Source organism: Bubalus kerabau, chromosome 2 (genome assembly GCF_029407905.1).
Source record: "Bubalus kerabau isolate K-KA32 ecotype Philippines breed swamp buffalo chromosome 2, PCC_UOA_SB_1v2, whole genome shotgun sequence".
Classification (NCBI taxonomy): Eukaryota; Metazoa; Chordata; class Mammalia; order Artiodactyla; family Bovidae; genus Bubalus; species Bubalus kerabau.
In genome coordinates this window covers 61508970-62662402 of record NC_073625.1, presented here as the reverse complement: position 1 = coordinate 62662402, position 1153433 = coordinate 61508970, and the positions used below count along the sequence as shown (strand labels likewise).

At 36.9% G+C, this 1153433-nt stretch overlaps 1 protein-coding gene, 1 long non-coding RNA gene and 1 pseudogene across 2 annotated transcripts; 2 read left to right on the top strand and 1 right to left on the bottom strand.

Moving 5' to 3' along the window:
- Positions 1 to 58049: 58049 nt before the first annotated feature.
- Positions 58050 to 69962, bottom strand: LOC129644750 (uncharacterized). The gene is made up of 3 exons (XR_008710957.1): positions 69736 to 69962; positions 59207 to 59354; positions 58050 to 59014 (listed from the first exon to the last, which is right to left on the bottom strand). It is a non-coding gene; the product is annotated as an uncharacterized LOC129644750 (long non-coding RNA).
- Positions 69963 to 206361: 136399 nt separating this feature from the next.
- On the top strand, positions 206362 to 210516 carry LOC129644427 (ribosomal protein S6 kinase beta-1-like; annotated as a pseudogene).
- Positions 210517 to 453753: 243237 nt separating this feature from the next.
- On the top strand, positions 453754 to 992998 carry NCAM2 (neural cell adhesion molecule 2). Its single transcript, XM_055567775.1, has 16 exons — positions 453754 to 454063; positions 790401 to 790475; positions 794406 to 794612; positions 796811 to 796954; positions 805208 to 805345; positions 841932 to 842049; positions 848040 to 848200; positions 850964 to 851109; positions 876759 to 876909; positions 924653 to 924840; positions 929471 to 929567; positions 941392 to 941565; positions 964091 to 964210; positions 968888 to 969009; positions 985627 to 985807; positions 991931 to 992998. The coding sequence occupies exons 1-16, from the start codon at positions 454009 to 454011 to the stop codon at positions 992035 to 992037; spliced, it is 2184 nt and encodes a 727-aa protein (XP_055423750.1). The 5' UTR covers positions 453754 to 454008; the 3' UTR covers positions 992038 to 992998.
- Positions 992999 to 1153433: the final 160435 nt, after the last annotated feature.

The following is a 1153433-nucleotide window of genomic DNA, read 5'->3' as shown; positions in this document are numbered from 1 at the left end:
GAAATAGATGAAGATGTCCCTCTCACCATTCCTTTTCAGCATGATATTAGAAGCTCGACCTAATGAAATAAACTAGATAAGGAAATAAAAGGTATACATATTGGGAAAGAAGACATAAGACTGTTATTGTTTGCAGATGACATGATCATCAATATGGAATTTCCAAAAGAATTAAGGGGAAAAAACTTCTGAAACAAGCAAGGGGTTATAGCAAGTTTGCAGAATACAAGGTCATAGTAAAATTTTAGTTATTTTCTTGCACACCAGCAGTAAATAGGTATTTCTTGGTATTACTGAAAAGAGCTGAAAATATATATCCACACAAAAATCTATCTGAAACAGATACTTATAGCAGCTTCATTCACAACTGTCAAAACTTGAAAGAACCCAAGATTCCTCATGGGTGATTGAAGAAATAAACTGTGGGACATGCAGACAGTGGAATATTATTCAGTGCTGAAAATGAGGTGGTAAACCAGGAAAAAACATAGAGTATAAATGCATATTATTAAGTGAAAGAAGCCACTCTGAAAGGACTACCCACTGTATGATTCTAACTATATGGATTCCAAAAAAGAGGTAACCATTATGTAGAATAAAACTCCTACACTAAAGCATACAGTTTCTGAAACATAACTTCTATAATTTAAGAGATATTCTACACTGGGAGATTCAGCATTATTAAAATGTCACTTACCTGCATTATCACATAGATTCCATTTAATCAACAGAAAATTTCAACAGCTTTTATAGTTTTATTTTAGAAATGAAACTGTTTCAAATTTTATATTAGAAAGGTGAAGGAACAAATGTAGCTAACTTAATTATTAACAATAAAAGGAGGAAAAAAGTTGGAAGATATTACAATACCTGAGTTCAAGACATACTATAAAGGTACATGAATTAAGAAAGTATGGTATTCATGTTAGTAATAGAACATGGCATGAATAGTATGAGTATATATACCATTCATATAAAAATATGAATACCATACTTTTATATATATGACATTTATATAAGTTTATATAAAGAGTACATTATATAAAGAAAGTATGGTATTCATGTTAGGAAATAGAGACCTAAGAAATATACCTAAAGATATGGACAGTTTATTTTTTATAGAGCTATCAAAACAATTCAAGATGGAAAAGAGTTTATTTTTAATAAATTGTGCAAGAACAACTGAAAATCCTTATTGAAAAAGTTGAAACTTGACTTTTGCCTCATATCATACAGACGATTAACATGAGGGAAAGATGTTTAAATATGAAATCTAGAAGACTGAAATTTCTTGAAAAATACATAAGAGAATATCTCTTTGACCTATATAAAAATAGTTTTAAAGGAAGACGAAAGCAGTGTTTTGAAATGACCAAGAAGACTTCATCTAAATCAAAAATTTCTTTTTTAAAACAATGCTAAATAAATATAAAAAGGAAAAAAAAGTAAACCATTAAAGGTAGAGAAACATTCACAAAACACATATATTATACATGCATGTAACAATGGAGTTGAATTCAGAATATCAGTAACTATCAGACCAAAAAAAAGACAAAATTGAACTAAACTTAGTCCATTCTGACTGCTATAACAAATCAACAGAAATACCATGGATGTACTAGATAGTTTATAAACAGCAGAAATTTATTTGTCACTATTCTGGAGGCTGGAAAGTTCAAGACATGGCATCAACAACGTTTTTTTACTTTTTTTCTACAAGGTTGATTAAGGCGTTAATTTCATGCACACACACACACACAAAAAACCTCTATGCATAATTTAAAAAGGAAACAAAAACAAGGAAAAACAGTAAAGGGTACAGAGGAACATAAGACACAGATAAATTGTTGCTTCATAAAAAGCACCATCAGTTCAGTTCAGTTCACTTCAGTCGCTCGGTCGTGTCTGACTCTTAGCGACCCCATGAATCGCAGCACACCAGGCCTCTCTGTCCATCACCAACTCCCAGAGTTGACCCAGACTCACCTCCATCGAGTCAGTGATGCCATCCAGCCATCTCATCCTCTGTCATCCCCTTCTCCTTCTGCCCCCAATCCCTCCCAACATCAGAGTCTTTTCCAATGAGTCAACTCTTCGCATGAGGTGGCCAAAGTACTGAAGTTTCAGCTTTAGCATCATTCCTTCCAAAGAAATCCCAGGGCTGATCTCCTTCAGAATGGACTGGCTGGATCTCCTTGCAGTCCAAGGGACTCTCAAGAGCCTTCTCCAACACCACAGTTCAAAAACATCAATTCTTCAGCGCTCAGCCTTCTTCACAGTCCAACTGTCACATCCATACACGACCACAGGAAAAACCATAGCCTTGACTAGACGAACCTTTGTTGGTAAAGTAATGTCTCTGCTTTTCAATATGCTATCTAGGTTGGTTATAACTTTCCTTCTAAGGAGTAAGCGTCTTTTAATTTCATGGCTGCAATCACCATCTGCAGTGATTTTGGAGCCCAAACAAATAAAGTCAGCCACTGTTTCCATTGTTTTCCCATCTATTTCCCATGAAGTGATGGGACCAGATGCCATGAATGTTGAGCTTTAAGCCAACTTTTTCACTCTCCACTTTCACTTTCATCAAGAGGCTTTTTAGTTCCTCTTCACTTTCTGCCATAAGGATGGTGTCATCTGCATATCTGAAGTTATTGATATTTCTCCCCGCAATCTTGATTCCAGCTTGTGCTTCTTACAGTCCAGCGTTTCTCATGATGTACTCTGCATATAAGTTAAATAAGCAAGGTGACAGTATACAGCCTTGATGTACTCCTTTTCCTATTTGGAACCAGTCTGTTGTTCCATGTCCAGTTCTAACTGTTGCTTCCTGACCTGCATACAGATTTCTCAAGAGGCAGGTCAGGTGGTCTGGTATTCCCATCTCTTTCAGAATTTTCTACAGTTTATTGTGATCCACACAGAATCAGAATCAAAAATCACTTTGAACACAAAGAAGAATACCTCACGCTGTGGCCAAAGCTGTGGCTGGTGAGAGCCTGTTCCCAGATGGCTGTCTTGTCACTGTCACCTTACATGGCAGTGGGAAAGGGATATCTCTGGGTGTCTTTTAAAGTTTACTCATCTTCCAAAGACCTCCATGTCCAAATATCATAATGTTGCCTATTAAATTTCAAAATTTGGATTTTGGGGAGGGGGACATCATCATTCAATCCATTGCATTAACTCTCAGGGAAATGTAAATCAAAACCACACAAAATTATTAGCTGCCTATTTAGGCAGTCAAGATTCAGAAAATTTATATCATGGAAGGCAGTATAAATGAGGTAGGGAAAAGTGAGAAAGTTCATGAGGGTGTTTGGAATTATAGTCAAAAGCACAACCCTTGGACAACATGGATTTGAACTGTGCCAGTGCATGTATGCTTGCATTTTTCAAGTAAATATAGAATTAACCTTCTATAGTCTCAGGTTTCCCATCAGCAGTTTCAACAAACAGCAGATCAGAATGTTCATCTGCTGTTGGCAAAATCCATGGAAGTGGGACCTGGGATACAGAGGACCTACTATGGGACTTAAGCATCACTGAATTTTGGTATATTCAGGGGCTCCTGTACAAGGGATTCTCAAGATCCTTCTACCACAGCACAGTTCAAAAGCGTCAATTCTTCAGCACTCAGCCTTCTTTATGATTCAACTCTCACATCCATGCATGACTACTGGAAAAACCATAGCTTTGACCTGATGGACCTTTGTCAGCAATGTAATGTCTCTGCTTTTTAATATGCTGTCTAGGATTGACATAGCTTTTCTTCTGAGGAGTAAGTGTCTTTTAATTTCATGACTGCAGTCACAGTGCACAGTGATTTTGAAGTGATTTATACTTATTTAGTTCCAGTGAAATCAAAATCAAACAAAACATGACCCTGCCCACTCAGCAGGCAGCAGTCAATCTACTGACACCAGGTTGTGGTGAGGACAGTATAGTTTTGTTTATATATATATATATATATATATATATATATATATATAATTAAAGGATAAGGGGTTTCCCCAATGGCTTGTTTGATAAACAATCCACCTGCAATGAAGGACACAGGAGATATGGGTTCGAGCCCTGGGTTGGGAGGGTCCCCAGAGAAAGAAATGGCAACCCACTCCAGATTTCTTGCCTGAAAAATCCCATGGACAGAGAAGCCTGGTGGGCTACAGCCCAAAGGGTTCCAAAGAATTGGACATGACTGAGAGACTAAACACAGGAACATACACAGTTGCTTTCCAACGTTCTGCTGGTTTCTGCCATACAACAGTGTGAATCAGCTGTAAGTATACATATATTATCTCCTTCTTGAATTTCCCTCCCATCCCATGCCTTCCCACCCCTCTAGGTTGTCACAGAGCACAGGACTGAGCTCCCTGTGTTATACAGCAACTTCCCACTGCTGCTGCTGCTGCTAAGTCGCTTCAGTTGTGTCCGACTCTGTGCAACCCCATAGATGGCAGCCCACCAGGCTTCCCCGTCCCTGGGATTCTCCGGGCAAGAACACTGGAGTGGGTTGCCATTTTCTTCTCCAATGCATGAAAGTGAAAAGTGAAAGTGAAGTCGCTCAGTCGTGTCCGACTCTAGCGACCCCATGGACTGCAGCCTATGAGGCTCCTCCGTCCATGGGATTTTCTAGGCAAAAGTACTGGAGTGTGGTGCCATTGCCTTCTCCGAACTTCCCACTAAGTATCTATTTTACATATTTCAATGTTACTCTCTCAATTTGTCCCATCCTCTCCTTTTCTCTCTGTGTCCACAAGTATGTTCTCTATGCATCACTATTCTTGCCTTGCAAACAGGTTCATCAGTACCATTTTCTAGACTCCATATATATATATACATTAATATACAATATTTTTTTTTCTCTTTCTGGCTTACTTCACTCTATATAACAGGCTCTAAGTTCATCCACCTTAATACATCTTTAATTGCTAGGTGCCCAACGTGGGCCAAGAAAGGAGAACAGACAGTTAATGCTCAAAAGACTCAGAACTCCTCAATGGCTTTCAGGGAAGAACTTTTAAAGTCAAGGTGAGGAAAAGGTTTGTGGAGTGTAAGATCAGCTCATGTACTCTTTTGTTGGTTGACAGTGAGATAACCAGGTGGTATTTTTAGACTCAATGTTATCAACCTTCTGATTCCAACCAATTTGAAATTTACATACTAATGATCAGCAGTTAACCTCTTCCACCACGTGGGGGTTTTAGTATTAGCAAAACAACCTAAGGAAATGGCTCAGGATATTATCTATAGCCTTTGAGAAGGAACTAAAGGTCTTCAACTTTTTCTTATAACTAAATTATTATAATTTTGGCTTGCTTAATTCTTTGTTTCTGCATTTTCTAACTCTTCTGATTAAATTTGCTCTTTGGAACTCAGGGAAGGCCTAGGAGACTAAAGCATTTTCTGTAAGCAAGTTTCAAAGGACTTGGGCCTGGGGAATCTGCCCCTGGGAAGATCCCACAGAGTCCTGTTCTGTTTCAAAATGTGAAAATTTGACTCCTATATTGTTCATTTTCTCCTCCACTTTTTATGCTAATTACTTGTACACAAATTATGTTTATATTTGATATGTCATTGTTATAATTATTAGGATTCCCAGGAGGCTCAGTGGTAAAGAATCTGCCTGCCAATGCAGGAGATGGAGGTTCGATCCCTGGGTTGGGAAGATCCTCTGGAGAAGGAAATAGCCACCCACTCCAGTCTTGCCTGGAGAATTCCATGGACAGAAAAGCCTGGCGGGCTCCAGTCCATGAGATCACAAAAAGTTGGACACAACTGAGCACACATAATTATTGCATTATATTTTCTTACATATTTTAAAGAAGCTGAGAGTAGAGAGGAAACCATATCTAATGCTTAAAATTACATTCTTATCTACCATTTCTTACTCTCTTCATTTCTTGCAGATTTGTTGCTAATTAGTGTCATTTGTTTATACCAACACAGCTTTTTCCCCACCTACCTATTCTGTGTTGTTTTGTTATTGTCAAATATATTGCATTTCTCTGTGTTATGGGTCCAGCAGTACAATTACATAATAACTGTTTTGGACTACTGCTTTTGAAATTAGTCACTAGAAGAAACAAGAAGAAATGGGCAATTATAGTCTTTTGTAATTACCTCTATAATTATCTTTAATGGAACTCATTCCTTTGAATTTCATTCTGATGTCACATGCTTTCACCTTGAAGAATTCATTTAGAATTTCTTGTAAGGTGTGTCTCCAAGCAATGAATTCTCTCTCTTTTCATTTACCAGGAAATGTCTTTATTATAATTTTGGTAAAGACATTAAAATTAGTATCAGATGCATACTAATTTTAATGTCTTTACCAAAATTATAATAAAGACAGCTTTTTGTTTTATTTTTTACTTTCATCACTTTGAATATGATGTCCCACTACTTCTTGTTTCTGATCACAGTGTTAGGTAGGTAGAATAGGGAAAAGGAGTCCAAAATGGCGGTGGCTAAAAGACAAGGAAGGTCAAAGGAAGGTCCGAGGACCAGAGTGAAAACTTCAGGCAGAACAAACAGCACTCCTGGCTAAGCCCAATTTGCACAGGGCAGGCCCAGGTGGAGGAAAAAAACATATAAAAGGAGGAGCCAAAGTGCTTTCTCTCGGACTCTCTCTCCCGCGTGCATGCACACTCTCTCTCTCTCTTTCTCCCTCCCCACGCACTCCTCCACTCTCTTCTCTTCCAGTCTTGGATTCTCCTGCTATCTTATAAATAAAAATGGAGCTGTAACACTGATTTGCCTAAGAGCTGTAGCACGGTTTGTCCAAGACCCAAGAGCTGTGACGCGCCGAGGGCTTTAATGTCCGTCGCTCCAAATCTTTGTTGTGATGAGACAAAGAACCGAGGAACATACGCTCGCGTGACAATAGGACTTTCTTATTGGGATACCCATATAAATAATGACTTGTCTTTTGCTGCTTTCAAGATTTTCTCTTTGCCTTTGACTTTTTAATATATTGACTATAATGTGTCTGAGGGTATATCTTTTATCTTATTTGGAATTTGTTGAGCTACTTAAGTAAGCAGATTGCTCTTTTCATTAATCTGGGCAGGTTTCAGTCATTATTTTCTCAATTGTTTTTCATCTTTCTTACTCTCCTCTCTTCTGCCGAGTTACACATAGATTATCTGGTTAACGGTGTCCCAAATTTCCTTTAGGCAGTATTCATTTTTCTTTAGTTTTTTTCTCTTTTTCTATTTTGGTTCTTCAAATTGCCTGGCCTGTATTGATCATTCTTCAAATATGCTTGTTCTTTTTCTTTTTTCTTTCAGATTAAAACTCTCATTGAGCTCTTCTTGTGAAAATCTTATTTTGGTTATGGATTTTTCAACTGTGGAATTTCCATTATGTTATTAATAATAATATCTATGGCTTTATTAATATTCTATGTTTCCATACATTCTATTAGTAATTTATTTATTTGTAAAGTATATCTTTCTTCAATTTTCAAGAATATTTGGGAGATCTACTTTAAAAACTTTGTTTTCTGATTCTAGGCCCTTCACAGGCAGTTTCTATTGCTATTTTTCCCCCTTGTGTATGTGTCATGCTTTTACTTTACTATTTGTATGACTTATAGTTTGGGGTGGAAAAAAGTGGAAATTTTAGAATGTAGTGGAGCAACTCTAATTATTGATTCTCCTTTTCCAGAGGTTGTTTTGTTGTTGCTTGCTTAGTCATTTTTTTGTTCAGTAATTATGCTAAACTTATTTTGTGAAGTTACTTGTCTCTGCATTTTGAAGCTACTGATGTCCCTGTTCAGATGATTTTCCCCCTGCTTTTATATTTCAGTCAGGCTTCTTGTGGGTCACCGCTGAATTGGTATTATCTGCATTTTACAAAGGTTTTATTTAAGCCCTCTTAGTCATTTAGATTTCACCATTTACTGTTATATGTGTGTGGCTTATTTTGTCTCCAGTTTCAGAGACCATTATCTTAGAGATAGTCTCTCAGATCTTTCCTAAGAGGGTTAAGCATGGGTATGCACTCAGTTTTCCAAACTCCCAAGAATGAGAGCAATTTTGTTTTTAATTCTTAATTTTTGAATTCACCTATAAGAGCAGTTTATAATTCAGTTTTTAGCCAGAAATATTGTTTAAACTATGTCAGTGGCTCTTCCACCATGTGTTATTAGTCTATTTGTGGCTTCAAGATGCTTCCAAGTCTACCCAGCATCTTGCTCTGATCACTCCTGAGATAATTCAACCAAATTCTTCCCAATTTCCCCAGTGTTTACAGTGATCCCTGAAGACCTATTCTTAGCTTTCTCTTCTTTTCATTCTGTATTAAACTTCTGGCTGTTCTATTAATACTACTTTGTTATATCATAGACCAATCAAATTCCTCTTATTTTGTCTTCAAGATCTACTTTTTGACAACACCCTTAGGCATGGGAGTCTCCATTGTCCGATCAAAAAACAAAAAGAAAAAAGAAAGAAATCAGCCTCCTCAGATAGAGTGTTTTCTAAGGTGACTCGCTCTAAGAGTTGATATTGAATAGTTGTGGCAAACATTGTTTTTTTTCAGCTTTCTTCCTTTCTTCCTAGTGTGAAACTCCTGCCCTAAGAATGAATGAGGGGAGGGGGGCACCCAGTATTTCCACCATAGAAGTGGGGATTTGATAGGGGAATGGAGACCTGGTTGTAACAGATATGCACCTAGATGGAATAGAGCCTCTAAAACAGGGTGCTTGAACCACCAACCTGGGTCTTGGCAGTAAGGGAGAAACTCAAGCAACCTGTTTATTCCAGAGTGAAACCATAGGCCCAGAATAACTGGAAGGAACTCATCTTGGTATTACTTGCCTGCAGTAGGGTGTTATGTGTATAACTTCTGTAACATGTTGCTAGAGTCATGGTAAAGGGTAATCAGTTCAGTTCAGTTGCTCAGTCATGTCTGATTCTTTGTGGCCCCATGGCCTGCAGCACCCCAGGTTTCCCAGTCCATTACCAACTCCGGGAGCTTACTCAAACTCATGTCCATCGAGTTAGGGATGCCATCTAACCATCTCATCCTCTGTTGTCCCTTTCTCCTTCTGCCTTCAATCTTTCCCAGCATCAAAGTCTTTTCCAATAAGTAAGTTCTTCGCATCAGGTGGCCAAAGTATTAGAGCTTCAGGTTCAGCATCAGTCTTTACAGTGAATATTCAGGGTTGATTTCCTTTAGGATTGACTGGTTTGATCTCATTGCAGTCCAAGGGACATTCAAGAGTCTTCTCTAACACCATAGTTCAAAAGCATCAATTCTTCTGGGCTCAGCTTTCTACTCTCACATCTATACATGATTACTGGAAAAACCATGGCTTTAACTATATTGACCTTTGTTGGCAAAGTAATGCCTCCACTTTTTAATACGTTGTCTAGGTTGGTCATAGCTGTTCTTTCAAGGAGCAAGTGTCTTTTAATTTCATGGCTACAGTCACCATCTGCAGTGATTTTAGAGCCCAAGGAAATAAAGTCTGTCACTTCATCCATTGTTTCCTCAATTTTCCATAAAGTGATAGGACTGGATTGCATAATTTTACTTTTTTTTTTTTTTTATGTTGAGTTTTAAGCAGCTTTTTTACTCTTCTCTTTCACTTTCATCAAGAGGCTCTTTAGTTCCTCTTCCCTTTCTGCCATAAAGGTGGTGTCATCTGCATATGTGAGGTAAAGCATGAGGTCACAGCTAAATGCATGGTCTCCTGCTATTCTGTAAAGGGATTTATTATATTTTCCTGAATGAATGTTCCATTGTTTATAATGATTCATTAGGGCCATTTCAGACTAATTTCTAATTATCATAGTTAGATCAAATAAAATACATTTTTAAAATATATAGGTTTTTTTTTACCTTAAATTTTACTTCTCACCAAACTGATTACTTTTAATTTTTTTGCAACCAACTAAGATTTTGTTACTGTGTTTTATGAGTGAGAAATGAGGATCAAAGAGGCTCAACATTTTGAAATGTTTGGACAAATTAAGAGTCAGAGGTAAATGCAACATTATATATAACAGCCAAGATATGGAAACAACCTAAGTGACAACCTAAGTGCCCCTCAATGGATAAAAAGGATTATATATATATATATATATATATATTTATACACACACACACACACACAAACATGCACACGTATTCCACTGTGTGTGTGCAATGTGTATACATATACAAACATATATGTATGTGTGTGTGTGTGTATATATATATATATATGCCATGTGTATATATAATATATATATATGGCTTCCCTGTGGCTTCCCTGGTGGCTTAGTTGGTAAAGATCCTGCCTGCCAATGCAGGTGATGAAGGTTCAACCCCTGAGTTTGGAAGATTCCCTGGAGTAGGAAATAGCAACCCACTCCAGAATTCTTGCCTGGGGAATTCCATGGACAGAGGTTCCTGGTGGGCTACAGGCCATGGGGTTGCAAACATTCGGACACAACTGAGCAAACACACACATAGGGCTTCCCTGGTGGCTTCAGCGGTAAAAAACCCACCTGACAATGCGGGGGACATAAGAGCTGAGGGTTCGATTCCTGGGTTAGGAAGATCCCCTGGAGGAGGGCATGACAACGCACTCCAGTATTCTTGCCTGGGAAATCCCATGGAGTATGGTGGGCTACAGGCTATAGTGTCACAAAGAGTGGGACACTATTGAAACAGCTTAGTGCCCACATGCATGCACACACACACACACACATACACACACAATGGAATATTATTCAGCCATTAGAAAGAAGGTAATCTTGTCATTTGCAATAATATGGATGGACCCTGAGGACAATATGCTAAGTAAAATAAGCCAGGCAGAGAAAGACAAAAACTGCACAGTTTCGCTTACATGTGGAATCTAAAAATAGGAAGAAAAAAAAAAAGTTAGAAAAGTATTTGCTATAACAAACAAACAAAAAAAAAGTACTTGTTGGGGGCCAAGGGTACAGGAGAAATAGGGGAAGACTATAAAAGGGTGCTAACTTTCAGTTATAAGATAAGTAATGCCTGTATGACATGCTAACTATAGTTGATAAACTGTATTTTATAACTGAAGTCTGCTAAGAGAATAGAACTAAAATGTTCACAACAAGGGAATAAAAAAGATAAATATGTGAGGTAATGGATATGTGATTAACTAAATAAGGGAAATCCTTTCACTATGTGAAAACATAAAATTATCAGGATGTTAAATTTAAATATTTTATAATTTTATTTATCATGTATTCCTCAATAAAGCTGAAATTAAAAAAAAAAAAAGGTCAGAGATAAATTTGAAAGCAAGTTTTATGCCATTTCCTTACACACTCCAGCTAGGCCACTCTTTCATATTTTGTCCTGAATTATCTGTTTCACACCTCTATCAAAAATCTTGAATACTAGTCTTTTGCAATATTTCTGCCTTCATCCAAGTCTCTCGAGTAGGAACTAGTGTACAAATTGAAATGTCTCTTCCAAAGAAAGCCTGTAAGCAACTAAATTGTTTAGAAATTGGGGAAATGTCTGTTCCCTTGCCTACAAGATCTTATTCCATTTATCAATTGCAATTGTTTAGATCAAAGTTGAGAGACACATGAAATTCACTGTGAAGTCTGCAAACTGCAGAACATGTGGTATTTATTTATTTAGTTTGCTTCAGCACAAAACCTTGAAATTTGCCCTTGTATTATGAACAGATTTCTAACAGGCACTATAGTTTTCAGTGTGTGTTTAATGTTAAAAAATAAACAGAGACAGTTTCTTTGAATAATATTCTAATTGTTTGGAAAACATTGAAAATGTTAACAGTTCTTGTAATGAGCAGAAAATTGTGCATTGTTCTTTTGAAACACAAGCATTTTCTGACATAGAACTATGCCAGATCTCGATTAGGTATATTGTGCCTCTATTTTCATATTTTTTCTAAGTCAGTATTGTGATGTAAAGTCTTTATTACTGTACATGGATTATTTTATATCCAACTAAAAGTCCAAAAATACCCAATTATATTAAAGAATCAGAAGAGAAAAATATTTTTCCATTTCCTGGAAATTTAATTTTCCCCAAACCTCATCTTCACAGAGTCTACAAATTCCTCTTCCTGAGACTAAATTTCTTTTCAGACATAAACTCCAAAATCAAAATTGGAGATACTTTTTCCTAACTGGAACCCTAAAGTGGATACAATTTATTTTTCTGTTTTGGTAAAATAAGTCCTTATCCAAAGCATATGAAAGTGTGAGTCTCTCAGTGGTTTCTAACTCTTCATAGCCACATGAACTATAGCCCAACCAGGTTCCTCGTCCTTGGAGTTCTCCAAGCAAGAACACTGAAGTGCATTACCATGCCCTCCTCCAGGGGATCGTCCCAATCCAGGGATTGAACCCAGGTCTCCTGTATTGCAGGCAGATTCTTTACCATCTGAGCATGCATCCATAAAAAACAAAAAAACAAAAACAAAAACAAAACAAAACAAAAAATAAAACAGAAGGAGAACAAGAGGTATGATCTGAATTTCTCAATTTTTTTTTTTCCATTTAATGATCAGGAGTTCATTCTAGTTGCATGCTTTGTATAGCTCTAGAATAAAGCTCATTCATCTGCCTAATTCTTTGTACTTCCAAATTCCATTTTATCCTCAGATGTCTTCATCATATCCACAAAGGAAAACAAATTTCACAGTATTATTGGAAGATGAACTATCTAAAGAGCCCATAAACAGGTTGGCATTATATCAGAAAGAATTCTGTTATTTATGGAGCAGTTTTGGGGGACTGACAACTAACTTAATAAAATATTTTACTACTTTAGCAAAATGTCAAATTGTAGAAACAAAAATGGTCAAAAACATGCCAAGAAGATGTTGTCATAAATGTATTGTGATATTTAGGAAATTATAATCTTTGAACTGTTAAATTTTGGAGAAAACTCCTTTGTACACATAATACATAAATCTGAGTATCTCACTAGTAGTATACAAAGTTCTATAAAAAAAGGCAGTAAATCTAATATATTAATAATTGCAATTAATAATAAATATTTATAAATCAAACATTATTTAAAGGTAAAAACAAATTAGCAATCATTCACAGACTTATTAATGCAAGTGAGGTGGTGTGTTTGTGCATTTGAACTACTAAATAGTATATGATAATCAATTTATATCATAATGCATTATATAAGTTCTAATAATAACCTCCATAATCTTCTTATAAATTTATATTCTAAATGAAAACTTTTCAGATGATCTAAATGTCATTATATAACTTAGGGTAAATGTCATTAGTCTTTATTAACTTATATTTTAAGCTAATTTATAATCCATGCTATTACATACTCTACAAATTTTATAAACTGTTTCATGGTTAAATAATACTTTTTTTTTTTTTTTACTTTGCAGATAGCATAAACAGAATTCTATTTTAAAAAGTAGAAATGAACCAAACTACTTTTGTACAAACATCCGTTCTTTAAACATTTGTGGAAATTAAAAATAAGAGATTTTCCCAAAAGTACATCTTAATTTATATAATACTACTTATATGTTTGGCTTCCCTACTGGCTCAGATGGTAAAGAGTATGCCTGCAATGCGGAGACCCAGGTTTGATCCCTGGGTCAGGATGATTCCCTAGAGAAGGGCACGGTAACCCATTCCAGTATTCTGGCCTGGAGAATTCCATGGACAGAGGAGCTTAGTGGCCTACCATCCATGGTTCATAGTCGTGTCCTGGTGGACACGACTGAGTGAATAACACTTTTACTTTTCATTTATATGTTACACTGATTGCATATGGAAGTAAAAAGTAATCATAAATATTTTAAGTATAATTATTACATATAAATCGAGCATGACTATTTTAAATAATATGTCTAAAATATTGCATGTTTGGAAATTAAACTGAGTTTGAAGCAAAACCTCCTTTTGAAACATTACCATTTGTGTTCAAACCAAAAAAGATAAATAAATATTAATTAAGAATGTAAAATGTCTACAAAACATAAAGTGAAAAATAACAGATTCCCTAATTTTAGGGTTTCATATACTGTCTTGGTTTATGACATTTACTGCCTTAAGTTAAACATAGATATTTGTAAGAACAGTTATGTCCTGTATACCTAAGTGTCTCTGTTTTGTTTGTATATATCTGTGTGAGTGTGTATACATGAATGTGTATACAGGTATGTTAGAGACAGAGTTAACTAACATGATTATAAAAGATGTAGCTCACTCTGTTTTCACTAACTACATAATATTTTATTGTTTGAAACCCCATAAAGTAAAATAACTTATCTTCAGAAACTATGTTCAGTTCAGTCACTCAGTCGTGTTCGACTCTTTGTGACCCTATGAATCACAGCATGCCAGGCCTCCCTGTCCATCACCAACTCTCGGAGTTTACCCAAACTCATGTCCATCGAGTCGGTGATGTCATCCAGCCATCTCATCCTCTTTCATCCCCTTCTCCTCCTGCCCCCAATCCCTCCCAGCATCGGGGTCTTTTCCAATGAGTCAACTCTTCGGATGAGGTGGCCAAAGTATTGAAGTTTCAGCTTCAGCATCAGTCCTTCCAATGAACATCCAGGACTGATGTCCTTTAGGATGGACTGGTTGGATCTCCTTGCAGTCCAAGGGACTCTCAAGAGTCTTCTCCAACACCACAGTTCAAAAGCATCAGTTCTTCGGCATTCAGCGTTCTTCACAGTCCAACTCTCACATCCATACGTGACCACAGGAAAAACCATAGTCTTGACTAGATGGACCTATGTTGGCAGAGTAATGTCTCTGCTTTTGAATATGCTATCTAGGTTGGTCATAACTTTCCTTCCAAGGAGTAAGCGTCTTTTAATTTCATAATGCAATCAAAAACTATTATTAGTGTTCACTAATAATATATGATTAAAAAATAAAAAGGAAAAAGAATGTAAGAGACAATACAACAGAGCAAATGTGCTGAAGGGTTTCTACTATATTTCCAATGATATTAAATGAATTACAGTAAATGATTTTTTGGATTTACTCTTATGCTCAAAATAAAGAATATCATTTAGAAATTTAAAAAAAGCAACAATAAACAGTTGAAACTGAGGAGAGAACTCTCAGGTTGTAAAATCTAATCAGTGATAGAGTTTGGGCACCAAATGCCAGTACTGTTGTGAAATGCAGGTTTTTGAGCCTATGTGATGTTCCAAAGTGATTCAGATGGTAAAAAATTTGCCTGCAATATGGGAGACCTGGGTTTGATCCCTGGATGGGGAAGATCCCCTGGAAGAGGAAATGTTAACCCACTCCAGTATTCTTGCCTAGAGAATCCCCATGGACAGAGGAGCTTGGCAGGCTACAGTCCATGGGGTGACAAAGCATTGAAATGACTGGGCGACTAAGCACAGCACGATATTCCAAAGCATTGCAAGTAAACCTGAGAGGCCATCATAAATTCAGATTCAATAGGAAACTTTGTTCAACTGTTTAATTGTTGTAACTTTATTTCTCTCTCATTTAATGATCCAGGGGTGAATGTTTTAATGTTGACCAAGTTTCTTTTCATAAAATTATCCAGGAACCTTAGATATTAGATTAGCATTAAGCTCAGCCATAAGTCTGTGATATCTATCACTAGGGTCTGTAACATTGTTAAGAGTTGCTCTTTTTCTCTGTGATTGATAAAGACGATAAATAGGTTTTCAGTGGAAGTATGCAATGAGTGCATTTAAATTGAAAACATAGAAGAATGTGATATGTGCATAGAGTGCCTTGATAAAGTATTTCCACTTATAAAATTTTCCCTAGAGGAAAATCAGATAGATGTGTACACATGTAAATAATAATGTGGTATATGTTAGTTATAAGAACAAATATATAGTTTAAAGCTTAGGTGTTGGTAGTGATTTAAAAGGACTTCTCAGGTGGCACTAGTGGTAAAGAACTTGCCTGCCAATGCAGGAGACATAAGAGATGCAAATTTGATCCCTGGGTTGGGAAGATTCCCTGGTGAGGGCATGGCAACCCACTCCAGTATTATTGCCTGGAGACTCCCATGGACAGTGGAGCCAGGCGGGCTATGGTCTGATCCATAGGCTCGCAAAGAGTCAGACACAACTGAAGCAACTTAGTAAGCAAACAAGCAGGTGATTTAAACAACTCTATTTTTTGCATCATCCCCAATAATCTTGACAGAATGCAAAAGGAGAGATTTCCAAAAAGTAATCATAAGAAACATACAATTCAGAGTGTTTCAAAAATGAAAATAGATGCTATTTTTATATAATTTTTTTCAGATGTTAAAATTTAAAAAGATTTTAAAATGCAAATTTCTTAATATGCTTGTATGCATATTATTTAAGTGTCTACATATATGTATATCTATAACAATCATATTTACAAGAAATATGAACAAATAAGAAGAATAATGAGTTGTGTTAGAGAAGGGGCATGAGCTTATAGAAACACTTATCTCAGTTTGAATCCCACATCTGACCTGTATTATCTATGTGATTATCAGTAATTGATTTCCCCCATTTTCAGTTCAATCACACGAAAATCAGCTTAGTGAAGATTACGTTTGTGTACCCATGGGTATAAAATAAGCAACTAGTTGTGAAGTACTCCATACAATGTTAAGAATAGTGTGCAATGATAGTAGCTTTATACTTTGTCTTCTACGGTTATTATTATAATTACTATTGTCATATATTTTTAAAGGAATTTTTGAAGTCTTCAATATAATGATTGTGCACATGTCCCTTTTACCAAGATTAACCAGGTTCTGCTAGAACATTTTTAGAGACAGAGAAACACTATAAATTCCCTTTATCTATAAATGTTATAATTTTATGTAATTATGGCTATGCTAAATCTATACATCAGGATATATTACAAAACTATCCTTTTGACATTTATTCAAAATTCTTATGACTTTGCCTAACAATGTATCAGCAAATTATTCATACATTTTAAACTATTTTTTCATTTAGAAAGGTTCAATAATAATTATAATACAATGTATCAGTTTGATGGGAAAGTGTACAATTATGGGTTTCCTTTGGAAACCAATTAAATAAGATACACTTATTGAAAATATTACACATATGTGGCAGAACAAGGCTGATATTTTGTGCATTCCTGAGAAATAATGTTTAATAACTGAGAAAATGGCAGAACTGTGCCACACTGTATTTCCATTAAATAATCTATTCTTAAGATGTTTGCTTATTAACATTTTAAATCTCATTTTTGGAACAAAAGATTAATAATCTTTAGCAGGATCTATCCAACCACCTTTAAGAAAAGCGTCCATATAGAGGAAGCCTTCATTTTAGTTTTCTTAAATGCAGGTCTGTTAGATTGCTTCCTTTTTGCATATAGCTAGAATATAATTACAATAGATAATTAGAGAAAGTAATTACTGAGTTCTTCTTTCAGTCCTTGCACATTCATTAAGGATTATATATAAATCTAAATTAGCCTAAAAAATACAGTAGTTGACAGCTCAAAATCTATCTTTAATTATAATATTAAGAACAGTCATCTTTTATCATAAATATCTGTGTTTAGTTTGGGACCATGCAAAGTTATATTAATTTGTATATTCAAGGTTTTTACATACTATAGGGTATTACTGAGGAACTGTAGGAACAATCTGAATTTGTATCTTATATTTACTTTAAATCAGAAACAGAGAAAGGTTTTGTTTCCTGTTTTCATTTTATTTGTATTTTCAAATCTCAAAAGTTGTGTTAAGCCATTATTTCTATACTATAAGAGATACTATATACAGAATGATACCTTTTCTACCTTGTTCTGTTCAAAATATATAAGCTGTGGGCACTTTCTCTTTATTAAAAGGAGGATAAACAATGAAACAATGTGAAGTGTTACTGCATCATAGCCATTGACTTTCTGTGAGTAAACTCAAAATAGGTTAATTTCATAGGATTTCAACCTAGATTACAAATCATAAAAGTCTCTAGCATGTTGATGTATTTGCAGCCCTGAACTTGATTACAATGTAAATTTCATGAGTTTACTTTAATGATCATAGTCTTTCTAGTCTTTAACCTTTATTCCCATCATTGATGCCTGCCTAAGTATCCAATGCCAACCAAAAAATTAATAGTATTTAATTGAAAGAATTATTTGGTAGAAAAATAAAAAGGATTTTGAAATTGAATGAGAAATTATGTTAAAATTAAGATTCATTTTTTCAGGAATAGTTAATATTCTTAGAATATTTTGCTATTGTTTTCATATAAGGAAAGCAGATATACATCAATATCTACAAATTAAGTTATATAAAAATATGTTTTAAAGATTTCGCTTATTGACTTAAATTTCAGGCTTCCATCTGTTTTACCAAATATTAATTCATAGTAACCTTTGGATTAATCATGCAAGGAGATGAAACAAATAAAAGTTTTGAAAGATGTTTCTGAAGAGGAATGAGTAGGAGAGTTGCTGTACAAGATATCAATGCATGTACGGTCATGGTAACCAAGACACGCTGTGCACAGAGATGAGCAAAAAGAGACTGAGAGAACAGAGAAGGAAGTGGCCAAAAAGCCTTCTTTGAATGAATTTCTGATGTATACTGAAAATAACTTTAATATTCCTGAGGAAATAAAATATAATGCATAAATAGGGCTCAGAGAATAATTTTAACTACCAGATTGGAAAAAAAAAATAGTATCACAATCTCAATTGTTAATAAGGTAGGGATGTATGATCACACCACTGAAGACAAATTGGTACTCCCATTTAGAAAATCAGTTTGGCATTTCTTTATAAACTTAAGCTTGTGCATATGTTCCTTATTATTCAGCGTTAGTGCTTCCAGAACATAGACTTGTATACCAGAAGCCATGTATCTTATGTACTGTTCCTAATAGAACAACAACAACAGAGACATACACACAGAAACTAAAAATAATACATACAGCTATCATCTTTAAAATGGATATTGATTTAGATATGGTCATAGAATACAAAATTAAGCAATGTATTACTGAGAGTGTTTACCTATGACACAAGTTAGTAATATTAAGCAGATATTAAATAATACAAAATTCAGAAGAGTCATTTCATCAAGGGGAAAGAAGAGCACAAATGTGAATCAAGGTTCACTTAATGCTTCGTTCCTTAAGGAATGTGATCAGGATACAGGTGTTTCTTTCTTCAGATTGTGAGTTACCTATTACATTCGGTTTTTGGTACTCCAGAATGCAAACAGAAATGAAAATACCATGAAAACTGGAGCAAAAGCTGTTTTTAAAGCTAAAAAAAAAGATTGAATGGGATTTTTTAGTTTCAAATAATGGATAAAAGAAAGAAAAATAAATTATTTTATGTGCAAAATATTATCCTGATACAGGTTTGATTCTAATGAACCAAATGTAATTTCTGAAATGATAAACACAAACTTATATACTCACAGTTTCAGATGATTTTTCCTGACCTAATTATGTCCAAGAGCTAAAAGAAAAACAACATTCAGTAGAAAAGAGACAGAACAGAACATTCTGATTACTGTGGAACATTCTTTTTCCAAAATCGTCAATAAAGAAGCACCCTGTAAATTAGGAGGCCAGTCTCTCAGTTAACTATCCTTATGGTGGGCCCCTCCTCTTGACTTCCTTCTTAGATGGAGGAGAATACAGAGACTCATTTGAGACAGACTGCCCTTTATTAATCTACAGAAGTTATTGGTTAATTTATTTATTAGAAATAATTACATGCTTATATAGTTTTCCTACCATATTCCAGTGAAAATATTTTAGCGTATTATTTACCGAACGTGATGATATGCATTAGACATAGTGACAAATTATCTAATAAAGTAAAATTAAAGACAAATCTAGTGTGACTACATATCAATAGACCACAGTGACAAGAAGGATTTTAACATTAAGGACAAAATATTTCTCTCTTTGTTATTTTTTAAATTATGAAAATATGAGACCACATTCAAGAAGACTAGGAAAATATAGAATAAAGTTACATATAGTTCCACTACATATTACAGTTATTTAAGTAGATAAATTAAGATTTTTAGTTGGAGTTTCAATATCAAACTCTCAAAAATTAATAGAATGAATATACAAAAAAGTAGGATATAGTACATCTGAAAAGCACCAGTTCAACACAAGATTTATATAGTTTTCACATAATAGTAGGATACATGTTCTATTCAAGTTCCCATAGTCTTTTTTTATTTTTTTATTTTTCCCATAGTCTTTAAATTAGGAGACACTAAAACATATCCAAGGATATAAAACAAGATGAAAAAATTTCATGATCTGAAGATATTGAAATAACAGAGTCTAAGAGCAGAATTTCTATTGAGGCATAATGCACTGATGCCTGTCCATCAGTCCCTACTGCTGCTGCTGCTGCTGCTGCCAAGTCGTGTCAGTCGTGTACGACTCTGTGAGACCCCATAGACGGCAGCCCAGCAGGCTCCTCAGTCCCTGGGATTCTCCAGGAAAGAATACTGGACTGGGTTGCCATTTCCTTCTCCAATGCATGAAAGTGAAAAGTGAAAGTGAAGACGCTCAGTCGTGTCTGACTCTTAGTGACCGCATGGATTGCAGCCCACCAGGCTCCTTCATCCATGGGATTTTCCAGGCAAGAGAACTGGAGTGGGTTGCCATTGCCTTCTCCATATACATATACATATACAAATTATATATATATATATATATATATATATATATATATATATATTTGTAGAGGTGGAATGGGTTGAACTGTGTATTGCATGAATGTATTAGTCACCATTATTCAGAGGAGAAAGAAAATAGGCTATGTCTGGTTAGACTTGAACTTAGTCTTAAATAATGAAGAGAATATTCAGTATTAGAGAAAGAAGAGACTGATGAAAATGAAATAAAAAATACAGGAAGCAGTGATAATTTAATACAGGAAAACAAGGAAAAGGTAACCACTTAAGCAAAATCAGAGTTTCTGTTATTCAGTCTAAAAAATATTTTTAGAGTGCCACCTTTTGGGAGACAATTTTCTATGGGTTCTTTCTGTTTTTGAACTTCTTGCATGCAAAGGCACAGATAGCTTTTGTCCCAGATATATTTTTAAAGGCAGTCTGTAGAGTGAACCACCCTGAAAGATAGAGATAGTGTCTTTCTCTAGAGCAGAGATCTTTGTCTGCTGGCCACAGTAGTGAAGTTAATGTCTCTCTCTGGGGCAAAGGTTGGACAGGTTTGACTGCATCACTGGTAAACATAAGCATTTTCTGAAATTGGAGTTCTTTAGATGTGAGCAGAAACAGTGCTCATGTTACATACAACTAGTCACCTCTGAATTACTTCAGTGAGAGCTGGGAGACATAAGGAACCAGAGCAAACACAGAGTTCATGATATCTGTTTTGTTAAGAGTTAAAAATAAACAAACATACACACCTCATCTTTGATTCAGAGGTCTTTCAAGCTTCAAGATAGCTTGAAAGGAGAATAAAATCTCAGTCCCTTCACATTTCTTGACACCTACTATATTCTAGGCATATTTGGGGCTTCCCAAGTGGCTCAGTGGTAAAGAATCTCCCTGACAAGGCAAGAAACACAGGAAACACACAATTAATCCCTGGGTCAGGAAGATCCCCTGGTGGAGGAAATGGCAACCCATTGCAGTATTCTTGCCTGGGAAATCCTATGGACAGAGGAACCTGGCAGGCCACAGTCCACGGGATCACAAATAGTTGGAAATGACATAGCGACTAAGCACACACACAGGTGTATTTTAGGCTTTAGGGAACATAAATGAATAAAACAGACCATGATTTCTACACTATTAGAGCTTGTATTTTAAGGATATAAAAATTTTTAACTCTAGGTATTCAAAAATTTTAAAATAATAATTAAAATAAGTAAAATATAGCATGTAAATAGAATTTTTATAAAATTTTATTTAAAATTGTAAAGAAGTGAAGGTAAACTTTACATAAAATGGTGCCATGTGAAAATGCTATGATGATCATATACTTTTAAGATATTATTTAACAGAGGATGTTGATAAGCATGGTGGGACCAGAGCATAAAATTAATGGACTACCATATATTTTAAAGCCAACTAGGAACTCCTTAATGGTTATATCTTAAAATGAGTAACCAAAGTGAGGACAGAGACAATGTTATGTAATCTCTTGTGTTTCATGAAATGTGGTCTAACTACAAATTTTAAAAGAGGCTAATATAAAATTAGAAAAATAATTCTGATGCTGAATTTGACAAGACTCAAAATAAAATGATGGAGTAGCCATGAAGTTAGAAATGCAGTCTTAAAAATGTTAAACTGGAAATTGATAACATAGATGATAGAGGAAGAGGTATCAAGACAGGACTGTACTTTAGTTTTAGGAACCTTGATTACAGGATGATAGTAAGACTTGCAAATGAAAGGGATCATGAAACAGTGAAAAGTTGGTCCTAGAATTCAGTAAGAAATTTGAATGTGAGACAAAGTTTAGTGTCATCCCTAGAGAATTGATTTCTTATGCTGCGAGAAAGATAAGCTCTCAAGGATGGTACAAAAATGAAAGAACAGATGGTCAAAAACCTAATGTTGAATCACCCACATTTTCAGAGAGTTCCCAAAAATAATCCACTAAAGTGAAATAGAGTTGGAGAAAGAGAAACAGGAGAAGGATGAGGGGATTCAAGGTAGCACAGGGCCCTAAATACCAATGCAGACAAGGGTATCAACAAGGAGGGAATGACTGTTTTACACAGTGACCAAAGAATGTCAAAATTGGGGAAAAATTATAGGTGACCCTCAATTTTGTAAAGGTAGAGGCCATAGAATTCATAGAAATAAAAGCAAGATAGTTTTAAAGCAAAATTTTCTTAATATTATGTATGATTGTTATTTATATTCAAACATAGTTGATTTACAGTATTGTGTAGGTTGCTTTATTGTGTACCATATGCTGCTGCTACTGCTAAGTTGCTTCAGTCGTGTCCAACTCTGTGCAACCCCATAGACGGCAGCCCACCGGGTTCCCCTGTCCCTGGGCTTCTCCAGGCAAGAACACTGGAGTGGGTCGCCTTTTCTTTCTCCAATGCATGCAAGTGAAAAGTGAAAGTGAAGTTGCTCAGTCGTGTCCAACTCTTCGCGACCCCATGGACTGCAGCCCACCAGGCTCCTCCATCCATGGAATTTTCCAGGCAAGAGTACTGGAGTGGGGTGCCATTGCCTTCTCAGTGTGTACAATATAGTGACTCACAATTTTTAAAATTTATACTCCATTTATAGTTATTATAAAATATTAGCTCTACTCCCTGTATTAGACACTACATCCTTGTAGCTTGTTTTATACATAACAGTTTGAATCTCTTAAATCCCTACCCCTATATTATTTCTCTCTCCCCACTGGTTAACTACTAGTTTGTATATATATATATATATACCATTTCTTCTTTATTCATTCATCTGTGTGGACATTAGTTTAATGTGTGAACACTTAGCTTGCTTCCATACCTTGGCAACTGTAATTAATACTACTGTGAACATTGGGATACATGTATCCTAATCCTATTCTATCCAGAAACCATAAAACCAGAGGAATAGGCAAAAAAGGCAAAACCCTCTTTGACATAAGTTATTACAGTAATTTTTTCAGATATGTCTCTTAAAGCAAAGGAAATAAAAGCCAAAGTAAATAAATGAGACATAATTAAACTTAAAATCTTTTGCACAGCAAAGGAAACCATTTATAACTTGAAAAAATATCCCTACTGAATAGGAGAAAATATTTGCAAATGATGTGACCAATAAGGGATTTCTATCCAAAATATATAAACAGCTCATAGAGTTCAACATAAAAAATAAACTGATTTAAAAATAGGCAGAGGACCTGGATAGCTGTCTTTCCAAAGGGGAAATTCAGGTGGCCAACAGATGTGAAAAGGTGCTCAATATCACTAATCATCAGGGGAATGCAAATCAAACCACAGTGAGAGATCATCTAGAACCTGTCGGAATGGCTATTGTCAAAAAGACCACAAATAACAAATGTTGATGAAGATGTAGGGAAAAAAAGAGAACCCTTATACACTGATTGTGGGAAAATAAGTTGGTGCAGTCACTATGGAAAACACTATGGAGGTTGCTCAAAAAACTAAAGAGAGAACTACCACATGACCTAGCAATTCTAATCCTGGGTATATATTGGAAAAGCAAAAACACTAATTTAAAAAGATACAAGTAAAGCATAATTATTAAATTAATTTGTCAAATATTCTGTTAAATTACCTTTAATTTTTTACTTAATTTAATTACATATGATATGTTCTATATACAAAATGTCATTTAAGTAAATCTTACTCTTTTGTGTATATAATGTAATTTCAACATTAAAATTAATAATATAATGCCTAACTATAATTTTATTTGTTTTCAATAAGGCTTTTCTGTGCTAAGTCCTGAGCAAAAAAAAAAAAAAAAAAATTACATTTTTTCAATTAACTCGTTATATTAACAAGTGATTAATACTGTGAAATGATTCAGTATGAGCAAAGGGATACATCTAGAGCAATAAAAATTATCCAATATTTCTTCATTTACTCTTAATTTCATTGACTTTCTGTGTGTCTTTGGGAAAGGAAATGTATTCCACATCAATTTTTCAATGCGTGTGTAGGAATAAGAATGATACCTGCTTCAAACTTATCTAAATACTGGTACAATTGATTTTGAAGCAAATGCAGAAAAATATAATGAGTGAGACAGCAAATAATTGAAAGTTTCATTTCAATAGTGTTAAATAATTCCTAATTTTTTTATTATATTACTTTGTTTTAGCTACACAATTTCATTACATTAACTAATAATATGAAAAATACATATTTCTCTAAAATACATATGGGATCATAAGCTTTCCTCTCTCTAACCTAATTCTGTCTACTTTTATGAATAACCACTGAGTTCATTAGAGACTACTGATGTGTGCAAAGTAATTTGATAGTTTACAACATCATATATTTAACTTTGTGAAAAAAAATGTTAAATGCTGTTAGATTTATTGCTACGTTCATGTGCCTACTGTCTTTGCCATCAACTCAAATAAAAATTAAAATGCAATACTTTGTGTGAATGCTGACTTCATGGTAAGGTTTCTGTAGGCTATTATACACTTCTTCTTCAATAGAAGAAAGAAAACAGAATAATACTGTATTGTTTACTGTGATTTATGTTACTAATTTGGTGTCATAAACATGTTAAAAACTTAGCCATATCACTTTCAGTACATTTTCATTTCCAGAGTTTCATGAAAAATGATTGTGTACAGAGAAGAGAACGAGTGCCAGGAAAACTTAATAGAAACATATTCCACAGCTGTATTTAAAGCAAAGGTGACAAAGATTGATATGCAAAGTACCACATACAATCTACAAGGGAGAATAAAATCTCAAGGGCTCTCAATTCTTGTGATTAAGGACATTTGCCATATGGAGTTAGTAAGAAGAATCCTACTGGAATTGTCTCTATAGATAAACATCTTACATGTATTTTTATAACTGAAATGATATATCCAAGCATGTGATACTGCTTAAGATAACTGTAATATGCTACCACTTATTGTGAGTTAGCTATCTGCAAAACACTATATTGTTATAGTTTCTAATTTGTTTTCAAAATGTATCTATAACTTAGGAATTATCACCCCCATGTTTAAATGAAGACATGGAGGAAGGGACAGAGGAACAGGCTTAAGCAACATGCAAAAGGATAATGACACACCTGCAATATAATCTATTTTATAAATTCAAAATACCATATTAGGGACCTCTCTGCTGGTCCAGTGGCTAGGACTCCCTGCACCCAAGACAGAGGGCCTGGTTGGGGCCATGCCAGGTTGGGGAACTAGATCCCACATGCCAGAGCTAAGAATGCATATGCCACAACTGAATGATCCTGCATGCCTCAGTGAAAATCAAGGATCCAAGTGAGACCCATCACAGCCAAATAAATATATTTTGCAAATACTGTATTAGTATTTTCTGATGTTACATTACTTAAAATATTATCTATTATAATATACAATATGAGCAAACAATCACTTTTAGATTTATTTAAGGAAAATATTTGTCCTTTTCACCCAGATCCCAACATATATTGGAAAATCTTTTTTTTTTTTTAATGAAAAGTAGATAGTTTTCTCTTGTCGATGGAAAAGATAAGTGAATTTTATCTCCCACTCACTTTCCCAACATTAGTCTCATTTCGGTTGATCCTTGAAATACATTTCTCAATTCATCTCTTCTGTCTCCGTTTCTCTACTTTTTTAACTAATTTTACATGCATACATTTATTTCTTCTGATGATATTTAGTCTCAGGTAAACCTTATTAGTTGAATGAATAAAGTTGTTTTTTATAATAAATGTGTTAGCCTTTCAAGTGGGAACTGAACTGACTTCTGATAAAAATCAGAAAATAACCATATACTTTATGATATTAAGCACTTACATTTGAATTTTGTGTATGTATATTTGATTTCTAAATAAAAATAATTAAAACAGATAGCTCTAAAGTTTTTTTGGAAATGCAGTGAAAGTTGTGAGAAATTAAATCTATGAATTAAAATTTTATTATAATTTTGAATCATAATATGAATGTGGATAATTAATCTTTCCCACCAAGTTCAGGGTCAACTGAGAAGCAAAAAAGAATTAGCAGGTGTAGAAATATCATATACTTTTGTTTTGTTTAACTGATAAAGATCTAGCTTATTTGAGAGAAAAAAATGGTTTGCATGCTTCTTATTATTCTTGAAATAGCCCATGAAATTAATGCTTGAAAGTGTAGAAGAGACATTCTTTACCCATATTGCTACTGTCTACTACTTTGGAGTATGTGTATGTGTGTGCAGGGGTGGCAGAGTGGGAGCACCCCTCACTTCAGCTGGTTGAGAAATTTGGATGAAGACTCTGTTCCCTTCTAGTAACATACCCTACCCCAAAAGAAATACTAAGGAGTGGTGAGTGGTGGAAGAAGACAGGAGAGTTTAGGAAAATTTTTTCTCATGAATGAGAACAGAATACTTGAGAAATGGATCATGCAATTCACCCTTAGGTTTGTTTGTTTTGTTTTTCAAACTTCATTCAAAAACCTAACTTTTCTTTTGGAATGCCAGAGTGAAAAGTGAAGGCAGTAGAAAGGTTTTCTTCTCCTTTTCTTAATAATATACTCCATATGTAGAAGATAGATTACATGACTGGTAAATATAAAGTTTACTTGAACTGAGACACCCTGAACTACAGGAGCAATCTTATTTTCATTTTTTTAAGATAATATTAATAGTCAAGAAGATAAACTTGGTTGGTTCTGAACTATCCCATCAACCGGTTCACAGTAATTTTTCTAGCCTTTAAATCAAAACTCATCTCTTTGCCTCACAATTGTTACAAATACTCATAACCTTAATAATGACAATTCTACATCAAATTATTATTATCTATTTATGATAGTCTCAACTTTTAAAATGTTTTATGACCCATATTATAGTGCCTTGAGAATAACAGATAATTGATAAATATTTGTTGATTTGATTTCTAATTCTTTTTGTTTTATAACTAACTGTATAGTCTCTGCTTAAACTGAAAATAACAAGAATTGAAAGATAGAGAATTTAAAATATATCTAAGTTTCTTCACTTTCTATGTATAAATTGCTAACCTCTTGGATTTCAACCTATTATAATTATTTATATTATTATATATAATATTATATATATTATATATATAATTATATTTATATTATTATATATAATATTAATATAATATATATATATAATTATATATATATATATTATTATAATTTCTTTATGGTACTACCCATCACCTTCCAAAGGGCTGCTGGTACCATTTGGGAATTGTTAATATAATATAAGTACTTACCTCTAAATAAAGTTAAATGAAACATATTGTGTAAAAAGGCATTGAGGTAAACATTTTTATTGACACTCAGAATGGATGCGTTTTTTTTAGGCTTTGAGTCAAATTTTGATTCTGTTTTTGAACACAATCTATTTTCTATTATGTAAATAGTCTTAACACTGTAAATTTAATAGTGAAGCATTTAACACATCTCTTCCTCATTTTATTTCTCATGCTAATTTCCAATCTATATCAGGTCTTCTATTCATAGGATATAGGTATATTATAGTTACATCATATAATCAGTTGTTTTTTCTATTTGCATGTTCACTACTGTACAATTTCAGTGACCAAATAATTCCTTATTTATATCAGAAGAATGCACAGGTTCATTTACTGACATATATCTCTTCTGCATTCCAGCTCTGTTTGAGTATAACTCACTAAAGAGCAGGAGGAACCCATAAAAGGAAAACAAAATAAAGGAGAGTAAAGGCATATTTTAAGGAAAAGTATATGAAACACAAAGGTTTGCCTGAGAAATCAGAAGAAAGAGGGGAAAGAATAGAAAGATACGTATGTAAGAAAAAAGGCAAAGAGGAAACCTTCACCAAGGGGAAGGAAGAAAGGTGAAATCAGAGAAATTATATATTTTTGTAAAATCTTAAGGGTCCTTGATATTGCTGTGAATAAGTACTAATAATCTCTCCTGCCGATTCCTCCAAGCACAACTCCAGATTCACATCACTCCACTTAAACCAATCTTTGATAATGAATGTTCCTTTTAACCACATTTTCTCAGAGTTCTTAGTTCAAATGCTTGTATGTATCCTCTGCTAACTGATAATGACTCTGTACTAGGAATGACTCAAGAGTCTGTTGACAATGACTAACAATCCAAGGTGGCATCAAAATAAAGTTTTGTGCAGTGAAGAAGAAAAAAAAAAAAAGGAGTCTAACTCCAGAGAGTCTTCTCTTTCTTTCCTAGTAACAAGCACTTGAGGGGCAGAATGCCAGTCTAATGTAAGCCAACTGTGAACTACAGAGAATATGTCAGAATCTATCCTTAGCAATCACCATTTCATATTTGAATAAAGGAGCCTGAATTTATATTTTAAGTACAGGAATTCTCACATGGGAAAGGTGAGTGGAAGCAGGATATTCTTTTTCTGCAATATTAAAGACAATATGAGGATTTATATTACTTTTTTTAATGTAAAAGCTGAGTCTTTTGGCCTTTGAATTCCAAAAGTTTGGCAGTTTACATTTTTTATGATGCTATCAAAAATGTAATAGCATATGAGTTACAATACCTAATGCATTTAATTTTAGTCAAACTTATTATACATGGATCTAGAGATAGGAGGTAAATCTGTTCTTGTTTGAATTGACCTTAAAGAAACTACAGGAGAACATACACTGCAAGTATAAACCTGACCATGCAAATGTGTGCAAAATAAAATGAAATTTCTTTCCCTGAACTTAATGCTAACATGAGCATCAACTCTAAACAGTATGCTAATTCAATGTAAGAATAGTCTAATAAGAATTTTTTCAAATAACTTAGCTTTTCCCCCTGCCCTTTCATCCAAGGGTAGATAAAAATTATGAAAAAGTGGACACACAGCCAGTGGATTGACAGAGGAGCTGCTGATAATTGATCAATATATTTCTTTTCATCCAAAGAGACGTATATGGTTGTATGGTTGGGACATCATATCATCTAGTTCTAAGATTGTTTTCTTAATGCATTATATTCATTAAGATGTCCTTGTGTATTTCCCTGGTGTTTCAGATGGTAAAGAAATCTGGCTGCAATGAGGGAGACCTGGGTTCAATCATTGGATTAGGAAGATCCCCTGGGGAAGGAAATGGCAACCCACTCCAGTAGTCTTGCCTGAAGAATTCCAAAGACAGAGAAGCCCAGTGTATTGTAGACCATGGAGTCACAAAGAATTGGACATGACTGAGTCACTAACACACAAACAAATATATATACACACACACACACACACACACACAAACATGGTTAAAATTTGTATTGGATTATAGTTGATTAACAATGCTGCTTTAGTTTCAGGTATACAGCAAAGTAAGTCAGTCATGCATATATATGCATTGACTCTTTTTTAGATTCTTTTCAGAGTATTGAGTAGAGTTCCCTGTGCTATACACTAGGTCTTTATTAATTAGCTGTTTTATGTATAATAGTGTGTATATGTCAATCCCAACCTCTCAATTTATCCCTCCCCCCTTCACTGCCCCCACCCCCAGGTAACTATAAGTTTGCTTTCTACATTTGTAGCTCTATTTATCTTTTTCTTCTATTTGTTTCAACTTTCCTCCCTCAAACTATAAGCCTCTCCAAGCCATACTCTTTCTCTTTCTCATCTTTATCTCCATTGAGAGAATATCTATTGAAAAGTAGGTTAAATAAAATTTGACTTTAAAATACAATAAAATTTGCATTTATCTACACTGAGCAGTGTTGAAGATCTCTTCATGTGCCTCTCCACCATCTTTAAGAACAGGTGGCAAGAATACACAGGAGAACTATATAAAAAAGATCTTAATGCCCCCAGATAACCACAATGGTGTGATCACTCACCTAGAGTCAGACATCATGGAGTGCAAAGTCAAATGAGCCTTAGAAAACATCACTACGCACAAAGCAACTAGACGTGATGGAATTCCAGTTGAGCTATTTCAAATCCTAACGATGATGCTGTGAAAGTGCTGCATTCAATATGCCAGCAAATTTGGAAAACTCAGCAGTGGCCACAAGACTGGAAAAGTTCAGTTTTCATTCCAATCCCAAAGAAAGGCAATGACAAAAAATGTTCAAGCTACCACACAATTGCATTCACCTCACACTCTAGCATGGAGAAGGAAATGGCAATCCACTCCAGTGTTCTTGCCTAGAGAATCCCAGGGACAGAGGAGCCTGGTGGGCTGCAGTCTATGGGATTGCACAGAGTTTGGCACGACTGAAGTGACTTAGCAGCAGCAGCAGCAGCACACTCTAGCAAAGCAATGCTCAAAATTCTCTAAATCAGGCTTCAAAAGCACGTGAACCAAGAAGTTCCAGATATTCAAGCTGGATTTATAAAAGGCAGAGGAAACAGAGATCAAATTGCCAAAATCCACTGGATCATAGAAAAAGGAATAGAATTCCAGAAAAAATATCTACTTCTGCTTCATTGACTACACTAAAGCCTTTGACTATATGAATTGCAACAAACTGGAAAATTCTTAGAGATCTGAATACCAGAGAAGCTTACCTGCCTCCTGAGAAATCTGTATGCAGGTCAGGAAGAAACAGTTAGAACTGGACATGGAACAACAGACTGGTTCCAAATTGCGAAAGGAGTATGCCAAGGCTGTATATTGTCACCTCGCTTATTTAACTTATATACAGAGTACATCATATGAAATGACTGTCTGGATGAAGCACAAACTGGACTCAGGATTGCAGGGAGGAATTTCAGTAACCTCAGATATGCAGAGAACACCACCCTAATGGCAGAAAGTGAAGAAGCACTAAGAGCCTCTTGATGAAAGTGAAAGTCACTCAGTCCTCTGACTCTTTGCAACCCCATGGACCTCACTAAACAGTCCATGGAATTCTCCAGGCCAGAATACTGCAGTAGGTAGCCTTTCCCTTCTCCAGGGGATTTACCCAACCCAGGGATCGAACCCATGTCCCCTTCATTGCATGCATATTCTTTTACCAGCTGAGCCACAAGGGAACAAAAGAATACTGGAGTGGGTACCCTATCCCTTTGCCAGGGGATCTTCCCCACCCAAGAATCAAACCAGAGTCTCCTGCATTGCAGGCAGATTCTTTACTAAATGAGCTATGAGGGAAGCCTCATGAAAGTGAAAAGGAGCATGAAAAAGCTGGCTTAAAACTCAACTTTCAGAAAACTAAAATCATGATATCTGGTCCCATCACTTCATGGCAAATAGATGGGGAAAAAATGGAAACATGAGAGACTTTGTTTTTTGGGGCTACAAAATCACTGCAGATGGTGACTGCAGTGGTGAAATTAAAAGCTGAGCACCAAAGAATTGATGCTATTGAACTGTGGTATTGGAGAAGAGTCTTGAGAGTCCCTTGGACTGCAAGGAGATCCAACCAGTCAATGTGAAAGGAAATCAGTCCTGAATATTCATTAGAAGAACTGATGCTGAAGCTCCAATACTTTGGCTAGCTGATGCGAAAGAACTGACTCATTGGAAAAGACCCTGATGCTGGGAAAGGTTGAAGGCAGGAGGAGAAGGGGAGGACAGAGGTTGAGATGGTTGATGGCATCACCGACTTGATGGACATGAGTTTGAGCAATTTCTTGGAGTCAGTGATGGGCAAGGAAGCCCAGCATGCTACAGTCCACGGGGTCACAAAGAGTCGGACATGACTGAGTGACTGAACTGAACTGATCTGGAAAAATAGAAAGGAATGGAATAGAATAGTATAGAAAATGTAAGTGTAGGAGTAATTGGTCCTATAATGAATTCATCAGAATAAAAATATCGGTACTTCGGTGACTTTAATTTACTCTTATGGTGGTCTCATTTTATGCACATGTTGGTTGTTACAGTTAGAGCTATCAGAGGTATCTACATACATTTTTATATGTATGGTATTTATATATCTCTAAGCAAAAAGGCATTCATGTTTGATTGAAAGAATATTTTGAAAAAAATTTTTTAAAAAGTGGAAAAAGAATCCATTTATTATTATTGTTATTGTTAAAATTGAATTCTTAAATTTTTCTATATGTAATGTGTATATTCTTTATCATATGACTTGACATTTAACTTGAAGTTAAGTGTGTATGTATACACTTATTGAAAATTACACATTCCATATAAGTCACACTTTTTAAAGTCTACATTTCCTCCACTGTCTTCAAATTACCTTCATCCCCTCACCTCAGTATTTCTACATTTTTCTTTATTTCTCTTTCAAATTGAAATAGTCTGTTGCTAAGGCGCTTCAGTCGTGTCTGACTCTGTGAGACCCCATAGACAGCAACCCAACAGGCTCTGCCCTCCCTGGGATTGTCCAGGCAAGAACACTGGAGTGGGTTGCCATTTCCTTCTCCAAAGCATGAAAAATGAAAAGTGAAAGTGAAGTCGCTCAGTCGTGTCCGACTGTATGCAACCCCATAGACAGCAGCCTTCCAGGCTCCTCTGTCCATGGGATTTTCCAGGCAAGAGTACTACAGTGGGTTGAAGAAACACGATGTAGAATTATAGAAGGAAACTTAAATATATTTAACAATGGCAAGTTCACAGTGTTTAACAATATACTTTGTTAAATATGTAATATTTCAATTTTACCTTCTCATTTTAAGAATACAAATTATGTTCCCTGATAATCAAAACTATGTAATCCAGAAAATTTGTTCTTGCTTTCTTAATCATTATCTTTTGAAGAAGTATAACCTTATTTTATGCATATGTAGGGGACAGGGAGGCCTGACGTGCTGCGATTCATGGGGTCGCAAAAAGTCGGACACGACTGAGCGACTGAACTGAACTGAACTGAGGAGTAAACTTACTCATTGTCTAACTGGTGAGATAAACTAAGAGTTCATCTTTGAAATGTAGCCATGGAGAGGTGCTTCTATGTAAAATACGTTTTGAACAAGTCTTCAATACAGAATTCATTACAATATATTAAACTCAACTGTTTACTTGCATAATTTTCTTACTAAATCAAAATATCCTAAATCCAGAGACCTAAATTCAGGGACCATTCCTAAATTACAGACTTTCATTGTTCATTTATGTATCATTATTACCTATTTTAGTACTTGGGATATAGTTAATAGTCAATAAATATTTTTAAATTACGGGGAAGGCAATGGCACCCCACTCCAGTACTTTGCCTGGAAAATTCCATGGATGGAGGAGCTTGGTGGGCTGCAGTTCATGGGGTCACTAGGAGTCGGACATGACTGAGCGACTTCCCTTTCACTTTTCACTTTCATGCATTGGAGAAGGAGATGGAAACCCACTCCAGTGTTCTTGCCTGGAGAATCCCAGGGACTGGGGAGCCTGGTGGCTGCCATCTGTGGGATCACACAGAGTCGGACATGACTGAAGTGACTTAGCAGCAGCAGCAGCATTTTTAAATTAAGAAATATTTCTTACCCAAAATGTTTTCTAACTCTATATTTTTTACTTTGTTTGATTCAGTCAGTTCAGTTCAGTTCAGTCGCTCAGTCGTGTCCGACCCTTTGTGACCCCATGAATTGCAGCACTGTCCATCACCAACTCCCAGAGTTCACTCAAACTCATGTCCAACGAGTCGGTGATGCCATCAAGCAATCTCATCCTCTGTCCGCCCCTTCTTCTCCTGTCCCCAATCTCTCCCAGCATCAGAGTCTTTTCCAATGAGTCAACTGTTCACATGAGGTGGCCAAAGTACTGGAGTTTCAGCTTTAGCATCATTCCTTCCAAAGAACACCCAGGGCTGATCTCCTGTAGAATGGACTGGTTGGCTCTCCTTGCAGTCCAAGGGACTCTCAAGAGTCTTCTCCAACACCACAGTTCAAAAGCATCAATTCTTCGGCGCTCAGCTTTCTTCACAGTCCAACTCTCACATCCATACACGACTACTGGAAAAACCATAGCCTTGACTAGACGGACCTTTGTTGGCAAAGAAATGTCTCTGCTTTTGAATATGCTATCTAGGTTGTTCATAACTTTCCTTCCAAGGAGTAAGCATCTTTTAATATCATGGCTGTTGATTACATTAACTCAAATATTATCAATTATGTTTTGATTTGAATTAATATTTCTATTTTTTATTTTTTAACTAAATGAAAGATTCTTTAAATTCTATTTTACAAAGAATTTACAGCTTTAAAATTTTCAAAAGAGTCACACAAATGTTCACATAATTCCCTATTAATCCCTTTTCCTCTCAACCCCTATATATTACCCCTCCCTTTCTCACCCTCCCTACAGGTAACTTCTGCTTTGTTATCTTTATGTAAGTGTCTCCTTCATTTTTGTTTTATTCACTACTTTGTTGTTCTTTTTTTAGACTCCAATATATGTAATAAAATAAAGCATTTACCTTTCTCTGTCTGACTTATTTCACTTAACCATAATGCCCTTCAGTTTCATCCTTGCTACTGAAAATGACAAGACTTAATTGTTTTTAGGGCTGAGTAATATTCCATTGCATGTATATGTACACCACATCTTCATCCACTTGTCTTTTGGTGCACACTTAGGTGGCTTCCATTCCTTGACAAATATAAATAATGCTGCAATGAACATTGGGGTGCATGTGTCTTTTCAAATTAGTGGGATTTTTTGTCGTTTCTTTTTTTCCATTGATTTGGTGATGCCATCCAACCATCTCATACTCTGTCAGCCCCTTCTCCTCCTGCTCTCAATCTTGCCCAGCATCAATGTCTTTTCAAATGAGTAAGCTCTTTGAATAAGGTGGCTAAGCAGAGCAACCAGAGATCAAATTGCCAACATCTGCTGGATCATGGAAAAAGCAAGAGAGTTCCAGAAAAACATGTATTTCTGCTTTATTGACTATGCCAAAGCCTTTGACTGTGTGGATCACAATATATATATATATATATATATATATATATATATATATATACACACACATATACATACACCCTTGAGTGGAACTGCTGGGTCATATGGTAGTTCCATATGGGAAAATAGATGGGGAAACAGTGGAAACAGTGACAGACTTTATTTTCTTGGCCTCCAAAATCACTGCAGATGGTGACTGCAGCCATGAAATTAAAAGACACTTGCTCCTTGGAAGAAAAGCTATGACCAATCCAGACAGCATATTAAAAAGCAGAGACATTATTTTGCCAATAAATGTCCATCTAGTCAAAGCTATCATTTTTCCAGTAGTCATGTATGGATGAGAGAGTTGGACTATAAAGCAAGCTGAGTGCTGAAAAATTGATGCTTCTGAAACGTGGTGTTGGAGAAGACTCTTGAGATTCCGTAGAACTGCAAGGAGAGCCAACCAGTCAATACTAAAGGAAATGAATCTTGAATAATTATTAAAAGGATTTATGCTGAAGCTGAAACTCCAATACTTGCGCCACGTGATGCAAAGAGCTGACTCATTAGAAAAGACCCTGATGCTGGGAAAGAGAGAAGGCAGGAGAAGGGGATGACAGGGGACAAGATGTTTAGATGGCATCACCAACTCGATGGACATTGGTTTGAGCAAGTTCCTGGACAAGGTGAAGGATAGGAAAGGTTCACGTACTGTACAGTCCATGGAGCTGCAAAGAGTTGGGGATTACTGAGCAACTAGACTGAACTGAATCACTAGTGATGTTGAATATCTTCTCGTGCCTTTAGCCATCTGCATTACTTCTTTGGAAACATCTATTCATTTCTTCTGCCCATTTTTAAAATGGATTTTTTTTAAATATATTGAGCTGTGTGCCCAACTACATGCCCAATTGTTAACATAAATAATATCAGGATTTAAAGATCTGTCAACTTTGTACAGCTTACATTAATTACTTGTTTTCTTGGTAACATCTTGAGTCAAATGGAAGAATTAGTTAGTTCAGTCACTCAGTCGTGTCTGACTCTTTGTGACCCCATGAACGGCAGCAGGCCAGGCCTCCCTGTCCATCACTAACTCCCAGGGTCCACCCAAACCCAAATCCATTGATTTGGTGATGCCATCCAACCATCTCATACTCTGTCAGCCCCTTCTCCTCCTGCTCTCAATCTTGCCCAGCATCAATGTCTTTTCAAATGAGTAAGCTCTTTGAATAAGGTGGCTAAGCAGAGCAACCAGAGATCAAATTGCCAACATCCGCTGGATCATGGAAAAAGCAAGAGAGTTCCAGAAAAACATGTATTTCTGCTTTATTGACTATGCCAAAGCCTTTGACTGTGTGGATCGCAATCAACTGTAGAAAATTCTGAAAGAGATGGGAATACCAGACCACCTGATCTGCCTCTTGAAAATTTGTATGCAGGTCAAGAAGCAACAGTTAGAACTGGGCATGGAACAACAGACTGGTTCCAAATAAGAAAGGAGTTTGTCAAGGCTGTATATTATCACCCTGCTTATTTAACTTCTATGCAGAGTACATCATGAGAAATGCTGGACTGGAAGAAACACAAACTGGAATCAAGATTGCTGGGAGAAATATCAATAACCTCAGATATGCAGATGACACGACCCTTATGGCAGAAAGTGAAGAGGAACTCAAAAGCCTCTTGATGAAAGTGAAAGTGGAGAGTGAAAAAGTTGGCTTAAAGTTCAGCATTCAGAAAATGAAGATCATGGAATCCGGTCGCATCACTTCATGGGAAATAGATGGGGAAACAGTGGAAACAGGGGCTGACTTTATTTGTTTGGGCCCCAAAATCACTGCAGATAGTGACTGCAGCCATGAAATTAAAAGACGCTTACTTCTTGGAAGGAAAGTTATGACCAACCTAGATAGCATATTCAAAAGCAGAGACACTACTTTGCCAACAAAGGTCCGTCTAGTCAAGGCTATGGTTTTTCCAGTAGTCATGTATGGATGTGAGAGTTGGACTGTGAAGAAAGCGGAGCACCGAAGAATTGATGCTTTTGAACTGTGTTGTTGGAGAAGACTCCTGAGAGTCCCTTGGACTGCAGGGAGATCCAACCAGTCCATTTAAAGGAGATCGGCCCTGGGATTTCTTTGGAAGGAATGATGCTAAAGCTGAAGCTCCAGTAATTTGGCCACCTCATGCGAAGAGTTGACTCATTGGAAAAGACTCTGATGCTGGGAGGGATTGGGGGCAGGAGGAGAGGGGGACGACAGAGGATGAGATGGCTGGATGGCATCACTGACTTGATGGACGTGAGTCTGAGTGAACTCTGGGAGTTGGTGATGGACAGGGAGGCCTGGTGTGCTGCGATTCATGGGATCACAAAGAGTCAGACACGACTGAGCGACTGAACTGAACTGAACTGAAAGTATTGAACTTTCACCTTCAGCATCAGTCCTTCCAAAGAATATTCAGGCCTGATTTCCTTTAGCATGGACTGTTTGGATCTCCGAGAAGTCCAAGGGACTGTCAAGAGTCTTCTCCAAATTCCATATATATGCGTTAGTATACTGTATTGGTGTTTTCCTTTCTGGCTTACTTCACTCTGTATAATAGGCTCCAGTTTCATCCACCTCATTAGAACTGATTCAAATGTATTCTTTTTAATGGCTAAGTAATACTCCATTGTGTATATGTACCACAGCTTTCTTATCCATTCATCTGCTGATGGACATCTAGGTTGCTTCCAGAACAGTTTTATGGACTCTGTGAGAGAGGGAGAGGGTGGGAAGATTTGGGAGAATGGCATTGAAACATGTAAAATATGTATGAAACGAGTTGCCAGTCCAGGTTCGATGCACGATACTGGATGCTTGGGGCTGGTGCACTGGGACGACCCAGAGGGATGGAATGGGGAGGAAGGAGGGAGGAGGGTTCAGGATGGGGAACACATGTATACCTGTGGTGGGTTCATTTTGATATTTGGCAAAACTAATACAATTATGTAAAGTTTAAAAATAAAATAAAATTTAAAAAAAAAAGAGTCTTCTCCAACACCACAGTTCAAAAGCATCAATTATTCTGCACTCATCTTACCTTGTAATCCAACTCTTACATCCATACATTACAATTGGAAAAACCAAAGCCTTGAGTAGACTGACTTTTGTTGACAAAGTAATGTCTCTGCTTTTCAATATGCTGGCTAGGTAGGTCATAACTTTCCTTTGAAGGAGTAAGCGTCTGTTAATTTCATGGCTGCATTCACCATCTGAAGTGATTTTGGAGCCCAGAAAAATAAAATCAGCCACTTTTTCCAATGTTTCCCCATATACTTGCCATGAAGTGATGGGACCAGATGCCATGATCTTCGTTTTCTGAATGTTCAGCTTTAAGCCAACTTTTTCACTCTCCTCTTTCACTTTCATCAAGAGGCTCTTTAGTTTTTATTCACTTTCTGCCATAAGGGTGGTGTCACCTGCATATCTGAGGTTATTGATATTTCTCCCAGCAATCTTGATTCCAGCTTGTACTTCCTTCACCCAGCTTTTCTCATGATGTGCTCTGCATATAAGTTAAATAAGCAGGGTGACAATATACAGCCTTGGTGTACTCCTTTTCCTATTTGGAGCCAGTCTGTGGTTCCATGTCCAGTTCTAACTGTTGCTTCCTGACCTGCATACAGGTTTCTCAAGAGGCAGTTCAGGTGGTCTGGTATTCCCATCTCTTTTAGAATTTTCCTCAGTTGATTGTGATCCACACAGTCAAAGGCTTTGGCATAATCATAAGCAGAAATAGATGTTTTTCTGGAACTCTCTTGCTTTTTTGATGATCCATTGGATGTTGGCAGTTTGATCTCTGGTTCTTCTACTTTTTCTAAAACCAGCTTGAACATCTGGAATTCACTGTTCAAATACTGCTGAAGCCTGCCTTGGAGAAATTTAAGCATTATTTTACCAGCATGTGAGATGAGTGCAATTGAGCAGATTTTTTACATTCTTTGGCATTGCCTTTCTTTGGGATTGGAATAAAAACTGATCTTTTCCAGTCCTGTGGCCACTGCTGAGTTTTCCAAATTTGCTGACTTATTGAGTGGAGCACTTTCACAGCATCATCTTTCAGGATTTGAAATAGCTCAACTGGAATTCCATCACCTCCACTAGCTTTGTTCATAGTGATGCTTCCTAAGGTCCATTTGACTTCACATTCCAGGATGTCTGGCTCTACGTGAGTGAACACACCGTTGTGATTATCTGGGTTGTGAAGATCATTTTTGTACAGTTCTGTGTATTCTTGCCACCTCTTCTTAATATTTTCTGCTACTGTTAGGTCCCTACAATATTTGTTCTCTATTGAGCCCATCTTTGCATGAAATGTTCCCTTGGTACATAATTTTCTTGAAGAGAGCTCCAGTCTTTTCTATTCTTTTGTTTTCTTCTATTTTTTTGCATTGATTGCTGAGGAAGTCTTACTCATCTCTCCTTGCTAGTTCTGGAACTCCACTTTCAAGTGGGTATATCTTAGCTTTTCTCCTTTGCTTTGCACTTCCCTTCTCTTCAAAGCTATTTCTAAGACCTCCTAAGACAGCCATTTTGCTGTTTTGCATTTCTTTTTCTTGGGGATGGTCTTCATCCCTGTCTCCTGTACAATGTAATGAACTTCCATCCATAGTTCATCAGGAACTCTGTCTATCAGATCTAGTCCCTTAAATCTATTTCTCACTTCCACTGTGTAATCATAAGGGATTTGATTTAGGTCATACCTGAATGGTCTAGTGGTTTTCTCTACTTTCTTCAATTTCAGTCTGAATTTGGCAATAAGGAGTTCATGATCTGAGCCACAGTCAGCTCCTGGTCTTGTTTTTGCTGACTGTATAGAGCTTTTCCATCTTTGGCTGCAAAGAATATAATCAATCTGATTTCAGTGTTGACCATCTGTTGATGTCCATGTGTAGAGTCTTCTCTTGTTTTGTTGGAAGAAAGTGTTTGCTATGACCAGTGCGTTCTCTTGGCAGAAATCTATTAGCCTTTGCCCTGCTTCATTTTGTACTCCAAGGACAATTTGCCTGTTACTCCAGGTGTTTCTTGACTTCCTACTTTTGCATTCCAGTCCCCTATAGTGAAAAGGACATCTTTATTTGGGTGTTAGTTCTAGAATGTCTTGTAGGTCTTCATAGAACTGTTCAACTTCAGCTTTTTCAGCGTTACTGGTCAGGGCATAGATTTGGATTACCGTGATATTGAGTGGTTTGCCTTGGAAACACACAGAGATCATTCTGTTGTTTTTGAGACTGCATCCAAGTACTGCATTTTGGACTCTTTTTTTGTTGTTGTTGTTCTAGCAATATATTTTTTTAATTTTTAAAAATTTAAATTTATTTTAATTGGAGGCTAATTACTTTACAATATTGTATTGGTTTTGCCATACATCAACATGATTCTGCCATGGGTGTACACGTGTTTCCCATCCTGAACCCACTTCTCACCTCTCTCCCCATATCATCCCTCTGGGTCATCCCAGTGCACCAGCCCCAAGCATCCTGTATCCTGTATCAAAGACTATGATGGCTACTCCATTTCTTCTAAGGGATTCCTGGCCACAGTAGTAGATATAATGGTCATCTGAGTTAAATTCACCCATTCCAGTCCATCTTAGTTCACTGATTCCTGGAATGTCGATGTTCACTCTTGTCATCTCCTGTTTGACCACTTCCAATTTGCCATGATTCATGGATCTAACATTCCAGGTTCCTATGCAATATTGCTGTTTACAGCATTGATCCTTTCTTCTACCCCCAGTCCCACCCACAATTGAGTGTTGTTTTTGCTTTAGCTCCATCCCTTCATTCTTTCTGGAGTTATTTCTCCACTGATCTCCAGTAGCATACACCTTCTGACCTGGGAAGTTCATTTTTCAGTGTCCTATCTTTTTGCCTTTTCATACTGTTCATGGGGTTCTCAAGGCAAGAATGCTGAAGTGGTTTGCCATTCCCTTCTCAGTGGACCACATTCTGTCAGACCTCTCCACCATGACCCGTCCGTCTTGGGTGGCCCCATATGGCACAGCTTAGTTTCATTGAGTTAGACAAGGCTGTGGTCCATGTAATCAGATTGGTTAGTTGTCTGTGATTGTTATTTCAGTCTGTCTACCCTCTGATGCCCTCTATAAGTGCCTACCGTCTTACTTGAGTTTCTCTTACCTTGGACCTGGGGTATCTCTTCATGGCTGCTCCAGGTCAGGTACGGTGGCCGAGAGGAGCTACCCCTCAACCAAGGTAATGGAAGAATATGGGCATCTTAATAAAGTGTATGGTAATGGGGGGAAAAAAGAGTAGGAAATGGCAACCCTCTCCAGTATTCTTGCATGCAAAGTCCCATGTACAGAGGAGTCTGGTGGTCTACAGTCCTTGGGGTCACAAAGAGTCAGACACAACTGAGCAACTGAGTACAATAGAAAAAAATAAAATGAATTTTTCAAGCATGTGTGAATTTGGACAAGGAGTGGACTTTATAAGGTAATTGTACTGAGTCAAAAAGAAATTAGAAGACAGGAAGTAACTGGGTGAAACATAAATCTGTGAAGGAAACAAGAGACAAGAAAAACAGGCATCCACTATTTGATATTTTTGCTTGGAATTTTGTAGTTATTTTCATTCTCTGCCTCTTCCATGTCCTGACTCACTATTTACTACCACATGTAGATTTGTCTTCCTAAGTCTATTTTTCTTCTTTTTTCAAGTGAAGCCTAGTCCAACTTCCAGCTATGATATGTACTTCAGTGTTCTAAAGAAAATAAATTAAAAAAAACTCACAAGGGTTGTTAAAAGTATGTTTGTTTCTAAACCACATTTTCTAATTTAGTGTTGTATTTCTTCTAGGGCTTCCTTGAAGTAGTGTTTTTCAAACCTGGCTGCTAATTTTTATAACCAAGGGAGATTTTTAAATGTGCTGATATCCACATATCAGTATATTTTTAAAAGCACTCCTGTTGATTCAAATGCACAGCCATGGCTGAAAGCTACTGCCAGAAATTGACTAAAACAGTTGATTCACTTAGTGGGCATTTCATATAAAACTGATGTCATCTTCAAAATCAGGCAAAGAAATGATTTATTAGAATGGTCTCCATACACAAACTGAGATAAAGGCATTTGCCATGCTTTCTTGCAAAGAAGAATAAAATATCAATATCCAAAAGAAAAAAAAAATCTCAGGAAAGAATCTTTGAAAATGCAGGGAATTTGCTGCTTTTTATTTTTTAATATAGTTTTTAAAATGAAGGATATTCCATTTGTCCTCTTCTCTTTCTGTTTCTTCTTCCCCCAAAATAGAAGAGAAGGTACAAGGCAGCAACCTACTTTTACACTATTTGTCGAATTCTTAAAAAGAAAACATGACCGATAAGTGGTACTTAATGTTACAAGCATTTTTGTAGAAATGTGATACTTTTATTCGAATAACTTTTACATTGGAAAATAACTTTTATTTTTAAATGCCTTAAAATAAAATTTATTTGATAAATTCAAGTTCTGAAAAACAGAAAGTGATAAGAAAAATGATTATACAAAGTGAATGCCACACAGAAATATTTTTAAGAGATTTATTTCCTTTTTTCTTAACACAGATCTTCCAAAGTATAATGTTCTGTGTTCCCCAGAGCTAAGATGGCTCAATATCTCAATTTTGCCTAGGAAGCTAAAGTTTTTATACTCCATATTTTAGGAAATGTCCAGGTCAGAGCATATTACTCCAGAAACAAGTACTGTATATGTCTTCTAGTGAGATATCTGAGATGGCCTAATTTTGTGCTGGTTCATAACACAATTCATGATTCCTTGTACTTTGCCACAAATGGTTTAGTTTGTCTTCTAAGACTCATTCAGTCCCAAGGGTTTGATTGCATTTTGTATGGGGGGACCCTGGATTCCACATAAGTTCAGGATTTGAAGATACTTCTTTTTTCCTATTCTTTTTTTTTGTGTGTGTGAAATAGCTAAAAACCTTTAATACACTTTTAGTATAAGTGTAAATTGGTACATTCACTTTTAAAAATAGATAGTGTTTACTAAAGCTGAACATAGACATCTCTATGATCTAATAATTTCTACTCCTTGGTATGTTCTCAGCAGAAATGCATACAGTTGTGTGCCAAAGACATTATAAGAACATTAAAAACAACATTACCAATAATACTCCCCAAACTAGAACAACTGAATGTCCAATAACATTAGAATGGAAAAATACATTGTGCTATACTCATATAAATGAACACAATACAGACTACATGCTTAACTCAGAACATATTGATATTTAAGACAAATAGATTCAGTTAATCCTCTATCTACTGTTTCAGGAAGCCTGTTTCCCTGACTTTGCATTTCTCTGAGGAGTCTATTTTCAATTCCTCCTGATGTGTTGACGTGAAGGAACAGGCCTTATTTGATTGATTTACTGAAGTTTCCTCATTTTGGTGAATTAATCAGGCATTGTGAGAAACAGATAAGGAATGGCTTTTGGGGAACAGTGTCACATATAAAGATTAAGGATCTTTGTCTATCACAAGAGCTGCTTTTAAATGTGTGACAAATGAGTTTGAGCTTGGTGGTTTATGATTAGTTTCTACTGACTACTTGTTTTCGATGATTTTTTGACCAGTTTTAATTGCTGAGCAAACAACATGTAGGTGAGCAAGGACGGACTGCTTTGGCAAGAATTTATAAATATGCTTTAGACCACCCCTAACCTGTACTCCGATGGTACAAGCATCTGTCTGCAATACAGGAGACCTGGGTTCGATCCCTGGGTCAGGAAGATCTCCTGAAGAAGGAAATGGCAACCAACCTCAGTACTTTTGCCTGGAAAATTCCATGGATGGAGGAGCCTGGTGGGCCAGTCCATGGGGTCGCAAAAAGTCGGACACAACTGAGCAACTTTTCACTTTCACAACCAGTACTACTGAAAGAGGGATTCAATGATCAGACAGAGGAAATCTTTATGTGTTCTGGCCCCTTAGGTATCTGTCGATGTGGTTTTCCTATCAGGAGTGGGAAAAGCCATGTTCAACTTTGAGTTTCTTATAGTATTGGCAAGTGCTATCAGAGAAGCAGCCTCAAACTTAAATCACTATTTTGTTTTTGACTGTTTCCAGGACCAAAGGAAGGAACTGTAGTATAAGCTAACCTCTTGGATCCATGTAGCTTTTTTGTAGGCAAATAAATTTCGAGCACTCACACGCAAATGCAAAGTCAAATGCAAACTCAGGGAAACAGGCTTCCTGAAACAGTAACTAGCAGATTAACTGAATTTATTTATCTTAAATATTGATGCCTTCTGAGTTAAGCATGTGGTCTTGATATAAAAATAGAAAAACAGAAGTATCTTTATATCCAGATTTTTTCTAGAATCTGGGATTCCTCTGTAAAAAATGAAATGACCTTAAGTTAAATAGCTGCATAAACTCTGAATATGGCCTTAGGTGTGCTCAATCACTTAATCTTGCCCAATTCTCTGTGAACCCATGGACTACTATAGCCCAACAGGCTTCTCTGTCCATGGACTTTTCCAGGCAAGAATACTGGAGCAGGTTGTGATTTCCTACTCCAGATGGCTTTAAATAGCAGACATCAAAATTTTCATTATTTACAGAATAGAAAAATCAGTTCAGTTCAGTTCAGTCATTGAACTAAAAGAGTCGTATCCGACTCTTTGCGACCCCATGAATAGCAGCACGCTAGGCCTCCCTGTCCATCACCAACTCCCGGAGTTCACTCAAACTCACGTCCTTCAAGTCAGTGATGCCATCCAGCCATCTCATCCTCTGTCGTCCCCTTCTCCTCCTGCCCCCAATCCCTTCCAGCATCAGAGTCTTTTCCAATGAGTCAATTCTTCAGATGAGGTGGCCAAAATACTGGAGTTTCAGCTTTAGCATCATTCCTTCCAAAGAACACCCAGCTAAATTTTATTTTATTTTTAAACTTTACATAATTGTATTAGTTTTGCCAAATATCAAAATGAATCCACCACAAGTATACATGTGTTCCTAATGAAAAAAAAAAAGTTCAAAAATCTAAGAATAGTTTTAACTACAAATAAAGTTTCCCTTTTACTAAAAAAAACAAAAAACAAAAAACAAAGAACACCCAGGCCTGATCTTCTGTAGAATGGACTGGTTGGATCTCCTTGCAGACCAAGGGACTCTCAAGAGTCTTCTCCAACACCATAGTTCCAAAGCATCAGTTCTTCCATGCTCAGCTTTCTTCACAGTCCAACTCTCACATCCATACGTGACCACTGGTAAAACCATAGCCTTGACTAGACGGACCTTTGTAGGCAATGTAATGTCTCCAGTGGTGTAGAAAAAAGAAATGTTAGGCAATGGGGCATATTAGAACATATGATAATTTTTGGTAGAAATCAATAAGCAATTTATTGAAATTATTGCAAATCAAAGACTTAAAGAAAATTTTAAGATGTGTCTATAATAATCTTGAAATCTATTTTGCCTAGAAATCAAGAAATAATTGTGGTGATCTGAATTTAAAAACATTGTTATTTGTGTCAGACTAGAATTGAAAAGAGCATAAAATAAAAGTGAAATACTGGTTATCCTTATTTACCTTTTTCAAATTAGAAGATTTGAGAACACAAAGATTTGGAATAACTGAGATAAAAGAGTTTTCTTGATGTTGAAAGTATAAACTACTTTGAAAAAATAACTTGACTTTATATTCTTAAATTGAACTTACAGTATTGTAATTTCATCCTTGTAAATACCCAAGAAAAGCCTTAATATCTGTGTGCCTGGAGGCATCTAAATTACAGGATCATTAAATAGTATCCTGAAACCAACTCAGACTGATCCACTGCATAATCATAGAATAGAAAACTCACACAGTTAAAAATAATAAGCAGAGCGGATTCTTTACCACTGAACCACCTGGAAAGCTCCTAAATAATTGTACAGCAGTGAAAATGAAGGGGCAACCTAAATGAATATAGTAACAGATATTGTGTTGAGAAAGAAGTCTCAGAAGACCAATAGGAGACAATTTTATGTAAAGTTCAAATATAAGTAAAATATTATATATATATATATATATATATAAAACACAAGGTAGGCCATGGCAAACCTCAAATTCAAAAGTAATTTAGGGATTACTTTTGGGAGTGATAGAATAGGAATATGAGTGTGTGTGTATGTGTGAAGTGCATGCACGCTCAGTCGTGTCTGACATTTCAATCCAATGGATTATAGCCTGCCAAGCTCCTCTGTCCATGGAATTTTACAGGCAAGAATACTGGAGTGGGTTGTCATTTCAAAAGTAGGAGTTAAGTTCAGTTCAATTGCTCAGTCATGTGTGACTCTCTGTGACCCCATGAAGCACAGCATGCCAGGCCTCCCTGTCCATCACCAACTCCTGGAGCCTACCCAAACCCATGTCCATTGAGTCAGTGATGCCATCCAACCATCTCATCCTTTGTCATCCCCTTCTCCTCCTGCCCTCAATCTTTCCCAGCATCAAGGTCTTTTAAATGAGTCATCACTTCACATCAGATGGCCAAGTAATTGGAGTTTCAGTGTCAACATAAGTTCTTCCACTGAACACCCAGGAATGATCTCCTTTAGGATGGACTGGTTGGATCTCCTTGCAGTCAAGGGATTCTCAAGAGTCTTCTCCAACACCACAGTTCAAAAGCATTAATTCTTCAGCGCTCAGCTTTCTTTATAGTCCAACTCTCACATCCAAACATGACTACTGGAAAAACAATAGCCTTGACTAGATGGACCTTTGTGGACAAAGGAATGTTTCTGCTTTTTATATGCTGTCTAGGTTGGTCATAACTTTCCTTCCAAGGAGTAAGCGTCTTTTAATTTCATGGCTGCAGTCACCATCTGCAGTGATTTTAGAGGCTAGGAAAATAAAATCAGCCACTGTTTCCACTGTTTCCCCATCTATTTGCCATGAAGTGATGCCATGATCTCAGTTTTCTGAATGTTGAGACTTAAATCAACTTTTTCACTCTCCTCTTTCACCTTCATCGAGAGGCTTTTTAGTTCCTCTTCACTTTCTGCCATAAGGGTGATATCATCTGCATATCTGAGTTTATTGATATTTCTTCCAGTGATCTTGATTCCAGCTTGTGCTTCTTTCAGTCCAGCATTTTCCATGATGTACTCCACATATAAGTTAAACAAGCAGGGTGACAATATACAGCATTGACTTACTCCTTTTCCTATTTGGAACCAGTCTGTTGTTCCATGTCCAGTTCTAACTGTTGCTTCCTGATCTGCATACAGGTTTCTCAAGAGGCAAGTCAGGTGGTCTGATATTTCCATCTCTTTCAGAATTTTCCACAGTTTATTGTCATCCACACAGGCAAAGGCTTTGGCATAGTCAATAAAGCAGAAATAGATATCCTTCTGGAACTCTCTTGCTTTTTCAATGATCCAGCGGTTGTTGGTAAATTAATCTCTGGTTAATCTGCCTTTTCTAAAACCAGATTGAACATCTGGAAGTTCATGGTTCGCATATTATTGAAGCCTGGTTTGGAGAATTTTGAGCATTACTTTACTAGCCTGTGAGATGAGTGTAATTGTGTGGTAGTTTGGCATTCTTTGGCATTGCCTTTCTTTGGGATTGGAATGAAAACTGACCTTTTCCAGTCCTGTGGCCACTGCTGGGTTTTCAGAACTTAAAATAGCTCAATTGGAATTCCATCACCTTCACTAGCTTTGTGCATAGTGATACTTCCTAAGGCCTGCTTGACTTCACATTACAGGATGTCTAGCTCTAGGTAAGTGATCACATCATCATGATTATCTGTGTTGTGAAGATCTTTTTTTGTATAGTTCTTCTGTGTATTCTTACCACATCTTCTTAGTATCTTCTGCCTCTGTTAGGTCCATACCATTTTTGTCCTTACTGAGCTCATTTTTGTCCTTATTGAGCCCATCTTTGCATGAAATGTTCCCTTGGTATCTCTAATTTGCTTGAGGACATCTCTAGTCTTTCCCATTCTATTGTTTGTCTCTATTTCTTTGCACTGATCACTGAGGAAGGCTTCCTTATCTCTCTTTGCTATTATCTGGAACTCTGCATGCAAATGGGTATATCTTTCCTTTTCTCCTTTGCTTTTTGCTCTTGTTCTTTTTACAGCTATTTGTAAGGCCTCCTCAGACAGCCATTCTGCTTTTTTGCATTTTTTTCCCATTGGGATGGTCTTGAGTACAATGTCATGAAACTCCGTCCATAGTTCATCAGGCACTCTGTCTATCAGATCTAGTCCCTTAAATCTATTTCTCATTTCCACTGTATAATCATAAGGGATTTGATTTAGGTCATACCTGAATGGCCTAGTGGTTTTCCCCACTTTCTTCAATTTAAGTCTAAATTTGGCAATAAGGAGTTCCTGATCTGAGTCACATTCAGCTACCAGTCTTGTTTTTGCTGACTGTATAGAGCATCTCCATCTTTGTCTGCAAAGAATATAATCAATCTGATTTCAGTGTTGGCCATCTGGTAAGGTCCATGTATAGAGTCTTCTCTGGTGTTGTTGGAAGAGGGTGTTTTTGCTATGACCAGTGCATTCTCTTGGCAAAACTCTATTAGCCTTTGCCCTGCTTCATTCTGTGCTCCAAGGCCAAATTTGCCTGTTATTCCAGGTGTTTCTTGACTTCCTACTTTTGCATTCCAGTCCCATATAGTGAAAAGGACATCTTTTTGGGTATTAGTTCTAAAAGGTCTTGTAGGTCTTCATAGCATCATTAAGCTTCAGCTTCTTCAGCGTTACTGGTCGGGGCATAGACTTGGATTATCATGATATAGACTGGTTTGCCTTGGAAATGAACAGAGATCATTCTGTTGTTTTTGAGATTGCTTCCAATTACTGCATTTTGGACTCTTTTGTTGATTATCATGGCTACTCCATTTCTTCTAATGGATTCCTGCCCATAGTAATAGATATAATGGTCATCTGAGTTAAATTCACCCATTCCAGTCCATTTTAGCTCGCTGATTCCTAGAATGTTGATGTTCACTCTTGCCATCTCCTGTTTGACCACTTTCAGTTTGCCCTGACTCATGGACCTGACATTCCAGGTTCTTATGCAATATTGCTATTTATAGCATCAGACCTTGCTTCTATCACCAGTCACATCCACAACCAGGTGTTGTTTTTCTTTGGCTCTATCCCTTCATTCTTTATTATTTCTCCACTGATCTCCAATATCATATTGGGCACCTACCAACCTGGGGAGTTCATCTTTCAGTGTCCTATCTTTTTGCCTTTCATACTGTTCATGGGGTGCTCAAGACCAGAATACTGAAGTGGTTTGCCTTCCCTTCTCCAGTGGACCACATTCTGTCAGACCTCTCCACCATGACCGGTCCATCTTGGGTGGCCCCACATGGCATGGCATAGACAAGTACTGTTGACGTTAATGGGCTCCTCTGGTGGCTCAGACAATAAAAATTTATCTGGAATGCTGAAGACCTGGGTTCGATCCTTGGCTTGCAAAGATACCCTGGAGAAGAGAATGGCTACCAGTTCAATATTCTTGACTGATGAATCTCAGGGACAGAGGAGCCTGGCAATCTAAAGTCCATGGGGTTGCAAAGAGGCAGAAACAATTGAACGAGTAAGCACCCACATGGGTTGACATTAATTAATATTCATCTTGGACAGCGTATTTGTGACTATTCATCCTATCATAAAAAAGTCACTTTTAGTAAATATTTAGAAAAAAAAAAATATATATATATATGCCACTGCTAAGTCACTTCAATCGTGTCCGACTCTGTGCGACCCCATAGATGGCAGCCCACCAGGCTCCCCCGTCCCTGGGATTCTCCAGGCAAGAACACTGGAGTGGGTTGCCATTTCCTTCTCCAATGCATGAAAGTGAAAAGTGAAAGTGAAGTCGCTCAGCCGTGTCCGACTCTTAGCAACCCCACTCCAGTACCCTTGCCTGGAAAATCCCATGGACAGAGAAGCCTGGTGGGCTGCAGTCCATGGGGTCGCTAAGAGTCGGACACGACTGAGCGACTTTGCTTTGACTTTTCAGTTTCATGCATTGGAGAAGGAAATGGCAACCCACTCCAATGTTCTTGCCTGGAGAATCCCAGGGACGGGGGAGCCTGGTGGGCTGCCATCTATGGGGTCGCACAGAGTCGGACACGATTGAAGTGACTTAGCATAGCATAGCATAGCATGTATGTATATTAATAACTAGGATTTTGATTAGTCCAGTCTTATGCATTTGAGTTCCAAGGGGAGTGCTGGGTCGGGCAAATATATTAAAAAATGAAACCAAAAAGGAAAAACAAAAAAAGAGGACAATTTTCAAATTAACCAGACAGAAGTTTGGAGATTAAATAATGAGTGAGCAGTGTCCCAGATGGAGAAAACGATATTTGATTAAGAAATAAAGGAAAACACATAACACAGTTTCAGATATACTATGTGGGTATATACCTGGTAACTTCCATGCATTATAGCAATTCCACCCCTCCCCCATGTTACTGGATGAAACATTGGCATTGAAAGTTCACACAACTAGGAAGTGGGAGAGTTTGTGCATTTCACCAGTATATAATCATAAGATAAGAGCTGCCAGAGTGTATTATTGAAAAAAAAAATCTTAGAAAACAAAAATAAAGTCGAAGGAAAGAATACTAATATCCTGTAAATTGTGCCAATCTTTCATAAAGAGAAAACTGAGAAGCGTTAAGAATCCAAAATCTTAAACAAACCCTCCTAAAACTATTAGGGGAGTAAATAAAAGAGAGAAGAACACATCTCTTAACTTCATATCGACATTGTTATCATAGGAGATGAATATACACTCAGTGCCTCAGAATTCCAAAAAACAGGAGTGACCAGACTTTAGGAAATGAAACGCTCTCCAGGGAGCATGGGAAACTGAGAGCTCTGTGCGTGTGCAAGCCTGCTCAGTCGCGTCCGACTCTTTGCAACTCCATGGACTGTAGCCCACCAGCCTCCTTGGTCAATGAGATTTTCCAGGCAAGAATACTGGAGTGGGGTGCTATTTCCTCCTTCAGTGTGTCTTCCCAACCCAGGGTTGAACCCCAGTCTCTTGAGTCTCCTGCGTCTCCTGCATTGGCAGGTGAATTCTTCACCACTGCACCAGCTGGGAAACCCCGAAAGCACTGGAGTCAGTTTAACTAATGTGATCTTCTAGCTTTTGTAAGGGCCTTTTTAGGGAAAACACTAAACTGCCCCTCAGTGGGAGATTATCACATCCTGATGGATCATGGGCTTATTGGTTAGACCCAGTGCATTAAAAGAAAACCTTGGGGGATACAAAGAAGCATCTTTATTTCTGTTGTCTCCAGGTTTTCATGTGGAGGGATTCCTGTGATGGATATTCATGACCTCTCTCCTTGCTCCTTATTTACTACTCTCCCTAAAGGATAATCTCCTTGGCTCTAGTTCCACTAAGTTCAGGAAACTGGAAGTATGGTTACTGTAAGTAAAGCAGTTCCTAACTTGATTGTACCTAAAGCAGTAAAGTTGAATTGTACACTTAATAATGGCTAAAATGGCATGTTTTATGCTATGTATATTCTACCACAAAAATTAATTAGTTAGCTAATTTAAAAAATCTTACTGGATGGAGCAATAAATGGACTTTCAGCACATTAATATTATGTGAAGGCTATGAACTCATCAGTGTGTAGCTTTTGTTGCAAACATTGCAAGACCATCCTGTGTAGTAGTTTCCTCCTCAGAGCTTTCACCAAAAAAAAAAAAAAAAAAAAAAGCCTTTCAAAAAATCTTCTGTGAGGCTATGATTGCATTGTCTCTTTTATAACCAGTTAGTTGAAAAGGAAAAGAGAAAGCAGCACTATCATCTACCTTGTTCTAAAAATTAGTAACCGACACATTGAAATATTCTTCAAAGTTATTTTTTATAGCATTTTTCCAATAAAAGTTTAGATTATTCACACCTAAGTATGAAAGTAATAAATACGCTCTTTGGAAATTTTCTCATGTTTTACCCCTCATGCAACTGTTACTTAAATACACTCTTACAGTTCTCTGACCAGAACTGGGTTTCAGCCATACAATATAGCCAGACATAACTTTGGGTAGAACTTTTCAAAACAAATGCACAGGTTAGGTACCAACTCTGTGATCTAATGCCTGATGCTCTGATGTGGAGCTGATGTTATAATAATAGAAATAAAGTGCACAATAAATGTAATGCATTTGAATCATTCTGAAACCATCACCTGCCTATGGAAAAACTGTCTTCCATGAAACCAATCCCTGATGCCAAAAAGGTTGGGTACTGCTATTCTAAAGAGTTAGTTTGATGTGAACAAGAAGTAATAACTTAGCAAATCAATTATAAATAAAAGTGGAAAATGATTTTTAGTTTTGTTTTTTCTATCTTATGCAAGCTTTCCATTAAACAGGGGAGATGTTTGACAATATATGAAATGAGACATACTCCAAAAATTCATTATAACTTTATAATCACTATTTTTATGTTTATATGTATTAATATTCATCTGTGAGGTTATGCATGTGTGTGTTTTTCCAAAGTCTAATCCAAAGTTATCTTTAACTCTATCAAATAGCAAAAAAGAGACATGCTGTTTTTACATGATGCTATTTATCTATCTGAATAAAATGCTGAATTCAGATAAAAGCTGAAAAGATCAGTCTTTTTAAAAATGGGAAGTAATCCTTTCTTCCTCCAAATAAAATTGAACTCTTAACATTCTTCTTATCTTTCTAGGTGTCCGTGTTGCTTAAAGATTGGAAGTTAAATTTAAAAAATAGGCAGAAGTTTGTATCTAGAAAGTGACATTTTCACTGTAATAGTTATCATTATTGTAATGCTGGTAAAGTCCAATCAATGATAAATGTCAAAATCATAAGTGGATATATTGTGAGCTGTCTGAGGGCTAAGATACGTGCAGAGAAATCTACTTTGAAGAGGTTAAAAAAAAGGAAAATCATGATGGCTCTTTTCTAGGGAATATACTCTAAAGACAAATGACAAAGGTGTGCATTAAAGAGCCAAATTTAAAAAGAGTAGAATAGAGTATTTTAATTTGTTTTCTACTTTTTCAACCAGTGTTTCACTAAGATTAATAATACCACTTAAAATTACAATAGACTGTATATAAGTTGTGACAGTGGGTATACTTGAATTAGAGGAAAGTGAAATAAAATGAAATTGAATGTTAAGCAAAGGTAATCAAAGTGAGAGTTTACACATGTCAAGAACTTTAAATATAATATATTTAATATTCACCTTGAATTCCATTACAGGTATTATTAACCCCAAATTCAAATGAACAGCAACAGCAAAAAATTTAAAGAAGTTAAGTAATTTGCAAAAGGTTTATGACTTACAGGGATAATAGAACACCAAGTGCTTGCTTATTCATTGACTTTCTGCAGCGCCCCCTCCTGGATAAATGAGGTAAAGACTGTTGTAGGCATTTTTATTTCCTCTGTGACACTGAGTTCACTTGGAAAAAGTCTCAGAGAAAAAAAGTGTATAATATAAACTCAGAGGTTTTAGAATACCGACCAAAGGTCTATGGGTTTGTTGAATTTTTAGTCTTGGCTGAATTGTGGCTGAGTAAGCAGGAAGGCATAAGAGTTCAGTTAAGGTTAAAAAGGACCATATGGCGTATCACCAGAGGAGCTTACAGGCTCAAGTCCTCTGAGAACCTGTGCAACTAAGAACTTAGGTTCATAGAGTTAATGGACAGACTTTAAGTAATGTGTTGGGAGAAGTACAGATAGGTCCCTTTGGGATTGTGAAGTTACAGAAAGCGAAGGCAGTGTTCCAGAACCTGCCATCTGTAGGTCACGTTGACTTTCCTGCTCAGAGGCCCTTGTGAGGGGCATACATTGTGCACACATATTGAGCATTCTTCTGGAGCAGGGTTTAAAGAAAAGGAGCTCCTTTCCTTCTTTCCTGAGTCATTGGAGAGACTGAGCCATTGCAAAATAATATGCGAGAAATAACTTTTAATAGAAGGTCATGCATTTTAACTTTAAAAAATCCCAAAGAAATAGAGGAGAATCAAGCTCATTGCCCAGGATGCAAGTTAAAGTAGACACAGAGAGGCAGGTCCCAGATGTCCCTCTAAGGAAAGATTAGCTTACAGGTCTAGGAAGTCAGGCAGTAGACAGACTCCAGCTGTCAGCTCCTTTAGCACCTTGTCTCCACTTCAGAGAGCTACCTTTCTGAGGGTTATATCCATCTGAGGAGCCTGAATCCAGTGGGTTTTCAGGTAGGAGGTCTAAAGAATTGGCAATTTCAGCTCAATGTGGACTTTCCTACCAGCAGTCTTCACCTCAGAGCTCTCCCTGTGATTGGATCAGGTTTTTCAGGCCTCTGAACGCAATTTAATTCCTTCCCCTGCCAAATCCTGTGTCTCCCTTTCCACAAGGGTGGATTCTTGTTAAATATTTGGCACCCCAGGCTCCATCTCAAATCTGTCTCTGGGAGACCCAGCACATGCTGGCAGCTGTCACTTCCACAGGCTTCCCAAGTGGCGCTAGTGATAAAGAATTGCCTTGCAATGCAGAAGACTTAAGAGACATGGGTTCGATCCCTGGGCCAGGTTGATCCTCTGGAGGAGGAAATGGGAACCCACCCCAGTATTCTTGACTGGAGAATTCCATGGACAGAGGAGCCTGACAGGCTACAGTCCATGAGGTCGCAAAGGGTTGGACATGACTGAAATGACTTAGCACGCCCTCACCTTCACAGGAGGTGGAGCTGGAGATGGTGAGGCCAGGAAAGAAGCCAGGTGTGAGGCAGAGCTTAGTTATCATCACTGCCTACTGAGTGCTGGTGCAGATCCCACATTGATGCAGCAGAAGCCTTGAGGGTTGGGTGTGGACTGTATTTGTTCCCTGTAAGTGTGTGCGCTATCAGCACCCAGCACCAGGACTCCCACACCAGAGGGGAGGAGCATCGGAGCTAGTGAGTCCCGTGTAGGAACTCAACTCATGACTTAGCACAGGTTGTAGGGAGCTGGCCACAGACAGTGGTCCAGACCAGACTCCAATATGCCACCTGTGGGGGCACCAGTCATGTGCCTCCACGTCCCCTTGTACCTCATGGACAACTGGTGACCTCTCCCACCCTTTGCTGGCCTTGTCTTGTTGTAGAGCCACACCGCAGGGCAGACAGAGCACATGTGGGCTCTTGGGGGTCATCAGGACCTGGGCCATGGGGGTCCAGAAGTAACCACTTTTTAAAAATTTATTTTTAATTGGAGGATAATTGCTTTACAATGTTGTATTAGTTTTTGCTGTAGAACAATGTGAATAAGCTGTAAGTATACACACATCCCCTCCCTCTCGAGCCTCCCTCGAACCCCCATATCTCACCCCTCTAGATGATCACAGAGTATCTGCTGAGCTCCCTGCTGTACAGCGGCTTCCCAGTAGCTATTTTACACGCAGTAGTCTATGTATGTCAATGCTGCTCTCTCAGTCCATCCCACCATCTCCCCTCGCTGTGTCCACAGTCTGTTCTCTAAGTCTGCGTCTCTATTCCTGCCCTGCAAACAAGTTCATCAGTACCATTTTTCTTGATTCAATATATACACAATTGAATAGGATACATGGTTCTTCAGAAGCACTTTTATTATTTTATTGAACGATTCATTTAAAATAAATTTTCAATCACAACAATATGGCAATGAAAAGTGTTGATTAATCCTGCACTTTTATTATTTTATTGAATGATTCATTTAAAATAAATTTTCAATCACAACAATATGGCAATGGAAAGTGTTGATTAATCCTGCACTTTTATTATTTTATTGAATGATTCATTTAAAATAAATTTTCAATCACAACAATATGGCAATGGAAAGTGTTGATTAATCCTAATAGTTACTTTAATGTAGTATGGTTGAGAAGCTTGACAGTAATAGATATCACCATATGCAACAGCTACACTGGAAATATACTAATATAATACTTCTCTCTACACAAGATATATTCTCCTTTGCATTAATATTTTTCCATTTATATTTTAATAGATGTGAGTCCCATAGCTTTATTTTGTCATAATGAACTCTGAGTTCATGGCTGTAATAGTTCTTCCATTATAAAGTAAGACTTCCAAGCAGAGGGGGATTCCCTGGTGGCTCAGATGGTGAAAGAATCTGTCTGCAATGCAGGTGACCCGGGTTCGATCCCTGAGTCAAGAAGATCCGTGGGAGAAGGAAATGGCAACCCAATTCAATATTCTTGACTGGAGAATCCCATGGACAGAGGAGCCTGGGAGTCTACAGTCCCTGGGATTTCAAAAGTGTTGGACATGACTAAGCAACTAACACTTTCGATTTCAGAGAGGAGACATTTTTCCGCAGTAGTAAATAAAATATTTTTTAAATAATGAAAAACTTGCCTGAATTTTTTTCTTCAAGAAGATATAGAACATTTATTTATACTTTAGTTTAGTAGGCCACCTAGTAGCTATTATCTCCATAAACAGATGAGAAACTTGAAGGCTTAACTCAAAGAATGCCTGAAATAACTTACAGAAAGATTATTCTTATAAAGTGAGTGGAATATTTAGAGTAACTTTGTTGAAAATAATGACATTAAATTTACACTTTAGATTCATGACCTCTATTCTTCAGATGTTCTTTCTCATTTTCAACCCTCTCTGCCCTTTATCTCTGAATGGCAAAAGTCCTTATAATGTCCCATTTGCCAGCATCAACTCTCCTGAACTTCCTTTGATCTCTGTAGCATTGACATTAGCTCAATTATATTAGGTAGGGTTAGATTAAAATCTTCTTCATCCAACCCACACGGATTGGTTTCCAGAAATGATTAAGTCATTTTCAAGTATTGTGCACATCTTTAATTTCCTCTAAATTGCATATTTAAGACAATGTGTGTGTGTGTGTGTGTGTATCTGTGTGTGTGTATCTGTGTGTGTGTTCTGTGTGCTCAGTCATGTCCAACTCTTTGCAACCCCATGGACTGGAGCCCCTGATTGGAGCCCGCCAGGCTTTTCTGTACATAGAATTTTCCAGGCAAGCATACTGCAGTGGGTTGCCATTTCCTACTGCAAAGAATCTTCCTGACCCAGGGATTGAACCCGGGTCTCTTGTGTCTCCTGCATTGGCATGTGAAATCTTCACCACTGTGCCACCTGGGAAGCCCAAGACATTTTATAAAGAAATTCAAACACATAACTTCAAAAAACGTTGTAAATGAAATCTACTCTTTACACAGTTTAATTTGGGAAAAAAGATTTAAAAATACATTTTCAAAGTAAGAGATTTGATCACTTGCGTGTACAACTGAACATCCTTAAAAGATGGAGTAGTTTACCAAGAAGAACATAAGATTGATTATGAAACTTTTTGGATTCTGTTCATAGCTCTGCTGTTGCTTGACTTTGGCAAGATCTAAAATATAGTCAACTTTTCATTTGCTTCATGCATATGAGCTAAATTAAATGGTTCCCCTCCCACCCATATGGTGGACTTTCTGCACAGATGCAGTTAGTATTACATGCTGTGCAGAATCCCAGCTGTAAACTGAAAATGGTGCTTTCATTTATTTTCTATTGTTTTTAGTTTTTTTTTTTTTTCTTTTAAAGTAAGCTTAAGAAGCTTTCTGTTTGAAAAACAGAAAACAGAACCAGTGTATTGGCTAGTTCCACCATGAAGTGATGAAAGATAGAAAGGACTGAAAACCAAAAGGAAAAATAGTGATATATTTAAATGAAAAGAATTATTAAAATGGCGAAACTCATAATAAGCTTCTTAAAATGCATATTCTTCAAAAGAAATGTCCTCCAAAAGAAGTATTCAGAAGTCCCAAATGTTCTCCAAAGTTCTATTGAAGATGATGTGTTCTAAGGGAAAATCCTGTGCTCTGGTTCCTTTCAGAGGGTATAAAAATCTGAGAGCAAGGTAGGGAATATGTGTAGTACCTCAAATACATATCATTTAGTATTTGATTAAAGCAATGAGTAATTTTCAGCTTTACTATTAATATCTGAAAAAGGTAGATTTAATATAAAAATAACTCTTTATTGTAATTTAAGTCTTTGGGTGTTTTTATGAGGTATTTCTGTTCAGAATTTTCTTTGACTTCACATTTCTATATGTTCCTCAGTAGAAAATTTTACAGAATCCTTAGGCTAAAAGCCAATCTAAAAATCTAGAAGGATCCAGCATGAGTGTGTACAAAACAAGCCGAGACAGTGAGATGTGCCTGAAAAGAGATGTGAATTTTGGAAAATGATGCACAAAAAAACTGCATTATTCAGGATCATTTTTTAGATAGTCTTTTCTCTAGCTAGAATATCAGTTCTATCACTACCATAGTCTATATCTAGCTTTTCCTTTATGTTTATAACTCTATCATTTCTATCTCTTCTTTTAGTTGAAGTCAAGTGGTCCTCCTTATGTAGTGGCAAAGTGTCTGGTCTGGAGTCCTTCATCTTCCTCAAGATATCTCAACAACATATAATACTGAAACTTCGATGAAATTCATATATTTCATTTGAAAACAATTTTTTCAAAGTTCATATTTCTCCCAAGTCCAGCCTTCTATACCAAAATAGCCTATAATAAGGAGTAGGCAAAATTAACAAAAAAAAGTATTAATTTTTTGTGTGTTCTCTTGACTTGCCTATGTAATTCACTGTACCTAAAATGAGTATTGGGTATCATGTGACATATATTGCCAATTCTTTCCTAGAGAAATCTTAGCTATATTGAAATTGTCTACATTTCAGAGTGCAGAATTTTACATACCTTTGCAAATATTCAGTATCTGTATATCAAATAACAGACAAGCACTAAAAATGCATAATGGCTTCCCAGGTGGTTCAGTGGTAAAGAATCCACTTGCCAGTGCTGGAGACTGCCAGTGCAGATTTGATCCCTGGGTCAGGAAGATCCCCTGAAAGAGAAAATGACAACCCACTCCAGCATCCTTGCCTGGGAAGTCCCATGGACAGAGAGCCTGGTTGGCTACAGTCCATAGGGTTGCAAAAAGAGTCAGGCATGTCTTAGCAACTAAACAAACAGAATGTATGCAAATTACCTATTTAAAAAATTGTTCAAAAAATTCTAAGCTAGACCACAGTCACAAGTAGAGACATAAAAAAAGAAAAGAAAACTAAGTTAATAAAGGAATGCTGTACATCACTGAATTGTCCTAATCATATATAAAGTAATGTCAGATGGTGTTAACATTAGTGTCCTGGTTACCTACTGCTGCACACGCAACTACCTCAAAAGTTAGTGGCTTACAACAACCATTATTTACTTTGATCACAGATCTACAATTTCGACAGGGCTGGGGTGGGAGGACTCCTCTTTGTTCCACAAAATGTCACTGATATGGCTAAACTATGGCTGGAGAATCTATTTCCAGGATGATTTGGTCAGATGGATGAGAGCTGAGCTAGGGTTGCCAGTCACGAATCTTGTCTTCTTTCCTTATGAGCATCTCCTTGAAACTATATGGGGCTCTTTCTAGAATATGGCTGGGTTTTGACAAAGATTATTCCAAAAGATAGGAAGTGAGAACTGCCACTTTTCTAAGACTTGAGCCTAGAACCTGTCACAGCTTTATTTCTGACGTTTACTATCTGTCGAAGAAATCTCCCACAGTATCAAAACCACATCTGGGTGGGGAAATATCAAAGAATTTGTAGTCCGCTTTAATTTTTCACAAATATTAACAAAGCTGTATGAGGCAGGTTATAAGGAAAACCAATGAACCAGATTTGAAAGGTCCACTGATTTTAGTTCTTTATGCCTCAAACTATGTTTCAAGTTAGTGCACTCCTGTTTAATGTGAGCTTATTTTTCAAGTGTCTGCAAGTTACAGAAGTATCTTTGTGGATAATTGGCTTTGGATAAATAACTTTGAACACCTTAAAGACACAATTTATATACAAGATAGATGCAGTTAATTCTTTCTGAATTTATCTTACTATTTTATTAATAAAAATCAAGTAAAATAGTTAACATTTCTATGATTTATCTATTAAATTATAGCTAAATTGCTTAGCATTTTAATAAATATCAGTTTATAACATAACATTCACATAGTTATAAATAATATAGTTATTACTTACTAACACTAGAACTTATAACTGTTATAATTATCATTAATTTTAATTACCTTAAGTGATTCTAGACTGTCACATACTTAATATGTACCATTTTCTTTAATAAAATCAAAAGAAAATCCAATTTAAAATAAATTACTCTTTAGCTTTCACTCAAGACTCAGAGCTAATCATACCTTTGTTTATAAAATTTAAGGTGTATGTTTCATTAATGTGTTTATAAAGTTAAATGTAATAACTTTTCAAACTGATTTCTAACTTTTAAAAATATTGTGGTGGGTAGTAGCTTGATTATACATTATATAGTGGTTTGATACATTATATCAAATGTGCCAGAAGGAAACTTTCTACTTAAATATAAAAGAAAAGATTTGGAAGCAACCTAGATGTCCATCATCAGATGAATGGATAAGAGAGCTGTGGTACATATACACAATGGAGTATTACTCAGCCATTAAAAATAATGCATTTGAGTCAGTTCTAATGAGGTGGATGAAACTGGAGCCTATTACACAGAGTGAAGTAAGCCAGAAAGAAAAACACCAATATAGTATACTAACACACATATATAGAATTTAGAAAGATGGTAACAATAGCCTTGTATACGAGACAGAAAAAGAGACACTGATGTATAGAACAGTGTTTTGGACTCTGTGGGAGCGGGAGAGGATGGGATGATTTGGGAGAATGGCATTGAAACATGTATAATATCATATATGAAATGAGTCGCCAGTCCAGGTTCGATGCACGATACTGGATGCTTGGGGCTGGTGCACTGCGACGACCCAGAGGGATGGTATGGGGAGGGAGGAGGGAGGAGGGTTCAGGATGGGGAACACATGTATGCCTGTGGCAGATTCATTTTGATATATGGCGAAACCAATACAATATTGTAAAGTTAAAAAATTAAATTAAATTAAAAAAAGAAAAGATTTGCTTTTTGCAAGCTAAATGTTCATCAACAAATGCATAAGGAAGATGCAAGTACATACATCCAGTGGAATATTACTCAGCAAAAAAAAAAAAAGAATGAAATTGGTCCATTTGCAGAGATGTGGACGGACCTAGAGACTGTCACACAGAGTGAAGTAAGTCAGAAAGAGAAAAACAAATATTGTATATTAATACATATAAGTGGAATATAGAAATGGATTAGATGATCTTATTTGCAAAACAGAAGCAGAGATACAGAGTGCATGAAGGCAGGGTGTGAGATGATTGGGAGATTGAGATTTGCATATATTCACTATTGATAACATGTATAAAATAGATAACTAATGATAACCTACTGTATAGCTCAGGGAACTTTCCTGAGTGCTCTGTGGTGACCTAAAAGGGAAAGACATCCAAAAGACAGGGGACATATGTGTACATATAGATAATTCACTTTTCTGTACAGCAGAAACTAACAACATATTATAAAGCAAATATACTCCAATAAAAATTAATTAAACAACAACAACAACAAAGACTTGCTTTTTAATACAGAATTCCCATGTTAGCTGAAAGTTACAAAAGACTGCAAGTCCATTGTTCATTTTTTTCTGACCTGCTCAATGCTTCATTCTACATGGGATTTATACAACAATGAATTTTACCTCAGTCTCCCTTAGAGGGGCCTTCAGGAGGCACCAGGAGCTATTTTCCCCCTGCAACACATCATCATCTTGTGTATCCTTTATATTATATTTCTTATTTACCAGGACAGTGATAAACTGAAGTGAACAGTGACTTTAGCTAAGTGGGGGTTATCATTCTTGCCATTTTTTGAACCCTAATTAGGCTGAGTAGTCTAGCTCACTGGAGAAGGCGATGGCACCCCACTCCAGTACTCTTGCCTGGAAAATCCCATGGGCAGAGGAACCTGATGGGCTGCAGTCCATGGGGTCGCAAAGAGTTGGACATGACTAAGTGACTTCACTTTCACTTTCACTTTTCACTTTCATGCATTGGAGAAGAAAATGGCAACCAACTCCAGTGTTCTTGCCTGGAGAATCTCAGGGATGGGGGAGCCTGGTGGGCTGCCATCTATGGGGTCGCACAGAGTCGGACACGACTGAAGCAACTTAGCAGCAGCAGCAGTCTAGCTCACAAACTGATAGAGCTGTTAAAGGCAGATATTTCAGACACATGAAAGAATGTGATGCTGCAAAAAGCCAGAGCACTTTGGAGGTCATATTTTAATCATCAAAGAGCACATGTTATTTCCTCTACTCTGAAGACCATCTCTGAAATATGTTTTCTCTAGTACATAGAAAAATATTATACTTATTTGAATCATAGACTCAGATCTTTGAAGTGGGAGATGTTCAATACTAACGATACTTTGCAAATGAGGAACATACTGAGGATTGTAGAAGCTTGTTTCAGCTACACTGCTCATGAGAAACACAGTGGGAATTTTGACTTAGACTTCTGGGTCTGCAGGTTAGAGCTTTCTTCATGATTAGCACACATCAGGATTTTCTATTAAAATATGGTATCGGTATAAATCATGTGACAGACCATTTATAATGTTTGTTGCATTACCAGAATTACCCTGAAAAAGCAGTACACATTAGTAAAGAGATCATGGAGCAGTGAGATATACAAACAGTGAATATAATATGTAAAAGCATATATAATATGTAATACATAATGAATATATATCTATACATATATAACTTACTTTATATATAATAAAGAGGAGAGAATCAAGCTTGAAGTTAACAAAGGGTGATGTTAAGATGCCCTAACAGCAAGGGGTTATGGAATCCAAATATTCTGGGTATTCAGCTCCCATGAAGTGATGATGGTACAAGGTCACACACCATGACAAAACCAAAATAAATTTCCCTAACCATGAGTAGCAAAGACACTTCTCACTAGGACTGGGAAGCCAACTGAAGTGAAAGATGATGGGTGATATCTGACTAAACATATGCCTAAGCCTGAAACCCAAAGATTCTGGTGACAGATCCTCTATTTAAAGAACTAACATAAAAATCTGTTCATACATATAGGGTTTTTAATAGGGACATATCAATCTTGATTCCATCAGGAAAACAAAGTCACTTTAATGATATAATGTGTCCAATAAATGTATTGAGATTAAATTGTGGAGAGTGCTAAGGCAGTTACAGTTGAAGAAATCTTCACCAAATGTAAAACCATTGCAGGTGGGAGTGAGAGAAGCAAACTTAACATTTTCATCTTAAGAATTAGGTTGGGTGCTTCTCAGGGGCTTGGCCGAATGACTAGAAGCTCCTATCAGCTGCCTCAGTCAGTGGCAGGAAAATAATGCTTTTCCTCGCTTGTTTGCTAAGAAGCCACAGTTATTCTTCAGTATGCCCACGAGTATGGAAGACAATACCCTTTAAACATTGGATGGGTTCTCTTACTGGCACACTCTAGCCTAGAGTTTTGAAGAAAATAGGGCCCTGAAAAGGAATTCCCTTGTTTCTTCCATGCGATGCAGAGAGAAACCACAGATGGGGCTGACAGTGATGCAAAATTGACAACCCAACATAGGCCCTAGGAGATGAACGTGCTCCTGACCCCCATAAAGCTTTCTACAACCCAGGGCCACCTGAGAATCCTATTCCTTTAGAGAAGGGCTCACACAGAAAACTGAAAAGCATGAGTGTGAATCCTTTCCTTTGAAATTGAATTTGCAGGATAAAAGAGAAAATTCACATCCAGAATCTAGAGATTTAAAACAGTCAGTACCCCAATGTTCATCGCAGCACTGTTTATAATAGCCAGGACATGGAAGCAACCTAGATGTCCATCAGCAGATGAATGGATAAGAAAGCTGTGGTACATATACACAATGGAGTATTATTCAGCCATTAAAAAGAATACATTTGAATCAGTTCTAATGAGGTGGATGAAACTGGAGCCTATTATACAGAGTGAAGTAAGCCAGAAAGAAAAACACCAATACAGTATACTAACACATATATATGGAATTTAGAAAGATGGTAACAATAACCCTGTGTACGAGACAGCAAAAGAGACACTGATGTATAGAACAGTCTTATGGACTCTGTGGGAGAGGGAGAGGGTGGGAAGATTTGGGAGAATGGCATTGAAACATGTAAAATATCATGTATGAAATGAGTTGCCAGTCCAGGTTCGATGCACGATACTGGAAGCTTGGGGCTGGTGCACTCGACGACCCAGAGGGATGGAATGGGGAGGGAGGAGGGAAGAGGGTTCAGGATGGGGAACACATGTATACCTGTGGCGGATTCATTTTGATATTTGGCAAATCTAATACAGTTATGTAAAGTTTAAAAATAAAATAAAATTTAAAATTAAAAAAAAAATAAAAAAAAATAAAAAAAAAAATAAAACAGTCGGAAACTTATCTTGCAATAAATTTAGTTCAATTATTCAAAGAGATGAATAATGACAGAATGTGGTCCACGGGAGAAGGGAATGGCAAACCACTTCAGTATTCTTGCCTTGAGAACCCCATGAACAGTATGAACAGGGGAAATGATAGGGTACTGAAAGAGGAACTACCTAGGTCAGTAACTGCCCAATATGCTACTGGAGATCAGTGGAGAAATAACTTCAGAAAGAATGAAGGGTTGGGGCCAAAGCAAAAACAATACCCAGTTGTGGGTACGACTGGTGATAGAAGCAAGGTCCAATGCTGTAAAGAGCACTATTGCATAGGAACTTGGAATGTTAGGTCCATGAATCAAGGCAAATTGGAAGTAGTCAAACAGGAGATGGCAAGAGTGAACGTGAACATTCTAGGAATCAGTGAACTCAAATGGACTGGAATGGGTGAATTTAACTCAGATGACCATTATATCTACTACTGTGGGCAGGAATCCCTTAGAAGAAATGGAGTAGCCATCACGGTCAACAAAGGAGTCGAAAATGCAGTACTTGGATGCAATCTCAAAAATGACAGAATGATCTCTGTTCGTTTCCAAAGCAAATCATTCAATATCACGGTATTCTAAGCCTATGCCCCAGCCAGTAATGCTGAAGAAGCTGAAGTTGAACGGTTCTATGAAGACCTACAAGACCTTTTAGAACTAACACCCACAATAGATGTCCTTTTCATTATAGGGGACTGGAATGCAAAAGTAAGAAGTCAAGAAACACCTGGAGTAACAGGCAAATTTGGCCTTGGAGTATGGAATCAAGCAGTGCAAAGGCTAATAGAGTTTTGCCAAGAGAACGCACTTTATAGAAAACACCCTCTTCCAAGAACACAAGAGAAGACTCTACACATGGACATCACCAGATGGTCAACACCAAAATCAGATTGATTATATTCTTTGCACTCAAAGATGGAGAAGCTCTACACAGTCAGCAAAAACAAGATCGGGAGCTGACTGTGACTCAGATCATGAACTCCCTATTGCCAAATTCAGACTTAAATTGAAGAAAGTAGGGGAAACCACTAGACCATTCACATATGACCTAAATCAAATCCCTTATTTCTATGCAGTGGAAGCGAGAAATAGATTTAAAGGACTAGATCTGATAGACAGAGTGCCTGATGAACTATGGACGGAGGTTCATGACATTGTACAGGAGACAGGGATCAAGACAATCCCCAAGAAAAAGAAATGCAAAAAAAGCAAAATAGCTCTCTGAGGAGGTCTTACAAATAGCTATGAAAAGAAGAGAAGCAAAAAGCCAAGGAGAAAAGGAAAGATATAAGCATCTGAATGCAGAGTTCCAAAGAATAGCAAGGAGAGATAAAAAAGCCTTCCTCAGCGATCAATGCAAAGAAATAGAGGAAAACAACAAAATGGGAAAGACTAGAGATCTCTTCAAGAAAATCAGAGATACCAAAGGAATATTTCATGCAAAGATGAGCTCGATAAAGGACAGAAATGGTATGAAATTAACAGAAGCAGAAGATATTACAAAGAGTTGGAAAGAATGCACAGAAGAACTGTACAAAAAAGAGCTTCACGAACAAGATAATCACGATGGTGTGATCACTCACCTAGAGCCAGACATCGTGGAATGTGAAGTCAAGTGGGCCTTAGAAAAGATCACTATGGACAAAGCTAGTGGAGGTAATGGAATTCCAGTTGAGCTCTTTCAAATCCTGAAAGATGATGCTGTGAAAGTGCTGCACTCAATATGCCAGCAAATTTGGAAAACTCAGCAGTGGCCACAGGACTGGAAAAGGTCAGTTTTCATTCCAATCCCAAAGAAAGGCAATGACAAAGAATGCACAAACTACCACACAATTGCACTCATCTCACAGGCTAGTAAAGTAATGCTCAAAATTCTCCAAGCCAGACTTCAGCATATGTGAACCATGAATTTCCAGATGTTCAAGTTGGTTTTAGAAAAGGCAGAGGAACCAGAGATCAAATTGCCAACATCTGTTGGATCATCGAAAAAGAAAGAGAGTTCCAGAAAAACATCTATTTCTGCTTTATTGACTATGCCAAAGCCTTTGACTGTGTGGATCACAATAAACTAGAAAATTCTTCAAGAGATGGGAATGCCAGAGCACCTGACCTTCCTCTTGAGAAACCTATATGCAGGGCAGGAAACATCAATTAGAACTGGACATGGAACAACAGACTGGTTCCAAATAGGAAAAGGAGTACATCAAGGCTGTATATTGTCACCCTGCTTATGTAACTTATACACAGAGTACATCATGAGAAACACTGGGCTGGAAGAAGCACAAGCTGGAAATCAAGATTGCAGGGAGAAATATCAATAAACTCAGATATGCAAATGACACCACCATTATGGCAGAAAGTGAAGAGGAACTAAAAAGCCTATTGATGAAAGTGAAAGAGGAGAGTGAAAAAGTTGGCTTAAAGCTCAACATTCAGAAAATGAAGATCATGGCATCTGGTCCCATTACTTCATGGGAAATAGAAAGGGAAACAGTGGAAACAGTGTCAGACTTTATTTTTCTGGGCTCCAAAATCACTGCAGATGGTGGTTGCAGCAATGGAATTAAAAGACGCTTACTCCTTGGAAGGAAAGTTATGACCAACCTAGATAGTGTATTCAAAAGCAGAGACATTACTTTGCCAACAAAGGTCCATCTAGTCAAGACTATGGTTTTTCCTGTGGTCATGTATGAATATGAGAGTTGGACTGTGAAGAAAGCTGAGCACAGAAGAGTTGATGCTTTTGAACTGTGGTGTTGGAGAAGACTCTTGAGAGTCCCTTGGACTTGTAAGGAGATCCAACCAGTCCATTCTAAAGGAGATCAGTCCTGGGTGTTCATTGGAAGGACTGATGCTGAGGCTGAAACTCCAATACTTTGGCCACCTCATGCAAAGAGTTAACTCATTTGAAAAGACCCTGATGTTGGGAGGGATTGGGGATGGGAGGAGTAGGGGACGACAAAGGATGAGATGTCTGGATGGCATCACCGACTTGATGTACATGAGTTTGAGTAAACTCTGGGAGTTGGTGATGGACAGGGAGGCCTGGCATGCTGCGATTCATGGGGTTGCAGAGTCACACACGACTGAGCAACTGAACTGAACTGATTCAAAGAGATAAAAGAAGAAGTAGAGTTCATAATGGGCCTAGAACATTTTTACTATACAGAAATCACAGAAACAAATATCTGCATTTAAATTAGCGATAGAATGTTAATTAGTTTCTTATTAATAAGCTAATTACTTATTAGTTAATCAGTTGGCCAATATTTCTTAGGAAAACACCCAAACACATCACAGTGAGTTTAAAGATGATGACAGAGAGAAAATGAGGAAGAAAAAGATGATGATTGAGCCAAGCACTTGGAATGATAACATGGATATGTATCTAAAGGAACACAAGAGGGTGAAGAAAAGTGATAGGGAAGGAAATCTGTATTCAAATAGAAAGTTATTTCATTTTTATCTATACATATAGAAACTTTTATCAAGGAATACAGAAAACATGTTCTCATAGTGAAATATTACAGTGAGCTCTGAGTTAAAAAGTAAAACAATCTTCACTTGAAAGTGAAGTGTTCTGAAGAACACTAATAGTAAAGGCATACTTTTTACACACACACGTATGTATGTATGTATATATTTGTGTGTGTATCATGGTAATAATTGAATGATTTTAAGATAAATGATGACATCTAAGAATCATTTATAACTTTACAACTTCAACAATTAACAATTTGACCTTACAAAATCACATAATCTTTTCAGCCTTAATTTACTCATTTGAAAAGTGGGAATAACACTATTGATTCTAACTTTAATAGTGGGTTATACACAATAAAAAAGAAGCTAAACTATTTTGAAGTTACTAAAGAAACTGCAGAGGAAATTGTAAATATGAGCTACTTCTTAGTAACATTAATGATTTGAAAACTTAAAATGTCATTCTTTATCTCTCATACATTTAATCATTGTTTCAAATATTAGAGTGTTCATCAATATGAAAAAAATAAAATAAGAAAAGTATTGGAAACTATTAGAAAGAAACTTATAAAAGTGAATGAATGACAGGGTTTTTTTTTTTAAATTTTCATTTCCACTAAAGCATTCTAACTCTATTTAAATGACGCTATTATGTCGATTAAAATGCTGTAATAGAATAAAAGTTCAAGATCAAAAACTGCTTTCAAGTATAAGAATTACCAATGATGAAGATGGGTGGTTTCAGGTTGTTCTGACCTTCTTAGAATTAGATCTAAACAAAGAAGTCTTTCAGCTTTGGAGACATCATATAAAATTGTCACTGTTCAGGACTGACCTGAGTTATATGGAGGTGAATATGGGGGATATTACCTGTATTAATATACTGAGCTTATGCTAATAGTTTTAAGAAAGAATAATGATTTTGAAAATTCAGACTAAGCATAAATCTTCCCGCTTGTTAAGCTTTATATAAGTCATCTCAAATCTTCAGGACCTAGAAGTTGTCAGTAAATCAATAAAGGAAATTATTGCAAACTCAAAATTTTGGAATGGAAATGGGAAAGAAAAAAACTGTTTTTGCTTTTTCTATAATGCATATTACAGAATGAACCTGCAAATAGTTTACATAATATAGCATATAATATTTAAAGAAAGTGTTTCCAGGCAGAAAAAAAATCAGTATATAAAATTCAATGATTCTTCAAAGGACAGATCCTTTTAAACCCAAATTATTCTATTCAAGCACAGAATGAGTCTTACTAATGAAAGCAGCTATATGAGTAGTTTTTTTTTTTTTTTTTTTTTATTCCCCAAAGAGGTTAAAATAAATTTGGCCCACCTTAGTCAAGGTTACAACTTCCTTGAGGCTTTATCTTCTAACAGAATCATTTACCTCTCTGTTAGCAACTTTTGTCTGGGGCTTTTCTGCTTCCTCAAAGTCCTCTGTCCTGTCTGTAAGTTAAAAAATGATCTTATACCCAATTATTTGCACTTTTGAAAACAGTATAAACTCAACCATAACTGGGTCACAATTAGATACAAAACTAATAAAGCTTTTAAGATTTTTGGTTTATAGGTGGCTTTCTAAATAGTGAGCCTTTACAACGCTGACTTACATTGGAAAGCACTGCGAATGGGTTATTGGAGAAGAGAGAGGCAATTCCCCGGGCCGGTATCTCAAAGAAAGAACAGATTTTTCTCATTAACCAGACATCTTATCCAGCAGCAGGGCTTACTTGACTATACTTTCAATGTAAACAGCACAAAACATTCAATATTTCTGTGTTCTCCAAGATTGTATTCAATCATGGTCAGTACTGAATAGCTAATTCCATACTGTATTGCTAATTTGCTATGTATTGTTATACCCAAATGAGTTGATGAGATAAACCTGAATTTATTTCCTGCCATGGTAACAGAGAATACTACTTCAGCAGAAGGGGAAGAGATGTTGATTGAGATTTTAAAGTTTAGCTTTAGGTGGATCATTGAATGTGAAGGCTTGGTTAGGTACAGGTAAGAATTATAACAAAATTGTTTATGATTGTGGACATAGAAAAGAGAGAATTTTGAGACAAGTAATACAAAAGGTCTTGACATGTATATTTCAGTAAGTTCTTGGAGTGAAAAATAAAACACTTGGTAATTGCTATCTTCTAGGCAAGAGTTGTATGTAATATTAACATGAAGTTGATGAAGTCAGCAGAGGAGGAAAGGCGTGCTAATGTAGACAGTAAGCTGTGCGATGGAGTCCCAGTTCTCAGCAGGAAATCCCCACAAAACAATATCAAAACTGATGAAGCAAGACAAGAAAGCAGACACCAGAACAGAGAAATAGCAGGCTCGATGAAGAGCAACATTTGAACACAAAGAAAAACAAAATGATAAGATTGGATCTTAAAGGAGCTATGGCTTTAAACACACACAGACAATTTTTTTTTTTTTAATTCATAGACTAAATAGCAAGATGGATATTGCTGAAAAGTAAACTAACAGGCACATGAAGATTGCTCCCAACGGAATAAGGAATTGTGAAGTATGAAAAAAGATCTAAGAAATTTGGGAAAATCATGTTAATTTCTAACATCCAAACTGTCTGAATGCCAGAAAGAGAATACTATGGAATCAGTGATTCAAAAATCAGTTTATAATACTCAGTATGGTGAATATAGACATCAATATTGTATTTTAATCATCAAATTGGATAAGACTGAATCTTAATTATCCTCAAAAAAGAAATGATGATTATGTGATGCTATAGAAATGCTAAGTATTGGTACAATGGCCATCATATTATGACATATAAATGTGTCAAATCAACCCATTGTACACCTTAAATGTATACAATGTTATATGTAAAAAATATTTCAGTTAAAGGTACAAATATTAATAGAATAAAAAATCAGTTTCACCTGAGAAAGTTTTAAAACCAAATTAATTATGCCTTTCTATCCTAACCAAATATTTTGTTTTTAATCTCAAGCGAAAAACATTTAAAGGCTTACCTGGTGGCTTAGTGGTAAAGAATCCACCTGCCAATGCAGGAGACACAGATTCAATCCCTGGGTCAGGAAGATCCCTGGAGGAGAAACTGGCAACCCACTCCAGTATTCTTGCCTAGGAAATCCCATGGACAGAGGAGCCTGGTGGGCTACAGTCCATGGGGCTGCAAAACAGCCAGACATGACTGAGCGACTACTAAACAACAACAACAACAACAAATATTTATGCTTCACAGAACGATGTTCTGCTATTCATAAAAGCAGAAAAGTATTTCAACTGCTGAGAAGCCCCTGAAATCATAGTCTCTGAGAGTTCTAGAAAATGTCTCTCATGCAGTGAGCAATATCTTATATCAGAGATGATCCAATCTAGGATGCAAGTCTCTTCTTCAACATTTCCTTAAGTCCAAAAGTGCTGAGAAGCTCTTCATGTCTGAGCGCCCAGAAAATCCGAGAAGGGGAAAGTCTATATATCCCATAAAGTGAAAGAGTGCTCCCATTGTCTGGAATTCCCTCTCCTATGAGTGTACAAAGTTAGACTGATGGCATGTCACTTGTCCCCAAACTTTACTTAACTTTTAAATAGAATCCTTATCCAGTTAGATTATTTTCTGAGTAGTTGGGTTATCTCAGTTAATTTTGATAATATTTTCCTAACAACATCCATGTTGCCTGTTATCACAAGATACATTGTTCCGCACCTTTTATTTTTTTTTTATATATTGTTTAGTTGCTAAGTTATGTCCAACACTTTTGTGACCACACGAACTGTAGCCTTCCAGTCTCCTCTGTCCATGAGATTCCCCAAACAATAGGGTTGCCATTTCCATATCCAGTGTATCTTCCTGACCCAGTAATCAAACCCACATCTCCTGCATTGCTGGTGGATTCTTTCTGTTGCAGGGAAATTTACTTCTACATCAGGATGTAAAATTCCTTGAGAAAGGTGCTATTGAAGCAGTTTCATTTTACTAAGGAAGGTATGCATGTTTCTCCAAAGTGGTTATTCAGAAACATAAGTACCACCTGTCAATTGCTCATCACAGATGACACAAAATAGTTAGAATGCTTAGACTGCTATTTGGGGGCAGGAACCACTATTCTATATTTGAGCAGGTAAAGAAAATCTTGCTAAAATGACCTTTTATTACCAGCTTTACCGTCTCTTTAGGTTCATAAAGACTGTTAGCTATATTCAGAGGAAAAACAAGAGTCCTGCCTGACTCTGGTACCCACCATTTCAGTCAGGCTTAGATAACATCTACTAATTTTGATCTGAATAAAATTATCTCATTTTATTCATTTCCATTTTTAGCACTGACATAATATCTACCTTGCCTGGCAAATCCCATGGATGGAGGAGCCTGGTAGGCTGCAGTCCATGCGGTTGCCAAGAGTCTGACATGACTGAGCGACTTCACTTTCACTTTTCACTTTCACGCATTGGAGAAGGAAATGGCAACCCACTCCAATGTTCTTGCCTGGAGAATCCCAGGGACGGGGGGAGCCTGGTGGGCTGCCGTCTATGGGGTCGCACAGAGTCGGACACGACTGAAGTGACTTAGCAGCAGCAGCAATACCTACCTTCATACACTTTATCATAGAGGTTACATGCTAATGGGACAGAAGATGATATATTCCTTTTTTTTTCTTTCATCATCGTTAAATAAAAACAAATCTGGATTTACTAAGGAGAAATTGCATTTGAAAGGAACATTGTAAGGGTGAAAAGGACTATTGTGATAGGGAGAACAATCTGATCATAAGGCTTTTGAGTATCTCAAGGGTTAGGACAAGTTTTCTTTTATAGAGAGAAATGGACAAGGTTAAAAGGAACTGCATGAGGGGGAATGAGATGAAAGGGTGGCATGATCAGAAAGGAGATCAGAGAATGTTTCACTGTGAGGCCAACCTATTCTCAGGAAGGGCTGTTAAAGAAAAGTTGTATGCTGCCCAAAATTAGGGACCTGGAGAAGGAGAGAAGCTTAGCCAAAGTTTGTTTTGTTTTGTTTTTAACAAAAATTTGTTCTGACTGGTCAGTGGGGATGAGCAGTTCGGCTTCTAATTAATGAAGCAAAGAATGAGAATCGGGAAGATGTGGGTCTGGGTTTGTTACAGGAGGACAACAGGAACATCCATGATTCTTATCTAAATCATGTGGGGAAGAGAGGTTCATCACAGTAGACCTTTTCCGTGGAACACAAAAGGTTAGAGGATTTCTTAACTTTTGCTATTTTTCAGAATTACAGGGCTCAGGTAAAATTCAGTACTGCTTTCATAGAGAACATTTTAGATAGGCATCAGAGATGCTCAAAATATGTCTTGAAATTTCAAAGCACAGTTCTATAAAAACACTTACAGTCATCCTGTGAGGTTAGAAGTGAAATATTTAGAGGTTCTTCTTTGAATAAAAACCTGAATCGAGCTGCTGCATTTATTGTTTGTTCTGAGGGGCACATGTATACACACAACAAAATAAAAATGGTGTCTGTTAGTATTTAAACACCTGAAAGCTATAATACTTCTATCTCAAAAATGGTAATATTTTTATGTTTTTATGGATTACATATGATATGAGTTTTGCCAACACAGGAAAATCTAGAACAGGTAGCCTGGGCTTCTACTTTCTCACTCAAAATCTAGACTAGGTAGCCTGGGCTTCTATTTTCTCACTCAAAATGTAGCACATGAGTAGATTACTCCAAAGTTACATATAGCATATAACTCTTAATTATAAAATATGGAATAATATGTGGAATATAGAGTGCCATTCTACAGTAGGTTTTCCAAAATTTGAAACTCTAGATTTTGAGTGTGGCCAGTCTTTCGATGCTGATTCTGCTGTTTGCTGCAGAATCAATAGTTTTGCTGTTAGTTTTGTCACCTTAGTAAGTTGTTAAGTCCTTTGTGCTTTATTTTCTACGTCTTTAATTTGATTACTCCAATGCCCACTAACTTAAGTGAGCTTGGGAACGTAAAATTGATTTATTGCATGTGGATTAAAGTGCCAGTAAAACAAAACAGCAAAAATACAAGGGATGAATTTCAGAATTGATAAGTTCCCTTATGAATGAATTCTGATAATAAGGATAGTCAATACTTGATGCCTAAATAAGAACTGACAGAGCAAAGATGCTACAATTCTGAATCTACTCACCCAATAAACTCTCCCCTTGGTCTGCCCATGGGCCACATAAACTGTTCCTCACTGCTCGATTCTTTTTTTTTCCTAGAATAAAATCCAAAGACATTCCATCCTTATATTTTTTAAACTTTATGAAATATTTGTTCTATTAGCACTAAAAATATGACAGATACATGCAGTTTTAAAAGCTAATCATTTTCTTGTCACACCCCTAGAGTTTCTTCAACTAGCATAATAATAACTGGGCCATTATTCCTCTGAGAACTGAAAATGAATGTTCATAAATAATCGAGTTTCTAAAAGCCATAATAACAAGGACTTTAAATGCCACATTTACTTACCAAATTCACTCTTTTTTTCTGCCACATAATTTTAATATACCTTTATAGGTACTGTGCGTGATTTCTTTCTATAGCATTATCTCTGGAGAACAGTGATTTTATTTTTTTCCTGTAACTGAGTCTGAAAGAAAAAATCTAGTGGAATCTTTGAGATTAATACTTGTGTAAGAGGTGCTATGATTCAATGCTGAGGAAGTTTTAGACTTTATGAGTATCTTTGATAATATTATTACACTGTTTAACAAGAATATCAGGGGGCAATGGGATGGACCTGTAGTCATTTAAGAGTAATTGACAAGAAGGTTTGGGTGGCTCTCTTCTTCCTTGCATGTATGTTTCTGTCAGGGAGATTTCACTACTAGCCTATTGTTGTTTGGTTGCTAAGTCGTGTCCTCCTCTCCCACGACCCCATGGACTGTAGTGCACCAGACTCCTCTGTCCATGGGATTTCCCACACAAGAATACTGGAGTGGGGTGTCATTTCCTTGCCCAGTTGATCTTCCCGACCCAGTGATCAAACTCGCATCTCTTGCACTGGCAGGTGGTTTCTTTACCAGCTGAGCAACCTGGGGAGCCCAACTAGAATATGTTGCTAGTTGTTCAGTTGCTGTTTCTTGTTAATTGTTCAGTCATTCTTTGTGACCCCATGGACTGTAATCTGCCAGGTTCATCTGTTCTCCACTGTCTCCTGGAGGTTGCTCAAATCCATGTCCAATGACTTGGTGATGCTATCTAACCATCTCATCCTCTGCTACCCCCTTCCTCTTTTGCCTTAATCTTTCCTAGCATCAGCGTCTTTTTCTCATCAGATGGCCAAAGTAATGGAACTACAGCAACAGTCCTTTCAATGAATATTCAAGGTTGATTTCCTTTAGGATTTGATCTCCTTGCAGTCCAAGGGACTCTCAAGAGTCTTCTCCAGCATCACAACTCAAAAGCATCAATTCTTCGGCACTCAACCTTCTTTCAACTAGAGTATAGTACATCTTTTTGGCAGCAAAGATATGAGTCTGTTAAAAAGTAAATTGGGCAATAACAGCGGGAGAAAATGGGACTATTCAAGAGCTGTCTGCAATTATCTTAGGGCTCTAAGGAGAGCAAAGTGAAGCAGCTGCTGCTAAGGAAAGGATCAGCAGTTGTTGCCTACATGCAGTGAAAAATCAACATAACCATGTTGGCAAATATTTTAATACAGTACCCACTCTGTAACCTCAGCTCACCGTGTATTTAACGCCTGAAAGAAACCATAGAGTCCAACAGATGGAAATCTCTGTCAACACTGTATGTGACAAAGCAACAAGCTTGTGATCTAGAGCCCTTGATATTTGTTATTTTGGCTATTGTGTTATTTTCTACCTGCTCTCCCAATGAGGAGGTGAGGGCATTTTAAAAAATAGAAAAAAGGTAAACGAGAATTAGTTTCTCCACATCATTTTTCTCTACCATGTGCCCGTGTAAAATGAATTAAAGAGCAGTCTCAGAGAGGCGCAGAGTTGAGCACAGAACTGCTACCGAGCACTGAAGCCTGAGCAGAGTGGGAGCTGGCCTGTAGGGGGAGCTCTCACGCTCTACCAAGCTTTGCTCCAAATGGGAAGCGATTTAGGCCTCAATCTCTGACATGAAGGTGTCTCTACAATTAAGCCGAGAGAAAGAAACTTCTTCCCACCCCATGACAGCCCAGACAGAGACTAGCAGCCAGTCAGTGAACGGTCTCCATATTTTGAATTCCCAGCTTCCTCCACCAAACTCTGTTTATCACAGACCCTCTCAACTCCCGGTGCTGTGCTTAGTCTCTCAGTTGTGTCCGACTCGGCGAGCCTATGGACTGTTCCCCGCCAGGACTCTCTGTCCATTGGGATTTTCCAGGCAAGAATACTGGAGTGGGTTGCCATGCCCTCCTTCAAGGGGTTCTTCCCAACCCAGGGATGGAACCCAGGTCTCCTGCATTGCAGGCACATTCTTTACCATCTGAGCTCCCAGGGAAGCCCAAGAATACCAGAGTTGGTATCCTATCCCTTCCCCAGGGGATCTTCCTGACCTAGGAATCCAACCAGAATCTCCTGCATTGCAAGCAGATTCTGTTACCAGCTGAGCTACCAGGGAAGCTCCTCAACTCCCTGCTTTACCCTTTAAAAACAAGCATCTCCCCAACCTCTTGTTCTAAGGATTTGCCTTTGATGTGCCATATCTGCATCTCCCTCTGGCTATTTCTGAGTAAACTTGTTTTTGCTGGCAAAACAACTAGCTATTATATTATTAAAGTTAACACCTCTATAGACAACAGAGAGCTACCCATCAGTCTCCACTTATAAAGTCTCCTCCATCAGTGCCCATAGGAGGTTTGTTTATAATATGCTTTGTGGGTTGGAATAATCAAAGGATGAAAGCCAAACCCCTAGAGGTTAAGCCTAAGTATGTTTATTGGATTCATAGCATTATTGTTTTCACTCATAAAGTCAATGTCAAGTGCTTAAAACTTGCACATACACAAATATAAAATGGATATTTTTCCTCTTGAATGATGATATTTTTATGTCCTCAACGATGATGTTTTAGCTTATCATCATTTTCAGATTAGTATACCAAGATTCAAAGAGGGTAAGTGAATTTCTAGAATTGTAACAGTTAAAAATGCCTACCTCAAAGTGTTGCAGTGTGAATTAATTAAACATGGATGACTTAGGAAGACTTTATAATGGTGCTTGTCACATGGAAACTACTTAAGAGTGTTTGCTCTTATTATGACCCCTGTTTTCAGGAGATAGAATTGTTCATCTTGAATTACAAAGTTTGAAATGCCATCTATGACTAAACTTTAACTGCCCTTTTAGAAAAAAATGGAAATACTCCAGGATTCATTTGCATCTAGGTACTATGCGCTTCCTGGAGTGATGCTGGCCATGGAAGCAGTGCTGCTAGAAGATAAGGCAGGACCACATAAGTAAAGGATGCCTAACCCCCAGAAACTTCAAAGGAACTTGATTTAGATTTGACCTGTGCTTGACAGCATAATTGGCATGAAACAGGCAAAGTCAAACCAATGGGCAGCCCAGGTGATGGAATGGGGATCCTGGGCGTGTGAGAATGGCCCCACAGAACACCCTGACTCAGCTCTGTCATTCCTGACATCTGGACATAAGCTGGCTTCAGGACTTGGGTCCAAGTTTACAAATGTCTTAAGTGAAAAGTGATGGAGGAGATGCAACTGAAACCATGCTACATGTTCATTCTTATAATAACTTGGCATTGTCTTTTGATGTTTACAAAACATTTTTTGGAAAACATTATCTCAGTAATTTCCTATAACAAAGGGAAAATATATTTATTAAACAATCTTAATGTAAAAAAATAGTATTAAGAGGCAGGTACAAATTCATGTACCTCCCCTTGCATAGTCATTTCCAATCCCACTCCTCTTGAAAAAATAGAGTTGCAATGCTAAACCACAAAATTTTCAGGCTGGAGATTAGGCATACTGTCTTAGACAGTATGATTATAAAGATATGTGTTAATATTGTGGGATTCAGGGATTGAAAATACCACTTCCATCAGATGGGTTGAGTGAGTGAGGAGTTGAAGGGTGTTTGCCCTGCTAAGAGCGGTCAACTGCTTCCAAGTTCTAATGTTGGCTGATGTCTTAATGGTTAGTTCAAGATCTCCTGAAATTCTTCAAAAGCTAGAAATTCCAATTTCAATGTGAATTCTCCATTTTTAATGGTAGACAGCTAGTTAAATTTTATAAAAAAAAAACATTACTCCAAGCATAATAATCCACCAGTGGGATTCTGCTATGTCCAAACCCTTTACCCCCAAGCAGTGGGAACTTTAAATCAGAAAATAGTCAGAAAGAGAAGTGAGTGAGTTTTATAGCAGCATTGGGGGTGGGGTTAGTGGTGTGTGCATCTGTGAGTGATTGCTCAGTCACTCAGTTGTGTCCATCTCTCTGCAACCCCCTGGACTGTAGCCTGCCAGGCTCCTCTGTCCATGGAATGTTATAGTTAACAATACTGGAGTGGGTTGTCATTTCCTACTCCAGGGGATCTTCAGGACCCAAGGACTGAATTTGTATCTCTTGCATCTCCTTTACTGACAGGCAGATTCTTTACCACTGAGCCACCTGGGAAGTCCTAGGGGTAGGGGTGAGACAATATAAGTTATTTAAGCATTGAGATGATGGTGTAGCTACCAAGGGGTGGCTTAGTCATGTGTAGTAGACACTAGTCTTCCTCATTCTTTATCTCTACCAGTGAAACCACATTGAATTGAAAGTGTTAATCACTCTGTCCTTTCTGACTCTTTGTGACTCCATGGTCTGCCACCTGCCAAGCTCCTCTGTCCATGGAATTCTCCAGGCAAGAATACTTGAGTGAGTTGCCATTTCCTTCTCCAGGGATCTTCCCAACCCTGGGATTGAACCCAGGTCTCCTGCACTGCAGTCAAATTCTTTACCGACTGAGCTACCAGGGAAGTATACACACACACACACACACACACACACACACACACACATATATATGCCAAATGTGTTTAAGAACATTTTCAAAGATATTACATTTTCAAGACTATTAATACTTTAAACTGTGGAAGAATTTTAAAAGCTATTAGAAACTATTGGGTTGGCCAAAAATTTCATTTGAGTTTTCTGTACCATCTTATGGAAAAACCTGAACAAATGTTTTGGTCAACTCAATAATTTAATACAATTAGCTTTAGGGGAAAAATATTGTAAGACTTTCCATTTTTAGGCTGCATTTCACATAATTGAAAAAAGAACTTCCTTGTTCAAGAAGGAGGCAATGAGAGAATTCTTAGAGGTAGTGACGATCATATATTGTGATGTCAGTTTTCTTGGGAGGGATGATTCAGGTTTAATTTATACCCTGCTTCTTTAATAACATTTTTTAATACTAAAAGCTAAGGTAGATAAAATATGGACAAGTGACTTAGGATGCTATGAAACCACATTATGATCAATTCATTTCTGTGCAATTGAGGAAAAAATAAAAACATCTACAGAAGCATAAATGCAGTAGGCTTGTTATGCAAACACAAGCCTATATATATAGGCATATACCCTGGCCCCTACTTCCACTAGTCCCTAGTCCTTTCCTCTGTGAGACTCTGGTGCCAATGAAGATACTAGGAAAGTGAAAATACGTCCATAGGTCACACACCATCTGCATTTTGTAGTTCACAAGAACATATTTCTTAGAATACAAGGATGGAATATATTTCCCTCTTGGGACAGCCAGATGAAAAGTACTCTTATTTCCCCATCACTGAATCACATTAATGTATCCCTAACCCAAAGAACATACCCCTTCTCCAAAATGGACTAGGTGGCAGAGTGGTAAAGAATTCACCTGTCAATGCAAGAGACATCTTGGGGTCAGGAAGATTCCCTGGAGGAGGAAATGACAACCAACTCCACTATTCTTGCCTGGAATATCCCATGGACAGAGGAGCCTATTCAGCTACAGTCCAAGAGGTCACAAAAGAGTCAGACATGGCTTAGCAACTAAACAACAACAAAGAAGACCCCACTTATCTACAAAATTGCTGATAAGATATTTGCCTGGGAATATGTAGAGCTCAGCCTTTGGATCAGATATCATTATTTGAAATCCAGCTACAATATATACTAAGCCCCTGGCTTTGAACAAATCATTAGATTTGTCTGTGCTTCATTTACATTATGGCAATAACAACAGTCAGCTGCAGAGTTGCTGTAGGTATAGCAAGATTCTGAGGCTGGATTGTGTCCCGGGTAGGGTTTTATTGTACCTAGGAACATTTGAAATCCTGGTAGGGTAGCATAAAGAGAAGTGAATTTGCTAGAGACAGTTTAATTTTAGTTTTTGCAAATGATAGGGCAGTATTCAGTTCAGTTCAGTCGCTCAGTTGTGTCCGACTCTTTGCGACCCCATAAATCACAGCATGCCAAGCCTCCCCGTCCATCACCAACTCCCCGAGTTCACCCAGACTCACATCCATCAAGTCAGTGATGCCATCCAGCCATCTCATCCTCTGTTGTCCCCTTCTCCTCCTGCCCCCAGTCCCTCCCAGCATCACAGTCTTTTCCAATGAGTCAACTCTTCACATGAAGTGGCCAAAGTACTGGAGTTTCAGCTTTAGCATCATTCCTTCCAAAGAAATCCCAGGGATGATCTCCTTCAGAATGGACTGGTTGGATCTCCTTGCAGTCCAAGGGACTCTCAAGAGTCTTCTCCAACACCACAGTTCAAAAGCATCAATTCTTCGGCACTCAGCCTTCTTCACAGTCCAACTCTCACATCCATACATGACCACAGGAAAAACCATAGCCTTGACTAGATGAACTTTTGTTGGCAAAGTAATGTCTCTGCTTTTGAATATGCTATCTAGGTTGGTCATAACTTACCTTCCAAGGAGTAAGCATCTTTTAATTTCATGGCTGCAGTCACCATCTGCAGTGATTTTGGAGCCCAAAAAAATAAAGTCTGACACTGTTTCCACTGTTTCTCCATCTATTTCCCATGAAGTGATGGGACCAGATGCCGTGATCTTCGTTTTCTGAATGTAGAGCTTTAAGCCAACTTTTTCACTCTCCATTTTCACTTTCATGAAGAGGCTTCTGAGTTCCTCTTCACTTTCTGCCATAAGGGTGGTGTCATCTGCATATCTGAGGTTATTGATATTTCTCCTGGCAATTTTGATTCCAGCTTGTGCTTCTTCCAGTCCAGCGTTTCTCATGATGTACTCTGCATATAAGTTAAATAAGCAGGATGACAATATACAGCCTTGATGTACTACTCCTTTTCCTATTTGGAACCAGTCTGTTGTTCCATGTCCAGTTCTAACTGTTGCTTCCTGACCTGCATACAGATTTCCTAAGAGGTGGGTCAGGTGGTCTGGAATTCCCATCTCTTGAAGAATTTTTCACAGTTTATTGTGATCCACACAGTCGAAGGCTTTGACATAGTCAATAAAGCAGAAATAGATGTTTTTCTGGAACTCTCTTGCTTTTTCCATGATCCAGCGGATGTTGGCAATTTGATCTCTGGTTCCTCTGCCTTTTCTAAAACCAGCTTGAACATCAGGAAGTTCACGGTTCACATATTGCTGAAGCCTGGCTTGGAGAATTTTAAGCATTACTTTACTAGCCTGTGAGATGAGTGCAATTGTGTGGTAGTTTGAGCATTCTTTGGCATTGCGTTTCTTTGGGATTGGAATGAAAACTCACCTCTTCCAGTCCTGTGGCCACTGCTGAGTTTTCCAAATTAGCTGGCATATTGAGTGCAGCACTTTCACAGCATCATCTTTCAAGATTTGAAATAGCTCAATTGGAATTCCATCACCTCCACTAGCTTTGTTCGTAGTGATACTTTCTAAGGCCCACTTGACTTCACATTCCAGGATGTCTGGCTCTAGGTCAGTGATCACATGATCGTGATTATCTGGGTCGTGAAGATCTTTTGTGTACAGTTCTTCTGTGCATTCTTGCCACCTCTTCTTAATAACTTCTGCTTCTGTTAGGTCCATACCATTTCTGTCCTTTATAGATTTAAGGGCCTAGATCTGATAGATAGAGTGCCTGATGAACTATGGAATGAGGTTCATGACAGGAGACAGGGATCAAGACCATCCCCATGGAAAAGAAATGCAAAAAAGCAAAATGGCTGTCTGGGGAGGCCTTACAAATATCTGTGAAAAGAAGAGAAGTGAAAAGCAAAGGAGAAAAGGAAAGATATAAGCATCTGAATGCAGAGTTCCAAAGAATAGCAAGAAAAGGTGAGAAAGCCTTCCTCAGCGATCAATGCAAAGAAATAGAGGAAAACAATAGAATGGGAAAGACTAGAGATCTCTTCAAGAAAATTAGAGATACCAAGGGAATATTTCATGCAAAGATGGGCTCGATAAAGGACAGAAATGGTATGGACAACTAAACGTGATCACAAATCAAACATTTTCTGTTAAAAACCAACTATGTTAAGGCCTTACAAGATAATTCTTTATCTCCTGATAAAACACTTTCTTTTGATTCAATCTATTCCTGCAGTGTGATCACTCACCTAGAGCCAGACATCCTGGAATGCGAAGTTAAGTGGGCCTTACGAAGCATCACTACAAAGGTAGTGGAGGTGATGGAATTCCAGTTGAGCTATTTCAAATCCTAAAAGATGATGCTGTGAAAATGCTGCAACAATATGCTGGCAAATGTTGAAAACTCAGCAGTGGCCACAGGACTAGAAAATTCAGTTTTCATTCCAATCCCAAAGAAAGGCAATGCCAAAGAATGCTCAAACTACTGCACAATTGCACTCATCTCACACGCTAGTAAAGTAATGCTCAAAATTCTCCAAGTCAGGCTTCAGCAATATGTGAACCATGAACTTTCTGATGTTCAAGCTGGTTTTAGAAAAGGCAGAGGAACCAGAGATCAAATTGACAACATCCACTGTATCATGGAAAAAGCAAGAGAGTTCCAAAAAACATCTACTTCTGCTTTATTGACTATGCCAAAGCCTTTGACTGTGTGCATCATGACAAAGTGTGGAAAATTCTGAAAGAGATGGGAATACCAAACTACCTGACCTGCATCCTGAGAAGTCTGTATACAGGTCCAAAAGCAACGTGAGAACTGGACATGAAACAACATGGTTCCAAATCAGAAAGAGAGTATGTCAACGTTGTATATTGTCACCCTGCTTATTTAACTTATATTCAGAGTATATCATGGGAAAGCTGGGCTGGATGAAGCAGAAGATAGAATCATGATTGCCAGGAGATATATCAATAACCTCGGGTATGTAGATGACATCACCCTTATGGCAGAAAGCAAAGAAGAACTAAAGACCCTGTAGATAAAAGTGAAAGAGGAGAGTGAAAAAGTTGGCTTTGAACTCAACATTCAGAAAACTAAGATCATGGCATCTGGTTCCATCACTTCATGGCAAAAAAATAATAATAATAATGGGAAGACAATGGAAACAGTGACAGACTTTATTTTCTGAGGCTCCAAATCACTGCAGATGGTGACTGTAGCCATGAAATTAAAAGACACTTGCTCCTTGGAAGAAAAGTTATGACCAACCTAGACAGCATATTAAAAACCAGAGACATTACTTTGCCAACAAAGGTCCATCTAATCAAAGCTATCATTTATCCAGTAGTCATATATGGATGTGAGAGTTGGACTATAAAGAAAGCTAAGCGCCGAAGAATTGATGCTTTTGAACTGTGGTGTTGGAGAAAACTGTTGAGATTCCCTTGGACTGCAAAGAGATCCAACCAGTCCATCCCAGAGGAAATCAGTCCTGAATACTCATTGGAAGGAATGATGCTGAGGCTAAAATGCCAATACTTTGGCTACGTGATGTGAAGAGCTGACTCATTTGAAAAGACCCTAATTCTGGGCAAGATTGAAGGCAGCAGGAGAAGGGGACCACAGAGGATGAGATGGTTGGATGGCATCACTGAATCAATGGACATGAGTTTGAGTAAACTCTGGGATTTGGTGATGAACAGGGAGGCCTGGAGTGCTGCCATCCATGGGGTTGCAAAGCATTGGACACAACTGAGTGACTGAACTGAAGTGAACTGATTCCTGCAGCCTAAAACTTCCAAGTGATTGTTAACTTGAAAAGATATTTTTAAGGAGTCATAATGCAGGTGACATGTAGCAATGAAGCCATTTGGTCCTTTTATTATCACCATGAAATCTTGATTATATACTTTGTCCTCTAATTGACTTTCATTGAAACCATTGAAAGCTTTCAGTCCAAGCACATTTTCCCTCAAAAATACCAACCATGATAGGAGCAAACCTCTTTCATTAAAACATGTTTTAATGACTTGTTTTCTTTAAATATGCCAGAAATGAAAGTCAAATGGTCAGATAGTGAATGAAAAGTTGGCTTAAAGTCCTAGTTATTTTGTAAAATTAACAATAAGAAAATCAGGTCATGTCACAATAATGTGAAGCATCTGGAAATCTACAATGAAATTTTCTATATCACTCCCAGAAATAGTTCTTCTAACTGGTGGAAACATATTCACAAACTGAAAGCTTACCCAAGCAAATGGAGCAAAATCAAATTCATTAGTGTTTTATATAATTACAAAGAATAGTTTTGACATACCTGGCACAGTGTGTGACACCCAGCTGGACTCTGGATGGTTTAGTTGCTAAGTCGTGTCCAACTCTTGACACCCCATGGACTATAGCCTGCCAGGCTCCTCTGTCCCTGGGATTTCCCAGGCAAGAATACTGGAGTGGGTTGCCATTTCTTTCTCCAGGGGATTTTCCTGACCCAGAGATATAACACAGGTCTCCTGCATTGAAGGTGGATTCTTTACAAACTGAGCCACCAGGGAACATGACTAATGCTCTTTAAAAAATGATGACCCAATCAAAAAATGGGCCAAAGAACTCAATAGACATTTCTCCAAAGAAGACATACAGATGGCTAACAAACACATGAAAAGATGCTCAACATCACTCATTATCAGAGAAATGCAAATCAAAACCACTATGAGGTACCATTTCACACCAGTCAGAATGGCTGTGATCCAAAAGTCTACAAGTAATAAATGCTGGAGAGGGTGTGGAGAAAAGGGAACCCTCTTACACTCTTGGTGGGAATGCAAACTAGTACAGCCACTATGGAGAACAGTGTGGAAATTCCTTAAAAAACTGGAAATAGAACTGCCTTATGACCCAGCAATCCCACTGCTGGGCATACACACTGAGGAAACCAGAAGGGAAAGAGACACGTGTACCCCAATGTTCATCGCAGCACTGTTTATAATAGCCAGGACATGGAAGCAACCTAGATGTCCATCAGCAGATGAATGGATAAGAAAGCAGTGGTACATATACACAATGGAGTATTACTCAGCCATTAAAAAGAATACATTTGAATCAGTTCTAATGAGGTGGATGAAACTGGAGCCTATTATACAGAGTGAAGTAAGCCAGAAAGAAAAACACCAATACAGTATACTAATGCATATATATGGAATTTAGAAAGATGGTAACAATAACCCTGTGTACGAGACAGCAAAAGAGACACTGATGTATAGAACAGTCTTATGGACTCTGTGGGAGAGGGAGAGGGTGGTAAGATTTGGGAGAATGGCATTGAAACATGTAAAATATCATGTATGAAACAAAAAAAAAAAAAAGAAAAAAAGAACCATATGGAAGGCTATCGAAGGATTTATTTTTAGAATAAATTTTAGAAAGGGAAAAAATGATGGATATTTGAATGGATACATAAATAAATGAATGAATGAATGCTATAATCAAAATATCTTACTGCAAATAAGATTATGGGCTCCAGCTAACTTCAGTAGAAAACAAGAATCATTGGGAAGATGATAGAAAGTTCACAGAAGGATAGAAATCTTGCTGAAATTAAGAAATTAAACAAACAAACAAACAAAAAAGCTAAAGAGGAGAGTGCCACAGCAGGAAGAAGCAAATCTAAGGATATATCCCAAACAATTGGCTAGGATGTCCTGTGACATGCTGTATATAAAAACAAGTATATCAACTTGTTTTTACCACCACTGACCTCATGGTGCTTCCATCTCTGATATGAGTATCCACTATATAGAGTCTTGATCACATGAGCTTTGTCTGGTCCTTTGGGATTTCACAGTAGGAAAGCAAGACCTAAACTCTCATGAAGACTCACACAATAGAAATATTGCTACTGACTTTAAAGACAGTAAGAAAACAGCAAAAATCTATACAATATTGTAGAGTATGATACCATCTTTGGTTTTGATACATCTATATCTATGCCCAGCAGGGGCTTCCCTGGTGGCTCAATTGATAAAGAATCCACCTGACAATGCACGGGATCTTGGTTCGATCCCTGGCTTGGGAAGATCCCCTGGATAAGGAAATGGCAGCCAGCTCCAGTATTTTTGCCTGAGAATTCCTGTGGGCAGAGGAGCCCTGCAGGCTAAACTGTGTGGGGTCATAAGAGTTGGACACTACTTGGGAACTAAACCACAACCACCATATCTATGCATATGCTAACTGTAATTAATTTTGATCTTAGGGCCATGAATGAGTTTATTTGCTTTTTTTTTTCAGTTTGTATCTACTTGTATTTTAATAAAAACAAATAATTGGATGAAACTAATTATCAAAGAAAAGATAGAGAACTTACTGCTTTAGTCTATTCATTTACCCATTCTTTTATCTATTGATTAATTCAATAAATGTTTATTGAATAACTATTATATTTTAAGGGCTATGTCAGAAACAGAATATTGTACAATGAATACCATTAACCCTTATAAACTATAGGAGAGAATGCGTCACACAAATATGTAAAGAGCTACACATTTTGATATGGAAAGTGATTATAATTGCTTAGCAATGTAAAGGGAGAAGGCAATGGCAACCCACTCTAGTACTATTGCCTGAAAAATCCCATGGATGGAGGAGCCTGGTAGGCTGCAGTCCATGAGGTCGCTAAGAGTCCGACACGACTGAGCGACTTCACTTTCACTTTTCAGTTTCATGCATTGGAGAAGGAAATGGCAACCCACTCCAGTGTTCTTGCCTAGAGAATCCCAGGGACAGTGGAGCCTGGTAGGCTGCCGTCTATGGGGTCGCACAGAGTCGGACACAACTGAAGCGACTTAGCAGCAGCAGCAGCAGCAATGTAAAGTCTAACTGAGGAAGTGAAATAAAAGGTGATGCCTAAAGAATATAAAACTTTGCTAAGAAAACTGGAGGTAGACCAGTCTAGGTCAAAGGCACACTTTTCTATAAAGTGTATGTGTGAGTGTTTAGTTGCGCAGTTGCATCGGACTTTTTGCAACCCCATGATTCCTCTGTCTATGGGATTCTCCAGGCAAGAAGGCTAGAGTGGGTTGCCATGCCCTCCTCCAGGGGATCTTCACAGCCCAGGGATCGAACCCAGGTCTCCCACATTGCAGGTGGATTCTTTACCATCTGAGCCACCAGGCACACCCTTCTATAAAGAGCCATATGGTAAATAGTTTCAGTTTTGCAGGCCATATGATTTCCCTTGCAACTGCCCAAGTCTGCCTGTGCAGGAGGAATGCAGCCTTAGACAGTCCACAATAACCAAATGAGCACACCTGTATTCTAGTAAAACAGTGGACTCTTCGCCCTTGGGCAGGTGTTAGCTGACCCTCTTCTGGCAAAGAACACATCAAACATATATGAACCCCCGAGGCACAAAATCTGAGTAAGTTTATCAAAACACAGGATGTTTACTGAGCACTGTGTCTGAAATAGGAAACCCATGTTAAATACTTGCAACTGTAGTCATATATCACATTGACTTAGAATTATAGCTTCAAACTAAGGTTTTTCAGACTTTGGTTTTAAAGTTTAGGGTTTTACAAAATAAATGGGAATACTTGCTATTTTTTCCATGATATCAAGTACTATAAATTAACTTGAAATAATGGGTTATATGAACAGTAGAAAAAATATGGCAATCCATCTTACTCTGTTGTTTTATTTTTTCTAATTATCAATATGTAAATTTTATAATTTTCTAGAATGCTTTCATTTTTCTATTGATTTTCAAATTCATCAGCCAGATACGTGTTCTATTTGCATATATTTTTCTATCAAGTTTGCCTCTATTTATAATAGTAACTCCTTTTTCGTTTATTATCTTGTATATTCCTTATCCCCCACCATACATGCACATATATTTTCATTAGGTTTATGATCAATTTTTGAATAACTTTCCCCAGAACTAGTGTTTATTTTTTATCTTTATTCAAAACTTTTTGTATTTCATTAAATCAACTTTTATCTTTAATTCACTATTAATTCAATTTAATTTCAAAATGGTTGAGTTTATGATTTAATTTTTTTTAATTTATTGGATTATTTTCAGAGATTACTACTTATAAATCTTTTATCTTTCCAAATTTACAAAACTTGTTTGTGTGATAAACACAAAACTTTCAAGGACATAGATTTTTGAAAGATGTACATTTTATAGATATTCATTAAATCATGATTATGATTACTTAACTTCTTTTTTAATGTTAGCATTTCCTAAATTTGACAGCATTTTAGAAAAAATCTCATAATCAAATTTAAGTCAAGTTCTTTTAGATTGTAATAATTGCATTAAGTATTTAGCTGATTTATTTTCATGCATATGTGATTATCATATTTTTTCACAAATTGTGACTTTTTCATATAAAATGTTTCATTTTATTTTGCTTAGTAGGTTTTATTTTAGATTTCATTTTGACATATTAATACTGGTATTGTTTTTTCTCTTTAATTTGTCTTTACCTAATATCTCTTTTTCTATCTCTGTCATTTTTCAGATACCTTAAGTGTATTTATTGAGAAATATAAACTTTTTATTCTTAAACTTGTTTTTTTATCTTTTTTGAATAGATAATTAATTTTTGTTCAATTATTCATAAATAATTAATATTCTGATTTCTTATCACTTTCTGTAGGCTATATTTAACAGTTATTTCCCATTGCTTATCTGTTTCTATTTTCTTTTAGCTCATGTGCTTTCTGATTTGATAAAAATATACTTTGTCATTTCCCTATGATCATTAATAAAATGTACTGGTATTTAATTTTATTAATTCTTTCTATTTTCCCTTACCCTGCTCTCTTCATCAAAGACTTCTTTGATATGAAAAGAAAATAAAAAATAAAGTGAATAAAATACCTTGATAAATATTTTCTAGTATAATTCCCTTAATTTCTCCTTACATAAACCTCAATCTAAAATTTAAAATACATGTTTTGTCTTATGCTTCTTTTTATTTATTTTTTTGTTCCTTTGTTCTACTCTCATACCATAATAAAAACTTGGTAACAGCTTTATTTACTTTCACTTGTCATCTGCAACCCAACCTCTGTTTTCTGAGTTTTGTTGAAGTCATTTTTTTTTTTTTTTGGTAATTACTATTATTATTACACAACTTATGTCATTTTGGTTTCAGGAGTCTAGATATTTATCTCTTAACTTAATATCCATTTTGTATATACCTCACCCCTGATTCTTCATTCTTCCTAATTTTGAGTGTGTGTTCTTGTTCTTTGGTGAATTGTGTCTTGTATGTTTTGACATAGATTACAGAAGCTCTGCTGTTTAAATCTTTGCTTAACTTCAAATATTATGACTTAACTCATGAATTAGCTCTGATAGGTAACTGTTATTTCAGTGGGCATACAGACTTTGGATTATAGTCCTTTACACTCAGTACTCTTTAAAAGCTATTCCCACTGATTTCTAACTTCCACTGACATTAAATGTGAATTCTGTACCCTGAACTTTTTCTCCCTTTGTTGATAAGTTTTTCTTTATAGTTAAGTTATTATTTCACTCTAGAAAGTTATTCAATGTTGCAATTGAGTAACTGCATTACTATTTTGTTCCTGCCATGGTCCACCTTTTCCAGCAGTTCCATTTTGCTGTGTATATTATTTGTTTCTGCAAATTGAACAGTCTCTCATACAAGGTCCTATGAGATTGGAAGTCAATTATTTATTTTATATTAGTTTATTATAGGATTCCCTGGTGGCTCAGCCAGTAAAGAAGCTGCCTACAATACAGGAGACCCAGGTTCAATCCCTGAGTCAGAAAGATCCCCTGGAGAAGGGAATGGCTAGTATTCTAGCCTGAAGAATTCCATGGACAGAGGAGCCCAGTGGGCTACAGTCCATGGGGTCGCAAAGAGTCAGACATGACTTAGCAACTAACACTAGGTTCATGTCTTGTCAGTGGATTGCCTTCAACTCCAAACACAGCTGAGTGGTGGTCATGATTTTAGCTCCATAACTATGGTAGAACAAGAAACCAAGTCAATACTGGATGCTTGGGGCTGGTGCACTGGGACGACCCAGAGGGATGTACGGGGAGGGAGGAGGGAGGAGGGTTCAGGATGGGGAACATGTGTATACCTGTGGCGGATTCATGTTGATATATGGCAAAACCAATACAATATTGTGAAGTTAAAAAAGAAAAAAAAAAAGAAACCCAGTCATTCTGCTCCTTGAATATGACCAAATCTTCAGCAACTTCTTACAATAAAGAAAATAACACTGTGATAGTTACTTTTTTATCAGTTTGACTGGGCAATGAGTTGCCAAGACATCTGTTTAAACATTATGCTGGCTGTGTCCATTAGGGTGTTTCTGAATGAGATTAACATTCAAATCAGCAGTCTGAGTAAAGCAAATCACCCTTTCTTATCACAGTGGACCTCGTCCAGTCACTTGACAGCTGAGTAGAACAAAAGGTAGAATAGGAGAGAATTTGTTTTCTCTGCCTAATTGTCTGTTAGCTGGGACATTTGTCTCCTCCTGTGTTCAGGCTCAAACTGATTTTATGCATTGGCTCTCCTGGGTTTCCAGCTTGCAAAAGCAAATCTAGAGATTTCTTAACATCCATAATCAATTATATGAGCTAATTCCTTATAAGTATATCAAGTATAAGCATGATATGTATACTGTGTACCCATGTTTTGTTTGTTGATATATCTTTATATCCTATTGGTTCTGTTTCAATGGATGACTCTAATACAACTTCCCTACCTTCAAACATCTCTTATGATCAACTTATCTGCTGGCTGGACCTAGCAATATCTAGACCTTGTCACAGCGACTTCAGTGTGACTATCTAGGCCTTTGTTTGTGCCTCAGACACTAAACTTGCACATGTTTTCCCTCCATCCTCTTGGAATGATGAAATGGATACATGTCATCTAGATGAATGCATGGCCTAGCATATTTATTCTGGAAAAAAACATAACTTGAAGATGAAAAGGAAGGACAATGGAAGTGAATTTTTGCTGTTGTGGTTTGGTGGCTATGTTATATCGGCATCTTTTGTGACCCCATGGACTCTAGCTCACCAGGATCCTCTGTCCAAGGGACTTCCTAGGCAAGAATACTGGAGTGGATTGCCATTTCCTTCTCCAAAAGATCTTCCCGACCCAGTGATCAAACCCATATCTCCTGCATTGGGAGGTGGATTATTTATCACTGAGCCACCTGGGAAGCTTGAAAGTGAATTTAGGTATTTCTATTTCTAGATACCTCCTCTAGAAAGACTGAAGTGAACATCTAAAATAAGTTTGTATTGTTTTAAATATTAATAATACTTTGATTAAGGTATACCTCTAACTCTTTGAGATTTTCAATCCTGAAAATAACCAGGATGAAGATTCCATAGTATATGTAATGATAAACATTTAATAATAAGTATTATGACTAACATTTATGATGCATGTATTACTGATAGCTTATTTATATATTTTTTAATATTCACAACACTGCCATGAGGTTGGTTCTACATTTTCCTCATTTTATAGATGGTAAAAAAAGCTGAACTTTTGAGAATTTAATTATACGTCAGACAATAGATAAGTAAATGAGCAAGGGCTTGAACTGATGGCTTATTCCAGTCTTTCTGCTTATAATCACAGTTTGTGACCTTATAGACCGTAGCCCACCAGGCTCCTCTGTCCATGGAATTCTCCAGGCAAGAACTGGAGTGGGTTGCCATGCCCTCCTCCAGGGGACCTTCCTGACCCAGGGATTGAACCCGAGTCTCTTAAATTTCCTGCATTGGCAGGCAGTTTCTTTACCACTAGTGCCACCTGGGAAGTCCTTATAATCACTACCCAATATATATTTTAAGTAATGTAATTCAAAGTGAATGAGAAAAATATCCTCCTGTCTAAAATACTTCAGTTTTTGTATTCATTGCTCCTGCTTTCTGATTTTTCTGACTTTGAAATTTCCTTGTCAAGAATATTTCAACAAAGTAACTCTGCACTAAATTTCAAAAGGCAGCATTATTATTTAATTAGCAAAAACATCTGTGACTTTACTAGCACAAAATACAAGTAATTACAGGTAGCTAAAAAAATAAATTTAATTTCAAAAGCCTTATATATTTTGCGTATCTCTTTAGAAAATCTATCTGCTTACAGTTGCAATAACTGGTAATAAAGCACATTTGTACTTTTTGAACAAAATTTTCTAATCATTCATTATAAAAAGCAATGCAATAATTTCTATGACAATTCGATCAGACAGATTAGTACAGTGTATTAACATCAAGAGTTTTTCTTCTACATAATTTTTATAAGAGTAGACTATTTTTTCTTTTATAATTTTATTTATTTATTTTTGGCTGTGTTGGGTCTTCATTGCTGCACGTGGGCTTTCTCTAGGTGTGGTGAGTGGGGGCTGCTCGTCATTGCAAAGTGTAGGCTGCTCATTTTGGTGGCTCCTCTTGTTGTGGGGCACAGGCTCTAGGGTGTGCGGGCTTCAGCAGTTGTGGCGCATGGGCTCTAGAGCACAGGCTCTGTAGTTGTGGCACATGGACTTAGTTGCTCTGTGGCATGTCAGATCTTCCTGGACCAGGGATGGAACCGATGTCTCCTACATTGGTAAGTAGATTCTTTACCACTGAGCCACCAGGGAAGCCCCCAGAAAGAACTTTGGTCAAACGTTGGATTTTATAAGAGGAACTTTTTACATGTTTGCTTTCTTCGGTGTGTAGAAAGTACCATCAGTTACTGAAATTTGACTATAAAATATAAACTATGATATTTAAATTTAGTGCACTTAGAAACAATGAAGCAATAGTTCTTTAGAGGCTTTCTTTTTTAAGAGAAATGCACAGTTAAATATGTTACCAATTTTTTGCATTTTAATATCTTTATATGGCAGAGTGATTTTTATATTCACATAGGCCTTCTAGCTCTTTCATTTCTTTTAGAGAAGAGTAAATGTGCAGCATTCATGGTGACATATAATTCTTGGGTTGTATTCTATTATTTTTCTTGTGATTAAGGACTAGGATTCAAGGAATATTCCATCTTTATTGGTCAATTATAAAATTGTATTAGATAATTACAAAACAGTATATGACTGCTTCTTTCATGTGAATTCATAGAGACATTATTATGATTCTCTTCCTGGTTTTCCTAGAGGAAAGGAAGTAGTGAAGGAGAATGTGTGAAGTGACTGTTGATCAACTAAAAATCAGCAGATATTTTATGGCCAAATAATTGAAATGAAGTACACAACAGATTTATACTTTGAAGCATATACAAATGAAATTTGAAATGCAATATTAAAAATTATTACCTCAAAAACTGAGACATATGTATACTCTGAAGAGATTAGTTGCTTTGGGAATAGAAAATAGTTGCTGTCAGAAGTAGTTCAGGTGAAGAATCACAGAAAGTTACGGAGAATGACAGATGAGAAGCAATGTCAAGCTGGAACATTTTAGTTGAGATATTTGAGTGACTGTTAACACTACTTGGAAATACAGGGATAGTAAAATGATGAATAATTTATTGATGACAGAATATAAGTTCTGTTTTATATTTTACTACTTTAGTGTGACTTTTGATCATTCATAGAAATATATCATGTAAACATTTTAAAATGTGAATGTGGAACTCAAAATAATTTTCATTTTTTAACATCAAATGCTCCTCAGTTCAGATGGAATACAAGTCATATGTAGATTTTAGCAAAAACAGCTAAAATAAGAAGTTGGTGCTAAGTTTCTTCAGTCATGTCTGACTCTTTGCAGCCCTATGGACTGTAACATGCCAGACTCCTTTGTCCATGGGGATTCTCCAAGCAAGAATACTGGAGTGGGTTACCATTTTCCTCTCCAGGGGATCTTTCCAACTCAGGGATAAAATCTTAGTTTCTTATGTCTCCTGCACTGGCTGGTAGGTCCTTTATCACTATGCCACCTGGAAAAGTGAAAGTGAAGTCACTCAGTCTGTCTGACTCTTTGTGACCCCATGGACTGTAGCCTACCAGGCTCCTCTTAAATGTTTTTGGCTGAAGTTTGATAGTAAAGGAACGAAAAAGGCAATACCTAATTTTCAAGAAGTTAGGTATAATGATAGTAAAGACAGAACTATATCACCTAGAGGAGAAGAGAAGAGTTGGCTCATAAGATCAAGAGGAAAAGCTAAGAAGTTAATCCAAAGAAATAATCAAATGAACAAGAAAGTCTTAGTGATAAGCTTCTGTTTAAGAAGAAGAGACTATTATCTGTTGATTGATCAGACAACAGGCTGGTTCCAAATTGGGTAAGGAGTACATCAAGGCTGTATATTGTCACCCTGTGTATTTAATTTATATGCAGAGTACATCATGTGAAATGCCAGGCTGGACGAAGCACAAGCTGGAATCAAGATTCCTGGCAGAAATATCAATAACCTCAGATATGCAGATGACACCACACTTATGGCAGAAAGTAAAGAACTAATGAGCCTCTTGATGACAGTGAAAGAGGAGAGTGAAAAATTTGGTTTAGAACTCAATTCAGGAAACTAAGATTATGGCATCCTGTCCCATCACCTCATGGCAAATAGATGGGGAAACAATGTAAAAACATGACAGACTTTATTTTGGGGGGCTCCAAAATCACTGAAGATGGTGACTACAGCCATGAAATTAAAAGACACTTGCTCCTTAAAAGAAACGTTATGAACAACCTTGACAGCATATTGAAAAGCAGAGACATTACTTTGTCAACAAAGGTCCATCCAGTAAAAGCTATGGTTTTTCCAGTACTCATGTATGGATGTGAGAGTTGGACTATAAAGAAAGCTGAGAGCTGAAGAATTGATGGTTTTGAATTGTGGTGTTGGAGAAGACTCTTAAGAGTCCTTTGGACTGCAAGGAGATCCAAGTCCATCCTAAAGGAAATCAGTCCTGAATATTCATCGGAAGGACTGGTGCTGAAGTTGAAACTTCAATACTTTGGCCACCTGATAAAAATAACTGACTCTTTGGAAAATGTTGGTGATGGACAGGGACACCTGTGCTGCTGCAGTCCACGGGATCCAAAGAGTCAGACACGACTGAGCAACTAAACAGAACTGACCTACCTGTTGATTTCCAGTTACTAGATTGGGAGATACTAAGTTATTTATAAACTACAAAAGGCATGTTAATAGTATTCTTTAAGAAGGTGAGGGTTGCCATTTCCTTCTCCAAGATGTCTTCCTGACCCAGGGATCGAACCCACATATCTTGCATCTCCTGCAGTGGCCGGCAGGTTCTTAACCAGCTGGGTCACTAGGGAAGCTCTACGAAGGTAAAAATAGTTTAGAAACTATCTTGAAAAGAAGGAAAACAAACTTTAAAAGAAACCGATTAACTGACAGTATTAATGATTCATCTGATATATTCCCAGGGAATATAATCCTGTTGTGTGGACTGTATCATCATCTCATTTCCAACTGAGGTGAGCTGCACTCTTATATTAAAATCAGTCTATGTGGAGGGACAAAGTGGAGGATTTAACTCCAAATAGAAAATCTTAATAAAGCTTCTAGCAGATAACTGAATGGAAATGTTTTCATGAACTTGGAATAGAGTATGATTTCTTGAATAGGGTGAAAAGTTCTAACAGTTAAGAAATTATGCAGTATTTATTTTAGGAAATTGTTTTTATTAATAGCTTCTGTTAACATGTGAAGTGCAAGACAGATAGTTAAATCTATTGTTTGCGTATTTAATCATCGACAATCTAATCTCAGAATATGTAGGATTATTCCATAAATAATAAAAAAAAAATACAAGTCAAACTTAAAAAAGGACAAATGCCCTTGGGCAGTCATTTCACCAAAGAGGATATTCACATATCCCTTAGGAAGTCAATCCTGAATATTCATTGAGGGGACTGATGCTGAAGCTGAAGCTCCAATATTTGGGCACAACATGCAAAGAGTCAACTCACTGGAAAAGACTCTGATGCTGGTAAAGATTGAAGGCAACAGGAGAAGGGGGTGGTAGAGGATGAGATGGTTAGATAGCATTACCAACTCAACAGACATGAATTTGAGCAATCTCTGGGAGATAGCAAAGGACAGAGGAGCCTACCATGCTGCAGTCCATGGGGTCTCAAAGAGTTGGACATGACTTAGCAACTGAACAGCACCAGCAACATTAATGGATGAACAAGTGTAAAATCTTACTTATTTCCAGAGAAAGTCAAATTAAGACTATGAGTCAACACTACATACCTACCTGCACATTCAAAAATTTAAACACCTGATTAATACTGATTGTTGTTAATGGTGTACAGCAACAGATACTCTCATACCTGCCAGCTGGGTCATAATAGGAGTACAAGGTCTTTGGAAATCTCATTGGCATTAATTGTAAAACCTGAACACAGATACACCAGATAATACAGCATTATTATTCCTAGGAGTATGCCCAACAAAAATGTATACAAAATCATGAACTTAAATACTAATAGCAGCGTAATTCATAACAGCCAAACTGAAAATTCACTTCCATTGATGGAAGCAGTAGCATAAATATTATCATACAGTGAATTGCTTTACAGGATTGAAAATGAACAAATGGTAGACAATGCAGAAGTCCATAAACATAATGGGTGAAAAATCCAGTAAGACAAGGGACCTTAATGTGAGATTTCACTTATATAAACTAATCAGTGGTCATTAACTGGAAATCTGGCAAAACTATGGAGACAGAGAAAGGTCAGTGGTTACCAGGATTGAGAGGTATGGGAGAGTTGAAAAATTGGACCCGAGGGAATTTTTAGAGTGGGGAAATTATCATGTATGATAGTATTATGGTGCATACGTGACTAGTATTTGTTAAAAACCATGGAACTATGTAACACAAAGAGTGAACCCCAATGTACACTGTGGAATTTGGTTAATAATAATGTATTAATATGGGTTCTTCAATTGTGACAAATGCATCACCCCGATGAAAGATGTTAATTGGAGAAACTGTGGGCTTGGAACAGGGAATGTACGGGAGTCCTCTCATCTTTCTGTTCCATTTTTCTGTAAACTTAAACTGCTCTAAGAAACAAAGTCCATTAATTGAAGGAAAAAAAAAAAAAAAGGACAAATATTTTTCCATGGCCCCATCAATCACTTCTTCAGCTTCCAGATTCCTTGACAGACACGAAAGACTCTCTCAAACATTGAACTAAGAAGGAGCCATAAATTTGAGCCTTTATTCCATTAATGAGCCTTTATTTCATAGATGAGTATGACTTTAGGACTTCATCAAAAGTTCTTCAGCTTTCAGAAAATTAAAAATTAAAAAACGGTGCTTCAACCTTTGATTTTTTCCAACTGTAAGACGTGATTAATTATATAAGCAATTAGTCTGTTTCTGATCTAGCTATGCTATTGTTTATTGAGATTTTATTTAACTAATGGAATTGTTTTAGCTTGAGAGCAGCAAGATGAGTTTACTGAAACATAAACCGTAAATCCATCTTTCCAAAGAAGTACAGAATCAGTGCTTTTGCCACTTGGGCTGGTTGTTTTGAAATATACATGTGTGTTTGTGTGTGTGTGTTTGAATGAAAGAAAGAGATAATTTTCTAATTTGAGCAGTGGATGAAAAAGTAATAGTTTTAACAATATGGGGCCTTGAAAAAAATTAAATGTGATGAAATGTGAGTTATCAAAACTGTAATTACAATATAAAGAAACAAAAGCCAATTGTTTGCTATTAGAAATCTTACTTTTGTAGTGTGGACAGTTATATTTTTATTCATTATTAATGGGATGGTATTATTTGATTTTAAAATACTTTATTTGTTATAAAAATATAGTTGAAATTCAGTGTATAAAGAAACAAAACTCAATTATAAGGCTGACTTGTACATGATTAAAATTTGCAAAAAAGATCAGTAGATATCCAGATCACAAGTTAAATGTACATGTCCCTTTTTGTCCATTTCAGTGCATGGCTAACATTACTTTTTAAATAGATGTAGCTGAAATACTCAAAAAAACCTAGAGTACTTGTACACGTATTTTCAAATGCAGATTATATGTTACTGCCACTAGGAATAGCTTTTGCTAACCTTTGAGACTCACTGCAGATCATTGTGTAGACCTCCTCATAAGTACATTTAAGGCTGCTTCTTTAACTGAAAAATGTTAAGCACGTATTTCAATTACCATTGTGTCATTAGGTACATATGGTTTTCTTCTAGATTCAGTCATTTCATGGCTTGCTACTCATGCTGTTGTTAAGCTTATGAAAAGAGATTAATGTAATAACTTGTCTGTGCGTTCTCTTAATTAAGTTAGAATGTGTTTCATTCCCCTCCTTGTGTTTGATTGAAAATTAGCAAGATAACAATTTTCTGCAGTATTTATAGAAGAGCTGGTTTGAAGCCACTTGTTCTATGGATCGGGATGCTTTCAAAAGGTTCAGGCTCAGCTGGTTTCAGGTAGAGCCAAGGAATCTCCTTTATAAAAACTCCTCAGTGACTATGTGTGAGCGCTCAGTTGCTTACTCATGTCTGACACTCTGGGACCCCATGGACTGTAGCCTGCCAGGCTCCTCGGTCCATGAGACTCTCCAGACAAGAACATTGGAGTGGGTTGCCATGCCGTCCTCCAGGGGATCTTCCCAATGCAGGGATCGAACCCACATCTCTTAGGTGTCCTACATTGGCAGATAGGGAACATCCTGGAAAGCCACTCAGTGACCATTATGCATACTAAAATTTGAAAGCTCTGATTCATAGGAGGGAAAAAAAGGGTCAATTTTTCTCTTTCCAAAGCAAATCTTTTTTAAAAAATCCAATTTATAGTTATTAAAGACATATTTAATGATAGCTTCCTATATCTATATCCGTATCTATCTATTTGTAATATATAAACTGCTCTATAAGCATACAGAATTGAATCCAAAGTATACTTAAAGAAAACCTACAGACCAATAAATTCTATAGGAAAAGACCAATTAACAGAATCAATTCATGGCCAAATTTCTTTCCCAAATAAAATAAATGATACTTTTTGATGCAAATTTGAAGAGGTCCTAAATGTAACCTTTCAGGATAGTTTTTAGCAAGTAAGCCAAAATTGTAATAAGGACAATACTTTTTAGCAAACAGTAAAAATTGCAACTCTTTTAAGAATGTTTCATGTACAGTGTTTAACATAGGTCATCTCTTATTGAATTCAGTGAGGTACATATTATTAGTTTTTCTTTCATTTTATAAGTGATATATTAGTGAGGCTAAATAATCTGCTTAAGGTCATGAAATTTGTAAATGATGAAGCCATGCATTGAGCAGAGATCAGATGCGCTTCTCAAACCTTCTAAATTGTATTTTGTTACATAAAGGCAGGAATCTTTAGGATCTTCATGAAATTATGACAAAATGTCAGAGGAGGCTGAAATACCAAACCATGATCAGCTTGAATAGAAATCTTGAGATAAATATAGATATCTCAGTCTTCATACCACCCTCTTCAACCCAACATACCATTTCAAGAGAATGAGTTGTGTTTTGTGGAGCCCTGGAAAATCCCATGAGCACAGGAGCCTGGTAGGCTGCAGTCCATGGGGTCGCTAAGAGTCGGACACGACTGAGCAACTTCACTTTCACTTTTCACTTTTATGCATTGGAGAAGGAAATGGCGACCCACTCCAGTGTTCTTGCCTGGAGAATCCCAGGGACGGGGGAGCCTGGTGGGCTGCTGTCTATGGGGTCACACAGAGTCGGACACGACTGAAGCGACTTAGCAACAGCAGTAACAGCATTAACATGGAACTTCCTTATACTATGGAGTCTCACAGAGATCTGGCCAGAGAAAACTGTCACAACTTTGAAATAAACTGAACACTATTTGAAGAAGTATAGAAATGTCTGTGTTAAAGGATTTTTTTTCACATGGAATTATCCAGGCAAGAATACTAGAGTGGATAGCCATCCCCTTCACCAGGGGATCTTCCCAACCCAGGGATCAAACCTGGGTGTCCCACACTGTAGGAAGATTCTTTACCATCTGAGCCAATAGGGAAGTCCTTAAACATTATGTATTTAAATAATTTAAATGTATATGCATTTTTTTATTAGTCATATTTTGTGTCAGCAAGGTAAGTGAAAGTTGCTCAGTCTTGTCCAGCTCTTTGCAACCCCATGGATTATACAGTCCTTGGAATTCTCCAAGCCAGTATACTGAAGTGGGTAGCCTTCCCCTTCTCCAGGGCATCTTCCCAACCCACGGATTGAACCCAGGTCTCCTGCATTGCAGGTGGATTCTTTACCAGCAGAGCCACAAAGGAAGCAAGTAAAAACAGTGTTTTGAATAGAATAGGCAGAGGCAGTAACTTGGAGGAAATTAAGCCTCATTAGTATAATAAATCGGAGAAGGCAGTGGCAACCCACTCCAGTACTCTTGCCTGGAAAATCCCATGGATGGAGGGGCCTGGTGGGCTGCAGTCCACGGGGTCACTAGGAGTCAGACACGACTGAGCGACTTCACTTTCACTTTTCACTTTCATGCATTGGAGAAGGAAATGGCAACCCACTCCAGTGTTCTTGCCTGGAGAATCCCAGGGACGGGGGAGCCTGGTGGTCTGCCGTCTATGGGGTCACACAGAGACGGACATGACTGAAGCGACTTAGCAGCAGCAGCAGTATAATAAATAAAGTTAAATAAAATAAAGACTGTGAAATGATCAAGTAGATGATTCAGTACATTCCATAATTGAGGAAAACCTGTCTGGGTGATAAATTTATCATAATTATGTTCAAAGACTTACTAGAAAATGTAGATAATGCATATAAGAGATGGGTACTTAAGCAAAAAGAGAAATTTATAAGAAAGGATCAAGTTGAAATTAGAGAAGTAAACTCTTGATATCAGAAGTAAAGAATTTCTTCAGCCATCTCAAAAGTAGCCTGGTAAATATGTCAGTGGAAATTATCTAAACTGAAACACAAAGAAAATAAAGGAAAATTTATTTAAAAAATCTATGGGACAATATCAAGCAATCTAACAATGTAATTGGAGTCCAAAAAGGAAAAGAGTGTCATCAATAGAACAGTTATATGGAAAATTAATGAAGAGACAGAAATTCTCACAGCACTACTAAAAAGGAAGGGAAAAAATCAAGACTATAAGTAAACAATGACAATAGATTTAAGTACTATAATATTAACAACCACATTAGATGTAAATGGTTTAACATTCCACTTAAAAAGAAGTATTAGCCACATTAGATCAAAAAATATACCTCAAATATATGTCACATGTAAAAAATGCAGCAGGTGATGTTTTTCTATTTCAAAAATAGAACAACAAAAAAAATCAAAATTTCACCCCTCCAAAAATGCAATGCAAATCTGGACAAAAGAGATCAGGATTAATTTTTTTGAACTATAGACATTAACAACTTTCAGCAAAGTGAGTGATTATTCAAGAAAAGCAGCTGGACTGCCAGTAAGCTCAGTGAGCTGTGTGGTATTTTAACTCATGCCAGTTTGATCCTCTTTCTCTAGTACAGTATAGCCCTGAAAATAACAGCCAACATTTTCTGTACTGAAGTGAGCAACGACATCCTTTGCAAATTACTTTAATAATTACTTTTTAAAATATGTTTAGTCATTCTTTGGAAGACCACCTCAAAAATTCTGCCTTTATTTCACCTGACTTAGAACTGATCATTGCTAAATCTGCATACATGGGTTATTTTGTTAAAAACATTTACAGGACAAAGTTTTAGATACAGCTGCCAGTGGTGATATAACAACTGGGGCAAAAAGGAGTATGTCAAGAGCTTGGGAGAACTAAATATCAATGAGATCTTCATAAGGACTTTGAAAAACTCCAATGTATTCTTGGGGAGTCAGAGGTCCATGCTTATGCCCAGAGCTGTGCACTGGCTCGGGAAAGACCTGAACAGGTTCTCATTGTTCAGCTGAGCAAACTTGAGCCATGAGGAGGCAGAGGCCAAGGCAAAGCTGTCAAATGACTGAATGCTGAAGAGGCACCCAAACACATGGAGCCACTCAGCAAACACTGGAAGAGTTTTTTGGTTCTAGATATTTAAGGGAATTCTGTCCAATCATTCACTGACTACTAAGCTAATGGAAATGGCAACCCACTACAGTATTCTTGCCTGAGAAATCCCATGGACAGAGGAGCCTGGTGGGCTACAGTCCATGGGGTCGCAAAGAGTCAGACATGATTTAGCGACTAAATCAACCAAGCTAATGGAACAGAGACCTCAAGCGCCAAATGCAACAAAAAACATTGACCTTTCAGAATTAATTTACAACATTTATTCAGTTCAGTTCAGTTGCTCAGTCGTGTCCTACTCTTTGCAACCCCATGGACTGTAGCATGTCAGGCCTCCCTGTCCATCACCAGTTGCCAGAGTTTACTCAAATTCATGTCCATTGAGTCAGTGATGCCACCCAACCATCTCATCATCTGTCATTCCTTTCTCCTCTCTCCTTCAATATTTCCCAACATCAGGGTCTTTTTGAATGAGTCAGTTCTTCATATCAAGTGTAAAAATATTGGAGTTACAGCTTCAGCATCAGTCCTTCCAATGAATATTCAGGACTGATTTCCTTTTGGATGGACTGGTTGGAACTCCTTTCAGTCCAAGGGCCTCTCAAGAGTCCTCCAACATCACAGTTCAAAACCATCAATTCTCTGGCACTCAGCTTTCTTCACAGTCCAACTCTCACATCCATACATGATACTGGAAAAACCATAGCTTTGATTAGATGGACCTTTGTTGGCAAAGTAATGCTTCTGCTTTTAAATATGCTAAGTTGGTCATAAATTTTCTTCCAAGGAGCAAGCGTCTTTTAATTTCATGGCTACAGTCACCATCTGCAGTGATTTTGAAGCCCCCAAAAATAGTCTGTCACTGTTTCCACTGTTTCCCCATCTATTCGCCATGAAGTGATGGGACCAGATGCCACGATCTTAGTTTTCAGAATGTTGACTTTTAAGGAAAATTTTCCCTCTCCGCTTTCACTTTCATCAAGAGTTATTAAACAGACACAGGTTGCATTAAGGAGCAGCAACAAAACATGACAAAGAAGTGTATCGGATTTCCAAAGTTGTCACAATACTATATTGAAAATGTCCAGTTTCCAATAGAAAACAAATTAATAGGTGTGGAAAGTAACACAAAATTATGATCCATATGTGGGGGGAAAAGCCACCAATAAAAATATTTGAAGAAGCACAGGTATATCTCTAGAGAGATATTGAGTTGGCCAAAAAGTTAGTTTGAGCCTTTCCATAAGATGGTGTGGAATCAATGTAATACACCACATTAACAAATTGAAAAATAAAAACCATATGATTATCTCAATAGATGCAGAGAAAGCCTTTGACAAAATTCAACATCCATTTATGATCAAAACTCTCCAGAAAGCAGGAATAGAAGGAACATACCTCAACATAATCAAAGCTATATATGACAAACCCACAGCAAACATTATCCTCAATGGTGAAAAATTGAAAGCATTTCCTCTAAAGTCAGGAACAAGACAAGGGTGCCCACTTTCACCATTACTATTCAACATAGTTTTGGAAGTTTTGGCCACAGCAATCAGAGCAGAAAAAGAAATAAAAGGAATCCAAATTGGAAAAGAAGAAGTAAAGCTCTCACTGTTTGCAGATGACATGATCCTCTACATAGAAAACCCTAAAGACTCCACCAGAAAATTACTAGAACTAATCAATGACTATAGTAAAGTTGCAGGATATAAAATCAACACACAGAAATCCCTTGCATTCCTATACACTAATAATGAGAAAACAGAAAGAGAAATTAAGGAAACAATTCCATTCACCATTGCAACGGAAAGAATAAAATACTTAGGAATATATCTACCTAAAGAAACTAAAGACCTATATATAGAAAACTATAAAACACTGGTGAAAGAAGTCAAAGAGGACACTAACAGATGGAGAAATATACCATGTTCATGGATTGGAAGAATCAATATAGTGAAAATGAGTATACTACCCAAAGCAATTTATAGATTCAATGCACTCCCTATCAAGCTACCAACAGCATTCTTCACAGAGCTAGAACAAATAATTTCACAATTTGTATGGAAAAACAAAAAACCTTAAATAGCCAAAGCGATCTTGAGAAAGAAGAATGGAACTGGAGGAATCAACCTACCTGACTTCAGGCTCTACTACAAAGCCACAGTTATCAAGACAGTATGGTACTGGCACAAAGACAGAAATATAGATCAATGGAACAAAATAGAAAGCCCAGAGATAAATCCACGCACATATGGACACCTTATCTTTGACAAAGGAGGCAAGAATATACAATGGATTAAAGACAATCTCTTTAACAAGTGGTGCTGGGAACTCTGGTCAACCACTTGTAAAAGAATGAAACTATAACACTTTCTAACACCATACACGAAAATAAACTCAAAATGGATTAAAGATCTCAACGTAAGACCAGAAACTATAAAACTCCTAGAGGAGAACATAGGCAAAACACTCTCCGACATACATCACAGCAGGATCCTCTATGACCCACCTCCCAGAATATTGGAAATAAAAGCAAAAATAAACAAATGGGACCTAATTAACCTTAAAAGCTTCTGCACATCAAAGGAAACTATTAGCAAGGTGAAAAGACAGCCTTCAGAATGGGAGAAGATAATAGCAAATGAAGCAACTGGCAAACAACGAATCTCGAGAATATACAAGCAACTCCTACAGCTCAACTCCAGAAAAATAAATGACCCAATCAAAAAATGGGCCAAAGAACTAAATAGACATTTCTCCAAAGAAGACATACAGATGGCTAACAAACACATGAAAAGATGCTCAACATCACTCATTATCAGAGAAATGCAAATCAAAACCACTATGAGGTACCATTTCACACCAGTCAGAATGGCTGTGATCCAAAAGTCTACAAGTAATAAATGCTGGAGAGGGTGTGGAGAAAAGGGAACCCTCTTACACTCTTGGTGGGAATGCAAACTAGTACAGCCACTATGGAGAACAGTGTGGAAATTCCTTAAAAAACTGGAAATAGAACTGCCTTATGACCCAGCAATCCCACTGCTGGGCATACACACTGAGGAAACCAGAAAGGAAAGAGACACATGTACCCCAATGTTCATCGCAGCACTGTTTATAATAGCCAGGACATGGAAGCAACCTAGATGTCCATCAGCAGATGAATGGATAAGAAAGCAGTGGTACATATACACAATGGAGTATTACTCAGCCATTAAAAAGAATATATTTGAATCAGTTCTAATGAGGTGGATGAAACTGGAGCCTATTATACAGAGTGAAGTAAGCCAGAAAGAAAAACACCAGTACAGTATATTAATGCATATATATGGAATTTAGAAAGATGGTAACAATAACCCTGTGTACGAGACAGCAAAAGAGACACTGATGTATAGAACAGTCTTATGGACTCTGAGAGAGAGGGAGAGGGTGGGAAGATTTGGGAGAATGGCATTGAAACATGTAAAATATCATGCATGAAACGAGTTGCCAGTCCAGGTTCGATGCACGATACTGGATGCTTGGGGCTGGTGCACTGGGACGACCCAGAGGGATGGAATGGGGAGGGAGGAGGGAGGAGGGTTCAGGATGGGGAACACATGTATACCTGTGGTGGATTCATTTTGATATTTGGCAAAACTAATACAATTATGTAAAGTTTAAAAATAAAATAAAATTAAAAAAATAAATAAAAAATAAAAAACAATGAAAAAAATTATAAAAAATAAAAATAAAAAAAATGATGGTGTGGAAAACCCCAAATGAAACTTTTGGCCAATCCAATACTATAAAGCAGCTATTCTAAACATTTCAACCAGGTAATGAATGCCATTTCTAAAAAATTCAAGGAAAGATTGAGAATGATATCTCACCAAATAGAGAATATCAATAAAGATACAGAAATTATACATGGAGCGAAATTGAAATTTTGAAGTTGACCAGTACAACTGAAATGATAAAAACAACAATAACAACAGGGGGAGAGTTCAGTGGCAGAAAGAATCAGCCACTGAAGATATGATATTATCCAATCTTAGAAAAATGAACAGCGTCTGAAAGCTTTGAGACACTATGGAGCATGTCAACATAGGCATAATGAGAGATCCAGAAGGAAAGGAGAGAGAGAGAAAATGGAATTCTGAAGGAATATTGAAGAAAAGGCACAAGTCTTCCTAAGTTCAATTAATCATTTAATATTGCTTATTCATCTGGCAAACCTAAAGTGGGAGCATACAGAAGGGATTACATATTATAACCATATTGGATTTCTGGCAGAAATGCAAGGTTGTTTCAATATATGAAAATCAATCCATGTGATATACCATATTAACAGAAAAAGAGAAAATAATCATTTTGATAGAAATAGAAACAGGATTTGATAGAATTCAACAGGTATTCATAATAACAACATTCAACAAGCAAGGATTAGAAGAAAGCTTCTTTAGTCCAAAGAAAGGCATCTACAAAAATCCAGGGCTGATATTCTAGATAAGGGGGAAACATTGAAGGCTTTACAACTAAGATCAGGAGCAAGATAAGGCTGTCTGCATTTGCCACTTCTGTTCAGTATTGACTTAGAGGTTCTAGCGAGGACAATTAGAACATGAAATTAAAAAACATAGAGATTAGATAGGAAGGAGCAAAACTATTTCTCTTCACAGTTGACATGACATCAAAAAATACATACACACACACACAAACACACAACTATTAGAGCTAATAAATAATTTCAGCAAAGTTGCAGAATGCCCAAGCAATGAACAATGTGAAAATGAAATTCATAGATTCAGTTCAGTTCAGTAGCTCAGTCGTGTCTGACTCTTTGCTACCCCATGAATCGCAGCATGCCAGGCTGTCCATCACCAACTCCCGGAGTTCACTAAAACTCATGTCCATCGAGTTGGTGATGCCATCCAGCCATCTCATCCTCTGTCGTCCCCTTCTCCTCCTGTCCCCAGTCCCTCCCTGCATTGGGGTCTTTTCCAGTGAGTCAACTCTTTGCATCAGGTAGCCAAAGTATTGTAGTTTCAGCTTCAACATCAGTCCTTCCAATGAATATTCAGGACTGATCTCCTTTAGGATGGACTGGTTGGATCTCCTTTCAGTCCAAGGGACTTTCAAGAGTCTTCTCCAATACCACAGTTCAAAAGCATCTATTCTTCAGCACTCAGCTTTCTTCACAGTCCAACTCTCACATCCATACATGACCACTGGAAAAACCATAGCCTTGACTAGATGGACCTTTGTTGGCAAAGTAACGTCTCTGCTTTTGAATATGCTACCTAGATTGGTCATAACTTTCTTCCCAAGGAGTAACTGTCTTTTACTTTCATGGCTACTGTCACCATCTTCAGTGATTTTGGAGCCCCCCAAAATAAAGTCTGACACTGTTTCCACTGTTTCCTCATCTATTCCCCATGAAGTGATGGGACCGGATGTCATAGATTAATTCCATTATAATATGATCAAATAACCTAAAATATAGAATAAATTTAATCAATAATATCAAGATTTATACATGGAGAGCTATAAAATATATTTTAGTATCCTAATAGCAAATAAATACGTGACAAAATTCACAATGTAATTACTTAGATGTTAATTAAAATCCCAATAGGATACAACTACAGAACTCTTAGTTAATTTTAATAATTCTGAAAACATCAAGTGCTGACACGGATTCAGAACAACTGGAATACTCATGCATGTGATGTTGGATAAGACTCTTGAGAGTCCCTCGGACTGCAAGGACATGCAACCAGTCCATCCTAAAGGAGATGAGTCCTGGGTGTTCATTGGAAGGACTGATGTTGAATCTGAAACTCCAATACTTTGGCCACCTGATGCGAAGAGCTGACTCATTTGAAAAGACCTTGATGCTGGGAAACATTGAGGGCAGGAAGAGAAGGGGACGACAGAGGATGAGATGGTTGGATGGCATCACCAACTCAATGGACACGGGTTTGGGTAGGATCCGGGAGTTGGTGATGGACAGGGAGGCCTGGTGTGCTGAGGTTCATGGGGTCACAAAGAGTCAGACACGACTGAGCAACTGAACTGAACTGATAAGAAGGCAAAATGTCACAGTCAGTTTGGAAAACTTTGGCAGTTTCTTAAAAGGTTAAAACATGTACTATCCATGTGATCCAACAATCTTGTTCTTAGGTGTTCATCCAAGAGAACCAATAACATATCCACACAAAGATCTATATTTGAATGTTCACAGCAGTTGTAGGCACCATCCCTCAACATAGAAACCAGCACCAATGTCCACCAAATTTTTAGCGAGCAAATAAAATATTGTTCCTCTACACAAACATACTCAGAACTGAGAAAGAGTGAATGATACACACATTAATAAATAAATGCATTACACTGAGTGAAAGAAGGCATCCCATATGTTATATAGTATATGATTCTATTTGTAACATCTGTAAAAGTTAAAAATTCAAGAGACAGGAAAATGTTTAGAGTTATCAGAGAATGGTGTTAGGGGAGATAACTAACTACAAAGAAACACAAAGAATATTTTTGAAGAGATGGAAAATCTGCTATACATTGATTACCATGATATTTATACAACTATAAACATTTTTCAAATTAACAGATTTATATATTTCCTTTAGGTATGTAATTCTTTAATTGTTTAGCATCTCTAAGTCATCTCTGACTCTGCAGCCCTGTGGAGTGCAGCACACCATGGTCTTCTGTCCATGGGGTTCTCCAGGCAAGAATAATAGAGTGGATTGCCATTTCCTTCTCCAGGATAATTCCTCAGTAAAACTGGTTAAAAAATAAGTGACAATGAATAGTTAATATTACCTGCAGAAAACAATGTCTTTGTTTTATGCTCATAAGCTGTCCAGGTAAGTTATGTTTTTTCAAAGCTATATGCTTTCAAAATTTATCTGCAGGTGAAATGGTTTCTCTGAGACTCTCGCCCATGTATCCAATTACATAATTGTTATTTTCACTAATATGTTCAACAGGAATTCAAATTCATCATATTCAAAACAGAAATCATAATCACTGTCAACTCTGCCTCAAATTTGCTTTACATCTTTTGTTTATTATTTCAGATAGTAGGGTCAGTTGTTCAAGCCAGGATTTCTCAGATTAAGCTTTTTCCCTTTTATTCTCTTTCCCTACATTTGGTCAGATTCAATCTGTATCTAGCAAATAGTACAAAAGCAAAATATATTTTTGAATGAGTGAATAGACTAAAGAATTCTGGTCCTGGGAATAGAATCAATGTTTGAATGATACTGAACAAAGAAGCCCATGCCTTCAGATAAACATCATGAAATATTATCTCTGCTTTTAGAAGCAAAACAAAGCAATTATGGACAGCATATGGGATGGGGGTCAAAATTAATCTGCTACTGAGATGCACAAATTAAATATCTTTAGAGAAACGAGGATAGATTGATTGAGCAAAACTATCACAAACCCTTCCATGTTTATCTCCTTAAGTTTTATGTTTTACATCCTGGGCCTTATTTGTAATTCTTATATCTGTCTCTATATATGAATTCATAACTGCCTTGTTCTCTCATAGGCATTCCATTTCTCTATATTTTATGCCTGGCTTTGCTAAATCAATTAGGTTCAATTGAATTTAGCTAAATAAGTCACAAAAACTAAACCCAGAAGACCACATTAACAGAGACCTACTGCTGCATTCACTCCCAATGAATATTTAGTAGTATCCATATTTCCTCAATCTGAAAGCTTATTTGATTTATTATATAAGCCTGTAAATAGAAGAAAATTGATTGGTCTTAAAAATAATAGGCACTCTCATCTAAAGGGAAGAAAAATGTAGTGAACTGAAAATAGTGGTGTTGGTGACAGCTATCTTGGTCATTCAAAAATAAAATTTAAATAGTACTCCTAGAGAGATGTGACAAGCCTTCCCGCCTCTCCTTCTTCATTTCAGTTTCTATAGAGACCCGTTGGCACTTATAAACTGAACTGGAGCTGCGTCTGACTTGTTTTCACAAATCCATGATGGATAATGGCTAATGGGTGGGACTATGGCAACAAAGCACTGTCTTTGAACAAAATAGTTGTGGGACTTGAGGATATCATCTGCTTCACAAATGCACCAAGTTTCCCAGAAGAGCTGGCCAATAAAACTGCCAGATCAGGGAAGGTCAAACACAAAAGAACTAATAGGATCTCAGGGGAAGAGCATTGCAGCTGGTGGTTATTACCACTCACGGCTAGACCAGGAGATACGTTAAAAAAAAAAAAAAAATCAGAACTCTTTCAGCAGGTAGAATAAATAAACTTACTCTGCTCCATGGTTTTTTCTTTTCTTTCCTTCTGCTCCATGTTGATCTTTCTTTTCCTGCACATAATCAAGGCTGTATCATTTTCTGCCTTCACATTGATTTAAATAGTCATATCTTTAACTTTTCCAAATGCTCACTCAGAGTAGAGCACTTTTAATTTGGGTTATTAATAGTTTCTTATTATTATTATTATTATTATTTTGTAAACCCTAAGTTGGGCCTTCCCTGGAGGTCTGTGGTTTAGACTCTGCAATTCCACTGCAGGGGGTGCTATTTCAATCCTTGGTTGGAGAAGTAGGATCCTGTAAGCTGCAGTATGCTTGGAGGGAGGTGGGAGAACAAAAGTAATGAGCACTGGATGAGGGCATGGCAACGCACTCTAGTATGCTTGCCTGGAGAATCCCACAGACAGAGGAGCCTGGCAGGCTACAGTCCATAGTGTCATCGAGACTTGAACACAACTGAACGACTTAGTAAGGATGCACAAAGCAAGGAATATTTTAAAATAATGTATATCATCAGATTATTTCTGGTTATGTCCATAGTTTTCTGTTGACACTAAACAATAACATATTTTAGGAAACAGGTTGTTTTTCATGCATTGATTTAATCATTTTTCTTATAAATGGATTATTACTATTTTTCGTGAAAAAATAAGATACTAAGATTAAAGAAAAAAGAGAAAATGCTGATTAATCTGACAAGTCCTTCTTATCATTTAGAGCCATTTAGATGGATTAGACACAGATTGTATTAATCAACTGTTATCACTGTACATGCATACTAAGTCACTTCAGTTGTGTCTGACTCTTGGTAACCCTGCCTGTAGACTGTAGCCTGGCAGACTGTAGCCTGCCAGGCTCTTCTGTCCATGGGATTCTCCAAGCAAGAATACAGGAGTGGGTTGCCATGTCTTCCTCCAGAGGATCTTCTCCACCCAGGGATCGAACCAGCATCTCTTATGTCTCCTGCTTTGGCAAGCGGGTTCTTTAACACTACAGCCACCTGGGAAGCCCCACCACTGTTCATAGGTAAGTAAAAATATAAGTAACCAATTCAGGTATTCCTAAAATGCATTGAGAATCTAATCATTAATCACTTTTTCCATGGAGATTCATTGATAATATCAATAATAATATCCTTTACATCATTAAGAGTTTGCAACATTTCTTTAAAACATTTATGAACTATTCATAAGCCACTCTTGGTATGCTGTTAAGCTAACTTTAGAAAAACACCACCCTGAGATGATAATTCTACATATTTCATTCGCCAACTCCCTGAAACCTGCCCCTAGACCAAGTCAATCCTGAGGATAAAAAGAATATGCCAGGGGTGTCATTAGATTATATTCCATGCCTCTGTCATCCATTCTACAAATTTTCAAGCTGGATATTTATTACAGGCAGTGATAGTTATAACATGACTATTCTCCAACTGACATCAGTTTTAAGACAATGTCAATTATACGATGCATAGTAATAGCAGTGTTAAACTCAGTGCAAGTACATATCATGCCCAAAGATACACAATTAGTAAATGGTCAAGCCAGGATTCAAACTAAGGCCATTAAAGACAAGAACCCATATCCTTAATGGCTTTTAATTAAGTCTATTTCATATATGCATTAGCATATTCAATATTATAGAGAGAAATGGACATTTTAAATAAAATTGCCATAATCTACTTTCTTTATTTCTGATATACTTCTTTAAAACTGCTATCCTAAAAAAAAAAAAAAACCTGCTATCCTGATGCCGGGAGCCTAGCCTGGCCTTCTGTGATGACCTTGAGGGGCAGGATGCAGGAGATGGGTTGGAGGCAGGCTCAGGAGGGAGGAGGTATATATATATAGTTGTGACTGATTTACATGATTGTAGAGCAGAAACCAACAATATTTAAAGTAATTATCCTCCAATTAAACAAAACTGCTATCCTGTTACCTTTAGCTACACTGCGCTGAACTATTCCAGCTGCGTGAAGTTACTCATCCATCCTTCAGTGCACAAATTCTTTCTTGCTTGGTACACAAATGCATTAGGATAGTGATGGCTAATGTGACAAATAAGTCCCCCAAATAAAATCATCTCAAAAAGGGTTATATATACACATTTTAGCTGAGAGTTAGGTAAGTCTTCAGAGGTCACAAGTTGTTGAAAGAAATCTTCAAGCCACTGTTTCCAAGATTATTTCATTCTGTAAGCAAGAACAAAGAACTATACATGGCAGGTGCACAATACTTAGGGAATGCATGGATAAGTGAATGGATTTGATGTTCAATTATCTTGAATAAAATATGAAATTTTTATCCTTGATGGAACAACCCCTCCTGAGAAGTCATACTGATAAAGCATATTGAAAGCATCTGCCTTTCAATGAATAATTCCTGCTGATCCAGTTAAACCAGAGTAAAATTGGAAATCAATTTTCACTTTTATTTTTACTAAATAATATTTTCTCATAGGACAGAAAGAGCTATCTCATTTTTAGTAGATTTTTGAGGATGAAAATGATGTGCGGTGTGAATGACTGCCTAGTAGAAATGAGAAACACAATAAAAAAGATTTCTAAAGACATAAAATAGTATGTCATTCAAGGATATCATGATCATATAAGAGATCATGTAAGTGAACTAGTGAAAAACGATGATTCTCAATATATTAGTCTTACTCAAATCAACTAATACTTCTAAAAGTTTTTCTAGAGGTATTGTAAGACTGTATATAATTATTTTTAAGGTCTGACAATAGACAAAATTCTATCTAGCAATAATTAAAACAAAAGAAATGTATGCTTTTCAGTGTATATTCACATATGTTGTTCTACCCTAGATTTTCACTTGAATCTTTAAGTTAGGATGAAAATTATCATGGATTTACAAATAAAGAAACCAGGACTCAAGTTAAATCATAACTGACAAGTTCAAGAATTCAACTTCATTGTCTTCCTTTACATCACTTCCATCATCACCTTTAAGAAGAGCAAATCAAGAGTGAGGTCATTTACCTCCTTCTGATAGCCAATTGTGATGTAAGAAAGCTGCAGGTATTGATACCTTAAACCAATAAAGGCTGAAGCTGTTTCATATATTTTATTCCCCTAACTGTTATAGGTACCCTCTCTCATTATAGTTCATTTGAAGCAACCTGTGGTGTGCAGCCATGCCTCGCCACACTCAACCAAAACTTATTTCAGTTCAGTTCAGTCACACAGTTGTGTCCAGTTCTTTGTGACCCCATGGACTGCAGCTCACCAGGCCTCCCTATCCATCACCTACTCCCGGAGGTTCCTTAAACTCATGTCCATCAAGTCCGTGATGGCATCTAACTGACTCATCTTCCATTGTCCCATTCTCCTCCAGCCTTCAATCTTGCCCAGCATCAGGGTCTTTTCAAATGAGTCAGTTCGCATCAGGTGGCCAAAGTATTGGAGTTTCAGCTTCAACATCAGTCCTTCCAATGAATATTCAGGACTGATTTCCTTTAGGATGGACTGGTTGGATCTCCTTGCAGCCCAAGGGACTCTCAAGAGTCTTCTCCAACCCCACAGTTCAAAAGCTAAGCCCTGGCATTGAAACATGTAAAATATCATGTATGAAACGAGTTGCCAGTCCAGGTTCGATGCACGATACTGGATGCTTGGGGCTGGTGCACTGGGACGACCCAGAGGGATGGAATGGGGAGGGAGGAGGGAGGAGGGTTCAGGATGGGGAACACATGTATACCTGTGGCGGATTCATTTGGATATTTGGCAAAACTAATACAATTATGTAAAGTTTAAAAATAAAATAAAATTAAAAAAAAATAATAAAGCCACCACCTCCATCTACAAAAAAAAAAAAAAAAAAAAGCTAAGCCCTGGCTACTTTGTCTACTTCAGTAGCCTTTTGACTATTTCTGACATTGTTTCACATTTACTTCTATTAAAATATTCTGAATATTCAAAATACCCTCCAAGCCTTCTGTTTATTTATTGGATATTTATTGCTTCTGAGTTTTCAAAACATAGATGAAACAAAAGCTTAAAATTTCATCTTGGTTTATAACTTCCCACAGAAACAATCATGTTTTCAAAGGACTGTCTTAGTCTAATTGTTCTGAATAAACTTCAAAGGAAGAAGGCTGTCCTATTATGAATTTTTTCCACTGAAGAATTGGCTTGATTTAAATGCCTGCTTGTATTCATTTTGTGATGATATGAATAGATTTGCCCAGAAATGTCCTTGGAAGTTCATTCTGAATGTCCTAGTTAGTGAACCAGTTGAGAGAGTTGAGAGTTTGTTATCCCAGTCCCACCTTCTCTCATCAGATGGGGCTGTGCCCAATTTCAGCTTCCCATGGGACAAGTTGTTGCTATTCCTTGACAGGAGAGGGTGTGACATCCCATAAGCACCAAGCTCTCCAGGTGCTGTGCAGTTGGTACTCCTAGACCACTCTGTTAATAGCTGGCATAAAATTTCTAGACTGCCTGAGACCAAGCTCCCTTTATTTTCCCTGTTCACAAGCTACTTTCTCACCCTTGCTCCAAATAATGAAGAATAAGGGGAGTCAATGTCCCTCCACTAGAATATAAACCACCCTGTATGCCCAAGCACTCAGGCCATAGTAATTTTCTCTACTGGGAGAACTAGGGAAACCTCAACTTTCTCTTTGCTAGCTGATCTAGCCTTGCAAATAATACTTTATTGAATTCAGCTAGAATCTCCATAGAGAAAAGGTTAGAGACCCAGAAGAAGCCCACTTTGCACAGCATAATGCTTTGCAACCTCTTACTCCTGAGCCCTACCTAACCAATCAGATAAGCATACAGGCACGGAGTGACTTAGAAGCAATTTGCACAAAAAATTATGGCTCTCACCTTCTAACCAGTATATTGTTACTAGTATAAGTATAGGGCTTCCCTGGTAGCTCAGTTGATAAAGAATCTGCCTGCAATGAAGGAGGCCCTGGTTCGATTCCTGGGTTGGGAAGATTCCCTGGAGAAGGGGTAGGCTACCCACTCCAGTATTCTTGGGCTTCCCTTGTGGCTCAGCTGGTAAAGAATCTGCCTGCAATGTGGGAGACCTGGGTTCGATCCCTGGGTTGGGAAGATCCACTAGAGCAGGGAAAGGCTACCCACTCCAGTATTCTGGCCTGGAGAATACCATGGACTGTGTAGTCCATGGGGTTGCAAAGAGTTGGACACAACTGAGGGACTTTCACTCACTGGAAGCTCAGATGGTAAAGAATCTGCCTGCCATGTGGGAGACTCAGGTTCCATCCCCAGGTCAGGAAGATCCCCTGGAGAAGAGAATGGCTACCCACTCCAGTATGCTTGCCTGGAGAATTCCATGAACATAGGCGCCTAAAGGGCCACAGTCCATTGGTTTACAAAGAGTCAGACACGACTGATTAACACACACTCAGTACAAGTATAAAAACTAGTGTAACTCCTAATTCTCTTTAAGCTAGAAATTCTTTTTTTTTTTTTTTCCTAGCTCCTTAATGCAGGCTTAATTAACTTGAAATAATTACTTTAACTTAAGCAGAACTTCCAGCTGTTTTTGAAAACTTTCTACTTCAAAACTTATAGCTTTTGTTATTTTCCATTGGGCTATTTAAACACTTATTGATAAATGTCTTTTACACTAATTCCCTTCATAAAAACTTTGGCTAGCATTTCTACCCAAAAGATGCTTTTTTAAAAAAAATACATATTTCAAAGTAGTATCATTATTACCATTACTACTATAACTTGATTATGTAAACTTATACATTTTACTGCTGTGTTTTTTTTAATAATAGACATCATGTTTCTATATTATATCCTCATTTCTGAAACAAAGAATATAACTCAAAGTAACAAGAACAAACAACTAGAATTGAACTCAAAGATAAAACTTTTTATTTATATAAATATATATATAAGTATATTAATGATATTGTATTTTTGTATTCTTAAGTTCACCATAAAATTTTCATTGCTATTATAATTTTAATATGTAATTGACATATATTCATTTTGTAATGTCTAATTGCAAAAAAAAGGAAAATACAGCTGGTAATCTGAGTAGAGGGATTACAGGTAACTTTCCAGGTGAATTTTTTTCAATGGCCTACAGTTTCTAATTAATTTATACAACTATTTTTTATTTAAGAATATTTAAAATGCCTTAGAGATTCAAAGGTGGCATCTAAATGATTTTTTAAAAATCTTTGTGAATAGGCACTATTAACTATTTACAGGAAAATTATTGTCCAACTCAGCATTTCTGGGAGAAGTATATAGAAGGTTTAAGGAGAAAGACATATCAGATTACATATACTTTTTTAAAAAATCTCAATGGAGAGGAATTAGTCATCTTCTAGGGTTCTCAATTTTCTAATTTAGGTATTCACACAAGGGCATTCACTACTTGATCACTTTTTGATATGATAATTCTATTACTACTTTGGCTTTTTCAATTGGTAAGACTACCCTTTTGATATCCACCATAGTAATTAGGTTTTTGTAAACGAGCATATCAGAGAAGGCAATGGCACCCCACTCCAGCACTCTTGCCTGGAAAATCCCATGGATGGAGGAGCCTCGTGGGCTGCAGTCCATGGGGTCGCGAAGAGTCGGACACGACTGCGTGACTTCCCTTTCACTTTTCACTTTCCTGCACTGGAGAAGGAAATGGCAACCCACTCCAGTGTTCTTGCCTGGAGAATCCCAGGGACGGTGGAGCCTGGTGTGCTGCCGTCTATGGGGTTGCATAGAGTTGGACATGACTGAAGTGACTTAGCAGCAGTAGCAGCAGCAAATAAGCATATATATGACTGCAACTCATTGTTTTCTATGTGACAGGAATGATACTTGTATTTGTCACAAGTACAATGAAAGCTAAGTTTAATTACCCAGTTTTGTTTTTTTTTACTTTATTTTTAATTGAAGGATAATCACTTTACAATACTGTTAGTTTCTGCCCTACATCAACTTGAATCAGCCATAGGAACACTTGTCTCTTCCCTTTTGAACCTCCCTCCTCAGAATTTTCTTTGAGATTATTTTTCAACAGATATTCAAAACAATGCCCAGTTTTAGGGTAAGACAAATAAAGACAAGTGCCATTTCAAGAACCTGCCCAAGGTCAGCTACAAATAAGCAACAGAGTCAAAATTTAGATCCCACTCTTTGTCCAAGGAGCACATTGGCAGTCTTCCATCATATACCCTCACCCTCTGCTCTGGCTGTGGAGCTGCTGTTTATTCCATTTATACCAGGAATGGCACCCCACTCCAGTACTCTTGCCTGGAAAATCCCATGGATGGAGGAGCCTGGTAGGCTGTAGTCCATGGGGTTGCTAACAGTTGGACACACCTGAGCAACTTCACTTTCACTTTTCACTTTCACGCATTGGAGAAGGAAATGGCAACCCACTCCAGTGTTCTTGCCTGGAGAATCCCAGGGATGGGGAGCCTGGGGGCTTCCGTCTATGGGGTCGCACAGAGTTGGACACGACTGAAGCAACTTAGCAGCAGCAGCAGCAGCCTCCCAATCACCAACAGCCAAATGTGGCAAATGGTTTTGCCTTGGAGCATACAGCTAAGTATATAAGTGATCACACTTATGTACTCCCCCTGAGAATTCATGAATGAACACACAACTGCTTTATCATTGGTATGAGAGAGGAATCTATTGATGTAAGACTGCACTGTCATTATGCTTTCTAAGTCAGAAAAATAACATAAAAATGAGAAAGTTGACCTCTCTGTGGATTCATTGCTATACAATTTTCTTTGAGAAGAGCCTCAATCAATGGAAGTTCTAGCATTCATATTTTGCCAGTCACTGGTGGATATTAAACTTGCCTCACCTTTGCTGACTGTGTTATATGAGAGGCTAAACTGCTTGACTTCAGACCATCGCTGGTAATTCGCCATGATGGTGGGGCTGTACACCCTGACCCAAGGGAAATTTGCTTTCCCTTTGATAAACTGGGATTTCTCAACACTCTGTAACAGCTGAGTGACCTCGCTTGTTCTGGAGACAAGCTGTCCTTGTTTAATCTCCTCAGGTGATTCTTTTATTGGCCTAAATGAGAGACTAGTTGCTCCTTCAGAGGATGAGAAGAGATATGGTGTTGGTGAGAGTGAGGGTAGAAAAGTAAATGGCCTCATTTGCATTCAAATAAAGCCTCAGGTAAAAACAATAAGTGCCTTATGCTTAAGTAATTTACAGAAAAAAAAAAACAATTGTTTCAGGAAATTACATGCTATGAAAACAGGGAGAAAAAGCATATACAGCAGCTTAATACTACACTTACTCTTTCCTGAACTAATGTGTTTCAGTCTGAGAACTTTACCTCTAAAGAAGATATTCTAAATATTGCTGTCTTTTTTTCCCCTGGTGTGTTAAACATACTGTAAAGATATTGGACTAAGAATTTAATAACATTTATTAATTCTGAGGGATTTTAATCCATGATTAAAGGAAACTGATTCCTTTCAAAAAATTTTATTTTCATGTAGGGCATTGTAGAAATAATGTGTGTGTATTAGAAATAATGTGTGTGTTGTGGAAATAATGTGTGTGTAAATTCAATACTTAGAAAACTAAGATCATGGCATCTGGTCCCATCAGTCAGTTTGGTTCAGTCGCTCAGTCATTTCCAACTCTTTGCGACCCCATGAATTGCAGCACACCAGGCCTCCCTGTCCATCACCAACTCCCGGAGTTCACCCAAACTCATGACCATCGAGTTGGTGATGCCATCCAGCCATCTCATCCTCTGTCGTCCCCTTCTCATCCTGCTCCAAATCCCTCCCAGCATCAGAGTCTTTTCCAATGAGTCAACTCTTCGCATGAGGTGGCCAAAGTATTGGAGTTTCAGCTTTAGCATCATTCCTTCCAAAGAACACCCAGGACTGATCTCCTTTAGGATGGACTGGATGGATCTCCTTGCAGTCCAAGGAACTCTCAAGAGTCTTCTCCAACACCACAGTTCAAAAGCATCAATTCTTCGGCGTTCAGCTTTCTTCACAGTCCAACTCTCACATCCATACATGACCACTGGAAAAACCATAGCCTTGACTAGACGGACCTTTGTTGGCAAAGTAATGTCTCTGCTTTTGAATGTGCTATCTAGGTTGGTCATAACTTTTCTTCCAAGGAGTAAGCGTCTTTTAATTTCATGGCTGCAATCATCATCTATGGTGATTTTGGAGACCCCAAAAATAAAGTGACACTGTTTCCACTGTTTCTCCATCTTTTTCCCATGAAGTGATGGGACCAGATGCCATGATCTTCACTTTCTGAATGTTGAGCTTTAAGCCAACTTTTTCACTCTCCACTTTCACTTTCATCAAGAGGCTTTTTAGTTCCTCTTCACTTTCTGCCATAAGGGTGGTGTCATCTGCATATCTGAGGTTATTGATATTTCTCCCAGCAATCTTGATTCCAGCTTGTGCTTCTTCCAGCCCAGCGTTTCTCATGATGTACTCTGCATATAGCAGGGTGACAATATACAGCCTTGACATACTCCTTTTTCTATTTGGAACCAGTCTGCTATTCCATGTCCAGTTCTAACTGTTGCTTCCTGACCTGCATATAGGTTTCTCAAGAGGCAGGTCAGGTGGCCTAGTATTCCTGTCTCTTTCAGAATTTTCCACAGTTGACTGTGATCAACACAGTCAAAGGCTTTGGCATAGTCAATAAAGCAGAAATAGATGTTTTTCTGGAACTCTTTTCCTTTTTCCATGATCCAGCAGATGTTGGCACTTTGATCTCTGGTTCCTCTGTCTTTCCTAAAACCAGCTTGAACATCTGGAAGTTCACGGTTCACATATTACTGAAACCTGGCTTGGAAAATTTTGAGCATTACTTTACTAGTGTGTGAGATGAGTGCAATTGTGCAGTAGTTTGATATTCTTTGCCATTGCCTTTCTTTGGGATTGGAATGAAAACTGACCTTTTTGAGTCCTGTGGACACTGCTGAGTTTTCAAAATTTTCTGGCATATTAAGTGCAACACTTTCACTGCATCATCTTCCAGGATTTGAAATAACTGGAATTCCATCACCTCCACTAGCTTTGTTCGTAGTGATGCTTTCTAAGGCCCATTTCACTTCACATTCCAGGATATCTGGCTCTAGGTGAGTGATCACACCATCGTGATTATCTGGGTCATGAAGATCTTTTTTGTACATATCTTCTGTGCATTCTTGCCACCTCTTCTTAATATATTCTGCTTCTGTTAGGTCCATACCATTTCTGTCCTTTATTGAGCACATCTTTGCATGAAATGTTCCCTTCGTATCTCTAATTTTTCTTGAAGAGATCTCTAGTCTTTCCCATTCTGTTTTTCTCTATTTCTTTGCATTGATTGCTGTGGAAAGCTTTCTTATCTCTCTTTGCTATTCTTTGGAACTCTGCATTCAGATGTTTATATCTTTCCTTTTCTCCTTTTCTTTTTGCTTCTCTTCTTTTCACAGCTATTTGTAAGGCCTCCCCAGACAGCCATTTTGCTTTTTTGCATTTCTTTTCCATGGGGATGGTCTTGATCCCTGTCTCCTGTACAATGTCATAAACCTCAGTCCATAGTTCATCAGGCACTCTATCTATCAGATCTAGCCCCTTAAATCTATTTCTCACTTCCACTGAATAATCTTAAGGGATTTGATTTAGGTCATACCTGAATAGTCTAGTGGTTTTCCCCACTTTATTTAATTTAAGTCTGAATTTGACAATAAGGAGTTCATGATCTGAGGCACAGTCAGTTCCTGGTCTTGTTTTTGCTGACTGTATAGATCTTCACCATTTTGGCTGCAAAGAATATAACCAATCTGATTTCGGTATTGACCATCTGGTATTGTCCATGTATAGAGCCTTCTCGGGTGTTCTTGGAAGAGGGTGTCTGCTCTGACCAGTGTGTTCTCCTGGCAAAACTGTATTAGCCTTTGTCCTGCTTCATTCCATATTCCAAGGCCAAATTTACCTGTTACCCCAGGTATTTCTTGACTTCCTACTTTTGCATTCCAGTCCCCTATAATGAAAAGGACATCTTTTTTGGGTGTTAATTCTAAAATGTTTTGTAGGTCTTCATAGAACCATTCAACTTCAGCTTCTTCAGCATTACTGGTTGGGGCATAGACTTGGATTACTGTGATACTGAATGGTTTGCTTGGAAACAAACAGAGATCATTCTGACTTTTTTGAGATTGCATCCAAGTACTGCATTTCAGACTCTTTTGTTGACCATGACGGCTACTCCATTTCTTCTAAGGGATTCCTGCCCACAGTAGTAGATATAATGGTCATCTGAGTTAAATTCACCCATTCCAGTCCATTTTAGTTCGCTGATTCCTAGAATGTTGACGTTCACTCTTGCCATCTCCTGTTTGACTACTTCCAATTTGCCTTGATTCATGGACCTAACATTCCAGGTTCCTATGCAATAGTGCTCTTTACAGCATCGGGCCTTGCTTCTGTCACCAGTCACATCCACAACTGGGTATTGTTTTTGCTTTGGCCCCATCCCTTCATTCTTCCTGGAGTTATTTATCCACTATTCTCCAGTAGCATATTGGGCACCTACCGACCTGTGGAGTTCCTCTTTCAGTATCCTATCATTTTGCCTTTTCATACTATTCATCACTTCATGGTAAATAGATGGGGAAACAGTGGAAACAGTGTCAGACTTTATTTTTTGGGGCCCCAAAATCACTGCAGTTGATGATTGCAGCCATGAAATTAAGACACTTACTCATCAGAAGGAAAGTTATGACCAACCAAGATAGCGTATTGAAAAGCAGAGATATTACTTTGCTAACAAAGGTCCGTCTAGTCACGGCTATGGTTTTTCCAGTGTTCATGTATAGATGTGAGAGTTGGACTTTTAAGAAAGCTGAGTGCTGAAGAATTGATGCCTTTGAACTTGGTGCTGGAGAAGACTCTTGAGAGTCCCTTGGATTGCATGGAGATCCAACCAGTCCATCCTAAAGGAGACCAGTCCTGGGTGTTCATGAAAGGACAGATGCTGAAGCTGGAACTCCAGTACTTTGGCCACCTCATGCGAAGAGTTGACTCATTGGAAAAGACCCTGATGTTGGGAGGGATTGGGGGCAGAAGGAGCAGGGAACAACAGAGGATGAGATGGCTAGATGGCATCACCGACTCGATGCACATGTTTGGGTGAACTCTGGGAGTTGGTGAGGGACAGGGAAGCCTGGCGTGCTGTTATTCATGGGGTCTCAAAGAGTTGGACATGACTGAGTGACTGAACTGAATGTATGTGTTCAGTCTTGTCCAGCCATTTCTAGCTCTTTGTGACCTCAAGGACTATAGCCCCCCTAGCTCCTCTGTCTATGGAATTTTCTAGACAAGAATTCTGGGAAAGATTGCCATTTCTTACTCCAGGGTGTCTTCATGACCCCAGGATAAGGCCTGTATCTCTTGTGTCTCCTGCATCGGCAGGCAGATGCTTTACTGCTGAGCCACCAGGGAAGCCCCGTAGAAATAATACAAACAGCCATATCAGTTAAAGGAGATTCAAGCATTGTATGAAAAAAGAAAATTTTTTTTTTCTCACAACTAATGAATTCAAGAACAGAATTTATCCATATTTACTGTTCCATTTTGGCTTGTCTATAATCAGGAATGACTATATTATCTGGTACAAAAATATATGTGATTATAAGGAAGATAGATTCCATGGGAAAAGCAAAAGGTATTAGATTCAATTTCAAAACACTTAACATCTAGCAATTTCAAATATACTAGACAGATTTGGATGGGGAAAGGTATTGGTATCAAACAAAAACTCTTGCTTGATGGAAACCATTGACAACTAAATTGGTGTCCCTCTGAGTCAGAAGTCTGTTTCTCTCACGTGTGGCCTTCTGATGCTTTCCCTCCTGCCCAAAGATGATCCTAGACTTCAGCATAATACATACACCAGCTCATCTTGGGATTTCTCTTAACAGAAGTTAACTATATACAAATATTTATTTATTTATTTATTTATTTATGTTGAGTTTCCCTCACTTTGACAGCTAGTCTACTTGGAAAAGGTCAAAATATATCTAGTTTAGTTTCCTTGTATGAGTTGGCCATTTCATTCAGAAAAGGGCTCATTTTGGCCAAATCAAACTTTGGAAACAAAGGGGGCTCTCCTTGGAGCCTAGAAATGAGGTTTTACTATCATCAAGAGATAGCTCCAAGCTGCCTCTCACCTTTAGATTTACCTGGGAGTCAGGCACAGACCCAAGAGTTCAAATTGTCCCATGCTTCCAAACTCTCATTTTGCTCTGAGCTTGTTCCATAGAAACTCTAGACCTACATTTATCAATGAGTATCTGACTTCCACAAATACATCAAAATTCTCATAATTCAGTCCCACTATAAACAAGTATCTTGAAGTTACAGAAAGGTTAAATGCATAACAATGACTAGTACTGACTTTAAAGACAAAGTCCCCCTCTCACAAATCTCTTTTTTCACTTGTGTATTGGACAAAAGTGGTTGCTGGATAAGAAGCAGAGAACATGTGGTCAGTTGTTGCTGAGCAAGTCCTGATAACATGATGTTTTCAGAACCTTCCTTTAGAATTTCACAGACTATCCCTCACTTTGGGGATTCAGTCAATATTTTGCACTGTTATTAAAAAGTTTGACATTTTGTTTTGCTTTCGAGAAGGACTAAACTCAGAAGGCTAGAAAGTTCATGCTGGTCATTGGCAGGGAGACCACAGTTTCTTTATACATGGACCTCTCCTCAGGACTGCTTGAGTGTCCTTACAACATGACAGCTGAGTTCCCCAAGAGCAATCAATACAAGAGAAAAGGAGGCAAAAAGCTCAATGTATGTATAATTAAGATTCAGAGGTCATACGCTGTCAGCCTGTCAAGTATTTTATTGGGTGTAGAGGCCAGGCATGATTTAATATGGGAGGAGACTGAAGGCTACGAGTACTAGGATCCAGGAATCCTTGGGTGCCGTCTTGGAGGCTGGCTACCATATGTACCATCTTTAAAACATGGAAAAATTAAGTGAATGAAGGACAGGCATAGTAGATAAAGTATAAATATGGGATTGACATGAAGCAAGCAAGCTCATAATCTTTGTGTATAATGTTGTAATCTGTGGCAAAAAAGATGTAGCATCTTAGTTTTATGAAAAATAAGCCTATAAATAGACCTTAGTAATATTCTAGGATATTGTTTTTAGGGGTTTTTGAATTTTACACATTGACTTTATTATTATCCGTGACTTAATTAGGGGATCAGTAAACAAAGGTATGCATGAATGGAAAGGTGCAAAGTTTGAACCAATGCATATCTGAGGTGTGTGTGAATAAATAATTTGGGTAAACCCTGTAACTCTGAGGTCAGAGACCTAGTTAATGCCTGTACAACAGGAGTTAATGCTCAGGATTTTGTTCTCAGGCTATTAATATTCATAGGTCTTGAGGGTATTACTATAAGTGAATTAATGAATGAGTAAGTATATCTATATAGAAGACAAGGAAAGCCATATGTGGCCCAATTATGAGTGATTAATATATTTTTGTTATTAATACATTTCTAAAGTGCTCAATTCCAATGAAAATCTATTTGGATAAATAGCATACAAAGATAAATACCTGGAAATCAATGTTCTGCATTTTTTGAGAAGTGCTGACTGCTTATCGAAAATAAGAAGCTATGATCTAATTGGTTATGTCTAGGAGTAATGATGGAGAAGGCAATGGCAACCCACTCCAGTACTCTTGCCTTGAAAATCCCATGGACAGAGGAGCCTGGTAGGCTGCAGTCCAGGGGTCACGAAGAGTAGAACACGACTGAGTGACTTCACTTTCACTAAACCCATTTAGAAAGGAATTTGTTCCAGAAAATCTACTAGGAGATTTGCAAATGAATCAACCCAGAAAGCTCTATACCTCACAACTCAGGAGAAATGGAGAGGTTAGGCACATTCTCTTCCATCAGAAACACTAGAATTGAAAGCAAAAGAGGAAGGCAGGCACTGTAAGTCAAAAGAAACTAACCAATCTTTTCATTGACTTGTGTATAAAATTCTGATTGAATCTCTAAGGTAAGGATCATGACTGAAGTGAGCAGAGAGTCTATTGATAGAACTTAGCTCATTTGCCTTATATCTTTCACACATATGTGATATTTTATATTATAAATATACATATATATTATACACATACATATGTATATACATATGATATATACACACATATATATATGATAGGCACATTATATATGTGTGTGTGTGTGTGTGCATGCCTGCATGCTCAGTTGTGTGTGACTCTCTGCGACCCCATGAACTGTAGTACCTAGTTTCCTAGTTTGCTATATACAATATATAGTGTGTATATATATTGTGTGTGTATATATATATATAGTATGAAATTGAAAGTGAAGACGCTCAGTTGTGTCCGACTCTTCGAGAACCCGTGGACTGAAGCCCACCAGGCTCCTCTGTCCATTAGACTCTCCAGGCAAGAATACTGGAGTGAGTTGCCATTTCCTTCTCCAGGGGATCTTCCTGACCCAGGAATCGAACCCAGGTCTCCCACATTGCAGGCAGACGCAGGCAGACGCTTTAACCTCGGAGCCACCAGGAATCCCATTATATATATCAGATCAGATCAGTCGCTCAATCGTGTCCGACTCTTTGCGACCCCATGAATCACAGCACGCCAGGCCTCCCTGTCCATCACAAACTCCCAGAGTTCACTGAGACTCACGTCCATCAAGTCAGTGATGCCATCCAGCCATCTCATCCTCTGTCGTCCCCTTCTCCTCCTGCCCCCAATCCCTCCCAGCATCAAAGTCTTTTCCAATGAGTCAACTCTTCGCATGAGGTGGCCAAAGTACTGGAGTTTCAACTTCAACATCATTCCTTCCAAAGAAATCCCAGGGCTGATCTCCTTCAGAATGGACTGGTTGGATCTCCTTGCAGTCCAAGGGACTCTCAAGAGTCTTCTCCAACACCACAGTTAAAAAGCATCAATTCTTCAGTGCTCAGCCTTCTTCACAGTCCAACTCTCCCATCCATACATGATCACAGGAAAAACCATAGCCTTGACTAGACAAACCTTTGTTGGCAAAGTAATGTCTCTGCTTTTGAATATGCTATCTAGGTTGGTCATAACTTTCCTTCCAAGGAGTAAGTGTCTTTTAATTTCATGGCTGCAGTCACCATCTGCAGTGATTTTGGAGCCCAGAAAAATAAAGTCTGACACTGTTTCCACTGTTTCTCCATCTATTTCCCATGAAGTGATGGGACCGGCAGCCATGATCTTCGTTTTCTGAATATTGAGCTTTAAGCCAACTTTTTCACTCTCCACTTTCACTTTCATCAAGAGGCTTTTTAGTTCCTCTTCACTTTCTGCCATAAGGGTGGTGTCATCTGCATATCTGAGGTTATTGATATTTCTCCCAGCAATCTTGTATTTATATATATTACATAATATAAAATATGTGCATAATTTTATAGTATAATTAAATTTTATTATATAATCTATAATTATATATTTGGAGAAGGCAATGGCACCCCACTCCAGTACTCTTGCCTGGAAAATCCATGGACAGAGGAGCCTGGTGGGCTGCAGTCCATGGGGTCGCTAAGAGTTGGACACAACTTCACTTTCACTTTCACTTTTCTCTTTTCTCTTTCATGCATTGGAGAAGGAAATGGCAACCCACTCCAGTGTTCTTGCCTGGAGAATCCCAGGGACGGTGGAGCCTGGTGGGCTGACGTCTAAGGGGTCACACAGAGTCGGACACAACTGAAGCGACATAACATAACATAGTTGTATATTATATGATGTATAATTATATATTTTGATAATATGTTATATATGTGTGTATATACACACACAGTCATTAGTCCATTCATATCTGGGAAGGATTGGTTTTCCAGGACCAATACCAAAATCAGGTATTCAGGTCCCATCATCAGCCTTTCATATGCAGATTCAGCATCCATAGATTCAACCAACCACAGATCCTAAAAATAGTACATGATTTACAGTTGGTTGAATCTGTGGATGTGAAACTCAACTGATATGGAAAGTCAACTGTGGATTTACTGGAAAAAAAAAAATGTGTAACTTGACCTGTGTGGTTAAACCCATGTTGTTCAAGGGGCAAGTATATAGTTATATAATGTTTTGGCATCACTGATATATAGTCTTTGGTTGTTATTTACTAGAAGGACTCAATATATAGTCATACTCAAAGTTATAATTCATTAAAGTGAAAGGATAAAGCAAAATTAGCAAAGGAAAATAGTGTATGGGAACTGCTATGGACTGAATATTTGTATTCTCCCCAAATTCATATGTTGATGCCCTAACTCCCAATACTATGGTGTCTGGAATTAGGGGTTTGGGAGGGGATTAAGACTAAATGAGTTCATGAGAGTGGAATCCTGGTCTGATGGAATTTGTGCCCTTTTAAGAAGAAATACCAGATAGCTCTTTATGTCTAAATGTATATATCTCAATCTGTATATTTTGAATTTCTCCCCCGTGTGAAGCTATAATGAGATGGTGTCCAACTACAAGCTGTAAAGAGAGTTCTCACCAAGACCCAACATTGCTGCCCCCCTCCTCTGTGATTTCCAACCTTCAGAACTGTAATAATTTTCCATTATTTAAGTTACTCAGTCTGTGGTCCTTTGTCATGGCAGTGCAAGCTAACCAATGCAATGTCTTTTCAGAGGAAACTAGGTACAAGCTTCAGAGAGTCCTCTTCCAGTTGAGTCTCACAGTATATGCTTAATTCCTCCTGCAATGTGCTGTGGCCACATGTGTAAAAGGCTGCCTCCCAGAGAAATTCATTAGGGTCTCAGTGCCCAGGATTCAACTGGAAGTTGGTCTGTAAGCACCCTCTGCTAACATATTCCAAAATTCCAGAGTCCCAGAAGAAAAGCAAATGTTCAGCATAAACCTTATCATTTGTACAGACAGTCTAGGCATATTAAGCCATTCTAAATAGTTTGCGGAATGAAAGAATCCATTCTAAATCTCAGATGCCGGCCAAAGGCCAATCTTGCAAATGGGCTTTTTGAAGAATAGCAATCACAGGCCTGCTGTGTTAACTCTTTTCTGCCTGTAGCCCAATCTGAGTTGTATCAGATAGAGAAAACTAGAATTCTGCAGAAGAAGAAATGCAACTGTTGAAAGATGAAACTTTGAATGCACTGAATGTAAGAAAGGAGCATTCCAACATCAAATTTCTGAGAGTTTGAAAAGCACTGAAAGTTAATGTCGGCTTTGGGGAGGTACCCTTAAGGAGGTGCCTGGGGTGAAAGTAAAGACTGCAATATTACTAGAACTCGATTGGTTACTGGCATTTGATGAAGAGTCTGACAGGAGAGAAATTGCCAGTGAGACATATGTGGAGTGTGAGACCATCTGGCATAAGAAGTTGAAAAGAATTTTAGCTTTGTAATAACACAAAAATATTATTTTCAAAAGTCAGTGCAGAGGTAGACCAAAGGATGAGACTGAGAAAGCTAGACAATAACCAAGGACATGTAATTGGGACTCACTTTACTTGGTAAATAAATCTGGGTTATTTTAGCCTCAACCCAGGACTTTCAAGGAGCCTGAGAGCTTCCTTCCCATGAAGGTTCTCCATCATTGTTAGAATAATCCAGGTGAAAAAGGTAAAAGTCATAAAATACAAAGACCCACCCTACCTACCTAAACTACATACACACACACACACACACACACACCTGTTTGCAGCATGATTTAAAATTTATGTGTATCTGTGTGTGCTCCGTCATGTCCAACTCTTTGCAACCCCATAAACTGTAGCCTGGGGGGCTCCTCTGTCCATGGAATTTTCCATGCAAGAACACTGGAGTGGGTTGCCATTTCCTTCTACAGGGGATCTTCCTGACCCAGGGATTGAAACTGCCTCTCCTGCACAAGGATATCACATTAAATGGTTAAAGCAGACAGCCACAGAGCAAAACAGACTGTTGGCGTTGGTGGCCACAGTAAAACAAGCAGAAATTGAAACACTGCTACCTTCACCTTCTACAACCATCACAGATGCATGTAGAAAACTGGTCCAGAACACAGTGATGAGATTGAAAGTTGTGACACAGAATTTAAAAGTTTACAAATTGTCATCAGAAAAATGCCTTTCTGATGACAATTTATAAACTTTTATATTCCTATTACCTTGTTCTTGGAATGGCATAATTTTCACTAGTAAATAGATACATTAAGGTAGTACAATGCCCAAAGACAGGGAACCATAGCCTCAAGGATGTTTCATGAGGAAGACTGTGAATGAAGACTGGGCAGTGGAGAAAAAAGATGTTCTCTTACATTGGATTCTCTATTATAATGTGTTCTAACAAATGATTTAATACTGAAATATGAATCAGGGATAATCTGAGGACACTGAGAAAAGTGTAAATCTCAGGAAAGTTTTGCAGCCTTTCATACCTACAGAATGTTCTTTCTAGGGCTCCATGGTATTAAAAATTATGTATTTTCTCCTTGATCCCTAACACAGCTTCTACAGAAGAAGAGAAGTGAAGTCACTCAGTTGTATTGGACTCTTTGAGACCCCATGAACTGTAACTTGCCAGGCTCCTCTGTCCATGGGATTTTCCACACACACAGCCTCTAAAACTCTCAGAATTCTCTGAGAGGTAGAAACATCTAATATTATTAATAAAAAGCCCTTTACAACACTTGAGTTTATGCCGTAGGTATTAACTCATGGCTGAACCCCTCAATCACTTCTGGATTTGGGCTGGTCACCAGGCAATCAGATGATTGGAGACTTGGAAATTTCCAGCTGTCCCTCTGACCTCTGGAAAGAGTAGGGGGACTAGACATTGAGTTATAAATGAGATTTGGAGAGATTCTGGGTTGGTGAATATTAATATGCTGAGGTGTAGTGCTAGATGAAAGCTCTGTACCCTCGAACTCCAAACTTTGTCCTATAGAACGCTTGCATTTGGCTGTTCCTGACTTGTATTTTTTATAATAAACCAGTAATTGTAAGATTCTAGTTTGGGGGGGCTCCAAAATCACTGCAGATGGTGACTGCAGCCATGAAATTAAAAGATTTTTGCTCCTCAGAAGAAAAGTTATGACCCACCTAGACAGCCTAACAAAAAGCAGAGACATTACCTTGCCAACAAAGGTCTATCTCATCAAAGCTTTGGTTTTTCCAATAGTCATGTATGAATGTGAGAGTTGGACTATAAAGGAAGCTGAGTGCCGGAGAATTGATGCTTTTAAACTGTGATGTTGGAGAAGACTCTTGAGAGTACCTTGGACTGCAAGAAGATACAACCAATTCATCCTAGAGGAAATCAGTCCTGAATATTCATTGGAAAGACTGATGCTGAAGCTGAAACACCAATTCTTTGGCCACCTGATGTGAAGAACTGACTCATTTGAAAAGACCCTGATGCTGGGAATGATTGAAGGCAGGAGGAAAAGGGAACGGCAGAGGATGAAATGGTTGGATGGCATCACTGACTCAATGGACATAAGTTTGAGTAAGCTCTGGGAGTTGGTGATGGGTAGGGAAGCCTGGAGTGCTGCCGTCCCTGGGGTTACAAAGAGTCAGACATGACTGAGCGACTGAACTGAACTGAATAATTTTAAGTAGAGCACTTTCCTGAGTCCTGTAAGTTGCTGTAGAGAATTGTCAAACCTGAGGAATAGGTCATGGAAATCCTCAAAACTTTGATTGGCCAGATAGTAGTGTGAGTCACCTGGGAAACCCATTTATATCTAGTGTCTGAAGTAGGCACAGTCTTGAAAGACTGAGCCCTTTTCTAGGTGCCTGATGTCCTCTGCCGGCATTCAGAAGTTGTTTTGTGGAATTTACTCAGTGTTTAAATGTTCTTTTGATGAATTTGTGGTGGATAAAGTGGTCTCCCCGTCCTATTCCTCTGCCATCTTAGGACGGCCCCCTCCTAAAGTTCGATGCAGGATACAGGATGCTTGGGGCTGGTGCACTGGGATGACCCAGAGGGATGGTACGGGGAGGGAAGTGGGAGGGGGGTTCAGGATGGGGAACACGTGTACACCCGTGGGGGATTCATGTTGATGTGTGGTAAAACCAATACTATATTGTAAAGTAATTGGCCTCCAATTAAAATAAATAAATTTAAATTAAAAAAAAGAAAAAAAAAAGAAAGACTGAGCCCTTCATTTGTGGTATCTGGGCTCCATACATATAACATAACCATGTGGAACATGTAAAACATATATAAGATAGAGATAATAGTCACACTGCCATAAAGTTCTCTTAAATGGATCAAATATACACCCTTATTAGTATTGTATCTCAGTTCTTGTTACTCCAAGTCCTCACTGATACTTGATTCTGTCTGTATTTTTCGATTTAGCCATTTAGTTGAAAAGTAGTTTCAACTTGTGGCTTTAATGTGTATTTCTCTGATGACTAATATGAACCATATTTCTAATATTTAATGGCCTTTTGAACCTTTTCTTTTACAAAATGTTAAGTCTTTTACCCATTAAAATAATCTGATTATCTGGTTTTCTGTGATTTGCAGAAAATAGTTAATTATTTTGGCTAGGAGATCTTTATGCATATATGAATGATGAGTACATTTTCCACTTTATATTTTAAATTTTCACCCTCTTACTGGTGTCTTTTGATGCACCAAGGTTTTTAATTTTAATATAGCTTACTTTGTCTTTTTTGCAAGTTTTGCATCCTGTCTTAAAAAATTATTATCTGCTCTAGTATTGAAAAATTATTTCTTGATATTGCCTTCTCATACCTTTATAATATTTATCTTTCACATTTACATCTGTAACCCATTTGGATTTTATTTTTATATATAATTGTAAGATACCAATGAGGAAATTTGCTTTTCATAAATACTGGATTGGCCAAAATATTCGTTGAGGATTTTTCCATAGGATGGAATGGAAAATCCAAATGAACCCTTTTGGCCAACTCAGTAGATGTTGAGTTAACATGTATTGAGATCACAATCATTTCCACGTTTCACTGACATTATCAGCACTGTTAATTAAAGATCGTACATCTTGATGTAGCTTCCCAGGTGGCCCAGTGGTAAAGAATCCATCTGCCAATGTGGGAAATGCAGGTTTGATCCCTGAGTGGGGAAGATCCTCTGGAGAAGGAAATGGCAACACACTCTAGCATTTTTGCCGGAAAAATTCCATAGACAGATGTACAGAGGTACAGAGGAGCTTGGTGGGCTACAGTCCATGGTGTGGCAGAGTCGGATATGACTGACCAAACATGTACACCATACAGAATCTATATCTTGTTCATATTATTTTCTTCTTTTATTCTTTTATCTGAGCACAATGTGTAAGTATAGCTTTGTAGTTTATTGTAGTATTATATTTAGTACTATGTAAGGAGAAATATCAATAACCTCAGATATGCAGATGACACCACCCTTATGGCAGAAAGTGAAGAGGAACTCAAAAGCCTCTTGATGAAAGTGAAAGAGGAGAGTGAAAATGTTGGCTAAAAGCTCAACATTTAGAAAATGATGATCATGGCATCTGGTCCCATCACTTCATGGGAAATAGATGGGGAAACAGTGTCAGACTTTATCTTTTGGGGCTCCAAAATCACTGCAGATGGTGACTGCAGCCATGAAATTAAAAGACACTTACTCCTTGGAAGAAAAGTTATGACCAACCTAGATAGCGTATTCAAAAGCAGAGACATTACTTTGCCAACAAAGGTCCGTTTAGTCAAGGCTATGTTTTTTCCGGTGGTCATGTATGGATGTGAGATTTGGACCATCAAGAAAGCTGAGCACCAAAGAATTGATGCTTCTGAACTGTGTGTTGGAGAAAACTCTTGAGAGTCCCTTGGACTGCAAGGAGATCCAACCAGTCCATTCTAAAGGAGATCAGTCCTGAGTATTCTTTGGAAGGAATGATGCTAAAGCTGAAACTCCAGTACTTTGGCAACCTCATGTGAAGAGTTGACTCATTGGAAAAGACTCTGATGCTGGGAGGGATTGGGGGCAGGAGGAGAAGGGGATGACAGAGGATGAGATGGCTGGATGGCATCACTGACTTAATGGACTTGAGTTTGAGTGAACTCCAGGAGTTGGTGATGGACAGGGAGGCCTGGCATGCTGCAATTCATGGGGTCACAAAGTGTCGGACACGCTGAGCAACTGAACTGAATATTGCTAAGATTGTTTTTCTACTAGAAGGTTATTTTGCCTTTCTTTTGGGCTTTTTTTTTTTTTTTTAACTCATCTGTTTGTATGTCCACATGACTTTGTAATCTATTTATTATCTTCTGAGGGCAAAAAAGCTATGAATATATTGATTGATATTGCCAACATATAAATAAATTTGACCTATTTACAATATGGAGTCTCTATAAACAAACATGCTATTTAGTTTGGTCATCAATAATATTTTGAATAATATTTTTTAGATTTTAGTGTTAATTTCTTACCAACTTTTGTCATATGTGATATTTTCATTGCTGTGTAAGTGATACCACTTCTTAAATTTCCAATTGTGTTGTTCTATCTCTATAGAACTTTTTTTCATATTGACCTTGGATTTGATGATAGCACATTCATTAATTTAATAAGATGGTTCATAGAATATTTGAATTTTTAGTTGCCATGTTATCTTTAAGAAAATGACAATTTTACTGATAGTTCTTTACCTTCATTTCTTATCATCATAAGAAATTTTTTTACCCATTTTTTACCTCTCTTTTACCCTTGCCTTACTGCAATGTTCAGACTCTTTATTAAAATATAAAAGTGGAAATAATGAGTATCTTTTTCCTCTTCACCCTCTACAAGTTTTCAACTTCTGTTTTTAAATCACCAAATATGTTTACCTTCTATGTTTTCTGTAGATATTTCTTGTCATTTAAAAAAAATCACTTTTTGTCCTAGCTTACTGAAAGATTTTTCATTAAAGCCTGTTGAATTTTAGTTAAGTGCTTCTGTATGGCTTGTGTTGATATGTTTGTTTGTTTGTTTGTTTTTCTATCTTGATTCTTCTTGACAAGATTTAGGATTCATTGTTCTGTCAGCCTCATAAAAGTAAAGGTCACCTTCAATTCTTTTTTCAGAAATTTTGTGCAAGATTAGAGTTATTTCTTTTTTTAAATAGTTATAAAAATTTACTATTAAAAGCATCTGGTACTGGAGTTTCCTGTGGGAACATTTTTAAAATAACAAATTTAATTTCTTTAACAGATGCTTCACTAGTAAGATTTTATATATCACCCCTTAACTTCAGTAAATTGTAATCTGTGGACATTTGTTCATTCTGACTAAATTATGTTTCCCTTCTTCAAAGTTATTCATAATGATCTTTAGTTATTTGTATTATAGATCTATATTTATGCCATCTTTTTCATTTTTATTTTTGTTATTTTGTGTTTTATCTTTTTTGCCTTGATCAATCTTGTTAAGGACTGGCAAATTAACAAATTTCAGTCTTCAAAATTCTAGTTTTTGACTTTTTCTTTTTCTCTATTCTACAGTATTTTTCAAATGTCCTTCATTTGTTTTCATTTTTGTATTCTTTATTTTTTCATACTCATCCTTGAAATAGAAAGTTGATTTTTTTTTAATTCACCCATTCTTCTTTTTCATATACACCTATGTCATATTTTTTTTCTTTAAACATTGCTTAAACTATATCCCACAAGTTTTGATCTGTTATATTTTATTATAATTCAGTTCAGTAATTTTCTGTTATCTATGCTGATTCATTTCTTGATCTATGAGTTGTTTAGGAATGTATTATTTAGTTTTCAGGTAGTACACCTTTTCCTAGTATAATTTTATTACTGATTTCCATTTTAATCCCATAATTAGAGAAAATAATTTGAATTACTTCAAATATTTTAATATTTCAACTTATTTAAATATTTTAAATTTTGTTGAAGCTTTGTTATAATTCACCACATGGTTGTTTTTGATGACCTTTATATATGTACTTACAAACAAAATGCACTCTGTTGTTGTTGAGTGAGTATTCTACATATGTCAGTTTGTGTTATGATCTTCAGAACTTTTTTCCCCCTATTTTTGAGTGATTTTCTATCATCTGTGAAGAGATATGCTAATAAGTGAAGTCAAAATAATTCCAAATGGATTTCATTTCAATGAATTTTTAATATTGCCTCACATTATTCTAAATTGTATCCATTCTGCGGAAGATTCAGGTGAGAGATCTATGTCTCGGTCATTGAAATAATCTTTAAATGGATGACAGCAATCCATTTATGGCATAAGTTTATACTAAACACACATCTTGGGCAGCTTTCCAGAGTAGTCCATTAACAATTTTTTTTTTTAAATAAGTGTTTCTAGTTAATGCAATCAAGAGGAAAAACATTTATTTCATATCTAAATATTATTTTTAAATCTAACACTATAACATTTTTGTGAATGTATATAGTTAAGTATTAAAGGAGCATGATATTTTGATAAAATCTGTGCTTAGCTTTTAATATTAAAAAAAAAAAGACAACTTCAAATATGCTATCTGGCTAGTTATCCTATAAATCACAGAAGATGATTCTTATTGTGAACTTTTTCCCTTACCAAATATTCTTAGATTATATTTGGGGTTAACAAATATCAAGTCAGCTTTTTTAAACTGAGAGATGTTATATAAAATGGTAATGTTAATGCTTTTGAACTATTAGAAATTTGACAAAACCAATGCTGTAACCTGCAATGGCACTTTCTCTGCAACCTAGAGCCTCCAGTTTTGGGACAGGTATCTTCATCTTAATAGCTTCACCCACTTAAGTTCCCTGTCTAGCAAATGTAGAGAGATATTTGTGAGTCCTGCCTTAAATAAAGTTGTGTGATCTTTAAGCATCCTAATAATCATCATTCAGTCCACATCTTGTCAAATGGAGTGTGTTTGGGCTGCTGATTGAGTGGAGAATATTGCAGATCAAACTATAACAGAGGTTGTGAGGAGCAACTGGCAAATAATATGTGAAGGAGTGTGCATTTCATTTGTAAAACCATAAGTTTGAACGTTATTCTAACAATCACATGCTTGGAGTTTATTAGTGAAATTTTAATTAGGCGGAAGTTATATCTGCGAGTTTTTTAATTAAGAAAAAAGATTAAATACAGAAAAAGAACACAACCCTAATGGTGTAACAGGACATGGGAAATAGTAGGAACGATGGAAAACAAACTGGACAGAAAGACTGAGACCTAATTATTACCTTTAAGGAGCCTTCTTCTGTTTCCCAAGTTCCAGATCTTTGAAGCAGAAAAACAAGGAAAAATTCCCCACAATGAGCAACATATGTATATATTATGCGAGTTACCTGCAATGGTCAGGAAGTTCAGTGCTCAAACTCCAGGGTCTATGCCACATAACATCATTTAATGTTAACATAGCTTAATGGTAGTTTCTGGAAAAATGACAATCATTAAAAAAAAGTGTCATTTTCTGGAATCAGGATATTCATTTAGAGGGAACCTGAAGGAAAATTCACCTGATCCTAAGTTTCTAAACCATATGAAGTCAGAGGTTATTACATCATTTTGCCTAGAAATGTTGTTAATCCAATTGTTTAAGATAAGGATGCAATTTTCAGAGAGGAAGAAGTTAAATTTTCCAGCATTTGTGGCAGATTAAATAGTTACTGACATTCATTTCTAAAGCGGGAAATAATTCACTGTGGAAGCTATTTGCTTCTTCAGATCCATAGACACAGCCAGGGCAACTGGATTTGGATGTACTTCCAAACTGAAAGAAAATTAATTGCCTAATTTCTCAGAGTCCATGTACATTCTGGGATGTGCTCTGACTGATCAAAACAAAATAGCAAGATTTTAAATACCAAGAGCATTATCTTACACTAAGAAAAATAGATGAAACTAAGTCTTTTTTAAATTATAAGACAGAGAAAGAAACAATTGAAAAGAGTGTAACATTTGGATAACTAGACAGAAAGCTGAAACACAGAAGAAGGTCTCTTTTTTTGAAAAATATGGGTAATTTTTTTTTCTCTTAAACCAGTATGACAACATATATCTGCCAGGAAAGTTACTTTTAATTTTCTACTTGGGTTAATCGTTAGACTAGATATTATCTATTTTAGCTTATTAATCATTTCTTTCTTTTCTTCCATGTCTAAAATGCAAAGTGGGATATCTATACTCACAGCATGTCTCCGAGTGTCAAGTAGTGTGAAGAGTCTTAGATTTTATCCTTCTTGCAAGCTAACAGGTGAGCCTGCCACTGTTTTATGGATGCTAGCAGAAGGCATGACACTCCGGAGTCAAATAATTTTATTAATCACAGCGATTCCAGGAGCCAGAATATCAGCATTTTCTTGAGCAAAATTCCTCAATCTGCAATTCCCCTGGGGCATGGCAAAGATGGCCAGATGAAGCCTGCACGTGAGTGAAATTTCTAACAGGAGAGAAATTCTGAGTTTAGGAAACCTAATCTTTGATCACAGATAGTAAGCTTGATTTCCCTTTCGTTCCAGACAGAGACACTATTTTACTGTATTGGGCTATGAACAGATCTGCCCTTTGTGTTGAAAGGGGATATTTCTAGCTTTCAAGGCTCTTTGCTGAGTAAACATCAGTGAAAGTAATCTTGATCAAGATATGCAGGAAAATAAGAGATTTATAGAAGACTGTCTCCCAGTAATACCTGTCCCTCATTTTTCACAATTCTGATTTCTGGGAAATGTCCTCATAAGAGCACATCTCCACTGACTATTTTGGTTAACTTGACAGACAGTGTCCAGGACCAAATCTGTCCCATTATTCTCCTTCTGCATTTAACCTAGGCTGTTACATGAGTCCAAGCAGCAGGACGAGCCCTTCCTGCAGATTTCAAACATGTCCTGGCATGCTGGTCTCTACTGGCTGAACAAATCCCATAAACTATCAGGGTCTACCTTAGAAAGCCATGTTCTGTTTTTCAGTTTCTATATTTTCCATTCCATGAGACATGGATCCAGTGCCCCAGGACTTAGTACTAATTACCAGACTCCACTTCTGTGCAAAAAGTGAATTTTAGGAGGAATTCCCTGACTTAGAGCAAGAATTTATGGTAAACAGTGGAGAATGTGTGAGGAGAAGGATAGTTTGAGAGTTTAGGACTGAAAATGCTATCATATTTAGAATAGATAACCAACAAGGACCTACTGTGCAGCATAGGGGACTCTGTTCAATATTCTGTAGTAACCTAAATGGGAAAAGAACTTTAAAAAGAATAGATACATGAATATATATAACCAAAGCACTTTGCTATACTCCTGGAATTAACACAAAATTGTTAATCAACTGTGCTCCAGTATAAAATAAAAAAGATTTTAAATAAATAAAATTGAGAAAATAATTCTATGGAACATCAAAATTCAAAGGATACCACTGAACTGAGGATAATCTGAAAGTACTCTAAGGCCAGAGGAGTATTTTTTTAAACACTTGAAGATCACTTATAACCATATCTAATGAGCAAGGCACCATGTTTCTGAAAAGGAGACAGGTTAATACCTGGTTTTCACCCAAAAACTGTAGTCAGAAGTCCCCAGTGTAGTTTGAATAATTGGCTTAGTACACAAGCACATTTTTATTGAACTTATAAAGATCTACTATGTTCCTCACTTTCATCTGCATGGAATGGTAATGAATTCAGCCAAATGGTCATTATCTTTATGGTCTAAGACTGCTTATTTAACAAGGTAATCTAGCTAACTTAACTTAAAATGAGCATAGCCTTATTCCCTCCTAAAGGAATCAACCCTAAATATTCTAAAGGACTGATTCTGAAGCTGAACCGCCAAAACTCTGGCCTCCTGATGCTAAGAACTGACTCACTGGAAAAGAGCCTTATGCTGGGAAAGATTGAAGGACAAAGGAGAAGTGGGTGGCAAAAGATGAGATGGTTAGATAGCATCACCAACTCAATGGACGTGAATTTGAGCAGAATCTGAGAGACAATGAAGGACAGAGGAGCTTGGCATACTGAAATCCATGGGGTTACAAAGAGTCAGACATGACTTAGACACTGAACAACAACAAGGCTTATTTCCGAGACTCCTTTCAGGATGCCACTCAGGGTGTATACTAGTCAGACTGACCTGAAGTTGCCTTTACAGGAAAGAATGAAGCATAATACCTAAGAATGGTGGAGGTAGGAGCCTGAAATGGGTGTATATAATCTCTAAGTTGTTCATCCTGATCATTATCCAGGAAGTAATTGAGAGTGTATTATCCCATTATGGTTACAGTCATATTCAGAGACAAACATCCTTCCTAAGATATGTGAACAAAAAAGAACTAAGGTGGCAGTCAGAAAATGTTTTATTGAGTTGGCCAAAAAGTTCATTTCGGCTTTTCTGTAATATCTTATGGAAAATCCCAAACAAGCTTTTTGGCCAATCCATCAATTTTGGAAGAGACGTTTCTAATATGCAAACATACCAGATATCTTTAAATGGTAAAAAGCATGGAAGATCCACTGAATATCTTGAAAATCATTTATTGTTAAGTGGTTTTTGTGACAAAAGCCTACCAGTATCAGATTTCAGATGATCCAGAAATTGAAAATGACATGTATTATTTTCAAGGGCTGAAGTAGTATAGCAGAGTCAGCAATTGAGCTAGAGCAGCAAATCTCTAAACTAAAAAAGCATCAACAACAGTTATCCATAATCTTTCTAGCTCCTGGGGTCTCCTACACCATGTAAGCTGGGTCATCTAAGTATAAAAATTAATGGAGGTTGGCAATTATCACATAAATAACTCCCATAAAAATGATGCCTCTCATTCCATACATGAATAATTTCAGCCTCCACCATGCTCTTTCCTATTTAGCATGAGTATTATTTTGATGGGCTTCCCAGATGGCTTGGTTGGTCAAGAATCTGCCTGCAGTGCCAGAGACCTGGGTTCGACCCCTGGGCCAGGAAGATCCCCTGAAGAAGGGAATGACAAGCCATTCCAGTATTCTTGCCTGGAGAATCCCATGGACAGAGGAGACTGGTGGGCTAAAGTGCATAGTATCACTAAGAGTTGGGCACAACTGAGCAACTCACACTTTTATTTTTCTAGGGCCACTATAACACAGTACCACAGATTGGGTGGCTTAAACAACAGAAATTCATTTTCTCACCACTCTAAAGGCCAGAAAATTAAGGTCAAGGTATTTCTTCTGAGGTCTCTCTCTTTGATTTGCAGACGACTTCCTTCTTGTCTTGTCACATGATGATCCTCTGTGTACATGCACCTTTGGTATGTCCTTGTGTGTCCAAATTTCCTCTTCTGAGATGAACGCCAGTCAGGTTGGATTAGGGCCCACTTCCATGGCTTCACTTCACCTTAATTACCTCTCTGAAGTCCCTATCTACAAATACTGTCATATCCTGAGCTACTTAGTTATAGAGCTGTTGATTAAAACATATAGTCACAACCTGAAAGTGGAGAGTCATTTTTTCAGTGGCAATGTATAAGACTCTGAGCCTGGAAGACAGCATCACAGTAGCTCTGAGAAAACTGCTCCAAGGAGGCAGGAGCAGAAGTCAGGCTATGTACAAATTTGCAACAAAGCAAGTAGACAGTCTGAACATCAAAAATCAAGTATCAAGTTAAGGAATTTTGCATTCTATGTATGGGAAGATACAAGTCTCTGGATTCACTGAATTTATTCCTTTCATATGCACCTCAGCTATCTGGGGCTTGCCTGGTGGCTCAGATGGTAAAGAATCTGCCTGCAATGCAGGAGACCTGGGTTTGATCCCTGGGTTGGGAAGATCCTCTGGATAAGGAAATGGCAACCCACTCCAGTATTCTTGCCTGGAGAATTCCATAAACAGAGGAGCCTAGCAGTTGAAAATCCATGGGGTCACAAGAGTCAGGCACGACTAAGTGACTATCTCAATTATCTGGGGGCAAATCCTGTTTCCTTGTTCATTCTAAGGAGTGGTACATACTGCTTCTTGCATTCTCCCAGGTCTTCAGCCATCACCATAGGAGGTGGCAGCATCTGCTGGATCAAAGTTCTGGGAGCCCTCACTCACTTTTCAGTTCAGTTCTGTCACTCAGTTGTGTCTGACTTTTTGCAACCACATGAGCTGCAGCATGCCAGGCCTCCCTGTCCACCACCAACTCCCGGAGCCTACCCAAACTCATAACCACTGAGTCAGTGATTCCATTCAACCATCTCATCCTCTGTTGTCCCCTTCTCCTCCTGCCCTCAATCTTTCCCAGCATCAGGGTCTTTTCAAAGAGTCAGCTGTTTGGATCAAGTACCCAAAGTATTGGAGTTTCAGCTTTAACATCTGTCCTTACATTGAACACCTAGGACTGTTCTCCTTTAGGATGGACTGGTTGGATCTCCTTGCAGTCCAAGGGACTCTCAAGAGTCTTCTCCAACACCACAGTTCAAAAGCATCAATTCTTCGGTGCTCAGCTTTCTTCACAGTCCAACTCTCACATCCATACATGACCACTGGAAAAACCATAGCCTTGACTAGACGAACCTTTATGGAAAAAGTAATGTCTCTGCTTTTTAATATGCTGTCTAGGTTGGTCATAACTTTCCTTCCAAGGAAAATGGGTCTTTTAATTCCATTGTTGCAATCACCATCTGCAGTGATTTTGGAGCCCCCAAAACAATAAAGTTTCTCATTGTTTCCACTGTTTCCCCATCTATTTGCCATGAAGTGATGGGACCAGATGCCATGATCTTCGTTTTCTGAATGTTGAGCTTTAAGCCAACTTTTACACTCTCCTCTTTCACTTTCATCAAGAGGCTCTTTAGTTCTTCTTCACTTTCTACCATAAGGGTGGTGTCATCTGCATATCTGAGTTTACTGATATTTCTCCCAGTGATCTTGATTCTAACCTGTGCTTCTTCCAGCCCAGCGTTTCTCATGATATACTCTGCATATAAGTTAAATAAGCAGGGTGACAATATACAGCCTTGACATACTCCTTTTCCTATTTGGAACCAGTCTGTTGTTCCATATCTAGTTCTGACTGTTGCTTCCTGACCTGCATATAGGTTTCTCAAGAGGCTGGTCAGGTGGTCTGGTATTCCCATCTCTTTCAGAATTTTCCACAGTTTATTGTGATCCACACAGTCAAAGGCTTTGGCATAGTCAATAAAGCACAAATAGATGTTTTTCTGGAACTCTCTTGCTTTTTCCTTCATGTAGCAAATGTTGGCAATTTAATCTCTGGTTCCTCTGCCTTTTCTAAAACTGGCTTGAACATTTGGAAGTTCACAGTTCAGGTATTGCTGAAGCCTGGCTTGGAGAATTTTGAGCATTACTTTACTAGTCTGTAGAAACCAGATATCTCTGATGGCTGTGATATTTATTGTTTATTGACATGGCAGGAGATATTTTCATTGCACAGAGCTTTAACATATGAATTTTGGAAAGATACAATTCAATCCATAACAGCATGTTTCTTTATATATTCGTGTTCCAAATTGTCCGTCTCATCAGGGTTACTACCTTTCATACATTAGATGTCAGAAAAATTTCACTAACTTTCATGGAATAGACTCGGAAAAAGGAGAATTTTAGCAGGCAAGATTCAGCAAAGGAAGAAAAGATGTGTTTTGCCCATTCTATCATCCTGCAGAAGGCATGTGAGGGATGGTTTGGGACCCACAAGATGAATATACTATGTAGTGAAGGGACCTTTTTAGAATAAGCATCTGATCCACAGAGAAACACATGCAATCTCCAGATTTGAGTGTCAGGCTGTTTGGTTTGGCTTCTAAGACTTTCAAGAGTTGTCTGGAAGAAGGGGCATCTTGGGCATTGAATGAGTCTCTCATTTTCACAGGAGAGTGTGAGATGACCTGAGGTAGTGCCTCATAAGCGTCCCACCATCTCTTGTTCAGAGGGGATCACAGAATAATCCTCTAAGACTCAGACAGCAGTTCTTCAAGTCTTCCCCTGGGATCTATGGAGAATACACATGCGGTTGTCAGGACAATGTGGTGATTCCAATCTCCATCCAATTCCCTTGTATCATTTTTCTCACAACCCATGGTCAAGATTCATGATCATATTCAGAAAAACCCTACTTTTTGTAACAGCTAGATGTAGTTTTATTGTTTAATCGCTGCTGCTGCTGCTGAGTCGCTTCAGTCGTGTCTGACTCTGTGTGACCCCATAGACGGCAGCCCACCAGGCTCCCCCGTCCCTGGGATTCTCCAGGCAAGAACACCAGAGTGGGTTGCCATTTCCTTCTCCAATGCAGGAAAGTGAAAATTGAAAGTGAAGTCGCTCAGTCGTGCCCGACTCTTAGCGACCCCATGGATTGCAGCCCACCAGGCTCCTCCGTCCATGGGATTTTCCAGGCAGCAATACTGGAGTGGGGTGCCATCGCCTTCTGATCCCGTGGACTGTAGCCTACCAGGCTCCTCTGTCCATGGGATTTCCCAGGCAAGAATACTGGAGTAGGTTGCTATTTCCTTCTCCAGGGGATCTTCCCAACCCAGGGATCAAACTCATGTCTCCTGCATTGGCAGGTGATTTCTTTACCATTCAGATATGAGGGAAGCCACTACATACATAGTACTTTGTGATAATCAACATCTGTCTGATGCTGATGCAAGAGGAATGATTTCTGGGTATTGGTTTGATTACAAGATGGAACTTGTGTATTCTGTAGATATAATGTGATTCTGGAGCAGAAAAATAACTCATTTTAAGAAAAAAACAAAAAGTTAAGGTTGAAGACAAAGATGCATTAATGGAGATTGCCTGTTATTTCTCTCTTTGATCTCACTGACCTTAAATGTTACTGACAGGAATTTGGTCATTCTGTGAGAGGTTACTAGGGTCATTTGTGCAAAACAAATTTTAGCAGATGTTTTAAATTTCAAAACACCACAGTTCTTTTCAAGTAATTTCACACTTAAATTATTCAATGTGGGCAGATAGTTGGAGCCATCTCATTAATGATGGTATCTATGGGTTGTTTTTTCTCTTTTATGTAAATCATGGCAATTGTAATGATAGTTTAGGTCACTTTAGACGCCTGGAGGCCAGAAACTTTGAAAGAAGCCCAGGACATTTTAGAATTAGAAAAGCCCTGTTCTCCATTTCACTCTAATATGAAAAAAAAAATAGGAGATTGGCACCATCATACTGAGATTAAAATAGACTCATTCAACAAAATGTCTTTTTAGTTGTGACATGTATATTATCTGATTTTGCAAAATCTGAGAAACTGAATCTTACTTTCTGCCATAAAAGCATGTGATTTTAATGTGTGTGTATATATGTATATATATATTCACACAGATAAATTAATGTCATTAGCCAAATGATCATCATTAGTCAAATGATCATATAATTTTAGTTCCTCACCTCTGCAAGTTGAGAAAGAAAATACATTGCATCATAATACCTTTCACTGAAACATTGCAGAAATATACAGTTTTAATAAGCAATAGTGTTCAAGAGACATTAAAATAGAGTACTAAGCTTCAGCTTGGGAATACACAATGAGGATTAGTCACATTGCTTATTCAATATCATACCCCATAGCATCTAACTAAATCTGTACTATATTTGGCATTAACAGTTCACAGTAGAAAAAGAAGAAAATCATTTAATAGTGGGAAGTGATCTGTATCGGTTATCTAATATAGCAGTTTTTAATGTGGGGAGCAAGATTGCTGGGGGGTCTTCAATGCTGTCTGGTGAGATGCTCAAGGATGTTATTTGATATACACCTTTGTTCTGTCTCTTATATTTTATTTTCATCTTCAATCTTTTAAATATGTTTGTTTATTAGCATTATGCAAATATAAGTTGTATAGTCACACATGCATATAATTTAAAGAAATATAAACATGCTAATTATGTGTAATTATTTTTGCTTATAAAGATGAGAAAACAATGAATTTAAGAACAAAAGGAATAATATATTCTTTTAGACAAATCATTATGTTATTTTTTGTTCCATGCTTAGAGTATAAAGGGCAAAAAGTATCATATAACTTATATTCTGACAATTGGATGTTCAAAAATATTTCAATGACTCAAAATATTGATAACAGCCAACAAGCTCAAAAGTCAATTATTTAAACATGACTTTGCAAAATTATGTTTCATAATATGTCTTTGTTTCTTATTGCTACTGCAACAAATTACAACAAATTCAGTGGCTTAAACCAACACATATTTGTTCTGGAAGTCTATAATAGCAGGACTATGTGATCTGAGGCTCTAGGAGAGATTTCATTTTCTCACCCTTTCCAGCTTCAAGAGGCCACCAACAGTCTTTGGCTCATGGCCCTCTTCCTCTGATTTCAAAGCTGAAGAAACTGTAGCATCTGCAAATCTCATTTTCTGCCCCTCTGCTTCAGTAGTTACATCACCTTCTATTTGACTTGAACTCCTCCTGTGTCCCTTAAATATAGACCATTGTGATTACAGTGGGCCCACTTATGTAATCCAGGATAATTTTCCCATCTCAGAATTTTCAACCTGTTAGCATCTGTGAAGTTTCTTTTGTAATTTAAGGTAACAGTCACAGATTCTGGGTGGGCGTCTCTGGTGGCTGAGTGGTAAACAATCCACCTGCCACTGCAGGAGACATGGGTTTGATTCCAGTTGGGAAGATCCCCTGGAGAAGGAAATGGCAACTCACTGCAGTTGGTTATTCTTGCCTAAGAATTTCTAGGGATAGAGGAGCCTGGCAGGCTACAGTTCATCATCTATTCTGAGGATAAGGAGAGGAACATCTCAGGAAGCCATTATTCAACTTACCATACATATAAAACATTTTTAGCTCCCTGAGCTCCTCCTAGTCAAAAATAGTTTCACATAGTACTGATAGCCACTCAGAAATATGTCTTTAGTCTCTTCATACTATTAATTCCTTAAAGAAGGATGAGGGAGAGTAAGAGAAGAAGAACAAGGAATTGTGTGCAAGGCCAGGAAGGGCTTAGGTTTACCCGGCAGACATGGAGTCAGGCATAGTTATAAGATTCCAGCTAACTAGATTTATAGGCAGCAGATTCAAACCAGGTAAGAGAAGTCTAGGCAATAGATTTTTATCATAGTTCTCTCAATCTTTAATTATTAATTTTGGTCATCATTTTGCTTTTGTCTAACATGCATCTTCATGTAATTTTTCAAAGTGTCTATAATGTCTATAGGAGAAGGCAATGGCACCCCACTCCAGTACTCTTGCCTGGAAAATCCCATGGATGGAGGAACCTGGTGGGCTGCAGTCCATGGGGTCGCTACAAGTCAGACACGACTGACAAACTTCCCTTTCACTTTTCACTTTCATGCATTGGAGGAGGAAATGGCAACCCACTCCAGAATTCTTGCCTGGAGAATCCCAGGGACGGGGGAGCCTGCAGGGCTGCCGTCTGTGGGGTCGCACAGTCGGACATGACTGAAGTGACTTAGCAGCAGCAGCATAATGTCTATAATCTAGTATATAAGAAGATTTTATTGCCTTTGTATGAAAATGTTACTAGTTATAAAATCCCAAGGGAGAAAAATCATTTCCTTTTTAAATGTGAATACATTACTTCAGTCAGTCAGTTAAGTCACTCAGTCATGTCTGACTCTTTGCGACCAATGGACTGCAGCACACCAGGCCTCCCTGTCCATCACCAACTCCCGGAGTTTACTCAAACTCATGTCCATTGAGTTGGTGATGTCATCCAACCGTCTCATTCTCTGTTGTCCCCTTCTCCTCCTGCCCTCAATCTTTCCCAGCATCAGGGGCTTTTCAAATGAGTCAGCTCTTCACATCATGTGGCAGAACTATTGGAGTTTCAGCTTCAACATCAGTCCTTCTAGTGAATATTAAGGACTGATCTCCTTTAGAATGGACTGGTTGGATCTCCTTGCAGTCCAACGAACTCTCAAGAGTCTTCTACAACACCACAGTTCAAAAGCATCAATTCTTCGACACTCAGCTTTCCTTATAGTCCAATTCTCACATCATACATGACTACTGGAAAAACCATAACCTTGCCTAAAGGAGCTTTTTAATATTCAGTCTAGGTTGGTCATAACTTTTCTTCCAAGGAGTAAGCATCTTTTAATTTCATGGCTGCAGTCACCATCTGCAGTGATTTTGAAGCCCCCAAAAGTAAAGTCTGCCACTATTTCCACTGTTTCTCCATCTATTTTCCATGAAATGATGGGACCAGATGCCATAATCTTAGTTTTCTGAAGGTTGAGCTTTAAGCCAACTTTTTCACTCTCCTCTTTCACTTTCATCAAGAGGCTCTTTATTTCTTCTTTACTTTCTGCCATAAGGGTGGTGTCGTCTGCATATCTGAGGTTATTGATATTTCTCCCGGCAATCATGATTCCAGTTTGTGCTTCTTGCAGCCCAGCATTTCTCATGATGTACTCTTGATGTAAGTTAAATAAGCAGGGTAACAACATACAGCCTTGACGTACTCCTTTTCCTATTTGGAACCAGTCTGTAGTTCCATGTCTAGTTCTCATATCCTAAAACTATGGTCAACACAAGTTTTCTCCCATGTGGAAACTTTCCTTTCCTTTTTTATTTTCTTTTATGTTAATGAATTCTGACTATCAGCTAGCAACTTTCAGAACTACTTTACATGATCCTATTTAACCCTTGCAAAAAACCAGAAATAGGTGAAATCATTAGCTATTTTAAAGACTAACAAAACTGACTCATAGCAGAATTATTTTCTTACATAATGTTGCTCTGCATTTAAACACCCTGTTATTCAGGATGGCTACATTATGTTGCAGTCAACAACTCCTGGAATCCACAAAAGGTTGTTTTTAATAAAACTCAGATATATAGTTAGACACTGTCTCAAGGCAACTATACTCCTTGCCTTGGCTCAGCTGCTTGATCTGATGACCTACTCTGTGCTTTTATACCCAAAACTGTCAGAGAAGAAAGCACAGAAATTACACTGGCTATTAAAAGACTCAGAGTGACATACACTAGCCAGACATATGCACCAGAACTAGTCATAAGGCCCTGTTTAACTGCAAATATGGCAATAGGAGGTCATCCTGCCATGTGTACTGGAGGGAACGATGATTTATTATACTTATTTGTAAGTAGTCTTCACAAGCGTCTTCCACAATGGCAGAACAGCATTGCAAGCCTGGACAGTCTAGCTCTAAACCATGAGTTAAACTACTTGGCATCATGTATAATTTTTCTTTATTTTTATAATATGACCTGTATCAGGATTTATTCAATTAATTGAAAATTTCCACTTGTTTCTACTATGTGCCTGGCAATGTGCTTGAAGCTGTGAATATTGCAGTAAACAAAGTTCCTGACTTCGTGCAGCTTCAATTCTAGACACTGGTCTTTTCTCACTGTGAAGATCCCTTTTAATCTGTCTCCAATCAAAAATTCAGTCTTTTTCATTTTAGCTCTTTAGTTCTTTTTTAAAATACTGTTTTTTCTTTATTTACTCAGCTTTATCAGTACAATATCCCCATCAAGGGTGCAATATACCATTATTTTATATTTTACTATGAAAGTAAAAGTCCTGCCAATTAAAATATGTGACATATATTGTAAGCTTCTTTCTTATTTCAAAAATATTAGCATATGGAAAAGTAGGATAATAGAACTGGTTAAATACAATATTTCTTGAATTATTACTTTGTTCTAATCTTTCTTTTTTTCTAACTAAAATAACTCTCTTATGTTGGCTCTCTTTTTTGACAATATTTATGAACATCTATTTTTCATTCATCTCTTTTGACTTTAAATTCGGGTAGTGTGCATGAGTGTGCCCTATAATTTGATGCTCTCAGCCAATTCTCTTTTTGAATTCATTTACTTATGAAGTTTTGCCATCCTGTCTTACTTTACCATCTTTCTTTTTATCTCGTCTTATCTGATTTTTGTTTTACTCCTATTTCAAAGACATTTTTGGGTACCTGCCCAATTTTCAAATACCTTCTTTCCTAAAATTATAGGCTTCTGTGGTGGATAACAATTAGATCATACTGTAAGTAGAACATACTGTTCACCTTCAGAGAAGAAAATTGCCATTCAGCCTCCAGCTGTCAACTCATTCATAGTCAGCCTCAACTGTCTTGTTCCAGGTCATCATTTTTCTGGAACAAGCCACCTCTGCTGATGGAGTAGAGCTGAGTGTAAATGCCTGGCCATATCAGCCTAAAGGCAGGCAAACTTCATAAGCAGATTTGCTTGAACATTTGCCAAAGCTTAGCCTGAATTTCTGTTCAATTTGTCCCTCTTTACAAATCTACTTCCTCTCCTTTCCTTTCAAAAACACTGATACTTAATGAGTATCTTGGGCTTCCTGGTGGCTCAGTGGTAAAGAATTTGCTTGCTAATGCAGGTGATGCAGGTTTGATCCCTGGGTTGGGATGATCCCCTAGAGAAGGAACTGGCAACCCACCCCAGTATTCTTGCCTAAGAAATCCCATGGACAGAGGAGCCTGGCGGGCTATAATCCATAGGGTCACAGAGTCAGATACAACTTTGTGACTAAACAACAGTGAACATCCTGCACTTTATTTTTTTTTTAATTTAATTTTATTTTTAAACTTTACATAATTGTATTAGTTTTGCCAAATATCAAAATGAACCCGCCACAGGTATACATGTGTTCCCCATCCTGAATCCTCCTCCCTCCTCCCTCCCCATACCATCCCTCTGGGTCGTCCCAGTGCACCAGCCCCAAGCATCCAGTATCGTGCATCAAACCTGGACTGGCGACTCGTTTCATACATGATATTTTACATGTTTCAATGCCATTCTCCCAAATCTTCCCACCCTCTCCCTCTCCCACAGAGTCCATAAGACTGTTCTATACTTTAAACTGCATCTCAGTGTGCATAATCCAGAAGAAACCTCCTGCTACACAAACTGCATCTATTTGGAGTTTGGCCACAGAGTTATATTAACTTTCACGCCTCTGTCATAACACTGCCTGAAGAAAAAGCTAGACCATTTCCAGTTCTTACAGAGGATCACATTTATCCATTGTATTGGTAAGATCATGCTTATTGGGCTGAGTGAGCTAATATACTGATCCTACCAGTAGGATGATATCTACCACTGGCCACCCCAGTGTCAATATAGTAAACGCCTGACATATAGTGTTCACTATAGCAATGGCAAGAGAATAGGCATGGGCCTGACAGAATGGACCTTTGTTTACCACAGCTGGCCCAGCTACTGTTATTGTCAAATGTCCGGTCTGCTAGAAATAAAGAGCAATGCTGAGGCCCCAGTGTAGCACTATTCTTCAAGGAGACAATCCAGCCACTCACTGGCAAGTTTTTGACTTAGTCTCTTTCCGTATCAAAATGGCCAGCAGCTTGATCTCACAGAAACAGACACATATTCTGACTATGAGTTTGTCTTTCATGCCCTCAGACCCTCAACAAGCACCACTACTTGGACATTTGCAGGTTTTTTAATCCCATGACCTGGATCTCGGCTAATGTCCCTGTCTAGCATATACATGGTCACACAATCATGGGATCAACTGGTCAGAGCTCGTACTGCATCACTCAGGATCTGGTGACCTGATTGAAGCAATGGATAATGTATACTTGAGTCATTAATCTGGACGTAACTAACATTCTTTGAAAATGGGATGTGATTCCCCAGAAGGCAGTATACCTATCAAATCAAAGACCTTTATGTGATTCCATACCAAATATAAAGAATACATGACTCTAACATACACTATGGCTCTATTATACAACAAGGAGATCAAACTGTCAATCCAAAAAAATGAACTCTGAATATTCATTGGAAAGACTGATGCTGAAGCTGAAGCTCCAATACTTTGACTACCTGATGCAAAAAGCCAACTTACTGGAAAAGACCCTGATGCTGGGAAAGATTGAAGGCAGGAGGAGAAGAGGGTGACAGAGGATGAGATGGTTAGATAGTATCACTGACTCAAGAAACATGAGTTTGAGCAAACTCAGGGAGAGAGTAAAGGACAGGGAAACCTGGTGTGCTACAGTCCATAGAGTCACAAAAAGTTAAATAATTAGTGACTGAAAAATAATCAAACAGTAAGCTCTATCTGCTTACTAAGTTATGTCCTTTTTTCATAAAGGCTACTTTTGTCTATGGGTTTTGTAGTAGATAATTTTCAGACATTTGCTTTCCTCTTGCATCTTTATGGTAATATTTCCTTAATTTTCTATAGAATTTCAAGAAAAGCTTTCTTTTTTTTTCCCTTTAATTTCTTTATTACAGATTGAGCAAGAAAAAATATTTATACTTATTATTTTCATTAATCAAGGTGTGGAAATATCCTTTACCTGGGCACACATTTTGCATCATAACTGGCTATATCTCCTCTTCATATGTGGACTTGAAAGTTGGTTTATGGAATACAGTGTTCTGTCCTATTCCCATAAGCTGACTGCATTCATAGAACACAGGTTTCCTATACCGAACTCCAACTAAGATCATTGTTCGGTTTTCTGATAATCTAAAATAAAGAACAACAAGATGATGAGAATGTGCTATTTCCAGGAATATTCTCATAATCACCCTGCTGAAAATGCTTTATTTAGGATGAAAATGCTTCTAGGTTGCAATGCTCTATACTTCTATACCACTTTCCGTCTTTCTGACTCCCTGCTGCATTGATTTCTTAGAACTGCAATCCCCAAATGGCTATAAAACTATGGGCAACAGTACAAAAGCCTCTTCAAAATGTATCAGCTGTCCAGCATAATACTAGCTATCCAGTTTTCCAGTTAGTAGAGCCATGGGTCTCTGGGTCAGACTATAATGAAGTTTCTATGTTTCTGTTGATAAGTAAGCTCAGTTTCTTCAGTAAAGTATAAGTCAGTCTATAATTACCTTTCTCGATCAGCTTCAATTATCCCTGTAGTTGGTGAAAATACTTCCAGACCTTCATATCAATTATCTCAGTGTTTCACTCTGGTGATTTTATTTCATCTCATTTCATCCATTCATTCATTCACCAATTTCCTTGTTTATTTTCAGATAGCTTCTGGTCTAAGTTTAACTATTTTGAAGTCATAAATTACTTTGCATTTGTTTACTCTGTACTTGATTTTCTCTTCCATTGTCTCCATTCTTGATCGTACACTATCAATTATTACAACAGCCTTCATAGTCAGCTCTTTTTTGTGCTATTTTATTAAGCGACTCTGTCTCTGCTTCACACTTTGTTTTCTATATTCAGGCTTATTTTGCTAAGGCTATTGCTCCACGAACCACCTTACTCCATCGGCTAAATGGCACCTGTGACTTAGGAAGCAGTGTGTATGAATTTTAATATGATATGTTGATTGAAAAAGAAGCCAAACAAAAAATTGCATGCATACTGCATCATCCTGTTTATATGAAAGGCTAAAGCCAGGCCAAATAAATTTAAAGTTACAGAACTCAGAATAGCCTTTGTGGTAAATGCAGACTAGAAGAGGGCACAAAAATTACCTTAGAAGATTCTATCTCTATTGGTCACACTTATCCAATTCTACACTTAATATTTGCATATTTGTATATTCAACTGTGTGTAGGTTTTAACTCAATCTAATGATATATTATACAGAGCTAAGAAAAAAGCTAAATCACAGATAACAATGAAACCCACAAACCAAAACTAAAAATGCAGCAAAATGCTAGCCTGAAAATGAACCTATAGCTTTAAAACACGTAGTAGTTATATTTCAAACAGGCAGATAGTGACTTAAATGGAATGTGATGGAAGCTTCTGGAATGCTGGGAATATTCATATTCTTGTTATGGATTATGGTTCTGAGGATATGTTCAATTTATGAAAAAAAATTGGCTGTACATATCATATTGATATATAAATACATCAGAGATATTTAAAATAATATTATTTTAATAATAAAATTTTATTTAAAAAATTTATAAAAAACCCTGCAAGGAGTTTTTTATAAGTCAATGATTCATTATTAAAATGTTTCTTGAGATAATTATGAGAGAGAACATAGTCATTCACAGTTTTGATTATTATCAGCAAAGAGATAAAATAAATGAAAAAAGAAAAAGCGCAGCAGAGGAGAAAGGAAAAGGGCGATGATCCACCAGATGAAACAAAGGCCACTTTTTAAGAGACAAAGTTCTGAGTCTTAAGGAGTAGTGGAGTTTGTTTTATGCATCATGTGATGTGAGCAATACATTTCAGCTCTGCCCTCCTGGCTGACAGCTGTTCTTTGGATGAGAAAGTGAGAAATTAGAATGATTTCTACTTGAAGAAAACAGATGGTTACTTAAGTGTGCTAATTTCTGCCATTTAAGATTAAAAGCAGAAAGAAACATACTTTGTACATGGTGTTTATTTTTAGACTTTTATTGAAACTGCTTGCCTGTTAGCTGCATTATTCATTGCCATTTTCAGTTGCCACTAATGTCAATTTTAAAATAAATAAATACTATGGTCACTAAAACTGTACCATGTTTAATGTGCATGTATGTACTGTCTTGTTCGATGTGCATATATATACACCGTTTTTTCAATATAAATATATTTTGTTATATATTTATTTTCCAGTTTTACACATCTGTCTATATGCATTTTCTTTCCATATATATTAATAGATACACTGTTGATCTATTATTGGCATAGATATTAATAATTACAAATCTCCAATAAAACCACAGTCATCCAATTTTCTACATGAGAGAAATGCTTTTACATCAGAATAGTAACTGAGCTACACTAGTATAAAGCTGTAAGTACTAAAATTATTGCAAAGGTGTTTTAATGATCTAGCAATATTTTTCATGACCTTTACTGAAGAGAAGCCAAAAATATGGTTTGTTATTCTATTATAAATCTGTCAGACTAACTTTCTGGATGCCTAGTCTAAACCCATCCTCAGGAGCATTCCTAAATTGTACACTGGAACAAAAGACTTCACTTGGTGTAGGTTCTTGTTGGACCAGGTTCCTTTCATTGCTAAAAAAAAAAAAAAAAAAAAAAAAAAAAAATTAAAAATCCATGGAAACCTTTCTCTTCACGTACTTTTAATAATATGAGAAATACTTTAGAGAAGGGCCTGTTTAAATGAACTACAAGAAAGGTCACACTGTACATTTCAGTCTCTGGATCCCTTCCCTGTCTTGTTACCTGAGTAGAAATATCAATGCAAAGTCAGTGAGAGAAGAGTTATATGTCCATCTTCGGGATGAGCCAGAAAGAGGAGGGCTTCTTCTGGGAAGGCTGGTAAGTCAGAAAGAGATCTTAAAATAATCTAATATCAAAGTAACACCCTTCATTCACATCCACAGATAAAGACGATTCCCCAGTCTCTACAGAATGATGGCTACAACTCTGTCATTATCAAGCAAAACCTGCTGAGAGTTCTGTTTATTTAGTCTGACATATTCCAGGAGATATGTCCAGTCACACTGCAAAGAATCAAGGAAATAAAGCCAACACTGAGAATAAAGAAGGCAGTAAACTGCATGTCACCTTATCTGTAGAATTTTAAGCATAGCAAGAATAACACAGCTGCTGTGGGGACCTCAGTCCCCACAGGAACAGGGAATAAGCAGGAAATTAACAGGATATAAACAGGAAAACAACAGATGCTTTCATTTTAATTTGGGAAATTATAGATTATTTCATGGTCTTAAAAAAGATGTGTTCAGTAATTTTCTATTGTATTATCCTTGAATATTGAGGCATAGTTAGGATAGTGATCTATCAAATATATATAAAGCATATATATATATATGTGTGTGTGTGTGTGTATATATATATTGACATATATATTATATACAGAGATATACACTTAGTTTGACACATCTATGTACATACTATAAGCACACAAATACAGATATATAAGTACTTAGCTTCATATATATGTATGTATGTATGCATATGTATAACACACATTTTTTTTTTTTCATAAGATGTTACAAAAAAATCCAGATGAACTTTTTGGCCAACCCTATCATACATATATGCTACCCTGGTGGCTCAGTGGTAAAGAATCTACCTATCAATGCAGAAGATGTGCGTTTGATCTCTGATCGGGGAAGATACCCTGGAAAAGGAAATGGTAACCCACTTCAGTATTCTTGCCTGAAAAATCCCATGGAAAGAGGAGCCTGGCAGGCTACAGTCCACGGGGGTCACAAAAAGTTGGACATAGTAACTGAACAACAACTTTATATATATAGATGATAGATAGATATGACAGAGATAGAGACAGAGAGAGAAAGAGTTAGAGAATGTATATGTTCTTTAGGTTGAACTGAAGGCAGAAGCTTCCAAACATGTATTTAATTATAAGTATCCATGTGCCTAAATACTTATCTAGCTGGATATGTAATAGATACTCCTAGCTTTTAAAATACCGTGATTACTATAAATCTATAATGAGACAATATAAATATCTCATTTCCAATGTAAAGACTTAAGACTGCATTAGCCAAGCACATATGTCAATTATTTATTTTGAATAGCAACACCAATCATTATATGAAAGTTTGCATGAACACAGCCTCAGTTAATTTCTTTCTGAAACAGAATGTTTTCAATATTAGAGCACTAAATTTGAAATTTAATATCTGTTCATACCCTAGTAACTTTTATAAGCTATGTTACATTTGTATACCATGGAAAACAATGGAAGAAATATAAAAAAAAAATGTTGTTTTTTTTTTTTTCAAAATTACTTCTAATGAGCAAAGGATATTAATGGGTGAAAATAGCTAGCATTTATTCATTACTTAATATGTACTGTATAGCTTTCTAAGTGATTTATATATAATAACTCATTAAATCTACATTAGCAGAAAGTAGCCAATTATATAAATGAGTAACCTAGGGCAGAGAGAGGTAAAATAACTTACTGAGCTTATTACTTACTCATATTCTGTGCTTGAGATGTCAGGAATTTGAGCCCTGACATCCCAGCTAAATTCATCATATCCTTTACCTTGTGCTGTATACTTTCTTTACTTTCCTTATAACTTATCATGTATCCCTAGATTTATAGATTTGAGCCTATATTAAACTAACTCCCTGAATTTTCAGTTAACATAATATGAAATTACAAAAAGAGTTTTCAAAATTGTAATTTTCTGTTACTTGTAAATTAATGTTAATGAATACGTAAAAGGAGCCCATCAGGCTCCTTTGTCCATGGAATTTCCCAGGCAAGAATACTGGAGTGGGTTGTCATTTCCTTTTCCCGAGATCTTCCCAAATCAGGGATCAAACCCTTGTCTCCTATGTCTCCTGCATTGCAAGCAGATTCTTTACCTGCTAAGCTACCAAGGAAGCCCCATAAAATGGATAGAAATAAACACAATTCAAGTGACTTCACTATTGTGTATATGGATAATTTTTTTAAAAATATTCAAAATAAATACAATAAAGGAAAAAAGGATGTGATAAATGCCCAATTATATAAATCCCATGAAAAGCAACGGTAATATATAGTATGTGAAAGTATCCAACTTTTCTTCTGCTTTCAGTGACTGGTGATGTAGAGACTGAAAAAAGTTTACCCGTACTGGTTGATCTCTGACATTATCCTGTGACTTCTGAGTCATTCCCAGTACATACCATGCTTTCAAGCAATATTGTAAAAGGTAAGTATTAGGCCTGCAACTGATAAGTACAACATAAGCTCTTGAATGATTTGCGTGCCCCCAAAATAGTAACTATAAAGAAAAATCAAGATGAATTGTGACCTTAGTTATCCTCACTGGAAACTCATTCTAGAACGGATACATAAGGTGGTCAGACTTTTCATCTCACCCTATCCCACTTTGTGCTTGAAGTCTCAATAAATTTCAAGTGATATATGAGACTAGATAGGAAACACCGATAAGTGATGTTCAACTCTCAATTCTTGATGGGGATAATGTTCTTCTTTGGATGTTACAAATGGCACTTCCTTCTCACTTTTCCCTCTGTGATGGCTCTAATTCCTTTGAAAGACCCTCTACCAATCACTCTTGTCATACATAGCACTGAATAGCTGTGAGCTGCCACAGGAAGGAAGAAACCAAGTGTTTTAGTGGCATCAACCTAGAGGCATATGTCAAAATAGTTTTGTACAAAATCACAAGATTTATTAAAGTTATTGTCAAATTTCTGGCCTTGAAAATTTACAATTAGCCACATGGGAATATGGTTAAAGTCATTCTTCAAACCCCTTTGACTCATTACCGTATAGTGCTCCCTCTTCTCTCTCTCTACCACCTTCCCTCCCTCCCTCTTTACCACCTTCCCTCCCTCCCTCTTTCTGTCTCTTTCTCTCCTAAGAGAGAAAACCATGCCATAATTTAGAGGTGATGCAACATTTATCTTTGCATGGAAAATGACTGACTCATTCATTCAACACAGACATTGCCCCAAGTGAAGTCTATAATTTCTTTAAAAAATGACAAATGTCAAGCTTCTCTAGTGGCTGAGTGGTAAAGTACCTACCTGCCAATGCACAAGACCTGGGTTTGATCCCTGATATGGGAAGATCCCTCCTGCCTCAAAGTAACCAAGTCTGTACCTTGCAACTATTGAGCTTGTGGTCTAGAACCCAGGAGCTGCAACTACTGGGTCCAAGTGTCTCAACTACAGAAGTCCTAGAGCCTGTGATCTGCAACAAGAAAAGCCACCACAATGAGAATGAGAATTGAGAATGGACACAACTACAGAGTAGCACCCACTCTGCAACCAGAGAAAAGCCCACACAGTAACAGAGACCCAGCACAGCCAAAATAAGCCAACAAACCAAAAACAAAAAAGATTACAAGTGTCATCAACCTTACTTTTACTTGAAGGACCAAGAGTTCACAGAAAAATCAAGCATGCAATTCTGTCAGAAAATGATGAAGAAAACCATGTGTTTTGGGGTTTAGGGGCATTTTTGCTCTTGTTATTCATTTATTTTTACCTTGTCTAATTGATATGAAAATAATCAGCATTTTCAATGATGAAGTAATCGAGTTTCCTGTACACATATATACCCAATTTGCTCTATTCCTGAATTTTTACCTCTTGAATATCTAATAATTAGGTCCAATTAAAATACAGATGCTATGCAGTATTGTTTTGGTCTTCCCTGATTATTATTAATTACCCACTCAGCAAAATTTGTTTTCAAAGCAATAATTTTTGCTTGTTCTCAAAATCATCGCTATCAGGACTCTATAAAAATTGTATCTTTCGTTTGAACCATCTCATAATTTTTCTTTCTCCATTCGACCCCCTTAAACAAATTTTCCTAAGTTCTGAATAATGATACACCTGAAAGAAAATATGACTGTTCCATAATCCTAACTAAAACTCCTCACTGTCAGCCTGGGACACATTATGGTGGTCTTCAAACGGAAGAGCTTAACTAGACAAAAATTGTAAAACTTGCCCTCCCAAATCTATCTATCCCATTCCTTTTCCCATTATTATATGAAAAGTAAATGTGAAATCATTCAGTCATGTCTGACTCTTTGCGACCCCATGGACTGTAGCCTATCAGGCTCCTCAGTCCATGGAATCTTCCGGGCAGAGTACTGGAATGGGTTGCCATTTCCTTCTCCAGGGGATCTTCCCGACCCAGGGATAGAACCCAGGTCTCCAGCATTGTGGGCAGACGCTTTACTGTCTGAGCCTGGTGGACTATCCATAGTATTAAGTTACTTATCTTAAAATTCTCTTAGGTGATTCTGCTTCAGACATCATAATTACTTACCTTTTTACCTGCCCTTCCTTACTTTGAGTGGCAAAAGTCCAAACTGCTTGAAGTAACAATAATAATAACAATAAAGCTTGTCCTATTCTTCCATTTCCGTGAAACTTGTCTCATTACTTCTTTTTTTGTTGCTGTTCCATAGCTCAGTCATGTTCGACTCTGCGACCCAATGTACTGCAGCACACTAGGCTTCCCTGTCCTTTACCATCTCTTGGAGTTTGTTCAAACTCATGGCCATTGAGTTGGTGATGCCATCCAACCATCTCATCATTTCCTTAAACTTCCACAGATCAGATCAGATCAGTCGCTTAGTCGTCTCCGACTCTTTGCGACCCCATGAATCGCAGCACACCAGGTCTCCCTGTCCATCACCATCTCCCAGAGTTCACTCAGACTCACTTCCATCGAGTCAGTGATGTCATCCAGCCATCTCATCCTCTGTCATCCCCTTCTCCTCCTGCCCCTAATCCCTGTTCATCAGAGTCTTTTCCAATGAGTCAACTCTTCGCATGAGGTGGCCAAAGTACTGGAGTTTCAGCTTTAGCATCATTCCTTCCAAAGAAATCCCAGGGCTGATCTCCTTCAGAATGGACTGGCTGGATCTCCTTGCAGTCCAAGGGACTCTCAAGAGTCTTCTCCAACACCACAGTTCAAAAGCATTAATTCTTCGGAACTCAGCCTACTACACAGTCCAACTCTCCCATCCATACATGACCACAGGAAAAGCCATAGCCTTGACTAGGCGAACCTTTGTTGGCAAAGTAACGTCTCTGCTTTTGAATATGCTATCTAGGTTGGTCATAACTTTCCTTCCAAGGAGTAAGCGTCTTTTAATTTCATGGCTGCAGTCACCATCTGCAGTGATTTTGGAGCCCAGAAAAATAAAGTCTGACACAGTTTCCACTGTTTCCCCATCTATTTCCCATGAAGTGGTGGGACCAGATGCCATGATCTTCGTTTTCTGAATGTTGAGTTTTAAGCCAACTTTTTCACTCTCCACTTTCACTTTCATCAAGAGGCTTTTGAGTTCCTCTTCACTTTCTGCCATAAGGGTGGTGTCATCTGCATATCTGAGTTTATTGATATTTCTCCCGGCAATCTTGATTCCAGTTTGTGTTTCTTCCAATCCAGCGTTTCTCATGATGTACTCTGCATATAAGTTAAATAAACAGGGTGACAATATACAGCCTTGACGAAATCTTTTTCCTATTTGGAACTAGTCTGTTGTTCCATGTCCAGTTCTAACTGTTGCTTCCTGACCTGCATACAGATTTCTCAAGAGGCAGGTCAGGTGGTCTGGTATTCCCATCTCTTTCAGAATTTTCCACAGTTTATTGTGATCCACACAGTCAAAGGCTTTGGCATAGTCAATAAAGCAGAAATAGATGTTTTTCTGGAACTCTCTTGCTTTTTATATGATCCAGCGGATGTTGGCAATTTGATCTCTGGTTCCTCTGCCTTTTCTAAAACCAGCTTGAACATCAGGAAGTTCACGGTTCACATGTTGCTGAAGCCTGGCTTGGAGAATTTTGAGCATTACTTTACTAGCATGTGAGATGAGTGCTTTTGTGCAGTAGTTTGAGCATTCTTTGGAATTGCCTTTCTTTGGGATAGCCAGCTGTTTTTAGATCATTCTGCAAATCATATTTATCCACTCATACATACAAAACAGTCCATCTTAAAGGAAATCAACCCTGAATACTCATTGAAAGGAAAGATGCTGAAGCTCCAATACTTTGGCCACCTGATGTGAAGAGCCAACTGGTTGGAAAAGACCCTGATTGTGGGAAAGATAGAGGGCAGGAGGAGAAGGGGGTGACAGAGAATGAGACCGTTAGATAGCATCACAGACTGAATGGACATGAATTTGAGCAAATTCCAGGAGATAGTGGAGGACAGAGGAGCCTGACATGCTGCAGTCCATGGGATTCCAGAGTTGGACATGACTTAGCAACTGAACAGCAACATACTAACATCTTTGCCTCAAACAGGGATGAGTGTTTTACCTGTTTTTATAGTTTTATTGGAACATAGCCTAATCCATTTCCTATGTATGATCTGTATCTTCTTTTACACTACAGTGGCAGAGTTGAGAAGCTTTAATAGAGGCTGTGTGCTTAGTCACTCAGTCATGTCTGACTGCGACCCCATAGAGTCAATAGAGTCGTAGAGTCAACAGAGGCTGAGTGACCTCCAAATCCTAAGATACTTACTATCCATTCCTTCTTTTACAGAAAATGTCATCCAATCCCTAACCTGAAAAGTGAATATATCCTTTTACTTTTTGATTTCTAACCATTATGTATAGTCAAAATTCAAGTGTGTTTTAGTTTTACAAGACATATGAGAAATGTGCATGCCGAAATTGGGTTATTGACACTTGTCTGAGCAAACCTTTCTTCTAGGCAACCATATACATTAAGCATATGTGTATTAAAGTTTTCCATAGATTTGCCTGTCTTCTTCATTCTACTTTGTAAGAGACACTTTCCCTTTTGACTTCTGTATTACCAAGTGCCTAGAACACAGCAAGCAGACAACACTGGCGATTTGAAGTGAGTTAATAAACGCCAGCGACTGTGCTGGGGAATGAGGAGGCTAGGATAACAAAGGCGCTGTAACTGCAGTCTAATAGATGACATTGTAAGAGCAAAAACTTTCCATTATTAATTATTAGAACGCAATATGATAATGATGCTAGTTGTGACAGTAAACAAAGAGAATTGGAGGTTCATAAAGAAAAAACTAATTGCCAGAAAGGAAGTTTGTCTAGAAAAAAAATGTACCAATAAAAGAGATTTTTAAAAAGGAATCTGAGCACCAAACATGTGTCAAATGTGTCTAGCTAGGATGGAATTAATGGTCCAATTATCTTATATAACTAAAACTGCGAGAAAGAAAGCAATATGACTAAATCACAAAACAAGGAAATAGATAAGCACTGAGTTTTTTCACTTTCTGAAACTCTTCGTCACTAAATGAGATGAAGTTGCCCCCTTGTCCTTCTTCTTAACGTAGTGATTAAAGCCTGAAAAGAAAATACCAGTCTCAGCCTTGACTCAAATTCTCTCTCTTGCCCTCCCTCAAAACTATGCAGGCTTGTACTTGGGGTGTGGAGTAGATAAGAAAATGGAGCTTTTAACCAGGCTTATAACTCCAAACTCTTTGAATGTGAGATGGGGGCAAGATTTGATTCTAGGAAAACTTCTACTCTTAATTTCTAATATCCAGTTTTTTCTCTCTTTTTTTAAAACATAGCATTTTAAGTATTGTTAATTAGTCTCTATTCTAGCACTCTGTTTCTACATCCAGAGACAAAGAATACATAAAAAAAAAATTGTAAAGTTGAAATATGTATTAATCTATATAAATTCAATAAATGTATTTAAAATACATCATTGGTGTGTGCTAATTGCTTCAGTTATGTCCAATTCTTCCCAACCCTACACAGCATAGCCCATAAGGTTCTACTGTCCGTGATATTCTCCAGGCAAGAATACCGGAGTGTGTTTCCATTTCCCTCTCCAGGGGATCTTCCCAACCCAGGGATTGAACTGATGTTTCTTATGCTTCCTGAATTGGCAGATGGTTTCTTAAACATTAGCCCCACCTGGGAAGCCATCATTGGAATATATGATTATAGCTGTTGATGATACAATTCTAATATATTAACAGAATGCATTTTTAATAAGTTCAGGAAAATTTATGGGAATACATTCATCAAAATATTTTAAAATATTCATATTTCTATAAGAATATATTTATTAACATCTATACATCCACCAGGAAATATGCTTGAGTATTATCTTAAATAAGAAAATTCACAGAGACTTCCTAAGATCCTCTGCTTCCTCCTTTTACAGATTGTTAACAACTCTAAGTTTAATGATGATCCCGTCTCATTCCGATGGCTTAGGCTGCTTCAAACAACATTTCGTGCTTAAATACCTCCAGCAAAGAAGCAGGCACTGGACTCCAGTCATAAGAATGGCCACAAAACAGGTGATGCACATGACATTCTCCTACAGACACACTTTCCATGCTCTCTCCACCTTGGTTAAAGGAATTTAACCAAGTCCTTGATAAACCCCAGTTTATCAAGCATGTTGCCAGGGACCAGGATTTTATTTCCCTATTTGTAGACACCTCAATACCAAAGGGTGATTATCTCAGGCTTCTTTAGTGGTAAAGAACCCACATGCCAATGCAGAAGACCTAAGAGTGGCAGGTTCGATACTTGGCTCAGGAAGATCCCTTGGATGAAGAAATGGCAACTCACTCCATATTCTGCCCAGGCTCCATGGACAGAGGAGCCTGGAGGGCTACAGTCCATGGTGTTTGTTATAAAGGGTTGGACAGGACTGGAGCAATTTAGCATGCACCTCAAGTTTCCACTTGAGAGTAAGAAAGGAATTAGGCAGAAATCCTTAAGTAACCTGATTTCCCATTTACTCTTTTCTGCAGTCTAAGAAAAATAAGTGGGAATAGGGGTGATGGTTTTGGAGTAACAAATCTAGAGTGATCATTTTTAGAAATATTTTTCACTAATTGTTGTATGATTTGATGGCCCTTTCCTTGGAAAATTGAGTGTTTAATGTTTCCTCTCTATCCTTGAATCCTAATTGTTGTATCCAAGGCAACTGGAAAAGGTACCACTAAGATTATATCTCATAGGTATTAAAAGTTGCAATATCAGAGAGGAAAGGTCAACTGAAAACAGAGCATTCAAGTCACAGGAATCAGTATATTATAGTACACAGAGACATAAAGGAACATTGCATGTTGAACAGCACTAAATACTCAGAATTTTGGAATGAGGATTAAAAAAAAAAAGAAGGAAGAAGGTTAAGAGTGAAAGGTTACTGGGGAACAGATAAGGAAGTGTCTTATAAGGATAAAGTTTTAAAGAATATCTATATTTTAAATTTGCTTTATTAAACATATTCTGATAACAGAAACATTTTCACTATAAATATATTAAAATATAAATTCTACCAAAATTGAGTCCTTTGTTTTTATCCAGAGGATCTGATGAGCTTTATATGCATAAAGGGTAAAATTTATGTAAAAAATGTTTTTCTTACTTTTTATAAAATGTTACTTTACACATAAAAAATTCTCAACATGATTTTTATATATTTTAAATATTAACACAATTTAAATATTTGAATAAAGGTACTGAGTACAGTTTAGCTTACAGCTCTGTGGGAAATTCTTGATAACTAGACCTCTGCAATAAATATCTATTCAGGAAGATATTTGAGACAGCTTAACAATAGCAGACTCTTAGACTGAAAATCAGTTATACACACATACACATATACACAGGCCAATGTAAGTGCACTGGGCATTCTTGAAGCTATAAATTACCCTCAGTTACTCACCTATCTAAAAAATCTGTGGGCTTTTAAATGGATATTAAAGGAAGTCTCATTATGCAAAGAGCAGATTTTTATAGCTCCAGAATGAATATGCCAAATAGTATAAAAATCCGTATGCATGGTTGAATAATATTATCAATTTCAAAGGTAAAATGGGAAAATTTAAGAATAAAAGTGTTGTCCATTTCTATGCTGCAAACTCCAGTAAAAATAACCAGTTTCAAGTGATGACAATAAGTAGAGGCTGTAAAGTTTGGCTTTATTTTGTAAATAAATATATTACATTTTCAAGACTAAGAATATATATTCCATAGAATTGGATGAGTATGTCTAAACATGAAACTGAATATCCTTAATGACTCAAATTTGACTAAGCATAAAGGTGATTCTTTTTTAATGATACATATTCTCAAATGGAAAAAAATGTCATTTGTAGACTTTTTAAAAAGCTGCTTTTATTCTTAAATAAATATTATATAACTATAAATATTTTGAATATTAAGTTAAAAAAAATTTGTGGGCTGCAATGCTGCTTCCAGAAAGGATGCTAAAAACAATTCATAGCAATCAGAGCTCTTTTGTTTGTTTGTTTGTTTGTTTTGCTTTACAGAATTTTATTGTTTTCTGTCAAACATCAACATGAATAGCCATAGGTGTACAATCATTTCTTATTGTGTAATGTAAAATAAGGGGTTAAGTAAAAGATAACAAATTTTAATTTGCAGATAAGGCCTTCCCAGGTGGCTCAGTTAGTAAAGACTAATCCTGCCCAGCAGAAGACCCAGGAGACACAGATTTGATTCCTTGGTTGGGAAGATCCCCTGAAGGAGGGCATAGCAACCCACTCCAATAATCTTGCCTGGAGAATCCCATGGACAGAAGAGTCTGGCAAGCTACAGTTCATGGGTTTGCAAAGAGTCGGACATGACTGAAGCAACTCTGCATGCACACGCCTTTCCAGAAAGATGAGTTAATCTAAATATGCATATTGATTAAAATCTCCTACTCTGAGCACGTTTGATTTTCAGATTTTAGTATAAAAGTCTTTTTTTTTTTTTTTAAACTTGGGATGAAGACATGTCTAGGCAAAGAATACATAACAAAAGTCAATTCTCAAAAAATTGACAGAAAGCTAGCCCTTATAGAAGTACTGCCAATAGAGTATGATTTCTGAGTACTTTGTACTTCAGTTGAGACTAAGAATATTGTACCTTGGTGGAAAATAGCAAGAGTGGATAGTCAGGGAAACGTAGATGTCTTAAATTTAAAAAAAGGCAAAGCCAGGTACCATAGTCATCGTGTCACTCAGAAGTCATATTCTACATATCTCACAATCCCTACTGATGATAATTTTAATATCACAAATTCCTCTGTCTCTGCTTTGTATCTGTGTAGTGTTGATATGAATCATTCCTAAAAGGTGAATTCTGAAAATAACTTTATACATTGAATGTCAGCAATTTCTAATCATCAAAAATTGCAGTTACTTCATTTTGCTCTGTGAACCTCTGCTAATATTATGTCTTCACTAGCATGAAACACTTATGATAATTCATGAAAAACTATTTCATTAATAAGTTGTATAAATTGCATCTGTTGTAGTGGAAAAAGTGTATAGTTATGGAAAAAATGCCTGCAATTGCTCTAATTCTTCATTTCTATTTTTTAGTGGATTTCTGAATTCATAAATTGTTAATTCAATATGTTCTCTAAACTTAACATGGGGTAGGGACATTTTCAAGTATGTATTCTCCAGGGATGCTTACTTTATTTTATTTTAGTTATGATTCAGTATAACTATCTATATTGAATCTAGAGTTGATGTAGACTTTGTTTACAATTTATCATCTTTTGAGACTCTTATATAAGAGAAACATATAGAAAACAAGAAGATTCCAAAATGCAAATAAAAACTAGACGTTACTCTCCTGTCTTCTGGGGAAGACAGACACTTAGATCACTTTAATAAGATGTGGAAAGTACAATCACAGAGATATTCACATAGAATTGTTGGTTCACAATGAAGGTTTTATTCAAACTTGGAAAAAAAAAGAAGCAGTTTTCTAAGTAAATTGGAATTGGTTTTAATTCAAATCTCAAAGAAAGGCAATGACAAAAAATATTCAAACTACCACACAACTGCGCACATTTCACACGCTAGCAAAGTAATGCTCATTATTCTCCAAGTCAGGCTTCAACAGTACATGAACCATGAACTTCCAAATGTTCAAGCTGGATTTAGAAAACACAGAGGAACCAGAGATCAAATTGCCAACATCCACTGGATCATTGAAAAAGCAAGAGAGTTCCATAAAAACATCTACTTCTGCTTTATTGACTACGTCAAAGCCTTTGACTGTGTGCATCCCAACAAACTGTGGAAAATTCTTAAAGAGATGGGAATATCAAACCACCTTACCTGCCTCCTGAAAAATCTGTATGCAGGTCAAGAAGCAACAGTTAGAACTGGACATGGAAAGATGGACTGGTTCCAAATTGGGAAAGGAGTATGTCAAGGTTGTATGTTGTCACCCTTCTTATTTACTTATATGTAGAGTACATCATGCAAAATGCCAGGCTGTATGAAACACAAGCTGGAATCAAGATTGCTGGGAGAAATATCAATAATCTCAGATATGCAAAAAACACCACTCTTACAGCAGAAAGCAAAGAAAAACCTCTTAATGAAAGTGAAAAAGGAGAGTGAAAAAGTTCTCTTAAAACTCAACGCTCAGAAAACTAAGATCATGGCATCCAGTCCAATCACTTCATGGCAAGTAGATGGGAAAACAATGGAAACAGTGAGAGACTTTATTTTGGGGAGCTCCAAAATCACTGCAGATGGTGACTGCAGCCATGAAATTAAGACCCTCGGTCCTTGGAAGAAAAGCTATGACCTACCTAAATAGCATATTAAAAAGCAGAGACATTACTTTGCCAACAAAGGTCCGTCTAGTCAAAGCTGTGTTTTTTCCTGTGAGACTTGGACCATCAAGAAAGCTGAGTGCTGAAGAATTGATGTTTTTGAACTGTGGTGGTGGAGAAGACTCTTGAGAGTCCCTTGGACTGCAAGGAGATCCAACCAGTCTATCCAAAAGGAATTCAGTTCTGAAAATTCACTGGAAGGACTGATGTTGAAGTTGAAACTCCAATACTTTGGCCACCTAATGTGAAGAACTGACTCATTGGAAAAGACCCTGATTTTGGGAAAGATTGAAGATGGGAAGAGAAGGGGACAACAGAGGATGAGATAGTTGGATGGCATCACCGACTTGAAGGCATGAGTTTGAGTAAGATCCAGCTGTTGGTGATAGACAGGGAAGCTTTGCATGCTGCAGTCCATGGGGTTGCAAAGAGTCAGACAGGACTGAGTGACGGAACTGTTCCTTAACTGTTGTGTTTCTAGGTAAGGGCTTCCCTTGTATCTCAGTAGGTAAAGAATCTACCTGCACTGCAAGAGACCTGGGTTCGATTCCTTGGTCAGGAAGATTCCCTGCCAAAGGAAATGGCAACCCGCTCCAATGGCAGGCTGGTTGCAAGAGTTGGACACAACTTAGCTATTAAACCACCCCCAGGTGTTGGAGGTTTTTCTAGGTAAGGTGTCACTAAACTGTAGCAAAAATATGAACTGGGAGAATAATCTAGTGTGGAACTAGAAAGATGGAGATAGAAAAAATATTTGTGTCTAAGAAAGCCATCCACATGAGCAAAAAAAGAAATTTATCACAGAGAGTTCAACACCTTTGGGCTTTCCAGATGGCACTAGTGGTAAAGAACTCAACAGTCAATGCAGGAGACATAAGAGACGGGGATCTGTTCCCTGTGTGGGGTTGATCCCCTAGAGGAGGGTATGGCAATCCACTCCAATATTCTTGCCTGGAGAATCCCAGGGACAGAGGATCCTGGCAGACTACAGTCCATAGGGTCCCACAGAGTCAGACATGACTGAAGCGACTTAGCAGGCATACACCTATATTCACCACCTTTAAACTATAAGGCTAACACTAAGAATCTTTCTCTTTCATCTTTCTCCTGAATATCAGATTTAGTCAATAAAACAGAATTCCCCATAACTTCACTTATTACCCACTTTCTTCTACTAACTAACAAAGAGAACAGTCTAGAACTTGATACTGAGTTATGGTTTTATCTTATTTATTTATTTTTGGACAATGTGTCCCTTTCATTCTAGAAAATAAACAAAAATAAAAACAACTAATTGCCCCTGTATGGCTTATTCCATGAACTATTTTTATTAAATTATAATAAGTACCTTCTTCAAAAAGACAACTATACTATCATAAACATAAGAATTTTTGTATAGGTCCTGTTAATTAATGTGTTTGAAAATAAGCTTCAATGTTCAAATAAAGAAAAAGAAAAGAAAAAGCCTACAATAAAAGTTTGTTATCTATGCCATTCCACTTTTTTTTAAATTTTATTTTATTTTTAAACTTTACCTAATTGTTAATTTAGGAACATTTTCATGTCTGAAAATTTATGTGTATCTGTTTAAAGGGAAGCAAAGTATAGGATAAGTTTCTGGAAAACACACTGGTTTCCTGCTTTTCTCTGCTGTTTGAGTTACCTTCCTGGAAATCATACAAACTTTAGGAAAATATCTCATAAACCTGGCTTGAAAAGTAAAACTTTTTTCTTGTTTTTGTTTTATTTAGTTTAGATATACATTTAGAATATATTTTCCCAGGATCATAGTAGTCCTGATTTGTTTCAACGTCTCCCAGTGTTAATATTTTATAAGGTTTACATGGGACTTGTGACATGACTTATTTAAAGTTAGCAGGAGAGCAGCCATCCTCCTTTGGCAATTCCAGTTCGCATATGAAATGCAGGTTTTCTCATGCAGTACAACACCTGCATAAATTTGAAAAATTGAGAATCGTGAAAATGGTATTTCAATAGCAGTTTATTTCAGCAAAAGCACAAAATTTTCCATGCAGTATGACACCATGAACAAGGTTAATGCCCTGTGGAAACTACATTTCCCTGAAGATTTGTTGTCGTTGATGATGATTTTAAATAAATACATACATAATCCTCCTATTACACATACTTTTCTGTCACATGGATATCAAAGTACTGCTAAAAGATGTCTATGTCATGTAAAGAAAAACCTATACCTACAGAAAACATAATGCACAAGATTCCCATGAACAAAAACACACTAACACAGCTGAGGGAGTGGATCAATAAGTTTTTTTCAATAATGAGCATCTGATGTAATTTTATCTCATTGACAATAAATGCTTGTTAATTTTTAAATTTCCCTTATCCATCCGCATATTCAAAGTTAATGACAACTCTCACAAAACAGAATATAGTAATATACTTACCTGAATTGACAGCAAATTATCATTTTGTTTCCTTTCATTTTAAACAATGAACACGCTCATGTTAGCCCTGACCCACACACAAAAAGGAAGAAAAAATACAATTAACAATCCCCTGCTATCAAGTGATGAATCATTATGGTTATGAGGAATTTGTCAGAGTCAGAGGCTTCTAAAATTCCAGTGCCTATTGAACTTGAAAATGTATAATATATCAAAAAAGTATGTCTATTATAAATGAATCCTTGAACTCAGCCCAGGCTAGCATACATATTCTCTTAGTCTCTGTCTCTTTGTCTCCTATCTCTGTCTCTCTCTCCCTATACATACACCCAGACACACTCACATACACACACAAGCACACAGAACTTTTCCCACAAGTAATCAAAACTAATTACTGAAAATCCTTTAAAACCTCATTGTTTCATAGCCAAGAAAATAACAAATATTGACTGAAAATCATTTAGAGAAACCCTAGGACAACAAATAAATACAGAATAACTTGTTCAATAAAGATCTGTAGATTTAATTTACATTTCTCTAATAATTAGTGATGTTGAACATATTTTCATGTGCCTCTTGGCTACCTGTATGTCTTCTTTGAAGAAATGTCTATTTAGCTCTTCTGCCCATTTTTTGATTGGGTTGTTTGTTTAATACATTGAGCTGGATGAGCCGTTTGTATATTTGGAGATTAATCCCATGTTGGTTGCTTTGTTGGCAAATATTTTCTCCCATTCTGTGGGTTTTCTTTTCATTTTGATGATGATGATCGTTTTCTTTGCTATGCAAAGACTGTTAAATTGAATTAGGGCCCATTCATTTATTTTGGTTTTTATTTTCATTACTATCAAAACTACAATGGTGCATCACCTAACGCTGTTTAGAATGGCTATCATCAAAAAATCTACAAGCAATAAATGCTGGAGAGAGTGGGGAGAGAAAGGAGTCCTTCTACACTGTTGGTAGGAATGTACATTGGTACAGTCACTATGGACAGTATGTATATTCCTTAAAAAACTAAAAGTAGAGCTACCATATGATCCAGCAATCCCACTCTGGGCATGCTGCTGCTGCTGCTAACTTGGTTCAGTCGTGTCCGAGTCTGTGCAACCCTATAGACGGCAGCCCACCAAGCTCCCCCGTCCCTGGGATTCTCCAGGCAAGAACACTGGAGTGGGTTGCCATTTCCTTCTCCAATGCATGAGAGCGAAAAGTGAAAGTGAAGTCGCTCAGTTGTGTCCTACTCTTAGCGACCCCGAGGAGTGTAGCCTACCAGGCTCCTCCATCCATGGGATTTTCCAGGCAAGAGTACTGGAGTGGGGTGACATTGCCTTCTCTGCACATATACATAATTACAATAAAAAAAGTCATTAATTTAATATTCTTCAATTTGTATTTCTAAAATTAATTTTGAAGATGCAAGTTTTAAATCAGCTCAAATCATCAAATCATCAAGTTTTCAAAAGAAAACTCAATATTCATTAAGAAGATATAACATTACAGTTTTCTAGTAATTGATAGAAACATTTTTCTCTTGAACTTGGGAACTACCAGAATGATGACTAAAGAAAAGTCTGGGCAGGCTTTCTGCAACTGTCAGATTCAATTTGATTAAATAATTATTTAAGTTTCAAAAAGTGTCTTTGGAAATATTTTAGGAAATTGTAGTTGAAAATTGTTCAAACATGTATCTTTGACTAAATATATATATGTACAAATATATATGTATGTGTGTTTATCTGTTTATATATACATATCTTTATTCAAGAGTTTAAATTTCCTGAAGAATCTTGCTTATGGAATTTGTAGTATAATTTTCACATATTAAAATAGCATTAGACTTTTCTTTTAAAAATTTTCTATTTTAATACTGTTGTCTAGGTGGTATGGGAAGATGGTAACATATTTCCCACATTAAATCCAATAATAAACTCATGGAAAAATCTTATTGACTGTGCAGAATTGAATATTGATGACATACCAATAGGAAAATGCATTATTGCTGTAAAAGTACCTTGCACTTTTCTACATAGACCCTTAATCTGCTGCTGTTGCTACTGCTAAGTCACTTCAGACATGTTCGACTCTGTGTGACCCCATAGACGGCAGCCTACCAGGCTCCCCCGTCCCTGGGATTCTCCAGGCAAGAACACTGGAGTGGGTTGCCATTTCCTTCTCCAATGCATGAAAGTGAAAAGTGAAAATGAAGTCGCTCAGTCATGTCCAACCCTCAGCGACCCCATGGACTGCAGCCTACCAGGCTCCTCCGTCCATGGGATTTTCCAGGCAAGCTTACTGGAGTGGGGTGCCATCGCCTTCTCTGGACCCTTATTCTAGTGATATATAAATATTATAAAATAAAAACTGATAATTATAAATTGATAAATGGTGGAGAGATAATATTTTGTCTTGGCAGTACTAAGAGCTGTGAAAGTCAACAATAGCCTTCTTAGACAATCATGCCCTGTGTCCAACTCTAGAAATAGAAAAATCAACACATTTTTTTTTACCTCAAGAAATTAAGGCTTATCTGCATGTTCCTTGTTTTCTTTTCCTTTCCTTACAAACATATCTCCCCTACTTGCCAACACTTTCATTCCCTTTCATGAAGGCACACATATATTCATACAGATGACACTATAGGAAGCCTATAGAGTAATTAATGTTGATTGTACCAAGTGCATCAAACTCAATATTTTCTTTAAATTCCAAGTAATCTAGGGAATTCATTTAACATAATAAGGAAATGCTAATATACAAAGAAAAGGGGTTATGAAATCAGTATAAGAAACTAAAAGAAGACAGAGAGGAAAGTATGCCAATCCTTGCTGCAGTGTTGTAAGAAAGCCTCTTGAGGAGATCAAAACTGAGTTGATTATTTTGAGTCATATTTTACCAGATGGTCACTGAAATTTGAGATGTAGGAAGAGGAGCCACTTCAACTAGACATTATATCATATGACAAAGTGTAGAAAAGGGAGAGGAATAAAATCTTGTAGTGTTGAAGTATATAAGCAAAAAGAGGTCAGATAAGGAAAAAACATGTGTTAGCAGTAAGATATTTAAATCTTTGACAATCAGGCGGTATGGAAAACATGAAGCAGAGAAATATCAACCTTTTTAATTTTGTAGTTAAATTTTTTAGTACTTGAATGAGCATTTTTGATTTTGTAGTTTGATTCCTTATATGTTGTAGGAACAATATTCAGATTCTACTTAAGATCAGCGTTCCCCCTGCATGTTGTGATATACTGACTCAGATCTGCCTTTGTCACACTGAATTGAGGTTTAATGCTTATAGTCCTATAACATCCATGCTTTCAAGATAAGGACCATATTTCTCATTCACCTAGGTGACCCCTAACCCGTTAAATAAAATAAAGTTGTAACAATTATTTGATGAATTAATGAATGGATGACTCACTTTTCCTCTCTCCCTGCCTTTGGGAAGTATTTGCTCTTTATCCATTATCTTCTCTCTTGGTCAATGTTACCACAATCCATCTAATTAGCTAAGATATTTGCCTGGAAATTTTCTTTACTCCACTTTCATGCAAGCAACATTAATCTATGAGAAAATCCTCTCAGTTCCTTAAATAACACCCTGAATTTGATGACTTTTCACATACTGAACCATTGTCTGAACTATTGCACTATCCTGCTGACTTATTTCTTCAGTTTTTACTTGACAGTCTCCATCCATAAAGCAGCAAGAGTTATCTTTTAACAGTTATAAATCAGAACCTGTCACTAGTACCATCAAAATGATTTTCTGGTTCAACATCTGCTTTGGATATGGAAAGTTGGAAAGAGCATCACCCCCACTTAGACAACAATAAAAATCCAGATAAATTACAAATGTAAAGGTTTCCTTGAACCTGTAATTCAATTTCCACTGTCCAACATGAAACATTTAGAGATTCAATCACAAAATGTAAAACTCATGAAAGAAATAAGGGGGAAAAAAAAAAACAAAACATAATACCTAAGACAAGGCAATCAACAGGACCAGACTCAGAGATGAACCCTATGTAGAAATACACAGAAAGATAATTTACAACAACTGTGATTAATATGGTAAACTGCCTACTGGAATGTGAAAAACAGATGAAGAATTTCAATAGAGACAGAAAAGGTGAAATGGAATTGCTAGTGTGAAATGGAAACTCTTCTACATACAGTGCTGTGGGACAAGAATACACATTTTAACATACATGTAATTCAAATTCCAGACAGATGAGAGAGAAGACATGAACAAGAATATATGGCTGGATTAAAAAGTACATCTACACACAAAATATGAAGGGCTCTGAAAACTGTTATAATTAAAGTATATATACAAATAATTTTTCTCCTTATGTTAAAGCAGAGGTCCTCAACCAAGGGCAATTTTACTCCCCAGGGCACATTTGGCAATTTCTGGAGACTTTTTATAATGTTTATAACTAAGACAGTGATACTGCAATATATTCGGTAGAGACCAGAGATCCTGCTAAACATGCTATAAAACAGGACTGTTCAGTTCAGTTCAGTCGCTCAGTCATGTCTGACTCTTTGTGACCCCATGGACCACAGCACACCAGGCTTCCCTGTCCATCAACTCCCAGAGCTTCCTCAAACTCATGTCCGTCAAGTCCACGATGCCATGAAGCCATCTCACCGTCTCATCCTCTGTCATCCCCTTCTCAGGCCTTCATTCCTTCCCAGCATCAGAATCTTTTCAAATGAGTCACATCTGAGTCATAAATGAGTCTTCACATCAGGTGGCCAGAGTATTGGAGTTTCAGCTTAAACATCAGTCCTTTCAATGAATATTTAGGACTGATTTCCTATAGGATGGACTGATTGGATCTCCTTGCAGTCCAAGGGACTCTCAAGAGTCTTATCCAACATCACAGTTCAAAACCATCAATTCTTTGGTGCTCAGCTTTCTTGATGGTCCAAATCTCATATCCAAACATGACTACTGGAAAAACCACAGCTTTGATTAGACGGACCTTTGTTGGCAAAGTAATGTCTCTGCTTTTTAATATGCTGTCTAGGTTGGTCATAGCTTTTCTTTCAAGGAGCAAGTGCCTTTTAACTTCATGGCTGCGATTTTTGGAGCCCAAGAAAATAGAGTCTCTCACTGTTTCCATTGTTTCCCCATCTATTTGCCAAGAAGTGATGGGACCGGATGCCATGATCTTAGCTTTTTGAATGTTGAGTTTTAAGCTAACTTTTTAACTCTCCTCTTTCACTTTCATTAAGAGGCTCTTTACTTCCTCTTCTTTCTGCCATAAGGGTGGTATCATCTGCATATCTGTGATTATTGATATTTCTCTCAGCAGTACTGGTTCCAGCTTGTGCTTCATCCACCCAGGCACTTCACACGATGTACTCTGAATATAAGTTAAGTGAGCAGGGTAACAACACACCGCCTTGACTTCCTCCTTTCCTGATTTGGAACCAGTCTGTTGTTTCATGTCCAGTTCTGACTGTTGCTTCTTGATCTGCATACAGATTTCTCAGGAGAAAGGTTAGGTGGTCCAGTATTCCCATCTCTTGAAGAACTTTCCACAGTTTGTTGTGATCTACACAGTCAAAGGCTTTGGCATAATCAATATAGCAGAAGTAAATATTTTTGTGGAATCCCTTGCTTTTTCTATGATCCAGTGGATGTTGACAATTTGATCTCTGGTTCCTCTGCGTTTTCTAAATCCAGCTTGAACATCTGGAAGTTCATGTTTCACAGGCTGTTGAAGCCTGACTTGGAGAAATTTGAGCATTACTTTGCTAGCATGTGAGATGAGTGCAATTGTGCGGTAGTTTGAACATTCTTTGAACATTCTTTGCCCTTCTTTAAGATTGGAATGAAAACTGACCTTTTCCCATGCCTTGGCCACTGCTGAGTTTTCCAAATTTGCTGACATATTGACTGCAGCACTCTAACAGCATCTTCTTTGGTTTTTGTTTGTTTGTTTGTTTATTGCAGTATGAAATGGCAATAAACAGGACAGCCTGGACATCAAAAAATTACCTGATCCAACATGTTACAAAGATATTTTACGTTTCAAAAGTGAATGGTAGTAATGTGCTGTGCGTTGTAGCACAGATCAAAGTAAAATGCTTTACTATAATAGCACAAAAGTTTTGGTGATTGAAATTAGAAGTGTAGAACTATATGTTTACTAAAGGTAAATGGATATAGTGTTATTTGTAGAAAAACTCTGTTATTTTAAAAATGCTATTTAAATCCTAAGAAAATCACTAATTTTCTTCTTACAAGTAATAAAAGTAATGAAGAAGAAATGAAGTGAAATTTTCTTAGTCATATCCAACTCTTTGCAACCCTGTGGAATGTAACCCACCAGGGTCCTCTGTCCATGGGATGTTCCAGGCAAGAATATTGGAGTGGGTTGCTGTTTCCTTTTCCAGGGTTATCTTCCCAACTCGGGGATCAAATCCTGGTCTCCTGCATTGCAGGCAGATTCTTAACCATTTGAGTCACTTTGCTAAGTCACTTCAGTCGTGTCCGACTCTGTGCGACCCCAGAGACGGCAGCCCACCAGGCTCCCCCATCCCTGGGATTCTCCAGGCAAAAACACTGGAGTGGGTTGCCATTTCCTTCTTCAGGGCATGAAAGTGAAAAGTGAAAGTGAAGTCGCTCAGTCATGTCCGACTCTTAGCGACCCCATGGACTGCAGCCCACCAGGCTCCTCCATCCATGGGATTTTCCAGGCAAGAGTACTAGAGTGGGGTGCCATTGTCTTCTCCCTGAGTCACTTTACCTAGTGTGAAAAAATCAGGTACAAATAATGAGTCAATAGTGAAGATAAAATGTACTTTAAAAATGAATGCACAATTCATCCAGAGTCAAGCTAAATAAATAAATAAAAAGAGGTCAAGGAAAGTAAAGAATAAAACAAATAGAAAAAAGTTATTAAGGTAAATTTATCTAACTATGTAAAAATAAATTAGTAAGGGTAGATTTAATAAGAAATTAGTAAGGATAGATTTTATCTAAATGTAACAAAAATTGTACTAAATATATATTATCTAAAACTAGCAATTAAAGACATTTATGGTCAGATCAGGGTAAGAAAGCCACATTAGATACAAAGACACATATAGAGAAAAAACCTACAAAGCCAAAAATCAAGTGTATACCATGCAAACATCAAACAGAAGAAAACTGGAGAGGTAAAAGTGATAGCTGACAACTTAAGTATCTGAATAAGGAATGTTACTAGCAGGGAATAGAGATGTTATGTAAAGAGGTCAACAGACCAATAAGATATAACAGACTTCAGTGTGTGCTGTACCTGACAAGAGAGCTTTAAAATATAGGAACTGATGGAACTTAAATTAGAAATGAAAAAAATTTACAGTTATAGTTGAAGACTTAAAGACTCTTTTTCAGAACATCAGTAAAAATGTAGAAGGTCTGAACAAAACTCTCAACCAATTTGGCCTAATTAACATTCATAAAATACTCACCAACAATGTTAGAATATATATGATTTCTAGGTTCACAGATCACATTCAACAAGACAGATGTATACTTGACCAAACATTTTTTAAAAGTCTCAATATTTTGAAAATAATTAATATCACATCAAAGAGTACTCTTTAATAGAATTAAAATTGGCATCAAAAACAAAGATCTGGAAAATCTTGAAAATTTTAGAAATTGAGCCATTCATTATCAAATGACATGATTCTAAAAGGAAGTCACAAAAGGAATAAAACATTATATTGTTTCAATGAAAATAACAACATACCTGTATCAAATTTGTGGGAAACTAATAAATTAGTGCTTACAGAGAAATTAATAGTCTAAAAGGCTATACAGTAAGGCTTCAAATAAAGTATTTTATGCCCACCTTACAAAACTTGAGGGCTTCCCTGGTGGCTCAGCTGGTAAAGAATCTGCCTAATATGCAGGAGACACTGGTTCTATCCCCGAGTTGGGGAGATCGCCTGGAGGAGGGTATGGCAACCCAATCCCGTATTCTTGCCTGTAGAATCCTCATGGACATAGGAGCCTGGCAGGCTACAGTCCATGGGGTTACAAAAAGTCAGACATGACTGAGTGGCTTCAACTTTCACTAAGAAGCTTCAAAAACAGGAGGTTTTGAATACAGATGTAGTTGAAATACTAAAATAATAAAGAAAAAAGAAGAAATCAATTATTGGAAACAAAAATAATAGAGAAAATGAAACAAAAAGCTGGTTATTTCAAAGAAAATCAAAAAATTGATTAATCCTCTAGCCCAAATGATGAAGAAAAAGGAGAATACACAATTCATAAATCACCAATATCAGGTATGAAAGAGTAGCCCTTACTATTGTTCATCAAGATATCCAAAAGATAAAAGTAGGCTATTAGAATATTTGTATGGTCCTAAATTTGAGAACTCAGGTGGAATGGCAAATTAATTGAAAGACAAAGTATTCAAGAAGCTCATTCAGGAAGAAATAGCTGTGGCTGAATAGGACTAAATCTATTAAAAAAATTGAGGTAATTATTAAAAGTATTTCTAGCAAAGATAACTCCAGACTCATTGGCGCATTCCACCAAGTTTTAAGAAGAAATAATATAAATTCCACAAAAAAGCTCTTCTAGAAAGCAGTACATCATAATTAAATACACTAATAATATATTTTAACAGGGAGGATCTAATAATTATGACTACAAAGTAGTGATCAATGTAAAACACATCTACAGCACAATATCTCTAATGGAATAGCATAAGGAAAACATGTATGATTTCTATGGGTAACAAAGTGCTGATGTGATTTATTATCCACATATCTCATTAAAAGAAAACAAAAGGTTAAATGTCAGTATGAGACTGATTAAAACAAATATGTACTTTTTTTAATCTCAGTTCATGGATTTCTTATATCCATGAAGCTCTGGATTGACTGAAGACATTGATTTAAAACCTCTGCTTAACAAAACTATACACCATTTTAATGCTATTCATTTTTAATAATAGACAAAATGGTATTTAAAAATTAACGCATATATATGGAATTTATAAAGATGATAACGATAACCCTGTATGCGAGACAGCAAAAGAGACACAGATGTATAGAACCATCTTTTGGACTCTGGGAGAGGAAGACGGTGGGATGATTTGGGAGAATGTCATTGAAACATGTATAATATCATATATGAAACGTATCGCCAGTCCAGTTTTGATGCATAATACTGGATGCTTGGGGCTGGTACACTGAGATGACCCAGAGGGATGGTACGGGGAGGGAGGTTGGAGGGGGGTTCGGGATGGGGAACACGTGTATACCTGTGACAGATTCATGTTGATGTATGGCAAAACCAATACAATACTGTAAAGTAATTAACCTCCAATTAAAATAAATAAATTTATATTAAAAAATAAAAATTTAGTTTTCAACAATGAATAGATAACCTGTCTCTGTGTCTCCATGTCTCTGTCTTGTCTCTGTCTATATATACAGATATATATGTAGATGTAGATAGATAACCCCTTAAGAATTTTGCAAAAAAAAATACAAATTAATAAAAATACAATTTTATAGAAAGACTTCTTATCATGAGTGAATTGAGAGTTTCCTGCCTTTACAAAATGGTGCTTGCTTTTCAAATAGGTATCTTGGGATCCTTAGCTATTTCACAGGAAAAAGATCTGAAACAGTCTAGTGCTCGGCTTTGGAGAGTTGGTTGCAGAATAGTTCTCTTGAAAATGTCTGATAGAATCCAGAGATAAAGAGCCAAAGGTAATAGGGAGGTCTGCCAGAGGACTCTATAGAATTGAAAGTATTTGCAGAGAAGTGCCCCTCAGGTAATTGATAAAAAGTAGAGGTATAGTCCACTGAGATAAGAAACTACCAAACATAAGAGAATAAAAAAATTTCTTCTGGGAAATGCTGACCTAATCCATCAACTTTATTTTTTTTTTTAGTCTCTTTCTATTTCACTTGCCTTCAATAACGTATTTATTTTGACAATGTGGAAAGGTTTACACAAACAGCTTGTAATGGAAAAAGTATAATAATCCCTAAATTCACTTTCTAGGGCAAGTTTACTTGCAACAAAAGAAGGTAGAACATTGGTGGGTTTTTAGCACATTTGGGCTAACTGTAAGCAAACAGGGCTTTACAAAAACATTGTGGAAATTTAATTAGTTTGCTTAGTTGAACAGAACTCTGGCTTTTAGTGGGAGAAAAAAAAAGTAGAGGTTACATTAAACAGCCAAAATATATTTCTGCTTCCCATGTAAAAATATAGCTCTATACAGTATAAAATATTCTATCTTATTAAAAATTAGTACTCTGAAACCATTTTCACACTTTTATTGAATGAGTTATACAATTGTCAGGGAAGAGACCAATGTTTGATACTAACAATATTGATCAGATATTTTACTTGGTATAAGCAAAAGTATCCTAAAATGTATTAGTTGAAGAATCATAGAAAATGAATTTTAGCAGTTTGTCTCCAATTTTTTGGATCATGAGACATCGCCCATCAAAAATAAAAGCCTTTAGCTCTTATTCTGCTGTGACCCTAGGAATCCCCAAAGTAAAGTGTCGCACAGAAGTCTAAATTACTGTCTAGTGGCCTATACATCACTGACCTAGTTTTCCCTTAACACGTCTGTGCCTTTTGTCTGCGTTCCTCCTATTCTGCACCAATCCACCTGCTGTGGTCTGCTGTGTGAACTGCTGTTTTCCTTGACCAGTCTTATTGACCTCTGACCACCTTAGGGAAGTCATTCCCTTTGCAGTCACTCCTCTGAGTTCATCATCATCTCTGACTGCTTCTGTGGTCTTTACTTCTCTCTTAGGAAAATAGGAAAACTTATTCCCTTGGGCATGTCAGAACTGTGTAAAAAGAGGTTACAAAGCAGAACTATTTGTGCCCCCAGTGATTCAGTTCTGTTATTGTAGTCATCTTTCCAGGATCACCAAATGATAATATTGAGAGGTTAATAAACAACTTTACATTCTACCCCAAATGGCTGGTCTACTCGACCATGAAGATCCTGTTCAGTCTGAACCCCATACAGGGTCTTTTCTCCTTAGTAGACATATTTTTTTTTCCTCTAAATTATCTCATTATCTTTTTTTTTGTAATGTGCATTTTTTGGCATTCTATACTCACCCCCATTCTGTCAGATGGATTTGCATCTCTTTCTTCTATATTCCATTGGGATTTGTGACTGTAAATATAGAGAAGTAGTTGGATACAAGCTTAGAAAAATATTAAGCATTTAATAATGATTAATGAGTTATGTTTGCCCAGAAATCCATTTGGTAGTCCTCAGGAGGCAATCTAATCACATTGGCTGGCCTAGCCAGCAAGTCCCAAACTCAACTAAGGCTCCAAAAAGGCAACATGTGGAGCAGCCCCTTACGCAGATATCATCTCCCTAATTCTCACTATAACTCAGCAATGCTGTTTAGAATTACTATTTTGTATTTTGTAATAAAAGAAATCAAGATAAATTGAAGTCAAATAGAAAGTGGCAATGTTGGAGAAAAACAAGACATACTTAAACCCCCAAATAGATATATCATTATTCAAAATATCATTAGTTATAATAGAAATTGGTTGACTACTAGAAACAAATCCAGTGCAGCAGACCCTTTTCCTTTGTAGCCCCAGTAGCTGAACAAACACTATCAAATGAACTTATGTCTGCAAGTGCTCTTTCCTGGATAAAAATCAACATAGAAGCTATTAATTTTAGAACCTCAGGAAACAAAATAACTACTTATTCCTCCTGCTTCTGAATCAAACTGTTTAGACTCTCTCCAATATTTTGTGGGAGGCAAGGTATGTAGTGGTTAGACCCATGGTCCCTGGAATCCACAATCAACTCCTCTACATATTCCACATCAACTACTGACTCACTTGTAATTTGAGAGGAAGTATTTCATATTTTTGCTTTCATTTTCTTATCTCAAAAGGAGAATGATAGTAGTATGTAATAGAATCATGTTGAAAATTAAATGATATATAACCTGTAAAGAATGTAACACATTGCCTGATATTCAGCAAGCATTTAATGAATAATAGTCATTTTAAATTTGAAAAAAAAATACAATGCAGAAATCAAGTCAGAAAATAAAAGAAGAATCTGAGGAGTATGTGTTTTAAATTTCACATTTCTGTATCTCAAACATATTTATTAAGTCTTTGTGGAAACTGTTTACAGAGTATGGTTAATATCCACTTTCAAGGAATTAACATTATTTTGTTTTGTACTGTTATAATTTATAAAATATAGTTGATGTTTGAGGACAGAGGGAAAGCTTCATAATAGTTGCTTTATTGTGGGAGGTTAAATGGACTAAGAAAATGTGGCAGGAATTCAGGGCAGCCTTATTGGGTCACATGTGATTAGTAGTCCTGAGTTTATTTTTTTTATTTATTAATTTTTTTTAGTCCTGAGTTTAAAGTTAGGCCAGCTAGAAAGGCTGATTATTCTTTTTAAGTCACATGGTTTTAGTTATAATGGCTATTAATAATACAATTTAACCAAGATAGGCCTTTTGCTATTAGGGTGTACAGAATGGAGAGGCCAGGTGTATCAGTTAGGAAAACCTAGGTTATGCTTCAGAAAATAAATAATACACAGTAACTCAAGTTATGTCTTGTTCATGTTGCAGTTTCATCACCATCAGGGGCAGTGGAGGGTTGCTGGGTAGATTCAGCCTCTGGCCTGTCTCCATTTGATTAAATGTTTCAACTTCAAAGGATGCTTAAATCACTTCTACTCAGAGCTCATTGAGGAGAATTGGGCAAATGGCCCCACCCAACAATAAGAGAACTAGGAAGTGTGGTACTACCTGACCAGGAGACAGTCAGAATATTTAGTAACAACACTAGTGTTTGCCACACACGAGTGGAAGAAGCATCTTTGTGCATACTGATATCAAGGGCAATGTGTGATAGATAGCATCAGTGTAGGAGTGAGTTTAAGTGAGGAAAGAGGTAAAAAATAAAGGGTAGATGATCACAGAATCAGTAAATAGCTAGGAAAAGAATGAAGAACAGGTAGTGAAATCAGATAAAATGTGTTTCAAAGAAGAAATGAGGTAGAGGGGGTAGGTTCAGCCTGAGGAAATGAGTAGTAAGACAGGTGTTATCCAACTTCAGGTTTGATACCTATTCCAGTATTCTTGCCTGGAGAATTCCATGGACAGAGGATCCTGGCTGGCTACAGTCCATGGGGTCGCAAAGAGTAGATCACTACTGAGCAACTAACACTTTCACTTCTCAGGTTTGGCTTACTGAGAGCGGCACATAAAAAGTCATTTCAGGTGAAAGCCAGGTATCATTTGCAGGAAAGAAGTAAGGAAATGAGAGGTTTTTTTAATTGTTTAATTTAAACTGTAGTCTATGGGGTCACAAAGATTGAAGGCAGAAGGAGAAGGAAACAGCAGAGGATGAGATGGTTGGATGGCATCACTGACTCGATGGACATGAGTTTGAACAAGCTCCAGTAGTTGGTGATGGACAGGGAAGCCTAGTGAGCTGCAGTTCATGGGGTCTCAGAGTTGGAAACGACTGAGGGACTGAACTGAACTAAAAGAGTTGGACACAGCTGAGAGACTAACACTTCACTTCAAGCAATGTACAGATCCATATGTGATGTGTTTCCACAGAATGAAGTATAACCTAGGCTTTCTGGGATCTGATGATTCCTGATGGTCAAAGTGCAAAATGAAATTTGTGTCCATGCTCTCCAAAGCTTATTGCAGTGGTGACTGTGGAGAGAGAGAAGGGACTTGCCCAGAGCACAAAGAACATATTGGCTCCATCTAATCTATATAATTTTCAACATCGTGAAAGTGGAGGAAGCCACAAGTGTGTTCAGTTCAGTTCAGTCGCTCAGTCGTGTCCAACTCTTTGCGACCCCATGAATCGCAGCACACCAGGCCTCCCTGTCCATCACCAACTCCCAGAGTTCACTGAGACTCACGTCCATCGAGTCAGTGATGACATCCAGCCATCTCATCCTCTGTTGTCCTCTTCTCCTCCTGCCCCCAATCCCTCCCAGCATCAGGGTCTTTTCCAATGAGTCAACTCTTCACATGAGGTGGCCAAAGTAGTGGAGTTTCAGCTTCAGCATCATTCCTTCCGAAGAAATCTCAGGGCTGATCTCCTTCAGAATGGACTGGTTGGATCTCCTTGCAGTCCAAGGGACTTTCAAGAGTCTTCTCCAACACCACAGTTCAAAAGCATCAATTCTTCGACGCTCAGCTTTCTTCACAGTCCAACTCTCACATCCGTACATGACCACTAGAAAAACCATAGCCTTGACTATACAGACATTTATTGGCAAAGTAATATCTCTGCTTTTCAATACGCTATCTAGGTTGGTCATAACTTTCCTTCCAAGGAGTAAGTGTCTTTTAATTTCATGGCTGCAATCATCATCTGCAGTGATTTTGGAGCCCCAAAAAATAAAGTCTGAAAAAAAATAAATAAAAAAAATAAAGTCTGACACTGTTTCCACTGTTTCCCCATTTATTTCCCATGAAGTGATGGGACCGGATGCCATGATCTTCGTTTTCTGAATGTTGAGCTTTAAGCCTACTTTCTCACTCTCCTCTTTCACTCTCATCAAGAGGTGTTTTAGTTCCTCTTCACTTTCTGCCATAAAGGGTGCTGTCATCTGCATATCTGAGATTATTGATATTTCTCCAGGCAATCTTGAGAGTAGTAGGATAATACTGACCATTGTTTAAATTATTTGCAATACAGCAGAAACACATTTGCATAATAAAATCTTGGAATACAATTAGTGCCCCGTGTAGAGTAACCTTTAAATTTACTCAGAAATCTGTTGTTATTTAGTCGATAATTTGTGTCTGACTCTTTTGAGACCCCATGCACTGTAGCCCCCGGGCTCCTCTGCCCACAGAATTTCCCAGGCAATAATACTGGAGTGGATTGCCATTTCTTTATCCAGGGTATCCTCCTCACCCAAGGATTGAGCCCACACCTCCTGTACTGGCAGGCAGGTTCTTTACTACATAGCCACCAGGGAAGCCCCATCAGAAATCCCAGTTTATTTTCTTTCCTACTAATATATGGATGAAGAACATAGTAAAAGTCTCAATTAGTTTGACATTCTCTTCTGGGAAATAAATGATAGGTATGTACATAATTAGATGTTGGACTAGAGAAATTTCTGGAATTTTGCATATGATTCCATTCCTAAAGGTTTGTTATAGTGATGAGGTTTCTATATTTTACGTAGCTGAATTGTTAGGTAGGTAATTATTTTAAAAATAGATCTATTCAACTAAGGTATTAGGATGAAAATCTATTAAAGAAGATAGTGATACAATTGGTTTCTGACCCAGTACATGGTAACTTGAGGAAATAAAGTTTTTAAATCACTTAATTTATCACAAAAGTGTTTTTAGATTTCTGTAATTTAAAAGCATCATTGTTCCCATCTTTATTCCTAATGAACTTCCTATCAATTAGATCACCAGAATGCTTTCTCTAAATTCCAATTCGTAGATGTTTATAAAATAAACATATCTATTGTAAGTTTCATATGACCAATTATAAATGTCTTTAAAGATAAAATGTTTTGAATTAAGGAACTTATAAAAAAACTCAACATTTTGTGATAGACTTGAAAAAGAAGTAGTATGTTATCTTAAAATTAAAGGTTTAAAGCTTCCCCTATAAATAATATAAAAGGGATATGTTTTATTCATGTACAGAAATGAACCTCAAAGAAGTATTTCTAAAACTAATAGTAAAAGAACAAAACACTGAATAACAATCATCTTGGCTTTATAAGAACTTACTTTCAAGTCACTTTCTGCTTATTTTCTATTTTGATTTTCTAAAAATCAAGCCGCAGTGAGGTTTTGGTTAGCAATAAGAGATCACTGGGCAACCTTTCTGTGCTTCCAAGGCCAAGGTGAGATTACCTAACAGCATTCCTTAGAGAAATTTAATCTGTATTATCCCTATGGTCTTATTTCCTATTTTTAAGAGATGTGTTTTGCCTGATGGACTAGTTTTTCTAGTGAGGTAGGTCTTGACCACCTTTAGATAAATAATATACAGTGTGGGGGCTCCATTCATAAACAGCTCAGATAGCAAAAAAAAAGGGGGGGGGTTGGTCTGTGTACCAACTTCTACTGTATTCTGCATTATGTAAGTCTGGGTTCTGTTTGTTAATGATATTCTCTGCTAGATGTGAAGAAATTTTAAAAGGGAGAGATACTGTGACATCGATGCTCTTAAAAATCATCTTAGGGAAGATTTAAAGATGATTATGAAAATTTATTTTAATATAGGTGTGGAAGATTTTATTAAGGTGGCATGTCAGATGAATTTGTTAGTTAATAAATTACACTCAAACTACGGTTGACATGATTACAATTTGTTTCTTCTGAGACAAGAGCTCTGAACCCAATGAACTTGGAACTGCAGAGGAAAACTACTGTGCTGAGCTTATTTGAGAGATTGGCTAGCCTCCACATTAGACTTGATTGTACTATAGGCAGGTTCAGATTAGGTACTAATTCTCCGTGGCTAAAATGCCTTCAACTCAGTGAAATAATGGTTTCAAGCATTGCTGAGCAATTTGCTGATAATAATGTCACAATTTCAAAGTGATTGGCTGATTTAGATGAGAAAAACTCCTTGGGGCATATGTGATTTATAAAGTTTCTCTCCTTTATGTCTGCTTCAGATTCAAATACAGCTGATAAAACTAAGAGAAAGGTTTTACTTCAAAACTGATGATATCCTTAATCATATGACTGATTACTGACTTAAAATTCCGTAAGTTCTTGCATACTCAGATTCTTTAATGACGATTACACTAATATTTTTATTCACATTGGCTTAACAACAAAAAATCTATCAATAATTAGATTATGCCTAAAACTATATCGTCATACATCATTGCTCTAAACATTTACATTTTGAAAAATAGAAAGTGTATGTATTTAACACTGCTTTTCATATGGTTGATCTTAAGTTCCAAACCATGGTATGCCAAGCCCATCATGATCTTTGTTTTCCCTTGCTTTCCAAACTTATTTGTTTTATATCTCAATTTATTCTTTGTTTTCTAGTAATTCAAATTGGCTATAGTTCACAGAATCCATTATGACATTTTAGACTTTTTCTTTATATTATGAAATTTCCTAATCCTTAGAATACCTACTCTGTTCTTGCTACTGAACTTTTACTCATCTTTCAAAATACACCTGAGAAATAAATTCCTCAAGTAAATTTTATCTTGTTGTGTATAGAGGTAACTTTAGGCCAGATATCCTGGGTCCTACATTTTGTAATACTTCAGTTCTATATTAAACAAATTTTCATCATTTATATTTTGTGTTATAAAACTCTTTTTCTAGATAATTAATGTATGAAGGGTATTCACTTTATCTATATATGATCAAAATATTTACTGCACAAAATTATGTAAATAATAATAATTTATTTGAATCAATATGGAAATGTTTACTAATAATATTATATTGCATGTGGCAAATTCACATACGTATGAATTGGAATGCAATCTATCTTTGAAAAAATCTGCAAAATACCCAAACCCTGAAAACTTCAGGAGTTCTAGAAGATTACCAAGAGCAGTAGATCTGTTCAGAGAACGTTGACTCATAATCTCTCTAATTGACTTTCCTGCAGCTCAAAACATTTCTTTAATCCCAAACTAATACTCTCTTGTAATAGAAATGCACACAGTTGACATTGAGGGTAAAATTGGGGGAGTGTGGATACAAGAAATATTTTATGTTTTCTTCCCATGAATTCTCACAGATACTTTCCTTGCTATTTACATTTTCAAGTAGTTTATTTAATATAGTTTATATTCCATAAAATAAAAATAGACAATTTTTAGTTGTAATTTATTGAGAGAGTAACATTGACATATACATTACCATGTATAAAATAGATAGCTAGTAGGAAGCTGCTGTATTGCACAAGGAGCTGATTGGTGCTCTGTGATGACCTAGATGGATGGGGTAGGGGAGGTGAGAGGGAGGCTTAGGAAGGAGAGGATACACACACACACACACACATATAGCCGATTCACTTTGTTGTATAGCAGAAACTAACACAGCTTTGTAAAGCAATTATCCTCCAATTTAAAAAGTAAAATATACATATAGGGCTTATAAAAAGGATGTTAGCTTTTATTTCACCTCTATCTCTATGAGAATCAGTTGCCTACCCCACATATAAGTAGAAATCTTACAGGGCATTAAACTTATCTACAACCATGAGAGTTCTAGAAAAACATATATTTCTGCTTTATTGACTATGCCAAAGACTTTGACTGCATGGATCACAATAAACCGTGGAAAATTCTGAAAGAGATGGGAATACCAGACCACCTGACCTGCCTCTTAAGAAATCTATATGCATGTCAGGAAGCAACAGTTAGAACTGGACATGGAAAAACAGACTGGATCCAAATAAGAAAAGGAGTACGTCAAGGCTGTATATTGTCACCCTGCTTATTTAACTTAAATGCAGACTACATCATGAGAAACGCTGGGCTGGATGAAACACAAGCTGGAATCAAGATTGCTGGGAGATATATCAATAACCTCAGATATGCAGATGACACCATCCTTATGGCAGAAAGTGAACAGAAACTAAAAAGCCTGTTGATGAAAGTGAAAGTGGAGAGTGAAAAAGTTGGCTTAAAGCTCAACATTCAGAAAACGAAGATCATGGCCTCTGGTCCCATCACTTCATGGGAAATAGATGGGGAAACTGTGGAAACAGTGTCAGGCTTTATTTTTTTGTGCCCCAAAATTACTGCAGATGGTGATTGCAGCCATAAAACTAAAAGACACTTACTCCTTGGAAGGAAAGATATGACCAACCTAGATAGCATATTAAAAAGCAGAGATATTACTTTGCCAACAAAGGACCGTCTAGTCAAGGCTATGGCTTTTCCAGTGGTCATGTATGAATGTGAGAGTCGAACTGTGAAGAAAGCTGAGCACTGAAGAATTGATGCTTTTGAACTGTGGTGTTGGAGAAGACTCTTGAGAGTCCCTTGAACTGCAAGGAGATCCAACCAGTCCATCCTAAAGGAGGTCAGTCCTGGGTGTTCATTAAAGACTGATGCTGAAGCTGAAACTCCAATACTTTGGCCACCTCATGCAAAGAGTTGACTCACTGAAAAGACCCTGATGCTGGGAGGGATTGGGGGCAGGAGGAGAAGGGGACAACAGAGGATGAGATTGTTGGATGGAATCCCCTACTCGATGGTCATGAGTTTAAGTGAACTCCGGGAGTTGTTGATGGACAGGGAGGCCTGGCGTGCTGTGATTCATGGGGTCATAAAGAGTCGAACACGACTGAGCGACTGAACTGAACTGAACTGACAAGCATGAGTGGGCTGATATGGCTTCCTGGTCAATCAATAAATATTGTATCCTCAAAAATGTACTAAAAGTTAAGGAAGATAAAGAATTTGCATCAAATTGTGTATAATGTATTAGGAAACTAACATTTGCTAGCCTGAAACAAGATTTATATTAAATAAAATCTAAAATTCCAAGGAGTAAAAGAAATATTATTAAAGGGATCAGTAATGAAATAGATTGTTGTCCAACTATTCATTGCTCTTCATAACTGCTTCATAGATCCCTATTCATTATCAGGAGTTAGTATTTCTATTGAGAGAAATTATGCCTCACATTTTTTTTAACTTAACCATGAAATATGCTTTGACCAGTGGAATGTGAGTAAATGTGATATTTATTATGTCAAAAACCAAAGCTTAAGTATTACTCCATGGTCTGGCTCAGTCTCTCTCTTATTGGGTACTACTATCTATTCCAGGAACTTCCCTGATGGCTCAGATGGTAAAACATCTGCCTACAATGCAGGAGACCCAGGTTCAATCCCTGGGTCGGGAAGATCTCCTGGAGAAGGAAATTGCAACCCACTCCAGTATTCTTGCTTGGAAAATCCCATGGATGGAGGAGCCTGGTGAGCTGCAGTCCATGGGGTTGCAAAGAGTTGGACATGATTGAGCAACTTCACTTTCACCTTCTATTCCAGGAAATGAAGAAGTGAAGTCTCTCAGTCGTGTCTGACTCTTTGCGACCCCATGGCCTGTAACCTACCAGACTCCTCTATCCATGGGGTTTCCTAGGCAAGAGTACTGTAGTGGGTTGATATTTCCTCCTCCAAGAATACCAAGTCCCAGATAGAGACTGCTTCATTCAGTCCCAGGCTAGAAAACATGGGGAGCAGAGCAGAACATCTGCCAACTTCCTGCCCTTACTGTAATATGAGCAAGATATGAATATTGTAAAGTTCTGATATTTTGACCCTGTTGTTTTTCCAGGACTTATAGAGTAATTATTACTAGAGTTGGAGTGCTACTATAGCATATATAAAACTAAAATAGGGTGCTACTGACTCTGGGCCCAGTGTCAGGCAGTGTGGGCATCATTAACAAAGCTTAGATAAATAACAATCCAAAGTTATTTCTGCTGAAATTTTGCTAAATCTATAAACTATTTTAAAGTTAGGTAGTATATAAAATGAATTTGTGCCCCCTACACTGGTTATTTGGAGAAGGAAATGGCAACCCACTCCAGTATTCTTGCCTGGGGAATTCCATGGACAGAGGAGTCTGGCAGGCTATAGTCCATGGGGTCGCAAAGAGTTGGACATAACTGAGTGACTGTCACTCACTCACTCACTCACACTGGTTATTGGGCTTCTCAGGTGGCTCAGTGGTAAAGAATCAGCCTGCCAGTTCAGGAGATTCAGGAGATGTGGGTTCGAATCCTGGGTCAGGAAGATCCCTTGGAGGATGAAATGGCAACCTATCTCAGTATTCTTGCCTGGAAAATCCCATGGAGAGAGGAACCTGGTGGGCTACAGTCCATAGGGTTGCAAACAGCTGGACACAAGTGAGCAACCAAGCACACAAGCAAACTGGTTATTAGCTGTGTTTTGCATGGTACCACAGAAAAGAGATGAGTCTAAGAAAAAATTAGGCTATTGGCAGTAAGAGATGAAACAGACAAAGAATTCTCAGAATTCAGGACTTACAGGTTTGAAAGATGGATTCAATTGCAGTTGTCAAACATAAACTTGAGAAAGGTCTGTGTCACAAAGGGCAATGAAGACAAAGTCTTAAGAGAAACATCAAATCAAGGGACGAGTTTGGGGGCAGGTGATCATCAAGCTGTTTGCTAAGAGGAGTTGCTAAGACTTCTCACTGACTTATGAGCAGAGAAAAGAGACAAAAATTGTGGTTCCCCTAAAGGACTGTTGAGGTCAAAATAGCTACCAAGAAGTCTAGACAAGAGACATGTCTCAAAAAGAATTGTGGGTGTGACTACTGGAACAAGAGCTGACTGAAAGCACATAGCAAAAAGTCAAGTGTCTGAAAATTGTGCCTCCAAAAGTGCCACCAGCTTGGTTTATAACAAGACTAAAATGCAAAACAATCCTTAGCTTCTTAATTGTTCAATGACAGATACAGAAAGTTACTCAGCTTCCACCATGCTGATTCTCCCAGGTGCCTTTCTGAGATGACCAAGAAGGGTAACAGAACAAAGGAGACACTCCAGGAAGGCAAAGTCTAAATTATGAGAAACAAGGATTGGTGATCAGTGACTAACAGAGGAGTGAATTAAACTGGGGGTTAATCAGGGAGTATTCCCTAAATTCCATGATGGTGGACCTTTACTGAGATATAGAGATTAACTGCCATTCAGTAAGGAACTCCAAGAGTCTCTTCTTTTTCTCTGTACGACTGGGTATGTTTACTTGCTTAGAGTACTCCTGTTTCACCACAAAATATTTGGTGTGTATGAAGAGTATTCTTGTATTATTTGCTCATATGTTTCTAAATCAAAAGGAACTACATCTGGATCTGATTGAGATCATGAGCTGTGGGACTTTGCATTTTATGCCTTAATTAAAGGCACTTGCTTTATTCCTAGGAGAAGTATTGAGTGCCTTTTTCATGCAGGAGGAAAGCCAGTTTTATCCCATCAAGAGTGCAGAGTGGAGCAACTGGTGTTGTTGTTTAAATTATCTGCTCTCTCCCCTCTAAGAGTATTATACAGTCCTATCTTCCAGAAAGTGGAGAATACATTCCTACTTCAATGTAAGACATGTGGAAGTGGTTTGTTTTAGCCAATAAGATAAAAGTAGACATGTCATACAAGACAACAGTTCAAACCAAATCTTTGGGTACATTTATGTAATTTATTTCAAACTCTTCCTTAAGAACAACATAGCCCAGATGTTGGTTAATCCTTCACAGTGTTTTCTGGAACTGATGCACAGGGCTAATCTGAGTTCAGTCAAATCCAGCCAAACTCAGCAGATCTCAATTAACCCAAAGCTGACCTGTAGCCTACCTTCTGCCAACCCTAGAGTTGATTTTACTATAGTAAAAAATTAATGTTTCCTATGGCAATAAAGAAATAAGGAAAAACTTCATATTTACAGGTAGGATTTAGCCATATTTTGGAGACTTGGCATCTGGATAACAAGAGGATGAAACAAAATATTTCTGAAGCAAAGGTCAGAGCAATTGCAAAGGTATAGAAGCAGGAATAAAATGGACTTGTTGGAGAAAGAATAAGGAAATTATTCTCATTATAGAAAAAAAGTTAAATGATGAGAAATAATAAGAAATGGACTAAAATTCTGAGCACATTTTTCAGATGTACCATCTCTGAGACTTTATGAATGGCATAGTGGATTAATACAGACAGCCTGTGCTATGGTCATATGTTTCTACCTTCTGTTGTCTCTGTGGTTTGTGTATATGTTGAAAATGCTTTCCTCTCAGAATGCTCCTAATTGTCACAAGATAAGACCTAGAAAAGCAAGTCTATTTTCAGGGTTCTCACTTTCCTATTATGGTTTGTTGAAACATATTTAAATCTTAATTTGTTAATGTAAAATTATTTAAGCTTTTATTGGCTCTGAATTTGCACCCTTAGAAATTAGTCACAATAATAATCTAAATGTAGAAAAAAAGTAATAAAATGGCAAAAAGCATCCTTTCATTTCTCTCTCTTGTTTAACTGGATTTTAATTGTATAACAATTGAAGTAATAGTATCTTTTTCTGTAAGAGAATACCACTGTCAGCTACTGAGAAAGTTGTCTTTGAACTATGTGACCTAATGCCCTGTGGTTGCCCGGCTACAGCCTTCAGTGACATTTCTTTTAATCCCAATGTCATCAGAGTCAACGTTTGGGGAACATGAGTTTATTTCAGAATAACAGATGAATATTCAAGCAATTTTTCTTGATTCCTTTATGAAAAAAATGATGATTTTCGGTTTAATTCATTAAAAAAATATTTCATGGATGACAAGTGGTCTACAATAGTGAAATGTGTTTGTTTTTATTTAACCTATGAAGTCCATATGTCATTAAGTGATGGACTCATCTTCCAAATAATGGAATTTTATTTATTGGCATAAAGTAGAGTGTCAACCTTAGCAGATATTAAAGTATTTGACAATGTGGTTCAATTCAATAATCCAGTGATTTATTGAATCAATTGAGTTTTATTTTGTATTTAATCCTAACTGAGTGCCATAAGTTTCTTGGATTAAGATGTTACTTTACAGAAAAACAAGCCTTTTATATTTTCTTTCTTGTACACTGTAAACTTGAGATTGGCTTAGCAAGCCACATTTGAAAGCCAATCATACTATCTGGATATTAAATCTCATATTTATGTAGTTATGAATTTAAAATAATTTTTGGAACATTTATCTAAACTTTGAAAGTTGAAAATATAACCTAATTGGTTTAATTGACTTTGTACTATAAGATTTACATTTCATAGTAGCCTAACAAAGTGACATTAAAGTTTTTGGGAGACCTCCTACAAATGCCTGCCCTTGGCTCAAAACAGATATGTTTCCAGGAAACTAGATGTATGACTAACAGAATTCTGCTCTGTGTCTCCCTAATATCTGTTCACTCCTGTCCTTTTTTTTTTTTCCTAGAAGGAAATATATGGAACTCCAAGTGTTATTATTTCTATTTAGTGTCTGGATGCTTATAAATTTTAAAATTATAGCCTTATTAAAACATATGTCAAATAGTTCAGGACTTTTCAAGTACTATTTTGAGACCCTTTAAAGTTTGTCCTTGGTTGTAGGATATATTATAGGCTCCATATTACCTCAGAGTGCCTTTAAATTTGTTCTTGGATCACTCTCCAGAAGAAATCCACACCAGGTACCCAGTCCCTTTGATGTTATTTTGGTTCCTTAAACTTTTCAGGCATCATAGACCTCCTAAGTGCTGGAACACCATTCTTTCACCTCTTTTTGTCTATCCAATGTCAATCGAATCTTCATGTCTCAAGACTTAAGCCATTTTTCTTATGAAACTTCTTCTGAAGTCTCAGACTAGCTTAGCTGCCCCATTACAAACTCACTCAAAAAAAGAGTATATGTTCCTTTCTAATATTTATATTGTAATCTTAATTTCTGCATTTATCCTTTTTTAAGGAAGGCATTTTTTTAGATTAATTAATTTATTTTAATTGGAAGATAATTACTTTACAATATTGTGACTTTTTTGCCATACATCAACATGAATCAGCCATGGATACACATGATCCCCCTCATTCTGAACCCTCCTCCTACCTCCCTACCCACCCCATCCCTCTAGGTTGTTCCAGAGAACCGGCTTTGAGTGCCCTGTTTCATGCATAGAACTTTCACTAGTCATCTATTTTACATAAGGTAATATATATGTTTCAATGCTATTCCCTCAAGTCATCTGACCCTCGCCTTATCTCACATAGTCCAAAAATCTGTTCTTTACATCTGTGTCTCATTTGCTGCCTTGCATGTAGGATCATCATTACTGTCGTTCCAAATTCCATATATATGCATTAATACACTGTATTGATGTTTCTCTTTCAGACTCACTTCACTGTGTATAATAGGCTCCAGTTTCATCCATCTCATTAGAACTGACTCAAATGTGTTCCTCTTTATAGCTGAGTAATGTTCCTTTGTGTATATATTTCACAGCTTCCTTATCCATTCGTCTGCCAATGAACATCTAGGTTACTTTCATGTCCTAGCTATTGTAAACAGAGCTGCAATGAACATTAGGTACACGTGTCTCTTTCAATTCTGGTTTCCTCCGTGTGTATGCCCAGCAGTGGGATTGCTGGGTTGTATGGCAGTTCTAGATGGGGATGGGGATGGGGATAGATCGGGAAACAACGATAGGCGATATATCTAACATTACGTAAAATAGATGACTAGGTGAAACAATGATAGACTTTTGGACCATGTGAGAAAAGGCAAGGGACAGGTGATTTGAGAGAATAGCATTGAAACATCTATATTACCATATGTAAAATAGATAACTAGTGGAAAATGGATGCATGAAGCAGGGCACTCAAAGTCAGATCTCTGGGACAACCCAGAGGGATGGGGTTGGGAGGGAAGTGGGAGGATGGGGGAGATAGATAGGTAAATGGGGAAACAATGGAAACAGTGACAGATTTTATTTTGGGGGACTCCAAAATCACTGCAGATGGTGACTGTAGCCATGAAATTAAAAGATGCTTGCTCCTTGGAAGAAAAGTTATGACCAACCTAGACAGCATATTAAAAAGCAGAGACATTACTTTGCTGGCAAATGTCCATCTAGTTAAAGCTATAGTTTTTCCAGTAGTCATGTTTGGATATGAGATTCAGACCATCAAGAAAACTGAGCACCAAAGAATAGATACTTTTGATCTGTGATGTTGGAGAAGACTCTTGAGAGTCCCTTGGACTGCAAGGAGATCCAACCAGTCCATCCTAAAGGAAAACAGTCCTGAATATTCATTGGAAGTACTGATGCTAAAGCTGAAACTCCAATACTTTGGCCACCTGATGTGAAGAACTGACTCATTTGAAAAGACCCTGATGCTGGGAATGACTGTGGAGGGAGGAGAAGGGAATAACAGAGGATGAGATGGTTGGATGGCATCACCAACTGGATGGCATGAGTTTGAGTAAGCTCCGGGAGTTGGTGATGGACAGGGAGCCCTGGTGTGCTGCAGCCCATGGGGTCGCAAAGAGATGGACACGACTGAACAACTGAACTGAACTGATGGTAGTTCTATTTCCAGTTTTTAAAGGAATCTCTACACTGTTTTGGAGAAGGCAATGGCAACCCGCTCCAGTACTCTTGCCTGGAAAATCCCATGGACGGAGGAGCCTGGTGGGCTGCAGTCCATGGGGTCACGAAGAGTCGGACACGACTGAGCAACTTCACTTTTCCTTTTCACTTTCCTGCACTGAAGAAGGAAATGGCAACCCACTCCAGTGTTCTTGCCTGGAGAATCCCAGGGATGGGGGAGCCTGGTGGGCTGCCATCTCTGAGGTTGCACAGAGTTGGACACGACTGAGCAACTTAGCAGCAGCAGCAGCAGCAGCTACACTGTTTCCATAGTGGCTCTACTAGTTTGCATTCCCACCACCAATGTAACAGGGCTCTCTTTTCTCCACACTCTTTCAAGCGTCTATTGTTTGCAGATTTTTTGATGGCAGTTATTCTGACTGGTAGCATATTACAACCTTGGGTGATCATTTTTCAGTGTCCTATCTTTTTGCCTTTTCATACTGTTTATGGGGTTTTCAAGGTAAGAATACTGAAGTGGTTTGCCTTTCCCTTCTCCAGTGGACCACATTTTGTCAGAACTCTCCACCATGACCCGTCCATCTTGGGTGCCCTACATGGCATGGCTCATAGTTTCACTGAGTTAGACAAGGCTGTGGTCCATGTGATCAGACTGGTTAGTTTTCTGTGATTGTGGTTTTCATTCTGTCTGCCTTCTGATGGAGAAGGAGAAGAGAGTTATGGAAACTTCCTGATGGGAGAGCCTGATTGAGGAGGGAAACGGTCTTGTTCTGATGTGCAGGGTCATGCTCAGTAAAACTTTAATCCAGTTTTCTGTTGATGGGCAGGGCTGTGTTCCATCCCAGTTATTTGACTTTGAGGCCAAACTCTTGTGGAGGTAATTTTAGATAACGTTGACCTCTTTCAAAAGGTCCCATACATGCACTGCTACACTCAGTGCCCCCAACCTTCAGCAGGCCACTGCTGATCCATGCCTCCACCGGAGACTCCTGGACATTCACAGGTAAGTCTGGGTCAGTGTCTTGTGGGGTCACTGTTCCTGTCTCCTGCATCCTAGTGCACACAAGGTTCTGTTTGTGTCCTCCCAGAGTCTATTTCCCAGTCCTGTGTAAGTTCTGGTGGCTCTATGGTGGGGTTAATGGTGACCTCCTCTCAAAGGTCTTATGCCATACCCAGGTCTACTGCACCCAGAGGCCCTGGCCCTGCAGCAGTCCACTGCTGACATGTACCTCTGCAGGAGACACTCAAACACAGTTCTGTCTCAGTCTTGGTGGGGTCTCTGGGTCCTGGAGTGCACCATGTATGTTTGAGCCCTCTGAGCATCTCTGGTGGGTTTGGAGTTTGATTCTAAATGCAATTTCGCCCTTCCATCTTGCTGGGGCTTCTCTGCCCTTGGACATGGGGTATCTACTCACAGTTGCTCCAGTCAACTGAACTGAACTGATTCTGACCGACATGAGATGACACCTCATTGTGCTTTTTGATTTGCATTTATCTAATAATAAGTAATTTTGAGTATTTTTTCATGTTTTTATTAGACATCCATATGTCTTCTTTGGAGAAATGTCCCTTTGGTCCTTTAGCCCACTTTTTGCTTGGGTTGTTCGTTTTTCTGCTATTGAGTTGCATGAGCTGCTTGTATACTTTGTGCATTTATCTTTAAAACAAATAAATGGGGAAACAATGAAAATAGTGACAAACTTTCTTTTCATGGGCTCCAAAATCACTGTGGACAGTGACTGCAGTCTTGAAATTAAAAGACACTTGCTCCTTTGAAGAAAAGCTATGACCAATTTAGACAGCATATTAAAAAGCAGAGACATTACTTTGCCAACAAAGATCTGTATAGTCAAAGCTATTGTTTTTCCAGTAGTCATGTATGAATGTGAGCATTGGACCATAAAGAAGGCTGAACACCAAAGAATTGATGCTTTTGAACTGTGGTGTTGGAGAAGACTCTTGAGGGTCCCTTGGAGCGCGAGATCAAACCAGTCAATCCTAAAGGAATTCAATCCTGAATATTCACTGGAAGGACTGTTGCTGAAGCTCCAATATTTTGGCCACCTGATGCAAAGAGCTGACTCATTAGAAAAGACCCTGAAGCTGGGAAGGATGGAAGGCAGAAGGAGAAGAGGATGACAGAGGAAGAGATGGCTGGATGACATTTCCAATTCAATGGACATGAGTTTGAGCAAGCTCCAGGAGTTGGTGAAGGACAGGGAAGCCTGGCGTGCTGCAGTCCATGGAGCTGCAAAGAGCTGGACATGACTGAGCAACAATCTTAAAAACTATATTATGAGATAGAATGCTATGTTTGTCAATTCCTTCTTATTTATTTAAACCTGGGCCGATGAGCATGTGTAATTAATTCATCTGACAGTAGTTATCTGAATTGGAGAAAAGGTGTCCATGGCTGAAAGGAAAAGAATGCTAAACTCTAGAAATACAAAAACATGCATGACTCAGAAGAAGGTCTAGCACATAGAAAAGAAATGTGATTAACTCTCCCAAGTATTTTTAGAATTATGTAAATGTCTTACTCCACTTGAGAATGATATTTTCATTGAATGCAAGCTCTTTATTTGCCCACTTTAATTGTACATCTAGACAGATATTTGGTAGCTGCAACATAAAGGTCAAATAAACTCCCTAACTTGTTTTTCAGCACTTTCAGCAGGTTTCCTGCAAGTTAAATGAAAGTATCAAATAAGAAATTGCAGTATCAGTTTTTTCTCCCTAATTATAACAGAACTTTTTTATTACCATTTCTAGTGTTGCTATTTAGTCGGTAATCTTGAAGTAGCTACTGCCTGATGCCTCTGGTAGAGGGAAAAAAGGTCATGGCTAACACTGTATTGGCATCTTGCCTTTGTCTAATCACAGCAGGAGCCATTGGTCTATGGAATGTTTAAAGAAAAGAAATTTGTGGCTTATATGATGATTGAGCAACTGTACAATACCCCAGTAGGGGGTTAATTAGAAATGAAAGGGCTTAAAATTTCTCTCAAAGCAGATCTCTTTGGGGAGGTCATTTTCAGAAAGCATCTCATTTATGCATCTCTGAAGTGCTTTTTAAAAAGCATATTCTTTTAACAAATGGAGAGTCAGCCAAAAATCAGGAGGATCAGAATAAGAAGAGATACATTAATGAATAAGAAGTAACTGTAACAATCCATTAGGAAACCTAGTAGTTTCTGTCTGTTTAAATAGTGCCATTTGCCTATATTCTACCACTGGTATTATAAAATAATACTAATTTTTATGGCAGACATTTTGTAATTGGTTGTTTCAGTCATTTTTTCTGTTTATATTAAAGGACAAATATTATTCTTACATTAAATTATGTTCAGAGTAAGAGAGAATTATATAAATTATCTGCAGAGGAAAACCAGTTAATTTTGTCCTACTTACATCATAAAATGGATTGAGATACTGTTGAAACCATGAAAGAAAATGTGATGTTTCAGTGAAGACTCAAATGAATATAGGATCTTCTACTAGCCATAGAGAAAAGAAAAAGAAAACATAAATTTACATAGTTTTTTTACACTCTGGTAGCTTATAGTGTAGTAGAAGATATGTAGTAGTTTCAAAAATCATTATAAGATAATAGGTGTCTTTTTTCTAGGTCTCTGAAAATGTCACCTCCATGATAACCTAGGGATATACCAAAGCCAAGTGTATTACTTCAGTAATGGGGAGCCCTTGTTTTGACAGAGTCTTCCGAGGGTCTCAGAAAGGAGACATCAATGGCAATATATTCAGAAGGTTTTGGAGATTTCATTTTTCTCCTTTTTCTTTGAGGATTCACTTTAGAAATTTATAATTTTAAGTACCTTCTTCTCTCTTTGAAATGTATATAAATCCTTTTGAAGACTAGATTGGCATTTTGTTGGTTTATAGCCTAGGAATGTCTTTCTCAAAGACTTGAAGATTGTTTCTTTGAAATGTAATCGTCAAGAGAGATAGCACCCCTAACTCCCAGTCTCTTTGGGAAGGTAGGATGCCCTATTTCTGTGGGCATTTCACTCTGAGATGCTAAACTACTTCCTATCATAAATATATGATAAGTTTGTTTGTCTTTTGAATAAATCTAATTAATTCACGCAGATGGAGATCAGCGTAATAAGTCAAAGCTAAAATGAACTATGTGTGATAAATGGTGCTGTCAATTCTCTGACTTGAGGACTACTTATCACTTATCTTGAAAACCTGTAAGTAATAGGTCGTATCTGCATGCTTGTGTAAAAGTGTGAGACTTATTTTTGTCTTTGAAATCTCTTAGCAGATTGCTTGTAATGAACATCACACTCTGGTTTAATTAATGTTTACTCAATAACAAACCTGTTCTTTTTCTCTACTACCTCTGTGGAAAGAATTTCTGGGTTGGGAGACTTTGTTTTTAAATCTGTTTCCCAACACTGTTTGGGACTGGGCAAAATTTGTTCTGCAATAATTTAGGATTGGTGGGCACAGGGAGAGAAAGGTTTTAAGTGAATCCTGAAAAGTAAAGATTTATTTGTTCAGCTAAATAGAGAAATATTTTTCTGAGAAGGAGCTATGAGTAAGTAGAATAGTCCATTGTTCAGATAAACAGATTTTTAGTAAGTTCCTAAAGCAATGAAAAAAATTACTATAACTTCATTTCCATGGATAAATTTTTTCTGGAGTATTCAATTCATGTTAATTGCAGGCAATAGAATATTAAATTCATGTTAGTGTAAAAAACAAGCTGTGGGGCTGTAAATGGTTTTAATTCTCATGTGGAAACTTGCCATTTCAATGATATAAGCCAACTGTTGTTGGTGTCCAGAATAAAGAGGCATCATATTTTAGTTGTGACAAGAGAAGGCATGTTCATGATTCTTGTAATTCATGACTGCTTGAAGACAAGAAGGAATTTCAATAAAAGGGCATGAATAGCAAAGATGTTCTAGCTAGGACTGATTGAATAGGATACAGAACTATCATCTTGGGGAAAGCAAGGGAACCTGAATATGTAGCTCCACTGATAAGTAGCCAGAGATGAGGCTGAGAGAAAAATAGGGGAGAGATTCGGAGGAACTGATTGTTGACGTTAGGTTTCTACTTGGTAGGAATCAGGGAAAGAAAATAAAATTCATCGCTGATTTAATAAAGACATATCAATTCAGTGATATCTCTAGAGAAAATATAACAGCTAGAATGTTTTAGAAACAAGATATATTATTATTATTGACTTTAATTATCCAGTATCAAAAGATGTCTGGGACTTCCCTGGCAGTCCAGCAGTTAAGACTTTGCTTTCCATTTCAGGGCATGCAGGTTTCATCCCTGGTTCATGCCTCCTGACCAAAAAATAAACATAAAACAGAAGCAATCTTTTAACAAATTCAATAAAATGATCTGAATTTAAAAAAAATATTTTAAAAAGAGCATTCATTAAAAAATAAAAACATTAAAAAAATGTCTGGAGCAGTTGGTTCAAGGGTTATATTGAATGTAACTCAGCTTCTCAACCATTCTAGGTCATCTTCATAGTATTCTCTTATTCACAACAATCCTATAGATCAGGCATCACATACTCACACGACCAGGTCCAATCCGGAAAATAAAAAGGTGACTTTCTCTTAGTCATTTTTTTTTCTTTCTTTTTAATCAAGAAGATATACCTTTCAGGAAATCCTCCAGAAGACTTCAGATAAGATCAGAATGGACAAGATTAAGAAACATACTCAGAATCCTGTTGCAAGGAAGGAATATGAAAGTAGGTGGAAAGAAAGAAGAGGGGAAAATTACTCCTGTACAGTTTTCAATTTACATTGTATAAAGCTTCAAAAATGAAAAAAGATCAATTTTGCCTCTAGAACTGACACAAGTGATAGGCAATTTAATGGTACAGTTAAGATACAACAGAAACAAATGATAATGAATACATAAAATGTCAGGAGACTCGTGGTACGAGGTTAACTATTTAGAAAACAATCAAGGTATAACCCAGTCTCATGTTGTATTGTGGCATACATTCCAGAACATCAAAGTAATTAATTGTGAAAAAATGAAACTATAAACTAGACATGAGAATGTTTTTTTTCCCTTTGAGATAAGATTATATCAAAGCATAAAAGCAATAATGCAAAGGAAAAGAGATCATAAATAAAAAGTATATAGTACAAACTTCATGACAAAAATAAAGCATCAGAAAAAATTGTAGAAGAAAATGTTTTCAAAATATTTGTTTTTTATGAATGCTTATGTATGATTACTAATTTAGAAAGTTTTTACCTGATTATTTTTAAAACACATATAAATGACCCCTAAATGGGTAAAGAGCAGAAAGAGAAAAAAAATATAAAGAAAAAGTTGTGAGAAGAAAGTTACTAATAATCAAGAATTGCAAATTTGAGCACAGTAGTACTTCCTACCATATGTCAGAAAACAATAAAAATGAGTATATAAGAGATATTAAGAATGTTGGAAAATTAGTCTTTCATATTTCATCAGATGAAGCAAGTGATGAAAACATGCCTCATTTGTAAAAGATGATTTGGTAATATATATATCAAGATATAAAAATCTGTTTTTGACTTAGTATTATAGACTATAGATACTGAGTAATCCTGTTATGAAAGTACTGTTTTGTATACATGATATATAATAGCCTGTGTCATTTGGACAAGCCTATGGAGTAGGAAAGAAAGACAATGCCAAGGAATGCTCAAACTACTGCACAATTGCACTCATCTCACACTCTAGTAAAGTAAGGCTCAAAATTCTCCAAGCCAGGCTTCAGCAATACATGAACCGTGAACTTCCTGATGTTCAAGCTGGTTGTAAAAAAGGCAGAGGAACCAGAGATCAAATCACCAACATCTGCTGGATCATCAAAAAAGCAAGAGAGTTCCAGAAAAACATCTATTTCTGCTTTATTGATTATGCCAAAGCCTTTGACTGTGTGGATCACAATAAACTGAAACATTCTGAAAGAGATGGGAATACCAGACCACCTGACCTGCCTCTTGAGAAATTTGTATGCAGGTCAGGAAGCAACAGTTCAAACTAGACATGGAACAACAGACTGGTTCCAAATAGGAAAAGGAGTACCTCAAGGCTGTATACTGTTACCCCGCTTATTTAACTTATATGCAGAGTATGGCATGAGAAACGCTGGGCTGGAAGAAGCACAAGCTGGAATCAAGATTGCCTGGAGAAATATCAATAATCTCAGATATACAGATAATACCACTCTTTGGGCAGAAAGTGAAGAGGAACTAAAAGCCTCTTGATGAAAGTGAAAGTGGAGAGTGAAAAAGTTGGCTTAAAGCTCAACACTCAGAAGACGAAGATCATGGCATCTGGTCCCATCACTTCATGGGAAATAGATGTGGAAACTGTCAGACTTTATTTAGGGGGGCTCCAAAATCACTGCAGATGGTGACTGCAGCCATGAAATTAAAAGACACTTACTCCTTGGGAGGAAAGTTATGACCAACCTAGATCCGTCTAGTCAAGGCTATGGTTTTTCCAGTGGTCATGTATGGATGTGAGAGTTGGATTGTGAAGAAAGCTGAGCGCCGAAGAATTGATGCTTTTGAACTGTGGTGTTGGAGAAGACTCTTGAGAGTCCCTTGGACTTCAAGGAGATCCAACCAGTCCATTCTGAAGGAGATCAGTCCTGAGTGTTCTTTGGAAGGAATGATGCTAAAGCTGAAACTCCAGTACTTTGGCCACCTCATGTGAAGAGTTGACTCATTGGAAAAGACTCTGATGCTGGGAGGGATTGGGGGCAAGAGGAGAAGGGGACAACAGAGGACGAGCTGGCTGGATTGCATCACTGACTTGATAGATGTGAGTCTGAGTGAACTCTGGGAGTTGGTGATGGACAGGGAGGCCTGGCGTGCTGCAATTCATGGGGTTGCAAAGATTCAGACATGGCTGAATGAATGAATTTGAACTGAACTGATGGAGTAGGAATCATTATTAATCTTTTCTACAGATGAGAAAACTACAGCCCTGTGGGAAGAAATAAGCTCAGGGACACAGCTGATAAGGCTTTGGGCCAGATTTCAAAACTGTGGTGTCTGTCTCAACAGGTCACATACATAAATATCACATACATTGTTTCTCTCCTTTAAATAATCTTATGTAAAGAAACAGAAGAGGAACTAAAGAGCCTCTTGATGAAAGTGAAATAGGAGAGTGACAAAGTTGGCTTAAAGCTCAACATTCAGAAAACAAAGATCATGGCATCTGGTCCAATCACTTCATGGCAAATATATGGGGAAATAATGGAAGCAGTGAGATACTTTATTTTTGTGGGCTCCAAAATCACTGCAAATGATGACTTCAGCCATGAAATCAAAAGATGCTTGCTCCTTGGAAGAAAAGCTATGACCAAACCAGACAGCATATTAAAAAGCAGAAACATTACTTTGCCAACAAAAGTCTGTCTAGTCAAAGCTATGGTTTTCCCAGTAGTCACATATGGATGTGAGAGTTGGACCATAAAGAAAGCTGAGGGTCAAAGAATTGATGCTTTAAACTGTGAGTGTCCCTTAGAACTGCAAGGGGATTCAACCAGTCCATCCTAAAGGAGATTAGTCCTGAATATTCATTTGAAGGACTGATGCCAAAGCTAAAATTCCAATACTTTGGCCACCTGATGCAAAGAACTGACCTAGTGGAAAAGACCCTGATTCTGGGAAAGGTTGAAGGCGGGAGAAGGGGACGACAGACGATGAGATGGTTGGATGCTATCACCGACTTGATGGACAAGAGTTTGAGTAAGCTCTGGGAGTTGGTGATGGACAAAGAAGCCTGGAATGCTGCAGTCCATGGGATCACAAAGAGTCGGACAAAACTGAGTGACTGAACTGAACTGAACATAAAGAAATAGAGAAATTATAAAGGTGTATGTCAATACATTTGCATAAATACTTTTTAACTAGTTACAACTTTCAGATGAAATAAACATCCAAACACGAATTTTGCTAAAAATGTTTGCATTTCTCAAAATTGGCAGTGATGATTTTTTGCTTCTGGTGGGCAATTAGACACACTCATATTCTTTACTTTAGAGATTCTTAAGTAAATGACAAAATTCGTGTTCTGAAAATGTCTCATCTGTAGCTATTTTATTTTAATTTAAGTAACAGTTTAGCGAATTCTTGACAGTATCTGGAGAAGCATGGATTTCTGGGACAGAGGATGTAGGTAGGATGGAGTGTTCAGATTGTAGGACTGCTTGGGGACTTTCTTACTTTCCACCTTCTTCCTATCTCCCATAAAGAAAGTGAAAGTGTTGGTTGCTCAGTCGTGTCCAACTCTTTGCAACCTCATGGACTGAATCCCACAAGGCTCCTCTATCCATGGAATTCTCCAGGCAAGAATACTGGAGTGGGTTGTCATTCTCTTCTCCAGGGGATCTTCCCAATTCAGGGGTCAAACCCAGGTCTCCTGCATTGCAGCTGTATTCTTTACCATCTGAGCAACCTGTTTCCCATTGACAGCCAAAATAGTCCCTTGCAAAGTGCTATATTTGTGCTTTTTTCTATTCAGAAAGTATGTTGTTGTGTAGTCATTTCAAGTAGAGATCATGGACTGAACCTGTTTTTTTGCCTAGTCTGTTCATTAGTCTCTGTGTTAACTTTACCTTCTCTTAGGCAAGGGATAGATGGTATAAGTATAGATAGATAGATAGATGATAGGCCATATAGCTCGTAATGGCTACAGAGTTGGAGGGTTCAGCCCTTGAGGTCATAAAGGACCTGAGATGGCTTCCTACCCAGCACCAGACTTCTGAAACAGGGAAACTGAGGACATGTCAGGAGTGTCTGAAATAGCCTGGACCAGCCAGAGGATATAGGCTCTGAGGATGAGCTAAAGGAGAGAGATCAGTTAAATGAAAACATGAACTATGGGGTGGTTGGACCATATGCCCTTGGATGGAGTGTTGTGAGAAACTTGAAATCTCAGAAACTACTGTGGACAGAGGGACAGAAAAATTCTAGCCGGGATGTTTTGAGTTACATTAGTCCTTGGTATAGGGACCTATGAAAGGTTTTCAGGTATGAAAAATAACAGAAACAAAAACCCAGAAAATATTTGCCGTGACGGTGCTTAAGAAAACAATGAGAGTAACAACAACAAAAAAAAGTACTAAAGATATAGCTCATACAAAAATCAGGATGGAATATTCTGGAGAAAGTAAAGCATCTCTTCATTGTGGATTTAATTTATGCTTTTCTGACTGGTGGAGAATTCTACTTCATCCTTGAGTATCTCAGCAGAGGAGAATTATTTATGCAGTTAGAAGAAAGAGGAAATATTTATGTAACACACAACCTGCTTTATTGGCAGAAATCCCCATGGCTTTTGGACATTTACATCAAAAAGTGACTATCTACAGACACCTGAAGCCAGAGAAAGTCATACTTATTCACAAGGTCATGGAAACTAAGAATTTGGACTATTCAAAAAATGTATTCATGGTGGAACAGTCACACACACATTTTGTGGAACAGTAGTGTAGATAACCCCTGAAATATTGACGAGAAGTGGCCATAGTAGAGCTGGGGATTGGTGGAGTTGGGGAGCATTAATATAGGACATGTTGACTGGAGCACCTCCTTAACTTGGGAGAAGAGAAAGAAATGTCCTCAAGTGTAAACTCAATTTGCCTTCTTACCTCACACAAGAAGCCAGAGATCTGATTAAAAAGCCACTGAAAAGAAATGCTGCTTCTTGTCTTGAAGATGGTCTTGGAGATGATAGAGAAGTTCAAGCTCATCCATTCTTCATATGCATTAGCTGGGCAAGAATTGCTGACTGTAAGGAGGAGCTTCATCCCCCACCCCACCCCACCCCATCCCCACCCCCTGCCTTTAAATTCCTGTTGCAATCTGAAGAGGATGTGAATCAAAGTTTCCATACCGAATACCTCCCTGTTGACAGCCCTGATGACTCCGAGTTCAGTGAGATTGCCAACCACCTAGAAATGAGGCATGTTTTGCATATGTGGCTCCATCTGTCCTTGAAAACATGGAAGAAAAGTTTTCCTCTGAATTAAAAATCCAGACACCTTGAAGTATTGGCAACCCACCGACACCCATTGGCCCCATCAAATTTCTGGGGATTTGGGGGGAAAAGGTGCTACGTCTAGCATGGCAAATCCTCAGCCACCTATGGAATAGTCAATGGAAATAAGTAGAATAGAGCAGATGAATGTGACCATGAGTGAGGAACCACAACTTCCAAAATGACCTCCAAACTGCCACACATTACAAAACCAAGTTTTTCCCATGATCTTCAAACAACCAGAGCACCTGCATATGAATCTATTACAGAGCAATGCTTTTAATGAATTTAGGACAAAAAAGTCGGAAGGGGAGATGTGAGTATCCTTCAAGGTAAAACAGGAAGACAGCCTTGAAGAATTAATATCATTACATAAAATATTTCAGACAGGAAAAATAAACATGGATTTTTAAAAATCAATCAGCGATGCAAAGGAACTGAAGTGAAATAGTATTTCAAAACTCTTCTGCCTGAAATGCAGTAGACCCAAATTCAAGCCCGGGTTGGGAAATATCCCCTGGAGGATGGAATGGCAACCTACTCCAGTATTCTTGCCTTGATAATCACTTGGACAGAGAAGCCTGGTGGGCTACAGTCCATGGTGTCATAAAGAGTCGGACACGATAGAGCATCTAACAAGGAGGGAGGCACATCAATCAATTGATTCCTAACAACGTCTTCCAACATTATCAAGGATTTTCATGTTGATGACTTGAAACTGGCAGTGTTAAGGGTATAGGCTAACTTCTGAATCACTGTCATGCTCTGACTGTATGGAAAAGAGTTAACTTTTCATTACCTAAAGTATGAAATCACCTGTAATACTTGCAGCTAAGAAAAATTAGCAAGAAAACTTGGTTAAGCTTTTTCCAGCAATATGGAATTAAAGATGAAAGAAACTTATAAATTGATGTTATACATGCAAACAGCCTAAAAGGTGAAAGTCATGCTCTGAGACCTTACTGAGACCTTACTGAGAACTGTAGTTCAGAAGACAGCCTCTCAGTATCTAGATGGTGATGAAGACCCCTATTTTTTTTTTCTGTGTGAATATTTTAAATATGAAAGAAATATAATATTTACTAATATAAAAAGAGAAAGTGAAAGACTTTATGGGCTTGTTTTTTTTTAATGTTTTCAAGAGTATTTAGTCTTATGAGAAATATTTATGGCATTTAAGCTTTAAAATGATACAAAATCTACCTATATATAATATTTCTATTCAATACAATTCAATATATATATGCATATATACACAATGTGTATTTGGAAATTTTCTTACACTAAAAACTAATCTATAGAAACAAATCTGTTAACTCATTTCATTTTGCTAAAGAGCTGGCCTACCAGGTAACAGAAATACACAAATATGCTGCTGCTGCTGCTAAGTCACTTCAGTCGTGTCTGACCCTGTGTGACCCCATAGAAGGCTCCCCCGTCCCTGGGATTCTCCAGACAAGAACACTGGAGTGGGTCGCCATTTCCTTCTCCAATGCATGAAAGTGAAAAGAGAAAGTGAAGTTGCTCAGTCGTGTCCAACTCCTAATGACGCTATGGACTGCAGCCTACCAGGCTCCTCCACCCATGGGATTTTCCAGGCAAGAGTACTGGAGTGGGTTTCCATTGCCTTCTCCGATACACAAATATAGGAATGAATAAATGAATGAATAGGTGAATGAATAATCAAATAGGTCAAGAGATTTTAAGCTAATCTGCTTTTAAAACTAGGCCAGTTTAATAATTAAAACCATAGGTAATCCTTATTATAAGCATAAAAACAATTAGCCACTTGAATATTTGTCATTCTTTTTAGCACAGCTCTAAGATGGATTTTGGGGTAGGTGGGAGAGCCTATATAACCTCAAAATACTGTCAGTGAATTCTGACTCTTCAATATTTTGAGCAGTGCTGTACTGGTAAATGGTTTAAAATAAGCTACCTGGTATTTAAATGAATGAATGAATGCACATGTTCCTGCTCTGATTGGTGGCACTTGTCAATTTCCACCATGTAAACACTCCAATGACTGCATCTTGAATTACCAATGTATAGGAAGAGCTGTGAATAATTGGCCCTAGGAAGCCAGTAGGAGCCTGTTTCATATTCCTGTTTCTGAGACAATGGAGGTCCCATGGACATGGCTCCTCCAGCTTGTATTCCTTGGAGGCTGTTTGTAACATACTCTGTTCTCTGTATGCTTGATCAGGACCCATATATTAGGCCTCACCTGTGCCCTGTTGAAACTCTAGACCTGAGGTTGGCAAACTTTTCCTTAAAAGGACAAAGTGTAAATATTTTAGCCTTGCAAGTGTTTGATTTCAGTTGCAGTTGAGTTTGTGACCTTCTACGAGAGCAGTACGAGGAAGAGCAAGCGGCCAAGGCTGAGCTGCTGCAGGCCCTGCTCAAAGGCAATGCTGAAATGGTAAAGTGGAGGACCAAGTACGAGGATGACACCATCCAGCGTGCTGAGGACTTGGAGGATGCCAAGAAGAAGCTGGCACTTCGGTTGCAGGAGGCTGCCGAAGCCATGGGGGTGGCCAATGCCAGAAATGCCTCCCTGGAGAGAGCCAAGCTCCGACTACAGCTTGAGCTCGGAGACACCCTGTCTGATCTCGGGCAGGCGCAGTCTGTGGCTGCCACACTCAACCAGAAGCAGCAGCATTTTGACAAGAGCCTGGACGACTGGAGGCGGAAACACGAGGAGTCCCAGGCGATGTTAGATGCCTCAAAAAAGGAGGCCTGCGCCCTCAGCATCCAGCTCCTGGAGCTCAGACACAGCTACGAGGAGGGCAACATGAGCCAGGAGGCCCTGCGGAGGGAGAATAAGCACCTGAAAGGTACATTGTGCTGAGAAGCCAGCCGGGCACCGAAAGTGCGCTCGCGGAGGACTCGGCCGCCGCCTTCCAGCATAGACGGCTCAGCATCTTCACATTCCTGCTCGGGTCCTAACTTTGCCATTTGTAATACTTCCTTTGGATTTTTTTTTTTTTTTTTTTAACGACAGATACTATTTTCATTAAATGAGTTCTAAAAAAAAAAACTCAACTCAGTTGCAACTGAGTTGCAACAAACTCAACTCAGCCACTGAAGCTCAAAAACAGACATAGACAATAGGTAACACGACAAACGTATCTGTGTTCCAATAAACTTCTCTCTTATGAAAACAGGCAGCAGTGCTGCAGAACTTATGTTTTTGTCCCTGCCCATGAAGTCCTGACAGTCTGCAGCACCCTGCACCCAGGTCTGTGCCTGAAGCTATGATGCTGAGCCTGCCTGCCAGAATGCAGTGAACAGTTATCACATCCGTGTACATAGTTGTGCCATATAGTCACAGTCCCCACGCCTTCATCCTCAGCTCAGCTTACTAACAGCAGACCAGGATGTGGAAGAAGAAACAGGAATTTTGGTCACTTACCTTCCGTCTATTTCCTTCACTTTTTTTTTTTTTTCTTCTCTCCTTTTAATCCTCTCTAGAAGGCAAAGGCATTATTTTGGTCATGTCACGTAATCCTTTACTGAAGAATAAATATCACCTAGCCCGCCTGACTGGCATAGGCTTCACTCCACATTGAAATTCATTTTCTTTCAGACTCTTTAGGAATTTGACATTATTAGTATGTGTTTATTTTGTATTGATGTGTACTTGATTTGTGTGCTGTGTGCTCACTCAGTCATGTATGACTTTTTGTGATCCCATGGGCTGTAGCCCACCAGGAACCTCTGTCCATGGGATTCTCCAAGTAAGAACACTGGAGTGGGTTGCCATTTCCCTCTCCAGGGGATCTTCCTGACCAAGGGATTCAACCCATATCTCTGGTATCTCCTGCACTGGCAGGCAGATTCTTTACCACTGGGTGACCTGAGAAGCTGGACTTACAGTGTTGTTTATTCATGTTATACAACATGGTGATTCAGTTATATATACATTTACATTCTTTTTTAGTACTATTTTATATTATAGTTTATCCTAGAATCTTCTATTTTTTTTTAATTGGAGAATATTGCTTTGAAATCTCTCTCTCTTTTATTTATTTTTTTTTTGTCTAAACATGCATTTCAAACCCACTGCCTTACTAAAGGGGTCAACTACCCCACAAACTCTGAATGATACTGTCATGATTCAGGATATAATTTAAAAGAGAGATTAAAGTACATTTGAGTCATTTCTATTAAGTGAATGTATTAGTATTAAGCAAAAATCAAGATAACCATAATATGGATATTAAGAAACTTTTTTTAAATTACACAAAAATATTTTAAATCAGAATCATTAAAATATTCAAATACTTCAATCTGAAGACCCTATGGGGAGCCTATAAAAATATTCTACAATTTGCAGAATGTTGGGGCTTTCCTGATGGCTTAGTGAGTAGAGAATCCACCTGCAATGCAGGAGATGCTGGTTCAATCCCTGGGTTGGGAAGATCCCCTGGAGAAGGAAATGACAACCCTCTATAGTATTTTTGCCTGGAAAATTCTGTGGACAGAGGGGACTGGTGGGCTACAGTCCATGGGGTCGCAAAGAGTTGGGCATGACTGTGACTGAGCACATGGCAAAATGTTATTTTCATGAGGATTAAGTGGAAATTGAAATGACAGACTAATTGGCAAATCAGGAAGGAAAGGGATGGTACAGCAAATGATAGACTCTCATGCCAAAGTTTGCCTAAGCGTTTCAGCCACAGACAAGGGGGAATAGCTGGGTAAGAGGAATGTTGTGCCAGATGTTCCAATTTCCAAGAACCTAAACTAATCACCCACTCTGGTTTCGGTCTATGGGAAAAAAAAGTTCCTTCAAAAGCAATAGGATTTGTGTTACATAAAATACCAGTTCTTTCTAATTCCTATTCTTAGTCCTCTCACTAAAAGTCAGAAGAGATTAGAAATATGCTGTTTGAATTTTTCCATTTAAATGTTACTTTACACAATTGGACCAATGCATTTCCCTATTTTATGGAACTTGATATCCACATATGAAATGTGTTCCAAGGGACAGTGAAGAGGAATAAAGATGTGGAAGAAAATCTCCAGATAGACTTTTGCAGTTTAATTTTGTACGGGACAATTTCCAGAATCTAGTTTTATTTGTCTGTATTTTAGTTGCAAAATGATATTACATTTTATCCATGTGGAACACATTTAAAAACAATATTCTCCTTTAAAACAGTAAGAGATACATAGTATTGCATGCCTCATTGATAGATGAACATGATTAAGGAAATGAAATTGCCCATGCCTAAATAATTCTTTAAAAGTGTGCCATTAGAAATACCAGATGATGACAAGTTGTAATTATTACCTTTTATAAAATATCACTATATTTAGAAAAATAAATATACTGGGGTGTAATAGCCATTAGTTTTAGAGACAAGAAAGTAAAGCTAATGCTAATACAATATATGCTTATAAATTTTTTAACTAGATATTTTCTTAATTAACTTTATTAATGACAAGTTTGGATTAGAACAACTAATCTTTTTATTTCAAATGATTTTTTTATTTATGCTATTGTTTTAAGACTAGAGATAAAAGTAAGTTCCTTTGAAATATCAATATCAATAATTAATGTCACCACTTATTAGCATCAAATTAAATGAAGGAAGAAACAGATAATGCAGCATTAACAATTCAAAGATGCTACACAGCTCATCTATGCACGTTTTCTTGACTTATAGTTGAGAAAATTCAGACATTTATCTGCTCTCAACTCACAAATACTAACAAAAATAGATACAGTTCATGATTTTAGAATATACAGATGAAAGAGCTGAGGTATAAAGGAAGATAATGAATGTCAGGGGTAATATAAAGCCAGGAGTACTTATCAACTGACAATGGTCAAAAGGAAGTTAGAATGAGAGTTTCCAGGGCTGAGAGGTGGAGGAAACAGGGAGATGATGGTCAAAGAATGCAAACATTTATTAAACTATATGGATGTCTTTCTTATTTCACCCGTTGTGTGTAGTAAGTTTAATATATGATGTAAAAATGGCTATATTCAAATAGACAAGAATATCTTCATAAATCCTGCTTGAGACAAATGAATGTTACTCATTGCTAACCATGTTAGCTGTGCCAAGACCAGAAAAGAATTGGATTTGGGGTCTGAACATGTAAATTCAAGGGTAAGTCTATTAACAACTTTAAGCAGATGCATGGATGGGAGGCTCCCTAAGGAATGGAAGGGCGGCTCCCTAAGGAATGGAAGGGCTCCTGCAAGTGATCTAGAAAGTACCTACAGTACAGAGGAGATAATATGTCTTTTTTTTTTTTCCTATTCCAGTGTCTCTATGTGGAGTCAACCACAGACTCTTTTAACCAATGGTAAACTAAATAGCATATTCAAAAGCAGAGACATTACTTTGCCAACAAAGGTCCGTCTAGTCAAGGCTATGGTTTTTCCTGTGGTCATGTATGGATATAAGAGTTGGACTGTGAAGAAAGCTGAGCGCTGAAGAATTGATGTGGTGTTGGAGAAGACTCTTGAGAGTCTCTTGGACTGTAAGGAGATCCAACCAGTCCATTGTGAAGGAGATCAGCCCTGAGATTTCTTCAGAAGGAATGATGCTGAAGCTGAAACTCCAGTACTTTGGCCACCTCATGCGAAGAGTTGACTCATTGGAAAAGACTCTGATGCTGGGAGGGATTGGGGGCAGGAGGAGAAGGGGATGACAGAGGATGAGATGGCTGGATGGCATCGCTGACTCGATGGACGTGAGTCTGAGTGAACTCCGGGAGCTGGTGATGGACAGGGAGGCCTGGAGTGCTGCGATTCATGGGGTCGCAAAGAGTCGGACACGACTGAGCAACTGAACTGAACTGAAACTATTAAGAGTGGCGGGGACTGTGACAAACTGACCCAAACACCAGATTAAAGAGCGTAGTTTTTCACTCGGCTCAAAGGGATTACTGACATATAGGGATGCAGACCTAGTTTTGCCAGAACTCTCAGTTTTTCTTTTTTTTTTTTCTTGTTTTGATTTTTAGAAGTCTGAAATTTTCATGTTTTTTTCAGTGAAATGTCATACAGACACACACAGACATATGTGCAGTTAATTATAAAAACTGTTTGTCACACTGGTGTGGGTCAAACAAAACAAGTCTTTTTTTTTTATTTTTTTTATTTTTAAACTTTACATAATTGTATTAGTTTTGCCAAATATCAAAATGAATCCGCCACTGGTATACATGTGTTCCCCATCCTGAACCCTCCTCCCTCCTCCCTCCCCATTCCATCCCTCTGGGTCGTCCCAGTGCACCCGCCCCAAGCATCCAGTATCGTGCATCGCCAGATCTGCTCTATGGCTACAGTTCAAATCTTCTGCTTTCATTGGTTTTTCTTAGATGTTTATTGAGATCCTGATAAGTTGCATAACTTTGCACTAGATTCTTTAAATGTTGAACAATGGTTCAAGAAATTCCTAGTAGCCTATATTTTATTTAGGTGATGTTTAAATTTTTACATAAATTTGAAAAAAAATTTATTGGATGGAAAATAAGGTTCCTAACTGTACATACATTATTGAAGCCTGGGAAAGACTATAAAGGAAAGGGTGATCAATTTATTTCTTTAATTTTATTGAGTTATTACCATAAACTTCATCATCACTATTTCTTACAAAATTGTCTAAATAAGCAATAAAAGATATCTTTAGAAGGCACTTTGAACACTCAAAGTTGAAAGATGGTGAATATTTATAAGAAAAAATTATCTTCAAAATAAAACCATTATCTCACTATTAAAATAATGTTAACTTTTAGGTGAATAAGCTGTAGCATGGTGACTATAATTAATGATACGGTGCTCTGTACTTAAATATTGCCCTGACAGTAGACCTTTAATGTTTCACTGGAACAACAACAACAAGGAAATGATAGCTATGTGCAGTGAAGGAACTGTTAATTAACAACTTTATTCTGGTAAACATTTTGCAATATGTAAGTGTATCAAATCATCAGCTTTACAGCTTACGCAATGTTATATGTCCATTATATCTTAATTAAGCTGACAGGGTGGTGGGGGCAAGCTAAGGAGACAGAGATTTCAGATTTATCTCATTAAGTTCCTGGTGGCTAAATCAAAAGAGTACATATGTTTGATATTAAGATTCTTAATTCTTCAAGCTAAAAAGAAACCATTTGTCTAGGGGGAGTCAAATTTGTTTACTTGCTTGCTTTCTTGCTTTCCTGGTACTAATATCTGAGTGAAATGCCTCTAAGAAGTTTCTTATGATGCACAGACACATGTCCTCAAAATACCCTGGTGACTTCAAATTATCTCTTTTTATAACTTTCCTCAATGAAAGACAGATTTCTAAGGCACCAAATCACTTATTATGACTCTAATTGTCTGATTCGATTTGAGTAAAATTAAGACTACCTGGAGAAGTGATTATTCAATAAAAACTACACAGCTATTTCAAAACTAACTCAGATCTCTGGAGTCATAAGTAATAATATCTCCAGTATTAAATTTTATAGACAATTGGTATATTCCTGGATAACTGAGTGGATTCAATCTGGTTTATCGCTTATTTTTCTTTAAATATATATCCTTCAGCATAGACTTTGATAGATTTTTCACTTCGGAATGTTCATTCTTTGTTATTCTTCAAAAAATGCTTGTAGATTCCCCAGGCTACAGGTGAGGAAATAAGATGTGATCTGAAAAATAAATTGACTGAATATTCAATTTCATCAAATAACTGGATGTAGACAAAGCTTGCAAAGAATTCATTTGCAGAGAATAAATGTACAAGTTCTTTGCAAGTTTACCCATAGCTCAAACACAGGTTAGATATAATTTTACAAACTCACTTAATCATGATTTTGGGTGAAGATCATTTTCTTCATAACCCTTTGTGATTTACAGTATTTCAAATAATGTATAACACATAATACATGTTTAATGGATTTTATATGAATATATAGATGACAAATCAGTCTGAAATCAGTTTGTTTTACTCCATAATTGGACTCATCCATCAGTTATTAGTAAACCATTCATATTCCATTCAGCAATAGGAATAATACGTTTTCTTAGTAGGTATGCTTTTCATCAATGAAGATAGTTCTAGATATAAGTTATAAAAATTAAAAAAAAAACACTGGATAAAACAATACAATTTATTGTTTCAAGTAACTAATATGATCCAGGAAAGGGTGGTTTTTTTATTAGTCAATTTACTAGAACAGTGATATCATCAAACACCTGAGTCCATTTCCTCTTTCTGCTCCGTTATTCCTCATGTAGTTCTGGAATACCTCATGGATACAGGAGGGCTGCACACCTGCCGGTAACATATTCTAATAGATAGAATGCCATGGCATGCCCAAACACTGGCAAAGAGAAAGGGGACATCTACCACTCCTGGGCCTGAGACTTGCTATTGTCAAAACCAAAGAATAGTAAGATGAAAACCTTTTTGCTGAGAAGATTAATAAAAGAGTCTGCAGCATACCTACATTGTATTGAGTTAGGAAGTTATTTTAATTTTCACAGAATGATAGGCATAAGAACTACTGATTATGCTTATTGTAAGCAGAACAATATGCCTTTTGAAATGTATCTGCAGCTCTAGTGCTCCTTCTCTATGAGATTTGCCTTGGGGTAGGCAACACAAGAGAGGTTATTTTGACGCTTGGGTTGGGACGATCCCCTGGAGTAGGGAATGGTAACCCACTCCAGTATTCTTGCCTGGAGGAGCCTATGGACAGAGGAACCTGGCAAGCTACAGTCCATGGGGCTGCAAAGAGTTAGACACAACTGAATGACAGAGCACTCACATATATCTAAAATTTATATTTGAGAGTTTCCAAAATATTAGAAAAAAAACACTGATTTTTTTACAGAGCTTCAGGTTTATAGATTATGGAAACCAACTCCTAGTTTTCCTTAATTAAACACATTAATGATATTTTATTCTCAACTTTTCATAATGATATATGGGCTTAAAGGAAATCAGCACAAAAGCTTTAATAAAAGAAAGAGAGAAAAAAAGGAAGGAAGGGAGGGAGGGAGAAAGGAGAAAAATAAAGAGGAAGAAAAAGAAGAAGAGAATAAAATAAAAACATAATTGCAGGGATTTTATTGTTTGCTTAGAAAAGTGATATTTAAAACAAAAAGATGCAAAGTATTACAGAAGCCATGCGAACCTTTTTTTTACCTGGTCATTCAGCAGCCATGATCAAGTACTCATTATGTGCTTACCACATGCCAAGATAGTGTATTAGCTAAACGATGATTAAGACATGCTGCTGCCGCTAAGTCGCTTCAGTCACGTCTGACTCTGTGTGACCCCATAGAGGGCAACCCATCAGGCTTCTCTGTCCCTGGGATTCTCCAGGCAAGAATACTGGAGTGGGTTGCCATTTCCTTCTCCAATACATGAAAGTGAAAGTGAAGTCGCTCAGTCCTGTCTGACTCCTAGCAACCACATGGACTGCAGCCTACCAGGCTCCTCCATCCATGGGATTTTCCAGACAAACCTGGTCCTTCAGCAGCCATGATCCAGTGCTCATTATGTGCTTATCAAGGTGCCAAGATAGTGTATTAGCTAAAAGATGATTAAGACATACTGTCTCCCAAAATCCTTTATATATTTTAATATTATTTCAGTAGATGATATACTTTATTTATTGAAGATGACTCTTATTTATTAATGAGTGGGATCTTCTTGAAGTATTTTCTCTTTTGTCCATCGCACTCAATATTTAGGGGGGAAATGATTGATAAAAAGAAGATACAAATCTTGTTTTGAGCAGAAAACTGATCTAATATCCACCAGCTATACACTATCTTGAAATAAATGATATGAATTTAGAAGACCTGTATTCTGTTTAAATAGAATTCAAGATATTGTCTCATTGCCAGCAGAAGTAACTCTTAAGTGGAACAGTTAAAAATAAACCCCTGATACTAGCCAAGTGTTTATCTTTGTTAACATCAAAAACAGCCTGAGGGATCCTTGTTTCCTCCTCCATTACCCCACCCATGTTCTGCCTGCTAAGTCATGGCCCACTCTGTGCCACCCTATGGACTGTAGCCCACCAGGCTCCTCTGATTATGGGATTTTTCCAGGCAAGAACACTGGAGTGGATTGCCATGCCCTCCTCCAGGGGATCTTCCCCATCCGGGGATCAAAGCTATGTCTCTTAAATCTCCTGCTACTAGTAAAGAATCTACTAGAGCCTCCTGGGAAGCCCCACTTCATGACAATGGAGTATAATGATGGTAGGTGTAAGGACAAAAGCATTCATTAATTGCAAATCTACATCTGAAGAAAGAAGTGACATTTTATTGCGGTAAATAAAAATAGCAAAGATATTGACATAGCATAGAATAATTGCTTACGGTATAACTGAAATATGGGGAAATGTGGTAAACAGTTGAGGGAAGACAGGGTCCGTTAGAATTAGTAGAAAGAATAAATTATATATTGCTCTTTGTCAATGAGCATTAGAAGAATTATTGATGTGTGCAACATGGATTACTTCAAATAGATTTGCAGTAGAAATTAGAAAACTGTTTTGCATCCTGGTGCCTGCATTCATTCATTCATTTCTTACTCAACTGTTATCAATGTATCTATTTATTATTGTAATTAGGCAATGATTTTAACACATTTTTACGATGGAATATGTTCAATGTAATTTTGAGGTATTATTTTTTCAGGTTGGATTTTTCTTTATTAGTTATTTTATTTGTCGTTAACAATCATACACCAGATGATAGTGAAAGTCTGAGGCTATAAAAAATAGTCTTTAAGTCTCCTTAGGGAACCTTGTTGGGAGCTTTGTTCCCTAACCTCAGTGCCTCTTCCTTGATGCTGGATATTGCTGGTTTTGTGTGACTGTCACTATCAGAGAGAATGCAAGGCTCTGGGTTACTGGTTATTCCCCACTGACCCTGGGGCTTGCATTGCATGTGCAGGTTTAGGTGGCCATTTTTACTCATTCATAAAAACTGAAATGCTGAAAGTGTTTTTACTCATCCCGACTGAAATGTTGCCTTTGACTAGAGCACCCAGGGAACTTTCCTATAGCTCAGATGGTAAAGATTCTGCCTGAAATGCAGGAAACCTGGGTTCGATCCCTGGGTCAGGAAGATCCCCTGAGAAGGAAATGGCAACTCACTCCAGTATTCCTGCCTGGAGAATTCCATGGACAGAGGAGCCTGGAGGGCTACAGTCCATGGGGTCACAAAGGGTCAGACATGACTAAGTGACTAACACACACACGGGACAGCCAAGTGTGGCTGAAGAAGCAGCAGACACCCTTTAGCCTATGCACACCCAACACTGTCACTGAGGACCATTCAGTCATTCCCACCACAGGCCCTTTGACCCCTGTCAGGCAGTTCTTGTCACTCTGCAACATCAACAAGCTCTTCCAAACAATGTCATCTATCTTGCCTCTGATTAATATGATGTCATGCTTTTCCAGGTATGTTACAAGCTGAGCTAGAGAAGGAATGGACATTACTTGGATAAATGGGACTATTTTTCTAGTGTTCTAGTCCCCTCATCTAGTCTTCATCCATTTCCTCCATGATTAGCAGAAAAGTATAGCAATCCACTTCAGTGTTCTTGCCTGGAGAATCCCAGGGTCGGCGGAGCCTGGTAGGCTGCCGTCTATGGGGTCACACAGAGTCAGACACAACTGAAGTGACTTAGCAGCAGCAGCAGTGTGTGTCCATGTCAAAAGAGGTTATAGTTTACAAATGCTGCTATTGTCTAATTTGTCCAAGAGAATAGCTTGTACATTTACACTATGTACTCCCAATGGTAAATACAACAGCACCAGAGAACTATTTATCATTCAAATTTTCCTGCATACTCTGAATAAGACTGCATTTGTGGTCATTATGAATGAAGCACATCACAACATTTGAGGGAGTCATTTGAAGTCAGTATCCATTATGGCACAGTGCATGACACAGCATTAAGTGATATTAAGTTACTATAAAGCCAAAAAGTTCACGTTGTTTCAATTCAGACAACCTGAGAAAATTCATGTCATTATGTGTAATGGCAATATAGCTACCTTTTTCAAATGGTGGGGTAATAGAATTAGCAAAAAATGTCACATTTGATAGTAAAAAAAAAAAGAATAGAAGGTCCCTGGGCCTGAATAGGAAAAGATAGTTTAGTACAATACAAAGAATCTTTCTACCCGTTATTTTAAATCCTCATTAATAAATCACTCTACCCCATACGGGTCCATGCATTTTTGTGCCATGCTGTGAAGAAAGCTGAGCGTTGATGAATTGATGCTTTTGAACTGTGGTGTTGGAGAAGACTCTTGAGAGTTCCTTGGACTGCAAGGAGATCCAACTAGTCCATTCTGAAGGAGATCAGTCCTGGGTGTTCTTTGGAAGGACTGATGCTAAAGCTGAAACTCCAGTACTTTGGCCACCTCATGTGAAAAGTTGACTCATTGGAAAAGACTCTGATGCTGGGAGGGATTGGGGGCAGGAGGAGAAGGGGATGACAGAGGATGAGATGGCTGGATGGACGTGGGTATGGGTGAACTCCGGGAGTTGGTGATGGACAGGGAGGCCTGGCATGCTGAAATTCATGAGGTCACAAAGAGTTGGACACGACTGAGCGACTGAACTGAACTGAACTGATGCTAAGTCGCTTTAGTTGTGTCTGACTCTTTGTGACCCTGTCGACTGTAGCCCACTATGCTCCTCTGTCTATGAGATCCTGCAGGCAAGAATACTGGAGTGGGTTGCCATGTCCTCTTTCAGGGGATCTTCCCAAACCAGGAATTAAACCTGCATCTCTTATATCTCCTGCATTGGCAGGAGGGTTCTTTACAACTAGCACCACCTGGGAACCCCCCCATGCATTTTTAAAACATTAAAAATATCTAATTGCTTATATGTACATACACCAAAGATATTTGCTTACAGCCATATACTCTTGAGTAAGCCCTGCCCAGAAATATGGTATAAATGTGCAGTGTGGTCAATACAATGGCATGATCTGAAATCTGCTTTTTAAATTTCCACTTGTGGTCCATTGTAATGAGATTTTGGAAAAAGTCATCTCTTTGTACTTCTTTTTCCTCTCTTCAAACAGAGATATCCAAGCACTTACATCACTAGTATGATGTGGATACTAATTACTCAAATAGAATGCCTAGTAATTGCTTTTTATTGTAATGTTATTGCTACTAGTCTAGTGCTCCATATATATTGACTATGAGTAGCATGATGCTGGGAAAAATTGAAGGCAGAAGGAGAAGTGAATGACAGAGGACAAGATGGTTGGCTGGCATCACTAACTCAAGAGACATGAGTTTGAGCAAACTCCAGGAGATGGTGAAGGACAGAGAAGCCTGGCATGCTGCAGTCCACCGGGTCGCAAAGAGTTGGACACAACTGAGCAACTGAACAACAACAGGTAGTTAGTGGTAGTGGTGGAAAGTTGTGACTTAAGTTAAAGTGATGATCAGGGAGAACTTTTTGGAGGTAGAAATGTTTGAGGTACTTTTAAGAACACATTCTTAAATATTTAGCATTAGATTGTTGCTTTGCCAAACTTCTGTGAAATTCTTTGACTGCCCTGAATGTTCACTGAAGTCTGGCATATTACACAGCCTTGAGTCCATGGTCCGTGAAAGCAAATGGCTTACGGAAAATGACACAATAAAGAAAAAGTGACTTCTGGAGAGTGGCGTTATATAGGAAACAGACTATAGGTACAAGAAGAAAAAAATCCAGGAGGGAGAGAGAGAAACAAAAGTATAAATGTAGAGATTGAAGCACTTAGGAAAAATGTATAGGCATTTTCTTTCAAATCTTTGGGAATCTCTAGGGACACTGGAAATACAGTATTTTTCCCCATATCCACCGTATACTGATAATTGATTTAAGCCAATTTTCGGAGAAGGCAATGGCATCCCACTCCAGTACTCTTGCCTGGAAAATCCCATGGACGGAGGAGCCTGGTGGGCTGCAATCCATGGGGTCACTAAGAGTCAGACACGACTTCACTTTCACTTTTCACTTTCATGCATTGGAGAAGGAAATGGCAACCCACTCCCGTGTTCTTGCTTAGAGAATCCCAGGGATGGGGGAGCCTGGTGGGCTGCCGTCTATGGGGTCGCACAGAGTCGGACACGACTGAAGTGACTTAGCAGCAGCAGCAGCAGTAAAGGAAAAGGTCACAGAAGCAATTTGAACTTGGGAACATACAGCAAGTTGCTTGCACATCAAGTTATTCCTGATATTGGAAGAGTGAACAAATCTGTTTAACTCAAGCCTCCTCTTAAAAACAAATGAAGCACATATGTGCTACTCAATGGAAAAGCATTCTGATAATATTGAAAGCTGAGTCATGAGTATGGTTGAGCTTTTGAATAAATAAGTCTGATATTGACCACATCTTCATTTCATTATTTTGGTTCCCCTATAAAGTCTCCCTGGATATATTTGGTTGTTGCTGTATTTCAGGAGGCACCTCTGTGGCCAGAAAACTTGAGCATTTCAAGCTTTTGAAAGAATTCATGTCTAAAGAAGATAGCCATGCTAGATCCTACAAGTCAAAACCCCGGGCCTGGCTTCAGCCTGCTCTCTGACACTAGCCTCCCATCCGTTTCAGTGGTCTGTTGACTGTCTCACAATCTCTCATCTGCATTTCCATGACTGGTCCTTTAGCATGACAATCTGTCCATTGAGAATGTCTTCTCTTCTGCATGTCTCCATATTCCTTCCATGATTAAAGGCAACTTCCAGTCTTTATCAGAGAACATTTGTGATGATTTCCATGTGTTCATTCACAGCACTTATTTTCTAAAATGTGACTAGAGCTCCTAATCATACATTTCCTAAGGAAATCCTATCCTGTTGACTTGCATCAGTTGTTTTTCTCTGTACCTAAATTTCTTGTGCTTCTTCCTAGATTCTGAACTCAGCCTTCTGAGATCCTTGTGTTGTATACTCCTTTGCTTAGGATGGTACTCAGCATATCATAGCAATCATGGAGGCCTGATCTGAAGTTTTCAAAATACATTAGTTATATCATGCGTATTTGGGATGGGATAAGCTCTAGCAGGATCACTGAAGAAATTTTAGTGATATATAATTTATATCTAATTTTTAAAAACTGAAAAATGAATTAAATACATGACATAGCACAAAGTATGTTTTAGGCTCACTGGAAGCTCCTTCATATTTAAAAACTGTATAAACATTCTCCAGATATTTCACAGATGTCTCACTTAGCCAGGTAAATGCCTGGTCAAGTCAGTTGATAAATAAACAAGCTAATAAATGCTAATAAACAAATATCAATCAATGGAATAAAGATAGGAAAAATACTGGTAGTCACTGGACTGTGAAAGGATGCAGTTTCGAGCCTGGTATCTGGGGCTGTTGATAAGAAAGAACTTACATGTCAGATATAAAGGTAAGTAACACTTAAGAAAAAAAAAGACATTTTCCATACTTTGCAACTCTTACTATGAAGACAAAGGACTCTCACAAATATAAGTAGCGATTTTATTTTAGAATGTTTTCTTCAATATGTAAATATTTTAACAATAAATATGAGGAAATATCTCAGAGACTTGTGCTATAGAGAGTATATATATATATATATATACATATATATATATATATATATATGTATATATATATACATGGAGAAGGCAATGGCAACCCACTCCAGTACTCTTGCCTGGAAAATCCCATGGGCAGAGGGGCCTGGAGGGCTGCAATCTATGAGGCTTCGAAGAGTCGGACACGACTGAGCGACTTCACTTTCACTTTTCACTTTCATGCATTGGAGAAGGAAGGGGCAACCCACTCCAATGTTCTTGCCTGGAGAATCCCAGAGACAGGGGAGCCTGGTGGGCTGCCGTCTATGGGGTTGCACAGAGTCGGACACGACTTAGCAGCAGCATGTTATTTTGAAAGTAGAATTTGAAAATTTTTTATTATTGCAAATGTGTGTGGAAAAAATATCACTGATTAAAATTTTCATTTATGAAAAGTAAGCATTTAGGAATATTTTATAGTCTGAGTGTCAGTGTTTTACATGTATTTATAAATATACAGAACTATAGATGTGATGAATGTGAAATTTTAAAATAATTCATACAATTAGCTATTAAGAATAACTGGACTATTAATATTTATATAAGTATATGAGTACACATGTATAAACACACAATGAACTACAAAGTTTTTTATTAATCCTCCATATTCTTAAAATATGTTTAACATATTTATTTTGATGTATATAGAAGATAATTCAATATCTACACTCTACTGTTCTATATAACTTGATTAAAAAAATCTGAAGAAAACTTCTTGCACATCATTTTACATGGATTTTGGCTCAGTATGCTTGCTTATCTCCGGATATTGAAGATATCCATAAAAAGTTCAGGGACCCCGTTAATACTGTTTTTCCAATTATATATATATTTTAAAAAACCTTATTATTCCTGACAACAATAAAAAGAGCTAAACCATGATAAGTGTGATCTTGAAAGAAACATTTTCATTATTTCTAACTTGTATGCCTTAAGGAAAAATCTAACATTTAGAGATACAACTGAATGGCAAGAATTTTTAAGAGTTTGATCTTTCTTTCACTCATTCATCTTTGATAATGATGGCCTAACTCTATCGGATCTCATTGTCTTTAGGATTTAGGGCAAGGCAACCCTCTCTTGCCTGGAGAATCCCATGGACAGAGGAGCCTGGCGGGCTACAGTCCATAGGGTCACAAACAATCAGACATGACCAAAGTGACTTAGCACAGCACACCCATACTCTCTGAATTGTGTGGTATTGATTCCAAGATACTAGGGAGTGATTTTAAGAAATAAAATGCAGTGCCTTGGCAAAACAAGGGGATTTTTTTTTTAATGTTTCACATGATATATAAATAGAACCACAATCCCTACAAGTGCCTAGTTGGCATCACAAATAATTCAGTCACCATGGTAAAATCATTATATCCTCAACTATGGTGAAAAAAGAAATCAAAACAAAAATATAGTTGATCACTGATTGAATATTCATCGCAGGAAAATTGAGAGTTAAATCATCTGTAATACCTTAATTTAAATAATATTGGTTTATCTTTTAATATACCTTTACCTGCAAGTAACATAAAACTTAACTTAAATTGTGTCTTAATGCAAAGATGTATCATCAGAGCAAGAAACATGTTCAGGTGCAGTGACACTCATAGGGTATGCATTGTGTGCCCAATCGTTCAGTCCTGTTCGACTCTTCATGATCCCATGGACTATAGCTAACTAGGCTCCTCTGTCCATGGGATTCTCCAGCTAAGAATACTGGATCCTCCAGGGGAATCTTCCCAACCCAGAGATCAAACTCAGGTCTCCTGCATTACAGGCAGATTTTTTGCTGTCTAAGCCACCTGGGTATGCATGGACGTGGGCAAATATTTTTGACAGAGACCTTGTCGATATGAGCAATGTGATTTTTTTAAACATATGTTAAAGTGAAGTAAAAGTCACTCAGTCATGTCTGCCTCTTTTGCAACCCCATGGACTAGTCCATGGAATTCTCCAGTCCAGAATATGGGAGTGGGTAACTGTTTCCTTCTCCAGGGTATCTTCCCAACCCAGGGATTGAACCCAGGTTTCCCGCATTCTGGGCAGATGCTTTACCAGCTGAGCCACTGGTTAAGGTGAAGTATAGTGATTTATTGATGAATGTTTATAATAACCATAGAAATGAGGGACATGGATATTTGTTCAATGACTAAAGAGAACACTTGAAGGTTTGTTTTAGTGTCCAGGCACCATCTCTTCCTATTCAAGGCCAGGAATCATTGCTTCATGGACTTTACTGTCATTGTGCTATTTCTGAGTGTGTTAGTTTTCTATTGCTACAGAATTGCCACACAAACTTAGCAACTTCAAACAACTCAAATTTTTTATCTATTTCCAAAGGTCAGAGGTCAAGGCACAGTATGACTGGATTTGTTCTGAAGATCTGTATGTGTGTGCTCAGTTGCTCAGTTGTGTCCAAGTCTCTGCGACCCCGTGGACAGTAGCCTGTCAGGCTCCTTTGTCCACGAGATTCTCCAGATAAGAATACTAGAATGGGTTGCCATTTCCTTCTCCAGGGGATCTTCCTGACTCCAGTATGGAACCTACATCTCCTTCATTAGCAGGCGTGTTTTTTACTACTGGGACGCCAAGGAATCCCTGCTGAAGGTCTAGATGGGCTGAAATAAAGGTTTGGGTGGGAACTGTGGTTTTCATCTGGGCCCAGGGTTCTTTTCCAGGTTCACTGATAAATGATGGTGGTGGAATCATTTCTTTGTGGTTGTAGGACTGAGATCTCTTTTTCCCTGCCACAACTGTTGGCTACAAACTGCTCTTAGCTCTCAGAGACTACCTAGATGGATTCATTGCCACTTGGCTCCCATAAACAATTTACAAAATAGATGTTTTCTTTCTTTCTGGATAGCCAAAGCACTGCTCTCTGAGGTCTTCTTCATCCAGCCTGACGAAACATAGTTTTTAAAGGACTCACCTGTTGTGTCAAGCCTACCCAGGACAATTTCCCTTCCACCAAATAATTTAACCCCATCGCAGAATTGATATCTCCTTAGTTTTGAAGATTCCACCTATACTCAAAAGGGAGGGGATGACACAAGAGCAAGATAACCCTATCTACCACACTGCCTGACTTTATATCCACAATTAGAAAATGGTACTAAGAAAATGCAACAGCATTTCCCACATTCCTGTGAGTCTTTAGGTGTAATCTGTATTGGAACAATACAGCTCCTCTTACAACTGCAGTTCCCTGAATCCATTTACTTAATATTGGCTTCATCATCACACATGCCACTGTGTCAGTCCTTGTGCCATCTATGAACACTGGCCTGAATGATTCCTTCAAAAGCTGTTATAGGCTCTGGGGATGACCACCAAGAGAAGTCTCAAAGAAATTATGCAGGAAAATGTAAAGGATAGTTTAGTTGGGGTCATGTTAAATATACTGTGGGCTTCACAGGTGGCATAGTGGTAAGGAATCTGCCTGCCAATGCAGGCTATGCAGGAGATGCTGGTTCAATCCCTGGGTCAGGAAGATCCCTTGGAGGAGGTAATGGCAACCCACTCTAGTATTGCTGCCTGGGAAATCCCATGGACAGAGAAGTCTGGTGCACTACAGTCCATGGGTGGCAAAAGAGCCAGACGTGACTGAGCACACACACAGGCACCCACTTTTAGATGTACTATACTGGATTCTATAGCAGTAAATCTAAATAGCACAACAGCACATTTTTCATATGTATCTCCTCTTGAACCCTTGAAAACTGATCTCTAACCTTTTTGGCACCAGGAACCAATTTCATGGAAGACAGTTTTTCCATGGACCAGGGTTTGGGGAGATGGTTTCATGATGGTTCAAGTCCATTACTTTTTTGTGCACTTTATTTCTAATCTAATGCCACTGCTGATCTGACAGGAAGTATGGCTCCGTGGCTCAGAGGTTGACGACTGCTGCTATAGCCTGTAGTCAATATATTTCTTGAATTTGATCTCTTTCAACATTCACCGCATATCTGTTTTTTTACCTGTCACCACCAATAGGGAGGATAGGATAGGAGAGCTTGTCTATCATATGTAAGGTCCTCTTTGCATTGTATCAGTGGTCTCAAAAATTCAGAGGACATGGATGTATCCACCTTTGGAAGACTGGAGAATCTGTGGCCAAGAGCTTGCAACTGCAGTGAGGTGACTGCCTGGGTGCCCACAGAGGGTGGCACGCAGGGTAAGGAATGTCTCCTACCATCCCTGAAGTTCTCCAGTGCTGTAGACAGGAGGCAGGACTGAGGTGAACACCAGCCCTCAATCTCATGTGCATGCATGCATGCTAAGTCGCTTCAGTCATGTCCAACTCTTTGCTACCCTATGGACTATACCCCCACCAGGCTCCACTGTCCATGGGATTCTCCAGTCAAGAATACTGGAGTGGGGTGCCATGCCCTCCCCGAGGGATCTACCCCACCCAGGGTTCAAACCCAAGTCTCTTATGTCCCCTTCATTGGCAGGTGAGTTATTTACTATTAGTGCCACCTGAGAAGCCCCCCTCTCACTCACAGCTCAAGCCAAATTTCAGGACTTGAAAGTCATTGGTCCAGAACCCTGCATTAGGAGAGTCACCTGCATGATCAGTGTCACCTAGAATGGGTGACTTCATCTCTAGTGATCCTGGGGGAAAATAATTGTGATCAGTGAGTCATTGCTAAACTGTGCCCCCCTCCTGAAACCCAACCATGCACAAGAATCCACATGACCCCGTAGATCTTAGCCCTGGAGCTCCTCTGGACATCTGGTTGACATCAGTTAGGGGGTTGTAAAAGGGTCAGAGAGTCTATTAGGGGAACGAAAAGACTTTAGACCCATAGAGAACCTTCTCAGGATTCACAGTGTTGCACAGAGACAACTGCAGACCTGGCATGTCTTGACCACTGGCAGGGGCCTTACAACATTTCAAGGAAGGCCCAGGAGGCTGAGGCCAGGGCTGGGACAGGGCACCTGTGTGTCCTGGTGCTGGGGATATAAATTGTTCTCAGTTACTTTTCCCCTCCACCCCTCCCTTTATTTATTTCTTATTTATTTTTGTTTGTTTACAGTCCACTTCACAAATTTCTTCCTCACAATCTATATACTTTCCTGCCCCCTGGCCCACCAGGGGGACATTCTGTGTGTTAACGTTCTACAACCAAAATGGACCAACAAAACATTTTACTAAACAAAGACTGTCTTTATGAGAGAAATGCTCTCACCGATTCCTACTTTTATCTCCCAGCGACATAGACTTTAACTTTTCCCCACAGTATTTTAAAGGGATTATAGGAATGTAAACCTCCTTTGTTTTGTGTACAGTACAGACTGACTGTATTAATGTGAAGTAGACAATAATTTCCTTTCATTTTCTTTGTTCAAAAATATCTCAAAATCAGATTTTTCTCTGCTTGGCTTTTACAATGAGGTGTGACTTTTAAATCTGATTTTTATCATAGCCTTCAAAATAAATCTCAAACCCACAGGGCTAGCAAATTCCATTTGTATTCATCAGATTTATTATTTTTTTCTTTAGTCATAATCTCACCCAAACCATCACCTATAGTGTAGATAGAAAGATGTCTCCTGTTTCTAAAGTCCTCCTGTTCTACAAACTGTTAGGAGCTTTGTAAGATATTTAACAACCTCTCCTGTCAAGAAATTCATTTTCCTATCTCTCATTTTGTCAAGCCTCTTATTTGCTCTTTAAAAAATAGCTATTGACATTTGTCTCAGCCTTCTTTTTAACTCTTTTGTTGAACTACACTCATATTGAACATAGTTGAATAGAAGAAATTATCAACTTTAATTTCCTTGAAATTTTATCTAATGATTCTAACTGGATAAAACTGAACAGAAATGTTCACCATATATAATAGGATAGTAGGAAAGATTCTGTCTTCCATTAATCATCCTTCATGTTGAAAATCAATATCAAATTAAATAGCTGCAGTAATTTTTAAATTAAGGTTGTATTGCAATTTTAGATCAGATAATTATTAGGCAATAACAAATTATAAGGCTGTATATTCTTAAGGTAAGTTTAAATATGTAATTAAGTTATTGTGCAGGCAAAAATTTTGTCTCCAACATTATGTTCATGCTCTCAAATAATATTTCCTAATTTTTTCCTTGATTAAAATTGACACAATCTGTTGCAAACAAAAAAGTTAAGTGAATACATGTGACTGCTTAGGTTTACCTTCTAGTAAAGCCAAGTCAAAGGAAGTTTCTAAGTCCAATGATCTCATTATACAGGAAAAAAACAAATTAAAATCCTGATATGTTATGTGATTTGCCCACTTAAATTTGGATGCAATTCAAATAAGGCAATAAACTAACTGTCTAATGTTTCTGTGCTGACACGATAAATCCAATTATTTGGCTGTATTTGTTCATTAATGGTGAATAAATATATATGTTGACTAAAATATGGATCAATTTGTTATTTTCTGATGTATTGACAAAAATCAGCATTCTTATAATTAATGGGAAAAGAATGACTTTCCTGGTTCCCCAATACTATTTACCTATCTAACTATAATATTGTTGTTCAGTTGCTAAGTCATGTCCAACGCTTTGTGACATAATGGACTATGGCAGGCCAGGCAGCTCTGTCCTTCACTATATCCTGAAGTGTGCTCAAGTTCATGTCCATTGAATATGTGATGTCACCAAATCATCTCATCCTCTGTCATCCCCTTCTCTTTTTGCTTTCAATCTTTCCCAGCATCAGAGTTTTTTTCCAATGAGATGATTCTTCACATCAGGCCAAAGTATTAGAGCTTCAACTTCAGCATCAGTTCTTCCAAAGAATATTCAGGGTTGATTTCCTTTAGGATTGACTGGTTTGGTCTCCACGCAGTCTAAGGGACTCTCAAGAGTCTTCTCCAACTATAATAACTATATCACTATTGTCTCATTCCTAAAATAATAGGTAATAGATAGGTATATTTGGGTCAGGGATAGGAAATTTAGGTCTCTTCAGTGACAAAGAAAGGATAGACCACAGGGAGGGCTACAAGTGAGGCGAATGGATCATGACAGTAGGAGTCATGGCTGCAATCCTGCCATAAATGCTCCCCAATGCATTGCCCAGCCAGACAACATCAAGTGTACACTGGGGAAGACCAGAAACAAGTACAGCTCCTAAACTTGGACTTGTCGGTTATCCTAACTTGTACCTTATCCTAAGAATAATTATTAAGAATGTCACATATTAATTATAGCTTTTCTTGACATGAAGGAAAAAAGATCTTTCCTTATAGCAAGTACGGAGAAGGCAATGGCAACCCACTCCAGTACTCTTGCCTGGAAAATCCCATGGATGGAGGAGCCTGGTAGGCTGCAGTCCATGGGGTCGCTAAGAGTCAGACATGACTGAGCGACTTCCCTTTCACTTTTCACTTTCATGCATTGGAGAAGGAAATGGCAACTCACTCCAGTGGTCTTGCCTGGAGAATCCCAGGGACGGGGGAGCCTGGTGGGCTGCCGTCTCTGGGGTCACACAGAGTCGGACACGACTGAAGTGACTTAGCAGCAGTAGCAGTATAGCAAGTAAGATCTAAGAATAAGCATTTATGTTACTATTGTGACTTCTCATTTTGCCCCTACTCCTAATTTTAGCACCACCATCTAAGCACATAAGGAAAAGACAGAGAAATGAAAACACAACAGTAATCCTTAAAGTTTATGGGAAACTGGAGCATCATATGGGTGCTCTCAGTTTCCTGGAACAAGATAATTACACAAACAGGAGTTGCTATTTTTGCTCTAGAAAGCTTTTGAGAGTTAGCTATGAGAGACAGGGAAGATATGTAGTTTAAAACAAGATTTGACTGGAAGCTCTGAATCAAGCCACCAGAGGCTATGCTAGTCACATGGACATGGGGATGTTTTAAGCCTGAGTTGGACCAAGTTCAGGGTGCTTCCTTAGTCACTGTGGTGGTGGACAGGTCTGCTTTATATTGTTGCTGTTTTTAGAATTTTATTCTTTTGTCTACATAATGTTCTTTCTTCACTTGACTGAGAATGCCTGGAGAAGGGGGAAGCAGAAGGAAAATGTAAATGTTTGCGGAGGAGTGAGAATAGTTACTGGAGAGCTGGTTAGGAACATGTCCACAGGAATTTATAAGAACCTTGTTAAATAAAAAAAAAGTGTTTGAAATGATTATATTAAGTGATCTGTGATACAACAATAAAGATGGCAAATAATAATGAAATGAATAAACAAATCAGTAAAGATTAAAAAAGGAAGATAAACCTGGACTGTCTTGCCAAAGAATCATCTTACTGGGGAGGAAAAAAAAAGAAAGAAAGTTTGTGTGGGTGGGGAAGTGTGGGGACGTTGTCAAGCCTGCTCCATCAGTCATGTGACATGTTGGGAGTCAGAGTGAGAGAGAAAGGCGTTGGGCAAATTAAGCAGGAGTTCCTTTTTAGCAGGGAGAAAATAAGGCTTTTATTGAGGGAACTGTCTCCCCACAGGCTGTAGGGAGCATAATATAAATCATTGTTCAAATTGGGACACTTTTGAAAGTAAAGCTATGTGATATGCTGAGATAAGAAGAATAAAACAACTACCTGTGTAAACTAGTACCTTATCAGAGGAGGAAAACATCAGGGCCTCAGCAGCCATGCCCAGAATGACAGTTATACTAACCATAATATCATCCTCGGGCTTCCCCGATGGCTCAGCAGTAAAAACTTTGCCTGCAAATCAGGAGATGGGGGTTTGATCCCTGAGTCAGGAAGATCCCCTGGAGGAGGAAATGGCAACTAGTAATCTTGTATTCCAATATTCTTGCCTGGAAAATCCCATGGATAGAGGAGCCTGGCTGGCTATAGTCCATAGGGTTGCAAACAGTTGAACACGACTGAAACATGCATGTATGCAATATTATCATCACATCTTCATCTTTCTCATTAGTGTTATATCTTGTGTTACTTAAATTCAATGTTGGAGTAATTTGTTTCATTTCTTATATAGTTTAATCTTCATAACTAGCCTATGGATTAGGCATTGTTTTTATCACTACGACGATTATCCTCATTTTATAGTGAAGAAAGTAGTGAATCAGAGAGATTAAATGAATTGACATACAGCCAGAAAGTGGTATAATTCAGAATCCAGGTTTCTACTACCCCAAAGCTCTACTTAACACTTTGTCATATAACATGATCTATCAAAGGATTCAGCTGAAACTTATTTACAAATTCCGTCACAATGGATAGAGGTGGGTGGGAGACATGAAAGGGGCAACAGACACATCCAGTGCATGAAACTGGCTTGAATTCCACTTAGGAGAAGAGGGTAGGAAAAACATAAGGAGCATTTTGAAGAAAACTGAGTAAAAATTACTCATGGACTCTGTTAATTTTTAAGTGTGATACTGCTATTCTATCATGAAAATAAGCTATTTTTATATTTGGGAAAATCATACCGAATATTTAGGGAGGTAGTAACCTGATGATCACTCATATCCTCTCTATCAGTGTGAGTGAATAACAAAATGTTAATAGTTGATGAGTCAAGGTAAGATGTAAGCTGGTATTTCTCAACCTGTTGCATTAACATGCTTAATTTTCAAAAACGTAATTTAAATTTGAAATCTTACTACAAGGCCACAGCAACAGTTAAAAATAGCTAACCAAATAAATACATAAATAGAATATATATATAGATGTCAGAGAGTTTAATTTTCTAGGGATTCCCTTGTGGCTCAGATGGTAAAGAATCCACCTGCAGAGCCGGAGACCTGGGTTTGATCCCTGGGTCAGAAAGATCTCCTGGAGAAGGGAATGGCAACCCACTCCAGTATTCTTGACTGGGAAATGCCAGGGACAGAGGAGTCTGGCGGGCTGCAGTCCATGGGGTCACAACGAGTTGGACCTGACTGAGTGACTAACACTTTTACTTTCATAAGACAGAAAGTCTAATGTTGAAGGGACAAGTAGGAACTCAGTTACATGAATCGTTTCCAAAGTAAAGATGCTATAACAGGTAGACAGGTGCTTTGGGAATGAGACAAGTGGGATGAGGAGAGTAGGATTCCACCGCTTGGTGATCCAGGGTAGGTGAGGATACTGCCCTCTGGCACCCGTTTTTGACCTCAGTTATCATTCCTCGTCAACAGGGAGATGAAACAAGAGTTTGTTCCACGTAGTCACTGAGGGACTCAGGATTCTTTCATCTCATGTTTGTTTGTTTGTTTTTCCCCCTCCTTAGAGTCCTAGAATTTCTTAAACTGTTTAATTAGAAGTGAGATTAAGAATTGAGTAAGAGAGGTTTTGTGATATAGACTGAAAGTATCCCATCTCATATTCTTTTCCCCACACCTAATGCATGTGAGGATAAAACAAGTAAATTAATTCAGCACCTCTTTCAACCACTGCTTTTATAGAGTCAGATTTTTTTTTTAATCATCTGAACCATTTCAGTGGCTTCCTCTCCATCCTCCTCTACTTTTACTCTCTGCAGCAATCAGACAGGGAGTCCTTAGTGCTGGCCTATGACACCTGTCATTCTCTCCCTTTTCATCTCTCTTCCTGCAACACTTCCCTTGCTCTCCATTCCCTAGGAGATTGTTTCTTCTTTCCCACCTCGTCTTCTTTTTACTACTTAACCCATAATAATCTACAAATCACAGCATCTAATAATTATAGCACTGAGATTATTAATAATAGTAGTGTTTATAGTGTCTACTATGTGCCAGTCCTAAGAAATTTACAAATATTGACTCCTAAGATCCTCATTATATCCCCATTGGCCATCACCATCATTCTCTGCATTGATGAATGAGGAACCTGAGGGTCAATGAGACTAAGCAACTACCCAAGCCACTCTGCTAATATGTAGCAAAATGATGATTTCAATCCAGGCAGTCTGGCCCCAGATTATACACTTGCAATGTGTATGCTATACTGCCCAAAGGATATTTCCTTATGGAAGTCTCCTGATGACTTAGTTCGACTCAGATTCCCAAGTTACATGCCTACACAGTGCTAGGCACTTTTCATTATTGCATTAGGGTCAGTAAAAATTTTACTTATATGTGGTTGGCCGTTGGTTCATTGTCTGTCTCTCCTCCTGGGCACTTAGGCTCATTGGTAATTCCTGACATCTTAGCCTAGTAGTTAACACATACTGCATGCTCAGTTAATCTCTCCAAGAAAACAGTATCTTCCCAGACCAGGGATCAAACTTGCATTTTCTGTATTGGCAGGTGGATTGTTTGCCGCCAAGCCACCAAGGAAGTCTCTGGTTAGGAAACAAGCCTAAGCATTTTCTGGTTAAGAACTCCAGAGCTAATTTTATTGACAGCTCTAATTGTGTGACAGGCACTTTGTTACATGGATCTTTCTTATTTAATTTGTATGAGAAACTGTGATATAGATTCATTCTCTTATTAATTCCTTTTTACTCAAGAGGAAATGCAGTTAGTTTGGATAATTAAATTACCCGAATTCACATAGACACTAAGGTATGACAGGCAGCTCAAGCCATACAACCAATTAGCACAATCAATTAGCTCTCTGCATCACATCAGCCCTTATTATGCAAAGATTCTGGGAGAAAAGACAGGGATTTAGGGGGCAGTAAAATATAAAGGACTGTGAGTGAAGGGCTGGTTGGGGCGGGGATAAGACAGAGAGAATCCATGCATCTAGGCTGTGTTTCTCATTAGCCTCCCCATTCCTTGCATGTTGGGGAGAAGATAGTTATTGGTCTTTGGCAGAGCTGGAATAAAGAGCAGATTCCCCCCCTCTTTGAGACTAGGGCTTTTTAAGTTTCCTATCAAGTACTCTTTTCACATACTTTCAACTCATAGTCTAATTCAAGCCAAAACAAACAGTTTGTTTCCAGGTCTAGTATAAGGGGCGGGAAAAACATAAGGGTTATTCTATTTCTCACCTTCTGAACAATGCCTGTTTTTTGAGAACTCTATTCTCACTACTCAAAATCTGGAAAGAGAAGCCTCTCTGGAGAGACTAACAGCTTAGAGATATTACCCATTCTGGATACACTGATAGCCTAGGCAGGCTTACAATATAGACCGACCACCCAGGACAGACAGACCTGTCTCAGGAGGAAGGTTCTCTCCTACAGCCTGCCTCTCTCCTGATACTCTGAGTGTCTCAATTCTCTGATATACACATGGACAACCTCATACCTAACATCATAGCCATCTTCAGGTGTACCAACATCTCTGGCGCACCGAGTTCTTCCCCAGTCTATGTGGGGAATGGAGGAAATGTCACGTGGGTAATGTCGCATGTTGGTTTACATCTGTCCTCATTATGAGATGAATTACATATAAAGTCCAGTCCATTTACAATGTCTAATAGTGCTTTAGCAGCAGTTTTAGACCGTTTACATTTCTTGCTGCCCAAAGAGCTATGGACACTGGCCCTGGAAAACTTAGACCATATCTGCACATTTTGTGTGGATTCAGTTTGCACATCAGAAAAACCAAAACAACAATGGCAAAAAACACTGAAACCTAAGATCTCTAACTCAGATTTTTTCCCCTTAATTTTGTATTTAATACCTCTTAACATAGAGTGTATCCTTTTGTCAGAATATTTAAGGTTTTTGTTTTATTTTTATTTTCAATCCAAAGAGACAGATATTGTGGCTATTGAAAAAAATGTATAGTCAGTATACCCCATCAGAAAGATCTCAAAACCATTCTGTAAGTATATTAGTTCAATGAAAACTCACAAGTCTCATATTTTTCAGATTTTTAACTGACACATGGAACGTAGAAAAAAATTTATTTTCTTTAAATACAGCTTTAACAATTCTCATTCCTTTTATAATAGGATCATTTCTTAAAATATCTAGAAGTTTTAGTCATTGAATAAACAGCTAATAGCTAACATGAATTATAGGACAAAATGAAATTGTATGGATTTGCTTAATCTTTAAAAATACTCCTAGTGTAGCTGTGAGAAATTTGTAATATCTCAGTTCAAACTTATACCAGTTCTAGGCTGTAATAGGAATTCTAAATCTAACGACTTAAATATGCAAATTTATTGAAAATTAACTTATCAAACATAAGAACAGCACCTAATTTAATGTTAAAATATTTAAAATGTTAAAATTATGCCTCATTTGAGAACTAATTTTAAAAGGTTACAGAAAAAGACAGAAGCCAGGTTCTCTCTCCTCTATCTCTCCCAGAGTGGTGGAAATCTAAGAGGATGAGGATTTGATTGGATAATATTCAGTGTGAGTGAACACACTGACCCTGGCAAAAGTCTGCTTCTTTTCCTCATGTTCAAAATTAACAATTGAAGAAGCACAAATAGAGATATAGTTTTCAGTTCATCACAAGTAGTAATTTTTACTGAACTGTACAATGAATGTTTTGCCAAAATAAAGAAGACTTACAAAAAGTTTTCTTAAAATAATCCTAGTAATCACAGGGCATTATTTTGGACAAAGGCCCTGCATATTTCAAAAAGTATGGCCCTGAAATTTGATCCTCTCTCTCAGTCAAAGAGATCTCTTATTATCACAGTAATATTGCCTAGCTATTGATTTTCCCAAATGTTTTTTAAACATTTCTTTGAAGCCAAGGTAGTATATTGAAGGCTTCCTAAGCATTTCTATTCATCTTATTTCTCTTTTTAGAGTAAATCTTGTTTTATTATTATTTCTTAATGATACATTTCTTTTCTATTGTATTTTTTCAGCTTTATTGGAGGTAGGAGTTGTAAGAGACATGGGTTTGATCTCTGGGTCAAGAAGAACCCCTGTAGTAAGGCATGGTAACACACTCCAATATTGTTTCTGGGAAATCCCATGGACAGAGGAACCTGGCAGGCTGCAATCCATAGGGTGGTACAGACTTAGACATTACTGAAACAACTTAGCATGCACATATATATCCCTTTTCTGAACATTTCCTATAAATGGTATCATACATGATGTAGTCTTTTGTTGGAGGTATACTTAATATACAAATTTTGTTAGTGTTTAATATGTCTATTATCTCCAAATCGGTTATTTTTTTTCTTGGAGTATAATTGCTTTACACTGCTGTTTTAGTTTCTGCTGAACCACAAAGTGAATCAGATATGCTGCTGCTGTTGTTCAGTCTCTAAGTCATGTCCAGCTCTTTCCAACCCCATGGAATGCAGCACTCCTCTGTCCTCTACTATCTCCCAGAGTTTGCTCAAATTCATGTCTACTGAGCCAGTGATGCTATCTGACCATCTTATCCTCTGCCACTTCCTTCTTCTGTCTACTGCCTTCAGTCTTTCCCAGCACCAGGGTCTTTTCCAATAAGTCAGCTCTTCCCATCTGGTAGCCAAAGTATTGGAGCTTCAGCTTTAGCGATAGTTCTTCCAATGAATATTGAAGGTTGATTTCCTTTAGGATTGACTCGTTTGATCTCCTTGCAGTCCAAGGCACTCTCAAGAATCTTTTCCAGCACAATTTGAAAGCACCAAGTCTTTGGTACTCAGCCTTCTTTATGGTCCTTATCAGCTGATTCATAGCAAATAGAAGGGGAAAACACACATATATCTCCTCCCTCTTGAACCTCCCTCCCACCTCCCCATCCTGCTCATCTTGTCACTGCAGAGCCTTGATCTGGACTCTCTGCCCTGTATTCTTGTATATAATGTTTCATCTGTCTGAAATGCTCTGTCTCACCAAACACCTGCCTCCCTCTCATCTCAACCCTATCATTTTTCTTCTAGTGTCCATATCTTCTCTTGTAGGCCTTTTATGGACACTTTTATGCTCATGTGTCTAACTCTCTTAACTATCAGGATAATTGTAACCTTACATCCTTGTTGCATTCTTTATGCTTTTTTCTTCCCCAAATTTAAATCTCCATTTGAATTTTTAATATTTGCTCAAATTCATTGTTTAAATTTTGACAACAGTGGAAATATGTTACCATATTTGTTCTCCCCATCCTCATTCCCACACATATAGTACACACAGTGCTTGCGTGTCTGCTCGGTCTCTCAATCATGTCCAACTCTTTGCAACCCCATGGACTGTAGTTCTCCAGCTTCCTCTGTCCCTGAGATTTTCCAAGCAACAATCTTGGAATAGGTTGCCATTTCCTCCTCCAGGGGATATTCCCGACCCAGGAATCAAACCTGCATTTCCTGCAACTCCTGCATTGGCAGGCAAATCCTTTAAAACTGAGCCTCCTGGGAAGCCCAGTGCACATAGTATTCACTCAGGAAATACTAACTTTTTCTCATTTATGAATTGTAATGGCACTTCCTTTATATTATTTATTTTCTGAAGTTTTCTTTTACTTCCTCTTGTTACCTTACTATAGTTATTCATTTTTTCTAATAAAGGCTATTTTTGAGCAATGCAAAGGAACTAGGGACTCTTTATAGCAAGAGTAGTATCCATGAGCATATAAGTTTCAAACCAGTGGAATGAAAGGAGTACATTACTCACATGTAACAAGGCTGGATTTACAAGTAGCAATTCCCAACTCATCTTGGTTGGATTCACATTTGTATTACATGACCCTGGAAACCTGGTAGGAATAATTTCCTATTCACTGCCTTCCCTTCATTCATATGTCCATCCAATAAAACTATCCATAAATCTCTATTAAGCTTTGCTTTTGGAACCAACAATGCCTCACGCAAAAGCTCGAGTGGACAGATATTCTGAACAACTGCTTTTTCGTGAAAAGATCAATGGCATATTATGAGGTACAGACACGAAGGATCTGAGTGCATTCTGGTTTTTAACAAGCAACAGGAAAATTACAAGCTAAATCAATATGTCCAACAGAATGTCTGTTCATTTGCTACCGACTCAGGCTATTCCTGGAGATTCTAGTGCAGCTGTCGTTTTTATCTACATTTAGTTTTCAGAACTGACACATGGAAACTTGAGGACTGAAATCCTACGACTTCAAAGCTCCCACTCCATGTGGGAAACATCGTTCCCTAGCATTAAGGATGACACAATCGCTTTCATCACTGGATTAAATAATCAGACATCCTCCAGGGGCCAGCTCTTGCGAGGAAGCTCCTTGCACCCGTTATATCAGACTGTAGTTTAGCAACGTGAGAGATCGTGGCCCACTTGCACATAAGGCATTCATGTTTTTCTCCGGCTTTCATCCAAATGATACTATTAGAGTACATTTTGAGTTTTTTTTTTTTAATATCATTTAAATTTATTTTCTCGACACATTAAAAATGCTCTGAGTCCTACAAAATCATATAATTGTTTTAGTGTTAACTTATTACTTTTATTATAAATTTTCCTACAGAGAATATAACAGGCATAGAAAAAAAAAAACAGAACTATTTCCCAGGCTTTTGAGATAAAAGTTTATTTTTTTTTTAGTATAATAAAATAGAAAAAGATGAAAGAATAGTGCTCTTAAACACATTTACTTCACAACTAGCAATTAGAGTAATAAGAGGATTTTCTAGATATTGCATTGTAGTCATAATTTTGGATTACATAAATACAGGTATTGCTTTTAAACAGCTACTTCCAAATATATTATTAGCAAAACTTCTCGATAATGTAGCCTTTAATGGAAGTTATGGGAAGTGCTTGCACTTAAACATTTTTTAGTTTCTCTATAGCATTTAAATATTTTGCATGAGCCTAAATCATAAAGAGAATTGTTTCTATTACTTTCTTGTCACAAGCCTGCTGTCTACAAATTCACTGAATCTTTAATACAGGACTGAATATGTAACCTAGAATTATGACATACAGTCAGTCTCCTCATGGTGACATGGTAGAAGCATAATTTTCTTTACACAGATCTTTCTAAAGGGCTCTCTTATGGATTCATTGGTTGGATTTTCCAGCATGATAGAAGGTCCCTAGTGGTTATGGAAGCATTTGGCATTTTCTCTGCAACAAATGCAAGAATTCTCTATCAAGAGATGAGCAGCCAGCCTATTACTCACATATCATAGAAACATTTGGTATATTAAGAAATTTCCATTTGAAAAACCAGAGCACCATTTCAAACCCCTGTTAAATTGGAGAACCTTAAAGAAATAGCAATTATAGGAAATTTATACATGGAAGTGAAGAAACCACTTACTATCTAGGATGAATGGATGGACATTTTGATGGGAACATAAAGTTTATAAAAAGGGTTAAAATAATAATAATTTATGAATTAGGGAGTATTGAAACTGATTTAAATGTGGCATAATTGGCGCTGAGTTAATGTGTAGATCAAATTTGTCAGTGCCATACATTGAAGTGATAATAATAATGATAATAGTAACAATACATCATAGCAATAATAAAAATAACAATTTTTAGAAGTTCCTTTTTCCATCAGTGTTATCATTACCAAAATCATCAGTATCATTACCACAACCAATTTTATGAAGCTATTTACTCAATAAATATAAGAAAATCTTAATATTCAGATATAGTTAATGTCTTATATGAAGTTCACTCTGATGCTGGGAGGGATTGGGGGCAGGAGGAGAAGGGGACGACAAAGGATGAGATGGCTGGATGGCATCACTGACTCGATGGACATGAGTCTGAGTGAACTCCGGGAGTTGGTGATGGACAGGGAGGCCTGGCATGCTGCGTGCGATTCATGGGGTCGCAAAGAGTCAGACATGACTGAGCAACTGAACTGAACTGAACTGATGAAGTTCACTTAGAATGAACATCAGACTCAATTTTTAAGTGCTCAGTGACTGGTAGTGATTGGAGTCACCTACCTAACAGCATGAAATTACAGTAAAGAGAGGAACCATGAAGACTTTAAAATGTTGCCTGGAATTTTAACTTAAAACTTAGGTCTGATATATAGGTCTTCCTGCTTGTGCTTACTTTGTTTAAATTTTCTGGCTTCTAGCACACCTGATCTGGAGGCTCTTAGATCTGGCAAACATTTGTGAGACTTGTAATGAAAAGTTTTATTTTATTTAATAAACTTTAAAAGTTTTAAAGCATAGGCATAACTTTGAAGGTTCTTTTCCATTTCTCTAAATCTCACTGAAATCAAACTGTATGAAGATACAAATTGCCAAATGTGATGCAATTAAAGGTTTGCTAAGATAGTTCCTTCATGTTACATCTAATCTGTTGTTCAAACACTCAGTCGTGTCTGACTCTTTGAGACCCTTTGGATTGAAGCACGTCAGGCTTCCCTGTCCTTCACCATCTCCCAGAGCCTTGCTCAAATTCATGACCATTGAATTGGTGATGCCATCCAGCCATCTTATCCTCTATCATGCCCTTCTCTTCATGCCTTCAATCTTTCCCAGCATCAGGGTCTTTTCTAATGAGTGGGCTCTTCACATCAGGTGGTCAAAGTAGTGGAGCTTCAGCATCAGTCCTTCCAACGAATATTCAAGCTTGATTTTCTTTAGTATTGACTGGTTGGATTCCCTTGAAGGCCAAGGGACTCTCAAGAGTCTTCTCCAACACCATAGTTCAAAAGCATCAATTCTTCAGTGCTCAGATTTCTTTATAGTCCAACTTTCACATCCATACATGACTACTAGAAAAACTATACCTTTGACTACACAGACCTTTTTTGGCAGAGTAATGTCTCTGTTTTTTTAATATGCTATCTAGGTTGGTCATAGCTTCTCTTCCAAGGAGCAAGCATCTTTTAATTTCATGGTTATAGTCACCATCCACAGTGATTTTGGACCCCAAGAAAATAAAGTCTGTCTCTATTTCCATTGCTTCCCTATCTATTTGTCATGAAGTGATGGGACTGGATGACACGATTTTAGCTTTTTGAATGTTTAGTTTTAAGCCAACTTTATCACTCTCCTCTTTCACCATCATCAAGAGCTTCGCTCTCAGCCATAAGGGTTGTGTCATCTGGGTATCTGAGGTTGTTGGTATTATTCCTGGCAATCTTGATTTCAGCCTGGAATTTTACATGATGTACTCTGCATCTAAGTTAAATAAGAAGGGTGACAATATACAGCCTGGATGTACGCCTTTCCCAATATTTACCCAGTCCATTTTTCCATATCTAGTTCTAACTGATGCTTCTTGATCTGCATCCAGGTTTCTCAGGAGGTAGGTAAGGTGGTCTGGTATTCCAGTCTCTTAAATTTTGCAGTTTGTCATGATCCACACAGTCAAAGGTTTTAGCATAGCCAATGACGCAGAAGTAGATGTTTTTATGCAATTCTCTTGCTTTTTCTGTGATCCAACGAATATTGGCAATTTGATCTCTGGTTCCTCTGCCGTTTCCAAATCCAGCTTGAACATCTAGAAGTACTTGGTTAGTGTCCTGTGGCAGCCTAGTTAAACTGCCCTTATAATCAATAGATACAAAGCTCGTTTTACAGTCTGTATTCTTTTATCAACTGCTGTATGCCCACCACCTAGAACATCAACTGACGTGTAATAGTCATTTAGTCTATAGCTGTTTAATGAATTATAAAATGCTTTCCTATTATTTTTATTTTAACAAAAACGTGTGTTGTATTTCCAGGCATTGTTCTACACACTTATTGCTCTATTCCTTTTTTTTTTTAAGAGATAGTCTTTATAGATTTAGTAATTAGTAATTATAGATTTTTTTAAGTAATTTCAGAGTATTCCATTATATAATTATGCCATATCCAGGCTTCTCTGGCCATGGGATTTTCCAGGCAAGTGTACTGGAGTGGGTTGCCATTTCCTTCTCCATCTATTCCTATTTAATTCTTATAACAATCTTATGGGGTGAAGGTTGTGAAATGGTATGAGGTATGGTTCTGACATGAACCAACCTTGCCAACACCTTGCTTTCAGACCTCTGGTCTCATAAATTGTGAGAGAAGAGATTTCTTTTGTTTTAGGTCACCCCGTTTGTGGTAATTTGTTACAGGTAGACCTAGGACACTAATACAATATGTAACTGTATTTTTAAGTATTAAAAATAGTTAATTAATTTCAAATATGCAACCACTCATAGTGCACACCAAAATCCATGACTCAAAGGTCATAAAGTTTTGTTTGTTTTCTCTTTTTGACACTATTTGGAGTATATTCCTTAATTAAGATTTATAAGTGCAAGAGTAACAAACTATTCTAAACATGGTTTAGTTGCTGTCATATCCAATTCTTTTGTAACCCCTTGGACTGAAATTCGAATACTTTGGCCACCAGATGCGAAGAGCTGGCTCATTTGAAAAGACCCTGAAGCTGGGAAAGATTGAAGGCAGGAGGAGAAGGGGATGACAGAGGATGAGATGGTTGGATGGCATCACCGACTCAATGGAGATGAGTTTGAGTGAACTCCGGGAGTCAGTGATGGACAGGGAGGCCTGGCATACTGCCATCCATGGGGTGGCGAAGAGTCGGACTTGACTGAGCGACTGGACTGAACTGAATTGGGCTGTAGTCCACTAGGCTCCTCTGTCCGTGGGATTTTCCAGACAAGAATGCAGAGTAGGGTGCCATTTCTTTCTGCAGGGGATCTTCCTGACCCACGGATGGAACAGGCATCTTCTGTTTGGCAGGCAAATTCTTTACCACTGTGTCACCAGGGAAGCCTATTCTAAACATAAGCCATGGTATTAGTGAGTGATAGCTGCATAGGCATTTTCATAAGCACTGACTTTTGGAGTTAGTGAGGAGCTTTAAGCTTATCTACTGAAACTCCTAATTTTGGAGAAAGTTCAATGGCCTATTTATAGTAGTTGTTTATAATATCTAAATAATATGGTTAAGAATCCATATTCCCCAATTTCCAGGCCCACAATCTGACTGTAAATTAAAATTAATTTGGGAAATTAGTAAAGGCTAGTTAGTAACTTATGACTCTTGGTCCTATTTGTACACTATAAAGCAACTCTTTTTTTTAACTTTTATAAAGATTAGTTCCCTGAGAATTTTATTTTCTGTGTTCTATTGCTTCTCCTTCTTACTCACTTTCTCTCTTATCCTCTTTCTCATTTTAGCTTTTCTCCCTCCTCTGGGCACAGTAGTCCCTGTATTTTCAAGACTATGAAGACTGATCAGTGACCCTTCAATCTCAGAGATTTAGCCAGGAGAAGGAGACAGCAGGAGGCATTCAAGGGCAAGGATATCTTCTACATGTTTGGGTGACCAATGAGCTGATAGCTTTAACTAACATTCATGATTTTAAAGCCCTATAGACAGTATTCTGAAAACATACATCACCTGAATTCTGTAGACATTGTCATTTCAAATTGAAATGACGTTTCAATATTTCCAGATTCATTCAAATGGAAAATATTTGCATATTTCTTTTCAGTTAATTCTCTATTAAAATGACTATTCAAAAATACACTCTGCTAATTAAGTTTAAATGGTGCCAACTAAGGATGACCCTTTCCTCCTTCTCCAGCCTCATATATAAGAAGGAAGGTATTTACAGACTTGACTGATAAGGGATTTTTAATCTATGAAAATATTCATTTTTACTATTGTAATTCTTTTAATTTATAAACTGAGCATATGAAGTTTTAACATAACTTCTATAAGGGTTTTAAAATAAACACAGGAAAATTTCCCTGCTAAGTCTCTTCGGTCATGTCCGACTCTTTGCAACTCCATGGACTGTAGCTCACCAGGCTACTTTGTGCATGGGATTCTCCAGGCAAGAATAATGGTATAGGTTGTGGTGCTCTTCTCAGGAGATCTTCCTGACCCAGGGATCGAACCCACATCTCTTCTGTCTCCTGCATTGGCAGGCCAGTTCTTTACCAGCAAAGCCATCTGGGAAACTCATAGGCAAAGTTAGTGAAATCATTTACAGATTTTTCTAGTCATCACATTTATGGACATTTTTCTCTTCTTAGCTTCATCTAAAATATTCTTTAAAGTTGTTTTTTTTTTTTTCATCACATTGTGCAAAAATTACATTGACTGCTATTTTGAATGAATCACTACCATTTTACATGCTAGGTGTAAAGTAATGCTCAAAATTCTCCAAGCTAGGCGTTAACAGTATGTGAACTAAGAACTTCCAGATGTTCAAGCTGGATTTAGAAAGGGCAGAGGAACCAGAGATTAAATTGCCAACATCCGTTGAATCATAGTAAAAGCAAGAGAATTCCAGAAAACATCTACTTCTGCTTCACTGACTATGCTAAAGCCTTTGACTGTGCATCACAAACTGTGGAGATCTCTTCAAGAGATGGGAATACCAGACCATCTCACCAGCCTCCTGTGAAGCCTGCATGCAGGTCAAGAAGCAACAGTTAGAACTGGACATGGAAAAACGGACTGGTTCAAAATTGGGAAAGGAATATGTCAAGGACGTTATTGTCACCCCGCTGATTTAACTTATATTTAGAGTACATCATGAGAAATGTTGGGCTGGATGAACCAAAGGCTGAAATCAAGATTGCTGGGAATAATACCAACAACCTCAGATATGTACATGACAGCACCCTTAGGGTAGAAAGCAAAAATGAACTAAAGAGCCTCTTAAAGGTGAAAGAGGAGAAAATGAAAAGAGCTGGCTTCAAACTCAGCATTCAAAAAACTAAGACCATGGCATCCAGTCTCATCACTTCATGGCAAATAGATGGGGAAACATTGGAAACAGTGACAGACTTTATTTTCTTGGGCTCCAAAATCACTGTTGACAATGACTGAAGCCATGAAATTAAAAGACACTTGCTCCTTGGAAGAGAAGCTATGACCAACCTAGACAGCATGTTCAGAAGCAGGGACATTACTTTGCCAACAAATGTCCTTCTAGTCAAAGCAATGGTTTTTCCAGTAGTCATGTATGGCTGTGAGAGTTGGACCATAAAGGAAGCTGAGCACTGAAGAACTGATGTTTTTGAACTGTCGTGCTGGAGAAGACTCTTGTGAGTCCCTTGGACTACAAGGAGATTTCACCAGTCATTTCTAAAAGAAATCAACCCTGAATATTCGTTAGAAGGACTGACACTGAAGCTGAAATTTCAGTACTTTGGCCACCTAATGCAAAGAACTGACTCATTAGAAAAGACCCTGATGCTGGGAAAGATTGAAGCCAGGAGAAGAAGGGGATTACAGAGAATGAGATGGTTGCATGGCACCACTGACTCGATGCACATGAGTTTGAGCAAACCCTGGGAGTTGAAATGGACAGGGAAGCCTGGCATGCTGTAGTCCATGGGGTTGCAAAGAGTCAGACATGACCGACCTACTTAACAACATAAAAACCATTTTAGAAAACAGATTCTTACGTATGAACAATATTCAAATTTCATATTTTAGATAAGCCTCATTTCATCTAAAAGTTGATAAATAGGAAAGTTATAATTAGAATATTAGAAAAAAAAGACTGTCTTATAATTAGATTTGAGCTATCCTTTAAATTCATCTCCACAATTTTCATATATATTCATTAACTTCAGATATAATTGGAAGGCACATAATTAATGCAATAGTTCTGAATGTTTATCAAATTACCACCAATCATCATAGGTTCTTGATGATGCTGAGCAACATGATGCATGGATATCAATAAAATACTAATTATGAGTTACTCATTGTAATGACTCCACAGGCCTAAAAAACAGCATCACTGTTTAAATTAAGTTGGTTTTATTGACTTAATTATTAAAAGATGAACTGTTTCAAGCCATAAAATTCTGAACGGACATTTCAAATACCTCTTGTTGTTCTGTCGCTAAGTCATGCCCGACTGTTTGAGACCCTGTGGACTGCAACATGCCAGGATTCCCTGTCCTTTATCATCTCCCAGAGTTTGCTCAAACTCTTGTCCATTGAGTCAGTGATGCCATCCAATTACCTACAGGTATAATCAACACCAATTCTTCTGAAAGTTGGGACCACAGAGAAAGGATGCTAAGGATAATAGGTTACATGAATTAGCACATGCTTACTAACTAGATGCCATACAGGGAGAGAACTGTTAAGCTTATTCATGCATTTTTATTTTAACTGTTAATTAAAAAAAAAAAAAAGCACATGGATATGTAGAAGCTGTGATCTTTCAAGAATTTCTAAGCAAAACTTTCTTGTTTTCCATAAATATAAATGTATCTAAAATGTATAAATGGGGCTTCCCTGGTGGCTCAGTAGTAAAGCATCTGACTGCAGTGTAGGAGCCACAGGAGACCCGGGTTTGATACCTGTGTCTGGAAGTACCCCTGGAGGAGAAAATGGCAACCCACTCAAGTTTACTTGACAAAATAATCCCGTGAACAGAGGAGCCTTGCGGGCTACATTCCATTATATTGCAGAGTCAGACATGGCTGAAGTGACTGAGCACACATGCAAAATGTATAAACCCAACGGCAGAGCCCACCACTGATTTTCTATTTGTACTAGTATTACGTACGACACTCTTACAGTCCATCTGCTTCTCTCCAAGCTCGAAGTCCCCTTGCCATGCATCAGCAAGGTGATCATTTTCTGATAAGTCTTTTTATATTACAAGCTCTAGAAGAGCAATCTTTTAAGTAATTGAATTGTGTATTTAAGGAAGTATTCAAAGTTAATTTCAGAACTTTTCAGATTGAAACTTGTTTCAGAAACACAGGTGAATCCAAATTGTTTCCACCTTCAAAACATTACTTTTAGTAAAAAACACATGTAATGATTTACATGAAATTAATGTCTTAATTCTCTTTTGCACAATCACACTGACATAGTGGAGTCCTTATGTAAATGAATACTGTGTTAAAGTACATTTCTGTCAGTGTCCACATATTTAGCTTTCTTTAGGAGTGATTAGCACAGGGGAACCCTAGCCATGAGACCATGCAATACTGTGGCAGCAAAGTAAATGCAAAACAAAACAAGTGTGGTACTGATAACACTTCTGATTTTATTGTTGATAGTTTTACCACTACCAAATGTAAAAAAAAGGGGGGGGGGGCTTCCCTGGTGGCTCAGATAGCAAAGAATCTGCCTGCAATGCAAGAGACCTGGGTTCAACACTTGGGTTAGGAAGATCCCCTGGACAGGGCATGGCAACCCATTCCAGTATTCTTGCCCTGGGAATCCCCATGGACAGTGGAGCCTGGAAGGCCACAGTCCATGGGTGGCAAAGAGTTGGACATGACTGAGAGACTAAGCACAGCACATATGCATGTCATAAATATTTGGAATTTCCAAAATATCTACTTTGTGTTTCATTAAGACAAATGTAAGAAAATATTTTCTAGAACTTGTGAAACTAAAAGATGGTTGCCAGTTTATTTGAAAAGTGCCAGTGGCCTTCTTCATCATCTACATGGTTCTCAAATTATAAGAAAAACTGCATTCTCTACTGCCTGTTTGTATTCACAGTGATTAAGTCAGTTTGAAAATATTAGTGTCTTACAATTCAGATTGAATGGATTAGAATTCTAAGCCATAATATTGGTGAGTTCTTAAAGCTTCATTGCAAAATTTTAAGGTGCCTACTTCATCCATAATTGATGCCAGTAGGTATCATATTTCAAAGCATGAAACCCTCTGACTTCACAAATAATATAGATTCCTTTTTATTCCTTACTTCTCTATTTTCTAATTTGTTACCTCTCTTTTTTTTTTTTTTTTTTTTAATTTCATCAGTAGCTTAGAGAGGGAAGTTTTAGCCCAGTAAATACCCCATTGGCAAGTGATACCGTCATTTCTCTTCTTTACTTCCATCCTTTTTCAGTGAAGCCAAATAGGTATAACTATGCCTTAAACAGCACAGCTCCAAAGTACCCAACCAAACACTGACCGTTGTGGTTCTCTCAACTGTATTGTTCTGTACAAGCCTTTGAGTTAATAAGCTTCTAGCTGTTGTTTCTTCAGTTTCAGCTGTTGTTTGTTCATTTGTTTTGTTTTGTTCTGTTGTTTTTCACCTGAAAGTGGTTTTGGTTTTAACTAGATATAATGGCATTCTCTTGAGTGCCAGTTTGTGAAAACATTATCTTGGTGTAAGTGATAACATCTTTCAAACCCATCACTTCACCAGGTATACCATCTGCCTTAGGGAACCCAATAATACCTCTGATGACTAATCCAAGAAAGACATGGAGCTGGCACTGTTTCAAAGACTCTAATTACTATATGCTTTCAAAATATCTTGCTCCGTATGGAAAAAAACAGTGTTTTTGGAGTCAGTGCCATAGAGCTTCTGGAAGAGTACTTTACAAGTATACCATAGATATACCTTTAATTTTCTTCAAGAAAAGCTTTGCTACTGTCTCTAAGGGTACCTTAGGATGAATGGCATTGACAAAGATGGCCTTAACGTTCCCCTCAGCTTGACTAAAGTTTAAACCAATTCCTTTTTACTGTGAGATTCCCTTCCTCTTACCCTGAACTTCACACAAACTAGATAGCCTAATCACAAAGAAAAATGTTTCATGCCAGTTGACCCTAATCATTATCTCCATAAACAACTCAATGCACTTGACACAGCCAACTGATCAACCCTCCGAAACCCTTCAGGACTTTTCTGCCCAGCCCGTGGCAGAAAGGTGCACATGCGCTCAAGACTGACTGGAGAGAGGTGCGCATGCACTCAGGGTTGACGGGAGAGAGGTGCACATGCGCTCTGGATTGATAAGTGAGCGGTGCACAAACTCTCAGGATTGACTGGAGAGAAGTGCATATGCTCTCAGGAATGATGCAATGTCAGACATGTGTTATGGGGGAGTTAGACTTGGCCCAGATGATGCTGACTGAGCCTTGTAGGCCACAGGAGGGAGTTTAGATTTAACTTAACTGCAAGTGGAAACATACTCAACTCTGTTTTTGATGTGTAAAGAAAATGTTTCTATATTTTCTCACATGGATCCAATCTTAACTTTTTCCTAACTTCAGCAGAAACTTGACATTTCAATATTTATTGTATCTTGGTCTCAGAAAATGACAGGAGGATTTGCCTGCCCTCCCCACCAATGGCCCCTGAGGTATGGGAGAGGACAGACAAATCCTTTTGGGGGGCAGGGGAGGGCCTTGGACCAAACGTGGGTCTTAGTTAGGGTCTCAGAATCTTTTCTGGAGAAGGCAACGGCACCCCACTCCAAAAAAAAAAATAAATAAAATAACAACTCTGTCTTTCTTTGTGTTAGCAGAATTGAATTCAGACTCAGTAATGGCCTGTCTCCCTTATTGCAATAGTCTTGAATAAACTCATCCTTGTCCATTCAGCGTAATTTTCTTTGACAAATCTGAACAAAGGCATTGATGTTACTGTACTCGCTGTTTTCAGTGCTTAGCCAGGGTGTACAATTTACGGAGTGACAGACTTTGAGTGACATCTTGTCTGTGGTCACTGTGACAATTTGAATAATGTAGATTTTTTTGAGAGAATGCTAATTCAATCTAACAGGTAGTCGCAAGTTTTATTCATTGTTGATATTAAAAGACTAAGGCTGATAAATACAATAAAATATATTAGGAAATGGCCAGAAAGTAATATGTATGTCAATTAATATAAATTATCTGCATTAAATTCTCATAGGACATTTGAAAACTGATGAAATGTGAGCTGTAGCAATGGGCATGTATATAAAATAGAATGGCCTGGCTGTAACTGATTAACTAATCTCTTCAGGTAGTGTAAATTACTACAGCGCATCAGCACAGTCCTCAGCAATACTGGTAACATGGGGCACTCATACTCTTCGTTTTTAAAATTAGAGACTTGTTCATCACTTCCTGACAACATAGTAGCCTGTCCTGTAAGTGTCTGCTGTCCCTGCCCTACCCTACAATATTTGTATTATAGGGTTATATCTCAGCTCTTTTTCCCTTTCTAACTATAGGATAGACTGTATTCTGATGTTAATACTAATAAGAATCTGGTTCCATTTATTCTGTAAATGTCATAGAGATGCTGGGGAGAAGAATCTTCAATGCATATGTGTAAGGTTGATGACATTTATTTGTTTGTTTTACTTTCAGTGGAATCTCTGTCTCTTAGCATGATTAGAATATCAAAGGACAATTTATTCCAAGTAAGTGAAAAGAAAGTGCTACAAAAATATGTTTCTTCTAACTATATTATGTCCTTGGATATATACATCTACATTTCCAGAATAACATTATTCCTTTTACTATTATACTGAACTGCCACATGATTTTAAGCTGATGGCAATTCAATGCATATTTCCTTTAGAAATGCTCATGTGATTTTTTAAAGGTAAAATGGGCTTATCAAGTGATTCAGTGGTAAAGAATCTGCCTGCAATGCAGGAGACACAGATGATGTGGGTTCAGTCCCTGAATTAAGAAGATCCCCTGGAGGAGGAAATGTCCACCCATTCCAGTTTTCTTGCCTGGGAAATCCCATAGACAAAGAAACTGGTGGGCTACAGTCCAAGGGGTTCAAAGAGTCGGACATGACTCAGCATGCATACATGCATAAATTGATATAAAATATCTCCTACAAAGCCCAGCAAATAATTTGCAAAAATATTAATGACAAAATCTTAAGGAAAGAACATAATACAACATTTCAATTAAAAAAATATATTATAATGAAAATATCAAACTGGGCAATCTGACTCCAGAGCCCTTGCTGTTAACCATTTTGTTCAGGTTTATTTACATTTTAATAAGTAGCAACAATAGTAACATCCAGGCTAATAGTTGTGGGAATAGTGATTGCTAACATTTGTTGAATGCTTATCATCTCTTGGGACTTTTTCTAAACACTTTACCTACAACTTTTGCCTTATTTTTTTGTTGGATTTATAATAGAACTATGTGAAGTATACAGATGATAAAATGGATAAAAGATATGCCATTTGCCCAAAGTCACATTCATAGAAAATGGCAATGGCATTTGTTAGATTTTGCTGTCTTTTTTTGTTTGTTTGTTTTGACAGAATATTGATCTTAGTTGGAGTGGGTAGATATCTACTGTTATTACATTTTTACCCAAGAATTCATCTTTTGATATACAGTTCAGTTCAGTTGCTCAGTCGTGTCCAACTCTTTGCGACCCCATGAACTGCAGCATGCCAGGCCTCCCTGTCTATCACCAACTCCTGGACTTCACTCAAACTTATGTCCATCGAGTCGGTGATGCCATCCAGCCATCTCATCCTCTGTTGTCCCCTTCTCCTCCTGCCTCCAATCCCACCCAGCATCAGAGTCTTTTCCAATTAGTCAACTCTTTGCATGAGGTGGCCAAAGTACTGGAGTTTCAGCTTCAGCATCAGTCCTTCCAAAAAACACCCAGGACTGATCTCCTTTAGAATGGACTGGTTGGATCTCCTTGCAGCCCAAGGGACTCTCAAGAGTCTTCTCCAATACCACAGTTCAAAAGCACCAATTCTTCGGCGCTCAGCTTTCTTCACAGTCCAACTCTCACATTCATACATGACCACTGGAAAAACCATAGCCTTGACTAGATGGACCTTTGTTGGCCAAGTAATGTCTCTGCTTTTTAATATGCTATCTAGGTTAGTCATAAGAAACTTTATATATATATATGAAATATTAGCATATTTCCTCTAGTGAGGAAAAGCAAGAATTCACTGAATTTTATGGAAATAGGCTTTTGCCAAAAGTTTGAGATTAAGCTATTTTTTAAAAAAAGAAGTCTGAGTCATTTTTACTTGCTTTTCTATGAACTATCTGGTTACATACTTGCCAAATGTAAAAAGCCACATTGCTGTTCTGTTCTTTACTAATTTTTATAAGCTATCACATATTTTGAAAAGTAAGTATTTGCTATATAAGAGGAATTATGCTTAATGAGATTCACGTACATGTTCTGAACAGTATGTAGAAAAATAAGATGATTTTTCAGGAATTGATGGTTTCATGGTTATTATTCAGCTCAAGATAGAAATTGTCAAATTTGCCCTGCAGAAAGTCTTATCAATTTAAATGATCTCCAACAACTTGCATGCATTCTTAAATATATCATGTTATTTTCCATGCCCTAATTTTTAATATTCAGCAACATAATAGTGTTCTGTTATAATAAGATACCTAAGAATGGGAATAAAGCATAAAAATCATTGGAGAACAATTGAGTGCAGCAGAGGCAAAAATGATGAATAGAAGGTTGTGACTTGTAGAAGCCTTGGAATGGTTTTAAAACCTGTAAAAATGTAACCGTGACTTGGAAGGAATACATTTAAACCCTCAGGAAAAAGTAATTAGGGCATTTCTGGTTCTGCAAATGGATAAGCAAAACCATGACTACAGGGTTAAATGCATTGTGCTTGTGGATCAATAAAGAGACCAGTCTGACATCTGTTAAATATATTGATGAATGACACTTAATTATGAAGACCTCTAATATATTAATGTTTTAGGCAAGAGGAGATCATTGGGGATTCTTAGATCAGCAATTTTTGAATCAGGGGATTGAAGAGATATTTCCAAAATTATGTATGCAATTTTCATTAAAAGAGAGTGAGAAGAAACAGAGACCCCAGACAACGATCAATACAGTATGACAATTTAATGATTCCTCTACTTAAAAGAATCATTAAAGTTCAAGTGGTTTCATAATACATATCCAAAATAATAAAATCGATTCCTATTAAGGCCAAGTCTAGAGCAATCAGAAGAGATCACATCTTTAGATTATCACCGTATATGTTCCAATAAAATTCAAGGATTACTCTAATAGTGTACTCATAGAAGAGAAAATATAAAATATATTTTTTCAGCTTTTGATTACTCCAGTATTTAATTTTGGGTGAAAAAAAACTTGTTAAAAATTTGATACTTCAACTTAGATTGAGTACCTTTATGCTGGTTTATTTTTGCAAATGAAGAATCCTTTTTTTTTTTTTGCAAAACTTTAGAATTCAGATTTTGAAAAGTATGGTTTTCCAATGTAATTTTGCCTCTACGATGTCCAATCTTCAATGAGATTTTTGCACAATGTTAGTAACCTTTTTTTCTTTAAAAGATGAACTATTCAGTCACCTAGAACATTAAGGGAAAACCTCAGTGCTCTTTCCTAATAAGAAGCAGAAATTCAACCACACTGGTCAGAAATAGCTAAAGGAGCAGGTTCCCTTTTCTTTGCTGAAGAAGCTGTGACTGACACTAACTTCACTTGCCTTAATACAAAATCATGGAGATGTGGTTTCTAGGAATTCTCAATTTGCTGTCTCATTAATTCTCATTTTTATTTGATAGGTTCCTAGGCACTAGTGCTTCCGTTCCTTCCAACAATACCATTTTCTCTTTGATTTGCCAATGATGTTAGCCATTTGAAGCTTTATACCACATCAGCATTGATGGATGTTCATGGAAATAAATCAATTCATCAGATCTATAGCAACTAGATACTCAAGATCAATTTTCTCTTTGTGAGAAAATGAATGGGTTTGGTAAAGAAGTGGATGAGAAGCAGTGGAATATTTGCAGTTTATTTTTCTCATTCAATCCAGTGATTTCCAATAAAGTACGTGTCACAGTATTGAAAGAAAGTGTTTAATATAAAATTAACTTTATCATAACATTGTGTGCATACTTAAAGTTCCATTGATAAGGTAATAATTTATTTTGATGTGAACTATGTATCTAAGAAAAATAGTAATAAGATTGCCTTAAACTTGAATCAATAAATACTACAAATTCACCAGTAATTATTTAAAATTGAGCAGTTGTAGGCAATTAGTTTCTTATCAAATAAGATCAAAGAACTTTTTCTAAAATTCTGATGTAGTAGATTGCTAGTTGTTGTTATTCAGTTGCCCAGTTGTGTCCAACTCTTTGTACCACACCAGGCCTCCCTGTCCCTCACTGTCTCCTGAAGTTTGCCCAAGTTCATGCCCATTGCATCAGTTATGCCATCCAGACATCTCATCCTCTGCTTCCCTCTTCTCCTTCTGCCCTAAATCTTTCCCAGCATCAGGGACTTTTCCAATGAGTCAGCAGTTTGCATCAGATGAAGAAAATACTGGAGCTTCAGCTTCAGCATCAGTCCTTTCAACAATATTCCAGGTTGATTTCCCTTAAGATTGACTGGTTTGATCTCCTTGCTATTCAAGGGATTCTCAGAAGTCTTCTCCTGCATTTCAGGTCAAAGGCATCCATTCTTCAGTGCTCTGCCTTCCTAAACAGTCCAGTTCTTACAACTGTATGTGATCACTGAGAAGACCATAGCCTTGACTGTATGGACCTTTATCAGCAGAGTAGTCTCTGCTTTTCAACACACTGTCTAGGTTTATCATAGCTTTCCTGCCAAGAAGCAATCATCTTCTGATTTCATGGCTGCAGTCACCATCCACAGTGATTTCAGAGTCCAAGAAGAGGAAATCTGTCACTACTTCTGCCTTTCTCCCCTCTATTTGCCATGAAGTAATGGGGCCAGCCATTCTAAAGGAGATCAGCCCTGAGTGTTCTTTGGAAGAAATGATGCTAAAGCTGAAACTCAAGTCTTTGGCCACCTCATGCGAAGAGTTGACTCATTGGAAAAGACTCAGATGCTGGGAGGTATTGGGGGCAGGAGGAAAAGGGGACGACAGAGGATGAGATGGCTGGATGGCATCACCGACTCAATGGACATGAGTTTGAGTGAACTCCGGAGTTGGTGATGGACAGGGAGGCCTGGCATGCTGCGATTCATGGGGTTGCAAAGATTTGGACACGACTGAGCAACTGAACTGAACTGAACTGAATGGGGCCAGATGCCATAATCTTAGTTTATATTTATATATATATATATATATATATATATATATATATATATATATATTTAGTTTTAAGTCAGCTCTTTCGCTCTCCTCCCTCACTCTTATGAAGAGACTCTTTAGTTCCTCTTCACTTTCTGCCTTTAGAGTGGTATCATCCACGTATCTGAGGTTGTTGATGTTTCTCTTTCCTATCTTGATTCGAGTTTAGATTCTTATACAGCGCAGCATTTCTCATGATGTGCTTAAGATATAGATTATATAAACAGGGTGACAGCAGACAGCCCTGTCATACTCCTTTCTCAATCTAGAAACAATCAGTTGTTCCATACAGTGTTCTAACTGTTGCTTCTTGACCTATATACGGGTTTCTCAGGAGACATGTAAGATGGTCTGGTATTCTCATTTCTTTAAGAGCTTTACACAGTTTGTTATGATCCACACAGTAAAAGGCTTGGTGTTGTAGATGAAACAGAGGTAGATGTTTTTCTGGAATGCCCTCCCTTGATTATTCTATGATCCAGTAAATGTTGACAATTTGATCTCTGATTCCTTTTCCCTTTCTAAGCCCAGCTTGGACATCTGGAAGTTCTTGGTTTGCATAGAGCCTGATTTTAAGCATGACCTTTCTAGCATGGGAGATGAGTGCAGTTGTCCAATGGTTAGGACATTCTTTGGCATTACTCTTCTTGGGAATTGGGATGAGGATTGAGCTTTTCCAGTCTTGTGGCCACTGCTGGATCTTCCAGATTTGCTGACATATTGAATGCAACATCTTGATGGCATTATCCTTTAGGATTTTGAATAGTTCTATTGGAATTTCATCACAGACCCCTAGCTTTACTAACAGCAGTGCTTCCTAAGGCTCACTTGACTTTGTTATCCAGAATGTCTGGCTCTGATGACTGACCATTGTAGTAATCTGGTTCATTTGGATCTTTTTTGTACAGATCTTCCATGTATTACTCCCATCTCTTCTTGATCTCTTCTGTGTCCCTAGGTGTCTGCCATTTATGTTCTTTATTGTACCCATCTTTGGGCAAAATATTCCTTTGATATCTTCAATTGTCCTAAAGAGATCTCTAGTCTTTCCCCTTCTGTTGTTTTCTTCTAGTTTTATACACTGTTCATGGAAGAAAGCCTTCTCTCTCCATGTTGTTCTTCAGAAATCTGCATTTAGCTGGATGCATTTTTCCCTTTCTCCCTTTTTGCTTTTCTTCTTTCTTTAGCTGTTTGTAAGGCCTCCTCAGATAACCATTTTGCCTTCTTGTTTTTCTTTTTCTTTGGGCTAGTTCTGTTCACTTCCTCCTATACAATAGTTACAGACCTCCATCCATAGTTCTTCAGACACACTTTTTACAAGATCTAATCCCTTGAATCTATTTGTTACCTCTACTGCATATTCATAAGAGATTTAATTTAAGGCATACCTGGCTGGCCTAGTGGTTTTCCCCACTTTCTTTAGTTTCAGACTGAATTTTGCTATGAGAAGCTGATGATCTGAGCCACAGTCAACTCCAGGTGTGTGTGTGTTTTTTTGTTTTTGTTTTTTTTTCCTGACTGTATACAGCTCCTCTATCTTTGGCTACAAAGAATATTATCAATTTGATTTCAGTTTTGGCCATTTGGTGATGTCCATGTATAAAGGTAAATTGCTTACTAACCGTCAAATATATTTTTTCTTCATTCTGGGCACAAAGCTTGTTTCCCACCTGCTCTTACAGTGAGGAGGTTAAATTCTAGCTAGTAGAATGAGATGTAATATAATGCACAACTATAAACTTCCTACGGACTCTCATCCATGTCCCCCATCCCTTCCATCATGGCCTTGGAAGATAGGCTTTATCCAAAAATACTGAAGGAACTCAAGCCTTTAATCATCACTCAGAGTTGAACTGTCTACCAATGAAGAACATTCAATTGAACTTTCCATGAACAAGTGTTTACATTGTAAACTACTGAGGTTTTGCAATTTATATGTTAAGACAGTGAGTTTAATCTAAGGTAAAATACTTAGAAAGCAAAGTTGGAAAAGATTTAAGAATGGAGAAAAACTTCAGAATTACTGAGATTACATATTTCCAATAGCTTGGAAAAATAGGTAACTCTCAAACTGGAAATTGAATGTAGAAATAAAATGGAGTGTTACGTATTGCACATATGAGTTTAAGTACACAGATTTCTCAAATTCCATTTTCTAGAGTATGCACTTCCTTACTATTAAGTGTTTTCCACCGTGGTCAATATCTAAGAATGAAACAAAGAGAAGAAATAAAAAAGAAAGTAGGAAGGGACGCAGGAGGAAAGGAAGGAAAGAAAGAAGGAAGGAAGTAAAAGAGGTGATGAAGGAAGAAGGCAGAGAGAGGGGAAAGGAGAGAGAAAATTAATAGTGAAATTGAAGCAAAATAGTACTTCATACTTCTCTTTCATTCTTTTTATCAGGATTTATCAGACACTTATATAGGAAGATAAATTAAGAGAAGTATCTGTTGTCAAATTCATGGTATGAATGGTTGATATTTTCCTTAAATTTTTAATATAAATTTAAAATTTATATTTTCATGCCTCTATATATGAAATCAGAACTCGAAAGTTTCCGTTGAAGTGAGAAACAGCTAACCCTTCATTACATTAGGCATGTAAAAACCAAAGTTTCAGGTAAAGACAGCAGAATAGACAAATATACTTATTCTCACCTCATTTGGGATCTCAAGAAAAAAAGAATATTTAGTAATTTACTTATTTAAAGTCATAATGTTATAATGACATGAAACATTTGAAAGAGGAAAAAAAAAACAAGAAAACCTTGAATTTTGAAAACAGAGGGAGGGTTAGTCAATGCAGGGTGAGCTCAGTGAACGGCCCGTGAGTGCAGTCACGCAGGTCCCCACACATAGTCATGTCCTGCAGTTGGTTTAACGGGCTGCTGTCACTATATTGACATTTTTAATGATTTAGGGGCAAGGATTCTCACTTCATTTTGTGTTTTGACCTGAACATTGTGAAACTGGACTTGAGCATATGATTTGACAAACCTAGGAAAACTGAATTGTAAGACCAAAGTATGGGAAAATAGGAACCAAATAAATGCATGTTGCAAATCCTCAAGTGGCTGAGGTACTAGATCAACAGAGCTAAAATGTTGGTGGCTTGGGGAGTTCTAAAATAATGAAATATGTAGAAAGTTTGTTAAAGAAGCAGCCAGAACTATCTCTACTCAGTGCAGTAGAGTGCCCCACTCCAGGGGACACTGCTTCCTCACCTAGCAGATGCTTGTAGTTTTCTTTAGAATAAGGAAACAGAAGGTCTCTGGACTCAGAAAATTAGCAACATAGTAGATAGCAGTATGGGGAGGGAAGTGGGAGGGGGTTCAGGATGGGGAACACATGTACACCCATGGTGGATTCATGCTGATGTATGGCAAAACCAATACAATATTGTAAAGTAATTAGCCTCCAATTAAAATAAATAATTTTATTTTTTTAAATAAAGAGCATCAGGACTGAGCGTGCCAGTTTTTAATTCATTGCTTTCAGTGCTGAATCTATACTTCAAGGCTTATTACAATGTAGCTGAACTCTGTTAATATTCATCCTTTGCAGCGGGCACAATTTCAGACTTATTAGTAGAGTGCATCGTGGGGACACTGGAAGAGAAAGAACTTCTTTCTGATCCTGAGGTTCTTCCTTTTTTTTTTTTTTCTATTACACTTATCAGTGTCTCTCATAAGGCAGACACCCAGTGATGATCATGGCCAATCAAGTTTTGGCAGCACCACAGTGAATAGCTTTCCAGTAAGTTTCAGCAACAGCCCCTCAGGTAGATGGCAACTGAATACATTGTAGCAGTGCCAAGGGGTCATTTTCATTGCATTACCCTTCTGTACCTTAGAGGAATATTTCCTCTTTGACTCTCTGGGCTTCAGTTTCTTGCTCACCTGTACCCAGAAGTAATGTAAACTAACCTGCCAGTACTGCCTGTGCTTCCTCTGTCCACCAGCCTCAGCACCTATATCCCAGAGGTATGTTTTCTGTTGGCCCAGCAACTGTGAACTAGCTTTGATGAAGACCACACCAATTTCACCATTACCCAGTAGGGATGCAAGCACACCCTGTCCAGTGAGGTCTGAACTTCAGACTTGACAATGGGACCTCCTTTCCAATCATGTCCCTTTCTTTGGGATTCTCCCTCTGCCAAAGGATATTCTTTCAAATTTTCTTTACCCTTTATAGTTAATAATTCTTTGTATATCACATTCTCTGTTCAAATTACTATGTGATCTCTGTCTTCTAATTAGCTCTATTGACACAGCAGGATGAAGTATCTAATTTAAAGTATTTTATTTTCTGAGCTATCCAGACAGAGTTCTACATGATTCTCCAACTGCTAGGAAATATATTTTTTCTCTGCAGATAGGAAATTGCCAGATTCTCTGTGGGGATAGCTAATGAGGCCGAAAGACACAAAAAGCCGAATAGCTAAGCTCCCTTAGATAAATAGGCCAACCACATCACAGGAGACAAGTTGCAGCCAAGAGCCCAAAGTTTAAAGTCAGCTTTCCAGTCTCCACTTTAAATAGGAGCAGATAATAAAGGATTAGCAGATATCTGAGGGAAGTCTTTAATAGGAAGAGAATAAATCAGGAAGAAACTATTTGAATGAAGTAGAAATTATATAAAGAGTAGAAAAGTTAAAAAAAAAAACTGCCATTAATAATAACAGGGAGTTAAAAGATTATACTACAACCACACACACAAAAAAAAATAACAAACTTACTATATAAAAGATAAAACAACATTCTTGCAATAAGTTAATGGACTATTTAATAGACCTCCATGTTTTTAGAAGAGTTTTATACATGAATTAGTATGGTAGAAAGTGTCCATTGATAACTCAGCAGATAAACCAAACCAAAAACAAAAAAATAAGCAACTTAGAATTATAAGACTAATAAGAAAAAAAATTAGTGAAAAATAAAAATAATCACAGTGTACCTCATTGCTAGGCATGTATTGCATTTGCATTATTTTTATGGAATAAGCATTCATCTAACCAAAACTTCCCTGGGTCTTAGATGGTAAAGCATCTTCCTGCCATGCAGGAGACTTGGGTTTGATCCCTGGGTCAAGAAGATCCCATGGAGAAGGAAATGGCAACCCATTCCTGTATTTTTGCCTGGAGAATTCCATAGACAGAGATGCCTGGTGGGCTACAGCCCATGCGGTCGTAAAGAGTCGGACACAACTGAGCTTCTAACACTTAAACATTAAACCAAAACTGCTATGTAACTGAATTGGGAGGATGAGGGCTTTTAAGTAGGTGAGGAAGGAAGCAAAGAGAGTTAAATCTTCATCTCCTGTGTTGGGAAATTACAATAATGTTTAAACCTAAAAAGTCAAAATATAATCACATAATTCAGCCTTGAAGGAGTACATTAAAAAATTACTGGTTAATTGAAGGAAAAATTTAGAAGAGAGGAAAACAGAGGGTGGGTGGCAAAATAACACCGTTTTCCATTAGAAATCCTGTGCAATTGTTTTTCTCTTTAGATTGTATGTGTACCTTACTGCCATTAAATACAGTTTAAAAAAATTAATGTCACTATTTCAATGGGTTAAGCTTGATAAAGGTTATCTAAACCACCTTCCAGTTTGTTTCACTTTTTTTCATAAATTATGTAACAGCAATTTAGAGAAATGAAACATTGACTATGATGCTGAACTAATGTGAATTATCATAAAAAATAATGAGAGAAAAATTACAATGTGTGGCTAGGAACACTTTTGCGATTTCCTCTAAACATACTTTCTCTATAATTTAAATATAGCCTGTCCATCATTCTGCCAGAATATTAGATTCCTTAAATATTACCTAAAATGACAGAAAAAGACTTCTTTACTTGTTGCTCCCTAGGACATACTCACTTTTAAAAGATTTTCACTTTTTGTAACAAACATCTCCTTCAATTTATTATTAGTGAAATCTAACATCTCAATAAAGCACATGTTGCCTTCAAGAGGTATTCCTTTCGAGAAGGACTGCATTTCTTAAGTGCTTTAGTTTGAATCAAATGTGGATGGTATTTCATAAACTGGAACCATAAAAATTCCTTAACAGTTAAGTTTAGTGTGCTTTCATGCTCATTAGACCAGTCAGTAAATAATAATTCAGTGGGAGATGAAAGGGAATAGTTGATATTGTTGTTGTTTAGCTGCTCAGTCCTTTCCAACTCTTTTGCCACCCATGGACTATAACCTGCCAGACTCCTCTGTCCATGGGATTTCCCAGGAAAGAATACTCGAGTGGGTTGCCATTTGCTTCTCCAGGGGATCTTCCCAACCCAGTAATCAAACCTGTGTCTCCTGCATTGGCAGACAGATTCTTAACCACTGTGCTACCTGGGAAGCCCCACAGTGGGTATATCAGCACATAATTTGTGAATCTCTGAAATCACTGATCTAGGGTTCTATATCCCCACTCCAGTACTCTTGCCTGGAAAATCCCATGGATGGAGGAGCCTGGTGGGCTGCAGTCCACGGGGTCGCTAAGAGTCGGACATGACTGAGCGACTTCACTTTCATTTTTCACTTGCATGCATTGGAGAAGGAAATGGCAACCCACTCCAGTGTTCTTGCCTGGAGAATCCCAGGGATGGGGGAGCCTGGTGGGCTGCCGTCTATGGGGTCGTGCAGAGTCGGACACGACTGAAGTGACTTAGCAGCAGCAGCAGGGTTCTATATAGACATTGTCTATAAACCTATTGCTTTTCATATTTTAGAGTGTTTATGTAATCTATTATGAACTACTAGACTCTAGCTAAAATTATGCATTTTTATTTTTTAATTTTTCGAGGGAGACATTGATCAGAGGTGTTAATTTAAACATTCAGACATAAGTGTGGAGTTTGATGTTTTGCTTCATCTATTTTATTTTTCTTAAAAAAAAATAACAGCAAAACCTTGCCAAATGTGTCCCACCAAGTTGAAATTTTATTGTAAACTAAAAGTCTGGCAGTTTTTAGCTAATGTAAATAGCATCCCAACCGTCATTTCCCAGAAAAAGGAAAAAGAGAGGTAGTTTTACTGCTTTCACTTTAACATGTTACACTTGATCCATGAAATAAACCCAATTAAAATGTCTGTAGAAAAACAAGAAAACAAGAGATGCAACTGTTGCCAGGTTGTTCTCTTTACAGAACTTCCTGAAATTAAACTTCTTTTTGTCTCCTCCCGGGACAGTCTCGCTCTCTCTCTCTTTTTCAAATTGGGTATAATTGCTTTGTGTTAGGTGCTTAGTCATGTCCTACTCTTTGCGACCCCATGGACAGGCTCCTCGGTCCATGGAATTCTCCAGGCAAGAATACTAGAGTGGATATCCATTCCCTTCTCCAGGAGACCTTCCTGACCCAGGGATCAAACCTATCCTGCATTGCAGGCATATTTTTTACCATCTCTAGTTGCTTTGCAATGTTGTTTTAGTTTTTGCTGTACAAGGGATTGAATTAACCAAATGTATACATATATCCCCTCCCTTCTGAATCCACCCCTACCCATCTCATCCAGCAAGCTGAGCTCCCTGTGTCCATTCCTGACTGCCAATGCCAACTTTGAAAGTCTGGCGGATTCATTTTGATATTTGGCAAATCTAATACAGTTATGTAAAGTTTAAAAATAAAAATAAAATAAAATAAAAAAAAAAAAAAGAAAGTCAAGCTTATGTTCATCTCTAAACTCTACACATAGTTCTACATTTTGGCTCTGTCCCTAAACTCTGGGAATGTCTATTGTGTTTTGAAGTCTAATTATGATATTTTTTAATAGTCTCATGTTAATTTTCTCTATCAATCTGTGCATATATGGCAGCATTATGCAGATCCAATGGCTCAGATGGTAAAGAATCTGCCAGGAGTGTGGGAGACCTGGGTTCAGTCCCTGAGTATGGAAGATCTCCTGGAGGAGGGCATGGCAACCCACTCCAGTATTCTTGCCTGGGGTATACCCATGGACAGAGGAGCCAGGCAGGCTATTGTCCATGGGGTTGCAAAGATTCGTACATGACTGAGTGGATAAACACACATACAGATTCAAAGCATGAGCTTACCTAGCTAGCTACACATAAATTTTATGTAAATGTTTTAATATATTGCAAAAATCCTTCAGAAAAGTGTGCTGACTCATCCATGAGCTGTTTATGAGTATACATTTCCTTCACTCACAATACACCAACAGTTACCATATTTACAGATATTTCCAACATGATTGAGTAGGCGATTGAATCTCAGCATGGTTCCAACTTTTATAAAATTATATAATGAACCATTATATTATTATCTTTGATTCAAATAAAGGCTAATATATTGTAAAGGAGGGGTACTGTTACCAAAGCTTGGCCTCTTTTCACCATTGCCAAATAGAAACTCAGACCGAATTTTGGGTGAAGTGAAAAAGAGTAGCTTTTGTTACTTTACCAGGCAGAGGGGGCCATAGTGAGCTAGTGCTCTGAAGACCCTATGACCCATGGAGGTAGTGGGGAGTTTTATAGTGTTTAGGGAGTGGGGTGTGATCACCTGGTAGAGGATTCTTGGATTGGGTGGCACCAAGATGAAATTTCAAGCATCAACAATCTTCTGGTTTCAACCACTCTTAGGGTCGATGTTCTTGTGGTCAGCAGTTTTCACCTGGTGGTGGTCTACTTCCTGTAAAAACAACTTAGCAATGTGTGTCAGGCTTTATATATATATATATCTTTCAAGGAACTGGGAGTTTGGGAATTTTACTATGTGGCAAAATTATAGTCAAAATCGTTACCCATTCCTTGCCCCAACAGCTATTCTTTGTCGCTACATCTTCACATTACCCAATCATTAATTCTTGAGTCAGCCTTTTACTTCAAAAACAAAGACACAGGGGCTTGTACATGGTGTCCATGCAGAAGCTAAATTCTGGAAGCAGAACATTAAGTACCAAAACATTGCTGGTCTGGAAAGATTTCTGAGGAAGATGCTATTAGTAGAAGCCACACATTATGAAAGGTGGAGATATGCCCACCTTTGAGATTTTCTTAAAAAAAAAAAAAAATAGCTACCTTTGAAATGGTCTTTCTGAGAAAGTTGTTGGGAGTGTGGCTTGAAAAGACACAATGCTGAAGCATAGGGAACTACCTACTGCTCTCTGGATACAGTTGTTTATTTCTTTACTGGTTCTGCTATCAGGACTGTAAATATACTTACATTATATTGAAAGATGTGTTCACTTCCTAACCTGCCTGAAAATGTCATGGCTTTTGTTTTTTTTGTTTTTTTGTTTTTTGTTTTTAATTGTATTTTATTTTTAAACTTTGCAATATTGTATTAGTTTTGCCAAACATCAAAATGAATCTGCCCCAGGTATACCTGTGCTCCCCATCCTGAACCCTCCTCCCTCCTCCCTCCCCATACCCTCCCTCTGGGTCGTCCCAGTGCACCAGCCCCAAGCATCCAGTATCGTGCATCAAACCTGGACTGGCGACTTGTTTCATACATGATATTATACATGTTTCAATGCCATTCTCCCAAATCTCCCCACCCTCTCCCTCTCCCACAGAGTCCATAAGACTGATCTATACATCAGTGTCTCTTTTGCTGTCTCTTACACAGGGTTATTGTTACCATCTTTCTAAATTCCATATATATGCGTTAGTATACTGTGTTGGTGTTTTTCTTAATGGTGAAGAAAATATGTGAGCTGTTCACTTGAGTCATGTTTGCCTTTCTTTATTTTTTTTTTAATTCAAAAGGGAAGATCTCTCACTTTTGGTATTTAAATCCTCTCTCTTTATTCAGTTCATGATTTATTTTTCTCATGACACATATCTTTTCATTTTTCTATAATGTTTCATTCAGGTTTTTTTTTTAATATTTGGATGGTCTCTTTCTTTTTTTTTTTTACTTTTATTTTATTTTTAAACCTCAAACACTGTATTAGTTTTGCCAAACATTCAGGATGGGGAGCACATGTATACCGGTGGTGGATTCATTCAAGTTTTTTTCTCCATATTTTACTCATTCTCTTCTCCTTCAGCCCACTTATTGATCCTCAGTTGTTCTCAAAGGTAAATCATCTGAAATCTAAAACTTCTTGGCAGCACAGACAGCAATTTTAAAATCTACACGAGCAGCACTTTAAATTTTAGAGCTCCCCCCCTTCTTTCTGAGTAACCTTAAATCTGATTACTGTCAGTTTTAGACTGCTAGCATTAAGCAGCTTTGAAGATTGCATTCATTAAATAGTTTTGATGAGAATGGAGTTTTCTTATATCCGTTTTCACAATGGATCACTTGAAATGTACTCAAACAGCAGAAAGTAAGTATTGTTCTCTAGAGGAAATAAATTATTTACAGTGGAAGAAAATGTAAAAATATTGGAGCAAACCTGGTTAAAAAAAAAAATGGTGGGGGAAAGCATGAGATGAGGGAAAGAGAGAAAGAGACAGAAAATGGTCATATGTTCAGAACTCAAACTGCAACTAGAATAGTGTTTGATTCTGGGAAATTCTAATTTTTTAGGTTATAATCTTTCAGTCTATAGAACTAAGGAGTTACCTTTGTTAATTAGCAAATTTTCCTTCAATTCAAGAAGTCTATAATTTAGAAACTACTTCTAGGAAAACTTGTGTAGATTCATTATTTGGAATGATGAAAATGGTTAACTCTATTTTCTTACAGAAATGAATTATGTTAGTGTTAAAAATGAAATAAAATGTTAAATTCATGTTTAATACAACAGGTTCTCAGTTAACACATACACATATTCAGGCATCCTTAGAAGTCCTTCTGTTCAGTTCAGTTCAGTCGCTCAGTCATGTCCGACTCTTTGAGACCCTATGAATTGCAGCACGCCAGGCCTCCCTGTCCATCACCAACTCCTGGAGTTCACTCAAATTCACGTCCATCGAGTCCATGATGCCATCCAGCCATCTCATCCTCTGTCGTCCCCTTCTCCTCCTGCCCCCAATCCCTCCCAGCATCAGAGTCTTTTCCAATGAGTCAACTCTTCATGGGAGGTGGCCAAAGTACTGGAGTTTCAGCTTTAACATCTCTCCTTCCAAAGAACACCAAGGACTGATCTCCTTTAGAATGGACTGGTTGGATCTCCTTGCAGTCCCAGGGACTCTCAAGAGTCTTCTCCAACACCACAGTTCAAAAGCATCAATTCTTCAGTGCTCGGCTTTCTTCACAGTCCAACTCTCACATCCATACATGACCACTGGAAAAACTATAGCCTTGACTAGATGGACCCTCATTGGCAAAGTAATGTCTCTGCTTTTGAATATGCTATCTAGGTTGATCATAACTTTCCTTCCAAGGAGTAAGTGTCTTTTAATATCATGGCTGCAGTCACCATCTGCATTGATTTTGGAGCCCAAAAAAATAAAGTCCGACACTGTTTCCACTGTTTTCCCATTCATTTCTGATGAATTGATGGGATCAGATGCCATGATCTTAGTTTTCTGAATATTGAGCTTTAAGCCAACTTTTTCACTCTCCTCTTTCACTTTCTTTTTTTTTTTTTTTTTGTAAATAAATCTATATATTTATTTTTTTTTAATTTTATTTTATTTTTAAACTTTACATAACTGTATTAGATTTGCCAAATATCAAAATGAATCCGCCACAGGTATGCATGTGTTCCCCATCCTGAACCCTCCTCCCTCCTCCCTCCCCATTCCATCCCTCTGGGTCATCCCAGTGCACCAGCCCCAAGCATCCAGTTCCTCTTCACTTTCTGCCATAAGGGTGGTGTCATCTGCATATCTGAGGTTATTGATATTTCTCCTGAAAATCTTGATTCCAGCTTGTGCTTCTTCCAGCCCAGCGTTTCTCATGATGTACTCTGCATAGAAGTTAAATAAGCATGGTGACAATATACAGCCTTGATGTACTCCTTATAAGTTCCTCAAGAATTCATTAAAAGAGAAAAGACAAAATAAAGAGAAAAGACAAATTATACTTCAATATACTATTATCTTTTGCAACAATACTGAATACAAAAGAGTCTAAAGAATGTTTGTTTTGTTTATATTTAGGTGTTTATTGTCAAAAAATCATTAAATGTTTGGAAACTGCTTTTAGTTGAAAAAAAGATGATGGTGGGATAATTCAAGCAGGTAAATACTTCTAAGTCCTTGGAACTAGGAAATGCCCAAATGCAAAAACATATTTAATATGAAACTGATGCCAAATGTTAATTTTCTAGATTGGTATTGAAATGTTGAACAACTTCTAGTTTCTTTATATCACTTATGCCATTTATAATTCAAAATATTTCATGTGAATTTGAACTCTAAAACAGTGAGAAGTCTCACAGGAAATTCAGAAGTTTTATTTTATACCCAAACTCCTTAGACCTACAGTTCTCATTTAAGCACACTGTCCTTAAGCCAATCTTACTTAAACTGATACTCACTCAATTAGGATTATATTGTGCCTCTGTTTTAAAGTGTCATGTTTCCTGAGTTAAACTGTAGACATTATCTTTGAGATACAAATGTGACCTCTGAAATCTTAAGGAACTTGCTTGATGCCATGCAACTAGAAGATCATCAAAGGAAGAATATGAACAGAAGCATCTTTCTTCCCCAAAGTGTCCAAACTCTTTACCTTTGGGCTGCCCTGCCTCATATGCATACATGGAAGAAATGAAGCTTCATTTTTTTTTGCATATATAACTCAATATCAAAGTATAGTCTGATCATGGATAATTTTATTAAGCAGGGAACCCCATATGGTACAGTTGGCAAAGAATCCACTTGCAAAGCAAGAGCTGTAGGAGGCATGGGTTTGATCCCTGAGTTGGAAAGATGCCCTGGAGGAAATGGGAACCCACTCCAGTATTCTTTCCTGGGAAATCCCACGGACAGAGGAGCCTGGTAGACTACTGCTCAAAGGGTCAGAAAGAGTTTTATACAAACTAAATATGCATCAGGTGATACTTCATTTCATGATGGGAACTCAAAAGCTCAGATAATATGGCAGGCATGCTAAGGATCATCTGCTGCTGCTGCTGCTAAGTCGCTTCAGTCATGTCCGACTCTGTGCGACCCCATGGACTGCAGCCTACCAGGCTTCTCTGTCCATGGGATTCTCCAGGCAAGAACATTGGAGTGGGTTGCCATTTCCTTCTCCAATGCACGAAAGTGAGAAGTGAAAGTGAAGTCGCTCAGTTGTGTCTGACTCTTAGCGACCCCATGGACTGCAGCCTACCAGGCTCCTCCATCCATGGGATTTTCTGGGCAACAGTACTGGAGTGGGGTGCCATTGCCCTCTCCCAAGGATCATCTAAACCAGAAAAAAAAATCAAGAAGATTTGCCCTTTTTTTTTTTTTTCAGGTAAAGTTTAAAATGAACCAAATTTCAAGTAAAATGGAAGAATAAAGCAGGATAAAAGGTACTCATATGGTCAAGTGTTTACCCCATGGCTGAGACTTAACACTCACTCCTACAAATGACATAGGAGGTGTGTCCCTTGAGAAACAGAGAAAGCCAACGGGTAATTTTGTTCTTCAATTTAGAACAGGAAGGCAATGGAGTGAGGGATTCATCATAAAAGGGAGGGGAGAAGAAAGGAGAGGAAAACAGTAATTGATGGTAGAATTTCCCAGAGCACGCATTAACAACCAGAATCCAGGCTTCTGGATTATATTTTTAGAGGACTACCACCAGGAAAAGAGAGAATAATGTGTGAGAACTGATGAGATAAATGGGGGCAAATCGGAATTGTGGGCACTTGATGTGGGTGATCATGTTTGATTAGTTAAAGAAATATCTTTCATTCTGTGAAACTGTCATGACAGCATATTGACTCATCCTTTATAAATGAAAAAAACTCTATGAATATTTAATATTTCTCTTAAAAAGTGCAAAATCCTTCTGATGTACATTGTTATGATTAAATCAAAAAGTGAAAACCAACAAAAAAAGGAACATCAAATTTCCCCTTGAGGATTGCTCTAAGAAATGTGAGGGTGTGAACTATCAAATAATAGATCTGCTGACTTAGGCATCACTTTGTTTCCGTGATTATACTAAGAAGGTTAAGTAAGGTCTTCATTTTATTTGATAATTACCGGCAGTAGACATGACATAGTTATTAAAAAGTCAGAAAGGTTATGCATTACATTTTATGACATCCTTATGGAATATTAAGAGTATTTTCACCTTATTTTTAAAGTTCACTTTTCTGGTATAAAGGGGTTTAAAAATACACAGCTTAATCATATTTTAAATGACAAATAATTCATGTCCTATAACAGAATGCAATCTTGTTCATTTTTCCTTGATCTAAGTGTGAGAGTATTTATGTACCATAAATCAGCAGCATGCTGTAAAGCAGTTAAGGTCTGAGCAGACTGAAGTAAGTACACTTTCATCCTTGGTGCCTGCACTGCATGGCACAGTGGACCGATACAATGTCACCTTTGGATACTGGCCTTTCTTAGAGGTCTAACAGAACTAGAACTCTGGAAACAATGCTGTCTTCTGCCAAAGCCACAATCAATTGTCCGGGGGACAGACACAAGCCAGAGGTGATCAGCTATGGCCTGAGCATCATCATATCAGAGTTCTCTAGGGTTGTTGCTAGGAGAATATAGAGATTATAATAAGTACCACAAGAAAAAATTGTTGGGGATTCTTTGTGTAAAGCACATATGTAAGGCAAATGGTGTGATTGGTGGGTAAACAAAATGTTACAAAGCTTCCCTGGGGGTTTGTAAAATCCTTTCTTACCCTGTATATTGAGGTTGCGAACTGTTGAAGGTACTTCTAAAACCATGCATCTTCTTCTACATTCCATCTGTGTTTCCTTGCACTAAATCCATGTTATCCCAATGTGCCTCTTCCTCGAGGCCTTAAAAAATCTAATAAATTATACTGAAGAAATCTTTAAAATGCTAAATTAGCAGCCAGAAGATTGAATATATAACCTTTTTCTCTACAATTGAATAAGAAGGTAACATGAGGCAAATTATTAAAGCAAACATCTTTGCCTCAATTTTCTTATGTATAAAATAGGAGCAATAGTAACTGCATCCCTTCAGTTCAGTTCAGTTGCTCAGATGTGTCTGTCTCTTTGCAACCCCATGGACTGTAGCATGCTAGGCTTCAGCACCAAACCCCTGAGCTTACTCAAACTCATGTCCATCGAGTCGGTGATGCCATCCAAACATCTCATCCTCTATCACCCCCTTCTCCTCCAACCTTCAATCTTTCCCAGCATCAGGGTCTTTTCCAATGAGTCAGTTCTTCACAGCAGGTTGCCAAAGTATTGGAGTTTCAGCTTCAGCATCCAATGAATATTCAGGACTGATTTCCTTTACGATTGACTGGCTGGATCTCCTTGCAGTCCAAGGGACTCTCAAGAGTCTTCTCCAACAACATAGCTCAAAGGCATCAGTTCTTCAGCACTGAACTTTCTTTATAAGTCCAACTCTCACATCCATACATAACTACTGGAAAAACCATAGCTTTGACTAGATGGACCTTTGTTAGCAAAATAATGTCTCTACTTTTCACTATTCTGTCTAGGTTGGTCATATCTTTTCTTCCAAGGAGCAAGCATCTTTTAATTTCACAGCTGCAGTCACCATCTACAGTGATTTTGGAGCCCTCCCAAAAAAATAATGTCTCTCACTGTTTCCCCATCTATTTGCCATGAAGTGAAAGGACCAGATGCCATGATCTTAGTTTTCTGAATGTTGAGCTTTAAGCCAACTTTTTCACTTTCCTCTTTCACGTTCATCAAGAGGCTCTTTATTTCTTCTCTTTCTGCCATAGGGGTGGTGTCATCTGCATATCTGAGGTTATTGATATTTCTCCAGGCAATCTTGATTCCAGCTTGTGCTTCATCCAGCCTGGCATTTCACATGATGTAGTGCATCCTTTACCTACCTCATAAATATGATGCAAAAATAATACTGTATGCAAAAGATTTTTATTGAATATATGACAAAGTTGTTAGCTAAACTCTTTTATGTACCTAAAAGGCTTAGTATTTCAAAGATCTCAAATCAAGAGATCTTCTTTGTGTAAAGAGAGGAGGGCAGGGAGTTATTTTGTTTTTTATTTATAATCTCTGCAATTTGTTTACATGGGTATCTTTGTTTTTGAAAGATAAGACTTACTATAAATTTTAAGACAGAAAACATTAATATAACTTTCTAAACAGCTACAATTTAAAGCAAAAGATAAGAATCTACACATAGAAATTAATCTTATGGTTTGGAATTAGGAACCCAAGAGCATAAACTATAAGTTTCATCAATAAATTTAGATTTTTGGTCATGTGTGCCCTGCAGCTTTTAAATAATAGCATCCTATTACCTCACAGGGAAATAATTTCCATTCAGGTGAAAGGTGGGCATAATATCAGGTTGGCTAAAAAGTTTGTTCAGATTTTTCTGTAAGATTAAAAACCCAACCAAAAATTTTTTTGGCCAACCTAATATACAATTTGGGTCAAGGTCTTCCCAATCTTAGAAGCTCTAGAGCTACTGGAACATGTAGGACAGTTACTGTCCTACAAATCATTCATATGTTAATTGAGAAACTGTTATTAAATATGTTAATAAAAATAACTTATTTAGAACAAAGTTGTGATCTAGAGGCATGCAGTGTAGGGTAGATAATAAGACTAAACACACTTTTTGTGTGATAGAATCTTCTGAATGCTTTGCATGTATTAACTCAATCTTTGTTGCTACTCTGGAAATAATGTATTAGTTTTCTTGTTTCAGCTTTAACAAATGACCATGTTCTTAATTGCCTAAAACCACACAAATTTATTCTCTGTGGTTCTAGAGAGAGAAATTTTGTGAGTTATATGAGGTTAAAATCAAGATGTTAGCAAGGCCAGCTCCTTCTGGAGGCTTTAAAAGAGAATTCCTTCCTTGTTTCTCCCAACTTCTATAGGGCACTGGCATTCCTTGGCTTCTGGCTGCATCACTGTGATATCCGTCTCTAGTGTCACATCACCCTTTCCTCTTTTCTAGTCAAATCTCCCTCTTCTAAGAATGCTTACAATTCTATTGTGCATGCGAGCTCTGCCACTTCAGTCATGTCTGACTCTGGAACCCACTGGACTATATAGCCCTCCAGGATCCTCTGTCCATGGGATTTCCCAGGCAAGAACATTGGAGTGGGCTTCCATCTCTTTCTGTGGAGGATTGTCCCAACCCAGGAATTGAACCAAGTCTCTTATGTCTCCTGCATTAGCAGTCATGTTCTTTATCACTGAGCCACCATGGAAGCTCAAAGGTAATTGCATTGAACCCACCCAAACAATCCAGTACAGTATAATCTCTCATCTCGAGATTCTTAATCACATCCCCAAAGTTTATGTTACCATTAAAGTTACATGCTCTCAAGTACTAGGGATTCAGATGTCAATCTATTTGGGGGAACATTTTTCTGTTAACTATAGATAACTATATGAATAAATGAGAAAACTTATGTTTAGAAAGAAATTAAGCAATTTATAGAAGACTATTCAGCTAGGGAGATGGTACAGCCTGAAATCAAATACAGTGAAGTCTCAAGCTCTTAATCACTTTGCCATTCTGCCTATGTGCTAACTGAAAGGGAATAAAGCCCTAAATGTGACCCTTGGCTGACCTATTATGACCTCATACCTAGACAGGGACTCCATGTCACAGTATTGGGTCCAGCTTGAAATGGGCTCTCTGAGACTGGACACATTAGATTATATTTTCTCTTTGTCCTCATTAATGTGTACATCAATAGTCCCCAGACTCCTTTGGTGACTCAAATTTCTCCCAAACTTACGAGTCCTTAATAATATGGAGCAACCATGCCAGACTTCTTGTGATGCATTTACTACAGAGAGTCTATTTTTGTGTCCCTGTAATAGCAAATATACACCTTCTCTGTTCTCCATAGTGGTATTTATCCATCTTTGTGTGTGCCCAATCACCTGGGGATTTAGTACAAACGTGACTACTGGACCCACAGCAGAGCTGTGCAATCAGCATCTCCCAAAGTGGAGCCCAGCTAGGGAGGTTTGAACAAGCTTTTCTGATTATTCTGACGTACAACTAACTATGAACGTCACCCTAGAATTATGTCTTGATTCATCATCAAAAAGCATTTATTCACCATTTTGTTTTCCAAAGGACATTGGCCAACATTTTTGGAGACATTTTCTGTTGTCACAGTTGAGGTGGTGCTACTGTTATCTACTGGATGGAGGCCAGGGGTGTCACAAAACAACCTACAATGCACTGAACAGACCCCACAACAAATAATTACCCAGTCCCAAAGAAATCCGTCCTAAAAGGATGTGAGATGAAGGAATCGTTTTTTTTTAACCTCAGTCCAATCTTTCTATATTCCAATATGTTTCCTTCATATCAAAAATTACATTCAGCTTTGACTTTGAAGTTAAAAAAAGGGAGAAAACAGAATAAAGGTTGAGAAACTCTCCATACTTATTGTACAGGGTTGGGAGATAGTCTAATTTCTACGTTAATACTTTAAATATATGTTATAAAGAGTAACCCAATATACTTCTGCCTCCTCAAAAGCAAAAAAAGTTCTAGAAAATAGTTGAACAAACCATGCTTCTCTAGTTCCAGTTCACTGGCATCCTGTCCATGGTTTTCCATCTTTGTTATGATCAGCACCAGATTGAGTGAGCATTTACCAACTTTTATAGCCATTAGTCATTTAAAGAATTGTTCAGCTTGATTTTCAGCCTTGATTCCATCTCTGACAAACTGTATGTTTATTGGCAAGTTAATAAATCTCCTCAATTATTAGTTCCCTCATTTATAAAATGTCGGCCAATCTCCTAAACTCAGTCAGTTCAGTTCAGTTCAGTCACTCAGTTCAGTTCAGTTCAGTCGCTCAGTCCTGTCCGGCTACACTACCCATGAATCACAGCACTCCAGGCCTCCCTGTCCATTACCAACTCCCGGAGTCTACTCAAACTCATGTCCATAGAGTCAGTGATGCTATCCAGCCATCTCATCCTCTGTTGTCCCCTTCTCCTCCTGCCCCCAATCCCTCCCAGCATCAGGGTCTTTTCCAGTGAGTCAACTCTTCACATGAGGTGGCCAAAGTATTGGAGTTTCAGCTTCAGTATCAGTCCTTCCAATGAACACCCAGGACTGATCTCCTTTAGGATGGACTGGTTGGATCTCCTTGCAGTCCAAGGGACTTTCAAGTGTCTTCTCCAACACCACAGTTCAAAAGCATTAATTCTTCGGTACTCAGCTTTATTTACAGTGCAACTCTCACATCCATACATGGTCACTGGAAAAACCATAGCCTTGACTAGACAGACCTTCATTGACAAAGTAATGTCTCTGCTTTTCAATATGCTACCTAGGTTGGTCATAACTTTCTTTCCAAGGAGTAAGCGTCTTTAATTTCATGGCTGCAATCACCATCTGCAGTGATTTTGGAGCCCCCCAAAATAAGTTCTGACACTGTTTCTGCTGTTCCCCCATCTATTTCACAAGAAGTGAGGGGACTGGATGCCATAATCTTCATTTTCTGAATGTTGAACTTTAAGCCAACTTTTTCACTCTCCACTTTCACTTTCATCAAGAGGCTTTGGAGTTCCTCTTCACTTTCTGCCATAAGGGTGGTGTCATCTGCATATCTGAGGTGATTGATATTTCTCCCGGCAATCTTGATTCCAGCTTGTGCTTATTCCAGCCCAGCGTTTCTCAGGATGTACTCTGCATATAAGTTAAATAAGCAGGGTGACAATATATAGCCTTGACTTACTCCTTTCTATTTGGAACCAGTCTATTGTTCCATGTCCAGTTCTAACTGTTGCTTCCTGACCTGCATAGAGATTTCTCAAGAGGCAGATCAGGTGGTCTGGTATTCCCATCTCTTTCAGAATTTTCCACCGTTTATTGTGATCCACACAGTCAAAGGCTTTTGCATAGTCAATAAAGCAGAAATAGAGATTTTTCTGGAACTCTCTTGCTTTTTTGATGATCCAGAGGATGTTGGCAATTTGATCTCTGTTTCCTCTGCCTTTTCTAAAACCAGCTTGAACATCTGGAAGTTCATGGTTCACGTACTATTGAAGCCTGGATTAGAGAATTTTGAGCATTACTTTACTAGCGGGTGAGATGAGTGCAATTGTGACGTAGTTTGAGCATTCTTTGGCATTGCCTTTCTTTGGGATTGGGATGAAAACTGACCTTTTCCAGTCCTGTGGCCACTGCTGAGTTTTCCAAATTTTCTGACATATTGACTGCAGCACTTTCATAGCATCATCTTTTAGGATTTGAAATAGCTCAACTCAATTCCATCACCTCCACTAGCTTTGTTTGTATTGATGCTTTCTAAGGCCCACTTGACTTCACATCCAAGATATCTGGCTCTAGGTGAGTTATCAAACCATCATGATTATCTGGGTCATGAAGATCTTTTTTGTATAGTTCTGTGTCTTCTTGCCACCTCTTCTTAATATCTTCTGCTTCTGTTAGGTCCATACCATTTTTGTCCTTTATCAAGTCCATCTTTGCCTGAAATGTTCCCTTGGTATCTTTAATTTTCTTGAAGAGATCTCTAGTCTTTCCCATTCTTTTGTTTTCCTCTATTTCCTTGCAGTGATCCCTGAAGAAAGCTTTCTTTTCTCTCCTTGCTATTCTTTGGAACTCTGCATTCAATGGGAATATCTTTTGTTTTCTCCTTTGCTTTTCACTTCTCTTCTTTTCACAGCTATTTGTAAGGCCACCTCAGACAACCATTTTGTTTTTTTGCATTTCTTTTCCATGGGGATGGTCTTGATCCCTGTCTCCTGTATAATATCAGGAACCTCCGTCCATAGTTCATCAGGCACTCTGTCTATCAGATCTAGTCCCTTAAATCTATTTCTCACTTCCACTGTATAATCATAAGGGAGTTGATTTATGTCATACCTGAATGGTCTAGTGGCTTTCCCCACTTTCTTCACTTTAAGTCTGAATTTAGCAATAAGGATTTCATGTCTGAGCCACAGTCAGCTCCCTGTCTTGTTTTTGCTGACTGTATAGAGCTTCTCCATCTTTGGCTGCGACGGACCACGCAGAAGCTCACTGGCTGTGACAGACCGTGCAGAAACGTGGCAGAGAGGCACTACACCTCACCCAAGGTCGGGGATGGCAACTGAGAGTGTCAGGCTGCGTTGGCACAGGAGCAGCTGAGAGGAGCTACCCCATGCCTGAGGTCAGGTGTGGCGGCCGAGCAGAGCAACCCACATCCAAGGAGAGGTGGCTGCGTGGGCTCAGGAGGGCCAAGAGGAGCTACTCCACGTTCAAGGTCAGGAGGGGCAGCAGTGAGGGGATACCCCTTGTCCAAGGTAAGGAGCAGAGGCTGTGCTTTGCTGGAGCAGCCATGAAGAGATACCCCATGTCCAAGGTAAGAGAAATCCAAGTAAGACAATAGGTTTTGCGAGAGGGCATCAAATGGCAGACACACTGAAACCATAATCACAGAAAACTAGCCAATCTGATCACAGGGACCACAGCCTTGTCTAACTCAATCAAACTAAGCCATGCCCGTGGGGCAACCCAAGATGGGCGGGTCATGGTGGAGAGGTCTGACAGAATGTGGTCCACTGGAGAAGGGAATGGCAAACCACTTCAGTATTCTTGCCTTGAGAACCCCATGAAAAGAATGAAAAGGCAAAATTATAGGATACTGAAAGGGGGACTCCCCGGGTCGGTAGGTGCTCAATATGCTACTGGAGATCAGTGGAGAAATAACTCCAGAAAGAATGAGATGAAGCCAAAGCAAAAACAATAGCCAGTTGTGGGTGTGACTAGTGACAGAAGCAAGGACCAACGCTTTAAAGAGCAATAATGCATAGGAACCTGGAATGTCAGGTCCATGAATCAAGGCAAATTGGAAGTGGTCAAACAGGAGATGGCAAGGGTGAACGTCAACGTTCTAGGAATCAGCAAACTAAAATGGACTGGAATGGGTGAATTTAACTCAGATGACCATTATATCCACTACTGTGGGCAGGAATCCCTTAGAAGAAATGGAGTAGCCATCATGGTCAACAATAGAGTCTTAAATGCAGTACTTGGATGCAATCTTAAAAATGACAGAATGATCTCTGTTCGTTTTCCAAGGCAAACCATTCAGTATCACAGTAATCCAAGCCTATGCCCCAACCAGTAATGCTGCAGAAGCTGAAGTTGAACGGTTCTATAAAGACTTACAAGACCTTTTAGAACTAACACCCCAAAAAGATGTCCTTTACATTATAAGGGACTGGAATGCAAAAGTAGGAAGTCAAGAAACACCTGGAGTAACAGGGAAATTTGGCCTTGGACTACAGAATGAAGCAGGGCAAATGCTAATAGAGTTTTGCCAAGAGAATGCACTGCTGCTGTTGCTGCTGCTGCTGCTAAGTTGCTTCAGTCATGTCCGACTCTGTGCAACCCTGTAGACGGCAGCCCACCAGGCTCCCCCGTCCCTGGGATTCTCTAGGCAAGAACACTGGAATGGGTTGCCATTTCCTTCTCCAATGCATGCAAGTGAAAAATGAAAGTGAAGTCGCTCAGTCATGTCTGACTCTTAGTGACCCCATGGACTGCAGCCCACCAGGCTCCTTGGTCCATGGGATTTTCCAGGCAAGAGTACTGGAGTGGGGTGCCATTGCCTTCTCCTCATAGCAAACACCCTCTTCCAACAACACAAAAGAAGATTCTACACATGGACATCACCAGATGGTCAGCACCAAAATCAGTCCCTCAGTCATGTCCAACTCTTTGCTACTTCATGGACTGCAACACACCAAGCTTCCTGTCCAGCACGAACTCCCAGAGTTTACTCAAAATCATGTCCATTGAGCCAGTGATGCCATTCAACCATCTCATCCTCTGTCATCCCCTTCTCCTCCCACCTTCATTCTTTCTAGCATCAGGGTCTTTTCAAATGAATCAGCTCTTTGCATCAGCTGGCCAAATTACTGGAGTTTCAGTGCCGGGGTCCAGCCACAGCTGATCCAGGGTATTCGAAGGAGAGACAGCTTAGGCGAGGGTCAGGAAACAACTGCTTAATTACACTTTAATTAAGGATACAAAGAGTAATAGAATGAGGATAGCTCAGTAGGAAAATTCAGTGGAGAAAAGAGGATGAGTCGTTTGGTTTACGCGGGAGACCAATAAAACTTCAAGACAAGAAGTTTGCACCACTTACGTAGGCCGTAGGCGTCCTTCCGTTCTCCCGAAGGAGAGGAGACACTGAGGCCTCCCCGGTCGGATCTTAGAAGCCCAGGCATAATTAGCAAGCATGGCGGGTTCCGCACTCCAGATTTCAGCTTTAGCATCAGTTCTTGCTGTGAATATTTAGGACTGATTTCCTTTAGGATAGACTTCTTCTAGAATCTTCTCTAACATCACAGTTCAAAAGCATCAATTCTTCGGCACTAAGCTTTATTTATAGTCCAATTCTCACATCCATATGTGACTACTGGAAAAACCACAGCCTTGACTAGCTGGACCTTTGTTGGCAAAGTAATGTCTCTGCTTTTTAATATGCTGTCTAGTTTGGTCATAACTTTCCTTCCAAGGAGCAAGCATCTTTTAATTTCTTGGCTGCAGTCACAATCTGCAGTGATTTGGGAGCCTCAAAAATTAAATTCTGTCACTGTTTCCACTGTTTTCCCATCTATTTACCATGAAGTGATAGGACCAGATGCCATGATCTTAGTTTTCTGAGTGTTAAGATTTAAGCCAACTTTTTCACTTCCCTCTTTCACTTTCATCAGGAGACTCTTTAGTTCTTCTTCACTTGCTACCATAAGGGTGGTGTCATCTGTATATCTGAGGTTGCAAGAGAGTTCCAGAAAAACATCTATTTCTGCTTTATTGACAATGCCAAAGCCTTTGACTGTGTGGATCACAATAAACTGTGGAAAATTCTGAAAGAGATGGGAATACCAGACCACCTGACCTGCCCCTTAAGAAACCTGTATTCAGGTCAGGAAGCGACAGTTAGAACTAGACATGGAACAACAGACTGGTTCCAAATAGGAAAAGGAGTACATCAAGGCTGTATATTATCACCCTACTTATTTAACTTATATGCAGATTACATCATGAGAAATGCTGGACTGGATAAAGCACAAGCTGGAATCAAGATTTCCTGGAGAAATATCAATAACCTCAGATATGGAGATGACACCACCCTTATGGCAGAAAGTGAACAGGAACTAAAAAGCCTGTTGATGAAAGTGAAAGAGGAGAGTGAAAAAGTTGGCTTTAATCTCAACATTCAGAAATGAAGATTATGGCATCTGGTCCCATCACTTCATGGCAAATAGATGGGGAAACAGTGGAAACAGTGGCTGACTTTACTTTTTGGGCTCCAAAATCACTGCAGATAGTGACTGCAGCCATAAAATTAAAAGATGCTTACTCTTGGAAGGAAAGTTATGACCAACCTAAACAGTATATTAAAAAGCAGAGATATTACTTTGCCAACAAAGATCTGTCTAGTCAAGGTTATGGCTTTTCCAGTAGTCATGTATGGATGTGAGAGTTGGGCTATAAAGAAAGCTGAGTGCAGAATAATTGACGCTTTTGAACTGTGGTGTTGGAGAAGACTCTTGAGAGTCCCTTAGACTGCAAGGAGATCCATCCAGTCCAGCCTAAAAGAAATCAATTCTGGGTGTTCATTGGAAGGACTGATGTTGAAGCTGAAACTCCATTATTTTGGCCACGTGATGCGAAGAGCTGACTCATTGGAAAAGACCCTCATGTTGGGAAAGTTTGAAGGCAGGAGGAAAAGGGGACATCAGCGGATGAGATGGTTAGATGGCATCACCGACTCGATTGACATGAGTTTGGGTAAACTCCGGGAGTTGGTGATGGACAGGGAGTCCTGGCATGCTGCGGTTCATGGGGTGGCAAAGAGTCAGACATGACTGAGCCACTGAACTGAACTGAACTGATTGATATTTCTCCCTGCAATCTTAATTCCAGCTTGTGTTTCATCCGGTCCACCATTCCTCATGATGTAATCTGCATATACGTTAAATAAGCAGTGTGACAATATACAGTCTTGACATACTCCTTTTCCTATTTGGAACCAGTCTGTTGTTTCATATCCAGTTCTAACTGTTGCTATTTGACCTGCATTCAGATTTCTCAGGAGTCAGGGAAGGTGGTGTGATATATCCAACTCTTGAAGAATTTTCCATAGTTGTTGTGATCCACACAGTCAAAGGCTTTGGCATAGTCAATAAAGCAGAAATAGATGTTTTTCTGACGCTCTCTTGCCTTTTTGATGATCCAACAGATGTTGGCAATTTAATCTCTGGTTCCTCTGTCTTTTCTAAATCCAGCTTGAACATCTGGAAGTTCACATTTCTCATACTGTTGAAGCCTGACTTAAATTCTTATATCTCTACACAATAAAGTTTCTTATTTACATAATTCCATCTGTTTTATGGGAAATAATTTTTACTGAGAACTTTCTATATATCCAAGCAATGTGTTTACCATTTTATATGAAATATTCCCCCAACTCACACACATTTTTCATACAACAATCTAAAGGAAGCAAAAAGGGGTTTTTTTTGTTGTTGTTATAAAAAAAACTGCACATGTTCTTGCATTCTAAGAGCATATGTGTGTTTCTGTGTGTGTGTGTGTGTGTGTGTGTGTGCGCACTCCATCATGTCTGACTCTCTGCAACTGCATGGACTTTGTAGCCCATCAGGCTCCTATGTCCATGGAATTTTCCAGGCAAGAATACTGGAGTGGGTAGTTATTTCCTTCTCCAGCCTTCTAAGAGGTGGGAGGACAAACCATAACAGGGAGAAAATAAATCTCTGAGCTACTGACTGTCTGGTGATAGGAAGAAGATGATGTGATTTTATATCCTTTGCCAGTTATACGGTTAAAAGTTGAGAACCTCTGTAATGATTATTTTTATTTTGAACAGCAGGCAGTTTAAATAAAAAGAATTAGTCTGTTAATTAAATCATGCAACAAAAATTTTATCATTGATTTACAGAGTTTGGGACACTGGAATACAACAGCCAATAGAACAGAAAAAATCCATGCTTTCTTAGTGTTAATGTTCTGGTGGCAAAAAAAAAAAAAAAAAAAAAGAAGAAGAAGAAGATTCTTTTTGGAACAGAAAGATACAAGTCAAATCAGATTCTGGGAATATTTGGAAACCCTGGGAAGACTGTGGACTTCACACTGAATGCGGCTTAGACTGACTGAGAGGATTTCTTCCAAATTACAAAGGTCTGGATCGCATGCAGGTTTGAGGTTAGGTTTAAAGTGCCCATATACTACAAATGAGGAAACTGAGATTTGGTGATTGTGGACTAAGAATTTGTCCATAAACACATAATTTTTCAGTGTTACATGAAAAAATGCAATTCAATTTGCCTGCTCTCACAAACCAGGATTCTAATCACCTTTCTGTACTATATTTAGTTGCAATGAGGAGAACATTGGAAATTAAACTGATTCCCTCAGCAGTATTTTGCTTACCAAAAGGTGGGCTATTCTTCAGAAAATTTAGTGTGGTCTATAATTAGAAATGTCATATTAATTGAATGATACTTTTCATTGTGGGTTTCACTTACATGTTAGTATGTCTTTACATGGTCTTATTCATCTATTGTGTTTCAGTAAAAGAAAACCAAGTGAATAATTTGCAAAAGTAATTATAATGCCTAGAATTAAGTAGCATCCACCAAGTTTCAGATCTCATTGTAAAAACTGCATATATATTTTTACAAATTTTCATAGAAACCCTGCAAGGCAGTATTATTAGCTTTTTTTTTCATCAGAGATAACTGTTATTTTCTCCAAATTTCCACATGTAGTTGCAAAATTAAGGTCCAAGTCTACTAATAATTGGGCTTCTCTTGTGGCTCAGCTGGTAAAGAATCCACCTGCAATGCAGAAGACCTGGGTTCGATCCCTGGGTTGGGAAGATGCCCTGGAGAAGAGAAAGGCTACTCACTCCAGTATTCTGTCCTGGAAAATTTCATGGACTGTATAGTCCATGGAGCCGCAAAGAGTAGGACATGACTGAATGACTTTCACTAGGTTTATAGATTGTGAAAGACAAAAACAGAAAGTTTTGGATTTTGAAATAGAAGTGCTTTATAAAATTTTGTATATTTTGGTCAGTGTCACTATCCTCGAATCTGAGGGCCCCAAACAAAACAATAATAATATAGAATATTGTTATTTAAATTAACAAAAGAAAATGAATATTCAAGAACATTTAAATACCAATCTTGACATTTTTAGGATTATATTGTTTATTCCTTGAAGGCATCAAAGCTTAAATCTGCACCGAGACTTTTGGGATGACTATATTACTATGTTAGTGCCTCTCCTTATGGTTCAGAATAATCAACTGATAGTCAAGCATTGCTGTTTACAGAAATAAAATTCAAAAACTGTAAAAGTGGTAGAATGTGCCTGGGGCTTCCCTGGTGGCTCAGTGGTAAAGAATCTGCCCGCCAATGCGAGAGACATAGGTTTGATCCCTGGGTTCAGAATATCCCCTAGAGAAGGAAACGGCAAGCCGCTTCATTATGCTTGACTGGGAAATCCCATGGACAGAGGAGCCTGGTGGACTATAGTCCATAGGGTTGCATAGAGTTGGACATGACTTAGGGATTAAATAACAACAAAGAATATGCCTAGAGTGGCCAAACAGCCTGGACAGTTAACTTCTCCAAAGAATATGCCTTGCATATGATCTTATTTTGACATTAAACTCAAAATCATTTTATTTTTAAGCATAGCATCGGTTGCTGTTTTAATGGCGGTAATAATGTTATGCATATGACACATTTTCAAATGTTTAGGTTCATAGAAAATCTAGATACCTGCGGTATGTAACTTAAAAACATTTGACAGCAGTGCAATTCATTCTTTGCAAAAAGATGCCACAGGCGAAGCTATTAAAATCTCTGTAACTCTGCACACTACACCTGTTTGTAGTAAGGTAGACCATTAAAAGGCAATTTGCTACATGTAGGTTAAATCGAAAGACAAATACTATTTACAAATATAAGCAATTAAATTGAAAACTGCTCATTTTAGTTATAGTACTTTACCATATGACATTCTATCCATAAATATAAAACTTAAATTCTGTTTAAGAGCAATCAAATTTTTAGGGTGAAGGGGCAATTCCCTGGAATGCAATTGAAAGAAAAAATTATGAATGGGAAAACAGACTTGTGGAAAATCATACTTAAGAAAAATACTTTACAATTTAAAGTGGAAATTGTATTCATAGTTTGTAGTGAACTTCAGTGAATGTTAAATACTCTCAGCATAAATATTTACAAAGTCATGTCTCTACATTTTATATACTAGGAAATGAAGAAGAACAGATGACAAAATTCATAGGAAAATGTTAAAAATGTTAATTTTACTAACATATATAAATTATACAAAAATACATATCCATCTATAGTTATGTTCATATACATATATTAATGTATACATGCATATGTATTTGTGTATAAAACCACATATGCATATATTTATTCTAAACTGAATATTCACTTGTTCTTATTAAATCAGGTTACCTAGTATGTTCTTAGTTTTTGTACTGCCTCCAAGAGACAGAAGATATCAGTGATATGGTTGAAACTCATTTTTAAAATGTTAAATAAATTTTTAAAATGCACTATGACTGCACATAAAAATTAACTACTTACCTGGATAAGCATTATAAGAATTATTATTTGGGGACTAATGAACAAATTTATTCAGTTGGATGAAATATGTGAGGAATTTCCATTCACTGTAAAATTAATGAAACAGAAAAATTTCCCTTTGCAATCCAATGCTTTTTTTAACTCATCGTAGATATTGAGATTCTAGTTTTTAAGTGTGGCTCAGTGCGTGCATGCATATATCACTGTTGTGCATCAGTAATTGAAGATTTTGTTCCCTTCAAACTTCATGTGAACAGGAAAATGATGAGAATGAATATGAATAGGATGGTTGCTACAGTACCTCTGCAGGGGCCAAGCTTTTGGTTCTCATAAGCACTTATTTTCTGATGCCTCAAGAAGGTGAAAATGCTTTTCAAAACCTATATTACAATTTGAATTTCAGAAATCCTATCCTGTAAATTAATGTACAAATCAGATCTTCAAAAAACCCATTGTAAAGGAGATCTCTCCTAGTGCCCTGTGCCTCATGACTATGGAGAGTAAAGTTGTCTTACAGGTAGACTGAGAAGAGAAAATTATTATTTGATGTATCCAGTGAAGTAAGATTCCTCTATGCAAATAAAAATAGTTCACTTGTATTCTTTCCATATATTTGTGTGTGTCTCCTTGGGCCTCATTTTGGGAATTAAGACCATGTTTCATCTTATGTTGGACTTACAAAATTAAAGCACAGGCATGATTTGTTTATGTATGCAAACATTTGGATATTTGTGCTAAAATGCCAATGAATATTACTGAGTATATAAGATAGACTGAAGGTTAATCTGGTCAAAAAAAAGAAAATTCTAGTTGTTGACTAAAAAAAATGGTTCTTATGATTCATTTTGATATTTGGCAAAACTAATACAATTATGTAAAGTTTAAAAATAAAATAAAATTAAAAAAAAATGGTTCATATTTCAGCACTGCTCCACAAAGAGGAGTTCAGCTTGTTGTTGAACTACCAGAGGTTCGGCTTGTTGTTCCTTTATCACATAGACCATGATCCTCTTCTGTATCACTTAGAATGAATCCAGTTAGGTTCTCATGCTAGCCCACAGCAAGGAAAAGAGATAATGGTTTACCTCTTTAATATTCTGTGCCCATTTTCAATGCCTGGGTTTATTTGTGTTTTTTTTTTTTTTTTTCTTTTTTCCCCCTATCCAACCAAGCAATTCTCAGACACCAGCTGAGCATTTCATGATTCAACTTAATCCTCCTTCTGTCTACCTGATAAGAGCATCAGATCCCACAAATTAAAGACTCAGTCCCATGGGACTGCCCATACCCATCTCAGAAACAATCATAAATCCAGGATGTCACCTGTGCTTTTGATCTACTGGATATTGACTGCAGATTTCTATAGCCTCTTTCATGGGTCTGATTAACTTGCTAGAGCAGCTCATAGAACTGAGAGACACATTTCACTTACTGTGTTACTGGTTTATTATAAAAGGATATAACTCATAACAGCCACACAAAGAGATGCACAAGTGAAAGAAAGGATGAGGAGTCTCCATACTGTCTCCAAACAGGCCACTCTCCCAGAACATCCATGTGTTCATCAACCCAGAAGCTCTCTAAACCCCATCCTTTTGGGGTTTTATGCAGGCTTCATTACACAGTCATGTTTGATTGAATCATCAGTCACTGGAATTGATTCAGCCTCCAGCCTCTCTTTTTTCACTAGAGATCAGGAGGATAGGACTGAAAGTCCAACCCTCTGATCACCATGGCTTACCAGGTGGCAGAGTACTAAAGAATCTGCCTGCCAATGCAGGAGACTCAGGAAATGCAGGTTTGATCCCTGGGTTGGGAAGATCCCATTGAGTAGGAAATGGTGATCTAGCACAGTATTCTTGCCTGAAAAATGCCATGGACAGAGGAGGCTGGTGGATTATAGTCCATGGGGTCACAAAGAGTCAGACACGATTAAGCAACTGAGCACACAGCCAAACACTTGGTCAGTTTTCCTGGCAACCAGCCCCCTTCCTTGAGTGTGGGGTCCAAAGTCATCTCATTAATATAACAAAAGACACTTTGATTGCTCTCCTCACTTAGGAAATTCTAAGTGTTTTAGGAGCTCTGTGCCAGGAATGAAGACAAAGATCACACACATATTTTTTATTATAAATCACAGTATTTTACTTATACATGATATTTTAAAGTCAAGGCCTGAAAGTGAACATGTCATTTCTGTCCAGCAGCAGCTGGCCTGAATTCATTTATGAGACTGCTCATAACTGTAAGGAAAGTTGTGAAATGGAGGCACTGGATCTGTGCTGAGTTTAAACTCTAGATGGGAGACTCATCAATTAAAAATAAAGACATAGAGAATATATGCTGTGAGATAAGTAGGTGTATCTGTCTCTATGGTGTCTGGCAAAGGTTTTAAAATTATCTGATTTTTTTTTTAAACTTGTAGTCTGTTCCCACTAAGAATTACTTAGAGAGAATAGGGAATATCACTATAAGTTGAATTCAGAATGTTATCATTCAAATGTTCTATAGTCAGTAATCTAAAACACTATGCTTCTAACTATGTCTATGTGATATTTAATGAATTAAATCTTAGAAAGCAGTGACAGTCAACTATCTTTATAAGAGTTACCAATTTCAGTGCTAGGCATATTTTCTAAAATGATCTTTCACACTTCCTATCATCAACCTGAAATAAATGGGCTGCCAGATATTTCCTCAGTGAAGATGGGTTTACTTAGGATCAACAGAAAACTGAAGTTCAGGGTTAACAGCTATGTTATGCCTTGTGCAAGTTCCTATAGAGCAAAGAACTGAAAACACTTTTACAGAATGCAAACAAAAAAATTGGGGTGTACATGACTTTTCATCGACTGAGTCCATGACAGGGAAGAAGAAGAGTCTTTCTTCTTCCTGTTGGTTTCTGCTATTGTGACAGGACCTAGGAGCTGCCCTTTCTGGTCTCCCACCTCAATTTGGTTGAGGTTTTTGTTTATTAATTTTATGTTTCCCCCTTTTGATTAAGATCTTTCTCTGAAAGCATCTCTGATCAAGAGTCATGTTTTCTAGTTTGAATCCTTTTGTCCCTTGATACAAGGAAGGAAATTTCTTAGGTACAATGTGCCATGCTAAAGGGAAAGCACCAATTGGAAACCTTTGAAGGTCAAATTCTGGTAAGAAGAAAGGTTGGAAGGAAGAACTCTTAGGTACATTTTTGTCTAAAGTCCATATATTATCAAGATCATAGACACTGGAGATCATCTGAGGAATTATGTCATCATCAAAGGTTTTGTGACAGACTTTCAATAGGCCTAGTCTGGATATCTTGAGAAAGCTGTCTCATCAGATATCATCTGCCTCATTTCTTGAAAATATTTGTTTTCAGATCATCATATGTTATATCGGTCCAGTCATGGCTCCACACTTTCCTCAGGTGTGTCACATGAATCCAAGAGTTTATTCTTTGGAAGTTGGCAGAACAAGGGTTGGTTAAAAGTACCTGAATGGGGCCTTTTTACTGAGGTTGATGAAAGTCGTCAGGGAATGTCTTTTCCAATAGATGAAATGTTGAGATTATAGGGTGTGACGCTTAAAATCTTTGTCTCCCAAGAATCATGATGAAAAGATTGATCTACAAAAGCACAGATGTTTTTAATGCACACAACTAGGCCTTTGCAATATTGGAACACTTCTCCTTTTGTCTATTGTGTGTCAAAAGAAGGCGGAGCCAAGTGCACTGGACATCCCACAACTATGAAGGGTGAGAATTATGAGTTCCAAAAGGGATGGTTCTAAGATTTAGAAGGATCAATGGCAATGCTGTTGTCCATGATGTTTGGAGGCTTCTTCAATTTTTGCCAATTGAGTCTTAATAATTCTTCTAGGGCATTTGACTAAATCAGAGAATTGAGGGTGGTATGTACAGTGAAAGTGTTATAAAACCAGCCAAACATCACAGACTTGTCAAAGCACTTATAAAGTGGGTTCCTAGATCACTTTGATGTTCATTGAGAACTTCCCCAGGTAAGGGATAGCCTTTTCCACAAAGGCTTTAGTCACAGAAGAAGCCATTGCTTGTCTTCCAGGGAAGGCTTTAGTCCAGTGTGAAAACATACAGACCGTAAGTAAAACATGTTTGTATCTACTAGACAGAAGAAGCTATGTGAAATCCATTTGCCAGAACTCGAATGGTCCATTAGGCAGTTTAAAATGTCTGGGAGCACTACAGAAGGCTACATGGGTTGTATTTGGACAAGTGGGACAAGTAAGGTTGGTGCATTTTGTGGCTTTGTTAATGTTTCCCCACCAATACTGATTAATGAAGGTGATCATTTTGTCAGTAGACCAATTGTTTAATGCATGCACAACAATAACCAGTGGGAATTTTAGAGTCTCCAGTAAGATTCTAAATGCTATTTTGTCCAAACCAGTGCTCTTCTTCTTCTTCTTTTTTTTTTTTTTCATCAAATGAATAACTGATGAATTCCCAATCTCATTTTTCCTTTTCTGAGGCCTATTGTTGGAGCTTGCTAGCCAATTTTTCTAAGTGAATATTTGGGGAAATATCCCTTTGGACTATGACAAGGGTCTGGCTCCTATTCCTTTAATGGCAGCACTCTTTGTGAAAATATCATCCAGATGATTTTACATAGTTTCCAGAGAATCAAGTTTAGAATGACTCAGAATCTTAATGTAGTTAAAGCAACAGGTTAAAGTATGGCCTCAAACAATTCCTGAATAGAGGGGTCATTTTAAATTTCATTTTATCTGAAATTAATGAAGCCACATTTTTTCCCCAACGTTCCAAAATCATGAACTGCTCTGAAAGTCTACCTAATATCAGTAGCTATATTGGCAGCTTGGTACTGGACTAAAGCACAAACCCCCATAAAGTGTATAATTCAGCCCTTGGGCTGAGGTCGCCAAAGATAAAGGTATGGCCTCAACAACATCAGAAGGAATCGTAATAGCATACCTTGCACAATATTTGCCATTGTCACCCTCTAAACTTGAACCATCAGTGAACCATAAGATGTCACCTTACTCAATGGAATTTTTGGTATATAATCACAAGGACTAAGTGTTTCAGGGTTAAGCAGTCACAAGGGATTTGTAGGTGATGGAAGATGTTGGAGGGGAGAAAGTTCAGTTCAGTTCAGTCACTCAGTCATGTCCGACTCTTTGCGACCCCATAAGTTGCAGCACACCAGGTCTCCCTGTCCAACACCAACTCCTGGAGCCCACTCAAACTCGTGTCCATTGAGTCGGTGATGCCACCTAACCATCTCATCCTCCGGCATCCCTTTCTCCTACTGCCTTCAATCCTTCCTAGCATCAGGGTCTTTTCCAAAAAGTCAGCTCTTTGGCCATTACGTGGCCAAAGTATTGGAGTTTCAGCTTTAACATCAGTCTTTCCAATGAACTCCCAGGACTGATTTCCTTTAGGATGGACTGGTTGGATCTCCTTGCAGGCCAAAGGACTCTCAAGAGTCTTCTCCAACACTGCAGTACAAAAGCATCAATTATTCTGTGCTCAGCTTTCTTTATAGTCCAACTCTCACATCTATACATGACTACTCGAAAAATCATAGCCTTGACTAGATGGACCTATGTTGGCAAAGTAATGTCTCTGCTTTTTAATATGCTGTCTAGGTTGATCAAAACTTTAATTCCAAGGAGTCAGCGTCTTTTAATTTCATGGCTGCAATCACCATCTGCAGTGATTTTTGGAGCCCCAAAAAATAAAGTCTCTCACTGATTCCACTGTTTCCCCATCTATTTCTCATTAAGTGATGGGACCAGATGCCATGATCTTCATTTTCTGAATGTTGAGCTTTAAGCCAACTTTTTCACTCTCCACTTTCACTTTCATCAAGAGGCTCTTTAGTTCTTCTTCACTTTCTGCCATAAGGGTGGTGTCATCTGCATATCTGAGGTTATTGATATTTCTCCAGGCAATCTTGATTCCAGCTAGTGTTTCTTAGAGTCCAGCATTTCTCATGATGTACTCTGCATATAAGTTAAATAAGCAGGGTGACAATATACAGCATTGACATACTCCTTTTCCTATTTGGAACCAGTCTGTTGTTCCATGTCCAGTTCTAACTGTTGCTTCCTGACCTGCATACAGGTTTCTAAGAGGCAGGTCAGATGGTCTGGGATTTCCATCTCTTTCAGAATTTTCCACAGTATTTTGTGATCCACACAGTCAAAGGCTTTGACATAGTCAATAAAGCTGAAATAGATGTTTTTCTGGAACTTTTTTTGCTTTTTCCATGATCCAGCGGATGTTGGCAATTTGATCTCTGGTTCCTCTCACTTTTCTAAAACTAGCTTGAACAACTGGAAGTTTACGGTTCACATATTGCTGAAGCCTGGCTTGGAGAATGTAAAAGAATTATGTGAGGATTAGTTAACAGAAGGAATTCATAGGCAATTAGGCTACTGCCTGAGAAATGTTTAGTGTTAGGAAAGTTTAGGAGAGCTTCCACTGAATGAGGTGCAAAAATGGTTATAGGGGACCCTATGATGATTTTCTAAGTGGTGTTAACCAAAACATCAGTGACTGTAATGACTCTAAATTAAGGGGAGATATCCCCATGCCAGAGTGTCCAGTTACTGGCTATATATTCCTTATGGGTTGATAATGGTCCTCTAATTTTTGGTGTTGACTGTGTGGATCAAAATAAACTGTGGAAAATTCTGAAAGAGGTGGGAATACCAGACCATCTGATATGCCTCTTGAGAAACGTATATGCACATCAGGAAGCAACAGTTAGAACTGGGCATGGAACAACACACTGGTTCCAAATAGGAAAAGGAGTACGTCAAGGCTGTATACTGTCACCCTGCTTATTTAACTTCTATGCAGAGTACATCATGAGAAATGCTGGGCTGCAAGAAGCACAAGCTGGAATCAAGATTGCCAGGAGAAATATCAATAACCTCAGATATGCAGATGACACCACCCTTATGGCAGAAAGTGAACAGTAACTCAAAAGCCTCTTGATGAAAGTGAAAGTGGAGAGTGAAAAAGTTGGCTTAAAGCTCAACATTCAGAAAATGAAGATCATGGCATCTGGTCCCATCACTTAATGAGAAATAGATGGGGAAACAGTGGAAACAGTGTCAGACTTTATTTTTCTGGGTTCCAAAATCACTGCAGATGGTGACTGCAGCCATGAAATTAAAAGATGCTTACTTCTTGAAAGGAAAGTTATGACCAACCTAGATAGCATATTCAAAAGCAGAGACATTACTTTGCCAACAAAGGTCCATCCGGTCAAGGCTATGGTTTTTCCAGTGGTCATGTATGGATGTGAGAGCTGGACTGTGAAGAAGGCTGAGTGCCGATGAACTGATGCTTTTGAACTGTGGTGTTGGAGAAGACTCTTGAGAGTCCCTTGGACTGCAAGGAGATCCAACCAGTCCATTCTGAAGGAGATCAGCCCTGGGATTTCTTTGGAAGGAATGATGCTAAAGCTGAAACTGCAGTTCTTGGCTATCTCATGCGAAGAGTTGGCTCACTGGAAAAGACTGTGATGCTGGGAGGGATTGGGGGCAGGAGGAGAAGGGGACGACAGAGGATGAGATGGCTGGATGGCATCACTGACTCAATGGATGTGAGTCTCAGTGAACTCCGGGAGTTGGTGATGGACAGGGAGGCCTGGTGTGCTGTGATTCATGGGGTCGCAAAGAGTTGGACACGACTGAGCGACTGAACTGAACTGAACTATTTTTGGTGAGTGAACCAAGGACATTCCGTTTCTTAGTAACAAAATAATAGCAGCTGCTAAAAGTTTTACATCACATAAGACAGTGCCCAAAGTTGGATAAAGAGAAAGGATTTTCTTAAAACCCAGCAAGTACCTCTACAAACACCCCATCACAAATTAGAGCATAGTCAACTTCCTGAGAAGGAAATGGCAACCCACTCCAATATTCTTGCCTGGAGAACTCCATGGACAGGGGAGCCTGGTGGGCTGCTGTCCTTGGGGTCACACACGGTCGGACACAACTGAAGCGACTTAAGGGCAGCAGCAGCAACTTCCTGAACCAGACATGACAAAAGGTGACCTTATGGCCCAGTTTTCCCTAAAGTGTTATCTGTCATACTTACACTATCTTTCAACCTTAATACTGTCACAGTTTGGATAATATTTGCATTGCTAGTCTATCTAAAGTTAATCTGGTCAAACCCTGAAATTTAAAATGGGATCCTTTTTTGTCAGGCCATATGTACATCATGAATGAGGGGGAAATTTTCTGAATAAAATAAGATTATTTATGGGAGGAAAAAAAAGTCTTTAAGAAATCAAAAATGTCCTTCAAGGGATCTTTTCCTAATGCTGCAGGCTGAATTTGTTCCCCTCCAAATTGCTATGTTGAAGTTCTAACCCTCAGTGTGAATGTATTTGGAGGTAGTAAGAGTTCGACACAGTCATGAGTATGGAAATTTAATCCAGTAGGATTTGGTCCTTAAAAGATGATGAAGAGACAACAGAAATCCTTCTCTTTCTGTGTACTCAGAGAAGCCAAGTGAGGGCGCAATGAGAAGGTGGCCATCTACAAACCAGGAACAGAGCCCCCTCCACACCAAAGTAACCCTGAAGGCATCTTGATCTTGAACTTCCACCCTCTAGAACTGCCAGAAAGTAAATTTTTGTTCTTAAGGCCACAAAGTCTGTAGTATTTTTTAATGGAAGTTTAAGTAGATGAAATTAAAAGATCAAGACACTTGTTCTTGGAAGGAAAACTTTGACAAACCTAGACAGTGTGTAAAAAGCAGAGACACCACTTTGCCAACAAAGGTCCTGATAGTCAAAGCTATGTTTTTTCAATAGTTATGTACAAATATGAGAGTTGGACCTTAAAGAAGGCTGAGATGAATGGATAAGAAAGCTGTGGTACATATACACAATGAAGTATTACTCAGCCATTAAAAAGAATGCATTTGAATCAGTTCTAATGAGGTGGATGAAGCTGGAGCCGATTATACAGAGTGAAGTAAGCCGGAAAGAAAAACACCCATACAGTATACTAACACATATATATGGAATTTAGAAAGATGGTAATGATAACCTGTATGCGAGACAGCAAAAGAGACACAGATGTATAGAACAGTCTTTTGGATTCTGTGGGAGAGGGAGGGGGGATGATTTGGAAGAATGGCATTGAAACATGTATAATATCATATAAGAAATGAATCGCCAGTCCAGGTTCGATGCAGGATACAGGATGCTTGGGGCTGGTGCACTGGGATGACCCAGAGGGATGGTATGTGGGGGGAGGTGGGAGGTGGGTTCAGGATTGGGAACATGTGTACACCCATGGTGAATTCATGTTGATGTATGGCAAAACAAATGCAATATTGTAAAGTAAAAAATAAATACAGTTATTACAAATTAATGTTAAAAAAAAAAAAAAAACAAGAAGGCTGAGCACGAAACAATTGATGCTTTCTAATTGTGGTGCTGGAGAAGACTCTTGAGACTCCCTTAGACCTCAAGGAGATCAAACCAGTCAATCTTACAGGAAATCAACCCTGAATATTCATTGGAAAGACTGATGCTGAAGCTTCAATACTTTGCCCACCTAAAATGAAGAGCCAGCATATTGGAAAAGACCCTGATGCTGGGAAAGATTGAAGGGAAAAGGAAGAGAGAGCAGCAGAGAATGAGATAGTTAGATAGCATCACCTACTCAATGTACATGAATTTTAGCAAACTCTGGGAAACAGGGAAGGACACGGAAGCCTGGCATGCTAGAGTCCACAGGGAAGCAAATAGTCAGACATGACTTAGGGACCAAACAACAACAACAAGCTGATGAATGGGCTTTCCAGGTGGCTCAGTGCAAAGATTCCACTTGCTAATGAAGGCAGAGTGGGTTCAATCCCTGGGTGGGGCAGATCCCCTGGAGAAGGAAATAGCAACTCACAGTATTCTTGCCTAGGAAATCCCACAGACAGAGGATCCTGGTGAACTATAGTCTATGGGATCCCAAAGGAGTCAGACATAACCCAGTGACTAAACAACAAGAAGATGAATCTACCTGCTATATATTTTTCTCTTATAAGTATATTGGAGCTTACCCATGATGCTGGGTGCCTTCAATTGTGGATGCTTAAGAAGTGCATGGGTTCTTAGGTTCAATTTTTTCCATCCCATCTGCTTCTGCATTTAGGACTTCTCTAGTTACGGAACTAAGCCCTCAAATCTTTGGATAAAGAGTTTGAATGTACAACTGCCCCACAGTCCCCAAGCTTTTAAAATGCCATATGCTAAGAGCAACTAGAGGAGGGCATGGCAACCCACTCTAGTATTCTTGACTGGAGAATCCCATGGACAGAGAAGCATGGTGAGCTATGGTTCATAGGCTTGCAAAGAGTTGGACAAAACAGAAGCAACTTAGCAGACATGCATGTTATATGTTTATTCTTGTAAAATTGTAACCCACTTTTTTTTCTTTTTTTTATTTAATTTTATTTTTTAACTTTACAATATTGTATTGGTTTTGCCATATATCAACATGAATCTGCCACAGGTATACACGTGTTCCCACTTTTTTAAAAATTAATTTATTTTAATTGGATCCTAATTACTTTACAATACTGTCGTGTTTTGCCATACATAGATATGAATCAGCCATGGGTATACATGTGTTTCCCATCCTGAACCCCCTTCCCACCTCCCTCCCTATCCCAACCCTCTGGGTCATCCCAGTGCACCAGCGCAGAGCACCTGGTCTCAGTCTATGAACCATGACTATCGAACCTGGACTGGTGATCTATTTCACATATGATAATATACATGTTTCAGTGCTATTCTCTCAAATCATCCCACCCTCGCCTTCTCCCACAGAGTCCAAAACACTATTCTTTTCATCTCTGTCTCTCTTGCTGTCTCCCATATAAGGTCATTGTTAACATCTTTCTAAATTCCATATATATGCATTAGTACACTGTATTGTTTTTCTTTCTGGCTTACTTCACTCTGTATAATAGGCTCCAGTTTCATCCACCTCATTAGAACTGACTCAAATACATTCTTTCTAATAGCTGAGTAATATTCCATTGTGTATATGTACCACAGCTTTCTTATCCATTCGTCTGCCGATGGACATCTAGGTTGTTTCCACGTCCTGGCTATTGTAAACAGTGCTGCGATGAACATTGAGGTACACGGGTCTCTTTCAATTCTGGTGTAATCCACTTTAGACTTCTCCTACACCCCACTTAGGGGTTTACTGATGTGTGGTAACATGGATGGGCTCAATATAAATGCCAGCTGGCATTTTCTTTTTTTTCTTTTTTTTCTTACAGGAAAAAACAGAAGGTTTTAACATGAGACAAACAACTATTAAGGACTTAAAATAGAAGGCTTTAATCAGAATTGTGGTGAAATTCACATTCCACATTTGAGAAAAGGATGAATTTCAAAGACTAACCTCAACTTGGAACTTCCTAATATTTGTTCTAATTTACTTATTTCTACTCAGTTTTTTTCCCCTCCTACTCAAAAAGCCTTTTGATGGAGACTATCACTTCCTGTGTGTGATATTCTTCCTTAAATAGAGAGCCTCTGGTTAAATTCTCTTAGATCTTTCTGTCCTTTGTTATTAAGGCCTATTTACCAAGATGACTACCTAATTTGGGCATTCATTTTAAATGTAGTGTATACATTCTGGAAAATGCAGGGCAGGAGTAGATGGAAGGCATCTGTTGTGTATACACAATTAGGCTGGGCTGGTACTGTCCCCACCTAATTGTTAAGGGCTGCCATTTATTGATTTCTAAAGCTTTTATTTACACAGCACTACTGATGATGCAAAAATAATTTTTTAACATGTCCAGGATATCTGGAAGAGCTACCTTCACTAAAATACTTCTGCAGTAAAACCATAATCTAAAAATGATAAAGTTTATAAGGTTAATTTAGGTCAGCTTTTGCTTCGAAAGAGCTTAGGTCACCTTGAATTTGCACCCATCTGGGTTAACCTTTTTGTTAATTTCTTTTTTCCTTTAAGGTATCATTTTTCAAAGAGCTTTGCATTCCAGGGGCTTCCCAGGTGGCACTGAAGAATCTGCCTGCCAGTGCAGACATAGGTTCAATCTCTGGGTTGGAAAGATTCCCTGGAGATGGGAATGGCAACCCACTCCAGTATTCTTGACTGGAGAATCCTATGCACAGAGTAGCCTAGCAGGCTACAGTCCATGGGGTCTCAAAGAGTCGGACACTGCTGAGCAACTAACACTTTCACTTTGGATTTCAGAATTAGATAAGGGGTTATAAACCTGCAATATGGTCAAAATCCAAATGTATGAGGAAGAAACTGAGACAAGATGAGTAAAGCAATCCGTTCAGGGTTCCACAGCTGCTCCCTGATGAAGCCATGATAAAAATTCCAGAAGCACAGATTTAGCGGGTCGTCTCAGTAGAATGAATAACAAAGCAGGAAAATTCCACTTTCTTTATTTTTTTTTAATTTTATTTTATTTAACTTTACAATATTGTTTTGGTTTTGCCATATATCAAAATGAATCCGCCACAGGTATACATGTGTTCCCCATCCTGAACCGTCCTTCCTCCTCCCTCCCCGTACCATCCCTCTGGGTTGTCCCAGTGCACCAACCCCAAGTATCCAGTATCATGCATCCAACCTGGACTGGAGACTCGTTTCATATGTGATATTATACATATTTCAATGCCATTCTCCTAAATCATCCCACCCTCTCCCTCTCCCACAGAGTCCAAAAGACTGTTCTATACATCAATGTCTCTTTTGCTGTCTCGTATACAGGGTTATTGTTACCATTTTTCTAAATTCCATATATATGCGTTAGTATACTGTATTGGTGTTTTTCTTTCTGGTTTACTTCACACTGTATAATAGGCTCCAGTTTCCTCCACCTCATTAGAACTGATTCAAATGTATTCTTTTTAATGGCTGAGTAATACTCCATTGTGTATATGTACCACAGCTTTCTTATCCATTCATATGCTGATGGACATCTAGGTTGCTTCCATGTCCTGGCTATTATAAACAGTGAATAACTTTTTTTATTGAGGTAAGAAATGCGTCTTAGAATAGGAGGCCTGTGAGTTTTTCACAGTTGATTTTAACAAATCTGTTACTTATTCTATGCCTTTCCTCACCAAGTAAATTAAACACAGCAAGGGAAAGAGATTCAAATACGACCTTTGGATGAGTTTGGCTAGGCAGACATTCAGAAATGTACCAGAAAGAGAGGAAGGACCAGATTGTGGGCTCTAAGCATTACATTAAGGCTTGGAAATGAGGCACTCTCCTGGAAATAACAAGAAACTAGATTGAATGATGAATGGTATGTCAGAGTTGTGAAGGTTAATGAGTTAGTATTTAAATTGCTAATATGATAGGGATCTTTAAATATGTATATATGAGAACATCTTTATATGTGTAACTTTCAAGAATGTGTGTGCTCACTCAGTCCTGTCCAACTCTTTGTGACACCATGATGGTAGCCCAGCAGACTCCTCTGTCCATGCGATTTCCCAGGCAAGAATATTGAATTGGCTTGCTGTTTCCTCTTCCAGTGGATCTTCCAGATCCAGGGATTGAATCTGCGTCTCCTGTGGCTCCTGCATTAGTAGGTGGATTCTTTACCAGTTAGCCACCTGTGAAGCCCCCATAACTTCCATAGCTAAACCAAAATAGTTATTTGTGGCCCACATCGAATGCTACCTTCTAAATCATTGCATAAATTTACATGAACTCTTGCTTCTATTTTTAACAAATCAAATTTGCACTAGGTCCATGTTTATTAAAATGCTACATGACTGCTTTATCAGTGGGTCAGACTGTGATATAGACATAACATGCACTTGAAATTTATAAGTTTGAAACTACTTTGAAATAGATTTTTAAGAGTTCTAGTCAATATGTTGTATTTATTAGTGTTTTGATTAGTTCAAGTATTCACTATTAAAAATGTTAGAAATGATACTATTATTGGAAAGTGTCAGAGATAGTTGGTTATCTCAAAAGTTTCCAAATTGCAATCATGTGACATAAACACAACAAATTGGATTGACAGGAGGATCCCACCTGAAGATGTCACTTGCTGAGCAAAAAGACAATGCATTGAGCCAGCTAAAAACATGGTGTTCCCATGGGGGAAGAAAGAGACAGGGAGTAATATAAATCAAATAGAAAATATTCCTTCCAGAGTATTGAAATAAAACAAGACTGAGTACAGAAAAAGAGTCAGGCAAAATAAGGTGTCAAAATTTATAATGAAATATCAAAATTGTAGAAGGAGTTACTAAAAACGTGTTAGCTGCAGGTTACAAGTCGTTGTTGCTTTTGTTATTGGTATATGAGAGAATTAACTACAGTAGCACTCAAATAATACCAGGATAATTAAAGTTCTGTCAGGTTCCCTATTATAAACCCCGTCTTTCATGCTCAGTCATATAACTTAGCTCAAGGATGAAATTTAGGGTGCGATTGAAGACTAAGAAATCTTAGTATCTAAGCGGGATATCTTGGATAAAAAGGTATACATTCACTATGTATAAATGTGTCTACATACCTAAATATATGTGTATTTCCCTCTCCATGTAAGTGTGTATAAATATTCTAAAAGATAAAGAAAAATAGTTAGTTTTACCCTACAGTTTTCAAAAGTTAACTTGGTGTGAGAACTTCAGGAAGTGTGCTCAGTTAGTAGTCATGCATTTGTCTATGAGCTATTGATTCCAGGTTTTTGCCTTTTACCAGAAGCCTTTGATGTGAGTTTGTGTGTGTGCATGTATGTATGACATCATTTGTCTTAAAAATTAAGTTCATTTATATTTATATAAGTCCATCTTGCAGTTTATAGTCATGCTTTATCTAGTCTTCCATTTATCTTTTTTTTAAATTTTATTTTATTTTTTAACTTTACAATATTGTATTGGTTTTGCCATATATCAAAATGAATCCGCCACAGGTATACATGTGTTCCCCATCCTGAACTCTCCTCCCTCCTCCCTCCCCATTCCATCCCTCTGGGTTGTCCCAGTGCACCAGCCCCAAGCATCCAGTATCATGCATCCAACCTGGACTGGTGACTCGTTTCATATATGATATTTTACATGTTTCAATGCCATTCTCCCAAATCATCCCACCCTCTCCCTCTCCCACAGAGTCCAAAAGACTGTTCTATACATCAGTGTCTCTTTTGCTGTCTCGTATACAAGGTTATTGTTACCATCTTTCTAAATTCCATAAATATGCGTTAGTATACTGTATTGGTGTTTTTCTTTCTGGTTTACTTCACTCTGTATAATAGGCTCCAGTTTCCTCCACCTCATTAGAACTGATTCAAATACATTCTTTTTAATGGCTGAGTAGTACTCCATTGTGTATATGCACCACAGCTTTCTTATCCATTCATCTGCTGATGGACATCTAGGTTGCTTCCATGCCCTGGCTATTATAAACAGTGCTGTGATGAACATTGGGGTACATGTGTTTCTTTCAATTCTGGTTTCCTCAGTGTGAAAGCCCAGCGGTAGGATTGCTGGATCATAAGGCAATTCTATTGTCTCTCACTTTCTCACCAACTCTGAAGGGTGTTTTTGAGCTTAAACATCAAATTGTCAGTGTTGTTTCATATTGTAAATGTGTAGACAATGTGCTAATCCTTCCCAAAAGCTGACAGACCTTTGACAGATCTTGAATGGGCACATTCTATGAGTCCTGTTTATATGTAACCCATTAAAGGCTCTTATCTTAATCCCAAATTCATTTTCCTGTTTCTACTTTTCATTATTTTTCATTTTGCAGATTGAAAACACAAGAAATATCTGGGACATAAAAAATATAAACTTTGTGGTAAAAATTGATATGGGCAAATAAGAAAAAGGACGATCACCATGCTAAGTATTTTTTTCCTGAGTACTTTCATGCTTGTCTTATGTCCCAGTCCCTCCAAGATGGTGTTTGAGACGAGTGAGACATTTTTCTATGCAACATTCTTAGAGAAATCATGTGTTTTGCAAAGCTAAGCTTCTTGATTATGTTGAAATTCAAGTACAAGCTAAATATAATTCCCAGATGAGCATATTTATGCATATCATCCATTATTAACTTCTGTATAATATTAAGTAAAAGACATTTCCAGTCATCCTGGCAAGAATTAAAAATATGGATGCCACCATGCTATTGATTATTGTTCTACATGGTTACACTTTAATATGCATAGTAATGAAAAATAAATATTCTAAGAATCCTTCAATGATACACACCATTCTTCTGAAAATGCTAAGATATATTTTGCACAAACTTCATACCCTAATATCCACTATTAAATATAATTCTCTATTGTACTATATATTTAGGACTTCTCTGTGGAGTAGTCGCAGGCTTTTTACGTGTATTGGAGTAGTAACAACAATTCTATAATACAGAATGCATCTCACTAGTATTAATAATAATAGCCTCTACTACAAATCACATCACAGTGTGAACATTTAGGATGTGCTGTCTCTAATTCACAGAAGAGTCCTGCTTGCTAAACTACCTCAATAATTTCAATCATGATACTATTGTTGAAAATCTGTCATATGCAAGCCTGGGTGCCTGGTGCAGGAGAATCTAAGTGATAGTAAAACCATTTAAGATCTCTCTGACCTCAAAGAGCCTGTCCTGTAACTAAGGATATTAATTGCAAACAAAAAGAATGTCTATCAATTCAAGACTTGTCTTATTATGATGTCTTAAACATTTTAGTAGCCTCCTAGCTAATCATTTCTCCCTGGGTCAGGAAGATGCCCTGGAGAAGGGAATGGCAACTCACTCCAGTATTCATACCTGGTAAATCTCAAGGAAAGAGGAGCCTGGTCGGCTACAGTCCTGGGGTCACAAGGGTTGGACACAATTGAGCAAATGAGTATGCATGTATAGCTAATCATTTCACTTTTATTAGTCAGAAAAATGCAGCTTACATAATGCTTGTGTATATGTGTAGAAATTTTTACATAAACTTAAAAATAATTACTTTTATTAATTTTAATAGAATCAATATGTGGAACTATGTTAACCTAAATGAAGATGCAATTAAACAACATCAAAGTTTAAAATTTCCATGTAAACTTCTTAGAGAAAACAAGGTGCCAGCATTCTGAGTCTGAAATTAGGGTCCCTAAGATAAAGAATCACTATTGGGAAGGAATCATTTCTAAATACAATCACCCTTATTTCCAGTCAGAAAATAATAACTATTTCCAAGCTACATTGGGCTGAATTTCCTGCTAACAAATGTGATAATATAGAACTCTATGAAAATTAATGTTCCGCTGAGAGCTCCAAAATGATCTTCTCAAAAAATAATATTGGTGCATTAAAATAAAGAATTACACATTAAGTTTCAAGCTAAAACTCATAGCATTAATGCAAAAATAGGCTGTGATGTATCTTCCTTATTTTTTAAAACAATTTTTAAACTGTTGGAAGATGTTTGGAGAAATTAATCTATACCAAGGTTAAGATCATAGTGAATCTCATTTCTCAGAAATTCTCAGAGGTATTTCAAGCAGCTGAAACATAGTTTTATTTTGTTATCATTTTAAAGAATTTCAGAAATAGTGCTTAACTCCCATTGTTGATATAAGGCAACCATTTTCACTGCTATTCATTATTTCATGCATACTCTTGATTTGAGCATGCATGTCATTATATACTCGGTTTGATTGTGCATTTTTTCTACATCTTCTTTCCTTTTATTGAAAAAAAGCTCTTAGAAAATGGCAGTCTCTATCAGTGGGCACAACAAATCAATAGGACTATATCAGTGGAAAACAGGCAAGATAAAAATACGGATGCACTGGCTTCTTAATTTTGTTAAGAACACACAATGTTAGAAGCTTACTTTTATTTCTCTAGACACTTGTTTCATTCTTTTTTTTTTTCCTTTTGCTTTTTTTCTACTTTAAAGACCTATTAGATTTTGTTTGGAATGTTCTTTGCAGTTTGGAAATGAGCCAGAGAGATACAAGTTCTGAGAAAATATCTTTTCACACTACTCACTACTCCACTTTCAACTTATATATGTAAACTTCTATACTGGTGATTCTTACCCTTTAGGTTGTTCTTTAAGAAGAAAAGTAAAATGTACCCCTACATTTATAGAAGCACTATTCACAATAGCCAACACAAGACATGGAAACAACACAAATGTCCGTAAACAGGTGGATGGATAAAAAAGAGGTAGTACATTACACAGTGGAATACTGCTGCTGCTGCTGCTAAGTCGCTTCAGTCGTGTCCGACCCTGTGCAACCCCATAGACGGCAGCCCACGAGGCTCCCCCGTCCTTGGGATTCTCCAGGCAAGAACACTGGAGTGGGTTGCCATTGCCTTCTCCACAGTGGAATACTACTTGGCCATAAAACGAATGGAATAATATTATCTACAGCAACATGGATAGACCTGGAGATCATCATACTAAGTCAAAGAAGTTAGAAAGAAAAAGACAAATGCAGTATAATGATCACTATCACTTATACGTGGAATCTAAAATATGGTGCAAATGACCTTATCTATGAAAAAGAGATGGACTCATAGAGAACAGGTTTCTCATTGCCAAAGGGGAGGTATGTTGGGGAAGAATGAATTGAGAGTTTGGGACTAGCAGATGCAAACTACTATATATAATTATTTTATCATATATAAAACAGATAAGGTCCTACTGTAGGTAAGGTACTTCTGTACAGCACAGGAAACTATTCAAATATCCTCTGATAATAATGAAAAAGAATGTGTAACATTGCAAATCAACTATACCCCATAACATACATTTTGAAAAAAGAAGAAAATTATAAAATAATGAATGCCTCGTGTTAAAGATACGTGTTAAAGATAGCTATTATACAAGTATCCACAAGAGAAGTAGGCAGAGGACCAGCTGTGCTGGTACATAACTTGCAGCATAGCAAGTTACTGAGATGTGGCACAGTTTCTGCAGAAGGAAGGGTGTTTATTTTCCATGTATTAGCCTGGCTGTGCCTGGTGACCAATGACTATTCTAATTAATTGATGTCCCACAATGACGGGTTGATGCCCACCCATACAAATAGCTAAATATTTTTAATATCATCCCTCCTCTGCTGAGTGACTTGTGGGCAAACTAATCGTTTCTCAGTTTCATAGAGAAACAAAAAATTTAAGCAGTATAGTCTCCCAAGTTCCTTTCGGCCTTTACAGTCGATCATTTGGGGTGAGCAATACACATGATAGGGCTTCCCTGATAGCTCAGTTAGTAAAGAATCTGCCTGCAATGCAGGAGACCTGGGTTTGATCCCTGGGTTGGGAAGATCCCCTGGAGGAGGGCATGGCAACCTACTCCAGTATTCTTGCCTGGAGAATTCCCATGGACAGAGGAATCTGGCAGGCTATAGTCCATGGGGTTGCAAAGAGTCAGACACGACTGAGCAAGTAAGCACAGCACAGTGCAGCACATATACATGCTAAGTAGAAGTCAAGATGAAGAGTGAAAATGCCAGAGAATGAGATTCCCAGAAAATCACAACTCAACCACTGGGTTAGAAGATACAGTATCTTCTGCAATTTAAATGGAAATTGAGAGCAGACGCTACAGTCTTAAAGAGATGAGTTTCTGTACTAGACAACTTGGGACTACGTAGAGATAGGAGCCAGCTGGTTTTGTAAAATCAATTCAGTAGAGTATGAAAACTAATGTTAAATACTTTCCTCTTTTACAAGTTTGCTCCAGGTTTCTTGAACAGAACTGCAGAGCTAGGAATTTAAAAATGTCAAGTCTACATTTTTGTTTGTCATTTATTAGTCTTTTTTAGTAAAAAGGTGGAAATTGAGTCCAGCTGTTGAATATAAAAACACTTCAGTGGTATAAGCAGACTATGCAAATATTATGAATTTATTATTTTATCATAGGCTATCATTCTTTGATTCTTAAACACATGGAATACAGCATCTACTACACCTCAGGCATTTTATTACCTCTTGGGAACACAAACAAACTACTCATACTAAAATCTTTTTTTCAGGGACTGCTTCTAGGAAAATCTAGTTTAAATTATTGTGTGTGTGTGCATGTGTGCATACACATATTCATATACATGTGCACATGTTAACATGTTGGGGAAGGGGATTAGATGACATATAGGGCATTCCAGACAGTTGGAACATTATATATGGAAGCATGAAACTGGGAAATAAAGAGAATTCTAGCAAGACCTAATAATTTATGGAATGATTAGATGATGAAACATACATAGAGAGTGGTAAGAGGATATCTTCTGGTTGATGTGTGAAACAAGAAAATAAACAGCTTTTTGCTGTTCAGTTGTTCAGTCATGTCTGACTCTTTGTGACCCTATGTACTGCAGCACATCAAGTTTCCCTGTCCTTCACAATCTCTTGGAGTTTTCTCAAATTCATCTGTTGAATCAGTGATGCCAGCCAACCATCTCATCCTCTGTCATCCCCTTCTCCTCCTGCCTTTAGTCTTTGCCAGCATCAGAGTCTTTTCCAGTGAGTCAACTCTTCACATGAGGTGGCCAAAGTACTGGAGTTTTGGCTTTAGCATCATTCCTTCCAAAGAAATCCCAGGGCTGATCTCCTTCAGAATGGGCTAGTTGGATCTCCTTGCAATCCAAGGGACTCTCAAGAGTTTTCTCCAACACCACAGTTCAAAAGCATCAATTCTTCGGCACTCAGGTTTCTTCATAGTCCAACTCTAACATCCATACATGACCACAGGAAAAACCATAGCCTTGACTAGACGAACTTTTGTTGGCAAAGTAATGTCTCTGCTTTTGAATATGCTATCTAGGTTGGTCATAACTTTCCTTCCAAGGAGTAAGGGTCTTTTAATTTCATGGCTGCAGTCACCATCTTTAGTGATTTTGGAGCCCAAAAAATAAAGTCTGACACTGTTTCCACTGTTTCCAAGGAGTAAGCGTCTTTTAATTTCATGGCTGCAGTCACCATCTTTAGTGATTTTGGAGCCCAAAAAATAAAGTCTGACACTGTTTCCACTGTTTCCCCATCTATTTCCCATGAAGTGGTGGGACCGGATGCCATGATCTCCCTTTTCTGAATGTTGAGCTTTAAGCCAACTTTTTCACTCTCCTCTTTCACTTTCATCAAGAGGCTTTTGAGTTCCTCTTCACTTTCTGCCATAAGGGTGGTGTCATCTGCATATCTGAGGTTATTGATATTTCTCCAGGCAATCTTGATTCCAGTTTGTGTTTCTTCCAGTCCAGCGTTTCTCATGATGTACTCTGCATATAAGTTAAATAAACAGGGTGACAATATACAGCCTTGACACACTCCTTTTCGTATTTGGAACCAGTCTGTTGTTCCATGTCCAGTTCTAACTGTTGCTTCCTGACCTGCATACAAATTTCTCAAGAGGCAGATCAGGTGGTCTGGTATTCCCATCACTTTCAGAATTTTCCACAGTTGATTGTGATCCACACAGTCAAAGGCTTTGGCATAGTCAATAAAGCTGAAATAGATGTTTTTCTGGAACTCTCTTGCTTTTTCTATGATCCAGCGGATGTTGGTAATTTGATCTCTGGTTCCTCTGCTTTTTCTAAAACCAGCTTGAATATCAGGAAGTTCACAGTTCACATATTGCTGAAGCCTGGCTTGGAGAATTTTGAGCATTACTTTACTAGAGTGTGAGATGAGTGCAATTGTGCAGTAGTTAATAGAGAAGTCTAAATATACTAATGAGTAGATGATAAAGGGGCAAGATATAGGTAACAGTTATGAAGCTACTTAAAACTGATTTATTTTATTTGATCAACATATTTTGATTTTCGATAGCAGAACAAAACAAAAAATGGAACATCTTAACATGTTAACAATAGGATAAAAAGGTTTCCACAGCCTTGTGTCTGAGTATACTGAGCCTTTATTCTGCTTAATCTGGTCTCCTCACTGATGTTTTTCAGTTAAGTAAGTTCTTGTATTCTCAACTTTATGATTTTTGTTTGAGGCTTCCTTGTTTGTATTTTCTGTCTCTTTATTGAAATTCCCAGTTTTTCATGCATTGTTCTCTTGACCTCTGTGGACATCCTCATAAATTTTATTTTTCATTCTTTAGTGAGTGAATCATTTATCTCCATTTCATTAGGGTAGGTTTCTAAATAGTTATATTGTTCTTTTTTTGATGCATGTCCCCTTGTTTATTCTCCTTGACATTCTGTGATGGTTTCTGTGCATTACAGTCACCTCTTGTAGTATTGACAGAGTAGACTTGTGTAGGAGACAAATCTCATCAATCCATCTGGCTGGAGCTCCTGGTTGCCTCTCAAACCTTTACCTTTGTGATTGTCCACATCACCATCTGTGCTCTTAGCTCAGTGTATGCCAAGATGCATCAGTGTCCCAAAAGTTCAGACAACGCTTATACACCTGATGCTCAGGATCTCAGCGGATTACTAACTGCTTTCTTCTTCAGCTTCCTAATGTGGGTTAATTGGAAGCCCAACCTTCAGGCAGCACCGGGGAAAACCAGAACGTGAGATAGCCAATGTAGGCCCTATCAGGAAGAAACTGGAATTGAGTGTTTGCTTACTCATCGTGTGCTATGCCAGGGGAATAGTTTCTGGAAATGCATGTGATCTAATATAATAGCCTCTTTATTTTGTGTGATCTTTAGAAACTAGTGGTTACTGAGCCCCTTCAGCACCCAGAGCTAGGTGATTTGAGAGCCAGTCCCTCTGGTGGCAGCCACAAAGGGATACTATATATGTGGACAAGCTCCTTCCCGAAAGAGGCTGGAGACTTGGTTTTGCTGTTGGAGAAGCCTGGAGGGAGACAGCAAAGTAGAGACCCATCAGCTTCTTCAGGCTCTTAGGAAGGTCCCTTTCAAATTCCCCATACAGCTGATTAGAAACTTGAACATTTGGCAGCAGCTAGGAAACACCCACTCCAGTACTCTTGCCTGGAAAATCCCATAGATGGAGAAGCCTGGTAGGTTGCAGTCCATGGGGTTGCAATGGGTCGGACATGCCTGAGTGACTTCACTTTCACTTTTCACTTTCATGCATTGGAGAAGGAAATGGCAACCCACTCCAGTGTTCTTGCCTGGAGAATCCCAGGGATGGGGGAGCCTGGTGGGCTGCTGTCTATGGGGTCACACAGAGTTGGACATGACTGACTTGACTTAGCAGCAGCAGCAGCAGCAAGAAAGAAAGCAGTCATCTCCATTCTAGAGAGAAACTGGGCAATGGGCATTTTCGCCTGTGCCCTCTACACTGAACTTGGGTGTGTAGCTGCAGGAATTGTTCGTGCACCCATTTAAAACTATTTCTTTGCTTACTCTTGCTGTGCATGATTGGTGAATGCAAGCCCCATTGCCTATCAGAGACGGGTAGTCTGGGTGCCCATCCTGTAGAGGGATGGGCTGCAAATGTTGTGGGATTAGATGGACAAGTCCTTCTAGGGTGACACTGGAGGTTTGGTTTTACTATGAAAGCAAGCAAGAGGGAGGATGTGAGAAAGTGCCTGTTGGCTCTTTGGGGCTTCGTGTGTGTGTGTGTGTGTGTGTGTGTGTGTGTGTGTGTGTGTTGCTCAGTCATGTCCGACTCTTTGCAACCCCCACAGACTGTAGCCTGCCAGGCTTCTCTGTCCATGGAATTCTCCAGGCAAGAATACTGGGGTGACTTGCCATTCTTTTCTCCAAAGGAACTTCCCAATCCAGGGATCGAACCCTGGTCTCCTGCATCACAGGCAGATTCTTGACCTTTTGAGTGACAGGGAAAATTCCAAACCACCCATCTCTGATAGGTTTCCTTCCCCATTGTAAGACACTGCCTGGAATGGGCATTATGGAGAGAGTGTGTCTCAGCCATTCCTACGTGTTTCCATGTGAGTGTTTTCTCAGTTGTTCAGTGTGTGGGAGTCAGTCAGATATAGTTGCTGAATTTCTCTCAGAGGGAATTGCTCTAGATTTAGCTCTATATTCTGTGTGTTCACTGGAGGAGAGAAGCTCAGGAGACTCCCATGTCACCATCTTGTCACATGATCACCCTTCTTTCCTCTTTCTTTAAATGCAGTTTGAAAAATGTGGAATATCCCTTCTTTGTTTAAGCAGATTTTCCAATGAAATATGCAAAAGAAGGGAAGAGAATTTTATGACTATTTCGAAGCCCAGTGCTATTATGAATTCTTGTAACTATAGTCTTACAGTCTGTAACCTAATTACTGCCCATAACTCTCCATTGCATCACTGAAATAGGTTCATTTCTATTATATATCCACCTCATTTGCTGCAGCCATGGGTCAGCCCCTGTCTTGCCCATTTCACTACTTTCCCACCAAACTATGAAGTATACTAACCACTTTTTAAAAATATTGTGCATATTCTGACTTTTCTAAAGAAACCAAGGAAGAACATTCTGCAGTTCAAATCAGCTACACTACATTATAAACAATTGCTCATCTTCTTTGAATTACAACTCACCAAAGAATATTGGACATTCTTGGTGTAAAATGTCTGGCCAAAACTCAGATATCTATTTAGTTCTGAAAAATTACTGGGACAGAGCTGGCACTTAAATTTTCTTGGGTAATTCTATTATATCATTAAGATATTCCTGGGCTGAGATTCTTTTTTTCTTAAATGAGGCAGTAAGCAAAAATCTTAGTGTACCATGTAAAAATGAATTAAATTTAACATGGCCCTTTGAATCCACCTTGAATATTGTATCCATTTATAAATGGATTACTGAGCTTATGAGATTGTAAGAAATGGCCTCCCAAGGCATTCAGACATAGAACCAAGAATAAAGCTCAGAAATACTGGGCTTTATACTTAGAAATATCATAAAAATACAATATTTTGACTGCAAAAAATGTCAAGATTTACTGGAAGCAATTATTTTGAAGATTTTGAATCAGATATTCAGAATTGGTCTTGGAAGTTAAGTTGAATCCATATTTTGGGTAAGTTTAAAATTAAGATGTTATAGATAAGTTATTACCTGCATTTTTTTTTTCTCCACAGTCTCTATCTTACCCTTAAACTTCTGAATCTGACATTCCTGGAGGGAAAACACATTAAAATCCCAAAGCAGCAAGGAGACAGAAAAAAAGCCTATTTTCACCACAGTACTAATAGATCAGCCTCTCTGCTTGTCTGCCCTTCTGGTACATTCCATGCCCAAATAAACTCTTGATACACTACTTTTACAATTCACTTCCCACTCTTTTCTTAATTACTTGCCCACAAAAATGTGGTCGAACACTGAATATAGCTTTAAAAGAAGCATGCACTGCACATACATACAGCCCAACACCTTTAGGCAAAATAAACAGCATTTAGAGTAATTATGCTACTCTGTCAGGTTGTAAAAATTAAATGAAAACCTCTATTGGTTTTGTATCCTTTCTCACAGCTTTTCCAGAGTGATTAACAATTCATTCAGATTTAAGGACCAATATTATTTATATCACTGGAAAAATACTAAATGTTAGAGATAGAAGGCACCAGCTTTAATGTTGGAATTTTGATAATATCCTACCATCAGGGAACTCATGCAATGGCAACCCAATCCAGTACTCATGCCTGGAAAATCCCATGGATGGAGAAGCCTGGCAGGCTGCAGTCCATGGGGTCGCTAAGAGTCAGCCACAACTGAGCAACTTCACTTTTCCTTTTTACTTTCATGCATTGGAGAAGGAAATGGCAACCCACTCCAGTGTTCTTGCCTGGAGAATCCCAGGGATGGGGGAGCCTGGTGGGCTTCCATCTATGGGGTTGCACAGAGTAGGACACAACTGAAGTGATGCAGCAGCAGCAGCATTCAATTTTTATTTTTCACTTTCAGAAAGATCTTATATTGATCTTGACCCACAATAGGTATGGGGCTTGCCAGGTAGTCCTAGTAAAGAATCCACCTGCCTCCTCCACCCCTGGAGGAGGACATGGCAATCCCCTCCAGTATTCTTGTCTGGAGAAGCCCACGGACAGAGGAGCCTGGTGGGCTATAGTCCACAGGGTGGCAAAGAGTCAGACACCACTGAAGCAACTTAGCATGCTGCATGCATAGTAAGTAGGTTTCCAGTCAACATCTGTTATATGAATGAATAAATGGATGCATCTTATAGCTCCAATGACTCTAGGGAACAAGCACATCATATAAACCTCTTATTTGATATATTATATTATACTGAGTTCAAGAGGACACATGAATTATTTTAAATTACATATGCTGCTGCTGTTAAGTCGCTTCAGTCCTGTCCAACTCTGTGCAACCCCATAGATTGCCTCTTACCAGGCTTCTCTGTCCCTGGGATTCTCCAGGCAAGAACATTGAAGTGGGTTGCCATTTGTTTCTCCAATGCATGTAAGTGAAAAGTGAAAGTGAAGTCACTCAGGCGTGGCCGACTCTTAGCAACCCCATGGACTTCAGCCTACCAGGCTCCTCCATCCATGGGATTTTCCAGGCAAGAGTACTGGATTGGGGTGCCATTGCCTTCTCTGTTAAATTACATATACATATATTACATATATATATATACATATATGTATACATATATGTATGTGTATACATATATGTATGTGTGTATATATATATATAGGAAGCAGCCAGGTTTATACTAAAATGTAAGTTAGTAACTCATTTCAGTGCTTGTTGCTATTATACCAATAGCTTTTCCCCTGATAAATAGTCTGTATAATCCCCGTTAAAATGTGACATTTTTAATTAGATGTGATTTCCATATATTCTTCCATGTAGCCTGGAATAATAATAGTTCTTATGATTGAAATTCTTTAATGTGGTCTTCTAAAGTTGTGTTAATTTTTTTTTTTTTTTTTTTTTTTTTTTAGCTATGTATGCCCTTGTTGCCTCATGCTCGTGACTAGGAAACACTCCACAGTTTTTAACATCAGTTGGAGTTTGTGCATTTTTATACGTCATTTATCCTCATTAAGATGATAGCTGTTTGTTTCAACCCATGTTTCCAGGGTATTGAGATAATTCTAATCTTAAAGCTCACATCTATAATATTAAGTACCAATTTCATTTGTGTTTACCACAAATTTGATTAAAATGCATCTTGCTTAAGGAGGCAAAACAAAGTCTCAAGGGTGCAAATGAAAAGCATTTTCATTAGTAGAGTTCTTTTTTTTTAATGCCCAGAAAGGTATATTAATTTTCTAGGACTACATTATCAAAGCCTAAAACAACAGACATTGCCTTACAGTTCTAGAGGTAACTCTTGTTCTTTTTTTCTTCTAGATACATACAGTCACACGGTCAACTCCTCCTTGTGTTGCTTCATTTTGTCTCCCATCTGTGTGTAGCTGTCCCCGTGAACAAATTTCTCTTTTTCATAAGTATAGCAGACATATTGGAATAGGGCCTACACTAAAGACATCATTTTAACTTAATTACCTCTGTAAGATCTGTTTTCAAATAAAGTCACATTCTAAGGTGCTAGGGGTGAGAGCTTTAACATACTTTTAAGAATGAGACACCATTCGGCTCATAACACAGAGCATTTGATGTTTGTTTCCTGCTCATGGTTTTTCAGCTCAGTTCAGTCGCTCAGTTGTGTCTAACTCTTTGTGACCCCATGAACTGTAGCACACCAGGCCTCCCTGTCCATCATCAACTCCCGGAGTCCAGCAAAACCCATGTCCATCGAGTCAGTGATGTCATCCAGCCATCCCATCCTCTGTCATCCCCTTCTCCTCCTGCCCTTAATCTTTCCCAGCATCAGGGTCTTTTCAAATGAGTCAACTCTTTGCATCTGGTGGCCAGAGTATTGGAATTTCAGCTTCAACATCAGTCCTTCCAATGAACACCCAGGACTGATCTTTAGGATGGACTGGTTGGATCTCTTTGCAGTCCAAGGGACTCTCAAGAGTCTTCTCCAACACCACAGTTCAAAAGCATCAATTCTTCGGCACTCAGCTTTCTTTATAGTCCAACTTTCACATCCATACATGACCACTGGAAAAAACATAGCCTTGAGTAGACAGATCTTTGTTGGCAAAGTAATGTCTCTGCTTTTTAATATGCTGTCTAGGTTGGTCATAACTTTCCTTCCAAGGAGTAAGCATCTTTTAATTTCATATCTGCAATTACCATCTGCAGCAATTTTGGATCCCCCCAAAATAAAGTCACCCACTGTTTCCCCATCTATTTGCCATGAAGTGATGGGACCGGATGCCATGATCTTAGTTTTCTGAATGTTGAGCTTTAAGCCAACTTTTTCACTCTCCTCTTTACTTTCATCAAGAGGCTTTTTAATTCTTCTTCACTTTCTGCCATAAGGGTAGTGTAGATACATACAGTACTATTTATAACATTATACAGTATGTCATACATTTGATATGTATATATCAATTCTAAATGCATATACTTCCATATATAGGACATATGACATATGTGTTTTTTATATGAACATGTTTATGTGTGTGCATGTGTTGGTGTGTCTGATAGTAATCTTTCTAGTCTCTATTCACGTTTTTTCTGCTTTGCCAAAAGCCATTGGTTACTGATTTAAATCAGTTATTCAGCAGATAGTATTTTACCTGAACAACTCATTTTCAAAATTAGTTTATGTGCCTTCATTTCATACCCAATAATATCACAACACCTCATGCATCTTTTCAAGCTTGTAAGAGATTTTAAAATGGAGCAAAAAAAGGAATCCGATATCATCACAATGCTGGAGTACTGAATTGACATAATGTCTAGTGATAAGTTTATAGATATAATAATATCCAAGAAAAACAAAAATATTTTTCCATGACTCTGAGGTTGAGAAAGAATAGCCAGATATGAATGTGACTGGGTCCAGATATTTTCTAGGCAAAGTAATTGTCTTGTTTTCTTTATTTAGAGATTAATATTAAGCAAAAAAAAAAAAAAAAAAAAAAAAAAACAGAAATCATTACCTTTTATATTTGTCATAGTTAAAAATATAGAAGAATAATCAGCATTTGATTAAGAGCTTTCTATTCTTACCATGGTACATAAGAGAAGATAGAGAGAAATGGAGCATGAAAATCTAAATATTTTTTTAATTGAAGTATAGTTACTGTACAACATTATAGGAGTTACACGTATACATTATAGTAATTCAAAATATTTAAAAGTTATTCTTCTTTTATACTAATTATAAAATATTGGGTATATTCCCCATGTTGTAAAATATATCCTCATAGCTTCAGTTCAGTTCAGTTCAGGCTCTCAGTCATGTCCAACGCTTTGTGACCCCATGAATTGCAGCATGCCAGGCCTCCCTGTCCATCATTAACTTCTGGAGTTCACTCAGACTCACATCCATCGAGTCAGTGATGCCATCCAGCCATCTCATCCTCTGTCTTCCCCTTCTCCTCCTGCCCCCAATCCCTCCAAGCATCACAGTCTTTTCCAATGAGTGAACTCTTCATGGGAGGTGGCCAAAGTACTGGATTTCAGCTTTAGCATCATTCCTTCCAAAGAAATCCCAGGGCTGATCTCCTTCAGAATGGACTGGTTGGATCTCCTTGCAGTCCAAGGGACTCTCAAGAGTCTTCTCCAACACCACAGTTCAAAAGCATCAATACTTTGGTGCTCAGCCTTCTTCACAGTCCAACTCTCACATCCATATGACCACTGGAAAAACCATAGCCTTGAATATATGGACCTTTGTTGGCAAAGTAATGTCTCTGCTTTTCAATATGCTATATAGGTTGGTCATAACTTTCCTTCCAAGGAGTAAGCATCTTTTAATTTCATGGCTGCAGTCACCATCTGCAGTGATTTTGGAGCAAAAAAAAAAAAAAAAAGTCTGACACTGTTTCTGCTGTTTCCCCATCTATTTCTCATGAAGTGATGGGACCAGATGCCATGATCTTCGTTTTCTGAATGTTCGGCTTTAAGCCAACTTTTTAAGTCTCCTCGTTCACTCTCATAAAGAAGCTTTTTAGTTCCTTTTCACTTTCTGCCATAAGAGTGGTGTCATCTGCATATCTGAGGTTATTGATATTTCTCCCGGCAATCTTGATTCCAGCTTGTGCTTCTTCCAACTCAGCTTTTCTCATCATGTGCTCTGCATATAAGTTAAATAAGCAGGGTGACAATATACAGCTTTGACGTACTCCTTTTCCTATTTGGAACCAATCTGTTGTTCCATGTCCAGTTCTAACTGTTGCTTCCTGACCTGCATACAGGTTTCTCAAGAGGCAGGTCAGGTGATCTGGAATTCCCATCTCTTTCAGAATTTTCCACAGTTTATTGTGATCCACACAGTCAAAGGCTTTGGCATAGTCAATAAAGCAGAAATAGATGTTTTTCTGGAACTCTCTTGCTTTTTCCATGATCCAGCAGATGTTGACAATTTGATCTCTGTTTCTTCTGCCTTTTCTAAAACCAGCTTGAACATCAGGAAGTTCACGGTTCACATATTGCTGAAGCCTGGCTTGAAGAATTTTGAGTATTACTTTACCAGTGTGTGAGATGAGTACAATTATGCAGTAGTTTGAACATTTTTTGGCATTGCCTTTCTTTGGGATTGGAATGAAAACTGACCTTTTCCAGTCCTGTGGCCACTGCTGAGTTTTCCAAATTTGCTGGCATATTGAGTGCAGCACTTTCACAACATCATCTTTCAGGATTTGAAATAGATCAACTGGAATTCCATCACCTCCACTAGCTTTGTTCATAGTGATGCTTTCTAAGGCCCACTTGACTTCACATTCCAGGATATCTGGCTCTAGGTGAGTGATCACACCATCGTGATTATCTGGGTGGTGAAGATCTTTTTTGTACAGTTCTTCTGTGTATTCTTGCCACCTCTTCTTAATATCTTCTGCATCTGTTAGGATCATACCATTTCTGTCCTTTATCGAGCTCATCTTTGCATGAAACGTTCCCTTGGTATGTGTAATTTTCTTGAAGAGATCTTTAGTCTTCCCCATTCTGTTGTTTTCCTCTATTTCTTTGCATTGATCGATGAAGAAGGATTTTTTTATCTCTTCTTGCTATTCTTTGGAACTCTGCATTCAGATGCTTATATCTTTCCTTTTCTCCTTTGCTTTTCACTTCTCTTCTTTTCACAGCTATTTTTAAGGGCTCCTCAGACAGCCATTTTGCTTTTTTGCATTTCTTTTCCATGGGGATGGTCTTGATCCCTGTCTCCTGTACAATGTCATGAACCTCCATCCATAGTTCATTAGGTACTCTATCAGATCTAGTCCCTTAAATCTATTTCTCATGTCCACTGTATAATCATAAGGGATTAGATTTAGGTCATACCTGAATGGTCTAGTGGTTTCCCCTACTTTCTTCAATTTAAGTCTGAATTTGGCAATAAGGAGTTCATGGTCTGAGCCTCAGTCAGCTCCCGGTCTTGTTTTTTTTGACTGTATAGCACTTCTCCATCTTTGGCTGCAAAGAATATAATCAATCTGATTTCGGTGTTGACCATCTGGTGATGTCCATGTGTAGAGTCTTCTCTTGTGTTGTTGGAAGAGGGTGTTTGCTATGACCAGTGCATTTTCTTGGCAAAACTCTATTCGTCTTTGCCCTGCTTCATTCCATATTCCAAGGCCAAATTTTCCTGTTATTCTAGGTGTTTCTTGATTTCATACTTTTGATTCCAGTCCCCTATAATGAAAAGGATATCTTTTTTGGGTGTTAGTTCTAAAAGACCGTGGGCGGCTGCAACAGCATACAGAGCGCAACTGGGAGAAGCTACCCCACGTCGAAGGTCAGGGGCAGTGGCCAAGAGTGCCAGGCTGCGACAGCGCAGGAGCACCCAAGAGGAGCTACCTCACGTCGAAGGTCAGGGGCAGTGGCCAAGAGTGCCAGGCTGCGACAGCGCAGGAGCACCCGAGAGGAGCTACCTCACGTCGAAGGTCGGGGCAGTGGCCAAGAGTGCCAGGCTGCGACAGTGCAGGAGCACCCGAGAGGAGCTACCTCACGTCGAAGGTCAGGGGCAGTGGCCAAGAGTGCCAGGCTGCGACAGCGCAGGAGCACCCGAGAGGAGCTACCTCACGTCCCAGGTCAGGGGTGGCAGCTAGGAGGAGCTACCCGACGCCCGAGGCCAGGGGTGGTGACCAAGATGAGCAACCCCAAGTCCAAGGAACAGTGGCTGCATGGGCACAGGAGGGCCTAAAGGAGCTCTTCTATGTTCAAGGTCAGGAGGGGCAGCGGTGAGGAGATACCCCTCATCCAAGGTAAGAGAAACCCAAGTAAGACAGTAGGTGTTGCAAGAAGACATCAGAGGGTAGACATACTGAAACCATACTCACAGGAAACTAGTCAATCTAATCACACTAGGACCACAGCCTTGTCTAACTCAGTGAAACTAAGCCATGCCCGTGGGGCCACCCAAGACGGGCGGGTCATGGTGGAGAGGTCTGACAGAATGTGGTCCACTGGAGAAGGGAATGGCAAACCACTTCAGTATTCTTGCCTTGAAAACCCCATAAACAGTATGAAAAGGCAAAATGATAGGATACTGAAAGAGGAACTCTCCAGGTCAGTAGGGGCCCAATATGCTACTGGAGATCAGTGGAGAAATAAATCCAGAAAGAATGAAGGGATGGAGCCAAAGCAAAAACAATACCCAGTTGTGGATGGGACTAGTGATAGAAGCAAGGTCTAATGCTGTAAAGAGCAATGTTGCATAGGAACCTGGAATGTCAGGTCCATGAATCAAGGCAGATTGGAAGTGGTCAAACAGGAGACGGCAAGAGTGAACATCAACATTCTAGGAATCAGCAAACTAAAATGGACTGGAATGGGTGAATTTAACTCAGATGACCATTATATCTACTACTGTGGGCAGGAATCCCTTAGAAGAAATGGAGTAGTGATCATGGTCAACAAAAGAGTCCGAAATGCAGTACTTGGATGCAATCTCAAAAACGACAGAATGATCTCTATTTGTTTCCAAGGCAAACCAATCAATATCACAGTAATCCAAGTCTGTGCCCCAACCAGTAATGCTGTAGAAGCTGAAGTTGAACGGTTCTATGAAGACCTCGTATCTTATTTTATACGTAATAGTTTTTACCTCTTTTTACTCACCTAATTCTACATTGTCCCTTCCACCTCCCCTCTCCCAGCTGGTAATCACTGGGGAGTTCTCTACACCTGTGTCTTCATTTTTAAAAAATGAATAATGCATCTGTCTAATAAATTTGTGCAAAGTATTTTAAATAGCATATGGGCTATCATGAGATTTGTTGTGCTTAGATGCTCAGTCATATCCAACTCTTTGAAACCCCATGGACTGTAGCCCACCATGTTCCTTTGTCCTTCCCATGGTCCAGGCAAAAATACTGGAGTGGCTTGACATTTCCTTCTCCAGGGGCTCTTCCCCACCCAGGGACTGAACCTGGGTCTCCTACATTGCAGCTGAATTCTTTACCAAATGAACCACAAGGGGAGTCCATGAGATTTGTCAAAATAGAATATAATGTCATAATATATCATGGAAGTCTCAGTTGCTAAAATCTTAGGCTAAATTCTAAACCTATTTTCTGATCTTGTCATCTCTGGAGAGCAGTGCCAGTTTGTTACTTTGCTTTTGGAAGATGCTTCCTCTTTGCATTGTTTAAGAGCAGCACTTAACTGGGTACAGAGCTCACCACTGACTCCCTGCCGGTTGTATTTCTGCTGCTTTTTTGTGTTCTAAAAGTCATTTGAGAGTGTGACTTTCAGTTAGAGAGTTGGATTATGTGGTGAGAAATAATAGACAGTCAAAAGGCTTAGGTGCAGATTGCTTTAATAGTTCTAGTTTAATTTCAAACCTACAGAAAAATGAAAATTTTCTGGGTTTCTGAAGTCTCATTGTTTTTGTCACACATAGTAATTATAAGTGATTGCACATTAGAAAGTCACTTGTGACCCTTGTCTCAGACAGCTAGAGATTTTGGTTATAAGTATGAAACAGCTGTACATGGATGGAGTAAAAGGCTCTATAAAACTGATTAAAAAGAATAAAACTCTATCATATACACTAGTATTTAAAGGATCCACTTTACAATTATATGCTGTCATCACAGGAAGAGTTCAAGATTTGAAAATTACCTAAATTCCATTTCTTATTATTTCAACATATTAACTTTGAATTCCAAAGATAAACACTAAATATTACCTTAAGACATAAATGATGCTTTTAATACACTACTCTCAGCGTTAGTAACAGCAGTACAGACCTGTATTTTGGATTCTGTGCAAATACTCTCTCATACAGACAATTGCTTTTTTAATTGGGATATTCACCTTACTGCATTAGAACATTTTGGCTCAATATTTTTCTATAATGAACTTACTTCTTATAGGGAAGCTGAGCAGAATTTGAAGAATATTGCAGTCTTAAGCATTTTGATTTAAGAAAAATGAATGTAAGCATTCAGTATTCTTGAAAGAGTTCCTTTCTACCATGATAGAATAATCATTTCACATTCAGATATGGTTTTCCTTTTCTATCAAGTTATATGAGTTATCATTTGGTTAGTTATTTCTGATGGCTTGAAGAGTTACAGCAGTATATTCACTCTTTATTTTAATACTAGGATTATATATTACTAGATAAATTATTTGATTTCTCAAGTGATTACTAGGTTATTTATGAATTTTTATTTAGCAAATTTTTACATGGTGTGTATTTGGGCCAGAAGCTGCTCTAAGTGATTAAAACATTAACTAATTTAATCATCTAACAATCCTAGGAGTCTGAAATAATTTGGATACATTTTGCTCAGCAAGTATTAATTTCCTTGTACACCCATTGTGGATGAGTTTAGCACTCTGCCCAATTGGGATGGGACTTGAGACTGACTTTGGCCAATAGATAAGCATTTTGGCTTGCAAAAATATAAGAATATTTGATGATGGTGGAGCTCTTTAATGTGCTTGCATGTTTTGTCTCACCTGTCATGCTCTTATTATATATTAGGCATTGTTTCTTTATCTTGGGTTGCAGAATTAACACATTGAGAGAACACTTGAACCTAAGCTCCAAATTCAGGGCCTGGCCAAGCAGAATCTCCTAGACAAGCCCTTCTTACGTTAACTGAAACATTTTTAGGGTTACATGAAATCCAGCTTTAATGTTGCTATTTGGACTTTTGGCCTTCAGCAGACAATAAACCAACAAGCACCATCCTTACAGGAGTAATTGACTCTAATTTCCATGTAGTGTGGGTAATTGCTATACAATAGCAACTGGAAGGAGTATGGCTGGACCCTACTTGATAGTTTGGGTCACTTCTTGACACATCTATGCTGGGTAAAATTTATAAGTAAGCATAGTTTGAAAAGAGTGTGGTAAACAGGGTCTCACCCCTTTATAATGAAGGTCTAGGTTATTTCATGAGAGGAGCAACATAGACCTGACTAAAATGTAGAGGAAGAATATGATGAATATTATTTTTAGCCTCAGTACCAATTGCAGCTGTGGCTAATATAGATTATTCTATTATCATTCCTTTTTTTATTTCTTCAGAAATTATGCCTTGCCATCATCATGAGGAAGCATTGTTAGCGCTCAGAAAATTTATTGTGAGACAAAGCGGATGTGAGTCATGTAACAGATGCCCTGGCACACTATTCCATGAGTATAGAATATTCATTACAATTGAGGAACCAATATTGACACATTTTTAAATAAAGTCCACAGTTCACATTATATATTGTAAGGTTTCAAAATTCCCCTGGAGAAGGAAATGGCAACCCACTCTGGTCTTCTTGCCTGGAGAATCCCATGGGCAGAGGAGCCTGGTGGGCTATAGTCCATGGGGTCATAAAAGAGTCAGACACAACTTAATGACTAAATAACAACAACAACCGTAGTTAACATTGTATTTTGTATTATACATTCGATGAATTTTGACAAATGTATCATGACATGTATCCACCATTACTGTATCAAACCAGAGTTTCACTGCCCTAAAAGTCCTCTCTGCTCTACTTATTTATCCCTTTCTTCTCTCCCTGACCCCATCCGCAGAATACTTGTCCACATCCGGTGGCACTAGTGGTAAAGAACCCACCTGCCAATGCAGGAGATGAAAGTGATACTGGCTGGTTTGATGCTTGGGGTCGGAAGATCTCCTGGAGGAGGGCATGGCAAAGCACTCCAATATTCTTGCCTGGAGAATCCCATAGACAGAGGAGCCTGGAGGGCTACAGTCCATGGGGTCTCACAGAGTCAGGCACAACTGTAGCAACTGAGCACTCATGCACAGTCTTCATACTGCCTCTATTATAGTTTTGCCTTTTCCAGAATGTTACAGTGCTGAATCTCCTCTCCCCCAACCCCACTTTTTTGTTTTTTTGTTTTTTTGTTTTTTTTTTAGCTGCCAAAGTTGTTATCACAGAAGGTTAGAGACTTCAGGAAGGCTGCAGTTTATCCTGGGCTTTAAAGTTAACCCGTCAGGCAAAGTTTTCGGAGTTTTGGGATGAGCCATTGTTGAAAACTACAATTGGTAAGAGAACCCTTTCTTTTACCTCTAGCAGATAAGTTATTCACAGCTATTCAATTGTTCCTATTTACCTTCAAGAGACACTTCAACTGCAGTTGAAAACGTGAGCATCCTGCCCCAAGGAGAACAAAAATTGAAACAAAAAAAAATATATATATATAGCGATAAATCTACTCAGAACTATAGGGGGAAAATCACTACTGGGAGTCAGGGTGAGCGAGTAAGGAGAAGAGCCACTGCATATAAAAAAATCAGACTTTTAGATTTCCTTTCAAGTCCATTTTGTCCATAAATATACAAGTTAAGTATTATGACCAGCCATAATATTTTTCTTAAAATGGATGCACCATTCGTCTTTTCAAGAGATGTTCTGCAATCACCCTGGAACGACTCACTTGAATTGGCTTCAGTCATTCTGCTGTGTGTGAGGCACTTTAATTTGTTAAAGTGTTGTATTTATTCTACGTCAAAATGATTGCTATTTTTGTCATTATACTATCTTTGCATTTGGAAAAATATAGCTGACAAATTGCATACCTCTGTCCAGTTTCTTTTTGTTGGTACTACAACTACAAGCAAAGCAAACAGATTTTATGGCATAAAAATATTTTGAAAATATGATAGACCAGGAAAAGCAATAATAAACACAACATGCAGTTGGCATCATTTTCTCTAATCCACTAAGGGTAATTATCCCAAAAAGTGAAGTGAAGTCGCTCAGCCGTGTCCGACTCTTTGCAACCCCATGGACTGTAGCCTACCGGGCTCCTCTGCCCATGGGATTTTCCAGGCAAGAATACCGGAGTAGGTTGCCATTTCCTTCTCCAGGGGAACTTCCCGACCCAGGGATCGAACCTGTGTGTCCCGCACTGTAGGCAGACACTTTACCGTCTGAGCCACAAGGGAAGCAGAAGAGACCTATTTATACTACTCCTATGTTCCTAGAGCAGTTGCTGACTGATTACGTACCATCTATAAAAGTTGTTTCTGTCTGTCGTGCTGAAGACTGCTAAAGCACCAGTTTTATATCAATGTTTAATTTACTGCAATATTATTACTAGCTAATTTGGAATAATATGTAATTTAGTTACCCTAAGAATTATCATCAGTTATTAGTTATTGTCTCAAATACATACACACACACACACACACACACACATATATATATATATATATATATATATATACTGCATTTGATATCACCTAATTTCTGAAATTGGTTGAGATTAAAACAATTTCAAACAGTTTTCTTTAAAAAAAAAGTAGAAATAGCCAGAAATATGAGCAATATTACACAAGCTAATCTTTATTTTCTAAGCTTTTTATTTTGTACTGGGTTATAGCTGATTAACAAACAATGTTGTGATAGTTTCAGGTGAACAGGGAAGGGACTCAGTCATACATATATATATATATACGTATGTCCATTCTCCCCAAAGGGCTTCCCTGATGGTTCAGTGGTAAAGAATAAGCCTGCAGTGTAGGATACACCAGAGACACTGTTCGATCAGTGGGTCAGGAAGATCTCATGGAGGAGGAAATGGCAAACCACACCAGTATTCTTGTCTGAAAAATTTCATGGACAGAGGGCTACAGTCCAAAGGGTCTCAAGTTGGACACCACTGAGCACAAACATTCTCCCCAAACCCCGCTCCCATCCAGGCGGCCACATAACATTGAGCAGAGTTCCGTATCACATACAGTAGGTCCTTGCTGGTTATCCATTTTAAATATAGCAGCGGTAGTGGTTTAGTCGCTAAATCGTGCCTGACTCTTGCGACCCAGTGGGTTGTAGTCCACCAGGCTCCTCTGTCCTTGTGATATTCCAGGCAAGAATACTCGAGTGGGTTGCCATTTCCTTCTTCAGGGGATCTTCCCGACCCACGAATCAAACCTGGGTCTCCTTCATTGAAGGCAGATTCCTGCATTGCAAGCGGATTCTTTACCAAGTGAGCCACAAGGGCAGTCATAGCAGTGTACACACTCTAATCTTCTTAGAGGATTAATTATTTTCTAATTGATCTGGATTGCCTTTGAATAATAATTTTTGTTAGCATACAAGGTCTGAGGTCTAAAGTTAGCAAGGTCTAAATTACAGGTAAAAGAAATATTGTGAAGTAGTTATTTGAATAAACATTTCAAGTATGAAAATTAGTTATTTTGATAGAATATATATTTCACATTTTAAATGAAATGCAAGGCTATCACATGCAATGTTTACACAATGTGCCAGTCAGCAATCTGTTGATAAATCCTATCTCTTTTTAGGCTTATCACTCATTTTCTGAAAACTCTACCCTTTTACCCTAGAGAAGGAAATGGCAATCCACTCCAGTATTCTTGCCTGGAGAATTCCATGGGCAGAGAAGCCTGGAGGGCTACAGTCCCTGGGGTCACAGAGTTGGGCACGACTAAGTGACTAGCACATACACACTACCCTTTTAAGATAATAAATATAATTATCTTCAAGTTTATATTATTACATAGACTAAGTGCTTCCTTATGATAAAGTCTTTGTTGAATTTATGTGGAATTATATGGAATTATGGGCCAATGTTTGAATATATATCTAAATATAAAATTCAGATGGTGAAAACTCCCTCCAGAAGTGTATAGAATTGGCATCCTTCCTATAGATCTAAAAGAGGTCTTGATTCCACCACAAAAATACTGAATGTTATTATCCCTAGTCTCTAGGCCAGTTTAAAAAGTAAACACAAGTTTTACATTAGTTTAAATCATATTCTCTGAGGCTAGTAATTGTGTCCATGTATTTATCATATTCTACATATCTGTCCGTGTACACATGTATGTATTTATCTATCTATATATCCATGAGTCATCTCCACTGCAAGTCTTATGATCACCACCCCTTTCCACTTAAAAGAGACACAGATTCAATCCCTAGGTCAGAAAGATCCCCTGAAGGAGGAAATGACAACCCACTGCAGTATCTGCCTGGAGAATCCCATGGGCAGAGGAGCCTAGTGGGCTACAGTCCATGGGGTCGCAAAGAGTTGGATATCACTGAATTTGAGGTAGCAATTGCCTTTTCACTGTTAATTGAATTTAACTACTTTTTTTTTTTTTAAGATTAAAGCTTTATATGTTATAAATACTGCCTATGTTTTCCTAGTTTTTGCTTACTTTTCAATTCTGCCTATTCATCAGTATTTAATGCCCAGAATTTAAAATTTTTGTGAGGTCCAATCAGTCAATCTTTTCTTTTATGGTTTCTGTGTTTGGTGGTAAAGAGTGATTTGAAACAAGAGTTTTCTTTTTCAATAAACTTTTATTGAGCACTTGTCCTAGCTTAGGGGCAGAGAGAGTCAATTAAGTGCTTGTCCTGCATGAAATTTCAATCCAGTTGTGGAGACAGAAAAATAAATGTACATTCACACAACATTAAGAAATGTTTTACCAACAGCAATCTACAAATAAATGCAAATTGATACAGTGTAAATGGAGAACATATGTGCTAAGAATAAAGGAATGGGTAATTGAATGGAACTTTTCAAGGGAGGGAAATTAGAGATAAAACACACAAGACTTTTAAAATTCTCATGACATCATTTTTCATTGGTTCTATGCATCTATGGATTATTCCACTTTCCATATATTGGAACAAGCTGAACATTGCTGAACAACCTCTATGTACTTTCCTCAGGGACACAAGTAGTAGATGTGCTTTAAACACTTAAGTATAAATGCTATTTTCAGCATCTTTCTGTGAGAAATTGAGAATGAGAGTTAGATATGGATAGGAAAGAAAAATGAATTATTTTCCTTATCAGCCATGAGTATTTTCTTTACCTCCTAATCCAGTTTTGCCTTACCACCTATCTGCCATACTCTACTTCAAAAGATTAGTTTCATTTTTTTCTTTAATTTTTTGTTTTTATTGTACCATGTTTGCTTAATATACAGCAAGTAGAAAATAAGCTAGGTCTTGTTTTGAACCAAACATTTATGTTTTAAATGTTGTACAAAATATTTGTTACAAAAGAGTATATAAAAATACCTTTATAGAAGTTTCTATAAGAAAGAAAATGCAAAGTTTAACCCTACAACTTTAGTTTCAGAAGTAAAGGTGCAATAGCAGAAAAAATTATGAAAGTGGTGATTGTATTATGAAGTCATCAAATAAATAAAAGCCACAAAATAAAATAACAGAACTGCTTAGTTTCATTTCCAGAAATATGCATAATTATCTAGTTGTCATTTTTCATGTCTGATGTTCATTTTGAAAGGGAAGAAAAGCCCCTTCAATTTTGATGAAATATGTTAGTAAAATGTTCTCAGTACTTTCTAGTTTAACTTCATTTCATTTTAATGCCTTAGAACAATTTCCTGGGCCCTGCCTCTGCTCTCTTTCTCCCTCCAATAGACTCTAACATTCACTACTGATGCCAAATGAAACAGGAGGAGGGGATAACACTGTAATAACAGCATATTTTCAGCTCCTGTGACTCCTCTGGAGGTATACTTTACCTTCTAATTTTCCTACACTTGGTTCTGAATAGTGCAGTTCAGAATGATATTTTCTTGTTCTTATTTGGAGTATCTGTTGTGAATATTTAATTTCCTTAATATTAAAGTGAGCAGGACAGGCCAACCAACGGTAAAAAATCAGGATTTAGTGTGTTCATGTTAATTCCTTAAACCCAAGAAATTAAAGGATCTTTCTGCTCCTTAGGGAATAATCAAATCAATTAGTACTAAAGTGCTCACTAAGCAGATCTTTTTAAGATAAAAAATTCTCCAAAATCCACAGAACTGACTTTCAATTAGGAAACAAAACAAAAGCTTATTGTCTTTTTAGCCCATAATCTGAAGTTCTATGACAACTTTCTCAAACACAGAAGGATGAGGAACTTCCCAAAGGAAATCTGCTTTTCTTTCTAACCCACAGTAAGATGTTTTGGTTCCCAAAAGTAACTACCTTTTTATAAGATGTATTCCTATTATGTCAGGCCTATTATGTATACCTATTATGTTAGACTTTTTGACTATTCTATAACCAGTTGCTTATGTTTCTTCATATATTCCTCCTTCATATCTTTATGCCGTTTTTGTTGTTGTTCAATCGCTAATTCATGTCAGACTGTTTGAAACCTCATGAACTGTAGTCCACCAGACTCTTTATTCTATGTGGTTTTCTAGGCAAGGATATTAAAGTGGGTTGCCATTTCCTTCTCCAGGGGATCTTTGCAGACAAGGAAACAAGCCTGGATCTCCTGCACTGTCAGGCGGATTCTTTTCCACTGAACCATTAGATAAGTCGTATTTACACACTACTAAAGTAATGCTTAGAATTCTCCAAGCCAGGCTGCAGCAATACATGAACCGTGAGCTTCCAGATGTTCAAGCTGGTTTGAGAAAAGGCAGAGGAACCAGAAATCAAACTGCCAACATCTGATGGATCATTGAAAAAGCAAGAGAGTTCCAGAAAAAAACATCTATGTCTGTATTGACTGTGCCAAAGCCTTTGACTGTGTGGATCACAATAAACTGGAAAATTCTGAAAGACATAGGAATATCAGACCACCTGACCTGCCTCTTGAGAAATTTGTATGCAGGTCAGGAAGCAACAGTTAGAACTGGACATGGAACAACAGACTGGTTCCAAATAGGAAAAGGAGTACGTCAAGGCTGTATATTGTCACCTTGCTTATTTAACTTATATGCATGAGAAACGCTGAGCTGGAAGAACCACAAGCTGGAATCAAGATTGCCGGGAGAAATATCAATAACCTCAGATATGCAGATGACACCACCCTTATGGCAGAAAGTGAAGAAGAACTAAAGAACTTCTGATGAAAGTGAAAGAGGAGAGTGAAAAAGTTGGCTTAAAGCTCAACATTCAGAAAACTAAGATCATGGCATGTGGTCCCATCACTTCATGGCAAATAGATAGGAAAACAGTGGAACCAGTGTCAGACTTTATTTTGGGGGGCTCCAAAATCACTGCAGATGGTGACTGCATCCATGAAATTAAAAGAGACTTTCTCCTTGGAAGGAAAGTTATGACCAACCTAGACAGCATATTGAAAAGCAGACATTACTTTGCCAACAAAGGTCTGTCTAGTCAAGGCTATGGTTTTTCCTGTGGTCATGTATGGATGTTAGAGTTCGACTGTAAAGAATGCTGAGCACTGAAGGATTAATGCTTTTGAACTGTGGTGTTGGAGAAGACTCTTGAGAGTCCCTTGTACTACAAGGAAATCCAACCAGTCCATCCTAAAGGAGATCAGTCCTGGGTGTTCATTGGTAGGCCTTATGTTGAAGCTGAAACTCCGATACTTTGTCCACCTGATGCGAAGAACTGGCTCATTTGAAAAGACCCTGATGCTTGAAAAGATTGAGGTCAGGAGAAGAAGGGAACGACAGAGGATGAGACGGTTAGATGACATCACTGACTCAATGGACATGGGTTTTGGTGGACTCTGGGAGTTGGTGATGGACAGGGAGGGCTGGCGTGCTGCGGTTCATGGGGTTGCAAAGAGTAGGACACAAGTGAGCAACTGAACTGAACTGAAGTGACCACCATTTGGCAGGACCACAGTGGATGAGAAACATGCAATAGCCAAACCTCCTATAATCAGATAAAGTATTAATAACAACTTCCTTTCAAGAAGCACTAAGTCATAATACATTCTCATTGTCTAGTGTGTTCAATTACAAGTGTGTCTTACATTAGAAGGTAAAGAATGCGTATGCATGTATTTCTGTGGTGCTGTAAAATTTATTTTTCCTCTTCCTGTTTTGTTTCAAATTCTAATTAAAATAACTTTTAATTTAACTCTGTGTGTTTTAAGATTATTCACTTACTCATTTTGATTCAGGGGTTGTTCTGAAAAACATTTCCCATTTTGAAATTTTCAGTGACATCAGATCTATCACAGAGCATACTGTCATATAGCATTGCAATGGGATTAAACTGTAGGAAGAACAAACTTTCTCATAATCTGGACCAAGCACGTCATATGTTTATTACTTATGAAAATAAACATCAAAGTAGCTCATTATCAGAGTAGTCTACAAGAAAAATCTTGAAAATATCACCAAGATTACAACGTTTTATCCTTAAGGGTGCAGATGTACTGAAGAACTATTGAGTTTTTATCCCTTCCAACATTTTTGTTTTACTCTGATTAATGAATTATATTCCCCAATGACCTGTAAACATTGGTCTACCTTGAATTTTAGTCTCGTGTAAGATAGTATGCAATAATGAAAACTTATTCTCAGTTTGGGAGACAGAAGACAGAAATTTCAAATAATAAGTATAGATCAATTTTATGAAAGTAGTTCCAAATCTTCAAATTAATGTTAATGTAGGATATGTGTTGTATGGAATTATAGAATCAATTCTGCTGGAGATGTTGTATAAAATTTATATAAACATATCCCTAAGGAAAATTTAAACATTCTTGATACATGACTGTTCATGATTAAACCTTATTTACTTCTTTGGTCTTATTTCTGGAAACTACATTCTTGAAATCAAAGTTCCAGTTAAGCTGAACTACTTTCTGTTCTTGGAAAAACTCTACCTGCCTCATTTTTTCACTATGTTGGATTTTCTCCTGGAAAACTTTTTTTACTCCCACCAACTATTAGCATCTAATTCTTATGCGACCTGGTATTTCAGGATCATTGTCTAATCCAGGTCAGTTGCCATTCCCGCTGCACCCTCTGGTGGTCATTTCCATATCTACTTGAATTGATTAAGCCACTTCTGGTCAGTTCATACTCTTTACACTAGCGAGAGAGTCAGAGACAGGCATGTGATCCGATTCTAGACAGCAGAACTCAAAGTAAATTCTGACGGAAAACTTCTAATTCAGGTTTCCTCAATCACAAAATAGAGACACAGGAAAACATACTGTCTCTCCTGTTTTAAAATGCATTTGTATTATTGTGGTTGCTGCTGTGATCTTTGTTGACAATGATTTTTTATATGACTCCAGGGACTACTGTTAACTATATTTTCAACAGCTGAAAGTTGAAGTTAACCAAGATGGAAGAATGAAGACATGAGAAGAAATCAAGTTTCTGTCCACATTATGGGCCCAATGAATTTGCCACCTTTGAGGTCAATTTTAGCAGACATTTAGCATTTCTCTTGTCCATCCAACTAGCTTATGTATTATGACTTAGTGCTTCTTGAAAGGAAGTTGTTATTAATACTTTATCTGATCATAGGAGGTTTGGCTATTGCATGTTTCTTATTTACTGTGGTCCTGCCAAATGGTGGTCAGTTCAGTTCAGTTCAGTCGCTCACTTGTGTCCTACTCTTTGCGACCCCATGAACCGCAGCACTTCCCCAGTGGCTCAGTGATAAAGAATCCATCTGTAATGCCAGACACATGAGTTTGATCTCTGGATTGTAAAGATCCCCTGGATGAAGGAATGGCTATCCACTCCAGTGTTCTTGCTTGAAAAATCCTGTGGACAGAAGAACCTGGCCACCTGCAGTATACAGGGTCGCAAAGAATCTGACACAACTGAAGTGACTTAGCATACAGGAATGCACACACATTCATCCAACTATCCCTTTTCTTATATATTTGCAAAATATTTTGCCTTTTGAAGAAGAGACTGAAACCCACTATCAAATCTGAAAAAACATATTATTTTTACTAGGCTTCCTTCTGTTGAGAGACATTTTTCTATGGATTTTTTTTTTTTTTTTTTTTTGCATTCCCACAAAGCTGAAGTCTCTTAAAAAAAAAAAGCATTTACAGCCAATTTTTGTGTATGGAGAATTTAAGAATATTTAAGTGGCTTTTTTCCCTATGTTTGGGTGGGGATGTCTTTATATCCCAGGATAATAAATGTAGAGATGGCTTCCCCTTCACCCTCAGAGATATTTGCTTACATTCCACATTTAAGGTATCATTCTTGTTGCTTTCTCTCTCTCTGGAGGAGAGGATAGACAGTTATGAGCAACCCTACATAAGATTCAGGTTTTCCTAATTTTGAGCTTTATCTCCTGTAAAGTACCCCACTGCATGTACAGATAATCTCTAGTTCTCATTGTATTGCCTTGTGGGGATTGATGTGTGGTTTTGGTGGTTTAGTCACAAAGTAGTGTCTGACTCTTTGAGACCCCATGGACTGAAGCCCTCCAGGTTCCTCTGTACATGGGATTTCCCAGGCAAGAATATTGGAGTGGTTTGCCATTTCTTTATTCAGAGGATCTTCCCGACCCAGGAATCAAACCCATGTCTCCTGCTTGGCAGGCAAATTCTTTACCACTGAGCCACCTGGTCTTTGTCTCTGACCAAGGAGGCATATGTCTTTTATTAGCCTTGAAATGTGAGCATTCAACATAGGAGCTACTATCTCAACATTCAACAGAATGGCCTTATCATGGCAACTTGGTCTTGACTTTCTATGGCAGACTAACTTGCTAGTTTTCAGGTAGGGTAAAAGAACAGAATATTCACAATTTTTGATCTAACATCTTATGGCTAGAGTATAGACACATGACTGAATCCAACAATTGGTGATACTTGCTTCACATTTTCAACTAGAAATGTTAAAATGAAAAAATCAGGTGCTGTGCTGAATTTCTAGACAACAGGGTTGTATCTTCAGCCTCCATTGCAGCTGTATTAGCGGTGCAAGTTGCCTGTAATGTGCCTACTGGCTCTGTCAGCCTTGATTTTGTTTTGTTATTGTTCAGTTGCTAAATCATGTCTGACTCTTTGCAATCCCGTGGACTATAGCCTGCCAGATTCCTCTGTCCATTGGATTCTCCAAGCAAAAATACTGGAGTGGGTTGTCACACACTCCTCCAGGAGATCTTCCTGACCCAGGGACCAAACTTGCATCTCTAAAGTCTTCTGCACTGGCAGGTAGGTTTTTTTCCCCCACTTAGAGCCATGTGGGAAGTCCTGGAGTTTGCTCAAATTTATGTCGATTGAGTCGGTGATAATATCTAAACATCTTATCCTCTGCTGCCCTCTTCTCCTTTTGCCTTCTAATGTTCCCAGCATCAGGATCTTTTCCAATGAGCTAGATCTTCACATCAGGCTTTAGGATTCTACTAAAACAAATCAGTCATGTCACTCCCAAGCTTTTTAGTCTGTCAGAAGCTTTATTATTCTCCAACACTTACCATAGTCTGACTTACTTCATTGTTTATTTTCTATTTTTCTTTGCTCTGGAATGTAATCTACACAAGGGAAGGGATGCATATATTACTTCCTCTGTCTGTACATGATAGACTTCCAAAACTATTTTTGAGAGAATAAATATCATGGATTTAGAAAAAACATTATTGACTTTCACTATTTTTTCTCTTGAAGAATTTATGTGTTGTTTGAGGTGAGTAGTGTTTTTTTGGTTTGTTTTTTTGTTTGTTTGTTTTAGTAAACATCTATAAATTAAGTTGCCTTTTTCCCTTAAATATATGGAGTGGAAATGTGACCCACGAAGTAAAAAATATATATCAGTTCAGTTCAGTCTCTCATTCGTGTCCGACTCTTTGTGACCCCATGAATTTCAGCACGCCAGGCCTCCCTGTCCATCACCAATTCCCGGAGTTCACTCAAACTCACGTCCATCCAGTCGGTGATGCCAGCCAGCCATCTCATCCTCTGTCGTCCCCTTCTCCTGCCCCCAATCCCTCCCAGCGTCAGAGTCTATTCCAATGAGTCAACTCTTTGCATGAGGTGGCCAAAGTACTGGAGTTTCAGCTTTAGCATCATTCCTTCCAAAGAACACTCAGGACAGATCTCCTTTAGAACGGACAGGTTGGATCTCCTTGCAGTCCAAGGGACTTTCAAGAGTCTTCTCCAACATCACAGTTCAAAAGCATCAATTCTTCAGCAAACGGCTTTCTTCACAGTCCAACTCTCACATCCATACATGACTACTGGAAAAACAATACCCTTGACTAGACGGACCTTTGTTGGCAAAGTAATGTCTCTGCCTTTGAATATGCTATCTAGGTTGGTCATAACTTTCCTTCCAAGGAGAAAGACTCTTTTAATTTCATGGGTGCAATCACCATCTGCAGTGATTTTGGAGCCCAAAAAACTAAAGTCTGACACTGCTTCCCCATCTATTTCCCATAAAGTGATGAGACCAGACGCCATGATCTTAGTTTTCTGAATGTTGAGCTTTAAGCCAACTCCCCTCTTTCACTTTCATCAAGAGGCTTTTTAGTTCCTCTTCACTTTCTGCCATAAGGGTTATGTCATCTGCATATCTGAGGTTATTGATATTTCTCCCAGCAATCTTGATTCCAGCTTGTGCTTCTTCCAGCCCAGCGTTTCTCATGATGTACTCTGCATATAAGTTAAATAAGCAGGGTGACAATATACAGCCTTGACATACTCCTTTTCCTATTTGGAACCAGTCTATTGTTCCATGTCCAGTTCTAACTGTTGCTTCCTAACCTGCATATAGGTTTCTCAAGAGGCCAGTCAGGTGGTCTGGTATTCCTATCTCTTTCAGAATTTTCCACAGTTTATTGTGATCCACACAGTCAAAGGCTTTAGCATACTCAATAAAGCAGGAATGGATGTTTCTCTGGAACTCTCTTGCTTTTTCAATGACCCAGTAGATGTTGGCAATTTGATCTCTGGTTCCTCTGCCTTTTCTAAAACAAGCTTGAACATCAGGAATTTCATGGTTCACATTTTGCTGCAGCATGGCTTAGAGAATTCTAAGCATTACTTTACTAGCATGTGAGATGAGTGCAATTGTGTGGTAGTTTGAGCATTCTTTGGCATTGCATTTCTTTGGGATTGGAATGATAACTGACCTTTTCCAGTCCTGTGGCCACTGTTGAGTTTTCCAAATTTGCTGACATATTAAGTGTAGCACTTTCACACCATCATCTTTCAAGATTTGAAATAGCTCAACTGGAATTTCATCACCTCCACTAGCTTGTTCGTAGTGATGCTTTCTAAGGCCCACTTGACTTCACATTCCAGCATGTCTGGCTCTAGGTGAGTGGTCACAACATCATGATTATCTTGGTCGTGAAGATCTTTTTTGTACAATTCTTCTGTGTATTATTGGCAACTCTTCTTAATATCTTCTGCTTCTGTTTCATCCATACCATTTCTGATGTTTAATGAGCCCATCTTTGCATGAAATGTTCCCTTGGTATCTCTAGTTTTCTTGAAGAGATCTCTAGTCTTTCCTATTCTGTTGTTTTCCTCTACTTCTTTGCATTGATCACTGAGGAAGGCTTTCTTATCTCTTCTTTGGGATTCTGCATTCAGATGCTTATATCTTTCCTTTTCTCCTTTGTTTTTCACTTCTCTTCTTTTCACAGCTATTTGTAAGGCCTCCCCAGACAGCCATTTTGCTTTTTTGCATTTCTTTTCTATGGGGATGGTCTTGATCCCTATCTCCTGTACAATGTCACGAACCTCCGTCCATAGTTCATCAGGCACTCTATCTATCAGATCTAGGCCCTTAAATCTATTTCTCATGTCCACTGTATAATCATAAGGGATTTGATTTAGGTCATACCTAAATGGTCTAGTGGTTTTCCCTACTTTTTTCAATTTAAGTCTAAATTTGGCAATAAGGAGCTCATGATATGAGCCACAGTCAGCTCCTGGTCTTGTTTTTGTTGACTCTATAGAGCTTGTCTATCTTTGGCTGCAAAGAATATTATCAATCTGGTTTCAGTGTTGACCATCTGGTGATGTCCATGTGTAGAGTCTTCTCTTGTATTGTTGGAAGAGGGTGTTTGCTATGACCAGTGCGTTCTCTTGGCAAAACTCTATTAGCCATTGCCCTGCTTCATTCTGTATTCCAAGGCCAAATTTTCCTGTTACTCCAGGTGTTTCTTGACTTCCTACTTTTGCATTCCAGTCGCCTGTAATGAAAAGGACATCTTTTTTGGGTGTTAGTTCTAAAAGGACTTGTACTTCTTCATAGAACCGTTCAACTTCAGCTTCTTCAGCATTACTGGTTGGGACATAGACTTGGATTACTGTAATAGTGAATGGTGTGCCTTGGAAACGAACAGAGATCATTCTGTCGTTTTTGAGATTGCATCCAAGTACTGCATTTCGGACTCTGCTGTTGACCATAATGGCTACTCCATTTCTTCTAAGGGATTCCTGCCTTCAGTAGTAGATAATAATGGTCAACTGAGTTAAATTCACCCATTCCAGTCCATTTTAGTTCGCTGATTCCTAGAATGTCGACATTGACTCTTGCCATCACTTGTTTGACCACTTCCAATTTGCCTTGATTCATGGACCTGACATTCCAGATTCCAGTGCAATATTGCTCTTTACAGCATCGGACCTTGCTTCTATCACCAGTCACACCCACAACTGGGTATTGTTTTTGCTTTGGCTCCATCTCACTCTTTCTGGAGTTATTTCTCCACTGATCTCCAGTAGCATATTGGGCACCTACAGACCTGGAGAGTTCTTCTTTCAGTACCCTACCATTTTGCCTTTTCATACTGTTCATGGCGTTCTTCTGGCAAAAATACTGAAGTGGCTCTCTGTCTGAATCTCTCATACAGTTGTTTTTAGGTTTATACCTGTGCCTGTGGTCATCTGAAGGCTTTACTATGGTTGGAGAATCAGTTTTCCCACTGAACTTACTCCCAGAACTGGGAGTAAGTAATTGATCTGGCTATTGACAGGAGTCCTCAGATTTTCACCATATGGGCCTGTCCTTGGGCTTCCCAGGTGACGCTAATAGTAAAATACCCACTTATCAATTCAGGAGACATAAGAGAGGTGGGTTCTTCCACGTCAGGAAGATCCCCTGGAGGAGGGCATGGCAACCCACTCCAGTGTTCTTGCCTGGAGAATCCCATGGACAGAGGAGCCTGGCTGGCTACAGTCAATGGGATCGCAGAGTCCAACATGACTGAAGTGACTTAGCACATACATGGACTCATGCTTAGGAGTATTGGAAGTGATTTATAACACAGCAGTTACATTCTTTCAAGAGACTGGTTCGATAGATGTCACATATCTTTGATGATATTGCTTTGAAGTTGCATCCTTAATTTCAACCATATCCTATTTGTTACATCAGTAGGCTTGATGCCATTTTGAGAAGGCCCTTATCAGTGTCTGAATACCATGATGTGAGAATCCCAGGGTGCAGTAATGCAGATGAGCTACCAAAGCAATAATGGGTGCTGTGTTTAGTTGCTCAGTCATGTCCTACTCTTTGCAACCCTATGGACTGTAGCCGGCCAGACTCCTCTGTCCATGGGGATTCTCCAGGCAAGAATACTGGAGTGGATTGCCATTTCTTCTTCCAGGGGATCTTCCCAACCAAGGGATTGAACCCAGGTCTCCTTCATTTCAGGTGGATTCCTTACTATCTGAGCCACAAGGGAAGCCCTAAAGCAATAATAAAGCCTCACAAATCTTATCTCCTTGCAAGGAAAGTATAGCACTTTAAGCATGTTTAATATCTGCAAACAGTTTTATGTGTTGGCCAGGGAAATGAAAGGGTAAGCTAAGTAAAAGAAAGTGTAAAGCTTTGTGATATTATATGAGACCTTGGGCTTCCCAAGTGGCTCAGTGGCAAAGAATCTGCCTGCCAATCAGAAAACCTGGGTTTGATCCTGGGGTTGGGAAGATCCCCTGGAGAAGGGACCGGCTACCCACTCCCATATTCTGGCCTGGAGAATTCCATGGACTGTATAATCCATGGGGTCACAAAGAGTGGGACACAACTGGCGACTTTCACTTCACTTAATTTCTCTGAGCATCATTTTTCTTCCATATCTACTTGAAAGGGCAGTTGTAGTGGTCAAATTAGACATGTTGAAAGATTCGACAATTCCAGTCTTAATATTAGTGTGTATTAGTGTTGTCGTATTAGTAAGTTTTCCCATCAGGAATGTCTCACCCAGAGAATGTCCAATAAAGGTGATTGAACTAATACAGAAATTGAATTGGTAATATATTCTTGCTGCACTTTATGGATGCTGGCAGGTTAGACAGCAAACTGACAGAAACCTGAGGCTTTCCCACATCCAATGAGAGCTCGTGTTATTATATACTAATTTAAAACCCTACCAGATGTTTTCATTAAAGGAATTGTAAGCTCTAGTGGAGCCTACATATATGACCATTTATTAGATGGCATCCATCTTGTATTTACACTTTGATCAATGTTCAGGGAGTTACACAGACCCTCATAAAACATGTTGAAGAGCGATCTTAAAGTACACTGTGCCATGTATGGTATATTATAATAAAAAAAAATTTAATATATATATGGACTCTGTGAAGAAAGAATATGTTGGGTAGAGAAGCATTCATTTGGACCAAACCTTTATCTTACCAGTATTATCTGCCATATTAATCTCTTTTATATACTGTTTTACTTAGGCTTAATTTTTCCTAGACTACCCAGTACCAATTGAGTCTATTACAAAACCAAAATCTTATGTATTTCCTTTTGATTCTTCAGTTGCCAAACTTCTTAAAAATTTTACTTATTACTCTCATTCTAAAATTTCAATGAGAATAGTGCTCTATATAGTTAATGAAAATTTAAATTTGTATCCAAAAGTATGTTGAATATGATATATATCATTCACAATGCTGCTCATGTATCTAAAGTGCTTAAGGGTAAATATTCTAAAATATTGTAAATATTTCTGATGTTAATTGACTATCCTTAATTTTACCACTTTTTTTAACTACTATCCTTAATCTTACTGTTGTTAAAAATGAAGTTCTGTTTCAAACAAAAAATGTTTTAAGCCCTGTTAAAGTAAAACTGACAGTATGAACTTTGCATGTTCCTTTTTTCTCAGTTTGAATGGTTAACTTCTTTTGAGTCAAAGAAAGACCTATGTGAATTCAGCTCAGTTCAGTCGCTCAGTCACATCCGACTCTTTGCGACCCCATGGATAGCAACACTCCAGGCTTCTCTGTCCATCACCACCTCCCGAAGCTTGCTCAAACTCATGTCCATTGAGTGTGAATTACTAGGTTTTTAATAAGAGATTTGTGACTTACATTTCTTAGCTCTAAAAAGATTCATGGAGTTGAACTCAAAAGTTTAAATATTTCAAAATAAATGTGAATAGAAAATTCAAAACATGAATGCCTAGGCTTTATAATTTTAACATTCACAATTTGTCTAATTCACTGTCTGTGACTATTAGGTATTTTCTAGCACTGTAATATTCCAGGTTGTTTCCTCCCACTGAAAATCTGTTCTCATATTATTTTCCTAAGATAGCAACTATATTACATTGTTCAAAGTTTAACCTTGTTGGATTATTTTGTCACAAATAGTTTTAATAAAATTCACTCATGATACAAACTACTTAACAGTTTATCTCTATTCTCATAGCTGACATTTTGTAATGTCAATCTTATACATTTAAATAAGATTAATTAAAATGTGATAAGAAAGCCCCCAAATAAAACTATTCAAATTATGTGATTTGAAGCAACAAGAAAGATTCCAAATGATTCTACTTTCTCAGAAGTAAATGCAAGATACAAAGTGTGTTTTATTCCCTATGTACTGGAAAAATACTGCCCTGTACAACTCATTAGGCGTTTCCCACCATGCCCTTCCTTTGTGGATTGAATCCACATTCTCGAAGATTAAATTGGTCAAGCATTCAATGATAGTAGGAAAAACTTTATTAAGCTATTAATACAATTGCCCACACAAACAAAGCATTTCATGAAACCAAAGAAAAAAGTCTTTTATAAGACTGGTTGCTGAAACAGGACCTTCTTAATTTTAAATAGATTAAGTAATTTATTTGTTGCAAATATAGGGTGACTTTGAAGTTTTTGATATCCTGAGTTTAATTCTGGTTTTAAGGTTGTGCATTGGAGAAGGAAATGGCAACCTACTCCAGTGTTCTTGCCTGGAGAATCCCAGGGACGAGGGAGCCTAGTGGACTGCCATCTATGGAGTTGCACAGAGTCGGACATGACTGAAGTGACTTAGCAGCAAGCTTGTGCATACACAGAATCAGCTTCCCCAGTGGCTCAGCCGTAAAGAATCCACCTGCAATGCAGGAGTCACAGGAGATGTGAGTTTGATCCTTGAGTCAGGAAGAGTCCCTAGAGGAGGGCATGGCAACCCACTCCAGTTTTCTTGCCTGAAGTATTTTATGGACAAAGAGGCCTGGCAGGCTACAGTCTATAGGGTGGCAAAGAGTTGGACACGACTTAGCTACTGAGCACTCAGCACATAGACAGAGCCATCACCTATATTTTAATGAAACTAAATATGTTTCATATGATATTCTTAGATTCCATGCTCTATCATTACATTTATAAAATATATTGGAATTGTCTATATTTTGTTTTTTCAGCTAAATGTTCAACACCATGATTGCCAGTTATATATACATATATAGTCATTTAGAATCTCTTTATTAAAAATGCAAAATAACTATTATTTGGGAACATTTAAGTATTTTGAACTTTCTAAAAAGTGACTTCTTAAGCAATTATGATGACTGAAGGATAGTAGATACGTGGGCTTCTCTGGTGGCTCAGACAGTAAAGAATCTGCCTGAAATGCAAGAGACTGGGTTTTATCCCCATTAGACACTCAGGACTGGATATGGAGTATGAGCTTCAGCAGAATTTCTTATCTTTACACTTGAGGCCCATTTTATCAGACATTTCATGGGGTCATACAGCTTATTAGTAAAAAGGTAAGATGAAAATGCAACTTACTTATTCCATGAATGTTCAGTAAGTGTTACACAACAGGTATATCACGTTGGTAGTACTCATTAGGTATAATCATAAAATTAACTACATTTTTATCCTGTTTTTTAAAACTATCTCAATGTGGATTGTTGTTCAGTTGCCAAGTCATGTCCACTCTTTGTGATCTGGTGGATTACAGCACACCAAGCCTCCCTGTCTCTCATTATCCCCTGGAGTTTGCCCAAGCTCATGTCCATTGAATTGGTGATGCCATCCAACCATCTCATCCTCTGTTACCTTCTTCTCCTTCTGCCTTCAATCTTTCCCAGCATCAGAGTCTTTTCCAATGAATTAGCTCTTCACATCAGGTGGCCAAAAATATTGGAGATAGTCCTCCCCCTTAATCCCACTTGAAAAGCTACAATGATTCCATGACATTTTGTATCAGTATTAAATAACAGAAAATCCAATACTCACTTTATAATGAAATTATAGTGTCAATTCAGTGATGAAAAATATCCAATATAGTAACTCTCAAGCGTCTTTCAATTATATTTCTTTTCTTTTCCCCCACTTACAGCCAAGCTGTAAGGGCTTGTTATTACAGGGTAGAACTATGGTCTTTGACTTCCAATTCAGTTCACTTAAGTTCAGTCGCTGAGTATTGTTGGACTTTTTTCCACCCCATGAACAACATCACACCAGGCCTCCCTGTCCATGACCAACTCCCGGAGCTTACTCAAACTCATATCCATTGAGTCAGTAACGTCATCCAACCAACTCATCCTCTGTTGTCCCCTTTTCCTCCTGCTCTCAATCGTTCCCAGCATCAGGGTCTTTTCAAATGAGTCAGCTCTTCGCATCAGGTAGCCAAAGTATTGGAGTTTCAGCTTCAACATCAGTCCTTCCAATGAACACCCAGGACTAATCTCCTATAGGATGGACTGGTTGGATTTCCTTGCACTCTGAAAGATTATCAAAAGTCTTCTCCCACACCACAGTTCAAAAGCATCAATTCTTCAGTGCTAGCCTTCTTCACAGTCCAACTCTCACATCCATACATGACCACTGGAAAAACCATAGCCTTGACTAGACAGAACTTTGTTGGCAAAGTAATGTCTCTGCTTCTGAATATGTTATCTAGGTTGGTCATAACTTTCCTTCCAAGGAGTAAGCTTCTTTTCATTTCATGGCTGCAATCACCATCTGCAGTGATTTTGGAGCAAAAAAAAAAATACAGTCTGACACTGTTTCCACTGTTTCCCCATCTGTTTCCCATGAAGTGATGGGACCAGATGCTATGATCTTAGTTTTCTGAATGTTGAGCTTTAAGCCAACTTCTTCACTCTTCTCTTTCACTTTCATCAGAAGTTCTTTAGTTCTTCACTTTCTGCCATAAGGGTGGTGTCATCTGCATATCTGAGGTTATTGATATTTCTCCCAGCAATCTTGATTCCAGCTTGTGGTTCTTCCAGTCCAGCATTTCTCATGATGTACTCTGCATATAAGTTAAATAAGCATGGTGACAATATACAGCCTTGATGTACTCCTTTTCCTATTTGGAACCAGTCTGCTGTTCCATGTCCAGATCCAACTGTTGCTTCCTGACCTGCGTACAGATTTCTCAAGAAGCAGGTAGGTGGTCTGGTATTCTCATCTCTTTCAGAATTTTCCACAGTTGATTGTGATCCACACAGTCAAAGGCTTTGGCATAGTCAATAAAGCTGAAATAGATGTTTTTTCTGGAACTCTCTTGCTTTTTAGATGATCCAGAGGATGTTGGCAATTTGATCTCTGATTCCTCTGCCTTTTCTAAAACTAGCTTGAACATCTGGAAGTTCATGGTTCAGATATTGCTGAAACCTGGCTTCGAGAATTTTGGGCATTACTTTACTAGCGTGTGAGATGAGTGCAATTGTGCAGTAGTTTGAGCATTCTTTGGCATTGCCTTTCTTTGGGATTGGAATGAAAACTGACCTTTTCCAGTCCTATGGCCTCTGCTGATTTTTCCAAATTTGCTGACATATTGAGTGTAGCACTTTCACAGCATCATCTTTCAGGATTTGAAATAGCTCATCTGAAATTCCATCACCTCCAGTAGCTTTGTTAGTGGTGATACTTCCTAAAGCCCACTTGATTTCACATTCCAGGATGTCTGCCTCTAGGTGAGTGATCACACCATTGTGATTATCTGGGTCATGATATCTTTTTTGTATAGTTCTTCTGTGTATTCTTGCCACCTTTTTAATATCTTCTATTTCTGATAGGCCCATACCATTTTATGAAAATGTAAAAAGATAGGACACTGAAAGATGAACTCGCCAGGTTGGTAGGTGCCCAATATGCTACTGGAGAAATAACTCCAGAAAGAATGAAGGGATGGAGCTAAAGCAAAAACAACACCCAGTTGTGGATGTGACTGGTGATAGAAGCAAGGTCCGATGCTGTAAAGAGCAATATTGCATTGGAACCTGGAATGTCAGGCCCATGAATCAAGGCAAATTGGAAGTGGTCAAACAGGAGATGGCAAGAGTGAACACTGACATTCCAGGAATCAGCAAACTAAAATGAATTGGAATGGGTGAATTTAACTCAGATGACCATTATATCTACTACTGTTGCCAGGAATCCCTTAAAAGTAATGGAATAGCCATCATAGTCAACAAAAGAGTCCAAAATGCAGTACTTGGATGCAATCTCAAAAATGAAAGAATGATCTCTGTTCATTTCCAAGGCAAACCATTCAATATCACAGTAATCCAAGCCTATGCCCCAACCAGTAACACTGAAGAAGCTGAAGTTGACCAGTTCTATAAAGATCTACAAGACCTTTTAAAAATACACCCCAAAGAGATGTCCTTTCCATATAGGGGACTGGAATGCAAAAGTAGGAAGTCCAGAAATACCCAGAGTAAAGGGAAAATTTGGCCTTGGAATATGGAATGAAGCAGGGCAATGGCTAATAGAGTTTTGCCAAGAGAATGCACTGGTCATAGCAAACACCCTCTTCCAACAACACAAGAGAAGACTCTACACATGGACATCACCAGAGGGTCAACACTGAAAACAGATTGATTATATTCTTTGCAGCCAAAGATGGAGAAGCTCTGTACAGTCAGCAAAAACAAGACCAGGAGCTGACTGTGGCTCAGACCATGAACCCTTTATTGCCAAATTCAGACTTAAATTGACGAAAGTAGGGAAAACCACTAGACCTTTCAGGTATGATCTAAATCAAATCCCTTATGATTATACAGTGGAAGTGAGAAATAGATTTATGGGACTAGATCTGACAGACAGATTGCCTGATGAACTATGGATGGAGGGTCATAACATTGTACAGGAGACAGCAATCAAGACCATTCCCAAGAAAAAGAAATGCAAAAAAGCAAAATGGCTGTCTGGGGAGGCCTTACAAATAGCTGTGAAAAGAAGAGAAGTGAAAAGCAAAGGAGAAAAAGAAAGATATACCCATTTGAATGCAGAGTTCCAAATAATAGCAAGGAGAGATAAGATAGCCTTCCTCAGTGATCAATGCAAAGAAATAGAGGAAAACAATAGAATAGGAAAGACTAGAGATCTCTTCAAGAAAATTAGAGATACCAAGGGAACATTTCATGCAAAGATGGGCTCAATAAAGGACAGAAATGGTATGGACTTTCAATTGTCAGTCACCAATTTCTGTTTCTTTTTCTGCTGTTTTATTCAATGCCTCCCTTAGGAACAAAGAAGCTGAGGGATAAGAGGTGAAGAAATCAGAAAGAGTTAACTGAATTGTTCTATGTAAGATAGTTTTGCAGTCTCCTGAGTAGTATATGTTTAAAGCTTATTCTTTCATGGATAGTTTTGTGAGTTCTTTACTGAGTTCTTGAGTGTCCTGATTCGGACTTGGATTTTCTTTTTTTCACACACTCCAGATTTTTAACACATCCTCCTTGTAGAGAGGCCACAGCCTCCAACTGGATGGTCTTGTGACACTGGCTGACTGTCTCTTGGGCTAACTTCCCTCTAGGGAGTGCTTCATCTGATTTCAGGGAGCATGCATCTTTGGTCCTCTGTTAGTCAATAGTTTCTTCCAAGTTTTAACCCTTTTTTCTGATGCCATCCACCATGACATTTCTCAAACGTGAGTTAGAATCTCATTTTCTTTGCTCTTCCAACTATATAAAGTACAGAAAAAGTTCTAGGAATGGCCTAGAAAGCTAATTAAACATGAGGTTAGAGAAAGAACACCATCTTCGTATCACCATTTATTTTGGTGGTGAAAGGTTAAGACACAAAATTTCCTAAAAATAAGGCTCAAATTTATTCTTTCAATATCTACCATTCTACAAGCATTTTACATCACAGACATGAATAAGGGAACCACTTACCAGTCATCAGTTTAAAATCCTAATACTTTCATCACTTAGATTAAATCTTGAGTTTAACTATTGATTATAGCTATTACATATTAGGCTTTGCCATGGAGATGCAATTGTGAAAAATATTTCTGGTCCCTTTCCTCAAAGAACATAATATCTAGAAGTATAATTTTTCAAATGATAATATAGACATTATTAAAATGTCTGTATTAGATATTATTATTCTATGATAATGAATAGAATTATGGACATGTTTCAAATGATAATAATAGCAATAATAATAATAAACTATAACACCGAAACTGTGGTAAATGCTTGGAAAGGCAGTTAAATGTTGCTTTGAGGCATATTCTAAACATGGTCAGACCAGTAAAGAGGTTGGTGGAGGTTTCTCTGGGTAAGTAACCAGTTAATTGAAATCTGAAAGTCGATTACAAGTGAATTTCGTAAAAGAGGAATGGAGCTTGGGGAGAGTTGTAACAAAATATTGAGTAGAAATAACTTTTCATACAGTGGTTTAGTGATGCAACAAGTGGAAACAGGACAATGGGACTGACTTTTAAGGAGCAAAGCGTTCCTGGGAGCAAAATGTGAGGCTACAGATTCTTAAAGGAAATGGAATATGTAGGGCCTGATAAGCCATCTTTAAGATATAATTTTTCACCTTAAATGCAGTCTTGGGATGCCCCAGGAGGTCAGGGGTTAAGACTCAGAGATTCCAATGCAGGGCACATGGGTTTGATCCCTGGTTGGGAAACTAAGATCCAACACATCCTGTGACCATAAAACAAAATGCAGTCCCAATTCATTGAAAGTTTCCAAAATGAGAATATAAGTAGAGGATTCATGTGTGTGCTAAATGGCTAAGTCGTGTCCAACTCTGTGGGACCCCATGGACTGTGTAGACCATCAGGCTCCTCTGTCCGTGGAATTTTCAAGGCAAGAATACTAGAGTAGGTTGCTATTTCCTTTTCCAGGGGATCTTCCAGACCCAGGGATTGAAACTGCATCTTCTTCATTGGTAGATGGATTCTTTACCACTAAGCTACCAGGGAAGCTCCAAGTAAACAATAAAACTACTATTTTGAAGAGAGTATGTCGCTGACGTCTGAAAAAAAACTCTGGGGAGAAGTGTACAAAAGAGTTGGTAATTTCTGGGGGCAACTGCAATATTTCATGTGAGTTTTGTTTCAACCAGAGTGAACTAGATAGACCTTTCCACTTTACCATAAAACCTGTAATTGTTTTTGCCTGATAGCCTGGATGCTAGACCAATTAAAGTTTTGACCAGGTTCCAAAGGACACATTTTATAAAATAATAGGATGCAAATGTAGCCCACCAGTGAAAGCCTGCCTAATGACGGATGCAGAAATTTCAGCTAAATCTGCACTATTCAGTTTCAAGTATTGTCTCTCATACCTTATGAAATTCAATATAATTTAAATAGTGAAGTGAATTCACATTAGATAGCTAATTAAAAGTAAGTTCTACGTGTACTCTTCTGTCTGTATAACTAAATGCTTCCATGACATAATAAGGCAATCAAATGCATAGAATAACTTCCCCCGTGGCACAGTGGTAAAGAATTCACCCACCAATGCAGGCAACACAAAAGACACAGTTTCCATCTCTGGGTCAAGAAGATACCCTAGAGTAGGAAATGACAACTTGCTCTGGTCTTCTTGCTTGGAAAATTCCATGGATAGAGGAACCTGGTCGGCTATGGTCCGTAGGGTCACAAAGAGTCGGATAGGCACAGCACATACATAGAATAGTTCTTATGTATGGAACCCTGTATCTGTAGTGATAATTTTGGAAGCTTTCATCAACCACTCTTAATCCTTGCAGACAAGGAATTTCATGACAGGGATGCTTTCTGCCACCAAAAAAGGATATAATTTTCCACGAGTCGCTGTTTCACAGTTTATTTTCCAAATTGGATGATCAGCTTTTAATTCCCAGATCCACCAAGTTGTTTCATGTGTCTGCAGCTTCTCAAGCCTCTTGATCTGAAAAAAGCCTTTTCCCCTTCCCATTCTCTTGAATACATTCTTTAGCATTTAGCTCTAATATCATCATAACAAGGGAGTCTTTATACTTCTTGTCACTATCCCAACTCCAGTCCTCAAAGTAGGGTTAACTATCATTCTCTTCCATAAAATCTTTGAAACGTTTATCATTGCATTTGTCTTATGTACTTAGTATTTGCTATTTGAATATGTAATTTTTCTACTCTAAACTTTTTGATGCACTTGCTTTTAATTCACTTGTACTTGACTAGAACTTAGTGCATTGAATACATGATAAATTCTCAGGGAATATTGGTTGGATTAAACTAAGATGGAGTCCCATAAAATTTTTTTCAGAAGTTCTTACAATGAAAGCATTTCTTTGAAAAATGTATCTCATTACATTTATCTTGGCCCTAATAGTTATTGTTGAATGCAATCTTTCATTCAGGACAAGCACCTTGCCTTTGACACTAATTAGATTGAATCAGTTAATAAGATTGCCATGGCATATTTATGATACAATAGTGAAAATAAGTTATTACCCCAGTAGAGATAGTTTAAATCAATCTTATATTTTCCTCAGTTTGTTCATCCTTAGATATGCCAAATAAGGCAATTGAGTATTCATATTTTCAGAATGCATTTTAAGAGCAATTTTGAAGTGTGAAGTGCTGGAATAATATGCATTTATCTTTTTCCTCTTATCTCAGAGCTCAAAATGATAATTCACCATATTGAGTTCTTAGGAGTTAGTGCTATGAAAATGGATACAAAATAAAGAACATAAAAGTTTTTCTAATGATTCACTCTTTGGCATACAAAGTTTTAATTATCTTTAAATTCTAAAGGTATATTTTGAACAGCAAATCTCATAATATCTTAAGCCAGTAGGCATTTTGCAATTAGCAGAGTCCCTTCAAATAAATTATCATTTCACTCAGAATAATATGTTGGATGTTTTTCAATCTTACCCTGTGCTGTGCTTCAAACTAAGTTTACTAAGATGAATATGGCACAATCTCTACTCCCCTGGGGCTTTCACTGTAATTGGAAAGATGTGTAAGGGATGATTAGAATTAAGGGCAGGATAATGTTTGTACTGGGATAAGAGAGGTGACACTGAGGTTTTCCTAAGAAATTTAAAGTAAGGTAAACAACGTTACCTTTTGAGTGATAGATGAGTTCACAAAGCAACAATGGTTCCAGAGCCTGAAGACATATGTGACAATTTACTGAATTTAAGTATCAGGTCTAAAGAAGAAATGGGCTACTCAGAAGAGAGATTAGACAATGGAAAAAGCAATAAAATACAAGGGAATTGTAAAATCAAATATATACAGTTTTAATCAAAAAGCAGTCCATGGGAATGGGGATCTTAGCCAAACTTTTGGAATTATTCTAGTTCTGCAGCTAAATTTAATTATATCATTAAGAATTATGCAAGCAGGTAAAGGTAGTTAACTGCCAAGAATGCACTCCTGTATTCAAGACCACACCCTTTATGAATAAGGAAGCTACCAACATTTTCATTTCTTTAATTTTTTAATTATTATTTCAGGCTGACCAAACACATTTTAGCTATGATTGACTTGCCTTATAGGGTTCTTAAAGGATTTTTTTTTTTTTTAATGGTGCTAGTTATCTAGATAAACATCTCCATCTCTGTGAAAAATGTACCTCTTTTTTGTTAAGAAATGGCCTTCTGATGTGAACTCATTTAATAAAAATTTACCAATAAAGATGAATGGGTCCAAAATGCTCTAAGAAATAATGTCCCAGTGTTTGCCAGACTAAAGACTATGACAAATTTGCCAACATAGAAGAGATTCTTGGTGATAGAGATTTAGGCAGAATTCGGGAGGGAATGCTTATGTTCACTTCTTGGATTAGCTACTTATTCTCTGTGGAACCACAGAAAATTTACTTTCTGTTCCTCAGTTTCTTCATCTACATAATGGAAATAAATTACCTGATAGAATTGTTGGGAAGGTGTCCAGGTATTTTAAGCAGAATGGGCTTTAAGATATGGAATGGAGCTGACACAGCACTGGTAACTCCAGGGCAGAATGTTCTGAGGTCTAGTTAAGACTTCTGGAAATTTGTGTTTCTGTACCAGAATCAGAAAGTTGAGGAATCAATAAGCCATTGTTGCAGCTGTTGTTTCCAGAAATACCTTAACTACTTCCACCTAAGGATTAGGAAACCAATGCTTCCATAACTCTTTCTAAGAACCACACCTCCTCTGCTGGATCATTCATTGCAAATAGATGGCTCATGTAGTATAATGTGGTAGCATTCTCTCTTTTCATAAATGGGCTACAAATTCAGAATTTTTGAGATTGTGTCTGATTGACAACATCTCAAAATGGCCATAGCCCCAGTCACAAGGGAAACTGGGAAGAAATTTAGCTTTCCAGACTCTAAGACAGGAGGCAAGACACAGCTCACTCTAAAACCTGAGTACAGCAGTCAACTGTAGTAGATGATGCCCTACTCTCTGCTTTCCATCTTTGAAATTTATCCTGACTGGGTAATCAATCTGTTTAACCGTGGATGCATTCAAACCGAATTTATAAACTACATGAACAAATAAACAAAAACACTGACTGGAGTGAGCAGGGCAAAGAAGAGATCTTAGGGGACACCAGACAGACAGAAAAGCAGGAGTTAAGGTTTTGAATGGAGAGCTTGTGATTACACTTATTTATTTCCAGGCTAGTGCTGTTTGTATGGCTAGAGAGCAAAATATGAATCATGAAATGATGAACTAAGCTTGGAATTGTAAGAAACCAAGTCATAATGAGGTTTATAGCCATGGTAAGAACATGCATTTCATCCTGGAGTCATTTGGGAGCTACGGGAATTATTTTAAGTAGAGAAGAACTAATAATATTTACATTTGTGAAAGAACATTCCACAGCTGCATGAAATATGGTTTGGGGTGGCAGTAGCTGCTCCAGGCAGAAAGTGGACAATTCATGGGGCACAGAGATGAGAGGGGAATTTATAAATTGCAAAATAAAAAGGGATGAGAATACGAGGAAAGTTTTGAGCAATGTTAATGGGGGAGGGAAGAGTTTATCTATCTAAGGGCTATAATTATGTGTCTATACTTAGAGAGAGTTTTGATGATTTTAGGTTTAGGGAAAAAATTGGATTGTAGAACTATTCATAGCTCTGGGGACATACTTGGGAAGAAAGTGATGAGTTCACCTAGATATCTAAATATATGACCTGCCTGAAGGTATTTCATGGGGAAATATTTCACATACAGTTAATTATATGGACAACAAGCAATGCCTGAGGGAAAGGCCAGCTTTAGACATACGTATTTGTGAGTTTTTACATAGAGAAATTAAATAATGCCATGGCTGTAAGTAAAGTCTTACACATCGAGCTGTAACGAGTAAACCAGGGGATAACATTTTCCAGAAGACCAGCTTTTAGGGGCAGTCAAAAAGAAGCCTCCAAATGGACTGAGAAGATGAATACAAATATATGGGAGAAAAATATAAGAAAAAGTACTAATTCAGTGGTTGGGAACATGAGAGGTTATTGAGAAATCAATGCATGTGATGTTGGCAAAATATTCATGGGGATAATTCCCAAATAATTGAAAGAACAGTTAGAATAAGATGACAAGGGAAGAAACCCAAATTCATGGAGTTGAGTTTGGAATAATTAATAAGAGAAGAGGAAGAGTAAAAATAGATCACTTTTTCCAAAAGCTTGACAATAAAGCAAAAGAGTTATTTGTTGAAGGTAGGCTATATTTCCAGATAGCTCAGTTGGTAGAGAATCCTTCTGCAATGAGAGAGACCCCAGTTCGATTCCTGGGTCAGGAAGATCCACTGGAGAAGAGAGGCTACCCACTCCAGTATTCTTGGGCTTCCCTTGTGGCTCAGCTGGTAAAGAATCTGCCTGCATGTGGGAGATCTGGGTTTAATCTCTGGGTTGGGAAGATACCCTGGAGAAGGGAAAGGCTACCCACTCCAGTATTCTGACTTGGAGAATTCCATGGACTGTATAGTCCATGAGGTTGCATAGAGTCCAAAATGACTGAGTGAAATTTCCCTTTCAAGCGAAAGTTCAGAATCATACAAGCAATAATATAAGGGCTTTGTTTGCTTTGTTGATTTGTTTTTCATGCTGGAAGAGAATGAGTCTACCTATTCAATGTTGCTGCTAAGTTGCTTCAGTCATGTCTGACTCTGTGCGACCCCATAGAAGGCAGCCCACGAGGCTCCCCCGTCCCTGGGATTCTCCAGGCAAGAACACTGGAGTGGGTTGCCACCTATTCAATAGGGACATAATTAATAAGGTATAAGGAAATGGCAATCAACTCCAGTATTCTTGCCTTGGAATTCCCATGGTCAGAGGAGCCTGCAGGCTACAGTCCCAGGGAGGTCACAAAGAGTTGGATATGACTTAGCAACTAAAGAACAACAACATAATATTCGTCACATTATGTTTACCTGGTTTGATGCTGTTTTGTTTCTGAAGTCATGTTTGGGAAGATCATGGTTTGAGGACTAAGACTATAACTTAGTCCAGAAAACCTGTTCTGTTCATTCTTTGCCTTTTTTAAAAAATGAAACTTTACATATCTACCCAAACTCCCAAGTTCTACTCCAAATCTTCACTTTTCAGGGACAACAATGAAAGAGAAGAAAAAAAGCAAAGAGCCTGAGTAGAGCAACTTTGAAACTTTATAAAGTAATTTCCTGTGAGGCAAAGAAGTTGTTCAGAGAATAACATTCCCAGAATTAAGATGCATTGTTCACTTATTGAAACACAAGCAAGGTACTTACTACACAATGATCTCTGTTACCCTGACTTTTCAAGCGTTGATTCATTTACTCTTTCTGTATCAGTTTAATTTACTCTTTATTTTACAAGAAAAGAGAGTCCATCTTAGATTTAAAACCAAGAGAATTCAATCTGGGAAACTGGTTACAGATGTAGAGCTCAGTAACTAAACAAAAGAAGGTGAGGCATCCTAGTTTGCAACAGGAGAAACCTGTTCCTATTTCCAGTGGAGACAAAAAATGAGAGCAAAGGGACTTGCCCAAGTGGCCTTGAACACTCCAGAAAAGCTGGAGCAACCTAGAATCTATCCAGTAGTAGCTAGAGACACAGGCTGGGGAGCTCCAGACACATCTGTGGAAAGACAAAATCATGGAGGATACCCAGGTGTTGTTAGGGAAACCACCAGAGACAGAGTGTTGCCAGCTGAATTGTGTCCCCAGCTAGAATTCATATGTCAGAGTCCTGATTCCCAGTATGCCCCAGCATGACTGCGCTTGGATATAAGGCCTTGAAAGAAATGATTATGAGGTCATGTACATGGGCCCTAATCCAATATGACCAGTGTCCTTGTTACCTACCAGAGTTCTTAGCCTCCCTAATCAATAGAAACAGGTCAGAGGAAATACAAAAAAATCCAGCAAGGCTTAATTAGGGCCCCTGCAGCAGCAAGTGGGAATGAGAACAAATAACAGGGTCCCTTGTTTCTCACTAGGCTTTCTCACAGCCTGGTTGGTAAAGAATCCACCTGCAAAGCAGGAGACCCTGGGTCAGGAAGATCTACTGGGGAAGGGATGGACTGACTACCCACTCCAGTATTCTTGGGCTTCCCTTGTGGCTCAGCTGGTAAAGAATCCACCCGCAGTGCTGGAGACCTGGGTTTGATCCCTGGGTTGGGAAGATGCCCTGGAGAAGGGAAAGGCTACCCACTCCAGTATTCTGGCCTGGAGAATTCCATGGACTATACAGTCCATGGGGTCACAAAGAGTCAGACATGACTGAGTGACTTTTATTTATTATTATTGTTTCTCGCTGAGGTGGGACTAGCTTGTTCTTTATATGGGGTCAGGGTAGGGGTGCATTCAGAGGTCGGGCTGAAGGTGTGGCTTAGGTGTTTTGCTAACCCCTTACATGGTATTGTGTGCAAGAGGTATGTGCAGAACCTAGTTTTGCTCCTGAAACCCCTGATTTTCCTCCAGGCTCTGCAAAAGTGGCAGCCAGGTTTCCAAGTCTCTTTGTGTCTTTGTCCAGAATTTACCCCAACTGCTCACACCCACAATTTTGGTTTTGTTTTTGTTTTTTTTTTTAATCACATATAGTTTCTTTGTGGTTTTTTTGCTCAAGGAGAGGTATATCTAGGTGCAAACACTGCAGCGCGGCAGCAAAGGGCCCCAGGTCACAACCTGTCTCATCCTTATAAGCAGAATAAATTTGGAGACACAAAAGAGACAGTACAGATGCATGCACACAGAGGAAAGGTCATATGAGAAAACACTAGGAAGACAGCCAAGTGCAAGCCAGGGAGAAAGACTTCAGAGAAAATAAACATGCTGATATCTTGATCTTGAACTTGTATCCTTCAGACCTGTGAGTAAACAAAGGTCTTCTGTGGGCTTTCTGGAAGCTCAGATGGTAAAGAAACTGCCTGCAATGCAGGAGACTCAAGTTTGATCCCGGGGTCAGCAAGATCCCTTGGAGAAGGGCATAGCAACCCACTCCAGTATTCTTGCCTGGAGAATTCCATGCACAGGAGAGCCTGGCAGGCTATAGTCCAAAGGGGTCTCAAGGAGTCAGACATGCCTGAGTAACTGAAACTTTCTGCTATTTAAGTTGACCCGTCAGTGGTATTTTGTTATAGGAGCTCAAGCAAACTAATACAGAAAGGCTAGAGATACTCTGGCTTCTCCTTTCCTCCAGCTGCAAAGTCCCCCTATCTCTGCCTCCCCTTGGTGAATCCTATCATTAACTTGGAGATTGTAAGTGCAGCCTGCAGGAGTAGATGCCATGTGATAGAAAGCAGAACAGCTGAAAGCATGGGGACAGCAGACATAACAAACCCTACCTATCATGCTATTAAACCCAACCTATGCTCTGTTGTAAAGTGTGCATACTAAATTGCTTCAGTCATGTCTGACTCTTTGTGACCCTATGAACTCTAACCTACCAGGCTCCTCTGTCCATGGGATTTTCCAGGCAAGAATACTAGAGTGGGTAGCCATTTCCTTCTCCAGGGGATCTTCCTGACCCAGGGATTGGACCTGTGTCTCTTACTTCTGCTGCATTGACAGGCAGATTTTCTACCACTAGCACCACAAAGAGAAGACAACTAGGCTTAGATAAGTTGAGCTGCTCAAGTGGAGTGAAGTTATAGCTAGATAACTTCCAAAATTATTGGATCCAACATACTTGCCTTAAACAACAGCTTTGCTGACTCCAGGATGACTGAACATTGGTGACGTAACAGCCTTCCTTTGCTACCCCTTTCACTATTTTCAGTGAAAACTTGGGCTATGATGAGGGATAAGGCAGTTGAAGATCATTCATGGGAAACACACAGCATGGAGGTTTCTGGAGACTGTAAGGGGAGGTGATGTGGATCCTCTAGACTGTATGTGCAGTTGGTCCTCTGTATCACGGGTTACATATTCATAGATTCAACCAACCACAGACACAAAATATCTCAGAAAAGAAATTCCATAAAATTCCAAAAATTAGAACTGAACTTGCTGCACACCTGCAATTATTTATGTTCCTTTTACATCAAGTTTGGTATTATAAGTAATCTAGAGATGATTTAAAGTATGTGGGAGAATGTTCATAGGTTATATGCAACTACTATAGAATTTTATGTAAGAGACTTGAGCATAAGCTTTTGTACTCTCTGGGGTCCTGGTACCAATACTTTGTGGATACCAAGGGACTTTATTTCCAAGCTGATTCAATTAAGTAAAGTGTTTCCAAGGGTTTGAAACAACATTTTCACATATAACACTATGTTTTATTTCCTTCTAATCCTGTATTTCATTGTAAGTGCTATAGTTACTACTCTGCATTTATACAAATGGAAATTGTTTTGTGCTTGTATAAATACAAGATATAATGTGCATGGTCAGTCATCTCTGACTTCTTGCAATCCCAAACTATAGCCTCCAAGGCTCCACAAGAAATAGTGGAATGGGCTGCTATTTCCTTCTGCAGGGGATCTTCCTGACCCAGGGATCGAACCTTTATCTCTTGCATCTCCTGCATTGGCAGGTGGATTTTTTTCCACTGTGCCACCTGGAAAGCCCATACAACACATAATAGATTATTGAAATTAGACATCTTTGGGGGTAAAAATTTTATTGCTTAAATGTGCTAAATGTGTTTGGTCATTTCTTTCACTGACTAACCAGATTATCTCCTCTCTTGCTTCCAGAGACACTTCTGACTGAAATTCATCACCTTAGTGTTGCCAATATAATTGATTATTAAGGGTGAAACTAATAAACTGATGAGGATGATGTGAAGAAAGAAATTAGCTGACTACACAGATTTTCCACATCTGATCCAATAGTTTGGGTCACTTACCAACAAGGCACCAGTTTTAAGTGTTAAAACCACAATCTTGCCCATAACAGACAATCTGAACTTACATTTTCAAGATTTCTTATAATTAATCAGGGTCTCCTAGTCATGCTTCAGTGACAGTTTTATAATTTATAATTTTGATAATTTGACAATCATACTTTAAAGCATTAAGTGACACATCTAAGAAATACGATGAATTCTGTCATAAGAGTAAATACAAATTGTTATGCATATTACTGGGAATGCCTTCAAAGGACATGCTCTAACCAGTAATATCACTGTTCTACTCAGGCTACTTCATAAATTGTGATTTTGAGTAAATTAATAGTCTACTAAATAAATTTCAGAGGTACAAGCTGAATTTAGAAAAGACAGAGGAATCAGAAAACAAATTGTCAATATCCAATGGATCATAGAAAAGACAAGATAATTCTAGGAAAAACATCTACTTCTGTTTCACTGAAGACGCTAAAGCCTTTGTGTGGCTCACAATAAACTGGAAAAATCTTGAAAAGAATACCAGACCACCTTACCTGCCTCCTGAGAAACCTATATGCAGGACAAGAAGCAAGAATTAGAACCAGACATGGAACAATGGACTGGATCAAAATTGGGAAGGGAGTACAATCAAGGCTGCATTTTGGCACCCTGCTTATGTAGTTTATGTGCAGAGTACATCATGTGGAATGCCAGGCTGGATGAATCAAAGTGGAATTAAGACTGCTGAGAGAAATGTCAACAACCTCCGATATGCAGATAATACCATGCTAAGGACAAAAAAGCCAAAAGGAACTAAAGAGCCTCTTGATGAAGGTAAAAGAGGAGACTGAAAAACTGGCTTAAAATTCAACATTCAAAAAATGAAGATCATGGCACCTGGTCCCATCACTTCATGGCAAATAGATGGGGAAACAATGGAAATAGTGACAGACTTGATTTTCTTGGACTCCAAAATCACTGCAGATAGTGACTGCAGCCATGAAATTAAAAGACAGTTGCTCCTCAGAAGGAAAGCTATGAAAAACCTAGGCAGTGTATAAAAAGCAGAGACATCTATAAATCTGTATCTCTTTTGCTGTCTCGCATAAGGGGTTGTCATTACCATCTTTCTAAATTCCATATATATGCATTAGTATACTGTATTGGTGTTTTTCTTTCTGGCTTACTTCACTCTGTATGATAGGCTCCAGTTTCATCCACCTCATTAGAACTGATTCAAATGTATTCTTTTTAATGGCTGAGTAGTACTCCATTGTGTATATGTACCACAGCTTTCTTATCCATTCATCTGCTGATGGGCATCTAGGTTGCTTCCATGTCCTGGCTATTATAAACAATGCTGCGATGAACATTGGGGTACACGTGTCTCTTTCAATTCTGGTTTCCTCGGTGTGTATGCCCAGCAGTGGGATTGCTGGATCATAAGGCAGTTCTATTTCCAGCTTTTTAAGGAATCTCCACACTGTTCTCCATAGTGGCTGTACTAGTTTGCATTCCCACCAACAGTGTAAGAGGGTTCCCTTTTCTCCACACCCTCTCCAGCATTTATTGCTTGTAGACTTTTGGATCGCCGCCATTCTGACTGGCGTGAAATGGTACCTCATAGTGGTTTTGATTTGCATTTCTCTGATAATGTGTGATGTTGAGCATCTTTTCATGTGTTTGTTAGCCATCTGTATGTCTTCTTTGGAGAAATGTCTATTTAGTTCTTTGGAGGGGGGGGTGATTTGGGAGAATGGCATTAAAACATGTATAATATCATATAAGAAATGAATCGCCAGTCCAGGTTTGATGCAGGATACAGGAAGCTTGGGACTGGTGCACTGGGATGACCCAGAGGGATGGTATTGGGAGGGAGGTGGGAGGGGGGTTCAGGATGGGGAACACATGTACACCCGTGGTGGATGCATGTTGATGTATGGCAAAACCAATACAATATTGTAAAGTAAAAAAAAAAAAATTTTTTAAGGTAAAAAAAAAAAAAAAAAAGACAGAGACATCACCTTGCCGACAAATGTCCGTCTTGTCAAAGCTATGGCTTTCCCAGTATTCATGTATGGATGTGAGAGTTGGACCATAAGGCTGAGTGCTGAAGAATTGATGCTTTTGAACTGCAGTGCTGGAGAAGACTCTTGAGAGTCCCATGGAGAGCAAGGATATGAAATCAGTCAACCCTAAAGGAAATCAGTCCTGAATATTCATTGGAAGGAATGATGATGAAGCTGAAGCTCCAATACTTTGGCCACCTGATGCAAAGTCAATTCATTGGAAAATACTCTGATGCTCAAGAGGATGAGATGGTTGAATAGTATCACTGACTCAGTGGACATGAGTTTGAGCAAACTCCAGGAGATATTGAAGGACAGAGAAGCCCGGTGTGCTGCAGTCCATGGGGTTGCAAAGATTCGGACATGACTGAGCAACTGAACAACAACTAAATAAATGATTTTGATTGCTTCATCAAAAATTGTTATTTTCTGTAGCATTTTTTTTTTTTTTTAACCAATCTGTAACTTGTGATGTATGCTCACTATCCTACTTCCATTTAAAACTTTCAGACTCTGAGGATTTCTGATAACTCTGTAATAACCTTGAGAGGAAAGCTCAAATGGTCTTTCATGTCTTAGGATCCTGAAGATATATCACCTTTTTAATAGGATCTCTTGGTTATTTTGCATAATTCATGGCTCACATAAGACTTTAACAAGGAAAAATGCATAGTTTATATGATGTTTTGCTGGCATTCTGCATATTGATTGTCTATTATATTTTATGTCTTGATTGCAATATTTTTCTGAAATAATTCACTTTTAAGTGGTAGGACTATAATACTAAGAGTGACTCAGAATTCTTTATGCTCGGGGTTTTTCATATTTGCATACTCTAATCGTTTTTCATTTCAGATTAGAAAGTGGAGGCATTTCTAGTTGCTATTTGACTATGAGACTTTAAAGAAGTCCCTTTTTCAGCAGAACTTCATGATCTTCTTTCAATAATTCTGGAAAATCAACGTTTTACTAAATCTTAATCTTACTCCAGACCCTCCCTGTAATATAGACCTCTTTTAAAAGAAAAGTTTGTGCTTAGAAAAATATTAATAATGTTTAGTAAATTAATGCTACCTGCCCTCAAATTTTAATTAAAGTATGATGAAAATAAATAATCATGCAATAAAGCAAGATAGAGCACTGTTTCATTGATAGCTTAAGCATGTCACTTCTCATTTAGCCTAGGTGGTGGTGGGGGCAACAAAGCAATCAACCAAAAATAATAATAAAATATTTTTTAATGCAATTGAGTCTCTAAACAGAAAGCTTTTAATCTTCTATAATCTAATTTTACTAGTTCAGTAAGCTTATTAGTCTCCTGTTGAAGCAGCTATTCTTTCTTAATCACTTTTATAGTTTCCACTAGTGGACAACATATAGAAATAGTGTTAAAACCATAATCATCTGTCTTGCTCCAGTTCACATTTTCCAGTGTGGACATACGTACTTTTGAATTTTCTGGAATTCAGGCTTAGGTTAATTTAATTTATCTGAAATGACCAAAAACAGGGAGATGTTAGATAAAGTCTAATTTTAAGGACTTTAAAATATAGGAAACATAGCTCTCTTTATAGATGTATGTAATTCAACCATCACCAAAGTATGTCTAAGCCCATTTTTGAGTTAATTGATTACATGAAATCCATTCAAATAAGCAGTTACTTCATCTTTTATCTACTATTCATTTAGATGTGATTGCTTCACCCTCTGAAAGTAAGGACAATCATAATCATAAAAGACCCAGGGAATCTTCGTGAGTAGACAGTAAAAAAAGAGTGAAACTAGTTGTGTTCATTTTTTACACAGCTCTTTTTTTTCTTTGTTCAGATGGTCATATTAAGTAGCGACAGCCTAAAATGACATGATTATGTGAATATGTGTGAGAAACCAACAAATGTTCAGCTCCAACGACAATGCTTTGTTCCCCTGTTTTGGTGAATAAGAGCACATTTTGACCTTAGTACAATTTGTGAGATTAGTACAATGACAATAGAAGTAATATTCGAGTTTAACATGCCAAGGCACAAGTCCAGGCCCCATCATTTTCTATTTAAATTTAATATAAAAAACCATTGAATCCATTGTATTGGGGAAGATTTGTTATTCTAGCAATAAAATAGAATCTTGATTTCCTTTGTCTAATATTCTTTGTGTAGCTTTCTAGATCATTGCATGAAAATTCATAGAGCTCTTTTGGGAACTATTGAGGAAAATTCAACCTGAAAATCTGATATATTTGTTTTAAAGCAGTGGTTCTCCACCAGGGCCGATTTTTTTTTTCCTCCAGGGGACATTTTCCCCTGATATTTTCAGTTTTAACAGCTGGAAAAGTGTTACTGTCATTTAATAGATAGTAGCTAAAGATGCTGATCAACATCCTTCAGCGTATGGAAGAAGCTTCTCCTAATTATTCAACCCAAGAGGTGGAGAAACCCCATTTAAAAGAATAAAAAATGAAGATGCTTCTTACCTTTTCAGAGAGAAAAGTTGTTGTATAGAATGTGAAAACTTGCCTCCCCTCAGAAACCTAGTCACTGTGCTCAGATGCTTATATAATTTTTAAATCAAAACTATATCTCAAATCTATGGATTTCTGCTATGGAAATAGCTGATTACATGTCTTTTGCTCTGTGACCAAATTATGATTTAGTGGTAAGGTTGAAAAATCTCTGAAATACTGCTATAAGCCAAACGTAAAGAAAGTTGTTATAAAGAGGTCACTGCTTATGATTAGATGAGGTTGTGTGGGTATAATGTAAGTGGGAGAAGGAATAAATGTAGATAAAACAATACATTTGAGAAATACATCCTTAACATTTTGAAATAGATAGTGATGGAAAGCATCACTATCACCTGGTTGGAAATACCTTGAAGATTAAAAAAAAAAAAATGTAATGGTACCATCACCCAACTTCTTAAGCCTTAATATTATAGATAGTAAAACACAGTTGAATCTACTATCTAATATAGATATGCTTTAGGATGTGAAGGAGCTTGAATGCATCAGTTATTCCCAAGTCTCAGTATTCTAACAACACCTCAGTGGAGCTACTTAATGGATCTGTTTGAGATGCTCTAATATTGATGGACCAGATAAGATAATGAAGCAAGCATCTGTTGGTTTATTAGGTATTTGGGGGGCTAAATATTTGTGAGTTTTCCTCTCACAAAAGGAACACTCACATGAATGGTTTTAGTTTTCAAAATGTTTCAGCCCTTTTTTAAATCAAAAAATAATATAAAACTGGTCAAGTTGACCCAATCAGCAGCATGTATTAAATATACAAGTTTGTCTCTCTAAAAAACACTGCAATGACATCAAAGAAAACTAGGCATTAACGATGTGAGTGGATCTTTATAAAATTAAATTGTTATAAATTAATCTGCTGATGGGGCATCAGGGCCCGATGTATGGGTGTACAACCTAAGAAGTTATATAGGATTCTGAGCTTGGTTTCATACTTTGCTATTACTTTATTTTTTTTTTTTTTGCATTTAAAAATTTTTTTTTAATTTTATTTTATTTTTAAACTTTACAATATTGTATTGGTTTTACCAAATATCGAAATGAATCCACCACAGGTATACCTGTGTTCCCCATCCTGAACCCTCCTTCCTCCTCCCTCTTCATACCATCCCTCTGGGTCATCCCAGTGCACCAGTCCCAAGTATCCAGTATCGTGCATCCAACCTGGACTGGCGACTCGTTTCATATATGATATTTTACATGTTTCAATGCCATTCTCCCAAATCTTCCCACCCTCTCCCTCTCCCACAGAGTCCAAAAGACTGTTCTATACATCAGTGTCTCTTTTGCTTTCTCGTACACAGGGTTATTGTTACCATCTTTCTAAATTCCATATATATGTGTTAGTATACTGTATTGGTGTTTTTCTTTCTGGCTTACTTCACTCTGTATATTAGGCTCCAGTTTCTTGATGATGGGTTTTGATGTGATGATTTTTGAACAATTGGTCCTGCATTTTCACTTTCCCTTAGGCCCTGCCCATTTTTGTAATCAGTCCTGGTGGGCAGGGTTGGGAGAAAGGAACCAGCAAAAACTGACTTTGCGCTAAGGGACGGACACTAGCAGACAAGCAGGCACAAGGAAGTGTCTTCATCCTGACGGCAGAGATGGGCTGCTGTAGTTAGTGTAACATCCAGTCCTTTAAAGCAGCCTTCTTAACCTCAGCACATGAAGGAGTTGACCTGAGCACCATAGAACCTTTAGCCACATTCCTGCTGTTTTCTCACTTGGTGAAAATAACAACAGCCTCACTCCCAACTTTTGACAATGAAAAAAAAAAAAAAAAAAAAAAACCTCCAGAAATTGCCAAATGTCCTTTGGGTAGCAAATTTACTGTCATTTGTGAAGTATTGTCTTTGTTGCTGTTGTTCAGTCACTAAGCCATGTCTGACTCTTTGTAGCCCTATGGACTCTAGCCCACCAGGCTCCTACTGTCCAAGGGATTTCCCAGGCAAGAATTTTGAAGTTGGTTACCATTTCCTCTTCCAGGGGAACTTTTCAACCCAGGGATTGAACCCACATCTTCTGCATTGGTAGGCGAATTCTTTATCCCTGAGCAACCAGGGAAGCCTGAAGTATTGTCATAATATGATAAGAAGTATTGTCTTAGAAAAAGAAGGCTGAGCTCCAAAGAATTGTTGTTTTTGAACTGTGGTATTGAAGCAGACTTTTGAGAGTCCCCTGGAGAGCAAGGTCAAACCAGTCAATCCTAAAGGAAATCAATCCTGAATATTCATTGAAAGGACTGATGCTGAAGCTGTAGCTTCAATACTTTGGCCACCTGATGCAAAGAACAGACTCATTAGAAAAGATCCTGATGCTGGTGCTGGGAAAGATTGAAGGTGGGAGGAGAAGGGGATAGAGGATCATAGATGATGAGATGGTTGGATGGACACGAGTTTGTGCAAGCTCCGAGAGTTGCTGATAGACAGGGAAGCCTGGTGTGCTGCAGTCCATGAGGTTACAAAGAGTCAGGCAGGACTAACCTGCTGAACAACACAATTGTCTCAAAATGATACAATGAGACCTCTGTTCTTCTCATCTCTAGACAGGAAAAAACCAAAGTAAACAGCAGACCCCTACACCCTCTGCTTGGAGGTTAGTTCTGCAATTTATTATCGAAACCAAAATACTCTTAAAGTTAAAATGGATGCTGTTAATAATTATACTGGGACACAGATTGAAACAATACTGTACTGACAAAAAAGTAATACTGGTCACATTATCTATAAGCCGTACACAGCTAAATAGCCTCTTAACCTGGGACTGAGTGGCAAAGTGGAGACTGAGTGAAGGAGAAATTTATAACATGTTCTATATGCCTAAACATTCACTATGTAGGTCTGGTTTCAATTTCAAAGTGTTAGAAAGGTTACCTTATCATAAAGCCTTGGAGAGTTAGAGAATGACAGGAAGTAATCTTCAAATTCTTGGCATTAGCTTGTAGAATTCATTCTCCTAGAGGGGATCTGAGATTCTCACAAAACATGCTTAGAATTCACTCAATTCCCTGGTTCACAACCAAGGGCATCATTTTTTCTCCAGAAATACATGTGCCTTGAATTATCTTGGATCATCTGAAAAGCTGGTTGCAACTCTGGACATAGTGTTTTCTTGTCATTCTCTTTACCCTATCCATTGACAGATATATCTGTTATTGCTTTTCCCAAAGGCCCTAATTTCTAGGGCTTAATCATCACTTTTCCTTCATCCTATATCTTCAAGGGCTCGATAGCACTGTCAGTAGAAGGTGAGATATATTTTGAAAGAAAATGTGATTTATTTGAAAAATAGCCAAAGTGCAAAAAATGTATTTAGTATTTGATAAAGAAGAAATTTTCATAGACAGTAATGATAAGACAATGAAAATGTTATCAAAATTATACTAGACATGAATTTACCTTTATTACATATCCTTCTTTCCTCAGTAATTTAAAGCATAAAATAAAATTATTTTCCAGTAAAAAACAACTTCAGATTTTTCACTAGTTAGAAAAAACCATTAGACAATGTTCTTTTTTGCTAATATTCTTAATATGTTATATTTATAGCAATGAAAATATTTCTTAAAGGAGTGTTATTATTTTATTAACAAAAGAATTCTCTTTGTGTTTTTATCACAGTAATAAAATTACTTTTAGTCTAATAAAATTTTAATTATTTTTTCTGTTTTATGCTGCCTTTTACTGTAGTTTATACCAAAAATATAGCTTTTTCTAATTACAATTTGTTTTCAAGATGATGAGGTTTTCATGTTTTGAAGGCTTAATAATACAATTAAGTCTTGAAAAGAATAGTTTTTATTGTATTGTCCTTTAACTATAAATGATAACGATCAAATGCTCTAAGAATTTAGACTTTGTTTCATTTCATAGTCCAAACACGACTTCTTTTACAGGAAATATTATGCAATTTTTTGACTTAATCCTTGGATTTGAGAAAAATGTACTTTTATCACAAATAAGACTAACTTATCTCATTTCCAGTTAATAATCATAAAACTCAAGTGGGCCTTTCCTGTCACCCAGTAATCCTATTTTAGTTGCTCTTGTTCATTCATATTCTTCAAGGGAAAGGTCCATATCTCTCTCAATTTCTACTTCAGTATTCTCTAATTCATCTCTATGAACCATAGCCTGCCAGACTCCTCTGGTCCATGGAATTCTCCAGGCAGGAATACTGGTTTGGGTTGCCATGTCTTCCTCTAGGGTATCTGCCCGACCCAGTGATCAAACATTCGAGTTGTTGACCACTAGCACCATCTGGAAGCCCAGTTCATCTTTACCTAGGCCAAATCCTCTAACTTCCCTCCAGTTTGTGATTTTGTTGTTATTGTCATTTCACTTGTGGGAATATTTGGCTGTTTCCCACCCTCAAACTTCTTGTAATTCTTTTATGTGGATGCTGTAACAATTCTCTTTCAAAAATTCATGTTTCAATTGGCTGGATTTTAGTTGTGCTTTTATTTGTTGGATGTTTGGAAAAGCTTGGATGTTTGGAGTTAGAAGAGACCAGGTAGACTTCAGAATGTGCAAATTAATGGCTCCCTCACTGTTGCTCCTCTGTTTGACTGTGTCAATAAATTATTATAGTTCTATAGTCTTACTTATTCTATCTTTCCACACCTCAATTGGTTAAGGATGGCCTCTAAGTCTAACCCTGAGTTGCCCATGACTTCACTGGCTACTGACTCCAAAGCACAGACCATGCTTATCTTTCAGGATGGATAAATCACATGGTATAATCTGGAATTTTCCTTATTCAGGTTATCTAGGCACTTTACTCGGAGAAGGCAATGGCACCCCACTCCAGTACTCTTCTTGCTTGGAAAATCCCATGGACGGAGGAGCCTGGAAGGCTGCAGTCCATGGGATCGCTGAGGGTCTGACATGCCTGAGTGACTTCACATTCACTTTTCACTTTCATGCACTGGAGAAAGAAATGGCAACCCACTCCAGTGTTCTTGCCTGGAGAATCCCAGGGATGGGGGATCCTGGTGGGCTGCCATCTATGGGGTCAAACAGAGTTGGACACGACTGAAGAGACTTAGCAGTAGGCACTTTACTATACAAAAAAGATCTTCATGACCCAGATAATCACGATGGTGTGATCGCTCATCTAGAGCCAGACATCCTGGAATGTGAAGTCAAGTGGGCCTTAGAAAGCATCACTACAAACAAAGCTAGTGGAGGTGATGGAATTCCAGTGGAGCTATTTCAAATCCTGAAAGATGATGCTGTGAAAGTGCTGCACTCAATATGCCAGCAAATTTGGAAAACTTGGCAGTGGCCACAGGACTGGAAAAGGTCAGTTTTCATTCCAATCACAAATAAAGGCAATGCCAAAGAATGCTCAAACTACCACACAATTGCACTCATCTTACATGCTAGTAATGCTCAAAATTCTCCAAGCCAGGCTTCAGCAATACGTGAACCATGAACTTCCTGATGTTCAAGCTGGTTTTAGAAAAGGCAGAGGAACCAGAGATCAAATTGCCAACATCCACTGGATCATGGAAAAAGCAAGAGAGTTCCATAAAAACATCTATTTCTGCTTTATTGACTATGCCAAAGCCTTTGACTGTGTGGATCACAATAAAATGTGGAAAATTCTGAAAGAGATGGGAATACCACACCACCTGACCTGCCTCTTGAGAAATCTGTATGCAGGTCAGGAAGCAACAGTTAGAAATGGACATGGAACAACAGACTGGTTCCAAATAGGAAAAGGGGTACATCAAGGCTGTATATTGTCACCCTGCTTATTTAACTTATATGCAGAGTACATCATGAGAAATGCTGGACTGGAAGAAACACAAGCTGGAATCAAGATTGCTGGGAGAAATGTCAATAACCTCAGATATGCAGATGACACCACCCTTATGGCAGAAAGTGAAGATGAATTCAAAAGCCTCTTGATGAAAGTGAAAGAGGAGAGTGAAAAAGTTGGCTTAAAGCTCAACATTCAGAAAATGAAGATCATAGCATCTGGTCCCATCACTTCATGGGAAATAGATGGGGAAACAGCAGAAACAGTGTCAGACTTTATTTTTTTGGGCTCTAAAATCACTGCAGATGGTGACTGCAGCCATGAAATTAAAAGACGCTTACTCCTTGGAAGGAAAGTTATGACCAACCTAGATAGCATATTCAAAAGCAGAGACATTACTTTGCCAACAAAGGTCCGTCTAGTCAAGGTTATGGTTTTTCCTGTGGTCATGTATGGATGTGAGAGTTGGACTGTGAAGAAGGCTGAGTCCTGAAGAATTGATGCTTTTGAACTGTGGTGGTGGAGAAGACTCTTGAGAGTCCCTTGGACTGCAAGGAGATCCAACCAGTCCTTTCTGATGGAGATCAGCCCTGGGATTTCTTTGGAAGGAATGATGCTGAAGCTGCAACTCCAGTACTTTGGCGACCTCATGCGAAGTGTTGACTCATTGGAAAAGACTCTGATGCTGGGAGGGATTTGGGGCAGGAGGAGAAGGGGACAACAGAGGATGAGATGGCTGGATGGCATCACTGACTCGATGGACGTGAGGCTGAGTGAACTCCAGGAGTTGGTGATGGACAGGGAGGCCTGGCATGCTGCGATTCATGGGGTCTCAAAGAGTCGGACATGACTGAGCGACTAAACTGAACTGAACTGAGGCACTTTATGAGCCTTTTCTCTCTACCTTGCCCAGTGTTCCTACTCTAGTTTAACTTGGCCCTATTCTCAGCAATTCCGCCTTTGGGTAAAGCACTTGGCTTCAGGGAATATGTTTTTGCTGATTTCTATTTTCTGAGATATGCCACTCCAAAGGGCCCAGACCCTTCCCCTTCTTTCTTTATGCTTTGGTCACAGCTTCTTCCTTCCCACACGCTCTGCTACTTTGAGCTGGTGTGTCATGACTTACATTCAGTGTTTACCCTGAGGATATTCTCTGCCTTCTAGTTTTGCTGAAATTGCACCTCAGTTTATAAGGTTTTGGTTTTCTGTTTCTTCAAGTTACTCTATATGGTTTAAAAGAGGGAAAAAAACAGGAAAAATCAAAAAAGAAATTATCTTTGTATTAACACCATCTCTTCACTGACTTTTTAAAGTCCATCATATACATTCAATTTTATACCAAATAAAAAGACAATATTTATTAAACAATGAATATAATCTCTCTCTTTACCTCCACCTTACCTACCCTCTTCTCAAGGATGTCGTGTGCCTTGCAAAGAATAATGAAAAGGGTATAAATGATGCAATAGATATTGAAGATTTGGATATACTGACAAAAAAACTTGAAAGCTAGAACTGCAATAGATTCAAATGTTGGATCAAGTTATATGAATCAAAACATTTACATGTTAGCTATGGAAAGAATATTTTTCAGTAGTCTCTACTTAATAGGCATTATAAAATTATCTTTACTGTATCTTTTTAAAAATTTTATTTTGGTTTTAATTTAAACTGTCATTTAAATTTACTTCTGAAATATGTAGTTTCAAGTCAATGTGCAAACACTGAATTAGGTGCACTAAATATTAATAAACTGTGCCAATCCTCAAAATGAATTACCAATATTAAAATAGATACAAGATGCAGGAAACAGTATATGGATTATTTTTTCACACTGCATATTCTCTCTGCTCCACAGAAACATACTCTAGATAATTTGAGTTATTTAGAAGAATGCTTTTATTACTAGAATTCTCATTAAACTATAGAATCTGAAAAACTACTTTCTGTTTTCTACAGGGGAGGTGCAAACTTGCCATGCAGGAATTATTGCAGCACCATTTATTATGCATTTTGTTTGTTTTATCTTTTTTAAGAACTCTGTATTCTTTCTAAAAAAGATTTTTAGCCATTCTGGGTTTTCATTGCTTCTTTCTCTACTTGCAGTGAGCGAGGGCTACTCTGTAATTGTGTGCACAGGCTTCAGTAGTTGTGACCCCATAAGCATGTTGCCCCACAGTGTGTGAAATCTCCCGGGACCAAGGACTGAACCTGTATCCCTTGCACTCGCAGGCAGATTCTTAACAACTCAACCACCAGTTAAGTCCCTGCATTAATTTTATATCAATTTCTTGCCCATGTACTGTTTTAAGAAAGCATGACATGAGGTATGCACTCAATAAATACTACAGATTTTCAATCCTTTACTCAAAATATTTAGGGCCAGATATGTTTCATAATTCACATTTTTAATATTTTAGAAAGATAGATGGACACAGAGATGGGGTATCACTTAATGCTTCAGTATGGTCTTAATAGTACACAGTTATTGCTGAAATTTAACAGATGAAATACCTACATATTCATTACAATTGAAAACAGTAACATCAGCACAAGGAAACCTAAATATTCATGATCATTGCAACAGTATTTTGTTGTTGAGAGGGGTTACTTAAAAAATCCAATTGCAAAGATCTTGGATTTTAGAATGGAAGATAAAAGTTTAGACTGGAGCCCGAAGATGTCTCTGCAGTGTGCTAAGTAGTTCAAGACACCTTTACACAAAAAGCTAGAGAGTTTTGGAAGAATTTTAAGTACCATCCACATGTCAGGGAAAGAAACCTAGCTGTAAGAGGCATGATGAGAATTTCATAATTCTGTACATGAGCGATGGGCTGGTTTGCTCCTGACTTTGGCTTAGGAAGTAGCTTTTCTTGCATTTCCAAGACTTAAAACAAGCAAATTATGTAACCATTAAGTGAAAGATGGTGTTACATCCCACTCAATAGGTTTATTTTCCCTTTTAGAAAAGGATATATGTCTAATATAAATAAAATAATTCATACCAGCATGAAGCTGTATATATTTGAAGAACCAAACATGTGATGAGGGCAATGAATTCTAGGAGAGTTTAGAGATTTAGAAGTTAAAGTGACAGTAGTTCTTCCAGTCTTCTCAATCCTAGCTCCCCCAGGATCCTTAAGAAATTCTGCATTTGGAGGAAGGAATATATTTGGATGTGTCAATTGTTCTCAAAATTTACAGTCAAGGTATTATTTGTTTTATTGAGGACTGTATAAGATTGTGTATGCAGGTGAATAGGTTTTCATGAATATACATGGATGTGAGGAAAAGAAGGAGAGAGAGGATATATTAATAAATTTTTGTATACCTTCCATGGGATTTGAGAAAAATGCTATATCAAATGATCATAATATATATTATGGCTATATTAAATGGTTTTATTTTATTTATTCATTTATTAACACATGTATTCACTTATCATGTAGTTGCTTAATTTTATGTCAGGTATGGTCCTAAGCACACAATAAATGATTGGAAAAATTAACTGTCATTTTTTAGAATATACAACATGCCTTTTTTTAAATCAATTTTCTCTGTAGCAGCAAATAACATTTGATTAGTATACTCAGAAAGAGTCAAATTAAGTTCAACTTTTGGCAGAAGGGATATTCAATACAAAACAGTTATTTGTCATTTTTATACTTTCCAATTTTCTCATTAATACATAAGTTCAAGCAGTCTATGTCCATTAATATTGCAATTCCTAATAATCTATTCTCTTTTCAGAAAAAGGACCAAAGTTTTTCTTATGGAATTCATTTGACAATTAACAAGTTAGGTGTCTACATTTTAAAAAAGCATCAGTTTATTTTTCTGAAAGTAAGCTCTAAATAAATGTCCCTTAGTTGCAGATATTCATGTCAATTTTACTCATACAATAATTCCATTATGATATTATACATTATGCTTATATGTTATGTATGTTATTTATTGCATATGTTATGATTTAAAGAGTAAGGTTAACTAAAAGGGGAGAAGGCAATGGCACCCCACTCCAGTACTCTTGCCTGGAAAATCCCATGTATGGAGGAGCCTGGTAGGCTGCAGTCCATGGAGTCGCTAAGAGTCGGACACGACTGAGCGACTTCACTTTCACTTTTCACTTTCATGCATTGGAGAAGGAAATGGCAACCCACTCCAGTGTTCTTGCCTGGAGAATCCCAGGGACGGCAGGGCCTGTTGGGCTGCCGTCTACGGGGTGGCACAGAGTTGGACACGACTGAAGCGACTTAGCAGCAGTTAACTAAAAGTGCTCTTCTTAATGTAGGAATACTTCCCACACTATATTAGCTTCAAAAAGATATATATTATATTGTAGGATTATCTGTATCTTGAGCCAAATTTTAACAACATACCTTCAGTGTGTATATGAAGGGGCATTGCCAGGGCTTTATTAGAGCCTATGGTTGTTCACAAAAGGTCTACAGAATTCTGAATTCAGGGCACTTATCTGGCAGTCCAGTGGTTATGGCTGCCTTCCAATGCAGGGAGTGTAGGTTCGATCCTGTCCAGGGGGCTAAGACCCCACATTTTCTGGTGGCCTTGCCACTAGAAAATCAAAACATAAAACAGAACTCGGAGTACAAATCAATGTTCCCTCTGTTTGGATTGAAGGGAGGACTATATCAGTTGGACATATTCACTTACAAATATTTCTAAAAACTTTAATATAATAATGTAAAATCTCCTAAAATAATTATTGCTGTATCTTTTATATATATAAATATATATATTTCCTTTATTTATACATAATGTTTTAAAATGGGACAATCTATCATGAATATTTATCATTTTTTGCCAGTAGTAAAATAGTTATTTTTCTACTTCCACATAGTCCAATAATCCTTCAGAGGTGCCCATGGTCAACTTTAGAATGCTTGTGAGAAATAAAATGGCTAGATCTGCATTCTCTATCCCAGGTTTCAATTGACTCCTTTGTAATATTATAAGCTCATACATACACACTCATGCATATAATGCACTATAATATACAAATATTTTATTTTATGTAAGAATATGAAAACTATTACAACACTGATAAAGGCTTGAATATGTATTACAATATAATTTCAAATTAATGAATAATTATTTATTATTTTAATATTTTTCCAGTTCAAATTAATGAACAATAGTTATAATTTTAATTGATAAGTTAAATGATCTTTTCAAACAAATCCAAAATGATTGGAGATTTAATTGATGTTCCAACCTATATTATGATAAATAAAGCTGCTATGAATCTGAGAACTGAATTCTAAACTATATTTGTGATTTCAACTTTAAAGTAGAATTGGTAAAATTAATTAATTATAATGCTTTATCACCTTTCTGTTCATCTCAGTCACTCAGTCATGTCTGACTCTTTGTGATCCCATGGACTACAGCATGCCAGTCTTCCCTGTCTATCTTTAACTCCCAGAGCTAGCTCAAACTCATGTCCATTAAATCGGTGATGCCATCCAACCGTCTCATCATCTGTTGTCCCTTCTCCTCCTGCCTTCAATTTTTCCCAGCATCAGGTTTTTTTCCAATGAGTCAGTTCTTTGCATCAGGAGGCCAAAGTAGTGGAGTTTCAGCCTCAGTATCAGACCTACCAATAAATATTTAGGACTGATTTCTTTCAGGATTGACTGGTTTGATCTCGTTGCAGTCCAAGGGACTCTCAAAAAAAAAAAAAAAAAAAAAAAGTCTTCTCCAACACCACAGTTCAAAATCATCAATTCTTCAGCACTCAGCTTTCTTTATGGCCCAACTCTCACGTGCATACATGACTACTGGAAAAACCATAGCTTTGACTAGATGGACCTTTGTTGACAAAGTAGTCTCTACTTTTTAATATGCTGTGTAGGTTTGTCATAGCTTTTCTTTCAAGGAGCAAGCATGTTTTGATTTCATGGCTGCAGTCACCGATCTTCATTTTTTGAATGTTGAGTTTTAAGCCAGCTTTTTCACTCTCCTCTTTCAATTTCATCAAGAGGCTCTTTAGTTCTTCTTCTCTTTCTGACATAAGAGTGAATGTCATCTGTATATCTGAGATTATTGATATTTCTCCCAGCCATCTTAATTCCAGCTTGTGCTTCATCTAGCCTGGCTTTTCACATGATGTACTCTGCATATAAATTAAATAATCAGGATGACAATATACAGCCTTGACGTAACTCCTTTCCTGATTTGGAACCAGCCTGTTTTATATGTCTGGAAATGACTGTTGCTTCTTGACCTGCAGACACATTTCTCAGGAGGCAGACCAGGTGGTCTAGTATTCCCATCTCTTGAAGAATTATCCAGTTTGTGGTGATCCACACAGTCAAAGGCTTTGGCATAGTCAATAAAGCAGTAATAGATATTTTTCTGGAACTCTATGATTTTTCTATGATCCAATGGATGTTGGCAATTTGATCTCTGGTTCCTCTGCCTTTTCTAAATTCAGCTTGAAAATCTGCAAGTTCACGGTTCATGTACTGTTGAATCTTGGTTGGAGAATTTTGAGCATTACTTTGCTAGCGTGTGAGATGAGTGCAATTGGGCAGTAGTTTGAGCATTCTTTGGCATTGCCTTTCTTTGGGTTTGGAATGAAAACTGACTTTTCCCAGTCCTGTGTCCACTGCTGAGTTTTCCAAATTTGCTGTAATATCACCTTCCTGTAACATGGTACAAAAATCACAATTATGGATAACTAAAAAAAAAAAAAAGCAAAGAGTGTAATCATACATGTCACGTAAGGTTTCTCTTTTCTAATCAATACAGAAAACCACTAAGCTATAAAAGAAAAAGAAATCAGAGTTGCTGTATAACATTTAAGACTTTTGTAAAACAAAAGAAAAAAAAGTTAAGAGAAAAGTTATGATACAGAAATAAATAGAAAGAATGTTTGAAACTTTGTTATCAAATAAAAGATTACTATTTCTACTATTTAAAAAAAGTGCAACTTGATTACAAAATTAAATCCAGGTCAGCATATAAAAAGAATAGATGTATGGAAAAAAATCACAAATGGTGAAACCAATAACCATGATGTCAAATGGTATGTTAAACTTCTTACTGGTCAAGGAAATGAAAATTGAATTCACAATGATATATCACTATACATCCAGCTTATTACCAAAAATTAAAGAGAACAATACCTTCCATATTTGGTGGAGATGATGGGGGTGGATCTGGGAACTATTCTGAATAACTGAAGTGGGGGAAAAGCACAGTTTTGAAAAATAAAGTTTTACTCAAACACTTAAAATTTATGTCAAAGTATATTATACAAAAGCCTACATTAAGCATCAAAATATCATAGCATCTTTATCCATGACAACCACCACATGGGAAAAAAAAGCTGGAGATAGAGCATAGGAAGAAACACTTTAATATAGTCCCATCTTCTCTGGTGGCTCAGAGGGTAAAGCATCTGCCTGCAATGCAGGAGACCTGAATTCTATCCCTGGGTGGAGAAGATCCCCTGGAAAAGGAAATGACATCCCACTCCAGTATTCTTGCCTGGAAAACCCCATGGGTGGAGAAGCCTGGTGGGTTATAGTCCATGGGGTCTCAAAGAGTCAGACACGACAGAGCGAATTCACTTTCATCATTTAAAGTCAAACCAAGAGAGATAGGGAAGAATATACAGGCACTTAACAGCACATAAATCTAATTCCAATATCAGTTCAGTCACTCAGTCTTGTGGGACTCTTTGCAACACCATGGACTCCAGCATGCCAGGCCTCCTTGTCCATCACCAATGCCTGGAGCTTGCTCAAACTCATGACCATTGAGTCAGTGATGCCATCCAACCATCTAATCCTCTGCCATCCCCTTCTCCTCCTTCCCTCAATCTTTCCCAGCATCAGGGTCTTTTCTAATGACTCAGTTCTTCACATCAGGTGTCCAAAGTATTAGAGCTTCAGCATCAGTCCTCCCAATGAATATTCAAGACTGATTTCCTTCAGGATTGGCTGGTTTGGTCTTGCAGTCCAGGAGACTCTCAACAGTCTTCTTCAATAATACAGTTCAAAAACATCCATTCTTCAGTGCTCAGCCTTCCTTATGAGCCAACTCTCACACCCATACATGACCACTGGAGAAACCATAGCTTTGACTAGACAGACCTATGTTGGCAAAGTAATGTCTCTGCTTTTGAATATCCCATCTAGGTCTGTCATAGCTTTTCTTCCAAGGAGCAAGCATATTTTAGTTTTGTGGCTGCAGTCACTATCTGCAGAGATTTTGGAGCCCAAGAAAATAAAGTCTCTCACTGTTTCCTTTGTTTTCCCATCTATTTGCCATGAAGTGATATTGTAATCTTTTTTGGATTCAATAATTTTTGTGCATGGAGCATTTAATCAGTGATTAACTTATAGATGCAACATTCAAGCAATGATTATCTCCTTCCCCACAAAGAAAATCTAATGAATTCCAAAGAGAAGAAATAGTACAAAAATATTTTTCAATCTCTATAGAATGAAACTAGACATAGATAGCAAACCAGAAATGAAAAGGATGCTACAAATGAAAATTAAAGCAAAAACAAAACCAAATCATAACAACAAGATCAACGAAACTCCTCTTCAAACAACTCTTGGGTTGAAAGGAAATCCAAAATGAAATTTAACCTGGACTACAATTAAGCAATTATCATGACCCCAATGATAATTCTGAATTTTTATAGCTCAAAAGCTTAGGGAAAGAGCACAAAATAATGAAAGAATATGGAACAAAAATTAGATAACAATAATTACTAGATTAACAGCAAAATACTTCTTGGTATTTCCTGCTTATTAGCAGCAAAATAAGACTTGGTGATAGAATCTTCAAGCCAATTCTCTGAATAAATATTAAAATAAATCCCAAACATTCTCATTCCAAGGACAAAACATTCTTTATTAATATTCAATTTTTTTTTACTTATATGAGATAATAGATATTCACTAAACTTACTGTGGTAATAATTCATGATGTAAATCATATAATTATGCTGTATGTCAACTCTACCTCAATAAAATGGGAAAAGTAAAATAAGCAGCTTTCAGTTCAGTTCAGTTCAGTTGGTCAGACATGTTCAACTCTTTGAGACCTCATGGACTGCAGCATGTCAGGCTTCCCTGTCCATCACCAACTCCTGGAGTTTCCTCAAACTCATGACCATCGTGTCGGTGATGCTATCCAACCATCTTATCCTCTTTTGTCCCCTTCTCCTCCTGCCTTCAATCTTTCCCAGCAGCAGTGTCTTTTCCAATGAGTCAGTTCTTCGTATCAGGTGGCCAAAGTATCAAGGCTTCAGCTCATCATCAGTCCTTCCAGTTAATATTCAGGAGTGATTTCCTTTAGAAATCAGTTGGATCTCCTTGCTTTCCAAGGGACTTTCAAGAGTCTTCTCTAGTATCACACTTCAAAAACATCAATTCTTTGGCACTCAATTTTATTTATGATCCAACACACATACATGACTACTGGAAAAAACATCGCTTTGACTGGACTGACCATTGTTGGCAAAATAATGTCTCTGCTTTTTAATATGCTGTTTAGTTTGGTCATAGCGTTTCCTCCAAGGAGTAAGCATCTTTTAATTTCATGGCTGCAGTCACCTCCTCAGTGATTTTTGAGCCCAAGAAAATAAAGTCTGTCACTGTATGCATTGTTTCCCCTATTTTCCATGAAGAGATGGGACCAGATGCCATGATCTTTGTCTTTTGAATGTCAAGTTTTAAGCCAGCTTTTTCACTCCCCTCTTTTCAAGAGAGTCTTTAGTTCTTCTTTGTTTTCTGCAGCAAGAGTACTGTCATCTGCATATCTGAGGTTATTGATATTTCTCATGACAACCTTGATTCCAGCTTGTGCTTCATCCAGCCCGGCATTTCTCATGGTGTACTCTGCATATAAGTTAAATAAGCTGGGTGACAATATACAGCCTTGATGTACTCCTTTCCCAATTTGGAAATGGTCTCTTGTTCCATGTCTGGTTCTAACTATTCAGGAAGAAGCTCTATACAGTCAGCAAAAACAAGACTGGGTGGGAGCTGTGGCTCAGATCTTGAAGACTTTATTGCAAAAGCAGGTTTTGTAATCTGAAATAAGGAATAATATACAACATAAAGATTCAAGAAAAATACTCATTAGGTTTTTAAAGAAACCTAGGAATAACTTTGCCCAAAACTATAAAAATGAATTTGAGGTCAACTTTGCTTAGGTCTACGAATATAAATTTGAAGTCTTGAATGAAGTAGACAATTTTGTATGAACATACATTACAGTAAATAATCCTGGTGCATATAAAATCATTAAACAAGCAAACACCTCATTGAAAAAGAGAGAGAAATTTGTCCAAAAATGCTCAGAAATTCCAAAGCCCAGATAGTATAATGGGGAATTTAATTTTAAGAAACAGAAGTTTCCATACATATTAAACCTGTTCCAGAAAATGAAAAGAAATATTTTTTAAAGCTTGCATAGCATAAGCATCTTCAAAGATGATGCAGTAAAAGAAAAACAATAAGTTAATCTGATTAATTTACAAGAAAGAATACCACCTATTAGCAAACATAAACCAGAAACCTTAGAGTAATAAAAAAATTACAAGGAATTATTTTTTCATCCTCAAGAATGCAAAATCCTTTTATATTTGGTAAAGAATATATTTGATAGAGTAATATATGCCACTTAAACATTACATACAACATATATCATAGTATTTAATAGATAACATCAACTTATAATGAAATGAAATACTAAACAAAATATGAATAAATATTTCCATAATAAAAATTACTAGGAAAATGTGATAGTGAGAGAGCAGATTCACCACTACTATTCAACATAGTTTTGGAAGTTTTGGCCACAACAATCAGAGCAGAAAAAGAAATAAAAGGAATCCAAATTGGAAAACAAGAGTAAAACTCTCCCTGTTTGCAGATGACATGATCCTCTACATAGAAAACCCTTAAGACTCCACCAGAAAATTACTAGAGCTAATCAATGAATATAGTAAAGTTGCAAGATATAAAATCAACATACAGAAATCCCTTGCATTCCTATACACTAATAATGAGAAAATAGAAAGAGAAATTAAGGAAACAATCCCATTCACCATTTCAACAAAAAGAATAAAATACTTAGGAATTTATCTACCTCCTTGGACTGCAAGGAGATCCAACCAGTCCATTCTGAAGGAGATCAGCCCAGGGATTTCTTTGGAAGGAATGATGTTAAAGCTGAAATTCCAGTACTTTGGCCACTTCATGTGAAGAGTTGACTCATTGAAAAAGACTCTGATGCTGGGAGGGATTGGGGGTAGGAGGAGAAGGGGACGACAGAGGATGAGATGGCTGGATGGCATCACTGACTCAATGGACGTGAGTCTGAGTGAACTCTGGGAGTTGGTGATGGACAGGGAGGCCTGGCATGCTGCAATTCATGGGGTCGCAAAGAGTCGATCACGACTGAGCGACTGAACTGAGCTGAAAGAATCTAAAGACCTCTATATAGAAAACTATAAAACACTGGTGAAAGAAATCAAGGAGGACACTTATAGATGGAGAAATATACCATGTTCATAGATCAGAAGAATCAATATAGAGAAAATGAGCATACTACACAAAGCAATCTACATATTCAATGCAATCCCTATTAAGTTACCAATGGTATTTTTCACAGAGCTAGAACAAATAATTTCACAATTTGTATGGAAATACAAAAAAGCTCGAATAGCCAAAGCTATCTTGAGAAAGAAGAATGGAACTGGAGGAATCAACCTGCCTGACTTCAGGCTCTACTACAAAGACACAGTCATCAAGACAGTATGGTACTGACACAAAGACAGAAATATAGATCGATGGAACAAAATAGAAAGCCCAGAGATAAATCCATGCACCTATGGACACCTTATCTTTGACAAAGGAGGCAAGAATATACAATGGATTAAAGACAATCTCTTTAACAAGTGGTGCTGGGAAATCTGGTCAACCACTTGTAAAAGCATGAAACTAGAACACTTTCTAACACCATACACAAAAATAAACTCAAAATGGATTAAAGATCTAAACATAAGACCTGGAACTATAAAACTCGTAGAGGAGAACATAGGCAAAACACTCTCTGACACAAATCACAGCAGGATCCTCTATTACTCACCTCCCAGAATATTGGAAATAAAAGCAAAAATAAACAAATGGGACTTAATTAAAATTAAAAGCTTATGCACAACAAAGGAAACTATAAGCAAGGTGAAAAGACAGCCTTCAGAATGGGAGAAAATAATAGCAAATGAAGCAACTGACAAACAACTAATCTCAAAAACATACAAGCAACTCCTACAGCTCAATTCCAGAAAAATAAACAACCCAATGAAAAAAATGGGCCAAAGAACTAAATAGACATTTCTCCAAAGAAGACATACAGATGGCTAACAAACACATGAAAAGATGCTCAACATCACTCATTATCAGAGAAATGCAAATCAAAACAATGAGGTACCATTTCATGCCAGTTACAATGGCTACGATCCAAAAGTCTACAAGCAATAAATGCTGGAGAGGGTGTAGAGAAAAGGGAACCCTCTTACACTGTTGGTGAGAATGCAAACTAGTACAGCCACTATGGAGAACAGTGTGGAGATTCCTTAAAAAACTGGAAATAGAACTGCCTTATGACCCAGAAATCCCACTGCTGGGCATACACACCGAGAAAACCAGAATTGAAAGAGACACGTGTACCCCAATGTTCATCGCAGCACTGTTTATAATAGCCAGGACATGGAAGCAACCTAGATGTCCATCAGCAGATGAATGGATAAGAAAGCTGTGGTACATATACACAATGGACTATTACTCAGCAATTAAAAAGAATGCATTTGAATCAGTTCTAATGAGGTGGATGAAACTGGAGCCTATTATACAGAGTGAAGTAAGCCAGAAAGAAAAACACCAAATACAGTATACTAATGCATATATATTGAATTTAGAAAGATGGTAACAACAACCCTGTATGTGAGATAGCAAAAGAGACACAGATGTATAGAACAGTCTTTTGGACTCTGTGGGAGAGGGAGGCGGGATGATTTGGGAGAATGGCATTGAAACATGTATAATATCATATAAGAAACGAATCACCAGCCCAGGTTTGATGCAGGATACAAGATGCTTGGGGGCTGGTGCACTGGGATGACCCAGAGGGATGGTACGGGGAGGGAGGTGGGAGGGGGGTTCAGGATTGGGAACACGTGTACACCTGTGGCGGATTCATGTTGATGTTTGGCAAAACCAATACAATATTTTAAAGTAATTAGCCTCCAATTAAAATAATTAAGTTTAAATTTTTAAAAAATTAAAAATTAAATAAAACAATGGGAAGTCAAGAAATGCATATAAATGTTATAAAAGTATAGTATACAGTATATTTTGAGTTTTGATCTTTACCCAAGACAGCAACTTGCAGTAAGATACTCCCTCTTGATGCTGGAACGAGTCAGGGAACTATAACTCCTAGTCAGTCACAGCATCTCAAGGGTAAATAACCTATATATACAATTAGACCTTGTGGGTTCAGTTGTGTCCTACTCTTTCTGACCCTTTGGACTGTAGCCCACTAGACTCCTTTGTCCCTGGGATTTTTTCACAGAAGAGTACTTGACTGGGTTGCCATTTCTTACTCCACAGGATCTTCCTGAACCAAGGATGGAACCCTATCCCCTGCATCTCCTGTGTTGCAGGCAGATTCTTTACCACTGAGCCATTGGGGAAGCCCAGAATACTACTTACAACCATTTAAAATCCATATAACTATTATATTTTTTAACTTTCAGTACAGCATTCAATAAATTATCTGATATATTCAATATTTTATTATAAAATAGGCTTTGTGTTAAATGATGAGATGATTTTGCTTACCTGCTGGCTAATATAAGTGTACTAAGAAAACTTAAGGTGGGCTAAGCTAAGATATGATGTTTAGTAGATTAGACATATTAAATGCATTTTCGACTTAGGATCCTTTCAACTTATAATGGGTTTTATAGGGACATAACCTCATTGTAAGTCAAGGAAGATCTGTGGTTGTTTTGGGAGATGTGTTCTTTGCTTTCCACACCATGTGAATTTAATGTAAAGTATACCAATCTTGGATGAAACGTGTTAGGAAAATTATATTTATTATTCACCTAAGAAATATTTTATAAACATGTGCATGTGTGAACCCAGTATTTTGTATCCTGAGAAGCAAGTGTTAATTACTGAAAGGCAGGCAGCTGTGAAAATATTTTCTCCTATGATAACGTTCTCTTCACATCACTGATTTATTTGTAGAGTAAAGATAAAAAGGAACTCAAAATCCGTATCAGATGGGAATCAACTGGATGTGGTGAAAGCTGAAAACAAAACATGCTTCATAATTACATTGTTTCAAGGGCACACTTGAAAGTAACAGAGGTAACTTCCCTAGGATTTCTTTCTGTGATTCATTTTGTAAATTGAGTTCTAAGCTTCTTAGCATATATATATTGCATCCTTTTCTCAGAAAACATGGATTTGTTTTTAACATATGAACTTTTTTTTGTACTTAAGCTTGAATGTATAAAGTCCTTTGTCAGTAACTTATTTCATGAGCATTCTTTTGTATCATTAAACATCCAAGGTAGGGGCTTCCCTTATGGTCTAGTGGTTAAGACTCTGCTCTTCTACTGCAGGGGGCATGAGTTTGATCATTGGTCATTCCTACTGTATTCAGGCTTTCTTTTTTAAACATGCAGCTTTTGTATGAAAAGATAAATATAATGAAAGGAACTGGGCTTCCTTGTTGACTCAGTGGTCAAGAATTTGCCTGCCAATGCAGGAGCCACAGGAGACTCAAGTTCTATTTCTGAGTCTGAAAGATCCTCTGGAGGAGAAAATGGAAAGCCACTCCAGGATTCATGCCTGGGAAATCCCATGGACAGAGAAGTCTGGTGGGCTACAGTCCATGGGTTGCAAAGAGTCAGACACAACTGAGTGACTGAGCACACACACTCATGAAAGGAACTAATATGATGGAAGTCCATAGGTTATGAGTCCATATAATTTTGCCAGCTATATGACTAAGTCTTTATCTAGCCTTCCAAATTGAATTTCTCCATCGAAGAGTGGTATTAAAAATACTATATTGATATACATCAATATGGGCTTCCCAGGTGGTACTAGTGGTCAAGAATCTGCCTGCCAAGGCAGGCTACTAAGAGACTTGAGTTAGATCCTTGGGTGGAGAAGATCCCTTGGAGAAGGAAATGTCAACCCACTCAAGTATTCTTTCCTGGAGAATTCCATGGGCAAAGGAGGCTGGTGGGCTACAGTCCATGGGGTCACAAAGAGTCGGACACAACTGAGCACACACACACATACCTCAATCAAAGTGAAAGCTTTTTTTTTTAAAGTGGAGTCTAGTTTATATTTGTCTACTTGACAAATACTTATTGAATACCATTATATGCCAGACACATTATTACAATGATCATTCTTATTTTTTTTGTAAATTAATATACACAATAGACAAGACACTATTTCTAAGTATTATCTGTGAGAATTTCCCTTGGACAGCTGGAGGGTGTGCTTTTTGAGAATTCCTACAAACATCAATTATTTTTCAGCAAATAAAACAGTTAAGCTATTAAAATTCAAGGTAAGGTACTAGAGGTTTGTGGATTAGTTGAATTATAATCATTCCAGAAAAGATCAGAAAAGATACATTGGAAAAAGGGGGCAAATTGGAAGTATGGGCAACAGATGCAGGGTAGACTGAAATATTAAGCTCTAATTCTTGGAAGCATTGTAGAAGGAAATGCATTTATTTTATATATTGTTTTAAAATGGCTCAGACTAGAGAAGAACAGTGGGTAAATTTCTGTATTCTTGAAGGAGTTCCATACAAAGGCAGTTTTAATATATGTGCATATTTAACAGTAATAAGCTTAGTAAGCTATTAGTATCCACAACATACACCAATTTTTGGCATGGAAGGATGGGATTCCCCAATGATTGAACCAAGTATGCCTAAAAGAAGGTTATGATATAAAGTATATCAAACATGTTCTTCACTACAATATAAGTTAAACTTAATAATAAATATATAATTAATAAATTTAAATTTATACACTTTAAGTAATTTTAATATTAGAAAAAAAAGGAATAGTGCATAAAAATAACTAAAATGTACAGAAGGAGAAGAGGAAGATAGAGAAGGAGATGGTTGGATTGCATCACTGATTCAATGCACATGAACTTGGGCAAACTCTGGGTTATGGTGAGGGACAAGGAAACCAGGTGTACCACAGTCCATGGGGTCACACGGAATCAGACACGACTTGGTGACTGAACAGCAACAACAACAACATGCTGAATATTTACAAAACACTGTATATAATGCAAATTTATAGAAAATTAAAACACTAGTATACTGTCAATTGTAATTAATTGGCCTCTGTTCTAAGTCATAATTTATGCAGGCTATGGTTTTTCTAGTGGTCATGTATGGATGTGAAAGTTGGACTGTGAAGAAAGCTGAGTGCCGAAGAATTGATGCTTTTGAACTGTGGTGTTGGAGAAGACTCTTGAGAGTCCCTTGGACTGCAAGGAGATCCAACCAGTCCAATCTAAAGGAGATCAGCCCTGGGTGTTCATTGAAAGGACTGATGCTAAAGCTGAAACTCCAATACTTTGGTCACCTCATGAGAAGAGTTGACTCATTGGAAAAGACTCAGATGCTGGGAGGGATTGGGGGCAGGAGGAGAAGAGGATGACAGAGGAAGAGATTGCTGGATGGCATCACTGACTGGATGGACAAGAGTTTGGGTGAACTCCAGGAGTTGGTGGTGGACAGGGAGGCCTGACGTGCTGCAATTCTAAGACTAAGCGACTGAATTGAACTGAACTGAACCAAACTGAATGTCATGGGATATCAACACTTACATTCCATATATCATTCAGCGTATAAGTATGTCATGTAGAAGTAAATATGTCATACACATATCCACACCATAAGCACACATAGTATTTTTCTTTAGCTGGACAAGTATAGAAAGAAAATAAATGATCAATCAGCAGTATTATAGCAGAAACTACCCAGCTGAGAGCTCCAAAACACTAGATAGTCCATAAGCCTTCTTGTTTATATGTTTTGAGTGAATATGCCAAAAAGTTTACGTATTAAGTATTTTTTAACAAATGAAGAAACTAAAAGAAAAAAGAAACACTCTAGTATACTGTGTCTACTGGAGAAGAAAATGGGAACTTACTCCAGTCTTCTTGACTGGGAAATCCCGTGGACAGAGAAGCCTGGCAGAGATCCAAGAGTTGAACATGACTTAGCAACCAAACCATGACCATCACCATACTGTGCATGCAGTCAATTGTGTGGGTATAACAAACTTTCCTCTGTATCTGTCAACCATGATTATTAAAAAATATGTTCCCTAATTCACATGTTGTGACACAGCAATATACCACATTAACTTTATAAAGATCCCATTGCCAAAAATACATGTATAAAATTATCTTGACATACATTTGAGTAGATGTTCCTTCAGATTAAATTCTTGGAAACTTTCCTTCTGTGATCAATGAAGAATATTCTCTGATCAAAGAGTATATAACACATATCTGTTCATGAGGAATTCAAAAACAATCCAATTCATATTTCTGAATATTTATGTAAGTCATTACCTTAAATTTCACACTTTAATACTCAGAGTTAGTTTTAAAACTATTGAGGATAGAGACAAAATGAAATTTTTCTCATACTAACCTTATTCTGGTACAAGGCTAGGATTATCACTATGTGCCACTTTCTCATTCGAATTCTACAACTTTCCAAATTGTCTTTTCTTCCCTCTGAATGGCTGTTGCTTTTTTGTGAGATTCTCTTTATGGTAAACAACTGATGGAATGTCCATTCTCACATTTGCAAAATAAATTTTCCTTTCTCCTCTAAGAATCTGCCAAAAATAATTCTTTAAAACAAGAATTTATCTGTTTAATCAGTAAAATAAAATAAACCATAGGGAAATAAAAATTTCTAATTAACCTTTAGTTTTGATTATAAAATATATTAACAATACAATTTAGTGTTCACTTTGAAATATAGCACTATAAAATATAGAAATAAACTTCATTTTTTCAATTTACTTAATGAGCAGTTCAATTTTTACCTAAAATATCCTCTGAAATCTCTGTGATTCAAATATGTCAAGTATTAAACTTTAGTTAGAAAGTATTTAAGAGTATGTATGAAAATCGCTTTAAAGAGATTTAGTAAAGTCAATGGCCAAAATAAATAAGACTGCAAAATAAAGAGCTTAAATGCACACTGAATGATTAATTTTAGTTCTTATGCATAGCTATATTTTATACAACTTTTTGTGGATACTCAGCATTTCATTTGGGCATAGAATATTGGTAATTATCTCAATTCATCAAAGTGGAAATTCAGACTGGTTCTACAGACTCCTTCATTTATGTAGAATTTGGCTAAGTCAAGAAGTAGCATTCTTACACTATGGTGATTACAAGACATTTGGTGTCACATGTTTATAGAAAACTATTTCATGGCTAAGGTTTTACAAATGATTATACTTAGATGTGAAATTCTATGCAATACAGAGTGGTGGGAGAAGACTATAGGGGCACTAATTATCTAGTCATGGAGACAGGTTTATGAATTTTACTATTTTAACGAGCCCTCACAGATTATCAGGTGTATGTTAACTCGTGTTACTGACATAGTCCACGTGGTAGAAATATATGCTAGTTTTGCCCTAGGAAATTCAGAACGTTTGCTCCTTGTGTTCTCATTCTTGAGTCTTTTTGAATGGTTAGAATAAGATAAACTTGGGATTATAAAAATAAATAATTTAGTGGTTAAAATAGGAAGTACAATACCATTAAAGACTTTTCAAAATTATTTTTTTCAGATTTTATTCTTCCAGGGAGATATTATTTCCTAAAATTCACAAATTGCCCTGAATTCATAATTTGTGAGCAACTCCCCATCCTACTCTCCAAGTTTATGTATGTACATAGTAATAATAATCAACATAGTCATAATAATAAATTGCTTCCTTTTACATAAAATAGGAATCAATTAGTCTATACCAATATAAATAGACAAATTAACTATAAATGTAGAAAGAGGGAAATTTCTTCCTGAAAACTGAATGGTAATTAATGTGTCAAAGAAATGCTTAAAGTAGCAAATCTCCATTCATCAATGATTGCAGTAATAATCAACTCAACCATCAATGGATGCTAAAACTAGTATGTAGAAGTTGGGTGAGTGATGGGATATTTGCATAGTCTGAAAGTACTTCCCAGCAGAATGCGTACTGATTATAAAATGGGAAAGAGTAATGTTACACTATACAAAGCTAGCACATATCCTCAACTAAGTGATCAAAGTCAGTATCCCCAGGAAAATGATAGACTGACACACAGTGAGGACAGGGCATCCCTTCTATGATATTCTTGCCAAAATACATACTGTAATCTGATCATAAGGGAACATCAGACAAACTCCAATTGAGTAACATTTTACAAAATGACTGGCCTATATTCTTCAAAAATTTAAGGCTAGAAAGATCAAAGAAGCCCTGAGGAATTATTTCAGAAAGAGATAGACTAAAGAAACATGGTGATCAATGCAAGGAATGATTGAGAATTAGATTATTGGGACAGTCGTTGAACTTCAATGGGATGTCTCAGTGGAGGATTGTGGGGGCTAAAGCTTTGCACTGTTTTAGTGAGTTAGAAATTACATAAAAACAAAGAGGAAATATATTGTACTGATACAGTTCTAACATATAAATTGACATCTAGCTTATTGGAGAATGTATTTTTTAAATAAAATTATGGTAATTTAGGGCTTTCCTCAAATGGCAAAGAATTTGCCTGCAACACAGGAGACCCAGGTTCTATCCCTGGGTCAGGATGATTCCCTGGAGAAGGAAAAGGCAACCCACTCAAGTATTCTTGCCTTGAGAACTCCATGAATAGAGCATCCTGGCAGGTTTTTGTGACTATGGGGTCCCAAAAGAGTTGGAAACAACTGAGCCACTAACACACACGGTAATATTTAGAAATTGTTATTTATATGTCAACCCTTTATTATACACACTTCTGTTTTAACATGGAGTAAGTTCTAATTTCTTGACTAGATTAACAAACATACTAGTTGGGGAAAATTAGAACTTATCTGTGATAAACATAAAGCCGACAAACTAAAAGAAAATATGTTAAACTCGTTTCTGCCAAGTTTTTAATGAAAGTCCTTGGTAATAATGAATCTGCCATCACAGGGCTATCACAATGATATCAGATGCATGTCTGTTATACATGGCACATCCTTGATTAAATATTCAAACATCATTGCCCAAATAGTTATCTATCATGGCAACAGCCTTTTCAAAAGCATAGATAATACTACATTATATGTAAAGTAGAGTCAGATATAGATAACCTGATGTTATGCAATGTCATTAATTTTGATGTAGAGATGAGAGAGGTATTTTAATAAATATATTTCATCCTAACACAAACTTAAAATCATCTTTTATGGGAAATATATATATATAAACCTTCCTTACATGCCCAGCAGTTCATCAGTAATGAACTTTAAGATAAATGTGAAATTATAAGTGATGTGCTATGCTGGCTTTTTATAGAATATCTCAGGTGCAGAAATCTATAACAACTTTAAAAAGACTCAACAAAATTTAAGTGTGTGTGTTTATTGTATAATATGCTTCACACCATGAAATTTTACTCAGATCACAATGAAATGTATTTTATTCACCATGGCAGAAGAAGAATCACCGCTGAACAGCTTTGATGTTATGTTCATTTGAATTTGTTATGGCTGAAAAGAAAAGGAAAAATATTTTCTATGCAGTTGTATTTTTTCAATTTCAGTAAAACAAAATGAGATTAGATTAGTTATATGAAAACACCTGAGTTCTGGTATACAATTCTTCTTTTCAAGATTAAGAGTAGATGGAAAGCTATTTAGAGAATATTATTATCTTGTGGACTCTATCAAAAATAGTGAATAAAGGGAAATGTAGCAATTTATCTTTAGTAATCCAAACTGCCCACTTCTTGTTAAAGTCTAGGATTAACTTCTGGCAAAGGAATCTCATAATCACATATTCTAGTTTTCTCTTCCCTCACTTTTATAAGTACATGGTAAGCAAATGTGAGGTGTTCATTTAAGAACATCTCAGTTACTTGTAATGACAAAGAGTATGTGCTTTTCTAAAATTCCTTATACAGTCACAGTAGTGGGCCTCCATAAAGACAATGCTATAATCTGATTGAACTATTTCAATGTTCTCCTGGGAACACTGAGGGAGCTCCTTTTCACCAATCCTCAGTTAACCAGATGGGGCCCAGTGGCCAGTTATGGGCAGTGGAATATGGCAGAAGTGCTGTATTGCACTTCCACTCCCGGGCCTAAAACATCATACGTGCTTCCACTTTATTCTTTTATTTTTTTAAAAAATTTATTGGAGTACATTTTCTTTATAATGTTGCATTATTTTCTGCTGTACAACAAAATCAATTAACCATACTTGTACATATTCATATATCCCCTCTTTTCCGGATTTCCTTCCCATTTAGGTCACCACAGAGCATTGAGTAGAGCTCCCTGTGCTACACAGTAGGTTCTTATTAATTATTTCTTTTCCCAGCCCAGGGATCAAACCCAGGTCTCCTGCATTGTAGGCAGAATCTTTAACCTCTGAGCCACCAGGGAAGCCCATAGATATAGATGTAGATAAGCTGGAAAAGAATCTTCCTGCAATGCAGGAGACCTGGGTTCAATCCCTGGGTTGGAAAGATCCCCTAGAGATGGGAAAGGCTACCCACTCCAGTATTCTGACCTGGAAAATTCCATGGACTGTATAATCCATGGGGTTATAAAGAGTTGGACATGAATGAGTGACTTTCACTTTCATAGATACAGATGGTGAAAAAGCTGAACAAAACCCGTGTTTACTTAACTTTCTTTTAAAAATAAATCAAATAGAGGATTTTTTTGCTTATAATGTATGTTGTTGTTATAAAATGAACTACAAAAAATGGGAACAAAAGCCCATTTTCTCTGTGTTTCACAATCAATGGGACATTTATATAACTTGACCCATTTTTTATATACACAAGCACACACACTCATACTCACATAACACTTGTTTCCAGATTACATTATGATTCAAACAGAAAATTACATTTGTCAGATAGATGAGCTAGTATAACAAACAGTCCCAAGTATCAGTGGATTAACATCATTTAAGTTTATTTTTCAGTCCAATATGGATGTTCGACCTTGGTCCTAAAATTCTCCTGGGCCACTATCCTTCAAGGGGTAAGTTAGAGATGGAAACTCCTTCCACTTGCTTGGTTTTATGGCCACTTGCCATCCTGCCATTGAAAATAAAGGGATAAGGTTTCATTCCTTTTACGGTTGAGTAATATTCATTGTACATATGTGACATTTTCAGAGATGTGGATGGATGTAAAGAGCATCATACAGAGTAAAGTAATTCAGAAAGAGAAAAACAGATATCATATATTACCATCCCCATGTAATAAATGCTCACTGATGTTCAGATGGTTCTGAGTAGATGCAAACTGCTTAACCCTGGGCCAAGATTTTATATTAGTGCCAAATTATGAAAATGTTAAGTCTAATGGACCAAATATTATTTTCAGATATTAATGCCCACATAAAGTATATAGAGCTTGATATGTGGAAGGTGAAAGTTGACAAGCCCCTCAAACATTGATCATTCAGAGAATAATTTAAGGTCTCCTTCACCACTAACAGAATAGACACCTAATATGCAGAATGCTTGACAGTGCAGGGAGCGTTGTACAGGAATCACCTGATTGAATCCTCATTATCAACCTAAGGAATGAGAAGGCTGATGATTATCCCCTAGTTTTCAGATTAAGAAAGAGAACCAGGAGGCCACTATTTTGAGACTGCCCTGGAAGGATTTTTCCCTTATTCCTCAAGGTGGCCTCCTTTCTTCCCTCCGTGTCTGTTAAGCAGTAAACACAGAAGAATGAAGAGCTAAATAAGCAAGAAGTTCATCCCTGCTCTGTGATTCTAAACTCATCTATCATATAAGAAACAAACCGCCAGTCCAGGTTCTATGCAGGATACAGGAAGCTTGGGGCTGGTGCACTGGGATGACCCAGAGGGATAGTATGGGATAGTTCAGGATGGAGAACATGTGTACACCCGTGGTGGATGCATGTTGATGTATGGCAAAACCAATACAATATTGTAAAGTAAAAAAAATAATAATAATAATAAAGAAAAAAAAAAAACAACTCATCCTTTGTGCCAGTAGCACTGAGATCTTCAACTGAGGAACTTCCATGGTATTTTAGTTGTGTACCTCTCCTGGAGTTCTCTTGCTTTACTTTTGCATCCCCAATCAATTGTAACCAAATATATACCCTATAATGACTAAATGAAGAGCCTATTTATTTTAAATTGAGGAAACTGAAAGCCAAATGCACTGTTAGGAACCTGCTGTAAGTTCATACTGGAGCACCCCCCAACTCACTGATAAAACAAACCAGTGTTGTGCACTTTAGAAGATATATCTTATCTCTGCAAAGCCCTTTACCCAATCTCAACCCCTGAGGCTATGGATTATATTCTAATAGTAGAAGATCAAAGTAAGAAAAATTAAAAGCTGACCTCAGCTGTCAGTTCCTAAAAATCAATGTTCACACCCACCCACTCTCAAAATGCTGCTTCAGCCAGGCAAAGAGAAATGGTGATTTCAGTGGAACCTTCAAGATTAAAAGAATACTACATTGTGTGAGTTAATCAATAGCTTTCTAAGGAGGCATTAAGTCATTCAGCTGAGTTCTAAGCAGGTTTTTTGTTTTTGTTTTTTTTTTCATCAAAGTTTCAAGAAAGGGGTTCTGGGCTTGTAAGTATAAATTCTGTTTTAAATGCAGCCTTTTTAAGGTTTTTGGCATTTAGTGACTTCTCTTGCTGATAATTGGGGGAAAAAAAGTAGGTCGTTCACACTTAATGTCCTTCACCTATTTCATCCTTCCAGGTATGAAATAAATAAGTCATGGGAATATAATGTACACACAGAGAATATAGTCAATAATATTTCAACAACTTTTTATGGTGATGAGTGGCACCTGGTCTTATTGCAGTGTTTATTTAATAATATATGAAGCTATCAAATCAGTATGTTGTCTATCTGAAGCTGACATAATGTTGCATATTAATTTTTACTCAATAAAGAAGAATTTTTAAAGGTTCCCAGATCTGTTTGTTTTCTGGGAAAAGAAAATAAGAGGGATGCATCCTCAGTAACTAGGAGATAGTGGAAAGAGTTGCTCTTGATATCAAACCTAGTAGACATTGATATATTAATGTGACATGCCTACAGGGAATCACAGCTTTAAGATCAGGAGGAAAATTCTTTGACACATTAAAATTATTAATTTATGTTCAATTTAAATTTGAGGATAACTTCATTTTTAATATTGCCATTCTTTTTACAAAATACAAAATGATCTGTAGTCCAAATCTCATCCATGAATTCAACATCCAGATATAATATTTAAAATATCTTATTTTCCCTGCATTTAGGAGTGGATGGGGGTCTATTCCTATCTAAATGCTAAATTGCAGCAGAAAATGAACTGTGCAATTTAAATAGGATGAAACTTCATTGTCAGTTGGCTTCCATATGAAGATGAAGAAATAATTTAAACTTTATCTTAATCTTGAGAATTTCATCTAATGGTAACTCTTGTAATAATGCCTTATGAGATAGATATTGGTATTCTCTCTAGCTTTCTTTCTATGTCTCACTGTCTCTCTCTCATCTCCCCATATTAGTTTAAGTTCAGGAAAATGAAACTCTAAAAAGTTAATTACTGAACCAATCATTACTCAGAGTTGTCTGATTCCATTGCTACTGGTTTATTTTTCTCTGTTTAAAAAATTAGGTTTCATTTTATTAGCCCACTGTCCCAGGACCTGCTCCTTACAAGGTGACATTGAGAGAAATTGTCCAATATGCTTTGAGAGAGTAGCTCCTCTTAAATATAACTGATTAAATTCTCTTATGAAGAAAAAGCAAATGGATTAATTAAGATGTAACAGATAATTCTGATAATTGTCTGTATTTTTACTTGCCCAATCTTTTGTCAGTGTACTGGTTTGTCATCATGGATACAAAATATGTAATTAAGTTGTACCTTCGTGACACATGAATGGTGACCCAAACCAACTCAATCGTGTCTCCCATCATTATTTCAAGCAGTATTTATGGATGCAATCTAACTTGCTCCTGCATGGAAATTCCTATATATTCCATGGCTTTTCTGTTCTCTCATAACAGACACACATATGGCTTCTCATTGTCTTGCTGCTGCGTCGCTTTAGTCGTGTCCTGCCGGGGTCCAGCCCCGGTGGATCCAGGGAATTCGAAGCCAGGACGGCGTCGGCGAGGATAGGAAACAACTGCTTAATTAAACGTTAATTAAGGATATAAAGAGTAATAGAATAAGGATAGCTCAGTGAGGAAATTCAGTGGAGAAAAGAGGCTGAAATAATTCAGCCAGAAGGTGAGAGAAAGAACGACATGGGGAGACTAAGTTTCGGTGAACAAGGCCCGCACTTTATTTTCCAAAGTAGTTTTTATACCTTAAGTTATGCATAGAGGATAATGGGGGAAGGGGTAGAGTCAAGCAGCAAGCCAGGCTTTCTTCCTGCAAACTTATCATATGCAAAAGCTTAGGTGATTTGCATCATCTTCTGGCCCAGAGGCCTGTTAACATTTTAAGACCCTTTCTTCAAAAAACTTACTTTTCTCTAAAGGTGATTGGTCAGGAGCCACCCTCCAAAAGCATTAGATAAAGTTGCATTCCTACAGAGCAAAGGTGTGGTGGGCTATAACAAGAAAAAGAGTTAACTCAAGGGTCCCAGTTTACAAACATTAAAGCTACTACTTACACCAATTATATTAATCAATACACTGCCAGGGACACAGCAGGTAAGGGATATGGAGACTTAGCAGCAAACTTTGGCCCAACAAGTGAAAATCCCTTCACCAATACAATTTCTAATCAATCTTTTAACTGCTCAAAGGAATCTGTGTTTAGACATTTTAGAACATCTCCTGCCTCTCACAGTTGGGAGGCTCTGAGCAATCACATGTGGCCTGAAAAACCTATTCAGGCAGGCTAGAGGACTTCCAAAGGAGTTTGTAGGTTGAAACACTATCACACCCAGGAACTTTATTAACTGGAGCTGTAAGTTAACTCTTTTTTCAGAGAGAGGTAGTGGGGGACAGCCCCCCCGTAATGTCAGAGGTGTAGGTGAAAGCACAAAGCAGAAAGTAGGCAAACTCTGGTTTTGGGGGTAGATGCTCGAGAATTTCCAGGGGAACTCCTGAGGCTCAATCCCGCCTTTGCGTATGCCGAGCCTCCTTCCTCATGACCTTTGTCATGGGCGGAGTTCCTTACGCTGGATTCCTGGCAGTGATAGACTTCCAGTTGAGCTATTCCAGATCCTGAAAGATGATGCTGTGGAAAGTGCTGCACTCAATATGCAATATGCACTCAATATGCAATATGCCGGCTCCCGGCAGTGTCCGACTCTGTGCGACCCCATAGACGGCAGCCCACCAGGCTTCCCGTCCCTGGGATTCTCCAGGCAAGAACACTGGAGTGGGTTGCCATTTCCTTCTCCAATGCATGAAAGTGAAAAGTGAAAGTGAAGTCGCTCAGTCGTGTCCAACTCTAGTGACCCCATGAACTGCAGCCCACCAGGCTTCTCCCTCCATGGGATTTTCCAGGCAAGAGTACTGGAGTGGGGTGCCATTGCAGCATATCTTAATTCAGGAAATGGAATATTCACTCCAAGATAATAGTCAATACTATGAACTTGATTTAGTAAAAAAAAAAATTCTCCCTCTGAGGTTACAGCTAGATTGATGGTGGGAGACTGCTGAGTGATGTAGGTAGACTGGACAGTCAGCATTTTATGTTCAGCTTCTTTGCATTGATTTTCCTCCCTACTTTCTCCTTCACGAAAACTAACTGGATAGTTTGCCTGTCACTGAATTCACTTTTTATGGATCTTGCAATTTTTTTTTTTTTTAATGGACTGCTTTGGATCCTGTCTCCTGTAAGTATCTTATTTTTGTTTGTTTTTCATGGAGCTGGGGTCTGACTTCATTGTTTTTGTTGTTTTGGTGTTTGTTGTTCCACCTTGTTATAAGTTTTGCATGTGATTCTAATATGTACCTAGAGTTGAGAAACGCTAATGTGGCACAATTCCCTAATTAAAAACAACAACAAACAAACTTTGTTTTATTGAAGCTCACTGAGTCATGCCAGATCTTTATACAAATATCTCATTTTGGATGGAGGCATCTTCACATCCTTAATAAAGGTGACCACTTGCTTGCAATGGTTTCTTTTGCTCTAGGCATTTGGAGAAGGAAATGGCAACCCACTCCAGTGTTCTTGCCTGGAGAATCCCAGGGATGGGGGAGTCTGGTTGGCTGCCGTCTCTGGGGTCGCAGAGTCGGACACGACCGAAGCGACTTAGCAGCAGCAGCAGCAGCAGCAGACATTTGGTCATTACCTGCAGCTTCTTTTGGCTGAGATTGCCCCACCCATCTGGGCACTCTTCTTGGACATGACACAGAGCAATTGCTCACCAGATTGTTCTCTTTGTTCTCCCCAGCATGGCAAACAAACATCTGAATCATGGAAAACACGTACCCTTTGCTTGAATACTCTGAAGTATCAGGTCAGTCCTAGGGTTTTAGTACTCTCATCACTCTGCCCTACAGAAGCCCATGGGCCAATGACAGTGACCTCGATGCTGGTAGAACTGATGGAGGTCTGGGGAAATCCTCTGCCCTTTAACCTTGGCATTAAGAGCATCACTCCCTCTTTCAGGAAAGATGGAACAGAACTAACAGAAAAACTAACAGCAAACTAAGAACACACTAACTGGAAAATATCCTCCTCAATGCAGTTAACCCTCTGTTTTTTTAAATTTATTTATTTTAAATTAGAGAATAATTGCTTTACAACTTTGTGCTGGTTTCTGCCATACATCAACTTAAATTCCATCCTTCCAGCCAAAATTATATAAATAAAATGCTGTTTAAATAAGAAAAGTATGCTCAAACATCATGAAAGAAGTTTTTAGCCATTTCCTTTAAAACTATGCATATTGATTTACTCATTTTGGACTCTCATAACGGATATTGGCTCCACTGCTAAAATTCCGGCTGGAAGGACTGAATTTAAGCATTATATTACTAGCATGTGATGATTTTCCATTTGTAGAGATACCACAGCCAGTCATAGAGATGTGGGTACAAAGTTGGAGAATCAGGTAGCAAACATATTAATATTAATGCTAAAGAAGAGCTGCTGCTGCTGCTAAGTCGCTTCAGTCGTGTCCGACTCTGTGTGACCACATAGATGGCAGCCCACGAGGCTCCCCCATCCCTGGGGTTCTCCAGGCAAGAGCACTGGAGTGGGTTGCCATTTCCTTCTCCAATGCATGCAAGTGAAAAGTGAAAGTGAAGTCGCTCAGTCGTGTCCTGCTCTTCGCGACCCCATGGACTGCAGCCCACCATGGTCTTCTGTCCATGGGATTTTCCAGGCAAGAGTACTAGAGTGGGTTGCCATTGCCTTCTCCAAAAGAAGAGTAGTAGATTTCAATATTACATGTAATATTAAAACTGTGTAGGTAATCAAAGAAAGCATATTTTGGCTATATTTAACAGGAGGGATTATAATGTGGGAAACATTTAACTTATACAATATTTTAGAAAAGCTAGAGGTCCCAATATCTTAAAGGCACTGTGGCTTATTATCTCAACTTCCTGTAGAAATGAAATGAATAACCCGCTTATCTGAAGACAGATAGCAAAATGTCACATCTTAACGTGTTCACATTTCCCTGTGCCAGTTTGCAGAACCCACTGAGAAACAATGGATTTTTCAGTAGTTTTCATCAGGAAAATCTAACCTAGAATGTTCCTAAAGGGGTTACCCTGGGGTCACAAGAAAGAGTGTAGAAGAGGATGGAAAGGTGCCTGCCTAGCAGTAGACATTTCTAAACAGATCAGTGCAAAAAAGCTGCATGCAAAATGCTGACTGTCAAGTCTGCCTACATCACTCAGCAGTCTCCCGCCATCATTCAAGCTCTAGTCTCAAAGGGAGAAAGATGTTTTACTACGTCAAGTTCACAGAATTGATTATTATCTTGGAGTGAACATTCAATTTCCTGAATTCATACACATGATTTTCATTGCTAGAACTTACCAAAGATAAAGTAGAAAATATTCTTAGATGCAGTAGAAGTGGTGAAAAATGTATAAATCATCTCAGAAATATACAAAATCTCAAATAAATACATAAACAAGCACAAAACCTGTAAAACTGTGTCATGTTGTTATATGAAAGAATATAGAATCGACTTCAAGGAAACTCTGTGAAAGTAAAGTTTTCAGAAGCATGACTAATAGTGTTAATTGTTTTCCAAAAGCACACACTCTGAGTAAACTGTTGTCCAAGCCCTTCTTTATTTTCTAGTAAAAGTGAACTTTAGAGAAAATGCATTATCACACTGATGTCTTAAGCATCTGAGATATGACAAAGATGTGGGCATTGTAACAGACCTTAACTCGTCTTCTTTTGACATTTCTTTTACTCATCAAATTATTCAGAAAGGATCTCAATTAAGAGGCAATAAAACATCTTAGCAAAAAAAAAAATGTGTGTGATAGAGTGACTCTGTAGACTAGTAACACATAACAGATATTCTTCAAGGAGAATCGAAGTAACAGTCAACAGAGCAGAGACATCTTAAAGTTTACCACAGTACATACTTCATTAACTGAATCACTAGGGGTATGCTAAGTAGCTACACATACAGAGTATAGTTACAAAGTGTTTGTTTTGCTCTCACACACACACACACTCACACACACGTGCGCACGCGCACATGCACACAGCCCACATGACATTTAGGAAGTGAGGCATCCAGATTTTCCAAACTGACTGCGCTGAAAGCTAGAACATTTTGTATTCTGTTCATCACAATATTAAGCCAAGAAACTTGAATTGATGAGTAGAAAGCCAAGTGTAACATATTATTTACTGCTCTTTACAGATTTGTGTAAGAGTTTAGGTTTCACCCAAGATTCTAATAGTAACATTTCGTCAAAGAATGTGAAATGGGTTTTCAAATAAAAAATGCAGTTCTTTTCCTTGGGGATACTGTTACCCTATTTTATTCACCACAGACATTTAAGTGGGATTTGAAAAGAATTGATTCTGACAGATTGTAAACATTTTGGCCAGAATTATATTTTGTAAGAATGTGTATGCAGAACAACAAGTATTATGAGCTAAAATAATATGTATTCTTTGGAGCTATACTTTTAAAGACCAAAAAATGAGTTTAAGTACTCTATAGTCTCTTGTTTTGTCCTCTTATTTTACTAGTTTCTTTTGTTTGGTTTTAGCTTCTATAATTTACCACCAGTTTTTCCCTTTTCTTTGTGGTCCAGTCCTTTGTGAAAGCATTGGGATTTATCTATGGTTACCCATATTAAAGCCTTGCATTTGCCTGAAAGAATATTGAATATTAAAATTCAAGTTGTCAAGGACAGCCTGCCAGGCTGGCAGCTGATTAAATGCTGTTTGTGAACTCAGGCACTTTGTTTTCCTTTTGGTGGGTAAATTGAGAACTAGCATCATTTATGATACCCAGTACGATATTGACACATTACACAACTGAACTCTGCAGTTCCTCACAGAAGTCCAAAGATTTTAATTCCCTATGCCCTCTTAAAGTCCAGGAGATAATAAGCATAATAATTTTATTTGAAGAAGCTGTCTAAAACTGATGTAGAGCCCATAAGAGTAATACCTAGGAACACACTGTTCAATAAATATTCAGTAGATACCTATCTTGCTCCAGAAACAAAGCTAGGATATAGATGTAGTGTGTCCCAGAAAGAGATGGCTTTGGGGAGTTTGGCATCTTGCCACAACTGTTCTCTAATGCAATACATTTAACTGTATTGACAAAGACCACAGCCATCATCCCATTCTTGTGTTAGCAATTTAGTATTAGTCATCCAGATATTCATTGCTTTGACCAATACTAATCATTTACAATATCAGATTCTATAATAATCTGAAGTCAAATCATCTTCTCTTTTATAATGTGGGAGATACAGTAAATCTCATGTCCTTTCTGGGTCTTTGAACTTCACCACTATACTTTTGTCTAACTACTTAAAAGTTACCTGGTGCTAAACACCAAGGGCCTTTTCTGTCACAAATACATGATGCGAATCTGCCATTGGTAGTTCAAGTATCCATCATCTTTCCATCTTATGCCTCAAGCCTATTTAACAATACATGAGGAATTTGGCCCTGTGCTAAATCAACACTTCCTGACAAGGGAATATATAAATTCTGGGGTGGGAAAGCTTTGTCAGCTCTTACCCAATGTGCCGTAGCAGGGTCGAAGAGAACCCTGTCAGCAATTTGTCTGACCCTGCCCACTCTAATGTGACTACACTTCCTCAGTTTATCTACAAGAAGGGGATATTCACACCAGGGAAGGTTATATTTACAACCAGAAATTAAATCACTACATATTGCCTAGGACCCAGGAAAGGAGAAATGGCACTCGAGTGGACCATTGGTGTTGTCTGAAATGAAGAGCAGGTCAGTGAAGGCTCCGGGTGACAAGGCACTCTATTATTACCTTGAAGAGGTGATGGCATGACTCTGGAAGTTGTCAGGACTGAAAATAAGACCTGGTCTGGAAGGTTTCAGCAGCACAGGAGATGCTTAAAAATTTGTTTTTTGTTTGTTTGTTTTAAATAGGAAAAATTCCAAGCACCAAAATGAATCTGTCTAAAATGGTAAAATGGCTTTAGGTTATGTATGCCAATGATTGAAGTGAGAAAAGAATGAATGGTAGTTCTGTACACACACATTAAGGGCTAATGTATAGACAGTTGTTTCTGTTATATAATTTCTGTTCCAAGTTGCAGGTAAAATGTTCTTTCTATATATATTAATATACATATATATATATACACATATATGAACATATATATATATATATATTTACACATACATATACATTAATACACACATATATATAGCTTCATATGCAACAAGTCCCAGATTTTAAATGTTTCCTTCACCAGTATCCCAGAATGCACCAAATTGATCTATAGCTTACCTAATTTTACATGAACAATTGCAGTTGGATTTCAAATAGAAGACATGTTTTCATAGCAGATGGCATATTCATTTTATTAGGCATCCAAGTTTAGACTGCTATGAATCTGTACCATGTATCTGGAGTTAAAAATCAAGTTACTTCGGATTTTGTCAAATATATTTCAGGACTCATCTTCAGTTCCCTGGCTGTTGATAAGGTTTTATCTTTGTTTTGTTATAGGTTTCTGGTTGGCTTTCTTACCCAGGTTCATGAAGTCTTCTTTCTGTTTACTCTATAATGACCTACAGCTGAGCAATGGCAAAAAGAGAGGAAAAACCATGTTTTCATATATTGACAAAAATATGGACTGGAGAAACAATGGCATACAGATAAATCTGTGCCTCTGAAACTGGGTTTCTTTTTATTGTTAAGCAGTCAGAAAATAGAGAGCTCCTGCACTCCGAGTTCTTTGTTCAATAAAAAGACATCATGACCCAAATCAAACAATGCTTCATATTTTCAACAAAGCCGTTTGGCTTTTGAAATGTGAGCATTAAGTACATTTATTGGTATTGTTCAATACCAATATTTTTGGCTATGCTATGCATGTGGAATTATGTGCACTTACCAGAGAAAATATTAGAATGTATTCTTGAAAGGATCAGGGTTCTGAACTATATTGTTCACACTTATTTCACAGATTGATGTAGTTGGCCTGGCTTGCTTCCCAGTTATGGCTAATATTTCCAAGCCCATCAGATTCTTCTACTGTGGACTCAAGCTTGAGAACTATGGGGCTAGAGAAGTGCTTCTGAAAGCATAATTCACATGTAAATCAGCTGGATATTTTTGAAAAATGTAGGTGCTGATCTTTTAGATATTGGTAAGTTCTGAAAGTGCCTATTTCTACAAAATTCCTAGAGGATTCCAGAGCTACCATTACCTATGCTGCATTTTGTGTAGTCAGGGGCCAGAAGATATGACAGCTAAGACTGCAGACTCAGCTAAATGCCAAAGTTTTAGCCATAACTATAATGCCCAACCTTCTTTTGAACCATATAAAAAATAAACATTACAGTGGACTAATTCCTATCGCAAAATTTTGGGTGATTGTTTTCCTAACGGAGGTTTAAGATGCTTTGCCAAATCAATACACATTGTTTATGTCACCTGAACTCATTTTTCTAGGATCCAATGGCAAATAAATATGCTTTGAGAATAAAAATACTTATCTATAAATTTTGGAAAGTATTATAAATCCCAAACTGCTTATGCTGTATGGTAATAACATAGTAGAAATTGATACATCCATATGAAAGGACTGTCTGCTGGGAAACTGTTAAGGAATACATTCCCTGAATAATCGTTACATATAATCTTTACGTTGAACATCAAAAAATAAATATTACTAACCAGAATTTTGTCTATTGTTCTCTTTTGAAAAATACTTTCCAAAATATACAATTAGCACTCATTTTTAACTGAATTTAAAATTCTGAAGCATTTTAAACAGTTCTATGAACAAATATTGGAGAAGGAAATGGCAACCTACTCCAGTGTTCTTGCCTGGAGAATCCCAGGGACGGGGGAGCCTGGTGGGCCGCCGTCTATGGGGTCACACAGAGTCGGACACGACTGAAGCGACTTAGCAGCAGCAGCATCTGAACAAATATTGGGCATAATATTATTTAACCGAGAATTTTGTCTTGTATTGATAGCTTTACTGTCTGAATTTTCAAATACATCAAAGCATTTGCTTTAGTTTCATATTGTGAGAGTATCTCCTTGGTTTGATACAGAAAATTACAAATGCTGAAGTTTGCCCTTGCCTGTTTCTTAAAACATTTTTTTAACCTCAATTTCATTTTCCTAAGAGCCAGACTGAGGTTCATATTTGTTGCATTTTGGCAAGTTCTTTTTATTACTCGGTTATAGCAAGAAGTGTTTAGAAAAGTAGCAAAATTTCATGCTATCCATGCAGAATTCCTTCTTTGTTAGTGGTGTGTGCAAAGCCATCTGTTCTCTTTAGAGTGGCAGTGATGACTTGTGTGGGACAGTGAGCACTTGTCAGCGCCTGGAAGATGGTCCTCTGCATAAATCATTATTCTGTTTTCATGTCTCATAAGCAGTGAACCCTTTTTAGTCTGCATTTTGGGCTGAGGTTGGCATACACCGAGGGAAGAGTATCAGAGTCAAGGAGAGTTGCTTATTAAATTACTCATCTCACTTTTACAGAACAGCTGCTAAGCCAAACTGGCTAAAATATCTTAGTAGTTACCCACAGCATATGTTAGAATACAGATGCTCACTCTGAGCAATTCAAAGAGCCAAGGCTGTGGAGGTTGATAAATGTTCGGCTTTTAGATACAAAGCCGAGGTTAAATGGATATGTCAGGATACTTAGCTTGCCCTGATACTTTTAGCTGAAGAATAAATGGTGGCAAATTTCCCACCAGGCTATTTTATAATCCTGGCCTGAAAAAGAAGTTAATGGAAACATTCATCTATTTCTTTTAATAATGCACTAACTCCATTTTATTTGAAATTTTTAAACAAAAATTACTTTTTAAATACTATTCAAATGAAGGCAAATCATAGAGTGATGTGTTTATTCATAAAAGAAGATGTTCAGGGGCATACATTGGTAATTTAACTTTTTTAGGAGTTACTTTATTGAGGACAGAATGTTCACTCTGAAGACCTATTTAGTAAAGCCTGATGCATTAAATTAATAACTGTCCTGAGCGTAGGTTTGAGATATGGGAGTTTGCCTTACAGGACTTCAAGCAGACCACTAGAAAATTTTCATGAGTCACTTAATATCCATCAAATTATAACAACATTTTAGTTCAGTTCACTCAGTCATGTCCAAATCTTTGCGATCCAATGGGCAGCAGAATGCCAGGCTTCCCTATTCATCACAAACTCCAGGAGCGTGCTCAGATTCATGTTCATTGAATTGGCGATGCCATCCAGTCATTTCATCCTCAATCATCCCCTTCTCCTCATGTCTTCAATGTTTCCTAGCATCAGGGTCTTTTCCAATGAGTCAGTTCTTTGCATCAGGTGGACAAAGTATTGCAGTTTCAGCTTCAGCATCAGTCCTTCCAATGAATATTCATGACTGAATATTCAAGATATGACACTGAAAGATGAACTCCCTGGACTGGTAGGTGCCCAATATGCTATTGGAGAAGTGTGGAGAAATAACTCCAGAAAGAATGAGGAGATGGAACAAAAACAAGCTGGTTGTAGCTCAGATCATGAACTCCTTATTACTTAAATTGAAGAAAGTAGGGAAAACCACTAGACTATTCAGGTATGACCTACATCAAATCTTTATCATTATCCAGTGGAAGTGACAAATAGATTCCAGGGATTAGATCTGATAGACAGAGTGCCTGAAGAACTGTGGACGGAGGTTTGTGACATTGTACAGGAGACAGTAATCAAGATCATCCCCAAGAAATGCAAAAATGGAAAATGGTTGCCTGATAGCTGAGAAAAGAAAAGAAGTTAAAGGCAAAGGAGAAAAGGAAAGATATTACCCATTTGAATGCAGAGTTCCAAAGAATAGCAAGGAGAGATAACTAAGACTTCCTCAGTGATCAATGCAAAGAAAAAGAGGAAAACTACATTTAGTCATGACTAATCTTGATGGCGTAGTGACATAAGGATGAAAGATTTTATAACATGTTCAGTTCAATTGCTCAGTCGTGTCCGACTCTTCGCGATCCCATGAATCACAGCACGCCAGGCCTCCCTGCTGCTGCTGCTAAGTCCCTTCAGTCGTGTCCGACTCTGTGCGACCCCACTGACGGAAGCCCACCAGGCTCCCCTGTCCCTGGGATTCTCTAGGCAAGAACACTGGAGTGGGTTGCCATTTCCTTCTCCAATGTATGAAAGTGAAAAGTGAAAGGGAAGTCACTCAGTCGTGTCCAAGTCTTTGCGACCCCATGGACTACCAGCCTACCAGGCTCCTCCATCCATGGGATTTTCCAGGCAAGAGTACTGGAGTGGGGTGCCATTGCCTTCTCCGGATAGGCCTCCCTATCCGTCACCAAATCCCGGAGTTCACTGAGACTCACGTCCATCGAGTCAGTGATGCCATCCAGCCATCTCATCCTCTGTGGTCCCCTTCTCCTCCTGCCCCCAATCCCTCCCAGCATCAGAGTCTTTTTCAATGAGTCAACTCTTCGCATGAGGTGGCCAAAGTACTGGAGTTTCAGCTTCAGCATCATTCCCTCCAAAGAAATCCCAGGGCTGATCTCCTTAACATATTGCCTGTCCCTAATCAATCAAACGGTTCTGATTTGAGGAAAGAAGCTTCATTTTTATTTTGGTCAGTTCCTATTTAATTCTTGAGCTAAAAAATGAAGAAACCTACTTTACCGTTTGAACTGTTTCTTCCTGCAAAAAGAATTGGCTCAATGAAAATCATTATTTTTAGCAAATTAGGAAAATATCAATGATTATGCTGACTTAAGCTGTTTTAGTTTGAGTTAAATTTCCTGATGGGTCTTTATTCAGTTTTCTATTTCCTGATGCCTATTAAATGATAGGCATTTGATGAAAGTTCCTTATTTTTAATACTTATGTATGCAAAAATATCAAAAGTTACAGCAATTCCCTAGACAGATTTAAGCTTATGCAGTCTTTAATACATCCCTTGATTAGCTAGATAATTAATCACTTTTATCCATACTGAGAACCACACTTCTCCTTCAGTTCACAATATCACTACTAATTTAAGCAGAATTCTGCATCTGACATTTTACATATGCAGATTCATTTCATCCACAATACTTCATAGCAAGAGGAAGGGGAATAAACTAAAGCTCAGGAAAAGTGAAAAATAATCTTTGACTGCATTATCTTTCAAAGGAATGGTTAAGCCCTCCTTTGAGACACTGTGAGAAATCCCTTTGTGAACAGTGGATTCATCATATGTGTAGGGCACTGAAATAACAGAATTTGTGGGAATGTTACCCTAATATTAGCAAGTAAGATGAAAGTAGAAAATTAAAATGACAATGGTCTATTCTTCTATTAAAATATTAAAGACAGAATCATTTTCAAGAAATAGCAATATGATCTAAATTGTTACAATGCAGCAAACATGTAAGGTATAAAATGGCATAAAGTATGTTGAAGTATTTTTAATTAATTTGTATAATTTTGAAAATGTCATTTAAAAACAGGAAGTGTCCAAAAGATTGGTTCACTTTTCGCACTTGTTAGGGTTGTTGAGAGACAGAGTCCAGATATTTGTGAAGGAAGCATTTTAAACTTTAAAAATAGCTTGAAAGTGAAATAATTTTTCCTATTGGACATGTAAATAATTTTAAATGTTAGTAGACATAGTCTCAACAACTAAATGATGGACTGGAGACCTATTCTTACCTGTTTCTTTGCTGAAGACCAGAATAATGTCCTTGTTGGTTATTGACAATGGGTATTCAGCCTGTTCTCTGATTCACTTTTTGTTCTAACTCTTCTCTCAATTTCTAAGGATTGTACAATTTATCCTTGCATGCCTGAAGTTTTCTGTTTTATACAGTTATTTCTTTCTCCCTTAAATGATCCTGATGATTTTAAAATATTAAAAAGAAATAAAAAATAGAAAATAGAAATATTTTCCTTTTGTTGTGTGGATTTATCTTCTTTCTTGATTAAAATTCTTAAATCTATAGATGTCCACTATCTCTCTTTCTATGATAATATATGACTGCAAAAATATTATTTCCAAAATTTATTATATAGTATTTCATTCTACAGGTATGCCATAGTTTTAAGGTGTCACTTTTCAGTTGTTAGAGGTTTTTTTTTTTTCCATTTTTTTTAACTTTTGCATTTTTTATAGGCAGTATATATAGATTATTTATTATACATTGAGTGAAACTATATACTTTTAATCATGAATTGAATTGGCAACAACCAAGATCACTAGCTTAAAGAGTAAAGAGTTTATTTACTATTTTTCAAGAAAACTAAATGTAATTTCTTCGAATTTTTGTGTTTTTGCAATTAAAAATGTTATTGCAGCATTGTTGCTTTACAATGCTCTGTTAGTTTCTGCAATACAGCACAATGAATCAATTATATGTATACATATATCCTCTCCTTTTTAAATTGCCTTCTCATTTATTGCACCATAGAGGATTTATCTCCCTGTTATATACAGTAAATTCCCATTAGTTATCTATTTTATATATAGTAATGAATATGTGTCAATCCCAGTCTCCCAATTCCACCCACTCTCCCTTCCCCCTTGGTAATTGTTAGTTAGTTTTCTACATCTGTGATTATATTTCTGTTTTGCAAATATGAATAAGAAAATATGGTACGTATTTAGAATGGAATATTACTAAGCCTTACAAAGGAATGAGATAGTGGCATCTACAAATATGTGGATGGACCTAGAGACTGTCGTACATAGTGAAGGGAATCAGAAAGAGAAAGTCAGATATTGTATAATATCCCTTATATGTGGAATCTAAAAAAAATGGTACAGAAGAACTTTGGCATTTTAAAATAGAATTATAAACTACTCTCTAAATTTCCATCTGCTTTTCCAAACATTACCTATGAAAGTTCTTTCAAATCAGTTTATTCTTTCAACATTTCACTGAATCTGTCACTGTGAAGACTATCAGTGAATCATTTCAGACAAATTAAATGTCTTTTCTTGAAACCCCAGTTTAACTAGGTTCTCTGGGGAACTCTTTCCAGTTGTTTCCAATTTGCTGTTTTGAATCTTTCTACTCTTGTTTCCTTTGAGAATACTCATGGTTAATATCTGCTCATTCAAATATATGTATATGCATTCTTGTACTTTTTTCCCCCCTCTTAAACTGAGATTGCTTTCTATTTTAAAAGAAAGCAATCAGTATAATTCTGTTAAAAAATTCCCTCAAAATTTGGTCACCACGTTTTAGTATCTCTACTATGTAATGTTTCTTCAGTTCATTTCAGTTCAGTCACTCAGTCACGTCCAACTATTTTCAACCACATGGACTGCCACAGCAGGCCTCCCTGTCCATCACCAACTCCCGGAGTTTACCCAAACTCACGATCATTGAGTCGGTGATGCCATCCAGTCATCTCATCCTCTGTCGTCCCTGTCTTCTCTGGCCTTCAATCTTTCCCAGCATCAGGGTCTTTTCAAATGAATCAGTTATTCGCATCAAGTAGCCAAAGTATTGGTGTTTCAGCTTCAGCATCCATCCTTCCAATGAATATTCAGGACTGATCTCCTTTAGGATGGACTGGTTGGATCTCCTTGCTGTCCAAGGGACTGGCAAGAGTATTCTCCAAGCCACAGTTCAAAAGCATCAATTCTTCAGAGCTCAGCTTTCTTTATGGTCTAACTCTCACATCCATACATCACTACTGGAAAAACCATTGCTTAGATTAGATGAAACTTTGTTTGCAAAGTAATGTTTCTGCTTTTAATATGCTGTCTAGGATGCTCATAGCTTTTCTTCCAAGGACCAAGCATCTTTTAATTTCATAGCTGCAGTCACCATCAGTGGTGATTTTGGAGCCCCCCAAAATAAAGTCTGTCACTGTTTCTACTGTTTCCCCAGCTATTTGCCATGAAGTAATGGGACCCAAGCAAGAGAGTTCCAGAAAAACTATTTCTGCTTTCTTGACTATGCCAAAGCCTTTGACTGTGTGGATCACAATAAACTGTGGAAAATTCTGAAAGAGATGGGAGTATCAGACCACCTGATCTGCCTCTTGAGAAATTTGTACGCAGGTCAGGAAGCAACAGTTAGAACTGGACATGGAACAACAGACTGGTTCCAAATAGGAAAGGAGTAAGTCAAGGCTGTATATTGTCACCTTGCTTATTTAACTTATGTGCAGAGTACATCATGAGAAATGCTGGACTGGAAGAAACACAAGCTGGAATCAAGCTTGCCAGGAGAAATATCAATAACCTCAGATATGCAGATGACACCACCATTATGGCAGAAAGTGAAGAGGAACTCAAAAGCCTCTTGATGAAAGTGAAAGTGGAGAGTGAAAAAGTTGGCTTAAAGCTCAACATTCAGAAAACGAAGATCATGGCATCCAGTCCCATCACTTCATGGGAAATAGATGGGGAAACAGTGGAAACAGTGTCAGACTTTGTTTTTTTGGGCTCCAAAATCACTGCAGATGCTGATTGCAGCCATGAAATTAAAACACGCTTACTCCTTGGAAGGAAGGTTATGACTAACCTAGATAGCATATTGAAAAGCAGAGACATTACTTTGCCAACAAAGGTCCACCTAGTCAAGGCTATGGTTTTTCCTGTGGTCATGTATGGATGTGAGAGTTGGACTGTGAAGAAGGCTGAGCACCAAAGAATTGATGCTTTTGAACTGTGGTGTTGGAGAAAACTCTTGAGAGTCCCTTGGACTGCAAGGAGATCCAACCAGTCCATTCTGAAGGAGATCAGCCCTGGGATTTCTTTGGAAGGAATGATGCTAAAGCTGAAACTCCAGTGCTTTGGCCAACTCATGGAAAGAGTTGACTCATTGGAAAAGACTCTGATGCTGGGAGGGATTGAGGGCAGGAGGAGAAGGGGACGACAGAGGATGAAATGGCTGGATGGCATCACTGACTCGATGGACGTGAGTCTGAGTGAACTCCGGGAGTTGGTGACAGACAGGGAGGCCTGGTGTGCTGCTATTCATGGGGTCACAAAGAGTCAGACATGACTGAGTGACTGAACTGAACTGAACTGAATGGGACCCCATGCCATGGTCTTAGTTTCTGAATGTTGAGTTTTAAGCCTACTTTTTCACTCTCCTCTTTCACTTTCATCAATAGGCTCTCTAGTTTTTTTTTTTTTTTCGCTTTTTGCCATAAGGGTGAATGTTATCTGCATATCTGAGTTTATTGATATTTCTCCCAGCAATCTTGATTCCAGATTGTACTTCATCCAGCCCAGTGCTTCTCATGATATACACTGCTTATATGTTAAATCAGCAGGGTGACAATATACAGCCTTGACGTACTCCTTTTCCTATTTGGAACCAGTCTGTTTCTCCATGTCCAGTTGTAACTGTTGCTTCCTGACCTGCATACAGGTTTCTCAGAAGGCAGGTCAGGTGGTCTGGTATCCCCATCTCTTGAAGAATTTTCCACAGTTTGTCATGATCCACACAGTCAAAGGCTTTGGTGTAGTCAATAAAGCAGTACATGATTTTCTGGAACTCTCTTGCTTTTTTGATGATCCAGATGTTGGATCCAGATGTTTGGATGTTGGCAATGTGCTCTCTGGTTCCACTGTCTTTTCTAAATCCAGCTTGAATATCTGGAAGTTCATGGTTCATGTACTGTTGAACCCTTGCCTGGAGAATTTTGAGCATTACTTTACTATCGTGTGAGATGAGTTTAATTGTGCACTAGTTTGAGCAATCTTTGGCATTGCCTGTCTTTGGTAGTGGAATGAAATCTGACCTTTTCCAGTCCTGTGGCCACTGTTGAGTTTTCCAAATTTGCTGGCATATTCAGTGCAGCACATTCACAGCATCATCTTTTAATATATCTTGATGAATATATAAGTAATATATTTTATGAATATATAACTACAGTTATCCTATGATACCTATTTTATTCTTTATCTTCATCTTCTGCCTTGCTTAACTAGTTCATTTCCTTTTTATTTTATTTTTGTATCTTTAAGGTAAAAATATAGACAGAAATGTGAATATATTGGGGTTTCCCTAGTGGCTCAGTGATAAAGAATCCACCTGCAAGTGCTGTAGATGCAGGTTTGATCCCTGGGTCGGGAAGATCCTCAGAAGAAGAAATGGCAACCCACTCCAATATTCTTGCCTGGGAAATCCCGTGAACTGTGGAACCTGCCGGACTACAGTTCATGGGATTACAGAGTTGGACATGACTTAGTGACTGAACAACATATATCATAAACATACAGCTTGACAAATTTTCACAGTGAACACACATATGGAAATAATATAAAATGGATTCAAAGATTCCCCACTTCTAGTGAATGTAGCTTGTATTGATAATTTCCACCCCTTGAGTGTGAGCAAGACTTGTCAATTTGTTGGGATCCACTCCTTTAATTAAGTCACTGTAATGTGTCAAAACTGATGTCACTAAATCCCAAATAAGTTTATTTTGAGTTCATCCAAAAGATTATCTAGGTAAAGTTATCTAAACAAATGACTCTTCATAAAGGGTCCAGACCTGCAGGGAGAGACTTGAAGTCAGAGAGATATTCCTGCTGCTGCTGCTGGCAAGTCACTTCAGTCGTGTCCAACTCTGTGCGACCCCATAGACAGCAGCCCACCCGGCTCCTCCATCCCTGGGATTCTCCAGTCAAGAATACTGGAGTGGGTTGCCATTTTCCTACTGCTTCAAAAGTCAATCAAATAGTGACAGGGTTTATGGGAGACCGGCAGGCAGCCTCTAGGAGCTAAAAGAAGCCCCCAGCAAACAGCCAACAAGAAAGCAAAGACTCAGTACTCTTTCTCCAAGGAACTGAGTGCTACCAGCATCCACATTACCAGAGAAGAGGACCATGAACTCCACAAAGGAGCACAGCCCCCTCCCACCTAGACTGCAGCCTTGCAAGGCCTTGAATGTGGACCCAGCTGAGCCATGCCTGGACTCCTGAACCACAACATTGTGGTAACAAATCTATCTTGTTTTAAGCCACTAGGCTTGTGGGAATTTATTACACAGAAACAGAAGTCTAATCCCACACCCATGTAACAACCAGTCACATCAAACAGAACATTTCCAGAATTACAGGAACATTCTCCATGTCCCTATCCCACTGCTACACTCTGACACACGAGATAATGATCCTGATTAATACCAGACAGGAATTTTGCATATTTTTAACTTTATATAATTAAAGTCATTCATTGTATACTTTTTAGGTTAAGCTTAGTTCATTCGACATTATATTGAGAAAATTCATTCATTTCCACATGGCAATCAAGCATGCATCCTCACTGCTTTATTGTATTTCATTTTTTTTTTGTATTTCATTTTTTTTTTTTTTGTATTTCATTTTATGACTACCCAACAATTGATCCAATTGACAACTGAGAATTTTGGGTTCCTTCCAATATTGGGTTGTTAGGCAATAATTCTATTTTGCATGTCTTTTGTGAACATAAGTGCATTTCTGGTGTTTATTTAGGAGTGAAACTGTTGGAACATAAAATTTGCACATTTTAATGTTGCTTTAGTAGGTGATGGCAAACAATTTTCCAAAAAGGAATACAAATTCTTAAAGCATCTTTTCTCATTGAATTGTTGGAGTTCTTTATACATTTTGGATATGTACACTATTGTATGGGATATGCACTTATATTGTATATGTGCATACATATATTGTATATATGTATTGCGAATATCTTCTCTCACTAAGAGGCCTTCATTTTCACTCTTTGAAAGTTGACTTTTGAGTAACCTTAAGTTGACTAAATTTGAATGCAAGCACTTTCCCTGTTTATTTCAAATTCATCTCTTTGTGCTTTTTATTCAAATGTCCTCTGCCTATTGAAGATTTCCAGGTGGCACTAGTGGTAAAGGATCTGCCTGCCAACGCAGGAAACCTAAGTGATGCGGGTTCAGTCCTTGGGTAGAAAAGATCCCCTAGAGAAGGAAATGGTAACTCACTTCAGTATTCTTGCCTGAAGAATCCCGTGGACAGAGGAGCCTAGTGGGCTATACAGTCCATAGGGTCGCAGAGGGTCAGACATGACTGAAGCAACTTAGCACGCACTGCTTATTGAATATCAGAAAAAGTTTTCTCATAGGCTTTTTTCCATATTCTCAAAAATTTTTGTTTACATTTGGATCTAAAATCCACCAAGTAATTTTAGGAAAAAGGAAATCGTATGTATGTGTGTGTGTGTGTGTGTGTGTGTATACCCTTAACAAGTTAGGGGAAGTTCTTTCTATCCTTAATTTACTAAGAATTTATATCATGAATGTGTGTTGAATTTTCTTATAGATTTTCTGTACCTGTTGGGGTGATATTATCAATGAAAGACCATTGATCTTTAAATGTTAAATACTTTTTGTAGCTGAAATAAGTACCTGTTGGTCTATATAGTACCTTGTTACATACAGATACAAATTTGATTAGAGTATAATATATCATTTTCCATAACAAATCATTTTCCAACCTTTTACTTAAATAGTTCTATGTACTTCCTTTGATATGAAGCGCTTGTAAACTTGTGGGTATATTAATTTTTAATCTTGGACCTTTATTCTGAGTGATTCTCATTTAGATGATTAATTAATTACATATTTGGCATTTATGCCTTCTTTTCTATTTTTTAACTCATCTCTAATCTTAATCTTCTTCCTTCATTCTTTTGTACTAAAAAAGTATTTTTTTCCATTTTTTTCTTTACAAACTAGTTTATAGATATATTTAAAAATTCTAATAATGAAACTAATGATTACAACATGCATTCCTGATTTATGATTATTTGTAAAATATAGTTCTCTCTGAAAATTAGCCAATAATTTTAGTCCATTAATTGATCATTTCTATTTTTAATATAATTTTGTTTCCAGAACATTTTTTTTCAGTTCACAAGTGCTTTTACATTTAATGATTACTGTCCAAAATCAATGATCACCAGACACAGATAAAACTTTCCTCTTCCAGAAGCTTGGAAGAGAAACAGTTATTTTACTAGAAAAATCATTGTCAGACAAAAGTCAAGAAAAGATGCAAAGACAGACAAAGAATAAGGCCCAATAAATGTATTTCTTTTGAAACCCAAGTATCAGATCAGATCAGATCAGTTGCTCAGTCCTGTCCGACTCTTTGCGACCCCATTAATCGCCCACGCCAGGACTCCCTGTCCATCATCAACTCCCGGAGTTCACTGAGACTCACCTCCATCGAGTCAGTGATGCCATCCAGCCATCTCATCCTCTGTCGTCCCCTTCTCCTCCTGCCCTCAATCCCTCCCAGCATCAAAGTCTTTTCCAATGAGTCAACTCTTTGCATGAGGTGGCCAAAGTACTGGAGTTTCAGCTTTAGCATCATTCCTTCCAAAGAAATCCCAAGGCTGATCTCCTTCAGAATGGACTGGTTGGATCTCCTTGCAGTCCAAGGGACTCTCAAGAGTCTTCTCCAACACCACAGTTCTGAAGTTTAAAAGTAGCTAAGAAGATCTAGGATAAGTAAATAATAAATATTTTTAAATTCTTACCTTCATTATTTGGAGTCTTATAAATTCTGAGCCCCTCAAAATAGTTTCTTATTTTGCTTTGTTCAAGTTATTGTTCTTAACACCCATCAGTATTGAATACTGCTTATTTAGTGAAGTATTTGCCATTCCTACTGATTTAGCCAGTAATGTTTGCAATAGGAACAATTTCCCTATTCCTTTAAAATAATTAATTCACATACAGTATGTACTTCAATCAAATATTGTAAATATCTGATTGCATATGTCTTATTGGTCAGAGTTAGCTTATTTTGTTTAAATTACATGAGTGTTCATCCATAGCATCTCTGCAGTGGAGATTCCAAAATTTTGCAATGAAAGTATAGCAGAGAGATACTCTCTCTAATAGTTGTGGTGGTGGTAGATGTTTATTTTACACAATTTTTTATTGGAAAATTGACTCTTTGTATTATGAAATTCTATGTATCTTGTTTGTTTGTTTTTAATTTAAAGAGTTTTTTTTTTTTTTTTTTAATAAAAAGGTAGCTACAGACCATGCAATCATGACTAATAATTTTAGGATCTCACAATATCTGCCAGAGTGAGGTTTAAAGCTGACTTTTCCAACCAGCTGAGATAGAAAATGATTCAATATTCAAATTATTTTTACCTTAAAACTTGATTCTATTTAGCTTTGTGTCAGGTTCTAATTTTATTTCTCATTTTCGGTCCCTGAGTGTGAGAATTATCCCTCTTGCTCTTGTTGTGAGTATATAGAAAAGTTGCCTTAAACATTCAGGTAATATAATATTCCTTAAGACTTTTCCTTAAAAATTAAGTTTGTACTTTGAAACTTTATTATGCTAAAAGTATGATAGTGTATCTGCTACTGGAATAATAAGTGAATTAGTTAAAGTCATTTAGTTAAAGTCATTTTCTTATTCCTTTACAAATTATAAATGGCTTCCCACGGCAAAGTAATAAACAGTATCTTATAGTGAAAATATTGAAGCTTATATTGACTATGAAAGAGAATTCAATTTATTTTCACTTGATATTTATTCACTTATTATGTTAAATTTGAAAAGACCACAAAGACTATAAATATGATTAAAATTTTACTAACACATTTACATGGAAAGCTTCAGTCTCTCTCAACTTGAATAAATGATCATGCTTCAAAAAGTAAATTTATTTCCTTTTTACAGGAATTGTCTCGTTTTCTTATAACTCTTCTAAGACAAAAGCATTATAGTCAAAATGGCAATTAAGATCTATAATATATCAGTGACATGGCTAAGTTTATTTTGTGAGAACAAAACTTACACTGATTTTTTTAAAAATAAAAATAACTAGCAAGAATCCAGAGAAGGCAATGGCACCCCACTCCAGCACTCCTGCCTGGAAAATCCCATGGACAGAGGAGCCTGGTGGGCTGTAGTCCATGGGGTCGCTAAGAGTCGAATACAACTGAGCGACTTCACTTTTGCTTTTCACTTTCATGCATTGGGGAAGGAAATGGCAACCCACTCCAGTGTTCTTGCCTAGAGAATCCCAGGGACAGGGGAGCCTGGTGGGCTGCCGTCTATGGGGTCGCACAGAGTCAGACACAACTGAAGCGACTTAGCAGCAGCAGCAGCATACTAACTTGTACCTGCAGCACCTGTTTCACTAACTGTTCTAATTTTTGACCTATATGAATTTGCTTTCTTTGTTCTAAATAGTAGTCAACTTGGGACAAGAAATTTTTATTCTCTCTAGAAAAATAAAGTGTTGAAAAAAAATAGAATTACCTCTCACAATACAGGTCTTATTTTCTCAGTTTCTAGAAATCCCTGGAATTTAAAGGTAAGATTTGCATCCAGTTCTACAAGTTTGCCTTTTTCATAATCTGTAAGCCTACTTGTATTTTGTTATCTTAGAGAAATAAACAAAAAATGAAATTGCTTAAACTTTTATATATAATAAAATATGTGAGTTAGCATTTCTTGGCACAAAGGATTTTCCTTTAGTGAAGCTTTTAGATACATTTAAATTTGTCACAAGGAAATGTGTATTTAATAATAGATGAAGAGTAAGATGTTATCCCTGTAAATGTGTGGGTTCAGTTTCAGTTCAGTCGTTCAGTTTGTCCGACTCTCTGTGACCCCATGGACCGCAGCTTGCCAGGCTTCCCTGACCATCAGTGACTCCTGGAGCTTACTCACACTCATGTTCATCAAGTCGATGATGTCACCCAATCATCTCATCCTCTGTCGACCCCTTCTCTTCCTGTCTTCAATATTTCCCAGCATCAGGGTCTTTTCAAATGAGTCAGTTCTTCTCATCAGGTGGCCAAAGTCCTGGAGTTTCAGCTTCAGCTTCATCATCAGTCCTTCCAGTGAATATTCAGGACTGATTTCCTTTAGGATTGACTGGTTGGATCTCCTTGCAGTCCAAGGGACTCTCAAGAGTCTTCTCCAACACCATAGTTCAAAAGCATCAACTCTTCGGCGCTCAGCTTTCTTTATAGTCCAACTCTCACATCCATACATGACTACTGGAAAAACCATAGCCTTGACTAGACCAACCTTTGTTGGCAAAGTAATGTCTCTGTATTTTAAAATGCTGTCTAGGTTGCTCATAGTTTTTCTTCCAAGGAGCAAGCATCTTTTAATTTCATAGCTGTAGTCACCATCTGCAGTGATTTTGGACCCCCCCAAAATAAAGTCAGCCACAGTTTCCACTGTTTGCCCAGCTATTTGCCATGAAGTGATGGGACCCGATGCCATGATCTTAGTTTTCTGAATGTTGAGTTCTCTTTCACTCTCCTCTTTCACTTTCATCAAGAAGCTCTTTAGTTTAGTTTTATTTTTTTTTCCACTTTTTGCCGTAAGGGTGAATGTCATCTGCATTTCTGAGGTTATTGATATTTCTCCCAGCAATCTTGATTCCAGATTGTGCTTCATCCAGCTCAGCGTTTCTCATGATATACATTGTATATAAGTTAAATCAGCAGGGTGACAGTATACAGCCTTGACATACTCCTTTCCCGATTTGGAACCTGTATGTTGCTCCATGTCCAGTTCTAACTGTTGCTTCCTCACCTCCATATGGATTTCTCAAGAGGCAAGACAGGTGGTCTGGCATTCCCATCTCTTGAAGAATTTTCCACAGTCTGTCGTGATCCACACAGTCAAAGGCTTTGGTGTAGTCAATAAAGCAGAAATAGATATTTTTCTGTAACTCTTTTGCTTTTTTGATAATCCAGTGGATGTTGGCAATGTGCTCTCTGGTTCCTCTGCCTTTTCTAAATCCAGCTTGAACACCTGGAAGTTCACTGTTCATGCACTGTTGAAGCCTGGCTTGGAGAATTTTGAGCATTATTTTGCTATCGTATGAGATGAGTGCAATTGTGCAGTAGTTTGAACATTCTTCGGTATTGCCTTTCTTTGGTATTGGAATGAAAGCTGACCTCTTTCAGTCCTGTGGCCACTGTTGAGTTTTCCAAATTTGCTGGCATATTGTGTACAATACTCTAGCAGCAGCATCTTTTAGGATTTGAAACAGCTCAACTGGAATTCCATCACCTCCACTAGCTTTGTTTGTAGTGATGCTTCCAATGGCTCACTTGACTTCACATTCCAGGATATCTGGCTCTAGGTGAGTGATCACACCGTCATGATCATCTGGGTCATGAAGATCTTTTTTGTATAGTTCTTCTGTGTATTCTTGCCACCTCTTCTTAATATCTTCTGCTTCTGTTAGGTCCTTTATTTGAGCCCATCTTTGCATGAAATATTTCCTCGGTATACCTAATTTTCTTGAAGAAATCTCAAGTCTTTCCTATTCTATTCTTTTCCTCCTATACTCCAGGCAGATTCTTTACCAACAAAGCTATGAGAGAAGTCCCAATCTCTCCTTACCCTTGAAGTTTCCTCTTAATAAGTTTTCCAGTCCACTGACCCATACCCTGCTTCTTGATTATAAATTTCTATTTGGTCATGATGAATTGGTATTGGAGCTCAGTTCAATGTTGAGGTCTCTTTCCCCTACTGCAATAGTTTTTCTGAACAATATCTGCTTTGACCACAGTAACATATATCCTATGGTTTTCTTTGACATCCTCTGTCATTTGCATCAGCATTTTAAGAGATCAAAGATATCCTGAAGTAAATGATACCATTCAAATTGATATGACCCCATGGTTATTATAGCAGTTTTTTCTTTTAATAAAAAAAGATCATAATCAACAATCTAAATGTTGTTGTTGTTCAGTCGCCCAGTCTTGTCTGACTCTTATCAACCCCATAGACTGCAGCACGTCAGGCATCCCTGTACCTCACCATCTCCCAAAGTCTGTTCAAGTTCATGTCCATTCCATTAGTGATGCCATCCAGCTATCTCATCATCTGATGCCCTCTTTTCCTTCTGTCCTCTATATTTCCCAGCATCAAGGACTTTTCCAATGAGTTTACTGATAGCATCAGATGACCAAAATGCTGGAGCTTCAACTTCAGCATCAGTCCTCCCAACACTAAGAATTCAAGGTTGATTTCCCTTATGATTGACTGGTTTGATCTCCTGTTGTCCAGGGGAATTTCTAGAGTCTTCCCCAGCACCACAGTTCAAAGACATCAATTCTTTGGCCTAAATGTTATTGTATTACAAAACATGCTTTGAGAAATGCTTCTCTATGCAAATTCCTTATGTTTGTGCTAGTGAAGCAAGAGCTTGGATTCAGAGAAAATTACCATCTCTCTGACTTCTGGTCCTGATAATGTTTTCCTTAACACATTGGAGCTTTCCTTGAACCCATAAATCAGAGGATTAGCTCCCTAGACTTAATTTTGTTTACTCAAAAACTTTTATTTAAAATACTCATATTTATTGTGAATAAGTTACACCATCTTAAAATCATTCAACAAGTCAACCTGAAAGTACATGTGTGGTGATTTATACATAATATTTAGAGACAATGTTTTAAAACAAGTCTTTGGGGACTTGTAAATGTCTAGAACCTCCAGGTCATCCCATAAAGCTAATCTTCATTGATTTTAAAAAAGTGTTTTCCATTTGAATCATTAATATTTATTTTCACATGGCACAGTTTATCTCAATATTTTCAAATGTCTTTGAGGTCAGTGTGCAATAATTCAACATCATTCTAACATAGGCCTTCTAATGTAGTGATAGTGCTATAACTTCTGGGTTAGCTATTTTCTGTGCAGTGAAATGAATCCTAGATTTAAAAATCAGGACAAGGGAGTTCAAGTCCTTGCTTAGCCAATCATCAGTTAATTCCTTTCAGTCTAAGTTTTTTAACTGGCTAAAGCTTTACCTGACTCACTAAGTTATGAATTTCAAGACAAGCCTGATACATAAAAGTTTTTAATAAATCCAAAAATATCCTACAAACTTAACTTATTGTCCAGTGTTTACATGAACCATCTGTGCCCTATATCTTAAGAGAAGTTCTATTTTTTTTACACATATCCTATATTTTATCACCAGAATCCAAAGGGTTATTGAAAATATCAATAAAACTGAGTTATAAATAAAACAAGAGGAAAGATTAAAGTACATTTTACAGTATAAATACACTAGAAAGGAAGTATTTCTCATTAATATTTGTATCTCTACCTAGAAACAAGCAGGATGGTATCCATTAGAATATATTCAATGAATTTAAGTTGGGGTAAACTATGGAAGGAAAAGAGACAACAAGCTTTGCAAACAGTGTGATATTAACGACTTTAGTGATTTGATCTTTCCTTTCTTATATTTTCTACATTCACTTAAGCTTAAGTCATCTCCTTTTGTTTCCATGTGTACAGATTTTATCAAAGGAACTAATAAACATTTTTAGATGCTTTGTCATTTTAAAGAAATTAGCATGAGAAAAAATGTGAGAATTTGTATATAGGGAGAACTTTTTGAGAACTTAGATATTAAGAATCTAATCAATTCCTGAATGTCATGAAAGTATCCGTGGGTGCTTATCTCATCTCTATGTGGATGGCTTTATCAAAGCACAAATTATATATATATATATATATATATATATATATATATATATAAAACCAGTAGCTCAGCAATAGAGAATCCACTTGCAATTCAGGAGATGTACGAGATGCGGTTTCCATCCCTGGGATGGAAAGATCCCCTGGGGAGGAAATGGCAACCCACTCCAGTATTCTTGCCTGGAGAATCCCATGGACAAAGGAGCCTGGCAGGCTACCATCCATAGGGTCTCAAAGAATCGGACATGGCTGAAGCAGCTTAGCATGCAAGCATGCACAGATATGTATGAGTGTGCAAGCTCAGTCGTGTCTGACTCATTATGCCCCTGTGGACTGTAGCCCACCAAGCTCCTCTGTTTGTAGGGTTTTCCAGGCAAGAATACTGGAGTGCGTTGCCATTTCCTTCTCCAACAGATATGTATATACATATATATTTGTATATATCCTTAACTTGGGGAAAAAATACAATTGTGTAGAAGTGTATTGTGCAATATAATAGCCACTAGTTACATATGGTTATTTTAAATTTAAAATTTTGAAAATTAACTAAAATGTAAAAATCAGTTCCTCAGCTGCACTGGCTACTTTTCAAGTATTTAATAACTAAGTGTGGCTAGTGGCTAGTATTGGATAGCACCAATTATAGAACATATCTATCACTGCAGGAAGTTCTCATACTCACTGCTGGTCTGCTTAAAAAAAAAAAAAAAGGTAAAAAAACACACAACATACGTCATTTCCATTAAGTTATCAGGTGACAAAACTTTAATATTCTCATACAGAATCTTAGTTTTTAAAATCTTAAGATGTAAATTTCTACTCATTAATTGATATTGTATATTATGCAGTGTGCTATATAAAATAAAAATGAGACACATTTAAATTATTACATATAAAAATAATAGGCTCCATTTTTCTATATGTGCAGGAAATACACTATGTATTTTAATCTGGGCTACCAATAGTATTTTCTAAAAACTGAGATGGCTTATGCTTTTTAAAAAATGGTTAGTTCAGTTCAGTCACTCAGTCGTGTCCGACTCTTTGCGACCCCATGAATTGCAGCACGCCAGGCCTCCCTGTCCATCACCAGCTCCCGGAGTTCACTCAAACTCATGTCCATCTAGTCAGTGATGCCATCAGCCATCTCATCCTCTGTCGTCCCCTTCTCCTCCTGTCCCCAATCACTCCCAGCATCAGAGTCTTTTCCAATGAGTCAACTCTTTGCATGAGGTGGCCAAAGTATTGGAGTTTCAGCTTTAGCATCAGTCCTTCCAATGAATATTCAGGGCTGATCTCCTTTAGGATGGACTAATTGGATCTCCTTGCAGTCCAAGGGACTCTCTAGAACCTCCAACACCACAGTTCAAAAGCATCAATACTTCGGCTAGAGGAGTGACTAATACAAGGCGGTCACTCAATAAACATTTCCTTTTCTTTCATTTTAAAGAAAACAAACAAGTACAAAAGCTCATGAAATTGACATTACATGTATAGCCAGCTAAATATCAAATATCAATTCTTTAAGTCTTTTCTTCCATGCTTCGTTATACTTCCATAATATTTATTTATTAAACTTAAACTTGGAAAAATGAAATAAGTTCATTTGAAAGAATTGTGGAATATTCTAACAGGTTTTTTTTTTACCTTCCACCTCCTCCTTCTTATGAAAGGGAAGAATAGAGATTTTTTCTTTATTCATTTTAGCATATCTGTACACCATTCAGTTATCAAACTGTGTGAAGTAGCATGATAAGCAGCTAACAAAAGACATTTCTATACTCAGAAATTCCTTCTTCAAAATCCCAGACACTGACATTGCAAGAAATTTTTATTTGGCTGCTCACTGCTTCATTCATGAGGATTTCAGCACTATTTTTTATTCATATGTCTGATAAACTAAAACAAATAGGCAACTTTTCTTGCAACTTGAGATGATGACATGCTTCAAGTTCTGGTTTAGGTGAAAAAGTAAAGGACACTAGAAAAGGCAAAGAGATTATTTCCTTGCCTGTGTGCATGAGCATGTGTGCTCAAACAGGCACATCACACCACACACACACACTACATACACAAGCAATGTTTCCTTTTAATATGTTATAACTTTGAAGAATTTGAAATTCTTTTCTTGTCAGTGGCTTAAATGCCCTAGTCTTGTCACAATGAATAACATTTGTGGATGTTAATTATCAATCAATCAATCAATAACATTGATGTTGTCCAACACAGTCGTGCCTGAGCTTTAAAAGTTTGTGACTTTAATCCTGGAATAAATTCCTGACTTTGGACTCAAGGTTTTTTTTTTTTTTTTTTTTTTTTCAAATGAATACCATTTACCTTGTTGAGTAGTCTGTCTTTCACATCACTGCCGTCTGACTTTCTACAACTGGAAGTAACGTGGGCCTTTGATACAGCACACTTGTCACTTCTCTCCATATGGAGGCTTTTCTTCTCTTGCTATAATTTGTCTTCATTCCTCAAGACAGTTCTTTATCCAAGTAGCTGTCTTCCACGTCTCTCCGTAACGGTTGACCTTGTAGATTTAGTTTTCTATCTGGTCATTTAGGGAACAATTTGTGCTGTAGGAAAATTATGTCCCCAATTTTCTCTGACATCTGTATCATTTTATGAAGCCAAATACTATCAGGTTTGTCAGGTATGGTTGTCTTCCTTTGATCCAGGCTGATTTTCTTTAAACAATTCATCACTCTCTGAATGCCCTGTTTTCTCAACTCTGGTCAGCATTTCCTATTATTTTCAGTGTATCTGAATTTATCCTGACCAAAAAAAAAACAAAAACACTTTTATTTTCTTCCTAGTGAAAATACTAGATGTTTCTCCAATTATATATTCTTTTTTTAAAATTTTATTTTATTTTTAAACCTTACAATATTGTATTAGTTTTGCCAAATATCGAAATGAATCCACCCCTATGTTACGTTTTTAAAGGGTTTCATAATTGGGAAAGTATTTTCATGCATATTATTTCATTTAAATTTACTCTTTTTATATATCTTGAGAGCATGCATACTAAGTCACTTCAGTCATGTCTGACTCTTTGACCCTATGTACTGTAGCCCACCAGGCTCCTCTGTCCATGGGATTTTCCAGGCAAGAATCCTGGAGTATATTACCTTGCCCTCCTCCAGAGGATCTTCCTGACCCAAGGATCAAACCCATGTCTCTTGTGTCTTCTGAATTGGCAGGTGGGCTCTTTACCACTAGCATCACCTGAGAAGCCCTTTAATATGGGTTATTAAATAGCAAAGGAGGCCTTCAGTCAGTTGTGTTAAAAGATGATGTACGACAGAAAACCACAAAATTCTGTAAAGCAATTATCCTTCAGTTAAAAAAAAATTAAAAAGTGGCAAAAAAAACTGATAATTTCAGAAAAAGGCAGAATAATTTCAGGAAAAATATATAAGAATGAATAGTTTTTAAGAATTTTATTTAACTTATTTAATGAAGGGCCCAGGAAATGTTATGTTGATTCAAAAGAGAATACAAATGGTAGACACATTTATACATCAGGAATATTCAAGTAAATATGTACATGGGGGCAAAGTTGTATTTTTCTACATGGTGGGGGAAACTGAACTATCAGTCTGGAATTTTCATATTAATCAATTAATTACAAGTTACTGTTGTAAAATAGCTCAAAGAGAATAGAAGACTAAAATCAAATAACTCAGAAGTATAACCCAGCATAATTGTCAACTGGAGTATAAAATTTTATTCTATGAATTAAATTGTGATGCTTGGTAATAATAGTATCTCCCAACTTAACATACATATGTATTAGTCCAAACAGGTGCTAATATATTACAAATCAAATTTTACCCTGGTTTATGTCCAAGTCAGATACTAATTAGCTAGCATTTTAACTGTATTTTATTTTCTCATTAAGAGAGTCTCATTAAGAGACTAACAATGCAACTCCAGAAAATCTCAAACAAGGAGTTTATATATATATATATATATATATATATATATATATAAACACATACACTCACCTATAGCCACTCCTTCTATTAAGATTTTTTTTATATAGGTCATTACAGAGTATTATGTAGCATTCCCTGTGCTATACAGTAAGTTCTTATTGATTACAAATAGTAGGGGGTATATGTCAATTCCAACACCCAATTTATAAACCTGGCATCTCTTTAAGCATCCAGCTGCAACACTGAACTTTATCTTTTACAAACAAGAGAACTTTGAAGATCTGGGGAGATTCTAGGGTCCAGGCCCCCAAGTTCACAGCCTGCAACTGTGTAGAGTTTGAGTTTGTAATGAGTGAGAAGACAGTAGGGAGAAAGTCAATGGTGACCTCAGATCTGTGCCTTCATATATGTAATACTTATCTGCAACAAATCTAAACAGTGTATTAAAAAGTAAAGACATTACTTTCCTGACAAAAGTCCATGTAGTTAAAGTGATGGTTTTTCCAGTAGTCATGTATGGATGTGAGCGTTGGACAATAAAGAAAGCTGTTCAGTTCAGTTCAGTCACTCAGTCATATCAGACTCTTTGCGACCCCATGAATTGCAGCATGCAAGGCCTCCCTGTCCATCACCAACTTCTGGAGTTCACCCAAACTCATGTCCATCGAGTCAGTGATGCCATCCAGCCACCTCATCCTCTGTCGTCCCCTTCTCCTCGTGCCCCCAATTCCTTCCAGCATCAGGGTCTTTTCCAATGAGTCAACTCTTCGCATGAGGTGGCCAAAGTATCAGAGTTTCAGCTTTAGCATCAGTCCTTCCAATGAACACCCGGGACTGATCTCCTTTAAAATGGACTGGTTGGATCTCCTTGCAGTCCAAGGGACTCTCATGAGTCTTCTCCAAAAGAAAGCTGAGAGCCTAAGAATTGATGCTTTTGAACTGTGGTGTTAAAAAAGACTCTTGAGAATCCCTTGAATTGCAAGGAGATTAAACCAATCAATCCTAATCAATCCTGAATGTTCATTAGAAAGACTGATGCTGAAGTTGAAGCTCCAATACTTTGGCCACCTCATGCCAAGAACTGACTCATTAGAAAAGACCCCAATGCTGGACAAGATTAAAGGCAGGTGGAAAAGGGGATGACAGAGGAAGAGATGGTTGGATGGCATCACCAACTCAGTGGACATGAATTTGAGCAAGCTCTGGGAGTTGGTGAAGGATAGGGAAGCCTGGTGTGCTGCAGTCCAGGGGGCAGCAAAGAGTTGGACATGACTGAGTGACTGAACAACAATACAATTTCTTTTATACCTATGAATGTTGTTCCTCATGAATTTTAATTTCCTGACTTGTAAAAGCTTGGTTTGACTTAAAAGCATTTCACATGATCATAAGAAGTTTAACGTCCTTGGTTTATAAGAGAAAAAGAAAAGCTAAAGATTATGTATGTATAACTTCAATTTCTTTAGATTGTGCTAATAAAGTTTTGTACTAATGAGGATAATCACTTCACTAATTGATTTTCAGTAAACATGAAACTACTGGATCTTATTCTTGGACTGAGAGCCCAATATGGACATTCACTTGTCCGGAAAATCATCTGTTAATTTTATTATTACACACTATGGAATTGTAGTGAAGAATACAGTCCACAGAATCTTGCTTCCACAATTTTATATCTGTGTGACTCTGTGCAAAGCATTCGATACTTATAAGACATAGATTCCTCATATGTAAAATTAAAACAGCACTTGCTTTTAAATATTTGTTATGACAATTGAATAAGTAATCCACATAAAAACACAGAAACTACCATAAAGTTAAGTTTAAAAAAAAAACCTGTATCTCCATAAATTATTACTTCAATTACTTGTTTCCTAAATCTAGCCAGCTTCAGGCACTTTAAGGGGAAGCTGGCATTTTAAACACTCTTATAAAAGGGCATTGTGCTTAATCTCTCTTTTGATAACACCCTGTTATATGAATATTGATATGCAGTTTGACAAAGTTAAGATTCACTCTGTGGGAGAGGGAGAGGGTGGGATGATTTGGGAGAATGGTATTGAAATATGTATAATATCATATATGAAACGAGTCGCCAGTCCAGGTTCGATGCACAATACTGGATGCTTGGGGCTGGTGCACTGGGACGTCCCAGAGGGATGGTATGGAGAGGGAGGAGGGAGGAGGGTTCAGGATGGGGAACACATGTATACCTGTGGCAGATTCATGTTGATATATGTCAAAACCAATACAATATTGTAAAGTTAAATAAAATAAAATTTAAAAAATAATAAAATAAAATATTTAAAAAAATTCAAAAATCTTGGGCAGTTATTTGGCCATCGTAGATATGCAGTACATTTACTGCAGTTAAAAAAAAAAGAAAAGAAAAGAAAAAGACACGTTAAAAAAAAAAAAAGACATTGTTAAAATTGAAAAAAAAAAAAAGACATTCTCAGAGAAAACTGCCACAATGTTTCTTATAAATTTAAACATAACACAGAGAGTGTAATCAATTCTTATTGCTACTAAGCCTTTATGAACATGGAATTAACAAATTTCTGAAACCTTTCACCTCTAATCCTTTTAAAATGGAGTTTGGAGGGAGGAGGGTTCAGGATGGGGAACACATGTATATCTGTGGTGGATTCATTTTGATATTTGGCAAAACTAATACAATTATGTAAAGTTTAAAAATAAAATAAAATTAAAAAAAATAAAATGGAGTTTGAATACATAAATTCTTCATGACAAACCAATGATGGAAAAGTGAACCTTTCCATGCCATGAAATCTTTCCTGAACCTAAATCACCCAGGTCAGTTCTCATCCTCCATGTTTTCACAATGTGAACAGGGACCTGCTTGACTATCAGGCAGAGAATATTTTCAGAAGGGCACTTGCCTCAGCCTCTCCTGTTAATGCATTGAAGAACCCCCAAGCTCTTGGCCAAAGGGTAGAATAGAGAAGGTTACACTGTGTTACCCAGAGTGAAATCATTTTCAAAATAAATTATTAAGTGTTTGGGTGTCACCACTGATTAATTTTCAATGGCATTTTTGAGCTCTCTGATTATCTGAATGAAAGTGTAATATGTCCTTGAGATCCCACAGGCATGGGAGCTCTGATATCTACACAAAGTTAATGACCAGAGGATGACTCCAGGGTCTAAACAGACACCCGTCACAGTGAATAAAATTTGGTACCCAGGGTGATATTGCATCTTTGACAGGTATAATTCAGGGTATGTCAGGGTTCCCATAAGATCTGGGTGCACATTTTAGAAAGCAGACTTAAGCATCACAAAACCTAACAGTCTTTCAATTTATAATCCTGTTTACCATCTGAACCTCACACAGAGGCTATCTCACATGGAGCGAGAAATATACTTTTGCAAAATTCTTTCATCGTGGATGACTTTCTTGGCAAATGATTTCATTTCTACCATTAAAATTTTCATTATCCTATGCACTTTCTGTTGTGTTTTCAACTTTCACATTTTAATGAATCTCAACACTTCTTAATACAATCTGAGTCTTTAAGATTTTTCCCAGTGTTTACTTCTATGCTGTTGCTCTTCAGACTTAGTCTATAGATGGCAGCCATAGCTCACACCACATACTTAATTCTTAATGAGGTGGATGAAACTGGAGCCTATAATACAGAGTGAAGTAAGCCAGAAAGAAAAACACCAATACAGTATACTAACACATATATATGGAATTTAGAAAGATAGTAACAATAACCCTGTATACGAGACAGCAAAAGAGACACTGATGTATAGAACAGTCTTTTGGACTCTGTGGGAGAGGGAGAGGGTGGGATGATTTGGGAGAATGGCATTGAAATATGTATAATATCATATATGGAACGAGTCGCCAGTCCAGGTTCGATGCACAATACTGGATGCTTGAGGCTGGTGCACTGGGACGACCCAGAGGGATGGTACGGGGAGGCAGGAGGGAGGAGGGTTCAGGATGGGGAACACGTGTATACCTGTGGCAGATTCATGTTGATATATGTCAAAACCAATACAATATTGTAAACTTAAATAAAATAAAATTTAAAAAATAATAATAAATAAAATGTTTTCATTATTACATTATTTTTGAAATCCATGTACTCTTTTCTCTTTTCAGCAAATCCTCTTCACTTTTGTCCTATAATTGGCTATGTTTTTGATAAAGTTTAATTTTTAAAATAGTCTTAGTTTTGCTATTAATTTAGCCCATAATTCAAGCTTATCATCAAGGATTATGTCCCTATATACTTAAATCTGTTCCACATTACTTTTTCTTCTAAAGTCTGTGCAGCTTAAATATAAACTGAATTTTCCTTATTTCCATGAAAAGGAGACATTTAAGAAACACATATAATTATTTGCATGTTTGTTTGTAAACTGAAGAAATTAAAGTTCTCAGTACACACACTGTAATCATGAAATGACAGAGAAATTATACTAAGAAATATATAAACTCCATTTTAGATTTAAAGCTTGGACTCCTTCATTGGCACAGAATTTTTTTATAAAGATAATGATGGCAAACTCAGTTTTTTGTTAAACTCAATCTTTTACAATTTTTTCACAATTTTTGATGTTCTCTAACCTAGTGACATATGTATTTTTTTCAGACATGCATTTCTCAGATATATCAAGTGACCACTCATCATCAGCTTCAAACACTGGATTGTAGGATGAAAAAACCACAGAGGAAGCCCCAGAGATGTAGCATATTTATGTTTAGGCCCATCATTTTGAGGTGGAAATCACTTTGATGGGAAACATATTAGGTCAGTCACTAGTATTGGAAGATTTTGGACTTAGTTTTAAATATTAGCTAATAATTCTAAATATGTCTATGGCTGAGATAATCTGGGGGTGAATATTTGATATGGTTTCAAATTTCCTTCAAAGCCATTCAGTTTAGTTCAGTTCAGTTGCTCAGTCGTGCCCGACTTTTGCAATCCCATGAACCGCAGCACGCCAGGCCTCCCTGTCCATCACCAACTCCCGTGGTTCACCCAAACTCATGTGCATCGAGTCGGTGATGCCATCCAGCCATCTCATCCTCTGTTGTCCCCTTCTCCTCCTGCCCCCAATCCCTCCCAGCATCAGGGTCTTTTCCAATGAGTCAACTCTTCGCATGAGGTGGCCAAAGTATTGGAGTCAAAGCCACTAGATGACTATATAACAAAGGCACTAATACACATACCCTATATATAGTATTATGTAGAATATATAGTTATAGAAATAATACATATGTAGTATATAACCCACTGCTCTCTAGATTGTGGAAGTGCTTGGCCTTCTCATTGCAGTGGCTTTTCTTGCTGCAGAGCATGGGCTCTAGGGCGCCCAGGCTTCAGTAGTTGCAGTAGGTGGGCTCTGTAGTTGTAGCTCCCATGCTCTAGAGCACAGGCTTGAGAGCTGTGGTGCACAGGCTTAGTTTCTCCAAGGCATGTGGGATCTTCCCAGGTCAAGGACTGAACCTGAGTCTCCTGCATTGGCAGGTAGATTCTTCACCACTAAGCTGCCAGGGAAACCCCTTCATCATTCATTTCTTAGGTTTGAGCGTATATATATGTATTTTTTTCCTACTAGAGTTGTTGCATACGGAGGCATAGAAAGTATTTTTTAAATATTATTGAGTGAAGCTTTCTTTATTGGGGCAGAAGGGACAGAAAGTGATTGAGAAAGGCTGTAATGTTATTGGAAAATGTTTCAGGAAAATGCAAATAAATGCGTATATATATATATATATATATATATGACATTACTTTGCCAACAAAAGTATCCATAGCCAAAGCTATAGTTTTTCCAGTAGTTATGTATGGATGTGAGACTTGGACCATAAATAAAGCTAAGTGCTGAAGAATTGATGCTTTTGAACTGTGGTGTTGGAGAAGACTCTTGAGAGTTCCTTGGACTGAAGGAGATCAAATCAGTCGATCCTAAAGAAAATCAACAGTGAATATTCTTTGGAAGGACTGATGCTGAAGTTGAAGCTCCAAAATTTTGGCCACTTGATGCAAAGAACTGAATTATTGGGAAAGACCCTGATGCTGAGTAAGATTGAGGCAGGAGGAGAAGGGGACAACAGAGGATGAGATGGTTGGACGGCATCACCAACTCGATGGACATGAGTCTGAACAAGCATCAGGAGTTGGTTTTGGACTGGGAAGCCTGGCATGCCGCTATTCACAGCTTACAAAGAGTTGGACATGACTCAGTGACTGAACTGAACTGATATGTTTCTAACACATTAAATTTGGCATAAAATTTCATAATGTTTAGAAATCTTATAACAACTATTAAAATAGCTTCATTTTACAAGGCATAAATAAATAAAAGCTAAATTAAACTAGGCTATGTCTTCAAATTGTAAATTCAAAGCTAAATGTAATTTGAAATAAAGATATTAATATTATTCATCACTTGGATTATCTATGTTCTGGTTGCCCTCCACGCCTTCTGATAAACAAGATTTTACTGAACATTCTCTTTTGGAGTAAGTGTTTATCAGTTAAAACAATTGAAAATAAATTTTGTCTCTTACATGGAGAAATAAATTAGCTGATTTTTTAAAAAATAAATATTTATTTATCTATTTGCCTACACTGGGTCTTAGTTTCAACAAATTAGCTATTTTTTTGACAAACCATTCCATGCAGGTATATTAGAAAGCATATGTAAAACCCACAAAAAAAATTAAGGAGAAAAAAAATCCATTGATTTATTCTATTATGACTCACAGTCTTAAAATATCAGTTAATTCAGGGTTAATGACAGCATCCAAATGATTTGCCTTTTTTCACCAACACACAAGAAGCTGGCTGAACTTTTCCAACGTGGAAACAATAAATTTAAAAAAAAGAGAATCTTTTGGAAAACAGGCCATCTCCAGTTCAGGAGTAAATAGTTACGGGATTTTTATTCTGAGAGGAAACACAGAAGCTCAGGTCATGGAGGACTGCAGTGGCTCATAGAATCAGCAGTCACTGAACGATCTTGCTTCCCCTAGGGTTTTGCTGCCCATGGAAACCACCTGCTCTGTCTGAATGATGGAAAGAAGAGGAGCTGAGGAGACTCCCAAGCACAGACCATGCAGAGGGAGTTGGGTACCCAGCTCCCTCCGCGTAATTGAATGTTCTGTCTCTACATCAGTATGTAGCAAATGCACCTTCCAAATGTCATGAAGATTGAGAAATGCCTCTTCACTCCGAGTTTGTCAGACCTTCTGAAAGATGGTTGGAATGTACAAATAATTTTTCCACAGGATTTAAAAAATATAGTATATTATCAAAATCACATTCAAATTATGGAGATGCTAACTGGCTAACTGCTAGCTTGATGTAAACAGCTCAGTCTTTGAAACTTTTCCTAAGTATGTACAATAGTTAATAAAAGTGGAAGCTGGATAAATTTAAAAAATTAAAGATACATTTTTTTGTTCCTGCTTTCTTGTATCTGAGTGATGGTGAATAAGTATGATTTTTCATAGCATTACTACTAGTATCAGTGATTTTTTTGTATTTATTGCATACCCTCTATGTGCCTAGGATTCTTTCCATCTCCCATTTTAAAAGATGAAAGTTTTTTTTTATTTAGATTATATTTTCAACACTCTGAATGCTTAAAGGATGTATTTATTCATTGTGTATTTAAATTAAACTAAGATGCCAACTTGATTGAGTAATCCTTTTTATCAATTCTGTGACATATGATTTTGAGACTTCCACTGAATTTTATGGATGCACTTTTAAATCCCAAACAAGTTATCAGAAAATGCTGATAAATTTTGAGGGAAAAGTGCTTTGAGCTGAAAAGGAACATTCAGATGTCAAACTGGTCATGTGGTACCTGTGCTAATAAGCTCAAAGCAGGGCTAGGACCTTCTATGTCATTGTGGCTTCTGAGTCTGAAGTCCCACGTGAGGGCTTTTGTTTCCTACTCAAAGAGTGTGTAGTACAAGGGAAGCTCTTTTGAGGTACTTGTGGGTTTTTGTGTTTGCTGAACAATACCCCTAACAACAAAAGCTTCAGTATAACAGAGAGAAACTCCAGAATTCTGGCAACACTGTTGTCCATGAGACACAGAGTGAGATGAGGAGCCAGGACAGTGGAGGCTGGGGTATGATAAGTGGACTCTAGTTACAGATACTAAATAGAAACTCAGGGTTCAAGTCACTGATGGATTTAGCTACAAAGACATCTCTGTTCCCTTGAGTGTGTGCCTGCACACTCAGTCACTTCAGTCATGTTTGACTCTTTGTGACCCTATGGATTGCAGCCCCACCAGGCTCCTCTTTCCATGGGATTCTCCGGGCAAGAATACTGGAGTGGGTTGCCATGCCCTCTTCCAGGGGATCTTCCCAACACAGGGATTGAACCCGATTCTCCTGCATTCCAGGTGGATTCTTTACTACTGAGCCACCTGGGAAGCACTCCCTTACTACCAAGGAAAAACAAAAATATGCAAGAGAATTTTTTGCGTGGGAGAGAGATATGTAAAACACGTTTCTGACTGATTATAATATCTTCTATGATATATCATTGATTTTAATATAATGCCTCTATCTGCCTAGTTACTATCAATCATCTACCTACCTATTTACCTATGTATTATCTATGTATCTATTGTCTGTCTATCTATCATCTATCTATCTAACATCTTCCTTGGTAAAAGTTCAATATCATATGCCAGAGGAAAAACTTAAAAAAAGTGTAAACTTACTTCCCATATGCTTAGGTTATTAATTTGGAAAATAGTTTAAAGATATCTCAAATTTATTTGGGGGGCTGCTAATAAATATAGTATACTAGGTGATTCATATGGATGACTCATTGTATTCTGACCACATTTTAATGAGATACATAACATTTTTAGAATTTTACAAAACAGGGAAACTGAGAATAAGAGGGTCTAAGAAATGGGATCCAGATCACATGAGTAAGAATGAGTGTTGCCAGCATACATGATGATCTCCTTTGTTTATAAATGCCATGCCACTTGCCATCAGCCTAACAAAGCTGCAAAATGTTTGTATAGTGTAATATTTGTTAGCAAAAAAAAAGGGCAAGGCTGATTTTTCTCTTTTTTTTGAAAATACAGAAGTAAATATTTCCCAAATGACTAATTCTGAGAAGAGCATATACATTTTTTATATATCCTAGACATATTGATAGTGAGTGTACAAATTTTGTTAATAAAGTATTGCTTCTTCCAGAAGGACAAATATTTGTCCACAATAAAATGTCATATAGAGTCAAGGAGTAACATCTTCACATATAAAGATCTTCTCTTCCCATTTTTCTTTTGGGCTCCAAAATCACTGCAGATGGTGACTGCAGCCATGAAATTAAAATATGCTTACTCCTTGGAAGAGAAGTTATGACAAACCTAGACAGCATATTAAAAAGCAGAGACATTACTTTGCAACAAAGGTCCGTCTAGCCAAGGCTATGGTTTTTCCAGTGGTCATATATGGATGTGAGAGTTGGCCTAAAAAGAAAGCTGCACACCAAAGAAATGCTGCTTTTGAACTGTGGTGTTGGAGAAGACTCTTGAGAGTCCCTTGGACAGCAAAACTATCAAACCAGTCCATCTTAAAGGAAATCAGTCTGGAATATTCATTGGAAGGACTGATGTTGAATCTGAAACTCCAATACTTTGGCCACCTATTGTGAAGAATTGGCTCACTGGAAAAGACCCTGATGCTGGGACAGGTTGAAGGTGAGAGGAGAAGGGGATGACAGAGGATGAGATGGTTGGATGGCATCACCAACTTGATGGACATGAGTTTGAGTAAACTCTGGGAGTTGGTGATGGACAGGGAACCCTGGTGTACTTCAGTCCATGGGGTCACAAAGAATTGGACATGACTGAGCGACTGAAGTGAACTGATTAGAGAAATGAGGGCTTCCCAGGTGGTGATAGTGGTAAAGACCCTGCATACTAATGCAGGCGATGTTAAAAGAAGTGAGTTCAATCCCTGGGTCAGGAAGATCCCCTGGCAGAGGGCATGGCAACCCACTCCTGTATTCTTCCCTGGAGAACCTTATGGACAGAGAAGCCTGGTGGGCTACAGTACATAAGGTCACCAAGAGTCGGACACGACGGACGTGACTTAGCACAACACATTAGACCAGTGAAAATATTCCCGAGATTGTGAGCACTTGGGTTTAATGTGATATTCATTGTGGTAGCTGGTATATACATTCCTTTTGCTATCGAAGGTTATTTTAGAAGGAAGAAAAGAATAGTGATGCTAAGGAAGAAAATATTGAAATAAACCACATTACAAGGGGGAAATGGTGGAGGTAAAAGGGGGCTTTCAATAATTAAGATACATTTTATCAGGGACTGAAAGACCAGAATGGAAAATGAAGAATCGAAATATGCATTATAAATATTACAAAATTGATTTTTGAAAGGTCTATTCAAGTAATGTATGAAGTTTAAAAATCACTTGTAAACTAATTTTTAAATGAGGATTTAACAGTAGTAATTAAAACTTAGGAACTTGGAATATTGATTTACAAAAGAGATTCTCAGAGTCTCATGTCTGGATTAACTGTAAATAAGCCAGAGGTCTTTTTTTTTTTTTTTTTTCTTTTTTCTCCACCATTAGCAAATACACTGTCCATTTGTTTTGACAGAATATACCAAAAAAAAAAAAAAGCAAAACAAAACATAAAAAAAACAACAAAGCCAGAGAGGATTAAACATTCATGACAAATAGAATATTATCTTCATATGATGTGACATTAGAATTATTTTGAAAACATGAAATCAATAAGCAATTTTAAGAAGCAGTAAGAGGGAATTTAGAAATTATTTTTTGTTGTTCAAAGGCTGCAGCTCCCGATATCTGAACCATAATCACACAACATCAACCCAAACACAGGTGCTCCTTGTCTTTTGCCTCGTGTGCTTGTTTCAAAGTGCCTCTGTACCACTAAATTATGAGTATGGTGAAATATTGCAATCTCTATTTTGTTATTGCTGAAGGCCCCGATAAAATGTGAATTGCCTTAGTGCTAGGTATTGTTTCTTTTACATGCACTCTTTGTAGGGAAAAAATAAAATCTGAGAAGTTAGGAGGCAGAAGTGAAAAAGAGCTTAGAGAGCAATTTCATCACCTATAAAATAATAAAGCAGAATGCCAGACTGTGAATACAACCTATATGTATGTTCTTACAACCAGGCCATGATAGACCTTGCATCCCAACCACACTGAACTTCAAATCCTACAGGATTCTACATTCTCTCTCACCTCACCCTTCACTCTCTCTAGATTCCAAGTTGTTTAAGAATTGCTCATGTTGTTTGGCATTCTATTAGAAATAAAGTAATTTAAAACAGTTCTTAGTATTAAATGGTGAATGTCTATGTTGCAGTTTATATTTGCTATGTAAACCTCAGTAAGTTAAACTATTTGCTTTTTCTTCTATTCTTAGGCCTGTTGGGTTGATTCTGAGTATTAGCTCTACTGCTTCTAAATAGGATGACAAATGATATCACTTTATATTTTTAACTTTTCAATTTATATTGGAGTAGAGGGAATTAACAATGTTGTCATCGTCTCAGGTTTCATAGTTTTATAGCAAAGCACCTGAGCCGTACATATACAAGTATCCATTCTGCCCCAAACTCCCCACGCATCCAGTATGCCACATAATATTGAGCAGAATTCCCTAGCTATACCCCAAACTCCCCACGCATCCAGTATGCCACATAATATTGAGCAGAATTCCCTAGCTATACAGTAGGTCTGTGTTGGTTATCTATTTTAAATATAGCAAGCTGTACATCTAGATTCCATATTCCCTAACTGATGTCACCTTAGCTCCTGAGAATAGGGTTCGGTAACTTGAGCTCCCTCTGGTGTCTGTCTAGTCCCTTTTGCAGTAGCTAAAAGAGAAAAAAAAATTTCAATTTTAAAATATCAACTTTTATAATAAAAACTTCTATAAAATAGCAACAATAGCCTACATTTTTACATAGCCTTCCATAAGAAGTGAGCATGACTTTTAAGTTAATTTGGAACAAGGAAACAGGCATTCTTATGATAGACATTTCATATCCAGAGACTGTTTGCTAGAAATAAGATAAGACAAATGTAATTTTGGAATAGTCCTTTGAATTTTTGCCATTCAAATCTCTAAACTCTGTAAAAATGGGTTGCTTATCATTAAGAGTTGATGCTAAAATTTGTATTTAATAGGTGAGCTCATTAGTATCACTATCAATAATACTAAATCAAAGCTATGTATCCAAAAAGAACACATTCTGTTTAACCATGTTTGTTTCCCCTCAAAAGCCTTCATTTAAGTGGAGAGAAAATTTCAGGAGACTAAAAAAATTACAAGTTTTATAAACTTTGTAAAAGCCTATTATGTGATTTAAGAAAGGTAACAAAGAGTGACAGCTTATAATTACATGGAAGACACTCTATATCCTAATGTTTTATTTCAATTATTTCTTTAAGCTCTCTGATGTGAATGAGTACTTTTAAACCTACTTGACTTTGCTATACTAATGTTGTAGGATCGGTCATGAACATTTCAACAGGATTTGATATCCCAAGTCTTAGACATGGAAATACATTTTCTCAATCTTTATTTTTTTTAAAAATTATAAATTAAAAAAATGCCCAAATAACCAACAAGGACCTACTGTATAGCACATGGAACTCTACTCAGTGTTGTGTGGCAGCCTGGATGGGAGGGAAATTTAGAGAAGAGTGGATATATGCATGGTTGAGTCTTTGCTGTTCACCAGAAACTGTCATGACATTGTGAATTGGGTGGCTCACACGGCAAAGCGTCTGTCTACAATGTGAGAAACCTGGGCTTGATCCCTGGGTTGGGAAGGTTCCTTGGAGAAGGAAATGGCAACCCACTCCAGTACTCTTGCCTTGAAAATCCCATGGAGAGAGGAGCTTGGTGCAGGCTCCTATCCATGGGGTCGCAAAGAGTCGGGCACGACTGAGTAACTTCACTTTTTCTTTCAGTTCAGTTCAGTCGCTCAGTTGTGTCCTACTCTTTGCGACCCTATGAACTGCAGCATGCCAGGCCTCCCTGTCCATCACCAACTCCCAGAGACTATCAGTTCAGTTCAGTAGAAAATAAAAAGTTAAAAAAAAAAACTACCTAGTAAATTGCCTGTTAATAGACTATGTTGTTTCATTCCTTTCCCTGTTTCCATAAAGACATATGCCCATACATTTAATATTCAAGAAATGCATATTATCTTAACTTACCAGTTATACAGTGTTATGACTTTCTGCTCCATATGTATGTAGCATGTAATTATAAATATATATTTAATATAAATTATGTATTTACATGATTGTATATTTATATACATGATGTACCTTTATATGTGTGTGTATGATCAGTCACTCAGTTGTGTCTGATTCTTTTCAAACCCATGGACTCTAACCTGCCAGGCTCCTCTGTTCATTGTATTCTCCAGGCCAGAATACTGGAAGGGGTTGCTATTTCCTATTCCAGGGGATCTTCCTGACCCAGGGACTAAACCCCCATCTCCTGAGTCTCTTGCATTGACAGGTGGATTCTTTACCACTGTGCCACCTGGGAAGTGTACCCTTATATAGACTACTAATATTTATATAAATTATACATTTAAAATACATATTACAATATAAGACTCACCACTGATAATTCTCATATGTGATTATTACGCATGCAGAGCTATTTTAAAAGTAAATAATCAAAGATGGATAAAATATTCAGAAAGCAAAATATATATTTTGAATACAAATATAATTCTCTACAATTAAATAGTATTCTTTTGTAAGAATCTGGCTATGCTTAGCTTTCATAATAATCCAACTTCAGAGTAGAAAGTAAATAGAAGAAAAGATTAAAAAAATAAAAAGAGAACAACGGATGATAACTGTCTAGAGATTAGCCAAACTACTTCTTGGTACTTCTACCTTGTCATACATTTTGCTTAGTCAAGTAGCCTTCAGTGACCATAAACTGACACTAACCCCTCATCTTGGCACCTGTGCTAGACAATAACATGTTGCCAGAACTAAACTATAATTTTTTAATGGAATTCCCTGATAGCTTTGCTGGTAAAGAATCCGCCTGCAACAAGGGAGACCTCGGTTTGATTCCTGGGTCAGGAAGATCCCCTGCAGAAGGGATAGGCTACCCACTCCAATATTCTTGGGCTTCCCTGGTGGCTCAGACAGTAAAGAATCTGCCTGCAATGCAGGAGACCTGGGTTCAGTCCCTGGGTTGTGAAGATCCCCTGGAAGAGAGCATGGCAACCCACTCCTGTATTCTTGCCTGGAGAATTCCATGAACAGAGGAGCTTGGCAGGATACAGTTAATGAGGTCATAAAAAGTCAGACACAACTGAGTGACTAAGCATGCACACAGGCATGATTCCTTAACAGTCTTCATGATCAACAGTCTCCCCTGCTTCCCAGTGCCTTCTTCAAATGTGCCCCTTAGATAAGACCTCCAAGTAACTTACCAAAACCCTGCTCTTTTGTTCTGAATTGACCAATCTGGTCTCAGGCTAGTGATCCCAAAGCACTATAGACTCTAATAAAGACATATGCTCTATGTGTGTGTGTTTATCGCTCAGTTGTGTCCAACTCTTTGTGACCCCATGGACCATAGCCCACCAGGTTCCTCTGTCCATGGAACTCTCCAGGCAAGAATACTGGAAGGGGTTGCCATTTCCTCCTCCAATGTGCTCTATAGATAAGCACATTTTTGTTCAGTCGCTAAATTGTGTCTGACTCCTTCGTAATCCCGTGGACTGTAGCCCACCAGGCACCTCTGTCTATGGGATTTCCCAGGCAAGAATACTGGAGTGGGTTGCCACTTCCTTCTCCATGGGATCTTCCAGACCCGGGGATTGAACCCATGTCTCCTGCATTGGCAGGTGGATTCTTCGCCCTTGAGCCACCTGTAACTATATCACATGATGCTGGATAACTTATTGATTGCCATTTTAAAAGAGTTAAATGTATGCAAAGCTATTTCGCATAATAGAAATAATTCACAAGTCTTCTAATAAAGGTGGGTGAAGTTCAAAATTTTTTTAAAGAAGGCCAAAAAAAAACCCAGAATCTGAACTTGTGTCAACTTCTGCAAAATATTAAAATATGCTTAGCCAAGACAGAAATCTAAAGTTCCTTAGTAAAACAATGCCAGTATTGTAGTTCTTAGGTACATTTTAAAAACTCTGCTAAAATAAAACAAAACAAACAAGTAGAATACGTTTTCTTCCTTTGAGAATATATAGTTATCTATGAAAAAAAAATACAAGTTCTCTCAATAAAATATGTTTGCTTCTTAGGTCAACTAGTGAGAAACTCATCTTCAGATCTCTTATGTATTACTTGCTCAGTTATGTCCAACTCTTTGCAACCACATGAACTGTAATCTGCCAGGCTCTTCTGTCCATGGAATTCTACAGGCAAGAATGCTGGAGTTGGTAGCTATTCCCTCCGCCAAGGGATCTTCCTGACCCAAGGATCTAACCTAGGTCTCCTGCATTGCAGGCAGATTCTTTACCATCTGAGCCACCAGGGAAGCCCCCAGATCTCCAAGTGGGAAGAATAAACTTGAGTTGAATATCTACTTTGGTGCTTCCTCTTCCTAAGACTCCAGTCACCATATCTCTCTAGGAATAGCAGCACGTAATGAACAAAGAGGAGTTCTTTTTAGCATCAGGAGGGAGTCTGAGATGCTCCAGTTGACAGGGAGACTATACTGAGAGATTTGAAAAAAGAGAGCTTTGGAAAGCCTAGCTGGTCGAAAGTTTTATCCTTTTCTGGTAAAAACAAAAAACAAAACAATACTTCTCTGTTAGAGCTGCAAACTCTAATCTCTAACTTGCACATGTTCATTTGAAGTCTGACACTGCAGTAAGCAACATGATGTACCTGGACTCAATTTTTGCATTTTTATAGCCTAAGGAAGTTATATAGGGCATTGGGTTCTCAGGGAAGGAAAAGTAATTTATTCATCTTTCACAGATCACTAATTAATAAGTTCTGCTGTTCTTCTAGATGACTATGCTGAATCACCAAAGATATATGAAAGATACCACCTTAACAATACTTCCCACATGAGGTGGGAGAGACAGGAACATGCATACATAAATAGATTTCCATGACTATTAGCAAAAAACCACCATTTCGGTAGAAGGCAAAGGTCCTTAATCATGTTCTAGTCCATCTAGACATAAATGTGACACTTATTTTTTGCTTTTCTGAAAAAACAATCTATGAATTTAAAATGCATTATATTTAGTTGTAGTACATTTAGTAATTTGTCTGTCATTATAATATTGCCTTGCATTTTTAGTTTAATTTTTTATGTTTTGTAATTCTATTTACCCAAAAACTAACTGCTTTTTTATCATACACAAACATATTTCAGGGTAGAAGTAGGGATATTTATATAAACTCTGTCAATGCATTTTCTCTAAGTTTAATGGAAAAAAGTGCAAAATAATGGTAAAATAATGTTTGTTAAGTTTCATAAACCTTCAGGTATTAATAAGTGATGGCATATGCATAACACAATATGTATATAGGATAGAGGCAATAATATATGCATTGCTAATTATTCTAACTATTTTTATTTCATGGCATATGGCAAGGTCCAGAAAGTTGTATAAGTCAAATGAGTGGTAAACTGAAAGGTATTTTTTATTTCTAAGTACATAAACCTGCTTACCCATGGAATTCTAAAAACTCATACTTATATATGATTCCAAACTATAAAATCATATTCATTTTTTGTTCCAAAGTGTTACCTATAATCTAGCAATCAGCTCAAGTTGTATTATACATAGCAAATAATACACAAGGAAAGATTTTCAGTGTGTATGATGGCCAATGTTTTAAAATTATATTATTTCATTTACATCATGGTTTTACTGGAAAAGAAAAAAAAAAGACTCACTTACCATCATGCTTTTATAGTATAGATCAAACTACTCTGCTCTGAACCCATTGCCGAAAGATAGACATGTTGAAATGCAGCTGTTGATGGACCCAATGCTACTATCATTCTGATATTTCATATATCAGAGTAATGGGTTTGAAGAACCAAATCAATTACGAGTCTTGGATGGGCAATCAAAACCCCACTGGGAAGAATGCAGGGTAGAAATTGCTTTGAAAAAGTGTTCAAACTAGCAAAGGATTTGAAAAGACAGGTGCATGGATGTCACAACAAAATACCAGCTTTTCTAACAAATAATGGAACAGAATCTAGTGACCAATAATATCACTATATTAAATGCCATCCTTAACAGTGGTATAGCAGTATTTGTTTGAGGCTCCACCTATCTAGCTACATGTAAATATGGACAGAGATAAGAGTTGTGTATAAAAAATATCATTTTAAGCACAGAGCTTTCTTTTTATGCCAGTGACAGAGATATATGTTTGTTCATTCTGGTTTGAGAGAGGGTAGCATGGTAAAAGGGCATCCCTGTTAGCTTAGCTGGTAAAGAATCCACCTGCAATGCAGGAGACCCATTTCATTTCCTGTGTCAGAAAATCCCCTGGAGAAGGGATAGTCTACCCACTCCAGTATTCATGGGCTTCCCTGGTGGATCAGACGGTAAAGAATCAGCCTGCAATGTGGGAGACCTGGGTTCAGTCACTGGGTTGGGAAGATCCCTTGACGGAGGGCATGGCAACCCACTCCAGTATTCTTGCCCGGAGAATCCCTATAGACAGAGGAGACTGGAGGGCTGTCTACAGACCATAGGATCCCAAAGGGTGGGACACACCTGAGTGACTGAGCACAGCACAGCAGAGCACAGCATAGTGAAAAAGGCCTAAGTCATAGGCATGACTCTCAGCATGTCACTTAATACTCTGGGCTTCTGTTTTAAGCCTAAGGGCTAGGATGAGTTCTGCTGAAAAGCCTTGTAGCTATAAAGTCTTAATGATCCTGAGGCATGCTCCTGATGTACTCTCATCGTCAACATGCTATCAGAGGCTAGCTCATGGCACACAGATTGCCTAAAGGGTTGCATCTGCTTCTCGAACATCCATGCCAGACATTTCAGAGAACACACCGAAAAAGTATGGCATGTGGACCATGCCTTTTCCCTCATCTATTTGCTCTTCATTCATTTCAGAGTTCACTGCTTATTTCTTGTCTATTACAGACAGAAAATGCACTCTGGAGACACATGGCATTCTCATGTCGAACAGAATGGTCTCAAGCCGTAGTCCACCCTTTGCTAAGTTGGCATTTTTAAAAAAATAATTCCTGGAGATAAAAATAATAATTCCATGGCATAAAGCCTTATTTGGCTATTATGAAATTGATTTCTGTAGATTATCATTCAACATTTAGCAAACATCCAACCGTGCACCAGGTGCTGTCAGAAAACAATGTTTTGTCACATTTCCCACCCAGTGGGCATAATTATGATCCAAACTAGAGAGGTAAATCAAACATCACAAACCCTGACAGCTTTCCTTAACACAGTGGTCACCTCTGAGCATGATCGAAGCCTTAAGGTGATACTACGTAGCAGCTAGTCTTCTGCTCCTTTATTTATCAAGCCAGATGTATCTTGAGTGAAACTGCTTTCTAAAGATGTAAGAACTAATATAGTACCCATAATACATTCTGTGACCATGTTCAAAATTTCTTTACCAACTGAAGAAGAACAGGAACATGGTGGTATGCTCGAGCATAATTTATGTTAGTGCTGCTTTAATTGTGTTTGCAGTATTCACAAGGAAGCATTCTGTTTGGATAATTACTCATCTTCGTGAAGATCAGTAATTTGGCTCACGAACACTTCAGAAAATTACCCAAAATGTTGCAAGAAGAGAATTTCCTACAAACACTCAGACCTACAGAGTATAAATAAGTGCTTCTTCCCTCCTCCTTCCACCAGAATATTTTAAGAAATTCTTCTAAGCATTTTTGTGCTTTTAAGTTGTTCATAAGAATGCCTTTTTTTGGTAATGAAGGAGCAAGTTATTTTTCTTTTTTTATGTGTACAATTTATTATGCCATATAATAAAAATTATAAATGTTATGACGTGTGTATGTGTTAGTCACTCAGTCTTGTTCGACTCTTTGCGACCCCATGGACTGTAGCTCACCAGGCTTTTCTGTCCATGGAATTATCCAGGAAAGAATACTGCAGTGGGTTGCCATTTCCTTCTCCAGGAGATCTTCCCGACCCAGGGCTCAAACCCAGGTCTCCTGCATTGCAGGCAGATGCTTTACCATCTGAGCCACCAGGGGACTTACGGGCATTTAAATTCATGCTAAGATACTTATAAGTCTAAATGAATCCAACATGCACAAAATAAAAGTATTAAATGTCATCTCTACATATATAATGTTGTTCTGTCATTATTATTTAACAGCACATTGAGTATTATTTATTTGTACATTACTTCTAATTGTTAACAACCAGTAAAATAACAAAATTATACATTTTACATAAATATAGTGTATATATATCATAATCAATGCTTCAAAATTCGATAACAGAGATCACAGATTAACATTGTGAACCTTTTTAATGCTAAGTTATACATCTAGAATTTTTGCTAGTTTATTTGATGGTTTTATCATTAAAGTTAACTAAGTATATCAAAATTGTAATCTGTGGGGATGTTTTTCATTTTTTTTCTCCCTTTTCTTTTCTAAAACTGTTTTTGTTGTCTTAATAGTCTTCAGTAATTGGCTTCTACGTGCATTATTTGTAAAGGAGATGTTGTAAACTGATTGACATACCAGTCTTCATGGTCAAGAATGCCTGGATCCAAACTTCAGCTCATGACTCTGTGACCTTGTTCAGCGGCTAGAGCTCTTTGTCCTCAGGCTTCTTGTCTATGACATGGGAATAACAACAGGCCTCATAAAACTTCTTTGAGAAACTGGGTGATGTGTATAAAGGACTTGAATCATAGCATGTATTAGCTATTGAAAACTGACCACTTTGCTAATGCATGTTGTTGGAGGAGGTCCTCAAGAAGATAATGCCGCTGGCTGACCCTGGAGCTGAAGTCAGACAATCAGAGGTCACTCACCTCTCCCAACCTTGGAATGTACATTCGTCCACCTTTCATACAGAGGAGCCATATTCATGGACGCAGCCTTGAGAAAACAAGGCATCAGTGAGACCATCTGCATTGCATACATGACTGAACCCAGATATGGCCTCTATATACTCTCAAGATTCTGGCGAGCTGGTGTAAAGATCTAATCGTCATGCAGGTTGCCCAAGATAAGCCTCATATGTAAGTTTCCTCGCTTATTAAGCTTGACATTTACCAACTAGAGTGGGCTGCCACTTTCTTCAGACCACCTGCTCTCCTCGCTCTCTTTGTATGAGGGCCAGTTTCAGATTTCACCCAGGAAGCACTCAAGTTATCAAATCAACAAATCTAAATATTAGTAAGTTCTCTAGCTTTAGATATGGTACATATTTTACATCATATTATAATTACGTTTTACCCTGTGTTGCTGTTCTTATTCATTATATTATAGCTATCATGATAAGAGTTTATTCATTCTAATTATAGGCTATTCAAATTAATTTTTTTTTCAATAGCCATCTAGTAAGCACCTATAATCAAGAAAGTAATTCTATATGTTACAAACAACACAGAAAAATAAAATGTTTATTATGAAGGACTGAGTATAATGCTTTATGAACTACCTAACTATATTAAATCTGACTCTAACTCCTATTTTCTCTCTTTGCTTTATGCTTAAAGGATTGATTAGAGCCAATTGTTATTTAATGAGCATCTATTTGTTGATAAGACACATTTAGAAATATTTAGAAATACTGGTTATTTGGTAATGTTAGCCAATAAATTGTCAGCCTGTGGTTATTTGGCTTGGTTTTGCAGTTTTAAATCAGTTTTTGGCATTGGTAGCCAATAGTCACTTTAGCAATTAGAGATGAAAGCTGAATTAAGAGAAGAGGAATCTATTAATATATAATAATGGCATCAGAGTCACCAATAAATAAAACTGCTCCTCTGAAATCATTAGAATAGAATTTAACTTTTTAAAAAATGTCTTAACAGGCAATACTCTCACACTTCATTTAGGAAATAAATTATAGAATTATATTATGTAGTGATTAGGAAATTGATCTTGCATTTTTCCATTTTTAAGCATTCTGTATCACAAAAAATATTACTCTGGATTCAAGTTATAATTTAGCTCTTTAAGCTCAATGAATTTGGGCAGGTTGTTTAATCTTTCTCAGCATCAGGTTTTTTTCATTTGTAAATTTAGAGAGTAAGACTCATATGTTATATCTAAAATCTCTCATCCATTTGGTTATTGACTAGTGGAACATACATGATGATGGTATAGAGAACAAAAAGTTTAGTTTACTACTGAATATTTGGTTGTAAGTAAGAGGAGATCCAGACATAAAAGCCTTATAAATAATTATGATTATTAGGACTTTTGATTTCAAAGAAGAAAAACATCATCCTACAAATCTACCAAATAATATATTCAAATAAACAGAATTAAGACAGAAACAGTGAATTAGACCACACTTTGGTCTTTCTAATTTTAAGTGAACCTAATTTTACTAGACTTAGGTGTTACTGTGATGCTTTCTTGAGATACCACCTGTAATTTGAAGAAGATATACTTAAAGTTTGCATTTTCTGAACACTGATTTTATTTCCTGTATGAACAATGAATTCTGAAGTTATATTTTATAACTACTATTTAATATTGCCACCTGCTAATTTCCAAGATGTATTGGGTATAATTATTCTTTTAATAAGGGAAGCAGTCAAAAGTATATTTAAGTGGCAGGTTTCATGGATGTTGTCATAGTCCTGGTCCTCCCTATAGCACTTTACATCCCCCTCCACAACCTGTATTAGCACTGACTTCTCAATACCACTAGATTCTTAAATACAGATGCTCTGCTTCAGGGATCAGTTATAAATGATCCTCTTAAGTTGGATTAACATATATACACTGCTATTTACAAAATATATGAGCAATAAGGACCTACTGTATAGCACAGGGTACTGTGTGCTATTATTTTGTAATACACTATAGAAAAGAACCTGAAAAAATAATATACATGTGTATATATGTATGTGTATTGTTTTTCATATATATGAATTTATATAATACATAGATAGATACTTTACTTTGTTGTATCCCTGAAACTAATATGACATTTTAAACCAACTATACTTTGATTTAAAAACATCTTCAAGAGTTTTAAAACAATGCTGCTTTAGCTCTGATAAATTAAATAGTTCTACAAGTCTTTTCAGAATTACCCGACCCCTTCAGTATAAGTGCTATAGTTTGGAGCATTACTAAGTTCAAAATTCTGGGGGCTGGTCTCAGTATTCATTTATTAGTGTTACTATGGAAACAGTTATGAGAGCAAGGGAGGTAAAACTGGTATAGAATCCAGGGAGGGGGCAGTTATCATGGTAGTAGGTGTGAGGTTATTGTGAAATATCAGAAGATACACTCTGTAGTAAGAAATGGATGGGGTCAATATTAAAGCTGGTAAAGACAGAACACAAATGGCCTGCAAATCTGACATGCTGAAAGGAGATGGGTAATCAGGATATAAAACCAAAAATGGAGTAGAGACACAGAGGGAGGCAACAATAACAGGGAAGATACTGCAGTTTTAGGTGAGTCTGGGGAGATTTCACAGATGGATCAGAGGTCCCCATGCATGCCCTCATTCTTGTTGTGTGCTCAGCTGCCCAGTGGTATCTGACTCTTTGTGACCTCATGGACTCTAGTCCTCCAGGCTCCTAGGTCCACGGAATTTTCCAGGAAAGAATATTGGAGTGTACTGCCATTTCTGACTCCAAGGGATCTTCCTGACCCAGGGATCAAACCTGCATCTCCTGTGTCTCCTGCAGTGGTATGTGGGTTCTTTATACTGCTCCACTTGAGAAGCCCTCATGCTGGCTTACCTGAGTATATTTTCAATAGGCACAAGATACCTAAATTGCTGATATTATTTGTTTGGCTTCAAACTGGTTTTAGAAAAGGCAGAGGAACCAGAGATCAAATTGCCAACATCTGCTGGATCATCGAAAAAGCAAGAGCGTTCCAGAGAAACATCTAGTTCTGCTTATTGACTATACTAAAACCTGTGTGTGGATAACAATAAACTGTGGAAAATTCTGAAAGAGATGGGAATATCAGACCACCTGACCTGCCTTTTGAGAAGCCTGTATGCAGGTCAGGAAGCAACAGTTAGAAATGGACATGGAACAACAGACTGGTTCCAAATAGGAAAAGGAGTACGTTAAGGCTGTATATTGTCACCCTGCTTATTTAACTTATATGCAGAGTACATCATGAGAAACGCTGGGCTGGAAGAAGCACAAGCTGGAATCAAGATTGCCGGGAGAAATATCAATAACCTCAGATATGCAGATGACACCACCCTTATGGCAGAAAGTGAAGAGGAACTAAAGAGCCTCTTGATGAAAGTGAAAGTGGAGAGTGAAAAAGTTGGCTTAAAGCTCAACATTCAGAAAACGAAGATCATGGCATCTGGTCCCATCACTTCATGGGAAATAGATGGGGAAACAGTGAAACAGTGTCAGACTTTATTTTTCTGGGCTCCAAAATCACTGCAGATGGTGACTGCAGCCATGAAATTAAAAGACGCTTACTCCTTGGAAGGGAAATTATGACCAACCTAGATAGCATATTCGAAAGCAGAGACATTACTTTGCCAGCAAAGGTTTGTCTAGTCAAGGCTATGGTTTTTCCTGTGGTCATGTATGGATGTGAGTTGGACTGTAAAGAAGGCTGAGCGCTGAAGAATTGATGCTTTTGAACTGTGGTGTTGGAGAAGACTCTTGGGAGTCCCTTGGACTGCAAGGAGATCCAACCAGTCCATTCTGAAGGAGATCAGCCCTGGGATTTCTTTGGAAGGAATGATGCTAAAGCTGAAACTCCAGTGCTTTGGCCACCTCATGCGAAGAGTTGACTCATTGGGAAGGATTGAGGGCAAGAGGAGAAGGGGAGGACAGAGGATGAGATGGCTGGATGGCATCACTGACTCAATGGACGTGAGTCTGAGTGAACTCCGGGAGTTGGTGATCGACAGGGAAGCCTGGCGTGCTGCGATTCATATGGTTGCAAAGAATCTGACACGACTGAGGGACTGAACTGAGCTGAAGTCAGTATGTGACATTGTCTTCTGTTTTATTTAATATGCAACAGAGTATTAAGTATATTGAAACAAGAGTCATATAACTTAAATGTAAAATACTATTTAAGTAACATTTCTTGTAAAATTTCTCCAAAAAATGATTTAAATAAACATTTAATTCTGCCTTGACCTTGGATATGGATTTTAATCAAAAGGCAACAAATATAAGCAATGCTGATTTTCATTCTCATTCCCTTAAGTCATCAGGACTTGTCCATTGTTTTAACTTTTAGACATTTATTCAACAGATATTTATTGAATCCTTATCACCCTCCAGGGCTGTAGTAGGCACTGGAGATATATTAATGAAGAAAACAAATTCTTCATGCTTTTTACCCACAGTCTCTTATTAGTTCTACTGGAAGCCAACCCTGGTTTTTACTTTTTCTTGATTCTTTTTCTTATCTATGAACCTTTTGCTCAATAATTCACTAGTTGGGGTAAAATCCACTGAGGAAATTAATTTAGCACTCTAGCAGATTGCTAAATGGATCTTAATGTTTTATAAACAGCCATTTCAGGAGGCTGTTAGCAATTTTTTGCATGTTTGAGCTTGAGTCAGACATCCTTTTGTTCTTGGAGGGATTCCACTGATAAGTCTATTTCAGTATGGAGCTATGAAGCATATATTCATCCATTTTGCTAAGTTATCTCTGACCTAATGAAGTCATCTACATGTAGCTGTTTCCACATTAAATGTGAAAGACATCATTCTGAATCACAAATTGAGTGTATGACTAGCAAAACTAGGCCTTTCTAGAAACATAATATTTATCTTTTTTAATTTATTTTAATGAAGATATACATAACTGGCTTAAAACAACAGCTGGTTCTTAAGGTTTGCCTTCCAAACTGCCCCCAAACTATGCCATTCCCAAACGTTTATTTACAAAGAGATAATTGATAGTTTGTTAATAGGACTGGGCAGCTTGGTCTTCTCATAGGTTGTTCCACTTACAGGTTTATACTTAAATAAGGATACTTTATGTAAAGGATATTGGGCTTGCAGTTTTCATTTTGCAGGCTATCCTTCAAGTTGATAAAACAAACATGGGAAATTACTTTTCCATTATAAAGAGTTAATATCATACACTCTTTAGTGTCACATTTTGTACTGGAAGATGGGTACAAGTAAAAATACTTCTGAGAAAAATGGGGCAGCCTTTCGAGAAGCAAACAATTGTTCCTTTTCTAGGGAGTTGCTCCCAGAGTCATAGTGAGAAAAATAATTTAGAGCAGGTTCTTCATCTGACATTCTATATTATTATTGTGTGGCTGTGCAAAGAAGGAAGCTTGCTAGCATCTCTGGCCCTTGCCCACTGGGCACCAGGAGCACCATCCTTCTAGGCATGATGACAGAAACTGTTTTCAGACAGGGTCAAATGTTTCCTAGGGGGACAAATTAACTCTGAGTAGTGAAGGATTGAGTTTTCCTGGTAACTCAGCTGGTCAAGAATCTGACTGCAGGGCTGGAGACCTGGGTTCGATCCCTGGGTTGGGAAGATCCCCTGGAGGGGGGCCTGGCAACCCACTCCAGTATTCTTGCCTGGAGAATCCCTATGGACAGCCTTGTAGCCTTATCGGATTGGTGCTCTTTTTTTTTTTTTTTTTCTTTTTTTTTCACTCAGTAATACACAGTTAAAGCTCCCTACCATGTCTTTTCATGGCTTTAGAGATCATTTTCTTTTAGTGCTGAATAATATTCCATTGTGTGAATGTATCACAGTTTATTCATTCACCTACTGAAGGAAATCTTGGTTCCTTCCAGTTTGGGCAATTATGAATAAAAGTACTATAATCATATGTGTATAGGTTTTTGGACATAAATTTTCAATTCCTCTGAGTAAATATCAAGAGCATAATTGCTGGACCATATAATAAGAATATATTTAGTTTTGTGAAAACTCACTAAACTCTCTTCCACTGCATTGCAGTATTTATTATTCAAGGATTTCTTGAACTTCTGGATTTCTCTTTTGTGTTCTGTTGTGTTCCTGTAATTCTCAAGTTGTCAGTTTCCTTTATTTCTTAAACATCTTCACTGAGCACTGAAACATTAAGACCAGCAGCTATGATTTAGGCTTTAAATGAAGTGATCCAGCAAAAAAAGTATATTCTTGGGTAGTCATTTATAAGATGGCAAAAAGTTAACCTCCAGGGAGTAGAGTAGAGATGAGGTTGCAATGACATACGTGTACTAGAGCTTATGATCTGGTGTGTAACATGGCAGCATTCCTCAGACATTCTCAGATATCCCTAGTAGCAAATGTATTGAGATAATTAGGCCACTGTTCATTTGTGTGGATATATAGTGGAAATAAAAGAAAAAGTTTGATGCTGGTGAACTAGAGAAATTGAGAACATTTGGTCACTTACAACTGTAATTCTTCAACATCTTAATAAGGATAATGACAATTTCTGGATTCCAGAGCAGAAGAAAACTGTTAAAAAGACATAAGATGTTAAGAAACAGAAGTCTTTCAGTATATCTTACATTTCTTAAGTATGAGTACATGCATTTTTTTTAGAGTCTGATACTTCAATAGAAGGAGCTTCCCAGGTGGCTCAGTGGTAAAGAATCCACTTACTAATGCAGGAGATACAAAAGGCTTGTGTTTGATCCCTGGCTGGGGAAGATCCTGGAGAAGGAAATGGCAACCCATGCCAATATCCTTGCCTAAAAAATTCCAGAGACTGAGGAGCCTGTCAGGCTACAGTCCATGGGGTTACAAAGAGTCGGACATGGCTGAGTGACTGAGCACATACTTTAGTTGAAGGTGATTAAAGGAAGAAACCACACAGTAGAAACTCTCAGGGAATTCACACAAAATTAAAAATAAAAAACAGTTAATGGTAATGTGAGTGAAGTGTTTTTATAACTTCCTGATTAAAGGGTAAATTATACGTTTTGGAAGAAAATTTTGGCATTTATGAACAATTTATGAATTCAGTGCCTACAAATGGTTGTATTTTTAAACCAGGTATTTAACTTTTAGTGGCCTATGGATGCAATCTACAATATGTTCAAAGCTCAATGGGCAAAATAATTCATACTGTAGTATTATTCATAATAATAAAAATTACAGAAAAATATTTAATGTCTTAGTGTAGGAAAATTGTTAGTTGTATTAGGGTGCAATTCATGTAATCAAACAAAATTATTTGATTTATATTTGTAAAAATGAATTTCCAATATAAAACAAAATAAAATATACTAAATAATATTATCTCAATCCATATCAAGAAAAGTATATATGTGAAATATTGGAGAAAATATGTCAAAATGTTCAAGAGATGGTGTCCATTTGGTTGATAGGGTATAGGTATTTCTATTTTTTAAAATTTTTATTACTAGAATGCAAGAGTTTGAGACTAGTAGTTATTTATAATAAAATATAAGCAGAATTTGGTTTCATTCCTCTATTCCAATACTTTTGACATATCCCAGCTATTTGTCTCTTTTCAGGTCAATGTTTTCCACAGATGTTAAGTTCCTTGGTTTTAGGAGGGTCATCCAGTAACAGATCTTAAATAAGTAATTATTTAAATATGATGGTAAATATGAGGACTAATAGTTTTTAAATGTGGCAAGGAAAATCTGTTATTTTTCTTTGAGTGAGAATTAGCTCATGTATGTGTGAAATATAAGTTTTTGGTCTTGTTTTTGTTTTTTTCACCCAAGTAATGTACTACAGGGTTTCCCAGGTGGCTCTAGTGGTAAAGGACCTGACTGCTACTGCAGGAGATGTAAGAGACTTGGGCTTGGTCCCCGGGTCAGGGAAGATCCCTTGGAGGAGGGCATGGCAATCTACTCCAGCATTCTTGCCTGGAGACTCCCATGGGCAGAAGAGCTAGGCAGGCTACAGTCCATAGGGTCACACAGAGTCAGACATGACTGAAGGGATGACTTAACATGCATGCACATAATGTACTTTACAGTAAATGAATGCATGCATCAAACAATGTACACTGCTTGACTATTAGGCAGAATATTAATGGCTTGTGGGTATATGAGGGAACCCCATTGCTACCAGCAGCTTGCCTATTTCTAATAAAATTACTTATCTAACTTGAAAATTAATAGCTACATAACTCCATTAAGGAAAGAACCAAATGATCCTATGCAATAAGAGATTTTCAAATTTAATTACTGATTATATTGCCTTGCAAGAAATGCATTCTGTTAATCATTCCTCCCAAACCTATACTTGTATGGGATCTCTTATCAGATATGAAGAATTTGTTGTTATCTAGTATGTAATAACTGCCCTGGATGACAAGGTTTGTACCATGTAGGTCAATATTGTCCATGGACGTAAGTATAACTATTGATCAGTATTTGGGCAACCTGCATCTCGCATCATGGTTCTTATTGTATCAGAGAGGTCCACTGCTAGCCACTGCTTGACTACTTCTTCTGATCTCATATTATCTGGAATATGTTCTTGAGGTTGCATCAATCACTATTTAGTCAATGTGTTACAGGTTCATTATATTTTTTTGCTCCAGGCATGATAGTATTTGCCACAGATGTCTTGGTGAAGAAATATATAATATCCCTTACAGTTAAGAAAACATTATTCAGGCAAGTGGCAAATTATAGGCAGTTATTGCATAGTTTCAGAGCGAAGTGAGCAGTTATTTGCCCAGAGGGAACATGAAGTAGCCATGAAGGAAAATGACCCCATGTATCTTGAAAGAAATTAAAAAAGGAAGAATCTGTGACAATTAGGGTGCCTCTGGACCATAAATCTCTCCCTTCTCTTTCTTAATTTCAAAGAAAATGGCTAAGCAAGTAAAACATTTACAAAGGAAGGTGTTAAAATCTAAATTCTACCACTAAAGCAGCTAGTGTCAAAAGCTCACAAATAGCCTGTTAAAACATTTAAAGTGTTGTTGTATCAAGAAAGTTGAAATTCTTTTTCAAAGACATGATCGTTAGAAAAAGTGGCATTAATGGCGAAGAAAAGGCAGTAGTGTGATCATCTTTTTATAAAGGTTTCAGGCTATCTGGCTATATATACAGTGGATATTTTTCTTCCTTTGTGGTAATAAAAAAGTCAAAACAGGCAATTTTCTAGACAAGGAAATGAATAGGTATAATGATTTGTGACATTTTATAAATATAAACGAACACCCAGAAAGTCCCATTTCCTAATAGTATGATCTTAACACACATGAATTCTGTCGACAGAGAGACTAAACAAAAATAACATGAGAAATACAAAAGATAAAAATAATGTTTAAATCCTGCCCACAACCCAGCATTCACTGATGCCTAGGCTCTATGTATGGACCGTGTGCCTGCATGCTTTTTGCAAGGATGGATGTCAGATGGAAGAGGTAAAATTTCTCTAAGAAGATAATTTCCATACTTCATGCTTCTTATCATTTTCCATCTCTCTGCTACTCCTTCATGTTCATTTTATTGATTCTTTTAAATCAAATTCATCTGCTTTCATTTAACCATGTATCCAGTCCTGTTGGTATTTCCTACCACTCAGCTTTCCGTAGATCCCTGAGTTCTATTCAACTTTCTTTCATTTTTATAAATGAGAAAAAGAAAAAAGAAAAACTAAAGCTCCAACTAAGCCTCTGAAACACTTCCCTAGGTACATAGAAACTATGATAATTTGTAAATTCAATGTAAATTATGAGTCGCATACATGGAGAGGATGCTTTTGTATACCTTTTACATTCTACCCAGTAGACGTGGCTTAATCGTGCTCAGTGATTTGGCATCTTCATTAACAGTGCTCCAAGTCTGCACATGGGAGGGAACCATGACTTTGGAGTGGGGATGGGAACTTTGGGCAAAGGCAATCTGTCTACATGTTGTCCTCAACCATAAGTGCTATGAAGTGGAATTGACCAAGGCAAATGTAAGGCTCTAGATCACTTAATCACTGCAATATGGAATGGAAGAGCTTCTGATGGAGCCCTGGAGAGGCACCTGCTAAGTCATAGTTTAGACAAGTGGAGGAAGGCCTTCTCTGAATATGTACCACCTGCTATTGAGACGGGCTTCCCAGGTGGTGCTAATGGCAAAAATCTTGGCTGCCAATACTAGAGACTTAAGAGACTCCTGCAATCCCTGGGTCAGAAAGACCCCCTGAAGAAGGACATGCCAACCCACTCCAATATTCTTGCCTAGAGAATCCAATGGACAGAGGAGGCTGGTGGGCTACTGTCCATGGGTTCAGGAAGAGTTGGACAGGAGGACTGAAGTGACTTAGTATGCAGGCACGCTATTGAGACCTCATAGCAACATAAACTCAGGCTAACCATGGAAAAATCCCAGAAGAGTCTCTGTTAATAACTTTCCCATGAGTTACAACTCACCATTAGGCCTTAACCCCGGGGAACAGGGTCAGCCAGTCTGGCTCTTCTTGATCATTTACATCTGGACTTACATTCTAAGGGGTGATAAATAATAGTCACTTTTCTTCTCCTGGCACAATACGGTCCTAGAACCCTTTCCCAGCTCTGGCCAAGTTTTGTGTCTTATACTCTATACTTTCTCCAAATTAGACTTTTGTCTGTTCACACAAGCTGTGTGCTTTTTCGCCCCCAGTCTCCGCTTAAGCTATTCTCTCCTTTGCCCATGTCTGGACCTATCTAATTTCTCCATTATTTCTTAACTTCATGAAGCCTTTCTTAAACCCCTATTCAGAAATGATCCCTTCCTCGTGTCACAATAGCAGCTGATTTTCAGTTTTTATGACATTCTTACAACCTGATTTATATCATCAAATGTTGTATTTATGCCTGATCTCTTCCAGAATACTATTAATATTAGCAATTTGAGGGCAGGATCTGTAGTATATTCTTGAGGGCCAACACTATTTCCTTCATTGTTTTCATACACACAAGCTCTCTCTCCCTCTCTCTCCACACACACACACACTCACACAGAGTTGGTACACAGTCTTATGACAGAAGCTTCTACTCTTCTCTGATGGACCTTTGCTACCTTCTCTTCTCCCTTCACCCCAACCTAAGAAGATTTGATGTCAAAATTACCTCAGAGGGTATTGATCAAATTCTCCTCTGGCAGAGTTCAACCTTTGCTTGTGATTAAAAATAACCTAATAATGAGAAAAATCCAATTGCCACAAGTGCCACACTGTGTGTGAGTCTGTATATGTGTGTCATAGGCCCTTGGCCACTCCTGATGTCACACTGTGGAGAAGGTGATGGCCCCCCACGCCAGTACTCTTGCCTGGAAAATCCTATGGACGGAGGAGCCTGGTAAGCTGCAGTCCATGTGGTCCTGAAGAGTCCGACATGACTGAGCGACTTCACTTTCATTTTTCACTTTCATGCATTGGAGAAGGAAATGGCAACCCACTCCAGTGTTCTTGCCTGGAGAATCCCAGGGATGGGGGAGCCTGATGGGCTGCTGTCTATGGGGTCGTACAGAGTCGGACAAGACTGAAGCGACTCAGCAACAGCAGCAGGATTGTCACACTGGAAATCTGCAGGATTTGTTGTGAAGAGGCTATTTAGCCCTGGTACTATCCTTTCAACAGTTTCTGTGACTTTGTGTGTGGGTGTGACTGTGTGTGTGTGTAGCATTTTTTATTCCCTAGAGAAATCAAGAACTGGTGAAATAAAGGCATCGTCTGTCTTTCACACCTATAAATGTGCTGTTTCCATCCTTTCCTGCAAAGAACTGACTGTGAGCTTACTCAAGTACAGTTGGCGCTTCCCGGAATGAGGAAAAAATTGAGCGAAGGGAACCTTGGTAAAATAACTTTCTAAATATATTGTCCTAAATATTACCACGATGGAAGAAGAGGTTCTCAGGCTGTGAGGTGCTGAGAGGGCCTTGGGTTAGAAAGTCCACCGTCGTCTGTGTGGACAGGAGTCTCTGACCCTCCTCCATCCTTTGCAGTAACCCCAGTCCTAGGATACCAAGTAAGTGAACCCTCCATGTGAAAACTGTGTTACAGTGATCTGCTTGGGGAACACCAGCTGTGGACGAGTTCTCTCCTACCAATGTTATTAATAGCTCGTTTCCACTCTTACCCCTTGCCTTTCTCCAAGCAATGACATCTCCATTTTAGCATCCTGCCGGGGGTGGGGGTGGCTGGATTCTGAACTCGACAGTATTTCTAACCCCTTCTATTTCCATGTCCTCGCTGATAAAGAAACAGCCAAGGGCCTCTCTGGGTCAGGGGTGAGGCTGAGCACCGTAATGTACAGACTGCAGAATCCATTGTCAGTTCCAGCTGGTTGCTCTGACCGGACAAGGGCCCCGAGGCCAGGTATGCTGCCTTCTGCATCTCTTGCTTCAGGTCTGCTATCAAACTTGCATACCTTTTCCTATTTTTCCAGCAGAGACAAGGATCCCTACTTTTCCAAAAGAAAGAAGGATATATCCCAACATTTGGGAGAGGAGCGCTAGCTGTGGTCGCTGGCCACGACTCCATCACTTCAATTTAAAGTCGGGCACACGCAGGTGTGCGTATGGTAGGGGGTGACCGGGCACAAGATCCCCGCGCAACTCATCTGTGTGCGTTTCCAGCACTTCCCGCATCTCCAGCCTCGCGGGGACCTCGCCAGCGCTGTGCCGCCGGCGACCGAGGGCAGAGCCCGCCGAGTGTGTCCAGGGGAGACTTTGGACTTCTCCAAGGACTCAGGAAACACTGACAGCCCAGTTGAACGCAGCCCCTCTCATATCTCATCCCCTCCCCGATCTCTCTCCCTTAAGGTATCTGCTGTCGACAGCAGTGGGCCGACGTGGGTAACAGACACTGTGCACATCTTTCCGCCTAGCCTACCCTCTCGAGCCCTATGAGACAGGCGGTGTAGACCCCCAGAGGACGGCTCCTTTCCCTCTGCTCCGGCAGAGTGTGGAAAGCGTGGGAAGCGGGCAGCCTGCAGAAGGTTTGCGAGAGAGAGGGCGTGGGAGAGGGATATCACCACCGCCCCCCCCCACCCCCGCCAACACGCCCTTGAAGGAATGCGAGCTGCAGAATCCACTGTCCACCCCTAGCTGTGCGGCTCCCACGGAGCCCTGACGCGCTAGAAGCGCGCGCGGGGCCGGGCAACCGTCGGCAGCATCAGCACGGCTTCCAGCGGTTGGCTTCCGCCCACCTGCCTACGTTGGGGCGAGAGCGCCAGGAGGCCCTCCCTCCTTCGGCCCAGGGCCGGCAGTCCCCCTGAGGATCGCCTTCAGGCTGGGCGTGCGGACGCACTCGTGCCAGCCGGATCGCGGCGACCCAGGGTAGCCGGAGGCCCCGGGAACCGAACTCGCGGCTACGAGCTCGACTGCGGACGAATCCAGGGGGCCGCGCGCCTCCCGGCCGACGGTCGGTCGCCGTGCGGCGCGGAGGGATACGCCTCGGCCGCGCCTCCCCTCCCCGCCCCTCCCCGCGCCCCCGCCCCCGCCTCCCTCCCCGCCCGGCTCTGCTGCCGCCGCGGCGGCCGCTGCTGCTGGTGCTGCTGGTGCTGGTGCCGCCGCCGCCGCCTGGATATAGTGCGGCAGGGAGCGGAGCTTGCAGTCACTTTGCAAGGAGGAGCGCGCGGGCTGCGGGCGGCTGGGGCACCCCCGGAGCGGCGGCGGCTCTAGCAGAGGCGGCCGTGACAGCGGAAGGTTCTCTCTCCGGGGCTGGACTTAATAACTTTGGAACTGTCCACCGGTGTCACGTCCTGAACATGAGCCTCCTCCTCTCCTTCTACCTGCTCGGGTTGCTTGTCAGTAGCGGGCAAGGTAGGAGTGCGGTGCTTTTCTTGCGTTTACTTTCCCTCCCCCTTCTACCCAACCTGGAGAGCCAGAAGGAGCTCCAGGAAGAATTAAATGACGGGACTAAAGTTATAGTTATTGTTGTTATTATTGTTTCCCCCAGTGATGTCTGGTCTGTGGAGACCCTTGAAGAAGAAAATACAGGCTGGGAGATGGGCATCAGTGAGCCGGAGGTTGAGGAAAACTGTATCTTTCTCTGGGATCTTGGCTTTCTTTGATTTTCATTATCAAAAAAATTGGATGAGTAGGTTGGCATGTGTTACCAGTTAAATGTCTGAGGTTGCGAAAGGCAAGGGAACGATGATGTTTTAAAGAAGAAGCAAAAACTATCAGCATTAAACTCGTTGGGAAATATTTCTGTTGTGTGCAGGAAATTCAGTTCTTAGAGACTTTTTTTTTTTTAATTCCCTTGCCCAAGACCCCTAATTTCTGACAGAAGTGAACGATGATGGTTTATTTCTGTTGAGAACTAAGAGAGGGGCCATGGATGTGTGTAAGAAAGCAGATGGATAAAACTAGGAATGTGTTGCAGTCATTCGTTTTCAGCACCCCCCCACCCCTTGTTAATACAGCAAGGTTGACATTTTGTATGCCATCAGATTGTAATTACACCTGTGAGGGATGTTTAGCTTGTGGGGAACTGGTGGGATTTTTATCTGTTTAGAAAAAAAACAGAAATAGCTTACTAGAATAACCTGAGAGAATTTGGGGAAGCTACCTCTGTTTATAGAGATAGATGTGCATTTGCATTGTTTTGTTTAGTTTACGGTCACGTAAAATATATTTATAATTAATGGAGGCATTTTCAACAGTCCAGACAAGTTTGGGCATTTAAATTGGGGACCCAAAATGCTAAAACATGCATATGTGGAAGTCTTCCAAAAAAAAAAAAAATATGTATATATATATATATATATATGTGTGTGTGTGTGTATATATGTATATATATATATAGCAGTAATTTTCTGATGTGTAATAATAGCAGAGAATGTTATTAGTGTAGCATGATTTTTTTTTTTTTTTGAGAAAAAAATAAATTACAGCACAAGTTAAAATATCTCCACTGTATTCAGTTCTAAGCTTTTTAGCCTCTTCTGTGTTTTTCATTTGGTCCAGCAGGGGGTGGTAGAACTCCATTTTAAGGTGGGTCTGTTCTTCCACACTCCCTAGGTCCTTCTATCATTCTTCAGCCGGGCTTGGCATTTTGGATATGAAGCCTTCCTTTCTCTGCCCTTCTCCTCCCTAAATCTATAGTGTTAGTCGCTGATGAAACGCGATTGGATACAGATTTTTATGTTCAGAAATTAGAATGCAAACACTGTTTTAGTTTGTAAAGTGACTTGCTAAGAGGCTGCTCATTTTCTCTTAATAGAGTATGCAAAATTTCAGTCGTAGCAAAATTGCAGTTTTGTCAATCTGAAGCTAATATTAGACCAGCCAGTTAATTGAATCATTTTAATAGCAATGATCAATATACACACTCTGCCCTACAGATATGCTGCTTTAATTGTTGGAGAGCTGCTGGTTATGTTTAACTGTTCATTTGTAATATAGACAGGTATTTCTGAATACTGAGAAGCAGTCCCCAAAATTGCAGTTAAAATACCACTGCAATTAACCAAATGTAGACACTGTGGGCAAAATGAGGAATCATGGAAGGCAAGTTTGTGCAGACTTAAGATTATATTGTGACTGATTTGGAGAAGAAAAAAAAAAATATGTCAGTTGTGGAGTCTTTGAATTTACTGTCATAGACATTAAGTGTGTTGGAATTTGGGGGATAAAAAAGAAATCTGGGAATGTTTAAATAGTACACACAGACACATATAATTTGGGTCTGTGTATGTAACACATATTTGAAATTGTGATTCACCAATTTAGAATTCAGAAGGCAGGGTGATTATAAAGAGGGGCTTGGAGACTGAAGCATGCCTCACAGGGAGCCCATATTCACTGTAATGTAACAGGGAAGGGAGAGAGCGTCGTTCTCAAGATCTCTCTATCTAGTACAATTTAAAAATGTATGGCACTCACGGAGGCATAGATGCATGCATAGCAGAGAGCCCGAGCTTTTGTGAAACAGAACATGTGGTACTTCTGTACCATGTGTCCTAATGAAGTCAGAGATGCTTGGAAACGGCAGTCCTGATCCTGGAGTCCAGTTCCTCTCTGCTAGTGTTTTGTTCTCCAATTAAGGATGCAGTCGCAAGTATCAGAAGCACCACAGGGAGCAGTTTGGAAAAAAAAATGCATCTAGCATAACTCATACTTTTGTTTATTCTTTTGTAAATGGGGCCATGGAAAAGCCACCAGTCAGTGATCCTTGGACTTGCCTTGGAAATACTAAAATCACAGCTTGCTGATTTATGTTTCCAACAATATACTTGCAGGAGGTTTTATGAAGCATGATTGAAGCTATCGCTTTGGAAAGTGGTGTGCAGTTAGAGTGGAGAAAGGCAATGATGATGTATTCCCTTTTAAGTAGTCAAAACGTTTTGAACTGCGGCCGTGGAATAGGAGAAAATGACAGAAGTGAAAAACTGACTAACTTAAGTGGATGCCAATACCATAATTAGCTAACAAGGCCTAATAGTTCTGCTTCTAACTTTCAACACAAGGTTATTGTTCTACTGTAGTGAGAGGCTTTTTTATTGTAGCAGAAGTGCTCCTTTAAAAGCCTCTCCTTCTCGGCGCAAGATTCATATCCAATGAAGTGCGGTTGGGATTTAATTGTTGAGTCTGGATTTCATTGTCAATGAAACAACTATACCATAGCTCTAACTTCTGCAGTTATTTTTCCTTTGTATTTAGAACTTGGTCACAGCTTCTGTCATCATTAAGTCTCAAATGATAACTTGAGCCTGTGATTCACAGTGCGTGTGCTGTTTGGATCTATGTAAATTTGTATTTACATGTAAGGGCTGCTTTCCTGAAACTTTAAATTTCTAAAACAATTTTCTTCTTTTAAAAATTACCCAAGTGCAATTAATAATCATCTATGACTGACTGTTCGCATACATACATTAGAAGCATTGTTGTTCGAAATTATTAAGCAAGAACAGAGGTGTCTGTTCAACTGGATCTCTCTTGTCATCCAGTACAAGATATATACCTAGAACACTCACCTAAGCCAAAATCATTGGGGAGAGGAGGGTGAATTGTCCAGTTAGTTAGTTGAACTTATAGGCATCTGCTTACAATTATGCTTTCTGATGAAGTGCTGGTAAGTCATTGTTCATTAGAGAGGTGTAGGTGTGTGGGTGACTACTGGTTTCAGGTCTACAGGAAGGTCTCCACAAACCTGTCTTCTGTGGGGGCTGTTAAGCAGACAGCCTGTCTTACTTACCTGGCTCTAATGCTTAGATGTCAGCTTTTCTCTGTACGATTTCAGTTGAATCAACTCCACATTCATTTGCTTGTAGAGAAGATAGGCTATGTAAATTAATATCCTTATCCTCAATGAATAAACCACAGGATTACTTTCTCTGCTTTATATCAAAGGAGTTCAGTGGAACATTTGGTCACTTTAGTGTCCAGTGATGAATTGTGGTGCCCAGAGACCTGGAAGGGAAGTTGGTGGGTCCTGAGTGTTCATGAATCTGTTCAATGACACTCAGGGCTAATGGTTTCTCAGAAGTAATGCCCTCTCAGAGAAGCAATTAAGGGGACGAAAGAACCTCATACAGCCCAAGAAGAAACTCAAACTTCAGATAATTTCGTACATAAAATGGCCTGTTTTCAAACATGGGACTTGTTTGTACTGAGACTGAGAAATGAGATACAGAAAGTGTTCAGTACCAGGCTAACAGCATGATTTGTTTTTGACTGTTTCCTTGAGAGGGAGATGTGAGAATGCAAACGGTTGTCACTCTGAAGACCCTGGAACTAGTCTTGCTGCTTCCTCTGGCTTTTGACATTTGGGAAATGACTTTAATTCTTCTGTTTTGGGGGTCATCTCTCACAACAGTGTACATGGAAAAGTACTTTGAATTGCCTTTTCTTTTTTTTTTTTTTAAGTCCAAAATAAAAATAATCCTCTAGGAGTTGGCGGATGCAAATTTAATAATTTTAATATTCTTATAAGCGAATATAGTTGTTTTTTCAAGTTTTATTGACTTAAGAGTCTAAATTTCCTGTGCCCTTTATACTATCCCAGTTATACTGAAGATAGGCCTATTTAACGGATTATAGTTTTAATGTTCCAAATTACATGATATGAGAACACTTTAAGGTGCAACCCGTGCTGTTATTAAATGTAATATTCCTGAGTTTCACAGAACTGAGGTATCTTTAATTGTTCAGCAAATAAAAGTGCTTATGTATGGCACTCTCTTAAATATTTTAATAACTTTGAACTATTTACAATTATAACAATAGTGCTCATCTCAAATGGTTTTCAACACACTCCCTAGTTTCACATACTCACTTGTGCCACTAACAATTCATCAAACATTGGGAAATATTTTAGAAAGCTGTGATCTAATAGGAGAAAGTGGCAGCAGAGGAAGCTAGATAGCATCACTGACTCAATGGACATGAATTTGAACAAACTCCATTAGATAGTAGAGGACAGAGGAGCCTGGCGTGCTGCAGCCCATGGGGTCACAAAGAGTTGGATGTGACTTAGGGACTGAACAACAAGAACAGTGATCTAATGAAATAAACTTGCCTGAATTTAAATAGTTAAGAGGCAGATGGGGGAGTTTTGAGAGTATTTATAATCATAACGGGCTTCCCTGGTAGCTCAGATGGTAAAGCGTCTGCTTACAATGTGGGAGACCTGGGTTCAATCCCTGGGTCAGGAAGATCCCCTGGAGAAGGGAATGCCAACCCACTCCAGTATTCATGCCTGGAAAATCCCATGGACCAAGGAGCCTGGTGGGCTACAGTCCATGGGATTGCAAAGAGTCGGATGCGACTGACTTCACTTCGCTATAATCATAACAATCAACAGATTAACCTTGGGAGAATCTTAGGTCAATTGATGAAAATTGTCTTGGTCCCAATTTGTTTTTTAAAAAGAGTGGAGAAGGAGAACAAACACTTGACTTGGAAGCAGAAGACCTAGAACACTGAGGGCCTCTTGACTGAAGAAGCAGCTTACTCTCTCAGAGCCATTATTTGTCTGTTTGAAAATCTGATATAAAAATATCTGCCTAGTTGACCTTGCTGTACTGTTAAGAGGAGCAGTTGTGATAACACATATGTGTAGACATGTTTTAAAATGTCAGTCCTACTATGCTAGACATTATGTATATTTTTTAAATAATATGCATACATATAAACCTGCCTATGACTTAAAAACAGTTTGTTTATTAATTTAAAATAGCATCATAAGCTGCTCTGTGATTGGAGAAAAATATTGAGGGGGCTGAGATAATCTAAGTCATTAATGAGAGTGACTCATTCATCAGTCAGTGATTACATGTCTTAGACATTGGGCAGAATTCCTGGGAGTGATTATATAGATTGTGTGATGAACAACTCTAGGGGACACTACTCGTAGTCATAGTGATGGAATATATATTTCCAGCAGAGGGCAGGGAATTGTTTTGAAGAATGTGTTTCTTTTTTGAATCATGAACCCCTTATATGGACCAACACCAGGCTGGAATTAGTCACAAAGAGTCTTCAGAGGCATGTAATTACGATGTGACTTGCTAAAAGTCAAATAGGAATTAATGACTAGAGTTCTGGTCTGTAAATTCTCACTTCAGTTCTCCAAACACCAAACTTTGCATATATTAAAAAACATTATCTAATGGTTCTTCACCTCAAAGTAAATACTTAAATTATGTGCCATTTTGTCAGTAAATTAAATATCAAATACTTGTTGAGGCCATACAATGTGGATAACCTCAGCATTTTATAACATTGAAAACCACTTATTCAAAGTGCTTTCAATTACCTTGTAACTCAAGACCGTCAAGAATCCAAGGAAGTATTTACCTAATGGATGAAGAAATTAAGAGCAACTACCTGGTTTTCCTATATAAATTTTAGTTAGTATGAAATTAGGATTAAAATTTTCTCACTTCTAGTTCAATGCCTATTTTTTTAATGTATTTGATGCATTTGTTTGAAAATGAAAATTTGGTGTGTTGGAGGGAGGAAGGTGCTTAGAATTTAAGATTCATAGTTGAGAAGATAATAGACATATGAATTTAAGAACCCAAATCCACATATGAGAGATTAATAAAGTGTTCAACTAATGAACAAAGATATCATATAATTGGCTTCCCTGATAGCTCATTTGGTAAAGAATCTGACTGCAATGCAGGAGACTTGGGTTCAGTTCCTAAGTCGGGAAGATCCTCTGGAGAAGGGATAGGCTACCCACTCCGGTATAATTGGGCTTCTCTTGTAGCTCAGCTGGTAAAGAATCCACCTGCAATGCAGAAGACCTGGGTTTGATCCCTGGGTTGAGAAGATCTCCTGGAGGAGGGAAAGGCTACCCACTCCAGTATTCTGGCCTAGAGAATTCCATGTTCTGTGTAGTCCATGGGGCCACAAATAGTCAGACACAGCCAAGCAACTTCCACTTTCATCATATAATTAGTTAAAAATTAAATGATTTAAATAAGTCCTTAGGAATTCAGCATCTCAAAAGACCTAAAACTTGTTCATTGTTTGTTAACTGCCTGGCTCAGTTGTATGCACTCTATATGTACTACTTGGCTTAATATATACAGCAGTCTTGTAATTATTATCATATCATACTCCCCTTTGTCAGTTGAAGTCTGTGAGGTGTGGAAGTTGAAGGAGCTAAGACTGCACTGCTAGGAGACAAAGGTTTAAACTCAGTACATGTGTAAGATTGGCCTCTTTCCTGGGACAACACGTTGTTGCTCACTAAAGCAAAGAGGACCTCAACACAGTGAGACTAAATAGAGAAAATAATACAAGGAGAATAAGTTGTAGGGAAGGAGGTAAATGTTCAGAGGGCAGAAATAATCCAATTCAGTTAATTAAGAAATAACCCAAATTAAGAATTTAGAAAGGTGAGTTGTTGGCCTCAATTATGGAAATATTGGAGAGACTGGGAGGCAGTCAAGCCTTGCGGCAAAGCTGAGTTTCACTAAAGCTCAACATGCAGAAAACTAAGATCATGGCCTCTGGTCCCATCACTTCATGGGAAATAGATGGGGAAATAGTGGCTGACTTTATTTTGGGGGGCTCCAGAATCACTGCAGATGGTGACTGCAGCCATGAAATTAAAAGACGCTTACTCCTTAGAAGGGAAGTTATGACCAACCTAGACAGCATGTTAAAAAGCAGAGACATTATTTTGTCAACAAAGGTCTGTCTAGTCAAGGCTATGGTTTTTCCAGTAGTCATATATGGATGTGAGAATTGGACTATAAAGAAAGCTGAGTGCTGAAGAATTGATGCTTTTGAACTGTGGTGTTGGAGAAGACTCTTGAGAGTCCCTTGGACTGCAAGGAGATCCAACCAGTCCATCCTAAAGGAGATGAGTCCTGGGTGTTCATTGGAAGGACTGATGCTGAAGCTGAAACTCCAATACTTTGGCCACCTGATGCACACATGTATACCTGTGGCGGATTCATTTTGATATTTGGCAAAACTAATACAATTATGTAAAGTTTAAAAATAAAATAAAATTTTAAAAAAAGAGAAAAAAAAAGAGCTGACTCATTGGAAAAGACCCTGATGCTGGGAAAGATTGAGGGGAAGAGGTGAAGGAGACGACAGAGGATGAGATGGTTGGATGGCATCACAGACTCAATGGACATGAATTTGGGTGGACTCTGGGAGTTGGTGATGGACAGGAAGGCCTGGTTGCTGCGGTTCATGAGATTGCAAAGAGTCAGACACAACTAAGCGACTGAACTGAACTGAATTTCAAGCATTGTTTGGGCAGGAAAATAACACGGAGTTAAATTTTGTTTTAAGTCCACTTGCCACGTGTGGTGTGGACTAGAGGGAAATGAAAAAGAAGTGAATGGACAGGACATGATGTTTCTGTGGAAGAATTAATGGATCTTAATAACACATTAGATTTGGGGAACTGGAAGGAATGTGACCCCTGAAGTTTTAAGCCTGTTTGACAGAAAGAATGGTTATATCTTAACAGAAATAGGTAAGTAAGTAAAGAAAACTGCTGATATCGGGCAATGGTTTTTCTTACTTCTTTGTATCCCAAAACGTTCATTTGGGATTTTCCTTTCTGGGTAACCCACTTTTTTTTAAATTATATGTTAATTTGAGTATTCCATGAAACATCTAGATAGAAATGTCAGTATTAAATTGTGAAAGATATACTGCTAATCTTTATTATTTCTTCAGCACTTTCTCTGCATTAATTTAACTCCTGTCTTTATGTCTTTCTTCATCACTATTTATACTCGAGGATTATTAAGTTTGCCTGAAATTTTAGATGAAATTTCAAAAGCATATAGGTCAGATTTGCTTTTCTTATATACTCTTAATTTTCTGTGTTTTATCCATGTTTTTTTAAAGTATTGTTCCAGGCAAACAAAACAAAACTTGACAAAATAAGTAGAAAGAAAGAAAGAAACCTGAAACCTAAACTAAAACAAGAAAAGAAATTTGGTATCGAGCTATGTTCAACTCTCTATGAGCGTTGACTATTTTTCTGTTAGTATCCAAGGGAACTAATATTTTTTAACATCTGCTCTATGCCAGGGAGCTGTACTGGGCATTTTCACTCATTATCTGATTTAATCCTGATAAAACCACACTTGATAGATGATGTTTGAGATTGAAAGTGTCTGATTTGCCTAGAGCTCTTACATATGTTCTGATGACACACAACTTTATAGCCAAGAGCATCAAATGCATTTAAGGTAAAATGTAATTCCTTTCTGCATTAGTGTGTGTTTCTTTGATGCGTATTAGTTTGTTCACAACTAGTAAATATGAGGATGATAGGAATTGTGTTGATCCATGTATGATTTCTTCAGGTCATTAATTTTATATATATATATATATATATATATATATATATATATATATATATATAAAGGATTCTGTCAAGTGTCTTTTTTATTTATCTTGCCTTTTGTCACACTCAATCAGAAGTCTGAATATGAAAATTCTTTCTTGCTGTTCTTAGTCCTTTTCTTTTTTTTTCTTTTTTTAAATTTTATTTTTGTACTTTACAAAATTGTATTAGTTTTGCCAAATATCAAAATGAATCCACCACAGGTATACATGTGTTCCTCATCCTGAACCCTTCTCCCTCCTCCCTCCCCATACCATCCCTCTGGGTCATCCCAGTGCACTAGCCCCAAGCATCCAGTATCGTGCATCGAACCTGGACTGGCAACTTGTTTCATACATGATATTTTACATGTTTCAATGCCATTCTCCCAAATCTTCCCACCCTCTCCCTCTCCCACAGAGTCCATAAGACTGTTCTATACATCAGTGTCTCTTTTTCTGTCTCGTACACAGGGTTATTGTTACCATCTTTCTATCCATATATATGCGTTAGTATACTGTATTGGTGTTTTTCTTTCTGGCTTACTTCACTCTGTATAATAGGCTCCAGTTTTTAAGTAACCAAAAGCAAGCTTTCTCACAATTGAATAGAGAGCCTTAGCAATCTCTGGAGTATTAAGATAAATATGAAAAGTCAACTCAGGTGTCTTTCTTTAGCGCAAGTATTAGTTTCTTAGTGACTTTAAGAACCATCTTGATTTCTACAACATTATATATCTGGCATCACTGAGAGTGCATTTGGAGAAACTGGTAAATCACTTTCCTCTATGATAAAATGACTTGTTTGTTGCCTTATTTTTTAGAGGATATACACTGGATCATAGTGTTCATTTTAAAGTTAGTGCCCTTTAGGCTTATATCTTGAAAGAAGATGCAGAAATTGGATACAAATACTAGTAGAGATTTAACTGTGCTGGGTTTTTTTTTTTTTTTTTTTTGGTAAAGATTGTTATACTTTTTGTTAGTGCTTGGTTTTAAATTTCCGAAGGTTTCACATTCTCTGACCTCCAATCCTGTCTTTTTCCATAAGCCCTGATATTTTTACTGCACAATTTTGCAGACAACAGCATTTTTCAAGGATGCAGATATGGTGTAATAGAAACAGATGTCAAAACTTGTGAAAGAAACCAGTGAGTATGGCTAAGACCTATATTATCATAGAATAGAATAGGTCCCAATTTAAGAAAAGCATTGTGCTTTGTTCTAAGTACTAATGAGAGGGCTTCTGGACAGGGTTTCTGTTGGCATAACTTGTCCACTCCCAACCAGTTTTCTACTCATTATAATATGAGGCTTTCTGATTATATTTATTGTCCCATTTAATTTATCTCTCTGTTTATTATTTTTGGCCCATCAAAAATGTTCAGCATTGCCTCAGCTGAGAAGTTGTACTTTTATATTATAGCAGCAACTTTGGGTCATTCAGGAGAGAAAGTCTATACACAGATTTCAATTAATATATAACATGAGATATGTACCTATTCTTTATCAAAGTACTGATCCATGATATTGACATGTTTCTGATTTTTTAACTTTATTTACTTAGATAAATCACTTATAGATTTCTGAAACCAGCTGAAGCTGAACACATTTTAAAGCTTGTTCACTTCATTATCATAGAATAACTGACTTCACCCTACGTGGTTCTTTACATTATATATAATGCTTCATACCAATGTTTTAATTATCAAACAATTAGTTATATTATAAAATTTAATATTTCAAAATGTATGTAAGTATTGAGGCAGAGTAGTTGACAAAAACTTTTTCTGTCAACTTTAACTTATCTATTTAAAGTACCTCAATTATCCTGAAAGGAGATACTATTTCTGATTAGAAAGAAAGCGAATGAGCCTCAGAGAAGTAAAACTGCTCATCCTTGAAGAAATATTTAAGACATGGTAAGACCAGGACTTGATATAAATATTTTACTCTAGAATAGCACATTTTTCTGTTATGATGTCTCTGTTTTTATCTGAGTATGTTTTACTGATATATACGAAGCAATTCTCGAAAATAACTTAGTACATGTTTTATGCTGCTGTGCTGCTTTGTTGCTTTTGGACTGTGTTTATGGGATCCATGCTGTTAATTTTAATTAGAGATCTACCTTTCAGTTGAATTAATTGGAAGTTTCTGACTTAGAATTGTTGAGAGTTTTGCCTTTTGTTTGTTTACACAACCCTATTCTCTCAGCTCCATTGCTTGTTAGTGGGCACATGGCTCTAACACCATTCCTGGAATTCCCAGTTTGGTCCCTGTGTGTACACAGGCCATGTATTTTACATATTTGTCTGTCTTCCTGTGGACAATTACTATTATTTTTATTCAAGACTCAACTCAAGCATATCATCCCCAGAGACATCTTTCTTTTGTCAGATACATGTCAGTTGCCTCCTACATACTAGTCGAAGCACAAGACGCTCTGGTACTGTATCTGATTTCTGCATGCCAAACTTCACTATGACCTTGCAAATGAACTCCATACGGACGAGAATGTCTTTCCATGCTGGTTTCCCATTAAATGCAGTGTACTAGATTAGAGAGTTTATTGTAAATTCATGTGTATTCCTGGAACACAGTAGATGCGTAGTGAATGTGTGCTGAATGAATATTTTTACCCAGCAGAAGTAAAACAAAATGCCATACTTTAAATATGTGTATATATATGTACATATATATATTTATCCTTGACTTTGGATGATGCTTTGGTTTGTTGAGAAGTATTGCTATTGTTCCTGTGTTTATTTCAAACGTTTGTTTATATCATTGCCATGCATGTGATAGGCTTTCAATAAATACATTAATTTCAATAAAATAATCATCACACAGTGATTATTTAATTCAGGAAGAATTAAATAGCAGGAATGAGCCTCCTTATCCCTGATCTTATCTCCTATAACTGAAAGTTAATTAGACTGGGAATAAAGCAGACTTTAAAATCTTGCTATGAGATATATTCTTCTGAAGCCTTATCTGACAGATAGGACATGGTTATCTATTTGGAGTTTCAAAGTCTTCAGTATATAGAAATAAATTAGAGAGATATAATACGTTGATAATAATATAATTAAACAAATTAGATATTGTCAATAGTAAGTGTCTGATATGTCAACAGAGCAAAGTATTTAAAGTCCTGAAAAAATCAAGATAATCCCTCGGGGTTAATTAAAAGTTGATTATTCAATCAATGATTATTGGAAGCCGATTCTGAACTGTATGAATAGAAAGGCAAGTAAAATAAGGGCTATTTTACCTTATTGTTTCATAAGTACTTAGATTTTTTTTTCTCTTTTTTAAATGAGATCTAATTTAACCTCCAACATTATTCTCTTGCCTGGTAGTCGTGTTTTGTCATGGTTTTATAGTGTTTTCTAGGTCTGACTTCAGTGATAAAAAGATTTAAATTAATAGAACAAAATACATATTCAGATACTCCAGAATATCTATCACTTTATCATTTTATTCGTCTGTCTGCCATTTACTCAGTAATGTTACCATTATTGTGTATGTCTCTAGCTTGAAACAGTTTTCAATCAAAGATGTTACTTTTGCTTAAATTCATCTATTTTTTTTACTTTCCTTTCTCAAATTTCACAAGATTTATAATCATTTTAATTGGTTATCTACATGAGTCATTTTATTTCAAAGCCCCAATATAAGCTACATGCTAATACATTTCACTTTTGGAGGGATTATATGCGGTCTGCAATTTAGGGAGAAAACTCAACATAGGTTATTAAATCATATTATGCCATCCACTATGCTTTTCTGAACACTTGCTTGTTGTGAATGTGATTGGAGAGATGAAGTGGTCCTAAGAAGTGTCTTTTACTGGTTGTGATTCCAGAATATATTCTAACCACTGAGCAGAAATGCATGCAGGGAGCTTTGACTGAGAAAGGGAACCAAATATAGTACTAATAATACAGATCAATCACCCTTTTGTTTCAGGGAGGATAACTCATCAGCTAAAAGGAAATGGGGAAGTGGGTAATAGGGTCAGACTTTGAAGAGCTGGGGTAAAGGCTGACATAGTTACATGTATAGGATGGAAGAAGGAGATACCCAAGAAAACACAGAAGGATTACAGGCAACATTGTTTCCTCACAATTTCTAAGTATTTGGTGAATTAATTGAATAAAAAAGTGTCAGAGAAAACCAAATCTGGACCTAATTAATATGGTAAGGATAGATTTTAATCAGTAATATACTGTATTGGGAAGAGTTTATTACTATATTCAATAGGATAAAGAGCCCAGTATGAACTGAACTCAGCTTTAATTTGTACAGAGGTAACTGGAAGTTTTAAAGGGAGAATGAGAGAGTAGGGAAGTGTTGAGTGGGTGCTCCATAGAGACAGAGAAGTAAAAAAATTGCCAAAACTCACAAAAAGATGGAAATTGGTCCCTGTGAATCCCATCTGGGTTTGCAAATAGCTGGTTCTAATCAAAGTAAGCCTGTTCCACTTCTATAGGGCCTAAGAGACAAGGGCCCCATCTTCAGGTGTTGGCTGGGAGGAACAGTAAATCCTTTTGGCAGCCTTGAGTTTTCTCAGGCAGGCACTTCAAGGGGGATGAGAGACATTCTTGGAATGTGGCCTTGAGTGGTTTAAAATTACATTAGTGTTTTGTTCAGATCTTTACACTTTGAGGGTGAGGCCTAATTGAGCTGAGGGTTCAGGGAGTCTGGCGAGAGTTTGGTCAAGGAGAGGATCTTTCTCCAAAGAAGATCTGTCAGTAACTCTGCAGGGTACTTTCAGATGAGTTATCTCATTTTTATATTCACAGCATATCGAGGAGTTCTGAAAGAGGGAGCTGAATTTCATAAAAGTGAAGTAGCATCTAATAAGTACAGAATTTCAAATTCAAATTTAGTTAATATTTGATCCTAAAACTTTACTCATTCCACTGACTGAAACGTGATTCTTTTGAAGTAATATGGAATTGCTGAAGGGAGAGAGAAAGCTTTAGCAGTTGCTCTAGTTTCAAGTTTTTGCCATTCTTTCTGACCATTTCTTCTGAGTGGCTGAGGAAAGACCAATTAGTGAAGAAGTAAATCTTTTATTGACTGAAAAGATTAGTGCAGGTAGAGAACCAACAAGATTTAGAGATATTGGAGGTCTGAGTGGCTGCAAGGTAGAGCAGCTCTGTTGTTCGGGTTAGTATAATTCATTAGCAACTATATGACATTAATATTTAAATATCAGCTATATTTTTTCAGTAGCTTCTCTTATTGTGAAACACTATAATTATTCATAATTGAGTAAGTCATCAATTTGTGGTTGATTTATTAAATAATTTCATAATGAAATTATATGAGTTTAGGATGCTTTCAGAGGCAAAGAAGAAAACACATTCAAAACGGTTTAAAAATAAACATCTAAAGAATGTGAGGAGCTATCTGGAGGAAGGTTTAGAGAAGGTTTGGATTTCAAGTTTCTCTTCAGTTTTGGCTGGTTTTCCCTGACTTTCTAGAAGAAATATGGCTGCAACGGTTTAATATTCTTAGACAATGAAATCTGAAGCTAGGAAAAAAGACAACATACTTATTTGAGTGGCCTTATTTTAATATTAAAGGAAAATCCCCATGTCACTCAGCAGACTTCCCTCAATTCTCATTGGCTAGAATTGTTTCAGATGAACTCTCTAAACCAGTTGGTGGGGAGAATGACATTATCATCGTTCCCTTGACTAATCAACTCCTTTCTGTTGCTGAGTGGAAGATCTGGAGAATGAGGGAGGGGATGCGGTGTGCAGTATGTAGAAAAAGGGTCTGCCACAAGGATTTTGAAAGGGCCCTTTTGACAAAGAATGTAAACAATGTTAAAAGTCAGTGTCTTTTAAGCACTTACAGTGTACCTATGTGGTTTGTACCTGTGATCTAATTTAATTTGTTAAATTATATTTATATATATTTATATATATATATATAATTATATATATATGTGTGTGAGGATAATTCTGCTTTATAGAAAGGGATGTGAATAGATTTTGAAGTGTTTAGATGTCTTGTCAAACTCACAGAGCTGCTCAATGGCAAAGCTGAGATTGGAACCTAGCCCTGCTGGCAAGTCATCTTTCCTTACCAGGTCATGACCAAAGGAAACATAACATTGTTCATCATGTTACTATTGTTTAAGAACAGTAGTAAGACTATTAACTTCCTTTGTGAATAGGCTATGTCCTGGACAATCTCCTAAACTTGCTCTTATTTAATATCATTTAGACATATCTTACTGTCATTTTAAAATTTTACAAATAAGAAAGCTAAGAGATAGAGTGACAAAGCAGTTTACCTACAGGGCTTCCTTCATAGCTCAGTTGGTAAAGAATCCGCCTGCAATGCAGGAGTACTGGTTCAATTCCTGGGAATATTCCCGACCTAGGAATATTATCCCTCTTCTGGAGAAAGGATAGGCTACCCACTCCAGTATTCTGGCCTAGAGAATTCCAAGGACTATAGAGTCCATGGGGAGGCAAACAGTCAGACATGACTGAGTGACTTTCACTTTCTCATGGCTATTAAGTGGCCAGAGTGGTATTTGAAGGAAGGCTTATTTTGAATTTAAAGGCCTGAGTGCCTGCGTCTATACAATGCTTAAGGACTGTAGACAAAGTATGGTGAGGTAGGATAAGGCATTTGGGATAAAATAAATTGCATAAACCTGGCTAGCCCTCCAGAAGCTTATAGTATAAATGAACATAATTTTAAACATAAACATAATTTTAAATGAACATAATTTATAAGCATATATATTTATATATATATTTGCTCTTATTTTTTTCCAAACTAGACAAGAGAATAGCATGCTTAACTTTAAGAAAGCCAAGGGAAGATATTCATTTGATTTCTGGAAGAGCTGGATGACAAATAGAAATGGGGACCAGGGTCTTCTTTATAGGGAGAAGATGAAACTGTGAAAAAGGAGTATTGATTGGAAATTGACTGCTGAGACAGGCTAAATATTGAAATTTGTGTGATTATGTAGACTCACTAATCAGGGTTCTAATCTAGCACATACCTAGACTAAGATGTGAACTACATCAGTTCCTGAGCTCTAGATGGTGTCTTCCTGAGACTGTGTCCTTAGTCACTCAGTCATGTCCAAATCATTGCGGCCCCATGGACTGTAGCCCTCCAGGCTTCTCTTTCTATGGCGATTCTTCAGGCAACAGTACTGGAATGGGTTGCCATGACCTCTTCCGGGGGATCTTTCCAACCCAGGGATCGAACCCTAGGTCTCCTGCATTGCAGATGGATTCTTTACCATCTGAGCCACCAGGGAAGTCTCCCCAAGACTATGCAGTGAATTAAAAGGCAGGATAGAGATTGAGGTGCTTAGGGTATAAAACTATGTGCCTGCTCTATAATTACTGTTTCTTAGGTGTTTTTTTCCTATGCTAGGTACACTTATCAACATTGTGTTTGTTCTAAATGATCAAATGGTAAACTTATATATGTATTTATGTGTGTAGGAAAGTGTATGTGTGTGTGTACACATACATATAGGTATGTGTATAAAATATGGGGGAAACTATCTGATTATTTTATACTCTTTCAAAATATTTACTGTATTTCTTTCATTACTTTCATTATTGCTAAAATCCATAACTATTTTTAAATAATTTTTTCCTTTGCTTATTTTTGCTTCAAAGAAGAAAATGTACTCCATGATAAAACATTGGAGTTATTATTCACAGTTTGTATAACTGAAGACTAATTAGCCAGTGTTTAATTTCTCAAGACTACAAAACAATATCTGTTGTCTTTTTGTTTCACAAAATGAACAGCTAAACAGCTCCCTCACCTTATTTTTTTCAAAACAAACTCCTAGCTCACAAGTATTCATAATTTATGATGTTTTTCATGAAAACATATTCCCTGAATATAGATAAGATTAGCATTTGGAGCATGGATGCTTTGGTTCCAGCTCAGGGATTGTGTTGTGATTGAAATGCATGCACAGGCTTGAATCCTTCATTTCCATTTTCCCCAATTTGTAACTGAAGAGAGGAAGGCTGCTAAGTTTCTAACAGTGTTATCCCCTCCTTTACATAGCACTGCACAACTGAGTTAAAACATTTCACGTTACAAAGCTGCTGAAAAATTATCTAACCATCTTGTAATATCACAGTAAGGATTGGATCATAAAACTGTAGATACAGATTCTCTTATATCTCAGTGGTTGATTGCCATGTTCCTTTTGAGGATTACTAAGCAGATTATCTCCTTCTGTTCCCAGTGGTAGAGAACAAATTCATTTGTGTAAAAAGTTTTTTTGTGAGATATGTTGATAATGCTTTTCCTATAAAGCATACCCATATTTGCAGGTATTCAAAACAACTGAGCTCCCTTATTTGCAGTGAAGTAATAGTGTTCAAATTAGATAGTTTCTATTATCTTTATCATTGACTGGTTTGCAGTTTTATGGAAATAAGAAGTATTTTGAGAGGCCCTTTCATTGTTCTATAAATCACATTGAATGGTCTCATTTTAAAAGATCTCTTTGATTTTCTTTTGCTCCATATGGTTTGGTTTGACACCAGTCAAAATTGTTTCCAGAGTGTTCAGAATTCACATCACGTTACTGGTTGTTGAAGCATTCTGGCTGAATGGTTGGGTACTAAATGGACTTTTGCCAGCACATGGCAGTTCCAGGCACTGAGGCCAGTGGCTATTTAGTGCTGCGGTGAAACTCTTTCCCTACACAAGTTAGTAGGGGTTTCCTGCTCATGAATTTAGATCGTGTGCCCCAGATGGTGTGTTCAAGGAATACCTCAACATCTGTGTTTTATTTCAACTCTGTTGTACACTCAGTGAAGCCCCGATCACTACTTATAATTAAATGTCAAAATATCTTGACACCCCCTTTAGCTTCAGAGCAGAATCTTTGCTAAATTTATTTGCACAAATTCCTGTTTTGGTTTGTGGGCATGCACAGAGGCTGTGTGATGGTTAAAAGCACAGAGTTTGAAACCTGGCAGGCTTGAATTCAAATCCTGATCACCCTCTTCCTGATGAGCTCATTTAGATCTTGAGCAAGAGACTTACTTCTCTCCTTTAATATTATCATCTATCAAATGGGAATAATAGTGCTGCTCCTATAGTAACAGTCCTATTAATGGCATTATTACTATTGCTGTAGAGCAAAAGTATAATTCCATATATTGATAATTTATTAACCAAGCTTCTTCAAAAGTTTTCCGAAGAGAATTTAGCTCTGTGAGAAACAGTTCCCTGAGAAGATGTCAGAATGTTTATTTTTGAGGCAGTTATTACTTTTGGAAAGCTCCATTATTATGTTGCCATTGACCACATTCTGTTTAGTTTTCCCACAGTTCACTAAGGCAGATGGCAATTGAAAAGTTTGGCATTTGAGGTTTTGATGGTATCCAGGATGCATGTTTGTCTTTCTTAGCTGTTTTCCATCATGGTGCAGAGCTCCACAGCTGATGCAGAATGAGAAATTAAAGATAATTTCTTAGTTTATTACTTGTTGTTGTTCAGTTGCTAAGTCCTATCCGATTCTTTGGGACCCCATGAGCTGCAGCACTCCAGGTTTCTCCGTCCTTCACTCTATCCCAGAGTTTGCTAAAATTCATGTCCTTTGAGTCAGTGATGCTGTCAGACCATCTCATTCTCTGCCTTCCCCTTCTCCTCCTTCCCTCAATCTTTCTTGAATCCAGTGCAAAATTGGGTTTCCCTCTCAGGACTGTTTTCTACTCTCGTGGACTTCACCCCCTCATCTCTCAACTTGTCTCAGCTTCTTGCATGGGTTTAGCTATAAGCTTATGTTTTTGTTTTCTTTTTCCTCTACTCATAGAAAAATGAAGTTGCTCAGTCGTGTCTGACTCTTTATGACCCCATGGACTGTAGCCCACCAGGTTCCTCTGTCCATGGGATTTTCCAGGGAAGAATATTGAAATGGGTTGTCATTTCCTTCTCTAGGAGATCTACCGGACCCAGGGATTGAACCCAGATCTCCCGCATTGTAGGCAGACGCTTTACCATCTGAGCCACCAGGGAAGTCACCTTCTACTCATCTCCATCCTTAACTCAAGCAAAACTCTTGTTTCCACCTGGACTTTGCGCAGTGTCTATACTATGGGCATTCCACATGTCTGTGTGGTCAGTGCTTGTGTTTCCCACAGTATTCATCTCCTCTCCCACTGGTTCTGGTTAAACTCAGAGGATTAGCAGTTCCTTTCGCATGAGCTGGCTAGTTATGTTCCTGACCTATAGCCTATGCATTTGTGTTTCTTGGTTTAAGCTTTAGTGACCTTCAATACCCTCTTGCCTCAGCCAAGGTGGTTCAGTGATAATGTATTCTTCTCTAATATCTGCATATTAGAGAACATCTGTTAAAGCATGTCCACATTGCAGTAGTCAGACTTGGAGGAGGGGTACAGTTTGGCCCCTCTGTGGTCAACTTGACTTCTCTGTCATCTTTGTTCCCTGCTGGAGTCAGTCAGTCACTGGTGCTCCAGGCCTGTAGATGGTGTTCTCAATCTGTCAGTGGTGGTGGGAGTAGAGATTATGATGGAACAGATGACAGGATTAGATGCCCAGTTGCCTTCTGGGTCTTGCCGAAAGTTACAACGCAGGGAAGGAAGAGGGAACCCTCTTAGACAGCAGTCCCCACCCAACCTTTTTGGCAGGGACTTGATCATGGAAGACAGTTTTTCGATGGACAGGGAGGGGGTGAGGGGATGCTTTCTGGATGATTCAAGTGCATTATATTTATTATGCTGTCACAGATCTGACAGGAGGCAGAGCTCAGGCAGTAATGTGAGTGATGGGGAGTAGCTGTAAATACAGATGAAGCTTTGCTGCTCACCACTCACCTCCTGCTATGAGGCCCAGTTCCTGACAGGCCATGGACTAATACCAGTTTGTGGCCCTGGAGTTTGGGACCCCTGCTGTAAGAGATACTTAAGAATCTCCTGCTTTCATCCTTCCCAACAACTAGTTGCATTTTTCCCTTTTCAAGAAATAAGAAACTGTTCTTACAGCATTCATCCTTTTCATCTTAAGGATCATTTCTTATAAAATCTTTAGCTATTGCTATTTAAAGTAATACTTGTCATGAAAATTTTGCTTTCTTTCAAAAAGACTGAATTTTGACTCTCAGATTTTAACATTCAACTCATTCTTCCATGCTCTAGTTAAAAGTGCTGTTTGAGAATCAAAGCCAATAATGACTTTTTGACTCTCAACTCTTGCCATCCAGGCAAGCAATGGATGCCTGTCTTGGCTCACTGGATGGAAAATGACAGGCAGAATGGTTTAGAGATCTGCAAGGTGATAAAGTCTAAATATGTAGACATGTAAGAAAAAAATGGAAATACATGAGAGGAGAGAAAATTGAGTAAATAGTGATTACTGTGTTTACAAAAAGTAGGATTGATTTGATCCCCCCCATTTGAAATCTCAGAAAAATGTTTAGAGATAGCTTTTTAAATTCTCTCTGCTTGTTGCAGGAAGGGAGACCCTTTTTAGGCCTGAGTGGGCTCTTGTCTAACACTTGGACAGAGCAGAAGACTATATTGGGAAGGGGCACTAGGGTGGAGAACAGCAGGGTAGGGAAACCCAGGAGAACTGCTCTGCTGCATGGTTCCCAGTCTTGGATTTTATGGTGATGGGGTTAGTTTCTGGGTTGTCTCTGAACAGTCACTTTGACTCAGGGTCCTTCCTGGTGGCGCACACTTTGATGAGCCAAAATGGATTCCAAGGAGGATGATTCTGGGAGGTCGGTAGGATGTACAGACTGGCATGTCCTCTTTGCTTTTGACCTTTCCCAAATTCTTCTGGTTGATGGTAGCTTGTTAGTTCCTGTTCCTTACCAGTACCTCCCGTTTAAGACAAGTCATGCAGCGTGGCTGTAGTGCCTGAGCCCTACGGCGCCTGGCCAAGGCGGGCAGTTGCAGTCAGTGGTTCCTCTAACACTTACCTCAGTTTATCATAGAAAATGAAGCTCAAACCCTATTTCAGTTTTGAAATCTTTCTCTCTCTTTCCCAGCTTTAGTGAGATATATTTGACACATACTATTCTTTGAAGCCTTTCTTAATTGCCCCAAACCACCTTTCTTTGTCTGGTATAAAGCACTAGAATTTGGATAAGTACTGTTTATTTTGACATGTAATCTCATACAGTCCTGCATTATTTCTGGGTTATTTTAAGTAATATAACTTCATTAATCTTGTCTTTTAAATCAGACTATAGTTGGAGGCAAAAGTTTTATGTTTTGTGTTGCACATAGTGGATGCTCAGAAATAGTTACTGAACAAAATAAATGATGCTTTCATGTTGTTATTATATTCAGAGTAGAAACAGAAAGAAAAACTGTAACAAAAAACTTGAGTTAAAAAATAAACATCTGTGGGAGGTGTTATAAATAAACAAATTATACTTACTGTGAAAGTTATGAAATAAATACTCTTTAAAAATTTTTAAAGATGAACATACACTTTTACCTGATTAGAACAGTTTTAGTGGAAACATACATGATCAAATTTGCCTCTAAGTACTTTGACAATGTATTCTTAATAAATATATTTAAACGTGTGTTTTTCCTTCTGTGAGCTTCCCTGGTGGCTCAGAGGTTAAAGTGTCTGCCTACAATGCGGGAGACCTGGGTTCGATCCCTGGATAGGGAAGATCCCTTGGAGAAGGAAATGGCAACCCACTCCAGTATTGTGGCCTGGAGAATCCCATGGATGGAGGAGCCTGGTGGGCTAAAGTCCACGGGGTTGCAAAGAGTCAGACACTACTAAGCGACTTCACTTTTCCTTCTGTATATTAGCTCAATAGTTTATTTGTAACTTAATAAAGGACATTTACATTTAACCTTGTTAATAGTATTTGTTACAAGTTTTCAGAGAAGATGGCAATTAAATGTAATAGTCAAAATCTCAGAAGCTGACCTTTAGGTACTTATTTGCATGTCCAGCCTACCTAAATAAATTCAGGTTTTTTTTTTCCTGGTTCTAAATGCTCTATAGCAAAATCAATTTCAGTTATAAAATATGTGGAATGACTTTTCAAATGGCACTATCCAGATAAATGTTATTTGAATTTTATGCTAAACCATTATATTAGTTAATATTTATACCACTTAATTTATTCTGACAAATTTTTGTCCAAAGAATAGTTGTATATAATGTATTTTGATATACTTGCAAAATTCATCATCATTTATTTTAAATAGTTCATGGATGTTCTTGTAATATTATAGAGTATTAATAGTTTCTGAGTAATCTATTATTGATTAATTTTAATGTTTTACCTGATGAAACAAATGTTACAACTCCTCATTTTTCAGTTTAATTTTAACAGGGAAAAGATCAGAAAGTCAGAAGTGAATTGCACATGAATATATATCTTACATGGAGAAGGCAATGGCACCCCACTCCAGTACTCTTGCCTGGAAAATCCCATGGACGGAGGAGCCTGGTAGGCTGCAGTCCATGGGGTTGCAAAGAGTCAGAGACGACTGAGCGACTTCACTTTCGCTTTTCACTTTCATGCACTGGAAAAGGAAATGGCAACCCACTCCAGTGTTCTTGCCTGGAGAATCCCAGGGACAGGGGAGCCTGGTGGGCTGCCGTCTATGGGGTCACACAGAGTCAGACACGACTGAAGCAACTTAGCAGCAGCAGCAGCATATATCTTACAAAAATTGAATAACCAACATAATAATACCAAAAGCATATGAATTAAAATAGAAGTCAACCATCATAAAAATATTTATCATTTAAAATAAAATATTCCTAAATATTCAATTTACTTTAGAATAGATTAAGATTTTTTTAAATTTTATTTTATTTTTAAACTTTACATAATTGTATTAGTTTTGCCAAAAGATTTTTTTGTCTTCTAATGTTCACATTTATTTGTGGTCATACTGTGAAAGTATGTATGTGCCCCAGTACTCTTAAAAATCTAAATGAGTCTATGGAACAGGGTAGATAATGAAATAAAAATCTAAACTAACTATGTTGTTCCCTTTAGTTCAGAGTTTACTGGGTAAATGGAATAAAGGGAAGATGGGTTATTTAATTTTTATTATCAATTGTAGAAACCATACTATGACTCAAAAGGAAGATTAAAATTAATTTATTATGTGGTCTTTTTAAGTCAGATAATTTTAAACAGGTTAATAGATGATAGCTTTCATACTAGTTTTAGGAAAGATCCAGAATTTTAAAAAATGTATTTATTTTTATTTATTTATTTATTTGGCTGCATCAGGTGTTAGTTGTAGTGTGTCTGACTCTGCGACCCTATGGATGTAGCCCACCTGTGGGGTTCCTCTGTCCATTGGATTCTCCAGGCAAGAATACTGGAGTGAATTGTAATTCCCTTCACCGGGGGGGATCTTCCCAACCCAAGGCTCAAGCCCACGTCTTTACATCTCCTGCATTGATGGGCGGGTTCTTTACTACTAGCGCCATCTGGGAAGCCCTAATTGTGGCATGCAGAACTATTTCTTTAGTTCCCTGACCAGGGATCAAAACCGTGCCCCCTGTATTGGGAGCCTGAAGTCTTAGCCTCTGGACCACGAAAGAATTCCCCAGAAAACTTTTTAATAGTACTATTTCTTATAACCATCCTTGGAAAGTGCCTAGTGCATAGCATGCTGTGTTAATCTACAATATCATTTCCACATATATACATATATAGATATAAGTCAAAGATGTAAGTATTATTTAGTGTTTCTGATTTGTAAGTGAAAGTGAAAGTCACTTAGTCATGTCTGACTCTTTGCTACTCCATGGATTTTACAGTCCATGGAATTCTCCAGGTCAGAATACTGGAGTGGGTAACCTTTCCCTTCTCCAGTGGTGTTTTAGATAGTTCAGTATTTTGCATTAAAACAAAGCAGTAAAACATACTTTAAAGTGGTGAATAAATAAGAAAAATTAACAAGTGTATCCTTGAGAATCTGGGCTTCTGTTTCAGTCATTCCTTTTTGTCAAATCGTTTCTTTGTGCGGTCATTGAACCCTGTGGGTAAGAGAAAGATGTATAATCCCTGGATCATTTTCTCAAGGAGTTTACTATCTAGCATCAACAATAATGCAGTTATTCCCAAAGCAATAATACAAGGATATGTGATATTTCTTTATAAGTGACAAAATGTGATATCAGCCTGTGAATGCATTTTGATTATATGGGTGTGCACAAAGTGCTGAGAATTCGATTGAAACAACACAGTGAAAATAAGTCTCAGACTAAGAAGAGCTGGAAAATCAAACAGTTTTATTCTGCCACCTGCAATATATCAGTTTCTTTATTATACCAAGGACTGTTGGGGTGAGACACCTTGCTTTTACTCACAGATTTCTCCCCTGAAGCAAGCAAAATAGTTAGATTTTGTGTTTTCCGAGAATTTCTGTAAAAAAAAAAAAAGCAAAAGCAAAAACCAGAGGGACCTGAAATATTTCTTTTTAAGGGAAGGACTTGAAAATTATTTTAATCAAAATCCTGATTTTACAAATGAAAATTTAACAACAACAACAAAAAAAAAATATATATATATATCCTAAAAGAATAAGTGACTTGTCAATTCAACTACAAATAGTTTGACTTGGTCTAAATTAATGTTTTGACTTAAACAGAAAAACCTTAAATAGTGTTAGGTCAGTATTCCGTGTGGTTTATAAAGGTATTTTAAATGTGCCATAGTATTCTCTCTAATATTTTATCCAAATATCCATTGTAGTCTTTTATTCCAAAGGGAAAAGATTTAAAAATTTAAAAGTAAATGGGTTTCGTATGATTTATGTCTCCGTATGTGACAATACCTTTATATCAGAAAGGACATATCCAAGATACTGAGTGTGCCACTTTTTCTTTAGTAGTTTGTGATTGATTGAACGAATTCAATTTCTGTCTTTTAAAATACTGAAAGCATTGTTACTAAGGATGAAAGTCTTTACTGCATCCTAAATAAACATGTGAATTTTACTTGGAATCAAACTAGTATATTTAATTCTCCAGAAATTTGTTCTACAGTGTGAATATTTATTTTCCCACAAAGGGGATACATTTTAAAGGCAAAATAAACAATTGCTACTATACATCCAGAGCCATGAATGCAGTGTTGATAGGAAGGAACCAGTGAACTGGGTATACTGGAAGTATGAGCTGTTGTGAATCAGAGTGAAATTGGTCCAGAGTGGGTGAGTTGCAGAATGTAGTGTTTATCCACAGGTCCAGGCAAAGTCTTGGCCGAAGAGTGTTGAGCAAATTGATAAAGCTTTAGGGCAAATGATGTGAAGATAAAGGTAAGTTCAAGGGCAGCCTATATATATATATATATATATATATATATATATATATATATATTTTTTATTAAACTGTGGATGTTAACAGAAGATAGGTAGACAAGTTAAAGCTCAGAAATCAGTTTGAAGAGGAGTGGGTAGCCATTCTCTTCTCCAGGGGATCTTCCCAAGCCAGGGATCGAACTCGGGTCTCCTGCATTGCAGTCATATTCGTTTCCTTCTGGGCTAGCAGTGAAGCCAGCTGAGAGTACTGAGAACTCATAAAGTGTTCGTGTAACTTTGGACCTATCCCAGAAGCATGGTGAGAGTGGTGAAGACGGAAGATGGAGACTTAACGTATGCTGTGCTGTGCTTAGTTTCTCAGTCATGTCTGACTCTTTGTGACCATGTGGACTGTAGCCTTCTAGGCTCCTCTGTCCATGGGGATTCTCCAGGCAAGAATACTGGAGTGGGTTGCCTACTATCTGGGAGTCAGCAAGGTTCAGACTGATTGTTTTCTAACATTGTGTTAAAGGCAAATAGAATAGTTGTCTGGGCATAGCTAGGGTTTGTCTGAGACAAGGAAGAGGTGAGAGAAGAATGCGCAAATGATTTTTCAAGTATGCAAATAAATGCTCAGAATGAAAAATTCTCTTGAAATCTTGGGAAATCCAAGATCAAGGTGCCCTCAGATCCAGCTTGCTTTCTGGATCAAAAACAGTTATCTTCTTGCTGTGTCCTCGCTGTAAGAAAGGGCTGGGATGCTCACTGGCCTCTCTTTTTTGAGGGGACTAATGGGTGTCCCACTCCCCAAAGGTCTCACCTCCTAATATATTATCTTATCAGGGGTTAGGATTTCAACATAAGAATTTAATGGGTGGAGGACACAGACATTCATTCTACAGCAATGTTTAACTTTGACAACTTTCTTGTTTTCTTAATAAGTTATAATTTTTTAATTGACCACAAGACAATCTGGGACAAGCATTACTTTACATTTCCCATTGATAGATAAGGTGAGTTCAAGTCTGTATTTATTTAAGACATCTTTGGAAAAACAACTAGTTGTTTTGATAAGCACTATGATATAAGTCAGGCTTATAAAGATAAATAAAACTTTGTCTTTTCCCTCAAGGAACTTTAAATCTTCTCTGGAGAAAGCCCTTACATAGACTGTTCTGATCAAATAGTATGTGTGTGTGTGCGTGTTCATTCCCTCAGTTGTGTTCTATTCATTGTGACCGCATGGACTGCAGCCCGCCAGGCTCTTTTGCCCTTGGGATTCTCCAGGCAAGAATACTGCAGTGGGTTTCCATTTCCTTCTCCATCATATAATTAACACCATACTGTCTTACATGGAAATAATTTGTAAACAAGAAATAATACTGAAACATAGTTTCATCAAAGTATTTGATTTTTCTGCTGTCCGTTTTTTATTTATCCAGTTGTGGAAATGAGAGCATAGATTTATCTCAAGTTTGCCTTATTGCAAAGGAAAAACTATGAATAAAAATACTTTCTCCAGTTTAACACACTACAGTGAGTTCACATTACAGATGTGTCAAAGGTATCATATTACAAATGGACACATTGTTTGAGCCCTCCATACTTCCTTATAATCAATCAGAGAGGAAATCCTGTATTACATATATTACTTACCTAGTTATTTCAACAATTTTAATATACCAAAGTGAAGATACTAAATATTACTACATAATTTCCTTATGATGGTCTTTTCTTTGAATCGTATTTATATCTTAAGTTTTTAGAGTGAATGAGGTCTTTGCTAAAATATTTCTTATGCTCATTGGCTTGTTGATTGCATTACAGTTTTGCCACTTTTCACATGTACTAAATTTGTTGTTCTTGTTCTCATTAGAAATGACGCAAGTCTCCCAACTCAATTCATCCTGTTATTGAACAAATAATGTTAAAATTGTAATCCAATTCAAAAATTTATTTTGTATGAAATGTGTTTACTTATCAGATTCTTTTATGAGGTCTGACCAGGTCTTTTGAGTGAAAACCAAACACAGTGATTCACATTTCCCAAACAGACCTTTACTCAGAATGATTTTGAGTCATATTTGAGGTCACTTTGTTGTTGCAGTTGTACTTAATCTTCCAGCATCTCATCGTTATTGCCAGAAAACTTTGGTGTGCAGCCTGCATGTAATCAGGGACAGACAACTGCAGCATAGACTACCTTAACTGAATTAAAATGAGACGGTGCAATGCATTATGCAGACGATGCTAGATGAGCATCCTCCACTTTACACAAAATGCCCAAATAGTCTTCTATATTTTGCAGTACCAACACATAATATATATATATGACATATCTATACTAATTCTGTTATACATAAGTCAGTGTTTGTTTTTTTTTGTATGAGTCTACTGATTGTACTTAATATTCTCTTCGAGTTTAGAGAAACAAAACAATATGTGTATATTTGTGTGTGTGATGTCTACTGTTGTAATAAATTTTTTAAAATTATGGAATCTATTATCAGAGGTATATAATCCATATTTTTCACCCAAGTGAGTGCTTAGAATTAGTTTTAGTATTAAAATTTAATAAGCACAAAACAAATTACTGAGAGTACTCACTTGAATTAAAATATAGCTTTTTTTGGTTATCTTGAAGTATGGACTTATAACCATAGTGAAACAAGTAAAAATGTTACTTCCATATATAGGTTATGTCATAACCCATAAATACAAACTCATACTCTTTCATTTCAAAAAACATACATTTCATTAACAAAGATGTGCTTTTACACAAATATTTAGAGTTTTCATTTTTATTCTATTTGACTTCTACACTACCCAGACTTTAATAGTTATAGTTTTCAGATGAAACTATGACAGTGGTCGAGGTACACTTTGACTTAATAACAAGCATTTAATGCAATTCAGAGAACAATAGATTCTTTCTGATGTAAAATTCTTAGTTGTCATGTTGCTAGTGTGCTGTTTGTGACCAGAATGCAGAGCAGTTTTAATCCATACATCCTTTTTTCTGTGCTGGGATGTCTGCCAAATCTATGTCTACGATTAACTTTTGAGGTTGTCAGCTCAAAACAAATGTAGGGTCAGGAGAACTTAGGACAGTGGGTTTGTATTTAATACATATTTAACAATAGCACTAGCTTTCAGAATTAGAAAACAAATAATTATCTTCCTTGATAATAAAACCTTGATGGCATTGCATTTGCTATTTTAAACTATTGTGTTTTTAATTGCAATCTTCAATAAATTTCATGTAAAACTGATGGTATTTTAAAAACATCTGTCAGAAATTGTGTTACATAATTATTCATGGCACTACAATATCTAAAATATCCCAGTTTTTAGCAGGAGTTAAAAATCAGCAACATTCAAGAGCACTTGTTAACTGATTTGCCTTTATTCTTGGATGATTGGTTAATATTCTAGCCAAATATGATTTAGTGAAAAAAAAAAAAAAACAAACCCTTGGCTTGAAAACAGAATTAAATATAGAAATCATTTCTCTGAGCTTCCATATCTTTATGTGAATGTACTGTACCTTGGATATATGCTTCAGGGTATTTAAATGAATAAGGCTGAGTAGGAATTTAAGGTGAGAAAATTCACTTTTAATAAGTACAATCAGTTCTGTTCTCCAGACACAAGTTTTGTTAGACACTTTGAATGAAACTTAGGAGCAAATATATGAGGGATGGATGTTCATTTTCTAAAAATCACTGATTAAACAGCTAAGCTTCAGAGAAGGTGAATCTCTTTGATCAGGATTATCCAACTGATGAGCAAAAAATCTGGAATTTGGAAACCACGATTGTCTACTTTCAAAATCCATATTCATTTGAATGCACAGAGCCTTGACTCTATGTACCTATGGATACAACTACAACTCCTCTTTCCTACCACCCTCATCATGATGGAGGGGAGGAAACGAGTACTATTGAATATTTGAGGAAAAGTCCATGGAGACATAAATCATGTTTCTTGTGCATATACTATCCCAGACACTGTGCAAAGCATTAGACATATATTATCTCACTTGAGCCTAAGCATAACCTTATAAGGTAAATACTGTTATCAAACCATGTTACAGATGATGAAAGCAATGCCAGAAATCTTTGTGTGACTTTTCAAAATTTCAAGACAGGGTGGCCTGACTACAAAGGGCATACTGGAGTGGGTTGCCATTGCCTTCTTGAGTGGCATCTTCCTGACTCAGGGATTGGACCTGGGTCTCCTGTGTTGCAGGCAGATTCTTTACTGTCTGAGTCACCAGGGAAGCCCATATCTTTGACCATTGCTACATTAATATCCTACTGCTGTTGTAACAAATTACCACAGAATTAGTGACAGATTGTGCAAATGTATTAACTTATGGTTTTAGAGTTCAGAAGTCTCACTGGGCTAAAAGTGGGGTGTCAGCAGGGCTGTGTTCTGTCTTGAGGATTGGAGAATCATTGTGCTTTCTTTTTCTAGCCCCTAAAGTTCATCTGTAATTCCTTGGCTCATGGTCCCTTCCTGTATTCTCAAAGTCAGGTGCATAGAATCTTTACATTCCTCTCTCTCAGTTCCTGTCTGCTCTGTTACATTTCCATCTGAATTACCTACTTCCCTTTTACCTTTATAAGGACCCCTGCTATTACAGTGAGCTCACTCCATTACTACTCTCCCCATCACAAGATTCCTAATCATTTCTGCAGTCTCTCTTGCCATGTAAGGAAACAGTCACAGGTTATGGGATTAGGATGTGGACATTTTCAGGGTGGTCATTCTTTCTACCCCAAATATACTTTACCAGCTGACTGCTGAGAATGCATTTTCTTTTAGTATGTGTGGTGGTGAGGAAGATAAGTTAGTGAATGCATTGCTGTCCTCTGTGAAGACCTCAGAAGGTTTGATTCATTATTAATTGATTAGTCAGACAAATGGTGGGATTCCCTGGTGGATCATATGGTAAAGAATCTGCCTGGAATGCAGGAGACCTGGGTTCAATCCCTGGGTTGGGAAGGTCCCCTGGAGAAGCGAATGGACACCCACTCCAGTGTTCTTGCCTGGAGAATCCCATGGAGAGAGAAGCCTGGTGGGATCCAGTCTTTGGGGTTGCATAGACTCAGAAAGGACTGAGAGACTAACACTTTCACTTTGTTTCAGACAAATAGTAGCATGTTTAAATTTAGCAATTAATATTGTTTAAAAGTTAAATAATGTAGAAATAAATTGAGGTAGTGGGCTTTAAGGGCTTCCCTGGTAGCTCAGCTGATAAAGAATCTGCCTGCAGTGCAGGAGTCCCCAGTTTCATTCCTGGGTTGGGAGGATCCCCTGGAGAAGGGGTAGGCTACCCACTCCAATATTATTGTGCTTTCCTGGTGTCTCAGATGGTAAAGAATTCACCTGCAATATGGGAGACCTGGGTCTGACCCCTGGATTGGGAAGATCCCCTGGAGGGGGCCATGGTAACTCACTCTAATCTTCTTGCCTGGAGAATCCTCATGGACAGAGGAGCCTGGCGGGCTGCAGTCCAAGGGGTCGCAAAGAGTCAGACATGACAAGCTGTATAAATTGTATGACAAGGAATTCATCATAATATGTTTAATTGATAGTCATACATTTATGAATTTAAGTCTAAAAAAGATATTGACAAGGATTAAGGTGAATAAAGTCTTTTCATTTTCAGTGTTTCATTTTCTGTGAAATTCAAAGCCCCTACATTTTAACTGCATAGAACTTTGTTCTTTACAAAAAAATTTCGCCCATTTGATTCCCCATTAATCTTGGAGGTAATAGAACTGATGTTTTAAAAAGTGCTTTATCAATAGATTACCTACTTTAAGACCTGGTAACTACCATATGTATTGGTTTTACTGTTTATGTTTTCTGCCATTTCTAATTTTGAATTTGCCATTTTATATTGAGTTGTCTTATAAGCCTCCTGTAATATTTAAAGATCGGATAGTATATTAATCCTAATAAGCAAAATACTATCCATGAAACATGGAGAGGTTTAGTAAATTCCCCAGAGTCAACACAACTAATTGCTAACAGAGTTAGGCCTGCTTCGTTTTTCACTGGACACTCAGTGTAGAGTGACTGCCTCTATGTCACCACCTCCCAAATCTAAGACACAGCTTAATGAGCCCTTCTTTTTGACCCTACTACCTATGCAGGTTCATTCCTGTCATATGTCATTGCCAATAAATAGTCTTCTGTTGGTGTGATCTCGATTGTCTTGATTTTGGCTGAGGAAATGTGCCACATCTAACACTCTTCAAGTTGGTCTTCAATATGCAAGCAGGCAAGGATGTTTGTTGGAACTGACAAGCAAACTAGAACCATGTGTTCTGTAACATGCCTTTGATAAGTTTACAGAATATTTTGCCTTAATATTTATGAACATTTCTCAAATATTCTGTCTCCCTCCCTTTATGTCTTTCTTTTACACATGCACTCATATGCACACACAATTTCATTATCTTTACTTATAAAAGTACAAGTTCAATGTGGTGATACATTCTTTCAATGATTCAGGTGGATTTTTTTTTCAAAGATATGAATATAGTGAACATATTATAGCAGAGGAACACCAAAGTGAGTGTGGTTTGATAGGTTTAAATATTGATTAGATATTTTTAAACTTAGCAAAGATTGTTCCTCACCATCTTTGATGTAATAACAATGTGATAGTGAATCTACTAAGTTATAAAAATATCTACTTTGATCCTCTTAATTTCTCAAAAAATCCGTTCCATTCTGAATAACTCCATAGATAATGTTCCTGAGGAAGTGATTTCTGCATAGTTGCAGAACACTATAGCCAGTGATTATAGAAAATGAAAAAAAGCTATGGCAGTTAAAATATTTTTATGTATTTCTTATTAAAGAAATTGAATTAAAATTATGTTTACTTAAGCATAATATGTAAAGAGCTATTTCAAAATTTTAAAGTTTTCCATGAGATTTTCCTTCTCATGTAGGCTTATCCTTTCCAAGACAACCACTGGCATTAGTCTATAAATTACAAGGTGGCTGTACATTAACACCAGAAAATGTTATTGTAATTGTCTGCAATACCGTCAACAAATAATTTTGTCTACTTTATGTCAGTTGGAAAAGAATAATATGTGTTGACTACTGCAAATCAAAATAAATTTCTCAGTGTTTCCCATCTGCATTCTTCATTTTGCCTTAGTTCTAAAATATGGATTAGCTCTTAGTGTTTTTTAAAAGGAAAATAATTACAGTGAATTATGTATCTATAACAAACTCTTATTTCACTGAAGTGTTCAAGTACTAATTTATTCAAACAACAGACTAGTCAGAGACACAATTGCTACCTTTTGTTGTAAGGTAGGTTAATGGTTTTTGGTAACTAGGAAAAAGTTCATCAGTACTTTTGTGAGACCTGAGTCTGTTTTTCCTAAAAATGTGTTTAGAAATATATGTACACACCTTGGCAAAATGCTGTCTGGTTTTGTTTCTGGTAGTAATTCTAATTTGTAAGATCACATGGCTTCTTGTTTTTACAAAAAAAAAAATCATAATGAAACCACATTGTATTCAGGTATGTGAAGTGATAAAGCATTAAGTGACTATTACTGAGATCGTGGTGTCAAAAATATATTTATGTCTTTTGTAGGGAATAATATTGATTATAAAACATACTTTTCACTGGTAGTCCATTTTTTCCTATCCTTTTGCAGGTTGTTATTCTTCTAAAAGTTACTAATCCAGCTAAGGATTTCCAGAAAGACAATATATTTTATGGATGACATTTAAAGTCTTCAAAATAAAAGAGTGAGGCTGAATAATTTGTAACTGATTATTCATTTAAAGTTGTTTTTGTTTGATATAATTCTTAATAATGAATGCAAGGCATTTATTGTACTTATAGGCTCTATGTTAGACTACATGTTCAGTAAGAGACAACAGATAAGCACTAATTTGCTACTTCCCAGCCTAATTGTTAAGTTTCTGTGATTACCATAAATGAAATCATAATAGAACATTATGGAGATATTCCTTGAATTCAGATTTTCTCTATCAACTATTCAAACCTAAAAGTGGGTGGGTAGAGAATAATAGGTATGGTTTGAATGGACTGGTTCATTTCAACATATCATTCCTTTATAGATTGTCTATTTAAAGTTGATATTTAATGTTTACTTAAAATTGGAAACTATGGGGTAGAATGATTCAATTTTCTGATAATTTTGACAGTGCAATAGCAGAAACTTCTCTATTTAGTAGGCTGAATGCCCATTTTAATGATGTATTAATGCAATAATGTCATTTATTTGGAATAGCTTATTAAATTAAATCTTCTGCTTTATCTGCTCATAAGATTATGAAAAAATGGCAGAAAAATATTGAAGATTTTCTCTCCTTTTTTTAAAAACTTTGTTTATAGTTTGAGTTGTTTATAATTATCTTTTGTTTATAATTATCTTAAGCATTTTCCTGCTGTTACTTTCAAATTACCAATCGGTATAACCCCAAATCTGAATGTTTTAATGGCTTACATTTATTAATTTTTGTTGAGAATACAGAGATTAAGAAACAAATTGATAGACCTGCTAAGACTGGTTTAGTCATTCTCGCCCCCAAAAGAATATATGTAGATCAATAGAAATATTATTTTAGCTGAAATTTTATATACAAGAGAAAACCCATAGGTTAATTAGATATTTTAAATAATTTTATTCTCCAAAGAAGTAAAAACTATAAATGCTCTTTTCTAAGAAAACCCAAATCCTGATTTTCTGCTGTCACTCTTAAAATGTACTGATTTATTTAATCGCATTTTGACTGTAGACTGAATGCACAAGCAGTCTCCATGCTCTGCAGGTTTCAATTAGGACGGCTCAGCATCGGGAAAACTCCTAACAAGGCAGAACCTCTTTCTTCTATCATAAGATATTCTCTCAATATATATCATCTTGGAATATTAACTAGACTGTTCACCTTTCCAACCACAACACCCAGGGAGGCATTTCTTGGTTGGAGAAACTAAGACCTCTAACTATGAAGTTTATTTATTCCACTAATAATCTCCATAGAGAAATATGTTTCCTTCCCTTATCCTTTACAGCGTCTGACACCTCAGTTAATTAAGAAAGTAGATGTAGCAGGTACATTAATATAAATTTGTTCTGTGACAATAGTGGATTAATAAGTGGTATCTTTTTCAGGGGGAACAGTAAATCTTGTCAAAATCATGAAACTTCAGGGGAAAAAAAGGAGGACTATATTCAAATGTATGCATATTTTAATATCTTAATAATCATTTTGATTTTCAATGTGTGAAAACATTAAAAATTAAAATGAGACCATTTTCTAGCCATTCTGTAACTTGGTGCCTTGGACGTATGCAAATCACTGAAGCTGCCAGAGGGTCACTTGCATGATTCTCTCTCAAGTGTAGCACTAAACGTTAGGATTGCTTGTTGATATCTAATCCTCAGTTAACATCATAAATCAGGGCTTGTCAGATCAGGGAAGCATATTAACTAGAGTTATTATATTTCAAAACAGGACTGTTTTTTATTCTGACAGCTTCCCAGAGAGGGGACTCTGTGATGAGTAGCTGCAGATATTTCACACCCGGTAAGGAGACTACACATCGCCAGTTATCACTGTTAAGGGCAACCTTCGTGAGCACGTCATAATTCTCTCTGCAGTCCTCCATTTTAATTCTTGTCACACCACAAAGTTATTTACTCCCTTTACCAAGCTAACAGCTGCCAGCCAAGTGCATTTTTATAAAGTTATAGAATTTTAGAGAGGGGGATAGGGGGCTATGCAGGATATCATATCTGAATCTTCATTTTCCTGTTGAAGATACTGATGCATTTTCATTATTGGGGACTTCTTATGCTGTGGCCCAGAGAAAATGTTTAACTTGTTTATTTAAAATTATACAACTGGTTTGTCTTGTCCTAGTATCCTATTCTTTCATTCTCCCTGTCTCTCTGTTTCTATCTCCAAGAATTCCTATCTACAGAAAAACGAGTGCTTTTCCCGCCTCAATGTTTGGTTTTACATTAAACCAATGGAAACATCTACTGTAGAAGTAGTACAGTATTCTACAGTAACTATATCACAGAATCAATGTAATTTTCTCAGAAAGGACATATTTAAGAAAGAGGTATCCGTTGAAAAGGGGTTTTGATAGGATTACTTTTAAAAGGGCATAAGAGTAAAAGAGTACCAACCAAGTCCACAAAAAAGCATTCTTTTTCTATCAGAATACTGTAAGACTATTAGAGCTGAGAGTGAGAGGAGGCTTTTGGAAAATGTTGACAGCAAGAAAAAGTAACTTCAGGAAGCTTCTGTGTGGTGTAAATAGATGCTATTACTCATTACATCTTAGAAAAATATTTATTAAAACAACTGCATGGTTAGCTGATGTCAAAAAGAATATGGATACACAAATGTTTTTCAGTTCTTTGAGAATGATTTTCAGACGAGATAGTTCAGGAGCGTTGAAAGGAGAGTTAGGTTAGGAAAAACAGTTCCATCTTCTAAATAATTTTCATCTTCTTTATCCCTGTAGATTACACCACAGAGTGATACCTGAACCTAGGTAAGGACATTTTATTCTGAAATATTTGAAGCAGTCAAAGCAGAATGGTGTTTCTGTAAAGATGTGAACATTTGCATTTCTCATAAAGTAGATCCAACAAACTATAGATTTGTGAACTTGACTGATTCTATGAAAGACTTCAGAGTATATTAGTGTGTGTGTGTGTGTGTGTGTGTGTGCGCGCGCGAGCGCACACGCACGTGCACTCCAATATTTCAGCTGCAGGAGGGGAAAGAAATGATTGTTTCAGTTCAGTCACTCAGTCATGTCTAACTCTTTGTGACCCCATGGACTGAAGCATGCCAGGCCTCCCTGTCCATCACCAGCTTCCGGAGTTTACCCAAACTCATGTCCGTCAAATTGGTGATGCTATCCAACCATCTCATCCTCTGTCATCCCCTTCCCCTCCTGCCTTCAATCTTTCCCAGCATCAGGGTCTTTTTAAATGAGTCAGCTCTTTGCATTAGGTGGCCAAAGTATTGGAATTTCAGCTTCAATATCAGTCCTCCAGTGAACACTCAGGACTGATATTTTTTAGGATGGACTGGTTGAATCTCCTTGCAGTCCAAGGGACTCTCAAGAGTCTTCTCCAACACAACAATTCAACAGCATCAATTCTTTGGCGCTCAGCTTTCTTTACAGTCTATCTCTCACATCCATACTTGACTACTGGAAAAACAATAGCCTTGACTAGACGGACCTTTGTTGGGAAAGTAATGTCTCTGCTTTTTAATATGCTGTCTAGGTTGGTCATAACTTTCCTTCCAAGGAGTAAGTGTCTTTTAATTTCATGGCTGCAATCACCATCTGCAGTGATTTTGGAGCACCCCAAAATAAAATCAGCCACTGTTTCCACTGTTTCCCTGTCTATTTGCCATGAAGTGATGGGACCAGATGCCATGATCTTAGTTTTCTGAATGTTGAGCTTTAAGCCAAGTTTTTCACTCTCCTCTTTCACTTTCATCAAGAGGCTCTTTAGTTCTTCTTCACTTTCTGCCAAAAGGGTGGTGTCATCTACATATCTGAGGTTATTTATGTTTCTCCCGGCAATCTGGATTCTAGCTTGTGCTTCATCCAGTGATTGTTTAGACCTTGTTAAACTTTACAGGTAATCATTTAGGGGACTTCTTTAAACCCAGTACATCTGAATTTGAGCTCTGCATTTAATACAAACTCACCTTGTGGGTAGGGCTTCCCTGGTGGCTCAGAAAGAAAAGAATCTGCCTACAATGTAGGACACCTGGGTTTGATCCCTGGGTTGGGAACATCTCCTGGAGAAGGAAATGGCAACCCCATCCAGTATTCTTGCCTGGAGAATCCCATGGACAGAGGAGCCTAGTGGGCTACAGTCAGTGGGGTCACAAAGAATCACACATGACTGAGCGACTAACACTTTCAATTTCACTTTACCTTGTGGGTGACATGGAGGGAAATGGAAAGAATTCTTTTGTAACAGGTTAAAGGACTGTGTCAACTTTCATTAATTTTAAGTACAGTGGAACACGTTTTAGCATATCTCTACATTTTTCTTAAATAATAGCACACATATAAGACAAAGTTTATGCTATTTATACAGAGTTAAGAATCTAAAATTTGGAAGTTGTCTAATGACTGTTCAGCTTGATTCTACATAAATAGAATGTGGTGTGGAATTAATAGACTTACATTTCTCTTTCTGGGGCAAGCATTTTTTATTTATAGGAATTAAACTTAACAAGGAAGTAAGATTCATCTTTCTAAATTTAGAAATAAATATTAATATTCAAAAATCTCAGGGATTCTTCTTTTCATGTATCTTAGATTCTTTTAGCTTGAATTTTCTCTCTGTAAATGAGGAACATGCCAACTGAAAAATGAAGTGTGAATTACTTTTTTCAGACCCGTCATTTCCCATAGCAACTGTTACACAAGGTAGATGTTAGGCACCGTAAATGGATTAGAGGTTCTACAATAATGAAGAATAGAGTTGGTTAGGTAAATGAAATGCAAAGCTTTATGTAAATCTTATTTTCTGCAAGAACTGTCCTTGATCAGTAGATTTCAATCACGACATTTCTTTCTTAGAGAACCCATTACATTTTACCTCTTTGAAAGCATTATAAGAAGGCCAGAGAAACAATATGCAATCCCTGAAATCCAAAGATCATTATTTATGTTTAATTTTATTGTAACCTGTACTGTCAACATAATTTACCCATCACTGATGCTTATTAAATCAGTAGATTTAAAAAGTGGGAGGTGTTCTTTGGTTAAAAGGTATATTGAGGCAGGTGAAAATTTCTAAGAATTTGAGTATACATTAATTTAAACAGGACAGTGGCCAAACCAAAAGTGGTTGATTATTCCATTAACAGGAACTTGGGGCAGGAATTTTGTAGAGAAGATGAAGAAGCAAAGCAAAGCAATCATTTGATTGACCATAGTTAGAGCAGTTGCCTTCTTTAGGAAAGCCTCTTTTGCTGTCTATGACTGGTTTTTGTTACATTTTATTTTCTTGGATTTGGGTTCCTTGATTCTGGCTTTGTTTTTTGTTTGTTTGCTTTGCTGAAGGCTACCAGGGCATTGGCCTCTTCCCTGGTGGCTCAGTCAGTAAAGACACAGCCTTCAATGCAGGAGACCAGGTTTGATCCCTGGGTCAGGAAGATCCCCTGGAGAAGGAAATGACAACACATTCCAGTATGCTTGCCTGGGAAATCCCATCAATAGAGGAGCCTAGTGGGCCATAATCCTTGGTGTCACAAGAGTCGGACACAACTTAGCAAATAAACTGCCCCTACTTCATGGCATTGGAGTCAGCTCAGTCTACTGGCCTCCTTATTTAATTACTTTAACATTTAAAAATGTGAAATTTTAGCTAATTTATGAATATAAATTACATCCAATTAAACATTGGTCTGTGAAGACACAGTCAGATATAAGGGAATTTAAATTATTCCTTTCCATGCTTCATGCCCTCTGCAGAAGGCTTTGTCAAAGTCCATGCCAATATCACAAACTGTAATTGCATCTGTATAGGAAAGAATAGTTCAGTAGTTAAGACCCAGGTCACTGGGACAGTGTAGCTAATATAGAATTCTAGAAACATAGGGTAGGATCTAGGATGAGTTATTTAATTCTCTATAAAATAAGAACAATTATAATATTTATCCCATGGGATTATTTTGAGATATAAGATAATGTAGATCAGTTGGATGGTACCATATCTGGTACCTAGTAAGTAGCTTTTGTTTTAGAGAAAATAAATATTCGTGAAGAAACAATATTGTATACAGTGTTAGTAATTTGCCATTTTATTAGATGATACTATTAGATTGTTTTAATTTAAAAGATAAAATATGCATATGAATCTTTGAAAAGATGAAAGCAATCCAAAAAATAAAGTTTCTAGAACTTAACAGTATACTTTGGGGGAGCACACAGTATTTCAGATAGTTGATATCTTAAACATTTTAGCCATAAAAAGAATATTTTTTCAAATATTTTAAGACTATATATGTGTGTATGTGTGTTTCTGTGTGTAAGAGAGACTGGTAGATGGTGAAAAAAATAGGATATTTTTATTAATGTGAAATTCACTACAAAACCTATATTTTACCTTCCCAAAATATGAATTTTATTCAGTATCCTTAAGGTACATTTCATAGCTACTACAGTCTTTAAAAATATAATCTTGTTGCAGACTTATGCCAGAAGGAGTTGATCTTCTTTGTCAAAGTTGTGGATATCCTGAATAAAAAAGAGAACAGTATTTGTAATAGATGGTCTATATTCCTCTGCTGGTATATTGATATTTTGGTATTAAATTTAGTATATATAAACTTCCAGTTATGATCATCATGAGGAAGTGCCAGCCCCCTCCACCACTGTAGGTGTGTACCTCTTGAATCTTGTGTTAAAAGTTGTAGTCCTCTAAAACACAGTCAAGGGTGAGACAGTAGAAATACCTTAGGATGAGTGTTTCCTTTTTGTAAGATGAATATAGTGATCCTTGCCTTACAGGAATGTTGTGGATATTAAGTGACTTATTATAAATCAAAGTCAGTATGTAAGACCTGCCTCTTAGTGGGTAGAAATGAAATATTACTGGAAATGAATGAATCAGTGTTTCTGTCATCAGATATACTTTCTCTGAAAACTGAAGTAGGTCTGTGTGAAGGGAAAAATTAATTGAAGCCCTCAACTTCTTTCAGTTTAACATGATAATATATATCACATGATGTCAGCCACGTTGCCTTCTTTTCTGTCTGCAGAAGTGTTTGTGTGCACATGTGTGCGCGCGTGTGTGTTAGCTGCTCAGTCGTGTCTGACTCTATGTGACCCCATGGGCTGTAGCCCATCAGACTTCTCTGTCCGTGGGGATTCTCCAGGCAAGAATACTGGAGTGGATTACCATGCCCTCCTCCAGAGGATCTTCCCGGCCCAGGGACTGAACCTGGGTCTCCTGCATTGCAAGAGGACTTGTTATCATCTGAGCCACAAGGGAAGCCTTGCAGAAGTGTTGCCTTCTTCCAAAAAAATTGTCTCTGACCTATATTTTATACAAGATACAAGATTTATATCAGATATATAGTTTTGAAACCTGCTGAATCCGCATTATAGAGATTTAAATTGTGGTGGCACCACTTACTAGTTGTCTGAGTTTCAGCAAGTTACTTGAGTTCTCATGACTCAGTTCTTTATCTGGAAAAGGATGCTTGGGGCTAGTGCACTGGGACGACCCAGAGGGATGGAATGGGGAGGGAGGAGGGAGGAGGGTTCAGGATGGGGAACACATGTATACCTGTGGCGGATTCATTTTGATATTTGGCAAAACTAATACAGTTTTGTAAAGTTTAAAAATAAAATTTAAAAAAGAAAGGAAGATAATTCTAATGGTTCTTTACACTTAGGATGGGCACAAAGATTCAGTATAACACATAAACTTCTCAAAAAAACTTAAATCTCAGTAGATGTTACCTTTTGCTTTCTGCATCATATGTAACAATGTCTCATGAATTTATTTTATTTGACAGTGAGTTCCCTGATGGTAAGAAAAATACTACATAGCTTTCTATATTTTAGCACTACTCTAGTGTCAAGCAAATGGCAGAGAAATAATATTTTGGTTTTTGGAGAAGGAAATGGGACCCCACTCCAGTTTTCTTGCCTGGGAAATCCCCATGAAGAGGCCTGGCAGCATGCAGTGCACAGAGTTACAAAGAGGCAGACACAACTGAGTAGGCATGCATACTTAATTTTAAAGGAGAACTCGTGAATTTAGGTGCTCTGTTTATCAGTTCAGTTCAATACAGGTGCACAGTCGTGTCCCACTCTGTGACCCCATGGACTGCAGCACGCCTGGCCTCCCTGTCCATCACCAACTCCCAGAGCTTGCTCAAGCTCATGTCCATCAAGTCGGTAATGCCATCCAACTATCTCATCCTCTGTCATCCCCTTTTCCTCCTGCCTTCAATCTTTTCCAAAGAGTCGGTTCTTCACATCAGGTGGCCAAAGCATGGGAGTTTCAGTTTCAACATCAGTCCTTCCAATGGATATTCAGACTGATTTCATTTTAGGATGGACTGGTTGGATCTCCTTGAAGTTCAAGGGACTCTCAAGGGTCTTATCCAAAACCACAGTTCAAAAGCATCATTTCATTGGCGCTCAGCTTTCTTTATGGTCCAACTCTCACACCCATACATGACTACTGGAAAAACTATAGGTTTGACTAGACAGACATTTGTCAGCAAATATGCTTTATAATATGCTGTCTAGGCTGGTCATAGCTTTTCTTCCAAGGAGCAAACGTCTTTTAATTTCACGGCTGCAGTCACCATTGCAGTGATTTTGGAGCCCCCAAAATAAAGTCTGTTACTGTGTCCACTGCTTCCCCATCTATTTGCCATGAAGTGATGGGACCAGATGCCATGATCTTAGTTTTCTGAATGTTGAGCTTTAAGCCAACTTTTTCACTTTCTTCTTTCACTTTCATCAAGAGGCTTTTTAATTCCTCTTCATTTTCTGCCATAAGGGTGGTGTCATCTGCATATCTGAGGTTATTGATATTTCTCCCGGCAATCTGGATTCCAGCTTGTGCTTCATGTAGCCCAGCATTTTACATGATGTACTCTGCATATAAGTTAAATAAGCGGGGTGACAATATACCGCCTTGACGTACTCCTTTTCCTGTTTGGAACCAGTCTGTTGTTCCATGTCCAGTTCTAACTGTTGCTTCCTGACCTGCATACAGATTTCTCAGGAGGCAGGTCAGGTGGTCTGGTATTCCCATCTCTTGAAGAATTTTCCACAGTTTATTGTGATCCACACAGTCAAAGGCTTTGGCATAGTCAATAAAGCAGAAATAGATGTTTTTCTGGAACTCTCTTGCTTTTTTGATGATCCAGCGGATGTTGGCAATTTGGTCTCTGGTTCCTCTGCCTTTTCTAAATACAGCTTGAACATCTGCAAGTTCACAATTCATGTACTGTTGAAACCTGGCTTGGATAATTTTGAGCATAATTTTGCTAGAGTGTGAAGATGAGTGCAATTGTGTACCCTGTTCATAGGTGTTCATAATGCTATTGGATTATCTTTTCACAAATCCAAACATTAAATCTCAAATTTTCTCAAGGGAATTACATATAATTAATTTTGTATTACATACAGGTGTAGGTTATATGTGAGAAATCATATATATGATTGCATATATAAATATAATGAAGGGGTTTCCTTGTTGACTCAGATGGTAAAATATCTGCCTGCAATGCAGGAGACTCAAGTTCGGTCCCTAGGTGTGGAAGGTCCCCTGGAGAAGGGAATGGATATGCACTCCAGTGTTCTTGCCTGGAGACTCAGGGACAGAGGAGCCTACCCGCCTGTCGTCTATGGGGTCACAAAGAGTTGGACACGACATGTGAGAGATCATGCTGCTAAGTTGCTAAGTCACTTCAGTCATGTCCGACTCTGTGCGACTCCATAGATGGCAGCTGACCAGGCTCCCCAGTCCCTGGGATTCTCCAGGCAAGAACACTGGAGTGGATTGCCATTTCCTTCTCCAATGCATGAAAGTGAAAAGGGAAAGTGAAGTCACTCAAGTCAAGTCCAACCCTCAGCAACCCCATGGACTGCAGCCTTCCAGGCTCCTCCATCCATGGGATTGAATGAGAGATCATACATGTGAGAGATCATACATGTGACTAAATATATGAATATGTAAATATAATAATGTATATTTGCCAGGAGCCGGCAAATTACACATGTGTGATTATATGGGGAAATATAAAATATCCCCCCCAAACAGCTCTTATAATAGTTTTACTTCTTCTTCCCTTGAAAACTCATTAGCATACTCCCATCTGATACTGTATAGATTTTTATTAGCAACTATTACTGCTTCATCTGTTGGTTTAGATTTCTTTCCAGTACTTGGAGGTGCTTGCAGCTCATTTGTCAGTTGCATGTCTACATGACACTGCAGTTGAGGGAAAATGTATTTTTACTGATTTTTCAAAGTTTGATTAGCAGTAATGTCTACAGAGTCATAAGCAAAGTTACCAAACTCTAGGTGTGCTGTTTTGCAAAGTAGAAACTATGAGGGAAAACTATAAGCAAAAACCAAACAATAATAACATTTAAGAAAAATTAATAATTTCTTTGTCAGAATGAGAATTTGTTTCTCTAAATGTATTTGTTTAGTGATTTTATTCTTCCTCATCTATGCATCTGCTTTATTTTATTAACGTAATCTGTAATAGAATTGTTAAGCATATACTAGTAGCACCTGGGAGAAGGCAATGGCACCCCACTCCAGTACTGTTGCCCGGAAAATCCCATGGATGGAGGAGCCTGGTAGGCTGCAATCCATGGGGTCGCTAAGAGTCAGACACGACTGAGCTGAGTGACTTCACTTTCACTTTCCACTTTCATGCATTGGAGAAGGAAGTGGCAACCCACTCCAGTGTTCTTGCCTGGAGAATCCCATGGATGGAGAAGCCTGGTGGGCTGCAGTCCATGGGGTCGCACAGAGTCGGACACGACTGAAGCGACTTAGCAGCAGCAGCAGCAGTAGCACCTATTACAATTTCCTAGTTACCATTTAAAGAAAGAGAATCTACCTAAATTTATACAGATGCTTTATGAAACAGAAGACTTTCTCAAAAATGGGTTTGTGATATCACTTGGTTTGTATAAGTTAGAGAAGCTATCCAATTAATAATAAAATAGTTCAGTTGGTTTTGCTTTAAACGATAATGACCATATTCTTAAAAATGCACTAAGGAAATTTCAGTTTTTACTGGGGTATTTAAGACAATGCTTGTAATTCTTCAATGATTTCTCTGATATTATTAAGTGAATTTTGGTTAAATACATACTTTTTGAAGTAACAATTGTTTGAGAAGTAGAAAAATATGCTTGAAAACAACTAGTTTTGCTAATGGGTTGCCTTGTGATTCTAAGTATTCATTAACCAGGGGGTGGCTAATGAGCAGATGTTTAATGAGGAACAAAAATGAATAGACAAGTTTTTATGCTTGTTTATTTCATACTAAGTAAAGGTATAGATGTGGTTGATAAAAAAAAATAGTGTCTAACTTGATAGAGCTTAATGGAAATATGTTAAAATAATAACATGATTATGAGGAAACTTCCATTAAAATTTTAGAAATATATATTGATACAATTTTAAAATCAGAGTGATACACAAATAGCAGCAATTGTTAGTTATTGAAACAAAAACCACCAACTCGTATTTAATATATTATGCAATTTTAAATCTTCTTTTGTGTCTCATTACCTTGCTAATGCCTGTTTTACTGCTTATTTACTAGATTAGGAAATTCTATGACTCTGTTTGTTTTATAAACTCTATATAAACATGGATTCTTCCATCTTAGGTTCAGTTTTACTGACCTGAGTTTTCTCATATTTTATGCATTTCTTACAAGATAGTCACAAAGCACTAAAAGTGTGTTAGTTTAAAGACATCTTTAGAAACATTTGGAAAACTATTTTAAATGAGTTTACATTATCTGAAGAGAGGAAACGGCAATTTTCAAATACCTCTTCCATTTGAAAGTGCTCTTTCTTCATTTTATTCTTTTTTTTGGCCTATCATTTAGAACTAATTTTCATATACAGAATTCTCAATTTTTTGTCTCCTAAGGGAAATTTTTCAAAGAAGCAAGTTATTTAGCATCCATCTTAATAAAATTCTTTAGTGGACCATTTGTGCAAATATTTTCCTTTTATGGGCCCTTAAGTACTATATTTTATTAATTATGTGTTTTAATTTTACTTGATTTCTTTGCAGCTATCACCAACTAAAAAAAATCACAGCTTTTCTCTGAGTTTTCTCATGTCTGCTAGTAAAGTCAAATTCTTTTACTTTAAACTGCACCCCCCCTCCCCAATCAACGTCTAAATAAGGAACACATTTTGTGAGTAATGGAGTTGAATTAATCATAATTTATTCCTTAATTTATCTCTGTAGTCATTTGGGAAATTTTACTAAAACAAAAATTTTATATTTTGTTTTCTTTATTTCTATTTATATGCTATTACAACTAAACAGTACAGATTAAATACTCTATAATGATCAAATTTGAATGTAATTTTTCATGTCCATAAAATACCACTACATTAGATGTCTAATTACATGTTTGATTCTTTTTTAATGGATTCCTAATTGATGTCAAAGACCCTTCTGAATTGCCTAATAAAAAGAGCATGAGACTTGGATCAGCCACTATCACGCCACTTCTTTCTGTTCAGCTTACCTAAGAGATTTATATGTTAAGATTTTCATTAATAATATTGTTAATGTTACATGTGCTGTGCTGTGCTTAGTTGCTCAGTAGTGTCCAACTCTTTGCGACCCCATGGACTGTAGCCCACCAGGCTCCTCTGTCCATGGGGATTCTCTAGGCAAGAATATTGAGGTGGGTTGCCATGTCCTCCTCCAGGGGATCTTCCCAACCCAGGGATCAAACCCAGGTCTCCCACATTGCAGGCAGATTCTTTACTGTCTGAGCCATCAGGGAAGCCCAAGAATACTGGAGTGGGTAGCATACCCTTTTTCCAGGGGAACTTCCTGACCCAGGAGTCAAACCTGCATTGCAGGAGGATTGTTTATCAGCTGAACTACCAGGGAAAACACTTAGGGTTACATGTTAGCATATACATTGACTTTTAAAAATAAACATAATATGCAAGTAGAGATATTACCATTGGAGTAGGAACATTTAAAGACAACTTGATTCATTATCCCAGATTACTAGTATAATAATCCTACAGTCTGTCCTAGGTAAATTGACCAATCAAATAACTTCACTCAAGTTGACCAGCTAGAACTTGCAAAATGTGCATGTTTATCCAATTCACATTAAGTACTCTAATATGCAAAAATGGTTTTATTCCTCATGAGTCCATTTTAATGTGTTCTACTCCTTAATTTATATTTCACAAATTATCCCAATTTATAACAAGGATAAAACAAGTGAAAGGTGTAAATTTCCTGCAGGATACACTGGAGAAATGGCCTTTTTAGAACTCATGTACTTTATACTAAAACCTGCTTTTAGGAGGAGTAAACTCTGAGATTATGTGGCACTCATATGACATTGTTTGTTTTTTGATTGAGGGGTGGGGACATTGTAAGTGTTAACAGAACCTTAGTGTCTTGATATCACCAGTTTGGCCAAAACATAGAAGATATATTAGTTCATATTGCTTACTCTTTTCTACATTGATACCTTTTGGTTCCTTGTTTTTTTCCCAGCTCTATGTTATACCAGCTCCACTTAGTATTATTTTTTGATTTTGAATGTGTAATATTTCTGTTTGTCCTACTAGAAGAAAAACATCAAAGTCAGAGAGGGTGTCATATTCATTTTTAAATTCCTCACAGGCCCATCAGTAGTCTAGCAAAGAGACTATAGTTTTTGTGTTGGGGGTATTGGCTTCTTGGTGCCGAACTCTCTTGATCCAAGAAATGAAGATAAGTCCAGTGCCTAAATCACTGTGTGATTGTGAGAATTAAGTGAATGTAGGCCTGTGTTGGCCGGAAGTCAGTGCTTGGCACTCATAGGCACTAATAGCATTAGCTATTGTTAGTTACCTTCAGCATTCTTTTCTTGAGATTGTAGGAAACTTGATAGCCATACAAAAAATTAATTTTCCTATGGAAATTGTCAAATATTTGATTGGTAACAGTTTGACAATCTTACTTTCTTTTTAGGAAGATACATTATATGTGTCTCTCTCGGCCCAAGTGGTCTGGGCCCAAGGCTACTTGGTGCCCTTGTGATGAATGGTGCGGATGAAAGAACTGTCTGTCAGAACTGCCCTGAGGGCCCTCAACAGTACATTTCAACTTCTTCAGGAATTGCTTCAGCTCTAGATGGTCACATGCCAAAGGTCCCAGTTTTTCCCTGGATCTGTCTGTAGCCAATGGTCAGTAGAAGCGGGTTATAAAGGCATGGCCTTCAGTGAATTTTGAATTCAGAAGAATTTTAAAGCCACCTTCCGGGTCCTGAACTTTTCATGTGTTGACTGAGGCTTTCATTGGATTTCTTGCCTTTTGATTCTGCCCTTCCAATCTGGCATCTTTCCCTTCCTTTTCATAGGTGTTGGGATCCCAAAGGCACTACTTAATAAATAGCCACCTACAAAGCTGTTTCCAGGAAACCCAGTACTGTAGCACCCCATGGACTATAACCCCAGTCCACCAGGCTCCTCGGTCCATGGAATTCTCCAGGCAAGACTATTGGAGTAGGTTGCTATTCCCTTCTCCTCAGGATCTTCCTGACCTAGGATCAAATAGTCTCCTGTGTTTCAGGTGGATTCTTTACCATCTGAGCCACCAGGGAAGGCTGAATTTTGATAAATGCTTATTAAGTTGATCTAAATGATGAAATATTAAGAATTCTATTTCAGAATCCAAATTGTTTGCAACTCAGGTTTTGTAGGCTGTGTTAAGCTGGGGATAAAATTAGTCATAATAGGTGTTTTGGCTCAGTGCTGCAGCTTTGGCATAGGGGCAAATACTGTTGTGTGAAAGAACAGGCAGAATGTTTGTGTAATTTTGTAACATTTGCTATTTCACAACTTACAGTTGCTCCCTTTCCTTCTTCCAAGTCAACTTTATGGATTCTCACAAAAGTATGAGAATATCCTCATCTCTGTTTCTACAAGACATTTACTAACTAAACTCCTATTGTGTTGATTTCCATGACTGAGATCTCTGATGTAACAGATATAGCAGCTCAGCTAAGCAGCTTCAAAGTAGTTGTTATTGTTGCTATCAAGCTGGTTCTCCAGGGGAAGGACAGACTCTTTTAATCATGATTGCAATAAACTTTGAAACTGGAGACTGAAAGGCATGATGCTTTTTTTTTTTTTTCAGTGCATTCCAAAAATTTTTAGTGTAAGTTCTGTTTCAGCTGTGACTTGTAGCATGTGTCTCTCTAGCATGTTAAAGATTCCATGAGGCCTGTGGTAGTAAGAATCTAAGGCATTGTCCAAACAGTGAACATTGAAAATCAGACCTTCCATTAAATCCAGAAACTGCATCTTCCTTAGAATGAATTGTTCTCCAGAAGGCTCTCAGTCCCTTAGGCAAATAAATCTCTGGTGCCTACACTGTAATCCTGCCAACCAGACAAGTTTAGACAGGTTGGAAACCTTATAATGAGCACAGTTTAGGCTCTGACTGGATTTTCCATTATAATTAGAAAGTAAATGATTGTGTAGTATCCTGCTTACTCTTTTCCTCAAGAGTGAAAATAAAAGTAGATAATATTAGACAATATAGCATAGAAGTCTCGGCCTTTTAAGGGACAATAAAAAAAAAATTCTTAAGCCTGGACATAGGCAGTTCAAAGGTTTTGTTTGTTTGGATGGATATTTTTTGTTTGTTTGCATGTATATTTTTTGTAGTTTGCCATGCTATACTGTTCTCATTACCATTTCTCATCCTTTAAGGATTTGTGTATGTATTTTCTTTTACTAAGAGCAGACTACTATTTCCTGAATAAGAGAGAAAAATATGATTTTGTTTGTTCTGTTGTGAAGACATTGAGAGCTAGTTATTTTAATTTTATAGAATTAACAAATTCTATGAATAGGCTTTATTTAGAGTTTAAAAATTTGCTTCTGAATATCTGTATGATGGCTGTACACGTAAATATTTAAAGGAAAGATGAGCTTTCAGTTTAAAATTTGGGAGTGAACCTGAGAGTATGGTTGATAACTTTTACTTATATTTTCTTATTTTATTTATTTCCATTAATATCTTATTTTGGAAATTTTCATATATATTCTTATGTGAATAGGGTATATTATTCTGTAATTATTTGATATTAAGATGATGCTTTTGAACTGTGGTGCTGGAGGAGATTCTTGAGAGTCCTTGGACTGCAAGGAGCTTCAACCAGTCAATCCTAAAGGAAATCAGTCCTGAATATTCATTGGAAGGACTGATGCTGAAGCTGAAACTCCAGTACTTTGGCCACTTGATTCGAAGAACTGTACTCCTTGGAAAAGACCCTGATATGGAGAAGATTGAAGGCAGGAGAAGGGGATGGCAGAGGATGAGATGGTTGGATGGCATCACCGACTTGATGGACATGAGTTTGAGCAAGCTCTGGGAGTTGGTGATGGACAGGAGAGCCTGGTGCTGCAGTCTATGGGGTTGCAAAGAGTCGGACATGACGAGTGACTGAACTGAGCTGAATTGTTTTTTAAATTATACATTTTAATGAAGTTCATCTGTGAAGCTCATCTGTATATACAAATATATACAGACCTGATACCATGTTAAATAGTTAACTTTTATTAATTTTTAAGACATTTTTGCCCACTTCAGTTTTCTGAGTTCTGGAGGTTAACCTTACAGAATGCATTTTATATATAAAAAAATATTTTCTCTATGTTTAACTTTTTGCTGTTTATTTGCATGGTCAGATCAGATCAGTCACTCAGTTGTGTCCGACTCTTTGCGACCCCATGAAGCACAGCATGCCAGGCCTCCCTGTTCATCACCAACTCCCGGAGTTCACTGAGACTCACATCCATCGAGTCAGTGATGCCATCCAGCCATCTCATCCTCTGTCGTCCCCTTCTCCTCCTGCCCCCAATCCCTCCCAGCATCAGAGTCTTTTCCAATGAGTCAACTCTTCACATGAGGTGGCCAAAGTATTGGAGTTTCAGCTTTAGCATCATTCCTTCCAAAGAAATCCCAGGGCTGATCTCCTTGCAGTGATACTATATTATAAAACAGTAATTACCATATATATGTCGATATTCTCATATCATTTCTATGCTGTACATTTTTCTCTTTCTTATGTCACAAATGCATTATTTTAAAAAACATTGCTTTTATTATTTAATTTTTAAATTGAAGAAGTTGAATTATAATATTATAATTCAATATATTATAATATACCAGTTTCAGATATACTAATGTATATCTGTATAATGATTCAATATTTTTATAGATTATATATCATTTAAAATTATATAAAGTAATGGCTATATTTATGCTCTTTTTGTGTTTTTGTTTTCTGTTTCATTAAATTAATATTTTTATATTTCTCTCCTGAATATATTTTCATGTATTTTGTTGCTCACTTTTTTCTTATGCATTTTTGTATATATGTGTGTGTGTGTGTGTATGTGTGTGCTAAGTCACTTCAGTCGTGTCTGACTCTTTTTTGTGACCCTCTGCACCATAGCCCACCAGGCTCTTCTTTCCATGGGATTCTCCAGGCAAGAATACTAAAATGGTTTCCTTGCTCTCCTCTAGAGGATCTTCCCAACCCAGGGATCAAATTCAAGTCTCTATGTCTCTAGCAGTGGCAAGCAGATTCTTTACCACTAACGCCACCTAGGAAGCCTATATACATGTAGACATACACACACACACACACACACACACACATGCACATTTATGTTCCTTTTTAATTATGAAACTTTTACTCTTTTGAAAATTCCTCCGAGTACAATGGTAACTTATCCCATGGGTTTGAACTGTTCCTTTTTTTACCTCTGCAATTTCATATAATTTGAAATCTTAGTCTTGATTCTCATGTAGATTTAAAAGATGATTCCTGGTAAAGCTAATTACTCAGCCCAACCCAGCATCTAAAATGAAACTTGATATTTTTACTGGTTTAACTGAAGAATTAGAAACTCTAATTTTGATCAAATAAGCACTATAAACCACACATTATTCCCACCCGGTCAAATGTCATTGAAGAGCTTTTTTATAAATTTGCACTGTTATATAATTTGAAACAAATTTTTGTGACAATATTACATACTAGAAGTCTAGGCAACATATAAATTCACCATTGAGTATACTTTCCTCAACATTTCCAACTGTACAAGGTATACAGTACTCAGAGTTATGGTTTGCTTTTAAAAAATGCATTTTAACATTTTCATTTTAATTTGAAAATCTGTGCCACTAATGTATTCCCTTGATCTAACTTTGTAGATTAAAATGTTAACATTATAACTTTGATTCAATATATAAAGATACACTACTCTTATGTATAATGATTATAATAAAATTAGAGGCATGATTTGTAAACATATCTGATAAGATATATTGCCAGAGTAATCACCTAATTCCTGAGTGGGGAAGACCCCCTGGAGAAGGAAATGGCAACCCACTCCAGTATTCTTTCCTGTAAAATCCAATGGAAAGAGGAACCTGGAAGGCTACAGTCAATGAGGTTGCAAGAATCAGACACCATTAGTGACTAAACCACCACCAATCACCTAAATAGTATTTACAGCATGCATATAGGAAAAATATATGTTAGAACTTCAAATAATCATGAAGAATGATTTTAGTCAAATAATTATTAGATGCATATGATAGTTCCACCTGCAAGTTTGTGCACAAGAAGAAGTTGTTGTTACTGTTCAGTCATTCAGTCGTGTCAGACTCTCTGCAACCCCATGGACTGCAGCAAGCCAGGCTTCCCTATCCATCACCAACTCCTGGAGCTTGCTCAAACTCTTGTCCATCAAGTCAGTGATGCCATCCAACCATCTCATCCTCTGTCATCCCCTTTTCCTCCTGCCTTCAGTCTTTCCTAGCATCAGGGTCTTTCCAATAAGTCAGTTCTTCACATCAGGTAGCCAAAGTACTAGAGTTTAAGCTTCAACATCAGTCCTTCCAATGAATAATGAGGACTGATTTCCTTTAGGATGTACAGGTTTGCTCTTCTTGCAGTCCAAGGGACTTGAAAGAGTCTTCTCCAACACCACAGTTCAAAAGCAGCAGTTTTTCAGTGTTCTGCTTTCTTTATGATCCAACTCTTACATCCATACATGACTACTGGAAAAACTATAGCTTTGACTTCACAGACCTTAGTTGGCAAAGTAATGTCTCTGCTTTTTTAACATGCTGTCTAGGTTTTCATAGCTTTTCTTCCAGGGAGCAAGCATCTTTCAATTTATTGCTGCAGTCATCATCTACAGTGATTTTGGTGCCCAAGAAAATCAAGTCTCTCACTGTTTCCATTGTTTCCCCATCTACTTGCCATGAAGTGATGGGACTGGATGCCATGATCTTCATTTTCTGAATGTTGAGTTTGTTTTTTTTGTTTGTTTTTTTTTTTTTTTTATTTTATTTTTTTAAATTTTATTTTATTTTTAAACTTTAAATAATTGTATTAGTTTTGCCAAATATCAAAATGAATCCACCACAGGTATACATGTGTTCCCCATCCTGAACCCTCCTCCCTCCTCCCTCCCTATTCCATCCCTCTGGGTCGTCCCAGTGCACCAGCCCCAAGCATCCAGTATCGTGCATCGAACCTGGACTGGCGACTCGTTTCATACATGATATTTTACATGTTTCAATGCCATTCTCCCAAATCTTCCCACCCTCTCCCTCTCTCTCAGAGTCCATAAGACTGTTCTGTACATCAGTGTCTCTTTTGCTGTCTCGTACACAGGGTTATTGTTACCATCTTTCTAAATTCCATATATATGCGTTAGTATACTGTATTGGTGTTTTTCTTTCTGGCTTACTTCACTCTGTATAATAGGCTCCAGTTTCATCCACCTCATTAGAACTGATTCAAATGTATTCTTTTTAATGGCTGAGTAATAGTCCATTGTGTATATGTACCACAGCTTTCTTATCCATTCATCTGCTGATGGACATCTAGGTTGCTTCCATGTCCTGGCTATTATAAACAGTGCTGCGATGAACATTGGGGTACACGTGTCTCTTTCCCTCTGGTTTCCTCAGTGTGTATGCCCAGCAGTGGGATTGCTGGATCATAAGGCAGTTCTATTTCCAGTTTTTTAAGGAATCTCCACACTGTTCTCCATAGTGGCTGTACTAGTTTGCATTCCCACCAACAGTGTAAGAGGGTTCCCTTTTCTCCACACCCTCTCCAGCATTTATTACTTGTAGACTTTTGGATCACAGCCATTCTGACTGGTGTGAAATGGTACCTCATAGTGGTTTTGATTTGCATTTCTCTGATAATGAGTGATGTTGAGCATCTTTTCATGTGTTTGTTAGCCATCTGTATGTCTTCTTTGGAGAAATGTCTATTTAGTTCTTTGGCCCATTTTTTGATTGGGTCATTTATTTTTCTGGAGTTGAGCTGTAGGAGTTGCTTGTATATTCTCGAGATTAGTTGTTTGTCAGTTGCTTCATTTGCTATTATCTTCTCCCATTCTGAAGGCTGTCTTTTCACCTTGCTAATAGTTTCCTTTGATGTGCAGAAGCTTTTAAGGTTAATTAGGTCCCATTGGTTTATTTTTGCTTTTATTTCCAATATTCTGGGAGGTGGGTCATAGAGGATCCTGCTGTGATGTATGTCAGAGAGTGTTTTGCCTATGTTCTCCTCTAGGAGTTTTATAGTTTCTGGTCTTACGTTGAGATCTTTAATCCATTTTGAGTTTATTTTTGTGTATGGTGTTAGAAAGTGTTCTAGTTTCATTCTTTTACAAGTGGTTGACCAGTTTTCCCAGCACCTCTTGTTAAAGAGATTGTCTTTAATCCATTGTATATTCTTGCCTCCTTTGTCAAAGATAAGGTGTCCATATGTGCGTGGATTAATCTCTGGGCTTTCTATTTTGTTCCATTGATCTATATTTCTGTCTTTGTGCCAGTACCATACTGTCTTGATAACTGTGGCTTCGTAGTAGAGCCTGAAGTCAGGTAGGTTGATTCCTCCAGTTCCATTCTTCTTTCTCAAGATCGCTTTGGCTATTCGAGGTTTTTTGTATTTCCATACAAATTGTGAATGTTGAGTTTTAAGCCAACTTTTTCCCTCTCATCTTTCATATTCATCAAAAGGCTCTTTAGTGCTTTCTACCAAAAGGATGGTATCATCTGCATATCTGAGGTTATTGATACTTTTCCCGGCATTCTTGATTCCAGCTTGTGCTTCATCCAGCCTGGAATTTTGCATGATGTATTTTGCATATAAGTTAAGTAAGCAAGGTGACAATATACAGCCTTGACATACTCCTTTCCCGTTTTGGAACTAGTCCTTTCTTCCATGTCTGGTTCTAACGGTTGCTTCTGTACCTGCATATAGGTTTCTCAGGAGGCAGGTAGGGTGGTCTAATATCCCATCCTTTAAGAATTTTCCACAGTTGGTTGTGATCTACGCACTCAAAGGCTTTAGTGTAGTCATGATGCAGAAGTAGATATTTCTTTCTAAAACTCTCTTGCTTTTTATAATTCAGCAGATGTTGACAATTTGATCTCTGGTTCCTCCACCATTTCTAAATCCAGCTTCAATCTGGAATTTCTCAGTTCACATATTATTGAAGTTTGCATAGAGAATTTTGTGCATTACTTTGCTAGCAATGAGTGCAATTATGTTATAGTTTGAACATACATTGGCATTGCCTTTCTTTGGGATTGGAATGAAAACTGACCATTTCCAGTCCTGCGGCCACTGCTGAGTTTTCCAAATTTGCTGGCATATTGAGTGCAGCACTTTAACATCATTATCTTTTAGGATTTGAAATAGTTCATCTGAAATTCCATCAACTCCAGTAGCTTTGTTCGTAGTGGTGCTTTCTATGGCCCACTTGACTTCACACTCCAAGATGTCTGGCTCTAGGTGAGTGATCATACCATCATGGTTATCTGGGTCATGGAGGTCTTTTTGATTAGTTCTTCTGTATATTCTTGCCACCTCTACTTAATATCTTCTGCTTCTATTTGGTCTGTACTGTTTCTGTCTTTATTGTGCCCATCTTTGCATGAAATGTTCCCTTGATAGCTCTAATTTTCTTGAAGAGATCTCTAGTCTTGCCCATTGTATTATTTTCCTCTATTTCTCTGCATTGTTCACGTAAGAAGGGTTTCATCTTTCTCCTTGCTACAGTTTGGAGCTCTGCATTCAGATGGAAATATCTCTCCTTTTCTCCCTTGCCTTTTGCTTCTCTTCTTTTCTCAGCTATTTTTAAGCCCTCCTCAGAGGACCCTTTTGCCTTTTTGCATTTATATTTTTTGGGGATTGTCTTGATCCCTGCCTCCTGAACAGTGTCATAAACCTCCATCCATAGTTCTTCAAGCACTCTATCAGCTCTAATCTCTTGAATCTATTTGTCCCTTCCACTGTATAATTGTAAGGGATTTGATTTAGGTCATACCTGAATGGTCTAGTAGCTTTCCCTAATTTCTTCAATTTTAAGTCATCTGAATTTTACAATAAGGAGCTCATGATTTGAGCCACAGTCAGCTCCCGGACTTGTTCTTGCTGACTGTGTAGAGCTTCTCCTTTTTGGCTGCAAAGAATATAATCAGTCTGGTATCAGTATTGGCCATCTGGTGATATCCACGTGTAGAGTCTTCTCTTGTGTTGTTGGAAGAGAGTGTTTGCTGTGACCAGCGCATTCTCTTGGAAAAACCCTGTTAGCCTTTGCCCAGCTTTATGTTGTACTCCAAGGCCAAACTTGCCTGTTACTCCAGGTATCTCTTGACGTTTGCATTTGACTTCCCTGTGATGAGGAGGACACCTTTTTCGTGTTAGTTCTAGAAGATCTTGTTGGTCTTCAGAGAATCATTCAACTTCAGCTTATTCAGCATTAATGGTTTGGGCAAGACTCTGATTACTGTGATATTGAATGGTTTGCCTTGGAAATGAACAGAGATAATTCTGTAGTTTTTGCCATTGCATGAAAGCACTGCATTTCAGACTCTCTTGTTGACTATGAGGGCTACTCCATTTCTTCTAAGGGATTGTTGCCCACAACAGTAGATATAATATTCATCTGAATTAAATTAAAAAATAAGTAAACTTAATAAATATTGATTCTGAGTTTCAAAATATGAGAGAAGTTACTCTCTCCAGGTTAGTTTAGAGCTAGTGACTCTATGGCAGCAATTTTTTTTTTTTTTTAATGGAAGCAATTTTAAGTGCAAATAAATGGTTCCAAAGGAAGTCACATTAAGCTCCATTCTAAATTTTAGGAGAGAAAATGAATTGAAAAAATTGGCTTAATGTATTTTTGTAAAAATTAATACAAATCAGCTGCTAAATTTAGATTCTGAGCATTGTCCTGAAGAGAACTATGAGTTCTCTTCTCATGTGGAAAACCATGAAAAAACCTAAAATGTGTACTGGGCATGTGTGCTTAGTCTTATCCAACCTTTTTGTGAACCCATGGACTGTAGCCCATCAGGTTCCTCTGTCCATTGGATTCCCCTGGCAGGAATACTGGAATGAGTTTCTACTTCCTATTCCAGGAGATCTTGCCAACCCAGGGATCAAAGCCAAGTCTCCTGCATTTACTGCATCAGCAGGCAGATTCTTCACCACTGTGTCACCTGGAAAGCTGGAAGCTTCAAAATGTGTACTACTGATTAGAAACTAATCTTTATCTTTTTTTAGATACTTGTCTACTCACCTTGTGGAAATAATCCATGATATTGTTTCTGCCACATAAATCTTTACATTTCAACTTTCTGGAATGAAATTTTTTAAATGCAGAAATAAAGGAGTTATTACTTAAGCCCTTGGGACCATTTTCTTTTATTTCAACATTGACAGGAAAAATGTATGTCACAAATACATTAACAAAAATGGAACATAATGACATCATCTCTGAGAATGTAATACATGTATTTCTTTAACAAGTCTTATTTTTGGACAACCAGCTTTGTTACCTGTTGAGTATTGTTATATATTGATATTGCTTGAATAAACTGAGAAAGGAGGTTAGAACATAGGAGCTTCTAAAGTCTGTTAAATTATCTCCATAGCACAGACATTGATGGTGTGATCATCCTGTGAAACCTTTCAAATAATTTGTGTTTGTTTACGTGTTTATTTGTGTACATGTGTGTGTATGAGAGAGAGACAGAGAGAGAGAAAGAAAGAGATAGATATACCCACTGAACTCCTTGGAAAGATAGTTTAAAAATACCTTTATCATCTCTCTGGATCTAGCAAGATATTATCCAGTAAGTCATAAACAGGAAACCACATTCACCGTTTCCTTTACTAAACATAATGATAGGTTTAATGTATTTAAAATACTTTTTAGGTAGAGTATAATGATGGGAAGTCTAAAATACTTTGAAAGCAATTCTGTTTGACCACTGTCCTCTTGGTCTGTGCTCATTAATTTAAGGTATAATGAACTCTCAGAAGCATGAACAGTTCCTTAGTAATTTATAAGTGCAAAAGCATATCACATCTCAAAACAAAACAGAAAGCACTAGGGGAAGTGCTGGTAGAAGTTAATGGTTAGGAAACAGCTCAGGAGCACCACAGGTGGGGTTAGAGTAATAACCTCATCACTCTAGATCTGTTATTTACACTTCCTCAACTTTAATTTCATTTGTAAAACTATAACAATAATGGGAACTAATTTACAGACTTGATATAAAAATTGAAAGACAAAAATCCATGAGAATACAATGCCTGGTACATCCCAGGCTCAGTAATTATTAGCTGATATCACTATTTCACCATAATTATAACATTTACACACTTCTAAGTGTATAATACACACTTCTATGGGACTAAAAGTCCATTAAAATGAGTAAAAGATAGAATAGTTCACCTGTTCTTAAAGTACCTCATTTTAGCAATAGCTTGATATCCAATAAACTTTTCTCTCTGGGGATAGAAATTCTGGCTTAAGCATTTTTATTTGCACTGAATCAACCACTGTCTGGAAACATGGTAGAAAAATAATCAGAGAACAAAAGTCAGTGTGTATTTATGTATTAGGAATGGTACAGAGTACTGACAGGATTCATATCAGATCTAAACATGGGGTCAGACTGTCCTATTTATTCATGAAAATTTCCAGTAGTATACACCTTGATTAACAACCTGTATTGAATATGACTTTGAGAAAAATTGGCACATTGTGTATTTCCAATTGAAAGTAATGAGGGAATCTATTTTACTTGACTTTTTCTTTTTTTTTTTATCTATGGCATCATTTTATTTTACACATGTAGGATTGTTTCTCATTCTTCTAGCTTGTTCATCAAGTTGAAAAAATCTCTCAAGAGACATACTAAAGTAGGTGGATAAGTGTCAATGGAGGGCCAAGTGACAAAGAGATGTGTTGTCTTAATCACAAAAGACTTATTGTTTCTTTTCCTGAAGGAAAGACTGACCCTAAAGACAAGGAAAGGTCAGTACTGTTCAGGGTTACTTAACTTATTGAACTATTGTTGCTACAGAAAGTTGGAATGTAGCTTTGATTTAAATCATTTAAGATTGAGAATAAGCAGAGATAGATAAGGACAACATGATGAAAAAGTCAGGGGAAACCTGCAGATTTGGAAGGATACCTTTCAATAGTTACAGATGAATCATGTAATAGGAAAGAAACCCAACTCTTGACTCGTTGTACTTCTTTCATCCCCATCTGTTTTTGGGCTTTATGTTACCTCTTTAACAACAGATTAGAAAATGAATACTTGTGTTTTATTATACATAGTCCTCAATTCAGTTCAGTTCAGTTCAGTCGCTCAGTCGTGTCCGACTGTTTGCGACCCCATGAATCACAGCATGCCAGGCCTCCCTGTCTATCACCCACTTCCAGAGTTCACTCAAACGCACACCCATCAAGTTGGTGATGCCATCCAGCCATCTCATCCTCTATTGTCCCCTTTTCCTCCTGTGCCCAATCCCTCCCAGCATCAGAGTCTTTTCCAATGAGTCAACTCTCCGCATGAGGTGGCCAAAGTATTGGAGTTTCAGCTTTAGTATCATTCCTTCCAAAGAACACCCAGGGCTGATCTCCTTCAGAATGGACTGGTTGGATCTCCTTACAGTCCAAGGGACTCTCAAGAGTCTTCTCCAACACCACAGTTCAAAAGCATCAATTCTTCAGCACTCAGCTTTCTTCACAGTCCAACTCTCACATCCATACATGATTACTGGAAAAACCATAGCCTTGACTAGACGGACCTTTGTCCTATTCCTTTGTAAAATACCCTTTTAAGGAAAACAACCTCAAAGAGCAAAACTTACAGTATTAAACTTACATGACCCCCATGAACTGTAGCCCTCCAGGCTCCTCTGTCCATGGAATTATCTAGACAAGAATGTTGGAGTGGGTAGATATTCCCTTCTCCAGGGGAATCTTCCTGACCCAGGGACTGAATCCAGGTCTCCTGCATTGCAGATAGATTCTTTGCCATCTGAGTCACCAAGGAAGCCCAAACTTATAGTAAACATAATATTGAAAGAAATGTCCAAGTGTCTAAATTCAGGTTTAAAAGCAGACTTCTAGAAGGAGTTAAAATGCTTTCTTTGTAAACACTGTAGATTTCTACCTTTAAACATTGATGAAAATATTACAAATTATTCACAGTAGCAGTTACAGGAAAGTTGAAAGATTATTGTACAGCAACAGAGAAACTATTGAGATGTCATAAAGAGGTACATTTATTTGTCAATGAGCTAAACATTTATATATTCTGTGAAACAGCTTGAAATGATTTAACTATAGAAGGCTATTCCTTTTTAAAGATATCATGTATTCCATGCTGAGCTAAGTCACTTCAGTCGTGTCCAATTCTTTGCTACCCTATGGACTGTTGCCTACCAGGCTCCTCTGTCCATGGCATTCTCCAGGCAAGAATACTGGAGGGAGTTGCTATGCCCTCCTCCAGGGGATCTTCCTGACCCTGGGATTGAACCTGCGTCATCTCTTTTATGTCTTCTGCATTGGCCAGTAGGTCGTTTACCACTAGCACCACCTGGGATGCCTGAGATATCATGTATATAAACCCATTATTCTCAAAGTTTCCAGACTTGAGAGGAGTAACCTCCACTTTTATTGCCCATTGTCACCTAGTCTTTCTCATATTTATCCCTAGTCATAGCTGGCCTTCCTTGGAACATCTCCATGTGATTGACACTCTAACATTTAACCAAAGTATTTTTAAAATTGTCATTAAAAAAAAAAAAAAAAACTCTTCCTAAGGGTTGAAAAGGAAATAATCACTGAGGATAGTGACTACAGCCATGAAATTAAAAAATGCTTGCTCCTTGGAAGAAAAGCTGTGACAAACCTAGACAGCATATTAAAAAGCAGAGACATCATTTTGCCAACAAAGGTCTCATGATCAAAGCTGTGGTTTTTCCAGTAGTCTTGAATGGATGTGAGAGTTGGACCAGAAGGAAAACTGAGCTCCGAAGAATTATGCTATTGAACTGTGGTGTTGGAGAAGCCTCTTGAGAGTCCCTTGGACTGCAAGGAGATCCAACCAGTCCATCCTAGAGGAGATCAGTCCTGGGTGTTCATTGGAAGGACGGATGCTAAAGCCGAAGCTCTGATACATTGGCTACTTCATGTGAAGAGCCAATTCATTGGAAAAGACCCTGATGCTGAGAGAGATTAGGGCAGGAAGAGAAGGGGGCAACAGAGGATGAGATAGTTGAATGGCATCACTGACTCAATGGACATGAATTTGAACAAACTCCAGCGAGATTGTGAAGGACAGGGAAGCCTGGCATGCTGCCATTCATGGGATTGCAAAGAGTCAGACAACACTGAGCGACTGAACAACAACAACAACATTGATTAGCTGAAACTGGATATCATCTGCCTTTGCCCCTATAGGTTTCAGGCCCCTCACCTTCCCCGAGAGTCCTATAACAGCAGTTTCTATCCTCAGACCCTTGCCTTCTTTATTGAATACCCCTCAGATGTAAGGCTTACCAAGACCAGGAACTGCAGCTCCTATCTCCTCTAGAATTCAGCCACCAAGAAAGAAATAACATGATATTCCTCAGAAGAATGTCCTGCTCCCAGCTAAAACATCTGTATAATTGGACCTATTGCCTAAAACATCAAGAACCATCTACACCAGTGACTAGTAAGGCCAGCAACTCTCGTGGATTGATTACATTATGCTTAACAAAAAAATCTGTACAAAAGTGGCTCCCAAGTATCTTCCTCAAAAAAAAAAAAAATAGCTTTTAGACTAGGAACCAAAATAAAATGGAAAAAAAATCCACAATATTAAATAGTAGTTTTTTCCCCCCCAATTAAAGAAGTTTTTTTTTAATTGCCAGGGCCCAGTTGCTGAGTGTTTGTATGTTGTTTTGAATGATGTTATTTCATTGTAGTCATGGACACTTAAGAGCAGTTTTCACATGTATTATATTAAGATCACCTTAACTACACATCTACTCTGTAATAAATAAATTAGTTTTATTGCCAATTTAAGGCATCACCAAACATTTGCTGACAATTTCAAAGAAAAAATAAAAAGAACACACAGTGAATTGCCTCAAAGTCAGAAAAGTCTTATGTCAAGGACAAGATTTACATGGACTTTGAAATACTTTTGTTCTGTAAGATATAGATTCAGTTATCTATGGAAACAGCTTTACATCTAAATTCACAGAGAATATTTTTTTTCTCTTGTTCATTTTGCTTGTACATTGACCCATGTTTTTCCATGCGTCTAAACAAAAGAAATTTGTTTTTTCTCTCACAGTCCATTTTTTCAGTATTTAAAAATAGTTTTTTATTGTTCATTGTGTTTTTTACTTCAAACAACCAGTTGTTTCCACATTCATTTACATTACACTGTTTTCAGACTTTCTAGTGCCCTGTTTGAAAGACTATCCGTGGTCATCAGTTTCCAGTCTGATGTATAGAACAGTCTTATGGACTCTGAGAGAGAGGGAGAGGGTGGGAAGATTTGGGAGAATGGCATTGAAACATGTAAAATATCATGTATGAAACAAGTTGCCAGTCCAGGTTCAATGCACGATACTGGATGCTTGGGGCTGGTGCACTGGGACGACCCAGAGGGATGGTGTGGGGAGGGAAGAGGGAGGAGGGTTCAGGATGGGAAACATGTATACCTGTGGTGGATTCATTTTGATATTTGGCAAAACTAATACAATTATGTAAAGTTTAAAAAATAAAATAAAATAAAAAATAAATAAATAAAAAAAAATATGACACTTAAAACTGAGCTTAATATTTATGGGTGAGAGTATCTCTCTCTTTCTGTGGCATGGACATTAATTCTTTTAATGAAACATTGGTTTTCATTGCTATTTCATCCACTATGCACATGTTGGATTTTTTTTTTATTGAATCATAATGATGTTCCCTTTATCTTATGTATATCAACATCTTTGAATTTTTATATTTTTAATCTAATGTACATTATTTTAAATAGAAAAAATATAGATATAGGCAGGGAAAGCGTTAGCCTTAAGCCAGAGAAAAATCTTTATACTCTGTCATTTGATCTAGAAGAGGTTGTTTAAAGCCAAAGTTGATGCTACGAGACCTGGGGATATTGATGAGACATTATACTGAATGAAAAAAAAAAAAAAAAGTGTGGACACAGAGTGTTTTAAAATTCCAGAGACAGTAATTTTTGTTAGTTTAATTTAAAACCATAATCAGATATCACTTCACACCAGGCAGGATGACAATTATTTGTTAAAAAAAAAAAAAAAAAGTAGTTGTGGGCAAGGATATCCAGAAATCAGAAGCTTGGATTACTGTTGGTGATGTTGAAAATTGTACAATTGTTATGGGAAACAATATGGAGGTTACTCAAAAATTAATCATGAAACTATCATATGATCCAGCAATTTCACTTGTGGGTATTTATCCAAAAGACTTGCTTTTGGATTAACATTGACATATTCTTTGTAGTGCTATTCCCAAGAAGTTGAAGTGTTCAAAATACCCATCAACAGATGAATGGATAAAGAAAATGTCATCTATACATGGGGCTTCCCCAGTGGATCAGCAGTAAAGAATCTGCCTGCAATGCAGAAAACTTACAGGAGACATGGGTTCGATCCCTGGGTTGGGCAGATCCCCTGTAGTAGGAAATGGCAACCCACTCCAGTATTCTTGCCTGAAGAACCCCATGGACAGAGGAGCCTGACAGACTCCAGTCCATGGGGTCACAAAGAGTTGTACAAGTCTCAGCAACTTAACAGCAACGTACAGTGGGATGGTTTTTACCCTTAATAAAAGAAGCAGGTTCGGCAATATGTGACAACTTGGAGGAACTTTGAGGAATTTATTCTAAGTGAGCTAGTCACAGAAAGACAAATATTGTGTGTTTCTACTTATGCGAGGTATCTAAAATGGTCAAATACATAGAATCAAAAAGGGCTTCCCTGGTGGTTCAGACCAAAAAGAATCTGCCTGCAGTGTGAGAGACCTGGATTTGATCCTTGGGTTGGGAAGATCCCCTGGAGGAGGGCATGACAACCCACTCCAGTATTCTTGCCTGGAGAATCCCCATGGACAGAGAAATCTGGTGGGCTACTGTCCATGGGGTTGCAAAGACTCCATGATAACTGAGCGACTTTCACTCACTCGCTAGAATCAAAAAAAGGAATGGTGGTTCCAGGATCTAGGGGTGGAAAGAAATGGGAAGTTATTCATCAAGGGGCATAATGTTTCAGTAAAGCCTGAGGAGTTCAGTTCTAAAGATTGTACAACATTGCATCTATAGTGACCAGCACTCTATGTATCATAGACTTATAAACATTTGTTACAACGGTAAGTCTCATGTTGCTGCTGCTGCTGCCGCTGCTAAGTTGGTTCAGTCGTGTCCGACTCTGTGCGACCCCATAGATGGCAGCCCACCAGGCTCCGCCATCCCTGGGATTCTCCAGGCAAGAACACTGGAGTGGGCTGCTATTTCCTTCTCCAATGCATGAAAGTGAAAAGTGAAAGTGAAGTCGCTCAGTCGAGTCCGACTCTTCACAACCACATGGACTGCAGCCTACCAGGCTCCTCCATCCATGGGATTTTCCAGGCAAGAGTGCTGGAGTGGGTTGCTATAAGTGTTCTGAAAACAAGAAAACAACAACAACAACAAAAATAAAAGCATAATTTCAATGAAATTAATATTTCATTCTAGACTTTGTCTGATAAGTTGTATATGACCAGTGTTTTATAAATAGAAACAGTGAGCTAAATGATCACACTATTTTGGGATCATGTTAACCTAAGAACCTTTTTTATATTTAGACTATAAAAGCCTGTTGTGTGTATTACTGTAGTCTTTATCTTTTACATAGTATTTCTCTTACAAGCCACATTTTATTGACAAGTTAAAAATGGTTTTGCACAGTATCCTCTTTGATTTTAAAATAATACACATTCTCAATCTCTAAAATAGCGGTTCTCAATGGGGATGTTTTTTCCCCAGAAGATGTTTGGCAGTGTCTAGAAATATTTCTGGTTTTCAGCTGTGCATGAATGTGGGGGTGATGCTATATCTAGTGGATAAAGACCAAGGATGCTGCTAATTTCCCTGCATGTACAGTTTCACAGTGGTCAACAGAGAATTATCCAGTGCAACTTGTCAGTGGGGCCAACATTGAGAAATTCTGCACTAGAATTTAAAACATTGTAATGTGTGAATAATTATTTTTATCAATATGTTTTTTCAAACATGAAAATGCCAACTTTGCAGATTCTGCATAATTGTAGTTCATTATGTGAAATATGCCATTCACCTATCTGAATTAATCTGATTATAGGGTGTAGGTGGTGTTTGTATATGCTTGGCACATATTTCTAAATGAACGGCTACTGTTTAAATGCTAATAACGGTATATTTATTCCATTGTAATAAATTTAGTGAATTTCTTATGCATAATATTTTGATACATTTCAATTTACCACATTACGGAAAATGAAAAAATGATCATATCATCAGTGAAAATAATCAGCAATACTCAAGACATTTTAATATTAATACTAGAATTTAAGGATAAAGGCATAATGATATCTGTTCATTAATATATGTATTTTCTTAGTCTAAATCCTATAGATTTGGGAACATATTCTTTAAAAAAATTACTGTATTTGAAAAAAAAGTCAGTTGATATACGTTCAATTGTCTCTTTTAATTTTGTGTACAGATATTTAAAATACATTCTTAAGCAGACAATTTCAGGCATTGAAAAATTATGAGAAACAAGAATTTAAGGTGTGTTCTCATGAAAAAGCATGAATCTGTCACAAAATATAAAGCAAAGATAGAAAGTGAAAAATATTTGGATACTGAGATATGTCTCAAAGCTTAAAGGGGCGAAAGTGGCATATATATGGGGCTTCCCAGGTGGTGCTAGTGGTAAGAACCTGCCTGCCAATGCAAGAGATGTAAGAGATACAGGTTTGACTCCTAGGTTGGAAAGATCCCCTAGAGGAGTATGTGGCAACTTACTTCAGTATTCTTGCCTGGAGAATTCCATGGACAGAGGAGCCTGGCAGTCTTCAGTCCATGGGGTTGCACGGAGTCAGATATGACAGAAGAGACTTAGTGCGCATGCACACTTGTATATATATACATTCTTATTGGGAGGGAGAAGAGGGTGTTTTCCCTGCTTTTTGGCATACCATATGGCTCAGAGGTTAAAGCATTTGCCTCCAATATGGGAGACCTGGGTTCGATCCCTGGGTCGGGAAGATCCCCTAGAGAAGGAAATGGTAACCCACTCAAGTATTCTTGCCTGGAGAAGCCCATGGACGGAGAAGCCTGGTAGGCTACAGTCCATGGGGTTGTAAAGAATCAGAGACGGGTGAGTGACATCACTCACTTCACTAATGTGACAAACTGGAACACTAGAACATGCAGAGGGCAAGAAGTGGGAGTCGTTAAGTGAGGACAATCTGAATGGAAGGGGGGCAAGGTTAGTCGCAAGTCATGTCCAACTCTTGGGACCCTGTGGACTGTAGCCCACGGGGTTCCTCTATCCATGGGATTCTCCAGGCAAGAAAACCAGAGTGGGTTGTCATTTCCTTCTCCAGGGGATCTTCCTGACCCACGAATTGAACCTGGGTCTCCTGTACTGCAGGCAGTCTTTATCAACCGAGGTACGAGGGAAGCCCCAGTGGAGAATGCCTATAAATGGAAGGTGAGTTATCCAGCACCCAAGTCAAGAGACTTTCTTATATATGCAGTATAAATGCAGCTAGAAGTGCTGGGGAGAATGTAAGAATCCAACTTAAGATGGACCCCAAATTAAGTCTGTATGTATAGGATATTATCTGCTGGCTTCTTTCTCCTCTCTCTAAGGTATAAAGATGCTGACTGCAAAGGGAGTAAGTTTACTCTCAGGTTTGAAAGGGTGTGAAAGTTCAGAGTAGCTATTCAGAACAAAGAAGCCAGCTGTAGACATTGACTAGAAGGCTGAAGAGTTCACCTGAATAGTACCGATCTACATAATCTGCAGGCTCTTTGATATTTCTATTCTAAAAAAGAGTTAAAGGGCATATTAAATATTAAACAGTCTCTTTCAAAGTGTTCTTGAAAATGCAGTCTAGGTGTCATTTCAAGTTATTGCTGAAGCTTGAGTTGATTATTAGTCGGCTTCTGTTAACAACCACAGTTATAGATACTGAACACATTATTTTTTTCTATTGTAAGGTGTGCTTTTATTTTTTCCTATTTTAAAGGTAAAGAACAAGACCATTTTGATTTATATGCATTTTATATGACTAAACTGAGTAAGCATTCATGATGCCTTTCTTACTTGAATTGAAGGGGAGAGAGCTTACTACACTAAGAAAATGAAAGTCTCAGTAGACAATCTGAATGGAAACATTTAATTAATTCGTTCAGTGATGAGCTGGAGTTTAGACAGTTGTTACTGCTTATCTTAAATCACAGAATCTGTTTTGTAGCTTCTGTTTATTTTGAAACCTGTACTTGAGCAAAATAATAGAAATTAAACAGTATTGGGATTGGTTGGATGTTTAAATTATAAATTTGGCTGGACAAGTGGTTATCTGTTAAAGTTTTCCTTTGTACAGAGTCTGGACTGCTAGTATTGAATAATGTTAATCCATATGTTAAATTTTTATGAAGAACTTTAAAAATAATTATTTAAAGTGTTCTGATGTTCAAATTCTGTAATATCACAGAAATAGGACTAGTACTTTAGTTCAATACTGGTATTCATTATGTATTTTACATTAGAGAGCAGACACAATAGAGAGGGTACTTAGAACCAACTTTAAAAGGTAGAGCTTGTCTAGGCACCTTTATTCCAGATAAGAATCCAGTTCTCAGGTAATGATAGAGTGAAGTATCATTCATATGTTTACTTGGTTATCAGAAGTGGTCACATGAAAAATCACAGCATTTAATTTGAAGGAAGAAGAGATTTAAATGAGGAAATGTCTTGAAGGAGAGAGAATATGTGTTTTATTTTTGGCCATCAGTTTACAGAGAAGTGTCAGCAAAGATGAAGGATAGTAGTTGGGGAGACATAAAATTAATGTCAGTGTCTCAAGTCTTTTATTGGTTTTGTTGTTGTTGTTATTTTTCTCTAAGTGTGAGCTTCTCAGGTGGCTAAGTGGTAAATAACTCACCTGCCAATGCAGGAGACACAGGTTTGATCCCTGGCTCAGAAAGATCCCCTCAAAAAGGAAATGGCAACCCATTCCAATATCCTTGCCTGGAAATTCCATGGAAAGAAGAGCCTGGAGGCTGTAATCCTTCAGGTCACAAAAGAGTCGGACACAACTTAGCGACTAGAGAACAACACAAAATTATTTCCATCTGCAGGAAGTTGATTAATGTCAGCATCTCAAGTCTTGATTTAGTTTTTGTTGCTGTTATTTTTCCCTAAGTATACAGAAGTGGGAGCTTCATCCATAACATCAGAGTCATAGAACATATATTTTAACCACAGTAATAAAATCATAAAAAAAGAACACTTGGATGGTGAGTTCCAACTTAAACACAGTTTCATTATCCCACTACAGTATACATCTAACATCAACTAAGTGTCGTGTGTTAGGAAGATGGGAGCAGCAGCATTCGTGTTCTTTCAAGATTCAGTAACTAGGGAGGAAGCTAAGGGAGATTAATACCTGAATGATTAGAATATTGTGATGAATAGGGGAAGAGATGATATAATTCTTATTTATGTGGATACTGAGACTCAGAAAAATTGACTCTACCTAGGGTATTAGGCTGGAGAGGGCAATGGCAACCCACTCCAATACTGTTCCCTGGAGAATCCCAGGGATGGCAGAGCCTGGTGGGTCGCACAGAGTCAACACGACTGAAGCGACTTAGCAGCAGTAGCAGGATATTCGACTAGTAAAAAGTAAAGTTGGAATTCAAAACTCCTCCTTTTCTGGTTCCACAGCCAGTATCTTTTCTGAGTTTTCATAGTAATTAAATATATTTAATTATGTTTTAACTTATTTTACCCAATATAGTGACATTCATTTTTTATAAGTATTAAATAGGTCTGTCAGCAGATTTTCCCCCAATAATTATTTGACAATGACCTTGTTTACCTTTGCATAATATTAATTTGCAATAGCTTTTAGGTTTATTAATTTATTTGGAACATCTTTCTTGATTATTCTGCACATTCCAATTTATGGCCTATAAAGTAATGTGATATCTTGAAATGAAACATAATCTATTGATATCCCAACACACCTGCTATAGATTGATTTGTATTTCTACAAATTTCATGTGTTGAAATCCTAACGGAGTGCCCTGGGATGTGACTTAACTTGGAGATAAAGTATTAACAGAGATAATCAGGGCTTCCCAGATGGCACTAGTGATAAAGAACCCACCTGCCAGTGCAGGAGACATAAAAGATGTGGGTTCAATCCCTGGGTTTGGAAGATCCCCTGGAGGAGGGCATGGCAACCCACTCCAGGATTCTTGCCTAGAGAATCCCATGGACAGAGGAGCCCAGCAGGCTACAGTCCATGGGGTCACAAAGAGTCGGACATGGCTGAGGGACTGAGCACACAGCACAGAGATGATCAAGTTAAAATGAAGTCATTATGGTGGGCCCTAATCCAGTATGAATGGGGTCCTTATAAAAAGGGGAAATTTAGAGACAGACTGGTGCACAAAAAGAAAGCCATGTGAAGATGAAGGTAGGGATCTGCGGTATCAGCAGAAGCCAAGGGATGACTTGGTCTGGATACAGGCATGGGGTATTTTCCCAAATAATTATGTTTTGGTATCAGCCAAGAAGAAGGCAAAAATAAAGGATTTGAAGGGAGATAATAAGGTAGATGGACATCCGGAAGTAATATGTTCCCTGAGAACTGAAGGGTTCTAGGAGGTGCCTGGCAAAGAACTTGGGAGAAAACAAATCTCAGCAGAAGGAATAGTACTCATGAAGGCCCTGAGTTTTTAAATGTTAGTACCTGTTAGAATAAAAAAGAGAAATAAAATAAAGCCTGGGGTTACAGCATAGTGAATGTGGAGACTCTGAGGATGGACATACATACAAGGGCTAAGGCTATACCAGCCCCTCAAGGACAAGTTAAAAATTGTGACATTACTCCAAGTACATAACTTTAATCAGCCTTGAATTCTCAGTCTAAGCATCAGTGTAGTAAAGGAGATCCAGTCCAGGTATTTTGAAGAACAGTGTTGATCTTTCTTCTGGGCATTCTGAGAAAACAGGTCAAGGATCTTTATGGAATGTGCTGTGCTAAAAGCCACTTAGATATCTTTTCTCCAAAGTTTCTCAATTACAGCACTCATTAAAAATTTCACTTGTTTATTGATGTATTGATTCTGCCTCCTGCCCTGTTATGGTTTATTATCATTTATTTCCTTTTTGTCCACCAAGAGCACCCTGCCACCCACGTGCAAGTGGACACCAGTCATGCTAGGCCATTCTAGGAATTATTATAGGTTCTGAACCCTCTGGGACTTCCTAGGCAGTACTGTGGTAAAGAATCCACCTGCCAATGCAGGAGACACAAGAGACATGGGTTTGATCCCTGGGTTGGAAACATCCCCTAGAGGAGGAAATGGTGGTCCATTCCTGTAGTCTTGCCTGGAAAATTCCATGGACAGAGGAGCCTGGTGGGCTACAGTTTCTCTGAGAAGTGTAGTTTTGTGTCACTTTGATTGCTTGTTCACTAGAAATTCACAGTTACAGTTTCTGGTACTAAAATCAGGAATCATGTTCCACAAAATTTAGAAACGTTAATCTCAGGTCTCCACACATGGTTTTTAACTTGATGGAACTTTGAGTAGTGGTGGGATTTTTATTGTATTTTCCTCTATGTTAACCTAGACATCATGTCAGATAAGAACTTCGTCATTAGATTGCTTGATTACTACCATCACCTATTTTCTAGGGTCGTGTCACTTCCAAATAATAGAAAATTAAATTAGCGTGCAAGAGGACTTTGTTCCTTGAGTTCCCTTTAATGCAAATATTAGCTTGAAAATCCCAAGTCATATGGGCCGTGTTTCTTTCATTTTAATTAAATGAACCCCAGGCTTAAAGAACTAATGCTTTATTGCTTCCATCTGAATCTGATCTGTGAACCACAAAAGCCCCTAAAATGGCAACCACCAAAACAACAAATACTTTTAAACAATGTCCACAAACACCATGAACTATGATTACATTGCATGAATACTTCTAATTCTCTTCATTTTTAAATAGGTGCCTCTTCTTTACAGTGTTTCTACTTGTGAAATCTCACTTGTTATTAAAAATGATGGCTTGAAAGGTTATTTCTATAATCAGTATACACTGCAGTTTGCAGATTCCCAAGTCGTCGAGGATGGCTATCACTAGGCGATATTCACTATTAATACTTTAAAGTCTGTTGAGTTCTAATTATTGTTCAAGATCACAAAAATGCTTGATTATTTTGATGGGAATGCGTTTACTGGTAAGTTATATATCAGTGAATTTCAGCAAATTAGACAAAGGAGTGTTCTATTTCATTTCAAAGATAATTTTAATTCACTAACTCTTAGCGAGATTGATGTTACTAATAAAAATTAAGAGCTCCCCAATGCATGTCATGTGTACCAAATGACCTCGTTAAATAGGTATATGGAGAACAGATGCCTCTATGACCTGCCTCCAGATTTACTGAGCAGGGAGTGTCCTTGTTTTAGTGTCCCTGTGAAGAGTAGATGAATTTCAGATTAGGGACACAAGGACAATATTTTCTCATGAGAAGTTTTCTATGCAGATGGAAAAACTCAGAATGATACTAAAGATTCATCTTTTGCCGATTAATTTATCCTTTTCTTTACAAGTCAATAAATGTTCGATTTTATATTCAAATTTCAATCTCTGAAATATTTTTTATTAGGATGTACTTTATTGGCAATAGAGACTACTTTGTAAGTTCATATTTGTAAATATTAGCACACTTTAAAATGAATTCTGATTTGAATTGCACCATATTCGTACTCATGACTTGGAATGCATTGTTTTTCCATAACATATGTATGTTTCTAAGGTGTCTCATTCAAACAGTTGTTTTTTGTTACTATTGCCACTGCTCTGCTCTTATTATGGGTGGCACAGTTTTCTGTCAGCTAAGAAATAATGTAGCTGTTAAAACATTGCTTGACTTTTTGTCATACTACTGGCAGTGTCTAAGTGTACAGGAAAATTCAATATAGATATAAAGTAACATTGTAAAATTAATTTTCTAATGATATATTTTAGGTTGGCTTTCCTCATGTTCTGAGTCTTTTACTTAAAAATAATTAGGAATTTAGCATGATTTTAGAATCAGTTATATTTTAAAGATGTTATGTTTATATATATATATTATATATATATTCAAATGAAAGCTGTAACAAATGTATGAAATTTGATGATGTGTTTAATGTACTTACACACTGTTGGATGGATTTAATGCTTCTGTTGAAATCCAAAATTACTCTATTATTGATTGAAAGTACTCATTTGATCTTAGCACTTTGAGAGGACCACAGCCTAAGTGTAGCATATGTTATAGATCTTCTCTATTGAGGCTTTCCTTTTATTATTGTCTAAATGTATGTGGGCAAATGCTTTACTGTCTGAGCCATCAGGGAATCCCTTCTTGCTATCAGAAATCATTAAAAATATGTGCATCATGTTAAGTTTATCTCAAATATAAACTATCAAGAAAGGAGTTATCTGCATATACAAGTTGGCAGTAAATTTTATATTTGGGAAATCAAAAATTAATTAAACATGTAAACTTACTAGGCAGTATGTATTTTACTAGATGATATGTATAAATGTAAAATTTAATAATCAGATATAATTACCTTTCAAGCTAGTGTGATAGGGAGAATAGTATTCAATTTAAATGATTAATTAAAATACTTTTTATAGGAAAAGGTAAACTCTTTATAAACATATATCAAAAGGGAACTATATACCATATTTCCATATAAAATATGATAACTAAGTTAATGAATATTGTGAGTGTAAATTTTACATTATGTGTGTGATGTGTATACATTGGAATGATGGGGATTATTTTAAGGATGAGCATTTTCTGATATTTCACTCAGTTCTTCTCAATAGGTGCATAAAACTTTAGGAAAATCCAAACCCTGATATTGCTCCTGCTCTTCAGTTGCTCAGTCATGTCCAGCTCCGTGTGGATCCATGGACTGTAGCCTGCCAGAGTCCTCTATTCATGGAATTTTATAGGCAAGGATACTGGAGTGCAGTGCCATTTCCTACTCTAGGGGATTTTCCCTATCTAGGGATCTTAAGGATGAGCATTTTCCAGTAATATTTCACTCAGTTCTTCTCAATATGTACACAAACCTTTAGAAACATCTAAACCCTGATCTTACTCATAAATTAAATCCAAAACATTCTGTATACACTTTTGCATCATAATACCTTTATGCAGGCAATTTGTAAAACACTGGCATAAATCTTTATCTGTATAAAATCTAATTCTGTTTACATTAATTCTATAAAAATGTCTTAAATTACTTGAAAACAAGTAAAAAGCTGACTTCCACAGATTACTTGAGAACATATTCATGATATAGAAGAAACATAGTTGAATGAAATTACTGTATCTGTAAAATAATTATATTTTAATAAACACAATCTGTATACATATTTGTGTTTGTTGTATTTATGTTTATATGATAATGGGGATTAGGCTTATATAGCACAACTTGTTAATATTGGTTTAATGGGGTACTAGTATAATGTATATTGGGTAGAGACTGTGGAGCCGTGTTTGGGATATGTAAGGAAACAAATTAATTCCTTTGTCTTCAAAATCATGCTATATTTGTAAAGCTCACTTTCTCAAAAAAAATCAATCTTCTAACTGAGGAACTTGGTTTTGGTGTATTTATCATGTTTCTCTAACTTTCTAGAATACAATAAATTAATACAAAATATGTTTACATATATTCAGACCTCCCCCATCATCATTGTAGAAAGAATATTCTTAACATAAGTGCCTTGACTAAATTATGGCAAGATGAGAATGTGTATTTCTATTATCCACTAGTTATGCTTCAGTTTCAAGAAGATTAAAGTGGGGTAAACATTTTTAATCAGGAGTTTACATAGTATCAGTAGTTAAAGACTCCTCCAAAAGTCATTATTTTGTTTCCTTCTGTTCAAGTGTAAGTTTATCTATATTAACCTTCCTCAGAGATCAACAACTATCAACTTTTAAGGACAATATGAATAAATTCTACAACCTATCTTAATAACTTGGCCTGTTGTATTGGCAAAACTACTTTCTATAATATGGATTGTTAATTGAAGAATGAGATATCTGTTAGTTAAAATGATACCTATGTAAACATCTAGATAAGTATACTGATTCACTTTGTCATTTTAAGTCATTCACTTTAAGTAATGATGAAGATAATTTGTAACAGATTTGTTGACATATTTTGAGAAATTATAGGATTTTTTTTGGCCTTTAGTTAAATCTTGTTGTGATATGTTGTAAATATTAGAAACTTTTATGTTGTTATTTATAAGGGTATCATTATTAGAAAACACTAACAATTATAGATTATCACAGACTTGATTTGGACCAAGAACCTTAATATTTTGGAGAAAAGCAGGTAAAGAAAGCATGAAAGGAGAAGTTAAGAATTTATAAGATAAAATTTTCTCTCTTGGCAGTTAAGAATTTGAATTTGTGACTGCTTATTCCAAATTACTTCCTTCTCAAAGATAATGGGAAATGATTGGTTATAATAAATGTGATTTATTTTTACTTTAATTTTCAAAAGTGTGTTTAAAATTGATACTTTATGAAAGTAATCAAGATGAATGCTTTTTGGTGTTCAGTGAAAGAAGTTAAAACAGTGTTTCACAAAAGCATATAAACACATCCCACTCCACACTCTTTAAAATACTTGTATAACATAATTTACATGTTTAAAGTAGCATTCAGTTTTATTGAATTAAAGAATTGGTGGTTCCAACCTACAGTGGATGTCTGAGAGACATCGATGCAAATACATGAGATTTACTTACTTGTTTGTTTATTTCATTGTATTTGTTTAAATTACTTTCTCCGTGATTGCTCATTTTATTTCAACTTTTTCAACTAGAACTTATCCTATAAAGTTACAAGATTAAGAGGTATTGTAATAGGTATTTGGCACCCATTTTTTAAGTGCTAACATAAATATACATAGAGGTTGAACTTGTCCTAAAACAAAGATGTTGGGAAAGGAAAAAAGGGATTGAATGGTTTAATTATAACTTAAAGCTCAATCATAGAAAATATTTTGAATATTTGCGAGATTTCATTTTGATATAATGGACATTGATTTATTATATTTTTGCTTGGCAGTCAAGGCGCAGTGCACCACGCTTCAAGGTTAGGATGCAAGGGTGAATAAGACTTGGTTTGCATCATAAAGGTGCATTAACCAGAAAATAGAAATGCATGACCAAATAAAGGTCAAATCATTATCTCCTTCCAAAGTGATAACTGAAGTTTGCCCTATGATATTTGTGATATTGCATATTTTTATGCAGTGAGCCACTGACAATTTTTTTTCATATCCTTTTCTGTATAATTATCTGGCTAATGGGTGCTCCAAAAATTCTTTAAATGGTTAATATTTTATTTTGTAAAGTAACTTTGATTTATGTATTTCTAAAACATAAATTCATAGCACTCATCATTATTTTCACTATTAGCATAAACAGGTCATAATAAAAGGTAGAGTACTATCATATTTCCATGGACAAATGTCATCCCCAAATTACTCCATGAAATATATACTTGGTAATTTCAAAAGAAATACACTTTTACCTGACTTTTTAAAAACTGATTTCATCAGAAGACATACTCTAAATATTACATATGAAAAATACAGTTGTAATCATATATTCATTATGGAAAATGTTCAGAAACTCCTTGAAACTCAGGTGAGTTTTTCATGCTTTGAGTGATATGCTTTATGTACTGATGTTGTGCATGCTCAGTCGCTCAGTTGTGTTCAACTCTTTGTGACCCCATGTACTGTAAACTGCCAGGCTCCTCTGTCCATGGAATTTTCCAGGCAAGAGTATTGGAGCGGGTTGCCATTTCCTGCTCCAGGTGATCTTCCTCACTCAGGGATGGAACCCATGTTTCCTGCCTTGCAGGCAGATTCTTTACCACTGTTCTACCTGGGAAGCCCCATGCACTGATGTTACCTGAAAACAATTGAATTCACTAGTTCATATCCAAAACTAAATTTTGGGTGATTTATTGCTGCTTAATCAATTCTGATGTGTCTTTTATTGTTTGCTGTGTCAGATCACTTTCTGGGAGCAAAGAGGATATAGAATATGAATCACATATGAATATAATATTTATTCAACCTTGACAATTATAGAGACTGCTAAGTTGCTTCAGTCGTGTCTGACTCTATGTGACCCCATAGACGGCAGCCCACCAGGCTCTCCAGTCCCTGGGATTCTCCAGGCAAGAATACTGGAGTGGGTTGCCATTTCCTTCTTCAATGCATGAAAGTGAAAAGTGAAGGTGACGTAGCTCAGTCGTGTCCGACTCTTAGCGACCCCATGGACCGCAGCCTACCAGGCTCCTCTGTCCATGGGATTTTCCAGGCGAGAGTACTGGAGTGGGGTGCCATTGCCTTCTCCAATTATAGAGACACTTAAGGTTAAAGTTATCCTTTAAGGTTAGCTATCAACATTATCTCCATTCTTAATTTAAACATTTACCAATAGTAATAATTGCAAATCCCCAAAAGGTTTTATTCTCTTCCCCATTGCAAAGAGGATGTTTCCTTTCTTAGCCTAGCTGTACTATAATGGTACTTCCTTGCTACAGGTGAGATCTATAATAATATCTGGTGGTAATTCTGTACCTATGTACCCAAACACTTCTACATACACTTCTTTTAAACAGTGTTTTAAGGAATTTTCAAAATGGAATATAAGATATAAAATATGGATCTGAGTAAAGTCCATGTTGCTGCTACTGTTCAAGGCCTGGAAAAATGATAGGTGATAAAATAAAACTTCCAGGAGTAGAGATAAGAGATATAAAATAAGAAAATTCAGATTGGAGTCTTTAATAATTTCCAGTCCTCCTGTGTCTACCTGAAGAAGTTTTCTGGTTTCTAAATGGCCCAGTGATACCTTCCATAGGGACATTCTCTGATAACCTAAGGCAGAGTTCACCATTCTCTTTTTTATGGTGTCCCTTTCTTCCTTTCTTAGCTTTCTAATATTGCTCTTAACACATTGTCTTGCAATTACCTTCTTCACATGTTCTGTAGACACTGGCAGTTGTATGTGTGTGGAGAGTGTATGAGTGTGTTTCTATATGTGGGTGTATTAAGGGACATAAACAGATTCTGTTTATATATATATGATATATATATTATATACATATATGTGCATATATATTATATGTATAATATATATTTATCTCATTCTACTAATGTGATTTTATTTTACATTTTAACTTTTGATTTTATATTAGAATACAATTGATTAACAATGTTGTAATAGTTTCAGGTCCATAAATAAGTTCTTTTGGATGCTAAAAATGTCACAAAATCACAACTGGCAAAGTGAACCAGTAGAGTTATTTTCCTGGTACCAGAAAATATGATGCCGTTACATTTCATGCAATGGCGCCCCACTCCAATACTCTTGCCTGGAAAATCCCATGGATGGAGGAGCCTGGAAGGCTGCAGTCCATGGGGTTGCTAAGAGTTGAACACAACTGAGTGACTTCACTTTGACTTTTCACTTTATGCATTGGAGAAGGAAATGGCAACCCACTCCAGTATTCTTGCCTGGAGAATCCCAGAGACGGGGGAGCCTGGTGGGCTGCCTTCTATGGGGTTGCACAGAGTTGGACAGGACTGAAGCGACTTAGCAGCAGCAGCAGCAGCAGCAGGAGAACTTACAAAAATCAAATTGCAAACAGCTTCAAGTATCAAGTATCAGTAAGAGAAAAAGAAAAACATGGCTGTAAAAATTAATGGAAGAAGAATACCAAAAGTTACTCTATATGTGTTCCTCTAAGTGAAAGTAAAACCAGTATGCTAGGGAAAGCATTTTTAGTTTTATGAGATTTTTATCAAAGCTAAAATAGAATCATTTTACCACTTTATGTGTGTTACATTCTATTTACCCATCTAATCAATGTTTTAGTATTTGTCCATTTCAGTAACCATTCCCTGAAATCCTGAGTTTCAATTATCTGTAAAGTAGGCACCCTATGGGTAATTCATATCATAATAATATTGATCAATAACATGTCCTGTACTAAGAGCTATGAGAGTATAGAGATGATATATTATATATGATAAAATTATGAGTAATCCTGGTGAAGATAGGAGATATAAACATATAATGTGAAATAGTGATGCAAAATCTCTTTCAGGAACTGTCAGCATCCTGTGCAATGGAGTGGGTAGAGGAAGTGGGGGCAAAAGAGTGAGAAAATGTGAGTAATTATGTAGTGAGCAACTACAGACTGAATGGAGAAGTAGAACAACATATTTTGGTCTAAAATGTAGTGGTGATAAATACGGTCTTCAGGCTGTACGTTAAGAAGCCACTGTTGCTGTGGTTCAGTTGCTCAGTTATATATGACTCTTTGCAACCCCATGAGCTGCAGGCTTCCCTGTCCTTCACCAGCTCCTAGAGTGTACTCAAACACATGTCCACTGAGTCAGTGATGCCATCCAACCATCTCTTCCTGTCCTCCCCTTCTCCCACCTTCCATCTTTCCCAGCATCAGGGTCTTTTCTAATGAGTCGGCTCTTCGCATCAGGTGACCAAAGTACTGGAGCTTCAGCTTCAGCATCAGTGCTTCCAATAAATATTCAGGGTTGATTTCCTTAAGGATTGACTGGTTTGGTCTCCTTGCAGTCCAAGGGACACTCAAGAGTCTTCTCCAACACCACAGTTTGAAAGCATCAACTCTTTGGCACTCAGCCTTTTTTAATTGTTCAACTCTCACATCTGTACATGACTCTTGGAAAAACCATAGCTCTGACTAGATAAACTTTTTCAGCCAAGTAATATCTCTGCTTTTTAATACACTGCCTGGGTTTGTCATTATTTTTCCTCCAAGGAGTAAGTATCTTTTAATTTCAAGGCTACAGTCACCACCCACAGTGATTTTGAAGCAAAATAATAATTTTAAATAGTTGAATATTAATTATTACTAATTTAAGGTGCAGAAAATTTATTGGTATCATGTTTGCTTTAATATACTGAATTTATTTCATTTTAATGTAAATGTCAAATTATATTTGTAAAGTTTAATTTATTTACTATTTTGCTGGATCTTCATTGCTGTGCTCAGGCTTTCTCTAGTTGCCACGAATGGGCTGCTCTCTAGTTGCAGTGTATAGGCTTCTCACTGTGGTGGCTTCTCTTGTTGCTAAGCAAGGTCTCTAGGGTGTGCAGACTTCAGTATTTGTGGCTCCTGGACTCTAGAGCACAGGCTACTAGTTTTGGCATATGGGCTCCATGGCACATGGGATCTTCTGGACCTGGAATTGAACCCATATCTCCTGCATTGATAGGTGGGTTCTTCATCACTAATCCACCAGGGAAGGCTCTGTAAAAATATATATTGAACATTTTTTTAGGTTTATTTATGGCATTTTATTGTGCTAAATATATCTAAGATAAAATTTACCATGTTAACCATTTTTATGTGTATACTTTACTGGCCTTATTCATATTGATGTGCAATCATTACCATTATTTATCTCCAGAACTTTCTTTGTCTTCCCCAAATGAAATTCTGTACACATCAAACAATAACTCCCAACTCCCTTTTGCTCTCAGCCACTAGCAACCGCCATTGTATTTTCTGTTTTTGTATGTTTGACTATTGTATGTTCTTAGTTGCTCGGTTGTGTCCAACTCTTTTCAACCCCATGGACTGTAGCCTGCCAGGCTCCTCTGTCCATGGGCATTCACCAAGCAAGAACACTGGAGTGGATTGCCAGGCCCTTCTCCAAGGGATCTTCCCAACCCAGGGATCAAACCCAGGCTTCCCACAATGCAGGCAAATTCTTGACTGTCTGAGCCAGCAGGGAAGCCCTCACTATTGTATATACATCATAGAAGTGAGATCGCCCTTTCTTAGAGGCTTATTTCACTTAACATCATGTCCTCAAGTTTCATTCGTGCTGTAGCATATATTAGAATTTTTTAAGAGCAGCATTTTCCCCATCTTTTAAAAATCTTTATTGAATTTGTTATAGTACTGATTCTGTTTTATTTTTATTTTTTTTTGGTGGGGGAGGGCACAAGGCTTGTGGGTTCTTAGCTCGTGAACCAGGGATTGAACCTGCACCCCCTGCTTTGGAAAGCAAAGTCTTAACCACTGGACTGCTGGGGAAGTCCCTCCCTTCACTTTTAAAAGGTTGAGTAACATAGTTCATTATATGTATGTTTTTATATGCATATTTTGTATATACAGTCATCTGTTGATGGCATATTTTATATTTTTATTCATCAAGATTTCCCTTTTAAATTCTATAAGTTTTTTATTTGTACCACGGTGAATACTCTGTGAATATTTTCAAGTCATGAAATTTAATGATTGATGATATACTATTACAAATTCAGAGCTAAAAGAGAATAGAAAATACTGTAAGATTGAGATGGCAATATTTAATGAAGTATTTTTTTTGTATATTAGTTGGCAATAGTCCATGGGGATTCTCTAAGCAAGAACGCTGGAGTGGGTTGCCAGGCCCTCCTCCAGGGGATCTTCCCATCCCAGGGATCAAACCCAGATTTCCCGCATTGCAAGCAGATTCTTTACTGTCTGGGCCACCAGGGAATCCCTCACTATTGTATATACATCATAGAAGTGAAATTGTACAATATTTGTTATTTCTTAGTGTCATTTCACTTAGCATCATGTCCTCAAGTTTCATTGAGGTCATTTTATTTATATGAATAAAGTCATAGGGTAACTGTAAAATATTAAAGTTTAATGACATTGTGGAACAGTATGTTCAATGTGTTATCCCTCACTTATAATGTATATTTCAATATATCATGCAAAATTGTGGTAAATGTCATACAATAGCCCAGCATTTCCATAAGTCTCTGCGCATGTTATTTTATGAGCCACAGATGAGTTGTGTCTCTGATTTTTCACTGCACCTTTAGTATTCCCAAGTTTAAGTAATTAGGAGTTTATATTTGGGAGCTTAAAACCTATTCTATATAACCATCTTGTCCAGTCAAGTTCTGGAAATTATTCTTTAGCACTTCCATACTACTCCCACATGATGGATTAGTGCAACATTTTGTTGGAACCACTCCAGGTAGCCTTCGCCTAGCTTGTCACTTGCAGACACTTACAGGCCACTTAATATGATCAGTGAGTCAAATGTGTGCCTATGTTCCTGGTCTCTGTGACTACAGTGTACGTTAAGCAGGTACATCTTTCTTATTTTGTAGAAGAGGGCCTTGAAACTGAATGAGCATGTAAGTGATTTGCTGAGGGTCAGATACTTCTGTTAGAGCAAGGAATAGAACTATATCCTGGTTATCTAGCCCTAGAGCATTCTTTGTTGTTGCTAATGTATTATTTTTATTACAATATTGTTTCCTTAGCCTTGGTCTGATCTAATTATAGTTCCCTAACTGTGTGCTGAAATTATCATATTAAAACTCCATTTAATAATTTATCTGCTTAGAAAAATGTCCAAGTATGGCATATTCCTGTCTAAGATATGATATATAAAGAAATGTAATTAATTGTCATGAATTTGATGATATTACAAAAAGATGCAATGTATAATTTAAGTTATTTAATATATTTTAAAAATTTACTTAAAATGATTTATATGATAAATGATAATACACAAATTGCATATATGCCTTGATGTTCAGTATCAGAATGCTAATTTAATCTACATTAAGATTAATGTGGATTTATGTGGTGGTCCAGTGGTTAAGACTGTGTTTCCACCTGCAGGGGGCATGTGTTTGATCCTTGATCTGGTTGGGGAACTGAGATTCCCCCATGTCACATGGTGCAGCCAAAAAAAAAAAAAACTAAAATTTAAAAAATCAAATTTTTGATCACTTAAAAAAGGAAGATTAATGGGATTTAATCTTAGAATCCCGGTCAATTAACTGATGGGTCAGGAGCTGTAATTCACCAGCAGGCCAGGATCTGGTAGGTGGAGAACGTGAAAATCCTAGGTTTGATTGTAGGCAAGCTGAACCACATCTGCGACCAGATGGAGCTCAGTTAACACTTTTTGCTTCCCCACTCTGGTCTCCTTGTCCATATTGATTTTAATAAAATCAGATTAAAGAGATTTCTGGAACAGAATTGATTCAGGGAAACTATTAAAGAGTCATGTCTGGGTTGATGGTCATGCCTGTTTTTTGTGTGGCTATTACACAGGTGAAACTCAGTTCTTTTTTTAGCAATTGGTGACAGAGCCACATTCTGTTACCTGAACTAGGTTTAGTGCCTCACTGTAGAAAGATTCATCATATGCACATGGATAACTAGGAGGCCAATTTCAGAAATGTTTGTGGAGATGGATAAAACCAGTATGTACTGGACACAGTAGCTGATAGGTAGTATTCAGTCCATGCAAGTGGATATTCCACAGGATTACATGAATAGTTTTAAAGCCTCTGAACATAATCAGTCAGTATTAGTCATGATGACAAGAAAGTGATAAAAGCAAGAACTTATTCAAAGACAGCTACTAGCTACTGTTAATTCATAATCAGTTCAGAGTGCGGTGCCTTTGTATCTACCTGTGTTTCTTAATGCCTAGATGAAATCAGGGACTTTACAATAAGCCTATCTTTGCTGCAGGGTAGAGAGGTTTTAGGAGATATTCATGCAGTTCCTTGAATCTTCAGCATGCAGTTTCAATAAATCTCTACTTTGGCCAAAGTCACAACACCTGATGTAACTGTTCATGTCTCTTATTGGAATAGTTAGTGTTTAAAATCCATTTGAAGATGATTCATTACAGAAATATAAAATGAGAGATACTTGGTTAAAAAAATGAAAATCTTCTCTAAAGAAAAACTGAGAAACTTTTGCTTAAAAATGAGAAACTTTATTGTTTATGATGGTGTACTTTAAGAATATGATCATGAAGATGAGCATTTTCAAAAGAAGTCTGACAGAAGTATACTTTGTATTACAGGGGGAGATGAACTGAAAACATTCTTCTCTAGTGCTTTTATGGGAGTTTTTAAAAAGCTGACTATGCATTTAATACAGCATATAATGAAACTTATAATTTACTAAAAAAAAATATACAGAAAGGATGTCTTTAGTTGCAGTTCTGATCTCTTTGAATGCTTTGCTAAGTAATTATTTCAGGCTTATACTTGCAAAAAATTGTTAGAAAATTAGAGTCATTTAATTTTTTTAAAACTGTTTTCCTTTGTGCACAATTTGCTTTGTCTAGCTTTCTCTTTTAAAGATCTTTATAGCTCTGTCAGTTAAGTTTGAGATTTGCCATTCCCTCTTCCTTCTTTTGTTTCATCCGTAACCATCATTTGTTTTAAAACTGGGTCAGTCTACTTTGATTTCATTTCCTTCCTTTCAAAAGATTACTGGTTCTAAAATAAAGAAGCTCCCTGACATTTGATACGACATATGATTCACAAAATACACTTTGTAAAGACCTCACAAAAAAGTATATGTGTATGAAAAATTTTGTAGGTTTCTGCTTGGTTATTTTTTCCTTGCCCAGTGAAAAACAGCATAATTCTGCTCCAACTAATTCTTTTTCCTGGAGCAAAATGAGGAGAATTCCATAAGGCACAAACCGTTTCTCAGCTTTCCTCCTTCATCTGGCCAGGATGGGTCAGAGAACTGAAAGAGGACTTTTTTTTTTTTTTTTGCAGAGTACTTTGACATGGAGTGTGAGGTGACTGCAACCTTGGTCAAATTGCTGAGGCTGATTTCTTTCTATTATCAGAGATAGTTTATCATGTAAAAGGAGGCAGTGTGTTGAGTAGAGAGTTCAGACAAGTAAGATGTTGAATAATTCTCCACTGTATATAAGATCTGTGATTCGGAGCAAATTACCCAAATTCTTTTAGTTTCAGATTTTTATTTAGAAAATGAGCCATATCACTTATTTTTCAAGAACCCTTTATGACCAGATATTTTGGATGAAGTGCTAGTCATTAATTAGTGATTCCATTATTTGCAACCCAGGTGGCAGTCATTTAAGGTAGATTAAATGTAGCATCAGAATTGACCTAATGTTTTACTTCTACCTCATGTCTCCACATTAGAAGACTTAAACCTAAAAAAAGCAAGGAAAGAAAGAATACTTTTTCTTTCTGTTGAAGATTTTTGGTTTGGATTGTTATGTTTTTTTCTTAGATAACTTCTCAATTACATTGAAGGATAAATGAAGGATTACTGAGAAAGAAGCATCTATGGGACACTGTACAGTAATAAAAACAACAAATTCATGTTTCTCAATCTTCTTTCTCAGTTTCATATTAATAAGGCTCAAGATATAAATGATAATGCTGCTGCTGCTATTGCTGCTAAGTCGCTTCAGTCATGTCCTACTCTGTGCGACCCCATAGACGGCAGCCCACCAGGCCCCGCAGTCCCTGGGATTCTCTAGGCAAGAACACTGGAGTGGGTTGCCATTTCCTTCTCCAATGCATGAAAGTGAAAAGTGAAAGTGAAGTCGCTCAGTCGTGTCTGACTCTTAGCGACCCCATGGACTGCAGCCTACCAGGCTCCTCTGTCCATGGGATTTTCCAGGCAAGAGTACTGGAGTGGGGTGCCATTGCCTTCTCCCAATGATAATGCTCCACGTAATCAATACCCTAAAAAGTAACCTAGGACCTTTACTTTTGCATTGAAAATGAAGATTTTTATATGTAAAAACTGAAGAGAAGTACAGAATAAAATGTTTAGTTCTTATAAGATGTAATTGTAAATAACTCATTATTCTGACTTCTTGTTTCATTTTAGATATAAAATTCACTTTCCTCTTAATTCATAGAGAATTTCATTCATTTAATAGACTTAGCAAGTCACTAACATAAGTGAGAAACTGTGATAGTACTTATGGATGTTCTCCAGATGGAAATATTTCTTTGACCTCAAGAAGTTTATATTCAGAGGGGAAATAAGACTGTCAAATGCTTTAAGAATTGCTTATGATGTGCATTTTGAAGAGTGTAAACAAAATACTGCAATAATTGTTGAGAAAATGACCACTATAACTTGTCTATTTTGCTTTGGTTTGCTTTGTTCTTTTGCTCTATGAGTTTTCTATGCACTGCCCTCTTTCCCCAATGAGGCTGTTTTCATCTTTGTCTTGGTATTTTAGTTCCCTTTTGCATGCATACTCAGTGGCTCAGTCCTGTCTGATTCATTGCTACCACATGGCATATGGCATGCCAGGCTCCTCTGAACTTTTAATTTTCTAGGCAAGAATACCTACTGGAGTGGGTTGCTATTTCCAACTCCAGACAGTCTTTCTGACCCAGGGATCAAACTCACGTCTCTTGCATCTCCTCCTTTGACAGGGGGATTCTTTACCACTGTGCCAACTGGGAATCCATAGTTCCCTTTATATCACCTTTATTTCTATTCCCTATTGATGTAGTCTATCCATGCACTCTCAGTAGAATAAGACTTATCTCCTTAAAAATACTGATGGCCCCTCATGTTTTTGACATTAGGAACATGATCCTTCATTTCCTCAGATGTTACTTCACCATCTGGGCACACTGGGTCACATTTTTCAAACATTTAATGCTTTTCACTGTTGGCCAAACAAGACATCCAGTTTCTAACTTCATACACTTTATTTTTCTTGTGCTTAGAATACCCTTCCCTGGTGCCCCTGCCTGGAACAATAATGATTATCTTTAAAGATAGCATTAAAGTTTCACCAAACACTTCCTAAGTCAGAATTGATAATATCACTATAAAACATTGATTCATACCCATCACATGTATTACTTTTTGAATTATTTGGGAGTCCCTTAGGTACTTTTCTATCCTTACAGTATCTGTCAGCTCCTGGAATGTGCAGTGTATTATTTTTTAAGAATTCCCCATGGTTTACACCTGTTGAAGATCAAAAAGGCTTGTTGATGGTAATAAGGAGTATAGTGCCATATGAATTCAACCTCCTTTGTACTGATAAATAGATCACAATTTTTGACTTTCCAAAATAAAATATGGGTCATCATTGGACCATTGACATGTGGTGCTAAGTGTCTTGTTTCACAGAATAGTTCATCTCATTACCTTGATGGTAATTAAATTTAGTTTGAAAGTAGCTAGCTCACTAAAAATTAGGCTTTATTAAAGGCCTTATTAAAAGTGATACTAAATATTATTACTACTCTTGCTACTATTACCATTGCTATTATACCTACGGATACTACCACTGATAATAGGTAAAGTGCTTTATGTTTGCTGTGAACTGTAGAGAATCTGAGCATCTTATCTGTAGAGAATGCAGAACATCTTATCTGAGTCTTTGATGTCAAGCGAAGGTTTTGTTAGACTGATTCCTACGATCATGTTTATATTGTATGTGTCATGGTAATAGAACTGCAGTTTTCCCATTCCCTACTCTGTGTTTCAGTTGTACTGGGTGCCTTAGATTTTCACCAGTTCATCATGTTTCTTGGGTCTCTGATCCTTGGCACTTCTCCTGCCTCCTTCTGAAAACCTAGTTTCAGGGTTGACGACAAATATCTAAATATAGTGTAGAAATCTCCCAATCCTCTTCTGAGTGGGAGGGCTATTGTTTGCTCCTTTAGATGTCCTTTCCTTCTACCAGGGCATTTATCAAAACAAAATATCTCTTAGTTTGTCACTATTATGGTTTATTCATTCTTTGAGTTCAAGAATCTCCATTATAATTAGTAGTAGTGAGATTAAAAGTAGCAACAGTAGTAGTACTAAGAATAATAGAATTTTTATTCTCAACTTGTTAGTATAGCAACTGGAACTGAGTTCTATTTGCATGCATTTGAGTGGATAAATGAATGAATGAATGCATCAATAAATAGAGTAATACCTCAGTGGTAATTATTATCTCCATTTTGTGGGACAGAAAACTGAGGCTCAGATAGTTTAAGCTAAGCTTGGAATCTAGACCCCAGTGAACACTAAAATCCATTTTGTTTTTATTTAGTTGAAATTTTTCTTGAGACAATTGTAGATTCATGTGTTAATTAGGCCTTCCAGAGAAACAGAACCAATAGCAAATGTATGGATGGATGGATGGATGGATAGATAGATAATCAGGGAAGAGATTTAAGACATTGGCTCACACAGTTATGAGGCTTAAATCTAGTGATCTGGGTCCTGCCAGCCAGAGACGCAGAAGAGCCAGTTTTATTAGAGTCCCTAAGAGTTAAGAGAGTTGATGGTGTAGACTCTAGTCCAAGTAGAAGGCCTAAGACCAGAAACCCTGAAGGCAGAAGGAGAGTGATGTCCCAGCTCAAACACTAGGACTGAGAGTGAATTCTTGCCCTTCTCAGTCCTCTTTTGTCAGGCCCTTGAAGGATTGGGTGGCTCCCACTCACATGAAGGAAGGCCATTGCTTTACTCAGTCCACCAATTAAAATGCTAGACTCTTCCAGAAACTCACACGCGCACACACACACACACTTGGAAATAGTGTGTAACCAACTGTCCAGATATCCCTTGACCCTGTCAAGTTGATACATAAAATTAACAATCTTCCATGTAGTTCTAAGAAGTTATTCTGGGAAATTTCTTGCACACTTTGCCCATTTCTCCCCATTGTTAAGATTTGACAAAACTGTGGTAAAATATATCATTACTAGGATATTTGCACACCTATCTTATTCAAATTTCTCCTGGTTTTACTTTTACTCGTTTGATTGTGTGTATCGGGGTTTTGGTCAGTTCTATACAGTTTTATCTCCTGTTTGGGTTGCTGTATCCATCACCACAGTTAAGACATTGAATAAACAGTTCCAACACCACAAGGATCCCTCATATTGACCTTTTATAACCTCGCCTACTCCTCTCCCACCTTCCCTCAGTCCCAACTTTCTGGCAATCACTAACCTGCCCTCCATTTCTAAAATGTTATATTTTCAAAATTGTCATATAAATGGAATTGTATAGCATATAATCTTTTAAACTTCTTCCAACCTAAAATATTGTGATGATTCAATAAAGCAGTAGTAATAATATCCTTATATTATTAATAATAATTTACTTTCAGACTTCCTTGGCAGTTCAGTGGTTAAGGCTCCACACTTCCAATGCAGGGGGCGCTGGTTCGGTCCCTGGTCAGGGAACTAAGATCCCACACGCCCTGAACCATGGCCAAAAAATTAAAAACAAGGAAATAAACAAGAAAATTTGAAAAAAATAATTTCATATATGCATGTCATACATATATATCATAGATTAGAAGATTGTCATATTTTAATATTTCCTTTCCATGCTCTGAAGGCAGGGATTATTAAGCCTTTCTCTCCAGCTCTACCATTTCACATCTTTCTTTTTAGCACAGGTTATATAGTGCATGGGCTTCCCTGGTGGCTCAGATGGTAAAAAATTTGCCTGCAATGTAGGAGACTGGGGTTTGATCCCTGGGTTGGAAAAATCCCTTGCAGAAGGGAATGGATACCCACTCCAGCATTCTTGCCTAGAGAATTTCATGGACAGAGGAGCCTGGAGGGCTACAATCCATGGTGTCACAAAGGGTCGGGCACAATTGACCAATTAACACTTTTACTTTCATATAGTCGATACTCAATAATATTTGTCCAAGTGATAAATAAATTGTTTTTTGTATTTGAAATTACAAAGCTCTGTGCTTTGGGCTTATAGTGAAAATAGTATCTTTGCATGTTTGATAATCATCCCTCATGTAAATTAAATATTTTTTATATTGCAATATGGGCTTCTGCAATATTGCAGATGGCATTAATGGTAAAGAACTCACCAGCCAAAAAAAAAACAACAAAAAACTCACCGGCCAGTGCAGGAGACATAACAAGCGTGGGTTTGATCCCTGTGTAGGGAAGGAGGAGGGATCCAGGGATCCCTGGAGGAGGACATGGCAACCCACTCCAGTATTCTTGCCTGGAGAATCTCATGGATAGACAAACCTGGTGGGCTACAGTCCATAGGGTCACAAAGAACTGGACGTGACTGAAAGAACTTAGCACTCATGTACCCATATTGTAGTACAATCTAAAATACATAATATTTTATGACATAGCAGTTGAAGATTGTGCTTGTGGAATTTTTATAGGTACTAGAGAAATCAATGCACCCATCCTATTTCCACTTCCTCTCCTCAGTTATTATCTTCTATCAATGGTTAAAATTATTTCATTATAATAGGTTCAGTTCAGTTGTTCAGTCATGTCCAACTCTTTGCGACCCCATGGACTGCAGCATGCCAGGCTTCCCTCTCCATCACCGACTCCTATAATAGATTGTGAAAGCCTAAAATTGAATTTCTTTATTAAAAATATATTCAGTTATGTTAAAGCCTATAAAATGAATGCATTGTTATTATTATCAAAATATTACTATTATTTTTGTTTTATTCTATTTTTTGTTATTAACCATTATGCCTTTTCTAGCTGGAAGTCTTTTATTTGCAAGGAATAGAGAGTCTCTTAATTTAACTTCATGCAAAAAGGGGTTTCTTGAACGAATGCATTTGTTCAGGAACTTGGATGGAAGAACTTACGATCTGGGCACTTTCAGGACTGGGCAGTCTCTTGTTTCCACCCTCTCTGTCATGGAATTTTCTCCCTTTGCACATCTGCTCCAGTTGTTTCTCCACTGGCTAGATTCTTCAGCTTACATTGGCCTCTGGTGTGCCAGTTCGAGCCCAGACGATTTCATGTCCATTTTGTTTGATGTCTCCCACTTGCATCTGGGCTTATAATCCTCAGGCTACTGGCCAGACGTCAGACGGGCTCTTTTCTCATCCGGTTTTCATCACTGGTTGTGCTGTCATGGCTGGAGAGCTGGGGGTCTGTGATGCAGAGCACTGGTATGCCTTTTCTGCTAGGGCTTGGGTGCTGGTACATTTCTGAAGATATGATTGTTCAGTACCTGAAGGCAGTTCTGAAGGCCTCTAGTATGATGAATAAAGATGATCTTCTAGTTTTGTTGCTATTTTCTTGTAGGTTAGTATCAGCTCATTGCTTTAAGTCTGGGAGCAGATCTGTTACTCAGTATATACGGTTTATGATAGAAATTCATAGGAGGAAATTAATTTATCATAAGACTATAAAAAATAAAAACCTTCAGATTTAATTTAGTTGTGCCTAGACTTATTTATTTTTTATTTTTTTTTATTTAGCTATTTCCTTTTCTCTTTATTTTTTATTTATCTATTTATTTATTTTAATTTTATTTTTAAACCTGAAACACTGTATTAGTTTTGCCAAACATCAAAACGAATCCGCCACAGGTATACATGTGCTCCCCATCCTGAACCCTTCTCCCTCCTCCCTCCCCACACCATCCCTCTGGGTCCTCCCAGTGCGCCAGCGCCAAGCATCCAGTATCGTGCATCGAACCTGGACTGGCAACTCGTTTCATACATGATATTACACATGTTTCAATGCCATTCTCCCAAATCTTCCCACCCTCTCCCTCTCCAACAGAGTCCATAAGACTGTTCTATACATCAGTGTCTCTTTTGCTGTCTCGTACACAGGGTTATTGTTACCATCTTTCTAAATTCCATATATATGCGTTAGTATACTGTATTGGTGTTTTTCTTTCTGGCTTACTGCCTAGACTTATTTAAAGGAAAATATAAAGGATGTTTGAATATTCGTTTGGAGAATGATCTTCTGAAAGGAATACATTGAAGCATTTCTTATATGACCTAAAGTTAAAAACTTGAGGACATATTCTTTAAATGAGATAGAATGTTGTTAGTAATCTATCAATACATTTTTCATAAATCAGATAAGTGGATGAAGTATGGACATTGAAGTGACACTTAGTATCACTGATGCTGAAATATCTGAGGATGCTTTTCCATGGCCATGACACGTGAAAGAGAATTTCACAACAGAACAGAAGAGGACTTTAGTGATGAAGAGGGAAACAAAAGAAAGAAAAATTTCCCAAAGCATTATTTTCTCTTTTGATTCAAAAACTCACTTTGCAGATGTGAAGTTCTGTTTATAAACCAAGAGATAAATACAATTGCCCGCTTTACATTGTACTTGTAAAGAAATGTATAGTGGGCACAATTGCATGCACACAGTAGACATCTGTTCAGAATATATGCTATAGCTTATAAGGTCAGAACAGGTTTATCTCATCTTCCTACACCAATTTCATTTGGGTGTAAGGCAGGGCTTGCACACATAATGTGGATTTTGAGGGGCTCTAAGGAGCAGGATCATCTAGGAGCAGTTAGGGTGCTTCAGTGCAGCAAAATGTCACCAGCTCAGAAATTGCATAATTAGACGTTTTGAAGGATTTTCAATAACAGGATGCGTAACAGTGACTGTGGTGCTGCCAAAATGTGAGTCCTAAATAAAATGAACAGTGAATTTAGCAAAAACTGTGACAGAGCAGCTTTATCTGTGTTAAAATTTGACAGTTTATGCTTCCACAATTTTCCAGTTTAAATTTGTACCTGAGTGGGTTTTGATTTCCTCCCTCTATTTAATTTTTACAACTGAATGCCGTATCCTTGTGTTGTATTGATTTTTTCATATTTAATTAAATTTTTCAAATACAAAAATCAATCCATTCTTTTAATAATGATATTTACCATTTTGGGGATAAACCTAACATCGTAACTGTTTTCCCTGAAAGATGACAGGAATTGCATGAGCATTTAGATGGTCTCTAAGACTTAGGTTATGCATTGCGGCTGTTTTTCTCCTTAAATCCATTGTTGTTACTGCTCACATTAGAAAGGAAATTGCAGGTCTGAAAAGATCTGAAGCATGCTTTCCATACTCCGTTGAGGATTTATGTTGGGTAGCTTTCCTTTGTCCTGTTAGATTCCCTCTACCCTCCTCGCACTCTGCTCTTGTCCCAGAAACTGACGTATATTTTAGTCAATTGGGATGGGCCATTGAGAGCCTAACTTGGAAGAGAAGGGGGCTGACCATTTATTTCCCTGTCTTCCTCATTGGGTCTGTGTCCTGCCCTAATGCCTCTTGTTTTCCTAACTGCACCCCGTAAGCTCTCCTTCCATCGGTCTCTTGTTCCAACTGATGACACCAACTCCTCTGCTACTTGCCCTGGTCCCTGAACTCTTCTTTGTGGTCTCCCTGTACCTCACTCACAACTTTGTAATTAGTCTCTTTGTAAATAAGGTGTTATCTTCATTTGTGTGTACCATCTGTATCCTGTGGGAACCATGGGGAGAAACTGATTCCGCTTAGTGCAGACTGCCCTGGGAATCCAGTGAGACAGAAAATGGTGAGATTATTGCACAAGTGACTTCCCTGGTGGCTCAGACAGTAAAGAATCCACCTGCAGTTCCGGAGACAGACCTGAGTTCAATCTCCAAGTTGGGAAGATCTCCTGGAGGAAGGAATGGCAACCCACCCCAGTATTCTTGCCTAGAGAATCCCATGGACCAAGGAGCCTCGTGGGCTACAGTCTATGGGGTTGCAAAGAGTTGGACATGACTAAGCAACTAGCACACTTATTGCATAAGTACCAAGAATGTATCCTATTTGGATTCTGGCCTTAGAATTCAGAGGGAGAGTCTGTTATTTAGCTTCAGTCTTGACCTTTGGAGAGCCAAAACGATGAAGCTCTGTTTGGTATCATTTCCCATAAACCTGATCTTGTATGCATTCAGTAATTGTGGAATCACATTGGACTCGATCTAAGTAAGATTAGTATATCAAAATTAGTCATGTCATTGAATTTATTCTTATTGTCACTCTTCAAATTTATTAAGCTCTCTAAATTTATACTGAAATAAATCTCTCCTTTGTTTTGTGTTGAGATACCATAAAGCAATGTGGAACTGTAACTGTCTTGTAGCAAAAATGTGACACTATGTTAAATAATAATACAGTGCTTTTAAATTGTGTGTGGAATTAATAGCTTTCAAATAGTTAAATGTGACCCAGATTAGCAGTCAATACAGATATTAAGGAAGTGTATCACCCAGATCATTTTAGAAAAGCATTGCATCCTTTTCAAGCCTAACACGTGTCAATAAAATTTTAAATAATGCAAAGCCAGAATAACAGATATTGGATTATCCCCAAATTGTTATTCATATTGAATTTCTTGACTATTAATATCCATGATATTAAATGAAATAATCTTCAAAGATTATTCTTTGAATACAGATTTTCTTTCTATAAACAAAGAAAATAATTGTGTTAGAATTCTTCTCATTTTGAGACTGTTAAAAGCAGAATGGCAGTGTTGTTACCTCAAGCTTTCATATGAGAGGAAAACTCTGAATCAAATATAACTACCCCTGGATCCATTGGAAGAGACCCTGATGCTACAAAAGATTGAGGGCATCAGGAGATGGGGGCAACGGAGGATGAGATGGTTGGATGGTATCATCTATTCAATATACATGAGTTTGAGCAAACTTCGGGAGATGGTGAAGGACAGGGAGGCCTGGCATGCTGCAGTCCAGGATCAGTCTGATCCTATTTGTTTTATAGAAAACAAATCCTATTTGTTTTATAGAAAACTTTCTCTAGTAGAATTTTGCAATTCTCAATGTTCTGATGCATTTGCGAGTATAACTGCTTATTTTGGCCAGAAAACTTCGATGAGCTTTTTCTCTCCCTAAAGTATCTATCCCATCTGCTGGCTATTAGTGGCAATCAAAGCCCATAAAGAGTCACATTAAAAACCACCACTTTTTTTTCATGTTAGTTCCCTGAGATGCTCTCACTACAGATATGAATGCAGCAAGGCTGAATATTTCTGTGAACATCGATTTCTAACTGAAGCTGTGCCAGAAAGAATCTATTTGAAACTGGGATTTAAGCATGGATACCCCGGCATCTAAAACAACTGTTCTCTGCTTTTCCGTCTTTTTTCTCTATGTTTATTTCTTTTAGTTATGTGTCCCTGGCCCACCCATCCTCCACTGAGATCTATCACTGCTTTTTTGCACAGTGTATTTAAGCTGTCTGTCTATGTGTTTCTGAATGTCCACTGATTACATTTGAATGGTAAAACATGATAATATCTCTTCTCCTGAATTTGTTAGTATATCTCCTGTGTGCATTAAATTGCAACTCTTAGTTTTAAAATGGCCATCCTATTATATATTTTAACCATCTTCTTAAACAGAAAATGAACACTCAAAAGTCGATAAAGTTCAGTGTGGTAATACCAGCAACGTCAACCACAGTGAATGGGCAGGGATGGGAGGACTGAAGGAGGGGTGTAAACTGCTCCTGACCCTCAGCACCTTTGTACCCCAGATCTGATCTGAGCACCAGAAGCTTCACCAGCTGTTGGAAGCTTGTCTGAAATAAAGTCCCAGGTCATACTCCAGATGTACTCAGTCAGAGTTTGCCATGATTTCATGCCCGATGTGTGTACATATTGAGCTTCCCAGGTGGTGCCAGTGGTAAAGAACCCACCTGTCAATCCAGGAGACAGAAGAGACATGGGTTCAATCCCTGAGTTGGGAAGATCTCCTGGAGGCGGGCATGGAAACCCACTTCAGTATTCTTTCCTGGAAAATCCCATGGACAGAGGAGCCTGGCGGGCTATAGTCCATAGGGTCACAGAGTCGGATATGACTGAAGCCACATAGCACAGACACATGTGTATACTCGTTAGAGGTAAGGAAACACTGCTTGTTTCTCTCTTGTTTATTTTTGTCTTCCTTTCTATTCTCAGATCACCTGAATTTTTTGTAGATATGTGAATTTTTAATTGCAATAGTTGTAATTAAAAAAAATTATCCAGTGCAGTTTTTGTTATTATTTTCCTTTTTCTAACATTTTCTGTACCAAGAATGTAAGCTGAAAGTATCATTAAGTCTGGGAGGCTACCAGTTTGCCAACTGTTCTGAAACATGCAGCCAGTAACTGTGGCAGCCTTAATCTTATATTGTCAGGAAAGAGTAATATCTACAAATCTAAGTAAAACTGCTCATGGTAAAAAATCAAGTATTGTCATCAGTAGATATGCCAAGCCTGATTTAGTTTTTAATAAATGCCATGAGTTCACTTTTGGAGAAGGAAATGGCAACCCACTCCAGTATTCTTGCCTGGAGAATGCCATGGAGGGAGGAGCCTGGTAGGCTATAGTCCATGGGGTCGCAAAGAGTCGGACACGACTGAGTCAAACTAGTAACTAGTACTATGAGTTCACTTTACCTATAATGCCACCTGCTGTCATCATCCCCCCCCACCCCCCGCCAGAGTTTTATTTTCATAGTTGTTTTGAACAGTCATTTCTGACTGTTTGCAATCCCATGGACTATAGCCTGCCAGAAGTCTCTGTCCATGAAATTCTCCAGGCAAGAACACTGGAACGGGTTGCCATTCCCTTCTACAGGGGTTCTTCCTGACTCAGGGATCGAACCCTGGTTTCCTGAATAGCAGGCAGATTTTTTTTTTTACTGCCTGAGCCACCAGGGAAGCCCATTATATTCATAGAGCCGCTATGAATACAATGACCCTTTCAGAACCAAAGATGAAGCCATCAGTTCCTCCACAGGTTTCTATCGTCCTCAGGGATAAAAACCAGTGCCTTGCAAACTTGTTGAAAGGCTCTCACTTTGGTTTCTCTCTTTAAAATCTATGTCCTGTTATCTGGCATGTTGACTATTCAGTTCAGTTCAGTTCAGTTGCTCAGTCCTGTCCGACTCTTTGCGACCCCATGAATCGCAGCACGCCAGGCCTCCCTGTCCATCACCAACTCCCGGAGTTCACTCAGACTCACGTCCATAGAGTCAGTGATACCATCCAGCCATCTCATCCTCTGTCGTCCCCTTCTCCTCCTGCCCCCAATCCCTCCCAGTATCAGAGTCTTTTCCAATGAATCACCTCTTCGCATGAGGTGGCCAAAGTACTGGAATTTCAGCTTTAGCATCATTCCTTCCAAAGAAATCCCAGGGCGGATCTCCTTCAGAATGGACTGGTTGGATCTCCTTGCAGTCCAAGGGACTCTCAAGAGGCTTCTCCAATACCACAGTTCAAAAGCATCAATTCTTCGGTGCTCAGCCTTCTTCACAGTCCAACTCTCACATCCATACATGACCACAGGAAAAACCATAGCCTTGACTAGACGGACCTTTGTTGGCAAAGTAATGTCTCTGCTTCTGAATATGCTATCTAGGTTGGTCATAACTTTCCTTCCAAGGAGTAAGTGTCTTTTAATTTCGTGGCTGCAGTCACCATCTGCAGTGATTTTGGAGCCCCCCAAAATAAAGTCTGACACTCTTTCCACTGTTTCCCCATCTATTTCCCATGAAGTGATGGGACCGGATGCCATGATCTTCATTTTCTGAATGTTGAGTTTTAAGCCAACTTTTTCACTCTCCACTTTCACTTTCATCAAGAGGCTTTTTAGTTCCTCTTCACTTTCTGCCTAGAAAAAGTCTTAATACTCTCTACCCTGGTATGTGTGTGGCTTGCCCTAGCCCTTCCCCAGCACTGTTCAGTTTTGTTTTATGTTTTTTCTTTTACCATGAGAGCTTCTCTGATGAACACCGGAAACAATAACCCCTAGTCCTCACTCCAATACTCCCCTCTTTTATGCTTTTCCTCCAGATCATTTGCCATCATCTGACTTCTGTGAGTTGTTTTATTTATTTGTTTATTCCCAGTCTCACACTACTGGAATGTTGGTTCTGTGGAAGAAGGGGCTTTTGGTCTTTTATTCATGCTATATCCCCAGTGGTTTCTTAATAGTAGAGATGGTGTGAATGGATTACATTCTTGCTTAAAAATTATGTGACACTACTTACTTATCTATAAATTTTTGGTTTGTTGATAATAGTGTACAGTTGAGGGTGATTTTATTATGTAAGTATATGTAATAAAAGCTGTAACGATTAAAGTCTTTTTTTTATTCTCTGGGTTTTCAGATACACCATATATCTGCAGGTTATTTATTCATCTGTCATCCTGGAAATTTTACAACTATATTAACTTATTTCCAAAAGTGTCTATAGCATAATATCTATAATCAGGGGGCACATAACATTTTCTTTAATAAAGTTATTTTAAATTGTGAATGCTAATCATTAATTATCAACTCTTCTAAATTAAACCAGTAAACTGTATTATTTGGTTTGAACAAATGCAATTTAAAATAAAATAGAAAATGCTACATAGTAAAATGAAAAAAAAAATCAGTTATCCTTAGGAAACAATTTTCTTTCCTAAACCAGTGTGTCAATGCAAATGACTTTATATAACTGCTTCCTGAATCTTTTTGCTGAAAATAATAAATATGATTCTAACTACTACTCAGTCATCATTCTGAGAAAGAGATTTGAACCTGTGTGTTTCTTTCCTCAAGTACACTAGTTAGCCTCACAATTATCTGACTTGAAAAGACTACTCTCAGTAGAATATCTTAAAATAGACTGTGTGATTCATTACTATAATTAAGTCTTAAAGTTCAAGAAATGATGTCTTTTTAAAAGATCCTTTAAATATTTTCCTTTTTATAAGACATTTTGAATAATGTACACAGGAACATGGAGAAAGTTAGTATTCATTTATGTATTCTCCATTAATTAGTTTTCGGATACTATTTTTAATACATAAAAGAGGGCCTAAAAAACTAGGTGCTCAATAAATACTTGATAATAACAAATGAATCAATTGAAAACTGATTTTTTCCTAGGCATATTTGCATATATAGGATGTGTGAGTTCTTGCACTAAATTTTCAGTGATATGCGAGGAACTTGCCTATGATGGAAATGGTTGCTGATGCTCTATATAAAATGGAATAAGTGTTTGATAGGAGGTCTCTTGACTAAGAGTTAATTAAAAGGTGCTCTTCATAGCACTGGTAAATATTTCCATTTAGTATACAAACAAAATTAAAGGGAGGAAAGTTTTAAATTACCATTGAATCTAAGTTAATGACAGGATATTTCATGGATTTTTAATAACTTCTTTTGAATTTTAATTTAATTATTAAACATAATTTTGAATATTTATTTAACCTTTTTATACTACAAAATATATGACTAGGCTAGAAGAATTTATTGCACTAGTAATTTAGTTAATTTTACCTTTTAGTTTTAGTAGAAATACTCAGTGTGTATAGTTTGTTTCATTTTACAAATAATGACATCTCATGATAACCCACCCACGTTGTTGCTAGTAGAAGATACAAATATCAGTATCATTTCTGCGAATTCTAATAGAGGTATTAGGTTAAGTGAACATCAATTAGTTGATATAATATTTTACTTTAAAGTGGAAAGATATGGAAGTATATAGGAATGATATATATTGGAAAATATGGATATATATTGGAAAATATGGATATATATCGGAAAATCTGGACCTTGACTTTCTTGATTCTCACCTAAGCTATCTATTTTGTGTAACAATGACACCACCCTTATGGCAGAAAGTGAAGAGGAACTAAAAAGCCTCTTGACGAAAGTGAAAGTGGAGAGTGAAAAAGTTGGCTTAAAGCTCAACATTCAGAAAATGAAGATCATGGCATCCGGTCCCATCACTTCATGGGAAATAGATGGGGAAACAGTGGAAAGAGTGTCAGATTTTATTTTGGGGGGCTTCAAAATCACTGCAGATGGTGATTGCAGCCATGAAATTAAAAGATGCTTACTCCTTGGAAGGAAAGTTATGACCAACCTAGATAGCATATTCAGAAGCAGAGACATTACTTTGTCAACAAAGGTCCATCTAGTCAAGGCTATGGTTTTTCCAGTAGTCAGGTATGGATGTGATAGTTGGACTGTGAAGAAGGCTGAGCACCGAAGAATTGATGCTTTTGAACTGTGGTGTTGGAGAAGCCTCTTGAGAGTCCCTTGGACTGCAAGGAGATCCAACCAGTCCATTCTGAAGGAGATCAGCCCTGGGATTTCTTTGGAAGGAATGATGCTAAAGCTGAAACTTCAGTACTTTGGCCACCTCATGTGAAGAGTTGACTCATAGGAAAAGACTCTGATACTGGAAGGGATTGGGGGCAGGAGGAGAAGGTGGACAACAGAGGATGAGATGGCTGGATGGCATCACTGACTTGATGGACGTGAGTCTGAGTGAACTCCGGGAGTTGGTGATGGACAGGGAGGCCTGGCGTGCTGCGATTCATGGGTTTGCAAAGAGTCGGACACGACTGAGCGACTGAACTGAACTGAAGTGAAGTGAATAATTACATATTATTGACATGATTCAGTTATTGAACTGATATATAACTCAGCTAATGTACAATAGAGAATAATACTTTATTTATGCTTGTTTATAAATATGTGGTTTTATTCAATATTTATATAAAATACAAAAAAAAAACAACAACAGTGTCTGTTAGAACTCTTCTAACCGACAGGATTTTTGTAGCAATAAGTAGGATATAAATGAATTGATATCACTAGTAGCTTTCATAACTTTTAAATAACTTTCTGTAACTTTATGAAGTCCAGAGATACAGGAAATACAAGGATTAGAAAAAGATGAGGAAAACAATTGGTCATGTTCAAGAAAATAAATTGATAGAAATAATGAATTGGGTGAAGGCTTAAATAAAGTGTTTAAGTGCAGGCATAAGGTGCAAATCTTCCATTATAAAGATTATTTCTGCTAAAAAAAACAAAAACAAAAACAAAAACAAAAACTGTATGGGCTTCCTTGGTGGCTCAGTTGGCAAAGAATCTATCTGGAATTCAGGAGACCCAGATTCAGTCCCTGGGTGTGGAAGATTCCCTGGAGAATGAAATGGCAACCCACTCCAGTATTCTTGCCTGGAAAATTCTATGGACCGAGGAGCCTGGCAGGCTACAGTCCATAGGATGGCAAAGAGTCAGACACAATTTAGCTACTAAACCACCACCACCTCCCGTTAAGGTACAAAAACTAAATAGACTAAGATCCTGCCAACTGCCTGCTGACATCATTTTGCCTCTTTACTCTTTCCTTCTCTGGAATAGCATACCTGTCTTTTGTGAACTGCCTCTCTAGCTTCCCTAGTTAGGGATCCAAGTGACAGATAGATATTTGTGGACATTGTCACCAATCTAGAAATGGACATGTCCTATAAAACTCATCTAATCAGTGTTAAGCTTTCCAAGATAATAAGTAATAAGCTCAGTGATTAAGAATCTCCCTGCCAATGAAAGAGGCACAGTAGATGCAGTTTCAAACCCTGGGTTGGGAAGATCCTTTGGAGTAAGAAATAGCAACCCACTCCAGTATTCTTGCCTGTGAAATCCCATGGACATAAGAGCCTGGTGGGCCACAGTCCATGGGGTTGCAAAGAGTTAGACACAGCTGAACATGCACACACCTCACCACAACGCACCACCAATAATTGTTAAAAAGATATTTCAAAGGGAAAATGGCAGAGAAGAACCTGTTACTCTTTGGATCATGGGCTAATAGATATACATGAAAAATTCTGTAGATGACCCTTTAAGGAAAATAAACAAAAAGAATAATAAAATTCCTGATTTTGCACAGGTCCCCACTCCATTAATTCTCCGTTTCACCCTACCTTTCCCATTATGAGGTTACATGAGCCGATAATTCTTGCTTAGACTGAAACCACATTTATTCTCTAATTCTCAGCCAGAGTTCTGACTAATGCATCTTCTGTGGTAAGAGCACCTCTTGGAAATACTGTTTGAGGTCACATTATATATTAGGATGGGCTCTACTGAACCCACAGTTTAAGATACTGAGGAAATGGGAAACAAATGTAATATAGGAAATTGAAATGTAAAGATTAAAGGATGCTAGAAAGCATCAAGTTTAGTATCCGTTATTATGGATAATGAAACAAAAATACCCACAGTATTTTATTTTCAATAAATAATGGCCCAGCTCATTCAACTAATGAATCATCATATTCAGTCTCAGATCTGGAATCCCACAACTTTTCATAGAAAGCTGCTCCTTTCAGAACTCTTTCTCTTAGTCCAGCAGGAGTCTGAAACCAAGTAAAAAGGAGACAAACATGATCAAGCTTTGTCTTCTGCTTAGGTCTTAAACCATCAAGGTCTGCTATGCTTATTTCTTTAAGGAATCTAGCTTGGTTTCTAACCATGATTCAGGGAGTGGTTGTTTAATATTTCGGTTCAATACCTGTGTCTTTCTTTCCAACCTAACAGTCAAACTCTCTTCTCAGTTTTCTTTCCCTTTTGGCTTTGGTTTGGGATGCACTTATGGATCTTTCTCTGAATCAGAAACTGTCCCATGGTCTTGGCTCTAGGTCTACCCCTAGGAATGTGTGGATGTCAGGGAGAAGAGAGACTCAGGCAAATACTTTGCAGTGCTCTTGTCTGTAGGACTAATCTGAGTCATCCAAAAATCAGAATATCAGGACAATTCTGGTGAATCCATCTGGCATGGTTTCACAAAAGAATTTCTACACTGGTCAGGTGAGAATAAGCTGCTCATCAAGCCATCCTCCTCCTGAAATTTTCTGGGTCCCTAGAAGATCCCAGAGACACAACGTTCAAAGATCTTAAGGATATCAGTAGCTGTTCAGTTGCTTCAGTCATGTCCAACTCTTTGTTACTTCATGGACTGTAGCCCGCCAGGCTCCTCTGTCCATGGCATTCTCCAAGCAAGAATACTGGAGTGGGTTTCCATGCCCTCCTTCAGGGTGAGGACATAAGATTGATCCCTTAAACAGGTTGGAAGACAGCATCATGATACAGAGAAATGTAGGAATGAGACCTATATAGGTCTAGGTCTTAGCTTAGGGGATCTCATACAAGCACTCCTGGATCTGCCTAGACTCAGGCAAGTAGATAAATAAACAAAGATAAAAGAACTTAGAGTTTCCAAGGAGGCATCAGAAATCGTACAGCCCTCTGGTGTGCAGGAGTTAATTAGGGATTCCTCTTCACCAATCTGAGAAGTCTGAGGGAGATATGCTTCACTTGCTTGTTCCTATTCTTCCACTCCAGTTATGGGTTTGAATCCCATCCTCAAACCTTCTGATATTTTATGTCTGTGAATAATAGCATTGATATCTGTCCATTACCCAAACAGAGATCCTGAAATCATCTGCTATTCATTCCCCTACCTAAACACAATCCATCGGCGAATCATGCAGATTTGATCACTTAAATAAAATTATCTTGGATATCATCCACTAGGTTCTGTCTTAACAGCCTCCATTGTATACCAGACTCATGTTATAATCATTTCATGATTGTTCCCATCCATTCTACTCCCTCTTCTAGAAAGAGTCTCTCTTCTTTTTTAAATTTTAAGTATGATTATACCACCTTTTTTTCTGCTTATAATCAATTTAATGACTTTTCATTAATTTGGGAATTAAGTATAAACACTGTGATAATTCTCTTATTTTGATTTGTTTCTGCATGGACTCATCTTTACCATCTCTCCACCCAGTAGTATCTGTCTCTGTGACTGATGTTGCCTCTAGGTTCCCTATTGCTATCCTTACTTCATTTCTTTGTAATTCCACCATTTCCACTTTCATTGCCTAGAATGTTCTTACCACCTTCTTTACTTTTTTGTTTCATTTATAATATAATTTCCTCAAGGAGGGGTTTCTCTCAAGAACATATCTCTAAATGGGTCAAATGCCTTTTCTCTAAGCTCTTATTCCATTCTGAGTTTTTCTTTGTATTTTTATTTTTGGAGATTTGTTTACATCCCTTCCCCTATGTTTATTAACTCTGTGAGAAGAGATCCTGTGCCTCATTTTGCCACAGACTATAATAGATGATCCCTGGATTTGTGACTGACTGTAAAAGTTGCATATTGAAAAAAAAGCCACAACTTGAAAATTGAAATTTGGTAACAGATAACAATGAAATTCAAATGTTCATTGTCAAATATATATGTACACATTTGAAGGTGATTTATAGAGAAATTGAATTAGTTTAAAAGCATACAAATAACAAAGAAATCATTAACCAGATTGGTGAAAAAATAAATGTACTTAGGAAGAAGATGTAAACAAACCATAAAAAGGTCTTCAAGAAAGGTAATAGAATGATGATTCTAAACTTTGGGCATTTTTTGGTATTTGAAAGATAAGGAATATACTCTATCATTAAGTATAATTCTTCTAAATAACCTAATATTTAAAATTTCAAATGTATTTCAAAAGCTGAGATTTGGATGAACCAACATTTAAAGTTGTTTTATGAGTTTCATTTATTTCAGCATTTCTAAATTTGTTCTCAGAATGAATGAATATAGTGCTTTGTTTGAATTTTAAAAATCGTGTATTTTACAAGGTAGCTCTCTGCAAGGATATTAGGCATGGTATTAAAGGCTTATGTATAGATGTAAGTGAACATGTGTACAGACAGTTCTCAAAGGGTATATTAACTATAAAGACTTAAGAAAATTCAAATTAAACACTTCTAATTGGCAAAATTTCCACAGGGACATTCATCTTAATCAGTGAATAATGAAGAATATTGGTGCATGTTAGAGGCGTAATTGTTGATTTCTAAAGGAGTTTTCAGTTTCTCTGAACATTAATATTCACTATTAAAATGGAATTAGTTCATTAGCTTTCTCTATATAGATTTATTAACTAACAGTTTATTAGTTAAATGTGTTCGCTTTTCTGAAGTACTACTGTTCTTTTGCATGTCTTGAGAAATATAAAGTCAATTCTGGTTATGTCTGTGTTTTAAAAAATAAAATGTATACCAGTTCTAAAATCAAAGTGCAACTTTATTCTTAATAATTATAAATCAATAGATAGATTCCTTTGAAAAGCTTGTGTGTTCTGGTTTAATATTTTCATTTGGAGGGGATTTAGTTTTGGTGTAAATCACATTAGCGAACCATTAGTCACAGGGAAATAAATGAATGTATATATAAAACTCTTGATAAACTGAGGCACTAGTATAACTCGTGATTAGTCGTGTTAAGTATATAAAATATTCTAAATATTTTTTTAGCCACATATCCATGTATACAGTTAATTCTATCATTTTAGAAAAAGATAAGAAAATGAAAAATTTGTGCAGTATGAAGAATTTTGTGTCCCAAAACTAAACATGGGATTAAAAACAGAGATTTTTTTTTTTTTAAGTTTTTAAGGAAGAAAGGCTGTTAAGAAACTTTTAAAATATGCCTCTTTCTACAAGGAGTGAACATTTTGTGTGGCTGTGAAAATATAAATACTAGCAAAGTGTTACAAAGAAAAATATCAGTAAATAAGAAAATATTAAATATTTGAGTATTTTTTATCTTTTTTTCTTTTTTTAATTTTATTTTATTTAACTTTACAATATTGTATTGGTTTTGCCATATATCAAAATGAATCTGCCACAGGTATGCATGTGTTCCCCATCCTGAACCCTCCTCCGTCTTCTCTCCCCATACCATCCCTCTGGGTCGTCCCAGTGCACCAGCCCCAAGCATCCAGTATCGTGCATCGAAACTGGACTGGCAACTCATTTCATATATGATATTATACATATTTCAATGCCATTCTCCCAAATCATCCCACCCTCTCCCTAAAGAAAGTCATCATGTTAGTTTTTATTCTTTAGATTTTATACAAGATCATCTTTCCCATAGTATCTTTCAGAGAAGTGTAATTTATTTATCTTTAATCTAGCACAGTATCTGACATATTGTAGTATAACTCATTAAGAGCTGACTGTTGAATATTACATTTTCCCATCAGAAATTCACAGATATACTTTTTAAAATAAGTAGAAGTTAGAGACAAGAAACTAATGAGGCTGGTACATATCAAAGACAACAAGAGAACATCTGTGTGCAACAGAAACAGATCTTAATTATCCATTGGGTATATCCATGGAGATTTTTTATATCCCCTTGCACTTTGTCTTTGTCTTACCAGAAACTCATTACCTATTTCTATTAATTTTATTTAATACATGAGATAACAATACCACAGATCCTTATCAACAAGCATGCTTGCCAAGTTGCTTGCATTTTCTTTATCTCAAAATAGATAAGATGTTGACTTTAAATGTTTTAATTTGCTTCTTTTTAAGTTTTCAAGTTTTTAATATGGATTTGTTTTTATAGTTTCACTGAATCCAGTGTTAATGATACCTTAAAGTGCCTATAGGCAGTCCTCATGTTTCAAAGTGGGGCAAAATCGTGAAAGTGGCAGCACAGGCGGAAACTGTGTAAACAAGTTGATGGAAAGTTAGAATTGTTCTGTGACATCTAGAAATTTTGGTCAAAACATCTAGCATGTCACTCTTGGTCATAAATGCACGAAGACATGAAAAACAGTAAAACTAATGTTTATTTAGTATACAGTAGTTTAAAACTTTAGGCATATTGAGAATTAAATTGATTTCCTTCTTTGGAAAAAAACTTAGCCAGAATTGTCTGAGCAGTGCTTGCCTTATCGTTGTATAATTTATTATTAATATCAAAGGCAAGCATCTTTTCTTTGCCTTGGCAGATTGTCATATTTCTTTTAAAGATTAGATCAGATTTCAACATTATATTCTTTGCTCTTTCAATATTGTTAAGTATCTCCAGGAGTTTTTTGTTGTTGTTGTTGTCCTTCTTCTTTTTTTAATGTGGTGTTTTCATTGGCATCAATTCCTCTGAAATATTTTCATTCCTTTTGTCACAATCTGTTTCTTCTTTTGTGCTGATTTTGCTTTAGCTAAGTTCTTGTAGTTTTGTATTGAATCTCAGTTCAGTTCAGTCGCTCAGTTGTTTCCGACTCTTTGCGACTCCATGAATCATAGCACGCCAGACCTCCCTGTCCATCACCAACTCCCGGAGTTTACTTAAACTCATGTCCATCGAGTTGGTGATGCCATCCAGCCACGTCATCCTCTGTTGTCCCCTCCTCCTCCTGCCCCCAATCCCTCCCAGCATCAGAGTCTTTTCCAGTGAGTCAACTCTTTGCATGAGGTGGCCAAAGTATTGGGAGTTTCAGCTTCAACATCAGTCCTTATGATGAACACCCAGGATTGATCCCCTTTAGGATGGACTGGTTGGATCTCCCTGCAGTCCAAAGGACTCTCAAGAGTCTTCTCCAGCACCACAGTTCAAAAGCATCAATTCTTTGGCACTCAGCTTTCTTCACAGTCCAACTCTCACATCCATACATGACCACTGGAAAAACAATAGCCTTGAGTAGATGGACCTTTGTTGCCAAAGTAATGTCTCTGCTTTTCAATATGCTATCTATCTAGATTGGTCATAACTTTCCTTTCAAGGAGTAAGTGTCTTTTAATTTTATGGCTGCAGTCACCATCTGCAGTGATTTTGGAGCCCAAAATATAAAGTCTGACACTTTCCACTGTTTCCCCATCTATTTCCCATGAAGTGATGCCATGATCTTCGTTTTCTGAATGTTGAGCTTTAAGCCAACTTTTTCACTCTCCTCTTTCACTTTTATCAAGAGGCTTTTTAGTTCCTCTTCAGTTTCTGCCCTAAGGATGGTGTCATCTGCATATCTGAGATTATTGATATTTCTCCCGGCAATCTTGATTCCAGCTTGTATTGAATCTAGAACCTCTTAAAGCATGGCCATGTCAACACCTCCAAGTCAGTCATTTCTTATGTAACTCTGTTTGTGTTTAACTTTAATTTCACTTCCAATATTATCACTTGTGAGTTCTTCCTTAATCTTTCCTGTTTGTTATCCATTTCTGTTAAATGTCATGTGATTACATCACTGGAGACAAAGAAGCAATACAGTCATTGGCTTTGCTCTTGGTGTGTAAACTGAACATGCAATTGACAATGATCTATCACTAACAGACTATGAAAGAAGTGATAATACTGGCCAGTGGTGGTTATAGGCATCTATTATTTATAAAGTAATTTGGGTAACTTCAAACTAAACCAAATTATGTAATTTATGCAACAGTCAATGTATCACAGTAACAATATACTCAACCATGGTGTGGGAATTGATATTATTTAACTAAACTCTGACAATCAAAAGTCATGTACCTTCAACTGTGCAAAGGGGCGGCTACTTGCATTTTTATTATTTAGTATAAATATTGATTATTTTATTATTTGTGTGGACACATGTAAAATTACCCAATTTTTAAAACAGTGAGACGTCACTATAACTTCTCATAGGGTTAATATTTTAAATATAGACCTTCTGTATTTTAAATTACATGTAGATTTCATTATATGGTTCTGTATATTTTGCACTAAGTTGAGCACAAAATAGATATCAGTTGAGTAAACAAAAATAAGTCTTATCGGCTATTTCAAGCCAACCAGGACCAGCGTCTGCAAGGAAGATTCTGAAGCTCTGTAGATCCAGACCCTTTTATACCAGAACCGTCATTATTTACCAGACCTGTGGGATTGATTCATTCTAACCAAAAGAACAAAAAAGCACTTAATACGCCAAATAAAATGTGTGAATTGATAATCGTGAGCATAACCATGAATCGAATGAAAGTTGTCACAGTGGATTTATAATACATTCTTTTGCAGATAGGAATCTCATCTCTACTATCAGCTGATAACGTGGTGGGCTTGGAGCAAGAACTAGAATTACAGGGAAAGGGAGTCCATGTTCCCGTTGACTGAGGCCCTTGAGAGGCACTGTTGTGCAGTCCCTCAGTTGTGTCCACCTCTTTGTGACCCTTTGGATGGCATCATGCCAGGTTTCCCTGTCCTTCACTGTCTCCCGGAGTTTACTCAGATTCCTGTCCATTGAGTTGGTGATGCCATCCAACCGTGTGCCTGATACCTGAAAGCACGTATTCTGTAGCCGTGCATCCCAGTATGGTAGCCATTACCCACATATGGCTATTGAGCATGTTAGGTGTGGTTAGTACACATTTGGGTGTGTTGTAAGTGTAAAATATATTCTGAAGTTTGAAGAAAACTATGAAATATAATGTAAAAATCTCATTAGTCATTTTGGTATTGCTCATATGGTTTATAATTGCTCATAATAAACTGATATTATTAAGATATATTGGTTTATTTTTATTTTTATTTTTTTTAATTTTATTTTATTTTTAAACTTTACATAAATTAAATGTATTATCAAAAAAAGTCACCTCTTTCTTTCTAAACAGTTTTCTCAGTGTGTTTTACAGAGAGTTTAAGATTGTGTCTTATGACTTTCTTGATGTTATTAGGTAGCACTGCCCAAGAGCCAGAACGCATAGGCTCAAATACCAGCTTCATGATACGCTTGGGTGATATTGGACGTGGAGCTTCAAACCTTTACTCCTCAGCTTCATTATCTTCCAAATGGAGAAAAATAACAACTTTTAGAAGTATAAAGCTACATGTAAATAGGTAGAAAATATTAAGCATTTAAATATTTACCTAGCATTTAGTTAAGTACCTTAGTTATTATAGGGTTAATGGATATAGATAATTTATTAAACATATTCTATACTTGAACTCTCTTCCATTTTTGCTTTCTTACAGTCAGCATCATTTACTGTTTCTAGACAGATTGCTGTATAACTGGGTTAGATTACACTTTCTTTACATCAGCCAAATCAAGGCATGTTTTCCTAGGAACACATACAGGATTGTTGACAGGGAGTTGAAACAAAGACAGTTTCATCACCAACATATTTTTGTTTCATCATGAACATGTTTGCACACTATATCTTTTTAGTTTACTTCTTTTAATGGCTAATTTTATCCATTGTATGAGTGTTTTAATTAGTATTATTTTATATATAATTAAAATTTTTATTATATAATAATAATTATTATATAATGATTTAATTATTACTTGCTTTAGCTAGAGTATCTTTTTCTCAGATTGTTGCCAAATAAAGGGAGCTGTTTCGTTAACCAATAAATGATTAAAACACTTTATTATTTATTACCAAAAAATTTGTAATTTATACTTAATATAAAAGTATATTACATAAATATTACATGGAATTTTATGTATAAGTGCTGTGTGTGCTTTGCTTAGTCACTCAGCCATGTCCGACTCTTTGCGATCTATGGACTGTAGCCTGACAGGCTCCTCTGTCTATGGGGATTCTGCAGGCAAGAGTACTGGAGTGGGTGCCCATGTCTTCCTCCAGGGGATCATCCCAACCCAGGGATTGAACTCAGGTCTCCTGCATTGCAGGCAGATTCTTTATCATCTAAGCCAGCAGAGAAGCATGTATGTTGTTCTGTGTTTCCTATCACAGTGCCAAATTAACTATGCTGCTGCTGCTAAGTCAATTCAGTCGTGTCCGACTCTGTGCGACCCATGGACTGCAGCCTACCAGGCTTCTCCGTCCATGGGATTTTCCAGGCAAGAACACTGGAGTGGGTTGCCATTTCCTTATCCAATGCATGAAAGTGGAAAGTGAAAGTGAAGTCGCTCAGTCTTGTCTGACTCTTAGTGACGCCATGAACTGCAGCCTACCAGGCTCCTCCATCCATGGGATTTTCCAGGCAACAGTACTGGAGTGGGGTGCCATTGCCTTCTCCAAAATTAACTATAAGTCTTCTATAAACCAGAGAAGTTTACAGGTTATAATGTCATAAGTTTATTGACTGATACATTTAACCTTTTTAGATATATATTTTTGCAAACTATTTTTGTATGGAAATGATTTCGAAATATAGTTGGATTAACTAAACTTCTATGGTTAGAAAAAAGGATAAATTTACATGTACTTCTGTTTTATGTTAGTACTTCACTATTGTTCACATATCTAGAGAAAACAATTATTTTAGATATATCTGATGTAGTTTTTTTCATCATGAGTCATGGGCCATATATCGGTTTTCTAGTCTGTGCTTTATTTAATGATCAGTACTCCTGCAGCTTGAATAATCATAGTCCAAAATTATTGTTCTTCAAAATACAGGCTTCCAATTACATGACTTCAGCCCTGGGATTTCTTTGGAAGGAATGATGCTAAAGCTGAAACTCCAGTACTTTGGCCACCTCATGCCAAGAGTTGACTCATTGGAAAAGACTCTGATGCTGGGAGGGATTGGGGGCAGGAGGAGAAGGGGACGACAGAGGATGAGATGGCTGGATGGCATCACCAACTTGATGGACGTGAGTCTGAGTAAACTCCGGGTCTTGGTGATGGACAGGGAGGCCTGGCGTGCTGTGATTCATGGGGTCACAAAGAGTTGGACATGAATGAGCGACTGAACTGAACTGAACTGAAGTTTACATCATATGAAATTTTGTCAAAATCGCCACATTTCCTGATGCTTTGTCTGAATCACCATCAGACTCTGAAAAGTTGAGAATTCTAAAGCACCATCTTGTTTAATTACAATCACACATTTTATTGGCCCACTCAGTAAACTTTTATACACATTTTAACAAATCCCAGAATATCTGGAGATCAAGAGAAGGCAGGCTTGGTCATGGAAATGACTTTACACTGTGCTACAGCCAGGATGTGTCAAGCCTACACATAGGCTACATTCCTGAACTCACCAATTAAGAATATTGTGTTGGGCAAGAAATGAAACTTTTTCCCAATATCAACACCTAACTTTGTTTTTGTTCCACTATATATTCCCTTTTTATATAAGACAACTAAAAAATGAGCTGCGATTCATGGGGTCACAAAGAGTCGGACACGACTGAGCAACTGAAGTGAATATTTCTACGTCCTTTTCAGTTCAGTTCAGTTCAGTCGCTCAGTCTTGTCTGACTCTTTGCAACCCCATGAATCGCAGCATGCCAGGCCTCCCTGTCCATCACCAACTCCCGGAGTTCAATCAAACTCATGTCCTTCGAGTTGGTGATGCCATCCAGCCATCTCATCCTCTGTCGTCCCCTTCTCCTCCTGCCCCCAATCCCTCCCAGCATCAGAGTCTTTTCCAATGAGTCAACTCTTGGCATGAGGTGGCCAAAGTACTGGAGTTTCAGCTTTAGCATCAGTCCTTCCAATGAACACCCAGGGCTGATCTCCTTTAGAAAGAACTGATTGGATCTCCTTGCAGTCCAAGGGACTCTCAAGAGTCTTCTCCAACACCACAGTTCAAAAGCATCAATTCTTTGGTGCTCAGCCTTCTTCACAGTCCAACTCGCACATCCATACATGACCACTGGAAAAACCATAGTCTTGACTAGACAGACCTTTGTTTGCAAAGAAATGTCTCTGCTTTTGAATATGCTATCTAGGTTGGTCATAACTTTCCTTCCAAGGAGTAAGCGTCTTTCAATTTCATGGCTGCAAGTCACCATCTGCAGTGATTTTGGAGCCCAGAAAAATAAAGTCTGACAGTGTTTCCGCTGTTTCCCCATCTATTTCCCATGAAGTGATGGGACCAGATGCCATGATCTTCATTTTCTGAATGTTGAGCTTTAAGCCAACTTTTTCACTCTCCTCTTTCACTTTCATCTTGAGGCTCTTTAGTTCTTCGCTTTCTGCCATAAGCGTGGTGTCATTTGCATATCTGAGGTTATTGATATTTCTCCTGGCAATCTTGATTCCAGCTTGTTCTTCATCCAGTGCAGGTTTTCTCATGATGTACTCTGCATATAAGTTAAATAAGCAGGGTGAAAATATACAGTCTTGACCTACTATTTTCCTGATTTGGAGCCAGTCTGTTGTTCCATGCCCAGTTCTAACTATTGCTTCTTGACCGGCATACAGATTTCTCAGGAGGCAGATCAGGTGGTCTGGTATTCCCATCTCTTGAAGAATTTTCCACAGTTTGTTGTGATCCACACAGTCAAAGGCTTTGGCATAGTCAATAAAGCAGAAGAAGATGCTTTTCTGGAACTTTCTTGCTTTTTGGATGACCAAAGGATGTTGATCTCTGGTTCCTCTGCCTTTTCTAAATCCAGCTTGAACATCTGGAAATTCATGGTTACTGTACTATTGAAGCCCGGCTTGGAGAATTTTGAGCATTACTTTGCTTGCATTTGAGATGAGTGCAATTGTGAGGTAGTTTGAACATTCTTTGGCATTGTCTTTCTTTGGGATTGGAATGAAAACTGACCTTTACCAGCCCTGTGGCCACTGCTGAGTTTTCCAAATTTGCTGGCATATTGAGTGCAGCACTTTCACAGCATCATCTTTCAGGATTTGAAATAGTTGAACTGGATTTCCATCGCCTCCACTAGCTTTCTTTGTACTGATGCTTCCTATGGCCCTTTGACTTCATATTCTAGCATGTAAAGATTAACAAAAAGAAGCACCTTTGACATTACCATCAATATTGAAATTTTTAATTCACTGTTGCTTAGAGGCCTAAAGTGGACTCATCTATGGCACTAATTTTAAGCAAACAATTACAACAGGCTGATTAAAGGATAATTTGCTGCCTGAAATGTTTAGCTATGGGAAAAGCTAGGGGATGAGGTTTGGTTGAAGTACTTGGTGAAAGGAATACTAAGACTCTAATGGGGAACCCATGCCCAGGTCGTGAGACCATCCATAGAGTCCTTGGTTAACTCTTGTGGCAGTATGTATGTATTAATGACCTGCTAGGGGTTCTGTGGTGGCTCAATTGTTAAAGAATCCACCTGCAATGTGTGAGACCCAGGTTCGATCCCTGAGTCAGGAAGATCCCCTGGAGAAGTAAATGGCAACTCCAGTATGCTTGCCTGGGAAATCCCATGAACAGAGGAGCCTGGCGGGCTGCAGTCCTGGGGTCACAGAGAGTTGGACAGGACGTAGGAACTAAACAACAAACAACAACAGTCTTTCAGACTTCATTGTAAGGATCAGGGTTGGGGTTAGGGTGGGGAATGAATAGAAGAGAGTGAGAAAGAAAGTCAAACTTGAGGATCAGTAATCAGAATCCTAGAGCATAGAAGGCAGATTCTGGACGCTGCCTTGAATGGTGGTGAAGTATTAGCCTTTATTGATTATCAGTTTGGAGGTAACCTGGCTTAGCTAAGTTAATACATTAAAAGTATAAAGTAGGAATAATTTGTTGTTGTTCAGTTGCTCAGTTTTGTCCAACTCTTTGTGACCCGTCCCCATGGACTGCAGCATGCCAGGCTTCCTTGTCTTTAACTGTCTCCTGGAGTTTGCTCAATTCATGTCTATTGAATCTGTGATGCCATCCAACCAACTCATCCTCTATCCACTCTCTTTTCCTGCCCTCAGTCTTTAACAGCATCGGGGTCTTTTTCAGTGAGTCGACTCTTCCCATCAGGTGGCCAAAGGATTGGAGCTTCAGCATCAGTCCTTCCAATGAATATTCAGGGTTGATTTCCTTTAGGATTGACTGGTTTGATCTCCTTGCAGTCCAAAGGACTCTCAAGAGTCTTCTCCAACACCACAGTTTGAAAGCATCAGTTCTTTGGTGCTCAGCCTTTTCTATTGTCCAGGTCTCACGTCCATACATGGCTACTGGAAAAGCCATAGCTTTGATTCTATGGACCTTTATTGGCATAGTGATGTCTCTGCTTTTTAATACACTGTCTAGGTTTGAGGAGGAGTAATGAGATAGGCCTAGAGAAACGTGAAAGTTGCTAGCTTTCGATTATTTTCAAGTGCCAAAGCAATGTTGATAGTATTATTCCTTTCCTCTTTTTCCTCAGGCTAAAATTTGTAATAGTTATTCCAATTCACCCAACCACCTTGCTATAGCATCATTACTTGTATAAGATTGACTGTACTTTAGTCATGACACTTTACTTATCTTGCCATATTTTTCCCTTCTTTCTTCCCCTTGTCCCTCTTCCTCCCTTCCCCCTCCCCTTCTCTTCCCACCCCCTCCACATTCCTTTCTTTTTATTTCTTTAAAAAAAAAATATCTCTAGTCTCTAGTCACTTGTATTCCAGCTTAATTCTTTTGCTGTAGCTGTAACTTGCCATGATTTCTAGCATGCTGTGTCTACTGACCATCACATATAAAGAATTAAGCATTGTTGTATTTATTGCTATATTTTTCCTTCTTTTTCTCTGTTCATTTTTTCTTCATTCTTTTTCGTTTTACCCTTTAGTCTTTCTCACATCAAGACTTCTTTTGATCTGTGACCTTGATTTACTGGCTATGCTCTAATATTCCTAACCTTAGCCCTCAGTGAAATCTAAATATTATCGTGGTGGTATATGGGGCACACTGTGATTGTAATGTACCATACAATCTTTTTTTTTTTTTTTGGTTGTCAAATGCTCTTTTATTTTTCTTTTTCCTTTGCAGTTCAGATTGATGTCATACAATCATTTTTCTAGAAATTACAAAGAGAATAATAATAAGCTGAGTATACAGCTTTTAATTTTTAAAAAATACATTCACACACATCTAATTTTAACCTTAGAATTATGCAAATAAATAACATGATGCAGTTTTCCCTAAAATATAATATACAAAGGAAAACATACCCATAAGATGTACAGATAATAGACAATGAGTATATTTTGATTAAACATGGGAAAATGTGTATAAAAATATAACAAACACATAATCATAGCTAATTATAAAATAGACACTATGTTTTATTTCCCTTGTGTGTTTCATTCTATGATAATGATTACTTAGATACCACTTTTTATTTTCAAAGGCATAAGCAGTGCATGGTAGCCCACTTCTATTGAAACATGCATGTTCTCAAACAAAACTATGTGGATTCAATATAATTCCTGTTTTCTAACTCTGGAATCAAATTGCCCACGTAGGAATGCCATCTTCACTGTTTACCAGTTGTTTGGGAAATCTTTTGAATTTGCCCATGCCTTGGTTTTGTAATCTGAAAAATGGTGAGAGAAGTATATTATTTATAGTGTTGTGAAAATTGAACAGGGAAATGGAAAGCCCCTGCTGCTGCTGCTGCTAAGTCGCTTCAGTCGTGTCCGACTCTGTGCGACCCCGTAGATGGCAGCCCACCAGGCTTCCCCGTCCCTGGGATTCTCCAGGCAAGAACACTGGAGTGGGTTGCCATTTCCTTCTCCAATGCATGAAAGTGAAAAGTGAAAGTGAAGTCATTCAGTCGTGTCCGACTCTTAGTGACCCCATGGACTGCAGCCTACCAGGCTCCTCCGCCCATGGGATTTTCCAGGTAAGAGTACTGGAGTGGGGTGCCATTGCCTTGTCTGGGAAAGCCCCTAGTAAGTACTAAATAATTGCTTTTCTTAGGGATTATTCTTGTTACAGATACTTAACAATATAAAGTTTTATTTCCCAATTTATAATTTTGATTTACAGTAAAACAATATTTTTACTATTTTTGACAGGTAAAAATTATCCATGCTTCACTAATTAATACTGCCATGTAATGTAATTCATGTAAACATTTTCAAAGTCAGAATAGTGTTTTCTGACTTTTGATGTAACCAGAACAAAAGTGGCCTGGAATGGAGAGTAGATTCTTGTACAAACAATTCAAAGAAGCAAAGAAGGAAAATTAATGTATGATCTTTAATTATGTAATCATATATTTATTTTTTAGTTTATGCAAGATTATTGTCTGTTGCCATATCTTTGAGAGTTATCCAAGGTATTAACTGAACATTTCCAGCTCTCCCCTTTTTTAAATGTGTACTAGGGTTGTATTTGCCTGCCTCTGAAATTTAGTCTGGCATGTGACAAGTTTTGGCCAATGAAGTGTGAGAAGAGGCAATTGAACCTTTTTTTTTTTTTCCTTTTCTTTTTCCTTTCACTTCTCTGGTTGTGGGTTGAGGGGAAGGGTCTAGCATCCTGTCTCTGGGTGACAATGATGAGAGCGCCCCCTGCTGACCGTCACTGGAAATGAAGCAGAAGCAAAACAGAATCTTGTGTTACGACACTTTGGGATTGTAGGTAACTACAACTTGCCTAAACTATCCTGCCGATCACAGTATTTATTTAGATTTTGAGTCATTCTTTACATTTAAAATTATAAACATATTTAATAGAATAGAAAAATTTTCATTAGAAACACTATTCACCTGTAGTTCTCAATTTAACAGGTTGTGAGCACTTAATAATTTAATGTTATTTAATTTCTTAAATCCTCAAAGTATATAATTTGTCAGGTGGTAGTTTGTGTATGATGCGCTTCCAGTATAGTGCAGTAAGCTTTAAATTTAATGGTGTTTTCAAGGTAGATGAACTGGCATTTATAAGATTCTCTGGTACTTAGCTAATAACATATAGATATGAATGAAAACAGTTACAATGAAATTTGATGAAATTCAGGAACATTTGTCAAGTGTCATGTGTTGGTAAAGCTGTGATAACTTTTTTGAAGGAAAAACTAAATGAAAATACTTGAAACGAGATACCCGTATATCATGACCTTATAACTAAATGTTCCTGAGTTATAAGAACTCCGACAGAAACCATCACTCATGTATTGTGAAAGAATGTATAAAGTGTTTCTGTGAATCAACCTATCTTTAGTTTGGGGATTTATTTAAAATGAGAAAAAGAAAGTAAGAGAGAAAGAGAAAAAGGAGAAGAGAAAGGGAAAGGACACCATTCTATTTATGATGTTATTTTTCTGAAAGGTATTGATTAAGGAAAACTTTTCTTGAATCTCACATATAATTATGTATTTATCTGGATGTCTTTTGTGATTTTCACCACTCTATATAATTTCTGTCATAGATAATTTTAAGTCCTATCATCTAATGCATGCATTCTAGTCTAGTCTTTTTATCAAAGGATTCATTCTTGTGAACCAACAAGGCATAGACCCAGACTAAAGAGAGCTTTCATCGTTTTTAAGAAAGTGACGCTAGCTTACAGTCTCCTAGGAAACTCAAAAATTCAGCAGCTGTAGAAAGTCCAAGTTTTACAAAACAGCTATTATTGGGGGTAAAATCTTCCAAGGAAGCTTTCCCTGCAGTCTCACCTTATTTTTAATTTTAGTCTAAGAAATACTCACATAGTGTTTATGGTTTGCCATTTGTTACACAAATTTTTAAAAAATGAACAAAACTGCAATTGGACACTTTCCTTTTACTTGATCTGTGTGGAACTGCAAATAAACTCAGAAAACTTAACAAAAGGCTGATTATTTGAAGGAAATGGTCATCAAATACTAGAAAAATCCAGTAAACACAAACAGAATAATTAATGAGTCTGTACAATAGCAGTTAATTAGGATAAATACATATACATCCCAGAGAAATATGTATTTCAAAATATTAAATATTAAAATTAATAATACATGAAATAGTCAATTTCTCTACATGAAATTAAGAGCTTGTGCTAAATAAGCTTCAAAATTGTTATCAAGAGAAAAACACTCTATGATACTTTTACAGTTTTGTAAGTATCTAGCATACTCCGTTTGTGGGTTATGTTCTCTTTTAGATGTGAATGGAATATTGCTTCTAGAAATGTGTACCTGTGTCTTACATGCCGTGCTGCTATGGAAGATGGTCATGCATTTTGCTTTCCTGGGAAAATTAAGCTTTTGTAATTAGATGAACACTGCTAAGTGTTAGTCATTTTAGTTTTTTGCATTAATGACTCCTTCATTACTAATGGATCTTGATGAGAAACAAGCTAGATTTAAGAATGAAAAATTAAATGTTAGAAACATTTCCTTGACAGGAGAAATAACAACTGAGAAAATAAATATGCTTGTGGAATTTTCAGCACGCCGACCCATGCTTTCCACGATGCAGTGAAACAGCAAAGGTGAATGTCTATGACATTCACCAAACCTAGGTCAAAAACTGATTGTAATGTTATTTCTGGGAGTTTGGGAAAGTTAATGAACTGGTCTGAGACTGTTTCTTTATGTGAAAATACTATTACTATAAACCACAGAAGGATTTAGAAAAGTTTTTTTTTTTTTTTTAAGGAGATGCTACAGTAAGTTTTCAGTAAATAGTATCATCCATTCTCCTCGTAAACATAGAGACTTAACTAAGTCTTTTATAAGCAGTAATTATAATTTGATATGTATACCCACATATATAGTATTAGGTAGTATATTGTGTACATATGTGTCTCAAATGCAAATTATTTAAAATATAAAAATTAAAGCAAGAAAACTATTTGCCTTTCATGTTACATTAAAAGATTTCCTAACACTTATTTTTTCTCACAGTATGAGTGTGTGTGTGTGTGTGTGTGTGTGTGTGTATGTGTGTATATATATTTATATGTATGTGGGGCTTCCCAGGTAGCACTAGAGGTAAAGAATCTGCCTGTCAGTGGAGGAGATATAGAGCTATGAGTTCAATCCCTGGATCGGGAAGATCCACTGGAGAAGGGCATGGCAACCCACTCCAGTATTCTTCCCTGGAGAATTCCACGGACAGAGGAACCTGATGGGCTACAGTCCATAGGATCCCACAGAGTCAGACACGACTGAAGTGACTTAACACGTAAGCACATTTATGTATGTATGTATATGCTTTTACAGAAGTCCTTACTTTTTGCCAACTATTTCTTTTAGGCATTAGTGCTCTTTTGATACATATGTTCTAATAAAGAGATAATTAAAAATCTAATAAGTAAACAAAATTAGAGTGGTAAAAATATTTTTCAGAGGGGTTACATTTGAACTTCCCTGGTGGTTCATTGGTGAAGAATCTGCCTGCAATGCAGGAGATGCATGTAGGAGATGCGGGTTCAATTCCTGGGTCAGGAAGATACCCTGGAGTAGGAAATGGGAACCCACTCCAGTATACTTACCTGGAAACCCCATGAACAGAGAGGCCTGGCAGGCTACAGTCCATGGAGTCAGACAGCACTTAGTGACTGAACAACACCACCAACAACATTTGAACTAAGAGCTGAATGATACATTAGAAGAAACCATGTTATGACCTGAGAAAAATTGTTCCAGGCAATCAAACAGCTTATGCAAAGTTCCTAAGGACAGAAATAGCTTGGGATACGTAAGGAATAGAAAGAGGGTCCTGTGATCAGAATATAGTTAGAAAGGGGTATTAATAAGCCGCCATTGATGATGATCCCTGATGATCATCATCCCTGATGATCTTGATGATCCCTGTTGTGTCAGCTGTCATTGGGCAGGGATTGGTTTATATGACCAGTAAGATACAACAAAATTAATGTACATTACTTCTGAGATAAAGTTTTAAAAGGCACTGTGACTTCCTTCTCGGTTACTATTTTTTCTTTCTCTTGGATCATTTGCTTTGGGTAAAACCATATTTTGAGCAGCCATGGAGATGCTTTCATGGAGAGGAAGTAAAGAAGAAGTAAAGACTCCTGCCAACAACCATGTGACGGAGCCTTGAGTGGGTCCTCTACTCCCAGACTAGTCTGAGATTATAACGCTAGCCAACAGCTTGACTGAAACTTTTTAAAGACCTTGAGCCAGAACTGCTCAGCTAAGATCCTCCCAGATTACTGACCCTCAGAAATGGGGTGAAATAATAGCTTCTTATTAAGAGGTCATATTTGGTGATACTTTTTGTGCAACAGTGAATAATGAATATACAAAAGAAGAATGGTCAGAAAGGATGCGATATAGGGCTTCACAAACCTTGGTAGAGTTTGAATTAAGTTATTAAACTTAAAGTTATAAAATAATTTGAAATTATGATACTGTATACATGGACATCACCAGATGGTCAGGACGGAAATCAGATTGTATATTTTTGCAGCCAAAGATGGAGAAGCTCTATAAAGTCAGCAAAAACAAGACCAGGAGCTGACTGTGGCTCAGATCATGCACTCCTTATTGCCAAATTCAGACTTATATTGAAGAAAGTAGGGAAAACCAGTAGATCATTCAGGTATCAATTCTTCAGTGCTCAGCTTTCTTCACAGTCCAACTCTCACATCCATACATGACCACTGGAAAAACCATAGCCTTGACTCGATGGACCTTTGTTTGCAAAGTGATGTCTCTGCTTTTTAATAAGCTATCTAGTTTGGTCATAACTTTCCTTCCAAGGAGTAAGCGTCTTTTAATTTCATGGCTGCAATCACCATCTGCAGTGATTTTGGAGCTCCCAAAAAATAAAGTCTGACACTGTTTCCCCTGCTCCCCCATCTATTTCCCATGAAGTGACAGAACCAGATGCCATGATCTTTGGTTTCTGAATGTTGAGCTTTAGGCTAACTTTTTCACTCTCCTCTTTCACTTTCATCAAGAGGCTTTTGAGTTCCTCTTCACTTTCTGCCTTAAGTGTGGTGTCATCTGCATATCTGAGGTTATTGATATTTCTCCCGGCAATCTGGATTCCAGCTTGTGCTTCTTCCAGCCCAGTGTTTCTCATGATATATTCTGCATATAAGTTAAATAAGCAGGGTAACTATATACAGCCTTGACATACTCCTTTTCCTATTTGGAACCAGTCTGTTGTTCCATGTCCAGTTCTAACTGTTGCTTCCTCTCCTGCATATAGGTTTCTCAAGAGGCAGGTCAGGTGGTCTGGTATTCCCATCTCTTTCAGAATTTTCCACAGTTGATTGTGATCCACACAGTCAAAGGCTTTGGCATAGTCAATAAAGCAGAAATAGATGTTTTTCTGGAACTCTCTTGCTTTTTTGATGATCCAGGGGATGTTGGCAATTTGATCTCTGGTTCCTCTGCCTTTTCTAAAACCAGCTTGAACATCTGAGCGACTGAACTGAATTGAACTGATACATGATTTGACTTGGATATAAATAAAAATTTATTCACTCCATAGGACATAGTAGTTGGAGGGTTAGAAGAATTACTCAGGCTATTGAGTTAATAGTAGTAATCCTGATGTTCCTGAGACATTGATTAGGGTAGAACAGAAAAGACAGATACAAGTAGAACTGTCTGGGCTATAAATAGAGATAGAACTGGCAAGGAATGCTAAAGATGGTGATGTTCAATTTACATAAATGCATAAAATCAATGAGACATATAAAAGGCAAGTAATTAATGAATTAAACAAATGACAAAAGTTCATCAAAAAGATGCTCCATCTTATTATTATTGGCAAAATTCAGCAATAACGACATTTGTTACCTTGCAGATTTAAGCACACCAAGACAATTCTTCACTCACAAGACTCGAAAACTATTCACGCTCATATATTATAGATGTGAGTGTAAATTGACATCAACTCTCTGATACTAGTCTGTGACGTACATATATTTTGTTCCAGGGACTCAACTTCTAGGAATTTACCTTAAATAGATATTTGAAATATTAATAAATAGTCATTGTTCATTTTGAGGCTATTTATATTAGTGGGAAATTGATAGGATCTTCATGTTATATCTAGTGAATCATGCTTATGATAAAATAAGCATATCAACATGGTATGTTATCATGAATCCATGTATGTAAAACTGTACACCCATACCATATTCACATGAGTGTGTGTGTGTGTTTTCGAGAGATAGTGAAGAGAGAAAAAAAGAGAGAGAGAGGAGGAGGAGATAGAACTGTTTGGAAGAATGTTTAGCAATTATGAATAGTTTGAATAGTAGATTTGGAGATGATTTTTTACCGTCTTTAGATTTTTCTCTGTTAAAAGGTGCTTTTGCCAGTATATTATTTGAGATGTTTCTCAAACAGACGTTTTTTTTTTTTAAGAGAAGTTTTAGGTTCACAGCAAAATTGGCAGAAGGTGCTGAGATTTCCCACATACAGTATCCCTGGTCCCCATAAACACATGCCCTCCTTCTTTATCAACACCCCTCATCAGAACAGTACCCTTGTTACAGTTCATGAACCTATTGTACAGACAGGTCATTATCACCCAAAATTGGTAGATTACTTAAGGGATTCCCTTTTGGTGTTGTACCTTCTATGGGTTTGGAAAAGTATTTAATGGCATCTATCTGGGGGACGACAGAGGATGAGATGGCTGGATGGCATCACTGACTTGATGGACGTGAGTCTCAGTGAACTCCGGGAGTTGGTGATGGACAGGGAGGCCTGGCGTGCTGCGATTCATGGGGTCGCAAAGAGTCAGACACGACTGAGCGACTCATCTGATCTGATTTGATCTGAAACCATGCACCTCCAACTGGGACTTGATCCACGTGCCAGGACTCAAATCCAGTCGAAACTCAGGTGAGGACTTGAACCCACTGTCTTTTCTTTAGAATCACTCACCTGGTGTCTGGACTTACTGAGGCTTGGGTTCTTTGTGTCTTAGCACAGAAAGAATTCAGTAAAAAGCAAAGTGAGTGTCAAGAAGTAGATTTATTAATATTGGATGCTGGGAGAGATACAGGTGAGTAGGCAAGGGGATTCTGCCCTGAGGATTAAGTGGGGGCTACAATTTTATAATCAAAGGCAAGTGGGGTAGGGTGAAAAGACCACCTTCATCTTCATTCTTTGAGTAGATGTCGGACTTACATCACTAGCTCCTCCTTCTTATCAGACAAGAGAGTATCTGACCCTGTGCGGTCAAACTAGGACTGTCATAAAGCTTATTTTATGCAAATCAACAGAAGAGTGGTAGCATTTTTCTTTCACTTAATGACCTAGGACATATCTTGTGCTTTACAATTAAGCAAGCTTGCTTCGTTCCGCAATATTTCTTGAGTGATCATTAACTTACAGTGGTCTCCCATAGTTCCCTAGCTTCCCCTTTCTATCTATAAGCGCTTACTGGGACTTGTGCAACTACCTGTATAACGTGTGTAACTACCCTATTAATCCTTGTCATACCCATCATTATATTATCATGCAGAGTATTTCCACTGCTCTGAAGATCATCTGTGCTCTGCCTCCTTATTCCTCCCCCGTCACTAACCATTGGCAACCACTGACATTTTTACTGTCTCCGTAGTGTTGCCTTCTCCAGAATTGTCATATACTTGGGATCATACAGTATGTAGCCTTTTCAGCTTGCCTTCTCTCACTTAATAATATGCATTGAAGTTTCCTCTCTGATTTTTCATGACTTCGTAGCTCACTTCTTTTTATCACTGAAAAATACTCTATTTGCTGGATTTACCACAGTTCATCCATTCATCAGCTGAAGGACAAGTTTTGGCAGTTGTAAGTAAAGCTGCTATAAATATTCCTGTTTAGCTTTTTGTGTGGACATAAGTTGTTAACTCTTTTGTATGAATACCAAGACATTTAATTGCTGGACCAAATTGTAAGAGTAGGTTTAGTTTTCAGTTCAGTTCAGTCACTCAGTCGTGTACAACTCTTTGCGACCCCTGCAGCACGCCAGGCCTCCCTGTCCATCGCCATCTCCTGGAGTTCACTTAAACTCACGTCCATCAAGTCGGTGATGCCATCCAGCCATCTCATCCTCTGTCGTCCCCTTCTCCTCCTGCCCCCAATCCCTCCCAGCATCAGCATCTTTTCCAATGAGTTTAGTTCTTTAAAAGAGCCCCAAATGTCTTCCAAGGTGGCTATTCCCTTTTGTATTGCCACAGACAGTGATGTATGTCCCTGTCACTTCTTATTCATTCTCTCCAGCATTGATATTGTCAGTGTTCTGGATTTTGACCATTCTAACAGGTGTATGGGCTTCCCAGGTGGCTCAGTAGTAAAGAATCTGCCTGCCAGTGCAGGAGACACAGGAGACATGGGTTCGATTCCTGGATCAGGAAGATGCCCTGGAAGAAGAAATGGGAACCCACTCCAGTATTCTTGTCTGGAAAATCCCATGGACAGAGGAACCTGGGCAGGCTACAGTACTGGGTTTGCAAAGAGACAGCACTGAACATTTACATTTTCCTGGTGTCCTAGGAAGTATAGAAATTCTCATATGTTTATTTTCTATCTGTGTATCTTCTTTGGTGAAGTATTCCTTAAGGTGTTTGCCCTATATTTTAGTTGGGTTATTCATTTACTTATTGTTCGCTTATAGGATTTCTTTGTAGAGTTTGGATGACAGTCTTTTATCAGATGAGTCTTTTGCAAATTTTTCTCCAAGTCTGTGGCTTTTCTTCTTACTCTTTTCACAATGCCTTTGGCAGAACAGAAATTTTAATCTTAATAAAGTCCAGTTTATCACTTTTTTCCTTTATGGATTGTGCCTTTGATCTGATATGTTATTTTTGCAATTAAAAATAATCCATAATAATTCACAGAAATGTAAAAAGTGAAAAAAAAAAGCTAACTGAGGAGAATAGTGTTTTAAAATATTACCTTTATTTAGACTTCCTTGGCATCCCGGTGGTTAAGACTTTGCACTTCTATAGTAGGGGTTGCAGGTTCAATCCCTAGTTGGGGAACTGCCATCCCACATACCTTGGCATGGCCAAAAAAAAAAAAAAAATACTGCCTATGTTATAATTTTCTATTATAACAAATAACTATGAAGTAGCTCTATCACACTAGTCATTTCCTCCAAGTATTTTATTTATAGTGATACTTTTGGAAACTTAGTACTCTATTTGTGTTTAATTTTGATTCTGTTAGAAAATTTTCCTTTTATTGTTTTTAATTAGAGTAGAAAAAAAATATTGTAAGAATAACAAGAAACAATTAAAACAGGATTTATCACTGAGGAGAAAATAAGATACCAGGACATGTAATAAAAAAGGAAAAAAAGAGAAAAAGATAAATACCCACTACAGATTTAAATATCAAATTCTCTAGTTTTCAAATAAATCATGGGCTATTCACAAATGTTCCATAGCAATTGCTAAAATGATGTTTTTGTTCTGAGTCAATCTTTGCAAAACAATTTGGTTGGATTAAAAACTATTTTACAAAAATTATTCTCACAGTAAATCTTAGTTTATTCAAGTTCTGAAGTAGTAATAATAAAATCATGTTCATTGGAATATTGCTTTATCATTTTCGCTTTAAAAAGTGGCTAAGGGTAAAATCTAAAATCAGTAAGGCACTTCTACTTTTCATATTTATTTTATAGTAATCTATCTCATTTAGAGGTTGCTGGAGGTCTTAAAATATCTAGCAATAACAGCCATATAAAGTGTCTTACTTTTGTATTTATTTGTCTTATTTGGCTTCATTCACATGCAGTGTCTCATGTTACACTTACCATAATGTGGGGTAGCTTTGATCAATCCTTTCCACTTGAAAAATAAGACAGCTGAGGCTCAGAAAGGTTGAATGATTTATCCAGCATTAAAATCTAGTCTGTAGTGGAGCAGAAAAATACAGAACCCACAATGAGGTAACATCATGTCCCTTTTGATTTCACTGTTGACTAGGGACAAAACATGGTGTCTTAGGGCCTGCCTGGTGGCTCAGCAGTAAAGATTCCACCTGCAATACAGGAGACATGGGTTTGATCCCTGGGTTGGGAAGATCCTCTAGAAAAGGAAATGATAACCCACTCCAGTATTTTTGGTCAGAGGAGCCTGGTGGGCTACAGTCCATGGGTTCGCAAGAATCCAACTTAGCAACTAATGCACCATAACCACATTATGTTTGAAAAGGGGCTTTCCAGCCCAGGTTCTCAGCCCTGAGAGTCCTATGTTCCCCAACATAATAACCCCTCAGTTGCTGTGTTTTCTATTTAGTTTCCATTTTGAGTAGAACTTGGATTTGTTTATTCAGTGTAAAAATAACTTTATCAGAGTCCAAATACATTGTATTTGCTTCACATAAGCATTTAAGGCAGGACTATAGTCTTAAGGAGTTTACAGAGGTGATTGTGGATATATGGCAGTTTAGAGAAAATGCTCAGCAGAAATGCAAACTTAATTAAGTGCGTTCATAATTGATATTTTGAGTCTTCTCTCTTTAGCACTACCTAGTGGATATGGTATGAACTGACTTTGCATCAACCTTGGTAAATTCCTAGGATTTAAATATATATGTTGTAGTAAAAATTCTGTTTATTTTACTTAATCTGGTTTCTTAAGAATCTTATTCATAACATACGACTTAGGTATTACCTAGTATTGTTCTATTGCTTGTTTGTATTTTAACAAACATTTCAGTGTTCCCAACACATAGGGCCTTAGAACACCTACATTGCACATGGTGATTGGAAATACATGTTCACTAAGTAAAGCATCTGCAGTCTATGAATAATTATGTAGTTTATTTCAATCCTGTTTACTTATTTTGTTCATTTTTTAATATTATCTCACAAAATAATGCCCTTATGTTTGAAAAGTCAAATTGTTTAATTGATTCAGAATCACATATTTTTAAAATGTAATCTGGCTCATAAATTTTTTTTTTCAAAGAACATTTATTAAAATGTACTGTGTGCAGGCTTTAAGTCTTACTCAGGAATTCTGCAAGGTCAGGGCATGTTTTTAGACAACTGAATTACTTTCACAGTTTAATTTCTCTTGTAAAACTTGAAAAACAGCAATCTAGAATACATTTGGCCATCAATGGCACTTTTAATTTTGAAGCTATACTGAAGCCGTCAAACTACTATCCAAATGGTTGTCAAAAATGAGTATGCTAATTGAAAATCTCTAGCTATGAAATTAAGTGCGGTAGCTTTTTTTTTTTATCAAGTGGAGATAAGAACTCTATAAAAAAGGTGGATTTTAAGGTGAATTGAATTATTAAGTTATATAAGTGGGCCAACATTTGAAAGTCACACAGTAGATGGATTTTCTAATTTCTAATTTGTTGTGAAGATAGCATAGAATTTGGAATAAGGACATTTCTGCCTGGATCTAAAATTCTCTACATAGCTCTTGAAACTTCTCCTTATTTTCAGTTGGATATGGAGGACTATCTAGCACATAAAATATTAAATTTAAGAAATAATAAATAAAATAATGTCTTTGACTATGGTTATAGTTTCTAGTTTTATTTTTAGTATCTGTTTCTGGCGACTAAATAAGTATGAAAGTAACATGCCATATATGTAAAGACTCTTTAGTTGCTAGGCTCACTGCTACTATAAAAAGATAAGAATGCTTTTTGCAATTTCTGAAATATATAATTAGATTTAATTGGAAAGAAAACATCTAGCTTTTAAATTACTTTCTAATGATAGGCATGGTATGAGTAAGATACCATTCTACTGTTTAAGATTAATCATTTGAATGGCCAATTAAATATGGTTCTGCTCTTATTGGAAACTCTTGAAAAAGGCGATTCAAATATTTGAAATGTGTCATTGTGTGTGTGTGTGTGTGTGTTAAATTGCTTCAGTTGTGTCTGACTCTTTGAGACCCCATGGACTGTAGCCCAGCAGGCTCCTCTGTCCGTGGGACTCTCCAGGCAAGGATACTGGAGTGGGTTGCCATGCCCTCTTCCATGGGACCTTCCTGGCCCAGGAATCGAACCAGCTTCTCTTAAGTTCTTTACCATTGGCAGGCAGGTTCTTTACCACTAGCACCACCTGGGAAGCCTATATATATATATATATATAATATTTTAATATAAATATTTTCCAAATTAATGAGTTACGTTTCACAAGGTGAAAGTGAACTTTTTTTCCTGAATAGAGACAAATTACAGTAAGTCTATTTTTAATCACTAACATTCTCTTTCTTATTATTTTATTTTAGTGTTTGTTGAAATAAAGTGATTGTTAAAATTTAGTGAAAATACTCCTTCCACTGAATTATTTCTTTCATCTCATTTTTTACATGACTGTAAGATTTTAACAACTTGTTGAACATCTGAAAGCTTACTCATTAAGCTTGAACTTTCAGATTAATGCATAGTCAATCCCATTGATTCAATCCTAGTATTATTTTGTTTTCCATTTTTATTAACTTTCTGAGGACAGAAATTCATCTCCTTATTCCCCAGCACTTAACACAATATTTGGCATATAGAATCTCACTTAAAATTCAAAGAGAGTTGCCTTAAACACAGAGTACCAGTCAGGATAGGCAAAAGAGAAATAGAGTGTGTATTTCTTGTCTAAAATTCATATTAAGCATGAAGTATCACACACATACAGTCATTCTTCAGATTCAAGAATGTAATGAAAAAAATATTTCCCAACATGTTTTATAAATTATGGTATTAAAACACCAAATTATTATAAATCTAGACTTTTTATAAAAGTACTGGGGAATATCTTCTGTGAATTATTTTTGGAAAATATTATATTCTAAGATTTTATTGAAACATTTATGTGGAGATGGCATCTTTTCTACAACAAAGTATTATCAAACCCTGTTCTTGAGATGGGGGAAAAGAATATGTGACTGAATACTGACTCAATATTTATGGGTGGAGCAAATGTAATACCTTAAACTAGTAGCCTCAGTTCTTTGAGTACATACTGCAGTAATCACAGAACTGATTAGAGTATCAGAAATTTAGGAAAAAAGTGCTCAGGTATAGTGTGTGTTTAATAACAACAGTTGAATAAAGGGATATATCTAAGTACTATACAAAGAGGAAATCCAATGCAAATATTATTTCAGGAAAAAATTGTGTGCTTTGTTTAAAAGGCAACAAAGTTAATTCTTCATAAACTACAGTTTCAAGGAAAGGATTAGTCTCCACAAAAAAAAACAAAACAAAACAAAACAGAATATGCTTGCTTTGATCTGAGAAAGAAAATTGGTGTTGTTTAATGGCTCAGTCGTGGCTGACTCTTGTGATTCCATGAACTACAGCCTACCAGACTCCCCTGTCCGTGGAGTTTTCCAGGCAAGAATACTGGAGCAGGTTGCTATTTCCTTCTCCAGGATCTTCCTGACCTAAAGATTGAACACAAGGCTCCTGCATTGGCAGGTAGATTCATTATCACTGAGCCACCTGGGAATAACAAATTTTATGTTTCTGCAAGTGTCGATTATTATATTTTATTTTATGGTTCATACAGTACTGCTCTTTTAAAATATAAATCCTTATTTCAATAGTGAGATTTGGACTAGAATTGTACATTAAAAATTAAAAACACAGAGACCTTATTTAATGCTGTGGGTTTGGATGTGAGAGGGAAAATGAACGGCAGAAGAGATCCCAGGCTAAGTCTCAGGACATTCCAGCATGTGGAGGTCTGGAAGATGAGAATCTTTTCACAAGAGCAGTGAAGACTGAAATGAAGAAGCAAGAGAGGATTGCTCCAGAAGTAAAGTGATTCAAGGGGGGAGCAATTGTGGATTATAGTACAGGTCATGGTGGATCAGATACAGAGGTGGAGCAAGGAGAGAGCCAAAGTAGGTGGCTGCAGAAACCAGATACCTGATAGATTGGATGGATGGTGAAGGCAAAAGTTGTCTTCTGACTTTACTATTTCTTTTTGCAACTTTAGAGGCCCATTCATCAGACGATTGTAAGGAGGTGAGAAGGACTGTTTGAGGTTTGAGGAAAGTGAGGAAGGCATGGAGAATTCAATACTCAGAGCTCAAGTGGACTAAGGGGATTCTCTGTTCTCTCATTGGCTTGTGCTTTTTCTAAAGCAAAAACTGAGGTCTGTAATCATTGGACATAAAGTGTGATAGATGTCTTCTGGCTTAGTAGATTAATGTTTATTGTGTGAATTACTGAACCATTAATTTAATGAATCACACAATAGTTGTTTAAAACCTGTTTTATTAATATCTTAAATAGCTGAACAACTTTAATATAGTATAGACATTCCATTATCACTTTATTTAATGTAATTCCATGTCACACAACAATTTAATTTTCTTTTTACATTCTGTGTTAAAACAAAATTCACTATTTTTAACATTTGAAGTTTTTTGCCCTTTTTAAAGACACATTATATAATGAGTCATTGTGTTATATTTTTACATTGCCATTATTTTTGCCGTACTATATCTGTTTTCCTCTTTCTTACCTAAAATATATTTTGCTTTTTCTCCCCTTATATTCTGTCCTAAATTCTGGATTTTGTATTTAGAAAAACAGAAAACAAAACAAAACAAAATATATATATATATATACACACATATATATATTTGCCTATGGAGAATAAAGAGGCAGCTTGAAAAAAGTGACTATTTTTCTGAAGGCCTGACCCGTCCTTCTCGTTTTTTCTCTTACCTGTTTCTATTACAACTTCTGTCGATAGTGTTGATTTCCTATATGAAATAAAATTGAACCATAACAGGCAGCTGGGATGTACCTTAAGTACACCTCAAAGTGAATGGAAATGTCTCAGTTCCTTCTCATACTTCAAAGGCTGCAGGCACGTCTCTCTGGCAGTTATTTTGTGACACTGATTGCCAGATGATATGGGTCCTGAGAAACTGCATTAAGAGATGTGTGAAGAGATAGCTGTATCGGTCTGTCACTATCAGGCCTTATCACCTGCAAGCAAGTGGTCAAGCTTAAAGAATAGCGCTGACCATAAAGAATGCCCAAAGCAGATTATGATAGGAGGTTGGACATAAAGATGGAACACGTCGCCCCGGATTCATCTTTATACTCTAGAGTCAATAACAGGTATTAATAAAATATATATTTTGAGACCTCCTTAAGCTACTTACGCTTAGAACTGACTTCATAGGATTATAAAGAATACAGTGCATTCTGTTGCTTTCCTATACATGATCCTGAACCTAGAACACATTATTTTCCTGCACATGACTATTCTTCCACAAAACTTCTTTGATCTGAGTTAGTATAAGATATTGGAGCTTTTCGGAGAAGGTAATGGCACCCTGCTCCAGTACTCTTGCCTGGAAAATCCCATGGACGGAGGAGCCTGGTGGGTGCAGTACATGGGGTCGCTAGAGTCGGACACGACTGAGCGACTTCACTTTCACTTTTCACTTTCATGCATTGGAGAAGGAAATGGCAACCCACTCCAGTGTTCTTGCCTGGAGAATCCCAGGGACAAGAGAGCCTGGTGGGCTGCCGTCTATGGGGTCGCACAGAGTCAGACACGATTGAAGCATCTTAGCAGCATTGGAGCTTTTAAAATTGAAAACCTATCCAGTGGTTGTCATATTGAGGAAATACTCTAGATCCATGGCCTAAAACTTTCAGGGTATGTGTGAGTTAGAGAAGCTGTATTCATAATAACACTAAGACGGTAATTGGACTTTTTCAGTGTATTGATCTTTTCACTAGTGGTGCAAATTAGAGGTGGGCAAAACTGGCCCCCTAAGCAGGAATCAAACAATGATGTGAAATTGTTCTTGTGGTCACTTGATTCTTCACTATTGTACAATCTCAAGGAGAAGAAAGGCAATTTTAATTTAGAAATGTTTTTTAAGAAGCAGTAAAATACAGTATAGTTTTGCATTTCAACACTTGACTATACATTTTTGATATTCGGTGTGACAAACTTGAAACTATAATGTGTACAAATGATTTCTGCTGCAGACAAAGATAGAATAATTATCTTGAGGAAGAATCAAGGGTAGCTTGCTTGTGAGCTACAAAGGTAGCTTGTGAACTAAACTAGCTTTTCTATTTTTGTTTGTAATAGGAATATTATTCTTACTTGGAAAATAACTGATAAATTTTTGCTATTCATATTTGAGTATTTAGCAGACTTCCTGTTCCCCCACCCCAAAAATAAAGTGTTTTGTCACTTCAGGGGAACTACTGACAGTTACTATTGACAGTATTTGTTGTAATTTATATAATGTGTGCTTTTAATCAATTTATCCCAAACAGTGAGAATTAGACTGCATTATGAATATGATGTGGAATTTTCGTCCAATTATTTATCTCTGATTTTGAGTCTTAAATTAATGCTTCTTTTGCTTTGATTGACCTTCTGGAAAGTCAATTCAAATACTAGTTTTGTTTTTTTTTTTCTGTGAATAATAATATTATTAGACTTCACTTCAAATTATATGACATCAACTTTATACTACTTGCTTTATTTTAGACTTGAAACAGTATAAAGGTACCACCTCATTCTCTGACTTTACTATTGAGTTATAATCACTTATGTAAGTTAGCTAATTTTGCTGTTTTTTTTTCATCCCTCACTTTTCTCCCTTTTAAAGTCTATGTTTCCATAATATATTCTAACTGGATAGTCTGTGAGTACCTATGAACCAAACACCTCCAGTTTATGATAATTTATAAACTATAATAAATAGGTCCACAGTATAATCCCATAATATTTATCCTTTATATATACCTTTCAGCTTACACCTAATTCCCTAAGATCCTGATTCTCTGCTCAAATTTTGAGAGAAGTGCGTGCAAGTTTCCCTTGAGAATCTCCAGGCATATACAAACTTGCAAGCAACATCTAACATCTGATCCCTTATTCTTCTTCTGATATTATCTTTAAAAGACCTTTATCCTGTGTAAAACCTCAATTCTTTAAACAGAATGTTGGCTTTGATAAGCAATATATCATTTGTTCTATATTGCATGTTTAAAAATATCATTTGTAAATGTAGTTGGTTTTACATGATTGTTTCTAAAGTTGTTTGGGAGTACAAATGTAGTCATGTGCTAATGGATCTCTTGGGATATAACCTTTAGTTTACACGGGTCGGTGTTAATGCTCTGTTGTAGGAACAGGTTAGTAACAGCAGTGGAGGTGTCAGCTGTGCCGAAGGCTGACTCTTAAATCTAACGAGGGTGGCACAAGATGTGGCTTAGCATCTCAGTGACGCTAAGAGAATTGAAGCGTGTTTAATCAGGAGCTGTCCCAGTGAACCTCTGAGCAATGACTTTTGGGGGGATAGGGAGAGTGGGACAGTGAAGAGCAGGACAAAAAGCACAGAGGGTTTCTCAGGATTTCCTCACCTTCAAACAGAGCACCTCTGTCTTTTTTCTTTTTCCCTAATAACCTTCTTTACTCATTCTATTGATTTTATTTGAAGACAAAATTTTCCTGCAGGAAAAATATGAAAAAAAAGATAGAAGTCTGGAATAATGACTCCTCCCGGTCAATTTTACATTTGCTTGGGAATGTGCTTAGTGCTGTGCTCAGTCGCTCAGTCATGTCCAATTCTTTGCACCCGATGGACCGTAGCCCGCCAGGCTTCTCTGTCCATGGGATTCTCCAGGCAAGAATACTGGAGTGGGTTGCCAGCCCTCCTCCAGGGGTTCTTCCCAACCCAGGAATCTAACGCATATCTCTGGTCTCCCTCATTGTAGGCAGTTTCTTTACCTACTGAGCCACCTCGGAAGCCCATTAGCATACTAAGGCCCCCTAAACCTTGTTCCCATTAACTCATGGTTATCAGAATGTGGAGAAGCAAACCTACAGATCTGTCTCCTGACTACCTTCATAAGACATGTCACTGGTCTGGTAATCAACTGCACACAGGCCTTCTGAATGCATGGTTTCTCCAGCCCTTCAGAGCCCCTTAAACTGCTGCTGTAAGCGACCTATGCAGTAAGCAGATATTGCTTGGGAATACCTGCTAGTTAATGGCAGGTAAAAAAGACATCGTGTGGCAAATTCTATGCTATCCTTACGGCACTGCTCTTCAGTGTCTGCCCCTGCATGCCCAGTCACTGTTTAGCATCTTTATTGTTTGCTCACCATAAAATACTCAGGATACAGATTCCATAGGGCTTGGTTAAGTTAAATTAAAATATTAAAAACTTTAACTCTATTTCCAATTCCTCTCTGTATTTAATTCTTAACTACATTTGTCTTAGAAGTGAGAATATTAGATCCGTTCTTGTTCTAATGGCCAGGTTAGTGGTTACAACTGCTATTCTCACATATTGTTTTTCAATTGCTAAGTTGTGTCCAACTTTGCAGCCCTATGGACTAAGATCTGTTACCAGCTCCTTGGGTAGGTTCATGTAATGTTCTTGAATAAATGATTCTTTTCCTGGTTACAGAGTCTTTTAAGAAAATCTTCCCTGACATGACCTTTCCCAGATCACTATAATATACTCCCATATTAGGCTTTAATTTCTCATTATTTTGATAATCATGGTTCTAAAAACCTCCTTCTCAACAATTACACATTATTTTCCTGAATGTGTGCTGTGCTTGGTCGCTCTTTCATATCCAGTTCTTTGCAACTCCATGGACCATAGCCCTGGATAAGGAAATGGCAACCCACTGCAGTATTCTTGCCTGAAGAATCCTGTGGATGGAGGAGCCTGGTGGCTGTCGTCTGTGGGGTCACACAGTTGGACACAACTGAAGCGACTTAGCATATGTGGATGCATTGGAGAAGGAAATGGCAACCAAGTTCAGTGTTCTTTCCTGGAGAATCCCAGGGACAGAGGAGCCTGGTGGGCTGCCGTCCATGGGGTCACACAGAGTTGGACACGACTGAAGTGACTTAGCAGCAGGAGACCATAGCCCACCAGGCTTCTCTGTCTAGGGGGATTCTCCAGGCAAGAATACTGGAGTGGGTTGCCATGCCCTCCTCCTATCACTTAAGCATCAATTAGGTAATTGTTGTTTTGATGCCTTTTATTTTTGGAGTAGGAAATGGCAACCCACTCCAGTATTCTTGCCTGGAGAATTCCATGGACAGAGGAGCCTGGTAGGCTACAGTCCATGGGATCGCAAAGAGTCAGACACAACTGAGCAACTTCATTTCACTTCACTTCATACATTTTGTTTAAATCTCTGTCAGTTTTTGTTTGTTTGTTTTAACTATCTTTAGTAACTGTTTGGCCCATTTAGCCTATTGAGTGCTCAAGAAATAATTGTTCATTGACTGACAACACATCAGATCAGATCAGATCAGTCGCTCAGTCATGTCCGACTCTTTGCGACCCCATGAATCGCAGCACGCCAGGCACATAAGTTTGTGTAAACTCTGGGAGTTGATGATGGACAGGATGGCCTGGCCTGCTGCAGTCCATGGAGTCGCAAAGAGTTGGACACGACTGAGGGACTGAACTGAACTGAACACATACTTGAGAAATAAATGAATCAGATAAATAAATTACAATTGCAAGGCCATAGTCTTTAAACAGCCACCCACACTATTAGTTGTATAAACTGTGTTCTATCATCATTTGCTTTAATCTGTGAAGACTCATTGAGGATCAGTGGAACTGGTGCTTAAACTTCAAAAGATATCATACTTTATGAGTACATTTTGCAAGTACTCAGTTTGTGAATTCACATTTAAGTGTGTGTGTTTCCTTGATTAATGGCAGTTTTCTTCACTTGATTTTAAGTTCTAAGAAGAGAAAGCCTGTGTTCTATTTAATTGACAGTTAAAATAAGGACACGATTCAATGTAAGGCACATACAAAAATGTATCCCAATTCTGTTTAATGACTGATCTAATAAATAGATGAATGAAATTAAGTTGTATGGTATTCATGACTTTTATTTTACTGATAGAACTAGAAATAACTGCAGAGTTTTTAGGAATAACTTTTCAAATCTAAATGGAAAAAAAATCTCTCAGAAATGCTAAAATTGGGAAAAAAAATTGTCAGTTTTCCTTTGTTAAAGTGCTTACCTGTTAAAGTGCCTACCAAAACTTTCAGCAACAAATAATAAAGTTCTTGTGATGATGCTCTTTGATATTTTTGGATGCTCTTCAAAATGAAGTACCATCACTTTCCTTTTACTTGCTCAGTGTCTTTGACTGGGTAAATGAATTGCTTCATCAACAGAAATTGAGTTCAAGTCCTCATTATTTGTTACAAACAACCACCCAGACATAAAGGAGGCACCATATGATTCAGTCTCACAATAAGTTGAAGAACAAATGCCTGAATAGTCCAGGAATGGGAGAGGTTATCCTATCTTCCTGCAAGTTGAGTGATTTGAACTGAATCTTGAAGACTTAGCCAATTCAGACAAGCTAAGAGCAAGAGTTGAGAGACATTGTAGGTGGAACAAATTCAGCAAGGGAAGACATGCCCTATTCCATACTGTGTGCATCTGCACTGCTCAGCAGCCATGCTAATTAGTGCAAAGGCTGAAACAAAGGCTTTTGGTTTGTTTGTTTGTTTTTTCCTTTCTTTTCTTCCCCCATCCATTCTTTATTTTATTCATTTCCTCCTTCTGTCTTCTTCCATATTTTTCTTCCCCCATCTCATCCTTCTTTTTTCTTTCCCAGCATTTTCACTAGTTCATATCCCCTTCTCCCTCTGTACCTCCAACAAACAATCCCTTTTGCACCAGTGGATTTAGGCTGTTTGAGAAGTTCATGTTCACTCTTATCACGCTCCCTAATTTCTAAAATAAAAAGATAAGTACCCCTCCTCAATGCTTCTCTAAGTCCATATTGGCAAGAAATAATAGTATTTATTATGAAGTACTAAGTTTTTGGACTAGTGACTACTAATGTTAGGTTACCTCTAGTCATTCTCATCTAACTTTATTTCATTTTATTATTGTTTCATTTTATGATTTCTGTGTTTGTTTTCTTGTTTTTCATTTTGTTTCATTTTGAGCATACTGTGGATTACTTTTCAAAAGTTCTGCTGTAATTTTTCATTTGGAAGATTATGATACTGCATTTGAACTTCATTCAGAGCAAGATAATTGGGCATTATCCTTCAGTTTTAATTCTTTTTATATGTCCTCCTTAGCATAATGATTACTTCACAGTAATATTATAGTTCTTTCCTTACTTTAATTAATGTCACATCTCAATTCTAAGTGCTTGTTTTCAGCCCCAGGGTACTAATTTCATATCTTGTTTCTTAAATTAGCTGGCTATAAGCTCAGATTTCTGGCAGTTATGATAGTTATACAGCTATTTTGTGTCCCCATCAATAAGAAGAAATTAGTGTTTTAATGAAGGGTTCTGCTATTCTGTTAGGTATTTGATTTGAAAAGAACTGTGGTATTGTTCCGTGGCCTTAAGTTGCATATTAAGTAATAATTGCTCTGCAGCTAATATATTTTTGTTATTGCTAATATCATTCATAGATTATAAAAATGCACAAAAACTAATCAGATGTGTTTTAAAGTAACTGTTTTATTTTATTGTCCTATTTAATAAGCTAATATAAAAAATAATGCAAGTTTCTTGAAAGCCTAAAGATTTGTTTGTGAACTCAGGTTTTTCTTTGGTAATACTATCTGTGAACAAAAGAAAAAAACATTCCCTAGAGACATATTATTAACACTACATCTAAACTTTTAGGAAAAATAGTTCCAAGTGTGGTTTATGGGTATATAAATTATAATGTTTGTATTTATTTTATTGAAAGTTTTGAATCTTAAAACATTAATATTTAGCTGGTTATTAAAAGAAACTGTATTGTTTGTGTTCAAAAACAGTCTTTTTACTTATAATTTTTCAAAATCCCATTGTGACTGTAACCTGCCCTGGTCCCTAAGCACTGATTTTTCTCTATTATGGTACCTCAGTGTTTGATTTGTTGCCCAGTTGGTAGTGATGATTATAGTGAAGCTCCATCATTGTTTTGATAATTGTTTTAATATGCTGCCTTGTTTAGTTACATTTTCCCTCCTATATTTGTTCCTTGTGGGTTATAGAGAATGGAAGATACATTCTTGCTGCTACTGCTGCTAAGTCACTTCAGTCATGTATGACTGTGTGTGATCCCATAGACGGCAGCCCACCAGGCTCCTCCGTCCCTGGGATTCTCCAGGCAAGAACACTGGAGTGGGTTGCCATTTCCATTTCCTTCTTCATTATTCTATGAGGTGGGATAATAATGCATATTCTAAATATAGATATTTTGTTGGGCTTCCCAGGTGGTGCTAGTGGTAAAGAACCTGTCTGCCAAGGCAGGAGATGTGAGAGACACAGGTTTGATCCCTAGCCTGGGAAAATCCCCTGAAGAAGGGCATGGGACCCACTCCAGTATTCTTTCCTGGAGAATCCCCATGAACAGAGGAGCCTGGTGGGCTACAGTCCATGGGGTTGAGAAGTGTCAGTTCAACTGAAGCAACTTAGCACAGCACAGATATTTTGTTGTATTAACAACTTTATCAATGATTTGCAAGAATAATGACACATATATTCAGGAATTCCCAGAATTTTATTTAAAATGAGAAGTTGTGAAGGAAAATGATGTCACTTGAATGTTGGCAGTCATTATATACTGATTAAACTTCAAAGATTTTCAGTGAAGCAAAAAATAATATTAATTTGGGATAGAATATGCAGTGTGTGTGTGTGTGTGTGTGTGTGTGTGTGTGTGTGTGTATCTTCCTAGGACTTGATGTAAAGATGGTGTTGGAAGCATGAGATGAGACCACATGGCAGGTAAGTGCATGTATTTGCAAGCAATGGAGGCTCCTTATTGAGACCCCCTGTAATAAAAAGAAACTAAATTCTACAGGATGGGGAACAAGTCCAGCTTGATCCAACATGGAAAGAAAACATAATGGCATTTTTAAAAGCCATGAAAGTGTAAAAATTGATCTTTATTTGTGTATTGTTCAAGAATTTACTGAGCTTATATCTTTATATATCTGTTGAATTTTTCTATAGCTCATTAATATTTCATATGATCATTGTAATATTATGTTTAATATTTCAGAAATTTATTTCAAATATGGAAGTTTCTTTTCAGAAAAGAATGATTACACTCTGACAATGTTAATTTCAATAGCTAACCGAGGAATGAAAAGAGCATCACAGATTCTTCTTTTTTTCCTCTTTTCCTCTTTTTTTGTCTTTCAGCTATTTATTAAGGATTATTCTTTAAATTTTATCTATAAGGAAGTGCTATAATATTCTGAATATATTAATTAATATTGAGGAGAGATTGGATAAAATTGGTATTGCTCTATGAGAGTACCTTAGACTGCAAGGAGATCAAACCAGTCAATCATAAAGGAAATCAACACTGAATATTCATTGAAAGGACTGATGCTAAAGCTGAAGCTCCAATATTTTGGCCAGTACTTTGATGCAGAGAGCCAGCTCACTAGAAAAGACCCTGATGCTGGGAAAGATTAAGGGCAGGAGGAGAAGGGTTGACAAAGGATGAGTTGGCTGGATGGCATCATGGACTCAGTGGACGTGAGTTTGAATAAACTGGGAGATAGTGAAGGACAAGGAAACCTGGCATGGTGCAGTCCATTGAGTTGTAACAAGTAGAACATGACTTGGTGACTGAACAACAAATAAATGCCAAATAATAGGGGGAAAAAATGTGTGTCATAATTTCACATTAATTTTAAATCTTGAATAACTGAGTTGGACTCTTGTTATGAATAGTAAAACTATGATAGTTTAGTCTTCTATATTTAAGAAATTAATATGTATATAGATATGATCAGGATATCAAGCAATTATGATCCTTCTTTTAAGTTCAGATCTCTTAGTTAAAGAAAAGAGAATCCATTCTAACCAGTGTAAAGAGAGAAAAAAAAAAAAGATTTATCATGGATTATAGCTTGCTCACTGAAGTGTTTGGATGGATGATGGAAAAGGCTCTATATAGCCTGAGCCTTCAGGAATTCCTGCCAGATCATGCTATTTAAGTGACCCACCAATGGGTCTGCTGCTTTTGTCATGATGAGAGTACATGATAAATCAGGAAGCTAAAACCACAGCTGTGGGCTGCTGATCTACATGGCTTCAGAAGCAGATGGAAGGGAAAAGGACATTCATTAAGCTGGATCTGAAAAACTTATTTCTACCTTTTTCCAAGAACAGCTATGAAATGTAAGAATATGGGCTATCAAGAAAGAATAAGCAATACATTCTGGTGAGGATTTGGCCAGGTTAGGTTTTAGAAGGAACTAAAATCCATTAATATTATTATTGGAATTCTGGTACTGCTTAGAAGCTATGAAATTATACACCAGAATTGGCAAACACTTTTAGTCCAGGAAAAGAAACCGCAGTCAACATTTTATCCAGAAGAACTTCGTCATGTGATTGTCCCTGCATAATGGAATAATTTAATGCATCATGATACACTTATTGTTAATTCATTTAACATAATCAGGTAAAATGATAACATGGAATGATGCATAGTTCCATATTGTGTAAAAGACCCAAGTACTCTACATACTATATAGAGCCTGAGTTTTCCTGGAATGTGCAATCTGGAGCCCTAATTTTAATAATAGTCAGAATAAAAATAATGCTGAATACTTTTTTTCACAATTCATCATTTCTCCTTGCATTAGTCCTGAATTTCCACAATAATGTTATACAAAAAGCTGTCCCAATAATTACTTGGGTAGAACATAAACTATCATTCCTCACAGTTCTGTGGATGGACTAAGTAGATGTTCCAGTCTAAGTCCCCAGTCACTAATCTAGGCTGGACTTGCACAATCTGTAGTCAGTTAGGTTGACTGGAAGCAAAAGAGTTGACAATTTTTGTCCACACAAAAACCTGCACACACATGTCTGTAATAGCTTTATTCACATTTACTATTACTTGAAAGCAACTAAAATATCCTTCAGTGAATACATGGATAAATGCGGCACATCCAGACAATGGATTGTTATTTACCTTTTAAAAGAAAGGCACTGTTAGGCCATGGAAAGTCATAGAGGATCCTAACATGCATAACTGAAAGAAGGCAATCTGAAAAGGCTGCATACTGTATGATTCCAAGTAAATGACTTTAAGGAAAAAGGTATAAAATTTAATGTAGTAAAAATCAGTGGTTGACAGTGGTTAGAAAGGAAGGAGGGGTAAGTAGGTGGATCATAGAGAAATTTTAGGGCAGTGAAACTAATCTGTGATACTGTAATGGTGGACATATGTTATATATGTTATAACATATAATAACATATTATATTATATGTTATTATATGTTTCTTCAAATCCATAGAATGTGTAACAGGAAGAGTGAACCCTGAAGTCAACTATGGACTCTGAATGGTAGTGACGTGTCCATGTAGGTTCATCATTTATAACAAATGTTAACACTCTGGTGACAGGCATCCATAATGGAAGAGTTTTTGCATGCACTGGAGTCGAGAATATATGGAATATCTATCTTCTGCCCACTATGGCTGTGAATCTAAAACTGCTCTAAAACATATCTATTTGAAAACTAAACAATAGTGTCTACATTTTTCTGCTTTAACACATGTTTGATTTTATGTTCTACTTTTCTTCATTCTAAATCCTGTACTCCGTGATGTGGTTAGTAATTTAACCTGGAGTGCTGTCCTAGGATGTCACAAGTCTTGAATGGACTTCATAGTTGATTCATTTTCAGATTTGGTGAAAAGAAATAGAGGAAGGGGACTTAAGTAAATACCTCACTCCTGTTTTCACCAGTGGATCAGCTACATGGGCTTTCCTGGTAGCTCACTGGTAAAGAATCTGCCTGCCAGTGAAGGAGACTGGAGTTCATTCCCTAGGTCGGGAAGAAACCATGGTGAAGGAAATGGCAATCCACTCCATTATTCTTCCTTGAAAATCCCGTGGACAGAGGAGCCTGATGGAAGTCGCAAAAGAGTCAGACACAAAAGAGTCAGCCTGAAGAGGAGTCCATGAAGTCACAAAAGAATCAGACATGATTTAGCGACTAAAACAATAACATATCAAATACAACCAAAAAATATTCTGTACAAAGCTTTCACTTTATTATTTATTCTGTTTGTGCCAGAGAATCCCTAAGCTTCTTCTAATGTTGTAATATTTATTTAACATGCTTTTTGAAATTGGCTATATCCAATTTTGTTTCCTAATACAAATATTATATTAGTTTCATTTACAATGAATGTTTGGCTAGCAAAACATAATGAAATAATTGCTCTTCACAGAGTTTAGTGAGGGAATTTTGAGTGGAATGAGTTCTATGGAGAAAGGAGGCAAGATTTGAGTTCCATTTTGGGTGATATTATGGAAAATTAAAACTATTTATAGAGAAAAATTTTCTCTGAATTAATATAATCTAGTGAAAGTATATTTACATTGGTATATACCCTTCTCAGATTCTGTAAAATGTAAAATTAATTTAAGTAGATTTGTTTACTCAGTAGGACTAAATGTAGTACATACACCAATACCCATAAAATAAAATTTTAAACAAAATTTTGCATGAAATAAATTTGGGATTTTGTCCTATAATATTGTGCTCCTTAGAATAATGTTGATATTATCATTTGCCATTATTTAGCACTTTGTAATTCAAGGCTTTGTACTGTTGGAAATCATGCAAAAGTTATCCTGTTCATCTGGGGAAATAAATATTTTAAACAGGATTTTATTAAAGATGACTAATAATATGTTTAGTGGAATGCCTCATTTAAAATATTTTTGGTTAATATTAGCATCCCTCTAAAATACTGATTACAGTATGTTTATGTGCCTAAATACTCCAAACTTTTATTCATCTCTCATATATTTTTATTAATATGAAAGCATCAACTTAACATATAAGAAGGAAATGTATATGTAATTATATGTATAATTATTACTAATCCCAATTTGTCTGTTGATAATCAGTAGGAACTAGAAAGGAATTAATATGATATTAATTTGAGATTTTTAGACATCTTTTCAATTGAATATAATATCTGAGGAAATAATTTAATTTTATTTGCTTGTATACGTGTTTAGTTTTCGGTCCTCTCCATTCTTTGTGATCCTGTGGACTGTGGCATGCTAGGCTCCTCTGTCCATGGAGTTTTCCAGACAAAAATACCAGAGTGGGTTGTCATTTCCTTCGCCAAAGAATCTTCTTGACTCAGGGATCGAACTTCCATCTCCTGTGTCTCCTGCACCGCAGGCAGATTCTTTACCTGCTGAGCTATACAAAGTGCTATAACTTTGCTTGTATTTGAATTACCAAGTCATTATGGTATTTTAAAAAATATTAACTTATTAATCAAAACCTGTTGAAAATGTGTTTTTAAAAGACTTTATTTTCTAGAAAAGTTTTAGATTCATAGCAAAATCGAGAGGAAAATGTTAAATGGAAAGGGAAAATTTCTCACATCCAATCTGCCCTCATACACCCATAGCCATCCCCATTCTCAGCATCGCTTATCAAAGTGGTATATCTGTTACAATAGATGAATCTGCGCTGACACATCACTTTCACCAGAAGCCTATAGTTCTTTTAAGGTTCTCTCTTAATATATACTCTGTGAGTTTGGACAAATATATAATGTCATGGATTAACACTGTACAGAGTAATTTTACTTTTTTCTGTGCTGTCTTCCTTCTGCTTTCTACCTCCACTCCTAAAGGCAGCTGATCTGTTTTCCCCACGTGTTTTTTTTTTTTTTTTCTGTCTTTAGCAAAATGTCTTATAGTTAGAATCATACAGTATGCAGCCTTTTCAGATTGCCTTCTTTCACTTAGTAATATGCCTTTTAGGTTCCTGCATGTCTTTTTCAGGGCTTCACCAGTGGCTCAGTTGTAAAGAATCTGCCTACAATGCTGGAGACATGGCTTTCATCCCTGAATCAGGAAGATACCCTTTAGAAGGAAATGGCAACTCTCTCCATTATTCTTGTCTGGCAAATCTCATGGACAGAGAAGCCTTGTGGGCTGTGGTCCACAGGGTCGCAAAAGAGTCGGTGATGACCAAACAACTAAACAGCAAACAACAATGTCTTTTTTATAGCTTGATAGCTCACTTCTTTTTAATGAAATATTATAATGTCTAAATGTAACAATTTATTCATTCACCTGTTGAATATCATCTTGTCAGTTCAGTCGCTCGGTCATGTCTGACTCTCTGCGACCCCATGGACTGCAGCACACCAGGCTTCCCTGTCCATCACTATCTGAATTGACTCAAAATTATGGCAATTATGAATAAAACTGCTGTAAATATCAATATATAGTTTTTTTGTGTGTGTGGATGTAAGGTGTCAACTCTTTTGGGAAAATATCTCAGAGAGCATTTGGTAATAGTATATTTAGTTTTATATGAAACTGCCATATTTTCTTCCAGAGTGGTCATAATATTATTCATTCTTACCAGCGATGTATTTCCCATTTCCTAGCAGTGAGAATTCCCATTGACTCATATCCTTGCCCGTATTTGATGTTGTCAATGTTCTTGATTTTGGCCATTCTAATAGTTTTGTAGTGTTGTCTTATTATTGTTTTAATTTCAATTTCCGTGATGACATATGTTGAGGAGCATCTTTTCTTATGCTTATTTTCCATCTGTGTATCTTCTTTGGTGAAGTGTCTCTTGTGGTCTTTGGTCCATTTTATAATTGGGTTGTTCATTTGTTGTTGAGTTTCAAGAGTTCTTTCTATGTTTTGGATCACAGGCCTATGTTAACTGTTGCTTTCTAAATATTATTTTCCAGTATGCTTTCCAGATTCTCTTCTCATTCTTCTGACAACGTTTTGACAATGAAGCTCTTTTTAATTTTAATATTTTAAGTAATTCCAGCTTATTCATTCTTCCTTTCATAGATCATGCCATTGATGTTGTATCTAAAAAGACACCACCAGACCTAAGATTACCTTGGTGTTCTCCTATGTTATCTTCTTTGAGTTTTTATTTTTTACATTTTTTTTATTTTATTTTTAAACTTTACAATATTGTATTAGTTTTGCCAAATATCGAAATGAATCCGCCACAGGTATACCTGTGTTCCCCATCCTGAACCCTCCTAATTCTGCATTTTACGTTTAGGTCCATGATCCATTTCAAGTAAATTTTAATTTTGAAAAGACTATGCGGTATATCAGAGAAGGCAATGGCACCCCACTCCAGTACTCTTGGCTGGAAAATCCCATGGATGGAGGAGCCTGGAAGGCTGCAGTCCATGGGGTTACTGAGGTTCGGATATGACTGAGCATCTTCACTTTCACTTTTCACTTTCATGCATTGGAGAAGGAAATGGCAACCCACTCCAGTGTTCTTGCCTGGAGAATCCCAGGGACAGGGGAGCCTGGTGGGCTGCCATCTGTGGGGTCACAGAGAGTCGGACACAACTGAAGTGATTTAGCAGTAGCATGAGGTGTATATCTGGGTTCTTTGGTTTTTTGTTTTTTTTTTTTTTTTTTTTTTTTTTGCAATTGGATATCCAGTTATTTCAGCACCATTTGTGGAAAAGACTGTCAAAAGATAGTCAAAGAATTGTCTCAGTTTATGTGGATGTATTTCTAGGCTGTCTATACTGAGTCAGTGATTTATTTGTTTCTTCTTTTGCCAGTTCCATACTGAGCTGATTATTTTTACTTTATAGTAACTATTGAAGTATGATAGCATCAATCCTTCAATTTTGTTTTTCTCCTTCAAATTCATGTTGGCTCTTCTGTGTGTCTTAACTCCATATGAACTGCAGAATCAGTTTGTGGATGTCCGTATAATAACTTGCTGGTATACTGATTAGGATTGCACTGATACTATAAATCAAGTTGGGAAGAACTGACATTTTAACAATATTGAATCTTCCTATCCATGAACATGGAATATTTCTCCAATTATTTAGTTATTCTTTGATTTGATTCATCATAGTTTTATATCTTTCCTTATATAGATCTTATACATTTTTAAAAATTTTACCTAAGTAGTTTGGGGGCATGTTGATAAAATTGTATTTTATTTTTAATTTCAAATTCCACTTGCTCATTGTTGGCATTTAGGAAAAGAGTTGATGTTTTTATGCTACCCTTGTGTTCCACAACCTTGCTGTTATTGCTTGTTAGTTCCAGTAGATTCTTTTTCATTTTGGATTTTCTACATAGACAATCACGGAATCTGAGAACAAAGACACTGTGATATAGTTTTACCGAATATAACAATGTTTCCTTAAACTCAGCTCTCTGCAGATGCCAGCTTATTGTCATCTCCTCTAGGATCCATTTCTCTAGAACAGAGAAACACATATTTTGTCTCACTTCTAAGCTCTGATCAGAGCTTTTAAAAATCAAGTTGTGCCACATGTTAAAGCTTTATCTTGGGAACAGCTGTATTTTGTATTCCGTAAGTGTGAGCAAGCAGACTCCATTATTTGTTGGCATGAAACACAGAGAAAAATTTCCCTCACTGGTATGCCTTGACCCAGGCATTCCAATTTTCTCCAGCCCACTCTGCAAACTGCCATTATAGCACTTTTCAAATCTTGATGTAATAGAAGAAAACAAAACAATCAAGACCCCCACAATGCAGGCATATTAATATAAGCCAGATATGTTTGACTTCTCTTTTCCACATCTTGTTTTATTTCCTATAAAGTGAAGAATATAATGATGATCAATAGTTCTCAAATCTTAAGCTATATCTGCTGTTTAATGTGTTTATTTACCTACAAAATAGTAGTAATCAATTAAGAAGACCCATTTATATCAATTTACTAGTTGTACTCTCTACCATTTTATGAATTATATGAAAATAAGGGTTGCATCTTTTTCATATTATCAATACCCAAATCTTCAGCAATGTTGTAAGGAGAAGGTGACCTGTATATACTACCATTAGACTCCAACAGGTAATTTCTTTAGCAGTGGCATAGACATATTTTTCTTGAAAAGTGATATATTTTAGATAATGTCTTTGTTTCCACATTTTGATAATGCTGAAAAAATATTTCCAATATTTAAAGCATAATTTTATAACTGATTGTTTTAATGCCAAAAAGATGTTTCTTGTTTCTATATTTGGCCATTGATTTGACACTGTAGTTGTTGACTTCAGTTCAGTTCAGTTACTCAGTCGTGTCTGACTCTGCGACCCCATGAATCACAGCGCGCCGGGCCTCCCTGTCCATCACCAACTCCTGGAGTTCACTCAAACTCACATCCATTGAGTCGGTGATACCATCCAGCCATTTCATCCTCTGTTGTCCCCTTTTCCTCCTGCCCCCAATCCCTCGCAGCATCAGTCTTTTCCAATGAGTCAACTCATCACATGAGGTGGCCAAAGTACTGGAGTTTCAGCTTTAGCATCATTCCTTCCAAAGAATACCCAGGGCTGATCTCCTTTAGAATGGACTGGTTGGATCTCCTTGTAAGTACCATTAAATATTTTGGCATTTCTGATGAGATCATTGTAGTAATTTTTTGTCCTACTTGTTCATTAGATATTTTCACAGTAAAGAATAGTTATATAGCATAATGAGTATGAATTGTGGCCTCCCACAAAAACTATAAAATTACCTTCTCTGCAAAAAACATTCTTTGCAGATTTGTTATTTTGCTAAGGCTGCCAAAACAAAATACTGCAGATTAGATGACTTCAAACACTGAAGTTTATCTTCTCACAGTTCTGTAGCCTAGAAGTCCAAGATCAAGATGTCAGCAGGTTTAGTCTCTTTTGAGGCCATTCTTCTTGGTTTGCAGGGACTACCTTCTCTGATAAAGTCCTTCCTCTGTATATATGCATCCCTGGTGTCTCTTTGCATACAGATTTCCTCTTCTTAAAAGGACATCAATTGGGGTATATTAGGGCCCAATCATATGGCCTCATTTTATCTTAATTACCTTTGTAAAGATCCTATTTCCAAATACAGTCACATACGAAGGTACCTCAACCAGGGATTAGGCCTTTTACACATGGTGCTAGTGGTAAAGAACCCATGTGCCAATGAAAGTGACACAGGAGACACAAATTCATTACCTGAATTGAGAAGATCCCCTGGAAGAGGGCATGGCAACCCATTCCAGTATTTTTGTGTGGAATTTCATGGACAGAGGAGCCTGGCGGGTTACAGTCCATAGCGTCATAACAAGTCAGATAGCACTGAAGCAACTTAGCACACACACACGTATGAACTTTACAGGGACACAGCCCTGGCCATAACAATAGATATAATTGAATTAAGGATCTTGATATAAAGAGTAAGGGTTGCAACTTTTTCATGTTATCACCACTCAATGACAAATGTCCTTCTAAGAAAGAGCTAGAGGAAGGGTTTAGATTCACAGAGGCAGAGAATGGAGTGTTATATCCACAAATCAAGGAATATAAACAGCCAACAGAAGTTGGAAGAAACAAAGAATAAATGCTTCCCTAGAGACTTAGAGGGAGTATGACCCTGCAGATTTTCAGAATGCAAGCTTAAGGAACTGTGAGAGAACACATTTCTGTTGTTTTAAGCCTCCAAGTTTGTGATACTATTTATGGCAGCCTCAGAAAACGAATATAGATTTGTTAATGTCTCTAGTTCTTGGCCCCTGTTCCTGAAGGTTTAGAATGATTTTTCATAACCCTTTTGACCCATTTAGTTTTTGTCTATAGAATACAAGTAGGAAATTAATATACTAGATACACAGTTAAATAAGTATCTGTCCATGGAATTCTCCAGGTAGGAATACTGGAGTAGGTTGCCATTTCCTTCTCCAGAGGATCTCCCCAATCCAGGGATCAAACCCACATTTCTGCATTAGTAGGTGGATTCTTCACCACTGAGCCACCAGAGAAGCCCATGTGTATATATATATATGAATATATATACTTACTTAGTTGCTCAGTCGTGTCCTACTCTTTGCAATCCCTGCTAGGCTCCTCTGTCCGTGGGATTCTCCAGGCAAGAATACCGGAGTGAGTTGCCATTCCCTTCTCTAGGGGGTCTTCCCAATCTAGGGATTGAACCTGTGTCTCCCACATTGCTGGAAGATTCTTTACCATCTGAGCCAACAGGGAAGCCCATATGTTTGTGTATACACACACACACACACACACACACACATATATGTATATATACATATACATACATATACATATATATGCATGCATAATATGTATAATTGCAACAATCTATAGTATTTTTATTTCATTTTCTGTTTATATTTGATGTAGAATAATCAAGTAGTTTTCTTTTAATTCTTGTTTTAACAATTTGAATATGCTAGGGGAAATAAGGTTTCAAAATATGTGTATAGAAATGAAGTCTACAATGTAAATTTACAAAGAGTTGCCAATAGTACATATATACCTATTTTTTTCTAGTATTTATATATATGTATATTTTCCTGTAGTTTTCATGCATAGAAACAAATAGTTACATATGTATTAGCATTTAAATGTTGGAAATATACTGGTAACTTCCACTGTAAGGAAGTATTTACCATGAACAATTTTCTCTCTGTAAGAATTTCGGATAACAATTCATTACCTGGATTGATTAAACAATATTGATGGTTTCTAAGATTTATCTCAAGTTTTAGCCAGGATATTTCCCTGCGACTAGACTAAATCATCAGCTTACTATTTAGAAAGTGAGAAAATATTGAAATACACTTTTAGGCCATTAAAATTGGTATAATGTTATTGTTTAGTACTAATTTCTGAAGTCATCAAACAATAAGTATAAGGAACCACATTTTGAAAAATAAATGGTACTGAAAATTTAAACACAGCTTTGTGGGTTATAAAGACAAATTATTGTGCATACCTGGATATTGAAGCCAAAAGTTTGTATTTCAATAATGTTGGCTAAAGCATTTGAAAACTTCCATTGGGACCTCTGGGCACAGCAAATACATTCAGTAAGCTGTATCTCCAGTAATGATGCTTAGTGGAAAAAAAGAAAAAAAAAAACTGTTAACAAAAACATGATAATATTCATTCTACCATTAGTGTTATTTTCCTTTGGGGCTTCAGTACATTATCCTGCTGATGTTCACAAACAAAGTGTATATCCCTAATGCAATTTTAAGAAGTCAAATTAATTTATTATTAATGGTCTCTGCATACTGCTAGGTGGCTAAGGTGCAGAGGGTGCTCTGGGAAGATTCACACTGAACAGCAAGAATGTAACATTTTAATTTTACCCTGCTTTGATAAGTCCTCTGCCCTGAAGTCCTCTGTAAATATTAAAATGATCCATTTATCTATCTGTGATTCCAGAGCCAGCTGATTCTTTCCATTGAGGGAGAGAGAAACAGTATCTTAAACAGGAACTATTTTCCTACATTTTCAAATTCTTATTTTTGTTTTTGTTTTTTTTTTGATGTTGATAAAATTGGAACCCTCCAAATTTCATAATTTCAAAACTTATATAAAAATATTTTTCAGATTTTGCTGCTAGAAGATTTGTAGAGTGGCTACAAGTGTGTACATGTAAACATAATACAATACAATTTACACACTCCTTTGCTTCCTGTAAATTGTTCTTCACCTGGGGGCACAGGTTATATATTTATTTATTTTGGCTGCACTGACTCTTCATTGCAGCACGTGGCCTTCTCTTGTTGCAGTGCACAGGCTAATTGCCGGGCAGCATGTGGGATCTTAGTTCCCTGAACTGGGATCAAACCCGTGTTACCTGCATTGAAAGACAGATTCTTAACTGTTGAACCACCAGGGAAGTCTCTAGGATACAAGTTTTCTGGTGTCTCTTTTCATGATGTTAGCAGCTATTGGTGATCTTTGTCTAGATCTATTAGTTCAGATCAGATCAGATCAGTCACTCGGTCGTATCCGACTCTTTACCACTCCATGAATCGCAGCACGCCAGGCCTCCCTGTCCATCACCAACTCCCGGAGTTCACTCAGACTCACGTCCATCAAGTCAGTGATGCCATCCAGCCATCTCGTCCTCTGTCGTCCCCTTCTCCTCCTGCCCCCAATCCCTCCCAGCATCAGAGTCTTTTCCAATGAGTCAACTCTTCTCATGAGGTGGCCAAAGTACTGGAATTTCAGCTTTAGCATCATTCCTTCCAAAGAACTCTCAGGGCTGATCTCCTTCAGAATGGACTGGTTGGATCTCCTTGCAGTCCAAGGGACTCTCAAGAGTCTTCTCCAGCACCACAGTTCAAAAGCATCAATTCTTCAGCACTCAGCCTTCTTCACAGTCCAACTCTCACATCCATACATGACCACAGGAAAAACCATAGGCCTTGACTAGACGAACCTTTGTTGGCAAAGTAATGTCTCTGCTTTTGAATATGCTATCTAGGTTGGTCATAACTTTCCTTCCAAGGAGTAAGCGTCTTTTAATTTCATGGCTGCAGTCACCATCTGTAGTGATTTTGGAGCCCAGAAAAATGAAGTCTGACACTGTTTCCCCATCTATTTCCCATGAAGTGGTGGCCCAGATACCATTATCTTAGTTATCTGAATGTTGAGCTTTCGGCCAACTTTTTCACTCTCCACTTTCACTTTCATCAAGAGGCTTTTGAGTTCCTCTTCATTTTCTGCCATAAGGGTGGTGTCATCTGCATATCTGAGGTGATTGATATTTCTCCTGGCAGTCTTGATTCCAGCTTGTGTTTCTTCCAGTCCAGCGTTTCTCATGATGTACTCTGCATATAAGTTAAATAAACAGGGTGACAATATACAGCCTTGACGAACTCCTTTTCCTATTTGGAACCAGTCTGTTGTTCCATGTCCAGTTCTAACTGTTGATTCCTGACCTACATACAAATTTCTCAAGAGGCAGATCAGGTGGTCTGGTATTACCATCTCTTGAAGAATTTTCCACAGTTGATTGTGATCCACACAGTCAAAGGCTTTGGCATAGTCAATAAAGCAGAAATAGATGTTTTTCTGGAACTCTCTTGCTTTTTCTATGATCCAGTGGATGTTGGCAATTTGATCTCTAGCTCCTCTGCCTTTTCTAAAACCAGCTTGAACATCAGGAAGTTCATGGTTCACATATTGCTGAAGCCTGGCTTGGAGAATTTTGAGCATTACTTTACTAGCGTGCGAGATGAGTGCAATTGTGCAGTAGTTTGAGCATTCTTTGGCATTGCCTTTCCTTGGGATTGGAATGAAAACTGACCTTTTCCAGTCCTATGGCCACTGCTGAGTTTTTCAAATTTGCTGGCATATTGAGTGCAGCACTTTCACAGCATCATCTTTCAGGATTTGGAATAGCTCAACTGGAATTCCATCACCTCCACTAGCTTTGTTCATAGTGATGCTTTCTAAGGCCCACTTGACTTCACATTCCAGGATGTCTGGCTCTAGGTCAGTGATCACACATCGTGATTATCTGGGTCATGAAGATCTTTTTTGTACAGTTCTTCTGTGTATTCTTGCCATCTCTTCTTAAAAGCTTCTGCTTCTGTTAGGTCCATACCTTTTCTGTCCTTTTTCGAGCCCATCTTTGCATGAAATGTTCCTTTGGTATCTCTGATTTTCTTGAAGAGATCCCTAGTCTTTCCCATTCTGTTGTTTTCCTCTATTTCTTTGCATTGATCGCTGAGGAAGGCTTTCTTATCCTTCTTGCTATTCTTTGGAACTCTGCATTCAGATGTTTATATCTTTCCTTTTCTCCTTTGCTTTTCACTTCTCTTCTTTTCACAGCTATTGGTAAGGCCTCCCCAGACAGTCATTTTGCTTTTTTGCATTTCTTTTCTATGGGAATGGTCTTGATCCCTGTCTTCTGTACAATGTTACGAACCTCATTCCATAGTTCATCAGGCACTCTATCAGATCTAGGCCCTTAAATCTATTTCTCACTTCCACTGTATAATCATAAGGAATTTGATTTAGGTCATATTGAATGGTCTAGTTGTTTTCCCTACTTTCTTCTATTTAAGTCTGAATTTGGCAATAAGGAGTTCATGGTCTGAGCCACAGTCAGCTCCTGGTCTTGTTTTTGCTGACTGTATAGAGCTTCTCCATCTTTGGCTGCAAAGAATATAATCAATCTGATTTCGGTGTTGACCATCTGGTAATGTCCATGTATAGAGTCTTCTCTTATGTTGTTGGAAGAGGGTGTTTGTTATGATCAGTGCATTTTCTTGGCAAAACTCTATTAGTCTTTGTCCTGCTTCATTCCGTATTCCAAGACCAAATTTGCCTGTTACTCCAGGTGTTTCTTGACTTCCTACTTTTGCATTCCAGTCTCCTATAGTGAAAAGGATCAGCAGTTAAAAATGGTGCTATAAAAAAAAAAAAGGTGCTATATTAATTCTATCATTCTTTGCTCACTAGCTGATATTTTTGTAAGTAAAAACATTCCTCATGAATTCTGTGGTTACCAGTGGTAAGACAAAGGCAGTATAAAGACTTGATTCTTTCTCATCAATTAGATTTATTTAGAGTTAAAAAAAAAAACCTCAATTTATTTAGAGTTTTCTAAATAAAGATTTTGCTTCCCTAGAGTCTTCATCAATGCACAGTTATTTTTTATATAGACACTATTATTAGCTCAGATATAAATGAAGTTGATGGATTTCAACACACTCAAGTTGTTCTTCCTCAAATTCTTTTTTCAAATTTTACTCATAGGAGCCTCTTTAGGTTAGATAAATCCTTCTGGCACAGCCTCCATGCTTCTGGCATATTAGCTTCCATGCTCTCTGGCATATTAGTACTCCAGGTTTAAATTGTCTCTCTCTGTCATCTCTCCAAAGTTAACTAGTATCTTTTAGCCGGAGTTGTGGACACAGTGGAGGAAGGAAAGGGTGATACAAATTGAGAAAGTAGCAAACCATATGTAAAATAGTTGCTAATGGGAAGCTGTTGTGTCACACAGGGAACTCAGTTTGGTGCTCTGTGATGACCCTAGAGGGGTGGGTTGGGGGGTGAGATTCAAGAGGGAAGGGATATATGTATACTTATAGCTGATTCATATTGTTATACAGCAGAAACCAACACAACACTGTAAATAAATTATCCTCTAATTAAAATTAAATTTAAAAAATAAAAGCATTACTTTTAGTGGGAAATTGTATCTGCATTGCAAAATCTGGGTGCTAGTTATGCTCATTATTATGCATTGCACCTTGTTTCTATGCATTTCAGAGGACAGAATTAGAAAAATAGATAGATGATAGCTAGATAGCTGGATACATAGATATAGACATGAAATAAGTCAAGAGCTATACTGAGTTTTTTGTTTAAAATTCACATGTTAAAGTTATTTGTATATTGTGTTCATTTTACCTCTTTACTTCTTTTCCCCTGCTTTTCAAAAGCACTGGAAATCACTGAATTAGGTTAACATTTGCTTTACTGCATAATACACATGAAACAGTCTCAGATATCAATATAAAATATTTTGTGTTTGTTTCCAGATCAAAAAACTAAGTAGAGAGAATGTGTATAATATAAATATACATGTAGCATAAGTATGTGTATACACAAGTATTAACTCATCTATAACATTCACTCTTCTCTCCACTTTTTTCATGCATGATGCATGGATATCAAATCATAGTTGTATGCTCTTTAGTAGAACTGTGATTTCATAGATGTAGCACATTTTATTTAACTGGATCTTCATTGGCAGAAACTTGGCTTTTGCTTTTTTTTTTTCTTTGCTTGTTGTTTGAGGTTCTACTTCATGACATAGAGTTCTGCAATCATTTCTTAGTTTTCAAAAATATTCTTTTAAAAATATTTTTGCCAGTGTATACTTTAGATATATTTCTGGGTACTGTATTGTTGGGTCAAAGAATAAATGATTAACAAAGTTTGCCATATATCGCCAAATTCATGATGGTTTTATCATTTTTCATCTTATCAGCAAAGTGTGAACATTAATATTTAGCTTCCCCAAGTTAGCTGTGTTGATAAATTTGGCCTTTTGCTGATGTAAGAGGTGAGAAAATGGTATTTCACTTTTTGAATTTTTCCATTTTTTTTTCCTGTGAAGTGTGTGTTCATTATTGTACTTTAGTTTTTTTTTCTTTTTTTTTAAGCACAGCCCTATATTTAATTTTTTTTAATTATTTTGTTTTATTTGGAAGATAATTACTTTACAATGTTGTGATGGTTTTTGCCAGACATCAACATGAATCAGTCATAGGTATACATGTGTCCCCCCATGCTGAACTCCCCATCCACTTCCCTCCCCAGCCTATCCTTCCAGGTTGTCCCAGGGCTCTGGCCTGGGTGCCCTGCTTCATGCATCAAACTTGTCATATGTTTTACAAATGGTAATATATATGTTTCAGTGCTATTCTCTCAAATCATCCCACCGTTGCCTTCACCCCCAGAGTCCAAAAGTTTGTTCTTTGCATCTGTGTCTCTTCTCTTGCCCTGCATGTACGATCATCATTGCAGTCTTTCTAAATTCCATATCACAAAGAGTCGGACATGAAGGAGCAACTTCTTTCACTTTCACTCTGTATATAGGCTCCAGCTTCATGCACCTCTTTAGAAATGACTCAAATGTGTTCCTTTTTTATACCTGAGTAATAGTCCATTGTGTATATGTACCACACTTCCTTATCCATTCATCTGCCAACTGAAGCAACATCTAGGTTGCTTCCATGTCCTAGATATTGTAAATAGTGCTACAGTGAATTTTGGGGTATATGTTTCTCTTTCAATTCTGGTTTCCTTGGGGTGATGCCCAGCAGTGGGATTGCTGGGTCACGTGGCTGTTCTACTCCCAGTTTTTTAAAGGAATCTCCACACTGTTCTCCATAGTGGCTGCACCAGTTTACATTCCCACCAATAGTATAAGAGGATTCCCTTTTCTCCACACCCTCTCAAGCATTTATTATTTATCAACTTTTTGATAACGGCCATTCTGACTGGCATGAGATGATACCTCATTTTGGTTTTGACTTGCATTTCTCTAATAATCAGTGATGTTGAGCATCTTTTCATTTGTTTATTAGGCATCTGTATGTCTTCTTTGGAGAAATGTCTGCTTAGCTCTTTTGCCCACTTTTTGCTTGGCTTGTTTGTTTTTCTGGCATTGAACTGCATGAGCTGCTTGTATATTTGGAGATTAATTCTTTGTCAATTGTTTTGTTTTCTATTATTTTCTCCAGTTCTGAAGGCTGTCTTTTCACATTGCTTATAGTTTCTTTCAATGTGTAAACACTTTTAATTAGGTCCCATTTATTTTTGTTTTTATTTCCATTACAATGGGGGGAGGGGTCATAGACAGTCTTGCTGTGATTTATGTCAGTGTTCTGCCTATGATTTCCTCAAAGAGTTTTATAGTTTCTGGTCTTACATTTAGATCTTTAATCCACTTTGAGTTTATTTTTGTGTATGGTGTTAGAAAGTGTTCTAGTTTCATCCTTTTACATGTGGTTGGCAATTTTCCCCAGGACCACTTGTTGAAGAGACTGTCTTTTCTCCATTGTATATTTTTGTCACCTTTGTCAAAGATAAGGTGCCCATAGGTGCATGGATTTGTCTCTGGGCTTTCTATTGTGTTTCATTGATCTATATTTCCATATAGATCCATACAGTTCCATACTATCTTTATGACTGTAGCTTTGTAGTGTAGTCTGAAGTCAGGAAGGTTGATTCCTCCAGTCCCACTCTTCTTTCTCAATATTGCTTTGGCTATTCGGGGTCTTTTGTGGTTTCATACAAATTGTGAAACTATTTGTTCTAGTTCTGTGAAAAATACTGTTGGTAGTTTGATGGGGCTTGCATGGAATCTATATACTGTTTTAGGTAGTATACTCATTTTCACTATATTTATTCTTCCAATCCAGGAACATGGTATGTTTCTTCATTTATTTGTGGCGTCTTTGAATTCTTTCATCAGTGTTTTATAGTTTTCTATATACAGGTCTTTTCTTTCTTTAGGTAAATTCATTCCTAAGTAGTTTATTCTTTTCTTTGCAATGGTGAGAGGAATTGTTTCTTTAATTGCTCTTTCTGATTTTTCATTGTTGGTATATAGGAATGCAAGGGATTTCTGTGTATTAATTTTATATCCTTCAACTTTACTATATTCATTGATTAACTCTAGTACTTTTCTGCTGGCAACTTTAGGGTTTTCTATGTAGAGGATCTGGAGAAGACAATGGCACCCCACTCTAGTACTCTTGCCTGGAAAATCCCATGGATGGAGGAGCCTGGTAGGCTGCAGTCCATGGGGTCACTAGGAGTTGGACACGACTGAGCGACTTTACTTTGACTTTTCACTTTCATGCATTGGTGGAGGAAATGGCAACCCACTCCAGTGTTCTTGCCTGGAGAATCCCATGGACAGAGGAGCCTGGTGGGCTGCTGTCTATGGGGTTGCACAGAGTCGGACACAACTGAAGCGACTTAGCAGCAGCAGCAGCAGCAGCATGTAGAGGATCATGTCATCTGCAAACAGTGAGAGTTTTACATGTTCTAGGATTGTTTAAAATGTTCTCTAATTTTCAGTGACTGGTCTTTATTTAGCACCATTAACCCTTTGATATTTTAAGTTGCAAATATTCTTTCAGTTTGACATTTGCTGTTTATTGGTATTTACTTTTGTCATAAAAGTTTTTTAATGTAATCATGTTGATCTAATGTTTTTCTTATTGCTTTTGGATTTTGAATTAATAGCTTCTCAGATTTTTTCTTCCCCACTTATAGAAAAGGCAACCAGGCTTTCTTCTGTTAATGTAATTTTTAAAATCTTTTTAGAGTTAAATCTCTAGCCATTTTGGAATTCATCCTCATGTATGATGTGATGAACAGATAATAATTTTGTATCTTTTCCATATGATCCCAATTATCCTTAGCACTTATTTAAAAATACATTTTTCCTTACTTTTCTAATTTGTCATTTTTCTATTTTGACCCCTTGGTTTTTCCATCTATCCTTTCACACAAAGCACATTTTAGAATTATGTTTAAAATGTTTGCTATCTTAAAGTCCTTTTCATCTTTTTGCTTGCTTTGATTTTCCTCAGGACATTTTGGCTAATAATTTTTTGTACTTGTTTTCTCAAATAAACATTTTGATCATATTCTCATGTTTCACAATAAGAAAAAACAAATTTTGATTTTATTGGCATTCTCGTAAATGCTTAATGAGCTCACAGAGAAGTGACATCTTTATGACACGGAGGCTTCCACCCAAGGATATGGTGTTCATTTTCCAGTTTTCCATGTCTCCTTTAGTGCTTTCCTGTGATCTTTTTTTTTTTTCCCTCAATATTTCAAAGTAAAAATATGTTATGATATAATAGCACTATACATTTGAAAAGCAGAACAAATCAAAATCAAAAATTTTTGATAAATGATTTTAAGACCTGTACTAGTCTAACCAAAGAACATTGCTGAGAGAAATCAAGTATGACACAAACACATGGAAACATACACCATGATCATGATTTGGAAGACTCAGTAGTCTACAGATAGCATTGCTTCCCTAGTTGAATTGAACCTAATTGAACATTTCATTCAACCTCAGTTCTCATACACATATTTTTCTTTACTTTAGGATTACAGTTTGTGGCACATCTTTGAATTACTTCTGTCCTATCATCGTACAACATGAGAAAAATCCTCGATGGTTTGATCAGACACCCCCTGCTCCCAAATACCCAAGACGTGCTTCCATCATTCCCACTTCTGTCTTTTTAGGTTCATAGATTTAACTGTAGACAAAGGAGGTAGGAATAGGAGGAAATCTAAGAACTCTTGATTGATGAAACATTTAATACATGGAATATAGGGATATACAGTAAAAGATAGTCAGAGAACAAGTCACCAGCAGAGAAACTTATCTTTGAAAAGTCAAGGATCATCATGCATATGAAAAGCAAACCAATGTTCATCGCAGCACTGTTTATAATAGCCAATGTATGTTAAGTTGAAAGAAAGAATGATCACTGAGGGTTGAATAACTTTATTGTTACTGATATGAATATCCATCAAGAGATATTACTCTCCACAAGAATGTAAGCCTAATAGAGAATTCAAGTTGATAACAAATGCAGTGATGTATCAAAGTCATTTTATTTTTTTATTACTCTACAAAACTTTCAAACTTTCTTTATCATTGAAAAATAAGAAATCCTTTGATAATGAAGAAGAAAAGCAGAATGGAAGTGGAAGTCTTTGAAGCTCATGCAAATATGAATTGCAAATTATTTTTATAATGGCTTCATTCAATATAACACAGGAAACAACACAAAAATTTTAAGTAGTATTTATTTGTTTTTGTTTGCAGTTTTTTCAGCATCTTGAAAATTACTTATTTTTAATTGAATATTTAATATAGAGTGAAGTATAAACTATCAACTTACTGAAATTTATATGTATAATCACAGTGATGAAAACAGTTGTCATAAGTTTTCTTTCCATATAACCATGCAGTCCATTTTATACAGAATTATATATTGGTGAAGTGTTAGGTGCTTATGACAGATGACCATACATAATGATTTTTTTTATGTAATGTAATTTTAGTCTTTTTCTATTTTCCACCATTTTGTTGTCATTTAGTTGCTAAGTCATGTGTTACTCTTTGTGACCCTATGGACTATAGCCTACCAGGCTCTTCTGTCCATGGGATTCTCCAGGCAAGAATACTGTAGTGAGTTGCCATGCCCTCTTCCAAGGGATCTACCTGACTCAGGGATCAAACCCATGTCTAGTGTCTCCCACACTGGCAGGCGGATTCTTTACCACTGAGCCACCTGGGAAGCCCCCAGGGATTTAGGGTAGATTATAAATCTGTATGCTGTGTGTCTGTGTGCTTAGTCCTATAAACACACCAAAATAGAAAAGGGTAAGAGGGTTATTGCAAAGGGAAAATATGGATAGTAAATTATGACTAACACATGAGAATCTATAAATTAAAGATTTATCCATAAGAGGTTTATGATCTCCAGTATGCATGGAGCCATTCAAGACACTCAAGATAAAAGGATGAATAAATAAGACTCTTTTAGGGGAAGGATTTCACAGTTCAGTAGAAAAGATAGGCGATGACTCAGGTAGAATATTATGCATTTAACAATAACAGTGTACTTAAGGAGTTTACTAAAGTAGTGAAGACTGTGATTAAATTTGCCTCAGGGAAGCAGGAGGGCCAGTAAGGCGTCACAGAGGAGCTGGCTTATAGACAATAAAGATGGCTATATCTTTAAATAGCAGTTGAGTCTGGAAATGTATGCAAAAGGCACTTTTTTCCACAGCTTTCAAAAATAATAATGGATAAAGTGAAAGTAGGAATTCAATAATTTCCATCCTTATATGTTATTAGAATATTTTTTAAATGTAAGAATAAGCAGTTATTAAAAATAATCATAATACTTTTACTGAATAAAATGGTTTTAAACATTCTTTTTCACATAAATATATTTTAGAAAGATAAGCTATTTCTGCAGGTAATATCACAGCATTATTTTAGTTTGTATTTAGAGTGATATTGTTGTTTTGTTTTTGGGGGGAGTGATTTTTTCTCTTTCTTTGTACTGACTATTCAACATTCTAAAAAACTAAATTGTCTTTCTGATGGAAATATGATCTGCTTTTTTTGTGCAGATATTAAAGTCTTCTGTGGGATCTGAAATACTGTGGTAATCTTAAATACCCCATATGGACTGAAGTTTAAGAGTTGAGCTTAAATATTAGGACAACAAAAATAAACACTCTCTATTTTAAATATTGTTATACAGAGATGATATACATCATAGTTTGGCAAGAAGCAGATTATCAAATAGCTTCACTGGGGAGATGCGTCTTTTTCTTTTTGTTCTAATTAGATTATCTGGAAAAATTCAATTATTCTATAAAGGAAAAGATACCGTTAAAAATGGAGATTTTTCAACAAACCTAAACGAAGGCAAATGTACTACATTTGATATGAAAAGACCTTCATTTTTCCTTTAGAATCTTTAAAAGTGAAGAAGAATTCTGGCCTGTAGTTTTCTTTGTGGGCAGATTTTTCAGTAACTTCAGTAAGAAGTATTCACATGTGCTTAAGTTGTCATAGTTATTAATAGTTCTGAAAATTTTCCTTAGACTTCCCAGTATATTCAGTTGATGCTTGAATCTTTGCATAAAGTTGGCTTGAACTTTCTACTAATCTGTAATTATTAGAACATAAATAAGATTATTGTGATTCTAAAGTTATATATCTATTACAATATTTACTATATTTATTTTACTAGTAATTGATGTATAGCTAGCTACCTTTGTTTTTCTCAAATAGGTATCTAGTTCTTCTAGCAACATTTATTGAAAATCTGTCTTTCCAAGATTTAACATCATAGAGCTTTTGCGGAAATCACCTGATCATGTATACATGGGTCTATTTCTGGACTCTATATATTTTTCATTAGTCTACATTTCTATTATTATTCCAACAGCAAATTATTTTGATTTCTATAGGTTAATATAAATACTTGAAATTATGAATTACACATTTTCTTTGTTCTATTTTCAAAATTGTTTCATCTGTTCTATGTCTTCCTTTTTGATATATGTTTATAAATTTCTTGACAGTTTCCTCAAAAAATGTTTGCAAGGAATTTGGGGAGGATTGCATTGAGTCTGTAGATAAGTTTTCTCAATTTAGATCTTCTTTATAATTCAGTTCAGAAAATGTTTCTAATTTTCAGTGTTCAGGTCTTATATACGTTGACATGAAACAAATGCACTGCTAGGTATTCCTCCAGAAAAAAAAAAAAAAATTGGTTTTATTTTCAGAGAATTTCAATTTGAGGTATGCAACCATAGCAAGCCTAATGTAACTTCCAGCATGGCAAATGAAAGAGAACCCTTTTACAAAGAAGAAAAAGAAGATGGGGGTGCTATAGAAACAACAAAGAGTACATAGCTTTTTATTAGCTGAGTCTCTGCCAGGAATCCAGTGGAGTCTTGCGAGCTCCTCCTTTTGGTAATTCAATGCTATTTAATTGAGGTTTTTTTTTTTTTTATTAATTTTTACACATATATTTTGTTAACTTCTCCATAAATATCTCATGTTCTTCAGTTCAGTCACTCAGTCATGTCAACTCTTTGCGACCCCATGGACTGCAGCACTCCAGGCTTCCCTGTCTATCACCATCTCCCGGAGCTTACACAAACTCATGTCCATCGAGTTGGTGATACCATCCAACCATCACACCCTCTGTTGTCCCCTTCTTCTCCCACCTTCAATCTCTCCCAGCATCAGGGACTTTTCTAATAAGTCAGTTTTTCTCATCAGGTGGCCAAAGTATTGGAGTTTCAGCTTCAGCATCAGTCCTTCTGATGAATATTCAGGAGTGTTTTCCTTTAGAATGGAAAAAGGTATTGCTCTTATAAAAAAATTCTAATTCTTTATTGATATGTGGAAATATAATTATTTTGCATATATTAACCTATTCTCTGCAAACATATTTGCTTATTAATTTTCATGGTTTTTATTGTAGTTTCTGTAAGTTTGTTACATCATCTATGAATTAGAGTTCCAAACTGTAGTTTTCTTTTTGTTTAATTATGCGCTTACCTATTCTACTGACTGTGAAATCCAGGGCAATGTTAAATAGAAGTGATGAGAACAGACATCTTTGTCTTGTCCCCAAGAAAGCAAGAAAGCATTTAGACTTTCACCATGAAATATAGTGTTCAATGTAGGTAGTATATAGATATTCTGTATTAGATAGTGGAGATGTGCTTCTATTCTAAGTTTGATGAGATATTTTATCATAATAGATGTTGAATTTTTGTCAAATGTGTTTTCTGTATGTATCCAAATGATTATATGATTTTTCTCTTTTAATTTTTATGAATGTGACAACTTATGTTGCTTGACTTCTATTCCTAGGATAAATTCTACTTGGTCATGATATTTTATCTGTTTTAATATATTATTAGATTTGATTTGCTAATGTTTTCTTCCCAGTTGTCATGTCCCTGTTCATGACTAGACTGTTTCCTTTGTTTATCTTATTTGTTTATTTTCGTATGCTCTGCATCTTTGTTGCTGCACGCAGACTTTCTCTAGTTGTGACAAGGGGGCTACTCTGTCACCACAGTGCCTAGGTTCCTCATTGTGGTGGCTTTTCTGGTGGTGGAGCAAGGGCTCTAGACGCGCAGGCTTCAGTAGTTGCAGTGCGCAGGCTTAGTTGTTCCACAGCATGTGGGATGCTCTGAGACCAGGGATGGAACCTGTGTCTCCAGCTAGGAAAGTCCTGTACTGTTGTTTTCTAGTAGTATACTCTTCTGCATTTGGGGTTTGAGAAAGAACTGATGACAGAAAAAAAAAAATTTATATATATATATATATATAAAAAAGTGTTCTGTACCCTTTCCACCCCTGATTATTCTCCCCTGAAAGTGAGAGAGAACTCTTCTGCATAAGGATATCCTTCCCATACCAGGAGGATAGAAAGCAACTTTATCACTAGAGTTAGGGAGTTTAAAACTAAGCAAGTTGTTACCTCTTCACTAGTCTGCTACCCTAAACACTAACCCCATATTTTTGGACCAGTTTTCACAAATACTTATTTGTTTGTAGTGATATATAAACAGCTGCTTTAGTTGCTCCGATGTTGGTCCCATTTCTATGAAACTTTCATCTATTATATTATTCTTTTTTTCTCCTTCTCAATATGTCTTGGGTCGATTTAATTAATAGACTAGCCAAAAGAACTCAAGCAGGGTGTGGGGGTGGTATTTCCCCCCCTTAAAGTTGTGTTTCCACTGTTTTCTTGTTTGCATTTTTTCTGATGCAATATCATTTGTTCTTTTATATCTGTTCTTTTTGCATAAAGGGACTCTTTTTCTTTAGCTACCCTTATGTGAAAGTGAAAGTCACTCAGTCGTGTCTGACTCTTTGCAACCCTAAGGACTATAGAATCCATCGAATTCTCCAAGCCAGAATACTGGAGTGGGTAGCCTTTCCCTTCTCCAGGGGATCTTCACAACCCAGGGATTGAACCCCAGGTCTCCCACATTGCAGGCGGATTCTTTACCAGCTACTCTTATGGTCTTATCTTTATCATTGATTTTCAGTAATATTGCTATGATGTAACTCAGTAAAATTTGAATGTTTATCTTGATTAGAATTTGGTAACCTTTTTGAATTAGTGGATTTATATTTTCTCATAAAATTTGAAAAAAGAAAATGTACTACTATTACAATATGCTGCGGCCTCTTGTCTGGAATTCAAACTTTATGTGTATTGGACTATTTGATGTTAACTCACATACCACTGATATCTTACTCATTTGTTTATTTTCTCTGGGTCATTCAGTGTGGAAAATTTTTATTGCCATGTCTTCAAGTTCAGTAATCTTTTTTCCCCTGCAGTTTCTAATCTGCTAAGTGAGCTGTTAATTAAGCTCACTTAGTGAATATTTGGAGAAGGCAATGGCACCCCACTCCAGTACTCTTGCCTGGAAAATCCCATGGATGGAGGAGCCTGGTAGGCTGCAGTCCATGGGGTCACTAGGAATCCGATACTATTGAACGACTTCACTTTCATTTCCCACTTTCATGCATTGGAGAAGGAAATGACAACCCACTCCAGTATTCTTGCCTGGAGAATCCCAGGGATGGGGGAGCCTGGTGGGCTGCCATCTATGGGGTCGCACAGAGTCGGACACAGCTGAAGCGACTTAGCAACAGCAGCAGCAGCAGCAATGAATATTTAATTTCAGATATGGTACTTACAGCTCTAAAGTTCCATTTGTTTTCTTGATTTTTGTTTGTGATTCCACTTATCTCTTTATTATAATCCATATTTTCCTTTAAATCCTTGAACATGTGTGTTAAATATATTTTATTTGTTATTTGTATCTATTTTATTTATATATTTTATTGATAACATTTCATTAATATTTTCTAATATTTTGTTGGCATTTTCACTGGTAATTATGAGTATTATTGAATTTCTGAATGTTGGTGTTTCTCTAAAGAAGTGTGTTTTGCTGTGATGACAAGTGATTTATCTGAGGATTGAGTTGATCTGTTTAAGCCTCATTTTAATGCATTGTAGGAGGGAATCTTTGAGGAAGCAGGACTTTAAAACTAGCATAGCTCAACTTCAAAATTTTGGCCTTTCTAAAGTGAAAGTGAAGTCGCTCAGTTGTGTCCGACTCTTAGCGACCCCATGGACTACAGCCAACCAGGCCCTCTGTCCATGGGATTTTCCAGGCAAGAGTGCTGGAGTGGGGTGCCATTGCCTTTCTAAAATCCCTACCAAATAACTCACTTATTGAACAAATATTTCTATTCTACCCTCATTTGAATTTGGAAATCTGTCAGCTTTGTGAGTCATGGTTTTTAGGGTTATCATTCTCCAGTGGTGGTTCTTTTCCTCTGAAAAACTAGCTTAATATTCCACATAAGACACAACAGGACTGATGTAGACTGCTAGTGCTCCTCATCCATATAGCCTCTTCCCTAATACTCTGACATGAATTTTATCCATCTTAAGCCTTCTGGGCTTGAATTTTATCTCCATAGATCATAGAATCCATTGTACTCTGCCTGCACCCATTACTGGTTCCTATTACATGCCCTAAGGCAGAAAGTTAGGGTGATCTTAAGCCTAATCTAATTATTTCACAGGGCTTTCCTTATAGCTCAATAAGTAAAGAATCTGCCTGCAATGCGGGAGACCCTGGTTCAATTCCTGGGTTGGGAAGATCCACTGGAGAAGAGATAGGTTACCTACTCCATTATTCTTGGGCTTCCTTTGTGGCTCAGCTGGTAAAGAATCTGCCTGCAATGTAGAAGATGTATTTTGGGGGCTCCAAAATCACTGCAGATGGTGACTATAGCCATGAAATTCAAAGACACTTGCTCCTTGGAAGCAAAGCAGTAACCAACGAAGACAGAATATTAAAAAGCAGAGACATTACTTTGCCAACTAAGGTCCAAATGGCAACCCACTCCAGTACTCTTGCCTGGTAAATCCCATGGACGGAGAAGCCTGATAGGCTGAAGAGTTGGGCATGCCTGAAGTGTCTTAGCAGCAGCAGCAATCAAAGCTATGGTTTTTTCAGTAGCCATGTATGGGTGTGAGTGTTGGGCTATAAAGAAAGCTGAGTGCTGAAGAACTGATGATTTGAACTATGGTGTTTGAGAAGACTCTTGAGAGTCCCTTCGACTACACGGAGATCAAACCAGTCAATCCTAAAGGAAATCAGTCCTGAATTTTATTGGTAGGACTGATGCTAAAGCTGAAACTCCAATACTTTATCCACCTGATGTGAAGAAATGACTCATTGGAAAAGACACTGATGCAAGGAAAGACTGAAGACGAGAGAAGGGGACGACAGAGGACGAGATGGTTGGATGGCATCACCAACTCAATGGACATGAGTTTGTGTAAGCTCTGGGAGTTGGTGATGGACAGGGAAGCCTGGTGTGCTGCAGTCCATTGGGTCACAGAGTCAAACGCGACTGAGTGACTGAACTGAACTGAATTATTTCACATCTCTCAAGGATCAATGTGCTCTACGGCTGTTGCCAATTTTAAAAATATATTTTAAAAATATGTTTTTCTGATTTTAATTTATTAGATGTGAGAGGACCTTTCTGAAACCAACTACACTGTCATGGCCAGCAATGGAAACTGTACTATCTTTTCTCTTTTTAATAACTTATTTCTTATTGGAATCCTTTATAGAATCTTATTCTTTCATTCCAGAACACAATCCCCTTGTCATTTTGTGTAACTCCTTCCGATCTTAGTTTAGATGTCATTTTAGTTTTTTTTTTTTTTTTTTCCCTCAGTAAGGTCCCTGGTGTCTGCTTGCCCACATGTACATTTTATTTGCTGCCACATTATTCCATGCTTCCTCCATGTGTGCATTTACTACACTGTCATATTTATTTGCCATTGACTTCTTTACAGGTATAATTTGAGAGTTTATCCAAAGTATTAGAATAAATATGAACTGTTTAGTCTCATAAATATAAATAATTAAATTCAAGTTTGGAGAAGTAAGAAATCAATTTCAAGTTGAGAAGAAAACATACTGACCTTCATAAGACATGACCACACATGAACAGTGTAGAGCCACATTGAAGGCATAAAGAGACCAAGGAACAAAGCCACAGAAATTTGGAAATTTGAAAACATAGAAGTGAGTATAAATGTAATTGGGGAACAATCTGGAGGCTATTGGATAATCCTGTGATGATTGAAAAAAGTATATTCAGCTCATCAAAAGTCATCAGCAGTAAACTTGTAGGAGCAGATATTTCTGATAGTGGTGTAAAGAGAGAGGAGACAAAGTTAATGGGAAGCTATTACCATAGTGAGATCAAGATATAATATTCAAACAGATGTGTGGGAGTGTGTGATGTGGAATGTTTAAAGTGTGTTATCAGTTTTTATTGTTCTTACCTGAATATCTAGTTATGCTTTTAACAGAGATGTAGATTACACAATGCATCACAAGTCGGAGGAAGAGGTTATATAACTTTTAGCATGTAAGGTTGGAGATGCCTGCATCAAGTTCAGGAAGATATGTCTAATATGCAATTAGCTTTGGAATACCAGGTAACAGACATTTAGGACATCCAATAACAAGGGAGATGATGCAGTAAAGAAGAAATTAGTCAATTTAATGTGGGGAATTTTATAAATAAAATGACTCATTTTACCTATCATACCTATTTTACCTATCAGTTCAGTACATTTCAGTCACTCAGTCGTGTCCAACTCTTTGTGACCCCATGAATCACAGCACACCAGGCCTTCCTGTCCATCACCAACTCCCGGAGTTCATTCAAACTCACGTCCATCGAGTTGGTGATGCCATCCAGCCATCTCATCCTCTGTCGTCCCCTTCTCCTCCTGCCCCCAATCCCTCCCAGCATCAGAGTCTTTTCCAGTGAGTCAACTCTTCGCATGAGGTGGCAAAAGTACTGGAGTTTCAGCTTTAGCATCATTCCTTCCAAAGAACACCCAGGGCTGATCTCCTTCAGAATGGACTGGTTGGATCTCCTTGCAGTCCAAGGGACTCTCAAGAGTTTTCTCTAACACCACAGTTCAAAAGCATCAATGCTTTGGTGCTCAGCATTCTTCACAGTCCAACTCTCACATCCATACATGACCACTGGAAAAACCATAGCCTTGACTATACGGACCTTTGTTGGCAAAGTAATGTCTCTGCTTTTGAATATGCTATCTAGGTTGGCATAACTTTTCTTCCAAGGAGTAAGCATCTTTTAATTTCATGACTGCAGTCACCATCTGCAGTGATTTTGGAGCCCCCCAAAATAAAGTCTGACACTGTTTCCACTGTTTCCCCATCTATTTGCCATGAAGTGATGGGACCAGATGCTATGATCTTCATTTTCTGAATGTTAAGCTTTAAGCCAACTTTTTCACTCTCCACTTTCACTTTCATCAAGAGGCTTTTTAGTTCCTCTTCACTTTCTGCCATAAGGGTGATGTCATTTATCTATGTTTATGTATAAACTGTTAGTAATATTTTTATGCATTTTGACAACAGTGCAATATATGAATGTTGTTTTTATCATGATTTGCACAAACCAACTCTAAAAGATATTTTTCAGGGAAATCAAATATGACTGGAATTGTATATATTATTAAAGATTATTTTAACTTAAGTATAAGGATGGCATAGTGATTCCATTCGAAAAGAGATCTGTGTTAGTAAGTGATGTATGCTGCTGCTGCTGCTAAGTCGCTTCAGTCGTGTCCGACTCTGTGTGACCCCATAGACGGCAGCCCACCAGGCTCCCCCGTCCCTGGGATTCTCCAGGCAAGAACACTGGAGTGGGCTGCCATTTCCTTCTCCAATGCATGGAAGTGAAAAGTGAAAGTGAAGTCACTCAGTCGTGTCCGACTCTTAGCAACCCCATGGACTGCAGCCTACCAGGCTCCTCCGTCCATAGGATTTTCCAGGCAAGAGTACTGGAGTGGGGTGCCATTGCTTTCTCTGAAGTGATGCTTAGTCAATTTATAGATCAAGTGAGATAATATCTGGATTTTCTTTAAAATAGAGGAAGATGATACAACAAAATTGGAAGAATATTGACTATTCTTGAAGCCACATTTTCTAAATGTTATATGTGTTTAATAACTTCTATGATATTAAAAATTGAAATGTGCCACTTAAAAGAAGTGTTAGTTGCTCAGTTGTGTCTGACTCTTTGCTACCACAGGGACTGTAGCCCACCAGGTTCCTCTGTCCATGGCATTTTTCAGGCAAGAATACTGGAGTGGATTGCCATTCCCTGCTCCAGAGGATCTTCCTGACCCAGGGGTCGAACCCACGTCTCCTGCATCTCCTGTGTTGGCAGGCAGATTCTTTATCATTGTGCCACCTGGGAAGCACTACTACTTGTATAGAGTTGCTGTCGAATGATATATAGAGTTAGAAGACCCAAAACAGGTACCTTACAGCTAACAGTGATTTAGGTAGCTGAAAAAAGATTAGATATAAAAGTTATACAATTATGTGGAAATATATGGTGTGGGTGGGGGACTTCACTATGATAATGAAAATAAAAATTATATGGAAAGATTCAAGATGCACCATTGTCTTGGTAAAATCGATAGCCTTGGCAACTACTTCAAGGAGTCAAGAGAGGGGAACATATTCAATTTTGAAACTAAGGTTTGGTTCTTTACTATAGTGATGCCATCAACCAAAATAGCAAACCGAGAATGAAGGCAGCCTTAGGAGGAGATACAATGGATGTGATCTAACTGTAAAATATTGCTCTAAGGAAAAGGTACTTCAGAATTTTTTTACCATTTGAGCCTTCACAGCAGTGAATGAATGACGCCCCATTTCCTACTCCACACACTCTGATTTTTTTTTTATATTGTTTTATTTTTTTTAAATTTTATTTTTAAGTTTGCTTAATGTCAGTATCGAAATGTTACTTTTTTTACTTCAATATATTTAAAATTGTATTCATTTAAATTTTGACAATTTAATAGCAACTCATTAAAATATTAAAATTATTTATGTTTGTCTATGACTTGTGGGTCTTTCAGGCCTTCTTTTCTCTTTAAAGAAGCTTAGTACAGGACAGTCTGGTCTTATGTTAGTTAGCCTACATTATTCATCACATCACTATTACTTTCATATTGAATTTTACTCTATGTTAAACTACTGATTAAATACATGTTTTATTAATGATATGATAAAATCTGGAAGTTTGCTTTGGCTTTAATATATGATATGAGCTCTTTTTTGAAATAAAGTCTTTAAATCAGTAGAATTTTAGCAGAAATTATTATAATATACAAAATATACTGAGCAATTTCAGATGACTTAAACACAAGTCTTATAATTGCAACACAGTTTAATTTGATTATAGTCTTCCCAAATTAAGTCAGGAGTTGATTCTTTCATATATAACCATGGAGGCTTTTTTTCACAATATTTTAATCCCAAGTGAAGCTGTGTGAATTACCAATAAAAACTTGATACACACCCTTTAAAAATAGTTTAAAATATTAAGTAATTAGTTTAATTTATTATGTGCTCATGTGTGCCCAGTCATGTCTGACTCTTTGTGATCCCATGGACTGCAGCCTGCCAGGCTCCTCTGTCCATGGAATTTCCCGGGCAAGAATACTAGAGTGGGTTGCCATTTCCTCCTCCAGAGTATCTTCCTGGCCAAGAGATTGAACCTGTGTCTTGGCAGGTGGATTCTTTACCACTGTGCCACTTGGGAAGCCCTTGGTTGTGTAGCCACCAAATTAAACTTTATTTATATCTGTAAAGTAGGTCGTTTGTGCTTGAACTGGTAGTTATCAGTATACTCCACTTCCTGCCCTTGTCTCAGTATTTGGAAAATTTTCAGAGGTCTCTCCAACCTGTATTTGGTCTCCTTCAGTCTTCTCAGGCACCCATACATAAGAATGTAAAAAATGGACTTTTATACTGTGATATGTTGGTCCTGTATTATTTCTCTCATTATTTTGGACACACACACACACACACACACACACACACACACACACCTTTAATTAGAAAGGAATACCCGTGGTGGATGCATGTTGATGTATGGCAAAACCAGTACAATATTGTAAAGTAAAAAAAGTAATAATAATAAAATAAAATAAAAAATGAAAAAAATGAAAACAACACTATTTTCACATTAAATTATTTTATAACAAATGTTTTCCCTCTATATTTGGTCTGAATATGTAGAGTATATATGATAATACAAGTATGATAAATATGGTCAGTAATTACTTAATAACCCTTCGAAAGTGATTCCAAGTCATTTAGCAGTGGAAGTCTTTGCTTAGTATAAGCACTAAGTCATAACTATGGAAGTCAGCTATAGCTAAATATTGACTTAGATACATAAATTTAAGTACAAGTTTCTATAAAGCTATGGTGGTGGTTTAGTTGCTAAGTCATGTCCGACCCTTGCAACCCCATGGTCTGTAGCCCTTGCAGGCTCCTCTGTCGATGGGATTCTCTAGGCAAGAATACTGGTGTGGATTGTCATTTCCTTCTCCAGGGGATCTTCCCAACCCAGAAATTGAACCCGGATCTCCTGCATTTCAGGCAGATGATTTACTGACTAAGCTATGATGGAATAAAGCTATAGTTCTAGATATATTTCATGCTATGTAGATGGTATTCTTTTACTGACATTTTTAGGAAACTAGGAAAAGTAAATTGAGAATAACTGAACGTTTACAAAGGAATGAAAAATTTCTTCCAGAAACCTGTTATAACTGTATCAAATAGGATGTGGTTGCAACAAAGATACTGGAGAAAATCTGAGGCAAGATTGGCTAAGAAAATTGCATCTTTTCTCATAAGGACTTAGTATCTCTTCCTCATCACTCATGGTGGCCTGATATCTCTTCTGTGTATCAAAATTCAAATTATCACTGATATTCCAAATTTCTGTTCCCACAGTTGTTGAATTCACTATAGAGGAGCAGCTGTATTCCTAGATTTAATTAACAACAACAGCAAAAACTTTTCTCTAGTAGACTTCGTAACGTGCCTGCCTTGCGTTACTATTCTCTTGGAATGGCTTCTCTATTCATCTGTGGATTCCTAACTGTTATCTTTCACTCAACTGATGTGTTGCTGTCTACTACATATTAATAGATAGGAATTACATCTTGCCCTGAATTTTGGCAGGAAGAGTAATAATTCACTGCCTGAATCTGAACTAAAATTAGCTTCCACATTGGTAGGACGTATGAACACCTTGTTATGTCTATGCAGTGGCTTTGGATATTTTTTCTCCTGGCTGTCAAAAGGTGGGTTTTAGTCTTCACATTTTACACACACTGATATGGATTGCAGTAACTTTATGAATTGGTGAAAGTGCTGCTTTTGTAACCTTCACAAATTATTTTAGGTACAGCAGAATTGGTAGTCTTTAGGATACCAGGTTTATGATTGTAAAGCAATTCTATGTTTAGCATTTTAGAAAGTAATCATGTATCACCATATTTGTATTATCATCATATTTGGACATTATTAAGTAAATCAAGGAAGAGAATTAAATGCATTACACTTTATAACGTGTGCCCTGTTATAAAATCTCTACAGTAAGAACTTCCTTTATATGGAGGCATCTTTTTAAAAAGATCTTCATAAAACACGCAAAGAACAGCTGCCTGTACTTGCAGCTGCAAGACAGAAATATTTTAGTACACAGTTTCTATTTGTACCAGGCTAGGTGAAGGTTATAAGGACCCACTCCAGGCAAAACTGTGAAGCCTTTGGACTTCAAGATTTAATTCCATTGTCATTGTTTGGTTTTCAGCTAAATTAAATATCCCTTATAGCAATTTCTTTCTCCAGTTGTAGAAATATAGAATCTTGATGTGTACCTTATTCTGTCATACATAAGACACTTGCATCTAATAGAGGGGCACCGCTTATAACAAAGTCCTAGACTCTGAACTCAGCTTGATCTAGATTAGAATCTCACCTCTAAACTTACTAGCCATTTAAACTTTGGAAATGTAATCTCAGTAATTTTTCGTATAATTTGATGCTTTAAAAAAGTCTATTGAACTATGCTAGGCATAACTGTAATATACAGACAAGCCTCCCTTATTGGCCTGAGAATGTTTAGAACAATGGATAAAATGTATGAAGTGCAAAGTGTGCTGAGTGTGCTGAGTGTAATTTAGATTTTCTTCTATGTTAATCTAAAATTATATTTTAAAACTCATTTGCATCATTTTATATACATACATAGAGATGAATAGTGTATATATTGTATATACATGTGTTATGATATTCTACTTAACTTTTACAATATAAATCATACAGTAAAATTATATAATAATACTGAATTCTGACATTGGAGTCAGACTGGATAATTGGCTGAGTGATATATATAAAAGAAGAAAGACCTTCTAAAAGGCAAACATTTATTATTACTGAAGTAAGGAACAACTGGGAAAAGTCAGTTTATGGTTATCCTGTACTCAAATATATTATGCCTTTGTGTTCCTTAAATAAACAACTTAACATTTCTTGTTAAGCCATTAACTATATGCATAGTGAAAATTTTTATGAGAGTAAATTATATTTGTACTTTAATTTTTACAACGTGAATATTTAGTGTCTACATTTGAAAGAAAGGAAAAAAAATGGACAGTATATGGAAACTTAATATACACCTAGAGAAACAGTAGCTTTACTTAGTAATATCACCAATCTGGGCTCCCCTGGGGTCTCAGACAGTAAAGAATCTGCCTGTAATGTAGGAGACCTGGGTTCAATCCCTGGGTGGGGAGGATCCCCTGGAGGAGGGCATGGCAACCCGCTCCAGTCTTCTTGCCTGGAGAATCCCCATGGACAGAGGAGCCTGGGGGGCTACAGTCCATGGAGTTGCAAAGAGTTGGACACAACTGAAAGACTAAGCACAGCAGAGCACATCACCAGTCCATCTACTTGCATGATACAGAATTTGATATAAATATCTTTTCCTGATAGCAAATTTGTTTTCAAATCCGTGGTTATCATAGGCAAGAATTTTACAGAATTTGCTTTCTAATGAGTATTTGTGTTTCAGAATAGCTGAAACAAATTTAATAATGTCTATTTCATTTTTTCCGATGCAGGATTCTAAAATATTACAGCATTTTCAAAAATTTTTATGTTGACATTCAAAAGAGTGTTACAATTAGTTGGACAAAATTTAAAGGTGAACAGATTTAGGGGCTGTACTCCATTCTCATTATCAGTAAGTTGAATAAACCTCATCTATGCAAACATTTATTAATTTCTTAATATTTATTTTTTAAACTTTAGCTCCATATTGGAGTATTATATATTTAAGTAAAATTTCTCGGACTTCCTAGACAATTGGAAGAATAAATGACAGTATTTTGTTATATAAAATATCTGCATTCCACATACACTGTGAAATATGAGAACAAGGCTCCAGCATCATTATGTTTAGTATTATATTTGGAGTGACATTTTGCTTCAGTTATTCATTTAAATAATTATAGTCTTGATATATAATATGTGAACAAACACTGAAACACTGAAGAATATTGGAAAAATTGATTCAGTTTGAGTTATTGAATAAAAAGATTTCAGTTACAAGTGCATAGCATCACTTCATACTCTAACAAAGAAGTCCTTGAAATACTGGTTGATACCTTTGGACCATCACCGTATACATACATGGAATCATTTAAAATGGATCATTTAAAACAAAATTGGGCTAGATCATTGGAAACAAAATTGTAACATGTGACAATGCAACTGTGTAGATATGAAATAAAAGATCAATAATCTTAACAGAGGAAAAAGGCCTAAGTTAGTAATAAAGTGCTTAAAGGTGTTTACTGCATTTTTTTCCTTATATCCATTTCATTTGTTTGTTCAATAAATATGAATAAAATGCTTAATTAACAATGTCTAAATTTTAGAGTAGTTTATTGCAAGCTGTTTTTATTACATTCACAACTGAATGATCGATAGAAAGTTTATTTCAAATGTTAACCCACTATGTGGATTTATGACAGTCTTATAAATGGGGAATGGTGAGTGATCTGAGTGGTTGGAGTGCATATCTACGTATCTATCTCTATTATATCTATCTGTCTTTTACTATAAGGACCAAATATAAACATGCAGACCCTAGACTAATTAAAAGAGCAAGAGAACTAGAGGTACAGCCGTGAATGATTGATAATTGATACCTCAGGCCAAGGGAAGGCCAATGAACAGAGATTTTGTGGTAGTACAAACCAAGCAACATTCTAGGTCTGTATCACAAATACAAAACACATTTGCCCCAATACGGTGTTTAATTTGATTAGTTTTGTGCCTTAACTATTATTTTAAAATTATTTGGATTTTGTAATTAGTAACTGTTTGAAGAGTCTCTGGGCTTCTTAGGTGGAGCTAGTGATAAAGAACCTGCCAGTCAATGTAGGAGACCTAAGAGACATGGGTTCAATCCCCTGGAGGGGAGCATGGCAATCCATTCCAGTGTTTTTTCCTGGAGAATCCCATGGATAGAAGAGCCTGGAGGGCTACAGTCCATAGGGTCGCAAAGAGTCTGACACGACTGAAGCGACTTTGTACACATATATGAGGAGTCTTGATCAAGTTAGTAACTTTGGATGCAGTGGAATTTTTTTTTTCTTTAGGATCAATGTGTATATGTATAGTATATGTATATGTATGTATGAAAGTGTGAAAGTGTTAGTTGATCAGTCGTGTCTGACACTTTGTGACCCCATAGAGTGTAGCCTGCCAGGCTCCTCTGTCCATGGGATTCTCAGGAAAGAATACTGGAGTGGGTAGCCATTCCTTTCTCTAGGTTTTCTTCCTGACCAAGGGATTTAACCAGCATCTCTTGCATTACTGTCAGATTCTTTACTGTCTGGACCATGAGTGGAGAAAAATTTACCTGCACTGTAAAAAAAATATATATATGACATATAGTCTTCAATTATTGTCTACTCTTCTGTTTCCATCCTATTTGGTGCACTGGAATTTAATTTTGACATGAGTCAACTGGAGGTAGTAGGATGCCCCACAATTCTGCCTCCACTTCATACTCCAGCTGCTGGTAGGGTACATGAGCCACCCACACTTCTAACCAAATGGATTCAAATTCAAGTGTTCTCATGACTCCCTGAGGTTTGAATAATCTGCTAAATTACCTACAGAACTAAGAAGAGAACTCTACTAAATGGTTACATCATTATTATAAAGGATGCCACTCCAGAAGGGCTTCATAGAGACAACTGGAGGAGTTCTGGGAGATTTGGTGCTCTCTTCCAGTGGAAACAGGGCTTGCCACCCTCCTACCACATTGGGATGTTCTCTGACTGGGAAGCTCCACCTAAGGGAGGTCCAGCATTTTTATTGGAGTATCTTATTTAGGCAGACTTCCCTGGTGGCTCAGATGGTAAAGCGTCTGTCTACAATGTGGGAGACCTAGGTTCGATCCCTGGGTTGGGAAGACCCCTTAGAGAAGGAATTGGCAATCCACTCCAGGACTATTGCCTGAAAAATCCCATAGACAGAGGAGCCTGTTAGGCTACAGTCCATGGGGTCGCATAGAGTCGGACACGACTGAGCGACTTCATTATATCAGTATATAGGCATGATTGATTAAATCATTGGCAATGTCACTGAACACAATATTCAGCCATGCATTCCTTGGAGGTTGGGCTGGCTCAAAGTCCTGGACCTGTATTCACATGGTTGGTGTTTTTGGCATGAACATCGTCCATCCTGCAGTTTTAGGGGCTTATGAGTGAGTTTATGAGCATTAACTATCAGATATGATCTTAGGAACTCATGAATAATAAAGACATTCCTATTACTTGTAAAACTGCAAGGAGTTAGAATCTCCCTCCCAGTAACCACGGATAAAGGCTAGTGAAATTTTTATTATGCAACAGCCACCATTTGTATTATATTTGAATTTGAAGCCATATGTATGACGATTAGAATTATGCAGTACTTGGGTACAGCTTAGGTAATTTTGGAATAATTTGGTTCATTAAATGTCATGATGGATTATGATGATTTTGAAATATTTCATCTTTACTTTGTTTTTCAGTCAAACTCTGCATTATATCTCTTAAAAATAATGGGGATTTTGGCAGGAAGAATTCTGTGACTAGAATCTCATTGTGTATCTCACTGAACTTATGATAATATATTTAGAGATACTTATTACAATATTTATGTTTGCATCTCCACTTGTATTTTATACCAGTTTAAGAAAACTCTATTACCCTGCATCCAATTCAGAAGTAAATTCAGAAAATGATTTATTTCACCCAGGTATTCATCAGTAATACATTTGAAATGTAATATGTTCCAAAAAATACAATTCTAGGACATGATTTCAGAACATATAGTGAATGACAACTCTACATGTAAATTAAGGAAAATATTCTTCTTGTGAAATAGAAAAATAAAATTGGTCATGTCTTAAAAATATACATAAAACATAGAGATAAATGTTTGCCTGTTCACCAGGTTGTAAATTTTCATGAGCGGTTGTGCTTAAAACTGTTTAAATACCAGTAAATTACTAGCATGAAATGTTGCAATTTACATATGACTATAGGTAGTTATGGGGATTGAGGTACATTTAGATCAGCTGAAACTCTGTATGAAAAAGAAAGGTCCTCTCAAGTTCATACAATTTTCACTCTTCACCTTCAGTAAAAACGGCCCAATTTGGCATTACTCTCTCCTAGTCTTACATTTGACAAATGGACTTAAATGATTACAGGCATAAAAAGAAGCAAAAAATTTCTTGGTAATGATTGGCATGTACCAAGATACAGACGAAAGCCTGTAAAAATCCTGTCAGATTACCCAAAGCCCTGGGAAGCAAGTAATCATTATTCCTACATGTTTCTAACATCAACACTGATCTGAAATATGTCCTTTATTTATAAAGAAACCAGGCTTGCGTTTAATCTGTCAAAAAGTATCATGAATAAATAGTTTAAGTTTGTCACTTGGAAGAAATTTGGCAGTTCCTGTGAGGAGATTAGACTGCTTTTATGAATAGGTAAAAAAGGGATGTCCCAGTTGCTTACTCAGTCCTTGTGCTTAAAATAATGAAGTGGCCAATTAGCATAGTCTTTCATCCCCTTTCCTCAATAGTAGTGTTGAAGTAAAAAGAGACATTTATGTAATCATATATTTCTGTCCTTGATGTATGGCATTGAATTAATGATGTCAGGAATACAGACTAAGAAACTTGACAGTTTCTCTGTAGAATCTTACACTTTGGTAAAAATAAAGATAAATAGATCAATGCATTATTTTCAGTAGGGAATGCTAAAATCGAGGTCAGTGATTACCTGCAGGAGAGAGCATGATTGAAGTACTTCAAAGGTAGTTTGCTAAAGAGTGGAGAATGCAGAAGACTTAAGAAGGTAGAAAAGAGAATAAAGCTTCTTCATTGCTAAGAACACAGCCTGGCTCTCTGACTTTTTTTACTGTGCTGAATGCTTTGGGTTAATCAGCACTGTGCTCTCTTAAAGACATTTTGTCTTGAAAAGTGATACTTTAAGATATTACTTTCTTCCACACATACATAATTCTCAAAAACAAAACACACACACAAAAGCCCAACATCTTCACATAATGTTAGTTTGCTGTATTTTTTCTTTGCTTACAATATTACTTATTCAAAACATTTCACTGTTATACTTTATTTTCTTCATTAATATGTATGTTGCTTTATATATGTGTATTAAGTATTAGTATATTTTTAGCGTATATATAGTTACTGACATGAGGACAATAACCATCTTTTGGTTTGCTAAGTGTCAAGAATGCTTATAAGGACTTTCTATGGATTGTATATTTTATAACTACAAAAACCCTATACAAAAATTAATGCTGTTGCTTCTACATTCCAGACAAATTTAGGGAAACAAAAGATTTCACATCTAGTAGATGGTACAACTGAGCTATCAAGCTGACATTCTGCTCCCAGCATTTTGTAATCTAGCTCTTAATTATTGCCTGGGGTCCTGATGATCCCAATTTCCTCCTGGACAATCTCCTTGGATTCGACTAATGTAATGAATAAGGCATGATTCCTGAATTCACTGCAAGCATACTGGAAATGTCAGCCAATACCCCAGTACCCAGAAAAGGCTCTACTTATATTTAAGTTAGAGTGGACAGTGGCCACCAGGTGGCACCAAATACAATCAGAAATGGATAAGCTAGTGTCCCGGAGTCCCCTAGGCAAGTTGAGTCTTATCAGTCTTGCAGTTCTCTAGTTTATAGTATTGAGATTTTTTTTTTTTTTAACTCCACATATGTTATGGTGGAGTATTCTATATTTTGATTTGAAGTTGAAAAAAAAGTCCTGAAAATAAAATATTAATATTTTATAGAAGACTACAAAGTTCTAAGGAAAACTATACTTGGCTTTTTGAAACAGTATCTGGGAGTGTCAAAGAAGTCTAAAAGCTATAAAACACATTTAATGACTCAAGTCCCCTTACAATAACTGTATTAAAAAAAGTAGAAATACTGCCTGAACATGTTGAATGAGAAGCACAATCCCCAGAGACTATTCATCTGTGGTCAGAAGGCAGAAAGTGCTTTTTAAGATTTAAGCCTAAATCTGTATTTTATAATTTTTTTAACTGTTCTAGTACTGTTTTTACTGTTTCTAGTACTAACTTGGAGGGTACTATAAAATCAAATGAGAACCTTCCAATCTAACTTTCATCCAGAGATTTAAATAAAACTTAAACTCTTCTAGAACTATTTCTCAAGCTAATTTAATCACAGTCCCTTTGCTTCTTATCCATGCTTATATTTACTAATTCATTTTTGAAGAAATATTAATTGATGACTCTATGCCTGGCACTGTGTGAAATGTGAGGAATCAAATCGAGGAATAAAATGTGAGTCAAACAGACAAAACCCTGCCATCGTGTCCCTCCACTGCAATGGGAGGACCAGAGGTTTCCCAGATAAACACTGTGATTGTAGATTATATTAAATTATCTGAATACAATAGAGAAAGATTTGAAATGGCAACAACTGAGTAAAATCACTCAGTCTTTATCATGGGCCAGGTGCTATTTTAAGTACTCTTTATGCACTGTTTTAATTCTTGTAACTTTGTTAGTGAGTGTTTTGTGCTTCCTTTCAACCACCCTCAGGCCTGATAATTCACTAGAGGGACTCAGGGAACTCAGAAAAGCTCTTATTACAGTTCATTATAGTGAAAGGATATGGATCAAAGTCGGCAAAGAGGAATGATGCACTGGACAAAGTCCAGGAGAAGCCTGTATAAGCTTCAAAGTGTCTCCTTCCATTGATGTCACATGTGAACAAACAATTGTTTGCAATGATGTGTGGCAACACATGAAAAGGATTAATGTGGGAAGATCATCCAAGCATTGGTGTCCTGGAATCTCATTGGAGTCATTCCCATAGGTATGTAGCACCCTCATTACTGACCTCAGCTACTCAAAACCCAGTCCCTTCCCAGATCAAATAAACCATTCATTATAAATCATGTGGCTTGTCCAAACTGGTACCCTGTGAGAAAAGGCCTCTTTGGGACAGATTATTAAAAATCCTCTTCTGGGACAGATTATTCCAAAGGATAGAAGATTCTTTTTCAAGGATCAGCCAAGCTCTTTCTCTGGGATTTGAAGGGTTAGAAGAATCTTGGTCTGCTGAGTTAAACTTTTACACCTCAGTCCACCAGCCTGGCTCTGGCTTAGGCTCTCTTACAGTAAAACAATCATCTTTCTGAGCATCAGCATTTAGTATAGTATTTATATTTTCCTTTACACAAGAAATCAGTACTAATTATAGGACATATTTGCTAGAATAAACCTTTGTGCTTATGCCATATATATAAGACACAGCATCTTGGCCATGATTTTGTCATTTCCAGGTTCCAGGTCAGTTGGACAACAAAACCAGTCACTCTGTCTTGGTCACAGGTTTATACCAAGACTGGCTGGGGGTGATCACACCTGGACATAATTTAGCTTGTGTGTGCCAAAAGACCACCTGTAACTTTCCTTGCCTTAAGATGGGGCCATTCCCTAGGGCATTTAGGATCCACTCCGTACTGCCTCCAGTGTTGGTTGCCCATTCATGTCCAACTGTTTGCGACCCCAATGGACTGTAGCCTGCCAGGCTCCTCTGTCCATGGGATTGTCCAGACAAGAATACTGGAGTGGGTTGCCATTTCCTTCTCCAGAGGATCTCCCCGACCTGGGGACTGAACCCCGGTCTCCTGTTCTGCAGGCATGAGCCACCAGGGAAGTCATCAGGGAAGCCACTGTATTGCCTACTGCCATGAAAAACCCATTACCTTTTTCAGTTCTCTTTACCCATTGTCTTTTTCAAGACTGTTTAATAGCATTAATCCACAGAAACAAAGATGTTATGTATGTGTGCACAGGAAGCATACTGTGGGTATGTAGGTACTTATTTGTCCATGTAAATGGGAACCTCTCTAAAAATTTGGTCAGCAAGATTTATGGTTACATGGTAACTTTTCTGTCAAGAATCATAAGTCACTTCAGTCCGGTGGCATAGTGGACTTCTGTTTATAGAAGTTTCTTCTCAAGTGATGTCTTTTGTAATAGATGTAATTGGAAAAACAAGAGTGAAAAATACTGATATATTACTGGAATTCACTTAGTTATCAGCACATTGATCCAGTTTATCATCATATTGTGTGACCAAAATATTTCCCAGAATAATGTAACCCATGGTTATAGGTTCTCATCAGATTCTAAAATCAGAGGTTATATTGGTAAACATAAGGTTTCACGTTTCGGGGGATCTGGTATAATTGTGCTGAGAGGGCTTTCTTTGGAATATGCTGAGTTTGAACCACCCAGAACTGCAGAGTTAACCTTTCACTGACCAGGTAACTACTATTTGTACCTCTAATTGACAGTTGAAGGAATTTGGACATAAGGTTAATAACCTAATCAAAGTGCAATGATTCAGCTTTAGAGAGATTGGTCAAAGAAGGCTCTGAGTGAGTGCCATTTAAATAAAGCCTAAAGAATGAAAGGGTGATAACCATAAAAAGAATAGAATGGCTGGTACTCCAGATGAGGGAGTAATCAGTGTGAAATGGGAAAGTCCTGAATATTCAGAGTATTACAGAAAGTTAAATGAGGACGCAAAACAGTCCAGGTTGAGTGAGGCAGGAGATGCAATTTAAGAAATGGACAGGGTCAGACTTCGCACAGCTTTAAAAATTTTTATGAGTAAGGAATTGGTCATGGTAGGAAAGAAGAGACAATAAATGGAAGCTGGTTGCAGTATTCTACATAGGATGATGGTTAGCAAGACAATAAGACATGACTGAATTAAATTTTGGAGGTAAAATTCAGATCACATGGATATCCTTGAGATATATGAGTGAAAGATCTGTCCTCACAGATCTTGTATTCTGTTTGAGAGAGGCTAAAAATAAATATAACAAACTAGCAAATTATATATTATAGATGCAAGTATTGTAGAAAATATAGAAGAGTAAGAGAGACTAGGAGTTGAGGATAAGAAAGATGTACTACATTAACCCATGAAGTCAGTGTGGTGACATTGTTGTTGTTCAGTTGCTAAGTTGTGTCTGAATTTTTGGGACCCTGTGGAATACAGCATGCCAGGCTTCCCTTTCCTTCTCCATCTTCTGGATAGTAGCATTGGAGTTAGACAACTTGATCTTCTATTAACATTAGTTTGCTTCTTTTTGTGATGTTCTTTGATAGTTTGCACCTAGTCAGGTTTCTTCATTTCATAATCCATGTAGAAAATTATATTTTATTGCTTTCCCTTAAATTTTTTCCCTTAAATTCCCTTCATTATTTTGAAGCAGTTGTTCATCCTTCACCATATTGCCTCTCTTTCTAAAATTTTGTTGGTTAGAATAGAATCTTTCTAGTTATTTGAAATATTCAGTCTTGAGTTCTATCTCATCAAATTGTATTGATATCTGTGTAAAAAATATTTGTGATAACCTATGAAGTGTGCGTGTATGTGTGTGTGTGCGTGCGTGCATGTGCGCATTCAGTGGTAAGTTGTGTCCAACCCTGTGGACTGTAGCCCGCCAGCTTCCTCTGTCCATGGGATTTTCCAGACAAGAATGTGGAGTGGGTTGTCATTTTCTTTGTCAGGGGATCTTCCCAACCCAAGGAAGATCTTCCCACATCTCCTGGTTGGCAGGCTGGTTCTTTACTACTGAACCACCAGGGAAGCCCAACCTGTGAATTACTCGGCTCTAATTGTTGTCTTATATTTCACTGATGTTCTTAGTTTTACTCTTATATTTTCTTTTTTTTTTCATATACAACTAATATCTTAAGAACTGTTTTTCAATTTGGGGGAGTAGTGGGAAAAGATGGGAAAGGAGGCTTATGAACAGGTGAGTGGGAATTAAAATGCATATTCTTGTCTAGTTTCCAGAGAGGCCTGACAGTTTTACCTAAGACAGAAATGGTACTCTCTCTCTCACTCTCCTTTTGAAATTTGTAATGCCTTATTTATATTATCAAAAAATAATTTACATTATCGGCAAAGAACAAACCATGTTTAGGTATAGATTTTGTAACAGAGAAAACTTATATCTTAAAGGACCTAGGATTTAATTTCACATGACAAGTGAATTTGTTTGTTGAGTAATTTAAAAGAAAGATACCACACTTTTAATATATTATCCTTAAAATTTTTATGAGCATTTATTTTTGAAAACTAGAAAAAGAATAATAGATTAATGTTATCAGAAGAAGAGAAATAATAAAAGAGCATAAACTAAAGAGATTGAAAATTGGAAATCAGTTAAAATGAGCAAAACTGAAAGCTGTTTTTTTTTGTTTTTTTTTAAAGATCAAAACTTGATAAGCCTCTAGTAAAACTGAGGAGAAAAGAGAGAAAACAAAATTACTAATATCAGACATGAAAGAGGAATCCTTACTACAGATCCCATAGGCATGAAAAGGACAATAAAAGAATACTTATGAATAATTCTGTAGTCACAATTTTGAACCATGAAGTGGGCAAATTCCTTGAAAGACACAGTCTGCCCAAACTCCTACTAGAAGAAATAGACAAACTGAATAGGCATACATATATTAAATAATTGAGTCAGTATTTAATAAAGTTCCAGAACAGAAAGCAACAAGCCTAGATAGGTTCACTGCTGAATTCTACCAAACACTTAAGAAAGCAAATACACCATTTCTAAGCAATCTCTTCCAGGATGTACAATCAGAGGCAGTGCCTCTAAACTCATACTCTTAGGCCTCCATTACTAAAACCAAACAAAGTCGTTACAGGAAAATACAACCATAAACCAATATCTTCCATTAATACAGATGTAAAAAATTATCAGTAAGATAGTAACAAATTGAATTCAACAGTGTATAAACAGAATTATATTCTGTGACTAAGTAGACTTTATCCTTGATATTTAAAACTGATTCAACATTTTAACATTATATTAAAAATCAATGCAATTTATCACATCATTGGCTATAGAAACAATTCACACGATCATATTAATAAATACAGAAAGTATTTGACAAAAATCAACACTCACTCATAATTAGAAACTCAGAAAACTAGTAATAGAAGAAACTTCTTCAACTTGATAAAAAAAAAAAAAAATCTACAGAAAACTTACTGGGTAAGTTTCAGGTTTCTCACCATTTAGTATGGTGTTAAATGTAGATTTTCTGTACATGTTTATCAAGTAGAAGATATCAAAGAAAAACTATTTAAGTGGGGATATTCTATTTTTATAATAATAGTAAGCTTAAATTTTTTCAATATTTCATCCCAAAATGATCTGGAATAATCAACTCAGTTGAAGGGAATGAAGTAAGTTGGAGGACTGATGCAACCCAACTTCCAAGGCTTACCATAAAGCTACAGTAATCAAGATAGTGTGGTATTAGTGGAAGGATATAAAAATATTAATAGACCTGTAGAACAGCATACAGAGACCAAAAATAGATCCACATAAATAGAGTCTGCTATTCTTTAACATAGAAGCAAAGATCGTGCAATTGAGCAAATGGAGCCTTTTCTGCAAGTGTTGAAACAACAACCAGATATCAACATGTGCACACACACACACACACACACACACACACATGCAAGCATGTACACAAAATGAATCTAGATATAGACCTTATATCCTTCAATGCATTAACTCAAAATAGATCCATAGACTTAAATGTATAATGGAAAATTCAAAACCATAAAACTCCTAGAAGACAAAATAGAAGAAAGTCTATGTGACTTTGGGTATGACCATGAAAATTTAGACTCAAGAAGCAAGGGCACAATCCTTTGAAGGAAAGAATTTATGAACTAAACCACTAAAATTTTAAGAACTTTTGCTCCATGAAAGACACTGTCATGAAAATGAGAATACAAGCCATAAACTGGGAGAATCTATATGGAAAAGACACAGTTGGCAAAGGAATGTTTTCCAAATACACAAAGAACTCTTAAAATTCAATGATAAGAAAATTAGCAACCTGATTAAAAAATAATGGACAGAAGGCATGAATAGAAACATTAACACAGAAGGTATATGTATACAAAATAAGTGTATGAAAATACATCCAACTTCATATGTCACTAGAAAATTGAGAATTAAAATGAGATACTACTGTACATCTTTTAGATTGGTCAAAATCCAAAATATAGACAATACCAAATGCTGGTGAGGATATGGAGCAACTGGAATTCTCATTCATTGCTAGTGGGAATGCAAAATGCTACAGGCACCTTGGAATCACTTTGGCAGCTTTTTGCCAAGCTAAACTAAGCATAGCCTTGCACCTTGATCTAGCAATCATACACCTTGATGCTTACCCAAGGAATTGAAAATTTATGTCTACACAAAAACTTTGCAGATAGATTTTTTTCTTGCAGCTTTATTCATAATTGCCCAGTAAAAGCAATTAATTTCTTTCAGTAGGCGAAAAGATAAATTTTGGTATATCCACACAATGGAATATTATTCAGTGCTAAAAATAAGTGAACTATTTAAGATGTGGAGGATCTTTAAATGAATATTAAGTGAAAGAAAACAATCAGAAAAAGCTAAATACTGTAGTCATTCCAGTTATATGATAATCTGGGGGAAAAAATGTATGAACACTGCAAGATTATCAGTAGTTTCCAGTGGCTAAGGGGAGAAAAGGACAAATAGGCAGACCACTGAGAATTTTTAAGGCAGTGAAATTCCTTCATATAGTACTAAAATGGTGATACATGTTATATATTTTTCAGACACCAAGAGTGAACTATAATGAAAACTGTGAACTTTGGGTGGTGATGTGTCAATATAGGTTCATTGATAAAATACAAATATACTGTTGTCCCCCAATATAATGTTGGGGGACATTGACATTGGGCAAGGTTGTGTGTGTGTCAGAATAAAGGGTATATGGGAACTTCCCATACTTTACACTCATTTTTGCTGTGAACCTAAAATTGTTCTAAAATACAGTTTATGCATTTAAAAAATCTTATGAGATCAGTTTCATCCATCTGCCTTTTAATTTAAGTGTTCTTGAACACATATTTCAGCTTTAATCTTTGATATTATAATAGATTACATGGTCAATTAGATAAGGGTGTGGTAATACATTTATAATGGGACACTTTCAGCCTCTGGTATGATTAATTACCATGCATTAAACATTGGCTGAGAAACTACACTAAGTAATGATCATGGAATTGTTACTGTTTGAAAAGGGTTTTAAACTGGAGGGAGACAAAGACTATTAGTAATGTTCTCTCAGGGAAGTATTTCAAATTAAAAATGCCTCTACTGCAATGCTTACTAAATGGTGAGGCATTAGTAATAGTAAAACAGTAATAAAAAACTGTAGTGAACAATCTATGAACAGTGCTAGTAAGAGACATAACATGAATAATTTTATCCTCTAATAATCCTCTTTGGTAGGGTACATTTTGTCCGTTTTTGGTATTGAGGAAGTTATGAGGCTCTGAGAGGTAAATTGCTCAAACCCACACAGAAAGAAAATGCTGGGTTTAGGTATCAGTGGTCTTCCCTCTAGAGTGGTACCATATTGCTTCCCACCCTCTCCTATTGCCTATCATGTTCACACTTGAATTTCACTTGACACAATTCTTGAGTTTTAAGAATATACTTAATTCTACCATATCATAGATCAGTGGACATCCAAGAAGATTGACAGGTAAAGAGAAACAAAACAAAGACTATCTCAGAAATATTTTTATAGCTTAAATTTTGTGTAGAGTTGATTGAATTCAAACATGAGATAAACTATTTTACCTGAGAATGCTAATGTGGATCAACAGAAAGTTCAGTATTAATCAGAAGAATATTGTTTTGGTAGCTGTGGGATAAACGAAATTATCCTAATTAGTGTACTAATAGGTCTTTACACTATATTTCAAGAACTTCTACTCATAGTTTTAAAAAGTCTAATTATTGTAAGCAAATGATCAGATTTATGTCTTTCATTCCCAAGTAAGCTAGTAAACACAGTAAACTGTGGGTTTTTGATATTTTTATTTATATTTTGTTCACCAAATATAATCTTTTTTTTTTTTTCTATTCTAGCATAGTGCCCTGTTTAAACTTTTTCTTTTTTTTTTTGCAAGCTTGCATTTGTCTCCAGTTGTTTTCTGAAAGAATAGTGACAGAGTCATCAGTTTGGTAAATTGGGAGGAAAAAATAACAGGAATCTACATACTGGAGCCTCAGGCTAAAATTTAAAAATAAATTCTTTAGACAGCAACTCTTTAAGACTATCATAATAATTTGTGATGTTTTACAAATTTACCCAATAATAAAATCATCTTGTTCTTAGATACATTTGTGTCATTTTGGTCTAAGTTTTAATATTTGGAGAATTTTAAAATTAAGAATGTTTTTTAAACTTTTTATTCCTAGTAATATTTATCTGTAAGCATGGAAAAATCTCCTGTAAAAAGATAAAAATAAATCCATTCCTTCTTAGTATATACTTCATGTGTCCCTTGCATACTGCACAATTGTAGTTATGTATAAATATATAATCAGTTGGCTGCCATTAATAAAGTTTGGTATAATCATACAGGAGAAGCAAGTGTACTGGTTTAAAAGTGTTTCAACATTTAAGTGGGTGAAGTGTTTCCTCTCACTAACTAAACGACCCCATCAATTTCATCTAGAGCTGCAGGCAATTCATTAATACTTTAGTAGAGGAATATATGACATTTAAAATATTTATCTAACTGAAAACTGTAGACTGACACTGTTATCAAATATGCTATTGGCTGAGATTTTTCTTAACATTTATAGTCATTTGAAGTTTCTTCATATATATCTCAGATTATTTTCCAAATGCATATTTTATAAAGAAGAAATAAACAATAAGATGAAATATATTTGTTTAATTCACTTCTATTTAATCCTTGCTACCTTCGATTTTACGCAGTAATAATATTGATGAGACTCAGTAATAGTGCATAACTGCTACACTGTAAAATGTATCTTCAGCTTGCTTTCTTGTGTGGGGATTTGAGAGTGCAGAGTAATATAAATAATTAATGTAACACAATGCCTGGAGCAGAGAGGGGATTTAAAAGTTACACAAATGAATTATAAAAATGATGGCATTTTGTATTTTGCATTTATTAACATACAGCAAAGTTTCTCTGTTGGTATAGAAATATATTCCAGAGGGGAATTGTTTGTACTTAGGTGCTCATTTCTTTGCTATTCAATGGAATGAATGTGGACAAAAATCAATGAATTAAATATGACAGTGTAATGAAAAGTTATACAGTATTATGTTTCAGAGTAGCAATGTTTCAGAGTAATACAAAATTGCTTAGAGACATATTAATTTTTTTTTTTTTCAGTTTCCAAGGTTGTCAATGGCAGTGAGCCTAGTGTTCAGTTAGATGTGTACCATGACAGTGAGTTCACAAGTAATGAATTGTATGGACCTTCATTTCGTGAATATTAAGAGATTCAGTAGAGGGTGACCTGAAGAATAAGTTGACTTTAACTATTTCTTTAGGTTTCCTCAGATAAATTAAGAACAAAACACCAAAGACAACACTATAAAAATTTTTTTGTAAGAGGCCAAAGCAGTTTGACACAGATACGCTTATATCCTGGTATATTTAGTCCTGCATTTTTCTGCATCCTTGGAATAATAATTAGTATGCTTAGACAAATAAATATCCCAGATACGTTTCAAACTGTTTGTCATACAGTTTATTTTTTATCAGTCGAACTTCTGATGAAAATTAAGCAGAGGTCTGTTCACAGTCATGTTCTATTTCATAAGGATACACGTGGCTGATAAGTAGCCTATCTGTAGGCTTTAAGAGTTACCAGGCCTAGAATTGACATGCAATTTTGAAAATTAGAGGTTCCAACAAAGCTTTTCCTTAAAAAGTCAGTCATCCAACCTTTGTATACAGTATACAATAGGTTCTGTCATTGGATTGCCATACTGAGAAAATAAAAATACTGGATAAGTAATTAAATTTCAGGTAAACGATGAATAATTTCTTAGTGTAGGTATATCCTATGTAATGTTTATGGCTTCCCAGGGGGCACCATCAGTAAAGAACCTGCCTGACAATGCAGGAGACATATGAGACATGGGTTTGATCCCTGGGTCAGGAAGATCCCTTGGAGGAGGGCATGGCAATGTGTTCCAGTATTCTTGCCTGGATAATCTCATGGACAGAGGAGCCTGGTGGGCTACAGTCCATAGGGTCGTAAAGAGTTGGACAGGACTGGAGCAACTTAGCACACACACACACACACATATAATGTTTGGGAGAAATTTATACTTTTAACTAATCAGTTTTTATTTAACTAGGTGTTCTATATTTAGTCTGGCAACCCTATATTGACATCTAGGGTCAGAGAAGGATGGTCATCATTTCTTATACATGACTAAAGCTATCTGACTGATAATGAACTTCCTATAAGAAAGGTAACAAGCATAACTTAATTTTTTAATTCAATGTATTCCAATATTTATTGAGTGTCTCCTAGATGTAAGGAATTCCATAAGATGATTGGCAGTAAAATAATAAATAGATCACTGTATTTAGGGACGAAACAGTTATGGTAGGAGAGATATGATAAACAAAATATATCAATAAAGTACTTATAATTTCTTTCAGAACATAATTCTCATTACGGAGAAAGATGTTGTGAAACAGATTAAACAGTAGTGCAAGAAAAAGGAAGGTCATCTTTAAATAGAGTGACCAGGTAAAGTCTAGCTGAGGAGGCAGACACTGAACTGAAGCCTAAAGGTTAAGAATGACCTGAAGCAGTCATACCAAAAGTTGATATAAGATATATAGAGTGGGACTCTAATCATAATGCCCTAATTCAATAAAAGACAATGTGGAGTGTAAAAGAAATTTATTTCTTAAACATAGTGAAAAGTTTAATAGAAAATTTAAAAGGCTCTTTCAAAACGTAGGTAATAAAAGGTTGGGATTTTTCTTTTCTTTCTTTTCACTCCTTTCGCCCCCATTTTGGAAGCTGTTGAATTGCTTAAAGCAGAAAAACAACATGTGGTTTACATTTATAGATGTGTTTGATTAGCATTGTTGTTTTGTTGTTCAGCTGCTAAGTCATGTCTGACTGTTTATGACTCCCATGTCTGACTTTATGACTCCATGGACTGTAGCATGCCAGGCTTTCTTGTCCTTCCCAGTCTCCTGGAGTTTGCTCAAACTCATGTCTGTTGAGGAAATGATGCCATCAAATCATCTCACCCTCTGTCTCCCCCTTATCCTCCTGCCTTCAGTCTTTCCCAGCATCAGGGTCTTTTTCCAGTGAGTCAATTCTTTGCATCAGGTGGCCAAAATATTGGAGCCTCAGCTTCAGCATCAGTCCTTCCAATGAATATTCAGGGTTGATTTCCTTTAGGATTGACTGGTTTAACATCCTTGCTGCCCAAAAGGACTCTCAAGAGTCTTCTGCAGCACCATAGTTTGAAAGCATCAATTATTTGGTGCTCAATCTTTTTTATGGTCCAAGTCTTACTATGTGACTACTGGGAAAATCATAGCTTTGACTATATGGAACTTTGATTAGCATAGGGAGAATAAATGGGAGAAGCATGAATAGAAATTAGGAGACTAGTTAAGGTGCAAATATAGTAATACAGGTGTGAGGATTGGGGGGCTGATGGCAGGCTTGAAAATCAGAGTGATAGCAATAAAGATGGCAAGAAATAAAGAAATTTGCAGTTTGCTCTGGCAGTAATGATGAAGGAATGAAAAACCTGCTGAAGGATTCATTGTTGGGACTAACAGAAAATGGAAATGAAAGATGAGTCAGTGTTTCCAAACTCAGTTTTGGCTACTCACTGCTCAAACATCAATATTTGAGAGCCAAGAGTTGGTAGAAAGGAAAGTTGCTTTTGATCAGAAGACCAGCAATCTGGGGAGAAGGTGGACTTGTGTCTTAAAACCAACTATGAAGATTCTGCTCAGCCATAACAGTTTTTAAAGGGAAAATGGGAAAATAACTTCAATGAATCCCTAAAGCAGGTTAGGTTCTGCATCATTTTCTGCTGTATGCCGGCTGGCTGACTCATCAGCTTTCTTCAGATGTTTATCTCACCCATGTGGTCTGCCTACAGGATTGCTAAGGGGGCTGTCAGGGTAGAGTGCTAGTCATTCTTTAATTGCTTAATTCTTCATTTCTGCTTCTTTTAATCTAGGAAAATAATCAACTAGTTAGGCAAGGTATAGTGTGCATTTAGTAAAGTCAGGAGTTAGGTAAATGTCAGCTAGTGATCTCATTTTTATAATGAAGTTTTAAGGAGAACTTGTTGTTCAGTCACTCAGTTGTGTCCAATTAGTTGTGACCCCATGGACTGCAGCACAGCAGACTTCCTTGTCATTCACCATTTCCCAGAGTTTGCTCAAACTTATGTCCATTTAATTGGTGATGCCATCCATCTCATCCTCTGTCATCTGCTTCTCCTCCTGCCTTCAATCTTTCCCAGCATCAGGGTATCTTCCAATGAGTTGGCTCTTTGCATCAGGTGGTCAAAGTATTGGAGCTTCAGCTTCAGCATCTACTGCCTAAACATGCTATATGAATATTCAGTAGATGAATATTCAGGACTGATTTCCTTTAGGATTAACTGGTTTGATCTTCTTTTAGTCCAAGGGACTCTCAGAAGTCTTCCCCAACACCACAGTTCAAAAGCATAAGTTCTTTGGTGCTCAGCCTTCTTTATGGTTCAACTCTCACATCCATACATGGCTACTGGAAAAACCATAGCTTTGACTATATAGGCCTTTGTCAGCAAAGTGTTGTCTCTGCTTTTTAATACACTGTCTAGGTTTGTCATAGCTTTTCTTCCAAGTAGCTAGCATCTTTTAATTTCATGTCTGCAGTCACTGTCCACAGTGACTTGGGACCCCAAGAAAATGCATAAATATGTAAACAGAAAAGGGCAAAGGAACTGCTTACATTTGCACTCTGCCTAGAAATAGTAAGGCAATGGCACCCCACTCTAAGTACTCTTGCCTGGAAAATCCCATGGATGGAGGGGCCTGGTAGGCTGCAGTCCATGGGGTCGCTAAGAGTCAGACATGACTGAGCGACTTGACTTTCACTTTTCACTTTCATGCATTGGAGAAGGAAATGGCAACCCACTCCAGTGTTCTTGCCTGGAGAATCCCAGGGACGGGGGAGCCTGGTGGGCTGCCGTCTCTGGGGTCGCACAGAGTCATACACGACTAAAGTGACTTAGCAGTAGCAGTAGAAATAGTAAAAGTACACTTTCTCAGAGAAGGTCACCGAAGAGGGGGTTTGTGAAGTGCTATGGGCTTCCCTGGCTGCTCAGTGGTAAAGAATTTGCCTGCCAATGCAGGAAATGTGGATTTGATCCCTGAGTCGGGAACACCCCCTCGAAAAGGAAAGGGTAACTAACTCTGGCATTCTTGCTGGGAAAAATCCCATGGACAGACGCATCTGGAGGGCTGGAGTCCATGCGGTCTCAGAAGAGTCCTTCACGATGTACTGGCTAAACAACAGCACCATGGTACCATGGTAGACATCCTAATGATTTTTTGACTGATTGCTATGATGGATAGCCCAACATTTCCACCGGATAGTCAAAATATCCCATTTTATTTGTTTACATTTTGTTTTTTCTTTTTCTACTTATCTTCTAGAAAACTAATTACTTGTGTTATAGAAAGTCTGGTTTAAACCAGAAATAAGTGAGTTGCTTTGCCTTAAATTTCAAGAACATATAGCATGTTTAGGCAGTAGATGATATTCTTTAAAAAAAAATCATTGAGGGAGTGTGAAATCATTCAGAAAAGCTCAGTTTTTGCAGTTAAGAGAAAATACCTATGAATTATTTGATTTTGAAGAACTGGTCTATTTGTATTACTCTGTTAATTTTTTTCTGAATAATTTGACTAGAACTCTTAGATAAAATTAATCATACTTTATAGTTCTCTATTGATTACTCCACTGCCATTCCCAGTTTATATGACTAAAAGTTATCATCAGAATAATTCAGAGAAAGTTCTGTAACCATAAATATTAGGAAATGGTACTGTCATTTCAAGCATCTATATATAGTTGAAATATTCTTCTAATGGTGATGGATAATCATAATTGAATTTCATTATTAACCATCTGTCTTTCACATCCATTTGCTAATTTGGTTTTCTAATAAATTCATGAGTAATATCAGTCTGGTCTTTAGAAACACTGACTCTAGATTTTTTCTATGAAAATGTAAATGGATACTTGATACATTTTGATAATATGATATAGTGCTAAAAGATAAACTGAAACATATTAACAATTTTAAGTGTTTGAACAAAAATCCATTTGAGCTGAGAAGCATCCAATCTATCAGGTAGAGATGAGCTCTTAGGAGCTGTACAAAGTAAAAGATTTTTATAGACAGAAAACAGCAGAAACAAGAAGGTTATACTAAGTAAAAAAGTGGGTTGTTTTTTGCAAGGATACTTTAGCAGGTAGATGGGATCTATCAGGCCAGTTACCTACCTTTTGTTGATCAGGTGACTCCTGGTCTAAGATTCCATTTCTGGAAGAGCCAAATCTGCAGTTAAATTGTGTCATTGATGACTTAAGGCATAGCATTAGTCGCTCAGTTTGGGACCTATTGTCCTTGTTTAAGAACAGAAAAAATTTTAAATGATCAAAATATAAGCAGTCATGTTTAGAGGAGGAGAAAGAGAACATATTTAAAGCCAATAACATGACAGAAAACCATATATTACTTTTTTATGAAGAACTTATTTTCTCTAACAAACATTGTGTGGAAGTTACTCAGTTGCATCTGACTCTTTGTGACCCCATGGGCTGTAGCTCTTCAGACTCCATGGAATTATTCAGGCAAGAAGACTGGAGTGGGTAGCCATTCCCTTCTCTAGATCTTCCTGACCCAGGGATCATACCTGGATTTCTTTCATTGCAGGCAGATTCTTTTCTATCTGAGCCAGGAGAGAAACTCATAACATACATTAGCATAACATATAGTAATATAATATATTAACATATACTCTTTTCTTTTTATTTCTCTATCTCTCTTTCTCCATCTCTCTGTTTCTTCCTCTCTCTTATGCCTTCCTATCTTGTCTTTCTCCCTTCCTTCCTCCCTTTTCCCTTCCAACAATGAATGGGACATTTCCCCCTCAATGGAATGAATTGTACTCCATCTTGTTTGTCACAATTGCATTTGCCATGGATAATATTACTTATAATTAAGTTTATAATTTAAAAACAGGAATTTTACTTGATAATACCTGGCATATATTTTGGGAAAACATTTTATATATGTTGATATCTTATTTTAATAGATAAGGAATTGAGCAACAACTTTAATGTCATTGTATTGAAGTTAATAATTTAAGTTGAAAATCAGCCTTTTGGATCTTATTGATTTGAACATAAGGATATTAGCAAGTAAATGACATAATAAAAGGCATATTATTGCTACTTTCTTTTTATGATGATAAATGAGTCTCATGAACTTTTCTTTGCCAAAGCAACTAGTCTAGATGAATTATTCCACCTTTATTTTCATCTCTGATGAAACAATTATAACTCTGAATTTGTTTATGAACCCTGAATATTTTGAGAAAGTGAGAGAGAAGGATATGGAGGGAGAGAGTGCCAGGCTCCTCCGTCCCTGGGATTCTCCAGGCAAGAACACTGGAGTGGGTTGCCATTTCCTTCTCCAATGCATGAAAGTGAAAAGTGAAAGTGAGGTCGCTCAGTCATGTCTGACTCTTAGTCACCCCATGGACTGCAGCCTACCAGGCTCCTCTGCCCATGGGATTCTCCAGGCAAGAGTGAGAGTGGGTTGCCATTGCCTTCTCCGAGGTATGGGGTCACACAGAGTCAGACACGACTGAAGCGACTTAGCAGCAACAGTGTGTACCTGATAAATATTTGCTAGTAGTCTTAGAATTGGTGAGTACAGATTCATAGGTAAGAGACCACAGTATTTGAGCGTTGTTCAGTCTTGAAGGGCTAACTTGCACCACGGTAAATGCTTTTCTGAGCTTCCTCTAAATTCTTATGAGTATTTCCATGAAAGAAAGGCTTGTTATGTCTTTTTCTTCAGTAAACTTAGAGTTTTTGTGTCTTAGCTTGAAACAATCATTAACATCTTGAGTTGATATTTTTACATGGTTACTTGGAAATTGTGCTAACCACAGTTGCTGATTGCACTATTAAGTTAATGTTTTCTGATAGTTTGCTTGATAGAATTCTAAGACTAATTTGAAAGCAGTAGAAAATTACATATATCTAAAATAGACTTAATTTGTCATGTAAATTTCTGTTTTCTTCCCCTCATGAGCTCCTTTGCCTTACAAAAAAAATATTATATTGAAATACTAATGAGAAATTTCAGTCAGTTCAAAAATGGCATTCTCCCAACATGCTATGGATGTTAACTTTAATGAATCCCAACAGTTGTGGTCTTCTTTTATGTGTAACATTTGTCAAAAAATCATCCTTATGCTTTCAGCTTATGTGATATATATGGACTATTTTATTAAAACCAGAAATTGAACTTACTTCAGAGAAATAAATAACTCTTATTATACATATCATTTTCATGAGGTGTATGTAATGTTTTGTACTCAGTTTTGCTTATGCAAATGTTGAATATTACATACTAGTAAATGTCTCTCAGTTGTGTCTGACTCTTTGCAACGCATGGACTATATAGTCCATGAAATTATCCAGGCCAGAATACCGGAGGGGGTAGCCTTTCCCTTCTCCAGGGGATCTTCCCAACCCAGGGATCGAAACCAGGTCTCCTGCATTGCAGGAGGATTCTTTACCAGCTCAGCCACCAGGGAAACCGAAAAATACTGAAGTGGGTAGCTTATCCCTTCTCCAGGGTATCTTCCTGACCCAGGAATTGAACCAGGGTCTCCTGCATTGGGGGTGGATTCTTTACCACATGAGCTACCAGGGAAGCAACTCTGGTGTAAACTTCAGTGTCAGACCTATGCCTTGGAAACCGCACAAAATCTCCTAAAGAGGGACCATTCCTCTGTTGTTTCAGTGATCTATTCATGTAAAAATAAGACCAAACTTTAAAGCTAACAAGAAAAGCAAGTTAGTATTCCTTATAATTCTGTTGGTTGATTGGGAATTCTTTTCATTGTCAAGTGCAGCATTGGGATTCCTCCAAGGTCCAAAATGGCCATATTTAAATTCTTGACTGTTGAAGACTCAGCCACTGATGAGATGTCAGCTGGATCTTTGGATGGGTACTTGATTTACTCTCCACATTGGCTTCCCCTCAAAATTACTTAATCATTAGATAAAGGGTTTTCCTGGTGGCTCAGACAGTAAAGAATTCACCTGCAGTGCAGGAGACGTGGGTTTAATACCTGGGTCAGAAAGATCCCCTGGAGAAGGGAATGGCAACCCACTTCAGTATTCTTGTCTGGAAAATCCCATGGGCAGAGGAACCTGGCCAGCTCCAGTCTATGGGGTTGCAAAGAATCAGATACTACTGAGTGACTAACACTTTAATCACTACTTGGGTTTCTTTGTTAGGTACTAATAAGGACTCTTTTATGGGTGATGACAAAAACTGTGCATCTCTTAAGACTGAGACCTTGAAGATACAGAGTCACTCTTGCCATAGTTAATGTTTCAAAGGAGTTTGTGGGCTGAAATCGTAAAAAGGGAAGTAAAGTAGATTTGCCTCCCTTTGACTGTTCAGTTCAGTCACTCAGTCGTGTCCAACTCTTTGTGACCCCATGAATTGCAGCACGCCAGGCCTCCCGATCCATCACCAACTCCCAGAGTTCACTCAGACTCATGTCCATCGAGTCAGTGATGCCATCTAGGCTTCTCATCCTCTGTCATCCCCTTCTCCTCCTGCCCCCAATCCCTCCCAGCATCAGAGTCTTTTCAATGAGTCAACTCTTTGCATGAGATGGCCAAACTACTGGAGTTTCAGCTTCAGCATCATTCCCTCCAAAGAACTCCCAGGGCGGATCTCCTTCAGAATGGACTGGTTGGATCTCCTTGCAGTCCAAGGGACTCTCAAGAGTCTTCTTCAGCACCACAGTTCAAATGCATCAATTCTTCAGCACTCAGCTTTCTTCGCAGTCCAACTCTCACATCCATACATGACCACAGGAAAAACCATAGCCTTGACTAGACGGACCTTTGTTGGCAAAGTAATGTCTCTGCTTTTCAACATGCTATCTAGGTTTGTCATAACTTTTCTTCCAAGGAGTAAGCGTCTTTTAAATTCATGGCTGCAGTCACCATCTGCAGTGATTTTGAAGCTCCAAAAGGAAAGTCAGCCACTGTTTCCACTGTTTCCCCATCTATTTCCCATGAAGTGATGGGACCAGATGCCATGATATTCGTTTTTTGAATGTTGAGCTTTAAGCCAGCTTTTTCACTCTCCACTTTCACTTTCATCAAGAGGCTTTTTAGTTCCTCTTTATTTTCTGCCATAAGGGTGGTGTGGTCTACATATTTGAGATTATTGATATTTCTGCCTGCAATCTTGATTCCAGCTTGTGCTTCTTCCAGTCCAGCATTTCTCATGATGTACTCTGCATATAAGTTAAATAAGCAGGGTGACAATATACAGCCTTGACGTACTCCTTTTCCTATTTGGAACCAGTCTGTTGTTCCATGTCCAGTTCTAACTGTTGCTTCCTGACCTGTATATAGGTTTCTCAAGAGGAAGGTCAGGTGCTCTGGTATTCCTATCTCTTTCAGAATTTTCCACAGTTTGTTGTGATCCACACAGTCAAAGGCTTCGGCATAGTCAATAAAGCAGAAATAGATGTTTCTCTGGAACTCTCTTGCTTTTTCGATTATGCAGCAGATATTGGCAATTTGGTCTCTGGTTCCTCTGCCTTTTCTAAAACCAACTTGAACATCTGGAAGTTCACGGTTAACGTATTGCTGAAGCCTGGCTTGGAGAATTTTGAGCATTACTTTACTAGCGTGTGAGATGAGTGCAATTGTGCAGTAGTTTGAGCATTCCTTGGCACTGCCTTTCTTTGGGATTGGAATGAAAACTGACCTTTTCCAGTCCTGTGGCCACTGCTGAGTTTTCCAAATTTGCTGGCATATTGAGTGCAGTACTTTCACAGCATTATCTTTCAGGATTTGAAATAGCTCAAGTGGAATTCCATCACTTCCACTAGCTTTGTTTGTAGTGATGCTTTCTAAGGCCCACTTGACTTCACGTTCCAGGATGTCTGGCTCTAGGTCAGTGATCACACCATTGTGATTATCTTGGTCATGAAGATCTTTTTTTGTACAGTTCTTCTGTGTATTCCTGCCACCTCTTAATCTCTTCTGCTTCTGTTAGGTCCATACCATATCTGTCCTTTATTGAGCCCATCTTTGCATGAAATGTTCCCTTGGCATCTCTAATTTTCTTGAAGAGATCTCTAGTCTTTCCCATTCTGTTGTTTTTCTCTATTTCTTTGCATTGATTGCTGAGGAAGACTTTCTTATCTTTTCTTGCTATTCTTTGGAACTCTTCATTCAGATGCTGTATCTTTCCTTTGACTATATATACATACAATTAGCTTATTTAACAAATACCAATTAATTGCTTGCTGTATTGAAAATCTTTTTGGTGTTGCTCATTTTTTTATTCGTTAATTCTTCCCTTGCCTCACAAAAGATAAATGTATTTATTGTAGCTTGTGATAAAACACTTCAAAACAGTATCAAAAACAGAAAATAGGAAGCTGCTGTCCTAGGAAGGAAGAAAAAGGTGACATGAAGAAATTCATATGTGTCTCAGGTCTCAAACTGTAGCAACACTGTGGATAATTAGGAACATTCTCTTATTATAAAGCTATTAATGCTATCTTACTTAGAATGTGAGTATATGCATATATTTGTTTTAAAAGAATGTTGTGTTATGCAGTCATATCAAGTATGTGAAAGCAACATTTTTCTTTTACATGTCCTCTGTTCATGGGTACTTCAGCTTCATTTTTGTTAAAAACAGGCTATAACCTCAAACCCAACTCACTGATAAATTGTACATTTTTACATTAGGGGGAAAAAAAAACACTGAGTTACATTTTATAAAGATGCAAACTCAGTTTTGCATGCTTTTCTTAGATATTCCCTAGTGTTGAATTTAAATGTAATAGGGAATGTGCTGATAGAAGGAAAATTCTTCTGATCTGATTTCTAATTTCATACTGTATTTTTTTTTAATATAGGACACAGTATAAAGGCTGTTCTGTAAATAGGCAGCAGATGAATATATCACTTCACAGACTTACCCACTTGTAGCACATAGTGTGAGCATTTTGTGCAAGTAAAGTCCCATTATGGAAAAAGAAAATTTTCTATTCTCATAAGATTTTTTAGTAGGACAAGTGGAATAGGCAATTGATGCTGAAATATTTAATTGATGATAACTAATGTTTTCGTACTCCTCTAAACCTTCTCAAACCTTATTGCATTGTGCATTGCAATGAGTAAAAATAAAATAATTTAAAAACTACACACTTATGAGTTTGCCAATGAATGTAATAGCCACACACCCTTTTAGGACAACTGTTCATCAGTTAAATTCATGTCTACATTAGGGCCTTTGCACTTGCTAAGATTTCTACTGGAATGTTTTTCTCCAGACATTGTCACAACTTTACTTCTACATCCATCCCTCTGATTTTTACTGAAATGTTATCTTCTCTATGAAAATCCTCTGTCTTTTGGTATTTCTTATCTCCTTCCAAAATGTTTTTGCATAATATTTATCACCATCAGAAAGACTGTATATTGTTTTAAGGTATCAGTCTGCTCTCTCCATATCCTATTAGAGGTAATCACTGTGATTACAGGGAATATTTTTTCATTTTATTAATCTTTGTAACTGTATTCCAGCACCTAGAGTAGCTACTGATACAGTGTATATACTTAGAAATCCTTTTGAATGAATGAATAAATGAAGGCAGCATTTATTAAGGAAATGATAACTCAGCATTAATACTAATGGATTTTTATTTAACATGCATACCTTAACTAGTGTTGATGTATACCTTCCCATGTTGATTCTTTTAGAGCATTATTTAGTAACTTTATCATAACTTGAAGTTCCCAACTGCAATAGAAAATACCTGTTAGTTTGTTCTTTGACACATCTCAACAACAACAAAAAGAAACAAATATCTTTAACGTGAAGTCTTTGGATGGTTTAAAATTTTTTTAGCGTTTGATTAAGATTTAGTGTGACAACTACTTTCATCATAAGCCAGAATACGTATTTTCAGATAACAGTAATCCCTATAGTTTTTCTCCGGTCTTGGATTGTAGAGACAATAGCTTCAACTTCAATATTCATCACCATTATACCAGTCATTAATGTGTTTTATGATCCCAAATAATATCTATAAATTTTGTCGTGTGTCTGTTTTAAAATATTCATTAGTCCTTTGCTCTAGTTGAATTGGCTTTGATAAAATTTATATTAGCAATCTTCACCAACCCAATTTTACTTTAGCTGTTCAATTTAGAATATTACTTCACACACAATTGCTATCATACTCCTAATGTACTAGAAAGCCAATATCTTTGTAGAAATATACTTTAGTTATGATTCTGATAGAGATTGGCACTTGACAACTTGATAGGCTGGGCAGTATTATTCCTATTAAGATGTATGTATCCCTTGTCCAAATCACTTTAGTCACTTACTCAAAGTATTTTACAGAACATTTGCTCTTCTGTGAAATTATCTAGATGAAGCAGATACATTTTTATAATCTTTAAAATCAAGATTTTAAATGTACTTTTATAATATTTATATTAAATAGTGCAATATAGATGACAGCTCATCCAGCCAGCATCAACTGTGCATTTTTCCATGGTATACTAGATGTTAATAATAGGAATAATAGGTAACAATTCTTGAGAAGTTACTGTATCTTAGGCATGGTGCAGTTATTTCATATAAATTATTTTATGTCACCTGTACTCCAAACTTATGAGACAGATATCAATTTATAATTTCCAGTTGCAGGGATACCAAGGTTAAATAATTTGCCTGCATCATACAACTGGTAAATTATGAAACCAGGATGAAAATGCTTGTGGTTAGACTTCAGAAGCCAGGCTCTTCATCCCAGTGTTATGCTGCCTACCACAAAACTGTGAATAATGGAGACATTGCTGTTACTGTCTGTGAGAGAAAGAAGTATACAGATCTGTCTTTATTGTGCAGCAACTTTTATGGGAAGGGTATAAGCAAAATTTTAAAACTTCAGACCATGGAATCGGGAGGATTCCGTTTTGAGAATTTCATATTAATCAAATGTAGATGATCTGAATGTCCTTATTCTAGGCCATGTCATATTCTTAGTTGATTGTATCTAATGCTTTACTGACCAAGATGACTTAGATGTCAGAGTTCAGTTTAAGGTAAGGAGACTAAATTAGAAAAGTAGCAAAAGAGTCCCACTAACTCTATAATCTCACATTTTCATGTTAATGATACAGCAGTTTAATAGAGAGATAAAATTGAATGTTGATCACTACATTTTAAAGTTCATAATCATAATAGGAATTTACCAGAGTATTAATTAGCTAAGATATTAAATTATGAGGAAGGAGAAAGATATTCACTAATACTTATATACCCATGAAATTTTACAAGGAGAAGGTGGTTCAGTGTTGTTGTTTTTTTTTTTTTTGGTGCTCTGGAGGGGTTTTACTATATTATTGGACAGTTTTTTCAGTTGTATTTAAAATAATTTTAAGAGAAGTAATTTAACTTAGTAGGGAGAAAACAATAAAACCTGGAAATCAGTTTCTGTGATATATGGGAAATGCTAATGACTTCATATGTTAAAGGGATTTTTAAAGTTGGGATTTGTGGGGAAAAAAAAAAAGAGAAGGAAAACAAAGAAAGTCACTGTTTACTAAGTTGAAAGAGTCATGAATATTCTCTGTTTTACCCTATGATAACTCTTGGCACTTGAAAGGGTGATGTCATCATGGTTCTCAAAATAGGCTGCCTCTAACAATCACAGAAAGAATGGTTAAAAAACTGATGTACATCTGTGTCTCTTTTGCTGTCTTGCATACAGGTAAAAATAATAATAATAATAATAAAATTTTTTAAAAACAAAAAAAAATGATGCAAGGGCTCCTCCTTAAGATTAAGATTTAGTCTGTCCTGGATGCATACCTGGGCATGAATGTATTTTTTAGAGCTTCCAGGTGATTCTAATATACAGCCATTGTTGAGAATAAATAACCGAGAGTTCTACATCAACATAAATTTTGGGTGATTATGTATTGGGAAGAGTTAACATTCAAATAACCATGTCCTTATGCCATGTCCCAATTTCTTGCCCCCTCCTTTTTTTTTTTAAATTCATTCTAGTAAATAACTTAAGAGTCTTGATATTTAAAGAAATTGTTCCTTGTTCTCAAGTACTTCTTTTTTTTTTTTTTTTCAAGTACTTCTAATAAAATGCATCAATATTGAGAAGCCTAGGCTTTTCCTAGGAAGAGCAAAAAAAAAAAAAAAGAATTATTTGGGAAACTTCAGCAGATACTATCATTTTAGCACTTTTGTAGACTATTTCTATAAAAGGAGCTTCTGATTTGGAGCAAGAGGGATAACTGTAAATAGATTACACTTACGGATGGATTTGTCAGAGGTGATAAAGGAGTCAGCACTAATTTAGTCAATATGGACAAGTGACACCATATTCTCAGTAGGAGGATAGTAATATGCATGTGTAAAAGGATGAAGCATTTTCTAGAAATGCAATAGTAACATGGAGCGAGTTAAAATGATGGTTTTATCTACAGTGGTGCAGTTTAACACTTAACATGTTCATGCATGCCGATATTCACCATTATGGTTTTGGTTTTAGATTTATGCATATAGGGCTTCCCTGGTGGCTCAGAGGTTAAAGTGTCTGCCTGCAATGTGGGAGACCTGGGTTCAATCCCTGGGTCGGGAAGATCCCCTGGAGAAGGACATGGCAACCCACTCCAGTATTCTTGCCCGGAGAATCCCATGGAAGGAGGAGCCTGGTGGGCTACAGTCCATGGGGTCGCAAAGAGTTGGACACGACTGAGCGACTTCACTTGAACTTTCTTTCACTTTATGCATATAAATCAGTAAAAGTGCCTGTCTGAAAATCAAATTCATCTAACGTGCCCTAGATGTGGTTTTGATATATGCTTTTAATTTTAAGAAAAATTGGGAGGTCAGAAAGACTCATGTTGGAGGGTCTTTAAACTTATGTGTCACTTGCTCATGTGAGTGTTAGTCGCTCAGTCATGTTTGACTCTGAAACCCCTTGTACTATAGCCTGCCAGGCTTCTCTGTCCATGGAATTCTCCAGGAAAGAAAACTGGAGTGAATAGCCATTCCCTTCTATCAGGGAATCTTCCTGACTCAGGGATCGAACTCAGGTCTCTTCACTGCAAGCAGCTTTACATCTGAGCTATTTGTTCATGAGTCATTTTCTATACAGATATTTACTCAGTAACCTCATCCTTGACTAATTTTCTCCTTATACTCAATTTCAGGCATATCTTTTTGACTTTTAAAATAGCTATCTTCCTTCTAGAATATTTCTGCTTATAGAAAAATTACCTTTTCCTTTATATTCACTAATTCCTTACGAGTATATAATTTTCAATATTTATCATTCTCTTCTCTCTCTAAAAGTTTGCCATGCAGTCACTTTGGAAAGTTGTTTGGCCTTATCTTATGAAATTTTACTTGAAGTGTACTTTTCTCCAATTTTTCTATTTTTTTGTATATTGACAATATAAATCGAAAAGACATGTTCATAGCAGCACTGTTCAGATCAGCTCCAAATTAGAAACTACGTTGTCACAAATTAGCATTAAAATGGAAAAAATAACCCACATTGTAGTCTAGTCACAAAATAATCACAGCAATAAGATAAAAAGATTTAGAGTCACATGGATAATATAGGTGATTTTCCCATATATCACATGGAGGAAAAAGAATGAGATAAAAATGCATAGCATACAATTACAACAATATGCAGTGAAAATATACCAAAATTATTGTATTTTTGAAAGCAAGCTCATGGTGGTCTTGGTGGTTTGCAATGATAGTGACTTCAAGTAAATACAAGGATGTTTCAGGGGTACAGAAGCCATTGTCTGTCTGATCTAGGCTCTAGTTACTATTTTCATTTGTGAAAATTCAAAGAAAGATAGCTTTACATTGAGCTTCCCTGGTGGCTCAGTCAGTGGTAAAGAATCCACCTGCTAATGCAGAAGACACAGGTTTGATCCTTGGTTCAGGAAGATCCCCTGAAGAAGGAAATGACAACCCATTCTAGTATTCTTGCCTGGAATATCCCATGGGCAAAGGAACCCGGCAGGCTACAATCCATGGGGTTGCAAAAGAGCCAGATGTGACTTAGCAAGTAAGCAACAACAAGCCTTACAATGCATGTATTTTTCTCTCCATGTCTATTTTACTTTAATAAAACGTACAAAGGAAAATCCAAAATTCTGCAGGAACCCAAGCTGAAACTCTCAAAATCTGAAACGTAATTTTTTTTCTTTAAAAAATGAGTTTTTTTTTTAACTTTTTAAACTCTCATTTGACAAAATGATGGAATTTCTAATTACTGCAAAAGGTAAAACATATTTCTGGATGCTTTAAAACATCAATATTTTTGTATGTTGAAAATCAACTACTTCCTTGCTTTTATATTCGTGATATTTGAACTAATACTATAACGAGTTTTAGCCATTTACATGTTCCAGCAGGAAGTATAGAATTTATTCTATGTCTGCAATTACCCTGATTTTTTCTTCTAATAGATTTCTTAAACTTGGAATATATAAATCTTGTGTGTATATAAATTGAAAAAAATTGTATTGAAATATAGTTGACTTACAGTGTGTTTTAAAGGCTCAGAAGTGAGAATTCAGTGAGTGGGCAAATAAGAATACTGATTTTTGGAACTGATTATGAATTATGAAAAATAAGTTTTCTTTGAGAAATTTCAGTGCTTATTTTTAATCTCAATTTCAGTGTCTTAGTAACTAACTCAGGTAAATTTCCATTACATAGTTGAGAAATTATAAGAAGTAGTAAATGGAAATTAAGATTCTTATTTTTTTAAAACAATTAATATTAGAAAATAAATGTGCTCCTGATTATTAAATGCAGTCTTATTATCACTGTCTTTTCACAGAGTAAACCAAGTTAATTAATTCAAGTAGTAGAGTTATTACTTGCTTTTCATGCATCACAGAATTGCCTATTTCTTATTTATATATTTTGTCTGCAGAATTGCCCAGAAACAGCTAATCCTAGCAAAACATATTGTCTCTTTAAAGAGATGTGTGACAGCCTTATAAAGACATAGTGACATTTAAATGTAATTTTTAAAGAACAAATGACAATTTAAGAGATTCTTAACTGTGATAATTATGCACATAAATAATATTATGATTAGACCCCTCTGGTTGCAAAGTCTTTCCTGGAAATTCAACTATTTCTATTGTCTCAAATGTACAGTAGTCCTTATATTATAGTTCATCCCAATATATTTTTCAGAATTTAGCAGCATAACATTCTCAAGAATGTATATACATATGTGTGTGACTTATTAAGTTAAATAATAGTTTAAAAATTAGATGTTACTATCACTAAAATATGGAAAATGTTTAAGGACAGGGAAACCTGGTGTGCTGCAGTCTATGGAGCAGCAAAGAGTCGGACACAACAGCAACTGAACAACAAAAGGATACATCATTTACGGTCTCATTTTAAAAATGGTGTAAATGTTAAATAAAGGGTTAAATAATTTTTATTTATTACTAAATTATTTAGTATTACTAAATAATACATAGGTTAGTAATATATATTACTAATACCTGGCATGAATCAAGCAAATACAAGATAATGACACAAGTGGTTCTAGTTATTACTGCTTTATCCCTTTCTTGAGACCACACCATATGAGTTCATGTAACTGTTGTGTCTTGGGTATTCATTAAATCCGACTCTCTGGTGAATGAACACCTTAGTGAGCTAGTGCATCAAATTCTCATGAGACTTGAAATCCATAGAGGGGACCATGTCAGCAAGGTCAGATAAATAATATTTCTGACCTTTTAGACTTTAAACTTTATAAAAATTTATTTCTAGACAACTTCATCATAACTTTAAATATATGTGATCCATATAAAAATCACTGTTATTAATAATAAATACTTTTGCAAAAATGTTATATATTCAATTACATAACTATTTTTGAGTGCTTTACAGGGTTAACATGAAGTGATTATAACTTTACACAGCTTGGTTACAATAAGGGACTGGGAAGTGAGTCGTGAACTTATAATAATTTTTTAAAAAACAAAATATGCAGGAAATATCTCTTCAAATACTGGCTAGTATAGTTGTTAATTGACAGTATATAGTTGTGGGTTTTATCAAACTTTAGTAATCTATAGAAATCAGAACAAAGTTTGGAGGGCATTGTTTTTCATCTTTAATGATGGTATAAAGGTATAATTACTAGGACTTCCTTGGTGGCTCAGATGGTAAAGCGTCTGCCTGCAATGCGGGAGACCTGGGTTCAATCCCTGGGTTGGGAAGGTCTCCTCGAGAAGGAAATGGCAACCCACTCCAGTATTCTTGCCTGGAAAATCCCATGGACTGAGCAGCCTGGTAGGCCATAGTCAGTCCATGGGGTCACAAAGAGTCGGACACGACTAAGCAACTTCACTTTCACTACCTATTAAAGTTCTTTTAAAATATATATTAAAATATAAAATGGGATATTTCATAGTTTATGTAAAATTAGAAAATTGTATAACTTCCTGTAGTTTATAAGAAAGGCAACCCAGTACTAGCATTTAATTATGTTTCTCTCCAAAAGAAGCTCTTATTTAAAAAAGAAAGCAAGCTATAATTCTGATTAGAGATAGTCCATTAAAAATCAAGCAAAACTCTGGATTAAGACAAGTGTCTGATAAGTAACATACAAATGGAGGCTGAGTGAAGGGAAGTGTCAGGAGGTCCCTTTAGTAATGAGTGATATTTTACAGAGAGTCAACTGCTTTGAAAGTTATTTGGGAGAAATATACAGACAGGTGGACGTATGACCTGTTTGCCCTGTGAAAATTGGTATTTGAAATGACCCAATTCTCAACTCGAGAATTTTCAAAGTGACAAATTATGCTCATTTGGCTTGTAATGATGTTCTGATTACAGGCTTGAAGACCAATGATGGATTTCTTTAACTTCTGTTCTTAATGTTCTTCAGTTCTGTTGTGACCTCTTCATATTCAAGCATGTAGAAGTATTCTCAGAAACAGCTAAAAGTTTTATAATTATGTATTTAAATATATATTTATTTCTTAGGATAAGATTCTATGTTTTATTTTGGATCAGTCATTTTATGTGTTCCTTAATCCTCATAGTATGTTCTTTATTTAAACAAGTGTATGATGGAATCTCTTTTAAAAATTACCAATTTCTCTTGTTTTTGGTAGGATTTAGGAGCTCTGAGTCAGAGATACTTTATATGTATCTGTGTAAATTGGCATTTATTTTTGTTATTTTAAAATTGTTTTTATTAATACTTCTCAGTATTTACTGTGTTACTGCCGTGCAGAGGGCATAAAAGCAGGCATTGGAGATACAAATGTAAACAGATAGGTTTGTGTCGTCCTCATGACATTTACAACCTGGTATGCAAATAGACCATCCATAATATTACACTTGAGACTTGTGAGCATGTGGAAGGCACAGATGAGTTCTTCTGGGGAAAGTTGAAGAGATTGACTGATTTTAAAAGCTAAGGAGAAGGGAAGAACCCAATAAGATTGAGAAAGAGAAACAAGTGAAATTAGATGCAAGTCATGAGCATGCTCTCAACAGATCAACAGAGACCATTTCCAATAAGAAGTGGTGCTGACGGTCATAAAATGCCACTGATATGTCATGTATGATGTAAAAACATGGGGGTTACCGAAAAACTTGACAGAGCCTGTTCATTGCAGTGGAGTAGGTTAATTGAAGCTGAATGGGATTTAGTAGTGAATCAGAAACGAGAATGGTCTGTGAGTTTATTTCTGTTTTGTGTATAGATTCATTTGTATTAATTTTATGTACTACCTATAAGTGATATCATGTGATATTTGTCTTTCTCTTACTTCATTTAATATAATATTCTCTAAGTCCATCCATGTTGCTGCAAATGGCCAATAGTTCATTATTTTTATGGCTGTGTAATATTCTATATATATATATATTGTCTTAAATCAGTTGTCTGATGATGGGCTTTTGAGTTTTTTCCATGTCTTGGCTATTGTAAATAGTGTTGCTGTGAATATTGGGGTGCGTGTATCTTTTCAAATTAAAAGTTTTATCTTTTCTGGATATATGTCCAGGTATGGGATTGCTAGATGATATGGTAGCTCTAGTTTTAGTATTTTAGAGAATCTCCTTACTGTTTTCTAAGGTGGTTACACTAATTTACATTCCCATCAACAGTGTAAGAGTTTGTTTTTCTCTACAGCCTCTCCAGAATTTATTATTTATAGACTTTTTAATGATGACCATTCTGACTGGTGTGAGGCAGTACCTCATTGTGGTTTCGATCTGCATTTCTCTACTAATTAGTGACGTTGAGCATTTTTTTATGTGCCTGTTGGTCATCTGTATGGCTTCTCTGTGAACTGTCTATTTAGGTCTTCTGCCCATTGTTTGATTGGACTTTATTTTTTTTTTATATTGAGTTGAATAATCTGTTTTGTATATGTTGGATATGAACTCCTTTCTATTTGCATCATTTGCAAATATTTTCTCTCATTCCATAGGTTGTCTTTTCAGGGAAAGGGAGGCAGGGGAGGGATAAATTAGGAATATAAGATAAGCAGATAAAAACTATATATTAAAAAGATAAGTAGAATGTATTAAGTATATAGAACAAAAGTCAAAGTGAAGTTGCTTAGTCATGCCCGACTCTTTGTGACCCCATGGACTGTAGCCTACCAGGCTTCTCCGTCCATTGGATTTTCCAGGCAAGGGTCCTGGAGTGGGGTGCCATTTCCTTCTCCAGGGGATCTTCCTGACCTAGGGATCAAACCCAGGTCTCCCACAATGCAAGCGGACGCTTTACCCTCTGAGCCACCAGGGAAGGAGGTATATTAAATATCTAGTAATAACTTGGAATGGAAAATAATGTGAATATATATATATGTGTGTGTGTGTGTGTGTGTGTGTGTATGGAATCACTCTGCTGTATAGCTGCAACTAACACAATATTGTAAACTATACTTCAGTAGGGAAAAAAATAAAGAGAGAGATGGAAGAAGAAGTAGAGATGATAAATATAAACATTTCTTATGAAAGTTTATCTGTATGAGATGCGGAGAACTGGGATGTTTGCTGAAGGAGAATAGGGGCTCACAGGATAGTTTTGAAGACAGGAGGTATTAGAATATGACAGAATGATCAATGGAGGGCTGATATTATGGTACAGGTAAGAAATCCCAGAATGAACAAAGATAATTATATCCTGGGAGGTACACAAAATGAAATTTCATATTGATACCAACAATAAAAATCTAATGAGGAGACTTGAAAGGGAAGAGTTCAAGAGCCGAACAGCAGCTTCAATGCCCTGCAGGACATTTAGTCCTTTCTAAAACATCGATGAGACATTGGTCCACAAGACATTTTTGAACCACACCTAAAGATTCTTGAAATTTGGTCCTGTCAAAAATGTCCATGAGCATATTTTGCCTATGCCAAATGGTTTCCTAAAGGGCTCATTAATCAAGTGCCTTTTGGCATGGACCAGATGTCTTCATGGATATTTTCAAATGTCTTGTCCGTGTCTTCATGGACAAGATCAAATGGTCCTGAAAACAGCCAGGACATTTAGAAGACCTGATGTCTTATAGACATTTTGGACAGGGCCAGTTTTTTGCAAACTGCCCTAAAGTTTTATCTATATATCTTAATATTGTGATTCTAGAGAGTAGTAGACTAGACCGAGGTTGTCGTCGTTCAGTTGCTGTCATGTCTGACCAAGCCCTGTCCAACCAAGGTAACAGCTTTAAGACAAATACAAGAAACATTTTATGTGTTTATAAATAATGGGATATTTCCATTTATTCTTCAGAGGAGTTTTCCTATTTAAAATAGTTCTGTATTAAATAGATACTGGTCTTAAACTTAAGCTTCTTTTCTTGATTATGTAAGCTAACTAAAATACCAATTCTATCCTCATCTCTCTCTTTCATCCTAGGCCATCCTAACAGAAATATCTCTGTATCATGTATGTCTAAGCTTGTCTATATCCATAATGAACACTTAAGTCTCATTTAGACAAATTAATGGATTGATTATTTAGCTTTCCTTCCTTTTTGTTTACAATAAAATTCCCTGCAAAATCTGACCTGTTTGAGTCATGCTAAGAAAAAGAGAGAGATAAGCTTTTTTTTAATCCATCACTAGCAGAAAAGTTAAGTGAAATATAGTCTGTCCTTAGGATAACTGTGGCCATGAAACTGAAAAAAATAATGAGAAACTTCAAAGAACAGCTTACAATAAGTGGAACAGATGGATATACTCCTTTTTATTTTCATGACAGTTAATATCACAGTTCTATTTAGAAGTTTTCAATAGACTGAAATTCTTGAGGTATAATTTAAAATTTAAAGAGAAATATAGTTGTCACAATTAAGTACTGTTATTGAACTTAAAATGTCTAATTTTTCTAGTGATAATTCTGTATTAATAATAAATTACATATTACATATGATACAGGTTTCTCTTTCATATGAGATAGTAATTTTACAAAAATAAATTTAAGAAAGAGATAAAAAACAATACATTGTAATAAAAACAACTCACATTTAATTGTCTCACTTGAGATAGCTTCAGTCAGTTCACTTGGACTAATTCTCACCTTAGAGAAAAACACTGATTTATTTATTTTTATTGAAACCATGATTTTAACTAGAATATAAATTTAAATAGAATACACAAGCACAAGCATGGTTTTCTTATACATACTATGTTGTTTGTTATTTCTTTATTAGAAAAGCATTCCAGGCTAGAGTGACTTTTTGTATGTGTTAATACATGTGTGTATGGGATGTGTACATGTGGCACCGTTTAAAATCAGAATTACTGAGTTCTCATAATGTACTAAGACCAGAATTAAAGTCTTTGTATCTATTAACTTATTAATTTTCATAATGACTATGTTTATCTCCCATTTTAGTGAGGAGAAAACTGATACAGGGAAACAAAATTTTTAGTTAACTTGCTGAAAGTAATTTAGATCAGTTCCCTTCAGTTGCTCAGTCATGTCTGACTCTTTGTGACCCCATGAATCACGGCACTCCAGGCCTCCCTGTCCATCACCAACTCCCGGAGTTCACTCAAACTCATGTCCATTGAGTTGGTGATGCCATCCAGCCATCTCATCCTCTGTCGTCCCCTTCTCCTCCTGCCCCCAATCCCTCCCAGCATTAGGGTCTTTCCAATGAGTCAGTTCTTCGCATGAGGTGGCCAAAGTATTGGAGTTTCAGCTTCAGCATCAGTCCTTCCAATGAACACCCAGGACTGATCTCCTTCAGAATGGACTGGTTGGATCTCCTTGCAGTCCAAGGAACTTTCAAGAGTCTTCTCCAAAAAAAAAAAAAAAAAAAAAAAAGAGTCTTCTCCAACACCACAGTTCAAAAGCATCAATTCTTCAGCGCTCAGCTTTCTTCACAGTCCAACTCTCACATTCATACATGACCACTGGAAAAAACATAGCCTTGACTAGATGGACTTTTGTTGGCAAAGTAATGTCTCTGCTTTTGAATATGCTATCTAGGTTGGTCATAACTTTCCTTCCAAGGACTAAGCACCTTTTAATTTCATGGCTGCAATCACCATCTGCAGTGATTTTGGAGCCCCAAAAAATAAAGTCTGGCACTGTTTCCACTATTTCCCATGAAGTGATGGGACCAGATGCCATGATCTTAATTTTCTGAATGTTGAGCTTTAAGCCAACTTTTTCACTTTCCTCTTTCACTTTCATCAAGAGGCTTTTTAGTTGGTCAACACTGAAATCAGATTGATTATATTCTTTGCAGCCAAAGATGGAGAAGCTCTATGCAGTCTGCAAAAACAAGACAGGGAGCTGACTGTAGCTCAGATCGTGAACTCCTTATTGCCAAATTCAGATTTAAATTGAAGAAAGTAGGGAAAAACACTAGACCATTCAGGTATAATGTAAAACAAATCCCTTATGATTATACAGTGGAAGTGAAATAGATTTAAGGGCCTAGATCTGATAGATAGAGTGTCTGATGAGCTATGGAATGAGGTTTGTGACATTGTACAGGAGACAGGGATCAAGACCATCCCCATGGAAAAGAAATGCAAAAAAGCAAAATGGCTGTCTGGGGAGGCCTTACAAATAGCTGTGAAAAGAAGAGAAGAGAAAAGCAAAGGAGAAAAGGAAAGATATAAACATCTGAATGCAGAGTTCCAAAGAATAGCAAGAAGAGTTAAGAAAGCCTTCTTCAGTGATCAATGCAAAGAAATAGAGGAAAGCAACAGAATGGGAAAGACTAGGGATCTCTTCAAGAAAATCAGAGATACCAAAGGAACATTTCATCCAAAGATGGGGTCGATAAGGGACAGAAATGGTATGGACCTAACAGAAGCAGAAGATATTAAGAAGAAGTGGCAAGAATACACAGAAGAACTGTACAAAAAAGATCTTCATGATCCAGATAATCATGATGGTGTGATCACTGACCTAGAGCCAGCCATCCTGGAATGTGAAGTCAAGTGGGCCTTAGAAAGCATCACTACGAACAAAGCTAGTGGAGGTGATAGAATTCCAGTTGAGCTATTTTATATCCTGAAAGATAATGCTGTGAAAGTGCTGCACTCAATATGCCAACAAACTTGGAAAACTCAGCAGTGGCCACAGGACTGGAACAAGTCAGTTTTCATTCTAATCCCAAGAAAGGTAATGCCAAAGAATAGTAATTTATATAGGGAGTGGCAAACCCAGTAGCATCCTAACCACTCTATTATATAATCATGTGTTTCTCTAGAGCCCAGTAGTAGTAGTAAATCTTACTGGTAGGGCATTGAGAATCTACAAGATTAAACTAAGGAATACAAGTGTCTTTTGGACTCTGTGGGAGAGGGAGAGGGTGGGATGATTTGGGAGAATGGCACTGAAACATGTATAATATCGTATATGAAATGAGTCACCAGTCCAGGTTTGATGCACAATACTGGAGGCTTGGGGCTGGTGCACTGGGACAATCCAGAGGGATGGTACAGGGAGGGAGGAGGGAGGAGGGTTCAGGATGGGGAACACGTGTATACCTGTGGCAGATTCATGTTGACATATGGCAGAAACCAATACAATATTGTAAAGTTAAAAATAAAATAAAATATTAAAAAAAGAAAAAAAAACAAGTTTATATACAATATATTTCAATATTTTAGAATGTAAATAACTAGAAGATAAGAAAACTGAAACTCAAGATCTACTTGATAATTCAAGGGGCAGAGAGGTTATTGTAAGTTTAAGGTGACGGAATAAGTTTTACTGCAACCACTGAGACAGTGAAAAAAATGGCGATTATTAGCAAGCATCCTGCATTTTTATTGTTGCATTTCAGTAGGAGAACAAATAAAATCACAAGGAAACTACATTTAGAAGCTATATGTGTTAGGTAGAACTAGGTAACTATATCAGTATAGTTTCTTAATGTATTTAATAAAAGACCAAAGAATAAATCTGAATGTAAAAGTATATCACATTTATGCCTTCAAGTAAAATTATTCTACAGAAAATGTTGCAGGTATTTATTTTATTCTTAAAGATCTATACAGAAGCACCTGCATAAGTACCTAATATATTCTATTAAAAATCAGTCTAAAAAAAAGTGTAGTAAAATTAAGGGACTGTGCATCTTTTCTTTTCAAAATAACTCTTTTTGTTTCTATTATGTCATGGGACTCTGTAGTAAATCATCTCAAAATCATGCGATTCTAAAATTTAGCACTAATACAACATCATTAATAAGAACTAGATTTTTATAGACACCATAAAAAACAAGATCAAGAATCTGGAAGAGATTTTCTGTTACATATAAAATGATAAAAAATACAATGAATAAAAATCATTCTGAATTGTGTTCGATCAACTCACTCTTCAACATGAATTTTGACAGTATGTGCAGTATTGCAGATATTATTGCTGTAACTGTAGTAAACAATTGAAAGTGTGAATATGAAATATTAGTCAGGCTCCAGTAATATTTTCTCAGTTGTATACCTTCAGATATGCCAAACCTACCAAGGTAGTGACTGAATGTGAAATAAAAATATGTGAGATAAATTGACCTTTTATACCTGGGATGGGGATGGAGAGACTTTAAAGTTTTGATAGGATTGATTAATATCTGACTTCAAGTTATGAAAATAATCTGATTTCTAAATTATATAATTCACATCTCCAACATCTTAGGCTGGATCGGAATGTGAAATTTTTGTGAACCTAGTTGATCTAAATTCTAACCAACACTGTGGCTTGAGTCAGGTCATGTCCTCTGATGAACGCAGGTCCCCCTCAAGAAAGGACATACTGCTTCTGCTTCTGGGGGTTTTGTCAGGAGATGGATTTCAGCTGTCACTGCACTTAGGGTTTGCTTTAGCTATAGAGGCTCATCTCCTGCAAAAGGCAGCCTACATCTGATGACTAATTGAGGTGGGGATAAAAGACCTGAGCTTTTCAGCCCACTACAAGATAACTGTGACAGGACATTTTAATTCCACAGCTCCCTTTAAAGATTGCTGAACCCATTTGGCCTTCATCCTGTCTTGCAGCTGACTTCCCTCCTCCCCCAACCCAATCCAGCAATCCTCAGTTCCTTTCCAAAGGTGTTGACTCCTGAGCACTAAATATCTCTTGGAGTCATCTTCACAGAGAATCCAAGCTTCACAGAGAATCCATCAGAAGTATGGAGCTTAACAGATTTACCATCTGGACCCATGGGTCACAAATCAAATTCTATAGGAGTTGTTTTAGTCTGTTTGATCTGCTGTAACAAAAGATCATAGATTGGATGGCTTATACACAGCAAAAATTCATTGGTCATAGTTTTGGAACTGGAGGTTCAAGAACAAGGTGCCAGCATGGTGGGGAAGGTCAACTTCTCCTTATATTCTCACATGGCAGAAGGGCAGGGAGCTCTGTGGGTTCTCATTTGTGGACTGTAATTTCACCCATGAGAGCTCTAGCCTCATGACCTAATCGCCTCCCAAAGGCCTCATTATCTAACACAATCACACTGGGCACTAGAATTTAAATATGTGCATTTTATGCAGACACAAACATTCAGCCTGTAGTAGGAGCCAAGTGGGTATCTTATCAAATGAATTTTTATGGTTATAATTACTTAGGTATCAAGTAATAGTGAGCAGGCCAGTGGTACTATGGGGACCAGAAACTGGACATCCCAGGCCCCCTCTAATAAAATTCATTCAAAATAAAATGTGGTGAGACAAACTAAATGTGTTTTAGAAACCAAAGGGAAGGCTTGTTATTGCTAAATCTTCAAAGATTAAAGTCATTGTGGGGGGGAGAGGAAGGAGACTAGAAATAAAGCAATATTAAGGGATGTCAAAGCTCAAACTCTGATTAAAATGTCACATTTTCTAACTAAAATATGACTGTACCAGTTCTAATGAAATGATTTCTTCACTTTTTCACAGTAAGGATATAATTTGCCAAATTCCTTCCAACTCCATGGCTAAAAAGTTGTCAGTATAGAAATGACTAAAATCAGTAGGGAATTCAAAGTAGACTTACCTGAGGAACTTGCTAGGAAAATGTTGGAAGAAAATTAAAAGCTCTCTTAAATTTAGTTAACATGGCCCTGAAATATCAATGAAAGTCGCTCAGTCATGTCCAACTCTTTGTTACCCCATGGACTATACAGTCCATGGAATTCTCCAGGCCAGAAGCCTTTTCCTTCTCCAGAGGATCTTCCCAAACAGGCAGATTCTTTACCAGTTGAGCCACAGTTCAGTTCAGTTCAGTAGCTCAGTTGTGTCCGACTCTTTGCGACCCCATGAATCAGAGCACGCCAGGCCTTGCTGTCCATCACCAACTCCTGAAGTCCACCAACACTCCTGTCTTTCGAGTTGGTGATGCTGTCCAGCCATCTCATCCTCTGCCATCCCCTTCTCCTCCTGCCCCCAATCCCTCCCAGCATCAGGGTCTTTTCCAATGAGTCAGCTCTTCACAAGAGGTGACCAAAGTATTGGAGTTTCAGCTTTAGCATCATTCCTTCCAAAAAACACCCAGGGCTGATCTCCTTTAGAATGGACTGGTTGGATCTCCTTGAAGTCCAAGGGACTCTCAAAAGTCTTCTCCAACACCACAGTTCAAAAGCATCAATTCTTAGGTGCTCAGCTTTCTTCGCAGTCCAACTCTCACATCCATACATGACCACTGGAAAAACCATAGCCTTGACTAGATGGACCTTTGTTCACAAAGTAATATCTCTGCTTTTCAATATGCTATCTAGGTTGGTCATAACTTTCATTCTAAGGAGTAAGCGTCTTTTAATTTCATGACTGCAATCACCATCTGCAGTGATTTTGGAGCCCCCAAAAATAAAGTCTGCCACTGTTTGTACTGTTTCCTTATCTATTTCCCATGAAGTGATGGGACCAGATGCCATGATCTTAGTTTTCTGAATGTTGAATTTTAAGCCAACTTTTTCACTCTCCTCTTTCACTTTCATCAAGTGGCTTTTTAGTTCCTCTTCACTTTCTGCCATAAGGGTGGTGTCATCTGCATATTTGAGGTTATTGATATTTCTCCTGGCAATCTTGATTCCAGCCTGTGCTTTATCCAGCCCACCATTTCTCATGATGTACTCTGCATATAAGTTAAATAAGCAGGTGACAATATACAGCCTTGACATACTCCTTTCCCTATTTGGAACCAGTCTGTTTTCCATGTCCAGTTCTAACTCTTGCTTCCTCACCTGCATATAGGTTTCTTTTTTTTTTTTTTTCCTATTATTTTTTTAAATTTTATTTTATTTTTAAACTTTACAATATTGTATTGGTTCTGCCATATATTGAAATGAATCCACCACAGGCATACATGTGTTCCCCATCTTGAACTTTTTTTCTTCCTCCCTCCCCATACCATCCCTCTGGGTTGTCCCAGTGCACCAGCCCCAAGCATCCAGTATCGTGCATCAAACCTGGACTGACGACTCGTTTCATATATGATATTATACGTTTTCTTAAGAGGCAGGTCAGGTGGTCTCTGAAAGAGATTCCCATCCCACAGTTTATTGTGATCCACACAGTCCAAGGCTTTGGCATAGTCAATAAAGCAGAAATAGATGTTTTTATGGAACTCTCTTGCTTTTTCCATGAATCAACGGATGTTGGGAATTTGATCTCTGGTTCCTCTGCCTTTTCTAAAACCAGCTTGAACATCTGGAAATTCATGGTTCACGTACTGCTGAAGCCTGGCTTGGAGAATTTTGAGCATTGCTTTACTAGCATATGAGAGGAGTGCAATTGTGTGGTAGTTTAAGCACTCTTTGGCATTGCCTTTCTTTGGGGTTGGAATGAAAACTGACCTTTTCCAGTTCTGTGGCCACTGCTGAGTTTTCCAAATTTGCTGGCATATTGAGTGCAGCACTTTCACAGCATCATCTTTCAGGATTTGAAATAGGGCAACTGGAATTCCATCACCTCCACTAGCTTTCTAAGTCCCACTTGACTTCACATTCCAGGATGTCTGGCTCTAGGTCAGTGATCACATCATTGTGATTATCTGGGTCGTGACGCTCTTTTTTATACAGTTGAACCACAAGGGAAGCCCAAATATCAGTAGGTGTGGAGATATGGACAGCACTGCACAATCTGTGACAAAAAATTGGATCTGAAGGTTGTTATGACAAGAGATATAACTGATACTGTCCATGCCTTGGTTTTCCCTCTGTTAATATCAATACTACCCTCTTCACCTGGTTTATATGACTCTTGTTAGGACTATGGGAAGTAATATAACACTTTCTTAATTATATATATATATATATATATATATATATATATATATATATGAATTCTTTTTTTCAAATTAAAGTATAAGTGCTTTACAATGTTGTATTAGTTTCTGCTGTACAATGAAGTGAATCAGCTATATGTATACATATATTCTCTCCCTCTTAGATCTCCATCTCACCCCCCACCCCATCTCACACACCTAGGTCATGACAGAGCCCTGAGCTGAGTTCCCTGTGTTATATAGCAGGTTCCCATCAGCTATCTCTTTTACATGTGGTAGTGTATATGCGTCGATCACAATCTCCCAATTTGTCTTACCCTCTCCTTCCTCCCCTGTGTCCATATATCATATAAACAAAATTAATGCAAACATCAATAGAAAATTAACATATATCCTACTTCTGCATCTCTATTCCTTAGAACTTTTTTTAGCTGCTTCCCATCTACTCAAAGGGAATACATTTAATTATTTAATCTATATTTCCCTCGATAAGTCTATTTTCAAAAATGTCTAATACTGTTTATTCTATTTGTGTTTTAATGCAATTAAAATTAGTATAAGTTTATTTTTTTCCTTTTACTTTGATTTAGAATAACCATGCAGAATACAACAAAAGAAGATATTTTCTTTCTATTTAGCCAGAATGTATTTTACTGGGAAGAAAATTATATCAAACATGTATTGAATTGGCACTTTCATACCATGAAGAGGGAATGACCTTATAGGAGGATGGATTAAAATGCTTTGGAAGTTGTAAGGAAACCTGCTGATTCACTTAATAAAATCAAATGTTGGGTATCCAAGGCTAGCAAAGGAAAGAAAATTGTTTTTACCACTCTGACTCTTGTCCTTAAGATTTTCTTCTCAAGGTCTGTTAATAATAGTTACTAGTCTAAGGATATTGGAGCAGAAAAAGACATAGTGTTCTTCAGGGTTCCTGCCTGATGTTGTAAAACTCGCCTGTGCTTCTCTTATATATTAATATGCAATGTATCCCAAATCTATAGCACAGTGCTTGGTATACAACATATACTTGATACATAATTTCTTAATGAATATAAATATTAGAGACCAGAATGAAGCATTAAAAATTGTTTTTGCATCATTTCAGGGATAAAACAAATGAATGCAAACATCAGTAGAAAAGTAACATTCCACTAACCTTGATCTTAGTGATCAAGATGGACTTCATTCAAAAGATGGACTTAACAAGCTGTGGATGGTTATTTCATGACCTCAATAGAGAACAAGATAATAATAAAATAAGATTATCTATACAGGAAATGAACATATACATAAAGACTGTGTTCTGTAAAATATGGTAAAGTATATTTACTTTATACTTTCAGATTGTTTGTAAAATCATCATCATGCAAATTTTGTTTCCATTTTATATAGTTGTCTAAAATACCTATAAAATGCTTATGTATGTGAGCTATATATGTCATGTCTTGAATGTCTCATGTTAGACCAAGCTCTTCAAAGGTTAGAATCTGGAAGCTCTAAGTTTGAATACTGCATGAGTGACTTACACATTCTAATAAATGACCATCGAAAGGGAAAATTACAGTATGATAGTTCAACTTATCATAATTTTATTGGTATACATATTAAAATATTATTTCTTTGCAATCACATCAAGACTATGTCCACAGTTTGAAGAGTTTGTAATAAGAAAATGTCTCAATTTTTTTAAAGGAAGCAGACTTAAAAAGAGGAAAGAGATTTACAAACCAAGACAAAATTGAGACTGGACTAGCTTAGCTGATAGATCCACTGTACCTATGAAATCCTGGCTTAACCCTTAATAACAGTGCCATGAAAAAAGAAATAGAAAATGTACTTGAAAAGGGTGCTTTGATTTGTATAACAGTGAAATGAACTTTTATTTGAGTCAACACTTCATACCAGGAAACACTGTATGATGCTGCTCAGAAGTGGCATGACTCATGGAGTCAATCAAATCTCAAGGGTAGATTCTGAGAATTCCGTATAAAACAACACCATACCAGTAAGAACATTCAAATCTTCATTGCCTTTCATTAGTAGTTCTTCCAGCTAATTATGTTTTCCAGTCCTAAGAGATAAAAAAGATAGAAAACAATAATGCATATTACAAAGGCAGATTACATCTTTTAAAATTGTATTTGTTGTTTAACTTAAAATGCTATTTGCTGTTTGGATAAATTAGTGACAAGACTCAAAACGCAATTGTTCTAAAACAGTTTTCTAATTATTGTGGTTCTTCACTTCTTTGAACCTCAACCCCCTTAACCACATTTTGGTTCCATCTTTGAAAAATAAAATCAGTGTTTTAAATGTGTGTGTGTGTTCTTATCTTATACTCTGGTAACTGTAGACTGTATATTTTTGGATGTGGTGATTATGTCTGTAGACTTTTATCTTTTTATCTTCCAACTGTATCAGTGTCTAGTAGTGAGTAGTTGATTGAAAAATACATATTTATGATTTTAATGTGTATTTTATCTTCTAAGCAGTTTTTTTTGGAATAATAATGAATATGGAATATAATGAGAGAGAAAACTTACTGATACTTGCTGATAGTATAAGTGCAGATAATTAACTCCATCTGCATAGTAAAACAGTTCCCCCATTTTTGTTCCATTTCTTTGCCATACACATTTACAGTTTATTTTATGAGTTGGTATTAAGAGATGTGAGAAGTGAGGCTATGAATGTGATTATTGCATTTGGTTCCAAGGAACTTGCTTTTGGGGCTGACTGAAATTGTTGATCAGCAGCTAAAGACAAGACACCCCCCACAAGACCATGGTCTTGAATTAGCAAGGAATGGACTTCCCAGAGGGCTCAATGTTAAAGAATCTGTCTGCCAATGCAGGAGACACGGGTTCAATCCCTGGGGTTGGGAAGATCCCCTGAGAAGGAAATGGCAACCCATGGAAATCCCATGGACAGAGGAGCCTAGCAGACCACAGTTCATAGCATCCCAAAGACATGACTATGCGACTGAGCGTGCCTGCCTCTTAAAGAGACAAACGCTATTTTCTGTGACTAGTTGGTGAAGACTAGAATTATAGAACTAAGAATCTTCTAAGAATTTACAAATGAAGAATCCTAGCTCAGCTACTCTAAATATGGCTCAGCAACAACAAATGACCACAGACCTTTTTCTGACATAAAAAGGTCAACAGTGAGCTTCATATATCAATTAATGGAAAGAAAAGCATTATCCAGAAGAAAGAGACAAGCTAGAAGACTGAAACAGTTTAAATGTCACAAAATGGCTCTCTGTGATCCTTAACCACTCCAGTACTCTTGCCTAGAAAATCCCATGGATGTTGTGGCGGATTCATTTTGATATTTGGCAAAACTAATACAATTTTATAAAGTTTAAAAATAAAATAAAATTAAAAAAAAAAAATCCCATGGATGGAGGAGCCTGGTAGGCTGCAGTCCATGGGGTCGCTAGGAGTCGGACGCGACTGAGAGACTTCACTTTCACTTTTCACTTTCACACAATGGAGAAGGCAATGGCAACCCACTCCAGTGTTCTTGCCTGGAGAATCCCAGGGACGACAGAGCTGCTGTCTATGGGGTCGCACAGAGTCGGACACGACTGAAGCAACTTAGCAGCAGCAGCAGTGATCCTTAAGCTTCATACAAAGTGTACTTCACCCCAGTTGTTTCTAATGTATGTTTTTACAGTCTTATGGACTCTGTGGGAGAGGGAGAGGGTGGGAAGATTTGGGAGAATGGCATTGAAACATGTAAAATATCATGTATGAAATGAGTTGCCAGTCCAGGTTCGATGCACAATACTGGATGCTTGGGGCTAGTGCACTGGGACGAACCAGAGGGATGGTATGGGAAGGGAGGAGGGAGGAGGGTTCAGGATGGGGAACACATGTATACCTGTGGCGGATTCATTTTGATATTTGACAAAACTAATACAATTATGTAAAGTTTAAAAATAAAATAAAATTAAAAAAAATAAATAAAAGCTTCTCAACAGATGCAAGGAAGTAGTTAATGTAAAGCAGTTGTTCTTCACCCTAGGTGTGATTTTAATCCCTTGATAATATACACCTGGCCTCAAATTGTCTGTTTCCATAGGTGGAGGGCAGTAGCTCTCCATCAGTTTGAGAGAGCTAACTTTCTGCTGTTGCTGCTAAGTCGATTCAGTCGTGTCCGACTCTGTGTGACCCCATGGACGGCAGCCACCAGGCTCCCCCATCCCTGGGATTCTCCAGGCAAGAACACTGGAGTGGGTTGCCATTTCCTTCTCCAAAGCAGGAAAGTGAAAAGTGAAAGTGAAGTCGCTCAGTCGCGTCCGACTCTTCGTGACCCCATGGACTGCAGCCTACTGGGCTCCTCCATCCATGGGATTTTCCAGGCAAGAGTACTGGAGTGGGGGTGCCATTGCCTTCTCCGAGCTAACTTTCTACAATGTATATTTTCCCACCTTTTTTATCAGAGCATGTGGGATTTAATTGTTTACTTCTTTGATGGTCATTATGAATAACAGTTGTCTCCAGTTACAGCAGATACTGAACCAATGATTTTATGAATTGAATTCTGTTTAAATATAATTCTTATAATTGGGAGTCTTATTTTATAATTTTATATTATATTTATTTAACTATTTTATACTTAACAAAAATACATAGCTGTATAATGTACTATACATATTATATATTTTGTATTTATATTTTATTTCAAATATAATATTGAGACATATAATTATATTTATAAGATTATAATTATAATCTTATTTATAATATATTTATAAGACATATTATGTCTTATAAGACTCAAATGAGTCAGTAAAAAAAATTTCAAAATAGAAAAGAATTAAAACCTTCTGTATAAAGGTAATTGTTTTTTAAATTAGTTGGCTATTTATGGATATGATCATTATTTTGTCTGATTTTTTTTCTCTTACTCATTAATATCTAGCTTTAGATCTTATTTGTTTCTTGTTCTTGCATATTTCACCTAGGAAATCTGAAATATTAACCTCTATACTCTGGAATAATTTTCTGAAAGCTTATAAGAGTCAACTGCACAGGCTTTTCACAGATGGGTTTAATGGCAGGATGAGATGGTTCTATAGCATCACTGACTCAATGGACATGAATCGGAGCATATTCCAGGAGGTAGTGAAGGGCAGAGGATACTGGCATGCTGCAGTCCATGGGGGTCACAAAGAGTTGGATGACTTAGCAACTGATCAACAACAACATTTTGCCTATCTTAAGTTCTTTCAGGGTATTTATAATCTCATATACATATGTACTGGCTTCTGAATAAGTAAAGTTTTGAATTGTGAGTAAGATGCCCCAGTAATGTGATTTCCTATAGGGTACAAATTTTGTATAACTCATTCCTGAATCTTTAGGTCTAGAGCCTTTCCTAACATATGGTAGATGCTCAACTGATACTTGATGAGTGAAGGAATAAAAAACTTGAAGTGATATTGTTTTGCTATAGAAAACCTAAGCTAGGCACAGTGTGAAAATTTCACAGCTGACTATTGCGTGGCGTATTTCTCAATACTTAAATAAAATTTAAGAATTCCCTCATTTCAGAAAATATGTTGATATTGAGAAATTGATTATTATATCACTATGATACAATCTATTTTATGTATTATATATTTATTATTACATATTATAAACAGAGGCTCACTTAGAATTTAGATTCACTAAGCATTTACTTTGGACCATATTGATTTAAAATCAATTTACTTATATTTGTTAATTTAGTTTATGTTTCTTCTTATAATCAACATAATATTTTCCGTGTTTTGTTTAACACTGGATGTCATTTATTCATTCATTCAGTACTGTTAATTGAGTGGCAACAATTATCTCCTAATGTACCTGGTTACTTTGACTTCTAGTTACTACATATGTTCCATCTTCCATTTTGAAATGTGTGTACTTATTGGACAAAACAGTCATTTAAAAGTGATTGTACTGTGGTATTCCTTGGTTCTTAGGATTGCAGCTTTAAGCTCTGACCTTGACATCTACAACTAACATCTAAGCATGACATATTTCGAGCAAGCCAAGGCAACAATATACAGTGGATATTTTTGGTGCCTCAATAGTTGTTGCTGAAAGTATTTTTGTGGGCCTATTTTATCTTTGAGACTTCCAGTAGCTTTGCTATATATGATAGTAAATATATTCTCTATAACCTTGTGCTACCTAATTTATATAATCAATTAAGACAAAGGGATTTCTTTGGTAGCTTGTTTTGCTCAAATTTTTTCTTTTTCTGAAATACATTTTCAAACCTAGTATAATTTTTAAGGCCGGAATGAAGGCCACACTGACAAACAGATTTGGAATATAGCCAATACTCTGATAAAAAGTCATCTAACCTTGGAAATGAGGTTAAAATGGACCCTATAGGTTCTGCCATGAATATTTACATAGACTGAAATGGAACGATCCACATTTTTTTTTTGAAATAACCTTTATAAAACTGATACTTCTGCTCTCTAATAGCAAAAGATTTTAGAAAAATTGGCTTGTTGCCAATTTATTCATATCATTGCATGCAGCCATCTGGCAAATATTTTTCTTAATTGCTTTTTTGGGTGTCATGCACAGCAAGGCACCGCTATAGCTCTCCTGACTACAATTTCTACATTAATATGGAACTTATCCTCTGGTGATAGTTCCTTCTACATTTCATCTTTCTTTTATCCTCTATGTTTAATTCTGAATTTTTGCTTTATAGGCACATGTATCATTGTTTGTAAGGCATGTAAGATATTTGATTATTATTTCAACAAAAATTATGTATATATGTATATGTTCATGTATGTGTGTCTGTATATATATATACAGACACATATATACACACGTATGATGCTATATGCACAAACATGCACTAAAATTCTGATGGGAAAATATGTTTCTTGTTCACATAAACTACCACTAATACTGTGAATTTTATAATATTTCACATGCTGATGAAACAAATATATTTTGATATTAAAACTGAATATTAGTTTATTTTCTGTATATACTTTCAGACTTTTAAATCACAATTTACACATAAAATTGTGTTTAGGGGTTTACAACTGAGCATTGTAAAATACTCAGCATGTCAGAATTAACTCTGGACTTTTAAAATTATATTTTAATATATGGTAGTGCCTAGACAACAAGGCAGACCAGCTGAATCAGTATATGCTGGATTATGTCTCGACATAAAAGCTTTTACATTTCTCACGTTGTTCTGATCTTCATGAAATTCCTTGAGATACTGCTTTTTGTTTCAAATTTAGAGAATTTTGAATAAATGATGTTATAAAGTCTACGTGTTTTCATTTAAATAAAAAAAATGAAATGCAATTAACACTATATATTAACTATATTTATATTTTTGACTACCCAAAAGAAATTTCCAGGGTCCTTAGTCTTTAAATAAAGTTAAGAGTATTCTTAGCCCCTTATCCAATTTCATGTCGTTACCAAGACTAGATTCTTGTCTCATCTCAGAAAGAATTTAGAGAGAAGACACGGAGTTCAAGAAAGCAAAATGAGCAAAATTTATTAAGCAACCTTACACTCGCTCTCGGGCTTCCCTGGTGGCTCGAACAGTAAAGTGTCTGCCTGCAATGCAGGAGACCTGCGTCTGATCCCTGGATCGGAAAGGTCCCCTGGAGAAGGAAATGCCAACCCACTCAAGTATTCCTGCCGGGAGAATTCCGTGGACAGAACAGTCTGGCAGGCTACAGTCCATAGGGTCGCATAGAGTCGAACACGACTGAGCAACTAAACACACACACACACATACACACCTTCTCAAATAGAGCAGGCAGGCTCAGTGAGCACTTGCCCTGAGTTTCTTTGGCCAGCTGGTTATGGGAGTGTGAAAATGATTGGGCAGATTATTCATTGAGGAGGGAGGGGTTTTGAGTTGATTTTCCTGATTTTCATCCCAAATCCACCTTCCTGACTTTCTGACAGGAGGAGAGATTTTTGTGTTTTAGTCTATATCAGAGTGTCGTGGCATCAGAGCTTGATGAGTACTTCTTATTTGCAAGGTTAGTTTTACTCTACTGAAGACAGAAGGAGCAAAAGTTTACATTTGCACATAAGAGATTCCCGCCTTTTCCCACCTTGCTTTGTCTGCCTCTGGGACCTCTGTCACAAAAAGGTGTGTGGCTTCCTGTCATCCCAGAGGTTCCTCCTTTTCTTTGTTTGCCCAAGGGACTCTCTCATTCAAAAGATGAATGGTTTCCTGCCACCTGGCCCATGTCTTCGTTTTCCTCTGCTCATAGCTAGCTGACTTCCTGCTTAAACAATGTCACCTAAAATACTTACCATGCTTTCTTAGACATAGTAGATGAATGACAACTGTCGATTGATGAATTATGAGTGTTTAGTAGAGATGATATACAATGATGTTTATCATATTTATATTGTTTTAAAATAATAATGCATATAATTTCCTATCATAGTTATAAATTCTTATACATTAATAAGCTCAATTTTATTTTTTGATAGGAAAGATTTTTCATAGTATAAAGCTGAATATCAGGCATTGGGAGCTTCGTGTGTTTTTTTTTTTTTTTACTAAAGCCCTTCATTCAACAACTATTTAAATTACAGAATTCCCAGGTGGCTCAGACGGTAAAGAATCTGCCTGCAATTCAGGAGACCCAGGTTCGATCCCCAGAGAAGGCGATGGCACCCCACTCCAGTACTCTTGCCTGGAAAATCCCATGGACAGAGGAGCCTGGTGGGCTGCAGTCCATGGGGTTGCAAAGAGTCGGACACGACTGAGCGACTTCCCTTTCACTTTACACTTTCATGCATTGGAGAAGGAAATGGCAACCCACTCCAGTGTTCTTGCCTGGAGAATCCCAGGGACGAGGGAGCCTGGTGGGCTGCTGTCTATGGGGTCACACAGAATCAGACAGGACTGAAGTGACTTAGCAGCAGCAGCAGCAGCAGCAGGTTCGATCCCTGGGTGAGGAAGATACCCTGGAGTAGGGAATGGTAACCCACTCTAGTATTCTTGCCTGGAGAATCCCATGGACAAAAGTCTGGTAGACTACAGCCTGTGGGATTGCAAAGAGTCGGACATGACTGAGTGACTAACACATACACACACAAAACAGTATAAAAGTGAGCCCTCTTTATAGCTGATTCACCTAATTATGCTATACTAATTATGCTCCATAGTGCTGATATAATCTTACAGACAGACCCCTTAAGCATGGAAAAATCTCACACAGACTTACTAAGTTTGACCATTTAATCACATCAGAAATGATATCTTTAGTAAACTCTTATGATATAAAAGAATTTAGAAAAACACCAATACAGTATACTAACGCATATATATGGAATTTAGAAAGATGGTAACAATAACCCTGTGTACGAGACAGCAAAAGAGACACTGATGTATAGAACAGTCTTATGGACTCTGTGGGAGAGGGAGAGGGTGGGAAGATTTGGGAGAATGGCATTGAAACATGTAAAATATCATGTATGAAATGAGAAAAAAAAAAGAATTTTTAATAATCCATTTCTAAAATACTGATCTTGTAAATAACTTCATGTTATAGGTGCTACTATATACTTCTGCAACATAAATGTCATGCTTCATAAAGTTTTTGATTTTTCACAATTTGGAATCCTGGCTATTTAAAAATTTATGTCTTAGTTTCTCAGCACATAACCTGGAGAAGGGAATGGCAACCCACTCCAGTATCCTTGTCTGGGAAATCACATGGACAGAGGAGCCTGGTTGGATACAGTCCACGGGGTCACAAAGAATCAGACAAAACTAAGCAACTAACATTAACTAACCAAAACTGGTGATGACATAATTATTTTTGAAATGATTATTAAAGAAAAGGATAAAAGCACTAGAATTCATTGACATAGTAGAGTACTGCTTATATAGAGTAGTGCTTGCCTTGGTATCTCTAACATTTACAGTTAACTCAGATTTATTATAGACATCTAGTAATATCTTATTAAAATTATGATAGAATAATTTGTACATGAATGAAAAGAATACGCAAGGTATTTATCCAACAATCCAAAATCATATTAATGGATACCTCTCAGAGTTTTACAACTGTCTTTAGAAAATTGAAAAAATATATAGATACTGTAATTATTATTGATTTTTAAAATAAGGATCTTTTCTTTCAAATAAAGTTCAAATAGTATTTAATTTTAATGAGGCAAACTTAATTTAATGCAGTAAACTTGGATTTTGCAATTTGACAAAGAAAAGTTCTAGGACAAATGACTTTTCTTATGATTCAAAGGAACTTGGACTAATGTAGTAAGTACCCTGAGAGCACTGTGAGTATTGATTTAACTGCATATTAAGTTACTCTTGTTATTTGAATTTCATATTTTGATTTTCTTTGTATTTAATTTGTAAACTCTAGATTTAATGCTTATATGTTTTTAAAGATTTTAATTTACTAACAGAGGACCTTGAAGTTATTTTCCTTTATAATCATACTATAGTATGCTATACTAAAATCCACATACAGACTCTACAGTTGTGAGGCAGTTAATTTTTCTCAGAGGAGTGCTGGAAAGCTTTACTAAAATACTGCCATTTGAGCTTTACCTTAGAGAAGGAATACATGTCTGCTAGGCAAACACAGAGCAAGGGGGAGCACAAGGACATTAAGACCTCTAAAAAGGAAAACAAAACAAAATAAAACAATTTATTGTGTGAGTCTTCTAGAAATATAAATAACTGAGAAGAACCCTTTGTGCTAATTAAGAGGATTTGGATTTTATTATGCAGTCATTATGAATCCAATGAAAGCAAAAGTCAGCACAGTACAAACTGAACTTCGTAATCAAATTGTGTGCATACTGACTTTCTATAAATTAAATCATGTTTTTATAGAACATCAGAACCCTACTGGTTAAGGACCTCGGAAGGGACATGTAAATGTTTCTTTGTAATGAAAATAAATTCCCCTGTAAAATTTTTTTTAAAAGTAAAATTGGGGAAATAGTAACAAACACGTATATGGATCATGCAGTCATATTGGTTTGCATGCATACATCACATAGCATATTGTTCCAAGGGAATAATATTCACAAGTGAATGATAATATGTTAAAACACAATATTTTGTTAAAATACAGTTGCCCTATTTATTGGAGAAGGTGTGAGTTTGGGCAGTCAAGAAGAAGCAGAGTGTTATCTATTTCAGATCTCTGTGTGTTTGCCCAATTTTGCTATGACTGGGCACTAGGAGAGTGGCTCAGGAATGGAACTGCAGGGCTGATGAAAACTAAAGCCATACTACTGAATCCATCATGCTATAAGTGGGGTATCAAGGCTGGGATTCTAGCACAAGGGAGCAAAACCAGAGCCCAGTTATTTGAACTAGATTGTCAAGTAGGGCTTGTGTATGGGAACTCAATAAGAATCTGAAAAGTAGGAGCAGGATACAAGGTCCTTATGAATCCACAAATAACTATAACCAGCAGTGTGCACTTGAGCTATGGATTAAGTAGGCTTATTCAGGTACCCATTCCAGATACCTATTCCAAAGTCAGGAATAGCATAAAAGTGCTTCGGGCAGTATGAAATTGCGACCACATCATGGTAGAAAGCTAAACCTATCAATACAAGTAGTAAATAATAGACAATTGAATAACTTATGTGCATTGAAATTGGTTGACTGCAAAAGTATTACAGTTAAAAGAAAACTGCATGTCACCAAGGAGAAACCCAACCCGTAGTCTCTTTGTCTCTTCTTTTTAGTATTTTATTATTTTTTTATTTGGCTGCACTGGGTCTTTTTTTTTTTTTTTTTTTTTTTTTAATTTTATTTTATTTTTAAACTTTACATAACTGTATTAGATTTGCCAAATATCAAAATGAATCCGCCACAGGTATACATGTGTTCCCCATCCTGAACCCTCCTCCCTCCTCCCTCCCCATTCCATCCCTCTGGGTCGTCCCAGTGCACCGGTGCACTGGGTCTTCATTGAGGCATACAAGATCTTTTAGTTGTGGCATTTGGGCTTCCCTGTAGCTCAGATGGTAAAGACTCTGCCTGCAGTAGGGGAAACCCAGGTTCGATCCCTGGGTCAGGAAGATCCCCTGGAAAAGGGAATGGCAACCCACTCCAGTATTCTTGCCTGGAGAACTGCATGGGCAGGGGAACCTGGTGGGCTACAGTTCGTGGGGATGCAAAGAGTCAGACACAACTGAGTGACTGACACTTGTGGAATCTAATTCCCTGGACAGGGCTTGAACCTGGGCCCCTTCCATGGGGAGCACAGAGTCTTAGCCAGGGAAGTCCCTGATCTCTTCTTTTTCATATCCTTTGTCAAGAAGAATTAAACCAGAAACCATAATATATCAGGTTAGCTTTGCTATTTAATGTGATCCTTAAGAAAGGTATGACTGTCATTTTTCCAAGAAAAATAAGCAAAAATATGCCTCTGAATTATGAAATAACTCTGCTTACATTAGAAATTGTTGTGCCTGTGAGCTTGAGTTACTAAATTAATGGAAATGTTGTGTTATATCATAAGCCAATTTGAAGTTAATTACAATTAGTTGCTATAACTTCCCAAGGTACATTGAAAATATAAACAGTCATAAATATTTTATAGGTATAAAATGAATTAGAAAAATGTTTAAGGTGTGAAATGTAACATTGGACAATGGCATGTGATCTTGAATCAGTTGACAAGGAATAAAATAGGACTGACTAAAGAAACATTTTAATTATCACTTCAAATCATTTGTGTCTTTAGACTAATAAAATGCAATCTGTACTAGGCAGCATGGAAGGCTGGAATTGACATCTCTGTTGTAATATTAATACCAATTAGAAGACTTTGCAATATTAAGAGCCCAGTCAGGCAGACATTTACTAAATTTCATTTCTTATTTCTAGTTCATCTTTTAATTAGGATGACCTTGGGTAAAATGTGGCTTCCCAGGTGGCGCTAGTGGTAAAGAATCCATCTTCCTGTCAATGCAGGAGCCGCAAGAGACATCTTCTTGGGGTAGGGAGATCCCCTGGAGTAGTATCCCCAGTATTCTTGCCTGAAAAATCCTATGGACAGAGGGCATCCCCTCGATGGCTACAGTCTTTGGGGTCTCAGAGTCAGACAGAAGTTAGCAACTGAGCATGCACAATGGTAAAATGCTTAGCATTTTTTTAACCTCTTTTTTTATAAAATGCATTTAGATTTCAGCTTTTATTTAATAGATGTATTTGACAATATGTCATTTTTATTATAAAATAGTACACATGCTTGACAAGCTGTAGTGTCTATTTAGAGATTGTTATAGAAGGGACCTTAAGGGAAAAAAATCTTATATAATTTTGTCTTGTACTTAGCTTATGGACAAAGATAACGGTACAATAATAAGTAACTATTCAGACTCTTAAAATTCCCAACATAAGTTTTCTCATGCCACCATTTCATCTCATGCCCAGTAAGATTTTATATTCAACTAAAATTATCTAACAGAAGCAGCAGATATTAAGAAGAGGTGGCAAGAATACACAGAAGAACTATAGAGAAAAGATCTTCACGACCCATATAGTCACGATGGTATGATCACTCACCTAGAGCAAGACATCCTGGTATGCGAAGCTGAGTGGTCCTTAGGCAGCATCACTATGAACAAAGCTCCTGGAAGTGATGGAATTTCAATTGTGCTATTTCAAATCCTAAAAGATGATGCTGTGAACGTGCTGCACTCAATGTGCCAGCAAATTTGGAAAACTCAGCAGTGGCCACAGGACTGGAAAAGATCAGTTTTCATTCCAATCCCAAGGAAAGGCAATGCCAAAGAATGCTTGAACTACTACACATTGCATTCATCTCACACACTAGTAAAGTAATGCTCAAAATTCTCCAGGCCAGCCTTCAACAATATGTGAACCATGAACTTCCAAATGTTCAATCTGGTTTTAGAAAAGGCAGAGGAACCAGAGATCAAATTGCCAACACCTGTTGGATCATCAAAAAAGCAAGAGAGTTTCAGAAAAACATCTATTTATGCTTTATTGACTATACCAAAGCCTTTATGTGGTTAATAACAAACTGTGGAAAATTCTGAAAGAGATAGGAATACCAGACCACCTGAGCTGTCTCTTGAGAAACCTATATGCAGGTCAGGAAGCAAGAGTTAGACTGGACATGGAACAGACTGCTTCCAAATAGGGAAAGGAGTACGTCAAGGCTGTATATTGTCACCTGCTTATTTAACTTATATGCAGAGTACATCATGAGAAATGCTGGGCTGGATAAAGCACAAGCTGGAATAAAGGTTGCCAGGAGAAATATCAATAACCTCAGATATGCAGATGACACCACCCTTACGGCAGAAAGTGAAGAGGAACTAAAAAGCCTCTTGATGAAAGTGAAAGAGGAAAGTGAAAAAGTTGGCTTAAAGCTCTATATTCAGAAAACTAAGATCACGGCATTCTGTCCCATCACTTCATGGGAAATAGATGGGGAAACAGTGGCAGAGTTTATTTTGGGGGGCTCCAAAATCACTGCAGATGATGACTGCAGTCATGAAATTAAAAGACACTTACTCCATGGAAGGAAAATTATGACCAACCTAGACAGCATATTAAAAAGCAGAGACATTACTTTGTCAACAAAGGTCCCTCTAGTCAAGGCTATGGTTTTTCCAGTAGTCATGTGTGGATGTGAGAGTTGGACTATAAAGAAAGCTGAACACTGAAGAATTGATGCTGTTGAACTGTGGTGTTGGAGAAGACTCTTGAGAGTCCCTTGGGCTGCAAGAAGATCCAACCAGTCCATCCTAAAGGAAATCAGTCTTGAATATTCATTGGAAGAACTGATGCTGAAGCTGAAACTCCAAAACTTTGCCACCTGATGCGAAGAACTGACTCATTTTAAAAGACCCTGATGTTGGGAAAGACTGAAGGCAGGAGGAGAAGGGGACAACAGAAGATGAGATAGTTGGATGGCATCACCGACTCAATGGACATGAGCTTGAATAGACTCCGGGAGTTTGTGATGGACAAGGAGGCCTGGCGTTCTGCAGTCCATGGGGTCGCAAAGAGTTGGACACAACTAAGCAACTGAACTGAACTGAAATTTATAAATACACTTGCTTTCACTGTATTTGTGTTTACTCATGTAAATCTTGTTGAAATTCAATTATATGATTTATACTCTTAATAAGAAAGAGTTGAACAGTTTTTTGTTTTTTTTTTTTAATCTGGAATGTCACACTTACATCTTGTTGTGGTTTAATGTGAATTTCCCTGGTGGCTTAGACTCTTAGTAAAGACTCTGGTAAAGACTCTGCCTGCAATGTAGGAGACCTGGGGTTGATGTATAAAAATAACCCCAACTCTGTGACATCTGTTGGTGTGGTGCTTCCATGTGATTGCTTTGCTGACACCTTGACATTTCCACTCTCAATATCCTATTGAGATACATTTGAGAGCATGAAATGATAATGGGCAAGGATTACGAATTGATTCCCATAATAGGTTTAGCTTGCATTTTAAAGCATGATGATACATCAGATGATGGGGGAAATGGTCTTTGTTACATGAAGCAGGCAGCCAGCCATGGAAGTGAATCCATCTGCAAATGTATGAGGTCATTGCAGAGGTTGTCTGTCTTTTAATTCCATTTTCTATAGCCTGTTATCATAAAAGCTCTGGCTCTCTGCTCTGTGTTGAAAAATTAAATGAATGTGTGTCCCACACACAAGATGAAATACTGAGGGCTGATAGAGTCCCTTCAGTGGAAGCTGGAAGAAAAAGAGCAGTGGCAGACAGCGGAGGCCTGCAATGCTCCAGAACTGGTGCTGGCCACACTTCTTTCTTGGTGCCCCCCAAAGCAGCGTTATATTATGGCCAAACGGTGGGAGAGAAGGTCCTGAGAAACCTGTTTAGACCATGCCCTCTGAAACTTCTCAACATTATCTGAGAAAATGGAAGTGCTGTGTTTTGGCTTTTTTTTTTTTAACATTTTATTTTGTATTGGGCTACAGCCTGTGCAATGTTGTGTTAGATTCAAGTGAACAGCAGAGGGACTCAGCCACACATATATACATGTAGCCATACTCCCCCAACCTTCCCTCCCATCCACGCTGCCACATAACATTGAACAGAGTTCCCTGTGCTATACAGAGGGTCCCTGTTGTTTATCCATTTTAATTTTCACTTATAAATACAAGAATTCATGTCACTGTCATTTGTTTAGATGTGGACATAGAAAATCAACAACTGCTCCTTCTGCCAAAAAATTGTAAAAATGCTATGGTAGGTCAAACTTGACCCTACAATTAATTTCTTCCCATGTATCCAATGAAGTACATTTTACCTGGTTGAATTTCATTAGGGAAACAGACTAACTTGGTGAGAATGTCATCATTTGCTGAGCATTGGTTGTTTGTACTTACTGTCCTTAAATTAGGTAATAAATGAGAAACATGAAAGTTTAAAGTGCAGTATTAAATGAGAAATTCATGTCAAATATACTTTAAAAAACATGTGTATTTGAAAATTAAATGTCCAATTTTAAATGATGGGTGTATCTAAGAAGTCATGACAAGGAAAATTAGAAAATATTTGTAACAGAATAAAAATGAAAAGAGAATTTATCAGAATTTGTTGCATGCAGCTGAAGCTGCTCAATGAAACTAAATACAATATGGAATCTTAAATAAGAAATGAAAGCAGATAATGGACATGGTTTTTAGCATAAAATTTTGTGAAATGTAAGCAAAATCAGTATTTTAGTTAATAATATTATATCACATGCCACTTCCCCATTTTTGGTTTGTTTGTTTGTTTTTCAACATAGTATTTATTTTCTTCTCTGCACTCACCCTCCATGTTTTTTCAGTCTTCTAACTTTATTGAGGTTTTCAATGGCTAAGTCAAAGATCTCTCTTGGTAAATATTACATTGAACTTGAAAATATGTGGGTTATTTTCAAATATCTTTAAATATTGATTTCTAACATAATCCCACAGTGATAAGAGAACAGACTCTGTATGATTTCATTACCTTTAGGTCCTGGATTTTGCACCTTGTTTTATGTCCCTGGATAGGATCCAGTGTCTCGTGGTTTATAGTCTGTGGGAACTTGAATAAAATTTGGATCCTGCTGTTGTGTGAAAATTGCATGAATCTTTTTTTTTTAATCAATTATGTTTTTTTTTTAATTTTTTTAAATTTTATTTTATTTTTAAACTTTACATAATTGTATTAGTTTTGCCAAATATCAAAATGAATCCACCACAGGTATACATGTGTTCCCCACCCTGAACCCTCCTCCCTCCTCCCTCCCCATACCATCCCTCTGGGTCGTCCCAGTGCACTAGCCCCAAGTATCCAGTATCATGCATCGAACCTGGACTGGCAACTCGTTTCATACATGATATTTTACATGTTTCAATGCCATTCTCCCAAATCTTCCCACCCTCTCCCTCTCCCACAGAGTCCATAAGACTGTTCTATGCATCAGTGTCTCTTTTGCTGTCTCGTACACAGGGTTATTGTTACTATCTTTCTAAATTCCATATATATGCATTAGTATACTGTATTGGTGTTTTTCTTTCTGGCTTACTTCACTCTGTATAATAGGCTCCAGTTTCATCCACCTCATTAAAACTGATTCAAATGTATTATTTTTAATGGATGAGTAATACTCCATTGTGTATATGTACCATAGCTTTCTTATCCATTCATCTGCTGATGGACATCTAGGTTGCTTCCATGTCCTGGCTATTAAAAACAGTGCTGCGATAAACAATGGGGTACACGTGTCTCTTTCCCTTCTGGTTTCCTCAGTGTGTATGCCCAGCAGTGGGATTGCATAAATCTTAATTATGTTGAATTGGTTCATGGTGCTTTTCAGGTAGACTGTACTCTTCTACTTTTATGTATATTCATTTTATTAATTTTTGAGAGTTTGATATTGAAATCCCAACTTAAAGTCTTAATTATTCTACTTAAAAATAATTGTAATATATGGTGGAACTATATGTAACTTTGTTCTATATGTTCCAAATCTCATATAAATATGTTCTTATACTTTCATAATTTAAAAAATAAGAAAGAGAAAAAAAGCATTATTTACAAATTGTGATAATTCTAAGATGTCATATCACTTGATGCTCTTAACTTGAAGCTTTAATTACATAAGTCCTAAAAGCTGACCATTTCTTTAACACTTTTTCAAATAGTGAGAAACTTAGTACAACAGACTGGTTCCAAATAGGAAAAGGAGTACGTCAAGACTGTATATTGTCACCCTGCTTATTTAACTTATATGCAGAGTACATCATGAGAAACACTGGACTGGAAGAAACACAAGCTGGAATCAAGATTGCTGGGAGAAATCTCAATAACCTCAGATATGCAGATGGCACCACCCTTATGGTAGAAAGTGAAGAGGAACTCAAAAGCCTCTTGATGAAAGTGAAAGTGGAGAGTGAAAAAGTTGGCTTAAAGCTCCACATTCAGAAAACGAAGATCATGGCATCCAGTCCCATCACTTCATGAGATGGGGAAACAGTGGAAATAGTGTCAGACTTTATTTTGGGGGGCTCCAAAATCACTAAAGATGGTGACTGCAGCCATGAAATTAAAATACACTTACTCCTTGGAAGGAAAGTTATGTCCAACCTAGACAGCATATTCAAAAGCAGAGACATTACTTTGCCAACAAAGGTCTGTCTAGTCAAGGCTATGGTTTTTCCTGTGGTCATGTATGGATGTGAGAGTTGGATTGTGAAGAAGGCTGAGTGCCAAAGAATTGATGCTTTTGAACTGTGGTGTTGGAGAAGACTCTTGAGAGTCCCTTGGACTGCAAGGAGATCCAACCAGTCCATTCTGAAGGAGGTCATCCCTGGGATTTCTTTGGAAGGAATGATTCTAAAGCTGAAACTCCAGCACTTTGGCCACCTCATGCGAAGTGTTGACTCATTGGAAAATACTCTGATGCTGGGAGGGATTGGGGGCAGAAGGAGAAGGGGATGACTGAGGATGAGATGGCTGGATGGCATCACTGACTCGATGGACGTGAGTCTGAGTGAACTCTGGGAGTTGGTGACGGACAGGGAGGCCTGGCGTGCTGCGATTCATGGGGTAGCAAAGAGTCAGACACAACTGAGCGACTGAACTGAACTGAACTAAGAGTACCAGGCCATGATTGATTTAATGTGAAAATCCTGAATTAAATATGACTTCTTAAAAACTCAATACGAGAATAGGTGAAAGAAGTCTGTCTTCTCTTTCCAGAGTTATGCCCAATGTACCATGAATGAGGAGCTTTGATTTGTGGGGACAAGTTTGTCTCTGTTAATCAATAAGCAGGGTCTCTTTGTTGGCTGGAAACAGAAGGAAGTGTTCTATCTTCAAAAAGGGCAACCTGAGAGAGATTATAGGATAAGTCATTTAGACAGTTGCCCAGGGCTGTAATCTATAAGGATTGTCAGAATTTCATTGGAAGGCAATGATGCAGAAAGTATCTTATTTACCAGGATTACCATAGAGGGAGAACATATTTTCTAGTTGAAGGGGATCCTTTAATAAGTCATTATTAGTATTGGGGTAAATGAGAGAAGAGGGAGAGTGAGGATGGTAAGGAGTGAAGAGAAACCACCAAAATGATTACCTAGGAGCCTTCTATACAGAAGAGGTACAAGACATTTTTATTTCTCTCCCCAGACATGGGCCTTCCCTGGTGCTCAGATGGTCAAGAATCTGCCTGCAAGGTGGGAGATCTGGGTTGGATTCCTGGGTTGGTAAAATCTCCTGGAGAAAGGAATGGCAACCCACTCCAGTATTCTGGACTGGAGTTTCCCATTGACAGAGGGGCTTGGACAGCTATAGTTCATGGGGTCACAAAGAGTTGGACATGACTGAGCGACTAACACTTTCACTTTTGCAGACACACACACAAACACAACACATTGGCTAGTAATATTAGGAATTGCTACAGGCAGTTCTTTCCCATCATTCCTTCATTAATCACTAAATAAATCTTAATAACCTTAAGCTCTGAACTAGATAAATATTAAAAACTACTTTAAAGATGATACCTTTTGGGGGTTAAGCTTCAAGGCCAACACCATCTTTTCCCCAAATTTAGACTTAGCTGATAGGCAGTTTCATCCAAAATCCATGAAAATTTCTTGCTTAACAATAGCAAATCTGATTTCTTGAAAAGTATTTTTACGCTTAGAAATTATATAGTTTTATTGTCAGCAGGAATTGTGCTAAATCCTTTAAGAAAAACCTTCTTTAATAATTACTGAAACCATAGGTGATGTACATATGTTAAGAATGTAACAACATGTGAGCACAGTTCAAATCTGACCTAGAGTTGTTGGCACTTTGGCAGTTTCAATGTATTTTAGGAAATAGCCTTAATTTAGGTTCCATAATCCAGTTACAGTCTTCACCACCTAGTGTATTAGTAAGAAATGTTTCTGTTGTTTTAATTTTTAGCTATGACAACTAACTAGGTAAAGAGGGGGAAAATATACTGAAATATCTTATAGAATCCATGTTACAGAAAGGACAGGGCACACATCTTCAGGAAGAGTTGTCAGGCCCAAGACTGACGTGTTGTTAGTTTCCTCTCTCCAGCAGTCACTGCTTCTCTTATGTTCCTTTCATTGTCTTCTGTCTCTGAAAATGGGCTTCCTTTGCTCCATAGTTCTCATAATATAAATGCAACATGAAAGATTGCTGGTCTGGCTAGATTATAAACCACTAAGTATAGAGCCTGGAGGAGCCTGGTGGGCTGCAGTCTGTGGGATCGCTAAGAGTCGAACACGACTGAGCGATTTCACTTTCACTTTTCACTTTCACGCATTGGAGAAGGAAATGGCAACCCACTCCAGTGTTCTTGCCTGGAGAATCCCAGGGACGGGGGAGCCTGGTGGGCTGCCGTCTATGGGGTCACACAGAGTCGGACATGACTAAAGCGACTTAGCAGCAGCAGCAAGTCCTCTTAAACTCTAGTCTCCATTCTTTACACTAGATACTGGTGAAGATTCAGAGAAACTGGAAACATTGTATATTGTTGGCGAGGATTTAGAATGAAACAGCCACTCTCAAAATTAGTCTTGTAGTTTCTTATAAAACCAAACGTGCAGTCACTGGTATGACCCAATTCTGATCAACAATTGCACACTTGGTCATGTGTTCCAGAGAAATGAAAACTTATATCCACATAAAACCTATAAAAGGCAAGAGGACAGATTCTTGTGGTGGTGAATATTTATACCTATAGAGATGACAGAATTGTAGAGAGTTTAATAAACACACATACACAAATGAGAACAAGCTAAAAAGGAGATCTGAATAAGACAGGTGAGTGAGTAAGTGAAGTCGCTCAGTCGTGTCTGACTCTCTGCGACCCCGTGAACTGTAGCCAACCAGGCTCCTCCGTCCATGGGATTCTCCAGGTAAGAGTACTGGAGTGGGTTGCCATTTCCTTCTCCAATAAGACAGGTAGTACCTATCAAAGACAATATCCTGGTTGTGATACTGAGTAATGGTTTTTTTTTAAATGGTATCATTGGAGAAAATTAGGTAGTGTGTATATGGGATGTCTCTGTATTACTCCTTATAATCTTCATGTGGGTCTTTAACAATCTCAATTAAAATCTCAACTTAAAATTGTAGATAACTAAATAGACTCATGAATGAATAAATGAGTTAATTTCTAGCACACATGACTTTATAATGACTTATGTCTTGCCTTGTTAACCTGTTTATTCATGACTTTTAGGTTTCCTAAATACTTTCATGTCAGATACAGCAAAATAGTCAGGCAAGCATTATTCTAATATCAGTGGTATGGATTTAGTATATCTAATGGGTGACTTTAGTACTAAGTTTAAATTGCCAATTATTGACAAAAGGTTAAGTTAGAGTTGTAGTTACTTTAAAGTCACAATTTTTGGCAAACAATTCTCAGTCTTCAACTACTTAATAAATAATATTTTAATATTGTTGCCTTATCAATTAAAATATATATAGTTCATAATCTCTTATAAAATATACTAGGAAGCCCTATTCCTCAAACTCTTGAGTATCGCTTACCTTATAAAGAACTTTTAAGATAAAAGCATTTGAAGTGATGCTATTAGGGACATCCTGAGATGTTGCTCAATTATGGCATTTTTATACCTTTTACCTAAGGAGAATTTTATTATTCTCAGTCCAGAGTTCTCCATAAACTCATTCCCATTTAAAAAACATCCTGTAAAGCTTCAGGTTTCACATGAGTGTAGCTGCTTATGATGTTAAATTGTCAACCAGTGTACATATAGAACATAAACTGACAATATAAAATAACTAGCTGAATCCCAAGTGCAATCAAAGAGCACATATCCTGCTCTTTGATATCTTTTATTTAAAAAAAATCTACATAATGTAAGCATACACATTAGGGCTAATCGTGTGAAGGACATTTCAGATAGTCTACAAATAAACCTCTTGATAATTCAGATCAACAGAACCCAGTAATTGACAACAACATTTTGACATCTACCACTAAATACACATATGGCCTTGAAATCTTTATGATTCATTTTAAAGACACTATTTGAAAAATTATACTTTAAGCTCCACTTGCTAAGATACACCAGATCTGAATTCGAAGTATTTATTTTCCTTGCTTCTGTGAATGAATTTTACATGCACTAAAGATGTGTAGGAAGTGAAGATCATGTTGCTATGTGGGTGGAATTTTTTGTGTGTTTCACTCTTATTTTTATGTAACTTTAGAATTTTTGCGAATTACAGTCTTTCCCAGTAAAGCATTCATGAAAAATGTTTGTGGGGTCCAGATTGTTGAAATATGTATGATAATTACCCATAGTTTACATTTTTAGTAATGTCAGTATTTTTAAATATCTAGCTCCAATTTTCTTTCCATGATATCTCAATTGTGTTAAGTACTTATTAAATTATGCAGCACTTAGTGAAAAGTTGCCTGGAAAATCCCATGGATGGAGGAGCCTGGTGCGCTGCAGTCCATGGGGTCGCTAAGAGTCGGACACGACTGAGCGACTTCACTTTCACTTTTCACTTTCATGTATTGGAGAAGGAAATGGCAACCCACTCCAGTGTTCTTGCCTGGAGAATCCCAGGGACGGGGGAGCCTGGTGGGCTGCACAGAGTTGGACACAACTGAAGTGACTTAGCAGCAGCAGCAGCAGTGAAAAGTTAATTTGAATAAAGTTAATATGAGTAAAGTCACATATATAATATGGATACTGGGATGATTGGCTATTTAACCACATTGCCTTAAGATTTGAGTTTCTTCTCCCTTAATCCAAATAATTATTTTTAACTCCTGAGAAATTCCCAGAGAGTGTTATTTCTTGAGAAAACAGAAGATATGCATTTGGCAAGGAGAAATACCTACAATCAGGCTTTAAACCTTGATGTATATTTGGATATGTGCGTGAAAGGAGGATCAACAAAGCCATGACTGCCTCAAATAAAGCTAACAGATGCATAGAGAGAAGGATAAACAAAATTAGGATCAGCTTATTGGAGGGACTTAAACTTTCATATAATTAATTTTAGCCTGAAGTAGCATTAAAACAAACTCCTGGCAGGAGGAATGATATAATTCTGGAAACACACTGATTTCAGAAGTCTTCTGAGTATATTTAAGTATAAGAAACATTGAAGGTGAAAAGCTAGTACTGAAGTTTTACTGATCATTATACTTGTGATGATTAAAGCCTTAAAAAAAAAAAATAAAAGCTGTGATGAAGGAATGATGGTGGCTTGGTGAGCTGGTGTAGAGTATAGAATAGAACCAATCTCAGAAGTTAAGGATATACTAAGATACTGTTTCAAAAGAAACTTCATGAATCTAAGGAAGTTATTTGCCCAATATTCTTTATATTTATATGTGTTGTTGTTTTTGTTTGTTTGTTTGTTTGTTTTAACAAAGAGTAATGCATGCTGTAGGAACTTGTAGGGTAAAATGACTTTGTCAGTGTGATATGGAACAGAGCCATAGAGATAAACTCACATTAGAGCCACAGCACTATAAGGAGGTGTTTGAAGAACACAGAATAAAAAAAGTAAGAGGATTACTTTTTTTTAATACATATATATATATGTATATTTATACATACATATATTTAAAGTTGTTTGATAAAAAATCCTTCTTCTTTTCACTTGGTCAATTAAATGTAAAAAAATTAAAATGGTTTAGAAGGAAAAGAACTAAAGTTCAAACTAAGCTAAGGTAGAAGGCTAAAAAAATAATTTATTTGATAACATAAGCAGACAATGTCCATTTCTCAGGCAGGCTATACCCAAGACAACATTGACTTTCAGTTTTAATGGAGGTAATAAAAGTATATTTAGTGAATTTTGACTGTTTGCCAGGCATTGTGCTAGTCATCAGGAAAATATCAGGGAATCAAAAAATCAGACATTTAGGTCTCAGGCAGTGGGAGTTTGTAACACCTGGGAGGGGAAAAAAAAAATAACAGGAGTACAAACTGAATAAATGGAGTATGTGGCAGCGGAGGTGAATAAAAATCAGAGCATATGTCAGATGCTGCTAGGTTTTGAGAGGGTCATAATTTATCACTGCTTTTCTTCCCTTGTGAGTTACAAACCAACTGAAAATAATCATGGATTTGAACAGATGGAGAACAAAACTTTAGCTTTATTACTCCTGAAACTGATTTGGAGGACATGACCTCTATATGTGACTGCAACCTGGCTTCCTAATATTTGTTCTCCTAGATGAACTTGTCCATCCCAAATTACAGGCTTACCCCAGTAGGATTTCTGTGGGACTGAAGAATGCACTATCCATGACTTTCCTGGTGGCACGGGTGGATAAGAATCCACCTACCAATGCAGGGATACATGGATTCAATCCCTCGTCCAGGAGTATCCCACGTGCTGTGGAGCAACTAAGCCCGTGTGCCACAACTGCTGAGCCTGTGCTCTAGAGCCCGAGAGCCACGACCACTGAAGCCCCTGTGCCCTGGAGCCAGTGTTCTGCAACAAAACCCATGCACCGCAACAAAGAGGAGCCCCCGATTGCCACACTAGAGAGAAAGCCTGAGTATAGCAACAAAGAACTAGCCCAACCAAAAACAAAAAGAATGCACTATCCTTCTCAGCTAGGGGGTGAGTCACAGCTGCCCATTCCTTATCACTCACTTACCAATTTTATTACACTAGTCCTTTCTGGGTTACTCCATGTGAGGGGGCAAGGAGAAAGTTGGACTGGTCCTTTTAATGCATGACTTTGCTGAGAAGTGGTGGAACTAGAGAACTGGAAATGTGAACAAGGCTTACTTCAAACCTTCCTCGGGTACATATAGGAAAAGCCTGGAAAACATAGACCTGAGCCAGAAGATCCAAATTAGAAAATAAATAAACCCAAAGGTGTTCAGCAAGGGCCAAGTGGTGGGAAAAGTAATTCACTCAAAACATTGACTGAAATTTAATCTGTGAGCATAAGGCACATGATAATCTTTATAAGCAGAAATCACACCCCAGTAAAACTGTTGTTTTAAAGTAAGAAGGAAAATCAATGTGATGATTGAGCATATAGAGAGTATCAATAGCAAAGGGGAAATGCTGAGGATACCCAGTGATTTTCTTCTGGGTGAAAAAATACAGCATCTGCTACCAGAAGGTGTAAATACAGACAGGCAAGAGTTGAAGATGTGGAGAACAATATATCTGACAACCAGTGACAATAATAATAAAGTAACATGCCACTAGGACATTGATAAGCAACCCTTGGGGAAAATGAATGCAAGCTAGTCAATCCTAAAGGAAATAACTCCTGAATATTCATCGGAAGGACTGATGCTGAAGCTGAAACTCCAATACTTTGGCCACATGATGTGAAGAACTGACTCACTGGAAAAGACCCTGATGCTGGGAAAGATTGAAGGCAGAAGGAGAAGGGGATGACAGAGGATGAGATGGTTGGATGGTGTCACCGACATGATAGACATTAGTTTGAATAGGCTTTGGGAGTTGGTGATGGACAGGGAAGCCTGGAGTTGGTGATGGACAGGGAAGCCCGGCATGCTGCAGTACATGGGGTTGCAAAGAGTCAGACATGACTGGGCGACTGAACTGAACTGAATGTTGAGTTAAATTATATACAGTTCTCTAAAGCTATGCACACACCCTAGAGTGCAAAGTCTGTCCACAGGAACATGGAAAGCAAGCTTCCTTTGTAGCTCAGCTGGTAAAGAATCTGCATCCTGCCTTAGAACATAGAAATAAAAACACCCAACTGAGTATATACTACCAATAACAAATCAGTATTTAGGTGTACAGTTTTATTTCTCTGATTTATTTTATCATGTTTATGTTCCAAAAGTGAGTTTGTGAGGCACTGTAAAAATGAAAATAAAATCTTAAATTTAATTCCTATGTGTGGTAGGAAGAATTCTGAAAATGATACCTAAAGATTCCCATCCTGTGGTTATTCAATCAAATAGGAGTCTATGTACTGCTGGGAAAGGATTTTGCAGATGAAATTAAGAGTACATATCAACTGACCTTAAATAAGTAGATTATCCTGGATCTAGTATAATCACACTGACCTTTAAGAGAAGCAGAGGAAGATAAAAATGTCAGAGAGATGCAACAGAAAAAGAAGACAGGGAAGAGATTTGGCACAAGGAGAGGTCAGAGATTCAAACTTGAAAAGATTCAACCTTACTTGCTGGCATGGAAGTTGGAAGGAAGGAACCAAAGCCAAGGAATGCAGGCAGCATCCAGAAGAAGACAACAACCCTGGGCAGAAAGCCAGAAAGAAAATGGAAAGTTAGTCCCGCAACCTCATAGAACTGAATTCTGTGAACAATTATAGAACCTCCAGAATGGAGCATAGGCTTGAGAGCACCTTGACCTTGGACTCATGTCAAAACCCAATTCTTTTCTTTTTTGCTAATATTTCTGAAACACAGACACTGTGTAATTATATACAAGTGCTAGTTAAGCCCCTAAGTTAGTAGTCATTTGTTACTAACAGTATCAATAGAAACCTAATACATTGTACAGATACATTTAGAATATTCTCTTAGGTGAGATCTATGTGTGCTTACAAGCATGATAAGTATGCTGAACCAAGAGTAGTCCATGTGCAGAAATTGAAAGGGTAGTAGTAACAGAGTTATTTCTTACTTTAGAAGTGTCCAACAAATTATACTTTCAGAAAACCCTCTTGGGGTTCCAGTTCATTGCTGTTTAGATTTTCAAATTGTGGATTTGCACTTTGGAAGGATATTCAGGGGCTAGATGTTGTGTGGAAATCAACTGAATATGTGGCCCAACCCTAGTCAGTAGATTGACTGCCCTGCTGCATTGCCCACTCACTGCATCACTTAGTTTGTGTTTAGAAGAAGGACACAAAGTTATCTTAATTCTACCTAAAGTATCTAGTGTAGTTTTAAAAGTAAAGATATTTCCAGAAGTTTAACAAGGGAAAATTCAAAAAACAGTGAATTACCATAAGAATCATGTTGGGTGTTGTTTTTATGAACTAAGTTATAATCTAAGTTATAATTTGCTTGCCTTTCCCAGACATACTCCAGCCTGTCAGTATTTCAAAATTGGGGAGCATTAGATTCATTGATGTGTCAGGAAAATGATTCAAGATATTTATTTTAAATCTGTGTTTGATAGCATATACCATAAACTTTTAAAGAGGGGGGTTGCACAGGACCTTTGTAGTTTCTGTTAAAAACTACTTGTTATAGTTGAGCCACAGAAACACAAAGATTATAAGTGGTTTGCCCCAAATCAGCCACATGATAGTTTCCTTTTTAATGTTTTTGCCACTATGCTGCTACTGCTGCTGCTAAGTTGCTTCAGTCGTGTCCAACTCTGTGCGATCCCACAGATGGAAGCCAACCAGGCTCCCCTATCCCTGGGATTTTCCAGGCAAGAGTACTGGAGTGGGCTGCCATTTCATTCTCCAATGCATGGAAGTGAAAAGTGAAAGTGAACTATAATGGCCAGTATATTGGACTACATAGTATCTTAAAAAAGATAACATCATTTATTTGGATAGTTCATAAGCAAATCATGCCTATTTGCAAATAGCAGCTGTGATAAGATGAGAATTTTTAAATAGTAGCCTCTAAATGGAAGACCTGATAGCATATATCTATAGATTTTTTTTTATTTTAATATATTTATTTTATTTTATTTTTTAACTTTACAATATTGTATTGGTTTTGTCATATATCAAAATGATTCTGTAACTTGGTCCTGCTGAGAACCAAGAAAAATGACTTCTCTAGAGGATACAAGAGAAGAGGACACTTCCTGCTACCCTAAGAGGTAGCAGATAGCAGCTGTTTGATTCACTGGAATCAAGTGAAGTGTAGTCACTCAGTCATGTCCAACTCTTTGCAACCCCATGGACTATAGCCTGCCAGGCTTCTCCATCCGTGGAATTTTCCAGGGAAGACTACTGGAGTGGGTTGCCATTTCCTTCTCCAGGGGATCTTCCCAACCCAGGGATCGAACCTGGGCCTATCACATTACAGGCAGATTCTTTACCGTCTGAGGCACCAGGAAGTGGTTAAGTTAATGGTCATATTAAGCAGAATAATGACCATTCCCACCTCAAGAGATATCTCTGTCCTTGGAATCTATGAATATGTTATGCTACATGGCAAAGGGAAAATAAAGTTGAAGATGGAATTGAAGTTGCTAATCAGCTAACCTTAAAATAGAAAGATTATCCTCAATGATAATCAGGAATGCCTGTTACAATCGCTGTGCATGCATGCTAAGTCACTTCAGTCACATCTGACTGTTTGAGACCCCATGGACTGTAGCCTGCCAGACTCCTCTGTCCATGGGATTCTCCAGGCAAGAATACTGGAGTGGGTTGCCATGCTCTCCTCTAGGAGATCTTCCTGACCCAGTGATCAAACCTGAGTCTCTTATGTCTCCTGTATTGGCAAACAGGTTCTTTACCACTAGCACTACCTTGGAAGTCTGATGTGATCATTGGGATCCTTAAATTAGTCAGAAGGAGATGTGATCACAGAAGAAAGGCAGGAAGACACATTTTTGCTGGCTTTGAAAATGAAGGAAGAAGTGGGAAAGGTAAGAAAATGGATTCTCCCCTAGAGCTTTCAGAAACACAGTCCTTTAGCCCAGTAAGACCTGCGTTGACCTTCTAAGGTGGCTCAGTGGTAAAGAATCTGCCTACCAATGCAGGAGACATAGTTCCATCCCTGGGTCAGGAAGATGCCCTGGAGAAGTAAATGGTAACCCACTCCTGTATATTCCTGCTTGGGAAATCCCATGGTTCAGGAGCCTGGTGTGTTACACTCTGTGGGGTTGCATAAGAGTGGGACATGACTTAGCTACTAAACAACAACAGTAAGGCCTGAATCAGAAATCTTACTTATAGACAGTAAATTCATCTTGTTTAAAACCACCACATTTCTGATAATTTCCTATGGTGGCAAATAAAAATCTAATATAAAAATGAATAGCTTCATGTTATAAATTTTGTTCTACTCAATTTACAATATTTATTCTAGTCCCTTAAAACAACTTTATCTCTTATCATATGATTTCATATGATTTTATCCTTGTTTTGATTATATTCTACTCTAGCTCCCAAATCCACTTCCATTCAGTGTTCAGTTCAGTTAAGTAGCTCAGTCATGTCCAACTCTTTGAGACTCCATGGACTGCAGCATGCCAGGCCTCCCTGTCCATTACCAACTCCCAGAGTTCACTCAAACTCATGTCCATTGAGTTGGTGATGCCATCCAACCATCTCATTCCTTTGAAATAACTCCCTGTGTATCTCAAAATAAAATATGCATAGTAGTTGCCTTCTTATCTTCTTTAAATGTAAGTACTGATATACATAGTCTGGAGTGAAGTGTTAGATTTTGCTTTTGTATTTATAATAAAATGCTGGTCCATCATTCTCTGATACTCAGGGTTAATGTGTTTGCCACAGGTGAACTACCTTCAACCTGCCAGTTGAGTCTTAACAGAATTATCTCTATAGTTTATAAAGAACTGGGTAATAGATATATGAAGAAAAGGCTCATATTTATAAAATTTTTATTTCAGCTATAAGCTCTAACTTTCATATTGAGAAAAGAAATGTATTTTGAATGGTTAAATAATACTGTCATGTCTGTGTTGCTCAGGAGAATCTCGAAAGCATTTTTGTTGTTTAATCGCTAAGTAGTGTCCAAATCTTTTGAGACACCATGGACTGTAGCCCGCCAGGCTTCTCTGTCCATGGGATTTCCCAGGTAAGAATACTGGAGTAGGTTTCCATGAAGCCAACCCATAGTATATACTAAGGGGAAAAAAGTTTGAATCCTTTTTTGAATTGTTTATAAAATAAATCCTTTTGGTAATTTGTGATTGTACTTTAGAGATATGGCTTCCAGGTGGCATAGTGGCAAAGAATCCAGCTGCCAATACAGGAGATGCAAGAGACATGGGTCTGATCTTTGGGTTGGGAAGATCCTGTGAATATAGGTAATGGCTACTGACTCCAGTATTCTTGTGTGGGAAATCCCATGGACAGAGGAGTCTGACAGGCTACAGTCCATGGGGTCACAAAGAGTCAGACAGGACTAGTACACAAACACACTTTACAGATATGTACTGGAACATGAAATTTCTTTTACATTGTACCTTTTTACTTAACTTGCTCTCCAGAATCCAGTACAGATTACAAAAACCAACTGGTGTGTTTGCTATTATGATTAAGTGCAAAGATCACCACTTTCCTTTCAAAGTCAGCATTCATCTTCACACACAGTCTTTATCTCAAAGGAGAGCTATAGTTAGATGATGGTGAAAGAAACAGTAACTTCCCAGTAATTTCAAGAGATGATCTAAATGGACCAGTGTAAATCACATCAAGGTTTCTACTGTAAATCACATCAAGGTTTCTAATTATCAAGTGGTCTTTTAAAAACCAGTATTTAAGCCTCTTCCCAGACCAACTCAAGTGGAATCTCTGACAATAAGCTATTTTTTAAAATAAAAAGTTCTCCAGGTGATTCTTCAATGCAAAAAATATATCTGTAAGACACTGCCTGTATATCATACTCAGATGGTGAAACTCTAATGACCACAACCAATGAAATAAACAATGATATCATCATTTTTGGAGCTCACATATTACTTGAGGAAATAGAACAAGATAAGTCTCTCAGAGCTGACTCGCGTTTCTCAATGGCTACTAAAATAACAGGAGGAAATAAAATTGGAGAAATATAACCTCCTTTATGTTGGAAAATGATTATAGATTCATGTCTTCAAAGGGAATATGGTGATTCTGGAATTATTTATACAGTAGCTCTATTTGTTGTAGGCATTCTCATCTGCCTTTCAATTTCTTCTTTGTTCTTAACTCTGTTCAAAATTTGTAGAAGATTGGAAGAATATTAACCTTTTAAAGAGTATATTTCATTAGGTGAGTCGGAAAAATTGTGTTATTCTTCCTCTGCAAGGAGTTTCCCCATCAGTCAGAACCCTTTCATTTTATGAGAAAATTCAAAGACAACATTATGTACTCTTTAATTTGCCTTCTCACTCTTTTTCTACACTTTTTTTTGGGGGGTGGGTATGATGCTTTATTGATCCAGGTGAAGCCTGGCTGTTAGTCTCTGTATTTTTCATTACTTCTGCTCTTCTCTTTCAGAAATATAATTCTTTTTCAACTAATACATGAAATGTTGGGTGTTTAAAAATATGTATTATAAAATATATTTTTAATATATATGTTTCTACTAAGAACCAAAATTGTGAACATCATAGTAAATATGTACATACACACATATAATATATTTACAGACACAGAATTGACAGGATATATGTAATTTATATATATATATATAATTATATATATAATATATATATAATATAATACATATACATAAATATATATATATAATACATATACATATATATATGTATATGTATTATATTGTTGTTGTTCCGTCACTCAGTTGTGTCCAACTCTTTGCTACCCCATGGACTGCAGCATGACAGGGTTCCCTGTCCTTCACCATCTCCTGGAGCTTGCTCAAACTTATGTCAGTGATGCCATCCAACCATCTCATCCTCTGTTGTCCCCTTCTCCTCCTGCCCTCAATCTTTCCAGCTTCTGGGTCTTTTCCAATGATTCAGCTCTTCTCATGAGATAATTTCTTAAAATAAGTCTCTTTCATTTATATATAATCTATTAACTTTCATATAAGGATTCAATTTTGACCTGCAGCTCCCACAGTCACATAAGCTAGCTCCTTAAATAAATCTTTCATTATATATAAATGAAAAATTATATAAAATGATTCATTATATATATATCATTTTATATAATTTTTTCATATAATGAAAGGTTTATTTTAAGGAACTAGCTTATGTGATTGTGGGAGCTTCAAGTCAAAATTGAATCCTTTATATCATTGAACATGTGTGAGAACAAAATTAAATTCAAGTTTGATTAACATATTTTGGTAAAGTAATGTATACTGATGGAAATTAGTCAATATGTTTAATATTACTACAGAATTGTTGGTAAAAATTACATATTTTTTGTAATTTATTATTAGAAGTATAGAATAAAGACAAATACTAAAGAAAAGGTCACTTTGGAATACTCTATAGGTATAGAAAGTAAGTATCAATATAATCTGGATGAAGGACACCCTATCAGCTTGGTGAAAAACCACTTAGTATGATTTCAGCTCACTAAGCATATAAAAAAATTATTGTCTCCTCATTTAAACATTGTGATAATTTTATGTAGTGTTAATTGGACTATGGAATGCCTATATGATATTTATTTTGATATAGTCTTACTATAATGAATTGTCAACTGGCTTTTCATATATTTGATCTCCTATTAATATATTTAGTGATTTTATTTTCAACTTCGTACTATTCCATTTTTATATTTTAGTTTTTCTACTCATGTTGGCTTATTTTTTAAGTAACTTTTATATTTTTAGCTTTTGGCTAACTGACGTTTGATTTTGTAATAGTGAATGAGTTAATACATAGATTTGAGTAGTTATATAATTTTAACCACGAACACATTTAATTTCCTTGTATCCTGGAAGTGCCTATTAAAATACATCATAAAATTATTTTTATTAATGACAATTTCACAAAACCTAATTGAATGAATACAGTGGAAGGACAATCAGATCAGATCAGATCAGTCGCTCAGTCGTGTCCGACTCTTTGCGACCCCATGAATCACAGCACGCCAGGCCTCCCTGTCCATCACCAACTCCCGGAGTTCACTGAGACTCATGTCTATCGAGTCAGTGATGCCATCCAGCCATCTCATCCTCTGTCGTCCCCTTCTCCTCTTGCCCCCAATCCCTCCCATCATCAGAGTCTTTTCCAATGAGTCAACTCTTCACATGAGGGGGCCAAAGTACTGGAGTTTCAGCTTTAGCATCATTCCTTCCAAAGAGATTCCAGGGCTGATCTCCTTCAGAATGGACTGGTTGGATCTCCTTGCAGTCCAAGGGACTAATGAACTAATAATTAATATGCAACTTATTAGCAAAATGAAGGTAAAATATTTTTAAATGGAAAAGCTTCAAAAAATTTAAAGCAAAATTTCATATTATACACATTCAGCCAAAATCCTATGTAGTTCAATATTATAAAAAATAAGAGTGTTATGTTTTTAAATTTATGGACAATATATATCTCTTCAATGTTCCTTTTGACTGAAAGCTATTGACATTTAGCAATAAGTTATTTTTCACTGGTCAGTTTGTGGTGTCATTGTGGCAATACTGAGTAAACAAGAAAAAAAGAAAAGATCTTGGCAAATGTAAATCTAAGTCCTTCTGATAGTCATTGACTACTACTTAACCTCTTAGACTTCAAGAAAGCTAATCTATAAAACAGGGAAAATAGCATATTTCCACATGGTGGTGGATTAAAGACAAAAATTGTATAATTGTTTAACCCTTCAGAGTTCAAGAAAGCTAATCTTTAAAATAGGGGAAATAGTATATTTCCTCATGGTGGTGGATTAAAGACAAAAACTATGTACTTGTTTTTATATAATAAATAATCATTGTGTGTGTTAGTTGCTCAGTCTTGCTGACTCTTTAGACCCTATGGACTATAGCCCACCAGGCTCCTCTGTCCATGGAATTTTCCAGGCAAGAATATGGGAGCGGGTTGCCATTTCCTTCCCCAGGGAATCTTCTTGACCTAGGTTCAAATGGAAGTCTCCCAAATTGCAGGCAGATTCTTCCATCTAAGTCACCAAGGAGCCATTAGTGTGGATACTTAGAGCAGCATTAGTGTCAATACTTACAACATTTCTCAGGTGGTGCTAGTGGTAAAGAACCTGCCTGTCAGTGCAGGAGAGATCAGAGAAACAGGTTGGATCCCTGCATGGGGAAGATCCCTGGAGGAAGAAATGGCAACCCACTCCAGTATCAGAGAGATACTGCCTAGGCAATGCCATAGACAGAGGAACACTGTGGGCTATGATTCATAGGGTCACAAAGAGTCAGATACAACTGAAGAGATTTAGCACAGCACAACAGTGTCAGTACTAATATATATATAAATGGCGTGTTTGTATTATATATGCTTCAGTTGTGTCCGACTCTGTGTGACCCCATAGACGACAGCCCACCAGGCTTGCCCGTCCCTGGGATTCTCCAGGCAAGAACACTGGAGTGGGTTGCCATTTCCGTCTCCAGTGCATGAAAGTGAAAAGTGAAAGTGAAGTTGATCAGTCGTATCCGACTCAGTGACCCCAAGGACTGCAGCCTACCAGGCTCCTGCATCCATGGGATTTTCCAGGCAAGAGTACTGGAGTGGATCACCATTGCCTTTTCCACTGGTTATATAAAAAATTGTAATTTATCTATGCAGATGACAGATTTATTTGAGGATCCCTCCAAAACTTATCTTCTTGGTAGACATTGTCTATTTTGTCTATTCTACATGAAGTCAAACTTTCAGTCAGTTCAGTTGCTCAGTCATGTCCGACTCTTTGCAAGCACATTGACTGCAGTACAACAGGCCTCCCTGTCCATCACCAACTCCCGAAGTTTACCCAAGCTCATGTCCTTTGAGTCAGTGTTACCATCCAACCATCTCATCTTCTGTTGTCCCCTTCTCCTTCTGCCCTCAATCTTTCCCAGCATCACGGTCTTTTCTAATGAGTCAGCTCTTTCCATCAGGTGGCCAAAGTATTGGAGTTTCAGCTTCAACATCAGTCCTTCCAGTGAACACCCAGGACTGATCTCCTTTAGGATGGACTGGTTGGACCTCCTTGTAGTCCAAGGGACTCTCAAGAGTCTTCTCCAACACCACAGTTCAAAAGCATCAATGCTTCAGTGCTCAGTTTTCTTTGTGGTCCAACTCTCGCAGCCATACATGACTACTGGAAAAACCAGAGCTTTGACTAGATGGGCTTTGTTGGCAAAGTAATGTCTCTGCTTTTTAATATGCTGTCTAGGTTGGTTATAACTTTCCTTCCAAGGAATAAGCGTCTTTTAATTTCATGGCTAGGGTCACCATCTGCAGTGATTTTGGAAACCAAGAAATAAAGTCAGCCACTGTTTCCCCGTCTATTTGACATAAAAGGATGGGTCTGGACGCCATGATCTTAGTTTTCTGAATGTTGAGCTTTAAGCCAACTTTGTCACTCTCGTCTTTAGCTTTTATCAGGAGTCTCCTTAGTTCTTCTCTGCTTTCTGCCATAAGGGTGGTATCATCTGCATGTCAGAAATTATTGGTATTTATCCAGGCAATATTGACCCAGCTTGTGCTTCATCCAGCCAGTGTTTCTCATGATGTACTCCGCCTATAAGTTAAATAAGCACGGTGACAATATAAAGCCTTGAATTACTCCTTTCCCTATTTGGAACCAGTCTGCTTTTCCATGTCCAGTTCTAACTCTTGCTTCCTGACCTGCATAAAGATTTCTCAAGAGGCAGGTCAGGTGGTCTGGTATTCCCATCTCTTCCAGAATTTCCCACAGTTTGTTGTGGTCTACACAGTCAAAGGCTTTAGCATAGTCAATAAAGAAGAAATAGATGTTTTTCTGGAACTCTCTTGCTTTTTCAATGATCCAGCAGATGTTGGCAATTTGATCTCTAGTTCCTCTGCCTTTTCTAAAACCAGCTTGAACATCTGGAAGTTCACGGTTTATGTATTGTTGAAGCCTGTCTTGGAGAATTTTGAGCGTTACTTTACTAGAGTGTGAGATGAGTGCAATTGTGCGGTAGTTTGAGCATTCTTTGGCATTGCCTTTCTTTGGGATTGGAATGAAAACTGACCTTTTCCAGTCCTGTGGCCACTGCTGAGTTTTCCATTGTTGGCCCATTGAGTGCAGCACTTTCACAGCACCATCTTTTAGGATTTGAAATAGCTCAAATGGAATTCTATCACCTCTACTAGCTTTGTTTGTAGTGATGCTTCCTAAGGCCCACTTGACTTCACATTCCAGGATGTCTGGCTCTAGGTCAGTGATCACACCATCGTGATTATCTGGGTTGTGAAGATCTTTTTTGTATAGTTCTTTGTATTCTTGCCACCACCAATATCTTCTGCTTCTGTTAGGCCCATACCATTTCTGTCCTTTGAGCCCATCTTTGCATGAAATGTTCCCTTGGTATCTCTAATTTTCCTGACGAGATCTCTAGTCTTTCCCATTCTATTGTTTTTCCTCTTTTTCTTGGAACTGATCACTGAGGAAGACATTCTTATCTCTCCTTGCTATTCTTTGGAACTCTGCATTAAAATGGGTATATCTTTCCTTTTCTCCTTTGCTTTTCACTTCTCTTCTTTTCACAACTATTATGAAGGCCTCCTCAGACAGCCATTGTGCTTTTTTGCATTTATTTTTCTTGGGGATGGTCTTGACCCCTGTCCCCTATACAGTGTCACAAACCTCCATGCATAGTTCTTCAGGCACTCTATCAAATCTAATACCTTAAATCTATTTCCCACTTCTACTGTATAATTATAAGGGGTTTGATTTAGGTCATAACTGAATGGTCTAGTGTTTTTCCCTACTTTCTTCAATTTAAGTCTGAATTTGGCAATAAGGAGTTCATGATCTGAGCAACAGTCAGCTCCTAGTCTTGTTTTTGCTGACTGTACATAGCTTCTCCATCTTTGGCTGCAAAGAATATAATCAATCTGATTTCAGTGTTGACCATCTGGTGATGTCCATATGTAGAGTTTTCTCTTGTGTTGTTCGAAGAGAGTGTTTTCTATGACCAGTGTGTTCTCTTGGCAAAACTCTATTAGTATTTGCCCTGCTTCTTTCTGTATTCCAAGGTCAAATTTTCCTGTTACTCCAGGTGTTTCTTGACTTCCTCCTTTTCCATTCCAGTCCCCTATAATGAAAAGAACATCTTTTTTTGTGTGTTAATTCTAGAAGGTCTTATAGGTCTTCATAGAACCATTCAACTTCAGCTTCTTCAGCATTACTCGTTGGGGAGTAGACTTGGATTACCGTGATATCGAATGGTTTGCATTGGAAATGAACAGAGATCATTCTGTCATTTTTCAGATTGCATCCAAGTATTGCATTTTGGCCTCTTTTGTTGACTATGATGGCTACTCCATTTCTTCTAAGGGATTCCTGCCCATAGTAGTAGATATAATGGTCATCTGAGTTAAATTATCCCATTCCAGTCCATTTTAGTTTGGTGATTCCTAAATGTCTATGTTCCCTCTTGCTATCTCTGGTTTGACCATTTCCAATTTGCCTTGTTTCATGGACCTAGCATTCCAGGTTGCTATGCAGTATTGCTCTTAGTGCTTCAGACCTTGCTTCCATCTCCAGTCACAACTGGGTGGTGCTGTTGCTTTGGCTCCGTCTCTTCATTCTTTCTGGAGTTATTTCTCCACTGATCTCCAGTAGAATATGGGGCACCTACCGACCTGGCGAGTTCATCTTTCAGTCGAACTTTAAGACCAGATTAAATTCAGCTTAGATTTGACCAGAAGTCAAACTTTAAACCAGATTAAATTATTCACCCTAATTAAATTAATAAAGTTATAAGATATCTTTCTAGATAGATGTTATTGTCCATCATACCTTTCCTTGATTTAACTTATTGCCCTTTCACTGTCATTATATTTTAATTTCATGGCTGAAATATAATATACATATATACATAACCATGTGCACTCTTAGCTCTCATACTGTTCACCAAACTTCCTTGTTTAGACCATTTTATTTTCAGTCACCATTATATAACCTCATGCATGATTTTTTTGATTATTTTATAAACAATATAGAAAATGAGTTAGCAAATTTCTAGAATTATAAAGCTATGTATGCTGTAAAGACAGATTCAGTAACATTTACTAGTTTAAAAATTCTTTTACTGTTCTCATTTTCTTCATTTTAGATCAATGAAAACTATTAGACATGATCAATATTGCACTGTTAAATTAAGTCATCAAGTTATATTCTCTGAAACAATATACTTATTTTTTCCTCTGTCAGCCAAGATCACAATTTTAGACATAAAAAGGAAATGGTGAAGAATTGGAGAGGATGATATTGTTCTTCTCTTTCTCAAATCAAGGATACATGCGTTTAGCTGGCCAACCTAAAGAGGACAGGTATTATATTTTTGTGAGCCATGTAGTGCCTCTAAAGAATTTATGAAACAGGAAAACATACAGTTTGAATTAATGTGCCATGCAATGTTATATGATATATAGCAAATTGTGCCAGTACCTTGGAAACAGCATTGCTTTGAAAGTTCCTTTCAGACTATAGTTTGAGTGAAGCATTGTGTTTGAGAGGGAAAATAGTTTTATTAATAAGATTCAGAAGCCAATGCTTTATCTCAAAACACTGCCAAACTAAATACAATGCAAATAGAGATAAAGTGACAAGCTTAAGGAGAATAAAGCATAATCTACAAATGAAAATAAGGCAGAGAAAGCGTTTGCAGTCATCACATTTCAGACACAATTGAAGGGATCTGAAATATAATCCATGAGAATGAGAAAGCAATCACTGAACACAGTGCATGATAGGGTTGGAGGAGTGACAGGTTCAGAGCTCCCTAAAACATCTATTATCAGAGTAGCTCTGTAAGTGCTTTTCTTATGAAGCCACCGACACTGAGTTTTCAATCCAGGCACACAAATGTGCAGCAATTTGAGAGTCAGCCCAGAAAGTCAAAGACAAAATTCCCCCACCCATGGGTGTTATAAAATACTGCAAAGCCTTTAAAGACATGAGGGTGGGCTTTTCACATTTGTATTCATCTGTGGATAGGAAATGAATTTCTCCAAAATAGAAAAGTAATCCTACTCATTGTGACTGGCATAGAATGACCCCTTCCTATTCAACTTCAGAATTTACTGTGCTTAAGATAGCTTAGTTGTACCTGCAATATATGATGTTTAAACATAATCTGGGCAGATTATAAGCAAATATTTAGATATTATTTTATTGTTCATATTTTTTTTAAAAATGTACTTCACCAAGCAACTACTGTAAATAGTTTATTGTACAATACATGGATTATTTGAAGAAACATGCATAAATATGTGCTAAATATGTTTTAGAGGTCATATGTAACTTTACGTATTGTGTATGTCGCTAGTGGTAAAGTACCTGTAAGCCAGGGCAGGAGACTTAAGAGATGCTGGGGACGCAGGAAGTTTGATCCTTGGATCAGGAAGATCCTCTGAAGAATGAAATGAAAATCCATTCCAGTATTCTTACCTGGAGAATCTCACGGCAGAGGAGCCTAGCAGGCTACAGTCCATAGGCTCACAAAGAGTTGGACACGACTGAAGAGACTTAGCACAGTACATGTGGCTTTACTCATAAAATTTACTTAACAGCTCTCATTTTATGTTTTAATTTTTAATTAAACCCCCAAAGTAAAAATAAGGTTAGCATTTATACAGATACATTTAGAAATATTCTATATTTGTATAATTTAGAAATATTCTATATTTAATATATGAATAGTAGGCAAAGACTGAACCTGGAAAGACACCCTTATCTTGAGAAGCCTCTTGGAAAAATAATAGATTTTAATATATATGAAAATATTGTCAATAATGTAACTTCTCTTAAAGACATTTAAAGTGATTAAAGCTGATGATGAAATAGAAAGTTCCTTGCATATTATCTTTAAATTAAAATTATAGGAATATAAAAAATATCCTTATTAACTATGATAGAAATATAAGAAGACCTCTGGTTCATTATTATAGTGGCATCTATGAAAGGCCAGCTCCTTTACACAACAAGGAAAAGTATTTAAACAATTCTGGAAATTACTTAGAGTAATCTTACATGCATTACTTATTCTGAAGTTGATGAAATTCACGTATAAGAATGTTTATAAAGTCACTCATGCTCACATTGTCAGTTAAAGTCATAGTTGGCCTTTTTTACTTTAGTGTATTAGTTAACTAAAATGATTTTAAACAATCTATTATTACAAGTCTCAGAATACTTATGCATATTATAACACTGATACTAACAGTAACTTACTTATTTTCTTTAAAATCCCTTTTTGTAATATTCTGTTTAATTTGTAAAAATTTTTTGCCATAAATTCATTTAAAATTAAAATTATAAAATATATAGCAAATCAAAATTGAAGTGAATCTCCAATATGGTTAGCTACTAAAACAATATTCCAATGTTGATTCCTGATAAGGTCAAAGCACTTAATAATTTATAGGGATACATTCATAGTGACATTTAAAATCCCTTTAGTTTAAGATTTTTATAATAGGCAACACAGAGAGAAACTGAAAAACAGGTGTCCATAAGACATGTTAATATACATGGCCTAGGGCTCCAAAATCACTGCAGATGGTGATTGCAGCCATGGAATTAAAAGATGCTTACTCCTTGGAAGGAAAGTTATGACCAACCTAGATAGAATATTCAAAAGCAAAGACATTACTTTGCCATTAAAGGTCCATCTAGTTAAGGCTATGATTTTTCCAGTGGTCATGTATGGATGTGAGAGTTGGACTGTGAAGAAAGCTGAGCACAGAAGAATTGATGCTTTTGAACTGTGGTGTTGGAGAAGACTCTTGAGAGTCCCTTGGACTGCAAGGAGATCCAACCAGTCCATTCTGAAGGAGATCAGCCCTGGGTGTTCACTGGAAGGACTGATGCTAAAGCTGAAACTCCAATACTTTGGCCACCTCATGCGAAGAGTTGACTCATTGGAAAAGACTCTGATGCTGGGAAGGATTAGGAGCAGGAGGAGAAGGGGATGACAGAGGATGAGATGACTGGATGGCATCACTTACTCAATGGACATGAGTTTGAGTGAATTCCGGCAGTTGGTGATGGACAGGGAGGACTGGTGTGCTGCAATTAATGGGGTCGCAAAGAGTCGGACACGACTGAGTGACTAAACTGAACTGAAGGCTTAATACTTTGTAAATACAGTTTAGAATAACACACTTAGAAATTCCAAATATAATTCTAACTGCAAAGTTGAAGAAGTAATAGAACATTGGAATTTTAGGACAGGAAGTTTTGCTAACTAAATGCTACCCGGTATACTGTATGTATTCCAGAAATAAAGATATATAAAACTCCATCTAACCTTGAGAATAACAAGAAAGAGATGCCCCAGTGAACATACTGTGAATTCGCCTAGGACCATCTGGACATATCTCTATTTGTGATTGTAATTCAGAAATAAAAGCCTGCTCAAAGGCAAAATGTATATTTGAAAAAAAAATAAACCATAGAACATTTGGAACTCTGAAAACTATAGTTCAATCACTTTAGAAATGACAGTCTCATAATTCATTGTCAGATGTATAGTTTTTTGTCAGATAGATTTGGACATTTTCATATGCATTCACAAACCCTAGAACATCCTTGATCCATTGCAATGATAGTTCTTAAAAATAACTTTGCTCTTTCTATCTAGAATAAACTATCCCATGACATCTTTATCTATTATACCCAATACTTTAGAAAACTTCCACCCTAGCCAGCCAGTGGCTGAAAGAGCTCTCTGCTTGGCTGTCAGTTATACAGGTCTTGCCCTTCAGAAGTCACCTTGGACAGAGAAAGTCAACAGGAGGTAAAACACAGATCATGTTGTGGTCCCCAAACTTAGCACACGGGTCAGGACCACACCAACTATCAAACTGGGCAAGTCTTTGTATTAGGCTGGTGCAAAAGTAATTACATGGGGTTCTCAAGGCAAGAATGCTGAAGTGATTTGCCATCCCCTTCTCCAATGGACCACATTTTGTCAGAACTCTCCACCATGACCTGTCCATCTTGGGTGGCCCTACAGACTATGGTTCACAGTTTCACTGAGTTAGACAAGGCTGTGTTCCATGTAATCAGACTGGTTAGTTTCCTGTCATTGTGGTTTTCAGTCTGTCTGCCCTCTGATGGAGAAGGATAAGAGGCTTATGGAAGCTTCCTGATGGGAGAGACTTGACTGAGGGGGAAATTGGGGCAGGGGGAAATTGTTCTGATGGGCGGGGCCATGTTCAGTAATCTTTAATCCAATATCCTGTTGATGGGTAGGGCTGTGTTCCCTCAATGTTATTTACTTCTGCTTTATTGACTATGCCAAAGCCTTTGACTGTGTGGGCCACAAGAAACTGTGGAAAATTCTTAAAGAGATGGGAATACCAGACCACCAGACCTGCCTCTTAAGAAATCTGTATGCAGGTCAGGAAACATTAGAACTGGACATGGAACAACAGAATGTTTCCAAATAGGAATGGAAATATGTCAAGGCTATATATTGTCACCCTGCTTATTTAATTTATATGCAGAGTACATTATGAGAAACACTGGGCTAGATGAAGCACAAGCTGGAATCAAGATTGCTGGGTGGATTCATTTTGATATTTGGCAAAACTAATACAATTATGTAAAATTTAAAAATAAAATTAAAAAAAAAAAAAAAGATTGCTGCGTGGAAAACCAGTAACCTCAGATATGCAGATGACACCACCCTTATGGCAGAAAGCAAAGAAGAACTAAAGAGCCTCTTGATGAAAATGAAAGAGAAGAGTGAAAAAGTTGGCTTAAAATTAAACATTCAGAAAACTAAGATCATGGCATCTGGTCCCATCACTTCATGGCAAATAGAGGGGAAACAGTGACAGACTTTATTTTGGGGGGCTCCAAAATCATTGCAGATGGTGACTCCAGGCATGAAATTTAAAGACACTTGCTCCTTGGAAGAAAAGTTATGACCAAACTCAACAGCATATTAAAAAGGAGAGACATTGCTTTGCCAACAAAGGTCCATCTAGTCAAGGCTATGGTTTTTCCAGTAGTCATGTGTGGATTTGAGAGTTGGATTGTAAAGAAAGCTGAGCACCGAAGAATTGATGCTTTTGAACTGTGGTGTTGGAGAATACTCTTGAGAGTCCCTTGGAAAGTAAGGAGATCCAACCAGTCCATCCTAAAGGAAATCAGTCCTGAACATTCATTGGAAGGACTGATGCTGAAGCAGAAATTGCACTACTTTGGCCACCTGATGTGAAGAACTGACTCATTTGAAAAGAGCCTGATGCTGGGAAAGATTCAAGGTTGAAGGAGAAGGGGACAACGGAGGATGGGATGGCTGGATGGCATCACAGACTCAATGGACATGAGTTTGAGTAGGCTTCGGGAGTTGGTGATGGACATTGAGGCCTGTCGTGCTGCAGTCCATGGGGTCGCAGAGTCAGACACAACTGAGTGACTGAACTTACCTGAAAGTAATTGCGGTTTTGCATTGTTGAAATTTGCTGTTTGATATGGAAATTTGTGCTTAGTTGGTTCAGTGATGTCCATCTTTTTGTGATCCTATGGACTCTAACCTGCCAGGCTCTTCTGTCCATGGGGATTATCAAGGTAAGAATACTGGAGTGGATTGCCATGCCCTCCTGCAGGGAATCTTCCCAACCTAGGGACTGAATCCATGTCTCTTATGTCTCCTGAATTGACAGGTGAGTTATTTACCACGATAGCCACCAGGAAAGTCCCTTGATGTAGAAATATACTCTTAAATAAATGTAGTTATGTATACATCATGTTAATGCACATTTCTCACTTAATTATTTTACTAATGACTTATTACTTACTGTTTATTTTATATTTATTTTAGACCAGGGAAATGATGTTAGACAAAAAGTGAATTCAAGCAGTTTTCTTGAGTTCAAAATGAGCCACGAAGCAGTGGAGGCAACTCCAAACATCAACAATGAATTTGGCCCAGAAACTGCTAACAATTGTAGAGTGCAGTTGAGTGGTTCATCATGTTTTGCAAAGGAGACGAGAGCCTTGAAGATGAGGAGTGTAGTGGCAGGCCATCGAAAGTTGACAAAGACCGGTGGAGAAGATCATCGAAGCTGATCCTCTTTCAACTACACGGGAAGTTGCCAAAGAACTCAGTGTTGACCATTCTAAGGTCATTTGGCATTTGAAGCAAATTGGAAAGGTGAAGTGCTCAATAAGTGGGTGCCTTATGAGCTGACAGCACATCAAAAAAAAGTCATTTTGAACTGTCATCTTCTCTTATTCTATGCAACAACAATGAAACATTCTCAATCACATTGCGATGTGCTACAAAAAGTGGATTTAATAGACAACTGGCGATCACCAACTCAGTGGTTGGACTGAGAAGAAGTTCCAAAGCACTTCCTAAAGCCAAACTTGCACCAAAAAAGGTCATGGTCACTGTTTGGTGGTCTGCTGCCTGTCTAATTCATAACCACTTTCTGAATCCCAGTGAAACCATTGCATCTGAGAAGTATGCTCAGCAAATCGATGAGATGCAACGAAAAACTGCAACTCCTGCAGCTGGCATTGGTCTAGAAAAGACCCAGTTCTCCTCCACAACAATTCTCAACCTCATGTCACACAACCAACACTTCAAAAGTTTAATGAATTGGGCTACAGAAGTTTTCCTCATCCTCCATGTTCACCTGACCTCTCGTCAACTGACTAGCACTTCCTCAGGCATGCTGACAACTTTTTGAAGGGAAAACACTTCCACAACTAGCAAGATGCATAAAATGATTTACAAGAATTCTTTGAATCCCAAACCATTGATTTTTTCACTACAGGAATAAATTTATTCTCGTTTTAAAACATGTTGATAATAACGGTTCCTATTTTGATTAATAAAGATGTGTTTGAGCCCAGTTATAATGATTTAAAATTCACAGGAACCTTATCTTTGGGATAATTTTTCATCCAGAGAAGGATAAAATGAGAAGAGATAGCGATTAAAAAATGGTATCTACTAGAATACTAGTACTTTGTTTTTTTTTTTTTGAAAAAGAATAATATGGATAATATGTACTGAGTCAGAACTATGTTTCATATTTTTATTCCTTACTTTATATTTGAAGCATTCCATTAGTACACTTTAAGCTTAATACAAGTAAGTTTTCATCCTAAGTTAAAATAAGTTTTCAACTTTTTTTGTGTATTTTAAATATTAGATATTATCTGGGCTTCCCTGATAGTTCAGCTGGTAAAGAATCCGCTCACAATGCAGGAGACCCCAGTTCCATTCCTGGATCAGGAAGATCTGCTAGAAAAGGGATAGGCTACCCACTCTAGTATTCTGGCCTAGAGAATTCCCTGTACTCTATAGTCCTTGGTGTCCCAAAGATTTGGACACAACTGAAGGACCAAGTTAGTTATCAAGTTAATTTTAAAATAGTAAAGTATACAATTGTGTAAAATTTTAAAATAAAATAAATTAAAAAAAATAGTAAAGTATACCTTAATGCATTCTCAAATGCATAATTATTTTACTGTCTTATTGACCTATGCTTCATTAGCTAGGTCAGTTACTATAAATTCTAACAACTTAAACATATAGACACATTTCCATATATGTTGTGCCTTTGTTCATGTCAAAATTATACCTTAAATACCATTGGTAATAGATAAAGAAGTATAAAACAATTGTAAGAAGCTATCATTTTTATTTTAAAAATTGATTAGCTGACATTTTAAACCTTATAATACTAGTACATACATTTTTATTAGATTTTCTGTACTATGTGAGAGTTGCCCAGTCATGTCCAACTCTTTGTGACCCCATGGACTATACAGACCATGGAATTCTCCAGGCCAGAATACTGGAGTGGGTAGCCTTTCCCTTCTCCAGGGGATCTTCCCAACCCAGGCATCGAACCCAGGCCTTCTGCATTGCAGATGGATTCTTTACCAGGTGAGCCACAAGGGAAGCCCTTTCTGTACTATAAAAGAAAGAAAGTGAAGTCGCTCAGTTGTGTCTGACTTTTTGCGACCCCATGAACTGTAGCCTATCAGGCTCCTCTGTCCATGGGATTTTCCAGGCAAGGATACTGGAGTGGGTTGCCATTTCCTTCTCCAGGATTTCTGTACTATGGACATTTCTAAATAATTTGCATGTACACATTTATTTAATCCTCATAAAACCCTATGTTGCAGCTCCTACAAATGAGAGTCAAAAGTGTCAAGTAACTCGCCCAAGGGCATGTAGCTGTGAAGTGCTACATCTGGCAATAGCATTCTGATAGTCTGTCTTTAGAGCAAAGCTCTTATCTCATTATCTCATTTACTCTGCATTTGAATATCTTTTCTTCATAATGTATACAAATCTATTCCAACTAGCTCAGTAAATACTTAGTGAATTCATTCTCATATTAGTCATTGTTATTGGACTGAGTATATGGAAGTCATAAGGATTTTTAATGCCCCCAAATTAAATAAACTATCCCAGATGTGTTTACCAATCAAGGTATTTTTATTATCCAAATAACCACGTGGTTGGGGTTTTGGAAATGATACCAAAGTCTATATAACAACAGCAGAAACTGATTTATCTAATATTGTTGAGTATGTATTATGTGCTAGGAAACTGTTCTATGAGCTTTAGATATAGTGATTTATTTGAAACATACATATATATAAGTATTTTGTAATTATTATTGCCCCTGTTTACTAATGAATAATCTGTAATGGGAACCCACTCCAGTTTTCTTGCCTGGAGAATCCCATGGACAGAGGAGCCTGGAGGGCCACAGTCCATAGGGTTGCAAAGAGTCAGACATGACTGAGGTGATTTAACACACAAACTAAGGCATAGATTTTAGTTAATTTGTCTAAGTGCCATGAAGTGCGAGATATGAGTCAATTAATTTGTCTTTATTTGTTGTCATCAAATGCCATTATTTGGCAAAATATTAACAGTGATAATAATAATGGTGAAAATCAATAAATTAGAATATCCTTTATGATTATTTCATATATATATTTTTTAAAAGATTTTTAAAACAATTCTCTCTCTATTCCTTTCTGTCTCTCTCACTCCCTTTGTCTCAGTCTCTGTTATTTGTTTCATTTATGACTCTAAAAGTGAAAGTTGCTTAGTCGTGTCCAACTCTTTGGGATACCATAGACTATATCCCATGGAATTCTGCAGGCCACAATGCTGGCATCGGTCACTGGTCCTTCTCTAGGGGATCTCTCCAACCCAGGGAATAAACCCAGGTCTCCAGCATTGCAGGCAGATTCTTTACAATATGACCCATCAGGGAAGCCAATAATATGGGAGTGGATAACCTATCCCTTCTCCAGCAGATCTTCCTGACCTGGGAATCGAACTGGGGTCTCCTGCATTGCAGGAGGATTCTTTACCAGCTGAGCTATCTACTAGATCATGAAATCAAGCCGGAGACCTAAAGATATTTAAGAGCCACTGAATCACAATGTCTTTTGATCCTAAAAATAAAAATATTATTCTGTGATATTTCTTCTTTCCCAGCTATTCCTTTCTTTCCAATTCTCCCTTTATCTCACTCTTGAAAAATATACCAAATTTGTCTTATTCATCCTTGTAAAATATGTGTTGCTATTATGGTGCTATGGGTGCTTCCTTGATGGCCAGATAGTAAAGAATCTGCCCACAATGCAGGAGACCAGGCTTCAACCCCTGAGTCAGGAAGATCCCCTGGAGAAGGAAATGGTTACCTGCTCCAGTATTCTTGCCTAGAGAATTTCATGGACAGAGAAGTCTGGTGGGCTACAATCCATTGGGTCGCAGAATCAGACATGACTAAGCAGCTAACACTTTTCATGATACTATGCTATAATCTATCTTTAATAATTTTATCACAGTTGAAATTTATTATACTCTAAAGCATTTCCAAGTGATGTCAGAACCAGAAAATAAGAAAATCACAGCTTTGTTTGGAGGAGTGAATATACATAGTGCATATAATGTATTTAGCTTTTGGTTCAATTACATTCCTGTTATGACCTGTGAAGATCAGAGCCATGGACAGGGCATGCTTCCAAACATTATGTCCATAGTTGTAGGTGAACAGAAAATATTTCATTACAGCAAAAGAAATGAGAGAGATATGTGGTAATAATTTGTGCAATTATAGAATATTTTTGAAGACATTACTCCAATGTGTTCTGGATGTTAGAATTTTGACACAGTCACAAAATTGTCAAGCAGTTAAGAATGATGGCAAGAGAAGTGATTGGAAATTAATTATTGCTAAAAACCTAGAAGTGGTATATTGGTATGCACTAAGAAAAATGTAAAATTACAATGCTAAAAGTACCTGGTTCCCTAACTTTTGCAGCTATAGAGCTGATTTAGTAGATGAGGGGGCAATAAATTTAACAGAACTTTTCATAAAAAAGAGATGTTCATGGAACATCCAAAGTATTGTTTAATAAATTTATCTACTTTAGAATTTATTTGACAGTTCTTTCCTTTATGATTTAATGGGCAAAGTTCTGACAAAAAACTTACAAGAATATATGTATCATTAGCATCTACTTCCTGGGAAAATAGTATGAGCTATGTGCTTTTGGAGAAAATAACAGACTATAAAATGAAGTACATGTGCCAAAGATTTGGGTTATTTTTACTGTGATGCTATACTATAACATGAATGCATATTACTGTGAACTATTGCTAATTAATAACTATCTTCTTTAAAATGTCTTATGCATATTTTCATGGTTTAAATATTGCTATTATTAAAAGAGCAAAATTTAGGAGAATATTTGCTTAACACATGTTGCTTCTGAAAACTTAAAAACCTTTATCCACTGAAGTCAATCTCATATAGAATTGTTTTGATTGAGGAACTATCAAATAAATATTATCATTGATTGATATTATGAGATTCATATTGTTTTCAACCAAAATGATATCTATATCTTTGCATGAATATTTTCCATCTATTAGTGGGTGAAGACTTCAAAAAACAAAGAAACACAAAATAGAACCAAAAAAAAACAAACAAAACCTGCCTGTTGCTTTAAGTATCTAACCTTATTGGGAGGGATATAATTAACATCTAACATCTTCATAAGCATTTAAAATGTATTTTTATGCTTACCTAAACAATATACGCTGAAAGTAGTGATGACTGTTCTTATATTGCTATGAAAACCAACTTTGTTCACTTGAAATTAACTGTTCCCTTCAGAGTTTTCAGTTTTTAAGCTTCTTCAGGAATTTTCTTGTTGTAAAGTTGCTGAGTCGTGTCCAACTCTGCAACTGCATGGGCTGCAGCAGGCTTCCCTGTCCTTCACTGTCTCCCCGAGTTTGCTCAAACTCATGTCCATTGAGTCAGTAGTGCCATCCAACCATCTTATCCTCTGTAATCCCCTATTCCTCCTGCCCATAATCTCTCAACATCAGGGTTTCATCCAGTGAGCCAGCTCTTTGCATCAGGTGGCCAAAGGATTGGAGCTTCAGCTTTAGCATCAGTCCTTCCAATGAATATTCAGGGTTGATTTCCTTTGGAATTGACTCGTTTGATCTACTTGATACCCAAGGGACTCAGAAATACCACTGTGCATATCTCAGTTCAGTTCAGTTCAGTCACTCAGTCGTGTCCAACTCTTTGTGACCCCCATGAATCGCAGCACGCCAGGCCTCCCTGTCCATCACCAACTCCCGGAGTTCACTCAGACTCACATCCATCGAGTCAGTGATGCCATCCAGCCATCTCATCCTTTGTCGTCCCCTTCTCCTCTTGCCCCCAATCCCTCCCAGCATCAGAGTCTTTTCCAATGAGTCAACTCTTCACATGAGGTGGCCAAAGTACTGGAGTTTCAGCTTTAGCATCATTCCCTCCAAAGAAATCCCAGGACTGATCTCCTTTAGAATGGACTGGTTGGATCTCCTTGCAGTCCAAGGGACTCTCAAGAGTTTTCTCCAACACCACAGTTTAAAAGCATCAATTCTTCAGCACTCACCCTTCTTCACAGTCCAACTCTCACATCCATACGTGACCACAGGAAAAACCATAGCCTTGACTAGACGGGCCTTTGTTGGCAAAGTAATGTCTCTGCTTTTGAATATGCTATCTAGGTTGGTCATAACTTTCCTTTCAAGGAATGAGCATCTTTTAATTCCATGGCTGCAATCACCATCTGCAGTGATTTTGGAGCCCAAAAAAATAAAGTCTGACACTGTTTCCACTGTTTCCCCATCTATTTCCCATGAAGTGATGGGACCGGATGCCATGATCTTCGTTTTCTGAATGTTGAGCCTTAAGCCAACTTTTTCACTCTCCACTTTCACTTTCATCAAGAGGCTTTTGAGTTCCTCTTCACTTTCTGCCATAAGGGTGGTGTTATCTGCATATCTGAGATTATTGATATTTCTCCCGGCAATCTTGATTCCAGCTTGTGTTTCTTCCAGTCCAGCGTTTCTCATGATGTACTCTGCATATAAGTTAAATAAGCAGGGTGACGATATACAGCCTTGATGTACTCCTTTTCCTATTTGGAACCAGTCTGTTGTTCCATGTCCAGTTCTAACTGTTGCTTCCTGACCTGCATACAAATTTCTCAAGAGGCAGGTCAGGTGGTCTGGTATTCCCATATGCTTAAACTTAAAGATAATTGTATAGTTTTCCTCCCCACTTCCCTTGCACTAAATTCTATGATGCTACTTGATTCATGGGCTTTCCCTATGGTGGTAGTGGTGAAGAATCCACCTGCCAATGAAGGAGACACAAGAGGCAGTTTCAGTTTAATACTTGAGTCAGGAAAATCCTAACTATAAAGAAAGCTAAGCATTGAAGAATTGATGCTTTTGAACTGTGGTATTGGAGAAGACTCTTGAGAGTCCCTCGGACTGCAAGGAGATCGAACCAGTCCATTCTAAAGGAGATCAGCCCATAATATTCATTGGAAGGACTGATGTTGAAGCTGAAACTCCAAAAGTTTGGTCATCTGATGCGAAGAACTGACTCATTTGAAAAGACCCTGATGCTGGGAAAGATTGAAGGCAGCAGGAGAAGGGGACGACAGAGGATGAGATGGTTGGATGGCATCACTGAAGTGATGGAATGAGTTTGAGTAGGCTTTGGGATTTGGTTATGGACAGGGATCCCTGGTGTGCTGCAGTCCATGGGGTCACAAAGAATCAGACATGACTGAGCTACTGAACTGAACTGATACTATAGCCCATCAGGCTCCTTGGTCCATGGAATTCTCCAGGAAAGAATATTGTAGTGGGTTGCCATTCCCTTCTCCAGAGGATCTTTCCAACCCAGGGGTTGAATCAAGGTGTCTGGCATTGCAGGCAAATTGTTTACAGTCTGAGCCGCCAGGGAAGCCCAAGCAATACTAGCATAAGTTAAATATAAACCACTCATGAGAATTAAAATTTTTATTACACTCAAATTACATGGCATAAATGTGAAAAACAAAGGAAATATATACACACTCATATTTAAGTTATCACTGGAAAACAAGCTGAGATTAATGAATTAAGAGCAAGAAATATATTAATTATAAAATTAAGATTAGCACTCTAAAGTGTCTCAACTAAGAACTTTCGTATCTCCTGTTAGAAGACTCAGTCAGTAATTCTTATGTATGATTCTAACAGCAATGTTTGCCACTTAACTGCCACTTGGTGGCAGTCATATGTTTGAAGGGTTGTTTGCTTTTCTGGTAAATGGAGTTTAGATGTTTTGAAAATCTAATCAATAATGTTAGGCAAATTTAATTTGTTATGGGGAGAATGATATCCATTAACAGGACTAATAATTATTATATATTTAGGCATATATTACATGCATATTTCCCTCCAGATTTGCTGAAGTATAATTGACAAAATTGTAAGGTATTTAAAGTATACAAAGTGATTATTTGATATATACTATCAAAGGAATATCAATTAACTCCATTGGGTTAATTGCCTCATCACCTCACACATTTACCTTTTTTTGAGAATATTTAGGTTTTACTATCTTAAAAAAATTCAATTAAATTAGAGCAATATCAGCTATTGCCACCATGTTATATGTTAGATCCTCAGATCTTATTTTTCTTATATGTGAAAGCTTGTAGGTTCTTACCACCTCCACCCCATTTCTCTTACCTCCATCATGGTAACCATGATTTTACTCTGGATTTCACAAAAAATAAGATCAATAATATATATATGTCTTTCTCTGTCTGGCTTATTTCATTTAGTGTAATGCACTCCAGGTCATCCATGTTGTCATAAATGTCAGGCTGTCCTTCTTTTTAAAGGATGAATACTATTCCATTGTATACCTATAGATATATTCACAAGTGTGTATCTATCTGTAACTATGTATGTATCTCAAATATTTATTTTTCCATTCATTCATCTAGTGACACTTAGAATGTTTCCATACTTTGGCTATTGTGAATAATACAGCTATGAACATGGAAGTGCACAAATATCTTTGAAATAAATATTTTATTTCCTGTGGGTATATGCTCAGAAGTGGAATTTCTGTTTCATATTGTAGTTTCATTTTTAATCTCTTGAGGAACCTTCAGACTATTTTCCATAGTAGCTGTCTCAGTTTGTATTCTCACCAACACCGTATAAGTGTTCCCTTTTCTCCCCATCCTCACCAACATTTGTTCTCTCTTGTCTTTATGAAAATAGACATCTTTATAAATGTGAAGTAATATTTCATTGTGGTTTTGACTTGTATTTCCTTGGTGATTAATGATGCTGAGCACTTTTTCATGTATTTGTTGGTCGTTTGTATATCTTCTTTGGAAAAATATCCTAAGTCTTTTGGTCATTTTTTTTTTCAGTTGTGTTATTAGTTGTGTGTATATGTTTTTGCTGTTGAGTTATATAAATTCCTTGTATATTTTGGATATTAACCCTTTATCAGATATGTGGTTTGCAAATATTTACTCCCATGTTGCAGGTTGCGTTTTTTTTAATAAAGTGTAAGCATTATTTTTCTTTTTTTTTAAATTTTATTTTATTTTTAAACTTTACATAATTGTATTAGTTTTGCCAAACATCAAAATGAATCCGCCACAGGTATACATGTGTTCCCCATCCTGAACCCTCCTCCCTCTTCCCTCCCCATACCATCCCTCTGGGTCGTCCCAGTGCACCACTAAGCATTATTTTTCAAAGATTTTAAAAGAGAGTTTAACTTTTAAAATCATGCCTAGGTGATTATTTCAATCTTCCATAAGATCCTTTTCATCACTAACCTTACAGTCAACTAACTCATGTTTTGTATTCAACTTGGACTTAAAGCACTCCAAAAGCCTTTGGTATCTTTGATGATAAAGTTATTTCACATATGTTGATTCTTGGATACCTGAAAACTTCCATACTCTGAGGATTTATGGGGTTTTTCTGAAAGTTCTTATATCCTTACTTTTCCTATTAGGTATAAAGATCTATTTAGTTACTAATGCTAAAATATTAACTAACTTTCTTTTCTGGGAATTAGTTTTTTCTGGTCTCAGTTAAGTCTGAGAAGTAGTTGGTTTTTTCCAGGACTTCCTTCTAGACTTGTTTTTTTAAACAGGCCCGCTTAGATTTATTTATTCATTTTATTATTTATTTCTTAATTTATTATTTATTTGACTTCATTGGGTCTTTGTTGGTGGCATGTGATCTTTCTCTAGTTGCAGGGAGTCGGTTCTACTCGTTATTTGATGCTTGCACTTCTCATGGTGGTCGGTGGGGTGGTTTCTCTTATTTGGGAGCATGGGCTCTAGATGGGCTTCCTTAGCTGTTGGCACTCAGGTTTAGTGGCTTCACAGCCTGTGCGATCTTCCTGGAGGGATCAAATGGTGTCCCCTGACACTGGGATTCTTATCCACTGTGCCACTAGGGAAGTCTTTATACTTAGTTTTGGTTTTAATCCCTTCTCCCTTATGATCTGTGTAATCCCATGACAAACTGCTCACAGTCAGGAAGAAAGCTGACTTTCTTTACTATAGAAACTTCCTACTGATAACTTCAATAACAAAAGGTATTCTATCATTCAAAATTGAGTTACCAGGATTTGGTTTCAAAATTTTTATTTTATTGGTCAAAAAGTACTTTTGTCTACCTCCTTTAACATGCCATCGATCCCTGGGTTGGGAAAATACCCTGGAGAAGGGAAAGGCTACCCAATCCAGTATTCTGGCCTGGAGAATTGCATGAACTGTATTGTCCCTGGGACTGCAAACAGTCAGACACAACTGAGCAACTTTCACTTCACTTATTTCTACATAGATATTTTAATCAGATTAATTCCTGAAATGATCAATACCAAAGTAATTTTATTGTTTGGATACAAATCAGTATATTAGGGTTTTCTTGTTATTAATTATCATGATACTGATATCAAATGGACTTAAATTTAAAGTGCAATTGTTTCAATGTACTTTGTGCTTGCAAATAAAGTTTTGACATTACCATCCATGGACGAGAATAAAATGTAACACTGCAAGAAGTTATGTGTTCTACATTTTTCATGAAATTATTAACTAGAATCATGATACATATTCTTTTTGCAATGTAGAAATAGCAACTAAAAATAAAAAATGCTTTTTTTTTGGTGTTCAGTAATAGAAGTTAAATCTGGTGATCATACTGAATATTATTTTCTATATTCACACCCAGCCTTCTAAAATAAGTTATAATTTCTATGTAGAGTAATGGAAAGTATACACTGTAATAGCATATAGATTCATAATTTTCGCATACACATTGAAAAATAGATTAGAAATTCTGATTAATTTTATGTGTAGGTTTACTATTTTATAGAACGAGGTATTCACTCTTTCATATTACTTCATAACATTTTCATGCTAATTATGAATATTACATTGATATGCAAACCTTAGTGAAGGAATATTGAGTAGTTCTATAAAGTAGTCATAGATGTTTTACTAATATTAGTCTAAAGCAAATTTATTAATATTGGAAAAATTAAAAATTACCTTTTGAATAAAATGTGTATTGGGCTTTCCTGCAGTAATATGTGCATTTATTAACACCTTGTCCAGTAGTTACCATGATTAGTGAAGGAACAAGATAAGGGTCCTGCTCTCGTGAAATCTGCAGTATAACAAGGAAAACAAGCAATAAGAAAATGGGCTAAAATGTATGATGATAGGAGAAAGAACAAGACATTGTCATCAACTAATGGAAGTATTAAACAATTTCGAGGCAGGATCATGGGAGACTCTATATAAGAACAAAAAATATGAAATGACATATTGTTTAAATGAGCATATGTGTATGAAAGAAATTTAAATTTGAATTTGAATAATTTATTTTTTCCTAGAAAGCATTGAAGTGTTTTTCCCCTCAAGGAAAACTTTTTCAGGTTAAAACACTCTGTGAAGATGCTGATTTTCAACTTTTTAACAACTCTATGCAGTGATGACATTTCTCATTTGCACATTATCTATGGTGTGAAATACATGTGCATTTTCCCCCTGACCTCTTAGCCCAAGTTTTCTCCAAATCTTAATGAGCATCTGAAGTAGTAGGAGATTTTAAGCAGAGTTAAGAATCCTTGATCTATACAGTCACTACCTTACAGGAAATGTCTGACCAGCAGTTCATTATTGCTGTTACTGTGCTGAGAATTTAAATGAATGATAAATTGCTCAGCGGATTGTTTTCCAATTCAAATAGAAATTCAGCAATAAGTAAATTTGGAGAAGGGAATGCAACCCACTCCAGTATTCTTGCCTGGAGAATCCCATGCACAGAGGAACCTGGCAGGCTATTGTCCATGGGATCGCAAAGAGTCGGACACAACTGAGTGACTAACACATACACACACACAAGCATACACAAAATAGTAAATGGCAGCTAATGGTATTTTAGTTCCATATTTTACTTTTATAATTTCTATGTATATTGTCTTCTATAGTGAATTTCAATTTTAAAGGTAAAACATTATAGCAAAAGAGTTTCCAAGTATTTCCACTTATCCATCTGGTAAGTTAAAATAGGATATCAAATCAAAATGGGACAATTATTCCAACATCATTTGTCTTAGGTAATATTATGACAGGTACACAGGAAAAGAGATGAAGTATTAAAATGCTTCGGTAACAGAGATAAACAAAGCTTTATTATTATTATTATTTTTACCAATTATATTTTTGTAAGAACTTAAGGAAATATTGTGCTTAGTCACTCAGTAGTGTCTGACTCTTTGCCACCCCATGGACTGTAGCCCACCAGGCTTCTCCGTTCATGGGATTCTCCAGGCAAGAATACTGGAGTGGATTGCCATTTCCTTCTCCAGGGGATTTTCCCAACCCACGGGTCGAACCCAGGTCTCCTACATTGCAGGCAGATTCTTTACCATCTGATATACCAGGGAAGCCCTAATGAAATATTAATATTTCTGTAGTTTATAGTTTCAGTTTTGACAAGTAAGTACCTAGGATTGAAATATTCAAGAAGTTTTCAAGGGAATGAAGTCCAAGGTTTATTCATTTCTTCTCTTATTGAATAAAATTTGAATTAATTATTATTTTATTTATAATTAAATTGCTGGATATTGAAAAATTTCATCATTAGATGCACCTAGTCCATTTGATTATTTCTTTTTTTTAATTTTATTTTATTTTTAAACTTTACATAATTGTATTAGTTTTGCCAAACATCCAAATGAATCCGCCACAGGTATACATGTGTTCCCCATCCTGAACCCTCCTCCCCCCTCCATCCCCATACCATCCCTCTGGGTCGTCCCAGTGCACCAGCCCCAAGCATCCAGTATCGTGCATCGAACCTGGACTGGCAACTCGTTTCATACATGATATTTTACATGTTTCAATGCCATTCTCCCAAATCTTCCCACCCTCTCCCTCTCCCACAGAGTCCATAAGACTGTTCTATACATCAGTGTCTCTTTTGCTGTCTCGTACACAGGGTTATTGTTACCATCTTTCTACAGCAAATTAATTGTGACACTCTCCAGAGAGATCTAAAATTGTAAATTAAAAAGGAGTGAATCAAGTGGTCAGTACACTTCTAAGTTAAGTAGGACGTTTATACTGAATGTAACAGAAAATTCAAATAAAACTGATCATATGATTAATGGAATTTATGGACTCACATAATTATAAATTATACTTGATGTAGATACAGCTTTGTCCAGTAGCTCAGACTCTAGATTTGAGCAGAAAATTCACTCCTCTGTCTCTTCACAACTGTTTATTTGCTTAGTTCATTTCTACTTTACATTCAGATCTCAGTTCAGAGGGTCATACCTCTGAGGACCAGCCATCACCAAACTCTGTATTTACTGGATTAAATCAAGTCCCTTTGTTATATGTCCTCAAACAGCTTCTATTTGTGTGTGTGTGTGTGTGTGTGTACAGGAATATACTTATTGTAAGGCTTTATAATTATTTTATTTTCTGGGATCTCAAAGGCTTGTAATCTGCACTTAACAAGTTAATGAATGCTTAAAATAAATTAAGCATCTGGGAATTCCCAGGCAGTCCAGTGTTTAAGACTTAGCTTTCCAATGCAGAGGGTGTGTTCAGTCCCTGGTTGGGGAGTTTCAAGATACTACATGCCTCATGGCCAAAAAAACAGAATATGAAACAGAAGCAATATTGTAACAAATTCAATGAAGACTTTAAAAATTGTCTACATTAAAAAAAAAAAGAAATCAAACATCTATCACCATTCTTAACATATCAAATCACCATAAACAGAAATACTCTGAATGTTGCTTTCTCTTGGACTTTGTTCACTGTCCTCATTGTATCTTGCTGTGATGAAATCCTGTCTCCTTCATGAAGCTTCCTTTATTGTCCCACACCACCCCCCGCCCCCCAGTGAAAGAAGAGTTTTCTCTGTCTTTGAAACCTGGAGAGATATTACCTCTTTCTCTTGGCCTTGATCATGGTCATATATAGTCTAGATATTTATGAACATATTCTCTACTGAATCATTGAATTTGGAGAGCATGAATTGTATCATCTTTCAATATTCCATTGTGGGAAATTCATAGCCGTTGATAAATATATTTAAATCAATAAATGCATTAGATGAAAGATATGCTCCTCTTAAAGACTTGAATGTTTGATTTTTTTCACAGCTATCAATGGTTCCTTGTAAATGTGAAAGGGATTTGTATATTGATTTCACAAAATCATGATCAAATTTGTGCAAATTAAACACTATGAAAGACTGCTCGCTTTTAAAAGAATTATCCTCTAAAACTAAACAAAACGAAAAAATATACATGTAGTCAAAACTATGATTTTTCCAGTAGTCCCATGTGGATGAGAGAGCTGGACCATAAAGAAGGCTAAGCACCAAAGAATTGATGCTTTCAAATTGTGGTCCTGGAGAAAACTCTTGAGGGTCCCTTGGATAGCAGGGAGATCATACCAGTCAAGCCTAAAGGAAATCAAGCCTGAATATTCACTGGAAAGACTGATGCTGAGTCTGAAGCTCCAGTACTATGGCCACCTGATGTAAAGAGCTGACTCACTGGAAAAGACCCTGATGCTGGAAAGATTGAAGGGAAAAGAAGAGGGCAGCAGAGGATGAGATGATAGCATCACTGACACAATGCACATGAATTTGAGCCATCTTTGGGAAACAATGGAGAACAGAAGAGCCTGGTGTGCTACAGTCCATGGGGTCACAAACAGTTGGACATGACTTAGCGACTGAGCAACAACAACAACAACAACAATTCTCTTAAACAACAAATATATTTTTATTACATAATGATTTCCTCATATCCATTTGTAAGTAAAATAAAATGAGATTGAACTCAGTTCCCTTTTATGATTCTTAGTATTCATGTGAAGATAGATATTAAGCAACTTCATGGGTTCTCTTTCCCATGAGAGAGAATTTCAATAAAGTCAGTAGACATAAAAGATCTAAAATATGAAGATTTATTTAGATAATAAGTGAAAAACAAGCAGTTGCTAAGTCAACTAAAATATAAAGTGAAGATGGCTCTTTGTTTCCACAATGATCCTTTATAAATATATATTTTTCAGAGATTTTTAACATCTAAAATATTAGCACCATTAATACATAAAACTGTCAATTTTGATAAATGAGATATTTTCAAAATAATTTATTATATTTTTATATTTATACTTAGTTTTATCTTCACTTATGAAACTTGCTTATTTCTTTACAGCAACTAAGATGCAATTTTATCTGGGTACAGTTCTCATATAATGTTATTACTGATATAAACTATTGAAAGGCAACTGTTTTCTACTTTTGTAAGCCTTTTCAAAATAAAGTCTATTAAACTCCAGAATTTTGGATTTAAGCTAGGACACTGTAGTGTTTATAAGATACTTTATTCAGGATTGTTTTGGTCACAGTATATCTGATAAACTAATAACACATACATAATAATACAATAATATCCACAGGCATCATTTCATTGTGTGTATGTGTGTGTGCATTTAAGAAATCTGGAGCCTTCATGTTTCCCTATCATGCATAATATCAGAATAGCAACAGAATCTTTAACTTAGGCACTTTGCCAGAGTTAGAAGTTTTTAGGATAGAAAATTAGAGTTAAACAGTCTTGTTTTAACACAATTTCTGTATGCTATTTGTCCATTTTCAGTGATTCTCTCCTTTTGGTTTTGTTTTCCTTAAGAACAAACCTGTTAACCTGAGACTCCTATTCATTATTTATGTTTCAAACCCTGATTTCTCTGCTTTCTGAGTCATTAATTGCTGAATGATATTTAATCCTATTTCTGGAGGCACATGGTTGGAATTTCAGGAGAATGAACAGAAATAATACAGCTGTAATGGGCATGACTGCCTAAATCCATAATCCTTTCATTAGTCAGGAAGCCCATTAAGGAGAAGGTTTAATCCTGCAGGAAGCCCTGAGGGATCAGCTTATACTGTCACTGTGGTTTCACATTTTTTAAGGTTTCATATCATTTTATCTAGATAGCATATTGAAAAGCAGAGACATTACTTTACCAACAAAGGTCCGTCTAGTCAAGGCTATGGTTTTTCCTGTGGTCATGTATGGATGTGACAATTGGACTGTGAAGAAGGCTGAGCACTGAAGAATTGATGCTTTTGAACTGTGGTGTTGGAGAAGACTCTTGAGAGTCCCTTGAACTGCAAGGAGGTCCAACCAGTCCATTCTAAAGGAGATCAGCCCTGGGTGTTCTTTGGAAGGAATGATGCTAGAGTTGAAACTCCAGTACTTTGGCCACCTCATGTGAAGTGTTGACTCATTGGAAAAGACTCTGATGCTGGGAGGGATTGGGGGCAGGAGGAAAGGGTGACAACAGAGGATGAGATGGCTGGATGGCATCACTGACTCGATGGATGTGAGTTTGAGTGAACTCTGGGAGTTGGTGATGGACAGGGAGGCCTGGCGTGCTGCAATTCATGGGGTCGCAAAGAGTCAGACACGACTGAGCGACTTAACTGAACTGAACTGATCATTTTATCTTCTGAAGAAAAGTTCTACCTGGCTACTCTCTATGGCAATAAATAAGATAGAAACTAAAACTCAGCATATTTAAATATTCCATAGCAAATTATGGCATAAATTGAACACTGTGACTGCTCTCTTTCTAACATTTCAACTCAAAATAGAATTTTCAATTCTTGTTAAAATCAGAACCCCAACTTCCCAACCTCTGAACAAATCTCTATTTAAATGATCTTTTAGCTAAATTCACAGCCCTAAGCTTGTGTTTAAGTAAAATTTGTCTCCCAGATTAACAGCATCTATCTTATATACCTTTTTTCCTCCTCATGTTCTTTTTGGGCAGCTGGCAGTTCAAGGTTTACTGTTCTCCAAATTAATTTGAGACTTGCCTTTTAAGAAATTTTAATTAAAGGTAAATTCAATTTGCTATACTGTTTCCCCTAGGGTCTCAGATGATAAATAATTCACTTGTAGGAGACTAGGGTTCGATCCCAAGATTGGAAAGATTGCTTGGAGAAGGAAATGGCTACCTAGTCCTGTATTCTTGCCTGCAGAATTCCATGGGCAGAGAAACCTGACAGGCTACAGTTCATGGGGTCACGAAGAGTCAGACAGACTGAGCAACTAACACACTTTTTTATATTATACTAATGAAGAGCATTAATGAAAAAATAAACTTTATTCATCAAAGCATGCAATATAGTTATGGTTTAAGTGGGTTTTTTTAAAGCAGTATTCATATTTAATTTTAGACATTCTTAAATGCTGAATTGCAGATACAGAAAGAACACAACAGGGCTTTTGAGAAAACTTCTATTTGATTAAAATCCTTTGAAATATTTTTTTAAATGCATTTTATTCCTTGAAAATAAAAGCCACATCACTATGATAAATTTACAAAATGGATATCAATTACCTTCATTCAGTGTAGAAGCCAGCAATAAAAAATCATCGTTGGGAGAAAACATAAGAAAACTACTTGGTTTACATCATTATTTTCCTGTCAAAATATTTAAATTCAGTTTTTTCTTAGTTGAGTGTTCTTCTGAAAGTGTTTATTAGAAATTTTGAAATAGCATTTAATTTTGGAGTAGAATTTATTTTTTATATAAAGACACTATAGGAGAAGACTGTATCATCATATATGAAAATAAGAAAGCAGAGTGAGGTGAAATCATAGAAATGTTTAGAATCATAAATACTTTCCTATCAAAGTGCAAATTTAATTTTAGGAGGCAGTTTTTGTTTTCAATTGAATACAATGGAGACATTTCAGTATTTTTCCCTCTTAACATTAGTGTTTCTTAACTCATGCCTACATCTAAGCCCTTTTCAAGAGGGTAAAATATGCAAAATTTGAAGCTTTAGTCATTTTAATACAAACATGAGGGCAATATTCTTTCTTGTAAAGAATTGTAATAAGATGGCCATTTTCCCCTAACATAATCAACTGGAAGTTCAGAGAGTTGTTTACCTCAGTTTCCTAGGGCTACAAAGTAGCAGCTTCTCATATTATAATATTGATAAAGGCTTCAATTTCATGGCGTGATCTTCTAAGAGCAATTCCCCTTGGTGGGTCATTACAACAGATAATGGGAGCATTTGTAATCTCTAGATACAATGGAAATAAATGAAATTAGATTCCCAATTTCCTTCATATGAGACTATTTCCTAATGTTGACAGCATTCATTGACCAGTCATCTCAGAGTTTGGCATTGTACAAGACAGACAGGGACAGAGAGCTTTCTCATCTCCTTTAGCTTTGCCTCTAGAATGTTTATTCTTCAAATTAAACATCTATGCAAACTGAAAATTCAGATGTTGGGCAAACCCATTACTCAAAGGGCTGGTGATGAATTTTTCCCTGAGGAATTTGCAATCCATATTTAAAAAAAAAAAAGGAAGAAAATGTTTCTGTATGAACAGGGAGAGGAGCATGCCGCCACAGCCATCTTCAGGCGATGCTCATCCAGGGAGACATCTGGAGCAGAAATATTTTAAGAGGCAGAAAATGTGTTTGAGGGAGAAAATGGTATGCAACAGTGTTGCTCATAATCCATGTAGGATAATACGCTTTGCAAGCAGCTGATGTTCATAAAAATTAATTATCTTCCTTTGAAGAAATCATTAGATATTCTTTATAATGGTTCAGTGTTTTGATTGTTCAGCATTATGGTGGTATTAGTAAAGTGTAAAACTTTCTGATTTTAAGCATTGAATTTGCTAGTATCACACAGACCATCTAATTTAATTTAGTGTGCATGTGTGTGTGTATGTATGTGTGTGTGTGTGTGTGTGTGTGTATATATATATATATATATATATATATACATAGAAATATATGTGGGGGCTTCCCTGGTGGCTCAGAGGTTAAAGCGTCTGCCTCCAGGGCAGGAGACCCGGGCTCAAACCCTGGGTCGGGAAGATCCCCTGGAGAAGGAAATGGTAACCCACTCCAGTACTCTTGCCTGGAGAATCCCATGAACAGAGAAGCCTGGTAGGCTACAGTCCATGGGGTCGCAAAGAGTCAGACACGACTGAGTGATTTCACCTTCACCTTCATGTATATATATATATATATATATATATATATATATATATATATATATGCATGTGCGCTAAATCACTTCAGTAGTGTCCCTTTTTTGTGATCTGATGGACTGTAGCCCTTCAGCCCTCTGTCCATGGAATTTTTCAGGGAAGAATACACTACTGAGTTGCCATGCCCTTCTCCAGGGGATCTTCCCATCCCAGGGATCGAGTCAATATCTCCTAAGCCTCCTACATCGGCAGGCAGGTTCTTTACCACTGGCGCCACCTGGGAAGCCTATATATTTATGTGTGTGTTAGTGAGTGAGTGATAATTGCTCAGTCTTGTCAGACTCTTTGCAACCCCATGTACTGTAGTCTGCTAGGCTCCTCTGTCCATGGGATTTCCCAGACAAGAATACTGGAGTGGGTTGCCACTTCCTCCTCCAGGGGATCAGTCCATGGGGTTGCAAAGAGTCAGGCATGAATTAGCAACTAAACAGCAGCAACAACAGCAATTATGTTATGTATGCTCACATTTTCCCCCTTGCAAACAGCAATTGCCTTAAGAAAAATTTTAGCTGTATTTGTTTGTCACGCAGACACACACAGACATACAAAACACACAAAATGACACTATCATTTAAACAGTGATACCATCACCTACATTCGATTTCTTCTAGAATATAATGCGTTTGAAATAAATATATTTTTTGAGAAAAATAACAGTTTAACATTTTGAGATATAACCATAAATCTTTTGGTTTTCCTAAAAGAAGTGGCTTTTTGCAATAGGAAACACAACAGAACAATATTTGTGCAAGGCATTTGTTAAGGTTACAGCACCACCTTCTGGGACTTCCCTGGGGGCCGAGTGGTTGACTCCGTGCTTCCACTGTAAGGTTCATGGGTTCAGTCCCTGGTCACGTAACTAACATTCTGCAGTCCTCAAGGTGTGGCCACAAAAAAGGAAACAGACACCATTTTCTGAATAAATGTATATTTTTAATCTTTCAAAAATGCCTTTACTAAAGAAAGATTAAAGGCAAGATCAAAATTAAAACTGTTTTATAAGGGAATGTATCAAGTGCCCAATAGATTTCTTAACAGCCATTCTGGAATTTAAACTATTCTCATTGATGGTGGCATGCAAACTTAAAAAGTAATGTTCAAAAGCATAAATGTCAATTCCCAAAACCTTAAGAAGTTTTAACTAAAATAATATTAGCATACAAAATAGATTAATTTGCTAAAGTATTTTCTGCATTCCACATGAATCCCTCCTCTTCACCCTGAAAAAATAGATTTTTGTCCTACCCTGTTGCTTATGCAGCCATTGGAAAGGCTGTTTTCGTTTTCTACTTTACCTGAGAGCCAGGTTGGTGTGGTGGGAGTACTTAAATTGAATTCTGATTTTAATTCTGTCACTAATTATCCAGTTGTCTCTGGAGAAACCACCCAATTTATTTGCCTGACAATTTATTCTTCTGGAAAATTGTGCTATTTATAATAGTTTATCAACTTATATCTTTATATCTACTATGTCATATTTTCCCATCAATCCTGTGATGTATCAGGGAATCTACATACCACTTCAGATCAACTATGACCCTAAGTCCAGTAAAATAGCATGACTTACTAAGGGTTTATAGTGAATTGGGGCATGATATCTATCTTTTGTGAATTGATTCTTATCTTTAAAATGGGGATAATTATATTTATTCCATAGAGTCATGATGGTTAGTTGAGTTAATGTTTATAAAAATTTTAGAATGGCACAAATAAGTACCAAATAAATATCACAGTATCATTATGATACAGTTAACATTCCTGGGACTAGCTCTCTTATATAACAATATTATAGTTATTTGATGAAAACAAACTGTAATAAAGGACATGAAAGTATTTTGATAAGAACAATATTCTCTTAATAGTATTATCAATAAATACAAAATACACTTTGGACTATTGTGTGTCCCAAATAACTTTAGTTAAAATATGTCACCTGACATTTAAAATGTCAGAAAAAACAATGACAGCAGCAAAAAGTGGCATTTAAAAAATATCTCGTGCTTTCAGAAATTATTTATAAAGCAGTTTATAAAATAGTCATAGGTTTCTCATGATTTTTCCATGAGAAAAGACCTTAAATATGCCATTCTAAATGATGATAAAACATTGTATAGTATTTTCACTGTTTATGTATATTGGTCCTATCTACTTAAACTACTAAGTCCTCCTATTGATGCTTTTAAACTGTGGTGTTGGAGAAGACTCTTGAGAGTCCCTTGGACTGCAAGGAGATCCAACCAGTCCATTCTGAAGGAGATTAGCCCTGGGTGTTTTTTGGAAGGAATGATGCTGAAGCTGAAACTCCAGTACTTTGGCCACCTCATGTAAAGTGTTGACTCATTGGAAAAGACTCTGATGCTGGGAGGGATTGGGGGCAGGAGGAGAAGGGGACAACAGAGGATGAGATGGCTGGATGGCATCACTGACTTGATGGATGTGAGTTTGAGTGAACTCTGGGAGTTGGTATTGGACAGGGAGGCCTGGCCAATTCATGGGGTCACAAAGAGTCGGACATGACTGAGCGACTGAACTGAACTGATGACATATATAGCATATAGATGTGACTTTGCATATTGTATAACTTTGGGAATTAAAATGCATGTATGCTAATTAATTTGGCTCAGTTCATCAGGGATGTGTGAGGGAATTCAAGCTGTAACCTAGATTTATTCAGTCCATGTTACAAGTGCTTTACCCCACTGCAGTAGGGCAGATGGTGGCTAGGTCTCTAATGACAAGCTGTCTGGAAAATCTTGCCAACTTCATTCATGTGAAGCATGTGCCAGGTTGTAAAGGGTTTATTCCAGGTAATTTAAAGAACTGAAGTAAAGATTCTGTTTTAATTTTTCAAACATAATCTGTGTTTTGGTAGAAAAACTTACATACCTGAGAGCATCATGTTGATCAGTATCTGCTTAGGGCATGTTGAGCAATACAATTTGATCAATAAATTTGTGATCAATAAAATTTGGCCCTGAGGTTTCCAACACTGACTTCATTACTTGGTTAGTGTCTACATTAATTGATGGTACAAAGAAAGAAGAAAAAAATGTTGCTAATTGTAAAACTAAGGTCTGTTTTAAAATCTAGGTTGAGAGCTTAAAATCTAATATCATCAAATAAAGATGTAAAAATTATTAAAATAATTGATCTCAGAAAAAGACTGTAGAAATTCATTCATTCACTCAGTCATTATAGTACAATTGTTGTGTACCCATTGAATACTGGAACTATATTGGGTGACAGGAATATAAGAACAATATGTCAGAAATATATGGACAAATCTTATTGATTATTGTTTCTGATATTTAAGTAAGAGTTTGAGGCTTTTGGAATCACCATCTAGAAGTGTATAGGAAGTGAATGATGCTTTGCCAATCAGGGAAGAAATGAGAACAGCAGAAGAAAAGATTGAAGACAACATATGTAGAAAGATAATTTTCCCTGTGTATTCCAGACTCTCTTATTTAAATAAGGCAATAATACAAAATGAACTATCGGCTAAAATATCATAAATACTTAAATTACTGCTTCATACACAGAGGTATTTTAGAGATAAAGCAGGGAATCTTAAAAGAGATAACAGAAAACCCATTAATCAGATGTTTCCAAGGTTTTAAAAACCAAAGGAAACATTTAATGTCAGTTCAGGCAATGATTGTATGAAATTCGAAATGCTAGAAGTTCAGTATTTCTCTCAATAAAGCAAAAGGCTTAGAACCAGAAGAAGAAACCATTTAGAACATATACGTATGTTCCAGGCCATTTGAGAAACAGAGTTACACCTTTTTAAAAAATCATAAAATGCTATTAATTCTTTGTAGGAGAAATATTATAGCTCATAAAGTTTAGAAGAGGTTCAAATACTACTAATGGAAATGTGTTTGGTGCTATCTTACCCTTTTGGGGTTTTAAGAAGTACAGACATGCTTGAGCTAACCAACTAATGAAGATTTATTTTACTGTTGAGTTTTCAAAGCTGTTCTCTGGATTATGGTTGGCTAGCTTTGACTTTTCATACTGTTCATGGTGTTCTCAAGAATGCTGAATTGGTTTCCATTCACTTCTCCAGTGGACTGTGTTTTGTCAGAACTCTCCACCATGACCTGTCCATCTTGGGTGGCCCTACATGGCATGGCTCATTGTTTCACTGAGTTAGGCAAGGTTGTGGTCCATGTGATCGGTTCGGTTAGTTTTGTGTGACTATGGTTTTCATTCTGTCTGCCCTCTGTTGAATGAGGATAAAAGGCTTGTGAAAGCTTCCTGGTGGGAGGAACTGGCTGTGGGGAAAACTGGGTCTTTTTCTGGTGGGCATGGCCATGCTCAGTAAGTCTTTAATCCAATTTTCTGTTGATGGGTGGGGCTGTGTTCCCCTATGGGAGGGGTAATAGTAGTAATGCTGATCTCCTTCAAAAGGACTTATCCCAGCATGCCAGGCCTTCCAGAACCGCTGTATCAGTGCCCCTGAGCCCATGGCAGGACACTGTAGACCCAGGCCTCCACCAGAGACTCCCAAGAACACACAGACAAGTCTGGCTCAGTCTCTTGTGAGATTACTGTTCCTTTCTCCTGGGTTCTGTTGCACACAGGGTTTTGATTGTGCCTTCCAAGAGTCTTTGTTTCCCAGTCCTTGTAGAAGTTCTATAATCAAATCCTGCTGACCTTCAAAGTCAGATTCCCTGGGGATACTTAGTCCCTTTTCAGGATCCCCAGGTTGCAACATCGATTGTGGAGCCTAGAACTTTCGCAACAGCGTGAGAACTTCATTGGTATAATTGTTTTCCACTTTGTGAGTTGCCCTCCTGGTGGCTCTATACTGGGGCTAATGGCGACCTCCTTCAGGAGGACTTATGCCGTCTGCTGTGCCTCCCAGGACTTCTGTTGCCAGAACTTTTGCCCCTGCAGCAGGCCACTGCTAACTCATAACTCCATAGGAAACCCTCATTCAAAGGCAGGTCTGGCTCAGTCTCTTGTGGGGGTCACTGCTCCCTTCCCTCAGTCTTTGTACAGACAAGGTTTTGTTTGTGCCCTCCAAGAATCTCTGGCACGTATGAGTTTGATTTTAAACATGATTGTGTTCCTCCTATTTTCTTGTTGTGGCTTCCCCTTTGCGCTTGGTCATGGGGTATCTTTTTTATTTTTTGGTGGGTTCCAACATTCTCCTGTCAATGGTTCTTCAGCAGCTAGTTGCAATTTTAGTGTTCTCACAGGAGAAGATGAGCACATTGAGCACATGTCCTTCTATTCTGCTATGAGCAGTATGAAAAGGCAAAAAGATACAATACTGAGAGACTGAAAGATGAATGCCCCAGGTTGGTAGGTGTCCAACATGCTACTGGAGAAGAGCAGACAAATAGCTCCAGAAGGAATGAAAAGGCTGAACCAGAACGAAATTAATGCCCAGTTGTGGATGTGTCTGGTGGTGAAGGTAAATTTCAATGCTGTAAAGAACGATATTGAATAGGAACTTGGAATGTTAGGTCCAGGAATCAAGGTAAATTGAAAGGGGTCAAACAGGAGATAGCAAGAGTGAACATCAACATTTTAGGAATCAGTGAACTAAAATGGACCAGAATGTGTGAATTTAATTCAGGTGGCAGTTATATCTACTACTGTGGGCAAGAATCCCTTAGAAGAAATGGAGTTTCCCTCATACTCAACAAAAGAGTCCAAAATGCAGTACTTGGTTGCAATCTCAAGAATGATAGAATGATCTCTGTTCGTATCCAAGACAAACCATTAAATATCACAGTAATCCAAGTATATGCCCAACCACTAATGCTGAAGAAGCTGAAGTTGAATGGTTCTATGAAGATCTATAAGACTTTCTAGAACTAACACACACACACACACACACACACACACACACACACACACAAAATGTCCTTTCACCATAGGGAACTGGAATGCAAAAGTAGGAAATCAACAGATACATGGAGTAACAGGCAAGTTTGACCTTGGAGTATAAAATGAGGCAGGGCAAAGGCTAACAGAGTTTTGCCAAGAGAATGCACTGGCCATAGCAAACACCTTCTTCCAACAGCACAAGAGATGACTACACATGGACATCACTAAATGGTCAGTACCAAAATCAGACTGATTATATTCTTTGTACTGAAGATGGAGAAACTCTATACAGTCAGCAAAAACAAGACCAGGAGTTGATTGTGGCTCAGATCATGAACTCCTGATTGCCAAATTCAGACTTAAATTGAAGAATGTAAGGAACACCACTAGGTCATTTTGGTATGACCTAAATCAAATCTGTTACAATTATACAGTGGAAGTAACAAATAGATCCAAGGGATTATATCTTATAGACAGAGTGCCAGAAGATCTGCAGGTGGAGGTTGATAACACTGTATAGGAAGTGTTGATCAAAACCATCCCCAATAAAAATAAATAGAAAAAAGGAAAATGATTGTCTGAGGAGGCCTTACAAATAGCTGAGAAATGAAGAGGAGCTAAGGGAGGCAAAGGAGAAAAGGAAAGATAGACTCATCTGAATGCAGAGTTCCAAAGAATAACAAAGAGATATAAGAAGGTGAACAATTCAAAGAAATGGAGGATAACAGTAGAATGGGAAAGACTAGAGATCTCTTCAAGAAAGTTAGAGATACCAAGGGAACATTTCATGCAAAGATGGACTCAATAAATGGTATGGACCTAACAGAAGCAGATGATATTAAGAAGAGGTGGCAAAAATACACAGAACTATACAAAAAAATCTTAATGTCCCAAATAACCACGATGGTGTGATCACTCACCTAGAGCCATATATTTTGGAACGTGAAGTCAAGTGAGCCTTCAGAAGCCATCACTATAAACAAAGCTAGTGGAGGTGATGGAATTCCAGCTGAGCTATTTCAAATGTTAAAAGATAATGCTATTAAAATACTTCATTCAGAATGCCAGTAAATTTAGAAAGTTCACTGGTTGCCAGAGGACTGAAGAAGGCCAGTATTCATTCCAATCCCAAAGAAAGACAATGCCAAAGGATGTTCAAATTACCACACAATTGTATTCATTTCACATGCTAGCAAATTAATGCTCACAATCCTTAAAGCTAGGCTTCAACAAACAGTACCTGAACTGAGAACTTCCACATGTACAAACTGGATTTAGAAAAGGCAGAGGAACCAGACATCAAATTGCCAACATCCACTGGATATTCAAAAAAGCTAGAGAATCCCAGGAAAAAACATTTAATTCTGCTTCATTGGGTATGCTAAAGCCTTTGACTATGTGGATCACAGCAAACTGTGGAAAATTCGTAAAGAGATGGGAATACCAGACCACCTTACCTGCTTCCTGTGAAACCTGTATTAAGGTCAAGAAGCAACAGTTGGAACTGGACATGGAACAACAGACTGATTCCAAGTTTGGAACAGAGAATGTCAAGGCTGTATATTGTCATCTGGCCTATTTAGCTTCTATACAGATTACATCACATGAAATGCTGGACTGGATGAACCACAAGCTGGAATCAAGATTGCTCGGAGAAATATCATTAACCTCAGATATGCAAATGACACCACCCTTATGGTAGAAAGTAAAAAGGAACTAAAGAGCCTATTGATGAAGGTGAAAGAGAGGAATGAAAATGTCGTCTTAAAAATCAATATTCAAAATTAAGATCATGGCACCCAGTCCCATCATTACATGCAAATAGATGGGGAATCAATGGAAACAGGACAGACTTAATTTTCTTAGGCTTCAAAATCACTTGGACGTTGACTGCAGCCATGAAATTAAAAGACACTTGCTCCTTGGAAGAAAAGCAATGACAAACCTAGACAGCATATTAAAAAGCAGAGATATTGCTGTGCTTACAAATGTCCGTGTAGTTAAAGCTATGGTTTTTCTAGTAGTCACGTATGGTTGTGAGAGCTGGACAATAAAAAAGGCTGAGCACCGAAGAATTTATGCTTTCAAACTGTCATGCTGAAGAAGACTCCTGAGAGTCCCTAGGACAACAAGGAGATCAAACCAGTCAATCCTAAAGGAAATCAACCTTGAATATTCATTGAAAGGATTGATGCTGAAACTAAAGCTCTACTAGTTTGGCCACCTGATGCGAAGTGCAAATTCATTGGAAAAGACCCTGATGCTGGAAAAGATTGAAATTAAATTTACATATATCCTCCATATAAAATCCCAATGTTATATTTAAATATCACAAAGGACACACTCTACACAGTATTTCAGTGTGATATCTGTGAAGTTTATTTATTAACTGTTTCCCCAACTTCTCTTTTTTTAAATTGAATCCATGACAAGTAATTTGTGTCTTTAGTGACAAGCAGAGCAAGAAGTCATCAAAATTCTTCAGTCTCCATTTAAAATAATTTGAGAATACCCAGTCTCTTAGGAAAGTACAGCTCGTAGAAATAGTGCATAATAAATGTCTGAACCATCATGTTGCTATTTTTTGTAAGTTATTTGAAAACATGAATGTGCCTTTTCCTTTAACATTCAGTTCAGTTCAGTCGCTCAGTCATGTCCGACACTTTGCGACCCCATGAAACTCAGCACGACAGGCCTTCCTGTCCATCACCAACACCCGGAGTCCACGCAGACCCATGTCCGTTGAGTCGGTGATGCCATCCAACCATCTCATCCTCTGTCGTCCCCTTCTCCTCCTGTCCTCAATCTTTCCCAGTATCAGGGTCTTTTCAAATGAGTCAGCCCTTTGCATCAGGTGGCCAAAGTATTGGAGTTTCAGCTTCAACATCAGTCCTACCAATGAACACCCAGGACTGATCTCCTTTGGGATGGACTGGTTGGATATCCTTGAAGTCCAAGGGACTCTCAAAAGTCTTCTCCAACACCATAGTTCAAAAGCATCAATTCCTTGGTGCTCAGGTTTCTCTATAGTCCAACTCTCACATCTATACATGACCACTGGGAAAACTGTAGCCTTCACTAGACAGACCTTTGTTGGCAAAGTCATGTCTCTGCTTTTCAATATGCTGTCTAGGTTGGTCATAACTTTACTTCCAAGGAGTAAGAATCTTTTCATTTCATGGCTGCAGTCACAATCTGCAGTGATTTTGGAGCCCAGAAAAATAAAGTCATCCACCATTTCCACTGTTTTCCCATCTATTTGCCATGAAGTGATGGGACCAGATTCCATGATCTTGGTTTTCTGAATGTTGAGCTTTAATCCAACTTTTTCTCTCTCTCCTCTTTCACTTTCATCAAGAGGCTCTTTAGTTCTTCACTTTCTGCCATAAGGGTGGTGTCATCTGCATATCTAAGGTTATTGATATTTCTCCTAGCAATCTTGATTCCAGCTTGTACTTCCTCCAACCCACCATTTCTTATGATGTACTCTGCATATATGTTAAATAAGCAGGATGACAATATACAGCCTTGACGTACTCCTTTTCCTGTTTGGAACCAGTCTATTATTCCATGCCCAGTCCTTTAACATAATTGTACATTATTCCCTGTTGTTGGGTGTACATTAAATGTTGCTTCATCACCCAGAGAGATATAAGAATGACATAGTTATAGTGCCTGGATATGCCATTTCTTTATTAAGATTGTTAGGAAAAGACATGAAGATTAATTGGTTACATTATCTCTTTGCTTTGTTCCAGATTACCAGACATTGCCTCTTTAAATATGTGCTTAGATGTTTCACTTTACCACTTTCTCAAAATTATGTTGCACATATCAGGGATCATAGATTATTTATTTTATAATTTTTTTTGTGGCACTAGTGGTAAAGATTCCACCTGTCAATGCAGGAGACACAAGAGACAGGATTAATCCTTGGGTGGTAAAGATCTCCTGGAGTAGAAAATGGCAACCCACCCCAGTATTCTTTCCTGGTAAATTTCATGGACAGAGGAGCCTGGTGGGCTACAGTCCATGAGGCCACAAGAAATTGGACACAACTGAGCAACTGGGCTGGAAGAAGCACAAGCTGGAATCAAGATTTCCAGGAAAAATACCAATCACCTCAGATATGCAGATGACACCACCCTTATGGCAGAAAGTGAAGAGGAACTCAAAAGCCTCTTGATGAAAGTGAAAGAGGAGAGTAAAAAAGTTGGCTTAAAGCTCAACATTCAGAAAACTAAGATCATGGCATCTGGTCCCATCACTTCATGGGAAATACATGGGGAAACAGTGGCAACATTGTCAGATTTTATTTTGGGGGCTCCAAAATCACTGCAGATGGTTACTGCAGCCATGAAATTAAAAGACACTTACTCCTTGGAAGGAAAGTTATGACCAACCTAGATAGCATATTCAAAAGCAGAGACATTACTTGTCAACAAAGGTCTGTCTAATCAAGGCTATGGTTTTTCCTGTGGTCATGTATGGATGTGAGAGTTGGACTGTGAAGAAATCTGAGCGCAGAATAATTGATGCTTTTGAACTGTGGTGTTGGAGAAGACTCCTGAGAGTCCCATGGACTGCAAGGAGATCCAACCAGTCCATTCTAAAGGAGATCAGTCCTGGGTGTTCATTGGTAGGACTGATGTTGAAGCTGAAACTCCAATACTTTGGCCACCTCATGCGAAGAGTTGACTCATTGGAAAAGACTCTGATGCTGGGAGGGATTGGGGGCAGGAGGAAAAGGGGACGACAGAGGATGAGATGGCTGGACGGCACCACTGACTCGATGGACATGAGTTTGGGTAAACTCCGGGAGTTGGTGATGGGCAGGGAGGCTGGGCATGCTGCAATTCATGGGGTTGCAAAGAGTCGGACATGACTGAGCAACTGAACTGAACTGAGCAACTGAACACATTTCTCAGATATTTTTCCTATGAGACCCTCATTTGCATTCTTTCTAAAGGAAGTTGAGGGGATGGTAGATGAAAGATATGAAGACAAAAAGATGATAAGATAGGTAAATAGTGGATAGTTTGAGAAACATAAGAAAGGAAGGATGGTAAATAGGTAGAAGGTAGGAGGTGATATTTGAGTAGAAAGATGGTAGATGTGCTGACTTTTAAATATGCTCATGCATTTTTCTTTCAAGTGATGGAGCAAAATACTCTCCCTTTTAAAGTGGCTTATACTTAATGACTCACTTCTAGCAAACAGAATAAAGCTGAAAAGATACTGTGGTATTTTGGAAACTAGATGACAAAAGGGCTCTTAGGCTTCCTCTTCACTTGCTTTCTCTGAGATCCCTCATTTTGGGGAAGTTAGCTGCCACAGTGTAGGGGCACACAAGTAGCCTGTGAAGGACTTCATGTTACCAGTGATTGGGATTTCCTGCCTCCAGCCATGTGGGTAAGTGATTTTGGAGATGAATCAGCCAAGTGACATCCTGATAACAACATCAAGATATACCTTGGTCAAAATAACCCAGCTAAATCCCTCATGAATTCTTAATCCTGGAAAATTTTGGTTAAATATCTATCATCTTAAGATATTCTGTTTGGATTATTTGATACGAAACAATAGTACAGAAAATGAGGGATAAGTAGATACATGATTGATAAGAGAAGTAGAAATATGGAAAGATGCAGATAGCTTTGTAAATAGAAAGATATATTATATAATTCAGTTCAGTTCCATTCAGTTGCTCAGTTGTTTCTAACTCTTTCTGACCCCATGGACTGCAGCACGCCAGGCTTCCCTGTCCATCGCCAACTTCCAGAGTTTACTCAAACTCATCTCCATTGAGTCGGTGATGCCATCCAACTATCTCATCCTTTGTTGTTCCCTTCTCCTCCTGCCTTCAATCTTTCCCAGCATCAGGGTCTTTTAAAATGAATCAGTTCTTCACATCAGGTGGGCAAAGTATTGGAGTTTCAGCTTTAGCATGAGTCCTTCGAATGAATATTCAGAACTGATTTTCTTTAGGATGGACTGGTTGGATCTCCTTGCTGTCTAAGGGATTCTCAAGTCTTCTCTAACACCGCAGTTCAAAAGCATCAATTCTTTGGTGCTCAGCTTTCTTTATAGTCCAGCTCTCACATCCATACATGACTTTACTGGAAAAATCATAGCTTTGACAAGATGGATCTTTGTTGGCAAAGTAATGTCTCTGCTTTTTAATATTCTGTCTAGGTTAGTCATAACTTTTCTTCCAAGGAGCAATTAAATCTTTTAATTTCAGGGCTGCAATCACCATCTGCAGTGATTTTGGAGCCCAGAAAAATAAAGTCTGACACTGTTTCCAATGTTTCCCCATGTATTTCCCATGAAGTGATGGGACCGAATGCCATGATCTTAGTTTTGTGAATGTTGAGCTTTCAGCAAACTTTTTCACTCTCCTCTTTCACTTTCATCAAGAGGCTCTTTAATTCCTCTTCACTTTCTGCCATAAGGATGGTGTCATCTGCATATCTGAGGTTTTTGATGTTTCCCCTGGCAATCTTGATTCCATCTTGTTTTTAATGCAGCCTGGCATTTCGCGTGATGTACTCTGCATAACCTATAATAAATTCATATATGTATATAATGAATGAATAATAGCTGTCCTTTTATATAAATTCAGTAAAAGTCACTCAGTCATATCTAACTCTTTGACACCCCATGGACTATACTGTCCAGGAATTCTCCAGGCCAGGATACTGGAGTGGGTAGCCTTTCCCTTCTCTAGGGGATCTTCCCAACCCAGGGATCGAACCCAGGTCTCCCACATTGCAAGTGAATTCTTTACCAGCTGAGCCACAAGTAAAGTCCTTATATAAATTAGTTGTAGCATAAATATCATAGAAGGCAATGGCACCCCACTCCAGTACTCTTGCCTGGAAAATCTCATGGATGGAGGAGCCTGGTATGCTGCAGTCCATGGGGTCGCTAAGAGTCAGACATGACTGAGCTACTTCACTTTCACTTTTCACTTTCATGCATTGGAGAAGGCAATGGCACCCCACTCCAGTACTCTTGCCTGGAAAATCTCATGGATGGAGGAGCCTGGTATGCTGCAGTCCATGGGGTCGCTAAGAGTCAGACATGACTGAGCTACTTCACTTTCACTTTTCACTTTCATGCATTGGAGAAGGAAATGGCAACCCACTCCAGTGTTCTTGCCTGGAGAATCCCAGGGACAGGGGAGCCTGGTGGGCTGCCGTCTATGGGGTCGCCCAGAGTTGGACACGACTGAAGCGACTTAGCAGCAGCAGCATAAGTATAATTTTTTGGACCAAGTTCACATAAATCTGCAAGATTTTTCTTGTCACCTATTTCGTATTTCCTACCCTTTTTGAGATACTCACAGTAATTACATTGAATTACAAGGAACAGAATGAATCCATAAAAAGTTATTTGCCCAATGTAATTTTCTTACTCAGTATTTGGTTCTATGTTTTTGAAATTTCAGAAATACACTTTGTAAAAACTTTTGGTGGGTGTCTTGTGTTGACTGATATTTCCAGTATGTTTAATATTTGTACATTTAGTGACACTATCATTGTTATTATCCATGAGAACCACTTTAGCTTATCTGCCTAAAGTTAGCAATTCTGTGATTGAATTCTCCAATCTTTTATTTTATCTTCTACACTACAAACTTGCTGCAGTATTTGTTAATGTCATTGATTAAACATTAAACATGTGCAATAAAATTTTATTGAATTGAAAGATGTATGTCTTGACTCTTATCTGTTGGAGTACAATAGATACAAACTTTATTTGAGTTTGGGGAGTTTTATTTTAAGGCCACTTAGCTAGTATATGACCAATCTTTGTATAATGGCCACTTTTCATTGTTCTACCACTATATCAGAGTTTGAGGAACTTGTTACAGACAAGAAGAAAATTAAAAATGAATTTTTCAATTTAAATTAAAAGTTAAAATCTGTTTCATTCTGGAACATCTGCATTTCACTAACTGTGCTTTTGATGAATGAAAATCTATCTAGGTATTCCTAAAATAATTACTGTGAAAGTGAAATATAACTACCCTGTAATTTATGATAAATTATTTTTTTATCCCCTGAGCAACTCTGCATTAAATGGAATGAGTAACTATGTAATCATATTGTTTATCATAACCAATGCTTGCTCTATGTAGATTCATACTGCCATGTAATTACAATATTAAACTATAAAGTAGGATAAATGCAAATTCATTCTTATTCACACCTTTTTTCTGTGATTGTCCAGTTCAATTTGATTAACTTTGAGGAGAAATTTGTTCTGCTAATGCTTATTACTTCACAAAAGTATCCCCACCTGCCATCTCTCTCTCTTTTTTTTTTTTTAATAATATGTGTTTAAACTGACTTTACAGTCCTCAAATTGTGGAGGGAACAAATAGAGGGATGACAGAATGGAATAATGAAAAGGAAAAGGCACCTGTATATGAGAGAAATCTTTTGTTAATGCAATTAAATAGAAATTATCATTTGTCTTGTGTGTATGGAGTTCCCTGGGGTGAAGAAAGGCAATATTATTTTCATTTTAGAGTGTAAATCCTCAGGAGGTGAGAGTTTAACTGATTTTCTGGTCCATATGCTTTGTTCTTCCCTGAGATTTGACATTACCTCTCATAAAACGGCAGTCTTTCTTTAGACTAAGGAAATGTGTAATTATAACAGAAATTAGATCTCTAAGTCACTTTGCTGTCTTTCCATTTAATGTGTTAGTTGTCAATATCCTTTCACCATCTAACGAATATTATTTTGCTTTTTGTAACTTTACATTTTCCCTTGGTAATCTTTCAGTGTTCTTCTAAATGTTCCTTGACTCACAGGAGGAGTTGTCATGTTTTCTCCCTTACGAATATATAGAGTCCCCTAAGGTGATGGCTTACTTCATCTACCTGAATGTTATTTTCTCTATTATACAGAGTGGAGTAATCCAGAAAGAAAAACACCAATACAGTATACTAATGCATATATATGGAATTTAGAAAGATGGTAACGATAACCCTGTATGCGAGACAACAAAAGAGACACAGATGTATAAAACAGTCTTTTGGACTCTGTAGGAGAGGGCGAGGGTGGGATGATTTGGGAGAATGGCATTGAAACATGTATATTATCATATGTGAAATGAATCGCCAGTCCAGGTTTGATGCAGGATACAGGATGCTCGGGGCTGGTGCACTGGGATGACCCAGAGGGATGGGATGGGGAGGGAGGTGGGAGGGGGGTTCAGGATGGGGAACACATGTACACCCGTGGTGGATTCATGGTGATGTATGGCAAAACCAATACAATATTGTAAAGTAATTAGCCTCCAATTAAAATAAATAAATTTATACTAAAAAATAAGCAGGAAAAAAAGAAATTAAGATTTTGATCAAACTTGTATTTCATCTTAGATAGTAACATATAATCTACTTGGGAAATGAAGCCTTTTCAGAAACTAAAATAAATTTCTAGATATCTACTGGGTTGATTGAGTCTGTGAATAGAAAAGTATCTAGAAGGTCAGATAATGGTCATTTCTGAGAAAGCCTGTATTTCCTCAAGATATTCTATCTCCCTTTATCTTTCCCAAATATATGGTAAAGAATAGTAATAGTAAACCAAATTGATAAAATAATTTTACTTAGGAGGTAATATTTTTTTTTAATGTGGATTTTATTCTATACCTGAGACCAATACTTTCTTCAGTAACCCAGTACTTCGTATTTTTCAACTGGGATTCCACAAGAGAATTAAGTTTTGTACAATATTATTTGAGTAATTCTCTCAAGTGTGGTATGTAGCTAATACCATTCTTGATGCTTAAGAAAGAAGTTAATATATTGCATACAGTGCCTTAGGGCACCAGTGCTTAATTCTCTCAAAGAATGGTGGTTCAGAAGAGCTTCTATATTTCCAAGATACTAAAAAATTACCCACCCCAGCCCCCTTTTATTTGGCTAACCATGGCAAATAATCAGAACTGTTCATTAATAGCTTCATCTTCAGTTATACTATGAACATTTTTCACACTTCTCAAATTTAGATGTATCCTACAGCCAACACATATATTTGATAAATTTGTAATTTTTTTTGTTTGTTTATGGATTAATTTTTACCTATCTGGTGATCTGTCTTACAAAAGATAGTTTAGTAGGGACAAGATAATAGAGTACTTTAACACTCAATTTCCAGATTTATTTTATCCCCCATTCTTAAGGACTATAATGTAGTGTATTTGAAGAAAACAAGAATTTTTTTCTATAGGTAAAATATTATAGCAATTGTTAAAATTCAAATTGGACAAAAGTTCACAATTGAAAATTTTCCTATTAAATTATTTCAATCTATGATTTCTCTTACTTGCATTGGACTACAGAATAAAACAACATAGAATTTGACACAACCATATATATTTGATAGTTTTAAGAGTAAAGATTAATATTGTATGGTTTTCTACTAAATGTACCATGCCTCTCCATAGCCCAGCATTTGAATGATTTTAAGAACCAATGTCTGAAGGCTCTCTTTTGTGTTGGTTGATAATGTGCAGTAATAGGTTCAGATAGACTAATTTGTGCCTAAGTGATAGCTAATATATCTTCCTCCCAGGTAGTATTTAACTTGATTAAAATGGACAGGTCAACATAAGGCATTTCAAGTGGGAATTTCAAGCACCATTGAGAGCTAATTGGGCAAGACAAAGCTTATAAAGGAAGGAAGTAGACTTGAAATTGCCAAAAACCTAAATGGATGCTAGGAAAAATTTTATTTTCAGCAATTTTGATAAAAGTACTTTAGTCCTGATCACTGCACACTGCCCAGGGAGATTTTTATTTTACCTTGGAGTTTTACTGCCATTGCTCATTAGCAAATTGGGAAAAAAAAATCTACTTATTTTTGTATATAATGTGATGGCATATACCACATGTTTTATGTTTTCATTTGATGCAAAGAATTATTTAAAATATATAAAAGTAATGATCCATCGTTTTCTTTCTCACATTTTTTTTTCTAACAAAGAAAAAGAAATAAGCAAACATTGTATTAACACAAAAAACACATGGATCGGCAAGTTTAATGTTTATACAGACCCTGCTATGAAACATGAGTGAAGATAGAGACCCTTGAAAACCTGAGTATGAATGATTTCTCAGAAGACATTCAAATTCATTTTTTTAACAGTGTTGTGGACCAAACAAAACATTTCTAATGGCCATTCTCTACCATAGAGTATCTATTTGTAATCTCTGATAGAAAATTTCAACTCCAATTTTTCACTTAATCTGTGAAATGTTATTAAGTATATTCAATTTCATCCAGTATAATAATCAGGATTATTTTAGATATAGGATAATAAATTCCCTTTCTGATACAGTTGTATTTCATTTACACAAAAAATCATAGATTTTTCTCTAGAGTTATCCTAATATTACATAATAGTAATTGCTTATTGCTTACGAAATAATATGTTCTCCACAGTTATAGAACTAGATTAAACCAAGTACATGATTCTTTTCAACACCTGTCTCAACTATGCCATCTCATGGGAAAAATAATTAATGCAGTGTGATTTTTTTTATATGTCATTTAAAAAACCTAAGTGCTATCTCTCTCTCTAACACACATTAGCTTAGGAATATTCTTAAAAAGATAAATGTATCATCCTTTGACTCTGTCTTTGCCTTACCTGCTATCTAAATATGTTCTTTAGAGAAAAAAACAAAAAGGAAGCCTTGGATTATAGAAGAGACCAAAACAAACTAAAGAGAGTTACATAGTTCAGTTCAGTTCAGTTCATTTCAGTTCAGTCGCTCAGTCGTGTCCGACTCTTTGTGACCCCATGAGGTGCAACACACCAGCCTTCCTGTCCATCACCAACACCTGGAGTCCACCCAAACTCATGTCCATTGAGTCAGTGATGCCATCCAACCATCTCATCCTCTGTCGTCCCCTTCTCCTCCTGCCCTGAATCTTTCCCAATGTCAGGGTCTTTTCAAATGAGTCAGCCTTTGGCATCAGGTGGCCAAAGAATTGGAGTTTCAGCTTCAACATCATTCCTTCCAATGAACACCCTGAACTGATTTCCTTTAGGATGGACTGGTTGGATATCCTTGAAGTCCAAGGGACTCTCAAAAGTCTTCTCCAACACCACAGTTCAAAAGCATCAATTCCTTGGTGCTCAGGTTTCTCTATAGTCCAACTCTCACATCCATACATGACCACTGGAAAAACTGTAGCCTTCACTAGACAGACCTTTGTTGGCAAAGTCATGTCTCTGCTTTTCAATATGCTGTCTAGGTTGGTCATAACTTTCCTTCCAAGGAGTAAGAATCATTTCATTTCATGGCTGCAGTCACAATCTGCAGTGATTTTGGAGCCTAGAAAAATAAAGTCAGCCACTGTTTCAACTGTTTCCACATCTATTTGCCATGAAGTGATGGGATCAGATGCCATGATCTTAGTTTTCTGCATGTTGAGCTTTAAGCCAACTTTTTCACTCTCCTTTTTCACTTTCATCAAGAGGCTCTTTAGTTCTTCATTTTCTGCCATAAGGCTGGTGTCATCTGCATATCTGAGGTTATTGATATTTCTCCCGGCAATCTTGATTCTACCCCACGCCTGAGAGTTACACAGGAAAATTTTAAAATAAATAAATAAATAAGATCCAACACAACACAAAAAAGAGTGACATAAATAAATTTGCTTAATAACCTAAATATCATGTGTTTTATATCAAGCAGTGAGACAAATACAAATTCCCATTCCTGCACACTTTAATTGTGTTCATAAACACTTATAAAATTATACTGGGTAACAAGTAGCCAAAATTAAAGTGAAAATGAAGTCATCTTCTGTCAAACTTCCAAAGCTTTTCTTTTTCTTCTTCCCACTCCTTTCCTCCGCCCCCCCTTTTTTTTTCCTTTTCTCTCCCTGCAGGAATATTGTTTTCCTGCTGCTAAGCCAGGTCCAAGACTTCCACTTAGTCTCTCTCACATACACGTACATATGTATATAGATGTTCAACCTATTTATGGCATAAGAAGTATTACCCCAGTCTGGATCTAAATTGTCAAATCTCCTAATGTACAAAACCACTGGAAAAAACTGACCTTTCTACTCCATTCCTTGTATTCTTGATTCTAGTTTTTCCATGTGTTGAGTCTTCTCTTGTGTTGTTGGAAGAGGGTGTTTGCTATGACCAGTGAGTTCTCTTGGCAGAACTCTATTAGCCTTTGCCCTGCTTCATTCTGTACTCCAAGGCCAAATTTGCCTGTTATTCCAGGTGTTTCTTGACTTCCTACTTTTACATTGTAGTCCCCTATAATGAAAAGGACATCTTTTGGGGGTGTTAGTTCTAGAAGGTCTTGTATGTCTTCATAGAACTGTTCAACTTCAACTTCTTCAATGTTACTGGTCGAGGCATAAACTTGGATTACCATGATATTTAATGGTTTGCTTTGGAAATGAACAGAGATCATTCTTTCGTTTTGAGATTGCATCCAACTACTGCATTTCGGACTCTTTTGTTGACTATGATGGCTACTCCATTTCTCCTAAGGGATTTCCATGTTCTAGGGGTATTTTCCCCCCTTTTCTCCAGTTCTGATTGCTGAATAACTAGATTATTGTACTGCTTCTTCTAAAATTAGTCCACAATACTGTTAGTATTAATATGAACCTCTTTTTATTGATATCACACTTTGATTGTGCCCCCCTTTTTTTTCTCCTTTCCCTTATGTTTTTCCTGAATATTAATATGGGTGGTTATGTCTCATGTTCTCAGATAAATTAGTTTAAGTATCATCTCATCATTTTTCCCCTCTTTTTAAAACTTAGTTTTGTTTTCAAAGAGGATGACCAGAAACACAGAATCTGTTCATGGTATTGTTTTACAAAGATTCCTAATAGAGTGTGAATATATGATTTTATGATGTATCCTTCACTTGATAATGGTGAGGTGGATTAACTAATAGCAATTACTTAGTTCAAGCTCAAGCTGTGTGTTGTTGGTTTTTTTTTTTTTTTTTGTAATCTTAACAGTACCTAGAACAATTTATTCTTTACATGGTAAGTCCTCAATAAACAGTATTTAAAAGAATCATCCTAAAAACAACCAATCTTTAGAAAGCTACTATGTTTTTATACCAGTAAATCATTTGAAATTTAAAATGACTGCATCTTGAACTTGTAGATATCAGGCAATGAGCTTAGGTACTGGGATTCTAGGCCATTGGCTGAGATTTCTGAGAGTTATTAGTAATTATGAGAGCAAGTTTTGACACCATACCTCAGAGAAATATATTGGTTCTCATGTGAGGATATAAGAAATTTCAAAACGTATAGGGATTATAAAATCCAAAACTTTGGCAGGATGCCCACAGCCAAGAATCAAAAAGAAGAATACAAAGTTTAGTCATACCAAAAGCACTGATCAAAAGCTTGTGTCAAGACAAGGGTTCAACTGCAGGAGTCTGAAAATCATAGCAGTCCAAAATGTTATTTCCTTTTTTATTGTGTTTTATTTTCTTATTAGCCAGGTTTTCTTACTTAAGACTGATGCTACAACCTAGACTCCCAATAACTCTTAACTGTGCCTTAAGATGGAGAAGGCAATGGCACCCCACTCCAGTACTCTTGCCTGGAAAATCCCATGGGTGGAGGAGCATGGTAGGCTGCAGTCCATGGGGTCGCTAAGAGTCAGACACGACTGAGCAACTTCACTTTCACTTTTCATGCATTGGAGAAGGAAATGGCAACCCACTCCAGTGTTCTTGCCTGGAGAATCCCAGGGACAGGGGAGCCTGGTGGGCTACCGTCTATGGGGTCACACAGAGTTGGACACAACTGAAGTGACTTAGCAGCAGTGCCTTAAGAATCTAGGCCAATTGCCTATTGTAATTGAGGCTGTTTTTGTGGCTTGGATTTTTATTTGCCAGCTAGGTCATGGGTATCCATGGTCAAAAAATGGCATGTTGACCAATTGTGATATCCTTTCCCTCATGTCCCTTTGTCTAGAGGATCTTTTGGAAAGAGGTTGGTTTTAAAGACTGTAACATAACCAATCATCTGGACTATAATTTTCTGACCATGCCAATTGCTAAGGTTTGCCCTTTTCTACTATGTGATATGCTTCACCTCTTCAGTTGTCTGGAGTTAAAAGCCAGTTATCTCTAAAGCAGGATAAACACGCATGAAGTGTGTGCAGGGTGTTAGAAGGAGAGGACCACTTCTGTGATTTCTCCTGACTCAGGGTGACAGATCCTGCATCTGTGACAAGGTTGGTTTGTATATCTGATACGGAAAGAGACAGATGTTATTCCCAACCTGTGTGCCTTCAATCTATCCTGTGATAAGAGTTTGTGTGAAATATTGGATAAAACAAACTCCAAGCTATCAGAATGATATTGACAACATGGCTAGGACACAGTGGAGAAGTTTGTATCCTACAGTCATTTTAAGGCTGAGGTTGTAAAATACCCTTATGCCTTTTGGGACTGGTCTTAGTCTTAGCACTGATATCAGATGCATGTCTATATTACAACCCACCATAGCTTACCATAGCTCTCAGACCTCTTTGTGAAGTGTGCTCTAATTATTAAAGAGACTGAAGACAGCTGCTGCTTTGCTAACGACTTTCCCTCCTAGGATCTAAAAATGGCTGTTTTAATCAAGCAAGGCTTCACTATGATGTGAGTGCCCTAAGATATCACCACTTCTGTATCTTCATTTCAGCCCTGTGGCTGGGAGGGAGTAATCCACTGCTATCATTATGTCATATCCTTTAACCTATGATGTTTCAGCTTATATGACAAGAAGCCTTTGGAAGCATTTGACTCTAACACTCTGTCAAGTTATTTTTGACAATGTGCATTCCCATTTTTCCATAGCACAAGTAACGTTCTAGTGTATAATTTGCTTATTTTACAAGTTCAGCTGCCTGTCCCTCTTTCTAGAATGTAAACTTCACAAAGGCAACGATCTCTTGTTTCATTTCTTCAGAGGTAATCCTACTAACTAGAATGGTACTTACCACTTAGCTGGTTCCCATACATGTATGCGGTGCCCATTGCATTTGGCATAGGCTGAGCTATACCCTACCTACTCCAGGCTGTGGCAATGAAGCCTAAATGTTCCAGGATGCCAGATTCCTTCAACAATTGCCTTTTCCCCAGAATATTGTTCCATTGAAAACATTGCCCTTAAACATGGTCCCTGGTAATGATTGACATTGAGGCTAAGGAAGCCCTGAGGTAACTGCTTCCTTAGTATAACTGTATGGCCCTACCTCAGCCCATGTTTGAAGCCATACTTTCAGTAGCGTAGGTTCACTGGGTTAGGGTATGTCTTAGTTTGAGCTACTGTAACAAAGTGCTGGACACTGGGTGGCTTAAACAAGAAATATTTATTCCTTATGGTTTTAGACGCTGAAAGTCCAAGATCAGGATTCCAGCATGATCAGGTCTAATGAGGTCTCTCTTGCAGATTGCATGCTGCCTACTTGATGTGTCTTCATGTGATGGAAAGAAAGTAAGAGAATTATTTGGGCTGCCTTTTATAAGGTCACTAATCCCATCAGAAAGGTGCCACTCTCATGATCTGATTGATCACCAAAGGCCCTGCTTCCTGCTACCATCTTATTGGGAATTAGGATTTCAACATATAAATATTGGAGGGGGCACACACACATTCAGTTCACCACAAGGTAGCTTAGTATGAGGCAGCAGAAATAATGTACTATTAGAATACAATAGATGTTACTGGGGACCGCACTAGTCCTTTTCCTTGCATATTGAGGTAAATTATTTTATCTGGATGGCATAATGTTGATGATGGACTGCAGAGACCTCGCAGACACAAGGAACAGTTGGATATCCTTGGTTATTGGAGTCTCCCACTTTAGGATCCTGAGACAGAATCCTTTCTTCACTTGCTGATGTTGTAAAGTTCCACCTGTATACAATGAGATGCATTCCTCAAGGACTATGCATCCAAATGCAGAGACCAGAGGCTCGCCAAAGTCTAATCTAAGGACAAATTTACAATATTTTTCAAGTATATATTCAATATTTGCTGGCCTAGAGATTTAAGTACTAACTTTTTAAAGAACATTTAGAAGTCATGCCTGTGCATTGAATATACCCATAATCATCATCCAGTTGAGACTGTAATACCTTGCAAGTCAAGCTCCAGGAAACATTACAGAAAGGGTAGTGACCTTGAGTGGTGTGTATTCATTAAAACTAGAAAAGGAATAATCCTGTGTTCTTTGCCAAGGCCATCTTTGAAGAGGTCATTATATGTTCCTTTCCTTGACTTTCCTGAATTGAACCTGCAACCATTCATCTTTTTAATCAAGCCGCTAAAGTACAGTGGAGCTCTGTGGTGATTTAGGATGGCCAGTCCTGCAGGTCATTATTATAAGCTTTGTGTATGTAAGAAGAGAACTTTGCACTGTTTCAGTCTTTTAGATAAACAAATCATGAAAAAAGAAAGCACTTGCCTGGGATTGCAATTAAACTGTAAATACTTTGGCTTATAAAATTAAGTGATGGATTGAGTTGGAATGCAACCAAATTTCTCTGGAGATTAGCAACAAAAGCTCATCGCTGGAGTAATCACAGAACTGACAGCCAAACACTCCCTTCTGCCAGAGAAGTGGAGAGTGAGGTAAACTGTTCACATGATTTTATCCCCTATTCTGTGTGGGAGACAGAAACTTCAGGAATCTCTGCAGCCAGGCAATGTGGCCTTGGGAATTTCTGAGCTGTAATTAGAGCAGTTTGTTAGCCATCTGAGGCTGTAAAGACATGAGCAATCTAACACTGTCTTATAAAATTTTACTAGACTAAATGGTATGGTACAGAAAATTAAAAAAAGAATTCCGGAACAAGAGATGTAACAGAGAGAGCATGTAACTGTTGATTTTTATGAGCCAGCTACCCTCGCACATATGTGGTGGATGTAAACTTCCAGATATTATGGGAAACCATAGAATCATTCTCTTGATCTTGATTTGGCTGCATGGTTTGGGCTCTGGTCAGTTTCCTGCCCCTTGGACTGGTATCTGAAGGAACTGATGGATGAAGTATTAAAACACAGCTATAATACATATTCACAGAGTTTAATTATATTGAAAAACAACTTAGGTAACAATGTTATGAGTTGTATATGTGTATTTTTTACTGTTGACATTCTATTTTAAAGTATGTATGTGTATGTACATGTATATTCAGTGTATACTAAGAATAATCTTTCTTCACTTCTGTTAAGGTACCAAGTTAGGTCATAAAATGTCAAAGTAAAAGAATTTTATCACCCACACAATTTGGTCAGTTGCCTGAGATGTAGAATGTTTGAATGAAAAGGATTGATAAATAGGCGAGGGTCTTATTTTGATTCTGAGATCTAGCATAGAACTCACTGATACAATGTTGGTCATCTTTCTTTGCAATCAATCAACCAGTCAAATAGCACATATTCAGTTTTCTTTTATTATTTGTTAGACATTTAAATGAAATCTGATTCTAGGAATTCTTCAACAACATATAAATAAGTGCCCTCACCTGTCTGGGAACAGGTGTAATGATTGGATTTGCATCTTTTTTATTTGGAAAATTTAGACTTATATATAATGATTTTAAAAAAATCATTCAACTCATGTATTATTAATTATTTAGGAACTGTAATAGATACCTTCAGTATTCCATGGGGGTAGTAAATTAAAAAAAGGAATTGTTCTTTCTCAAAACAAATTGTATCATAGTTAGAGACAGGGCCATATAAACAAATAATTACCCTGCATATGTGGTAATTTAGAGTAGGATGCCCAAGGAGCCTTGGGTGCAAGGAAAGGGAAAGAAAGGAAAACAACTAAATTCTGGAAGATCACAGAGAAGATAAGGAATAGAAGCTTGTCAGCTTGCCATGTTGGAGAAGAAGGGTTGGGTGAAACAAGTCTGAGATTTCTGGCATATATATAGCAACTCTCCAGGCGGACCCGTTGGGGAAAGAGTCATACTTCCATGTGACAGAATTTGAAGCACATGAGATACAATAATCTGTATTTACCACCATACTAGTTTGACAGAAATGAACCACTTTGATAATATAATTTTTCTTAGTGTTGATTGAGAAATATGGTTATTTGAAATTTATATTCATTACATTTTAATAATCTTTGTCTAGTCCACAGTTTTCTGCATATAGTGACTGGAGCAGTAGACTTCTTTTTTCATAAAAATAAAACTTCATTTCGAAATTTGGCAGAACTAATACAATATTGTAAAGTTTAAAAATAAAAAAAAAAAGGAAAAAAAAATAAAACTTCAAATTTTATACCAATTTGAGGGGTACCAAGATTCCTACCATTCACCAGAGAAATAGATTATTATGGAAACGAGCACCAGAAATTATTGTATTTTTGTGCATACATCCACAAAGTTTAAAGCTTTCTGGTAGGACTGGAAATTTTAGCATGCCAGTCATCATTGTTGGGCTTCCCACGTGGTTCAGTGGTAAAGAATCTGCCTGCCAATGCAGGAGATGCAGAAGATGTGGGTTTGATCCCTGGGTCAGGAAAATCCCCTGAAGGAGGGAATGGCACCCACTCCAGTATCCTTGCCTGGAAAATCCCATGGACAGAGGAGCCAGGCAGGCTATAGTCCATGAGGTCGCAGAGTTGGACATGACTGAGCAAGTGAGCATGCACAGATATCACTGTTGGGTGGAGACTGCTATGGTACATGCTTATCTTCTGGTCTTGGCTTCAGTTACAGGTTTTTTAATTATTTTATTTTTTGAGGAGTTGAGTGTTTTGGTGTTTTGGTGTTTTCTGGTTTATTTTTTGTTGTTTTTTATTTTTGTTATTGTTTTGGGTTCCTGACCTCTTGAACTTGTATCTTAAAATAAATGGCTGGCAAGTATGTGGTTTGTACTCATGACTTGGTCGGGGACAAGGGTCTCATGCTGCCTCATCGCCACCTCAGGTGCTGTTGGTACTATTGACTTCTCAGAGTTAATCTACATTTTCTATCCTACTCCTGGATTTACCTCTCATCAGGGAGCCCCCACAGCAAGCCTAATGGCCAAAGCTACTTTCTGTTTCATAAGATGTGTGGATTTCTGGGCATTACACCTTCCCACAACACACAGGAGTCAGGGACAAAAGGGTAATACTAACTCTGGTTCTCTTTTGTACTGACTGTGCCTCACTCATTTTTTTTTTTTTTCTTTGCTGTCTAAGGTTGATGCATAACTTCTTTCTGTAGAGTCCCTTTCCTCTCACACACAGGGCATACACAATTGTGAGCTCTAATGTCTCTGATTTCAGCCTTCCTTTCAATTTGTGGAACATCTCTGTCTATTATTTTATCCCAAGCTAGGAAATCATGCTATAAAACTAAAAAAAAAAAAAAAAAAAACAAAACAAACAAAAAAAAAACTATGCATCCTGGCAAGTCCAAAATTTTCTCTTCTGATTCACTCAGAAATGTGGGAGAAGGGGTAAGTTATCTTATCCTTCCTCTCCCTGATTCCTTTCCTCCATTCTGAAGAGGTAACCAACCTGCTCCTACCCTCAAATTCTTCAACAGAATAGCACAAGAATTTTGGAGATCTAAAATCAGATGGCACTAGTGGTAAAGAACCCAACTGCCAATGCAGGAGACATAAGAGGTGCAGGTTCCATTCTTGGGTCAGGAAGATCCCATGGAGGAGGGCATGGCAACCCACTCCAATACTCTCGTGTGGAGAATCCCACAGACAGAGGAGCCTGGCAGATTATAGTCCATAGGGTCGCAAAGAGTTGAGATATGACTGATGCAACGTAGAATGCATGGGCTTCCCTGGTGGGTCAGATGGTAAAGGTTTACCTGCAGTGTGAGAGACCCAGGTTCGATCCCAGGTTAGTTCAGCCTTGAAATTAGTCGTCAAAGCATAGATCCACCTCTGAATTATACTGAAGGTCAGAAACACATAAACCTTCTGGCTCCTCTTCTCACCTATAACCTGGGATTGCTGTAATAGAAATACCATAGGCACCTTCAGGATATAATAATATAAGATTCTGAGATCCTAAAATGCTTTTACTGGGGGAAGAAAGAGCTTATCTATATTTAACCATCAAAACTAATTTTCCCTTTTAAAATTTCTCCAGTAGTACCTTCATATCTCTATATACACATCTTTTGTAAAATATGCTTTTTTTGTAATATTTAGTATTAAGCTAAGTATAAATGCCCCTGGCCATAACATATAGTTATGCTACAATGGACTTGGAAGCCTAAGAAATAGGACTGCTGTTGGCTTTTTAAATATATCAACCTCTTATTTCATGAAAGTGGAAATTTTTCAGCCTTGTGAAATATTATCAATGTAGTTATATAACAGCAAACTTTATGTATGTGTTCAAGCAAATCGACTCAGTATTTCCATACATGTTTACTGAGTGAACAACTCAATGAATAAATCATTGCATATATCTTTGAATTATAAACATCAATCTTATTCTTGTAATTCATTGTTACCAGGTGCTATTGAAAATTTAAAAAACAAAAAATATGGCTCATGCCTTGTACTGTTTTGTTTTTTTTTTTTTCAAAAATTGGTTACTTCAAAGAAGTGTATATAAATATTTTGGACTCTTATTACATAATGTGCACATGTTCTAGGAGTTTTATGATTTGTACTACACAGAGGAAATTAGTATCCTCTCACATTAAGGGTGACAGCTTTCATTGGCTTCTCATTTTAATGCTTCTGCTTTAAAACATTTTTTGTTCCTAAAACTGAGGAAGGTGTGTTTTTGTTTTTCTTTTTTCTGCACTATTTCATAGTAGCATTTGCAATAGGCTATGGGTTTCATATTTTCTGACAATGTATATCAAGGTAGGCTGGCAAGCAAGGTAAGTTTTGAATAGCTCTTGCTATAGTATCACTCAGGGAGGCAAAATGTTCTGGCTGAGCTGCTGTATAACAGATGTTTGAATTCTCATTTGTCAGGCTTATAAATAAGATTTAAACTAGTCTTAAACTGGAGAGAAACTCCACACGCTTGGAGTAGACAAAGCCTTTATTTAGGCATCCAGAGACATAGGAATTAATTCCAATGCAAACACTCTCCCATAATTTAATTTATTAATGCATAATGTTAGCAGTGATTCAAAATTTGCCGGATGTTCTTTGCTGGTTTCATCAGGCAGCTAATAACTTACATGTCTAAGTAATGTCTGTTGAAATAAACTTGAATTGGATGTAGAACTTGGACTTAGCTACCACTTCACAATATTTTAGTTTTAATTAAGTGTCACACTCAAAATAAGTGATGAGTGAGCTCTTCCTGGTCTTATTATGGACTGCAGGCCCCACTACCGTGTGAGCACAAATTGCTTCACTCATCATTCAGAGAACATCCTCCAGGCTGATTGACATAAAGGGATATTTTCTATGTTCATTTACTTTAAATGATTAATGAAAAGGACTGATTTTAAAATATGGGACAAGTGGTCTTACTGCTTCCTGTGTTATAACTGTTAAAGCGTCATGTTCAGTTATTCTATTTTTATTAATACATTATTTTGCTGAGCATTTCTATGCAATAAAATTATTTAAATTAAGTTTGGGCTTTTAAATTCTATATCTCCTTCCTAACTTATTGCATGCTATTTAATTCCAAACAATGTACTTTAAGAAAAAATGATTTTTTTTGGTTTTCAAAACAAAATTATATTCAAATCAGCATAAACTTCACTTCACTTTTCCTTTTATTATGTACTCACTTTAATTTCTTAGTAAGCCCAGGTTTTAAAGTTCTTGACATGTGGGAGATTCTCAATATGTAGGTAATTGATTTTCATCCAGTGCTATGGTCAGTGACAGGTGAGACTGTATTGATCATAAATATTTTGCCCCAGCATTTTGGTCTTCCCAAGCTCATCATTCCTTGACATATTTGTACAGGACTCCTCATCTTCAATTTTATTTTTTTTTTTTTTATTTTTTTATTTTTTTTTTTAATTTTATTTTATTTTTAAACTTTACATAACTGTATTAGATTTGCCAAATATCAAAATGAATCCACCACAGGTATACATGTGTTCCCCATCCTGAACCCTCCTCCCTCCTCCCTCCCCATTCCATCCCTCTGGGTTGTCCCAGTGCACCAGCCCCAAGCATCCAGTATCGTGCATCGAACCTGGACTGGCAACTCATTTCATACATGATATTTACATGTTTCAATGCCATTCTCCCAAATCTTCCCACCCTCTCCCTCTCCCACAGAGTCCATAAGACTGTTCTATACATCACTGTCTCTTTTGCTGTCTCGTACACAGGGTTATTGTTACCTTCTTTCTAAATTCCATATATATGCGTTAGTATACTGTATTGGTGTTTTTCTTTCTGGCTTACTTCACTCTGTATAATAGGCTCCAGTTTCATCCACCTCATTAGAACTGATTCAAATGTATTCTTTTTAATGGCTGAATAATACTCCATTGTGTATATGTACCACAGCTTTCTTATCCATTCATCTGCTGATGGACATCTAGGTTGCTTCCATGTCCTGGCTATTATAAACAGTGCTGCGATGAACATTGGGGTACTCGTGTCTCTTTCCCTTCTGGTTTTCTCAGTGTGTATGCCCAGCAGTGGGATTGCTGGATCATAAGGCATGTCTATTTCCAGTTTTTTAAGGAATCTCCACACTGTTCTCCATAGTGGCTGCACTAGTTTGCATTCCCACCAACAGTGTAAGAGGGTTCCCTTTTCTCCACACCCTCTCCAGCATTTATTACTTGTAGACTTTTGGATTGCAGCCATTCTGACTGGCGTGAAATGGTACCTCATAGTGGTTTTGATTTGCATTTCTCTGATAATGAGTGATGTTGAGCATCTTTTCATGTGTTTGTTAGCCATCTTTATGTCTTCTTTGGAGAAATGTCTATTTAGTTCTTTGGCCCATTTTTTGATTGGGTCATTTATTTTTCTGGAGTTGAGCTGTAGGAGTTGCTTGTATATTCTCGAGATTAGTTGTTTGTCAGTTGCTTCATTTGCTATTGTCTTCTCCCATTCTGAAGGCTGTCTTTTCACCTTGCTAATAGTTTCCTTTGATGTGCAGAAGCTTTTAAGGTTAATTAGGTCCCATTTGTTTATTTTTGCTTTTATTTCCAATATTCTGGGAGGTGGGTCATAGAGGATCCTGCTGTGATGTATGTCAGAGAGTGTTTTGCCTATGTTCTCCTCTAGGAGTTTTATAGTTTCTGGTCTTACGTTTAGATCTTTAATCCATTTTGAGTTTATTTTTGTGTATGGTGTTAGAAAGTGTTCTAGTTTCATTCTTTTACAAGTGGTTGACCAGAGTTCCCAGCACCACTTGTTAAAGAGATTGTCTTTAATCCATTGTATATTCTTGCCTCCTTTGTCGAAGATAAGGTGTCCATATGTGCGTGGATTTATCTCTGGGCTTTCTATTTTGTTCCATTGATCTATATTTCTGTCTTTGTGCCAGTAGCATACTGTCTTGATAACTGTGGCTTTGTAGTAGAGCCTGAAGTCAGGTAGGTTGATTCCTCCAGTTCCATTCTTCTTTCTCAAGATCGCTTTGGCTATTCGAGGTTTTTTGTTTTTCCATACAAATTGTGAAATTATTTGTTCTAGCTCTGTGAAGAATGCTGTTGGTAGCTTGATAGGGATTGCATTGAATCTATAGATTGCTTTGGGTAGTATACTCATTTTCACTACATTGATTCTTCCAATCCATGAACATGGTATATTTCTCCATCTGTTAGTGTCCTCTTTGATTTCTTTCACCAGTGTTTTATAGTTTTCTATATATAGGTCTTTAGATTCTTTAGGTAGATATATTCCTAAGTATTTTATTCTTTCCATTGCAATGGTGAATGGAATTGTTTCCTTAATTTCTCTTTCTGTTTTCTCATTATTAGTGTATAGGAATGCAAGGGATTTCTGTGTGTTGATTTTATATCCTGCTACTTTACTATAGTCATTGATTAGTTCTAGTAATTTTCTGGTGGAGTCTTTAGGGTTTTCTATGTAGAGGATCATGTCATCTGCAAACAGTGAGAGCTTTACTTCTTCTTTTCCAATTTGGATTCCTTTTATTTCTTTTTCTGCTCTGATTGCTGTGGCCAAAACTTCCAAAACTATGTTGAATAGTAATGGTGAAAGTGGGCACCCTTGTCTTGTTCCTGACTTTAGAGGAAATGCTTTCAATTTTTCACCATTGAGGATAATGTTTGCTGTGGGTTTGTCATATATAGCTTTGATTATGTTGAGGTAGGTTCCTTCTATTCCTGCTTTCTGGAGAGTTTTGATCATAAATGGATGTTGAATTTTGTCAAAGGCTTTCTCTGCATCTATTGAGATAATCATATGGTTTTTATTTTTCAATTTGTTAATGTGGTGTATTACATTGATTGATTTGCGGATATTGAAGAATCCTTGCATCCCTGGGATAAAGCCCACTTGGTCATGGTGTATGATCTTTTTAATGTGTTGTTGGATTCTGATTGCTAGAATTTTGTTAAGGATTTTTGCATCTATGTTCATCAGTGATATTGGCCTGTAGTTTTCTTTTTTTGTGGGATCTTTGTCAGGTTTTGGTATTAGGGTGATGGTGGCCTCATAGAATGAGTTTGGAAGTTTACCATCCTCTGCAATTTTCTGGAAGAGTTTGAGCAGGATAGGTGTTAGCTCTTCTCTAAATTTTTGGTAGAATTCAGCTGTGAAGCCGTCTGGACCTGGGCTTTTGTTTGCTGGAAGATTTTTGATTACAGTTTCAATTTCCGTGCTTGTGATGGGTCTGTTAAGATTTTCTATTTCTTCCTGATCGAGTTTTGGAAAGTTGTACTTTTCTAAGAATTTGTCCATTTCTTCCACGTTGTCCATTTTATTGGCATATAATTGTTGATAGTAGTCTCTTATGATCCTTTGTATTTCTGTGTTGTCTGTTGTGATCTCTCCATTTTCATTTCTAATTTTATTGATTTGATTTTTCTCCCTTTGTTTCTTGATGAGTCTGGCTAATGGTTTGTCAATTTTATTTATCCTTTCAAAGAACCAGCTTTTGGTTTTGTTGATTTTTGCTATGGTCTCTTTTGTTTCTTTTGCATTTATTTCTGCTCTAATTTTTAAGATTTCTTTCCTTCTACTAACCCTGGGGTTCTTCATTTCTTCCTTTTCTAGTTGCTTTAGGTGTAGAGTTAGGTTGTTTATTTGACTTTTTTCTTGTTTCTTGAGGTGTGCCTGTATTGCTATGAACTTTCCCCTTAGGACTGCTTTTACCGTGTCCCACAGGTTTTGGGTTGTTGTGTTTTCATTTTCATTCGTTTCTATGCAAATTTTGATTTCTTTTTTGATTTCTTCTGTGATTTGTTGGTTATTCAGCAGCGTGTTGTTCAGCCTCCATATGTTGGATTTTTTAATAGTTTTTCTCCTGTAATTGAGATCTAATCTTACTGCATTGTGGTCAGAAAAGATGCTTGGAATGATTTCTATTTTTTTGAATTTACCAAGGCTAGCTTTATGGCCCAGGATGTGATCTATCCTGGAGAAGGTTCCATGTGCACTTGAGAAGAAGGTGAAATTCATTGTTTTGGGATGAAATGTCCTATAGATATCAATTAGGTCTAACTGGTCTATTGTATCGTTTAAAGTTTGTGTTTCCTTGTTAATTTTCTGTTTAGTTGATCTATCCATAGGTGTGAGTGGGGTATTAAAGTCTCCCACTATTATTGTGTTATTGTTAATTTCTTCTTTCATACTTGTTAGCATTTGTCTTACATACTGCGGTGCTCCCGTGTTGGGTGCATATATATTTATAATTGTTATATCTTCTTCTTGGATTGATCCTTTGATCATTATGTAGTGACCATCTTTGTCTCTTTTCACAGTCTTTGTTTTAAAGTCTATTTTATCTGATATGAGTATTGCTACTCCTGCTTTCTTTTGGTCCCTATTCGCATGGAAAATCTTTTTCCAGCCCTTCACTTTCAGTCTGTATGTGTCCCCTGTTTTGAGGTGGGTCTCTTGTAGACAACATATGCAGGGGTCTTGTTTTTGTATCCATTCAGCCAGTCTTTGTCTTTTGGTTGGGGCATTCAACCCATTTACGTTTAAGGTAATTACTGATAAGTATGACCCCGTTGCCATTTACTTTATTGTTTTGGGTTCGAATTTATACACAATTTTTGTGTTTCCTGTCTAGAGAATATCCTTTAGTATTTGTTGGAGAGCTGGTTTGGTGGTGCAGAATTCTCTCAGCTTTTGCTTGTCTGAAAAGCTTTTGATTTCTCCTTCATACTTGAATGAGATCCTTGCTGGGTACAATAATCTGGGCTGTAGATTATTTTCTTTCATCATTTTAAGTATGTCTTGCCATTCCCTCCTGGCTTGAAGAGTTTCTATTGAAAGATCAGCTGTTATCCTTATGGGAATTCCCTTGTGTGTTATTTGTTGTTTTTCCCTTGCTGCTTTTAATATTTGTTCTTTGTGTTTGATCTTTGTTAATTTGATTACTATGTGTCTTGGGGTGTTTCGCCTTGGGTTTATCCTATTTGGGACTCTCTGGGTTTCTTGGACTTGGGTGATTATTTCCTTCCCCATTTTAGGGAAGTTTTCAACTATTATCTCCTCAAGTATTTTCTCATGGTCTTTCTTTTTGTCTTCTTCTTCTGGGACCCCTATGATTCGAATGTTGTAGCGTTTAATATTGTCCTGGAGGTCTCTGAGATTGTCCTCATTTCTTTTAATTCGTTTTTCTTTTATCCTCTCTGATTCATTTATTTCTACCATTCTATCTTCTAATTCACTAATCCTATCTTCTGCCTCTGTTATTCTACTATTTGTTGCCTCCAGAGTGTTTTTAATTTCACTTATTGCATTATTCATTATATATTGACTCTTTTTTATTTCTTCTAAGTCCTTGTTAAACCTTTCTTGCATCTTCTCAATCCTTGCCTCCAGGCTATTTATCTGTGATTCCATTTTAATTTCAAGATTTTGGATCAATTTCACTATCATTATTCGGAATTCTTTATCAGGTAGATTCCCTATCTCTTCCTCTTTGGTTTGGTTTGGTGGGCATTTATCCTGTTCCTTTATCTGCTGGCTATTCCTCTGTCTCTTCATCTTGTTTAAATTGCTGAGTTTGGGGTGTCCTTTCTGTATTCTGGCAGTTTGTGGAGTTCTCTTTATTGTGGCGTTTCCTCGCTGTGTGTGGGTTTGTACAGGTGGCTTGTCAAGGTTTCCTGGTTAGGGAAGCTTGTGTCGATGTTCTGGTGGATGGAGCTGTATTTCTTCTCTCTGGAGTGTAATGAAATGTCCAGTAATGAGTTATGAGATGTCTATGGTTTTGGGGTGACTTTGGGCAGCCTGTATCTTGAAGCTCAGGGCTGTGTTCCTTTGTTGCTGGAGAATTTGCTTGGTATGTCTTGCCCTGGAACTTGTTGGCCCTTGTGTGGTGCTTGGTTTCAGTGTCGGTATGGAGGCGTTTGATGAGCTCCTGTCAATTAATGTTCCTTGGAGTCAGGAGTTCCCTGGAGTCAGGGATTGGACTTAAGCCTCCTACTTCCAGTTATGGGTCTTAATTTTACAGTAGTTTCAAAACTTCTCCTTCTATACAGCACCACTGATAAAACATCTACGTTAAAGATGAAAAGTTTCTCTACTGTGAGGGTCACTCAGAGAGGTTCACAGCATTACATGGAGAAGAGAAGAGGGAGGAGGGAGTTAGAGGTGACCCAAATGAGATGAGGTGGAATCAATAGTGGAGAGAGTGGGCTAGCCAGTAGTCACTTCCTTATGTGCACTCCACAACTGGACCACTCAGAGATGTTCACGGAGTTATACAGGGAAGAGAAGAAGGAGGCAGGAGACAGAGGTGGTCAGAAGCATAAAAGGGGGAAATGAAAAGGCGGGAGACAGATCCAGCCAGTAATCAGTTCCTTAAGTGTTCTCCACCGTCTGGAACACACAGAAATTCACAGAGTTGGGTAGAGTAGAGAGGGGTTAGGGAGGAGATACAGGTGACCTGGTGGAGAAAATGGAGAGTCCAAAGGGAGAGAGAGCAGTCAAGCCAGTAATCTCGTACACTAGTGAAAAATGGGTCCTGAAGATTGGGTTCTTAAAGGTACAAAATTGGTAACAAATACATAAAAACAAAAATTAGAAATTAGAGTAGAGTTTGGAATTTCAAAAATGCGATGTTAATGAAAAGGAGAAGGAAAAGAAAGAGAGAAAAAACGAACAAAGAAAAACAAACAAGGTCGTGAAAGTAATAAAGAAACTACAGGTACAAAATTGATAACTAATACCAAACAGCAAAAATTAAAAATCCAGAGTAGAGTTTGGAATTTCAGAAATACAACGTTAAAAAAAAAAAAAAAAAAAAAAAAAAAAAAAAGAAGAAGAAGAAAAATAAAGAGAGAAACCAAACAAACCAACAAAAACAATGTCGCAAAAATTATAAAGAAAATACAGGTACAAAATTGATATCAAATACCAAAAAGCATAAATTAAAAATCTTGAGTAGAGTTTGGAATTGCAGATATACGATGTTATATAAAAGAAGAAGAGAAAGAAACAGAGGAAAAGAAAAAAAAAAAAAAAAGTCACAGCAATTATGCAAAAAACTATAGGTACAAAATTGATAACATATATCAAAAGGCTAAAATTAAAAATCTAGAGTAGAGTTTGGAATTTCAAAAATGCAATGTTAAAGAAAAGAAGAAAAAGAAAAAAAAGAAAAAAAAAAAAAAAAAAAAAAAAAAACCACGGTCAAAAAATTATAAAATATATATATGAAGTTTGCTGAAGAAGAAAAAAAAAAAAAAAAAAAATAGGGTCTTTTTTTTTTTTTTTTGCAAAGTAATAGTTATAAAAGTGAAAATTAAAGGACAATAGAGGACTTAAAAAACATTTTTTTTTAATTAAAAAAAAAAGAAAGAAAGAAAGATTGATCGTAAAAATAGTAAAAATATATCTAGGTCTTTCTCTGGTTTTGTTGTGAGTATTGTGGGTTCAGTTCATTTTTGGCAGTTCCTTAGTCCGACTTATATTTCTCAAGATCTATAGGCCCCTTCCTATGTAATCCGTAGTAACCACAGGGTTTTAATCTATGGCCTGTAGCTTCCAAGGCGTTTCCCTCTGTTAGAGCTTCTTCTGTTTGCTGGTCTCTTCAGTGTCTGGTTCCCGCCTTGACACAAAGGGGACGGTGGAGGACCCTATTTTTTTTTTTTTTTTTTTAATTTAGGCTCACTTGTTCAGCCGCGCTGTGGGGAGGGAGGGAGGGATGCTGCAAACAGATAACACTGGCGTACGCTCGAAGTGCCTCGGCCACACTGGGTCTGCCCCCGCTCACGGCGCGTGTAACCTCCCTGCCCACACTGCTTGGGCTCTAGGTTGTTCCGCCGGGAACAATCAGAGGCCGGCCCTGGACTGAGCTCCCAGGTCCAAGCCGCTCAGGTTCAGGCACTCGGGTAGTCCTCAGAGGCGCAGACTCGGTTGGGCCTGCGTTTTGTGTTCTTCCCAGGTCGAGCAGCTCAGGCGATGAGGTGCTTGGCGGGCGCCAATGCTGCGACTTATCGCCTCCCCGCCACTCGGTTATCTGGGTGTAAAACCGGCGCACCTTCTCAGGCAGATGTTGACCGTCCAGACCCCCAAGAAGTTTTAGTTAGCAAAGAAGCCTGCTTACAGTTTTATAGATAGTGTCTCTCTGGGGCTGCGATTGCCCCCTTCCGGCTCTGGTTGCCTGTCACCGGAGGGGGAGGTCTGCAGCCGGCTATCTCTGTTCAGTCCTTTGTTCTGTGCGCGGGCCTGGCGGTGTCTTAGGTTAGGGCTGGCTTTTCGCGTGGTAGATATCCCACAGTCTGGTTTGCTAGCCCAAATTATTTCGCTCAGATAGCGCTCAGGACATTCGGCCCGATTCTTACTCTAAGGGACACAGCCCGCGCCGCACTTCCCTGCCCAGCCCCCGCTTGCTAATGCCGTGTGCAGGCGTCTGCGCTGCTTCTCCGCTGGGGGAGTTCCCGTAGGGCTCACAATCCGCGATTTTTAATTGTTTATTTTTTTTTTTTTCCCCTCCCTTTTATGTTGCCCTCTGTGCTTCCAAAGCTCGGCACAGATTCGGCAGTGAGAGGGTTTCCTGGTGTTTGGAAACTTCTCTCTTTTTAAGACTCCCTTCCCGGGACGGAACTCCGTCCCTCCCTCTTTTGTCTCTTTTTTTGTCTTTTATATTTTTTCCTACCTCCTTTCGAAGAGTTGGGCTGCTTTTCTGGGTGCCTGATGTCCTCTGCCGGCATTCGGAAGTTGTTTTGTGGAATTTACTCGATGTTTAAATGCTCTTTTGATGAATTTGTGGGGGAGAAAGTGTTCTCCCCGTCCTACTCCTCCGCCATCTTGGCTCCTCCCCCCTCATCTTCAATTTTAGTTGCTTCTTTCTTTTTACCACATTTGTCCTTTATTTTCATTCACATAGCCTCTTTTGAACATCTGTTAGTTTTTGAGTAGCAGTCATTTGGATATTTTATACATTTTTATGTTTATATGTGAAAAGTGTGTTTGAATTTGAAGCAAACAATGCATGAACAATGCATTATTGAACAATGCATGGTAGCAGAACTTTTTACTCTAAAGTCACTTAATATATCTCTAATCTAATATATGCAAATTTAAAAAATAAATTTAGCAAGATATACATTCTCAAAAATAAAATAGACTACTGAGAATAAAACGAACTTAAAGCTGCTCTTTATTGGATTCAAGCAATAGAAACATTCATGGAGTGATATGAATAAGAAATTTCTCATCGTTCTTCATTTGTTTGCCATGGTATCACTTCATTTATGCACCCGTATTTTAAGCATGGACTGTCTTCCAGATCCTATGCTGGGTGGATGGACAAAGATGGATAAGACATGTTTTCTTTTTCCAAGAGTATATATGTTACCCACTCTCCCAAGTCAGTGCCTGACAAGGCTCTTTCTGCCTCGCGTTACTTGCTCCACTGCTGCTGCTGCTGCTGCTGCTGCTGCTAAGTCGCTTCAGTCGTGTCTGACTCTGTGCGACCCCATAGACAGCCGCCCACCAGGCTCTGCCATCCCTGGGATTCTGCAAGCAAGAACACTGCAGTGGGTTGCCATTTCCTTCTCCAATGCATGAAAGTGAAAAGTGAATGTGAAGTCGCTCAGTCGTGTCCGACTCTTAGCGACCTCATGGACTGCAGCCTACCAGGCTCCTCTGCCCATGGGATTTTCCAGGCAAGAGTACTGGAGTGGGGTGCCATTGCCTTCTCCAACTTGCCCCACTAGAAGACTGATTTTGGTTCAGATGTAAAGGAGAGCATTTTATTTTCTGATAATGTAAAGGAGAGCATTTTATTCTCTGATCAGAGAATGGAGTGGTGTGAACTTGTGCTCTAGAGAAGCTGTCCCCAATCTTTTTGGCACCAGGGGCTGATTTTGTGGAAGAAAAATTTTTCCACAGACAGGGTCGAGGGGTATGTATTCAGGGCGACTCAAGTGTGTTACATTTACTGTGCACTCTATTTCTGTTATTACATCACCTCCACTTCAGAGCATCGGACATTAGACACCTGATTTAGAGACTCTGGGGCTTCCCACGTGGCACCAGTGGTAAAGAACCTTCCTGCCAATGCAGGAGACTTAAGAGACACAGGTTGGATCCCCTGGAGGAGGGCATGGCAACCCACTCCAGAATTCTTGCCTGGACAGTCCCATGGACAGAGGAGCCTGGTGGGCTATGGTGCATAGGGTCGCATAGAGTCAGACACTACTGAATCGACTTAGCAAGCACTTAGCACACTAGAGCACTGGCTCTCCAGACAGGCTGTGGGTGGGGCTGCTTTGTAGAGATCTCGCCAGTGAGGGGAGGGGACGGAATTCTCCGGAGGCCAGTTCAGCTGTGGACAGCTCAGACCCCAGATCACAGTGCCAGGCACAGAGTCCTTATACAAAACCCGCTGCCGCCATCTTGGATTGAACGTCCTGCGCAGGTTCTAAATCTGGTTCCTGAGCTGAGATGTCAGTCCCTACAGCAGAAGGAACTCTGGTCTGAAAGGCGAGGGGCGAGGTCTCTGCATGCAACACACTTTAAGCAAGAGAAACTATGACTAAGCACAAAGGAAAAAAAAAAAAAAAGAGAGAGAGAGAGAGAAAGGTTAGACTTGATTTTATTACCCAGATTCTGTTTTTATTCTCTGGGAATTAATGGGCTTTTCCACGGACAAATCCCTTCTGTCTTTTGTCCTGTTCTTCATTCTTAAGGGATGAAAGTTCCTCTTCTGTAACTGTTCCCTGTTGATTTCAGGGGTCGTCATAACACCAGGTATAGGAATGGAATTTCTCCCCAGGTGCCATTTGATGGTTTCATTGTCAACAGCCCTAAGCCCTAGATGTTTGTGTTCCTGGGTAATCACCATTTGTCTAACTTTTTGGAGACAAAGTTCATCAGACAATTTAGGATTCATGGCCCAAATATTAGCTAGAGTAATGGTCAGATGCCAATTTTTTTTTTCCCTAAAAATGAATATATTTGTGACCTTTGTCTATAGAGAAGAGTGCCCTAACATGGAGGTTCACTGCTGGGGCTCGATTTTCCTGGTCACCTTTTGGTGATTTTTTTGTCAAAAGATTTAGCTAAATATGGGAGGGCCAGGGAAGGGACCTGAAGTAATGGCTTTTAAATTTGTTTAGTTTTTTCTTAATTGTATTATAATTGCTTTACAATGTTATATTAGTTTCTGCCAAATAACAATGTGAATCTGCTATACGTGTACATATATCGCTTCCCTCTTGAGCCTCCCTCCCACCCCACACCCGTCCCACCCCTTAGATTCTCCTAGAGCACTGATTTGAGCTCCCTGTGCTATACAGCAACTTCTGACTAGCTATCGATTTTACACATAGTAGTGTAGATATGTCTACACTGCTCCCTTTCCTTTCTGCCATGTCCACAGGTCCATTCTCTCCATCTGTGTCTGTTCCTGTTCTGCAAATAGGTTCACCAGTACCATTTTTCTAAATTTCAAATACAGGTATTAATATGCATGATATTGTTGTTGTCTTTCTGACCTACTTCACTCTGTATGACAGATACTGGGTTTATCCACATCACTACAAATGACCCAGTTTCCTTCCTTTTTATGGCTGAGTAATGGTGTATATGTACCACATCTTATTTATCTGTTCATCTGTCAATGGATGTCTATGTTGATTCTATGCCCTAGCCATTGTAAATAGTGCTGCAGTGAACATTGGGGTACATGTTTCTTTTTTAATTGTGAATTTCTCAAGATATTTGCCCGGTAGTGGGGTTGCTGGATCATATGTTAGTTTAATTCTTAGTGTTTGTAAGGAACCTCCATAGTGTTCTCCATAGTGGTTGGATCAATTTAAATTCCTACTAACAGTGTAAGGCGGTTCCCTTTTCTCCACACCCTCTTCAGCATTTATTGTTTGTAGATCTTTGTGATGATGGTCATCCTGACAATGTGAAATGACACCTCATTTTAGTTTTGATGTGCAGAATAACTGAAGTAATGGCTTTTTTTTTTTTTTTTAAATTCTTGAAAGGTCCTTTCACATTTGGAATTTCATTCAAAAAGGATCATCATCTTTTCCTTTCAACTTTTCCTATAGAGACCTAACTATTAGATCATAGTTAGGGTTCCAGATGTGTCAAAACTCAGCCATCCCCTGGAAATCCTGCCTGCTAGCTTTAGGATGGGTGAGCCTGAAAATCTATTCCTTCCTTTCTTGGGTTAGGCTTCTCTGACCTTCTGTGAGAATGAAACCTTTGTGGATCATCCTAGTTTGTAGTGTTTGGGCCTTTTTCTTGGCCACCCTATATCCTTCATTAACTAGGTAGTTCGGAGAAGTTACAGCATTTTTGTCAGAGATCTCCTTTGTGAGATTGACAATCATAATTTCATCCACATACTGGATGAGGGAACTCAGTTTTAGGTCATCTTTAGCTAAAAATTTCCTCAAAGACAGTGAGTGAGTTTTTGAACCTTTGTGGCAGAACTTTCCAACAGTATTGTTAATTAAATATAGAAGGAGGCATATTTTAAATTTAATACAGAACACCAGGTCCTGGCGGACAGTAGAGTGGCCAGCAGGGTATACTGATTGGGAACTATTGAATGTATATTTTGGTAGCTTAATTGACTGCCCTGTGGTCCTGTATCATCCAGTATACCCCATCGGGTTTCTCTGTGGGGCAAATGAGGAGTTTATTGGATGATTGGCATGGTCTAATAAGACCCTGGTCAGTTAGGCCCTGTATAACAGGGGCAGTGATTAGTAAAGCCTCTCAATGGACAGTTTACTGTTTTCTCTTGGGTCATATGTCCAGGTTTTAAATAGACTATCACAGAGATACTCCATGGACTATCACAAGAGCTTCCATAGCTCTTCCTACCTATCCCTAGACCCAGACTTTGGGGTTTACTCCTGTGAGATCAACTTGCTTTGTCCTAGGAGGTTTGTCCTTGGCCATTAACGTTATCATCTTGTGTCACATGTCTAGGGGAACATCAATCTTTAGTTTATCTCCCAATAGGTGAATATTAGCTTCCAATTTATATAATATATTCCTTCTAGCAGGGGTATAGGGCATTAGGGAACATATGGGAAGGAATGGGTGAGAATGTTCATCTAATTTGCTTCCTAATGACTCACAACTCTTGTGACAGTTTGTCTGATCTGTTGTTCATAACCAAGTACGTGGCACCAGTGTTGACTAAGTTGACTAAGAATTTGACAGGTTTTCTCCCTATGTCCAATGTCATTCTGGGCTCTTTGGGGGTCATTGGAGTGCTAACTCAGGAGCCTCCTGGTCCAATTATTCTCCGTCTATTTGGACCATCTGACTTTGAGGACCATCTTACTTTGGGGTTTCTCTGATGGTTCAGCAGGTAAAGAATCCACCTGCAATGCAGGAGATCCAGGAGACTCTGGTTTGATCACTCGCAGGGAAGATTCCTTGGAGTAGGAAATGACAATCCACTCCAGTATTCTTGCCTGGAAAATTCAGTGGACAGAAGATCCTGGCAGGTGACAGTCCATGGGGGTCACAAAGAGCTGGAAAGGACTAAGCACATGGCACATATGACTTTAAGGATAGTGGTAGAATCTGCTGCTTCCATCCGCCTTTGGGGGTGATGAGGGAATTCTTCCTTCCAGTGTCCCTCTTGTTTACATGTGACACTCTGATTGGGTCCTAGTGTCCTTGACTGGCTATTCCTTGATGGGAATTGAGGGTCACTCACTGTAGATGTGGATAAGGCAATGGCACCCCACTCCAGTGCTCTTGCCTGGAAAATCCCATGGACAGAGGAGCCTGGTAGGCTGCAGTCCATGAGGTCGCTAAGAGTCAGACATGACTGAGCGACTTCACTTGCACTTTTCACTTTCATGCATTGGAGGAGGAAATGGCAACCCACTCCAGTGTTCTTGCCTGGAGAATCCCAGGGATGGTGGAGCCTGGTAGGAGGCCGTCTATGGGGTCACACAGAGTTGGACATGACTGAAGCAACTTAGCAGCAGCAGCAGCACTGTAGATGAGAGTCTCTGTGGGTGGTTAGTTCATATTCCTGTGACAACCATCAACTGCCAGTAGGCAGGCTTGCCTCTAATTTTTATCCTCTGACTTTTTCTCCTCTATATCTCAGCTGTTAAACACGTGGTAGGCGACCTCCACCAGGCAAAAGATAGGAGTGTCTGATTGTATTTTGTTTCTGAAGTTTGTCTTTAATATTTGGGAAATAAAATAGGACTTCAGGATTGCATTCCCTTCCAATGACTAAGGGTCAGTAGTATAGATTCAGAGGCATTTCTTGAGCTTTCTAGGAATACTGAAGGGTTTTCCATTGGCTCCTGATTGATTTCCTTTTTCTTTTTCCGTTTAACTGTTTTTTTCCCCTGCTGCCTAGATTCCCTTTAGACACTGTCTTCGTAATGGGCCAGCCTCTATCTTCTACCCCTTTATCCACTGTCTAGGTGGTCCCCGTTGGGTTTGTTATCTGGGACTGCTTGATTCTCTGGTCTGTAAATGGCATGGCCTTCATTGTTTCTGTTCTCTTTTTCTGTTTCCCCTTGGGCTTTTCAAAATGTTATGACCTTTTCTTCCCCTGTTAGGAGTGTATTTAGGAGGCTCTGAATCTCAGCCCAGGTGGGGTCATGGGTATGAAGGTTTCCTCTAATCAGATGCAGATATGCTTTTCTTCCCTCAACCCCTCAATATGACTTGTCTGGGTATACAAATCAGAAGTGGTAAATGGGATAGGTATGTGGATGAGCCCTTCTCTATCAGGGACCTACCTTAAAGGGAATATTTTCCTTAGGTTGTTGGACACTGGCTGGTAATTATTCCCACTTCATGTACTTTCTGGACTGCATTCTGGGAGAGGGGGGCTGGTATGAAAGGAACTCCTTTCATACCAGAAAGTCATCAGGGGGCAGGTCAAGGACTGGTAGAGGCTTAATCTCCTTTGCTATCAGCTCAATGGAAGAGAGACCATGTCCCTTTTAAAGGCCTGAGTTCTGATATAAGAACCCATAAAAAAACTAGACAAGGAATGTTATCCCATTCCTTTTGTCTTTGACATTGCAGTTCTGATTGTAAAATGATATAATTTAGAAATCTAACTACTGAGGGAAGAGTTAGAGTGATTTGTTGGCATGCAAATGCTATAGGATTTGACACAAGTAAGATTGCTGGTTTAGGAAATTTGGAACCAGCACTGAACTATTAATGAATTCTTCCGTGACCAAAATAGGAGGTGCCAAAAGTGCCAAAGCCTTAGCCATCCTCCTTCTGAGGCCTGAGCATGTCTGGAGTCTAGAGGGTGGGTGCAGGGAGAAGAACCACAGTCAGTCCCACATGGGTCATCAAAAATTTGTTACCAGTCCTCTCCCCCAAACCTCCAATGAGTTGTCCCCAGCAAGAGTTCCTTCTTCCTGATGTTGCTTGTGCCAATAGAAGAGACCAAGTTTTGTTCAGAAGCAAAGGAAAGCTTTATTCTTTGATCAGAGAATACAGACATATGAACTCCTGCTCTAGAGCAGCATTTCCTAATATTTTTGGTTCCAGGGACCGGTTTTATGGAAGATAATTTTTTCACTCATGGTAGGTGTGTGGTTCAGGCAGTAGTGTGAGCCATGGGGGAATGATGGAGAGTGCGAGATGAAGCTTTACTTATTTCCACACCAGTCAGTTCCTGCTGTGTGGCTTGGTTCCTAAAAGGCTGTGGGTTGGGGACTCCTGCTTTAAAGTATACACTCTTCCCAAAAGTTCATTATCAGGGATGCTTTATAGGATTCTTGTCATCAGGGGGGAAGAGTGGTGTTCTTGTCTATTGGGCACACCTATGTTGCTCAGGGCATTCCAGATCAAAGTGTTGGAGGCAACATTACTACACAGGATCATTGAAGCTAAAGTGTTGGGTGCAGAAACTTCACACTGGGAATTCCTATCTGAAGTGCCAGGTGCATGACGTCTACAAAGGGCATCATATGAGCAGGTGAAACTAGACTAAAACACAAAGAAAAAAAAAAGTTAGACTTAATTGCAGTTTCTATTTTTATTTCCCAGTAATTGTAATGGATTTCTCTTGTGACATATAGTCCAGTGGAGAAATAGATGTATGAAAAAAAATTGAGTATATGTTAATTGCTACTGGGGAATGGTACAGAAACTCACAACAGCCTTCCTTGGTTTTATATTCATTTTAAATAAAATAGCAATAAGTTAACTTGAATAAGGGAATATAATGTCTTTGTTATAAGGGAATATAGTGTTTTTATAGTCTCTTGTTCAAGTTATATTTATATAATTGCATATGAATTTATACTTACTAATAATTATGAAATCTTATTAATACATTCCAGTATAATATTTTAGGTGTTCTAAGAGGTAATACTATAGGATTTGAGCAGGCAATGAAGAGTTTGATTTGTTCCTGGAGTAGGACTCAAATAAGGTTTTGATGGAAAGTAATAAGATTGCACTATTACAAAGGAGAAGGGCTCTATCAGCCATTAAAAAGAATACATTTGAATCAGTTCTAATGAGGTGGATGAAACGAGAGCCTATTATACAGAGTGAAGTAAGCCAGAAAGAAAAACACCAGTACAGTATACTAATGCATATATATGGAATTTAGAAAGATGGTAACAATAACCCTGTGTACGAGACAACAAAAGAGACACTGATGTATAGAACAGTCTTATGGACTCTGTGGGAGAGGGAGAGGGTGGGGAGATTTGGGAGAATGGCATTGAAACATGTAAAATATCATGTATGAAACGAGTTGGCACTCCAGGTTCGATGCACGATACTGGATGCTTGGGGCTGGTGCACTGGGATGACCCAGAGGGAAGGTATGGGGAGGGAGGAGGGAGGAGGGTTCAGGATGGGGAACACATGTATACCTGTGGTGGATTCATTTCGATATTTGGCAAAACTAATACAATATTGTAAAGTTTAAAAATAAAATAAAATTAAAAAAAAGAATAATTCAGAAATAAATATATAAATAGGAAAATAGACCCTATTTACAAAATTTCTTGATAGTTGCCTGCTGTGTGTGTTTTGTTTTGATTTGGTTTTGATCCTATATTTGGAAACTGTCAGAAAATAAAATTGAATAAAATTAGATCATGTCCAGCTTGTTAAATATCTTACATGACAAGTGTGAAAGAGTTTGGATTTTATCCTACTCAACAGAAAGATTAAACAGGTTGGATTTTCACAATTCAGTATTGACCACATCTTAATGTACACATGGAACAGTCTTCTCATTTTATAGATTATGGTTCATTCAGTATGAGATAAAATTGAATATCCTATACTATAAGCAAGTTCCTAATTGAGGTCAGTGGTTTTGGATTTGGACCTACATTTGACATAACAATGGTAAGCACCTGGAAGCTACTTAAAATAGAAAATCTTAGGCCCTACACCAGATATACTGAATCAGGATTTTCAGGGATGGGGCCAGAATCAAATAAAAACAACCATTGCAATGTGGAATGTAGCCGCAGACCACTCACTAGACTAAGGTAGCAGTGGTGAGACATTAAAACTAAAGCAATGAGGATGCAAAACAGAAGCAGATTTGGCAGATAATTAAGGGAAGTGAGTTGAACTTGTTCAGTTTTCTCTTAACGAGAGGCAAGGATAAGAGAACCTTGGATATCTCTGTTTTTGTTTTTTTTTTTCTTTTCTTTCTTTTTTCTGGCAAAATAGATTCAGTAGATAAAAATAGCAAAACTTACAGTTCAGTTCAGTTCAGTCTCTCAGTTGTGTCTGACTCTTTGCGACCCCATGAACCGCAGCATGCCAGGCCTCCCTGTCTGTCCATCACCAACTTTCAGAGTCTACCCAAACCCATGTCCATTGAGTCAGTGATGCCATCCAGCCATCTCATCCTATGTCGTCCCCTTCTCCTCCTGCCCTCAATCTTTCCCAGCATCAGGGTCTTTTCCAATGATTCAGCTCTTCGCATCAGGTGGCCAAAATATTGGAGTTTCAGCTTCAACATCAGTCCTTCCAATGAACACTCAGTACTGATCTCCTTTAGGTAGACTGGTTGGATCTCCTTGCAGTCCAAGGGACTCTCAAGAGTCTTTTCCAAAACCACAGTTCGAAAGCATCAATTCTTTTAAACTGTGGTGTTGGAGAAGACTCTTAAGAGTCTTCAGTAGATAGATTCAGTAAATAAAAATAGTAAAACTTACAATAGAGATAAAGTATGAGATAAGACAGCATATCCTGAGATTAAAATGCTGCCCTTGATAAATATGTTTTTTTTAAGTAAAGAAGTATAATAGTTATTAGCAAATATGTTTCTATATATTAAAAATGATAATAGGGAAATAATACATATACATACAAATTCTATCTATAATCAATATATAGAAAACATAATGGTGGGAGATAAGAAGCTGATTTTTGTTTGAGGGCTTATAATAGGCTCAATTATACTGGGCATTTTTTTTTTTTTAATATATGAAAGGTATGCTGCTAAGTCGCTTCAGTCGTGTCTGACTCTGTGTGACCCCATAGATGGCAGCCCACCAGGCTCCCCGTCCCTGGGATTCTCCAGGCAAGAACACTGGAGTGGGTTGCCATTTCCTTCTCCAATGCATGAAAGTGAAAAGTGAAAGTGAAGTTACTCAGTCGTGTCCAACTCTTTTCAACCCCATGGACTGCAGCCTACCAGGCTCCTCCATCCATGGGATTTTCTAGGCAAAAGTACTGGAGTGGGGTGCCATTGAATAGTTAAGATCACAGACATTGGATTCAAATCCGACTTCACCATATGTATTGGATGAGTGACCTTTAGTAAGCCATGTCACAGTCCTTTGCCTCAACTTTATAATAGGAATGAAATATCAAGGATATTGTTTATTGTTGTTTAAGGATTAAATGAGGTATTTTAGGTACACTGCTTAAACCAGTGTTCCATACATAGTAAACAATATACTCACAGTTGAAGAAGGTATACAGAATTCTAAGAAAATAAAATAATAAAGAGATAACTTAAGAAACCAAATATTTAAGGCATATATGGTAAAAAGTGATGTAATAACAAAAAAGACTGATATATAAGTACCATAATTAGTAAAGTGAGCCAAGAATAAGGGATCAAAGAATAGGACAGAAGAAAAAAAAAAAAAAAACAAACACAGTCAGCAGTATCTCATCCTGTATTAAATCAAATAAAAATATAATCTGAAAATTGTTATTGGATTTGCAAATTAAAAGTTTGTGGTTGACCTTAGGAACAGCAAGCTTATTAGTTGAATATAAAGTAAAAAGTAACTTGTCTTAGAATAAAAAATGGGGACCTTGATTGTTCTTCTTTATTTTATTTTCTTTTTTCCCTTTCTTGGAAAATTAATGTAATGAAACAAAGTAGAATATACCATAGTAATCTGAGAGACAAGAAGGGCTTTCTTTTTATATTGTTTGACTGTCTTATTTTATTTTTTTTTCATTTATTATTTTTTTTTTTTAGAATGGAAACTATAGTGTCTATAAGCTTAACAGGAAGAAGTCAATAGAAAAAGCATCATTAATCAGGTTGACAAGTTGCTCTTAAAGGACTGACATGATCTGAGATATTTATTTTTCTAAATTAATATGGGAATATTGAAGACAGTTGAGCTCAAATATTAAAAAAGCACAGTGATGGAAAGGAATTACACTAAAATGTTTACCTTTGTCTTGGTAAACTTAGGTGGAAACATTTATTAAAAAAAATAGTTTTGATCAAATGTTCACAGCCATCAAAATTCCTAAAATGTTTGATGATAGAATATTTCTCTTTTAAGTGTTCCAAAAGTTCTGAGTTTTCACAAACAATGTAGCAATTTAAGTGAGTAAACAAGATCATACATAGATGGCTTTAATATATTGACATGAAAATTCAATAATAAAAGTGAATAATTAATAAGTTATAGGCATAATGCTCCAAGTGGGTACAATTTAAAAATGTTTTTAATGAAAAAATGAGGAAATCATATTCATTTGATTTCATCAATAATTTAAAAGTTCCTTCTATGAATAAGACTCTTTGAAAGATTTTATGGTTATTAGATATCTTAGTTCTGTTAACTCCCTTGATGTGGAAAGTGAAAGTGAAAGTTGCTCAGTTGTGTCTGATTCTTTGCTACTCCATGGACTAAGTCCATGGATTCTCCAGGCCAGAATACTGGAGTGGGTAGCCTTTCCCTTTCCCAGGGGATCTTCCCAACCCAGAGATTGAACCCAGGTTTCCCACACTGTAGGCGGATTCTTACCAGCTAAGCCACAAGGGAAGCCCAAGAATACTAGAGTGGATAGCCTATTCCTTCTCCAGCGGAACTTCCCAATCCAGTAATCAAACTAGGGTATCCTGCATTGCAGGAGGATTCTTTACCAATTGAGCTATGAGGGAAGCCCCTTGATGTGAAAGCCTGGGGAAAAAATTGCTTGCTTGAAAAATGATACAAGTCATCCTATTAAGATAAATCAGTGCCTTAAGTTATCTGCGCCTGTCTGTTAGAATTTTGAGTGAATCCAACTGTGCTTTGTGTCAGGCATGTGGGAGAGTAATTAAATTGTCAGTTTTAAAATTTCTGCAGGTGATAAACTGGCCATTTTAAATGTCACTGTTAAATATTGTATTAAATTGCAATGGGCTCTCTTGGTCCCTTGATGGATCTTAGAAATGCCAATGACTTCATTATATTTTACCTCTGTAAATTAAGAAAATCTCCTTTGAAAATCTGCTATTTAATATACATGCTTACTTATATTGCAAATATTAACTTAAACTTTGTTATGCTAGCATTATTTTTTGCTAAAATGTTGTCTAGGTTCTATTTTGAGGAGTAATTTTCATTTATGATAAAAATTATTTCTCTATATTTTCCCCTCCATTAGTTCTTCTCCTGAAATTCTTTTTTATGTTGTTGATGCTTGTTTCACTGAAGTAGAAAACCTTAACATTTTGTACTTTTTTCCATTTTCAGTAATGTTCTATTTGATCTAGAGTAATTCTTATTTTGACTTCTTTGTTGTTGTTCCATCCTTTCCTACCTTTCTATGTTCTTTACCAATAGCCAGCCCAATACTCATCATAATATACCCTAAAGTGCTTTTCCCTGAAATTCAGTTGTCATTTATTCTATCTTCTGACTAATCTTTACTAAATGCCAATTTTGTTTCTATTTACAAATAATGACACGAATATAAGTCTAGAAATTTTACCATGACTTTTGAGATCCTCCAATGTACTTTAAAAACTATTTATCCAATTATAATATATAACCATAATTCTTGATCATAATTCTACATGAGATCAACTTAATCTATATTGATCTACTATTTGGAAAGAGGAGAAAGAGGCAACAGAAGATGAGATGGTTGGATAGCATCTCCAACACAATGGAAATGAATTTGAACAAACTCCAGGAAATAGTGAAGGACAGGGAAGGCTGGTATGTTGCAGCCCATGGGGTAGCAAAGAGTGGGACACAACTTAGCAACTGAACAACAAAAACAACAATTATTCCCTGAATATCACTTGAACATTTTTGCCTTAACTGGAATGTCCACCAACATGTATTTCTTACTTGCAGTGGCTATCCTCTTTCTGTCCTTCTATTACAATATCTACTCCAGCTTTTTCCCTCAAGTTTTATTGTCCTCTATGCAGCCTTCTTGACCATAAATGTCATAATGGCCATAATTGATACACATCATCTTGTTTTATCATTCTTCTTTTTATGTAGTATTTTTGCCTTACCAAATAAAGTAGAAATACGTTGACATTAGAAACTATGACATTATTTTATGTACCATCGCATCTTAAAAGAGTGATTTTCAAAATGCATGTATTCAATAAATACTTACTGATTTTGGTAAATAATTTTTAGTTTACCTAATTCTACATTTAAGATAGTACTGCATTTCTTTATTTGAGGGTAGTTCAAAAAAGATATATTTGTCATGAATGCATTATCCAGGCTGTGAGTGTAAAATGTTTTCTTACTTTAAATGAGACTCTCATGTGAATATACTGGCATTTTGACTATCCAATACCAATTTATTTTATTTTATTTTATTTTTTCCAATACCAATTTTGATACAAAATTATGATTGATTGTTTGGCTTTTAAGTAATTCTATCATTTAATCAATGTTGCTTATATCAAGTGAATCAATCTATGTAACATTAAACCCTTATCAATTTCTTCAAAGGTATTACATCTATTCCCAGTACATAAGAAGAGTAAAATAACAAGATTGGATTTTTTAGCATCAGTGAATGCCATTTTATTACTCAAATTCCACCCAACCCTAAACAGATATTTTAATTTGAAATATTTAATTTTTTTTCTGAATGATATAAAGGCCCCATTTCACTGTCAACTCTCATTATTTATTTATTTTTAGTGCCTAAATTTAAATATCAGAAATGAAGGTGAAGTTAACTGGATAGGTATAAATATATCAATCCTGACCAGTTTTTTCTGAACACAACATTGTCATTAGAAGATTATTTCACTTTCTTCTGGCATTTAGGTGCAAAGACTCTGGGGGAGGTCATTTTGTACCATATGTATCTTCCTCTGGGAGAGGTAACCATAAGTCAAGAATGGTAAATGATGTTGAATCTCTAGAGCAAAGATTAAGCCATGACCTTAAATTTTAGTTCTTTTTTTTTTTTTTCCTAATCTGCACATGTTTTAATATATCTGTGGGGGTCAATTAGAGTAAATCTAGCCTTTGGGAAATGTATTAAACTAGAGAATTATGTGTTGTCTTTTTACTATATACTTTTAATCCCTGATTTATAGCCAATGTGCCCGGTCACCAAAATGTTCATAAAAATATGGTCTTGACTAATGGATGAACTGATAGTTTGTATGGAATGAAAATTAACCAATTAGTTAATAAAAATTAACTAACCAATTTCAAGATTAATTTCATTTTATTGCAATGAATATGTTATTTATTATACCCATTAGCAAATCTGTGTAAAATTGTTCAGAACTTTTTAAATGCCTACATGTGTTTGGCTTTTAAAATGGCTGCGTCTTTCAAGTTTTGTCTTTTCTGTAAACTCCAAAAGGTCAAACTGGGAATTGCTTAAGTAAGAATTGGCAGACATTTCTCAAAAGTTCTAGTATCTTTAAATTTTATTTAAGTCAGTGAAGTGATTCCAAAATTTTATATTGTCAGTACTGTCAGTGTTCTGTACCCAGTGTACGATAAACTCTCGGTAAAGTGGTTTTTCATTATTCTGCCATGCATTTATATGTATTATTAGTTTAGGAGAAATATAAGTGAGGGTGATGAGCTTTCCTTTCTAGAAATTTACATTTAAATATAATAGAGAAAGGTTCCTTGATGGCTCAGTGGGTAAAGAATCTGCCTGCAATACAAGAGACACAGGAGATGGGGATTCGATCCCTGTGTCGGGAAGATCCCCTGGAGGAGGAAATGGCAACCCACTCCAATATTCTTCCTTGGAAAATCCCATGGACAGAGGAGCCTGGATGGCTACAATCCTTGGGGTCACAAAGAGTCAGACACAACTGAGCAATTAACATACATACTCAGTTAAGTTCAGTTAAGTCACTCAGTCCTGTCCGACTCTTTGTGATCACATGAACCGCAGCACGCCAGGCCTCTCTGTCCATCACCAACTCCCAGAGTCCACCCAGACCCATGTCCATCGAGTTGGTGATGCCATCCAGCCATCTCATCCTCTGTTGTCCCCTTCTCCTCCTGCCCTCAATCTTTCCCAGCATCAGGGTCTTTTCCAATGAGTTAGCTCTTCGCATGAGGTGGCCAAAGTACTGGAGTTTCAGCTTCAACATCAGTCCTTCCAATGAACACCCAGGACTGATCTCCTTCAGAATGGACTGTTTGGATCTCCTTGCAGTCCAAGGGACTCTCAAGAGTCTTCTCCAACACACATATCATTATCAACAATATACATTTCATTTGTTTAGTGAACATGCCTCTGGATCAAAAACATTTATTTGTTGATGTTATAAATGGAGCTATCCAAGAATATTTTGAAAAGTTATTGATCCTTTAGTTTTATTTTGAAGATAGAATGTAGCCAGCCATGTGGAGATTAGAGAAGGGGGGATGGCAAAGGCAATAGTTTGCACAAAAGCACATTGGTGAGGAAGTGTGAGTCAGTGGGGAAGTGGAGGATGATTAATTGTAGTTGTCTACAGCTGCAAAAGTATTAAGGAACAATTGGAAATAAACTTGGAAAAGTTAGTTTTCTTTCAATTAAAATGTACACAATAACTAATTAACTGAATAAAACAAATGCAATTTGGAGACTTTTGAGTAGGCAGGTGAAATTAAACAGTTTTTGAAATGTATGCTTGCAGCAACCTGAGAAATATTCTCATGGGGAGAAACATTGAGAGATAATAAGTCAGAAAAAGAAATACAGAATTTGATACATCACTCTCTCAGATTAGAAGAAATATCTCAGGTTACAAATAAGTGAGTGCATGCATTAGGGAAACAGTGTTGGAAATAAATAAGAATGCATACAAGTAATATTTCAGAGGTTATATATCCAAGACTTTACAATTGATTGGTGATGACCAAAAATTGAATAGGAAACAGTTAGCAATTTTTGAAGCAAGGGTTAAGTGTTCATTTTGAACATGGAGAATTTGAAATTAAAATATGCTATTCAATTGAATGTGACTTGAGAATTAGAAATTGTAGGATTCAACTAATGGGAAAGCATATACTGGAGAACCAAAGAGCAAAGGAAACTGATGTCATGAAATAAGATGATATCTTAAAGGAACAAGTATACATAGTAAAAAGAGAATGAGAAAAATCACAATTCCCTTCTTTATTCCAACTATATCACCTTTTTTTCTACCTCTGTCCCTTCTATCCATAAGTATGAGTAAACCTTTCCCAGTTTGTAAAGTCCCATGTCCAGAATTGTGGATCCCCTCAAATTCTACACATTTCTACAGATATAATTTCTTAAGAGGCAAATCTTAAATTTCTTGACTTTGTCTACAGTTTGATTCTATTGTCCCCATTGGGGATTAGTTACTTCTCCAAAGAAAAAGTCTTCTTCTGTCAATTCTCACTAGAATTGACAATGTTTATAATAGATACTCTCTTGTTCCTTCATTCGGGGCTTCCCTGGTGGCTCAGACAGTAGAGTATCCACCTGCAATGCAGGAGACCTGCATTCAAACACTGGGTCCGAAAGATCCCTTGAAGAAGGAAATGGCACTCCAGTATTCTTGCCTGGGAAATCCCATGGACAGAGGAACCTGGCCAGCTACAGTTCATGGGATCACAGAGAGTCAGACTTGACTGAATGACTAACACACTTCTTTGGTTCTTTTCATTTTCTTCCTATTCTAATTCTTTGTTCTTCTTAACATGTTTCTCTCTGAAATATTAGACTTACCAGAACACTTTTTGAGCCCCTATCATATATGTACTCTCTGAGTGTTGATGAAATTATTAATAAAAAGGACCAAGACTGACAGGAGAGAAGAGAGCTATGTAGCCCATCCTGTTTCTCAGGGAGGTTTCCAGGAAAAGGATTCATCAATCAAGTATGGGACGTACAAGGAATTATTTTAAAGAATTTAAATAACATGTATGACAAGTTTTGGTTGATAAATATTTTCTTCCTTTCTCATATTTTTGATTTCACATTTTATTTACTTAAACATTGTCAACATAGGTATGGTAGTTACATCCTTAGTCTAATTTATTTTTTTGGAATTTCATGGGTATATTTCTCCTCTAGGTTATTTCAACTAATTCATGCTCACAGTACCTTATTTCACCATGTATTTTATAATGCCATAATGTGAATTAAGTTTGAAGAGAGGTTCGTTTATGAAAATCTTGTGGAGTTGGGACTGATTATGAAGGGATTTTGTGTTTATTTCTGCCACGTAGCTGTGAGCCCTATGTGTGAAACAGCTTTATAAGTTAATTTTCAGTTTGGGATTTCCCAAAGAACATATATTTACAATTTCAAAATTCCAAATCTAGGATATGGTAGAACCATGATTAACCTCCTTAAAGAGAAACATTTTTCCTTTACACAGGCCAGAAGAGCCAACTATCCTTGTCATTCCCTTTTGCCAGTGGGCTAGTTTATTCCATACCTTTCTTAACACTAGGGGTGAATCTTATTCTGGTCCAGTGTTTGGTGATGTTCTGTAGCATCCCCTCTTCTCAGCAAGCTTGGATCCATCCTCTGCAATCTTTGAGCCTTTCAGTTACTATGATCCACAAATTCCCAATGTAGGCTTGTACTCTAATTTTCAGATTTCTCATTATTTTTTTTTCCCTGAAGCACCATTACTTTTCTGAAAAGGTTCAGTTCAGTTCAGTCGTGTCTAACTCTTTGGGAACCCATGGACTGCAGCACACCAGGCTTCCCTGTCCATCACCAACTGCTGGAATTTGTTCAAACTCATGTTTATCCAGTCAGTGATGCCATCCAACCATCTCATTCTCTGTCACCCCCTTCTCCTGCCTTCAGTGTTTCAATCTTTCACAGCATCAGGGTCTTTTTGGAGTCAGTTCTTTTTCTGAAAAGGTTAGCTATGCATTTATTGGAGCAAAGGATAGTGGAATAGTGTTTTAGGGCATGGTCACACTGTCTTGACATATTATTAGAAACATAAATCTTTTAATTTATGTTAAAACATAATTTTAATTATCTTCTGATGTTAGAATATTCAGCTGTTTTATTCCAAATATAACAATAAACTTTTTGAATATCTTCTCTATTTTATTACCATTGCTCTGGTTACTTCAATTAACTTATTTATATTGTGGGAAAAAAAAGGAAAAAGTTTATTCCCCTCTCTTTATGTAGTACCCCCTCTCTTCTGCATTTTTGTCTTCTTTTATGGAAATATTTTAATAGTTAGTCAAAACGTACCTAACTTAAAGCTTTAATTATTGTCATAGAAGTGTAGGGTGTACTGTTTTTAAGCAAGTTTCCAAATATTGAGCAAAATTTTTCTGTAGCTGTTGCCCAATCTGGTAGCACACATAAGGCCTAGCCTGTGAATATGGAACAGTTGTCTGAGTATGAATTTTCTCAAAATTTCAACAGAGCTTGAATACATCTTTTATTTGCCCTGGTTGTAAAGTGTATAATGATATAATGGTTATAATTTGTTAGATTGTGTTTTGTAAACTTTCATTTCTCTTTACAGGTAATAAAAGCATAAGAGGATAAATAATTGCTGTTTAGATCATGTGATATAGACACGATGTGTTAATATTTTAGCATTTATGTTTAAAAGCAAAATTAATTTTACTCAAATATTTTCTTTCAGCTCTTCTTCAAGTGACAATTTCACTTAGCAAAGTAGAGCTTAGTGTGGGTGAATCTAAATTCTTCACATGTACAGGTATGTATTTCTACAAATATTTTCAGACAGCTTGTTTCATTCTTCAGTTAGTTATATAATATACTGAGTAATTTCATAGTTAAAATATCAGTTCTCTAGAAATAAAATTGTATATTATCATTGGACTTATAGTGATTGGAAAAGTGTTAATAAGCACATTTTACATATTAAGCACTATGAATTTTATTTATTACTTTCCAGTTACTAATCTTGACTGTCAAACAAACTAGATTATTTTGAAGATAGCTTATAAAATATAATGTATGCATGATAACTTTTAAATTAATTTATTTCCCTCAAATAGTAATATTAGAATAAATTTATATGTTATAATTGAATCATTTGTTTAGAAATATCATATATCATAATGCTATGGGAAATTATATGGTTCTACTTCAGCAACAAATTTTTATTCAATATGTAAAACTCACAAATGAACACATTCTACTGCTATTTAGATTCATAATATTAATTTTCATGCATAAAGGACTTCATATATAAAGTTTTAAAATATTCATGTAGTGCCAAATTGTGTTTTAATATATTTTAAAATTGTTTTCTTTCATGATTATAATTTAGCATTTCAAAACTGAATTAAATATGTATTTCTGACATAAAATGCATTATAAAAGTTGTCTTGAGAATAGCATGACTTATGTAAATCATTATTGCAATTAATAAAAATAGAAGCAATTATAATAATGTATCTAACAATCATATCAATTCATATGAATCTCTAATAAAGGCCATGATTCTTCATAAATTTGCCCTCTTAAAGGTCTGAATTGATACGTCTGTTGATACATGTTGTTGTATATTTGCAAATGGGAAGACAGAAAGTAGGGGAGAGATTGGTTCAGTATTTTTTTTTTTATGTCAGCACAGCTTTGGAATAAAATATAACTCTTTGTTTCTAAATTTAACCATACTTTATATGTACAAATGCACACATGCACACATCCAGCTCAAATGTATCACAAAATCACAGAAAATTGAAATTGTTTAAAAAAATGAATTTGAAAATAAAATCAAATTTTATTATATTCTTGGATTTGCATTACCTTTATGAACTTAAAAATACAATCCATTGTATTGTTTTCTTGGATTTGCATTATCTTTATAATATAAATCATATGATGTATTGCCTCTGTAGATAATTCATAAATTAAATTAACACATAATTTAAGAGTATGAATTAACATCATCCAGTGTTAGTGTTTGGCTCTTAGTAATAGGCAAAATAATAAAGCGCTTTTTTTCCATTTATATAAAGAAAATTAACCAAGAGCTGTAATGTTGTCCTGGAAGAAACCTTATTTATTTTAAATTCAGTAGTAAAGAAAAAATCTAAAAATGAAGATGTGGGAAACCTATACAAATCAGAACACTTGTATATATTTTTCTATCACAGTGGTGATATGTTGATATGATTCTAAAATTTCCTGCACTGAGACATCTAAAACTATGTCTTCAGATTGAACTAGAAGGTGCTCATGTTATGGAACTGGGTTTTTTGATTCTTTAATCAATAGAAATTGGTAAGAGGCCAGATGAGAAATTCAGACAGGGCTTTATCCTGAATTCTGCTACACACTAGGATGTGAAAAGGAGTGACAGGTTTCCTTGCTTGCTCTCTGAGGTGGGGTGAGCTGGTCCTTTAAATGGTTTGAGAGTAGGTGTGAATCACTGGGTCACTGTGGAGAGGTAGCTTAGGTGGTACACTATGCAGCTGTCATGGGTAGTACCCTGCTTTTGCTCCCTCAAAGGTAGCAGTTGGAATTTGGCCTCTATGCATCTTGTTCACAATTTGCTGCAACTGCACGTGCTTGCAGTTATTTTTAGTCTCTTATAGTTTCTTTGTATTCTTTTACTCTAGGAGACATTTTTTCAGGTGCAAGCATTTCAGTGAAAGGGTCCCAGGACCCAAGACTCAACGGAGCTCAGTCATATCCTCACAGAAATAAGCACGAATGTGTCCCATGTATGAATTTTTATGTTACCTTTTCAGGAAAATAAATTTAATTCTACTTATTAATTTTCACATTAACCCAGTATCATCAGCAACATAACATGGACATTTTTATTTGGAATTACTATTTATTGGATTTGCCAAAAAAAGAAAGAATTATGATTGCGCTATGAAAATCCAGAATAAACTCTCCATGATAATGAATTTTTTCCATATCATTAAGAATTAAAATGTCCAAAATATTTCACATAAATATCCTATATAATTTACTGTGTAAAATGAGGATTTTGTATTTATCATATTTAAAGTAATGCACATTTAAATGATTCCTTTGTAACTTCATGATGGAAGAAGAGAGAATTAAAACAAGTACCTCCCCCAGATGAGTTACCCTGTAACTACTATGGTTTTATGGCTCTGTTTAGAAAAACTGAATATAACATAACTAAGATCATTCACGATTTAACTAAATTTCTTTCATACTTTTTTCTTCATCATGTCTAATTTGATATAGGAAGGAAGATAATTTGTTTCTAAAGCCATTTTTGGGGGAAAAAGAGAATGAGAGGGAACAATTTTCTTCAAAAAGGTCCCAAAAGATGTTAGTTAACTTTATGCATTTTCCCCCGATACTTTTAAGTTAATAGTACATGCTGCTTCCACAAATTATCTCACAAGCAATTAGGTGAAATACATCCTTTTGGTGTCTAAAAGTAAACATGGGAAGCTTCAGCTTTTACGAAGAGGATAATAACCTAGATTCTGAATTGGAAAACTTAAATAAATGTTTACCCTGTAATGATTTGGCTGTAATTGCCTACCACCATAAGTATCGTTTCAATACATTCTAATTATCATATGATTAAATAGTTAACAGTTTTAGAATCAACTGATGAAATTACTCATTTCAGTTGGAAAAAGAGAAGATTAGGGATTCATTTGAAAAATAGTCATTGGCCTTATCTATGCAAGTTTAACAACTTGAGAGATTAATTCAAAATTCTGTTAACAAAAGCCAAAGTTTATTTTATAGAAGATTTACATTTTTATGAGCTCTGCTGTATGGCAGGGAGAGTGCTATTTCCTGACTCTATCAGAAAGAATTGAGCAGATGAAAGTATGTTCATAATCGTGTTTCAATTTAGATTATGTCTACTAGAGATGGCTCAGTGGGTAAACAATCTGCCTGCCAATGCAGGAGACACAGGAGATGCGGCTTCAGTTACTGGGTTAGGAAGGGCCCCTGGAGAAGGAAATGGCAACCCACTCCATTATTCTTGCCCGGGGAAATACCGTAGACAGAGGAGCCTGGTGGGCTACAGTCCATGGGGTCTTAAAGAGTCGAATGCAAACAGGCACACACATGTCTATCAAATTGAATGTTATTTGGACTCAGTTGCCAAGCCAGTTTCAGTACTTAGGTATAATAATAATAATCCATAGATCACTGTGGTGAAGTTTACACTATTTAAGTGCTAAGTCGCTTCAGTAGTGTCCGGCTGTTTGCAACCCTATGGACTGTAGCCCTCTGGGCTTCTCTGTCCATGGGATTCTCCAGGCAAGAATACTGGAGTGGGTTGCCATGCCCTCCTCCAGGGAATCTTCCTGACCCAGGGACTGAACCTCGACTCCTCCATTGCAGGTGGATTCTTTAGCACTGAGTTGTCTGGGAAGCCCCAAAGTTTACTCTTATCATAGCTTAAATACCATACTGGAAAACCCATTTCCTATGGGTTTTGCTTACTCAGATGAGATTTAATCCTCAGTGTTGGATAAATAAGGATGAACATGTGTGCTAGCATTTGTGTTTACTTTCAATTTTGTAAGATTTTCAGATTTTGAGTCTTCTGTTTACGTTTTTTTTCTAAATTGTTAAAGTTGTTACATAATAGTAAATGCCAATATCAAAACAAACACTTGAAACATATTTTCAAGCATTTCTTTTCTATGGCTCTCTGCAGCAATTGGTGAACCTGAGAGTATAGATTGGTATAATCCTCAAGGGGAGAAGATAATTTCAACACAGAGGGTATCAGTGCAAAAGGAAGGTATTAGATCAAGATTAACCATCTACAATGCAAATATAGAAGATGCAGGGATATATCGTTGCCAAGCAACAGATGCCAAAGGACAGACACAAGAAGCTACAGTCGTTTTGGAAATTTACCGTAAGTCATGTATTTATGTTTTATTGATTGAAATTATAAATTCTTATAAAAATTCAAATTGAAATGCACTTAACAATAGAAGCTAGTACTCATTGAGAACTAACTTTGTGCTGGACAGTGTAATAATAAGACTTTTACATATATCAGCTTATTTATATTTTACCATAGTAAATCTCTAAAATAAGATAGATAAAAGGTTACAGTGGATTATAAATATATAGATGGAGTCAATTCTATTGGGTAAATAATAGAGATGAAAATGTTTTAGTTTTCTGATGCCATTAAGAATCTGTTAGGTAATAGATAACAGTTTATTTAGCATTACAGAACTTATTGGGAATGCTTTTTTCACTTTAAAAGCTCATGACTAGAGAAAATATCCTGTGTGACAGCAGTGAGCAGTCTAGAATGAGAACTGGGGAAGGATCAGCTGACAGACTTTTGATAGAGAAAAAGTTGAAAACTCATATAAAGAAGAATAATTTCTAACCAGATTCTTGGCTCCAGGTGTTTTCATTAACAAGGTTTTCTACACTTAGACCTCATTTTATGACTTGAAATTGATTAATTCCTCATTCCTACTTGTAGGAATCCTTAACCTGTTTAGGCGGAGAAGGCAATGGCACCCCACTCCAGTACTCTTGCCTGGAAAATCCCATGGATGGAGGAGCCTAGTAGGCTGCAGTCCATGGGGTCGCTAAGAGTCGGACAGGACTGAGCGACTTCACTTTCACTTTTCACTTTCATGCATTGGAGAAGGAAATGGCAACACACTCCAGTGTTCTTGCCTGGAGAATCCCAGAGACAGGGGAGCCTGGTGGGCTGCCGTCTGTAGGATCGCACAGAGTCGGACACAACTGAAATGACTTAGCAGTAGCAGTAGCAACCTGTTTAGGAAAACTGAAGATCATTGATTCCCTGGTTTTGAAACCAGGTTCCATCACTTAATTCTGTGGCCCTGAGCAATTGGGTACCCTCTCTGTTTTCAATTTCCATTTATAAAATGGGTATAATAATAGTACTTACATCATACATAGAGTTGCTTTGAGGACTACATTAATTCATGCACAATGTGCCTAGAATATTACTGTGCAGTTAATTTGTGGTAGTTAGCATTTATACCAATAAAAAACTATAAAAGTTTTAGAATGCTAGCTCATAAGTCATGTCTTCCTTACAGCTGTGTTGTAAAAAGGGCCAGAAGAGTACCATAGCCATTCTTCCTCTTAAGATGACGACAATCTGTTGGAACATTGTTGTCCTCATTTGTCCTGATTTGACCTTTTTTTCCCTCCTGTTAGTTTCTAAACTTCTCAAAGAAGGATGTTTTACTTCTTTTTTTTAATTTTATTTTTTTAAACTTTACATAATTGTATATGCCCATTTGCTGTACTAATTTCATAAATTACAAAAGACTAAATTGAAAACATCATTTCATAGACTAGTATCTGGAAAAAACTGTCATTTGAAATGATACAAAGGAAAATTCCTGGTGTTTTATTTGTAAAGGTAATTTTTTTTTCTTAGTAAGAACAGTGAATTACCTTTGTGAAAATTTCTCATTAAGCATAAATATCCACATCCATGCATTCATTTGATACACTTATGGATGTCTACTATATGACAGACAATATTCTAATTCCTAAAGACTCATTAGTGACTAAAACAGAAAATGTCACTGGCCACTTGGTGCTAACATTTTAGAAGGTAGAAACAGGAGACAAAAAGTAAGCTAAAACTAATGTATAAATGCTAGATATATATGTTATAGAATCCTATAGGGAAGAAATTAAGTAGTTTAGAAATAAAGGGTGATGACTATTTTGTATGTGGAGACTGGGCAAGAATTTGATGGAATTTAAGAGAGTGCAAATGCCCCAGAATGAGAGCAAATCTGGAGTGTTCAAGGAACTGCCTGGAGTATAGATTAGGAGGAGAGAAGAAAAATCGGGATCAAAAATTATGAGATAGACTCCAGTTCATATAGGACCTCGTATAGCACTGTGAAGACTTTGGACTTTATTCTCAGTGAGGTGGGAATTTATCGGGTAGGAGAATCAGATGGTCTGGTAAAGTTTTAAATGATCTAGATTGACCTAATTATTTTATTACAGCATCCATAAACAATAATTCTGAAATATGTTTTTGAGGGGGATGAGCAATAATACTTCTTTGGTTTGTTTTACTTTCTTATACAGAAAAACTCACTTTCAGAGAAGTGGTATCTCCTCAAGAGTTCAAACAAGGAGAGAATGCAGAAGTGGTTTGCCGAGTCAGCAGCTCACCCGCACCTGTCGTCAGCTGGTTATATCATAATGAGGAAGTCACCGCTATATCCGACAGTTAGTATTTTGGTAACTCCCTAAGTTATATGTTCTAACAATATTGCAATTTTTTTAAGAAGACTGAGTCTGCTTGAGTAAATATAGCAATTGGATTGACCCTAAGTATCAAACAATTGTTTAGGGAACATCAGAGCTCTAAACTAGGGGTTGGCAAACTATGGCCCTAGGCTCAATTCAACCCCTCTGCTGTTTTATTAAGGTGTTATGGAGATGCAGCCAAACCCAATTGTTACATATGGTCTATGGCTGCTTTGGAACAAAGTTGAGCAACTGTGACACAGATGGTTTGGCCCACAATACTTACTTTCTGGAGATGACAGAAAAAGTTTCCTGACCCCTGCTCCAGTCAAGAAAAATTTATATACAAACAGTTCAAGAATGTGAAAATGATAGTCACTCAGTTGTGTCCAACTCTTTGTGACCCATGGACTGTATGTAGTCTGCCAAGCTTCTCCATCCGTGGAATTCTCCAGGCAAGAAAACTAGATGGTGGGTTGCCATTCCCTGAGTGAGGATCTTCCTCAATCGAACAGGGGTCTCCTGCATTGCAGGCAGATTCCTTTCCATTTGAGCCACCAGGAAAGCCCAAGTTCAAGGATACTGAATAAATAAAGGAATCTGTCCTGATCTATTGTTGAAATTCTACATTTTATAATTCAGACTTGATCCCACAGGCTTATTATATGTAAGCTGAAAATATATCTAAATGGGTCCTATTAGTTTTTCTGGCACTGTTCTTTCAAAGATACCTACATATTCTAAATATTATGGTAAGATACATATGGATAATTGTGAGAAAAGTACATTCATTCCAATTGTCTTCATGATTTTGATTCAGACTGAGCTAAAATTCCAGAATAATATGACATCTGGAATTGAATGCATAATTTCCTTACATTATGCTATTTTACCATTGTGAATTGAGAGTATTTTCAATTTAGAATATTTTTCATGGCACCTGCATTGCAGAAAGGTACAAAATAATTGAGTCTTTTAAAATATTCAGTACTTTCTATCTTGGATGTCTTTGTTTTATGTTTCTAAGAAATGAAACTTCTACAGCATAAAGAAGAGAAAATAGATAGTTTCTGTTTTTGAATATGTACAGATAATATTTCATGATCACTATTGTCAATTTATTTTTTAATTTTAGAGAATTTCTCTGGGTGTGGCATTTTCACTGCTTGTTAGTTACTGACTAAAACTTTTTTCTAGTGTCATAAGTCAATGAGACATATGTTTATTTTCAGATAACTGCTTTAGATTTTACTAATGAAATTGCATGAGTAGACTGTATATTTTTTGCTTTTTTTCCCTCAATAATAAAGGAAGCAATACTTTTATAGCAGTTAAATGACATTGTCTAAACATTTTCAGATTACTTAATCTTAGGCTTCAAGTATATGTATTTATATGGCACATTTTACTTATACAAGGTTTTGAAAATGAGTTTTTTGATTTTTTTATTTTTTAATTTATTTTTTATTTTTTTAATTTTATTTTATTTTTAAACTTTACATAATTGTATTAGTTTTGCCAAATATCAAAATGAATCCCTCAAAGCTAAGATTGATGGTCAAGTATACTACTGATGGAGGGCTGATGCTTCTATGCTATACTTATACATTTTCCCAGTACCCCATGGTGAAACGATGTGAGGCTGGATTTCCATCATGGCTCCACACTTTCCTTGGCTTTTGAACTGTGGTGTTGGAGAAGACTCTTGAGAGTCCCTTGGACTGCAAGGGGATACAGCCAGTCAATCATAAAGGAGATCAGTCCTGACTGTTCATTGGAAGGACCGATGCTGAAGCTGAAATTCCAATACTTTGCAACCTGATGCAAAGAACTGACTCAGTAGAAAAAGCCCTGATGCTTGGAAAGATTGAAAGCGGCAGGAGAAGGGGATGACAGAGGATGAGATGGTTGGGTGGCATCACTGACATGATGGACATGAGTTTGAATAGGCTCTGGGAGTTGGTGATGGACAGGGAGGCCTGGTGTGCTACAGTCCCTGGGATCGCAAAGAGCCAGACAGGATTGAGTGACTGAATTAACTTAACTGAAAGCTTTGAACAGCTTTTCTAACTGTTCTGTACATAATTCATATTCTTAGTCTTAAATAATAAATTATCATATCCTTTTTTAAAATTTTTGAAATATTTTTTAATTGGAGGGTAATTACTTTACACTGTTATGCTGGTTTCTGCCTTATACACAGTATGATTTAGCCACTATTGTTATTCAGTCCTTAAGTCATGTCTGATTCTTTGTAACCCCATAGACTGCAGCATGACAGACTTCCCTGTCCTTCACTCTCTCCCAGAGTTTGCTGAAACTCACGTCCATTGAGTCGATAATCCCATGCAACCATCTCATCCTCTGTTGTCCCCTTCTCCTCGTGGCTCCAGTCTTTCTCAACATCAGGGTCTTTTCAATGAGTTGGCTCTTTGCATCAGGTGGCCAAAGTATTGGAGCTTCAGCTTTAGCATCAGTCCTTCTAATGAATACTTAGGGTTGATTTCCTGTAGAATTGACTCATTGGATCTCCTTGCTGTCCAAGGGACTCTCAAGAGTTTTCTCCAGCATCACGCTTAGAAAGCATCAATTCTTTTGTGTCCAACCTTCTCTATGGTCCATAAGTATGTGTGTGTATGTATATGTATATCACCCCTATTATATGCATTTTGAACAATGTTGAGAATTTTAAATAAAACAGACATATAAATATTTGTTAAGTGAATGAAGAAATATTAACTTCATATCAGTAAATATATTTAACTCAGTAATATTATTTAACTCAGTAAATAATGTCTATTTTTCTTGTTCCTTCTCATTGAGTTGTTATTTCTTGGGAATGAGTTAAACATAGAAACTTAACACTGAGTTTCAGGGAAAACAATGTAGAATTTTTTTTTTTTTTTAAGTTGTAAAATTTGTTTTTACTTTGGGATGTAAGGGATGTAGGGAAATTGTGAAGATGGACACACTTTTCTAATCTTTTAATATTTAAGAAACTTGCCACATATTTCATTATTGAACAGTTTTTACATTTATAGTGAATTTATAAGAAGTAATATTCTTCAGATTTTTATATATGTATAATTCTTTTAACAAAACCAATGAAATAAATTTAGATTTATAATCATGAATGGAACATATATGGGGATTTAGAATAATGCAATGTGTCCAGATAACTTTCTGAAGCCTTAACTTGGCACAGGAGTAAAGTTTAAAGTCTCCATATGAAACAATGAAGGTTTGGAAATGTTGATTTATTAACCATGCTTTTGATAGCAGCTGTTTGGCAAATATGCAGAAGTAATACTCTCCAGACTACTTGAAGTGAAGATGTTCCATGTTGTTTGTTGAAAGAAATCCATAAGAGAATCCAAGCATTTAGGTAGTAAAGTGATAGTGTCACATTTTGTTAGAAAGTTGAATATGTTGACTTTTAGTGTCAACCCTGATGGAAGGGTACATTATCAGAGTTGCCCATTCAATCTTAACCATTCTGAAAGCTATCTCTGAAACTTCCTATATGCTTTGAACATTTTCTAATAAAGTACCATTTTTGCAACAAAAGCTGTGGATAAAATCATCTTGCTCAGAAAAAAATATGAAATCTACTCCCAGTATATTAATAAAAAGTCATTCAACAGTTATTTTGCACTTATCTATTGTCCTAAGTGATGGTGATTCATAGTTAAAAAGATGAACTAGTCTAGTGCCCTTAATATGTTAGTACTCTAGTAAAAGTATCAGTGGATAAATTGTGAAGACAAGATTGTTGAGGTATATGATAAGGAAAGTGCGGTGATAGAGGATGATAAGGAAAGAGCACTTGAATCAGTTAGGGCAGAGGGAAGTATCCAAAACGCCTGCTGACAGTAAAAAGCAACCTTTAAAGATGAAAAGGTATTAACCAGCTAAAGACTGGTGGGGACTTTTCAAATGGAGAGAACACCATATGCAGTAGCTCAGAGGTGAAAGCATGAGTGGCATGTTCCAGAACTGAATTAAGTTCATTATAACTAAACTTTACAAATAAGTGCAACTAGAATACTTATAACAGATAAATACAACTAGGATTTGTAAGTAAAGACTAATAGGAAAGGAATCTGGAAGAGAAGGTTGAGCCATTTCAACATGGCCTTGACATCTCTATTGAGGCTTTTAGAATTTATCCAAAGGTGACATCACTAGAGGGTTTTAATTAAGACAGTGACATGAACTAATATGTATTGAGAAGGACAGTGTTTCAGTGAGGAAAACGAATTGGATGAGAGTCAAGGCAAAGCTTCAGGCAAAGAGAGTTGCTCAAATCTGAAGGAAATAATTGCTGAGGGAAAAGGAAATTTTAGGCTAAGAAGTGATAAAGGGAGAAGTGATAGGATATGGATTTAATTGGATATGCATATTGAGGGTACTGCAGAAATCAAAGATGATTCAAAGAATTTGCCTTCGGCATCTAGCTCAATGTAAAGACCTCTAAAGACAGAGTTGGGGAGTAATTTTAGGTGGAGATAACCAAATTTTGCACATACCGAAATTGAATTATTTACAGTTCTTCTAAGTGTATATATCTAGATGACTGAAACAATTGTGGAATCACAGGGATCATCTGGTCTGAAGAAAAACTGTGAATCATCAAAATATTGATTGAAGGCATAAGAGTAGATGTGACAAACCATTCAGTTGCTGTAGAATGAGAAGAAAAGGGGACTTATAAAATAGTCCCCTTTTCTTCTCATTCTACAGCAACTGAATGGTTATAAATGGTTATAAAATAACCTGCTTAAAGAAACATAAAGCAGGCACCTTATTGAATATTATGATTTCCTTTATTTCCTTTCTGCAATAATGAATGTTTGGAAGTCTGTAAATGAAATAAATAGATCATCTTTAATAGTTAAATACTCCCAATATCCAGTTACGCATTAATGACTTAAGTAGTGCTTTCTTCAAATATCTTTTGTTCAGTTCAGTTCAGTCACTCAGTTGTGTCTGACTCTTTATGAACACATGGACTGCAGCATGCCAGGCTTCCGTGTCCATCACCAAATTCCAGATCTTGCTCAGACTCACGTCCATCGAGTCAGTAATGTAATCCAACCATCTCATCCTCTGCCATCCCTTTCTCCTCCTGCCATCAATCTTTCCCAGCATCAGGGTCTTTTCTTATGAGTAGGCTCTTTACATCAGGTGGTCAAAGTATTGGAGCTTTAGCTTCATCATCAGTCCTTCCTATGAATAGTCAGGACTGATTTCCTTTAGGACTGAATGGTCTGATCTCCTTGCAGTCCAAGGGACTCTCAAAGAGTCTTCTCCAACTCTACAGTTCAAAAGCATCAATTCTATGGCATTCAGCTTTATTTATGGTCCAACTCTCACATCCATACATGACTACTATAGAAACCATAGCTTTGACTAGATGGCCCTTTCTTGGCAAAGTAATGTATCTGCCTTTTAATATGCTGTCTAGGTTGGTCATAGCTTTTCTTCCAAGGAGCAAACGTCTTTTAATTTCATGGCTGCAGTCATCATCTGCAGTGATTTTGGAGCCCAAGAAAATAAAGTCTGTCACTGTTTCCATTGTTTCCCCAACTATTTGGCATGAAGTGATGGGACCAAATGCCATGATCTTAGTTTGTTGAATGTTGAGTTGTAGACCAGCTTTTTCATTCTCCTCTTTCACTTTCATTAAGAGGTTCTTTAGTTCCTTGTTGTTTTCTGCCATAAGGGTGGTGTCATCTGCATATCTGAGGTTATTAATATTTCTCCCACAATCTTGATTCTAGCTTGTGCTTCATCCAGCTCAGCATTTTGCTTGATATACTCTGCATGTAAGTTAAATAAGCAGGGTGACAATATACAGCCTTGACATACTCCTTTCCCTATTTGGAACCAGTCCATTGTTCCATGTCTGGTTCTAACTGTTGCTTCTTGACCGGCATACAGATTTCTATGGAGCCAGATAAGGTGGTCTGGTATTCCCATCTCTTTAAGAATTTTCCATAGTTTATTGTGATCCACACAGTCAAAAGCTTTAGCATATTCAGTGAAGCAGAAGTAGATGTTTTTCTGAAATTCTCTTGCTTTTCCTATGACCCAACAGATAATGGCAATTTGATCTCTTGTTCCTCTGCCTTTTCTAAATCCAGCTTGAACATCTGGGCGTTCACAGTTCACGTACTGTTGAAGCCTCTCTTGGAGAATTTTGAGCATTACTTTACTAGCATGTGAGATGAGTGCAATTGTGTGGTAGTTTGAGCATTCTTTGGAATTGCCTTTCTTTGTGATTGGAATCAGTCCTGTGGCCACTGCTGAGTTTTCCAAATTTGCTGGCATATTGAGTGCAGCACTTTCACAGCATCATCTTTCAGGATTTGAAATAGCTCAACTGGAATTCCATCGCCTCCACTAGCTTTGTTCATAGTGATGCTTCCTAAGGCCCATTTGACTTCACATTCTAGGATGTCTGGCTCAAGGTGAGTGATAACACCATTGTGGTTGCTGGGTCATTAACACCTATTTTGTATAGGTCTCATTCTAATTTCCAGCAACACACTTGAATAGAATATTTTTTAAATTTGCTTTGGAATGTCATGAAGTTTTAGGAGTTCTGAGTTCCTCCAGTCCTTACTATAAATTGTATTTCCCGCCAATTGCCTTTCTTTCTCTCCAGTCTCTTCTTTGGTGAGAAAATTTTCCAGGAAAAAGCATCTGTATAAACATTTTTGTATGTCATCTCAAGGTCAACCAAAAGATGAAATAGATATTTTGGGAAAGTTTAAACCTTCTGAACGGAAAATTATATATATGTAGCTTAATAATTGGTGTTTTCTCTCTGAGGCAGCTTCAGAATCTCCAAATTTTCTTTCCTTATTACCTGTCTTTTAGACAATCAATTACCACATTCTTACCTGTTTTAATATAGTCTAATAATTTCCTTATTTGTATTTAAAGCCCAAACTTCTACTATGACTTAAGGAATTGCTATGAAAAATGAACACGAAATATGAATGGCTTCATATTACAGCAGTTTCTTACTCATGTGAAGTCAAATGGGTTGTAGGATGAGAGACAAGCATTGTACCCATTGGATTCATTCAGTGATCCAGGTTGATGGATGCTGGGAGACTACTTTCTCATGTGACTACTTTGTTTGTCCTAACATGTCTATTAAGCCAGCAAATAGGGGAAGAGTAATAAATACTGGAAGAGCCTCCAGAAGTACTCTTTAACAGTATATATTCATAGGTGGGTATCTTAAAGATATTTCTGCCTTACCAAAAGGTCCAAGTGGGTCAAGGATGTGTTTCTCTTATCCACCCATGTGCTCAAATACAGTACTTAGCAAACATCATGTCTGATGTTATCTATGGATGAATTAATTACTGAAATTTAGGATACTGCCTTTATAACATGTTTCAAAATAGAACAGGATATAATAATGTTCTTTACTTGATAACAAGGGAAAAATTCTTAAGACTGCAACAAAATCATGATGAGTAAAACTTAAGACCAGGCATTATGGAAAATACGGTCAGGCTGAGATGCTGTTTAGGCTAGCCAGAGTACTTCAAGCAATCACCTAATGCATGCCTGATAACAGCTATTTTTGTACATATGCATGTGCATACACTCACACATAAAATGGAATCTTGAGATAAAAGTAACGAAGTCTAATCTATTCCTTCCTAAAATGGATTATCTTGGCTTTAGAAAAAAATATTTCAAATAAATCTGATATGATCATTTTATATGTCCTCTACCTGACTTGAATATTATTATATATTTAGCTTCCTCCTCAGGATATGTGCAATTGTTGGTTTAATTATTGTGTGAGGAAGGATATTCAATCAATTCTCCAACCCATTTCCATCCCCAAGTTGCTATATATTTGCAGTCAAAATATCTTCTTGTCTGTAGTATCTAATCCCTCAGCTTTGTTCTTTTGTGTATCTTTTCTGCATTCAGAGTACCAAGGGGAAAATAATAGCTTAACCATTTTATGTGGAAATAAACTCTTGAATGTATTTTCACAAAAAGGTGTAACAAGGCAGTTGTAGAGTGGAAAAATCGAAGTCATGAAATTACATTTTACTTTCAAATTGAAATTTGTTTGTTGATGAAAAGTTGGATAGTGTCAGACAAGTACCATATTTTAATACTTAGCAATTTAGAGCATGCTGGACTCTGCCTTCAATTACTGATATCGTTTCCTCCTCTTTGCTTACTTTCCAGATCGGTTCGCTATGTTAGCCAACAATAATCTGCAGATTCTCAACATCAATAAAAGTGATGAAGGTATATACAGGTGTGAAGGAAGAGTGGAGGCTAGGGGAGAAATTGACTTCCGTGATATCATTGTTATTGTTAATGGTAAGCAGAGAATAATTTGTATGTATTTTATTGTTGCATTTAGCAATATGTTTATTAAAAGGGCAACACAGCACTTAAGACTGATAAACCTCTGCTATCCCTGGAGGAAGTTGCCTCACCTATAAAATAGAGACTGTGGCTGCAGTATAGCCTCAAGGGCAAGCATGCATGCTAAGTCGCTTCAGTTGTGCCTGACTGTTTGCAGCCCCATGGACTGTAGCCCACCAGTCATCTCTAACCATGAGATTCTCTAGACAAGAATACTGGAATAGATTGTGGATTGGCATGCCCTCCTGTAAGGGATCTTCCCAAGCCAGGGATTGAACCCTCGTCTCTTATGTCTCCTTCATTGGCAGGCAGGTTCTTTACCGCTATGCCGCTTGGAAAGCCCCTCAAGGACAAGATCTGTGACTTATTAAATATTGTTGTCCTCTTTTACAAAGAGTCTTTTAGGGAGTAGTTGCCTTTTGCTGGTTTTATAGTTGTTGAAAGAATGTCAAATGAAATATAGTAAAGTATGATATTAAATTTTGCTTCTAAATTACAGGGGTTACTTGCTTAAACTAATCCAATTAACAGTATTACAGGTTTTCCCTAATGTATAATCAAATGCATTATTACCCTTTGGAATCTTAATGGACATTAATAACTAAATTTTTGACATCAAAATGACATCTCTTCCTCCAAATTTGGCTTCTTTTACTATACTGCCTGCTTGCATTAACATACTATTCTGTGAGGCCAGTAATATGTTAGTGTTTTCCTAATTATCTCCACTTTGTGAATCTAATGGGTCACCAAGGTGCACACTGTATTTCTTTAACATCTATCAAATATACACTACTTTTCCGATCCTGCTTTCCATAAGAGTGCTGCCCTTTCCAATTTTTTTTTAATTTTTCTTGAGTGACCACTATTTGTTTTCTCTGCTCTTAATCTTACAATTTCAACTTTTCTATCTTACCAACCTTCCAGTACTTAAAATTATTAGTATTTCCCTTTACTTTCAAGACAAAATCAGAAACATTCTTCATGGCATAGGAAGCTGTGCCTATGCTTCCTATAGGAAGCTGATCATCAGCTACCTTCCCTAATCATTCAGTCTGGGTAACCTGTGCTTTAGCTAAATGGAAATTCTATTAGTAACACTACACAAATGTACTTTTATTTGTTCTTCTGAACAAATTCAGGTCTCTTAAAGTGAGTTAGAAACTCCCATAATCACATAATCTATAACCAAAATGTAACTTGTTCCTTTTGGAATGAACAAAATATGAGTTTAAAGAGTTAGCCATGAGTTTTCTATCACTTGGGACTGGGAGACTGAAAAATTAATCAATGTCTTCTTCCCTATCCTATGCCCCTTCCACCATGAGCTATCTCTCCACTTTTTTTTTTTTTTTTTGAGATTTGGAAACAACACCAGGAATAGATCAAAAAGAGTTATTTTTTTTGTTTGTTTGTTTGTTTTTTGGCTTATGCTTTATTATTATTATTATTATTTTAAATTTTATTTTATTTTTAAACTTTACATAACTGTATTAGTTTTGCCAAATATCAAAATGAATCCGCCATGGGTATACATGTGTTCCCCATCCTGAACCCTCCTCCCTCCTCCCTCCCATGTTATTTGGTTTTTCCTTTCCTGGAGTGAAAGTAGTTTAACCACAAATTTCATGCTGAAAGATAAAAAGAATATTAAATCAATGATTTTTTTCTCTTATTCTGTAAATCTATAATTAATTGATATTTAGGATACCTAGGTTCCCTCCCCAGAGAAGGCAATGGCACCCCACTCCAGTACTGTTGTCTGGAAAATCCCATGGGCGGAGGAGCCTGGTGGGCTGCAGTCCATGGGGCTGCGAAGAGTTGGACACGACTCAGTGACTTCACTTTCACTTTTCACTTTCCTGAATTGGAGAAGGAAATGGCAACCCACTCCAGTGTTCTTGCCTGGAGAATCCCAGAGACGGGGGAGCCTGGTGGGCTGCCATCTGTGGGGTTGCACAGAGTCGGACAAGACTGAAGCGACTTAGCAGCAGCAGCAGCAGCAGCAGGTTCCCTCCCTGGGTTGGAAAGATCTCCTGGAGAAGGGAATGGCTACCCACTCCAGTATTCTTGCCTGGAGAATTCCATGGACAGAGGAGCCTGGCAGGCTTCAGTCCATGCAGTCACAAAGAGTCAAACACAACTGAGTGACTGGCATTTTCACTTTCAAGTTCATGGATAAAATAATGGAACAGACCAGAAAACTAGGGAAGTCGGTAGAAACTACACATGCTCTAGGGTGAGGCCAAAGTGCCAGGCCTTTCAAGAGAAGATTTCAGAGCCTTTTTTTTTTTTTTTTTCCTGATGTGTAAAGTCTATTATTTATTGAGATTACTATAGTCAGTGGAGATTTTTAGGAAGATTTTAGTGAAGATGAAGAATAATATGTTTAAATATGGAGATGTGTACTATGTTTGTATCTCTATATATTAATACATATCTATATTTTTGTATTTTTATTTATGAGCATTTCTAATACCTTTCTCTCTTTATTATATACAATCAGCAAAGGTAACTTAAGTGGTTATTTAGTTTCTTAATTAGTTAACTTAACTGTCTACCATGCTTTGTTTCTGAAAGAATTTAAGGTAGGAAATTTTGTGTTTTTTGTCATCAGCAAGACTTTGTGCTCAGTATATTCTTATGAAAATGGGGGTTATAACATTAGTTACGACATGTGAAGTTTTTTTAAAAGGATTAAGTTTATAGGAAGCACTATATAAATATGTACTATGATTGTATGTTATATATGTGTGTGTGTATGCTGAGGCTTAGTCATGTCTGACTCTTTGTGATACCATGGACTGTAGCCCACCTGACTCCTCTGTCCATGGGGTTATCCCAGCAAAAATACTGGAGTGGGTTGACCTTTCCTCTTCCAGGGGATCTTCCGGACCCAAGGACTGAACCTACATCTCCTGCAGCTTCTGTGTTGGCAGATGAATTTTTTTTTTACCAATGAGTCACCTGAGAAGCCCATGTTATATATGTATGTTTATGTAAATTTCTAGAGTAGGAAATGGAAACCCACACCAGTATTCTTGCCTGGAAAATTCCATGGACAGAGGAGCCTGGCAGGCTACATACAGTCCATGGGGCTGCTAAGAGTTGGACATGACTGAGAAACTGAGCACATATGTAATATTATGCATATATTTTTAATACTAAAACACTATTTTGAGACTTATGATCAAAAGGAAATGTCATCTGGAAGATGTAGCATTTAAGCTTCTATTATCCATTCTGCTGTTGTAATTCCTTTTAATACATTTACAAATTTTCTATTTCCACATTAGATTATCTGTGATAGTTTGAATGTGATGACATTTATTTTAAAGGAAGGATTATTTGGGTATGAGTGGGTCCAATTAACGAAGTTTGAATCATCAAATCCATCGTGATCTACATTCAAACTGGAATGTTTATTTCTTTATCTACACTTATTATTCTGGAGAAGGCAATGGCAACCCACTCCAGTACTCTTTTTTTTTTTTTTTCTAATTTATTATCAAAATTATTTTTTTCTCTTTTTTAATTGTTTTTTTTTTTTTAATTTTATTTTATTTTTAAACTTTACAAAATTGTATTAGTTTTGCCAAATATCAAATTGAATCTGCCACAGGTATACATGTGTTCCCCATCCTGAACCCTCCTCCCTCCTACCTCCCCATACCCTCCCTCTGGGTTGTCCCAGTGCTTTAGCCCCAAGCATCCAGTATCGTGCATCAAACCTGGACTGGCAACTCATTTCATACATGATATTTTACATGTTTCAATGCCATTCTCCCAAATCTTCCCACCCTCTCCCTCTCCCACAGAGTCCATAACACTGTTCTATACATCAGTGTCTCTTTTTCTGTCTTGTACACAGGGTTATTGTTACCATCTTTCTAAATTCCATATATATGCATTAGTATACTGTATTGGTGTTTTTCTTTCTGGCTTACTTCACTCTGTACAATAGGCTCCAGTTTCATCCACCTCAATTAGAACAGATTCAAATGTATTCTTTTTAATGGCTGAGTAATACTCCATCTTGTATATGTACCACAGCTTTCTTATCCATTCATCTGCTGATGGACATCTAGTTTGCTTCCATGTCCTGGCTATTATAAACAGTGCTGCGATGAACATTGGGGTACACGTGTCTCTTTCCCTTCTGGTTTCCTCAGTGTGTATGCCCAGCAGTGGGATTGCTGGATCATAAGGCAGTTCTATTTCCAGTTTTTTAAGGAATCTCCACACTGTTCTCCACAGTGGCTGTACTAGTTTGCATTCCCACCAACAGAGTAAGAGGGTTCCCTTTTCTCCACATCCTCCCCAGCATTTATTACTTGTAGACTTTTGGATCGCAGCCATTCTGACTGGTGTGAAATGGTACCTCACTGTGGTTTTGATTTGCATTTCTCTGATAATGAGTGATGTTGAGCATCTTTTCATGTGTTTGTTAGCCATGTGTATGTCTTCTTTGGAGAAATGTCTATTTAATTCTTTGGCCCATTTTTTGATTGGGTCATTTATTTTTCTGGAGTTGAGCTATAGGAGTTGCTTGTATATTTTTGAGATTAGTTGTTTTTCAGTTGCTTCATTTGCTGTTATCTTCTCCCATTCTGAAGGCTGTCTTTTCACCTTGCTAATAGTTTCCTTTGATGTGCAGAAGCTTTTAAGGTTAATTAGGTCCCATTTGTTTATTTTTGCTTTTATTTCCAATATTCTGGGAGGTGGGTCATAGAGGATCCTGCTGTGATGTATGTCAGAGAGTGTTTTGCCTATGTTCTCCTCTAGGAGTTTTATAGTTTCTGGTCTTATGTTGAGATCTTTAATCCATTTTGAGTTTATTTTTGTGTATGGTGTTAGAAAGTGTTCTAGTTTCATCCTTTTACAAGTGGTTGACCAGATTTCCCAGCACCATTTGTTAAAGAGATTGTCTTTAATCCATTGTATATTCTTGCCTCCTTTGTCAAAGATAAGGTGTCCATATGTGCATGGATTTATCTCTGGGCTTTCTATTTTGTTCCATTGATCTATATTTCTGTCTTTGTGCCAGTACCATACTGTCTTGACCTCTTCCAGAAAATTGCAGAGAAAGGTAAACTTCTAAACTCATTCTATGTGGCCACCATCACCCTAATACCAAAACCTGACAAAGATCCCACAAAAAAAGAAAACTACAGGCCAATATCACTGATGAACATAGATGCAAAAATCCTTAACAAAATTCTAGCAATCAGAATCCAACAACACATTAAAAAGATCATACACCATGACCAAGTGGGCTTTATCCCAGGGATGCAAGGATTCTTCAATATCCGCACATCAATCAATGTAATACACCACATTAACAAATTGAAAAATAAAAACCATATGATTATCTCAATAGATGCAGAGAAAGCCTTTGACAAAATTCAACATCCATTTATGATCAAAACTCTCCAGAAAGCAGGAATAGAAGGAACATACCTCAACATAATCAAAGCTATATATGACAAACCCATAGCAAACATTATCCTCAGTGGTGAAAATTGAAAGCATTTCCTCTAAAGTCAGGAACAAGACAAGGGTGCCCACTTTCACCATTACTATTCAACATAGTTTTGGAAATTTTGGCCACAGCAGTCAGAGCAGAAAAAGAAATAAAAGGAATCCAAACTGGAAAAGAAGAAGTAAAACTCTCACTATTTGCAGATGACATGATCCTCTACATAGAATACCCTAAAGATTCCACCAGAAAACTACTAGAACTAATCAATGACTATAGTAAAGTTGCAGGATATAAAATCAACACACAGAAATCCCTTGCATTCCTATACACTAATAATGAGAAAACAGAAAGAGAAATTAAGGAAACAATTCCATTCACCATTGCAACGGAAAGAATAAAATACTTAGGAATATATCTACCTAAAGAATCTAAAGACCTATATATAGAAAACTATAAAACACTGGTGAAAGAAATCAAAGAGGACACTAACAGATGGAGAAATATACCATGTTCATGGATTGGAAGAATCAATAGAGTGAAAATGAGTATACTACCCAAAGCAATTTATAGATTCAATGCAATCCCTATCAAGCTACCAACAGTATTCTTCACAGAGCTAGAACAAATAATTTCACAATTTGTATGGAAATACAAAAAAACCTCAAATAGCCAAAGTGATCTTGAGAAAGAAGAATGGAACTGGAGGAATCAACCTTACCTGACTGCAGGCTCTACTACAAAGCCACAGTTATCAAGACAATACCTTTGCCTGGAAAATCCCATGGATGGAGGAGCCTAGTAGGCTGCAGTCCAAGGGTTCCTGAAGAGTCGGACATGACTGAGCAACTTCACTTTCACTGTCATGGATTGGAGAAGGAAATGGCAACCCACTCCAGTGTTCTTTCCGGTAGAATCTCAGGGACAGCGGAGCCTGGTGGGCTGCTGTCTATGGGGTCGCACACGACCGAAGTGACTTAGCAGCAGCAGCACACTTATTATTCCAGGGCTCATAAAGAGATAAATACTGGACAGAAAAGAATATACGTGTTCTTTTGTGCAGTTCACATCAATCATGTAAGTAATGTCCTTTTGTGACTGCATCACACTGACCTTCTCCAGATTAATCACCCTTCTTCCACATCCTACTTTTCTTCTCACATACTAATCTAACCTTCTTTGCTTGAATATCACTTTATCTCCAGTTCTTCTTATTAGTCATTTTTCCCTGTTATGGTCACAAGCTCCCATATCTTAGAACTACCAGAACCACTGTTTAACAAAATATGTGTTCACAAAATCAACCATTGATTTATTTACCTTCTGGATGATTCAGTTGGACCCTGTCAAGGGAATGCATTGATTAATGCCACCAGATGACTGTGCTTTTCTCTCACATTTTGCCTTTTTATATAGTCAGAAAAATCATTATTCTCCAGTCTTATTGACTCTTGCCCTGCTTACCAGCTCCTTTTAAAGCTTGAGCCCTCTCTAAAACTATCCTTTATTATTTATCTGTTATAAAATCCCTTGAAGTTGTTTCAATGAAAACTTTGAAGTTGCATAAATTAGTAATAAAGTAAAGACACTAATTTTATCCACATTATCTTATTTTTGTTCAATTATAGTATTTGATGAATTATATACTTTTTCTCTCCAATTTATAATGCATGCCTCTCTCTTATTTGCTACTAATTTTTATGCTTGGTAAAATTATTTTATCCTTGATAAAATTCATTGTGGACCTCTTTCAACCCCTGTCACCTCAAAGTATATTGAAGTTCCAACCAAATACTCCAGTCAACAGCTTCTTCACATTCACTGACTTCTTGGAAGAAGGTCTTTTCTTTGCTCTGATGTTGACTCTTTGCAGATTTTCCCTTGCATTTTTTTTCTCTTCCAACACATTAACAATTAGTTAAAATATATCCTTGCTGGCTTATAAGGCCAGCAATACCAAATATTAAGGATATTTTTTTCTTAACTCCCTCTATTAATTTCTTACTATATTTCTCATTGCCTATGTATAGTTTTTCACAAATATTTATCTCGCCTCCCTTTAAGAGGTTATACTCATGGCTCATTTCCATGTGAAGTGTGGTGGTTCCAGTAGAAGGTTTAAGCAACTAAACCCAACTGATGATCTGACTCTCTCTGGCTATGGAAAGATAAGAAAATGTAATATACACTGTACTGAAATCAAGCTTCAAGAAGAATCACATGTTACTTCTCTTGGGCTTTCCTTCTGCCATGAAGTTAAGTGAAAGTGAAAGTTGCTCAGTCCTGTCTGACTCTTTGAAACCCCATGGACCATACAGTCCATGGAATTCTCCAGGCCAGAATACTGGGATAGATAGCCTTTCCTTCCCAACCCAGGGATTGAACCAAGTTCTCCCGCATTGCAGGCAGATTCTTCACCAGCTGAGCCACAAGAGAAGCCATGAAGCTAGCATGACTGTAATAGGGACTTCTTTACCTATGGCATCATGAAGAAGATATGTGGAGCTGAGTCACAGCTGATCTGCAGGTGCAAACACATACCATAGATAAGAAATAAAGCACATTGTTTAGCCCTGAGATTTTAGAGTCTTTTGTTCTCACAGAAAAGCAGGCACATGCAATGACAGTGGCTTTTTCTTAACTAAGCAATTTAAATACTGTCTGACTTAGGTGTACATCTGAAATTACTTCCCTAAGTACACATCAGACATCTTATACTCCCCAATGGTGGTCATCTCAAATAGATTAAATTAACATATCAATATATTGGTAATTCAACTGAATATTTTTGACTGTATTTTCAGTGTTATTTTGTATTGTTTTTATATATTCAGCATTTAAAGCAGATGTGCTGGCTATATTTTTCATACTTTGTTATGCTTAGAATACTAATAGATCTAATAGAGCAGTATTTCCCTCAAGGCACTTATAATTTTATCTTAAAAATTTAAAATAATCAACTTTCATAAGATCCCTTATTGTTAATGGAGCTACTGAATTCAAAAGCATATAATAAGTACATTTTTAAAAATTTATTGATTTTTTTAATTGAAGGATAATTGGTTTACAGAAGTTTGTTGTTTTCTGTCAAACTTCAATATGAATTGGCCTTTTCTGTCAAACCTCAGCTGTAGTCATACATATATCCCCTCCCTTTTGAAATTCCCTCCCATCTCCCTCCCCATCCCACCCCTCTAGGTTGTTACAGAGCCACTGTTTAAGTTTCCTGAGCCATACAGCAAATTCCTGTGGGCTATCTATTTTACATATGGTAATGTAAGTTTCCATGTTACTCTCTCCATACATCTCACCCTCTCCTCCCCTCTCCCAGTGTCCATAAGTCTATTCTCTATGTCTTGTTTCTCCACTGCTGCCCTGCAAATAAATTCTTCAGTACCATTTTTCTAGAATCTGTATATATGCATTAGTATATAATATTTATCTTTCTCTTTCTGACTTACTCCACTCTGTATAATAGGGTCTAGGTTCATCCACCTCTTTAGAACTGACTCAAATTCATTCCTTTCTATAACTAACATACCATTGTGCATAACTGTTACAACTTTTTTATCCATTCATCTGTCGATGGACATCTAGGATGCTTCCATGTTCTAGCTATTTTAAATAGTGCTGCAATGAACAATGGGATACATGTATCTTTTTCAATTTTGGTTACCTCAGGGTATATGCCTAGGAGTGGGATTGCTGGATCATGTGGAGGTTTTATTCCTAGTTTTTTAAGGAATCTCTATACTGTCTTTCATAGTGGCTGGGTCAGTTTACATCCCCACCAAAAATACAAGAGCATTCCCTTTTCTCTATACCCTCTCCGGTATTTATTGTTTGTAGACTTTTTGATGATGGCCATTCTGACAGGTGTGAGGTGATATCTCATGGTAGTTTTGATTTGCATTTCTCTAATAATGAGTGATATTGAGGACCTTTTCTTGTGTTTGTTAGCCATCTGTATGTCTTCTTTGGAAAAATGTCTGTTTAGGTCTTTTCCCCACTTTTTGATTGAGTTGTATGAGCTCCTTGTATATTTTGGAAATTAATTCTTTGGCAGCTGTTTCATTTACTATTATTTTCTCCCATTCTGTGTGATGTCTTTTCACCTTGCTTATAGTTTCCTTTGCTGTGCAAAAGCTTTTAAGTTTAATATGGTCCCACTTGTTTACTTTTGTTTTTATTTCCATTACTCTAGGAGGTGTGTCATAGAGGATCTTGCTTTGATTTATGTCATCAAATGTTCTGCCTAAGTTTTCCTTTCAGAATTTTATAGTTTCTGGTCTTACATTTAGATCTTTTTTTGTCATCTTTTATTTCTTTCAGCAGTGCCTTATAATTTTCCGTGTATAGTTCTTTTGTCTCCTTAGATAAGTTTATTCCTAGATATTTAATTCTTTTTGTTGCAATGGTGAATGGGTTTGATTCCTTAATTTCTCTTTCTGATTGTTTATATAGAAATGCAAGTGATTTCTGTGTATTGATTTTGTATCCTGTGACTTTGCTAAATTCGCTGATTAGCTCTAGTAATTTTCTGATAGTATCTTTAGGGTTTTCAATGTACAGTATCATGTCATCTGCAAACAGTGAGAGCTTTAATTATTCTTTCTGATCTGGATTCCTCTTATTTCTTTTTCTTCTCTGATTGCTATAGCTAGGACTTCCAAAACTATGTTGAATAATAGTGATAAAAATGGACACCCTTGTCTTGCTCCTGATCTTAGAGGGAGTGCTTTCAGTTTTTAAACTATGAGAATAATGTTTGCTGTAGGCTTATCATATATGGGAGAAGGCAATGGTAACCCACTCCAGTACTCTTGCCTGGAAAATCCTATGGATGGAGGAGCCTGGTAGGCTGCAGTCCGTGGGGCTGCTAAGAGTTGGACACGACTGAGCAATTTGACTTTCGCTTTTCACTTTCATGCATTGGAGAAGGAAATGGCAACCCACTCCAGTGTTCTTGCCTGGAGAATCCCAGGCACGGGGGAGCCTGGCAGGCTGCCATCTATGGGGTCGCACAGAGTCTGACATGACTAAAGCGACTTAGAAGCAGCTGCAGTATCATATATGGCCTTTACTGTGTTGAGTTAGGTCCCTTCTATGACCATTTTTTGAAGAGTTTTAATCATAAATAGGTGCTGAATTTTGTCAAAGGCTTTTTCTGCATCTATTGAGATTATCATATGGTTTTTATCTTTCAATGTATTAACATGGTGTATCACATTGATTGATTTGTGTATTTTGAAGAATCCTTTCATTCTTTGAATAACCCCAGCTTGATCATGGTGTATGAATTTTTGATGTGTTGCTGAATTGTTTGCTAAAATTTTGTTGAGGATTTTTGCATCTGTGTTCGTCAGTGGTATTGGCCTGTAGTTTTCTTTTTTGTGTGTTGTTTTGGCTTTGGTATCAGGTGATGGTGGCCTCATAGAATGAGTTTGGAAGTATTCCTTTCTCTGCAATTTTTTGGAAGAGTTTTAGAAGGATAGGCATTAGCTCTTCTCTAAATGTTTGATAGAATTTTCCTGTGAAGCCATCTGATCCTGGGCTTTAGTTTTTTGGGAGATTTTTTTTTATCACAGCATCAATTTCAGTGCTTGTAATTTGGTTGTTCGTAATTTCTATTGCTTCCTGGTTCAGGCTTTGAAGATTGAACTTTTCTAAGAATCTGTCCATTTCTTCAAGGTTATCCATTTTATTGCCATATAGTTGTTCATAATAGTCTCTTATAAGCCTTTGTATTTCTGTATTGTCTGTTGTAACCTCTCCTTTTTCATTTCTAATTTTCTTAATCTGATTCTTCTCTCTTTTTTTCTTGATGAGTGTGGCTAAAGGCTTGTCAATTTTATCTTCTCAAAGAACCAGCTTTCATTTTATTAATCTTTACTATTGTTTCTTCCATTGCTTTTTCTCTTATTTTTGCTCTGATCTTTATGATTTATTTCCTTCTTCTAATTTGGGGGGGGTGTTCTTCTTTTTCCAGTTGTTTTAGGTGTAAAGTTAGGTTGTCTATTTGATATTTTTCTTGTTTCTTGAGGTAGGATTGTATTCTGTATACTTCTGTCTTAGAGCTGCTTTTGCTGTATCCTATAGGTTTTGAGTTATCATGTTTTCATTGTCATTTGTTTCTAGAAATTTTTTGATTTCCCTTTTGATTTCTTTAGTAACCTCTTGGTTATTTAGAAACATAGTGTTTAATTTCCATGTGTTTGTGTTTCTTACAGCTTTTTTCATGTAATTGATATCTAGTCTCATAATGTTGTAGATGGAGAAGATGCTTGATATAATTTCAATTTTTTTTTACATTTACTGAGGTTTGCTTTGTGACCCACGATATGGTCTATCCTGGAGAATGTTCTATATGCACTTGAGAAGGTGTGTTCTTCTGCATTTGGATGGAATGTCCTGAAGATATCAATGAGATCTATTTCATCTAGTGTATCATTTAAGACTTGTGTTTCCTTATTAATTTTCTGTTTTGATGATCTGTCAATTGCTGTGAGTGGGTGAGTCTATTACTATTATTGTATTACTGTCAATTTCTCTTTTTATGTCTGTTAGTGTTTGTCTTATGTATTTAGGTGTTCCTATGTTGGGTGCATGCTGCTGCTGCTAAGTTGCTTCAGTCATGTCCGACTCTGTGCGACCCCATAGACGGCAGCCCACCAGGCTCCCCTGTCCCTGGGATTCTCCAGGCAAGAACACTGGAGTGGGTTGCCATTTCCTTCTCCAATGCATGAAAATGAAAAGTGAAAGTGAAGTCGCTCAGTCATGTCCAACTCTTAGCGACCCCAATGGACTGCAGCCTTCCAGGCTCCTCCATCCATGGGATGTTCCAGGCAAGAGTACTGGAGTGGGGTGCTATTGCCTTCTCCGTGTTGGGTGCATAGATATTTACAATTACTATGTCTTCCTCTTGGATTGATCCTCAGTCATTATGTAGTGTCCTTTCTTATCTCTTGTAATATTCTTTATTTTAAGATCTATTTTGTCTAATATGAGGATTGATATTCCAGCTTTCTTTTGCTTTCCATTTGAATGGAATATATGTTTCCATCCTCTCACTTTCAGTCTGTATGTGTCTTTAGGTCTGAAGTGTGTTTCTTGTGGACAGCATACATAGTTGTCTAGTTTTTGTATCCATTCAGGCAATCTGTGTCTTTTGGTTGGAGTATTTAATCCATTTACATTTAAAGTAATTATTGATATATATGCTCTTATTGCCATTTTCTTAATTGTTTGGGGTTTGATTTTGTAGATCTTTTTCATCTCTTGTATTTCTTAACAATATGCCCTTTAACATATGTTGTAAAGCTGGTTTGTTGTTACTGAGTTCTCTTAACTTTTGCCTGTCTGAAAAGCTTTTGATTTCTCCATCAATTTTGAATGAGATTCTTGCTGGGTACAGTAATCTGGGTTGTAGATTTTTCCCTTTCAGTACTTTAAATATATCCTGCCATTCACTCTGGCCTGCAAAGTTTCTGTTGAAAGATCAGCTGTTAACTGTATGGGGTTTCCCTTGTGTATTACTTGTTGCTTTTCCCTTGCTGCATTTAATATTCTTTCTTTGTGTTTAATCTTTGTTAGTTTGATTAGTACATGTCTTGGTGTGTTTCTCCTTGGGTCTATCCTGTGAGGGACTCTTTGTGGCTCTTGGATTTGATTGACTATTTCCATTTCCACGTTGGCGAAATTTTCAGCTATAATCTCTTCAAAATTTTTCTCATAACCTTTCTTTTTCTCTTTTTCTTCTGGGACCTCTATAATTCTAATGTTGGTATGTTTGATATTATCCCAGAGGTCTCTGAGACTATCCTCTGTTCTTTGCATTCCTTTTACTTTACTCTGCTTTTCAGAAGTTATTTCCACCATTTTGTCTTCCAGCTCACTGAATCGTTCTTCTGCTTCAGATATTCTGTTATTGATTCCTTCTAGAGTATTTTTAATTTCAGTAATTTTGTTGTTTGTCTCTGTATGTTTATTCTTTAATTCGTCTAGGTCTTTGTTAATTGATTCGTGCATTTTCTTCATTCTGTTTTCATCTTTACTATCATTATTCTGAATTCTTTTTCAGGTAGTTTGCCTATTTCCTCTTCATTTATTTGGACGTCTATATTTCTAGTTTGTTCCTTCATTTGTGCAGTGTTTCTTTGCCTCTTCATTATTATTTTTTTTAAACATTGTGTTTCAGATCTCCTTTTCTCAGGCTTCAGGGTTGGATTCTTTCTTCCTTTTGGTTTCTACACCCCTAAGGTTGGTGCAGTGGTTTGTGTAAGCTTCATATAGGGTGAGATTTATGCTGTTTTGTTTATTTGTTTGTTTGTTTTTCCTCTGATGGGCAAGGCTGAGTGAGGTGTAATCTTGTCTGTTGATGATTAGGTTTGTATTTTTGTTTTATTTGTTGTTTAGATACAGGGTGCTGCTGGTGGTTGGGTGATGCTGGTCTTGTATTCGAGTGGTTTACTTTGTGTGAGTTTTCTCTATTTGATACTCCCTAGGGTTATTTCTCTGGTAATCTAGGGTCTTGGAGTCAATGCTCCCACTCCAAAGGCTCAGGTCTTGATCTCTGTTCAGAAACGAAGATCCCACAAGTGGTTTGTTATGGCATTAAGTGAGATTAAAACACATACCCAAAAACGAGAAGCCAAAGATGAACCCCAGATGAATGGCAGTTACGAAATCAGGCAAATAACAATTAAAATAATGGGATATACACATATACATCCATAAGCAAAACCAACACAGTGCATCAAATTAAGGTACAATAGGACCCGATGAACAAGGGAAACCAAAAAATATATCTGCCAGTTAAGAACAAAACTAACTAAGCACAAACTGGAAAACAAAACTAAAGCAAGGTCTCAACCAGGGAATAAAGCAATGAAAACAAAACTAACAAATATGTTGAGAAGAAAGGAAAGAAAGAAAAGAAAGCAAGAATAGATATGCAAAATAGGGGTAGATAAAGAAGATTTATGTACATTAAAGATTAACTGCAAGGGGAAAAGAACAGTAGGAAAAGCCAACAAAGGTATAAATGTTGTAAAAATAATAATAGGTTTAAATAAAGAGAAAAAAAAAAGAGGAAAGAAGCAAAATAAAAAAAGGAAAGCTTCACAGAACTGCAAAAGCCGGAAGTAGAGGTAGAAATTTATAACAACAATAAAAAGTGTGATAAAAAAATAAAACTCAAAAGCCTAATTAGATTTCATAGTGCCAATAAAATTGACAACTACAATGAGGGTCGGGGAGGGGGTAGGAAAAATAAATAGAAAAGAAAACAAAAAAAAATCCAAAGGAAACTTCAGAACAAGTCAAACCATAAGAATAATAAATGTTTTTCTTGAGTCACTGCTGTCAGGATGCTTTCCTTCACTGGGAGTCACAGTTCACCTCAACTTCCTAAAATGCCTTTCAACACTGTGCTGGACTCTGGACCTGCTATGTGGGCAGCTCAGATTCTAATCTGGTCCTATTCCTGTGTGTTCTGTCTCCAATGTCCACAGCTATCAAAACTACTGTGTTTTCTTTTGTGGGAGCTCTTATTGTCCTTTTATATATTCCGAATACACAAAGTCTGCGTAGTTGATCGTGTGGATTTAATCTGCAGCTTGGACAACTGGTGGGAAGGTTTGAAGTCTTCTTTAGATGCACTGCCCCTGGGTTTTAATTGTGGTTTTATTTCCACCTCTGCATGCGGGGTCATCCACAGTGGTTTGCTCCTGAGGCTGCCCTGGAGGACTTGGGTCTGCCCCAGTGAGGGCCAGTTGTGGAGGTGGTGCAGCTGCTTGGGTCACAGTGGTTCTGGCAGCACCAGGTACTCAGGGGAGTTGGTGGATTGGGAAGTAGTAGATATAGTGCTCTAGAAGGATGTGACAACCAGTATTGGCCAGTACACTCCAGTATTCTTGCCTGGCAAACCCCTATGGCAGAGAATCCTGGCAGGCCACAGTCCACAGAGTCACAAAGAGCTGAATATGACCGAAGTGACCCTGTATGCATAGATGCAAAACTTTTTTTTTTTTTTTTCACTGTGGCAGCTCTGCCCCGTGAATGTTGAGCGTGAAGGTGGTGCAGCTGCTTGGGTCACGGGGACCCTGGCTGCACCAATCGCACAGGGACATGGATGGCCTCAGCCCCAGGAGTTATGGCCCTATTAGAGTCTTTTTTTGAGCCTCTGATAGCTGGCGATCAGAAAGCCTCTTTAGTTAATCTTTCTCCGTAGCTCCACCTGTTCAGGCACTTAGAGGGCTCCCTCGCCTGGGGTCCTTCTTTGTTGTTCAGCTCATCAGGTACTTAAAGGGTCTCACTGCCTGAGGTCCTACTCTGTAGTTCTGTTCGTCAGGTGCTTGATGGGCCAGCCTTTCTACTGTTCAGCTGCTGCTGCTGCTGGCATGTAGGGAGAGAAGAGGTTATAATGATGGTGCCACCACCTGCAGATGACTCAGCAGTATCGCCTTGCTTCCATGGCTGCCTGGCTTTCCTCCACAGGCATTTCCCACCACAGTCTCCTCCCTCACATCCCCTCAGTCCCTTTCTCTGCAGTCAACAGCAGCCCTAGCCCTGGGATTGCTCCACAATCCCTAAACTCCAGCTCCCAGCCACTGTGCCTTCTAGGGGACCTGTGTCCCTGTCTGGGGTACGTATAGCTATGGCAAAGACTGTCTGATTCTCATTCCATTTAGGCTGCTACAGATCAGCTGTTTCACTTTCAGCCTTGACTGTTTCTCCTCTGACTCAGACAATTACCCCAATGTGGGGATCAGACCCCTGCTCCAGTTCCCCCACCCACCAAGGGCAAGTCCAGTCCTAGTAACTCTCATGTTTTTCTCTCTAGTTCCTTCCTACTACTGAGTTTTTCATGGTTCTATATATTCTTTACTCCTGGGCAGGTACTCCTGTCTACTCTCAGCTGGTGTTCTGCATGCACTTCTGGGTCTGAAGGTGTATTCCTGGTGTATTAATGGAGACAGATGTACTCCATATCCACCTACTCCTCCACCATATTGTTCTCTCCAATAAGTGCATTTTTAACAGCCTGTTTTATAAGAAGAGGCACCTACCGTAGCTCAAAAAGAGACTTGGTATTTCGGATAAATCTGTTGATGAAAAACTACCGTATGTAAAATATGTAGCAAGTGTGAATTTGCTGTGTGGCTCAGGGAACTCAAACCAGGGCTCTGTGACAACCTAGAGGGGTGGGATGGGGTGGGAGGTGGGAGGGAGGTTCAAGAGGAAGGGGATATAGGTATACTTATGGCTAATTTGTATTGATGATTAGCAGAAATCAACACAATATTGTAGACCAATTATTCTTCAATTAAAAATAAGTACATTTAATTATTAAAAAGTATCATTTTGTAGAACAAATATAGGAAATATATTGCATACAAAATATCACCTGGCAAAACAAAAAGAGTTTAGGAAGTGAAAGAAGAACTAAGAACTTAACTGTTACTGGATTTGATATCTTGGGGAGAGAGTGATGGTGGTAGTAATCAGTTGGTGTGGAATTTAGGTGGAGATGTAGATGCAAAGCAGAAGGGACCAGATCATGAAGGGCTATGGACTGTCTTCTTTGAGACAAAAATGAGCTGCCATTTAGAAGCAGGAAACCTAAAAAGAGAAGGATGGAGGCAGGGAGAGGGGATGAGTTAAAGTCAGTGGTAAGTAGAGCCTGTGCTAAAACACAAAGAAATGCAGAGGGATATATAATCAATAGGGTTTGAAACAAAGTACTGTGTTTCCAAGTGTGTCACAGAGATAAGAGCAATAAAGGCTTAATTCAAAGATTTTATTGTGGATTCTAGGCTTCCAAAGTAGTAAATGCAAGCAGAAGTGATCAATAAGGACTGAACTGAAACATATATGATGAATTTGGCAATTATGAGTTTACAAAAGACATTATGGTAAACAATAGCATTTGTGTGGTTTGGGTAACATTTAGGCTGCAATGACTTAAAGAATAAATATTCATGTACAGTCACTTGAAAAAGAAGAGTATTGAAGGAATAGCACCTATTAGCTCAGCTTATTTGAATCAACTATTAAACAGAAAAAATTGCAAAGTTGAGTTAAAGAACAGAGGAAGTGACTGCAGTGTTAGGACATTTGTAAGACAGATTTACCTTGAACATAAAGAGGATATATTTTATGCTGAGCCTGGAAGAAATGAATCAAAATTGGATGAGACTCTGGGTTAATTCACAAGTAGGTCTGGTTGATAATTTGAGAGAAATATTGCCACATGACTTCATATCCTCTTTCTTTTTATTTTATTTTATTTTTAAACTTTACAATATTGTATTAGTTTTGCCAAATATCGAAATGAATCCGCCACAGGTATACCTGTGTTCCCCATCCTGAACCTTCCTCCCTCCTCCCTCCCCATACCCTCCCTCTGGGTCATCCCAGTGCACCAGCCCCAAGCATCCAGTATCGTGCATTGAACCTGGACTGGCAATTCGTTTCATACATGATATTATACATGTTTCAATGCCATTCTCCCAAATCTCCATATCCTCTTTCTAATCACTGATTTCATTTATCTACCAAACATTGATGTACTACTGGTTTCTCTTCAATATTTTTTCAATGTATTTATACCTGCTCATTACTGAATCTTCAGGCAAGCTTTCCAAATGCCTAAAACTGTACTTTTTATTAACCTCCCATGGCTACCTTGATTTTATTATTATACCTCATGACATTTCTATTAACTCGCTTAATTTGCTGGCCATCTTTTCTATACATTTCTGAACTCTGTTTATTGGATAATTATACTACACACACATACCCACACACACACAAAGAAAATGGGTAAATGCATTAAAAAGAGGATTAGAATTACTTCTCTTGCTTTAATACATGTCCATTCTCCCACCATGGGATTCCTGATAGTGAAAGTCACTCAGCCTTGTCTGACTCTTTGTGACCCCATGGAGTATACAGTCAATGGATTTCTCCAAGCCAGATTACTGGAGTGGGTAGCCTTGCCCTTCTCCAGGGGATCTTTCTAAACCATGGATCAAACCAAGGTCTCCTGCATTTCACATAATGTACTCTTCATATAAGTTAAATAAGCAGGGTGACAATATACAGCCATGACGTACTCATTTCCCTATTTGGAAGCAGTCTGTTGTTCCATGTCCAGTTCTAACTGTTGATTCTTGACCTGCATACAGATTTCTATGGAGTCAGGTAAGGTAGTCTGGTATTCCCATCTCCTGAAGGATTTTCCACTGTGTTCTGATACACACAGCCAAAGGGTTTGGTGTAGTCAATAAAGCAGAAATAGATGTTTTTCAGGAATTCTCTTGCTTTTCTGATGATCCAGTGGATATTGCCAATTTGATCTCTGGTTCCTTTGCTTTTTCTAAATCCAGCTTGAACATCTGTAAATTCACAGTGTAAATACTGTTGAAGCCTGGCTTGGAGAATTTTGAGCATTACTTTGCTAGTGTGTGAGTTGAGTGCAATTGTGTGGTAGTTTGAACAGTTTTTGGCATTGCCTTTCTTGGGGATTGGAATGAAAACTGATCTTTTCTAGTCCCATGGCCATGCTAAGTTTTCCAAATTTGCTGGCATATTGAGTGAAGCACTTTCACAGCATCATCTTTTAGGATTTTAAATAGCTCAACAGGAATTCTATCTCCTCCACTAGCTTTGTTTGTAGTGATGCTTCCTATGGTCTGCTTGACTTTGTATTCCAGGATGTCTGGCTCCAGGTGAGTGATCTCACCATCATAATTATCTGTGTCGTTATGATCTTTTTTTGCATAGTTCTTAAGTTTATTCTTGCCATCTCTTAATTTTGCTTAATTTTGCCATCTCTTTTTATTTTGCTTCTGTTACATCCATACCATTTTTGTCCTTAATTATGCTTATCTTTGCATGAAATGTTACCTTGGTATCTCTAATTTTCTTGAAGAGATCTCTAGTCTTTCCCATTCTTTTAATTTCCTCCATTTCTTTGCATTTTTCACTTAGGAAGGCTTTCTTTTCTCTCCTTGCTATTCTTTGGAACTCTGCATTCAGGTAGATATATTATTCATTTTCTCCTTTGCCTTTTGAATCTCTTCTTTTCACAGCTATCTGTAAGGCCTCCACAGACAACCATTTTGCCTTTGTGTATTTCTTATTGGTAATGGTTTTGATCACCACTTCCTATACAGTGTTATGAACCTCTGTCCATAGATCTTCAAGCACTCTATAATATCTAATCCCTAGAATCTATTTGTCACTTCCACTGCATAATTGTAAGGGATTTGATTTAGGTCATGTCTGAATGGCCTAGAGGTTTTCCCTACTTTCTTCAATTTAAGTCTGAATTTTGCAATAAGGAGTTCATGATCTGAGTCACAGTCAGCTTCCAGTTTTATTTTTGCTGACTGTACAGAGAGTCTCCATTGTTGGCTGCAAAGAATATCATCAGTCTGATTTTGGTAATGACCATCCAGTGATGTCCATGTGTAGAGTAATCTTTTATGTTGTTGGAAGAGGGTGTTTGCTGTTTTCCAATATACTCCAAGGCCAAATTTACCTATACTCTATGTATCTCTTGACTTCTGACTTTTGCATTCCTGTCCCCTTTGATGAAAAGAGCATCTTTTTTTTCGTATTAGTTCTAGAAGGTCTTCTAGGTCTTCATAAAACTGTTCAGCTTCTTCAGCATTACTTGATGGGGCATAGTCTTGGATTACAGTGATATTGAATGGTTTGCCTTGGAAATGAATAGAGATCATTCTGTCATTTTGAGATTGCAACCAAGTACTGCATTTTGGACTCTCTTGTTGACTATGATGGCTACTCCATTTCTTCTAAGGGATTCTTGCCCACAGTAGTAAATATAATGGTCATATGAAATAAATACACCCTTTCCAGTCCATTTTGTTTCACTGCTTCCTAAAATGTTGATGTTAACTCTTGCTGTCTATTTTTTGACCACTTCCAATATACCTTGGATTCATGGACCTAACATTCCAGGTTCCTATGCAGTGTTGTTCTTTACAGTATTGACTTTACTTCCATCACCAGTCACATCCACAACGGGGCATATTTTTCACTTTGACTCAGCCTCTTCATTCTTTCTGGAGCTTATTCTTCACTCTTCTCCAGTAGCATATTGAGCACCTATCGACCTGGGGAATACATCTTTCAGTGCCATGTGTTTTTGCTTTTTCATACTTTTCATGAAGTTCTCAAGGCAAGAATACTGAAGTGGTTTGCCATTTGCTTCTCCTGTAGACCAGGTTTTGTCAGAACTCTCCAGCACAACTCGTCAATCTTGGGTGGCCCTACATGGCATGTCTCATAGTTTCATTGAGTTAAACAAGGCTGTGATTCATGTGATCAGTTTGGTTCATTTTCTGTAATTGTGGTTTTCATTCTATCTGCCCTCTGAAGGATATGAAACTTCTGGAAGCTCCCTGAAGAAGGGACTGGCTGTGGGGGAAGCTGGATCTTGTTCTGATAGGCAGGACCATGCTGAGTAAATCCTTAATCTAATTTTCTGTTGTTGGGAAGGGCTTTGTTTCCTCCTTGTAGTTTGGCCTGAGGCCAAACTATGGTAGGGGTAATGGCCATAATGGCAGCCTCCTTCCAAAGGACATATGCCAGCATGCTGGGCTTCCCATGACTGTTTTAGTCAGTGCCCCTGACCACTCAGCATGTCACTGTCGAAACACACCTCAACAGGACACTCCTGGACACTCACACACATCTGTCCAAGTCTCTTGTGGGGTCACTGCTCCTTTCTCCTGGGCCTTGGTACATACACGTTTTTTTTTGGTGCCAAGAGTCTGTTTCCCCAGTCCTGTGGAAGTTCTGTAATCACATCCCACTGGCCTTCAACATCAAATTCCTTGGGAACTCTCAGTCTGTTTTCTGGATCCCCAGGTTGGGAAAGCTGTTGTAGGTCCTTGAACTTTTGCAACAGTGCAAGAAATTCTTTGGTATCATTGTTCTCCAGTTTGTGGGTCATCTGATCCGTGGCTCTGTGGTGGGGTTGATGACGACCTCCTCCAAGAGAACTTATGCCAAGGTCGCAACTGCCTTTGTATTGAAATATTTAAATAATTTACATGAAATATCTTATTGACTTAGCTGGATTTAAGTCGTGTTATTTGTTTTATGTTTTTCTTATCTGTGCTTTGTTCACCTTTTCTTCTATTTCTGCCTTATGTAGATTTTGGAGTAGTTTTTAAATATTTATTCTATTTTTTTTTTTTTTTTTTTACTGCACTGGGTCTCAGTTATAGGATTCGAGAACATCTGTCTTTGGTGCCATGTGTAAGACATCATCTTCTGACCCCAAGTTACAAAGACGTTTCTTTCAAGTTTCTTCTAAACGTTTTATACTTTTATGTTATAATGTTAGTTTTTTTATCTATTTGGGATTAACTTTAGTATAAAAATTAAGTTGTATGTTCCAGTTCATCTGTTTGTATAGTAGTAGTAATAGTCTCTGAATTCAGTTCAGTTCAGTCGCTCAGTTGTGTCCGACTCTTTGAGACCCCATGAATTGCAGCACACCAGGACTCCTTGTCCATCACCAACTCCTGGAGTTCTCTCAGACTCATGTCCATCGAATCAGTGATGCCATCCAGCCATCTCATCCTCTGTCGTCACCTTCTCCTCCTGCCCCCAATCCCTCCCAGCATTAAGGTCTTTTCCAGTGAGTCAACCCTTTGCATGAGGTAGCCAAAATATTGGAGTTTCAGAGTCAGCATCAGTCCTTCCAATGAAAACCCAGGACTCATCTCCTTTAGGATGGACGGGTTGGATCTCCTTGCAGTCCAAGGGACTCTCAAGAGTCTTCTCCAACACCACAGTTCAAAAGCATCAATTCTTTGTTGTTCAGCTTTCTTCACAGTCCAACTCTCACATCCATACATGACCACAGGAAAAACCATAGCCTTGACTAGATGGACCTTTGTTAACAAAGTAATATCTCTGCTCTTCATTATGCTATCTTGGTTGGTCATAACTTTCTTCCAAAGAGTAGCGTCTTTTAATTTCATGGCTGCAATCTCCATCTGCAGTGATTTTGGAGCCCAGAAAAATAAGGTCTGACACTGTTGCCACTGTTTCTCCATGTATTTCCCATGAAGTGATGGGACCAGATGCCATGATCTTAGTTTTCTGAATGTTGAGCTTTAAGCCAACTTTTTCACTCTCCTCTTTCACTTTCATCAAGAGGCTTTTGAGTTCCTCTTTACTTTCTGCCATAAGGGTTGTGTCATCTGCATATCTGAGGTTACTAATATTTCTCCTGGCAATCTTGATTCCAGTTTGTGCTTCTTTCCAGCCCAGCATTTCTCATGATGTACTCTGCATATCAGTTAAATAAGCAGGGTGACAATATACAGCCTTGATGTACTCCAGAATTGTTCATAATGTCATTTTCATTTCTGATTTTAATCTTTTGAGTTTTATCTTTTTGTACTAGTCCATCTAAGCTAAGATTTTCTCAATTTTGTTGATTTTAATAGTCAACCAACTTTTGATTTCATTAATATTATCTATTTTTGTATTCTCTGTTTTTTAAAATTATTATTCTAATCCTTATTATTACCTTTCTTCTACTAGCTTAGATTGAGTTTATTCTTATATTCTATTCTCTTAGTTTAAGATTATTTTGTGGTACAATATATGGGCTATCCTGGAAAATGTCCTGTATGCTCTTGAGTAATGTGTTCAATATTGTTTTTGGATAAAATGCATATAAGTTAAATAAGCAGTATGACAACATACAGCCTTGACATACTCCTTTCCCAATTTTGAACCAGTCTGTTGTTCCATATCCAGTTCTAACTGTTGCTTCTTGACTTGCACTGAGGTTTCTCAGGAAAGAAATAAGATGGTCTGGTATTTCCATCTCTTTAAAAATTTTCCAGTTTGTTGTGATCCAGACAGTTAAAGGCTTCAGCGTAGTCAATGAAGCAGAAATAGGTGTATTTCTGAGTTCCCTTGCTTTTTCTATGATCCAACGAATGTTGGCAATTTGATCTCTGGTTCCTCTGCCTTTTCTATATTGAGCTTGTACATCTAGAATTTCTCAGTCCAGGTACTGTTGAATTGTAACTTGAAGGATTTTAAGCATCATGTTGCAAGCATGTGAAATGAGTACAATTATGTGGCAGTTTGAGCAGTCTTTGACATTGCCCGTCTTTGGGATTGGAATGAAGCTGATTTTCCAGTCTTGTGGTCACTTACTGAGATTTCCAAATTTGCTGGGATATTCAGTGTAGCACTTTCACAGCATCTTCTTTTAGGATTTGCAACAGCTCAGCTGGAATTCCATTGCATCCATTAGCTTTGTTCCTAGCATTAAGTGCGATGTTCCTAGCACCAAGTGTGATGCTTCCTAAGGCACACTTGATTTCATACTCTAGGATGTCTGACTGTAGATGAGTGATGACACCATCATGGTTATCTGGGTCATTAAGGCCTTTATCGTACAGTTCTGTGTATTCTTGCCACCTCTTCTTAATAGCTTCTTCTTCTGTTAAGTCCATACTGGGGGATAGTCTCTTTATAATATTGTCATGGTTACGGAATGAAGCAGGGCAAAGACTAATAGAGTTTTGCCAAGAAAATGCACTGGTCATAAAAAACACCCTCTTCCAACAACACAAGAGAAGACTCTATACATGGACATCACCAGATGGTCAACACTGAAATTAGATTGATTGTATTCTTTGCAGCCAAAGATGGAGAAGCTCTATACAGTCAGCAAAAACAAGACCAGGAGCTGACTGTGGCTCAGACCATGAACTCCATATTGCCAAATTCAGACTTAAATTGAAGAAACTAGGGAAAACCACTAGACCATTCAGGTATGACCTAAATCAAATCCCTTATGATTATACAGTGGAAGTGAGAAATAGATTTAAGGGCCTAGATCTGATAGATAGAGTGCCTGATGAACTATGGAATGAGGTTCGTGACATTGTACAGGAGACAGGGATCAAGACCATTCCCATAGAAAAGAAATGCAAAAAAGCAAAATGCTGTCTGGGGAGGCCTTACAAATAGCTGTGAAAAGAAGAGAAGCGAAAGCAAAGGAGGAAAGGAAAGATATAAACATCTGAATGCAGAATTCCAAAGAATAGCAAGAAGAGATAAGAAAGCCTTCTTCAGGGATCAATGCAAAGAAATAGAGGAAAACAACAGAATGGGAAAGACTAGGGATCTCTTCAAGAAAATCAGAGATACCAAAGGAACATTTCATGCAAAGATGGGCTCGATAAAGGACAGAAATGCTATGGACCTAATAGAAGTATAAGATATTAAGAATAGATGGCAAGAATACATAGGAGAACTGTACAAAAAAGATCTTCATGACCCAGATAATCACGATGGTGTGATCACTGACCTAGAGCCAGACATCCTGGAATGTGAAGTCAAGTGGGCCTTAGAAAGCATCACTACAAACAAAGCTAGTGGAGGTGATGGAATTCCAGTTGAGCTATTCCAAATCCTGAAAGAAAAGATGATGCTGTGAAAGTTCTGCACTCAATATGCCAGCAAATTTGGAAAACTCAGCAGTGGCCATAGGACTGGAAAAGGTCAGTTTTCATTCCAATCCCAAAGAAAGGTAATGCCAAAGAATGCTCAAACGACCGTACAATTGCACTCATCTCACACGCTAGTAAAGTAATGCTCAAAATTCTCCAAGCCAGGCTTCAGCAATATGTGAACCGTGAATTTTCTGATGTTCAAGCTGGTTTTAGAAAAGGCAGAGGAACCAGAGATCAAGTTGCCAACATCCGCTGGATCATGGAAAAAGCAAGAGAGTTCCAGAGAAACATCTGTTTCTGCTTTATTGACTATGCCAAAGCCTTTGACTGTGTGGATCACAATAAACTGTGGAAAATTCTGAAAGAGATGGGAATACCAGACCACCTGATGTGCCTCTTGAGAAATTTGTATGCAAGTCAGGAAACAACAGTTAGAACTGGACATGGGACAACAGACTGGTTCCAAATAGGAAAAGGAGTACATCAAGGCTGTATATTGTCACCCTGTTTATTTAACTTATATGCAGAATACATCATGAGAAACGCTGGACTGGAAGAAATACAAACTGGAATCAAGATTGCCGGGAGAAATATCAATAACCTCAGATAGGCAGATGACACCACCCTTAAGGCAGAAAGTGAAGAGGAACTCAAAAGCCTCTTGATGAAAGTGAAAGTGGAGAGGGAAAAAGTTGACTTAAAGCTCAACATTCAGAAAACGAAGATCATGGCATCCGGTCCCACCACTTCATGGATAATAAATGGGGAAACAGTGGAAACAGTGTCAGACTTTATTTTTCTGGGCTCCAAAATCACTGCAGATGGTGACTGCAGCCATGAAATTAAAAGATGCTTACTCCTTGGAAGGAAAGTTACGACCAACCTAGATAGCATGTTCAAAAGCAGAGACATTACTTTGCCAACAAAGGTTCGTCTAGTCAAGGCTATGGTTTTTCCTGTGGTCATGTATGGATGTGAGAGTTGGACTGTGAAGAAGGCTGAGCGCCTAAGAATTGATGCTTTTGAATAGTGGTGTTGGAGAAGCCTCTTGAGAGTCCCTTGGACTGCAAGGAGATCCAACCAGTCCATTCTGAAGGAGATCAGCCCTGGGATTTCTTTGGAAGGAATGATGCTAAAGCTGAAACTCCAGTACTTTGGCCACCTCATGCGAAGAGTTGACTCATTGGAAAAGACTCTGATGCTGGGAGGGATTGGGGGCAGGAGGAGATGGGGATGACAGAGGATGAGATGGCTGGATGTCATCACTGACTCGATGGACGTGAGTCTCAGTGAACTCCGGGAGTTGGTGATGGACAGGGAGGCCTGGCGTGCTGCAATTCACGGGGTCGCAAAGTGTTGGCCACAACTGAGCGACTGATCTGATCTGATCTGAACATAAATCATGCATATGTATACATGTGTCCCCTCCCTCTTGAACCCCCCTCCCACCTCTCTCTCTACCACATCTCTTTAGGTTGTTACAGAGCACTGGCTTTGGGTTCTCTGCCTCATACACGAAACTACCACTGGTTATCTATGTTACATATAGTAATTTTTATGTTTCAGTGCTATTCTCTCAAATCATACCACCCTTTGCTTCCCCTACTATGTTCAGAAGTCTCTTCTTTATGTCTGTGTCTCCTTTGCTGCCCTACCCATAGATCACTGATACTACCTTTCTAGATTCCATATACATGACTTACTATACAATATTTATCTTTATCTTTCTAACTTACTTCACTCTGTGTAATAGGCTCTAGGTTCATCTACCTAATTAGAGCTCACTCAAATGTATTCCTTTTTATAGCAGAGTAATATTCCATTGTGTATATGTACCTCAGCTTCCTTATCCATTCATCTGTCAATGGTTGCCTCTTTGTCCTAGCTATTGTAAGTAGTGCTGCGGTGAACACTGGGTACATAGGTCTTTTTCAATTATGTTTCCTCAGGGCATATGCCCAGTAGTGGGATTGATGGGTCATATGGTATTTTTATTTCTAGTGTTTTTAAGAATCTCCTAAATGTTCTCCATAGTGCTTTAATCAGTTTGCATTCCCACCAATATAAGAGTATTCTCTCGTTTCCACATACTATCCAGCATTTATTGTTTGTAGACTTTCATGATGGCTATTCTGGCCAGTGCGTGAGAAGACCTCATTGTAGTTTTGATTTGCATTTCTCTAATAGTGAGTGATGTTGACCATCTTGGTATGTGTTTATGTGTTTCTGTTTTCTTTGAAAAAATGTCTGTGTGGGTTTCCTGCCCACTTTTTAATGTTTCTTTGTTTTTCTGGTATTGAGATACATGAGCTTACGTTTTGGAGATCAATTCTTTGTCAGTTGTTTCATTTGCTTTTTTTTTTTTTTAATTTTATTTTATTTTTAAAATTTACATAATTGTATTAGTTTTGCCAAATATCAAAATGAATCTGCCACAATTGCTGTTATGTTCTCCCATTCTGAGGATTTTCTTTTCACTTTGCTTTTAGTTTTATTCATTTACAAACACTTTTAAGTTTAATTAGGTCCCATTTGTTTTTATTTCTGTTACTCTAAGAGTCTCATATTGGATCTTGCTCTGATTTATTCTGCCTTTGTTTTTCTCTAAGAGCTTTATAGTTTCTGGTTTTATGTTTAGGTCTCTAATCCATTTTGAATTTATTTTGGTGTATGTTGTTAGGAAGTGTTCTGTTTTTGTTGTTTTACATGTAGTTGACCAGTTTTCTCGGCATAACTTGCTGAAAGGACTGTCTTTCTCCATTGTATGTTTTTGCCTCCTTTGTCTAGGATAAGCTGTCTTTAGGTACATGGATTTATGTCTGGACTTTTTATCTTGTTCCATTGGTCTATATTTCTGTCTTTGTGTCAGTACCATACTGTCTTTTTTTTTAACTTTATTTTATTTTTAAGCTTTACATAATTGTATTAGTTTTGCCAAATATCAAAATGAATCTGCCACAGGTATACATGTGTTCCCCACCCTGAACCCTCCTCCCTCCTCCCTCCCTATACCATCCCTCTGGGTCGTCCCAGTGCCCTAGCCCCAAGCATCCAGTATCGTGCATCAAACCTGGACTTGATGACTAGCTTTGTAGTATCATCTGAAATCAGGAAGGTTGATTCCAATAGTTCTATTCTTCTTGATCAAGATTACTCTGGCTATACAAGATCTTTTGTGCTTCCATACAAATTGTTAAATTATTTATTCTAGTTCTGTGAAAAATATCATTGGTAGTTTGATAAGGTTTGCATTGAATCTACAGGTTTCTTTGGGTAGTGTAGTCATCTTCACTGTATTGATTCTTACAATCCAAGCACATAGTATATCTCTCCATCTGTCTGTGTCATTTTTCATTCTTTAGTCAGTGTCTTATAGTTTTCTGCACATAGGTCTTTTGTCTCTTTATGTAAATTTATAGCTAATTATTTTATTCTATTTTGCAATGGTGAATGGGATTGTTTCCTTAATTTCTCTTTTTGATTTTTTCATTGTTAGTGTACGGGAATGCAAGGGATTCCTGTGTATTAATTTTATATTCTGTCACTTAACTATATTCATTGATTAGCTCTAATAATTTTCTGGTGGCATATTTAGGGTTTTCTGTAGAGAATCTGCAAACAGCATGGGTTTTACTTCTCCTTTTCCTATTTGGATTGCCTTTTTTTTTTTTTTTTTTTTCTTTTCCTGTTTGCTGAGGCTAGGACTTCCAAAACTGTTCAGTAATAATGATGAGAGTGGACCCCCTTATCTTGTTCCTGATTTTATAGGAAATGCTTTCAGTTCTTTGCCATTGATAATAATGTTTGCTGTGGCTTTGCCATATATAGCCTTTATTATGTTGAAGTATGTTCCTTCAATACCTACTTTCTAGAGAGATTTTATCAAACATGTATGTTAAATTTTGTCAAAGGGCATTTCACCTATAAACAATAGATTTAATTTATTCTCAAGTGCACATGAAACATTCTTCAGGATAGATCAGATCTTAGGCCACAAATCAAGCCTTAGTAAATTTTTTAAAATTGAAATCACTTCAAGCATCTCTTCTTATCACAGTGCTGTAAGATTAGATATCAACTGCAGAGGGAAATGGCACCCCACTCCAGTACTCTTGCCTGGAAAGTCCCATGGATGGAGGAGCCTGGTGGGCTGCAGTCCAAGGGGTCGCTGGGACTTGGACGCAACTGACCGACTTCACTTTCACTTTTCACTTTCATGCATTGGAGGAGGAAATGGCAACCCACTCCAGTGTTCTTGCCTGGAGAATCCCAGGGATGGGGGAGCCTGGTGGGCTGCTGTCTCTGGGGTCACACAGAGTCGGACATTACTGAAGCGACTTAGCAGCAGCAGCAGCAGCAGAGGGAAAAAACTATAAACAACACAAATAGATGGAGGCTAAACAGCACACTTCTAAATAACCAACAGATCACTGAAGAAATAAAAAAGGAAATCACAATATGCCTAGAAACAAATGACAATGAAAACTCAAAACTTATGAGATACAGTAAAAGTAGTGCTAAGATTGAAATTCATATCAATACAAGTTTACATTAAGAAACAAGAGAGCCATCAATTAAACAACCTAACTTTACTGCTAAAGCAAGTAAAACAAAAAGAACCAAAAAAAGGTAGTAGAAAGAAAGAAATAATGAAAATAATAGCAGAAATACATAAAAAAGAAATGAAGGAGACATAGCAAAGATCAATAAAATTAAAAGATGGTACTTTGAGAAGATAAACAAAATTCAGAAATCATTAACTAGCCTCATCAAGAAAAAAAGACTCAATAAAAGTAGAAATGAAAAAGTAAATGTTACAACAGACAACACAGAAATACAAAGGATCATAAGAGACTGCTATGAGCAGCTATATGCCAATAGAATGGATAACTGGGAAGAAATGGACAAATTCTTAGAAAACAAATTTATTTAAAGTCTATTTTGTTTATTTGGGTAGTCATCACTGCTCTTTATGGCTCTCATGTCTATCTCTGTTGACTTTCAGTCTATTTGTGTCTTCATATTGACACTGAATCTCTTACAGTTCAGACATAACTTTATCAGTTTTTAGCCATTCTGCCAATCTCTGTATGTTTATTGGAGAGTTTAATACATTTACATTTAAAATAATTATTGATGGGGATGGAAGTAATTTAGTATTTTTTATTTGTTTCCTGAATGTCTTATAATTTTCTTCTCTTGTTTCCTACATTACTGTCTTCTTGTTTAATTGTTTTCTGTAGTGAAATTTTAAAATGGCTTTTTCATTTCCTTTTGTATATATTTTGTATCTGTTTTCTTTGTGGTTATTGGTGATACTGCACTTAATTTCCTGAAGTTATAACACTCTAACTTAAATTTATGCCAGCTTAACTTCAACAACATAAAATCTGCTCCTTTACAGCTTAACCCTATTCTTTTTGGTTGCTGATATCAAAAATTATATCTTTATATCTTTTGTGTCCCAAAAGAGGAACTGAAAAAAATCCAGTTATAAAACACTGTTAAAATGTTATTAATATTTTAAAAAAAATGTATTAGTTTCTTAAGTCTTATAGAAAAAAAAAGTACAGTCACAATCTTCCATTAGAGTAGTACTAGCTTTTTTATTGCCTGTATGTCTACTTTTATTGAGTTCTTCATTTCTTCATATGGCTTTGAATTGCTTTCTAGTGTCCCTTTGTTTCAACTTGCAGGATTCCCTTAAGCATTTCTTGCAAGGCAGGTCTAGTAGTAACAAACTCCCTCAGCTTTTACTTATCTGGCATGTCTTGATTTCTCCCTCACTGTTGAAAGAAAGTTTTCCAGGATCTAGATTTCTTGGTTGACAGATTTTTTTTTTTCCTTTTAGCACTTCAAATACATCCACCCACTACCATCTGTCCTCCAAAGTTTTAGATGCAAAATCTGCTGATAATTATTGAGGATCCCTTGTATGTAATGAATCACTCCTCTCTTACAGCTTTCTAAGATTTTCTCTTTGCCTTTTGAAAATTCCATTATAATGTATCTTGTCCTGGTCCTCTTTGAATTCATCTTAGTTTTATACTCATGGCTAAAGTTTTAAGCCATTATTCCTTCAAATATTCAGTGTATCTCTTTTTCTCCCACTTCCCTTCTGAGACTCCTACCACGTGATTGTTGGCTTGCTTGGTTATGTCCCACCAGTCTCTTCAGTTGTAATCACTTTTCTTCAATCTTTTGTCTTTCTGTTGCTCATATTCAAGAACTTTCATTACATTATTTCATATTCACTGATTCTTCTGTTTACTCCCATTTGCCTTTGAATCCCTCTATTGAATCTTTTATTTCAGTGATTGTCATTTTAAGTTTCAGTATTTTTTTTAGTCCACTTTTAAAAGATTTTCTATATCTTTATAGGCATTTCCATTTTCCTCATACATTGTTTTCTTCAGTTTCTCCAATTCTTCCTTTAGTTATTTGAGCATCATTAAGATGGTTGTTTGAAAGTCTTTATCAATATATCTGCCCTCAGGTCTTTTTCAGGGACAGTTTCTATTGATTTAATTTTCCTTTTAATGTGCTATACTTTCTTATTTCTTTGCCGACCTTGTGATATTTTGCTGGAAATTGGACATTTGAATAATAAGTGTTTACTATGGTGGAACTAGTGGAAAAGTACCTGCCTGCCAACACAGGAAATGTAAGACAAGTGGATTCAATCTGTGGGCTGGGAAGATCCCCTGGAGAAGGGCATAGCAAACCACTCCAATACTCTTGCCTGGAGAATCGCATGGACAGAGGAGCCTGGTGAGCTATAATTCATTGAGTCATAAAGAGTCAGACATGACTGAAGTGACTTAACACAGCACATGGAAATCAGACTCTTTCTCAATCACAGGGTTTACTGTGACTGATTCCTTGTTATTATTATTTTCAAAGTGTGTTCCTGATCAAACAAAGATCAAGCTGAGATAAATTTAAGGAAACCTCTGGTATTTTCTAAACCTGAACCTTTCCCTGAACATGCTTGAAAGTGTTACTCACTCATTAATGTCCAACTCTTTATGACCCAATGGATTGTAGCCCTCTAGGCTCCTCTGTCCTTGGAATTCTCCAGGCAAGAATACTGGAGTGGGTTGCCATTTCCTTTTCCAGGGGATCTTCCCGACCCAGGGATTGAACATGGGTCTCCTGCATTGCAAGCAGATTTTTTTTTTACCATCTAAGCCACCAACGTGCATGGTCACTTTCTAATATGTCCATTATATGGAGTTGTTTTTGATTGTCCCAGTCTTTACTATCTGGCCAGGTGCTGCTTGTGGTAAAGAACCTTTCTGCCAATGCAAGAAGCATAAGAGACATGGGAAGATCCCTTGGAGGAGGGCATGGCAATCCACTCTAGTATTTTTGCCTGGAGAATCCCATAGACTGTGGAGCCTGATGGGCTACTGTCCATAGGGTCACAAAGAGTTGCATATGACCAACCTAGATAGCATATTAAAAAGTAGAAACATTATTTTGTCAACAAAGGTCTGTCTAGTCAAGGCTATGGTTTTTCCAGTAGTCATGTATGGGTGTGAGAGTTGGACTATAAAGAAAGCTGAGCATCGAAGAATTGATGCTTTTGAATTGTGGTGCTGGGGCAGACTCTTGAGAGTCCCTTGGACTGCAAGGAGATCCAACCAGTCCATTCTAAAGGAGATCAGTCCTGGGTGTTCATTGGAAGGACTGATGTTGAAAAGGTGAAACTCCAATACTTTGGCCACGTGATGCGAAGGGCTGACTCATCTGAAAAGACCCTGATGCTGGGAAAGTTTGAGGGCAGGAAGAGAATGGGACAGCAGAGGATGAGGTGGTTGAATGGCATCACCAACTTAATGGACATGAGTTTGGGTAAACTCCAGGAGTTGGTGATGGACAGGGAGGCCTGGTGTGCTGTGGTTCATGGGGTCACAAACAGTTGGACACGACTAGTGACTGAATCGAACTGAACTGAAGTGAATTAGCACCCACTGCAAAGGAATTTAAAAAGAAAAGAAAAGCGAGGAATTAAAGGATGCCAGTTAATTAAATCCCAGGATTTCACAACAATTGTGGGAGGTTTAACAACAATGGCCACTGCCTCTTTATATCTTCACCTCTGTGATCAAAAGCCTCAGTCAGGGATTAGTGCATAGATCCTTGATTTTCTTTTTTCCTATCCTGGCTTTTTATGTGCAACTTATGCCAGAAATGTGTGTACAGCTGCCTGCCTCAGATGGGAAGGGCGATAAGTAGCTGTGTCTGTACACATACAACAGAAATTGATCAGTGTTAACGAAGAATTACCTTCCATGTCTTTGTCTGGAAGTTGCAAGCATTCAGTAGACCTGGCAATTCCAAGATAGTTACATCAGAAAGATCCTGCTAATGCAGTTGTTGTGTAGGTGTGGAGACAGATGTCTATTGCTTCCTCCACTACCGTCTTCCCCAAGTACTCTCTTGTGTGAGTGTCTAAGTGTTATGGAATCTTAAAAATTATAAACAAGAAAAAGTAATTTAGAAAAGGCTGAGTCTTAAGATACTAGTCCTCTGCCAGATGGAGCATGTACATGTGAATACATTTGATAATACATATTTAGAACATATCCAAATAATCAATAAGTTAGAAAAGAGTTGGTATCCTCACAGTGGTAGAGTGAAGTTTGTTATCTTTATCCTGAATAAAATTGGAGAAATTATTGTATTGGTTAACTAGGACTATACAAGTGTTTCACAGTTAATACCATATTCTTTATCTTCCAAAAGTACTTGAGGGAAAGTGGGTGGAGACAAAGACTGCAAGACACAGAAGAGTGGACTAGACTAGCTGGATTACTCTGTTGATGAAGGGGAATTGAGATATCAAATTAATGATATCTTTGATACATAAGCAGCCAATGAGGGAAATTGTAATGTTAAGGTGAATCAAAGCCTACATGTACATAGGTTATAGAGTTATTTCTCTACACATTCCAATGTTTCTTTTTTTATTTTATTTTTTAACTTTACAATATTGTATTGGTTTTGCCATATATCAACATGAATCCGCCACAGGTATACATGTGTCCCCCATCCTAAGCCCTCCTCCCTCCTCCCTCCCCATACCATGTTTCTTGAAGCTAAAGTATGAACAGAGAAACTTAGAAAGAATTGACTACTTAATGGATCCGTGTGTGTATTTGTCACCGAGTTGCGTCCGACTCTTTGCAACACCATCAACAGGGCCTGCCCGGTAACTCTGTCCATGGAATTCTCCAGACTTGAATACTGGAGTGGGTTGCCATGACCTTCTCCAGGTACTTAACGGATACAGAAAATAAATCTTGGTAAAGTTATTAAAACTGAATTTTTCATATGTGGTCCTATGCCAAAAAAGACATTTTAAAAAAGTTAAAATAGTGTAGGTGCTGAACTTGTGAGGAAAAAATAAATTCATATGAAATATAATGTTTTCTCTTTTAAAAGTATTTAATCCAGCTCAACAGTGAATTCAGAAGCATAAGTTAGTATGCATAAAAATGCTGTGCAGTCCAAACAGGAGCTAACAACTACGGGATATCTTGGCATCTGAGCTAGTAAAAACCTCTGCAGATTTTATTGCATGTTTTTCTTCCAAATAGTTCTAGAATTATTCTTCAGAGTTCCTCAAAATATCTAAATATGCAATGTTAATATTTTTCTGCTAATCTGCACTACAAATAGGGGAAGGAGATGGCACCCCACTCCAGTACTCTTGCCTGGAAAATCCCACGGATGGAGGAGCCTGGTGGGCTGCAGTCCATGGGGTCGCTAAGAGTCGGACGCGACTGAGCGACTTCACTTTCACTTTTCACTTTCACTCATTGGAGAAGGAAATGGCAACCCACTCCAGTATTCTTGCCTGGAGAATCCCAGGGATGGGGGAGCCTGGTGGGCTACCGTCTATGGGGTCACACAGAGTCAGACACGACTGAAGCGACCTAGCAGCAGCAGCAGCAGCAGCACTACAAATAAGATCACATGTATCATTAATGGAGTTAATATATCATAAAACACAGAGATTAAGATTTGTTAGTTCTGAGATATCATCCAGCATATACAGTTGACTTTATAGATAAGAAGGTTATGATAAAGAGTAAATAAATTGTTTAGATTAGTAACAGTAACTGGACAAGAACTAAAATATGATTCTCCATTTGAAAATGTTTCTATCTACATAAATACTTTACTATAGAGAGAATTTGTGTTAAATAGTTCATTTTCATGATAATTCTTTAAGGGCTAAAAATCCTTATTGTTACAATAAAAATATAGTGCCCTTGCCACTACATTTATAAATAACAAAAGGAAAAGCAATACATGTTGATTAAACTGTTTTCTCCCATAATTATAAGAGAAGAAAACAGAGTACAAAAAGTCAAATCTCAATGACTTAAAATGCAGAGTTAACATCTGAAAAAAAAATCCATCTTATTTTAATGCTAGTAATTTTTATGTTAGTTTACAGACAGCATGTCAGGTCATGCACCTTGTATTTAAATTCATAAAGGCAGAAATTTGATTTAATGTGCATAATTACTAAGATATATAACAGTTCCTGTCCCTGTCATCAGTTGTAATAATGTAGCATCAATGATGACCTGAATGCTATTGTAGAAATATTTAATTATCATCACACATTTAAATGCCTGCCTGGTCATGTTGTTTGGATAGTAAAAATCAAACATATTAAATAGTTAATTTTAGAAATTTTTCATCATATTCAATTTAAAATCATAAAAGTGTTCATTAAATAAAAATTTATGTTTTACTTTGAAATTTAGCTTCTGTTATGGATGGCATTGATTTGTTTATTGCAAACAATGCATTTCAGTAACAGTTTAAACAAGTTCAAAATGTGCAACATATACAGTTTTTGCAATGCAATTAGTTAGAAATTGGGGAAGCTTAATTTTAAAATTGAATTGTTCATGAAAATCTATTTCATACTCTCTATGGATTAAGCAGTCTCTCTTCATAAAAAGTTCTATAGTTGTTTAAAGAAATTAAGTGTGGTTAATCAGAGGGAACATTATGGTTTGACACTTAATTTGAAAGCCCTGTCTTGAAGCTGTGAATGATTGCTTATAGAATTACATACACCAGTGAGAACCCAAATAGGAAATCCATTTATGCTCCAAATAGATTACAGTATTGATGTAAGCCAGGGTGGTATTGTCTGTCTTTTTGAAAGTAACTGTTCATAAAAGCATGTGTATATATAAATGTAAATACATATATATACTTTTTTCTAAAATGTCTGATTTATTTTTAGTCTCATTTGATAGATTAAAACTAGTAAAACAGCATTACAGTGAATTATCTAATTATTGTACATTAGAAGGCAGATTAGTGATTTTAAAGTCATTTTTCTATGCAGTCAAGTCAGTCCTCTTGATTTAAGTACAGAGGTGAGCTATCAAGTTTTAAAGCTTAGCTTTAAAAAAAAGGCAATGGTGAAACAGTCTCAGTGGTGTTAGTAAACTATGTTTTATCTCTCTTTAATCTACATCCATCTGTTTTTCAGTGCCACCGCTGATCACAATGCCTCAGAAATCCTTTAACGCCACAGCGGAGAGAGGAGAAGAGATGACATTTTCCTGCAGGGCCTCAGGCTCTCCTGAGCCCACCATCTCCTGGTACAGGTAGGTTATGTATCCACCCTCCCTTGCCTTGTATCCATGGTCAGGCTTCTGAGAAAATACTTACAATCTTATCATTTTGTCTGGAAGGAAACCATTATTTTTGAATTTCATTTGAAACATGATGAGGCTTTTGTTTCCTGTTCAGTTGGTTAAATTGTTGAAGAGAGCAACATAGTGATTTAATACAAGTCAAAGGCTGCTTTCATAGCTCTGGTCAGTCTGTCTAACAGGCATGTTTCTGGCTAAAATGGGTCCAGGAGCCCTGTGACTGATTGAGCCATTTTACTGTTACTACTAGAGAGTACCCAGAAGTGGGAAATCTAGTAAGATGCCACTGTTGTATGCCCCTGGTAGCTCAGACAGTAAAGAGTTGTCCTGCAATGTGGGAGACCTGGGTTCAATCCCTGGGTCGGGAAGATCCCTGAAGAAGGGAATGATTACCAACTCTAGTACTCTTGCCTGGAGAATCCCATGGGCAGAGGAGCCTGATGGGCAACAGTCCATGCGATTGCAAAGAGTCAGACACAACTGAGCAATTAACCCACACAAACATAATTGTATGTTTTGTTTGCATACCATATTATGACAGACGAATGTAACTTTCTAGAGCTAAATTATAATAAATTTAATGTTATATAAAGAAGTTCAAATGAATAAATTCTCTATTCTAAATCTGTTGTTTTACAAATCACTTTTGTATATTTTCTGAATTTTTAAATGTTATTTGATTTCAGTTAACATCGAACAGATATGAAAATATTCCATTCTTTTAGGTTGTGACGCTGTTAAAATGGAGACAATTAAAGTTTAAAAATGGAGTATTTTAAACATGTATTAGCTATTAATTAAGGTTACTACTGAAGCAAATCTATAAATACCATGTTATAAATCATATACTATAGAATAGCTTCAAGCAAACAATTAGAAAAATATATTCAAGTTGACAAAAGTGCCCATAAGAAGGATTAGGTTTTAAATAAGATTTTAAGGGGAATAATTGAAATTCAAAACTATTTTTCATTACTTTCTGAGCATTTACTGATATTATCTTCAGGTTTCAAATCTTTATTTAACTATTTAACATAGCAGGTAGCAATAAAAAAGATATTTCTTCAGACAGGTTTTTTAAGATTTTCTTTGCAGACAATATTCCTTTCTGATACACTGTTGATATTTTTAAAATGATTACACATCAAATATTAATACACTCACCCCAGATAATTATCATGTTTCTCAGAGACTTCTGATTTCTAATGTGTATCCTTAACGGTCAATATTAGATCTAACCACAGCAAGGAAAATCTCTCAGATCATTCATTACAGTGAACAAATATCATTTTAGAATTTTATTCTCATCATTTTATCTTTCTGGAGAGACTGCCTTTTGGTTTAGATTTTTTTCTTAAGTTTAACATTTGTTCAAAATTCTCATATGTATGTGAAAATATAATAATTATGCAGTCTAGAATGAATCAGAGGCTACTATAATTGGATAACTTAACTCCATAGTTTTGCATCTCCATTTTTTTCTCATATGGCATTAGTCTCATCATTTGAATTGAATAAAATAATAGGTATTCTACTTGCTGGATATATACTATACAGTGGGAGAATTGGAATATATGGTAGTATTCTTAAAGGAGGTAAAATTGGTATCACAGGGACATTTTTACGGCAACGCATTTATCTGTGTATATAGAAATGTTTGGGCTTCCCTGGAAATTCAGCGGTAAGGAATCCACCTGCAGTGCAAGAGCCACAAGAGACACGGGTTCGATCCCTGTGTCGGAAAGATCCCCTGGAGGAGGGTATGCAACCCAATCCAGTATCCTTATCCCATGGACAGAGGAGCCTGGCAGCTACAGTCCATGGGGTTGCAAAGAGTTGGACACCACTGAGTGACTAACACTTTCACATACACGTTATTTTTGTGAAAAAAATTCCGAAAAGCATTAGAGCAGCAGCACAGAGAGGAAAATCCAGACTGCCTGTTGCATAGTGATACTATTTCCAAGAAGTGTGAGTGAAGTCAGTGAAGAAGGTAATTTAAGACCAAGCATTGAAGAAAAATAAGAATTTTTCACAAAGAGAACCAGAAGCACTTGGGGACATGAAAACCAAAATGGGAATAAAAATAGAAACTCTAAATATCACTTTCTTCATTTCCACTCCAATGTTTCTTCTTTTGAGAATACCATATGGATTTTTATTGTAAGCTGTTCTAATTGGTGTATTTCATGGATTTTCAAATATTAAAACAACCTTGCATTCCTTAGAATGAACCCACTTGTAACGTCTAGTATGTCTAATATACCCACCAGAGTGTTTTTCATCATTTTACTTTTTATGTCTGTAAGTTTGCTGGAGGCCTTTTTTGTTTGTTTTCCATTCCTCTCATGTATGACTTCCTTCAGTATATAGAATGTATTTAAAAGCTATTTAAATGATCTTGTCTACTAACTGTATCATCTGTGTCTTTTCTGAATCTTTTATACTAATTGATTTTTTTTACTTATTATAGTTCATATTTTCCTACCTATTTATTATCCTGTCAATTTTTATCGGGTGCCAGGTAGAGAGTTTTATATTTTCTTTTTTTTTTTTTTAATTTTATTTTATTTTTAAACTTTACATAACTGTATTAGTTTTGCCAAATATCAAAATGAATCCACCACAGGTATACATGTGTTCCCCATCCTGAACCCTCCTCCCTCCTCCCTCCCCATTCCATCCCTCTGGCTCGTCCCAGTGCACCAGCCCCAAGCAAAAAAATGGGCCAAAGAACTAAATAGACATTTCTCCAAAGAAGACATACAGATGGTTAACAAACACATGAAAAGATGCTCAACATCACTCATTATCAGAGAGAGTTTTATATTTTCAAGTGCTGGATATTTTCATTTTCTTTTACTTTAGCTTTGTATGGAGTTAAGTTACTTGGGAGAAGTTGATCTTGAGATTTGCTTTTAAGTTCTTTTAGATGGATACAGAGCAAGTTAAGTATAAGATTTCAGTATAAGATTAATTTGACTTCATTACTGAAGCAATATTCTTGTAAGGAGGCAATTTAATACCTTGTGTTTTAGGAGGTCTTTCTACTCTGGATGGTAGGAATGCAAATTCTTCCTGGTCTTTGGTGAGCTCCTGGTATTACTGTGCTTTATTTATTCCAGTGGTTCTTGCCTTAATCTGGGGAAGCCTTACTTGCATACACTGTACCACGACATTGTAAATCAACTACATTCCAATAAAATTTTTTAAGAAGATTGAATGGGAAACCTCTTCAAATTCTTCTGTTCTCTCTTGTGCCTTCTTCTAACATTTTTCTTCTTCTTTTTTTTTTAAACCTGTAAATTCTAGTCACTTTAATTTCCCCCAGCTGAGAACTCTGTCTTCCACTACACTTCAGAGACCCTGTCTGGCTCTGTTTGGGTTCCTCTTCTTTGAACAGCAGCTTAGAAACTGTCCTCAGGTAGTAAGTTCGGGTGGTCTTCAGAGGTCACTGTCATGTGCTACCTGTTAACCAAGGTTGAAAAATGTTATTTAACCTCTGTGTCAAGTGTTCATGTTGTTTATAATGAGAGGGTAACTATGGTTCTTGTTACTCCATTACAGTCAAAAGTAGAATGATTCTCCCTTCTTTATCATTGCCATTTATCCCTTAATCTTTACCCCTGCTTTCTTTTGCCTGAAAAAGTGGCATTTTGAGAAGCAATCAGAGTTTCAGAGGATGTGCCCATGAAATAATCTTTCAGAATCCACTGGGAGTTTGTTTGTTTGTTTTTTTTCCAGACATAGACAGTTTACAGAAATGCACTATGGATAACAATGACTACTTTCTATATAATAGGTTTATTGGGAGAGACACAATTAGAACCATTACCTGAACTATTATTCTTTAATGATATTTTAAAATTGAACTCTTTAAGAAAATATGATCTCTTTTAAAAAATTTATTTATTTATTTTAATTGGAGGGTAATTACTTTATAATATTGTAGTGATTTTTGCCATACACTGACATGAATCAGCCATGGGTGTGCATGTGTCCCCCATCCTGAACCTCCCTTCCACCTCCCTCTCCATCCCATCCCTCAGGGTCATTCCAGTGCACCGGCCCTGAGCACTCTAATCGTTACAAACTGGCTGCTTTATATTCTTCAAGACCTACCCATTCATGTTAAAGCCTGGATCATGGAATTTTCCCCAAGAAAATTCCCAGAGTATTCCAGCCATCATCTTTTTCTTTTTCTTCTATTATAATAGGTCCCTCACTCCTCCCAGCACACACACAAAATTATGAATACATGCACTAACGGAATCTATGTTACCCTCTATTACCGCCAGTCAGATTATGAATTCTTCAAGATAACTGGCTTTGTCCCACTCATCTGCTGTATTTCAAACATTTAGAATAGTATTTCACATAAAGTAGAGAAAAATCCCTTTATCATAAAAAACACTAGAATTTAGTTAACATGCTGCTTATAATTCTGTGTAAACCTAAGCCTTTTCATCTGTGGATTGAGGGATGGGGAAATCATACTTAAATGTTTAGTTCTCTCATCTGTGAATGAGGATGGGAGGGAGAGTGCACATGTATGAGCTAATTGTATTTATCCAGGTTAATAAGAGAAGGAAAGTGAGTCTTAAGCCACAAATTGCTAAAACTTCTAATTGATGATGATTCAAATGAATACTTCTTTATTGACTAGATTAAGAATTGGGGTGAAAGCCCTATCTGTACATAAAATTCTAGACAAAAATGCTGAAATCTTGTCATTATTCATACTTGAAAATGTTTGATTACTGAAATTATGAAAAAGCATAAAATTGCAGAGCACTGTATACATTTGCCATTTAGTATTTGCCCAATGTTGTACACCACTTGTGAATTTTTGCAGATTTTGTGGTATATTTAGAAATGTCAATAAAAACTGGAAACATGGATGTTATTGAGTCATAGAAAATAAAGATTATTTTAAGATATATGGCAGTACTTTCTAGAAAGCAAAACTAGAATTCACTGAAAAGATCATTTAGAATATCAGAAAAATATTGTTTCTTCCTAGGAAAAATTTTAATAATCCTTTTATACATTTCCTTTTTAATTTAAACTCATATGGACAGGTAAATCTCCCTACCCCTAAAGTGAAGTTGCTCAGTCATGCCCAACTCTTTGTGACCCAATGGACTGTAGCCTACCAGGCTCCTCCATTCATGGGATTCTCCAGGCAAGAATACTGGAGTGGGTACCCTTTCCTTCTCCAGGGGATCTTCCCAACTCAGGGATTAAGCCCAGGTCTCCTGCATTGCAGGCAGACTACTTACCGTCTGAGCCACCAAGGAAGTAACATCTAAAGGGAGATCCTAAATTTTTATACTTGTTGTTGTTGGTTAGTCACTAAGTCATGTCTGATTGCTTTGCAACCCCTTGGACTGTAACCCACCAGCTTCCTCTGTTCATGGGATTTCCCAGACAAGAATAGGGGAATGAAAGTTAATTGCCATTTCCTTCTCCTGGGGATCTTCCCAATGCAGGGATCGAGCGTGCATCTCCTGCATTGAAAGTGGATTCTTTACCGCTGAGCCATTGGGGAAGTCTATTGTGTCCCTGTAACCTAGTAAATAAATATATTTCATAGATAAGTGTTGACTCACCACAATAAAGATTTTTTTTTAATTTTTGCTAATAATCAAGTATGAAATGAAAGAAAGTGCTTTTTACCTAAGATGCATGTCAAGATTTCAACACAACTCAAATGTTATTCTTGCCTCTAAAGTCAAAGCAACTTTCAAGTATAATGTTACTACTTATGCATTAAATTTTCTTGAGCTAATAAATGTATAAGTTTAATTGGAATATAGCTTTATGTATCAATGACAGTAGCCATGAAGTGATTGACCATTATAGGTCAAAATGCTAAGTGTGATCTGCTCCTGAAAAATGAACTCAAATTTATGAAGTTCAACCTCTGTTTTCTTCTTTAGGAATGGCAAGTTCATTGAAGAAAATGAAAAGTACTCATTGAGAGGAAGCAATACAGAACTCACTGTCAGGAACATAATCAATAGTGATGGGGGCCCTTATGTCTGCAAGGCCACAAATAAGGCAGGAGAAGATGAAAAACAGGTGCTTCTCCAAGTCTTTGGTAAGTATTACAGCACAGTGGTTGAAACTGTAATGTCTAGAGGAAGGTCTGAGTCAAACTGGGAAAGTCTCTGTCGCTTATACGAGCTACTTATAATTAAATTAATTTCTAAACCTATGTTTTAGTTTTCTCATCTCTAAAATATATTTTAAAATTGCAGCTACCAGATAGATTTATTTAAGAATTATATGAGCTTACAATGTAAATTTTTATAAAATATTTGATGAACTCGTAGCAGAGGCTAGAGGAAAATTCATTAAAATTATACATAATGAAATCTATTATATTTTGGGTTGTTCTTCATAAATGTTTAAGTAACACACGCTGGGTTCAGTTTTACTTTTAATATACTTCGAGAGTTCATTCAAAAGGCTGTAATTAGGAACACTGACCTGTAACCATGATTAAATATTCCCTTTTCATTTTATTAAAAGGACATGCAATATAAATAATTTCCACATTAGAGCCATATTCATTTCTTTATGGAACTTATAGAAGGTACAAAAATCAGTGTATTTGTTTTTAATTATTGATTTAGCTTCTGTTATATTTGTAAGAGGAAAAGATTTTGGTGGTGGATATTTAGAATATGATTATTCTCTTTAAAACACAAACACGAAGAATTATATGCTTTACTGATATTTAGTGTGTTTTCTCCATTTTTAGCAATGTTGGTATCACAATATTTTCCCAACAATGAGAGGGGCAGGAAGGAAGGAATACTTTGAAGAGTAGAGGGACCAGTTTTTGCATTTGACAGATGCAGCAATACTGTTTAGACCAAAAAATGAATGGTGTACACCTATGGACACACCCTTGGTCAGTTGGTCCTTGAATAGCTGTAATAGAAATATTTCCTGTACCAGGGATATTTTCATAAAGCCTATATTCTAGTTAGGTAGGGCAGACAGTAAAGAATATACTTTACTTTAAATAAAATTAGAATAATAAGATGTTCTAAGAAGAATGTGAAACTAGATCAATCTAAAAAGGACTATTATTTTGGAGATCATGATGTTGGAAAGTTGCTCAGAAGGGTCATGCTTAGATGTGATTACACAAATATCTTTAATGATGAGAAATCAGCAAAGCTATGAACCAGGAGAAAATTGTTCATATAGAATAAGAGTAAATACATTATTTCTAATAATTCTCAAAATTATTAGAAATTATAGAAATCATATAATTTATTCAAGTAGTATTTCCCATTTAAGAAAATGTTCTTTTTAAAATGTACAATGCTAAATATGACTTAGTATAAACTACATAATTAGAAATGATAGACTTTGAGATAATTTCAAAGGATAATCTTAATCGATCTCAATGAGCTTATATGAAATACTGTTTAGTTAATTTTTAAAATTTAAGTGACACTGAGTAAGAACAAAGGCAAAAGATTTCTAATATTTTTTTACCTTTTAAATAGAAAATAATTAATGAAAAATGATATGCTACTTGACTGTTGTAATTACTTTGCATAGTAACAGTGAACAGATTCATATTGTTTTTGATACAAAATCGTGCATATGTAAGGAAATAAAGCCAAAATCATTAAAGTAAATGGAATAAACATTGAATTTAAAAAATTATATACGTCCTGTTTCTGATATCAGGAATTTAATTTTCTAAGATTAAGAACAACATACATATATTTCATACTGCTGCTACTGCTAAGTCACTTCAGTCGTGTCTGACTCTGTGCGACCCCATAGACAGCAGCCCACCAGGCTCCCCCGTCCCTGGGATTCTCCAGGCAAGAACACTGGAGTGGATTGCCATTTCCTTCTCCAATGCATGAAAGTGAAAAGTGAAAGTGAAGTCTCTCAGTCGTGTCCAACTCTAAGCAACCCCACGGACTGCAGCCTTCCAGGCTCCTCCGCCCATGGGATTTTCCAGGCGAGAGTACTGGAGTGGGGTGCCATTGCCTTCTCCGACATATATTTCATAATTGATTACATTTAATGATTAAAAAAAAAAAAACCTGTTACTTGCGCTGAAGTAACAGGTGCTGACTTTTATCACTTTTATGTTCAAACAAATAAAAGCTTAAGAAATGCTAACAATACAGAGTTTAAAATTTTAAAGCTCTTTGGCATATGTAAATTTGTTAAGGGACATGTTTTTAATATTAATATAATTTAAATTAGTAGACATGGTTTGGTTTTATAGCTGTCATAACTATAAAGAGATAATTATCTATTATGTCTAATAATATTAAGGCAATCTAGGGACAAAATAAATCAACCATAATAATAAAGATAAATAGTATGTATATATATTTACTTGTTAAGTATTTTAAGTATTGTACATATAGTTACTGTATATTCAGGATACAGTCACTATTTCCCCCACTTTTGTGAAATTGTTTTTAAAGTTTAAGAGATAATCACTACAAAAGCAAATGTCATATACAGACACACATACGTAGTAGACTTGTGGTTTTAAGAGGATATTTTAATTTTGTACCTTTAAGAGGAAAAAAATTAAATAGCTTTCATTGGCAAAATCTGGAAAAGAATTATTTTTGTCTATTGGTTTCTAAGCCACTTCAAATTATTTTTATAATCATAATCTATGAACATTATTTTTGAAGCTATTTCTCCTATAATTTGCAGCTCTCCTGGCACTCTTATAAAGCAAGCATGATACTGTAACCACGGAAACGTTAATATGCAATACGAGGCTATTGTGTACTCAAATGCCCACTATGAATAATAATATTTTCTTTTAATACAGATTGAGTAATGTATATATTTTTTACAGTACAGCCTCACATAATACAGCTTAAAAATGAGACTACATATGAGAATGGTCAAGTCACACTCATATGTGAAGCAGAAGGGGAGCCTATTCCAGCAATCACCTGGAAGAGAGCAGTGGATGGCATCACTTTTTCTGAAGGTGATAAGGTAACAGCAATTTAATATACAGTGATTTTCAAAAGCATTGTATTTGCAGTGTTTTGTATATAATTAAATCTCATATTGGTCTCCAATTCACCAAGTAACTTGTAGAAATGCAAGAATGAGGTATTTTTTGAAAAGACAGCTATCACAGTCAACCTAAAAATAAATTCATAAAAGAAAAATGTCAAATTTTAATATTAAAGATGTTTCTCATTAAGACACAAAATTTAAAATTTTTAAGTTTTCCTACATACAAACTTTTGGTATACACTGAATCCATAAAATACCTTATTGCAATTTCAATTCCTCTACCTTGTACTATGAAAATGAAAATAATTTAAATTCTCAAAATCCTGGCTGTCATTTAACTCTTAATTCTTTCATATTTTCTTTGTGCATTAGACAGTAGATTTCTGCTTTTATATAATTTATGTTAATTGAATTGGCATTTTCACACATGTAAAAATGATGAGATTAAACTTATATGTCTCTTTTCTTTCTCAGTGTTAAAGAGCAACCTCCTTTAAACCTCTTTCATTAATTTAAGTCAATTGCCATAGAAGGAAATGATTTTCAAAATATAAGTACCTTTGACTTAACAACATTGATAGCAGAAAATTGTGAAGTCAGTTTATCCAAAATATGCTTTCTATTCTTCCAACTTATCTTGTAATTTTTACAACATGCTAACTCCATAAATCGACATAACAGGCTCCCTGGCCATTTACTATTTATCTTTAGAAAGAATATATTCCTGTACATCAGCTTTCTTTGTCTCATTTTTTCCTCATGATGGCATCTTTTAGACAGTATATCTCTTTTGGCAATAGTTATACTATTTTGATATACTTATTTTATATATGCAAGTTGAAAATCAAATTTCTAAAATGTGAATGACATTTGCATTCTTCTGGCAACCCAGAAAAATGGTATAGAGTTTGCTTTAATATTTTCTTAACAAAGAAACATAGGTATTACTATGGTATATTGCCAAATCTGAAAGGAGTTTTATTTCTGTAACATCCTTTAAAATTGTCCAAAAATTAGATATATAAAACTGTGGATAGTTCTTTTGACAATTTAGTACATTTCTTTGGAGAAGATCACTCAACAATGATCATGTTTGTAAGCCTTTATTAATTATACCTTCATATTCCTAATACTTTCATTATTTTTTATAAATTTTCTGATATGTCTCTTCTCAAATATAACTTTCATTTTTCATTTAATAGGTATTTTCTTATATACATACCAATAATGAGAGACTCATTATATTCACTTATTTTAGCCTTAAAAAATAATCAAGTAACCAGAGCCTTACTTCCAATGCTAGATGAGGATAGATTCTCAGATTACTCTAAGAGATCAAACCTGGTCTGTAATCTGTCCTCCGCCATCTCCCGGAGTTTGCCTGAATTCAGCTTCATTGAGTCAGACATGTCTTCTGCTGCCTTTACTGGAAATTAAGCCCACTCTACACATAGTATGAGCGACTTCACTTTCACTTGTCACTCTAATGCATTGGAGAAGGAAATGGTAACCCACCCCAGTGTTCTTGCCTGGAGAATCCCAGGGACAGAAGAGCCTGGTGAGCTGCCATCTCTGGGGTCCCAGAGTCGGACACAACTGAAGTGACTTAGCAGCAGCACACTGAGTAAGAAGTAGTTGAAATGTATAGCTGTGAATTCTGTTTTAAAGCAGAATTTCTCAAACTTCAGTCATTTGACGATCAGTTTCATTTCTTTTCCGTATTTTTGTGCTGCCTGGACTGTCATACACTTAATATTTTTCTTTAAATTAAATTAGGTTTTTATTTTAATTATAAGCAAAAAGATGTTACATTTTAAAATGTACATCAACGTAAATATGAAACTATAAAGTAAAATTTGTTTCAAATAAGCCCTAAACTTAGCATGTACACCTTCACTGGTACACACACCATAGTTTTAAGCATCAAATTAACATGATACAAAGTTTGGCTATAAAATTTTGAGAACAAACCCTATTTGCCTTTCTTCTATTTGTGAGGTCAAGCACTTCCCTCCAGTAAATAAATATGCTACATTGTTAATTAATGGGTAGAAAGTTCACAAATCTTAGTAGCAAAAACTCATTTAATTTGCTTCCCTTATAGCTCAGTTGGAGAAGGCAATGGCACCCCACTCCAGTACTCTCGCCTGGAAAATTCCATGGATGGAGGAGCCTGGTAGGCTGCAGTCCATGGTCGCTAGGAGTCGGACACGACTGACTGACTTCACTTTCACTTTTCACTTTCATGCATTGGAGAAGGAAATGGCAACCCACTCCAGTGTTCTTGCCTGGAGAATCCCAGGGACGGGGGAGCCTGGTGGGCTGCCGTCTATGGGGTTGCACAGAGTCGGACACGACTTAAGTGACTTAGCAGCAGCAGCAGCATAGCTCAGTTGGTAAAGAATTCGCATGCAATACAGGAGACCCCAGTTCTATTCCTGGGTTGGGAAGATCTGCTGGAGAAGGGATAAGCTACCCACTCCAGTATTCTTGGGCTTCCCTTGTGTCTCAGCTGGTAAAGAATCTGTCTGCAATTTGGGAGACCTGGGTTTGATCCCTGCCTTGGGGAGATATTTCTATTTGTGAGGTCAAGCACTTCCCTCCAGTAAATAAATATACTATATTATTAATTAATAGGTAGAAAGTTCACAAATCATAGTAGCAAAAACTCATTTACTTTCAGTCCTTAACACCAAATGATCCTTCAAAATGATGCCAATCAACTCAATAAATAAAGTATAGTGGAACTTCCCTGACTGGTAGTTAAGACTCTGGGCTTCCAATGCAGGGTGTGTGTTTGATCCCTGGTCAGGACCTAAGATCTCACATGCCTGAAAATATGGCCAAAATAAATTTAAATTTGTTTTAAATTAGAAAAAAAAATAGTGATTTAACTTCAAAAATAGCCTATTTTTATCTTGCTGAAGTAAAATATAAAATGCTGGTTGGTCATAGCCTGAGTTTAGATCAGCTCAAACTTTGTGATTAAAATAATAGGATTATCTGTTCTTTTGCATTTATTTGAAAACTGTGGTTTTTTTCTGTGTCAAAGAACACAACCCTACTTACTGATTCACTGTTAACTTCAGTTCTTCCTGTCCAGATTGCTTTCTATTCCTTCAAATAAATAGATGTATTTAAACTGACATTTAAAATTAAAAAGAAACTTAATACAAAGTATAAAAAGTACACTTTAACAGTTATCTTTATAGGTATATGCAGAAGTCATAGTTGTACCAAGGTGTTTCTATTTTGATTGTAGAGAAGTGGCAAGCATTTTTCTCCATGAATTGAAGCACTGTTTGTGCCATGTTTCAAATGTTCTTGCAGAATAAAATACCAAGACAAAAGGGATTTCTAGAAACCATAAAGAGAGACAGTTCTTTGATACAACCACTTGAATAATATGTTTTAAATTTTATAACAAATTAAATTATTAGCATAAAGACATTGATAATTTTACTATTGTGTTCATTATTATTTCATGCTCTAGGATATTATTTTTTGAGTGGGTACATCTTTGGACCTAAGGAAACTTCTAGAATGGTTTTAAATGATTTATTTATATAAACCACTTTTAATGGAGGGCAAAGGATAATGGAGTGAGTTTTTCACATTATATGAAAGTCTCTACTAAAAATTCTTAATTTTTTATTTATATAAAATATGAAGGTTACATTAGCCTTTTTGTATTTCCTCATTTTTTTCATTCTAAAGCAAATATGATTTCTTGAAAATTACATTTAATAAAATGTAAACAGAAAATAATCTTTAAACTAAGAGAAATTTCCATTTCTAATGTTTCCTGTTCCATTTGCCCAAGTTCATTTAACAACCATCAGCATCTTTTATTGAGAGCTTCTATGTTTCCATGTGCTGTCCTATGCACAAAGAATACAGCAGTGTAAAACAAATGTTTTCTGCCTCATAGCGCATACTGTTCAGGAGAGGAATCAAGGCATATTTAAAATTAGCAGTGTTTCACTTATGAATATGCAATTTTGAAATGTGAAATTTCATATCAAAATAGAAATTTGAAGTATATAAGTGGACTTCTACAGCCTCCAGACATAGCTTTGGCATATTTTTCTGTGCTATCACAGACTTAGTTCTGCTTATTCTTCTGACAGGCCTCTGCATTGGTGCATTTTGGAAAGTATATCATCCTTAGAATACCTCCTTTAAATTTGTTTAGGCTGATGAAAACTGCTTATACTGATTTTAAAAGAAACTTTAAAAAAGTTAATGGTGTAATTTGCAACACCTTTATATTATAGAAAACAACTTAAGATTTTCAACTTCTTTTATCTCTTTAAATAGAATTTACAAAATGAGACTGCCAAATCCACAGTTACTGATTTAAGAAAGAGAGCAGTGTTTCAAATAGCTGCACTTTATTATAAAACCTGCAGTGAAATGAAAAACTGAAATATGGTGACATATTTATAGCATCATCTTTAATAATAAAAGACAGTTCATAAATATTTTAATGTACCTTTGTAAGTAATTATAGTTTGCAAAATTTTTGCACCAATATTTTTATAAGGAATTTTATTTATACTTCTTTACCAAATCCTGAAGATGCATTCTAGTGTGTAATTATAGGCAATTCTTAGTGCCTGATGTTAAGACTGATAAAAAGCAACAATAAAAACAACTAGGGACAGATAAAACCAGCAAATATGTTTTACTAAATAATTGAAAAGAACAATCATGATATGGTTGTTCAAATATTTTAAAGACAGCCATGTCCAGTTGAACTAGACATATTGCTTACTGTAAGTGCCTGTATGACAAAAGAGTGAATGGAAGTTACAAAATTGCAGAGACTTTCCAAGAATCAGGGATTATAGATAATGAAATGTGTTCAATTCCAAGTGACATAATTCCATTCCCATGAATTTCTGTATCATAGTTTGTATGATTATCAATGTCTAAAGAAAATTCTTTCATTTGACATTACATTATATAAGAAAATCTTAAATAATATTTTTTACCCTGATATTCTTCCTTGTTGTGATATTTAAATTTGCGTTAATAATTGGGGGAAAGGGTGAGAGGTACTGAACCAAGGTTGTACATCAGAATCACATAAAGAGATGTATACATGTGTACCTGTCTGAGCTTTTCTCTCTGGAAAATGTCTAAGTCTTTCTTCCAGACTTTGAACTGCGCCATGTCTGACTCTTCGTAGCCTCATGGACTGCAGCTCGCCAGGCTTCCCTATACTTCACCATCACCCAATGATTACTCAAACTCATGTCCATTGAGTCAGTGATACCATCCAACCATATCATTCTCTGTTATCCTCTTCCCTTTCTGCCTTCAATCTTGCCCGCATTCCAGTCTTTTCTAATGAGTCAGCTCTTCACATCAGGTGTTCAAAGTATTGGAGCTTTAGCTTCAACATCAGTCCTTCCAATACATATTCAGGAATGATTTCCTTTAGGGTTGACTGGTTTGATTCCTTTGCAATCCAAGGGACTTTCAAGAATCTTCTGCAACCCCACAGTTCAAAAGCATCAATTCTTTGGCGCTCAGCCTTCTTTATAGTCCAACTCCCACATCCACATCTGACTACTGGAAAAATTATAGCTTTGACTATATGGACTTTTAGCAAAGTGATGTTTTGGTTTTTAATATGCTCTCTAGGTTTGTTGTGACTTTTCTTCCAAGGAGGAAGTGTCTTTTAATTTCATGCAGATAAAATCATCTGCAATGATTTTGGAGCCCAAGAAAATAAAGTCTGTCACTGTTTCCATTGTTTCTCCATCTCTTTCCCATGAAGTGATGGGATTGGATGCCATTTTTGTTTTCTGACTGTTGAATTTTAAGCCAGCTTTCTCCACTCTCCTCTTTCAACTTCATCAAGAGGCTCTTTGGTCCCTCTTTGCTTTCTGCCGTAAGGGTGGTGTCATCTGCATCTGAAGTTATTCATATTTCTCCCGGCAATCTTGATTCCAGCTTGTGCTTCATCCAGCCTGACATTTCTCGTGATGTATTCTGCATATAAGCACAGTGACAATATACAGCCTTGTCGTTGTACTCCTTTCCCAGTTTGAAACCAGTCCATTGTTCCATGTCAGGTTTAAACTGTTGGTTCTTAACCTGCATACAGGTTTCTCAGGAGGCAGGTAAGGTGGTCTGGTATTCCCATCTCTTTAAGAATCTTCCATAATTTGTTGTGATCCACACAGTCAAAGGCTTTAGCGTAGCCAGTGAAGCAGAAGTAGATGTTTTTTCTGGAATTCTCTTGCTTTTTCGATGTTCCAATGGATGTTGACAATTTGATCTCTGTTTCCTCTGCCTTTTCTAAAACCAGCTAGAATATCTGGAAGTTCTCAGTTCATGTACTGTTGAAGCCTTGCTTGGAGAATTTTGAGCATTACTTTGCTAGTGTGTGAGATGAGTGCATTTCTGCAGTAGTTTGAACATTCTTTGGCATTGCCTTTCTTTGGACTTCCCTGGTGGCTTAGATGGTAAAAAGCATTTGCCTACAATGTGGGAGACCTGGATTCGATCCCTGGGTTGGAAAGATCCTCTAAAGAAGGAAATGGCAACCCACTCCACTGCTCTTGCCTGGAAAATCCCATGGATGTTAGAGCTTGGTAGGCTATAGTCCATGGGGTGGCAAAGAGTTGGACACGACTGAGTGACTTCACTTTCATTTCTTTGAGATTGGAATGAAAACTGACCTTTTCCAATCCTATGGCCACTGTTGAGGTTTCCAAATTTCCTGGCTTATTGGGTTCAGCAGTTTCACAGCATCATCTTTTAGGATTTGAAATAATTCATCTGGAATTCTATCACCTCCACTAGCTTTGTGCATAGTGATGCTTCTTCACTTGACTGCACACTCCAGGATGTCTGGCTCTAGGTGAGTGATCACACCATGGTGGTTATCTGGGTCATGAAGACCTTTTTTGTATAGTTCTTGTGAGGTGATGGAATTCCAGTTGAGCTATTTCAAGTCCTGAAAGATGATGCTGTGAAAGTGTTGCACTCAATATGCCAGCAAATTTGGAAAACTCAGCAGTGGCCACAGGACTGGAAAAGGCCAGTTTTCATCCCAATCCCAAAGAAAGGCAATACCAAAGAATGCTCAAACTACCAAACAATTGCACTCATCTCACATGCTAGTAAAGTAATGCTCAAAATTCTCCAAGCCAGGCTTCAGCAATATGTGAACTATGAACTTCCTGATGTTCAAGCTGGTTTTAGAAAAGGCAGAGGAACCAGAGATCAAATTGCCAACATCCGCTGGATCATGGAAAAAGCAAGAGAGTTCCAGAAAAACATCGATTTCTGCTTTATTGACTATGCCAAAGCCTTTGACTGTGTGGATCACAATAAACTGTGGAAAATTCTGAAAGAGATGGGAATACCATACCACCTGATCTGCCTCTTGAGAAATTTGTATGCAGGTCAGGAAGCAACAGTTAGAATTGGACATGGAACAACAGACTGGTTCCAAATAGGAAAAGGAGTACGTCAAGGCTGTATGTTGTCACCCTGTTTATTTAACTTATATGCAGAGTACATCATGAGAAACGCTGGACTGGAAGAAACACAAACTGGAATCAAGATTGCTGGGACAAATATCAATAACCTCAGATATGCAGATGACCACCACCCTTATGGCAGAAAGTGAAGAGGAACTCAAAAGCCTCTTGATGAAAGTGAAAGTGGAGAGTGAAAAAGTTGGCTTAAAGTTCAACATTCAGAAAACGAAGATCATGGCATCTGGTCCCATCACTTCATGGGAAATAAATGGGGAAACAGTGGAAACAGTGTCAGACTTTATTTTTCTGGGCTCCAAAATCACTGCAGATGGTGACTGCAACCATGAAATTAAAAGACGCTTACTCCTTGGAAGAAAAGTTATGACCAACCTAGATAGCATATTCAAAAGCAGAGACATTGCTTTGCCAACAAAGTTTCGTCTAGTCAAGGCTATGGTTTTTCCTGTGGTCATGTATGGATGTGAGAGTTGGACTGTGAAGAAGGCTGAGCACTGAAGAATTGATGCTTTTGAACTGTGGTGTTGGAGAAGCCTCTTGAGAGTCCCTTGGACTGCAAGGAGATCCAAGCAGTCCATTCTGAAGGAGATCAGCCCTGGGATTTCTTTGGAAGGAATGATGCTAAAGCTGAAACTCCAGTACTTTGGCCACCTCATGTGAAGAGTTGACTCATTGGAAAAGACTGTGAGGCTGGGAGGGATTGGGGGCAGGAGGAGAAGGGGATGACAGAGGATGAGATGGCTGGACGGCATCACTGACTCGATGGATGTGAGTCTGGGTGAATTCCGGGAGTTTGTGATGGATAGGGAGGCCTGGCGTGCTACGATTCATGGGGTCGCATAGAGCCAGACATGATTGAGCGACTGAACTAAGCTGAAGTGTGGGTGTTCTTACCACCTCTTCTTAATATCTTCTGCTTCTGTTAGGTCCATACCATTTCTGTCCTTCATTTTACCCATCTTAGCATCAAATGTTCCCTTGGTATCTCTAATTTCCTTGAAGAAATCTCTAGTCTTTACCATTCTATTGTTTTCCTCTATTTCTTTGCATTGATCGCTGAGGAAGGCTTTCTTATCTCTCCTTGCTATTCTTTGGAACTCTGCATTCAAATGGGTATATCTTTCCTTTTCTCCTTTGCCTTTTGCTTCTCTTTTCTCAGCTCTTTGTAAGGCCTCCTCAGACAACCACTTTGCCTTTTTCTATTTCTTTTTCTTGGGGATTGTTTTGATCACCACCTCCTTGCAATGTCATGAACCTCCATCCATAGTTCTTCAGGCAGTCTGTCTATCAGATCTAATTCCTGGAATCTATTTGTCACTTCCAGTGTATGATCATAAGGGATTTGTGTTAGGTCATATGTGAATGATCTAGTGGCTTTTCCCTACTTTCTTCAATTTAAGTCTGAATTTTTCAATAAGGAGTTCATGATCTGAGCCACAGTCAGGTCCCAGTCTTGTTTTTGCTCACTGTATAAAGCTTATCCATCTTCATCTGCCAAGAATATAATTAATCTGAATTCAGTATTAACCATCTGGTGATGTCCATGTGTAGAGTAGTCTCTTGTGTTTTGGAAGAGGGTGTTTGCTGTGACCAGGAACTGCACCAGTTCCTAAGTATTCTTACAGCATCTCTGATAGTGATTAGACAGCTTTATTTTGAAACTCCCCAAAATTGCTCTTGTGTGGGCACTCTGTGGAGAACCTCTACCTTTAAACTTACTATATTTCTTTCATCACAACCCCCCCACACACATGAAAATACACACCAATACTGAAATTAATGTGATGTAGATATCCAATACAGCTATACATAGAATAAGATATATAAAATAATTTGTTTGTATAGCTCATGAATTTCAAATATATTTGAATTGTATCCCCATTTCAAATAAAATGATTTATTTCATTGAAATTATGGTAGTTGCAACAGTGATTCTTTATTTCAGTTTCTGGATTTGCCATTTATGTACTCTGTGACTTTAGGTAACTTGATTCATTTTTCAGTTCCATGATGGATAAAATAAATCTCCTTCAACATTTCACTATTCTGTACATCTTTCTCTTGAGTCAGTAGATAATCATATATTTTAAGATATACTGTTTATTTCCATGCTAATCCCTTTTTAAATTCAGATATTTACTAATTCTTCAGTTTATGATTTTATAATAATTTAAGCTATGAGGCAATGTGTTTGCCATTTCCTTCCATATAGCTCATCTGTACAACTCAATTATAAGAAAAGCTAAGATTACTGTGGTAATGTCTTTACATTGGAAAAAGAAAAGTTTCTGATTGTAGAGAAGAATGCTAAAGAGCTTGCTTCTGGCACCTGTAGATTTTAATGCCTGTATTTTTTTTGTCTTTCCACAGATAATGGGCTTTTTTGAAGGATTTTATATTTGAGTGACATTTTAAAAATCATCCTAATGCATTTTTTCATTGTAGTGCTCTGAGAGCAGTATTGTAGATCCCTGCTGGGCAGTAGGCAAATGGATACTTCTTTTCCTCATCTGATGTAGATGGTAGAATATAATTAGACATATTGGAAATCTTCCTGGGATGCTTCTGATCTTGTTGAGAAGTGGGTTTTCAATCATTTACAACTTTCTGAAATTTCTTTTCCAGCTCACACTTCAAATAAAAAGTATGTAAGATGGCTAGTCATAAGTCCAACATGTAATTAAAAAAACAAAACATTTCTGAGGAAATTCTAGGAAACAATTAAAAAATAAAATATCATTTTTCTTTTTTTTTAAATATTTATTAATGAATGGCTATTTTAAAATATGCATAAGTATTTCTAGCAGAAGGAAATTATTATCTTTTTCATAGGATAATATATTAGTTAATGATTTTACCATGATTATTCTGGGAAAATAATTATTTACATACTGAAAGTTAGTTTTCTTTGTCTTTATAACAGAAAATAATATTACCTTTTCTTGTGAATGCCATATTCTGTTTTAGGTTTCATGTATTATTTACTTTATCTTTTGAAAGAATCTATACTATTGAGGAAAATATAAAATAATATAGCAACAAAGAAAGATGTAGATTTCAGTGAATATCCATAGACTTAAAAAAGTAACAAATTTCCTAGTAAATGTAACTTTGATTTATTTATGAAATATTTTAGTGGAAGACAGTAAGTTTAAGAGCAAAATGAAATAAATTTGAATGAATTGCTTTACAAGTAGACAATTAGACACAGATATCTGAAAATATTTCAGTAAACATTTTAGTAAAGAACTTGCAAAAAATACATTTGCTAAATTTGTATTGTCAATTTTAAGCATGAAGCAAAAACAAATGTATAAAAAAATGCTAGCTACATGAAAATTAATTTGTAAAATTGAATACATAGTAATGAAAAGTACTTTAGCACAGTTATTATAATCCCATCATTACTTTTGACTCATGGATTAACAAATAATAACTTTAAATAAAATATATTAAACACAGATCTTCAGTAATAACTATGTTCAGTCATATATCAAGTAGTTGAGTTTACTGAGGGGAAATTCCCTCTTAGAAGACTCTTCCTTGGCTATTATGTGTTGTCATGATCTGTTTCTTAAAGCACCATGATTGCTATTGTTTTGTAATCCATAGAAGTTCTTCTCCAACTTTCCAAGTTCTTCATTTTTGGATGCCTGATTTTTTTTTAAATTCACATTTGATAGTGTTTATACTTATAAGAAAATCATATTTATATTCTATCAAATACATAGAAATGATGTAATTTTAATATCTATGGATTCTATTATCTTTTCCCTGGCTCAAATCACCCACTCTATTCACTTCTTTTATTCCCCAGCTTAAATTTCATTGTCTGTTATAAACATTACCATATATACATTCTTCAATCTTTTTTTGCTTTGAAAACTATTTCCAGAAAAATACCAGTCATCCTTTAAGTAACCTCAATGCCTATAGCACACGTGTTGGAGGACAGCTAAACTTAGCTGGAATCATTCTGAATGATCTCCCTTTAAAACTGTGACCCACAGCTTAATGCATGCTCTCTCTGCTTAGCAGTTCTCAGCCCGTATTTTCTTGGCAACTACCTCATATATTTCCTCCATACTCAAGTTCACAAACTTCCTCTGTTCTGAGAAAGCTCAGCTGTTGAACTGGTTCCTCATTTACTAATAAAAACAATAAAAAGAACACTGTAACCAGTTCCTATGATTACATCTACATCATGCATAGGTGAACCTTTATGTTACCATGAATGTAATATTCAAGTTTTTAATGTAGATAGTAGTTCCAGCCTTTCTACCATACCATAGATATTAGCACAATAATTTATCTTTTCCCAACTTTTTTTTTTCACTCACCACTTTATTTTTCCCATCAACATTCAAAGCTATTTCATTGTTACTTTAATATACATTATTCCCTAGTAGCTCAGATGGTAAAGAATCTGCCCACAAATTGGGAGACCACATTCAATCCCTTGGTTGGGAAGATCTTCTGTAGAAGGGAATGACTACCCACTCCAGTATTTTTTGCTGGAGAATTCCATGGACAGGGGAGCCCAGCTGATTAGAGTCCATGGCTTCTGAAAGAGTTGGACATGACTGAGCAGCTCACACATATATATTATAGCATATAGTATGTAGATAACATGATATAATTTACACATAGAATATATTTATGATATATATTCTATATAAAATGGATGTAAACATTCTTGCATATATTTTTCCTGTATTTCCAATTTTATTTTTCTTCCAGTTTTATTGAGGCATAATTGCCATAAAACACTGTGTAAGTTTTAAGATATACAGCATAATTATTTGGCTTGTGTACATCATGAAGTGATTATCACAGTAAGTTTAGGGAACATCCAATATCTCAGATATAAATAAAATTAAAGAAATAGAAAAAATGTTTCCTTGTGCTGAGAACTGATAGGAACTGCGCTCTCGGTGTTCACATATAACAAATTTTTGTTGTCCAGTTGTTGTGTCCAGCTATTTGTGACCCCATAGACTATAGCCTGCCAGGTTCCTCTATCCTCCACTGTCTCCTGGAGTTTGCTCAAATTTTGTCCATTGAGTCAGCGATGAGCGCTCTCTCTCTCTCTCTCTCTCTCTCTCTCTATATATATATATATATATATATAATATGTGTGTGTATGTATTTATATATAACTATGTTCATACTATATTCATTTAAATATAAATTTATATATGTATAAATATATATGCTATATATAGCATATATAACTTATAGTAGTATTAATTATATTTATCATGTTGTATCCTACATTCTTAATACTTGTTTACTTCATAACTGGACGTTTGTGTCTTTTGACTGCCTTAATCCACCCCTGCCTCTGGTAACCACAAATCTAAATATGAACTCTTTTTCTGTGAATTTGCTTATTTTTAAAATATATTAATAATTGACCTTTCATACTATGTGAGGTTCTGTTATACAGTATTGTGACTCAGCAGTTCTATTATTTCCACAATAAATCTAGTTATAATCTGTACCCGTACTAAGGTATTACATAGTTATACAGCCACCCTTGGATCCAACACCACCCTGTAATGGGCCAACATCAACTTCAGAGCACCCTGTCCATTGAATCGGTGATGCTATCCAACTGCCTCCAGGCAAAAATACTGGAATGGGTTGCCATGCCCTCCTCCAGGGGATCTTCCAGATCCAGGGATTGAACCCGCGTCTCATGTCTCCTGCATTGAGTCATGGGTTCTTTATCGCTAGTGCCACCTGGGAAGCTCTGACTTATGGTATACTTTCCTGTTTTTTCACTCATCAGTCTTGGTCTTCTAATTGACTTCTAAATTATTTAGGGATCTAAATTGGGGTTTGTTCCTTTTATTCTTATTTTAAATATATTAAAATTGTGATCATTTCTCAAAACTCAACTGTTACTGCTCTGGTCCAAGCCAGCATAATTATTTGCCTGCATGCATGCTAAATCACTTCAGATGTCTCTGTGACCCTGTGAACCATAGCCCACCATATTCCTCTGTCCATGAGATTCTCCAGGCAAGAGTACTGGAGTGGGTTGTCATGCCCTCCTCCAAATTATTTGCCTGCTGCTGCTGCTGCTAAGTCACTTCAGTCGTGTCCGACTCTGTGCAACCCCACAGATGGCAGCCCACCAGGCTCCGCCGTCCCTGGGATTCTCCAGGCAAGAACACTGGAGTGGGTTGCTATTTCCTTCTCCAATGCATGAAAGGAAAAGTGAAAGGGAAGTCGCTCAGTCGTGTCCGACTCTTAGCGACCCCGTGGCCTGCAGCCTACCAGGCTCCTCCATCCATGGGATTTTCCAGGCGAGAGTACTGGAGTGGGGTGCCATTGCCTTCTCCGAATTATTTGTCTAGATTATTGCAAAAAACTTTATAAAGGTTTTAATGCATTCACCCTTGCCCCTTGTTATTCTTGTTAAAATAGTGAAATTGGTCCACTGGAAATAAGCCGGATAATATTACTCTTGTTCAGAAGTCTCCAATAGCTTCTGATATCATTTGGAAAACCCTTTTATTACCTACTCTGCTCTACATGATAGCATGTGTGTGTGTTAGTTGCTCACTCATGTCTGACTCTTTGAGATCACTTAGACTGCAGCCCATCAGGCTCCTCTGTCAATGGAATTCTTTAGGCAAGAATACTAGAGTGGGTTGCCATTCCCTTCTCCAGGCTTTATTTCTGACCCAGGGATCTAACCTGGGTCTCCTACATTGTAGGCTGATTTTTTTTTTTTTTTTTTTACCTTTTGAGCTACCTGGGAAGCCCCCGACATGATAGGTCACTCTTCAAATCTCTATTACCTTCATTTTTCCCTCAAGTCCTACTACTAAAATCAATTAATTTAATCCTAGTAAGATTGCTTCATATTTCCTCCACCAATCCGTGGGTGCTGTAAGGTTTTCAATAGTGTATGTACTTTATCCATCTACAACTTCAAATGTACATTGTTAGTTGTAAATGTAGTGAAAGCTATCACAAGTCTTTGATGTACTAATTGTGGTATGCAATATGTTTGAGTTTGCTGAGAGAGTCCTTGACTACCAAACTGAAGTCTCTATGATAAGCCTATTGGTTTTTAACTCTGGGTATCGCAAAGAGTCGGACACGACTGAGTGACTGAACTGAACTGAACTGATGTCTAGATTAATTGCTAAGTTCTTCAGGTAAACTGAGTATAAATTGTAGGACACTATTCTTTTGTTTACAAAATCTGAACCTGGCTAAGAATTTAAACTATGTACAGAATAGTACAACTGACTTACTATATCAATACTTGCATTCAATTCTGAAGTTCACTGCATCTAGCCAAGTCATAGGAGCTGTGAAACTATTGGGACAAAAATTTAAAAGGAAAAACAGGACTAAGGATGTAACATTCCTACTAAAGGAATAGTAGCATACAAAGTGATAAACATTTGTATAAATTGACATAATATTCTGATTACTTCATGCATCATTTGCTTATTTAAACTAAAATATCTTCTGAGGCCAAGTGATAAAAAAGGTGATAATTAAGGAATTTCCATAGACACATTTTATAGAGGCAGGAGGATAGTAAGCAATTGAATGGCACACTTTTCCTGTGTATACCATAAAGAGTTGGATCTCCTCTTTCTGTATCAGAAAAAACATGTCTAACTGCTGTTTTGATCAGCACCTTGAGATATCACATTGTATTATACTATTTCAATACCTTCTTATAATATTTACAACAATCTGTCCTGTAATATAATTGTTTACTAAACATTCCATATCTGTATATCCCAGAACACAAAAACTTCTTGAGGGGTGTTTCTTATCACTTTTCTTTCTTGTAGTAAAGGTAATATAATTTCCCAGGTCATCTCTGCTTCTTGGCTATCTGTTTCCACCATGCTCCCCTTTAATGATAACATCTGTAAATTTTTATCATCTAATTTTGATATATATCCATGTAAATATTCATCACAGACCTGTGTGATCCATAATTTTCTTTTTTAATAAAAGAATATGATATAGAAATATAGGCTTTTGCCTTCTCTTTTAATGTTTCTGACAAAGTCCACATTGTATCTTTTCCTTTCTGTGGTTTAGGGTTGTAGCATTAATTCATTCATTCCATACTTTGAAACTGTCTTAATACATTTTTTTGCTTTTGGTAAAGAAATAAATTTTGTTACCATTTGCAACTCCCTTTCTGCTATGCATTATTTTATTATCTTGATAATTTAGATCCTTTCTAGAGAGTACCTTCTCTTTTAATTGAAGACTTCTAGCAATTATAAAAAGTTGAGTTTGTATATGCATAATTTTTTAAATTTGTCTTTTCTTTATGAAGAGATACTTTACCACAAAACAAACAAATTAAATCCAAAACTAAACAAAATCAGCTCAAGGGAGTTCATGTATGTTATACAAAATTTTAATTTTTAGTCATCATTAAAAGGTAGTTTGCTTCTGTGTCTATTTACTGAAAGGATTTGATGAAACTGTTTTTGATATTTTTGTTGATACTTATTAGTTTTTAGTATTTATGTGCATGTATTATATATAACATTTCCAATAAAGTGATTTTGCTAATTCCATAATTGTTATACTCTAACACAACTGAGAAGAGTCCTACACAGAGCTAAGAAATATTTTTTATCTTCTCGAGCCTTCTACCTGAAATGTAGTTATGAGGCACTAAAGTAAAATATGTGAGTCACTCAGCATAGCTGTGCATTACAACAGAGTGTATATTTGCTGTAACACTGCCAATACATATGACAGGAATTGTACACATTATTTTTATAACATTTCTTATATACCCAGTAATGTATATATTTAACATGTATTTGAAACGATGTGAGTTTTTAAAAGAAGAAAAAATGTACACACACATTACCAAGTAGCCTTCTATTTTGTGATGTATGGCTGGTAAAAGTGATGCTGTTAATAGCAATGTGTTGTATACCATAAGAATTTGCATATATGTGACAAAATGTTGTCACTAGTGGTAAATGCCTTGCATTTTCTGATGTTAAGTGTGGGACTAGTGACAATCTAAAATACTTGTTAGAATTCATATTTCCAGGCATATTGGATGAAGAAAGGCTTGATTTATACTCTGACTTTTAATGACAACAGACAAAATTTTGTCATGATGGATTGCATATTGATCCATGGGAAAAGAGAAACAAATGACACGAGCCCTGTGACTGTCCAAGTGTACTATGTAGAGAGTTTCCAGGCTGCTGCGCAAGGATGAAGAGTCTGGCTCTTTTCTCCTAGTTGAGGAGCCAGTATTGAGTTTGAGTTTGAATGATTAAGGGTGCTAGAAATCACAGAATGGGGTACCAGAGAGGAGGGAGCTCTGTGGAGAAGAAATTCACACAGAGAGAGCTCCAGAGATCTTCAGCGCTTTCCCCAAGAGTCTTCAGCTGAATACTGATAAGTGTGTGTGTGTGTGTGTGTGTGTGTGTGTGTGAGTGAGGAAACTGTAAGGTCACAGAAAGAATCACAGGAATCCTGGAGTGGGTTGCTTTAGTAATGCGGTCGAATTAGTCTTAAACTAAAGACTGTCCCCAGCTTGCCTAGTGAAGTTTAAAAGCCTCAAAAGAATAAAGCTGTTTTCAAGTAATTTAATAATATTTCATAAAAGAGATCATATATATATTTATATATAAATATATATAATGTATCATATCACTAAATTTATATAATACTAATATCACTCAAAGCATATAATTCACAGTGTGTGGCATCTAATAAAAATTATGAGGTATACAAGGTACATGAAAATATAACCCATATTAGGGGAAAAAAGCTAAATCAATCAAAAGAAACAGATCCATTGACAAAGGTGACAGTAGATAGGAACATTCACATATCCTTTTTCTTTTTCTTTTAATACATATACTGCATATGTATACAAGGTAGCTGGAAAGCATGAACATAATACAGAGAAACATAACAGCGTAAAAGACTAAATCAACATTCTAGAAATTAAAAAAAACATAAAGATTAGATAGGATTAACAGAAGATTAGGTACTGCAGAAGAAATGTCTAGTAAAATCAAAGAGAAAAATACAATTTATCCAAATGAAACAGACAGGAAAAAGACCTATGTATACTTAAAGCAGTCATGTGTCTTTTTCATGCTTCCTGTGAGTTGTGGCCAAAGAAGGCTCAGTACAGGGTCCTCATTTGTCTCATTAGATAGAGCAAAGAAAGAATGTTCCCCAAATATTTTGTATTTCTTAATACTGAAGTTTTTCCATTATTGAACATATTGTAGGGATTTACATAAAGATATACTATCGGGAGAGGCTAATGACTATTTTTAAATTTATTGAATATATACTATATGTCAGGTACTTTTTAAACATCTCATGTAAGATTATTGTACTGTTTCCTGTTGGATATTGCTTTTCAAAAATCTTTCATTTGTCTATAATTTGAACAAGATTGCCATACCACTTAGACACTGGTCAGTAACTACATCACTGATTGTAATAACATTAATCATATGTCTTGCACTGAGCCTACACAAACTTCAGTCAGTCAGTCAGTTCAGTCGCTCAGTCGAGTCCGACTCTTTGCGACCCCATGAATCACAGCACGCCAGGCCTCCCTGTCCATCACCAACTCCCGGGCTTCACCCAAACTCGTGTGCATCAAGTCCGTGATGCCATCCAGCCATCTCATCCTCAAGTAAACCTAGGGGAAAGCAGCAAAAGTCATGTACTGTGTATAAGCCAACCTGCACTGTGATAAACACTGCAAAATAATTACAGCCAAACCTCCCTGGCTTTCGGTACACAAGTCCATGGATTTGTGAGTCGTCTGCAACAGTATGCTCTAGACTTTAATTTGGGTTCTGATCTGCTCTGTATGTTCTAACAACTGACAAAAATAAAGGGACACATTCCATCTTGGTTATGGTGTTTTAAAGTTTCCATGATAAAATGCGCGATGCAAATTTAAAACAAAGATGGGAGAATGGTATAATGACATCTCACATTCTATTGCAGCTTCAATCATTATCAATATTATGCCATTCCAATTATAGTATTTTAATATTGCACTTCATCTGTTTTCTAATTGGTTAAGTTTATGTTACAGAGAAAAACATTTTAAAATCTGAATTTAAAAAACATTAAACCTCTCATTTATTCAAATCCTTGCAATAAAGGAATTCACATTTTAGTTATTACATTACTTCCAGAGCAATACAGTGTAAGCATGTGATATCAATGTTCACAAGTTAAGTTTAATTATGTACATAAACCATTACAATATCTCTGACCATCTTATAATAAATTGTTGAATAGGAAGGATTTCAGTGTATAATGTGCCTCATTCTTTTAGATCTCCTTTCTATCTTTGCAGTGTTGTGTGCCCTGAAACTAAAATTTAGCTCAAATAGAATATAACTTTTAGATTTTAATATCTTCTTGGCTCCTTTATCCCTTATTCATTTTTTAATAAGCATTTGTTGTTACTTTGCTCTTTTCCATTTTGAAGGATAAACAGAAAAAATTGGAAAAAGCAATGATTATCAAAAACAGTAGTGACCATCCTGTTTTTCATAGTTTCTTAACCTTGAAGAAAGCAATGAAATTTTACTTGGATCGATAGCTTGAATCTGTGGGATTTTCCTACTGGCTTTCTACACTAGCCCCACACTTATGGCTTGAATTCCCATGTCTTGAATTTTCTGAAAAATCTTGAGATCAAATATGTTGTTCTGTTATCTTTGGATTTGATAAAAGTAGGTATCTTGTCATTCAGAGTAAGCAATATCATTGCCAGAGTATGATCAGCTATACTACAAACACATTTCTTTTATTCTAATTTATTTGCTTAGAACTCCAGTCACAATGAATAACCATAATAAATAACAGTGATATAGAAATACAGTTGCTGCTGCTGCTGCTAAGTCACTTCAGTCGTGTCCAACTCTGTGAGACCCCATAGACGGCAGCCCACCAGGCTCCCCCGTCCCTGGGATTCTCCAGGCAATAACAGTGGAGTGGGTTGCCATTTCCTTCTCCAGTGAGTGAAAGTGAAAAGTGAAAGTGAAGTTGTTCAGTCGTGTCCAACTTGTAGCGACCCCATGGACTGCAGCCTGCCAGGTTCCTCCATCCATGGGCTTTTCCAGGCAGGAGTACTGGAGTGGGGTGCCATTGCCTCCTCCGAAATACAGTTGGGATACTTAATATAACTTTAAGTAATATATACATTTTGGAAATGTGAGGCATAATTATTAGTACCCACAGATTTAAAGCCATTGAATAGTAACACAGTTTATGTCTGTATAAAACCAACAAGGCCTTTGACCCCTATAGCCAGTGAAGAAACTGTAAGTTAGGAAATTTTCTTGGACATATTACTCTTTATTTCATCAGTTTACCCTCCTTAGAGGAAGGGTAAGTATACAGAAGTTTTATTTCATGATATGAAAATAGGAATAAAATTAGGAAGGTTGGATCAAGCCCAGAGGAAAGAGACCTTAATACTAAGAGTAAACATAGGAATCCTATGATTTTGAGAAGTTAGTTTGCATAAATTAATTCCAATAACCTTTGGAAAGAATCTGTTTTCTCTCTTATGCATTTAACAGTTATGTCTTGCTGCTACCTCTACATATTTGAAACTAAATTTAATTTACATGCAATAGAGATGCAATGGAATGCGATTAAAAATAATGCAAACAGAATATATAATAACAAACCCACCCCCCCAAAAATGCATAGCATATAATGAGAAAAAATACTATGTAAACAAAAGGTGAAAATTTGTTGTGCATCTGTGTATCTTCGGTTCTCCATGGGTTCTCTATAAGCCTCCAATGTCAGGGGATCCCATGTGCTCTCAGCCTTTTCTCTACACCTGTTGTCTTCTCTCAGTTTTTCCATAAGCCTTCTGGTGGCATATTCTCTCCACGGCACCGAATTCTCTCTACACCACTGCCTCTTTCACCATTTCCAGATTCCAGTCCATACTTCAGTGTATCAAGAATATACCTCTTACTCTAACCCACCCTTTCAATAATATCCCCACAATGAACCTGTGGTATTTTTCAGTTTATTTGTATTTTATTTTTAAAATGATATCTGTCTTCTCAGTTAAAGTTAAATTCTACTAAGGGTGGAAATTCTGTTTTGCTCAGCTTGTTTCCCCAGTGCCTGGACACTTATTGTAGAACAATTGCACAACATACAAAAAAATGTTGAGTGACTGACTGATGTGAACCACCATTTCGCAAAAGGCCAAAAGCATCAATGACCCTAAAAACATTCAAAGGCATAAATGTGAGGAAGAAGGAAAGGAATTCTGACCAACTCAGATGTATTGTTTGCTGCCACTGAATTCTAAATTTGACAATGAAATCTAGTCAAGTAAAGCCACAAAGTAACCATGATATACATTGTGTAATTTCAAATGTACAGCAGATAAAATTTACAACAAAATATTTATTTTGTACTAAACTCAAGATAATAGTTTTCACATATATATTTGATTAAGAGATTAATGAAAGGACAATCAGCGCTATGAATAATCATTGTATAAAAATACTGAAATACTATACAAGCACGCAGTTCTTAAGTTGACCTTCAGAAAGGTAAAAGATATCATATCAAGTCAAATTTCTGAGAGTGTCTTTTTGTAAAAGATTGAAAGAATAATGTACAGTCAGACACTTTGCTCTTCAGTCATCTTAATGCAGTGATAGAAACTGAAAATACTACATGAACAGCTAATATACTAATTAACCTGTCTCAGTCAAATATCTGATGTCTCAAATGAATCTTCCGTAGGTGGTGAATCAAAGCCAAGATATAAATGAATTTTCTTTCAGAAATGTGTAATATATTTTTGTAGCACAGAGAGAAAGATGCCCTTTGGTATATGAAATGAGAAGAAATGACTTTGGTCTTCTAGTCAAATGCATATTGTGCATTATTACAGAGACAGTGCTAACTCTGAAAATGACTTATTTCGCAGGGAATCACACTCCTTCCAGAAATAGAACAAATTCTCTTCTTCCTAAATTTCTGTTAATTTCAGATATATTGTTGCTTATTGTAAAAAAATTGCAAACATAGATAAAAATGTTGAGTAACTAAGTGACAGGATCCCCAATTTTCTCTAAAGTGTCAATGATTCTAAAACAGTTTAACACATGGATGTGAGAAAGAAAAAAGATAGGGCATACTGGCTGCCTTAGTATTTTAAATACTACCATTTTTACTAATATTAAAAACATGCTAACTTACGTGAATAGTTATCCACAAGTCAAAGCTATATCATTTATAACAGGTGATAACCAAAGGACCTGTTTATTTTTAAGGTGGATAAATTTGCTTTTTAATGTGCAGAAGGACAATATTTTCCCTAGTGAAAGAAGGGTGTTTTATATTATTAATAATGTATCTTATCTGCTGCTGCTGCTAACTCACTTCAGTTGTGTCCGACTCTGTGCGACCCCATAGACAGCAGCCCACCAGGCTCCCCCATCCCTGGGATTCTCCAGGCAAGAACACTGGAGTGAGTTGCAATTTCCTTCTCCAATGCATGAAAGTGAAAAGTGAAAGTGAAGTCACTCAGTCGTGTCTGACTTTTAGCGACCCCATGGACTGCAGCCCACCAGGCTCCTCCATCCATGGGATTTCCCAGGCAAGAGTACTGGAGTGGGGTGCCATTGCCTTCTCTGGTATCTTATCTACAGTCTAATAAATATATTAAGTACAAAGTTTTTCATCCATAGTAAAGAATAGCTGAAGAATTACATTTTCTTTATACAATTATATGTATATTTCACTATGAGTTAATTTGCCTCATAAAAATTAGAATGTATTGATTCTGTCCTAGATGCTAGTCCACCTGACTTTAATATGAAGTGTCATTAAAATGTCTTGCATTTGTACAACTATAATATCAACCTGCAGGATAAAATCAAAGTTTCAGATAAGACCAGAAAAAGCAATGTGTCCCAAGAAATGCATTAATTTCAAAGAATATTATATAGACACACACACAGAGTAGTCAATGAGGGATTATGAATATAAATTGATATTTGGCTAAGAAATGGAAAGAATGATGGTAGAATTCTGCCACATAGATATGAAAGAGCTAAAGGGGGAAAGATTAGAGACAGATATGTGAAAGCTGCTTAGAGAAAGACAGCACAGGATATTCATGGCAGTACAAGTAGTTGAAATTGATTGGTACCCAAATTACTGATACCCAAATTGTAAGGTGTCCTTAAACAGAAAGATAATGCCATATGGAAGTCCATCAACATCAGGCTAAGGAGTTGGCGGAGGCAATATAATATTATGTGTATTTATAGAAAATTACTGGTGGTAAAACCATCATAAAGTAGTTACGAGAAATAAAAGTTTGCTTTTTAAAAAAAGTCTTATTCTTAGTTTCACAAGAAATAATTTCTGCAGCTGGAATGATTTTTTTTTTTTTTTTGCTAAAAGAAACATAGGAAATAACATAATGTTGTAGAATTTTGCAGAGTCAGGGAGGCTTTTTTGGTCACATTCTTCCTGAGTGTGATTGTTTTCTCTGAAATCAAGAGACGCCTGTCAATATCCTTCCCACTCAGCAGCACAACTGAAACTCTGAATGGAGAGGGAGAAAGCAGATATGAGTAGGGGTAACACAGTTCCTGAAAATTGGAAATGTAATGTCAAGCGAGATGTTAAACTGAAATGTATCATTATTTAGAATATAAATAGATGAATGAAGGTTAGCAACCGATCCAAGACTGAAAACATGGAATAGCATGAGGCATGGGAAATAATTAGTATTAATATCATTCATAGAAAGAAAGATACCTGGGAGAGGGCAGGTGATGCTGGGTAGGTGTGATGGATTCATCTACGCATGCTGGTTTGAGATCTGTATCAAATGGACTTTTCCTGCATGTGATGTATCTTATTTCTGAAGCTCCAGGGAAAGAAGCACCCTGAGGGAGAAATAGTGACTAGAGATCTTGGTGTAGATGTGGTCAGGGCTAGGAGTGTTCAAATGAAAAAGCTCTAGAGTTCAGGCCAGAATACAGAGACCTCAAGGAAGCAAGGAGGCTGTAATCAAATCCAAAACAAAGGAGGATGCAACTAAAACTGGGAGAAAAATCAGGATCATGTGGGTGTCCTGAAAACCAAGGGAAGTCAGCACAGAAGAAAGGAAGGCAAGTTCAAAAGGATTTAGGGATGAATGGTGGTGGTGGTTTAGTTGCTAAGTCGTGTCCGACTTGTATGACCCCATAGACAGTAGGCTGCTAGGCTCTTCTGTCCATGGGGATTCTCTAGGCAAGAAAACTGGAATGGGTCGCCATGCCCTTCTCCAGGGGATCTTCCCAACCTAGGGATTGAACCCACGTCTCCTGCACTATAGACGCACTTTACCAAGTGAGCTACCAGGGAATTAACAAAAAATAGAGGTGCAATAAAGGCCAAAGGATTTTTTTTTTAGTTAGGAAACAGCATTTAGTTACTTTGTATAACAATTGGCCATTTTACTTTGGCCAATTATTCATGCATTCTGATTTTTAACTTCCGTGAATACTTGCATTTTGTTTTCTTTCAATTAAGTAAATGGGTTTAGAAGCTGAACATCTTAAAAATTGGCAAAATAGAATGCCCTTCAGATTGAAAACTTCACCTTACTATTTCTTTAGCAATACTTGGAAGGTGGGGAACATATTTTTGACTAAGAAATTTTGGTCTAAATTGCATCCCTAATATGCTTTTGCTTATTTCTTTATTTTTGAAGACTATTTCTCAAATAATAGATTATCAATAATTAATGGGATTATTTAATGACGGCATTCATATACAGAATTAAAAAGCAAAAAAAGTAACCATATTGTGCCCCAATCAACATGTTTGAAAAGGCCTTTAAGGGAGTCCAGTGAGGGACTTCCCTGGTGATCCGGTGATTAAGAAGCAGGCTTTCACTTCCATGGCTCTGGGTTTGATCCCCAGTGGAGGAAATAAGATCCCACAAGCCATGAAAAAGCATAGTCTTTTGATATTAATAAAGAAAAATGATTAAACATCATTTTAATAATGCAAAGTAAACACATGTATTGAAATTTATTTGAATCTATCATATATAAAATTATACAACCATTATACTGTGTATAATAACATATATATTTCAACTGAATGACATACAATATTCTATTGAACACTAACGCCTTAAATATTAAAAAGAATCAATTCGATAATGGTAGAGCAGATGTCTTCAATGAGTTATGAAATGTTAAAAGTCCACTGTATAACTTGACAGTACAAAGTAATGTTGAATGAATAAACTACCTCTGTTTTAATATGTGTGTTATTAAGGTATTTACATGATTTAAGAAAACAATTCTGGATATGCTAATTATGTTGCACACAATAATTCTTATTTGAAATGCAATCTATAGGATTCCTTGACTTGAGTCATACTTGGCGGGTATGTGAGTAATCATTTCCATATTGTTTCCAATGACTTCCTAGAATATGGTGCTTTTAATAGTGTATCTGTGATGCATATATTACCAGTTATGTTTATAAGCAATACTGTTGCATTCATTCAAAAATGAAAACTATAAATTCCTTTTAAATTCTTGTCATACATCTTGGTACATTCTCCTTATGTGGTGAAATAGAAACTAAAGTATGGCAGAGGTATTTTTGCTGGTAAGCTGTAGCTAGAATTAAATAGGCATTATTGTCATTTTGCTGTTTGCAAAGAGCACAACAGAAAGCCAACAACAAAATCCTTGCACCACCTGGGAAGTCCCTAGAAGAACATACTAGCTTTATAAAAAGCAAGTGAAAGTCTAAAAAGCAAAGAGTATGCTAAATAAAAAAGGTTGATAAAACATGTTTTTATTATGTGCACATCAGTGTCCCTGTAAGCAAGTGGGCACCTAAAATGGATAAGATAAAACCAGTAAATAATAAATATGGAAACAGTGCTTTTTTGAAATAAAAAACTGAATACAGTTAAGAGTTTATTTTCAACTGTTATGTCAATGATAAATGCAATATGTTTCATCATCATTTTACACAAAATAAGCATAAAATCTTCCTTTTTCCCCAAATCAATGTAAACAGAGCCCAGACGGACGTATCGAAGTCAAAGGGCAGTATGGAAGTTCATCACTGCACATTAAAGATGTGGACTTGTCAGATTCAGGGAGATACGACTGTGAAGCTGCAAGTAGAATTGGAGGGCACCAAAAGAGCATGTACCTTGATATTGAATGTAAGTTATTTTAATTTTTTCAGTTGTGTATTAAGACAACTTTTTTCTTCTTTGAAAAACATGGAATTTTGTAGGAAAATCAAAACACAGATGTAATTCATGTTGCAGTATTTGATACATAACATTAGAAGGAATGTAGCCAAAGTCAAGTTATTAGAGACATCTAGTGGAGGTTATGGGAGATTTCACAATATAGATTTGACTGTATTTCATAGTCTTGATACTGCTTACTGTAAAAATTAGTACTTTTTAATGGAACGTTTAGCCTAAATCACAATGTAAACAGAACTATATTAGTTATCAGTAATTGATCAACATCTCCTTAGATTTTTATCTGTTTATTCTTAATATTATTGGTCCTGCATATCATGTATGTAGTGAGAATTTCATTTCTCATTCAAATTTTGTTGAATTATTTCACATCCTCATAAATTATTGTATAATATTTAAAATACAGTGTTTAGGATACTCTGTTTTGCAAGGACTGATTGTGAACCAAATTCAAGTTGTTTTTGATCACAGATGTAGTCCTCCTTTGCTTTTAAAAGCTTACATATTGGTTTATTCAGCTATTTCTGGAATTGTTCTCTATGCAGTACTTTAACAGCATCCCACAAATAGTGATTTATTGTGTTTCTCTTGGCTTTCAGTTGAAAATAATTTATATTTTTGTAGATTATTTCATCATTGGTCAATATTATTTGTGAGGATATGTTTAGCCTTCAGATATTAAGCATTTCCCTAGGTATTTTACTGTTACTAATTTCTAATTTAATTCAGTTTTACTTCAAAAAATATTCTCTATATGATTTTGATTGCTGTTGTATTTATTGAGGTTTGTTTAATGTCCCAGCATATTATCTCTCTAGTATACATAATATGTACTTGAAACAAATCTATGTTCTTTAAATCTTCTATGTATTCACCAGATTTGTTTTGTTCTATTAGAGTGATGGTTGTTAGAATCCTCTACTATAGTTGTGAACTTTTTTCTCTCTCTCTTTAATTCTGTTTATTTTTGCATTTTGTGTATTTTGAGGTTCAGTAACACAATACACATTTATAGTCTGTATCTTCTGTTAGTGTCCTGTTGTTGATATAACCAGTGAACATGAATTTACTTGCTGTAAACAATACCATATATTATTTTAAACTCTTGATATCAGAGGTCAGAAATGATTCTTACTGGGATAAAATCAAGTGTTTGTAGGGTTGTGTTTCTTTGTGGAGGCTCTACAGTTTCTAAAATATGCCCACTTTTCTTAACTTGCAATCTCCTTCCATCTTCAAAGCCAATAATGGTAGAATGAGTCCCACATCCCATCATGTGACTTTGATTCTGCTTCCTTCCTCACATTGTCTCTATCTTTGACTTGCCTGCCATTTCACTGGACCCACAGTGGATAATCCAGGATAATCTTCTCAACCCAACATCCTTAATTTAGTCAAAGCTGCAAAGTTCCTTGGCCCATGTGAATTAATGTGCTCAAAGGTTCAGGATGTGCTTATCTTTGGTGGATCATTTTTCTCTCTGTAATGTATGTCTTCTTCATGAACGATTCATTTTCTCCCCTAATCCCTGACTAGGTATGTTTTGTCTTATGTACAAATAGCTATTCAGGCTCTCTCAGAGTTAAGAATCTGACACTTTATATTAAATGTAAAAGCTTTGCAACAATACAGATGCCTTTACAAGTACTCCACACTGATCTTTAAAAAAAAAAAAAATTTGATGTCATATGCATTATACCCACATTCATTTTAATTGAGGCTGTCACCAGAAATTATGATTTTTTTAAATAAATTATAGATATATTAAGGAACTTGAAGGGGAGAAATATTTACCATCCCTCTGGGTTATCCCAGTGCACCAGTACCAAGCTTCCTGTATCCTGCATCAAACCTGGACTGGCGATTCGTTTCTTATATGATATTATACATGTTTTAATGCCATTCTCCCAAATCATCCCCCCCCCACCCCACAGCCTATAATACATAGTGAAGTAAGCCAGAAAGAAAAACACCAATACAGTATACTAACGCATATATATGGAATTTAGAAAGATGGTAATGACAACCCTGTATGCAAGACAGCAAAAGAGACACAGATGTTGTTTGCTTTTAAAGCTAACTGATTCTCTGCTGATAATCTCCTTACTGCTACTGAGTTCATTCAGTGAATTTTTTGTTTTATTTAATATATTAATTTATTTAGCTCTAAGTTTCTTTTTCTATTTTGTATTTTTTGTTTCTCTGCTGAGATTTCCTATATAACCTTTATTCTGTATATGTTTTTGTTTACCTAATTGAACATAGTTAAATTAGCTGCTCTAAAATCCATATTTATTTTATTTATTTTTTCTTTTTTATTTTATTTTATTTTTAAACTTTACATAATTGTATTAGTTTTGCCAAAATCCATATTTAATAGTTGTAACATATGAGGTATCTTGGAGTGTGCATATGATAATTGTCTTTTCCCTTTAGAATTGTTCATATTCTCCTGGTTTATGGAATGTTGAGAAATACGGCATTGTGTCATGGATACTATAAATATTATCCTGTGCAGACTCTGGGTCTCAACAACCATCTGGAAAAAAGTATTTTAAGTAGATAATCATCCCTGAGTTCTGTGTTGTCTCCTGTAATCAGTTATTCAAATCTCAGTTGATTTCTTAATGTCTTTGCTATGCATTTTGTATCTGTTTGAAGTATGTAGAGCTCAGAGTTTAGGCTGAGTATTCTGTGGTTTTATACTCAGAATTATGGCGTCTCCTCTATGACTCTTGTCTGGGATAATCCCCACACTATTCAACCTTTATTGGCTTCTTTCCAGAGTACCTCTATATTTCTGGATGTGTTTTATGTCTAGAATCACTTTGAAACTTCTTATCTAGCACCTACCCTCTAGACATAGCAATGTGGCTGGGGAAAAAAAAAAAGAAACAAAAACAAGGAAACTAGTTTTCATTCCCCTCCACAACCCCAGTTTTGTTTTGCTCCCTCTACAGAAGCCTTAGGGTAGTGTTGTTGTTGTTGTTTTGTTTGATTTGTGCCATCTCCAGTCTTTTTAATTATTACCAGTAGGGGAGTTGGGTTATCATTGGCATGCTCAGCCAGCAATTTTTAGTTTATTTCCTCCATTCATATTTTTTTTCAAATTTTACTTTTACTTTTTATAATCATATTGGCTCAGCTGGTAAAGAATCTGTCTGCAATGAGGGAGACCTGGGTTTGATTCCTGGGTGGGGAAGATCCCCTACAGAAGAGAATGGCGACCCACTCCAGTATTCTTGCCTGGAAAGAGAATTCCATGGAAAGAGGAGCCTGGCAGGGCTACAGTCCATGGGATTGCATAATGGAACATGACTGAACAACTTAGATACATACACACACACACAGCTTTAAATAGACAATTACCATGATCAAAAGATTGTTCAATTGCAAAGGCCTAAGAACAAGTTAAGTTCTTTTTTCTCATTCAGTGTGTCAATCTTCTATATAGTCAATTTTATTTAATTTGACATTTTTATCTGTACTCATATGAAATCTACCTGAAAGGTATAGCAAGTTCTAGGTATGTGAATTATTTCAAACTCTAAATTGTGGGATGGGGTCTAGTGGTTTGGAGCACCATGGCCTTGGGTCAATACCTGGTCAGGGAACTGAGATTCAGTAAGCTCTGCACTATGTCTTAAATAAATAAATGGCTTTAGCTGAGGTTTAGAGTTAGGTATTCAGATTTTTAATAGTATCTTTTACCTACAAGGGCTTCCCAGGTGGTGCTAGTGGTAAAAAAAACCCACCTTCCAATGCAGGAGACATGAGACTTGGGTTCTATCCCTGGGTCAGGAAGATCCCGTGAAGAAAGGAAATGGCAACCCACTCGAGTATTCTTGCCTGGGGAATCCCATGGACAGAAGAGCCTGGCAAAGGAATAATTCTTCTGATTAAGGCTGAATTTCATTTAAAGCAAATGAAAATATTTATATTTAAGATTAATAAATGCATTATCAAACTTGAGTCAATATGTCTACTGACATATTTCCCTTTCCTCAGTCTTTAAATGAGAGGCCTTTTGCTTGTGGATTTAACATACACATCCTATATCTAAGCTGTGGCCTCATGTTTTCTTCCCATGATGAGTCTCTTCTAAATATCTATTATACATGAATTGAAAATCTCTGGAAGTCTAGATTCCTCTTTGATTAAACCAGATTCTTATAGTATTTATTTATATGCTTTACTCAAAATGTTCTTTTTTTCACAATCAAATTTACTCTTTAACTCCACAATGTTAAAAGTCCAGCTCACTTTTGAAATTTTATGATACATTTAAGAATGAATTTTAGGTTCATAGCAAGATATAAATATGCCCATGTATGTGCCCAAACTCTACTTTGTGGTAGGCATATGAGATTATTACCTTCTAGTTACTTAGCATAATTTACTAAAACTGAATCCTGAAAAAAAAGTTTTAAAATGGATAAAGATTATGTGAACATTTATTTATGGTTAGTTATATTCTAGTAGGGGCTTTCCAGGTGGCACTAGTTGTAAGAACCCGCCTGCCACTTCAGGAGACTGAATGAGATGCAAAAGAGATGCAAATTCAATACCTGGGTCAGGAAGATCCCCTGGAGGAGAGCATGGCAACCCACTCTAGTATTCTTGCCTGGAGAATCCCACAGACAGAGGAGCCTCACGGGCCGCAGTTCATAGGATCTCAATGAGTCAGACACGACTGAAGCAACTTAGCAAACATGCATATTCTAGTAAAAGATAAATTTATACTTAGATAGAAAATAAAATAATTATTCATCATAATGTCATTAATTGCTAAAGTTCATTTTTTCATGTAGTAGGAACTTCCCTGGTGGTTCAGAGGTTAAAACATCTACCTCCAATGCAGGACACCGGGGTTCAATCCCTGGGTTGGGAAGCTCCCCTGGAGAAGGAAATGGTAACCCACTCCAGTATTCTTGACTGGAGAATCCCGTGGACAGAGAAGCCTCGTAGGCTACAGTCCACGGGGTCACAAAGAGTTGGACACGACTGAGCGACTTCACTTTCACTTTTCAGGAACATAGTAAATACCATTAAATTGTCATCTACATTGTGGTTCAGTTGCCAAGTTATGTCCGACTCTTTGCAACCCCATGGACTGCAGCACCAGGCTCCTCTGTCCTCCTACTTCCTGGAGTTTGTTCAATTTCATGTGGATTGGGTTGGTGATGCTATCTCATCATTCCATTCTCTGCCACCCACTTCTCCTTTTGCCTTCCATCTTTCCCAGTGTCAGGGTCTTTTCCAGTGAGTTGACTCTTTGCATCAGATGGCCAAATAATTGAAGTTTCAACTTCAGCATGAGTCCTTCCAGTGAATATTCAGGGTTGATTTCCTTTAGAATTGGCTGATTTGATCTCCTTGCTGTCTGAGGAACTCTCAAGAGTCTTCTCGAACAGCACAGTTCAAAAGCATGAATTCTTCAGCACTCAGCCTTCTTTATGGTTCAACACTCACATCCGTACGTGACTACTGTAAAAACCATAGCTTTGACTAGATGGACCTTTATCAGCAAAGTCATGTTTCTGCTCTTCAAAATTCTGTCTAGATTTATCATAGCTTTCCTTCCAAATAGCAAGTGTCTTTTAATTTCATGGGTGCAATCAATATCTGCAGTGATTTTTTAAAAATTTTATTTTATTTTTAAACTTTACAATATTGTATTGGTTTTGCCAAATATCGAAGTGATTTTGAAGCCCAAGAAAATAATATATGTCACTGCTTCCACCTTTTCCCCTTCTTTTTGTCATGAAGTGATGGCATCATAGGATGCCATGACTTAGTTTTTTTCACCCTCATCAAGAAGCTCTTTAATGTAATTCAATGGAATGTAATGCCATCAGAAGTTACTCATGGGAATAAATATTTATATTTTAGAAATGATAAGAATATTTTCATTCTCCATCTTTGATTCAAAACAGTATAAAATTATAAACATTACAAAGAAATTATACATTGTCACAAACATTTACCAAAATAGTCTTTACTATGTGATTCAAGAAACTAAATTGTAATATTGTAAGAATGAGTGGGAAAGAAATGAGCCATTTATAATTTGATACCAATGACATTTATTACAGTAATACTAAACTTAGAAGGTGTTTAGATTATATCTTTTTGTTGTTGTTGCTCAAAACCTCTTTTGTGTTTCAGTTTAAGCAGACTTCTTTGGCATCCTGCCAGTTCATTTTCAATATTCCACAGGCATTACCCTTTCTAAGAAGCAAGAGTTGAACTAGAGTTCCAATTTATAAAACACAGGAGATAACAGGCATGTGATATGTAGTTGAACACAAGAAGCACCGATTACATAGCATGTTTGATTACAATTAGAGTATCATTAAATTTTGTGACTAGGTACTCATTATTTATTATCTGTTAATTAGATTTAATTATTTTGTGTGACAAATTTAATTTAACAGTTACATGGTAACAATGCCTGTTAAGAAATATTGAATTTTTTATTTGCATTTTATTATCATTGAGCTCTCTGCACCTGCTTTTATTTCTTGTTAGAGATAATAGCAATATTTAAATGCATTTTCTCCTGTATAAAAGGAGTTAGCTATATCAGAAAACTCTTAAGGATATGCTGCTGCTGCTGCTGCTGCTGCTGCTAAGTCCCTTCAGTCGTGTCTGATTCTGTGCGACCCCATAGACGGTGGCCCACCAAGCTCCCCTGTCCCTGGGATTCTCCAGGCAAGAACACTGGAGTGGGTTGCCATTTCATTCTCCAATGCATGAAAGGGAAAAGTGAAAGTGAAGTCGCTCAGTCATGTCCGACTCTTCGCGACCCCATGGACTGCAGCCTACCAGGCTCCTCCATCCATGGGATTTTCCAGGCAAGAGTACTGGAGTGGGGTGCCATTGCCTTCTCCAAACTTAAGGATATAGAGAGATTAATTAATATTTTAATACAGACTCATGTTACTTCCATACCTATTCCATTTATTGTATCACACAATTATTTCCTCAAGATTTGCAATCACTCAAAATAACTAATTCTGGTAGCATTCTCTGTTACATGTACCGGATGAGGTGGGTAAGGTGTGACCATGATTTTAACATTTAAAAATAGTATCTCCTAGATGTCCATCAGCAGATGAATGGATAAGAAAGCTATGGTACATATACACAATGGAGTATTACTCAGCCATTAAAAAGAATACATTTGAATCAGTTCTAATGAGATGGATGAAACTGGAGCCTATTATACAGAGTGAAGCAAGCCAGAAAGAAAAACACCAATACAGTATACTAACGCATATATATGGAATTTAGAAAGATGATAACAATAACCCTGTGTACGAGACAGCAAAAGAGACACTGATGTATAGAACAGTCTTATGGACTCTGTGGGAGAGGGAGAGAGTGGGGAGATTTGGGAGAATGGCATTGAAACATGTAAAATATCATGTATGAAACGAGTTGCCAGTCCAGGTTCGATGCACGATACTGGATGCTTGGGGCTAGTGCACTGGGACAACCCAGAGGGATGGTATAGGGAGGGAGGAGGGAGGAGGGAGGAGGGTTCAGGGTGGGGAACACATGTATACCTGTGGCGGATTCATTTTGATATTTGGCAAAACTAATACAATTATGTAAAGTTTAAAAATAAAATAAAATTAAAAAAAAATAGTATCTCAATAAGCAAGGTGAAATTAGAAAAGCTCCTTGTTTATAGCAGACAAGCATTTTATATCTGTGATTAAAATCTTGTCTTATGAACCTACCCTATGCACTCACCATAATACATTTAAATTGTTCAAACTTTAAAGAAGATGGCTCACTTATAGAAGTAATTTGGTTCTAATGCCAGCAACTACTTAGATTTTATACCCAACATGAGAATTTCAGTGACAACATCTGAAAGAAATATAAAGTTTATGTCTACAGCCAGAAGATAAGAAAATAAGAAGAGAAAGAAAGGCGAAAAAATCATTTTACTGCTCTCTGTATTTTTTAACCCAGACTTTACATGGACCCTCTGTGAAAACTTGAAATATCTAGCATCCTTAATGTGTACAGATACTATAACTTACTCTAGTTTTATCAGATTTGTGTCTATTTCTGACAGATATAATTGATGCAGATTATATCTTGTGAAAATGTACTTTAGAGATTATGATGATGAAAAGTTGTTAAGGAATTTTAGAAAATATTTAACCCTTGAAAAGATACATCTTAGATATGAACAAATATCAAACAAACAAATGAAATAGTCATTTTGAGTAACTACTGGATTTATCACTACCTCTTGCCACCTGCTTAACTTAATGGTCCAGAAATATCAAAGTCTACCTTCAATTCACCACAGTTTTCTGCCCTTCCTTGGAATGAAGACCTTGTCTCAGTGATCCCAGTTCTTACTGGTACAGTGAGTGTCCTAGCTTGTGGAGCTATAATGAAATATCTTAGGGCTTTAGCAAAACCTTTTATTTCTCATGATCTGGAGGTTGGAAAGCCAATACTGGCCAAGTTCCTGGTGAGCGCTCTTTTGCAGGTTATCATCACATGGCCTTTCCTTCATATAGAAAAAGAGACACCTCCACTCTCTTCATCTTTCTTTAAGGGCATTAATCCCATGATGGGGGTTCTCTTATGACTTCATCTAAAATTAATTACTTGCAAAGATCCCACCTTTAAGCACTATCACATGGAGGATTAGGGATCAACATGTCCATTTGGAGGAGAAACAAAATTCATTCATAAGAATGAATTTTTTGTGTTTGACAGAGAAAACCACATCACAGATAGAACTTTACAGGACCAGGCTGCACCTTAAGATCACATCGTTCCAATCCATTACTGGTATCACTGAGTTTTGTCATTTTGAAGATCCTAAAAAATAGGCCAAAACCTTGTGGTAGACTGCTTACAGCCTGGCTTAGTCTGTTTGAGCTGCTATAATAAAGTACCATAGACTGGGTGACTTATGAAAAACAGAAATCAGTTTCTCACAGTTCTGGAGACTGGAAATCCAAGATGAGGGAGGCAGCATGGTTGGGTTCTGGTGAGGACCTTTTCCGATTACAGACCATTGTCTTCTGGTTCTATCCTCCTATGATGGAGAGTAGAACAGGAGGAAAAAGCTCTCTCTTAACTCCTTGGGGTACAGGAGCTCCAACCTATGACCTCATCTATACCTAATCACCTCTCCAAAGCCACACTTCCTATTACTATCACATTGGAACATGTGAATTTTATGGGAACACTGACCTTCAGTCCGTAACAATGCTCCCCCTCCCTCTCCTCCTTCTTAGGTTGGGGTGCTAGTATGTTTGTCTTCTTGGATTTATTATTGGATACCTTAGTCGAGAATAGCATGACCATCAAAAGTTAAGGTACCTAATTCTTGAAAAAGACAAATCCAACAATTTGAATCTAATCAGCCAGAATTCTGTGGCCATAAATCAGAATTTTGGAGTTGAATTTCAGTGGAGCAAAGGCAAGGACAAGCTTTTGTTTTACTACTGTCCAAGTATGGTTTATATCAAGCCAGCTCACAGTATGTGATAGTGTAAGTTCAGGTCAGTCTCTCAGTCGTGTCTGACTCTCTGTGACCCCATGAATAGCAGCATGCCAGACCTCCCTGTCCATCACCAAATCCCAGAGTTCACCAAAACTTATGTGCATCGAGTCGGTGATGCCATCCAGCCATCTCATCCTTTGTCGCCACCTTCTCCTCCTTCCCCAAACCCTCCCAGCATCAGAGTCTTTTCCAGTGAGTCACCTCTTCTCATGAGGTGGCCAATGTATTGGAGTTTCAGCTTTAGCATCAGTCCTTCAAATGAACACCCAGGACTGATCTCCTTTAGGATGGACTGGTTGGATCTCCGTGCAGTCCAAGGGACACTCAAGAGTCTTCTCCAACACCACAGTTCAAAAGCATCAATTCTTCGGTGCTCAGCTTTCTTCACAGTCCAACTCTCACATCCATACATGACCACAGGAAAAACCATAGCCTTGACTGGATGGACCTTTGTTGGCATGGTAATGTCTCTGCTTTTCAAAATGCTATCTAGGTTGGTCATAACCTTCCTTCCAAGCAGTAAGCATCTTGTAATTCCATGGCATAATCACCATCTGCAGTGATTCTGGAGTCCAGAAAAATAAAGTCAGCCACTGTTTCCACTGTTTCCCCATCTATTTCCCATGAAGTGATGGGACCAGATGCCATGATCTTCGTTTTCTGAATGTTTAGCTTTCAGCCAACTTTTTCACTCTCCTCTTTCACTTTCATCAAGCGGCTTTTTAGATCCTCTTCACTTTCTGCCATAAGGGTGGTGTCATCTGCATATCTGAGGTTATTGATATTTCTCCCGGCAGAGAAGAGAAACTTCTCTGATTCCAGCTTGTGCTTCATCCAGCCAAGTGTTTCTCATGATGTACTCTGCATATAAGTTAAATTAGCAGGGTGACAATATACAGCCTTGACATACTCCTTTTCCTATTTAGAACCCGTATGTTGTTCCATGTCCAGTTCTACTGTTGCTTCCTGACCTGCATATAGGTTTCTCAAGAGGCATGTCAGGTGGTCTGGTATTCCCATCTCTTTTAGAATTTTCCACAGTTTATTGTGATCCATACAGTCAAAGTCTTTGGCATAGTCAATAAAGCATAAATAGATGTTTTTCTGGAACTCTCTTGCTTTTTCAATCATCCAGTGGATATTGGCAATAAGTTCTCTGGTTCCTCTGCCTTTTCTAAAACCAGCTTGAACATCTGGAAGTTCACGGTTCACATATTGCTGAAGCCTGGCTTGGAGAATTTTGAGCATTACTTTACTAGCCTGTGAGATGAGTGCAGTTGTTTGGTAGTTTGAGCATTCTTTGGCATTGCTTTTCTTTGGGATTGGAATGAAAACTGACCTTTTCCAGTCCTGTGGCCACTGCTGAGTTTTCCAAATTTGCTGGCATATTGAGTGCATCACTTTCACAGCATTATCTTTTAGTATTTGAAATAGCTCAACTTGAATTCCATCACCTCCACTAGCTTTGTTCGTAGTGATACTTTCTAAGGCCCATTTGACTTCACATTCCAGGATGTCTGGCTCTAGGTGAGTCACCACACCATCGTGATTATCTTGGTCATGAAGATCTTTTTTGTATAGTTCTTCTGTGTATTCTTGCCACCTCTTTTTAATATCTTCTGCTTCTTTAGGTTCATGCCATTTCTGTCCTTTATCAAGCCTATCTTTACATGCAATGTTCCCTTGGTATCTCTAATTTTTTTAAAGAAATCTCTAGTCGTTCCCATTCTGTGGTTTTCCTCTATTTCTTTGCATTGATCGCTGAGGAAGGCTTTCTTATCTCTCCTTGCTATTCTTTGGAACTCTGCATTCAAATGGGAATATCTTTCCTTTTCTTCTTTTCTTTTCACAGCTATTTGTAAGGCCTCCTCAGACAGCCATTTTGCTTTTTTGCATTTCTTTTCCAAGGGATGGTCTTGATTCCTGTCTCCTGTACAAACAATATCATAAACTCTGAGTGTCATCAGGCAGTCTGTCTATCAGATCTAGTCCCTTAAATCTATTTCTCACTACCACTGTATAATCACAAGGTATTTGATTTAGGTCATACCTGAATGGTCTAGTGGATTTCCCTACTTTCTTCAATTTAAGTCTGAATTTGGCAATAAGGAGTTCATGATCTGAGCCGCAGTCAGCTCCCGGTCTTGTTTTTGCTGACTGTGTAGAGCTTCTCCATCTTTGGCTGCAAAGAATATAAACAATCTGATTTTGGTGTTGACCATCTGGTGATGTCCACGTGTAGAGTTCTCTTGTGTTGTTGGAAGAGGGTGTTTGCAATGACCAGTGCATTCTCTTGGCAAAACTCTATTAGCCTTTGCCCTGCTTCATTCCATCCTCCAATGCCAAAATTGGCTGTTACTCCAGGTGTTTCTTGACTTCCCACTTTTGTATTCCAGTCCCCTATAATGAGAAGGACATCTTTTTGTCCTTCAAATCAGATATCAGTGGGGAAATAATTCCAGAAAGAATGAAAGGGTGGAGCCAAAAAAAACAAACAAACAAAAAAAACAATACCCAGTTGTGGATGTGACTGGCGATAGAAGCAAGGTCTGTTGCTGTAAAAAGCAATATTGCATAGGAACCTGGAATGTTAGGTCCATGAATCAAGGTAAATTGGAAGTGGTCAAACAGGAGACGGGAAGAGTGAACATCGACATTCTAGGAATCAGCGAACTAAAATGGACTTGAATGGGTGAATTTAACTCAGATGACCATTATGTCTACTACTGTGGGCAGGAATCCTTTAGAAGAAATGGAGTAGCCATCATGGTCAACAAAAGAGTCCGAAATGCAGTACTTGGATGCAATCTCAAAAATGACAGAATGATCTCTGTTCATTTCCAAGGCAAACCATTCAATATCATGGTGATCCTATCCTATGCCCCAACCAGTAATGCTGAAGAAGCTGACGTTGAACGGTTCTATGAAGACCTACAAGACCTTTTAGGACTAACACCTAAAAAAGAGGTGATGGTGTAAACTTGATAGCAATTTTTCTTTTTAATATATTGGACTTTGCTAAAGTAATATTTATTAATGTATTTAATTTTTAACTTTACAATATTGTATTGGTTTTGCCATATATCAACATGAATCCGCCACAGGTATACACGTGTTCCCCATCCTGAATCCTCCTCCCTCATCCCTCCCCATACTATCCCTCTGGGTCATCCCAGTGCACCAGCCCCAAGCATCCAGTATCGTGCATCACTAAAATAATATTTAAAGTCATAGTAATAGGAGCTATTCTTAGATTTTAATAGATCTACTAGGTCTAATCGTAGGAGATTGCTCAAGTGATTTAAATTATCAAAGCTTCAGTGTTTTGGTGTGCAAAGAGGAAGACTTTGCTCTAAATTTATTATTTTATGAATTTAAGCATTGTTGTTGTTGTTTAGTTGCTGAGCGTGTCTGTCCCTTTTCAGCCCCATGGACAGTAGCTGGCAAAGCTCATATGTCCATGGGATTTCCCAGGTAAAAATATTGGCCATTTCCTTCCTCCAAGGTATCTTCCCAAACTAAGGACTGAACCCTGATCTCCTGCCTAATCAGGTGGATTTTTTACCACTGAGCCACCAAGGAAGACTGAGTTTAAGCATACTAAGGTTCAAATTTTAATTACATTCTTTCATTCAGTAATATTTATCAGGCATGTACTACACACCAAGCACTTTTACAGGTGTTGAGAATGTAGAATTATAATAAACAAAAACAATAGACTCTATGGACCTTACATTTTAGCAATGAAAACCAATGATAAACAAAACAAAGTAGCAAAATATATGAGAATCAATGAAAATGGCTCAGGAGGGAAAAAAAAAAAAAAAAAAGCCATGTTGTTAGATAGATCATCAGCTAATGTCAGAATACATATACATAGTAAACAGTCCAAAACTCAGTGATGTGAATTAATAATTCTCTTGCTCAACTGGAACCAGCTGACCCTGAATAGGGAGCTCTACTGTAAGCAACAACACTTAACTCCATGTTAGGGTCCAGTAACATCTAATACCAGACTTAAGAGGTGGCAACTACAGGGAGGAAACTATACCATGGTGATGGCAGAAGCAAAAGAGTGCAACTCAAAAAGAAAGCCAATTTCAAGCATTTGCTCCTCTCACATTGAAAAAGTCATGTGGTTCATCCTAACTAATATCCATCCAGCCGGGAAATGCACTCCTGTTATACCTAGAGGGCTTCCGGAGAGAATATTGGCTGAGTAAAACAAGCTATATCAGAGGTCCATGCCTATGAGTGAAATTTAAGGTACTTAATTTTAAAACAATATTTAGGTTTTGAGAATAGGTACATTAACACATTTCTCTAAGTTGTTTTAGACCTGCTTATGTAATCATCACATATGGAATAAGAAAAACAGACTCATCAAGAAACAAAGGGAGAAAAATCAAATCAATAAAATTAGAAATTAAAATGGAGAGATCACAACAGACAACACAGAAATACAAAGAATCATAAGAGAGTACTATCAACAATTATATGCCAATAAAATGGACAACGTGGAAGAAATGGACAAATTCTTAGAAAAGTACAACTTTCCAAAACTCAACCAGGAAGAAATAGAAAATCTTAACAGACCCATCACAAGCACGAAAATTGAAACTGTAATCAAAAATCTTCCAGCAAACAAAAGCCCAGGTCCAGACGATTTCACAGCTGAATTCTACCAAAAATTTAGAGAAGAGCTAACACCTATCCTGCTCAAACTCTTCCAGAAAATTGCAGAGGATGGTAAACTTCCAAACTCATCCTATGAGACCACCATCACCCTAATACCAAAACCTGACAAATATCCCACAAAAAAATAAAACTACAGGCCAATATCACTGATGAACATAGATGCAAAAATCCTTAACAAAATTCTAGCAATCAGAATCCAACAACATATTAAAAAGATCATACACCATGACCAAGTGGGCTTTATCCAAGGGATGCAAGGATTCTTCAATATCCGCAAATCAATCAATGTAATACACCACATTAACAAATTGAAAAATAAAAACCATATGATTATCTCAATAGATGCAGAGAAAGCCTTTGACAAAATTCAACATCCATTTATGATCAAAACTCTCCAGAAAGCAGGAATAGAAGGAATATACCTCAACATAATCAAAGCTATATATGACAAACCCATAGCAAACATTATCCTCAATGGTGAAAAATTGAAAGCATTTCCTCTAAAGTCAGGAACAAGACAAGGGTGCTCACTTTCACCATTACTATTCAACATAGTTTTGGAAGTTTTGGCCACAGCAGTCAGAGCAGAAAAAGAAATAAAAGGAATCCAAATTGGAAAAGAAGAAGTAAAGCTCTCACTGTTTGCAGATGACATGATCCTCTACATAGAAAACCCTAAAGACTCCACCAGAAAATTACTAGAACTAATCAATGACTATAGTAAAGTTGCAGGATATAAAATCAACACACAGAAATCACATGCATTCCTATACACTAATAATGAGAAAACAGAAAGAGAAATTAAGGAAACAATTCCATTCACCATTGCAATGGAAAGAATAAAATACCTAGGAATATATCTACCTAAAGAAACTAAAGACCTATATATAGAAAACTATAAAACACTGGTGAAAGAAATCAAAGAGGACACTAACAGATGGAGAAATATACCGTGTTCATGGATTGGAAGAATTAATATAGTGAAAATGAGTATAATACCCAAAGCAATCTATAGATTCAATGGAATCCCTATCAAGCTACCGACAGCATTCTTCACAGAGCTAGAACAAATAATTTCACAATTTGTATGGAAATAAAAAAACCTCGAATAGCCAAAGCGATCTTGAGAAAGAAGAATGGAACTGGAGGAATCAACCTACCTGACTTCAGGCTCTACTACAAAGCCACAGTTATCAAGACAGTATGGTACTGGCACAAAAACAGAAATATAGATCAATGGAACAAAATAGAAAGCCCAGAGATAAATCCACACACATATGGACACCTTATCTTTGACAAAGGAGGCAAGAATATACAATGGATTAAAGGCAATCTCTTTAACAAGTGGTGCTGGGAACTCTGGTCAACCACTTGTAAAAGAATGAAACTAGAACACTTTCTAACACCATACACAAAAATAAACTCAAAATGGATTAAAGATCTAAACATAAGACCAGAAACTATAAAACTCCTAGAGGAGAACATAGGCAAAACACTCTCTGACATACATCACAGCAGGATCCTCTATGACCCACCTCCCAGAATATTGGAAATAAAAGCAAAAATAAACAAATGGGACCTAATTAACCTTAAAAGCTTCTGCACATCAAAGGAAACTATTAGCAAGGTGAAAAGACAGCCTTCAGAATGGGAGAAGATAATAGCAAATGAAACAACTGACAAACAACTAATCTCGAGAATATACAAGCAACTCCTACAGCTCAACTCCAGAAAAATAAATGACCCAATCAAAAAATGGGCCAAAGAACTAAATAGACATTTCTCCAAAGAAGACATACAGATGGCTAACAAACACATGAAAAGATGCTCAACATCACTCATTATCAGAGAAATGCAAATCAAAACCACAATGAGGTACCATTTCACACCAATCAGAATGGCTGCGATCCAAAAGTCTACAAGCAATAAATGCTGGAGAGGGTGTGGAGAAAAGAAAACCCTCTTACACTGTTGGTGGGAATGCAAACTAGTACAGCCACTATGGAGAACAGTGTGGAGATTCCTTAAAAAACTGGAACTAGAACTGCCTTATGATCCAGCAATCCCACTGCTGGGCATACACACTGAGGAAACCAGAAGGGAAAGAGACACGTGTACCCCAATGTTCATCTCAGCACTGTTTATAATAGCCAGGGCATGGAAGCAACCTAGATGTCCATCAGCAGATGAATGGATAAGAAAGCTGTGGTACATATACACGATGGAGTATTACTCAGCCATTAAAAAGAATACATTTGAATCAGTTCTAATGAGATGGATGAAACTGGAGCCTATTATACAGAGTGAAGTAAGCCAGAAAGAAAAATACCAATACAGTATACTAACGCATATATATGGAATTTAGAAAGATGGTAACAATAACCCTGTGTACGAGACAGCAAAAGAGACACTGATGTATAGAACAGTCTTATTGTCTCTGAGAGAGAGGGAGAGGGTGGGAAGATTTGGGAGAATGGCATTGAAACATGTAAAATATCATGTATGAAAAGAGTTGGCAGTCCAGGTTCGATGCACGATACTGCATGCTTGGGGCTGGTGCACTGGGACGACCCAGAGGGATGGAATGGGGAGGGAGGAGGGAGGAGGGTTCAGGATGGGTAACACATGTATACCTGTGGCGGATTCATTTTGATATTTGGCAAAACTAATACAATTATGTAAAGTTTAAAAATAAAATAAAATTAAAAAAAAAAAGAAAAACCAACATACTTTACAATAGATTGTTTTAAAGATTTTAAAGAAGAAAATAATATTTGTGTATCTTCATTTAAGAAACATCATAATAATTACTTGGTTTCACAATAATTATTGTGTAACACTAGAAGCAGTGTATTAACATTGTTTTTCTAAGATGTGAAAACATTGAAAGTGCAGAAAATATTGCAAAACATCTTGGAAGCTGGGATCTATTTATGTGAAACTGCTTAGAAAACATCACATAATTTAATGCACAAATAGTTAAATATGTATCATAGAGATTATACCACTGAGCAGTAATAGAGAAAAAAAAATCCTCTTAGAAACGTGAAATTATCATGGTATCCTAAAGAAGTGGAACCTGAGAATCAGATAATAATGATTCAATATCTATATAATTTAAAAGCTATATGGCTCATTTGAGTTACTCTATTTATTCAAATATGCCCCTTTATTCGGAGAAGGCAATGGCACCGCACTCCAGTACTCTTGCCTAGAGAATCCCAGGGGTGGGGAAGTCTGGTGGGCTGCCATCTATGCATTCGCACAGAGTTGGACACGACTGAAGCAACTTAGCAGCAGCAGCAGCAGCAGCCCCTTTATTTTGTGGGATATATTTATATGGTCATCTGGAGTAAAATGTCCTCTCTCCTTTAGTGAAGTCGCTCAGTAATGTCCAGCTCTTTGCGACCCTGTGGACTGTAGCCTACAAGGCTCCTCCATCCATGGGATTTTCCAGGCAAGAGTACTGGAGTGGGTTGCCATTTCCTGTTGCAGAGGATCTTCCCAACCCAGTGATGGAACCTGGATCGCCCATATTGTAGGCAGACACTTTACCATCTGAGCCACCAGGGGATCATACTCTCTTTTAGTATTAGTCAAACTGTTTCTGCCCCTGTGATGAAGATGAAGTCTTAATAAGAGTAAATAACCTCTTTAAATGATTATTATTAGTACTATAGTTATCTCAAAATACTTCATAAATGGAAATTTCAAAGAGTTCTTATTATATACAAATATTAATAATTCAATGACAATCCTCTTTGTTTAGGGGCACTTTGTTTTCTTAGGCCTACTAAAATATCTTTTGAGGTCCAGTTCAGTTCACTTCAGTCGAGAAGTTGTTTCCGACTCTTTGCGACACCGTGGACCGCAGTATGCCAGGCCTCCCTGTCCATCACCAACTCCCAGAATTTACTCAAACTCATGTCCATTGAGTCACTAATGCCATCCAACCATCTCATCATCTGTTGTCCCCTTCTCCTCCCACCTTCAATCTTTCCCAGCAACAGGGTCTTTTCAAATGAATCAGTTCTTCACATCACATGACCAAAAATTGGAGATTCAGCTTCAACATGAGTCCTTCCAATGATTATTCAGGACTGATTTCCTCTAAGATGGACTGATTGGATCTCCTTGCAGTCCAAGGGACTCTCAAGAGTCTTCTGCAACAACACTGTTCAAAAGTATCAATTCTTCATTGCTCAGCTTTTTTATAGTCCAACTCACATCCATACATGACTACTGGAAAAAAATGTAGCCTTGACAAGATAGACCTTTGTTGGCAAAGTAATGTCTCTGATTTTTAATATGCTGTCTAGTTTGATCAGAATTAGCATCTTTTAATTTCATGGCTGAAATCACCATCTTCAGTGATTTTGGAACCCCCCAAAATAAAGTCTACCACTATTTCCACTGTTTCCCCATCTACTTGCCATGAAGTGATAGGACCAGAGGCCATGATCTTAGTTTTCTGAATGTTGAGCTTTAAACCAACTGTTTCATTCTCCTTTCACCATCATCAAGAGGCTCTTTAGTTCTTCTTCACTTTCTTCCATAAGGTATCCTCTGCATATCTGAGGTTATTGGTTTTTCTCCTGGCAATCTTGATTCCAGCTTATGCTTCATCCAGCCCAGCATTTCTCATGATTTACTCTGCATATAAGTTAAATAAGCAGGGTAACAGTACACAGCCTTGACATACTCCTTTTCCTATTTGGAACCAGTCTGTTGTTCCACATCCAGTTCTAACTGTTGCTTCCTGACCTACATACAAGTTTCTCAAGAAGCAGGTCAGGTGGTTTGGTATTCCTATCACTTTCAGAATTTTCCACAGTTTGTTGTGATCCACACAGTCAAAGACTTTGGCATAGTCAATAAAGCAGAAATAGATGTTTTTCTGGAATTCTCTTGCTTTTTCGATGATCCAGCAGATGTTGGCAATTTGATCTCTTATTCCTCTGCCTTTTCTAAAACCAATTTGATTGTCTGGAAATTCATGATTCACATATTGTTGAAGCCTGACTTGGAGAATTTTGAGCATTACTTTGCTAGCATGTGATATGAGGGCCATTGTGCGGTAGTTTGAGCATTCTTTGGCATTGCCTTTCTTTGGGATTGGAATGAAAACTGACCTTTTCCAGTCCTGTGGCCACTGCTGAGTTTTCCAAATTTGCTGGCATATTAAGTGCAGCACTTTCACAGCATCATCTTTTGGGATTTGAAAGAGCTCAAGTGAAATTCCATCACCTCCACTGGCTTTGTTCATAGTGATGCTTCCTAAGGCCCACTTGACTACACACTCCAGGATGTCTGGCTCTAGGTGAGTGATCACACCATCGTGATTATCTTGGTTGTGAAGGTCTGTTTTGCATAGTCCTTCTGTTTTCTAACCACCTCTTCTTAGTAACTTTTGCTTCTGTTAGGTCCATATGATTTCTGTACCATCTTTGCATGAAATATTCCCTGGTATCTCTAATTTTCTTGAAGAGATCTCTAGCCTTTCCCATTCTATTGTTTTCCTCTATGTCTTTGCATTGATCACTGAGCACAGCTTTCTCACTCTCCTTGCTATTCTTTGGAACTCTGCATTCAAATAGCATATCTTTCCTTTTCTCCTTTGCTTTTAGCTCCTCTTCTTTTCACAGCTATTTGTAAGGCCTCCTCAGGCAGTTATTTTCCCTTTTGCATTTCTTTCTCTTGGGGATAGTCTTGATCCCTGTCTCCTGTACAGTGTCATGAACCTTTGTCCATAGTTCTTTAGGCACTCTGTCTATCAGATCTAGTCCCTTAAATCTATTTCTCACTTTCACTGTATAATCCTAAGGGATTTGATTTAGGTCAAACCTAAATGTTCTAGTGGTTTTCCCTGCTTTCTTCAATTTACAGCTGAATTTGGCAATAAGAAGTTCATTGTCTGTGCCCCAGTCAGCTCCCAGTCTTGTTTTGCTGACGGTATTTGCTGACTGCAGCTTTGGCTGCAAACAATATAATCCATCTGGTTTCAATGTTGACCATTTGGTGATGTCCATGTGTAGAGTCTTCTCTTGTGTTGTTGGGAGAGGGTATTTGCTATGACCAGTGTGTTCTTTTGGCAAAATTCTATTAGCCTTTGCCCTGCTTCATTCTGTACAACAAGGCAATGTTGTCCTGTTACTCCAGGTATTTCTTAACTTCCTACTTTTGCATCCAATCCCTTATAATGAAAAGGACATCTTTTTGGGGTGTTAGTTCTAGAAGAACTAGTAGGTCCTAATAGAACCATTCAACTTCATCTCATTCAGCATTACAGATCGGCTCATAGACTGGATTCAGTCAGTTCAGTCGCTCAGTCATCTGACTCTCTGCAACCCCATGAACCTCAGAACACCAGGCCTCCCTGTCCATCACCAACTCCTGGAGTCCACCAAAACTCATGTCCATTGAGTTGGTGTTACCATCCAACTATCTCATCCTCTGTCGTCCCCTTCTTCTCCTGCCCTCAATCTTTCCCAGAATCAGGGTCTTTTCCAATGAGTCAACTCTTCTCATCAGGTGACCAAAGTATTGGAGTTTCACCTTTTCAACATCAGTCCTTCCAATGAACACCAAGGACTGATTTCCTTTAGCATGGATTGGTTGGATCTTCTTGCAGTCCAAGGGATTCTGAAGAGTTTTCTCAAACACCACAGTTCAAAAGCATCAATTCTTGGTGCTCAGCTTTGTTTATAATTCTCACATTCATATATGACTACTGGAAAAATCATAGCTTTGACTAGATGGACCTCTGTTGACAAGATAATGTCTCTGCTTGTTAATATGCTGTCTAGGTTGGTCATAACTTTCCTTCCAAGGAGTAAGTGTCTTTTAATTTCATGGCTGCAATCACCATCTGCAGTGATTTTGGAGCACAGAAAAATAAAGTCAGCCATTGTTTCCACTGTTTCCCCATCTATTTCCCATGAAGTGATGTGACCAGATGCCATGATCTTAGTTTTCTGAATGTTGAGTTTTAAGCCAACTTTTTCACTCTCCTCTTTCACTTTCATCAAGAGGCTCTTTAGTTCTTCTTCAGTCTCTGCCATAAGGGTGGTGTCATCTGCATATCTGAGGTTATTGGTATTTCTCCCAGCAATCTAGATTCCATCTTTTGTGCTTCATACAGCCCAGCATTTCTTGTGATGTAGTCTGCATATAAGTTAAACAAGCAGGGTGACAGTATACAGCTTTGACATACACCTTTTCCAATTTGAACCAGTCTGTTGTTCCATGTCCTGTTCTAACTGTTTCTTCCTGACTTGCATACAGGTTTCTCAAGATGCATGTCAGTTGGTCCTGTATTCCCATCTCTTTCAGAATTTTCCACAATTTATTGTGATCCACACAGTCAAAGGCTTTGGCATAGTCAATAAAGCAGAAATAGAGGTTTTTCTGGAACTCTCTTGCTTTTTTGATGATCCAGCGGATGATGGCAATTTGATCTCTGGTTTCTGTGCCTTTTCTAAAACCAGCTTGAACATCTGAAAGTTCATGGTTCATGTACTGCTGAAGCCTGGCTTGGAGAATTTTGAGCACTACTTTACTAGCATGTGAGATGAGTGGAACAGTGGAAACAGTGTCAGACTTTATTTTTTGGGGCTCCAAAATCACTGCAATCTTGGTGACTGCAGCCATGAAATTAAAAGATGCTTACTCCTTGGAAGGAGGGTTATGAGCAACCTATATAGCATATTCAAAAGCAGAGACATTCCTACTTTGCCAACAAAGGTTCGTCTAGTCAAGGCTATGTTTTTTCCTGTGGTCATGTATGGATGTGAAAGTTGGACTGTGAAGAAAGCTGAGAGGCAAAGAATTGATGCTTTTGAACTGTGGTGTTGGAGAAGACTCTTGAGAGTCCCTTGGAATGCAAGGAGATCCAACCTGTCCATTCTAAAGGAGATCAGTCCTGGGTGTTCTTTGGAAGGAATGATGTTAAAGCTTAAGCTCCAGTACTTTGGCCACCTCATGCGAAGAGTTGACTCATTGGAAAAAACTCTGATGGTGGGAGGGATTGGGGGCAGGAGGAAAAGGGGATGACAGAGGATGAGATGGGTGGATGGCATCACCAACTTGATGGACGTGAGTTTGAGTGAACTCTGGGAGTTGTTGATGGACAGGGAGGCCTAGCGTGCTGCAATTCATGGGGTCACAAAGAGTCAGACATGACTGAGCGACTGAACTGAACTAAGATGAGTGCAATTGTGTGGTAGTTTGATCATTCTTTGGCATTGCCTTTCTTTGGGATTGGAATGAAAACTGACCTTTTCCAATCCTTTGGTCACTGTTGAGTTTTCCAAATTTTGACATATTGAGTGCAGCACTTTCTCAGCATCATCTTTTAGGCTTAGATGTGTTACTGTGATATTGAATAGTTTGCCTTGGAAATGAACAGAGATTATTCTGTAATTTTTGAAATTGCATTCAAGTACTGCATTTCAAACTCTTTTGTTGACTATGATGACTACTCCCTTTCTTCTAAGCAATTCTTGCCCACAAGAATAGATATAGTAGTAGATACAGTCCTCATCTGAGTTAAATTCACCTATTGCAGTCCATTTTAGATCTCTGATTCCTAAAATGTTGATGTTCACTTTTGCCATCTCCTGTTTGACCACTTCCAGTTTGCCTAAAAATTCATGGACCTATTGCATTCCAGTTTCCTATGCAATATTGCTCTTTACAGCATCAGACCTTGTTTCCATCACCAATCACATCCACAACTCGGTGTTGTTTTTACTTTGTCTCTGTCTCTTCATTATTTCTGGAATTATTTCTCCACTAATCTCCAGTAGCATATATTGGGCACCTACCAACCTGGGGAGTTCATCTTTCTGTGTCGTATCTTTTTACCATTTCTTACTGTTCATGGGGTTCTCCAGGCAAGAATATTGAAGTGGTTTGCCATTCCCTTCTCCAGTGGACCACGTGTTGTCAGATCTCTCCACCGTGACCCTTCCATCTTGGGTGGCCCTACATGGCATGGTCATAGTTTCATTGAGTTAACAAGGCTGTGGTCCATGTAATTAGATTGATTAGTTTTCTGTGATTGTGGTTTTCAGTCTGCCTGCCCTCTGATGAAGGTTTTTAGTCTGTTTGCCCTTTTGAGGTAAAAAAGAGTAGTTATTAATACAATCAGCCCAATACCATGAAATACAAGCTATTTTTCATACCTTTCTATTTGTTTGTGTTTCTCTCATAGTTTATAATATGATTAATTTTTTTTTCAAATACTCTAAAGGCTAAAACAATTGATTTAAACATTTTTATTTTCCTGAGCAATATTTCTCATTATGATTGCTTAATTATCATAAAAGATCTTTTTTTTAGATCTTAACTCAAAAATAAGAATTAGATATGTAAAAATTCCAGATCATACCCTAATAAACCAAGTTAAAAATTTCATTAGAATATATACACACTTATGTAAAACTTTATTTAAAATGTTTTGATTTTACACAACTAACTATTCCTTCTTAAAACAAGTAAAAACCTTTATGCTATAATATAATGTCCACAGAGACAAACTTAATTATTTCTAGTGACTTTCTTTTTCTACAGAAAAAAAGAAACACGTATTTCTGATTTTTCAGAAGCTCTTGGGAAAATCCCAAAAATATTTTTGCATGTAATAGATATCCTAAAATCTTTATCATGTTTTTGGAGTTCTATTCTGAGAAGTCAAAATCACTTTCATAGATTTGTTCATTTGGTGAATTAGAATTGTAGGTGGCTGAAAAACTGTGTGGTTGCTTATTTAATTAAACTGACAATATTTTTTAAAATAAACATAAAATGTTACAAAAAGGCTTTCTTGATTAAATTTTGTTACCTATGGCATTTTTCATACGGGCTGTAGTTTACGATGGGTTCTTGCTTCTATATACTTTTAAATTAATTAAAAAGCATTAATATTATATATATTATTATATATATTTATATTATATATATTATAATATATTTATATATATTTATATATAATATAAATAATATTATATATATTAATGTTTTTTAATTAATTTAAAAGTATATAGAAGCAAGAACCCATCATAAACTACAGCCCGTATGAAAAATGCCATAGGTAACAAAATTTAATCAAGAAAGCCTTTTTGTAACCTTTTATGTTTATTTTAAAAAATATCATCAGTTTAATTAAATATTGTAAAACTCAACTATGTATAATATAAATCTGTGCATAATAGTATAGTACAGATGTTTTATATGTATTGATATATTCATTGGCTAAACTAATAGTTACTAATATTTAAAATATGCTAGATTAAAAAAAAGAGTACATACATTTTTTTAGGTCAAAAAATACTGTCTAAAAGGAGAAACTCATACAAATAAAATATTATTTTAGGAGAAGCTATACATTTTTTGGCTTTATTTACTATGATTCAAATGCTCTTAAACATATCACATAGGCTTTATTTCTAATCATAATTGAATTGCTTTATTTATTCTATCTGGCTCAAGTTGCTTTGCTCTATTAAGTAAAAAAATTATTATGTTTTAATAATAGTTTACAGCTCTTTCAGTAAAAAATATTCTAATTAAGTACACGTTAAAATATAAAATGTATAAACATAAACAGTAGTTAAGCAGAAAGAAATTATGATCTAAGTCTTATTAAATAATACTGTGGTTGTTTGAAAGTTATAAATATATGACAACTTGTTAGAAATTTTAAGTTTTCAATTAAGAGACTTAAAGGGGTGTAGAAAAGGATTATATAATTCCCAACTTTTCAGTATTTCAGTTAAAAGGGAATAAATACAAAGGTTAAATGATGATAATAATAAAACATAATGTGATATAATTGCAGTTAAATTTGTTAATTATATAACATACTTAAAATAATTAATGGGAGGTCATATGCACCATTTTAACCATTATCATCATCATTATTTCATTGTTTTTATTGGAATGGTGATGATGATGATGGCAACAATACTGACTTTTTCTTCTTTGTTTTCTATTTTTGTGACCCAGTTATTCCATTATGTATCAGATGAGCAGCATTCTAGAATTCATGATCAAGGTCTTAAGATATAATAGCAGAAATGTTTTCATTTGCTTTTAATTTTTTAAAAGTCAAGTGTTTGATGGACCTGGAAAGTTTAAGAAGTGAGTTACATTTTAGAGCTATTTTTAACCACATATAAAATCAACAAACTAGACATCAAAGTAAGTCACCAGATAAAGAGTTGCATTTAACTGGATAGTTTTCTTTTCGATTCTAGTAATATTGACAAACTTTAAAGTTGTTTGACATAAATAATCACAAATTACATAAGTTACAGAATGTGCTAATGCTAAATCCAATGCTGAAGAAATTAGTATCATTGTTATTTGTAAGCAACTTTAACACTGCTATATCTGTATGACCAGTCTTCCTTCCTTTGATCACTCAGAAATTCTTATGAGATTCACTTAAGCTTCTATCCTAAATTTATATGTGAAACTGTGTATAATAATAATAATAATAATAATAATATAATCTAAAATGGTGTAGCCTTTTCTGGAGTTGTCAATTATATAAAGCAGCAATAGGGAACAGACCAGCCACAGGTGGTACAATACTTATTAATATTTGTGTGAATGATTTAAGGAGGAGACAAATTTGGACAAGAGAAAACATAGCAATAGTAGAAAGAGGATTAATTCATCTTACTTATGATCAAAATTTTATGTTCAATCACTGTTGTTATTTATTGCTCAGTTGCTTCTGACTCCTTTGACACAACAGTCAAATTAGAGCACAGCATATACTAAAAAGTCACAGGTATCTCAATGTAAATGATGCTTATGACTCCAGAGTTATAAAATATGCTGAGATTTATGCATAACTTGACTGCTCAAATTGAGCACAGCAAATGCACCCTCAGTGCTATGGTTAGTTGCAGTAAGCACACATCTAATTTAGTATTCCATGGAGCCATTAGAATTCCCATGATACCATGAATTGAATCCAGTTAATTGCCATAGCTGATTCTTCATTGAGTGAACATACAGTAGAACCAGATATATGAAATTATTAATTGAATTATCCTCTACATGTGCCAAAGGATATATTAGTTTTTATTCCCTTGGTAGTTTCCTTCAGCATAAATCAAATGAGAAAACTCAATCACTGAAAAAAAGAGTCAAGCTATTTTAGATTATTCTTTAAAAATGTGCAGTTAATTCTTAGCTTATTTAAAGGGCTGACTACTTCACAAAATAGGCAATAAGATCTGTGAAAAGCAATGCATTCAGTTCAGTTCAGTTCAGTTCAGTCATTCAGTTGTGTCTGACTCTTTCAGACCCCATGAATTGCAGCACACCAGGCCTCCCTGTCCATAACCAACTCCCGGAGTTCACTCAAACTCATGTCCATCGAGTTGGTGATGCCATCCAGCCATCTCATCCTCTGTTGTCCCCTTCTCCTCCTGCCCCCAATCCTTCCCAGCATCAGAGTCTTTTCCAGTGAGTCAATTCTTCACATGCGGTGGTCAAAGTACTGGAGTTTCAGCTTTAGTATCATTCCTTCCAAAGAAACCCAGGGCTGATCTCCTTCAGAATGGACTGGCTGGATCTCCTTGCAGTCCCAGGGACTCTCAAGAGTCTTCTCCAACACCACAGTTCAAAAGCATCAATTCTTCAGTGCTCAGCTTTCTTCACAGTCCAACTCTCACATCCATACATGACCACTGGAAAAACCATGGCCTTGAATAGAAGGACCTTTGTTGGCAAAGTAATACATCTGCTTTTGAATAATGGTATCTAGGTTGGTCGTAACTTTCCTTCCAAGGAGTAAGCGTCTTTTAATTTATGGCTGCAGTCACCATCTGCAGTGATTTTGGAGCCCCCCAAAATAAAGTCGGACACTGTTTCCAGTGTTTCCCAATCTATGATGGGACCAGATGCCATGATCTTAGTTTTCTGAATTATATATGGAATTTAGAAAGATGGTAACAATAACCCTGTGTATGAGACAGCAAAAGAGACACTGATGTATAGAACAGTCTTAGGGACTCTGTGGGAGAGGGAGAGGGTGGGAAGATTTGGGAGAATGGCATTGAAACATGTAAAACATCATGTATGAAACGAGTCACCAGTCCAGGTTCGATGCACGATACTGGATGCTTGGCGCTGGTGCACTGGGACGACCCAGAGGGGTGGTATGGGGAGGGAGGAGGGAGGAGGGTTCAGGATGGGGAACACATGTATACCTGTGGCGGATTCATTTTGATATTTGGCAAAACTAATACAATTATGTAAAATTTAAAAATAAAATAAAATTAAAAAAAAAATGAATGTTGAGCTTTAAGCCATCATTTTCACTCTCCTCTTTCACTTTCATCAAGAGACTTTTTAGTTCCTCTTCACTTTCTGCCATAAGGTTGGTGTCATCTGCATGTCTGAGGTTATTGATATTTCTCCCAGCAATCTTGATTCCAGCTTGTGCTCTTCCAGCCCAACCTTTCTCATGATGTACTCTGCTTATAAGTTAAATAAGCAGGGTGATGGTATACAGCCTTGATGTACTCCTTTTCCTATTTGGAAGCAGTCTGTTCCACGTCCTGTTCTAACTGTTGCTTCCTGACCTGCATATAGGTTTCTCAAGAGGCAGGTCAGGTGGTCTGGTATTCCCATCTCTTTCAGAATTTTCCACAGTTTATTGTGATCCACACAGTCAAAGGCTTTGGCATAGTCAATAAAGCAGAAATAGATGTTTTTTCTGGAACTCTCTTGCTTTTCGATGATCCAGCGGATGTTGGCAATTTATCTCTGGTTGCTCTGCCTTTTCTAAAACCAGCTTGAACATCTGGAATTTTACGGTTCATTTATTAGTGAAGCCTGGCTAGGAGAATTTTGAGCATTACTTTACTAGCATGTGAGATGAGTACAATTGTGTGGTAGTTTGAGCATTCTTCGGCATTGCCTTTCTTTGAGATTGAAATGAAAACTGATCTTTTCCAGTCCTGTGGCCACTGGTGTGTTTTCCAAATTTGCTGGTATATTGAGTGCAGCACTTTCACAGCATTATCTTTCAGGATTTGAAATAGCTCAACTGGAATTCCATCACCTCTACTAGCTTTGTTTGTAGTGATGCTTTCTAAGGCCCATTTGACTTCACATTCCAGGATATCTGGGTCTAGGTGAGTGATCACACCATCGTGATTATCTTGGTCATGAAGATTTTTGTACAGTTCTTCTGTGTATTCTTGCCACCTCTTCTTAATATCTTCTGCTTCTCTTAGATCCATACCATTTCTATCCTTTATTGAGCCCATTTTTGCATGAAATGTTGCCTTAGTATCTCTGATTTTCTTGAAGAGATCTCTAGTACTATAGACTTAACAGAGGATTGAAGTACTCTGTTCTGTGATTTTAGGAAAGCCAACCAAACATCTTCTTCCTTTGTTAAATGGAGTGTTACTGTCTAAGAATACATATGTGCCCTGGGTTTTAATTAATTCAGTTAACTATTACTTACTGAGTACCTGCTGAATGTCAGATATAAATTCAGGTGCTGTACAGCAAAAAACAACATCATCTTTATTGTCATGGAACTTAAAGTTTAATTAGGTAGAATGAAGGCATGCAACTGCATTGAGATGAAATATATAAGAAAGTGATTAGACAGATGGGACTGATAGTACACAAGGCTGAAAGCCTGAAAGAGCTATGATGGTTAGAGTTTAAGGGATACAATTAACCTGATGGATACAAGGTCACAGAAGTAGGTTCAGGCCAGCTAATGTTGAACTTTGTACATCATCAAGAAGTTTTTCACTTAAGAGGTATGATGAGAACTTTTGGAAGGGTTTAAGCAGCATAGTAACATTGGTCCCATCACTTCATGAGCAATAGATGGGGAAACAGTGCAAACAGTGTCAGACTTTATTTTTTTGGGCTCCAAAATCACTGCAGATGGTGATTGCATCCATGAAATTAAAAGACGCTTACTCCTTGGAAGAAAAGTTATGACAAACATAGGTAGCGTATTGAAAAGCAGAGACATTACTTTGCCAACAAAGGTCCATCTAGTCAAGGCTATCATTTTTCCAGTGGTCATGTATGGATGTGAGAGTTGGGCTGTGAAGAAAGCTGAGCACTGAAGAATTGATGCTTTTGAACTGTGGTGTTGGAGAAGACTCTTTTTTTTTAAATTTTATTTTATTTTTAAACTTTACAATATTGTATTAGTTTTGCCAAATATCAAAATGAATCCACCGCAGGTATATCTGTGTTCCCCATCCTGAACCCTCCTCCCTCCCCATACACTCCCTCTGGGTCGTCCCATTGCACCAGCCCCAAGCATCCCGTATCATGCATCGAACCTGGACTGGCGACTCTTAGTCCCTTTGACTGCAAAGAGATACAACCAGTCCATTCTGAAGGAGATCTGCCCTGGGATTTCTTTGGAGGGAATGATGCTGAAGCTGAAACTCCAGTACTTTGGCCCCCTTTGCGAATAGTTGACTCATTGGAAAAGACTCTGATGCTAGGAGGGATTGGGGGCAGGAGGAGAAGTGGATGACAGAGGATGAGATGGCTGGATGGCATCACCGACTTGATGGACATGAGTTTGAGTTAAATGCGGGAGTTGGTGATGGACAGGGAGGCCTGGCGTGCTGTGATTCATGGGGTCACAAAGAGTCGGACACAACTGAGCGACTGAACTGAACTGAACTAAACTGAACATTATCTTGAAATAGAAGCTAGTAGGCCAGTAAGCCAGGTGGAACAAGGCTTCTAAAATTCACTGGGTAATGAATATGGCCTTGAACTGGGATAAAATTGTGGTATGGAGGGAAGCAAATGATATCTTTAAATACTGAGATTTATGGTGAGGAAAACTTTTTAAATAGAATATTCTATTACACAATAAAGTTGTTGTTCCTAATATGTATGGTTCTTAAAATCTAATATTCATGATATAAAATTTTCAAATTTTAATTTAATTTAATATTTTATTTAATATTTTAATAGTCACACATACTAGCAACAACAGTTTTGTTGTTTTACCAGGACAATACATATTATGCTAACAATTCAATTTTAAAAGACTTAATTTGTTTTTCATTGTTTGTAAAGCTTACCCTAATAAGCTTTTTATTCACAAAATGGAGAGTATTACATATAGTGAGGTTGTATAGTGAGATGCCCTATTTAATTAATCATGAAGTGAAATTGAAAGTTGCTCAGTCATGTCCAACTCTTTGCAACCCCATGGACTATAGAGTCCGTGGAATTCTCCAGGCCAGAATACTGGAGTGGGTAGCCTTTCCCTTCTCCAACCCAAGAATTGAACTGGGGTCATCTGCATTGATTCCCTGGTGGCTCAGAGGGTAAAAGCATCTGCCTGCAATGCAGGAGACATGGGTTTGATCCCTGGGTTGGAAAGATCCCCTGGAGAAGGAAATGGCAACCCACTCCAATACTCTTGCCTGGAAAATCCCATGGAGGGAAAAGCCTGATAGGCTACAGTCCATGGGGTCCCAAAGAGTTGGACACAACTGAGCAACTTCACTTTCACTTTCACCTGCATTGCAGGTGAATTTTTTACCAACCAAGCTATGGGAAGCTCAATTAATCATGAGCCTTTCAAAATTCAAGATAAAGCTTTTTTATATTTCAGTTCTCATAATCTGGATTGTGTTTTGTGATCAGCTCTGACTTTCCCAAGAGTTCTGGCTTTCCTAAGAGCAGGCAGAATTCAAGAATCCAGCTAGCAAAATTTAGTCTCACTCAGCAAGAAGTGGAACTAAAATCAGGTCATAGGTACCAATCACCAAAAAAATGTGTTCAGAAAAAAAAAAAGGACTTCAGAGACTGAGAGGAAATGACAGAGAAAGTGCAATTCTTGTGTTAAGCAAGTAATTGTCAGGTGCAGTGATGACTGTATTGTGTGCTCAGCGAATACTGGGGTGGGTAGCCTTCCCATTCTCCAGAGTATCTTCCCAACCCAGGGATAGAACCCAGGTCTCCTGCATTGCAGACAGATTCTTTACCAGCTGAGCCACAAGAGAAGCCAGTAAGGGGAGAGAGAGAAGCAGAGAGAGAGGTGAAGGAGACGAATGCAAAGGGAAGGAAAGGAGAGGAGAGTAAAGGAAAGGGAAAGAAAGGAATAAAGACAGGGCAGTCATCAAAACAGGAATATCTCAACATCAATAAGTCTGAAGCAGTCTTAAAAGTTGTTTTGATGCCTCCTGTTATGCCTAGAATATGAGTTCTCTAATTCCAACTTTGAGGAAGTGACAAATTCAGATCCTGGCAAGTTTTGCAGTTTCTTCTTAGGCTGGCAACTTTAAATCAGAGATTCAGTCGAGGTAACGGACGACAGAGAATGAGATGGTTGGATGGCATCACCAACTTGATGGACATGAATTTGAGGAAGCTCCAGAAGTTGATGATGGGCAGGGAAACTTGGCATGCTGCAGTCCATGGGGCCTCAAAGAGACATGACTGAGCAACTGAACTTAATTGATATAAGCACTGTCGAAATACTCTGATCTATACAGCTGCCATTTAATTAAATCCAAATAATGTCTCCTTACATCTTTTCATTGTGATAATATCTAGGTGAACATAGTTCCCTGACTTTTTAAAAATCTGTATTCCTTTTACATCCAGTTTTACAAAATCTCCTTCTTACAGTCTGTGAATTAATATGTAGATTTTTATTAATCATGTAAACATATAGTAGAAGATATGAAAGCCTAAAGATAATCTATTTTTCAATATCATTGCCATTGCCACCTAGGACCTCTTGTATTATTTTTCTCTTGTGAAGTCTGTGATTTTTGAGATATTAACTTATTGAAATCATATTTATGAAAGCAAGATTAGTTTCATTTTCTTTTTTTTAAATTGTTTTACTTTTTTTAATTTAATTTTATTTTTAAACTTTACATTATTGTATTAGTTTTGCCAAATATCAAAATGAATCCGCCACAGGTATACATGTGTTCCCCATCCTGAACCCTCCTCCCTCCTCCCTCCCATACCATCCCTCTGGGTCGTCCCAGTGCACTAGCCCCATGCATCCAGTATCATGCATCGAACCTGGACTGGCAACTCGTTTCATACATATTTTACATGTTTCAATGCCATTCTCCCAAATCTTCCCACCCTCTCCCTCTCCCACATAGTCCATAAGACTGTTCTATACATCAGTGTCTCTTTTGCTGTCTCGTACACAGGGTTATTGTTACCATCTTTCTAAATTCCATATATATGCATTAGTCTACTGTATTGGTGTTTTTCTTTCTGGCTTACTTCACTCTGTATAATAGGCTCCAGTTTCATCCACCTCATTAGAACTGATTCAAATGTGTTCTTTTTAATGGCTGAGTAATACTCCATTGTGTACATGTACCATCGCTTTCTTATCCATTCATCTGCTGATGGACATCTAGGTTGCTTCCATGTCCTGGCTATTATAAACAGTGCTGCGATGAACATTGGGGTACACGTGTTCTCTTTCCCTTCTGGTTTCCTCAGTGTGTATGCCCAGCAATGGGATTGCTGGATCATAAGGCAGTTCTATTTCCAGCTTTTTAAGGAATCTCCACACTGTTCTCCATAGTGGCTGTACTAGTTTGCATTCCCACCAACAGTGTAAGAGGGTTCCCTTTTCTCCACACCCTCTCCAGCATTTATTACTTGTAGACTTTTGGATCACAGCCATTCTGACTGGTGTGAAATGGTACCTCATAGTGGTTTTGATTTGCATTTCTCTGATAATGAGTGATGTTGAGCATCTTTTCATGTGTTTGTTAGCCATCTGTATGTCTTCTTTGGAGAAATGTCTATTGAGTTCTTTGGCCCATTTTTTGATTGGGTCATTTATTTTTCTGGAGTTGAGCTGTAGGAGTTGCTTGTATATTCTCAAGATTAGTTGTTTGTCAGATGCTTCATTTGCTATTATCTTCTCCCATTCTGAAGGCTGTCTTTTCACCTTGCTAATAGTTTCCTTTGATGTGCAGAAGCTTTTAAGGTTAATTAGGTCCCATTTGTTTATTTTTGTTTTTATTCCCAATATTCTGGGAGGTGGGTCATAGAGGATCCTGCTGTGATGTATGTCAGAGAGTGTTTTGCCTATGTTCTCCTCTAGGAGTTTTATAGTTTCTGGTCTTACATTTAGATCTTTAATCCATTTTGAGTTTATTTTTGTGTATGGTGTTAGAAAGTGTTCTAGTTTCATTCTTTTACAAGTGGTTGACCAGATTTCCCAGCACCACTTGTTAAAAGAGATTGTCTTTAATCCATTGTATATTCTTGCCTCCTTTGTCAAAGATAAGGTGTCCATATGTGCATAGATTTATCTCTGGGCTTTCTATTTTGTTCCATTGATCTATATTTCTGTCTTTGTGCCAGTACCATACTGTCTTGATAACTGTGGCTTTGTAGTAGAGCCTGAAGTCAGGTAGGTTAATTCCTCCAGTTCAATTCTTCTTTCTCAAGATCGCTTTGGCTATTCGAGGTTTTTTGTTTTTCCATACAAATTGTGAAATTATTTGTTCTAGCTCTGTGAAGAATACTGTTGGTAGCTTGATAGGGTTTGCATTGAATCTATAAATTGCTTTGGGTAGTATACTCATTTTCACTATATTGATTCTTCCAATCCATGAACATGGTATATTTCTCCATCTATTAGTGTCCTCTTTGATTTATTTCACCAGTGTTTTATAGTTTTCTATATATAGGTCTTTAGTTTCTTTAGGTAGATATATTCCTAAGTATTTTATTCTTTCCGTTGCAATGGTGAATGGAATTGTTTCCTTAATTTCTCTTTCTGTTTTCTCATTATTAGTGTATAGGAATGTAAGGGATTTCTATGTGTTGATTTTATATCCTGCAACTTTACTATAGTCATTGATTAGTTCTAGTAATTTTCTGGTGGAGTCTTTAGGGTTTTCTATGTAGAGGATCATGTCATCTGCAAACAGTGAGAGCTTTACTTCTTCTTTTCCAATTTGGATTCCTTTTATTTCTTTTTCTGCTCTGATTGCTGTGCCCAAAACTTCCATAACTATGTTGAATAGTAATGGTTAAAGTGGGTACCCTTGTCTTGTTCCTGACTTTAGTGGAAATGCTTTCAATTTTTCACCATTGAGGATAATGTTTGCTGTGGGTTTGTCATATATAGCTTTGATTATGTTGAGGTATGTTCCTTCTATTCCTGCTTTCTGGAGAGTTTTTATCATAAATGGATGTTGAATTTTGTCAAAGGCTTTCTCTGCATCTATTGAGATAATCATATGGTTTTTATTTTTCAATTTGTTAATGTGGTGTATTACATTGATTGATTTGCGGATATTGAAGAATCCTTGTATCCCTGGGATAAAGCCCACTTGGTCATGGTGTATGATCTTTTTAATATGTTGTTGGATTCTGATTGCTAGAATTTTGTTAAGGAGTTTTGCATCTATGTTCATCAGTGATATTGGCCTGTAGTTCATGAATATGCATTTATATTCAATGTAGTCTCTCTATATAATGTATATATGTGAGTACATATATTTATATATAAACATATATGTGAGTACATATATATATATATGTATAATATGTATATATTAAACTACCAGAGGCTTTTAAAAACAAGAATAGTTAGCATAACCAAGTGAAGTCTTTCAGTCGTGTCTGACTCTGCTGCCCCGTGGACTGTAGTCTACCAGGCTCCTCTGTCCAAGGGATTTTCCAGGTAAGAGTACTGGAGTAGGTTGCCAGTTCCTTCTACAGGGGATCTTCCCAACGAAGGGATCAAACCCACGTCTCCCTCATTGAAGGCAGACACTTTACCATCTGAGCCACCAGGGAAGAGGTTTATAAAATTCTAGCCAAAAGCAAATGTTAGCTTTTATATGGTTCAATGCCAAAGGTAATATTTACCAATATGTGTTAAATATTAAAACTCTCCTCTACATTTTAAAAATTTATCCTAGGTTCATGTTTTCTATGGAGAAGGCAATGGCACCCCACTCCAGTACTCTTACCTGGGAAATCCCATGGACAGAGGAGCCTGGTAGGCTGCCGTCCATGGGGTCACTAATAGTTGGACACGACTGAGTGACTTCACTTTCACTTTTCACTTTCATGCATTGGAGAAGGAAATGGCAACCCACTCCAGTGTTCTTGCCTGGAGAATCCCAGGGACGGGGGAGCCTGGTGGGCTGCCGTCTATGGGGTCGCACAGAGTCGGACACAACTAATGTGACTTAGCAGCAGCAGCAGCAGCAGCAGCAGCAGCAGCATGTTTTCTATGTTTGTGGACTCTCAGAGATTAAGGAAACCAGTTCAATTCAATAATTCTATAAATAAAGTACAAAAGAAAACCTAAAGTCCAAATTAATAAACAGAAAATGAAGGTTATGCCTTTGCTATCTGGCAGACTTGGAAATTCAATTCAATGGCAAGCCTGAAGCTATTTCCAATATGGTTGTTTGTTGTTTTTCAGTCATTCAGTTGTGTCAGACCCTTTGAGCCCCATGAATGGCAGCGTGCCAGGCTTCCCCGTTCTTCACTATCTCCCAGAGTTTGTTGAAACTCATGTCCATTGAGTCAGATGCCATCCAATCATCTCACCTTCTGTTGCTCCCTTCTCCTCCTGCCCTCAATCTCTCCCAGCAACAGGGTCTTTTCCAAGATTCTGCGCTTTGTGTCAGGTGGCCAAAGTATTGGAGCTTCAGCTTCAGCATCATTCCTTCAAAAGAATATTTATTGTTGATTTCCTTTAGGATTGACTGGTTTGTTCTCCTTGCTATCCAATGGGACTCTCAGGAGTCTTATCCAACATCATAGTTCAAAAGCATCAGTTCTTTGGTGCTCAGCCTTCTTTATGGCTCAACTCTCACAGCCATACATAACTACAGGAAAACGATAGCTTTGACTCTACAGACCTTTATTTGTGAAGTGATGTCTCTTCTTTTAAATACACTGTCTAGTTTTGTCACAGCTTTTCTTCCAAGGAGCAAGTGTCTTTTAATTTCATGGCTGCAGTCACTGCACTAATTTTGGAGGCCCTCAAAAAAGAAACTGTCACTGTTGCGATTGTTTCCCCACCTACCTGCCATGAAGTGATGGGGCTGGATGTGATGATCTTCGTGTTTTTTTTTTTTTTTTTTTTTTGAATGTTGAGTTTTAAGCCAGTTTTTTCACTTTCCTTTCAGCTTCATCAGGAGGTACTTTAGTTCCTCTTCACTTTCTGCCATAAGAGTGGTGTCATCTGCATATCTGAGTTTATTGGTATTTCTCCCACCAATCTTGATTCCAGTGTATGATTCATCCAGCCCAGCATTTTTCATGATGTACTTTGCATATAAGTTAAATAAGCAGGGGGACAACATGCAGCCTTGACACACTCCTTTTTCAATTTTGAACCAGTCCATTTTTCCATGTCCAGTTCTAACTGTTGCTTCTTGACCTGTATACAGGTTTATCGGGAGGTAGGTAAGGTAGTCTGGTATTCCTATCTCTTTAAGAATTTTCCACAGTTTATTTTAGTTCACACAGAGGCTTTCATGTACTCCATGAAGCAGAAATAGATTTTTTTTTTTCTGTAATGTTTTTGCTTTCTCTGTGATCCATTGGATACTGGCAATTTGATCTCTAATTCCTCTGCTTTTTCTAAATTCAGCTTGTATATCTGGAAGTTCTCAGTTCATGTATTGTTGAAACCTAGCTTAAAGGATTCCAGTACAATATTTTGCTTGTAAGCAACAACCGCAAAATTCTGTGTTCCAGTGTAAATAGTCCTTCCACTATTGTGTGTATGTATGTCCAGATTCTTTTTGTAAAACTTTCGAAAAGCACTGTGCTCTATGAAATTGATATGCTTGCAAATATTAGAGGTTAAAGTTCATCCTCTTTGGGGAATCTTTCCATGTGAATCCCCTGCACTTCATAACTGCGGTCATTGCTAATACCTTTTGAGACAGTGACCTTACCTATTCCACTCCTGCTGAACTGTGTTTTGCCTTGCGGTATTTTGTTGTTCAATTACTAAGCCTTGCGGTAGAGTTATTTGTTTTTGTATCTGCCTAAGCCACTAGAAAGGATTCCCTGTTGGCAAGAATTCCCCCATTTAAAAATTGCTTATCATAAAGCAGACACAAAGTAATAATTCTGTATAATTAGTGCAGTAGCTACTCTTCCCAGAGGTGAACATTCAGAATCTTTAAGAGGAAGCCTTAGGCATCTGATTCCTTTCCACAATGAGCTCAAAATATGATCTTGAGGAATAGCCAGGGGACAAAACTTTTCTACCTAAGCAACTATCTCCAACATTTGCTAATGGCTTAGTATCAGTAGCCATAAATTATTATATTATTCTGACTAGAGATGTGCAGTAGGTTCAGTCATTAATATTTAGAAAAATTTTAATGTTGCTTTTTGCAAGCCACCTTACCATGGCAGTGTTTGAAATGACTGGTGGTTAAAATATCACACCAAATAAAACCAAAGCATAAACAAGGTGCAAATTATTTTCAACATTCTATGAAGTATAGAATAGTATACTGAACTTTAAACTGATTTTGTAGGAGTAAGTTTTGTAGCAAAACAGAATTGCATCATCCTTTAGAGATAACATCTAGTATAGACATTTAAATAAAAATAGGGACATTATTTAAGGGATCAATACCATATATGATGACACAATGCTGTCAGAATTAAAGATGAGTATTGCTCTCTTGAGAACATAAGAAAAAATACACTACTTATTTTTTTTAACTATAAAGCATATTATTGTGCAGTGACTCAATTTTTTAATGGAAATTAAGCTTTCTTGCAATTAAATTTTGAATACCTAGTTTCTTGATAAATAAAACTGAACATTTCCCAAAAGTGATATATATATATATATATATATGTGTGTGTGTCCAGTATAGAGTGAAAGTGAAAGTGAAGTCGCTCCTTTGTCTCTGACTCTTTGTGATCCCATGGACTGTAGCCTACCATGCTCCTCAATCCATGGGATTCTCCAGGCAAGAGTACTGGAGTGGGTCGCCATTTCCTTCTCCAGCGAATCTTCCCAACCCAGGGATCAAACCCAGGTCTCCTGCATTGCAGGCAGATGCTTTACCCTCTGAGCCACCAGGGAAGACACATAGAGTGAATATATATTCATATATGCAAAGAGCCAACTTATTGGAAAAGACCCTGATGCTGGGAAAGACAGAAGAAGGAGAAGGGTGTGACAGAAAATGAGATGATTGGATGTCATCAGCGACTCAATGGACATGAGTTTGAACAAACTCCAGAAAACAGTAAAGAATAGAGAAACAGGGTGTGCGGCAGTCCATGGGATCTCAACAGTAGGACATGACTTATGATTGAACAATATATTCACATACATGAACATATATATATATATGTATATATACACGTAAAAGAATCAAAATTAAAATTTCACTGTTGAGAAAGAACAGAATGGCAAACATATCAGTATTCATATTTGACATTTTTAGAATATGGAAGATATTTTTGGCAGTTATGTTTAGTATTGGCAGTTATGTTTAGTATAGTACATAGCTATAACCTACGTATGATGATTTTGTTAACAAAATCCCCTTACTCTTCATTATATTCTACAATATTTTTTATTAAAGGCAGTATATATTCAGCAAAAATACATATGAAATATAGCATGATATCTATAAACTGTGATTATCAGGTTCAAATATGAGGACACATACTCAAATTGGCAACCCTCAGTACATGTTAGAAAAAGCAATGATGGAAGCAATGTAATATATTTTCATATCGTAATGTTTCAACAATAATTTGGAAACAGATAAAAGTGAGTTAATTTATCAATATCATAATAGAGAGTTGAATATTAAGCTCTATTTGGGAAATTCTGGGAATTTTTCTGATGTAAAAATTATATGGAAATACATTTTAAATGAAAATAAAATTAAGAAGTGTTTTAAAAGGCAATTGTATTTTAAGATATTAGTAAATATTCCCAATTGGGGATGAAATTTGTTCTTTATTGAGATGTCAGCTGGTAACTTCCACTTACTTTGGGCTTTTTTTTTTTTTTTTTTTTAATGCAAGAACTAACCTGTCAAGATTAGAGTAAAGTACTGTGAGTTGACCTTCCTGTGTGGCACTAGTGGCAAAGAATCTGCCTGCTAATGCAGGAGACATAAGTGACTCCATTCAATACCTAGGTTGGGAAGATCCACTGAAGGAGGGCATGGAATTCCACTCCAGTATTTTTATATAGAAAGTTCTATGGAGAAGGCAATGGCACCCCACTCTAGTACTCTTGCCTGGAGAATCCCATGGATGGAGGAGCCTGGTGGGCTGCAGTCCATGGGGTCGTGAAGAGTCGGACACGACTGAGCGACTTCACTTTCACTTTTCACTTTCATGCATTGGAGGAGGCAATGGCAACCCACTCCAGTGTTCTTGCCTGGAGAATCCCAGGGATGGCGGAGCCTGGTGGGCTGCTGTCTATAGGGTCTCACAACGTCGGACACGACTGAAGTGACTTAGCAGCAGCAGCATGGACAGAGAAGCCTGGCAGGTTATAGTCTGTAGGGTTGCACAGAGCCAGATATGACTGAAGCAACATAGCGTGCACACACTATGAGTTAGCATATTCATATATTTCTTAGTCACAAGAAAGCTACAGAGCACTATTTAAAAATTACCTTTGAAATGAACATCTGTATATAAGCAGTAGCCAAATTAATTTTATGAACGATATAATTGTTATTGTTCTCCAGTCACTAAGTTTTGTCCAAATCTTGCAACCCCATGAACTTCAGTACACCAGGTTTCCTGTTGTTCACTGTCTCTGGAGTTTGCTTAAACTCATGTCCATCGACTAGGTGATGCCATCCAACCATTCCATCCTCTGTTGTCCCCTTCTCCTCCTGCCTTCAATCTTTCCAAGTATCAGGGTCTTTTGAGTAGGAAATGAGTAGACTCTTTGCATCAGGTAGGTGTTCAAAGTATTGGGGTTACTGGGGCTTCAGCTTCAGCATCTGTCCTTCCAATGAATATTCAGGACTGATTCCCTTTGGGATTGATGGATTTGATCTCCTTGCTGTCCAATAGACTCTCAAGAGTCTTCTCCAGCACCACAATTCAAAAAAGCATCAATTGTTCAGCACTCAGCTTTCTTTATGGTCCTACTCTCTCTCACATTCATTCATGACTACTGGAAAAACCATAGCTTTGACTATATAGACCTTGGTTGGCAAAGAGATGTCTCTGCTTTTTAATAAGTTGTCTAGGTTTGACAGAGCTTTCCTTCCAGGGAGCAAGAGTCTTTTAATTTCATGGCTACAGTTACTGTCCACAGTGATTTTGGAGCCCAAGAATATAACATCTGTCACTGTTTCAACTTTTCCCCATCTGTTTGCCATGAAGTGATGGGACTGGATGCTATGATCTTAGGTTTTTGAATGTTGAATTTTAAGCCAATTTTTCAGTGTCCTCTTTCACACTCATCAAGAGGCTCTTTAGTTCCTTTTCATTTCTGCCATTGGAGTGGTATCATCTACATATCTGAGGCTGTTGATATTTCTCAGATTAATTTCCTGAGTTTTTAATCTAAGGACTATTTATTCAAAAGTAGTTTGCTAAAACATTCTAGCCATAAAATCCATAGTGGGGAAATGACTGGCATGTCTCAGAATATATTTCTTCTTACATGTTAGCTTCATGTCCATCAGCATGGAAATTGGAAAAGTTCTCATTTTAATAATCTCAAATTCTTGGCATTACCTAAAAATAAGTGAGTGTACTAATATGCCATGATCATTCTGATCTGTATTATATATTTATTTTATTGCTTAAATACATATAAAGGACATAATAAAATGCTTCCTTGGTTATTACTTGGTATTATCACTTCAAAAATTAGTTCCAATATTGAGTAACATTGTTAATGATATATAGAAACTAATCTCTGATAATAATTAATCATTGGTAATATAATAATTGGCATAGAAGTGTAGTTTCATGAAAGGAATATAAAAAGCCAAAGACTGTGGTCTGGGCTTCCCTGGTGGCTCAGACGGTAAAGCATCTGCCTGCAATGTAGGAGACCCAGATTCGATGCCTGGGTCAGGAAGATACCCCGGAGAAGGAAATGGCAACCCACTCCAGTATTCTTGCCTGTAAAATACTGTGGAAGAATGAGTCTGGTGGGCTGCAGTCGATGGGATCACACAGAGTCAGACATGACTAAAGTGACTGAGCACACACACAAAGATTGTGGTCTTGACTCAGCCATCATGCTCCCCAGTACCTCAGAACAAGGTTTCTCATATATAGAATAAAGATTTGTAGATGATTCCTGTGTTCCTTTCCAGATATTAGATTCTATAAGATATGTCCAGTTCTGCAGAATTTATAGTGATCCTGTGCACGAAAGTGTTGCAAGTTTAGCTTGGTTCACATTTAGATACTATGCATGCAAGCATCTCTTCTTGGAACGACAACTTGGTCAGTTCACAAAGTTGGGTATAAATCTTCCATCTTTCCCTGTATGAATGTCTGGCTGGGTATATTTAAAAAATACTTATAACTCTAACACTTTACATGTACAAAATTACAGAAAACAGATCAATGTCTGTTTGCTTCCGATCTGTCTTTGTCATCTCCTCTTAAAAAGAAGAAAGAAAGTAGTTATTTTTTTTAATTATCTTTCTTGAGAGTATGCTTTCTTTTGTGAATGATAAAGTTATTCTGATACTTGCTAAAAATTGTAAGGAAAACTTTATTCAAAACTTTTGCAGTAGGGGTCAAGACTGTTGCGATGAAGGAGGAAGATTAAACAGAACTCTGAGTACAAGGACAAGTAGGGATTTATAGCCAATGAAGCAGAGTGACAGGAGTCAATGGATCAAAAATTATTGAGAAGAACTTGATTAAATTTTGAGAATACAATTCTTACTAAACTGACCTAATAGGTCTCTTCTAAAAGCAGGCTATGGACATATACATTAAGGAACTTGACCAGATATTGACAGTAACCAGCTATCAAGTGTGGAAGGAGTTTCAATAAACTGACCTAGCAGCATTCCCTTTTAAAGGTAAATCAGAGATAGAGCTAAGGACAAAGACCATATAAAAAGTGGGTTCTATGTAAGCCTGACTAAAGCTTTATCAAGGATGGAATTTTTGCCACTTCTGTTGATTCTCATTGAAAGAAAGTCTTTACTTTACCTTCCTATCCAGTGAATGACCTATTTCAATTTGTCACTATTCAGGTTTCTCTTATTTTTCTTGTCAACTCTGCTCAAGTGAAAAATGTGTTCTTCTGATAAAGTATTTCCATTCATTATAGTTTGTAAAATATTTTAATTCAAAAGTTAATATGATTGAGAGGACATACCATGCCTTAAGAGATGCTTCGAGAATTTTACATTTCATGTAGTCATGAATTAACACAAAATGCAAAGAATGCAACTTCAAGGTGAAAATTTGTCCATGCCTGTCTTTTTTTCTGTCTATAAATTATCAAGTCTGATCTTTCCACAGTTCTACTTATGAAATGTCCCCTTCCCTTCCTCTAAATTTTTTAACTGCCATAAGTTATTTCCTCGGTACAACATTTGAAGCCTTTCATGATGTGAAAGCCATACTTTTCTGAAAATTAAAATTCTTTATTTGATTATCATCATGAGATATGGCTACATATTTTAGCCTAAAGTCTTCACGTGTTGCCTCAGCCAGTCACATCCTAGTTCAGAAAGTTGCCCCATACCAACTGCTCAATTTAATTAGCATGCCAGTCCTGTGCCAGTGAATACTGCTCCTTGCTACTGTCTTGACATTTGCATAGCATACAATGTACAGGAATTTATTTTCTGTTTTATTATAGATAGGATTTATCAGTATTTTCCTGCCTCATACCTCAAACACATTTTTTAATGTGGCTTTTAGCATAGCATATATTTCCTGTAGCACATTTGCATTCGGCATCAGTAATTCCAAATTAAATTCCCACTGAGATCATCAGGCAAGCAATTAGTGGCAATTGCTTGCTTTTATAGAGTAGTCAAATCATGCCCAAAGTTTATGGCTAAATTATAATAATATAATACACATACACACAGATGCTATATATTGGACGGAGTAGACTGTAAGTCAGCTGTTAATAGTTACATTAACGTGTGATTTTCATATTGGGCTACATATACATACAGATGTACTATTTATAAACCTCTCCCTAGAATTATAAGAGATTATATTTCATATATTTTAACCAGTAATAAAATATTTTATAGATAGAGCTAGAGATAGAAATGGATATAGACTTAGCTTTTGACTTTAAATATCAGGAAATTTGTCTTCTCTTACAGTTACACCCCAAATATATTCTTAGATTTTTCACTGAATTTTCCCAGGTCATGAAAAGGTTTTTTTTTTCCTCTCTCCTTCAAAATACCTTCTGTTCATTTTAACTGAACCATTGGGTTAAATTTACTGACAATATCCAGTAAATTTGGTGTGTGGTTTTTGAGAACCAAGTAAGCATCTTACATTTAATAAGCCATCAGGTATGTGGTCATGCCCAAGACAAATCTTTTTTATTAAAGTAAAATTGACCTACAACATTTTATTAGTTTTACTGTACAACATAGTGATTTGTCATTTTTATGCATTAGGAAATGATCACAAGGATAAGTCTAGTTATCACCATACAAATTATTAGTAAATTATTGCCTATATTCCTAAGGCCATCCATATATCACACCCCTGATACTTTATAACTGGAAGTATGTTCCTTTGATCTCCTCCCCCTATTTTGCTCATTCCTCCAACCCCCTCCCTGCAACAACTGACAAATTGTTTTCTGTATCTATGAGCCTGTTTCTATTTTTGTTATGTTTGTTTATTTTGTTTCTCAGATTTCACATGGAAGTGAAATCACATGGTATTTGTCTTTCTCTGTCTGACTTAGTTCACTTAGCACAATATCCTCTAGGTTCATCCAAGTTGTTACAGATGGCAAAATTTCATTCTTTTTTAAGGCTCAGTTTCAAGGCTGAATAACACTATATATTCTTTGTTAAACCCAAAAGATTTAGACCACTTGGTAGAGAAGTAATCATACAGGTCATTCTGTCAGGTCAGTTAATTTCTCTTTCTTAGTTCTTGGCTCATTGCAACAAAATGTGAAATGCCAGACTAAAGGTTTTAAAACAACACACAGATTACAGCTCAGTTCAGCTCAAGCCGACAGATCTTTTATTAGACAGACACTTCCAACATATTAGAGCAGGCTTACTCCAAAGGAGTCCTCCTCTTTTCCCTCTTGGTTTCCCCCTTTTTATACTTCTATTCTCCTCCTTTTGGTTATGCCCTGTTCAAAATAGGGCTTGTACCCACTACCAAACAATGAAAGGGAATACAAATGGGCATATGCTCAAGACCGATTGATGAAATTGCAAGTTATATTACAGTAGGCTCTGTTGTTTATGTCTTCCCATATTCAATCTGTTATGTGTTAGTTGCTCAGGCATGTCTGACTCTTTGCGGCTCCATGAACTGCAGCCCTACAGGCTCCTCTGTCCATGGGATTCTCCAGGCAAGAACACTGGAGTGGGTTGCCATTCCCTTCTCACGGGATCTTTACAACCCATGGGTCAAACCTGGGTCTCCCACATTGCTGAAAGATTCTTTACCATCTGAGCCACCAGGGAAGGCCTACTCAGTCTGTTATAATCAGATGTAGAATATTTATCAACCCTTAATGGGCTCCTTGCTACGAAAGGTTGCTTGGAGAAGCCTCTGAGATTAGGTTGCATCTACTGTGTGCCTAAGGTCCACAGGCAGGAGTTGGAGAAGTGTCTCTGGTTGTTTTGTAGCATATCTGTGAGTTCTGGGTGTGTCTGGGATGGGTTTCAGAGACCAACTTACATCACCTTCAGCCAGGCCATCCCTCATTGCTCATGAATAACTTCCTTCCTAACAATTCCATTTCCTACTACCGTGATGAGGGAAAGCATAGGATCTGTGGGAACACAAAGTAGTGAACCTAACCCACAACTGAATGTTGTGGAAAAGCAATGTTAAGTTAGTGTGGAGCTTAGTTTTGAAGGCAGCCAGGTAGAGGGAAGGGCAGGCACATTGCAAGGTGAGGGAAAATCGCAAGAAGATATGTCTGTAATATTTAGCAAAGTGCCAATATGAGTCACTGTTTATCCAGTCCTCTTTTGAGAGCCATTAAGTTGTTTTGAACTTTGTTATTAAAACAATGTGCTAAAAGTCCTTTATATTAACATTTGATAATGCTTATACTTCTTTTCTCTGGAGAGATATTTAAGACTGCACTGCAGAATCTTAAGGCTTTTTTGTTCCTGAGGAATTGTCCCAAGTTTTTTTCTCTTCAGCAATGTATGATAAAGTCCACATAGCCAAAATGTTGCTAGTACTTAATATTATAAATCTGTTTCTGGGTTGAATAGAAATTCAACTGACCCTGGTTAAAATTACCCCAGATCATCCCATACCTACAACTTAGTACTAGAATAAGCTTGATAGCTTTTACTCCAGAGCCCTCATTCTTAATAACAGAATAACACCTTCCTCACAGGTTATTAAAAAAATACAATAGAATAAAATGTATAAGCTTACTGTCATAAAGTATTTAATAAGAATGTCATACTTCTATATGATTTTGGCATTAAAAACATACAGTAAAACATACATAGGACAAGGATATTTAAATAATTATCTATGCATTTGTACCAGAGATTGTAATTCTTACATTACATATCTGATATATAATCTGTTGATATAACAAAATTGGGAGCAGGTCATTATTAAGTAATTTGAGTAGTAAAGCAAAACTTTTAATTTTTACAATTTTAAATTAATAACTTATCAGGGATATTAAGTTCTAAATAGTTAAAATTAGTAACAAGAATAATCAGTTTAAATACCAGGAACAACAACAACAAAAAATATATCAGCAGCATTTTAGCTAACACTTTGTTTCAGTTCAATTCAGTTCTGAACTGAACTCGTTGCAACCCCATGGGCTGCAGCACGCCAGGCTACCCTGTCCATCACCAACTTCTGGAGCTTACTCAAACTCATGTCCATCAAGTCAGTGAAGACATCCAACCATCTCAGACTCTGTCATCCCCTTCTCCTACTGCTCTCAATCTTTCCCAGCATCAGGGTCTTCTCCAGTGAATCAGTTCTTTGCATCAGGTGGCCAAAGTATTGGAGCTTCAGCTTCAGTATCAGTCCTTCAAATGAATATTCAGTACTGATTTCCTTTAGAATTGACTGGTTTGATCCCCTTGCAGTCCAAGGGACTCTCAAGAGTCTTCTCCAACATCACAGTTCAAAAGCATGACTTTTTTGGTGCTCTGCTTTCTTTATGGTCCAACTAACATCCATATATTGCTACTGGAAAAAAACATCTTTGACTATATGGACCTTTGTTGGTAAAGTAATGTCTCTGCTTTTTAATATGCTATCTATGTTTGTCATAGTTTTTCTTCCAGGGAGCAAATGTCTTTTAATTTCATGGCTGCAGTTACCATCTGCAGTGATTTTGGAGCCCAGGAAAATAAAGTCTGTCACTGTTTCCATTGTTTCACCGTCAATTTACTATGAAGTTATGGGACTGGATGCCACTTATTTTAGGATTATGTTTTTTGTTAAAAAATTGTAAATATGAATCCTTTCAATTATATAGTCAGGCTACTAGACTCAGAAAAGTCATAGTTGATTGGCATTTGGGCTCCATCATACTTCTAGAATGGAACAAAACAAAAACATGTCTATGTAGCACAACTAGGTTTTGCAATTAGGTTTTTGCAATGAAATAATATTTTTTTCTCTTTCTCTCACCTGTAATTATAATGGTCTGGTGTAGGGGCCTGAAAATTGAAATAGCATTATAGGAGCTAAAATTCAAATTAACTATTGTTGATTAATTTAAAACATACCTTCTTATTTAATACTGGAAAAGTCACTTTAGGAAATAATTGTTGTGACATTACCATTTAAATTTTATGTCTGCTTTAAGTTTTTTATAGGAGAAATTATATAACTAAGCCAAGGCTGAAAAATGACATAAGACCATAGATTTTATTGTTTTATCCTAAATTCTCACTTGTAATGAAAGTTGTTCCAGGAATATATTTCACAGATGTTGAGAGCCATTAACTTGCTGGATGGAAATTTTTGTCAGATTATTAAAAGCAAACAACTGTGAGTGTTAATATTTCATATTTTAATAATTGGCCAACTTTGAATATTTTATATTAAAATGATTTGATGAATCAGTCAAATTATATATTTTTATGAGTTCTAATATCACATATTAAATATATACAATTAGAATTACTGTGGCTTTTTTCGTAGTCAATAATGATTAATATTGTTTATACTAATTAAATGACTATCTTAAAGAAAATGTCTATAATGTTATATTGTATTGCTTTACAGATGCTCCCAAGTTCATATCAAATCAAACAATTTATTACTCTTGGGAAGGAAATCCAATAAATATAAGCTGTGATGTGAAATCAAATCCACCAGCATCAGTCCATTGGAGAAGAGAGAAATTAGTCTTGCCAGCTAAAAACACCACTAATTTAAAGACATATAGCACAGGGAGAAAAATAATATTAGAGGTAAGTCTTCATTATATATCAACAAATTGTATTATTTTGGCAGTTATTTACTATTTTAGAATATATTTAAGTATCTTGATATATAAATTATCTATAATTCTATCCTATATTATATGTATACCATGTTGTGTATATTTCATGCTTATTTGCTTAAAGAGAAATTTTATGCATTTGGGTCATTGTCAATTAATGGTTAGTGTCTCACTATTTACTTATATGGGCTTACTTATATAGATATTTGGCTATATAGCAAAAGTCATTATATTTCATGAATTTATATTTAAAAAAAACAATTGTATCAGGGAAAAGTAGGGAGAAAGAATGAATAGTTTGTATGTTATTGAGGGCCAAAAGTTCAATTTCAGTGTTGCTACTAGGCATTGAGTTTGTGATTACATCATCCTGCTTCCTAGATCAGCATATATAAATGCTATCTGCTGGCTACATATTTACAAATTCCTAAATAAACCAGATTTGCTTGTTCATTGCCTCATTTCATTTTATATTTTATGTTAAGATTGTAGATAATTGTTTTTATACTGCCGAGTACCTGGCCTTTAAATTCTGTTTGAATACAGTATCTTTTATTTATTAATTGTATATTATGTTTGTATATCAATTTCTAATGTTTATCTGTCTATGACAATGATCATTAGTCCTTCTAATTTATGATGCTTTCATAACAATTGAGAATCTTTCTCAAATAGCATGTTTAGCTTGAAAGATGCTATATTTTCTCTACTAGTTCAATATACATAAATTTTAATAATGCTTGTTTTACAATAACATTTGATATCTTTATTGCATTAACTTAAAAGTGTTCTCACTGGTGCCCTGTTAACTCTTTCACCTAGTAACTGGACTTAGTAAAACATTTGTTCGATGGAATGATTTCAGTATTACTTCCACCAACTGTTTGGATAATTGATTATCAGAACATTTTGTCTAAATCTATTTCAAATACATTTTTTTTGTATCTGTATTAGAAGTATTTATTGGCAAATTGACAGAGAACTCAGTTTCACAAAGACTTTTGACCAGATTCAACTGCAATTTTTCGTATTTAACCATAGAAAATTGAGGTTAGGTTTAGGGGAGTGTATTAGTGTGATAGGGCTGCCATAACAAAATAACACAGAATGGGTGGCTTAAAAAATAGAAACTATAATTTTTCACACATTTCTGGAAGCTAGAAGTCCAATATCCAGGTGCCAGAAGGACTGGTTTATTGCAAGTCTCTCCTTGTTTTGCGGATGGATGTCTTCTCACTGTTACTCATATAACCTTCCCTCAGTGTAGGCAGAGAAAGAAGAGAAAATGCTCCAATGTCTTTTCTTCTTATAAGGATACCAGGCCCCACTCTTGCGATCTCCTTTGCCTTCTTAAAGTCCTTACCTCCAAATATAGTCACATTAGAGATTAGGGTTTCAGAATTTGATTTTTGTCAATAGCCACGATTCAGTCCATAACAGGTAGATTTACATTCATGTTTTTTTTTAATTTTATTTTATTTTTAAACTTTACATAATTGTATTAGTTTTGCCAAACATCAAAATGAATTAAATGACAGACTAATCTGTAATTTCAGCTTGACTTCATCTTGCCACTTTTCAGATTCTGGAATAGCTCATAATTCTTCATAGTTGATATGAGCAACAATTTATAAATTGACATTTAAGTATTTTATTAATATAAAGTTATCATGTCATTTCTGCCAGAATGCCATTTCTCTCAATGCAAAAGTCAAAACTAAGCAATTTTTGTTTATACATAGCCAAGGAATCTGTTTCTTAGGGCACTGACCTTGAGCATAAACTTTTTATGTGTATACTATTTTCAAAAATTAAGTTTAAATCCTGAATAAATAATACAGATGTATAACAAAAACAACTTAAAACACTACAGCAAAATAACAATAACAACAATAAGAAGAATCAGTAATAATGTTAATAATTTTGAATTAGTAGCATACATAGTTCCTTAGGATGTACATTATAATGATTTTTCTCTATAAATTATTATAGTAGTTACATAATTGCTAATACTTAAGAACATATAAAAATAAAAATAAATTTTCCAATTAATAATAATCTGGTTAGTAGTGGATTCCTTGAATTAACATTTTTTTCCTTTGATTACATACATATGTTCATTTCTTAATGTGAATTTTAAAAAATAACAAAACATTCTATAAATCCTTTTGGTTCTTGCCAATAAATGTATTTCTCAAGGCCTTACAGATTTGGTCATTTGTTTTCCCTAAGTGTTCCCCTGAGGTAATAGGACAGCTTTTTAATATTTGAGAAAATTTGATTCAGAAAGTTTCTAATAGGTAGACTGGAATAATATTCTGCCCTTAAGTGTTTAGGAAAGAGCTTACAAATTCCTTTATTAACATTGTTCTCTCAGTTAATATTTTTGTGTTAAAAACTACTCTTGGTATTTTATTATATTCTATCAAAGCCCAACATCTGAAGTAAACTTGAATTATTTTAACTGCATATTAAAATATGAAGTAGTTATTGAATAAATATAAGTAACCTTTTATATATTAAACATAGTTAATATGAATATATATTAAATAAATATGAATTACATACCTTTGTTATATATTATTATGCATTTTGATAAAATTATCTATTATTTCACTATGCTGGCATTAAACTTGTAAAAACCACTTGTTGGACCCTACTACTTTCCTAGAATATACTAAATAGGCTGGAGGGGACATGATTTGGCCCAGTTGTATGATCTGTGTTTTTTTAATAGTCTGTGCTACTAGGGGTAGTTTCTCTATTTGTTAATCATAGAGCATGATAAAGAAACTACGTATTTCAGCTAAAATTACAAAGCCTTTATCTTTTGATAAGTGAACTCCCAGGAAAATAAAATCAAAGCTGAACTGAGCCTTTTAAAATGTGTTCCAGTTAAAATAGGTATATTTAAGTTACTTTATGGATCTTGAGGAACTGTGCAATAGTCAGGATTCTTTGTCACATCCGTCCTGTATTTGCATTGCATTTGTTCAGTACACATTCTTCCCTTTGGGATATACAAATGACTTTCTCATATATTTGTAGAATAAAGACATTTTTCGTAAACTTTCTGAGTAGTAAAATTGTTTTCTAGTTAAGTTAACTTAGTTTATTATAACCTGAATATATGAAAAATTAATATTTTAGTCATTTAAAAGTACTTCTATATGGGCTGTTAAAGCTTCTAGTCCTTAAAGCTATAATCTATTCCTAGATGGACATCTGACTAGAAGATGAATGACACAGCTTTTTGTACCCTTTCAGAATTATCATCTTCAATGGACCTCCAAATTGCACTTTTAGTTAATAGCCTCCCATTATCACAAAACCATTTTCCCCTTTTGGGATAGACTTGAAATTAACAGCAACTCTATTGTACGCTTATTCTCTCTTAATAACAGTTACTGGAATTGAAAATTATATCTTTACAATCACCAAATCTCTTTTCTGAATTGATACTTCAGAATTTTTGTACATTAGAATTACAGGGTTGGTCCCACTGTTCAACAATAGAATCCCAGAAGGTTAACTTAATTATGGATTTCAAGTGTGTAAGGACTGAGGTCAACTATTTTCCACCCAAACTGAAAGAGAATGATAGGAATTGAACAACAATAGGGGCAAGATACGTTGTTAGGTATCAAGATAATATGCCTGCCAACAGGGATTGGTACACAGGGAAATATTTTCTTGCAAAATACCTTCCTGAAAGATTTTTATTTTAAATATATCCTCACCCTTTCTTAATATGTTATGTTTAATAAAATCATAAGAGGAAGAGAAAGCTGTGGTATTTTGAACCTTTCTTAAACTTTAAACCTGCCTGATCGAAGACAGCAAGGTAGAAAACAGAGTTAACAATGCTTTTGTTACAAGATTCCTATTTTTAAAGTCGTTTGTAGCAATTGCAGAATATATATTTTTCAATCGGTACTATTTTCTGTACTTTACATATATAAATATCTGATGATTTTTCACTTGAATACATGTAACAAAATGGTAGTATTTATCTACTTAATAAATCGATAGACTAGCTGTAATTTACCTGGTCCTATGGTGGGTTAGTGGAGAAGGCAATGGCACCCCACTCCAGTACTCTTGCCTGGAAAATCCCACGGACAGAAGAACCTGGTGGGCTGCAGTCCATGGGGTCGCTGGGAGTTGGACAGGACTGAGCGACTTCATTTTCACTTTTCACTTTCATGCGTTGGAGAAGGAAATGGCACCCCACTCCAGTGTTCTTGCCTGGAGAATCCCAGGGACGGGGGAACCTTGTGGGCTGCAGTCTATGGGGTCGCACAGAGTCGGACACGACTGAAGCGACTTAGCAGCAGCATGGTGGGTTAGAGTCCACGGGGTCGCAAAGAGTTGAACAGGACTGAGCACCTAAGCACATGGACACACATGGATAGTACAAAACTACGGATTATATCTTAAAAGGAGAGAATGCTTACTTGATACAGAAAAAAGAGTTATGACAAGGAGTTTTCAGTAATTGTATATATATGAAGATGATAGTGATGCTACAGACTATTTTAAAACTTCTGTGATATTGTTTTAAAATTGTGAAACTTTTATTATTATAATTATTTTAGATTGCACCTACATCCGATAATGACTTTGGACGATATAATTGCACAGCTACTAATCCTATAGGAACAAGATTTCAAGAGTATATTCTTGCTTTGGCTGGTAAGTATAACGTAGTAATTTCTGATATCTCATAAAATATTTCCTGAAGTAAATAGTTTTTATATGTGCATAATCCTGATACAGGTTACTATGAGAAAGATAGAACTGGTGCTTAAAATATTGTAACAGTTCTATATGATACAGTGAGGGCTTAGATTGTATTCACTAATCAAGATTAATTTTCATTCTGATTCCCCCAACTTTATATATGACACATCTATGAAAGTGTTAGGAAACATATGTCTTAAGAAATCAAACTATATTCCCGTAAAGTAAAAATCTTGTCAAAAATACCAATAAAATATATCTTTAGAGAAATTAAAATTAATCTGTTTTAAAATTCTAAATTGAAAGAATAAACAGTAACTTCATTGTTAAAATTTAGAGTTATGTAACTTGCTGAAATATGTTTCATTTTGTATATATAAAAACATTTCAGTTCTTTCCTTCAAGCTTAAAATATATAGATAAAATATCATGCAGGTTAAAGTTTACCTTAACTAGAAATCTAGCTATGCTTTTATTTGTATTTATATTATATATATTTATATTTATGTATATATATATATAAACACATATAGATTTTGTCATTAGTACAAGACTGGTTAGAAATCTGGAAATATTCATGTTTATACTTTGTAAAGTTCAGATGATGTAAATATTATTTATTGTCTTCTAGGTCCAGGTAGGGAAATATCAGAAAATCATTATACTATTATATTTTAATAGAATAAATAACTTTCATGAAAATATTTTGAAACTTTTTCAAATAAATTATATAATATAAAATGTTAAATAAATTATATAAAGTTAAATTATATAGCTTTAATTTTATATTGTTATGAAGTATTTCTTTTGATATGTAGATATATCTTAAAGTCATTAGTTGTGAAGATCAAAAGGGAAATTTAAAAGTTATGAAGCTAATAATAATCAAATTATTATGTAACTGGAAAACCTGCTCGTCTCCAATTCAAGTTTTATTTTACTACATTATGGGTAAAGGAAGAGAAGGATTCTGTGGAAAGGTTTTAGGGAAGGAAATGATAAGGAAAAAGTTAAAATTAGAGGGAGTTAATATAGAAAGGAAAAGAGGCAGAAAATGATGAAATAAGGGAGAATATAAACCAGAGTGTACTGTCTACCAGGAAGTCATTGGAAAACTAATCTCAATGAAAATCATTGGAAGTAGACTGCGTGCAGTTAGTCATATGAATAAACCTTTGTACAAGCAAACTAAATTCTAGAAAATGAAATGTGTTAAATCACATCAAATTCATTTATAATAAATTGAAGTATTAATTGTAGTAATGAAAAGCATCCACTACTCATGTCAATTCCAAGCTTTAGAAAATTAGGCAAATGTCCTTGTAGAAACTGTTTATAAATAATATCTAGACATATGATTGCTATATACATATATTATAGTTAATATAATATAAATATATTAACATTGATGTACTATTATATATTGCTTTTTTGAAAAATGACCCCATTTTCTATAAGGTAGAACTTGATAAGTGACCTTTTAAAATTTTTTTTAGTTTTTGGAAATTCATAATTCAAGAAATTATGAAATATAGAACATTATACTGATGAGATTTGAAGTCTTATTAAATTCATTACATAATATCTATGTAGTTTCATATGTCATATTTTATATTTCCAAAATATATTCTCTATTCTTCCTTTCCTTCCTTCCTTTTTTTTTCCCTCCTGAATAATTAAATCCTACATCTGGCTTCCCTAGTGGCTCATTTGGTAAACAATTTGCCTGCAATGCAGGAGACCCAGGTTCAATCCCTGGGTTGGGAATATCCCCTGGAAGGAAATGGAGGCAATCCACTGCAGTATTCTTGCCTGGAGAGTTCCATGGACGGAGGAGCCTGGTGGGCTACAGTCCATGGGGTCACAAAGAGTCAGACATGACTGAGTGACTAACATTTTCACTTTCATTTTTCACATCTGAGCAAAGTGGGTATTTTTATGTGGATGGGGTAGGGCACGGCAATCCAGCATATGATGTGCCTGTTTTAAGACAGAGACAGCAACCCAGAGAAGAGTATGGGAGCCTGATCAGAGTAAGGAGAGTTTTCAATAAAGAAATGGGGGCAGTGATGAATGATTAATTTCTGAAGTTTGTAGGCTTAGCGTGGCTAATATAGCATGGCTAATAAAATCAATATAATTATCTCACCTTTGGGGAAGAGATCAGTAAATGCAAAAATTAGAATGATCCAGAGTTGATGATTGGGTCTTGGGGGTACTCTGGTCTTGTGTACATAGCTGGATAGAGAAAAGAAGTGGAGGGGTGTGTGTGTGTGTTCAACCACTTCTACAGGGAGCTTCCTTTTGCCAGGAATGTGATTTAGAAAATAATTTTTAAGATAATTCTACACACTGAGAGAACTTGAGAGCTACAACATCCCAGTAACAAAAGAGCATGCTTGGCAGCCAGATCTTAGTTTTTAAGTATCATTCTTCACTATGAGTGTTGTCAAAGCTATGGTTTTTCCAGTAGTCATGTGAGAGTTAGAACATAAAGAAGGCTGAGCACCAGAATTTGATACTTTTGAATTGTGGTGCTGGAGAAACTCTTAAGAATCCCTTGGACAGCAAGGAGATCAAACCAGTCAATCCTAAAGGAAATCAACCCAAAATATACATTGTAAGGACTGATGCTGAAGCTAAAGCTCTAATACTTTGGCCACCTGATGCGAAGACTGGACTCATTGGAAAAAGACCCTCACGCTGGGAAAGACTGAAGGAAAATGATAGAAATGGTAGCAGATATGAGATAATTATATAAAGTCATTGACTCAATGGCCATGGATTTGAGCAAACTCCAGGAAATAGTGAAGGACAGGGAAGCCTGGAGAGCTGCAGTCCTTGGGGTCATAAAGATTTGGACATGACCTAGCAACTGAACAATAACAGCAGCTGAGAGTAGCTAGGTCTCTTTTTAAAACTGGCTAATTCTAGGACATCATAGATGATGAATGCACAGTAGTATCTGATACTGGGATAACAATCTTATTTATTATGGACATTGTATTTTATTAAACAATTCATAAATTTCACTTTATTTGCCACTTTTTTCCTTCAAGTCTCTTCCTACCTCATTTTTTCACACAAGCTAATACTAGGAGACCTGCTGAGGTCTCCTGCGCTATGCTTCACAACTGATTTGTTTTAACCTCAGTTCAGGACTCTGTACTTACCCCTATTAAATTTCATCTTGTCCATTTGAGCTCATCCTTTTAACTTAATGAGATCTTGTCAAATACAGTATTTTTGCTCTCTTTCCAAGATTGATTTAATTCACAAATACCATGAGGCAGTCATTTGCATTTTCACCTATGTCATGGTTCAGCCTATGCAAGTCATTTTTAAGAATAGAGACCTTCTTACAGGTTAAATTGGATCAATTGAACAGAATTCTGTTGATATGTAATTATAGTCAATCTACTTGCCCTTGTACCTGGACTACATTTTATCTAGACCCATGTTCCATAAAATGTGAAAGCAGCTTGAAATCAGTTCATTGGAAAATACACTTTCTTCAACTAAATATAAAACTAAGTTTCTCTTCAGTTCAGTTCAGTTCAGTCGCTCAGTCGTGTCTGACCCTTTATGACCACATGAACCGCAGCAGGCCAGGCCTCCCTGTCCATCACCAACTCCCAGAATCCACCCAAACCCATCTCCATTGAGTCGGTGATGCCATCTAACCATCTCATCCTCTGTTGTCTCCTTCTCCCCCTGCCCTCAATCTTTCCCAGCATCAGGGTCTTTTCAAATGAGTTAGCCCTTTGCATCACGTGGCCAAAGTATTGGAGTTTCAGCTTCAAAATCAGTCCTACCAATAAACACCCAGGATTGATCTCCTTTAGGATGGATTGGTTGGATCTCCTTGCAGTCCAAGGGCCTCTCAAGACTCTTACTTCTCAAATACCACAGTTCAAAAGCATCAATTCTTTGACACTCATCTTTCTTTATAGTCCAACTCTCACATCCATACATGAACACTTGAAAAACCATAGCTTTAACTAGGTGGACCTTTGTTGGCAAAGAAATGTCTCTGCTTTTTAGTATCCTATCTAGGTTAGTCATAACTTTCCTTCCAAGGAGTTCAGTTCAGTTCAGTCGCTCAGTCATGTCTGACTCTTTGCGACCGCATGAATCACAGCTGCCAGGCCTCCCTGTCCATCACCAACTCCGGAGTTCACTCAAACTCACGTCCATCGAGTCGGTGATGCCATCCAGCCATCTCATCCTCTGTAGTCCCCTTTTCCTCCTGCCCCCAATCCCTCCCAGCATCAGAGTCTTTTCCAATGAGTCAAATCTTCGCATGAGGTGGCCAAAGTACTAGAGTTTCAGCTTTAGCATCATTCCTTCCAAAGAACACCCAGGACTGATCTCCTTTAGAATGGACTGGTTGGAACTCCTTGCAGTCCAAGGGACTCTCAAGAGTCTTCTCCAGCACCACACTTCAAAAGCATCAATTCTTCAGCACTCAGCTTTATTCACAGTCCAACTCTCCCATCCATACATGACCACTGGAAAAACCATAGACTTAAACTAGATGGACCTTTGTTGGCAAAGTAATATCTCTGCTTTTGAATGATAGTATCTAGGTTGGTCATAACTTTCTTTCCAAGGAGTAAGCGTCTTTTAATTTCATGGCTGCAGTCACCATCTGCAGTGATTTTGGAGCCCAGAAAAATGAAGTCAGCCATTGTTTCCTCATCTATTTGGCATGAAGATATGTGACTGGATGCCATGATCTTAGTTTTCTACATGTTGAGTTTTAATATGTAATTTTTAATATGTATTATTTAATATGTAAGTTTCTCTTACATAATCAATTTTGAGATATCTAACCTGAAAAATCTACATCTTTCTCTTTTTTCCTATACTATAAGGAAAAGTTTTGTCTTTGAAAATTACCTGGCTTATGGTAGATTTAGATGAATTATTGAATGTATTAAGGGTTCAAAATGCATCATTTGATTTGCTTATGAGTCATAGTTGTGTGTATGTGCTTAGTCGCTCTGTCATGTCCGACTCTTTGCAACCTCATGGACTGCAGCCCCCCAGGCTGTAGTTTTCCTGACAGTTATAAAAGTAAATGAACAAATAAAATTGAAAACAATTATTCAGAAGATTAGTGTCACTACCTGTGAGGAGAAAATTTTAAACGTATGTGATCAAATGATGTTAAAAGATCAATAGAATAATGATTTGATTTGGAATTTGGAGCAAACCAGATTGGTAATGAAATGAGGAATTTACAGTTTCAGATGTGCTACAGATTGTCTATAATGTTAGATTAAGCTCACAATTGAAATAGGAAAATATATAAAATTTATTGTAAATAATGTGGCCTCTCAGAGCCGAAGCAGATGAAAGCCGTTTCAGCATTATCCTTGAGGTGAATGCAGTTAATATATACACTCTGCATGGTAGGGTCTTACTAAATCTAGGAAACTCAATTCTTTATATGAGAATTCCCTTAATATTTGGGACTTTTATCAGGTGGAGATTGATAAATAAACCAGGAAATAATACTTTAATATGGAGACATGGGTGGTTATAAATTTATTTGAGAAACAGGGGAGAGGGAAGGCATGAGATAGCCACCAGTCTTTTGACTTCAAGGTCTTAATATACCTCAAGTGAGGTCCAAAGTCAAGTCTGCAACTACTCATCAGAGGTCAAGAAACTTTGCAGTCAAGCTACCCTTCTGCTGATTTCACAGCCCCCGGCACCAGAAATTGAATAGACTGTGGAGTAGGGAGTTGAGGTACTTCTGTAATCCACATCTGTATGTCCTCTTGTCCACATGCACCTGCTCAGAAGAATAGGAATGGCACTCACACTGGTTCAGCATGTTAAACCACGAGGATGTGCCACTCATCCTAAATGCCTTTATGGTGGTAACAACCATAGCAGCAAGTGAGCCTAGGGAATAAAGATTTTAGCCTTTCATTGCTTTTATTTTTTTTTTAAATTTTATTTTATTTTTAAACTTTACATAACTGTATTAGTTTTGCCAAATATCAAAATGAATCTGCCACAGGTATACTTGTGTTCCCCATCCTGAACCCTCCTCCCTCCTCCCTCCCCATTCCATCCCTCTGGGTCGTCCCAGTGCACCAGCCCCAAGCATTCAGTATCGTGCATCGAACCTGGACTGGCAACTCATTTCATACATGATATTTTACATGTTTCAATGCCATTCCCCCAAATCTTCCCGCCCTCTCCCTCTCCCACAGAGTCCATAAGACTGTTCTGTACATCAGTGTCTCTTTTGCTGTCTCGTACACAGGGTTATTGTTACCATCTTTCTAAATTCCATATATATGCGTTAGTCTACTGTATTGGTGTTTTTCTTTCTAGCTTACTTCACTCTGTATAATAGGCTCCAGTTTCATCCACCTCATTAGAACTGATTCAAATGTATTCTTTTTAATGGCTGAGTAGTACTCCATTGTGTATATGTACCACAGCTTTCTTATCCATTCATCTGCTGATGGACATCTAGGTTGCTTCCATGTCCTGGCTATTATAAACAGTGCTGCGATGAACACTGGGGTACTCGTGTCTCTTTCCCTTCTGGTTTCCTCAGTGTGTATGCCCAGCAGTGGGATTGCTGGATCATAAGGCAGGTCTATTTCCAGTTTTTTAAGGAATCTCCACACTGTTCTCCATAGTGGCTGTACTAGTTTGCTTTTAGTAAAGAGGAGTAGCATAGTGATAGAAATGGAGGAGGGGTATCATAAGAAAGTATTTGAGATAAGGATTCAAACACCATTTTAGAAAAACTGATTACAAATATTAAGAAAAATTATTTTAAAAATCTTACAAGATTGACAAATTGTTCTGAGTGATCTAAGTTAAGTGATACTGTACCCTCACTGCTGGGGAAAGAGCTGAGTCAGTGTCTCTGAACCACTGTATCTTAATTGCCATTTTCCCAGCAATCAAGGAAACCAAAGTTTCAGAAGTAAAGATGTTGGGGTAGAAACTCAAAACAGCTAAGTTGTGTGATAGGGAAACTAAAGAGCTTGTTGTCTGAGAAGAGAGTAGAACTGCAGAAATCTTTTTAATTCATCATAATAAGACAGAGAAGAAAGCGAGACTGAAAGTCCAAAGAAAAATAAAAGGAAGAGAAGAGCTCCCTGATGACAGTGTTCTGCAGAAAAGTAAAAGTAATATCATTCCACGATGAAGAGTTTGGCCTTGGAAAAATCAGAGGTTGGATGTCCATGAATCCAGAAGTGATAGGGTGCAACTTGAGTGAACAGACATCATGATTTCTATAAGCCCCTACCTAATCCTGACTCCTGAAGAAATACTGTTTTTTAATCTCATGATTCATAATCAAGTTGAAAATGTTTTTAAAAAATTTACTTACCCAAATTATCCTTTATAAGTACATTATATTCTTCAACTCTTTTCCTCCACATGAATATCTTGGGGCATGTGCTTTCAAGATTCTGCTTTATAGGGAGTATCTTCATTTTAGGATGCTGTTTTGTTGTTGGGCAGGGGAACATAATATTTGATGTATTGTTTTGAATTTGTTTCCAAATCTCTCTGTGTATGTATATCTATATATCTATCTATATATATAGAGAGAGAGATACATATAGATATGTATATATAGATATACATACACATATATATCTGCTTATTGCCCTCTTCCTTATTAATCAAGTTGTTTATACTCTAACTTTATGTACTAGTTCCATCTTATTTAATTGTATTGTTTTATTTTATCAGAATTAAAGTCAGAGAAGCAACTCCTCTTATTATTCCTTTACCTGTTACAACATATAAATGATTACCAAGAAAGATTTTTTATGTTTTCTCCTTTATACTTTGATCAAACTATGACTTTAGACATATGCTTAAGTATTAAAATTTACATCAATGTTATTTAGACACTGAGAGCTGTTTTAAAGAAAGGGTAAGTGGAATGATATTTGTAAATACCCTGTGATATATATCCCCATTAACTTACCCGCACAACAGCAACTTTAATGCTGTTATTATTAACATTTTGCTTAAAATAAAACTGAAACTAAATGAGTTTTATTTGCCTAGAATCATACATCAGCTTCACAGACGGTCCCTATGTGACTCCTGGACTGCGACAGCAACTCTTTGCTACTATACACAGCAAAAATTTCTAAGCTGAATCTCAGTATTGTATCTTTTACCGTCCACTTGACTGAATATTGAAAGATGTCAGTGGATACAAAATAAAGTGATAGTAAGAATGTGGTTATCGGGGAAGGATAGCAAAACTATGATGACTAATATTTACTAAGTGCTTATTATTAATATATTTCAGGTTCTGGTGTACATGTTTTTCATTACTTAATGCAAGTAACATCCCTAGCGTGGACGTTATTCTAATCTCCATTTTGGGGAGAAAAATACTGACTGTGGAAAAGATTAACAGACATGTCCAAGGTTGCAGCTGACAAAAGGCTAGACTTTGGATTTATAGATTCTGATGATATATATCCAGGCTTTTCACCCAATCCTATGTTGGTACTTGTAGAGATGAAAAGGAAAAAGAAATATAAATAAAGTGTTTGTACAATTATCCTTTTTATTCATTTAGTGATAGGTGGCATTCTTTAGTTATTGAGATGGAACGATGGGAGCATTGTGAATGAAATTCAACATCCACAATCCCCATTTGAAACAGTGGGTTGTGTTTGATCATCTTTTAAAATATGATCTTTTGCTTGAATACACCCAGTGAGGTTAGATATTTCAGGATCTTGAAAGCCAGACAGAAAAGTCTAAGTTTGAGGTTGTAAAGAGGAGGAAGCTCCTGAATATCTCCTCAGGAAAGTAACGTGATCAGAGTGGTGCTTTAGAAATATTGATTTTGCATTTCCATGCCATATGGATTCAAACTTGGTGGGCTGTCCAATAGAAGAGGAAGCTGAGAGCCACTAATGGCATTTCAGGAAGAAGCATATGGGGCATGGGCTCTGGAGTTCACAGTGCAAGCAGGAATGAAAAGATTTTGTTATTCAGTTGCTAAGTGGTATCTGACTCTTTGAGACACCAAAGACTGTAGCACGCCAGGCTTCCCTGTCCTTCACCGTCTCACGGAATTTTCTCAAGAATTAAAATGCAAGAAAAATAAAAATAACTTTGTGACTAATGCTGATGTATATATCAGAGATAGGATCAAGAATGAATGTGATTATGAAACAATTGAGAAAGTGGAGAGAAGAATTAGAGGTGTTAGTTTAGATGTCAGGCACTATTTACTTGGCCAAAGTCTGTACCTCTGTATCATATTTTTAATTGATGAAAATTGTAATTTATCATATATTTCCTGAGGCCTTAGTATAGCCCATCACTTTTTTCAACAGTACATCCGTGTATATATGTATGTATATATGCTTGCATGTATAAATTATGTATAGCAAATATTTTTTCCCTTTCCTCAAGAAATTCATAATTTAGTAGTCATTGGGTGGTTGGACATATAAAATCAGATTTTATCTAAAAAAAGATTTTAGAGCTTCAAATTACAAACACACTTTTCTTTTTAGTCAGGTAAGAGAAAGAAGAGGCCAACAAAAAATAAATATAAATGAAAACCAAGCTAAGAGTCAAGAGGCCTGAGAATAGATAGAAAAAATACCCACTCACCTATACTTTTGTGATGGTACATTTATGCTAAGATTAAAGGTTCAGTTGGTGTACCATGTCAGAGTATACAGCTTAGCAAATGGTACATACTTCTGTACTAAGGGTAAGAACCCCAAACTGTGTACATACCATAGGGTCAAAGGTGGGAGCCCAGAAGTATCACTCCTCTCTCTCTGCATGCGTGCTCAGTCTCAGTTATGTCCAACTCTTTGCGACCTCTGGGCAGTATCCCACCAGGCTCCTCTGTCCATGGGATTGTCCAGGCAAGAATACTGAAGCAGATTACCATTTCCTACTCTAGGGGATCTTCCTGACTCAGGGATCAAAACCTACATCTCCTGCATTGGCAGGCAGATTCTTTACCTCTGAACCACCTGGGAAGCTCTTCCAGCCTCCACTAGTACTTAAAAACTTTTCTTTTGAAATGTGCCCTTAAACTAAATGTTATTGCTGTGATGCCCAACTTAGTCCTAATTGATGTTACAGAGTCACTCAACACGGGGTCAGTCTTACCCGGAACAATCAATGTGTGTTTGTTTTCCCTCTTCTGCAAACTTTAGATCAAACCTACAGATGAAAAGAAACTTTGGCTATAACCTAGTGATTAAAGAAACTTTTCTTTACCATCTAAGCCACCAGGGAAGCCCTGTAAAATTATAATAATGTTTATATATGACAGCTTAAATAAATTATTAAGATAACTTAAAATGTCTATTTCCAGGTAATATTTTCATAGTTGTATGACTTTGGGATGCATCCATATTCTGCATATTTATTTCTGAACCTTAGAGTTTTAGTATAATGCACTTCATAGGACTGCCAAATAATTTGCAATCACTAATTAGACCTGAAATGTACACTGTTGCATTTCTTTACAATATTAATATCCAAAAGGCCATAAACCTGACCTCTTGGCTCTTGTCCAGTGTCATTTGTAAGACATTTTTATGTGATCTACAGTACTCTCTTTTAACTCTAGCAAATAAGGCACATTTGACTCTTGACAGCTATTAGAGATTTTTATATGAATGTTTGATTATACTGAGTCAAAAATTTACATTTACTGCATTATTTTCAATCAAGTGATTTTCTTTTTGTAAAGTTTATTCCTGAGATGGAACTATATACTTAATTTATATATTTATAAAATACCTATATATAATTTACCTAAATTGCATATATTTCTAATCTTTATGATTTTTTTCAAATGTGATATTGAAGAAAGACTGAGACTGAGAGACAGAAGGGACAGAGAGAAATTCTTTTAATGTTTAACACGTCTCTAATTGCTCATGTTTTCAGAGCAGAGGTTTCATTGATTTCATCAAGACTGTTTTCTCTCTTATACTCTCCTGTTGCTTGTTTGGCCTTTCAGATAATTCTTTACAAGGCTTTGTGTACTAGAAAATACAATGAAGTTTCACCCAAAGGTATCTGCTCAAGGGTATCTTCTTGAGTTTGAAGTAATATGAGTAAAGGATTATTACAAAGCACATAGAAAAAAGATTTTGTAACTGTTTCCTTTAATTGCAGGGATTAAAATGTAAATATCTCATCTAAAGGATTAAAACTTAAATATGTAACATTATTTTAATTAAATGATTCATAAGGAAAATTTTAAAAGATAGTTTAAAGTTTTATTTATTTCATGACAATTTCTCTAAACATTTGCCCAATTATTAATATAATTTTTATAAACAAAATAAATCTCACATTTTCACTAAAGATAATTATTTATGTTCATAATTCAATAAAATCTAGTTTTCTTATATTTTACTTATAGCTGCCTTCTCTCTCTCTCGCTCACACACACACACACTCAGGAACTTGTTTTTCTTGAATGGAAATAAAATGCTTATATTGGATAGTAAAGACAGAAGTAAAATTATTCCCTTAATAAATGAAATTTGATATTGAATTTACTATTTTCTACAGTAATAAACATGAACTAGTGTATACTTTCCTGTAATTTGAAGATATCATTCAGTGGTTTGTGCAAGCTTTGTAATTCAAATATATTAAGTGATAGAGGCAGCAATTTTCATTTATTCCTAGTTCTCAGAGCACCGTAAATCTTAATAATGGCCATCCACATTACCTGGGTTATATTTCCTTTGTTTTTATCCCTTTGTAGATGTTCCATCAAGTCCCTATGGAGTGAAGATTATAGAGCTGTCACAGACCACAGCCAAGGTTTCTTTCAGCAAGCCGGACTCCCATGGAGGTGTGCCTATCAATCACTATCAAGTGGATGTCAAAGAAGTGGCATCAGAAACCTGGAAAATAGTACGCTCCCATGGAGTTCAAAGTGAGTCAGTGATTTCAAAGCATGTTGGTTAATCCAAGCTCATCTTCAATATACCTGTATGATTAGCTTTTTATTTTCCCTTCAATGTGCTATTTTTATTTTAATGAGATAGGATGGGGAGACATTCCCACTGTCCTGTTCTTCTTCAAAATTCATTAATAAAGAGTAGAAAATTTTCCATCTTTAGTCAAGTTTAAAGAGTTTTAGGAATTCTCTGGAGGTCCAGTGGTTGGGACTCAGCACTTTCACTGCCGTAGCCTGGAGTTCAGTCACTGGTTGGGGAAATAAGATCCCATGAGCTGCGTGGTGTGGCCAAAACTAAGATTTAAAAAATAAGAATTGAGCAAAATCACCAAAGTTTAATGCCAAGAGGAAGAAGTTTGTATTTAAACTTTGGGTGTTGGAAAAGAAATTGGTGACATGTTACACTTGAAAGCTGAATATTATCAGTTATCAAATTTCATTTATTAATAGTATTTCTTTCACAAGTAGGTATGAAAGTCATACTGTAAAATATAGATGCCTTGCATATATACTTATTAAGCCACCTATACAACTTGACCTCGCATGCTAACATTTACTTCAAAATTATGTTTGAAAAACTCAGATTTTTTACTGAGAGTCATGACATTTTGATTAATAGAATTAGCTAAATCTGAGAAGTTAAAACAGTTTACAACATTTCTTTCCACTTATGTAGAATTTCATCATATGAATGTGTGATATTTCTGCCATTATTAGGAGAAGAAACTAAATAGGAAACAATAGTAAATTAACAGATTGGGACTCTGTTAATTGGGATATACTGCTTCCCTGGTGGCTCAGATAGTAAAGAATCTGCCTGCAATGCAGGAGACCCAGGTTCCAATCCTCAGTGGGGAAGATGCCCTGAAGAATAGAATGGCAATCCACTCCAGTGTTCTTGCCTGGAGAATTCCATGGACAGATGAGCCTGGCGGGCTACAGTCCATGGGATCGCAGACTCAGACATGACTGAGTGACTTAGACACATAACGCACAACTGGGACATAGAATAACATCTTGTGGCCCAAAAAGATAGTATAAAATAGTAAAGAAAGTACTGTTGCATAGTTTCCCTCTGCTGGCTCTGCCTTGACCCTAACATGTATGGTGTAATATGTATGGTTTCTATAAAAGGCATGAACCTTCCTGTGACGGTGTCCTAGTAGACAATGGAGACAGAACAAATAAAATCACTCTAGACTGACTAGAGTTGAGTGGCACAGATATGAAGACAAGAAATGTCAAGTCTGGACATTATAGAAATTGCACTTAGCAGAATATTTACATTGCAAGACCCTCCACAAGCTGGGTAATCCCACTGGGATTACCAACCCTAGCAATCTAGAATATGTGTGTCTGGCATTTGTTCTTCCTTTAGCAAGGAGATGTACCATTTTCATAAAGATATGGTAAAGATATAAAATAGAGTAAAGATCAGAATACCAAATGCTTTATACTAATAGAAATATGAAATGTGGAATGCATAATGATGGTTATGTTTGCTATAAAATTTACATCAATAATTTGACTTTTAGAATATATGAGATAGTTTAGATTTAAACTTTCTGCCTTAAGCACACATATTTCACTGAGTCACTATAGTTTACTTTAAAAGGGATACTTCAATCTTGCTCACATTTTCTTCACTGGACAAGTTTAGGTGCTTTTAACAATGCCTAGAATTAGTCTTATACCCTGGCCAACCTACAATATCCTCTCACAATCACACCTGCTTTGGACGTGATTTCAAGCTAAAATTCTCTCTTCCCCAGAATGAGTGGCAAGAAAGGAACTGCATATTTCTTACATTATATTGCATTTATATTTTAATATAGCCACTAGTGACAGTCACTCAGTCGTGTCTACACCTGTGGCAAACCCTAACTATCTTCTGTCTGAGTTACTTCCAGGCATCTTAGCTGAAATGTCCATATTTACTATAATATCCTCTTTATCATATATCTATTTAAAATAAAATTTAAAAGGCTGATTTCATTTCATAGACCTCAAAATTTTGTTGAAGTTTGAATTGTGAGACATAATAAAATCTGTAATGTGTGTTCCTATGTATAGTTATGAATACGTATATACACAAACCTCAGAATTTGCGATCTTATTTAGCATTATTTTTTTAATTGTTTTCCATTGCAAAGTATTTCGGAGAAGGCAATGGCACCCCACTCCAGTACTCTTGCCTGGAAAATCCATGGACAGAGGAGCCTGGTAGGCTGCAGTCCAAGGGGTCGCTAAGTGTTGGGAACGACTGAGCGACTTCACTGAGAGACTTCACTTTCACTTTTCACTTTCATGCGTTGGAGAAGGAAATCGCAACCCACTCCAGTGTTCCTGCCTGGAGAATCCCAGGGACCAGGAAGCCTGGTGGGCTGCTGTCTCTGGGGTCGCACAGAGGCAGACACGACTGAAGCGACTTAGCAGCAGCAGCAAAGTATTTATCTACTTTGAAGATGTGTTAAGGGACTCGTATATTTTTGAATAATGAAAAAATGATATTACTATATATTTGTTTTATAATTTGTGCTAATCATTCATCTTAAACTTTGAGATTTTTATGAACATAATCGTACTCATTGCCTTTGAGGCATTTCTTAGAAGATTGATTTAGGTTTATCTGTATAAAGGTAGGTGCATATGGTCATGAATATTTCAGCTACTGCATCTTTTTGCCCTCTGAGTGATTTTCTTCTTCTAATTTACATTAGTTTAGTGTCTTTTTAGTTACTTTTCCGTGTATCTACAATACATTATATACAATTCATGTATCTGATTCCAATTGCCAATATCATAGTGAAAGTGAAGTCGCTCAGTCGTGTCCTACTCTTTGTGACCCCATGGACTGTAGCCTACAATGCTCCTCCATCCATGGGATTTTCCAGGCAAGAGTACTAGAGTGGGTTGCCATTTCCTTCTCCAGAGGATCTTCCCAACCCGGGAATCGAACCTGGGCCTCCCGCATTGTAGGTAGATGCTTTACCATCTGAGCCACCAGGGAAGTCACCTAGACATAAATATCAGCTCTTGCTTGATTGTAATGTCATTCAGTAGGAAATTTCCTGTTAGTGAATTGTGATTCTAAATGACTCATTAATTAATCTTCTGTGAATTTCAGTTGCTCACTCTGCACCTGGCTTAGAGGGCAATTGAAGACTGGACCTATTATTATATTCTTCGCCAGGGCTTAACTAAACCCTTACTGATCATCCCAATCATTGATGTGACACAAAACTAATTTTCAAAACATAGAGAATTATGAGCAAATCAGATATAAAAACCTGAACTATTCAAATATGGAATGTGAGTCATCCTAACATTTAATTATGAGTGAAAATCATGTATTATAGGTGGAGTAAGACTTTTTGACGGGGAGGGCTACATGACATACTCATTACCATATCATTTAACATTTTGTAAGTGTTATATTTACCTCATTGGGCACAAATGAAGAGAAAATAATAATCTTGCAAACTTGCTACTCAGTTTTCAGTCTTCAAACTGAAAATGAAAAATTAATATTTTAAAATATCAAGCTCTTTTTAACAGAGAAGAAAATAATTCTCTCAAATAGCATAATCTATTTCTATTGATTTGTGAAATGTTTAGAAACGCATATAAAATCACAACTAGAATCACACAAGAATGCCTTCCAGTGTAAACCAAAATTATTATACACTTTGCTTTATTTAGGCCTGAAAATAAGGGAGATAAGTTTTATTTGAACATAAGAGCACTTTCTCAATAAAAATTCAATGAAACTTTTACTTTCTGAGTTCATGCCTTTTTCACTAATCAAGGAATATAATAATTGACTATAATTTGAAATTAAATACCTGGTTGGATTTTTCAATCCTTTCATTGCATAGTTCCATTGAACTTTAAATGTGGTTTTGCAGGATGCAATTTCATTGTGTGTATTTTAATTTATTGATGGCAAATTTAACATTAAAGTATTTAGTTTGTAAACATTACAGTTAAGATCATGTGCATGCTTTATGTTACATATAATTTGAAGCTTTTTATGCAGGTTTTAGTGTTAGCGAAAAATCTGTTTTAATTAAAATTTGAAAGAAAAAACATCAATTTATATGGTAGAAAAAGCCATTTTCTTCTTTGAAAAGTAGCATTTAATAAGCATATTTTTCAAAATTGTTTTGAAGTATTTGTTTGGATTTATAACATGTCTATGTCTGATAGATCAGCAAACTGTTTTGAATAGAAGCTTAAACTGAAGTAGATTGAAGATTAGTACCATTTACTATATATTTTTTTCACTGTAACATTTATATTTTTTAGTTTGTTATCAATTTTAAAATTTCTCAATCCTTCAAGATAGTCTGTTGTCAAAGTTGTTTCTGCTCCCTGATTTTCTCCTAGACTTATTTTGTTGTTGTTTTTATTTATTTCATTCTCTGTCATTCATACTGGAAACTTTTCTCAAATATCTGGTGATCCTTGTCTAGATGTGTATACTAAAAAGTGAGATAAAAAACTACTTGGTGTTGTTTGCAAAGACAGGGCTTCTCAGCCTTGTGATCAGTTTGTTCAACAGCTCCTGGATTCTTCACTGGTGATTGAGGAACATATTGTATATGTATAATGCTATGTCTGCAGCATACATAATATTGTAAGAGGCCATGATTCTATTAAATTGTCAATTAATTTTTAATGAAAATGTACAGATTAGGCCTCTTTCAATTTGAATGTAAAACTCAGAATAATCATTAGTGGAAACATTTTATTAATGTTACTAAATATAAAAATTTCTTCCATGGTCATTGTTGAGTATGAAATCTTTCTGCTTTTGTTAGTATTTTAAAAGAATGCCAGTGATTATTTAAAATATAGAATAAAAATAATGAGAATGAACATCATAATTCAACAAAATTAATCCCATACATGTATTTCTTCAAATGCATTTTGCCATATTTGATGTTATCTAACTTGTCACATTCCTAAATTTATGAGAAATTTTCTATGTTATGTTGTGGTACCATTAAAAATAAATAAATCATTAATATATTTTTGCTACTTAAAAACTTCCATATATATATATATATATATATATATATTTTTTTTTTTTTTTTTTTTTTTGGAAACACACCTCAGAACATATCCCTGAGTATAATGTGAGCATACTTTTAGGTCCTTTCTGTCTCTGCTTCTTTCAAACCATATACACAGTGGTTTATTTTAACTAAAAATGAATTTCATTTTTTCCCTCTTATCTTTGTGTTTTTTTTTCTTTTGTGTGTATGTTCTTAAAATTCATATTACTATATAGTTTTTTGTTTTATGATATATTAGCAGATACCTTTCATAATCATTGAGTAAAAGATTCATGTGATCCAGTGACATGAATCTATGATAGCCTGTTCATGTTTGAAGAGCTATAATATACCATTTCTTAACAAACTTCTTTGCCTACCATTTGTGATGAAATGGATCTAAAGGGGTTCTTTGGTTTGTTTGCTTGTTTTTGCTTAAATAATCTTCTAGTTTCTCAATAGCTAAAATATATTTTGACATTATTCCAAATTATACTTTACAGTTTTTATTCCAATGCTTCTTTGAATTTGTATTACTTGCAATTGCCTGAGCAAAACTGGATTTCCCTCCACATATACTATTCAATTTCGCAATTTTAGAAATTATTTAAAATGATCATTAGTGTTAGCTCTAAACTGTTGCAGATTTTTAAAACTTAATAAGCTCCAGTGTGCTTTAACGATTCTCTTCAAGAAATAATTTTTTTATGATTCTACTGTTTCCAACATAAATATACCTAAAGAAAAGTGGCTATCATTTTTAAATGGCTATATTTCAGTGGTGAAAGGCGTAAGAGAAGCTGACTGCAAAAACCATCTGTCTATGTTAAATGCAAGTGCCGTAAACTCTTATGAATTGCAAAGAAAGAAAGAAAAAAGTAATTCACAGTAATTTCATATTTTAAGTGAAAGGAAATCTGTTCTAATTTGCATGTAGTGGAAAGACTTCTGTATGTTAAAATTCAAAACAAGAACATCTTGGACGGTTTCCATTGTGCCCATAAAAAGAACTCGAACTAAATTACAAATTTATATATAATTGCAATCTTAATGAATTTAAACTATGTAGAACAAAGTTTAGAGGGAACTAAGCTAAGAGGAAAATTGCGTGAAATAGCAGTGTTAAGTAAAATTCCTTGTCTGCTAGAAACTTCCTCACGTATGTCAGGATGAAGAGACAAATTCATACAAAATTCTGTATTCAGCATTGTCTCTACTGTAATGAGAGAGTTTTTATACAAATAAGTTTTTAAATTTTTTTCTGTAAAATTAATGAGCTTTTCTGTGTGGTTATAATTTTATGAATCACAGAAATAAAGATTATGAAGAAATGGAATTAATTTATGCAGGAAAGATGTTTATGGGGAGTGAGAAAAGAAACATGAGTATTTCATGAATATTTTATAGGAATTTAATCCACAGGCGGATGAAAGTATTCATAGATCTAGAAACTTAAAAAAAAATAGAACCAATTTCACTGCTCAAACATACAGTCTTCTGAATATGTTAGTATGCAGTGTAAATAAAGTCTTCACTGGAATATGGCTTACAAATTCTTATTAATTCAGTGAGCAATCCCTGTGCTCTAAGCATCAGGATTATTTGGATAGTGAACTTAAACAATTGGGGCCTTCAGAAGACATCTACATTTTGTTCCCCTAAACTTTTTGAAATCATGCCCCCAAATATTTCACTCTGTTAAAATTATTTTATTTTAATTATTAAAATATATTATAATGAACAGTATTTTTATATTATTGTTTATAAATATATTGATAGTTTGAAGAGTGTATAGACCTTTACTTTTATGAAATAAATGGCTCAAGATTCTTTTGTTGGAAAGGTTCTAATGCCTTCTTCGATAGTACCATCCTCCTAAGGAGGATGAACATCATGGACTATCATTAGAAGTGACTTCAGAGACTGACACTGCTCTGCTGCTCAGCAATTTAATATCATCTGTGGACCATGGAGATAATGTTCTTCTTTTGTCTTACTGTTGCTATCTCATGTCCTCCAGTTTTCTACATTAAGGTCTGATTAACATTTTGAACTAATAGTGTTCTGCTTTGATTTTTGTCAATGTCATTTAAAAAAATCATATTGCATATATCAGTGACATTAAAATAGGATGCTCACATTCCAAGATATGTAAAAGATCAGTCATTAGGGTGCATAAAAGTAATCTGAAAAATAATTCCGCTTCTCCAATCAAATGATATAAAACATAATTCAAATAATCATATTTAGTAAATGATCAATAATACTATGTATACATATATACATATACAAATATGTATAATGTGTTTGTGTGTGCTTCTTGTGTCTTTTCTTCTTAATCTCATAACATTCCCTCAAAAAAACACTTGGCACATCAAAACCGGTCCACTTCTTGTGCCAAACACACATTCTACTTTCTTTGGTCATGCTTGAATTTCACTCTTTTTTGTCCATCCTTCACATCCCAATATAAACTTGAACTTATTTGTAAAAATTTATTTCATTATCTTTTAGTAGAAATATTTTATATTCTTTTGCATATCTTTAATAAGTATAGCTTATACCAGTCTCTGCCTGCCAGCTAATGACCTAATAATATAAATATTAAGACACGAGTCATCTTTCCATCTTGACCACACATTTGAGAACTTGATGCTGGAAGGGATTAGGGGCAGGAGAAGGGGACGACAAAGGATGAGATGGCTGGATGGCATCACTGACTCGATGGACATGAGTCTGAGTGAACTCCGGGAGTTGGTGATGGACAGGGAGGCCTGGCGTGCTGCGATTCATGGGGCCGCAGAGAGTAGGACACGACTGAGCGGCTGAACTGAACTGAACTGATACCATAATGTGTGAACCTATCAATATTCCGTATCACCTAAGATGAATTAATGCATCATGTAATTACTGTTTGTTTATAATAAAATAAAATTATGTTATTAACTATTTCCAAACATCTGCCAATGTGGCTCAGATGGTAAAGAGGCTGCCTGCAATGTGGAAGACCCAGGTTCGATCCTTGGGTTGGGAAGATTCCCTGGAGAAGGAAATGGCAACCCAGTCCAGTATTCTTGTCTGGAGAATTCCATGGACAAAGGGGCTTGGTGGGCTATTGCCCATGGGGTCACAAAAAGTTGGACACAACTGAGCGACTAACACTTTCACTTTTCATGAAAATGAATTATAATATATAAAAACACTTAAGCAAGTTAGCTGTTTCATCTTGCTTTGCAGTTTCTAATGACTACACAGGCTCTTCTGGCAACTAATGCTATGTACTTATCCATCCTTTAAAACCTAATTCTATTTATATTTATAAATTGTCATGCCATCTACTAAGATTTTTAAAATATATATTATAGGATTTTAAAATATTAGATATATTCAAAATATAGCCATAGTAGACTATTGACTGGAGAAAGCGATGGCACCCCACCCCAGTACTCTTGCCTGGAAAATCCCATGGACGGAGGAGCCCGGTAGGCTGCAGTCCAAGGGGTCGCTCAGAGTTGGACAGGACTGAGCGACTTCACTTTCACTTTTCACCTTCATGCATTGGAGAAGGAAATGGCAACCCACTCCAGTGTTCTTGCCTGGAGAATCCCAGGGACGGAGAAGCCTGGTGGGCTGCCGTCTGTGGGGTTGCACAGAGTCGGACACAACTGAAGCAACTTAGCAGCAGCAGCAGCAGACTATTGAGAAAATTGAGGTAGTTGTTTACTTTCCTCTAAAAAGTGGGCTAGAAGTGAAGTCAAGTGAAAGTCGCTTGGTCGTGTCCGACTCTTTGTGACCTCATGGACTATACAATCCATGGAATTCTCCAGGCCAGAATACTGAAGTGGGTAGTCTTTCCCTTCTTCAGGGAATCTGTCCAACCCAGGGATCAAACCCAAGTCTCCTGCATTGCAGGCGGATTTTTTACCAACTGAACTATCAGGGAAGCCTTAAAAAGTGGTCTTAATTATTCCTAATTATCCTCCCATATATGAAGATGCCTTCATATCATATATAAAGATGCCTCTTCATACAAAAAGGCATCATTAAACCAATGAATGACATGTTCTGCTGCTACTGGCTCACTTATCATTAGAGAAGCAAGGAAATCTCCTTAGTGATAGATCATGCCTGTGCATAATCTGGTGATTTTGCCATGTCAATGGACAGAATATTTTTCACATGGCAGAAAAATGAATGTACTCCACAAAGCTTCTTCCATTTGGAATGTTTTGCCAAAGATCTTGATTTCCACAACTGATCCCTGTTTGACACAGGAACACATGAAAAGAACTTTTTATTTTATTTTTAATATAAATTTATTTATTTTAATTGGAGGCTAATTACTTTACAATATTGTATTGGTTTTGCCATACATCAACATGAATCCACCACGGGTGTACACGTGTTCCCCATCCTGAACCCCCCTGCCACCCCCCTCGCCGTACCATCTCTCTGGGTCATTCCAGTGTACCAGCCCCAAGCATTCTGTATCCTGCATCGAACCTGGACTGGCGATTCGTTTCTTATATGATATTATACATGTTTCAATGCCATTCTCCCAAATCATTCCACACACTCCCTCTCCCACAGAGTCCAAAAGACTGTTTATACATCTGTGTCTCTTTTGCTGTCTCTCATACAGGGTTATCGTTACCATCTTTCTAAATTCCATATATATGCATTAGTATACTGTATTGGTGTTTTTCTTTCTGGCTTACTTCACTCTGTATAATCAGCTCCAGTTTCATCCACCTCATTAGAACTGATTCAAATGTATTCTTTTTATTGGCTGAGTAATACTCCATTGTGTATATGTACCACTGCTTTCTTATCCATTCATCTACTGATGGACATCTAGGTTGCTTCTATGTCCTGGCTATTATAAACAGTGCTGCGATGAACATTGGGGTACACGTGTCTCTTTCAATTCTGGTTTCCTTGGTGTGTATGCCCAGCTGTGGGATTGCTGGGTCATAAGGCAGTTCTATTTCCAGTTTTTTAAGGAAGCTCCACACTGTTCTCCATAGTGGCTGTACTAGTTTGCATTCACACCAATAGCATAAGAGGGTTCCCTTTACTCCACACCTTCTCCAGCATTTATTGCTTGTAGACTTTTGGATAGCAGCCATTCTGACTAGCATGAAATGGTACCTAATTGTGGTTTTTATTTTCATGTGTTTGTTAGCCATCTGTATGTCTTCTTTGGAGAAATGTCTGTTTCGTTCTTTGGCCCATTTTTTGATTGGGTCGTTTATTTTTCTGGAATTGAGCTGCAGGAGTTGCTTGTATATTTTTTGATTAATTCTTTGTCAGTTGCTTCATTTGCTATTATTTTCTCCCATTCTGAAGGCTGTCTTTTCACCTTGCTTAGCGTTTCCTTTGTTGTGAAGAAGGTTTTAAGTTTAATTAGGTCCCATTTGTTTATTTTTGCTTTTATTTCCAATATTCTGGGAGGTGGGTCATAGAGGATCCTGCTGTGATTTATGTCGGTGAGTGTTTTGCCTATGTTCTCCTCTAGAAGTCTTATAGTTTCTGGTCTTATGTTTAGATATTTAATCCATTTTGAGTTTATTTTTGTGTATGGTGTTAGAAAGTGTTCTAGTTTCATTCTTCTACAAGTGGTTGACCACTTTTCCCAGCACCACTTGTTAAAGAGATATCTTTCTCCATTGTATATTCTTGCCTCCTTTGTCAAAGATAAGGTATCGATAGGTACGTGGATTTAACTCTGGGCATATAATTTATGTGCAACATTATACTGTACAGGTATACAATATAGTGATTCATGACTTTTAAAGGTTATAACCCATTAATACATGCTATTAAATATTAGCTATATTCCTTGTGTTGTGTAATGTACTTTTTATACAAAATATTTTGTACTTCTTAAATACCTATCCTTTTATTGTTCCTCACCCTTCCTTCTCCCCACTGATAACCACTAGCTGTTCTTTATATCTGTGGGTCTGTGCCTCTTTTATTGTATTCACTAGTATGTTGTAATTTTTCTGTTCTTCTATCAGTACTGTCATGCAATATTTGCCTTTCTCTGTCTGACATATTTCAATCAGCATAATACCCTCTAAGTCCATCTGTGTTGCTGTATATAGCAGGTTTTTATTTTTTATGACTTAGTAGTATTTCAGTGTTTGTGTGTGTGTGTGTGCACCACATTTTTATCCATTCACCTATGATGGATAAAATCCAATGAATACTTACATTGCTTCCATATCTTGGCAACTGTAAATAATGCTGCTATGAATATTGAAGTGCATGTATCTTTTCTAATTATGGTTTTGGGTTTTTTCTGTCCATATTCCCAGGAGTGGATACTGGGTCATATGGAATTTCTAGTTTTAGTTTTATGAGAAACCACCAGTAATCAAAACTCTATGGTACTGGCATGAAGCAGATATATAAATCAATGGAATAGGATAGAGACCTCAGAAATAAACCTATACATTTATGGTCAGTTAATCTATGACAAAGGAGGCAAAAATTTTCAATGGAGAAAACACAATTTCTTCAATAAGTGATTCTGGGAAAACTGGACAGCTACCTGTAAAAGAATGAAATTAGAACACTTCCTAACACCATACACAAAACTAAACTCAAAATGGATTAAAGATCTAAATGTGAGACAGCCACTATAAAATTCTTACAAGAAAACAGGCAGAATATTCTTTGGCATAAATCACAGCAAGATCCTTTTTGACCCATTTCCCACAGAAATGAAAATATAAACAAATAAGACCTAATTAAACTTAAAAGCTTTGTACAGCAAAGGAAACCACAAAGAAGATGGAAAGACAACCCTCAGAATGGGAGTAATATTTGTAAATGAAGTAATTGGCAAAGGATTAATCTCCAAAATATACAACAACCTCATGCAGCTTCATATCAAAAAAAAACAAAAAAAAAAAACAAAAAAAAACAACAACAGCAAGTAACCCAATCAAAAATAGGTGGAAGACCTAAACAGATATTTCTCCAAATAAAACATACACATGGCCAACAAACACATGAAAAGATGCTCAACATTTCTCATTACTAGAGAAATGCAGAGCAAAACTACAATGAGGTATGGCCATACACTTGTCTGAATGGCCATCTTCAAAAAATCTACAAACAATACACATTGGTGAAGGTGTGGAACAAAGGGAATTCTCTTGCACTGTTGGTGAGAATGTAAATTGATACAACTACTATGGATACAACTACTATGGAGAACATTGTGGAGGTTCCTTTAAAAACTAAAAATACTGTCTGAGCCAGCAATCGTACTAAGGAACATATATCCTGAGCAAACCATAATTCAAAAAGAAATGTACAGAATTCAAAAATAGCAAGCAATTGATTAGAAATGAAGGGGATATCTGAGTTCAGTGTGGAGAAAAGCAAAGCCTCTCTAGGAGAAATTTTGAATATTAATATGAGTTTAAAATAATAGTATATAACTTCCTTGAATATGGAGGAATAAAGAATTTAGAAAAACTAAAAACTCTGGGGGAGACAAATTCCCCATGCAGCACCTGATGAATTGATTCAGAATCTTGCTCACTTTCTGGGGGGAATTTCTGGATCGTCCTGTGATTTGGTGTGTAGATAAATAAGAACATAAATGACAGAGTAAGATCAGTTCATTCTGCATTATTTGGAAATGTGTTTAGGAACCTTGGTATATAAGGTTATATATATATGGTATATAAACGAAACTAATTTAGTATTTAAAAATACATAAAACTGAAAGAACAACTTGCCCAAAATGTACAATAGGCAGAAGGAAATGTCTTTTTTTCCTACAGTGAGAAACTTAAGAGCTCCTAATAATCAGATTGTTCAATCTGACTTTATTCTGAATCTCTCATTACTGCATCTTACTGTAATTATAATGTGTTCCTGTGAACTATAGGAAAAATCACTGAGTTGTGTCCATCTTATAGTGCTGAGAATATGTTAAGATCATCACTATGGATTTACATTGTTTACTCTAATGAGAATCCAGAAATACATACATGCCTGTATGCTAAGTCACCTCAGTTGTGTCCAACTGTCTGCAACGCCATGGACTGTAGCCCACCAGGCTCCTCTGTCCATGGGATTCTCCAGGCAGGAATACTGGAGTGGGTTTTCTTGCCCTCTTCCAGGGAATCTTCCTGACCTAGGGATCAGACTCATATCTCTTACATCTCCTGCATTGGCAGGAGGGTTCTTTACCACTAGGTCCACGTTGGGAAGCCCTAGAAATACATAACTGAGTAAAATATTCTGAGAAAGAAGTTTTGCCTTCTAATAGCTTAAATTAAATCTTGGAAGAAAAGTATATGCAGAATTATCATTTTTTATAGTTTTTACTTTTATATGTAATTAATGTCTTTGAGTGAAAGTGAAAGTCACTCAATCACATCTGACTCTTTGTGACCCCATGGACTGCACAGTCCATGGAATTCTCCAGGCCAGAATACTGGGTAGCCTTTCCCTTCTCCAGAGGATGTTCTCAACCCAGGAATTGAACCCAGGTATCCCACATTGCAGGTGGATTCTTTACCAGCTGAGCCACAGGGCAAGTCCAAGAATACTGGAGTGGGTACCCTTTCCCTTCTCCAGTGGATCTTCCCAATCCAGGAATTGAACTGGGGTCCCCTGCATTACAGGTGAATTTTTTACCAGTTGAGTTATCAGGGGAGCCCCATGTCTTTGAGAGAGGATACATTTTCCTCACTTTTGAGTTTATGAGGACTTTCTGGATTCCTTGCTTGCAGTGATTTTCTATACTCTGGTTTTACAGTCTGAGATGCAAGTGTGGGACAATGCAAAGCTTTAAGATAGAATCCACGCTTTGCTACTTCTTGACTGTTTGATCCTCTGAGCCCCCATTTATTTATCTGTGAAATGAAGGATACAACAGATCTGGTCTTGTCTAGGTATTCAATGACATATCATCGAATAGAATTTGAGTGTGAATTCTTTGAACAAACAAAACATTTTATTTGAGGAAGTAAAATGTTCTTTAAATGTTCAGTAATGCAAGAATAAATTGAATAAACTAGGGATCAAGGATAACAACTGTAGATTTAGAAAATGTTCATTTAGGATCAGTTTTTAAGTGAGCTTTTATTGAGCATATGTTTTAAAATGTCAATTCAAAAACTCTTTATTGACTTCTCATTATGCATTTGAAATATGTAGGCTCTGTGAGGGCAAGAGACAATGCATACAATATGTGTGCTATGTGTCTGGAGAAGGCAATGGCACCCCACTCCAGGACTCTTGCTTGGAGAATCCCATGGATGGAGGAGCCTGTTAGACTGCAGTCCATGGTGTTGCTAAGAGTCGGACACGACTGAGCGACTTCACTTTCACTTTTCACTTTCATGCATTGGAGAAGGAAATGGCAACCCACTCCAGTGTTCTTGCCTGGAGAATCCCAGGGATGGGGGAGCCTGGTGGGCTGCCGTCTATGGGGTCACACAGAGTCGGACACAACTGAAGTGACTTAGCATAGCATAGCATATGTGTTCTGCCCATAAGAATCTTACAGTAGAAAGCTTCTCTCAGTAAAACATTCAGAATCCAAAGTAGAAGGCATAGTTGATAACATAAAAAATATGTATAAATGTTATTCAATTCAGTTCAGTCACTCAGTTGTGTCCAACTCTTTGAGACCCCATGGACTGCAGCACACCAGGCTTCCCTGTTCATCAACAACTCCTGGAGCTTGCTCAAACTCAGGTCCATTGAGTTGGTGATGCCATCCAACCATCTTTTCCTCTGTTGTCTCCTTCTCCTCCTACCTAGTCTTTCCTAGGATCAGGGTCTTTTCCAGTTTGTCAGCTCTTCGCATTAGGTGGCCAAAATATTGGAACTTCAGCTTCAGCATCAGTCCTTCCAATGAATATTCAGGACTGATTTCCTTTGGATTGATTGGTTGGATCTCCTTGTAGTCCAAGGGACTCTCAAGAGTCTTCTGCAACACCACAGTTCAAAAGCATCAATTCTTTGGCACTCAGCTTTCTTTACAGTCCAACTCTCACATCCATATATGACTACTGAAAAAAGCATAGCTTTGACTAGACAGACTTAATAAAATTTATTAAGAGGTTAAATAGCTAAAATGTGGCTTTGAGTTTTTATAGCCACATTTAGTTACAAAAGCTTAACTTCAGCTCCTAATTCCTTTCCCCCTAAAAAAAAGGAGAAAAAAAAAGTTTATAATATAAAAAAGTAATTTTGTTTCGATATTTTGGGAAATTAGCATATTTGTGAATGAAAAAATAATATTCTGATTACTTTTAGTCATTTAAGATACTTCTCATGGGTATTTTATAAAAATTTATTCATTTAGATTATAGAAGAAAAATTTTGGTAATTATTTATCTATCATCATTTACATACTAAGTGGATCCTAAAGAAAATCAGTCAAACTCCTTTAGATGAATAATTTCTATGTGATAAGAAGTATTATATTTTAAACATTAAAAGTATGAATAGTTTATGAAAATAATTTTGGTGAAACTATTCTTTATTTAAAACAAGGTTTTAGCAAAAAACATATTTCAAGGATAAGCTATTTAATTCAAGACAATTGCTAAATTGTTTTATTGTTTTTATGCATCGTTTATGCTCACAGTGAAAAAGAACATAAAAAGCAGTACAGGAAAGAAAAAACTTACATAAATTCAGAAATGATGAACTGTAGTTTTAAAATAGTGTCATCAATATATTTTTTTAGTTAAAGCCCAACACAAATAGTACATGATTTTTAATTCTACTTTAAATTTTTATTCTACTCTTTAATTTTTCATTCTACTCTTCATCAAAGAATATATTCATTTGATTTATTTATTATAAATAGTATATCCCTAAACATTATTTATATTAATAGTATATATATTTATATCTGTGCGTGCTCAGTCATGTCCAACTCTTTGCAACCCCATAGCCCACCAGACTCCTCTGTCCATGGAATTTCCCAAGCAAGAATACTGGAGTAGGTTGCCATTTCCTGCACCAGGGGATCTACCCAACCCAGGGATCAAACCCACATCTTTGTCTCTTGCATTGACAGATTCCTTACTGCTGTGTCACCTGGAAAGCCCATAGTATGTATTAAAAAAAAAAAAAAATTATATGGAGAAGGCAATGGCAACCCACTCCAGTACTCTTGCCTGGAAAATCCCATGGATGGAGGAGCCTGGTAGGCTGCAGTCCACGGGGTTGCTAGGAGTCAGACATGACTGAGCGACTTCACTTTCACTTTTCACTTTCATGCATTGGAGAAGGAAATGGCAACCCACTCCAGTGTTCTTGCCTGGAGAATCCCAGGGATGGGTGAGCCTGGTGGGCTGCTGTCTCTGGGGTCGCACAGAGTTGGATACGACTGAAGTGACTTCACAGCAGCAGCAGCAAACAACTTATATATTATGATCTATAAAAATCTTTTTTTTTTTTTGCTAGGTTTTGGATCTATTGCATTGGGTTGTAATGAGGATTATTTTTTTTTTCTTTTTAAATTTTATTTTATTTTTAAACTTGACATAATTGTATTAGTTTTGCCAAATATCAAAAATAAATTGTTTTAAAAAGTGAGATCATATTCTTTTGCAACTGATGGAATCTTTAAAAACTATGTAATTTCTGCAAAAATAAAATGGATACTTTCAAGAGTACATTAAAATATAGTTGAACTGAGATGAGTATTTGCATAAACCACTTAAGAAAACTTGAAGACATTTTGCATTAATAATGAAATCATCACAACATATTATTTTCATGTATGTAAAGAATAACTGAGGTCAAAATTCTGCATTATGGAAATAAAAGTTAAAAAATTACTTTTGTTTTCATTCAAACCTGTTGTAAACTTCTGCAGAAAGGAGTAAGAGAATTTTCTCTCTCCAAAAAAAGCTATCTTGTCTTGTTTCTTGTTTTAACTGTTTAGACAACAAAAGTTGAATCTCAGATGAGGAACTTTGGGGATTTCATTGTATTTACAGATTTATCTGAGGAGATTAAGAGCAGGTGAAATTTGGAATGATCAGTTCTATCCTAGACAAGCTTTGTGATTGCTCTTGGCTATCTGATGTTTTCCAAGTTTGTGATAACCTGAACAGTTTGATGTTAGACGGATGATACAGCAGTTCTACACCAAGGGAGTCCTTATCTCTACATTGAATGACCCATTGAGGAAAAACCCACGGAGAGATCCGGGGTTTAAGAGAGGGAAGAGAATATGGTTAAATTTTCATCTCACTTTAGACCTTTGCTAAACCTAATCAGTATGTAAATATTAATATGTAATTTACTTTGCTCTGAGAGTTGTAAATATTCAGTAGCCTCTGCTTCTCTTGACAGCCAAAGGGAGGAACTGACAATCCATTTTCTGAACAAACAAAATATATTTTGTTCAACTGCTTTTAATAAAACTCGATTCCCTTCTTAGAGAATACAGATCAAATTTTTCTCTCTAGTAATATCATTTCCATACTTGTAAAAATAATGTTTAAAAAGTTCGATTTTCCTTTCATCAGTTAAAATGTCACTGTTTTTTAGTGTATCTCAATACATTATTGCCATGTATTTACTGTACCCTTTACATTTATAGCCAGATAACAAAATGGCCGTTTATAAAACACAGTTATATTTAAATCAATCAGAAACATTACATTAGTGAGAGAAACCAGCGTTTTTATAGAACTTGCCCTTGTTGCCATGTCAAAGGAGAATTCATGGTTGTTTATAATTTTCAGAAGAATTGCATTATGGTTTCTAAATCAGCATGAATATAATAACTATGAAAGACTTAAATGTTTGCCATTTGTCCTTGAAGAACTTTTAGTGGTTTGTAATCTAGACCTACTTTCACCTAATTTTTGAGTTTGAATTTTCAATAAATTATAGAGAAAGAACCCATCCCACACCTTAGTTTGTGGTTCTGTTATTCTATTGTACGGACACATTGGGGGAAAGAAAGTCGTTCATTAACTAACTTCATAATTTGAGGGGCTCTATTATAGAGTACACAGTCTTTGTATTTCAAGTGGTGGTTTGCTTTCAAGCCCTACCTTGTGTATTCAGAAACCCTATGTTTGGTAATACGTCAGTAAATTATGGACAATTTAACATATATATCCTCTCATTTAAGAAAGGCAAGTCAAATTACAGACACAGGCTTTGCCTCCCCTGAATCCTTACCTTTCCCTCTCTTTAAATGAGCCCCAACTTATGGAGTTCTTTCAATTTCACACAGTAATCTTTATGTTCACACAATGTTAATAAGCCTCATAATAAGGGTTATTGTACCAAAACCTTTAGAGTCAGAACTCAAAAACAGACTGACTTCTTGTATATAAACTTGTATAAAACTGGCTTTAACAGGTTTACTTCCATGTCGCTTCCCTATAATTTGCAAAGTCCTCTATAAAAGGCCTCCCCCTCTGCTTTACCTTTAGCCCAGTGTTGTAATAGCTGCTCACCATCATTGTACTCTTGTTGCTTCTGTCCTCCACAAATTGCTCTGCTGTGAAATTCAGTTATTAGAAAAGAGTCTTAGCACAGAAAACAAAAATATTAATAAGAGAAACATGGATAAAATCAATTGTGAATTGATCATCCTGTGATTCAAGAAATGAGTCTCCCTGTGGTAGAAGTAGAGAGGCACTCAAAGTGCCTCACAATCTCTATGAAATATGAGAGGAAGAGGAATGCTGACAATCCAAGCCAGAAAGAGCTTTTACTTGAATTATTCAGAGCATTCAAGTAGAATGCAGAGCTACCTTTTTTTTAATGTGTGTAGTTATGGGATGGGTAGTGGGAGATGTGCTTCAAGTATTTAATCCAAGTAATATCAACTTTTTCCTTAATTTGATATGCTCTGATTCTTTGATAACACTATTGTTATTCATTTTTAATCTAAAAAGATGAATAGTCTGACCTCCAGGCTTCTGAAGAAATGACAAATTTTATTTGGAATTAAAATTGTGTGATTTAAATTCTGTCACTTTTCTTGTTTGTATAAAGACAAACAGCTGAATATAAGCATCACCATTCCCTCACAGCTGAGGTAGTCAAACTTGTGATTTTAAAACAATGGCAAGGGAATTCCCTGGTAGTCCAGAGGTTAAGACTCCATGCTTCCCCTGCAGGGCGTATGGGTTGGATTGCTGGCCAGGGAATTAAGATCCTCTTGCCATGGAGTGCAGCCAAAAATAAATAAATAAAACAATGGTAAGCAGCTGCATCTTTACATCATAGAATATGGAAAGCATATTACATACCAAAGTTGTCTGTAGCAGTAAAAGCATCTATGGCAAACTCTCCTATATTCTTGTGTAGTATACTCTGTATATAGATTATATGTATAAATGTTTATAAGTATCACTGTGACTGTAGCCCACCAGGCTGCTCTGTCCATGATGTTCTCCAGGCAACAATGGAATAGAGAGGGTAGCATCTCCTTAGCCAGGGGTCTTTCCCACCAGGGATCAAATCTGTGTCTCCTGCAATGCAGGCAGATTCTTTACCATCAGAGCCACCTGGTAAGTCCAATCTACACTTATTTTCAACTGATTTTTTATACTTTTGTTTCTATAAAACTTAATAAAAGTGTTTTGATTTAGAAGTTGAGAAGAAAAACTCAGCCCTAAGACTTGGTTGAACCTCAGTCAGTGGTGGAATCAGATCCAGAGCCATGGGACTTCTTTCGTGCATCTAAAGCCTGCATCACTAAGTGTCTTATTACAAATGTTATTACAACCTGGCTAGTTCCTGTAGTAGTCTCTTATAAGTCTCCATGCTACAAACACAAACTACTCTGTGACATTACTGATTGTCCAAGGGCCCATACATTTTTGTTACAACCCCTGAAAACTAAACTCACTTTTATAAAGCATTAATCTCTGCAGGTCTAACTTACTTTGATTTTAAATGTGTTAGTTGCTCAGTCATGTCCAACTCTTTCCAGTCTCATGGACTGTAGCCCACCAGATCTGTCATGGAATTCTCCAGGCAGAATACTGGAGTGGGTCACCATTCCCTTCTCCAGGGTATCTTCCTCACCCAGGGATTAAACTTGGGTCTCCTGCATTGCAGGCAGATTATTTTTCAATTGAGCCACTGGGGAAGTGTCACTTTGATTTTAAATTTGCTATATTTTTAGCTTATTAAATGATAAAATATGATAAAATTTTAACATTTAAATTCTTTTTTATGTAGACCTTGACAGAAGCATTCTCTCTTAAACTCAATGGGATTCCAAGTTCTAAGCATTTCAGCTGCCTCTTAGCTTGAGTCCTTCTCCCTTTCCATTATCTCCATGACCAGTTTCATCTCCCACTAACCATTTCTCTATTGCAAATGAATTCTTTTTCTTGGGCTGATATTTCTCTGAATCCAGCTCACCAGCCAATTGTGTTTGGGTTTCCTAAAAAAACCTGCCGGAAGAAACTGAATTCAAGGCTGACTTGCCGATTTATCCTTGTAGCTTCTAATCAGTTGGATTCCCCTGCTAATCCGGTTTTTCTCAGTTGGCCTCCTTTAACTTTGATACCGTGTATTTTCATCCAAGGTTTTCACAAGGCTGTGTGCTCTCTAAAGCAAGTGCAGTTTTCTTACCCAGTAGAGAAAATGAGAAATAAAATTTTCATTATGGAAAAATGTATTCTTTCAAATGATTTTGAAACATCTATACTGGATTAATATCTGTCTGGTCGATATCTGAACCATATTTTGCCATTAACATTTATCCGGTATATATGATAATATTGGAGAAAAGAAGGGAGCACAAAAAGTATCAAATTCTCTAAGTATATTCATTCAACATAAAATGAAAAATGTCATCTAGTGAATATACATTATAATGTAATTATCAGAAACAGGTTAATATACTATATTGGGATTTTATTCAGTTTGTCTCATCTTCAGTCATTGTTCATATTAATCAATAGTCTTACAGATATGTGCCTGATTTCTTATGATTTAATCTTTTATAATTGATTATATTTTCTATTATGAATTGATCATTTGACTTTGAGGTTTTCCCAGTGGCATAACAGTAAAGAATCCACCTGCAATGCAGGAGACACAGGAGATGCAGGTACAAGTCCTGAGTTGGGAGGAGAAAATAGCAACCCACTCCTGTATTCTTACCAGGAAAATCCCATGGAAAAATCCCATGAACAAAGGAGGCTGGCAGGCTACAGTCCATGGGGTCACAAAGAGTCAGGCACGACTGAGCGACCGAGCACATTTGACTTCAAATTATTATGTAAACCAGATATAACTTCCTTTTGATTGGTCATCAAGGCATTTCCATGTCTACTTTTTAATTTTTACTCTGTTTAGCAAAAGCTTTTTACTCTGTTTAGCAAAAGCAGTAAGGATAGAGGCAACTATGGAATTTTATTAGTTCCACCAAAGGTATTTGTAAAGATGTAAAATTTTGAAATCTACAAATGTATTTAAAACCTTCTAGCAAATTAAAAGGACTGTCATGACCCACGGAATATTTCTAATAAAATTTTATATGCCTGTACTTTTTCGGATTCTTTCTTCTCCTTTGTGTTGTGTTGTATCCAGGGCTGGTATGGTAAATACTCAAGAAGAAATTCAGAGAGAAATATGAGAGATGACAGGCTTCAAGCTAGCATTAAAATAACTTGATTTGATTTGAGATTATCAAGCAAATGATCCACTTTTACAACCATCGGCTGAGTGACACTTCTTTGACATGACTTAAAAACCTTATACTGGAGATCAGACTTCTAAATATTGAATTTCATATCTCCACTAAATTCTATAGCACTCATCTATTGATTGATTGATTGATATTGAATATTTTATTGTGTTTTATGTATAAGAGGTTGGAACAAGTCAGTCTGAGGTTCAAAGAGAATATTAGTTTCAATGACTTATTCACAAGTAATATTTACAGTGCAGGACTATGAATGATGCAGCATCCCTCTGTTCTGCGGATTTCTGGTATAACATGAGGTATGCTGGGAGTGGGTGTATTATGGTTTGAAACATCCTAACATGAAAGTACAAGATATAGATCATTAAATACACATCTTAGCTTTCATTAGAGCAGACAAAACATTTGAGATGCATTCAGTAAAGATGTTTTATTTAAATCCTTTTAATTCTTGAATATTGAAAAAATGAAAGAAAATATTTCATTTTCTACTTTGTGAATGTAAGTATCATGAAAGGAACTATTAATTTTCTTCTTTGAAAGTTATTGCATCTGGGTAAAAAGTTAAAATAGAGATGAAGAAGACAATTACCCACAAATAATTTGCCACTTATGTATAGCTCTTACGCTTTTCAGATATTTCATGGAAAGATTAATTCAGTGATACTGTTCCACTCAACTTTATAATAGTTTGATTTGTTTTACTTATTAAAATGTATTAATCATAGGCATATGTTTTTTTTTCTTTTAGCAATGGTTGTTTTGAGCAACCTGGAACCAAATACAACTTATGAGATCAGGGTTGCAGCTGTAAATGGAAAAGGACAAGGAGACTATAGTAAAATAGAAATTTTCCAAACACTACCAGTCCGTAAGTAATCTGTGTTTTTCTCTCTGTTGTCATTCTCTTCCTTGCAAACTTAAATGGAATACTAAAATACAGGGAGACATTTCAACACTTTGAGAAAGTGAATTATATCTTTGTTGGAGTGGTTGCTGAAGATGGTGGCATCTCAGACTTGCAAAAAATAACTCTGTTCTGAAGAAAGGGGGAAAAAGCGCACTGCAAAATATAGAGTAAATTTGTTCCCATCAGGAAAGTGCCTTACTTTTTCAGTCTGATTAATTAGATTGTAGTGCTCAGACTATATTCAGAGAGAGAGTAGAGAAGTATCTGTGCAACAAATTTAACGTTCTATTTTGCTGAAGCATGACCATTGCCTGTATTCCATGGATTACATAGACCCTAAGTGTGAGAAAAAGGTACCACTAAATTAATTCATTGCAATGGTGACTGCAGAAGAATAACTGCTGAAGCCCCCTTCTCATTACTATCCTGTTTTGAAATGTTAAAATGCATTTACATAAAGTTAGATGAATTTAAAATAGTATAGATTTCCTTTATGTTGAATAAACTGTTAAAAATATGAGAAAATTGAGTGTGATAGAGCAAACACCATTATATAATCTATGCACTAGTTCAGTTCAGTTGCTCAGTTGTGTCGGACTCTTTGCAACCCTTTGGACTGCTGTATGTCAGGCTTCCATGTCCATCACCAACTCCCAAGCTTTCTCAAGTTCATGTCCATTGAGGTGGTGATGCCATCTAACCATCTCATCCTTTGTCATCCTTGTCTCCTCCTGCCTTCAATCTTTCCCAGCATCAAGATCTTTATCAATGAATCAGTTCTTCGCATCAGGTGGCCAAAATGTTGGCATTTCAGCTTCAGCATCAGTCCTTCCAATGAATATTCAGGATTGATTTTCTTTAGGATGGACTGCTTGGATCTCCTTGCAGTCCAAGGGACTCTCAAAAGTCTTTTTCAACACCACAGTTCAAAAGCATCAATTCTTCTCACATCCATACATGACTACTGGAAAAAGCATAGCTTTGGCAAGATGGACCTTTGCTGGCAAAGTAATGTCTCTGCTTTTTAAAATTCTGTCTAGGTTGGTCATAGCTTTTCTTCCAAGGAACAAGTGTGTTTTAATTTTATGGCTGCAGTCACCATCTTCAGTGATTTTGGAGCCCCCCAAAATAAGGTCTCTCACTGTTTTCATTGTTTCCCCATGAAGTGTTGGGACCAGATGCCATGATCTTAGTTTTCTGAAAGTTGAGCTTTAAGCCAACTTTTACACTCTCCTTTTTTCACTTTCATCCAGAGGCTCTTTAGTTCTTCTTCATTTTCTGCCATGAGGGTAGTGTCATCTGCATATCTGAGGTTATTGATATTTCTCCTGGCAATCTTGATTCAAGTTTGTGCTTCATCCAGTCCAGCATTTCTCATGATGTACTCTGCATATAAGTTAAATAATCAGGGTGACAATATACAGTCTAGACATAATCCTTTCTCAATTTAGAACAAGTCTGTTGTTCCATGTCCAGTACTAACTCTTGCTTCTTGACCTGTATACAGATTTCAAAGGAGGCAGGTCAGGTGGTCTGGTATGCCCATCTCTTTTAGAATTTTCCACAGTTTGTTGTGATCCACATGGTCCAAGGACTTGGTGTAGTAAATAAAGCATAAGTAGATGTTTTTGTGGAAGTCTGTCACTTTTTCAATGATCCAACAGATGTTGGCAATTTATCTCTGGTTCCTCTGCCTTTTCTAAATCCAGCTTGAACTTATGGAATTTCCTGGTTCATATACTGTTGAAGCCTGGCTTGGAGAATTTTGAGCATTACTTTGCTAGTGTGTGAGATGAGTGCAATTGTGCGGTAGTTTGAACGTTCTTTGGCTTTGCCTTTCTTTGGGATTGGAATGAAAACTGACCTTTTCCATTCCTGTGGCCACTGCTGAGTTTTCCAAAATTGCTGGCATATCAAGTGCAGCACTTTTACAGCATCATCTTTTAGGATTTGAAATGGTTCAACTGGAATTGCATCACCTTCACTAGCTTTGCTCGAATTCATGTTTCCTAAGGCCCACTTGACTTCACATTCCAGGATATCTGGCTGTGAGTGAGTGATCACACCATCATGGTTACCTGTGTCATGAAGATCTTTTTTGTATAGTCCTTTTGTGCATTCTTGCCCCCTCTTCTTAATATCTTCTGCTTCTGTTATGTCTATACCATTTCTGTCCTTTATTATGCCCATCTTTGCATGAAAAGTTCACTTCATATCTCTAATTTTCTTGAAGAGATCTCTAGTCTTTCCCATCCTATTGTTTTCCTCTATTTCTTGCACTGATCACTGGAGAAGGCTTTCTTATCTCTCCTTGCTGTTCTTTGGAACTCTGCATTTAAATGGGTATATTTTTTCTTTTCTCCTTTACCTTTTGCTTGTCTTGTTTTCTCAGTTATTTGTAAGATCTCCACAGACAAGCATTTTGCCTTTCTGCATTTATTTTTCTTGGGGATGGTCTTGATCCTTGCCTCCTGTACAATGTCACAAACCTCTGTCCATAGTTCTTCAAGCACTCTATCTGTTAGATCTAATCCCTTGTATCTATTTGTCACTTCTACTGTATGATCATAAGGGATTTGATTTAGGTCATACCTGAATGGTCCATCCAGTCAAAGCTATGGTTTTTCCAGTAATCATGTATGGATGTGAGAGTTGGACTGTGAAGAAAGCTGAGCACCGAAGAATTGATGCTTTTGAACTGTGGTGTTGGAGAAGACTCTTGAGAATCCCTTGGCCTGAAAGGAGATCCAACCAGTCCATTCTGAAGGAGATCAGCCCTGGGATTTCTTTGGAAGGAATGATGCTAAAGCTGAAACTCCAGTACTTTGGCCACCTCATGCAAAGAGTTGACTCATTGGAAAAGACTCTGATGCTGGGTGGGATTGGGGGCAGGAGGAGAAGGGGACGACAGAGAATGAGATGGCTGGATGGCATCACTGACTCGATGGACGTGAGTCTGAGTGAACTCCAGGAGCTGGTGATGGACAGCGAGGCCTGGCGTGCTGCGATTCATGGGGTCGCAAAGAGTCGGACATGACTGAGTGACTGAACTGAAATGAACTGAACTGAATGGTCTAGTGGTTTTCCTTACTTTCTTCAATTTAAGTCTGAATTTGGTAATAAGGAGTTCATGATCTGAGCCACAGTCAGCTCCTGGTCTTGTTTTTGCTGACTGTATAGAGCTTCTCCATCTTTGACTGTAAAGAATATAATCAAACTGATTTCGATATTGACCATCTGGTGATGTCCATTTGTAGAGTCTTCTCTTGTGTTACTGGAAGAGAGTGTTTGGTATGACAATCTATGCAATGCTCTGCTTATTATATACTTATGTTAGTACAGTCAAATTGACTGCAATAATCATCTTAATTTATGACCAAGCCTTTTCTGTTGGTTATCATAAAATGCCAGATATGTTGTGTATTCTCCATTCCTGATGCCAGAGTCTTTTTCAGTGCCTCGTTTTCACCAGGACCACTGCAAATAGATCTTAACTCAAAACCCCGCCTCCTGACTAAAATTACCCTAGAATGACTTAACCTCATTTTAATAGAGAGCTATCCTTTCTCTGCTTATAATCCTAAGCAACCCCACTCTTCATATTTAGTCTTTCTCATATTCTCTTATTGAATCCTTTTAAGATGTTATTGTACTTTTTTTAACAGAAGTTTAAATTTATATACAGAAAACATAGTATGTTAACAGCATATAAATCATCTTATTTCATAATATTTCACACTAATGCTGATACTCTTCCACTTCTGTGGAACTCTGTTCATATTAAACATATTATATTTATTATAAGACCATCTTCATGTGAAGAATAACACCAAAGTTATATTTTCATAAAGTGAGATTTTTTTTAATTTTTGAAATATTTGTTTATTTTTTTATTTATTGGTAGATCTATGAAGTTGTTCTAGTCAAAAACTGTTTCAGAAATCAATTTTTCCACAAAAATAATACAATTCAGTATACCTTAAAATGAAATTTTTTTAAATGACAATCTTTTTATTTTTATTTATTTATTTATTTATTTTTACTTTACAATGTTGTATTGGTTTTGCCATACATCAACATGAATCTGCCACAGGTATAAATTTTGAAACCTGTGTATAGTTTGGATACTATAAAAATTTATTTATTCAAATTTATATCTAGCTTAAAAACATCCATTAAAGGAGATGACAAATTGCTAATTTATTATATTTCTGGTAGGTATATATTTTAGATAGCTTGATGACTTAATATGTTTATATTAATACATATTTACACATTTACAAATTAAATTTATATTAGAAAACTAAATGATAGCATGCTATCAATACACGAAATAAAGCTTAATACTTGTATAATGTGATGAGTTCTATTCTTAAAGCATTTGCCCATGAGTATAAATTATATATATGATTCTGAGATTTCACATTTTGGCATGATACTTCTCGATTTATGAATGTTGCTGTTTCTTGGATGGATAAAAAGAAGATCAAAAGTTATATCACAACAAAGGATAAATAGAAAATGGTAAACACAGGATGATGTTATACATTTTGTTATATGACTATTTTTTTAATTAAAATGTATCTCTACATCTATGAAGTGTGTGCAAATATCAAGAATGTTCTATTGCTTATATAGGTGAACCGAGTCCTCCATCCATACATGGACAGCCAAGCAGTGGGAAGAGCTTTAAGCTGAGTATCACCAAACAGGATGATGGTGGAGCCCCTATTTTAGAATACATCGTGAAATATAGAAGTGTAAGTACCCTGTTTATTATCATTGTGCACAGTGTTTTCAAATTTAATTGCATTAAATTTGCATTAATTCATAGATACATCAGAAGTAAATGCATATTACATACATTGTTGTTAAACAATGTAAACAGTTCTCATAGGAATTCAAATGCTATTTTTCCATTGATGAAATTCATCATTATATATTATAGAATGTTTGCTTGTTTTCATAAAACCTAACCATAGATAGAAGGCAATGGCACCCCACTCCAGAACTCTTGCCTGGAAAATCCCATGGATGGAGGAGCCTGGTAAGCTGAAGTCCTTGAGATCGCTAAGAGTCAGACCCGACTGAACGACTTCACTTTGACTTTTCACTTTGATGCATTGGAGAAGGAAATGGCAACCCACTCCCACTCCTGGAGAATCCCAGGGATGGAGGAGCCTGGTGGGTTGCCGTCTATGGGGTTGCACAGAGTCAAACACGACTGAAGTGACTTAGCAGCAACAACCATAGATAGTCGAAATAACATGGTGTTCATGTGATTTCTAAATCGCATGTTGTTCATTTCTTGCCATGGTATTCATATTGTGATTTCTAAACTTAGCTACTTTTCAGAAATGAGATATCATTTTTCCCTTTCTTTCCGAGTTTAGCAGAATATATCACCTTCCATTCTACTTGATTTTAATAACTTCAAACTAAGCTATCTTTTCAATTTTAGTTACTTTAAGTAGTATTCACAACTCAAAATTACTTCATAATTAATTTTTATGAATTATTAAATTTTTATTGACTCAAAGTACATTACTATTTAAATGGATTGTAGAAAATAAATCACTCTAATCAGCATTTAACAAATAATGGCCACATTTAACTTGAGAAAGAGGGAATAGATTTCTTCAAGTTTACTTAGCACTAACTAATATGGGATTTTGAACAACTGAAAGCTGCCGTGGGACTTGTCATCTATATAGGTTATGAAGGATCTCTTGTTTTACAGAGTGATGGAAAAGTCACCTGATGGACTCTACCTTCATCTGAAAAATAATACCAAAGTTCGCTAGAGGTGATTTCTGTTAACAGCTTTACCATAAGAACCACTGAGTATTTAATGTGGAATATGTTAAAAAGTGGAACACAATTTTATATTAAATTATGTGAAGTTTATTTACTAATGGTTATTATTATCCTTGGCTCAGTGGTAAAGAATCTATCTGAGGCAGGAGATGCAGATTCAATCCCTGGGTTGGGAAGATCCCCTGAAGGAAATGGCAACCCACTCCAGTATTTTTGCCTGGAGAATCCCATGGACAGTGGACCCTGTGTGCTACAGTTCATGGGGTCGCAAAAAGTCAGACATGACTTAGTGACTAATCAGCAACATGATTATCCCCATTATAGCATATCAATTCTATTTATTTTTTCCTTTTCACCCTTTCAAAATTCACTTTAGTGTGTTTAATAAGTTCCCTTAAGCCTATTTCCTTTTCAAATACATGTGCTACTATCATTTTTAATTCATATACATCTTTTAAAATTTATATCACCTACTCATTTCTTGTAATTTTTGAAGTGTTACACCAAATTTAAAAATGTATCTAGCTTCCAGTTGTCATGATGGCATTTTGTATTTGCTTTATGTTGTCATTGTAATAGCGCCCTTACAAAACAGGTTGAAAAATTATTCCCCCTTTTCACTACATCAGGCATACTTTGGAAATTTAAGTGATTGTATTATTTATAATTTAATTTTTCTACCTTCTGTCTTTCTAATGTTTATGATTAGCATCATAATGTCTCAATTTCATGCTTATGTTAACTGAACTTATTACTACTTTCCAAGTACATTATATTTTAAAAAACAGTGCAGTTGCTCCTTAATAGTACCCACTCCAGTGTTCTTGCCTGGAGAATCCCAGTGAAGGGGGAGCCTGGTGGGCTGCCATCTATGGGGTGGCACAGAGTCAGACACGACTGAAGTGACTTAGCAGGAGCAGCAGCAGTAGGTAGATGAATTTTTAACTGTTTTCCCACAAATCCACAATTTTCTAAGTTATAATATTGTTGCTTTCAAATTCAAACATCTAAATTTTGAAGGGTAGTAAAAAAGGGAGTTTAATTTTGAGTGGCTTATGTCAATATTTAAGTTTAGACCTCAGTTCAACCTTTTAAATTTCTGATTGATATCCCCTTCCCAGGATCTCTCTCTGTTGCAGGTTTCATACTGGGGATGATGAACAGATATGTGTGTCTTATGGCTAATCTGCTATGGAGGCTCCATGCCCCCATTCCAAAATAACTCTGAATGGCTCACTTGTTTCTCTCTGATTCTGATGGTATCTTTCTAGTCAAACCCAGTTTTTCAGTTATTCTTACTTGGCCATCTGGAAACTCTTTGAAAGTGAAAGTCTCTCTGTAAGGGCCACAAGCTTAAAAGAAATTAGTGGAATTAAACTGGGATAAAAGAACTTGAACACAGATTGTAGCATACCTTTGTGCCCAGAAAAATTCATTATGCAAAATACAGATGGATGGTAAGAACTTATAGATAACTTCAATAAAATACCATGTTGAACTCAGAAATTCAGTAAGTTGTAAAAATATGTTTAAAGTACTCTGTGTATGTATAATTTCTACCTAAAACTAAAAGCTATGCTTGGCTATCTAAAGAGTTGATATTTTAAAAAGCACAAATGTTTCATTGAGTTTAACCAAAATCATTAATTCTGACTGATGATAGCAAATGTGATTTCAGATTATATCTTTTCTTCCTCTATTAGTGGTTTTATATTACATAGCATGTATATTTTTGGAATGCTATGATTTTGTTCAGCTATACAGTCAAACGTGCAAATTGCTTTTCGTTATGTTCTTTCATCCCTAGCATGCTGGCTTTTGTCTTCATATAGATTATATTGTGTACTAAGATGTTGCCCGCACATCTCCTTTTAGAACATGAAGAGAGCTAAAGGACGAAAAGGAGCAACAAGATGTTTAAGATGAATTTGTTTTTCCAGCAGACTCTACACAGTTTTCAAAAGCTACATCAAGTAGAATTAGAATTATGTCTCATTAGATAGAATATCGGAGAAGGCAATGGCACCCCACTCCAGTACTCTTGCTTGGAAAATCCCATGGATGGAGGAGCCTGGTAGGCTGCAGTCCATGGGGTCGTGAAGAGTTGTAAACGACCACGCGCCTTCACTTCCACTTTTCACTTTCATGCATTAGAGAAGGAAATGGCAACCCATTCCAGTGTTCTTGCCTGGAGAATCCTTGTGGGCTGCTGTCTATGGGGTCGCACAGAGTCGGACACGACTGAAGCGACTTAGCAGCAGCAGCAGATAGAATATGGCTCATGACCATCACTAAATGAAAAGTATTATATCTGGGAGGTGGGTCAGCTAAACATTGGCATCGTCAACATACTGTTAATTATCTTTCTCATTATAAAAGCTGTATTAATCTGCTAGGGCTACCATAACAAAATGATACAGACCAAGTGGCTTTAGCAACACAAATGTGTTTTCTCACAGTTATGGAGTCTGGAAGTCCAAGATCAAGGTGTCAGCAGATTTATTTCTCCTGAGGCCTATCTGCTTGGCTTGTAGATGGCCACCTACTTGTTGTGTCTTCACATGGCCTTTTTTTCTGTGCGCACACATCTCTTCCTCTTTTTATGAAAATATTTCTTCCTCTTTTTATGAAAATAGAAGTCCTTTTGGATAAGGACTCCATCCTAAGGACCTCATGTAAGCTTCAGTTCAGTTCAGTCACTCAGTCGTGTCCGATTCTTTGTGACCCCATGAATTGCAGTACGCCAGGCCTCCCTGTCCACCACCAACTCCCGGAGTTCACTCAGACTCACGTCCATTGAGTCAGTGATGCCATCCAGCCATCTCATCCTCTGTCGTCCCCTTCTCCTCCTGCCCCCAATCCCTCCCAGCATCAGTCTTTTCCAATGAGTCAACTCCTTAATTACCTCTGTAAAGGCTACATCTCCTAATAGAATCACATGGGAGGTTAGAACTTTAACATATTAATATGAAGGGGTATACATAATTTAGTCTATAGCAATGCTGTCTGTCATGAATCCTATATATGTAAAAAGACACACTGTTGGCACTCTGGGTGCCTGACAGTGGGCCATCCAGAACTCAACCACCCATTACAGTATGTGTTGCATCTCCCAACCCCACTTACTCTATTGCAAGTAGTTGAAACCAAAAATGTTCATTAGAGTATTACTATATCTGTTCAGAGACAATAAGATTAACAAAATGGAAATAGACATTCAAAGGGAAATATATGTATATATTTGAAAACATAAATTGCCATTTAAAATGCTGCCAAAATGTATTGTCCTTTCCTTAATGAAAACTAGAATTAGTTTTGTGAGAAGTTATGTGTGAAACATATATGGACACAAGTAAGTATAGTATTAAGTATATTAAGACTAGAACATTTTTAGAGATTCAAATTTACAGCAGTCATCAGGGTATTTTACCTTTACACACAGTTGATGTGACTCAGGATAAGATTTGAACAAGCACAGGTTTTGTTTTGTTTTGTTTTTTCTTTCAGTAAATCTCTAGCTTCCATTATTTTACATTTGTTTCCCCACCTATCCCCAACCAACCTAGTATTAGCAATGCCCTGCTTTTGCCTATTTACTCAATATGTAAGTTCACTTTGACAATAAAAGAAAGTTTTAGTTCTTCCTCAATTCCATCTCATTTCTCCTGGCCATACCTTTCATCACCATATACTTACTCTTAATTTTCACTAATCAGCTGTTTATAACAACCAAAATTCATAGATCTCTTTTTAAAGATCGTAATTGAAATGATTGTTAGCATAATTTTAACAAAGCAATAATTGACTAATAATCGATTACTGGGTCACTACACTAAAGCCTACAGGTATTTTAGCAGAGAACACTGCTTTATTAAGGAAATTGGGCTTCTATGGTAAGATTTGTAAAAGTAATTCCTCACACCCTTTGTATTACAAGGAAGTTATTGCTAACTTTTAGGCCAAAAAAAAAAAAAAAAGGCAGAAAAATGTATAATTGTATATAAAATGACATTTTCTGACAGTTTTAAATGGACAAACTGAAACTTACAGAATTTGAATGGCTTAGTCATGAGTATCAATGGGAACAAAACATGAGTCTATAGTCAGAAACAATTTTGTGACAGTAAGGGCTGAGTTTAAATATGCCTGCAGAGATTAAATTGTCTCCTCAACCACTCTCCCATCTTAACTCAGCTTACCTATCTACTTTGCCTCCAAATACAGCCATTCTGATTCACTTCATCTTTACCAAACCATTTAGTGGTATGCCTTGTATGGGTTTCCCAGGTGATGCAGAGGTAAAGAATCTGCCTGCTGATGAAGGAAACCCGAGAGATGTGACGTTTTGATCCCTGGGCTGAGAAGATACCCTGGAGAAGGAAATGGCAATCCACTCCAGTATTCTTGCCTGGAGAATTCCATGGACAGAGGAGCCTGGTGAGCTACAGTCCATGGGGCTGCAAGGAGTCAGACAGGACTGAGTAGTGATTGACCACGCACACATGCCTTGTACTCCAAAACACTAATATAATCTCCACATCCCTAAGTTTTTCTTTCCCTCCCTTTACCACCTCCTCTGTCCTGCATACAATCATACTCTGCAGGTCCAATTGAAAATTCCAAAATTCAGTATAAAGTTATATTCATGTGGTTAAACAATATCCCATCTTGGGAAAAAATAATTTTCTCCATATTTTCTTTCTCAATAGGTCACTTTTCATGTTAAAAACTTACATGTTCAAAATTAGGTCGCAAACGTGTAGCAGTATTTGCCTTGACATTTGCACTTGTATTGAAATAATAACTATTTCAAAAATAGCTTAATTATCTCTTTCCTTTGTATGATTCCAAGCCATTTCATCTATTAATATTAGTTCCTCAAAATGAATGAATTCCACAGTGGAGTAAAGAGCAGTTGAACAACTTGAAATTTTATTTAGCTATATGCAATAGATTTTTAAATTGGACAGCCTATAGGGAAATTAAATCGATAAATTCAGAAAGTAAGAAACATGCTTATGATTTTTACTTGACTGCTTCTTTGACCCTATCTTTCAACTCTCCTGTGCACAGGACTATATGTTTTATAATCTAGGAACAACAAAATGCATATAGTACATACCTTATATGATTGTTGATTTGTAACAGACATCATATCTGAGTATTTACACCTGCCTTTAACTGGAACAGGAAGACCAATAATATTGTAATATAGAGAATGTTTAACTTCCTATAGATAATGAATCAAGAAACATTATATATTATCCTCTAGTAATTAGAGGGGGCTTCCCTGGTGGTTCAGATGGTAAAGAATCTGCCTGCAATGCAGGAGACTAGGTTGGAAGACAGAATTTATAAGACCAGAACTAGGGTAATAAAAACAGAATTAGATGTTTCCATGGACCCTTTGTGAAAATTAACATCTCTAATAAGGCAGTGAGATTACACAATGTATTTGGAAAATAAAGACAAACATTAATGTCATAATGTGTATAGAAAAATTAGTCATTTCATGTACAGAATATTTTTACCTACTTCATATTGTAGTTTCAATAAAACTCTACATAATTTAATAAGTGTTTTTTATATGCTTTCATCAGTTTTTCACTTTTCTCACTGGGTGATAGGTATCAGATCCTAACTATCACTTAATTTTTGTAAATTAAAAAAATTGCCTGATCTAAGAAGGGCTATATAAAATTCATAAAATAACATCAATTTTGAAAATATACTTCAGGGACTAGCAACACTGCTCTAGCATATATTTCTAGGTCATAATTGACCTTCTTAAGCTTGACTAACTATCTCAATGGCCATAGGTGAAAAAAAAGATAATTTTGAAAAAACTATTAAAATAATAAGTAGAGGAGGGAGGGGGGTTCAGGATGGGGAACATGTGTACACCCTTGGCAGATTTATGTTGATGTATGGCAAAACCAATACAATATTGTAAAGTAATTAACCTCCAATTAAAATAAATAAATTTATATTAGAATAATAATAGTAAGTAGCATTGAGATTTTATTGTTGAGAGAACTTATTTTATAATCAATTGTAAATAATTTGCTAGTAACTAATTTGTAGTTTTAATTATATTTAGGTGTGCATACTGACATTTATTTAAAGCCATCCAGTTATGTTTTGAAATATTTTCAACCACTGAATAGCTATGGACATTCCATTTCCAGTTCCAGTTCAGTCACACAGTCGTGTCCAACTCTTTGCAACCCCATGAATCGCAGCACGCCAGGCCTTCCTGTCCATCACCAACTCCCGGAGTTTTCAAACTCATGTCCATGGAGTCGGTGATGCCATCTAGCCATCTCATCCTCTGCCGTCCCCTTCTCCTCCTGCCCCCAATCCCTCCCAGCATCAGGGTCTTTTCCAATGAGTCAACTCTTCGCATGAGGTGGCCAAAGTATTGGAGTTTCAGCTTTAGCATCAGTCCTTACAATGAACACCCAGGACTGATCTCCTTTAGAACAGACTGGTTGGATCTCCTTGCAGTCCAAGCGACTCTCAAGAGTCTTCTCCAACACCAAGTTCAAAAGCATCAATTCTTCGGTGCTCAGCCTTCTTCACAGTCCAACTCTCACATCCATACATGATCACTGGAGAAACCATAGCCTTGACTAGATGGACCTTTGCTGGCAAAGTAATGTCTCTGCTTTTTAATATGCTATCTAGGTTGGTCATAACTTTCCTTCCAAGGAGTCAGTGTCTTTTAATTTCATGGCTGCAATCACCATCTGCAGTGATTTTGGAGCCCCCCAAAATAAAGTCTGACACTGTTTCCACTGTTTCCCCATCTATTTGCCATGAAGTGATGGGACAAGGTGCCATGATCTTAGTTTTGTGAATGTTGAGCTTTCAGCCAACTTTTTCACTCTCCTCTTTCACTTTCATCAAGAGGCTTTTTAATTCTTCTTCCCTTTCTGCCATAAGGGTGGTGTCATCTGCATATCTGAGGTTATTGATATTTCTCCCCAAAAAAGTTCTAAACTTTTTGTGGTACTTTTTTCTTTGCTGCTAGTGAAAATAATGATTTGTAATCACCCTTGTAGTGATAGCATCAAATAGACTAATTGTCTGAATGAATAAGTACATTGACAACCCAATGAATAAGTTGGTCTATGTTATGCAATTATAAATGATCCTGTATCTAGATTAATAAATACAAGAAATAATATATATAAGGGTAAAAAACTTTCACTGTGTGAATTTTCATGGAATGTGAGCACACAGAAGGTAATGAATAGGAAAAATTAGAACTTATTTTTTCCTCAAGACATACCTGGATGATGGAGAGTAGAAATACATAAAGTAGAGTCCAATTTACAAAAATTCACCAAGCTTCAGTACTTGAAAGAAAGGCAGTTTAAATCAGCTATAATAATACTTAAAAGGGGGTTAGATCCTGAAACTCTCCTAAAAACTTCTAAACCTTGCATCTTTCCCAGTCACAGTAGAATGTGTGTGTGTGTGTGTGTGTGTGTGTGTGTGTGTGTGTGTTTATACATTATCCAGATTGCTAAATCACCGCTCATATTCAGAGTAACGAGCAGAGCTTCAGAGAATTCTGAGCCTTCTGTAAAGTCATACAAGTACCAGGAAGTCCAGGAGTTAGAAGGTGCCTTGCACATGAACACAAAATCTTAAATTGAAACATTGGAATCACAGGGATTTAACATTAATCGTTAGCAGGAGCTCACCTCGTCTGTGGGCCTTCCCTTTCATAATTATTCAGCTTTTATTTAAGATGATATTGACCATATATATTCTGAGACTTTGGAAAGAAACTTAGTAGATTTTTCATTATGAATAAAAACAGTCAAGGAATAACAAGTCAAGTCCATAAATAATAAAGCCAAGACCCTCTCTCTCTCTCCTTCAATCTCCTCTCTATACAGATGATGGCAAATCTTTCCCTAAATACTAATATTTTTACAGAGAATTGAGTAGAGTTCCCTGTGCTCTACAGTAGGTTCTTATTATATATTTTGTATGTAGTAGTGCCTGTATGTCAATCCCATCTCCCAATTTATCCCTCTCTCTTCCTTTATGGCCCTCATAACCATAAATTTGTTTCTACATCAGTGACTTACTGTTTTTTAAAGAGATTCATTTGTACTATCTTTTGGATTCCATATAAAAGCAATATCATGGGAGATGTCTCTTTTTCTATCTGAACTATTCACTCAGTATGATGATATCTAGGTCCATCCATGTTGCTGCAGTGACATTAATTCATTCTTTTTTATGGCTGAATGATATTCCACTGTGTATACATACCACATATTTGGGCTTCCCAGGTGGCACAGTGGTAAAGAATCCATCTGCCAATGCAGGATACACAAGACATGTGGGTTCAGTCCCTAGGTAGGAAAGATCCTCTGGAATAGGAAATGGCAACTCACTTCCGTATTCTTGCCTGGGAAATTGCATGGAAAGAGGAGCCTGGCAGGCTACAGTCCATTGGGTAGGAAACAGACAGACACAACTGAGAGAGTGAGCACACACACGAATCTTTATTCTCTGTTGATGGACATTTAGGTTACTTCTATGTCCTGGATATTTTGAATAGTGCTGTGGTGAACTTTAAGGTGCATATATCTTTTCAAAGTATGTGTTTCTTCTGAGATATGCCCAGAAGGGGGATTGATGGATGATAGGGTAGCTTTATTTTTAGTTTTTTAAGGATCTTTGTACTGTTCTCCCAATTGGCTTTACCAATTTACATTCCTACTGATAGTATAGGTGAGCTCTCTTTTCTGCACACCCTCTCAGGCATTCATTGTTTGTAGTTTTTTTGTTTTTTTAATGATGGCCATTCTGACCAGTGTGAGGCAATGCTTTCTTGTAACAAATAAGAAATAAATAAAAAAAAAATTTAGAAAGAAGTGACAATGAAACAGAACTACACAAAATCTGTGTTGTTATTCAGTTGCTAAGTGGTGTCCAATTCTTTGAAACACCATGGACTGCAGCACACCAGGTTTTTCTGTTCTTCACCATCTCCCAGAGTTTGCTCAAACTCATGTCCATTGAATCAGTGATGCCATCCAATCATTTGTCATCCCTTTCTCCTCTTGCCGTCAATCTTTCCCACCATCAGTGTGTTTTCCAGTGAGTCAACTCTTTGCATCAGGTGGCCAAAGTATTGGAGCTTCAGCGTTGGCATCATTTCTTCCAATGAATATTCAGGGTTGATTTCCTTTAGGATTGACTGGTTTGATCTCCTTGCAGTCCAAGGTACTCTCAAGAGTCTTCTCCAGCATCACAATTCAAAAACATCAATTCTTCAACATTCAGCATCCTTTATAATCCAACCCTCACATCCGTTCGTGACTGCTGGAAAACCATCAGTTCAGTTCAGTTCTCAGTTATGTCCGACTCTTTGTGACCCCATGAAGTGCAGCACGCCAAGCCTCCCTGTCCATCACTAACTCCCAGAGTTTACCAAAACTCATGTCCACTGAGTTGGTGATGCCATCCAACCATCTCATCCTCTGTCGTCCCCTTCTCATCCTGCCCTCAATCTTTCCCAGCATCAGGGTCTTTTCAAATGAGTCAGCTCTTCACATCAGGTGGCCAAAGTATTAGAGTTTCAGCTTCAACATCAGTCCTTCCAATGAACACCCAAGACTGATTTCTTTTAGGATGGACTGATTTGATCTCCTTGCAGTCCAAGGGACTCTCAAGAGTCTTCTCCAACACCACATGTCAAAAGCATCTATCTTTTGACGCTCAGCTTTTTTTATAGTCCAACTCTCACATCCATACATGACTACTGGAAAAACCAATAGCCTTCACTAGATGAACCTTTGTTAACAAAGTGATGTCTCTGCTTTTTAATATGCTGTCTAGCTTGGTCGTAACTTTCCTTCCAAGGAGTAAATGTCTTTTAATTTCATGACTGCAGTCACCATCTGCAGTGATTTTGGAGCCCAGAAAAATAGTCAGCCATTGTTTCCACTGTTTCCCCATCTATTTGCCATGAAGTGATGGGACTGGATGCCATGATCTTAGTTTTCCGAATGTTGACCTTTAAGCCAACTTTTTCAGTCTCCTCTTTCCTTCTCATCAAGAAGCTCTTTAGTTCTTCACTTTCTGCCATAAGGGTGGTATCATCTGCCTATCTGAGGTTATTGATATTTCTCCCAGCAATCTTGATTCCAGCTTGTGAGTCATCCTTCCCAGCATTTTGCATGATGCACTCTGCATAGAATTTAAATAAACAGGATGACAATATACAGCCTTGATATACTCCTTCTTCTGTTGGGAACCAATCTGTTTTTCCATGTCCAGTTCTAACTGTTGCTTCTTGACCTGCATACAGGTTTGTCAAGAGGCAGGTTAGGTGGTCTGGTATTCCCATCTTTTTAAAAATGTCCACAGTTTATGTGATCCACAGAGTCAAAGGCTTTAGCATGTCAATGAAGCATAAGTAGGTGTTTTTCTGGAATTCCCTTGCTTTTTCTGTGATCCAAATGATGTTGGCAATTTGATCTCTAGTTCCTCTCCCTTTTCTAAATCCAGCTTGTACATCTGGAAGTTGTTTTTTTGTTTTTGTTTTTGTTTTTTTTTTAATATAAATTCATTTATTTTAATTGGAGGCTAATTACTTTACAATATTGTATTGGTTTTGCCATACATCAACATGAATCTGGCACTGGTGTACACATGTTCCCCATCCTGAACCCCCCTTTGATTCACATACTGTTAAAGCCTAGCTTGAGGGATTTTGAGCATTACCTTGTTAGCATGTGTAATGAGCACAGTTGTACAGTAGTTTGAATGTTCTTTGATTGCCCTTCTTTGGAATTAGAATGAAAACTGACTTTTTCCAATCCTTTGGCCATTGCTGAGATTTCCATATTTGCTGGTATTTTGAGTACACCACTTTACCAGCATCATATTTTAGGATTTGAAATAGCTCAGCTGGTATTCCTTTACCTACATTAACTTTGTCCATAGTAATGCTTCCTAAGGCCCACTTGACTTCACATGCCAGGATGTCTGGCTGTAGGTGAGTGACCACACCATCGTGGTTATCTGAGTTATTAATACTTTTTTTGTATAGTTCTGTATATCCTTGCCACCATTCCTTAATCTCTTCCTCCTCTGTTAGGTCCTTGCTGTTTCTGTCCTTTATTTTTCCCATCTTCACATGAAATATTCCCTTGGTATTTCTAATTTTCTTGAAGAGATTCAAGTCTTTCCCATTCTTATTGTTTTCCTTTGTTTCTTTGCATCATTCACTAAGAAGGCTTTGTTATCTCTCCTTGCTGTTCCTTGAAACTCTGCAATCAGTTGGGTATCTAAAATTTATTTGACACAGCAAAAGTGGTTCTAAGAGGGAAGTTTATTGCAACACAATCTTACCTTAGGAAAAAAGAAATCTCTCAATTAAGCAACCTAACCTCACTCCTAAAGTAATTAGAGAAAGTAGAATAAACAAACCCAAACTTAGTAGAAGGAAAGAAATCATAAGGGTCATTGCAGAAATAAATGAAATAGAGATAAGAAAACAATAACCAAGACCAACAAAACTAAAAGCCAGTTCCTTGAGAAGATAAATGAAATCAATAAATCTTTGTCCATACTCATCCAAAAAAAAAAAGGGGGAGAGGGCAGAGGACTCAAACCAATAAAATTAGAAAATGAAAAGGGAGAAGTTACAACTGATATCTATTTACTGATATTATGATTTTAGAATAACTTTTTAAGTGTCCCCTTAACTGTCATATGGCTCTGCTGCCTATATTTTAACAAAAAGGATTGCTTAAGAGAAGCTATATCAAAGTAAATGACCATTTTTTTTTTAGTAGCTGCCCTTCAACTTTTAATTGGCTTATTAATAATAGCTCTATTCAGCAAATCATCACATTAAATTACCTAGGGGAACGTTTGCAACTAGATTATCTTAAATTGTTCCCTAGGCATTTAAATTCTTAAATCAGGTACTCTACAAATGCATAAATGAGATTTTGATGCCTAGGGGAGTATTTGGTAACACCCACTTTATTTTTTCTGTATTTCCTAGGAATAACAATTAAGGGATTAAAAACCTCCTTGTCTAATGGTGAATGGAAAATGAAATTGATTTAAATTAGGGAAAATATAAGAGCTCCTTGTGGTTCCTTTAGGCCATTAGTCCAACTATCTAAAATGATAGAAGGGCTTTTAATTCATCATATTAAGAGCCTCAACAATTGAGAGTTAAGTGATTGGTGATTTAAAAGTCTATCAGCCTGTCTTGGACTAATCTGGAAGTTTCACTTCAAATGCTCAATTCTCAGAAATATTTTTGGAAGATTACCTGAAGGACATGAAGCCTATTCATCCTTCTGAATAATGAATTGTATCTTGGGGTAATCCAGATATCAGCTGCTGGCTTATTTTCTGGCTCTTTCTCCTACATCTCCATTCAAATCCAAAACAAAATTCAACTCCAAATTTCCACACAAATACTCACTTTCACCAGTATTTCATAGTTAAATAGAATTTATACTGAATTATTGGGCAAGGAGATGCCCACCGGGGCTACTTTCTACTGCTTTGTGTAACCTTTCAGTTCAGTTCAGTCGCTTAGTCGTGTCCGACTCTCTGTGATCCCATGAATTGCAGCACGCCAGGCCTCCCTGTTCATCACCAACTCCCGGAGTTCACTCAGACTCAGGTCCATCGAGTCAGTGATGCCATCCAGCCATCTCATCCTCTGTCGTCCCCTTCTCCTCCCACCCCCAATCCCTCCCAGCATCAGAGTCTTTTCCAATGAGTCAACTCTTTGCATGAGGTGGCCAAAGTACTGGAGTTTCAGCTTCAACATCATTCCCTCCAAAGAAATCCCAGGGCTGATCTCCTTCAGAATGGACTGGTTGGATCTCCTTGCAGTCCAAGGGACTCTCAAGAGTCTTCTCCAACACCACAGTTCAAAAGCATCAATTCTTCAGTGCTCAACCTTTATCCTTATCTAATTCTTCAGTCTTCCAATTTCGCACCTTGTCCTCTCTGAATTGTGTATGCATACAATTTATAATATATCAAATATTTATATGTATTTTATGTGCTGTATATGTATGTTTGTGTTTATAAGTCATATATCATATATGATCTAAAATTACATTTGAATGGAGATTTTTTAGCTATTTTTTTGTCAATACCTATAACAATAAACGTAAAGTGGCTATTTTTGCATCTCCCAGTGGTTCTGCATCTTTCTGAGGTTTTCAATCATTGTGACTATTTTGGCAATTTAAAATTTCTGTGAAGGAATCATATCTTCATTAACTCAGTGAGGAAGAATGAAAAGAAAAATGGAACTGGAATTTATTTCCTATTAATTTGACATTACCTCCCCTGAGAAAACCTTCCTGGTTCCTAGATTCTCTTAATTCTTCCTGTTATTAATACATACTTACAAAACACCTTCTTGTTTTTCAGACTTCATGTCCTCTTTCTGTGCTGGTTTGTAAACTCTGAAATAAGTGGTGTACATTCTTGCTAACTATTGTGTTCATATTTCTAGAACAGTCTCACTACCGTACTAAAGACTGAATAATTGACAAATGATGAAGAAAGCAGATGTCGGGATAATCATGGCTAGTGATACAGTTGTCCCAAACACTTAAAAAAACACACCTAGGATCCTTCCTTAAATTTACTAGTCATTTAGTGGCTTAGATGAGTTGCAAAGTTTTCTGGTCCAAATTGTTGTTTTCTAGTGGCTTTTCCAATACACTTTATAACACTGGACACCAGCCTACTCTAATAAATTGGTTTATAAGTCTTAAAAGCAAAGGAACATACCCCTTGTTTATATGATAATTCTAAGTGCTTGTCCAAAGTCCTTGGCCTCACTGTGGGGAGGTGAGTAATACCTCCAGTTTTAGATGAAACCATAAAAGAGACCAGTTGATTTCCTTTATAATAAAAGTTCTGCAGAACCAAAAATAATTATAAAGAAAAGAGAATCTTAGAATGGTACTAAAGCTGTAATGAAGTCTTATCTCCTTTTGAAGGATACTTCATATTTGTATTATTGATACTGTCAATTTAATGCAATAATGAATTTAACTTCCACAATTTGATTGTAGATAATAAATCCTCAATTTTCACCATAAATGTAGAAAATGTTATTATTTTTTCTAGTCAAGTAAGTATTCTAAAATATTGGCTCAAAATTAAGTAATACTAGATTGAGCTCTGAGGTTAAAAAAGGATCAGTCAATGGATCTGTTGCTCTGTCTATATGTCTATCTATCACTATGGCCTGGTTACAGTATATTTATAATTACAGTTCTGGTAAATTGAGATTTTCAATTGCAGTAATGGATTATTAGATATGTGATTTCAGAAAATATCATTTCAACTCTGTATAGCTATTATAGAAACAGGGCTTCCCAGGTGGTATAGTGGTAAAGAATCTGCCTGCCAATGCAGGAGATGCAAGAGATGTCAGTTCTATCCCTGGGTTGAGAAGATCCCTTGGAGAAGGAAATGGCCACCCACTCCAGTATTCTTGCTTGGAAAATTCCATGGAAAGAGGAGCCTGACAGACTATAGGCCATGAGTTGCAAAGAGTCTAAACAACTGAGCTACTTTCTCTTTAATGCTAATTAACTATTTGTTAAGTGATAATGATTCTTAATGCCCTGGAATGCATAATTACTCAGTTTTCCTCATTGCTTCCTCAAGAAAGTACACAGAGGCAGCTGCTACCCTTTTTCTGTAATAGAGTTGAGGGACAGCAGCAGAGAGATTACTGTTTCAACACTTAACCTGTGTTCAGATTGTTAACACACGGCACGACTGAATGTTTGCATTGTTAAAGATAGCTTAATTCATATATTATTTCAATTATTGATGACTGTAGTCATAGTATTTTTTTCAAATAAATGGTAATTCAAATATCATGTTGTCCAAAACATTTATTTTAGAAAAAGATTCAGGATTTAAGTGTAGAATGTTCAAGGATAGGATATTATTTTTTATTTTCTTATTCTAAAACCTATTTAAAGGTAATAATTTTTGTCACATGTTGTTTCATTATAAGTCTAAAACATAGTATTAAAAATGATGGTTAAAATTTTAATCTATTTAAAGAATACAGACTTTATTTTTAACACACCTCCTCCCACGTGACCCAAACAATAGTCTCTGGTAATTATTTTAATGGACATATTAAGCTTTTTCTATATATAATATTTATAGTCCCTATTTACATAATTATTAATAATCAACAAAGGGAATAAATAGTAATTAATATATGTGAAATTTTAAAAACTCTTAATGGAGGTGAATTATCATTTGAATTGTCAAGTATTAGTTATGAATCATCACTCTTCAGCAAATTTAAAAAGCATTAAATATTTAGTGGGGAAAAACCTTAGAAATAACTTCATCTATATATAGTTTAATTTATCCCAGTGAAAGAGGAAATATCCTTTTTTGACTTTAATAAACTCACTCACTCCATTTCAAGATAAATTATTTTTTTAAAGATCACAACTTTAGTGCATGGGTATTTACAAAATATGTTTGTATTGACTTTGCAGAAAGATAAAGAAGATCAGTGGCTAGAGAAAAAAGTGCAGGGAAATAAAGACCACATTATTTTGGAGCATCTACAGTGGACAATGGGATACGAAGTTCAAATTACAGCTGCCAATAGATTGGGATATTCAGAACCAACAGTCTATGAATTCAGCATGCCGCCTAAGCCCAACATTATTAAAGGTAAGCAAACCATGTGCTTTCATAGGCTAAAAAGAAATACGATAGTATCTTTTATAACACTTCTGGATTTTTTTCTTGATATTGAAAACATAATTTTACAGCAGGAGGTAACATTCTAGGTTTTAGTCATGGTTATTTACATGTCTTAATCACGATTTCTCAATTGCTGTTGCCAGAAAGATTGGTTCATTTGTAAATGCACTTTGAAAATTTCAGACTTTAGTGGTTGAAGTGGTAGAGAAAGAATGAGCAGAAGGGGAGGTTAGAGGGTAAAAGAAACTGTTGAAAATCAACATGAAAAATATTCTTTGAGCCCAGAAAAAGCTTTTACAAAGGAGAAAACTTCTCTGCCAAACACATGGGGCCCAGTCCTCCACTTATGAGATATGGCCAAAGATAATGATGAGCCCATTCATGCCTGACCAAGCAAGTTGTGTTTGAAAAGATAAACTCTATCACACAATGAGGCAGAAACAACCACAGATACCCCTTAGAAAGAACAGTGAATAGAGTTTCAAAGAAGCTCAAAATGTTTAGGGCCACTCATCACTGGCAGTCTCAGCACACTGGTGACTACTTTTAATAGTTAATAGTGCTTACATCATTTTATGCTAGTGATGTTATCAAAATCTGTAGAAGGTATATCAAATTTTTTTTTCAGATACATGCTATGGAGGTGGATATGCAAGAATTTGTCCTGACTCAGTTAGTTAACTCTGTCAATGAGTTGTCATAATATGGTCATATTTTAATATTGTTCTTTCACATATTATATTTAATATTTAATGGTAAATTCTATACATACATGTATATATACACATATATTTTATATATCAATGAGATATCATAACTGTATATTCATAAACATGACCTATTTAAGTCATATTATAATTGAGTATCAGTATTATTGCATATTTTTGAAACTGGAAAACATAAAATTTGTCAGACATGTTATTTAATCCTCTTGTAATTTCAAATTAATATTAGATTCATTGGTATGACTTTGTTATATCATTTTTCAATTGAAAGCAGATTTATGCAATAATCTATTAAAAAGTAACTACTATTGCTTAGTTTAAAATTAATTTATAACATAGCATTGTATTACATAATTAATAAGTATTTCCAATTATAACTTGAAATTAGGAAGTTGGAAGTATCTAGAAATAATATGGATAGCTGGATATCTTATATTGTAGTGGCACTTTTTATAATTTATAAAGTACTTCTGCATTTATGACCTCATTTTATTCCTGAATCTGAGTTGAGCAAGGATGAGCTATCCTCATTTTATAGATACAGTTGTGAGAAGTTAAAGTATTTGTTTCAAGATCAGAACTACTTTAAATCATATGACAAATTCCATGTCCTTTAAGATGATACACCTACATAAGAAGAATGGTTGAATGAACTATCAAGTATGTTGTTTCTGTGAGTTTAAACATCAATAACTGCTTCTAGAGTTAAAAAGAATTGCATTTGTAGAAATTATGCTCTTTGAAGATATCAGACCATGATAAAAATATGATTCTTAATCTGAGTCAGAATCTTCAAAAGAAGATTGCAAGAGTGAAATTCATTCCCATACATTTTTAATTTAGCTCATATACTTGGGGAGAATAATTACTTTTATCAAGATTAAAATGAATATTTTATGAAATGAAAGGCAGTATTTTAGTTATATTTTATAGATAAAATACAAACTGTAAAAAAAATAAATATATAGATTTCAAGCAGGTTACATTATACTCCCAGAGTTCTTGCTATGCTATTTTTTAAGACAATGTTGTTAATAAAATGAATACTAAGTATAATTCAAAAAGTAAATACAGACTATATATGTGTATATATATGTGTGTGTGTGTGTGTGTGTATGTAACATATATATGTAGGCACAGAAATTCTATGATGCATTTACTATAAAAATTTTTATTTCAATTTTGGAAAGTCAGTTTGCAAGCACTGCCTAGAAGGAAAACAATTTATAGTTTGAAGTTTGCTCATGTCATTTGGCTTCTCTTGATGCATATTTCCTAATCTCTACACTAGTTTCTTCTGGTTCTGCAATATTAAGATTTATTCATTCATTCATTTCAGGTATTTATTAGGGTCTTGCTTTGTGAAGAGTACTGTGATGTGAACAGATAAATTATCTGTGAAAAGTACGAAACTTGCTCCTGTACTCAAAGACTGTACAATCTAGAGGGAAGATAGACATAAACCAAGATTTATCATAACCACCAAGTAATTACAACTAAGATATGCTGGTGCAATATGCTGCCAGGAAAGTCTTTGGCAAGTTTAGCTAGTTTATAGAATTAGATGGGGGTTAAGAAAGGATTCCCTTGGAAAGTGAGTTTCTGAAAGAAACTTGTACAGAGTGAGCTTTCAAGGGAAATAAAGACGTTTTTGAGGGGAAAAAAAAAATGTTGATTTGCTTTAAGACCTAGCAAAAGCATGGCTGGAAAAGAACCTGGAGGTGTGTGAACAAAAATAAGGATTCAGAGGGACATGTGACCTATATAATCCAAAATTTTCTAAAAACCATATAAATAAAACAGATCCTGAAAGTCATAAGAAATCATTTGAAGCAGGGAAATTATATGAGCATATGGACATTTTACACAGATTAATCTTGTTCATCCTGGTAGAAGCAAGAGATGGATGAACATGAATGCTTTAAAAAAATGTGGTTACAGTAAAAAAGAAAGAAAACATTGAATAAATTCCAGGCACACTGTAGATGTAGATTATCCTGCCTGTTTAAAAGAGTGGGTTCAGTAGATATTGATGACTTTTGGGTTTCTTGCTTGGACAACTCTAACATTGTTGGTATCATTTCTGCAGGTAAAGAATCTTGTAAACAGAGCAGGAGTTTTAGAATAAATATCAAACATAAGATCAGTTCATTATTCATTAACTTTAAAATGTCAAATAGATGTTAGATATGTGTGTATGGCGATGAGAAGACAGCCATGATTTGGAAACATGCTCTGTGATGTTGTCAGCCTTAAGAGTGACTGGTATTTAGGCCTGTGTGGGGATAAAACCACACAGTAAGTAATATCTACACCTTATGAAAAATAACTGATGTCTGTGATACTCATAAGTGCTTCCCAGTACCTAGAAGGGTGTCTGGTACAGCATTGGTATTCACAGGGTGCTTGTTGAGGTATTGAAGAATAATAGAGTGTTAATAGCTGCATCCCAGGGAACTGTAATATACATGAAGAGGAAAGCAACCCCACCCCACCTCCAGTGAGACTAAGATGTCATAGAGTTCCTGGAAAAATGCAAGGCTGTAATATCTTGGAAGTTAAGAGGCAGTCATATTTCCAGAAGAAAAGTTATCAATCACATTTGTCCCTCCAGAAGCTGCTGAGAGGTTAATGAAACTCAGTTGAAAGAAATGTGAAGTCTGTTTACAGCTGTGCTGAAATTTGAGGGAGAGAAATTAGGTGGAAAAGGGCTGAGGATCATATGGAAAGTTAGCAGGTGTAGACTCCATGTTAATTTAAGGGTTTCAAATTTTGTATGAAGGTGAACAGAGCAGGGAAAATGTCAGTGTTAGAAGGACTTTTATGATGAAAAAGGCTAGAGCATGTTACACAGCTGATGAAACAGATCAATCAGTCAAGAAAAGTCACAAATGTAGAGACAAAACTATCTAAGAAGGTAGGAGATGGGATTCATATGCTCTAAACTGTACAGCTGATACAGCAGCTTACTGGAAAAGGGGAAGCAATAAATGATTTATTTTATCTATAAATATGTTACAAAATAATTTATAATTTTTGTGACTGAATCCAGAGACTACTAAGGTCTTATGGAAAGACAGATAAAAGATACCCTTATAGTTCAAAAATTGTTTGATTTAGCCCTAGGAGGATTCTTGGGGCAATTTTAGAAGCTGTGATGGTTGACGGTACATTGGGGAGCCTTTAAACCCACAAAATTGAGGTCAAAAAAAAAAAAAAAAAAAAAAAAAATAAACCCACAAAATACTATAGAGTTAAAATTATGTATCAGCAAAATAGGAAAAAAATATATTTATATACTTTCAGCATAATTACTCATAATTTCTTATTCCATTTTAAAACACACATTATAAATTCAAACATATTTTAAATCAGTTATATATAATAAACTAGCAAATCTTGTCTTATTTAATTGGAAAAATATATGAAATTTAGAAGTTAATTTAGTTTTAATTTATATTTTAAATAGCATGTATTATAGACTGTCAAAATAAAGTGTACAGACTTTGAATTAAAAAAAACGTTACTTATGTACATTCAGATATATTTAACTCTTTAAGTAAAGCAACAAGCTAAATTTAGAGTATATTTGTTGGACTGAGGGACTAATTTTTAACAATAGGCTTATCTTACTTTCATATGTAATACATTCTATTCATAATAGTGGCTTTTCTATGTATGTATTTTAGTGGACACAACATCAGTCAATAGTTTATGGTTCAGATTTTAAAAATATTTTATAATTAGTGATATTTTCCTATTCTCACATTAAATATGTGTTTATTTTGAATGTTGTGTCCCTTGATTCACATAAAAAGTGTGCAAAATAATAACTACAATCAATTTGGGATATTCATACAGCATAATTCTATCTCATTTTATTTTATAAACATTGAAAATATTTGGTAGTGATGGCAAATTACTCTTATAAAACTGACTACAAAATCATCTATGGAACTAGAGACTGATAAAATGATATTTATTGATTTTCTCTGTAATTTCAATGGCTAAAAATATTCCTAACATGCTAGAATGACTATAATATAATGCCTTAAAAAATTCTTGGTAATAAAATTACTCTGAAAATATTTTTCACAATTTATTTTGGCTTTACAACATGTTTAATATTGTTTGTTTAACCAAAAACCAAAAACCACCTTAGTACCTTTTAGCAACTGCTTCCTTTTTCTTTTCTTGTTACTATGAATTGAAGACATGTTTAATATTTACATTGACTCAATATAATTTGGTGACACATAATTCCATCCATATAGAGAAGTGACATAAATCATCACCAATAAATTTATTGCTAACATTTTTTCAGTTAGTTTTTATTATAATCAACTTTTTGATTATACATATAATGAACTATTGAGTGAAATTATTTTGATGGCATTCAACTCTACTTTCAACAAGACTAGTGTATATTTCATCTCCAAATAACATGAACAGAAAATAAAATATTTAAGTTTATGGCAAATACTAAAATGTTTTCTTAAGGTTATGATTGTTTTAGAATAGAAAGAAATTCTAAAATAATGGTGAGATTGAAGTTCAATTAATGGGGAAGAACTTCATTTTAACAGTGTGGAAATCTCAGCCAAGTCTAAATACTAATCATACATTCAAGACAACATTTATTTGGTTTAGCCCATAATATAAAAATAAATTTCTGTAAATTATTTTCATTATCTTTGTTTCTCAAAATTATTTTAAATGAGCAACAATAACACATGTGTCACGTGTACCTATGGCCAGTTTAGTTAATGTTCCTCGCTTCTATTCTTTTGCAAATTTTCACTGCATGAACTTATAATTTTAATTAAATTTCTTGGTACTTCATTCATTATTAAAATATAACTATTCTTATTAAATGTGTTTTCTAAGAAAATATGATAGCAAAAAAATTACTATTAGCAAACTTTACAGAATATGATGAGCTCATATTTAAGTAACAGTGTGAATTTACCAGTGACACTGTGGAATGACTGGTGACCTTTTTCTAAAAAGTTGTATCTTCAGTATAAAATATTTACAATGTTCACATTTGAGAAATCAATGATATAACTAATGTCTATGTTACGTGAAATAAACATTATTGATATTGAGTCTCAGTTATATTTTTAATATGTGACAAAAATTTAGAAGCATTTTATACTAGATTTTTTTATTCTGTCTTGTATCAAAATAATTTTTTTAGGTAATTGGTAGTAGCTTTGTGTACATCTTGTATTAATTATTTTCTCCTTTTTTCTTTCCTACTTTCACTTTTTTCTTTGCCTTTATTTTCATGTTTGTAACTCTACTCCTTTTCCTTAATTATTTTTTTCTTGTTCTACTTTCAAAAATAATTTTCATCATACAGATAAATGCTGTGAAGCGAATAAAAGCGAAAATGGAAGCCAGTCATGGCAGCTGAATGCTGCTGCATTTTCTTTCATTATAGTCATAAGTTTGTCTTGCATGTTTTAATGTTGTTGCTATATCATATATTTCCTTTTTTGCCCTGAAAACTTACAAGGCTAATCTATAATTGCAATAAAATATTTTCTAAAGTCCAACTAAATATGCATGTGTCCTCACCCATGAATAGTGAGCCTTTTTTCCCTACCCCAAATTGTTGACCTTTAAAATAGATATATTTGTTGGGAAATCACAGAAGGACATTGAACCAAGATTGTTTCTTCCAAGTACTAGTTCACAGAGTAACTTGTTTCATTCTCAACTTTTTTTTAATTTCTAAAGTTGGCCTTGTTAAATATCATGTTGCTTTCATTTGAACTTAAAAATGAAAGTGCTAGTCACTCAGCTCTGTCTGACTCTTTGTGACCCCATGATCTTTATAGCCCGCCAGACTTCTCTGTCCATGAAATTTTCCAGGCAAGATTACTGGAGTGGGTAGCCATTCCCTTCTCCAAGAGGTCTTTCTGACCCAGGGATCAAACCCTGGTCTCCTGCTTTGCAGGGGGACTCTTTACCATCTGTGTGAGCCACCACAGAAGTCCATTTAGAACTTAAGCATTTGCTATATCTAATAGTATTTCATTTGGTTATTTTACAAATATAACTCAATATCCATGGCCAAATATTGTATAAATAGAAATTTTGTGATGTAGAATTGTGGCTCTTTCATATTGACTTGATTGTTCTTCCTTTAAATGTAGGTTTAGAACTTTGTAAACATAATATTTCATAGTTTACTATTTATATAAAACATAAACCTGATAGCTTTTATTACATTAAATGTGTATGTCTTATGTGCTGCCTGATTTTCCTCTTGACATAAAATATCATAAGGAATTAAAGTGAACCAGATTCATTTCTTCAATTTGAATACCCAAAATCTAGACTTTTAGTTTTCATTAAATAAAGCTACCTTTCTGCAATTGTCCCAAAGTAAATAGTAAGTTAAAGCTGATTATATTTTAAAAGTTACACCCTGTGTACTAGGTTTGAATTGTGTTTTGAGGTAACATCAAGTATTCATGTTCCAACATAAAATCTTATTACTTTTTCCTGGAAACCTGAGTCAGTTTCTTTGCAAGATCAGAGGGAAGTAAATGTTTTAGCCACTACTTTCCAGAAGATGAAATTGAAATGAGGATGTGTTACTAGATTCCAGCACTGAGAGGAGGCTGGATTTGATGGAGTAGCATGAGTAATGATTTTTATTTTCACATTTCATTCATTACAAAATAAGAAAGAAGTATTTTGTGTTTTTTTTTTACTCCCAGCTCTACTCCAGCAAGTAATTCTTACTATGTATTCAAGATAATTAGGAGGAAATCAAATTTACATGTATTAACAAGAATGACAGTGGTTCACATGGTAAATCAAATGATTGATTTCTGGGCTTTGAGATTCATTCATCAAAAACAATTTTTTTATTGTATTTATTGTTTTTATGTCTTCAATGAAATACTTACAGGATCCTATTATGTAAGATGTAAAGGTGGACCAACCTTTGGTAGTCTGTTTTCTGTAATTCATGTTTCCAAACTCTTTGCTGTCCACTGCTATACTTCTTTCTTCTGAGCTAACAGCAAACCTAAAGAATGCAGAAGTGACCCATTTACGGGTTAAACACACTTCTTTCTCCCCTGCTGAGACAAAGGGATTTCCTCCTACCAATTCATGCAGTGTGGGGATTTAACCTATTTATTGGAAATGTTCTAGTTTTAAAATTAAAATAACCAGTGTTTCTGTGTATTGAAGAACTAACTATAATTTCATACTATACTCCATGATTGTATCTCACATTCCATGGATTTGGATAAGACTTGCAGATGTGTTGACTACTGATATGTAACAAATGCTAGGAAAGAAAGGAGTTCCAGTAACACTTGCATGAACAAATTTTTCCATTTATTATAACCTGACTGGATCTTGCCAGTATTATAAATATTTCCATAATAAAGTCATAGAAATTATCTTGATATAGTACATGATTATGAAATACTTTTGTGGAGAACATGTAATATGTCTTTAGTAAGATAAGAGAGTTGATTTTTTTTTTAATTTTATAATCTATAATTCAAAGTCACGAACAATGATATGAAGAACACTCAGTCTAGCTTACATGATACTTTGACTGATATTTGGATAGGTCAGAAAAGAGCCTAAAATTAAAATTCTAGTATCTTAGCAGAATTACTTACACTTAATGAAGTTGTTCATTTATGTTTTTTAAACATCTAAGTCCAAGTCAAGATATTAATCCTAAAAGTAATAAGCTATTTATTATTTGGCCAAGTTTCTATTCTTAGATGAACAGTTATTTTACAGTTCTAAGACGTGCATAAGTTAAAAAATATTCTCAAGACATATTAAAATATAAACCCCATGCTTTGCCTTATGTCTATAAGAAATAGGAGAGCACAAAACTATAAGCAATGCCGCTGTTGCATTTCAAAAAGTGAAACCTTAGAGACTATAAATTACCTTGTCAGGTTGTTATTTTACATTGTAATAAATGTAAATGTTGCTGAATTATATTTTTTATTACTTGAGTTTTACTTTTGTTATGTACAACCATCAAGTCTGACAGTATGTTTTGTCTAATTGAAATCTGCTATAGATCTAAGGAAATGTGATTATTGGTAACCAAGACATAAAAATTCTCCTAGCATCATCCAATATTTTTTTTTAATCCAGTGGATTTTTAAATAAAATTCTGTGCCTAAATGTATAAATAAGAACTTGTGTGTAAGGTGAGTTTTATGTTATTCATTATATATAATCAGAAATATGTACCTATGTTCATTGTTGTATGTATTGTATTGTCAAATGTTAGATCATTTTAACAGTTTGCTTAGACCATATTATGCCAGTTATAAAGTTAGGTTGATTTGCTTATGCATAGTTACCATTATTTGAACATAGAGCATCCTGATTAATTTTTTATATAAATTTGAAATCATTTTTCTTCTTCCAACCCTTTCCAAGTTCATCTTCTTTTATCCATTTATCATTTATCCCTACTGGTCTCTCGACCCCAATTCAAGCTCTAATTATTTATCAGATAGCTCTAAGGCCGATCAAACTACATTTCAGATATGTTCACAGATTATGCCTAGGAGGCAGCAATAAAACCTTTCCTATAAAAAATATTGTCTTACATGGGAGAACCTTAAATTAATTTTCATTTTTGGCTTTTCTGTTCTAATACTGTTATTCATTGAGAATTAAAACATTTTATAAACCCTATACCCATATTTTTTTCCAAACTATTATGCAAGTGTACTTATGTACTTATATGTGTTCTTTGCTGGTAGACATGAACACGATTGAAACTCTTAATGACTTTATTTTTCTTAAATTTTTTTATTAGCTTAAAGTATCTCAAGGGTTTAACAATGTTAAATAAATAAATAAATTCTAGAGATTGGATTAACATATTATATATATGTCAATTATATAAAAATAATTGCACAAATTGCACATAATTTTGACACTTTGGGCATTTGGCATTTCTTTTAAAATTAATAATTAAAATTACAAGTATGCATAGTAGTTCATAGAGTATACAACTTGGATATGATTATACAACTCATATTTTCTATTTAATAATTCCCATTAATTATATTTAATTTAAATTAAAATTTAAGTAAGTAAAATTCTACAATGTTTTTTAATCTAGACAGGTAGATTTATGATTTTTCATTTATATTGAACAAAATAAAATATTTGAGGAGGAATTAGGCCATGAACTTTTAGATCTGGATGGTTACTTTCAAATATATTAAAAGCATTCTTTTTATCATGATACACCTACACTAAGAATAAAATAATACAATTTTTAGATTACAAATGATTTTAACAATTCAAGATGAATATTTGCATCACTAATGCAGTAAATATGTTTGTATCTACCTTTCAAAAATAACTAATATTATGTATATTTTCAGTTTATAGTAGTTAAGCAACATCTCTAGTCATAAAATTATCTAAAACTCCCCAACTATTTGTTTTTGATTATGATTTTAGCAGCATTAAGAGTTTTAAATAAATAACCTCTTAGGACACTGCCTAAATTAAATATTATAATTTACATGTTTCATAGCCCTTATATATTAGAATTCCATTCACTGAATAAAGATACTAGATGAAAAGTTCATACCTAAATTTGTCATTTTATGCATTTTATTACGGCTCAAATCTATGAGACATAATGTAGTATCCTTTAACCCACTTTTGAATAAGTACAAATTAAGTAAGCTTTCTCTTACTTGGTTTTATTTCCTTTCATTCTTCCTTCTTAATTTTTCTTTATACTATTCTCTCTCTCTCTCCCTTCCTCCCTTCCCTCCTACTCTCTCTCTTTCCCTCTCAATTTCTGGCCATGGATAAATAAGATGCAGTTCTTCTGTTCCTTTTCTGTTAATTGCTGTTAATTTTTTTAATTTCAGAATTTGTGGTATGTATATATGTCATAAAACTTTAAACAAAGTTAATGCATTGAATGGGTAGATTAAATTTATTTTCAAATGATTGGAGATATGAATATTCTACAAATTGCCCTGGAATGATTTCAATATAAATTGAAATTGGTAAAAAGCCTATATTTAAATCAGCTGATTATGTCATTAAAAATGAAGTAGTATTTAATCACTATTAATGCTTGATAATCTTAGAATTCAGAAGATATTAACAGTAAATATTAGGTCTTAACTAACGGGAAAAAGTTTCAAATATCTAATTAACATATTTTCTGCCCAACCACCATCTAATTTTCTAGAGTTAACATCTTTAATTTTTTTAATTATTTATTTCTAGTTGAAAGATAATTGCTTTAACAATATTTTGTTGGTTTCTCCCATACATCAACATGAATCAGCCATATAATTCATGCTGATGTATGTAGTATATCTTTTTACTACATCGTGCTTAAAAAATTTAATATAACACATAATGATTATAAAAGTAAACTGCATCTCAGTATTTTGGTAGGAGAATGGATTCAATCTAATTTCATTGTTCTGAAATAAATCAGAGATGAGAATCTAATATCAATGCTTTATTTTCCAAACACCTTTAGTTTCTTTATCTTACCTAAGATTATGAATCAGATACAGATCTCTGGTAGTCATCCTGCCCTCCCTCATGGTTATTAACTAAGTAATTGGAAGCCTAAAATACCTGTCTGTAAATGTTACAGAAAGGGTGGATTATTCTAGAACATCAGTTTTTAGCTACTAGTTAGCAAAATTGAAAAACAAAATAGCCAGGGAAAACACATATGTTCAAAAGTTCAAGTAATGAACCTGAGGTGATTTGAACTGCAACTGATGTCCTCATGTCTTTGTTTTAGACTATTATTCCAGCTACTTTTTAAAGATATACTCATTCAAGTATAATTAAATTTTCAGTATGAACTAATCTAATGTTGGTTGTATTAAGCCTACATACATTGTAAACTTTCTTTATTTGTGTATGTTCAAACTGAATTTAGTTATTCTTTATCACTCCACTTTCAAGTCATGGAAATATAGTTACAAACTGGGAACATTGCATAATATTCAGAGATAACATAACTTTTAAATTATGCCATATTTATCTATGTACTAAATGGGCACGGTGAAATAAATCTCTAGTAAATCCTTTTTTTCCCTAAAAAGTAAGAAATTGAAAATGACTGTTTTTAAAGAACATCCATAATTCATGAACTTCTTTCAAGAATATTTTTATCTCACATCTTAACATTGATTTTATATATAACAGTTCTGTTTTAAAGTGACTATTTCTGATCATTTTAATTGCATTTGTTTTCATCATAGCTTATTTTCTTAAAATAAAATGTATGTTATATATGTATTGTCCTCAATATCATCTCTTATTTAAAACCTGTGACATAATATCCAGCACTTTGTGTAATCCTATGCATGAGTTTCATAGTATATTAAATGTCATTTTATTTTCTGTACTTCTGTGTCTCCATTGTTGTAATAAAGAAAACTGAGGAAAACCTTTGCTATATGTGTTTTCTTTATTACTGGTACAAACCTTTTCTGTCTTGTGTGTTTTCATTTCTAACTTGATCAGATTCAATATCTCAAAGTAATACATGTATGGTAACACATGCATATATATTCCTATTTTACAAACAGTCAATTGTTGCATTTCCAGTTAAAAATTAAATAGTGTAGAAATTACAAAAGGGAAAAAAGTCATTTTCAAGATTTGCATTATTTTAAGGCATGCTTAATCTTCCTTTATCCAGAACAGCCTTCTCCCAAATATATGTCTTAAAGACCACTCATTAAAATGTTTGCATACATTTTAAAATGAAAATTATAGTATCTGTATTTTGTTACAATGCTTAACTTCTTTCAGTTGATAAAATAGTTATAGACGTTTTATATATTGGGAGAGAGAAAGAGGTAAGCTAATTTTTTTTTTTTCCTGTTCTCGTTTTTATTTTTCCTGAAGCTCCTTAAAAATGATATGGTATCAAATGGGAAGTATCTGGGGATATTTGAACATTTTCATAGTGACTGTCACAGTAATTTTATGTTACCTGGTTAGATTTATGTTACTTTATTTTGGGGGACCACTAAGGAAACTAAAGAGATTTGAGCAAATATATTCTAGCATTCTAATAAAACACCAATATCTTATTTTTTTTCTTTTTTTTTTAATTTTATTTTATTTTTAAACTTTACATAACTGTATTAGTTTTGCCAAATATCAAAATGAATCCGCCACAGGTATACATGTGTTCCCCATCCTGAACCCTCCTCCCTCCTCCCTCCCCCCCCCATTCCATCCCTCTGGGTCTTATTATAGCAACAATCTGAGGATCAGAGAATGACTAGTCATTGACATAGTCAAGTTACTCATATTCTGTTTTCCTTGTATGTTTGTTTTATCAAATTACACTGACAGGAGGTATACCTAAATCTCTTGTCTATTACTTATATGATCTTCTAGCTTTGACCTACTTCCTTTGACTTCTTGATTGGACCATAGGAAAAACTTTCTGGCAAAGGAAAGGCTGTGTATTAACTGACCACCATGCCTTCCAGTAGTCCTGGTACTTCTCTTAAGCTGCTGTTATATTTCGCACTTCAACTTATATATAAAGCTTCATTTATTCTCATGATCAGTATAATAAACTCACATGGTGTATATAGTCTTAGAGTATCAAGTTAAATTTTATTATTTTCTGATTTTTATACAATTGTCTAAAAACATTTTTTAAATGACTTATTTATATTTTTGGTAGAAATAAATAATATTATCTTTATATAAAATAATATTTTTACTTTCTAATGAAAGCTAAAATAGATATTTCCATTTCAACATCTATCCTTTTCATTTTAAGAAATCAAAATAAGCAACTTCAATACATAATTTGCACTGTGGCTATATGCTTGCTTCTTTACTGATTTCTCATTTATTATTACAAGAGAAATACTAAATTATTTTAAAAATCATATTAGAATATATTCTTTTATTTTTTTAAGTGTGGTTAAAACAGAACTAAAAATTATCTCCTCAAACTAGCATTTCTGGTTTGAAGAATCTCTGAATGACAAATTTCCATTTGCCATTGCTTCTTTCTATATAATTTCATCATGCTGAACTGCATATGTACATTACCTGAAAGATTAAATGCAAAATTCACTGATGCTCTTGAAAAATGATGAGAAAAATATTATACTTTTGGTACTTATTGTTGGAAAACAGAATAACAATTAATTGGGTTTTCATATACTATCCTGAGACTTACTCTTCCATCAAATGGCTCAGATATGAAGGAAAGTTTACTTAAGGAAATAGAAATATTTCTCTACAACACTATTCAGTATGGTTCATTTATTGATTTCCTCATACAAAAACAGGAAACTGAAAGTGATTGACTTGCCTGTGTGTTACTCATAACTTAGTATGTCACATTTTGGTAGTTGTTAAAGAACATAAACATAATTATAGACATTTTCAGTTGATTCAGGCCTATTAACAATTCCCATTAAGATTTTAAAATATTAACTTTTTTCCTGCTCTTAAATATACTTTGTTTTCTAGGCTAGTTTCAACTTTTCACCAAAATTGAGAGTACTGTACTGAGTTCTTATATACCTCTTATCCCGATATACATATAGCCTCCTCCATTATAATCATGCAGAGTGGTACCTTTGTTACCATCAATGAACCTACATTGAGACATCATTTTTTACTCAGAGTTTGTATTAAGTGTTACTCTTGGTTTTGCACATTCTATGGGTTTTGATGAATATACAATGACATGTATCCACCATTATGGTATCATACAAAATAGTTCCAGTGCCCTAAAAATCCTCTGTCCACTGCCTGCCTTTTCACCCCTGTCTCTCTGCTAATCCCTGACAACTACTGATGTTCATAGTTTTGCCTTTTCTGTAGTGTCATATAGATGGAATCATACAGTAAGTAATATTCTCAGATTGGCTTATCTCACTTGGTAATGTACCTTTAAAATTCCTCCTATATCTTTTCATGTTCATGTCTTTGTAGTATTGAATGATATTCCATTGCCTGGCTGTTCCATGTTTTATCCTTACACCAAATGAAATGAATAACATTTTTGTCTCTATTTTTCTTAGTGAAAGTCTACACTTCTATTTTTATAGTTGATGGTATACAATATAGTAATTCAGATGCAGTGTGCAATAATAATTGGCCCTACATGTTTAGAATGTTTTGTTTTAATAATGTAGCTTAATTTTTTTATTTAACCCCAATGCAGAAAAGGAAGTTTCTAAGACACAATACAATACATGTTAAAATGGAAATTTTGTAAAATTAATAGGTTATAAATTCCTTAAAAAATGATATCATTCATATATTCACATTTACATTATTGTCTTATAAATTTAGAATATTCAAAAGTATGTATATTTAAGAATTTTATAATAAATAGGTTAAACTGTATGGAATTTCAATAAACAATTTGTAAAACATCAGTTGTAGTTTAATATTGATGCTTCTGCTCTTTAGTTGCTAAGTCGTGTCCAACTACTTGCTACCCCAAGAACTATTTAGTCTGCCAGGCTCCTCTGTTTATAGGATCTCCCAGCCAAGAATACTGGAGTGAGTTGCCATTTCCTTCTCCAGGCAGTCTTCCTAACACAGGGATCAAATCTCTATCTACTTCTTGGCAAGTGAATTCTTTACCCCTGAGTCACCTGGGAAACTCTAGTTTAATCTTATACAAGTGTAATTCAATTTTGTAATATAGTCTTTAAGAAAAAAAGGTATTTTCTGTTTGTATAAAGAAAATTTAATTTCCTTGTTTTAAATATAGGGAATACTCTTTTAATATTAAAAGAAACAATGAAATTGGCCATTTAATGAGTGAACAAAGACCTAAAATTTAAACTATTCACTTTTTTTTAACACTGGTCAATATCTGTTTTGATCATATTCATATCATTCTTAGAAGCTCCCTTTTCTACTAACCAATGAAAGCTTCACTGTCTTATGTGAAATAACAAAAATAATTCCATGAAAGTAAACTGAACATATACTATAAGATTTAAACTGAATATGAACAAATTATAGAGTGAGTGAGGTAAGAATAAACTTCAAATATATCAGTTTGAATAATTATCATATAGAAAAATATTTTATATTACTATCCATTTTTTGGACAGGATTTTGTGAAAGGTGGTCTCCTTCCAACATAATTAGCAATTTGAAATGTCAGTGTAGATAGGAGCATAGATATTCTGCTATGCAAATGCTTTAGATATTTCACAATTTCCCATGATTTATATTTGTACCAGGTTTTCAACCATTATAAAATATTCGTTACTAAGTTTTTAGTTATTTGAAATATTTATCAGAAAAATGTTGTTATCTACTATTTCTTTTAGCCAAGTTGAATTTTCAAAATTAATGCAATTATTTTATTCTTTAATTTCCTTTCTTACATTAAAACATGTTACCTTAACTCATATTAAAACTTGACAAGTTTCCATCAGCATTCTCATAGAAGAAGAATACTTTTTATATTTTAGATTATTCACTTTTTATACAGAATTGTTTTAAATTTTAAAAAAGATAGATACTAAAACCTTAAGGGAGATTGGATAGATATTTTAAAAATGGTCAAAATTATGAGTCACTTGAAATGTCATTCTAATTAAAAGTATATAGAATAAGTATACAGGCAAACTGTTTACCATCTGAGCCACTAGGGAAGCCCATACTAATTATAATTTATGGTATATATATATATATATATATACACACACACACACACATATATGATACAAAATATAGTATATTTTATCTTATACAGTGTCTACTTTTTATATTTTTTGATGTAGACAATTTTTTAAGTCTTTATTGAATTTGTTACAATATTGCTTCTGTTTTATTTATTTATTTATTTTTTTGGCCATGAAGCATGTAGGATCTTAGCTTCCTGTACCTTCTGCATTGGAAGATGAAGTCATAACCACTGGACCACCAGGGAGGTCCCTATAGATAATGTAGGGAAGTCCCTACATTATCTAATGTGAATTAAATCACTAATCACAATATGAGACTATCTTCTAGCTTCTTCAATCCCAACAGCAGGCAGGTATTGACATGTATATATGCATTATAGAAAAGGTATGACATAAGAGAGAGGGAAGGCTGGATGGACATTTAGCGCTGTAGCCCAAGCCTCTACTAGCCCCCCTCCCAACCATTGCAACAGGCTTTATTTCCTTGTCTATGTGTTTCTAGCCTCTTCTTACCATCTTTTAAGAAAAGATCAGTTAGGTTTTGTTGTTGGTGATTATTTTGTTTTGGTTGATTTATTTTTTCATTTGTCTATTCAATTGAAAGGTTCATTGTTTTTAACCTCATAATTTATCACTTAATCAGCATCTTCCACCAGTTACCCCCAATATCAAATCCCTAATATCCATAAATATCTGCTAACTTCAGGTTATACTGTATATTTTCATGTATCTCCTTCTTTGCTCATATCATGTTCTAACTTAAATGGGCTCATAATCACACAGAAAACTTCTTATTCTTCAGTGTCATGTCAGAAGTTGTCTTTTCTATCGTGCCTTCCTTGACCACTAAGCATCAGCTTCCATGCTTCTTCCACCTATTTTCTCAGGTCACACTATGTTACACCACTAGAAAAGCATTCTCACTCACCCCTATCAATACGGTAATAACTCCCAGTGAAGAGAGTCCTTTGCCTTTTTCTTTTTTTATTCTCACAACAGCTTGATAGAATTGTTTAATAGCATTATGATAATCATGTCATATGATTATCACATAGGATGATCATATGTCTTTGACCAATTTATCATTAGGCTAAAAGATAAGTTTTATGATATAAAGGACTAGAAAATATTTTGAAAAAACATGTCGGTCACAATCCTACTTTGTAAATATATATATATATATATATATATATATATATGTAAATAAATATATATACTTTTAGAAAAGAGTGTAGGGTTTTACACATATTAATTTGCATAGTAAAGTATAATTTCCTTTTCATTACTAAACCAATTATCTTCAATTAACTGCTTTTTCTTACCTCAAATCAGTTACTTAGTTTAAAAAAATAAGTCTGATTTATCAGTGCTACCTCTTGATACCATCTTCCAAATCTCTCCTGTTAGTAGGGAAAAGGGACTTGAAAGGAAATTGTAGATTACCATTGCATTTATGCATTTAAAAAATCATTATACATGTAATATCATTTTGACAGAAAAATCAAAACGACTAGAAAATAGTATACAGGAATTGTAAAATACAATCTTCACCTCCCAAATACTAGGGTTGTATGAAAAGAAATTCGCTAGTAGGTAGTAAGTTGTCTACATCAGTATTGCTTAACTGATTACACACACAAAAGACAAAACTACCTTTTTAAGATGTACCAAAAATAGCCTGAAGACTTAAAACATAGATGAGGATTTCTCTAGTGGCTCAGATGGTAAACTGTCTGCCTGCAATGCAGGAGACCTGGGTTTCATCCCTGGGTCGGGAAGATCCCCTGGAGAAGGTAAAGGCAACCCACTCCAGTACTCTTGCCTGGAAAATCCCATGGACAGAGGAGCCTGGTAGGCTACAGTCCATGGGATTGCAAAGAATCAGACACAACTGAGCGATTTCACTTTCCTTTTCCTTTTAAAACATATATAAAAAATAACACAGGGCTTTATTGATATGTCTGAGTAATGTTGAAAGATTATTGGTGAATTTTGCTTATATCTTTTAAAATCTGAAAATTTTCAATTCCTAAATTTATGAGGAATACTACAAAGGGTTTTATCAAAGAACCAGAAAGCTAGAAAATCACATACAATATAAACTTCCATGTAACTATGGATCTCCAACATGACTTTTATAATATGTTTGTAGACATATAAAGAGCGCCAATGAACTTAATATGTGTTCATTTAAAACACAGCTAATTACCTCTGTGTGATCCTAAAAGCCAAAAATCCCTAAGACAAGTCCCAAAGCACTTATAAACTGGTGTAATTACATACAAGTATGTACTTTTTTCAAGTATCTAACAGTCTTTATTTTTAATATATTTTTAAGATTTTACCCTTTTAAAATTCCAATATTATTTGCCTGAAGTGCAATCCTTTATAAAAGACTGCAGTTTTGTCTTCACTGATGACAATACTCTCTTCACAGCCAGCACAGATATACTAGCATTATGTACATTTTCCTTTTAAATCGTACCCTGAAAAACATGTGAGATAGAACACTGTACCCACACGGTTTTTGTACAACTAGCTCAATAAGCAATTAAATATCTGAATAAAGTGAATGTTTACGGGCACTCCATGGACATGAGTTTGAGTAAGCTCCAGGAGTTGGTGATGGGCAGGGAAGCCTGGCATGTTGCAGTCCATGGGGTGGCAAAGAGATCGACATGACTGAGCGACTGAACTGAATTGAACTGAACTGAAAAAGTTGCTAATGAGCACATTTTGTCAAAAAGTTGAATGATGTAATTACTTTTATCTCATAAATACTATTAACAAGAATTGTCCAAAAAAGAACTGATACTACAAAATAAATGATTAGAACACAAAGCAAGTATAGTCATAATTTAAAACAAACGAGACTTTGATCCACTTCATATTAAAATAAACTTTTAAGAGATTTAATCTTATTGTTTTATTTTAATGGATATTTACATGTCTAAAATATTGTGCAAAATAACCTTAACTATAAAAATAACAATAAATGTGATTCAAACCTCAAAACTAAAAAAAAAAAAAAAACCCAAAAACTCAAAGCTAATGATGAGCTAAAATAGACAAAAGTGAAGAGAATACATACATATCTATCTATCTATCTATCTATCTATATATACATACATACACACACATACATATAGGTATATATATACCTACCTCTATACCTATATATATATATAATCCTATGTTCATGGGATTTCTCAGGCAAGAATACTGTAGTGGATTGCTATTTCCTCCTCCAGAGGATCTTCCGACTCAGGGAATGAACCTGTGTCTCTTGCATCTCTGGCATTGGCAGGCTGATTCTTTACCACTGTGCCACCTAGGAAATACATATATATATATAAAATATACATTATATATATTTTTGTTCACAAACTGAGTATCAGTTCAGTTCAGTTCAGTCGCTCAGACATGTCCTACTCTTTGCGACCCCATGAATCTCAGCACCCCAGGCCTCCCTGTCCATCACCAACTCCCGGAGTTCACTCAGACTCACGTCCATTGAGTCAGTGATGCCATCCAGCCATCTTATCCTCTGTTGTCCCCTTCTCCTCCTCCCCCCCAATCCCTCCCAGCATCAGAGTCTTTTCCAATGAGTCAACTCTTCCCACGAGGTGGCCAAAGTACTGGAGTTTCAGCTTTAGCATCATTCCTTCCAAAGAAATCCCAGAATGGACTGGTTGGATCTCCTTGCAGTCCAAGGGACTCTCAAGAGTCTTCTCCAACACCACAGTTCAAAAGCATCAATTCTTCGATGCTCAGCCTTCTTCACAGTCCAACTCTCACATCCATACATGACCACAGGAAAAACCATAGCCTTGACTAGACGAAACTTTTTGGCAAAGTAATGTCTCTGCTTTTGAATATGCTATCTAGGTTGGTCATAACTTTCCTTCCAAGGAGTAAGCATCTTTTAATTTCATGGCTGCAGTCACCATCTGCAGTGATTTTGGAGCCCAAAAAATAAAGTCTGACACTGCTTCCACTGTTTCCCCATCTATTTCCCATTAAGTGATGGGACCAGATGCCATGATCTTCGTTTTCTGAATGTTGAGCTTTAAGCCAACTTTTTCACTCTCCATTTTCACTTTCATCAAGAGGCTTTTTAGTTCCTCTTCATTTTCTGCCATAAAGGTGGTGTCATCTGCATATCTGAGGTTATTGATATTTCTCACGGCAATCTTGATTCCAGCTTGTGTTTCTTCCAGTCTAGCGTTTCTCATGATGTACTCTGCATATAAGTTAAATAAGCAGGATGACAATATACAGCCTTGAAAAACTCCTTTTCCTATTTGGAACCAGTCTGTTGTTCCATGTCCAGTTCTAACTGTTGCTTCCTGACCTGCATACAAATTTCTCAGAGTCAGGTCAGGTGGTCTGGTATTCCCATCTCTTTCAGAATTTTTCACAGTTTATTGTGATCCACACAGTCAAAGGCTTTGGCATAGTCAGTAAAGCAGAAATAGATGTTTTTCTCGAACTCTCTTGCTTTTTCAATGATCCAGTAGATGTTGGCAATTTGATCTCTGGTTCCTCTGCCTTTTCTAAAACCAGCTTGTTCAGTGTTATCTGTCAGAGACAATAAGAGCATTATCAATAATTATCTTTTTGTGTTTGTTTAATTTTGACATCAGACTTTCAAAGATTGGGAAAGATTTTAATTTGACATATAGAAAAAGTAAGGCAATGACCATAAAGGTACATTTACTATACAAATAATGAAAAAATTAAAAAATAATATTAAACTAAAAAACTTCTCAAGTTTTAGTCACAGTGAGATGCACATCTAGAACTGGAAGAATGAAAATATACCAAAACCTTAGGCCTAATGAATAGTGTTTATCAAAAATAGTAAAAAATACATGTAAAATATAAACATTTATTTACAATTATTTTATGCACCATAGTTCATGTATGCTAGCAACTTTAAAGTATTTATACTTGCTAAAATCTAGGAAGATGTAGAGTAAAAGAAGAGAAATCCTAATTTTTTAAAAGAAGATACTATAAACAAGTGATGAATAATAAGTTTGCCATAAACAAAGTGATCATTTGTGTTAGTCAGTCATATCCAACTCTTTGTGACCCCGTGGACTGTAGCCCATCAGGCTCCTCTGTCCCTGGGATTTCGCAGGCAAGAGTACTGGGGTGGGTTGCCATTTCCTCCTCCAGGGGGTCTTCCTGGCCCAGGGCTCAAACCCTGGGTCTCGTGCATTGCGGGCACAGTCTTTACCATCTGAGCCACGAGGTTTGTGAAGTAATATTTTTATGGTGTTTTGGAATTTCCAAAGTACCTTCATATATGATTATCAAAGAATATTTTAGCTAGGTTATATGAGAATTATTGTCCACATTTCATTAATAATTAAACAGAATAAAAGTGTGACAGATATTTCCATTTGTAGTGTGTTGGCCACAAAATGGTGGAGATGAAAGTAATTTCCATCAATGTTTGTTTTCTATAACTTTAATTTCTTCTATTTTTTATGTTTTGTAATTATACATTGCATTTTTCTCAAAAGATCAATATGGTATAATGTTATTTTAAAATAAAAGCATGTGTCATAGGAGGAGATATTCAGTTTTCCTCTGGTCGTGTGTGTGTGTATGTGTTAGTCACTCACTCATGTCTGACTCTTTGCGACCCCATGGACTATATAGCCTGCCAGCCTCCTCTGTCCATGTGATTGTCCAGGCAAAAATACTGGAGTGGGTTGCAATTCCCTTCTCCACGGGATCTTCCCATTCCAGGGATTGGACCCAGGTCTCCAGCATTGCAGGCATTTTCTTCACCAACTGAGCTACCAGGCAAGCCCTTTGGTTGTACGGGAAGCAATGAAAAAAGTGGTTTGGATTGGAGAGAGAGTATTAATTCCAATCGTAGTAGCTCTTGAGTTTGTTTGAATTTTTAAAACATTTTGGATTAATAGAAAATGATATGTTTAATCACCCTTGCTGTTATAGTTTGCAGTGGTTCTCTCTTTTTATTTAATACAATTAAAGAGATATCGATCAGACATTAAAAACCTCAGAATTTCAAACATTTGTGTCAAACAGTCTTCAGTTCAGTTCAGTTCAGTTCAGTCGCTCAGTCATGTCCGACTCTTTGTGACCCCATGGACTGCAGCATGCCAGGCCTCCCTGTCCATCACCAACTCCCGGAGTTACTCAAACTCATGTCCATTGAGTTGGTGATACCATCCAACCATCTCATCCTCTATTGTCCCCTTCTCCTCCAGCCTTCAATCTTTTCAGCATCAGGGTCCTTTTAAATTAGTCAGTTCTTCCCATCAGGTGGCCAAAGTATTGGAGTTTTAGCTGCAACATCAGTCTTTCCAATGAATATTCAGGACTGATGTCCTTTAGGAAATGGACTGGTTGGAACTCCTTGCAGTCCAAGGGACTCTCAAGAGACTTCTTCAACATCACAGTTCAAAAGCATCGATTCTTTGGCACTCAGCTTTCTTGATGTTCAACTCTCACATCCACACATGAATACTAGAAAAACCATAGCTTTGACGAGATGGACCTTTTTCAGCAAAGTAATGTCTCTGCGTTTTAATATGCTGTCTAGGTTGGCCATACCTACTCCAGTACTCTTGCCTGGAAAATCTCATGTGCGGAGGAGCCTGGTAGGCCGCAGTCCATGGGGTCGCGAAGTCGGATACGACTTAGCGACTTCACTTTCACTTTTCACTTTCATGCATTGGAGAAAGAAATGGCAACCCACCCCAGTGTTCTTGCCTGGAGAATCCCAGGGATGGGGGAGCCTGGTGGGCTGCCATCTATGGGGTCACACAGAGTCAGACACAACTGAAGCGACTTAGCAGCAGCAGCCGCAGGTTGGTCATAACTTTCCTTCCAAGGAGCAAGCATCTTTTAATTTCACGGCTGTAATCACCATAAGCACTGATTTTGGAGCCCCCCAAAATAAAGTCTGTCACTGTTTCCACTGTTTCCCCATCTATTTGCCATGAAGTGATGGGACTGGATGCCATGATCTTAGTTTTATGAATGTTGAGCTCTAAGCCAACTTTTTCACTCTCCTCTTTCACTTTCAAGAGGCTCTTTAGTTCTTTGCTTTCTGCCATAAGGGTGGTGTCATCTGCATACCTGAGGTTATTGATATTTCTCCCTGCAACCTTGATTCCGGCTTTTGCTTCATCCAGCCCAGCATTTTTCATGTGGCCCCATCCTTGCAGCAGCCCTCCTCTGACCCATACCTCCACAGGAGACGCTCAAGCACAGTTTTGTCCCAGTTTCCTTGAGGTCCCCAGGTCCCGGTGCGCACAAGGCCTGCCTGAGCCCTCTGAGTGTCTCTGGCAGAAATGGGGTCTGACTCTAAATGCGAATTCACCCCTCCAAACAAGCTTATCAAATGTGAATTCAAATTGAATGGATCAATTGTATAGCAAAAACAAACAGCATTGTAAAACAATTTTCCTCCAATTAAAAAATTAACAAACATTAAATGGAATGGATCCATCAGTTCAGGATTAACAACAGTCAGTATAAATACAGGAAACCCATGGTCATGACATAGAAGAGGACTATGGTATGTGGAGAAATGAAAAGAGTGGGACATTGTTCTTAGATTGTTATATCAATCATTTCAAAAGTTCACCCTTTAATAGTGAATTTTATAACATGCTTGAATAAAAGTCTTCGTTGTTTTTTCTCCTTGTGACTACACTTGCAGAAGTCATGTTGTTTCAAATTTATAAAAGTAGATACTTGGAACCGTTTTTCTAAAAACCTAAAGTACATAATATTTCTATGAATATGCCTGATTCTTCATTGAATATAACTGAGATAAAACTATCAAGCCTAAAGACAAATAAGTTCTGTTTAGCAAGTCAGGTATTCCCCATAGGAAATTGTCTTATAAATGCAACTTTTCTCTACCCAACTCCTCAGAATTGAAAAGATTATTTTCTTTCTTGAGTGGATTATGTCAAAAGATGCAAAGACTGCAGCTTAATCTATAGTGGGCAATACTATGATTATACTTCATTTTTTTAAATTTTTTCATTTCATATATGATATTATACATGTTTCAGTGCCATTCTCCCAAATCATCCCCCCCTCTCCCTCTCCCACAGAGTCCAGAAGACTGTTCTATACATGTGTGTCTCTTTTGCTGTCTCGCTTACAGGGTAACGATAAGTTACCATCTTTCTAAACTCCATATATATGCGTTAGTATACTGTATTGGTGTTTTTCTTTCTGGCTTACTTCACTCTGTATAATAGGCTCCAGTTTCATCCACCTCATTAAAAATGATTCAAATATATTCTTTTTATACTTCATTTTTAATATCGCCACTGTTGATAAAGCTGTAAAGTTTATCAACATTTTTAAGTCTCTTAAAAATACTTTTTTTCTGTTGATATAGTCTAGAGCCTAATCTGGTTTCTATACTTTGGCTCTTTTTACTATATTTTCCTCTTCTTTGTTAATTTTGGGGGATCCTATAAAAATATCACAGAACACTAAATAATCAGTTTAAGATCATTTCCAAGTATATGAATGACAAGTGATTTTGGAAAGCAACAATCTAAATAACAGAGCAAGACACTATGTGACATCTTAAGTTCACTTTTTAATTAGAGCAGTAGGTATGCTTTTTAATAAGTTTTTTTTTTTTTAACTGTAGGATAATTGCTTTACAGTGCTGTGTTGTTTCTGCCATTTGACAATGTGAAGCAGCCAGAAGTATACATATTATCACCTCTCTCTGGAGCCTCCTTCCCATCCACTCCCATCTCACCCGTCTAGGTTGTCACAGAGCACCAGGCTGTTCTCCCAGTGCTATACCACAACTTCCCAGCATCTATCTATTTTACACATGGTAATGTATATATTTCAGTACTGTTGTCTCCATTCTTCCCACTCTCTTCATCCCCTGCTGTGTACACAAGTCCATCCCCTACATCTGTGACTATTCCTGCCCTGAAAATAGGTTCTTCAGCACCATTTTTCTAGACTTCATATATATGTATTAACCTGAAATATATGCTTTTCTCTTTCTCACTTACTTCACTCTGTGTAACAGGCTCTAGGTTCATCCACCTCATTTCAACTGACATTTCTTCCTTTTATGACTGAGTAATATCCCATTATGTTTATATATATAGATATATATAATCTCACAACTTCTTCATTCATTCCTCTGCCAATGGACACCTAGGTTGCTTCCATGTCCTGGTTATTGTCAGTAGGGCTGTATGAACATTGGGGTGCATGTATCTTTTTGAATTATGGTTTTCTCAGGGTATATGCCCTGATAATGGAATTGCTGGATCATACAGTAGTTTTATTTTTAGTTGTTAAAGGAGCCTCCATACTGTTCTCCATAGTGGCTGGATCAATTTACATTTCCACCTACAGTGCAAGCATTGTTGTTGTTTAGTGGCTAAGCTGTGTCCAACTCTGCAACTCCATGGACTGTAGCATGCCAGGTTCCTCTGTCCATGGGATTTCCCAGACAAGAAACCTGGAGTAGGTTGCCATTTCCTTCTCCAGGGGATCTTCCTGTCTCAGGCATCTAACCTGTGGCTCCTGCATTGGCAGACAGATTCTTTACCACTAAGCCACCAGGGAAGCCCTTTTCTCCAAGTGTTCTCCATCATTTTTGTTTTATATATAGATGTTTCTATTATGGCCATTCTCACTGGGGTAGATGATACCTCATTATAATTTTGTTTTGCATTTCTCTATTAATGAACAATGTTGCACATCTTTTCATGTTTGTTGACCATCTGTTTTTTTTCTTTGGAGAAATGTCAGTCTAGATCTTCCACATATTTTTTGACTAGGTTGTTTGTTTTTCTGATAATAGGCTGCTTGTTTATTTTGGAGATTAATCCTTTGTCAGTTGCTTCTTTTGCCATTATTTTCTTCCATTCTGAGAGTTACCTTTTCATCTTGTTTATAGTTTCCTTTGCTGTGCAAAAGCTTTTAAATTTAATTAGGTCCCATTTGTTTATTTTTGTTTTTATTCTCATTATTCTGGGAGGTGAGTCAAAGAGAATCTTGCTGTGAACTATGTCAATGAGTGTTCTGCCTATGTTTTCATCTAATAGTTTTTCTTTTAAAATATATATTACCTTAGAGTGTACCTTTTATAATGCATGAAGATTACTCTAGGTCCTTCTTAATCTAAAAATCTTACCTTTTGTTCCTTTGTTGTGCTTTGGGGAATCCAATGAATGAAATTAAATTAGGGAAACTTATGCTTCATAAATAAAACTGGACTTAAATCAATGTATGTTAAGCCTAAAGACTTATGTTAGTTTTAATCTCTTTTAGTACGTATCAGGAAACCCCTCTAATGCTGAACTAATTTTGAAGCACTCAATGAAGGTTTGTGAAGCCTAAGTGAATTAATAGTTCTTTAAAAAAAAATAATGAAACTATATAGACACAAAAGTCTACAGATAATCCAGATGTCTGATTTAAAATTAGCTGAGTTGCTGACCAACACAGCTTGTTTTCTTTTCTTTTCTTTTGGCCACACAGCATGCATGGGATGCAGGATCTTAGCTCCCAAGCCAGGGATGGAACCTCCCCCCTGCAATGGAAGCTCAGAGTCTTAACCACTGGACTACCAGGAAAGTCCCCCAAGACAGGTTAGAAGGAGCTCAAATGTAGAAAGCAGCCTGCTCTTTCTCTTTCCACATAGGATGAAATATATGTGCGTATAGATTTATACCTAGGTTTTCCATAAATCATTTGATATATGAAAATGATGCACTAGGCAAGAGGAAGGAAGAGTAGTGTAAACAGGAGACAAATAGACCTACCTCTATTGTAGAAGAGATTAGTATTTGTTCAAGGTCATGATGAACAACAAAAACTTCCCTTGTAGTCTTTTGTACACTTAACTGTATTTATCAGTGTGTGTGTGTGTGCTCAGTTGCACAGTAATAATTGTCTCTTTGTAATCCCATGGACTGTAGCCCACCAGGCTCCTCTGTCCATGGATTTTCCAGGCAAAAATACTGAAGTAGATTGCCATTTCCTACCTCAGGGTATATTTAGCACTATAATTTATGAAAATAATTACCACTATTCTGGGAGCAACATCCAGATCTCCATTTAGGACCATTTAAATTTAAATTAATCTCCCTTTAAATTTTTAAATGTTTTTTTCCTCTATATTTTTATCAGAAATTTATACATCTAGAAGTAATTCTCAACCTATAGAGAGTTAAATAAAAAACTGAACTACTTAAGAATCAAAAAGCAATGGTACTTTTATAAATAAAATGTACTGTTTTTTTTTTTTTAAATATTAGCATCAAACAATATTTCATGGAAAATTATTTAAGTCCCACTCGAATCCCAGGGACGGGGGAGCCTGGTGGGCTTCCGTCTATGGGGTCACACAAAGTCGGACACGACTGAAGTGACTTAGCAGCAGCAGCCAATACTCTTGCCTGGAAAATCCCATGGACGGAGGAGCCTGGTGGACTACAGTCCATGGGGTCTCGAAGAGTCGGACACGACTGAGCGACTTTACTTTCACTTTTCACTTTAATGCTTTGGAGAAGGAGATGGCAACCCACTCCAGTGTTCTTGCCTGGAGAATCCCAGGGTCGGGGGAGTCTGGTGGGCTGCCGTCTATGGGGTCGCACAGAGTCAGACATGACTGAAGTGACTTAGCAGCAGCAGCAGCAGCAGCAAGCTAATTTCTGCAACAGAAATATGAAAAAAATCACGCATATGACAGATGTGATTTTTTTCCCTTATTTTAGTGTTTTGATTTTATATTTTGATGATTATTAAATTGCAATTACATAACCTCTTGGGCTACATATTGGTTTAGCTAGCCAATTCCTAACTTTCACAGTATGGGAGGTGCAGCTTGGAGGGATGTTGTAAAAACTGTCTTAGACTGATTCTCATATTTGGTTTCAATAATAAAATATGTATGTACAAATAGATGTTTGAATTTTTGACACCTAAATTATTTATATTTTATTAATTCTAATATGAAATCCCGTTTCAAAGAGAAATACAAAAGAACACCAAAAAAGAAGCTGAAAACAAAGATTCAAGAAAAATAAAGAAAAGCAAGAAATAATTATTTGCATTATTGTACCACTTTTAAATAGTTGTTTTTCTACTAGTAGCATAGAAACAATGGATATTGACATGTTTATGCAAGCAAATTACACATTTTAATTTATTCACTAGTTTTATTACCATCTTTTGACTATTTGATGTTGTTGCTGCTGCTGCTGCTAAGTCACTTCAGTCGTGTCTGACTCTGTGCGACCCCATAGACGGCAGCCCACCAGCTCCTCTGTCCATGGGATTCTCCAAGCAAGAACACTGGATGGGTTGCCATTTCCTTTTCCAATGCATGCATGCATTCTAAATTGCTTCAGTCGTGTCCAATTCTGTGTGACCCCATGGACAGCAGCCCTCCAGGCTCTCTAGGATTCTCCACGCAAGAATACTGGAGTAGGTTGCCATTTCCTTCTCCCATTTGATGCTGAGTATTCAATACAAAATGTTGACTTAAACATAGGTATAAAATAATCATAAAACTGAGAAGTTCCTTGTTGATCTAGTCATTAAGATTCGGTGCTTTCACTGCCATGGCCTGGGTTCAATCCCTGGTTCAGGAACTAGGATCCCAGGAGCCATGGAATGTGGTGTGTGTATATATATATATATATATATATATATATATATATATATATACACACACATATACATACATGCATACTAAGTTGTTTCAGTTGTGTCTGACTCTTTGAGACCCTATGGACTGTCACCTGCCAGGTTCCTCTGTCCATGGATTTCCCAGGCAAGAATTCTGGAGTGGGTTGCCATGCCTTCAGGCTAAATAACGGAGAAGGCAATGGCACCCCACTCCAGTACTCTTGCCTGGAGAATCCCATGGATGGAAGAGCCTGGTAGGCTACAGTCCATGGGGTCACTAAAAGTCAGACACGACTGAACGACTTCACTTTCACTTTTCACTTTCATGCACTGGAGAAGGAAATGCCAACCCACTCCAGTATTCTTGCCTGGAGAATCCCAGGGATGGAGGAGCCTGGTGGACTGCTGTCTATGAGGTCGTACAGAGTCGGACACAACTGATGCGACTTAGCAGCAGCATGCTAAATAAATAGTCTTCAGTTCTACAGATCTAATATTAAGGGTTATCTTGTAATGTGGAGACCTGAAAATATTTTTGTTTTTTTAATGGAGCTAAATAAAAATTAAGTCATAAAGCACATATGTAAGTATTCTGGAAAGCTAAAAAGAAAAGATGGCTTTAAAATCCTTTAAATGATTGTCATGCTTAGTTTCAATGTATTAAGTAATTAAAACCATAATTTAATTATAAAGATTTTTTTCTATGTTGCTAAGGAAATAAATCATTCCTAGTCCCCAAATCCTAGTAATGCAATGCTATATATGGTAATGACTTTGTGAGAAGTCCAGACAAATAAGTGAACTTTTACAATAGACTAAGTTGGTAGCAAAAGAAATAAGGAAAATATTAGAAAATTTAGCTTTCATAATTATTATAGCTTAACTTCATGGAATATGAGAAAATATAAACATTTAAATATATTGTTGGTGATGGACATGGAGGCCCGGCATGCTGGGATTCATGGGGTTGCAGAGTCAGACACAACTGAACTAAACTGAACTGAAATATATTGTTAAGCTAAAAGAAGCTTTCACAGAATAATGTAATTAAATATTTATTGCATAAAACTATTTGATATCCGTGCCTATTCTTTGCAGTGACAAAATATATATTTAGTTTTCCTTAAAAAGTAATTTTAGCTAGTCATCCAACTTTGTAATAATTAATTAAAAAGGTATAACTTTGTTTCTCTAGGAAAAAAGTAATAGCTCTTAAAGTCAATATTCCCCCACCATAAGATGCTTTACAAATACAATGTTTCTAAGCACTTTTTTGAACTCAGGAATGAAGCAGATCAATATACTGGTTTAATACTGAAAAGGTCACAAGTAAAATATTTATTATTTAAAAGCTAACTAGCTAAAACTAAGTCATTTCAAAACAGTGACTGTATTCTCGGAAGTACACTGGGATGACCCAGAGGGATAGTACGGGGAGGGAGGTGGGAGGGGGGTTCAGGATGGAGAACACATGTATACCCATGGCGGATTCACGTTGATGTATGGCAAAACCAATACAATATTGTAATTAGCCTCCAATTAAAATAAAGAAATTTATATTAAAAAAAGAATAATCAATGCTTAACAAGAGATTCTGAAGGTTGCTGATGAAGAAATATATTTATTGAATTAATTTAATTTCAAATGGTCAATTTTTTCACCAGTACTGCATTTCCGTAGAATTTTGTAATAATAATATTAATACTTGTTAAATTTTTACCTTGTGATTTAAATACATTATTATATTCACAAGTCTTTCCAACAACCTCATGGCTTAGTTTGTGGAGATTGTTTTCCAAATTGTCCCCATTTCAATAAAGAGGCATCTCAGCCTTAGAGAAAAGTTAACTGACTCAGCAAAGGATATGGGGGAATAAGTGATGGAAGCAGGATTTTGTGATGCCAGATTCAGTGCCTTTCTGAACAAAGCAAGTCTTCACATTTTAAAAATGTTAAATGGGGATTTATGTCATTGACCATATATATCATCATTGAGCTGTGGGATTCGTTGCCTAAAACTTTGACTAGGTATGCATGTGAGAGGAATATAAATGAAGAAGGAAAGAAGTGATTGAAGTTCAAATGTCATTTGAGTCAATATATCCACATGGGCTAACAATCAAATCTTTATTTTTCTACTGTTCTTATCCGAGCTTTGGTAGTTGAATCATGTGAGGCAAATCCAAAGTGATTACAAATTAACACTGAAAAACATATCTTTTGCTTTACATAAAATCAAAGATCTCTCATAAGTCAATTGTCTTTATTGTAACAGTAGATTTAGGTGAGGATAATTTATATTTGAAAAGGAATAATGGAAGAAAAAGTATAATTGTTTAAAGTGCTGAAACAAATCCTAGTTTTCTTGTTACATTATTTTTCTAGCATGAGGCACTAGGTTTCTTAATAGTGCATACAGATACATCTTTGAAAATTTAAAAATAATATTTGGAATCTCATTGTCCATTTGTATATTGAAACTTTGCATGAAAAAATATCAAATTCCCATGGCTGAAAAATATTTTGTTTCTCTAGTCTTTCCTTAAAGTGGGTTCATGGGATAAGAGAATACTTCTATCAAAGTTAATAATTTCTCTGGATTTGCACTAGCCAATTTTTCTACACTAAAACCATCTAAATAGCATGGTAAACTTCGATAGGGGAAGCAGATTCTGAAAAAGGCATGAAAAATTTTTTTCCTCCAACACTGTGTTTCTATTGCCTGTTTCTAGTTATGGGAAATAAAATAATTGTAATGAAAATGACACCTTTTAAGGGCATGTGAGTTCCAGGTTTGTTGATTCTGTGCTTAAAGAATTCTTATTTGCAACAACACGGAATGCTGTACAGGAATATCTGTGTTCTAGCACAGGTGAACCATGAGGCTGCCTGAGTAAGTGCCATGCACCATGTCACAGAAGGATTTTTATTACTCTACCTGCAAGCTCTGGGAGTGTTAAGAAATATGTTGTTGTTGTTTAGTTGCTAAGTCATGTATCACTCTTTTGTGACCTCATTAACTGTAATCCTCGAGGCTCCTTTGTCCACGGGATTTCCCAGGAAAGAGCACTGGAGTGGGTTGCCATTTCCTCCTCCAGGGGATCTCCCCAACCCAGGGATCAAACCTGTGTCTCCTAAATTGGCAGGCAGATTCTATAATATACCACCGAGCCACAAAGGAAGCCTATTAAGGAATATAAATAACATACATTTCCTGAAAAAAAATAAATTTAGACATGAAATTCAGAAAAATAAACTAGTATTCAGACGGGTTTGATATATTCAAGATTGGCCTGTTAGTGGAAAATTCAACATAAGAACTCTTATATCAGTTCCTTTGGATCACAATTTCTTCAGTCATGGTTAAATATATTAGACCTAACTTTAAAAATATGACTTAGAAAAATCTTTATTTTGCACATATATTTTTTTCAGAAGTAGTGTTTGCAAAACCCAAATTTGCTTCTGTATCTGTCACTTGAATTGCATACTACTCACAGATTGAGCATGCTATGATGCTGAGTGGTAAATGTATTTTATCATTTAAAATGATAATTATAAGTTTATAGTGTTATGTAGGCAAATTGTAACATTATCACGGTCATTTTGAACAATTTTATACAATTGTCATATGATTCTGCTTTTTACCTCTAGATAACACAATATCTCCAGTTTAATCTTCTATCTTTCCATTATGCTCTCTTTCCTATCTGCATTGTTATAGTTGAGGAATTGCCCCCCATATTCAACTACAGGCATATAACATTTGATTCATTTTTGCTGCATTATCCCTCTTGCCATTTCTACTCTGTCAGTCAGTCTATTCCACCCTATTCTCTATCACCTCCTTCATGAATCCTTTGTGTATGACTTGTGGAATTTCCTCCAACCACATGTCATGAAAAAGTGGCTCCCATCTTTCCCTACCTTTTCATGATATGACTTCAGTCAGTCAGTTCAGTCACTCAGTCGTGTTCAACTCTTTGTGACCCCATGGACTGCAGCATGCCTGGCTTCCCTGTCCGTCACCAACTCCCGGAGCTTACTCAAACTCATGTTCATCGAGTCCATCTTGGATATGACTTCAGAAAGTTCACAACTCTGTTAAAGTTTGCCTCTGGTCTAATGTTATTTGTTAAACTATTAACTGGAGAAATACAAATAAATCATTTATTTTAAAAGATGCAGAGCAGGAATAGAGATGAGGTATAGAGAATGAACTTGTGGACACAGGGGGACGGAGGAGAGGATGGAACAAATTGAGAGAGTAGCATTGACATATACACACTACCATGTGTAAAATATTAGTACATAGCTAGTGGGAAGTTGCTGTATAGCACAGGGAGCTTAGCTCTGTTCTGTGATGACAGAGAGGGGCGGGACAGGGGTGGTGGGAGGGAGGCTCAAGGACAGGATGTATGTACACATTTGACTGATTCACATTGTTGTACAGCAGAAACTAACACGTTGAAAAGTAGTTAGATTCTGATAAAAATGATGATTTTTGAAATATTTCTAGGTTGATATTTTAAAGTGTATCCTCTGTCAAAGCAAAGTGCTATAGCATCATTTCAAGACTAAGTCTTAAAACTAAAATTATTCCAAATAGAACATCTATTTAACACATCTCTTACAGGAGTTTTGATTACATTTTTTCTTTGAACAAAGTGATGATCCAAAAATGACTCTGACTTTCTTGTAGAGTACAATTAGGGTTATAATAAAATATTCATTATCTTCCCAAAGGTAATCAAGAAGTATACTGTAAACTAGAGTTAGAGTGTTTTTTCTGAAGAAAATTTGTAAGAGATATTTCAAATTCTAACATGTCAGTTGCTTAAAACATTGTTTGAAAACCAGACAATAGCTCATGAAATTGAAGTGTGCTAGTAGATATTTTCCTGTCTCTTAACTTGAATATTTCTCAGATAAGATGATTTCTTTTTTAAAATAACTGTATAATCTTTTCTAACTTGAGGTTTAATACAATTATTTTCTTTTATTTTTAAGACACACTTTTTAATGGTCTTGGGCTTGGAGCGGTCATTGGTCTGGGAGTCGCCGCACTCTTGTTAATCCTGGTGGTAACAGATGTCAGCTGCTTCTTTATTCGACAGTGTGGGTTATTGATGTGCATCACCAGGAGAATGTGTGGAAAGAAAAGTGGCTCCAGTGGTAAAAGTAAAGAACTTGAAGAAGGAAAAGCTGCATACCTGTGAGTATCAGACATCTGCGTCACAGTAATGAAAAACTTTTTAAATCACTACAAGGAGTTCAAACTTTACATTTCCTTTATGCAAAACTTAGAGTGATATGCAAAAAAATGTTCCATATTAGCATCAACTTCAAAAGTTCTCTCATGTTCCTACCCAGACAAGACCACACTACTGCAGGTAACTCCCCCTCTCCCAGGCAACTACATTCTGATTTTTTCATCATAGATCATTTTTAGCTTTTATAAAACTTAATATGTGTCTGCCTTCTTTCATTCAACATAATGTTTTAGAATTCATTCATGGTGTTCTGTCAGTGATTCATTTCATTTTATTGTTGAGTCATTTCTATTCATTCTTGATTCATATATTTAGGCATTTTATGGCTTCATGCATTATTTCTTAGACTTAAGGATAGAGGAGAATTCATTTTTGCATGGCTGCATTGTTTTGTTTTGCTTTTAATCTCCAAACCTATTTCAAGCTTACTAGGCATTTCATCTATGACCATTTCTTATGAATATTATGTAAGGAATATTTTCACCTTCAGATCAGATCAGATCAGATCAGATCAGTCACTCAGTCGTGTCCGACTCCTTGCGACCCCATGAATCGCAGCACACCAGGCCTCCCTGTCCCTCACCAAGGGATAGTAAATTGAATAGTACACATTTTCAGTTAAAAAAATTAGTTTAAATATCCCAAAGAGTCACCTGCTCAGGTGTTGGACACAATGGATAGCAAAGAACAAAATAAAATTAGACTATTTTAATGCTTGAAAGAATAATGAACATATGACATAGTAAATACAGTGGGATCCATTCCTATTCACTATCTCTTGCTATCCTCCTAAAAACATATACTTTCTTATAACTTGCTGTACTTTTAAATTGCCTGATTAACTAAAGAAGTGTATCACCAAATTTAGCTTTAGTTCATTTTCCCATATACAGAAAACAACATACTATTTAACATAATTATACATATATTATATACAGATGATTCATATATATGCACACATGACTCAAAATTGAATTTTGTATATATTCATTCTTGCTCTACTATTAACTAAATGGAACAAGTATTAGGTAACAAGCACAACCTAGGGATAAAGTGGTGAACAAAACAAACAAGAACTTTATTCACATGAAATTTACATTTTAATGTAAGAATACAGATAATAAATGGTAAAAATAAAACTGTCTGATAGTGATAAGTATTAAAAAATAAAGAAAAACAGAATGGTATACTGTTACTAGAGTTTCAGTCACTAAAGACCTCTAGCTGGAGGTGAAACTAAACTGAAAAGTGAGTGATCAAGAGTCACAAATATAATGATCAAGAGGAAGAGCATTCTAATCAGGTGTAACAGTGGTACAGAGGCTGTTAAGGCAGGAATGAGCGGACTATGTTAAGCACAAATTGGATCTGAGTGGAGTAAGACAGGTAAAGAAACTGGTACCGATATCAGTTAGGAGAATTGTCTGAGTACAAAAGGATTAAATCTTGTTGGGTTAAATGTTTTTTAAATAGAAAGTGAATAACAGTTTTTATTTTATTTTTTAAAGATTTATTTAGTTGCTTTGAAGAATGGATTACTGGAAAGTTGGTAGGTGTAAAGGAAAGATATAAAGTTAGGGAGACTAGATAGGAGAATCTTTAAATACTTCAGGTGGAAAGACATGGTCTTCTGTACCAAGATAGTAGTATATAGACATATGAAAGAGTATACCATCCAGATATAGACGAGGTAGAGTCAACTACTGGGAGCTGATTTGACTTTGAGGTGACAGCAAGAGAGAAATCAGAAAGAACCTTCTTGTTTTGTCTGACTTGTCTAGAAGGATGTTGGTGACCATGTGCAAAACAACCTGCTATATCCAAGCTCTGTCGTTTGCTTCTATTTGACTTTATTAATTGGTAGTTTATCCACCAACACTTCTGTTTGTAATTCCTGCTGAGATCGATTAACCTTAAAGTATTGGAAAGATGAAAGTACATGGTTTATGTCATGCTTGTTGTTCATCATATCTTTTAAAATCATGATTTCCCCCGCCTTAGGGAAAAAGTTTTTAACTTTTTCAAAAAGTCATTGTTTCAACTAAAAAATATATAGAAAATCTCAATGAGAGATAGAATATAATTAATTTGATTTATTGCATATATACTATTTTCTAAACATGATCTCAAGCATTCTTAGACTAGTCTTTTGATGTGATCAGAAGTTATAAGACTGAGTATATTCATTTCAAAACACATTAACTACATACTTAGAGCATCTTTATTTGAAGAATATTACATTGCAGAAAAAATGAGAAAGTCGATGGTATACAAGATAGCATTTGTATAAACTCCTGGAGTATTCCATTATTTGGCCTTTATTGTAAATTAGCATTTATCTTGAATTCTCATAGTTTATCTTATAAAATGGCTAATGATTAATATTTTCTTAAACTACATGTATACTCTCACTTACCCAAGCATTGATTTGCAATAGCAAATACTATTGAACACCTAGATAACCAGGCACTTTGGCGCTAGTGGTAAAGAACACTCTTGCCACTACAGATGTAAGAGACACAGATTTGATCCCTGGGTCAGGAAGATCCCTTGCAGAAGGGAATGGCAACCCACTCCAGTATTGTTGCCTGGAAAATCCCATGGACAGAGGAGCCTGGCAGGCTATGAACATAGGGTCACAAAGAGGCAGCACATGCACATCTAAGATTCAGAGATACAAATGTGAGGAAAAACAAACTAGTCCCTGCTATTGGCTTGTTACTCTGATGGGAAACACACTTTGGTTTAAAAAAAAAAAAATCAAATGGATAAATAAATAAGAATGTTTTGTGTAAATGTTAACTTTTTAGAAGAGAATTTACCTAATCAGATTTATATAAGCAAGTTGTAAAAAGAATAAAATAGAAACAATAATAGCAGGTGACTAGTCAATGTGTGTATATGTGTGTGTATTCTAGTGCATGTGTGCTCAGTTGTGTCTGACTCTGTAACCCCATAGACTAGGGCCAGCCAGACTCCTCTGTCCATGGAATTCTCCAGGCAAGAACACTGGAGTGTTACCTTCTCAAGGGGATCTTCCTGACCCAGGGATCAAACCCGTGTCTCTTTTGTCTCCTGCATTGGCAGGTGGATTCTTTACCAACTGCACCACCTGGGAAGCCCCCATGAGTGTGTGATTTGCTTTTCCACACGCATAAAGAGGGATGCCCAAATCCAGCCCCCTTTGCTACCACATGGGAAAAGGGAATTATACCCAGATACCTCATGTCATAAATTTTATGTATCAACATATTTTTTATTTATTTCCCCAAAGAAAGTGAGTGATCAAATTTTAAATTTGAATTATTTTGTGGAATATTTAACACAGTTTTGAGGAAAAGAATTCTTGACAAAATGGAATTTCTTCTTTCTATTTTTTTCTGAACAATATTTGGCTAGATAAATTTCAATGGAAAAAAGATTCTTAGTAAATATTCCATTCTAGCCACATTGGATTTATTTAAAGGGTGATGAGATTTTGTGGAGATTTTTAGCTATGTTCTGTAATGCATCCATTCTTACATTTTATAGGTAAGATTTTATTTTTCTTTATTTTTCTAGGAAAGATGGATCAAAAGAACCAATAGTGGAGATGAGAACAGAGGATGAAAGAATTACTAATCATGAAGATGGGAGCCCAGTAAATGAGCCAAATGAAACCACACCACTAACAGAACCTGAGTATGTAGCTTGAAATCCTTAATTATTTTGGGATAAATATTTTTAAACTATCACATTATCATTATCAATAGCATGTCTTGACAAATAACATTTTTAAAACGATGTTTCTTCTTCAATGAAAGTACATGTGAATATCAAAATTGAGATATTTCACATAAAGATTTTGTTTCAGTGTAGGAGAAAATCTCCTGTTTAAATATATATTCATCGAGGATGGGATGATTTGGGAGAATGGCATTGAAACATGTATATTATCATATGTGAAATGAATCCCCAGTCCAGGTTCAATGCATGATACAAGGTGCTCAGGGCTGGTGCACTGGGAGGGATGGGATGGGGAGGAAGATGGGAGGGGGGTTCAGGATGGGGAACTCATGTACACCCATAAAAATAAATAAATAAATAAATATTCATAAGTTTATGCAAATATAGCAGAATAATGGAAGCATGTTTCAAATTTGGATTTTCCTGCACTGATCTTGCTGTTTAAGAAAGTGATACTTTCAAAATGTGATTGATTTTACCAAAATAAAAATATATTAGGAAATTAGTTACTCATTTGACTATGAATACAGAGTTGTAAAATAGAAATAAATAGTGTGAAATAAACACATCTATTTTTTAAATGTATGTTTGTCAAGAAGAAGAGATGCTGTTAAATAATCTATTATTTCAATGATGCTTGGTCTCCAGTCAAAGTTATGTTATTTACTTAATTCTGCATCCAGCAGAACTTGATTAAAACCACGACTAATACTTCAGCCAGACCCACAAAAATGGACATGTGCAAAGATGATGTTCATGAATATGAAGGTTAAAATGTTTAGAAACAAAGGTATTATTAGAAAGTAATAACAGCAGTATTCAACTGAATATATTCCCCTTATGGTGAATGGGCTTGCATAACTCAATGAAGATATAAGCCACACCATGTAGGGCCACCCCAGATGGACCACTCATAGTGAAGAGTTCTGACAAAAAACGTGATCCACTGGAGGAGGGAATGGCAAACCACTACAATATACTAGCATGGGAACCCCACAAACTGTATAAAAAGCAAAAAGGTATGACACTGAAAGATAACCCCCCAGGTCATAAGGTGTCCAGTGTGCTGCTGGGGAGACTGGAGGACAGCTACTAACAGCTTCAGGAAGAAGGAAGATGCGGGACCAGTTGTGGATGTGTCTGGTGATGAAAGTAAAATCCGATGCTGCAAAGAACAGTATTGCATATGAACCTGGAATGTTAGGTCTATGAATCAAGGTAAATCGGTCATGGTCAAGCAGGACAGAGCAAGAATAAACATCATCTTAGGAATTAGTGAACTAAAATGGACAGGAATGGGTGAATTTAATTCAGACGACCATTACATCTACTCCTATGGGCAAGAATCCAAAGGAAGAAATGGAATAGCCCTTATAATAAACAAAAAAATGAAAAATGCAGTTCTTGGGTGTAACCTCAAAAATGACAGAATGGCCTCGGTTTGTTCCCAAGGCAAACCATTCAACATCACAGTAATCCAAGTTTATGCCCCAATGATTGATGCCAAAGAACCTGAAGCTGATCAGTTCTATGAAGACCTAGGAGACTTCCTAGAACTAACCCCCAAAAAGATGTCTGATTCATCATAGGGGATTGGAATGCAAAAGTTTGAAGTCAAGAGACACCTGGAAAGACAGGCAAGTTTGGCCTTGGAGTACAAAACGAAGCAGAGCAAAGGCTAACAGAATTCTGCCAAGAGAACAGAATATATAACAGGACTATATACAGCTATATATCAGAACTGATTATAGCAAACACGCTTTTACAACTGCACAAGAGACAACTTTACACATGGACATCACCAAATGGTCAGTACGAAATCAGAATAATTACATTCTTTAGCTGAAGATGGAGTAGATGAATATAGTCAGCAAAAATAAGACCTGGAGCTGACTGTGGCTCAGGTCATCAGCTCCTTAATAGCAAAATTCAGGTTTACACTAAAGAAAGTGGGGGAAAACTACTAGGCCAGTCACGCATGACTTAAATCAAATCCCCTATGAATATACAATGGGGGTGATAAATAGATTCAAGGGACTACATCTAGTAAACAGAGTGCCTGAAGAACTTTGGACAGAGGTTTGTAATATTGGTCAGGAGGCAGCAAACAAAACCAATCCAAAGAAAAAGAAATGCAAGAAGGCGAAGTGGTTGTCTGAGTAGGCTCTACAGAAAGCTGAAGAAAAAGAGAAGTGAAAATCAAGGGCGGAAAGGTACACCAGACATGGAACAATAAACTGGTTCAAAACTGGGGAAACAGTACGTCAAGGCTGTTGTCACTCTTCTTGTTTAACTTATATGCAGAGTACATCATGCAAAATGCCCGGCTGGATGAAACTCAGTTTGATTACTGGGATACCACTTTAATGACAGAAAGTCAAAAGAGTCTCCAGAGGGGGAAGGAGGAGAGTAAAAGAGTCAGCTTAAAACTCATTAGTGAAAAAAATAAAAAAAACTAAGATCATGGCATCCGGTCTCATCACTTCATGGTAAATAGAAGGGGAAAAGGTGGAAACAGTGACAGATTTTGTCTTCTTGGGCTCTAAAACCACTGCAAATGTCTAAGCAATTAGACAATTGCTTCTAATTTCATAGGAAAGCTATGACAAACCTAGACAGTGTGTTAAAAAGTAGAGACATCACTTTGCCAACAAAGGTGCAGATAGTCAAGGCAACGGTCTTTCCAGTAGTCATGTGGAGAGACTGGACAGTAAAGACATTCACATCCAGTTCTCTGGATGTGAGAACTGGACAGTAAAGAAGGCAGAGTACTGAAAAATTGATGCTTTGGAACTGTGTTGCTGGAGAAGACTCTTGAAAGTCCCTTGGACAGCAAGGAGATAAATCCAGTCACTCCTGAAGGAAATCAGCCCTAAATATTCATTGGAAGAACTGATGCTGAAGTTGAACCCTCAATACTTTGGCCACCTAATGCCAATAGCTGACTTATTGGAAAAGACCCTGATGCTGCAAAAAACTGAAGACAGAAGGAGAAGAGGATGACAGAGGATGAGATGGTTGGATGGCGTCACCGACTCAATGACAGAAACTTGGGCAAACTCCAGGAGACGGTGATGGACAGGAAAGCCTGACATGCTGTAGTCCATGGGGTTGTGAAGAGTTGGACATGACTTGGTGACTGAACAACAATAACAATTGAAAATATTTGATACTGCCAAAATCAGGGTGATCACATTATTCTTTAAATATTGCTCACCAAAACAACATTTATATTTTACTGTTAAAAAAATCATTTTTCTTTACTAGCTAGTATTCTCTTGGAGAGAAATTTGATTTATGCTTCTCATCCTAAATCAAAGGCTGAGTGTTGTCACAGGTGAAGAAAATGACTTTTTTATAAATCCTCTTTATCTTCACTCAAGGGGAAAAATAATAATAATAATATTTAGACAAAGGTAGCAGTACTACTCTGAAGCTTTAATTTTGGTTTAAATCTTCAGGCCCTTTTAATGACTTCAGTTAGGGATTATTACACTCTAATTTGAAGTTGACTCTTGCAGAGGTAGTTTTTTAGTGTGGGTTCTGTACACTCCCCTTCAGAAATCAGAAATCTTTTCAATAAACAAAATATTATACAATAAAGAAACTTCCTACCTGTTAGTTAACATTTACTATGATATAATGGTGTATGAAAGCTGGCTAGGAAAATGCCCTTATATAGAACAGGGCTATATTTTGAAAGAAAACAAAACAAAATCAAAGCAAGATAATTTAATAATTATTCTGATTCTCAATTTAAAAATATTTAACATAAAAATAACAAAATTAACAGTAATCATTAAAAATATAATTTGACATAAACATAAGTAATGAATAAAATATACATATACAAAAATACACCATCCAAGAGTTAATTGAAAACACTGATTAATTACAAGTATAGTAAATACTTCTGTAAGAGATATATTGATATTAAACATCTTGCTGCACTCCTGTTTAAGCTCTAAGTTTCTGTATATTTTGCTGCTAGAAGTAACTCATTGTTCTTATACTCCTTTATGGCTGATATTTTCAGTTCTTGGGAAAAACAGACAAGAAGAATTCTGAATGCACTATTTATAATAATCATAAAAGAGAGCCTGACGGAATAGTTTTAAGATAGATGATACTTCACTCCCAGCAATGAAATGACTTACTTTTGATTGTTTTGTTTTCATGTAATAGCTTTGACTTTCAGAAGACAATGGCTTTCTCTTCTCATTCAGATATATTAAAAAATTGCAAATACATCCCAGAGGAACTAGCACAGTAGCATTCATTATTCCATACAATGGTGAGGTTAAAGTCACAGAGGTGAATTCTATTTGTAACTTAATTATTACTTTATCAAACCTGATTTTTTTAATTCATTCTAATGTGTGTGTGTGTGTGTTAGTCATTTAGTCATGTTCACTGTTTGCGACACCATGGATTGTAGCCTGCCAGACTCCTCTGTCCCTGGAATTCTTTAGGCAAGAATGCTGGAATGGTTGCCATTCCCTTCTCCAGGGAGTCTTGTCAACCCAGGGATTGAATCCCAGTCTCCCACATTGCAGGCAGATTCTTTACCATCTGAGCCACCTAATTGTACTCCATTTCCTTCTACAAAACAATAATTTCTATATTTATGGATATCACTTAAAGTGCCTTAGCCAATTGTCTATTATTTTTATATTCTCTTCCAGAAAATTGCCTTTAAAAGAAGAAAATGGGAAAGAAGGCCTAAATTCAGAAACGATAGAAATTAAGGTTTCTAATGACATCATTCAATCAAAAGAAGATGACAGCAAAGCATAACAGGAAGATTACAGTCTTGAATGATGAATGCTACAAAGAGCATTTGGATTGCAGTGACCCTATGACCAAAATTATTCCACTGACCTTAATTTCTTGGCAAACTTCTAGCTTGGAATAGCTTGTACACGTATACATAAGATCCAATCTTCCTGCCCACGGTCCATTTCCTTTTGTTGTTATTGTTGTACTGTTGTTGCTTATTTTGTTATGAATTTCAATAGAGACCTGACTGGCACCAACTCTTGTGTATTCAATTGACTCTATGATTGAAGTACTGCAATTTATTATATAGGTAAAATGCTCTATTTCTTCAGAAGTGTATTTCCTACCACAACCTCTCCACAAATAGGAGTTTAAGAAAAAGCAAAACAAAAGCTTTGTGAGCTAAATGTATAAAAAAGCCCTGCATGTTTTTTAGTACAATTTTGGGCAAATAGATTATTAAAATGGATTTCAGGTTAAGATGAAAATACTTAAGGTTACACTTTTCATCCAGAGAACTTCAGGGAATTTGGGCTTGAAGGAGCTAGTTGTCTTTAGCAGATGTTAAATATTGAGAGATACTTTGGGAAATTCTTTTTAGGTTATAATTACAGTGCTAGTTCAATGTTAATTGTTAATAAATAGACGCTGAAGTGCCAGATCAAAATTGTTACCCATTTGAACGAATATTAGTTGTGTGTAAAATTAGATTAGAAAGATTCCATAAATCTCTATCTCTTATAGATGCCACATTCACTCATAATGGATTACACACAATGAAAATGTATTGCAAGTGAAATAATATTGATTTTTGCCCTCAGCTTCAAATAAAGTAAACTGAAATGGGAACAATATCAATGTTGTCTTGATATATTTATAAATGTGATATATGTGGTTATCTTTTACTTTTTAAACTAATTTTAATCAAAAAATGTCTTTAGTGTTTAAATACTGCAAATCACATCCTCAGATACATTTTCCCCATTATTTTAGATAATCTCTCTTTAAAAATTCATTTTCCCAGTGTTATAGGTTAACCATTATATGTAATTGGCTAATGGAACTTAAAATCCTTAGTGGTTAAATTATGGAGAAATTAACATTAAACATTGCCATAAAAGTGTCAGTGACAAATGATTAAATCGCCACTATGTGTTTTTATTCTGGATGTGGTAGCTAGAAGTCATTTTAAGATTTTGATAAACAATTTTGGTTGAAGAAATTCCTCAGATAATCAACACAAATTTTCTAATATTACTTATTAGTAATATGTACCAGAATAAATACATATTAACTTCCAAGCTATGCAAGCTCCCAGAGGTAAAAGGCTGAAAAATACTTTTCACTTATATATGAGGTTAAAAATATGTATTTATGATTATAAGTAGACATACCAAACGGGAGCAAGTTTTAGGTTACTTCTTACCCTAGAGAGCCAAAGGTTTCTTTAGGTCCCATCACATTCATAACCTTTCGTGTTTCAGGTGGTGAAGCTTAACTATAATAGACAGGTTAGGAAATGCAGACCAATAGAACGTTGGAGGAAAGGCTTCACAGTGGAGAGTGATACTGCTGCTTTAGGGCATCTCTCTATGGGGATCTTTTGACAAATATTAAGTGTAATACTAACATCACTCATGAACACTTTTATTTACAAAGTGCTTAAAACTGTCAACTTAGAGACAGCTAACTCTCCAAAACTATAGTTATTAGAGGACAGAAGGTGCCCATCTGCACGTTCAGGCACCAAATCTCCACAGTGTCCTTGCCGTGATGTACAGGGTTATACGATGCAGGAATCTCTCCTTGCTATCCTTTCAGGCACATCCTCAAGAAAAAACTTCCTGTGCCTACCTAGGAATTTGAGTAGGAATTATCTGGTCTCTTGATGAATTTGACTGTTGCTGTTTAAGTTATGCTTTTCTGATCATCTCTTTGCTTTATTTTACTTTCTTTTTCCTTTGTTTTCCCTTTTGTATCAATGTGCTAAAACTAAGAAAAAAAAAAAATACTTGAATTAGTTTGTGCAGAGTAACTGGGCTTAGCAAAGTGTCCAGGAAGCAATCGGCATGGATGTTTATTTTTCCAGGATAGGGCTACATGGTTTTAAAGTAAATACAGTGAAAGAATTAGAGAAACTAAGAAAGCAGTTTAGCATGTTTACTCTTGTGATATCTGTGCTATACTTCAAGAGCAGAGAAATCATTATAAAGAACAAAGATTTTTGTTTCCTCAGTCTGAAAGTTCTGATTCTGTCATTTCTTTGGACTTTTCACCATAAAGCAGTTTGATTAAATAATTATTTTATATATATATATATAAGTCATTATATATAAATATGTAGGCTGTTAAATTTTTTGCCACCAATGTGGAGTGATGATCTGAAGTTAACAGATAATCTGAAACTAATTGTGAACAGACTGTTTCCAGTGCATTGTTTCAATTGTCTGAGTGGTCCTTATCTCTTGTCCTTGAAATCCATGCCCTGCAACAGCAAGGCTATAGTGTGATAAACCTTTTTTTTTTGTTTGTTTGTTTCTTTTTTTTTTTAAGCATTTCAATGGAATACTCCAAATGACTCTACTTGTAAAAGTTTCAAAATGAGAGCTGGTTTGTAGTAAATTGTAAAATATGAGTAGACCTGAAATGATCTGTTTATTTTTCATTCTTATTCTAAACTAAACATATCCATACATCTGTATAAATATTATTTTTAATGTCTGAGAGTACTCTTAAATGTTAGTATAAAATGTCAAAAGATTGAACTGAATATAGGTAGTGTTAAATAATTGGAACGCTGTGCTATTTTAAACAAAGAAGCAAAAATATCACTGAAAATTCTGGTATTTCTTGATAGGTTATGTGCAATTAGGCAATGACAATCTATATTCAATGACATATAAGAGAGAAAAGTAATATTAGAATTTTAATATGTGTTTTGTTTTTAAGACTGGCACAAATTAATGTGTCAATGTACTTTACAATGATCTGCAAAGAAATTTTAAAATTTTGATTTCTAAAGATTTATTTATTATTTTTGTGGATTGACTTATGGACATTCAATTGATTCTAACATCTAACATTAATATTAATGTAATGCTTCTCAATTTTTCCTGCATTTTTTACTACTAATACCTACGAAAGCATTTTTTCAAAGGCTATTTGATCCAGAAACATTTACATGAATCTTGGTCTTTGAATTAAACATTTATATAAATAGAAGATTTTTATTAATCAAATTATTTATTTGAGTGCCAATAATTAATTGTAACTTTATACTCATACCTTAAGTTTATGCTTCTTATTTTAAATAATTAAGAGGTATTTGTGCCTTTAGATTAGCATGATCTTTATTAAAAGAAAAAAGAACTGCAATCTCTATTGATATATTTTGCTTATATCTATGACACTTGAATGATACTGTCTTATCTATATTTAGTGAATAAGCTCAGTTCAGGCTACTTCACCTTGAATACAAAATCTCAATAAAACAAATTATTCTGTGTAACTTATTTCCACTCTTGATAAAGCAATTCTTTTAATGCACACATAAAACATACTTAGATTGTTCTGTATCATTGTTGTAGACAATAAATACATTCTAGATATTGTTGAAATTGAGTTTTACTAGTTGTGAAACAAAGACAACAGACTACTATTTAAAATAGGATAAATTATTATGGTGTCACTTGGGTCTACATTATTCCTGTTATGTATTTGACTGGGGATCATAAACCATCCTTTATTGTTGATGATAATAATTGATGAAAATATCTACAACTGAAGTGGTAGCAAGAACAATCTCAATTTCTTAATTTTAGGAAATATTGAAATAGCATATTACAATTACATATTAAATTTGCAATGTTGTTTTTCATGAAGAATAATGTAAATGCTCAGTTTCAATACCTCATGGGTTCTTTTTCATAATCATATCCAAAGAGCTTATTCAACAGACTTTATAAGTAGATGAAATTACAGTTTTTAAATGAGATGGATTGCATTATTCATCTTTAGAAAGAAAAGATTTGCATCTTCATATTAACCCTTTGAATCATTATTGCATTGTCTTTCACACTGAAATCACATATGGATGTGTTAACATATGCCAAAATTCAACTGTGGAAGGCTCATAGAAATGAAACACTTCAATCCTAAAGTGAAAATCTCTCAAAAATGTCTTCTACTTACAGACTTAATAATGTTGAGATGAAATGATTACACATGTAACTGAGTCCATACGTAGCAATTGCTGAACAAAATATGATTTCCTTCCAAATTCCTCTTCTTTCTTTTTAAAAATTGTATTTTCTCATTAGATGCAGCTATTTAACAACATTACACACAATGCTAATAATTTCTTCGCTTAAGCTCATATTATATGCAACATTTAATATTTATTTAGTAAACATATTTAATATCCTTAGAAAAATTGTTTATTATTCATTATAGGATTTTACTGACACCTTAAGTACATTAGTTGGTACAACTACTGTAATTTCTTAAATATTTTCAGGATTTTAAGCACATGATGTTCTTAATAGTTAATATAAAAATTGCCCATACAAAGTTAATATCGCCACTTATTTTAATCATTTTCCTAAAATTAAAGCATATATCTTTTAGCATCTGGTCTTAGCCTTCCTTGGAAAAGTGAAGCATTGACTATTGGAGCATTTCAATCACAACCAGACATTGGAGAATAGATGAAACAAAGAACTGAAAGAATTCAGAAAGGCAAACTGAGCTCTGACACTAGGACTAGGTAAGAAGGACCATCATGTGAGAAGTGTTGGAGCAAGGACAAGGACGATTGTATAGATAAAAATTAAGGCCAATAATACTGATGCAAAGGAGGAAACTTACAGAAATCCAGAGAAGAGAGTTAACATATGTAGAAGCTATGATTCAACTTTGCAAATAGGAGTTATTTTAGAGAAAAACAGGCATTATGTAAAATAAATGGTACTGTTAAAGAGAAAACATATCTATTCCAAGTTTTGAAGGGATGTTCATGGTTTAGCATTTGCCTCTAAACTCTGTTAGGCATCTGTAAACTTAGAAATAAAGTTTAAAAAAGAATCTTATTTTTTGGTATGTGAATTCTATGCTGTGCTCAGTATGTGTTAAAACATGCTGCCTTTTATTTTCTTTAACTTATATATGCCATTCAAATTCTATATTGTTAAGTTAGCGACCACAAAATTTTCTTTTTGTTTCAATAGAGTATGTCCCTATGAAATGCTGTGTATATATGTCTAAACTGTAAAAATTATACTGCAAATGTTGAAGTTTTGTATTTATGAAAGACATTGAAAGTATGGCTTACAGTATATCAAAATTGTCACTCTTCACCATTTGTATATTAATAGTAAAAATAATTTTACTTTAATAAAGTCTTGCATTTATGTTTATTTTGAATAGTATCTTGCAATGAATGAGCTTATGACTTTACAATTTTTTTTTTTTGAAAGAGGTTCCCAGACCTATCTCTATACATTCAAAAGAAGAGAATGCTTTCTGTCATCTTGCCTCATCCTGAGTCAATCTTTTGGCTTCTATGCCTTGTGCAGTCAGAGAATGTAATGAATAAACACTTGGTAAGAGCAGTGAATCTCAAACCATGGCCCCTAGACCTGTAGCATTGACACCACCTGGGAACTGATTAAAAATGTGAACTTCTGGACCCCACCATGGACCTAAAAATCAGAGTAATCTGGGAGAGGGGCCCAGGAGCCTGTCTTTCTAACAAGCCATCCCAGTACTTCTGAGGCACATAGAAATTTGATATGCACTTGGTAAAAAGACACCTTAGAAATAAGATAGTTCTAGTTCATGTCACAATTTTATTTCTCATGTTGATCATTTTTTTAGGACTTTGTGAGTTATAAAAAAAAGTTAATCATTGCTCAGAAGTTTTAACAAAGTATTTTCTTTAATTTTACTTTTAAAACTAAATTTAATTCATTCTTAAAATAAAAAAAAAAGACCAAACTTTCACAAGGGATAACTTTCAATATAAGCTTTATAAATTGCCCAAACACACACACAAACATAGACACACACACACACACATATATGTATACATAGACATATATAGGTATATATAGTTAAAAGTAGCATTAGATAAGCTTTGAAAAGTGAAAAATGGAGACATTTAAATTTTGTATTGTTTCTTATATTAATTAATTTTATTTAGCAGATATTGTTGCTTAGTCATGAAGTCATGCCCAACTCTGTGACACCATGGACAGAAACACACCAGATTTTCTCAGTTTAGTTTAGTCACTCACGTACGTTCAACTCTTTGCGACCCCATGGACTGCAGCACACCACGCTTTGACATCCATGACCAATTCCCAGAGCTTGCTCAAGTTCATATCCATCGAGTCGGTGATGCCATCCAACCATCTCACCCTCTATTGTCCCCTTTTCCTCCTGCCCTCAATATTTCCCAGCATTAGGGTCTTTTCCAGTGAGTCAGTTCTTCATATCAGGTAGCCAAATTGTTGGAGCTTCAGCTTCAGCATCAGTCCTTCCAATGAATATTCAGGACTGATTTCCTTTAGGATTGATAGGTTTAATCCCCTTGCTGTCCAATGGACTCTCAAGGGTCTTCTCTAACACCACAGTTCAAAAGCATCAGTTCTTCCGCACTCAGCTTTCTTTATGGTCCAACTCTCACATCCATACATGACTACTGGAAAGCCATAGCTTTGACAAGACAAACATTTGTTGGCAAAGTAATTAACGTCTCTGTTTTTCATATGCTGTCTAGGTTGGCCATAGCTTTTCTTCCAAGGAGCAAGGGTCTTTGAATTTCATGGCTGCAATCACCATCTGCAATGATTATGGAGACCAAAAAAATAGTCGGTCACTGTTTCTGTTGTTTCCCCACCTATTTGCCATGAAGTGATGGGACTGGATGCGATGGTATTAGTTTTTTGGATGTTGAGTTTTAAGCCAGCTTTTTCACTCTCCTCTTTCACTTTCATCAAGAGGCTCTTCAGTTCCTCTTTGCTTTCTGCCATAAGCGTAGTGTCATCCACATATCTGAGGCTATGGATATTTCTCCCAGCAATCTTGATTCCAGTTTGTGCTTCATCCAGCTCGGCACTACACTTGATATATTCTGCATATAAGGTAAGTAGGCAAAGTGACAAAATATAGCCTTCACATACTCCTTTCCCAATTTGGAAGCAGTCTGTTGTTCCATGGCCAGTTCTAACTGTTGCTTCCTGACCTGCATACAGATTTCTCAGGAGGCAGGTAAGGTGACCATCTCTTTAAGAATTTTCCAGTTTGTTGTGATCCACACAGTAAAAGGCTTTGGCATAGTTAATAAAGCAGAAATAGATGTGTTTTTTTTTATGGCATTTTCTTGCTTTTTCTGTGATCCAGTGGATGATGGCATTTGATCACTGGTTCCTCTGCCTTTTATAAATCCAGCTTGAACATCTGGAATTTCTCAGCTCACATCCTGGTGAAGCCTATCTTGGAGAATTTTGAGCACTACTTTGCTTGAGTATGAGATGAGTGCAATTGTGTGGTAGTTCAAACATTTTTTGGCATTGCCTTTCTTTGGGATAAGAATGAAAACTGACCTTTTCCAGTCCTGTGGCCACTGCTGAGTTTTCCAAATTCCCTGGCATATTGTGTGCAGCACTTTAGCAGCAGTGTCTTTTAGAATTTGAGGCTTCTCTGTCCTTCAGTATTTCCCATATTTGCTCAAACTCATGTCCGTTTAGTTGATGATGCTATCCAACCGTCTCATCCTCTGTTGCCCCCTACTCTTTCTGTCTTCAATCTTCCCTAACATCAGGGTCTTTTCCAATGAGTCATCTCTTCTCATCAGGTGGTCTATATATTGAAGCTTCAGCTTCATCATCAGTCCTTCCAATAAATATTCAAGGCCCATTTCTTTTAGTACTGACTTGTTTGATCTCCTTGCATTTCAATGGACTCTCAAGTGTCTTCTCCAGCACCAAGGTTGAAAACATCAATTCTTAAGTGCTCAGCCTTCTATATGGTGCAACTCTAACACCTGTATATGACCACTGGAAAAACCATAGCTTTGACTATATGGACCTTTGTCAACAAAGCAATGTCTTTGCTTTCTAATATGCTGTCTAGGTTTGTCACAGCTTTTCTTCCAAGGATCAAGTGTCTCTTAATGGCATGGCTACTGTCACCATCCCCAGTGATTTTGGAGCCCAAGTAAAGAAAATCAATCACTGCTTCCACTTTCCCCCTATCTATTTGCAATGAAGTGATGGGACTGAATGTCATGATCTTAGATTCTTGAATGTTGAGTGTTAAGCCACCTTTTTCACTCTTCTCTTTCACTCTCATCAAGAGGCTCTTTATTTCTTCTTCCATTTCTGCCATTATAATGGTATCATCTGCATGTGTGAGATTGTTGATATTTCTCCCAGCAATTTTGATTCCAAATTGTGTCATCCAGTTTGGCATTTCACATGATGTACTCTGCATATAAGTTAAATAAAAAAATATGGCAATTTGAGCATTCTTTGGCATTGCCCTTCTTTGGGATTAGAATGAAAACTGACCTTTCCCACTCTATGCTGTTTTCTGAATTTTCTGACATTTTAAGTGCAGCTCTTCAACAGCATCATCTTGTAGGGTTTTAAGTAGATGAAATGGAATTCTTCCACCTCCACTAGCTTTGTTTGTAGTAATGCTTCCTAAGGCCCATTTGACTTCACACTCCAGGATGTCTGACTGTAGGTGAGTGACCACATCATTGCAGTTATACCGGCCATTAGGACCTTTTTAGTAGAGTTATTCTAAATATCCTTTCCATCTCATCTTAATTTTTTCCATTCCTCTTAGGTCTTTATTGATTCTGTCCTTTAGAATGTCCATCCTTGCATGAAATGTTCCTTTGATCTCTAATATTCTTGACAAGATCTGTAGTCTTTCCCATTCTTTTTTTTTCCTACTTCCATGCATTGTTTATTTAACAAGTCCTTCTTATCTCTTCTTGCTATTCTCTGGAACTCTGCATTCAGTTGAGTATATTTTCCCCTTTCTCCCTTGTCTTTTGCTTCTCTTCCTTCTTCAGCTATTTGTTAAGTCTCAGACAACCACTTTGCCTTATTGCATTGCTTTTCCTTTAGAGGGGTTTTGGTCACTTCCTCCTGTACAGTGTTATGAACTTCCATTCATAGTTCTTCAGGCAATCTGTTTATCAGATCTAATCCCTAGAATTTATTCATCACCTCCACTTTATAACCATAAGGGGTTTGAATTAGGTCATACCTGGATTGCCTAGTAGTTTTCCCTTCTTTGTTCAATTTAATCCTGGATTTTGCAATAAGGAGCTTATAATCCGAGTCACAGTCAGCTCTAGGTCTTGTTTTTGCTTCCTGAATAGAGCTTTTCCATCTTTGGCTGCAGAGGAAATAATCAAATTGAATTTGGTATTGACCATCTAGTGAAGTCCATGTGTATAGTCTTATGTTGTTGGAAAAGAGTATATCCTATGATCAGCATGTTCTCTTGTTAAAACTCTGTTAGTTTTGTCCTGCTTCATTTTGTTCTCCAAGGCCAAACTTGTCTGTCATTCCAAGTGTATCTTGACTTTCTACTTTTTCATTCCAATCCCCTATGATGAAAATGACATCTTTTTCAGCGGGAGAAAGGATAGTTTTAGAAGGTGTTGTTGGTCCTCATAGAACTGCTGAACTTCAGCTTTTTCAGCATCAGTGGTTGGGGCATAACTTGGATGACAGTAATGTTGAGTAGTTTGCCTTGGAAATGAACCAAGATCATTCTGTCATTTTTGAAATTGAATACAAATACTGCATTTTGGACTCTTTTGCTGACAATGAGCACTATTCTATTTCTCTAAGGGATTCTCATCCACAGGAGTAGATATAATGGTCATGTGAAATAAATTCACTCATTCTTGTCCATTTTGGTTCACTGATTCCTAAGATGTCAATGTTCACTCTTGCCATTCCTGCTTGACTATGTCCAATATACTTTGATTCACAGACATAGCATTACAGGTTCTTATGCTGGAAAGAACAATTTCAATATTGTTTTTATAGCATCAGACTTTATTTTCATCACCAGACACATTCTGGTTCTCCAGGCAAGAATACTGGAGTGGGTTGCCATTTCCTTCTCCAGTGAACCATGTTTCATCAGAACTGTTCACTAGGACCTGTCCATCTTGGGTGACCCTGCATTGCATGGCTCTTAATTTCATGGAGTTATGCAAGAAAAGTTGCCATGACAAGTCTGTGATCACTTTATCTTCCTGTCATGTATCATAAGCATGATCAGTGTTTGAGACTAATTGATAAGATTCAAAAAAGAATATGCAGAATAATGAGTATTATTAAAATCTATCCAAAACATTTTATACTATCACATCTGGAGATCAAGTCATTGCAAATTCTCTTGGAATAGTCTTTTATAAATGGCAAGTTTTAGAAGGAAGTTGCAGTTTTCTTTAAACTTTGATGCATTGATTGGGAGAAGAAAATAGTCATTTTACTTGTAAGCAAGGAACCAAACTTTGTAAAGAGGGGTGAAATATATACTCTGGAGCACTCAATGGGAGTCTTAAAGGCTTTATAATCAAGTTAGACTATGTGAAACTCCCTTTACCAATTCTAATGGAACCACCTCTGAAAAGCATAAATTTAATTTTCACTAACACAGAAATCAAGAAATTCACATTTTCACTTACGGGGCGGGGGGAAAGATGAGAAAATAGTTTCCCATTAAATGACAGTTGGAATAGAACTTAGATCATTGGAGTAATAATAGAAAATAAATAAGAATCCAGATATTGGAATTAGACTAGATCTGGGCCTACTTCCCAATTCTCACCATCTATCGCTCACTCTGAGCAATTTATATAAAAATTTAGGACTTGACTCTCTCATCAATAATAGTGATGTCAAACTAAGTACAATTTATCTCCAAGAATCAATGTAAGGATTTACTGAGATGATGTTTATGAAGTTCTTTGGGCAATGTCTACCACACAGAATGAAAGGAAAAAAAAATGATTCTCTATCTGTCATATTTCAGCACTGTGTTAGTCAGCTATTTCATAACTTTTAGAGACAAACCATAATGTGTTGAATGACTTTGCCCAAGTGTAGGCTCATGCAAGGGCTCCCCGGGTGGTAAAGAACATGCCTGCCAGTGAAGGAGGCCTAAAAGTCACAGGATCCATCCCTAGGTTGGAAAGATCTCTTGGAGGAGGGCATGGCAACGCACTCCAGTATTCTTGCCTGGAGAATAACCTGGACAGAAAAGCTTGGTGGCTATGGTCCCTAGGGTTGCACAGAGTTGGATACAACTGAAGCGACTTGGCACGCATACTCGCACACAGGCTCATGTAAACATTTTAAGCACATTTAAGGTAGACTAAGGATTCCTGGGTTACTCAGTAATAAAGAATCTTCCTGCCAAGCAGGAGACATGGATTCGATCCCTAGGTGGGGAAGATCCCCTGGAGAAGAAAATAGAAACCTAATCCAGTATTCTTGCCTGGGAAATCCCATAGACAGAGGAGCCTGGAGGGCTATAGTCCCTGGGGTCACAAACAGATATAACTTAATGACTAAACAGCAACAGCAGCAAGGTAGGCTAGGCTAAGCTATGATGTTTGGCAGGTAAGGTGTAATAAATGTATTTTCATCATATGATACTTAACATGGGTTTATCAGAACCTAACCTCATGGTAAATTCAGAAAGAAATGTAATCCCCCTCTTTGGCCACTATAGAAGATTTTCCTTCATTTAGACCTGTTTCTACTCCCTGGGGATGGTTACTAATATTGTATTTCTCAAGGACTCTTAGGGTGATTTTTGCTATCTTTGCTTTTCTGTAGGAAATGATGTGTGATTGTATGAGTAAATTTCTCGGCCTGCTTCTTGTCTAGATATATTTAGTACCTAGAAATCTATTTAAACGGTCTAATTCCATTAAGTTCAAGCTGATACAAGTCCTTTAAAAACAGTGATTTTTATATGTGATAGATTGTATAATCCACCACATAACACAAAATTCCCACATTCAAATCTCTTTAAGATGGTCCATCTTTATAATGTGATGCAAAATGGGATGAATTACAAATTTTCTTAAGATTCTTAAAAGCTCATTTGTCCAATTGAGAAACTTTACACAGCACTTCTTTATTTTTTTTTTTTTTTTTTTTGTTTTTTTTTTTTTTTTGTTTTTGTTTTTTTTTTATTTTATTTTATTTTTAAACTTTACATAACTGTATTAGATTTGCCAAATATCAAAATGAATCCGCCACAGGTATACATGTGTTCCCCATCCTGAACCCTGTTACCTGAACACTGGTGCCCTTGATTTGACTTTTCATCTCAGAACTATGTTTTGCTAGTAATACCCTGATTCTGTTCTTTATCCTTATGCTATGTATTACTCTGAGAAACTTCTGACAGCTGGAAAGTATGGGAGTGAGAGAAAAAATTTTGTGAAAGAAAAATACCCCTCTAAATACTGCTCTAAAATTTCTTTAGCATGTCTCTCTCTTGCAACAACTTATACCTGAGAAGAAAAAAAAAGACAATTACCACTTCAATATGCTGTCCATGAATCTGAGAGATTCATAAACTCACTTGTTACATTTTCTATTTTCTGATTTATCACAGGCAACACATTTTCTAAGTGCTTTGCCTATACAAAATGTGGTTTTCTTAGTCTTTAGTCTTTAAAAGCAATTTCCTCACTATTCGAGTAGACTTCACCAGCCAGTCTCCTTACCTACATGCAGGCCTCTATCTCCTACCGAGTCAGAAAATCAAGACAGAAATTTGGGGGTTTTTGTTACAATGGTATTTCATTTGTGGTGTATAAGTTTCTGTTTCCCCTTTTCTGTGTTTTATTAGTATTAGTTTCCTATTGCTGCTCTAAGAAAGGATAAGAAGTTAGTGACATACAAATCACAAATTATCACTTTGCAATTCTTGAAGTCAGACTCTGACATGGGCCTCACTGGGCTAAAGTCAAAAACACTTGGGAATGAATTGTCTGATGAGACACACATGCTGACAAAGCAAAAAGGCTTTATTAGGTAGGAGTGATTGGGTGGAGTACAGAAGGGTTAGGGAACCCAGGAGAACTGCTCTGTGACCTGGCTTGAAATCTCAGATTTTATGGTTAGTTTCTGGGTTGTCTCTGACCAATTACATTGCTTGACCAATAGTCTGACTCAGGGTCTTCCCTGGCACTGCGTGCATCTCTCAGCCAAGATGGATTCCAATGAAAAAGACTCAGGGAGATTAGTCATCTTCTTCTTTAGGTCAGTCTTGAATTCTCCTGGTTAGTTTTCCAGGGCAGCATCATGTTCCTTATCGGGTCCTCCTGTTGTGATACAACTCATGCAAACAGGCCTGGCCAAGGTGGGAGGTTCCTTAATAGAACCCTAAGATCAACATATGAATACGGTTGGGTTCATGGTGAGGCCCTTCTTCCCAGTCATATCTTTACATGATCTTTCCTTGGTGAAAGATGGAGAGAGTTTGTTCCTTTTTCTCATCTTTTTAGGAGGACACTAATCTCATTATGAAGGCCCCATATTCATGATCTAATCTAACTCTATATCCCAAAGGCTTCATTCCAAATACCATTACATTAGGGATTAGATTTCAACTCATGAATTTTTAGGGACTACAAATATTCAGTCCATAGCATAAACATTGCCACTTTTCATCAGCAAAGCCGGCAATTGCCTACTTGGGCCTCTGGTTCTGTCAACATACTTCCTCCTCTGACTCACAACTCCCTGCCTCCTTAGATCCATTTAGAGAATCCAACATAATATCTTCTCCTCATGGTTTTTAATTAAGTCAGCAAAGTTTCTTTCTTTCTTTCTTTTTTTAATGTAAGGCAATATATTTGAATGTTTTGGAGATTAGAATCTGGGTATACTTTAGGGACCACTATTCTGCTCAGCAGTATATGTTAGAAACCATTGCAAAATATGATGTCATATTTTATAATATTATAATTTTGTATGTTGACTTGACAGAGCTTTTTGTTTTGTTTCTGCTTCATTGATATCTGGAGGTCAGCTAGACACTTGCAATAAGATGGAATTGCAAGAAACTGGATTGTGGATGATGATCTCTCATCCACTAGGCTTTTTATCATATGACCTCAAGTCATTCTGCAGTAAAATTCAAAGGTCTTTAGAGTGTGGTGAATGGCTTTCAAAAGGAGGTATTTCAGAGCATGAGTTCCAATGTGCAAATATTTATCAATCCTTTGCTAGCATAACTCTTGTTAATATAGACAACAGCTTGAAAATTTTGTGACTACCTAGGACTGGATGAAGCACATGCTGGAATTAAGATTGCTGGGAGAAATATCAATAACCTCAGGTATGCAGATGACACCGCCCTTACGGCAGAAAGTGAAGAAGAACTAAAGAGCCTCTTGATGAAAGTGAAAGAGGAGAGTAAAAAAGTTGGCTTAAAGCTCAATAATCAGAAAACTAAGATCATGGCATCTGATCCCATCACTTCATGGCAAATAGGTGGGGAAACAGTGGCAGACTTTATTTTGGGGGGCTCCAAAATCACTGCAGATGTTGACTGCAGCCATGAAATTAAAAGATGCTTGCTCCTTGGAAGGAAAGTTATGACCAATCTAGACAGCATATTAAAAAGCAGCAGCATTACTTTTCCAACAAAGGTCCATTTAGTCAAACTATGATTTTTCCAGTAGTCATGTATGGATGTGAGAGTTGGACTATAAAGAAAGCTGAGCACTGTAAAATTGATGTTTTTGAACTGTGGTGTGGGAGAAGACTCTTGACCATCTTAGATAGTATACTGAAAAGCAGAGACATTACTTTGCCAACAAAGGTCTGTCTAGTCAAGGCTATGGTTTTTCCTGTGGTCAGGTATGGATGTGAGAGTTGGACTGTGAAGAAGGCTGAGTGCTGAAGAATCGATGCTTTTGAACTGTGATGTTGGAGAAGACTCTTTAGAGTCCCTTGGACTGCAAGGAGATCCACCAGTCCATTCTGAAGGAGATCAGCCCTGGGATTTCTTTGGAAGGAATGATGCTAAAGCTGAAATTCCAGTACTTTGGCCACCTCATGGGAAGAGTTGACTCATTGGAAAAGACTCTGATGCTGGGAGGGATTGGGGGCAGGAGGAGAAGGGGACGATAGAGGATGAGATGGCTGGATGGCATCACTGACTCGATGGACGTGAATCTGAGTGAACTCCGGGAGCTGGTGATGGACAGGGAGGCCTGGCATGCTGCAGTCCATGGGGTTGCAAAGAGTCAGACACAACTGAGCAACTGAACTGAACTGAATTGAGTCAGTGTGAGAGTATTTCACCAAGAAGTATGATTTATTAACAGCAACAAATAAAACAGAATCTGCCCAAGCAGTGAAATGGCTCAAAAAATAAGTCACAATAGAGTTTCCACATTTAGAAAATCATGGAATATAAAAAATAAATAATTGTAGTAATATAAAGTAATGCACATTTATATAATATACCTTATCATTCATTCCTATTATTTTTATAACTAAAATTCTGATAAGGAGAATGATAAAATTACTTTTCTTGGTTTATAAATCTGGAAAGTCACAGAAACAAAATTCAAATTCAGATCAATTACTCATTCAATTTTCTTCATTAAAGCATTACATATAAAGAGACAGTGTAGATTGATAAAGTTTAAAATTAATCTTAGAGCATGACTAGATTAATATTTACATTGGACTTGATAAAGCAATATTATAAGAATCACTACACAATTAAAATATGATTGATTTTGATATACTTAAGTATTATAAGAATAAAATATGTGCATATAATAAATATAAGGAATAGCATTATAGAAAATACATTAAAGTTTTGTAATTTTAAAAGTCAGAGAAAAAATTATCAGTGTCGAGTAAAACTTACTTGGATAATCGCTTACCTTGATTTCATTCCACAGTAGTAAGGAACATTCAGAGTCTAATTCTTCAGTCTAGGAGTATATGAAATTCTGATTACTTTTATTTGTTATTTTTTTTGTTGCTCGAGTATCATTGCTTTGCAATGTTGTGTTAGTTTCTACTGTACAACATAATCAGCTATATGTATACATATATCCCCTCCTTTTTGAGCCTCCATCTGCCCCCCCCGCCCCCATCTCACCCCTCTAGGTCTTCACAGAGTATAGATGTGAGCTCCCTATGTTACACAGCAACTTCCCACTCACTACCTATTTTATAGGTAGTATATATATGTCAATGTTACTCTTCCAATTCACCTTGTCTACATGTCCATTCTCTATATCTGCGTCTCTATCCCTATCTTGAAAATAGATTCATCTGTGCTGTTTTTCTAGAATCCATGTATATGTGTTAATATATGATATTTGTTTTTCCCTTTCTGATTTACTGATTACTTTTAAATAGAAAGTCAGTAACTTTTAAAAGGAGAAAATTGTTTATTTTTCTTATTATCACTATTCTATCTCCTCCTATTTAGCAGAAGTTATTTATAAGTTGGGCTTCCCCGGTGGCTCAGCAGTAAAGAATCTGTCTGCAATGCAGGAGTTGCGGGAGACACAGGTTTGATTCCTAGGTTGGGAAGATCTCTTGGAGGATAGCATGGCAACCCAATCCAGTATTCTTGCCTGGGATCCCATAGACAGAGGAGTTAGGTGGGCTACAGTCCATAGGGTCACAAAGAGTCTAACAGGACTGAAGCAACTTAGCATGCACCCACGCATGCATTCATAAGTTACTGATCTAAAGACATATATTTAAAATAATCCATGTTTTTTGGGGATTTAAAATTAGCCACTTTATTGCTTATCTAGATCTTTAAATATCCTATACCTTATAAAGTGAGAAATATCTGTGGTTTTAAATTATATGTCAACAGGGAAATGAATAAACAAAATAGATTCAAAAAACACACTTTGCATAATTGAATACTTTTTAATTTATTGATACTTGCCTTATGACCCAGAATATCATCTATCTTGGCAAATGTTCCATTTAAATTTTAAAAGAATGTGTTTTCTGCTATAGTTTTGTGGAGTGTTCTATGAATGTGAATTATGTAAATTTGATTGATAATGCTATTTGAGTGTTCTATATCTTTACTGATTTTCTGTCTCCTGGTTCTGTCAATTATTCAGAGAATAATGTTAAAATCTCTAACCATAGTTGTGAATTTACATATTTTTTCTTGTAGTCTTATCAGTTTTTGCTGCTTTTGTTTTTAAGCTCATTATTAGATATAGAAATATTTATGATCATTAAGTCTTATAGATGAATTGTCCCCTTTATCATTATGAAAAGACCCTACTTACCCTTGGTAAAACTCTTCTCTAAAACCTGCTTTGTCTAATATTAAGACAGTCATTACCTTAGCTACTGATAAAATAAATGAACTAATGTGAATAACACTACACAACATGAGAGTGAAGCTATCTTTTCAATACCATTTTCCTTTTGATATATACTCAGAAGTGGAATTGCTGATCATGATAGTTTTATTTTTAATCTTCTAAGAAATCTTTTGCTCTTTTCCACAGTGGCACTATCAATTTACATTCCATCAACAGTGAGGGCACAAGACTTCCTTCTTCTCCATATTCTTGCTAAGATTTGTTATCTTTTCTCTCCTTGATGACAGCCATTCTAACAGATGTAAGATCATATCTCATTTTGGTTTTGATTTGCAATTTCCTGATTGTTAGTGATGTTGAACATCTTTCATGTACGTTTTGGCCATTTGCATGTCTCCACCAGAGAAACGTCTGTTCATTTCTGGTGCTGTTCTTTAGTCAGATTTTTGGCTTTGTCATTGAGTTGAATAAACCAAAATATGGAAACAACCTAAGCATTTGCCAATCGGTGATTGCATGTGTACACACACAGATGTGTACACACAAAATGAAATATTATTCAATTATAAAAAAAGAGTATTCTGCCACTTGAAAAAAACATGGATAGACCCATAGGCTAAATGAAATAAGACAGAAAGACAAATACTGTGTGACTTCAGTTATATATAGAATCTACAGAAGCTGAACTTTTAGAAGCAAGAGAGTAAATGATGTTATAAAGGCTTGGGGAAAGTGAGAATATGCTGGTCAAAGCATACAAACTTGTAATCAGAATATAAATGTTATGGAAGTCTAACTCAGAGAATTGTGGTTATGGTCAACAGTACTATGTGTATTATATACCACACATTTGCTAAGAAATTTGAATTTATACATTCTCACTACAAAATGAAATATATAACTATACAATAGTTATATAACTTGAAGGAAAATGAACATGAAATCTACTTACTTTGGATTGTTGTTTTACAATCACTAAATTGTGTCTGAATATTCATTGGAAGGATTGGTGCTGAAGCTCCAATTCTTTGGCCACCTGGTTCAAAGAGCCAACTCCCTGGAAAAGACCCTGATGCTGGGAAAGATTGAAGGGAAAAATAACTTAGGAGTTGCTAAGTTATGTTTTTGGGCTCCACAATCACTGCAGATAGTGACTGCAGCCATGAAATTAAAAGAAGACATTTGCTCCTTGGAAGAAATGTTATGACCAACATAGACAGCATATTAAAAAGCAGAGACATTACTTTGCCACCAAAGGTCTGTCTAGTCAAAGGTATGGTTTTTCCAGTAGTCATCTATGGATGTGAGAGTTAGACTATAAAGAAAACTGAGCACTGTAAAACTGATGCTTTTGAACTGTGGTGCTATAGAAGATTCTTGAGAGTCCCATGGACATCAAGGAGTCCAGTCCATCCTAAAGATAATCCATCCTGAATATTCGTTGGAAGGACTGATGTTGAAGTTGAAGCTCTGATACTTTGGCCACCTGATGTGAAGAACTGACTCATTTGAAAAGATCCTGATGCTGGAAATGATTGAAGGTGGGAGGAGAAGGGGATGACAGAACATGAGATGTTTGAATGGCATCACTGACTCAATGGACTTGCGTTTGAGGAAGCTCTGGGAGTTGGTGATGGACAGGGAAGCTGGAGGTGCTTCAGTGCATGGGGTAACAAAGAATCAGACACAACTGAGAGACTGAAGTGAACTGAACTGAAGTTGTGTATGACTTTTTGCAATCCCATGGACTGCAGCTTTCCAGGCTCTCCTGTCCTTTACAATCTCCCAAAGTTTGCTCAAATTCATGTCAATTGAGTCTGAGATGCTATCGAACCATTTCATCCTCTGCCACCCTCTTCTCCTTTTGCCTTCAATCTTTCCCAGCATCAGGGTCTTTTCAAAGGAGTTGGCTCTTGAAACCAGGTGGCCAAAAAATTGGAGCTTCAGCAGCAACACTTCCAATGAATAATCAGGGTTGATTTCTATTAAGATTGACTGGATTGATCTCCTTGCAGTCCAAGGGCATCTCAAAAGTCTTCTCCAGTCTTCAGTCCCCTCTTTCACCCCATCAAGAGGCTCTTTAATTCCTCCTCACTGTATGCCATTAGAGTGGTACATCTGCATATCTGAGGTTTTAACATTTCCTCTGGCAATCTTGATTCCAGCTTGTGATTCATCCATCCTGGCATTTTGCATAATATACTCTGCATATAACTTAAATAAACAGCATGACAATATAGAACCTTGTTGTACTCCTTTCCCAATTTTAAACCAATCAGTTGCTCCATATCCTGTTATAACTGTTGCTTCTTGACCCACATACAGACTGGGATTATTGAGATATTGAACAATTTACTTTGGAAACCAACCCAGATTATTCTATCATTTTTGACATTGCACCCCAGAACTGCACTTTGGACTCTTTTGTTGATTATAAGGGCTAGTCCATTTCTTCTAAGGGATTCTAGTCCACAGTAGTAAATATGATGATCACCTGAATTAAATTCACCCTTTCCAGTCCATTTTACTTCACTGATTCCTAAAATGTCAGTGTTCACTCTTGCAACCTCCTGCTTCACTGCATCCAATTTATGTTGATTCATGGGCTTCCAATTCCCAGTTCCTGTGAAATATTGTTCTTTATGGCAATGGACTTTACTTTTACCACTAGACACAGCCACAACTGAGTGTCATTTCTACTTTGGCCCAATTGTTTTATTCTTTCTGGAGCTATAAGCCATTGCTCTCCACTCTTCTTCAGTAGCATACTGGACACCTTGTGACCTGGGGAACTCATTTTCTGGTATCATATCTTTTTGCCTTTTCATACTGTTCATGGGGTTCTTGGGGTAAGAATGCTGGAGTGGTTTGCCATTCCTACCTCCAGGGGCAGTCTCCCAGATATTGCCAGTAGAAATATCAATAACCTCAAATATGCAGATGACCACTCTTATGGCAGAAAGTGAAGAACTAAAGAGCCTCTTGATGAAAGTGAGAAAAGCTGGACAGTGAAAAAGCTGGCTTAAAACTCAACATTCATAAAACTAAGATCATGACATCTCGTCCAATCACTATATGGCAAATAGATGGGGAAACAATGGAAACACTGACAGACTTTGTTGTTTGGGGTTCCAAAATCACAGCAGATGGTGACTACAGCCATGAAATTTAAAAAAAAAAAAAAAAAAATGCTTGCTCCTTGGAAGGAAAGTTGTGACCAACCTAGACGGCCTATTAAAAAGCAGAGACATTACTTTGCCAGCAAAGGTCTGTCTTGTCAATCCTATGGATTTTCCAATAGTCGTGTATGGATGTGAGAGTGTCTTTATAGTCCTATTAAGAAAGCTGAATGCCAAAGAATTAATTCTTTTGAACTGTGGCATTGGAGAAGACTCTTAAGAGTCCCTTGGACAGCAAGGAGATTCAACCAGTCCATCCTAAAGAAGATCAGTCCTGAATATTCATTCAAAGGATCAATGCCGAAGCTGAAACTCCAATACTTTGGCAACCTGATGCGAAGAGCTGACTCATTTGAAAAGACCCGGATGCTGGGAAAGATTGAGGTGGGAGGAGAAGGGATGACAGAGGATGAGATGGTTGGATGGCATAACTGACTCAATTGTTGTGAGTGTGAGGAAGCTCCATGAGTTGGTGATGGACAGGGAAGCCTTGCATGAGGCAGTCCATGGGGTAGCAAAGAGTTGGGCATGACTGAGCGACTGAACTGAACTGACCTCCAGTAGACCATGTTTTGTCAGAACTCTTCACTATGACCTCCATCTTGGGTGGCCCTACACAATATGGCTCATAGCTTCACTGAATTACACGAGCCCCTTGGCCACGATAAAGCTGTGATTTCAGAAGGGAGTACTTTTCATATGCTTTAGGAAGAGAAGACAACCATGCTCTATGAGTGCCTTAAAAAAAAAATTATCAACACAAGTATGGGACAACTCTAAAATTATAGGGAACAGTGTTTACAAATAAGAATTGCTCCATCAGATTATTTTGCAAGTTTCTTTAAATAATTACTATACTTTAAAAAGCAGAACTGGCAATTATAATATATATTGTGTGTGAAGTTTAGGGAAAAAAGATACTCTTAAGAACATCACACTTTAAGAGTTTTCTTGGGCCTAGATCAAAATATTAGTGAAAAATCTATATTTTTATAATGTTTACTTTATTAAACTTTTTAATATTGAAGTATACATAATGTACAATGTGTTCATTTCAGTCGTACATAAATACGATTCACTTATGCATGCTGTGTTGTGCTTAGTTGCTCAGTTGTGTCTGACTCTTTGCAACACCATGGACTCTAGCCTGCCAGGCTCCTCAGTTCATGGGTATTCTCCAGTCATAAATACTGGAGTGGGTTGTAGTTCCCTCCTCCATGGGATATTCCCAACTCAGGGATTGAACCCGGGTCTCCCATGCTGAAGGTAGATTCTTTGCTATCTCAGCCACCAGGGAAGCCCAGGAATACTGTAGTAGGTAGCCTATCCCTACTCCAGGGGTTTTTCTCGACCCAGGAATCAATCCGGGGTCTCCTGCATCGTAGACAGATTCTTTACCAGCTGAGCTACCAGAGAAGGCCCTCAGTTATGCATATATGTATTTTTTTCCACATTCTTTCCATTATAAGTAATTATAAGATATTGAATATAATTCTCTGTGTTAGGTAATAGGACCTTGCTGATTACCTATTTTATATATAGTACTGCTTTGGCCCAATTGCTTTATTTTTTCTAGAGCTATAAGCGATTGACCTCCACTCTTCTCCAGAAGCATACTGGATACCTTGATTCGTATATTTGTACTATATACATATATACACAATAATGTACATATGCTGCCAAGTCACTCCAGTCATATCTGACTCTGTGTGACCCCATAGATGGCAGCCAACCAGGCTCCCCATCCCTGGGATTCTCCAGGCAAGAATACTGGAGTGGGTTGCCATTTCCTTCTCCAATGCATAAAAGTGAAAAGTGAAAGTGAAGTTGCTCAGTCATGTCTGACCCTCAGAGACCCCATGGGCTGCAGCCTTCCAGGCTTCTCTGTCCATGGGATTTTCCAGGCAAGAGTACTGGAGTGGGGTGCCACTGTCTTCTCCGAATGTATATGTAGTTAATCTCAAACTCCTAATTTATCCCCCCCCATACCATTATCCCTTTGGTAACCAAAATTTTGTGTTTTCTCTATGAGTCTACCTCTGTTTTGTAAATTAGATTCCACATATAGATGATATCATACAACATTTATTTTTCTCTGACTCACTTCATTTAATATGATCATCTCTAGGTCCATCCATATTGCTGCAAAAGGCATTATTTCATTCATTTTATTGTTGAGTAACAGTCCATTTATATATATATATATATATATATATATATATTTTATTTTTTATCCATTCCTTTGTTGATGCACTTTTAGCTTACTTCCATATTTTGAATTTTGTAAATAGCATGACAATAAATGTCGGAGTGAACTGTCTTTTTGAATTCATATTTTTTTTCTGAATGTATGTCTGGGAGTGGGATTGTTGGATCATATGGTAGCTCTGTTTTCAGTTTTTTAAGGAACCTCCACACCGTTCTCCACAGTGTCTGTTACCAATTTACATTCCCATCAATAGTGTAGGAGACGCAACAGACATTGTTTCGATCCTTGGGAAGATACTCTGGAGAAGCAAATGGTAACCCAATCCAATATTCTTGCCTGGAGAATCCCATAGACAGAGGAGCCTGATGAACTGAAGTCCATAGGGTTTCAAAGAGTCATACATGTTTGAAGCGACTTAGCACACCTGCACTCATCGGGGTAAGTACTCTTTCCTATTAAATGTGGATGTTATCCCCAAAAGCCAGGCAGCAACCTTGCAATCACATGAAGTTTTCTGTCTGAAAAGGAAGTAACCCAGAGAAACAGACTCAAGTGAAGAGAAAACAAATTTAATGACCTTATTTGAATACATTAAAGTCATTCCTTTCTCAGGAATTGTCAATTATAGAAGGTAACACATTCCTTAGCATAAGCCAATTTGAGTAAAGTCTTTCGTCATATGTATCCTAAATAGTCCCTGGTAAAATTAAAGTTTAAAGAGCCTGGATAGTCTGTTTAACTGCACAGATTTCTTTGTGAGGTGTGGTCAATTGCTAATCACTCACCAAATACAATTTCTCTTCCAGTAGCTATTTATTCACAGATAGGGTACCAAGGAGGACCCATAAAAATAATGATCATTCTTTATTAAAGAATATTGGAAGGCTATTGGGCCATCTGTGATGTCCCTAGTGGTAAATAATAAATGGATGTCAAGCAAATGACAATGAGAAGCCCCAACAGGGTCTTTAACATTCTGATAATGATGGAAGCTGGGAGTGACCTATGCTATAATGGCCACAAATGATCATGAACATGGGATGAGTCATTAAGGTTTTACTATTAATTTTTTTTTTTACTCTAAATAAAGGACACCCTAAGTAGGATTGAGGTTGAGGGAGAATATACTTGTATTATGAACCATAACATTTTTGCCTCAACATACATTATATCAAAATTGAAACAGTTAAAAGATAATTATGCTGCTTGAATTCTTAGCCTTTCTAGATTTGCAATTCTAAAAGAACAAAAAGATGTTTTAAAAATTATCATATAGCTGCTTCCTGGCTCCAGTTATATGCTTTCAAATGGATATTGCTTGTGGATTATTAGGTAGGTCACCAGTAAAATCAAACACCTGTTGTGTTCTTACACTTTATATGTCTCCATACTGTCACTTAGCCAGAGCATTGTCAAGCCCAGAGGCAGGCTTTTAGTCTATGGAGAAACTGAATGATCACACTCACATTTCCCATAGTGCTTATCCTGAGGATGTGCTCAATAGCAAACCAAGTACATTATTTCTAGTGCCAACAGTGAGCTCATTTGAAAGAGATCCAATTTCAAGGACAATAACCTTCATAGTTCAGCCTGTCCGTTTCCATCCTTTCCATGGTGGCCCCCAGGACCAATTCCACACACTACAGGCTAATACATGCAAAGCTGTTTAATCCCCTCCCAGTCTCTTCTGAGCTCCTTGTCCTCATCACTATATATTCCATTCATGAGGGAATCCCTGTTCTCATGGCCTAACCCAAAGATCCTCTCACAATCTTGAAAATAAGTGAAAGTGTTAGTCACTCAGTGTGTGTGACTCTGCAACCCTGTGTACTGTAGCCCATCAAGCTCCTCTGTCTATGGAATTCTCTAGACAAAAGTATTGGAGTGGATTGCCACTTCCTTCTCCAGGGGGTCTTACCTATCCAGGGTTTGAACCTGCACCTCCACATTGCAGGCAGATTTTTACGATCTGAGCCACCAGGGAAGCCCTTGCCTGTGGCCAAAATGTTCCTTTCCTTTCTATCTGTAAATCTCCTTTCCATTCTGGATGGCCTGGTTCAGAGCTCTCCCAATTCATCTCACTCCCAGCCCCCAGCCTTTCCCCCTGGGTATCTGCATGTTTGTTCTCTACATTTATGTATCTATTTCTGCATTGCAAATAAGATCATCTGTAACATTTTTATAGATTCTACATATACGTGGTAGTATACAACGTTTGTTTTTCTCCCCCTGACTTAAGTTACTCTATATGACAGCCTGTGCAAACGGGGCAATTTTGTTTCTTTTTATGGCTGAATAATGGATACATGGGGTTCTCAAGGCAAGAATACTGAAGTGGTTTGCCATTCCCTTCTCCAGTGGACCACATTCTGTCAGACCTCTCCACCATGACCTGCCCGTCTTGGATGGCCCCACATGGTATGGCTTAGTTTTGTTGAGTTAGACAAGGCTGTGGTCCATGTGATTAGATTGACTAGTTTTCTGTAGTTATGGTTTCAGTGTGTCTGCTCTGTGATGCCCTCTTTCAACACTTACTGTCTTACTTGGGTTTCTGTTACCTTGGACGTGGGGTATCTCTTCACGGCTGCTCCAGCAAAGCGCAGCCATTGCTCCTTACCTTGGAAGAGGGGCATCTCCTCACCGCTGCCCCTCCTGACCTTGAAGGTGAAGTAGCTCCTCTAGGCCCTCCTGAGCCAGTGCAGCCACTGCTCCTTGGAAGTGGGGTTGCTCCTCTCAGCCACCGCCCCTGACCTTGGGCGGAAGAATTTATGCCTTTGAACTGTGGTGTTAGAGAAGACTCCTGAGAGTCCCTTGGACTGCAAGGAGATCCAACCAGCCCATTCTGAAGGAGATCAGCCCTGGAATTTCTTTGGAAGGAATGATGCTAAAGCTGAAACTCCAGTACTTTGGCCACCTCATGCAAAGAGTTGACTCATTGGAAAAGACTCTGATGCTGGGAGGGATTGGGGGCAGGAGGAAAAGGGGACGACAGAGGATGAGATGGCTGGATGGCATCACGGACTCGATGGACTTGAGTTGGAGTGAACTCCGGCAGTTGGTGATAGACAGGGAGGCGTGGCGTGCTGAGGTTCATGGGTTCGCAAAGAGTCGGACACGACTGAGTGGCTGAACTGAACTGAATGGATACATGCTTAATTGTTCAGTAGTGTGCGACTCTTTGTAACACCATGGATTAAAGCCCACTAGGCACCTCTGTCCATGGGATTTTGCAGGCAAGAATACTGGAGTAGGTTGCCATTTTCTTCAGGACAGCTTCCTGACCTCGAGATCGAATCCATGTCTCCTGCATTTCCTATATTGGCAAGTGGATTCTTTAACACTGACCCACCTGGGAAGCCCATGGCTGAGTAATAGTCTGCTGTGTGTATGTACCACATCTTCTTCATCCATTCCTCTGTTGATGGGCATAGATGGCTATTGTAAGTAGTCTGCATGAACATAGGGTGCATGTATCTTTTTGAATTATATCCTTTTTTTCTTTTATTTATCTGGTTCTGATTCCTTGAATAAAATAACCTGGATAAAAAGAGGACTTGTTCATTTTGAATGGCATAGTTGTTGTTTGATTGATGATTTGTTTTGTCTTCCACAAGAAATCTTTCTTTAATGAAATTGTATATGTTTGCTCATGTACACAAAGAAAGCATCATTTGCCCAGAAAGATTCTTAAATGTGTCCTAGACATAATAGAGGATCATGACTCTAAGAGATCAGGAAAGAAAGCTAAAATCAGGGAATTTATATGGAAATATTCTTTTTACAGTCTCATATATTAGGATTTCTTTTGTCTTTTCTTTAATATTGTGGTAAAATATACATAAAGCTAAATTTACCATTTTAACCATTTAAAGTGAATGGCTCTGTGGCATTAAATACACTCACATTATTGTGCATCTCAAGTTTTTTATTGGATAACATCTCCACAAAGATCAAACTAGATCATAATATTTAATTTAATAATAAAATGACCATAAAAGTTATATTATTACTAATCCTAAATAAATTTTCAGAAGTGTTGCCATGAATTAGCATCTCAAAGAAAAAACAACTAAAATTGTAGTTTAAGTATAAACTCTGACATTTAATAAAAACAGCTATCCTAAGCCCTTTGTATAATGCTCAGTACTACAATTTGAATGATTCAAAGGAAAATGCAAAAGAATATTAGCATGTGCAATACATTTTATCTCCAACAAAGTAATTAACTCATCTGTTTCTGCCCTAAAATGAAAAAAAAAAAAAAAAAACTAAAAACAAAAAAATCTCAAGACGTAAGTGCAGAAAATAATAAACTACTTTACTTGTGTGATTACAGAATAAAGTTAGATCAACTCTAAGGTTTAGCTTTCTATAAATTCTTTTCATATCTGATGGTGCAAACTTATATTCAGTGAGCAGTAGTTACAAGAATATGAGCCCCGTTTTCTTTTAGAGCTATAAAAACTAATGATATATTTAAGTGCATTTGTTCATTATTTTTATCTCTTCTACTAGACTAAGCAAAGTGTTAAATTTTTTCCCTATTACATGCCCAACATCTGACTCAGAGGTGGCACCAGAGCTTGGTATGTTCCTTTTTATAAAAATGATTTTTATACATTTATTTATTTTTGGCTATGCTGGGTCTTCTTTGTTGCCCAAGAGCTTTCTCCACTTGTAGTATACTCTCTAGTTGCATTTCTCAGGCTTCTCATTGCAGGGACTTCTCTTGTTGTGGAGCACAGGGTCTAGAGCTCAGGCATAATTGCCCTGAGGCATGTGGAATCTTCTCAGACCAGGGATCAAATGTGTTTCCCTTGCATTGGTTGGTGGATTCTCAACCACTGGACTATGATGGAAGTCTTCCATATGTTCTTCATAAACTAGTGGATCACATGCTACATTACTGAGTGAATGAAAGAATAAATAAATGGATGATTCTTTTCCTTCCCTTTGGTCCCTTCTGGCTTCCTTTCTCACATATTTTTGTTTCTCTCTCCTCTAATTTTTTCTTATCCAACAAACCTTGACCAGTCCTTTGCTGTCTGTCTTCTCTCTTTTCAACATCTCTGTTTTTATCTCCCTCAAAATCTTCTTTCCTTCCTGTTATTATGTACTTTTCCTAAATTGTAAGCATATTTCACAGTACAATTATACAATGGACCCATTGTGTTTCCTTTCTGTTTTTACAATCAGAATATGAAATAAATATCTTATTATTATACAATATCTCTTTGTCCTTATACCCAAATATTCAAAAGGTAAGATAAATGTTATAAATATTATTTTTATTTATAAAAAGGGAAAGTATCCTTCTTTTTTTTTCTTCAACTTTATGCCACAGAAACATAAGGTGAGAAAAACATTGCTGATGACAGAGAGGATAATCTTGCCAATCTAAACAAAAACTAACAAATATAAACATTTAATATCCTCACTTTACATAATTTTCAATGTGGTGAAAATCAATTACGATATTACATAGTTATCTCAATTATTATTAGAAGGTGATTTGTCTGTACAACAAAATTTTGAAGATTAATGTTAACATTTTTATACAATATTATTTGCATAGTCATAATGTATATTCAATGACTAAAAATGTGAAGGTTTAAGTTTCTTACCTATATATAAGACCAAACAAATGCATTAATTACAAGCAAAATTGCAATGTCAATAAAATTTGACTCAGTGACGTTATCCTTCTTCAAGCTTAAATTGAAGAAAGTAGTGAAAAACACTAGACCACTCATATATGACTTCAATCAAACTCCTTATAATTATACAGTTGAGGTGACAAATAGATTCAAGGGATTATATCTGGTAGACAGAATGCCTGAAGAACTCTGGATGGAGGTTTGTAACATTATACAGAAGGCAATGACCAAAACCATCCCAAGGAAAAAGAAATGCAAGAAGGCAAAGTGGCTATCTGAGGAGGCCTTACAAATAGATGAGAAAAAAAGAAACACAAAAGGCAAGGGAGAAAGAGTAGTGAATGCAGAGCTCCAGAGAATAGAAAGGGACACAGCAAGGACCTAACAGAAGCAGAAGAGATTAAGAAGAGATGGCAAGAATACACAGAAGAACTATATTAAAAAGGTCTTGATTCATCAAATGATAAATTAAGTGATTTTACAGTATTTACTTCCTTTTTTTTTTTCAATGTATGCCACACATGGGATCTTAGTTCCCCAACCAGGAATGGAACCCATGCCCCATCCGGTGAAAGGGTGGAGTATTAACCACTAAATCTCCAGGGAAGTCCATCATTTACTACTTCTAAAGAACAATGGTCAGATAAAATAGACTTTAAAACAAAGACTGTGAAAAGAGACAAAGATGGTCACTACATAATGATCAAAAGATCAATCCAAGAAGAAGATATAACAATTATAAATATATATGCACCCAACACGGGAGCACCGCAGTATGTAAGACAAATGCTAACAAGTATGAAAGGAGAAATTAACAATAACACAATAGTAGTGGGAGACTTTAATACCCCACTCACACCTATGGATAGATCAACTAAACAGAAAATTAACAAGGAAACACAAACTTTAAATGATACAATAGACCAGTTAGACCTAATTGATATCTATAGGACATTTCATCCCAAAACAATGAATTTCACCTTCTTCTCAAGCGCACATGGAACCTTCTCCAGGATAGATCACATCCTGGGCCATAAAACTAGCCTTGGTAAATTCAAAAAAATAGAAATCATTCCAAGCATCTTTTCTGACCACAATGCAGTAAGATTAGATCTCAATTACAGGAGAAAAACTATTAAAAAATCCAACATATGGAGGCTGAACAACACGCTGCTGAATAACCAACAAATCACAGAAGAAATCAAAAAAGAAATCAAAATTTGCATAGAAACGAATGAAAATGAAAACACAACAACCCAAAACCTGTGGGACACGGTAAAAGCAGTCCTAAGGGGAAAGTTCATAGCAATACAGGCACACCTCAAGAAACAAGAAAAAGTCAAATAAATAACCTAACTCTACACCTAAAGCAACTAGAAAAGGAAGAAATGAAGAACCCCAGGGTTAGTAGAAGGAAATAAATCTTAAAAATTAGAGCAGAAATAAATGCAAAAGAAACAAAAGAGACCATAGCAAAAATCAACAAAACCAAAAGCTGGTTCTTTGAAAGGATAAATAAAATTGACAAACCATTAGCCAGACTCATCAAGAAACAAAGGGAGAAAAATCAAATCAATAAAATTAGAAATGAAAATGGAGAGATCACAACAGACAACACAGAAATACAAAGGATCATAAGAGACTACTATCAACAATTATATGCCAATAAAATGGACAACGAGGAAGAAATGGACAAATTCTTAGAAAAGTACAACTTTCCAAAACTCGACCAGGAAGAAATAGAAAATCTTAACAGACCCATCACAAGCACGGAAATTGAAACGGTAATAAAAAATCTTCCGGCAAACAAAAGCCCAGGTCCAGACGGCTTCACAGCTGAATTCTACCAAAAATTTAGAGAAGAGCTAACACCTATCCTGCTCAAACTCTTCCAGAAAATTGCAGAGGATGGTAAACTTCCAAACTCATTCTATGAGGCCACCATCACCCTAATACCAAAACCTGACAAAGATCCCACAAAAAAAGAAAACTACAGGCCAATATCACTGATGAACATAGATGCAAAAATCCTTAACAAAATTCTAGCAATCAGAATCCAACAACACATTAAAAAGATCATACACCATGACCAAGTGGGCTTTATCCCAGGGATGCAAGGATTCTTCAATATCCGCAAATCAATCAATATAATACACCACATTAACAAATTGAAAAATAAAAACCATATGATTATCTCAATAGATGCAGAGAAAGCCTTTGACAAAATTCAACATCCATTTATGATAAAAATTTTCCAGAAAGCAGGAATAGAAGGAACATACCTCAACATAATCAAAACTATATATGACAAACCCACAGCAAACATTATCCTCAATGGTGAAAAATTGAAAGCATTTCCTCTAAAGTCAGGAACAAGACAAGGGTGCCCACTTTCACCATTACTATTCAACATAGTTTTGGAAGTTTTGGCCACAGCAATCAGAACAGAAAAAGAAATAAAAGGAATCCAAATTGGAAAAGAAGAAGTAAAGCTCTCACTGTTTGCAGATGACATGATCCTCTACATAGAAAACCCTAAAGACTCCACCAGAAAATTACTAGAACTAATCAATGACTATAGTAAAGTTGCAGGATATAAAATCAACACACAGAAATCCCTTGCATTCCTATACACTAATAATGAGAAAACAGAAAGAGAAATTAAGGAAACAATTCCATTCACCATTGCAACGGAAAGAATAAAATACTTAGGAATATATCTACCTAAAGAATCTAAAGACCTATATATAGAAAACTATAAAACACTGGTGAAAGAAATCAAAGAGGACACTAACAGATGGAGAAATATACCATGTTCATGGATTGGAAGAATCAATATAGTGAAAATGAGTATACTACCCAAAGCAATCCATAGATTCAATGCAATCCCTATCAAGCTACCAACAGCATTCTTCACAGAGCCAGAACAAATAATTTCACAATTTGTATGGAAATACAAAAAACCTCGAATAGCCAAAGCGATCTTGAGAAAGAAGAATGGAACTGGAGGAATCAACCTACCTGACTTCAGGCTCTACTACAAAGCCACAGTTATCAAGACAGTATGGTACTGGCACAAAGACAGAAATATAGATCGATGGAACAAAATAGAAAGCCCAGAGATAAATCCACGCACATATGGACACCTTATCTTTGACAAAGGAGGCAAGAATATACAATGGATTAAAGACAATCTCTTTAACAAGTGGTGCTGGGAACTCTGGTCAACCACTTGTAAAAGAATGAAACTAGAACACTTTCTAACACCATACACAAAAATAAACTCAAAATGGATTAAAGATCTCAACGTAAGACCAGAAACTATAAAACTCCTAGAGGAGAACATAGGCAAAACACTCTCTGACATACATCACAGCAGGATCCTCTATGACCCACCTCCCAGAATATTGGAAATAAAAGCAAAAATAAACAAATGGGACCTAATTAACCTTAAAAGCTTCTGCACATCAAAGGAAACTATTAGCAAGGTGAAAAGACAGCCTTCAGAATGGGACAAGATAATAGCAAATGAAGCAACTGACAAACAACTAATCTCGAGAATATACAAGCAACTCCTACAGCTCAACTCCAGAAAAATAAATGACCCAATCAAAAAATGGGCCAAAGAACTAAATAGACATTTCTCCAAAGAAGACATACAGATGGCTAACAAACACATGAAAAGATGCTCAACATCACTCATTATCAGAGAAATGCAAATCAAAACCACTATGAGGTACCATTTCACACCAGTCAGAATGGCTGCGATCCAAACGTCTACAAGTAATAAATGCTGGAGAGGGTGTGGAGAAAAGGGAACCCTCTTACACTGTTGGTGGGAATGCAAACTAGTACAGCCACTATGGAGAACAGTGTGGAGATTCCTTAAAAAACTGGAACTAGACCTGCCTTATGATCCAGCAATCCCACTGCTGGGCATACACACTGAGGAAACCAGAAGGGAAAGAGACACGTGTACCCCAATGTTCATCGCAGCACTGTTTATAATAGCCAGGACATGGAAGCAACCTAGATGTCCATCAACAGATGAATGGATAAGAAAGCAGTGGTACATATACACAATGGAGTATTATTCAGCCATTAAAAAGAATACATTTGAATCAGTTCTAATGAGGTGGATGAAACTGGAGCCTATTATACAGAGTGAAGTAAGCCAGAAAGAAAAACACCAATACAGTATACTAATGCATATATATGGAATTTAGAAAGATGGTAACAATAACCCTGTGTACGAGACAGCAAAAGAGACACTGATGTATAGAACAGTCTTATGGACTCTGTGAGAGAGGGAGAGGGTGGGAAGATTTGGGAGAATGGCATTGAAACATGTAAAATATCATGTATGAAACGAGTTGCCAGTCCAGGTTCGATGCACGATACTGGATGCTTGGGGCTGGTGCACTGGGACGACCCAGAGGGATGGAATGGGGAGGGAGGATGGAGGAGGGTTCAGAATGGGGAACACATGTATACCTGTGGCGGATTCATTTTGACATTTGGCAAAACTAATACAGTTATGTAAAGTTTAAAAATAAAATAAAATTAAAAAAAAAAAAAGAACAATGGTGCTTCCCTGGTGGTGGAATGGTAAAGAATCCACGTGCAATGCAGGAGACAAAGATGACAAGTATTTGATCCCTGGATATGGAAGATCCCCTGAAGGAGGGCATGGCAACCCACTCCAATATTCTTGCCTGGAGGATCCCATGAACAGAGAAGTGACAGTATGTATGCAAAAGAACGGTTACAAATTACTATGTAAAAGAACCACCATTGGGTAAAAGTCGACTTGAAAGGTAAATGTTTTTCATCTTGCTTTTTTGTTTTTTCATTTTTTTGGGGTTTATTTTGCTTTGTTTTAGATCATTATGCGTATACTTGTTTGCACTTTGGGGTAATGTAAATCTCTTACAATCTCTTACATTTTCCACTTTTTTTTCCTCTGAATTTAAACTACAAAGAAATCTACTTAAACAGTAAAATATAATATGATTGTACTTTTACTTGCTACACAGGGGCTCATACACAGCTGCAAATATAAAAATTACAAGACCATGTTTTGATTATGAAGTTTATATCTATCTGATGAAAAATGTTTTGATACTCTTTTTTTTAAGATTGCTATGCAATTCCAAGACCATAACTCATATATGTCAGAAATGTACAGCTTCCTAAAACATTTTAGAAACATGTAAGGGGCACTTTGTGTACATTAGTAAGTTCAATGCTCAGTAAAATTCTATGAGACATAATGATATCTTCACACTGGTGGTGGTGGTTTAGTCACTAAGTCGAATCAGACTCTTGAGACCCCATGGACTGTAGCCCACCAGGCTCCTCTGTCATAGAATTCTCTGGGCAAGATTGCTGGAGTGGGTGCAGTTTACTTCTCCAGGGGATCTTCCTGACCCAGGGATTGAACTCAAGTCTCCTGATTCTGAAACGAGCACTTGGAAGAGTTAAATGTATTACAGCATTACACAGTAATAATCTGCAAAGCTAGAATTTAAAATTAGTTCTATCAAATGCCATGTTCTTTATTCTCTGGATCACTATATTCTGTTGCTCAGTTTCTCTTATCATCTATTTTGATATATACTCAGGAATGTTTATTTCAGTACTTAATAAGTGCAATTCCACATTATGCACCAGCCATCAAACAGTTGCCAATATTATATTAAATTCCTAAGATAAAATGATCAAAATCTTTCCAAGTGCCATTGATTATATCAGCAATAACATCTCAGAAAAGTTAACTCAATAATTCTATATACTTCAGTATTTGCTTCTTTTTTTTTTTTTTTTTGGTCTACTGTGTTCTAGTTTATAATTTTTTGGTGTGTGTGCTGAACCTCAAAGAAGACTTGACTGAAATTATAAAGTGTATTCAAATTTCTGCATTATAGATGTACTGTGATTAATAGAATTGTGAATTCCTGACAGGGTAAAAGAGAGGGGAAGGAAAACATGCAATTGGGAAGAAGGTGACTGTTTATCACAAACTTTTAATTATTCACATATTGAATAATTTCTGCACCTTGTGATTAATCTTTAGACCCATCTTTTCCATATTCAAAGAATATAACGTGGAGTTCTCTGAGTTGTTTTCCTTCATTCAATAAGTTTATGAATCAGTCAGTCTATATCTGTGATTGTCTTGACTGCACTTTTCATTGTACTTGGAATTGGTAGATTGGGAACTATAATAATGAATCTGAAATGGTGTGGATGCAATGATAAAGCTCGAGTAAAGCAGAAAAAAAAAAAAAGATGAGATATTACTTGATCTCAATGGCAGTCAATTTGATATCTTGTATTTAATGGAAAATAATTGAACATTCCTACCTCCTACCTCGGACCTTTTCAATTTAAAGTGAATTACTGTTATATATTTTCCATCATTAGTTTTTCCTCTAATTATTTTTTTCTCATAAAAATAATTGACTTGAATAAAATTTCATCTTTTCTGAATTTCATATATATTCTGTTGGAGTATTATCAACTATTTTTACCTGTATTACTTAACATAGTGTTTTTAAACAGCCTCAGGGTAAACATTAGCATTTCAAAGGTTTTGGTTTAGTTTTATTTTGATTTCATCCTCAGCCTGCTATGAGGGGTGTGTGCATGTGTTTTAATTTAAAAAATTAATTCCTTTAAAATTTATTGGTACTGGCTCATAAAATAATGTATCCTTACTTTTTCTAGCATGTTTTATACCAACTATACCCAAAAGAATATTAGGATAATCACAAAAGAATAACTAAGGAAGTACTGAATAGATCAAAAAATGAAAATATTTCATAATATATATAACACTAAATTCTTAGGGCTCCAAAATCACTGTGGTGGCAAATGCAGCCATGAAATTAAAAGACATTTGCTGCTTGGCAGGAAAGCTATGACAAACCTGCTGCTGCTGCTGCTAAGTCGCTTCCAACTTGAGTCATGTCCGACTCTGTGCGACCCCATAGACGGCAGCCCACTAGGCTCCCCCGTCCCTGGGATTCTCCAGGCAAGAACACTGGAGTGGGTTGCCATTTCCTTTTCCAGTGCATGAAAGGGAAAAGTGAAAGGGAAGTCGCTCAGTTGTGTCTGACTCTTTGCGACCTCATGGACTCCAGCCTACCAGGCTCCTCCGTCCATGGGATTTTCCAGGCAATAGTACTGGAGTGGGTTGCCATTGCCTTCTCCGTGACAAATCTAGACAGGATATTAAAAGCAGAGACACCATTTTTTGTTGCCAAAGGTCCAAATGTGTGGTTTTTCCAGTGGTCATATATGAATGTGACGGTTTGACCAGAAAGAAGGCTGAGTACCAAAAATTTGGTGGTTTTGAATGGTACTGAAGAAGACTTTCAAGTGTCCTTTGGATTGGAAGGAGACCCAACCAATCAATCCTAAAGGAAACCAACCATGAATAGCCATTTAAAGGACTGATGCTGAAGCTGAAGCTCCAATAGTTTGGACACTTGATTTGAGGAGCTGACTCATTTGCAAAGACCCTGATTCTGGGAAAGATTGAAGGCAAAAGGAGAAGGGGATGGGAGAGGATGGGGTGGTTAAATAAGCATCACTGACTCAATGGATATGAATTTGAACAAACTGCAGAAAATAGTGAAGGAGAGGGGAGCATGGCATGCTGTAAACCATGGGGTTTCAGTCAGACACAACTTATTGACTGAACAAAAATAATAGTAGCAACGTGATACAAAATTGAAAGTTATTTAAAGAATGGAAATAAGTTATTTCACAATTTTAAGTTGAAAAAGAGGAGTCTTATTATAAAAGGAGAACGCTGCTTAATTTTCACAAGATCATAGATTTGCTACAAGAAATGTAAATATTTGAACTTCTCCACAGATATAGTCCAATACATATGTCACTGGTATGTCCATGAGACAATTATGAGAAGCTACCAAAATGTGGTTGGGTTGGTGAGTGATATGCCTGTTGTGCAGGCAATTAGAAGACAATTAGAAGAAGGCAATTCTTATTTCCATAAGAAATAAAATATATATATAAGAAAACCAATTAAAATGTGTTCTACTTTCTATCATTATATACCAACAGTTCCAAACAAAGTCAGTGATTAAAATCTCCTTGAGACAGGACATATTTTTCCCATTGCCCCTCTGCCTTGGGAGGTCACTGATCAGGGGTCAGGAATGGATCACATTGAACATGTTTTCATGTGTTTATTGGCCATCTGTATATCTTCCTTGAGACATTTCTCCAAAGAAGACATATAGATGGTCAATAAACACATGAAAAGTGCATCACATCATCGCTCATATTAGAGAAATGCAAATCAAATCAACAACGAGGTATCACTTCACATTGGTCAAAATGGCCTTCATCAAAAAATCTACAAACAGCAAATTCTGGAGAGGATGTGAACAAAAGGGAAACTTCTTGCACTATTTGTGGAAATGTAAATTGATACAGCCATGATGGAGAACAGTATTAAAAATTAGGAATAAAAATACCATCAGTTCAGTTCAGTTCAGTGGCTCAGTCATCAGATTCTTTGTGACCCCATGAATCGCAGGTCGCCAGGCCTCCCTGTCCATCACCAACACCTGGAGTTAACCCAAACTCATGTCCATCGAGTTGGTGATGCCATCCAGCCATCTCATCCTCTGTCATCTCCTTTTCCTCCCACACCTAATCCCTCCCAGCATCAAGGTCTTTTCCAATGAGTCAACTCTTCACATGAGGTGGCCAAAGTACTGGAGTTTCAGCTTTAGCATCATTCCTTCCAATGAACACCCAGGACTGATCTTCTTTAGAATGGACTGGTTGGATCTCCTTGCAGTCTAAGGGACTCTCAAGACTCTTCTCCAACACCACAGTTCAAAAGCATCAATTCTTCAGCACTCAGCTTTCTTCACTGTCCAACTCTTACATCCATACATGACCACTGAAAAATCATAGCCTTGACTAGATGGAACTTAGTTGACAATGTAATGTCTTTGCTTTTGAATATACTATCTAGGTTGGTCATAACTTTCCTTCCAAGGAGTAAATGTCTTTTAATTTCATGGCTGCAGTCAGCATCTGCAGTGATTTTGGAGCCCCCAAAAATAAAGTCTGACACTGTTTCCACTTTTTCCCCATCTATTCCCCATGAAGTGCTTTCTGAATGTTGAGCTTTAAGCCAACTTTTTCACTCTCCTCTTTCACTTTCATTAAGAGGCTATTTAGTTCCTCTTCACTTTCTGCCATAAAGGTGGTGTCACCCACAATCAGAAGTTATTGATATTTCTCCCTGCAATCTTGATTCCAGCTTGTTCTTCTTCCAGCCCAGCATTCCTCAGGATGTACTCTGCATATAAGTTAAATAAGCAGGGTGACAATATACAGCCTTGATGTACTCCTTTTCCTATTTGGAACCAGTGTGTTGTTCAATGTACAGTTCTAACTGTTGCTTCCTGACCTGCATATAGGTTTCTCAAGTGAAACCTATATGCAAAGGAGGAAAGGAAAGATATAAGCATCTGAATGCAGAGTTCCAAAGAATAGCAAGGAGAGATAAGAAAGCCTTCCTCAGTGATCAATGCAAAGAAATAGAGGAAAACAACAGAATGGGAAAGACTAGAGATCTCTTCAAGAAAATTCGAGATACCAAGGGAATATTTCATGAAAAGATGGGCTGGATAAAGGAGAGAAATTGTATGGACCTAACAGAAGCAGAAGATACTAAGAAGAGGTGGCAATAATACACAGAACTGTACAAAAAAGATCTTCACGACCAAGATAATCACAATGGTGTGATCACTCACCTAGAGCCAGACATCCTGGAATGTGAAGTCCAGTGGGCCTCAGAAAGCATCACTACAAACAAAGCTAATGGAGGTGATGGAATTCCAGTTGAGCTATTTCAAATCTTGAAAGATGATGCTGTGAAAGTGCTACACTAAATATGCCAGCAAATTTGGAAAACTCAGCAGTGGCCACAGGACTGGAAAAGATCAGTTTTCATTTCAATCCCAAAGAAAGGCAATGCCAAAGATTGCTCAAACTACTGCACAATTGCACTCATCTCACATGCTAGTAAAGTAATGCTCAAAATTCTCCAGGCCAGGCTTTAGCAATATGTGAACTTTGAACTTCCAGATGTTCAAGCTGGTTTTAGAAAAGGCAGAGGAAGCAGAGATCAAATTGGCAATATCCGCTGGATCATGGAAAAAGCGAGACAGTACCAGAGAAACATCTATTTCTGCTTTATTGACTATGCCAAAATTACCATATTGACCCAGTAGTTCCACTACTAGGCATCACTTCAGTTCAGTTCAGCTCAGTCACTCAGTCATGTCTGACTCTTTGCGACCCCATGAATCGCAGCTCGCTACGCCTCCCTGTCCATCACCAACTCCCAGAGTTCACTCAAACTCACGTCCATTGAGTCGGTGATGCCATCCAGCCATCTCATCCTCTGTTGTCCCCTTTTCCTCCTGCCCCTAATCCCTCCCAGCATCAGAGTCTTTTTCAATGAGTCAACTCTTCACATGAGGTGGCCAAAGTACTGGAGTTTCAGCTTTAGCATCATTCCTTCCAAAGAAATCCCAGGGCTGATCTCCTTCAGAATGGACTGGTTGGATCTCCTTGCAGTCCAAGGGACTTTCAAGAGTCTTCTCCAACACCACAGTTCAAAAGCATCAATTCTTCAGCACTCAGCTTTCTTCACAGTCCAACTCTCACATCCATACATGACCACTTGAAAAACCAAAGTCTTGACTAGATGGACCTTTGTCGGCAAAGTAATATCTTTGCTTTTGAATATGCTATCTAGGTTGGTCATAACTTTCCTTCCAAGGAGTAAATATCTTTTAATTTCATGGCTGCAGTCACCATCTGCAGTGATTTTGGAGCCCCCAATAATAAAGTGTGACACTGTTTCCACTGTTTCCCCATCTATTTCCCATGACGTGGATCACAATAAACTGTGGAAAATTCTGAAAAAGATGGGAATACCAGCCCACTTGACCTGCCTCTTTTTTTTTTTTTTTTTTTTTTTGACCTGCCTCTTGAGAAAGCTATATGTAGGTCAGGAGGCAAAAGTTAGAACTAGACATGGAACAATAGATTGCATAAAATAGGAAAAGGAGTACGTCAAGGTTGTATACTGTCACCCTGCTTATTTAACTTACATGCAGAGTACATCATGAGAAACGCTGGGCTGGAAGAAACACAAGCTGGAATCAAGATTGCTGGGAGAAATATCAATAACTTCAGATATGCAGATGACACCACCCTTATGGCAGAAAGTGAAGAGGAACTAAAGAGCCTCTTGATGAAAGTGAAAGAAGAGAGTGAAAAAGTTGCCCTAAAGCTCAACATTCAGAAAACGAAGATCATGGCATCTGGTCCCATCACTTCATGGGAAATAGATGGGGAAACAGTGGAAACAGTGTCAGACTTTATTTTTTGGGGCTCCAAAATCACTTCAGATGGTGACTGTAACCATGACATTAAAAGATACTTACTCCTGGAAGAAAACCCTGAAAAAACCATAGTTCAAAAATACACGTGTATCCCAATGTTCATTGAAGTACTATTTACAATAGCCAGGACATGGAAGCAGTCTAGTTGTTCAGTGACAGATGAATGGCTAACAAAGTTTTGATACATATATGCAATGAAATATTACTAAGCCATAAAAAGGAATTGATTTAAGTCAGTTCTAGTGAGGTGTTTGAACCCAGATCCTTTTATATAAAGTATGTCAGAAGGAGAAAAACAAATATTGTATAATAAAGCATACATATGGAATCTAGGGAAAAAATGGTATTTATGAACCTATTTTCAGGGTGGGAACAGAGACTTGGACATAGAGAACAGATTTGTGCATACAGTGAGGTAAGGAGAGGGTGGGAAGAATTGAGAGAATAGCACTGAAATGCATACGTTACGATATGCAAAATTGCTAGCTAGCAGGAAGGTGCTGTATAACACCAAGAGGAGAGCTCAAGCCTGTTCTCTGTGACAACCTAGAGTGGTTGATTGGATGGAGGGGGAGAGGGAGGTTCAAGAGGAAGGGGCATATGTACACATATAATTGATTTAAGTCGTTGTATGGTAGAAACCAACACAACGTTGTGAAGCAATTATCTTCCAATTAAAAATAATTAATATGACTAGTCAGGAGAAAAAAATACAGCTGTCATGTGTGGTACGAGAGTATATTTGATCATAGAATAAAACTGGGATCCAGTGCTCATTTTTTCCTGTTTTTCACTCTCATGGATTGAGGAGGAAAGAGCTGCTGGTATTTCCCCAGGTATTACTTAAATGGATTTCATAATAGTCCAGTTTTTCTTGATAAAGATGGACACTTGTAAAACTTGAAGTTGCAACACTAAGAAATTTTTTCAGAGATTTCTTAAAATATTAATTTCTTCAATTTTATTTCTTAGCTTGTAACTGAGATGGAAAACTGGATAAAGAAGAAGAAAGTTAAAAAACCTTGATTCTTTGGTTAAGATAGCTTCTCAAAGTGTCTCAGTGTTACAAAAGTACTCATATCTTATTCGTTTTTGTTTTAGCTCAGAAAATTTCTCATTCTCCATTTATGTTATCTTTTCCGTGTTCAATTTGTTTTCCCTTCTTCTATCACATGAAGTGAAAGAAAGTCCCCTACTTAGATTTAGAAGCAGTAATAAGAAACAAATCTTTTGAGATTTTACTTTAATTAAAAAGAGCTATGTCTGCTTGCCATCTTTTCTTTCCACCTGCAGTGAAATTCTATTAGCAGAGATGCCAGTGGACAGAAAGTAGAATGAGTGCATCTGAGGGCACGTGCACCACCAACGTGAGTAGTTATTTGTAATTTTGTATTATTTATAAAAATCTATAAATTTCAGCATCTCCCAGCACAATTAGACATTACATAGTGATATTCAATGTTTGAATATATATTTTCAAAAACTCAAGGAAATATTTGGAAAGAGAACCTAAATGATTTTCTTTCCCCCCACCCAAACAGCTTTGTTTAGTGATTGTACATAGTCTGTTTTCAAAGGATTTATGGCTCAAGAGAATTTCAGAGGCAATCTGTTTCAATGTCTACCTAGCAATGGAGTGACTACCTGTATTTAGACTGATAGAGTAAATAAAGGATCAGCCTCTCATTACCTTTTACATTGTCAGTGATACTGGGAATGTTCTGTGCCATTCAATTATAGGGCCCCCTAGCCATATATGACTATTGAACACTTGTGCATGTGTGCATGCTAAGTCGCTTCAGTAACGTCTGACTCTGAGACCCCATGGATTGAAGCATGCCAGGGTTCTGAGTCCTGGACTGTCTCCTGCAGTTGGCTCAAATTCATGTCCATTCAGTTGGTGATGCCATCCAGCCATTGCATACTCTGTTGCTCCCTTGCTGCCCTCAGTCCTTTCCCAGCATCAGGGTCTTTTCCAATGAGTTGGCTCTTTGCATCAGGTGGCCATTGGTAGTGGAGCTTCAGCTTCAGCATCAGTCCTTCCAATGGATATTCACAGTTTATTCTATTGAGGATTGATTGGTTTGACCTCCTTGCTATCCAAGGGACTCTCAAGAGTCTTCTCTAGCATCAGTTCAAAGGCATCAATTCTTCACTCTGAGCATTCTTTACAGTCCTGCTCTCACATCTGTATATGACTACTGGAAAAACCATAGCTTTGACTATACAGATCTTTGTCAGCAAAGTGATATCTCTGCTTTTTAATATGCTGTTTAGGTTTGTCACAGCTTTTCTAAGAAGAAGCAAGTGTCTTTTAATTTTACGGCCACAGTCACCATCTTCAATGATTTTGGAGCCCAAGAAAATAAAATCTGCCATTGTTTCCATTTTTTCTCCATCTATTTGCATGATGTGATGGGAACAAATACCATGGTCTTAGTTTTTTGAATGTTGAGTTTTAAGCTAGCATTTTCACTCTCCTCTTTTACTTTCATCAAGAGGCTCTTTAGTTCATCTTTGGTTTATGCCATTTGGGTGGTATTATCTGCATATCTGAGGTTGCTGGCATTTCTCCAGGCAGTTTTGATTCTAGCCTGTGATTCATCCAGCCCCTCATTTCGCATGACATGCTCTGCATAGAAGTTATATAAGCAGGTGACAATACACAGCCTTGACCCACTCTTTTCCCGATTTTGAAACAGCCCAATGTTCCTTATCTGATTCTGTTTTTTTTTTTTTTTTTTTAATCTTCTAAGGAGGCAGGCAAAGTGGTCTGGTATTCCTGTTTCTTTAAGAATTTTCCACAGTTTTATGTGACCCACATAGTCAAAGGCTTTAGCATAGTCAATGAAGCAGAAATAGATGTCTTGTGGGAATTTCCTTGCTTTTTCTATGATCCAACATTTTGACAAATTTCTGGTTCCTCTGCCTCTTCTATATCTAGCTTGTACATCTGGAAGTTCTCAGTTCATGTACTGTTGAAGCCTAGCTTGAAAGATTCAGATCACTATCTTGCTAGAATGTGAAATAAACACAATTGAATGGTAGATTGAACATTCTTTGGCATTGCACTTCTTTGAGATTGGAATGAAAACATATTTTCCAGTACTCTGTCCATTGCTGAGTATCCCAAATCTGCTAGAATATTGATTGCAGCACTCTATCAGCATCATCTTTTAGGATTTGAAATAACTCAGCTGGAATTCCATCAACTATACTAGCTGTGTTCACTAGCTTAGCATTACGCTTCCTAAAGCCTATTTGACTTCACACTCCTGTATGTCTGGCTCTAGTTGAGTGACCACACCATCGTGGTTATCCAAGTCATTAAGAACTTTTTTGTACATAAAATTTAAGTTTTGTTATTTAAATTAATTCAAGCTTAAATTTCTATGAGAAGATAGTTTTTACTCTATCATGAAATGCTGCATGCTTCCAAGGTGGCTCAGTGGGTAAAGAAACTGTCTGCAGTGTAGGAGACACTGGAGATATGGATTTGATCCTTGGGTTGGGAAGCTCCCCTGGAGGAGGGCACAGCAGCCCACTCCAGTATTCTTGCCTGGATAATCTCATGGACCGAGGAGCCTGGAGGGCTACAGTCCATAGGTCACAAGAGTTGGATACAAATGAAGCGACTGAGCACAGCACATGCAATGCTGCATTTAAAAAAAAAAAAAAAAAAAGGAAAGAAAAAGAAAGCTCGTTCTGTAAGGTGACTTTTCTCTTTGTTATTTACTGATACCAGGAAAAGGTACTAATTTCCTTTTTATATTTTAGTTGTCAGACACACTAGGCTGCTTGCTGAACCAGTGTACTCTGAAGTTCCATGGCTTAACAAAGCAAGTGTTCCTGCTCTCTTTCTAAGTCTGGTGCTGCTGTGTGGATCTCCACAGCAGTCTGCTACAGCTCAGGGTTGTTGCTGCTGCTGCTAAGTCGCTTCAGTCATGTCCGACTCTGTGCGACCCCATAGACGGAAGCCCACCAGGCTCCCCCATCCCTGGGATTCTCCAGGCAAGAACACTGGAGTGGGTTGCCATTTCCTTCTCCAATGCATGAAAGTGAAAAGTGAAAGGGAAGTCGCTCAGTCGTGTCTGACTCTTAGCAACCCCATGGACTGCAGCCTACCAGGCTCCGCCGTCCAAGGGATTTTCCAGGCAAGAGTACTGGAGTGGGGTGCCATTGCCTTCTCCGACAGCTGAGGGTTAGAGGTCACTATATATAGCCCTGCTGTATCATCTTATGGCCTCAATGGCTACAGCACCAGTGAAAGAAAATATGGTAACCTCCGGTAAAAGTGACACAAGCTACTTTGGCTCATAGCCCATTGGTCAAAACAGTCATACGTTCTCAAGAACTTCCGGAAAAATCTCTGGAGTCTTCCCAGGAACTAGAGGGAGAGAGGGCAGATCTGGTGAGTAGAAAGCCTTTATTGCTCTGTATTTTAGCTGTGTGTTCACAGACACACATTAGACCTTCCATGTTCCAGTTTCTTCAGTCCCTTGAAATAGGGGTATTAAATCTGATCTCATAAAAGTACTGCCGGATTTAAATAGTATTATCTTGCAGAAATTGCATAGCAGAGAATCTGCTTCATAATAAGTGCTCAATAAAGTTTAGTTCAATAGCTTTTTTAGGTCATTGCACATTTATGATACTGAGTTTTCTCCTTTAGCTGTCAGTTTAATTGCATGTCACATAAAGAAAGCAGACCCCATAGAAGTGATGCTTTTGAACTGTGGTGCTGGAGAAGACTCTTGAGAGTCCCTTGAACAACAAAGAGATCAAACCAGTCAATACTAAAAGGAAGTCAACCCTGAATATTCACTGGAAGGACTGATGCTAAAACTGAAGCTCCAATACTTTGGCCACCTGATGCGAAGCTGGCAAAGACCCTGATGTTGGGAAAGGTTGAAGGGAGAAGAAGAGGGTGACAGAAGATGAAATGGTTGGATGGCATCACCAATTCAATGGATATGAACTTGGGCAAACTCTGGGAGGTGGTAAGGGACAGTGAAGCCTGATGTGCTGCAGCCCAAGGGGGTCACAAAGAGTCAGACATGACTTGGTGACTCAACAACAACCACCACAGTATTATTCAGTTTCACTTGGTGCTATGTATGCAAAATTTCCCACAACGACTGGAAGATCATTAACTGGAAAAAAATCTGAAGAAAAGTGAAAGGTAATAAATCTTTTAGAATACATCTTGCATAAAGCATGTACTATGTAGCTATGGTACATACACACTAACCAAACTAATACAGACGTAAGTATGAACATTAAAAACTACAAAAGTTCAATCACTAAGTACAGTATTTTTTCCTCTTTACTCTCTTTCAATAGTAAAAAAAAATTATAAATCCCAAACACCCTTCAAAATAGAATCACTCAGTATTTTCAGAAATGGAGTGGGCAATTTTAAGGAGGAAAGAGATTAAATGTGGGATTAACCATGCATAATGAATACTTGAGTAAATATTAAAATGAAAATATGTTTACATAGCTAGAGGGCAAGTTCCAGCTGCTCCCAGGCAGATTTAAATTATGCATTCTTCTTTCAGAAGATATGTGACCTTTAAATGTGCATTTTTCTGGAAATGGTGTCTTTCATGATTTTGGTAGGAAAATGCCATGTGTGGTTTTATTTAATTGTGTATAATCAGATGAAAACCAGTATTCAATATAATGACTGTGCTTGATTAGCATCCTTCATTTTAATGATGATTCAATGGTAAGCTGGTTACATTGGAAAGAGAAACTCTTCTTAGTTAAGACCACGACTGCTTCACCAATATCATGTGTCATTAAAGCATCCTGGGGGCCGAGAGGAATTTTTTAGTTCATTTTTACGAGTATATTATGTGCCTTCTAATGAATCTGTGAGTATAACAGCATATTGTGGAGTCACTCAGACATTCTCCCCTTTTCACCTTCCTCCCCAATTATCCTCATTCTCACAGTCCACACACACATAGACACACAGACACACACACACACCTACTCTTGTTCCTTTCTATAGCAATATATTTAATGTATTTTTCTGATATGGAACCTAAGTAGTTGTAATCTTTGTTGGGACATGGATGTGTTCCTACATATGACATGATTTCAGCCATTCTTTTATTCATGAATAGTTTGAGGCTGAAACAGTACAAAGTCTAAGCAAGTCTAATGCAGAAAAAATTTAATTGAAGCATTCCATCTTTAGTAATCTCCTTCCTGATAAGCTTCTATCTATCTCCAGGTCTCCTACTCCACATAGCTTTTACCATACCCAAACTGAAGAAAGAAACATTAACCATGTTAAATGTGGGTTTGCTTATGTGACACCAACTTTACAATATCTTCATTTACTAAGTTTTATATCTCTTTGAGTGGACTTCCCAGGTGGCTCAGTGGTAAAGCACGCACCTGCCAATGCAGGAGACATGGAGACACAGTTTCAATCCCTGGTTCAAGAAGATCCTCTGAAGTTGGGAATGGCAACCCACTCCAGTATTCTTGGCTGGAAAATCTCATGGACAGAGGAGCCTGGTGGGCCACAGTTCGTGGGATAGCAATGCGTCAGACATGACTTAGCAACTGAACACACACACACATATCCCCTTAAGTACAAGTTGGTGGCTCAGATGGTAAAGAACATGCCTGCCAGTGCAGGAGATGCAAAAGATGTGGGTTCAATCTCTGGGTTGAGAAGATGCCTTGGAGAAGAAATGGCATCCTGCTCCAATATTCTTGCTTAGAAAATTCCATAGACAAAGGAGCCTGGCAGGATACAGTAGGAGTCACAAAGAATCAGACACAACTGAGTGTGTGTGCGCACACACACACACACACACACACTCTTTTTGAAGCAGTATTTTTCCAGCATAGCATTAGAAATAGGATTTCATTAAACTTAAGAAATACAATTTTAACATAAAGGAGTTAATCTTTATAGAAAATTTAGCCTCTTAGAAGCCACTTCATTTTGTGTTTGCATGTGTGTGCTCATGTGTCATATTAATGTGTGAGCCTTATTTAATCAGCTTGTCATGCTCAACCTTGAAACTGGAGTACTGTGAACTAGAGAAAATCATTAATAAGAATTAGCTTCTTTTCAAAGTTCTTGTAAAATCTTTTGTTATGTCTCTAATTCCCTTATTACAATTTTTGAAACTTGTTAGGATATGTTTTTGGGTATACCTCAAAATTAATATTCAGTGGGAAATTATGTACAATATAAGGACTCTTTCATGTGGTAAGATTTTTATGTTGAACTATATTCTCTAAACCCAAATTTCATGTCAGTGAAAACAAGGAAAAATAAACAAACATAACATAGAGTAGGTGATGTTTTCCTAAAAACAGCATTGATAATATCCAGTGAAACATTTTAACCAAATTATGTCTTTCAAATCAGTATTCTGACATAATTTTCTATACAAAATTACTCATCAATGTTTAATTAAAACAGTCCTGGGCATTGCATATGCCTCCAGCAACTGTCCAGATACTCTATTTAAATGATGAATAAAGTGACAATGGAACATAATCTTAATAGTCTAAAGTGTCAAATGTAGAATGAAGTATAAGTCACTAGTATGAGACTGTGTGTATATAAGTTTACTAATTCCCTATTAAATTCTGTCATAGCTTCAACACTGATTTCATAGTGAGAAATATATGGTACATGTATTTTAACAAAGAAATATTAAATCCATATTATGCAACAGAAACATTAAAAAGGTATAGCTATTCATAGTAATATGTACACTTTTAGCTCTACATGTTTTATAATTGTTAATAAAATACATAAATATTTATAGATGAGATATTCAGTTCAGTTCAATTCAGTTCAGTCGCTCAGTCTTGTCTGACTCTTTGCGACCCCATGAAATGCAGCACGCCAGGCCTCCCTGTTCATCACCAACTCCCGGAGTCCACCCAAACCCATGTCCAGTGTGTCGGTGATGCCATCCAAACATCTCATCCTCTGTCGTCCCCTTCTCCTCCGGCCCTCAATCTTTCCCAGCATCAGGGTCTTTTCAAATGAGTAAGCTCTCCACATCAGGTGGACAAAGTATTGGAATTTCAGCTTCAACATCAGTCCCTCCAATGAACACCCAGGACTGATATCCTTTAGAATGGACTGGTTGTATCTCCTTGCAGTCCAAGGGACTCTCAAGAGGCTTCTCCAACACCACAGTTCAAAAGCATCAATTCTTTGGTGCTCAGCTTTCTTTATAGCCCAGGTCTCACATCCATACATGACTACTGGAAAAACCATAGCCTTGACTAGATGGACCTTTTTTGGCAAAGCAATGTCTATGCTTTTTAATATGTTGTCTAGGTTGGTCATAACTTTCCTTCCAAGGAGCAAACTTCTTTTAATTTCATGGCTGCAATCACCATCTGCAGTGATTTTGGAGCCCAGGAAAATAAAGTCAGCCACTGTTTCCACTGTTTCCCCATCTATTTCCCATAAAGTGATGGGACCAGATGCCATGATCTTCGTTTTCTGAATGTTGAGTTTTAAGCCAACTTTTTCATTCTCCTCTTTCGCTTTCATCAAGAGGCTCTTTAGTTCTTCTTCCTTTTCTGCCATAAGGGTGGTGTCATCTGCATATCTGAGGTTACTGATATTTCTCCCAGCAATCTTGATTCCAGCTTCTTCTTCCTCCACCCCAGCGTTTCTCATGATGTACTCTGCATATAATTTAAATAAGCAGGGTGACAATATACAGCCTTGATGTACTGACCCCAGGCACACACTCCCTTGCTATGATCCAAGGATTTTGAGACCATCATATGACCTAAAGTTTCAAAGCAAGTATAGCCATGCCACAACTCACATCAGCAAAATGAAGGCTTGAGAAACAGCCTTTCTTGCCCAATCAACTGACATAAAAACATGTATTGTAGACCCCAAATTGCAAAGGAATTTAGAAAATTTGTATTTTTGTTGGTTTTGTTGTTTTTAAATTTCCAGCCTCTGTATCCCAGTAAGATACTGTAGAAGAGCATTGGCTTCTATGCTTTTGTGAGGATGCTAACCCAGATTTTTTGAAATTTTGAGTAAAATAGGAATAAAAAGACACCAGACTTCTAGATCAACTGTAGCACAGAACACTGAAAGAAACAGTTATTCTTTTCTAGGCAGGACTGAAAAACATGTCAATTCAGAGTAAATATTAAAAAACGGGAGTGTGATGTGGGAAAATAATAAAAGCAATGAATTAAATATTGAGTTAATTGCTCTGATTTGTGTCACCATTCCCTAACTCATAAAGTGAAGCTGGATCTATTTTAAATACATTTGAAATATTTTCTTCTAAGTGACATAGATATAAGTTTGAAGCTTGCGTTTCTGTTCCTATGGATCTAATCATATAATTTGATTTTAAATTAATAAATATTTACATAATTCCATTATTGTGATGCCAGTGATATGTTTTTACTGTTAGAAACAATCTATTGATGAGAACAGACTCTTGATTATAATTTTAGGAAAATATATAGATAATTTACTCTTTGAGAGCATGAAGCATAAAAATTGGAAGCAGAAAAATAGACTCAGGTGCTAATTTGATCATCTTTTATTAAGGGATGTTAGTGTATCCTTACTAAAGGTTATATATTAACCTTTAAGAAATGGAAGAGTAGTCATAAAATTATCCACCTAAGTTAATGAAAACCAATACCATTAGCATAAGTCACTTCTGTGAAAGAGATTAAAGGTAGAATGGAGGAAGAAAGACTTGATTTTCATATATATGCTATGCATTATTTATAAACTATGATAATCCCAAGCCCTCTAGTTGCCACTGAACTCTCAACAATTCCATATTTTTTTATCACAAGTTTGAGACCTGTCTTTCCTGTTTGTACTGACTTCATCTATAAGGGGGAGCAGAATGGCTATTTCAACATTCTCTGGATCCTTTACACACTCATTATCATTTTGTCTACTCATTTATGTGGGGTTACTGTGTTGTTGCTTTAGTTTAGTAACTACCTATAAGTGGGAGAGCCCTAAGTCTGTTTGTCTAACTCTGTAGCATCCTTATATGTCAGACTCTGATACAGAACTTCCTACTGGTCACCTCTACCTGGGTAACCCCCAGGCATCTCAAACTCATCCTATCCAATACAGGACTGGTCTTTTAGTTGTTGGAATTGCCGGTGATCTAGTAGAACATTAGTTCTAGTAGAACTAATGGTGTTAATTGATATTTCTGCCATACTACAAATCATGACCGAATCTTTTTTTTTTTTAATGTAGATGTTTAAATTTTTCTCCTCTCCATTTCTTTATCCATTGTGTTGTTTTAAGCTTTCATGTTTACTGCTCTAAAACCCTACAGTAGCTCCCCTTTCTATCCCCTTCATTATTTTTCTTTAAATCTTTTTTTGATGTGGACCATATTTATAATCTTTATTGAGCTTGTTACAATAGTGTTTCTGTGTGATTTTTTGTTTTGGTTTTTGGCTGTGAGGCACGTGGGATCTTACTTCCCTGACCAGGGATTGAACTCACTCCCCTTGCTTTGGGGGCAATGTCTCAGCTTCTGGACCACCAGGGAAGTCCGTCTATCCCTTGCTTTCAGAGTTCCCTGTCACAGAGCCATTTTCAAAAAACTGAAATCTCAGTATGTTTCTTTTCTGCTGTAAAGCTTTTAGGACTCCCCTTCACCTACAAAAATATGAGCTAAATGTCATAATATACAACTGTGTGACCCTCCATTTTATCCGTATCTTCAGGCATCTTTTAAACTCCCTCAGTTGTAGTTTCTATTTCTACAATTCCAGATAATTGTCATATCCTACACTTATCTAGATAGAAAAATTTTTCTCTTCTTAATGTCTTATTCACTCTCTCACTGCTCTTTTAGCTCCTAACTTGCCCTAAAGAGGTCTCCAGGCTTGGTTCCTCTCTGTGCTTGATAATGTATAATTTCTGAACACTCACACCCACAAATTACCTGGTATATTTAGTTCTCATTGAACTTTCCAGGTTATCTTAGATTTTTGTAGGTCTGTTTTCCAAATGGATTGCTAGATTCTTAGAGTCCTCATCTGTGTCTTCATTTCTTCTTATCCTGTAAACCTATCAAATCTTTAACACTTGCCAAACAAATTAATCAGTGAACAAATGACCCACTGGTGATTATTTTATCAGTGGGCACAGCATATCTCTTACATGTCACAAGAGATGTTCATAAACTACCAGGTCTGCTAAGCATGTAAATGAACTTTTAAAAAATCATACCTCAATATATTCCAAAGAAATCATTTCCTCAAAATTGAAAATGTTAACTGACATATTCAATGCAGGGGAAGACAAACATGAAAAATTTTTCTCCTTCTGTGTGTTGCTCTAGCCCAAAGAAAAATGTTCCTTTGAGCAGGTGCCTCCAGGTGTCAGACTGCAGGAAGTCATTTAAAACTGGGACACACCAGGGTAGTTTCCATGGAAGCAGAAATTAACCCCCAGGAACCTCATATGTTTTAAGAACCTTCAGGAGCACATCTGTTGCAGCCTCCATCAGACAACAATTGAGGCAAATTTTTATTACAAAATGCAAGTAGAAGAAAGAGGAATCACCTTAATAATTATTTCCTATGCTACTGTGAATCTTCATTTCAGTGATATATGTTTTATATGAATATTTGGAGTAAATAGTTCCAGTGTAATTTGATTTTTAAAGTGTTTTTTTCCAAATAAATTATCTTGATTTAAACTGAAATGCTAGTCACAGATATTAACGGTTGATAAACACTCTCTGTCCAGTACTTTATCCGTGCCTTTGCTTTTGAATACATTCTTCCTTTTTAATATTTAAAATGGTTTTAGTCATATTTTCTCAGGAGAAGCTTTAATAACTCAGAAGGATATTGGATACAGATTGTACACTCATCATGAAGAAAAATACTGTAGTTTAATAATTCTGATTGTTAAGAAGAATTCTTTAAGAACTATATTGATTTATTTAGCAATTTGTGCTAGGCATTTTGGAAATCTGCAACTGGTTAAGCTTTTTTTTTTTTTTTTCAACTTTTTCAGCCTTTTATTTCTTTGAGTTTCACTGGAATTATATTGGCTAGTGAACTTTTACAACACAAAACATTTATTTTGCTTAATAAGTAGATTCAGAGGAAAAACTGCCTCTTGCTCTTGGTCATCTATTTTAAACTGATTTTGAGGAGAAGTACAAGTAAAGAATCAAGAATTTAAGCAGAATTGTGTCCTTTTACTTGTAGTATGTGTCTTTTTAATTTATAAAATAAAATAAAATTAAAATCATATTTTTCTAGCCATGTCCATTGTAAAGTCCCAGGAGCAATTTTAACCCCATGATTTATCCAAGCGTATAGATTCTTATTCTTCAATACTATTTTTCCACTAAATGGAATCATGGTCCCTTAGAGAAATGGATCCATCATGTTTGCAGTTTAAAGGTACAAAGTAAGCTTAAAATAAATTTCTGTGTCAGAGAAAAAGACAACTCAAATTTAGTTGGATCATATGGAAGACTCAGAGATTAAATTAACAGATGATTATATAGGCCAAGTGGAGACTATTTTAGAAGAGAAGAATATTGATTGAATTTGTTTAACTTACAGTGACTATGAAAAGATCTTGAGTCCATAAGGCAACACACTTACAAAACTATTAACCAACATGTTCATGAAGTTGGAGATAATAGAATTCATTCTTCTAAATCTTGCTAATTAATTTTTTATTGTCACTGACTAATATATTGTATCAAGAAAGAACATGCTGCTTCTGCTGCTAAGTCGCTTCAGTCGTGTCTGACTCTGTGCGACCCCATAGACAGCAGCCCACGAGGCTCCCCCATCTCTGAGATTCTCCAGGCAAGAACACTGGAGTGGGTTGCCATTTCCTTCTCCAATGCATGAAAGTGAAAAGTGAAAGTGAAATCACTCAGTCATGTCCGACTCCTAGCGACCCCATGGACTGCAGCCTACCAGGCTCCTCAGTCCATGGGATTTTCCAGGCAAGAGTAGTGGAGTGGGGTGCCATTGCCTTCTCTGAAGAAAGAACATACAAATTAGTAAATGTAAATGAAACAGAAAGCATTGTCTAACTTTACTGATTTGAAATCACCCTCTTGATTATCATCATGGACCATTAATAGCATATCATGGTATCCTGAAATCAAATGGATATAATTTTAAGTACCTTTAAGAATGTTATGATCCTGAGATTATAGAAGGGTAGTGAAAATTTTATCAAATTCATTTAAATTTGTATCTTTTTAGGGGATGGAACTTCCAGAACTGCTATGTGAGGAACTCAGTCCACACTCTCAGCGAAACAATTATCTAACAGGTGAAAATCATAAACAATTCAAAGTCACCAGAAATGATGCTAAGGGCAGACACCAAATGGAAAACAATTATTCAAGAAAATCTGTTATATCATAGTTAAAATAGACAGTGTCTGTGGCATTTGATCACAACCTACCCCCTCCACCCAAAGCTTATTGTGATGGAAGCTACAGATCTTAGAGAAAAGCTTAAGGGTAAATGTTCATGACTTTGAGCTAAGCAATGGTTTCTTAGATATGACACCAAAAGCACAAAGTGACAAGAGAAAAAAATATAAAATTGTGCTACATTATAGTTACTAATTTCTGTGCTACAAATGATACTATCAAGGTAGCCCACAAAACAGGAATAATCATTTAAAATTCATAATCTGATATAAGATTTATATCTAGAGTATAAAAAGTACAACTCAATAGTAGAAATAGAAATAATCCAATTAAAAATGAACAAAAAATGAGAATAGAAATTTTTCCAAAGAAGGTATACAACTAGCTGATAAGCACAAACCATTATAATAGGGAAGTGTAAATCAAAGGCTCTTTAAAATGGTGTTTTATGTCTTCTAAGAAGCTTTTAGTCAAAGACTGATAATAACAAGTGTCAGTGAATATCTCGGAGAAGGCAATGGCACCCCACTCCAGTACTCTTGCCTGGAAAATCCCATGGATGGAGGAGCCTGGTAGGCTGCAGTCCATGGGGTTGCGAAGAGTCTGACACGAATGAGAGACTTCACTTTCCCTTTACCTTTCATGCATTGGAGAAGGAAATGGCACCCCACTTCAGTGTTCTTGCCTGGAGAATCCCAGGGACAGGGGAGCCTCGTGGGCTGCCGTCTATGGGATCGCACAGAGTCGGACACGACTGAAGTGACTTAGCAGCAGCAGCAGCAGCAGTGACTATCTGGAAGAATTGTTATCCTCATTCACTCCTTGCAGGAATGTAAAAAAAAAAACAAAAAAACAAAAAAAAAAAAACAAAAAAACTTTGGAAATCAAACTGTTTTAGAAAACATTTCGATATTTCCTCTAGTGGTTAAGCATAGAGTTACTGCCTCTCAGTTTCACTCCAAGGCAATAACAAAAGACATGATAATATGTCCACACAAAAACTTCTACATGAAAGTTTGGTGTTCGATATTGCTAGTTGCTGAGTTGTGTATGACTCCATGGATTGAAGCCCACCAGGCTCCTCTGTGCATGGAATTCCTCAGGCAAGAATACGGGAGTGGGTAACCATTCCCTTCTCCAAAAAATCTGCCAGAACCAGGAATCAACCTGGGTCTATCACATTGCTGGCAGATTCTTTACCATTTGATCCACAAGGGAAGGCCACATGAATGTTTACAGCAGCATTATGCACAAAGGCCAAAAAGTTGAAACAATCTAAATCTTATCCATTTATAAATGGATAAATAAAATGTAACCTAGCCATACAAAGGTATCATTTATCAATAAAAATAATTAAAGTACAAATAGAGTCTTCAATAAGAATAAACCCTGAAAATATTATGCTAAGTGAAAAAAAATCCAGACACAACAGATGACATTATAGGGTATAGTTAATCTGAAATGTCCAGAATAGGCAAATATATAGAGACAGAAAGTAAATTGGTGATTTCCCAGGGCTAGGAGTTTGCAGGTGATGGAGGGAAGATAAGGAGCAACTGCTAACACGTATGAGGTTTCATACTGGAGTGACAAGGAGTGTGTGCTCAGTCATTCGGTAGTGTCCTACTCTTTGCGACCCAATGGACTAGAGCCTGGCAGGCTCCTCTGTCCATGGGGTCCTTCAGGCAAGAATACTGGAGTGGGTTGCCATGTCCTGCTCTGGGGCACCTGCCCAACCCAGGGGTCAAATCTGCATCTCTTGTGTCTCCTGCATTGTCAGGCAGGTTCTTTACCACTAATGCCAACTGAGAAGCTCCTTGGACTGACAATTATATCTTAAAATTAGATAGTTGTGATGACTGTATAACTCTGTGATGTGTTAAAAACATTAACTTATAGCCTTTAAATGGATGATTTATATGTTATATAAAATTTATCTATTAAACCTGCTTTTAAAAGACACTTTTTGGACCCCTGTAAGTCAAATTTTTTGAGGCTAAAAGAAAAAAAAATTAAAATATGAATTTAGGGATTGCAGTCTTCTATTAGAAGAACTAGATCGAATAACTGGAATCAATGGAAGTGGCGTAATGATCACTCCTTGTATTAGGGTTGTCTAGAGAAAAAAGAACCAATAGGATACATACCTCAGAAGAGATTTATTACAATGAATTCATTCACACAATTATTTTGAACAATTGTGAGAAATCCCACACTCTGTTGTCTGCAAGCTACAGTCCCTGAAAGTCAGTGTTGGAAGACAGTGTAATTCAGTCCAAATCCAACGTTATTATAGCTTGATCAAAATGTGCTATAAACATGTGGAATGTATACATACATAAAGGAGAGAATGAGGAATAAAATTTTCATCCTTCCACAATCAGTAGAATTTTATGTTACAGACTCCAGCAGTATAAATTTCCACTAACAAATACTCTGTTTATTTCCCTTAATGTTAAACTCGCTTATCCCTTTGAACAAATATCATGAATTTTCTTCTTTTCAGATATGTATGAATCTTTTTTTCAATAAATGTAAGTTTTATAATATTTAGCTGACTTGTTTGCAAAGAATGTCCTTCAATACACCTTCAGATGCATAGTTGACCTTGTTTATTCTGCCTTCTATGCTTTATGTGTGTGTGTGTGTGTGTGTGTGTGTGTGTGCTTGTGCATGCTGCATTGTTTCAGTCCTGTCCAACTCATTGTGACCCCATGGACTGTAGCCCACCAGACCCCTCTGTCCACGGGATTCTTAAGGCAAGAATACTGAAGTGGGTTGCCATTTCCAACTCCAGAGGATCTTCCCAACCCCAGGATTGAAGTGGCATCTCCTGGGTTTCCTGCATTGGAAAGTGGATTCTATACCACTAGTCCCACCTGAGAAGTCATATATATAGCTACCAGCAGCATCCCTGGTAGCTAAGCTGGTAAAGAGTGCATCCACAATGCAGGAGAGCCCTGCTCAATTCCTGAGTCAGGAAGATCCTCTGGAGAAGGGATAGACTACCCACTCCAGTACTCTTGGGCTTCCCTAGTGGCTCAACTGATAAAGAATCTGCCCTCAATGCAGGAGACCTGGGTTTGATCCCTGGGATGTGAAGATCCCCTGGAGAAGCCAACGGCTACCCACTCCATTATTCTGGCCTGGAGAATTCCATGGACTGTTTAGTATATTGGGTCACAAAGAGTCAGACATGACCGAGTGACTTACACTTTGACTTTCATATGTATACATATTCCCTGGTGGTTCAGTGGTAAAGAATCCACTTGCCAATGCAGGAAATCTGGGTTCAATCCCTGCATCAGGCAGATCCCCTGGAGAAGGAAATGGCAACCTGCTCCAGTATTCTTCTTGCTTGGGAAATCCCATGGACATAGGGACCTGACAAGCTATAGTCCATAGGGTCACAAAAGAGTTGGTCTTGACTTTGCAACTAAACAACAACAACTGTATGACACTTTGTGCATTTGTCTTCCTTGGGGAATTTTGCATAATTTGCTTTTTAAAAACTAGGGAAGTGTCATTGAAGTAAAGCACAGGTATATTGACACTGTGCTGTTTGAAGATGTTAGAGGCCTTCCTTCTCCTAGCTATATAGGACAGAGGTCATAGTTTATTTATTCATTCATTTCTGTATTCATTTGTGAATATATTCAATAGCATTTACTGTCAATTGGTGTAGCAATCTCTCTAACAACTTACAGTTTACAGAGACTTCTTCTTGAAGTGAATACCCAGTAGAGAAGATAGATGAGCCAACATTTAAACTTTTACATTCTAGATGTGCAATGGGGATGGAGAGCAACTACAATTACTAATTAGTTTAAAGATGCTTCAATCAAGCTATTAAAACATGGTTTTAAGTGAAATCACAAAATTCCTTCCATAAATTTTATATTTTCAACAAATAAAAATATCTATAAAGATTATTCTTAATTTATATATAAAAATAATTTCTGGATTTATGTATTAGTTGAGCTGGAAAAGTCCTTGAAAGGGAATCGTATTAATTTTCTTAATCAATAAATTGATTCTATTATTTTTTATGTTGGCAAAGCAAAACTATTGTTTTCATTTGTTTCCGTTATGGTTAACTCCTAATTTATGTTTAAATACTTCAGTTACATGTGAGTTAGCTTGAGGTGATCCTATTCAATACTACTTCCCCATCATTTTAAAAATTATATTTCAGGGCACTTACCTAGAGGAGTAAAGCTTTTCTGCCTCTTCAGTGAGAAAATACTTCCAAGACTGCCACATAATAGATGTTCAAGAAACATTTATTTAATAAATCATTGACTTAGTTGTGCATTCTGATGGTAGTTTTCCATTCTGTAAGTGAAGCTAACTAACCTTTCCATATATTCATACTTTCAAGTACTGATGTATGCTAGTCATGTTTCTTGTTTAATCTATCCCCTTCCCACTGACATATATTTCACTTTCTTAAAGTTATTTGTAATCAATTATTCTAGTTTTTAATTACTTTCTTTGTCCCAAAGTGAAAGTCTTATTTCTGAAAATGATGTATTATGCTTAAATATGATCTACCTTATGCAAATTTAAAGTAGAGAATTCCTGTTTTTCTTTTTCAGAATGAATTTGTAAAACCTAATGATATTTGAATCTACTGAAAAACAAATTGTTGCCCAGAAATCTTTAGTTCCAAGGATATTACGGTTTTTCATTTTACTTTAAGTTAGTTTATTTTTGTTGAAAACTTGTTTGACATAATATATTGATATAATATTAAAGTAAGACAATCATAAATCTCTAGGATATTTTATATATATAATTTACAATGTGTGGTATCATATTACCCATTATAATTCTAATATTATGTTTATTTAATGAATATAGATTATTGTAAAAATATTTCTTTGTGATATTAAAATAAATTTATGCATACTTGTTTTAGTTTAGAATTTTTCTACTTTATAAACTATATACAATCTCTGTAGTTTTGTATATAAAAACATTTATTGACTGCTGTGTTTCAAAGTATAAAAACTATTCTTATTCATTCCTCAATTTAAATTGACTAATTATAACATTGCAATATGTGGCAGGCAAATTAATCAAGATTTTTTTTTAAATTCATAATAATAAATTGCATCTTTGTTAATATAATACAATTAGATGTTTACCTTGATCTTCAATTACAGAAAACGAATATGTAAAATAAAAAATCGTAAGCAGTAAATTAGACCATTTTTGTCATATCAGGTACAAATTTTATTTGAATGACAATTTATGTAATTGTAAAAAATTTGTATAAGATATAAATCATGAATATAAGCTTTGCTGTCATCTTACACTTGACTGAAAATATCCAATGAAATATAATTTGGAAAGTTTTGATTTGACAGCTTTTAATACCTATAAATTGAACTAAGGCATACATATGTGTTATTTCAGTTTTATGAAATTCCTTAATGTTATAAGAAAGTAATAGCACATGCTTATGCGATCTTTCCTTATGTCCATTTTCACTGCTATATTTTACTTCCTGATTATCTTATTCAGACTTGGTTATTATCTACATTGCGGATGCCATTCATCAACGCTTCTAGTTATATTTTTAAAACAAACTGGCAGATCTCTGATGCTATAAAATTGCTTTTTTTTCCTTCTGAATTTTGAGAGATTGTAATTTTTATTCCATTGTCAGATAATATTTCGTCTTTGTATTCACATAGATGGTAATAATGTTAAACTTTTTTTCCAGAAAGAAGTAAAAATTTCTTAGAGTGTTAAGGCCCTTTGCAAGTTATCTTGAATTTACTTTTCTAATAATCTCATTCAGTGTTCCATCCTAACTTTCTTACCATCCATCTAATGCTAATACTAGCAGTGCTAAGTTCTGTATTGTATCTTGAGAAATCAACTCTACGCTATGTAAGAATTTGAATTTCTAGAAAGATGTTGGGTGGGTTATCAAAGCCTTGAATAATATAAATAAAAAACAATGACCTTGAATGAATTTGTCAGTAGTTGAGTAAACAGAAAGAGTCAAGTTTTTGCACAGGAATCCCTTCAGCTCTTATAAGGAAGAGTTTTGTGGTGGGGGATGGAAAATAGATGGTATTAATAAAATAGCCATTGCTAGATCTAGGTCAGCAGATCTTTACTTTGACTGCAAGCGACAAGATAGTGGGGCTTCCCAGGTGGTGCTAGTGGTAAAGAACCCACCTGCCAAGGCAGGAGACACAGGAGATGTGGGTTCAGCTCCTGGGTTAGGAAGATCCCTTGGAGTAGGGCATGGAAACCCTCTAGAGTATTCTTGCCTGGAGAATCCCCATGGACAGAGGAGCCTAGAGGGCTACAGTCCATGGGGTTGCAAAGAGTCAGACAGTACTGAGCAACTCAGCACAGCACGGTGGATATAATGCAATGTCAGTTCCATGTCTAGGTTTCAAGAGTTCTTTTATATTCCTGATTATGGCTAAAGAACAAGTCTGGGCTAAGCAAATGTCTAGTTTATCAACATTTTCTAGTACAATAATTATATATGAAAGTGAAACTCACTCAGTCATATCTGACTCTTTGCGACCCCATGAACTGTAGCCGGCCAGGCTACTCTATCCACGGGATTTCCCAGACAAGAATACTAGAGCGGGTTACCAATTCCTTCTCCAGGGGATCTTCCTGACCCAGGGATTGAATCTGGGTGTCCTGCATGGCAGGGAGATTCTTTACCATCTGAGCCACCAGGGAAGCCTCGATAATTATAGTCTTAATGGTGCTGGCGTGGTGAAGAATTGAAAGACTCTAGAAAACATTAAACTCAGAAAATGTTCCCTATCCTTAGTAACATCAAGGAATGTCCTTCCCTCCTCTAATTTATAGACTAATTTCAAGACACAGGTCAAAATCATATGGCATTTATGATCTATTTTAGCATATTTTTTGCAAGGATGGCAGCAATTATTGCCTTTCTCGTATCCATGCTCCTTTGCAACATGTCTCTGCATCTCTTTGCATCAAGAAATCATCCATTTTTCTACCCCTTCAGGTCTGGGCTGGGCCTGAAATGTGCTTGGATTAATAGGATGTTGTCCCTGGGTTGGGAGGATCCCCTGGAGGAGGGCATGGCAACCCACTCCAGTATTCTTGCCTAGAGAATCCCATGGACAGAGGAGCCTGGAGGGCCACAGTCCATGGAGCTGCAAAGAGTCAGACACTGCTGAGCGACTAAGCACAGCACAGTGAATGTGATGCAATCTCAGTTCCATGTTTAGGTTTTAAGAGTTCTTTCATATTTCTGATTCTTTTTGTCCCCTTATGTGACAACCATGTAAACAAGTCTGGGCTAACAGTCTGAAGGGTAAATGACCACATGGACCAGATAGAATTGAGCCAGCTCAGTTTCTCAGTTGAGACCTTGAGTATGTACTAGCCCGGCTAAGATTAGCATATCCTACCACAGACATGTGAGCAAGGCCACTTGCTAGCTGTTTTGCAAACCTGAGAGCTAAATAAATCCTTGTTCATTTAAGCCACTAAACTTTGGAGTGATTAGTTTACAGCAATAGCTAACTAGTCCATGTGTCCTAATTCCTTAAAGCAGATTTATTCCCTCTGGTGTGCAAACAGCACATTGTACTCCCTCGTTTGCCACTTATCACATTATTCTTTGACTTAATATGGTCTTTCTTCTCTGTGGACAGTATTTTCCACAGGGATGGATTACTTGCTCATCTTTGTATCCTTCTAACTAGGCTAAATACCTGACACATAAAAGACATGTAGTAAACGCTATTAATGGGTGAATTCAGTGCTCAGGCTGTTTGTAACATGTTGGCAAAATTGAAGATTCCTCTTATTTCTGTAGGTCTTCCAGATAAGGCAGCCATGACTTGCTGTGTTTTTTCTCATTGCTGCAGAAGCTTAAAGCATCCTGAGAGATTAAGTGACATTTGCTGTTCAAACATTTTTGTTCCAATTAATCGTGGTGCTTCTCAAGGGGGAGTGCAGCATAAGTGGCTAGTCTCAGAGCCATGTTCTCCCTGGAAAACTTAAGTGGAAAATCAAAATATGCCATGATTTTAATGAGAAACAGTCCACATAATTCTCAGTAGATTGGAAAACTGGGTATTATATTGTGAAATAGAGCATGTAAAAAACAGCGTGGCCACTGCTCTCAGCTACTATCTGAGATAATTCAACAGCAAAATCAATGAATTAACCTATTTACCTCTTTAACAAACCTGTAAAGATCCCCTCATTTGACAGTGTTACTTTTTAAAAATTCAAATGTATGCATTCTTTCTTTAAATTTCCTAGATGATAGCTATTAAGAAATTATGAGGCAAATGTAGTATATATTGCATTATATTTGTATCATTTCATGGGAACTAAGCACTTAAACACACTTAGATATATTAATATATATATATATAGTTCTAAACTTTATTTATTTATTTGTTGGCTGTGGTGGTCTTCATTGCTGTGTGGGCTTTTTCTCTAGTTGCAGCAAGTGGGGTCTATTCTCTAGTTGTGGTGTGCAAGCTTCTTGTCATTGCTTCTCTTGTTGCAGAGCATGGGCTCTAGGCATGTGGACTTTAGTAATTGCAGTTCCAGGGCTCTAGAGCACAGGCTCAGTAGTGATGGTTTAGAGATCTTCAGAGACTCTTTAGAGACTAGGGATTAAACCTGCATCTCCTGCTTTGGCTGGTGGATTTGTTACCACTGATATCATAATGTATTTGTAAAGTGCTTTAAAATGTGCAATTTAAAAAAAATGATCAGCAGTATAGGAAGGTAGCTCCAGTAAGAATTGCAATTTCATTTAATATTAGAGGCAGCAAAGTCACAAAAGACTCTTAACTTTTACAAAGCATTAAGAGTCAGAATCAGAACCAAATTTTTACTTTGAAATCATTGTTTCTTAAACAAAACACATTTCACTTTATCTGATCTTTTTTAATATGAATCTTTTTTTTTTCATTCCCTCTTATAGTCTTCCTTCTACCATTAAATATCAGGCTACCTATTTGACTCATGGTTTTACTTTAGGACATGAAACAGAGTCATGGAAATATCTAAACCTGATTTTCAATGGTAGCAACTTTCCGCACAATAAGAAAATCATTACCCATGACTGCAAACAACTTTAAGGCAAGGGTAATGAGGAATGCACACCTCTTGGCTTCACAGGTGAGTAAGTTAAAGGGATTTGCAGCCTGAGACAACCCCAGAAGTTTCAGTAACTACATGAGATTTTATTCACTCATTGTCAGATATATGTGGTAAAGAAAAATTATTCTTCAATTTCATTGCATGACATCACTCACTCATCCATTTAATCAGTGTTCACAGAGTGTCTGCTGTCTTCCAGGCTCCATGCTAAGTCCTGGCTATATGGTAGCAAACAAAATCGACATGGTGCCTGGCACATATTTTTAACTAATAAACAAGTATGAAATGTGAAATTGCAATAAATACAGTAATGGAAAAGAACAGCCAGGTGCTCTGTAAAGAAACAAAGAAGGATAGGAATTTAGGTAGAATCTAAGAATGAGCATGCCAGGGAAATAGAAGAGCAAAGTCTGAGAGATGGGTGAAGGCTTGCATCACTGAAGGGCTACTGGAGGGAAGTGAATGAACTGAGTCGAGATAAATCTGGGGAGGGGAGAAGATGCTAGTTCATATAGAGCCCTGAAGATCAAGGTAAGAATTTTGGAGTTATTCCAAGAGGATATAGATGTACTTAGATATTAAGTTAATGGGCAAAATAATTCTTTTTTTTTTAATTGAAGTATAGTTGACATACAATGTTTTGTTAGTTTCAGATATAGTACCTGATTTCACGTTTGCATACATTGTAAAATGATCATCATTATAAGTCTAGTAACCATGTGTGCCCATACAGACTTATTATAATATTATAGACCATGTTCCTTATGATGTGTATTACTAGCTTATTTATTTTATTTAGGATGTTTGTACCTCTATATCCTCTTCATCTGTTTCCTCCACCCCTCATGCCCACTCCTCTGGCAACTACCAGTTTCTACTCTATATGTATGAGTCTGTTATCATGTTCTTTTGTTTGATATTTTTACATTTCACATATAGGCAAGATCATATATATTTTTCTTTCTAACTTATTTCACTTAGCATAATAACCCCTAGGCCATGAATGTTGTCACAAATGGCAAGATTTCATTAATTTTTTTGACTAACATTTAGTTATATATATATATATGTATACATATATATATATAGAGAGAGAAAGAGTGAAGTGTGGTTACATAAATATATATATCCACTTCTTTATCTATTTGTCTATCAGTGGATTCAGGTTGTTTTCACATCTTGGCTATTAGAAATAGTGCTGCAGTGAATATTGCTATGCACATAACTTGTTAAATTCATTTTCTTATTTTTGGGGGATAAATACCCAGAAATGAAATTGCTGGATCATATGGAGTCCTATTTTTAATTTCTTGAGTAATCTCTGTACTATTTTCCATAGTGTCTGTGACATAATTCAGTTTATTTTTAAAAGGTTACTATGGCTGCTATATGGAGATGATTGAGGAGACTGAAAATGGAGAAAGAAAGTAAAAATATAATAGCAGAAGCAAGAAATTTTGTTGACAGTACAAATGTGGGACCAACAAAGATGAGATTGTTTTAAATTATCATTATGAATTATGAATTGTTTAAATTTATTCTCATTAAACACAGTTTTAAATCATTTACTGACATAATTGGGGATCTTCCCCATCCAGGGATTAACACGTATCTCCTGCGTCTCCTGCGTCTCCTGCATTACAGATGGATTCTTTACCTGCTGAGTCATTGGGGAAGTCCAATTTCATATATGCACTTATTATTATTATTATACATAGTTTGTAATTATTTGAGGGACAGAATGATACAAGGTGGTTATATATGGGGGTTCAGAAAGCATATATATGTCAGCATGACTTGCAGCTTTGTTGAGAATGAAGCATACCTTTTATTCTGAATATTTCCATGGCTTCTAGGAAAATTGGCATGGATTTTCGCAGAGAAAATTCAACTCAGGACACATACTACAACAGGGATGAATCTTGAACACATTATGCCAAGTGAAATAAACCAGTCACAAAATGAAAACTATTGTATGATTCCATCTGTATGAGGTTGCCTGGAATAGTCAAATTCATAGAGAAGGAAAGTAGAATGGTGATTACCAGGGACTGCAGGGAGAAGAGAATGGGAGTTAGTGCTTAAGGAAGAGAGTTTCAATTGTGAAGGATAAAAATGTTCTGGAGATGGATAAGGATTATTTGCATAACTGTGAATGTAATTGATGCCAATAAACTTTGTACTTAAAATACTAAGTGCTATGTGGATTTTACTACAATAAAAAATAGAAAAAATATTTCAGGAAATGGTGAACCTTCTTACCTTCATGAGTATTGGTATAGATATTTAGGAATGTATTACATATCAATTTAACATATAACATATTGATGTGTGTGAACTAAAATATGGTATATGAAACTGTGTATCATTTCTGTGGCTGCATTTTAAATTTTATCCAGAAATGCTCTGTGGATGTTACCCACGCTCTCTGTGTTAGGTTTTATCATTTTCTTGTCCTTGTGAAGATATGGTGTTCCACTTTTCTTCCTTTTAAATAACTTTCAGATGACTTTTATTTCCATACCAATAAGTTCACTCTAGCAATAAAATTTTATTGTCACTTTCCAAATTTTTATTTTCACCTTTTTATGAATACTATCAGGAGACAAGAAAGAGCTTTACCCTTATATACCAACTTGCCACTCAAATTTATTTCCTAAAGTTAATCAAAAAGTTTTGGAGGATTTATTTCATCTTATGATTATCCAAATGTGTCAATTCATTAATATATAGATGTTCTAAAATTCAGCTCTGCAAACCCACTTAAAGCCATTGCAATTACTGAGCAAAGTGGGCCCTGAGCTTTTGAATGTAAAGAGGATTTCTCGTGCCCACCTCCATTCTGATGCAATGTCATACATATTAGGTGTGAAAATTTTTTTGATTGGTATAGTGGATGTGTGTTACATGCCTATCATCTTTTGATTAGCCTTCTTATGTTTGTTTAAGCTATTATGCTATTCAACATAGAAGAGAAATAATTCAACATCCCAGCCTTCCTTACAGTCAGGTTGTGGGCATGCAGCCTAATGCTTCCCCAATCAGATGATAACACAAAACTGTGTCAAGTCATTCTCTTGCCGGAGCAAGCAATGTAGACTTGTCTTAAAGGTTAGTATTACAACAATATTAACGGTCAAATTCTTGAACACCGAAGCAGCATTTGTGTGGGACAGTTGGGATCACAGAGCAGTCAAGTTCCCTGTACTAAATGCTAATTTGTAGAGGTAATAACACCAACAGTAGTTTCAAAGAATTTTTTTTTCCCACATCTTTTTCTTAGATGCAGAGCATCAGTCCTATTTTGAGACACTTCAGAATGATTCTACATGCCATCAATTCAGTTCAGTTCAGTTCAGTTCAGTCACTCAGTCATGTCTGACTCTTTGCAACCCCATGAAACACAGAGTACCAGGCCTCCCTGTCCATCACCAACTCCCGGAGTCCACCCAAACCCATGTCCATCGAGTCAGTGATGCCATCCAGCCATATCATCTTCTGTCGTCCCTTTCTCCTCCTGCCCTCAATCTTTCCCAGCATCAGGGTCTTTTCAAGTGAGTCAGCTCTTCTCATCAGGTGGCCAAAGTATCGAAGTTTCAGCTTCAACATAAATCCCTCCAATAATCACCCAGGACTGATCTCATTTAGGATGGACTGGTTGGATCTCCATGCAATCCAAGGGATTGTCAAGAGTCTTCTCCAACATCACAACGCAAAAGCATCAATTCTTTGGCACTCAGCTTTCTTTATAGTCCAACTCCCACGTCCATACATGACCACTGGAAAAATCATAGCCTTGACTAGACGGACCTTTGTTGACCAAGTAATATCTCTGCTTTTTAATATGCTGTCTAGGTTGGTCAAAACTTTCCTTCCAAGGAGTAAGCGTCTTTTAATTTCATGGCTGCAGTCACCATCTTCAGTGATTTTGGAGCCCTCAAAAATAAAGTCAGCCACTGTTTCCACTGTTCCCCATCTATTTGCCATGAAGTGATGGGACAAGATGCCATGATCTTCGTTTTCTGAATGTTGAGCTTTAAGCCAACTTTTTCACTCTCCTCTTTCACTTTCATCAAGAGGCTCTTTAGTTCTTCTTCCCTTTCTGTCATAAGGGTGGTGTCAGCTGCATATCTGAGGTTACTGATATTTCTCCTAGCAATCTTGATACCAGCTTGTGCTTCCTCCAGCCCAGAGTTTCTCATGATGTACTCTGAATATAAGTTAAATAAGCAGGATGACAATATACAGCCTTGACATACTCCTTTTCTTATTTGGAACCAGTCTGTTGTTCCATATCCGGTACTAACTGTTGCTTCTTGACCTGCATACAGGTTTCTCAAGAGGCAGGTCAGGTGGTCTGGTATTCCCATCTCTTTCAGAATTTTCCACAGTTTATTGTGATCCACACAGTCAAAGTTTTGGCATAGTCAATAAAGCAGAAATATATGTTTTTCTGGAACTCTCTTGCCATCTAATTTTAATTAATCATTTTTCTCATTCAACCAATGAGAATTGGTTAGTCTATAACAAAGAACCTGACTGGTAAAATTGATAGAAAGATTCATTCATTCTGTCAACCAGCCATTTATCAATGGCATTTGTATATGGCATTTATCATTCATTTATTCAGACACTTAATCATCATCTACTATATCCCAAGAACTGAATTAACTTCTGGGTCAGCAAAGACTAATAACGTAAATCTTTGCTTTAAGAATATTGAAACCCAATCAAGGAGACTGATGAGTCAATGGAATGTCACAGTGATAATGTGATGGGGATGATAAATAAATATTCAGAGAGTGTGAAATGTGAATATATAAAAGTATGGTTTTGCTAGGTTTGAGAAATCAAAGAAGTCTTCTGAGAAAAAAGTGTTTTCCAAACTTGACTCATAGGTCACCTTGCATTAGAATCAATCATTGGTGCTTGAACCTGCTAACTTGCTTGTCCTATGCTATAGCTACCTTATGCAAAATTTTGGCTCTATCTGGCTTGAAATTCAACATTATAAAACTAAAATTATGGCATCAAGTCCCATCATTTCACGTCAAAAAGAAGGGGAAAGGGGCAAACAGCGACGGATTTTATTTCTTGGGCTCCCAGATCAATGTAGAAGGTGACTGCAGCCATGAAAGTAAAAGACTTTTGCTCCTTTGGAGGAAAGCCTACAATTAAAATAAATAAATTTATATTAAAAATAAAATAAAATAAAATTTAAATAAAACTACAAAAAATGCAAAAACAAACAAAAAAAAAAAACTAGAGTATGAAGAAGTGGAGTCCTCACTTGACTGACAAAGATCTGTATAGTCAAAGCTATAGTTTTTCCAGTAGTCATGTATGGGTGTGAGAGTTGGACCATAAAGAAGGCTGAGTGCTGAAGAATAAATGCTTTCAAATTGTGGTGCTGGAGAAGATTCTTGAGAGTGTCTTGGGCAGCAAGGAGATCAAACCAATCAATCCTAAAGGAAATTAACTCTGAATATTCATTGGAAGGACTGATGCTGAAGCTGAAGCTTCAATACTTTGGCGACCTGATGTGAAGAGTCCACTCATTAGAAAGACCTTGATGCTGGAAAGATTGAGCACAAAAGGAGAAGGTGGTGGCAGAGGATGAAATGGTTATACAGCATCACCAACTCAGTGAACATTAATTTGAGCAAATTTCGAGAAATAGTTGAGGACAGAGTATCATGGCATGCCACAGTCTATGAGGCTGCAAAGAGTCAGACACAACTTGGTGACTGAACAACAAATTCAGCAATCTGCATGTGGAACCAACATTGTAAGAATGTAAATTTGGTAAGGGAAGGGAATGGATTTGGGTAGGTGTTTGTTCAAAGTCTCAAATGTAAAAGGGAGTTGTTGCAAGATTAGTCTCCATGACCAAAGGACTCAGATGTGCAGATGGCTTCAAACACCTCTAGATTGATATATTTTGACATTGGTGTGAAGTGTCAAAGTTTTAAGTCAAAGAGATATATATTTGAATCTTCTACTCCTTTGGCCTGTTTCCCTACCTTGACAAAAAGGAAAGTGATAGCAAACACATTAGAAGTTGGTGGAACTTGAATTTAATTGTTGTATAAAGAACATTGACTTTCAATTAGATTTTATTGATTTGTTAACCTTTAGTCTCATTACCTTTATATATATATATAATTATATATACATATATATATGTATATATAATTTTTTTCTGGCCAAAAATAGCTTCTTTCTTTGTTTGCTTGTTAGTTGTATGGTCATTAGTCTTCAATTGTTAAAGTGTACTGCAATTCATGCAGTACACAACAGAGCATTGGAATACCCAATTGACTGGAAAAGACCCTGATGCTGGGAAAGACTGAAGGCAGGAGGAGAAGAGAGCAGCAGAGGATGAGATGCTTGGATGGCATCACCTATTCAATGGACATGAAATTGGGCAAATCCCTGGAAATGGTGAGGGACAGGGAGGTCTGGCATGATATAGTCCATAGGGTTGCAAAAAGTTGGACACAACTTAGCAACTCAACAATACCAACAACAAGAGAGCAACTGTGTGGATGCAAGCTAAATAAATGACTTTTAACAATAGTCATGATAGTGATTTATGCCTTCTTAAGTCATGTTTAATACTATCAAATTCACATTGCATTCTACTAAAAAATGAAGCATTTTGTATAGCATATGGGAACATATTTGTTGATTATATGAATATTGGCTCTGATCTAACTTGTAAAAAATAGCAAATCAGCAAAAGACATATATGGCTAAATGTCAAAGAAAATATTTTAAACATATTGGGAATATGTTAACAGATGTTTACCAATGTTTAATACTGTTTTTGATGAAGCTTAGTGTTGGCATAATATTTTCATTCAGATCTAAACTACTTTGTTTCCAAGAAAATAAAAACTATATCCACCTCTCTGATTATGACCCTTTTGTTACTCGAATAAAATAGAGAGGGCTTGAACAATTGTGCTTGAAATCACTCTTGATGGAGGCTTTCCATTTCGGTATTTCATGCTGCCATTGTTTTCTTGATTTCCCATGAAATCAGATATTATTTTCTAATTAGGGCAGGACAATAGCAGCTGAGCTATAGCAGACTTTTCTTGTTACTGAGTTTGGTAAACAAGGTATTCATGATTTCAGCAGATGTCTCCTCTACTTCTTTCTAAGCAGGGGAGATGATCAAGCTGCACACAAGTGTATCACACCATGAGCAAAGTCCATCACAAAGGTCAGAAGCCCCAGGATTTTCACCATTACTGTCTAAGATATCATCCGCTCATCCACTGCACTGGCCATGTGCTCCTTTAAAATTACTTTCATTTCTTTTGGGCTTCCCTTGTGGCTCAGCTGGTAAAGAATCTGCCTGCAATGCAAAAGACCTGGATTTGATCCCTGGGTTGGGAAGATCCCCTGGAGAAGGGAAAGGCTACCCACTCCAGTATTCTAGCCTGAAGAATTCCATGGACTGTATAGTCCAGGGGGTCTCAAAGTGTCAGACACGACTGAATGACTTTCACTTTCACTTTCATTTCTTTTACCTGGTAGATCATTGCATAAAACTTAATACTTAAGTCCTTCTTGGTTTTATTTCTTGTTGTTTAGTCGCTAAGTCATGTCTGACTCTTTGCAACCTCGTGTATTGTGGCACTCCACACTCCTCTGTCCTCTACTATCTCCCAGAGTTTGCTCAAACTTATGTCCACTCAGTAGGTGATACTATCTAAGCATCTCATCCTCTGGTACCATTGTCTGCTTTTGTGTTCACTCATTCCCAGCATCAGGGTCTTTTCCAATGAGTCAGGTTTTGTATCAGGGTCCAAAGTTTTGCTTCAGCTTCAGCATCAGTCCTTCCAATGACTATTTGGGGTTGATTTCCCTTTAGTATTGACTGATTTGATCTCCTTTAAGTCTAAGGGACTCTAAAGAGTATTTTCCAGCACCACAATTCAAAAGTATCAATTCTTCAATGCTCAGCCTTTTTTATGGTCCAACTTTCCCATCCATACATAAAGACAGAAAAAACCATAGTTTTGACTGTACAAATCTTTGTTGGCAAAGTGATATCTCTGCTTTTTAATACAGTGTCTAGTTTTGTAATAGTTTTCCTTCCAGGGAGCTTGGATTTATACTAGTGCATTTTTAAAAAACTGGACTGTAATTGCTTTACAATGTTGTGCTAGTTTCTGCTGTACAACGGCATGAATAAGTTGTATGTATACGCATGTCCCTTCCTCTTGATTCTCCCTCCCAGCCCACCCCTCATCCCACCACTCTAGGTCATCACAGAACACTGAGCTGAGCTCCCTGTGCTATACAGCAGCTTCCCAATAGCGGCCTGTTTTACACATGGTAGTGTATATATATCAACACTACACGCTCAGTTCGTCCCACCTACTCCTTCCCCTTTGTGTTCAGAAGTCTGTTCTCTAGGTCTGCAGATCTATTCTTGCCCTGCAAATTGGATCATCAGTATTATTTTTCTGGATTCCATATACATGTGTTAATATACTAGTGCTCTTAAAGTGACACTATATTACAAATGTACTTGTTCACTAGTGTTTGTTATGGCTCTTCTTGCTTTAAGATATGAATAGATATGCCTTCATTTTGTCTGTGATTTTTTTGGACTCACTGCTTTTATTACCCACTCTCCATATATCGATGGATCACACGATGGTGTGATCACTCGCCTAGAGCCAGACATCCTGGAATGTGAAGTCAAGTGGGCCTTAGAAAGAATCACTAAGAACAAAGCTAGTGGAGGTGATGGAATTCCAGATGAGCTATTTCAAATCCTGAAAGATGATGCTGTAAAAGTGCTACACTCAATATGCCAGCAAAACTGGAAAACTTAGCAGTGGCCACAGGACTGGAAAAGGTCAGTTTCTATCAATCCCAAAGGTCAAACCCAAAGAAAGGCAATGCCAAAGAATGCTCAACCTACCGCACAATTGCACTCATCTCACATGATAGTAAAGTAATGCTCAAAATTCTCCAAGCCAGGCTTCAGCAATACGTGAACTGTGAACTTCCAGATGTTCAAGCTGGTTTCAGAAAAGGCAGAGGAACCAGAGATCAAATTGCCAACATCTGCTGGATCATGGAAAAAGCAAGAGAGTTCCAGAAAAACATCTATTTATGCTTTATTGACTAGTCCAAAGCCTTTGACTGTGTGGATCACAATAAAAATGTTGAAAATTCTGAAAGAGATGGGAATACCAGACCACCTGACCTGCCTCTTGAGAAACCTGTATGCAGGTCAGGAAGCAATAGTTAGAACTGGACATGGAACAACAGACTGGTTCCAAATAGGAAAAGGAGTACATCAAGTCTATATATTGTCACCATGCTTATTTAACAGATATGCAGAGTACATCATGAGAAACGCTGGGCTGAAGGAAGCACAAGCTGGTATCAAGATTGCCGGGAGAAATATCAACAACCTCAGATATGCAGATGACACCACCCTTATGGCAGAAAGGGAAGAAGAACTAAAGAGCCTCATGATGAAAGTGATAGAGGAGAGTGAAAAAGTTGGCTTAAAGCTCAACATTCAGAGAACTAAGAACATGGCATCCAGTCCCATCACTTCATGGCAAATAGATGGGGAAACAGTGGAAACAGTGTCAGACTTTATTTTCCTGGGCTCCAAAATGGCTGCAGATGGTGATTGCAGCCATGAAATTAAAAGACTCTTACTCCTTGGAAGGAAAGTTATGACCACACTAGATAGCATATTGAAAAGCAGAGACATTACTTTGTCAACAAAGGTCCATCTAGTCAAGGCTATGGTTTTTCTAGTGGTCATGTATGGATGTGAGATTTGGACTGTAAAGAAAGCTGAGTGCCAACGAATTGATGCTTTTGAACTGTGGCATTGGAGAAGACTCTTGAGAGTCCCTTAGAGTGTGAGGAGATTCAACCAGTCCATCCTAAAAGAGATCAGTCCTGGGTGTTCATTGGTAGGACTGATGTTGAAGCTGAAACTCTAATACTTTGGCCACCTGATGCGAAGAGCTGACTCATTTGAAAAGACCCTGACACTGGGAAAGATTGAGGGTAGGAGGAGAAGGGGATGACAGAGGATGAGATGATTGGATGGCATCACCGACTCAATGGACATGAGTTTGGGTGAACTCCGGGAGTTGGTGATGGACAAGGAGGCCTGGAGTGCTTTGGTTCATGGCATCGCAATGATTGAGACATGACTGAGAGGCTGAACTTAACTGAACTCCATATATCGCAGGATGATAAGGGGGTAACAGAGGATGAGATGGTTTGATGGCATCACTAACTCAATAGACATGGGTTTAAGCAAACTCCAGGAGATAGTGAAAGATAGGGAAGCCTGGTTTACTGCATGGTGTCGCAAAGAGTCAGCCATGACTTAATAACTGAAGAACAAAACAACTCCATACACAAAAGCATGCATTTTTTGCCATGCTCTTCAAACCCTCCATGATTTGATGTTAATCAGCCTTTCACACATATAGCACATATTATATCCTTTATAAATCTCACATTCTAACTGACATGGATTCTTTCAAGATATTCTCTGTTTTTCTTTTTTTTTTTTTTTTTTTAGTTTTATGCCTTTGCTTACTGTTTCTTCTCCCTATGATGTATAGCTTTTGTCCATATTTTCATCATTAAAGTCATTGTAGATGGAATCTTCTGTCAAAGGACATTTAGGAGTGTTCTAATGGTTTGCTATAACAAAGAAGCTTCAGTGGGCAATATTATATATTTCTTCATGTACCTGTGTGTGAAAGTTTAATTGTATATAGATAGATATATAAACAGATAGAAAGATAGATAGATATAGATATCTGCTAGTGTCTAACCTTGCTTGACTTCCTGGAAGCGTAGTTTGAAGATCTGACGACCCCTAGCAGGTCTGTCCTGTGCCTGTTGGTGAAGGGCACCTTACCCTTTATCCTATTTCTCTCTTGTTTTCTCATCAGAACCAGCTGGCCAGTGGGAGCTTGCCATCCATCACAGGCATATCTACACTCTCTGTATATGCTCTTCTGTTAAGGGGCTGTTGGCTGAGCTCAGTTCTGGTAGGAGTCAGGAAGAACTGAAAGAGTAACTCCTGTGAATCTCTCCCTTCTTTGAAGGGAGACTCCTGTGAACCACCTCCCTGGAGACAGGAAGAGGCACTAGGCCTGGCCAAGGTCTCCTTTCCTGGAACTGACCATCTCTCAAGTTTGAAGGAGGAAACCTTTGAACAAGCAAGAATTTTTTACCTCAGCACATTAGGCTCTTTTTTTTTTTTTTTTTTTTTTTTTTTATTTTGCTTTTGTTTCTAATTTTTAGTGGACTATAGTTGATTCACAATGTTGTGTTAGGTTCAAGTATATAGCAAAGTGAATTAGTTATACATAAACATATAGTTGGAGAAGGCAATGGAACCCCACTCCAGTTCTCTTGCCTGGAAATTCCCATGGACGGAGGAGCCTGGTGGGCTACAGTCCATGGGGTCGCTAAGAGTCGACACAACTGAGCGACTTCACTTTCACTTTCATGCATTGGAGAAGGAAATGGCAACCCACTCCAGTGTTCTTGCCTGGAGAATCCCAGGGACAGGAGAGCCTGGTGGGCTGCCGTCTCTGGGGTCACACAGAGTCAGACACGACTGAAGCGACTTAGCAGCAGTAGCAGCATACATATAGTCACTTTTTTTTTTTTTCTTGTAGATGTTTTTTTATTATATAAGCCATTAGAGAATATTGAGTAAAGTTCCCTGTGCTATATAGTAGGTTCTTATTAATTATCTACATACAGTAATGTGTATATGTCATCCCAATCTCCCAGCATATCCACCCCACTTTTCCCCTGTAACCTAGGTTTGTTTTCCATGTCTGTGATTCTACTTCAGTTTTGTAAATAAGTTCACATGCACCCCTCTTTTTAGATTCCACACATAAGCAATATCACATGATATTTGTCTTTCTGTCTGACTTACTTCACTCATTATGACAATCCATTTGGGGAGCTGATTGCAAACTTTTAAACAGAAAAATGACATGATCTGGCTTAAGTGTTTGAAGAACTAATGGCAGGTTTCAAAATAATATGAACTATAAATGGCATGGCATTGTTTTGTTCCTTTAGACGGCTGAGTAGTATTCCATTGCGTATATGTGTCACATCTTCAGTATCCATTCCTCTGTTGGGAGACATTTAGTTTCCTTTCATCTTTTATCAATTTGTAAATAGTTCTACAATGAACACTGGGGTGCACGTATCTTTTCAAACTATTGTTTTCTCTGGGCCTATGGCCAGGAGTGAGGCTGCCAGTTCATACGGTATTTCTATTTTAAGTTTAAAAGAAAACTACTAGACATCCTGACACCACAGCACTGTTAGCCCTGCCCGGAAGCTGGTTTTATAGCATGTGCATCATGTGCATACCCTATGACCTGTTCTGTCACTGTTTTGGTTGAATAATCTGTCACAGTTTGAGGACAGTGGATAATTTGGATTCTTTGAGTTTAAAAATGTTGGTACTATATAAAATCAAATATATATATTTATATATATATATATACACACACACACACACATATATATATAGAGAGAGAATTATAGTATGTAAATCTTTGAATTTACAAATTGTACAAAATTTGGCCTTAAGTAGTGGTACCACTTTAAATTTCTACCCAATAGTTTTGATAATTACCATAACTTAATGCTCTGCTTAGTATTGCTAGATTTTAATTATTGCTAAATTTTAAAACATTTTAATTTTGAAAACATTTCACAAATGTGTTATCAAGGATGTATTGTGGTTTTATTATTTTAATGCTCATTTCCTTGAATTCCAGTGACATTTTCTAAAATTCCATGATCACCAAAATTGATAAATTATATTCATACAATGGAATAAAAGAGTGGAACTACAACAAAGGAACTAGAGTTGCATTAAAAACATAGGCAATTCTTAAAAATTAAAATATTTGTAAAAAATGTATCTAATATTTATCTACTTACTATGTAGTAGGATATAACATATAAAATTTAAATAGATGAATTAAGCTTATGTATGGTTTAGGGATGCATTTGTAAATATCAAAAATGGTTACTTCTAGGTGCAGTGGTAGGGGACTGTCATTGAATAGTGGTATGTAATACTTCATTTGATTCTGGAATAGTTTATCACACAGGTGGACTCATAGGTGTTTTATTTTTCTCATGCATGGATGTGAGAGTTGGACTATGAAGAAGGCTGAGCACCAAAGAATTGATGCTTTTGAACTGTGGTGTTGGACAAGACTCTTGAGAGTCCCTTGGACTGCAAGGAGATCCAACCAGTCCATTCTGAAGGAGATCAGCCCTGGGATTGCTTTGGAAGGAATCATGCTAAAGCTGAAACTCCAGTACTTTGGCCACCTCATGCGAAGAGTTGACTCATTGGAAAAGACTCTGATGCTGGGAGGGATTGGGGGCAGGAGGAGAAGGGGACGACAGAAGATGAGATGGCTGGATGGCATCACTGACTCAATGGACCTGAGTCTGAGTGAACTCCGGGAGTTGGTGATGGACAGGGAGGCCTGGTGTGCTGCAATTCATGGTGTCTCAAAGAGTCGGACACGACTGAGCGACTGAACTGAACTGAACTGAAAGCTTTCCAGATCTAAAACATTTTTATTATAAAAAATATGGATTGATATCGATGATTACTTTCATTTTCTCATCTTTCATTTTTTCTTCCAAGGCATAGAGCAAGGAAAGTGAGACTTGCCTAACCCTGGTCCAGCATTACTGCCCTGTCCTGAGCCACCATAATCTCTTGTCTGCATTACTGCAATTGCATGACAAATGGTCTCCCTGCTCCTTCCCTTTCCTTCTATATTTCATATTATTTTGAAACCTGTCATTAGTTCTTAAAACATTTAAGTCAGATCATGTCATTTTTCTGTTTAAAAGTTTGTAATCAACACTCATTTCAATCAAAGTAAGAAATACACTTCATACAAGGGCCTTAAGACCCAGCATTAATTCCCTGACCTTATCTCTTACTAATCTACTGATCAGAAATGCAAAATACTGTAGGGCATCTGTTTTAGATGTCCTTTCTGTTTGGAACACTATTTCTAAAAGACATGTGCTCACCTAATTCCCTCAGCTCCTTCTTGTCTTTTCTCAGATCATCCTTTCTCAAAGGAATCTACCTAAACTAGTAATTTAATGCTGCTACTTGCTCGCCAACTACAGATCATGCTACTCTTTCCCCCTCATTCTGCTCCACTTTTCCCATTTTTTAATAGCACTTGTCAATTTCAACATGCAACGCAATTTACTTATTTATTAGACTTACTATTTATTGGGTGTCTCCTTCCACTAGAACATAAGCTCCCTGAGGCAAGGAGTCTTTAGTTCAGCAACGAGTTCAAGAAGCTGAAAGATGCAACATTAATAAATATTATGGAATTAATGAATAAATAACTGAGAGAAGAAGAAAACCCATATTCTATTTCATGCTCACTCTGGATAAAACAAGCATATCAGGTGGCACTTTATAAATACATTCTTTCTGTGAGTATGTTTGTGTATTTTTCTGACTTCATACAGTGAAATTGCCAAACATCAATATGTGTATGATGATTCAAGTCCCCTAAGGTATTGCCAGACATGGTACCAGAAAGCAGAGGTTCAAAAATTTTGAGCTTGCATGAGGCATTTTACCTCTAGAGAAGCCCACAGTTACTATATGTGGTAAGGACAACAGGAAGTATTAGCTTTGGCTTGTCATCTTGTTACCAATTAGAATTGAAAAGAACACTTGGGGACTCCCAAGAAGTCCAATGGTTAGGACTTTTCACTTACACTTATGGGGCCCAGGTTTGAACCCTAGTAAAGTTACTAAGATCCTAAAAGTCTCTTAAAATGGAAAAAACAAAAACAAAAACACACACAACAGAAAAGAATACTGACTCCTCAAATCTCAGGACAGAAAACACATACACACATATACTCATGCCATTTCTGATTACTTTATCTAAAGCAAATCATGTGGCCCTACCTAATTTCTTCCAGAAAAAGACAATCCTACTATGTTCCAGAAAAATGACCAGAAATATTGATATTTGGAACTATAATAATGACCACTTAATGGCCTCACATAATTTCAAGAATTCTTTTTATCTTTCCCCCACCTTAACTGTCTCATCTACAAACAGCAGAGAAGGAGGAAAAGATAGGTTTTATTAGCATCTGGTATTAGCCCAGCTCAACCATTTAAAATCTCTCAGAGCATCACCCTTATTTGCTAAAGACAAATGCCACTCCCAAATATCACAACATTGAGTACTCTGGAAATTATATTTTTGCCATGATTATAACCAAGTTCAAGTTCAGTTGCTCAGTCATGTCCGACTTTTTGGGACCCCATCAACTGCAGCAGGCCAGGCCTCCCTGTCCATCACCAACTCCCGGAGCTCACTCAGACTCATGTCCATCGAGTCAGTGATGCCATCCAGCCATCTCATCCTCTGTCGTCCCCTTCTCCTCCTGCCCCCAATCCCTCCCAGCATCAGAGTCTTTTCCAATGAGTCAACACTTCGCATGAGGTGGCCAAAGTACTGGGGTTTCAGCTTTAGCATGATTCCTTCCAAAGAAATCCCAGGGCTGATCTCCTTCAGAATGGACTGGTTGGATCTCCTTGCAGTCCAAGGGACTCTCAAGAGGCTTCTCCAACACCACAGTTCAAAAGCATCAATTCTTAAGTGCTCAGCTTTCTTCACAGTCCAACTCTCACATTCATACATGACCACTGAAAAACCATAGCCTTGACTAGATGGACCTTTGTTGGCAAAGTGATGTCTCTGCTTTTGAATATGTTGTCTAGGTTGGTCATAACTTTCCTTCCAAGGAGTAAGTGTCTTTTAATTTCATGGCTGCAGTCACCATCTGCAATGATTTTTGAGCCCCCAAAGATAAAGTCTGACACTGTTTCCCCATCTATTTCCCATAAAGTGATGGGACCAGATGCCATGATCTTCATTTTCTGAATGCTGAGCTTTAAGCCAACTTTTTCACTTTCCACTTTCACTCTCAACAAAAGGCTTTTTAGTTCCTCTTCACTTTCTGCCATATCTGAGGTTATTGATATTTCTCCTGGCAATCTTGATTTCAGCTTGTGCTTCTTCCAGCCCAGTGCTTCTCATGATGTACTCTGCATATAAGTTAAATAAGCAGGGTGACAATATACAGCCTTGACATACTCCTTTTCCTATTTGGAACCAGTCTGTTGTTCCATGTCCAGTTCTAACTATTGCTTCCTGACCTGCATATAGATTTCTCAAGAAGCAGGTCAGGTGGTCTGGTATTCCCATCTCTTTCAGAATTTTCCACAGTTTATTGTGTTCCACACAGTCAAAGGCTATGGCATAGTCAATAAAGCAGAAATATATGTTTTTGTGGAACTCTCTTGCTTTTTCGATGATCCAGTGGATGTTGGCAGTTTGATCTCTGATTCCTCTGCCTTTTCTAAAACCAGCTTGAACATCTGGAAGTTCACGTTTCACATATTGCTGAAGAGCTGGAGAATTTTGAGCATTACTTTACTAGCATGTGAGATGAGTGCAATTGTGTGGTAGTTTGAGCATTCTTTGGCATTGCCCTTCTTTGGGATTGGAATGAAAACTGACCTTTTCCAGTCCTGTGGCCACTGCTGAGTTTTCCAAATTTGCTGGCATATTGAGTGTAGCACTTTCACAGCATCATCTTTCAGGATTTGAAATAGCTCCACTGGAATTCCAGCACCTCCACTAGCTTTGTTCTTAGTGATGCTTTCTAAGGCCCACTTGACTTCACATTCCAGGATGTCTGGCTCTAGGTGAGTGATCACATCATCGTGATTATCTTGGTCATGAAGATCTTTTTTGTACAGTTCTTCTGTGTATTCCTGCCACCTCTTCTTAATATCTACTGCTTCTGTTAGGTCTATACCATTTCTGTCCTTTATCGAGCCCATCTTTGCATAAAATGTTCCCATGGTATCTTTAATTTTCTTGAAGAGATCGCTAGTTTTTACCATTCTGCTGTTTTCCTCTATTTCTTTGCATTAAGAAGACATCAAACCAAAGTGTTTTCTATTCCTTAATTCCCCTTGAAATTACTTGCAGTATTTGTTAAAGATAAACCATTGGCATCACTTTAGGAGATCAGGATTGAATAGATCTGAGATGAATATCATAAATACATGGTTAAAATGAGCATCTCTTCTGGCTGGATTCTAATGTTGCCATGTGGAGACTGAAATTTGTATCCAAAGAAAAAGTTGAGTCACAAGCTTTTCCTGACTTCCAAAATACTGTTTCAAAGTAGCCTTGGGTCAAGGAATCAGTATTTCTCATCAGTACTGCAAGTGATTCTGATGATCTGAAAGTCTTGATAACTGGTTACTCAACCCTTGATTACAGAAGAAGAAAGCAACATCTAAAGAATATTAGTCTTTCATCTCTGAGCCTAGATAGCAAGATAGGGAAAGCATTGGCAGTAGAACTGAAGGATGGTAATGAATGTTCAAATTTTAAAAATGTAGAGATTTTAAAAACGAGAAACGAGAAACTTTACAAAATAAGTAAGTGGCTTATCCTTGGGGCAAAGAGTTTGCAACTCCAGAGTCCCAACTCAAGTCTATACCACAGGACATTTATGCCTAATTATGACATCTGTTGGAGAAGGAAATGACAACCCAGTCCAGTATACTTGCCTGGAAAATTCCATGGATAGAGGAGCCTGGTAGGCTACAGTCTATGGGGTCGCAAGGAGTCAGACACGACTGAGCGACTTCACTTTCTTTCTATAGTTCCTTTTGGAGAAGGAAATAGCAACCCACTCCAGTGTTCTTGCCTAGAGAATCCCATGGACGGAGGGGCCTGGTGGGCTACAGTCTATGGGGTTGCAAAGAGTCAGACATGACTAAGGAACTAACACACACACGACATCTGTCTTTCCTTCCTTTCCTTCTTGCATTCTCCATTTCTTTTGTAAAAATTAATAAACAGAAATGTCAATTATTTTTTTTAATTTTATTTTATTTTTAAACTTTACATAACTGTATTAGTTTTGCCAAATAAAATAGAGTCAAGAGGCCAGGAGAGGGAGTTCTCACACCCTAAGATAATGCCTGTGTACTAAGTCACTTCAATCATATCAGACTCTGTGTGACCCTATGGACTGCAGCCTTCCAGTCTGCTCTGTCCTTGGGATTCTCTAGGCAAGAATACTGGAGTGGGTTGCCATGCCCTCCTCCAGGAGATATTCCAGATCCAGGGATTGAATCCAAGTCTTACATTTCCTGTATTGACAGGTGGGTTCTTTACTGTTAGCCCCACCTGAGAAGTGCTCCCTATTACAGTAGCAGAGCCCCAAAGGAAGAAGACCCTTCATTCCTGCCAGGAGTTCAGCTGATGATATGGTTCCAATTCAGCCATTGAAAATCTACTATGCTTCAAATTCTCAACTCTTAAATGCAGTCTTTGTTTACTATGCCCTCCCAACTTCCTTTTGCATTCTCTACAAACATTCTTCTCTTTATCTCACTGGAGAATGACATGTGGCTTGCCATTCATGTAGGCCCTGAGTTCCAATTCTTTGCTGATCCCAAGTAAACCCATTTATTTATTTATTTTTTCTGAAGAAATAATTGGGACTGCAGTGGTCAATCACTCACTTTCCCTTTTCTTCTTCCTTCTTTCTTTCCTTTCTTCCTTCTTTGATTTTTCCATACTATAAAATTCTTTCAGTCACTTACCTGTTAGGTACAAAAGGGAAGCGGATGAGTCCTAGAGTGTGAAATACATCTACTGTTGAGTGCTGAGTATGCTCGTAGGACACATTCTGCTCCTCACATTCACAGCCAGTCTTGGACTGAACCTGCTGCCAGTAAATTCACTTTGTCTTTGCAGCCAGCCCCTGAGCCTCAATTGTTTATCATTTTCCCTTTGAAAGCTACTGTTGCCCAATTGTTAGACTTCCAGCTGATGTTTACTGCTTTTAAAGGAAGGAAGTCTTCCGATTAATTTTGCTGAGACTATTTCTGTTAATCATTATGTAAAGTAGGAACTAAAAAAATTTAACATAATGAAATTTAACACAAAAGATATTTTAAAGTTTTTAAAGTCACCTTTCCAGTCTGTGCTGATTTTCTAAAGAAATGAGTTGGAATCTTTAAGATTTTGTGCCAAACTGTTATTTACAACTCCAGCACATCCCAGTTTCTCCAATAAGAACAGAAGGCATCACATGTTTGACAATGCATCTCCTCCTCTCTTATCACTGTGCATCTGAGAAGATGTGTATTTTAGGTGACATTTATCTCAAATTAGTTACTTCTGTCACATCCTAACACATAACCACTGTAATACAAGATTTTCTAGTAGTGTAGTCTCTAGACTGCTTAATTTCAGTGAATTGTTCAGTTTTATACCTTAGAAGCCATATGAAAACAGCACAGTGAATACTAATATATCTTTTCAAAAAATAAAGTACAGAAAAAAGAGCTATCTCAAAAGTTAACAAACTTCTTTAGTTACATATCAATTTCTCTTTACTTAGTATCTCTCATATTAAGCTTCTATAGAGCAAGCAAAAAATGAGTGTGTGCCCAGTCCCTCGGTAATATACAACTCTATGCGGCCCCATGAACAGTATAGCCCCACCAGAGTCCTCTGTCCATGGGATTTCCCAGGCAGGAATACTGGAGTGGGTTGCCATTTCCTCCTCCAGGGGATCTTCCTGACCCATGGATCGAATCCATGTCTCCTGGATTGGCAGGCAGATTCTTCACCACTGCTCCACCTGCAAAGCCCTCAAGCAAAACATAAGTGAAACCAAATTTCCAGGTCACTGAGTACTTACTGCAGGATCAGAGATGTCTTGTAACCTTAAACACATTCCCTGAGCTCCATTGCCTCTGTTTGTGCATTTCATTGGCAGTCACTTTTTGTTGCAGAATTTCAGTAGGCTTGGGCTCAGGAGGTGGACTTCAGTTAAGGGAAAAAGGAAGTTCCTGAGGACAGAAAAAAGAGCATATTCATTCAATTACAATTCATACCAGAAAATAGCCCCTTTAATTTTATATAAGCTGTTGGACAAAGATTAATATGGATCTTCTTTTTCTTTAACTTAGAAGTATTTTATTCTGTGTTTCTAATAAAAAGTGATTCAAATGCATAATATCCACACTGAAATAACATTGGCAACCTCCAAAAAATTTATAATAAAACTTTAATGTCATATGTGACAATTATTAAAGATTTCCTGATACCATTTCTTTCTTTCTTTTTTTTTTTTTTTTTTTTTGCTGTTTCAAGTGGAAAAGAAAATAAGGAGGGGAATTAAAAGGAAAAGGATTGCTTTTGATTTTCTCCTGAAAAGATGGTGAAAACAAAAATTGACGGTCATGTTTCACTGTAATTAAACGAGCTGCAGAAACCATTATTTATAGCTGTGCCTAAGGCTATACTGTAGGTTAACCCCATTTTCTTGGCATTTTCTTTATATAATTGTTCTTAATCATTTTGCCATTTTGTGGAAATCACTAATCCATGTGTCCTAAATGGAAAAGTATCAGCTCAATTACTTCACTAACATTTTAAATCTTATCTACTGTTCCAAATCAGAGAGTTGAACACTTGATGCCTTTTCTGAATTAACGTTATAATTTTACATTAAAAAAATAACCAGAGGTATCAATTTAATTACTGAACTTCAGTGAGTTTTCATTCTCATATTTTGCTATAGAGATGTTTTATCTATAAAAAGTAAAAATATTAAGATAAAAAGAGTTTTCTTTCTTTACATAGTTCGTCTTAACATCTTTATGGTTTAGCCCAAATTTGGATGAATTGCTCTCAAATAAGCAAAACTCCTCTGAATGATTGACAACTTTTGTAGACACAGCTGTATTATGTATTATGATGGCAGAATTGATTATTTAACTTGAACTCTAATTTTATTCTTATTACAATTATAAATACATTTGGAGAAAGGTAATTTTCACAAAGATAAAATCATTATGCAGTCTTTCCTTGATGTAATTAGCATTTGTTTTATTTGAAACAACAAAGGTACACTTATTTCAGCCAGCAAATATGTAGCTTTAAGCAAAAACACTTTGAATTATGTATCTTCCAGAGCCCTCTAGCGTTAATTCAATTAAGAACCACTAAATTATTCAAGACACCAAAGAACCCCAGTTTCCAGGGAACCCCAGGGAATTAGAATTCCCTCTCCAGAAGGCTAGAGAAGAGAGTGGGTATTTCCACTTTTAACAAATGCCCTAGTTGATAGTTTTGGGAATTTCATTTAAAGAAATATAGATTTTGAAATCCCATGAATTGAAATGACTTCATTTTTCAAAACCTGAAAAAGTAATTCTTCAATCACTTGAAACCAATTGCAGATTTTTCCATGCTAAATAACTATTACATACAGTTTCTGAATGATTCTAATTGAGAGTGTTTATTACTTTGCACTTCCAAATACAAAAATTGAATTTCATAGGACTGTGAAAAATTGCAAATCTTTGAGTAGCCTTTAAGCAAATAAAGTATTGAAATGCATTTAAAATAGAGGGAAACAATGGGATATTTAAAATAAAGGAATATATTATATATGCTCAATGACTGTGTTCTTATATCTAATTTGGGTATGATATATGAAACTGACCTTCAGAATGCAATCAATACTTGTTTCTTACTTGGAAGAATTTTAATGAAAAATAAATTTCTATTGTGTAAACTTGGGAGTAGTATTTACAATGGTCATATTAGAAGTATGTATTTAGATGGTGAAAATCTCATTATATCTTTATTTCCAATAGTGGGGATGGATTATAATAAAATAGGGTAGCTTATTGATTTGGGGGCTTCCCAGGTAGTGCTAGTAGTAAATAACTCCCCTGCCAATTCAGCAGACGTAAAAGATGTGGCTTTGATCCCTGGGTCAGGAAGATCCCCTGGAGTAGGGAATGGCATCCCACTCCAGTATTCTTGCCTGGAGAATTCATGGACAGAGAAACCTGACAGGCTACAGTCCATAGTGTCCCACAGAGTCAGACAGGACCGAAGCAACTTAGCGTGTATGCTATTCAGTTTTTTATTTATGTGTTAATTTTCAATGCTCATTTTCCCATAACCAGTGGCCATCCAAGCCATTATGAGCTCCTGTACACTCCAAAAGATATAAGGATACATGGGATGGAACACAAAAGCAGAAATTTAATATTTAAAAATCAATCAGAGTCAATCATGTGCTGCTGTAATTTCTACTTTAATCTCCTTCCTATACCTGCTTCCTCCATACTTCTAAGTTATCTGTAAGTCTTTGCTTTTTGCACCTCTGCATCAACCTGAGAAGACCATAGGAGATCTTCCTGTGGGTTCCTCGAGGAAGATGAAGGACCTGGGACCTGAGTTGTCTCATCCACTGCAGGCAGAATCTGGGCCTCCTCACCTTACTTACAGAGCTACAGTGAGAAGCAGAGACCATGTTAAATCTGCTGAGCATCCAATCAATTTACAGATATGTGAACGATAATAAAAGACTTCTGCTTTAACCCGCTGCCACCGTCGACCCCCCGACCTCGCCTTGAATTCCATGTTACTTATACAGCAATAGCTAACACATTCAGGGGCAGGGGTGCAGACATCAGAGAGTTGATGCAGGAAAGGATTCCACTGAGAAACACAGAGAAAGTTTAACCAGAAAAAGAAGTAAAAAACAACAGATGAAAGAGAGAAATTTTAGCTTAAGCAATCACGGAGGTAAAAACCAACAACGAATGTTGTTCAGTTGCTAAGTAGTGTCTGATGCTTTGTGACCCAATAGATGACAGCATGTCAGGCTTCCCTGTCTTTCTCTATCTTCCAGAGTTTGCCCAGATTCATGTCCATTGAGTTGGTGGTGTTACCCATTCATCTCATCCTCTAGTCATCGCCATCTCCTACTGCCTTCAATCTTTCCCAAGTTCAGGATCTTTTCCAATGAATCTGCTCTTCACATAAGGTGGCCAAAGTATTAGAGCTTCAGCTTCATCAACAGTACTTCCAATGAATATTCAGGATTGATTTCCATAGGATGGACGGGTTTGATCTTCTTACAATCTGAGGGACTCTCAAGAGTCTTCTCCAGCACCATGGTTCAAAAGCATAAATTCTTCAGTGCTCAGCCTTCTCTATGGTCCAACTCTGACATCTGTACATGACCACTAGAAAAACCATAGCTTTGACTATATGGACCTTTTGCAGTAAAGTGATGTTTCTGTGTTTTCATACACTATATAAGTTTGTCATAGCGTTCGTTCCAAAGAACAAGCATCTTTTAATTTTATGACTGCAATCACTGTCTGCAGTGATTTTGGAGCCCAGGGAAATAAAATCTGTCACTGGTTCTAGTTTTTCTCCTTCTGTATGCCATTAAGTGATGGCATGGGATGCCAAGGTCTTAGTTTTTTGAACTTTGAATTTTAAGTCAGCTTTTTCACTCTCCTTTTCACCCTCATTAAGAGGCTCTTTAGTTTCTCTTTGCTTTCTGTCAGTGGACCATATTTTGTCAGAATTCTCTTCTATGATCTGTCCATTTTGGGTGGCCCTGCATGATGTGGTTCATAGCTTCACTGAGCTGCACAAGGCCCCGTGCCAGGACAAGGCTGTGATCCATGAAGGGGGAAGTAACCAAGAGTTCCACAAACTATTATCAAAACTTTTAGTAACAGATTGTGTAAAATAGAGATTTTTTCAGACTTTAGGGAGTTATTAGAATGCATAAAAGATGCATTTTGTAGTTCTAGCAAGTTCCAGGATAATACATAATTTTTAAACAAAACAAACAAATGTTTATATTAAATACAGTATAATAAGACTACAAAATTCACTTCACTTTGGGTTAAATTTGGCTTCTAAATGAGCTCTAAAACTATTTATTCTGAATTTCAGAAAATTTTTTTAAAAGTGAAAGCTCTTTATTGTCAAACCTACTGAATCACAAGAGTATAAAAAATCAGAAGAATCACAGAATTGGTTGTTAAGGTTGAAATCTTGTTGCACTAGCAAAAGCAAGACAATAAAACTCAGAAATAGTTAACATTTATAGAAAATGTCAAGCTATTGAAGGAATAGTTAAGAAGAGCCCCATCCCTCTCCTTCTGTAGGTACTTGTCCTAAGAATTTACACTCCATCCTAATCCATACTTATGATATTAGTACTTTTAAAAAATGATGTGGAAAAGATTACTTACTTCTTTTTCTCTGCACATAACAAAATAGATCCATAGAGCCTGAGAAGAGTGTAAAATGACTGAATAGAAAGTGTAGTGTGAAAGGCCGCTGAAATTCCACTCCAGACTCAATTGTATGGCCATAGTCCCTGAATGGCTTTTCAAAACATGTTTTCAAGTAGTCTCTAGTTCATGAAAGACACAAAAGTGTCATCTCCAGAAAGGTAACCAGAACTGGCAGAAAACATAGAATTTTGTGGCAACCATGGACAACCCAAATAAAGACTCTTATTCTAGCACAATTCAAATAGATCTGATAATTTAAATTAAATTACATGTAAGCTTGTTACAGGCTTAATTCACATCATGCCAAAAGAATGGTTCAAAGCCAGTTACTGGACCCATATTTCATGGTATCCAAAATTTTATTTAAAATATCCTGTACATTTAATTACCATCTTCTTATAAGATGCATTATCATATCTATTATTATTAATGTCATTCAGTTCAGTTCAGTCTCTCATTCACATCAGACTCTGTGACCCCATGGACTGCAGCATGCCAGCCTCCCCTGTCCATCATGAACTCCTGGGAGCCTGATCAAACTCATATCCATCAATCGGTGATGCCATCCAACCATCTCATCCTCTGTCATCCCCTTCTCCTCCTGGCTTCAATCTTTCCCAGAATCAGGGTCTTTTCAAATGAGTCAGTTCTTTGCATCAGGTGGCCAAAGTATTGGAGCTTCAGCATCAGTCCTTCCAATGAATATTCAGGACTGATTTCATTTAGGATTGACTTGTTTGAGCTCCTTGATGTCCAAAGGGCTCTCAAGCATCTCCAACACAACAGTTTAAAAGCATCAATTCTTCCGGCTGTCAGTCTTCATTATGGTCCAAGTCTCACATCTATACATGACTACTGGAAAAACCATGGTTTTGACTGTATGGACCCTTGTTGGCAAAGTAATGTCTCTGGTTTTTAATATGCTAAGTTGTCATAGCTTTTCTTTCAAGGAGCAACAGTAATTTTAATTTCATGGCTGCCATCACCATCTACAGTGACTTTGGAGCCCAAGAAAATAAATTAATGTCATTAGGAACTTACAAATTCTATAGAATTATTTTGAAATGGCATTAAAGTGGATAGCATATAATCTTAGTAATGTTCAGGTGCTATAAGTGGTAGCTGTTTTTCAGTAAATAAACAGACATGAAAATTACGTCTCCTCTTACTGTTATTCATTTACTGGTTTAAAAATGATGTTCGTTTTACTGACTAGATAAATGAATAAGCAATATATTTTAAATCACCTACTCATATTGGACAGTTGAAAATTTTCTTTTTTATTTTAAACAAACTGTGTGTACATAAATACCTAAGCTTTTCTATTCCTTAATATTTTGGTGGATATGGTTAGATTGTCAAATGTTTATGGATTAGTGACATCACCACGATGGTGACATACTTGTTCCTTCCTGATTTTGCTACCCTTCAGAAGAACAACTAACAATTCTTCAAAAACAAGACATCACTGAGAGAACCCGAGGATGTGAGGGTGAGGCTGAAGTACCCTGCTGCAACTCAGGGACCCAGACAGATTGCACTAGAAGGTAAGAGGGGTGGTTACATGTTGACCTCATTGTCTTCCCCCAGGCCAGCATAGCACCATATGGAGAGGTCTCCCCCAAGCCTCCTGCTTCTCCAGTGGGAAAAGAGATCCCAGGGGGACAACCAGCTTTTGCAACATTGTGGATCACTTGGCTGGGGTCCGTACTCTGATCTCATACCACTGGAATTACTGGGAAATTTTGGGACTCAACCACTAGGAATCTGACTATGATGGAGAAAGAAGAAAGGGCTTGCAAAAATCAGTACAGGTATTTGACAGACAAAGTTCATACCTGCAATGCCCATGTCCTGGCCAGTGACTTTGTTCATCTGCAGAACAGAGTCAAAAGCACATTCTGACCAGGGAAATTCATGGAGTGCAGATCTGCCTGATTCCGATGCTCTGATGAGTTTTGCTGTCCCTAAACCAAGGCCAGGAGCTGCAGCATAGCTTCATTTGCTGTGGGGATCGTCTTCTAACCCCATCTGGTAACTAGCTGCACTACCCAGTGGTACCAAGTGGTGGGCATGCAGAGCCGAATGCATCCTGGAGCAAAGTCAGGGCTGGCATGGAGTGTTCCTGAGCTACACACACACAGAGGAGGGTTAATTAAGAACTGAGGGTAGTGCCCGGCCTCTTCCAACTGAAAAGCCTATTTGGGAAAATGAGACTATCCCAGAGAAGCCTTTCTCCCTCCCACCTAGTCAAGAAGGCTGAGATGTGGCCCCACCTGCTATGGAGAGTGTCTGTCTGACCAGAAGAGTGGGGACAATTCCATGCAGCCATCAGCACTCACACTGAGAGGTGGGTAAGTGTATGCTCCATTGCTCAGTTGTGTCTGACTCTTTGTGACCTCATGGACCACAGCCCACCAGGCTCCTCTGTCCATGGGATTTCCCAAGCAAGAATACTAGAGTGGGTTTCTATTTCCTCCTATAGGGGGTCTTCTCGACCCAGGCATCCAACTGGGTCATGTGTGATCTTGCTTTGACAGCATCACCTGGGAGAGATGGGTAGACAGAGCTAACACTTTTTGGAAAGTGCTAAGGACCCTGACTCTGTTCTGAAAATTAGTTTCACTCCATGACCTTGAGGTGTGGGTCAGCTTGAGTTAAGACAATGAGCACAGAGTTTTGCCAGCTTTGGAGTTGCTTCTCCTTCTATGCCTAGGTGGGGAATCTAACTGATAGTCCAGTTCATCACTGAACAAAGTCTTCAGCCTGTCCAACCAGGGGGCCTCACCAGAGCACACAGAAAACTACATATGTCAATCAACAGCCCATATACAGTGGGACTTGTAAAGTATCAGACTTGTGGTTACCAAGGTTAGAGGGCTGGGGAAAAGGGGAGTTGGAGGAAGTGGACAAACTATAAATTTCTAGTTATAAGATTAATAAATACTAAGGAATAGTAATAGACAACATGATGACAAACACTACTGTATAATATATAGGAAAGTTGTTACGAGAGTAAATACTAAGAGTTTTCATTACAAGGAGAATTTTTCTTCTTTTTGCTTGTTGCATCTATCTGAGAAGATGGATTCTAGCTGCAACTATTGTGGTAATCATTTCACAATGTTTGTAAATCAAACCATCATGCTATATGCCTTAAACATATAGAGAGATGTAAAAGAGGAGAGTGAAAAAGTTGGCTTAAAGCTCAACATTCAGAAAACTAAGATCACTTCATGGAAAATAGATGGGGAAACTGTGGAAACAGTGACTGACTTTATTTTCTGGGGGCCCCAAAATCACTGCAGATGGTGATTGCCGCCATGAAATGAAAAGATGCTTACTCCTCGGAAGGAAAGTAATGACCAACCTAGACAGCATATTAAAAACTGGAGACAAAACTTTGCCAACCAAGGTCTGTCTCCTCAAGGCTATGGTTTTTCCAGTGGGAATGTGTGGATGTGAGAGTTGGACTGTGAAGAAAGCTGAGTGCCAAAGAATTGATGCTTTTGAACTGTGGTGTTGGAGAAGCCTCTTGAGAGTCCCTTGGACTGCAAGGAGATCCAACCAGTCCATCCTAAAGAAGATCAGTACTGAATATTCATTGGAAGGACTGATGCTGAAGGTCACCCAATACTTTGGCCACCTGATGTGAAGAACTAACTCATTGGAAAAGACCCTGATGCTGGGAAAGGTTGAAGGCAGGAGGAGAAGGGGATGATAGAGGATAATGTGTTTGGATGGCATCACAGACTCAATGGAGATGAGTTTGGGTAAACCCCGAGAGTTTGTGGTGGACAGGAAGGGCTGGCCTGCTGCAGTCCACGGAGTCGCAAAGAGTCGGACATGACTGAGTGACTGAACCTACTGAACTGATGCCTTAGAAAATTTTTCCTAAGAGTTCCTAGTTGTATCTGAAGTTTTATTGACCTGATAATTCCATTTTGGAACAGAGAAGACAGAAACGAAATAAATACAGTAAACATCACTGTAAAGGAATTGTACAGAATCAACAGAATACTTACCACCTCAGAAAGAAGTTTGTAGTTTATACCAGCCTATGCTTAATCCTGGGCTTCCCAGGTGGTGCTTGTGGTACGAACCCACTTGCTGGTGCAGGAGATGTAAGAGACATGGGTTCAGTCCCTGTGTTGGGAAGAACCCCTGGAGGAGAGCACGGCATGGCAAACCACTCAAATATTGTTGCCTGGAGAATCTGGTAGATGGAGGAGCCTGGCATAACTTCTGAAAATTCTGGACTTTAACTTTCCTGTTTGTGTCTTAGCGATAGTCTACTTAGCTATTGTTCTTGAAAAGAAAATCCTTTACTTCTAGAGTGAAATAGAGGTATCAGTAGTTTGGGTTCCTCTCTTCAGCTGTCCTTGGGTTGGACAGAAAACATGGAGGAGGGTCAGGTAAAGGAATGTACGTGTACATGTATGTGTGTGTGAGAGAGAGAGGTTGGGTGGGGTAACAGAGATGGAGAGAGACAGAGAGAAGGAAGAGGAGGTGGAGGGGAAAGGGAGGAAGGAGAATTAGACTGAGCTTGAAACAAAACCTGAAATTCAACAACAGAAAAACAAAAGTGTTCTTTTGATATGGTAGAGAATAGATTCAGACTTATGCCTCAGATCATCTGAAGAGGGAGGAAAGCATGAAGTGACAAAATTTGTGTCCTTTGGGTCATGGCTTTTGGTTAGAGGATTCATGAAAGTATTCACAGTACACTAAATGTACTGCTACTCCTAAGTTTAAGGTTTCAAATCCTGTTTCTTCATTCCTTGAGTTCTGTCCTGACTTCATGAAGGTGGCTTCAAATCTTTAAATCCTTAAAATCACTCTCCACACTCCAAGCATCTCAAAGCATTTAATCTTAGAACTTACCTCACTGAAAAGAAAAACTCTGACTTATGAAATAGCTCATCTCCAACCATCCCACTACCATTAGCTGATAAAATGTCTAGCCTCTTCTGCACAACTACCAACTCCAAGACAATCAGTGGAAACTAAATTTGTAGAAAACAATTTGGCTGAAAACAAATTGATCAAAATGATGAAGCAGTCAAAATAGAATACTCATTATTTGTAGGTTTGTATTTAATGATAAGGGTTTCCCTGGTGATTCAGTGGTAAAGAATCCACTTGCCAAGGCAGGAAACTCCCGTTCGATCCCTGGGTGGGGAAGATCCCCTGAAGGAGGAAATGGCAACCCACTCCAGTATTCTTGCCTGGGAAATCCCAGGGACAGAGGAGTCTGTTGGGCTACAGTCTATAGGGTCATGAAAGAGTCAGACACAAGTTAGTGACTAAATAACAACAAGTTTCATGGTACCTTTTAACTGACAGAGGAAATTAGTGTTCTTTAATTTGGCATGAGCTTTTTAAGCCATTTTCTATTATATTTTGATTTATCATTTAAAAACTTTAAATGTATTTTCAGTCAATTATGTCTACTCACTTTTATGGCAATATATTCATGATACTTTAAATGCTACTTTGCAGTCTAGTGAAAGTCGTTCAGTCATGTTTGACTCTTTGTGACCCCATGGAATATACAGTCTATGGAATTCTACTGGCCAGGATACTGGAGTGGGTAGCCTTTCTCTTCTCCAGGGGATATTCCCAACCCAGGGATTGAACCCTCGTCACCCGCATTGCAAGCAGAGTCTTTATAAGGGAAGCCCACTTTCTAATCTAAATAAGCAAGTTTGTTGAAATGAATGTTCTAATCATTGAAATCTATTTAAATAAATTTTGAGCAACCTGAGTAGTAAAAAATTTAAAAACACTAATAACTTCCTGAGTTACTACTTAATTATATATATATATATAATTTTCATTTTGCTTAATCACCTGAAGTCCATGTTTCCTATTTAGCTATGGTTGTACTAAAAAATTGTACTAAAATATTTGAACAGTTTTCAATTAGCATAAGTTGTTTTGGCTTGAAACATTTATTATTTGCAGTTATAGTAAGAATGAATTCCACTGTTAAGAAAATGTATCCAGTATTTGGAAATACACTGAAAAATTTAAAATATGCCAAATTTCAAATATGATAATATTTCTAATTTGAACTTATTGCTGCTGCTGTGTCACTTCAATCATGTCCGACTCTGTACGACCCATAGACGGCAGCCAACCAGGCTTCCCCTCCCTGGGATTCTCCAGGCAAGAACACTGGAGTGGGTTGCCATTTCCTTCGCCAATGCATGAAAGTGAAAAGTGCAAGTGAAGTCACTCAGTCATATCCGACTCTAGCGACCCCATGAACTGCAGCCTACCAGGCTCCTCCGTCCATGGGATTTTCTAGGCAAAAGTACTGGAGTGGGGTGCCATTGCCTTCTCCAAATTTGAACTTAAAAATATTTAAAATAAAATGTTTTGTGTTTGGATATGTCATGAATATTAATTTATAAAGCCAAAGGATAACAGCTAATTAATATTTTCTGTGATACTCATGGGCCATTTTTATTGAAAATAAAACATTTATATACTTTTACAGTTTTAATTTTTCTAACAGAATGTGATGGGAAGTGTTAAAATTCCTTTTAGTTCTTGTTTAGTTTCTAAGTCATGTCTGACTCTTTGCAACCCTGTGGTCTGTAGCCCACCAGGCTCCTCTTTCCATGGGATTTCCCAGGCAAGAATACTGAAGTGGGTTGCCATTTCCTTCTCTGGGGAATCCTCCCAACTCAGGAATGGATCCTGCATCTCCTGCATTGGCAGGCAGATTCTTTACTGCTGAGCCAAATTATTAATATCCACTCAGTGAATTAAAAATGACTGGTGACTTCTTTCCCTCTGATTATTAATAGGTCTGTATGATTAACTTCTACTATTCAATGAGGGAGCAATAACAGTTTAAAAGAAAAAAGTAAACTAGAGAGGTCTTTGTGTGATAACATATACATAATTCTAGACATTGTTACAATGTGAGTATACAATTAAGTCTCATTAAGTGCACTTGCATTGTGCATTTGCCTCCCCACTATCCACCTTCAGAAAATTTTCATCCCAAACTGAAGGTCTGTTCCCATTGAACAGTAACTCCTCATTCCCTCTTCTGTCAGGCTCTGGTAACCCCACTGTACTTTTTTTCCCCCCTATTTTGGTTGTGCTGGGTCTTCATCACTGCATGCCTGCTTTCTCTAGTTGTGGCAAATGGAGCTGGGCTACTCTCTAATTGCAGTGCATAAGCTTCTCATTGCGATGGCTCCTCTTATGGCTCAGAGACTACAGGTGTGTACACTGCAGTTGTGGTCCCAGGGTTTAGTTGCCTCTGCATGTGGAATCTTCCTGGGCCAGGGATCAAACCCAAGTCCCCTGTATTGGTAAGCTGATTCTTTACCAATGAGCCGCCAGGGAGGCCCTCATTGTACTTTTCTTCTCTTTGCATTTGGAGGTTCTTGGTATCTCCTGTAAGTGGAATCATACAGTAATTGTCTTTTGTATCTGTCTTAATTCACTTGGTATGTTTTAAAGGTGTATTCATGTTGAAGCATAGATCAGAATTGTGTTGGTTTTTAATGCTAAATATTCAATAGTATGTCTATATCACACTGGTTTATCTATTCATTTATTCATGGGCATTAAGGCTATTTCCACTCTTTTGGCTATTGCAAATAATGTTCCTGTGAACATTGGTGTGTAAATATTTGTGGGGCCAGGTAAGTTGGGCTTCCCTTGTGGCTTATCTGGTAAAGAATCTGCCTGTAATGTGGGAGACCTGAGTTCAATCCCTGGGTTCGGAAGATCCCCTGGAGAAGGGAAAGGCTACCCACTCCAGTATTCTGGCCAGGAGAATTCCATGGACTGTATCGTCCATGGGGTTACAAAGAGTGGGACACTTCTGAGTAACTTCACTTTCAAGGTTAGTAGGAATGATACAAAGTTTGCTATTGTTTCCTGTGTCTCTTGCATTTGCAGGGAGATTCTTTACCACCAAGCCACCTGGGAGGCCCTAACTGTTATAGACCTCTGTGGCTCAGCTGGTAAAAAATCTGCCTGCAATGTGGGAGACCTGGGTTTGATCCTTGGGTTAGGAAGATCCCTTGAAGAAGGGAAAGGCAACACACTCCAATGTTCTGGCCTGGAGAACTGACAGTCCATGGGGTCACAAAGAGTTGGACAGGACTGATCGACTTTCACTTTTAACTGTTTTCCTGTAAGGTTAGTACAGTGAGGCTATGGTTATTTTTTGATGTTTCTGTGAGACAATTAGGGCTTGAATCTTCATATTCCATCATGTTGCCTTGCAAAAGAAACTTTTAACCAGGGTTGTTAAACTTTTGTTTTGTTTTGTTTTGTTTTTGTTCTTTTTGGCCTAGAAACAGTAAGCTTGTTACATTGTGATACAGAAAATAGTTTACCATACACCCTGTGGCTCAGCTGGTAAAGAATCCACCTGCAATGCAAGAGTCCTGGATTTGATCCCTGGGGTGGGAAGATACCCTGGAGAAGGGAAAGGCTACCCACTCCAGTATTTTGGTCTAGAGAATTCCATAGACTATATAGTCCATGGCATCACAAAGAGTAGAACACAGCTGAGTGACTTTCACTTTAAAAAACATATTAAACTTTTATGATAATCATGGTACACAGATATAAATTTAAGAGCCTGTTTTCACACCAGAGATGCTCCCAGTATACTGAAATAATACCACACATTTTGCTTTTCAGCAATTGTGTGAAGTTGGTGGGTAAGGTATTATCTTGGTTATCACATATAAGGGAATTTAGGCTTGGCAACAAAATTGATCTACGTCACTCCTGAGTGGTGAACTGAAAACTTAAACCCATAATGTGTACAGATTTCTCCTTGTCAGCACATTTTCCACAGCCTCATCTAATTGGATTTGTCTGTTTGAATTTACAGACTCAGTGTTTAGTCAAAACTTTCCTGGCAATTCCAATGACAGCAGCCATAGGATATATTTAAGGACCATAGCCATTAATTATACAATTCTCTTAGTCTCTCTGGGCTGTTATACATTATGGAAACATAAATATTGGTGGTTCATAGTTTAAAATTAAATTCCAGTTCCTTACATGTGCTTAAAGTTAAGCATTTTCTTAAGTCTCTGCTCATTTTTAGCTATAAGTCGGCTCTCAAATTTAAACCAGGACTTGTACTACTGGCAGCTGGGTATAGTGGTTAGGTTTGGCTAAGAAAAAATGGATGTGGATGGATACAGCACAAGATGATTAAAATAAACTTAGTTAATAAAAGCCCCAATTAACCAATATGAGCTAGCGTATACACTGTTGTGGTTTTTTTTTTTTTTAACTTCACAAAATGATTTTGTGTAAATATGCATCCAAATAAAATGATTTTTCTTTTATTTCAGTATTTTAAGGCTGAGATCAAGTATACAAGGGCTAAACTCAGTGAGTTTGTATTCTCATATTATTTGATGCCTCTTAGTTCCTGAAGCATCTTTTACTTTGATTCTCCTTCTTTTTTTCTGGGTGTTCATTCTCAGAATCAATTGCTCTTATTCCTCTCACAGAAAGAATTTGCTGATATTCTTCAGGTTCAATTTTGTTAGTCTTCTCATATTTCTTTTCATTATCTGCCTGATAATCTAATCTCATAGTCTCAACTCTGATCTTCATACTGAAGTTTATAAAATCTGTCCATAAATCTAAAGCTATAGTTATTAATTTACTCATTTATTCATATCACATACTTATTTTTTTGGCTTAAACAACTTATTTAAAAACTATTTATAATCTTTTTAAAATGTTTCCTTTTTAATATTTCCAACTAGATGTCCCTAAGAAATTTAAATTCAATATGTCCTACTGTGACTTCAGGGAGAAGTGGGTGGCAAAGGATAAGATAGTTGGATAGCATCACTGACTCAATGGACATGAGTTTGAGTAAACTCCAGGAGACAGTGGAGGACATGGAAGTCTTGCATGCTTCAGTCCATGGGGTTGCAAAGAGTCAGACACAATCTAGCCCTGGAATAACAATTGCGATCTCATTTTGTGTGTGCGCTTAATCTTCCAGTCCTGTCTGACTCATTGCAACCCCAAGAACTGTAGCCCGTTAGGCTCCTCTGTCCATGGGAGTGGGTGGCCATGTCCTCCTCCAGGGGATCTTCCCAACCCAGGGATCAAACCCAGGTCTCCTGCTGTACAGGTGGATTCTTTACTGTCTGAGCCACCAGGGAACAGTGACCTTATTCTCTGTACTTTTTTTTTTTTTAATTTTATTTTATTTTTAAACTTTACAATATTATATTGGTTTTGCCAAATATCGAAATCAATCTGCCACAGGTATACATGTGTTCCCCATCCTGAACCCTCCTCCCTCCTCCCTCCCTGTATCATCCCTCTGGGTCGTCCCAGTGCACCAGCCCCAAGCATCCAGTATTGTGCATCGAACCTGGACTGGCAACTCATTCCATATATGATATTATACATATTTCAATGCCATTCTCCCAAATCATCCCACCCTCTCCCTCTCCCACAGAGTCCAAAAGACTGTTCTATACATCAGTGTCTCTTTTGCTGTCTCGTACACAGGGTTATTGTTACCATCTTTCTAAATTCCATATATATGTGTTAGTATACTGTATTGGTGTTTTTCTTTCTGGCTTACTTCACTCTGTATAATAGGCTCCAGTTTCATCCACCTCATTAGAACTGATTCAAATGTATTCTTTTTAATGGCTGAGTAATACTCCATTGTGTATATGTACCACAGCTTTCTTATCCATTCATCTATTCTCTGTACTTTTAATTCACTTCTCTTGCAGTTTCCCTTATTTTTATTAAAGATAACCTCAAGAGCTGCTCAAACTAAAATCTTAAATTTCTATTTTCTTCCCACCCTCATTGAATTAATGGTGTTATAACTCAAGCCTCCATTTCAGGGAATTTCATTCATAACTGGCCTTACTAGTAAAACAAAACAAAAACAACAATAATCCCCTTTATGGAAAAGATTTACTTAACATAACTAAACATTAAAATTAATTTGAATTTCCAAAGTACAAACAAGCTGAATCATGAAGGTGAATCCAAAATTCATACTTGAGTATTTAGAAGTTGGTTAGTGTCCAAAAGTTGTATTCAGTTCAGTTCAGTTCAGTTCAGTCGCTCAGTCCTGTCCGACTCTTTGCAACCCCATGGATGGCAGCACACCACGCCTCCCTGTCCATCACCAACTCCCAGAGTTCACCCAAACCCATGTCCATTGTGTTGGAGATGCCATCTAGCCATCTCATCCTCTGTCGTCCCCTTCTCCTCCTGCCCCCAATCCCTCCCAGCATCAGAGTCTTTTCCAATGAGTCAACTCTTTTCATGAGGTGGCCAAAGTATTGGAGTTTCAGCTTCAGCATTAGTCCTTACAATGAACACCTAGGGCTGATCTCCTTTAGAATGGACTGGTTGGATCTCCTTGCAGTCCAAGGGACTCTCAAGAGGCTTCTCCAGCACCACAGTTCAAAAGCATCAATTCTTCGGCGCTCAGCTTTCTGCACAGTCCAACTCTCACATCCATACATGACCACTGGAAAAACCACAGCCTTGACTAGACGGGCCTTTGTTGGCAAAGTAATGTCTCTGCTTTTTAATGTGCTATCTAGGTTGGTCATAACTTTCCTTCCAATATCTTAAATCTTGGAGGTTTTATTCAGAAGTTCTCATAGAACATGTTAGGATAACTCAGTATAAACAAACAAATTAAACAAAACCCTATCTACCCAGAGGCAATGTGTTTGAACTTCCAGAACCAACTCTTAAGTGATTCTTCCTGAGGTCTCATTATATTGTTTTAAAATGGCACTGGAGAATGAATAAATGGGAACAATAAGATTTTACAAGAGTGAAAGCGTTTATGAAACCATGTAACTGCCAAAGAACATATTTTAAAGCACCTTAAATGATTTGATTAATGAATAATTTAAAATGTCATTGTAGCTAACTACACCATGTTAAATGACCTTTACCCCTTGGATATCTGATAGAGATTCAGGTTTAAACAATATAAATTGAATTAAAAATTCCTATGCTCATCACAGAGTGATCCGTTTTATGAACTGATTAACTTTTTTCCCTTCTCCATAAATTTCTTTAAGTCTTTTCATACAGAATGCATCATACAACAACTGTGAGAGATTAAGAAAGGAGTAACAAGATAAAACTTGTAATAACTCATACATGCCTATAGCAAAATTGCCTTGGTCCTTAAAGCTGGGTGTATAATTTCTGTATGTGTCAAACATTTTTGTATATGTGCCTTTACAGAGCTATTCTCTGTTCTCTGTATTTAGAATTTGATTTTCCTTTTCTATGTGTAAATTCTCTTTACTTTCCAACACCTAATTCATTGTGAAACATACCTGGATTCTCCTTTCATGGTGAATTCTTCAGCAATTCCATATGTTCTCTGCCATGAAATGACATGGCTGCTATTACTTGTATCAATATTCAAGTGCATTTACAACAGTTATATACACTGATATTAACCTCATATTTTCACTAATATTCATTGCCAAAGAAAGATTCTGAATGTGCTTAATAAGTAGGAAGAGTGTGCAAAAGCTTAACTTGGGTTTCTGGATAGGTGGTATTAAACACTAGCTTTCTCTGTTCTTGTAACTAATATAGAGTCTGTAGTAAATAATAAATGATATTCATGTATATATTAAAGTCATAAAATAAATGGAAAATATGATGTACTTACATATAGTAGCCTTTCTTAACTGTTATTTTTAAATCGAAGGATATCTCACCCAATCTCACGATTTCACCAACAAATACTGTTTGTTCCTTGAGGTCAGAGACCATAACTTTAGCCATTTTATATTTCCTTCAAAATGCCTTGAATATAATAATTGCATAAAATTTGTGAGTCAGTTGAATAGAGTGTTCCACAATATTAATTTACTGCTCATAGAAACTGGTGTGGGAGTCATAAACTTTCATACTTTGAACTCTGTTTAGTTATAATTATGCTTTGATATTAGTCCATAAAGATATCTTTTGATTTAAAAATAACAGTTAAGAAAGGCTACTATACTTAAATATATCATATTATCTATTTATTTTATAAGACCATATATGTGTGCTGCTGCTAAGTCACTTCATTCGTGTCCAACTCTGTGCGACTCCATAGATGTCAGCCCACCAGGCTCTGAGGCCCCTGGGATTCTCCAGGCAAGAACACTGGAGTGGGTTGCCATTTCCTTCTCCAATGCATGAAAGTGAAGTCGCTCATCTGTGTCCCACTCTTAGCGACCCCATAGACCGCAGCCTACCAGGCTCCTCCATCCATGGGATTTTCCAGGCAAGAATACTGGAGTGGGGTGTCATTGCCTTCTCCCCATATATGTGTACTTATGTATAATTTCTTATTTATTACAGACACTATATTAGTTACAGGGACAAAGAAAACAAGTGTTGAATACCACCTACCCAGAAACCCTAGTTAACTTTTTTTACACTCTTTCTGGTTATCAAGTACATTCAGAACCTTCCTTTGGCAATGATTTCCCTAGATGAACATCTACTAGACTAGAAATGACTTCAGTTTAATTAAAGTCTCTATTGACAAAGTTGCTTCCCAAACAGGGTGATCCTTCTAGAACAAGCAATGATCAACCTGCTCATTTTAGTAGCTGGGGTTTTATTCCTTCTGGGGCTATCTATCAGTCATCTTACTTTTAACAAAGAAATCACCTCCAAATGGGCTACAACTCTCTTTTACAGTTCTAGAGGTTGAAAACATGGATATTTATTGCAGTTAAGGAACTGAGAATTTTAAAGAAGCAATTTGCCAAAGCTGGCTGATAAATGACCTCTTTCTCCTTCCAGTTTATTGTCAACATCATGCTGTGCTGGCTCTCCAAGACGCATGATGTGGTTCATATCTTCCTGCATGAGTTGCAGGGGCACAGCTCTCAATAAAGAGCTCTACTTGAATGACTGATTTTACTTGTTTACCAAAGACTCTTCTATAATTCACCCAAGTGGGAAAAGACTATTTTAAACAGTTTCAAATAATAATAATTTAAAATACCTACCAATATTTAAGCATTCTCCTTCTGGTCAAGGTAGATGGGCTTCATGGGTTTGCAACCTGTGCAAATTTTTAGAGGGCCTTGCTCATGTTTTGGTGGCTTCCCAAGTGGTGCTAGTGATAAAGAACCTGACTGCCAGGGCAGAAGACACAAGAGATGCCGATTCAATTCCTGGGTTAGGAAGATCCCCTGGAGTAGGAAATGACATTCCACTCCAGTACTTTTACCTGAAGTATCCTATGGGCAGTAGAGCTTGGTGGGCTACAGTCCACAGGGTCACAAAGAGTTAGACACGACTGAAGTGACTTAGCACAGCACACACAGCTCATGTTTTTATGTTATTTTTATGCTGCCACTGTCTTGAAATTCTTAGCAATTTTTGAAAAAGGGTGCCTTGTAATTTCATTATGTAATGACTGTGGTTTCATGGTTGAGAGTAAGTCAAGAGGTTTTGACTCTTAATGATGACAAGCATAAACCAACTAATTAAATTTTCTATATTTCCAATTCCCTGAATTAGCAGTTGACATGCTATATTCTAGAAAATTGTATTGCAAACCTTGTTTTAGCAGTATAAACTCACATCCTTTTTTTGCCCCTTAATAAAGAGTTATGCAGAAGTCCAGTTCTCTCTTAAGCCAATAAAACTGGAACTGATCTTATACAAGTGAGGGATGAAGCAGAGGGAAAGTCCAGTTTTCTCTGGCCATTGAGATGGGGAAGGTGGTTTGAAAACAGTGAAGCAACCCTAAAGAGCTCACATATCAACAAAACACAGTTTGAAAATCACAACAAAGGACAAAGTTATTGGAACAATTGCAGATAAATGAAAGTTTCTTAATATTCAAAAGAGGAACATTTTATTTAGAGGACTAAAGAAACACCTGAACTGAATGGAGCTTAAGAACTGTACTGTTCTGGGTCAATATTAAAAGATAAGTAAAACACAACAGGCTTTCAAGAAGTATACCATCTATTCGGTGTTAGAATTTTAAAATTCAAATAATCTTATCTTTATACATAAATATAGAATATAATAGAAAGTAAAATATAAAATTGGGGAAGCTACAGACTCTAAAATATTTGTATGGTAGTTTTGAATTTATTGAAGAAATATGACACATTTCTTAATATCAGTCTTTAAGCTATTGCTGTGACCTTATGTACAGTTGTATAAAAAATGTTTTGTTACAACTGGGTGTATAATGCAGATCTATTTCACTTTATTGTAATTACAAATGGTTCAGACACAAGAATATTAACAGGAGCTCAACAAACTATTCCATCATGAACTGTCTTGGAATATTGATAAATAGTTCAGCATCCAAACTGAGCTTAGGAATCACTATTTCATTATATAAGTCCAAGGTGTGAATTTTAGTAACAGAAACCACATCAGTTCAGTTCAGTTCAGTTCAGTTCAGTTCAGTTGCTTAGTCATGTCCGACTCTTTGTGACCCCATGAACTGCAGCACGCCAGGCCTCCCTGTCCATCACCAACTCCCGGAGTCCACCCAAACCCATGTCCTTGAGTTGCCCATTGAGTTGGTGATGCCATCCAACCATCTCATCCTCTCTCATCCCCTTATACTACTGCCCTCAATCTTTCCCAGCATCAGAGTCTTTTCAAATGAGTCAGCTCTTTGCATCAGGTGGCCAAAGTATTAGAGTTTCAGCTTCAACATCTGTCCTTCCAATAAATATTCAGAACTGACCTCCTTTAGGATGGATGGGTTGGATCTTCTTGCTGTCCAAGGGACTCTCAAGAGTCTTCTACAACACCACAGTTCAAAAGTATCAATTTTTCAGTGCTCAGCTTTCTTTATAGTCCAACTCTCACATCCATACATGACTACTGGAAAAACCATAGCCTTGACTGCTGCTGCTGCTAAGTAACTTCAGTCATGTCTGACTCTGTGCAACCCCATAGACGGCAGCCCATCAGGCTTCTCTGTCCCTGGGATTCTCCAGGCAAGAATACTGGAGTGGGTTGCCATTTCCTTCTCCAATGCATTAATGCATGCTAAGTTGCTTCAGTTCTGTCCAAATCTGTTCAACCCTATGGACCGCAACCCTCCAGGCTCCACTGTCCACAGGATTCTGCAGGCAAGAATATTGGAGTAGGTTGCCATTTCCTTCTCCCATAGCCTTGACTAGATGAAACTTTGTTGGCAAAATAATGCCTCTGCTTTTGAATATATTGTCTAGGTTGGTCATAACTTTCCTTCCAAGTAGTAATTTTAATTTCATGGTTGCGTTCAAAATCTGTAGTGATTTTGGAGCCCAGAAAAATAAAGTCTGCCACTTTTTCCACTGTTTCCCCATCTGTCTGCCATGAAGTGATGGGACCGGATGCCAAGATCTTAGTTTTCTGAATGTTGAGTTTTAAGCCAACTTTTTCACTCTCCTCTTTCATTTTCATCAAGAGGCTCTATAGTTCTTCTTCACTTTCTGCCATAAGGGTGGTGTCATCTGCATATCTGAGGTTATTGATATTTCTCCCTGCAATCTTGATTCCAGTTTGTGTTTCTTCCAGTCCAGCGTTTCTCATGTTGTACTCTGAATAAAAGTTAAATAAACAGGGTGACAATATACAGCCTTTATGTACTCCTTTTCCTATTTGGAACCAGTCTGTTGTTCCATGTCCAGTTCTAACTGTTGCTTCCTGACCTGCATACAAATTTCTCAAGAGGCAGATCAGGTGGTCTGGTATTCCCATGTCTTTCAGAATTTTCCACAGTTTATTGCAATCCACACAGTCAAAGGCTTTGGTATAGTCAATAAAGCAGAAATAGATGTTTTTCTGGAACTCTCTTGCTTTTTCCATGATCCAGCAGATGTTGGCAATTTGATCTCTGGTTCCTCTGCCTTTTCTAAAACCAGCTTGAATATCTGGAAATTCACAGTTCACAAATTGTTGAAGCCTGGCTTGAAGAATTTTGAGTGTTACTTTACTAGCATGTGAGATAAGTGCACTATTGCAGTAGTTTAAACATTCTTCGGTATTGCCTTTCTTTGGGATTGGAATGAAAACTGACCTTTTCCAGTCCTGTGGCCACTGCTGAATTTTCCAATTTTGCTGACATATTGAGTGCAGCACTTTCACAGCATCATTTTTAGAATTTGAAATAGCTCAAATGTAATTCCATCACATCCACTAGTTTTGTTCATAGTGATGCTTCCTAAGGACCTCTTGACTTCACATTCCAGGATGTTTGGCTCTAGGTAAGTGATCACACCATCATGATTATCTGGGTCATGAAGATTTTTTTGTACAGTTCTTCTGGGTATTCTTGCCATCTCTTCTTAATATCTTCTGTTACTGTTAGGTCCTTTATTGAGCCCATCTTTCCATGAACTGTTCCCTTGGTCTCTAATTTTCTTGATGAGATCTCTTGTCTTTACCATTCTGTTGTTTTCCTCTCTTTCTTTGCACTGATCAACTGAGGAAAGTTTTATTTTCTCTCCTTGCTATTCTTTGGAAGTCTGCATTCAGATGCTTATATCTTTCCTTTTCTCCTTTACTTTTTGCTTCCCGTCTTTTCACAGCTATTTGTAAGGCCTCCTCAGGCAGCCATTTTGCTTTCTTGCATTTCTTTTTCTTGGGGATGGCCTTGATCCCTGTCTCCTGTACAATGTCACGAACCTCCATGCATAGTTCATTAGGCACTCTGTCTATCAGATCTAGGCCCTTAAATCTATTTCTCACTTCCACTGTATAATCATAAGGGATTTGATTTAGGTCATACCTGAATGGTCTAGTGCTTTTCCCTACTTTCTTCAATTTAAGTCTGAATTTGGCAATAAGGAGTTCGTGATCTGAGCCACAGTCCGCTCCTGGTCTTGTTTTTTCTGACTCATATGAAAGACTATAAAACTGACAAGGGTATATAGAAAAGGAACAACACAGACCTCTTGGAAACCCTCATCACTTTCAGTCAGGAGCCTAGTGGTTGTAGTTTGAATAGAGAGATGCACAGATTTTCACAAGCTGTCACTGATCAGTATTCTAAATACACATTTTTAAAGACAATACAATACATGGGGAGCACTTTTTCAATGTGCTTATCTTGGTTACCTAACCACTTATCTTGGTTACCTAAGTCGTGTTTCAACTTTGTTGAAACTCTTTACATTTATACTTGAGTCTAAATGATTGACTACACATTTTATGCAGAAAAATATTCAAAAGAATCTAAAGTGGATTCAAGGGTACACTTCAAAGTTCATGGTTTACTATTAAATTTCATTATTTACTAACTAGAGGTACAGCATTTTGATGATATCTGCAATTTATTTCCTCAAATACCCACTGCTCTTTTGTTGTTTGTTTCTTAATTGCTAACTCGTGTCCAATTCTTTGGGACCGTGTGGACTGCAGCACACCACGTTCCCCTGTCCTCCACTATCTCCTGGAGCTTGCACAGATTCAAATCCATTGGGTTGCTGCTACAATCTAACTATCTCTTCCTCTGCCGCCAGTTTTCCTGTTGGCCTCAGTCTTTCCCAGGATCAGGGTCTTTTCCAATGAGTTGGTTCTTCACATCAAGTGGCCAAGGTTTTTGAACTTCAACTTCAATATCAGTCTGTATGCAGTATCAGTCCAGTGAATGTTCAGTATTTACTATCTTTAGGATTTACTAGTGCTCTCCATGTTCTCCAAGGGACTCTCAAGAGTCTTCTCAGGCACCACAATTTGAAAGCATCAGTTCTTCAGCGCTCAGCCTTCTTTATGGTCCAGCTTTCATATCTGTTCAGGGTTACTAGAAAAACTATAGCTTTGACTATACAGACCTTTGTTGGCAAAATGATGTCTTTGCTTTTTAATACGTTTTCTAGGTTTGTCATAGCTTTTCTTCCAAGGAGTGGACCTCTTTAAATTTCATGGCTGCAGTCACAGTCCACAGAGATTTTGGAGCCCAAGAAAATAGTATCTGTCACTGCTTCCACTTTTTCTCCTTCTATTTGCCATGAAATGATGTGACCAGATGCCATGACCTTAGGGTTTTTTTTTTTTCAAACAGTGATGGGTCCTAATACCTCAGTCATGTATGGGGCTACAAGCTATTCAAAGGCTTTGGTGTAGTAAATAAAGCAGAAGTAGATGCTTTTCTGAACATCTCTTGCTTTTTTGGTGATCCAACAATGTTGGCCATTTGGTTCCTCTGCATCTTCTAAAACCAGCTTGAACATCTGGAAGTTCAAGGGTTCACATTCTGTTGAAGCCTGGCTTGGAGAATTTTGAGCATCACTTTGCTAGCATGTGAGATGAGTGCAATTGTGTGGTAGGTTGAGCATTCTTTGGCATTGTCTTTCTTTGGGATTGGAATGAAAACTGACCTTTTCCAGTCCTGTGGCCACTGCTGAGTTTTCCAAATTTGCTGGCATATTGAGTGCAGCACTTTCACAGCACCATTTTTTAGGATTTGAAACAGCTCTACAGGAAATCCATCCCCTCCACTAGCTTTGTTTGTAGTGATGCTTCCTAAGGCCCACTTGACTTTGCATTCCAGGATGTCTGGGTCTGGGTGAATGATCGCACCATGGTGGTTATCTGGGTCATGAAGATATTTTTTGTACAGTTCTTCTGTGTATTCTTGCCACCTCTTCTTAATATCTTCTACTTCTTTCAGGTCCATACAATTACTGTCCTTTATTGTGCCCATATTTGCATGAAATGTTCCCTTGGTATCTCTAATTTTCTTGAAAAGATCTCTACTCTTTCCCTTTCTATTGTTTTTCCTCTTTGCATTGATCATTGAGGTTGGCTTTCTTATCTCTCCTGGCTATTCTTTGGAACTCTGCATCTAAATGGGTATATCTTTCCATTTCTTTTTTTTTTTTTTTTCTTTTACTTTTTTTTTTTCATTTAATTTTATTTTATTTTTAAACTTTACATAATTGTATTAGTTTTGCCAAATATCAAAATGAATCCACCACAGGTATACATGTGTTCCCCATCCTGAACTCCTTTGCCTTTAACTTCTCTTCTTTTCTCAGCTATTTGTAAGGCCTCCTTAGACAACCATTTTGCCTTTTTGCGTTTCTTTATCTTGGGGATGGTCTTGATCACTCTCTTATACAATGTCATGAACCTCTGCCCATATTTCCTCAGGCACTCTATCAGATCCAATTATTTGAATCTATTTGTCACTTCCACTGTATAGTTGTAAGGGATTTGATTTAGGTTGTACCTGAATGGCCATGTGGGTTTCCCTACTTTCTTCAATTTAAGTCTGAATTTGGCAATAAGATGTTCATGGTATGAGCCACAGTTAGTTCCTGGTCTTATTTTTGCTTACTGTATTGAGCTTCTCCATCTGTGACTTCAAAGAATATTATCAATCTGATTTCGGTATTGACCATCTGGTGATGTCCATGTGTAGAGTCTTCTCTTGTGTTGTTGGAAGAGAGTGTTTGCTCTGACCAGTGTGTTCTTTTGGGGAAACTATTAGCTTTTCCCCTGCTTCATTTTGTGATCCAAGGCCAACTTTGCCTGTTACTCCAGGTATCTCTTGACTTCCTACTTTTGCATTCCAGTCCTCTATGATGAAAATGACATCTGTTTCTGGATGCTAGCTCTAGAAGATCTTGTTGATAGATCTTAAACTTAGAACTTCAGCTTCTTCAGCATTACTGGTTTGGGCATAGATTTGGATTACTGTGATATTGAATGGTTTGCCTTGGAAACGAACAGAGATCATTCTGTCGTTTTTGAGGTTGCATCCAAGTACTCCATTTCAGACTCTATTGTTGACTATGAGGTCTACTCCATTTCTTCTAAGGGATTCTTGCTGACAGTAGTAGATATAAGTGTCATCTGAATGAAACGGCCCATTTCAGTCCATTTTAGTTCACTGATTCCTAAAATATTGATGTTCACTCTTGCCATCTTCTGTTTGCCCACTTCTAATTTACCTTGATTTATGGACATTCTAGTTTCCTAAGCAATATTGCTCTTACAGCATTTGACTTTACTTCCATCACCAGTCGCATCCACAACTGGGCATTGTTTTGGCTTTGGCTTAGTCTCGTCATTCTTTCTGTAGTTATTTCTCCACTCTTCTCCAGGAGCATAATGGGCACCTATGACCTGGGGAGTTCATCTTTCAGTGTCCTATCTTTTTGCCTTTTCATTCTGTTCATGGGGTTCTCAAGGCAAGAATACTGAAGTGGTTTGCCATTTCCTTCTCCAATGGACCATGTCTTGTCAGAACTCTCCACCATGACCTGTCTGAATTGGGTGGCCCTGCCTGGCTCATAGTTTCATTGAGTTAGACAAGGCTGTGGCCTGTGTGATCAGTTTGTTTAGTTTTCTCTGATTGTGGTTTCCATTCTGTTGGACCTCAATGGATAAGGATTAGAGGCTTATGGATGCTTTCTGTTGGGAGAGACTGACTGTATGGGAAACTGTGTCTTGTTCTGATGGGCAGAGCCATGCTCAGTAGTCTTTAATCCAATTTTCTTTTGATGGGCAGGATTGTTTTCCCTCCCTGTTTTTTGACCTGAGATCAGACTATGGTGGAGGTAATGAGAACAATGGCGATCTTCAAAAAGTCCCACTGCCATACTCAGTGCCCCCAACCCAGCAGGCCACCATTGACCCACAACTCTGTCAGAGACTCCTGGACACTCATGGGCCAATCTGGATCAGTCTCTTTTGGGGTCACTGCTCCTTTCTCCCGGGTTCTGGTGTGCACAAGTTGTCTGGTCTGGATTCCAGGGCCACACTTAAGAGATAACCCCCTGTGTGGATTAAAATAAAGGAAAATCTGTATATTTGTAGTTGTAGCTGGGAAGAATGAAGTATTCAAATGAACTTGGACGATACTACCCAAGGATTATGGGCTTCAGCCAGAATTGATATATTATGGATTTCCAAAGAGATGTTGGCTTCCCTCATAGCTCAATCAGTAAAGAATCTCTCTGTAATGCAGGAGACCCAGGTTTGATTCCTGGGTTAGGGAAAATCCCCTGGAGAAGGAAATGACAACCCACTCCAGTATTCTTGCCTGGAGAATCCCATGGACAGAGGATCCTGGCAGGCTACAGTCCATGGGGTCGCAAGAGTTAGACACAACTTAGTGATGAAACCACCATCTCTGTCCCTTTGCCAGATTCCCAGGTTGGGAAATCTGTTGTGGGTCCTAGAACTTAACAGTGTGAGAATTTCACTGGTAAAATTGTTCTGCAGTTTGTGGGTCATCTGCTTGGTGGCTCTATGGTGGGGTTAATGGCAACCTCTTCCAAGGGGGTTATGCCATGGCTCTGCTGCACCTAGAGACCCTGCCCCTGCAGCAGGATACTGCTGAGCTGTACCTTTGCAGGAGACTCCAACACAGGTCTGGCTCAGTCTCTGTGGGGTCTCTGGGTGTACAAGGTTTTGTTTGGGGCCTCTAAGCATCTCTGGCAGGTACGGGGTTTCGTGATTTCGCCACTCCTACCATCTTGCTGGGGCTTCTCCTTTGCTCTTGGACTTGGGATATCTTTTCTTGGTGGGATCCAACATTCCCCTTTCGATGATTCTTCAGTAGTGAGTTGTAATTTTGGAGTTCTTGCAGGAGAGGATGAGTGCACATCCTTCTACTCTACCATCTTGTAGTTATAAGAGATTATCTCTTATTACAACATCTAGTAATTGTATATTAATATATAGTTTGTTTTATAATTAGTACGTCTTATTAATATATTATGATATATTCTATTAATGGGTTCTATCTATCTATCTATCTATCTACGTATGGGTCCCCTTTCAGATGTTAACTTTCCTGTATTTACAAACATTCATTGTTTTCAAATGCATATTTGAACTTTATTCAAATATATATTTAATTTTGTTTACTATTACTTTTCCCATTTAAAAAAAATATATATATATATACTCAAAGCATTATTCAAATACATAACATCTGTGATATTTTTTATAGCACCTGAATGGATTGATACAGGAAATTATTTTAGAGAGCATTTTAATGAGCCCAAGCTAGTCTGTTGGATGATGCGGACAAGTGACAGCCTCATCCTCATTAGTCCAGCTGACACTGAGGCAACTTACAAACATGTGGGGGAGGCTGTCATAGGTTGTCTAGTCTCAACCGCTTCATTGCTGTTGTTGTTTTAATCACTAAGTTGTGTCTCTTTTGTAACTCCGTGGACTATGGCCCACCAGGCTCCTCTGTCCATGGAATTTCCAGGCAAGAATACTAAAGAGGATTGTCATTTCCTTCTCCAGGGCATCTTCCTGACCTAGGGACAGAGCCCACGTCTCTTGCATTGGCAGGCAGATTGTTTATCACTGAGCCACCTGGGAAGTCTGAGCTACTTCATTAGCTGACAGCAACTGTATGAGCACATCTCAAAGAAATTAGCTAAGTCCACCAAAGGCAGAATCTCAAGCTAAACAAAATAACTACTATTTTAAACTACTCTTTACTTAAGGTGACTTTCTATTATGTGGGAAAATCTAACTGATGTATGGTTATTCTCTGCAGATCATTCTGTTTTCAACTGAGAAAAACTATATCCAGAGTTGCTGATGTAATGGGTAAGTTCAGAGTAAAGCAAGGGTTCTGAAATTTTTGTTTCTGATATTAAAGTGAGTATATATTTCAGCCCCAATGTTTTCAAAGTTACTATCTTTTTCTTAAAAAGAATACCTTTCTTTGGTAAAATATTTGCAGTTCAAGATTTGACATGACTTCTTTTTATTTACATTTTTAATTTTAAAATTAAATTAGACAATATAAAATTCTACATCTTGTCAAATGTGTAACATTGCAAAATAAAACATAAATTTACCCAATTAAAAACATACATCCTATCCTAATTTTTTATATATGTTTAGGGAAGCCTGGAATTGGCTATAATTGGACTTAACTATTTAAGAACCGGCATTTAGTTGAAATAAAACATCATGCTTCATAAAATAAGTAAATCACAATCTGTAGTGGTGTATCAACATCTTCAGCTATAACATCTCAAAATAGCTAACTCATTTTGAAGAGATATTTGTGATTTTCTAGTAAATGTATGCTTTCCATTGTTGTTGTTTTGTTTCTTCATAGCCCATAGTTTCATCACTTGCCTATGGTGAACAGAAAATGTCAACAGATATTTGGTGCAAGTTAAAAATTTGCCTTTAACTTTTTTGAGACATGGAAATTCAGAAATCAAACTTTCATTGAACATCAACATTTGTATCAAGTATATGCATTGCTCTGTATATGCTCTATGTCAGGACTACTCAATCTCTATTTCCCACACTTTGCCATGCTTCTTACTGACCTCACTGACTGATGGCCTGGTACCTTGTTGCAGGTCAGCATCTGGGCCATGAGCAGCAGTAAAATTAGCCCTGAAGTGGCCAGATAAGGAAGTAGCAATGCAGACTTTTCCCTCTAGTGACACAGACCAAAGGGCATTGGCTGTTCCTGGTTACTCATGTCTAACTGCACCTTCATTTTGACCAACATGGAGTTAATGTTTGTGTCAGTTTGACTAATCTTTCCACAGGGTTTCTTCCTGACTTTAAGCCTTTGACCTACCTCTTCTTAGAGGATTTACTTTACTTTCTATTGTAATTCTATCCCAGCCTCTTTGAGATGTAAATCTTCTCATAGACTCTTGCCAGTTTTACAGCCCAGGAATATTTTTGTCAAAGACCTGGGAGCCATTCCTTTGAAATGTAATCATCAAGAAAGACAGCGCCCCTACCTCTCAGTCCCTGTGGGAGAATAGGATCCTAACTTCCAATAAGAGACAATTAGCAGCCACAGATGCTACCTGCTCCCTAATTCCCTCCAGTACTTTTTCACTAGTTTGCGAATGCTTAGAAACATTCCTGCCTAGTGTTTTCAGTGGAGTTGAGTTCAACCGCTCTTCCCTATTGCAATAATCCTGAAGAAAGTCTTCTTTGCCTATTTAAATCTGTATGGTGCAATTTTTCATAGATAATTTATAAGCAATTGTGCAACTCTCTGCCTTAAAAAGGAAGCCTTATGTGTCTTGCCACTGGAAACTTCTGGGAAAAGTGATAGGTTATTGCTGGTCATGATGAAATTCAGCTATTGGTTAACTTTGTTCATTCACTGTACATTGACCTTATATCACTAAAGGAGAATTTGGAATGAATTGGAATACTAGTGACATTCTACCAAAACCTCCTTTGCTTATTTAATGCAACCACTAATAAAACTGCTTTATTAAAAGGCGAAAAGTCCAGGATAAATGCTGGGAGGAAAGGTATAAACCAGAAACTGTATGTGTGTATGTTTGTGTGCACTCAGTCATGTCAAACTGTTTGTGACCCCATGGAATATAGCCTGCCAGGCTCCTCTGTCCATGGGATTATCTCGGCAAGAATACTGGAGTGGGTTGCCATTTTCTCATTCAGGGGATCTTCCTGACCCAGGGATCAAACCTGTGTCTCTTGCATCTTCTCCACTGGCAGGTGGATGTTTTACCACTATGCCACCAGGAAAGCCCAAACCAGAATAGGCCCAAGCAAACTTCCTAGTGTGAGAAAGAAATCCTGGGAATGAGACATTGATAGTATATTTCTGTTTTATAAAAAGTTCTTATTTGTTCCATTTTAACATACCACGTCTAAGTAATTTCATATGATATTTGTCTTTGTCAAGCTTCCTTCACTTAGTATGATAATCAACAACCATATTGGTTGTTGTCCTTATTGTTGTCCATTCATGTTGCTACAAATGACATTATTTCATTCTTTTTATGGCTAACTAATATTCCATTGTTTATACATATCACATCTTTATTCATTCATCTAGCAATGGACATTTAGCATGTTCAAGCTCTTTCTTTAAGTTACTTTATCTCAAGTTCCTCCTTGATTACTAATAAAATCATAAAAACCCTACATTAAGTGATTGGCAGAAGTTTTGAAACTGTAATTTCATTTCCTAAGTATGTTCATATATGTTGTCATTGTCCAGTCCCCCAGTCATGCCCAACTCTTTGCAACCTCATGGACCACAGCACGCCAGGCCTCTCTGTCCCTCACCATCTCCTGAAGTTTTCTCGAGTTCATGTCCATTGCATCAGTGATGCTATCCAGCTATTTCATCCTCTGATGCCTTCTTCTCCTTCTGCCCTCAATCTTTTCTAGCATCAGGGACTTATCCAATGAGTCAGCTGTTTGCATCAGATGGCCAAAATACTGAAGTTTCAGCTTCAGCATCAGTCCTTCAAATGAATATTCAGGGTTGATTTCCCTTAAGATTGATTGGTTTGATCTCCTTGATGTCCAAAGAACTCTCAAGAGTCTTCTCCAGCACCACAGTTAAAAGATGTCAATTCTTCAGTGCTCCACTTTCATTATGGTCCAGCTCTCACAACCATACATGACTACTGGGAAGACCATTGTCTTGAGTACTTGGACCTTTGTCAGAAGAATAGTGTCTACTTTTTAACACATTGTCTAGGTTTGTCATAGCTTTCCTGCCAAGAGGCAAATGTCATCTCATTTCATGGCTGCAGTCACCATCTGCAGTGAATTTGCATATATATTGCACATGAAACTGTAGAGTTTAGTGACATTGGTTTAGTGACATTTTGTAAGGAATATCTTTTATCCTGTTCTTGTGATACAATTATAGGGTTTTATAGTCTATTCCAACTGGACAAGGGAGTAATTTCTGAAATTGTCATTAAGCTCTGAGCTTGAGTAAGTTTGTCCTGTATTGTACATATGTGTATTGGGGATGGGGGTGGGAGTTAAAGGTATATATAAATATACCTTTTTTTGTTTTGTTTTTCCTTTAAAATCTGAGGCCAGTTAACCAACTACCAATGCTGGATTCAAGTCCTACATTAGCCATGTAATAGCTTGTTAAATTGGGTAAGTTAAGTTTTCATTTAACAACAAGAACTCTATTTCATTGCTGGTGAGGACACAAAGTGGCACAGCTACTTTGGAAGACAGTTCAGCAGTTTCTTACAAAGCCAAGTGTACTCTTATCATATGATCCAGCAATCAAGCTCCTTGGTGTTTACCTACCCAAATGAATTGAAAGCTTATGTCCACACAAAAGCCTAAACAGGGATATTTATAGCAGCTTTATTCATAATTGTCAAAACTTGGAAGCAACCAAGATGTCCTTCTGTTGTGGGGTGGACAAATACCCTGTACTACATTCAGACAATGGAATTTTATGCAGTGTTGAAAAGAAATTAGCTGTAAAGTCATGAATACACTTGGAGGAAACTTAAATGAATTTTACTCACTGAAAGAAGCCAATCTGTAAAGGCCACATACTGTATGATTCCAGTTATATGAAATTCTAAAAAGGCAAAACTATGGAGGAGGTAAAAAGATCAATGGTTGCTAGGGACCAGAGAAGAGGGAGGGATGAATAAGCAGAATACAGAGGATTTTCAGTGTAGTGAAGCTGTGCTACTCTATAATACTTCAATGGTGTGTACATGGTTTTATACAGTTTTCAAAATCCTTATAATTTACAGTACCAAGGGTGAATTATGGACATTTAGTGTCTGGGGATATATGGGAACTCTCTATACTTCTTGCCAAATTTTTCTGTGACTCTAAAATTGCTCAAAAAAGTTTATTTGTTTTTAAAGTTACTTAACCTCTTCCAATTTCAATTTCATTAAGTGTGAAATGTGTGTTATCATATTTACTTCATAAAGTAAGGCTGAATCAGTTTGCAGGCATCATTTGCTAACACTAGTATCTGTCATATAAAGAGTATCAATATGCTAGCTGCTGTTAGTGGTGGTGTACCCTTAAGATTTATCATTACTAAAGCTTTTTTTTTTAATTTCTATAATCTTAATGGTTTATCCATATTTAATCTATGAGATCAACTGAACAGAGATTCTTAGATCCTATCCACTTGAAGAAACACGGGAGCATTCAAATAACTTCTATAGAATCATAGGGTCAGAACTATTTCCTAGAAACATCTATTTTTTTGGTACAGATTTTGTCTAAGGACACATTTACACATTCAAAATTACAAGCATTATATGAAGAATCTAAAAAAAGGTACACATGAACTTATCTACAAAACAGAGTAAAGTTAAAGGTATAAAAAACAAACAAATTTGCCAGAGGATAAGGGAGGCATAAATTGGGAGATTGGAATTGACATCTAAACACTCCTACATATAAAATCACTGATTCAGTGGACATGAACTTGGGCAAACTGCTGGCATGCTGCAGTTCATGGGGTGTCGAAGAGTCAGATGTGGCGACTGAACAACAACAAGAATGTATAAAAATTATTAGCAATAAGGACTTATTTTATAGCACAGGGAACTCTATTCAATGCTCTGTAACAGCCTTCATGCAAGAAAAATCTTGGAAAAAAATGAGTGAATTTATGTATATGTGTCACTGATTCATTTTGCTGTACACCTGAAACTAACACAAGATTGTAAATCAACTATACTCCAACAAAAACTGAAAGAAATGACAAACAACTCTCACTTTGAACAGTACAGTGTGACTAGAAAACTCATGAATACCAGAAACATATAAACTAGAAATACCCAAACTGAGGAACCCAAAGAGCTTCAGTTTATGTCGTTTATATCTTTGGATGTGTGCTCTATTAGATGTTTGAACTGAGAAAATTTTATTTATTTATTTTTAATTTTAGGCAATTATTGGGGTTCTCTGGTGGCTCAGTGGTAAAGACTCTGCCTCCTAGTCCAGGAGGCATGGACTTAATCCCTGGGTTGGGAAGATCCCCTGCAGTAGCAAATGGCAACCCATTCCAGGATGCTTGCCTAGAAAATCCCATGAACAGAGAGCCTGGAGGGCTACAGTCCATGGGGTTGCATAGAGTTGTACATGATTTAGCAACTAAAGAATAACAAAAGCAATTATATTAATAAGTATTCCTATGTTAATGTTTTATATGACTTTTAAATTGAAATATAGCTGATTACCAATGTGGGAATAGTTTTAAGTGGACTGCCAAAGGACTCAGTCATTCATATACATGTATCCATCCTCCCCAAACTCTCTTCCCATCTATACTGCCACATAACATTGAGCAGAATTCCCTGTTCTATACAGGAGGACCTTGTTGGTAATCCATTTTCAAAATAGCAGTGTGTACAATGTTGATCGTGTGAAATGGAAGTATCTCCTGCCATATCAGTAAACAATAAATGTCACACCCACCAGCAATTTCTGGCCTCCAAACATGAATAAGGTCTCCCCAAATTGGGATCCAATGGGTGCTGCCACCCCCCCACCCACACACCCCCTACCCGCCCCTCGCCCATGGTGATTGCTGAGGAGCTGGGGAAATGCAAGGAGCAGCCATCTACCACTCCTTAAGGTGAACAAGGAAACTGGATTTGGCCACAGATAGCTGAGGTATATATGAAAGTAATGAATTCACTGAGTCTAGAGGCTTGCGTCTTCTCATATAGAGAATGCTAAATTCCTTAACTTGATACCCGATTTATATTGCTCGGATTGCCGGCTCCCTTTGTTGCAAATTTATATAAAGCCCAACTTCCCCTCCTGCCTCCTTAGAACAGTTTTCTCAGAGCTACTGAGATGCTGTCTTCCAGGCTTGGAGTCCTAAACATTCTCACCAAATAAAATAACTCTCTACTTTTAGGTTGTGACTGTATTTTTTAGTTGACAATGGCAAACTCCCTATCTATCTCTTCCCCCCGGCAATCATAAGTTCATTCCCTAAGGCTACGAGTTGAACTGAGAAAATTTTAAAACCCAAAACACATAAGCACACAATCCATTAGTTTTAAAACATATAATATCATCATGCCATGAGTCTCAAGAAAAGTACATTGTATGTTCCTGCGAGATTGAGTGAAAAGGGCAAATATCTTAGTATTATTATGGAGATACATAGGCTTGGATGCTTAGATACCAAGGTAAGGGTCTTGGAACACCCAGCATCCCCAGATGACACTTTGCAAACATCCACAGCATAGTGAATGCCATGAGGTCACTTCATGAATGGTGGTCCCAGTTCCTCTACTCGATGGCTGCACAGTCTCCCTGCTCTTTTGGTCTCTTTCCCACTTTATGCCAATCATTTATCAGTTTGATTATCAATCTCATGTGTGATAGCTTCTGAATTTCTGTCTCCTGCAAGTCTATTGGTACCTTTCCTGCAGGTCTATCTTCCCTTGGATTTAAATGGAAGAGAACAAGCTGTAGAATCTAAGAGCTTTCAGCCTATGCCCAACTCCTGGTTCAGGTTCAGGGCAGAATCTCGGATGAAGAGCAACTTGGGTCTCAGCTAAAGGCAGAGTCCAAGAACCTTGAGCTGTGAGCAGGCTTCAGAAGTCACAGAGGTGGTTAAGGCCAAACAGTAGGAAGAAGGTGGCTGCTTTGATGTGACCAAGTGAGAGCAGGCCACCGAACTGGGTGCGGAGTTGAGAAGGGCAGGGCAATGTATGAGCCAGCTGAGACTTATCCAGAGGCTTCATGAATAATCAACAATGTGGAGAAACATGGGTTGGCTGCTTAATACATTTTATATAATGTAATTTCCTTTGTTTTTAGAACATCATGAATGTTGGTGAAATGCCCTTTCACTTCACATTTAAGCTATAAAATGTCACCACCATTTCCCGTTTATTAGATGATATGTTTCTTCAAAACTTTTGGTTTCACAAATACCATGCGCTATGGTTGCATAAGGTCAGAATTATTTTCTACCTGTGTATGTGCAGTGTGACAAACTAAATCCATTTTTGGTCCTTAGGAAAATAGAGCCACAGCCTAATAGGTTAGACTTTCTGTACATAACATTTCTTCAAACCGATCCTTATACTGAGTGATGTGATATGTATTAAAAACCTCCCCATCATAGGCTTTCACACACAAGTTGGCATAACATATACTCATTAATTACTAGACATCCTTCACTATAATTCTGCATTACTCACAAATGTTTATTGAACCCTTATTAGGTACAGATCACTGGATTGGTTGCTGAATATTTAAAAAAAAAGGCTATAAAATGTAGCCTACTGCTTTAGGTGAGAAAACACAAGCATTCGTAAACATATGTGGGTGGATACAAAGTAATTACAGCGATATAAGGTATATGCTAACTGTCAGAGGCTACTGACCAGAAATACAGCAGCCTGGAGGACCTCATCAGGTAAAGAGTCTGCCTGCAATGCAGGAGATACAGGAAACTCGGTTTGATCCCTGGGTTGGGAAGATCCCCTGGAGGAGGAAATGGTACTCTGCTCCAGTATTTTTGCTCGGGAAATCTCCATGGACAGAGAAGCCTGAAGGACTACATTCCACAGGGTCCCAAAGAGTTGGACACAAGTGGGCACATGGCATCTACATCTACACAGAAAGGACCTATGGTAGAAATCTGTTTTTTGCAGTTTTCCTTGGGGAATGCACCTCTTCCCCACTCAGTTCGTGTGAAAATCGGCTTCCTGATGCAACAATGCAAATGGAACTGTTTTTGTGCGGGTTATAGGCTGGTATGATGAACTTGTGGAGATCTTTCTGCCCATCATTGCCTCTCAGTTAAGGAGAGCCTTCTAAGAATAGAATTAAGAGTAAGGAATCCAGGGTTGAAAGGTACAGAGAGAGGTATTCCTGGATCCAACTGGGCCTAGAGTCTCTTCCACTCATGGACTTTTCCAGGGATGTCAGCTGATAAATCAGTCCCTTTTATCCTTAAACTGGTTTGAATTGGATTTATGATACAAGCCACTGAAAGAGCACTGATTTCCATAGGAGGAATAGTCACTTGAGGATTGAACTGGTCCAAGAGGACTTTTTGGAATGATTAGAACAGAAACCTGAGTGCTGTTTAAGATGCAATGAAGATGAAACATTTTAAAAGGACATTTTGAGATGGCACATGGTAAGGGAAAAATATGTAGTGGGACGTTTTAAGTCCAAATTTATGTAACAGAGACCTAATGTAGGAAAACAGTTTTACAAAAGAGAAAGGACTTAATTTACCGGTGGTAGCAGCTGGAAAATGTTTTAGGGGCACTCAAAGCCAAACAATGGAATTCAGAACTGAAATTGAAAGAAGCGTAAAATGGAGGATGTGTGTGTGCATGCCATTTCTCAGTCATTTCTTTGTGACCCTCTTGACTGTAGCCTGCCAGGCTCTCCTGTCCATGGAGTTTTTCAGGCAAGAATATTGAAGTAGGTTGCCGTTTCCTCCAGGTTGAGATTCCTCCAGGATATCTTCCCAACCCAGGGTTTGAACCTGTGTCTTCTGCTTGGCAGACAGAGTCTTTTACCACTGAGTCAACAGAGAAGCCCTAAATGGAGGACATATATATAGAGATAGATAGATAGATAGATGAAGACTAGGTTATTGTCCTGCCACTGGGCCTATACAATTGTATCAGTGATACCATGAATCATGAATTGCAGGCAATTGCCCAAATCCCCATCCTGACATTATTGGTTTTGTTTCATCCTTATTTTAACATAGTAACACATTCAAATTTTATAGTAAAAATGCTGTGTTTTTTTTCCTCTTGTGTGTTCTGTTTTTGCTTCTTTTCATCCCAGGCTTCTAGCAGTTAAAAAAATAATAAAATCTTTAAAATGTTTCATCTTACTTTTCTATATTACATCCACATTTCTGCATAATATGTTTCTGGTGTTAAAGTATATTAATCGCTTAGTACTGTCCAGCTCTTTGTGACGCTGTGGGCCATAACCTTCCAGGCTCCTCTGTCCATGGAATTCTCCAGAGAAGAATACTGGAGTGGTTAGCCATTCTCCTCTCCAGGGGATCTTCCCCACCCAGGAATCAATCCCAGGTCTCTTGCATTTCAGGGGAGTTCTTTACCATCTGAGCCACCAGGGAAGCCCATGTTTCTGGTGTCTCATCTTAAATGGTAAGTTTCAGATATTGTTGTCCTCCTTTTAAGTTATTTGAGGATAGCTCCTTACTACCTACCTCTATCCAAAATTCAGGTAGAATTTTAATCTGTGGTCTAATTATGAGCCAGTATTTCCTTGGACTACGTAAATATTTAGACTCTGTCAGTGTTATTCCCCAATAAGTCACATAGGCTTATAATTAAAATTAAATTTTTCTAATAATATAAGTTTCACTTATATGTTCATTCCAACCTGTCAAATACTTTTTTGGTGGTTTAGTCACTAAGTAGCATTCAACTCTTTTGTAACCCCATGGACTGTAGCCCACCAGGGTCCTCTATCCATGAGATTTTCCAGGCAAGAATACTGGAGTGGACTGCCATTTTCTTCTTCAGGGGATCTTCCTGGCTCAGAGATTGAACCCAGGTCTTCTGCACTGTAGGCAGATTCTTTACCAACTGAACTACCAGGGAATGAATATTATTTTCCAAATGCTCAAATATATCTGACAACTTTACAGTTTCCTTTCTTGATCTTTCTAGTACAGGGGTCACCAACCTTCAGGATCTAATGTCTGATGATCTGAGGTGGAGCTGATGTAATAATAATAGAAATAAAGGGCACAATAAATGTAATGCCCTTGAATCATCCTGAAACCATTCCCCCCACTTCATCCATTCCAGTCCATGGAAAAATTGTCTTCCACAAAATCAGTCCCTCATGCCAAAAATGTTTGGGGACTACAGTTCTAGAGCTTTCTATCTTTCTTTTTAATCTCAACTTGAAGGAAGGTCCCTGTCTTCTATCCTGTTTTCAGACTACCTGATACCTACAATTGTTGAATTTTGGGGGGCTTTGATGGAATCAGTTCACTCTGAGATTGCCCCTTTCTTTTCTCTAAGTCAGTTGACGTCAAAAAAGAAAACAATTTGAAATTCCATTAGGGTTTGTACATATTGACTTTCACTTTTTGGAAAATTCCTTTCTGTATTTCAGCACTGAATAGGATAGGAGGTCACCACATGTGGTCAAAACTACCTTGATTATCTGGAAACTCCCCCATTCACTTTCATCTCCTTTGTTCCGGCCACCATATCTATGAATTTTATGTTCCATAATCTCTTTGGAATATTAAAAGATATTTTTCAAAGACTCTTTGAACATTTTTAAAAAGGTTCTTTTTTCTTTTACAGTCACTTCTTTGTATTTAATGTTATCCCCAAAAGGAATTTTTTTTTGCCCCTTAAATTCACCACTTACAATCCCCCATGTTCCTTCATTTCCTAAATTTTTATTAAGGATTATAAATAACTCAGAAATGATTTTCATGTCCCCAAGATTCTGCTAAAAGATTTTAGTGATATCCCTGACTTGCTTTATAGTCATATTTAAGGGTGCATCAGTCACTTTGAAAACTGATTATAGAATGATACTTAGACTTTAAGAATATCTTTAAAATCAGTGGTCTGTGAATATACACAGGTATCTTAATAAGTTAATAGGCACTTGCTTAGGAAACTTTCCTACCAGAGGACTCTAGTATACTATGACTTTAGCTCTTGCCAGTTTGAAAAAGGAAAATTTTGTGCAATAATGGGTTCAAAAGTATTTTTTGCAGTCTCCTTGGTGGTCTCTACCAAATAGATTTACTACCAGTCAGGTAGAAATGGCAGCCCCAATTTAATACCATAATTATTGATTTCACCCACAGACCTGCTATGGGCCAGAAGTACAAGTTTTAGGTCAGTTGTTCCATAATCCTTCCATTTTCGGTCCTCTAATAAAAACAAAAACAAAAAGAAATATATATATATATATAAAACTTCCTATCTAATTTAGATATGAGAAACATTCATAGATATATATCTTAGTTTTTCTTGCTAATGGCTTTTAAACTTTATCAATGATATTACTGTTGTTTTCTAGTCCCTAAATTGTGTCCAACTCTTTGCCATCCCATGGACTATAACCCTCCAGGCTCCTCTGTCCCTGGAATTTCCCATGTTTTTCACTTTCTAAAACTGTGAAATCTTGCTAGTGCTTTGAAATTTACATAAACTCTGTCTGGCTAGTATCATTGTGGAACTGAGCCGGGACCCCAAGGGAAACTTCCTGGAACAGACACCTCCCCTTCCACCCACACCATGCCCTCCACTTGCCTCTTGTTTGTAGAAAAACTACTCTCCCAGGACTCCCCTGTGTCACAAATGATTAGAATAATGTGAACATGTAGTAACAAAAATTAGCATTTGGGCCAAGAGAACTGGTAACATTTTAACAGTAGATCAGTCATATAGTAGAGGCACAGACTCTTTTGTTCCTCTCTGTAAGACAGAAAAAACTGTGTCAGGAGCATGTTCTTGAGTTGTTTTGCAAATATTGAAACCTCCACCAGATGGAGAAGTAACTGAATAATGACCACATACTCATAGCCCCTAGACCAACTAGATCCTGATTGTTGGTGATGTTAACCCCTAAGACATCACCATCAACCAGTCAGAGATTCCTGCCCAAGATGAGCACACAACCTGCAGCTTTTCCCCTCACATTGCCTTTAAAAACATGTCTCTGAAATCCATCCAGGAGTCTGAGTCTTTTGAGCATTAGTCAACCATGCTCCTTGCTTGACCTTGAAATAACCACTGCACTGTCTTTCACTACCACCCCATGATGTCAGGAGGTTGGCTTTACTCCAGAAGTGGGTGGGCAGACCTATTTGGTTCAGCGACATTTGGAGCGCTACTATCAGGGACTGGTGGTATAGAGGGAGAGATATAGTTAATCCTCATTATCTATAAATTGTGTATTTACAATTTTCCCTACTTGCTAAAATTGATATGTAACCTCCAAACCCATATTTTGAGCACTTTCAGATATGTTCAGGGCAGTTAAAAAACAACAAAAAAAGAGTTGCTAAAATCCACCTTCCCAGCTGATGTGGAAGAAGGGTACTTGCTGGTTTCTAGTTTCAACTCTCATACTTTAAAGAAGTGTCTTTTTCCATGTCCTGGCTATTATAAACAGTGCTGCGATGAACATTGGGGTACTTGTGTCTCTTTCCCTTCTGGTTTTCTCAGTGTGTATGCCCAGCAGTGGGATTGCTGGATCATAAGGCATGTCTATTTTCAGTTTTTTAAGGAATCTCCACACTGTTCTCCTAGATGTCCATCAGCAGATGAATGGATAAGAAAGCTGTGGTACATATACACAATGGAGTATTATTCAGCCATTAAAAAGAATACATTTGAATCAGTTCTAATGAGGTGGATGAAACTGGAGCCTATTATACAGAGTGAAGTAAGCCAGAAAGAAAAACACCAATACAGTATACTAACACATATATATGGAATTTAGAAAGATGGTAACAATAACCCTGTGTACGAGACAGCAAAAGAGACACTGATGTATAGAACAGTCTTATGGACTCTGTGGGAGAGGGAGAGGGTGGGAAGATTTGGGAGAATGGCATTGAAACAATGTAAAATATCATGTATGAAATGAGTTGCCAGTCCAGGTTCGATGCACGATACTGGATGCTTGGGGCTGGTGCACTGGGACGACCCAGAGGGATGGAATGGGGAGGGAGGTGGGAGGAGGGTTCAGGATGGGGAACACATGTATACCTGTGGCGGATTCATTTTGATATTTGGCAAATCTAATACAGTTATGTTAAGTTTAAAAATAAAATAAAATTAAAAAAAAAAAAAAGGAAAAAAAAAAAAAAGAAGTGTCTTTTTGAGGTCTATTTAGTGCTGCATTTTATGCATCTTTTGTTTGTGTCATTGATTTATCTGTTTAAAATCACCCCCAAGCACAGTATTAAAGTGCTGTCTAATTTTCCTAAGTGCAAGAAGACTGTGATGTGCCTTCTTGAGAAAATATGTGTGTTAGATAAGCCTTATTCTGGCATGAGGTATGTGGCTCTTGGCCCTGAGTTCAATGTTAATGAGTCAGCAATATTTATTAAATTAAGTGTCTTTAAACAGAAATATGCATAAAACAAGGTTATACACAAGGTTGATGAAAATGTTGTGACAGAGTCTCACAGCAACCTAAATCTGCTTTTTCCCTGGAAGCAATGAGCAGTATTTGCTAAATAGTAACTTCATAAGTGACACAGACAGTAATGAAACTGCCTGCAATGCAACAGACTTGGGTTTGATCCCTGAGTCAGGAAGATCCCCTGGAGAAGGGAATGGCTACCCATCCCAATATTTTTGCCTAGAGGATTCCGTGTATAAAGGAACCTGGTGGATTACAGTATTTCATGGGATCACAAAGAGTAGAACATGACTGAGTGATTAAGTATGCACATATGCAATTTCATAAAATATTTCTGTCATGAATAAAGACAATAGTCTATATGAACATACTCATCTCATGGATGCTTTGCTTTGTATTTAATTTGGTCCTTCCCCCCCCACCCCCAAAGCCTTAATACCTGTTAGATTTTGGCAGCCTTCTTTCTCATTCCCACCACTGCTCATGGTTTTTTCCCCCGGAATTTTCAATTAGCTAATACTACCCTAATGACTCTCCCACAATAAAAAAAAAAAAAAAAAGAATCGTTGGTATTTTTACTGGAATCATATTAAATGTATAAACTAATTTAGGGAGAATAAGCATAGTGGGAATCCTAGCTCTCTTCCTCTAAGCATGCCACTTGCTTTTTGGTTGAAACATCAAATGTGAGATCTTTTCTCTGTTTCCCTCACATGGGGAAATAGGTTCTTGGTTTACAGAACCCACTTCCCTGTCGGTGAGACAATCTATTGGGAATGAAGAATTTGTGTTTATTTCCTGTCCCTACTCCATCCACATTTAGCATGGACTTCAAGATTCTTCTCTCGGGTAGAGTAGCGGGGTGGGGGAATGGGGGTCATGGTTCAAAGCCAGTGAATCCTAGACTCTGAAGAAAAGGACTTCTCCCTGCCCAAAGGGAATCCTGGCTGTGTGGTCTCTCTGACTCTAACCAGAATGATGGGGGCCGTGTATGATCTCCA

Excerpts from the sequence above, each read along its gene's own strand:
- NCAM2 (XM_055567775.1), top strand. The coding sequence starts at position 454,009 with ATGAGCCTCCTCCTCTCCTTCTACCTGCTCGGGTTGCTTGTCAGTAGC. Across the intron at positions 842,050-848,039 it reads CCCACCATCTCCTGGTACAG|GAATGGCAAGTTCATTGAAG; the intron begins GTAGGTTATGTA and ends TTTCTTCTTTAG. Across the intron at positions 969,010-985,626 it reads ACATCGTGAAATATAGAAGT|AAAGATAAAGAAGATCAGTG; the intron begins GTAAGTACCCTG and ends TTGACTTTGCAG.